Source organism: Alternaria dauci, chromosome 2, assembly GCF_042100115.1.
Source record: "Alternaria dauci strain A2016 chromosome 2, whole genome shotgun sequence".
NCBI classification, from domain to species: domain Eukaryota; kingdom Fungi; phylum Ascomycota; class Dothideomycetes; order Pleosporales; family Pleosporaceae; genus Alternaria; species Alternaria dauci.
In genome coordinates this window covers 3,336,341-4,392,636 of record NC_091273.1, presented here as the reverse complement: position 1 = coordinate 4,392,636, position 1,056,296 = coordinate 3,336,341, and the positions used below count along the sequence as shown (strand labels likewise).

Here is a 1,056,296-nt window from a genome sequence, read left to right as displayed (position 1 = left end):
CTTAGTCGCAGGTCTTCTGCGTCCACTGTCTCGCTGGAAGGAATGATGTTTTCGCACGCCTTGAAGTGCTCGAGATCCAGGCCGCACTACCCAATTTTCGGACACTAGAACTTGTGATGTAGCATGGAACCTGAGCCCAGCATATGCATTCAAAGCTTTCTCAAAGAGTTGAATGTGGCGCCCATGCCCCAAGTAGCTAACTCGAGTTGTAGCCCGGTCACAGAGGAGTCGGCCAAACCAATCATAGAGCTCAGCTGTGGCTGCTGACCCGGATCGACATGCCGTCGCTCAATCGTAAGGGGTAGTTCTCACAAGTGAGTGTGACGAGCCGTGGATCACCGAAGCAGTGTAGGTTGTATGGCCATTCTTTCTTCCTATGACTATCGTGTGCCCACAGACTGACGCACTGGAACCACTGTGTCGAGATTCACAGCACACATCTATGCAACCCATAAGCTTTGTTGGTAGTGGCGTGACGACGGACCGTCTACGCCGATCCTCCTACGATTGTTCAGGGGCTCAGAAGTCTCCAAGCGGACCTTGGAAGTCGCGAGAAGATGCAGGTGTACTCGACTGATTGATTTCTTGTCAATGATGCGAAGTGATACTGCGGCTCGCTTTGTAATTCTCTTCGCGGTGGAAGTCAAGACTACCAAGATAACCAGCTATTACCTAGTAGATAACGTGGGCGGGTATGTTCAATGGCGCAATCCTCAACAGGCAGAGAACAGAGCCGCAGCTGCCATGCGCAATGATGATGAATAAACAGAAATAGTCGAAGGACGAAATGCGTACAAGATATGAGTAAACAACTTGTGGCCCAGCGATAGTGCGGTGCATGAGTCCCAGTGTTATCCGGGCTACGGATCGCATGAGCCCCACTAGTGAGCACTAACACATAGCTTACGGTCGTAACTCACCTGCAACATTCCGCCCGGTTGAGCACGCCATAAGCACACCTGGGACCTGGGACCTGAAACTTGCGGCCGGCAGCCAAAACAAAACAAATCAGGCATTGCATTGCAACTTCCGGGAGGAAATTGGAGTATAATCTTTGTCGTCCCCTACAACCATGCCTGTTTACCACCTCTACCATGACAGACCCCCACACCCGCAAAAAGAATTGCTGCAGCTGCTCGTTGCATCGGCCGGGAATCTATGCTTTTGTTAGAACAATGAGTCGAACTGGAGATGATTTAGGTGAACTTACCGAACCCGGGGCTAGCCGAAACTGTCCTGTGAAGGATGGCAACGGCTAATTTTACCACTAAACCACCGATGCTGGAGAGTCGAGATGAAGTAATGCTTCACGTGATTCGATGGAGGGGAAATTTGTCTGTGATACTTTATCGGTAACATAATCTTGCAGATTAAGCAATTTTGGAGCTGAGTTTGCTAGCGGTGCGGTCATGATGAAAGCCAGTCAAATTTACTCGCTTAGAAGCAGGTCGCATCTCACTTTACTATGAAAAGATTAGTGGCGTCTTGACCACCTGCACTGTAGTGGGGGCCACCGCTCGCTCACATACCGCATCGTGATTTACATGCAGTTGTGCTCGTACAGCAGCAGTTGAACGAAGTGGGCGGGTGGGTTTGGCAAAGTCCCAATTTAGAGTACACGTCCAGGGCACCGGCTATGCTTTTGCATTTGAACTGCGGGGATACCCTTTGGGGTTCTGCATGGAGAAAAGAATGCAAAGGCTGCTCATAATGCAAGGTGTTGAGCTCTGCTTCTGATGTTCCGAAAAGCGACGGTAACCATGTTCTACGTCACACCAAAGCCTACCGATGACCGAACGAATTCTGGACGCAGGGCAATTACGGCATTTACCTTGTGTGTTATCCCAAAGCGTTCGGTATCTTTGGGTTTATCACCAACGATGAGAATATCGCCGTTGAAGAGTAATCAATGTCCCGAATGTGCTCCTATGATGAAGTGTAAGGCGGGATGGGACGGCAGATTCCCTAGCACTCAGCATCCGATCCGCCAGTCGAGTGATGACGTCCGCGCGCACACCCAAGAGACATGCAGTTGCTGACCAGTCTCTAGGGATTCTTATTGTCTATGTAACGAACCTTACAGCGATGCCTGGTGAGTCACAACATGTAATATTATGGCTGAAGTGAAACGTGCACTCCCGGTTCCGTGCGTCGGATTCGGCGCTAGAAAGCCTTGGCGCTCCACTCTCTAGCTTCTCGGAGGCCGCGGGTGCCAGGTCTGTGATCTGCGCACCCTTTACGCGACGGCATCCATCAACCACCAGAATAACTCCACACGTAAGCCTAGTCTTACTGTCGTCATCGGCTTTCGGTCTTTATCGCGCGAATGTGCGAATTATCTCGTGCTTCGACCTTCTAATGCATCGTTCGGGAAATGGCTGTAATCGGGCCTTACCCATCGGGCCTTCGTTTCGTCCGCGTGGTTGTACAAGCAAGGTACGGTGGGATGTACGAAAGTAAACATGTCGCGCTGAAACCGTTCTTATCTGTGATGAGGCATAGCGGCAGTCTATAATGTGTGGATACTGGTCTCGCACAACAAGTCGGCGGCCGAAAGAGCGAACAGCGAGCATTAAATAAAGAATGCGCCTGCAATTGGCTTAGGATCTCCACATTCGGATGGTTCCAAGTCCATCTTTATGGCCAGTCGAAACCACGTGGAGAGCCTCTCCGACACGCTGGGACTTGCTTGCATCGTTCTCGAGGTTTCGGGACACTGTTCGGTGCATTGCGCGCTCGGCCGAGCCTGAGTTGACCCCCAAGATTCTTCACTAAGACACGCTATCAGCAGCCAATTTCAGCTCCGTTCCGTGTAACGTACGCCCAGTAACGGGAGACAAGGGCACTGACTGTGGCTGGCCCTGCATCTAGCATCGGATCAGTCTAGACAAATCCGAATTTGCTCTTGCTGCTAGGATGCAAACATGGTCCAATCAAAACGCTCAAAACCTGGCCGTCTCCAGGTGTACCGCTATGCTCGGCCCCCGTGGCTTCCTTGTCTGAGATAAGTCCCTGCTTCATCCGGAATCTACGGTAGAAGCAGTGACTGTAGAAAAATCCGCCTGCAACGTCAGCAAAGTCGGAGCCGCTGCTGTTGACGCCCGAGTTCCCCGTAGACTCTTGTGGTCGATCGGTATCCACAACAATTCCCCATAGGCTCCTTTATATGACAACGCTCCCAATATCGATTCCAGTAGTGTTTGTTCAGGCTATTCACCCCCACACTCCAGAATACATACATTCTTTAATACTTAGTCCTCGATCCACATACGGAGTATAATTTTGGCCCAACCTTGGAACAGACACCAACATGGAGCGAAGGAGAAGCAGTGCCTACAACATAGGCTCTGGCGCTGGCGAAGAAATCATGCGAACACTATCCCGCACCTTCTCTGGCAAATCACGACATGATGATGACATGGAGCGGGAGCGAGAGCGAGAACTGGAAGAAGACATCACAGACAGCGATTCCGCCAAGACGAAGGTGGAAGAATGGAGACTTGCCAACGACGTCAAGAACATCCATCAAAACGACCCAACAGAAGGACGAAGACTAGGAGTCACATGGAGTGGACTAACCGTCAAGGTGGTTCCTGCCGACGCACGTTTGCAGGAGAACGTGCTGAGTCAGTTCAACATCCCGCAGCAGATCAGGGAGTCACGACAGAAACCTGAACTGAAGCCCATCCTCGAAAACAGTTTTGGCAGCGTTCAGCCTGGCGAGATGCTGCTGGTTCTAGGAAGGCCTGGTTCCGGATGTACCACTCTACTGAAGATGCTTGCCAATAGGCGAAAGGGCTATGCCCAAGTCGAAGGCGATGTACACTTCGGTTCTATGGACCACATCGAAGCTCAGAAATACCGTGGCAGCATTGTCATGAACACCGAAGAGGAGCTCTTCTTTCCTACCCTCACAGTAGGCAAGACTATGGATTTTGCTACGAGACTCACTATCCCAAACACTCTACCGAAGGATTCCGCAACCCCCGAGGAGTATCGTCAGAAGTTCAAGTCGTTCCTGATGGACTCCATGGGTATCTCCCACACCGAAGATACCAAAGTCGGCGATGCCTTTGTCCGTGGTGTTTCTGGCGGAGAGCGCAAACGAGTCTCTATCATTGAGACTTTGGCCAACCGCGCTAGCGTAGCCTGCTGGGACAACTCCACACGTGGTCTAGATGCCAGCACAGCCTTGGAGTATACTCGTGCTCTCAGGTGTCTAACAGACGCAATGGGAATCGCCACAATTGTTACCTTGTACCAGGCAGGTAACGGCATCTACGACCTTTTCGATAAAGTCCTCGTACTAGACGAAGGCAAGCAAGTGTTCTACGGCACCCGCGAACAAGCCCGTCCTTTCATGGAGGAGCAGGGCTTTATCTGCAGTGAGGGCGCCAACGTCGCCGACTACTTGACCGGTGTCACGGTACCTGCTGAGCGACAGATCCGCCCCGGATTTGAAGGCTTCCCACGCAACAACATCGAGCTGGAGTTGGCTTACCAACGGTCTCCCATCAAGGCTGCTATGGAGCAGGAACTGTCATACCCCACGAGTGAAGCGGCAAAGATCAACACCAAGTTGTTTATGGAAGCCATAGCGATGGACAAGTCTAATCGCCTTCCAGCATCGTCGCCCATGACTGTCTCATTCCACGACCAAGTAAAGGCTTGCGTCACTCGACAGTACCAGATCCTCTGGGGTGACAAGGCGACTTTTATCATCAAGCAAGGTTCAACACTCGTCCAAGCACTTGTAAGTGTCCACCTACATCTCCAAGCTCAACTTTTACTGACTTTTACTTTGATAGATTGCCGGTTCTCTTTTCTACAACGCTCCCGCCAATTCATCCGGTCTGTTCGTAAAGGGAGGAGCCCTATTCTTGGCTCTGCTGTTCAACGCGCTGCTGGCCATGTCCGAAGTCACAGACTCCTTCTTCGGTCGCCCCATCCTGGCAAAACACAAAAACTTTGCTTTCTACAACCCCGCGGCTTTCTGTATCGCACAGATCACAGCTGATGTGCCGATTTTGTTCTTCCAAGTAACCGTGTTCATGGTTGTTTTGTACTGGATGGTGGCTCTCAAGGCTACAGCTGCTGCTTTCTTCACCACTTGGTAAGTAACGAGCGAGCTTGCTGCATCGATGCTATATACTAACACGATTCCACAGGTTCATTGTGTATCTCGTCACCTTTGTCATGACTGCGTTCTTCCGCATGATTGGTGCCGCCTTCCCCAACTTCGACGCTGCCTCCAAGGTCTCGGGTTTCTCGGTAACAGCTCTTATCCTATACATCGGCTACCAGATTCCCAAGCCCAACATGCACCCATGGTTCGTCTGGATCTACTGGATTGACCCGCTCTCTTACGGATTTGAGTCCTTGATGGCGAACGAGTTCTCCGGAACAGACATTCCTTGCGTCAATGCCAACCTGATTCCGAACTTCCTCCCTCAGTACCAGGACGGTGCCCACCAAGCCTGCGCAGGTGTCGCCGGAGCTAGGCCTGGTGCTACCGTGGTCAGTGGTGATGATTACCTTGCGAGTCTCTCCTACTCCAAGGACAACATCTGGCGAAACGTTGGTATCTTGTTTGCCTGGTGGTTTCTCTTCATCGCCCTCACGATTTTCTTCACACTCCGATGGGATGACACAGCCAGTTCTGGAGGATCTCTCCTGATCCCCCGTGAGAACAAGACAAAGGTTCCCAACTCTATCACACCCAGTGACGTGGAAGCCCAAGCGAATGAGAAAGCACCCAGAACAGACGGCTCCAAGGAGGACGGTACTGGAAACAGAGACTTGGGTGCCAACCTTATGCGCAACACTTCCGTCTTCACCTGGCGCAATCTTTCGTACGTTGTCAAGACCCCATCTGGCGACCGCACCCTCTTGGACAATGTTCATGGTTACGTCAAACCTGGTATGTTGGGAGCTTTGATGGGCTCATCTGGTGCTGGCAAGACAACTCTTCTTGATGTCTTGGCTCAACGCAAGACTGACGGTACTATTCACGGCGAGATCTTAGTTGATGGCCGACCACTCCCTGTTTCGTTCCAACGTTCCGCCGGTTACTGCGAGCAACTCGATGTCCACGAGCCTTTTGCGACTGTCCGAGAGGCGCTTGAGTTTTCTGCCCTCCTTCGCCAAAGCCGGGACATTCCCCGTGAGGAGAAATTAGCCTATGTCGACACTATCATCGATTTGCTTGAACTACACGACTTGGAGCATACTTTGATTGGTCGTGTTGGAGCAGGCTTGTCAGTCGAGCAGCGCAAGCGTGTCACTATTGGTGTTGAGCTTGTTTCGAAGCCTTCGATCTTGATCTTCCTCGATGAACCAACTTGTAAGTACATATAGCCATACTCTTAGTGCGCCACTAACATTGTCTAGCTGGATTGGATGGTCAGGCCGCCTTCAACACTGTCCGTTTCCTTCGCAAGCTCGCGGACGTTGGCCAAGCCATCTTGGTCACCATTCATCAGCCTTCCGCCCTTCTTTTCGCTCAATTCGATACTCTTTTGCTCCTTGCGAAGGGTGGCAAGACTGTCTACTTTGGTGACATCGGTGACAACGCAGCGACTATTAAGGAGTACTTTGGTCGATACGGCGCTCCATGCCCTCCCAACGCCAACCCTGCGGAACATATGATCGACGTGGTAACTGGCACACACGGAAAAGACTGGCATCAAGTCTGGCTTGAGTCACCTGAAGCGACACGCATGCATCAAGACCTCGACCACATCATCACTGACGCTGCTGGTAAAGCGCCTGGAACCACGGACGACGGCCACGAGTTCGCCACGGATCTCTGGACTCAGACCAAGATTGTTACGCACAGGGCAAACGTCAGCATGTACCGCAACATTGACTACGTCAACAACAAGTTCGCCCTCCACATTGGTATCGCGCTCTTTATTGGTTTCAGTTTCTGGATGATTGGCGACACTGTAGCCGACCAGCAAATTGTCCTCTTCTCTCTGTTCAACTACATTTTCGTTGCCCCAGGTGTTATTGCGCAATTGCAACCGCTCTTCATCGACCGTCGCGACATCTACGAAACTCGTGAGAAGAAGTCGAAGATGTACTCGTGGATCGCTTTCGTTACCGGCCTTATCGTCTCGGAGATCCCGTACCTCATCATCTGCGCTGTTCTCTACTTTGTCTGCTTCTACTACACTGCCGGTCTTCCCGGCGATTCGGACAAGGCAGGCGCCATCTTCTTCGTCATGCTCATCTACCAGTTCATCTACACGGGTATCGGTCAGTTCATTGCAGCCTACGCACCCAATGCCGTCTTTGCCTCACTTGTCAATCCGCTCCTCCTCGGAACTCTCGTCTCGTTCTGTGGTGTCCTTGTGCCATATGCGCAAATCCAAGAATTCTGGCGTTACTGGATGTAAGTATATTCCCAAACCACCATGAAGCTAGCGAATAAGCCTACTAATACTGTTTCAGCTACTGGCTCAACCCATTCAACTACATCATGGGATCACTGCTCGTCTTTGCCGATTGGGACTGGGAGATCAACTGCTCCGAGGCGGAGTTTGCCAGATTCGATCCCCCGTCGAATCAAACTTGCAGTGACTACCTGCAAGCGTGGCTAGCAGGCCCAGGAAGCGGCACAAATCTCATCAACCCCGACGATACTTCTGGCTGCAAGGTTTGCCAATACTCGTATGGGCGCGACTACTTGCGCACAGTGAACCTCAATGAGTACTACTACGGATGGAGGGATGCGGCCATCTGTGTCATCTTCGCCATCTCGGGTTACGCGCTGGTGTATGGTCTTATGAAGTTGAGGACCAAGGCTACTAAGAAGGCAGAGTAAATGACGCGGTAGATTGGCATAGTTGGCAAATATCGTCATCTTATTTCGTATTCCACATTTTGTCTTTTCCTCGTCGTGGGTGCTTGTTGAATCTTCTGGTCATCTGTACGCATGTCGACCACCTCTCCTCGTACTGTTTTGCATCGAAAAGTTCTCTTCTCCGACCACTATAGACTTTCTCTAGACTTAGCAATTTGTCCCGGAGTCTGGGGTCAAGTTTGATCTGTAAATATATTGTAATCACTCGCGAACACATGTGTTGAAGTTGACTGTGACTCTGACAAGGTGAGTGAAATGACAAACTGGGATCAGCAAACTCAAGCAAGTAAGAGGAAATTTCGTGGACCTTGGTGTTGGGCATTGCCAACCACGTGCACGGCGACTGCGCTAGCAAGTGAGTGCCTACTACTTGCTCCATCACACGCGTTCTCCCCACACCCAACGCGTCGCGTTTTTCTGCAGCCTCACTTACCACGTTTTGATTACACGCTCCCATACTCAATTTCTCGTCGTGTATTACCCAAAGTAGCCATCCGACGCACGCAATGCCTCCAAAGGCAAGAAACGCGCCCGGTCGCAAGGCCGCGGCAGCTGAAGACGCGCCTCTCCCATCGCCTCTTAAGCGGGGTCGCGCGTCCAAAGTCGATACAGTAAAAGCCGCTGCTGCGCCACCGAAGAAGCGTGGACGCCCCGCCAAAGCGAAAGCCGAAGAAGCCGTGGCTGAAGACGCGCCCATGCCCAAGAAACGCGGCCGCCAGCCTATCATTGAGTCTGCGCCCGCACCTGAGCCTGAGCCTGAGCTTGTCGTCAAGAAGGGCAGAGGAAGGCCCAAGAAAGAAGCTGTGCCTGTACAAGAAGAAGCGCCTGTCAAGAATCGTGGAGGCCGCCCTCCCAAGGCAAACGTCACCGCAGACGCGCCGCCAGCTACACCCAAGCGCGGTCGGCCAGCGCGCACTGCAGCCCTCGATCTCAACCGAGTCGCTGGTCCCTCTCGAATCGGAAAGCGGTCGTCTCCTCGCACAAAGACCAATGCTGGGCCCAATGTCGCCCGCCGTCTTGATCCGCGCATGCCCTCCAAGCTGCGCACCCGCCAACCGCCAGCCAAGACGGTCAAGCCAGAGCCCGTTACAAAGTCAGCCCCGAAGCCGGCCGCCCGACGAGGACGGCCGCCCAAGGATGCTGCCCCTGCCCCGAAGCCAGCTGCAGTCGCGAAACCTTCAAAGCCCGCAAAGCCTCTCGCTCCTCGCAAGATGCGCGGCCACACAGTGCGCCAGGTCCCCGACCGGTACGTCGCGCAGGTAGATCAATACCTTCGAGATCTGATCGAAGCCGACGCGTCGCCTATCGAAGAAGAGCAGGTAGAAGAGGCAGAGGATGCACAAGAAGAGGATGGCCAGGACGCCTTGGTGTCTTCGGAACAAGACCGCGAACAGTACCAAGAGTACAGCGTTGATGGTGGTGGCGCCGACATGAATGGTCAGCAAGACGGTGCTCAAGACGACGACGATGCCGAGGAATTACCGGAAGGCTCAAACAGCGACGAGCTACCCGAACAGACCAACGGAGTCGACGTCTATCCCGAAGAAGATGCTGAGAGTGGCGACGACGGAAACGCCGAGGACGCCGAGCCGGTGCACCATATCGAGATGAGCGTACACGAAGACGTCGAGATAGAGCAGGATGAGGCTGGCAACGTACATGCCGAGGTTAACACAGAGATGGTGGTTCGTGAGGATAATTTGGAGAACGGTATGGATTTCTTCAATGGTGCTGAGACAGATGCCCTCACCAGTGGGACTCCTGGGCCTCCTGCGACTGCCATCGTCAGCTAAGCAGCCTACGTCTGTTGTGCTCTGAAAGTACGCATCTGCTTCCCTTCATGTTTCGCATAGAAAAGCGGTCGCATTATCGCGGTAGCAAGTAGCTTTCGCATGAACAGGCATTCTTCTGATGCCAGGAGATTCTTCGGTCGATGGGATGCCATGTGAATGCATCTGTCCCATCCATGAATACACTTATGAAAAGAAATTCGCGTCTGTTTTCAGTCAATTGAGTAGTTGCTGATAACCTCGGCAGGTCGCATATCACCTAACGAGCGATGTTCCCAGTCCAGGTTTTCTACAAATGATTGTGTGTTTCGTATAAGCACAATGGTTATGATATGCTCGAGAGTAGGCATCAACACTTGTTGCACGCGGAATCGAAAGGTAAGAGTTAGTTGTGAATTTAAATACTCTCGTATGGTCAGCTCGAACTATTCCAGCGTCCGCTAACGACCGACAATCACCTACTCTGGACCGTCTCCGCCGTACCCGGCCTACTCCTCTCAAAAACGCTCTTCCGCATCCTAACCTCCTCGCGCATCATCCGCCAGCCCGTCCAGCAACAAAAGCCCAGTCGCTCAATTTCACAGCAGTTAATGTGAGAAGATAGAATTCCCTTCAGCATGATCATGGCCATGGCTGTGCCCACCCGAGGCACCATGGTTGTGGATCGTAGTCCCACTCGACACTACCCTCGAGGTCATCGACTTTGCGCCACCACCGCTTCGAGCTCCACCGCTGCTCGCGTGGTACATGCTGCTGGCCGATTCTTCGAAACGCTCCATCTCGCGGCACTTTTCTTCGTACTTGGCAATGTACTCGTCGCGCTCGCGGTCGGCGGCGTGGCGAGCGGAGATGGCACGTTCCTTTTGTTCGCGAGCTTCGTTGAGCAGCGTGCGGAGAGACGTGATTTCAAACTCGAATTCAGCCGAGGAGTCGTCGTAGGTGGAGATGGTCTCGGTGATCTCTTCGTACTTGTGCTTCCACGCGTTGAGGTCAGAGTGGGCGCGGTCACGAGCGTACTTGAGGTTGGTAATCTCGGTTTGGAATATGACTAGTTTTTCCTGGAGACTGGTGATCTCGGCTGTGAGGTGGCCGTGTTTGCTGCGTGCGTCTTCGCCCTCGCGGTAAAGAACCTTGTTGCGTTCGGTAAGAGTGTGGATCTCGGATCTGATCTCGGTGATGGTCAACTCAGAGCGGCGGAGGGATTCTTCCAGGGTGTTGATACGGCGGTGGTTGTCCTCAACCTTGCGGTGTTGGTCATGGAGATCTTCCTTTAGCTGGTCTCGCTCGATAACGACGAGACGGTGGTCCTCACGAGAGCGGTCGATGGCATCTCGAAGCTCAGTGCGCTCCAGCTCAAGATCTCTCAGCTTCTCCTTGACTGATACGACCTCGCGCTTGACATGTTCGTACTTGAGCGAAAACTCGTTGGCGCGGGCATCGGACTCTTCCCAGCCAAGGATCTTGGCCTTGACATCGCGTCGGAGGCCGTCAATGGTAAGAGCATGGTCGTCCCGCTCCGTTTCAATAACACGGACGGTCTCCTTGAGCTTGTGGAGCTCGCGTTGTACACGGTCGTGTCGCTCGATCAGATCAGTGTACTCGCGAGTAGTCTCGTCAACCCTAGACTTTGCACGCTTAAGCTCCTCGTGAAGGCGATCCTTCTCGTGGAGATGCTCGTCCCTCTCGAGCTCGAACATCTTGATGCGATCGGTAAGGGTGAGGACCTCCTTGCGAGTAGATTCGAACTTGGAAGTAGTCTCGCTGTACTTGCTCTTGAGCTCAGTGTGCTCACGGAGAAGTGTCCTAAGCTCAGTGTGATGCTTTTCCGAGTCAGACCGAGCAGAGTCGCGCTCGCCTTCACAGATCTTCAACCTGGAGTACACAGTTTCTAGCTCAGCCCTGGTCCTTTCGTGTTCACCATGGGTGAGTGTGACCGAGCTTTGAAGCTCATGTAGCTCATGACGCGTGCTTTCCAATTCACGGTCACGGTCGGCGAGCTTCTTCTTGTGGTCGGTCACTTGAGTAAGTGCGGCAGTGAGCTCAAGTATGAGCTTCTCTACCTGCCTCTTCCTCTCGCCGTGCTCGTGGCCGTGGTGCGAGTGCTCAGCTTCCTTGCGCTGAATCTCCTCAGTCACTTCCTCAACCGTGATGAGAAGTTCATCCCTCTCGCGAACAAGACTATCTCGCTCAGCCATGATACGAGACCACGACTCCTTGAGTGAGGACGCCTCTCGGGAGGCAGTGGACATGAGGTCCATCAAAGCGAAGAACTTGCCCTCGGCTTGCGATGTAAGTTCTGTGGACATCTTGCTCCGATGAGATTGGAGGAAGCTACTTGCTCTGCGTTGAGATGAGCTAGTTTGGCGAGTTGAGCGGCGTGTCAATGATGAGCTATGACTAGCACCATTGGCATGGTGTCCGAATGAGAAGGATCGGTTGCCTGTAGGTGAGGAGGGCTCGGAGAATACATCTCGGATTCCACTAGCCTTGAGCTTCATGATGGTAAGCTTCTCTGGTGTGATGTCGGCATTGGTTGTAAATGTGTCGGCCATTTTATGATGGTGAAAGGTATTATTAGGAGTGAAGAGAGTATTGAGATGTTAATGTCTAAAAGTTATGCGTGAGATGAACGTGGTACTTATGCTCTCAATGCCGTCAACCTGTACCCCGCCCACATGCTATGGTAATGCATCCAAGCAGCATATCCATACTTCTATTGGTATCGCTCGTTGCGCCAGTAGACGAGATGTTTGTGGCTTGCAGCTTGAGGAGAGCTTCATGGATATGACGCATTGTTCTTAGAGCATCTGGCGAATTGGGGAAGCCATCCCAGCCGCTGCTCGCCACGCTTCACTGTTCCTGGAAAAGCACATACAGCAGTTTCAAACCACGCATGGGATGGGTGGGACCGGTTCTGTAAGGCGTCGGCGACTTCGGGTGGAGTTAACCATGATAGTCGGAGCAGGTCAGCTCCATCAATCACCGCCCATGACAGATCTGACCCGGCGTCGCCATACCTATGCAATGACGATCCTCGGTAGTGCAAGACGAGCGACCGTCGCCTAGCACTTCTCGCTTGGTGGGGTATTCTTGGCTGCAGGCTGGATGATACCAGGTGCGGGTAAATCACAAGGGCTGAGTATCTCGATGCTGCAGATTGAAGATCAAATGTGGGGGCGGGCCGCGCTATCGCGTCCTCGCCGATTCGACAGCTCCATTGCTAGACGTCGCTTGCTTCTTTCAGCCGCTGCAGGACGCCTAAGCTTTCAATAGTCCTAATCGGGAGTTTCTCCCTCAACGCAGCGGAGAAGCCGTGTGCCAATCAGGCTTCTTGGAGCGCTGGATCGGCCCGCAACAATGCAATCAATCACGTCGGGGATGGCTGGGCAATGAGATGACGACTTCCATTGGAAATTGACCCACACATAACAGGTATTTGTTGAGCGGTATTCACAATTAGCGATTACTGGAGATCCGGCGGTTGGGAAACTTCGAGTCGAGATGTTGGGTGATCACTTAGAAGAGGTAGTTTACTGGTACCGGCGGTTGACGCGACCTAGGAAGTCCTGACCCCCACTTTTGGCAGCGAAGAAGCAATTACACACAGGAGTTCGCATTGCTAAAATTCCGTTGCTTCTTGGGCAGAGAAAGCAACGAACCTTTGGGTTTAATTTCGTCCAGCTCTGCCGTGTGCGTGGCAGTCACTGCACCGTCTCATCCCTTATCCGCTCCTGGGTGATTACGCCCGCCCGCATCACGGTAGATGCATCGCAATCACGTCGTGCCTGCTCCTGACAGGTCGTACCTAGCGTAACCTGTCGAATATGTTCAATGTAGTGTTCTCCCCGGAACCTTCCGATAGGTTTCAAGCCTGACGTGTGATACGGGTATGCTCATGGAAGACCATATTCAGCCTGGTCCGGATTCACAGAAAGGCATATTGTCCAACATTTGTAAAAAAAAAAAAAAAAAAGCCATTTTGGGGTGAGAGAACGTAACCGCATAGAGGCAAACGAATGGCCAAGTTGCGCGACGACGAAAGAGACATGTTACACGCGCGCATCAAGGCAGTATACCCATTTTGCTTATAAGCCAAGTTTACCAACCGCAAAGTCTCGAACAAAGCCATGAAGTCATCGCTCCCATTTCCGGTCTTTCTAGGACTAACAGTCATCTCATCGATCCAGTTCACATCCGTATCAGCATGCGCCCACCTTGGAGACCGCTGCAAAGCAAGCGATTGGTACATGTGTGCATGCAATTCAGGCTGGCTGGTACGTGATCATGTTTTTTAGTAAATAGCCTGCTAAGCAATACCCTTGTAGCTGGCGTGTAAACATAGGGGTGGTGGAGACCGCGACGATATGCACCCCTCCGAGTCCTCATCGACGGACACACGAACGTGGGTATTGGTGGTAGATTGCCCAGTACCGAGTGACGGGGGATTACAGTGCGTGGAGGGTAAATGTAATGAAGGGAGGAAGGAATACGAGGTTGTCTTGAATGGATAACGCCTCAAAGAGGAATACACGGTCAGCCTGGGCTTTTGGAAGACCCGTCGTTTGCGATGAACGTCCGCAACGGCTTAGCCTTGACCGATGCGTCAAGTGTCCACCTCAATGAGATTTTTCGTCTCCAGTTCTAGATGGTCGACACAGTTCCCTTTCTTGTTGACAAGTAATGGGCCCATCGAGGGCGTCCGACGCGTCCCAATGCAATAATTCATCCTAACACTGAGTGTGTACCCGTAATTCGAGAGAAAAAACTCCATATGCTGATGCTTTGCAATTAGCTAGTAGCAATCGAGAGTGCTCGAGCGTGCCGAAAGCTGAAACCAAAATGCAAGACGGAAGTTATGCAAGCGCTAGTAAATTACAATGTTTATGTAGCTGAAACCGGCTCGTTACGGTCCTAGTCATAAGTCTATATAAAAGAAATGTCTTGTTTGATCAACATGAAACACATTACTTCTCAGTCCAAAGTCCACCTCTGCGAATCGCGGTCCGCCAACGGCACTACATTGTAGTTTAGACGCTGAACATAGTAGTCGTCTTCCAGCTCATGCGCCCGCGGTTTGCGTTGCACCTGGCCTAACAGAATCGGTCTTAGTCCTTTCTTGAAGTTGAAGAAGCAAACAGTTCCTACAATGAGCGCACTGGTTGAGAAGAACAGCGCAACGCAAAGGTAGAATACCATCTCATCTTTCATCAAAGTCTTAGCAAGCAGCGAATGTCCATAGAGGACAAGCAGTCTGCTGGTCAGGTATGCAATGTTTGCGGCATGGAGAACCTGCGAGATGGAGTGTTAGCGAGTAGCAGCGTATAGAGATTGAAAGACGCACCAACACCACCGCCATTCCGACCCGGCGTTCATGTCTAACGAAATAGACTGCGATAGCCACATGTATAAGAGTAGCCGGAAGGATCGAAAGAGTCAATGAGAATTCGGGCTCTTTGTAATGGACGTCGATGAAGTCGTAGATGAATATGAACGCGAAGACAAAGTAAGGTGTGATCTTGAGAAGAACAAGATAAATCTGCGATGTGTGAGTACAGGCAAGAAACGATAGTAGTAGGAATGCTTACCTGATAAATCATGTATTTTGTTTGTATCTTCTTGTCAGGACTGACGTGCTGGTACAAAGCCCAGGAAAACTCACGGTATAGTCCCCTGGCTAATCCGCACATAATGGCACTGCAAACGCATGTGACGACGGCACAAGTCATCAACCCGATCGAAACCTTGTTCCGAAAAGGCCAATCATGGTCTGCAAAAGGCGTGCCATACATGTCGTGATTCAGAAGGATTCTGGCAGCCGCACTTCGGATCTCGCCGTACTGCAGAACTGTCGAGATTGACAAGCATATGTTGGCAACGCATTGTGCGAAGATCTAAAGGCCGAGGAACAGAGTCAGTACATCTCTCACACGCAGTCCGCGAAGTGACGTCACTGACCTGGATGTGGTTCTTGATCCGATATGCATCAAGTGTTAATATGACTTGGAAGAGACATCCCAAAGAGTTGACAGCGAGTGTCAAGGGCGCGACATAGGCCAGCGGCACTTGGTATACGACCGAGTTAACCCAATTCAGGTATGTGACCAGTACAACCCTATAGACGTTTAAGCGATCATTCCACTGCTAAGCTTTGCGGGGTGATACGAACGTCTGTATGGTAATATTCGCGACTGCTTGCACCGCAGTAGTGCCAAAGAAGGCCCATTCCAATCTCGTCTCCGGCCGCCACGAAACCAACATTATCGATATTCCCCAATCGAGCGCTCTCCACGCTAAAAGAGGTAAACAGAAACAGGAAGTGGCGCAACCCAGCCACAAGAGAACCGTAGTGGAGATTGTGTGCGCGGCAGGAGTGTGTTTTTGGCAGTCTCAAAGGATCATAATAACGCGCGGACAAGAAGCAAAAACCTTCTAGTCTTACCCATAGTTTTGCCATTTCGCGCGCACGCGCGGGTCCACTAGGACAAGGGTGAAAGGCTCAGTACGGGAAAGGAGTCTCCGTGCTATGCCGCATTCAGCCGAATGTTGAGCCCGCTGCAGCTGAGATGCACGCTAAAATATCCCCACTTCGAACAGCGAGCGTCCCCAGCACCTCGATGGAGCTTCTGATTGACAAATGTCAAGTATGACAATGGGGTTGTTCATGTCTTGGAATCTCTGCGTGGGGCAGTGTCTGACTAGCAGCTTTTCTAGCATGACAGCTTACATACAGTTGTTCCTCTTCTCAACAACTCTGGCTCGCAACACATGAATTTCAAGCTAACACCACAGCGACGCTCCCCTTTCTGTGTTGTGAGAGGTCAGCTACCGCGATGCGTTCGAGAATTCTTTACGTACCCAGGCCCGTTTGTGGTTCCCTGGTCGCCACAGAATTGAATTATGTCCACATGGTAACGAAGTCCTCAAATCGGCCAAAAGTCTCTGACCGCACCTCTTTTTGACTCCATAGACTTCCAACTGCTCTGGAGCTCATGAGAAAAACCGTGTACTGCCAAAATAAAAGAAGAGGTATCTTAATATATTCAAGAAGTGTCATGAATACACACACATTGTATTCCATCTCAAAGTCGCGCGAAGATTGAACACACCTCTAACCATACAAATATTACCCCATCTAACCAGCTTCAGTATCGCGGCTTTGGTCGAGACATCTCAACACGCTACGCCGCAACATCACCGCTCTTCGCTCGCTTAGCCTCCCTCTCTTCCCCAGCATTCGCGTCAGCGCGTCTTTTACCCTCGTCTTTCCTCGCTGTGTCCTTTTCTTCTCGCGCAACGCGCCGCGCCTCTTTCTCTTGCTTCTCCTTCTCCTTCCGAAGGGCCTTGCTCTCAAACTCGTGCCAGTCGCCCTCTAGCTCCTTCAGCGCATCAGCGCGTTTCGGTGGCGGGGCTTCGCTTGTGAAGAAGGGGTGCTCGAGCACGTCTGCGGCAGTCGGTCGCGCATTAGGATCATAGAGGAACATGGCCTGGAGAAGCTCAAAGGCCATAGGGCTAACGCGATCCTTGTACTTCTCCTCGAAAGTCGACTGCTTCCGTTCCGTTGGGCGCAGTAGTTCAAACCACTGCATATCAACGATGCCAGGCCAGTCCTGCACGGTGGGCGTGCCCAGTACGTTGTAGATCTTATCCAATTGGTTGATCTCGCCACCATCTCCTGGGAAGATGGCGTGGCGTGTGAAGATCTCCACTAGTACGCAAGCGGCTGACCAAATGTCAACGGCCGGCCCATACTGAGTTTCTCCCAGCAGTAGCTCCGGTGATCGGTACCAGATGGTGATGACTCGGTTCGTGTAGTCGAGCTTGCTGCTCTTTGCGTAGAATCTTGCGAGACCGAAATCCGCCAGTTTCAGTTGCCCGGTATTTGACACCAGGATGTTCGCAGCCTTGATATCTCTGTGTAACACACCGCGACGGTGGAGGTAGTCTAGACCCTCGAAGAGCTGTTTCGCCAGATCCTTCTTGTGTGATTGTTCGAGCTTGAAGGTCGGGTGGTTCAAAAGACCAGTAAGATCGTGGGATAGGTACTCGAAGACCATGTAGCAGTCGTTCTTCTCAACCATGACCTCTCGGAGATTGACGATGTTGGCGTGGTTGAGAGATTGTAACAGCTTGACCTCGCGAATCGCGGTGACCGGAAACTGATAGTAGTTAGCATTGTTTTATCACCGCTAGATGGATATGCTTACGCCATCACGTTCACCCTCCATTCGAATCTTCTTGAGGGCAACCATGTCCTTTGTATAAACATGGACTCCCTTGAACACCTTTCCGTACGTGCCGGATCCAACTACTGATTCGTTACCTGGCTTCCGGTAATAGACTGACTCTGAAGCCGCATGCTCAGGAACCAGAGTAGGTCGGGGTTTCATGCGTTTCTTTGTAACAACCTTTGTCTTGGGTACATGAGGAGGTGGCGTCCTTCGCGCAGGTCGTAGATCGGAGCGTGGGTCAGGGCGCGGGTCAAATCGCCTATCGTCAGGTCGTCGTGGTGGGTACGGCTCTCTACGGTCCCTGATGTCTCTGATGTCTCTTGGATCTCGAGGACTGCGCAGGTCTCGGGGGTCGCGTTCACGAACGTCGCGTAGGTCTCTTATGTCCCTGGGATCGCGCAAGTCTCTGTCTCGTGAATCTCGGAAGTCTCGGTCTTTGCCACGATAATATGGAGGTTCGCGAGGATCCCGTACATCTCGACCGTCTCTATCGCGAGGATCTCGGTAAGCCGGTTTTCGATCGTAATAGTTATCATATCGCCGGTCTCGTTCCCTGTTGTCTCGCTCGCGACCGCTGTCGTAACCTCTATCTCTCAAGTCTCGGTCCCGATCGCTTCTTGGTTCCGGACGACGGGGAGAAGTTTCGCGCACCTCAGCTGCCACCTTCGCCTTTGGAGCAAGAGGAGATTCTTTGGGAACTGGTTCTGGTCTCTCAGACTCTTCCAATCCAGGTTTTGCTTTGCTCGCTGGTGGTACTGGGTTCTTTGTCTTCAAGGAAAACCCAAATCCTGACTTTGGCGCTGTTGGAGGCTTTGCCGGCCTCTTGTCCTCTTTGGCGCCTTCGTCCTCTACGCGCAAGTCTTTGGATGGGCGAAATGGATTATCGTCGGCATCGACAGATGCAGAATCGGCAGGGGCTGGGGATGCGATGGCCGGCTGCGGACGTGGTGCTTCAGTGGCGGGGCGACCGCCTCGAGTGCCGGATGCTGGCGTCCATGACAGATTTGAAAACTGTGTAGGTGCAGCGCCACGCCCTCGTCCACCAGGTCCGCCGAATGACGCATTTGCGCCAGGGCCTGACAAGCGTCGGTCGGGACCGTTGAAGTTGTTGCCGCGGTAACTGCCATGACCCCCGCGATGAGGGTTGTTCTGAAAGCCTGGTTGTGAATACGGCTGGTTTGGATAGTAACCGGGCGATTGGTTTTGATGGTAGGGAGACTGGTTTGGGGTATAACCTTGCATGGGAGATCTGATGATGTCAGCATAGGAACGGCCTAAGGTCAATGGAATGAAAACTGACCCTTGATTAGGATACGGCTGATTGTTCCAGCCTCGACCACTCTGGTAAGGGGACTGATTTGGAGGAGAATATTGGTTCTGGGCAGGGTACGGTGGAGATTGCTGGAACCCACCACGCCCCTGGTAATGATATGCTCCCCTCATCTTGCCTTGGTCCTCCCGGCTCTTGGATGCGTCAGAGTTGTACTCTGATCCAGGTGGTGGCGAGCCTCGGCGTGAGGTAATCCTGTCCGCGAGGGCAGGTCTGCCAGAATCTGCTCCTTGGTCCAAACGTTGGCGTGGTCTTGATGTAAAAGAGGGCGACCGAGATAGGCGACGTCGAAAGGATGAGCGAGGTGAGCGACTCCTGCGCGGAGGCGGCGAATCTCTGCGAACTGTACCTGGAGATCGTCTGCGAGGCGGACGGGAGGGAGATCGAGCACGTCTGGAAGCTCGACTGCGACTCCTTGCCCTGTCACGGTTGTTGTAAGACTTGTATGATCGTTCCCTGCGGTCGTCAAATGGCGAAACAGGTCTGCGATCAGTCCTTCTGGGTGACGTTCGCCGAGGTGATATTTCACGCCTAGATCTCCTGTCCGGTGAAACTGATCTCTTCCGTGAACGATGGGCCACTGGCCTATAATGAGTATCGACAGAGGGCGAGCGGCGACGGTTCGAGGCAGGTGGGAAGTAGGTATCGGGCGTGGGCCTTCGAGGCGGTCGGTCGCGATCGGAGCGGGCAGGTCGTGGCGAATATGCCCTGCTGGAAGGTCGACCCGGCGAATATGCACGTCGTGATCTGGATGCGGAACGTAGAGAGCTACGACTCCCTTGTCTTTTTACGCGTTTCGCAGAGCCTCTCGGAGATGGAGAACGCGGGTGGTGGCGTTTTGACGATGGAGTCGTGTCGCGATGGTGGTGGTGTCGATGTGAGTGGGAAACCCTGTCTGCGCTGGCTTCCCTCTTCGAAGCTCGATAGCGATCCTCCCCAGAGATGCTGCGACTGCGGCGACGCGCGCGGTCTCTGCCCAAACTTGTCTCGCGAGAACGTCCTCGCACGTGCCTGGCCGATGATCGGATGTGCGTGTCTGGTGCGCGATGTCTGGACGAGTCTCTGGCAGCTCGTGGCACTGGTGACGATGTTCGGGCTTCGATGTTCCTCTCCCCTGACCTTTCCCTGGATCGCTCTCTATCCCGAATAGACGAGTCCTCTGGTCTCCACTGGTCTATATCCTGAGCCCGTCGCAGGGCAGCCATAGAGGCAGGAAGGTCATCAGAAGGCGCAAGGTTGCAGCATCAAGAGGTCCGCGGATCAAAGTGCCACGGCCTAACCGAGCAACAAGAAACTCAAGCACCTTGCTTTCAGCCTTGCGACCAAGTAGTAATAGAACTGGAAGACAACAAAAAGATGCGGCTGCAACTGAAACACACCCCCAGATGTGCTGCCGGTGATGCGCTTTCCTCGATGTTGCTGTCGTGGCCGCAGACGCTGCAGCGCCTTCTCGCTCGTCGGTCTTTTGCCAGCCGCTATCGACAGCGCCAAGCCCCGTGATCAAGGTCGCCCTCATTCAGTGCATGGAAACCCCTCCGTGCCGTCCAAGACTTCCAGCCTGCTCCCAGATTTCATCTGTTTCAGCATATCCTTCCCACGTCTTCTATTTTGCATATCATGTCGCTGCCCACCAGAAGTGCCATACGGCTTCACAAAATCTACATAAAACATGCAAAGCAATACCATGGCCGCCTTGCCAACTATCACCCTGTCCCTTGGAAGCAACAGAGAAAGCACTTCTCAGCAGCAGACCATGGCAACTCCGAAAGGGCGATTGTTCAGACAGCAATAACGGTATGCACCAAGAGATGAATCTTGGCTGATCCGGACACTGATCTTGCTGTGATTCAACTGAAGCCGTCGTAACCATCGCTTGTTGTGGGCATTCGCGCGCTGCGACGGCCGGGCAAGCATGCACATGACGCGGGAACTCAAAACCTCGTCTTGCGCAAGGGAGAGAAAAGGGTGTAGGTCGAATGCTGGAAGCGCCGTAGACGTAACCTTGCAGCCTAAAGCCTTTGGATCTGGGGGGTAATCCACACAGGCAACCACACGCGAGGAGCTTCAATACGTGAACCAGGCTCACCTTGTCGTCCAAGCAGTCGTCAGAGATATGTGACGCGACAGACGTGTGTATACTCGAGCACAAGCCAGAGGCATACGCAGCTGAGCGACATGCGTCTCGTAATTGTCGCCCTGGCCCGGAGGGGGAACTGAGGGTTGGAAACGACAAGCAGGTGAGACAATGCCCATCCACAACGCGGGTTAGACGCAGCATATGTCAAGAGTGAGGCCCAGTGCGTGTTTAGTACACGACTGTGCAGGCGTGTTATCAAGATGTCCAAGCAAGAGGCCGAGGTTACTGTGTGACAATCCACCCTCCTCCACCGTCGCCAGTGGACGCCCAGTCCTCCCTCGATGCATATCGCACCATCGTGTGGTGGCGCGTCATAGCTTGCGCGGTGGCTCGAGAATACAGATGGGCGGTGCTGTAGAGAGTGCGCCGTTTTGCTGGTACGATAAGGTGAAGCTGCGGGGACCAAGCAAGGGCCCTCGAAAGAGCCTCTTCTTCATGGCGGTTTGCCCATCCTCCGCATCGTCGCTAAATGTCGTAAATATCAAACGGGGCGCCAGCAGTATTGGCGATGTTGTGCGTACCTAGCGAAGCGTGGGTGGGTGATGAAGCGTCGGGTATAGATGGGTGGTGGTTGTGTTGGCTGGCGGCGCCCCTGCCCGCCCTGCTACTTGCCCTCCTGCTTGTCACGTGCAGACCTGGCCGGAGCGTGAGGCACATGTGGCGTCATTCCAAGTACGGAACGCTAGTCCGCATTTTGACGCTTAGGACAAAGTTATTCCATAGTAGTCATACAGACCCGGGCCGCGATACTGTTCTTCTGCGTAGGCCATGCGCCAGTCCGAACATGCTTGCCTGGCCCTTGTGCCCTCTTTGACGCTGTAGTTCGCATTCTCCTCTACACAATACAAACTTTTTCTCCGCCAAAAAGTCAAAAGTCCAAGCCAAATCCCCCGCCATCATGGACTCTGACTCGCCCAAGCCCAAATCAGCGGTCCCCTCGCATATGATGAACGGCGGATCCCCCCTCAGACTTACCACCGAGGCGCGCGACAAGAAGGAGCGAGAACACCTTTTCCATGCCATAGAGACTTCCAACCGGGGCCGCCAGCCAGTAAACTTTGACGGGCCGACTAGCTACTTCCCGGCGAAGTCTGCGGTTGCGAACATGCACACTGACAACCGCCATGTCATGGCGAATGGCCAAGTAGACGCCGAGGACTCTTTCGAGGGTGCCGTTGCGCAGACACCACTCGCGACCAGCCGGGCCCACAGCCCCTACACGCAGCACCCCACCATCGACTTCGACGGGCTTAGCTGGCCCAGCAAGGGTACGCGGGAGAGGAAGGAGGCAACCGAGGAGGAGAAGGCGGCAAACCTCAAGAAGCTGTCTGGCGCTGTCAGGACTATGCTCGAGTGCCTGGGCGAAGACCCCGATCGCGAGGGGCTGCTCGACACTCCAGAGCGCTATGCGAAGGCGCTGCTCTTCTTCACCAAAGGTTACGAAGAGAATCTGCGCGACATTGTCAATGGTGCTGTCTTCCACGAGGACCATGACGAGCTTGTCATCGTGAGGGACATTGAGATCTTTTCCCTTTGCGAGCACCACTTGGTTCCCTTTATGGGCAAGGTTAGTCCTGACATGCTTCCGTCTCAGGTAGTACCAGCGAACTGCGACTGACCTCTCCTGCAGATGCATATCGGCTACATCCCGAACCGTCGCGTAATTGGTCTCTCCAAGCTCGCTCGTATCGCCGAAATGTTCGCTCGCCGTCTCCAAGTACAAGAGCGCCTCACCAAGCAGGTCGCCCTCGCCCTCTCCGAGATGCTCCAGCCACAAGGCGTTGCAGTTGTAGTTGAATCGAGCCATCTTTGCATGGTTATGCGCGGCGTCCAGAAGACAGGCGCGACAACAACCACAAGCTGCATGCTCGGATGCATGCGGTCGCGAGACAAGACTCGTCAGGAATTCCTGAACCTTATCAACAGGCGGTAGGGATGACATTGGACGAGCAAAATCGGAAGAGTCGGAGTGACAGTCGACTTCATTCCCCGCATCATGTGCTATCGTTGCACGGTTTCGCACATTGGCATTACATGGGACTGGCGTTTGCGTGAGGAGTTCATCACTCCCACTGGATATTGGGCGGGCGGGCATATTGCGTTGCATCGTTAGACTCATAAGCCTTTCAACAGGCGTTTCCTATATTTTCACGACACACGACACACGACACACGACCTTGTATCAGGTCACGCAGATGATTCAGGCGTCCTATTTCCTGCTGTAAAAAGTACTTGTACATCCGCAGCGGCCAGTCAATCGTTTGAAAAGAATAGTAATCATGATTTCAAGCATTCGTCGGCAAGAAAAGCCAATCTTAACACCGGGCTTCGCTCGGAGGACCCTTTCAATTCCGTCCACTTGACGGTCCGATTCTTATGCGCTTTCAGATTGGCATCTGACTCTGATACCATGGCTCGTGTTTGACAAGGGGAGAAGATTCCAGGCCAGAGAGAAGCTATGGTCAAGGCGATGGATAGGGCGGATACGTGACAAAGATGATAATCACAATCACATTATATTTTTCTATTCTAATCATGTTGACCATTCGACGATTAAACGCGGCGGCAAAAGCACTCGTCTTCAAACCTTCCGGAAGACGGGATACTCGTCCCCAACCTCCACAGGCACAATGCCAAAGGACACGTAAGAGTCGATGTTTTCAGGCTCTAACGTGATAAAAGCCAGTCCTGCATTTTTCTGCGCACTGCTCACAAAGAAGCTACCTGCGGGAAGGGTAACATCGTGGACAACGGTCTCCGTAGTCACGGTGTTCAGAACAGCGCCTTCGTAGAACGATGAAGCGAGGCTCGAAGAAGTGATGTTGTATGCCTCAACCTCTCCGTGGAACACCTCAGGAATAGTCTCAACCTCCAGTCCAGAAACCCTGAGGCGCTCAGCGAGGTCGGCCCAGGCACGAGGAATAATGTAACCTTCGGGCCGGGTGCGAGTCATGTTGGCAGTCGCAGGCGTGGTGCTGGCGAACTCAACGGGCAGTTGGACTACCTCACCCGTTCGACGATCGACCATGGTGTATGTGCGGTTTGAGAAGGTGGTGTAGTCGGTGATAACAATGTCCTCCTTGCTACTGACGATCTCTGCGATGGCACCCTCGATAGTCTCCTTGATACCAGGCTCATCACGAGCAGTCTCCAGCACACCAAGGATCATCTGCAATCCTCCAAGCGTGCGGCGCTTGTACTCTTGGCTAGCAATTCCGATACCGCGTGTCTCAAAGAGAAACGCTACGCATTGTGTCAGTCCCATCGCGTTGCGTCCAATCTTTGCATCGGTGCCTGCTTCTTCGAGGCGAACTGGGTTTGTTGATGCGGCCGTAACGTATGGTTCTCCGCGTAGGCCCTGGGAGAGTAGAGATGCGTTGATTGCGGGGGCAAAGACTGTCTCGGAGAGCGCACGAATGGATGGATGGATGTTGAGGTTCTTGGCTGCACTGTACATGCCATCTGCAGCATTGCTATAATTGCCAGCGTAGCGTGTCGCAGCACCATACTACAGAGGATAAGTCAGCGTATAGTCCACACGCGTTTCGTACAATCCGATCTTACCTCGTGCATGTCAATGGCGATGTGTGGAGAAAAGCTGCTGAACCATTCTTTGATGTCTCTTGTTTGTTGACGCGCAAGCTTCGTGTGGTCGCGGTTAGGGTCGAAGTTTGAAGCCAAGGTGCGCTGGAAGTAGGCGTTGCCATCGGGGTTGTAGCGTGGTAATACAACGATGTCCATCTTCTCAAGGAAGCTGGCAGCCCAATCTGGATCGCTGTCCATGGCACCTAGGAGGGCCAAAGTAGCCTCATCGCCTGCCGGCTCGTTACCATGGACTGAGCCCTGGATCCATACTCTCAATTTCCCAGGGGTGGCATAACCAGTAGATGCGTTTGATGCCGACGTCGAGAGGTAGACGTATGGGAATGTCTTGCCTTCCTCGCTCAGGAAATCGGCTACGTTGTATGTCATCCATGAAGGATTCTTCTTGGCAAGGCTACTTATGAATTCCTCTGCCCGCAGTCAGAATTCACGTCCGTGGCGGATCTGCACATCTGTCGTTGACATACCTAGCTTGTATTGGGAGGTCGCGCCCTCAGTTCCCTCAGTCCAGCCCGGATCAAACGAGGCATTCGGCAAGAACGCAGGACTCAGGAGGGTCACATTCGGCGCTGGAAAGGCTGTCTGCTCCACAAGTTGCGAGTCGAAGTTTACACGGACATGGTTCTCGCCATATTGAGTCTGCGCAAGCGCAGAGGCTGCGAAGAAGACAATCGAAGATGAGCGCATCTTCGTCTGGGATCGCCTCGAACTGTCGACCAGGTGCCAGGCACCAATTTGCGCATCTGGCATTTCTTATTCCTTTTCTCAACCCCCATCTTTGAATGGTAGTGATACGTCAGTCAAGACACGCTTTTGCTAGTTGGAGTATTTTGCCAAGTAGAGATGGCCCTTGGCTGCAGTTGCTCCTGCCTTTTCTGGTGTCGTTTCCTGGACGTTTCCCACGGAGATAGGCGTGTAATGAATCGCTATCGCAAAAGAGCGGCATTTCTGCGGCTCTTGAAGTGTACCACAGTGGTTATTGTAGGCATTGAGCTGGCAGTCAGCGCGTTATCCGAGGGAAGGGAGAAGGCGACGCGACGCGTGCGTGAGGTGCAGAGTCCGGGCTCGGAATGGTTCCGAAGCGAACAGTCGGTACGGATTGTGCCGCACGTCAGTGGCGTCTGCATACTTCGATGGTAGAAAACCTTCAATCGCCCAGATCATTGTGGTGACGCGACATCCAGGGCCTTTTAGACCACCGCATCGACAGCGTTTCTCAGTATTGTACACTGACGGTCGCCAGCACTCGGGCACCCACCCCCTCTATGCGAAGCATCAGTGCGCGACAATGCCTCCCGAGGCCTTACGGGTTTTAGGCTTGTGGCCTGGCACATTTTAGAAGATTCTCATTTTTCCGGTCCAGTGACGAGCACATCGCCCCAATCATGGCCCGGCAGAGAAACAGAATGGCACTACCCCAGCTTCCCCGCCTTCGTCGCTGCAATATCCCGATTTCCCGATGCACGTCAACATCGATGCATGCCGGATGCATTGCCTTCCACAGATGACCAAGCCTGGAGTACACAAATTAGCAGCAACCTTTGGGAAGAGCCGGGGTAGTCACGCGGCCCACAAACAAACACTAGGAGATGATTTCATCCGAAGCTCTATCGTACATTCGCGCCATGTAGTAGCCAACTTATATATTGAAACACGCGTCGTCCATCAGAGAATGCGGACTGTCCTGCAACCAGAACTATGAAAGTCGCCTCATCGTTGTTTTCGTGCTTCGCTGCGCTGTCTTCGGTTGCCTCAGCGCTCTCCCTTACAAAAACGCAGAACTGGAACATCACGAATGACGTGGAGGGCTCCGTCCGTCTCAATGGACTTGCTTTCCAACAACACGCCTTGACCACCTTCGGCGACTACCAATACGTAGCCTTTTACAAAACTGCTTCTGGATACGGCAAGCACCACGTAAACCTAGGACGGCGCAAGGTTTCGCCTGCACTTGGAGAGTGGCAGTACTTTGCATTTACCGATTATGTGCAAACCACTCTGGACGAGCACAACACCATTAGCATGGGAATTAGCGGTGATGGCAAGATTCATCTGAGCTTCGACCATCACGATGTGCCACTCAACTATCGTGCGAGTAACACAGGCATTGCCAAGACCATTCCGTCCGAATGGACTGCCAGTGCATTTGGAGCTGTTCAGCACAGTCTGCCGGGTTCGGTCGGGCCGTTTACACCACTCACATACCCTCGTTTCGAACGTCTCGACAATAGTGACCTACTTATGGAGTTCCGCATCGGACAATCTGGTGCTGGCGACTCGTACATTCATCGATACTCTACTGAGAGTGGACAATGGAGTGCCGTGGGCAAATACCTGCAAGGCGAAGACAACAATGCATACATCAACGGCATAAGCAACCAAGGTGGAAAGCTTTTCGTCTCATGGACCGTCCGCGAGACGCCTACGGCGAGCACGAACCACGACTTCTTCTTCGCAATGTCGGAAGACGGTGGCAAGACTTGGAAACAGACCAATGGTCAAACCGTCGCGAAGCCCATCACGCCGTCTACGCCTGGCATCAAAGTGTATTCGATCCCACAAAACAGCGAAATCATAAACCAGGAGGCCCAATGCGCTGACCAGAAAGGTCGCTTCCATGCTCTGATGCGTGACAATTCGACAGGTACAGCACAGTTTTACCATTACCTTCGGACACCGGAGGGCAAGTTTTCCAAGACCGCGATTAAGACGCCTGGTCTCTCAACCCCACCATACCTCGCTTACAGAGGCAAGATCGCTGCTTCAGGCGACAATGTGATTGCTATACTACCGGACCAGCCCAAGATGGCTGTTCAGATCTGGGCTGCGACAGCTGGAGGAGCCTACAATGATTGGAAGAAGCTGGCGGACATCCCAAATTCTGCCGGCGAGCCATTGATAGACGAGGAAAGACTGGATAAGTTCAATGTGCTGAGCTTGTTTATCAGGCAGGGTGGTCCTTTCGGAACAAGGAAAGTACAGGTTTGGGACTTCACACTCGCACCTTAAACCCGTCGCATACACGAGTAATTGAATAAAACAAGGATATTGATAAGACGCCAGCTTTCCAATACCCTCTTCAGTGCATTTCTGCCTTGGCGCTGTGCCACTTCTTGCTTACTATATATATACATGGCATGATCAGAGGATGGAATGTTTCTCGGGAAGATCACAATTTGCGCTAGCACGTCTAACGACATCATTGCACCTTCGGTCCCGTCTATACTAGCCTACCAACGAAAGTTCAACCTGGACAGGCGAGAACGCACGTTCACCTCAACTGTGCGTCTAGCTGAAGTCAGTATAGTCCTGTAGCTTTCTGTGGGGAAACACGTTCTCGGAAACTGCGGTATGCCTTGTTCCCTCCATCCCGGTTCCACTCCATCATGCAACCACTGACTACGCGCATAGAACATATCCCGCATTACGGAATAAGCGGAGTGACAATGGGGAAATTATGCGGGGCGAGCTCACGCCTGCCAGCCCGTGTCGTCACAGAGGGTGTAAAATTTTACACTCTAGTCCCTGACGCATGGGAATGTTGTAGGAGCATAAAACTGGCGATGTTTCCCTAGATGATCCATATCGGACCAGACCTCAATTCACCATGCCTTCCCATCTTTCCGTCCTCGCAGCCTTCGGCGGCCTGCTCACGTTTGGGCATGCACAAGTGTCGTCCAATACCTTGACGGCATCAGCTTCGAGCACATCAACATACTCGCAACCCAACGTGCCGACCGGAGTACCATTGTCGGGCGATTATGATGAGCCGCTTCGACCTCAAGTTCACTACAGCCCACCTGTAGGGTTCATGAGTAAGTTTCCAAAGACGCGAAAACTACAAGACTGCTGCTGACATTCGACTTCTCTTGCAGATGATCCTAACGGCATGTTTGTTGACGAAGATGGCGTGTACCATTTGTACTATCAATACAACCCCACAGCGAACGTCGCTGGCAACCAGCACTGGGGTCATGCTACTAGCAAAGACCTCTACACATGGACTAACGAGCCCATTGCTCTATTCCCTGGTGGCCCTACAGAAGGAGTCTTTTCAGGATCAGCTGTCATCGATTCGAACAACACCAGCGGTTTCTTCCCCAACCAGACCAACGGTGTAGTCGCCATCTACACTATCAATGTCCCAGAGAGCCAGACCCAGCACATTGCTTACTCGTACGACAACGGCTACTCCTTCATCAAATACGAGAACAACCCTGTCATCGCACCCGGCGGCACCAACCCCACCCAATTCCGCGACCCAAAGGTGATCTGGTATGAGCCCACCGAGAGCTGGGTCATGGTTGTAGCCTATCCTATCGACTTTGAGATCGGCATCTTTACCAGCCCCAATCTCATCGATTGGACACCCACGTCGAACTTCTCCCACTATGGTATCACTGGTCTGCAGTACGAGTGTCCAAACTTGGTCGAGATGCGCGTGGAGAACTCCACCGACAGTGATGAGTCTAGATACGTTATGCTTATTTCAATCAACCCGGGTGCCCCGCTCGGTGGCTCGATCACAGAGTACTTTGTCGGAAGCTTCAACGGCACGCACTTCGAAGCCGACGATGCGCGAACTAGGCTTACAGACTTCGCAAAGGATAACTATGCTGGCCAGTTCTTCTATGGTATTCCCACCGCCGACGACCAGGTTACGCTTAACTGGGCAAGCAACTGGCAGTACACCAACATCGTTCCAACTGCTGGCGAGGACGTAGGAGATGGTTTCCGCAGTGTCATGACGGTGCCAAGAGGTCATTACCTGAAGGATCTGCCTCGCCGGGGCCTGTCGCTGATTTCGTACCCGGCAAACATCATGTCCATTGTCGATTCGGAGTTGGCTTCCAACGACTCTCTTGGTAACGGTGCTGTCTTTGTAGACTACTCCACCGTTGAGTCACGCGCCCTCTACTTTGAAGCCAATGTGACTGGTATCACTGGTGGCCCCTCCCTTGCTGGATCCATTAGCTTTACCTTCCAGTCTTCTGTATCGGGCGAGTCGATTTCAGGTGGCACTTTCATCTCGTCCGGCGACGTGTGGCTAGACCGCGGGAAGACTGACGCTTTTCAAAGCCCTTACTTTACCGACAAGTTCACTGCTACAGGCCTCTACAATCCGGATGAGGGGTCGTGGAGGATTTCCGGCATCATCGACAGGAGTATCATCGAGATCTTCCTGAACGGTGGTGAACTCAGTGCGACTTCGGTCTTCTTCCCTACCCAGCCTCTTGACACGATGATTCTGAGGATCTCCGGCTTGAACGAGACGGTAACGGCCAGTGTGGGTGTATGGGGACTTCAGGCTGCTTGGCTGAACCAAGCAGATGCGAACGGTACTGTTGCTGGTAACACCACGGAAGGTGGTAACGCAATGTTGGGAGCTGCCAAGCTCTTCTAGGTGTATCGTAGTATATATGCGAACAGACACGCACAATGAATGTTGTATACCCGACAAGTCCTTGGCTTCTTCTTTGCTAGTGGTTGTTATGTTTGCGTAATACACCTGCTTCCCGACGTCAGTTCATTGTGACTACGTCTCTTGGCTTCTGCTCGCTGCACCGCGGAGGCCACTTAGTCCGTCAGCCGATGACTTCTCCACTCCACAACTCGCGATCGGTAGCAAGTATAGTGGGGACAAGCCCTTTAGCGTCCGCCTCCACACCCGAACCTTGTCCGCGGAAGGAACACTCAATATCGTTAAACACGTCGTATAATAGTCGCTTGGCTCCGGCAGGTGTGGCAAGTACCGTCATCGCAAGGTTTGAAAGTGTCTAAATGCGGAAGAACTTAAATGTCGAAATCTTCCGCCCCACAGCAAACCAAAACGTCGTTCCCGGAGTAACTCCGGGAGTAACCCGGTTTCTTAGATGCTCATCACGCGGCCACAGGAACTTGATTTTTCAAATCAATTATTGGTGGAAGACTTTGGAATCGCTTGTTTTGTCCATGTTCCCGAAATACTACGTCGTTCGTCTGTGACCGAACTTGGCTGTAGCTATCTCCAAGAGCCACCAGGCGCCGAGGTACTTCTATAGCACCGTGTATACACTACCCCGCTTGCCCATGCTCCAAGAGCCAAGTGTATTCTTAGTGACAAGATGGTGTGTGCGGACGCGATACCGGAATGAGAAGCTAACATTGAGATCGACCGCTGTATTTAAGGAGAGAGTGACGATGGAAAAGCCGAGTGGTCGATAGCAGTCCTGTTCAATTCTTCTTTCCAATGCGCACATCAATTTTCCTCAGAACGGCCTTAGTGCTGGCCAGCAGTTACTCTGCCAATGCCGATATCACGACCACAATCGACCCCAAGAGCAACTGGGGCACCTGGGAAGGTTGGGGAACTTCGTTGGCATGGTGGGCACAACAGTTCGGCGATAGAGATGACCTTGCGGATGTGTTCTTCACACTGAAGCAAACCCAGTTCAATGGCCAGACTCTACCAGGACTTGGCTTCAATATCGTACGCTACAATGCCGGTGCATGCAGCTGGAATACCGTCGATGGACAGAAGATGGTAGTATCGCCGAATGTGAAAAGATCAAGGCAGATGGAAGGCTACTGGATAGACTGGAAGAGCGATGATCCATCTTCTTCGAGCTGGGACTGGTATGACGCACGCCTCCTCCGCGTGCTTTGAGTCTTTTACTAACTATCAGCTGTTTCTCAGGTCCGTTGACGTTAAACAGCGAGCCATGCTCCAAAAGGCAATCGCGCGCGGAGCTGATAGAACGGAATTGTTCTCAAATGCGCCGATGTGGTGGTACGTATCTCTTACGTGTAAGCTACACACGACACATAACTGACAGCTTCCAGGATGACAAAGAACCACAACCCCTCAGGCGCAGCAGACGGTAGCGAAAACATCCAATCCTGGAACTTGGAGCAGCATGCAATTTACATGGCGAATGTAGCGAAACACTTCAAAGACAACTGGGGCGTCGAGTTCGAGACCGTGGATCCGTTCAACGAGCCAAGCGCCAACTGGTGGAAGGCAGACGGAACGCAAGAAGGATGTCACATCGATGTACCCACCCAAGCCAAGATTGTCGAGTTCCTCGATACACATCTCACGAGCCGTGGATTGTCAACGAAGATCGCGGCCTCCGATGAGTCGTACTACGACCAAGCTGCCACTACTCTAAGGACGATTGGTAGCAGTGCACTCGGCAAGATTGATCGGATAAACGTACACGGTTATCAGTACGGAAGCGGTGACCGCGCTGGTGTCCATACGTTGGCTTCACAGGCTGGCAAGCCCCTCTGGAACAGCGAATACGGTGATGGCGTAGCCTCCGGGGAGAACTTGGCCAGATATCTTCTCCAGGATCTCCGCAAGCTGAAGCCTACAGCGTGGGAGTACTGGCAGGTCCTGGATCAAGGGGGCTGGGGATTGGTAGACGCAGACAATGATGCGCAAACGCTGGGTTCATCCACCCAAAAGTACTACGTGCTTGCCCAATTCGCACGACACATGCGTCCCGGCATGCGGATCCTTGACGGTGGCATGGACAATGTCGTTGCTGCATACGATGCGAGCAAATCATTGTTGGTTATCGTAGCCGTGAACTGGGACGAGGCGCAGTACCTAAACTTTGAATTGTCGGGCTTCTCGGGACGTCCCTCATCCGGGGCGACCGTTTCGCGGTGGAGCACCCAGATCGGCAGCGGCGATCGGTATGTACAGCATCTCGACACTACGATCAGCGGAACAAGGTTCTGGTCGAAGTTCGAGAAGAACATGGTGCAGACTTTCGAGGTTACAGGTATCAAGTTGTAGGGTATAGCGCATGCGACATCGTATAAACCTGTATGGTGTGGCATCATCCAATTCTTTGCTTTCTTCTGACCCATATCTCGTCGCCTTCACTGCCTGCTCTTTGCTGAACTTCCCAAACTTGAAGTCTGTAGCTTCCGCGATCCGATCGGCCGGTATGCAGATCGAAAGACCAGTCGTGCTTGGGGCATTGGATGCCTGAACTCAGCACGACGCCAAAGTCTTCAATATCAAAGGGCGTGCCATTAGAGAGTGGATATGAAGAGTGTGGGCATTCCTGCAATTGTTGTGATTAATACGTGCGCGAGATGCACAGCACCGGATATCCCAACGTACGTGGTTGATAGCGCAAAACTTTCCCTTGTACTGGAACACCATTACTTGGTCTTTCGCATCACCACCGACTTCAGGGTCTTTCCAATCATCAATCGCTACCTCAGTTGCTTTGGAGCTGTCGTCGCGAGGCACGTGGAATACGCGGCATCCTGGAACATATTGCTTTTCGCCACAGGGGCGCTGTTCGCCGACGCGCGCAGAGTCGTCAAGATTTGGGTACAGCGTCACTGCACCAGCGCAGAACCACGCGTTTCCAGCTTGGGACGATCGCGAAAAAGGATTGACCAGAAACGACATGCTGCGTGGCGGGGATGGCAACTTTTGAGAGGCTAGAATATGTACGCAACGATGTGCGAAGTACGACGGTGACTCCGTTTCTGCAAGCACTAGTCCGAAAACGTGCTAGGCGCCGGTAGAAAGAGGCTAGACTGGTCCATGTCAACATGTCAACAGAGACTTCTACATGTACGCCCTGTGGTCAAATGTAGAAGTCTGCTTCCCAAAATGGCAATTTAGAGCGTCCAATGTAGCAGTATGTAAATGGATAAGTATCGAAGAAAGTTGAAAAATGTTCAGACGCCCATCTTCACGCACATTGCACGTCATCGTACCAGTCTTCATATCTTCATCATTGCCTTTTGCGCGCCGTACAGCTGATCTTCGCTTTTCATCTACAACCGCCTCGAACATGGGAAATACCCAGGATCCCTCGAATTATCTTGCCAACGCGCGCATTGCGCCAGAAATATTCCAGCTTCGACCAGACTACCGCGCTCTGCTCATGGTGGTCACCAACATCCCACCAGGTCCTTGCGACGCAACCAGCGAAGCCTTCCTATCTTCCGCCGAAGCTGAAGCCAAAGCGGCTCTTACAAAGACGCCAGTCAACGACGTTGCTCATGTCGCGCAATGGAAGGAAGCCTACAAAGCCTTTGGCGCAAAGCCTAAGAAGACTATGAACAGCCTCGAAGCCCTGTTGCGTCGTGTTGATGCAGGTCTACCGCGTGTCAATCGCTTGACGGATATATACAACGCCATCTCAATCAAACATCAGATTCCTTTGGGAGGCGAGGATCTGGACAAGTATCAAGGAAGTCCGTTTCTGATACGCGCAAAGGGCGATGAGAAATTTGACACCAAGTCTGGCGGAGAAATCGTGATTGAGCATCCAAGTCCTGGGGAAGTGGTATGGTGCGACGATGGTGGCGTGGTAAGTACCCCTGTGCGAACTGCATGTGAGACATGTACTGATCTTGTACGCCGACATTTAGACTTGCAGGCGCTGGAACTGGAGACAATGCTCAAGGACTGCATTGAGCGACGGAACATCAAACGTACTCTTCATTTTGGATGCATTAGAAGCCCTCGATGATACAAAGCTAAATATCGCAGCGGATGAGCTGAGTGAGGAGCTGCAGAAGCTATCCGCAGACGTGAAAGTCGAGCGCCGACTAGTAACATCGCCATAGATACTAGACAGTATAAAAGTTTTGTCACAATATGGAACACTATCTAAGTGTATTGCAGACTTCTCAATCACCGATGATGATAGCTTTATAGACTATGTATGATGATGTCCGCAGCCTGCTGAATATTAGTGATTTTCTCTTCAAATGTCCATATCTACTGGCCTTTTCTGCAATAGCATACGCTGTAGCGCTGGTGTGCGCACTTGGTAGGAAAGGTAAGATGCTGATGTCGACAATACGTAGGCCAGCCGCACCGTGCACTTTCAAATCCGGTCCTACAACCCCTCCCAGACTCTTGGGTAACATGGCAGCTGTGCAGCATGGATGCATGTGCGACAACACCATCGACTCCTTGACGTACGATTTGAGGTCTTCGTCCGATTGGATGGCTGGATCTGGGCTGACTGCCACAGCACCATATTTACGCATGGTGGGTGTATCGAGTATCTTACGAAGCCATCTGAGATGGGCGATGTGGATGGAAAAGTCAATTGGGCTGGAACCAGCGCGGTAGTCGAGTATCGGCTGAGCCAAGTGGTCCGTCATACTGAGACGAACAGTGCCGCGACTCAACGGGTGGAGAATGATAGGGCGCATGGCTGTCCCAGTTGCAAATGGTACTTCTACGCTAGGAGCCTCGGAATTCGCAAGAAGGTCCGCAAGGACGTGGAGTTGGCGTTTGTAGCCGTCAACGAGGGTTGAGTGAGACCCTTGGGGCAAGTGAGAGGCCGCTGAGCCGTCATCGGCAACTCTACGTATCTCCTTGATTATCTCCATGTACTCTTCAGTCACATTAGGAAGTGATATGTAGAGAGCAGTTGAACTCATAGCCAGTGTGTATGGGCCTCTTGCAGGCGTCATATTGAACTCTGCTGCTGCCCGAGCGGCATATGCAGGATTGAGCATATCCGAAGGCATGTTGGAGAAGTTACCGGGCTTCGTGTCTGTAGTGATGTCAGCAATTGGCTAATGTAATTCAATGAACAGCAGATCTACCTACAGTTCCATGATATCCCAGGTGAAGAATGATCTTGCAAGTTTGAGCCTACACCAGGAAGATCCAACACTGTATCGATGCCCATAGCTTGAAGCGAGGGTGAGGGTCCGATACCGCTCCTTTGCAGAATCGTAGGTGTATGCAATGCACCGGCAGAGATGACAACTTCGGCTTTGGCGGTCATATTGAACGTCTTATCTTTCTCCAGAGACCTTACCTCAACTAATGGCGGTCCTTGTGACACGCCGTCAGTATAAACGACCCTGATCACTTGGTGTTTGACTAGCAAGTCATAGTTCTGTCTGGAGCTCTTCACAGCCTCAAAGTGACCTAGGCCCGCATGTGATCGCCTTGCCGTAACGGCATGCTGGGATGTAGGCACCCAACATGATCCTTCCTTGTCGCCCCCGGCGCACTCTTCCAGGGCTCGAATGCCCATATCCTTCCAAGCCTCTCTAGCAACATGGAGGTCGCCCCATAAGAAGGGTGGAAAGCTCGAATAGATAGGTGTCGTACCTCCGTACGCGGACTCATCCCAGGTGTACCCATGCTCTTGTACCATGTTTGGGGTGGGCTCAGTGAAGGTCACACTCTGTACTGCAGTTAGCCAGATGCCAGACGCATGACCAGTACTTGCACGTACTTTCTTGAAGTAGGGAAACAAGCTATCCCAGTCCCACTTGATCGTACTCCGGCTGAACTCAGGGTCCCCAGCTCGGGCCCATGCGTTGTAGTCGTGTCTGGATCCGCGATCGAAGTACATACCATTGATAGCACTACTTCCACCCACAGTCTTTCCGGCAAGCACCAACGCCACTTTGTCATTCATATCAGGATTCGGAAGTGAGTCGAAAGTAAAGAATGACACTTTTGCACTGGAACCGCCCCATACAATTGTTGGAGGGTCGAAAACGCCGGGTGCGTCCTCGACCTCACCATACTCAATTACGAGCACTGTGCCTGTGGAGAATATCAGTTATGCATTCCTTATGCTTAGCTCAAAGACCTTGCGTTCTGGAAAGGCTTCAGCAAGTCGATCAGCTACTGTGAGACCTGCTGTGCCACCGCCAGCGATGATGTAGTCATAGCTGGGACGGAGCTCTGAGAAATGTCGCTTGGAAGCAGCATAGGGGAGCGCATATGCAGAAGTGACAGCTAAGCCAATAGTGACAATGTCTAGGATCATAGTTGCAGGATGATATCGATGCAGTCTTGAGCGATCGGCGGGTGTCTCTTCTTATCATGCCACTGCCGTTGCGTGACAGCACGACTCACAGCCTGCAATTATCCGACGAGCGTCTTACAGTGCATGTGTATGCATATGCAGATCGTAAACACTATTCGTAACCGGTCTTGGGATGTCCAGTGGTCCTGACAGCCGTCTTGGTAGCACAACTCCGCAAGGGTATCTGCAGTCGCGGCTTCGCCTGCTGCATCGCAACATGCTTCCGTATTGACATGCATGGAGGAGAAGGCGACCCCGCTCGTAGAAATACCATCACCTGCCTCCTTTGACGCTTCACTCCTTATTCTCCTGAGCTGACATTGTGCATTCGGCATGTCTTTGTTCGCTCAGCTTTACGCGGCAAGATGGATATTGGGGTTGGTAGCTCTGGCGGCATACGCGGCGAGGGCCTATCTGGGCTACCGGCGGCTTCGAGCCTTCGCTGGTCCACCTAGCACGGGATGGTGTGAATTGCTGCACATACGCGCGATACTGGGGCGACGTTCACACCTGTGGTATAGAGAGGTGAACGAACGCTATGGTGAGTAAAAAGCCTCGGGATGGCTGGGAGCTGCAGCGCGGAAAAGGCGCCGTGGCTCGCCTGTGCGGCCCGCCCGCCCCTGCCCAATTGCTGACAGCCCCCAACAGGCCCCATCGCCCGTGTCGGCCCCAACGACTTGATCACATCTTCGCCAGACCTGCTGGCGCATATGAACGCAGTGCGCTCGCCATATACTCGATCAACATGGTTCAACGCTGCGACACGCACAGAGGTTGGCAGAGACCATGTTTTCAGTGAGCTCGATGAGGCCCGACATACCAAGCGGCGTCAGCAGATGGCTTCAGGGTACTCTGGCAAAGAAAATCTCTCACTGGAATCAGACATCGACGAGCATGTACAGCAACTCCTCGATCTGATTAGATCAAGATATATTTCTACCGCCACGCATTACACGCCCATGGATCTCGGGAGCAAAATTCAGTACTTGACCCTTGATGTTATTAGCAAGATTGGCTTCGGTAAAGCGTTTGGAGATCTCAAGGCTGATGCTGATGTCGACAACTACATAAGCTCCGGGAGAGATGGACTGTCGATCATAGTACTGGTCGCTGCCTTTGGTTTGGCGCCTCTTCTCCATTGGCCGCCTATTGCACGTATTCTCGGGCCCTCAGAGAAGGATGCAACTGGTTTTGGGAAGATGATGGCTGTAGCTCGGGGTCTTATCGAGTCACGTCTTGAGAAGCCAACGAATGGTCGATCGGACATGCTTGCTTCCTTTATACGACACGGTTTGAAACGCGACGATCTGATTACCGAGTCGATGCTCCAAATCTTGGCAGGGTCGGATACCACTGCGACTGCTATACGCGCGACGATGCTCTATCTGATGACACATCATAGAGTCTACAGAAAGCTTCAGGCGGAGATTGACGCTACTGTCGCCTCAAGTCAGGCTAGCACTACGTCCGATATCGTTTCTGACGAGACATTGAAGGGTCTGCCATATTTGCAGGCTGTAGCCCGCGAAGGGCTCCGCATGCATCCACCAATCACAGATGTCGTCCCGAAGAAGGTACCCATCGGAGGTGACAAGTTCGTCCTCGACGGCAAAGAACACTTCTTCCCGGGTGGGACGAATATCTGCTACAACGCATGGGGCCTGCACCATGACAAGAAGATCTTTGGCGAAGATGCTGACTGCTTTAGACCAGAGCGCTGGTTACTCGATGATCAGGATGAAACCGACCGCAAAAATCTGAACGCTATGATTCGCACTTCTGATATGGTTTTCGGCTATGGCAAATACCAGTGTCTTGGTAAGCCCATAGCATGGCTGGAGATCAGGAAAGTCATCTTCGAGGTATGTCATACGGCCTTTCAAAATCGATCATCATAATAACTAGACGGTAGTTTCTGCGGCATTTCGATTGGTCTCTTGTGGACTCTGAGAAGCCGTGGAGGTCATTAAACTACGGTGGTATTTTTCTGCAGGATCAGTTGAATGTCCTTGTCACTGAGAGGGAACCCAGCTTGAGATGAGTGCAGCTATGTGACGGACGTCAATAATTTGATGGGCTGCAGGGTTTGGAAGTCTCCTGGGTAAGATTTTGGGCTTTGGCAATCATCTTTCACATGAAGAAGCGCACGTGGTATAACCCAAGATTCCGGATAAATGACGTGTGGACGGTACATTATGCAACGGCACACCGCGAGGCTTGCGGGGTAATGTGGAGCAAACGTCTACCCCGGACTAATTTGCACCAAACGAATTGCATCACGTCGCCGGCTAATCTGGCACTTTGCCGTTTACTTGACTCTGCTAACAAGCTTCCCAATTCACCGTGAAGCCGCCGCTAGGGCTAGCAGATCCAGGCGCAAAGTGCTAACAGTCCAGTTTTATGCTCCATGCCCAGGCGACCAAGCATCAATTCAGCGTTGCCAAGAACACAGGCATGCTTAGAGCCGCGTTAATCGGTAAACGAATGCCGGCTACGTAGAAGGCGATGTAGGCATGCTCCTTATTGGTGGATGTTCAGGAACGAAGCTTCCGTAAAGCCTCATAGGGAGGGCTCGAGATGGCACATGGTGTATATGAGTGAATGCACATGCTGCGCAAGCATGACACGATTCCCCAGATCCTGTCACCATGAAGCTTCGAAGATCCTGCTTGGCCACTGCGTGCTTTGCCACCGGTATCCCCGCTTCATCTCCCATCATTCATTCGCAAGCTGGGATCTACCAAGGACGCTACCTCCGTGAATTTGACCAGGATGTGTTCCTAGGCGTCAAGTTCGCTCCAAAGCCAGTACGCTTCGCGCCTGCTGAGCTAGTGCAGAATTCTCCTTCGACATATCACAATGCTACGCAGTACGGTGTTGACTGCAAGGGCTATGGTTCGGATACAAATACCTTGGTTGCTGCAAATTGGACGAAGCTGGGAGAGGACTGTCTACACTTGAACATTGTCAAGCCTAGGACGAATGAAACAGATCTGCCAGTATTGCTATGGATTTACGGAGGTGGATGGCAGCAGGGTGCTACTAGCGATCCGCGGTACGTGGTCTCCGAAAATGCCCTTATACTGAGCGTCAAATGCTGACCTAAACTAGATACAATATGAGCTATATCGTCCAACAATCCGTACTAAACAACAAACCAGTCATTGGAATCTCGATCAACTATCGCATGGCAGCATTCGGTTTTCTTTATAGCGAAGAGGTCGAGGAGGCCGGGGCACAGAATCTAGGACTTCGCGACCAACGCCTCGCCATGCAATGGGTCAACAAGCACATTTCGTCTTTCGGTGGCGACCCCACAAAAGTCACTATCTGGGGCGAGTCGGCGGGTGCGTACTCTGTCGGTGACCACATAGCTGCATATGATGGTGAGAATGAAGGTCTCTTCCGTGCGGCGATTCTGGAAAGCGGCGGTGCTGTCGGTGCGCCACTCAATGGTACAGACTGGTATCAGCGCATGTACAACAACCTCACCGCGTCAGTTGGATGCGCTGGCGCCAGCGATACGCTACAGTGTCTTCGCGACGTACCCTATGAGACAATTGCACCGTTCGGATATCAAGGCCTCGAATGGTTCCACGTAATAGATGGCAGCTTGATACCCCGATACGGTTCGGAATCATTGCGAGAAGGCAAGTTCGCAAAGATTCCTCTTATCCTCGGTACCAACACCGACGAAGGCTTTGGTGTGAATGGGGTGAATACCGACGCCGATGCCATCAATCAGATGGTGCACTTTAAGCGCTGGAACATCAATGAGATAGTTGCTAAGAGGCTGCTTGAGCTATATCCCAACGACCCTGCACTTGGCGAGCCGTATGGATGGGGCAATCGCACATGGCCGCAGTATGGTCTTCAGTACAAGCGCTACCAAAGTATCGCAACTGATTTGACCATGTATGCCCCACGAAGGAATCTTGCGCAAAGTATGAGTGAGTTTGTCGATGGTGTATACTCCTACCGATGGGATGCGCCAAAGTTCAACACTACGCCTGATACGATCGGCGTCAATCACTTCTCCGAGGTATGTATGTTCATCACTGGGAAAAATATCTCTTGGGCTAACAGCAATGACAGATTCCATTCGTCTTCGGAAATACTGAGCAGAAAATTACTCCTTTGGGCAACAGCTCAGAGAACATTGCTCTGTCAAAGCTGGTCATGCGAATGTGGACGTCGTTCGCATACGATCTCAATCCCAATGGCCATGGTGGTGAGTTGGCCTACCCCGCATCTATTAGTAGTTGTGCTGACGTTTTGAGAAGTATCTCAAATACCTGAATGGCCGAGCTATGCAAGCAATGCGACGAATTTTGTGTTCCGCAAAGACCAGAGTTATATCGAAGAGGACGACGATCGAGCCGAAGGTGTTGCGTACATTAATACGCTGACACGATGAAGCTATTCACCAAGACGATTTAATAGTGTAGACGTGATATTAATGAAAAGTCGTGCATTAGTTGCTTCGTATGATATCTCGAGCACGGTTTAATAAACATTAAAGGAGGGCTTCGGACGCCTCGTCGCCCTCAGGATGTGTCCCTATCTGGGTTGCAAGTCAATACTGTTTTCGAATTTCAGACCTTGATGATGTTAGTACTCGAGTGTCTTACCTGGACAAGGAGATGAACCACGCTGCTCGTTCATCATTCGCGCAAATGAAATTCCATGAGCTGAACGTGACCCAATCTAAGAGTTGCCAGAATCATGAAACCATTCGCTCAAATGCACAGTAACGACTCCTTCTCCCTTGATATAAGCCTTTTGTGCCAATGTCCGAGGACCTCTTTGCGTCTGTTCCAAAAACACAAAGAATTTTGGAGAGGCAGGGTATATCCATGGACGGCGTTTTTGCTCGGGAGTGCTGAGATCTGCCCACTGTGGCCAGCCAATCTTCCGCCAAAGGTCTTCGACCTGGCTCCGCCACCTGGTGAGTAGTTTGCCTGCATGGTGATGAAGAGCATCCAGGAACTGTCCTACACGGACACCATCTTTATTGGATACAGTAGCAAGTAACTGCAAATGTTGTGAGTATATCTGAGTCATGTAGATGCCTACTGCCTTGCAAGCAGGCTCTGTCAAGAACATATCAGCAATCAAATTCGCAAAGTTCCCACTAGGCAGCGATCCTCGAAGCAGGCAAGGCTGGCCAGTTCCGGCTTTCAACGAGATCTCGCAATGGCCTAGCTTGGGTTCCATGCGGCCACCAAACAGCTCTACAACGTGCGGGTTCATCCTGAATTGGCTGAGGTCTATCCATCGTCGGCTCTGGTCGATGGGATTGGGCTGTGCAGGCTTCCACTGGAGACGTTCGTACGTATCTTGGATTGCGAGATAAGCAGCACTGGACAGGGAGCTGGCTTGAGCTATTATTGCTGGGTAATAGACCTGACTTAGCTCCCTCAGAGGTCTTTGCGACGCGTTTACAGTCTCTTGCTCAACACGTGCAATGTCGTCGTCGGACGGTTGCATCCACGAGATGCCTTTTTGTATATCAATGCGTTCGCCATATCCAACTGGAGGACAGGGATAGCGCGATCGGTACTGGTAGGCCAGAATGTGTTCAAGCGTCTTGCGCCAAAAGCGGCTTACATTCCATGCGGTGTGCTGTGCTTGAGGCGTTGCTTGTCGTAGAATGAGTTCGAGCAACTCAGGTATAAGGAGAAGGCGATGCACAGGAGCAGAAGGATTGGATATTGTGGCAGCTCGAAGAGCCTGTGTAGCTACAGTCTGTTGCGGGACAGCATCCGACGAGAACATGGCTATGCGCGAGTCAATCGCCCGCAGCGCCTCGCTTCGCCATTGCTCCACAGCAGCTTCTAGGAACTCTGACGGTCTTGGGGGAGGCATTGGCCACGGGATGCGAGGAGGCTTTTCACCCATTCTCTCCAAGACGCGTGCGCTTTGGCAAATTGCTGAATATTCTACGGAGTCGTAGCCCATGGAAAGTATGTCTTCGTCAGGAAAGAACTTTGCGATCAGCAGGTCGTGAGGATGATATTTGGACATGTCGTCAGCGTTGGGCTCGGTTGAAGACATGGCGGAAACAGCTATAATGCTACAGTACGAACGCGCACAAGGAGGAAAGGTGGTTGATAGGGATGTGTCGGATGAGCTGATTGTAAGTGGGTCCGGCCTTATCGATTACGAGCAGTTGCCGGTGCTTACCAGCGATGCAGCCGCGTCGTGGTTGTCTACGTTGCATTCCGGCGAATGCGCTCCAAACGCGTGCACTGCAAAGTAGCTGACATACATTCACTCGGGATCCTGTTGTTTATCTGTTACACTATATAGAAGTCTTGTTAATACCACGTGCTCCCAGCCTACAACCACGGCAACCATGTCCACCCGCGGGCAGTTCAACACCAAGAACCCGACCATCAAGCGGATACGTATGCGAGTGTGCGTCGTGATTGGTGATGCGTAGCTAACGTGTAGCAGTAAAAGAAGCTTCAGAGCTCTCTACATCGCCCTCATCAGACTATCATGCAGAACCTCTAGAAACCAACCTCTTCGAATGGCACTTCACAATCCGCGGCCCGCCCGAGCCGTCGCCCTATGCCGGCGGCATCTACCACGGTCGCATCGTCCTCCCCTCCACGTATCCTCTTCGCCCGCCCTCTTTCCGCTTCCTCACACCCACCGGACGCTTCGAAGTCAATCGTGAAATCTGTCTAAGCATATCAGGCCATCACGAAGAGACATGGCAGCCCGCATGGGGCGTGCGCACGGCTCTTGTCGCGATAAGAAGCTTCATGGACACAGACGCAAAGGGGCAGCTCGGCGGCATCGAATGCAGCAGAGACGCACGTGAGCGTATGGCCAAAGACAGCGGAGCATGGAAATGCGCTGGCTGTGCCAAGACCAACGCCGAGATCATGCAAGAGAGGGAGGAGCTTGTCAAGGAGATTGAGGACAAGGACGGCAAAAGGAAGGAAGAGCAAGTCCCCGAAGAGCTGAGACTAGCCTATCGCGACGAACTGGCCAAGGAGGGGGAAGACAACAAGAAGGTGGACAAGGGCAAGCAGCGGGCAGTAGAGAGTGCTGCCGAAGCCGTGTCGTCTGCATCGCCAACAGAAGCTGCATCTGCAGCTCCAGTTACAGCCCCATCGCCATCAGCTCCTACAGTGCCCGTGGTGAGACCTACAAGGACTACAACCGTGCCTCCACCTCAACAAGTTGCCCAACGCAGTCCAGACTTGGCTTTGATCGACACTTGTATCTACGGAATAGTGGCTGCGCTATTGTTCATGGTGCTTAAGAGGTTCGTATAACCAAGGCGTGCCAGATATACGGTCCTGTCAGAACACTCATTGTAGGACGGACGCAGTAAGGTTTGCGCAAGTACATCGGGTCGTGATCGTCTTCCCAGTCTACGCATATCAGTCCTCGGCAAGCAAGGAGTTTGGGGGAGTTTTTTGTTTTCACCTTCCAAGTCATACTTATTCTTAAACCATCCATGTGTTTCACTCTCAAGTCAAATTCATGTCAGGTAGTAGATCTCATTTCTCCATTTGCATGATTGTCCTTACCTCTGCGCCCTTTGTTCTTTCTCACAAAGAGCTCGACCTGTGAAGGCGGTTCTCATCCCTGGATGGACATTGTCTACATGGCTGCGATGTTTATGCGTTGTATTGGACCTACACAGTGCATACAGCTCGACAAACACCTGGCGAATTGACGTGTTTAGTCCAAGCGAGGTCTTGGGCTGTCGACGATCATCGGGTTATACACGAATATCGTGAGCCTTGCTTGTGTGAAACGCGTAGCAATGTCAGGTAGCGTCTCGCGTACATCACAACTGCCATCTTTTAGTATTTGTGAGCAGAGGGGACTATACCGTTATCCCAGGCGGCTCGTCAATCTACCCCTGCATTGCTGCGTTTTGGTACTCACTCACGGCGCTCTATCAGGGCAGTCCTCGGGCCGTTCCACTATCACATTCACCTTCACTTTTCGCCACAACACACCGCGAGTTCCCGCCAGTCGAGGACCGAATCACAAATGCTTGGCATTGTTTTCGACTTCCAGTTTCCAGACTATGCTCGACACTATCGACCACACAGGCTACCACCGACTAACAGCGGCAACACATTATCTAGATCCGATATCTTGAACCCAGCGACATCAACAATCCGGCAAGACTCTCAGTACCGACCATGGCCAACATTAAAACCTTTCTGTCAGCTAAACCATCCCGCCGTAGCCACGATAATGATTCGGCCGAAAACGACCATAGCATTAGCATGGACAGCAATACCGGTATGAACAGAATCAACAGCGCTCCCAAGATGAGTCTCAGACGCGAAGATACCTCGCGTCTTATGGCTGGCTTCCAGAAGGTCTTTGGTTATCATCGTCGCAATAACAGTGTGCCGCCAAGCTCTGATCTTGATATCCCAAGCCCGTCTTCTACGCCCGCGGCAGCTACATCTGTCTCTACGCCCAAGAAACTCTACCATTTCCAGTCGCCCAAGCAGACGAAGGTCAGTACAGTGGACGATCCCTTATGCCGACAGGTACTAATGTGTCCAAAGCATGCTACCCCAACTCCTCCCCTACCTTTCACGGCGAATGACACGATATTTGAATCCAAGACCACTATGCTTTCAAGCATGGTTCCTTCGAGTACTCCACCCACGAACCCATCGGCACCACCTACAAGCGCGCACTCTGAAACATCAACACCCAGCGAAGAGCGTGTTGGCGTTACATCTACCACACCACTCACAAAGTCTGCAAATCTTCCTGCTAAGGCTGACGTCGAGATTCAAGCAGACCTCAGTCTTGCAACCGACGTCGACACGCGCGCCGAAAGTCACCCTATACTTCGAACAACCTCCCAGCTCATGGTCGTCGAGCCGACCCACAACAGTTCCGATGCTTACACCAATGAACTAGAGTCCGCTATGGCGGATAGGCGAGCAGCAGAAAAGCTGCTGGCGCAGCGCCACGCCGCAATCAAGCCACAGGCGAATACCAGTGAACGCTTAAAACCTTTGGGAATTGTTCTGGAGAAAAAGGAGCCTGGAGAGAGCCGTAATATAGCTCGTCTCCCAAGCAGTCTCTCTCCGGCTTCCCGCCTCCGAACCAGTTTGGGAACTTCGAATGAGGCAATCGAAGCCGTACGTCGACGCAAAGCCATCAAAGATCTCGCCTTTTTTGCAGCTGATGGCTGCCCTACCAACATCGAAATCATGGACCAGATCAATGCACACTTCCGTCTTAAAGACCGTCACGACGATAGCGAGATACCTGATGTCACCTTCAATGTCAACGGTGTTAGTATTTGTGCGAGCGAAATGCCTAAAGGCTCTGTTGAGCGTAACTGGATTATACGCCACAATGCCGTGGTCAATAACGCCGAGCTTGTCGAACGTCGACTTATGAATAGCGATGACCACGAGATGATCGTCGCACAGCTCTTCCCTGAGGACTGCAGACATATACTGAAGCCAGAGCACTTTGAGATCTTCATGAACGGCCTCGGTGAGGAAGGTATTCTTACAAAGGCTCAGGCCAAGTCCATCGCTACCGTCGCCGTCTCTCTAGAAGAGTTTGAACAAGGCGCATATTATGTTCAAGATTGGAGAAAACAACACGGTCATCGGCGCAATCCCACCACGGCCGTCATCTTCGACATCCCTCGGCAGGCTAGCCGAGGTGTCTTATCCTTTCCGTCTCATCAGACCAACAGTCTGAGTCAGCATGAGCTATACTACTACCTCCGTATCTTAGTCGAAGCCGCAGTCTACGACCAAAAGTTCTGGAAAGGCTACTTCTTCCCCAACGCCCGCGGCAGATTCAACGACTTCTACGAAGCCCACAAGATCACACAAGAGAATTGCCTCCTCCCTCCAAGCCTAACAGACTACAAGCGCGATTGGACACACCGAGAAGTCCGCCTGTTACACCGCGGCAGGCTCATCTGCGACCTCCTCAAACAATACGAAGCTGGCGAAGTAACCGACTTTGGCATTGTCCGCGCTATTCGCGCAACCTTTGTCGGCATTCCAGCGCAGCCCTCCTGGTGCCCTGAAGACCTCGAGTCCTTCCTTTACCACCGCATCAATGAATCTGGTCTTGCTGTTTCCAAGATCCCTGAGATCCTCGCCCTGCATCCAGAGCACGACACGACGTTTGCCAACTACCGGCTTCGTCAGCACGTTATCAACGGACTGAGAGATCGTGCTGAACAGTTTGAGAAAGAGGAGGCGACTCGGTTGAGGGAGATTGGTAGGAGTTATATGACTTTCAAGCAAGCTAATAGGAGGGGTACGACGATGTGGGAGAGGATGAAGGAGCGGTGGAGAAAGGCGTTTGGGAAGAAGCAGGTTGTGGTGCCTTTTGATCCCTTTGCGCCTGAGCATGCGGTGGAAGAGTAGTAGGGCTTCTGGTGAAGTAGGTTACGTTCTTCCGTTTCAGTGTTCTCTTCGGCTTTCTGGGGCCGGTCGGATTGCTTCGGCAGTATCTGGTGGCAAGAGAAGAGTTGCGAAGGTGCGTAATGGGTTTCACGTTCTATTATGAGCTGTATGAGTACATGTCTTCGAATACATCTGTAGCTAATCTGTATAAGCTTCCATGAAAATCATCCTTACATTCTGGCTAGCCATTCCACCCAGCATTTGATTTTCTGTGAGATTGCTATATAGTCTGGGCATAGCATGTTCTACACTCAATCTTCAGTATCGTGCTTTTCCTCGCTCCACTGCACAAATGCTTCTCGCCGGTCTGCCAATTTTCTGCTAAATAGTAAGCTACGATTCTGTTCGTCGTAGAATGTCGGTGACACAGAGCAAGCGCGGCTGAGGTCTCGGTGTGAATCAAGTTACTACATTGCTGCATCTCAGCGTCATGACCAACACCCTTACTCTCCTGTTGGATTCGATTAGCTTATTGGTACAGAGCTCTCGTGCATGCATTCACCAGCGTATCTTTCGCAATTCACGGCGTGCAGCCAGGTTGCCTGCAGGTGCGCGTTCAGTACTCGGCCCCACCAGGTTCATCTTTTGCACCAAAAAAGGGCCATGGCCCTTTCGCGCACCGCATCCAATCATCCACGCTCCACGCAGCTGAACATGCACCCAAAATGCAGTAGCAATTTAGTTCTGCCCTTTTTTGTGTCCTGCTTAAAGCGGCGTGAGGCTTAGTCGGCTGCAAGTATGTATCATCGAAGCGTCCTGTCTGTTGTCCTCACCAAAATCTTATCCTCTCCGTACCAACACCACTCCAGCTTTCCTCCGCTGCTTTACGACTGCCAACGCATCGACTCTTGTGGCTTGCTTCGCCTCGACGCTTTCGGTCAAGCACGCGCAGCCTTCTTTTGCCTTGCCAATCATGGACGGTTCCCAGTTCCCGAACTTCGGGTGAGCTTTTTTTTTTCCACTCTGCTAACAAAAAGGGTAGTGTCATCGAACTAGACGACTCAGGCTGGACTCGCCAAGAATACAATGTGCCTCAAAGCTGGATCACGACACCGAACAACTTAGACTGGGACACAGGGTTCCAGGACCCTATTGTTACAAACAACTACATTTATCCCGAGGTTCATGAAAGCTGGTTTAATCCGGTGATGCCGGCTCCCCTTGGAGGGTTCGAGTTCTCCCAGAACGATGCTGTACTCCGAGATACAACTAGCTACCCAAGGACCACGGTCCCAGAGTTTAGCTACGCGGAAAGGTTGGTTATTGAATATCGTTATATTATTCAAGTCTAACTGGTGTTATAGTAACGTTTTCGGTACTGGTTCGGATGATTCTTCTACAACAGGCCAGGTCGTCGGGGTTAGGCCTGCTAGCTTCGCAGCACAACAGTCACAACAGCATTACGGCACACGGAAGTGTGTCTTGCAGTCCTGTGAATTCCGATATGCCACGACGCAAGAGGGCAGAAATCATATGCAGACTGTGCATCAAGACATGCAGACATGCGATCAGTGTTTGGAAGTGTTCCAGTCTGCACGTGATCTAGACAACCATGCTTTCGTCTCTGACCACACCGCTTTCATCTGCAAGCATGAGAATTGCGACAGGAGATTCACCCGGATGGACACATATACAAGACATCAACGCGATCATCAGGAAAACACCAAGCGCTTCCCTTGCAAATACTGCAAGAAATACAAAGGGAAGAATGGCTTCAAACGCAGCGACCATCTTACTCAACACATTCGGAATTACCACCACATCGGTGACGATAACAGCTATGTCGAATATCATCGTAGGTGGTGTCCAAAGGCAGATTGCACGCAGTCAAGGCCAGCTGGAGTAGAAATGTACTCTCTTCAGAGAGCCTTCCAATCTCCGAAAGATTGGTTTCGCCACATGCGTACTGAGCACGATGAATCCGAATTCTCCTGCCCACAACCAGGCTGCGATCGCGTCAACGGCAAAGGTTATTACCGGAGTGCTGATCTACGAATCCATTTGCGCAAAGTTCATGGCACGGATGGGTCCTTCGATATGAGCATCCGGAACAATTTGTTTCCGATATGAGATGAAACGAGACAGCATTAAAGCTACGAACTCCGTGTTATTCAGCCACGAGGGATAGATTCCATTTCTTCTTTCCTTTTCTAGCAGACCCCGACGCACCAAAAACACTTGTAAAGAAAAGGCAGCAAGCATACCTAGGTACGAACGTTGTCCTGTTAAAACATCAAAAAACATGTAGTAACGATTATTTACTTTTCTCTATCTTCTTAGAAACACGAAAACACCAGCAACATCATCCATGTATCCTTACATCTCATCAAACAGAATGAATACAAACCGTCTTTTCTTTAGAATACATTCCGCTATGCATGAGATGTCTCAAGACCTAGATGACTTTGTGTCATGATAGACAAGTCCGGATCAGTATGAATGCGCACGAGGTTGTGCTACGATCTCCACGCCTCCCGCAGTCCCTAAGGCGTATCTCCGTCTCATGGAATGCAGACTGGGCTGATCTCATGCGTGTCTGCATGCTAGCCATGGATCTGAGCTAGTTCAAAGCAATTATCACTAGATCTGAGAGAATGACCGGCCCAAGGCAAAATGGATGAGGTTTTGGTTGATCGTTGTTTGCATTACTTGGCAATATAGCTTAGTCCATCTCGCAGTCGACAGAAACATCGACGGCTTGACTATTTCTGTCGTATCCGTGAATGCCCAGACGTTACCGCACAGAGCAGTAACTGAAACGGGAAAAAGAAATTCCAATGCGTTCAAGACGACTGCGGGGTTTAAGTTCAAGTCCCGCCGCACGATGTAGAAGTTTGGGACCGAAAGCACAGTGGCTGTGCGCAAGCTTCCAGCAATACGAACATCCCACAAACATCATAGGCCTTCTTTTTCAGCTTCAGCTCTAGCTGCTAACAAGTAATCAGCCACATGTCTTCAAAGCGGGGTTCGGCTCACAGCGGAGACTTTACTACAAGTACTCAAACTGCTACAAACGTGATCTGCATTGCATTAGCGCTACATAAAGCACTCCTCTCGCCGATCGACTTGGTGTTGAGATACTCCAACCTCCACGGCGAGGCCTACATGGCTAGCATAGAAGCCTCTTGGCCATCTCTTCCGACCCAAACTCGCTGTTGCTAATTACGTTTCCAACTGTACGTCGAATCTAGTGTGCTCGATAATTCTCCACTGATATCAGGGGCGTTGAATTGTCTACCAATCATACAGAGAAGGATTGGATTCAATGCACTGAGCGAAGAATGCCATGCCTGACGGATTCGAATGGATGACGATGTGGAACTGTACAGCAGTAGTTTCGGGGCTGAGGATGGCTGATTGACAAGACCTCCAAGACCATTCTGGATCTCGATGACTCTTCTGAAAGCGCATGGCGAGCGCATAAAAGAAGAGGGAATCTCGCATTCTGGATTGAGTACGCAGAAAAGCGCCAGCATACTACACCTCAATCCCCACCAACCCTCGATTCAAGATGCCTAAACTCGGCGTATTCGCTCTCCTCCTTCTCGGTCAGTGCTCCAGATGTAACAGAAACCTGATATAGCGATTCTTACTGACCATCTTCCCGTATAGCTTGCTCTGTTGTTGCATTCCCCGAAGAACAAGCAAAACGAACCACCATCTGTTCAAGCTGGTGTGGAGCTCATACTCCACTCTTCGGTGTGGACTGCATCTTGCAGTCCCTCAAGCAAAAGGGACCTTGCTACGAATGCGGCCCTGCGGCCAAAGCACCGGTTCTAAAGGAGCCATGCGGTGGCAAGTGCATAGAGGTAAATGTGTACCACAGAACAAATTGCTCCACATACTCACACTGCGACACTAGAAATGCAAGGGAGACAAAAAGTGCCAGAACAAGGAATGCCAATGCCCCCACGACAAGCCAAAAGAATGCAAGGGGAAATGCACAAAACTCGGCACAGAAACAGACTGCTCTGACTGCGGAGACAAGTGCGATATCGCCAAGGGAGAAAAATGCACAGGCGGAGGCTGCAAGTGCCCGAGTGGCAAGAAACCAGACTTCAACACGGACCCGCACAACTGCGGCAGTTGCGCAAACGAGTGCAGTAAAAACGGGATATGCGAGCACGGACAGTGCAAGTGCCCAGCCAAGAAACCCTACTTCTGCGACGGAGAATGCAAAGACCTGAATCTGAACAAGGATGAAAAGAACTGCGGGGGGTGCGGAATCAAGTGCCAGGACGTGCAAAAGTGCAAGAAAGGACATTGTGAGTGTCCTGCTGAAAAGCCAGTGTTTTGTGACAAGGGCAAGAAATGTACGAAGTTGGGGACGAATACGGATTGCTCTGCGTGCGACGACAAGTGCAAGGACGGGAAGGAGTGCAAGAACGGACATTGCGAATGCCCTAAGGGAAAACACTCCGACGGAAGCTGCAAGAAGTAATGGATAAAGGCCGATTGTACAAAACAACCATGTGGGCTAGAAGAGAAGATTATTTCTTTTGTAATTCCCTTCCTGGCACATCACAAAAGACTCGACGAGAAAAATAACATGTATGGGCTACCAGGGTATCTTCCTTCGTCTCTTTGGAAAAGCGCAAAGCCAGCGACAAGCAACATCATCCATGTACTTCTCATAGCTCTTTACAAAAACTGAAAACAAAGCATCTCTCTCTTTAACAACACGAGCTTCTATGCGTAAAGTGATTATCATGTGCAAGCACCTCGAGGCCGAGAGTAAAATAAAACCAAAGCATACATGTATCCTACGAATTGCTACAGGGGGGTATCGCACGCCTTACTACCATGCACTAACTGTTTGAGACAACCTCAAGTGAACCACCGAACAAAGTCAAAGTTGGAAACAAACTCCACCGCATGACGGGCTAATCCTGACCCGCCGGACATGACCAAACTCCGAGGAATGACGTATGACGCATGTCATGAAAAGAACAATAGAAATAGAAAGCATTCGTGACGTCTCGTTTCTGTCCGTTGGAGACGGCGCCGTGTCAGGTGCATACATTTGGCGCTCATCATAGAGCAAAGCTCCAAGCGTGTGACGGAAGGAAAAAGAGACTCCGTCGTCATGTCAAAAACATGTCGTTGTCTCACTGGAACTTGAGCAGCGTGACCACGGCTAGGCAGCCAACAGCGACAAGGGTACCCATGACCTCTGGCTTTTTGAAAAATGTCTTGAACGGGTCACTGGACTTGGTCACGTTTTCGACGCCTGTGACGTTGGTATCGACGAGGGTCGTTTTCTCGGTCGAAGCCTTGGGCTCGGGGTGAATTGCGGGTGTTGCGTCAAACTGCGCCATATCCGTGCCAATCGATTCATCCAGCTCATCGACCAGCGTAGCGCAAAGGCGGAAGATATTTTTCGCCTCCTCAATAATGTCGACGCGCTCGTCCGGCGTGAACAGAGTCTCGGCAGCGAGTAATTGCGACTTGAAGTCGGCCTTGATATCCTCTCCATCGTGGGGACCAAAGAAATGCCAAAACGACAGGCCGCGCTCTTCCAATGTCGTCGGCTTGCCATCTTGTTCGGGCCAGAAGCCCGGTGGCGCCTTGTAAAGCACGCTTCGTATCCAGCGGCCTCCAGAGAAGATGGCCATGTAGAAACACCAAGCATAGCTGACTAGCGTCCAGGGCTTCTCGTTGACGCTCTTGCGGATGTGTGTGCAGAAGTCGGCGACCTTGTCTCCAGGGTATTTGGCTAGCAGGACCTCGAGGTCTGTGGGGTGGACTCCTAGGAGATACTCTAGATCTTTCTTTAGCCGTGATGACCGTATCAAGCCCCGCGGTCGTAGCGCTTGCAGAAAAGCAGCAAGTTGCGGAGAAGGCGCAGTCGGTGCTCCCAATGTCGATGTGAAGAGAGAAGGAGAGTCGTATGGGTTTACAAGAAGATACGAGAGCAAGGGCGAGAAAGGTGGAGAGGCGGTTCCAGAGTCGACTGCGGGGTGCGGGGAGGCGGCATGCGAGGCTGGAGCATGGTCGCGCAGCAGATCAGCCCACAGTGACTCGAAAGTCAGGAAGATATGGGCAAAGTGTAGCAGGCCAGTTGCGTAGAATGTGGGGTCGGAAGTGTATGGCGGGAGGGCAAGTGGAAGGCGCGAGATTATGAGGCGGTTGAGATTTGTGTGGAGAGATCTGGGTATGGGGTGTTAGCATCATGCTCCTCTCACCCCAGGGCCATGGTTAGGAAGAGAAGCGTACCGTGTAGCGGCATTGATCTCGCCCGACAGGGAGACTGGCAACCTCGGCACAGCGTCTCTGCCCTCGTCCCGCAGCGCCTGTTGCTGCTTTTCCAGCATCGTGAGCGACAAATAGTGAAGTCTAGTAATATTGTGGTGTGGCAATGGAGTCGTCGGTCTGTGGTAGTATTCGTCGATCGTTTAACAGCCAGTCCATCAAACGCGGCGGGAACAGGACGAGGAAGGCGCAACCTTAAAACCCGGTAAACAGTCTATTTGCACGCGCAAGACCCACGAGGAAGGCGCAACCAGTGCCAGTGCCAGTGCCAGTGCGAGTACCAGTGGCTAGGGAGGATCAGAGAAGGGCTAGACTCGCCTCGTGCCTGCCGCTCGTGTTAAACCCACGCGGAGAAGGATCCGCGCCCCTCTGACGCTCTCACGCTATGGACGGGGGCAATATCTCCTGCTCGTAGGGCAGACAAAAAGCACGCTTTATTGGTGGGGGGCCCTGAGATGGCTGGCCCGTCGCCCGTTCGCGCGTCGCGGCTCTTCGCTGCTTAGAGGCGCGACCGAGGCCATGGTGGCGTTCGATGATGCAATACGTCCACTGGCGCATGGCCGTTAGGCAGGGATCGCCTACGCATGACCGAATCGTGGCTGCGAGCCTGTCCGTGTTTTCTTGCACATGGAATTCTGGGATGGGGCATGGGGACGAAAAAGTGAGATGAACAAGAGTGGGTAATTAAGGGTCTTGTTGATGGCCGTATGTAAGATGGGAATCATGGGGGGTTTTCCCATGTCGTGTAGGCCCGATTACTCCTTCGCGATCCGCGGATTTGCCCGGCCGCGTGTTCCGATCGCCACGAACCCCTTGCAGTGCATGAGGCTGAACTGATCCTCAACACCAAAAAACCTGGCTTGTGTAGCTGCCTGTCGACGCGTGTCCAGGAAAGTCTCTCTCTATTGTTTGCTTCTTCTTCTGCCATGTTTAGTGATTCCAACCCCCCAAAGCACTCCACTCCACTCGGCCCTATTTCATGGCTAGCGTATCCAGTTTACTTATCAGGGTTTATACGACGCTTGTGCATTGGTTTTGCAAAGGCTCTTATCTCGCCTTCTGATGTGTGCTGCCATCTCCTGAGGTCATGAGATGTGTCCTGCAGATAGCATCTCTAATACCCCTTTTACCTCCAGTCCCCACAGCACAACCCCTCTTCGTCCTCCATATCCCCTTCCGCAATTCCGTTCCTCTCCTCAAATTCCTCCCCACGCTCGTGACCACCCCGGAGTCTCGCCTTTTCTATATTCTCCTCCCACGTCTTCTTCAGCAGTTCGTCTAGTGCTTTCAGCGCCTGCTCCCTGCTTCTCTGCCCAGCTACCTCCGCTAGAACTATATTGGTGGCTTTTGTGCTCAGCGTTGCGGTCCAAACGTCATCTTCACTAGCTTCACGCTGAGAGTAGAGCTGAACACGCGAAGTATGAACTATGGTGCTTGTCAAGTTAGGGTAGAGGACGACGCCGCGTGCTTTGATCGACTCAACGAGCTGTCTGTAGTCTGGGCTAGCGGCACTGTTGTAGAGGACACTGGCGAGACCACCTAGAAACACCCCTGTGGTCATCATCGTGCTCCATGGAAGGTTTCGAGAACTCGAAGACATTGCGGCTTTTGGTTGAATTGCACAAGTTGAGAGTACAGAAACTTTTCATCTGTCTGAAATCGTTTCCTACTTGCTGCGTTGAACGGACTGATTGCTGTTTGTCCTTGTACAGTCCAGTAGAACTCTGGAGAGTCTTCTCGCCAGGTTTGACATGCTCCTCGTCATGGCTCACAGAACAACGCTCGGATACTGGGAGCAACAATCATGAAGAATTCATTCAATCCTAAAGCATGACATCTCCTCTAACCATGACCATGAAGCTACGCCGGATCCACTACCCGACGCATCCCAACACGCGGTAGCATAGTCGACCGCTCACAATGGTCATCAAAGTCTCGCCATCATCAGTGTTGCCAAAACCAGTGATATACTAAGTCATGCCAGACAAGCGGCTGCAGATCTCCAAGTAGACAAGCTATGTGTGAACAGAGATTCGTGAATAGGCTATAGCGCCAAACATCGTCATGAGAGAAAAGGTAGGCTGTGGCAAGCCCCGTTACGCAGGCGGTACGCCCAGTCTCGTGTGACAACCAAGCGTGCGCGTCTCAAACGCGAGCCCAGTTGAAGTTGACGTCTTCGCGCTTCGTAACCTCGGCAGCGTCGGGGTCGCTGCACACGGGCGCCCAAACCTGAGCCTCAAACTGCCCAGCCGCAATATTATTGCCAAAGAACGAGTAGTCTGTAGTTGTCAGCACTGGTATACATACGGTCCTGCGGTCTAAACTCACAGCAGTAGAAGCGACCCGGCCAGTTGACGTCGCTGGGGCAGTGGCCAAGGGCGCAACCAAGACGCGTGCTGTTACGCCAGACCATCTGACTGAAGTGGCCCCATGCAGGATCAAAATGCGGGTTGTCGTAGGGGTACTTGGTCTCCTCCTCGTGCCAGCCGTGGGTGGCAGTGCGGGCGAACTCGACCCAGGCTTCATGGCCTTCAGGTGGTGGGTTTACGGAAGAGAGGTTGCTGCCGGGGCGTTTCTACGAATATCAGCCATGCTCTGTCGTCGGAATGCCTGCTACTTACATGTTCAGGGTCCTTTGTGCACTCTGAGATATCAGCACGCGCGGCATCAGCAAGCTTGGTATCCCAAACAAGGTCCTGTGCACAATGCAGTCTGCGCCAGTACCAGTGAGCCCGCATGACAGCGCTAATGAAGTTGGGATCGTCCTGGTGAGGAGCATCGTCGGCAACGAGATCGCGGCGCTTGATGTCGTGGGTGGGAGCGGCGACAGCTGTGGCTGCTGCGAGAGCAAGGAGGGAGGCAAAGATCTTCATGTTTAGGTTCTGCAGATATGGTAGTTGTCGGTTTGTAGGGTGTAGGGCCAAGGGCGAGGTGCAGTCGATTCGTGGTGTTATGCGCAGGTTCGGAGCAAATTAATGAGAGGCAATCCAAGGAGCGAAAGTGGTTGAGCGAGTGACGAAGCGGGACAAGAACGAGGTCGGCCAGGCTTATATGGTCAAGGACCTGGCTTGAGGTAGTGATGGCGTGGTGTTGATGGTCCGCACCTCCCTTCACGTTCTAGCCCCCGCAAACAAACGGTTACGGAAGGCGGACCAATCACCCAGGTAACTGAATCGAGAAAGAGCAGCCCGGCACTGCATAACGTCAAATTGAATGATGAGCAGAGGCAGCAGACCTACCGCAGTGATCGTTCGCGTGCTGCCAGTCGGGGTAGGCGGCAGGTAATGCAGGTAGGACAGGTCCGTTGCGCTTCGTAGACGCCTAGTGGCGACACAGGTCTGCTACTCCAGATCAGTCTCTTCACTGTTCTTGCCACTACCCTTTAGCGAACTTACTCAAAGGTATCACCCAACGCTGGCCACGAACCTGATGCGTGCGCACTGTTCACACACCATTGCCCCTCTGCCGTCACCTCGTGGAGCCTGCTACGCTAGCTGTAATGCCATACATCGTTAGAGCAACGCACCAAATAGACATGTGAAGATTCAAGGAGGCACAAGCACGCAAAGTGGCGTTCGCGACGAGTGACTGCAGCGGGGCCAAGTGCCCATGCGCAGCGGAAGTCCGCATGCTCTCTTGATTGCACAATTCAATTCTTGGAGGAGAAAGGACCAGAGAGACAGATTTTTAGTAGTTTCCATGTCTAAGGAAATATCCATTGCTTGACCACTAGGACTCGAACGTGACCACAGCGTTATTTCAGGCATCCAGCTTGATCCAGGCGTTACCAAGGTTAATTTAGGGCCGAGAAACGTCACACTTGTATCTGGTGGCTGCCTTTGACAGACTGTCTTTCCCTCGTTGTGTATAGATTACAGCGGGTGAGGCTGTCTTGGAACTGTGGGATTCCATCGCTACCGTTGTAGCTCAATCCAAGCGTAGAGCCGCTGCCGCACACTTCTCTGTTCTTACTGTTCTGCTGGCAATACACTGAAAGAGGCAGAATCGTAAGGTAGACGAGGGTTGACACTTGCTTCACACTCCAGTCCCAGGGGCTGGCGCAATCTGGTCCTAGCTAGACTGATGCAAGAGGACGGCTCGCACCTCCCAGCCGAACACGTTGCCCCTGGGTTGTCCTCGGGAATGACCACCCCTCATTCGGTCGACTAAAGCCAGTACATTGTCAGATTGCCGTCGTGTCCGTGTCACGTCGGGACTAGGGTCGAGAAGGTCCAAAGACGTTTGTGTGAGATGAGGACTCGCACAAGGCCGTTTCCACTGCCAAGACCACTACTCATCGGTCCAGCCACGTAGCACCATGCCGATAACCAGGGATAGATTTGCCGCAACGACTGTGGCAGTACGTACAGACGGGAAGTTGCATGGCATCGCCTGCACAAATTACCGAGCAGCACAAAATCACTGCGTCGAGTCTCTTCATCCTTCCTTGAGGCGTTTCGCAGGACGTCCAATGATCGAGTCGTCTGGAAGTCCGCTCCTCTTAGTGCCTGGTAAGCTTCCTGTGCGCATATCGTTGTCCTCCTGGCTGACCCTTCTGACGGGGTACTTGATCTTGGAATCCTCGAAACAGCTGTCGGCTGGCTTGCCGTGAACGGTGAAGTATGGATGTAACAACGCTTTCTCTGCTGTGAGTCGTTTCTGAGGGTCGTACTCGAGGAGCTGTTTGAGCAAAGAGAGTCCTTCAGGTCCAGGTGTGTCCGGCCCGGAGCCGATTGGATACTGGTTATTGTTGAGCGTCTGGTGATACCATCGCTCCAAACCATCGCCACCCTGGGGACGGGAGAATCGTGCAGCGTTTCCTGAGGCAAGAGACGATAGCTGAGGGTATTCGGGCATAGCCGTCAGTAGCGGCCACCGGTCCTTGCTTGGCATACCCATGATCTCGACTATCTTCTGCATCTGATTGCGCTGGAATGGGACTGTTTTCTTGCTGTCCATCTTTGCCTCCTCTCCTTTAAAGATGGGTCGTAGTGACAGCAATTCGGCGAAGATGCATCCCACAGCCCAAAGATCCACTGCAGGAGTGTAGTGGCGACTACCAAGAAGAAGCTCAGGTGCGCGGTACCATATCGTCACGACGACCTTATCGCCCGAGAAGAGAGATTGCAGTGGCTTGTAGAACAGGCGAGCAAGGCCCAAGTCGCCTATCTTGACTTTGCCGGCGCTGGTGACCATGATGTTGGCAGGCTTGAGATCTCGGTGCATGACCCAGTTGCGGTGCAGATAGACCAGCCCCTGCAGGAGCTGGTAGAGAATAGACTTGATGGTTGGCGCCGGTATGGCCTGCCGCTGGGGCTGGTTATGGTGGTGGATGATCTGTAGCAAGTCGTGCTCGGCATACTCAAAGACTATGTAGATACACTTGTCCTCCAGGATGATCTCTACGGTGTGCACGACATTGGGGTGTGCGAGCTCCGTGCATAGTGCCATCTCTCGGATGGCGGATTGCGAGATGCCCGAGTATTGAAGTTCGCCTTCCTTGTCCGGCTTGAATCTGGGCATGTTAGCATGTGGTGCGGCAAGACTCGCTCCGACCTACTTTTTGATGGCAAACTCGCCAGTGCGGCCATTCTTGCCTTCGACTTTGTAGACTCGCCCATAGGTACCGCTGCTGATGAAGCCTACAATCTTGTAGCGCTCGGTGACTCGCTTCTTGTTGTTGTATCCAGTAAACATGGCATCAACGGAATCGGCCGAGTCTTCAGGAACAGGTTTAGTATTCGCTTCAAGATGTTAAAGTGATGGAACAGGCGGAGACGCAAGGGGTCCAGAGACGTCAACACAGGGGGGTGATGCAGACACGAGCGGCAATTGCTGACAGCAGGAACAACAATCACGCAGGCAATAACGTTCAGCCAGGGGGCGTCCGACGGGGGAAAGTGGAGCGAGGCTGGCTGGCGCGGAGGCTGGGAGAGGGGAAAAGAAAGGGCAGCATGTAGGAGACGATGGCTTGATGGACATGTAAAGAAAGCAGAGGCGTACCGTCGGAGGCTGTCGCCAGGCTGTTCCTGCGCGATGGGGCTCGGGCGGAGGCCGCAGCAGAGGCCGACGAGGCCGGCGGGGAGGAGTTGTCGCGCTGGCTCATGCTTTCGCCATGTCCTGCCCGCAGCCTCTCGCGTAGCTGATGGTCTCCACGCCGGACGCGGCAGATGGGCCACGACCACGACGCGCCAGCGGATCTTGTCCGGTGAACCCTTGCAGGTGTGGAACGCGATCCGCAAGCGCTGGCTCCGCTGCCGGAAGACGCGCAGAGCGATGTGTACGGAATCAGGCTTGGGGTTTAGTTGGAAATGCACGGGTGGAAGACGAAAGGTGCAGCCCTGTATCGCAGAGCGACGACGCAGTATGGCTCCCCGCAGAGCCTCACTCTTGGACCCAACCGCTTCATTCCGCCTGCCTGCCTGTCCCTCCTTGTCCAAGCTTGCACTAGCAATGTCGCGACTGTGAGAACGCCCCAAGCTCTGCGATAAGCCTCATGTGCAAGGCAGAGATCGGCCAGCTTATCGCTCTTGTTTGAGCTGTCCATATACATACATAGCAGGTAGGTGCGGTGTGGTGCGGTGCATCATCGTCATGTCATTCCGATGTCACGTTCTACGAGCCGGCTGACACGTCCTCCCAGCTCCAGCGACACGCCAAACCTCAACACACACACCTCTACCACCGCAGAATCCCCGCCATGGACCCGCGTTCGTGGTTCAGCAGCTTGACGGGCTACTTTGTCTACATCCTGTCCGTTGCGACTCTCGGCCCGCTTCTCTTCGGCTTCCACCTGGTGAGATCCAGCGGCATCTCCTACCGGCGCATAGCTAACACACACGCAGTCTGAGCTGAACGCGCCCGAAGATGTCATCCGCTGTAAACGAAAGTCGATCAAGTCTGCCGGCGCTGGCCCGAGCCTCCCGCAATGCATCGAAATGAGTCCCACCGAATGGGGCGTCGTGGGGTCGCTGTACACACTGGGAGGTCTGATGGGAGCGCTTTCGGCAGGGCCGCTGGCAGGCAAATACGGGCGCCTCAGGGCCATGCAGATATCCACCATCTTCTTCGCCGTGGGCCCCATCTTTGAGGCGCTGAGTCCAAACATTGGCGTCATGGCATTTGGACGGCTGCTGTCAGGAGTGGGCGCAGGCGCGTCTGTCGTCATTGTGCCCCTGTACATCTCTGAGATTGCGCCGCCGGGCGAGAAGGGCTTCTTTGGTGCCTTTACGCAGATTGGGTGCAACGTGGGCATCCTGATCACGCAGTTGCTGGGGTACTTCCTGAGCCACGACTCCTACTGGAGGCTCATCTTGGCCATAGGAGGTGTTATCGGGGCCGTGCAAGGCGTGGGGCTGCTGCTGTCGGTCGAGAGCCCAAAGTACATTGCAGAGCAGGGTAATGTCTCGCTCGCGAAGAAGACGCTGCGCAAGATCAGAGGAGAAGATGCCGACATTGAAGATGAAATGAGCGACTGGGATGTCTCGGGTTCAGGCAATGTCAACGGTAAGTTGATCAAGTAAATCGCTGGGTCGGCATCATATGCTAACAACCACACAGAGGAGGAGCAGACCCTGTTGAGCACCCAAGATGGGCCAGCCGACGCGAGGCCAAAAGAGTCTGGCAAAGAGCAGACGCTGAGCATTGCACAAGTCTTCCGCCATCCCGACTACCAAAAGGCTGCCATCGCTGTTGTCATGGTCATGCTGGCCCAGCAGTTCAGCGGTATCAACAGTATCGTCATGTACGGTGTTTCGCTTCTGGCAGGTCTGCTCGAGTCCAATTCCGCACTTCTCAATCTTGCCGTCTCGGCGCTCAACATCATCGTCACAGCCAGCTGTGCGCCCCTCGCAGACAAGCTGGGTCGCAAGGTGTGCCTGCTCAGCTCCCTGGCCATCATGGGCACGAGCTCGCTCCTGCTCGCCATTGGCATCATCAAGTCGATCCCTGTCCTCTCCGCCGTCGCTGTCCTTTTGTTTGTATCTGGCTTCGCTGTTGGTCTTGGTCCAGTGCCCTTCATCTTGGCGAGCGAGCTGGTAGGCCCGGATGCTGTTGACGCAACGCAGAGCATTGCGCTCGGAGCCAACTGGATTGCTACCTTTATTGTCGCACAGTTCTTTCCGTTGGCGAGCGCCAAGTTGCACGGACACGTCTACTTCATCTTTGCTGCACTGTCGGCCTTTTTCTTTGCCTTCATTACCTGGTATGTGCCCGAGACCAAGGGCAAGAGGAATGCGGACGAGGTCTGGGGCAGAGAGCGTCGGGTGGATTGATTGGCATGGCATGCTGGAGAATGGTGGTCGTACTGCACGTGCTCATAGTATGTACTTGGTGTTATGGGGGGATTAGATGACGCCATACTCGTGGTGGAGATTTGCGACGATAAAGGCCGGGATGACGCAGGGTCTTGTCGAAAATCCGACGGCAATTCTGTGCGGTTGTTGTGCGGGACTCCTGCATGGCGGCTGAACGGAGACCAGCCTAGCCCCAGTAGATGCAATTTCACAGGAGCCATGTCGGGGATTTTGGTCCGATTCCTAATTGCTGACCGAGGCGCTGCTCATGTGTGCTTAGTGATTCTGCGCAGCCGCGGCTACATGTCGGCGGGTCCGATTTAACAACATCCGAGCAGCGGCTTCGGATATGTCATGAATGACTCGACCCCACAGTAGACTCTAGAGTAATACCAGCTTGCCCCTGCACGCCTTCATTCTCACCTGGTATGCGACTGCCTTGCTAGAATTCCTGCCTTTCTCTTCCGCCTGCTGCCCCGTACAACCTGCCACTCCATCATGACAGCTTTCCCACCGCATTTCTCTCCACACCTTTCGAGCGCCGGACGGGATGGCTTCGACTTCGAGCCCTCACAATTGACGCCAGAGACGCCGGAACGCGTCGCCAACGACGATGCGCACCGCGACCCGCCGCCCTCGATAATATCGCCTGCCTTCACGCCTCCAGCGACACCGGGGGGCGCAACACCCTCGCAGTCCCGGCCACCCCGCTCTATACCAGTCGATACCTCTGTGCGCACCGACACGCCGCGGCCGGACCTGCTGCCGCAGCTACCGCAAGTCGAGTGTGAAGTGCGCGCGCGGATACCCACAACTACCGGCCATGAAATGTGGCTGCACGTGTACAGGAACAGCGTGGATACCAAAGAACATCTTGCCATTGTGTTTGGAAACCAGATACGCTCTAGATCTTTGGACGCAGAGCGGCCGGGTGAGACGGAACTCGACCGCATGACAAGAGGCGCATATGTAGGACGCTTGTACCCCGGCCGACTCAGCTCGCGGGTTGAGCAGCTCAAGCGGGCGGAAGGCGTCCCTACCAAGCGCAAGCCAGATGCTGACTCAGATTACGCGCATAAGAGCAACGGGCTGTTGTCGCCAGCCTCCGCATCGTCTTCAGAGAATGGAGACGTCCCAGCTTCTTCGCTAGAATTGCCTCTCGTTCGTATACACTCCGAATGCTATACCGGCGAGACTGTATGGTCTGCGCGCTGCGACTGCGGCGAGCAACTGGACGAAGCCGCGCGGCTAATGGCCGATCCCAACCTCTCACCCTCCGGCGGTGCTATCATCTATCTCCGCCAAGAGGGCCGCGGAATTGGCCTAGGCGAGAAACTAAAGGCATACAACCTGCAAGATCTAGGCAACGACACATACGAAGCGAACATCATGTTAAGGCATCCCGCCGACGCGCGCAGCTACGGTCTAGCTACGGCTATGCTGATGGACTTGGGCCTAGATGGAGACAGAGGCATAAGACTTTTGACCAACAACCCAGATAAAGTGCATGCGGTCGAGGGGCCGAATAGAGAAGTCGTAGTACGAGAGCGCGTGGCCATGGTTCCGCTCGCCTGGAAAACAGGTGGTATGAAGGGAATCAAGAGCGAAGAAGTAGAGAAGTATCTTAGTACCAAGGTGAGCTCACGTAATGTGGCGACACACGCAATTCCGAAAAACGCTGACATGAAGACAGATTGAAAAGTTCAAGCACATGTTGGATCACAAATAATGATATTTAGACGCTTTACATCGTATTCCTCATTTTCCGGAACGTCCGATTGTGTAATCTGCTAGAGTGAGATCAACAGCGCCGACGTGGGGCTCATAGCACCGCCGCTCGGCCGCTTTGAAACCACTAAAATAATTCCAACTTGCCTCATCTCACCGCACAGCCTTTGCGACCTGCGCCCCGTCCTCTAAGGCGTAACATCCTTCGCTTATCTTCGACTTACTCTAATTTGTTTTATAGCGGGTCTACCTGATGGTTTTGGAAGCGACCATCAATTCAACACCATGACGAGTTCACAACCAAGCCCGCGGAATGATCTCCCCGAGAACCCCTTTCTTAGACCCTCTCAAGATGAACGCAGCATGAGGAGCTTTACTGCTGAATCCAAGAGTAAGCCCAATACCCAACCGTACTCGGCTGGAATGCTTAATTTGGTTAGATAGTTCGAGGAGCATGCTCCCACTTTTATACACTCAGGGCCTACTCGAACCACGACGAAATGGATATTCAGTCAGTCTTTTGATGACGTCGTTGTATTCGACTCTATGCTCAGCTCTGTTTTTCATCGTCGCCTTGGTACAGCCTAAATACGGCCATGTCGTATCGGCGCGTGGGCGCTTTAGCCCGTCCTCAGCGGCGCTATTGACGGCTTTCATCGCCAAGACCGTCGAGTTGTCGTTTGTGATGGTGTTCTTGGCGTTCATTGGGCAGGTGCTATCGCGAAGAGCTATTCAGCAAAAGGGCCTTAATCTGGCCAGCGTGGAGATGCGATCCTGGATTCTGTAAGTTGACAATGTTTCGCGCACCAGCGCTCATGGTAGCTGACCGCATGTGAAGCCAGCCCGGGAGATTGTTCAGTGAATGGCATAGCGTCAGGGTTGCCGGCTTCAGCTTCCTGGGAGTACTCTCCCTGATCACTGCCGTGCTTTCCTTGTTGTATACCACGGCAGCTGGTGCACTTGGTATACCAGCCACCTAAAAGTCATCTGTACCAACCGCTAATATACACACAGTGCAACCACAGCTACGCCTTCCACCATGGGAAGACCAGGTGATGGTCGGCCAGGTAGATGGTGACTTTTCCAGCACCCTAAAGGCCGATAAGACTTGTCTGACCGCCTGGCCTGATGTTGGCGATGATCAATGGGGCGGCAGCACGTGTCTCGCCATGAAGTGGTCGTCGCTGTGTGGCCGGAACTTTGTCAAATACATGTCAGCCTGGGACGACGCAGCGGCCATCTCGAACCCTCCCTGGATGTCTGAGGACCTCCTGCAACGCAGGCGGATTAGTGCGTCGCTAGATAACAACGTTACTGTTACTACTGCCTGGCTGGACCACCATGATGTCGCGACCGAGTCCGAGAAGGCGGGGAGAATAAGTACGTGGCTATTCCTCTCCTACCTGGACGTCGCTAATCAGTTGCAGTCAACAACATCACTATAGCTGTGCCTCATCGAGGTATTCCAGCTGCAGCTCGCAACACTCAGAATAATTTGCTACAACCCGAGGTAGATAAATTCTGTGTCCTAGATCCTTACCCTGCTGACAGTTCTAGGATCTCCATGACGGTGGCTCATACTCTGTTCACGCATCAGTCGCAAGCTTTGCGATCAATGCGTTGTGTGTTAATGCGAAAGAGGAAGAGCTGGCTCCAATCATATACAAAACTTGGCCCAACGCAATCCCCATGGAAGAAGGCTCCAAGTCAGTCAACTGGTGGCCCATTTTGGGATTCCCGGAGGGGACCAACACAAACAACAAAACGGTACTTGACGACATCTTTGACTGGAAAGATGAGACGGAAGATCATTCTCGGGCTAGACCAATATTTCTCAAGTATCCCAAAGCAGGAAACACGATCGCAAACCACACTCAAGTTCCTTACGAAGAAGGCGATAGACCAGAAGTCTACCTCCTCGGCAAAGCCCCTGATAATACTACTTCGGACTACTTCCTGTGCTCCATGAAAGCTGGTATCACAACTTCCTGCACTACACGCTACAATGCCTCCTCCGGCGGTCAGAGCCTAGAAGCAGTCTGTGACGGCCCAGACGGAAAGCACAGCAACGATGCCTCTATCCAACCACTCCGTTCCAATGGCGACCGAGCCGCCCTAGTCAGCTGGCGCGAACTAGGCTTCAACCTCCTCAACTCTCTCAGTCTGAATAACGGCGTCTTCGACGGTGACGCATCAACAGCGCGCATATTTACGCAGCTACAGCTTACCGAGCCCAAGCTCAACAAAACGCTGCCGAGCCCCGCGGAAGCGCTATTGAGCATGACGACGTGTACGGTTCTGGATCTAACACAGGATTTCCCTTTTACTACGGATGGACAGTTTGATGAGCCGCAGATGCAGAACTTCAATGCTTCTGTAAGAGTAGCACAGTACATGTCCGGTGGCGAAAAGGACTATCAAAAGGTATTTTCCCCTTCTATCCATACATATCAAACATCGATACTGATATCACTACTCAGGCTCTCCTAGTAGTCCTCGCTCTAACCCTCCTCATCAACATCTTCATCTTCATCTACTTCGCCGTCCTCCTGCGCATCCGCCTCATCACCGATCTGTGCGAACCGCTCGTCTTGTTCATACTCGGCTACCATTCTCCGCCGCAGGACGGCTTGTTTAGGGGCCTGCCGCAGGAAGGGCCGCAGAAGAGGGATTTGCGGGTTGATTGGATTGTGAAGAGGAAAGGGGAGCAGTTGGTTGTTGTGGGGATGGAGGAGAGGGATGGGGAGTTGGGGGCAGAGAGGAGGGGGGAGGGAGGTGTTGGTGGATGGTTTCGGATGAGGAGGAGAGGGGGTAGAGGGAGGGATGATGGGAGTGAAAGTGATGGGGGTTCACCGGATGGGCATAGGGCTTGAGGTTGGGGCTGTGGTGTTTTGCGGTGTGCGTCTTTTGTTGGGGCTGTTGTTTTTGATAAACGAATAATGTTACTACCAGCCGCCAGCTTTGAACATTACGGTCATGATTATTGGTTTGGGCGTCACTTGCAGAACCCACGCCGAGAACCACTGTACAGCCGATGACTCAGACGAAGCAGACCTAGCGAACTAAAGCTATACACAATTAATCGTTCCCTAAAGCTTAACCCTAATAATTATTACAATACACTAGGCCTCTACTAAGACTAAAAAAAGCGACTTTGCACTCTCGTCACCTGCAGAACTTCGAGGTTTGCACAGCCTAGACGCCTGCAGGTGTGGCTTGTGCTCAGCCACCCAGGTCGATGTCATCGTCGGGCTGAAAGTTATCACACTGGCCTCGGGCATACCTTCTGCCATCTTCTTCAACCTTTTAACTCTAACAGTTTCACTTTTAGTAGCTTTGACTTCACTTTGCCTTGTGCATTTTTGTCCATCGAACATACTGCTTTTCCTTCCGTCCTTCTCGTCCGACAAAACGACAATTTATAGAGCGCCTCTAGGAGGCCACTTCCGACCAACCAACCGTCTCGAATACATCAATGGTCGACCCCGCCATTCAGAGATTGACATTGGCCGAAACACACTGGGCGAGGCCCTGTGCCACACAACACATACAGCGAAGCCACGTCAGACCGAGCATCAGCTGAATTACCACTAATCTCTATGCATCGCTCACCTCCCTACTGAAGACCTGCACGCCTCTCGGAATTAATTGCACCCCATTGCCATCCAAGCCAACCTTGGAATTCAGTCAACGTCGTGTTCTACACAGGCCCTTCGAGGGTTGATCTTTGTCTCTCGTCCTCGAACCAAACCTTGTTCCGCCACGCCATTTATCGTCAGCAGAATGGAGCAGACACCCCCCGATGTTCCGCAAGTCAGTGGTTTCTACGGCCCCGGTGCTTGGGCTGCATGGGTCATCATGATGGTAGCATCATGGATACCCATTATCCGAGGCCATTACACACACAAACTGCACTTTATCGGGTATGCGCTCTACACGAACTGGGCTGCGGTCGACTTTATACGCCAAATTCATCGCGGTCCAGGATACGACGACTTTTCCGCGGTAGAAGAACGGGCACGATTGGACAATACTGTTGCTTCCATTGCAGTACTCAACGTGGGAATATTTCAAGCCTTTGGGCAGATGCTGTTCTGTGTTTGCACGGGACTACATCCTGGAGTAATGCAGCTCAAACTTATGAGGGTGGGAACATTGTTCCCCCTTTACATAATACTCTTTGGCTCTCTCTTCATTGCTGGGAACGGTTGGTATGACTATGGGTATATGTTTAAGACTAACATTCTGTATGTATTGCTTGTTGTTCATGCACTTGGCTTTTCGTTTTTCATCGCGTGGCGACGTTTCCGTTTTCATCGCGACGTCGTGATAATTCTTGTTCATTTACTGGTGTTATTTGATGTTTTGGCGACATCCAACGTGTATCTGAACGACGCTATCTGGATAAGGTATGGCAGTGTTGCTGCTTCTGGAGGCGCGGTACCTGCTGCGCGATGTTACTTTGTTCCATGCGCATCACAAGGGATCGGAGAATGGGATCAGGCCTTTTCCTTGCTTGTCGCACTTTTTCTCTTTCTCTACGAATTTGGGTCTGGAATGGTCCGCATTGTGAGACGTGGAACTGAAGTTGTTCTCAACACTGGATGTACACCATTGTTGCAGACGATGGGCAGTATTTTGGAATCGCTAGTACATCGTGTTCAGACAGCGTTCCAATCTGTGGAAACTGGGTCGAGTTTGCGCGAAGATTTCCAGAACGAGATCTGGGGCTCGGGGTATGCAGATGAACAAGTGTAACTGACAAGGCTTCGCTTTGAGATGTACCAGCGTGATATGGATATATTAGACATGAGGTATATAGAGCGATAGTTCTCAAGGTCAGTCTTGGTTGAAAACAGCCGCCGTCGTCGTCTGTGGAAGTGAGGAAGAACTTCGAATTCCAGAACTGGAGCTACGATCCATTACTTGAAGGGTGAATGTTTCAAGTATGAGTATTGACGCTTGTCATGTTACATAGTTCAAAGTTACGCTTGGGATATTCGCACGCGACGTAATCCAAAAATACATCTACCTAGTATATACGTCTAAACCAGGCTTACGAGTAACCATATTTCACTATTCCCTCACGTACACTCCTTGGCAACCTGCCCCAACACCTTCTCATACTCCGCCACACTCTTCGCCCCAATGAGCGTGAAATCTCTTCTTCTTCCCTCAAAAACAACGTACGGCACACTGTCCACCCCGTTCCCGCCTTGTTCCCGAATCACCGCCTTTGTCTCCATCAATTCCTCATCGCCATCTTCTACCAACTTCTCCGCTTCATCTCGACTCATCCCAGCAGCTACACACGCCGTCTTCAGTGTCTCGTTGCTACTCGGATGAGCGCGCTGCCCAAAGTACTGTGTATAGAGTGATTTCAACCCTTCCAGCTGAACTCCTTGCTCTTTGTTGTTTTGCAGATACTGCAACACACGATGCGCATGCAACGTGTTTGCTATCATACCGCCCCGATAATCGATTTTGACGTCCTCGGCTTTGCCTAAATCTTCCATGGCGGCTATGTACATTCTCATCCGCTCATCACTGCCATTGTACTTTTTGTTCTTGTACCACTCATACTTGTCGACGCCTTCCTGGGTGGCGTCGGGGTCGAGTTGGTACGGAGCTAGTTTGAGGGTGAAAGTTGCTGGCGAGTCGGGGTTTGCTGTGCGGTATGCTTCGAGTGCTTTGGTGAGGCGGATGAAGCCAATATATGTCCCATACTATAGTTAGGATCAATCGATCACGGAGAGAAGTGGTTATACCAGGGACATATCGTGTCGAGTGTAAAGGTTATTGCCGATTCGTAGGGCATGGTGAACCTATCATTTACAAAATGACTAATGTTTCCGTCGATACACTGGAGGCACGATTAGAAAGATGATTGATGGTACTATTAATGATCTTTCAACACCCCTGAGCACGTTCGGATGATTGCAAGGGTTCTAGGCTCCTTGTTTCCGATCAACGTCATGCGGGGTGTGGCGGAACAAGCCCCGCACTGAGTACGCCAATCATCTTATGCATTGTGTGCCAGAGACACAAACACAAACGCAAAACGCAGATGTATATACCGAACGGACCAGGTGGCTTGAAGATGGTGATACCGAGAATAGGATTGAAGATTAGATTGAACAATGCAAGCAAATGTGCTGAACTGCCGATCGCTCAAATCAGCACAACACAAAACTCTAACATAAAACCCCAGAAGATGCCGTAAACGCAGTAATGGTATCACCATGCTTCAACATGTGTGACCTCGCAAGCGCAAGGTAGGAGACGGTGGACTGAGCCTCGACTATTGGTTCAGTTTGACGTAATTGCCTGTAAAATGGTTAGGATGAGCTCTCTTTCAGAAAGGCGGGAGTACGTACCAGGAAATTGTCCCTGCTTCCCCCGTACCTTTCCAATCCACCATTCATTATCGTTCTGTGTCCTTGAGACAATCTCTATAACATCGCCGGTCAAGAAACTAAGATCGCCTTCCGCTTGTGCCTCGTAGTCGTAGAGAGCTGTAACGGTTTCTGTTGCTGGTACACCGCTGAGGCGCGACGGCTTAGGCTTAGGTGGTGGGGGAGCGCCCTTGGCTTTGGCGGCGGAACCCCACGATCCTGCCGACAACGCTGGCGACTTCACATCTCCGGTGGCTGCCGCAGCAGGCCCAGCAGAGTAAGGTGGTGGGGGTGCTTCCGTCTCTTCCGATATCGAACTTCGGCCTGCCTTGGCTTCAAGTGCTTTCGCTGCGTACTTTGATTGCCCCGGCCGTGCGCCAGCGAGACGAGCGCCACCAGTGGTCTTGAACTTGACAATGGAAATCTTCTCCGCCTGTTCCTGTGTATCACCGCGCTTCTTCTGGTAGGCAGCCTCGATGTCTAGTGTAAGGTCGAAGTAGCCAATGTCAAGCCGTTGCATGCGCTCGTGTAATGTGTAGAAAACGTTCAGCTGCATGTAGTAAAAAGACTGGAACAGGGGCTTGATGAACTCCCTCTCCAGCGCGAAAAGCTTCGGTAGCTCGTCTTTCAGCAAATCGTTGAAGTAGTTGTAGTCCTGCGTCGCGAGTTCTACGTCGTTCTCAGCTTTGTACATGGCCTTCTCGTCCTTGAGCGTCTTGTCCTTCTTTTCCTCGAGCTTCTTGTACGTGGCGCGATGCCTGTCGTAATCGAGTTGCTTGTGGTCGCGCTTGGCGGCGATCTTCCGTACGGCCTTGATGATGACTAACAGCTCGTCGGCCGGACGAATAACCCGGGACTCTATCATCTCAAGCTCGGGCTTAAGGGTTTCTTGTAGTTCCTTGACGACCGACTCGTACTCTTCGCATGCTTCTATGCCTGCTGTGTTGCCTTCGTCGTGGAATGAATCGGGATCTGACATTCGGCCGGAGATGGGCTTGTAGATTTCGGCGATGGCTTTGGAGAACTCCATCTGATGTGAGAGCATGCCTGGGAGGGGGGTTAGGCGAATGGCGAAAGGGTTAGATCTAGTCTACACACCATTTATGGCTTCAAAATACCTGTCGCATGTTAGCCAAGGCGTCGAGTACAGCCGTGTCGCAAATGCGCATACTTTTTAGACTCTTCATGGAGCTTCTTTGTCTCCTTCTCCAGCTCTTGGAAGCGGCGTTCGGCATCGATGTAGATGGGGTCCTTTGTGATTTCGCCCTGTACACGCGCTTTAGCAACGTCCGATCTCGCTCGGAAGCAGGCGCGTAGACGGGGGAGCCTCTAGAAACGCTTGCGGGCCACGTACGAGGTTGAACTTTTGCTTGAAGGTTTGCGGCGCCTAAGCCGTGATGTCAGCGTGTGTTGGTGCCCAAAGGGCATGTGAGGTTGCCTATCATACCCGGGTGACGGTCTTTGTTAGGCCTTTCCAACTCATGGTGGGGGTATATTCTGTAAGTCTGCTGGAGATTGATACACAGTAGGGATTAGGAGAGGCCGTGGAGACTGTAGTTGTAAACCAGCAGGAAGCGACCGAACGATGCGGGCGCCGGCGTGGCTGCTAAACCTCGACGATGACGTCGCGTGTGGCTATGCAGCGCTCCCTAGAATCTGCCGGATGTCACGGAGCGCTGAGCAAGTACGAAAGCGAGTACGATTATCTCACGCCAAGAGTGAACAGTCCGCTGCAGGGAAAGGAAGAGCAGGGCAAAGCTGAGCGCTGCAACCAACGCGCCAACGCGTGAATGACTATGCCTATCTCTTTTTGAGATGCAAACAATGAACGATGACGGGTGGTCGTGGTGGGTTGTCACGAGCGCTGGTGGGTTTAGCTAATCAGCGGATCTGGGCGCTAAAACTTCATAGCTTCTAATACCTCGGGAGGCAATTTGCGCTCTCAATTTTTCCACTACCTCTCCATCATGTCTAATATTGCACCCACCGTCGCGAGGCAGGCCCTGCGCATTGCCTCTCGCCGATACCCATCATCTGCTTTTTCTTGTGTTTCTAGCATCCGCCGGCACTATGTCTCAGAGTCCAAGCCGGCGCAGGCGACCGTCTCTAATGCCTCTCCTCTCGACGCAGCCATCAAGAAGGAGCAGCAGAGTTTCCTCAAGGAGACTGGAGAAAGAGCAGAGGATGCAACTATGCCAACAACAGGCATGGGCGCTGATGCCATGATGAGTCCTTCTGCTGGTGAGCTCCAGTATCCACGCCACCCCGCTTTCCGCGAAGCTAACAGAACCCCAGGCATTCTCAAGCAGGCTACCGTCATGGATCAGGGCTCACGGCCCATCTACCTAGACATGCAAGCCACAACCCCCATGGACCCGCGGGTAGTAGACAAGATGATGCCCTACATGACCGGCATGTACGGTAACCCCCATTCGCGAACCCACGCGTATGGGTGGGAGACCGACAAGGCCGTAGAGGACGCCCGCGCCAACATTGCCAACCTTATTGGCGCAGACCCAAAGGAGATCATCTTCACCAGCGGGGCTACTGAGAGTAATAATATGAGTATCAAGGGTGTAGCGCGCTTCTTTGGGCGAAGCGGCAAGAAGAAGCACATCATCACAGCACAGACAGAGCACAAGTGTGTGCTTGACAGCTGTAGACATTTGCAAGACGAAGGCTTCTCCGTCACTTACCTGCCAGTAGGAAACAACGGTCTTATCGACATGGCCCAGCTCGAGGCTGCGATCCGTCCCGATACCGCCATCGTCAGCATCATGACTGTCAACAACGAGATTGGTGTTGTACAACCCGTCGAGGAGATTGGAAAGCTCTGCCGGTCGAAGAAGGTCTTCTTCCACACCGATGCGGCGCAGGCTGTCGGCAAGATCCCTCTCGACGTCAACAAGATGAATGTCGACTTGATGTCGATATCAGGCCACAAGATCTACGGACCCAAAGGCATTGGCGCGTGCTATGTACGAAGACGGCCTAGGGTCAGGCTCGACCCCATCATCAGTGGCGGTGGTCAAGAGCGAGGACTGCGAAGTGGAACAATAGCACCTCCTCTTGTCATCGGCATGGGCGAGGCCGCACGGATCTGCAAAGAAGAGATGGAGGTACGTACACTCTTCTTCAGCTTTCATCAACACTATGATTATTTGCTTCCGACATGCATGGCTTTCAGAGTGTTAGGCGGCTTCGGCCGTCGACGCGCCATGTTGACAAATGTGCAGGGGTTATGAGTTCTCTATCACGCATTGTTTTGGTCACATCATTTACCAGTCTGGGCATTGCTGACCACAAGCAGTATGACACCAAGCGCATTTCGGCGCTGTCGAACCGTCTCCTCGAAGGCCTGCTATCGCTCGAGCACACCACACTCAACGGTGACAGGGAGCGACACTACCCTGGGTGTGTGAACGTTTCTTTCGCCTATGTCGAGGGCGAATCATTGCTCATGGCACTGAAAGACATTGCTCTCTCCTCGGGCAGCGCTTGTACTTCGGCGTCGCTTGAGCCTAGCTACGTACTCCGAGCGCTTGGCAGCAGTGATGAGAGCGCGCACAGCAGTATCCGCTTCGGTATCGGACGCTTCACTACAGACTCGGAGATTGACTACGTGTTGAAGGCGGTCAAGGAGCGAGTCACATTCCTACGCGAGTTGAGCCCGTTATGGGAACTCGTGCAGGAGGGTGTTGACCTCAACACGATTGAGTGGAGTCAACATTGAGCGTGTGGTTGTTTGATACCCCCGGAGGCCCTTGTATAGTATAATGACGTACGTTCTTTGGCAGATGTTATGCCCACGCTCACTGAAGCGGTTATGAGAAACACGATTACAGTATTGTAACATACGCAATAGCTCTACATATAAATTGTATTGAGCATATATAATGATTTGCCAAACATCTCTTGACTTTGTTATGTACGTGGCATGGCCCGCAGGTGTTAGTGATGTACTGAGTGCAAACCCAAATATCGAACAAGCTTGGACTTGTGTAACAAATGGAGAGACAAGTCATTGAAGGATTGCCAAGGTGTTGAGGGGTTCATGCTACGAAAGATGTGGACCGTGCTCCATGGCTATCATCCAACCAGGATGCCATCATCGCTCAGTTACAACATGGCCAGCGAGAAAGTTCTCAACTGGCTGTACAGCGTTCTCGTTAATGTAAGTTGGTCGACGAAGCTATATTCGACATGCGCTCATGACAGTCAGGAATACTCAGATGTAAATCGCACATACCACGACGCGGCCGAGGCACTGTCCAACTGTATGTCACATGTGTTGCAGCTTCACGACATGCATACTGACTTGACGCCAACGTCTAGACCCGTCGCTTGCACCCAGGACAGAACCATACACATACGAGAATGGATCTTCAGCGCTCCTGCTGCTTCTCAGCGGCACGCTGCCCGTTACGTTTCGCGGCGCAACATACGGCTTTCCGGTAGCGATATGGGTGCCTCACTCGTACCCCCGAGAACCACCCATCGTATACGTCACGCCCGCGCAGGACATGGTGTTACGACCTGGACAGCACGTGAGCACCGACGGCAGAATATACCACCCGTATCTGGCACAATGGGCGAAATACTGGGACGTGAGTACTGCGTGAGCTGTGAGAGCTGATGGGCCAGATGCTCCATCTACGGGCACGACAGCTGACATTCGCCCAGAAATCTACGCTCTTCGACTTCCTTGCCGTTCTGAGAGGCGTCTTCGCGAAAGAACCGCCTGTGCGATCAAGGCAGCAGCAGCCACAGTATAATGCGCCCACGCAGCAAGCACCCCCTCCAGTGCCTCCTCCGCCAGCTGAATGGCGTCGCTCAGTACATGGCACGTCAGGCGCACCATCGCCTCCTGCTCCACCGAACCAAGCTCCCGCGCCCCCTCCAAAGCCACCGAAACCCCACGAACAGGGTCATTCGACACCTCAGACGCCACAAAGCCGGTACTCGCAACCCCCACCTCTACCACCCCATCCCCCACAACATCCGCAGTCGCAGCAGCCATACCAGCAGAGCCCAAGCAATAGATACGATGCGCCGCAGCAGTGGCAACAGCAGCCTCCAAGCCAGCAATATGCGCCAAATCGACAGGGTGGCTATAATCAAGGCCCAGGGCCTCAGCATCCTCAGACACAGGCACATGGCTTTCCACCGCAACCAGTACAAAACAGCAGCCCTGTGAGCCCCATGACGCCCAACGGCCAACGAACAGCTGCCCAATTCTCGAGATCAGGGCCTCCACCACCCCCCAACTTCCAGCAGGCACAACAGTACCAAGGACCACCGCCGCAACAGTATCAGCAGCCCCCACAAGGTTACTCACCACAACAGCATCCTCAGTTTCAACAATACCAACAAATGCAACCTCAGCAGGCGCCACCAGCCCCGAAACCTCCAATCGACCTTCTCGATGACTCGCTCGAAGTTACCCTGCCATCGCAGTCTGGCAACCAAATTCCCCTTCCTGTGCCGCCTGTCCCCCCGAACCCTGAGAAAGATTCACTCCTCCAGGCTCTGAGTCAAACACTAGTTTCACAGATTCGACAAACAGTCTCTTCCAACATGGCTGCGGTAGCACCACTTCGCGCGCAACAAGCTGCCCTCCAGACCGCATACTCTCGACTACAATCGGAACTGGGCGAACTCCAGCAGCTTGATGCGGCGCTTGCGAACAACGAACAAGTTTTGAAAGGCGCCATGGTGGAAGCGGACCGGGTCATGGAGGATGCACGAAGAAGAAAAGCGCCAGATGTTGATGACGTGCTAGTAGCGCCTACGATAGTTGGAGGTCAGCTTTACACGCTTGCTGCGGAGGAAAAGGGCATCGCAGATGCCCTATTCGTTCTAGGGCGCGCGTTGGATAAGGGGCGGGTTAGTACTGAAGTATTTGTCAAGGTAAGCGTATCTGCGCTAATATGTCTGTGGAGGACATGTAACTGACATGACTACAGCAAACGAGAAGTCTCGCTCGTGAACAGTTCTTGAAAAAAGCCCTCATCAAGAAGATTGCCAAGGGCATGGCTTTGGATGAGTATCCGATGCATTGAACTCGAATCTGGGAAAATAGCGGATGCATCTAATGAACTCACTGTGCCATGTCTTGCCATCCGTTTCAGGTTTTTTGCAAAGTGCTCTTGGAGTTTCATAGTTATTGCGGCCGTGACGTGAAGATTGGCCGGTTGGCTTGGCTTACTGCATGTCGACCATACGGTACCTTTACGCCCTCCAAGCCCCTAACGCGTACTAACGACTAGATAGCTTCGAGCCATTAGATTTTGTGGTAGCGCTTCTATATCTACAAGCTTCTGATCATAGGGTCAATGTTTTGAACGGCAAGTTGGTCGCGTCGAGAGTCGATCTTGATAATTTTGGTTGAATACGCGCTAATGAGCAGTCATGAGACACGTGGGTAAACATGGGTAAGTGGTGTTACTGAGGACATTGAAAGCCAACAAAACATCAGGCATCAGGAAGAGAAGACTTTGCTGAGATTAGGTTTTGATTGAGACTGAAACTAAATGCTACGCTTGACTATGCTACAAAAATCATTAGGTGGGTATATTGGAGGTCGTATCCCCCAGGGAGGTATCATCGCATCGCTACATCGTAAGCTTACTCGGGGTACATGTTAGGTGAGTTCCTGCCCATGTACTTCCTGTCCTCAACATCGACCTCGTATACGTCATAAGGATCAGCCGACACTTGCTTCTCAACCACAGCCGCTGCTTCGACTTTGTTGCCCATCTCGACAAGGCTGATATCGCTACCAGTACGATCCTTCTCCTGCGAGCGGTAATGGCCCAGCTGGCTGCGGGGTTTGCTGCCAACTGTGACGACAGTAGCCGCTGAGATCTTGCTGAACTGGCCGCTGCCGTTGCTGGCACTGTTGGAGTTCTGAGTACCCATGCTGGAGCCCATCCTCTGGAGGAGAGAGCCCATGGAGACCATGAGACTTCCCAGACCAGCCATGCTGAGCATGGGTCGTAGCTTGGGAAGGCAGCAGGCAATGAGTGCGACGTTGGTCTCGACGACAGTCCAGAAGAGACCGTGCGAGGTGATGCCCATGATATCGTAGGTGGGCATACCCATAATGTACTGCTGGTCGAGGGCAGCAGAGGGCGTGTTCTGCTTGATACAGATGACCATGCGAACAATGGCAGCAGCGACTGCAAATCCTCCGAGTAGGAAGACACCGCACAATTGGATCTTGCGGACGGTGGGCATTTGCAGACGCCAGATCCATGGAAGAGGCAGAATCAAGATGCACAGATCAAAGACGGCATCAAGAACCGTAAACGCAATGGTTGCCTCGAAACCAAAGGGGCAGTTCTCGGCAATGCTTGCCAGAGAGCCCCAGTTGGCGGAAAAGTTCAGATTGCAGTCGAAGATGAATCCGATGAAGAAGGCAATCGTGAAAGCGACAGTGAGGATGATGAAAACCAAAGAGGTCCGCTGGAAGCTAGGCCATGTGAAGATGCGACGGTAGAGGAACAGGAAAGCGAGTTTCGTGAGACCAATAGCGAGTGGCTGCATGATGAAGATCATGTATACGCACTACCCAAGTGTTAGTCGATCGAGTATGCCCAGATAGGAACAGGTGGACCTACTTTTTCGAGGATGACCAGGTCTGGTGTGGTGCTGAAGATCCAGCCCTCAATGTTGCTAGGGTCGTTGTGACCGCCAATGATTCCCTTGGCCGCGCCTATGACGATCATTAGCTAAGAAATAAGCTTGTTTCTAGTTCGGTTCTATCTTACCATAGATCATAACGGTCGAGACACCAATAGTGGGGAGAAGAGCTAGGAGACAGAAGAAATCGTCGAGATGCTTGCTGAAGCGATTGTCCCGAGACTTGATGGCCTTGTCTACTGCCACACCCAGTCGAAAAGCGACAGCAAGAACAGTCAGGGCTGTGAGGGCGATACCGGTCGCTAGGCACGAAGTAACGTTGATGTATTCGTAACCCATTTTGCCGGTGATGCAGCGAAGGGGACAAGGTACTTGCTGGGATGAAGTGACTGGAGTGACTGGAGTGACAATAACCGGTGGTATTCGTCCTAGATTATGTATCATATAACGCTCTCAGCTATAGGGAACGGAGTCAACTCCACGTCTCAAAGTGTATACAAATCTAGGTATACTGGTACACACCCTCGCAGCTCTGGTTAGGGGACCTAGTCGGTTCTAGGTTGTCGTTGTGCATGCGCAAGGCTGCGTGTCGGTAGCTGAAGTGACGTACAGAGGCCCAACGACGTGGAAAATGTCCATCAACGACGAGCGGAAGATCTCCCGCGCCTTCGGTCTAGAATCGGCCCCTGAGGCGAGCTCGGCAAGAGCGTTGATTTGCAGAGCCATCTAGATTGGGGGGACAATGATTTCCGATCGCAACGGACCGCAGCCGGACTCTGCTCTACGCGCAGTAGCGTCCTACACGCTACTGTTTGGGAGCACGGTCGTAAACCTTAACTACCTAGGTATGCGCCGCTTCTTTGGAACTTGCCTCGTGCATCCTCCGCGCTGCAGGGAATCGTGACTATTTGATATGCAGTTCGCTTCGATGTTTTCTGGTCGTTACCTCAAGCGCTCGCCAACACCATGTTCGCTCGATACAAGCTCGTAGCGTCAAGCGATCACTCATCGGAACATGGCCCGCATCCTCCCTCGACGCACAGACGACTCTACGTGACTATAGCACTAGCAGCGCTTACAGTTGCTAATATCTGTGTCCTTGGCTTCTCAATTGCCATATGGCGCGCTGCAGGTGTCACCGCCACGGCCATGCCAAAGGCTTCTCCCACACCCACCAGCCTCGCGCTGCCCAACGCCCTCGATCCACAACCCAGCGAACTTGCTAGGGTAGAGTCTCTTCCCATCGCATTCGTTCCATTCTATTGGAATACGCCATGGGGTGCGCCCAACGCTTCGGATGCTGACCCGCTGTGGAACAACATCAACACTGCGCATGGTCATATCGCAGTGGACCACGAGTTCGCAGCAGAGAATCACGTGAGTAACTTCGAACCGGGTCCTCGGAAAGGATGACAGCGTCGATCATGGAGTAGGGTTTAACAGTTGCAATAGTGGCCTGCTTCTATGGACATACCTGGAATGCCTGGTAAAGGAATGTACCTACTCCAAGCGTACCATCAGCTTCACTGCCTCGTAAGTCAAACTCTTGATCCAATACTGTTGTTTCGATCCATACAACCTTCTGACTATTACAACGTAGCGCATCGTCCGCGCCTCGTATGTGGCCTTGCACCGCCAAGAGCTGCCTCCCTTTCCCACGCATCATGTCTTGCATTGTTTTGACGCCCTGCGCCAGCACATTATGTGCCATGCGGACAATACTCCGCTCTACGGCCACGGTAATGGCATGGCTGGTGACGGACAGGTGCATCAGTGTAGAGACTGGACCGCGCTTAGAGATTATGCAACGAAGAACACGGCATGTTTTCGCGATGGCGTACCTGGCATGAGTTTGGAGGATCATTTTGGTGTTTGCGATGACGGAACCGATGGCTTGGAGGAGTTGGTCTCAGGGACGACGGAGTCGTAATATGTAATGTCTTCGAGTAACCTTTTTTTTCGAGCAACTTGTTTACCATGTAAGTCACTTACCATACCTTCAATCTTCACATCATAGTAAAATATGGTAGGAAGAGGATAACAATTCATCAGCGTTTACTTTGTGCAAGTTGTGAAGAACTCTGCAGCTGTATGACTCTCGCCCGCTCCGTTGAGAGAAGTCGATGCCGCTAGCACGTCACACAGCGTGATAAAGAGCCACTTGGTGAAATCGTTGCATTAGGGCCAGGAACCGATTCAGGGCCTCAGACACGTTGTCATGATTTGAATGTGTTCTTCGTAGCGCTTGGTTGCCATGAACCTGATTCGGACTAGATAAGTCCGCAACGGTGTATACTACAATACTAATCACCAGCTACATTATAGCGATTGGCTCGTCGGGTGTTGGCAGCCATGGCGGAGGCGCCCGCAGACCAACCAGCTGGGGTAGGTAACGGAAAAGGGTCCAAAGAGTCTAGAAAGCATGGTGGACCACGTGGTGGACAACGTGTGTTCTGGCCCAAAACGGAACCAGAGGCATGTTTTAGCGATCGGTTCTGGAATCAGCTCGATAGTTTCCTCGATTTGGTCGACACAAACTGTACCATCTTCTTATTGGACGGGGGACGAAGCCGCAACGTACGGAAAGCTCTCCGACCAGCTAGTGCGAAACCTTAAGCACGCCATGGTTGTGGTCTTCGATAGGTACCCTTTGTTCCTGTCGGCCTCCGCCGACGTAGTTGCTCGCTTGTCGGCAAAGTAGCAGCAATCTTAGTGCAACTGCCCAAGGACCGTGATTCTGTTACAGGGCCTGGAAGCCTCGTAGGACTGAAACGCAAGTCGTGGAGTACAAGGCGCACAGTTCTGGTAATCGAGGCGTTTCGGAGCACGAGCCGGACGGGATCGATTAGCACTGAGTCGAATTCCACAGCTGGGCAGGGGGCTTCAACAACAAAAGATTTGACAACATACCGCACTACTAGCCACCTTGAATGAGTACAAAGGGACCACGAATTCCTATCGTTTTAGAGTCATCAGCTTCAGTCATCTCCAGCTCTTCCATCAGCATCTCATCTCCGGCCATCTCTGCCATCACACTCTTCTGTGTCTTCGTGCTATCAATCGCTTAACAGCCTCCGAATCACACAATGCAGTTCACTACTCTCGCTCTTCTTGTTGCTTCTGCAACTGCCTCCCCTCTTCTTGGAATCAATCTCGGCGGCATCGGCGTCAATGTTGCCACTTCCAGCGCTCTTCTGGATGTGAAGCTGGCTGCAGCCAAGTCGTCTTCTGTTGCCGCTGCTACCAAGACATCCAGCGTCATTGCAGTGCCAACTGGTACTAGTGGCCAGCCGACTATGCCCTCGAGCTTTACTGCCCCAGTCCAGGGCTCCGGCGTCCTCTCTCTCACCAACTTGCCCGCTTTGCCACCCGTCATTGACAGGACTCTCTCTGGTGTTCTTGGCGCTGTTTACGGTCTTTGTAAGTCTATTGAATAGCACATTCCCTTACCATTATGCTGCAAGTTGCTAATATGTGTTGTCAGTGACCGGAGTTTGCAACACCGAATTCAAATGCACCATCACCGTTGCGGGATCTATTCAGTCTCTGCTTGTCGATGGCGACAAGTACGCGATGGACAGCACTATATCAGCATGGTGCCACGAAGGTCGCTGCTACGGCTCTACCGATATCCCTCTTCAGGCTACTGCCCCTTTCATAATCACTTGCGACCACCTTAGCGGCGGCTCATCAGCGTGCTCGGCCACCATTTCGGGAGCTGCCAGAGCCATCTTCTCCAACGGCCAGCAAGTTGGTAAGTTCAGCCGAGTGCGCCATTCTTCAAGAACTGTACTAACATGTCTTAGAACTCTGGGGATGGCTCACGCCCGCTGGCTACTGCAGGGACGGCGTTTGCTATGCTTCCATCACCGCCATCGGTGACCCAATGTACTAGACATGCACTTCAGAGTGTGATGGCTGAGATGACAGAGATCGGGCACCAGCGCTTTTCATCCCTTCTTTTTCTTCGTGCTAGGGCCCAAGGATGGAGCTTGATTGCTTAAACTTTGGATGGTACGGCTTTTGTAAAAGGTCTCTTATGATGTAATGTTTTTCAGGCGGACTTCAGCGATGCAAGCGATGGCGTCCGTATACGATTATTTCCTTTGCACAGTACTGTACTATCGAATCCAAACCATCTAATGATCCATTATTCGAAGCCGTTGGTTGGGTGATGTGAAATGACAAAGGATCAAGCCTCAACTAAGGTTGCAATCCTAGCGTGCCAAGCGGGGCGCATGGATGACTGAGATTTACCCGGTCGCATCATGGTTGTTCCGTCCCCGCTCATCTAAAATTAAGTGATGTCCAACACCGATACGACTAGCTTCAGGCACCCAGTGGCGCCACGATGTTTGCGGGCAGGCAGAGTTCTCTCCTGTTGCCTGGCCTTCTTGCTGTTCTTTGTGCTTTCGAAGTTTCCGTCTGACCATATACCACGCGCATGTCTCTGCGCATCCACTCGCTCTTTACTTAGTTAATAATTACCTAATAATGTCTTCTTCTTCTACTTCGCAGACCCAGGCCGCACGGCACGCACCCGACGCGACTTCAGCTGCGCCTCCTTCTCCTGTCCCGCTGCCCCCTCCAAAGTCTGTTGCTAGACTATCCGACGCAACGAATGCAAATGCCACTTCAACTGTGAACGCCAACTCGCCCAGAATCCAGGCCTCGAGCAGCCCTGCGTCGGGTGTTCCCACTACGGATCCTACGACGTCGATCCCGAACACAACAGCTCCACCACAGGCCGCGACCACCGAGACCGAGACCGAGACCGAAGAACCTCTGTCGTTCAACGATAAGCTCAATGCCGGCGACCGGTACTGGAAGTTCAAGTTTGGCCTTGGAGCTGTTGCCATCATAACAGGCTTGGTCGGCATAGGCTGCTTTGCCTATTTGATGACCACAGACATTTCCACCAACAACGACTACTACTACTACATGGGCTACAACAGCTTTGCAGTTTGGCCCGCTCTAATCACTTGGTCCATCTCAGTAACCTTTGTCGCGCTTTGCATGATCGTCTTTCTTGTCCGCAAGCGGCCTGTGCACCCCGGTGTTCGCGTATCCATGGATCTTCTGCTATGGCTTGCCTTCATTGTAACAGCGATGTTTGCTCTTTTCGCGCTTCGGGACGTGTTGGATTATGGCCTATATGGTGGACCTGATGGATACAGCTATGGTTCTGGAGGTGGAGACTACGTTCTGGCCTCCAATGGCACATGGGTATGGGAACAGGACACGAGCTATGTCAACTCTGCGCGAGACTGTGACTACTATGGGTTCCAAAATTGTGAAGAGCAGGACGCCTATGTCAACAAACTGTGGGCGGAGAAAGGGCAACGCTCCAACACTACGTTGACAGGTGTTGTATGCCAATTCTTCGGATTGGTTATTCACTTCGCGCTGTTCGTGTGGGCTTGCGTTGACTGCCATCGCTACAACCGCAGCAAGGTCAGCAAGGATGCGGAGAAGATTGCTGCCAACATCGTACAGACCATGATCACCAGTGGCGCTATTGTGCCCCCGCCAGGGCAGGCCCATACGAAGCCGCAACCAGGACAGGTCATGTACTATCAAATGCCACCGAACCAGCAGGGATATCCGATGCAGCCCCCGTATATGCAACAAGGACCGGGACAGACGCAGCAATTTGGGCAATACCCACAGATGATGCCGCAGCAACAGGGCATGGCGCCTGTACAGTACCCGATGGGCCAGCCTGGAATGCCTACTGTGGCACCGATCAACGAGAAGAGTGCGGGGCCACGTTATGCGTGAACGAAGAGCAGAACTTGTAGTACTGGTTGTGGAAAAATTGGAGGATATGACTTTCTTTGGCGAGATACCCCTGCAAAACGTGCGTAATAGTGCAAATTTTTGATCGAATTCAACTGTTGACATGTAACACGTTCTCCAAATCTTCTGCTAGTGCTACGATGCTTCTTGCGAGATGTTAAAAACGCGCAACGAGGTATCATCACTCGCTACTGTAATCTGCTGTTGCTCGCCATCGGCCCTTCCCGGCCGCCAGACGATCTGGTTGATAGTCTTCGCAGGCACCAGCTCCGCTTTCACCATGGACACTTCTACCTTGTCCAAAGCATCTGATGAAGTGTTTGCAATGCCAATCTCTCCATTCTCCGTACCATAGGCAAACAGGACTCTACCACCAGGTAGCACGTTGTTGCATGCCACAGCGGTAACTGCAGCATTAGCTGGTACGGTGGCCTTGAGTTGCACATCATTATCAACAATCTGCCATATTTTAACACTCTTGTCTCTTCCAGCTGTCGTAAATGTGGGTACCTCGAGAGGTGCCCAGGCAGCACCTAGTATCATACGCGAATGGCCCTTTGGGTTCGAGTATTTGAGTGCGTACAGCGATGGCTCGTCGCTGCGCTCCCAGATAACCCACTGTCGGTCTCGTCCAACGCTTAGAAGATATTTGTCGTCCGGCGAGAACTGTAGAGCGGTAACGGTGAGTGAGTGTGCCTTGAGTGCGGGTTTCACTTCTAGCCATTCTTTTGTATCGTATAGGCGTATGACGGCGTGGTCGATGGAGCTAGCTCTGCAAGCTGTTGCGACAAGACTTCCGTCTCGGCTTACGGCAACGGCGGAGATTTCGTACCCATGTCCGTAAAGCTTCTCTGTCTCCGGCCACAGCAGATGGCGTGCGAGATGGTCTTCGAATGGCGGGTGAGAGAAGTCTAGTGTAGATTTGCGGATTACGGAAGCAGGGTCAACAGCTTCGCGCTCGTCTTCCTCGCCGTTCTCGACTGGATCGTCATCACCAACGGCTTGGATAGCTTTGTTTGAGAGACCGAGTACAGGAATGTTGGCGGCGTCTGGTAGTTCGGCGGTGGTTGAAGCTGTAATACCGGAGAGCTTCTCAAGCATATCTGACACGCCTCTGGGTTCGTCGAAAATGCGTAGTAACTTTTCGTCTGCACCGGAAATGAATTGAGAGTTGGACACGGCATCGACACAGTTCAGATCGTAACCGTGGATTTGGGGTCGCGAGAATTCGTGCCAGGAAACTGACGCGCCTTCCCGTTTCCACTGCGAGTAAAGTCGACTCGTTTGATCGGAACCAGTAGAGAGCATGTACGATCCGTCTCTTGACCAACTAACGCCTTTGACCTCGCGTACATGACCTGTGATAGCGACTTGCTGTGTCCACATATCTTCTGTGGCGGAGTAAGTCCATTTCCTCCAGCTTCCTGTTCGTCCCAGAGACACCACTGTGTTGCCATCCGGTGACCACATACCGATCCAAAATCCACCCGCACTTCCTGTAGCACTCGTCGAACCCTTCTGGGCGCTGATCTCGCCTAGTCTGGTGATGCAAACCCATACACCAGAGTTTGGATCGGATTCCCAGATGGCAAGCGAATTATCTTCGGACGCAGTGAGAAGCTGCAGCTTTCCTTCGCGGTGTCTCCACGAGGCTTGGTATATCCAATCTTCGTGCCCGAGTAGCAATGCCTCAAATGTGATGGAATACTTCGAGGTAGCTGAACTGATCCAATGTGCCTTGTTCGATAATGCCTTGCCTAGCCCACCCAAAGCCGGATCGTTAAGTGCACTACTGGCAGCGGGAAGCTCGTTGCCACGATGGAGTCGCCAAAGACGAACGTACTTATCCTGGCTGGCCGATGCTAGCAGTAGGTCGCTGTTGGGATCGGATGTCTCTCTGGTAAAGTCAAGCGCGCGTATCCATCCCTCGTGTCCGGTAAGAGTTGCTGAAAGCTGGAATTGGCCTTCTTGCGATGCGAATATTTGAATAGTAGCGCGGGTACCCGCAACTGCTAGCACTACGGATGTATCATCCAGGGTCGCAAGCGCTAAGTTTAGAGGGAAATATTTGGGTGAGAGTGTGATAGTCTGCACGAGTTTGACGTCGATGGAATCGAAGTCTGTGTCATGAACAAGTCTCCAGATTTTGACTGTGCCATCTGAAGATCCTGTAGCAAAAGTGTTTGAACCAGGAAGCACGGCTATCCTGGTAACAGGTTGGACATGATCGGAGACTGTTTTGACACAATCGAACGATTCACCTCTTCGGCCTCGCCAGATGCGAATCGTACTGTCTGCTGATCCGCTGAGTAGGACCGAGATATCGGGCAGTTGTGTAGGAAAGAATTTGACAGCGTTGACAGTCTTGGTGTGTCCATTCAAAATTGCCTGAACGCCGCGAAGACTTTCATCCTATCTTGGTGAGTGAAGGGTACGTCATTAGCGAGTATCGACTTACCTGAGGATCCCATAGTGCGATACAGTTGTCTGCGCCGAACGCTAGCAGTTGCGACCCGGCTTCATCCCAATCAGCGGCAGCGGGGTTCCGGTTACCGCCTACAGAAATGAATTCAGAGGACACATTCATTGTTCGGCTTAGGCGTTGTGTATGCGCGGGCACCACATCTAGTCATCGCCGTAAGGATTTCTTTGGCGCTAGTCTCGCTTAGCTGGGTTAGGCGGAGGGGGCTGCAGAGCAGGCGCGTCCGGTCTCATTAGTAACCAAGCATCTTGCAACATTTATCATCTCAAAGGCGATCGAAGTCGGAGATGTCGAACGATGCTACTCTACCGATAACGATCGAGTTTAGGCAAGTGGGATAATCGATATCTGCCGCCACCCCCTCACTGACTCTCTACAGCGGAGGGCTCGAGATCCTGTTCGCCAACCAGAAAAAGTATGACCTCGACTTACCAGCCAAAGACGAGTCTGGAGAGCCGGCAAATGTTGCATTCCTCGTAAGGCATTTGTGCGACAAGGTCATGAAAGACCCGCGGAAAGAGCTCTTCGTCCTTGACGATACAGTGTATGTCTATGTTTTGAGACCATGACAGGATATTAATAGAGGCTCCAGACGACCTGGAATACTGGTTCTCATCAACGAGGCAGACTGGGAGTTGGAGGGTGAAGACAAGTACGAGGTTCAAAAAGGTGATCACATCATGTTCGTGTCCACGCTTCATGGAGGATAGCCATAATTTGTACAGAGAAGGACGATTCACAGGTCGTATTGGAAAAATACGATGCGACCAGCCCTGGCCACAATGACACTCCCACGCTGCCTTTCTCATTGTTGCGTGTCTGACGTGGGAACACGGAGGTGAAGGGTTGGCTTACGTACATGTGCACAGACTCGGAATCGGAAAGAGCCTTTCCGGATAGCTTCTTACTCGAACAAACTAACCCTGGGCGCAATGAGAGCTTATGCTGAACGGGTGGCCTGACCCCTCATAAAAAGTGCTGACCCTCGTATAGCTATGCTTTCATTCCCTCCAGATAGCAGGCAGCAATCATGGCCCGTAGCGACGTCCTACCTCCTCATGTCGACCCCTCGATCCGCGAAGTCAACGACGTGCTCCTGGGCATTGGCGGTATCACCTACACCATCTGCTATGTCCTGATGGCACGCCAATCCATCCGCGACCGTACATACTCCATGCCTCTCTTCTCGCTCGCTTTCAACTTCGCCTGGGAGATTGTATTCGCCCTATACGTTGCCGAGGAACCTCGAGAGAAGACGATGTTTACCATATGGATGATCATAGACCTTGGGCTAGTCTACGCGGCTGTCAAGTACGGTGGAAATGAATGGAAACATGCGCCCGCAGTGGGTAGTAATGTGGGCAAGATCTTTACAGGCATGCTGGCGTGGTGGTGCGTTGCACTGTACGCCGTGAGCAGTTGGTGGACCGATCCAGTCAACCCGGTCAATCCGAAGGCCGGAAAGGCATATCGTGGTATCGAAGGCATCGACACCGATGAGCTGGGTTTTCTGACCGCCCTGGTTGCGCAGGTTGTTCTGAGTGTCATGTCACTGGCGCAGATCATGGTCAGACAAAGCAGTCGCGGGTCGTCATACACGATTTGGGCGTTGAGGTTCATTGGCAGTCTGTCAGGGCTGACTCTGAATTATGGATACTGCTGGTGGGTATGGCCGGAGGCGCATGGGTACTTCGCCATCCCTATCAACATGGTTTTGATGGCTACTTGGATACTGGCTGATCTGGGATACTTCGTGGTGCTTTGCAAGGTGCCCCGAATGCACAAGACTGTCGAAGACAAGGTCAAATAAGGAGCAATGCATGCTACAGAAATCCTGATTTAGCATTATTTACGTTCAATATCACGTAACATATTCTTCATGCATGACTGCTGCTGTGATAGTGCGTACGACGCGTCGAAAACGCCAAGCTTTGATCACATGCTGTCGCGGAAGCGCGTTTCCAGGGTCACACATGCCCGTTCGCTTCCGCGGCTGCATTTGCGCATTGATCTCATTGTTTACTCAATCATCAACATCCTCCACGACAACCACTCTTTGGCCACAGGTCAGATGGAGTCCGATGATGAAGATCTCAAGCTGGCGATGGCAATTTCACTACAAGAGGTTTCGCCTCGGGCCACTTGCGACACCACTCCAATCAACAAGAACGAGTCTATCGACCTCACAACTGGCAGCGATGACGATGAAGATGAAGACCTCCGACGTGCGATTGCCCTTTCGATTCAGGAAAGCGAAAATAATGACGTTCAGCAGTCATCAACGGCAACCGTGTCAAAGGCAGCCGTTGTAGACAAGAAGTCAGGTTTCATGGGCATGGATCGAAAAGCCATGGAACAGGAGCGTCTGGCAAGGCTTGGTAAACGAAAGCGCGACGTATCACCCGAAAGACCTTCCAAGCAGGTTGCGAGACCACCAGCAGTCAAAAAGGCTTCTGCTGAAACACTGCTGCAATATCCTAGAGGGACAATCAAGCGCACATTTGCGTCAAAATATCCACGGACCGACGACATTACGATCGACGAATTACTAGAGGCGTCGAAGATCAACATCGCGGTCATCAGCTCGTTCGATTATGACTCAGGGTGGCTGTACGAGAAGCTTGACCCATTAAAAGTGAAACAAATCTGGTTGATGAACGGTAAATACAGAGGCGAAGACGTACAAGCAAAACGCATTCAGGAATGGAAGGAATCTCGTGTACCAAACATGAAGCTGCATTTCCCGCCAATGGGGGGCATGATTGCCAGCATGCATAGCAAGTTCATGCTATTATTCGGGGAACACAAGTTACGCATTGCTATACCAACTGCAAACATGACTCAGACCGACTGGGGCGAAGTTGGAAACGACTGGCAACCCGGTATCATGGAGAATTCAGTCTTTTTGATTGATCTGCCCCGGAGATCGGGCGATACCGTTGCGAAAAGAGGAGACTTGTCGGCTTTTGGTCGTGAATTGCTATACTTCTTAGAGAAACAGGAAGTTGGGCCACAAGTGATTGATGGAGTGCTGAAATTCGATTTTGCCGAGACTAGCCATCTAGCCTTCGTGCACTCCATGCAGGTCTCCAGTATGCCGTCTGGTTGTATGTGCTGACTGGAAATAGTGGTGGTTCACACAAGCTCGAAACAAGTCATCCCACTGGTCTGCCTGGCCTCGCACACGCCATACGAGAGCTACATTTAGACGACGTCGAACACATTGAGCTGGATTACGCAGCTTCCTCCCTCGGTGCCATCAATGATAACTTCCTGTCACGAATCCACCTTGCAGCACGTGGCGAATTGTTTACGAAAGACACTGCGCCCATGGCCGATGTGCGGAACAGCATTAGGATATATTTTCCTACCAACGATACGGTCGAGAAAAGCAGAGGAGGTCCAGGATGTGCAGGTATCATCACGTTGAGCCCTCAATGCTACAATGCACCAACATTCCCAAAGGAGTGCATGCGTAACTACGAATCTATGCGACGGGGTATGCTATCGCACAACAAGCTATTGTTCGCGCGTGGTCGCAAGAAGGACGGGAAGCCTTTCGCATGGGTTTACGTTGGCTCTGCCAATCTTTCTGAATCAGCGTGGGGAGGGCAGAAGGTACTGAAAAGTGGACGAATGGGGAGTCTGAACATCAGGAACTGGGAGTGTGGTGTCGTCATGCCTGTGCCCGACGCCAAGCTTCAAGGTCTCGAACAAGACGGACTACCATCTATGGATGTGTTTGCAGGCACGATCGAGGTTCCCTTCAGGCTTCCCGCGGACAAGTACGACGGTAAACAGCCCTGGTTCTTCAAGCCGTGATAGGCAGCAACTAGATCGCCATGACGCTGGTCGCAGGCGCAGACCCCGAAGACATCTGACTTTCCGGCGGAACCGCTGTAGACAAGGGCGCTGGACATGCGGTTTTAGTCCCGTATTTACGAACGAGCGGAAACAACTCCGCACACAGGATACTTTTGTGGCCTTTACACGACTACATAGGGGCCGCAGTGGAAAAGAAGTGAGCAGGACCCAAACTCAGCATCAACGTCTGCGGGGTTTTACGAGGTCTGGGAACCAGACCGTATTCGTCGTATAGAAATACATTTGACTTGACAAAATGCCTGCTGTCTGTCCATCATGCTGCCATTTGTTTACCGAGGGATCCCGGACGCAGCCGGACCAATGCGGCCGTTCGGTGGACGAAACGGAGGCACGGAGGCTCCACCAGCAAAAGTTCCGATGCGCTTCGCGAACACGACCCATGAGCGATGATGATAGCGGATGATACACCATGATGTTGCGAGTTTCGCCATGAGAACGCGAACCTGCCTCTCTTTGTATCACGCATGTGTTCCCTTCCTTTAGCCTCATGTCGGACCCAAAGCGCGCGCACCTCTCCGCCGACGCGCTGCTGCCCACAGATAGACCCATAACCGCTCCTCTTCATACATGGTTTACTTCGCCTGCGAGGTCACACAGCAACCTTGCGCAAGCGAAAGAGCTCCCGCTGCACTTGATTCAGCTGATCCTCACACATGTATGTTGCCCTGTACTTCCACATGCGACTACTTTACATGCAACCACTACGCCTGGGGAGCTATGCTGATAACCACGGAAGCTGGACGATGTAGGCGACCTTGCGCGCATCACGCGCACATCGCGTCTTTTCTATTACATGACCCTCCCGCGACTCTATGAGAACGTTACGCTACGCTCATACGCAGACATACGATACGTAGACGGTAGACCAGAGGGATACGGCAATGGCAGCCCTTTTGCCATGGGTCTCAACACGCTGGTGTCGCGGAACTTCAGCGAATACATCCAGTCGTTCTGTGTCGCAGGCGACTGGCGAGAGCATGATGTCGACGACTACAAACAGGGTCGCGTGCCAGACAACAGCATGATACTGCAAATCGTCATGCGTGCCGCGCTCGACAAGATGAAGAACCTCAAGGCTTTTGCGTACGTTACATGTCAGAGTCATACAGGGCAACTGCTGATGCGCACAGTTGGGAGCTGAGCACCCCGCCCTTGAGTACGGTATATCAAGGCATTACAACGAAAACATCGCTGGTTTCGCTCACCATCCGATGCCCGTCGCGACGAACACCACGACCGACTACCATTATACCTCCGCTTCCGAACTTGACCACGCTGGTGGTGTACGACATCGATCCACTCTGCTATCCCGACGACATATCGCTGCTTCTGGCCGGTTCTAAGAAGCTCGAGAACCTCAAGCTACACTGGAGTCCGCGTATGCGGGCCGAAGGGGAAGAGTCGGTCAACCTGCACTCGATATTCAGTCGGTGCGTCGCTGCGAGATATTCGATTCCCATCAAGCGCTTTGCCATGTACAACGTATATACTCGATTCTCTGGCGAAGACCTAAACTACGTTTTCAATCACGATACCCAAACAGAGGTCACAGTCATCAATTCCATGGGTAGTTCCGACCCTATGACGGTCTTTGCTGACGATTCTTGGAGGGTACACAACAACCATCTGACGCCTCCTAATCTGAAGATGATACGCACCGACAGCACCCAAAAAGAGAACATTATCATGCTAGGGAAGTTTGAGGGTCTAGAGCGACTGTACATCGTGAGCAATAAGCGAGGCAAGGAATCATCTCCCAAATCAAACAGCACAGCTGCAACACCTACCACACCGTCCACGATGACACCGGGGATGAACAACGGTACCAGCGCAAACAACACTCCTAACGGCATGACCCAACAACGCTGCCGCAGCATTGGAAGCGAGTTCCTTGCGGTCATTCAAACCAATCATAACCAGACCATTCGACACCTTCTTCTTGATGAGCGTTGGGTACTATCTGACGAAGCTCTGTTCAGACTTTGCCAGTTGTGTCCTAACTTGGAGCAGCTCGGCTTCGCTTGCGGTGTCCCGCCCCTCGAGTCATTACGCCAAGTATTTGCCCTAGTCCCCAAGCTATGGGCTGTCCGTTTCTTAGTCCGTCCCACATACGACACAACCGACTCATTAGTGGACGACACGGACCCCGCGATGCATGCGTTTGCGATTGCAACAGAGTTCTGGCGACCAGAGTACAAGAACGTCAAGTATATTGGCTACGGCGACCATATTGTATTCAAGTTAGGCGGCGTCTATTTCCCTCCAAAGGGCAAGGATGCGATGCCAAAAGACAGCGAGAGGAGCATGAATGCTAAAAGAGCGGGACCGAAAAGGAAAATCGATGTTCTAAGCAGAGAGGACGTAAAGGATATCGAAATTTGGGGGTTGGATACTACGGAATTCGACCCAAAGTTTCCTTGAGAGGGTCAGCTGCAGAAAAACACCAAGTGAACATCCTTCATGATGAAGCAAGCGCGTCAGCTGCTTCACCAGACATCAGTTGTCCGCTGGCTTACACAAAACACCCCACTAAATTCTGTTGCCAGAGACCCCAATAGCTTCTTTTAGAGAGTGTTGCGACTCTCCTCGATTAGTAATGCGGCGTAACATTCACGGCGGTATAACGATTCCTTCGCTTCGATACAACACTTATCAGAGCGGACAGTGCTTGCTGCGAGCAAGTCAAGAGTATGTATTAGTACGAAACGGTCGCTGGTGGTGCGATGTGTACAGTACAGCATAAGATGATGTATTATGAGGGCGCATAGGATGTTGCAGAGCGATAGAGTATTCATCTCTTCTAATACTGATTCCATTGTTTCTGCTAGACTCTCATCATAACACTGCTGGGTGTATGTCGGCGGTCCAGACCGCTATGGGGCACACCGGATACTATGGACATGATGCTGATGTGTTCAAACGCTCTGCAGACCTTCTGAACGGTGTCACTGTCCTGAATCAGGAGATTTTGTAATGCTGTTTGCTATGTTTCTCATTACATGACTGCTTTTCTTTCACTGTATTAGATTCGGAACTTGTACTAGCGCTCATGTTTCACTGGGTCTGTGATTGACAACCCCTGATGTGTTGGCTCCGAGTTCTACCTTCGAGCGGGTCCCCTACCGACGCAGACGACGAGCGATCAGATACCTCTACAGCGACATCCGGCGACGAAATGGATCTCGATCCGGTCTTCGAAAACACAAACAATCAATATATTTCACTGCAGGAAGCAGGAAAGGGTACATGCGGAAAAGTTATATTTTGTACACCAAGGCCCCCTCCAATCACAAACCCTGCCACAACGAATCCCACATTGCAAAGCCCAGGCCTCGTAGCCATCAAGATATCTACTCGAGAAATGTCCCGCGATGAGATAGCTACCGAGATCATGGCTCTACGACGCATACACAGCTTCTTTGCCGCGGAGGACGACAGAACTATTGCGAAGCACTTGCCTAACCTTGTCAACTTTGACCCAACCGTAGACGGCGGGTCGCGCTGGCTAGCAATTCATCCTATCCGTGGCTTCGACCTCGAGCGACTCCGGGTTGTAGTCACCGATATACTACATCCTTCTTCATCAACCTCCGCCACTTGCAACCTCCCCCTCCCTGCGATACCGGAAGTGCTTGTATTGCACATTGCGAAGCAGTTGATGGAAGTAGTTGGGTGGCTGCACGATGTCCCCAATATGGCTCATAACGATGTCTTTGGCGCCAACGTTATGCTCGATTTGTCTACCTGGAATAAGGCGCCTGTCTTCACGATGCCTACTATTGTCTTGATTGACTTTCATCGTGCAAAGTTGAATCCGAATGAGATGAAGAAAGGTGCAGACCGCGCATTTCTGTACGAGCTTATATATATGCTCGACAGGACTGGCAGAGCATTATCACAAGGGGCTCGTATAGTAGAAGACATCAGTACACCGACGCGTTCACCGACTTGGTGGGATACGTTCATGAACTTCCTCAACGTCAACAAAGGCCAGTATCTTGAAGAAGAGACCTCGACTTTTGCACGGTTGAGGGACCGTTTCGGTGCGGAAATCGATCGTCGATTGGAGGAAATGACTGGGGAGGAAGTGAGACAGGTGCAAGGATTGCTCCATATGGTTGCGGAGAAGGAAGTTCGGTTTCCTAGTGAAGATAGGATTAGTGAGGTACTAGAGCAGTGGGAGGATGGCTAGTCGTTTCTTCTAGTTCTATGAGAGAGAGGGAGAATCTATGGTGTAAGATACATGGCGGATACTCAGCTTCCCAAGATTTTGCTGCTTATAGTGTACAAGTTACGAGATATATGTCGCATGATAATTCATCTTATACCATTGAAAGAGTTCTTTGGAGGGTAAGCAACTACTTCCACCTTCGCTATCGCATTTAACCACTTTGGAAAGCTGGTTTCAACGGTGTACGGAAGTTGACAAGACGAGGATGTACACCACGCTCGCACTTGTTAGACCTTGTACCACCCAGACTGCATTTACCGTGATTATACCACTCTGAACAAACACCGAGACCATCTGCATCGTCCATATCGGAATCGTCGTCTGTAAAGTCTGGGGTAGGGGGTAGTGTGGCTCTTGATGTACTGAGTAGCGCTGGCGTTTGGATATCGTGAGAAAGAAGTAGTAACCCCATCTGTTCCTCATTTTCCTTAAGGGTTTTGTTCTCCAGTTTGAGCCGTTCGTTTTGTGTGTTGTTGACGCCCCTCTCAGTATCCTTGTTTGCTTTGAAATTGTTGAGTTCCTTCTCGCGCCTCATGAGTTGCACCTCCACGCTTAGCTTCGCATTCTCGAGCCCTAGAATCTTCTTCTTCAGCTCTTTATTATCGTTTCGAAGAGAAGCATTATCAGCTCGGAGCTTTTTGCAAATTTCATCCTCGTCAACCTGCTTACGGAGCTGCCAGTACTTCTTTTTGTACATTTTCTCTTCCGCGTTTGCATGTTCAAGATCCATTCTGTCATCAAGACCAAGAAAGCCATCCTCGTCAGTTACATAGTTATTTAGTGGCTGATCAGAGCGACCATCGAGCCAAGGGAAGATGGGCATGTCGGTTTACGGTCGTTACTAATTTGGTGTTATGTTTGACTAGTGCAGTATCCTTGTTCGATTTAGCAATGAGAGTGAGCCGAGAAGTCAATCAGTGTTAAAAGGGGAAAACAGATACTTATAACGTATAGTCCGGTTTCAAACAGCTTTAGGGTTGCGACATAGCGCTGTGACCGAACAATGTCTTTCCAATCGGGCGAGGACATGACAACACGATGCGATGTGAGCTATTCACTTCGATGGTAGAATGTGCTCGCTCTTATGCTTGAGAACTTGTCGAACGTTCTGTCTAGCTGAGTGTGCACAGGCACAAATATTAGCAAGTGTGTATCGTGGTACTGCAAAAGTGGTTGGAACCATGACTGGTTCCGGTCATGGCATATCTCATTCGTACAGGAACTGTTCAGCTAAGATCCCCAACATTCTCTTTCTGCATCTTTGCGTCCTTCTCCTTTTCCAGGAAAATCTCCTGCTCAACCCTACTCTTTCCAACATCTACGAAGAAGAAAAGCCACGCGCAGCTTACTAGACTTAGTGCGAATAAGAAATAGAACGGGCTGCTGTTGTTTCCAGTATCATCGATAATGGCAGAGCTCACCAGTGGCCCAATAAAGGCGCTTGTCTTGCCGACGATAGAGAACAAGCTGAAGAAAAGAAATTCCTTGCCCCTCGGTGTAACCTCGGAGATCATCGTCTGCGAATAGCTGTACCACGGGCAGACAAGCAAGCCATAGAAGACTTGATATAGCCATACTTCCCATTTGTTGTGAAAGCCAAACTTTTGCGTCCAAATGCCAATCATACCCCAGCCGTCGAGTAGAACAATGCATATAGCGACAACCATGAACATGGTCTTGGTGGAGAGACCATATTGTTTTTGAATGCGCCAAAATGCGCCGATACCAACGGCTTGCGCAGCGATACCAACAATGAGAAGGTAAGTAAGCTGAAGACTGTTGTACGCAACAATCTCATTTTGCAATGTGCCGATGACTGTTACGGTTGTGTTAAGGCTGTCGCCGAGGAGGAAGTAGCCTGCCAGATATGCCAAACTTTGTCTCAGTTGCCAGATTTGACGCATCGCGTAACCGAGTTGTTTGAGACCAGCCAGAATTATGTTTGCGCGTCCTGGATCTTGGCCGGGCCGCCTCTTCTCTAGGATAAACCAAGGAAGAGCGCACAAGATCCAAACACCTGTTGCAAAGGCGATGAGCACGGAAAGGCCCCAGTTGTTGTTCTCTGCGCTGTCGTTGACTTTCAGACCGAACATGATGCCAACAATGACAGCCAGAATGAGGATTTCGAAGACCGACTGAACATAGAACGCCGTGTTGGAGAGCTCGTTCCGCTTCATCATATCCGCAAAATCGTACTCCGAGCGAGTAATTGTGCCATCGGCAAACTGTTCGGCCTTGACTCGTAGATCCTTAGTGTTCCTCGCCAAGCCAGGGAATGCAGCGGTCCAGAAAGTGATTGTCGTTTGGTATGCGATGAGACCCACGATGTAGAGACCAACACCAGCATGCCATTGGTCCTCGGTGTGAACTCCGAGCCAGCCGAATCCGATTCCAAAGGCGATGATGGACAGTCCTATCAGGATGTTGGGGCGCCATGTACCAAAATCTGCGAAGGAGCCCAGAATGAGGAAGACGACGACCTGAATGGCGAAACTGATTCCGTTGCACAGAAGCACGATCGAATTGATGGTACGATCTCGGCCCATGAATCGTAGCACCTCGGAATCTCCTGCCGCTTCATACATGAGGTTCTGAAAAGCTGTAGGGCCAAAGTTGAAGAGCGTGAGGCCGTTGTCTCCGACGTAGTAGCTAGTGACGGGGTTCGATGTCAGCTATGGTACAGTTGACAGATTGCGCTCCAAATGACTTTGTGCGCTGGAAAATTGGCTTACCAGTAATACGACCATATCTCCCACTTCGATGTCTCGTAGCGTTCGTCAAACTGGTCGGGTGCGACAGGGGTGTCGGTATCGACAGGTACGCCGACAGCACCTTTGATAGGGTCTTCAGCCAGCGCGCTGAGAGGCGCCAGGCCAGGCTCGTTCGATGCCATATTTGAGTAGTCGGTTAGAGGCAACGACTAAAAAGGCACGAGAAACTCAGTATCGAGCATTGCGCGACTGAAAGCTTTTATCAGCTGGGTAAGTAGTCGCTTAGCGTGCCCCAGCGATTCGTCATGTTCGGAGATAACTTCCAAGCGATGAATAGGAAGAGAATGCGTCTCGAGCCTAGGCCTCCCATGGTGCGGAAGGTCGGAAGGATCATGGTCGCGATGAAAGTGCCGCGGGAACGAAAGTACCAATGATATGGGAGATATCTAGATAAGATACGCAAGCTATAGCCAAGTGGAGCTTGGTGAAGGAATAATGTGGAGTGAAGCTTGGAAAACCCTGAATGCGCGATAAACTAGGCCGCATGTGGCTTAGTTCTTTTGCGCCACTCGCGTTGCCCCCACCCATCTCCCGGCCCCGCCCAGGTGCGCGCAAACTCCACACGCATAGTGAAAGGATTTATATACGTGCTGTGATGCGAATGCGACAAGAGACATCGCTTCTGAATTTTTCCTACTCCGCAAAAGAACCAGGAAGACACCTCATCTCTCCAGGAGTGCTCCCAGTGGCCGGAGCCGCCATTTCCGCAGCGCCGCCGCTTGACTTAACCCTCGCATTCTGGAGAGTGGGGTTTCTCGTCGCGCCTTAGTTAACTACCGATGCATTGAAGATAGACCTGGAGTTACGTTGACAACTGCATTGCATCCGTCTATATGGTTATTGCCGTCGCTCTGCCAGCCATTACCAGCCTACCAAGGCCGACACCAAACGTAGCAACGCCATGCCAGTAAATCTACGGTTTCCGATACTGAGACGGGAAGCCCACGAGATTCTGTAGTCGAAGCTTTCGTAAGTCCTTATCAGAGGAGACGCTTATCGCTAGTATGTTGCTACGGACTAAGTCTTAGACTGGCTTATGGAAGTCCCCCATGCTACCTGGGAACGTGAACACTCCCAGTTCTCAGCTACTAAAACTCAGTTCTCTTTCTTGTTAGCCTTGGATTCATACTTGTAGCTCAGATGGCTTTCAGCCAACACTTGCGCAGGATTGTCGAACAATACTGGTTGCATTCTAAGAGTCATGTTTACTGAACGGTCGATCGCCGCGAGAGTAAGTAAGCGCAATGACTCGCAACTAAAACGATAAGAGAAACTGGATGGTTTGAGCTCTCCAAATCTCACCACACACAGTTATAAGCAAACACATTCATCCCAGACAATATCCAAATAGTCCTACAGCTTCCTAATCCTGCTGCCTCGTAGTCGGCGCCGGCGCCGCATCCACCTTTTTCCCAATTCGTTGAGGGCGCTTGCCCGCCTTGGCTTGGTCAACCAGGTGACTGTCATTTCGATATCTCCCATCGCCCTCGTGGACGTTGGGACACTTGTCACCCTTATCGCAAGTGCCAGCAGCGAAGTTGAAGCATTTCTGTCGCACACATTCAACGCCCTCTGCAACACAATTTGAGCATGGTTCACCACCATCACATTCGTGTTCCCACCAGTGACGATAGCAGTTCACACATGAGATGTTGGCTGCCCCTGCGGGACCAGGAGTCCGGCCTCGCGAGCGTCCAGTGGGTGCGGGTGTAGAGTGAGAAGAAGCCCGACTCGCTCGTCTCGAAACTGAAGGCTGGCGTGAGTTGTTCGTATACGTGTTAAACTCATTCTGGGTGCTGTTGGAGTTGGAAGGCATGTCCCCCGGATTACCCATCTGTAATAGAGAAGGGTCGACGTTGTGGTACTGGAAGCCGCGCTGCTGGGGTTGTTGGCTATAAGTCTCCTGCGCCTGTGACGACGCGTTCGAAGGGAGTGTCGGAGTGTACATCCTCTGGGTAGAGCTTCGTCCTGCAGGCTCGCCTCCAGTGGAAAACCAGTTGTCTACAGGGTATGTCTCCCCTATGAAAGGAATTTCGCCATCAATGACGGTCATAGCCTGTGAATTTATGAAGGTGGGGGCGTATTGTCTGCCCACGTCCTGGTTCACGCTTGGATGCTGTGCATCGAACGACATTGAGCGCTTCGAAGAGACTTGCATGGCGCGAGGCTGTGGCGGCGGCATTTCAAAGGCTGAACCATACGATTGCTTAGGCTGCGTCGGTTGCTGAACAAACCCTGAGGCTTGTGCTTGGGCCTGCGACTGGAGTTGTTGACGCATCTGTTGCGACGGGTGTGTCCCAGAGTCTGATTCGTTGAACAAGCGGAAGTTCCCGGGCTGGATCATTGTTTGCTGACTGCTTCCTATCTGTGGCTGGATACGAGATTCGGACGTCGGGTAAGTGCCATATGACCCGGATGTAGGCGGTTGGCTGCTTGCGTTGTTCGAAGCTATCTGCTGTTGGAAGAGTTGTTGCTGCTGTTGTTGCTGTTGCTGCTGAGGTGAAATCATGTTCAGTAGCTGCTGTGGAGACAATTCGCCGTTCTGCTGTCGCGAGAGGCTTCTCGTGGGTGTCATTAGAGTCGCTGAGCCATTCGAATTTTGTGAGGACTGCCGCCTGTGGATGTTGTTCGGTGTCCCCTGAGACTGCCCCTGCATATGTGCGCCGCCCATCATGGTATTACCGTTCGTGTTCGCCGCGAATCCTGCGCTCAAAACGTTGGTATCAGAGATAAGGGAAGCTGAGCGTGTATGTTGAAAATCTGGCGTAGTGATGCCAGCAGCACTGTCTATGTCAGTTATGGTTTCATTCATGCATGTAGTATCCGACTCACCCAAAAGAGTTGAGCCTCCTTCGCTTGCTAGGGTTGAACGTCTCTTGTGACAAGATCTCTTGATCATGTTTAGTAGGCCTCTGATGACCGTGTTGAACAGCGCCCGATGCTGTCGCCAGGCGCGGCCCATGCCATTCAATTTGCTTAGCGGCAGTGGACAGCTTCGATTCCAACGCTGCAATCTTTTCTCTGTAAGATTGATCCATCAGGCGCCATTGATCCATACGTGTCTTTATGTGATGCTGTGCCTGCGCATTAATCTGCATCCGAAGGTTCTTGATGGTTGTTTCGACTTGTTCTTTCTTACTCACTTCCATCGCGTCAAGCTTAACTTGTGCTTCAACGTTAGCTTGTTTGATCGCTTCGTCTCTGGCATTAGCGATGCGAGCCTCGATTTGCTCCATGGTAAGCGCATCAGGCGCGGCTATCAATTTTGACTTCTCTGTGTCAATCTCTTGTCGCAAGTTTGTAACAAGACTTTCAAAGTCGTCCAGCTTCTTGTCGGAAGCCTCCTTCTCGCTTTTGAGCCGACTGACGGTCTTATTGAGATCGCTGATAATCTTGTTCAGCACATTCTTGTCTTTTTCGCCTGCAAGGAAGCCCTCTTGTAATATGTCTATCTGCTCGTTGAGCTCTCTTGCCCAATCTCCGGCTGCCTTCTCTGCTTTCAGCCGTGAGATTTCGTCTTGCAAACTCTGAAAGACGCTCTTGGAGCCAATGAGGTAGTCTGCACGCTCTTTTTTCTCCTTTGCTAGCGCTAGCCTAAGGTGCCTGATCTCGTTGTTGGCATGTAACATCTTTGTATATCGCTTTTGGGCGCGCGCTATCGCTGCGTCGGTCTCAAATTTGGCAGTTATGGTAAGCTCTTCGGCGGTGGTGACTCGTTTCCTAAGGCGCTCGTTCTCTGACTCAAGTAGGGCAATGCGCTGCTTAAGGGCGATATTCTCGTCGGCCAGTGACACCTTGAGCGGTGCAGCCTCCTGAGGAGTTTCTGGTGCCGGAGTCAGCGGCTTTGCGGGTATGGCGCTCACGGCGCTCTCTTGTGAGGAGCGAGCTTCCAGGGACATGGCTGTAAGGGCGCTGTGTATATGCACAATTGTGTTTGAACAGTGGCGCGCGACCAAGGTGCGGTGAGATGATGTGCAATAGTTGCGATGATGTCGTAGGGTGGTGATTTAGCAAGTAGACAAAGTGTGAGATGCAACGGTGCTGGGAAATGCGAATAGAGGTAGAAATGACTGCGCGGTCGGCGCTAGCCTTAGTACGATGATAAATGTCGCAGTGAATGTCGAGTTGAGCGCGGCGGGTGAAGGTGAAGATGAATATGATTAAAATGCTCCAATAAGGCTGTGGGTTGCAATTCTTCTCCTGGAATTTAGATGACGTCCGCCGTAGATGTCCCTGGGTCGCGAAACAACTCGGGGTGCTGTGGTAGTTCGACGTAGCGTGCGGAAGCGACAAGTCGAAATTATGGCTGAGATGTGGTGGGCAATGGTGAGTAGCGGCGACGTATAAAATTCCGGAATTTTTATGCGAGGACAGCAGTAAACTCTGTCCTTCTGGTTTATGGTAAGTATTTTGGTAAATATTTTGTCTCAAGGCGTAAGCCAAAGAGGCCTTCGGCGGTGGTGCGTGCAAAGAATCTGGGTTAGTGAAGGCATCGTAAAACAGCCGACTGACAGCTTGCCACGTGATCGTAGACCCACAGAGACAGTCCAAATCGCTGAGCAATTCTGAGAAGAGAGTGCATGCAGGACTGCAAACGGTATTGAGAGGAAAGAAAAATGACGAATAGACAGACTTGATGAAGGCTTGACAAGATCGTATCTACCACAGCGCCGTGTAATGAAGAGACGCCAGCATTTATCAAATCATACTTACTGTGCCTGGAGATACTTGCGGCATTTCGACAAATGCTTGGAGCATAAAAAATGCAGGAAGACATCGTCTTTGCACGGCCACGGTGTCATAGCATGCCACTCTGTGCCATTGCAAATTTCGGGTCCACCATCATGAATATACGTGTCGTGTTCTCATGCTCAACCCAATCGAGGCATCCAACATCCACGGTCAGCCCGCGCATGACAGACGCAAGCAGAGAGCTCCAGACGTGTCATATCCTTGCGCAGACCTGTTCCACCGCGCGACGGTCTGGCGGCGTACGAAGCTCACATTCCAGTATGGTGAGTACTCAACGCAATGCAAACTAGTTTCGTTTCGTACTCTCATTCATTTCGGGCGCGCGAGAAGTCGTCGTTGATTTGCGTAATCGACTAGGGAGTTTTCGTAAATATAGACATGACAGAGCTTTGGAATCATCTGTAGGTATCGTATACAGCGACGTGCCATAATTCCGAGAAGTCAAGAGCCAAACGGCAAGGCAACATCCAAGAACAGAGATATGATGCCGGATGAACAGAGGAATATGAGATGAGAAGGCGCGAGGAGAAGCGTGCAGAGACGCGACGACATGACGACGCGACAAAACAAGGTTTGCCAATTTCTTTGCCTACCCCACATATGCGCGTCACCCCTGCGAACGACTCCGCGATTGGCAGATCTGCAGCCCCTCATCACTTTCGGCATGCCTCTCGTCCTTCCTTCCATGACCTGTCACCTCGCTTATGCTTTGTTGCCCTCAACCTCTGCGGGGAGCGTCATCGCGTCACCTGATTGAACCTTCGTGCATGGCAGCCTACCCATAACGCTGACTCGAATCGCATGTTAGAATGGGGAATATATACCGTTTGAGCGCACTGCATTCATGGGCGAGCCGCGGGGTGCGATGACGTCAGATATCGCCTTGTTGATCGACTGGAGGCCAGTCGAACATTATGCGCGAGTACAACTCAAATATTTGTCATTGATGCAAACTGGGGTGAGAACTACGACCAGTCGTCGCTGTCTATACTGGTGGACGACTACCAGTACGACATTACAGAGAACGTATGTTCAGCAAGGTGGTTTGATCTCAGCTGCCAATACAGACGGCGCTGCTAGGCCTCACGTCAACCGAGAACGTATGTTCAGCAAGGTGGTTTGATCTCAGCTGCCAATGCAAATAGCGCTGCTAGGCCTCTCATCAACCGAGAACCTGTGTCAGCCATTCGCCATGTCTCTACTTTGCTGACGGCTGCCTTGTTAGTATGCTTACGCCCGCAAGCAGAGACCGCATCGTCACGCTCTGGACTGCTCCAGATCAAACCATCCAGATCGTTACTCCACCCCCGCAGGTGACACTATTTGGTAACATAAGTACGCATGCTTACGTCTTCATATGGTTGTCATTTTATCTACTCGTAACCATACTCCGCAGCAGACCATTGCAATATGACAGTCAAACGCTCGATCAACGAAGCGGATGTCGCAGAGCTTCGAGGCTTGCTCAAAGATACCGACGCACAGTTAGTGACACCGGAAGAAACTGAAGCGTACTCGAAATCCGTTCGACGCTGGTCAAGGGCTGCCGAGAAACCTGCAGGAGCATGTCTGATCCCGAAATCTGCAGAAGCAATTTCGATTACTCTCAAATATGCATCGGAACAAGGTCTAGATATCGCTGTGAAAGGAGGCGGGCACTCTACTGCTGGCGCGTCATCAACAGACGGGGGACTACTCATCGATTTGAATACGCACATGCGAAGCACTGAGGTCGATGTCCAGGGAAAGACCATCAAAGTTGGTGGAGGTGCAGTTTGGGGTGATGTTGACGAGGCTCTCGCGCCTTATGGCCTTGCAACGGTCGGGGGCACTGTCTCGGATACCGGCGTCGGTGGTCTCACATTCGGTGGCGGCTTTGGCTGGCTCACAGTCAAACACGGCTTGGTTGTCGACAACCTCATCTCTTGCACCGTCGTCTTGGCGGACGGAAGCATCGTAAAAGCCTCTAACGATGAAAACCAAGACCTCTTCTGGGCTCTACGCGGTGCAGGACAAAACTTTGGCGTCGGCGTCGAGTTCGAGTTCCAAGCTCATGAGACAGGAGACGTGTGGGCTGGCTTCATGATGTTCGCGCCAACACCAGACATCATCAACAAGGCGGTGGAGGCCTGCAATGATCTCTTCACACCCGATGCAGATGGCAACTCAAAAGCGACTGGGAAAGCTGCGAGTGCTTTCGGCTTCGCCAGGCCTCCACCTGCTGGCGGCCAGGTCTTGTTCTTCGTTGCAGCACTGTACCATGGACCAGAAGAAGACGGGAAAGAACTGTTCAAGGACATTGTCGCACTCGAACCTTTGATGAGCACCATGGCAACGATGCCCTATGCCAAGGCCAACAAGTTGATGGATCTTCCTATCGGTGCACGTGTCTCCCTCAAGGGCGCTGGTTTTGAGCTTCCCGTTCGAGGCGAATTTGTTGTATCTGTCCTGGAATCGTACACCAAGTTTACTGAAGAGACGCCTGACGCGATGGGTTCCCAGATCATGTGGGAGCTGGTCGACCCGACCAAGATCGTTGCTGTGACAAACTCTGACACTGCCTTTGCAAACCGCGGACGACACTTCAATGTAGCTGTTGCGCCGTTGTGGTGGGACGAGAAGAATGACCCAAAGTGCAGGCAGTGGTCGAGGGACGTGGCGCTGTTGTTCAAGAAGGAACTTCAGCGTAGCGGCGCGGAGACGAGCGAAACCCAGGATGGGTGGATCGGAAAAAGAGGCAGTCATGGTGCGACCATGGTGTACGGAAACTATGATCGTAAGTACCCTTCGACAGCTTTACTCCTTGCACGCACGATGCGTCTACAGAAAGTACATCGATTTTCCAGAGGTATGCTGACATGAAACAGAATACGAGGAGAAGTCTAAAGATGTCTTTGGAAATAACTATGAGCGCCTGCAAGAGCTGAAAGCCTTGTATGACCCGCATAACATGTTCAACAAGCTCTTTGCCGTGGCGCCGAGAGCTTCGGCACCATAAAGTCACTGGCGATCAGTGTTGTTGATGTTTTACTTTACCATCAGACTGTTTTCTCTATGGAAAGGTTGGATACCTTTAGCTTACACATTATGTACGTAGCTCAATAACTTCCAAGTCTGTACCGCTGTCGACTTCTCCTAGATTTCTTTATCCATTGCTGGCCTACACTATAAGATCGTTAGTCTGGACGTTCCTACACATATTCACTTCCTTCCTTGGGTGTAGTTGTCATCCAAATAGGCTTCTAGAGCCGATCACCCAGACAATACCCTAGAGAGAAGGAACTTATAAGCACAGCTATGACCATCAACTCAGGTCTTTTCCCTAGTTTCGATATTGTCCTTTCTTCTGCTTTGCCCTCCATTCCGCTTCGTGTTCTGGAGGAACTACTTGGAGGCATAGCATCGGCGCTTGTAGGAGGTCTAGTGTCGGCGCTCGTGAGAGGCGGAGTATTGTTGTGACTGAGAGGCGTAGTATCATCGCTCGTGAGAGGCATAGTATCGGCGCTCATGAGAGGCGTAGTGTCGGCGCTTGTAGGAGGCCTAGTATCAGCGCTTGTGAGAAGCCTGGTATCGTCGTGACGGAGAGGCGTAGTATCAGTGCTCGTGAGAGGCGTCGCCTCGGTACTCGCGGGAGGCATAGTATTGGAGCTTGTCCCGCTCCTGCTTCCATCACGTTTTATTTTTGTTTCCATTTGCGAACGTAACCGACACGGTAGGTCTCTTTGCCCAAGCCGCCGCAAGATGTGTATCATGCTCTTATCGCCGTTATGTTTCTCAAGCTCCTTCGCAGCCAGGAGCAGTAAAGCTTTCAAGGTGAAATTTGCGTCATTACCAGCGCAGTGGAGGCTGCTATGTGGACAATCCAGTTTCCTCAATAGCGTACGCAAGGACCCTGCCCAGCAGTCAAACACCTCGTTAGCAACATTGAGAGTGTCTATGACCGCTACATAGTTGTCGGAGAACTGGAAGCCTAGTGCTTGCAAGACGCGAAGGTCGTTCATTACCCCATGGCCGACGAAGGCTATCTTTCGATTCGGAGGGATAAGAGATCGAATGCAGTTGACTAGCTTTGACGGCGAAGCGCTGCCAATCTTCCCAAAAAAGTATCTATCCGAAGCTTTTGTAACGTAGTCTTGCGTGCCTGTAACGAACATGTAGGTTCTCAACAGCTTGTCAATCGGCCGTTGCTTGATATTTCTTGTATCAAGAATGGCGATACCTGCTTGACAGTTTGATTCGACCTTGCGTGCGCCCTTCATAACTTGTGTGTTCTCAAAATCGATGGCAACGAGGACGACGTCAGACAGACTCGATTTCGCAGCATACGGGTTGTCAGGGTTGAAAATCGCGTGCAACTGTTGAATACTGTTCTTTGTAATCTTGGGAATTCCAGTATGAACTGCCCTTGCTGCGAAATGTTTCTTGAATGGACTAGCAATGATTGCTGTTAGCCTCAATACGCTTAAGATCAGGCATAAATGGTCTGGCCAATAATGATGGCAACTTACGAGCTAATGGGCACCTTTAGTGATGCTCTAGTTGAGGCAGCTGGACGATTCATTGTGGCGATACCTGATCCGATCCATTTCTTTGCGAGTAGAGAAACAGGGTGCATCTTGAGAGGCATTGCAAGGAGTTGACCTTGCATGTGCAATGTACCGGAGAATATCTATATATGAGTTCTATACCTCGCTAACGAACAAACTTCTTTGTCTGCCAGCAAACATAACGTGATACCAGACATGACCAGTTTGAAACAGGAAGACAATTCATGTTCTGGTCGCTTAACCATGTGTGACCATGGGATTCCATCAACCGGATACGTATTTATCTTGACGAATGCCAGCCAAGGTAGATGTGGTGTATGGACGGCACCATGAGCTGCATAGCTGGGGGAATTTGCGCGTCGTTCAAGGCTCGTTCGCATTGTAGTAGCGAACTGAACATATCCTGTACGGCACTTTCTTTAGATAAGTCGTATGCGTGGAAAGTGCTGGAGGGCAGATGTGCCAGGGTGAAGGTGATCATAATATCTGACAGCGTACCTGGTGAAGAATGTAGGGAAAGTCTTGCAAAGTTGCGTGAACAGTGGTGGATGCCGAGAGATGTAGCTGGGATGATGCACGCCCGCCCCTTCCAAATGCTCCTTCACTCTCGCGCCCAAGTCGCGCCTGCAGGCAAACAAACAAGCAACTGCGTCTGATAAGACAAACCAATAACTCATGTCTGGTCCACCACCTTCACAATCTGCACCGCTTCTCTTGCTGTTCTCCACCATCTCATTGTTGGCCTCGGCTACTAACGTCACCGTGACCGCTCTTGCCAGCAACAAGTCGGCTGCCACATCTCAGTCAACGCCCAAAGCTCTATGTATCTTTTCCATTCGCCACTCAACTTGAAAAGCATCGCTAACACCAAAACTAAGCTTCACGATTCACCATGTCTCTCCCCAACAACACGGACAATCCAGTCGCTCGCCTTGAAGCAGAACTCGCGCAGGAGAAAGCCGCGCACGCGCGCACAGCGAAGGCGCTCCAGTCTATCACCTGCCTTCACGAGACCCAAGCCATGACTATCAGCTCCCAGATTGGCATCATCAAGGCGCAAATTCAGAGGCACCCTGAGGATATCGATATCATCCAGAAAGAGGCCAGAGAGGCAGAGGACGATCGTCAGCGTAAGAAAAATGAGGCGATTTCGAAAACAGCCAAACAGTAGGGTGCAAAATGTGAACACAGTGGGGTTTCTGGACGGCTGAGCGGGTCATCTAGGAAAGCAGACGGGACGAGGTGATTGAGGAATCGAAGCGTCACGGAAGAAAGACACCAGCACGAAGACAGAAAAAGGAAATCACGATAGAGTTGCACTGAGACGTGCTGAAAGTTCAAGCGTCGGCATCGATCAGAGTGCGCACACGGCTATACCACTAGCCGATCATGGTCAGCAGATGACGTCACCACTTCATTGAGCTTGGGCCTGTGATCCGAGCGCTCTGAATTTATTTCGAACTCCGGTACATGTCTAGTTCCGTGTAGTATTGAAACAAGGAATTAAGAAGATAATGGCAGTCAGGAGGCAAGGTCATTTTCAACAATGTAATTACGATTAACAAGCTGTGCTAAACGTGTCACTACTCCGCATGCAACAACGCTCTCATCTCCGGGTATCATCCCCTATAAACACATCAAAACCACTTCAACGATCACCTAATACTGTCTATCTATAGAGGAGGAGCGTTGGGGTCCATCATGCACTGGTCAACACGCATAAGCTGCTTGCCGGTGGCCTTTGCAATCTGGATGAACTCCCTCAGGTAGCTGACAGTGCTGGGGTAGAGGTAGTGGAGAACCACGAGGTTACCACCCTTGTCAACGTCACGCTGGAAAGCGACCTTCTGCTGCTCAGGGGTGTCGGTCTCAGCCCACAACCAGTCCTCTACGTCGACGCTCCAGTTGACAATGCTGGCGGTGTTGCCGACAGCCTTTGTGAGACGCGAACGCATACGGGCACCCTCGTTACCAAAGGGAGGACGGAAGTAGGTGGAAGTGTAGCCGTTGAACTGAGACTTCATGGCCTTGACGTCCTCGTTGTACTCCCAGTCAATGGCTGCGTAGTCGGGAAGACCTTCCATCTTGGGGTGAGTGAAGGAGTGGAGAGCGAGCTGGTGGCCGGCGGCCATCATCTCCTTGTAGACGTTGGTCAAGTTGGTCGAGGCATCGAGAAGAGGAGCACCGACGGTGAAGAAGGTGACCTTGACGTTTTCCTCGCGGATGATCTTGAGAACCTCCTGGGCAAGGTCGGGCTGACCGTCGTCGATGGCGAAGGCAAAGGAGTTGGGGCGCTTGCAGGCAAATACAAGGTTACCAGTCTCATCCTTCGCGGGGATTTTGGTGCCGGCGGGGACTGAGGAGACAATCTCAATGACAGAAAGAGTGACAGACTCGGTGGTGTGGAAACCCTTGAGCGCGAAACCGACGACGCGAGTGAGATCGATCTTGAAGTGGTTGATCGGAATGTAGATGTGTCCGTTGCTGGCGTAGCGGCTGGCCTCGGCGGAATCCCAGGTCTCAGGGTAGGGAGCAATCTCAGTCTTGCATTGGCTGTTGTGTTGCTGGAAAGCGACAGTGAAAGCAGTGGTACCAGTGTAGGCGATGTGGAGGTAAGATCCCTTGTACTTGGTGAAGTCGGCACATCCACCAGACACCTGGGTGTAGAAGGAGTAGTCTGCATCAGGAGAGGTGATGGTGAGCTTGCCGCCGGCGTAGTTGAGAGTCATGCCCTCGTCACCACCGTGCCAGTTACCCATAGCGTTGGTGTTGGCGTTGGCGAACTTGTCAATAACAAGACCGGAGGCCGATGGGTTGCTGGGCGCAGGTACGGTGGCAGAAGCGCCGGGGCTAGTGGAAGTAGGAGGAACGACGTATTCTCCAGAGTTGCCACAGTAAAAGGCCATGGGGCCGAAGGAAGTGGTACCAGTGAAACCGGAGAAGAGGATAGTGGTAAGCTTCGCGTTGTTAAGGCCAGCGAACTTGCTGAAGGGAATGGTGTACAGCTTCTCGGTGCCATCGAAAGACCAGCCAAGGTCAGCGGAAGATGCGTAGGTAGACTTGGCGGCAGTAGGATCGCAATTGTCCGAGGAGTCGAGCTGAACGGCTAGAGAAGCGCCCGCAGGAGCCTTGATGCGAAGGGAGATACCGGTGTACTTGTTCTTCGTCGCGTCGACGCAAGGGAACTGGCTGTAAAAGTACGAGTTGTCGCCGGGGACAAACTCTACACGGTTTGAAGCAGGCTTTCCAACAGTGATGGACTTCATGGTAGCATCATCGGAGGTAGGAGAGCCCATGGCGTTGTAGAACAAGAAAGTCAAACGTGATTGGGAAATCCAGTCGTCAATCAACAAAGGAGAGCAAGTTCCGGGAGCAGCGGAAGCTGTGGGAGTCGCGACGGTTGAAATGGTGCTGCGGACCGAGGAGGTAGTGGATACCCTGGTGGCAGAGGCAGAGGCAGAGGACACCCGGGTGGCGGAGGTCGAGGTACTGCCACCTGAGCTGCTACCACAGCCAAAGGCAATGTTGCTCAGCTGCCATGTGTCGGTGGAGGAGAATCCAGCCCACACAAAACCAGTAATGGCATTGGCGTTGGCACCAGAGAACTGGGAGAAAGGAATGGTGATGGTCTGGGTCTTGCCAGTTATTCCGGCGATTGAAACGTACTTGGAAGTGTACGCGGGAGCCGAGCAGCTTTCCTTGGTCTGGATCTCGAGAGTCGCAGAGCCACCGGCAGTTCCATTGATCTGGAAGGTGATCGAGTTGTATCCGTTGGAGCTGGCCGCCTGGCAAGGGAAAGTCTCGTAGAAGTAGGATCCCGCCTTGGGCTTGATGGAAAGCACACCGCCGCTGGCGGAGATGGAGGACATGGTTCCATCATCTGCGTTGATCAGCCATATACTTGTAAGTGGCACACACAAGCCCTACCGCTGGTCCACGAGCCCAAGCTGTTCAAGCTGGAAGCCCGCTTGGAAAAGTCATCAATCTTGAGCGGTGCGCTGCAAGCTGCGTTGACAGTCTGGCTGGCGAGTCCGGCCACGAGGCCTATTAGAGTAGTAACACGCATGTTAACGTAGTAAAGCGAGTGTGGTGCAAAAGCGAATGTACAGAAGTCTACGACTTCCAAAACTGATGAGTCTCGACACCCACGGGTTGACGATTGGGCGATGAGTGATAAGTCGATAACTCGTGGGGATCTTCCGTGTGCAGAGGTCCTCCCTAGATATATCCTCCGCTCCGACGCGGCGGCGCCAGACATGACACGGGCGATTTTAGTTTAGCGGCCTCGGCGTGCACGCCTTCGCACGACAGCCCTGTCGCCTGGGAAGCCCCACGGTCTATTTCGGTCTGCCAGACTCTGGGCAATGGCAAATCACCGTAGCGCTTGAACTGTATAAGGAATAGGCCTGCTTACTGTTCGGCTCAAAGAGCGGCTAGGGCAAGGCGACCCCTGAGCGCGATGCATCGTTTTCTGGGCGTTTGCGGAGCACAGCATCCGCATGGTACGTTTCCCACAAGCTACTCAAGCTAAGTTGCATCAGTGGATATACTTTCGAGTTTATTACCGTCCGCCAACGTGCAACTTTCGTTTCTGCGATCAGTGATCTCTGACTTGATGACTGCCGTTATGATGTCGATAGATGATGGGGCATGTCGGCATGATTTCGTGATGTTCCAACCCACTGGACCTACTCGGAGCTCGGCTGAGACGCCCAAGTGCACTGTAATTCCAGTCAACGCCTTTGGTTCAGCTTGCAGATAGGCATCCTCAAGATACGAGCGTCAATACTTGGCCTCGCGAAGAGTGCGAAGGCGTACTTGGCCATTGGCTATGCCGAGCGTGCCGTGCAAACTTCAACAGCGGGGTCTGATGAGGAGAGTTTGCTGGTGGCTGCAGGAACCGAGAGTTGGCGAGCGCCCCAGAGGAAAAAGGAACAGGTCCCAACGCACGCCAGCTTTGCCACTGCCGTGGCCCGGAGTAGAAATGCGGGCTTGGGCCCCCCGGCGCATTCTATAGCAAAGAAGAAGAAACAAACTCTGCTGTAGATGAAGAAATACCTGCGCAGTTCTAGACCATGACGCAGCTGACGCATCTAACGCCGTCAATGCTGCCGTTCGTTGTAAAATATGGTTCGTTTTTTTGGGTGCCCGTTGGCGTTGAATGCAGCAGTTGGAATCGCATGACTTGAGAGCACATGGCCTGAGGCTGCTGCATATACGGTACGAAGTGGGACGGCGCACAGTTTTTTCCTGTTGTGATGGTGGTAGGATGGGATTCATGCGGCTCACTGCGAGTCGGATCCATTCATGCGCGGGCTTGGTGGGGCTTGACGGCCTACCTAGGTAGGCCAACCTTGGAAGCCGAGCCATCGTCATCGAGCCATCGTCATCGAGCAAATTCACGTTGTCGCAACACTGCATGCGCATTACATGTCAACATAAAAAGTCTGTTACAGGCCGCTGCCGATGGATTCCAGTGCTGATGCTGATGACCCCGTGGCGTTGTAGGATGCAATCTCCCCCTCGGTTCCCCTGCCAAGATGGCGCGCCTTCAGGCCGCCACGGATTGTTTCGTGTTTACCAGACACACCTCGAAGTAGTTAGCATTCCGTGACGACGAGCGAGATATCGGGATCGCGCTACGGGGCGTCTTGGCTCTACCTGACTAGTGCTTGCTTTTCTGGCGGAGAGTCTATTGCGCGCTTCTGAGATCGGTGCATCCTGCGAGCCCAAACCATCCCGAATCTTCGTCTCGATGTCTCTTCCACGGTACACCAGGTCACTGCTTTACTAGCAACACAGACTTGTGTATCGATGACGATGGCTTGTTCGGAAGCTATTCTCCCTCCTCAACTTACTGATCTGAATTTTCGAAGGCTCAATGGCCATCAGCGTCGCCAGTGCAGCTCATCGGAGAACTGCCACTGTTCATTCGGCCATTGTTTCTACACCTTACGCGCCTCAATAGTCTTACATGCTTCACTCAAATTTTCGAACGGTTGGCCGAGCAGGAAAAGAATTGATGATCTTTGATCTCCAGAGCTAGGCTAAGTCGGTAGCGGACCGAGCTAACAGTACACTGTATACAGCATCACGGCATATAGCTGCCCCGCACCGACAACGGTAAAGGGCGCTAAAGCGTGTAACCGCCTGGTCTAGAGATCTCATGCATGACACAAAGCTGTACACGACTTCATCAGTGTCTTACGATACTCAAGCCATAAGGTTCAAAGCTGGTTCAAGTCGAATTGTGCATCTACGTTCTATATCTTAAATGCCAGTGCAGAGCCACTACTACGACGTCTCCTTCACGCCATCAACATAAACATCCACCAGCTCGTTGTAAAAGCACAGGTGTCCGGCAATGGGGGCACTCTCAGAGGTCGGGTATCGATAGTACCATACCAGATCTATGTACAGCTTTTCACCAACGTTGACGTTGTAGTACTCCGCGCGTCCCTTGTACGGACAGAATGTTGCCGTATTGCTAGGTGTGAGGTACTCCCAATTTACGCTCGTAGGCGGCAGATAATGCCTCGTCCTTGACGTAGTCTCCAAAAGGAACAAAGGATTCGAACTTTCCGCAAGCGTCACACCATCGACGACTACTTTGACAGTACGAGAAGAAGGCAGGATGTCGATGCGCTTGTAGGGATCTTTGAGATGGCCATATATCTGCATGTCTTCTTCAAACCATTTGTCCATGGCTCCGAAGTCAACTTTCACAAGGTCCTTCAGTTTGCCGGTGTTGAAAATCAGAACCCGGTTGCTGTTGCGATTGCCGACTGTCAGAACCCCAAGGTCTGCGCCTTCGTTTGTTCCGGGGACGACAGAGCCACGCAATAGCTGAGCGTGGGGAGTGAAGCTTGATATCGGTACGTAGAATCTGGAACATGGTCAGGATCGTGAGGCAGTCCTTTGGGGAGTCTGTCAGCAAGTACTGTGGCAAGCGCAGTTCCAGCTCCCACACATGATGCGCATTGAGTGTATCGAACGCATATTTTCCGTTGAAGAGGCCTCGCACGCGACGTGCTGTGTGTTCTATCCTGCAGGGTCCGTCCCGAACAAGCTTCTGTGCTAGTCTCACGAGACTGCTTTCGTCAGTTGATGGTTTCTATATGAAATGGAGGGGCAGGTGAAGACGCAACTCGCTGGTACTCGCCATTTCCAATGCTTTTGGTTTGTTATGAATTCGGGACCAAGTTGAGACGATTCTATCTAGGAAAGTGGTAGGAAATGTATGATGATCACATGCGGAGGTCCGATGTGATGATGTAGACAACTGTACTGAAAGCGGGGCCCCGCGGATGGGCAGGAATAGCCGGATGCTTACCAACCTCACCAAAGACATCACTTTCCTCGTGTAATCGCACTTTTGGGGTCAGCCACGTGTATACAGCAGTATTCACTGTCTTTCAGACTTAAGAGTCCCAGTCGTATATACTGAGCTAAGCCCAGAGACTTCGCGCCCTTGTTCCACACAATGTTCTTTTTCAGTCTTGATGCTCTTGACACCATTATTCATGTGGACGCGTATACAGTTGTCGCGATGCATACCCCAGTACATTCGAAGCCACTAGATCACTCCCAGCAATTATCTCGAGCCATCTCGTGATGTCGACGCTACAGAACAGAGGCGGTAATACTCAACATACATACACTGCAGTGACTGTGCTTACATTGATTTAGAAAATTATGCGAAAATCATTCCACCCCATATTCTGACTCCAACCCTGAACCATGACCGTACCTCCCTGTCCATGACAAATATTCCCTTTCTGCACTTGCCACCACTGAATCTCAAAATGCTTCTGGCCCACCCCCCACCCCCAAAGACAACTTTCTCGCGTAATGGGCGCAAATCCATCGATTTCGAATGTCGGCTGGAGAGCAAATCCAGGCTTCTTCTTATCGGGGTTGGGCACCAAGTACGTGTATGAAGCGCGGAGAGGCGGCATCAGAGGAGGATTGTTGGGGTCGATGACGGGTTTGGGAAGCAGAGGCGGGTTTGGAGCATTGGCGCGGACATGTTTTGCACACCATGCGGCTGCGGCTGTGTTGTGGTCTACTAGAGTTGGGTGGGGTTTGTCAGAGCAAGGCTGCATCACGGATACGTCTAGGGCATTGGGTGGTGATGCGGTGGGTGCAGAGACGGCCAGACCCAGAAGAAGTGAGTTTGCGAGAAGTTGGTACTTCATATTGGTGTCTCGGCGCTGTGTCTTCGGCTGCCTATACGACGGTCGGGTCGTTTCTTGTCAGTCAAGTCAGGAGCGGTAGTATGAAAGCGTGGTCTTTGACGTGCGCGGATCAGTGCAGCAGTGCAGGAGTCGTTATATACTCTACGTATGTCACACTCCGACTGTACTATTGTTATCGCAGAGTGAGCCATGACTTCTGCCGATATACGTTCCTCTTCATACTTTAATAAAAGTACGCAGCGTTGTTTGGGTAGCACGGATGCCAGCTTCGATGGCTGAGTCTCCAGGGATCATCCGTTGCGAAGGTTGTTGGCAGAGTGTACCGTGATTGCGATTCAATGGAATAGTCCACACTCTGTAGTGAAACGTCGCTGGCGAGTATGCACCGTTGCGTCCATTGAGTGAATTCAGAATTTCGTCCTAAGACTTTCTCCTCCATACCACTATAATCTCTCGTAGAAATCGCGACATCCGGACTCTCGATCCACACCTCAACCGCACCGCAAACGTTAGCATGAGAAAAATCAAGAAGTTTATGCGCTCGTTGCGCGCTCGACTGATAAAGTCAATGTGTGGAACAAACGATGGATCCACGGAGTCGGCCAAGTCCAGTATAGGGAGCGAACCAAGATCCACATTGGAGACCCAAGCAATGGTCTGTAGCGAATCACAAGCAAGATCGATTTCCAACTTGGTACTCGATGAGTCTGTCTGCTCTACGAATGCGACACTGGACAGGACGCTGAGCAATTTTATTCCTATTAAAGACCATGTCAATGGGGACACGGTTCATCTCGATGCACAAGAAGCCCTCGAAGTCGATGTTGCCATGCTGCGTTTCGTCGAGAGGTTACCACTTGATGAGCTGCAATTCGTTGGTCGAGGGTCTGCGCTCTCCATTTTCCCAAAAGCAAACGACGCAAAGACTAGTGGCTCAAGCTTGTCTTCCGCATGCTGCTCGGCGAGGGGAGTCGAACACGGCCATGCAAACTGCCAACTTGAATACAATGGAAGAGTGACGCGCGAACAACTTGATCGCACGTCTTTAGAACTCACCGAAGCACCGCATACCAATTCAACGACGCTGGGTCTCTCTAGCATGGAGAATGACATGGACAACTCTTTGGCAATGCGCTCGCCGCGACAATCAAAGCAGGAGTATACACATCAGGAACATAACAATGACACGAATCCGTTCGGTGGGTTTGCTGATTCGACGGACCGTGATAAAGTCGCACATTGGCTCGTTCATCAAGAAGGCATGGGTATAAGAGCGGAGGCCGGTATTCCCGATCCGCAGTATCGCAACGTTGTTGTTGTTCCATCTAGGCCGCAAGCGCACATGGATCGCGCGCCTTCCTTTACAAAACGATCGTTCGACTCGTGCGACGTCTTTCTAGAGTCGATTGGTCTTCGAGTCGCCAAGGATGACCATGGAACGATGAGCGACGAAGATTTCGACAACCTGCCAGACTGGTCTGATGTCGAGGACGATCCAGAGTACAATGTGATTATCAAAGGGCCAGAGTATCAGGCGTCAGAGTATAGCGAAGTCGAAGAGCAGTCGTACACACGCAACCCCAGTAGTGTGGAAGGCGTACAGGATTTCATCTTCCCTGTAGTGTACCTGCCGTCTGGATTCCCGGGTGTCGCACACAGCAGCCAAGTCACGGCGAGGACAAGGGCAGAGCAGGAAGAAGGGTCATGATCCGAGGAGTGGTGGGAGACCAAGACGCACTAAGGGCCGGCGGCCATTCCGGATTGGCGACTAGCGGATTCGCGTGTCTGGTCAGGAGCCGGCTGGACTCGCGCAAGACGAACGATTCAGGGCCCATGCGCGCCATCAGCCATCGCTCGCTGTCGACACGTCTGCCCACCACGAAGGGGCTTCTTTAATGTGCCGGTGACGTCGCCCACCTGCCCACCGCAATTCGCCCTCCCTCGTCGTTGCCTTGCACTGACAGCGACGCTACCGACCCCCACGGCGACGGCAGCACCCCCCACGGCCGCATCGACGGCAACATGTTGAAACCGCTGGTTGGCCGTTTGGCACGGCGGCCATGGAGATTCGTCTTCCCGGGCCTCCTCATCTTCTTCTTCATATACTCGCTCTCGCACCGGAGAGCATCGCATCCGCAGGCGCCAGTGCACAAGGCGAAGACAAAGTCGTTTTTCCCGCCCCTCGAGACCAAGGCCGCCAATTCCATCGAGCTCGACTACTGCCAGAATTTCCCCACAAAGCTGCTCGAAGAGGTGCAGGTCGTCCTCAAGGTGGCGTCGGACGGGGCCCACGAGACCAAAGCACACCTCAGCACCGTGTCGAGCTGCATCACCAACCTGATCATCGTCGGCGACCGCGAAGAGCGATTGGGCGACCGCCGCGTCATCGACATCCTCGCCGAACTGCCCAAGAGCTACGAAAAGGACAACGTCGACTTCCAAATCTATGTCGAGCACAAAAAGGCACATGAGGGCGGCGAGACGGTCAAGGAGCAGCAGCGGTCCTTCAAGCTCGACCGCTTCAAGTACCTGCCCATGGTGGACAAGGCGTACATGGCAAACCCCTCGGCCAAGTGGTTCGTCTTCATCGAGTCGGACGTCTACTTCTTCTGGGACACGCTGTTTCGTCTGCTCAGCCAGCTCGACGCCTCGGAGCCACACTACCTGGGCGAACCGCACAAGGGATCCGAAGGCCGCCACTTCGCCTACGGCGGCGCAGGCTTTGTTCTCTCCCAGGGTCTCCTCAAGCGACTGATTCCAGCCAAGAGTCCAGGCTCAACCGAAATCCCGCGCGAGAACCGACTGGGCGTCCGGTACGAGCAGTGGGTCAAGGAGGAGCAGCGCGGCGACGCTGTCCTTGCCTACGCCATCCAAAACGCCACGGGACACAAGCTCGAGGCCATGTACCCGACCTTTGCAAGCGACAAGCTCAAGGACGTCACGACCACACGTGACAAGTGGTGCGTCCCGATGCTCTCGCTGCATCAGCTCAAGCCCCAGCAGATGGAAGACTTGTGGAGGTGGGAGAGGACCCGGCAATACAATACCGTAAGTACCCCGCGGGCTCCGACTTTTGGCATGCGACTCGGCTAACATTACTACGTAGAAACCATTCACCTACTCCTCGTTCCTCTCCTACACGCACAGCTTCCTGTCACAAGGTCCATCCAGGGAGTGGTGGGACAACCTCTCGCAAGCGCCCGTCCCCAACGACCGCCCCGCACATCGCAACGCCGGCTCGTGCGGTTCAGAATGTGCGAATGATGGCAACTGCCTGCAGTGGTCTTACTCGCAGACTGTATGTCGGCATGCCGACTACATAAAGCTTGGAGACGCTGTTGATAGAGAGAATGGCGGCCAAGGCGAGTTTGTCAGTGGCTGGGATACCGGGAAGCTACGCAACATGGGCTTTGGTGTGGAGAGCGAGAATGGCCAGAGACAGTTCTACGAGGGTTGTATCGAAGCCACATGGCTGACGCCACAGCCAGTGTAAACATGTAATCGATCGACAGTGTATAAAGGCGGGCTTGCATTCAAAGCCAGTGGCACATAGGGAGGCGTTGCGGTTGCGTTTGCTTGTCACCACGTTTCATGCATGGCGTTCTGGATTGGCACATCATTTTGGATACGTGGAGTGTCGAGAGCAGCATCCTGTTGAGGTACCGCCATATTGACAGGAGGATGGAAATCAGGCTGATGGACCTCCTGGGCGACCACAATATGAATAGAGTTTGAACATGGACGCAAGGCATAAATGCACCAGACGCAATGACACGGCGGGGGTTGGAACTGTACTGTACACAATAATAGCACGCACCTTGTCACCGAACCTGGCGTCGCTTGCATGTACGATCGAGAATCGTCGCGTCAGGAAGTTGATGACCAATCTGACCAAACCGTACAAAAGCTCAGACGGTGACCGGACAGTCCAGTTCCCGCAATACCGCAGGCGAGGAAATACACCCAGGTACGTCTTCCGCTTGGACCAGCTGATCGCCGTTGAACGGCCGTTTGCACGTCTCACACACCCCAACAAGATGCGATACACCCCACGTCCAGATCATGCCCGCTGTCGTGAACTGCTCTCAGGATGCATGTCACCCGGCCATGGAAAAAAATAGGGTCGGCCATGACCTAGCTATATTAGGTAATTTTAATCTTAAAAAAGGTCTGTGCATATGCTAGTATAGCCTAGTATAGATTATATAATAGGCTAAGTATATTTCTAACGTGTTCTAAAAATGTTCTTAATATTTTTTTAAGTTCTTTTTTTCTAAATATCTCTATCTAAAATAAAGATTTCTTATATTTTAAGATAGATAGTACTAGTATTATCTTTTATATCTTTATTCTTATAAAATATAATAGATATATATAAGAATAAAGATAAATATATCTAAACATGTTCTATACAGTTTTAGAATATGTTAGGCGCTAGTCCTAGTAAATTTAGCATGGCCGACCCTATTTTTTCCATGGCCGGGTGACATGCTGCCTCAACTGCTCTGGAACCATTGTCAGTTACGTCGCCGTTGATCAATGCTGGTTCAGATCATTCCGACTCGGTCGCATTCCCGGCATTGAGAAATCTTGGCTGCAATGGTGTGTTTGACGGCGGCATTCGGTCGCTTTCTTTGAAAATATCGGGTTGAGTTGGTCCGCCCATGAAATTGCGCTGCGAGCAATGGAGACTGTAAGCGACGGTTCGGGATGAATAGCGACACAGAAAAAAAAGTTGGATTCGAAGAACAACGACTACAGAAGATCGACACTGTCGTTTGTCGGCGAAATACTTTGCTTACTGCCTCTATTCACTCGGTAGACGTGAGGGTAGCGGGATGCCGGACCGTTTGGTACTCGATCAGCAGCCGTGCACTCTAACTTACCCCACATCTTAGTCGAGGAGCCTCAGGACAGAGAGTCCTAGCTATATTTCAGCTATATTGATGCGGCCTTAGGCTGACGTCGTCGGGCCTACTGTAGAATATTCTATCATTCTTCCCCATCCCCAACCATTGGCTGCCTGGTACATTTTCTGCGGTATGCCAAATGAAGGGCGCGAACATCCCTTATTTCGGGGCGTCTAACATGCCGAACGCGTTGGCACCGCAGTGTCCATGTAATACGCGAACGGGCTGAGATGGGGTTGCGGTAGATACATGTTCACTCATATTTTTTGGAGCCGTATAAAGAGCAGTCTCCACCTCCCTTCTGGTATCTCATCCCTTTCAAGCGCATCCACAGTCTCGACGACATTCTTTCACCTTTACAATGTTCACTCAGTCACTCTTTACCCTGGCCTCCGTTGCCTCCAGCGCACTGGCTGCGCCTCACCTTCACCCCCACGCCCACGCCAAAGCCAACGCCGCTCGCGCTGAGACAAAGTGCCCCATCGTCTTCGATGGCCGTGTCCCTCTCAACACGACGCCCACATTCTTCGACTCGGCCGACACCAACACCATCTTCAACGCCGACTTCGTCAAGGGTAACAACCTGACGTGGTCGCAAATCCTGAAGTTCCCCAACGAGTCGTCGCGCTTCGACGGCGACAAGTTCAAGGCTGTAGAAGTCACCATCTCCGATGACTCCATCTTCCAGAAGCAGCAGGGCTTCCGCCGCGCAGGCCTCCAGTTCCTCAACGATGCCCCTGACGGCGAGGGCGCCAAGGGCGTCAAGACCCTGCACTTCAGCGTCAAGCAGGACCCTGCCAGGCCCTTGAACCTCACCCACGAGTACCTCAACGTCTGGCACGAGGCTGCCGACTTTAGCAACAACCAGATCCAGTTCCAGACCGGATCTCTCATCGGCAAGAGCGACGCCGACAAGAACCAGTTCAAGATTCTTGACCGTGATGGCAAGTTCCTCTGGAACGTCCCGATTCACAAGACCAAGTGGCAAAACTTTGCCCTGAAGCTTGACTTCAATGCCAAGTACGTTTCTTCACTTACCCCAGATCCGATCGATGTAGTACTAACAAGTCCTCTAGCCAAACGACCATCTTCTACTCTGCCGGCCAAGCCCCACTCAAGCAGGTGACTGGCCCCCTTGCTGTCAACCTTCAGGGCGGCGGCCAGTACCAGATGGGCATTCTCAAGAAGCCCACTGGTACTTCTGATGTTGCCAATGCTGGTTTCCAGTCGCCCAACCTCGACGAGGGTCAGATCTATGGTGGTTTGTTCCTTGAGGACTCTAGCGATGGCTGTGTTTCGCTCTAAGTGCATCGTCAGATGCAAATGGGTGGACGAAGTTGGACGGCGATTGTATATGGTAGGGAGTGAAGCTTGTACATATTCGTGTGGTCTTAATTTGCGTGGTCTGTAGCCCGATTGAATCGCATGTAATTTACTTCTTATGAATTGTGGAGTTTTGCCCCGTCGTGCCGTCCTTCGTTCTGCATCGACTTTGTATGTCTCCCATGAAGCTTTCGATCGATTGTCCCGGCGTTGGGGCTGCGCATGCTGTTGTCGCAATGTCGGAGATGCCCGGGATCGTATGTTGTGGCACCGCGGACCACATTGCCTTGCAACGCTCAGCTGGCCTGACCCCACCGAAGCCACGAATGACGGATCGGGTAGTACGACGATGTTGAAAAACTTGAGGTTGAGAAGAAGTGCCGTCAAAGGTCCAGGATATTGCCTGCCTATTTGAGACTAGCGTGCACCCTGGCGGAATGATGGCATCACTCATGTCGACTTGCGAGTCTAGCCCACCGGGATGACTCCACCGCGACCAGCCTACAAAATGTAGTCACCTCCCACCAACAGTGTGACAGCCATTCACACGCAATCATACGTCACAATGTCAAACACAGCCAACAACAAGGAGATTGCGCCGTCAATCGACGTGAAAAACCTCAGCTATGCCTTCCCTGATGGCTCAAGTGGGCTGAAGGATGTTTTCCTGGATCTACCGCCTGGGAGCAGGACACTTCTAATCGGAGGTATGCAACAACAGAAATATACCCCCAAAGGGCTCAGCTGACAATCGCAGCCAATGGCGCGGGTAAAACCACGCTTCTCCGCCTCCTCTCTGGCAAGCGCATGGCCCCCTCCGGCACCGTCCACATCGCGGGCATCGACCCCTTCAAGATGGGTCTTGAGGGCGTGACCTACCTTGGTCTTGAATGGGTGCTCAACCCCATTGTCCGTACCGATATCGACGTGCCCACGCTTCTGTCCTCCATTGGTGGCGATCACTACACCGAGCGCCGCGACGAGCTCGTACGCATACTCGATATCGACCTCAGCTGGCGCATGCACGCCGTATCCGATGGCGAGAGGAGGCGTGTACAACTCGCCATGGGTCTGCTGCGACCGTGGACCATCTTGCTGTTGGATGAGATCACCGTCGATCTCGATCTGCTGTCGCGTAGCAACTTCCTCAACTTCCTGAAGAAGGAGACACAGGAGCGTCCATGCACCATCGTGTACGCGACGCACATCTTGGACAACCTCGCGACATGGCCCACACATCTCGTGCATATGAGCTTGGGCAAGGTCAAGAAGTGGGGTAGCACCGAGGAGATGGACGTTAAGGTCGAGCAGGGCGAGCGCATGTACACCGGAAACAGCCAGCTGGGCGAGCTGGTCTTGAAGTGGCTGCAGGAAGACTTGACAGAGAGAGGCCCAAGAAACGGAAAGGGTGAGGGAGCGACATACCAGAGTCTAGAGGGCAAAGGTGGCTATGGAGCTGAGAAGAGGGTGGAGGACAAGTGAGGATAGAAGCGGAAAAGAATACATTCTCGGCGCGCTTCAACAATGCGCGTCGATTGAGTTTCAACAGGCGTTCGGGCGGCACTCAACGATGATACCCCATCAAGTTCAACAGGACTCCATTCAAACCAACATTTCGAAGATATCGTAACAATTCACAAACCTGAGTTTCTGGCAACATTACACATTTTCTTGCTTTCACTTTCTGAACCCCTTTGTCGCGCCGTGCTTCGATCTTTCTGGATGGGATATTTCCATAGGATCGGCTTCCTGGATGATCGTGCTAATACCGAAGAGGAAAAGCGCATCCCCGCTCTACGCTAACCAGCATTTTCGGCCATTCAGTCACTCGAGATCATTTCAACCATTCTGTCCAATGCATGTTACGGTTCGCAAGAGCATTTAGTAGATACAAAATGGCTCAGACGCCGCGCAAACCCCTAATCACCATAGTGGGTGCGACAGGTACCGGCAAATCAGATGTACAGCTCACGTTGCTCATCTAGACTATGTCTTGCTGACCACAGTAGGTAGTTGGCTGTGGAGATTGCGCGAAAGTACAATGGCGAAATTATAAACGGAGATGCTATGCAGCTGTATCGGGGGTTGCCTATCATCACCAACAAGATAACGCAGGATGAGACGAAAGGCGTGCCTCACCATCTCCTCGGCTGCATTGGCCTTGAAGAAGAAACTTGGACTGTAGGGAAATTCGTAGGCGAGGCTTTGAGAACAGTATGACTAGAGAAGTTTTGTTTCTGGAGGAGCACTGACGTACCTAGATTGACGAGATCCGAAGTCGAGGCAAGCTACCGGTCTTGGTCGGTGGCACCCATTACTACACGCAGTCGCTCTTATTCCAAGATGCGCTAGCAGATGAGCCAGAGCTGAACTTGAATGAAAACAGCCAGCCTCTTCCGATACTGGAAGAGCCTACCGAAGTCCTTCATGCGAAGCTGAGAGAGATTGATCCCATCATGGCTGACAGATGGCACCCCAACGAGCGGCGCAAGATTCAGCGGTCACTTGAGATATACCTGAGAACAGGCAAACCAGCTTCGCAACTGTACAAGGAACAGAAGCTTCAGCGCGATGCTCTTGCTGCTCAAGCGGATGGCGTGGCATCTGACAGTCTTCGCTTCGAGACCTTGGTATTCTGGGTGCATGCCAACAAGGACGTGCTGCATCGACGTCTTGATGGCCGTGTTGACAAGATGATCGCTCGAGGCCTTTTGTCTGAGGTTGAGGAGCTGAGCAGTTTCCGTGAACGCCACGAATCCAGCACCGGTAACAGCATTGATCAGACCCGTGGCATCTGGGTATCTATAGGATACAAAGAGTTCTTGGAATACCAAAGCGCTCTTTCCGATGATACAAAGACGACTCCTGAGTTAGAGAAGCTAAAGGGCCTAGCCATCGAGAAGACACAGGCTGCCACCCGCCAATACGCCAACCGGCAGATCAAATGGATTCGGATCAAACTTCTAAATGCATTGTTTGGCGCAGGCCAGAAGGACAACACTTTCCTGGTTGACGGATCTGATATATCACAATGGGAGGATCAGGTCGTCAAACCTGCCACAGCCATCACCGAACAGTTTCTCTCTGGCCAGCCACTACCACCGCCCTCGTCATTATCACCGGCTGCAGCGGAAATGCTAACGCCGAAACGCGAGTACGATCTGGGACAGCGGCCAGATCTCTGGCAAAAGAAGATCTGCGAAACGTGCGGTACGACATCCATCACCGAGAATGACTGGAATTTGCATCGCCAGAGTCGCGCCCATCGACGAGCAGTAGGTGCAAGGAAGAAGCAAGAGAATGCACACAAGATGCGAAAAGATCATGCAGAAGATCCAAAAGCAGAGCTTGTTGGCGTTCTCGAACATTATCTGGAAACATTTCCTGCGGAAGAAGAGCTCAAATGAGGGTTGAGCTCATATGACAGCTTTGTGCTACCACTGTGGCGCGCGATTTTCTCCTGGTTTCTGCATCCACACCCATACGTGCCTGGAGGATAGACGTTACAGTCGGTACACAAGCCGTATCACTCCTACGCGTCAACCAATCGCAAAAATCCCAGTCTTAGCCAGCCAGAACGATTATCGGTCACTCTCACACAGCCTATTCCAACAGCAGCCGTTTTGACACCCGTAGTCACGCACGGCGCAGATTTGCGAGTTGACGTCCACGAGAGGGTGCGGCTGCTCGAGAGTCTGGATGGTAATGGCAGCACCGAGAGAGATGCCGTGATAGGCGTTAAATTTCAATCTGTATGTTGCATTCCGGGTGGCAGCTTTTGAAAACTGGTTCAACGAAAATTCATGCAAATCAAGATGACATGCAGTGGTGTGTGCAGTTATCAATCAGCTCTTTCGGGGTAACAGACATGATACCTATAAGATATCATGTTTTACATCTTTCAACACATTGCGAGAGGATGTGGACATTACAGTTACATGTCAGCTTAGATGAGATCAGCTTTCATGATCCATTTTGATAGATAATAGGGTCGAGGTTTCTTCAATTTTCTTGAAAAGAATTCCTGGAGAACTAACTCTTTATGCGTATCATTGAAGTCTTGTAAGGACAACGCTTTCCACATATTTTCCTATATCATCTACTCTACAATGTCTCTAGTTCGCAAGCGTCACCTGGTACTCGCCCGAGCCACAGAGCTCGAATATTTCCCTTGACTCTCACTCCCTTGGGGGAAGATAGTTATCGCTGCCACAGAAGGGACAATAAAAGAAGGTATTGATGGTGTACATGAAGTCAATCTCGACAATCTCTTTCAAACAGGTTTCGCACTCGGCGCGAGGTCTTGTTCCCAATATCTTGCAACGCTTGGAGTAAAGTATAACATCTGTGGCAAAGGCCGGATGAGCAATGAGTAATTGTTCGAATTTTTCGGTCTCGAGAAGGTCCTTGTACTGATTGAAGACAAGAGTGGTGATGAGACGTCCCATGAGTCCATCAGCTTGGACCTCGGTACTGTAGTGAGCCTCGATCGCAGCAGTGATCATGTCTTGGTTCCTAAAAGCCTTGGTGAGAACATCTTTGACGTCGTCTGCAGCAGGTCCGTAGAAATTTGAGACATCGTACTTATCGGCGACCGTGTAAATTCCGATCGGGATAAGAACACGCTTGATCTTGTCGCTACCTGCTAGCCCAGCAATCTCGTCTTTGTCGTAAGTGCCGCTGTAGATGAACTTGAGTAGGCATTCGAAGTGTTCCGGATTATCCTCGTGTAGCTCCATAGTGCCCTCGGATGCTTCCTGAAGATCATTAGTGGTTTGTCTCGAGTCACCACGAGGTCTTTACTTACCCTGAAACCACCAGTGAAGGCGTTGAAGAAGTATCCAGACTCGAGACATAGTATAGTCTTGTGCGCATAATACTCCCGCCTCTGACCTTTGTATACTTGCTTGATCGTGACGTCGGAGAGAGCGGGGTTGTTGAAGAGCCCATAGCTAAGTCAGTATTAGGCGCTCGAAAAGCTGGCAAGGTTTACTTACTTGTCAGATCGTCGCTTTGACTCAGACATGTTTGGACTAGAAGGAGCCGCAGTCAAGGGTTGCAGAAGTTAGGGAAGAAGTTGAACGCAAGAGAAGGAATCTGAACTAGGTGATTCACAACACTTGCACTAAATCGGTCAGCGGAGATGATTGTGGCGCGGGCAAAATAGAACACCGCATTCGATACGTGAGTGTATAATGAAAAGTGCAGTAAGAGTCACAAATTGTTCAGAGAGAGACTGATAGCTGAGAATCTCGAAGGTATGCACAAATTGGTACAAAGTATCTGATGAACTAAATTACTAGAATCTTACTTGGCAATTACTTACGTGGAAGTATACCAGGCACTGCGTCACCTGGACATCTACAGAACTTTTCAAGTCTCTTGCCACTTCTGCGCACGGCCTTCTCAACGTGCACTGTGAAAGTACGTTCACAAGTCGTCAATGAGCGGGCTGAGGCCTTGGGCAGTACCAATCTTGTCTTCGTAGAAGAACCTTCGCCTTTCGACATTGTCACGGTCTGCCATCCAGGTCGCGAATGCAGGAGCATCCGTACCAGGCTGCTGGAGGATTGGCTCGGCGCCTTGAGCCACTGCGATATCCTCGCGAACACTCCAGGTACCACCGGTTTGGTGTTCGTCGCTGAGCATGAAACTATGCAGCAGCTTTGCGCCTTCGGGATGCGGTGCGTTCTTCAGGATGGCGCCAGTCTGAGCCCAAGAGGTAAAGTTTGCATCGCTGGGTAGTGCATATCTGATCGGTGGCCGATCTGTAAATCTGGCGCCTCCAGTAAAAGTTGCTGCGCTGCTGGTGTTGGCAGCACGAACGAGTGCTCCGGGGGTCGCTGTGCCGCGTACCCAGCGAGGATTGTTGGCAAGCAAAGCATCGAACCATTTCTGGCCGAGCTGTTCCAAGCTAAAGCCATTATTAGTGTACTCCTATACCATTTATGAGAAGATGAACTCACATGAGCTCGAACTGGTACAGCACTGCATCATCGTCGTTTGGGTAGGTCAGAACAATCTTGTCTTTGAACTCGGGCTTGGTAAAGTCTTGGTACGATGTCGGCATTGTGCTTGTCTTATTCATGTTGGCGGAGATTCTATTGCTGTTTAGCTCATGGAACAGACAGCAGTGTGGAAAGTATCATACCCCCAGTTGAGAATGAACAATCCACTGTAGGCTGCGTCTGCATCCTTGAACACAGGGTATACCTTGTCGAAGTTCAATGGCGCATAGTTCATCAAAACACCTGCTTTCTTCCAGCGTGGATAGTCGTGCAGCGTTTGGAGGATAATGCTATCCACGTAAACATTGTCGGCTGCCAGCTGATCATCGAGATTGCCGTCGTGGTACTTGGATACATCGACAGTGACATTGAGCGTCATGTTGGGGAACCGGGCTTCGAAGGCGGTCTTCAAGCTATTCTGTTGGGTCTTCTCGTCACCGCCATGCCAAAGAGTAACGACGCCACCTTCGGCAAGAGCTGCTTGGTAGATCTCATCGATGCTGCGTGTCTCCTGCTCGAAAGTCGTAGCATTCGGGACATAGGCTGCTAAAGAGGCTGAGGCAAAGAGTGCCAGGCTAGAGAATGTAGAGCGCATGATGGTTTGTGTCGATCGATTGCTGGAGTGGTGGCGCAGTCATAATGGAGGCACAGCACACCTGCATTTTATATTGGGGAAAAACTCTACTCACAGACCCAATCCCTGATGATGCTATCACTACAGATTAATTGCGATCCTTGCGTCTTGTTCTGCTTGAGTAATCGCGGAATTGTTCAGCTGTGTTCCACCTTCGGCCCTTTAGAACTTGTTCGCGGCCCGAAATGAGGCTGAAGCTTGGTAAAGCGTTACGCGGACGCCTTGTAGTGTGAAAGACGTTGTGACGGCAGTCACTCAGGGATCAAGCTTTTGAGAACATGGTGAGGAGCTGCTGGCACATGGAGTAGCTTGCCGACACAAGTGCTGCCAGCTGTATAGCTCTGGTCGGCACCCATCCATGGATATGAACAGTTTTCCCAACGCGGGCCGTGCGGTATGGTGGACCTTGGTATGAAGAAGCCTGGAAATCTGCACGGGCCCTTCGGCATCAACAATCAAGCTTCTTCGGATAGCGCCAAGCATCGTCAGCCGGCTGTACGTCATGCTGGCGCGTGCGGTGAGCTTCACCTAGTAATCGAGCATCATGTATGAGGATACAGCACTTGGAATTAGACGCGTTTCTGCATCTGCTTGATGAAGTTTGGTATGACATTGGAGCGACATCAGATCAGGGTATGTGATAAGGAATGCATGACCTCGGAAGTAAGATTGCAGGATGGTCACGTGAACGCCTAGACTCTTTCGGTATCGTTTCCCATCCCTATCGCAGGCTGGTCCGGCAGTCGGCACTGCTATCTATGCAACAACCTGCACTGCCTCGAAGTGCGCCGGAACAATATCAAACAACTTACGAATCATAGCGTGATTCAAGCATGGAAGGAAAACCGATGAGTCCAAGCGATGGAGCATGAACGCGCCAGTCCCTCACAGGAGCCGCCAGCCAAAAAGCAACGGACCCTAGCTTGCCAGCGATGTCGTTTCCGGAAACAGAAGTGCGAAGACAACCGACCATGCCAGAACTGTATCAAAGGAGACGAAAATTGTCTACCCACCCAGCCTGCGCCGCGTCCGCATGTTGAAAGCGATTATGTGCGCATTCTAGAACGACGCGTTGCTGAGCTTGAGTCTCTAGACCCACAGCACAGTCTCGACCACCTCGAGAGGCCTTCTAACAGGCCTGATCAAGAGAATAACCCCGACACATCGCCGGCGAGCAGTGGGATGCGGAATGGCGGTGTTCATGGCGCAGCTACCAGTCCATCAATTCAGCGAAGCGTGCCGCCGCGACGACCATCCATGCTTTCCGGTTCATCGCCAGGTTATGCTGTAGCTACTGCTCTCGATGATGAGCCGGACCTGAATCATCTTGTCTTCGGACTGATTGCATCGCCATCAGCGCAATTCCCAACGCACGATGCTGCAACCACTCCAACCAACCCAGGACCGGCATTGGCCGTTGTCAATAGCGCACACACGCTGTTGGCTACCATGTCTCTAGAACTAGAGGAAGCATTACTTGACGCGTATCGCGAACGTGCTCAAGCTCAGTATCCCTTTTTCCATTGGGACACGTTCCTCACATGGCATTCGGAATGGAAGCACTGCCTCCCCTGCGACCTCCAAGAACGAGCATGGCAAGGCTTTTTCGTCAACTTAGTGTACGCAACATCTTTGGTACTTCTGAGGCAGCCGTATGTGGCGACTCTCAATGCGCGAGAATTCTACAATAGCGGGATTTCGCTGCTACCGGCTGTGCTACGTCAACCTGATAGAATCCTCCAGGTGCAAGCTTATCTCCTGTTATCCATTCATGCACTACATCAGAGCTCCACGGAACGTATCATCTCGCTTGCGTCTACGGCTATGCGACAATGTGTTCAGCAACAACTACATCTTGGTGAGATGGAGCCACCATCAGCAAATGTTCAAACAAGGCTTATGATCCAAGTCCGTCGGCGGTGCTTTTGGTGCGCATACTTGCTTGATCGATTGGTCATGTCCTCATTCGATCTACCCCCGTCGATACCAGACTACATGATAACTGTAAGGCCATTTGCTAACATCGAGGACCGAGACTTGTGGGAAGCCGCTGCGATCACACCGCCGAGTCATGACTTGGCTGATTCTCAGCACTATACGTGCAACTCTTCAGCGCTTCATATACTCCAATGCAGGCGCATACAATCCGAAATAAGCGCTGTGACACTTCGATGGGATTACGAAACTCAATTTGAGAACACTTCGGATTGGCGAATAAGAATCCTCACGGAGTTGAATAACTTCAAGTCCCGTGTAAAGAACTTCTCGGACCCACAATCGAAAGGCTACACGTCGCAACGCTGGCAAGCTATGATATATCACTATACGTTGCTTATGCTATATCGGCCAACAAAAGCTAATGTGGTCGGGTCTGCTGGCGACTGGGTAAGCCATGACTGCACGAAAGCATATGAGACACACTAACTCGTGTTCTCGCCTCTGCAGTCAGTTCAAGCAAGCAGTCAAGCTTGTTTGATGTTTCGTAAAACGCAGATTGATCGTCAGATCGCGCAACCATGGCTTGCAGTGAGTATGATTCAACATTCAGTAATGCTCCCACTGATATCGATAGCTTCTTGTTCAGTTCCAGTCCGGCATCACACTATTGTACTGCTTCTGGGCTACTCCACCAGAACAAAGAACTGAGAACTACTTCTCCCTTGACGTCCCTGACGCGCTACGTGCCTGCTCCAATATTCTCGCGATAATGGCAGATCGGTGGGCTAAGGCGGAATGTCTGCGAGACGTCTTTGAACTGCTGGCGCGCGAGATACCGCTAGTCGACCGACCAAACAAGCCACCGACTCGATTATCAGAGAAAACGGTTACGACGATTGAAGCGCAACTTCCGCAGGTTCGTGCACTGGTAGTGCATCGTCCCGTGTTGCGCATGATCGACGAGATGATACACGAAGACTTTCCTCGCTCAACGCAAATTTCTCAGCCTCCATCAGTTGCTGGCATGCTTGGTCCAATCCAGCAAGAACCTGGGAATCATTTTAACACTCAGCTGCAGCAGATCAACGCAAATTTCCAGATGCCATTCGCCATGCAGCAGCCGTTTGAGTATGGAATCGCGGAACCCGGGCTTCAAGATCTGGATATCGAGGGACTGCTCTCATTCCCCGGTGTGTTTGATTTCGATGGTTGGACATAAAACACTATTGGAGCAAGAGATGTTATGAAGCATAATTGGTTTTGAACATTACAGCTATCAGTGTCTCTGGAAGTTGGCGGCCTTCCCTTTCTCTACGATTGACTCTCCTGCGACCGTCTCAAAGAACGCATCCGCCAGGTACCCACCGCAATAGCTCAACTTCTCAAAGCCATCCGTCATAGGCTTTGAGCTAAGAGCTGGACCTTGAATCGACTTCAAGTAGCCAGCAATACCTTGCTCCTGCCACGTCTTCGCGAATTGTTCTGTCACCATATTCAGGCCTTGCAGACTCCAGATCGGCTGGACCTGCCACACTATTCCTAGTTTGGCAAGGTCAAGGTGCAGGTTCTTGACTTGTTCCTCACTAAACCCGGCTTTTGCAAAGTCGTAGTCACCGGTGTAACCAAAGGCGAAGAGTCTGTTCGGGCACACCTTCCGAACTTCGGTGTGAAACTCGACGATGTCTTCCCAGTTAGGTGAATCCATACGCGCCCATGTTACATCTCCAAGTGGTGCGGCCGCGATGGCACGCTCGACGATGCCTTTGACGCAGCTTTTCAGCATGTATTGACCCATGGCTGATCTCGATAGCTCCCAGTCAAAGAACACTTCCTGTTGAACGGTCTTGGTTGCGATATTGCGACGCTCGGACAGGGAAGTGAACATCTGTTTCGACAGCTCTGCCTTGTATGCAGCGAACTCTGCTTCCGTTGCAACGGTCTCGACAGCTTCGTCGAACGTCTTAATTCCCGCTCTGGCCTTCCACTCGTCTCGCGCAACTTTCAAATCTTTACCTTCGATCTGTGCAGCCTGGAGGCACTTCTGCAGTGGCTCAACCTTCTTTGTTGCGCCCTGCACATACTCATGGTCACGCTCATCCACGACACTGGTGATGAACTCTGCATGGTCCGTATCGCAGCGGCACAACAGTAGCGTCTCCGCGCCCATAACATCAAATTGCATCCGCACAGCTGTCAGGCGATCCAGGTATTCCTGAGTGGGTACGATAGTCCGCCCTTGGCCAACTGTGAACTTCTTCATGCCGATGGCCAAGTCGTCGATGTGGATCATGGCTACGCCAGCGTCCACAAACTCGCGTGCCATCTTCATGGTGCTAGTCAGGCTACCGAAGCCCATATCGCCATCTGCAACGATAGGCGCCATGTAATCCCAATTCTCTAATCCTTCCCGCTCCTCCACCGGATGTCGCAATCGGTACTGTCGTTGTCGCTGGTCATGCCAAAGTTGGCTCTTGAAGATCTTTGATACAACCTTCGGCACGGTGTCCCAAGGGTAGTCGGCGTGGTCCATTCCTGGGAGTGCGACTTCGGAGAATCCACATAGAGCACCAGACACGTAGACGGTTTGCTGATGCTTGGCCATCTGCGAAACTGCAACAGGATCGGTGGTACCAAATGTCAACTCGCATGTGCCAGCGTCGTTGTGGGCGTGTAATTGATTCCAGAGCTTAACGGCCTGAGTTGAAGAAGCGCCTGAGGGTGCAGGGATAGATGTTCGAAGCGCGGTTATAGTGCTCGCAGAGTATGGTCTATACATGAAATCAGCTTTAGTCTGTTACGATACACGACTAATGGTAATTTGCAAAGTCTACATACCGCTTCAAGTGCGATTGTCTCGCAGAGCTCCATTGCTTCTCGATTGCAGCCACATCCGCTTCGAAGGATTTTTGTTCATCTTCAACCGATATCTGGAGTTTCGGCATGGTGTCGGATGTGTTGCGATAGTATGTGATTATGTCTACGAAGTTCTGCAGCTCTGAAGATGATTTATGTACACCGAAGGGGTACTGAAGACCATTTATCCATCAGATATCGCCTTGCCTTCATGGTAGCTCTCCTAGTACACAATGCACGAAAAGGGTAGTTTCCCTCGTCACCCAATATGCAGGGTATACAAGTTCCCCACTACACTAAAGTGCATGAGCGGCGTGCTTTTGCAGCGTCGCACTTTGGAGTCCGACAAAGTCCGTTATCAAGACACAAGCCGAAAGCCACGAGGTGCTCCACTTTTGACGAGCGGGGCCGCACGCCTGATCGGTTGGCGACTTCCGAATAATGCGAATCCAGTTTCATCGGTTGGAAATGACCATTTTAGAAGCAGAGTATTGAGGATTGTTGCCGCAGCAAATTGTCGTATGCGTTGCGGGCGGCACCGATCTTGATCACGCTTTGGGGCTCTGCGGATTACAGCTAGAGTCTTACACAAATCGATGGCACCAGTATCTTGAGAATTTTGCAAACATGGCGCACTTGATCATGTTGTTGATCTAACAGAATCTCTATATATCCCGCTGCCTCATATTCGTTCGCACCTACCATACATATCGGAAATGCACATTCTGCTTATCAGTCAGGTCGCGGAAGTCGGTATCTGCATGCACCCTCCCTCCCTTGTCGGCATCGATGCGATCACGCCTCCGATTCTCGTACCAACAGTATGCCGCATACATGGCGATGGTGATCATCGAAAGCACGTAGCTTCCCAGAACGGCACCCATGCCAAGTGGGTACAGTGGGGCTTGGTCAGCTTTGAAGAACTGCGGGGCGATAATGTTGCTAACACAGTAGGCGATGAAGACCAGTGCGTTAACTGTGACCTTCTTAGTGTGACCAGCGGTGTTTGCCGTGTTGATACCTAGCGCAACAATGTAGGGACCAAGGTAGAAGTACGAGCAGTATAATGCTGCAAGACGTCCGTTGTAGTTGTCGAGAGGCAGAACGTAGAGGAAGACTGCAGATATCATGCCGACAATGATACCAAACATGACCCAAGCAGTTCGCAGCTGCCTCGCAGGGAAGTATTTTGCGGTCAGAAAAACACCGCCATTGCATACGTATGAAGCCACGGTCTGCAAGATACCGGTAGGCATTGTGAGGAGAGTTGAGCGCTGCGAAGTGTAACCGAGACCCTTGATGATAAGAGGTGTGAAGTTCGTTAGGCCTCCGTTCGGAACTTGGGGATGTTAGTTCATATTCCTAGTGCTGGTTTCTCGAGTCTACTTACTGCTAATCCAGATGTGAAAGAAGAACATCAGCCAGGTCTTCGGGTCGAGGAAGGCTTCGATCATCTGTTCTTTCTTGAACGTCTTGTTTTCCACTCCAGTCTGATCTTGCCGGATTTTGTCAATGACAATGGCCTTTTGCCTTTCCGTAACAAACTTTGCTTTGACCGGGTTGTCAGGCAGGAAGATCCCAATCGCACAAGCCCATACAATGGTCATTGCACCCGTGATCCAAAACATGGCGCGCCATTGGTGCTCTCCTGTGAGGAAACCAATTCCATAACCAATCGGGCCAGTGAAGCATACGGAGAGTCCAGTATACATCAGACCTGTCCGAAGTGGTTGTTCACGCCGGGGATACCACATGCCGATGATGAGGAAATTGCCCGGCACGATCGGCGCTTCAAGGGCTCCGAGCAGCACGCGTAGTGCAATGAGAGTTGGGAAATTGTTTGCGAAGCCAGTCGCGATAAGGATACAACCCCAAAGGAGTTGGGCTATGAACATGAGCTTGGCGATCGGGAAGCGTTGAAGGAGACTGCCGCTGGGAAGACACCATACGAGATAGCCAAACTATTTCATAATATTAGCATTGTGAATGCGATACAGGCTAGACTTTCTTACATAGAAGGCACTGCCGACCCAACTATATCGGTCTCCAGTCAACCCGGTATCAGCCCGGAAGCCGTACAGGGCAGCGGTAGCTGTCGTCACTTTGTCCATAGCACCCAGCGTGATATTGACTGCAACATCCGTTAGTAAAAGTTTCCTATGATTTTCTGTCTCAAGCACTCACACCATAATAATGGCACGAGGCGCAAATCTAGCTTCCATCGTAAACGTGTTGCTTCCTTTCTTGTATACGCATTCTCGCCCTCGAGGTGATGGGCGTAGGCAGCAGCGACGTCAAGATTCGCTGAAGCAACTTCGCCGATTTTGACAGAGTGCGTATCTTCAATGTCAGCAGACGACATAACCTTGCTATCGTCGGCCATGATGTCTGTAAATGAAGTAGAGATGAGAATTCAAAAAGAGTTTCCTATTAGGTGTTTCGAACACGTTCATTCGACTTGCGATTTATACGAGAGCTGAACCAAGATGGAGGACCATATCGCGAATGCGTATCTCGGTATCTCGTTGGGTGTCACTATCTCCAGCTAGACAGCGGTCGAACGGGATATGGGCCGTCAGAGGCCAGCTCGATAAGACCATCACTGCATCCTTGACTCGAGGGCGTTTTTGTTCTCCGCATATTGGCGACGGCAATGATCAGCCGGTTCGCATGCCCATGTACGTTGCTTGGCGTCGAGGGAACAAAGAGGTGATGCTTCGGACTCTCAAGTCCGCCGGTGGGTCACGGCCGAGCGTGAGCTATCAGGCCCTCACACCATACCTCGATGGTGCTAGCTCCAAGACTTTCAAATCCCGAGAGCTGAGATCTGTGTGGGTAGACAATGTGGACATGCCGTGAAGCATGCATGCGCAAAGGCGTTGGTCTGCAACGTGCTGGGCATACTGATACCGTGTATTACATCGGCGCGCATTGTCCGGTTGTTTCGCGTCCGCATCATGACACGACCGTCGCGTGTCCCGGCGACAGAGAATTGCTGGCGAACACAGTCGAGATAACGTCGTGTCTAATCAAGGTAGGCCAAGTGCGTAGACGTTGAGGATGGAGAGACGTGGCAAATCGCGAGATAGTCGCGACAAACGTCAACCGCTTATCGGCGGCTGTCACGTGCACGGCCGAATTTAGACCCATCTATCGAAAGTAACATAGAGCAAGATAGGTGTATCAGTATCGGAAGCTTTACTTGGTACCAAACATACAATTCAAAGCTCATATACTCGCTCAGTATAGTTATGGCACAAGTTCTACGTATTTGCATGCTGAATGCTGATGCGCCGGTTCCGGCGGTGGCTGGCAAACGTGCCCCCACCTACGGGCGCATCTTCCATGATCTCCTCTCTTCCGCCGCTACCAACACCAAACCATCGCGACATCCATCGAAAGATGCCATCCGCATCACGTCTACCGACTTCGATGTCACGATAAACGAATACCCCGCTTCAGTAACAGAATTCGATGCCATCATCATTTCCGGCTCGGCGAAATCTGCATACGACGATTTGCCCTGGATACGCAAACTTGAACGATGGGTAAAGGAGGTTTATGAACACGAACCGAACCTGAAAATCTTTGGGAGCTGTTTTGGTCATCAGCTAGTATGCCAGGCTTTGCTGAAAGATTATGGAGTGAAGGTAGAGAAGGATCCAAAAGGCTGGGAACTAGGGGTCAAGGAGATCATACTACATCAGCCGTTCCGGAGCCAGTTTTTCGAGGGTGAAGAAGATGCTGGAACGAGCAGCTCGGGAAAGATGAGATTGCAGTTTGTACACCATGACCACGTGGTTGTCCCAGATATGGAGGCCCTGCCGCATTCCTGGATGACCGTGGGAAATACCAAGCATTGCGCGGTACAAGGAGTATACGAACCAGGTCGTGTACTTACCTTGCAAGGCCATTTCGAGTTTGATCGTTTCGTTAACAGCGAAACGGTCAAATATTTCTTCCCAAGCTGGCAACCGAAGGTCCTGGAAGAGACGCTCGATGCTATCGACGCGGACGATGATTCTGTAAAGGCAGCTCGCATGGTCCTCAAATTCTTCCTGGAGGACAGTACTGAGAAACATGGTCACTCACATACTGTTAGTGGAGGCTTGCTTACACCACCAAGTAGAGAGTGAGTATGTAGCCATTGAATTTTCCGTTGTGTATCAACTATATATCTCACGGTTGACTATCTGCCTCTGTGTGCCATGCCCATGATAGACGAATGCCATTCCCGTAGCCCTTTGCAGCCCGAATAGCGGATTCAGGCTCACCTTGTACTTGCATCATATCACCATATGCAAATTTCAGATCGTACTGCGTGAGAGCTTTGGCAGCCAGATCCGCAACCCTGCCACCGAAGCCTTCTGGCAACAACAACCAGATGAAATACCCGCCCGCCTGAGTCACACACTTACTGTGATCTTTTCCGACGTTATTCGCTTGCCCCGAGACTTCGGTATAGGGTTTTCCGGTAGAGACGGTGATGCCGAGTGGGGTCAGATGAGTGTCAATTGCCTCCAGCATGGCGTAGTAACGAGCTCGAAAAGTTGGGATAACTTTAGTCTCGAGATGCTTCTGCAACATCCCAGACTCCAAGATTTCGTGTACGAACGAAGCGGCGAGGTGTGCAGGACAGCCACCAGATCTCGTCGCACCTACTTGCGACAACGCGAGTGTGAACGCAGGCGTTGCTTCGGTCCATCCGACTCTGACCCCTGGCGCTATGATCTTTGAGAACGATCCGTTGCTCACAGCGTTCCCCCATTCGTCTTTCGGGCCTCCTTCTAGGACACGATCAATATCAACAAGTCGCGGGGGTACGTGGCCGAGGTCTTCGAAGTTGCCTTGTTTGTCTGCTGGCCAGCGCAAGATGTCGTACACATCGTCAGTAACCACCAGAGCGTCATATTTCCGTGCTAGACGTATGAGGTCCTGTCTTCGCCGCAGTGACATGGTTTTCGCGCTCGGGTTCGAGAAGGTTGGGACGCAATATATGACATGTCGGTAAAGCTTCTTGTATCTGTCACCTGTCTTTCGTGTTGGTGAATTCGACGTCGGCGATGCACTTGCTTGCTCAAGACTTCGTCGTAGAAACTCCAAGTCCAACCCCTCATCATCTTCGGGTACGCCTTTCATCATGCCCTGGAATCCATTGTCCATGAATATTGGACAGGCCAGAAAGTAGCATGGCTCGACCATCCATATGTTTTCTGTGTATCCGGGCTCGGTGAAGCGCGCAAGAATGTTATCCAGGTTTCCCGACGCGCCATTAGTGACACAAATGCGATCCAACGCGATCACCGAGCCACGTCCATATGTGGAAGTCAACCATTTCGCAATACTATGGCGAAGTGGTTCGTAGCCAGCATCTGGCCCGTAGATCAGGGAAGCTGCTGTTTTCGCTTGAGATTTCAGTACGATGGTAGCGCCGTCAAGTAATTGAGCTGAAGGGAACAATGTCGGCGACGGCCACCCCAGCTGTAGGTTGATGCTTCTTGCCATGGTGGATAGTTTTGGGTGCGACGATAACCATGATGCTTACAGCCATACTATAACACAGCTCCTATGAATGTTACTCGATTCATTCCGCGCCTTCGGCATGCGTGTCGCGAGTCCATGCCCATGGTTACGGAAACCGTTAGCATGGTGTGGAGAACGTGCTCTCAACCCTTGTCGTTCTTTCGGACTCTGGAGTCCGACGAAAAGGAGTGTTGGGTGCCAGATTGAGGGGTTCATTCATGCCGCGCTAAGGCATGTCTAGCGCATCACTTCGGAAGGGATCGGCAATCGCGCGTCATTCGCGTCCTTTGTCGGCATCCCAAGCTACTCCACTCTCAAGACGACGCGATAGGCATTGCAAACCCGTCATGCGACGAGTTCGGAGCGATATGGCCTGCAGCTTTGGCATGATTGCCGCCGATAGCATACAACAAGTGGCGGCTAATCAGGCGGCCGCTGCTGATATCTCCAAGTCCTGTTCTCTCGACACTGGCACCATCGCAACGCATTCCAGTTCTTGAATCCATTAAGGGACGCAGAAGTCGTTCGATACTCAGAACCACGAACAAGTGTCTCCCGGCGGCTTTCGCCTCCAGATCTCATACCAAAGATGCCATTTGTTGAGCAGCCGCTACAAGGCGCAGGCATTCGCATTGCGATTGATCGTGGTGGTACCTTCACAGACTGCCTGGGTATCATTCCAGGAAAACCGGATATACTGGTCAAGCTTCTGAGCAATGATCCGACAAACTACTCTGACGCGCCTACCGAGGGCATCCGCAGAATACTCGAACAGGCCACAGGCGTATCGATACCACGCGGCGAGAAGATTGACACAAGTAACATTGAGTCGATCAAGATGGGAACAACAGTGGCTACAAATGCCTTGTTGGAACGCAACTCCACAAAGTGCGCGCTGGTCGTCACCAAGGGATTCAGAGATCTGCTTCGCATAGGCGATCAAACAAGACCAAAATTGTTTGATCTCAACATTAGGAGGCCGGAGACTCTTTTTGACGATGTCCTAGAGATCGACGAGCGTGTTACGCTTCACGATTCAACCGAAGACAAATCAACGTTGAGAGACCCAAAGCGCGACTCTTATGACCTGGAGAAGGGTGTTGGCGGTGAAGCCATCCGCGTTCTGCGACCAGTTGGTCAGTATCTCACCTAGATGCAATATCCGCGCTGACATCAACATAGATCGCAACCATGCCCGCGAGGGTCTACAGAGTCTGTTCAACAAGGACGTGCGGTCTTTGGCCATAACGCTTATCAACAGCTACACATTCCCGAACCACGAGCTTCAAGTTGCCGATATTGCCAAAGACATTGGCTTCACACAAATATCTGTATCGTCACAGATTTTCCCCATGATTCGTGCCATCTCAAGAGGCTATTCGGCAACAGCAGATGCATATCTTACACCTTTGACGCGCAATTACATCGATGGCTTTCGCGATGGCTTCATAGGTGGCTTGGAAGACTCCCAGGGCGCCCGTTGCGAGTTCATGCAGAGTGATGGCGGTCTGGTGGGATGGCAACACTTCAGCGGTCTCAAAGCCATTCTATCTGGCCCGGCTGGGGGCGTTGTCGGCTTTAGCAAGACGTGCTTCGACACCAAACGAAGAAAGCCGGTAATAGGCTTTGACAGTAAGTCTATCATGTGGCTCTAATGCTAGACACATGTTAACACCGATGCAGTGGGCGGTACTAGCACTGATGTTTCCCGATATGCGGGGACTTTGGAGCACACGTTTGAGTCGATCACGGCTGGTGTGACGATTCAATCCCCACAGCTAGAGATCGATACTGTAGCTGCTGGTATGTGATGGCACTGATACTGGACCGAGAGTTGAGATTAACATGTTCAGGTGGCGGAAGCATTCTTTCCTATCGCAACGGCCTCTTTCTGGCAGGCCCCGAATCAGCGAGCGCACATCCCGGACCAGCAGCATATCGTAAAGGCGGACCCTTGACAGTTACAGATGCCAATCTTGTGCTGGGACGTCTACAAGTCGAGTATTTCCCAAAGATCTTTGGCAAGCACGAGAACGAACCTTTAGACTATGAAGGCGCCAAGCGAGCTTTCGAAGAGCTACTCGTTACGGTCAACCGCGATCTATCTCAGACTACTAGAAAAACGAAAACCGTCGAAGAACTTGCTCTTGGCTTCTTGGAAGTTGCAAACGAGACGATGTGCCGGCCTATTCGTTCGCTCACTGAAGCCAAGGGCCACCGGACGTCCGATCACGATCTTGCAGTTTTTGGTGGTGCCGGTGGACAGGCTGCCTGTGCGATCGCGGCCAACCTAGGAATCGACCGCATCTTGGTTCATCGCTATTCATCCATCCTATCCGCGTACGGTATGGCGTTGGCCGATGTCGTTCGCGATATTCAAGAACCATGTTCAGCACTACTCAGATCCTCTCTGGATGAACTTGACGAACGGCTGGCGTCGCTCGAGAAGAACGCAGCTGATCAGTTGGCCAACGATGGATTCTCTGGCCAAACCATCGGCTTCGAGCACTTTCTGAACCTTCGCTATGAAGGTTCCGACACCACCTTCATGGTCTCACGCCCTGATCAGAGATCGTGGGACGAGGCTTTCGTAGCCGAGCACAAACGTCAATTTTCTTTCATCATGCCTGGACGTGACATTCTTGTTGAGAATGTACGAGTACGGGCAACGGCTCGAAGCCCATCGGTCGAGCCTGAGTTCATCTTGGAAGACCAACTAGCTGGATGTTCCCCATCCCCTGTGTCCACCAAGAAGATCTCGGATCACGTTCCAGTGTTCTTCGAGGACCGCTGGACTACCTCTCCATTGTACCACTTGACAAAGCTGGCCAAGGGAGATGTCATAGATGGACCTGCTATCATTCTAGATAACACACAAACCATCGTTGTCGCCCCGCGCTCAAAGGCTACTATTCTAGAGCGCCACGTTATGATCGAGCTCGACCGCACGACTTCGCTGACCGACACTGAAGTAGTTGCTCCGCGGACTGTTGATCCTGTCGAACTCTCTGTCATGGCTCACCGTTTCATGAGCATCGCTGAACAGATGGGCCTCGCGTTGCAGAAAACAAGCGTTTCCGTTAACATTAAGGAGCGCCTCGACTTTAGCTGTGCACTGTTCAGTCCCGAGGGCCGCCTCGTAGCCAATGCTCCACATGTGCCAGTTCATCTTGGCTCAATGGAGCAGGCGGTCATGTACCAGCACAAGAAGTATCTAGGCCAACTTCGACCAGGCGACGTCATCGTTGCTAACCACCCAATCTCTGGTGGCACCCACCTTCCTGATATAACCTGCGTAACACCTGTCTTCGACGATGCAGGTGAGACTATCATATTCTACACAGCTTCGAGAGGTCATCATCAAGAAATTGGTGGAATACTGCCAGGCTCCATGCCCGCTGGTAGCGTCGAGCTACACGAAGAGGGTGCTATGATAGTCTCAGAGTACCTTGTTCGCGATGGAGTCTTCAACGAAGAGCTGGTTACAAAGGTGTTGCTCCATGATCCAGCTCAATACGCAGGGTGTTCGGGAACACGTAAGCTGGCCGATAACATCAACGACCTCAAGGCACAGGTATCGGCAAACGCCAAGGGTGCCGCATTGGTAGCTGATCTCATCGCTGAACGAGGTCTCGCCATTGTACACCTCAATATGCATGCCATTACTGCGAACGCCGAGGCATGCGTACGGGAATTCATGAAGCGTATTTACCGCGAAACCGGCGGGAAGTCCCTCACGGCACTCGACTATATGGATGACGGCACGCCCATTAAACTCGCCATAACCATCAACCCAGACGACGGATCCGCCCACTTTGACTTCACCGGAACAGGCGAAGAAGGCTACCACAGTTTCAACGCCCCACAAGCAATCGCCAGATCTGCAACCCTCTACGTGCTCCGCTGCCTCATTAACCAAGACATCCCCCTCAACGAAGGCTGCCTCCGCCCCCTCACTTTTACGATTCCAGAAGGAAGTATCCTCAACCCCTCACCATATGCCGCAGTATGCGCTGGAAATCCTATCACGTCTCAACGCGTAACCGACGTCGTCATCCGCGCCTTCGAAGCATGTGCCGCGAGCCAAGGTGACTGCAACGTCTTCTCCTTTGGCATCAACGGTGACCACGACGACGCTGGCAACCCGATCCCAAACTCGGGATTCGGATTCGGAGAAACGATATGCGGAGGTAGCGGCGCGGGGCCTGGTTGGCATGGAACTTCTGGAGTACATATCCACATGACCAACACCCGTATCACGGATCCAGAACTACTTGAGAAGAGGTACCCCGTGCTTCTTCGTGAATTTAGTATACGGGATGGTTCGGGTGGCAAGGGGCGCTGGAGTGGTGGTAATGGCATTCGGAGGGTGTATGAATTTTACCGCGAGATGAATGCGAGTATCGTTAGTGAAAGACGGGTTACCAGACCTTATGGTATGCTAGGTGGAGAAGACGGGAGCAGCGGGGTAAACTACATTGTCAAAAAGGTTGGTGGGAGGTGGTGTAGGTTGGGTGGACGTAAGGATTTTGCTGTGCAAAAGGGTGATTGCTTTGTGATCGACACACCTGGCGGAGGTGGATGGGGAACGAAGGATGAAACGAGTACGGAGATGGATGGAGTAGTGAGCGAGAAGAGGTCGGCAGTAGAACGGAGGTTTGTCAGTCAGTTCCAGTTGGCGCAGGAAGCCAGCAACTAGACTTGACAATGCCGTTCTCTATATCTTGCTCTAGATTAATCCATCTCAAATCTTACACAAGATGTGCCCTTTCTTCACCACGCGCCGTCCCTCGCGAGAATGTCCCACCCTACGAGTCGCCAAACCTCCTCCTTGAACCAAGTCTGCACATCTTTGTCGTCGATCTTCGCCACATTCTGCAGGGAACCAAGTCGTATGGCTGGGACAGGCTTTGTAAGAACGTCCAGGAATTCGTCGTTGGTATTGTTCCCATACATGCACGCAACAAGCGTTCGCTGCAGGCGGTCTCTTGCCAGAGGACTCAAGCGCGCCCTGGTGCTCGTAACAGTAGTCTTGATGCTCATTGTACGGGCAGGGCGGTTGGACGCCGAGCTAGGGCGAGCAGTCTGGGGATTCATGTGGTTTGGAGCTAACCCCATCGCTCGTTCAAGGATCAATACAAGTGCCCTTACTTCAAGGCGGATCGCTAGGGCGTCAATATCCCGTCTCGTCGCCTCAGCTGCATCTCTCGGCTCGGGGGGTGGCAAGATGTTGCCTTCGATAGAAGTACTGCGATGCTGTCCAAACGTAAAGTAATATAATCTCTTCCCCACACGCTCGAACAGCACGAAAACGAATCCATCGAAGATCTTTTGATGCACAGAATCGGTTTTCTCGAGGAATCCGAGAAAGCTTATTAGCAAGTGGGCAACTGCTCTGGCTGGAGCGGACTCTTTCACGACAGGAGGCGCTTTCGTCTTCGTCTTGTTAGGTGGAGGGCGCGGCGACAAGAAAGTCTGCGCTGTACGTCGCGCTGATATCTCGATCGATTGCAACGCAGCTTTGAACATGCCTGCTACCTCACAGACAATCAGACTAGCAAGTCGCACATCGGCCTTGCGCTCCATAAGTTTGTTTACACCGACGAGTAACGACATAAAGGCTCTAGCGCAGACAGAGAGGGCGACGGCGAAGTCAGATTTGTCTTTATCGAATGACATGGCTTCGGCGCCTCTCCGCCCTTGGCGAGAGAGCTGCTCGTAGTTCTGCGCAATGTTAAGTATGACTTTGCCAATGCCCGAAGCGATTTGCACAAGATTGAAGCAGAGAGTCTCAGCGTCTGGCTCGTCAGACCGACACAATGAATGCGTGGTGTACAAAGCCTCCGTGAGTTTGGAACCATCCTTGCCGAGCACTTCCAAAAAATCCAGGTCATTCTCGATGGTTTCCTGGGCAGCAACCGCTGGTGATTGGTTCTGTGCTTGTCTCGATGGCTTAGACCTCGTAGGTGACGCTGATGGTGCTTTGCGCTTGGTAGTATAGGCAGCTGCATCGACGTCCAAGACGGGACCAGACAGGCTTGACAGTAAATGGTTCGATCTTTCGAGCTTGATGTTGATACCTCGAAGTTTCTCGCATTCGTCTTCCGCCTTTTGACATCGGTTCTTCCAGTAAGCGACTTCGTCAATATAGCGCGCAGAGTCGTCTCGCTCTCTAGGGTCTGGGCCGGGTTTGAGCTGGGCACGCAGCTGTAGAATGTAGTCTGGAACTATCAGCATGTGTGGATTCCTTCATGGGGTTAATTGTACCTGGTACTCGCACCCCAGCTGGTTTATTCCGGAGGATGGCAAGAGCAAGCGCTATCTGTTGCTCAGACGGAAGGAAGTGTAGGGTCATGACCGTCGCAATGCTCAAAGGCAGTCAAGCAGGTGGCAGTGACCTACGGTAGGAAATGGCGTTGAAATAATTGTAAACAGTAAAAGCTAGAGAAATGACATGAGAAAAGAAATTAGGAAGATGAGGCGGGTCGACGGAGAACAGAGGGGGCGAGCTTGATAGGTGAGACAACAAGAGAAGGAGGCACCCCTCGTAAGTGCGATTGGAAAGAACGACTGTCACTCGGGTTAGTCGCTTTCTATCACTGGCTTCGTATCCTGAGTAATGTGGAAGGAACCACGGTGGGAGCTCATGTCGTTCGTCTTGAGCTCAATGTAGTCACTTTGGTCGCTGCTGTGCACTGCTTCTTGCTTCGCTCGGGCGTGCGGCGCTCGCGTGGTCCAAGCACGACAGAACGAAGCTGCAGCTGCGTTCATCTTGTATTGTACACATGGCTTACATGACTAATACATCCACTATGCGCGTCTCTTTCTACCTTAGCGCATGCGCTCCGTTCGCCTCTTGTATGGCAGCGGCTCGACCCTCTTCCTCTTGAACTCTACAGCAATCTGGTCCTTCAGACCTGCGCGCTCCATAACTCCGGCCATACTCTCGTCCCATTTTGTCCTAAACAGCGTAGCTGTGATTGCGCTCAGCTTGTTCGAATCGGCAAAGCTGCGGAGGTTGAATCCCATGCGCTGAGTCTTGCTGAACTTGGTAATATCGAGTGCTTTGCCTTCGCTCTGCTCAAAGACAAAAATGCCAAGGCGATGGTAAGGCGCACCCTTGTGAGCCCAGGGAGCGGCCCAAGGAAGGGCGATTTTCTTGGCACTTGGATCTTCTGTCTTCTGGTCTTCTTGAGCGATGCGTTGAAACGGTATCGAAGTGTTGCTTGGCGAAATGGAAATGTTGGAAGCAATGAAGTGGCATCGGTAGGTGAAGCCGTCATTTTCTGTGACAGGCACATCTGCGTCTACCACCACTACAGTAACCAGCTTTTCACCAGGGGTGAAGGTCTGAACATTGAGACGAGGCATTTTCTCGCTGATGGCGGAATCTACGAACTCTCCGGGCGCCACTGGCTTTCTGCCGAAACCGAGGTCGATGTCTGCTACCAGATCCAGGGAGGGGAGAAAATCGGGAACGATGGCAAGTTGCGTGATACGTTGTTCCAGTACACGGCGCTTGAATTGACGCCACTTCCTCTCGGCAAGATAGCGGTAGATGGGCTTGTTCATGTTACCTTCACAAGTCAGTCAAATAAGTAGCATCTGAACTGGTACGACCCACCCTGTCCGTCCTCAAACTTGCGCTTCACGACCGGGTCGTTGATGTCGGCCAAGATAATCAGCTCTTCAAGATGCTTCCTCATACTCCGCAACCTATGCTCCTTGGCTGCCGGACCTCCACTGACGCTTGGATCTTGGGCCATCAGATTCTTTATCCGTAACTGCTGGACCTCGATTTCTTTGATCTTTTCCTGCCTGTCTTCCATCAAGACCTTTCTCGCCTCCTGGAAACATTGGTACGGCAGTTGTTCAAACGGAACCTCGTCAGCCTTCTGCAGAGCCGATCGACGAAGCACAGCACGGCGACGACGGGATCCAACGGGTTGGACGTGTTCTCTCCGCAACAGTCGGCGTTCCTGCTTCTTGTTCTCCACCATCTGGGGGTCTAGCGTGCCCCATTTCTGCATGTATTCCGGGACATCCTGAGAGCCAGCCTTCTGGGCAGCGCCTTCTGCGGGGTTCGAGGGCGGTGGTGGTCGAGTCGCATTCGTGGGTTGTGTCTGCACCTTTTCACGGGCTACGGCCGAGGTGGAGAGGAGGCGGCAGGTGCCATTGGCGGCGGGCAGTTGACGCACGCATCGTAGACATGCGCTGAATTGGCGCAGCGTGGGCGTGGAGGCCATTGTGTTGATGGCTTCGACGGTGTTCAAGAAGGAGGGTGCCCGCTGGAAAATGTGGTGATCCTCACACTAGCGCTTTTTGTAGACCTCCGCCTCCAACTCCGACGACTCGAACAAGTGAACCACCCCGACCGGCATGGCTTCCACGAGGATATCCGCGCCCATGCGTGGCGTCACACACCAATTGAGGAGCCTGTCGATACGGCCGAATGCGCCGTGTGCGCGCTGCGCCGTATGTTGTCTCGCCGTCATTGTATGCGACATACTAACGTCGTCAAGAAATCTCTATGCACGCCCACACGCCGCTCAATAACCACATCTGCACCCTCCAAGGCCACACTGTCGTCAATAAATACAAACACCCATGCTTCCGGATACGTGCCCGTCAAGCCTTTCGAAGAGCAGACAGTCCTCGCGACTATCCACCAATTCCCTTCCCTCGAGCCGCTGCGCTTCCAACAGTACCCTGCAAACCACCTCTACCTACCCACCCGGCGAGACATATTACACCGCGCTATCGTTTACGAAGGAGATAGCACCCGGCTAGGCACTGCTTCGACAAAGACAAGATATGAGATACGAGGTTCCGCAAGAAAGATCCGGCCACAAAAGGGATCTGGTCGAGCTCGTCTGGGAGACAAGAAGTCGCCCATGCTGAAGGGTGGAGGTGTCGCTCACGGTCCCAAGCCCCGCGACTTTGCGACTGAACTGCCCAAAAAGGTTTACGACCTTGCATGGCGGACGGCACTCTCGTACCGGTTCAGGAAGGGTGAGCTCATCATTGTGGATAACGCCATGGAGATTGAGAGCCCGTCAACGAAGCTACTGGGGGACATTCTCAAGTACCACGAGAAGCTGCACGGCAGGGGCAGGAGTTTGATGGTCACATTGGAAGAGCGACCGTTGTTGGAGCAGGCATTGGTCGAGATGGACCGCGGCGAGCAGACGCTCACATGGGAGGAAGTCGACGTCAAAAACCTTCTCGAATTGTCACGCGTCATCATCGAGCGTGACGCATTGCACAACATCCTCCTTTCTCACGAGGAGGACATCACACACAAGGCCATCACGCCATGGCACAAGAGCCTTGTCCGATCACTGCCACCCACGGAGCTCGAATCGACCATTGGCTGGGAAGAATTCCGCGAGCTCTCCCTCTCCGACCCCAAGGAGAAGGATGCCATCCGTGCTGGAATCTATGAAAATGTGGCTGGTACCCGCTACGGGTACGCCGAATCCCTGCCCCAAGGGCCCAAGCGCTCCGAACTCACAGTGTCTGCCTACAACCTCCTTGCCGAAGCCAAGGAACTGCAATTCGCTGAGAAGACCGGCCGTTCTTTCAACGACTACCTCATCTCCCAGGAAACTGGCGAGTGGCCTAGTATCCAGACTCTAACCTACCAGATCAACACGAAATACGAACTTGCTAGCAGAGCTTTGAACACCAACAGACTGGAATCTGAAGAGATCATGGTTGAGTTGGGAGAGCTTCAAGTGCGCAAGGCAGAAGTAGAGTACGAAGCCGCGCTACTCGCAGCGCAAATCCATGAGCACCGCTCCGAGGCTCTCCGTCTAAGCGGCGATGAAGTGAAGGCGGAAGAGCAGTTGGAATTGGCTAGCGGTGAGAGAAGCAATGTCGACAACGCAGAACTAGCGCTTTTGGAAGCGAGGTTCGAGCTTGCCAAGCAGAAGAATGTCGTCGCCACACTCAAGGGCCACTTTGCTGAGCAGCAAAAGGTGGCGGAAGAGGTTAGGCGTTGTGAGGAGCAGGTTGAGACGAAGAAGGCGGAGATGGCGGCTGAAACTGCGGAACTTGAGAGCATCGGGGGTGACGAGGTGCAAGAGGTGGATGTTGCGACTGGGGCTGAGACAAAGGCCGAACCGGCCAAGGAAGAGAAGCGGTTATGAGGTTTTTGACATGTGATATTATACAATGTATCTATAGATGTTCATCAATCGTTAACCACGAGTGGTGTCGTGCGTTGTACAGTATACTACATGTACGGAGACTGTTCACGTACCTTCTCCATGCTCCGTCTCCGACTCTCTCGTATTGAGTCGAGTTGTCCACGGCTCGACATTTTGCCCATGTACCTACGGTAAACTCTCTCAAGGTTCGTTCATCTGGCCCATGCTGAACCATGCTTATGCCGCCGCGTCTTTTGACTTGCTCTCTTTCTCTGCCTTCTTGCCCTCGTATGTAACCTTTAGGATACCTCCAACATCTCCCTCCCGCTTGGACTCCCGCGAACCCTTGCACTCCTCGACCGCTTCGCCAATTGCCTTCATGACCGCATTCGCCTCTTCCAGCGTCGCCTTCCTGCCCGCCTTCTTGGGCCCAAGCATAACCTCCACCTTGCGCCCCTCCTTCAGAAACTTCTTCATAGCCACTAGCCTATGCTTCAGATCCCCCGGCGCAATGGCCCAGTTCAATTCCAATGTTTTCGAAGGAGGTCCCGATCCCGCGCCCAACCCCTTGGCTTGCCGTCGCAGTGTCTCGAGTTTCTTTTCGTGTTGAGCGCGCAGATTGATTTTGGAAATGACACGGCATGTCGGCAAGCTCTCTGGATCCAGCTCGCCATTCTCGTCGTACTTCCCCGGTGCCATCTGTACGAGGTGTTGGGTGAATTTGTTTATACTCGACAGCGCTTCATCCAGAGGAACGTTCTTATGAAAGACACCATCTTCGTCGACGAAGTTGATAAAGTCAGCTTCGATGGCTCTGTCGATGACGTAGTAGTCTGAGATGGCATGTCGGCGGGTATCTTTTGTGTACTTTATCCCGCGGGTTGAACTTCGGTTGGTGAGACTAGCTGTGGACGAGGAGAGGGAGTTCGGGGACGATGTCGGCGCGAAAGCTGGGGCGTAGAGGAGTGGGATTGAGGTTGTGGTGCGCAGACTTGGAGCGATGAAGACACGGTAGAGGGCACGAGAGGTACCGGAGATGTGGTGGGCGGGAGGCATGTTGGACGATTGCGTGTGTGTCGTGAAAAATGAGCTGACGGCAAGTGAAGAAGTTTGAGTTGTAACGTGGGATAGCAGGACATGGAACTTTCCCGTCGGCGCTAGCAGGGGTGAAGTCGAATCGGAGCAGTGACGACCTCCGCACCCGCAATCGTCCTGGTGCCCACCTTCAGCCTACTCCCACGTAGCACACCACCATGATAGCGATAGAGACGGCGCGTATATCCCTTGACCTGTCGCGACCCTACCTGCCGCCATGAGTGATCCCCTGGCGGAATATCTGTCTGCACTGGATGCGCGTGACGCAAGAGAGAAGGCGCACGAGGAGTACATCAACGCCTGTAAGTTGCAGAGGGGTGGGCGCGATATCAGGGGACGATGCTGATGAGTCTAGACACCAAGCTCGCCGACAACACGGCGCAGTTTGTAAATCAGATACCCTCTGCGGAAGAGGCAGCCCCCGCCGCCAGCGCATCAAAGGGCCAGGGACCAGCAACGGCCGATGTCTCCTCGCCATCTGCTATCGCGCAACTCCGCTCCGAACTAGCAGTCACCCAGCGCACGCGCGGTGAACTGGAAAGTCAACTGAGTACCCTCACAGCCGAGCTTAGCACCCTCAAGGCCTCAGACACGCAGCAAAAACAGCGCATAGAACAGCTCGAAAAAGTCCGGATACAACTGGAGAGGCGCAGCAAGGACAGAACGGAAGAGCTCAAGGGCAAAGGGCGACTCGTGGAGGAGGTACACGACGAAATGGTTGCGCTGAACCTACAACTGAACATGGCGGAACAGGAGAAGGAGAGACTGCGCAAGGAGAATGAGGAGTTGACTACGAGGTGGGTCAAGAAGATGGAGGAAGAGGCGCGGAGGATGAATGAACGGTCGGGATGGGAAGATCAAACGCGGAGGAAGAAGTAGAGACAAGACGGATTCCTTAATCTCGCTCCGTTTCGGGGTTGTTGACAGTGAACGTGGCATGAATGTATCTGCAGCGTCTCAGTATATCAATCGTATTCGACTTCGCTTTCCTAGGGGCCGCGTGCTTGCTCGTTGATGCCTTGTATTTCTTGGCGCTAGAGCTCCCCGCAATACGCATACAGCTCCCGCCTTGCCTCCCCACCAAACAACACCAAACCTACCCAAACAATCTCGACGCAGTCTTCAACCATGGGGACCGCTCTGAAGACGTGGGGTGAGTCTGGCTTCTTCCCTTACCACAAACCATCTACTGCAATACCATGATACCCCGCTTATCGTTATATGCTAACAAACATCCCAGAGTTGGAGAACTCCGTGAAGCTGGTAGATCCCCAGAAAGACGCCCTCTACAATTACTCGTCCTCGGAGCAGAAAGCCATCAACAACGCGCATCCATGGCGGACCGACCCCAACTACTTCACATCCGTCCGCATCTCGGCCATCGCCCTCCTCAAGATGGTCATGCACGCGCGATCCGGCGGCTCAATCGAAGTCATGGGCCTGATGCTAGGCAAGATTGAAGCACACACATTCGTCGTGACCGACGCATTCCGGTTACCCGTCGAGGGTACAGAGACGCGAGTCAATGCGCAAGACGAGGCAAACGAGTACATGGTCGAGTTTCTACAGCGCGCACGCGAACAGGGACAGATGGAGAACGCCGTTGGCTGGTACCACTCGCATCCTGGTTACGGCTGCTGGCTCTCTGGCATCGACGTCAACACACAAAAGACTCAACAACAGTTCCAGGACCCCTTCTGCGCCATCGTCATCGATCCCGACCGAACCGTCTCCGCGGGCAAAGTCGAAATCGGCGCTTTCAGGACATATTCAACAGAGTACGTTGAGGCCCAGGCCAAGGCAGGTGGCGGCTCCAAAAACACAAGTGGCACGGACAGCGATGGCTTTGAAACCATTCCGCTTGGCAAGATTGAGGACTTTGGCGCACACGCCAACCACTACTACCCTCTCGAAGTCTCGCACTACAAGTCCTCACTCGACGCCAAGCTACTAGAAGCGCTATGGAACAAGTACTGGGTACAAACGCTGTCATCCTCTCCCCTCATCTCCAACCGCGACTACGGCACCAAGCAGATTGCCGATCTTGCCCACAAGATGCAGCAGGAGAACAACAGCAGCAAGCGTTTCAAAGGCGGACCAGGATACGCGACAAACAACGAAGGCAAGACGCAGTTGACCAAGCTGGGTGCGGCTGGAAGCAAGATTGCGCGTGAAGAGGACATGGGTCTGCTGGCAGCAAAGGTCAAGGACAAGGTGTTTAATCTTGCGAATGAGCACGAGGTCAAGAGCCAGGAGGTCGAGATGGAGACTTCTTAGATGTACGATGGTTTATCCTGGGTAGCATGGCAAGGCGTTAGGGCGTGCGTGTACATGAGATGGATCATGGGACGGAATGGGATGATATCACAGTCGAACAACAATGACCGGTATACTCGTGAATTCGTTTCCCTCTATGCTGTTGTTACATGCGTTTCTCTGCTTTACACATACACACCATCTATCATACATCCCGCTAATTATTCATCATCAACCCCAGCCGTTTGAGCGTCTCGGTCCTTCCAAGAATCGTAAAAATATCATACAAGCGCATACCCTGCTCCTGCCCAGTAATCGTCTTCCGCAAGTAGTGATACACATCCTTGCCTCCCTTCTTCCCCTCTGGCCTGCCATCAATAATCTCGCGCACCTTCTGCATCAAGTTGTCCTTGTTCCAATCCTCCTCTTTGACGTCTGCCAGCATCTGTGCGCGCATGGGTATGTCCGATGTAGTCGACATGGGCGGCTGCTTATCGAAGGGCCGGATGGGTATGAAGAAAAAGGAGTTGCGGTACAGAAACTCATTTGCGTTTGTGTAGTTTTCTGCATCGGCGAGGATAATGGATCGGATGTAGGATTCAGGGAAAGGGGTACCGAGGATGGATTGCCAGTCTTGGTAGGGACTGTCTTCTGAAGTGAGGAGTTTGGAGACGTTGCGGACCAGTTCTTCGAGTTTGGGTCCGCCGTCAGAGGCGCGTTGCAGGGCGTGTTTGCGTTGGAGGAACTGCATTTTACCAAATGTCACCGTGGTGTTGCCCTTTGTGAATTTCAGACTGAATTTCTCAATCAAGGTCTTCAGATCCATGACATCGCTCTTTTCCTTGTGGCTCCATCCTAGCAACGCAGCAAAGTTTGTCAGGGTCTCCGGGAAGATCTCCATCTCCTTAAAGGCGGTAATGTCGGTGTCGAAGTTTCGCTTGCTGAGCTTGTTGCCGTTCTCGTCGACGAGGAGGCCGACGTGGGCGAACTCGGGAGGTGTCCAGCCGAATGCTTGGTACATGGCGATGTGTTTGGGGGTGCTGGGCATCCATTCGCTTCCTCGAATGACGTGGGTGATCTTCATGAGGTGGTCGTCTACTACGTTGGCGAGGTGGTAGGTAGGGAGGCCGTCGGACTTTAGCAAGATGGGGTCTTCGTAGGCGGATTCGGTGACATGGCCGCGTCTCTTGAGGGGTCGGAAGGTGCCGTAGATGAGGTCCTTGTACGTCGGGTATTGGTCTGGGACTCTGAGGCGTATAGTGTGCGATTCTCCTCTGGATGCTCTGTCGTCGCTCTCCTCCTTGGATATCGCGGGCGGGGCGCATGTGCGGTCGTAGTCGGTCGCAATGCCCAGCTTGTGTCTGTGTTCGGCCAAGGTATTCAAGCGCTCCGAGGAACAGAAGCAGCGGTATGCATGTCCTGACTCTAGGAGTTTGTGCGCATATTCTCTGTATATCGCGCTCCTCTCCGACTGTTTGTACGGGCCATACGGGCCTCCGACCTCTGGCCCTTCATCCCATTGCAGTCCCGCCCATCGCAAGTCGTCGAAGAGTCGTTGTTCGGCGTCTGGAATTGTGCGCTTTTGGTCGGTGTCTTCTATGCGCAGCAGGAATTGGCCGCCCGTTCGTTTGGCGAGGAGGTGATTGAACAGCGCCGTCCGCAGCGATCCAAGATGGAGGTAGCCCGTCGGCGAAGGCGCAAAACGCGTCCGTGCGGGAAATGTTGGAACGGCAGTGTTGGCCTTGTCCTTGCCGTGACTAGCGAGTGTGGAATTCCCTCTCGAGGCGATTGGGCGTTGCGAAGATCGTGAGAGGCGGACTAGACATGACCGACACGTGTGGGATGACAGTTGTGGGCGCAGAAGGAGCGAGAACGACATTTGGGTGTTGAGGCGACTGACGCAAACGGTTCGAGTTCGCCGTCGGTGGAAAATGACGTGCAGGGATTCGCTCGAGCGTTAGTGGGGGCCGCTCCTCAGGAATTTGGCCCGCATTGCCAGTGATCGACGAATCTGGAGAAAGTTTGTTGCCTGCACTCCCACTGGACAGGACCCTTCTCACCTCGTTGCGCCTGCCTGCTTTATTGTATATACTCTAAACACTCTGTCCTGTTCCTGACCTCCCGACTCCCAACTTAACACATCACAAAAGTATTCATTTTTTAATCACCCGCGTCGCCACTCTCTGCTAACACAATGCCAGTGGATGAAGAAATCGATCTTTACGGTAAATACACAAGTCTAGAGATTACGAATCGCACTAATGGAAAACAGAGGTCCTCGAGATCGAAAAGGGCGCGAGCAAGATCGAGATCAAGAAGGCATACCACAAGGTCCGCAGGCAACAGCGATTGCACCCGCGCCTCGTACTGACAGACAACAGGCCGCATTAGCACATCACCCCGACAAAGTCGCTGAAGAAGACCGTGCAGAAGCCGAGATTCGCTTCAAGGCCGCGAAACAAGCCTACGAAATCCTCTCCGACGATGACAAGCGACACCTGTACGACACCCACGGCATGTCCGCCTTTGACCCCTCCAAGGGCGGCATGGGCGGCGAGGGCCCCGACATCGACGACATCTTCGCCCAGATGTTCGGCGGCGGCATGGGTGGATTTGGCGGAATGCCGGGAATGGGCGGCATGGGCGGTGGACGAAACGTGCCACGCAAAGGACGTTCAGTAGAGCAGGAGTACGAGGTTACCCTGGAAGAACTGTACAAGGGAAAGACGACAAAATTCTCAAACACAAAGAACATCATTTGCAACCTGTGCGAGGGCAGTGGTGGAAAGAAGGGCGCAAAGGCAAACTCTTGTGCTTCCTGTGGCGGGCGGGGTACGTCCATCTCTCACTTTTCAGTTCACGCCTTCGCTAACTTTCCCAGGCGCTAAGCAAGTCCTCCGCCAGGTCGGTCCCGGCCTCGTCACTCAAGAAACCGTTCCTTGCGGTAACTGTCAAGGCTCTGGCCAAGTCATCCCAGAGAAGCAGCGCTGTAAGAAGTGCAAGGGCAAGAAGGTCGTCGAGACCAAGAACGTGCTCGAACTCTACATTCCCCGCGGTGCCCGACAGGGCGAGCGCATCGTACTTGCAGGAGAGGCAGATCAATTACCCGACCAGGAGCCAGGTGACATCATTTTTACCCTCACTGAGACGCCACACGATGTTTTTGAGCGTGCAGGTGCTGATCTGAGGGCTGAGCTGAAGGTCAGCTTGGTCGAGGCACTGACAGGCTTCAACCGCGTCGTCATCACTCATCTCGATGGACGTGGTCTCAAGCTCAACGTACAACAACCAAACGGCAACGTCCTGCGACCAGGACAGGTCCTCAAGATCGAAGGCGAGGGCATGCCCATGAAGCGCAGCGACGCAAAGGGCGACCTCTACCTAGTAGTCGATGTCGAGTTCCCAGAGGACGGATGGTTGAAGAACGACGCCGCAGTACAGAAGCTCCGGGACGCACTACCCAAGGACGAGAAGAGCGAGGAAAAGCACGAAGAAGAGGAGGAAGTAGACGTTGAGTGGGATGCCGACATGGAAGAGTATGGCGCTGGTAGCGGAGACCCTCGTGCTGGAGGCGCTGAGTGGGAAGACGACGATGAGGAAGCAGAGGGCCCTCAGTGCGCCACGCAGTAAGAGTACGTGATATGATTGACGATTGCATGGTTTGGCGTTGGGGGAAGACGGTTACTCCGTATCTTACACACGTGGAGAAATCGCGGATATAGATCGGCTTGCATGGTCTCTGGGTACACGTAACCTGGAGGGCTCTTTTACACCGTACAGCGCCACGTGAACTGCTGTTCCTACATCCGCTGTGTTTGCTCTCTTGATCTAGCACCAAAACGAGCACTCGGGGGTAAAAGGGTCTATGCTCAGCTAACGCGCAGGTCGCATACTCCCATTGTCAGGAAAAAAATCACCAAAGCTTGTGCGCTCAGTACAACTCGCTCTCAGACGGTCGTAAGTGAGTTTCACAGTTGCGCTAAGATTCTCGATCAGTGATTCTCTACCGACAATAGTTGTTCGATGAATGAACAAGCCCAATTGTGTTGGGTGAGACTTGCTTGATTCATGATTGCCACACCTTCAAGACATGTCGCGAACAGCGACAAGCAGTCGGCTGATGCTTGGATCAGTAAAGCAAGCATAGCCTTCAAGAACATATGAGCAGGTGGACCAACGCTCTGGAAGATTCATCACCTTCGAGCACATCTTCCTAGATCACTCTCTTCTTACCAATATTTCACCTGTCATAGTATCTATGACCAGCGTGTCAGTCCCAGCTGTCTCGAAACAGCCAACATGCCACTCAAACCAGAACAGCGACAACTCATCGAGGATAATATGGGAGACAACCCATGTATTGTATGCGTGAACACTCATCCTGAAAAGGGCGGCAAGATGCACGCCTGGCTCTGTACGCAAGCAAACGGCCCAATATCCACCATGAGTTGGATTGGAAAGAACTTTCCCTTGGCACAGAGGAGGGAAGCTCGCGCATACGTCTTTCAGTTGAAAAGGCTCGGTAATATTCCTTCCCAAACTCCCACTCAGCCTGTCGCTTCCCCCGTCGCTCCTCCTGGCGACGAAGCACCGTCCGACCAAGTCCCAGAATCTACAGAATCGGGAGAAGGTCAAGATGCGCAGACCCCAGCTCCATCCGCAGCAACTGCGCCTGCCATTACGCAACAGCAGAAAGACCAAGAGCTTGCAGCAGTCAATCGGAAAATGGACTCTCTCAAACATGGCGAAACACCAATATTGTCACAATACCCCGTTCGTACTAAATCTTGTGCAACTATCCAGGATGCTGTTCACACCACGGTCAAGACCAACTTCTTCAAGATAGATATCGATCCGAAGACAGTATTCTATGAGTACCAGATTCTTGATCTTCCTATTGGCCAGAATAAGAAGAAGCTAGAAAAGCTTGTTCGTGCTCTGATTGATCGAATGAACATTTTGAAGAGCAACAAAGACCACTTCACAACTGACAACATCACTACCATCATATCTTGGAAGAAGCTGCATAAGAAAGAAGAAGTCGGAGACATTATTGACACATGCGATGTACCAGACGGACGCCGTGATGGTACCGACGTTGTGCGCAATCTCAGTCTCTAGCTTCTTCGTGTTCTAGACTTTTCTAAGCTCAGTGAGTATGTTGGGGGCAGCATGGTGAATCCACACCTTTGGGACTCCAGCATCGAGGTCAAGGCTCTGAACATGTTGATCTCGAAGAGCCTCAAAGACCAACAGGTCATACGAATGGGTGCAAACAAATTCTTCGTCAAAAACGAAGAACGATACCTCTCTGACTCCCTCACGATGATGCAGGGGTACTTCTACACTATCAAGCCTCTAGATGCCGGTATCCTTCTCAATGTCAGTTACGGTACCAGTGCTTTCTATCAGTCTCAGACTGTGGAAAAATTCCTCCAGGATGAAAAAACATTTCGCCCCGAGAAAAGTAGGTGGGCAGCACTCAATGCTTTACGAGCCCAGATTTCATACGGGCGTGGCAAAACCCCCAAAGGCCGCGAAGACGACCGGAATAATTCAGAGGGCAGACAAAAGACCATAGCAGGTACGAGCCTAAAGGACCTCACGTTCGAAAAGAAGGCGGCCAACGGTTCCAAATTCAACAAGAACGTACTGGAGTATCTACAAGAGTGTAAATCATATGTTCTCTGTACTACACATGCACTTGCTTACGCTCATAGCCTACCCCGACGAGTTCAAGGAAGAGAAGGGCAATCTTCCTGGCATCAATCTTGGCACTCCACGCGACAAAGAGTGGTTTGCTCCTGCAAAACTCAAGATACTACCGCACCAGATCTATCGTCGCCCCATTCCTGATATTCTCATCGATAAGATGCTCAAGAGAGCCGCCATGATACCTCATGATGGTGTTCACCTGATCGATAAAGTATTCAATTTCCTCGCCATCAAAAAGTTCCTTGGTACAGACAGCAGGCAATTCATATGTCACGGTTTCTTCTCTGTCGTATTTGCGATTGACTGTTGTAGGCCGGCTGCGAACCACTGACTGTTGTACCCAAGCTTCTGCAGATCGACAGCACCATCTTGCGTTATCCATCGATCATCTATGGTGGCCATAAGAAAATCGATCTTTACAACCAGTCCAAGAAGAATGGTGGATCTGGGGAGACACCTCGTTGGACGCTGAAGAACTGCAACTTCCTTGAGTCTGGCCCTACAGCCGGTGCCTGCGTGAACGTGTATCTGCTGGCGACCGAAAAGATCGCAGCTTTTGAAACCGCCTTGAAGGAAGCGCTTGGCACATACAACATTGCTGACTCCAAGAATAACAAGCGATATGGACTGACGCCACAAAAGGTGCTAGCAAGCCTCGGCGATGCCGAACTGCGAAGAGCTCTCCACGAGGTAAAACTAACATCCAGTGGACCACGCAAGAAAATTGTTCTTCTCTTGCTACGCAATTCCAACAGGACCATTTACCAGTCCTTCAAAGATCTAGCTGATCGCGAGTTCGGATTGCAAACAGTATGCATCACCCAAGAGAAGGTCTGCGATAAAGGGACAGGTGCTCTGGCAAGAGGTTACGAACAATACCTCGGCAACGTCATGATGAAAGTGAATCTCAAGTGCGGAGGCATTAACCATTCGGCTGGCGATAGCGCGAAGAATTCCAATGAGTCCCTACAGACCAAGCTTGGGGACGTTATGATCCTTGGAACCGATGTCACACATCCATCGGTGGCCTCTATTGAAGGATGCCCTTCTATTGCCTCTATTGTCGGCTCAGTCGATGGCTTTGGTGGCAAGTTCCTCGGATCAATGCGCCTCCAAAACCCCGATAGGACGGATCGCGAGGTAAGTCAAAACACATGATACCGAAGCTAGATTGTAAATACTGACCCCAACAGATCATCCAAGAAGTCGAATCGATGGTCGAGGAGCGTCTGCGAGCTTACTGGAACTACCCCGTCAAACCTACGAACTCAACCATCCCCAAGCCACGAGAGAGGCTACCGAAGAAAACCATGTACTATCGCGACGGCGTAAGCGAGGGACAATCTGGCAAATCCATACGAGAAGAAGTAAGCGCCATCAGGAGGGCGTTTGAAAAAGTCAAGAAAGAGAAGAAATGGAAGGAAGACATGAAACTCACTTCGATCGTCGTCACTAAGCGCCACCACACGCGTTTCTACCCTACACGCGATCAAGATGCAGAGGGCAAACCCAAGAACTGTAAGCCGGGTACTGTTGTTGATACATCCGTTACATCGCCCTACTTTAAGGAGTTCTTCCTCCAGTCCCACAGTGGCTTGCAGGGTACTACGAAACCTGCACACTACTTTGTCATTCAGGATGATGCCGAATGGGATGTAGCAGATCTGGCTATCTTTATAAGTTTAACACCGCATACTCTACCCTTTTCGATCCGGAAAGTCATCGTTACTAACATGCCTCCAGACCCACCAGCTCTCCTACACGTACGTTCGTGCCAGCTGTGGTGTATCTTACGCTCCGCCCACCTACTACGCAGACAGGTAAGTCTCAACTACAAGAAATACGAGTAAACCACGTACTAACATCGTATCCCTACAGACTATGCGAACGCGGCAGAATCTACCTCCGTTCCTTCCTCAACGGCAACAGCTCCGCCCTCGATACGATCAATAACAAGAAAACCGCTATGGAAGCAGAACAGCGCACACTGAGAGAGGCCATCTCCAAACCGGCCAAGGAACAAAAGAAGCAAGACACTAGAGTCTGGCCGGCGAAAACAAAGGAAGAAGAGGTCATGGAGCTGCTGCACAAGGATCAAGTGTCCAAGATGTGTAAGGGGTTGGCGTTGGAGGAAGCGAGTAAGGTCTGGGGTAAGTGGGCTGGAGTAGATGGGCAAGGGGAACGGCGAATGAATCCTTGGAACAAGGCATTAGATGATACTATGTTTTGGATGTAGTCTGTCGAAGTTTGGTGAGTGCTCGCGGAGGATATTCGGAATGGTCGGGCTGCGTTGTTTCTCTTTCTTTTGCTGGGTCTTCATTTTATGCACTGCTCCATATTAGACTAGATTGGGCTACATGAAGCTCGTATTTACTTTATTATCTTGTTGCATCAACTCATATATGACCTGTCCAGTCCATGGTCAGCTTCCTTATGTGAAGGCGACCTACAAGCGCCCCTGTGGCTACGTGACCTCTCGGTATTCTTTCCATCTTACCCCCCATCAGCGATGTTGCTCCTGCGTAAGTCAGTGACGATACCAGGCGTTTCAGAACAGAAGCCTGTTACTTCAAAGTACTGTCTCTCATCCGCGAAAGATACACGACGTCTTCTCCTCGCGTGCTCCGGAGGCTGCCTCTCTTCAGACATAAGGTACTCATCGCCACGCCAGGCCCCAGCATTGTTCATGCGATATCTGTCCTCGCTTTGGGCCTGCCCATACTCACGAAGTGGCTGCCTCGTATCCTCGGGCAAGGGGCTTGGCTCGAATCGTGATTGCCTGCGCTCGTGGAGCTCATGCCTATCATCGAACCGTGACTGCCTCGCACCATACAAATCCTCTCCATCCTCGGGTCGAAACTGCCTCCGGCCTTGCGATTCGTCCCTGCTCTCGAAGTGCAGTGGCTGCCGATGAGGTTCGTCAAGATCCGCAATCTTCCTGCGATTCGCAAGTTCAACCATTCTCTTCGCTTCGTTTGCTGGTATTGGAAGCATAGATCCCCATTCGCCCGCCGCGTCGCAGAAGTCGATAATGTCCATCCTCTCCGCTGATTCATTTCAGCTCTCGTGTCAGATTATTGCTTTGTTGTACTTACCATCAGTCATGTCTCTCGGTCGATCCATCTCACTTCTCTGCTGTATCTGGTGCATCGATTGATCAGGGTTCATCTGCATAAACCGCACGGGGTATTTTGGTTGCTTCTTCATCCGGGAAACTATACTCTGATACATTGCAAGGTAGTCATCTCTTCGACTGCCTGAGATCTTCGCCAGTTCGTAGTCGCTATGGTAGGGTGCGAGGAAGTTGACGAGCCAGATGATATCGGCATCGCGACCAGGGTAGTACTCGAGGCTTTCAATCAGCCGTTTGGTAAGGCGGAGGGCGAAGAGACCGATGATCAAGAATTCTGGAGTTTGTGGCGGCGGAGAAGAGCGACGTGGGAGTTGCGGTTGTGCAGACGGGGCGCGCCCGATATCTGGGAATGGCGAGGGAGCGGATCTTTGATGCTGCATATTGACGGGTTGAGGACGTAGTTGGTGATGTGGGTGAGGTATCATAGTCCAGGTTCAATATTTCGGTCGCGTGCTCTTGGCGGCAAACGGGGTCATCGCAACTGACCATGTAGATGACAGTTATGAAAACAGGCAGGACCTCCCCTGTGCACTATAGTCTGTTGGTAAGTTCCGAATGCCTCCTGCGTTTTCTTAGTCCTCGAAGCCTCGTTTGCTGCTTCAATGAAGCTGTGATCAACATAGTATGTCGATGACTCATGACCGACAAGGCATTCGCAACTTCCGAAATCCATATGCTCCAAACGTGAGAGAGAATTGAGTGAGAAACATCGTAAATAGAAAAGAGTGAAAGTGTGATACAATTGTTCGCTACGTGCACATCACAACTCTCCCGAGTTGTCCTCGCTCAGCAGTGTGCGCCCGTGATTCTATCGGTATTTAAAGCTTCTTGGATGAGCGAGCCGGGGTGTTTGGATGAGCCACCGCCCTGTTGTACATTAATGCGTTTTGCCTGGCTGAGTGCTGCGTCTTATGTCTGCAGGTGAGACTGAAACGCGACATGACGTCACGCGAGTTACTAGCGCGGATGAGTCGAAATGATCACGGGAAGCCCATAATGAGTCGCCTACAGTGAAGTCAAATATCAAGTAGGCCGTGTACATGTTGAACATACAATATTCTCTACCAGCATCAACTTCTTTTCCCATTTCACAGATTTCTGCCGGCAATTGAGCCAAATCATGGAGTACCCACAAATACCGGAAACATCAGCACTTCCCTACAAAGTTCTACCTGCCATATCAACAGATGGACCTCTACCAGAAGCACTGACTTCACCGGAGCCTCCGGCGCCAGGCTCTAAATCCATCTTCGCATTTTGGCACTCTGGTATCCGTACCCTACCTCCTAATCTCCTACGCAATGTCATTGCTTGGTACCGCCGCTTCTCACCCTTGGGATGGACCATCTACGTACTTGACAACGTGCCGAATTCCGTGCTCAATGTAGCCAACTACATCGATACCAAGTCACCTTTAGTGGTACCGGCAGCATTCACGGAAGGCACCTTGAACGGTCACTATGCCGCACAACACACATCTGATCTCATCCGGTATCCACTCCTGCTAAAGTACGGTGGCGTATATCTCGACGTCGGCATTCTGCAATTCGGGGATCTGGATCGGCTATGGACTAAACACATTGTCAACCCAGACTCGCCGTACGATTTCGCCGGCTTCACAATGGGCTCAGATCTGCAGATTGTAAACTTTGCGCTCATGTGTGGTCCAAACAACCCGCTCGTGCAACGCGCACATCACATCTTACTCCAGGTCTGGAAAGGCAAGACTAACACGACTGGTGCGCACGCTCATCCACTCGTATCGCACGTGCAGCTTATGCGTGTGCCACAAGAGGTTGTTGTAGAAGAAGCAGGCCAAGAAAAGATGGTCATCAACGACGAAGCGATGACCGACTACGCAGTCCAGATTCAGTGCATGAGATCGGCGCAAAGCTGGGTAGATGAGGGAGACGGCTGGGATGGACCAAAGTACGTCAGAGAAAAGTGCTGGCTGTTGAGCATGATGGACGGCGCGTTCGCACACGAGCAGATGACGAGCTGGAGCGGACAGCGACAATTTGATCTTCTGAACCTTCCATTACCCAAGCCAGGTGAGGCTGAGACAGATGATCAAGCATTCGCAAGGAGCATCGTAGAGAAATTAGTGGCTGATAGCTGGTGTCTCAAACTCGGACATGGGTTCTCGGCGAAGCTGTTTGGTGGTGATACGTTGGGTATGCTGTGGAGGAAGCACCCTGGCAGCGACTGTAAGGATGGGACATATGCTGGTTGGTTACGGTGGGCAGAAGTGAGTTGTTGCCGCGACGAGGAGGTCGTGCCCATGGAGGTTCCGGTGTATGAACCTACTATGCGGGCAAAGCTGTTGTAGTAGTCTACTAGGTAGCGATTCGAGAAGGATGAAGGAGCAGGAAGGAGTTCTAACTAATTGATTACTTGGCATAGCGCCTAAAGTTTTAGTGCACAACTCTGTCATAGCAAAGCGCAAGCGAATCTGCCCCGCCCCCAACATTCCCCTTTGACGCGCCTCCTAACGCCATCCTCTGCCTTCGGATTTTCGGAAACTTGGGTATCGAGTCGCGGGCATTTCGTGCACGGGTGCAGCTACATGCGCCATCATCTCCGACGGCTGTCGCACTACCTGTTGCACAGGTGAATGTGGCTGCCCGTCAATCTCGCTGACAGGAGGAGGATCCTTCTTAGCACGGCGATTCCGCCGGAACAATAGAAAGCCGATTGCACCAAGCAGAGCAAGCCCTGCAACACCTCCGACAACACCGCCTGCTATGGCACCTGTATTTGTCGACTTCTCGGGTGTTGGGGTAGGACTCGGGGGTGCTGTGTTGGTGGGTGTGCAGATTGCCGTAGGGTCCGGCGACACGTCTTCCGCATCGGCTGCGACAGCCGGGGCAAGTTGGAACTCGCTTTTCGCGTAGTCGACAAGAAGGTAATTAAAAGTTAAGAAGAGACCTCCAAGCGTACTGTCCACATCTCCTGGATCGCTCTTTCGGGTATCCGCTATCGACGCGTCGAGTGTGCTGTCGTTGATTATGGAGTAACGACCGTACTGATCAGATCCACGTAGCGGCGCGAACAACTCCCTGTTGGGTATCGTTGACTGGTACCCGCCTGCCAGTGTTATAACGAGGTCGCCCATGGGACGGCTAGACACATTATAGTGCATCTTGCCCGGATATGCAGTCTCATTTTGCCCGGTATGCACTCCAAAGGCCTGCGCAATCGCTGGAGGGAACACGAAGCGTTGTGTCGATGGCTCAATGCATGCGATCAGCTCATCGCTATCATCAGGTATGAGCGGATGGTCCTGATATGTCAGGTTCGTGACCGTGACTTGTAAAGGGCAAGCTCGTTCGAGATTCCATTCGCCGATTGGGAAAGTAGTGAAATTCGACGCTGGGTCAACCCGCGCGCGATCGTATCCGCCTACAACGAGCAGGCCGTCATGTGGATCGACACCTCTGCTACCGCTCCAAAGACCGAAAACTTGTGATGGCGCGACACCACCTGCGACGGCTGCGCGAAGGAAGGACGAGTTCGTGCCGAGTGGCAGACCGGACTGTATACCTGTATCCCGAGTCAGCGTCATTTCTTGCCTGCCATTCAGGTTGTACAAGGTGCATCCATGGGATCCTTACCTCCCCATACCTCACTGTCCATCACCAACGGAAACCCGTCGACATGACCGTTCTCTTGAAACGCGACATCATCATTGAAGTAGACGTATCCTCCTGTATCGTCTTCATCGTCGATCTGGCTTCCGTTCCATTGACTCTTGATCGACACAGCATATGACGATGACTTGGACGAGTCGAAAGTACCGCCGAGACCTCCAATACAGCTGTCGTTGCTCGCAGAGCCGCAATTAACAACGTTGTTAATGCGCGTGTTGTTGAGCGTAGTCGATGGCCGGAAAGCGAAGATCTGGTGTGGAGTTCCAATACCAAGTTCGATACCACGCGCGACACCGAGACCGTCTTGTGTGACGCTCAGATTGGACCAGGTAAGCGTAAGAGGAGGGATGTCGCATTGCGCAGCTATAAGAGAAGACTGTGCGACCAAGAGGGCAGCAAGGCTGAGCGTGAAGCTACTCAGTAAGCGCCACGATGGAGCCATGGAGGTGATGTGGGCAGAAACATGCGCGTGCCCAATCGAGTTGTCTCACAGGAGTATTGAGATGAGGTCGTTAGGTAGAGGGGAAGTAAGCAGACATAGAGACCAGGAGATGCGAGGTAAGCAGGGCGTAAGGTGTGTGTCGTGAGACGGCCCCCAAAACGGGTGTCTTGGCAACATGCTGCTGTTATGCATCGTGATAGCAGCGGTTTTCGTGATTGGAGTTGCATCCTGGTGGCGCAACCCATTGAGCCTGGGTGGCTGCATGGTCAGCTTGAAATCCCGGTTAATAAGGCTGGCTTACACGCTAATCTCTTACTTCATACATGGGGTTTGAAAGCAGACCGTGTTCGTCTAGCTTAATTTCCCTGCTGTTGTGCATCTGCGCCGCTTCTGCATGGACGAGAGGAATGTGAAACCACCCAGTTGCTTTCACCACATGCACAATCCGGCGATATCTAATACAGGCTGAAACAAGTAGATTCCTGAACAAAGGTTTCGATTCCGATAAGCAGGTCGACGTGCGATGCCAAATCGGCTCGAAAATGGGTGCTCAATCATGAGGACAAGAATGAAGCAGGAGCAGCACCACTGCGAAAAGCGATCGACAGGGTGGTATCTGGTACCGGGAAAACTGGTCCAGTATCTAATCCGAGTCGCCTCAATATGCTCGTAGAGAATGGTGTTGATGTGTATAGCGATACAGGGATTAGCGTCGTAGATCTTGTGGACTTGGATTACTGGTTGTGTGATGAGATAGGCAGACTGAAAGTGAAGTCACGTCGACCTATCCAGCATAAGACGATAGGGATGTCTGTCTTCGCCCCAAAAGCAGTATAGTACTGGAGTTCCTCTGGCCCAACATAGAAAGGCAATTCTACGCATTGGTGGATGAGGTAACTTCCAGGGTTGATCGCGGAAACGGGCAGCATCCACTGCACCGCCACCGCCACAGCCGATGAACCCCACCAAGACATGCCTACGCGTGTCCCACCTCCAGCTTCCAGCCCAACCACTACGTAGCTTCGACCTACACCAGACGCCGCGCAACAAACCACGACGCCATTCACCCAACAATCAGAGACTTTATACCAGCACTGAGGCGAACAACATGGCGCCCTCCATGTCATTAGTCGTACGTGCCTTCTACATCCACCAAGGAATCTGTTATCGCGCCTGGAACCTAACGCGGGGCAGAACAAGCTCAAGGTGCAGCTCAAGCTGTCGATATCGCGGCTACGCATGGTGCAGCAGAAAGACAGCGCAAAAGTGAAGCAGCAAAGGAGAGAGATGGCGCAATTGATTGAGGTATGTTGTCATTGTACCTTGGTCCGATGCGCATTGCGCCGCATGAGCGCAAGGCAACAGCGCGTGTCCAGACTTCGCTGTGTCCTGTTCCGTGTTACTCGTATTGACCTCTCTACAGGTTGGCAAAGTGCAATCGGCGCGCATACGCGTAGAGAACATAATCCGCACCGACATCACCACCGAACTACACGAGATCCTCGAACTCTACTGTGAACTCCTACTTGCGCGCTCGCAACTGCTCGAATCGCAAGTATCCTCGTCGAACACCACCTCATCCGCTTCCACATCGACACTCCTCGACCCAGCGCTAGAAGAAGCCGTCCGCAGCATAATATACGCCGCGCCGCGAACCGAGATCAAGGAACTGCACACCGTCAGAGCGCTGCTGGTAGACAAGTTCGGAAAGGATGTTGCTGTGGCCAGTATGGAAGGAGAAGGCGTAGCAGAACGGGTCATTAAGAAGCTCAAGGTTGAGACCCCAAAGGAGGAGCTGGTCGAGGCATACATGACGGAGATTGCAAGATTCTACGGAGTACCGTATGGCACAGCCAAGAGTGAAGATGAAGAGGACGATGACGATGATGAGCCGTCAGGTGGCATAGGTGAAAAGGCCGAGCTCGAAGAACCTTCACCAGCCGACGACGCGGACCCCAGTACAAGTAAGAAGTTGGAGGAAAGGCAAGCGCTAGCAAAGGCCTCCACACCCAAGAAGCTGGGTCCACAAAGTCCGCTGCGCGTCGTGCCGCCGAGTCCTAGTACCGATAACGTAGCACCGAGGTTGAAGTTACCAGGAAGTGCGGCGGCCAAGGTAGCAAAAAGCGAGTCAAATACGAAGAAGCCGGTAAAGAAGGAGGATGGACTAGGAAGAATTCCGGACGTGGATGAGCTTGCTAAGCGGTTTGCCGAGCTGAAGCGATGAGACGAACTGAAATGACGATCTTGTCCCTGTTTCATCGAGCCAGGTCAAGTTACGATCCAGTGCTCTTCGCAGCTTGCCCCAGGGTTGCCGCATCGGGATGCGCACCTTTGAGTGCAGGCAACCGGTAGTGGAGGCAAGGACTGTAATATGCCGCCATGGCAACATGCATGGAGATGAGGACGGCGCATAGCAGTAATCTACCAAGTTTCCATCTAGTACTCTACACGATAGTTATTTACTCAGGAACGTGCAACACCATAGACACCACATACTTGTGGGACCTCGATAATGTTTGTATGTATAGACTACTGGTATCATGCTGATGCGCTCACTAGTCAAGTACAGTTACCACAAACCTACCATCGGTTGGGTGCATAATTTTCTTATATGCCAAAACGCTGGTCAAGCCGCTCACAAGGCCTGAACACCCTTGAAGAACCCATTAGCCATGAGCTCCGGATTCCCCTTGACCAGCTCCCTCATTCTCTCTACTTGTTGCTTCTTCGTCAGCCCCTTGCTCTGTACCTCTTCCTTCCACTTCACCAGTACCTCTTTTAGCATGCGACTTCCGTCCTCCACCTCTTCCTTACTCGCTTGCACATAACCTTCCTCATGTTTACCTGCAAAATCCTCCAGTTCGTCTGCCTTCCGCTTCGCCATGTTGATGACCTTTTGCGGGAAACGGACGAGCTCTGCGACGTGGATACCGAAAGATTGGTCTGAGAAGCCAGGTTCGACCTTGTATAGAAGAGTGACTTCGCGTTTTTTGGGCACGGCGGCGCCGTCCATGTCGACATCTGCATCTGCGTCACCGTTGGCAGGAGCGGCGCCTTCTGAGATGTGGGCTACGACGTGTAGATTCTGCACCTGCGGATATGTGTCTACGAGCGCAGTCAACTCGTGGAAATGTGTTGCAAACAACGCGAAAGCACCAATTTCCTTTACAATGTATTCGGAAATCGCCCATGCAAGACCGAAACCATCGTATGTACTTGTTCCGCGACCAAGCTCGTCAATGATGATGAGGGACTCTTTTGTGGCGGACTTGAGAATGTTTGCCGTTTCCAACATCTCGGCCATGAAGGTTGACACACCCTTGATCTGGCTGTCACTTGCACCGACACGAGCAAGTATACAGTCAAAGATGGTCAACTCGGCTTCTGAACATGGAACGAAACAGCCGATCTGTGCCATGAGGGCGATGACGCCAATCTGACGGATGTAGGTAGACTTTCCGCCCATGTTGGGACCGGTGATGATTAGGAATTCGCTCGAGTCGCGTACGAGTGAAACATCGTTTGTGATGAAGGATATGTCGTCTTGCTGCTCCATGCAAGGATGTCGTGCCTCTTTGAGGATAGTATTGCCAGTGCCGCGCGCGTGCATTGTGGGTCGGACATACGAGGTTGGTGCATGAACAGATACGTGAGCAAAGGAGACGATGACATCCAGATGTGCGAGCACGGCGGCAAGCTTCTCCACGACGGGAACGTACGACGATGCTACTGAGACGACTTCGTTGACGAGCCCGGATTGAGTGCGGTTGTAGTTTTCCGAAAGCTGATCGAATTCTCGTCGCATTTCCTGCAGTTTGTTGGTGGTGAAGTAGACACCGTTCTTTTGTGTCGAGATTTCCTGGTATTGCTTCTTTTGTCTGATACAGCCGGCTTCGTTACGAGTGAGTCGGAAGCACCATCCGTTGACCTTGTGGTTCTCCAGGAAAAGCTTCTTATCAGTGTCTTGGTTGAGGTCGTCGCCTACACGCATGTGCTCTGACTCCATGTCGCGCTTGAGCTTGTCAAGACGCTTGCGGATGGTCTTCAACGATTCGTCAAACTCAGGCTTGATGATGAACTCGTGGTTGTCGAGCGCTTCGAGATCCACTGTCGTCTCCACCATGTCTTGTAGCCCTGCGAATGCTGTTGTGTATTGGCGGAGCTTGTCTGTGTACTCCGCATCGAGCGGCTCCTTGTACTGCTCGTCCATGACCGCCTCGAGGGAGCTGAGAAAGCCTGGTAACCGGATGACGACTTGATATGCTCGTACGACGTCCTCCAAGTTTGCGGCCTTGCGTTGGAACTTCTTCGCCAGTCGGTACAGATCCGGTATTGAACGCAAGTGTTCTTCTTGCATCGTCTGTCTCAGCTCGGTGTCGTTGACAAAGGCCTCAACCAGCTGCTGGCGCCGCTCGATGTCCTTGACGTTCATCAGAGGCTGCTTCAGCCATTGTGCTAGTAGTCGGCTACCAGTAGGTGTCTTGCAGTGGTTGAGCAGTCCGTACAAGCTCATGTTCTTTGCACCGTCTCGTGGTCCAGGCATGAGATTGAGTGCCTTCAGGGCAGCGGCATCGAGCTTCATGTATTGCGAGAGGTCGTGTTGGTAGAGCTGGTATTGTCCAAAGTTTGAAGGGTCTGACATGACTCCTAGGTATCGGATCAAGCATGCAGCCGAGCCCATGGCCAGCTTCAGATCGGTCAACGGCAACGAGCCGGCTGCCCGCTCGTCCTTCAGTAACCGCGGAAGATCCTGTTCGATATCTTTTGTACCAAAGTCCGTCGCTGACCGCTCAGCTACTGCGCAACCACAGTTGTCGGCGATGGTCCGAAGTTTGCCCAGCTCCACGTCCTTCTTGGAAGTATCAACCTGTATCAGACACTCCTTCACGCCCAGCTGGATTAGAAGTGATTCGAAGTTGGAGTAGAGGTCGTTGTCGAGGAACTCTGTGACGCCAAGCTCTCGCACACTTGCGTCTGCAAAGCATACGCCCACGTTGCGCGCTTCCGATGCTTTTGCTGACACCTTGACCGCTAATATTATGGGTGCATTCTCGATCTGACCGCCCAATTCGTCTTCCAGGTCCTGCAGATTACCGGGTGAAGCCTGCTTGACCACCTTCCAGTCCATCCGCTTGCCTGTCGATTGCCATATCTCGATACGTTTGCTGAGTCTGAAGAGTGCGTCGCGGAGGAAATTGCGGAAGACGGTGATGGTCATGGTAACAGACTCGAGACCTGGATCCCGTCCCAGCTTACGGATGACGGCTGTGGTTTTGTAGACCTGAATACATGTCAGTATCTTGAATCTTCCCCAATTGAGCCGAGCGCCCTTACTGTGTTTGCGATGAACTTGGCATCTTCGCCGTGGGCGCTGTAGTAGTCACCGCGGTCGAAGATGCGCACCGTCTCGTCATCTTTGTCAGGCAAGTTGCGGAAGAACTTGCAGAAGCCCGACTCGTCCTCTTCCTTGATCTCTGGTCGGGAAGCCATATCGATATGCTGTGGGAGGACTGACGTGAGGTTGAACGGCGGAGAGAAAGAGTGAAAGCTGAGATGATTGGGCGCGCCTTCCGTTAATTGATGGAGGCGCGTCGCCAGGACGCGTCAAGTTCACGCTAGTCCTTATCGATAACGACAGGCCTCTTTCCGACCCTACCCCTACCACTCCCTCTTCACACATCCTCATCACTTGTCGCAACGTATATGCGAGCGTCATAGTCCGTCTCGATGCTTTTTCCTTCCGTAATGACAGCATCCACTTCCTCTTTCAACACTGAAAGCAATCTTAGGCTATGCCCTCACACTAGTAGCAAATCTTCGGCGTCAGTTGATTCGAGACCCACGGGGAACAGTCATTACTTATGACTAGACGTAGTCTGGAGACGACGGAAGGTACCGCAAGAATTCAACGCACGGAACGCTGAAAGATGCCAGCTATGGCATGCCTCTACCTTGTGAGACCCATGGCTTGCACGGAGAACCGTATTTCGATCACACAGCCTTGAGCTTTCGGACTGTTACGATCAGAGTCTTGTCGCCATGGATGTACGCAACTAATAGGAAGACAGTCAAGTCCAACGAACATGCGATCCGCGAAACAATTACTACAACCGGAGACATCAATGGAATTGAGCTTCGTGCCATGTGTCAATTTCCTTCATACGACTGCTGCTTACGTTGTACCAAGTACCCTTGGTCTGCTAGAAAGAGCATAGCGTGATTATGCGGCGACCATGTGACGGGCATGTGAAAATACAATCGACAGGAGGTCAATGATTACTTGACCTCGTTGCACGTCACCAACAAACGTTATGTACCCGTACAGCCACACTAGTTTTGGACATTCAGAGCATGCGCTGTTCCTTGGCCATGCCCCAGAATCGAAATCAACACCATGGTCTCTTATCGCGACGATGAGAAAAAGTTCCAATTATGGGAATGCGGTGCCGCACGCTTGTGACTTGGCGCAAGACCTTGGCGATTCAACCAGCGTCAATGAGGCCGAAAAGTTCCTCGCCAAGCTGCCTGGGCGCAACGGAGCGCGAGAAAGAGCCGCAACAAATTGTTGCTTAGTCGGGGGTATGCCCGACAGTTCCCATCTTGGGCGCGACGAGATTGAATGATAGCATGTCCGAAGGTAATTCGGTTTTCGGAGATGTGCTGGGGATCGTGCGGATACATGTCGGAACCTTGAAACAGGACAGTCTTGTGGTGCTTACTGTATTTAATTCGACGGCTACTGCCATTTGATCGTCGGTGTTGAAGCTTTGATCTCTTTGCTTCGGTCCTGCTGCGCAGCTTCGTCGTGCGTCTCCTTACGAATCGCCTCAGCCACGACGACGAATATGGCCCACAGATCAACATCACCAAGACATGTACTGCCTCATACACTCTTGCCAATGCATCTACAGTCGACCCCTTCCTCTGGGATAGCAACCCCTATTAATGCTCTCCCAACGACTCTTTCATCGATACCAACTCAACACCAAGCTTACAGCATGCACCAATCACCGAACAATGCATACACTCCACAAGAGTCCTTCGAGATCGTCTCGCGCATGGGCGTCAAGAAGGCGTACATGCGCGTCGACAAGAGCTTCCTCAGTGCCTGCTCGGCTGGCATGATATTATCTTTCGCATGCGCAACGCTCATTTCAACCAACACGGCACCGTGGTATCAGGAGAATGCACCGGGTCTCCTAAAGACGATCGCGGCGCTCGTATTTCCATACGGTTTAGTCATCGTGCAGATGACGGGCAGCGACTTGTGTACAGGCAGCTTTATGTACACGACTGTTGCCGCACTGCACAGACGACTCAGCATCTGGCGGATGCTGCGGCACTGGGTTGTTACTTTCTTTGGAAACCTTGCGGGAAGTTTGTTCGTGTGTTGTGTCATCGTAGGGTGTAAGTCTCCGATAGTAGCCGTGACATGAAAGATGCGAAGCTGACCTGACACAGATGGCGGACTGTTCGATGGGAAGATGTATCGGGACGAGTCGTTACACTTTGCCTACAAGAAGCAAGTTGAACCAGAATGGTACCAGATCCTCCTGAAAGGCATCGGCGCGAATTGGTTGGTGTGTCTGGCATGCTTTCTCGGATGTTCGGGTCGGGACTACGTGTCCAAGGTCGTTGGCATATGGTGGCCGACATTTGCGTTCGTATCATTGGGCTTCGGTAAGCACCATACCATTGTACCTACGTTTACAGATAAGCTGACCATATGTACCAGATCACGTCGTCGCCAACATGTTCCTGATACCCAATGCCATCTTCCACGGCTCACCCGACATCACCATCGGCATGTACATCTGGAAAGGCATCGCTCCTGCACTGCTTGGTAACATTGTGGGTGGCGGCCTGTTCGTTGGAGTCCTCTACTGGTATCTACACCTCCAGGGTCAAGAAGACATCCTCATTGACGGTCATCGCTACGAATCGATGAGGAGGCCAGAGCAAGACTTGGGAAGATGGATGAGGCTCAAGGACAGAAAAGGGATATCCCAAAGTCAGGAGGAGGTTTGCCGGGAGCAAGTTTAGAGAAGAGTTTGACATGAGGGCTGCATTTGGGTTCCGCATAGCCAAGCAATTTGACGTCAACGCTGGTACGTGCGCGCATTCATTGGCTTTGACCGCGAGAACACCAACATCTCACTTCATCCTCATGCGCAAGTGTTTGTTTTGAAGATGTTTACCATTAGAACCATCAACCAAATCAAGTTCTTTCATTGCCCTGGTCGCTTCCGTGCCTGTGGACCCTGAACTGCGGCTTTTCTCCGATCCGCGTCATCGCGCTCAAGTATGTCACGGCGGACATTGCCATGTCTAGCTCACGTCTGGGATGGGGAGTGGAGGCTGGGCTCGCGATGCTTGTGCGCGTCTTCCCGCTCGCGATACGCAAGCCCGACACCCGTCTCTGCCCATGGGACGCCTATAGGAGAACGCATGTTTTCAGACGCGCGGAGGTATGTCTGGCGTTGTACGAGCGCGTCCCCAGCTTTTGCGTTTTCTTTCTGACTTCACATTAGACAGTATCCATTGTAGACCGCGATCTTGGCACCTCTGCTAAACAGTCAACAACTCCCATCACTGTCAACGCCGCATGGGTTCTGAGAACCCCGTCAGTCACCATGTAACTACCCGCCCAGTGATGACGAGGTCCTGGTGTAGATTGCCATCTGTGATTGGTGGCTGATGCTAGCTTTGGTCTTCATCTGAGCACGGACCAAGCATTCGCAACGATGCCTACGCGGCGCCACAACGCTAATCCAACAACATCAAGGCATCAATCTAGAAATGCGTTGCCATTGAGGAATCTGGAAAGGCCTCGTCTCTCTTGACTCGCTTTTTCGGTATCGAAACTCCTCGATGCACGGGAAACCTAGCCAAGCTGTCGTGGCACTCGTCAGCACGTTGATAAGCCTTTACCCGGAAAGCATGTCTGCGCCATGAAGCTTGTCCTGTGATTGCGTTGCAAATTTGAGGATCTTGCTTAAGATCGCAGAAGGCGCTTCGTTTTCTAGCCATTCTTGTCACGTTGTCAATCATTTGCTCATCTATCACTCGCTTGTGGCCATTCTCACTCGTTTCCAATCGGCCGTTCTCCAATCTTGGTTTTGAAAACACTGCATTGCTCAAGACTCAAGAATACATACTACTTTGATCATGAAGACCGATCTTTGGCTTCTTGCGGCCATCTTTTTTGGCGCTGCTGAGGCCGCTGTCTCATCAAACTACACTGAAGCTATACTTAGCTCTGGGACCAGTACGTGCCCCTCCGGAAATCCTCAATGTCTGCTGACGATGTGCTGTAGTCAAGCTCGGTAGCTGGCAAAGCGCATACGACAAGGCTTCCGCTTTTGTCGATGCCCTCAGCTCCTCCGAAAAGCTGTCCATAATCACTGGAGGTAGTGCTGGCAATTTCTCTGCTCTTGAGGTCCTCGATTCGTCTGCCAATCCCATCAACTACTACTATGTCACCGCTTGGCCAGCAGGCATTGCAATGGCCATGACCTGGGACAAGGCCATACTCGAGGGCCAAGGTCAAGCCTTGGGGGCAGAGTTCAAGGGCAAGGGAGTCAATGTTGGTTATGCTCCCACTGTACAGCCCCTTGGACGTTCGCCCTGGGGTGGACGAGGCGGCGAGAGCTATGGTCCTGACTCTTACTTCTCTGGCATTATGGGTGGTGCATTGGCCAAAGGAATGTCTGCTAGTGGCGTTATCCCTGGCGCCAAGCACTACGTACTGAATGAGCAGGAGACCAACCGTCAAGGCTCGGGCAGTATGGGTGGTGGAATGGGTGGAGGTGTTGGTGGCCCTGGAGGCAACTCTACAGATGGTGGTGCTGGCAGCGCACCCCCTAGCATGCGACGTCGCCAGGACCTCCCGGATAACTCCACGGCATCTTCTTCCGAAGCCTATAGTGTTGTGATCGACGACAAAGCTCTCCACGAGACCTACCTCGCACCGTTCTACGACACGGTCAAGAACGGCGTTGGTGCTGTCATGTGCTCGATGAACCGTATCAACGGCACTTACGGGTGCGAGAACCAGGACACACTTTCAAGGCTTCTCAAAACTGAGATGGGCTTCCCTGGTTTTGTTAGCCCAGATGCAGGTGCTCAGAAGACAGGCGTTGACTCTGCGAATGCCGGGCTTGACTATGGGTCTTCGTCCTCCTGGAGCAATGCCACGCTCATTGCTGGCATAGCCAATGGCACCTTCACTGAAGATCGCCTAAACGATATGGTCATCCGCAACGTCATCGGCTACTTTCTCCAAGAGCAAGACATCGACTATCCGACACATGCAGGCTACACAGACCATGTTGACGTACGTGGCAAACACGGCGAATTGGCGCGCAAGTATGCAGCAGAGTCATTGGTGCTTTTGAAGAACACTGATGGTGCTCTTCCACTCACCAAAGCTCAGCGTGTCGTATCCATCTTTGGCAGCCATGCCGCTCCGCGCAATGTCGGACCAAACACTGCTCTCACCGTTCAGTCTGGTGTGCCTGATACCATGGAGGGACACATGACTCAGAACGGCGGTAGTGCAATGTCCTCGAACGCATTTCTGGTCACTCCATTCCAGGCCTTCAACGAACGAGCCGAATCAGATGGGCTCATGCTCAAGTGGTGGTTGAATAACACAGTCGTTGAAAGCTCAGGCGGAGGCATGATAATCAGCGACGGTGCCGGTACAGAGATCCAAGAAACCACTCTTGGTATGGCAGACGGCTCTGATGCGTGCATTGTCTTCATCAATGCCTGGGCTGGCGAGGGAGGTGACAGGACTGAGCTTGCAAATGCAGAGCAAGACTACTTGGTCAACTACGTCGCGGACAACTGCAACAACACTATCGTTGTTGTCAACACTGTGGGTCCACGCCTCTTGTCCCAGTGGGACGATCATGAGAACGTCACCGCGATCCTCTATGGCGGCCCGCTCGGTCAGTCTTCTGGTCACGCCATCAACCAAGTCTTGTTTGGCGACGTCAACCCTTCCGGCAAGCTCGTGCACACGCTCGCCAAGAACGAGTCTGATTACGACTCCAACTTCCAGATCAGCGAAGCATCCGAGATTGACTTTACCGAAGGTAACTTCATCGACTACAAGTACTTTGATCAGCAAAACAAGACTGTCGGTTACGAATTCGGTTTTGGATTGAGCTACACTACTTTCGAGTACGCGTCTACCGTCACCGTCACTTCCGATGCCGAGAAATTATCCGAGACCTACGCATCTGGTGCACTCGCCGTTGGCGGCCGCGAGGATCTCTGGGATCTCGTTGCTACCGTAAGCACCACTGTAACCAACACCGGCAGTGTCGCCGGCGCGGAGGTCGCACAGCTGTATGTCGAGTTTCCTGCTGCTGCTGATGAGCCAGTCAGACAGCTGCGCGGCTTCCAGAAAGTTACCGTCAAGCCTGGTGCGACCGAGAAAGTGCAATTCCAGCTTCGCAGGAGGGATCTGAGTGTGTGGGATGTCGTTGCGCAAGAATGGGCGGTGGTGAAGGGCGATTACAAGATGCATGTTGGCGCTAGCAGCCGAGATTTGAAGGCTGTTGCAACGATGCAGGTGTGAGGAATCAGTTGGTTGCATACTTGACTGGTTCAGTCGACTTATTTCCTAGTATGTATAGCAAAATATACCCGATCGTACATTCAAGAGTTCTGAAGCCTTGATATCCGGGGCAAGACCCCCAATCGAGACGATGTCGTCGACACTCGCCTGCTCCTCCGACCTGGGTTTGAAGCTGCCTGTGTACATATTCTGTCGCCGTTGTAAATCGTGTTGCTGCCACCGCCACCAGATCCTGTCAATTTGCCCATGATGAAGGAAGAATATTGGATCTATCAATGCGTCAGCAAGGCTGTCTACCACTCCCAGGAACGTAAACAACACGGTCGTAAAAAACTGGAAGCACCTACCATTGGGCGACGTGAACAGCCGAAAATCTCCCATAATGAACTTCGGTATCGCAATATGCGCGCCGTCCTCAAATTTGACCAGGAATTTGTAGTAGTCGTCTTCTTCCATTAGAGCCTCAATAGCGCTCGGCCGAAGGTGTTGCGATAGGTTCGCAACGGGCTCATGCTTGAAGGAGCCAAAGTCGCGAGTCAGGCAATGGGGCGCATATGTAGAACCAGCAAGTGAAACATTAACGTTAGCAAATGGACCATCTTCAATGCAATGCGAACGTGGAAAGAAGGGGCTGGGTTCTGAGCTTTCGCGGCCGTTGCCGGAGAAGCCATGGTCGAGATCCAAGACTGGCGCAGCAGAGAGGTTCTGCCAGTCGAGCGTCCAGTCCCAGTATCTGAGCGAGGTTAGTAAAGATACGCAGTTTGATCATTCATACTCACGGAAGCTCTCCGTTGTAGGCACACTCTGTCACCAACGCTTGATGATAGGTATGGATGATGTAACGGTGCCAGGTGAGGAATGATGCCGCAAAGTGTACTGGTAATTCGTGTTAGTCATGGAGTGAGTCTGACTGAATATCTTATACTTACTGTCATCGTTAGACTGAAAGTGTACGTATGGAAAGTCGTCCCAGAGAGTATGATTCATTCCGATCCGCGATGGCTTTGTTTGTAGACAAAGTACAGCATCCGTGTACGCGTCTTTCTCGGATTCGCTCAGACTTCGCCATTCACGTCGTACGGCTGGTTTGGTGCATTCGCTGCCATTGATCGTCGTGGTGTCATCTTTCAATACTCTTCTCGAGAACAACCAGCTGCCGCTGAAGCCTAAAAGCAAGCTAACAATGCAGAGACATATGCATGTATAGAGATTCGGTGTTATCGCTTTTCTCCCTTGCTTTTGATTGAAATGCTTGCATGTTGAAGCTTCGTGTTCGTAGTCCACATCGTCGCAGTCTTGTTCAGGCAACCCTTTGTGAGGTGGCAGCAGTGTCTCTTGTTCCATGTTGCATGAAGGCCACGGGTAGATGGAGGTTGAGGGGAGCCTACAGTATAAAAGACTCCGCGGCACAGTAAAGGGCATTTGCGATGAACACAGTGGCAGTATTTAGGTGGAGAACTGCATGGCGCATGCATGAGGCTACCTAGGGTACTGGGTATGGTATTTTAGCGTAGCCCTCTTTCTTGCATGGAACGAAAGATGCTCAGGTGCTTATCGCCCCTTGGACATCAACTATGATGCCGAACACGCTCTTATTCCTGGCTGGGGCATTATACGCATGGTAAGTCGTTTTTGTTCGTTTTGTTCTAGGCGTCCTAGTGTGAGGGAACTGAGTCAGGAGCCAGGTGTGGCGTTTCGCAGAGTGCGACGAGCCAATCGGAGAGCCGAACCGCTGCTCTCCGCGCTCCCCACTTTCTGTTTTTCGTGTCGAAGCTCCACGTTCCTTCAATCCAACATCACGCAACATACATCCACACATTGCTGCGTCACGCTGTCGTCAGCTCGCACATACACACGCCGTCGCTCACCTCCAAACCATTTGAATTCAGTCATCACTCGATTCGGTTCATAACATTGTTAAGGTTCTCTTCACACGTGGTAACAAACACGGGATGCATGTCCGTTTGCTTCAAAGCGAGTCGTACTCTCACTCAAATCATGTCCTGCGTATAAAATAGTCGAAAATCGCCCCTCCATTTTCCTGCCTCCAGAGCTGTTATTTTGGCCTGGCTCTCTGTCTGCTTTCAAATGCTATTCCTTCCTGCGCCACTGGTACACCATGCCGTCATCGTCATCGCTAGTAGTGTGTTCCCATACGATAACAGGCTTAAAACCCGGGGCAGTCTCTGCTTCAGAGACAGCAGCAGCATCTGTTACCGGATCAGCATGGACAATCTTGGGAGTTGTCATTACAACTCACCGCGCTTGGGTTCGACGGGCAGAGCACTGACGTAGAAGCCGCAAGCTGCCAGGATGGCGAAAAGAGGAGTAGAGAAACGCATGATTTCGGCTTTTCGATATGGAGAAATTCGAAAGCTGTTCCAAGTCTGGATTGGAAAGTGCTGGCTAGGGTGCCATGTACTGAGCTTCTATACTGGTGCGTCTGGTGCATCTGATGCATGGCCTGGAATTCCGAATACGCATCTCGCTCCTTTTGCTCTGCATCGCATTGCATTATATTGTACACGTCAACGAGCTACTGCGACTGTTCCTTCGTCTTGACGCAATGGCTGAGTCGTTGTGCCGACGACCCGCTATACTGAAGATGAGGTTGCTGTGCCGCAATGGTGGCTTTCGGAGCTAGACGACCATAATCTGGAACGGTCCAATAAGCTAATAGCCGAACCTTGCTCCTTGCTCAGCGGCGCTCGCATGGGCCGTCAATCGATTCAGGAAGACCCCTTACAGAATCATAATCCTCCGAATCAGACAGCGTACCGGTCTTGTGCTTGCTGCTTTTATGTACGAGAAGGTGCTGAAGGTGATCCCGCGCATCGGGCGGCAGTGGGTGATAGCTATCGTTACAAGGCAATTCCTGGATTGATTCATATGTAACACATGTACCTTTCTGTGATTTTGACACTGCTAATCTAGCAAACATGGCGAAATTCGAAGGCTACCTGCCTATCTCCTGCTCCGAAAATGATACCGGTGCTCTTCCAGCCGAAGCAAAACCCAAATTCCAATTGCGAAAGATTGTTCAAGGCTCCGTGGTCGCCTTGAGCGTACTTGGGGCGCTGGGTCTTGGCTGTTCATTTGGATTGCAACGTTCTCATGCTGCCGCTGCCACTACGATACGTAAGCTTCACACGGCGTACGAATACACATTCAAGACTTACACTCATATAGTACCCGCTGGTGATGTGCATTACTACATGCAATTCAACAAAACATTTCCACAACGTCCAAATGAAGAGAGCGATGCAGCCTGGGCATCTTTGTTCCCAGAGAAGTTGGGCTTTGTACAGCACCCTGAGCTGGCGCCAGATGTAGCTGGTATTGCCGTCTTCCACGAGCTACACTGCTTGGTAAACACTCATTGTCTTCATTTTGAGTTGATGCGATGACTGACAGTCTGCCAGAACATGCTCCGAGAAGCATTCTGGGCTTCTGTAGATGGAAACTTGGTAGAGATGGGGGATGAATCGCGCGAGAAGAACCACCGCACCAGTCACCATCATGTGCGCCACTGCTTCGAATATCTGAGGCAATCACTCATCTGCCTTGCGGATTCCAACCTGGAGATGATGAACTACACTGCCCGCGGCATTTCTGGTTGGCAGACCGAGAGAACATGCAGAGACTTTCAAGAGTTGACCGATTGGTCAAATGAATGGGGAATCACAAGGGCAGAAGCGCTGCACAATCATGATCTTGCAGTTAACTTTGTCAATGAAGGCGATGGGGCATAGGATTTTGTAGTAGATACATTCCAAGACATGATGCTACTCATGCGGTTTTGCCCTCTCCGTAAAGTGTTCAGAGCCAACATCGTCCGGTTTGGCTAATACTCCCTCGGCGAAGATATCAATAGCGCGAGATTCGGTCCATGTCATCAATGCGTCGAAATCAACGCATTGATGTGAGGCCCAGCTCCGGGCTGTCACGTCGTTCCCATCACCAGAAAGGTACGTGTATGTACCCAACGACACATCACCTCTGCACATGATGCCTTGGCGTAAAGTCTCGATGCAATGGTCTTTGAGTACGATCAGTCGAATACAGTAAGAACTGAGAACTCAATGTAAACTTACTGACGTGCCGTTCCAACTCATTGCGAGCAAGACCCTGCACATCCAAGAAATACGTCTCCTTGTATATCCATTGACGAATCTTTTTCTATTTCCCGTAAGTTTTTTGTTCAATCAGTGTCTGGACTGGTCTACATACTAAGCAATGAAGTTCATGAGTCATGAAGATCTCTGATGCGTAACCGGAGCCATCAGCTAGAGGCAGAGATGTGACGTTATAGTATGCTAGGTCTTCTGCTGAAACCTTAATCACCGTCCCTTTGAAAGATTGTTAGACTCTCGTGGTGTATGTTCAGAGAGCGCAGAGACTGTACGTGCCCTCGAGTAGCTCATGCCACGCTTGATCAAGTTCCGGGCTTGGAAAGCCTGCGAAAGGCGTACCCGCTACCGTCAAAGGAAAGACACGGCTCTTCTGACGAAATGCTCCGGATTTCTTTACAGCTACCAGTCATTTTTAGTATCTAATCTGATGATGAATACCGGGAAGCATACCAGGAAAGAGCTCAGGTCTTATTGAACGAGTTTCAGCTTCCAACCGCGCATAGCGAACTCGTAGCTCAATGTAAGTGGCTCCTAGAATGCCGAAGGCAAGGATGCAAACGGTGGCTATCAATCGCATAGACACACCCTTCCGGCGGCCAGCTCTTCTGCGGAAAGGTGTACTTTCATCATCGGAGGGCGCATACACCGATCCGGTATCTTCGTTTTCTTTTTCGAATTGCGACATTGATATTTCGTTATTTCAGACGGTAGCTTCTAGATGGCTTTTTGACCACTGTTATATGATAGAATACTTCGCAAGAAATCTAAATAGCTGCGTATCGTCTTCTAGTGGCTTTCGAGGAAAGGTAGTGTTAAAGCGGCGTCTTGCGGAACACATTTCGGATGCTCCGCGGACCATCCAGACTGGAGATAGCTATCCCTTCGCCTTGGCTGTGAGAGGCGTAGCAGCCGAGGTGCGGCGTGGGCAAAGTTCTCATAGATACCTAGGTACCTGCTCCAGCTCCTTCACAATGTGGTAACTTGTTACACGACATCAATGCAGCCTTGCCGGAATATTCTATCCTTTGGTAGACCAAAGCCACTCTTTTTCGGTGCACCATAGTCTCATTGTTGGGAGACCGTGCCTCCTTACCACCTAAGCAAGGGCCAACCAGCTCTTGCATGAAGTTGCAGCTGCATGGCGTGGAACCCTGCTAAGTTTATCGCCTTGTCGCTGATGCTGATGTCTCTCGCTCTCATATCTGTCGCACTGAGATTCTGGGCGCATACGAAGTCAGGAAATCGTGTCGGAATCGATGATGCGCTAATAATTCCCGCTTTGGTAAGCAAGTCAGCTTCTTGACTCGAGAAACGTTGAGACATCTGATAGCTATACAGATCTGCATAGTAGGAATGGCGGTGACTGAGGTTATCGGTTAGTGTGCATACTATGAGAGGTCTGCCGTGTCTGACAAGCCCATAGGTACAGAATTTGGGGAGATGGCGCAGCATCAAACTAACATTATGGGGCCCGATGGTCCAGTATACACCAAGCAACTAGAGGTATATGAGAAGGTAGAAACGCCCAGCAATGGAGGACGCTCGCCGCTAACAACTGCAGGCAAACTATACCTTGCAACTTCTTGCCTTAGTCTCTCTGGGCTTCAGCAAGACGTCCGTCCTATGCTTCTACCGTCGAGTCTTCTACGTGTACCCGCGATTCTTATTTGTTAATAACATTCTCATCGTCGTCATTGCGGCCTGGGCGGTGTCGCTGTTCTTCGTGATCCTCCTCCAGTGCCGAGATCCCCGAACGCTCTGGACAACTTTCGAATATGCTCGAGTCGAATGTGTCTCGCCACTGCCATTTTACTACTCTGTCTCAATCAGCGGTTTTGTCACAGATATTGCTATCTTGGTCTCACCAATTCCGGTTATTTGTCAACTCCAGATGCATTGGAAGACCCGGACCGCGGCAGCATGTATTCTCCTACTTGGTGCAGTGTGAGATTTTTTTGCCACATGATTTTCAGAACACTGCTGATAAGTACCCAGGGTATGCGGCGCCGGAATTGCACGCTTCGTCACCTTTATCGAGATTGGCCGAAACATCGCGTACAACTACCATGACATAACCTGTAGGTGAGATCCAAAACGGATGCTTACGTGAAAAATGGGACTGACGCTCGTCTAGATTTTACAACTCCGGTCTTTGCATGGAGCATGGCCGAAAGCTCGTTAGCGGTAGTGGGCGCCAATCTTCCTCTTCTCCGACCATTGCTTCATAGAATTGAGAACACCTGTTCGAAGGTTAGCTCATCACTTTCCTCGCTCCGACCCAAAGGTTCTGCGAGTAGCATGGCGACGGAAGCTTCAAATGTTGAGGCGGAGGTGAAGACAGAAGAGACAGAAGTGGAGGATGAAGACTCCGTCCGAAGCTCTCATAGCCTTGAGTTGCCTCCTCGTCGTGAGGGCGCTTCATGTCTAGAGGATCTTCTACAGACCCCACCTCAGGCTTCGATCATGAAACAAATCGCTAGTCCAACCGCTTTGTATTCTTCGTGGACTTCTGATGAATGGGAGGATATCTAGTCCCACCTTTATTCCAAGGTCGTAGATTGATCCAGAACTAGGAAGGGAATATCCGGGAAGCGAATCTCTTGCGATTTGGATGGTTGCGCGTAGGGGGGTGTTCTTCACTTCGTGATGGCGACTTCCCTGACCAAACGTTGCTACCTGAACGCGTGATGATACGTCACGTTAGGTAGCGCCAAAGTGCGTTGGCAGGAAAGCTGTTTTCACCGTCAACATGCCGTAATTCTAGAAACTACTCGTTAGAAGCGCAATGTCGACGGAAGGTTAGGAGGGTTTGTGTGATGATGATACTGGAGCATGATCCGATAGTTGTGAGGGTGAAGTTTTTCTCCCAGCGTGTTGTGCCAGGTCGCTGTGCCAAGAAATGAGGGGGGGCCCGGAAGCGAGCGGCTGGGATCAAGCTTGAAGGAACAACGCGCGCCGCCTTTTCCCTATCCCGGACATCAACACCACGCCGTGATCATCGCGGTCTGTTTTCATCCTTCATTCACGACATACCATGCTGCACAAGAGAATTGACAAGCTGCTCGAGCTTCATCGCTAATGCTCAGAACAAGCTCGGCATTATTGTGGTGTCCAATCACGTCATTAGCCCTTGATACCTACCTACAGAGGCGACCCTCGGAACGCCAATCCCCAGCTACCTCTCCAAGTTCGCCGAGCACGCATCATCGTATCTCACGACAGATCAAAACCAGTATACCCATTCGCCGCCGCCTCATTGATCGTCTTGTAATAAGTCGGCACGCCGCCGAGGTAGATCAATGGCTCTCTGGTCTTTCCAGGAATGTTGGTACCCATATACCACTGTCGCGTTGTCAGTACATTTCATCTTCCTCTTCCAACAACTCATGCAACTCACAGAATTCACACTGGGCAGTAGCGACGCATTAGCAAGCTTCCAGATGAGCTCCTTCCACTGATCCTCGCTTTCCTTCTGCGCTACTACCTTACGAAGCGACTTCTCTTTCACATGGTTCATTGTCTGCAAGATCCAGTTGCCCTGGAGCTCAGCGCATGTAGGGCCATTGCACAGAGCAGTCGGAGCCTGCGGGCCGTATGTGAAGAACATGTTGGGAAAGCCCGCCACTGCCATACCAAGATACGTCTTTGCGCCGTCCTTCCAGTGCTCGCTCAAGCTCTCGCCTGATGGGCCGAGGATATCGATCTGTTTCAGACCACCGGTGATGGCGTCATATCCGGTCGCGCTGATGATGTAGTCGAACTCGTGTTCCTTATCTACAGTCTTGATGCCTTTCTCGGTAATCTCTTGGATTGGTGTGCCCTTCTCGCTGATGTCGACAAGTGAGACGTTGGGCTTGTTGTACATCTCGAAATACTCGTTCTCGAGCGAGATACGCTTGCAACCAAAGGCGTAAGGCTGCTCCATGGGCGCTAGGATATCCGCGACCTTGGGGTCGTTGATCTTCGCTCGCGTCTTATCGCGCCAGAATTTGTATGCCTCTTGGTTAGCTTCTTTGGTAAAGAGCATATCGTAGTACGTTGCGAGCCAGAACTTGAAGTCACCCTCGCTCCAGAGCTCTTCATACGTCTTCTGTCGCTGTTCTGGCGTGTCATCGAAGGTTGATCTACGGATGAAATTGAAAGAAAAACCTGAAAAGCTGTCTGGGCGCTCAGCAAAGAGTTTTGGGTAATCAGGCTTGGGGATAGCTTGTTTGGGAAGGTTGTAGTCGACTTGACCCATCGGTAGCGACATGTTCGGCGTCCGCTGGAAGACAGTAAGATGGCCGGCAACATTACTCAGCTCTTGGGCCAGCTGGATGCCAGTGGACCCCGTGCCAACAACGGCCACCTTTTTGCCACGAAGGTCAGGCTCCTCATGAGGCCAATACGATGGGTGTAGCAGTGTTCCTGATCGGAATTAGTAAAGCTCACAGCAATAGCAACATGCACAAACCCTTGAAAGAGTCAAGCCCCTTCCAGTCGGGGATGTATCGCTTCGCTGCGAAGCCGGTGTTCAACAACAGGAACTTCACTCTGTACGTATCTCCAACCTTCGTCTTGACGGTCCATCTCGCATCGTCGTCACTCCATGTCGCAGAAGAGACGAAGGTGTTGAACTGAGTGTCCTTTCTCAAGTCCCATACCTTGGCCACGTGATTGAAGTAAGCCCGCAGTTCCTCACTACCTGGGAAACGTTGCTTCCATGTCCAGTCTTTCCATAGTGCTGGATCGGAGAATTCGTAGTGAGGGATGGAGCTGTCGACACGTGCGCCGGGATACCGATTCCAGTACCACACGCCTCCGTAGTCCGATCCGTGCTCGACGAGCCTGACACTATAGCCTGCATCGCGGATAACCTTTAGTTGGTAGACACCACCGAAGCCTGCGCCTACGACCAATGCATCAAGCTCCGTTACCTGAGCACCGTTAGTTCCGTTGGCGCCGTTAGAAACGTCCTTCAATGACAATTTCTCGAAATCGTCGATAGAACCCATGTTGTGTTATGATTCTGCCTCCCGACGCACTGGTTGAGACGAAGTATGAGAAGATATGCAGACAGTGTCACTGCAAATGTAGCCGAAAGACAGCAGACAGGGAGGATGCCGAATGAGTGGGGAGGAGACCTCAGAATCCGGGGCCTCTCGCGTACCTTAACTCTTCAAGCTGCCCCTTGTTGAGTGTTGGTGCACAGCGCATTACGCGCGAACCAACCACCATTCACGCTTTGATTGTCGTTCATTAAGGGCACACCTTGACGGATCCCTGTTGTGTGTGTGTCTCGAATCAGAATGGTCAAAGAAAACAGTATAGCAAGCCCCACTTGCCTCCTCCTAGGGCCTTCCATGATTCCGCGCGGTACGGCTCGCCCGTTTGTTAGTCAATAGGAGTTTGCCTAGCGGAGTTGTAAACTGCCGGAGCACCGAGTTCATTGAAACTAGCCCTTGTAATGTTGTGGACATTGCTTAGACGCAAACACAGTGCGATCGTCGTTTCTACTGTTTGTCGCGTGATTTTGGGCTCGTAAAGTAGATGCCAAGCTAAACAAATGCATGTGAAGGATCCGAGGCCCTGCAGTGTCGCATGCATGGGCGGAAGGGTCGGGCCTTTTGTAATGGGTAACCAACACAAATGCATTATTATGAAAAACTACACAGATGCTATATAACTTGTAAAACTTCAATCAATGATCATGTTATGTTTTGGAGGAAAATATTTCATGATGTCACAAAGTTGGCAGACCTTACCAAATGTGTTTACTCCAGACCGTTCGAATTCAAGATGCACTTGTTGATGGCCCGCGAAAACGACTACAAGTCTAAGCTCAACTTCCTAGTCTATAACTGAAAAACAATGTGTATACTAGCATAATTATCTCTCCGAGGATGTTTAAAGAGCTCCGAAGTCTCAAGTGAGTGGAGATGTGGGTATATCAAGGATATCGGAAGCGCGGTGAGTTCGTAAAGAAGGCCCGAAGCCACTGACGCGGCCTCGCCAGTTCCTGCACAAGTAACAGTTCAAGGAATGGTTTCAGGCATTACGGCAGACAAAACGGCTTTCGTTTAGAGAACTTTCGTGGGGGCATAGTACTGAATGGGGCCATTTTGGGATATGATTTCTCTCGGGAAGGGGGCAGAAGACATGGATTGGGGCCATCGGACCAACGACTTGAACGTGGTCAGAGTGCTCAATGGCCGGTGTTGCAAGACCCCAGATGCAGGATGCGGATTGCTTGCCTCTGTGTTGGGACATTTGGTTGGCGCAGGCATGCACGTGTGCTTCAAACTGCGATGAGGTTCAAAAGCACTGTTCGGGAACATCCGTTAGACGGCATTCGCATGTAAACCTCGCCATCCAGTCTCTTGTATGCTACTGCAACTTGGTGCATTACTTCTTGATTGCTGGGCCCTGATTCACTTGCTTCGTCGTTGCCAAACCTTGGAAGCTTCACCGTGCTCTTACATGCCAGAATCATGGCGATAAGCCCACTAGAACAGGCCCTCATCGAGACATGGACTCTGTACGCGTTTGGAACCGTCGCGATTATCCTAAGAGTATTCTCGCGCACGAGAATGGTCGGTATTGCTGGGTGGCACCCGGACGACTATATGATTTTCTTTGCATGGGTAAGTCGACTCATCTGTCCAAAGAGAACATGCGAAGAAACACTAACGTTCACAGGCATGCTACACAGGCATGACGGTAGCTGCTCATATCGTAGGAGGAACCGGCGACACTTCGCATCTCACAATGCAAGAACGACTTTCGTTCACCCCTGAGCAAGCAGCTGCACGCCAAAAAGGCAGCCAATGGTTCATGGTCGGATGGTTCACCTACATTGGCTTGATCTGGACTCTAAAGTTGAACATGTTGTTTCTCTACAGACGAGTCGTCAGTATAGTATGGGTGAAGATGTTCATCGTCCCTACTATGGTGTTCGTCGGCGTAACCGGTATCTCGATCTGGATTTTGCTCGGCACGGCATGCCGCCCTTTTCACAAGATATGGCAAATCCTGCCAGACCCAGGCAGTAAGTAAAGTTACGCCAGTTTAGCGCGATGTTGGACTTGACTGACCTTGCCAGAATACTGCATGCCGCAGAGTCCGGCATTTCTGGTGACCATACTGGTGCTGAATCTGTTGACGGATGTATGCATCATGCTCATCCCGATCCCCATCATTATTCCGCTCAAAATCTCGTGGGGCCGCAAAATTGGATTGATAATCATGTTCTCCGGCGCTATATTTATAATGATAGCCGCAATCTTGCGGGTTTACTTTGTCATGGCGGTAAGTGTCCAACGAGCAAAAGGTCCATTTTCTTGCTAACAGTTGGTGTAGCTTCAGCAAGGTCAGACAGCGGCGATCTGGTCTTGCCGAGAAGATATTGTCGCCATCGTCATCGGTCAAGCCACCATCATTCGCCCTCTTTTTACCCGCCGGTTCTGGAGTGGCAAATACGACAGCTCCAACTCGTACCCATCAGGCAAGCCATCCAACGGCTACGATTCGCACGAACTGTCTGGCAGTGGAGGTGACGGGTCGAAGCCGTCGCGTCTGGGGTTCCGCAAACCGAAGGACCCGTACAACATCAGCGTGCTCCAAACGGCGCAAGGAAACGAGAGCCAGGAGAGGATTGTCGGAATACAGCAGGAAGCTGGGTATGCGACACGGGAACCGACTCAGAATAGTGATCACAGCGGCCGTGGTCTAGATATCACGGTCAAGAAGGACGTTGACGTATCAATATCGGCTGCAAAGCAAGGACCGCCGCAGTCTTGGAAGGCAGTGTGACGAGTTAACGGCTATTGAGCTGGCTCAAGACCTGAGAAATAGCTTTCGGAGCAGGAACATTCGATAAACCAAGTAGCAATAAGCATACACTATCCTAAAGCACAAGGCTGGTGGAGCGTGTAGTGAGGTGGCAAAAAAACTTGCCTCCAAGTCAACCACCACCACCACCACCACCACGACGGTATGGTAAATAGAAGCACAAAAAGAAGAAGCCCGACGTGGGGGTCGAACCCACAACCTTGAGATAACCAATCGAGTCTTGTTAGGACGTGAAAGCTAAGAGTCTCACGCTCTACCGATTGAGCTAGCCGGGCGATGCTGTTGATTGATGAAATATGGAGGAAATACAACAGTATTATGCACGGCAGCATTATCTAGAGAGTCGCATCCAGGCCAGAGTGCAACCAAAGTTGTTCCTGTATAATACGTTAAGGTTTGGATTCGTGGTTCGTAGTTGATGCAGATTTTTTTTTGCGGTCGTGTGGGGCCGGCGGCGGCGGCGAGACCGGCGAACATCGTGTTAAGACCTACGGGAGCCGTTAACCAAGGTTGTTCGCGCCAATAGTCTTCTACCCTTTGATATGCCATTGCGACGTTTCGGATGGTAGGTCGCTTGTCGGATAAACCTCAATCGCAGCATACGGGGTAGTCGCACGCGCATGAATGCAGTAGTGCCAACCATTATCAGCAGCTTGTTCAGCTTTCGGGACAGGATGTCTCTGTACCAATACTGTGGATATGCGAAACAAGATACTGTTGCTGATGCTAAGCTTCGAAGCTCCGAATCCGTTTGCTGTCCACAGGTCTTGCGAGATGGGGCTCGTAACAGGTAGGTAGTGGTATCGATACGTCCAGGTACCAGATGGTGATTCGCGAGGTCCAAACTCGGTTTGATCGCATATTGATCCCAGATCGAGCTTATGCAGTGGCAAGCATATGATCGGATGGGTCACATCTAATGGGTGGTTGATGGATAGTCCCATCGCGCGATGGAGATAAGGACGCCCCGGCTGAGCGCAGCGGCGCAAAAGGCTGGCTACAACGGTATAACGAGCATGGCTGCAAGAGCATAGCATGCATTCAACGACAATTGAGACAGGAAAGCCAATCTGGGGATGAGGTATACATGTAGTGTAACAGTGTGTACCTAGGTCGCTGTGAACACCTTACACATCAAGTTACAGTTCCTGATGACGTATCCATATGCCACCGCGCACAGACCACCATCCCTGCTCGGAACAGACGGCCTCATCCCAACAGAGAGCCTGGTTCTTGTGGCAATCGACGTTTAGACAAGCTTTCTGATCAACATCTAGTGTGAGGCTGAGATTCGAAGTTCTGGCCATGGTGGTCAGCAGGGTACTAGGCCAGGCACCATAACTACTTGATCTCAGTATCGGCGTGGGACTTTGCTGAACACACTTCCGTACGCCCACTTCTGCCAAACAATCTACCCAGAAGATAACGGTACTACGGCTCGGAGAATCATATACTGCTAGTTAAACAGATTGGTCTCATTATATCGTTTACTCATACGTCGTAGAAAAAAGAAGTCGTAGCATACGCCTATGCAACCCTGTAGTCCCAAAAAGGTATAATCGCAGTCCAAACGCCTTACTGAAACACAAGAAGCAACCCCTCAACGCGCTGACTCCGTCATAGCTGCCATTTTCTCATCGATAAATCACCTCTTCTCTGAGCACACTTCTTGGTGGACTCGGCGCTCGCGGTGCAGGAAGACTTAATCTCTTCGTCTCGACCTTGGCCTCTCGTAGATCGATTTCTCCCTCCAACTCGCCCACATCATGGTATGTTCCCACATGCTTCACTAAACTCTCTACTGTTCGGCAGATGGCGTCTACATCTCTGCCTTTGCTGCAGATTGTGCACGCGTACTCGCCATCTGGGGTATGGCATTTGATAACAAAGCGCTGAGCAAGACGGAATTCGCGCGTCTCCATGATATCGGTTTCGTATCCAGTCGTCTTGTCGTACATGGTGATGGGCGTTCGCTTCCCAATCATCCAGAAGTCTTCGCTGGTGACGTCGAGAACAATGCCGCATGCGGGACATGCGCAGCTGCCCCCAGGTGCAAAAGTGGATGCCAGGGGCTTGCCGGGCATATGTTGTAGGTCGAGAGCATAGCGGCAGAAGAGCTGCTCTCCGCTGTCCATAATCGCACTCGGTGCGCGTTGCGAAGGAACTAAAGAGCGCGCAGGCGATGCGGGACGAAGCTCGCCAGCGCCTGCTTGTGAGCCTCCTAGGCGCTGTTGTGCTTCCTGCAGGGCTACCATGGAACCTTCTCGAGCCTGATTCGAAGCGGCGATGAGTTTGGCCATGTCGGCGCGGGTCAACTGGCGGTCGTTGTAGAGGGCATCTTGTAAGACATTGATGACGGTTTGTTGGAGCTGTATGATCTGCGCTTGCAGTTGGTTCTCGACGATAGCTGTGAGGTGAGTCAGTATCGTAGTTGCTGTCGCACTCAGAAGACCTACCATCGCCTTGCGCAAACCGGCTGCCCATTCTGCCATAGCCTTGGTCGTACATCCTCTGAATCATCATGCCGTCCCTTTGAAAGTTGTTTCCCACATCGTCGCGCCCTCCCCACTGTCCACCTCCACCGTTCTTCAGCCGATCAATCTCCTGTTGCCTGCCATCGGCCTTTTTCTGTGCTTCTTCAAACTGTTGCTTCAGCTCCTTGATCTCGCCATCTTGCTTCGAGTCGCGCTGTTTCTGTCGGTGCTGTTCGCGCCTATCCGCAACGCGTTCCCATAGGCCCATAGACGCCGTGAATGTGCCGACGAGGGTAGACGCCAATGTGGCTACGATGAAGGTTTTCTGGGTCGCACATGTGAGCTCGACTATTGCAGGCGTTTTTTATGAGTGTACCTTTAGTTTCTTTTCTTCGATCCATGATGCATAGTTCATCTTCGCGTTGGTGGTGGTGAGCAAGTACGCTCACACGTCACTCTGGAATGCGAGTCGTAGGAAGTGCCGAGAAGATTGCTGGATCTGAAGCAAGTTCGAGGATGATAACTTCCTGCTCTTGTCTCGGAGCGAACAAAAGTGGCCACCTTTTCAAATACTGATATTACAGAAGAGTAGGGCAGGAAAACAAAAGCGCGGAGAATAAACACACCACCCCTCTGCACGCCCTCAATGACGCAGTCCGTCCACCCGCAACCTGTAGCATGCGCGAGTCGCGGCCCCAAACGTGTGCCCGAGCCCAAGATCGCCCGTTGAGATTTCGTGGCACCTGATTGCACCAAATGTCGCGCAATCATTGGAATGGGCATGGGCGCAGTTCACTGACCGCTGATTTCACCATGCGGGTGTGAGCCGCGCCAGCCAAAGTGGAGGTGGCATGTGCGGTGATGTCATGACGCTAGCTGTCTTGGATTTAGGCAAAGCGCGGGACGTGGAACGCCGTGTGGGCGACAGGAGTTGCGAACCGTAACTTTCCAACGTAAGCACTGCTAAAATAGACTGGATGCGCTTGTTGAGCACGTTGTACATTCTCGTAGTACAAACTCATGTTGTTGGGGAAGTTGAAGCGTTTCCACCCCATCCGTGCTTACAGCCGTTGCGCTCTACATAACCTCGGCTTCTTAGCAGACTTGCGAAATTGCATTAAGCTTTAGACAGGTGTCCATACGTGTTGCTTATAAGCGGTACATACCTAAGTTGTTATCATCAACGGCTGCTTCCTACGTAAGCTGGTTGCATTTTCCTACATGTAAGCAGAGTGCTAGCTATCTAGCAATCAAAATACACAGATATCGTCAGATCCTGTTTTGGTGTTGCACAAATGTGGGTACCCAGATAGATAAAGGGTTTCGAGCATTCTACGCGAAACAAATAGAAGCTCAGGCTCTTGGTATATTGAGGGCATGACGTGAGTACACAACTCTTGCGACGCAGAATTCTGCCCAACGACCATCACACCACCATAAGTTAGCGATAGGACCGATGCCAACGGCCACTAGCAACTTGATCATCTCGCCATGTCGGGACCTGCCAGAGTCTGCCACTAGCTTGATCCTCGCTCATTTACACATCCTGGTCGCATGTTGTAAATCTTTATTTTAACAATAATTGGTCTCCCTTGCACATACGACCATAGGACACTGAAAATTAGGCTTCCCGTCCGCTCAGCCATATACAAGCAGTGTACCGGCGGATTAGTAGTTAGGTGGGTGACCACTAGCGAATCCCCGCTGTTGTATGTTTTTTGTCTTTTTGCTGCCGAGAATGAGTGAGGCTCCGGGTAGAAGGTAACTCATCCGAGCTGCTAGAGAACTTCAACTTTGTCGCGACGCCGAGCGCAAAACGAGCCTGATGGTTCTTTTTGGACCCTTTGCAGCATGAAACCGATCGAACAGGCTTCGCACGCCCTTTGCCAGATCCAGTGCTTCGACCCCGCACGTGCTAGAACCAAGGAGTTTTGCGCCAGCCGCTGTGGGCGATGGAGAAAGTGTCTGTCGCCGATTCTGATGTTAAGGTTTGCTGAGCATAGGTAGCATCTGGCGCATCTGCTCTTACCTTTTCTCTTTCTAGCACGTACCGAAACCTAATAGTGCTTCTACAAAAAGTGACGCGGTCTGTCTGCTAGGTACCTAGGTACTCGGGAGGAACCTTAGGTACCTACGTACTGTCGATATGGAGCGTCTGCAGCACCGCATTCCATTTCTCCTCGTCATTTGGCAACACTCGCATCTATGCAGGTATGCATCCTTGAAAATCTCTCTTGTTATGCTCGATTTTGATACGAATATGAGCCCACTGCTATAAGGGGAAGAGCAAATCTGCAGAGGTGGTATGCCTTATAGCAAAGATGGATCCTGTGAAACTCCTGTACTGAACCTACACTACGCGAAGATCACATCACACGATGGCATCTCTTAACCAGGTGTATCCCCACTGATACCCGCCATCGATATACCCAGCCATCTGCAACGTATCGCCCTCGCAAATATATTGTACCTGTGTACTTTGTCCGTACTGCTGACTCAGTGGAAACTCTAGTTCAAGAGGTATGCCAAAAACGCTGGTCGTCGTTATGACTGCTCCTGTGGACTGAACGTTCTCCCAAGAGAACACATCGTCTCCCACCAGCTTTACCTTTCCATCCAATGCGCCGGTGATATCGATCAGACTGCTGAAGGCCACGTTTTCAGTAGTAGCATCGTAAGAGATGACGAGATGGTCAAAAACCCATGAGCTATCCAAGCTCGATGTTACGCTAAAGGTTGACGAGCCCGCCACGGCGAGATTTGTGATCGTTACTGGTGCTTGTGCGGCAACCGATCCGGGGATCTTTTGCGCTAGGAAAGTTTGCATGCTGGGTACGTCGAGTTGCCAATTTCCAACGAGACATTGGTTCTCGCAGCTGCTTCCCCCTTGATCGTCCTCATCTGGCTCGTTATCGTCTATGGAGATGGTCTCCCATCCTCCATTTGCGCCTTCTGCTGCGCCCGGTATATCTGGAATGACTGATGCGTCTGGGGTAGCTGGAGTAACAGGTGTGTCTGGAGTAACAGGTGTGTCTGGAGTAACTGGGATGATTGGGGTGGCTTGAGCGGCTGAGGTAACTGGTGTGGCTAGTGTGTCTTGGGTAACTGGGGGAACTGTGCCGGCTGTGGCGACTGGGACAACTGCAGTGACTGTGGTAACTATGGTGAGCGTGGTGAATATGGTAGCTGTGGTGAATGTGGTAGCTGTGGTGACAGTGGTAACAGTGGTCGCTGGGGGAAATGAGGTCACTGAGCTGTTTTGAGCGATTGCTCCGCTCTGGATTTCAACGATGGTAGCGTTCCCCACGTCTTGACGCTTAGGCTTAGGCTTCTTCACAGCTTTCTTCACTGTGAACGTAATCGGCAAATTGGAAGCATAGCCGAAATTGTCGTGTGACGTGGAAGTTGCAAGGAAGACGTACTCGCAAGTGCCTTGCTCGAGGACAGTTTCTACTCCCTTGCTCGCAGTGCTCCAATTTTGGTCACTCGCCTTGCGGTACTGTATCACGGTCTGACTGTCCTGCGTGTCGAAATTGAAGGAAATCTTGCGGTTTTTTGGCAACGTCAACTCCAACATCTCTATAATGGCAAAGGAGGCCAATTTCATAGTCCTTTTGTAAACACCAGGCTTGGCAGGGATATCGTCGAGATATCTCCGGACGGGATTGTCGGCAACGACCGGTTGCTTGTTCTTGTACGTGATCTTGCCGTCCGCAAACTGTGTTGCGAACTTTGGAAACGCACCGGTGATGAAATTGTCTTGAGATAGTCTGGCCTCTATCTCTTTCAATGAACTGAGATCTGGCTGCCTGATGCCCCAGGTGTGGATGTCCACGTCGGAAACGGTACCAGACAAATGTTGGAAGAACACACTGGCGCTATAGCCGTTCGTCCAAAGCTGCACTCTTGGATTATACAATGGCATTTTTCCGCCCTTGGTTCCTGGAAAGAAGACATTGCCAAAGTACTCGGCCACTCCTTCGCTCCACCATTCCGATTCCTTGTATGGTTTGTCTGGTTGAAATGTTCTTTGAACACAGTGGTACAATTCGTGGGCGAGTGTCTTTTGGACCGATCCACTGTCGAGAGGTTGCCTGTTCCCCACTCGGACGCTGCAGGTGTCCAGATCCGTTGATAAAAAATCCGTGACCCCAAGGGCGTTGGATTCTTCTGCAAGAAATCCTTCTGTAAGAAATACATTTATAGTCTTGATCTTAGATTTCATGAACGTGGCATACAAAGGCAAGACGTCCTCGGCCGCCTTGGCGAGTGGGGCAAGATATAAGCTGTCCCCAGCAGGAGTGTTTGGGGAGTTTAGAGCGGTCCAGGTATAGAGGTTAAAGCTGATACCGGCAATGTCTTTCTTTTCCACGTATGGTATACAAGTTCGCTCGGATGGCCATAGGCGGTTTGGAGGACACGTAATGACCGGACTACGAGGGGCGATGGTTGGTACAGCATGGCAGATCTTGCTGATGATAAAGAGAGAAAGAGAAATCTGGAGTGTCAAAAACATTGCGAAAAAGGTGGGACACAAAGGATAGGAGATGAGTTCGATATGGAATCAGGCAGTTGCTGAAAATGCATCGCGCTGCCCCTTCTCTTTCATATACGCTGCCTGAACACTCTCTGACCAAGACTTTGCGTTGTCCTGGTGGTGAGTACGGGCTATGCTTGCAGTTCTACCCGTCTCTATTCGCTTAAAAGTCTCTAACACTTCCGCTAAGTATAGCTAAGAGCAGCCTACAAAAACAAACGTCTAGTGACGCATCATGCGAAAACCTTAACCCAAAGATTGAGCTCAGCTCCCAGACATGGGCGTCGCGTGGCATACTCTCACCGGGCAGTGTGCTGCTGCGAGTGGTTTAGGCTAGATCACGCTAGCTGAGGCTGAGTGTTGCGCTACCATCGTGCACAGCTCAATACGCGAGGGCGGTTCCTGTGGCGGAGCAAAAGATTGACCTTTGGCTCTCTTGAGCAGAAGTTATCTTGACCGTGGCACTAAAATGTGGCATCAAAAGTAGAATTTTGAGCGACGACAACTGCGAAACACTTCTTAAAGATGTGCCACAACGCTTTGTTGATCGACTCGGATCTTAGGGTATGCGTATAGAGCACGCGGAATGCGATGCGATTGCAGTGTCAAGGTATCAACTTCAGCTCCCGATTACCCCTCTTCCTGCACGTCCACCGTCCATCTATTGGGTAGGCTGAACATCATCCTCAGCACTGCTTGGGGAATAGTTTGTTCTACCGCACAAGCGTGAGGCGCTGATGCCTAGAACCGGTGTGGTAATGGGCTCCACCAGTGAGATGCGCACACCTATGGTCGGCGAAAGTGAGGTTTCCACAAGAACCGCCACGTCTCAACACAGCGCCGATGAGTAAAAAATTCTGCTAGCAAGCTCGCCCTCGAAGCGAAGAACACAAGACTCAGGCGCAAATCATCCATGGATAGTCCCTGAGCCGCGTCCACGTACAGTGGGAGAATCTTGCCATAGCTTTCGCCGGTGAAGTCGGGGACTGGAGGATCTGGACGAGTTGCTAGGGATCTTGGGCCACGCCGAGAAGAAGGTTGTCTCAAGTTGAGCCGCCACATAGGATATCTTTGGGCATATCAATAGACAGTTCCCGGTTGTCATATTACGGCAAGCGATTGCGTGATGACAGCCTCGTAGGCCGAGAGAAACTTGTCATGAGAGACTTTCCCATACTCTTGGCTGGTGACGATACAGTTTGACGTAGACGCCGCGCCAGAACATGGTCTGCTTCAGGATAATTGACGACGAACCCGCCACCGTGGACTCGGATGACGAGAGGCAGAGCGTGTTTTCCCCGTGTGTGTTTTTAAAGTATTAAGACGCGAAAAGCATAGATATTTGGCACACAAGGGTAGTTTTTGATACGATTTGGTTGTGTTGCTGGGGAGAGCCAGGGTGAGGTGCTGGCGTAGAGCGAGGTGTTAGCGATCGCTCTGATACCGACCGACTAGAGGTGCGCCAACGTCCACATTGCTAACTTCTCAAAATGCTTCTCGATTCTGATCTCTCTTGTTTCTGATAGACGCTATCAAAGCCGGCTCCGGATAAAGCCGTTCGACTGAGCTGGGTGGGCGATGCGATCAAAGGCAAGTCAATCTTCCGGAAGGCAGACGCGCTACACGCGAATCCCTAAGCAACGCGCGATGGGTGTCGCTGTTTCGTCCCACTTCTGTATTTGTTCTAGCAAGTCGCGGCCACACGAGCCTTGCTCTCACGGCAGAGGAGGTTGATGATATTGTGACTGTGGTTTGACGGGAGCAGCCGTACAGGTGGGCGGGTGATGATGGCGATGATGATGGCCAAGCGCACTAAGCCTAAACCAGCAAAAGCCGCGGAGTTTGGGCGACGCACATGAGATGGATGACAAAAGCTCCCCCGATGTCGCGGGGCAGCAACAGGAAGATTACCCCACTTTCGATTATCGTGCGTGGTGCATGTAATCGCGTCGTGGCTTGCATCATGTCATGTCCATACAAACCTCACCACACCTGTTGCCGACTCTGAGGTTTCCTTTCGCGTCTGCCGATGCTCTTGTACTCGTGAAGCGCTGCCATAGCACCTTGAGCTTCACCATCCCGTGTCAACATGGCGACTCCAAAGATTAGCGAGCGGGGCATCCGTATCGCCATTGATGTATGCCACTACAACATACGCATGGCAATGGCTGACAGTGCAGCGTGGCGGTACCTTCACCGACTGCGTAGGCAACCCGGGCACCGGCAAGATGGAAGACGACATCCTCATCAAGCTGCTCTCCGTCGACCCCTCCAACTACGATGACGCGCCGCTCGAAGGCATCCGCCGCCTCCTCTCCAAGTTCACCGGCACCGAGATCCCCCGTGGGCAGCCGCTCGACACGTCCAAGATCGAGAGCATACGCATGGGCACCACCGTCGCGACGAACGCGCTCCTGGAGAGAAAAGGCGAAGACATTGCCATGGTCGTCACAAAGGGCTTCAAGGACTGCCTCGAGATTGGCAACCAGAGTCGGCCCAACATCTTCGCCCTCGACATCCGGAAGCCCGAGGTGCTGTACAAGAAGGTCGTCGAGATCGATGAGCGCGTCACGCTGGAGGACTACGCGGAAGATCCGGAGAGGCACCAAACACAGGCCATGAGCATAGAAGAGGCTGGAGACGACGCCGAGCTGGTCAAGGGCCTGTCCGGCGAGACGGTGCGCATCCTCCAACGGCCACAGGAAGAGGCGATAAGAAGGCAGCTGCAGGAAGTCTACGACGGTGGACTGAAGAGCATTGCCGTGTGCTTGATGCATGGATACACATACCCGAAGCACGAGGCGCTGGTGGGCAAAATTGCAAAGGAGATTGGCTTTGAGCATGTCAGCTTGAGTCACGAGCTCATGCCCATGATCAAACTGGTCCCGCGAGCCACTTCGGCCTGCGCAGACGCATATCTCACGCCCGCGATACGGAAGTACATCGATGGCTTCTCCAAAGGCTTCGAGGGCGGCCTCGGTACCAAGAGCGTAAAACGCGAGCAAGGGTCCAAAGGCGCACGCTGCGAGTTCATGCAGTCAGACGGAGGTCTGGTTGACGTCGACATCTTCTCAGGCCTCAAAGCTATCCTTTCTGGTCCTGCTGGAGGTGTCGTCGGCTATGCGCTCACATCGTACGACCCCGAAACCAAGATTCCCGTCATTGGCTTCGACATGGGTGGCACCAGTACCGACGTGAGCAGATACGGCGCTGGACGCTACGATCACGTCTTCGAAACTACGACAGCCGGTGTCACCATCCAGTCACCACAACTCGATATCAACACTGTTGCTGCTGGTGGTGGATCGCGCCTCTTCTGGAGGAACGGTCTTTTTGTTGTGGGTCCAGAGTCTGCGAGCGCTCATCCAGGTCCAGCTTGTTATCGCAAGGGCGGCCCGTTGACCATCACTGACGCGAATCTGTTCCTCGGCCGCTTATTACCAGACTTTTTCCCCAAAATCTTCGGTAAGAACGAAGACGAGGGCCTCGATGCGCAGGCGAGCGAGAAGCTGTTCAAGGAGCTGGCGGAGCAGATCAACAAAGAGGTTGCAGGCGGCAACAAGGAGAAAGAGATGTCGCTGGACGATATTGCCAATGGTTTCATCAAGATTGCGAATGAAACCATGACACGACCAATCCGAAGTCTGACTGAAGCCCGCGGACATGATACGAGTAAGCACCGACTCGCGACGTTTGGTGGTGCCGGTGGTCAGCATGCGGTGGCCATTGCCGAAGCTCTTGGCATCTCGCAGATTCTGATCCACCGCTACTCGTCGGTTCTGTCTGCATATGGTATGGCGCTTGCCGACGTTGTCGATGAGAGGCAGGAGCCAGAGTCTACCGTATGGTCGGACAAGAAGGAGACAAGGGAATATCTGCAGAACAAAATGGCGGACCTGAAAAGCAAGTCGTTGAGTACGCTCAGAGACCAGGGCTTTGACGAAGAGCACGTTCACTTCGAAGAGTACCTCAACTTAAGATACCGAGGAACAGAATCCGCACTTATGATTATCAAGCCGACTAAGGAGGAGGCAAAGCAAGAATACGATGGAGACGAATGGGCGTTTGGCAAAGCTTTCGTCAAGCAACACGAACAGGAATTTGGTTTCACTTTGCCTGATCGCGATATCATTGTGGATGACGTACGGGCCCGTGGTATTGGCAAGACATTTGAAGGTCTCGAAAAGAGCGTGGACCAACAACTCAAAGAAATCAAGCCTAGAGACATCTCAGGCGACACGAAGCGCTATGACACTCGCAAGGTCTTCTTCGAGGGTGGTCGGCAAGACACTTCAGTCTACAAGCTCGAAGATCTGGAAGTAGGTGATCGATTGAAGGGGCCGGCAATTATCGCGGACGGTACACAGACCATCGTTGTGACACCTGGCGCCACTGCGCTTGTCATCAATACTCACGTGGTGATAAACATTGGCGAGACGGAAGACCAAGAGAAGGAGGTCGATACGAAAGAGGTTGACCCAATCTTACTCAGCATCTTCGCCCATCGATTCATGGCCATTGCTGAGCAAATGGGTCGCGCACTCCAGAAGACTAGTGTGTCTACCAATGTCAAGGAGCGATTGGATTATTCCTGCGCACTTTTTGATGAGAACGGTGGACTCGTCGCTAACGGTATGTCGACTGCCAAGGTGGCTGAAATCGGCTAATGATAGTATAGCTCCCCATCTACCGGTACATCTCGGTAGTATGTCAACCTGCGTTCGCAAACAAGCCGCCATCTGGAAGGGCAAACTCAAAAAAGGTGACGTTCTCGTCTCGAACCACCCCATGTTCGGCGGCACGCATCTGCCAGATATCACTGTAATCACACCCGCCTTTAGTGGTGATAACATCATATTCTACGTCGCTTCACGTGCGCATCATGCCGACATTGGAGGCATACTCCCTGGATCCATGCCTCCTGCATCGAAAGAGCTCTACCAGGAAGGCGCGGCCATCAAATCCGAGAAACTTGTATCAGAAGGGCATTTCAACGAGAAGCGCATCACCGAGCTCCTTCTGGACGAACCGGGTCAGTATCCTGGCTGCTCTGGTACACGATGCCTCAGTGACAACATCAACGATCTGAAGGCACAAGTCGCTGCGAACCAGAAAGGTATCAACCTCATCAGCACACTAATGTCGGACTACGGCGAGCGAGTTGTCAAGTTCTATATGACTAATATCCAGGCCAACGCAGAGCAATCTGTTCGTGCTCTACTCAAAGATGTCTATAAGCGTTTTGAAGGCCAGGATCTCAGCGCAGAGGATTTCATGGATGATGGAAGCCCTATCCGGCTAAAGGTATCGATCGATCCTGAGAAGGGTGAGGCCGTATTCGACTTTTCCGGCACAGGCCCTGAGGTCTACGGAAACATCAATGCGCCAGAAGCCGTTACTTATTCTGCTATCATCTACTGTCTACGCTGTCTCATCAGCGAGGATATTCCATTAAACCAAGGATGTCTCAAGCCGATTCATGTCCTCATTCCCAAAAAGTCCTTCCTCTCGCCATCCGACAACGCGGCTGTTGTGGGCGGCAACGTTTTGACAAGTCAGCGTGTAACGGACGTAGTCCTCAAGGCGTTCAAGGCTTGCGCTGCGAGTCAGGGTGATTGCAATAACCTAACTTTCGGCTTTGGCGGTACAACATATGGAGAAGGCGACAAGAGCGGCGAGCGCAAAGAGACGAAAGGTTTCGGATACTATGAAACAATTGCAGGAGGATCTGGTGCTGGCTCAACATGGAACGGAACGAACGGTGTGCATACACATATGACCAACACCCGCATCACCGACTCCGAGGTCTTCGAGCGAAGGTATCCTGTTCTACTCCGCGAGTTCTCGCTACGACAAGACAGTGCCGGCAAGGGCATGCACGTCGGTGGTGAGGGTGTTATTCGCGACATCGAGTTCCGCATCCCCGTCCAAGTCAGCATTCTTAGCGAGCGAAGAGTTTACCATCCATACGGTATGGAAGGAGGAGGCGATGCAGCATGTGGGTTGAATATCTGGGTCAAGAAAGTGGACAAGAAGGCTATCGACCAGAACTCAGACTCCAAGCGTCCCACAGAACCTCTGGATACTGCGAATGCGCCTAAGACTTCTGATGCAGTGGAAGCGGCCCTGAAGAAAGATGCTGCAAGAGCGAAAGAAGACGTGGAGTACAGATATATCAATCTGGGTGCTAAGAACACGGCGGCTATGCGGCCGGGTGAGAGAATCATCATACATACACCTGGCGGCGGTGGCTGGGGTAAGGAAGGTGAGGAAAGTAGGGTGCAGAACAAGGTGGATCCAAGGGGAAGCTGGAAGGGTGGAAGTATAGCCGGAAGGCAGAGCACTGCAGAGGCTAGTGCATAGACGAAGTTTCGCGTACTGTGTGAATAACGTGAACAGCGGATCTCGTTCAAAGCTGCGATGCTTTTGTGTAGATATACATATCGTGTCGATGGTCATCTGGACCGTTCTGAAACGAAAACAATGCGAATGATACACCATTCTCGAAACACCCTTTCGTGACTGTGTATGTCAACGCAATCATATATATGGGGAGGTTCTCCTCTTATCTCACTTCGGAACAGCAATCTCGCCCAAATGGTCTGGAACACACGCAAAAGAAAATACTCCAAGGATGGCTACAAAACAGTCAAGAAGACTGCGACAGTTAAAAAAGCAAAGATCACATCCAGCAGCGGCGCAAGAAGCATCAAAGAGACAACTGAACCACATCCAAGACTCTCGCTCCTGGGGATGCCAGGCGAAATACGCAATCTGATATTGGAGTTCGCGTTGACGGCAACGCATAGGCAGCTATTACCTTACCAAGATGATGACGATGATGACAATGATGACTCATACAGACCACAAGTAGCAGCCAAAAGGCGGTACCGACATCTATGGGACGGTGCAAAGAGGATGGGAAAAGCAAACCTACAGCCCTTCAACCAGCTCAAGTATGTTTGCCGCCAGTTACACGCCGAAACATCAGACACGGAGCTACACTACAACGTCGTATGTGTAGATTGTCTACCTAGTCTCGAGGAACTGATATCCCGTTGCACAGCAAGACAGTACCAATGGCTGAAGCTCTCTCCGCCTGACCTGGCGAACCACCAACTCGCTGTGCACTTGGGCATACCAGAAGCAGCGGTCCAAAAGATATATTACATGCACTATAAGATGATAGAAGACATGGTGCCCATCCTCGGGAAACGCTGGATCAACCCCATAAACTGGGATTATCTAGTCTACATTGCAGAGTTCTGCCGTCGCCATCCCGATATTAGTGTAAGGATCACGTTTTCTGATTTTGCGTATCCAGTTGCGTCGCGCGACCATCCTGATCTTCTAGAGCACTTTCTTGCAACTGCAATGTTCATCTCCATGGTTTTCAGGCGTGTGGATCTCACAAATTTGCTGCCAAAAGCTATTGCAAAGAGAAGGATGAAAGGATTTGGGCGTATGACGGTGCAGGATGTTATACAAGATAACGGGACGAATTTTGGCAAGACGTGGCCGGTGCCACCGGAAGCGGTGAAGGAATTTGAGGCGGAGAATATGAGGTTTTATCCAATGTGGTGGCCCGAGATGGGAACTGTAGAGAATGCGATAAGCAAGGTTGCGGCGGATTGGGTGGAAGCACATAAGAGGGAGGGAGGGGATGTAGAGTATTGGCGAGATGTTTGCACAACGGAGCTGAGACGGTGGTTCGAGCATGGCATATAATGGAAACGTGGCATCTTGACTACGTAGAATTTCATTGTCAATACAACCAGACACACCAAGAACATGTGCACCTTACTCGCTTCCAGAAACCATACCATCTTCCTCTCTCGCCTTCGCAAATTCAGCGCTCTCATAGAACTCTTTCATCTCGTTCCAACCCTTCTCCCATTCCTCTTTCATCCATCCCTCCGTCGCAACCCAGATCTTCTCATGGACCACCTTCAATCTTCCATCGCCATCGTCCTCCGTAGGAAAGAATCCACCCCATTGTCTATCCAGCTTCGTCGCCGGATATGCACTCTCTGGACTGAACTGCCAGTTCAGAAACGCCTGCTCAGCCATCGCACAGTCGTACTTATCAGTCTTGACATAGTTCTGTACAAGCCGTGCGTGCATGCGCAAGGAAGGAGTGAAAACCATCGACCCGACATTGATGTTAGGATATGTCGCATTGAAACCATCTTGCGCAACACCAGCGAAGACGTAAGACTCGCAAACTGGCCCATCAGATAAAAAGTCATCGAGATGCAGTTTCTCCGGTATGCAATCCTGCCAAGGCGCGAGATCGAACATCTCATCGATATTTGCCAACGGAAACGCATCCGCATCCAAAAACAGGATGCGCTCAAAGTCAATCTCTTTCCACATGTTGAGCTTGGCGAAGAGATCTTTCCATCGACCTTGCACGCCAGAAACGTTGCATTCCCATGGAAGAGGCAAGAGCTCGCGGACTAGCGCACCAGCTCCTTTGAGCAATGCACGCTGCTCGTCTGTTACATATTCGGCTACAAAAACGATGAGGGGGTGTTTTTGACTACGTGTTTGCGAAGACCAGAGTAATCGATAGATAAGCGACTGGATGGCGAGAAAGTAGGGGTCTTTGAGAGAGGGATTACGAGTAGCAAGAAATGTTGCATACGCATAGCTGTCAGGGGCGTCCTGGTCGTAAATGTGAGGCTTATATGTCGAGTACCTTTGTAGCACTGGAGCAGGTAGGTGCAGCTGTAAATCGTTTTGGAAGGGATATCTCGTCTCGGGTACGCTTGCAGTGCTTGATGACGGTAAGGCCCCCTGGAAGGAAGGTCTCGGTCTAAGGTCTACACTAGGCTCTCCAACGGCGGAAGCGGCGACTTCTCTTAGTGGCAGCCCAACATCTCCTGGTATTGCTTGGCTTGGTACGTTGTGATTTAGGGCAAAGAAGGCGTCGTTGTGTTGGGAGGAGGCGAGCCTGTCGGACGGCAATATCTCAATTCCGCTGATGTGCGCACCGCTTGGTGCGGTTTCGAATTCGTGTCGGTGCTGTATAACGAGGTATATCGTTCCAAGACACGCAAGTGTTGCTAAAGTAATATTGTGTCGGCGTCGCATGATGAGTGCGGAGACGCAACGCACATTCGGCGTCAAACCTTTAATCCGTTTTAGATGCGACCTTCCTTGAAGGGGCGAATTTCACATGCATATGCAGTCGATATGCTCGGTGACCCGCCAACGTCATGATTCAGCCGACGACAGAATAGAAATGAGGCACCACCTAAAAGATGGCAGCAAAGCCTATGACCTGATCGTCGCTTCAACGTCAACGAGATCAAGGCTTGAGATAATCACGCGGCGTTGTTGCCAAATTCGGGTGCTGCCGCTAGCAATGATCGGCAGGGGAGCAAGGACCAGCGTTCGTTGCCCAGACATTACCCCGTGGGGCGTCGTATTGGAGCAAGCTCCAATTTGGACCAACCAATAGGTATCGCACTTCCATGATGATTCATCTTACCTGGCTAGGCACTTGCAGTAGTGCTGTGATGTGAACTTCCCTAAGCAGGTGAAAATCACATGAAGCCGAGTGCGTATTGAGCACGTAAGCGTGCATGTCGTCCGGCGCAAGGCGGCGACGCGGGAAAAGGAATTTCCAACGTAAGACTGATTGAATTTTCTAGCGTACAGAAGAATAACTGCGGTGGTGCTTCGGTGGGGTTATCTGTGGTTGGACCGTACACTTGTAAAGCCAATTGGCTAACTTGACGCTGGGCTCATCGACTAATTTCGTAACAACCTCAGCAGCGTAGAGTGTAAAGGGGAGGATGATCAGCTGTGGCAGCCAGAACGCAATTTCGAGGCCCATAGGTCCTTTATTAGAGAGTGGGAACTTGTCGATCCATCCTGGCATACCGTCCTTGTGAAATGGCCTTGGGAGCCCAACCGCGGCGTAAAGTCGGTCTCCCAGGGTCCAAATTACTAGCCCGTGGACTAGATATAGCGCAAATGAGATGCGTGCGAGGTACTGACAGAAACCCGTCTCGAAGAAGCGCTTGAGCCATGGCAAGCGTGGGATTGAAGCTACCGCGAAGAATGCAGCCCAGAAGAGGTAGAACCACTTTGCATCAAAGACAGCTTGGGGCTTGAGACGCGACAGCCAAACCCATCCGGGCGAATTGGAGATGAGAATGGTGCGATCAATTTCTGGCGCATCAAATGCCGGTACTCCGCCGAGGTAAAGTGCGGCGATGAACAAGTGGAAGAAGATGAGCTCCTTGAACCCGGCCAGCGCATTGAGGAAGCGCGGGAGTTCGTCCTTTTGGGCCAGTAGTTCAAGGTCACAAAGCAATACTCCGGACGTGAACAATGCTGCGTAGAAGCCGTCTACCACATAGAGAAAGTATGTGATTAGAGCCATCTCACACCACAAGCGAGCGTTTCGTGTGCACCGCGAGAGTGCGGAAAGTGTAGTGTAGACGACAATGGATCCTTTGAACTCGATGGGTATTGACCAGGTGTGAGGATGATATACTTCCGTGAACTCGTAGATGTTTGTAGAGAATACGAAACTGTAGTTCTTGAAGGTTTGGTACCATTCGATGACGTCCTCGCGGAAAGTGGGTTTGATATCGTGCATGTCAAGTGGGAGTCTACTCCAGTGTCGAAATGACATCCACGCAAACGTGACGACAATGACAGGAATGTATAGCCGAAGCCAGCGACGGAAAAGAGCGGAACCGACCGTTTCTGATGCGCTTGATGGCTTTCCTTCTTGTATGAGCCGTAGGCTTTTGAGCGAAAGGACATATCCTGAAATAACGAAGAAGATGGCGACGGCGAAGTGACCACCGGAGAAGAGGATCCGTACGAAGGGGAAAGCTGCAAAATAGTATCTTTTCTCGTAGCTGAATGCGTTCTCGAAAATCAGATTCCCTCTGCCACCATGAGACCAAAGTTGATTGTGATGCAAGTATACCAAGAACGCTGCAAATCCTCTCAGGCCGTCTAACCACGCGGTTGGTCTGATCGAGCTACTCTTCATGTTGGAGCGTAAATTCAAAAATTCCGGACGCACGATGTTAAGACTCCATCTTGCTGTTCGGACTGGTTTCCATATCGTTGGTGACAATCTGCCGTCTTCGAGGCGGCCATGATCCAGCAGTCCTCCTTGTGTGGTCGACATGGCTATGATTGAAGCTGTAGCAGTGGTCGTGATGAATGCGGCCTCGACTGGAGAGATTGGTGAGAGTCTGAGGACGCAAAATGATAGCGTGCAACGCGGGGTTGTGCTAGGCCGGACGGAACACAACTTTCTCAAAAGAATCGTACCCGTAGCTTATCTCAACCGAGGCAGCACATGTGTAGAACTTTTGAAGTGCAAAGAAACACTCATCCAGGTCCAACAGCCCATGCAGGCGGGGTAGGGTGTTGGTGATCCTGATCGCATACCGCAGGAGCATCCGACAATGGACTAGACTGACCTGCAATAGCGCATATCAGTTACGGTTTAGTAGATAGTCCTATTGGATGGTCCCTGACAGACGGTAACTGGTGCGGGGCTTTGAATGGGCATGGTGCCGATTACGTCGAAGCCCCGACTGGCCTGCAGGGATTGTCCACACTCCTCCCTAGTCTGGATGCGCAGCATCTTTTCTTCCATCCCTCTTCTTCTATTTGCTACTTACCTCTCCTAGCTTGTACACGTAATCTCTTGTGTCCTTGCTAGTACCCTCCATACGTTGTAAGAAAAGAAAATCAAAAAATAAGATCTTGTTTCGAGTGTGATTTTTCTTGTAGGGGTGGAAGGAGGGTTGTAGAGAAGCTTTAGCCTAGGCATCTTAGCCTAACACCCTCGCCACAACAATGCAGAAGAGTTCTTAGCCATGCGACGCACATGCGCTATTGGATTTGTGCCACGAGACAAGCCCTGTCTCAACCACTTGTACCGATGTACCGAGGATGATGGCTGAGCGGGGACGGTGGGCGCAATGGCCGCTTGTGAAGTTGACAGGAGGCTCTCGGGAGAGCCCCAACGAGCTAATCCCTCATAGACTTCGAGGGGTTGGGTCGCCATAGCGGCCTACGTTATCGTAATAACCCAGCATGCGCACACGACCCAGGCAACCTCCGCCGAAGCTTCACCTTGATACCACAATGGCTCCCCATTCCCCAATCGCATCGCATTTCTCGGGCAAGCTCACAAGTCAAGTACGCAGGATCTTGCCTGCGTATCTCGCCCTCCTGTTCATATTCGTGTTCTTCGCCAATACGCATTTCTTTACCACACCTATTCGGGCTGCTTCAAAGTATAGACGCGAGCTCAAGTACCAGCAACCGCTACAACCGAGTAGTGCAGTCATTCCTAGAAAAATCTGGCAGACGTGGAAGGTGGGTCCCTTAGGTTTCGAAAAGCGCGACTCCGACTCAGCGAAGACCTGGTAAGAATTTGTCTTTATGAACTGCATGTAAGGCGTACATTGACTCTGTGCGCGCATCTTTCAGGCCAGCAAAGAACCCCCAGTATCGATACGAGGTTTTGACCGACGACAACGCAAATGAGTACCTCGAATGGCACTATGGTGCTCATGGTATCAACAGACCGGACCTTGTTGACCTATACCGAGAGCTCAACATAACGATCATCAAGGCTGATTTGCTCCGTTATCTCGTCATGTACGCTGAGGGTGGCGTGTATGCCGACATAGACGTAGAATGCCTCCGTCCTGTCAACAGATTTATACCTGAGCGGTATAACGAGGAGGATGTCGACATGATAATTGGGGTGGAGATTGATGAACCAACATTCGCTGACCACGACATTTTGGGGTCAAAGTGTAAATCCTTCTGTCAGTGGACGTTCGCCGCCAAGCCAAGACTGCCGGTGACGATGAGACTCATCGAGAACATTCAAGTGTGGCTACATGAACTTTCGCATGAGAAAGAAGTTGAAATCTCGCAGTTACACCTGGACTTCGATGAGGTCATTAGTGGGACGGGCCCGTCAGCGTTTACGAAAGCTGTGCTAGAGCAAATGACAGCACAGAACCAGGGAAAGGCTGTTACCTGGGATCTTTTTCATAACTTGGCAGAGTCAAGGTTGGTTCACGGGATCCTGGTTTTGAACGTCGAAGCTTTCGCGGCTGGCCAAGGACACTCGGATTCTGGAAATCATGACTCGAGGGGTGCGTTGGTGAAGCACCACTATCATGCTTCGGGATGGCCAACGCTTCATCCACGACGCAATCACCCCATGTATGGCGAAGTAGAAAAGTGTAATTGGAAGCCGGATTGTGTAGCAGAATGGGTAAGTCCAACAGCAACCAGGTTGTGACACGAGGACCCATGCTGATATCGCGAAGGACAAGAATGTCGCTGAATGGGATACGTTGCCAAAGGAAGAGCAGGACAAGCGTATTGCCGGCAAACTGCCACCACCCGGAGGCGCAAAACCTCACTAGATCTAGGCATTGTGTATGTATGGCGGATGGTATTCTAGTAGATGGATGCGAGGAGTCACGGCGCTGCGAGCTCGGTTCGATACGCGTGGGATGGAGATGTTGGGTGTTGGCTATCGCGTCGCGGATTCATCATCGAAGGCGAGTTCTTGTCGAGCTTGAACGTTCGTCTCGTATAGCTGCACAATCTTGCAGATGACAACTGTTGCAGCAGCGGGCGTGGTCGATGGGATGGTTGTGCAGAGCTGTCGCAGTATGCTGGCAACTCACATCTGGAGTCAGATTCTAGCGCGTGACGTCATTGACCCGTCCGCGTGTTGACCCAACATCGACACATCACGACACGAGTAGTTCTCCATATAGTTCTTATAATTCGTTGCCGACTCAATCTTGGTCGCTGCTGATACAATCCCTGTTCTAGTACCATTCATCTGTTCTCGCGTCTGGGCATACTACCTACAGCCCATTCACGAGTTGTTATGGAATGTGATAACTTGCCTAAACACAAGGTCGGCTGTAACTGCAAGACGATGGCAAAGACCGCATCAATCAGAGATTCCATTGTAGTGGCACGCTTCAACTTGAACATCGACTAGAGAATGGAAAAGAGTACTGCCGACTAAGCCGGAATCATGACGTCCCCTCCAGATCTAAATTCGACATCGTGGCCTCGATAGGTGGTATTTCTTCATGACATCTCGGAGGCTGTAGTGCTCAGACCCTACCTAGGTAGTAATCGGCTATACCGCGTTGTGTAGACCGTATATAACCATACCTAGTTACAAAAGAGGCGGCAAGAGGCTCAAGACGAACGGCGAATTTGGTCCCTATGCTTACCTCGGCAGCTAGCATCTTTTGGGTTGTGCACGGGTCATTAAATGACGTTGCATGCAATTTCAAGGCCGGACCTTGGAAAGCCGGCGGACTTCCCACTTCCCACTCATTCTATCATCAAACTCTACTCGTTTACATCGGGCCGCGTCAGTAATTCGCCCATGTCTTGTATCCCACTCCTCCACGGCGGCAATGTGGCGGGGCAACTTAAATTTAGCTGAACCCCATCCGATGTGGTGGCTTAGCGCGACCATGGCACGCCGCATTTCCGTTCGCTCACTATCTTGACTGCTTGCGCCGCTAATGCACTTCAAACGTTACTTTTCGCAATTGCATCGCGTTTGATTGACTGCGTATCGAGTTCTACTGTTCCTTGGTAGCTTGCGACGCCATGGATCATGTCAGCGCATCTCTCGAGCTCATTCATCGTACGTATTCCGGTAGATAGCTGCGTGCAACATCCGACGAAACCTCCGCTATTCTTCGAATCTAACACACTTCATAACCTCGTGCAAATTCTTGCTGGGCTGGAAAGATCTTCTTCATCTGTCAGATCTCAAAGACTTGACAAAGAATACACAATCGCCGGTTTACATGCTAACGCTCCTATAGTTATTTGCGCAACTCTGATCTTCATTCGCGATGTCACGAAGGACGCAGGCAGCATATCACGCACAACAAACTTCTTGAACGAGACATTGGTCTTCTTGGACGTGTTTTCGAACGTCTGTTTTAGTGATCTGACCGGCATCTTACGCGACAGCCGAGTGCATCGTACTCTAACGGGCGATGTAGAGCATTCTCTATACTCACTCAACAAGTCGCTAGCCGCGCATCGGGAGGCATGGAGGTACATAAGCAAAAGCCCTATACCCGGAACGGGTCAGAGGAGCATCGAAGATCTGAAGCGCGGTCGCACAGCATCGCTAGATGCACAATACGAGCAAAGGAGCTGGAGAGAGGAGATGAAAGAGCGTTCGCAACTTTGGCGCGAGAAGGCGCGACCTGGGCTTTACAAGGCGTTATTCGGAGAGGAGGAGATGGTCGCACTCACCTTAAACTGCCTGCAATGGACGCATCGACTTCGACAAACTTTAGAAATTGTCTTCCTCGGTATCGGGCCGCCAGATCCAGGGTTTGGTCACACAAGACAAGCTGCCATCCTTGGCGTAGCAGAACAACTCGAACGTCAACACCGGGCGGGTGCAGAGCCTTCGGGCGATTACAATGCGCTTGTTGGCGCACTGAGGGATCCGACAAGCACTGAGCAACCATCGCACAGCCTCACCAAGACGATATACGACGATGGAGGTGAGGAGGTGGATGTGTTGGTTGAGTCCAGATCCGATAGTGAGACGCCTACTGAATACATGTGTCATCTGACATGGTTGTTACAGGCCCCTCATCAGACTGATGTATCGGTCAAAAGCGATGCCCAGGATGGCTACCAGCTACACACCCTCAGCTGCATGGGTTTCATCGATGATCCACTAAACACGAGGAGTTTGATCGTTTACCGAGCACCACAGAGTCATCCGTGGGCATCGAATCCACCGTCTTTGCATGATGTGATTTCGAAGGGTCCAACAGCAAGACCCTCGATAGGAAGCCGCTTCCTAATAGCGAGAGCACTTGCGAGCACACTGCTTGAGTCGCACGCTTCCGGTTGGGTACACGGAAATGTACAGTCGCGCAGTATAGCTATGATGCCACGGTCTTTGAATGACCTCGAGTTGTCTCCCTTCTTTGTTGGCTGGGGCGTGCTGCAACCCCTCGACGCGACGCACTTCGCCTTGGAGCCGAATCTATATCGACACCACGACCGCTTTGGCCGACCATCATCTGAATATTCGAACGAGCATGAGATCTACTCTCTTGGCGTAGTGCTTCTCGAGCTTGGGCTATGGCGAACGATGGCGAGAGTCTTCGCCCGCCGTATAGAAAAGTTTCCCATCTTTGATATAGCACAGCAGCAAGATCTCTTTTCCCGGGTACACAATGCGACACTAGATTGGGCGAATAGTATCGACATCGAGAGAGAGATGGGGAAGGCTTACGCGCAAGTCGTGCTCAAATGCCTCACTTGGCATTACAATGATCCGATTGAAGGCATGGTTGAGTTTCGAAAACAGGTTGTCGATGTGTTGACTACTGGGTGTGGACTGTAGCAATGCATTGCGCACATTCAAGAACGATCAGTCTATCTGTTTCTCGTGTTATTCTAAACGGGAAAACTTCCTACGTGCAGTACAAGCAAAGTTAGACGTGACAAAGAAATCATGTGTATTTGCCGGAACAAAGCATACTCGCGACACCACAAAGAAAATCGGACATAAATAAGGAAAATCTTATGGGTACGCAAATCTTCTGATAGGAAGGACGACGTCTCACGTCATATATGTCACCTATCTCTCCATACAGTTCGATATGTCGACGCATTCTTCGCGCCTTTACATATACGACAGTACTCTAGAACGGGTGCAGTATTTGGCCTACTCATCTCAAAAACAATATCGCGATGGTCATTCATGACACTGCGCGCCAATTGGACCTCTTTATTCCAACGCCTGAGAAGCGCTGTGACCAACATACACTAGTAGGCCTTATCGCAGCCTTCGGGGAAAGCCATGACGGTAAGTTGGTCAAGTACGAACTCCCCTTTCGGAGCTGCACGTGCGCATCGACGCTGCTGGTGTAAGTCTTCCGACAAATAGCCCAACTCCACGCACACCACAGGCACCACGGCCACTCCCTACCACTATCTCCACCAACACCCACCGCGCTCCCCGAATTTACCGGCTCCACCAATCGACCGACGCTATCCCGCATCGCCTCGCACTTCCTGTCAGTCGAGAGGAGTCAAGACAGGCCGCAAAACCCAAGCCTTCAATGGATGGATATGCCCAAGCTGAGCGAGAGCAAGAGGAGGCTCTTGACAAAGCAATCCTTGAAGGCGAGGTGACCCTAAGGCGGGAGTGGAAAAGAATGACCGGAGAGGTTACCCATTCTCCGGTTAATAACACTGTCAATACCTTGACGGAAGAGGAACAGATCCAGCTTGCCACGCTGCTAAGTCAGGAAGACGAGCCTCGGGACACTGGCCCTATTGTTCTGCCGGTCACACCCACGATCGACTACGTCAGACCTGGTGCGAGACCTTCGCATACAGCAACTGCAGGCACTTCATCATCGCCTGCAGCTAGGACCGGTCTCTCTGTTCGATCAGTGTCTTCAGTCCACCCACCATTGATCCGTACGGAAGGAGAGAACTTTGGACGGACAGTGGAGTCACTCGAATTGTCTCGCAGTACTCCAAGCGATCCTAAAATCAGCGACGACCATTCCATAGATCTTGGAGCATATCTCCCATCTTCGCAAGCAGATGACACTCCGACTCGACCGGCTACCGTGTCTACCGAAGACACGTCCTCCACAGCCCGGGAATCACGGTCGTCTCGGTTTCATGCATATCCACAGCGTACTCTGTCGGGTTCCTGCCGCACTGAGTATCGTCAAATTCAACAACGAGAAGTCCAGGGATCTCGACCGTCCACAGCCCTCTCGCTCTATCCACCGTCGAGTGGAGCGGCGTCTGTTGGTCAAACACCATCATCTCGAACATCACACAGGAGCATTGCACGTAGGTCTGTTGCAGATTCTGGACCTCTAATCCAGGTCACTGTCGAGAATCTGCCACTAGCAATCACTCCCGATGTGATAACTCCGGCTGCCTTGGCCTCTTCCCATCTGCAGCAGCCCTCGGTACCCTCGGTTCATTATCATTATAATTATAATGGTCCCGTGACCATCAATAATTATCATGTTCCAGAAAACGCCGCGTCCTCATTACCCCTAACTCAAAATATGCTAACCCGGGGTATCGGGAGTATTTCCAAGGGTATCAAAGAGGCAAGAATCAGCTTCAAAGGCGTGGCTGAAATGAAGGATGCGGCGAAGAATCTGGCAGAAGGTGCAGCTCACAGCGAGATATGGTCTCGAGGGGAGAACCGTGCAGCGATCTTGTCAAGGATAGGGAGGAGATTCAGAGAGGACTCTCTATCGAGGGTTACAGACGATGCGGCCAGCGAGAGTGGCGTGATTGATCGAGCCTCTGTTCCCGAAGTCCAGGATGACGTTGGCAGCATCGCCCCTTTGCCGCAGACGCAGCAGTGGTTCGTCACGAACCCTGACCCAAGTTCCTCGAATCTGAACACCCCTGTGGGTGGACGATTCCCAAGTTCGGAACTTCCGATACCGCAGACTGTCGACGTCTTCACACCTAGAATGCTAGTGTTACAGCGATTGGTAGTGCCATCACCGCCATCGACAGTAACCCAGCAGACGACAATCCGGTCGCCTGTATGGACCGAGTCGATGATCTCAGACGTCAACGGAAATGCTGTGACTCCGCCTGGCAACCGACAGTCGGACTTGACAAGTTTCCTAGACGACGGGAGTATCGCGCATGGTGCTGCTGCTTCGATTCGATCCGATCCTAGCCTCGTAACCCAGCCTCGGAATTTCCACCAACGGCCTCCTTCTGTACTACGCAACCCGCAAGATCTGGCTAGCATGTCCTCCGCAAGACCATCGCAGCTACAACCAAGGAGCCGTAATCCGATGTCTAGATACATGGATCAAGTACTAGAGGAATCGGACGAGTGGCTGCAGAGACCTGTACAGTTCTCCAACCGGAATCAGGGGTCAGGTCCTGGTTCTCCAGACAGTATGATGCCGGAGGCACCAACTCCTGGTCGGATCAATGCGAATCTAGGTCGCCGCAGCCAGTTCCCGCCAGTTGACACGAACCTGGCAAATGTGCCTCCGGGAGAGCGAGGCATTCGCCACTTCAATTCGCGGTCGATGGCGGACTACGGCAGGATGGCTCATGTAGGCATCCCAGGAATCATGGAGGTGCAGCGCGAGCAACATGAGCAGACCTATCATCGCGCACCGCCAGAGCGCCTGGAAAGGCAGGACTCGGAGGCGGTGGCGAGAGCAAAGGAAAAGGAGATGCAGAAGCTCCTGAGGAAGTCACTCTGATTGCTAAGAAGCCGTGGGTCAGAGGTTGGAGGAGAAGAAAACGCGGCGTTATACTCGAATTGCATAGCTTCGCAACATATCGTGTATCATATAATGGTAATTCTGTTCCTCAAGTCATCGTACTGTGGAGTACGTGGTGTGACAATTCGGCCTCCATGTGAATGTGTCATCGATGGTCTACTTGGAGTCTGATAAAGATGTGTTGCTCTCGGTGTATTGTTCGAGGAGCACAGCAACACTTGTGGACCTGAGATAAGGTTATCCGATGTTGCGCACTCGCACTTGTGGGGCGTCGACCCACTCGAGCAGGGGTGTCGGCCTGTCCAACAATTCCCGATCGATAAGCAACGGCAATGCATGCCGTGGCAATAAGATCAACCATGACACTGCGAACTGGAATGGAATAAGTATCCGAGATGTAGGCACGGGATTTCTAAACATACACGTTTTCGTAGCCTGTCGTCGTATTCTACAAAACTTCATACAAATCATGGGCTCGATAGATATCACAAGTGGAATGCCGACGGTATGTGACTGGTTTGGAGGTTTATATAGCGTCTACTGATTCGATTGCGTAGACTTGGAGCCGCTTGGTGCGTTTTGTGGCAATCGAAGATGGGGCTGAGCATATCGGCGAGCCGCTCGACGCAGGACTGGATGGTATGCCAACTCCTCCTCGCCGAAGGTCATCTCTGACAATTTCCAGTTGGCGCAGCCCTTGCATCCGGAGCGAATGTCGAAGTACGCGTTTTCACTGAGTCATCAGTACTCTCCGCAGATGTGCAGCCAACATCAGCCATCGCGACGATATCACGACTGCTGCCACCGCTGTCAAAAGCCGAAGTCGGTACTATTCGCTGTATAGGCCTGAACTATCGCAAGCATGCTAAAGAGATGAATCTGGATCTCCCAAACCACCCAACGCTCTTCTTTAAGCCCGCAACCTGTCTTGGTGCGCCCAATGCGCCATTGGTCATCCCGCATCAGGCGACTGATGGGCAGGCAGACTACGAAGCCGAGCTCGCCGTAATCATTGGAAAGTCGGCAAGGAACGTAAGCAGAGAAGATGCCATGGACTACGTGCTGGGCTACACATGTTCGAATGACGTGACAGCGCGGGTCCACCAATTCAACGGTGCGCAATGGAGTTTTGGAAAAGGCTTCGATGGTTTTGCACCACTAGGGCCTTGTCTGGTATCCGCGTCTTCGATATCGAACCCAGGCGACATTGAGCTCAAGACCGTACTGAATGGTGAGATGATGCAGTACTCGTTGGCGAATGATATGATCTTCAGCATACCGGAGATCGTTGCGTACCTAAGCCAAGGGACAACATTGGAGCCAGGTACCGTGATAATGACGGGTACGCCGCACGGTATTGGGGTCAGCAAAGTACCAAAGGTATGGCTCAAGCAAGGCGATGATTTGAGAATCGTGATGAGCCATGGTATGGGAAGTCTGGTTACGCCAGTGGTGTACGAGAAAGCCTAAAGAAGGTGCTAGCAGCGAAGGGTTATCGAGAACCGCAGTGATATCCAAGCAAGATCATATTATGGACAAGAGTTTGGTGATAGAGTTTTGACAAGCCACGACGCATGCCGACACCATTCTCCGACCTGTGGCGGACATGCCAATGTATCCGGGGCTGGGTATCTTACTGGAAACCGAATAGCATTTGTTCTTGCGTGATATTGTCCAGCACATGCTCCCAGTGTTGCAAATCAGTAGGCTCAAATAGTGTTAGGGACGGGTCCCCCCATGGAGGTGCATGCCATTGGAAGGGCCCGCCCGCACCTACCGCTGGTAAGCCGGGTACTGTTGCAGAACTATCTTCCGTATTTGGTGATGTCAAGTCGATGTTGTTGGCAACATGAGCTGTAGCCGAAGCATCACTCGCTGTGCTAGGCCGTGTTTCAGTACGGCTGGTACGAAACTGGTTTGCTTTCTTGATGCAGAGCTCGATGATCTTGACCTCAGCTAGTGCGAACTCGTTGAGCCAAATGTCACCTCTCTGCATGTCACAATATGCAGTAAGGTCTTCTAATATCGCACGGCATTTGGGTGAGTGAGGATCCTTGACGGCGATGATGCCGAGCACTAGGGCGCTGTTGAAGAGTTGGTGGGGACCCAAAGTCCACTTCAGGCGGTCGTTCAGCGGTTGTTGAAAGTAATCGATGCGCATTGCGAGGTCCGCGCATGCCGACGAGATGCATGCATCATGGCTATGCCTGAAGCGGTTGGTGATACTTTGACGTAGTAGATACGGTCGGTGAAGAGTAACACGGGCGAAATGGTACATGGAATGAAGATGTAAGCGGTTCCAGTACAGGAACGGATGTACATGATCCATGGAAGTATCTGGATTCTTCAAGTGGTAGTATTCTGGCAGTTTCGCCTCCCACATATTGATCTCATGATCCAGTGAAATGACGGTGTCGTACGAGACGGTGAAGAGGCCAAAACAACGGTCTTGGATGTCGCCAATGATCTTTGCCAAGTCGTGCGCGAGGAAGTTATAGACGCTTAAGGTAGGCGAAGAGATTGGAAGCTCTGGGATGGCAGAGGCGGCCTCATCTGGTTGATCATCCAGCCAGACATTAGTGGCTCTTTTTACTAAACACTGCTGGTCAACAATGGCGAAGGGGCGGCCGATGGCGAGCGCGATGGTCTTATCTAAGGTGTAAAGATGGCTCCACAGGCGCCTTCGTGTTTCAGTCTCTTTACGGGGGAGACGCCAACGCTCCCCATCAATATGCATACCCTGCGCCTGAGCCATGCGCATGGCGAAACTTGTTGTGAGCCAAGCCTCTGGCACTCTTCGCATATGAATCAGGTAGCGTGTGACTAATACACCGGCACGAACGAGATCTGTTGACTCTCCGTAGAACGTTGGTGCGATGACTATAGCGCGTCTTGCAGCCCAGTAGAACCGTAGCGATGTCTCTTGGAGATCACGTTGCACTTCGCCGTTCTTTGGATGGGGACAGTCAAGGAAGACACCGTATGCAAGGACGATAAACAGTAATGCCAGCCACCTGAGGTCGATAGATGCGTAATCATCGAAGCCGAACTTCCGCTCCCAAAATTCATCGTATTTCAGTTTGAAGGATTGAGGATGGATAGCGTCTATGGTCCAGTTCAACTCGGTAAGGAAAACATGTACGAGGCGGTCGACACTGGCTTTATTGCGAGGCAGTAAGCCCAGGAGATCCCATATCTGTGAGAAGGGGCCGCCTACGTCTCGGAACGACTGCGCCGACGCGGCTGCATGTCGAATTCCAGATGAAAGGTCCGGTGCCGGCTCCTCGATTATTTTTGCAGCCGCCTGTGGTCCGAAATACGATGAGCCAAAAAAGGACGGCGCGTCTCGGCTGCGGAACAGGTTGCCTACTTGTGCATCTCTGGGTTCGGGTGAGGTTCTACTATTCGTGACCGTAGTATGTGTATCTTCGGGGTGTGTTAGCCAGAGCGTGCGCAATAAAAGTGTCGTGGGGTAGCGACATACCTGTGAAACTACCTGAGGATGCTTCATCGCCTAAAGGAATAGCGGGAACTTGTGAGGTTTGCCGGCGGCGAGCCTCAGCCTCTTCGCTGTACATGCAGCTCGACGCGACGTCGCGTCTGCTGCAATTGAAGCACGGCAACTCTCCATCGCACTGCGAACATTGTCAGCCGCTGTCTACCCGACGCAGCCTGGCCGTGAAGACCATGCCACCTTGCATCATGGAAGTGCTGCGAAGGTCTGAAGGTTTGTGTGTTGTAGGGCACTTTGCGCGTTATCGCAGACGCGAACTCGCAGGCGGCTGATTATGTAATACGCACCTTCTGCTTCCGCCGATGACACGCGAGGCAGCTCTTAGCCTGTCGACCTCTCTTCCTCTTCTTGGTCAACGAACCTCCATTGCCCTTATTCACCTCGCTGTCGCATCGCGTTTCCATCATGTTGATGATTTCCGATGATACTCGCGATTTAGCCGATAGGTATCTCTATCAGTCGTCTGCCAATGCTTGCCTGGGGTACTAGTGCATCCTTCGCTGCATATCGCGCCCACTTTGGCAGGGCTCGCTATCTCCCCGCGTCGGACAATTGACACGGCGCAGATCGGTAATAGATATCATTACATATCAATATGCATGTTATAAGGTATTCGTCATGGCAGATGGCTTTGAGTGCGATTGTTAGTCTACAGCGTGAGCCTTTCATTCAATTTGCCAACAGGAAACACTACCCGCAACATGTCGCATCCAAACCAGGATGACAAGGCCTTCGATGGCTCAATACAGGAAAAGGATACACAGATTGGTACCAGCGAGAAGATTTACATTGATCCTGTTGCGGAGAAGAGGGTAAGCGCAATGAGCGTATGGCCGGGTATTACACGCTAACTCCGATTCACAGCTTATCCGCAAACTGGATCTGATATTATCTCCCATGATGGTTCTGGTGTTTCTGGTATGTCAACTACAACGTTTTACATATCGTGCTGTCTAACAAGCATGCTTCAGGTTGCCTACCTCGACCGTTCTAATATCGGAAATGCTGCTATAGCCGGGATGAACGAAGATCTTGGGCTCACCGGTAACCGTCTCAACGTTGCTGTAACACTCTTCTACGTCACCTACATTGCCTTCGAGGTCCCAGCCTCTGTTCTATTGAAGAAGCTGCGACCATCGCGCCTTATCCCTACCTTCATCATCGGCTGGAGCGCGGTCATCATTGGAGCAGCTTTCATTGAGAACTACGCCTCTCTCATAGCTACACGACTGCTCCTTGGGGCCTTTGAGTCCGGCCTATTCCCATGCTTGACATTGTATCTGAGCATGTACTACAAGCCGCTGGAGCAAGCTCGAAGGGTTTCCTACCTATTTGTTGCGTCTGCACTGAGTGGCGCATTCGGTGGGCTGCTTGCGTACGGCCTGACCAATCTCCATGGCGCAAAAGGACTTGCCGGATGGCGATGGCTGTTCCTCGTAGAGGGTCTCATCTCGATCGTCGTCGGTATCGCCACCATATTTCTTCTGCCTGACAACTTCGAAACTGCATGGTGGCTGAACGAAGACGAGAAAACCTTGCTCCGTGCTCGACATGAGAACGAACGACTTTACCAGGGCAAGTCAATGACGTCGGACGCTTTAGACAAGTCCGAAGTAAAGCTTGCTTTCCGCGATCCGAAGGTATGGCTCAGTGCTGCATGCCAGTTCTGCGCCAACACTTGTTCTTTCGGCTTCTCGACGTTTCTCCCCGTGATCATACGAGGCTTCGGATACTCCAGCATTCGTACCCAACTCCTCACTGTACCTGTGTACATCTGGGCTTCCGTTGTATACCTCTTTGTCGCTTTCTGCTCCGACTATGTCAATCGCCGAGCATTCTTTATGGTCCCTCTGGCATTGGTTACGTCGATCGGCTACGCCATGATGCTTGGCGTCTCCATGTCTTCAACTGGGGTACTATACTTCGCGACCTTTGTTACTGCTACTGGCATCTACTGTGTCGTGGGCCTGAACGTTACTTGGGTGATCAACAGCAATGCCGGATACTTCAAGCGCGCCACTGCCATCGGTCTACAGCAAACCATTGGCAATTCTGCCGGCATCATGGCTGGGCAGATTTACCGTATCACGACTGAAGATGGTCGCTATGTGATTGGTCACGCCATCTCGATCACAACTATCACGATCGCGGCATGTGGTTACGCTCTCATGTACTTTACTTTGCGCAGGATCAACAAGAAGAGGGAGGGCATGTCCATTGAGGAGAGGGTTCGAGAGATTGACTCTGGGAAGCTGGGCGATCGCCATCCCGACTTCCACTACACATTGTAGAGATGGACCTATGTTTGTACTCTGTAACCCTAATGAAGTTCGGGCTTACTGCATTGCACCGTGACACTCAAAGACTACGCGCGTCCCGTAACAACAGCACTTGATTTGTTTCTTTCGTGCTAACTACGCCGATGAACCAGGTTCCAGACCCTTGAATGTTTTCGTGATGTTCGTTATCGCGTCCTCGACTGGCAAGCGTTCCATTGAACTTGCACCATAAAAGCCATGCACGCCTTTCGTTCTGCTGATCACATACTCCGCATCCTCTGGCTTTGCGATTGGTCCACCATGGCACAGGATGATGACATCCTCTTTGATTCCCGTTGCGGTGTCACGGATCTCCTGAATCAGTTTGATGCATTCATCCAAGCTCTTACCACTGTTCGCACCAATGCTTCCACTCGTTGTGAGACCCATATGAGCCACCAAGATATCAGCCCCGGCGTTCGCCATCTTCTTTGCTTCTTCTACGTTGAACACGTACGGTGTAGTTAGGAGATCCATCTCGCGAGCCATCTTCATTACTTCCACTTCGGCATCATACGACATTCCTGTTTCTTCGAGATTTTGCCGAAAAGTTCCGTCGATCAAACCAACCGTGGGAAAGTTCTGGATGCCGGCGAACCCGAGGTCTTTAAGTTGCTTCAAAAAGCGAGACATGTCTCGGAAGGGATCGGTTGCGCACACACCAGCTAGTACTGGTGTGGATTTGACGATGGGAAGAACTTCGCCTGCCTGAGTCTGTTAGTTACTAGAAAACTTTTACGATCTTTCGACGTTGACACGTCAAGTGAGGCGCGCATACCATTTCCAGCACAACATCATTGGCGTTTCCGTACGGCATCAAACCAGCCAACGAGCCGCGGCCGGCCATTCGATATCTTCCACTGTTGTATATAATGATCAAGTCGCCACCACCAGCTTCGATGAACTTGGCGCTCAATCCGATACCTGCACCTGCGCCAACGATGATTTTGCCATTGTCGATTTGCGAGCGGAGGTTCTGCAGTATGCTCTTACGATCGGTTGGGGGTGACATGCTGTCAACTTGATATGTTGTCGGCTTTGGTTAAACGAAGTGCGTATTGGGCGTGGTATTACACCGTCCTAAAGTTGTAGCGACGATGCTGAGAAAGGTTGTTGGAGTATGCACGATGACGTAATGCAAGCGCGGGGGAGGCATTACACTGGCAACTCAGGCCTTCACACGATATTCATGTTATCAACAACGTACTATCTCCTGGAATAGCACATCGTCATGTCTTCAAATCCCCGTGTTGTGCTTCTCGGTACTTGCGACACAAAGTTGGAAGAGCTGCTTTTCCTTCGCAAAGAAATAGAGCGGAACAATGTCGACGTGATGCTGATGGATGTGGGTCGACACCACAAGGAGTATGATGCCATCACCATCAGTCAACACCAGCTGCTGGAAGATCATGGAGACGTGAGAGACGTGAGCAAGCTACCTCGAGGAGAAGTCATCAAGACCATGGCTGGCTGTGCGACCAAGGCTGTCAAGAAGCTATTCGACGAAGGAAAAATACACGCCGCAATCAACGCAGGGGGTTCAGGTGGTACGTCGCTCGCAGCGGAAGTAATGAGAACTGCGCTCCCTATTGGCTTTCCAAAGCTTATCGTGTCGACTGTGGCGAGCGGTGATACTGGGCCGATCGTAGGGGAGACCGACATTACCCTGATGTACAGCGTTGTAGACGTGGCTGGTCTTAACCAAGTTCTCCGCAATGTGCTCAGCAATGCTGGAGCAGCCATTGCTGGAATGGCTCGTGCATACGCATCTCGTCAACAAGGTACAGCCGAAGTGCTAAAGAAGCGTGTTGGTATCACCATGTTTGGTGTGACTACACCAGCTGTCGACGTGATCCGAAAACACCTCGAAGGCAATTACGATGTCGAGACGTACGTCTTCCATGCTACAGGCCACGGCGGAAAAGCAATGGAGCGGCTCATCCAAGAAGGCGGACTAGATGCAGTCCTCGACCTTACCACTACCGAGATATGCGATCACCTTACCGACGGTGTCATGAGTGCTGGGGAGCATCGGCTCGAAGCTGCCGCAAAAGCCGGAATACCAAATATCGTCTCCGTAGGCGCGACCGACATGACAAACTTTGGTCCAAGAAATACCGTGCCGGAACGATACAAAGATCGTAAGCTGTATGAGCACAATCCTGTCGTGACTTTGATGAGGACGTCCGTAGACGAAGCAACTCAAGTTGGCAAATTCATTGCGACGAAATTAAAGCATTGTGCCAAGGAGCCTGGAGCGATTCAGGTCTGGTTGCCGAAGGGCGGTATCAGTATGATCGCAGTACACGATGGACCGTTTGAAGACCAACAGGCGGATGCTGCGCTCTTCGACGCGCTACGAGAGGAACTCCAAGATAGTGATATTGAAGTCATTGAGGATAAGCGCGCGATAAACGATGAGGGATTCGCGCATGATATCGCAGAGGCGCTCGTCGCGAAGATGGGAATCGGTCGGTAAGCAAATTGTGGCGTTGTATGATTTCGGGAAGGGGCAGGAAAAGACTGCAGTACACCCAGTCCAGGAGCAGTTGCCAAAGTGAAATACCATCGTCCCAAGCTCTTGGCTCCAAGACGAGGCGCGCGTGCCTGAGGGCCATAGGACTGTGCCGCTTCCAACATATATGGCCAGGCATCTTCACACCCATATTAGGAGACTCCGCCGGTGCAGCGCCCCTGAATTACTGTATGAGAATGGCAACAAGCTTTTTGGGGGTTTAGGCGCGCTGTGCTAATCACCCATTGGACAGCGATTGGTGGCACCGCAAGGCAACCTAGATCCGCATTACTAGCGTGGTGCCATACCCACATACATCGTGAACTGCTTTCCTGGTCTCTTGTTCTCAAAATTGCTGCATTTTCAGTTCGCTTCACTCTTCCGTTGCGCAATCACACTCATTTTTTTCTTTAACCATGTTCGCACGCGTCAGCGTGCTGTCACTCGCTCTGTCATGTATTGTTAGCACTACCGCGGCGCTAGACTTGGATGTCCAGAACAAGGGTAATGCCGATCTTTTCCAGTTGCGCGACTGCAATGCTAATGTATACAGACTCTATCACAAAGGCCGCAAGCACTCTTGCAGATGGTCTCGTTACGTTCTATAACGATGGCCTCTCTGATCATCAAGTACCCGGTCTTTTGCCAGATCCCTACTTCTGGTGGGAAGGTGCAATTATGTTCAACGCATTGATCGAGTACTCTTCCTTGACTGGCGACAAGCAGTATGATTCCATTGTGTCTGAAGGTATCCAGGGACAGCTCGGTGAAGAACCTGGCTACGCCTTCCTGCCAACGAATCAGACCGCCAAGATTTTCAACGAAGATCAGAGCCTATGGGCTCTCGCAGCAATGGCTGCCGCAGAATCAGATTTTCCAAAGCCGGAGAACAAATCATGGGTGGAATATGCTGCAGAGGTATTCGACGCGCAAGTGCCACGCTGGGATGATGAGACCTGTAATGGCGGTCTGCGCTGGGCTATCTTTCCTTTCCAGGCAGGATACGATTACAAAAATGCAGCTTCCAACGGCGACTTTTTCCTCCTAGCTGCTCGCCTGGCCAGATTTACTGGAAATGAGACGTACTTCGAATGGGCTGATAAGTCATTCACTTGGGCGCAAGATATCGGTTTCATCAGCGATAGCTATAACGTGTATGACGGTGCTGAAACTACCGATGATTGTGGCGAGATTGCCGAACTCCAGTGGACAGCCCACCATGCTGCCTACACGGAGGGCTCTGCTATCATGCAGAACATCGTAAGCACTTCATACCGTCTTCTCAGACATCGTACTAACACGCACCAACAGACCGACGGCAAGCAGAAATGGACCGACGCACTCCAAGGATTCGTGAACTCTTCCTCCATCTTCTTCAAAGACGACATCCTCACCGAAATAGCGTGCGAAAACAGCGGAAAATGCGACATTGATATGCGCGCTTTCAAGGGTATGGCCATAGGCTCTTATGCTCGCGCAGTCGTCGCTGCCCCTGCCATTGGAGAATCCCTCACCAAGAAGCTCGAAGCCTCTGCCAAAGCCGCTGCCAGCGCATGCAGCGAAGACTCCCGCGACGTCAAGTGCTCGCTAGCTTGGGCTAATCCTGACGATGACAACTGGGAGGCTGCTAGTGCCAGCTCCGGGAATCTGAATGAAGTGTTTGACGCGCTGCAGGCGGTGCAGGGTTTGCTATTCTCTGAGGCCGCATCGAACGGGACAGAATCTGGGAATGGGGATAATGCGACGCAGAAGGGCGGTGCATCGGGAACATCAGAGGCTGGCGCGCCCACGGAGACGGGTGCGGCGGGGACCATTGCTGCAAGTGTTACAATGGTTCTAGCCATGGCTTTTGCGGCAGCGCTGAGCTGCTAGGCCTTCTCCGCGAAGACTTGCTAGAAGCACCATGGATAATTTGACTGCCATTTCTTGCGGTACTGAAACATGACAACCAGATGTCCTCCCTCGAGCACAGGTGGGTTCTCATATAGCTCATTTGATCGCAAGTTGGGGTTGAAAACTCAAAGCATAAGCGACAAAACGTAGGATCTGACGGATCAACGACAATTTCAACTCGCCTGATTCCGGTCGGCTTTCTAGACTGGTATTTTCGATTGAACTTCGATGCCTTGTATTCGGTGCACAGCCTTTGGTGTGCTGAGATTGTTTGAGATGTCAGAAAGGAAAGTCAGGAGGCTGGAGATCGCGTCTTGGTCGCGTCACACTGAGTTAAGTGGGGCGGGTTGCCTAACGACCAATCAGAGGATATTTTATGAAGGAGCTTGAGCCAGAAAACCGCCACCCCACCAAGGAGGAGACCTCCCATCTTACTGCAACAAACACGCACTATCACATCATCCGCTGCGCATGTCTTCGCAGCTTCATGTGACCTGTTAGTGTCGGCTTGTCAGTCCAGGATCAGACCGAATGCGATATCACGGAAAGTGCACTAGCAGCAACCATATCATAAAAAATCTGCTTCGCCTAAGCAACTTCAGGTAGGCTGTGGCATCTGGTCCCTGGTCAGATGCATTCTGCATGGTTTACTCGATCTCCAGCTATTGCTAATGGTATTTCTGCAGCCACGCCAAAGCTTGACGGCGCTCAAGAAAAAGATGTCTGCCCCACGTGGTGCAGCAAGTACGATAATCTTCTAGAATCTTCTTCACTCATAAGCGCAGCTCTGGATCTTGGGGTTCCACAAACGTTGCTATCAATATCGTTCAAGTACTATCGTCGCAAACATTACACGATACGCGACAAGAAGCCACATCTCACTGGCTTCGATGGTATCTTCTGGTAGTCACGCCATAGTCCGTACTACGGGGCAGAAACATTCTTGTCTCTCGCGTATCAATCACTCCTCTGTAACAAAACGATCACAAGCAGACCGAAATACCCTTCTGATTTGAGACCTGAACACGCGTTGCCACTTTCCTTTCCTTGCTACCACTTTGCAGCTGCCATATATATCAGCTGTTTTCTATAATTTCCATGTCATCGCCGCCGCTTCTCGAGAAGCCAAAAGCTACAGCTGAAGGGCTACCAACCGAGCTCTGGACGCTAATATGTCACTCAAGATCCTCATACTCAGACGGAGAGAACTTCATCATTGACCTCCCTAGTCTCTCTAGCCTCCGTCTTACTAGTCGAACGCTCAGTCGGAATACTCGGGACGCATTCCTCCAGCGTCATTTCTCATCTTCCAAGTTCAGCTTAATGCCACAGAGTCTGGAAGACCTAAAGAGGTTGTCGCAAAACGAGCAGTTGCATAAATACGTCCGAGAGCTCGAGTTCGGCCCAGAGGTATTGAACACGAATCTAGAAGTTGACCTTCAATACATCAGAGAGCAAGGAGAAGATCCTCCTACCGGTTGTCCGCATCCCGAGAGCTACATCTACGTGGACTCTGCCCGTCCGATTTGGCCTATAGTCAAGCTTCCAAGACCGCTATGGGAAGGCACTACCGGCAGAGACTCACAGTTAGCGATGGTCGTTCGATGGAAAAAGCGAGGTAGTTATGGTCGCTGGCTTCAAAAGTACGGAGATGCGCTGAGGATATCAGTTGACCGCCAGAATCGCTTCCAAGCAGGAACCGGATATATCCGAGAAGCCATAACAAAGTTACCGATGCTGAACAGCATTAAGATTAATCCTCGTCCAATAGGTGCATACTATGAGGGTCTTTTTGCTGAGATTACAAAACGGAGTAGGGGTACTATGGCGCTCTTCCGCGAACTTGGAGCACATGAGCTCGAACTAACAACCGATACCGCTCCGTACGGTTCAAAGTCCATCTTGGAGTTCAGCCTCGACGGTCTTCTCTTTATGGAGTATTACGCAGAGATCAATATGCTAGAAAACTTGTTCAGAGTTTTGAGCTCGGTCGACTTGGGCAAGTTAACGGTCGATCTGACGATCACTGCAGCGGACCTTTTGTCCAATGGCAAGGTCTTTGACACCAATCATCGAACTTGGACAGCCATGGCTCCTCGCATACGAAGTCTCACGTTCGACTTCGCAATGAGCAATATCAGCGTCTACCAGATTGTTCCGCTATTGACTTGGATAGCCGAGATGGTGCCACCCACACATGCGGTCGAACACTTCTTTGGCCGCAATCTTTTCTTTGGGTACTTTGTGCTGCGGAAAGTTTTCGCGCAATCTTCTTGGACAAGTCTGCGAACGCTGCATCTCTTCCAGTGTAAAATTCATAGCCGCGATTTGCTTGCGATGTTTCTACGCCATCGCTCAACTTTGGAAGACGTAAGCTTGTCGCAGGTCACGACTACTGGTATGAGCGTAGCATCATGGGAGAGCATAATTGAGCCAATGAAGATTGTGACTCAGCTTGAGCGTGTCACGCTAGATCGGCTCAAATTGCAGGGTGCTGGCGACATATCTAGCCTCTCGTCGTACCCTTGGGACTCGAAACCAGCCACGTGTTGTTGTTTGAAGGCCAAGGGGAATGAGAAAGTCCGTCGCATGCTGGTTCTAGCGATGGAGCGTATGATACTTGTTTCAGGTCGGAATTCTACGGTTTGCGAAGTCCACTTTCGGACATCGTGATTTGGCCAAAAGCTGGCGGGAGGTCGGGGGTCCTGGCGAAACCCGACCACACACGTGTCCTGGACGTTGGTTGAATCATAGAACATGGAGTGTAAATAATGGATAATTGTCTTGATATTTAGTAGTTCATCAAGCTCGGTAGCTTATTGTGCTTGCGCACATGGCACAGTATCTAGCGTGTCCCGCGTTTCTCCAGCATCCTGCCCTGTGAATTTATCAACATACTACTTACCCATCTTTACGTTAGCCGATTACCTCTTCCTCACAAGACGTAGGATGAGTCAAGCACGGAGCTATCGAAATGCTGGCACCGGCGTTAGGAACTCATTCTTTCGGCGATACAACCTATCGGCCGATAAAAATTTCCTTTTCTGACTAGCGTCCTTTCTCCAGAATATCTACAGGGTTTCAACAATAAGCAGTCTCGAGAGCCTGCGCAGGTATATAAACCGCATAGGACCATAGTTGAGTAAATACATCATCACAGTAATACCCCATCAGTACAACGACTCAGAAAGCATGGCCTCTCGAACTACTATCTTCATTACCGGAGCCAACACCGGCCTCGGTCTTTACACCGTAAAGGCCCTATACAGATCAAAAAACATATACGACATCTTGCTTGGCGCTCGAAACTTGAACAAAGCTACAGCTGCTATCGACGAAGTCAAAAAAGAATACCCCAACTCTATGAACAGCATCGAGGCAATCCAAATCGATCTTGAGGATGACGCTTCGATCGCCCAAGCGTTCGACACAATCTCCAAGAAACATGACAAGATAGATGTCCTTCTCAATAATGCGGGTATGAATGAGAAAACTCTGACAGGCCTGTACTCAGACTGACATAGCACAGGAGCGCAACTTGACCAGCAGGTAACCCAGGGCAACATGACCGTCAGAGACATGTGGAACAAATCTTGGGACATCAACGTAACCGGTACTTACATAGTGACCGAAACCTTCGTCCCACTGCTTCTCAAATCGTCTCAGCCAAAACTGGTCTTCATTACCAGTGGCACAAGCACCCTTACGGAGCACAACAATCCAGCGATGCCAATAAATCGCTCACCTCCCAAAGGCTGGCCCAAGACATCGTTTTCACTCCCGGCTTATCGGTCGTCCAAGACTGGTATGAACATGATGGTACTGGAATGGGCCCGGATACTCAAGGAAGATGGCGTCAAGGTGTTTGCAATCAGCCCTGGCATGCTAGCTACAGGATTGGGCGGTGATGCTGAGGTAATGAAGAAGATGGGAGCAATCGATCCGAATATTGGAGCGGAACTTGTTCGCGATGTCATCGAAGGTCGCCGGGACGAGGATGTTGGGAAAGTGGTGCGCAAGAACGATATCCAGCCATGGTAGCTCAGTAGTGTTGGCATTGTATTCGAATTGAGATGTACCACCGCTTTGCGCTGTCACTTATCATGAAATGTTGATGTCATGAGCGAATGTGGTCGTGTTACAGAATTGCTCGATATCTATCAACCCATTGCTTATGAAATTGAACGGATCGAGCTCACTGAAAGTGAATTGATTCTCCGAGAATGTATTCTGATCACCGGAATTAACAGGCCAGCCCACGAATCCGGGTACGGTGGTGTCTATTGTTGTTTGCGGCTGACATCCAGCTATCGGTCCTGCTGTTGGCTGTGGGAAAGCAGGTAGGTTGCTTTCTGCTGATTCTAGTGTAAACTTTATTGCTCTTTCTAACTTTTTCGCATTGGTGCTGGACACGGATTTATCCGCGCAGATAGAGTGGGCCGTTTTGAGGAGCAAGAAGATCTCTTCCAACGAAATCACCATCCGATCCCGGGAGACGCTTCTTCGACGATCCAAGTTGACGTAAAGACAAAGAGTGCTCGCGCCAAGTAAGAAATCAGTCATGACGAAATTGTTAAACATCCAGCTTACTGCTTGGAGATGGCCGCCAGGTCGGAACTCGCAGTGAACCTCGGCAACACATCGTACAATGCTACTGGCGGCCTGGATGCATTGCACGACGCTACGAGCACTGCCACGTACCATGTATTTCAGGTGCAGGACGCACAGGCTTTTGAGATACAAAAGCTCGAGGAAAAATCGACACACGACCAAGAAGGGCGGGTCAGCAATAGATTCAGACATTGGGCGCCATCGTAGCACGTTCGGGATTGTCGCATATGCTATTCTCGCCTCGGTTTCTAGTTCCATAATCTCTTTCTCACTCTTGACACGCAAAGACAGTGCTGCTTGGCACATTCTGGCGAATACTGGCATCAACCTGTCTTTGACAATGAACCATAAGATTGGGGTAGGCTCGCTTTCCGGTCGGGCCTGGGGAAGTATTTGGATGTCGGAGTCAAAGTCAGAGTCCAGTAAGTTTGAGGGGGACTTGGTATCGCAATTGTCGAGGATAATGTTATTTGGGAGCCCAAGTTGAAAAGATACCATGATGTCCACTTGCTTGCAGCAAGCCCAGAAGCGTCTCCTCATCTCACCTTCGAACACCGTGAACCTACCGAAGGTTTCAGGATCACGATGATACCCAAGTTCGTAAGCATGCCGTACCGCCATGGATATGATGGCACCACATTCGCGGTTGGGGTCCAGGCTTCTGAGGCTTTTGCAGTGGGCGTACAGTAGTAATGCTTCCGGAGCGTTTCGCTGCGTATTATGATGCCTTCCAAGCGCCAGAAATTTTCCCGCTGCAGTGCAGAACTTGTAGCTAGGTGTCTGTGCTGTTCTCTCTACTCCAACAACTTCATAAGCCAATGCAGCAATTGAGAAGATGGAGAAGAGGGTGCTCAGCCAGAACTCGGAGGCTGCTTGAAAATGGTCATTTTGAAACGTATGGTATTCTCGTTGGAACTGTTTCGTATGAATGAAGGGTTGCACAAACGTACCACTTCCGAAGTAGGTTTCCAGAAGGTGATCAGCTTGCTTCTTCAGTGGCATATATTGTGCCAAGATGGCGCCTTTGGAGGATGCATCTGGTAAGCCGAGAGTGCTCTTACTGAAAACGTCGTTCCCGTCTCTTATAGAGTCTTCAGCCTCGGGCTCACCAACTGTCGTAGGTAATTCCAAGCGCAGCTGGTGGATGTTCTGCATGATCTCTTCCACGACAGTAGGAAAATGGTTCTTTGGTAATCCCAGCTCACAACCACTGGATGCATGCGCATGCTTATCGGTGGAGCTGGAAGGCACTTTTGGGCTATGTCCTGACTCTAGCGCATCTGTTGCGTCCAGCAGTTGGATGACCTTAGCTTCAAGATGATGCAGCCTTTGCTCGATTGCCGGCTGGTCGCTTCCGCGTGACACTCCATTGTAAGAGCAGGATACACCGCCATCTCGCCTGATGCAGCTACTACAGGGTCGATTCCTGTCGCATCGGAGTTTGGAGGTCTTGCAGTGATCGCAAACTAACGTCGGTCTTTGCCGTTTGATGGGCTCTTTCTCTCCCGCTTGTTGGTGGCGTCTGCTATTAGCTCTAAACCTGCCGGTGGATTTCGGCTTAGCAGACATGAACGGAGTTTCTTTTTCACGCGTATGAGGGTTGTGGATGGCACACGAGACAGAGGTTATGAGGTGCTAGCATCTAGAGTTTTGATGTGAGAAGGTGGAGATGAGCCGATAGCTCCGATGACCCCCTGTGGCTGACCGCCTAACCCTAAACGACATAGTGACCTACTTGCCGTGTTCCAAAGGATCCAGGCATCTCTTCTATCGCAACTTCCTTGTCAAGTGCCCGACCTTGCTATATTCCTAATACACTTGCATTACTACAGCAATCAACAGCACCTCCCCTTGTTACCAGTCCCATTCCAATAAGTCGTCGTCGCATAAGCTCCTCGATCATCTCTCTTCCTCTCTTTCGGCCAGCAGCATGCCATGCACACGAGGATGAAGAAGAGAATTGCAACAGTGGCCGCGAGGCCGATCATGATGGTTTTGCCGTGTTCGCCAAAGTAGTCAAACTCCTTGGGACTAGTGGCGTGTTCGCTCTTTGCCACCAATACGGAGGTTGGGATAAGGGGCGTTGTGAACATGATGGCTGGCATGATGTTTTGGGTGTGAGACGATTGCTGGAATGATATGAGTCTTGTCTCGAAACAACTGGGGTTGGACCTGCGTACGTATGTTGATTTTGATATGACACTTTAAGCTGTAACCTTGCTTGACGCTATAGAGAATTCGAGTATGATAACTCCGGCTCCTAGTTGATGGGTAGCTATCGCATGCTTTTAACTGCGGAGCCAGGTCCTTCTGCGCATCATCGTATGCACTTTCCTTACTCGGCCTATTCCAAGGTCTCTCCAATATTCCGTTTGTACGCAACCCCCCTTGTTATCTCGCCGTTTCAAGCTTGCTGATTGCGCAATAGCATACCACAAAGAATGCCCCGTTGGCGTAACGTGACCTTGTCCTATCAAAATGGTAGTTTTCCATCTGGAAGCCTGTCCATGGCAACGACGAGACCTCTCTTGGCATTATCTGGCTTCCTAACGCACAGGGAATAGCCAAGAAAGGCCTGATAGCCGACCCGCCGGTACCTTCACCGGTGCGAACCTGCATGAAGGATAGGACAGGTTTTGATGGCTCTCCAAATCATTCGTATGACTGAGCTCTCTTGAGGGTTGTGTGGGCGTGGAGAGGATTGACGAAGCAACCGAATACCTGGTTTCTCATTAGCGCATGAGAGCTATCTGATAATCTTCCTAGCGTCAGTATCGTCCCTTCTTATCCTGTTCTTATCGAAGCTTTTATCAGCACTGCCTCATACTAGTTGTGTTTCACATTCCAATAGAACGGCTGTCACTTCGCACAGTGTCGTACGAGCATGGCTCATCGGCGACACATGTTCGTACACCCCGCTTGTGAAACTCTTCTTTTAGATACCCTGGTTTTGGTACTTGAGAGTAGAAGTTTACGAAAGAGTGCGTTCGAAGGAAGGGTATCAAGGGTAGAGTTCATGAAATTGATGTGAGTCAGTGACGGTAGATTAGTCGTGTTAATCCGCACTGTATCATGTCTACATATATTATGGTATGAACCAGACATTCGAATGAACAAAACTATTCCAGGAAATTAGATATCTGTGGATAACCCATGCGGGTGCCTTTTCTGCATATTCGAGCCCTCCATCTCAGCAATGACAGCCGTCATGTCTTCTCTATGACCTGGCCCAATATTCGACGGTGATACAGGATCAGTATGCAGTTCAGCCACCCCATTACCGTCGTTGGAAAACGTCTCGCTTCCAAGCTCACTTATCGGACTCGTAATATCGGCGCCATATAATTCCGCCGAGCGTGTTGAACGGAGTGGTGTATTCGTACCAAGTTCGCTGACTGGACTTCTCATTTCCTCGGTGCGGAGATCAGCACTACTCACTCGGCTGACTGGTACTCCAGATGGGCGGTTAGCATGCCAGCCTTGCATTGTTGAAGAAGCAGAACCGGGCGAGACCGGTGACGATATGTTTGGCGTCGCCTGAGATCCCATTTCGGGATATCGAGAATCCATATTACTAACATGACGATGCACATGTGGTTGCTGCGCTGGATGATAGTATCGCGAGTTCTCATTACCACTTCCACCACGCATCTCTGGTGGGTTTGGATAGCCACCGTGTGCAGTTTGGGGACGGGACGGTAGCTGTGCGCTTTCGCTGTGTAGTTCGGCTTTCGGGTGCTGATGCAGTGGTGCACCGGCTCCAATTTCTAGATGACGACCAAAGCTTGAATCATTCTCAAGAACTGGGAGTTTGGGTTTCGGACTAGTATTACGAGAGGGCTCCCAGATATCTGCGGAAGAGGCGAGAGAGGCTCGGCGCTTGCGGCGACGCAGGAAGAAGAATACAAGGCCGATGATCAGAGCGATAGCGACAGTGCCGCCCGCTGCTATGCCGGCGATAGTGGTCGTGCCGAGGGCCGGTTCTGCGGCATGAGTATTTGTGGGAGCTGGCAACTCAGAGACGGAGATTGTGGTGTAAACATGCGAGTGAAAAGTGGCGTCGTTTGTGGAGATTGTACTGCTTGGAGCAGGAGATCCAAGAACAGATGTAGATTCTTCTTCGTTTGGAGGACGGGGTGTTGTAACTAGCGTCGAAGTCGCGGGTGGCGGCGATTGTACGTCTGCTGACTTCTCCGTCTCCGAACTGGACGAAGCTGAAGTTTTGATTGACGACAATGGAGTTCTCGTCGTAAGTATCGTAATGGTGAGCTGATACGTTGACGTCGACACAACTCGAGTGGTCGTATCCTCAGTACTCGTCGCAACAGTATCCGATGGCGTTCCTGCGAGCAAGTCTTTATAGGTGAACTCATTGGTCCAAAACCGATGACCATCTTCGAAGTAGTCTTCGTACGTTCCATCGCACGCCGCTTTGAACATTTCTACGTAATCTATGGCCTAGTGTTAGTAAATCCTGATCTTGTGTTGTGTATAGATCAGAGTCTTACCTTGCCGGTCTGTCAAGCTTGGACATGCGTCGAGAAGACACGGACCATACTGATTGAAGTGTATATGAACAACGTCCGAAAGAGTACAAAATTCTTCGAGGTTATCAGCACAAGTGCCATCGAGGACCTTATACTGTCCGATGAGACATTGCTTCTAATATGAGGGTCAGCAAGAAAGTCTGTTGGAACAATTGTGCGACTATTGGGCGATACTCACGGTGCAATCCGGGAGCGACAATGTTGGATTTGCAGCTATACAGAACTTGTCACGCTCTTGAGCCGCGACGCTGCCAAATGACAGCAGCAAGATGTAGAAAAGCATATTGAAGATCGGTGTAGGTCGCTAGAAACCAGGACCGAGGAAACAGCCAAACAAGACGGTAAAAGACTCGGACTCACTAGCTCTTAAGTGCAAACGCCCCATGTTTGCTCACTTACCAACGACAGAGCGCTCCAGCCCAATGAATACTTGTTTTTTACTTCACCTTACACAAGCACCGGCAGGGCAATTTCAACACCACGCCACAAACGGCTAACGACATGAACGCGCACGTAATGCTATTTTTGTACTACCGGTTCGCATGCACTGCCTCGAGTGTACGACTTAGTTGACAAATAAACGTCTAAACCAGGTTCGTCACCCAACGGGTATCCGCAGGACCAATCTCACAAGTCACTGAACTGCTTGTTTGAGACAAGTGACCAGTAGGGGGGAAAGGGGGGAGTATTGAGGGATGGTAGGATATGTAGTCTTAATACCGCGCACTCCTCCGAATACAGTCTTCCTCATTCTCTCTTATCCACTCACGAGACTGCGCAGCCCCCCAGTCACTCCTTGCCTCTTGCCCTCGCTGCCTCTGTAAGTCCACCGTCTCTTCACCATAGCTGTGTCGACGAGCACTGTATCTGCTCATGGAGTCGTCGTCGGAGGTTTCCTGATTCGCCGCCGTCTGGAAATCTCGGCATTCGTTGTTAGGAAGCTCGTATCGACTGTGCTCACGACTGTACTGCCGCCCATGTCCAGTGCACTTGTCTTCGCCGTACTCGGACATGGTGTAGTCTTCGGTATTTGCGCCGTAGTCGCGAGGTGCGGCGCCGTAGCCATGGACGGGATGGATGTCCATACTCCGCGGCGAACCAATGAGTGTGGCGTCGTTGTAGGCCGATGGGCCGTACGTGGAAGCGTCCGCGCCCCGACCTGCGCTCGTCGTGTTACGATGCGACGCGAATTCAGGTATCGCCGAGTCGCTCATCAAGGTATTGATCCTCATCGAAATACCTTCAGGATTCGTGGCGTCTTGTAACATCGCGTTGTCCTTCTTGAGCGTGTTAGCCTTCTTCCTCGAATCCCACCAGAGCTTCATGAGGCCAAGAACGACGAGGAGAACAACGATGGCTGCGGCGACAATGCCTCCGATGGCTCCGCCGCTGAGTTTGAAGTGACCGTGGGCATTCTCAACACCGCCATTGGAGTCGACGGATGGGTCTGCGGCAGGCGTTGCGGAAGGGAAGTTGGCTGGAAGGTACGGTTCCCAGCGCTTTGGTATGTCAACCAGTTCCTTGTTAACCTTCTTGCAGTGGTAGAAGAGGCTATCTAGGAACTCTGGAAGGGAATTAGCATCAGGTGGCGTGCAGACTTATGCTCAGAGAGCGTGACTTACCTTCTCTTCCAATGTCGCCATAACAGTCGTCTAGGACGCATTGCTGGTCGAACTCGGTGTTCTTCTCGAGCGAGTTGCTGACCTTGCAGATGCAGTCAAGGTCACTGGTGTTACATGACGGTTCACCCTGCGGCTTGTTGGTCATGCACTTGTCGGATATCTGATAGATATTAGTAGGTGGACTCATGCTAAAAGCTTCATGGAACATACGCCGCAGATAGGAATCTGCCTATCAGCAGGGCCCGTCGGAGTTGGCATTGAAGAAGAACTGTCGTTGGGTATCGTCTTCGTGGACTGCGTTGCGGGTATATCTGACGATACTGAAGAGCTAGTCGCGCTTGTGACCTGAGTCGAGGTACTCGGTTGAGTAGTTGTAAGAGGTTGAGTAGACTCGAGAGGTTGCGAGCTAACAGTAACAGTAGATTGTGTGGGTGGTGGCTGATCATATGGAGCCCAGTCCGGAGGTACGTCCTTTAAGCTCGTACCACGCTGTAGGCAGGCAGCTCGATACATGGCGAGAAACTCTAAACGCTAACGGTCAGTACTCTCACTCACTCGCGATTTCCTTTACTTGGTGGCGAAGCACGGTACTCACGCTTCCTCGCATCCGCGCCATTGCACTCTTGCAGTACGCAAGAGGCAGAGAAAAAGTCATTTCGCGACAGACTGTTTGTGTGTTTGCACGCGCAAGAAAAATAGAGAGCAATATCGTAATTGTATTGTTTACAGTAGAGCCATCTGGACTTGTCGGACTGATTTTCTGACTGGCACTTTGAGGAGATCTGACCTGGTTAGCTATCAGGCGTCTATACGGAGTCTCATGAATGACTTACCTCGCAGAAGTAGCCTGTCGCCGTCTCCATGGGGGGAGACACAGAGCCCGACTGGGTTGGACTTGGAACATCCATAGTGGATGTGTCAGGAACAGCTGGAGGGGTGTAACCCGGTGGGTTGTTGTTGCTCGCCATGACCGAAGCCAGCGACCGTGAAGTACCCAAGATGTGACGAGGAATATCGGTTACTTTACAACAAAGATCGTCCTCGTTCGAGTATCGCTATGTCAAGGCGAGAGACCGTGTGTTAAGCGGCCCGAGGTCGGCATAGGCAAACGGTCTTCAAAAGTGGATTTATATACCCAGGTACGTGATGGTCAACGAGCCGCGGAACGGGTGAGATACCGCAAAGTTATCATGGACGAACTGAAGCTTGAAGGTACGTCCGAATCGCTGCTTGCGTGTGCATAGTCACATGCGTTCCGTTTGATGCCCAGGTTGCGCATTGCTGTGAATGGTTGCACTGCTGACCACGACGGTATAACAGGCAAACACCTAGCTTCGAGTCGCTGCACTTCGGGCTGTGGCAAACAATCTCCGGTCGTAGTTTACTAAATCGTCAGCCAACCATTTCCGAACAGACATCGATGCGAACGAGATTGTGAAAAGGAAACTGTCGAATTAGGTCAATTGGTAGCTGGCAGTGGTCTCTGATATGCGCTCGAATCTATAATCAGTCATATTCAAACAGATCCCCATCGAAATTGAACAAAAGAAAGTCCACCGGTCTATAATCCGTACGCAGAAGCCTCTTCCTTCCAATCCGTGTTCGCATGGTGTACGGATTTACCGTGGTCGGAACATCAGATAGATCCATGTAACATGCCACCTCTTGCGCGTTCCATCTCTATCATTCCCCTCAGAGCCGTCTAGAACAAGCAGTCCAAGCAACAACAGCACGCCAGACCAGCGCACAATCCAGCGAACAAGCCTCCACCGCCGCCATCGGACCTCCTGTTATCTTGGTAGTAGCCGCCTGGGGGTGGCGGTCCCTGCTGGTATTGCATCTGCTGGCCGTCATATCCGTACTGGCCTTGGGGAGGTCCATATTGGCCCTGTGGCGGTCCGTACTGGCCTTGCGGCGGGCCTTGTTGGTAGGGGTTCGGGCTGCCGCCGTAGTAGTCTGGTGCGCCGCCGCCCTGGTTGTAGTATGAGGGTTGCATGCCGCCGGGGGCTGGGCCGGCATCATGGTGGGCTTGTTGAGGGTAGGCGGGCGGTGCGCCTTGGTCCTACATGATTGTTAGTACGCTGATGGTTTCGCGACAGGAAGGAGATAGTTTGTCGGCGCGCATTGCGACAGGAGGTGCTGACGGATGTGAAGACGTACATATGGCTTAGACATGCTGGCGATGTGTGTAGGTGAGAGAGAGTGTGTGGTGTGAGAAAGACGAGCCCCTTGGAGAATAAGAAGGCTGCTACGTTGTATTACTGAGCGGCGAAGCTGGGCAATCTCTCCTCAGCTGTCGATCGGACTTTGTTGGGTGTTTGCTTCCGGGATGATGACGGATCGTCCGAGAAGAAAGGTGAAGAAGGAAAGAACGAACGGTGCGTGTACAGAAAGCAGAGTGTGAATAAGTAGAAGGAAGGAGTGACAGATGGTCAGAGAATGGGTAGAATGCGGAGTTGATCACACACCAGATGTCGCGGCGTACGAAAGAGGGTGGCTGAGTAGGCGTGGCAGATTGGCTAAGCCCCATTCGTCGTGGTTTTCTCCCGCGAGCGCCCATCGCCATACTTCCGAGGCCCGTTTTCCCGTCTTATCCGGCACCATGCATATACTCTGCATCGTGGCTGAACCTGTTCTTACTCTTGATTCGGCATGTGCTCCTACGCGCTCGTCACGTACTCTGTGGCGTACACAATGTTTTTCTCCATCATCACATGAACATACAATAGTGGGTAAGCTCCAGGGTACATGTTAGAGAGTCTCAGATGTCACGCATGAGGACGCAAATCTGTAAGGAGAAGAATGCAGCCCCAAAGGGCCGCCAGAAACAGTAATTCTCTCCTCAAGTCGGGGCAATGCCACCAACTCCAACGCCGGACTTAATGTACAATGCTCTACGTTCCCAGCCAATGGCACCTTCCATCTGCGTCTCAATGGTATCATATCCACCGCCCTTGATCACTTCAAACCATCCAGAGTCCTTCTATGACTGCACATCCACACTCTCGTTCGCCGGGGCCTGTTGCATCTCCTGGTCCTTGCCAGGGATGATGAGCTCCTCCTTTTGCTCCTCATCAACAAACTTCCTCTCGCTAACATGCTCACCCTCTTTGGGCGCAACCCACACATTGGTGGTGTTCTTCTTTTGGCCGGGCTCGTGCTTATACAAGCAGCGGGGGTTCAAACAGGGGTTGAACTTGCACATAATGGTACTGTGGCCAAATTTGCAACCCTCAACGGTGCAGTCAGCGCCGTTGTGACATGGCTTTGCAGTAGGGTGCTTGTAAGGGCAGGACGAGGGATCGCGGCAGTTGGGCCAGAAAGCACACTCCTGCTCTGACTGAAACTTCTGTCGCTGCGCGGGCGACGGGTGCTTGCCAACACACTTCTTATTCTTACACGCCGCTCCAAAATCGCACGTATCGTTCATGTCGACAGGAGTGCCAGGTGTCGCGGCGGGCGACTGGTGCACAAAGTGGCAGTCAGGGTTGCTGCATCGCAGGTTGAATTTACACATGGTGTTCGAGGGATCTGGGCGCCCGGAAGGCAGTTCGACGTCCATACCGCTGCCGTTCTCTCCAGTTGGGCCGTCGGCCATGGTCTCGTCCTCGCCCTCCTTCTTCTGGAAAGGTTTGGCGTTCGGGTTCATGCCTCTGCCGCCCTGGTGTGACCGATCTATGCGCTGATGTAATGGCTTCTTAGGGCCATTGCGGTTGTTGTGGAAATTGGGATTGACAAAGCCAGCGGGCTGGCCGCCGGAGAAGATCTGCTGCATCATCTGCGCCTGTTGCTCGTACATCTGCATGAGTGCCATTTGCTGTTGCGGGTTCAGGCCAATGCCTGGCATGTTGTTCTGGCCACCCATTCCCGGCATGGGCATTCCCGGCATACCGCCCATGCCCATACCGTTCATGCCAATGTTGTTTTGCCCCATGTTCATGTTGGCGTTGCCCATACCACGGCCGTTCGCCATGGCCTCGATTCCGCGACCAATGTTCTGGCCTCGTGGACCTTTTGGTGGATCACGGGCGTGTGCGTTTACCCTGCCAACGCCACCGCCGGCGCCACGTACACGGTGTAATACTGAGTCGCTGTTGCGGTCCATGTTCTTGTTAAGTTGGTTGAGCATCCGACCGCCGCGCGCTGGACGTGCTGCTTGGGCGCCGCTGCCGTTGCGCATAGCTTTGGGACCTGTAGGACTGTTCACGGTTAGCATCTGTTCATTGCGGCATGCGAAGAATTGGGAGCGCAGAAGAGCCACTGCATGCTTTGAGCCCGGCTTGAATCGGCGTTTGCGTGCTTGCGTGGTCTCCTTTGAGCAATTTCTCGCACGAGTGGCTGCGCCAAAGGGGCGGGGAGTCAGGGTGGTCTCATACATATTGCCTTGTCCTTCTGACGCGCCTTCCATGTCTGTATCCTGCGCTGCTGCCGAGTTGTCATTTGATGTGCCGTCCATCTGGTTCTCGATCGACTGCGAGACTTGTGCATTGCCGCCGTTGGCCTGCTTCAGGTGCTCGATCTGCTCGAATAACCACTGCGCAAACTGCTGTGTCTCTGTGTTCTCCGGACCCAGGTCGAGCAAGTCGTTTGAGAGTTCTGATGCGACCTGCGCTTCGTTCTTGTCGTTGGCCAGCATAAGAAGAATGTACTCGAACAGCGTCGTGTCTTCGCCGCCGGTTGTCCATCCAAACTCGGCGAGCTTGGGCTGGACCACCTGCTGCAGCTGCATCGCCAGAGGCGAGTCGCTCGAAAAGTCGACAGCCATGGTGGAGGCCGACGGTGATGGAAGAGCTGTCGCGTGGATTCGAGATTGAGCGGTGGGCGGGAAACAAAGGGAGCGACGAGGAACGCGACTTCCCGAACGTATGACGTAAGGCTGTCGCGCGTGCGTGTTCAGACGGTCGTAACGGGTGTTTCGTCAGTCGTAAAAGTGGTTGCGCGTTGGGTGCAGCGGGTTGCGGCGTGGGTGCGTGTGGAGAAGGAAGTGCGCAGTAATTGTCTGGGAGCGCCTGCTCAAGTTCTGCGCAATCAAGCTCGGCACTTGCCGCCATCCACTAGCGCCTGTCTCATCCACTGCCGCTGCCAGTACGCTTTCGCCACCCAGATTATGCATCACAAAGCAGCCTCTACATGGACGTCCTAGCACATCATTCTAGAAGGTGATGTAAGCGGGGTGCAGCTTCTGGCTGGTTTGTCACTGCAATGAGTTTTCATTGCGCGTTGTGCTGTCTCAAACCAATAACCGCCATCTCCGACTGTTCAATGTCTCATAGTTAGTCGCATTCAGCATACATTCTTGCTGCCATCCATTCAAATTTGTTCAGCGAGATTGCGAGACAAGACGTATTTCTACAACGACTTTTAGACATTCAAGGGGGTAACATTACACCTGCGACTGCTCAAGCTTAAGGCGTGCCTCTTCCATGCGCTGGTCTTCTTTCATCCGTAGCATATACTGCTCTCGTATCTCCTCTGTGATAAGAATACCGGCGCCTTCTGTGCGGCGTGGTGGGAGCTCTTCTTCGCTCTCGTGCCCAGTCCTTGATATGCTAATGTTGCCTGAAGTCTTCTCGCTGCCCTTCTCTCGACTCTTAGAGCTGAGCATGTTTCTCAAGCCGTGACTTCTAGGCGCGTCTTCGCCAGACCGATTAGGTGATTGTCGAACGTATCCTTGGGTGTCGTATGAGACCGAATTTGACGGCCGTGTACGGCGTTTAGGTACGACGGATGCAAGAACTGGACAGCAGCCGATGATGACAGCTGGCAAGGTGTCAGTCTGGTAGGCAAGAGTAGGTTTGGCGGCTTTACCTGTTGAACATTCGATAATAGTCCACATAGTTAGCCATTTCGGATCTGGTGACCGAGGCTTTCCATCCTGGCCAACCTGCACAATGCGTATAGTCGAAAAAAGTATGCATACAAGACCGGAGGCGAACAGTAAACCGCAACCAATCTTTTTGGGCCTGTCCATCTGCAGATTCCAGATGAGTCTTATTGGGAGAAACATGACTGTAAAATTTGTTATTACAGGAGACCACTGGTTAGGCGTGAACTGAACATACCCATCATGTTCGTCACAGTGTCTACTGCATACGCGTAGTAGAGATTTGCTGTTTGTCGGCGTGTTTCTCCAGGTGACAAGCACACAGCGCCTTCATCGAAGAACGCTTTGGTGTTGTCACATGCTAACCCAGGGCCCGTGATGATACATGTAGCCCACGTCTATATCAAGTCAGTCACGGTTTCTTTGGTGCGTGTTCGTGTCGAGACCCAATGAAAAAACCCTTACATACTACGATGCAGAAGACCAATGTACCCCACCAGATGTACAGATACTTCTTGGGCATTCCAGAAAGTAGTTTTTTGTACAGCGCCAACAGGGAGACCTTGACAAACCAGAGACATGTCCAATACTCCATTCCGCTCTGCCACATGACTCTTGACGCAAGAACAATATCTTCCTTCATGGTAGGCCATGGCGCAATGCGACCGAGTTGTAGTTCCTGGATCTTGAAGAAGATGGGCGTGATGACAATGTAGAGGATGGTGAAAGCCAGGTAGGCCGCAAATGCAATGTAGAGCAAGACGTCCTGCGCTTCGATGGGCTTGCGCCGCCATGCTTGCACACCAATCCGCGCAACAAAGACTGTCGATGTCATGGCCAGCATAGCGTAGTCTATGCGGAGCAGATCATGCTGCGAGATCCAGTCGGCGCCCGTCGACATCGCGAACAAAGACTGTAAAACTTCAGGGACTGTATTAGATTGGAACAGACAAGGACAAACCCCAACAGGGCATGTTTCTTGAGACGGATGTTGTGTCGCAACAGGACTGCGCCGTAGCGATCAAGATGGAGAACTTCTGGATATCTCGGGTTTCGAAGCCCAACACCCTGGATTAAACACTCTGCAACTGGGACTTGCCCGAGTTAAGGTGCGCGCAGGGGTGCGATGGCCTGTAAGACGCGAAGGTATATTGAATTACATGGGGTCCAACGCGTGTCTGAGTAGGGGGGGTACAGATAGCGATCTCGGTTTACCCAGTACACGGTTCCTGGTTCCTGGACTCTGGTATTCCAATCGTCTGCGTTTTCGCGACGTCGCACACGCCCGACAAAAAACTCTTGGGGGGGCTTTGATAGCCTGATCGAAGTGGTGATGAGTACTCTGTAGCGGACAAAGGCCAGTAAGCTCCAAGAACGCCTCCTAGCTCAATAAACCTTAGCAGCTTAGCTTGGGGGCGGACTTGTCCACTCGCGCTTTCGAGGTGGTGATGTGCGTATCGGCGCTACAGGGTCAGAAGCTGCACGGTGCCTGATATCTTAGCTGAGATGAACGTAGCGGCTGACATGCTTTTTTGCCAATGCAGCTGTCAATTCCCCTATCCAAGAGAAATTATAGAGGCAATGACCCCAGGCTATCTATCGCCTTGCAGCACGGGTGTGGAGCAGAGTCTGTCTAGGCCTCGGCGAGGCAAGCCACGGTGAGCCTAGCATATCGCTCATAGGTAGGCCTAGCGGACTCTACGGTGTTGCGAATTTAAACGGTGAAGACGTTGATAAGCGCGTCCAGGCAAGCAGGTATACTCTCGGAGAATTGCACGTAATGGTATACCGGATGAACACACCCGGCCATCGTTCGTATACACAAAGAGGCGGGCTGCGGGTGCGAAAAAGGTGTCTCGCGGTTGGCGGATAGAAAGCTGGCGTGGTGGCGTTGATGCGGGATTAGCAAAAGACGCAGGAGCGGCACGGCCACAGTTCGACTCGCGACAGGACACTAGCCCATACCCCACAAACATTAGCCTTTGCTATCCACTCGGAAAGCGACCAAGCTGCCTTTATCGCTCGCTAGGGTCTACACGTATAGTCCCCGTCGGACGAGTATGGACAGCGCGCCCCTAGGAGCACAACCTACATTAATTGCAATGGCTCCCTGCACCTCAGTCACCGGCCCACACCATCGGTACCAGCTTTCTACCATCATCCGGCATATTCCGCTGACGCGCACATGGGGTTCACGAAGCTTACCTTTGCTGCTTCGATAAGCGCCTTTGCAGCTGGTGTGCTTGGAAGCTCTTTTGAGACTGTCGACTTCAACGTAACGGAAGCGCTACTTGCCAATGGTCTCGATGTAACTGCTATTCCTGGCTTAGCAGGTTTGGCGGAACGATCCTCGTCTGGGGCCTGCTCGATAGCTGTAAGTTTACACGATCGTCGCGATTGACCTGGGGCCGCTGCTAACCCTGCATCTAGTGCGCAGCTCTTGGGTTTGCGTTCGGCAACGGGACGGTGCTGACAGAAGGAAGTGCAGCATACGACAACTTCACCAGCGATTATTGGGCGGCCCAGCAAGCCGCTGTAGACCCCTATTGCGTGTTCAAGCCCAGCAATGCGATACAACTCTCAACTGTTGTGCTCTTATCTCGCCTTACGCAGTGTCCCTTTGCTGTGAAAGGAGGCGGACATGCTGCATTCGCCGGAGGATCCAGCATTGAGGAAGGCATCACTATTGCCCTGGAAAAGCTCAACCAGAAGAGCCTCTCCTCAGACAAGAAGATCGCTTCCATCGGTCCAGGCAATCGCTGGGGCGATGTGTATCCGTGGATTGAGCAATATGGACTCCAAGTTATTGGCGGCCGAGTACGTCATTTTCTCTACTTGCTCCCATGCCTCAGTTTCCACGTCGGAGCAGCTTTTCTAACACCATGCAGATCTCTTCGGTTGGTGTTTCTGGATTAACTCTCGGAGGAGGTATCTCTCACTACGCAAATGCTTACGGATGGGCTTGCGACAACATCGACTCATTCGAGGTTGTGACCGCCTCGGGCATCGTCGTGAAAGCGAGTGCCACCAAATACTCCGATCTTTATTGGGCTCTCCGTGGAGGTGGAAACAACTTTGGCATCGTCACCAAGTTCAACATGAGGACTTTCGTCCAAGGTGAAATGTGGGGCGGGCAGCGCGCTCACACTGAGGATCAATGGGACAAGATTTATGCGGCCTATTACAACTATGCCATCAACGCAGAGAAAGATACCAAGCAAGCCCAGATTGTGTCGTTCGCACTTCAGGCCGGCATGAAAATTGCGGCCGAAGATCTCGAGTATTCCGACCCTACGCCATGGCCCCCTGTGTTCGACGAGTGGAAAGCTATTCCGGCGATCATCGACCAGACAGCCGTTGCAAACATGTCGACTTTGGCCAACCAGCTTGGCGCGGGAGCTCCGGATGGCGTTCAAGAGACGTATTGGGACCGCACCTTCAAGGTAGACAAAGACATATTCAAGGCCTTCATCGACATCTTCTTCGACATGCTACCCGCAATCCAGGACGCTGCTGGAATCCTACCTGTTCTGTCTTTCCAAGCTATCACTGTCCCGGCCATGCAAAAGATGCAACAGAATGGCGGGAATGCGCTCGGTCTTGACCCCAGCAATGGTCCGTTATTCATCTGTAACTTGGCCATTCTCTGGACGGACGTGGCGGATAACCCACGTATCATGTCGTTCAGCAATAGCCTGTATGAGCGACTTGTCGAGGAAGCGGCAAAGAAGGACCTAAACTCCGACTTCATATACATGAACTACGCATCGCCGTATCAAGACGTAGTCGCTAGCTATGGGGCCGCCAACAAGCAGAAGTTGAAGACCATCTCTGGCGAGTATGACCCTACTGGCGTGTTCCAAAAACTTCAGCCCGGGTACTTCAAACTCGAGGGAGCGCCGTACGGAGCGTTTCCGGCGTAAGTTACGTAGTAGGATGGTGCGTGGAGTATATAATTGATCATGGCAGGCGCCTAGCTACCTAGGTATTCTTTCACATGCCTCACTCGTGATCTCTTTCCCAATCGGTCGGACTGAAGTGCGCTCGCCATAGATTCTGGATTGGAATCTCCAAACAAACAAATCGTTTGGCAGCAGGCATACCATGAGGATCAGTGTTTTCTCGTCTAGCACTAACCGCAAGGATCTCTCAGGTGTCGGTGAACGTTGACGTGCGGGCGAGTGTGCCAAGGCGCGCTAGTCCAAGCGTTTGCTGAGCTGCCTCCAGCACTTTCTTGTCCGCTTGCGACCTTCTATCACCAACCACGCCCGTCATCACCACTCCCAACTTGTCCCAACTGCAAGTTTCGCATCACTTTATATATCCGATTCACGTATCTACAAGACAAACATGTCTCGCGGCGGCGGCACCACGCTCTACGTCACCGGCTTCGGCCACGGCACACGCGCTCGCGACCTTGCCTACGAGTTCGAACGGTATGTCTTTCAACGCCTCGCCCCAGCCCGATCGCACGCGCATCGTCGTCCTCCATTATAGGCCCCGATTCCGCATACTTCCTGCCCCTTCCTCGCCGTGGCAGTCCCTCCAGGCGTTGCGCGACGCTGCTTCCTCTGCTGCCTCACCCGTGCGCGTCGATTGCGATCTGCACCTTCCTTCGTTCCACGCACGCTCTTTCGAAACAACCATCTGACAATCCTCAAGCTACGGCCGCCTTGTCCGATGCGACATCCCCGCCCCCCGTTCCGCTTCTTCGAGACTGTGAGTTGGCCCTGCCCGGTAGCAAACGACCCAGGCTCTAACAGGCCAGCAGCTTCGCCTTCGTCGAATACGAGTCTCGTCGTGACGCCGACGACGCCTACCACGAGATGCACAACAAGCGCATCGGTCGCGATGACTTGTTGAAGATCGAGGTATGTCAAAACAGCAATCATGGCGTGGTTCTGTCTAACAAGCTATAGTGGGCCCGCACGCCTCCTTCGGCATCATGGCGGTTCGACTCTGGCCGTGACCGTCCCCGCGGTGAGCGCTCTGAGCGTGGCGGTGACCGTGGCGACCGCTCCGACCGTGGTGATCGTGCAGACCGAGGTGTTCGCTCTCCTCGCCGTCGTAGCACCTCCCCTCGTCGCGAGCGCGGAGCTTCTCCCCGCAAGGATGACCGTCGCGAGCGCGACTACGACCGTCGTGACCGCGATAGGTCAAGGAGCCCTATTGACGGCGACCGCGAGATGAAGGATGTCCGCGATCGTGAAGATGACCGTGGCGACCGTGAGCGTGTCGATCGTGATGACAGGCGCGAGCGTGACCGCGAGGCCGACCCGGCCGGTGAGGTCCGCAAGAGTAAGTCAACCGACCCCTCTCATAACGAATCGCTCTGATGAGCCATCTAGTCGAATCTCCTCCTCCTCCTGCTCAGGAAGACCTGGACGTGGCTGAGTAGAACTGAGCTGCGTTGCGTCTAGCAGGCAGCATCTGGACTACTGTCACTGTCTGCACAAGGCTAGTATCGAAACGAGTGCCCAAATTGATTCAAGCACGGTGTTTTGTTGATGGGAAAATGGTTTCTGGGATTTGTTACTTTCACACGTGGAGGCTAGATTTACATCTATGTCCTGCCACGACATTAATGCATTCAGCAGTCGAAAAGCTCGATTCGGATCTTCTTTGGCGAACGGTTACGGCGACCACCATTCGATTCGGACTTCTCGCCTTGTTTCGGTCGATCGGTCGATATCGATGCGGTTCGAGTTCCTTGCCTCGTGTACACTATTCGGTCGGTCCGTAGCACCTCGAACTCTTTCAACCTCACTTTCCCCCTTCGATCCCCGTTTCGATGTCACGTCCACGCTCCTCCCCCGACGCCCCCATCCCGATGCGAAACATTCGATATCCAAGGTTTGTATACTTTGCGCAGAGTAGATAGACTTGTTCTGTCGTGACCGTGACCTTCCATGTATACTGTAGCCTGTGAAATACATACCCTCAATGTTGTACGATCCAATCAGATGCGTGACTTTTTACTGCCCTTGCTATGCCCTACGCACTTGATGTATCCCTACCCGAGTTTGTCGCACATGTTTGTCTACTACTTACAGTCAACGCTTCGGGTATGACATCGCCGCAGCTGCATAAGGCGGAATCAATGACGGCAGCAGTCATGGATTGCGGAGAGCAAGCGGTCCAAGCTCGGACATTTTCCCGCGAGAACATCAATTGAACCCTCCGAATGTAACTTCTTGGTCGTCGTCGCAACGCCCTTCCAATAGACATTGCGACCAATTGAACCGGCAATGCGGCTCCAGAATGTCTCGCAGAAGACGTTGAAGACCGTTGCCGCGCGCCCCGCGCTTGCGTCCCACGCGACGTCCCCATTGCATCCGCATCGGCCACAACTCGCATCATCACAACGCCTGCTTCTCCGCTCAACAGCACAGTACGCCGTTCGCTACCAGTCCTCGTACCCGGAGCGCATAGCCATCCTAGGCGGGGGTATAGCCGGCTTGTCAAGCGCCTACTTTGTTGCTAGGGAATTCCCAAACAGTAAAGTAGTTGTGTTTGAGGCGGGGAAAGACAAAGGTGGATGGATCAAGAGTCGCAGAGTCGAGGTTGTAGATTCAGAGGGGAAAAAGGGAAATGTGCTGTTTGAGCTGGGACCCAGGACGCTGCGAAATGCTACCGTCACTGCGGGGCTGGTATGTTTTGGGCATGTCTACAGCGGTGGCTTTGCTAAATGTAGTCTGTACAGATTCAAGACCTTGGTCTCGTTGACGACGTCACGTTCACGAAGCGCACCGAACCTGGCGCAAAGAACCGCTTCATCTACTACCCCGACCAACTCAATCGCCTACCCTCCGAGCGCCCCTCCCTCGCAGACTTCTTCGCGCTATGGCGGACTGGCATAATGAGTGGCGCGTTTGGTATGATTACAGAACCAATGCAGCCAAAGCGGCCAGACTCCATGTCCGATGAGACAGTTGGCTCCTTCCTCGCACGGAGAGTCGACAAGAGAGTGGCAGACAACATTGTCTCGGCAGTGTTCCACGGCATCTACGCGGGCGACATCAACCAATTGAGTGCCAAGACATTGTTGAGTTTGGCATGGCAATTGGAAGGACGATACGGCAGTGCCCTTGGAGGCTTCTTCCGTATGCAAAGCGAAGACCCACGACCGGAGCAGGTCAGTCTCGTTCACCCATACGACCGGGAACTAGCAAAGGCTACGAACGAAGAGATTGATCTGGAATTGGGCTTCGCAAAGAACCTCAAGGATTCTGCCATGTTTTCTTTCAGGAACGGGCTGCAGCAGATGGTCAAGGCATTGCTGGATGCTGTTGAGAACAAGGGCAATGTTGAGATTCGGACGGAGGCGCCCATCCAGAGCTTCAAGCCCCTCAACGAGAATGGGAAGCTGGGCGTCGAGGTTGTCTCTGGGGTAAATCCTTCGTCTTGAGCGATAGCTACGCAAGTACTGACAGCATACAGAAAGAAGGCTCGACATCAACAGAATCGTTCGACCTCGCCATATCCACCCTCAAGAACGATGAAATAACTCCCTATGTCACAGTCATGACGGTGAACCTCTACTATCCCAACGCCAACCTTCTCCCCGTCGAAGGTTTCGGCTACCTCATCCCACAATCCATCCCCTTTGAGCAAAACCCCGAGCGCGCTCTGGGCGTAATCTTCGACTCCTCTGCCGTCAAGGGCCAGGACACAGCCAACGGCACAAAACTCACAGTCATGATGGGCGGTCACTGGTGGGACGGCTGGACAGAATTTCCCAGCGAGGAAGAGGGTCTAGAAATGGCAAAGAGCGTCCTGAAGAGACATGTTGGTATCACAGAAGAGCCTACTGCACACATTGCCAATCTCTCCCGCGACTGCATTCCTCAATACACACTCGGCTACGCTGACCGCATCAAAGAGTTTGCGGAAAATATATCCAGCGAGTTCAAGGGGCGGTTACGCGTTGTTGGCGCCCAGTTCAACGGTGTCGGTGTAAACGATATCATTACCGCGGCGTGGCAGGTGTCGAGGGGATTGAGGGGGGAGGGCTGGAAAGGAAGAAGTTGCGGATTGGATAGGGTTATGGATCAGAGGGACTGGATGGTTGTGCCTGCTAGCGAGATGGCGTATGTGAAAAAGGAGTATGTGAATGCTGGTGGCGTGGGCATGGATCGCAGGGGCGATGGTGGGGTGTAAATCTACGAACGGGTGATGGAGTGTATATATGGTGGTGCTGGATGTGCAGCGAAGAGGCAAAAGCATAGAAATGTATAACATTGATGTCTTGGCCGCATTGGTATGGTCCTTGCGCATCTCCGAAGCGATGAAACTCTTTCCGCGTATGGATATTGCCTGTAGTGATGGTAATCATACATCAGGTTTACCTTTGGCAACCGGCACATCCAAACCAGGAAGCCTCTTGTATCATCGACATAGACGACGAGCTACTCACAACTACCGTTATCACGAAAGACACCCGCAGAACCTCGAAATAGAATGGAGACCTAAAACAGCTCTTACATAAGACAGGGCCTCAGTGACTGAAGTCATTAGTTTCCTGAAGGCCGCTTCAGAGAGCTCTAACCCCAGCTTATTAAAATGAACTATAGGAAGACTCAGGAAAGAGAGGCAGTGCAGATTTTTCCTCTCGCCGTTCAGGACATGGAGACTTGGTTCTGATATGATGCTAGTACAACAGTGAGTATGTTGGATAGGAAAGCTCTGTACTCCTGCTACGTTTAGTGACGAAGCGTTTGATGAACCACGTCATGGTGTATGACATGCCGATGAGGATGCACAAGAGCAGCTTGTACTACGCTTACGGCGTCCTTGAGGAGCTATGGGCGTATTTCCCCCACAGCTCGAATTGACGTTGGAATGTACGCGCCAGTGGGTATTAGGGAAACATGTCAGTGTGTATCATGCGAATGATACACTATCATGCTCACGATGTAGACTCGAGTTTGGAAACAGTACTCAAAGCCTCCAAGTACCATTTGTAACAACTATTGTCATATATGCATCGATATGTAGCAATTGAGGTCAATGGCTGTGGAACCAAAAAATGACTCATGGTCCTTATCGACGTCGAGCAATAACACTGTCACCTTTCAACAAGCCCTGGTGACTGACAGTTAGCAAAAAAACACGTCGTTATAAAGGGTCTCTACTGCCACGAGCTCACGGTACAAGGAGTAATCGAGGGACGTGTGACGCGGTAGTTTCGCCTACACTTTCTATACCATGGCGAGAGAGAAAGCGTCACCTCAGACTCGAAGGCGATATGACTATACTCCTCCAAATCCGCGTCTACTACTCTTACTCACGCATGCTATGAATCACTCCGAGTATAAATTCTTCGTTTTCCTCCCTGTAAATTCTTCTCTACAGTACACATTGATCATCTCTCCAGTTATCTTTCTCAAGACTCCACCTGCATATTTCCGAATATTACAAGGTTCATCAGTACCCCTTCAAACCTCTTTAGTATGCATACCAGGATGTCGAACAACCAAAGAAACAACAACGGCCGTTCCTCTTCATGGGCACGAACCAACAATGAGCTAACAACCAATGTCAGTCTCCCCTGAATCTTATGTACCTACTATTAACCTCTTGCAGTTCCCTGCACAGTCAGGGTCCATACCTCCAAAATGGTATGGAAGTCTAGCGTCACACGATGTAGCCCCAGATAAGAAAGTCGACGACATGTTGAATGGCTTAAAGAGCCCATATCCCGAAATGTTCAGTCCCAACCACACGAAAGTCACGCTGACTAAAAACTGGGCCATTGGAGCCCGTGGCAAACAGCACTTCGATAGCACGGGTAGAGGTCACCATCTTGACGTCAATGACGTGCTTCGCGAAGCTCTTGCCCGTGGCTTACCTAAGGGGGTCTTGAATTGGTTGACCAGCCGCAACGAGAAGGTGACGTTATCGTCTGTTGGTTTCAATCCCACCTGGGAGACTGCCTTTAATCCCAACTGGGAGGGTGCCTGAAAGTTAAGTTGCCTCTGAAAGCGTATATTGGATGGTGAATTGTGACTGTCAATCACCAAGTAGTTTATCTAACCCATAAATTTTGCGTCTTGGCTGCTTTGAGACACTTGAGGGCGATATGGCTTGCTAGATCATTGGCTGTTCTTGATATCAATAGGATGACGAGAGTATTCATGCAAGTCAAGACTTGGAAGTCTCCGTAGTAACATCAATTGGACGACTAGAATACCACTATATCCGCACAGAAGCATGTGATGTGATGGAGAACACGTGGAGCTGATTTGTAATCTTACTATCAACCATGGAGATCTGAGGTGAGCACATAGTATTCTTCGACCATGCTTACCCCATGGTGAGTACTCTGTGCACTCCTTGCAGCAGTTTTAACTACACATTTACTAGCGCTTGGCCTGCACGCGACCAACGAGACAGGGATACATTCAAGTCTTCAAGGCGCTTATCGTCCAAAAAGAAATCTGTTCTTTCTGTCTTGCTGAACGCAGCATGTCTAGCGGGCTCCGGTCCGTATTACATTGATCTAGCAATAAAGTCAAGGCTAATGTAATCATAAAAAAGATGTCACTCGTACAGTTAACCACATGTCATACCCAATCAGAACGAGCAACAGCACATCAAGCTCAACGTGGTTTTATATAAACACAATACGTCGGACTGTTGAATAATCTCCTTGCCTCACCGGTCCCGGAAGTGATCACTTTCTTTTTCCCGAGTGATTCGTCTACGGATGTTACCGTCGAAATGAGGCCAAGACGTTACTGTAACTCTGACATCGGGCGGAGAGGGCAGATCATGCACGAGAAGAGTCCGCATGTCGCACACGTTGCTCCGCCAAGGGTGATCAGCCATCTTGGCGCGCCAATTCCGCGATGTTGTGGAACTCGAAGCGACCGCTATAGTGGATCAGGAGGTACCCAGGGTGTTTCCGTATGAGAGCTTGTCCAGTCGTGACGAAACCTTGATCATAACAAGCACAGAGTCTTGTTCGCGGAAGCTTCACTGCGTCTTAGCGTGGTGTCAACAGATTTGGTGCCTGGGAGACGGTCTGGAACATGTTCCTGGATTCAGTCTTGATCCGGATTGCATGCCTGCTCCGTAGAAACAGCAAAGCTTCTGCGGGTCGGGACGTCATTGTGTTTCGAGATGTGTAGAATGTCTGAAAGCGGTGTCCACAGCGTCCACCACTGATCTGGTTGGTCTTGTGTCTGTTGTACTGTGCTGCCTGCCAAGGGACAGATGCTTTGTCGGTCTTTTTTAATGATGCCTTATGACAGCAACGGGCAGGAAGCTGATGCCGACGCACATGTGGTCAATCTCGTGTAGATTGGCTGTTCGGACTGTGAGCGGCAGATGGACAACTGCCAAGCGCGGAACGCAGTTCCTCCAGGGTGCCAAGAAGTGTTCAATAAAAGCAAGTCGTCAAGGTTATTGCCAAGGCAGGGGATCCTCAGCGTGCAGGTGGGGGAACGAAGCCGCGTTTTCGGGAACAGCTGTTTATGAAATAGTATTCATGCACCATATAGTCCACGGCACATGTTGATAAGGTTGGACCGATGGCGTTTGGGTTGGTGTTGCATATTGCAAGCCGGTCGGGTGGAATGTTGAGAGCCGGTCGTGACTTCCTTCCGAATGCGTCTACCCCACAGAACGCACGAGCCGCACGCAGCTGGAGAAGTAGCGCAATGTCCGCTACAAAACGTGTTGAACGTTCTGCGGGTCGAAGAAGAAACCACGACTACTGCAGGTGCAAGTGGGCGATGGTGGAGAAAGCACGGGAGAGGAAACCAGTCGCTTGACTACAAGTCTAGCAGGACTCACCGCCATGGTTGCGCGACGACGTCAGAGAGAGAGAAAGAGAGTGTGTATTGGCCAGGCTGCATCTGCCAGCTGTGCGGTGGAATGAGGCGGAGGATGCCTGTTGCGTGGGCGCAGCAGGCAGATTTCTCCAATGGCCGTCGTTGACGCGAATCTCTTGCAAAGCAAAACCGAGTTAGCCTGGCCGACGTTTGAAGTGTCGTTGACCTATTCGTGGAACGCGATCAGGGTGCACACGGTCGCGATCGGGAGCCGTCCCTCAGCAGGCGTCCCTGTCAAGAGCACTGCAGATGCTGGCAGGTTACATGGTGTGACACGAACCCCGCAATCCCATCTGAGAGCATTGGGGGCAGATGCTCACCGGCCACGGGACAGCGCGTGCATGCAATCAATGAGCCTCGAGATGTCCGTGTCGTACTTTATAGCCTGTGCCGGCGAAGGGGGAGCTGGCCGCGTTGGTCATTGGAACATGGCGGGGAAATGGCGTTGCAAGTTGCAACAGCTGGTGACCCCCACGATGTTCGCCCGTCGCGTTCGGCGGCAAAGGGCCGCCTAAGCTTTGGATTGACGGTGCCCTGAGCTGGGATCTGAGGGTATCACGCCGAACTGTCGTCAGTTGACGTCTAGGACCGCACAAGCAGCACATCCGCAAGGAGAGCAAACGTCGGCTCGGCGGACAGACGGTGTATAGAGGACGACAGGCGGTCTTTGAAGCACATTGATGATGACTGCAGCAGCTCAGACCACATCCAGAGGCGAGTGCGGCATTTTTCGCCTACTGTCCAGGAGGCAAGGCCAGCATGATGCCCATGGCCCTCTCCAGGGCGCTCTCTCTAGGGCGCTCTCTCGCTCTCTCTCGTCTGCCACCGCCACTGGCAGTGGCAGGCAAAAGGGGCGATAGGAAGCGCTGCTGAATCCAGGGCGGCTGCCGTCACGCGATGGCGTATCGGAGTGGTTCAGCTAGCAAAGGCCTGGGTGGTGGCTAGTAGGTGCATTCTGTCGGAAGCGCGGGTTCGAGCTAGAGACGAGGCTCGTTTGGGCTTGTGTGGAGATGAAAGGGAAGGCCGCAACGAGACAAGCCGGGCGGTCAAGCTTTGCAGGCTACGATCACCGACGCACATCATCCATCACACGGCGTTGGTGTGTCGTCGCAAGGTCCGGGTCCTGGGGCAGAGGGCACGGTGTCTGAGCATTACTGGGCGGCCTTTGCGAGACGTGCATCCGGCCTGCAGGTGGCCTCTGGCGCTGTGGGGGCTGCGCAGGGGACTTGGGCCGGGGTGTTTTTGGCGTGAATTAAAGAGAGTTTAGTCCCTCTCTGCGACCTGCGGAGCCCACATATCACTACGCGAGGCCCCGGCCGCCGTCTGCTCATGCTTCCTGGGACCATTGCCGTCTCCGTCTGGACTGATCGCTGTTCCAAGGTTGAGTGAGCAAGGTGGAGAGAGACAGACAGAGAGAGGGACGTCATCTTCCCTGTCGCTTTGCCTGCCTGCCTGCCTGCCACCCTGCCAGCATCTGGACCCTTCGACATTCACCCCTCGGCCGCTGCAAAACCCCAACCGCGTGTCGTGGGTACCACACTCGGACGCAACATAATTCCTCCTCTTCTTCTTCTTCACTAGTCACCCATAACCCTTTGTGTATATGGCTCTGTCACAATTGCAACATTTCTACCACACCCCACTTCTGCTGCCCACCCTACACCTGCATTCGTGCAGTACGCTCGAAGGCTCGTACAACCGTCCGAGCCCCCTCCAGCGTGCGTAGCGACAAAACACCAGCGGCCCGTCGCATCCCCGTGTCCGCGACATTCACCCTCGACAACGCTCGGTCCTTGGCCGGCCAATCGGAGCACAGCAGCCACCACCTGTCACCATGCCCATGGTCGCCGAACAGCCGCGGCAGCTGTCAATCTCCTTCGATGAGCGAACACTCTCCGACCGACTTCGCTACCGCGATTCACGCCCGCTCGACCACCGCTTTGCCATTGAAGAGGAGGACGAGAGCACCGGTACCGCAAGCGAGCCCGCAGAGCCTCTCACGCCCACCAGCCATACCAGCGAGGGCTCACCCTTCTCACACCCCTTCCGTGACGATGATGAGTCTGTAGACGACGTGTTCGCTACCCCACGCCCTACCACGAGCGACATGGAGAACAAGTCACCTTCTCAAGAAGCGCCCCAAAATACCCAAGCCCAACCGAACATCCACGCGCCTCAACAGGTCGAGCGACAGTCACCACCAGAGAAGCGCGGCCTGGGAAAGATAGGGTCCCTCATCCGCGGCAAACTGCATAGAGGGCAGTCAAGTAGGGATGGTACTAACCAGTCCGACACTTCCAACATCTCGACGCCCAATAGATCCCCCAAAACTAAGGCGCAAACCAACACATATATTGTCAAGACTGGAGTGGATGGACCAGCTGAAGTAGCAACACCGGCCGTCGATATCCCCAAGCAAAGCAGGAGACTGAGTTCTTTCTCACTGACGCGACGCTCGGATAAATCTTCCCGTGCGAGTTCTCCGCCCTTGTCTGGCTCACCTATGAGCAGACCATCGACGGACAAACGACCGGGACTTGGCGACAAAGCTGCTTCCTCTACTGGACTGACGAGTATGAGCAGACCTCGACCTGGTGTCACCTGGGCAGGCAGCGGAAATGCGTATCCTACTCCCAAGAAGGCGGGTTTCTTACGGCGACGGTCAGCAAGTACGGAGCAAGTCCCACGCATCGATGAGAACGCAGAGAAGCCCACCGCTGGTATGCTAGCTACTTTCTCCAAGCCGGCTGTCCAAGGTGTGGGCATGAAGGCACGGCGGCTTAGTCTAAACCTGCCAGACGACTTCATAATAGACTGGTGCGAGCTGGACAAGGAGTTCAAGAGTTCGAGTTTGATGCCTGGAAAGAGGGGGAAGATTCTAGGCAAAGGCGCTACGTCTGAAGTCCGGATCATGGCACGGAGAGGCGGCATAACAAGAGAAGAAGACTTGGTAGCCGTAAAGGAGTTCAGGGAACGCGACAAGGACGAAACCGAAGAGGACTACGTGTTGAAGATCAAGTCCGAATACAGCATTGCAAAGAGTCTGCACCATCCGAATATTGTCGAAACAGTGCGGTTATGCACAAATCGCGGCCGCTGGAATCACGTAATGGAGTTTTGTACATATGGAGAGATATACTCGCTAGTAGAACGGAAGCTTTTCGCTGGGGGCGCCGAGGGGTTCTACAGTCGGGACGATCGGTTGTGCTTTTTCAAGCAGTTACTGCGGGGCGTTGACTATTTGCACAGCCATGGCATAGCTCACCGGGACATTAAGCTGGAGAATTTGCTTCTCAGCAAAGAGGGCCATCTTAAGATCTCGGATTTTGGCGTGGCAGAGGTTTTCAGCGGCGAGCATCCTGGGCTTCGCGCGTCTGGTGGTGAATGTGGAAAGAACATGGGCGAGATTCGGCTATCTGCGCCTGGTATCTGCGGCAGTCTACCCTATATCGCTCCGGAAGTACTCGCGAAAGACCACAGCTACGACCCACGCCCACTGGATATATGGTCAACAGCCATCGTCTACCTCACCATGACCTTTGGGGGCTGCCCATGGCAGGCTGCAAAGCCGGAATTCGAGTACTATGCAAGATTCAAAAAGGGCTGGGACTCATGGCTGGAGCGTCACCCAGACGGCGATATCTTTGATGGTGTTGACGGCCACCCAAAGTGCGGCAAGCTTTTCAGCCTCATCGAGCCCCCATCTATCAAACGACTCATGTTGAAGATGCTTCACCCGAATCCCGCTAAACGCATTACGATCAAGGAAGTGCTCAAGACTAGCTGCATCAACAACATTGCCTGCTGCTGTCCGGAAACATACGATGAGCCGAAGATCATGTTCGACGCTTCCAAGGCATCAAGCGCCAGGACCGCCGCCCCCAAAAAATATCTACACCACCACATTCCACCCAAGCCGGAGAACAAGGTTGGAAAGGCCTTCACTCATCGGTTTGACATGGGCGAACGATAATAATAACTGCATTTTTCATGATAATTGTTTCACGATCACTGCATTACGGCGCTTGGATATTGAGCATAGCGGGTCAAAAGGCGGATCTTTTCTCGTGTACAGTCTCAGTCCTGCATTGTACTTTTGTCTCACTAGCATGTCAGTTCTTTCCAGTGTTCATCGAATGCTCATTTCAGAAGATCGACAAATCGCATCATCTTCAACTCTCGTCCAACCTTCCGTTCCCGTTTCTCCCGAGCATCTTTCCCTATCAAACACACGTTGTGCGCACGACCAACATCATTGGCAGCCCTGCAGAGGCGCAAAACGGCAGTTGCCCTAAAAGCACGTACCGGCGCTCCACTGCCTCCACCGACTTTCGGAGCAATTATGATTGCGCAACTTGCAGCTAATGATAGCCTATGCTGATCTTCCGCTCTCTATCACCAAACCCTATCTTTTGACACATTTGTAGCTTTCGTCATAACGCATAGCGGCCGTACCGGCCCTATTCACGTTTCGCTGTTATGGGGCAATGGATCCCGACCTTGCATCGCTGCGATGGGGATCATGACAGCTGGTTTGCTAATGGCCCATTTGTCCGACGTGGCGCCGAGATACTTGGTTCTCTGCAAAGCTGGTCGATGGCCTTGGCGGGGAAGAAAAGTGAGTCGTGCACGGAATGAGACAGTATTGCGATCGTGAATCGGAGGTTAGGGTGGCAAGGAGCGGGTACACCACCCGCTTATGTTGCGCATGCCTGAAGTTTGTGTGTGCGGATACGGATACTGCATGTCGCCAAAACGTGGGGAAAGATCAGAGCATGGAGTAGAATCGACAAGACGCAAACCCCGACCCAGCGAAACGACCATCTTGACGAAAACACGTGGGGAGGATAATACGCCCACAGTGGGCGATTGAGTTTGGACGATACGAAGCATTGGCGCAGCACACTAGCCGACCGTTTCCACACATGCTTCTCGAATGCAGGGCACAAGACCAAGGCCGTTGTCGCTCACATCAGCAATGTCAAACTTCCGCCGAGCTTCAATCAAGCCTTTGGGCCGGGGTAATATATACAACGCGTCGTGTCACCATCGGCATGTTGGTCGGGCCAGAGAATCGGCGAAATGTCCGAAGCTGACTACGTCTCAACTATTCGGCCTTCCGACTTGGTGCGCGAATGGGCGGGGTAAACGCGTTGCTGCAGTGGTGGTGTGTCGCGTGCAGCTCAGCTTGCAAGTAGACGTGTCACACGACTGTGAAGAGGGAAGCGAGCGAGCAGGAAGCGGAGTGGTCTAGTTCTTTGTCCCGTGCGTTTTGAGGCTGAAGGGATGGTTGTGAGCGTATGCGACGATGACTTGGCTGCGTATTTGCTTTTGCACCCCCCCACGCAGACGACTTTCTTTTTCAACGAACTTCAATGACTATTTTGCACGGTAAGTACTTCGAATACAATTGTTAGTACAAAGTGCAAGAGGAGCAAAGACACCTGTATGCTCAACAAGGTCACATGAACACATGAATGGCAGCACACGAGGCCGAGGATCACTTTAGCAAAAAACCAACACATAACCCACGTATTCTATCCTACCCGACATCCCCATCCAACTCCACACACTCACCCGCAACCCTGCGTCAATAACTCTGATCAACCTTCTCGTTCACCGATGCAGATCTGCCTGAGGTCATGCAGTGCACAGCGCATCCCTGCCCCATCACCTTGCAGAATGCGGTGTGATGAACTTTTTCTCCCTCACATCGCACAGCACGTGTCCGTCTTGACGCCCGGCTTCATGAGACCATCAGGGCACCAAGATTTGCGCCCAGTGCGCCTTATCTCACATAAGGTGTCTCAAGGCGAATGCTTAGCATGAGGGTGATAGGTCGGGTTGGAACGCGTGATGTGTGGAGGTGCACGAGATGCGTGGGGCGTGACTAGCGGTGGGGAGGAGTAGTAGTAGTAGTAGTAGTAGTAGTAGTAGTAGTAGTAGTAGTAGTAGTAGTAGTAGTAGTAGTAGTAGTAGTAGTAGTAGCAGCAGTAGGTGTGATTGGATGTAGGGAGGGAAAGGCTTCCCGCTATGTGAGTGTATTGTAATTACATACCTGATACTCACGTGTAGCGATCTCTAGGAAGATGCAAGGTGCGGTAAGTCACTTTGGACATGTCTTCAGAATTACCAATGATTATATAATAGCTATCGTCGCTAGCATTTATCCCACATTGTATATCACAATCTTCTCCATCTTCTATCCAATCATCATGCATCTCTACTCACTACAACTACGCACCTCCCACTCACCACATCTCCCACACGCCCTCCGGCAACACCGTCCTCATGATCCTCCAGTGACTAACCGCACCGTCCTCATGGAACTTCTCCAACTCACCCACATCCGCGTTGCCCATAACCTTACCCCCATCCTCCTTGCTAACAAAATCGTAATTGACCTCCAAATCCTTCTGCGGCTGTAGGAAATTCGTGCGTGCGATGCTACCCAGGAAGTCCTTTTGAACCGCATTGCGAAACTTGACAGCGGCTTTACCTAGCCCATGATCATTCTTGACGCAGAAAATAACCATGTTGATGAAATCAGCTTCACCCTCCTTGTGTTGCTCTGGTGCAGGAGAATCGCGGAATAGGCGGCAGGCAGGGAAGATGGCGTGAATAGTGTTTAGCACTAGTTTGGTCGAGCCCAGCGTAAGATCACCAGCGTAGTTGATCGCTACAACACCTTCTGGTGTCAACAAGTCGTAGAGACCCTGCATGAACTCAGTAGTGAAGAGATAAACAGGTTCTGCGCCGCCGGTGAAGACGTCGTGGATGATGTAGTCGAAGCTGCCTGGCGCTGATACGGATTTCTGGGCTACGTAGGCAGTTGCGTCGTCGATGACGGCCGTGTGATCGGGGCTGAGATCGAAGTACTTTGTGGCATAGTGGTGGACTACAGGGTCGAGTTCGACAATGGTGGTGTTGATGCCGTGCTTGATCATGGCGTTGGGCGCTGTGCCGATTCCGAGGCCGATGACCAGAGCGGACTTGTTGCTTTCGTCAATTGTAGGTAGAGTGTCCACGGGCGGTTCGATGAGACGGACGGCTTCGAGAAGGACGAAGACTGCGAATATGGTTTCGCGTTGCCGTTGCCCTTTGGCATAGGATTGCGGTGTGACTTGCCACTCGCCGCCGAGGAGAGAGTGGTCGCATCGAAGGACACGGAAAGCATTGTCGGCGTGGTTCTGAAGGACGGATACATATCCCGTGACGGATTCCTGGCGGGCGAGAAGCGTGTAGTTTTGTGTAGCTTGCAATGTAGAGTTCGCTAATTGCAGACCATGAGCGGAAGGGTGGTGTGGATTTGTCCAGAGCGTATGTAGAATTGCTGGGAAGGCAAGGAGGATGACGCGCGACGGGCTGAAGAAGGCAGACGCTGACGCAAGTAGCATCTGCATACCCACGCGTGTGAAATAAACGGAGGTTCCGATGAAGCTTGGGATGAGAGCACTGCTGATCTTGGCCACGGTCGATACGGTAAAGTAGGATGCCGTAGGTACAAGGACCTCCTTGATAGGCGAGGGCTTGATACCAGTGATGTCGATACATTCCAGAAGATCGGCCGCAGCGAACACTGAGAGGAACAGCAGGGGAAAGTATGTCAGGGATTCGATAAGCAGAGGCCCATATTCGATACCAATCTTCCCGCTGTATGGGAATAATAGAAATTGAATGACCGGGGTCCAGTACGCAACTACAGCGATGTACTGCGCGACATTGGCAGGTACGTAGCTCTTCAATGCCCGTCGTGTGAGGAGAGCTCCGACAGCGGTGATGGTCATCGTCCGTTGGTGGTGTAAGGATGCCGGAATGGATCCATAGACTGGCGATAAATTGAGCTGCGAAACTGGTGATGCGAAACCTGCGACAAGGAGGAGTGCTGCCGCTCTACCAACGTTCAAGAGGATAGTTGATGCTGGAGCATTTTGTGCCTGTGGTTCCGCCTCTTTTGCTGCCTTTGGCTTCTTCTGCGTCCTTTTTGGTGACATTTTGTAAAACCCGTGCTCTATCTCTTTCTATAAGTCAAGTGCGATATCTTTTGATCGAGTTGGTGCAGTAGTATTGGCGATTAAAAACGACGGAATATATCCAAGGTCGAAAAGACCAGATATCGCGGAAATGCTCCAAGCGAATCAAGCTCTTCTCCCACTCTATACGGACCGTGTATCCGTAACGGCGATGTATTCGGCCTGCGAACGACGAGATGGATCAACGCAAAGCAAAAGAAGGACCCAAGGCAGGAAAAGGAAAAGAAGGGACGTTGAAATTAAAAAGCCAGAAGGCCAGCTGTTCCTGGCTGAGTTGTTTGATGCACGGGTGAAACGGGCGATCATTAAGGTGGAGTCGTTTCGACTGGGCGCGTTTCGCACGAGAGTGTGGCGCCCAGCACGGCGTGTGGCGTCATTACCAAGCATTGCGAGTTGGATGATGCGCGCCGCGAACAATCACCCTTCACACCTCAACTGCAGTGGGAGGATCTGTGAAGTCTTAATCTTAGTAGCATGCCATACATGACGGGATCACCCACTATGGCCTCTCTCGCCCTGCGACCAGCGAACGCGTCGGAAGAAGCCAAGAACCCCGCGGACGTTCACGACAGCACCAACGGCGAGGGATCAGCACCTGTTGATGGAGATGTAGCAATGGACGATGACATAGACGAATCGCTACTCCGCGACCAACTGCGGCAACAGCAAGACGAACGCGCGCAACGACTCCAAGCGAAGAACCGGCGCAAGCGCTACCTCGAAGTACACCCCGAATACTTCTCCGACTCGTCGCTCGAACTCGCGGACCCGCTTCTCTACGACCGTCTCATACGTCGCTTCCAGACCGCATCCGAGCGCGAAGCCGAAGGGCGCAAGAAAGGCTTCTCCGGCCAAATGGCCACGGACCTATGGCGCGCCGAAGCAAAGAAAGACGCGCTTTCACAGCCAGACCCAAATAGTCTCTTCACATATAACCGAGGACCCCAGGGCGAGATAATAGAGGAGGACAAGGACGATGTGCCGATGACAAAGGAAGAAGGGAGGGCGTGGTGGGTGGACGAGATGACACAGCGCTTCCTGCGAGGCGGAGACGACGATTTTGAATATGAGAAGTTGGTCGACAAGAACCCCAAGTACGACGATCCGGAGCAGGAGAGAGATTTGCAAGACGCATATTTCGAAAGCATGGAGAGCGACTTCGACTCGGACGGCGAGGGCAAGGAGAAAGTGCTGACGGGCGAAACGGGCATACAAGACTACTGAGCATAATCGGGTGATGGCCAGACAGCCAAGAACGGCTTGCGACAGGCAGATAACGCTTGAGTTGTATTGGATATCTGCGACAACCAGCAAACCGGTACGTCGTTACACATGCACGCCATACAAGGGGAAAATCGAACGACCCCCCGCAGTGGCCTGGGTAGGGTGTTCGGTTTGCCTTGTATGGCGCGCATGCTATTCGTTTGGAGTACGAGACTAACAACACCCAGCCTAGAGAAAATACCTGAACGTAATCGCCCGATCCCCAAGCGCGCCCAGCTCCTCTGGAGTATATCCGTTATGCGCACCTTCGGCTACCTGTCGTTCCCTCTTCGCATTGATGCGCTTGTAGTTGAACACCAAGAACAGCAATGCTAGAATACCCGCCACGATGAATCCGAGTTCAAGAGCATGGCCGAGAAGATACCTGGGCGCGTCTTCTGTGCGGTAGAAGTTGGAAGCCATGGCTGGGGAAGTCAGAGACATAGTTGGGGATGATATAGACTGAGGATAACTCACCGCCCGCCATGTTACCTACGGCGATCTGGATAGCTTGTCCTGTAGCTCTCTTGGTGCTCCCAGCCAGATTGTTGGAGAGCCATGTTATATTTCCTGGAAATGCCGGATAAAGAGCACAAGTAGCAATGAAAACACCTGCATATATTACCCCTGGTACGCTGCCACCAGCGATACACATGATGAAACCGACAGCCATGATGCACAGGCATACCAAAATGAATGGATACCGCTTGCCAGCTTTGTCGCTGTACCATGCGACAGTAACAGCAAGGACGGACGCGGTGATGTAGATGGGTACGGTCAAGAGTTGAGCTGTCGAGGAGCTGTATCCGAGTGCGCGAATGATCGAGGGTAGGAACAGCGATATACCATATTGCGGACATACGATCCCTGACTCTATTAGCTTGACGCATAGAAGAAAGAATGCAAGAACAGACATACCCCAGTATACCAGAATATTTACCCATATTTGCCAGTCTCTAAAGGCCGCTTTGACAAATTTCCACTGAAAACTGTCGTCCTGCGCCACCCTAACACCACCATCGGCCTCTTCCTTGAAGTTCTGGTATTTCAAGCGGTAAACGACAAAGGCGCGCTCTTCTTCTGTGAGGAAGGAGGCGGTCTCCGGAAAGTCGTATAGGGTGAAGAATGCAACTATTGCCACGAGGACTGTGAGAATTCCTTCTAGAATGACTAGATGTAAGTGTACAAGGTCAGTACATGTATCAGATGCAATCCCTACAAGGGCACTTACAGATCCAGCGCCACCCAGCAAGATTTCCTACGCCATCCATCTTTGCAATGCCGAATGCCAGCAGACCAGAGAAGGCGCCCGCGACGGAGGCGGCGGAGAAGAAGAGGGCTTGACGGAACTGCGCTTCGTGGCGGGCGTACCACATTGTGATGTAATATGCTACTCCAGGGAACAGACTGTTCGTGTAAACTGTTAGTTGCCGATTTAATTGCTCGCAGGACAGGATTCGTGGATGGGACTGGAACATGAGAACATACCCAGCTTCCGTCACGCCCAAGAAGATTCTTGCAATGAGCAATCCCTCGTAATTTTGAACTATCCCCATGAGCGTCATGACGATACCCCATGCTACCATTATGGTCGGAAGCCAGATCGATGGCCGAAGTTTCTTGAGCAAGAGGTTCGATGGTACTTCGAAGAAGGCATAAGTAAAGAAGAATGCTGTTAAACACCTGTGTATCCATCGTTAGCCTATCATGGTTCCAGACGACGACAATGGGGTCACGGAAAACATATCACAGGGAGCATACCAGTTGTATTCCGCACCAGTCATGTTGAGGTCTTCAGTCAATCCTTCAATCTTCGCATTACCGATATTTCCTCGATCCAAAAAGGATAGCAGATACAACAGTGCCAACATTGGTATGAGGCGCAAGTCCATCTTTCGCAGTATCTTCTTCTCGTCAAGGTGAGCGAAAGATGCCATTGTCACACCAGGACTCGTGGCCATTGCATCGATGCGTTCCTTCTCTTCGGCCTTGGAGTTTCCATAGCCAAAAGATGTGATCGAGGCTTTGCGTTCCCTGTGGATAGACGTGCTATCTGGGGAATCGCTGGCCTGGGAAAGCCGATCTATGGTAGGCTTCTCGTCCATGATGATGGCGATGGTATGCAAGTACCAGTGTTAGCAACAAGTGAAGTGGGCTGTGTGGGAAGGAAGGGATCGCAACGATAAGGGTATCCAACAAGTAAGGGACCTCTAGCTCTACACACAAAAGTCTGGGGATCGTCACAAACTACGGCATAAGAGCCACGAGCCGCTGATCAACGCCCTCGCGCGAGCGCGGACACTGCATGTTGATGATCCCATCGTCTCCACCCCCATGGGGCACACCACCATTACTCTCTGCCGCGGATATCCAACAAGCATCGATTTCACGCCGCGGGTACACATCCCGTCTGTAACGAGCACAAGCTCGGTCATAGAATAGATTCCGCCATTGACGCACGCCCAGACCCTTCCCACCCTCTTAACCTTTCTGACCTACTGTCCGGCCACTTACCATGCACGAGTGAAGCCTTCGACGTGCGTCAAGACTTTTTCCGTCCAGTCTTGTGTGACAGTGAGAATTTTGCCGTGGAGGCAGGTGGATCTGGGGAAAGCTGGGGTAGAAGCGGAGGTGATGACGGTACTTTTTGATTGTTGGGGGTGACGTGGGTGGGTGGTGCAGATGGCGGGTTACTGGTTTAGGAAAGAGATCGAGGCAGGGCGGAAAGTGCTCCGCTCCTCGAGACTGCCGTGCACGCTGTATTTCAGAAAAACTTTACACCCAGTAGTTGTCTAGGTAGAGTGTCGTCCCACAAGGAAAAGATTGCAGGCTCTCCTGTAGCTGCCTGGGCCCAGCTGGAATCTCTTGTTGTACCGAGTATTGAATCACGCAGTTGCTAAACACATGTGCAAGAGAAGCTTGTATGGGCTATGAGACGAACAAATCTGATAATGTTGTTATTGATACATGAATGTGAAACCCGCCCACTTCTAACACCTTAGTTTAAATCTAACGGTCGGGATACAGAAACGAATGTAGGAAAGACAACGTAGTGGCAACGGTAGCGACAGTAAGATCAAGCAAGAGCTAAAGAAATCGACTGGTAGTACAAGGTTTAAACAACAACAAGAAGAAAAAATACTAGGCAATACATGTAACAACAAGAAGACGATGAAAAATCAGAACATGTACACAACGCCATAACTCTGTCATCAACAAGAAACAAAACCATCTTCGTTGACATGAAAGAAAAATGAGATCGGAAATCCAAGGTGAGAAAGGAACGACAGGAGCGAGCTGAAGCAGCTGACGGCTACCGCCAAAAGCTCTATCTATTCTCACACAGAGGGCAAAAGGTGTGCCAGCTCGGATTGTCTGCACCGCATTTGCCGCATTTCCACATATCGTCAGAGTGGTCTGGAACAACAACAAACCCCCCATATGCTTGAGTACAGCCAGCATCCACCATCAAGGATGCGGAAGCACAGGAGTGGTAGCTGCCCGCCGGGCTAGGGTGATACTGAAGCTCCATTTGTGACTCGTCAAGTCGATAGTCGAGATGGCCCGACGCCTGTCTCACACTTGGTGAATTGGGTGCGATACAATGCTCGTTACTTCCGCAGTGGTGACCAGGAATTGTATCGTGCTTGAAACTGGCAAGATATGTGCTGTCGATGGGGGAGTTGGATGGCTTCATGTTTGCTAGAAGCTGTTGATCTGGTGTTGTTCGAGTTTGTGATGACAGGTTGGAATAATGTCTTCGATACCGAACCAGGGTGTGCAAAGTAGCGATTTTGTGTCGTGTGTGTTTGGTGATTGCGACAGATATTAATGAGTAATAGCTTTGAGTGTCGTTGATCGTTATGGATGTGATGAATGTTTAGACTGAGTGTGTTGTTTGGACTGATACAACAGTAGGTTACGGCGCTGTAAGTAGTATATATGTGTCTCTAGACATAATGTGAAGCTTCAAACGACTTGATAATAATCATTTGCCTCGTAAAGTACCGTGATACTAGCATTGATCCACTTCAGCAGGGGCGCGCAACAGATGAGATGTGCCCTTCGTACTTCATCCAGTCCCTTCTCTTAACCCTACCAGCCAGAAGAATAATGCCCAATGCCCACATCGTGAAGAAGTGCGCTTCACTGTAGTCGTCGTATTGCTGGCATCTAAGCCTACGAGAGGACGTTGACTACTACGGAGTCATTACAGTACTCCAGCGAGCATCGTGAAGTCCAGCTGACGCTTCTTCATTAGGTGAATGGTAAAGAACAAAAGAACGGCAAGCCCGATAGACAGTGGCACAGCACGGCGAGACGTAGTGCTGCACCCTAACTACCCCAGTACGTTGAGTCATTCCTGCAGACACTATACAAAGGAGGTATGTCGGGCGTCCTCGCCATGCAAGAATTGCATCATCGGCGAAAGGCGAGCACGAAATACATGGAAATCGTGGAAGTATCGCCTGTCCATGGACGAGACCGGGCGCTGGAACGCGAGTCCGTTGTCGAGATCTATGGCGTGCGTATGGAAAGCGTGCCCTTCGCGATGCTACTCACGTCAACAGCATTGCAGTTCGTCTCCACACTGACTGGCTAGACTTCATATTCGACCAGTGATTCGAAGACCGCGACGCCACGGTAACACCATAGCCACCGTCCTCTTAAGATGGCCCATGAAGCGCGCGTAGAGGGCGTTACTTTATCGCGTCGTACCCTTCGAATCATGAGCGTGCGTTGTAAGGCTGCGCGGTCAACTCCGGCGGCAGGCTGGAATGCAGTGCAGCAGGCAATGTTGGCCTCAGAAAGCGCTCAAAAGGGCATGAAGCAGGCAGTCGGCGCACCATTTGCCTTGTCGTATACTGCCATTTTGGGATAACGGACGCGAAAGAAGTTGTTGCGCGCATGTCGTGATGCTGCGCAGGTGACAAGGAAGGACTCGACTGACGTGGAAGGCAATTACGTACGCTATGTATACGCTTGTTAGCAGTACCACGACGAGTTGACTGTGAATTTAGCGTATCAGGACACGACGTCGTGTCAACGGCCGACGACGCTGCGACGGCAGGGCGTGGTGTTCATGTGCAAGCATCACAAAGGGTAGCCAGCACCTAAGCTCGAGCTTGCCGTACATCCGGTCGACCCCGCCCCTCGAGGAATCTTCCAGACGGTAAGGACGGCAACGATCCAAGACTCTGTGGTTTGCTTGAAAGTTTGGCCCTCTGATAAGGATCTTCCGCATACGTTGGCGCGTGAGCTTGGTGATGAGGTTAATGCGACGTGTTGTTGATGAGTTGCAGAGCTGCGTTGGGTGGGCAGGCGCGATCCAGGCAGCGGAGTGGGTATCGTGACTTGGCTTGGCGAACGTATCCGCCAGGTGGATAAGGTGGGGTTATGGGATGCGATACCACAATCCGTGAGTAAAGGCATTAGTTTGTACATGTTGTTCGGAGAAATTGGGCATTCGAGCACGCATTATCCTGTTGAAGGACAATAACATGTAAATCGCGAGCCAAAGCAGCACTGCACCCTATAAACGACAAGACGATTGGAAAGAGACATAGTGGCAAACATGTTGGAAAGACCAATATTGAAGATTGTGATAAGATCATATTCTTTTGTTACATCAGGTGAGGTCACCGCCAGCACCTTTGGTGATTCATGTATAACCATGGTATCCAGTGGATAAACGAATGGAGCCGCTGGCGACGCATCTAAATCAACCACGCGATGAAGGTTCGGTAGAACCAACTGCCGCCCTTGCCCTCGGTAGCCTTCTTCTCGGCAGCATGAGCGAGGAAAATCTCCTCCTCACGATCAATCTCGGCCTTGCCAGTGTAGAAGTCGGCTTCGTGAGGCTTAACCATCTTGGACTTCATGGTGAACTTGTAACCGAAGATGCAGATCAAATAAACGGGAATGCCCTAAGGTAATGCTTAGTATTGAAGATGAATAAGACTGGCTGCTTGACTTACGAGGTATCCAGTGATGAAGTTCTTGTAATCGAAACTGCCGTAGCTTCCCTTGGTGAAGACGCTGAAGTTCTTGGTCAAAGCAATGAGAATGCAGAAGAACAGCGCAATGTAGGAGCCAGTCAGACCGAATGGAGCATGGTAGGCCATCTGGTCATTGGTAATGCCCTGAGCGCGGCGCGCGCGAACGAACCAAATGTGAGACACCAGGAGCGAGATCCAAGACATAAGTCCAAAAATGGTCGTTAGGTTGACAAAGTAGCCGAAGACAACCTTGGCATCATCCGCGGCATTCATAAAAGCAGTGCAGCAGAACAGCGCAGAGATGGCCAAAGCAGGCACGGGTACACCACGCTTGTCGGTCCAGAGGAAGATCTTGGGGGCATGGCCCTCAACAGCAAGACCGTAAATGGTACGGGAGGCGATGTAGAGATCCGAGTTGGAGGCGCTGAAAGTGAAGAGCAAGATGCAAGCATTGACGATGCCGGGAAGATGTCGGATTTTCGCAATCTTGATAGCAACGACGAATGGCGAAGCGGACGAACCAGTAGTGGCCTTGTTTGCAAAGGCGAGCTCCTCAGAATCGTAAGGTACGATCATTCCTAGGAAGAAGACGGACAAACAGTAGAAGAACAAGATCCGGTAAAAGGTAAGCTTGATGGCGCGAGGAATCGTCTTGCGTGGGTTCTGGGCCTCGCCAACGGTAACACCGATGAGTTCGGTACCAAGGTAGGCAAAGACAGCGTTAACCAAAGAGCTCCAGAAACCGTAGAATTTGCCGACAGAGCCGGTCTCGATGTACGGCTTGAAAGCACCAGGGTCGTTGTAGTACTTGAAGCCAGTGGCGTCACCAGGTCCAGCACCGACGGCGAGCAGGAATGAGAGGATGATGACACCGACCTTTGCGCGAGTTAGTTTGAGGTTTGAATATCCAGGATATAGCACTTACAATCGTAATGACCTTGATCGAACTCAGCCAGAACTCGAGCTCACCGAAGAACTTGATACCGAAGTAGTTGATGCCAATGATGGCGACCAAGAAGATTGCGATCCAGACACCCGGATTGACTTCGTCTCTGGATTTCCATTCGGAGAGAATCAAAGCGGTGGCAGTGAGCTGGTTCGGCGTTGTGATGACATACTTGCACCAATAAGTCCAACCGAGAGCAAAACCGAGAGCAGGGTCGCAGAAACGAGTAGCATAGCCAGCGAAACCAGAGGCGTGAGGGATCCAAGCAGCCATTTCGCCAAGAGCAGTCATGACGACGTAGACAATGAGACCGACCGAAGTGTAAGCGATGAGGATTGAAGCAGGACTGTTGTCGTTAGTCTAAACCCAGATTCACCAGGTTTGCGCGACTTACCCAGATTGTGCAAGAGCCTTGCCAGTACCAATGATGAGACCAGTTCCAATGGCTCCTCCGATGGCAATCATAGTGATGTGGCGCGACTTGAGACCACGGTGCAGATGCGAGTGGTCGGTGTGGATAGCAACGCCATTGGAGTCAACATTGGGGACCTCTCCGCTCGCCGCCTGGTACTCGGATTTGGCACCATACTCAGGATCGGAGTTGTGAGGGCTTGCGCCGTCGGAGGAACCCGACTTGCGGTTCCAGACAGCCATGCTGAAGGCGATGTGGTGTATACAGTCTGGTTGACTATCACTTTATGGCGCACAGGAAAAGAGATGGCGGGGCGCGAGCGCAGACCCAAGAAGGTGAAGCAATTCAAGCCCTGGGGGGATTAGGGGAAAAGGAACTATATCAACGACAAGTCCTTGAAATGCAGGCGAGTGAGGCAACGAGAAAGCCTTGAGCGCGCCTGGGGCAGCAGGGTTGACCGGTTGTTATACGACCGAGGCTGCGGGGAGGGCGAGAGATAGTGGTCCCAAGAAACGGTGCTGATAACGAGCTACCCGGGAGGCTTGTCGCGGGCGGGCGAAGTAACCCAAGACGGCCAAGCAGAGACATTTGCAGTGAAGGGATGGTGTGGAACGCGCAAGAGCAGAATCAGCCAATATTGGGAAGAGGTTTCTTCTAGAGCTTCTTGACCGCAGCGCCAATCGCCCGGTTCAGCGAGCCATGGTGGTGCGTCTGTCTACTCTGCGTGTATCTCCTTCTTGATGCAGTTGGGCTGGTGGGACTGACCCTGTTCTGCATGGCTTGGCGCATGGCTTGGCATAACAAGCCAAGTTTGTTGCCTATCCTTAATTCGCTGGTAGTCTGATAAGGACGTATTTGACCTTTGTGGGAACCGACAAAAAGCGCGCCATGACCAGCGCCCGGCGACGAATAGCCTCGGGTGTGTGTGTCAATTTTTCCATGCCTTGGGGAGGCGGAGGCTTCTCCAGCCTTGTGCAGCATAGCGCTGCCTGAGGCCACGTTGCGAGTGTACCGTACAGACATGGCGGAGCTGCGTCGATTGTTGGCATGATGATGGCCAGGTCAGCCGCGGCGGTTTTGCCCCCCCGCATCGTCGTCAGGCGGCTCGTGCACGGGCCGGCAGCTCTTTGGGGTGGGTGGCAGGAGTTGACGCGCTTGACGGTGCCTCCGACACGGCTAGCCTCCACCCACCACCCACAAAGACCCAGTCTTGATTAATGCCCTCGCGACAGCATTAATTGATTCACATTACATATCGCGTGCTCGGCAGCTCCACACCAAGACAAACGTACTCGGTGCTCGTCCGCGTCCGACACACATCGGTCCGACCCACACCCGCAAGAGATAGCCCTATCAAAACCGGAGACTTCATCTCCTTGGTTGTGAGATGGAATCACTAACGAGACGGTTCTCTAGCGCTTTGACGGTAAGATTTTCACTTAGTGGCTGCCGTCGTGGTCGTGTCTGCAAACGTCGGCGCTAAGCATATGCTTCTGGAAGACACCAAGATTACGACCTCTGTCTGCATTGGCGATCTCCAAGGTCACTCGATGCTCGTTATCTACTTGGCCAACATCCGAAGGATTTACTGGACCGCTCTGGCCGACGATTGCGCCGCCCGCCAGGTTTGACGCTGATGTTGGGCCGTACCCAAGCACTTGGTATCGTTACCAATACCAACTTAGCTGTTCAAGTGCGCGAAGCAAATGGAAAGATGCTAGGGTCCCTCGTATGGGCCGACATGTGACTTCAAACAGTATGACAAACATCTCGCATGCGCCAATCGATCCAAGCTCGGAAGAGCAAGGGGGAAAACTGCCAACTCGTTCGGGACAATATAGATGTCACTCTGTTCCTACCACAGGGCGCAGGCTTTGGCGTCTAACGGTAGGTTCGGCCCCGGATCTTCTTCGTGCGGCTATTGATGATGACGGAGCGAGTTTCCCCTTTCGTAGTTCACGCCCAGAACTCAATCCTCATGCCCAAGCCTTCGCCTTCGCCTACACATCTTCCATCGCCTTCTTAGACACGCCATCAATGACGCAAACATTACTACAGCAAAGACACTCACCACTGTCACCACGATGTACGCCCCCGAAGCTGTCCCAGAGGAAGATGCCGGACAAGACGGTATCTCTGGCGGGCTAGAGTAGAATGTACTGGACTTCATTGTCGAGGTGCGCTGCTCTCGAATGATACAAGCTGGAAGCGGTGGTACCGGCGCTGTCACAGTGATGATGCGACGAAGTGATTGAGGGCTGACCGCGACAGCCATCTTTCCGTGTTGGTGGAAAAGAAGAGAGAGAAAAGATCAATGACACGGGATCGAAGCGGAAAAGAAAAGAAGGCATGGTGCATAAAGAGCAAGTATTGGTGTAAGAAGGCAACGACCATCTCGTATGCCATTCGTTAGGATCTCTGACTGCCATGCCCAGAGATACCGTTCACACATCTGTTTCGTAACGCCGTCAAACGAAGCCTATCAGCTCATCCTTTCCCAACAACAGTATCCCAGAAATATCGAACATGGTGCTATACAGAGCTAAACCGCCGATGGGTTCTCGAAGCTCTTGCTGTACGGATATGGCTGAACCGACTGGGTTGCGAAACCGACATGGTCCCCTCGTCCTCTTGCACCTATGGCAGGCTCGACGGGCTCGTTGGCATAGGGCTGTTCGCGGACCAACGATCGCGATCCGTTTGATTCGAATTGAGCTTCGACATTGGACTGGTCAGGTCGAGTTCCGACGGAGGCCGTATTGAATCAAGCTCGGACATCCGATTGCTTGCATGGCTATACATTGTGTACGGATCATCCCCTTGTAGTTCGTGGGTAGGTTCGTGGTTGCCGTGGGTACAATAGTCCGTCTTCCCGTTGGAGCCAACTGGCTGCGTTGATGATACCACAGGTGTTTCGCTAGTCTGAGCTGCTTTCCGCCTCTTGCGGATGACGAACCACGCTATCAGTGCAATGACTGCAAGACCGACAACCGTAATCCCCGAAGCGAGTCCCCCTGTCGCAGCCGCGCTGAGCCCTTCGCTTTTCGTACTCGCACTTTCAGCAGCTACCAGCGTGGGAGCTGGCTGTATAGACGAAGGTCGTGTTATCGTAAGCATCGAGGACGTCGTAGGAACGAATGCGGACGTGGACGCCTCTGTCGGACTCGTAGACAGTGGAGAAACGGACGTGGACGCTGGTTGCGCATCAAAATACGTTAGCAGTATGTTGTCCGTTGCGATCAGAGTATCGATATCGAGACCATGGTTACTGCACTCGAGCGAGACGGAGGCAGCAAAGGCTGTACACAGTCAGTCAGAATCTCTACGTATGATTGAGAGCTCACGACAATACCTATTTTTGCCGGCTCTGCGCAATTCTTTAAAATACACGCCAGTGGTGTAACTTCGCCATTAACTAGTCGTTCAACCCACGCCTTTTCTCTACACATGCAGTAAAAGTCGCTAGCGACCCTGCAACAATAAAGCGATTCGTCCGAGTCTGTGACCTCTTCTGTGGCTTGCAGAAACACGAGTCAAAATAGGTATCCGGAGGTATCATTTGGAACAAAACAAGTCTCATATGCTGCGCCGCAATATGCATCCTAGTTGTCGACGGATGGAAAGGAAGGTTGAGCGAGGGAGGGGAGCGTGGCGCAGCTGTATGCCCAGAGACATTCTATGCTATTGTAAGATAATCAACACATTCAACTATCTAGGCTCGACCGTTATTTTCGCTACACGGACGTCATGTGCTATGCACGACTAGCCACCCACAAAACTTTAACACCAACAAAAAATGAATCAGGTATCCTTCGCGCAAACAAGAACAAGAACAGTAGCAATAGCCTATGGATATGCAAGAATGAGCGCCAAGTTGCCCAAAGCTCATCGCAGCATGCCAGGGCGTTGGCCATAGCCAGTCTCCCAAGGTTCCGACTCCGTAACTCCACCTACTCACTGTGAATGCAGCCTCTTGTGTCGCCGTAGAAATGACGGTACTGCACAGCAAACCATCCAGATGTCCGCATCTAATATTCTCCTTACTCCTTTTGCCCTTCGTTAAGGACAAGCTCAACAACAACTTGACTCCTCTCGTGGTACGGATGCTGCAAACTCAACTTGACCGTCCTGTTGTGACTGGAGCCTCCGCTGAGTCCGTCGTCAAGACACTTGACGTCGCGCCCAGCAATGACCTGGCGTAAACGACCATTTTGTGCATTCCTGATCTCGACAAAGTCGGGGTCAAACAGGAGAACATAGGGCCCGTACATGGCGGCGGACTTTGCTTTACCGACAAACTCCATGATGACAGATCGCGAAATATCACCGTTCTTATTGATGTACACGGCACACTCTTCGTAGCAGAGAAGGAACTCCTGATCAGAGAGGCGGAACATACCCAGAGGATTCTGGTTTTGCAGTCGTGAGGCGATGGTGGCAACGTGTGACTGCTTCAGATCCGGCACAGACCACGGCTGCTTCTTGTCGAGAGTGAGCACTTCAAAGCCCTTGGCTGTGGAGATGGCGAGCGACGAGTGGAACAGGTTGATTGTGTAGCACTCGGCCGGGATGTAAAACTCGTCGTATTCGCGGAAGAACTCTGTGCGTCCGGACTTCCATATTCTGGACTTCTTCTCGGTCGACTTTTGGTAGACAGGTTCAAGAACCTTGAAGGTTGACGAAATACCGTCGCGCTTCTTGTAGAATACCAAAGTCCTGTCTTTCATTACGCCAGTGGCAAAGAAACCAATGTCGCGTGCGCCCGATAGCTTCTGGGGTGCTCGCCGTGTAGAATCGTTTGAGGGAGCCACGCCGCTTACTGGGCATACGGCATCGAGATGGTATGCTATCAGTGCTTTATCGGAGATGAGCAGCATCAAGCTGAATTGTTCGAGGACGGCTATCTGTGTCACGCGTGGTATTTGAATTGCCTATGGTTGTTAATATATCACCACAAAAGATTATCAAAGCATCGCCTACCTTGGACCACCCTCTGGGGTTATCAAACTCTGATACGTAAACTCCAATGTCTGTACCGACGGCTACCATGTGCTTGCCATAGGGCTGGCTGAATGCTGTAGCACAGTTCACTCGTGCGCGGCAGATGGGTACGGGCCGCCCAACGTTGACGAAAAGCTTCTCCACCTCGTCGACTGCGCGATCCAGCGGCGTTCCCTTGATGGTTATAGCTCGTTGCGATGGCATCGCGCTGTCGTATGCAAAGGCTGCATCAGCCATGACTCGCAACTTGAAAGGTTCAGCGTTCTGAGCGAAGAGAGCAGCTGCGTGTCGTGTCTTCGCAATGATGAGCTTGTCGCACCACTCAGCACGATTTGATGCTGATGGTGCATATAGCGTGTAGGTCTCCTTGCCCAAATGTTTTACTCGGAACGGATACAAGATCTTCTCGTCTTTTGCGGAGTCATTTGAGGCGACATTGACCATGGTCTTACCGGAACCGCTGGTGTTAGTGGACCCAAGTGAGTTGTTGGTGCTGGTGTGTTGCAGACCACCGGGTGCAGGGCTGTTGTTGATCCTTGTGGCGACGCCAGAACCGACTCGTCCCGAGACTGTAGTGACGGTGGATATACCCTTCATGGTAGAGCGCACCACGGGGTCGTCGTCTTCGCTCTCGAGCACTAGTAGATCCATAGGAATCGGTAACCTTGACACATCGTACTTCTCAGACTTGGTGACGCCGTCTGCCTCGAGTTTTGCGACTGTCTTTGCAAGCACCAAGTAGTGATCAAAGAGCAATGCATGAGTCTCGAGCCAATTAAAACGACTGCCTCCCATCCTTTGCAAATCACCTCGGAAAATGAGTTCTCGTCCCAGGTGATCGAGGTTGAGCTCTACTCGCTGCATTCCTGGGCGTAGGATGAGTTTAGCCTGCAGGTCGGTAAGACTGACTTTCCGGCCCATCTCCGCTACACGGCTATCGCACTCCAAGGTCACGGCTTTGATCTCGTCTTTGGCTATCTGGAGATTCCGCTTCTCCTCGTTGTCCACAGTCGAATATTTGAGTACCGTGTCTATGAGAAGACCATAGCGCTGCAGTCTGTCGATGGGGCCCTTCAGATAAGTATCCCATCCCAGTTTCTCGGAAAGTTTGTGTTTTTGGGCCTCATCCAAGAAGGTACGGAACAGTATGTTTCGGTCTGCTTCCTGTCGAACAAGGAAAGATGCATATGGGAATGCTGCCGCGTATTCGATGTAGGCTTGCTTTGCTTTTCGGATCCATTCTCGGAAGATGTCGCTGAATCCTACTATCCATGGTCCTTGCTCTTGTTGGCGGTATTTTATTTGCGGCAGGAGATGGTCCTCGTTCGCTTTCCGTACAGCGTCTACCTTGCTGAATACATCGTGGACGAACCTGTTCACCCGCTTGGGAGAGATGACTGGCGGCTGGGCGGACTGTAGTCGGTCGCGGTACAGGTGTCGTAACACATCAAGTCGACTCATGTACTTGTCCTCACCCTGTACAATTTCGTGCAGAATGTTCTGACGCTCAATTTCTTTCTTGTTTGCCCCTTCAATGTCTTCTTTCTTCAACTTGTAGAACGTGGCCCAGTCTTCCGAACGAGGTGCGGCGGATGGAGCGTGTAGATCGATCTTCTTAAGCGTCCGTTGGCAATGGTGGGAGTAGCATCGACCCGGGCTCGCATGCGTGTGTAGCATAGGCGCATAGCAGCCCGCGCCAGTGAGCTGGAATATCACACCAGTCATGCTTGCGCTCGAGAACCTCAGCCATTCTTCCTCGTGCACAAGTGTGCCTGCTTTGTACATCTCAGACACTACCCGACTACTGAGCGTCTCTGCATCCGCAATGTTCATGGTGGGAACTTTGTGAGTGAAGAGTGCGATGAGACCTTCCTGTATCGGGCCCTCCTTGAGGTCGTTCTCGCCTTCGGTCATGCTCTTGAGCCATGAAATGATCGAGCTGAGTGCCCAAGGCTCGGTGCATTTCTTGAAGTCGATAGTGGAAAGCTTAGCAGGATTGAATCGCTTGCCGGCTGGGATGGTAGGTAGATCGATGGCCACGGCTTCAGCACTGCCAGGAGTAAGGGTGTTGCCGTCGCTGTCCATGGCACCGCCATAGAAGGTATTCCGGTTGCCTGCAGCCCGAGGTCTGTGCCCCTGTTCTGCGTCTGTTTTTGATCGTGGCAAGGGGATGGCATCCCGAGCGTTGCTGTGCTGTAGAAGAGAAGTCGAGCGGGGCACGGGAGCTCCGGTAGGAGATATCATGTGCATAGCGTTTGCATCTACTGGATAAGAACGCTGCGTAGGCGGAGCGTTACGCCAGTATTCGTAGGACCCAGATCCAGTTGAGCTGTTGCTTTGGTGGTTCAATCTTGGAGTCCTACCGGTGTTTACAGGAGGTGGTGGCAGCGGCCGGTTCGATATGCCCGGGTGATAGAACATGTCCGGTGGCTCGCCTGGCATCACCGCCGATGGACCCATGAGTGTAGAGCCAGACAGGGTTGATGCGCTATCCATGAGTGTGACCTCGTCGCCTTCGTCGTAGCTCCGCCGGCGTGCGCTAGGCTCTTCCAGACCACCGGTACCGAATGTGTCGACGCGCGCGTTGCTCGAGAAGGATGGGAAGGGATGGATCGGGTCGTAGTCGTCGTTGGGAGGGTCGGATCGTCGTTGCGAGCCTGAGGTCGATGCTGTGTGGCTTCCCGCTGCCAGCTGGCTTGGATCTCCGCCATAGTTGAAAGACGGCGTAAACCCGCCGCCATATGTACCCACGTCCATACCCACGTAGTCGCTGTCGCTTGCGCTCTCCTGTCGCATTGGCTCGGCGGGCATCTGGGGAGAATGTAACGATGTGTAGTTGCTGAACAGGCCGGTGCCGCCGCTAGCCCTGCGAGCTTCGTCTGCTCTTTCTTGCTCCTCGGCCATCTGAAGTGCAGCCAGACCAGCAGCTGCTTCCACGTCGCTCTCATCACTGGCGTAGGTTTCGCGTCCAGGCTGCACGCCGTTTGTGCCGTTCCTGCCCGAGGACTCGCTATAGTACTGGCCGTTTGCTTGCTGAACCTGCGCGCCGCCAGCGGTCATATTCATAACGTCGTTGAACAATTCGTCTTGATAACCCCCATTCTGCGGCGAGAAGTATTCGTCGCTGTCAGACTCGTGGGGTGGTGGGGGCAGCGGCCGCGAGGAGACTGTGTTTGTCCGCTGGGGCGAGCCATGCAGGGGGACCTCGGGCGTGGATGGGAGGGCATTGCCGGACATGGAGGTATATCGGTCACCCCGCTGTGAGCCATAGCCGGTATCGTAGCTCGGCGGGGAGGGGAGAGGGGCGTGCGAGGCGGATGAAGAGTAATACCCCGAGGACGCGTTCGAGGGCCGTCGATTTGGGTATGTGCCCCAATCGTCGCCGACAGATTGCGCGCTGCCGGGAGGAGCTGGCAGGGGTGGTGGTGCTGGCGTTGTGTAAGCTGACACGCGACTCTGGACAGAGGGCGCTCGTCCAAACTGCGAGTTCTGGTATATTGACGGCGAATGAAACGAGGCGGTGGGCGAGGTGGGCGAGAAGCCATAGGGCGCGGAATTGGCAGGCGCGATGTTGCTGTCGGCGTAGGCAGCTGGGTTGTAGGGCTGGTGCGAGGCCGAGACAGAGACGGCAGGCGCAAAGGTGCGGTTGCTCACGCCGCCGTAGTGCTGGGGATTGGGCAGAGCGATGGGCTGCGTGTTGTAGTTCTGGGGGTTGTATGCCTGCTGCTGCTGCTGCCCCCGCTGGTAGCCATAACTGCCCCCGTATCCGCCCGCGGTCGGCGACATGGGGCCCTGAGAGAGCTGCGGGGAGCTGTTTGCGCCGATGAAGAGCTCGTCGTTCTGGCGGGCGGCGATGCTGTTGCGCCTGTCGAGCTGCTGGACGTGTCCGTAGCCAGCAGCGGGCGCTCCATTGGCGGCGTCACCATTGTCTTGGCTTGGCGTGCGGCGGTTGTAGGGGTCTTGGTACTGGCCTGGGGCGCCCACGTTGGAGTGAGGGATGCTGGGGTTGTAGTAGTTCTGGCCGTTGCCGTAGTAAGACATGACGGCGGGAAGACGCGATGGGTGTCGGTGCGGTGGGAAGCGTCATTCACGAGGCTACTATCTGACCGAGTTGCGCGGGCACCATGACCGGGGCCGCTGGGCTGAGCGTACGAGTCCAGCAACCTAGCCAGCGCGAGGGGGGAGGCAGACAGGCAGGCAGGCGGACGGCGGCTCTGCGACTCGTGCTGTCGAGTGCGCTCGCATGCGCTGGGCGAGACTGTCTCTGGCGATGTCTGGGAATGAGCGGACGGGTAGGCCTTGCCTGTGCGTAGATGGCAGCCGTCGAGCGAATCGTCAAGCGTGTTTTGGCTGCCTGTAGCGTCGTGGACGGGCCGCCGAGTGACGCTGCGACGGGTCCGTAATATCACAGTACAGAAACACGGAGCTCCGCAATGGCGATGCTGAGACTAGGCGTGGTGCGAGGACGGCTTGAGCTTGTTTGCGGGCGTTGCAGTCACCAGCAGTGCAGGTATTAACGGAGAGCCAAGAGCTACGGAGCGGAACTGTGCCTGACCTCGTTACCGTATCATCATCGCGCATCACGGCTGCCTCAACGGCCCCCAAATCTTAAATGTCCGCACCTCTGGCGAGCCTCTCATGCTGGGCACTCTTCAACCTGTGCAACTCATGACAGTGCAACATGTGCACGCGTTGCCACTGTTTCTCCTCTAGGTCGGCGGCTGGTGCACCCTTTCGCATAGCTCGCATGGCCTGGTCACAAGAGAGCGCCGCACCGTGAAAAGACACGCACCAGCAGACGGGTTTGTGTACTCAGAAGAGTGTCCCCGAGCATTGAGTGCGATGCACAGCTCGTGTCAGGTACTTGGTACTCAATCTTACCCCGCAGTGCTGCTGGCGATGCTGTCACCATCTCCGCCTCCACGCTGCTATTTCCGAGGTCTGACAATAGCACCTTTATGTGATATGGCGCTCTTGCTGTTGAAACCAAAACACTCTTGCACGCGTTGCTGACAAGCTTACTCTTTCCGATCCATAAATTCATCAACATTTCGACATGGGCATCCAGTCAGATCCACCAACATCACCGTATGCAGCCCCTGGCAGTGCTGCTGACGACAACATAAAAGTCCGCGACCAACTCCCTCCAGAAACAGACCAACATGGCTACCGAATCAACGAGCAACCCATGGGCACCAAGAGAAAAGTCAAAGTCATCCTCATGGGCGCAGGCGCATCCTCCCTGAACTTCTTCAAGAAAGCCGAAGAGGAGATGGAAAACCTGGAAATCGTGTGCTATGAGAAGAACCGTGATGTTGGTGGTACGTGGCTGGAGAACCGGTATCCTGGATGTGCTTGCGACGTTCCGTCTGTCAACTACCAGTTTTCGTGGAAGATCAAGCTTTGGTCGCATTATTATTCGTATTCGCCCGAGATATGGGAGTACCTGAAATCGATCGAGCGTGAAAACAACTTTATTGCCAAGTACATTAAGCTGCGGCACCGCTTAGAGCATGTCGAGTGGGATGATGCAGCTGGCCTGTGGCGGTGTCGGGTTCGTGATCTGGAAAAGGACGTCGTCTTTGAAGATAGCGCCGAGTTCTTCATCAACGCTGGAGGCGTCTTGAACAACTGGAAGTGGCCGGAAATACCAGGCTTGAAAGACTTCAAAGGCAAGCTCATGCACTCTGCCAACTATGAAGAAGGCTACGACCTCTCCAACAAGCGAGTAGCGGTTATTGGCGCTGGGAGCTCAGGCGTGCAGATTGTCGCGGCCATACAGCAAAAGGTTCAGCACCTCTACCACTGGGTGCGATCTCCAATATGGATTACCGCAGGCTTCGCACAGTCCTGGGCAGGAAAGAACGGAGCAAATTTCAGATGTACGTCCTTTCCATCCAAACCGTCAACGAAGAGCACTAACATCTCCCAGACAGCAGAGAACAACACCGATACCTGGAAGAAAACCCCAGTAAATACCTCGAATACCGCAAGCAGATTGAGAACGAGCTCAACCAACGCTTCAAATTCATCATCAAAGGGAGCGAAGAAGCCCGGCTAGCTCGCGAATACGCAGACACGGAAATGCGCAACAAACTCAACAATGACCCCCGTCTTGTCGAAAAAATGATACCCAAGAACTTCAATCCAGGATGTCGTCGCCCAACACCAGCACCAGGATACCTTGAAGCGCTCGTCGCACCCAACACAACCATCTTCACCGACCCCATCGGCTCCATAACCACTGATGGTTTCACAGACCACGAAGGTACTCACCACTCCGTCGACGTAATAATCTGTGCAACCGGCTTCGATACCTCCTGGCTCCCGCGCTTTCCGTTCATAGCACATGGCCATGATATCCGCGATCTCTGGAGTCCCGAGAAAGGCGTGACATCATACCTCAGCGTCGGGATTCCCACATTTCCCAACACCTTCTCCTTCTGTGGCCCATATGGCCCTCTCGGTCACGGTTCCTTCATGCCGTTGATCGAGCAGTGGACCCGCTACATCTTCTCTGTCATCACAAAATGCCAGGTCGAGAATATCAAGTCCCTCACTCCTAAACTCGCACCTTCGGTCCAGTTCCGTCAACACGCTGATCTCTTCCTACAACGCACAGCGTGGACTTCGCCCTGCCGCTCGTGGTTCAAGCAAGGGAAGACGGATGGGCAAGCAGCGATTTGGCCCGGTTCGCGGCTTCATTTTCTGAAGATGATGGAGAGCCCGAGGTATGAGGACTTTGAGATTGAGTATTGGAATGCGAATATGTGGGCTTTCATGGGGAATGGGTTTGAGGTGAGAGAATTTGATGGGAGAGACATTACGAATTATCTGGGGAATCTGGATGAGGAGGGGAGGGATGTGCAGCCAGAGTATGATGAGGGGTTGAAGAACATACTGGGTGGGTTTACGTTGGGCGAAGAGTATGTTGTGAAGGGTGGGTAGTTTGGACGAGTGTCTGCTCAGACAAGTATGCATCGTGAGTCCTTCAGACTGTTATTGGTTTGACGTCCTCGTGTTAGGGTCAACACGATTCTTGATGATCACTCCACTGAAAGCCTGTCTCGCGCGGCCCTCTTTCGATTCCAGCCACGACACAAGGTTTGAGGCGTGTGTGTTGAGTGCGGCAATTTTCACACCTCCAACATGTTGAGTTGATACATATTGAAATGGGCGCCCGATGGCAATTGGCGCTTTGCTTACTATACCCCAAACACTCTGCCTCCGCGCCATTCATAACCCCACAATGCACAACTCCGTGTGAAGGCATCCATCTGAGCACACCACTAGTCCTGAGAGCGGCAAAATACAGGCAATGGCCTGTATCAATCTCCGCTTTCGCTTTCAACAAGCGCCCGGCACTTCGCCTGCACGACTCGATGTCCTGGGTGGGCATCGACTGTGCCCCAACCATGCTCTATCAGCACCCCAGACGCATTGGCGATATCATGGTATTTGCCAAACGAGCAATGAACAGCACTGGTTAGTCGGTTACCTGCGGCGACATGTGCCTCGACCAGCATGTCTGGATGCACCGCTCCCGTCGCTAAGGCCATTTGCGGTTAGCAGAACGGCCAAAACCGACATCCTTCGTGATCCAGGCTTGGTGCCGAGACCTGTTCACGTGAGCAGACTCCGGCGCCTAGCCTCAACTCCCTCCGACAAACCTCCCGCGAGCGCTCCCATGACCAATTGAAGTACACATTCGGAGTGGCGCCGGTACTCGACACGTCATGCTTAAACCACGGCATCGCGTGCTGCTGGAGAATATGCGGAGAAGCACGCTAGAAGCAAGCTAGAAGCTCTCTGTTGAGGTGCTAACCCCAGCTTCATCCCTAGTGATGGAGGCACCCTTGTAGCTAAGAGAGCTCCCGTGGAGAGAAAGATAGTAAACCTGGTTCGCAGTCCGGCAGACTTGCTAGCAGGAGATGAGAATGCGGAGGGTAATGGTTGCACACCAGATTATCGCCATTCCTCGATCGCTGAAATCACGATGAGCAGACATGACGCACTTCAATAGGTGTCTCGTGCAGCAGATCTGACTTGCAAGTGCGAGATCAACGCCTTCAGACACCTCCATATCCAGTGATGGGGTGTTTTGCAAGCCACCGTGAATGCTCCATCGTGAAGATCTGCCAGCTGAATAGCGCCGAGAGAGTTGGCATCGTGATAGCCCGCCTAAACCACGCATGTTGGGCGCTTTCAGAATGCTTCAGTCGAGTATCGCGATATCGCAGCGCAGCCATAGGTTGTGTTTTGGGTACAATATGCGGCTTCGCACCAAACCGCTCACAGACCTCAGGCTTGAGGCCATGCGAGACCACCCTGGCCAGCCAGCGGGTAGGAGCCTCAACAAGGCCTCATGTCATTGTGCCTAACCGTGCCAAGTAGGCCCAGAGGCTACTGGCAGACCAAGAAGTGATGCGCACCAACGCTAGACAGGATCGTGGATTGCCCAAAGGAGGCTTGGTGGCGGCGCACAGCCCGTCCTGGATCGCTTGTCGTTCACTTGCTGGCCCTACAAGCCTCGCTTGCTATTGCTTGTGAACGCCTTCTAGAGGTCCTGCGCACAAGGACCCTGACGCCATCGCACCAGGCAGATCGTTTGAAAGATCAACAGCGGGGTACAGGTGATGAGCCCTCTAGAAGCGTTGGAGCGAATCGCTAAATCACCGTGTGGGCTGCACTCCACAGAGCTCATTCCATTTTTTTTCTCTTAGCGCTACGTCTCTCCACGGGGTTGGCAGTGCGGATATGTTATCGAGCCCCATCTGCGAGGCATTTGTGTCGTGAGGCTCAACAACTAAGTGGGACTGCTCGGAGGAGCACGTCCATTCTGTGCTTTAGTGCTGCGTCCTGCCAGTGGTGACTGGTCGAAGCCAAAGCACTTCCGATGTTTGCCGGAAGCACTTTCGGTGGAATGTTGCGGGCTACGGAAGCGCCGAGGAAGAGCCAGCCATTGAGAGCCGATCTCTGTTGAAAATTTGCGGATACTGGGGAGTAGCGTACGGGGCGATGCGTTAGCAGGCCATTCTACCCCAACACCCCGGCTTATACGCCGCTCAACCAACGCCAGCATGGGACTACCGATGAGCTACCAACTACTGTCGAGCCTGGACGGCACCAGCCCATGTCGCGACCTTTACCATGAGGATGGTATCTGGGAGATCTTCGAGGGCCGATATATATTGTGCCCTGTACCCCTCGACTGAAACAGCATCAGCCTCTCGCTCTTCGCCTGCATCACTCACTTGGATTTGCCTCTACAGACATATCGTCTGTTGATCCTTTGGCTGTCTACTTCAATCCAATCTTTACCTGCCCGCCTCATCATGGGTCTCTTTGGAAACAAGGGCTCGCTGGAGCCTACCATGGACCAAGTCCATGAGCAACAGGCTCGTCGTCCTTCAGTTGCTGAAGTCATCGATGAGCAGGTTCGCCGCAAGTCTGTCGACAACCGTGTCGTTACCGGAGCTTCTGCTCTTACCGTCCGCCAGTCCATCGTTCCCGTCACCTTGGTCACAATCCTCTTCTTCATGTGGGGATTCGCCTACGGTCTTCTCGATGTCCTCAACTCTCGCTTCCAAGTCGCCCTTAACATCAGTCGTGGAGAGTCGTCTGGCCTCCAGGCTGCGTACTTTGGCGCCTACTTTATCGGTCCTCTGACGTACTCTGGATGGTTCCTCCGCCGCTTCGGTTACCGATACACCTTCATTCTCGGTCTCTCCATCTACTGTGTCGGTGCTCTCATGTTCTGGCCTGCGGCTGTCAAGCGAAGCTTCGGTGGCTTCTGCGGTGCCATGTTCATTGCCGGCTCTGGTCTGTCTACACTCGAGACATCTGCCAACCCATACATTGCCGTCTGCGGTCCTCCCAAGTACTCCGAGTTCCGTCTTGAGCTGTCTCAGTCCGTTCAGGCTGTCGGCTCCGTCGTTGCTCCCGTCCTCGCTGCCCAGGTCATCTTTAAGAACGTTGGTACTGACGGAAAGTCTCTTGAGGCTGTCCAATGGGTCTACCTTGGAATTGCTGGCTTCGTCGGTATCTTGGCCGTTGTCTTCTACTTTGTAAGTATCTCCCTGTGCAAATTTCATGCGAGACATGTACTGACTTCTCTAGGCTCCTATTCCCGAGATTACCGACTCCGACATGGCCGACCAAGCTGAGATGACTACCGCTGCTACCGGCTACGTCGACAAGCCTATGCGCAAGCAGTACACTCTCTTCTGGGGTACCGCTGCTCAGTTCTCCTACGTTGCTGGTCAAGTTGGTGTTGCTGCCTACTTCATCAGTAAGTCACCCCCACACAACACACATGTGAGACATACACTAACTTTATACCCCCAGACTACTTTGCTGAGGCACGCCCTGACCTTTCGGTTACTGATGGTCATCACGAGGGTGCCAATTTCTATGCCATCGCCCAGGCCCTTTTCGCCGTCGGACGTTTCGCCGCAGCCGGAATCATGTACTACGGTGGCAAGCCCCGCTACGTACTACTCGCTTTCCTATCCCTAGTAGTTGTATTTATCGCGGCCGCGATGGGCGTAGACACTGGAAGCTCCACTCGGCCCAACTGGGGAGGTCTTAGCATGTTGATGATCGTGCTCTTCTTCGAGTCTTGCGTCTTCCCCATCATCTTCGCCCTGACTCTCCGTGGTCTCGGTCGCCACACCAAGCGCGGTGCTTCTTTCCTCGTCTCCTCCGTCTGCGGCGGTGCTGTCGGCCCTGTCATCCTCGGCAACGTTGCTGACCATATCGGTACCCGGAAGGCCATGTGCATCCCGCTCATCTTCTTCGTCATCTCCTGGTCTTACCCCCTTTACCTCAACTTGGCCAAGGGTGCTGAGCTCGATGCTTACAGCGAGAGCCATGTTGGTACCACTGAGGGTGCTATCGACAACGACTCTGTCCTTGCTGACAAGGACGTCGAGGCGCGCATGTTCGAGACAAAGGCTTGAGCGTGCAAGAAATGATACTATCAGGTGTTTGGTGGGATTACTTTGGATTGGATGATACCTATGAGGATTGAATGATGATAGCGCGGCGCTCATGATGGGATGATTCGGCTCTATTTGGTTGGGTGGAGTCTTGTATATACCACAACCTTTTGGTGCACATAGATTGTACATGTGTTTATATGAATTACTTAACTTTATTACTCTTCATCTCTATTGCCACATTTTCAGCTCTATCATACCTTGACATCTGTATAGTTCGTTCATCAGCGAAACTAATTCGACTTACGGCGAAAGTCGGAACTTTGATAACGGAAGTAGCAATTTATTTGCAGCATATGCATAGTATCAGTGTCTTGCCCAGAAACTGACGAAAATCTACATACAGGTTCCATGAGCATTGGGCCGGCAAGCTAATCTACACATCAGGCCCCTCCCTATCCCGCCCCACGACCACCTCGAAGTTCGCTTTATCCACCAACCTCCAGAACTCATCCCCACTTTTTCTAGCTTGAAGATGCTCCAAACTGTATTCCGAGACAGTAGGGCCCATCAAGATCTCAACGCGTTCTAACACTGGCCATTGGCTTTTGGTCTTTTGCTCGTGGAAGAGGTCTTGCAGCCACTTGCTTTCCAAGAACGCCAGTTCGACATCGAAGATCTTGAGATGCCGCAAACAAGCTGGTAAAGCTTGCATTGGCGAGAGCTCGAAATCGCCTTCGAAGACGGTGTCAAAGCGCATGTTGTCGAGCTTGATCGAGATGATCGCCGCTTGAGGAACGACTAGTTTCCTTAGTTGCGCAAATTTGTCGAATCGTGGCAGTGGCTTACGCACCGCGCCTGGCAGGGTCCAGAATCCGCCCGGGAGCTGTAAGGTCTCGAGCTTCGGACGCAGATGGAGCATGCCGTCGACTAGGTTCTGGTAGTCGGTCACTTCGGTCCTCGCATCATATATCGCTCGATCCCAGTGTTGTTCATCCAGGTATACATCATCCGCAAACGCAGGGGATCCGTCTGGGTAGTATTGGATGTTTGACTGGTATGCAGGAAAAGCGCGAACGCTTCTGTACGGGTTCTTGCAGTCGGAAGACTCCGCATAGTATTCTAGCGTTCGTAGGTTGGGAAAGCCGCGGATTGTGTTGGTCATGCATCTGCGAGAGGGTACGCTCCATACACCGACCGACCTGACTTCGAAATCCAGACGCAGGCGCTGGATGCTTGGGTGTTCGTGTGAACGGCTGAGATAAGATTCGGAGTAGTTGCGGACTGATGAAGGTATTTGACCTTGAAGCCTGATGCTCAAGTCAAGGGTATGTAAGTTCGGGATATTGTCCAAGCCTTTCAGAACAGGGGGCAAGGGGCTTTCGAACTTGACATAGGATAGCACATTTCCTACTGGTAGTCTTTGACTGATCCGACGCATCGACTTCTGGAGCTGGTCAGAATTCGCTTTGCTGAATGCCAGATTTGATTTGTGATCCGATATGCAGAGCGTTGCGACATTTGGTAACAGTGCTAGAAGCACAGACGCGAGGGTATACGCGAATAAAATTCCCAATTGTTCAGACCACGCTTCTTTCCACCCAACAGGAAAGTCGAGTGAGCTGATGATATCAAGCGCCTTCTCGTAAACGTGCATATCGACCTGAAAAATACCGAACTCGCTTCTAGGTATACACAGTCTCAGCTGCTTCACATGTCGTTTCCATTCAGGTCGTGCATGGAATATTAAAATCAAGCCGAGAATATCCGATTTTGAAAGATCATCCAAGGTTTCAGGAATGCTGAGCTCAAGGACAAGTGCAGAGAACAGTACTTCTGGAATCAGAGTCGCGAATCTCTTGCACGTTAACGCAATGCTGAGCAGCGAGCGACAACTAGCGCGAAAATCGGAGACGAGGTATTCATCTGGGGGACTTGGAGGGGGGTCGTCCGGGATATAGCCCAAGATACGCTTGCAACGATGAGAATCGACGTACGAGAAGACCTGGAGTAGTATCTCGTTTGGCAAGGTAGATAGAGAGCTGATGAGATCACCTTGGCAGATTAGATCACGACGCGTGCGACGCGAAGCTTTGCCAAACTCACATTTAGATGCATGCTGTGATGGATATTGTTCCATTGTCTGACGTTGCTGTACCTGCATGTTGTTCTGACCTGGTAGATGAGATGGTTCAGAGTGATGCTTGCCGTGCCGCAACAACCTCGAAATGACGTGGAAGCTAGTCCGAGTTCGGGAGCGCGTGTTCCCGTCCCAGCTCCCAAGGTCCAGCTACTTGCACCAACCTGGCCGCTGCAACAGAACTTCACCATTTTGGATAGACGTCGAAAAATACGTCAGTGGAAATGCGTACTGGGTGGTCGCTCTAGGGCGCTTCTGGCAGATGAATTGTGGAGTGCTCCTGCTCTTTCTTGGCTCGTGCCTCAGAGAGCGATTTGTCGCGATCGCGACGCGTTGCGGGGCTGAGCGGGGGTATATACACTCGCTCATTGCCCAACCGAACTGCGTCTGTGCAACTCACAATGACGGTCAGTTCACTGCGAAGCATCTACCAGCAATACAAGCACGATACTGATGTCGTGGCATCATGGCGTATGTTGTGGCTCCACCCACCACCGAGGCCTGAACTAATCTCGCACTTGTGCAGTCGCATCCACAGCGAAGTCACTTGGCTACAACGCACCCCTTGGGCCACCTGCTCCTACGGAACAGAAGTCCCAAAGACTGAAGGGCAAAGCCAGGAAAAACGCCAAGGAAGGGAAAACTCCGCAAAATGGGTCTGACAAGCAGGCTTCCAAGCCCAAGTACACCCTTGCCATCAAAGACTTCATACCTTTATCTGAGCATATCGCTGGCGTTACAGACAAGACTATCGAAATTCCTGACTACTTCAACCTCGCACTCGAGCGAGTAATCTCGGTTCGGAGCTCGTTCTCGGCAAAGCTAGAGGAAGCTGGCAAAGTTGTCGACAAGGCATGAGATACTCGTCACAACCTTTTTGTTACTGTACTTGAGAAGGTTCGCGATTCGATCAAGCCTTTGATACAGGCCAATGCCTTGAATTTCAGTAGCATTGAGAATGCTACGCCGAGGACCGACGGAGACCGAGCTAGGCCTCGTGCCCTTCAAAACCTATTCGAAGTCTTGGATGTTTATGAGCCCTCGGCAGAGTTCTTGGCTGCACCGGATGTGGTGCCTCCACCCAAACCTACGGAACTGGAACACACTGTTGAAGAGTCAACCGACTCAGTCGTTGAGGCCTTTATGGCCATGACCATGTTGATGGACGACCTCTCCCGCCTACGCGCTGAGATAGCTGACCTTTGGGCTCGGCACAAAGCCGGAGAACTCGATCCGGCGACTGTTTCGGTAGCGACGAACACAGCGATCCACCTTGCGCACAGTATGGAAGACGAAGTCTATCCAGTGATAAAGACTTTCGTCGAATCTGTGCCATTCCACGAGCTGTACTTTGCCGGAATCTGCCAAGAAGCTGGCTATGATGCGCTCAAGCCACGACGGAGTTTTCACACAGATGATTACAACTCCGACGTTTACGATATCGCAGATGCGCTCTTCATCAACACCCGTAATGCCATTTTGGTCTTTCTCGCCAACTTCCAGCCGCCACTTATGAGCTACAATGGCAAATGGGGTCGATTCGACGAGAACGCAAGCCAACCGCCTAAGACGAATAGAGAAAAATATGTCCGCGACAAGTCAACCATGCAAGAAGTACTCCAGGATCTTCCTCTGCTCTTTAATCGTCCGGGAGCTATTGAGGATCAATTCATTCACGCTTTCACCGCTGCTTGTACATCCTACGAAAAGGCGGACACAAGCAAGCAACCGCCCATCTGGGCTTGCTTCGCTTTCCAGATTTACCTTGACATACTGTATTCTACTGAGGTGGGTGCAGGATGGACGCAGATGCGCAACGAGGTTGAAACGATCCAAAGATATGTCGAGAAATACCCCGGGGCTTCTTCTGACATGAAGAAACTGATTAAATCTCTTGGCGGGATCACGGAAGCTGATCCCATTGCAGCCATAAGGTCAACACAGGGTGAAACCTACAAGGAATATACCGTTTGGCGTCGCAACCCTACACAATGTGGCTTATGGATCCATTTCGCGCGTACCATATTCCATAGGGAGGGCGCAAAGTACGCCGCAACACCGGGTGCAGTAATGTGTGCGACACAGCTTTACCATGCGTTGCGTGAACCGCAGCTTCTTCTTGAAGAGTGGAAGGATCTTCAGACGCTCTGGGACATGCAAGGGAATTCGACTTACTTTGTCGGCGAGCCTCCAAAAGACTTCGAGGGGCATTGGAAGAATTACCTCATTTGTATAGGTGCGTCAGCAACAAATTGGGCCAGTGGTAAGAGAAACACCAAGGTCAAAGAGACGAAAGCAAACGTGCGTCAAATGAAGTTCAAGGGTCCAGTGTCGAGCTGGATGGCTTCACGCACTGCAACAGATGGCGATCAACGACCTATCACGGCCGAGGCTATCGAAAATGCGATTGAAGAAGCCGCGCGTCACCACTCCTCACTTGCCTCCGTCGCATCTACTATCCGAAAGCAACCCCACGTGATCCAGAAGTTGGCGATTGCTCTTCAGGCCGAGGCTCCAGAGATTACCTCTGATTACTTCACTATGCACGACCTTTGCTGGGATTTGATGGAAAGGATGAAGGAACAGTTCAGGCCCATTATCGCTGAGAAATCAGGGAAGCAGTGGGAAGCACAAAAGAGCAACCTGCCGTTTGTTGTTGGCTTTGTGTTCTCTACAGCAGCGGGTAAAAAGGATATTGAGACGAAGGGCGTGCCGTCGGAGGAGTTGTTGAATATCGCCGTGGAAGTGACGAAAAATCTCTTGGACGAGGGTAAGGGTACTGTAATTACGGAGGGACACCTGGAGATCTAAATCTGGTGCCCGGTCAAGGCAGCACGGTTCGTTAGGTAAGAGTAAAAGTTATAAAAGCTCGTGTTGTTATTGTCCTTTCCCTGGCCAAGTATCTCACTAGCAATGCATATAAACTGCCACACTGGTTTCATTTTGCTCTACTCCAACCACTCACTCCTTGTATTTCTACTTCATACCTGGAGCGCTTTCTTACACATTGTTCTTCAGGTTCATCTACCAACCAGGAGGCATGGCGCTGTTCTCGCCTGCTAAGGCTCATGCATGCTTCATCTGCAAGCAGCCTGCCGGACAACGCTGTTCTACCTGCAGAAACGCGCGCTACTGCTCCATCGCGTGTCAAAAGAAAGACTGGAAGATGCACAAGACGGTGTGCAAGTCCTTCGCAGCCCTCGAGCCACGACCCGGTCCAGCCTTCTTCCGCGGCATTCTTTTCACCCCAGATGAGCCTCTGCCGCACTTTGTTTGGGTCGAGTACGGCAGCACGACTGATTACACGACTATGAACTACAAGGCCTTCACTGGCAACCATTTTCTCGGCCACATAGACAGCGAGGAAGCTGTGCCCGGATACAATGCAGGAGACGCGCCACTCCAGCAGCCGGACAGTCACAGACTGGGTATTTACTACCAAGATGCCTACTTGATCAACGACTCGCCTATCACACCATCCATCGCGAAGTGGATTGGCCAAGAAGCGGGCCACTACTTTCGGGGAACGTTTCTTGCGCATGGTTGGAGGCCTGAGGAGATAGAGAAGGACGACGTTTGTGAATTTGGGAAGCCTTGCGATCTGGACACTGCTGACTTGTGCTATCTTCTGAGGTACTTTCAGGTTCAGGGTGAGCGGCATCGCAAGACCCACGGCGACTTCAAAGAATTCAAGTAGCGCGTTATCTCCCACTTCGGCTATGCTGTTCAACAGAGCTTGGGTGAGAGACGATCGTCGCCACGAAAGACGGTCGTTTGGCGGTGGTGCTGAACTTGCTGCGGCAAATGTCCTCTCACTACGGGATGAGGCATATGGACACTACATTACTGTCACCTTGCTCATTGCATTCTCAATATTACACGGCATACGTTCGGAGTTTGAGGATGGGCGTCGTGGAGTGAACGTTAGGTGGGGCAATGCCGTCACAGCTTCAAGTTAGCACCTGCTGCATTGAGCAAAGCCCCGCCCTATCTCGTAGGGCGTGCGGGCGGCTATCAGAGGTATACAACATCGCAACAAAGAGTCTGAGATCTCTAATGTTATATTCTTGACTCCTTCTACCTCTTTCCAACTTTTAGGATTTGCATCATGACTTTTGACATCTCAAAATCCCGGGCGCGCTTCCCCGCACTCCAACAAGATCAGGTGTTTCTCGATAATGCCGGTGGCAGTCAAGCATTGGGCGATGTGATCGACTCGTCAGTGAGATGCGGTCTCCGCAACTAGGACTGAACTGATGGATATGCAGCATCACTCAATACCTTTCCAAAACCAATGTTCAGCTTGGCGCTTCTTACCACACTGGCTCTCAATCGAACACAAAGTACGAACAGGGCTACCAAGCAGCCGCCAAGTACATGAATGCTGGTCGCGATGAGATTGGTAACAACCCCTTCAACATTAGCAAGCAGCTGTTACTAATGATAACCAGTTCTCGGTGCTTCAACAACCCAGCTCTTCATGAACCTCAGCTCCTCGCTACAGTTTCCCTCTGGCTCTGAGATCATTCTCACAAAGATGGAGCATGAGACCAACGTGAAGCCCTGGCTCTTCATGGCTGAGCGCCTCGGTTTGACTGTGAAGTGGTGGGCATCGCCCAAAGAGGATAGTCTCAAACTCACAGCTGAGAACCTCAAGCCATTGTTGAGCGATAAAGTGAAGTTTGTAGCATGCACGCATGTGAGCAACATTCTGGGAACGATCCATGATGTGAAGTCTATCGCGAAAGCAGTACACGAGGTCGGTGCATTGTTTTGCGTTGACGGCGTGAGCTACGCACCGCATCGTGCGATTGACGTGAAGGATTTTGGAGTCGACTTCTACTCCTTCAGCTGGTACAAGGTCCGTACCGAAAGTTCTTTCCTTCCTTTCACGACGGTGTTGACGAGCTGCCATAGGTTTACGGCCCTCACATCGCAGCACTCTACGCCAGCAACTCAGCTCAACAACACATGAAGTCCATGAGCCACTACTTTAACCCCACAAAGACTCTAGAAGACAAGATTGGCTTCGCAGGATCAAACTATGAGTGTGTTCAGTCAATCCCTACCATCACCGCATACCTCAGCGACGCTTTCCCCGCCATCACTGAGCATGAAGGAAAAATGCAAGCCATCCTGCTCAATTACCTGAACTCCCGACCAGATGTCACGATTTTGGGATCTACGTCGACTGATAGCAAGGAAAGGGTGCCAACAGTCTCGTTCACCGTCAAAGGCATGAGCAGCAAGGCGATCGTGACCGAGGCGGAGAAGATCAGCAATTACGGGTTCAGATGGGGGCATTTCTATTCAAAGAGACTCTGCGATGAGCTATTGGAGCTGGAACCGGAAGGTGTGACAAGAGTCAGTATGGTACATTACAACACTGAAGACGAGATCAAGGGATTGGTTGAGGTATTGAAGAAGGTTCTTCCGCAGATTTAGGGGAGTGCTGTGGATTGTATTATGCTACTAGCCGCTATGAAGTGTTGTAGTCAAAGGAAGCAATCCGGAAAGAACACCTCTCTGTTCAGTAACAATCCTCTCCGATTACGTCTCATAGCAGTTGCCACTCGGTTCAGAGCGCTGGTGTCGTCTCGAAAGCTAAGGACATGTCAGATATAGCAACATAACAAGTATGATCTAGGACTTACCTGTTAATATGTACGACTACACTCGGATCGCTCTTCTTCCAAGCCACCATACCAGCTCACCGTCCGGTGAGATTATATCCAGAGATAGCTAGCATATGCAACCGCCTGGATATCGACCTCGCGAAGTAGACACTTCTCCGACGTTCGTGCTTACTCAAAGGAATCAGCGTCGCCTTCCGGCGCGTCCACTTTACAGGTGCCAGCGGGTATGGATCTACCCGAAGAGTCTGGCGCGGGTGAAGCACCGAGAATTTATAGGTAGCATAGTGTGCGCCATTCCGGATAGCAGCATTGTTATGATTCTGAGGAATCTAGCTTGTATGCTCGAACCGGAAAGCTAGAGGCAAGAGCCTGTATCCGGCGGCTGAAGAGCGAATCTCCGCTGCGTACTGCGCAAGAGCTCGTCCATTCGTCGCTCGCCTGCTCGCCTGGTGGTGTTGGCTCGGTTCTGGTATCTGTGTTGAGCTTCTCGCGCGTGTTATCGATGTTTCTAGAGATCTTTGGCTTGGTTGCGCGAGGTGCCGATGGCCTTGCCTGCCTCCACTGCGCTTTCACCGCGTCGTTGCCTCGTACACAGTAGTCTCAAGCGCGTGCAACATGCTGCATAAGCAAGTGCTCGCGAAGATTATACCTGTTCAGAACGAGACAGGTCATTGATAGGCTATGGTCATTCGTCGAACGTCTGTAGGGTCAGCAGGCGACTGCGTCGCGTCCGCCAGCATGGAGAGACTGGCGTTCAGGATCAAGGACATTGGACGAAACGTGGTTGGCGCTCGGACCCTGCTTTGTCACCGGCACGCGGCGCGGCGCGTCTTCTCCCCTTCCATATCACTCCGTCTTCATCTCATTTCACACGGCATCATAGCAAAGCTTCAAGCCCGGGAAAAGTCACGGCTTTGAGGATAGCCACCGGCAATGACGACGTCGATCTCCTGAGCACTACCCTGTCGGAAAAACTCTAGCCGAACTGCACCAATGAGGAAGACCAGCCGTAGAGCCGGTCCGACGACCCCATACCTGGACCGGCGACTACCCCGGGTTTCCAATGTAAACACGGGTTTTTGAGCGGTAGCGCGTCCATCACGAGTTTCATGTGGGGTAGTCGATGAGCATATTCCGGAAGACAAGGTTCTCTAGGAATAATACGTGCGGCCAACAACCACGCAGTCTTATAGCCTTCGGAGTATAAATACCTCGTATCATCATCCCGCGATTGACCGGAATCCCTACTGAGGACATCCGTCACCATGTATATTTCTACGGCTATTGCGATCGTTGGTCTTTTGACTGGCTCGTCCGTTGGAAGTCCGCTCAGCAGTAAAAGTGGGCTTACACGTCGGGCTGAAACGTTTGACAATCCAGTTTTGTGGCAGGACTATCCCGATCTTGACGTGTTCCGGATAGGCGATGTTTTCTATTACTCCTCATCGACTTTCGCCTTCTCGCCAGGCGCGCCGGTACTCAAATCCTACGACCTCGTCAATTGGACGCCAGTAACTCACAGCGTACCAAGACTGAACTTTGGCTCGCAATACGACCTCGATAACCCATCGGACCGCGCGTACGTCGAGGGTATCTGGGCCAGCACTCTCAGATATCGGGAATCGACCGACAAGTTCATCTGGATCGGCTGCATCCAGTCTACTGGCGAGTCGTACATATGGACTGCCGACGGAACCAATGCAGCCGCCAACAACGGCGAAGTTTCAAACTGGAATTGGACCGCTGCAGGTACATTTCCAAAGTGCTACTACGATAATGGGCTTTTCATTGATGACGACGACACTATGTACATGGTGTACGACAAATACCAGATCAAGGTTGCCCAGTTGAATGCAGACGGCACAGCAGAAGTCAGAAGTCAGCAAGTCTACGAGGATCCAAATGGACTTTACCTTGAGGGTTCGCGAATGTACAAGATCAATGGGACATACTACATCTTCGCTACTAAGCCGGCCGACGATGAATGGGTGTTGAAGTCGGACAGTCCATGGGGCCCATACGAGGCGCGAATTCTGGTCGACAGCATTGCAGGACCTTTGGCCAACGCGGGCAACAGTCACCAGGGTGGCGTGGTTGATGACAAGGATGGAAACTGGTACTATGTTGCGTTCCTGGACTCCTACCCTGGTGGTCGTATTCCCGTGGTTGCACCTTTGACTTGGACGGAAGATGGATGGCCAGAAGTCGTAAGAGTAAACGGCGAGTGGGGCAAGACATATCCTATACCAGTCACAACAGATAAGACCGTTCCTCCACCTACAGGCTTCGACGACTTTACCGGAACAGCTCTAAGCGATGAGTGGGAGTGGAACCACAACCCTGACAACAGCAAGTGGAGCCTAGCAGGTGATGCTGGCGGTCTCCAGCTCCAGACCGCTACCGTCACTACTGATCTCTACTCGGCGCGTAACACCTTAACACACCGCATACTCGGCCCGAAGTCGTCGGGAACCTTTAAAATTGACATTAGCAAGATGGCTACTGGTGATCGCGCCGGTGCCGTACTCTTCCGCGATACTGGGGCGTACATTGGTTTCCACAAAGAAAACTCAACGACGACCAAGCTTGTCATGGTCAACGACCTAAAAATGAATGCGGACTGGACCACAAACTCTACCGGTACTGTTGCTGCCACAGGGCCTGCTCTCGCGTCTAATACCACAGAGTTCTGGCTTCGCGTCGAGTCCGACATCACGCCTGCCTTTGGTACTAACATCATGCGACAAACGACTTTCTGGTATTCTATCGATGGAAGCGATTTCTTGCAACTTGGCCCGGCATTCGATATGTCTAACACCTGGCAATTCTTCACTGGATACCGGTTTGGTGTGTTCAACTTCGCGACAGCGGAGTTGGGTGGTGAGATCACGGTTGAGAATTTCGAGTTGAAGCTGGTGTAGACGTAGTGTATTACGACTACAATGTAACGATATCTATCAATTAGTTGGTTTGCCTCCACCGATTCTACGAACACAACCATGTACGTCTTCCTGTGTGAGTCTCCGAAACATCAATTGTACGGTGAAGAGCCGTATCGGAGATAAGATATTGCCGCGGTATCTGCGGATGTTATGGTGACGGTATCGGCGTCTATGTCTCCACGGTAGAGGGCACGCGCAAGCTCTGTTTGTACACCTGCAACCAAACAGCATCGAGGATGTCCGCATGTCTTGATATATTGATACTAACAGATTCATTCATCCCCACAATTACACAGATGTCATGCATGACTTCACATAATCACATGGGCATGCAATCGCACAATCGCAGGCGGTCGAGTATCTATATAAGGCCTTACTCCAGTCCCTGTTATTTGCCAAAGCCGAGTCAACTCGCTATTTATAACTTACATCAACGCTTTATAAGGACACCGTCAGTTTATACTTTATTATAGAACGCTGAGATCAAGATGAGTCACGGCTACCACCACCACAACCACGAGAAGAAGCCCCTGCAGTGGTTTGCATCACCACTTGCAGAGGATCACCACAAGAAGGAGGATCGAAGCCCTCCTGTCATCCTTGAGAACACAGAAGCAGTCCTCGAGGGCAAAACTCAGGGTGACGACGGTGGCAATGGCCCTCCACTCCAGGTCAAGGCAGACGACACCAGGTTGCACGATATGCCGGAGTTCCAGCGTCATGCTGAAGCGACTACTCAAGAGCTCTTCTTCGATCTTTGTGAGTCCTCCAGTACCCTCTCTTATTAGAGATTGCAACGCTAACATAATGCTCTTCCAGTCTTCGTCGCCAACTTGACCACGTTTACATCACTGAAGGAGATCAACGACAGCGGCTCTCTCAGCGCCTATATCGGCTTCTTCGCACTCTTGTGGTTGACTTGGTACTCCAACTCCCTGTTCGACGTTCGCTTCACCGCGGACTGTATCTTCGAGCGATGCGCCAAGGCTCTGCACTACGGCGTCATGGTCGGCTTCGCTGTCGTTGGTCCTGCTTGGGAGCCTGGAAAAGCTTCAAGCTCGCTCCAGAAGTACCAGGTTTTATCGTTCATTCTCATGGTCTCCCGCCTGGTGCTTGCTGCCCAATACGCCGTCACATTGTTCTTCTTGCGAAAACATCGGAAAACGATACTTCCGATGTCTCTGGTTATCGGATCAACACTCGTTGCCGCGATCATATACGGGTGCTTGACTGCAGCTCTTCCCAAAGAGACGTGCAACCTGGATTTGGGTGTCTGCAAGGAGTTTACGACGCACGTTCATATCGCGTGGTATATCATCAGCGCCGCTGAGATCGTCATAACAGTAGCGATATCGTGCGTGTGGCGTGTCATCTCCTTCAAGGGTACACACCTTGTGCAGCGCATGTCGCTACTCACTTTGATCATCCTCGGAGAAGGCATCATTGTCATTTGCAAGGCTATCTCCAAGATCGTCAAGAACGGCTCGCAATTCGACGACGCGCTCACTGGCCAGATCGTGGCCTCAGTACTGATAATCTGTATGTTCAAGACCTTCCCCTCAGCTATGCGTCCATTTACTGACGTTCATCAGATCTGCTGTACATGCTCTACTTTGACCGAATGCATGAAGAGCACTTCGGTACCATCAAGCAGCAAGTCTGGGCCTCATTGCACTTCTTCCTGCACATCACACTCGTCTTGGTTCTACAAGGTGTCTCATACCTTGTCATGTGGGTCGTCGCCTTGATCCGAATGGACAACATCGATGGAAAGTTCCGCGAGATTGAAGCGCTTAGTGTTAAGGGCGCTTATGCGAACGGTACGCTCTTTGCGGATGCTCTCCGTCTAAAGATTGACACCTACCTCTGGAACACGATCCCCAAGGGCGTCGATGCAAGCAAGGCACTTGAGACTTGGAACAGCAGTTTGATCTTGCTGGCCCAGAGCTTCGACAACTTGCAGAAGAACAAAGCAAACCTGACGGCAGTGGATATGATCACCACTAGCCTGAATAACGCAGAGAGCATGGCGATTCAGACCATGTTTGATAGCCTTGCCATCTCGGTACCCAAGGCGGCTAAGAACACCACCGAAATAGTCGAGAACAAAGTCTTCGACAAGGTCGGTCTTCTCAAGAAGTACGAGACGCGCTTCGAGCTTGTCTTCGACTACGTCTTCCTCTCAGTAAGCTACCCTTATCGCTTTCATGCTTTCTCGAATCTTACTAACACATAATGCAGGCCGGCCTCGCTATCACGTTCATGGCGATCATTGCCTTCATCTCGTTACCGGAAAAGAAGCGCCACCTGCGGCAATATATGCGCCTTCTGTTCAGTGTCATCTTCGGTTTCGCGATCTGCCTGATCTGCCTCGTCAATACGAACAAGCCGAACCAGAAGCACTACATGGAGAGCAACTGGATGTTACCAACCATCTGCATGATCTTCGCCCTCTGCGTACTGGTGAGCCATGCGAGACCTTGGCGGCGTTCACATCACAGGTGGCATGGTGCTTGAGGATGTGAGTAGAGTTGGAGTTCAGAGCGATCAATTTGGGTAGAATGGGCCGTAAGTACGGCTGTAATAGCTGCACTGGGACCACCCCCTTCCGCGTTTCATAGACCGTTGTACAAGAATCGAGTTAATATCTACACTTTATTATCGCATGCAAGATCAGATATTGCAAAGAGATAATTGATTCCAGGATTGGAGCTCTTCTACTTGACCCCTCCTTCTCACTCTGAAGTCATGCCTTGCCTCAAGGTATCCACCAGTGTATCTACCCTGCCGCCTAAAACACCCGTCCCTTGGTTTGTTGCATCTTGGCAACGTTGAAGTTCTTAATCAAGAAGACCCAAACAAGACACAATCCCATGATCGCCGTTCCCGCAATCAACATCCTCTTCTGCGCAATACCGTACGCCTCTTCAATCGCCAACCTCGTCGCACTTCCCCTCTCATAACTCAACTGCTCATCCAAACTTCCGTAGATAAGATCAAAGTTCTCCAAAGCCTCAGCTGGCAACAAATCCATGAGGGCTTGTGGGAAAGAATTTGTCCAGATAGCACCGGAGATGGTGGATCCAACTGCGCCACCTAGCCATCCGAAGATATTGAGGAGCGCGAGCACTGATGCAATATGCTGATGGTCTGCGGCAGCCATAACGGCAATCTGCTCGCATAGAATGATAATAGAGCCACCGATTGCGATGAAGACTTGGCACATGACCAGGTATCCCACGCTCGTGTTTGGATGGCGGAAATAGATCATAAGACCTTGACCGAGAATATAGATGGGTACAGCGATGAAGAGAAGCCAGCGGAAGTAGCCAGTCTTGCTGATGACAAGACCGACCGACAGCAGCAAGACACCAGAAAGGACATCGAAGGTCGAAGCAACATAGCCTGCTTCAGCGATAGTAAGGTTGGTGACTACCTGCAGGAATGAGGTGAAGTAGGAGTTCCAGGCGTAATATGAGATCTGGTATGTGAAGGACAGGAGACATGCGCCGAGGACCGAACGGCTAGTCAAGAGGTCGAAAGGCAGAAAGGGCTTTCCGGCTGTGAAGCGCTCATGGAGACCGAATAGTATGAGAAGGACGAAGCCAACGACCAACATCGCGATAATGTAGCCTGTTGACCAACCGTTAGGTGCTGAGTCGGCGAGAGTGAACGGAAGGAGGAAGATGACGAGACCGGCGGCTAGTAGGAAAGCGCCGGGAACTGTACAAATGTCAGTATATCTTGATGTGTACATGCGAGGGCATATAGAACGAACCGTCAAACTCTCGAATATGAAAGATGATACTCTGCATCGGGTTTCTCCCACTCGACTCGCGCTCCAGCACACCAGTCTTTTTCGCCTTCCGCAAGTTGAGCTTCAGCACAACAAACAGTGGGGCGGCCACAAAGGGCAGAACGATAGCGAAAGTACCGAAACCCCAGCGCCAGTTAATATTGTTATAGAACCCTTCAGCCGCCTTAGGACCTGCAAATGCTGTGATGATGTATGGCGAAGAGGTGAAAGCGAACGCCAAACCTCGATGTTTCAGACTACTAGAGTCTGCGGTGATAACATCGACACAGTAGATCATACCACCGAATCCGATCGTATAAAAGACCTGTGCTGCGCAGTACGTAGCGAGGTTTGTAGACGCGGCCATGATGATCAAACCGAGGGTAGCAAAACACACCATAGTAGCGAAACCTTCAGCACGGCCCCAGAGATCGAGCAGTTTGGCGGTCGGGATGTAGACCGCTGCAGCCATGGAGTTGGATACGATGGAGATGACGGTAAGCAGCGAGTGTTCTTCGAATCCGGAGGTTACGTAGGGCGTAAGGTTGCCGGTAATGGATGACTGGAAAGCGTTTGTGAGGTACAAGAACCACATGCTGCGAGCTGCGTCAGTCGTGAAATCAACGTATAGCCGGCGATTCGAGCGACGTACCATATGAACGCGCATGCCAGAGATGTCTTAGTCCATGCCAAAGTGACAGCCTCTACCTCTCGCACACCCTCTTGCGCAGACTGTGATGGCATATTAGCCTCCTCGACCTTGCGAATTGCGTCTTCCTCGTCAATAGACATGTTGCCGATGCTCTTTTCCCTGGTAGGCTCGGTGCCTGGCTGGACAGCAGAGATAGAGTCCATGATCGCCGGCGAGTCTCTCAACGACCTAGAAGTGTAGATAGAGCAATCGAATGCACAGAATTTCCATCGGCCAGGGATACAGAGCTCAAATACATTCCCACAGGTCTGGGTCCTGCGCGGCAGCGCAAGCTTAGCGTGAGGCTTGTGTAGGCCAACATGCCCAAGCAAAAGCTTCTCGCGCTGGACGCCTTGGAGCTAGAACTGGTCCCGGAGCTTGACCGCGACCTCTCGACCACACAACCAGACGGCATACACGAGCTGTTGGGTAAGGCCTTGGCCATATTAGGCACGAATGGACGACGATCTAGCCTGGTGCAGCATGGTGTTGATGAAGCAATCTTATCAGATGGATCCTAAGCCGGGTTTAGAGACGGCCTAAACACCATCTTCGGCACATTTCCGGTACTATGAGCTCTACGCCCGTAATTCTTTTGTGGTAGGCGGCCTTAGGACAACGAGGCGCAACGAGTGTGGTTTTGTGGCGTGCGAAAATTTGCGCATGGTTCGATGATGGGTGGAGCTCATGTCAGATGGGTTCTTGATCTTATCTTATCTTGATCTAGATCAGCTGCTAGACGCGAACATGACACGCCTCGTTTCCGACGAGCGGCGCTAGCATAGCGTCCGTAGTGATGGTGGAAGGAGTTGGGAAAAGAATACCTGAATTTCTGCCGAAGGGATTGCCTAGATTCATGGTTCCTGCTCTACTTGAAGTCCTTCTCGCTCAACGAATCTTCCGTCTTCTGTATCCTTTCCCAGGTTTCACTCCACTTCTCCCACTCGCCCTCAGGTAGCTTACCCTTGATCGGGAGCCTTCCGCCTTCCATGGTTCCGAAGCCGGTGACCCTCTTTACTGCCTCTTTGATACCCACAATACCGTATTTGCCGATGTATTCCTCGGCCGTGCTGACCGTGTACTGCAACTGCTTCATCTTCTTGAGATTCTCATCGCTTATCGGCCTTGTCTCGGCCAGCTTCATCAAAGAGCACACAGTCTTGGGGTATATAGCCGCGAGACCATCGATGACGCCTGCCGCATCGAAAATGACAATGGGTCCGAGTTGTTGGCCAAGACCAGAGTAGACGCGGAACTTGTTGTGGTCGATCTTGGGGTCAAGTGACACTTGGTTGTGCCATGAGACGACTGCGTGCGACATCTTGCAGCCGACGATGTTGGGGTGTTGGGCGAGGATGCGGTAGGTTTCGGGTGTGACCATCACGCCGTTGGTTACACCAGGGTAGTTGTAGCTATAGCTCTGTTAGTAAGATGCGAATGAATTCTCGCGCATGAACACATACATCAGTACTGGCAGAGGGCTCTTGTCTGCAACGACGGTATACCACTCCCTAATGCCTTCCTGGCTCGCCGCTGCGCCAAAGTACCCTGGCGCGAGCACGAGTCCCCATTGTGCGCCTGCCTTCTTGAAGTCCTCTAACCACTCCAACGTCTCGTCAACGCTGTTAATCAGGGTACCAGCCATGATGGGGTAGTCCTTGAAGCCCGCCTCATCTAGCCCTTTCCGCACACCAGAGACGAGGTCGATGCGCTCTTGTCGCGACATGTGAATAGCCTCGCCCGTGGAGCCGAGCAAGACAAGACCGCGCACTCCATTTTTGGCAAGGAAGACAGAGTGCTCAACTTGCGTTTGCACGTCGACTGCAGGTTGCAGCGAGTTTGATTCGGACTGGGGTTTGAAGAAGGTTGGGACAGGGACGAAGACGCCGGTGGGCGGTGATGATGTCATGTTGGTGGCTTGTGCGTAGAATTGCTTTCTGGCTGCTTGGTGACGAGTTTCCTTGTTGATCAGAGTCAAAAGTCAAACAACGAATATCATGCGATGGCGACTACTGTGAGTTTTATTGCGTGTCTTGGTCATCCGCTCCTCGGGTTTCTTTACTCCAGCTGCCGAAGCTACGTGCCCCGCGGTGGAGCTCTTCTGGCCCTTTTGACCCCGCGCTGCCGCTCGGCTTACCGCGAAAGGGACATGGCGGCGGCAATACGCTGATTGGACGAGATGATATTGAGGTGGACTGAGATGGCTATGTCATGTTCAATGTTTAGAAGTCCGTTCGACGCCCCTCACAGTACGACTTGATCACTTTGAGCACCAGAAAGAGCTAGGGAAGCAAAGCATTGAAAAACAGCAGCCATGGGTAAGATTGCGAAGATTGAATACTTCCGTGTCCCACCACGTTGGCTATTCGTCAAGATCACGGATGCGGATGGGAATTTTGGTTGGGGTGAAGCATCATTGGAGGGCCATACACAAGCCGTTGAAGGGTGCTTGGACGCTTGGGCTGAGCGATACGTCGGCTTTGAAGCAGAGTGAGACTCTCTCAATATCTCAAGCACTGTTGTACACGATGTTACGAAGGCTAACGACATCAAAGTGAAATCGAGCACATATGGCAGATGTGCTGGCGAACCAGTTTCTACCGTGGCGGGCCAGTTTTCATGAGCGCACTAGCTGGTATCGACATCGCACTGTGGGATCTAAAGGCGAGAAAACTCAATGTGCCAATCTATCAGTTATTGGGCGGGAAGGTACGCGACAAGCTCAAAGTGTACGCGTGGATCGGCGGAGATAGACCAAAAGATGTCAAGGAGCAAGCGTAAGTAAACTAAGTGACGACGGACCTGCTACAAAGGTCCAGCAAATCAGTACTGACACATCGATACAGTCTAGCACGCAGGGACCAAGGGTTCCGCGCTGTAAAGATGAACGCAACAGAAGACATAGGCTGGCTCGACTCGCCTTCCGTCCTTCAATCAGCTGTCGAACGTCTCAAAACTGTCAAGGAGCTAGGAATGGACGCCGGCATGGATTTCCACGGCCGCGTCCACAAACCCATGGCCAAGCAGCTCGCCCGCGCCCTAGAACCACACCACCCAATGTTCATCGAAGAACCTCTACTCTCCGAACACATCGGCGGCATCAAGTCTTTGCACGAGCAAACGTCCATCCCCATCGCATTAGGAGAACGTCTCCACTCGCGCTGGGATGTACGCCCCTTCTTGGAAGCCGGCTGCGTTGATGTCTTGCAACCCGACATCTCCCACATTGGCGGCATCTCAGAAATGCGTCGTATAGCTTCCGCAGCCGAGACGTACGACGTCGCCATTGCACCACACTGCCCACTAGGCCCTATTGCACTTGCCGCATGTGTCCAAGTAGATTGCACGCTACCTAATTTTGCGATTCAAGAAATGAGTTTGGGAATTCACTATAATGCTGGGAGTCAGGATCTGACGTCTTATACAAAGAACCCAGAGGTATGGGATGTGAAGGATGGGTACATTGAGCTGATGAAGGGGCCAGGGTTGGGGATTGAGGTTGATGAGGAGATGATCAGACGTGAGAGCAAGGATGCGAAGGCTTGGGTCAGTCCAGGGTTCATTGGGCCGGGAGGGGAGGTCAGGGAGTGGTAGAGCGTGAGTATCCTCACGTCATTCTTGGATGGTAAGCAGAAGTGACATAGCATGACCTGGAGGTATTCAAATCGTCTTCACGCAACTTAAAACACGGTCACATACGCTGTGTACCTCCTAGCTATCTCATCTGTCATTCAATCCATTGTGTGTTCCAAGATGAAGGAGTCCACAATAGGCCGACTTTCCACCTTCACCTTCACACTTTCTTTTCCTATTGTCGTCTTCAGCATTCAATACTGCTCACTATCTCAACCTACAATAGCCATGTAGCTATTGTCCCATCTACTGCTGCTCAGCAGGTCCCAAGTAGTAAGTACATAAACAGTGTTTCCCCATCTTTCCCTTCTTTCTCCAGCCCTCACACATCTCTCTCACACACACATACACCATCACAACATCTCGCCAAAATGGCATTTCTCTTCTTCGCCGCCGTCTTCACTCTTCTGGGCTGGCTCGCTTGCGAGCATGACCTCTTCTCGTTCATCTCTTCGGTCCCTGCGGCTGGTCCGCATACCGCGTCATCTTCGCCTTCGTCTTCGGCCTCTGCTCCGGCTGGTCCGGTAGTATCGCCATCACCATCGCCTTCTCTGCCGCGTCGAGAGCGTCGGGCTCTCGCTCGGTCACAGTCACGGTCTCCTCCTCCAGTCCCTGCGTGGGCACGTCCTGGCTCCCTCCTCTCGCCTCCTCGGCACCGCCCTGTCGAGGACAAGTACGACACTTTTCTGGACGTCAAGTCCACAGAGGCCGAAGGCCGAATGGAACGAGTTTGGGACCCGGTGAATGGGTGGAAGTGGGCTGCGATCCGTGGTGGGAGATTGGCCGCGAGGCTGACTCCTCTTCCGAACTCTCCTCTTCCGTCGCCTGTCATCGCTTCGCATTCTCCTCCAGCCGTGGTTCTTCCTGCTCCTGTTTCCGCTCCGCCAGCACCTGCGCCAACACCCATCGTCGTCTCTCCGCCTCTTCGCTCGGTCACGTCCATCCTCGCTGGCATTCCTTCTCAGCCCCAAGGGCTCACACACGTCTTTCCGCTGCCGGCTCCAGCACCATTGTCACAGCCACAGCCTCTGTTTGGTGGGTTGTCGCTGGCGGCACCTGCTAAGTATGCTTCGAGCTTCCTGACTTTGGCGCTGCCCGACCCCACACCCTCGGTCTCAATGCCGCTGGCTCCTCCTCCTTCTCCTCCTCTACCGACCTCTCTTCCAGCTGGGGCTGACCATAAGCCCCAGGCTGATGACATCTCTGGATTTGTGGCCCCTCCTCCTCCCTCCCCCTCTCCTTTCACCTTTGGTGGTGGCTTTGGTGTTTCCGCTGGGACTACTCACGCTCCTTCCTCTGGTGGCACCTTCGGGGCCATATTCAACTTCGCAGCACCATCGTCTTTCTCCTCTCTCTCCTCTCCAGCACCCTCCGCCTCCGCCTCCGGTCGCCCTCGCGATCGACGAATCATCAAAAGGGTCTACGAACCCCGCTTCGAAGACGACCGAGACGACGACGACTCTCTCGACAAGAAGTACTGGGACGCGGGCTTCACCACGCTCGACTCCCTCATGAACGCCGACATCCGGATGGTGACCGGCAGCGGGCTCGAAAACATAGCCGACTACATCTCCGGTTCCACCCTCGCCTCGTTCGAGCACAATCTCCGGCAGAAGGAGAACGGACTTCGTCGCTTGGCTAACCTCCTGTGTTGGCAGTGCGGATCCACTCGGCCGCAGCCCCCTGGTGGGACTGTGGCCCTTGGCCAACTCATCACCGTGCTGGCACGGGTCGATGACTTGGTGAGGGGATTCGTAGCTGACAATGGAGGTCAGCAGCAGTTGTTCGTGCAGGGCGACTTCTTCAAGTGGGCGCGGGCGTGGCGCTACTTGGAGAAGCATTGGTGGCAGGTCAGGAAGACCAAGATGAAGCAAGAGCTGGACCCGGCTGTGTATGGGCGGTGGGTGGAGTTGGTGAAGCGGCACCAAGCCCATTGGGTACGCTTTCTTCGTGAAGTTCCTGATGAGGGTAAAGGTCATGACTGGTGAGGTGTTGAGCAGTTGTTCTTGTTTGCGAGCATCTTTTTTTTCGGTTTGCTATTTCTTTTGTATGCTTGTTGTCGGCTGGTCCGCAATAGGTGCTGCTCTTCACGGTTAGTAGATAGTTGAGAGTGGTACCTTTTTCTGCCTTCTCATGTCATCTTCAAACCATGTCTACTCTTGTTGAAAACGTTCATTACAGCCTAATATGCCTATTTTCAATTACTCCGGGCTGTGCTATCAATCAGTCCCAACACCATCGAAGCACCGACAGTGGCTTGACACTTCTTCGAAACTCGTTGTAACCATTCGCGGATCCCCCCGGGCTGCTCTGCGCTACTCTTCATCTACATTATCTGAGCCTGAATTCCCACTGAAATGCTTAAACATGGGTGCCATCGGCGACTCGCCCAAGATTCCAGAGTGATGTGTCGGCGGTAGAGGAAGGTGAACGGGTCGGAGGCCACGCGGTAGCATGGGCGTAGGTGGGATAATAATATCAGGTCGAGCCGGCGAGCCAGCTGGAGTGGTAGATGCGACTGGGGACGAAGTCGGGAAGCTTGTAACGGTATGCATAGTGGAACTGTCGCTCAGCGTCTCGTCATTATATACCGTAAGGCTCCAGAGTATGCCCACCCATGGCCAGACAAAGCCCTCCTCATTCCAGAACCACGTGTGGTCGTCCGCGTACTCCATTAGAGCGTAGGTGGAAAAGAAGAGCGCAAACGCAAAGAGGCCCCCAATCTTGCAACTGTTAGTCCCTATCAGCCACATATGCAGCGGGAAAGGTTACATACCATACCCACGGTCAGTTCCTGGGGTCTCGGAAAGTACCCAGGCTGCTCATACTCGGCAGCTGCGAAGAGAATAGTGGTAGCAAGTGCGATGTACGCGTATTTGTACGTGAACAAATTCGCAATGATCCTTTGGTATTCTTGGCGGATACAGTCGGGGAGGAAGGAATCCACAAATCGTGTTTGAACGCGATATAGAAAACTTGGTGCAGTGGCGGTCGGGGTAGAAGTCGGGGCCGCCATAGTTGGTGACGCGGTTCTAGAGGTTGTCGAGTGTGTCGACGTCGCCACTGCCGTCTCAGCGAAGTGCGTAGCTATATTCGGATTGGGGACTGTACGTCAGGTGTGAGTGGTGAAAGTATCGACTGCGCCTTCCAGTGCAGAATTGCAAGCGCGAGAGTAAGAAAGAAAAGTGCTGTGCTTTCGATTTGGATAAAGAGGTAACAAACGACAGTTGTTGAGATGACATATGCAGCAAACGCGCGTGCGCTAATTGACCAAACACAAAGAACTGACCTGTCGGATCTCCACCAATCTACAGCGCAAAGGTGCGATAGCTCATACTGACACCCAAACTCCATTTTTGAAACGTATCTTGGGTCTATTCAGGGTATATCGCCAATCTATTGCCTACTCTTCGGGTACCAATCACTCCTTGGGTTTGAAAACACGATGCCTGGCCAAGAGTTGCGATATCATGAAATGCGACACGTCTTCGTCAGCCCAATACGTCATGTGACTCGCTATACTAGCCAGCAGCGAGATGTCAAAAGCCTGTGATAATGTTAGACTAACACGAAGATGCAGTGAGAGAAAAGTCGTCACTTACGCCTTCTTGAATACTGTAGTCCACCCGACCGTTACTATTCAGTGCGCGCACTTTCTGTTCCTCCTTCTTGAGTTTCCGGCTTCGTTCCTCTAGCTCCTGCCATTCAAGGTCCATTTCCACGTCTCGCTCGCCATCTTCACTCTGCTGGCTCTTTCTTCGCTTTTGGAAGCCAGCGAAGAGTGTCTCTATGTCGCCTTCGATGAGCGTAGGAGGGTGCTCACCATCTTCACCTTCGGCGATGGTTTCTTGTCCCAGGCGGCGACGACGTTCCTCGCTAATGAAGGCGCTGGTAGGCTCATTGAGGCCTGGGACGAGATTCGCGGCGTTGTTCGAAGGAGGTGCGGTGGCAGTGAGCGGGCGAGAACTGCGTTGTCCTTGTGTACTGTTGCCTGCGCCTGTCATGTCTGTTCCTGATATACCAAGACTGCGGTTCAGTAGTCCACTGGCAATACCTGCAGCCCATTGATGTCAGTATGTGGTTCTTGATCAGCAGCATGGGGCGATGTTGACTTACCGGAACCAAGAGAAGTCCAAAAGTCCGTCACGCCCTGACCGACTCGTTGACCGATGCCAGTGAAGCCTTGGGACGCTGGCGCACCGAAGATGCCTTTCTTGGTATATGGCAAAGGCTGGGCTTTGAGCGCCGACATGGCTGGTGATATCAAAGGCTCAATGCGGTAACTTATCGGATCAGTCGGATGGAAGATGTTGAAGACTTGCTTGCAAAGAGGCGAGGATGTCGTAATGTCGAACGCATGCTCATCCCCACCTTGCGAAAACGGGTCATCGATAGATGTCGCCGGTGTCTTCGGCGGCACAAACGCAGTGGCCGAAGTTTGTGGTCTTGCGACAATCGTACGTCCCTTCAACATCTGGAACAGCCCAATCGGTGACCCAAGAGCATAAAAGTCCTCCACCTCAAAGTCTAGCTTCAATCCCTCTTCGGAAGACCTTCGCTGCTTCATCGACTGCGAGCTTGGCTTGGCTTTCGGGTCTTTCTGTATGCAGAGAATATCGAACATGATAGCAGACCCGAGAGAATGCCCAACCAAGCTTACCTTTCCTTTGAATGACGGATTCCGCTCCTTGAACAGGCGGTATGTGCGGTTCAGCTCGTTCACAACGATTCGAGAGATGTGACCTTTGTATGCAGGACTCTGATATAGCAGGATGTCAAGAGCCAGATCAGTGAGGAAATTACGGACGGCGGGTACGCCTACAGTGGTTAGCGGGGTTCAAAGTGTAAGACTTTCTTGCGCAACGCACCTTCAACGGTTATATCCTCGAGATTGGGATACTCCTCATCTTCATGATCGAGGTCGCCCAAGTCGTGTTCCTTGCGGTTGTGTTTCAAGCTTTGCTTAGGAAAGTCCAGCAAGTGCCTCCAGATGATGGGAATGACCTGTATGCGATTGTTCTTGGTCTCCGATTCCGTCTCCGCATTCAAAGCCTGCAGGTCGGGCGAAGCTGCGTATACAGATTTGAGGGACTTGCGCATAGTGTTCACGTCGTGAATGAAGTTTATGGACTCCATCCGCATGCCAAGTCGCTGTCCGATACCATGTGTTACTAGAAGCAGGTGCTCAATCTCACGGTCTTGATCACTGCCATGCTGGGTCTTGTAGTCTTCACGCATCTCTTTCTCCTCACGCTTCCGTATCTCCTCTTCCTGTTGCTGCTCGTATTCTGGCTTTGAGGATGTCATGAGTGATGAGACCTGCCTTTCAAGGTTGCGTCTGCGCGTTTGGGAAGGTGACATGCTTCGCTCATTTTCCGAGTTTTCTGCATCGGTGTTCGCGTCAGAATCGGATTGCTTGCCGTGGTCTGAACCGTATGCCAGCGCAGGCGTTGAGGGTCGGTCCGTCTGCTTTGCGCCTTGAGGGCCCTTGGCAGGAGTAGGCTGCTTCTTCTTTTCTCTGGGATCGGTGTAACCACGGATGTACTTGTATCCAGCATAATGCGCTCCTCCGGCGAAGCGCTGATACAGCGTGCTGCCCATGCGAGACCACATGTCGTCGGTCAACATCCACGCTGTCGTTTCGTCTTGGTACGTGACAGTCGAGTTCAGGTGGGCGCCGAAGAGTCGATGCGTGCGCGGCAGGTCGGCAGGCGCGTTGGAGGTTGCAGCTGCATCGCCAGGTCTCGAATCGTTTGATTGTTTCGAGGCTTCTTTTCGCAGACTGTCGTACGATGACTTGGGCGTAACTGGATTTGACGTTGAGTCGCGATTTAGCCTACCCAGCTCTTTGCGGTGGTCATCACCAGCACTCGGACCCATGGAGAGTGGCCGGGCACGAGGCTGCGAAACTGCGCGCTTCTCCTCTGGCTTTCCAAACTTCCACGGCTTCACTTTCAGATAGCCCTCCTCTAGTTGCATGGCTAGACCTTCGTCGACGGCCTCGCCGTCCGGTGTGAACCATGTTCCTCGCTTGACGTCGTAAACAGGACCCAACCAGTATGATGGCGCCAGCTCGCGTGTCTCGATCTCGACATCGAACAGGTAGTCTTCGTTGACGGGCACCTTTGTGGTTTTAGGGGGTGTGTTGTTCGATTGGGTAGGCGTAGTGGGACTAGCAATGCCCCTTCTCAGCTCGTCGGCATCGGCTTCGTCGGCAGTCTTCTGGAAGGCCGCCTCAATGGCGCGAGAATCTCCAGCACTGAAGGGTATCCACTTCTTGGGTTTGGGCAGGGCGGTGTCTGGGGCCATGGCATGTTTCGAAAGCGGTTTGCGCTTGGGCGTCTGCCAAAGTCAGTGTTGCAATCACAAGGCAGTTCTAGTATGGTAAGAAGATAGAGGCAACTTGATGTGCGTACAGTGTGTATTGGCTACTTACATCTATAGCATGGAACCACCTCACAGCCAGCGGAGGACAGTCTGGGGGATATCGCTTGAGACTCAACCTATGCCTCCGATCGATGACATGGTCTCCTCCTTGCTGGGAAGCCAGTACTGCTGCAGCTATGTCTTTTTCCTTGTCCTGCTCCATCTTCTTTGCCTTGTCCGCGCTTCCCTCGGGCCTGGACGCTGCTGGGGGCTTGGGTGTACCTGCCCGCGATGGCCATGGCGACAGATTGGAGAGAAAGCCCTGTCGGTTGTCCGGTGCAGCCATCCTGTCAACTGGAGGGGCGTCGCCGCCGACACGAAGCTTGGCCAGCCAGGACTTTGCGCGATATCGTGAAGCTTGAAACGGTGGAGACAGCGGCCTCAAGCGGGGCGATCGGGCAGGCACGCGAAGAGGGACGCGTCGAGAAAACGTCTTGGCGTTGGTGGGAGGGCTAGAGGGGCATGGCAGGAGGATACATGTTATGCACTTGTCAGGCGGCGGCAGGTGTCAGGAACATTTGCATGTGCTCGTGTCGTGTCATGTCTTGCATGTGCCTGCTCCGGGGCTGCAGCCGCAACACGGGCTAGTTGGTTACATCACCACAGCCGCAACACGGGCTAGTTGGTTACATCACCACAGCCGCGTGGGGCAGCCGACAGCTCTTCCGCTCGTATCGCGTATCCATCCTCTCCGACCTACCGACACTGCAATCACGCCCCGAAACCCAGAACACCATGAATATCCACACCATACACGATCTGAATGCGCGCAGTTCAACGCCGCCGTCTAGTTCGCTCCAAACTTCGCGCGTGACCGACGCAGAGAGGCGGTTTTCGCGCTTCTCTGTCACGGATGCTGTGCATCTGAAGCTGAAGCTGCAAGCCCTCGACGACGCCGTCTCAAGAATATGCGAAGGAGAGCATGACCAATCTGATATCGAACGCATCAACAATGCATGTCAACCGCGGCCTTTTGAAGAGACCGTATACGTTGCTGGCTCGGAGGAGTTCTACCTTGTAGTAAAACGTCTCCCACGGCCGCATATCATCGCCGATGTCTATGCTGATGCATACAAACATGTCCTACAAGGCAAGCCTTATGTGAACAACTACAATCTGTCCAGATGTAGAGGCATAGACTGTGTCTTCTCCGACGTGAGGACTGTGCTTGGACATGTTGACCGCCTGTGTGACACCAATCTCGAAAGCGCCTTCGCCAAGCTCGAAAAACGAGGCATGTAATCCATCGGTGCATATACTACCATCTTCCTAACGTTGACTAGTCCAGCCATTTCCCTTCCTTCGGCTCCCGGCCGAGCTCCGCCTCCATGTATACTCATTCCTGCTTCCTCCCGAGCGTCGTATCATCCTCAGACCTCGATCCCAGCTTATTCAGCGCCCACGTCTCAATATTATGCGCGCCAACAGGCAGTTACATAACGAAGTCATCGAGTGTTTCTACAAGAACTGGAGACTTTACCTACGGGTGGACTCTTCACCCCTGGGCCAATTGCGTCGGGGCGAGATCTGTTATCAAGGAGTGAGACCTACCATCAACCCAGCCACCCTGGAGCTCCTTAAAGAACTTGAAATTCGCGTCTACGAACATCTAGTCTATCTGACTGGCCCACCCTCGAGCCGCATCAGCCACATTTTTGATACATTCAAACTTGAGCGCGTCCGCATAACGTTCGAGTTATCTGAGACTTTCAAAGGACGCAGTCAAGACCCGGAGATGGAGAGGTTTTGCAGACGGCTAATTGACCAAATCCCGGCATCAGTGAGTGTGTCGTGGCCTCGTAGCGAGGCCGCAGCCTTTTTCCGTAGCAACGCAGTAGAGCAGCGCTTATATCAAGCCTTACAGGAGAGGGATGGGAGGTGATCATATCGCTAGCGGTCTTCTTCTCATGAATGAGCTTGGATGTCCATGCTTAGCGATTGTATGCGACTACGAGAATAAAGAGCATATCTGGCGAGCACCCATGTGCTTGCACAAACTGTTCAACGAATTTGATCGGCATACAGTAGTATATCTAACGACGTCATCTAGTCTGCAAAAACTACAAATCTTCGAGTTCGACCATACCAAGTTCCTTTGGATCCTCGCCAAGTTGCTGAGTCTGGAGGAACTCTTGTGTAAGATGACAATACCCATGTTTCCGTCTTTGCATAGTCCAACCTGGCGATATTATCCATCGCGGAATCCGAGAGCATTGTTTCTTCCTACGGCAAAGGACCGAATTTCCCCACGTCATGTGCACGGCTCGATTTGGGGCATATAGAAATGCCGATTGCGGGGTTACTCCGCGAACGCGGAACTGAAGGCTTCAGCATTGATCTTCCGGTCTTCGGTACCCAGCAACGGCACGACACGCTCTGTTCTCCGAGCACTTTAATAGATGTATATAACTAAGCTGCGGCTATGATGTCTTTGGCGTCCACAGTCTCCCGCTAGTCTTTAGTAACTTATTCAGCCGTTCCCAGTATGCGTTTCTTCGATACTCTTACTGCACTTGCTGCTATCACTGTCTTCGCAATGGCACAGGATACACCAGCACCGCCTCAAATGACATTGATCTATCATATGGAAGCAGACCTTGGGGAACGATTCTCACTAGGCTCTATCCCAACGGGGGAAGAACGCATCGTCATTCCTATTATTGGGGGCACATTCAAAGGACCTAGAATTTCTGGTAAGTGCTTCCACTATAGATGTCCCATGTCAACAAAACCAAACATGTAGTATTGTCTCCTTTGTTACTAGCCGTTCTTTTTGTACCCGATGACGTCATACATACCGCGCGATACTCACGTTTCATAGGCAAAGTCCTCAACCTTGGTGCCGACTGGCGCCTAACAGACGCGCAAGGAAAGTTTCGGCCAGATGCTCGATACAACATCCAGACCGACGACGGTACATATATCTACGTACAGACTGAAGGCTTGCCCCCTGCTGTAGATGGCGCGCCATCAATGTTGCGAGGGAAATTTGAGACGAGCACGAACGGAACTGCTGCGTGGTTGAACGATGTGGCTGCTGTCGGCGTCATTAGGAGGAATGGCACATCAAGTGTGTTGATCGACATGTGGGAGGTAGGTGGACGGAATGAGTACCGCGAGGCTGGAGCGAAGCTGACAAAGACACAGGCATCTCCCCCTTCGGAGTGACGATGTTTTCAGTACGCAAATATAGAATAGCTTGATGACCGAGCCGGAATAATTGAGATCGTTTACCAGCTCGAAATATGCAGCGCAGTGTGTATATGCCTAATAATTGTGTTTTGTATGTTTCTTGCTGGGGCGGTGCTTGTGGCTTTACGCGTGGCTGGGGCGGCCGAAAATTGACGCCGACGTCGCTCTACTCAGGGAGGTTGCACCAAATCTCTACATCTCTCGCGACTCACATCCCACCATTTGCAAATACGTCAATCTCTATTCGCATACATCGCAGCACGATGATGGACGTGCAACAATGGCAAATTCTTCCGCCCGATCTGGTGGAGCTTCAAATTGGCCAGGTCGACCTTTTGCTGGCCATGTACCCTGAAGAGATCACCTTCGATGAGAATTCTCAAGGGATACTAGATATCTTGCGCGACACGGATGATGTCAGGTCTAGAACCGCTGTCAAGTTGACTCCAAGTATCTCGCTCATCCTTGATCTGCCGATCGCAATTGCCGAAGAAGACGCTTCACATTCAAAGTCATTGCGCTTAGACATCGGAGTACCCTTTGCGTATAGTGGGAGCCTTGCGCCTCCTGAGCCACCATCGGTCAAAGTCCGCGTTCAACAGCCGAACTGGATGAGCAAAGCCGCGACCGCACAGTTGACAGCGGATATTCCGGAAGATGAAGACCTACTGGGTACCATTGAGTTGATTCGAGAAGCGGCAGCCGAGTACCTCGCGAATATCGAGAAGAAGGATATGACCTCAGACACCGCAACCGAGGACCCTGGGCCGCTGGTAAGAGTTTGGTTCTACTTCCCGTCGATCAGCACGCGCTCCAAGCGCGACGACTTCATCAAGTACGCGCCATCCTATCATCTGACCGGCTTCCTCTACGCTGGCAAACCTGGTCTACTATGTGTCGAAGGTGGGTCGCAAAGTATAGACGACTACATGAAATTTATCAAGACGGAGAGCTGGGGCGATATCCCTGCACACCATAAGAAAGTTAGCGAGCGACATAGAGAGAAGTGCGAGAAGAGGGTGTTTCGGAGCATGACCGAGATTACAGATACGGTCGGTGAGAGACGCGGTCAAAGAGCTAACCGAGGGGATATGAAGGCGATTGAAGAGTGGCTTGTGGAAAGAGGTCTAGGCGACGCCTTTACGAAGGTTTTGATGTAGTCTAGAGGTTGACAAGATCAGGAGGTGATAGTATTCTCCTCTACTTCCCCAAACTATCGCTTTCGACTGCGCTCTTTGCGCTTTCTATGCCAGCATTTTCTACGACATCCTTGATGTGGAAGATCAACGTCGGTATTTCACTCAGTCCCATGCCATTCCCCCTCAGATACAACATCGTCACTTTGTCGACAGTCTTACAGCCCAGTCCCGCCTTGTGTTGAGCGAGCAGCCACAGCACACCGCTTCCATGTGGTGTCCCACACAATGCTTTAGCCTCTTCAGAGTCTGTTGAGAAGGAAATTCCTGGCCATCTTGGGAGCCAGCCATCACACGAAACCCCCGGCTTCGCTCTCTCTTGCCGCTGTTTGCGGAGGGAAGCAAGAACAGTGCTGCAGACAGCCCGAGTATCCGCATTCAGAATCTCGTACCTCACGACAACCTCCATTTTGGGTACGAGCGCTGGCTCAGTAGGGGGAGCCAACGACTTCCATTGCAGAAACGCAATGTCGGACCAATATCGTAGCTTTGGCAGACCGGTTACCAGCGTCGCTGGATCTACGTCTCGACATGGGTTCATCATCGCCAATGGTGTCGTGTTGCATTCTGCTACCAAAACACCGCTTTCAGCGTTCAACACGCTCTGGATATGGCCCATCGTAGCTGGATAGGTCTTGCCCTCGATTGTAACGACATCCTCATGTAATGTAAGTTTACCCACTGTAGAGGTATTGGAAGGAAGAGATCTAGGATTGCGGCCCAAAGCCCGGATTAGATTTGCGCAGGGACCAGATTTGGGGGAAGTAAGAGTGAATGTGCCCCAGCCCCATTCTTCAAGATCTCCGCAGTCTTGAAACTGGCTTTGGGGCGGGCCGTTGGCGATATCTGCGACAGTGAGATCGAGTAGGCGTTTTCCTTTTGCGAGGGCATCGTGGTATGCCAAGTTTGACTTGGTCTTGCGCGTATCGATGTTGTTACTCATGTTTGGCTTATGAGATGGCGTGATACCAACCGACAATTCGAGTTGGTTCGGCGGGTCGAGAAATGTTTGTATGCGAGGGAATTTCGCACAAACTTGCATGTGATTGATTCACAGCACTACCTGCTCTGGAACAAAGTTAGAATGATCGTTACTTTGTCAAAGACTGAGGTATCCAGGGAAAATTTACAAATGGATGTTTAAGCTGTGGGCTTAGTCGCTTCGATTCACTCAGGTATACAAAGTCCTTGTGAACATCGCCTATGCCCACACCTTGACATTCTGACACTGTCCCAACACACTGCTCAGGCTATGGCGTTTGATGCATGGTCAGTTATCTCCAACTTCGTATGTCGCTTACCTACTCTGAATATTCTCTCTTAAAAGATTGCTTTCACTCGAGTTAATATTCATTTAAAAATATCCCTCCAATTATTCACTAGCAGCTGCTGTACGTACTGTGGAGGTCGAGCCACAAAGAGCGAGTCCAGTATCGTGCTTGATAAGGATCATATTGTTAATTCAGGAATCACGATGCCGAACCATAGTTGCGATCTAATCTATCCACTTCATCCTATGGTACTGCAATGATAACGCAGGTTAGCTTAATCCAACCAAAAATTACACAGTTCTCAACGACCTGAACAAATAGAATCTCTCAGATAACAAAACCCGCAAGTATAAGAATGCTCCTGCCCTCTTACAAAGCGGTTTTGTGCAACACCCTCATAGGTCAGAATGAAGATCTGTTCAAAACGCCCCAAAACATGTAATACTTGTAAGCTGGCGTATTATGGTGTATGTCGGGTACAAATCAAGTAGCTGTCTTTGTCGCATCCAAAATTGGGGGCTTGTAGTACAACCCGTAGGTCTGCGGCACGTGAGTTTGTCTATACTTGGCTAGGCTTCTTCAGACGCGACGCGATCGCGCAGCGCCACCTATGTAATCTCTCCAGCCATCCCACATTCCACAATCCTCTTGCACAATGACAATGCTAACCACAGCGCAAACTACAAATGGCAGCCGTGTGCAACAGCAAGGCCTCCTTCCCGGGTCAAATTTCCACGCGACACTATGACTGCCGAGCGCAAAGAAATACCCGCAAAGCCTGCAAGATCGATGATGAGCCGGCAATGCACATGTCGGATTCGGGTTTGACGAGACATTACGATTAATTTAGAGCGCGCATTCCCGTACATGGTATGGTACATATTACTAATTGCTACAGGAAGCCGCGCGCTCAATCTTCTATTCTATGCTTGGCTCAGAGACTGGACCCAGCCTTTCGTGCTCCAGGGAAGTTCTCCTGGAGAGCATCCCATAGTGGCTCGCCACCCATGGTCATATCCTTCCACGCAGGACAAGCGAGATCCAGAAGTGGCGCGGCGAGGGTGTCGGTTACCAACTTGATCGGGACCTCAAGGGTGGCCAACAGAGGAGAGAGCGAGTTGGGCAAGAATGTCTTGAGCACCTCAAACACGAAACACAGGAGGTTGTTATTCTCAAGCAAGGTAGTTGCGTTTATCACGCCACCCGTGATGTTACCGACATTGACACCAGAGAATGAGTTTACAGTACCGGTGTTACCGCCAATGCTGCAAAGAAATGTCAGTACTGAACGCTAATTGCCAAGCAAAGGAATGATTGAAAGGTTTCACGTACCTGCCAAGGACTGGGTGCCTTAGGACCCAACTTACAATGTCCAGATTGAGAGGAACAAGGCCATACTCTATCGGTTTGCGGTACCAGTTTTCAGGGATGGTTTCGTGACCTCTGCGGTACTCAAACGATCCATTGCTCCCCTCGTAGACAGCAAAGAATTTACGGAAGACCTCTTGTGTGAGGATGCCATCGGGGTGTTCGGCTGTGTGGTTGGAAAGCAGCCGACCGAGGAAGAAATAACCGGCGTTACGGCTTACCATTCCGGTGATAGGTCCATAGTAGAAGTTGGGATTATGTGCGACGCTGTACTTCCAACGGCGGGCAGCCTGGTCGGCCAGCAAATCCATAGAGATGACACCATTCTCGTCGGCGCGATCATGAATATCGCGGAACAGCGTCATGTTCATTGTCCAGGCATCACCCGTAACGTAAAGGTCATCGCGCGTGAGAGACGAGTCGGACTCAATCCAGTTGTGCGAACCTTGAAGACCCCGTGGATCACCTACCAAGCAGTAAGCATGAGGGGGTTTGATGCAATGCGATGCAGGACGGTTCACATACCGAGAAGGCCAAGAAGGTTTCCCAGGATATTGTCTGTGCCAGTCGCTGGACCTCCAATAGAGAAGCCCGGATCCAACGATAACGGGTTCCCTGTCCAGACTGTACCCATAACACCGAGTACGAGTGCGAGCTCTGTACCCATGCCCATCACTTGATTGATGGCAGCAACAACCTCTACAAAACTTGTAACACCATCGCGGGAAATGTATCCATGGTTGGCCAAGGCATTAAGTCCGGGGCAAGGTCCGCGCTGGTCTTTACCCTTAGGAGCCCGGAAAGCGTGTTCACCAGTGATGTCAATGGGTTTGGTGACGTCTACAAGGAATCTCTTGGATTGCTTCAACTCGTTGACCGATCGGATAGCTGCATCTAGCTTTTCTGGTGTGAGGTTTTTGAGGTGACTCGGGTTAAGAGCAGGGAAGGCATTGACAAGGATGTTGCCTGAAAAGAGTGTGAGAAGAGGAAACGACAACTTCATGGTGAGTAGAATGGTAAGAAAAGAGCGACTGCGAGGCAAACAACAAGCAACCAAAGAGAGATGAGGAAATGGTAATTACATGTTGAGCCCTACGAGCACTGTGTGAACAGCATGGATGTCTGCTCGGGCGGTGAGACGCGGACGAAGTGCTGAAAACGGATGAACGATACAGGAAAGAGGCTGTTCCCCGATTGGGCTGGGGAGTTTCTGACACATGACAGGCTAACCTCTTTTTCTGGTCGAGGAGTGAAGCAACGTCTATCTTCATTTAACAGCCCTGGGAGAACTGTACGTGGGGAGAGCTATCAAAAGCCGTGGCACGGAAAATGCCAACGGTCCCGGCTCCGCTCATGCCAGGTACGAGACTCATGGGAGGCTAGACGAATAGATCCCACGCGGATACTTCGGATGTTCAGAAGGAGCCTGGCTGACGATTCCGGATACGTGCTCTGAAACAAGTCCAGCGGAGGAAGGGATCGAAGGAAGAGGAACAGGCAGATCGACACTGGTGGGATCGCACTGCCGCGCTGTAAAGGTCCGACTAAACGGTCCGTTCAGCAAGGTCCAACCGTGTCCGGAGACAGGAAACCGAAGCTGTCATCATCCTCGCACGGTCCGATCCGGTTTACTCAACGACTTCGATTCAGGGTTGATGCGATTATATGCTGCGCTTTTGCATAAATCACCAAGATTGCGACTCTCACGTTGAGGTTTGCTAGGAAATAGAGTACCACATACAGACCCTAGGCGCCATCGTAGAAACCTCAAACAAGTCTTTAACCACGAATCGTTGAAGACCCACCCGACATCTTCAAGAAGCACCGAAGCAATCAGATCGAGAAAACAAGGTGACAAAAATCTGGCTGTCGCTGTGGGGCGTACCCAGGTCAAGTGTGCCGTTGGGAAGGCTGATCCTTGCCGTGCCGTGGTTAAATTACGGGCCCCTTTCAAGGATGATCCTCCTTACCCCGCGTACAAGCTTCTCACGGTTTTACAAGTACCTGAATACGATAGCAAGCAACCCCCACCCATTGCGTACGTCTGCAGTCATGGCTTTGACCGACTTCGGCGCAAGATTGGAATACGAAGAGATATCAGGCCGTCCTGATTCATGTACGCATTCTCCGAGGAAGGGCATCATGTTCCATGTACCTGTCGCGTACCAAGTGATTCAGCGCTGATGACTTGGGTGTGTGTGTGTGTGTGTGTGGTGCGAACAAGTAGACATTGGGTATATTATTTACAATCGAATTTAACCTCCCTTCATAGCATATGCTTGATCCAGACGCCTGTACTCCATCTATACCATAGTCGAGCAAATAGCAAGACATCAAACGTGTTCTGTTCCCTTCGTGGCCGGCTTTCCCCAATCCTGTGGTCTTCCATCAGTGACGTCCTGGGTCACCACGGAAGCATTCCTGTGACTTACTTCCACTTCATGAGTCTGGATGATCCAGCCTCCAGAGTCTCTTTCGGGATCGTATTCCGCCTTTGTCAAACGGGCCCGGTCACTGTTGTCGTCCATATCGTCTAGCGGGATAAATTGGCCTTCGTCTCCAGCTTTAGGTTTGATGGAGAGACGTACAGTTTTCTCGTGACCGCCAGTCGTGGAGCTGTTGTTCGTGCTGTTCTTTGATCCTTTGCTATTCGAAGAGCCTTGTGCCGAGGTGTTCTTGCTTGAGGCGAATGTCGATGTAATCTTCGGCCAGAACTTGGCAATCAACATGCGATGAGCCGGCATGCATCCGCAGATGACGGAAACGTCAATCTCGATAACACTCCACATACCGGCGTTCATGTAATCCCAGGTGACGTTTTTCGTGTTCGAGAAATGAATGAGTGATTCCAGACGAATGACCGAGACCACAATGACGATGATACCAACACCGAACATGGCCATGACCATGAGTTTCTTCTTCAGACTCATGTTAAGTCCTGCCAGATGCTTCATTGGAAGCGCCATTACGGCAGTATCCAGGAGGATGTTGACAGCGGCCGCGACATAACCTTGGAGATGAATGTTGTTGCACGTGCCCTCGTGGAGTCCATCCCACTGGTTCCAGGCCATACTAATGGGTACACATTGTACGAGGGTTACGACGAAAAACGTGACGGTATACATGCCACAGACACCCATCACGCTGTAGGTGAGGACCCGAAAGCTCTTTGCCGGAAAGACGCGAAGGTAGAAGAAGAGGATGGAGATCTTCGAGATGCCGAGACCGGTCACGTAGAATATCTCTCCGAGGTAGAAGTAGTACAAAACGTTGGTGATTTCGTAATCTTTCAACGTCCACATATCGCGTCCAAGACCGTTCTCGACCACTAGGATATTGTAAGTGATTGTCATATAAGCACAACCGACCGGAGATCTTACAAAAGTGAGCAAAGATGGCCGGAGGTATAGCTGTACAGAGCGTGATTCCCATTGTGAGATCGTCCCACGATACCTGTCGGCCGTTCTTGCCTACACTCGCAAGCATTCGTAGGATGAAGGCCACGATAGTCACGATACCCATGCTATACGCAACAGCAAGGAACGTGTTGCCTTTGGAGCGGACAGGCACCCCACAGCCCTGGCTGCTCACATTCTTCGTTTCTGTTATCGATGTCAGTGTCTTGACATGCATATTATAAGTGGCAAGGTTGACTTACGCAGAAGCTCGTATACAGTACATGTCTGCGCCGCGCAGACGCCCACCGCAGCATTGAGAGCTTCATTTGTACACATGCACTCTGAAGAGAGGTTCGTCGCACAGGTAGACTTGGGCAGCTCTTCCATAAAGCACGCTAGCTACACAAAGAAGTCAGATACAGGATTAGATGTCTGGCTATCGTAGGAGCAACATACAGAGCACGCCGGCATGCGCGCTGCCAACGCCTCAAGCGGATTCTGAGCATGAACGGCAGCCCCAAAGGCCGTTAGAAATGCTAAAAGAAGATTTAACCGCATTTGGAAATGTTCATATAAGGGCTTCGCAAAATCGAAGACAATGATGGAGAAACTGGAGAAAGAAAGAATGGTACAATGTTTCAGTCCACGCTAGGTCTCAATGCCATGGAAGTAGTGGGTTATGTACACCTTAAGCATTCCAACCGCACAGCACTCTTGGTGGAGGTTGCGAGAACACAAAAAGTGCGCATTCGAGCCAACTCCACCCGGGCCAAGGGGGAATCATACCGCAATATGGACCCGTGGAGGAGAACTTGGTAAACTAGGTTGCGAAAGGCACCGAGTTGTGGTGCGCAAGGGTTCGCTCCAAAGTTGCATCGAATCGGGGAACGACCGCGGGCGTGTAAGCCCGGCTCACGAAGCCAGGGTCTGTACATATTGCGCGGTGCTGCGTCTGGTGAACCTCTTGAGGAGTTTGCTTCTCGGCACTTGGGGTTGCTGCTGAATGCCCCCCCTCCCCAACTGGTGATCCCCATGCAGTATCTCGAGAAATCAGGCCATGTTTATGCACAGTGGGTGCTTCCGGTACCCTTCGGAACTGGAGACGATCAGAGACATTGGTGATAGAGACCCCCAAGACCCTTTGGGGGGTCCACCTTGGCTGCCAAGTCGAGGGGTGCACGTGCATATTCGAGGGGTGCAGGGGTCACCGTGGGTAGATACGTACCTGTCTCAACGTCTCTGGTTGTGCTATAGCCCTGGATCGACTTAGTCGTTGAAATTTCGGGTGGGTACCTTCGCACCGGAGTTTTTGATGACGTTGCTGATTCGTAAATTGGGCAGTCGAAGCCAGGAACGAGGCTAGAAAGATACTGTCGGGAAGGGTGAAGCATAGTCAGCACTTGAGCCGGGCTGTGGCGATCGTCGTTGGAGTTTACTGTTTTGTCAACCACCTGGGCAAAGTACGCACCAACTTGGACATGGAGCGGTGACAGCGGAAACTCTTATTAAATATCCGTTCCGGATTCAACGCAACCTTAACTTCAAGACGGCTGTAAGCTAGAAGCCAGCCCGTGATTCTAACTTGGAGCATTTGCTCGCAAAGTTCATGCGACTCGCGGAAGTTGCCTGCACTCCAGCGTTGAGTTCGCACCAATTGCTGTCGGGCCGACTCGCAGCCCGTTCACGGCTGTAGGCACAAGTCTAACTTCAAACACTGCTCAGATTCCCTGCTCAATTTCTCTTGACTGCAGCTAGGAGAATTTTTGTACCATTCTGACTCGACCGCCTGGGATTCATGGGTGCGGGCAAGGATGCGGCCCGACGTGGAAAACAATCTTACCAAGCTCGCGGTTCAACTGGCGCACGGTGCGTCTTACCATCTGGATGTGGCAAGACGGGCCAGAGGTGTTGGGGTAGGATTAGCCGTAGGTCGCATTCGTACATTGGCAGTGACCAAAGGGGTCGATGGTTGATGATCGCAATCATCACCACGTGTACAGCGAACACCAGTGGCATTTCGTGATGACTACTCGAAGCTGACATATGCACATGGGAGTATAAGTCTTCACAGGAGAGCCCTCAGGCCTTGCTCTCCCCATCCGCTCACATCCAGTCGTTCTCTCGCTTTTGTGTATTCTTCTTCCGGCCCTATTTACTATCAACTCTAATACCGTCATCATGATTGTCTTGAAGGCTGTTGCCGTCCTCTCTTTACTCACAAACTTCGCCGCCGCAAACTTAATCGATGGCGCAGAACATACTCCTTACCGCGGGCAAAACGTCAAGCGTGCCGTGGGCGCTACCAATACCACCACTCTTGAGGATTACGAATATGTCATTGTCGGCTCTGGTGCTGGTGGTGCACCCCTGGCAGCTAGACTGGCTCTCAATGGCCACAAGGTCCTGCTCCTCGAAGCTGGCGATGACCAGACCAACACCACTCATTACAACGTACCCGTCTTGCACGCTGTTGCCAGTGAATACGAGCCGATACGGTGGGACTACTTTGTCAAGCACTTCGACGACGAAGAGGAGATGAAGAAGGACACCAAGCTTACATATGAGCTTGCTGATGGCACTCGCTACACGGGAGCCAACCCTCCTGCCGGCGCCAAACCCCTTGGTGTTCTATATCCGCGTGTAGGCTCGCTCGGCGGTTGCACCGTCCACCACGCTCTCATCACTGTGTACCCATATGAAAGTGACTGGAAGGGCATCCAGGCCATCACCGGCGATGATTCCTGGGCACCATCGAACATGCGCAAGTACTACACCCGCCTGGAGAGGGCGCGCTACCTGCCCAACAGCGTTGCTGGCCACGGATTCTCAGGCTGGCTCGAGACGTCTCTGACTGACCTGAACTTGATTGTTCAGGATCCCAAGGTCATTTCCCTCGTCCTGGCTGCTGCCACTGGTATGGGAAAGACCTTTCTCTCATCGCTCCTGACCACCGTCACGGGTCTTGGCCAGGCTCTCCTTCGCGACATCAACAACCCCGGCCCCGGCCGTGATTCCGCCGAGGGCATCTGGCAGGTCCCTCTGTCCATGAAGATCCCAGAGTACAAGCGTGCTGGCCCTATCGACTTTGTTCGCGAAGTCATGAATGCTAAGAACAGTGATGGAAGCCGCAAGTACCATCTCGACGTCCAGATCAACACTCTCGTCACCAACGTTGACTTTGACCAGTCTGGTGCAACACCCAAGGCCACTGGCGTCAGCTTCTTGACAGGAAGGTCTCTCTACGGCGCTGACCCAAGGCGCCAGTCTGGATCTGCCACTGGTACAGGAACAAAGGGCTCCGTCAAGGCCACTCGCGAGGTCATCCTCGCCGCCGGCGCTTTCAACACCCCGCAGATCATGAAGCTCTCCGGTGTTGGCCCCAAGGCCGAGCTCGAAAAGTTCGGCATCGAGGTCGTCAAGGACCTTCCAGGTGTCGGCACGAACCTCCAGGACCGCTACGAAGTCCCCGTCATTGGCCAGGCACCCAGCAAGATCTCTCTTTTGGGCGACTGCACGTTCCTCGAAGGCGACTACGACCCGTGTATCGAGAAGTGGGAGAAGGGTCTGCTCGGAATCGGAAAGGGAGTCTACGCTACCAACGGTATTGCGCTGGTCATTACAAAGAAGGCCAAGAACTCCATCAACGGAAACGCTGATCTGCTCGTCGCCGGTTGGCCCGCGTACTTCAACGGCTACTACCCCGACTACTTCGCCAACGCTACTGCTGGCCGCGACGCCTGGACTTGGCTTACTCTCAAGGCCGAGGCGCGCAACAACGCTGGTACTGTCACGCTCCGCAGCGCTGACCCCCAGGATGTTCCCGAGATTCGCAAGCGCAACTTTGCCGTTGGCGGTGACGAGGATCTCGATGCGCTTGTTGAGGGAATGAAGTACGGCCGCGAAATCTTCAATGACCTCATTCCTCTTGACGGAAAATTCACAGAGGTCTGGCCCGGAGAGAAGGTTCAGACGGACGAGCAGTGGAAAGAGTTTGCCAAGTACGAATCTTGGGGCCATCATGCTTCTTGCACGTGCCCCATTGGCTCGGACGACGACCCAAATGCTGTTCTTGACACTAACTTCAAGGTACGCGGAGTCGAGGGTCTCCGTATCGTTGACGCTTCCTCTTTCCCCAAGATCCCTGGTACTTACCTCACCCTTCCCCTGTACATGATGGCGGAAAAGGCGGCAGACGCCATCATGGCCGAGGCCAAGGCTTCCAAATAAATAGCGAGTGAGGGGACACTATAGCGTGCTGCTCAACGTCGATCTGGTGTACATAATACTTAATCAATATTACCTTTGATCTGCAACTACTCTCTGGGCCCACTGAAAACATTACCAGGGCTACTTCTTTTGAGTTTGTAACTGCCATAATCCATGCTCTTATCAGCGGCTCAGACAGCGGGTGACACGGGAGAGAGATCTACTAGGTCATAAGGGTCGAAGACGGCATCTACCCAGCAAAACTTAATCGCCGTGATAATAGCCCAGCATCTGGGATGGCCTGGAACGCCTATTGTGCTTTGAAAGCCTGACGGCAGTAAGTATGTATTACTCTGATTACTCATAAACCATCAACACATTCCCGTTAGCACGGCCATACCCGAAACATGATCCACGCTCGTGACGGCGGCTTCCTCGTCCTCCAGTAACTTGTCAATCTTGCTCTTGCTCTTGATCCTCCAGAATGCTTGTGCGCCGTCTACAAATCTCTTGCTAATGTCATCGACATCTTCTGCGGGACAAGCAGCGAAGCACAGCCTGAAGCAGTTGAAGCTGTCGCTGTCTCTGATTTCTTGGTTGGCCGCGAACATGGCACCTGGTGCTACGAGGCATAGATACGGCTTCGACGTCCAGAACACCCAAAGGGCCTTGGCAAGACGAGCGGCAGGTACTTGCTTGGCGAGTGGATGAGAGGAAAAGTCGAATCGCACCCAGACAAACATGCCGCCAAGAGGACGAACGAATGAGTACATGTTGGTCTTCTCGACCACAGCCCAGTCTTCTTCTTCGTCTACGACATCGGCGAGGCTCCTTCGGCGCCCAGCCTTGACGACTTCCTTGCCAGCGTTGAGTGCATCGCACATGGCCGACATGCGACGCTCGTAGTTTCCCCGAAGACCTTCCAGCCAGCGCACCCATCCATCGACTTTCCAGCCATTGCCATCGGCCGCACCGCCTTTTCCAGGGTCGTTTGATGACTGAGGGCCCATGAGCAACTCTGCAATCATGGACTGCACGAAACCAGAAGGCTGCTGAGTCGAAGTCTCGGTGATGCGGAGGATGCGCTCTACAAGTGCGGGCTGCGCGGTGATCCAACCAAGACGACACCCTGGAGCTACAGTCTTGGAAAATGTGTCAAGACGTACGACGCGGCCTTGGTAGTCTACGCTGAGATAGGAAGGAATCAGACTGTCGAGAAATTCGAACCCAGAAGATTTTGTGGGCTTGGGAGGGACGCTGCTGGGCGATGAAGATGGGTACTGTAGGTACCAGTATGGGTCGTCTTCGACGATGATGACGTCGTACTGGACACAAAGGGCGTAGATCTCGATCCTTCGTTGCACAGACAAAGTGCCTGATGTAGGATTTTGGCCGATAGTGACAGTGTACATGATGTGCGGTCGGCGGCCCTTGGAAAAGTCCCAGTTCTCCAAAACGTCCTGAAGACCTCCTTGTCCGTGCGCGACCATGCCCTCGTCGTCGATGGCTACGGGGGCGATGTTGAAGCCGCGGGGCTGAGCGGTCTGGATAGCGTTCATGTAGCAGTAGGTTTCGCACAACAGACCCGGCCTCTCATCGATAGGGTCATGGTCGGCTGACCACTCGTTGCTGAGTGCGGTCAATGTCTTGGAGAAGCCATCGGTAGAGCCGCAGGTCAAGATGACCTCGGGGCCGTTCTTGTACGGCACGAATGGATGTAGATTCTCCCTTGTGAACTGCCGGATGAACTGATACAGGGCGGGGTATCCCAGAGCCTGGCCATATTGTAGTGCTGACTTGAGGTCAATCATGCGAAGAGGATCTGGCACGTTGGAGTTTTTGGGTACCACCAGTCGCGACGCCGGTGGCTCCTTCTCTTTGCGCTTTGAGATGGACGTCTTCTTCAATTGGTCGGACGGAGGGTCTTCGGGAGGCGGGTCGACGGGCCTGTTTGGTGTTGGCTGCCATCGGTTCGGGTGTGCGACCTTGGCCTCGAGCGTGTCGTATGGGAAGTAGTGGTCGTTGGGCAGGCCTGTGATGCGTCAGCAATTAGTGGCGAGACAGTGGTGTACGGGCTGGCATACCTCCGGCCAATTGGGCAATGCCGGGAATGGAAAAGTACTTGTAGAATTGCTTGATCGAGGAGGCTTCGCGTGCTCTCGTGCTCCTGGACAGGAAGTGGGTGAGATCGACTGGCTCGGGGAAAGAGCTAGGATCTGAGGTGTAGGGCGCCATGGTGGGAATGTTGCCGAAATCCAATGTTCCGGAGCGTTTACCTGAGCGTGTATCTAGACGCGTCGAAAAGCAACAACACGTCGTTCCAACTCGAACAAACAATCAGGTCCACAGAGGTAAAAGGCAGTCAACAAAGATGGAGTCGCTCGGACACCCGTAGCAAATGGTCCGAGGGCCCGATAAGGGCGCTGATTAGAAATGCCAGCTGCCAGCTAACAGTGACCTCACCATCAAACGGGACGCCGCATGAGACGCCTAGACCCCGTTGAGCTACGTTGGGCCACACGTGGGAGCATCTGGGGAAGCCATCTGGACCTGCTCGAGACAACATCAGCCGCCATCTCCCCAGCCCCATAGAGACGCAGCAGGCTGCACACGATGTTCTGCCTGTGGCCCCGCGGACACTGAATACGCCGTACTCGAGCGCCGCCTAGCGTGTTAGCGCCGTGAAGCCGGAATGTGGGAACTCCACAGGCCTGCATCATGCAGGTCCCGGAGCTCCCCAGAGCTCTTTCCTGGCTGCTATACTTTCGCCTCAGCACTTTTAAACATCTCTTCACATAACCCCATGCATAGCTATCTTGATTTATTCTAGCCAAGCAGTCTTTCATCGTCTTCCGCCTTTGCGCCCCTCCCTATCGATAAGCATCTGTCAAGCCTCGGCGCATCGTCATCCCATTCGCTACCAAACTGTCGTCCCCAACGCGTTCGCGCCACGAACTGGCGTCCCTCTACCACATGGAGCCACGAGAAAGCCTCGACGACGAGGGCGCGCCTCCCCAAGCATACCGCGACGACGAGACTGCGAATGCCTCTTCTGCCGAGCCTGCCGACGTTCCCGCCACCTCCGAGACATCCGGCGACGACTACTACAGCCCGCAAGAGCCCTACTACGCCAGTAAATACATTCCACCCCGGTTGCAGCGCATATGGAACAATGCTGTCGTATGGGTCAAGGGTCCTCAGCCACCGCGACCGTGGAAGATACACCCCTTCTTTCCCAAGATCCAGACTGCGCCGATCCAGTTACTGAACAGCTACTTCCCGCAACGGAGACAGAAGATTGCCCTGTTGGTCTTTTTCTACTTCTGCTGGCTCCTTACCTTTGGACTGGTCCTGCATCGTAGCGCCTTCGCAGCAGACATACCAGGATACGGAAGCCCGGTGCGCATACGGTGTACGGATCGCTTCTGGAGCGATGGCAACGGCTGCGGGCTCAATGGGCATCTCTGCCGGCCCTTTGAGAACAGCACCATGCCGTTCCGTTGCCCGGCAAACTGCAAGCGCGTGCAGTTGCTGAATCCACATGCTGTTGGTGACCAGAACGTAAACTACCGTCCACTCGTCATTGGTGGACCCACCGACGAGGAAGAGACACTGGAGAACACATACTACCGTGCCGACTCTTTCATCTGCGGAGCGGCTATCCATGCTGGCTTTATAAACGACGCATCCGGTGGCTGCGGAGTTGTCGCGCAGGTGGGTGAGAAGACCGATTACCCCAGCGTGAACAGGAGGCATATCAAGAGTATTGGCTTTGACTCTTACTTCCCACGCTCCTTTTCCTTCCTGTCTGGCACTCAAGCCAAATGTCGCGACCTGCGATGGCCATTACTAGGCGTGTCGCTGACTTTTACCATTCTGTTGTCCTTGTTCACGACGTCGCCACCCGTCTTTTTCTCCTCCATCTTCATCGCTGTCTTCTTCCACGTCGCGCTTGCGTCAGACCCACCAAACCTTACCGACTACTATTCCATCATCAGTATAGCCTTGGCGCGCTTCCTTCCGGCATCATTTTGCATGTATGCCGTCTACCGATTTGCGGTGCGTCGCCAATTGCAGCGTCTCCACGCACAGGTCGAGAAAACTATCCTGTGGCTTGGAGGATGCTGGATCGGCGCTTTGAACAACTACACGTTTGACAAGATTCCCATCGAGCGCCTCACACCGCACGACATCAAGAATCAGCCAGGTGCCATCCCAGCGCTCATCATCATCGTCCTTGTTTTGTTCACCATCGCTCTGGGCCAAGCATGGTCGTTCCGTGTCGAGGGTCGCCTGCCGCGCTACCTCGCCATCTATGGTGCCCTGGTTGCGGGCATCCTTGCGCTTGTTGCCATTCCAAAGATGAATGTTCGCATCCACCACTATATCCTCGGCTTGCTCCTTGTTCCTGGTACATCCATGCAAACACGCCCCTCTCTGCTTTTCCAAGGCATCTTGATCGGCCTTTTCATCAATGGCACAGCACGGTGGGGCTTCGCCAGCATCCTTGAAACACCTAGTGCACTACGTGGCGACGCACCTATAGGCACCTTGCTTCCTATCATTACTGCGCCAATCATCCACAATAACCTGAACATTCATCATTTGAGACCGAACATTACCTTTGATTGGCACTTCCCTTTTCCTGAGCCCTATGACGGGATGAGCATCCTGGTCAACGATGTGGAAAGGTACCATGAATACGCTGACCGCATGGAGGAAAGCTGGACTTGGACGAGACACATGGAAGGTGTCAATGAGTATTTCCGCTTTGCATACTTGAAAGGCGGAGGAAGAGGCGACTACACGAAAGCGGGAGTTTGGAGAGCGGACGGTGGTTGGACGGAGATGGCTTCCGGACCATCTTGATGCTTGCAGAGTGTATGAATCTGGTTGGGTATCGCATTGCATCGCATTGTCTAGTTTGGATAAGATAAGACGACCACACTTTCTGAAAGATTCTGCAGTGTTCCACTGCTTTGAGCATCACGAAAGGCCAGCTTGCAGTCACGTTCACTAATCGTCCGCCGTTCTGGGCTTTTTCGACCGTCGCCCGGAAACGCGCTAGTCCAGAAAGGACTTAGTTTAATCTACGCGCCTACCATAGTAGGGCCTTTAACATCGCTGTCACGTATTCAAGAGGCTCGCTTTTTCGCATCCGCCTCGTATGGTCATGTCTCTTATTCGTCTCCGATGTGTGTGAAGTGAATGAACAATACGTAATCGGCGTTGATGGCATCGTCGTATGCGCATGAGCAAACGATCTTCCAAGATTGGCAATAGATGGCGCAATGTCTGCGGAGGAGGGGTTAAGCGGGTATAAGTGGGCCTGCCTTTGTCGTGGTTGCCCCTTGTATTGTGGGCATCAATGGACGATTAGTCTTGGGAAGCATTTGTAATGCGAAGGTTGGTCCGCTCCGAAGGGTGCGAGAGCGGGGCATTAATTAGGGCAATGCTTGTTCAAGCATGTATATAAGTAGAAGAAGGGTCGCCGTTGGGAAACCATCACCAGCAATCGGACCGCAACTTTTTCCACTACATTATCGAGCAGGAACAGCAACATCATAGCGTGTGCTGTCCCCGCTATCAGAACCATAACAAAACCAAAGCCTACGACGCCTTCAAATCTCCCATAAACCCTCACAATACGCTTTTCACATCGAAAACTGCCAAACTTCACCATGGTCAAGTCAATTTTCGGCGGAGCTTCGCTCGCAACCTTTGGCTACTTCAACACACCAGAAGAAAGCGCCAAACTCGCCGATGTGCTGCTCGCCAATGGCGTCAAGAACATTGACACTGCTCGTGCCTACTCCGGATCAGAGGCCGTCATTAGCCAGCTAGAGAAGCGCAAAGAATTCACCATCGACAACAAGCTTCCGGGCGGCTTTGGCCCACCTGGCGGAGTCTCAAAGGAAAATGTGATCAAGGACACCCAGGACTCTCTCGAGACCACCAAAATCGACCAATTCGACATCTTCTACATCCATGCACCGGACCCAACCGTCCCCTTTGAGGAGACCCTAGCCGGTATCAACGAAGCATACAAGAAGGGCATCTTCCGCCGTTTCGGTCTCAGCAACTTCTCAGCCGAGCAAGTACAGCAAGTCTACGACATTGCCAAGGCCAAGGGCTACCCTCTGCCCCAAGTCTACCAGGGTAACTACAACCCCGTTGCCCGCCACCTGGAGACCCAGCTCTTCCCCACCCTGCGCAAGCTCGGCATCCACTTCTACGCCTACTCCCCGCTCGCTGGCAGTTTCCTCGTAAAGACCGCCGCAGATCTGGACGCAGGCGCGGGACGCTTCAACGACCGGGTTCTGGGCAATATTTACGGAAAGCTTTACGACAACGAGACTATGCGCAAGGCGCTTCTCAAGTGGAACGAGATTGCGGAGAAGGAGAATGTTCCCAAGGCGGAGCTGGCATACCGTTGGGTCGCATATCACAGTGCGCTGCAGGGAGATGAGGATGGTATTATTTTCGGTGCGAGCAAGCTTAGCCAGGCGGAACAGACGGCTAAGAGCTTGAAGGCGGGTAAACTTAGCGATGAGGCGGTCAAGGCTATTGATGAGATTTGGGAGAGCGTCAAGGAGGTTGCTCCTATTGATAACTACCACGGTGTTGCTAAGAAGTAGTGGGTTTTGATATGAGCGGATGGAATGTTAGTATAATGAAATTACGAAATAAGAATATGTTACAATTTACTGCGAATGGTTTGACCTGATATTGTGAGCCTCGATCGTAAGGTCTTTCTTAAACGTCGCTTCTGTATCCCTCTTGATTTAGGCAACTATTTTTTCTACTTCGTAAGACCAATGCGGGTTCTCAGGGTCAGTGCTAGCTTGCGATTGCTTTCTCTCGGTTCTTTGCTGCTCACCACGGACCTTCATGCTGAGACGATATCAACTCGACTAAAGTCAGTAACCATATTTCTCCCCGCTGCATCTACTCAACCGCTCACTCAAGACTGACGCTGACAATGGCTATACCGGAAGACACCACACCAACCCCGAGCCAAGACATGGTCGCGGCCACACTCTACACTCGTCCCATCACCTCCACTCAGCCACCGTAACCCCAAACCAGTATCTAAGGTTCCCAAGAGATGTCTTCTCCATCTTCCACAGGGCGTGATGGTCACATGGCAAAGTTGGAGGGCAACTCCACCAAAGCTGCTATTGTCATTGATCTAGACAAACTCGCTTTCCTGGACCTTCCGGCAGAACTGCGTTTCATGATCTATGCATACTTCACACCCGAAGATCAGTATATCTTTCCCTCCAACAGTCCAGCATATGACTGCTTGCTACGCACCTGCAAGCAGATTCGGAAAGAAGCACAAAAGGAAATCCAAAAGGCGGCCGACAAGTACTATCGCGCTTATGAAGCGAGGTGGTTGCTTCAACAAGCTTCCGCATGAAGGTAGAACCCATCATCGACCCTGGAAAAATTGTCGTCGTCCTTTCAGGACATCCTTTCACAACCGACGCCCTGAATGAATGGGGAATTAACAGGAACGGTCCCAGCATACACACCCCGCTCGCTTTTCTCAATCTCAAACGTCTCACTTTCAAAATCTCCGTCGATGCAAGTGTGCCGACATCTGGCATCCATGGTCGCTTCACTGCATACTGGGCCGTATTTCGGCTACTGATGTCCATCTTCAGATCCAACCCCCAAGCACAGCGGGTCTATTTCCATCGGGGTACCAGTATGTCTCGTTACTCCAATAGGGACTTTTGGATTCTGTGTGAGGTAACATCGGAACAATGGAGGCTATACAGGGAGCAAGAGGAGGTGGATGCAAGATACCAGTGGTCGTTAACGACCAATGTAGACGACAGCTCGGACACTGTTCATGGGATTTGGATCGATCTTATTACGGGGTACGTTGATTGCTAGCATACCGGATTACCGCCTTCGAACACCAAGCACAGATGAATCATGCGGGAAGACCGAAACCGATACGGTGCAGGAAATGAAGGATTGACGCATGATTATGTATGGAGACAGAGTGTTATCTCGTATGTCTCGCCTGAAGCACAACGCAAATCAACCACTTTTGCATGTTTAACAGAAGGTACTCTTGAGTCTGAGCATTGTATCCCTGGTAGCGTACTGGTCGAGGAATATGTCAAATTGCCCAACGCCCATGGGAAGAATAGGCCTCAGCCCACCACCTTCTATCTTACACACGGCTAGCTCCAATCAAACCGATAGCAAGTCATATATCCCTAGATCAACTCACCGCAAGCAGAAAAGACTCAACTCATCGCTCACCACTCGCCACTCCCAACCCAGCTCTTTACCTTTTCAGGACCGTAATCCCCGGAGTGTTTGGCTTAGACCTCTTCTTCTTTTTGGCCTCCATCGGTGCAGTCTTCGCCTTCTTCCTCGACTGCATCTCATTAGGCTTCGCCGTCGTACCCCTCTTAGTCCCCTTGCCCTTTGCCTCTTCAGCCTTTGCCCCGCCCCTCGGCCCCCTCTTAACACCCTTATCCGCCCTGGCAGCCTTGACTTCCGGTTCCGGCCTGAACAATCCATGATCCTTGATGTAAAAGATCAAATCCAACGCCAAGTCACAGAATTCCTGCGTGCCCCTGATGAGCTGCAGTGCTTTCTTCTTGCTCTCCAATCCAGCTCTATACCGATCCACGACCGCAAAGAAGATCTCGTTGGTATCCGCATCGACCGCGTCACGCATACGCTCGTAGTCCGCGTCGCTGCGGTTATGCTCTGTGTGAAAATGTCCGCGTCCCGTGCCAAACTCGTCGCCGATCTCGTATTGCACGTATGCTTCTATTACCATGACGGCAATGGTGTGGAAGTTGAGGAGGGCAATGGCAGGTTCCGGGTCTGGGTTTGGAAGCGCGCGTTGGTTCGGGATGAAGACGTTCATTAGGAGATGGACTTCGTCGTCGGCGTGGTCTGGCGAGAGGAGGATTTCTTCGCGGACGAGGCCGGGTAGGGAGACTTTGGCGCTGGGAATGTCTTCGCCTTTTGCGAGGGGCTGGCGCTGGACTTCGTATTGGGGAAGGGTCCAGTCGATTTCTTCGGCGTTTTCCGAGGAAGGGGAGGCGTTGTTGGGAGGAGCGGAGGAGGATGGTATCGGTTGGGAAATGGGTTGGGACTTGCGTACTTGGTCCTTGCTGGCCTTGGGTGTAGCACCATTTGGCTTGGATACGCTTGCGATGAACTCAACACTAGAATCATCGTCTTGTTGTGAATGCTGAGCAGCGCCATTGGATGCTATAGGTAGATGTGATGCACCGATGACAGAATCACGACTGCTAGTGACTGATGGGTGACGCTTCACTCGGCTCCGAAGAGGCTCATCGTCATCGGAAGCATCGCCTTCGTCGCCACAGTTGTTATCATCCGACATCTTCGTCCTCATATTTTGGGGGCCCTGAGAGACATGCTGTCCTAGCATCCAGCTGTTAAAATCAGGAGGCGCTGAAGCTTTTGCTGTACTCTTGTATAATGATGCTGGATTGATGCTAAAAGACATGTTTGGTGGCACTTGACTGTAGGTGATTGTGGGTAGAGTCGAATACTGAAACCCTGTGCTATTGAGTCCGTTTTCAACCTGCTGGTTGCTGAACTGAGGTGCGCGGGGATAGGTCAGAGGCCCTGTGACAAACGATGGGGGTACGGTCGATTGCCTCCGGGGATAGCCGAAACCATAAGGTGACTGTTGCGACCGCTCTTCGTTCTGTTTCCTCAAGTCCTCTAGCTGCTGCTTTCGCTCCTCGATCTGTGCCTGAAGCTGTTGCCGGCGATCAAAGTCAGGACCGAAATTGGGCTGGTTGTATTGACCGGAAGGCTGTTGCGAGACATGACGCGGTTGCGGTGCTTGAGGCTGTGAGAAACCTTTCCAGGTGATGGCGTGAGTCGAGATGGGTGAGTTCTTGTAATGAGGTGAAGATGACTTGTTGGTGAAGTGAATCGGATCCGAAAAGTCAGGTTGAGGCTGACTCCATATATCCTGGGCGCCGAGCTCAGATCGACCAGTATTGGATATCTGCGGGAATTGCTCAACCTGGTCTTGTCGCTGTACGTTCATTTGATCAAATGTGAAGCCTGATGATGCAAGTAGATAGTCGACAGTCGGCTGGTTCTTGTGATCTTTGTTGACCACGCCTGATGACCACTCATTCAAATCGATCTCATCAGGCATGTTGTCGCCGTCATCCAATGCCGTGTTGTCATCACGAGCAGCCTCTGGTAATGCGCTCTCGCTCTGCTCATGGCCACCGCCCACGTCATCAACACAACGCTCGTCAATAGTCATAGACTCTTGCAGCTTTCCAGGTTGAAGGGCAGCGGCCCGGGCGCCAGCGATATCCAGAGGCTTGTTGACGATGTCGTCGTTGCCCGGAACGCGCATAGCTTGGTCACCAACACGAGCAGCAACACCCATCTGATCCCTAACGATACCTTGGGCAAGATGATCGACCTCTTGACGCACGGCGTGATCAGGCTCATGCTTGATGATACTGACCTGGCCCAACTCTTCTGTGGGCTCATTCAGAGGCTCTAGAGCCAAAGCTCCATCATCGCCACTCTTCTCGATCTCGATCTGCGGGCCGATCGCCTCCGAATTCGGGGATGCAATGTGTTGACGCTCTCGAGCATGTTGCTTGACGACAGGGCTTCCGCTGGAAGGGCTGGGAATGACTCTCGAAGTTGCGTCAAGCTTCAAGCCAGTAGAAGTGCCATCAGCGGACCTCGGGTGGACTGGCGAAGAGGATGTGGTAGTGTTCTTGGTGTTGGTCTTGTACTTGAGCTTGACCACGAGCTGCTCTTTCTGCCCTATACTAGACTCTTCTCCAGGAATTGAGGCTTTGTCTGCTTTAGCCGCGATAACAGAGTATTGATTTTTCAGTATTCCGTTTTCGTTGGCGTCGCACTCTTGGTCCGCGCTATCCTTGGGTCCTTGAATGAGCGGATCCTCCTGATGCGCTTCATTCTCAAGTTTCTGAATCTCATCATGTACTTGAACCGGATCTGGAGAGGGCTGTTGCAAAGCGCCGACGGCAAGTTGAGTGTCTGGTGGGGTATTATCGCCCGCGACGTCCATGGTGTCTGGTTTTGACGCAGTGTCGTGGAGGTGCAGTTCTCCGTTTATACTCAAAGTCGTAGCGGAAAAGCAACCTCAGCGTCGCAGTAGTTTCTTGCTCGCCGGATCTTGAATCTTTGCCAATTTGCAAATATCAAAAGTTGGTGTGTGTGTGGTAAGTAGGGGGGACTGTAAGACTCTTTTTCCCTGTGGGCACGCAGTAGGGGCTTTATATAGTGCCCAATGACCAGTACTTATATACACCCGCCTTTACCTGAAGACGCAAAAAAAGCGCTCTCTTACCTCTACACTGATACCCGCACGTTTGAATTGCAGGCCAAAATCCAGAGGCGCCAACAGGAGACGGGATCTTGAGCACAAGACTGATAACTGCGACTGCGAGTGGAGCCTGTATCATCATGAGGACAGACCGCCAATACCGGTGAGAGAGATACTGCGCTCTAAACTCGCTGTAGCGGAACCAGTGTGATTTTGTTGACCTTGCAATGCTGTAATCGCATCAGGCGGAATGACGACAACAGAATGCATAGCGAAAACTATGAGAAAGTGAGCATACCTGATACTGTCTAGTAGTATCGAAGACTGACCGACGTTGCATGATCAGCGGTATTCAGACGGGTATCTATTGCTCTCTACATCCTGAATGTTATCTCTTCCATCTCTTCATTCTCTCCATCCCTACAAACCAACTCTCCCCCTTCCTCACTGAATCCTCCCAATGTCCCCCTTCAACCTCTTCACGAACCCGTCAAAAAGCGGCGCCAACGAACAATCCCGATACTTGTCCACAAAAAGGCCATCCTTGCTCTTCAACGCCGCAACCTCTTCAGTATCCATCTCCTTGCCTTGCAACACCGTGCCCTTGGGATACACCGGCCTCGTCCCACTTTCGACCAATTCGACAAACGCTGGGTCAATGGGCACAGAACCCAAGAACGGGACCTCGAATTCAGCTGCCATGACCGCCCCGCCGCCCTTGCTGAAGACATTTGTGCATTCCGAACAGTTTGGACAGACGAATCCGGCCATGTTTTCTACTACGCCGAGAACTCTGATGCCAGTCTTCTTACAAAAGTTGAGTTCCTTCTTCACGTCGCTGACGCTAATCGCCTGAGGGGTCGTCACGACAACAGCGCCGGTCAGGAAAGGAACGTGCGGGTTAAGAGCAGGCGAGGGCGTGGTGTTTTTCAAAAGCGTTTCGAGGAGAGAGATGTGTTCGTCGGAGGTACCCGGCGGCGTATCGATGAGTAGGAAATCGAGCGGTGGCCAGAGGACGTCGGTGAGGAACTGGCGAACCATGGCTGTCTTCTTGGGACCGCGCCAGATTACAGCATCGGAGCGCGAGGGCAAGATGAAGCCAAGTGACATGCAGGATAACGGTCCAATTTTCTGGCCATGTGCAGCCGCCTCTCCTCCTTCTTTTTGCTCTGTGGTGCTTCCATTCTCTCCGTCCACTCTCTCATGTGTAGCCAATGTCTGCTCACCGTGCACATCAACCGGTATCCAGCCGCCAGGCGCCTGCCTTACTTTTGCATTTTCGATTCCAAAGAAGCGCGGTATGCTCGGGCCCGTCAAGTCGATATCCAGGACACCGACCGAGTGTCCTTGTAGCGATAGTGTGAGGGCGAGTTGGGTAGTGACGCTTGATTTGCCGACTCCGCCTTTGCCGGAGAGCACGAGAAGGATGTTCCGTATGTTTTCGAGAGGCATCGCGGAATTGGGGTTTGGCGTGCGTGGGTTGGCGCAAGCAGTGGGAGAATTGGTGGGGGTTGCGTCAGCGCAGGTCGATGGGATGCACTTTGTATGGCAGTGGTGAATAAAGGACTGTCCTTGCGGAGTTGTGCTGTTAATCTGGAGCGTATTCGGATGGGCGAGAGGAGGAGTGGGGTTGGTGATACGGCGGATGGCGCATAGTGTGAGGTGGTTGAGGGTTGTGGAGCGCGCTTTGAAATCCGACGACGAGAAAGTGGCGGTTTGCGGCGAGATCGGAGGTCCGGCCTTGACCCGAGCATGTACCAATACATCTACCCACAGCATTCTGTTGTTTGTAATCGAAGATGCAGCGATTGCTCTGTATAGCTAATATGACGCAAACCAGCGAAAAAATATCCCTATTGGTACCAACATAACCACCCTTTTAGATTCATGCTCCCCTCAGGGCATATATTGCCTAAATGCCGTTTCTAAGTGACGGCTTTCCTCAGCGGCACCTCCTCGCCAACCACCAACCTGTAACCCTCGGCGCCCTTCTCAGTCTCCAGATCCTTGGGCTTCGCCGCCTTGGCACCAACCTCGGGGAAGACAAACGCCTTGCTCCTGCCTCCCTCCAGACCCTGCCATGCGCCAATGGTGTTCCAGTTCGTCCAGGTCAACGCGCCAACCCATGGCTGCACGTTCCATCCTAGCTCCAACGTGACATCCGTCCTGTTGCCCAGCTTGCCAGTGATATCCGTGATTTTGTACTTGGGCTTGTTGTTCTCGAGGTGCAGTTCACCGATGGGGTAGGGCGACGTCGTCTTTGACTTGGACACAGCGCGCTTCTTGGCGGATTGCTTGGGCAGCTTCGACTTCTTCTCCGGGTGGGTAAAGTAGCCCGTGTGCCAGGGCGCCGACTTGGACGCGAGGATGGCGTCCCAGATGATGGCTTCGGACGGCGGTTCAGAGGCGCGGGTCGAGGGGTAGACGGCTTTGAGGTAGACGAAGACTTGCTTCGTGTTCCAGTTGAAGAGCGAGCTGAGATCTGTGCATCCGAGAGTTAGTCCTGCTATTCCAATGCATAGTCGTAGCACTGTTGCGATCCGTGTGAGAGACATACCAGCGTCGAGGTCGAACTTGATATGCGCATACTCCTCCCTCTTGGGCGAGTAGTAGTGCGGCCGCCCCATGACTAGCTGTACATTCTGCAGCGATATGCTGGCCTTCGGGTTCTGTGGGGAGACGAAGCTACTCAGTGCGATGACGCTCGCGACTGTGAAAGCGACCGTGGTAAAGAAGCCGAAGACATTCTGTAGACGCACAAGCGTCGAGTGCATTGTAGAGGTGGAAGATGAGCGCAGAGCCCTATCTTTGAACGTTTGTCGGCTAGAAGAGGAAGAGAAGCTCGTTGCAAGCGGGCGTGGGCGTTTAGCTTTCCCTGGTCCTAACACGTATCTGGACTGTCGCGCGGAGGTCGGAGCTCAGCCCTACGAAACCAGGGTCCACCCATTCCACCCTAGTACAGCATCTCCACGGTTAGCATCTGGCCTTGCACGATTGAAGACTGCCATATGTGATCGCTATACGTGGTGTTTTATTTTCAATCGCTACAGGCCGTCTGACATGGCCATCTACCTGCGCACTAGCTATCCTACACCATCTTCCCCTAAATCATCTTGCGCTCTATTCAACCGTGTATCTACGGGTATCATCTATGCATTTCCCAGGTCATGTTCGAGCTGAACGCCGCAACGCCACGCTAACATGCTTTGTGAAACGCTCAAACAATCCGAAATTCAAGTTGACATGTACTGCGAGGAAGCGTCTACTGGGCAGCAGGTGGTGCGCCGCCCCGCGGTCCTCCGCGTCCACGGAAGCCGCCACGACCACGGCCTCGTCCTCTGCCACCTCGTCCACCGTCTAGATTTGCCGGCGGTGGTACGTTCGAGTAGTTGCGCGGCTGGAAGTTCGGGTTGTTGGGCACAACTCCTTCCGTGGGATCAGTGTTGTCAATGACGGTGAAGCCTCCCCGGCCTTTGTGACCCCCTCCTCGTCCACGCGGAACAAAATCAGCAGAGCCGCCTCGCAGGTTGCCGCGAGCGTTGTTACCGTTGGGAGTTTGGCTCTGCTCTTGAGACGCGTGGCCATTTGCTTGTCCACCACGGGGAGCGATTCCGCCCCGGCCGCCACGACCACCACGAGGTGGTCCGCCATGAATCGGTAGCGTCTGCTGCTGTCCTTGCTGCGGTCCAGAGCTTTGACGTGGTGCCATGCCTCCGCCACGTCCATTCACACCTCCGAAAGCTCCTCGGTATGAACCACGCAGAGGTGGTGGCGTACCCGCTGGAACTAGCCCAGGGCCTCCAGGAGCACCGAAGCGAGGCATGCTGTACGAAGTGGGTGCTTGTTGTGGACGCCTGGCGGCAGCAGCACTGGAATAATGCACGACCTGCTGATCCGTCATGTTCAAAACGGCAGTGGCTGGCACAGTAGATCCTCTGAACGGAGAGCAACGGTCGCCAAGAGATGTACCGCTCATAAAGGTAGCATCGAATACAACATCGAGCAAGAGAACACGCGCAGTGCGGGTTTTGCCAACAACGGTACCTGACGATCCGATAGGGACCCTTCCAGAATCTTGAACATAGACAATGCGATCGCCAATACTGAAGTTCTGGTGTCCCAATCGTTGCTCTGCATCAGAAGGCTTCAGCAGAGCCACACGGGGCACCTTCGTGACGGTCTTGGGCTCAACATCTTGGGTGAGTGGAAAGTTGGCATCAGCGGCTGCCTCGATGAGCTTGACTGTGTCCGAGTCGAGCTGCTCAGCGTCCAAGGGTACCTTCTCAAAGTTCTTTGTCTGGACACTCTTGAGCCAGGCTCCAATCTCCTTGACCTTCTGCTTCGCAACTTCGGGAGGATAAAAGTCCGTGTCTTCCCAGCCATCACCTGTCGGATTGTTGATAATGGCGGCGACGAACTCTGGGAACTTGATCATGTACTGAGCCAAGAGTTCCATGGCCTTCTGGCTATACTCCCATCCGTTGGCTGACTTGCGAGAGTAGCCCAACACCTTGAGCTTCTTCGCTTCGAACTTGAGATTCAGACCGAGGTTGAGCTTGAGACCGCTGGAGTTGACATTGAATGAGGACGTGAGCTTTGACAATGCAAGCGGTGGCATGTTCAGCTGTCTTGCCACAACGTAGGATGGAATATAGGGCGTAGCCCTTTCTGCCATGCTGACAACTTCACGTCCAAAGGGTGGCTCTTGCTTCTTTAGCTTGGCGACCATGATTGTAGCCTTATTGTCGGCATGGCCCATCACTTGCAAGGGACGACCGTAGGCGTAGTCTCCGAGGTAGAACGCTCGAGCCCCCTCAGGGAACTCTTCTTCAATAGAAAGCGCCTCTTTCTCTATGAAGCGAGGATCTTCGCTGATAACGTCGTCTACGACTGTTTGCGTCGCATACTCCGCTTGTAGCCCGGCTACCTCACCGTACTCCTTGGTAGTAGCGCCTTCGTCGGTCTTCCTGAGTCCCTTGAGCATTTCTACGTGCACGAGTGACTCAATCTCTCCGATATTGATACCGAGACGCTTGCTGTATTGACTTTCGATGCGGTTCGCGGTCTTCTTCCAGTTGGAAATCTCTTGCGGTCCATGGGGAATAGCAACAGGCGCAGGAGAATCGCCGCTCTCCGGCAGAACGTAATCGAACAATTCGTCCGATACCTTTACTACCTTTGCTTCATGCAAGAATGGGTAGCCAACATGAACTGCCTTGCCGAGTTTTGCTTGTGCGTGCGAGACAGACTGGCGTGGCTCCGTGTCTAGCAGTGTAATGACCATGCTCTCGTTGCGGCTGTCTTGTTGGAACACATTAACGCCTGCAAACTCAAGCTTGCCATGAAACGGCAAAGTCTTCAAGCTGGGAAAGCCGGCCAATGCCTCAGCACCTAGTTTGACGCCGTCCATAAGGCCAATGTAGTATTCCAGTCCGTCCATAGTAGGCAGATCGAATATGTTCTCAATGCACTTGCAGTGGGGAAGGTCCGGGAATACACCTGGCAGAGATGACTGGTAGACGAAATCCAAATCTTTAGCGTAAGTGAACTTTAACGAAACACCAAATGAATTGCGCTGCTTCTCGTCTGGCGTCAGATCCTTTTCCTTGGTTGCCATGGCCTTGAGCAGACGATCTTCCTCGATGAATGGAATCTTGACGACAGCTTCCCAGTCCTGCTTCTTTCCGTTCATGTCGAGAGTAAAGTCTCGGGGATAGAAGTCGATGATCGGAGAGTCCTCACTCGTCATGAGGGGATGGTAGGCTTTTGGTACGATGCTCTTACTGCGGTCAGGCAGGACACCCATCAATTGCTGGAACGGCTTGAACGGCTGTCCAAGTTTGAAGTTGATGTCCGCCTTCAGACCTCGCTTGACATCGGAAATCATAGGCGAGTAGTGGTAGCCATAATACCATGGCCATGACGCTACTCCACGGTAGTAGTAAAAGAGAACCCACTGCAATCCTTGGACGTAGTTCTCTGTCAGTTTGCGGAGCTCCTCCTCATTGCTGCGGTCCCAGTCGAACTTGCTCTTGTAGTAGTCATTCTTCCATGCGTCAAACTTCTCGTCGTATTTCTTCTGCATCTCCGATTGGGCGTCCTCAGGCGAGATGTCAACAATCTTTGCCTGTTCGTACTTTTGTACAACGCGTACAATCGCTTTCGTGGATTCGTCATCCATCTCATCCTCTTCATCCGAGTCGCCTTCAACTAGCTTAGGTGGAGGTGTAACCTGAATGTGACGATCGCCGTCGTCATTTTGGACGGTCTTCCAGGGGAGATGCAGCTTGTCAGCCAGCTCCTGGACGAACTTTCGGTCCTCTGCGTTGAGAGATACTGGAAGGTCCAACGGGGCTTGGTCTTTCTTTTCCATGTAATTACCCAGCCAGCTCTTGACCTTGGAGAACAGTTCCTTCTGCTGCGTAGTCATGACAACCGTGCCTCGTTTCGCCGTTTTGGCCATTACATCCTCCTTTCCAAGCTTCTTGCCCTTGAACCAAGCAGCATCGGCATTCTCTGATTCAAAGTGACGGTATTCGATGTTTGAGAGTTCATCCAACAAGATAGCCAAGCGCTCCATGTTGATGACACCCTCCTCGTTGATGTATCCTTTACCCTTGGGTAGGACAGTCTTGTAGACGTTGAACATGAGGGCCAAGGCGCCCTCGTTGATATGCAAATGCGGAAGATTAGGAAGGAAATCGTTACCAACAAAGAAAGCCATAAGAATGAAATCGTCAATAACACGCTCCATGTCGAATGGGAAGCTGAGAGCACCGGGCTCTTCCAGCTCCTGGAACTCAAGCTCCAGGTATTCTCGAACAATGCTAAGATGCATAAGGTAGAAGTTTTGGTGTTCCAACTCCTTGGACTTGGTTTGGCTCTGACGGCCAAACGTCACCTCTTCTCGCAGCAAGCTGAAGTGGGGGTCGTGGCTGAGCAGACCCAACATGATGAGGTCGGCATCGAGACCGTACAGGCAGTGGCGGCGGTTCGGGTCGTACCCCGGCTGTGCCTTGGCCTGACGGATGTACTCCATGACCTTGTGTTCTCCCTCTCCGGGGACCTCGTGACCAGACAGCACGACTTCCACGCCCTGCCAGTCTATGTCCTCGGAGACCTTCTTGTTGATGAAGTACTTGAGCTGCTGCGTGAGCTTCGCCATGAAGGCAGTGCCTGGCGTAATGCAATTGCTGTCGAACGCTTCCTCGGTCGGCATCTCTACGCCTTCGCGGATAGCCTTCTCCCGAGCCTTTTCAGTATCAAGAGCGGTTCGGAAGCGTCGCGCACGCTGCTGGTTCATCTTGGCGCGCGGGGCGACACCGTCGATGGCCATGAAGAAGAGCTGCTTGGGCTTAATCTTGCCAAACAAATGCTCGATGTAGTTGAAGATGGAAATGAACATCTGGTCTTCGGACTTGCGCGCGGTGACGCTGTCGGAATCGTTGTGGGTGCAGTTGTGGATAATACCGTTCATGTCGAGCTGTGGCTGTCAGCTAACTATGCGCATCCAATGCGACACAAGAGGACTTACGTAGAGACAGTCGAATTCGGGAATGCGGTTCTCAGCGATGAGCTGCGATATGCCCGGATACCTTTCGGACATCCATCGAAAGAACTTTGGGACACCCATGGCTGCTACTGCGTAGGAATGGCTGAGGATAGGCTCTAAATTGTGTACGAGTGGGGGGGGTGAGAGTCGCAGTAAAGTGGGCGACAAAGGGGAAGATGGCAGCGAGAGAGGCGCGCAAAGGCGCTGAGGCGAGAGGGCGAGGGAGAGAGTATGGGGTGTTGGTTCTCGACGCTGGGGTCTTCAAAGAGTCGCAGTCCTGGTCGTAGACGCAATGGATATCGGGCGGCGACTGCCAAGCAAGTGGGGCGCTAAGGGATCGACATCGGGGTTGGTCCAAACGCGAACTTTGGGAGCGCGTCGTGCGCCGTAGCTTCTGCGCATCACACTTCAAGATTGCATACATCTCCCCACGCCCTTGAATCTCAGCACAATTCTGCCATCACCATGGACGAGAATATGAGCGGTAAGTCGTTTTATCTGTCGCGGGTTTGTTTTGCGACATTGTCGTATCAGCCAAAGGCGAGCTTTACTCTATACATCACACCGACACAGTCGGCACATGGCACGCCAGCCCGCTACCGGACATGCGCAATCGCTCACGCCGCGACACTCTTTGCATTCTCTGGAACCTTGTTCTAACGCTACCACGACAGACGCTCTCGATTCCCGCGAGATGGACGACCAAGAGCAGACGGAGCAGAAGCTCATCAACGAAGAGTACAAGATATGGAAGAAGAACAGCGTCTTTCTATACGACATGCTGTATGGCCGCGCGCTCGAATGGCCTACGCTCACTACACAGTGGCTTCCTGACAAGAAGCCCGTAGAAGGCACCAACATGAGCCAGCACCGCGTCATTCTTGGAACCCACACGTCGAACCAAGCGCAAAACTACCTCCAAATCGCCCACTGCGAGATACCCGACTTCCGTGTTCCAGACTTGTCAGAGCTCAACGAAGAGCGCGGAGAAATCGGCGGCCATGGCAACGCGAAGCGACCCTTTGACTTCAAGATTGTGCAGAAGATCAACCACCCCGGCGAGGTCAATAAGGCGCGCTACCAGCCTCAGAATCCTGACATCATAGCATCGCTCTGCGTGGACGGCAAGGTGCTCATCTTCGACCGCACCAAGCACCCGCTGCAGCCCAAGGATGATACAATCAAGTTCGAGGCCGAGCTTGTAGGCCATAGCAAGGAGGGATTCGGGTTGAGCTGGAGTCCCTTGAAAGAGGGACACTTGGTGACGGGTAATGAAGATACCACGGTCAAGACTTGGGATATCAAGAGTGGCTTCTCCAAGAGCAACAAGACCATTAGCCCGACGGCGACATACAACGTTCACAGCGCAACGGTCAACGACGTCCAATACCACCCGATCCACAACTTCCTCATCGGCACCGCGTCCGACGATCTTACCTGGCAAGTCATCGATACTCGTATGGAAACACACAAAAAGGCGCTGTACAGGAAGGAGGCCCATGAGGACGCGGTCAACTGCATCTCGTTCCATCCCGAGTTTGAAGGGACATTCGCGACAGGTTCGGCCGACAAGTCAGTCGGAATCTGGGACATGAGGAATTTCGACAAGAAGCTTCACAGCTTGCAAAACCACTCCTCGGACGTCATTGGTCTGCAATGGCACCCGCAAGATGCTGCCATCCTTGCCAGTTCCAGTTATGATCGCCGCATCTGCATGTGGGATCTCAGCAGGATCGGTTCCGAACAGACGGCTGAGGAGGCAGAAGACGGCCCCCCTGAGCTGTAAGTCACCGCGAACGTAATCTCAAGTCACGTACTAACATGTAATAGACTGTTCATGCACGGTGGTTTCACCAACCGAATCTGCGACTTTGACTGGAACAAGAACGACCCATGGCTTATGATGGGCGCCGCCGAGGATAACCAGCTGCAAATCTTTCGCCCCGCGCGCAAACTGGTCGAGCCAATCAAGAAGACTGTGAACCATGGAGACGTCTCAGACTGAGTTCCCTCCACTGTGTATCTTCCTTTTGAGATGGCTAACCTGAGGGCTCTTCTAGGCTAAGGTAGCGGTTGTTGTCCCGATCGTACCGGCCTTCGACGTTCAGAAGCCATCTTCTTCGCCTCTGAGTTCTGTACCTGAAAGCCCTATACCCGAAAAAGGGGCAGCAGAGCCAGTGGCAGAGGTCGCTGCTGGTTCTGATGATAGCGAGAGGACTCTATCTTTGCCCCCTACTCCGCCCTCTCCATAATAAGGAAGAAAACAAGAACGGTGTTGGGCGCAACGGCTTGGTGATATCCTTTTGAATATTTGCGATTCCAGTCGCGTGAACACATGAATCAAAACGTATCTAGTTCAACCCACCATCGTTTGAGTGAATATGAAAGCTTCGTAGTGCTGTCGGGTGGGCGATTACCAAGGGGTCCATGCTCACCTCCGAGGTACGAGCTCCCAGCTCCCCGCAATCGTCATCCCATCCCTCAAGCACCGGCCATGTGAAGTCCACATGACCAGCTCAGACGTCGAATCTGGGCTTGCATCTGTCAAATCTACTCTTCTCTGTCGAAACACCAGCTTCACACGAAGTGATCCGCCATGCTCCTCCTCGGCCTTACAGGCTCCATCGCAACGGGCAAATCGACCGTCTCGTCCATTCTCTCCAAGCCGCCCTACTCTCTCCCCATCGTAGACGCCGACTTGATCGCGCGGCAAGTCGTCGAGCCCGGGACTCCAGGTTATAAAGCCATCGTCGAGCACTTCCTGCCTACCACACCAGATCTGCTTCTCTCCGATGCGACGCCCAAAGGACGCCCGCTGAACCGACCAGCGCTGGGACGGAGAGTCTTTGGCAGCGGAGAAGAAAAGGAGCGCGACCGAAAGAAGCTAAATAGCATCGTTCATCCCGCCGTACGAAAGGAGATGTACAGACAAATGATATGGGCCTACCTGCGCGGCAACTGGGCCGTTGTGCTAGACGTCCCTCTCCTCTTTGAGAGCGGCTGGGAACGCTACTGCGGCACCATCCTCGTCGTCGGCGTGTCGGATCCCGCGATCCAAATACAACGCCTGCGCGCCCGAGATTCGCATCTTACCGAGGAGGATGCGCGGAACCGCGTTATGAGTCAGGGCGACGTGCGCGAGAAGGCGGAGCGCTGTTTGCGCAGAGGCCCGGGTCATGGCGTCGTGGTCTGGAATGATCACGACAGGAGCTATTTGGAGAAGGAGATTCAGAGGGTCATGCAGGATGTGAGGAGTAATAGTCCGAGGTGGTGGAGTTTCTTGCTTTGGGTGAACCCGTTATTTGGTGCGCTGGCTGCGATGTTGAGCTGGTACAAGATGCGGAATGTGCAGTTGCAGTGGGAAGAAGAGAAGAAGCGGGAGAAGGCGAAACTCTAGCACGTGGTCTGGTTTGTTGTCTTTGCGCCGAGGGCAGTGGGAGGGTCGGTGCTGGTGCATGTTGGTGTTTGTTGGATGTGCGCATAGATATCCTAGCAATTGGCAGCACGGGTGTTGTGTCACGGTAAATGTTTTCAACGCTTTCAGCATGTGTGAGTATATTGTGTCTTGCCATCATGTCTCGCCAGTCAGCATGTCGTTTTGTCGTTGTCATTTTGCAGTGCGGTCGAAAGGTCGCTCACCTTCACTTCTGCTCTGCTGTTGCGGAGATGCACTCAAAGTCCACCACACCGCACCGGCGCTTCTTTATCCGCCCCGCAGTCCGCAAGTCAGCGAAGCGGAACCGTTCTTCTGTCTGTAATACATATTTCCACGAGCCTCCTAAACGGGATTCGAGTGGGCTCCAATCACACGACCATAGTGCGAACATGAGCGCCATCACGCCCCAGTCCTTTGTCGATGACGGTGGATCCTTCACCAAGCGCGTACCTCGCGGTCTCGATCAGCGTCAAGTTGCGAATTGGATCGCTAGCAGCAAATCAGACGCCTCAGCCTACACGGGCAGTTTCATCGATGACGGCGCGGATATGCACCTCCCTCGTGGAGTAGCGCCAGGCTTTGGCCCAATCGACAAACGATTCTACAAGCAGAAGAAACGCAAGGAACCCAAAGACGGTGCGGGGGTCGTGTGGAGTGACGACGTGCAGAAGGCGATTAGCGGAGACATACAACGGAACTTGGACAAGATACGGGGACTGGGCGGACTCGAAGTTAAGCGGACGGATCGCGGTGGCGGTCAGGATGAGGAATCTGGGAAACAAGAGAAAGCGAAGGACACAGTGACTATCCCTATGCCGCCGCAATGGGGAACTTTCGTCATCAAAGCAGACGATGGTCGCGTTATCATTGTGGACAAGGATGGTGAGTTTGACTCTGGACCACAGAAGGCTGTCAGTGAGCAACCAAAACATTGGATCAAGGCAGCATCTGTCGTTGAACCAGATTCTCCGATCAAAGACTGGATTCCGCGTTCTACACCGACACATCGCACGTCTTCCCGCCAGCCAAAAGAACACTCGAAAGAGACCAAGAAACAAAAGAGCGACGTAGAGAAGAATGACAAATCCAGCAAGTCTCGTCGCTCTCACCTCTCACCACCCAAAACACTTACACCCATCCCCGAATCCGAGTACGAAGAAGGCTATCTGGACTTTGATGGCGAAGACTTGGGTTCACCGACGGACTTCATGATGACGGGTGGAGCGAGCGGATGGCCCTTCGGCAGAGCTAGGTCTGTAGCTTCTCCAGCTGCGTCCGTACGAGACACTTCCGAACATATTGTGCCGAATTCTCCAATCAAGGCCATCAGCGAGGGATTCAGATATGTCAGACCGCGCTCACGGGGTCATAAAGACATCGTTCCAGCGCCGAACTCCTGGATCGAGAAGAAGAGAGCGTCGCCTGTGCGTTCACCACCCGATAGATGGTCGTCTCCTGAGTTGTCGCCGGCCAAGGGAGACAGCAAGGCAGATGCATCTTGGGACGGTGGGCAGTTTGAAAGTGCATGGAAAGTCCCGAGTCCAAGTCACTCGTACGAGAGCCAAAGATCGTCCCATACTAGCGCGAGCAACAAGTCGCGAAAGTCGAAGAAAGGTTCGGACAATGCTTCAGTGAAAAGTCATGCGACGTACAAAGCACCTACAGTCGAAGATGCGAGCAACATACCGTCAGACGGGGAGGACTGTATCGCAGCTGGATGGGGCGGCAGCGTAAAGAGCAGGGGGACTCAAGATTGGGGTGGTGACAAGATCAACAAGGAGAAGAGTTTGAACAGCAAGAGAGAAGACAGGGAGTCGGCGTGGACCTCGCCTACAAACGTACCTCACCCACATACCTGGGCAGACGTGGGTAGCAAGTCTTCGAGCGAACGGAGCTGGAGCAAGAGACCTCAAGCCACTGACAATCCTAGTTGGACCGGTGTTGAGCCTTCTGCTTTTCATGGAACCGCCAACAGTCCTACGTCTGTACGTTTTGGTAGCCCCACACGTCCCCTGAGCGAAGTTACGTGGGATGGTTTTGAGAGGATCAAATCAACTAGTGAGGTCGGTGTGGTAGACACAGGGAGTGAGCGGGCGTCTGTTGGTCGTCAAAGCCGAGTATCAAGTATGCACTCTGCTCCTCGAAGTCATGGTAGACATGGTACTCGTGCAAGTCACAGGAGCAGCAGGCATACACACGCTACAGGCTGGGAAGACGGTCAAGCAGGTTGGGCGGGCCGTAGTCAGACTAGCCATTTGAGTCGCCACTCCGGTCGACCTGACGATGCAGCTATCTGGCCTGGCAGCCGTGCCGTCAGCGAACAGAGCTGGAATAGTCAGAAGGCTCGTGTTGATGATGGCAACGATGACCAATGGGGTGGTGTCGGTGAAAACATGAAGGAGTACGCGAACGGATTCGACGAGGACAACGCGACATATCTTAATGACAGTTGGGGCGGAGTTCCGGTGAGGGTTGGGAGTCGGGCGGGGAGTAAGAGCCGAGGGCAGAGTGGTACCGCGCCGAGCTTGGAGTAAGGATGGCGCGACATGGTCATCGCGAAGAAAAAGAAGCAGGTGGGGCAATGGAAAAACGAAATGGCGTGCGGAATTAGTTCCTAGAGTGCATAAAATTAATTTGAACTACCAGGCGCAAGCATGCAAAGTGTTCAACTTGAGATGATGATGATGTCTGCTAAGACAGGGCTGCATGGCAATTAACATGCACATCCGCAGCCAGCATGGCGAAGCAACAAAACCCAGCCCTCGGAGCGTGATGCAGCAAAGTCGCGCGCATCCCGCCTCATCGCGTTCTGCATCGGGAGCCCGCGTACATATATGCGCGTCGAAACATCAACGGTAAGCAGCATGGTACTCGAAGGACCAGCAGATGGCCCGAACTCGACAAGGTCGCCAACCACCTATAAGTCTATGACATATATGCGACAATTGGCAGCCACAGACCAGCAGACCAAATGCCTTGGGCAGGCGTCTCTACTGCGGGTATTACTACCTCAGCACACAGTCAGCTGCAGGGCCTGGGATGTACGCGCAGAAAACACAGCAGCGTTCACGTCTGTATCGCGAGCGCGCAGAGTCGCGTTTTGGTGGCGCAAGTGACACTGCAGGCGGATCCGGGGCCTCGCAGCCAATAGAGGGCATCGCATGAAGTGGCTAGGAGAGTCAAAACCAGTTTTCCGTCATAGTTTCGGGACGTGGCCCTGGTCTGAGTGGAGAAGACGGACGCGATTGTGGGAGGCGGCCCCTAAGTTGCGTGATGGACGCGCTAAAAGTACGAGGGAGACTGGGGACGCGTTCGAGTGCTGGTCTAATAGCCTCGCGGCCCAGCTGTACATGCACTCTCCCTTACTCTTCTTCTCCAGGCTTGACTCTGTGTGTTCAGGTTCTCCGTCGTTGGCTCAGACATTCTCTCTTCACTGCGATCGACAAACAGACGATTGTTGTTGTCCTCGTTGTTTTGGTCTGGCCGCCTTGAACCGACCTAGTCGCGAAAGAGCTACATATGATAACCTGCCACCCCACCTTTCGCACCTTCCGTCCCAACGACAGTCACCACCTTCAACACCACTACCCCGAGCCCTCAGTCGCATCAGTTGCGCTTTCGGCCCGATATATTTACTTGCACCTCATATACATTGCTATCGCAACATTTTCGACAGTCTTTACCATGGCCACCTCTACGCGCCAGCCCTTCGGCGAGATCGGCTCGTCACGTCTCCAGGTCCTCCAGAGCGCGAAGAACCGGCAAAATGGTAAACAGAGCTCAATTTCCTGTTGCGACTACATTGACTAATCGCGCATGCGACAGCTATCTCGCCAAACTTCACGTCGTCGCAGGGTCTGAAGGCAATGTCTACGCCATCGACGGGTAAGCGCCAACGCGCACCCGAGATCTACGAAGATGCCGATTCCGAGAACATGGACCTTTGCGCCTTCAGCAGCCCGACCAAGAAGTCGCGGACGGCCAACAACAGCATCGATGCGGGATACATCAAGCCAGCTGCTTTCTCAATTTTCGCGTCGCCCGTCAAGCCCAGCAGTGCCAGCCTCCATGCCACGCCTTCCGTCCCGTCTGTGCGCAAAACTCTCTCGTCACCCAGCACCGCCAAGTCGACGCCCATCACCAACAGCCGCGGCTCACCTAAGAACAAGCGCCTCCATGTCATTTCCAAGCGTCGCGCGTCCAGCTCGCCCTTCCGACGCGTCAACCCGCCCTCCTTCAACCTGAGCAGCCCCGGCCTGCCCTTCTCCATCGACGCTGCCCTCAGCGGCTCAATTTCCACATACACACCAAAGGCCCCCACCGTAGCCGCCACTCCCGTCTCAGCACCAGCCGCCGCGCCAGCCCCGGTCCTCGATGACAGCATGCCCAAGAGCTGGTTCTTCGACATCCACGAAGACACGCCCGAGCAAGAAGCCGCAAACCTCATGGAGCACTCGGCATCCGTCCTCGACATCTCGTCCGACGACGACGCGGCGACAAAGCTCTGCAACGAGGATCGCGGCAAGGAGAACGTCCCGCCTCCAGACTTCCGCGCTGCTGCGAACACCCGCAAGCGCAACCATGCTTCTTCCTTGGACGACGGCTATGAGACGGACATCTTGGTCCAAGCACCGGCCAAACATCGTCGCATGCGCAAGGTCGTCCAGGATGCCATGGATGAGGACAGGAAGCCGCTGGGTGATCTGGCGCCGAGCGAGTTTTACGCCGAGGGCTGTGACGCGACGAGTTACGTTACTGTTGATGCGGGGATTGAGAAGCCGTCGGGATTGTCCAAGGAGTTTGATGCTAGCAGCGTGACGCCAGAGAAGAAGAAGAAGCATGTCGTCATCGAGGAGGTACCTGCTGTTGCTGAGGAAGAGACAACAACAGCATCGGCACAAGAGGACGTCGTGGCTGCACCGGCTGCCCAGACCACATCACAGTCATCTGAGGTGCTTGTTGCAGCGTCATAAGCAACATCCGCTTTATTCTTCTTCTCGTTTCGTCCACCTTCTGGAGTACCCAATTGGCGTTTGAATTACCTCAAAGCGTTGCTGTTAGCTTGTCACGATCATGTCCACGCTTGGTTACGTGCATACGATGGAACGGAGGCGTTTTAGGTTTCTTGTCTATCCTTATGATACCTTTGCTGCAAGCACATGGCTGCGCGCTTGTTGTGCCTGAATAATACAAGAATTAATTCTCAACCGAGCCCCTGATGCTGTGAACATTGACTCTGGTAATCGTGATGGGTATACCAGGAGGTTCTTCTTGATCACCATATGAACTTCGTCTAACGCTGCGGTCTTGCCTCTGGATTGCCCTGGTTTCTACCTTTGCGAGTACGCGTCTGGAGTTCCTCTGCCCCCACGACCGCCTCGACCGCGCGGTACGTACGAAGCATTCGCGTCGTGCTGACCGCGACCGCGACCGCGACCGTGAGGAGAGTATCCGCGACCCCGCGAAGGCGTAGAGTCACCTCCTCGGCCTTGAGCTGGCGGCACAAACTGTCCGCGACCGCGCGAGGGAGCAAATCCACCCTGGTGCTGGACAGGCGCGAACTGGCCACGACCGTACGAAGGCGCGAAATCACCTCGAGCTTGAGCAGGTACGAATTGCCCTCCACGGCCGTGATAGCCTCCGTTGAAAGCACCCCTACCCTCTCCTCCCCCTCTTCCACGATTTCCATACGTGGGCAGCGGCCAAAATTTCTCCCGCATATCCCTATCCACACCCGTACTTCGCTCCTCCATCGTACGCAGCACAATCGGCCCGCTCTTCCCCTCCCTCACAAGCACTAGCGCGCGGTTCGGTCTACGCTCCCGCTTCAACACATCTCTGAGGCGAATCAGCAGAGTGACGAGTTTCCTCAACGGCTCCTGTTGTTTCGTCTCCCATGTCTTGATTCTCGCCGTTGCGTCTTCTTTCTTGATACGCTCCACAGTTCCAAGCCCTTTGTAATAAGGTCCAGTGAAGAGTAGACTAGTGCGCCCGAACCAGAGCTGATCTTGACATTGCACCAGGCTGCCTTCTGGGTTATAGGCTTGCGTCTTGAGCTCTAGCATCTGGGACGTGGGTACAATGTGGCCTTTTTGCAGGACGCGGATGGGAGCGTTGTATGTAAATTTTCCGCGTTCGGCTAGGCCTCCTTCGTTCGCTCCACGTACAGCTGCGGCTTCAGTCTGGGTGAGATCGTCTGGGGTGATGCCGTCGTCGTAGGCGTCTGCTTCGAAGCGGCAGACGACGTTGAGAGGACCCATTGCGTAGCGTATCGCGCGGTAGTGGCTCGTTGCATCTTCCATGCCTTTGGCTGACCGGGTGAAGTCTTTTTCAAAGTTGAAGCCGTAGCTCTTGCCATCTGCATGTTTCCACCATCGTGATTCTCGGCGTACCTGGAAGGTGCGTGGACCAAGTCAGTATTTGTCTCACATCCAGTTTGTACAAGGACTTGTCTTACGATGACGAGCGTGTTAAAGACAAGATAGATGTTGAGTCGGAAAGGTCCGTTCGATTTGCCTTGGGCGAACTCTAGCAGGATACGGAGGTTGTTGCGGTCTGCGAGGACGTCGACGTCGTGGAAACTCGTGTTTGGTGCCATGAGGCTCAGCGCATGGAACATTGGCGAGTACGGGTTTCTCGGCTGGCGAGCATAGTTGTAATCACTGTATGTGAAGCCACTGTCTGGTTTGAGAGTGTGTGGCAGGGGTGGTTGTTGCCATTTTGCTGGCTTACCCGGCACTGGACATACGTGAGTTCCAACGCACCAAAGACCTCGACTGATATCTGCCTAACAGCAAATCAAAATATACTTACCAAAGATGGTATTCGTGCCATCGTCAGAAGCTTGCCAGTTGTAGCAGCACAACAACTCCGGATCTCGGTCCCATACGACCTGTTCCGCCACCGGGACGAGTGCATCCTTTTCGATGGTCTCTAGGATCTCACCCGCATCTCTTGAGACACTTTGTTCAAAGCGTTCCTTTTTCTTTTGTTGTTTCTTGGCTTTGGCTGGGTCGACCACAACTTCTTCTGTAGGTTTGACATCGGCTTCTTCCTCATCATCCAAATCGGATTCTTCGTCCTCTTCGACTGTGGCGACCGGCTCCGTGTTGCTGTCGTCCTGCAGCTGCTGCCAATTTGACCCTCCCAAGGCGAGAGCAATCTTGGACTCGAAAGATAAGGCTGTTGAGCCCATGTCCGGTGCTGCAGGAGCGTCTACAGAATCTGGCCCGAGTGTGCGTTGTCTTTGAGAATTATGTGGAGATGCTGCACTTGTTGCGTCTGACTCGTGGTTTTCTCTCCTTCGCTTCCTTCCGTCACTGTGAACGGGACTAGAGCCTTTCTCACTAAAGGCTTCAAAGAATAGTGAGTGAAAGGTATGAGTTTAGGTTACTTGACCAACGAACCGTACGTGTCGGCCATTTGGTAGTGCTTCTAAGCGTCGTCTGTAGAGACAAATGTACGACCCGCAAGGTGACTTAAAATGAAAGGTTCGTACGCGCCTCTGGAACTGAGTGTAGTGATAAGATGGGTCTGTCCTACGGATATGTGGATGTTGCGGATCAGGTGATTATATTGAACGAGTGGCTAGAGTGCCGCCAGTATATATTGACAGAGTCTGTCAAATGTGACCGTATCCAACTAGGTTTATGTTGTTGGCAGATGTGAAAGATGTGGTGTACAAAACGAACGAGGTTTTGGGTTGCGCAAGGACAAGGGACACGACGCCAAAAGCAACTAGCGCTTCGCGTAACAGCATATCGCGCATGACCTGCCCGCCGTAGCGCCCGCTACCGTGCAGCCTGTCCAGTACACATAACGATGCCAAGAAGCTCATAGAATACCATAGACCAGACATGGCATCATTTCACTCCATCATCTCAAAGGCACATACTCACATACCATCGCGGTATAGATATATGATCACAACTTCCATCCGCGTTTCTTCGCAAGCGCCGTCTCCTGCCTGACCGCCAAATCCGCAATGATCTCTTCACTTCCACCACCAACAACCTGTCAGAAATTAGCATAATGTCCCCGATATATCAACATTTCCAAGGTTCAATCATACCATCATCCTCAAATCGCGACTGATTTGTTCAACGATGGCACCAGGCCCGCCCTTCTGATACCCAGCGCCGCCAAATATCTGCTGAGCCTCTCGATTCGCCATCTCGAGTATACGGCCACCATGTACCTTGCTCAAGGCGATTTGGCCCGCGATCTCGGGGTCCTGCCAGCCGAGAGGCGATTGTTGGATGTGATATGCAAGTTGCTCTAGCCATGCCCAGTGGCTCTCTACATATCGACCGATAGTTGCTAATTTATGCGCAATGATCTGGTTGGCGATGAGGGGCTTGCCAAAGGTGTGTCGCTTGTGTGCGTAGTGGAAAGATTCGCTCAAGCAGGTCCGCGCTTTTCTGTTGCATCCTATGCTCATTAGGAAGCGCTCTTTATTGAAATTCGTCATCACTATACGGAAGCCTTCGTTTTCTTTGCCGATGAGATTGGAGACGGGGACGCGGACATCATCCATTTCTACAAAGCTTGCGCCTCCGCCTTTTTGGCCGGAGTTGGGTATGCGACGGTGCGTAAGACCAGGTGAGTCGGTGGGGATAACTATGACGGAGATTCCACTGGCGCCTGGTCCGCCAGTCCGAACGGCCGTCGTCATATGTGTGGCCCAAGGCATGCCAGTGATCCATTTCTTGTATCCGTTCACGACGTAGAATTGTCCGTCCTCGGTCTTCGTTGCGGTTGTTTGGAGGTTGGCGACATCGGACTGCATAGTAATGTTAGTATTCTTCTCTCTAGGCCCTAGAAGAAGCACACATACTCCACCACTTGGTTCAGTGACGCCCAGGCAGAAACTTGTTTCCCACGTAAACAAACCTGGCAGCCACTTCTTCTTCTGCTCTTCGGTTCCATGGTGCACAATCGGCGGAACACCAATCACGCTTCCACCACCCAATGCGATGCCGACACCCCCCTCTATCCTACTATTCTCATCCATCATGATCATCAAGTGGAACAAGTCCAAATCGCCAACCGGTATACCCGCTGGCCCCGGTATGTTGCGTGGGCGATATGGTTCGGGCACATCCGCAAACTCGAAGCCAGTTTGTGCCCATTTGAGTCGTTCTTGCGCAGGCGCTTCACCAGCCTCCTCCCATTCCAACATGTACGGCTTTATGTTCGTATCGATGTATGCGCGGCATGCATCGCGGAGTTTCTTGTGCGAGTCGTTGTAGTAGGGTGACGCAAGGGAGGAGTACCATGCAGGTTCGCTCCATGGTGCCAAATTGCCAAAGGTCTCCTTCTTCTGGGGTTGCATTAGGGAGGGAAGAGGCGTCGTGGTCTGGGGCTTGGGATTCGCCATCGCACTTGTTTCGTGTCGCTGCGCAACATGTTCGTAGGTAGGAGGGGTTTATGTAAAGCTTACGAGGCCCTGTAGTAAGGGAGTCGAGGTGCCGCGGCTGAACGATGCTGATCATGCTGACTCGCATGCTAAATTGCGGGGGCGCATTGCTGATTTGGGCGCGCCTGGGACCTTAGCCCTGCCATTACTCTGATGACAGCGACGGAGGAAATAGTTAAAGAATTTAGTAGTGCTACTATTTTTAGACAGTTCTGTATGAGAGAATGCCTCAAGATAGTTGCATTACAATATTCTTTGTTTATTTCCTCCATCACTGCTTCGATGGAGAGAACCTACCACGCAGCTATACAAAAGTTTCATGTTCAGTGCGCCCTAGGGATTGTGAGCGAAAAGAAATCAGACAATGTCACATTAGGATAGGATGGATGAGTTGTGATGTGAAACCTGCGAAGCTTTATTGATGTCTCGATGCTATTTACATGGACACAAGACTTCCGGCAAGACGTCGTCCATTACTATGTTCCTCCACTCGTGTCTTCCTTCCGGAACGACACGTTTACCTGACACAGTAACCGCCGTCGATGAGGAGATCGGAACCAGTGCAGTAGGATGAGGCATCGGATGCGAAGTAAACGTAGGCACCCTTGAGCTCAGTAGCCTTGGCGTCACGGCCCATGGGGATCATGGAGTGCCACAGCTTCTGGATGTCTTGGGGAACGAAGTCGGAGAGACCAGTATCAATGTATCCAGGGGAGATGCAGTTGACACGGGCAAAGTCCCTCCACTCGTTGGCGAGCGACTTGGCGAGGTGAATGCAACCAGCCTTGGCAACGTTGTAGGAGGCCTGCTCCTGGGGGAAGTTGGCAATGTGGCCGGACATGGAGGCGGTGATGACGAGAGAGCCAGTCTTGCGCTCGCGGAAGTGGAGACCGACGGCACGGGCGCAATTGAAGGTACCGGTCAAGTCGGTCTGGATGACCTCGTTCCACTGCTCAACTGTAGCGTCGAGGATACCGTTGTCGGCAGTCTTTCCGGCGTTGGCAATGAAGACGTCGACCTTGCCGAAGTCCTTGATGACATCCTGGACGAGCTTCTCGCACTGAGCGTACTCGTTGACCTGGCACTTGTACGCCTTGACCTTGACGCCGTACTTCTCGCTCATCTCCTTTGCGTTCTTCTCGGCGCCCTCAGCGCGAGAGTTGTAGGTGATGGCGAGGTCGGCACCGTACTCAGCGCATCCTCGGGCAGCCTCTGTGCCAATACCGGTAGGGCCGGAGGCACCGGTGACAATGACGACCTTGCCCTTAAGGCTGAAGAGGTCCTTGAGCTCGGTAGCTTGGGGAACGGGAATGGGCATTGTGACGATTATGTGGGTTTGTGAAGAGAGTAAAGAAGTTTGGGGTATATAAAGGGGAATTGAGTTCAAGTGTGATGTGCTATGAAGATGAGGGCTGATCTGGAGGGGCACCGAGGGGTTCAAGTACTCTTTGGCAGCTGAAAAGACTTGATGGACAGCTTCACGCATTAGCGGTTAGTGAGGGGCGCTGGGTCGACAGTGACGTGTGGCTCGTCCTAAGAGCCATCGGACGTCATGTCTGTGAGTTTGATTCGCCAATGGGGTTAGAAGGTGGACAGTCTGGCTTTACCATTCCACTGAGATCCTAGCGACAGACGGGGGTTGAGGTGGGTTGCTGTGACGTTCCTGCCCCTCTGTTAGCTTGCCCTACGGGGAGCTTGGGCCCCTTTTTCGAATGCTCCGGCGCGCGAACGCATTGCATCGCATCTCTTTGCTTTTTCTGCCCACGCGTTATTATCATCTCCGTCAAATCCGTACCAGTGTTTCAATCACACAACATAATCGCCTTACGCACACTGATGTTGGGGGTGTGACTGCGTGTGCTCGAGCTGTCGCATGTTCTCAAAGTGGAACCCCACGATTGATACACGACATGCGCTGTCAGCGATTACGGCTTTGACAAAGATATTTGGCCGCGACAACCCTCGTATCTAGGCTGGTTATGCAGTCTGAAGCTGCCACGCTGCTAGCCCCGCCCCTTGTGCCATGTCGGAAGCGTATGTGCGTACAGTCGAACCAGGCTTAGTTACTCGAGCCGTACTGGCAGTCCGGCTTGGGAAAGAGTAATCGTTACTCAGCTCTTTCTTGTTTTGTCCTCAAGCTTGATTAGAATCAATGAATCAGCTGTCTATCTGACCACGATTGAAGTCTCTGATGGACCCTGCATGTACGGTAGGTAGCTGCAGGCGAACGAGGTAGCAGCTCCGAGAATCTCTGCGCATATCGAAGCATATCAAGCGGATCCGATCTGGCGCGCAAACCTTGGAACTGCCGGCCTAGAGCGCGTGCGATGCGGCAAAGCCGAAGGAAAACCGCGCATCCATGAAAAAAACTCCACGCGGGTGAAGGCTGCCTCGCAGCCATCGGTGATCTGTCCACGGAGATACAATGGGGCTCTATTGACAATACAGATGACGTTGCCGGTATCCGCCGTGAGCTGACCTAGGCTGCCATGTTCCCATCGGTCCCGGACGAGGACATGGGCGCTGGGACTTTTATTTCTCCGATGCCGCGTCGGCACGTGACACTAACCATCGGCCAAACCTCTCATTTCATCTCATAAGATATCTACAGTATCGTATCAGGCTCGGCGCGCAGAATGTGATCGAATGTCGATGTCGCAGCTGCGAACGTGAAGAATTGTAGTCACTTACTAGCCAGATTAGCCAAGCACCTGCCACCGGGTCTGATGCAGCCCTCTGATTCGCAGCGCTATGGAGCTCTACACCATACTTTTGCTCATGCCTCACCTGCCCCTTGGAGCCTGATAGCTAACACGTAACCTTTTCTTGAAAACTGTCCAGACACCCCTCACCACGCAACAGTTAGGAACCCGTACGTCTGCAACAATGGTGCAGAACGCGCTCCTCCCGAAGCCCCTCCCCGCAGACTCCCTTGTCGTTGGCCAGCTGGTCACAGAGCCACTACACCCGGAACGCGAATCTTTCTACCCCGACAAGGCACATGCCGAGATCGACGACCTGAATGACTTCCACATTCAGCTCCGCTACAAAGACCTCTACTCCGTCGATGCCGAAGGCCGATTCACAACCAACTATGGCGCGAGGTTCGATCTGGGCAAGATATACAGACAGCCGAATCTGCTCACTGTCAAGGCCGAGCAGATGATACAGCGGACCACGCAGTCGGCGTCCTTGGCTTTCCAAGCTGTGTGCAACGACCCCGAGGCGCGCGTCTGGATGACCGAACAGATCAAGGCGGGCAAGCCCCTCTACATCGTCCTTGGCCTGACGGAGCTCAAGAACGCAACCTTCAAGCGCGCCAAACTGCGTGACGCAGGCGCATCGAACCGCATCAACGAAATGCCGATCGAGAAGGATGCCAAGGTTCCCGGGTCCCTACGAGGCAGGTCCGAAGGCAGCTTGGGTGACATCGGCACCGAGCCATCTATATCAGGCGTCTTTGGCATGGATGTGCGACGGATTTCAGCGAGGATTACAACACCTGTAGAGCCACACAGGCTGGAAGACATCGGATACAGGTGGTACTACTATGACGTACCGGGCTCTCAAGACAAGGAACAGTTGATGGTCGGGCTGGGCGAGCAGTTGAAGGCAAACGAACTTCGTTTGATGCTCGATCTCACAGAGGACGATGTCCAGGGCAACCTTGACGCCATCAGCAAGCTCAGTCTCGATGCGTTGAGCGCCACAGCGAGCCCGATGCTCAAGCCTAGTACGCCGATGCTCAGAGGACGCTCGCCTTCTCCTCATCCTACCATGCTCCGCTCCTAGTATCTCATACTCTCTGGTGGTTCCATGTTCCGGGTTACGAATAACGGTCGGCATGTTTCGAGGCATCGATTTGAGTCACGGACACGTACGATAGACTAATGATGAGCGTTTTGAACATACGTATATGACGTCTACGGCCTGCCATCTCTCTACTCTTCTTTCTACATAGTTATGCATCTCCTGTCCTCTTTGTCCGTCCTCATCTCATCTGTGACTCTCGCGTTAACCTGACGACGATCAGGCACCACAAGTTTTGTTTCGTTGGAACAGAGACATTACATAAGAGCGTTCTGCTAACGCCTACACAGTAGCCACACACTTCACCGTCAAACTTGTTAGCTTGCTTCTCTCTTTCCTCGGTATATCCCAGCCTCAGCATGCTTCAATTATTGCGCATCCGTTGCTGATTGCGTGCACCACGCCATAAGTCCCTCACGCGCTCCATGCCGCGATCCCGGCGACTACGATGAATAGGAGCGAGAATTGCACTTTGGTAACCAGTTGGTCCATCCGACTGCGCCGCTGCATCTTGTGATACGCCATTCCTACGAGGGAGCCAAACAGCCCGGCAGAGAGGACACGTCTTCTCGCTATCACTCTGTCGGCTTAGAAGCTCTTCAAGACAATCTCGGCCGATCATGTGTTTACACCCCGTGATTCCCTTGATCTTTACGCAGGCATGCGCGGTGGCGTCTTCCATACAGATGGGACAGTTCGTGTTTGTCGAGCTGCTTCTGTTGGCGGTGGTGAGGGGCTTGGTGTGGTGTGCGATGAAGCGGTCGATACACTGCTTGTCGCTCTCTGTGGGCCCCCTGTCTTCTGCTGGGAAAATGGAATCGAAAGTCTCGGAGAAGTGACTGTATGGTACAGATCTTAAGCCTTGCCAATCTCCCAGTGGTAGAGTTAGGAAGTCGTCGAAAGGGAGGTAGTCGCCTGACTGAAAGCCTGGGTGGGGTGTGTGCTCGACGCGGTATGGAGAGGAAATACCGCTCCTGAAAGGATGTCGGACTGGGACGAAGCTGTCCAGCATGGACCCAGGATGACTAGCGGAATGACCCCCAGAAATTGTGAGGCGGCTTAAGGCGTCCTCAGTTCCGCTGATTTGAAGTCCGCTGATACCAGGGACATGGTTGTGCCCACCCTGGTTGAAGGGGAACCATGAACCAGAAGTGATCTGTTGCGCCCCATCAAGGCTAATGTTCAGGCTCGACATTGCTTCCCCAAGTACGCGCATAGAGTTCCCTGTGTTATTGCCATAGCATTGGAGATGGATATCCCCGTTGTTGAGTACATCAATGGAAATAGGCCCGGTAGAGACAGTAGTTTGAACAAGGGGATGACCTTGGTGATGATGGGCGTGTCTGGCTTGCGAGTTACTGCCTTGAGGGGCTCGATCGTCGGCGTGGCCACCACCAATACGATGTCCATGTCCGTAGGACCTAGGAGAAGCGTGGCTACGAGAGCCTGTATTGTTGCGTGTATGGCTGGACATATCAACTTTTGCTGCAGTATGTATGGGTCTCAAGGGTAGAGCCGATGTGCGATTGGCGAGCTGTAGTTGAGACAGTATTTTAATCGTAGTCGTGAATGGGAGGCACAAAGGGATGCAGTTTATATGGGCATGGGACCTTGCGTGAAAGACTGCCTAACAGGTGAGACTGGTGTGAATTCGGACAGGAATTTGGCTGCAATGATGCCATTACAGTCACTGTGGATTATCCATGTTTACGGGCTCTCGAGAACAATCTGCTATACGTTTGGCGTGTCATCACGTCAGGAACGCAAAGGTAAATGGCATCGAGGGTCACGGAGACGATGAAATAATCTGACAACATATATGCATTGCGTTTCTTCTACTTCTTCCCTTTCTTCTTCGTGTCACTCTCTTTACCCTCTTTCGTAAAGCCGCCCAGCACCAAGGCCTCTCTTGCCACGGTGTTGATGATGCGAAAGCGGTCGGGCCCTAACAGTATACCGCCATACCATCTTGTGACGATGACCATGACGTTCCAGACATCCATCAGTTGCATCAGGTGCAGCATGCGCGATCCAGCGGCAGTCTCGCCATCATCGTCGCAGTCTTGGTAGCTTGTATCGTTCGGGCCTTTGATACGCCAGGCAGTCATGTTGTGAGTCGCGCGAGCAGCCTTCTTGTCTGTTGCTAGGAGATGCGCAACATACTGTCTGGCTTGAGCAGGCGATGATACTGGTGCTACGCGGGCTAGGAAGACTGATTTCTTCTCGGTAAGTGCAGGTGCCACGATCCACGGTGGTTCCGGTCCCAGATCGACGGCCGAATCAGGTGGCACACGGGAATCATCCTCTTCTTCCACATAATGGTCGTCATGTTGATCGTGTAGTTGGATGGCTCCTTGCTGTTCAGCTTGCTCCAGAGCTTCTCTCGCTTCTTCGAGGAGGTCGTAGATACATGATTCGCCTGGTTGATAGACCTTTGCCAGAACGTCTCTTACAACTTCGACAGCCTGGTTACCCATGCCCTTGGGTACATCCTGGCCCACGCTCTGAGTGCCTAGCACTGATGGTGGCGCATCCGGATAATCTGAAGGAAATTCTATGCGGAGAGTGATCGATGGCAGCGAAGGTAGTCGCAGACTGTATAGTCTTGCATCTTCATCTAAAGCTGATAGAGTTCCTTCGTCAAAGATGGCGTTGAGTGAGGTGACTTCGTCTTGGATGGCATCGTTTGCGGGCATGGTTGTTCTTTCCTTGGCCAGATGGCGGGGTGGAACTAAGCGAAAGGCGCGCTAGCTTAGCGTCGTTGGCACTCGAAAACATCAACACCTCGCGACGCTCGCGTTTACCTCCTTCCCCACCACGAACCTCTTTGCCGCAACCTCACGTTGCAAAAAAAATGGCGTCTAATGACGATGTCAAGCGCGCGACAAGTGTGCTAACAATCGCACAGATCAAGTTCAAGCAAGCAATGAAAAAGACAGATACCGAAGACCGTCTCCCTCCCATTCCAGTCGAAGTTAGCGCGCAGCTCTTCAGCAACATTGATGCTGTTCTTCAGCAGAACACGCGTGTGAACATCCAGGTATCTAATTTTAAAGCCATTGATCGCATGTCCCTGGGAGCAGACTAATTTCCCGTTCGTAGAAATGTACAGAGTGGATCGTGAAGCACGTAGCTCCCTCCAAGGCTCGGATCGCCATCTTCGGTGACTATCTCATCGCTGTCTCCAAGTCCATTGTTGTAGACCAGAGTGCTCCAGGACCAGCAAAGAAAGCAGCCCGCAACCGGATGGATTTGTTGCTGATTGTCAACGATGTCCTGCATACTGACAAGTTCCATCGTCGCACCACGATGAAGCAGGGTATCTTCAGCGACGAATGTGAGAGCTTTGTTGTTGACTTGATCGAACAAGCAGCTACATGTATCACTGAGAGCGCATCACAGCTGGAGCTGAAGCTGAGAGCCATTATCAACTACTGGACTGTCAACGGGCTCCTCAGCACTGAGAGTTTGAAGCCTTGTCGGGAAAAGGCTGACGAAGCCCTGCTCATTGCCCAAGGTGGTATGCCTGTCCGCAAGCGCAACTACCTTCTGCCAGAGTTCCACGGCGACCGACATGCCCCATGGCACGATCTCCCCGCATCCTACATGCTCGAGCCGATGATCAATGACCCGAAACGCCCGATCAACCCCGCCAAGATCCAGATCCAGAGGCTGGACAAGAAGCCTGTCAGTCCCCACGTTCGCAACCTGCTCGACGACTACTTCGAGAAGATCGATCTGAAGTACATGCCAACGGGCGACAATCCGACGAGCGAGACGACCAAGTACAGGCTGTCATTGGATCCCATGGGACAGTTGGTCAAGCAGAACAAGGAGACTGGTGAGACCATAACAGTGGCAAATGGATACGGTTGGTCGCCGAAGTTTTGTCACGACATGCAGAAGTTTGGCGTTCCCGAAAACATCAAGATTGCGCGAGAAGACGCTGAGCGTATGGAGGACATGGACGACCTGCCAGTCACCTCCATGACGCGTCGTGATGACCGACAGAATAGGCCTACTATTTCCTCATCAGACTCAGATTATAAGCGCGAGCGGAAAGGATACAACCGCAGTCGAAGTCCTAGTTACTCTCATTCCTCCGGGTCGTCCGACGATGGTCATCCGCCTTCGCGCCGAAGATTCGGCGAAGAAACCCAGGGTCGCCGTAGGATCTCGCCTCGGGTGTCCAAGCTTACACGCCGAGTCCTTGAGGACCAGGGTTTAGTTGAGATGGGACGAGAGTCAAAGAAATATGAGAGCGATAGGTCTCGACGTGAACCGCCGTGGTATGATACGGACAGGAATAGCCAGGGCAGCCCGGGTAGTTATCAGCACCATGCTCCGCCCATGCCGCCGCAGAACTACGGTCAACCATACTCTCAGCCTCCGCAAGCGCCTCTCAACGCCCCGCCGTTTCCGCCGCAGCATATGCCAGGTCAGTCCCAAGGCCAGTACCCGATGTCGATGGCTCCATTCGATGTCCCACCGCCTCCTCCGCCTCAGTTCCAGGGACCTGGAGACTTTGTTCCTCCTCCCCCACCCCCCAACTTCAGCGGTGTATGGACCCCTCCTCCTCCGCCCCCCAGTTCCCAGGGCGCATGGCTTCATCCTCTTCCTCCGAACATGAACATGGCGTCACACGGTCCGCAGCAAGGCAATCAGTATGGAAGCCAGTACGGTAATCAGGGTGGTACTTACTACGGTAGTCAGGGTGGTAACCAGTACGGCGGTCATCAATACGACAACCAGAGTGGTAACCAGTACGGCACTCAGTACGGCACTCAGGGCGGTAACCAGTACGGCTACCAGGGTGTTAACCAGTACAGCAATAACGGTCAGTATGGTCAGAATCAAGGTGGCTACCAAGGTGGACAGCGTGGTGGGTACAACGGCGGCAACAGAGGCGGTCGGAGAGGAAACAGGCGTGGCGGGCGATACTGAGAGGAGCCGGAGATACTAAGAGGGGCCTGAGAGAGCCATGGGCATTGTGTGCATGCATATTTGGTTGGGCGTACTTTGCTGTGCGGCAAGCTGTAGGATACCCGGTCCATGCTGGCAACCATTTTGCGAAGGCATGTATAGTTTCACGAAGGACTCGAGAGTCGGTCTATTGGCGGCTTGCTTGTAGTTTGCTAAGACGATCTTTGTATATTAGACTTTACCTCTTGGTCTCGACGTGCCGTGGTGACACAGCAGCAATTTGGGCGATCAACGAGCATTGGGCCTAGCACTTTGAGCACAACGAGAAATCAGGAGCTATTTCCCATCTGAGTATCGATTGACAGATTATGCAATGCATCAAATTACGTCCTGGATCCTCAAGCTTGAATCCATGCTTTTTGGTCAAGAGGGGTTGCTCTCGAGTCTCTCTTACCGGTACTACCGGTAGTCTGGGACGCGTCGCGACGCGCTCACCGCTGGCAGGGGTGGTGATTCGGTTCGCGGACTGTCCCGCAGTCATCACCAGTCACCCTCACCTGCCAACAGCCCAGGCGCATTGGTATCCCCGCGTTCTCTTTCCCACAATGGAGTCAGCTCACTTGGAAAATATCTTTATTGGGCGTTGCGCGTAATGGCGCACTCCAAGAGGAAGCGCAACTCCATCAGGACGAAACCAAACAAACGGGCACGGTGCATTGATTCCAGCGCAAGCGAAGCCACCAAGGATAGTGACGCTCTGTGGGCAGCAGAGTGCATCCTAGACGAGAAGTTCATCCACGGAGTGCGCAGGTATCACATTCAATGGAAAGGCATTGACCCGGACACTGGCAAGGCGTGGGAACCAACCTGGGAGCCGGAAGAGAACGCCAACGACGACCTTGTCGCCGATTGGGAGCAGGAAAAAGCGCGAGACTTGGAAGAGGTCCGTGAAATATCACTAGGAAGGCGCATAGGACAGTCTGAGCGACAACAGCAAGACGGTCGAGGACCGAGGCGCATTCGCCATTCCCGAGTCGTCGACAGCAGTCCGGAGCCCACCACCTGCTCCTCCACAACTTTATCACCCCTCACCAATCTACGGGGCCCGGAGACCTCAGATCGTGCCACAGCATCAGCAGCAGCCCGCCTGTCGCCTCGCATTCGCATCGCTCCACGTGGTGACAGTCTCGAGAGAGACGAATACGCCTTCTTCTCCCAGATCCCTTCGCCTTCGACTCAAGCACCTACCCAAGACACCGACCTCGATAGCTCGCAGCTGTTTGCTGCACGCACACGCCCACGACCCATCTTTCCCGGCATCGTTCCAGATTCGCAAAGTTCCATCGGCGAAGGAAGCTTCATCCCTATCACTCAGCTTGCCGGAGATACAAGCCAGCAAAGCACAGAGACAAACGAGTCATATATTGAGGACGACGTTGTCCAAGACTCGGTACGTTCGCCCTCTGTTCCCCTGCAAGTTACCATGTCCACTGACTATCACGGCAGGGCCTCCTTGAACTGATAGAAGAAGCCGCACAATACGCTGCATCGCCCGCACGATCCATCCCTGAGACCATCCCCGATACCACTGCGGCAGATTCACAGAGCCAGATCCAAAGGCTTGAGGCAGAGTCACGAGCCGCTCCACAGACACCCGAGTTTATATACATCTCGTCACAGGTGGAGGCGTCGAGCCAAGAGCTTGAGGATAGCGTACCTATTCAACACAGTGGAGACACTCAGAGTGTTGCGCCAGCTGAGCATCCAAGGGAAGAGCCCAACGAGCTTCAAACTCAACTGTCTGATCACGTCGCTCAGGTCTGTCCAGCACAAACCGCCTGTGAGACAACCTCCGACAGGGGAGACAGCATACAAGGCGAACATTCGCCTTTGAACCCAACCTCTGCAGACGTTACAGGGAACGCTTCGACAGGTATCGCAGAGGTAGCTGGAATCCCATTCTTTCTGAACGAATCCTTTACGCTGGTCGACAACAGCCAGCCGCATCATTCCGAACGAAGCAACGTAGCTAGCGGCACGCAAATCGCAGCCGACAGCATTGACGAGGCGGCGCAACATCAGACATCCCAGCAAATCAGCGTTCGTGACAGTCAGCCTAGTCTAATCGAACACTCGCTGCTAGAAGACAACGATCAGTTTCCCTTCCAGTCTCAGCATCCGTTTATACCGTACGAGCCTTTGAAAGAACCTCCCACTGCTATCCTGGAGCAGCTTGAACATACTCGTGCGATACCACTCAGCCATCCAGAACAAGTGCTCACCGAGGTTAGTGCGCCAAGCCCCACTCTTCCGGCGCCGGCGTCTAGCCCGCCTCACCAATCAATACAAGCATCACCAGCCCATCACCAAGTTCACGACGACGCGCCAGTGGAATCTCTGCAGACCGAATCTGTTCTTACTTACGGCGCCTTGCCGTCAGATCAACCCGAAGGAGTCGAGACTCTCTATACTCAGTTGCTCCACGCTTCCTCTAGTCCTGGACGTGAGCAGAACGCGCAAGTGTTATCTCTCGAGGCAGATTTAAGCACCCAAGACGACACAGTTGGGAGCATACGGCCTACAATCGAGAAAGAGCCAGAACATCGGGCTAGCTCTGAATCTCGTCACGACTCATCACAGGAGACTCCAGAACGGCCGTCAAGGTCACTAAATCACGATACCTCGCCAGTCCCTTACCCCCCAAGCTATTCCCTAAGAACCCAAGAATCCAGACTTCCATCACGGCCTTGTACGCCTGTTCCAACTTCATCGCCATCAACCATGTCGGGTGAGACCACCGCGGAGAATGTCCGCCGACGGATGCAAGAGGACATTGCCAGGCGCTTCAAGGAAAGAACTCCTACAAAGCGCGCCAGCAGATCGCCTATGACGCCTTCAAAACCTGGGGATGGACCGGCAGCTACTCCCGCGCCCTTGGGTAGATTACAGACAAACGAGCCACCAGAAGGCACTCGTTCGCCTTCTGCTGTGCCCGACCGCTTGCCTGTTGCGCAAACCCCAACGTCGCTAAGAAATATTGCTTACAATGCCCCATCAGAAGCGTTGCCGTTGGAAAAGGAAGTGGCTTCACTACCAGACGCTCCCCCAGTACCTACTGTTGCTGAAGTACCAACCCGGTCTGAGCCTGTCGCACCAGTACCGACGTCCCCCGCTTCTGACGAAATGGATGTTAGTGATGCAGACGATGAGGATAGTGATAGTCTACTCAACGACGACTTACAGTTAGCTGACCAAGAGTTCATCGTGCCGTTGTTCGTACAGGGCCGACAAAGCGACACGTACGCCCAGTACATCTCGTCTAAGAAGGACTTGTTGGAGCGCTTTCTGAAAGATCCCCGCAGTGTGAGCCCGATAGAAGAGGTGGAGAATGTCTTGTGCCAACTCCGGGCTATTGAAACACACATGGACTTGGTCTTCGCTGAGGCCGAAATAGAAGACCTGAACGGCGAGGCTTCGCTGACGCAAGCTGAACATGCTGCTCGATTCGGCATGGAAAACTCGACCAAGTTCAGGTTCTTGGCCAGACTGTTCCAGGATTTGCGACATTCCGAGCCGCGGAAACACATTGTCTTGGTCACGGAGCGGGACAACGAGACACTGTTCCGGATCATCCAGACGTTCTGCAAGGCAAACCTGATCAGATACACCATGCCTGGCAAAGACTGGAAGGTGAACTGCAAAGAGATCGACGGTAGCTTACTAGTCACCGTCATATCGGGTGATACATCGCCTGTCATACATGCCCCCGATCTGATCATCTGCCTCGATGGCGTGCAGGACGCAACACAAATTCGGAAGAAGAATTGGGCAAATTCTCCTGACCGCGATGTGGTGCCGGTGATTCATTTAGTAATCCCAAGGACCGTCGGCCACCTTGAGCGGTATGTAGCATCAAGTCTGGATCCAATAGAACGTATGCATACTATCGTGGCGAGTCTGGCGCATGTCCGCCCAGATATCGGAAAAGCTATCGACGATCGAACACCGCGAGATGTTGAATGCGCCTCGGAAGTCGCCAACTGGATCGAGCACATATCGGAAGGTGCCGAATGGCCACTGCCGTCTATTGGTAGCGTCAAGGACGTGATTGAATATCAGACGCAGTTGTCGCAGCCCTCTACAGATACACCTATCGCTGAGCGTACCAAGCGCCCTTTGGATGAAGAAGACCTTGATCCGGCGAAGCGTATGCGCTTCACTCCGCAACCACAAAGAGTTTCCGCTGTAGAGAAGGAGCACGAAGTCACGCATGTAAGCGACTCCATGCCTGGCACTGCTGCCCGCGAGCTTCATTCGCAGAGAGGATCAGCTCCCGCCGACGAAGCGGTTCGGGAGGAGCAAGAAGCCCACCGGGCAGAACAGAGGCACTTTCGAGAGAGTGAGGCAATGTGGGACAAACAGCAAGGGAAGCATGAAGATCTTGCTCGCGATTACCGCGTTCAGAAGGGAAAGTTGCAGACTGCAGAGAACAGACTGGAGACGTTGACCAAGCTCAATGCTACTCTCACCCAACGCCTCACAACACGTACCGCGGAGGTGCGCGACCTAAGCCAGCAGCTAAAGGAACAGCGAGCTACAGACCTTCTCTCGCCTGATGCACATATTGCCGAAATTACGAAGCTTCGCAAAGAGCTTGCCGAAGCACGCGAGGAGAAAGACAAAGCTCTACAGAACGCGTCAAATGCGGAAAACCTGCTGGAATACATGAGAGAAACCTACCAAGATGCGCAAAACGCTGCTACCGCCAATGCTGCCCGCGTCAAGGAGCTTGAGGAAGAAGTGAAGAAACTCTCGTCTGCAGCTTCGGGAGAAGCAACAAAGCGCAAGGGCATGCACCTCGATCAAAACTACGACCGACAGCAAAAGCAAATCACGAGCTTGGAGGCCCAGTTGAGTATCTACAAGCGTACGTTGCAGAGCAAGGAAGAAGAGATTGCTCGTCTGAGGAGCGTCGGCAGGCCGGGTGTGGGCACTAGAGGCACGAGTGCAACACCTCAACCCAAGACCAGGAGTAGAGCTGCTAGTCCCAACTTCATAGGCGGCAGAGTCTCGAACTTGAGGAATAGCTAGGGGAATGTTTGATGCAGGTAGGCTCTGGAGCGTGAGGATATGCCCTCTCTTGCATTTGGTTTCGTCTGGTTATGAACAACATCGTGGTCGCATGGAGCGATGTAGATACCCTGATCAGTTTGATTACGACATGGGATGACCCAGTTTACTAGTATAATGTACTTCCTCTACGGATGCTTATCGCGATGAATACACACACCTTGCATAAACGCACCTTCCGATACATGCAGCTTGATAATCGCATGCCTATCCGAATACGTGTGAATAGCTCAGTGAAGATCGTGCCTTCACTGTGTATGCACAAGGCCGTCTTCACGGCTTCTGGGTCACATGGCCCATCAGGACATGGAGTCACGCGCATATGATATCATACTCTTCGCCATCTTGGAATGTCTGACCGTTGCATGAAGTCTCTAGGCATAGAGCATATCAGTGCTCATCATACCTAGCCATACTCATGCAAGTGCACGACGCGGAACATCTCAACCGTAGCCCTAGGTGACGACCTCTTGGAAACACTTACCACTCGTCGCGACTACTTTCACCAACCAGTCCTCCGGTGACTGCACTCTTCTAGCATACCGTGCTGTTCACCCTCAGAGCACAACGAGAGACTCGTCCGACTACATTAGCTCACCTGCTCTTTTCCTTGCCAACTCATCATTCAGCACGAAAAGCTTATCCTCAATCGCAACCAAAAGTCACGGGTTACTACCAGCCGAATCATACAACATGGGACCCTTCCAAGGTGGAATCTGGGACGCGAATCCTTTCGGCGGCCGCCGTGGTGGCTATCAACCAAGACAACCTCAACGCGGTGATTACGCAGAGCAAGATCCGTATGACGACTACGACTCACCACCCATGATGGGCGGCAACTCTTATTCTTACTCTTCCTACCAAGACTCCGACGGTAACATGCATCAAGAAGGCTATGGACCTAACGGCCCGTATCGCCATACCATGGGTGGGGCCCAGGGGCCGCCGGGTATGGGAATGAACGGAGGCATGCCACCCCGTGGGCCATCTCAAGGACGAGCACCACTCGGTAGTCTCCTAGGCGGCCGCTCGACAAGTCGTCCAGGAGCCTTCCGGTCCTCCTTCTGGACAGGCCCGAATCCATTCCGTGTCAACGACGCCAACGGTCGTGTCAACGGTCGTGCCGACGGTAGACACGGCCCTCGTCCGGATGCTGCTTTCGAGATCGAAGCCGACCCTGCTCCTATGCGACAAGACCGCGGTCTCTCGCAAGAAGCTGCCGAAGACATGGCGTGGTTCATGCAAGAACGAACGCAGCCCGTTGGCGATGGTGGGAGCGCGCCTCCGAACGCAGAGTGTCCGATTTGTTTGGAGCCACCGAGTGCGTCACATCTTTGCGTACAAATTAAAGGGATTGAGGGATGTAATCACATGATTGGGAGGAACTGTTTGAAGGAGATGCTGTTGAATCGACCGGATGATCAAAAAAGATGTCCTATTTGCAGGGCAGAATTTTTGGCAGAGGATGGCGTTTGGCAGGACTCGGAGCAGTTTCAACAGCTGGCGAATGGACAAAATGCTGGAGGACGCGCGCCGCATCAAGGACCTCCTCCCACAGGCGGCATGCCAGGTGAACCGCCGATGGTGTACGGCAGGGGGCCTTCTCCTCCGCAAGACAACTTTGGCGGCCCTGGCCAACGGATTGGTTACATGTACCCAGACCAACGTTGGTAAGGCGGTACTGTGATGGCCAACGGCATCATGTCTACCGTTGGACGCCTTGCGTTGTTTTTCTTTCCTTTGTTTTCCTATGCACGCAAATGGAGCACGGCATAATGCTTGATTCATCGTAATTGTCTCATAGACTCATGGTACCTGATTTGTTATCGTATGGATGTAGGCCCGATTTCTAGATGGTAGTTTCCGGTGAAAGGTCCAGAATAATCATGGATACGCCACACCCAAGTTCACAGCTTTCGTGCAAACATTGGTTCGTCCAGCTCGTGATATGCACGCCAGCCGCACTTGTCACTCACGGCGTTGCGCAGGTCCGCCGAATTAACCTTCGATATATCTGCAAAGTCGTAGTCGTTGAATATTCGCGCATCCAGCCTCCGAGCCTTGATTTGATCGTCCTTATCACAGTTTGGTTATGGGTGACACGTGAAACCAGACTAGAGATTAATCCAGACTCGATTTGCTACTATGAGATACACCCGCATCAGACCCTGATGTTGGCCTCATGCAGTATGCAGGGTAGGCCTTATGAGTTGACGACAGAGATAAACCTACATCATGGCGGTGAGTAGTAAACGCCGCTGTACCTGACGTTTTTCGCATGTCGCATTTCGCGATCATGCTGTGCTCTGCTTGTGATTGACGTTGCTTTAGAGTTGACTGGACCGGATCGACAGACTCCACAGCGGGAATAATGGGATGGTGTTGTTTGAGGAAATGCCGCACTGGGCACGAGGCTACATCGACTTTGAAACTGTCAAATGTGCGCGCTGACAGGATGAGCCTAGCGTTGGGTTGAGGCAATATCGTGCATAGCGAGAGTGGCTGTGTACTTTGACTACGAGGTGCATGTTCTTGCATGCCCATACCCGAGGGTGAGGGCAAAGGGTATTGGAACGTCGGAAAGTGGTTTCCGCGTGCTGACACAGTGCAGGGAGGGCTGCGATACCTGACAATCGAGGGAGGGCCTGCCAAGTCTCAATGCAGAGTAAACAGGAAGGTGATGGTGCCGCCGTCACTGTGTCGGCAGGTTGGGTGTGCCTGGCTCGAGACAGATGACGGCTTTGAGCCGAGCCATCCGATTCACAGGCATCGGCCCCGCACTGGTCCCGCTTATGGTGCTGCCCCTCATCGATCGTCGAGGCCTCATGATGCGGCGTCTGCATAGAACACGTTTGGAACAATGCGGCGCTTTCAACATCGTGACGTTTGGGCGGGCTGGACCGGTTTCTTGTACGTAAAGTCGGGCTTCTGGACCACCTTGGTGTAGCATGGTAGCATCATCACCAGTGCTGACTGTGCTTGAATGATGGTAAAGGACAGAGAGTAATCGCAAAAGTTGCTGGAATGTCCATGTTGATGAATATTGTGGGTCCGGTGTGACGTGGGTCAGAAACTGCACCGGAATGCATGGCAGAGAATTCCAAAGTGTTTCTGCTTCCACGGTGGGAATCCTTGGCTGCGGCTTCTTGCGGTTCAGCCGTCAGAAAGAGACGTTTAGCTGCAGATCCTCATAGTCTAGAAAAAGGTCTCCCCGTTTCCTTGCATGGCGCCATGGGCCTTTGCACGAGTCGCTAGAGAGCACCCAGGCGTCCGAGACGCCTTGCGCCAACAACGTGGTCCTTTGCAAACGTCTAACACTTCAGCAGCAATATGCAGGCGCAGAGCGAGGTGGCCAGGCCCGCCACGACAAAGGAGACAGCCCATGTGTGATGGGCAAGTGCCCAGTCGTGGCGTAGCTGCTGATATCTTACACGACGCACGGCCGTTCCGCTATAAACAAGGGTTACTTGCGCCGTCGTCATCTTCAGCGCGAATAGCGAATATTGGCTGTGTCATTTGCTCGTTTTCATCGGCAGTATTACTGGCTTTGACGGCATGTGGCGACTTGCTCCGCAGCTGGGTCTATGCAGCGATGTTGGCTAGGTTAGTCAGGTGGTGCCACTTGGATGCAGTTGTGTCGGACTATAATGCGTCACGCAACATGTATCGTGTGTGCCTGCGAGCATGAACAGCGCATCGTGAAGATAGTTTGAGCATCGCGATATGTGCCATGGCAAGGAACCGGCTGCACAGAGCTCAAAGCAGGTTGGCGCGCAACATTTACCACACCGCTCAAACAGGCAAGCACGAATGAAAAACCTGGGGAAGCGCTACGGGAGCGCAATGGTCCAGGGGTAATCAGCAAAGAAATGGCGCATTCATGGATGGCTAACCGGCTTGTATCACCTTGCTCCACTAGGAAACAATCTGCCCCCAATTGCGTTGCATTGGTTCGGGCTGATCGAGATGCAGGCATCGGTGCCTCTTGTGTGGAACTTATCGTGACGGCGCCATTCGTTCTGTTTCTAATTGTGCGGTGAAGCTTCCGCCAGGCTCACGATCGTGATTCAGTGGTCCCTCGATCCCAGCCGTCAGCCACGTATAAAGCGAACATGTGCTGCCCATCTTTCTCTCGAAGCAGCAAAGCATCCACCGCAACTCTTACAACCAATCTCGAGTTTCAGCCTAAACTCTTGCAAGACGGGATCGACGCCAGAGAACTATCCTCATACAAACCTCGAACTACCTCTACCACAACCAATCAGCGCCACCTACAGCACACAAGCCACCACTCATCTGTCACCTATCATCTATCATCTATTCGCATTCAGACATCATGCCTGCTCTTCCATTCAACTCGTCCGCTTCTTCGTCACCCTCCTCTTCACCTAACCTCTCGCCTACCATGACGCCTTCAATAGTTCTCCATCCCGCAACGGGTATATTTGATCAACCATACTAAAGCCTCCCATCTAATCTTTCCAGCAGGTGTTTCATCACAAAAAAAGGAACTTCTCAAGCCAAAGGAAGACCCTGCGCAGGCCTATCGTATTCGTTATGCGCAGTACCTCGCAGCCACCTTTGGCTTCTCGATGCAGGCCGCGCTCGCCGAGGCGGATAGCCAGCTTGCGCCGCGCCGCTCGTCGAGTTCGAGTATGTCGGAAGCCGAGTCGTTACGCGCGATCTGAGGCTGAGTGCGGCCACTCGAATTCACAAGGGGCGTTTGATGACTTTATGAACATGCATGGATTGGGTTAATAATGGGCATTGGGATGGGGTTCTTCGGCGTAGTAGGTACCTATATATTTGTACCGCACGATCAAAAGCGTCGTCTGTTCACCAACCGTACTATTTTCGTCGTGAGAAACTCTTTTTTGTGCAGGTTATCACAAAAGCGGTTACTTTCAGTCGCGCGGTCAGTCGTTACTAGCCTTTGTACAGTGGGCTTTTAGGGAGTGGAGTGTTGTGCTGTAGATCAAAGCTAAGGGTGGTGGGGTAACCAACTCGCTTGTGTGACCGACTCACTTACAATCTACGTTACACTAGATCTTTACATACACGCCCTTTTTCTTAGCAACTATTATCCCCCATCCTACCGTGACAATAGAGAGAAGCTCTATACAACTGGCAATTATCACTGCTAGCCAAACGTATCTCAGCGCGCCACACAGCGCGCCCATATTGCCGAGTACTTGTCGAAGGGCGGGGTAGCCATGGTGCCGACACACATACGACGTGATGTCCATGTTCATATCCCGGTTCCAGTCATCGCTCTTGTACCAGACGCCGGCACCAAGCCATAGGAAGACACCGATAGCTGAGACGACCGCCGTGAAGATGTTGCTGAAGTCGGTGACACGATAAATCTAAGACTGGTTAGCGAAGAACCGTATAATATCGTGCTGCTGACGTATTTACCACTTTCGAACAGGTAGCTAAAAGCACAAGTAGACTGGTAATCATCGCTGCGCAGGACACACCCAGCAACACGAATGTAGGTCTCATCTTCAGTCCAGTCAACCAGACCATCTGGACGCCATACTCCTGTCCCTCTACTTCTATGTCCTCGTCTTTCGTAGCGCGGTAGAGCGCGGCAGCGTACGATAGTATGACCACAATGGAGCTCGCCAGGAGGAACGATATGATGCGCAGTATGAGTCGAATACGGACAATCAAGCGATCGACTTTCGGAATGTCCTTTTTGCGGGACGGTGTGGGAGAGACGTGCATGTCGAATTCGGTGCGCAGCCGTGGTGTCTTGCGGGTGTTTTCATACGACTCGTAACTGTGACTGGGGCTCACAGATCTAGAAGTCTTTACCGTCGCGAAGTCTGATCTGGGCAATGACAAAACAAAAGTAGTATTTTTGATGGATATTGTCTTGAGGACTTGCATCGTGGCTACAAGAGTCGGGCTTCTGATCCTGACCTCACACTGACTGGCTTTTCAACTTATAAAGAGAAACTGTAGCGGTATAACATTTCGGTGAGCTGGTGAGCTCTCCTGCATTCAGCCTCGCTCGTGCAGCGACTTCGGGCTTAGTACCTGCACGAAGCAGTAAGCAGCCCCACACCGTTATTCCACAACAAAGTACGCTTTTTCTAGAATCGACAAAGCTTCGAATCAATTTGTTCTCAGCCGCACTATGGCTTGCATTAGACGCCGTGACAGTCAACACCGAAAAGCGTTGCCATGAGCTGGCTGAACAAAATACGAGGCTTGTAGCTGGGTAAGGATACGTTAGTCATCTCCGGGTGATAAAAAACTTCCTTATACAAAAAGAACAGCTGCATGGGCTCTGTGGGTCTTCCTGTAGGTGCATCAGTGTATGGGAATATTACGTGACTCCTGCTGGAAAATGTAACATCACCTCACCGACTATGCTGACAGGCCTGGCAGATCCTACACGAACATGCCTCCGAAAACTTTTTGGACTAGATCCTGGATAACAGAGAATACAAAAGAGTGTGTGCTATAAATAAGCCATTCTTACTTTACTTCCTGCTCTCATATTTGCATACTCTCGCACTGTCACATCAGCAGCGTCTGCTTTATTACACTCTTCTGTCCTTACTCTTTCTTTCCAATGATGTTTCGACGTACTCTCATAGCTCAGTTCTTACTCAGCGTGCGTTTGGTGGCCTCTTTCGCGATCAAGACTCCACCTCTGCTTGAAGCTCGAGATACACTTGAAACAAGAGCCACCGATCCAAGAGACGAAGGTACGCTCCCGGCACCCATATAACTTGGTCCAAGGGCTGACTAAGGTACACAGTCGTCTATCTAGCCGACTGTAAAAAATACAAGGACAAGGAGTCTGACCAACAAGACATTCTCGAGCACCTTAGTTTGGCTTTGTACCACGATACCTATGACTATACTGTCAAAAACGCATCCTTCTCATGGCAAGACGTAGCCACTGCTTCCTATCCTGAAGGGCAACGGATCGACTCCATGGGCGGAGCCTTTGTGGAGTGGACAGCCGGCAAACAAGACGACCGAATAGAGGCCAACTTTGCGAAGCTAGAGCGACGTTTCTGGGTGCACGGCCTGTCAGCCGACGGCGACTCGATGACCAAAGCCACGGGCGTAGCATCTCTGGGCGACCACGACATGCGCTGCTACAAGACCGCTGCGCTTGCCAACTTTCCGCGCAACAAATGGTACTATCGATGCAAAGCCGAGTATGCTTGCACGCGACAGCAGCGCCAGATCCGCCGCACGCTCGTATCCATCAATGAAGAGACGGTGGAGGTCCGTATCGTCGGCAGAAATCCCAAGAAGCTCAAGGGCGCGGAGAAGAACGAGCCTGATGCGCGTGTCAGCGGTGTAATAGACTACCCCTTCTACTGGATGGGCCTCCTGAACCCCGATGAGGGCTCGATTGCAGAGGAGACCGTCATCGACAAGGAAATCAAGCGTCACTCGACTAGCGAGTACCACAGCGCCCGCGTGAATTGGGTAGCCGGTCAGAAATCCACGGATCCAACCTATAATCCCAGGCTTATCAAGGACGTTTCGGAGCTTTTGCGGACCACGCTGGTTCCCGAGATCGAGAAGAAGGTCAAGGGGGCAGGTCCAGCGTTTTGGGACAACGAATTATACATTTTCAAGGCTCTGTTTCCGGCGAGTATCAAGATTCAGGTTCAAATTGCTTTTCAGGAGCAATTAGACTGGAAGAATACCGACGTCATCGATTTGACTATTGTTTCACACGAGGAAGGCTCGTGCGGTGAAGGGGCGGCTTGGGCGAAGCTATTATCGGGACTCTTTGCGGGTGCTGCTGCAGTTGCAACTGGAGGCGCTAGCGCGGTATTATCTGCTTTAGGAGGGATCTCGGGAGCAGTCCATACGGTTGCTTGTTTGGAAGTGTAGCTTGATGAAAACTACCAAGGCGAAGAACTAATTACCTATACAGGTGTAACACATTTTAGGCGTAAAACGTCCCTCTTAGGGCAAGGTTAGAGCTAGAGAAATCCTAGAATTAGAGCTACTCAACTTTGTAATATTGATCTCTACCCCGCGAACGGTTTTCGGCACTCTCGGATGTTGAGTTGTGGCAGCAGAATCTGCAACTGCCACCCCCACCATTCTGCCCGTCCCGCCTGGGCCAGGTATCCACGTGCAGAGCTTGTCTATCGATTGAGGCTCAATTTCAACGACATTCCATACCTCGCAGTATCTTCTACTTTGAAAACGAACTTGCTACGCCATGGTCTCCCGAACTCAACTACTCACACTGTGCAGGCAGGCGAAGCGACGCTCTCCACATTCCTCGGGACAATTCTCCACGAGCATGTTCACTGGGCTTCGCGACGAGTCTTCGATGCGCTGCAGGCCTAGTGCACCATAGCTGCGCATTCACATCAAGGCGTATTGGCTTGCGAGACATGTCATTGGTGGTGCCGCCACACCTGTAACCGGACAAGCCTTGAGTGGCATACGTGGCAAACATCAGCCTGTCATATGTGGCAGCGCTGCTTACTACCGTATCTCTACCCCGGAAACGCATATCCTGGGATGCTCTTGTTGCTGTCCAAAAACATCACGCGGCTCCACACAGAGCGCGCAAAACGCGGAGTCGTACGATGCCTCCACGGGGAAACTGCGAGAAACCGACATGCACCGTACCGTCCAGTACTCCGATAGTACTCAACGCCAACAGCCGAGAGATCTCGGCATCGCGGCACAGTGGCTCAAAGCCACACAGTCGATACTTGGAACCGGGATGCGACGACCGGACTTCTTGGATCCGTCAGCCAAGCTTCTTATCGTTCTGTTAATTGGCAGTTCAATGACCCGAGCGTTGCAGCGTCTGGCGATTATTGGTCTTGCCATAACAGCTGTGGGTACTCGTTCGTTCAACGGAATCAGCTGATTGAAGCGATTGCATATACCGATGCAGCACACGCTGTAATGTAGACGTTTGTAGCCGTTAATGAGGCGTGTTGGGCAAGGAGTTCCAAGCTTCTCCACGCTTGGGGGACCCACGTCGCCCATCTAGCGTGCTAACCCCGCCTAAACCTGGCAGGACAAACTGCCTATAAGGACTCCCCCGCAAAAGCGTATTCTGTCTCTTCACCACCGACACTACCAGTGTTAACACATATACTTGAATGGGTGAAACTGTGCTACTTGCCGTCGAGGAGACTTCTCCCAACGTCGATGAACCCCCTATATGTGGTAGTAAGGATCCGCATACTGCACCCCACCAAAGGCAACTACAGCCGAACCCCACCAATGGCGACACTTCGCCCACACTCCACGCTCCGCATACCCTCACCCCCGAGGAAGTTGCACAGAAACTACGAGTGGATATCCAGTAGGGCTCACTGCTTGTATTTAGATCCCTTGTGCTTGTGCTAACGATTGCAGCCATGGACTCACTCACTCTGAAGCGCAATCTCGCCTCCAGCTCTATGGCCCTAACAAGGTTAAGGGAGCTGAAGGGCTTTCCATGTGGAAAATTCTGTTAAGGCAGATCTCGAACAGTCTCACCTTCGTCCTCATCATTGTCATGGCCATAAGCTTTGGCATAGACGACTACATCGAAGGCGGCGTCATCACCGCAGTTATCCTCCTGAACATCGTTGTCGGTTTCTGGCAGGACTATCGAGCCGAGAAGACTATCGAATCTCTCAAAAAGCTTACCGCACCCGAGGCTACCGTCACCCGAGACGGAACTGCGGATATCAAAGTCAAGGCAGTGGACCTCGTCCCTGGCGACCTTGTACAGTTGTCCGTTGGTAGTATCGTACCTGCCGATATCCGCCTCATCGATGGTGTCAACGCTTATACCAACGAAGCCTTCCTAACAGGAGAATCTGCACCTGTGGAGAAGACACCATGGAAGACCTTCGACGAACTGGACCTCGCCACTGGTGACCAAACCAACCTTGCCTTTTCCGGTAGTGAGGTGACATCTGGACGCTGCCATGGTATCGTAGTCGCAACTGGCATGGACACTGAAGTCGGAAAAATTGCTACTATGCTTCGCCAGAAGAAAGATGCCGGCCCACAGTCTACCAATGTCTTTGTCCGAATCTTCAAGCGTTTCATAAACGGCGGCAAGACGATCCTAGGCCTTGTCGGGACTCCACTCCAGATCACGTTGAGCAAGTTCGCTCTCCTACTGTTTGGTCTCGCTATCCTCCTTGCCATCATCGTCTTCTCCGCAAGCAAATGGCAGGTTGGTGGAGAAGTCCTCATCTATGGTATTTGTGTTGCTGTAGCTGTCATTCCCGAATCGCTCATTGCAGTCCTCACGATTACGATCGCTGTTGGCGGCAAAGCCATGGCCAAAGCAAACGTCATCACTAGGGTCCAGTCAGCCATTGAGGCCGTGGGTGGTGTCACAAACATCTGCTCTGACAAGACTGGTACTCTTACTCAAGGTCGCATGGTCGCAAAGACGGCCCTAATCAATGGCGCTGGCACGTTCACCGTCGACGCTATTACAGACCCATACAACCCCACTAGCGGAAACGTCGCTCTAGCTGACCAGCTCCTCAACTTGGATGAGTACAAGCCGGATGCTGTTGTTACCCGCTTTCTACGTACCATCGCTCTTTGCAACAACTCCAAGGTCATACCACCATCTGATACCCACATCGACTCTCCAAGTGAGAAGAAAGCTGCGGCTCTAGATCAGTCAGTCAATGGTGATGATCGCGACACTGATGCCTCTACCATCGATACCATCTCACGACCGCCCACTGCCATCATGCAAGACATGTCTGATGGACCTTGGGTGGCGCATGGTGAGCCAACTGAAGTCGCGTTGCATGTCCTCGCTTCCCGCTTCAACATGGGCAAGGAGAGGCTTCTCTCCAATCTCAACATCCATCTGGCTACTGAGTTCTCTTTCGACTCCAAGGTCAAGAAGATGACTGTTGTCTACAAGGACAATCACCAGGGTTTCATGGATGTCTACACCAAAGGAGCAACAGAGTTCATGATGCCTGCGCTCAATGTCTCGGACCAGGAGCGCACTGAGATCCTGGAAGCGGCTGAAAGTATGGCCAATCAAGGTCTCCGCGTCCTGTGCATCGCTCACAAGACACTGCAGGCCGGCACTGACATCTCGGAACGTGATGTCGTCGAAGCCAACCTCAACTATCTCGGTCTTGTCGCCATCTATGATCCACCTCGCCTGGAGACCAAAGGTGCTGTCCGCGAGTGTAAAATTGCCGGCATCACTGTTCACATGCTCACTGGTGACCATCCTGGTATGCATTGTCCCTCTATGAATTGCAAGCGAAACTTATACTGACCAACTTCCAGGTACGGCGAAAGCCATTGCTAAGGATGTGGACATTATCGACGATCGTACCCCCGCTTCAGCCGTCATGGTCGCCAAAGACTTTGACAGGATGACTGAAGATGAGGTGGATGCTATGGAGACTCTGCCTCTTGTCATCGCTAGGTGTAGTCCGACTACCAAGGTCAAGATGGTACAGGCTCTCCACAGGCGGGGTCGCTTCTGTGTCATGACTGGAGATGGTGTTAACGACTCGCCTGCGCTCAAGCAGGCCAACGTCGGTATGGCTATGGGTACTGGTAGCGACGTCGCCAAAGACGCTGCTGAGATGGTTCTCACTGACGACAACTTCGCGTCTATCGTAAAGGCGGTCGAAGAAGGTCGACGTCTGTTCGATAACATTCAAAAGGTATGCCAGCTTCCTCCCCTTCTTCCTCCTATGATCAGTCAATAATGTTTGGTCTTATAGTTCTTGATGCACCTGCTCATCTCGAACATCGCGCAAGTCATCCTCCTTCTTATCGGTCTCGCCTTCAAGGACCAAGACAATCACTCCGTCTTCCCGTTGTCTCCCATCGAGATTCTTTGGGTCAACCTCATCACTTCTTCCTTCCTCGCTATCGGCCTTGGCCTCGAAGAGTCGCAGGAAGACAGCATGTACCGACCACCGCACGACAACAAGAAGGGTGTCTTCTCAGCTGAATTGATAACGGACAAATTCATCTACGGCTTCTTCATGGGATCTCTATGTCTCTTCTCCTTCGCCATTGTCGCATATGTCGGTCCTGGCGGAGGCAACCTCGGCTCTGGATGTAACGAGGGATACAACGATACCTGCGACGTGGTGTTCCGCGCCCGCGCCACCACCTACGCTACAATTACCCTACTTCTCCTTGTCACGGCCTGGGAAGTCAAGCACTTCGCTCGCTCCCTCTTCAACATGTATCCCAACACTCCCTCGTCGGCACCGCCTGGCCTTTCCGTCTTTTCCACTATTTGGCGCAACCGCTTCCTCTTCTTCGCTGTCATGGCCGGACTGGTTGTCGTGTTCCCCATTGTTTACATCCCTATCATCAACGAGAAGGTGTTCAAGCATGGCGCTATCACCTGGGAGTGGGGTGTCGCATTCGGTTGTGTTGTCATCTACATCAGCGCCATCGAGAGCTGGAAAGCTATCAAGCGCAGTTTTGGTATCTGGAGCGGTGCGCACCGCGTCATTAGCCGCGAGGATGCTGAGGCCCGTGCCGGACTGAATGGCGGTGTCGCCGTTCGCGAGAAGTAAGAACGGGTTGGATTTGATTAGCGGCGGATGGAACAAATTGTCACATTTTAGGAGGAAGATGGAGATAGGGTAGTTGGTCTCATGTCCCCTTGGATCGACCCATGGTCTCTCTTTACTCATGACTCACGATCACGACAACACACTCTTTACAGTAGCTTTACGATGAATACCAAATTAGTCAATCGTTGATCATCGCACTTGTTAATTGACTGGATGAGCTCGGACGGATATCGCCACCACACGATCATGCGAGTGGTCCGGGCGTTTATTCTTGGTTTCGTCATTGCCGATCTGACGAGGCTGTCAGCCCAAGCTGCGCTTCAGCTGTGGATGCTATGCAATCTCTCCCCACCATTCCTGTTTCACTCTATCCCCATGTTCATTTGCTCGTCGACCACTACGCTCGTTATCCAGTCTTTGGTGAACCAATGACCAGTGCACTACGAACTTCAGGCCCCGACAAGCCCAAGCGCGACATTTCTATGCTCGGTCCCTGTTGGTTTCCAGCTGCGCAGACCAGCCATTTCACGACTGGGGTTGACTCAGGGCAATGTGCTTCACGATGTTTATTCACACTCTATCTCTGACATCACAGCTTTGCGCTCTCTCACGGGTTACTGACTACCAGCAAAACCAAACTCCATTCTCGGCATCGTCCACCTTCGATCCACCGCGGCTGGTCCATTGCCCGGCACAGTGTTGTTTGCAAAAGGTCCCAGGCTAGGAGGCACATCTTCCGTCGCCGTTCCCCAATCACTTTCTTGGGGACCTAGTGTCAACTCAAGGACACCACCCTCTAAGAAGAAGCTGTGCTGGATCCAGTTCCGCGTATAAGATGCACCATTTAGCGTCGCAGATTGAATGTAAATGTTCTTGTGACCTGGGTCAAAGTTGATGTTCCGAATCGTTGCTGTATTGCCCGTTTGGCCATTCTTGATGGAGATGGACTCGAAGAAAGGTGGTATAATAAAGTAAACATCTTGTCCAGCATTGGGGAAGAATCCCATCATAACAAAAGCCGCAAAAGATCCCATGGCGCCACTATCGTCATTACCGGGTATCCCGACGACGGTGTCGTTGAACAGAGAGGGAATGTATTGATGGGCGCGTTCAGCCGAGAGAGCAGGACGACCGGCGTAGTGGTATAGGAAGACGTTGAGAAAAGACTGTTCGTTGCCGAGATACAGGACACCGGACTCGTGCAGCCAGTTCATACGCTCAACGAAGCGCTCGCGCCCGCCTAGGGTTTGGATAAGAGTCGCCATATCTCCAGGAGCAAAGAAGGTGTAGAGCCACACTGGACCTTCATAGGTCTCGCGTCCGCCGGGGTTTAGATAGCAGCCAGTGAAATTAAGTAGTGGTGAGCAAAAGATTGGATCTTGAAAACCCCAGGTGCCGTTCAGGTATCGAGGCTGCAAGAAACCTTCAAACCCCGTATCAGTACCATTAATAGTGCTACGTTGATCGGCTTTGAACATGTTGTGCCAATTGCCAGAGCGACTGAGGTACTTCTGATAGTCGGCTGTATTGCCGAGCTCGAGAGCCAGAAGAGCAATGACGAAATCGTTGTAGGCATATTCTACCGTCCGGGAGATAGAGCGGGTCTCTGTTCCCACGCCTTCGACGTCAATATTCTCGGTAGGGATGTAGCCTAATTCTTTCCAGGATACAAGACCACCGCGCCCTTAACGGTTAGTACACAGATTCTACCCACTCAGAAACTGTCCCCTTACCTTCAACATCCCAGTTTGGTGGTTCGACTTCGGCATCCTTCACAATAGCCTCGTATGCTAGTGCCCAGTCGATACCAGCAGTGATGTTCTTCAAATATGCATCCACAATAACGATGTCTGCATTGGAGCCTCCCTGCGTGAAGCCCTTGCAGTGGCTCATGCGACAGTCCGGCAGCCATCCTTCATGACGATAGATATCCAGTAAACTTCTTATCATGAGCGTTTGACTATGCGGGTCTAGAAGGGTGAGCAGAGGATGAATGGATCTGAAACTATCCCAGATGCAGTAATAGGAGTCGTAGTATGGCTCGTCAGATTTCCACAGTGGGTTTTCTCCAGTGTAATCCTGAGGACTAATCATTGACCTGTAAACGCCACTCCAGAAAGCTTTGAGGAAGACTTCATCAACACCGCCATCTTCGACGGTGATGACGTCAAGCTTGGAACGCCATGCAGTCTCGGCGGCGGCAACAATGTCGTCAAACTCCCATGAGGGTATCTCGCGTTCAGCGTTGGCACAAGCTTGCTCTTCGCTAATGAAGCTCATTCCAACCCGCGCCTGGATCTGGTTGTCTTGAATGGGTTTTCCAAATTGTACCCATCCACCTGCTGGTGTGTTACTGGGTGTTTGCCGGACATCGCCTGGGACTATCCGTAGACTCGTCGCTCGGTTTGTCGCACGCGTATTGGACCATACACCGGCTTCTTTTACTTTTGCACCGTTGAAGTCCAGGCAGAAGTACGACCGATATGTGCCTAGATATAGGCATATGAAGTCAGTAAGTGTTTCATATGCAGTGAATATATGAGTATGACTTGCCGATACCAAACGACGGCGAGAAGATTCCCCCACCCGTCATGCGTCCAGTTGCAGTATCGACAGTAATATTTGCTTCGCTCCTTGTATTCGGCAAATCTGTTAGGTCAACCAATATATGTGGCGATAGTGTTGTGTTAGGAGTCGATGGTGTCTCCGGAAATGTGATGCGATACAGAGCCGTGCGATTTGTGACAGTTGATTCAGTCCTGATGTTATTGGCTAGTGTGATATCAAAGTAACCAGGCTTCGCATGCACACTTCCAGGTATCCGGTAAGCGGCTCGATGAAACTTGAAATACTGGCACCCGTTGATATCATCGTTCACACATCCAGATTGGGCGAATATTGGGAAGTTACCAAGCGACGGTGAGCCACCTGTCCCCGAGTCGTGTTGGTGGGAATATCCATAAATCGGTTCCGTGTCGTTAGAAGAGAACCCTCCTTGGTTTTCGCCTATCACATCGGGCCCTGCTTTGGCCATTCCTAGCACTTGTTAACAAGTTTGGTTTGTACTGCAAATATCATTACTCACCAAATGGCAATGTAGCACCAGGAAACACATGGCCTATGCGAGATCAGTCGTCTGTTATCTTTTCATGAATACCTCGAATATACCTCCATTGATCGTGCCAATCAGAGGGTCGACATAGTCAAACCCGGATCTTGCTTGTGGTTGTGAGGAGTTATTCTGCGCGCCTGCCGATATTGTGAATACACATAAGAAAGAGGCCAAGGCGTGCTTCATGGTAGGAATGCCCATGGTTTGAGTTGAGCGCAGACTCTTCCAGTAAGAAAAGCCAGGTCAACAGAAGTTTCAAATAGACAACGTTCTCCATTGCGCTTCCCCGCGCAGACTATTTATCCTTCCTTACATGACGCTTGGCAGTAACGCTTCGGTCCGCGAGCATGCTACCTAACACATAAGCAATTCGGGTAGCATTTCTTAAGTCATCTTGTACTGTCTATCATCTCCCAGCAAGGCGATAGTCTGGCCCTAAAGCGGTGATGTTGCGGTGGTATGCAGACTACAGCCGGGTGCAGATGGCTGCGGGGTAACATTGATGGTGGATCCATGTCGTGCTGTTAATGAACCGCACCCACTGCTCGGTAGTGCTGCTATTGCAGGTATTATACGGGTTGCTTTTGAGCGAAGCTGTGAGCTGGGTTGCGGAGCGAGACTCAGTTTAGCCCTGCGAGTGATCTCGGCATATTGAACGCGTGGTGGATGTTGCGGCTGCAAGAATACTATGCACCACCAGCGCTCATCGTGCCTATCTTCAACTGCAGTGTAACATCGAAACCTGTCAGCGCGCAAGAGGGTGAATTGAGGTCCAGATGTGATTGTAGCAGCCGCCTTGGTGTTGCTCTTTCCAAGTGGAGTCGGCAGGATAGGGAGATCTGACCGAACTGCGCTAAACCTCTTTTCACCTCCCATGTGGAGACCGTTTACGTCATTATTGGCTCGGAGCGAGCACCATCCAGAGCAACCTCCAAAGTACATGCTTCACCACGCAAATTGCTCCATGACTGCTAACCCAGGAATGTCCACTAGAAAGTCCAATCCTCACAGGAACGAGCACAGATTTTGCAGCCTCCCAGTATGATTGGTTGCCATTTTTGGGGCGGTTCTGGAAACACGCGGTGTTGCTAGTGCGCAGACTTCTTTTTCCCATGAGATGATTGCAAACCTTCGATGATGAATGTGGATCTGTTGGTCAAAACTCTTCTGTAGCTAGAATAGCTACATCATGATAATTGACTCCCATGTTCGCTTCATCTCTTATCCCAATGTTATCCAAGGATAGTTCTGCTTGTTCTGGGTTGAATCGTGACTCCAAACTAGTTAAAACAGCGATGATCTGGTACATTACAGTCCTGTATACCGTGACTGATCACCAAGATATCGAAATTGGCATACTTTAGCACGCTGTACTCCCGATACAGATTTCTGTCAAATTCCGACGATTTAGTGTGCCCTGGTGAACTGGAACGCCAAAACGCATTCACGACAAATGGCGGATCATCTCAGCATTCTAGTTTTCAGCGTCCTGTGATCGTATTTGAAGGAAAGACATTCGTAATCATTGCATATACGTAGCATATTCTGCATTATTGGCTTTGTTGGTACTCAAGTGTCCCCAACGACAGCGCAATCATCTCGTCGGATATTCTACACTTTCTAATACAATCTCTCAATTGTCTCTTTCGAGTTATTCTACCAGTACTGGCCACCCCTTGACATATTCGATTGGATTCCATCCCAAGAACTTGTAGTTGTCCCGGTACAACGGATCGTATGTGGTGTTGACGTAATGGTAGTACAGCACGTCGCGTCCGTGGTAGTTGGAAATCACCGCCTGTCCACCGGGAGCGTAGGTGTTGTCGTGGCTGCCGTACACCATGCTTCCACCACCCTCGGCGAGGTCCTTTCCATTGCGATCAACGAAAGGACCGCGGGGAGATTTGGAACGGCCAACGAAGATAGTGTACTCAGTACCAGGTGGAGGCAGAGCAGCGGGATTGTAACCACAGCAGAATCCCGCCGAATACCAGAGGTAGTAGAAGCCTTGCTTCTTGTTGTAGCTGATGTACGGGGCCTCCTCAGCGGATGCGCCTCCCCAGTTAAGGGACATGTTGGCGTATGCCTGCTCTTTGGTCGGCAGCACGGGGTCATAGGTGTAGCTTAGCTGACGTGCAGTAGGGATCTTGACAGATTTGAGATCTTTGGTCAACTCGAACTGCCAGATATTGGCCCACCATGAGCCGTAGGTAAGGTAGTTTTTACCAGTCTTAGCATCTTGGATGAAAGCTGCGTCGATGGTGTTGGTCTTGCTCAGCGGAAAGGGCGCGTCAGTGCTGTTGGAGGAGACGACCATGCCGTGGTCGGTCCAGGACCCATTTTGCAGGGTCTTCGATGTGGCGAGCCCAATGAAGGACTTTGAGACACCGAAGTCAGAGACGGTGTAGTAGCAGTAGTAGGTATCGCCGATCTTGTGGACATCAGGAGCCCTGCATTATCGCGTTAGAACTTGACACCTTGGAGCATTTTCTAGGTTGCTGTTTCTCACCATAGACGATTTGCCTGAGCAGGGTCATCGATACTACCAGGCGGCTGCAAGACTTGGCTGACAACCTCCCAGTACCCATCTAGGCTATTCTTCTTCGAAGCACGAGATGTTGTGGCCAAGCCGTGAGAAGAGAAAGAGTAGTAGTGGCCATCTGGTCCAAGCACAACACTCGGGTCGTGAATGTGAACACCGCCAAGTGTACCGTCCAAGTCTTGACCTGTGATTCTGCGAGGCGCAGGCCAGTAGTCTCTAGAGTAGGGGTCCTTGACAGGTTTGGCCGGGTTGTAAGATTCCGAAGGAGCGCCGAAGGCCGGGGCAAGAAGTGACGAGAGGCCCAGGGCGAGAGCCGTGAGGCTGGTCTTGGTAGAGGACATACCGGGTAAAAGGTAACTCGTTGCGGAGACAAACCTCGCTGATCGTTGGAAAACTACCTAGATACCTGGTGTTATATAGCAGACCACAATGCGTCCATGCAGGGCCAAGAGTTCACGATGAGGATCTGGATCTCGCGCCTGGGCAAATGTTGTGTGCCGTGTGCAGGCGAACGCCATCATACTGCCTTTTCAGCAATGCCCTTGACACGAGTAACAATCCGGCCGGCCGGGTGGTCCAGGATAGGTAACATTCCCCTGGAATAGCAAGAGCAAAGAACAAATCTCCGCACTTGGCGTTCTAAAGGTGGAGATGGAGCCTTGGGGTAGAGGAATTTGCGGGACGTGGGGGAATTCGTTTGCACGAATCAACGACTAGCAAATCCGACTAGTGGGATGAGGAATAGGCGGCCTCACCTCAGCACTAGACCTTGCTATTGAAGAAACAGGGACGATTGAACAGCAACACCCTGAATGGTGGTAGGTTGATGGATAGCTAGGAGACGTGTCGCATAACTGCTAGGAGTGGTTGTATGGCGGCAGGTCTACCCTTTCCAGTTAGTGTCACATGAGTTTGCCAAGGATTGTTCATGCCGAGGTATATGTGGGTCCCATCCTATCATAGCTAGCTCGGTACATACACTATCCCCCGTACACATCCGACAGTTAGCATGATTGTAGATATTGTCAGCACAGCCACTCCGTTTAACCATGTTCATTCCTCGAGATTTACCTGACCGCACGGAAAGACTAATCCTTGGTGTCTTGTGATCGGATGTGAAGGAACGGAGTTGTTACCCATTCAAAAAACTTAGCCTGACCGCTTACAGTATACGGCCTACGTTGAACCAGGCTTTGTAACCTTCCCACCTTTTCACTCAAGTGCTGTCTTTCCTGCTTATCTGATGCACCACAGTTCTTCAATCGTACCCTGAAACTCTCGTCATATGGCATCAGCTCTTGACTCGAAGGCTTGCCCCCTCTATGAACATTCCCTTTCACATTCCTTGGCCGCCGTCGCTGCCACCCATCATTCTTTGCACCCCATTCTATCATCTCAAACACGACCTCAACATCTGCATAAGTTCAAGACCTCGAAATGTCGTCTGAGTACGCCAGTTTGTGGGGTACATGGATAATTGCGATTATGCGACTACGCGAAACACTTCTGACACACTGCGACCGCAACGGCAACAGGGTAGTATTTACGAACCACGAATCGTGGACCAATGGGAGAGACGAGTCTGAACAATTTTCCTGTGGGCTAGGGGCTCAATTGGTCTGGAATATGTGATTGGGGAGTTGTGTCATTATGCGGTGCCCGAGTAGAGTGTATTGTTGACCACGGCGGCTGAGTACGACTGGTATAGACTTGAGAGTCCCGGCCGTCGTGCTTGAGGGCAGTTTTAATCTTTCTTTTCTCTTCTTACCGCTTTTTGGCGCACATTGGCATGATACCAGCGCTCCATTTACATTCTGCGGTTGATAGTATGGAGCTACGTGTTAGACAGCTGATGCCCGATCCCAAGCGCAATGACACACAGGCACCCCTTCTCCTCGGCTTATGCGGTAGTCTGACACTACTTGCTGTTCTTTTACTTTCCGCAAGACTCTGGTCGAGAATGAGGCCGCTTTGGAATCTGCATCTGGACGATTGGACGGCCGTTGCAGCAACAGTAAGCCAGACTCCGTCCTTCACCAACGCATACCTGATCTTGAACGTGTGTAGGTCCTTGCGATAACGAAGTACATCATCGTTTGCCTAGCATGCGCCAATGGCTTCGGCCAACGCACGAAGTACGTTTCGGCAGCCTCGCGCCTCGCTGCCATGCGACTCATCTTCCTCTGTCAAGCCCTCTGGAACGTGTCGATTTGTCTCATCAAGATCTCAGTCGCCCTGCTCTTGCTTCGCATCAAACAAACACGCGCATGGCGCATTTTCCTCTACAGCACGATTGTGCTACTCATTCTGACAGCCATGACATCAACATTCTTCCAATTCCTGCAATGCCAACCATTCAGCATATACTGGGATCCTAGCGTCCTCCTCAGAGGAGGTGTAGAATGTGTACCTCGGGAGCTCATAACGGGAAACATCGCCGCTGCGAGTACCGTTCACGTTTCAACAGACCTCATATTTTCCTTCATACCGATAACGTTCATCCGAAAGTTGCATCGACCACGTGGCGAGAAGATTTTTCTATGCGTGCTGATGGGTCTTGGCCTGTTTGCCTCTTCGTTCGCTATCTTGCGTACCGCGGATGCGAACATGATCTACACATCTCAAGATATCTTTCGCACAACTGTTATGCCTACGCTGTGGTCGATGTTGGAGCTCGAGCTGGCGTTGATAGCTGCTACTATTCCGACGCTTAAGAGCTTCGTACAGAGAAGTCTCATGAAGCTTGGACGCTTCTTCTACGACGAGGAAACGGAAACACAAGTGCGAAATCGGCTTGTGGAGCTTGGTTTCCTTGATGAGAACAGCGATGAGTCTGTGGGACTGAGACGGAAGCTGTCGAAACCAGACATTGGCGGCGAAGTGGCACTGGCGAGTATGCGAGCGACAAGAAAAAGGATGGAAAAGTACACGATGGCTGCAAATGAGCTTGCGTCATTGGAAAGTGACCGTCATAGAGATATGCGAGAGTTGCGAGCGTTTGGGCCTTGAAGGCAGTCGAAAACTGTAATATTAAAACTAAGTAGCCACGATTTCGTGGAATGCAAGGGTATTTCTTACTCGGACACAGGACGGCGTTCCCCCCTCATTCCTTCTTCAATACATCAATGACCCACTGGGTAGCTTCTTTTGCCTCTGCTAATCCATATGGCATGGTAAGGACGAAGCAGTGCATCTGCTTCTCCCAGTGAACCCACTCACCGATGACACCTGCCTCGGCGCACTTGTTGCGGAAGATGACACCGTCGGGGCTTAATACATCGCACCCAGCAGTTATACCGTGGACTTTGATGCCCTTCTTCGCAAGTAGTGAGACGTCGGCGTTGATTGGTGAGATTCGGCGATCGGCGGGATCCCAGTCGCCTTGCCATGCTCTTGCTGTCAACCTGATGATCTTGGGTGTGAGCAGAGGGTCTCGAGGTGCAACTTTGTCGATATCGGGATTGGCGCGTGTAAGATCTGTCGACGGGCATATATTCATAATGGCGACAGGGTGTGGTCTTTGTTTGATCTCTACGCCTTCTTGCTCGCTATCCTCGCGGAGAGCTTCTAATACCAGGCACAGCGCAATATTACCACCCGACGAATCGCCTGCCAGTACAACCTTCTCTCCAGCCTCTTCTGCCTCGGTCATCAAAGCGCGATACATGTTTTGGCATACAGGGAAAGACTTTGGCGCTGGATCGTTCGGGGCAAGCGGTGTGGAGACGATTGATATAGAAGTGTCGGACATGTCTTTGGCTAGCTTGGCACATATCTTGTAGTGTTGAGGCGAAGGTGGTTCTTGCCAGCTACCACCAGCAAAATAGTATATGCGCTTCTTCGATCTCTTCTCTGCTTGGTTCGGTGGTATGAGGTCGTATATGTGTACACCGCTAACAGTTCGTTCGTGGAGAGTACATTGGGAGAGGTTCGATTTGTTCGGGTTCAATTTGATGGACCCGTCTTCGTGCTCCGCTTGACGATTGCTGATACGGGTGCGCATTAGTCGTACCAGCGACTGCACCACAGACATGAGTAAGGTACGATCATTGCGCTGTGTGAGCTGTATCGAAGAGCTGGTCTTGGCGGCGGTGCTGGACATTTTGTCGTCTGTCATGGTGCAGATGTCGAAAATTGTGGTAATGGACACAGGAGCCGAGGAAGCTCCGCTGCAGGCAAGAAACAAGGGACTCCAGATGCAAGGAAAGGAGAGCGCTTGTACGGATCCATATCAGGCCAAAATAAAGAGGAGTACGCATCGTCGATTACGGAGCCTTGCGCACGCCCACGCGCGCAGAACGGCTCATTGTCAGCTAGTAGGCGGGATCCATGACGTCGTGGCGCTGTTTCTACGCCTCATATAGGAGACCCTGACCAGAAGCGGAAAGTTATGAACCTTTCCGAGAGTGGGTCGATCTGGAGGAGGTTATTCAAAAGGTCATGAGCATCACACGAGAAATGCGGTACGCGTCGCGGGTCGGATGTCGGCTTGCAAAAAGCACTTGAGATGACGTAGCGTGCGTAGCCATGCTGATCCGCCCATGCCAAGCCTGGATTTCTTGGGCGACAGCAGCCAAACTTTCTCAACGTCCGATCCGAGTTCTGGCCATTTTCGACTATCCACCAACTACTAGCACATCGTCATCCGAGTGAACGGGTCAAGGGATAGTCTTGAGGACAACAGACCGTATTCCAGGTGCTGGAAATCCCATCTCATTGGCAGTGGCATGAGAGAACTGATTCTGCGCCTTGTTCCTGCCTGATGTGCAGCGCTGACCATTTCACCTGTGGCTGCATGCCATCTTCCGATATCCGGTATCCTTGTTCGCCGCGCATGCATGCAGAGTTAACACCTGGGCGGAGGTCTTGGTCCAAACGCTGAGTGGCTGTGCAGCAGGCGGAAATTGTGCCTAGGACCAGGTTCCGCTCCGCCAACTGTTACAAGTCGTGCCCCCCGGCGCCTACTCCGTCTTAGGTGCTCTTGTTTTCTTAGCACTCCATTGTTGAGACCTTGTCATTGGCGACGCTTTATCATGACGCCTTGGCCTACGTGGGTCGACCACCAGCAAACACCTGGGCTGATCAGGGAACTGGATCAGGAAGATCTTAAAGATGACCGTTGCCGTTGAGCCACATGTGGCAGCTGATCCATCACCTACTCCCGCAATCCGATCTAATACATTCCCGGAATTACCGGCACGTCGATGTCTTCACAACAGTTCCTTACCGACGAAGAAATCAAGAAGTTTATTGACGACCTCGATCACGACAAAGATGGCAATGTCGACTACTGGGAGTTGGAACGCAAGCTGGACCAAGTGCACAAGGAAATAGCTCCCAAACCGCAGCCACACAACTTACACCATGGATCTCGGGGCGATGAAGCTCGACACGAGTTTCTCAGAAATGTCATTGGAACGCGGGAGGACCACATCAACCGAGACACCTTTGCCAGAACCGTGAAGACGTGGGAGATACCATCCTTGGAGCAAGACCGGAAGGAGGCAAAAGACGAGGACGACTACCTGAAGCAGGTGTCTCTGTACCGACGAGCACGGGCATATTGGGCCGTCAAAGGGCCTGAAATCATGTTTCTTGCACTGGTCTTACTCTTGATGATCGGCTTTGGCGTCTGGCAGTTTGTCAAATATCTGACCTTTGACCAGTATACGCCTGCATTCGGATGGGGAGCAGTCCTATCCAAGACATGCGCTGGCGTGCTCTACCCAACCTTCTTCTTCCTCATTCTGTCCATGTCAAGATGGCTCTCGACATTTCTTCGGCGATTCTACTTCATCTCGAGGTTCATCAACTGGGATCTGTCCCAGAGTTTCCACATCAAGATGTCCATCGTCGCATTGGTCTTTGCGACACTCCATGCTATTGGTCACCTCGGCGGCTCTTTTGTCTTTGGCAGTATGGCTAGTCGACAGGGTGCAGTTGCCAATATCGTTGGACAGGACGCAGTGCCACGCTCGTACACTGACTACCTTCGGTCATTACCAGGATGGACCGGTCTCACGTCACTTGGGTTGTTCTATCTCCTCGCACTTATGAGCATGCCTCAAATACGCAAGTGGAGCTACGAAGTCTTCCAACTGGCTCATCTGCTCATGTTCCCAATCATTGGCTTCATGATGGCGCACGGAACTGCGCACCTGCTGCAATGGCCCATGTTCGGCTACTGGCTCGCCTTCCCCACACTCATGGTCCTACTTGAACGCGTTTGGCGCTTGGTTCTAAGCTTTCGTCCCATCCTTGCGGATCTTGAGCTGTTGGATGATGAGACTGTCGTAATCACTGCGCAGGTGCCCAAGACTCGTCCGTGGGACTACAAAGCCGGCCAGTACGTCTTTGTACAAATTCCGCAACTGTCTCGATTCCAGTGGCATCCGTTCACTGTTTCCACGTGCATCAACAATACCATGCAGGTCCACATCAAGGCTGATGGTGACTGGACAAACTCGCTTCGTGATCTGGTCAAGGAGGGAGGACGGTCGACGATCAAGATCGGCCTCGACGGGCCGTTTGGCGCACCTGCTCAGCGATTCTACGACTTTGAATACAGCATGGTCTTTGGGTACGTTAGATTGCTTACTTTATGATTAAGTGGTTCACTAACACATCGTAGGGCCGGTATCGGCATAACGCCTTTCTCTGGTGTGCTGACAGACCTTCAGCACCACGAACTCGAACGCGTCAAGTCTAGAGATGAGTCCCCAGAATCATCCGACGAAACCCTCAGGGAGCCTTCACCGTATACGAACCACCGCCGAGTCGACTTGCATTGGATGGTGCGCGACAAGAACAACCTCTTATGGTTCTCTGATCTCCTGAACGAGGTCTTTCGCCACAGGACGGACAGCCCGGATCTCGACATCCGCATCAACACCTACGTGACGCAGAAACGCAAGCAAATATCGCAACACGTTTTCCGCTGGTTACTCGAGAAGCATCGAACAGAGGATCATCCACACTCGCCTATCACTGGTCTTGTCAACCCGACACATTTCGGACGTCCGGATATTCGGCGCATCATGGAGGCGCATTACGACGATATGAGCAAAGTTCTGGCGGGTCGAATAAACGAGAAGGACGGCAATAAAGACGATGAGATCAAAATCGGTGTCTTCTTCTGCGGTCCGCCTGTCATAGGTCAGCAGATTGCCGACCAGTGTAGCGTGTTGACCGCAAGGGCAAGGAACGAGGACAGAAAGCTTGAGTACCGGTTTATGATTGAAGTGTTTGGTTAGCGATGCACGATGCTTAGAACAATTGTAATGAATACTTGATGTTCGATTCGAATATTCGGTTCGTGCTGAACCACAAGTCTGGAAGTTTGTAAAGGATCAATTCGTCGCAAGCACTTCATGGCAGAAGTGGAGCACGTGCCTTGGCGCTAAACCGCGCATTGCCGAAGCCGACGTGTCGGAACCGTCATCGTCCGCCCGGAACGCTTTCATCTAACCATCCACGACTCCATCCCTTCCGGTTCTGGTGTTTCAGTCACAGCGCAATACCTTGTTCACTCTCTACAGCACCGTTCCTTGCTTCACGACGTAAACGGCTAGCCTTCACCACCCAAACCCAACACGTCAAAAGCCCCACCCCCCGCGCCTATAGCACTGCTGTCACCTTCGGCACACGCACACTTCCGAGACACATCATGGCTTCGTCAGCTTCAAAGCGCCTTTTCAAAGAGTACCGCATGCTCTCCAACGACCCGCCAGAGGGCATCACTGCCGGCCCGGTCAGCGAAGACGACATGTTCATCTGGGAAGCGCTGATCCAAGGCCCGGAGGGCACACCCTTTGAAGGCGGCGTCTTCCCTGCAGAGTTGCGGTTCCCGAAAGACTACCCACTTGCGCCGCCAAAGATGAAGTTTGTCACCGAGATGTGGCATCCAAATGGTATGTTTGGTCACCTACAACATGCTGCCCATGTTCCCTTACTTGCGGGTCGCAAGGAGCATGCGCTAACGAGAATCTGTGCTAACATTGTGTACAGTATATCCCAACGGCGAAGTCTGTATCTCGATTCTCCACGCACCCGGCGAAGACCCCATGCACTACGAACAAGCCTCCGAGCGGTGGTCGCCCATACAAAGCGTCGAGAAGATCTTGATTAGCGTCATGAGCATGTTGGCAGAGCCGAACGATGAGAGTCCAGCGAATGTGGACGCGGCGCGGATGTGGAGAGAAAAGAGGGACGAGTACGAGAAGATTGTGCGGACGAATGTCAGGAAGAGTCTGGGGCTGTAGGGGTTTTGAGACAGGGTGTGTATGGAGGGAGACGGAGGAGATTAGAGAGAGGTCATGAATCATGAATGCATAGCGTAACAGGAGTTTCTTGGTGGCGTTTGATATGGAGCTTCTCAATATATGGAAATATGAAATGCGCACCTCCATGAACGCCCTGACGACATGACTAGTTAGTATGTCCCGCTGTTACAACGTTGAACTCGTTCATTCATAACATTCGTAAGGTCGTGCTATGCGACCAATATGTAGGCTAAAACACGAATCTGAATCAGTCTGCCACATCCGCTATTGAGAGAACCAGCCATCAACGTCAGACAACTTCCAGTCCAGAAGCCTCACCATACCCATTGTACGCCACACCCCGGAAGTTCCACTTTGGACATTTCTCTTGCACATTACCACTCCTGTCCGTTGCCCGACTGTAGATTGTGACATTCTTCCCCTTTTCGACCTTGACTTTCGCTTTCCATAGCGCCCACGCCCACTTGAGTTCAACGTCCTTTGCGTCTTCACCCTCATAGCTCTTGATCAACTCTGTCTCTGTCCACGACTTTCCACCGTCAACACTGACTTCGACCTTGGCGATAGGCCCATCTGCACCACTAGGCAGCGCGTATCCCTTGACTTCAATCATCCCATCTGCGTCGCGATGTACAGTGGTACCTGACTTTGGAACTCCAATGACACTGTTGACAGGCATGTCGTTTAGCGCGTCAACCTTGCCCCAGTACTCCTCTGCCTTTTCTTTGCAATCAGCTTCTGGGGGTAAGATCTTGTAGTCATGTTGCTGGTAGTAGCTTTGGCTCTCGCTTAGCTGGACTGAGATGGCATCAAGCCACTTGACGCTTCTCGCTCCAGCGATACCTGGTGTGACAACGCGGACTGGAGCTCCATGGTTAGGCGGAAGAGGCTTGTCATTCATCTTCAACGCGAGCATGATTGAGCTTTCACGATCCATGGCTCGTGACAGTGGAATGCTGGCACCGTAGAAGTCATCCTCTTGCGTAGTCGTCTGGTAGCATGAGAAGGCCACATGCGCTTCCTTTAGCTTATCATCCTCGACTTTGACGCCAGCTTTCTCCAGAACATCTTTCAGCAGAGGTCCAGTCCACTTGCAGTTCATGACAGCACCGTCGAACCAATCGATGCCGGACACCTCCTTCAGCTTTGTACGCATGGTATGACGCCGGTTGCCGGCACATTGCAGTGCGCATATCACGGTATGTTGTGGAAGTGCTTCGAGGTCTGAAATGGAAAGTGAGAGTTCATTGTTGACGAGGCCGGTAACGGAGACTCTGTGCGTGCTCGCATCGATGTGGGGAATGGGGCCGTGGTTGCGGTCGTAGCCGTCTTGGGTAATGAAACTGTACCCAGCATTAGCATCGTAATGGCTGTGTTACTACCGAGAGTATCCGGTATATCATTGTTCCCCAAAAGAAAGCAGACTGAGCTCTGTTGCAGCGCAGGTAGACACCGCGCAGGGAATGACTCGCGCCCAACTAACGCCTTTCATCGCCGTGTCTCCACACAATGTGCTTGTATCCCCAGACTGAGACGCTACAACATACCTCTGGACTAACTTCTCAAGCTCTGGCTCGCGGTTAAGCGGCTCTTCGACCGAATACTCGAGCTACGCCCAGGTTGTTAGTCCTGCCATACCGAAACCAGCTAATGGTGAAGACATAGTCTACCGCATTAGGCATTCCGAGCAGAAAATCTGGGGCGTACCTGAACCATAGTGGTCGAACGTAGTCTGGCGGCGCACGTGAAATGGCGTGATTGAAAGCTAGGACGGAGGAAAAGTGGCGGGGGACGCAGGTTTAAGCGACAAAAGCTGGGGCGGGGTAAGAGCGAGGTACGTCCGGCGACGTTATCTGCTGAGCCACACGTGGTGTACGGTTTGGGTAGGTGCGAGGGGAAGCCGGGTAGATGCGGCTTTTTCGCTATGCGTCTGCAAAGGAGGAGGGCAGCTGGAGCAATGAAGGTGGATGGTGTGAACACGCTGTTTGCCTTGCGGCATGACGTTTGTGAATCGCTATATCACGACATCTCTTCAATGGGCCTGGGTTGAGCTTCCCAGAGTTTCTACCGTCTTGAACCATCTCCAATACAGGTTTGCTGCTTGTGAAAGGGTTCCTACGCCTTCTAGAATTACATTGTTCCATAGGGCCGTCTCCACCAGTAGACCTACACGAGTATTTTGGCAGTGTCGAGCTTGCTTTCACGAGAAGAATCACAAAGTCCAGATCCATATTCGGCCTGCTCTTCTCCACCCCCAGCATCCGGCAAACTGAATCCATCTGGATACCAAGGATCCTCGAAGATTTCCCTGCTCTGTGGCGCATGTCCATCATTGCTGTCTGGAAGCGGCGCGCCTCTCCGCCCACAACTCGCTGCACCATGTTCTTCCCCATCAAGAGTTTGCGTCTTATTTGACGTCCGACAAGACAAGTCTGGCAGATGGATCGAAGAGTCCGATGGCAAGGCCATCCCGCCTTCTTCTTCGCTGCAACTACGCCTTGCAGTCGCCATCTCGTTTGCTTCTTGATTGGGAGCTGGGGAGCCGCGAATGGGCATGGTGACATCTGGCGACGGAAGCTTCTCAAGATCATGCCGTGACCTATGCGGTTGGAGCCTTGGTACCAACCAGCCAGGCCATATATGCTGACATCGTACTCTCCTTGTAGTCCATGGACATCTTCTAGTGCAGTGAGGAAAACTGTTGTTGAAGTCGTCAACACATGCTAGGCGTCTAGAACCGTTAAGACCATCTGGCAAGTGAAGTCCATCTGGAAAAGGCAGCGGAAATGTTGAACGCTGGTCGTGACGTCCATTCACACCACCAGGCCCTCTACCATCCAAATTCTCATGCCCATCATTACCTCTCCTGTGCTCATCGCCATTCATATCCCGGATCACTCTCTCAATCTCCTCACCCAACTCCCATATGATGTTTCTCCATTCCGTCACTTGGTCTCTCTCACCAGCACACAGCTCCTGTATATCCAATAACCTACGAATTGCTTGCGCGAGGCCATCAGCTTCTGCTTCCAGATCACAAATTCGGTTCTGCGCCTGGTACAAAGCAGCGATTTTGAGCTTTGAACGTAGGTATAGCAATCGCGCATTGTCGAGGCGATATTAGATGCAATTATGAAGCGTTTTGAGTCTATCAGAAAGATCATGCGCGCTTGCGAGGAGCTCGGTGGCACAAGATACATAGTCGTCGCTTTTGGTCGTTTCGTGGGACTCTTTGGCTTCGTCTGAACCTGATGCGACATACTTGTCCAGTTCTATGGGGTCATCGCGGAACTGAGTTGGGTCGACATGTGTTTCTCGATTGGGCTCTTCGATGCTGATAAAATACAATGAGATGATAAACGGTACGAGGGCGGGTAAAGCGAGCCACGACTGATCTTCAAAGTATCTAAAAAACATGGCAACGGGAAGAAAGCAAAGAAACTCATCAGAACTGGGACTCTGATGATCGGGTTATATTAATATGTGGTGGAGACCGTGGCCGTTCGATGTTTGCTAAACTACAATAACACACACCTGGTATAGTATATTCCACCTCATACGATTGGTGTTAGTACAAACAGGGTACACATGATCGTTTACACACTCACAAGCGCGTATAACCTATATTGTGCTCCGCCAGCACAATGTATTCTGATTGCATTCGCATTCCTTTGCTCCTAGGAATGGCAGTGCACCACGCAGCCAAGATCTTCAAGGCACGTTTACATTAGCGCGTGAACAAGGTCGGACGGCTCAAGGAATACGAAATAGTCCTCAATACACTAGCCCTACCGACGAGGTAATACAATCGTCGGCTCAACATAATCACCCACCCATCAGTCTGACTCCTCATCCACCGTCAGCCCGTCCATATCATCGCTCAATCCACTAACCCCCTCTACCTCGCTATCTTCCAGAAAGATGCGCTCAAAGTCCATATCGCCCACATCGTGGCTGGATGCAGTAGTGGGATCAGTCTTCCTGCGCTTGGCAGCCTCCTCGAACTCGCGAAAATTCTTCTGAATCTCGTTTTGAAAAAGCTTGCTTGAGCACGAGTCGTGAGCGCCCTTCACTTCTACAGCCGGATTCGTTGTATCAAGAATACTTGCATTGCTGGACGATTCGGAAGCGCTAGCAAAGCTAGTTCTAGCTTTCATAGGAGACTCTGGTGGCGTTGCCAGTTGACCGCCAGGACTAAGTGGGACCTCTTTTTTCTCCTTGACGGGCGTGCAGTAATTGTCCAACTTCAGGTCTGACAGGTCCGACAATTCCTTTTTAATTGCTGAGTAGACCAAGTGGAGTGCTGGGGCGACTGCCATCTGTAAACGAAGTACCACTTCACTGGGTCCACGTTCAACAGAAGAAGTTCGGCTCTCTACGTTCTGACGAAAGGTTTCGACCGCTTCGAGCACAGCTTCACACTCGTCCATCGCAGAATGTTGATCATGCCATTTAACAATTCCAGCAAGCATGTCGATATCGCTACGCAGTTCCAGCTTCTGACGTTTGAGGTCAGGGTCAGATCCTTCATACACCAGTTCCGCCGGTGGCATTCCATCGTCGCTTGTGGAGTGTAATACAGCCTTTCGTTTCTTAGGTGAATCAGGAAGATGCTTCTTCGATGATTCAAGGAAACTAGGTTCGAGGTCACAATGCCGTTGGAGCTTGTGTGAAGCGGGTTTCTTGGGGCAGGACTCGCTGACATACGGTGGCGTTAGGGGCGGCGATGTGACTTCGGTCTGTGGTCTGTATTCGTCTGGCATCCCATTGACTTGAAGCGTGTCTACAACTTGAACCTTGACGGCATACCGCGATACACATTCGAAGCGTACGTTGTCTGGAAAATGTGTGACCATGCTGGCTTGAACGAGCGTCTCAGATAGTGTTGGGGTATCTGGTGCCTGTGCGCGAAAAAGTTTGCTAAAACTATCCCATTGGACCGTCGATGTAGACCGCGTCACTGTGTAAACGACGGTGTCGGGAAAGCGGTTGTGACTGGAAAAGTCTGGCTCACGATAAGGGGCGATATGATATTGGCCTCTCCGTCCAAGTTGCGCAGGAATAGGTCTGAACTTGATATTGGGCGGTTGCCAACGTAGCCTGACGACGGCATGGACCACGGGCATGGTATAGTAGTCGAGCGTCATTTCTGCTGACACGAACAGCCCCTCTGAACTGCGCAGGAAGCAGTCGCGGGTTGTAATGTAGTTGTAAACGAAGCCTGGAAGATCACCGGACCCGAGCGACCATCGAAAGTTCCTGGCAGCATTTTGGCTGGAGTAATCATTGTAGAAAGCACCGATCATATCGTGGATGAGATTCGGCAAGTTGACCTCGATGAGACGACTTTGCTTGCCGGGAAGTGCTCGTAACAAGGAAAGCAAAGCCTTTTCGTCTTCGCCGCCACCACGAACGTTGTTTAGTTGAACAATAGTGCGGCGTCGCAAGTCGTTCTCCACTTGAGAGATCAGACATCTCCGGAATAAGCGCTCCCATAGCGTAAGCTCTAGAGCTTGGGCGTCAGAGATGCCTTTCCAGCACGAGACTACGTCGAGATGATTGATTGCTGCTGGAAATTAGCACTGCAAGAGGTTGAACTTGTAACATCGGTTTATGCAGTGATTTGATGAGATGTGCTCGGAGCTTCGTAGTCGTACCTTGCTGCTTGGACTCTGACCTTCTCAAAAGCGGACAGCGCATCTCACTCGGCGATGCAGTCGAACGGAGAGCGAGACCGTGCAACTCGACATCGAAGGCGACGTTTGCCAGAAGGCTCTCGAAATATTGGTAGCCTGCATCGTCCGATGATAGGGAACCGGCCGATGGGTGAGCATGACTGGCACTGCCGACACCAGTGTGAAGCGACTGCACAACTTGGGCAGCGAGATCCTGAGCTGTCAGTTTAATCCGGAGGCACGGCTGCACACACTCACAAGACGTTCTGTAGACATGTTGTAGTAAAAGATACTTGCGAACAATACGGTGCCTTGATGGATGGAGCGAGGCCTCAATATGGTGTTGGTGTAGTTGTCAGTCAGGTTGTGCTCCTCAGGCAGAGAGCTCCGTATGGGGTAGAAACTAGGCAAGAGAGACGCTCGTCGATGGCTACTGGCTCCTGAGGTGAGAATGAGCTACGAGCAGGACGCGCTTGCCTCCCGCCAACGCGAACACACCCGCAGCGCTTTCCCTTGGCGCAACATCTATATGGCATCCATGGAGGCCCGCGTAGTGAGTCGCTCGTTCTTATTGCCAAGCTTCGATATTTGGAGGAAGGCATCGACTCCGTAGCCTTCCAAGCTGTGGATTTCGAGGCTGCCAGCCCAGTATTCTGGGAAAGTGTTAGTTGCATGGCCGCACCACCATCACAGAACACTCACCTGCATATAGACGCGACATCGGGAGTCCTATGCCGAGGCGCAGGTCTGGTGCACGGCTAGTCAACGAGGATAGCGAGCCGTGATGCAAACCCGAATCGCCGTACTTTGACCTGCTATCGAGGCGTTGTTGCACCTGTGCGGCAGTCTCACCCCCAGGCACCTGCAGCTCCTGCAACGTCCCCAACAACTTTGGTACTCTTGCGAGATTTTCTAGCCTTTTCTCGCGGCGCGGACCCTTGCTGAAGCTCCACAGGTACGGCAAGACCTCGTTTGGAATACCACCGCCTTGATCGGATATCCTGATGATGACGTGCTGCGAGGTTTCGCAAATCAGCACCTCGATGGGTGGCAGCTTGGCTTCTTTCGACTTGCGCTGCTCGATGACAGCTTGAATGGAGTTTCGTAGAAGCTCGCCGATGATGTATTCAAGATGACTCAAAATGTATGGAAACGTCGCGTCGACGTGGCCGTAGACCTTGATCTCGGGAATGTCGACATGCGAGCCATAGGTGCGCTTGATGAGCTCCTGCATTGTCTTGCCGCAATCTTCGACTATGTCTTTCGCGCTGCACCGCAAGAATATCTCGCCGACTGCCTCTTGGTCCTGGGGATGGATCTGGGCCTGGGGGAAATGCCATGGCGAGTCGAAGGTCTCGGTCAGCGCTAGGTGCTGCTCTGCAATGACGCGTCGCGAGATACGCTACGATGATCAGCGTTGTCCACAGAACTGTACTGACCGGGCGCATACCGATCGTAGCATGGTGGTCATGAACTTGTCCGTCTCTTCGGCCTTCATGAGGCCTCGAACTTCGAGTACGCCAATAGCGAGACGGGGTATGACCGATGCATGCTCGGTCAGTGTCTCTTCCAGCACCTTGCAGTATTTCTCGTTATCTTCTAGCGATTTAATCTCGGGTACGCGGCGGAAACGTTCAAAAGCCCGCAAGTACGACTCGTAGACGTGGGCAAGGTGGGGGTTTGCAACAACGACATATGGGAGGGTCTGTATATCGCGCAAGCGATGCGCAAGTCTAAGCGTGTTTCAGCACTCGCTGTAGGCTTTCAAAGGACAGAGGCGCACCTTGTGGGAAGCTCTAGACGGCAATAGTTGGCCGAGTCGAGGAGACGAGACTCAGTCAGGGTCCTTCCAAAGAAAGTCAATTGGCGCAAGCTTATAGGTCTGGCTTCGCGCTGCACCCATCTAGTCGCATGTCAGCTGTAGTCGTCACCATGACTGTTGGCTGGGTTGGAGCTCACTCGTCGAGGGCCGAAGACGGTCTCCATGCTGGCGCGACGGCTGCAGCGTGAGAAGGTCGAATTTGTGGCTTGAAAATGGTATAAGTGGGAAGCACCCTACGCAGACTATGAGAATGCTGCGCGCATAACGCGAGACTACGTCTTCCTATATTCATAATTGTCGGTGCGAGTGCGAACATGTGCAGGCACCCGACGATGCAGCTACAGCAAAATACGGGGCATGTGATGACATGCTCCGCTAACCGGCCCAAGTTTTGGAGAAATCACCCACGGCCTGGTCCTGTTCGCGTCGTGACACAGTGAAGAGGGCACAGTCGTGGAAGCGCGAGTCAGGTCTAGCATTCCAACAGACACCATGGGCGCGCATTTGTAGACATGGCTGTGTGCGTGGCATGCTCGCGGCCAGCATGTGGTGTTGGACGAATGACGTCGTCGGCCGCGGCGTTGGGTTACTGCACTCCACTGTATCGAGCGCCAAGGCTGCAACCATCGAAGAGAGTTGCTGTTCTGAGCGTCGAGAGCTGCTGCCAGCTCCCGTCTTTGTGCGCCCTCAGTGTCCACCTCCCGCTCCCCCTTGCACATTGTCGTTGTTGGAGTTTTTTTCAGGACGGCCATAATTCGATCGTCACCTCTCCACTGCCGCCACCTTTTAGCGAGGAACTCATCCTTAGCCGTCTCCCGCGCCAGCGCTGTGTCTGTCTACCCGCACCTTCCTTTGACTAGGCGACAGGCGCGCAGCTTTCCTTTGCACCTTCCGACCGCGAGCGCACCCACTGCTCCCTCGCCCTGCGACGCCTCTGTCTAGCTCTTTCTCTGCAGCCTTTTCCCCGCTTTCACCCGCACCTGCCGGCCAGCTGAAGCAGCCATGGATCAGGTAAGCTTGCGCCTTCGCCTTCGCCCTCGCCCTCGTCGATGCACAACGCAAGCATGCTGACTGCACGCCCCAAACAGATCGAAAGCGACATGCTCGTCGACAACGAGTACGACGAAAAGGCCGACGTGGCCATCATCACGCCAGACACGGACGACCAGATGGACGAGGTCGACGCCGACCCCGAGCCCCGCGCCGACGAGTACGATGCCTTTATGAAGCGGCACATGCCCAAGAACCTCGAGTACGAGACCGAAGCCGAAGCATACCACACATGGGAGATCAAGGACTGGCGCCAACTCACACGCCGCGAACATGGTCCCATCTTCGAGTGCGGCGGACATCCCTGGCGGATACTGTTTTTTCCCTACGGTAACAACGTCGACTTTGCCTCCTTCTACCTCGAGCAAGCCTATGAGGAGAAGCAAATGCCAGAGGACTGGTATGCCTGTGTCGAGTTCATGCTCGTACTCTGGAACCCCAAGGACCCAACCATCTACACCACACACACCGCACACCACCGCTTCACTGCCGAGGAAGGCGACTGGGGCTTCACACGCTTTGCAGAGCTAAGAAAACTTTTCAGCAACTCGTGGGAGGACCGAGGGCGGCCAATGGTAGAGGACAACGCAGCCAATGTGACTGCGTACATACGAGTGCTCAAGGACCCTACTGGAGTGTTATGGCACAACTTTATCAAGTGAGATCTAACCCGCTGGCTTGGGCTTTGTATAGACATGCTGACAGTCCCAGTTACGACTCGAAGAAAGAGACCGGCATGGTCGGGCTGAAGAACCAGGGCGCAACATGCTACCTCAACTCGCTCCTGCAGTCGCTATTCTTTACTAATGCTTTCCGCCAGGTATGCGGCAAATCCTAAAGTACAAGGACGAGACTGACCTTTCCAGGCCGTTTACCAGATTCCAACTGCCGAAGAAGCCGACCGCTCCAACAGCGCATATGCTCTACAACGGCTTTTCTACCTCCTGCAGACATCCAACAGCGCCGTTGGCACAACCGAACTCACACATTCTTTCGGCTGGGATTCGAAGCAGATATTTGAACAGCAGGACGTGCAGGAGCTGTCCCGTGTGCTCATGGACAAGCTTGACGAGAGGATGAAGGGCACTGAAGCCGAGGGTGCCTTGACAAGGATGTTCGTTGGCAAGATGAAGACCTACATTTCATGTATCAACGTCGACTACGAATCATCGCGGGTGGAGGACTTCTGGGACATACAATTGAACGTGAGCGGGAACAAAAACCTGGATGACAGCTTCAAAGACTACGTGCAAGTGGAGACCATGGACGGCGAAAACAAATATTTCGCAGAGGGCTTCGGATTGCAAGACGCCAAAAAGGGCGTCATTTTCGAGAGCTTCCCACCCGTGCTACACCTCCAGCTGAAGCGCTTCGAATACGACTTTACGCGCGACGCTATGATGAAGGTTAACGACCGTTACGAATTCCCAGAAGTCTGGGACGCTGCGCCATATCTTTCCGACGGAGCCGATCGATCCGAATCCTGGATATACCACCTTCACGGTGTTTTGGTGCACAGCGGTGATCTTAATGCAGGCCACTACTACGCTTTCCTTAAACCTACCAAAGATGGACACTACTACAAGTTCGACGACGACCGTGTGACTCGCGCCACACTGCGCGAGGCTTTGGAAGAAAACTTTGGCGGTGACTACGCCCAGGCCAACGGGAACACTGGCCAGCGCAACCCGTACACCAGAGCCTGGTCCGCCAAGCGCTCAATGAGCGCCTACATGTTGGTATACATAAGAGAAACCAGACTTGACCAGGTTCTGATAGACAGCAAGGCCGTAGAGCCACCAAAGCATTTGGCAGAACGACTTGCCGAAGAACGCGCATTGTTGGAGCGCAGGAAGAAGGAGCGCGAAGAAGCCCATCTCTACATGGATGTGGCGGTCGCGTCAGACGAACAATTCAGAGCGCATCAGGGATTCGACATTGTGCCATGGAAGAGCGACCAAGAGACGCCTGCTAGCCCGAGAATCTACCGCGTGCTCCGAGCCACCACGATGGAAGACTTTGCAGCCACTGTTGCTCAAGACCTAGGAACTGAGGCGGACATGCTGCGGCCATGGTCGATGGTTAACAGGCAGAATGGTACCGTTCGCCCGGACACCGCTCTCGAGTTTCCCGAAATGACAATCGAAGAGGCTGCAAGCAAGCACGGCACGAAGCAGTCGCAATTCCGGATGTGGATTGAAAAGGCCCAAGAACGCGATGAGAGCGGGGCGCCAGTGTTTGGCGAGAAGCTAGTAGACCTCAAGGGTCAGACTAACAACCGCCCACTGATGATCTTCCTGAAGCATTTCGACGCGAATGAGCAGAGTCTATTTGGTGTAGGCACTTTCTACGCGGGATTCCAAGACAAGGTTTCTGACCTAACCCCGACTATCACGAAGATGTTGGGATGGCCGGCTGGCACGCAGATCAAGCTCTCAGAAGAGATTAAGCAAAACATGATCGAAGCGATGAAGCCCAAGATCACACTGGCCGCCTCGGAAATCCAAGATGGTGACATCATCACAGTTCAACGCGTACTAAGCGAAAAGGAAACGGCCCAAATAACAGCCGGAGGAGGTTATACGGAGGCAAAGGAATTCTACGACTATCTCTTGAACAGGATCAAGATCGAATTCGTGCCTAAGACTGGCGATACGGATTTACCCACCTTCTCCTTGACTCTCAGCAAGAAGATGGCATATGATCAATTTTCTAGCAAGGTTGCAGAGTTCCTTAAAACCGACCCTAGCTATCTACGCTTCACTACCGTCAGCACTGCTGGCAAGGCCAAGCTACCTGTCAAGTACAACGCCAACTCGACATTGAACAACATACTCTTCCCTGGTCCCTACAACTATTCCGCAAGCGCGAACCAGCGAAATGATGCCTTGTTTTACGAAGTCCTGGAGATGAGTCTCAAAGAGCTGGAGCAAAGAAAGCCTGTCAAGGTGACTTGGCTTCCAGAGGGTCTCAGCAAAGAGGTGAGTTCTAACCTCAAATCAATATTTTTGTCAGTGCTAACACGATATAGGAGGAGTACACCTTGATGGTCCCCAAGAATGCCCAAGTCGCGGATCTCTTGGAGGCGCTGCAAAAGAAGGCAAACATTAGCGACGAAGTAATGCCGAAGGTTCGTGCTTATGAGGTGCATGTCAACAAGTTCCACAAAATTCTGCCGCCAGACCACTCTGTAATGAGCCTCTACGACTACACATCAATCTTCGTCGCGCCTTTCCCCGAGGACGAGTCATCGAGGAAGATTTCCGTCTTCCACTTTGACAAGGAGCCATCGAAATCACACGGTGTGCCGTTCCAGTTCGTACTGAAGGAGGTATGTTTAATCACGTGTATTCTTTCTACTCACTTACTGACATGTTTCAGGGCGAGCCTTTTAGTGAAACGAAGCAGCGACTATCAGACTTCACCAAGATCAAGGGCAAACAACTAGACAAGATTAAGTTTGCCCTTGTCGGCAAAGCTCAATATTCCAAGCCCGAACCAATCGATGACGGTAAGCTAGCATTGGCGAATGCCAGGTCTGCAGCACTAACAGTACTACAGATGAAGTCCTATGGGATACGGTGGGCGCGCGAGACGATGTATTCCTTGGTCTCGATCACCCGGCCAAGACGAAGACGCTCTGGGGAAAGACCGACTCCATCTTCATCCGTTGAAGCAGCAGGACGGTTGTGTAGGATAACACGAAAAAGATGGCGGGCGACATTGCTGCGTACAGTCACATTGGTCTTGACATGACATTGTCAGCGAAGTTTTGTCAGCATTGCTTAGCGGACCAGGACAGTGGGTGTGTGTTGTGCATATCCCAACTTACATGGCGCAATGGAGCTTGGAAATATTGCATAAGCGGAGTCGCGTGTGTGGGTAGGTTGGCGCTGTGGTCTGACAGGTGTTTATAGAGTCCCACCTTGGACCAGTATCAGCGTGTAAGCAGTGTAGGATAGTATATCATGAATATCATTAGCTTGCTTTCATGCCATGCCTTTCTCTCAGGTGGAAGCGATCGCTTTCTGTTCAACACTACCAATACTATCGAAGATCTACATTTTGCAGTGCTTGTCCGCAGCCGCCTGCACTCCTATTGGCTAGTCGTTAGTTCCCCGCGCCTTCCCTCCCGACATCCCTGTGTCGGCGAAACCTAGCGCCGACGTTGTCGACAGCTGTAACTTGCAGCACACGAGAACACGCATCAACAAACGCAGTCGTCCACGCCAACGAACACGATGTGGTCACTCCTCACCATTTTCAGCGCATTGCTGGTGTACACCACTGCCGTGTATGCTACTGCCCTCACCTACAGATTGGAGGCCCACGAGCAAGCATGCTTCTACGCGCACGTTGAGAACAAGGGGACCAAGGTGGCTTTCTACTTCGCAGTACGTTCTCCACCCGGATTCCGGATACCCAATGGCTCCGGGACCATTCGCCGTTTCCCTGCTTTGCTGCGGGCTGTTGCGCGATAGCACGAGGAATTCTTGAACCAGACGGCTGACAGAAGGGGAACAGGTCCAATCCGGAGGCTCATTCGATGTTGACTACCTAGTCGTCGACCCCACAGACAGGACCATCCTCGATGGAACAAAGGAGCGACAGGGCGACTTTGTCTTCACGGCAAATGAGGTGGGCGAGTACCGCTTCTGCTTCAACAACGAGATGAGCACCTTTGCCGAGAAGATGGTCGATTTCGAAATCGCCGTATGTACAGCCTCGCAATACACCTTCAGACGTCTTGGGTCCATTATACTGATACTGCGTTCCTACAGGTTGAGAACGAAGCCGCCCGTGCCAAGATTCCCTCCAAGCAGGGCTCCTCGCCAGAACAGACCTCGGTCCTTGAAGAATCCATTCTCAAGCTATCCGCACAACTCTCCACCATCTCCCGTAACCAGAAGTACTTCCGCACGCGCGAGAACCGCAACTTCAGCACTGTCAAGAGTACTGAGAAGAGGATATTCAACTTCAGTTTGATGGAGTCAGGCTTGATCGTGACCATGGCAGCGCTGCAAGTCTTTATCGTTCGCTTCTTTTTCCAGGGCGCGAGGAAAGGTATAATATGAAACTGTTTCCAGGAATAGGAGTTCGGAAGTACCGCGGGCTGACACGTGTTGGCAGGCTACGTATAAGCGCGCTAGTTCCCTTTCCAAATTTGGAGTTGGACCATTATTCAATCTGGAGATCTGGTGGGTCGTTTGGATTACGGCATCACAGGACGAGACGAGCATGCACTTTTTTCATCACTTGGTTTGGGCGCTACTGGGAAAGCGACTTCTTCGAGGTTTTTGGGCGCATTAGTACGATTACAAGAATTCGAGGAAGACGTGCAAAAGCCATCCGTTCATCGAGACCCTTCAGTTGACTACATACCACGCTAACCAACGTGCATGTGACAACGAGTTGTCCCTGTCGCTTTGAAGTGGGTGTGCCCACACTTGTCCGCAGTACTGCTCTAGTGCCAGCGTCACTAGAAAAACTCACAGTGTCTTAGGAACGTTTGTGGTTATTGCCAGACTTACGAAATTCGAAAATTTGGCCCTGAGATGCTACAGTGCTGCGTCCAGCTCTTCTGCCATGGGGTACGCAACTACCCCAAGGTCAATAGGAAAGAAAACGTTGCTCTTGCCCTACATTCTCACCTGTCTTCTTGACTAACGATGGGTGATGGTAGTGACGATTCGACGAGATTGCCATCGCATTATTCATCGCTGCGCTCGCTTGTCTTGGTAAGTGGGTTTACGTATAGCACATGGGCATGACTAAGTCTCCCTAGCCCTCGCCTTTGTCGAACATAGACACCCTCACCTGCACTCTCCTCTTCATTTCACAAGGGTCCGGCTTGTAAACTTCGCGCTCTATAATTTTCCCTGCATCTCTTCCCATCCATTTTTTCCTGCCGCAATAGCCTGTTCCAAAAATAAACGGAGCTGAGAGGCGTCTGCAAAGTCGACGCAATGAACAATTACATTAGCCCTTACACGAGCGAGCATAACACACCCAGCAGCCATCATGCCCGGACATGGTTCATCGCAGGTCGCTGTATACCAACTCCGCAAATGACTGTGCAGTCAGTCGACAGTTCTAGGAGCGTCCAAGGCATGTCTATTCGCAGGTACACACAAACCCAGAGCAACGACGCCATCACTCTACAGCACCAACAGCAAATGAGCGCACAATTTGCCCATCTGAATGCTGCATGCGGACAACAATGTAGGGTATTTTGTCCACAACAGCAGATGCTGATGCCACAGGAGTACCATCTACTGCAACCACCGCTGTATCCAGCACCACAGCAGTACCACCACCAGTGGTACCAGCCTGGACAACCTCCACAGCTGGTACCTCAGCAACCGCCAACGCCTCCATACTTTTCACCTCTTCTCCATACATCGAGCATTGCTACACCAGACATCCCCAGACAGCAATTTTCTGTCGACGGCATGGTCGACGACAACGGCAGGTATTGGACGAAGGAACAGATGCACGCATTGATGGAGTTCCAAGTGCAGCAGCAACAAGAGGAACGCAATGCCGCACTGATGTCGATGAATCGGACGCAGATGCAACTCCCATCACCTGCGTCTAGCGCAGATCTCCCGATGCCGTCTCCGACTAATAGTGAGCGACATGGACCTGTTTCATCCACTCAAACGAACCAGTCGTCTCCTCAAGGTGCGGGAAGAAAGCGGTCTCTTCCTGACGGCGATAGTGTTCTTGAAGCCGCTCGCAAACCCAAGGCACGCAATGTCAGACGACAGGTACTCAAACCCAGCACCTCCATACGCACTACCCAAAGCCACAGCACTGGTGGTATCGGCACGGTCCCTGTGCCAAAGGTCGCTACAGTCCAGCAGCTTCAGAGCTTGGATGCCACGCCCCACAAGAAACCTCGAGGCCGAGCACGGAAGGTTGACAAGAACAACGAGGCGCCAGCTGTACCAGCTCCGACTGCAAACTTTACCAAGACCCACTCGTCTAAGGTTGTCGATCTCACGCAGCCAGAGAAGATACAGCCAGCCACAAACTCTCCGCATCCCCAAGCCTTCAGGGCCATCAAGAGTCGAGCGGAGTTGAGCCTCAACAAACCTCCGATAAACCAGGGTTGGCTACAATCTCCTCGTAATAATGGTGCATCGATGGCACACCTCGAACGCGGTTCCAGCACATCCTCCCTTTTGCCCTCTGCAGACAATACAATGAGCACGACGCACGCAACAGCCTTCGGTCTACCTGCCAGCTCCGACATGCTACCGATTCGTAACGAGGTCGGAGACCCCAACTTTGACGTTTTCGCGGCATACACCATCGACGAAAAAGACATCTCCACCGAAGCGTCATCTCCAGCCAACGATAGTGGCGATGCAGATGCTAAGATACCCGCGAATACTCTCAAAGGTCTTGCGGAGCCAAGCCAGGGTCTCCATTCGTATCTGCGCAAAGACTGTCCGTGGACACGTTCGTTGGAAGAGATTCACATGGACCATTTACCCGGTGACTCCGATAAGAGTGAAGAATTTGCACTCTTCGAATGGGGAATGCAACAGCATGTCAAGAATCGCGAAAGCGGCGACAAGTGGGGTGCGGATTCCTACGGTGAGAGCACTTGGAATTATGATATCATTCAGGGTAGTCCTGAGAGCCTATGGAATGATGACCTTGAGCTGGGTGGCTTTGAAGGATTCTTGCAGCTCTAAAGTCATCTGGTATTTGTGGGCCTTTTTCGCTCTGTTTTAGGCGTCGAGACGATTGGGTTCGCCTTGATCGGCGGTTTTCTTTGGGGAATGCATGGTGAGGTTGCCATTGCGTTTGACGGAGTTTCAATTATTATCATCATGGGCATTTTTATTGGCGGTAGCGTCGGCGTTCACATGAGCGAAGGGTTCCGCATCATCATCATCATCATCTTTTACAATCAGACTTGCCTGAGGGCCTTGTCTAAAACAGGAAAACAGGTGTTCGGTAGAGGCAGGATACATGCAGTATTAGAATATTTTCATAATCTTTCTCTTGACTCGTAACGATTCCTCCTCATCACTTCCATTGACTGATACCACACCACCACGTACTTCCAGTTGTGATCTTCTCTGACCGGAGGATGGCGCAAAGATCGTCAACCGCGAATGTGGAGACGGACGGGCGCTAACTACGGAGACTACCTAGGTAGCCGAAGGGACGGATGACATCAATGACTTCCAGCCTGGCGTATACCAACTCCGACCTCCACATCGGCGACCGGACTTCCGTGCACATCTGATTTCTCTCAACGGAGATCATGGCGCTTGCATACGGCCTTACCCCCGATGCGCAACCACGCCGCATACCTGGGTTCACGAAACTACGCCGATTTTAGTATAGGAGCAGCCGCAATCCCAAAAGTAAGTACGCCATTCCATGTTTGCAGCAACGGACTTAGGACTTATGACCGAAGACCGGCCGTATGCCTCGAAACATTGGTCTTTCGCCTCACGGTTATATACGAGGACTGCACTACCAAGAATTCGAGGTCTTGGTAGCCAACGTCGCTTCTGGGCTTATGTTAGTTCAGCCGCAATTGGAGCAAAGTACTGTTTACCTCTTACATTCAGCAGTATGGCCTTGCTTTCTACCTTGAAAAACGTCGCTGTAGTTGGCGCGAGCGGCAATGTTGGTACCCACATCACATCAGCCCTCCTTGCGAAACCCCACTTCAACGTCACAGCCATCACACGTACAGAGTCCAAAGCTACCTTCCCACCTGGCGTCACAGTCGCACGTATTGACTACAACAGCCCAGACACCATAGTCAAGGCTTTGACAGGACAGGATGCACTTGTTATCACGATGAGCGTGTTTGCCAGTGGCGCACAGGAGCAACTCATTCGCGGGGCAGCTCGAGCCGGCGTACCATGGATTCTGCCAAACGAGTTCGGCATGTACAACACAGAAGAAATTCAAAATGAAACTATCGGACCAGGAAAAACCATCGCTCGCAAACTCATCGAGTCGCTCGGCGTTTCCTCTTGGATTGGCCTCACCTCAGGCTTCTGGTACGAGTACTCGCTCAGCGGCGGTTACTACGGCATCAACATTCCGAAGCGAGAGGTCACTTACATCGACGACGGCACGCAGCGACTAAACACTGCCACGTGGCCTCAGACTGGACTTGCCGTCGCAAATCTGTTGTCTTTGCCAGTATCTACATCTGGTGGGGAGAGACCCACTTTGGAGCAATATCGCAACCGCATGCTCTTCGTCTCTTCTTTCGCTCTAAACCAGCGCGAAATGTTTGAAGCTGTCAAGAAAGCGACAGGAACTACGGAGAAAGACTGGAAAATCACGTCCGAGCCAGCAAAGCAGCGCTTGGCCACCGCTAGGCAAAGGATGATGATGGGCGACCGTGGCTCCTTTGCAACGGCCTTGTACACGCGCTACTTCATCAATGATGCGGGTTTGTATGAGAAGAACCATGGCATGAATAACGACGAGCTAGGCCTTCCGAAAGAGGACTTGGATGAAGCTACGAAGCGGGCCGTGGACCTGGCATACACGGATTATCACAAGAACATGTACTCCTAGGTTGTATATCCCCTTCACATACATTCATATTAAAGCCATATTGTGGGCACTCGAATTGACTGGATTTGTATTATAATGGCGTTACATCAGTCAAATACAATGGCAGCCTTGACAACCTCTTGCTTCCTCACCGCGTCCAGACATTCCTCCCACTGCTCGATTCTATATGTCTTATTTGCGATGCCACCCAGCTTCAGTCTCCCAGCATTAACATACTCCAGCACATGCGGTATGTGACTCATGCTACAGAAACTAGCCAAAATCGTGATTTCATTCTCCCAGATACGAAATGGAGACCAGGAAATCTTTACACTCTCATCATAAACGCCGTACACTACGAGCTTCCCGCCCTTGCGTACGTACTCGATAGCCTTTTCGAGAACAGTCGGTGCGCCAGTAGCTTCTACGACGATGTCGAAACCATAAGGATTGTTGGTTTGGAGGGCGGCCATATCCGCGCTGGGGTTCTCATCGGATATAGTGATGTAGGAGTCCGCGATGCCGAGGTCGCGCGCAAGATCGAGCTTAGGTCCAGCTTTTGAAGCAATGGTCAACTGAATCACGTTAGCACTGGCTTGCGAATTTTACAAGGCTTCGTGTACATGAGCGGCGCCATTCATCTTGATCAACTGGGCTAGCAGTATACCAGTTGGCCCACAGCCGAAAAGCAATACCCTGCTTCCAACCTCCATCTGCATCCGCTCGATACCATGTGCAGCGCATGCAGCGGGTTCAATCAGAACGGCTTCCAAGTCGGGAAGATCACCGATGGGAAACACCATTTTCGCGGGGTATTTACAGTACTCGGCCATGCCGCCGGGAGCGTTACCTCCATATCCGATGATGTTCTCGCAGAGCTGGGTTTTCCTGCGAATACAGTGGAAGCAGCTGAGGCATGGTTGTAAAGCGTCAGCTGCTACTCGGTCGCCGACGGCAACGTTCTTGACGTTTTTGCCGATAGCGGCGACGGTGCCTGCTGCCTCATGGCCTGTGACAGTGAGCAATGGAATCGAGAAGCTACATGTCATCCATCGTACCCGGTATTAACGGCCACTTCAGTTACATTAGCGTAGGCCGATATATGCTTGTACGGAGTATCTCACCTTAGCTAGGAACTCGCCTTTACTGCAGAAGAGGAGACAAAACGTCAGTGGATATGTTGCTTACGTCTTGAGTCGTAGTCTTACTGATAGTGCAAATCCTTCGAGTTTGTCAGCCCGATGTTCTTGTAGTCTTTCGCATGCTTTTCTCTCCACTTACCGTTCCGCATACGCCACAGGCCGAGATTTTGACCTTTCGCTGGTCAGTTTACTAGGCTTGGTTTGGTGGCAGTTGGCGTCTTGTACAAGGACATCGTCGTCACCAATGGTAGGAACGTCGATTGTTTCAACTGCAAACTTTTCGGGTCCTGAGTATCTGGATGTTCTTAGCAACTTCCTCATCATGTTTCATATTGAGCATTCCTTACTGTAGTGCTCTCATCTTTGCAGGCACATCATGGCGTTGTCGTTTTCTTGGTACTGCATGACCATTCATGATGAGAATGAGTATGAATATCAATCTTTTTGGTCACCTGAAAGAGCATTGTGGGCAGTCATTACTTATAAGCACAATGAACTGGTCACTACGTTAGTCTCGACACGAGCGCTGGCTCAGACGCGTGTGTGTAATGGGATGCGGGGTTCGGCAAACCTGCCTTGTTAGCCGCAGCATCCGGACTACTCTTTTGGGAAAAGGTTCCTATGCTATATGCTGTACTTGCCGGGCTCCAAGCGGTCGACCTCAACACAACGTAGGTACTTACACTAGCTGAATCTCGGCGTATTGATAGAAAGACGCCCACCCTTCGAACAAACGGTATGTGGAGAAAACAAAGATCAATTGGGTAGTACTGAGTGGGGCGCCAGCTAGATAGGTACCTGTGATTGGACTCATCATTGCTACTCCGCTTGAAAGTACCTATCATAATGCTTTGACATGAAATAACCACCGGATAATGTCCGCTCCGTTGGCCATTGGGTTCCTAACTTCCCGCCGACTTATCAAAAGTGCTCGCACCTGAACGTAGACGAGTTTATCTTGGTCACCAGATACAGTGCGCTGAGTAGTCTATCAAGATTAAAGCTCGTTGTGGCCGATATCGCATCCGTATCCATGAGCGGGCCTTTCATTAGGTAACCGTGACTGTAGTCAGTCGCGCAAGTATTGGCACAGCTGTGTTGAATTCAGTGTATAGCTGAATAGCGCGCAGACGTGCATGGGCATCTAACCTGTAGAACAGAAATAAGAGTTGGCCATATTAACTTTCTATGTATGAATGAGAGTCCTCTGCTTTGTGTAGGAGGACGAAAGTGAGGAAGTACATTAGTGAAGGAAACACATGATAGGATGCCTGGCCAACACTTTACACCGTTGTAGAATGATCTCACCATTGGGTACTGTGAAGTGACGCTAAATGCCATCGCCGCCCTTAAAAATCTTTGGCGGCCGAAGCAGCTTTCTCTAGTATTACCAACAACCCAGCAAGCTTCGTGAACCTCAGCGCCGGTCTATGTTCTGCCTTCCTCGAGCTATTGACTGATAACCTCCAGGTTGAGGAGGCATGCTTATTGGCATGAAGCTTGTCTTTGCCTTCGTTTTAGCTGTGTTACGCCCTCACACACGTACCAATGCTCAACAACCACCTGCAAATGATGAGTGGTGGCACTCGGTCTGTCGTGGCTCGCGACTCAACCAGGCCATGGTATGGCCTCCACCATACGCAAACGACTTCTTGAACCCCATCGACAGTCCATGGGACGGTGTAATGCACCAAGAGCTCGCGCAATGGGGCTATACAGAATCGGAAAGATCTCAGTTGTGCGACTATGGCACGTTCTGGGGTCTTGGTAGAGCATTTGAAAGCCTTGGTATCGATCCACGATCAAACTTCAATCATGGGCCTAACAGATGCTTCCGTGTCAGCCATGGGGATGCAACAAGGAAGCGACCTGACGGTCGGCTGCTGCCACTGGCCGAGCAAACCTACATATCCCCCGATGGAGGGTTGCGAAGGGTAAGTCTGCTCCCTTTTCCTTTTTCTCCGTATTACTGATGTTTTTGCATAGGTGACAGGCGCCTTCTCTGACATCGGCGTTAACCCTGATGCGGGCATAGTATTTTTCATGAGTAGAAGAAGTGTAGTCGAATCAGCGAAGACTCTTTGGCGACAAGATCCGCCGTCGTGGACGGATCTTCCTGCTTTACGGAGTAGTTCTGACTTTGCGTGGGCATTCTGGAACCGAGTACCGCACTTCACCCCGATAAAAGCATTCTGGAGCGTGAGCGTCAACAACCGCCAGACGCTGAACATCCTAAACCTCGTCTTTAAGACGTATAAGCCGCCACTAGGGCGGCAAAAAGTGAACCGTATTCAAGACTGGCCTGGAACCGATTTTGAGATAGCTTCTACTGAAGCACTCGCGATCTTGGGCAAGTTTGGTCCTTTCAATATAGCGACAGACCTTTATGCTTCCAGGGGTATTAACAAAACGAAGTCCGCTGACAACCACAGGTTCCCCTATTGGTATAGCCGCTGGCTTCTTCCTTGCACATCATAAACGACAATTGGGAGGCAACAAGATGATCTTCAAGATCAAAGTCTTCAAAGCAGTCCAGCCCGTCACGAATGACGACTTCCCGACCATAATCTTTTGGGTGCAAGACGCCCGCAACATTTATGGCGATGTCAACGGAGCGCAATCGGCGAATGTCTCGGGTGTGGCAGGGATCGGTCATATACGGGGATTTGGGGAGCCGAAGGTGCTGAAGAGGAGCGCGGATGGGAAAAGTGTGGTTCGAGAACATGTTGTTCGTGTGGAGCTGTAGACGTGAGTTAAGACGGAGCAAAAGTTTGAGATGATACAGGTGCGAGGAAAGGAGATAAGGGAGCGGGAGAAGACATCGAGGAAGACTCTGTTAGATTGTTACTCGCGCGAGTAGCCTTGTATACAAAGAAGTATGCAATGCGACCTGAAAAGTGTGGTACGTTCGAAGTCCGAGACGCGTTTTCGCCAGATGAGGTGCCGTTCGGAGGGTCGAGTTGGAGCTTCTGTCGCGCGACGTCGCGTCCGCAGCTCGGCTTACCTGCCCCAAAAAGACACCATCGGCTGACTAATTGGCCACTTCGCTCGACGCTAGGCCGGGCGACCCGTCCCGCGTCCGCCATTCCCGAGCCATCTCAATGCACCGGACACTTCGTCTACGCCAGCCGTTACATTGTACGGCCCACCCTATACTGTTGTCCTGTTTTCCTTTGCACTAATGGCGTCTTTGAGCTCTATGGCCCAGAGTCAGCGTCGCAAGCTTTGACAAGCATAGAACGCCACCAATGAATGCGATCTCGGAACAGCGCCACATGTTTAACCACCTTCCATTGTCGACTATACATCCATTACCTGATTGGAGGCAATGCTGCCCTCGTCAAGCGAGCCATTTGAATCTGCTTACAAACTGTCTACATTAGCATCTTACGATGAATCAGCACACGCAGGTCATGCTTACATGCAACCTCTACCGCATACACAACGCGCGAATGTACCATGTAACTGCTGGTCGTTGTTGGCGAGTTCCTTGAACGGTATCATGACGCGATTTAGGCGTTCAAAGAGAGACGAGCTTCGACATATAGATTAAAGTCGTTAACCAATTTTGTTCAGTCTGTTGTACGAGTCTTAGAGTGGGTATTTCGTACGGTGTGTCGTACATGCACAAACAACACGATGCTGTTCAACACACTTATTCCGGCGCTATCATTCACGGTATGTATCGGCACGGTGCCCCTGTCATTTTCGAAGTCGTACTCACGCATTGTCATACAGGCCATCGTGAAATTGCCAGCACGTCTAAGTCCACTGGGAGGACTCGAGGCGCCATAGTAACGCTGCGTAGATTGTTCTCGGACCCATAGCGACTGGTTCAACACAAATGTACGCAGATGTTGTTACCGGCACCTTAACGTCCGAACCCAGTGTCAGTGTCACGATTCCTCTTTCAACATAGGCATGGATCTAACTTGTAAGGAAGTTTGAGCCATCAGTCAAAGCCACAGTGATTCGCGGGGGCGACTGGATCTCTACAGATCCACCAAGTCTGAACTCCAATGATACTGTGCTGAGACTCCATGTCGATGCGCTTGTTAAGATTGATGGGAATGCGGAAGCCGATGAGTATATCCGGATGCGATGTACAGGCGCAGAGATTGCAACACCACAAGTCGCTGCTATTGTAGCTGGTGACCGCAATGCCTCGTCCGTCAAGTTTGGCGACTTCCAGGTACGTCGTATTAAATTGCCGATACTGTCTTGATCCAAGTCGCTCAAGCAGGACTAGGCAACATCATCTTGGACCTTTGAAACAGCGAGTGCGAAGTACTGGGAGTTACAGAACGCAGTATTCGTGGGCAGCACCAGTCTACGTGTTGGAGAAGAGGAAGGTACATTCGTTGTGGGCTTCAAAATTGCCAAAGTGCTGAGTGCGAAGACTAATGTCAGTATATGAGCCGATGGCCCCCCACAGAATGTACTCCGAATAATGGCCAGTGAATTGTAAAATGACCGGAGCATTTCGCAACAGCACGCCCCTTTTCTGTCAGGTGCACTCGAGCAGACTCAAGCACGACCAATGTTTCTTCAATTGGTTGCGCAGCTGTCGAACCAAGGTTGCAACGCTTTCACAATCTGACTTGACTGCTGTAGATTCCTTATTCTTCTACCGTAAAACACTCGTTTCCATAATCCTTCCTCAACCTCTTGTACACTATCATCAACCTCATTTCCGCAAACATGAAGGCATTTAAACTCTTTTCCATTGCCCCTATAATAGCACTTGTTACAGGTAGGCACTCTGTGTCATCTCCCAAGTCCCCTCCTGTGGACATCTCATCACTCAATACTGCCAATCAAACCCCCTATCTACCCAACAACAAAATCACAAGCGATGCAGAACCCGACCAAATCGTTCACACCTCTGCAATCGACGATGCCGCCTGGAACAAATGTGTATGTCGAGGTCAAAAACTCCTTCTTGCAATGACCCGGGACGCCAGCCAAGGCACACGCTACATCGACCCCCTGTTCTCACCCTGGGACGGCGACCTGAAAAAAGAGATGGTGCAATGGGGATGGGACGATTGGCTAGAAGAGGAAGGCTGGTGTCGCTTCATTGAGAATGGACTGTCGCCGGCATTAGAATCTCTGGGCATCAATGGTGAGCATGTCAGTGACGGGGGTGACAACCAATGTTGGGTCGCGAACCATTTCGACGGCCCAGGTGTGATTTTTGATCCGGAAAACCCCGATGACGTTGATGATGAGGGTCATATGGGCGTGGCTTATGACAAGCAGTATTATAATGGCCCGAGCGGGCAAACAAAGAGGGTAAGTTTAGTGATCATGCGCAGCTAATTAGCAAACTAAACTACATATCATGGTAACCCAAGAAGCCCATCAACTGACGCTACCTCTAGTGCACAGGCGGCAGTTACGCCTTCGGCGTCAACGCACCCGCCGGTGTCCTATACTTCATCTCACGCAATAGCCCCCTGGTAGTCGCAAAGGCATTATGGAAAAAAACGCCGCAACCGTCTGAACTTCCCGATCTCAGGGCGAGCTCCGACCTAGCGTGGGGTTTATGGAATAAGATAATGTGGCCTGACCACTCCCTTGGCAGTATCCGCAAGATATTCAGTCTCTTTATAACCAACGATGAGACGAATAATATTCTAGAAAGAGCACTTGGTATAGGATCGGACGATGATATGAAGAAGTGGCCTGGGGTAGACTTTGTCTCGACTTCGGAAGAGGGGTTGGCTATTCTTGGTAAGTTCCTACCTTTGTTGTGAGCTGCATCAGTCATACTGATGGAAACCTTTCGATAGGATCCGCCAACGGGCGGGCAGTGGGATACTTCCTTGCTCAGCACAAGCATCAGTTGGGCGGAGACAAATACGTCTCCAAGATAACTGTCTTCGAGTCAGACAACGGAGATAGTTCGCATGCGACCATTCTCTTTTGGGTCGGAGATGTGCCTTCGCCACCGCCAGAGCTGCCAGAGCCTGGCACACCGATTGAGCATGATCCCATGGATACGTCACCACCTGGAGTATTGCGGTCGAAAGTTGTGAGAAGGAGGGATCATGGAAGGAACATTGTAAGAGAACATGTGGTTCGGGTAGGACCATGATAGATATAGAGTGGCGGAGGTTGAGCTGACTTCGCTGCCATACCTACTGTTTCGCATGGAACAATATGGGGAAGCTTTTGAAGATTCCATCAAATAATTTGGTCTAGGATATCTAGTTTCATCTCTGAAATGCAATGCAGTACAGTGCATGAAGCGTCGTCTGATTAGATTATGGAGCTGGCAAGATCTTGTAGCCCTTCTACACTTAGATCTAAGGCTACAGGTTTACGAACGCGGTTCCGAGCGAGCCCATCGCCTTTGTACCTGTCTTGACTATTACTTCACTGCCCCGTTAAAGATTTGCCCAGACCTTATGACTCCTAGCAATGTTCTTCCCGTCTTCGGATCGCTCTACCACTAGCCCTCCACCCACAAGATCGCGTTTACCGAGCGCCAAACTGGTTCCCCCGCCCATGACCTCGTCTGGGGGTTCCGGTGCTGGAAAAGGTGCCGGTTTGATAACGAAACACAACCACGGCCAGACGCCGCCCGGCAACATTGGGTGCGCTGGTGCGCCCTGGAAGACGTGTATACTGGAAACAAATCTGTTGTGGCCGATCTGAGGTTTGTGTTGCCCTAAAAGGTAGCCCACTGCTATACCTAGAATGTGGGTATACGAAGTCAGTACATATCTCAAATGCAATTCGTACAAGGATACTTGCCATTTGGAGATCCTAGATCCAACTTGTCAGTACTGTGCAGTATCAATGTGGGTGCGTGATTTACCTAACAAAGCCCAATATTCAGAGGATTCTCCAGCTACGAACTCAGTCCCTGGCCAAGTTTTGAGTGATTCACCATCCAGAGCCCTCAAGACGATCTGCTGAGTTTCTCTGTTGACAACTTGGTGAGAGAATATGTAGTTGATATTACCCAAGTTGCCAGGGCTCATCGTCTCCCACAGGCCCCAGGCTATATCTGAACTCGACCTCAGCGCCGGTAGCTCGTTCTTTGCAACATTATCAACTTTCCACAGATTTTTGGCCGCAGATTCCGGTGACTTGCGGTTGATGAGATGGATGACACCATCCCGCGCGTTGATGCCTATGGTGTAATACGCGTTTGTAACCCTGTAGCTAACTCCGTCAACGGTATAACGTTGTTGTTCTCTGGGCGGCATCTGGCCATTTGGTAACAGATGGACTGCAGGGCCTTCCCGGTGGACGTAAGAGAAACACTTGTTTGGTCCGCCATACTGTGCACTTCCTGCACCGATTCCCAGGGCCTTGAGGGCAGCTTCGAACATCGGCTTCATAGTGAAGTCGCACAAGTCTTGTATATCATCGTTTGCGCTGTTATCCCTGTAACCCCAGGTCTTGAGTTCGTTTTCGAGGGTACCAGTCCATGGGCTGTTCAGTGGAGTGACGAATCTGGCGGCGTGGACAGGATCGAGCGTATCTAGTAGTTGGAGCTTCTGGCCGCGGCAGCCACAAGTCTGCCATAAGAAGTCGTCAGCTGGGCCAAGAGGTGGCGCTCTTTTGACTATGCTACGACTATCTTCAACATTGGAGCAAGAGACATCGGGTTGCGTTTCGCTTGGACAAAGCAATGAAATCTCGCCTACAACCAGGCCAAAGAGTGCGTTGAGACATGTAATTGAAATGGTTCGCATGTTAGGGGCCGGGATTTGGTCGTGGAAGTTGCGCCGTGAGATCGTGTATGGAGGAGGTGAGAGAGTGTGAGAAAGTTGCCAAATTTGGTCATGCAGCGACCCACAAATGCTGTTCAAGCGAGAAGAGCTCCATGCTCTCGCCGTTTGTACTCAGAGTGAAAGCGCATGGATAACGCTAGAAGCTTTGCTATAGCAAAGAAGACAGTCAAGGTCACGAGCTTTCACGGACCGAGAGCAATGTGAGGTCGGCTTGAGGTCCCAAAAACATGACAAAACGACTTTTAAACTAGCATTTCCCTCATGACTTAGCTACACGATAGAACAAAGACGTCCAAGGGTACATTATACGCGGAGAACCGCGCAACAGTCGCTCGATTACAATTTTATCCAAATTTTGTGATTCCTCACAAGATTCTTTCCATCATCGCTTCTCTTCGTCACTCCATTTCCATACATGTCGATGAAATCCTCCATACGAGAAGCAATAGGCGGTACCAAAACCTCTATCGGATCGTTCGGTACAGGTGGCGGTGGGGAAGGTGCCCAGCCAACAATGAAGATCATGTTAGATAGCCACGAAGTCTCTCGCGCACGGTAGATTCGGATGGCTTTGACGTAGAGATTGCCGCCAATCTGCGCCTTGTGCTGAGCAAGGAAGTATCCTACACCTCGACCATTGGGAGTTCCTGAACAGAAATGCATCGTTAGTACTATCCAGAGCTTGACGTATGAAAGACACCGATTTAGCGACATCAGAAGCGAGTAATAAGAACATACCCAACAAAGCTAAGTAATCTTCGGACGTAACGTCGACAAGCATACCCGGCCAAACTGGCACGACCGTCATCGTCCTGCGTTCCAGCACCCTATCGATGACCTTTTCTGTTTCGCTATTTGTAATGAGCAAAGACGCGAAGAAAGCAATCTTCCCCAGTGTATCAGTTGTTCGCTTCCAAAAAGCCCATGCTATGTCGGAGCTCGCACGAAGAGCCGGTAACTCATCAAGCGGAACAGGATCTTCCTCTTGTAGTCCCCATGTTTCGCGCGCTTCTTGCTCGGGAGAGCTGCGGGAAACGAAAAGTATGTAACCGGATTCATGATTCATAATCATGGTCGAATGTGCGCCCGTGACCTAGATGAGAAGAAATCGTCAGTAGGATGTGCAGGGACGTCAGTAGCATTGCTTGCTATGTCCTTACTCGGTATCTCCTACCATTGACAGTATAGTGCTGATCTGAAACGGGTGGCAGGTTTCCGTATGGATCTCTTTCAACAATGTCGCTATCGGCATGATACACCGAGTAACAGTAGTTAGGTCCTCCATAAAGCGATATCTGTGTGGATATTCCCATTGAATCTAGCAGTGGTTGAATCGCTCCGAATGTGAAATCATCGGGGCTTTTTGTTCCTTCTTTATAACCCCACATGGCAAGCTCGTGCCTCATTTCGCCATCCCAAGGAGATGCTAAGGGACTGATGAACCGCTCGGCTTCTGGTGGGTTTTGAGTAGTTGCCAACATCAACTTCGCCCCTCGACACTTAGAATTATACCAGAGCTCATCGTCAGCGGGACGGAGGGCGGGAGATGGTGAGTCGTCAGATGGTGAGTCGTCGCTGTCGCCTCTTGCGCTCAGGGTAAGGTTTCGGTACTCGAGATTTTCGAGGTCGACATTGGTGAGATTGTGCGAAGGCTCAGTCGCGCCGAGAGAGATGAGACCCGCAAATAGAATAATACGCGTGAGCCTCATACTGGTGGGTTGAAACGTTGTTGATGGAACTTGGCGTGAAGGTGCAAAGATGAAATCAGCTTTGGTCTTTGCTAGAGGACCGAGCTAGACTAGATTAGCGACTGGGGGTCAGCGTGGCAGAATGCGGTGATTACAAGAGTTCATAGGAAGGAGCCACTCCGTTCATTGCGGGATTTGCGATCTGCATTGGAGGTGAGAGAACATCATATCCAGTCGCCCGGGTGCCTGAGAAAGCGCGCTAGGACCACTCTGGTGTCTACCAGGCCTCAACAGACGTTGCTACGTCATTTCATACACGTATTCGCATCGAGACTTTGTCCAAATCTTGTGTAACCTAACCGGATTCCTCCTATTCACGATGCTCCTTGCTGCCTTGTCTGTTCCATCGGATAACCAGGAGTGTCATCGAACCTGACATTAGTAGCGCGTGCTTTTCGTCGCAGAGGAGAGGAGCAGGTCCATGAAAAGATAGCCGCCATCCTGTTGTGTTTGAATATTCAATACAGAACTGTCACCGTCGGGTTGCCGTTCCCGCTGCAGAAGGAAGTGGTCGGCCTCGAAGTCGTTGCACGGACTTGAAAGACACGGCGTAGGCAATGTCCTGAGACAGTGATTCAAATGGAGCTTTAGGCGAAAGAGTAGAGGAAGATGTCTCAACAAGCGCCAAAGTAGATTCAGTTTCGGCTCCGATTTCGTCCTCGGTAATGAAATCCGTTCCAAGCCACTTTTAGGGCTTAGTCTCTGCTATGCTTGTAAAGTCGTTAGTATGATGATCCCCTCAACCTCAGTACTAAAGATCTCTGAGGTCATGATCATTTCAGTCTCCTATCATCGAGACTGGCCTGCGACATGATACCGAATCAATAGGACCAGACATGTCTGACCTTGTGCATCTTCTCATCCACCTCGCAATGCTGCTTCGATACCTCAGGAATCTTCCCATCCTTGTCTGGAATGATCGTTGATCCATCGCTATGCTTCGACTCGAATCAATGGTTCGGCCCGTTCATTAGTGCGAAACACGGATCTGCATCTGATGTGGCCTTACAAAATTACAATATTTGTCGGTCTGTGCGTGCTGACCGTCACCGTCGAGACACGCCCGTGTTATCGGTCCGAGTTGAGTGTAATACTACTTGCCACAGCTAACGAGGCCGGCAAGACAGCAATGGAAAAGGAACTTCATAATGAACAACGAGTCCGAGTCGTGGGGTTGGAAGAAAACGAAGAAGCCGGATCGAATCCAGGCGTATTTGCTAAACCCCAACAGCCTGTAAGCGTGGGGACAGGGCGGGTGCCATCATGCGATACGATGAACAAGGCTGTCTTTCCCGCAACTAAGTGAATGCAAAGATCCATCCAGAATATCAACCTAGCACGACACTTATGGCCTTATACACCCCACTTCTTCCTCAAGGCCTCAACCTGTGTCGCATTGACGCCCAGAACGCTCCCGTGCCTCAAGTTCTGAGGCCAAGCACTCCGGTCACTCGCTGTCCATTTGCCACTCTTCACATCAGTACTTTCGTAAGGTCTGTATCCGTCTGCTCCGTAGTAGTCAAGCAATAGATGCGCCTTGCCAGCAACTTGATTGTCCCAGTAAGGCGCAGGACCTATAGTTGGGTATACGAGGTCAGTGTTTGTCTCATCACCAACTTCTATAGAGACATGACTAACCTTCAACACCGGAAGCGATGATAGCATTGGCACCTGCAGGCCTAGACCAGGTACCAAACAGTCCGTTGGTAGAGATTTCAGTAAAAACAGTCTTTGCACTTTCATCCTTCAGAAAGCGCGCGTATGCATTGTTTCCTAGGTCGAGGAACTCCTGATCGATGATATTGGTGGGTGATCGGTTGATATAGTCCTGGGGCGCACTGAAGGTCTTGAAGTCTTTGGTGTACGCGTAACGGATCCGGATGGACGAAGGTGCACCGGTATGTTGCGGGTCGGAAGTAGGGTAGAACTTGCTAGCCCAGTGAACAAAGTACTGGCCTTTGGCTTGGTCCCAGATGGCACTGGGTGCCCACACCATACCAGCTGTGGAATCTTCAACGGTCACAAGGCGCTCGTTGGTCCATGTTACAAGATCGGTAGACTCCCAAACGAAGATTCCGCGAGAGCCCGTACGTTGGGATGCATCCCACGTTGTCTTGCCAATGTCAAGGTCTGTGCCAATGATGTACCACTTTTTGCCAGCTTCCGCTGCTCCGCCAGATATGATAGCTGGATCACGAACGCCTTGAGTACCTTTTGTAGGAATTATAACAGGTTGACCCTTATTCATGGGAACCATGGAGTTCGCATTGTTGCCATTAGAAAGGTAAAAGTAGACAGAAGGTTTGTCACCGAGGAAGAAGACGCCAAGGTAGTTTGTGAGGGACGGATCGGCACGTGGCGCTATGCCGTATCTTGCGAAGTCGAGAGTCTGAGATGGAAGAGCAAGGATGCTAGGAAGCAGGGTGCACAAAGCGAGAAGACGCATCGTGAGCGAAGTTCAGTAATTCCGGAGGTGACGAGTGGAAGAAAGGCTGCAGTGACAATTTATAGAGCTCTCAGGACATGTGCTCATATAGCCCTGCTACGCGGTCCGTCCAAGGTACCATGTCCCGAGGATTCCGCAACGGCTTTCCCTCCCAAGGGGGCAAGGCATCCAGGTCTCGGTGGTATCAGAAGCATCAAGTCAGGGAACCGGACACATTTGCGGGGAAAATTCGTCATTACTTCAACAAATCCAAGTTTAGCAAGCGGGTGTGGGGTTAGAGTAGAGTTGTATACGAAGGTTGTGGCATTTCTCCGGCGCTACCGGTTTCCAAGGCGCTATTTGGACCAGCCTCGGCAGTTCGGACAAATGCAGTGCAATAATAACGTTGCGACTGACTATAACAATAAGCTCGTGAAACTTTCTTCGTTGGTTACTGAAACAACTAACCATGCTCTGGGGTACCTAAGATCCTAGCGGCCTTCCGCATGATCATCAGTATTACAAGGATTGCGCATGAATGTGATTGGAAAAAGCGTAGTGCAGCACGGTGTTGTGGTTTGTGTGCCTCGCTTTGTTGTTGCGGGAATATTTGAGACAGTCTTTCCCGAAGTGGCTCAATCATCATCGCTGTCGTAGCCAGCAACAAGCATGGTGGATAATTTTGAGGGTGGCGCAGCAGGTTTGGTCTGAGGCGCAGGAGCCGATGCAGGTGTCTTCTTTTTAATCCCTAGTGCAGCGCTGAAGTCTTTCTTCTCCTTTGGTTTCTTGGTAAAGGTTGTGGCCACAGGTACCTCGATAGGCGCGTCGAACATGTCTTCATCGATTGTTTCCTCGCCGATGTCAGGCATGCTCCGGTTTGCGAATGCTTGTCGTGCCGCCTCTGCATCCTCTTCCTCTTGCTTCTTCCGTCGCTCGTCGGCCGCATCGGGCGGGACATCGGTTTTTGTGCCTTCGCGTTCTGCCTTCTCCAGTCTTGCGTTTCTGGAGCGGATCTCGTCTAGAGCATCTGCAATGGCCATCTCTGTCTTCGCATCGTGGACTTTTGATTCGAGTTCCTTCATCGCATCGCGCTCCGCTTCCTCTCTCTCGATGCGATCCAAGCGCTCTTCTTCGGTCTCCTCGTTTAGCTTGGCCTCCCTCCATGGCTCAAAGTTCCTCTTTGCGCCACGCTCGCATTCGTAGTCCATGTTTTTGGGGTCGGTCTTGAAGGTGATCTCGCCAGAGCATCGCGTGCACCGAATGTAGAAGCGAAATATGGCAATGTTGTAGTACTTTTCATCCGTCGTCTCTTTGCGCGCGTTGAACTTGCGTCCTTTGTAGATGAACTCGCCGCAGTGAGTGCACTTCATGGAGAATGGGGCCATGAGGCGCACAGTCATCAGCTTGGGGCCGGCATTCTTAGGACCGCGTTGACGCGTGATCTTCGAGGGGTCGAAGTCTGGCGGGTAGTACTTGGTGAGCACTTTTCGTTCAGACATGGCGGCGGATTACGCGAAATCGACGTGGATCGGGGTTCGGGACGATAGTTTTACAACACAGAGGCGTTCTGCGTTGGACGGGCGAATGTGTCGCGTGATGCGGTCGTGGTGTAGTAGTGGGTGTTGGGTGTCGGAGATTCCGTATGGGGTGAAGGCAGCCTTGGAGGAGCGGAACTTTTGGCTGACTAAGGCGGCCCGCTGCGGCAGGAACCCCGCAAACATGTGCTCTCGCGTCAGACAGGCGCGACCCTGGCACCAACACCGCGCCGCCGCCAACTGCAGCCTCGACCAGAGACACGTTATTCTTTTGGGGAAATCTGCCGTCCTGCCCAGACATAGTCTGTCCGATGCAATAGCAAAACCATGGAGAAGTATCTTCGTGAGTGGCGCCAAGAAGCCCTCAATCGCTGCCAATACGACACGGCCATCTTCGTCGCAGACAAACTGCTGGCCCTGACAGGTATGAAGACCGCACGTATGCATCTGCGCACATGCTGACGGGATAGTGCAGACGACGACCAAGATGCATTCTGGCTAGCCCAGGTACACTTCACCACCGGCAACTACAACAGGACGCAGTCACTCCTGGCACGCGGAAACCTCATCGAACGCACTCCCCAGTGTCGATACCTCGCCGCGCACTGCTCCCTCAAGCTGGGCAAACTGGAAGACGCCCTGAACATACTGGGCGACAAGAACCCGACTCATCTCATCTCCGCGCCAGGCAACACGCGTACCAAACTGCGGCATGTCGATGTCAACACACGGGCAGGCGCACGACAGAACAAGAACGGCTCGCGCAACGAGCGCCTGCCGACGAGCGAGGAGCGCGATCGGGAAGATGTTAACAACATCAAGTCGGAAGCAGGCATGTGCTACCTGAGAGGCGTGTGCTATGCGAAGCAGAATTCCTTCGATCGGGCCAAGGAGTGCTACAAGACAGCCGTGCAGATTGATGTGCAATGCTTCGAAGCCTTTGATGCACTCATGTCCAACTCGCTCATGGCCCCCGAGGAGGAGTGGAAGTTCTTGGAATCGCTCAACTTCGACACCATCAACGTCACAAACAACCCTTCGCTCTCGCAAGAGGCGGCTTCGTTCACAAAGACGCTCTACACCACACGATTGTCCAAGTACACCAGACCGGAGGAGTTTGCCAACGCGACCGAGACACTCACGACTCACTACAGTCTTGGCGAGAATCCAGACATCGTCCTCTCCAAAGCCGACCTGATGTTCACCCTCTGCCGCTTCCGCGACACCCTCGCCCTCACATCGGCCGTCCTCGCCAACGACAAGTACAATTTCAACATCATGCCTATACACATAGCATCCTTACATGAGCTCGGGGAAAAGAACACTCTGTTCCTGCTTGCGCACGAGCTCGCGGACACGAATCCCTCAGAACCATGCGCATGGTTCGCTGTTGGTACCTACTATCTCGCCATCGGTCGCATAGCCGAAGCACGCCGCTACTTCTCCAAGTCCTCAATGATGGACCCACACTTTGGCCCTGCGTGGATAGGTTTCGCGCATACCTTTGCCGCAGAAGGAGAGCATGATCAAGCCATCTCCGCCTACTCTACCGCCGCACGCCTCTTCCAGGGCTCGCATCTCCCACAGCTTTTCCTCGGTATGCAGAACCTTCAGTTGAACAATCTCAGCCTGTCACGAGAATACTTGAAGACATCATATGATCTGTGCGAGAACGATCCCTGCCTTCTTAACGAGATGGGCGTTGTCTACTTCCACGAAGGGCAGCTTCTAGACGCTATACAATTCTTTCGCCGCGCACTAGCCTTCTCAGAACAAAATGAAGCAGATCCAGATGCCTGGATACCCACACGGATAAACCTTGCGCACGCACTTCGAAAATGCGACCAGTTCACCGAAGCACTTGCGACATTCGACGAGGTACTTCGCCATGGCATGAAGGATCCTAGTGTCTTCACAGCGAAATCACTAGTGCTTCTCAATCTCAATCGAACCTGGGATGCCATCGTTACCTTGCACGAAGCCCTCGCTGTCGCGCCCCAGGACCCCATGGCTACCGATCTCCTCAATCGCGCGCTGGAAATCAACGAGTCAGAGAGCAGGCTCCTTGAATCCGGGCACACAGATATGGCCGAGGGTGCGGAAGAAGACGAAGAGATTGAAGAGCTCGAACGAAAGATGAATGGCAAGCTGCGCGAGATTGAACAGAACCGCGTTGCGGGCAGGCGAGGTCGTAGGAGACGGCATGCACAAGGGGTAGCAGATGAAGATCTTAGTGCTTTTGGCGAGAGTATGGTGGTCGACTCGGATGAAGGCTAGTGTTTGCTGGCTTCTTTCTGGATATACAGGCAACAGCCATGGATTTGTACATGTTTCATAGGCACAAAGGTTACTACGCAGCTGGAGTATCATAATCGGGCGTCAGATAGGCTTTGGATCATGGCATAGCGTGGAGTGAGCGGAGTCTGTAAACGTCTTTTCTTGCATAGCCGATACCATATCATAGGCGTTTGGTCTTCAACTGCACTTTATACTTTTAATTCCAGAATGACTCATCAAATATGTATGCCCTCTCGTCCCGATACTGTTCTCGTGCTGAGACAAAGAAATCTCTCTCAAATGTGCTCATAAACAGATTGTCGTACTCATATTGACTACGAGCAGGTTGACGGTTCTCCCTCAACTTATTCTTAGATGATTAGACCTGTTTGCTCCATTCCCTTAGTCTTCAATGTCACTGCACGATTGTTTTGGTGGGTGTAGCTGTGTTTCTGCTTGTACCATTCCACCACCTCGGCAGTAATTCTCTCGTCTTGATCGCGTTGTGCCAGTGCCAAGCGACGGCTGGGAGAGGCTTTGATTTCAATTGGTCACCCTCTTGTGGTCACCATGCGCTGCTCATAGCGAATGTCAGACATGGTACCGGATCTGGCTGCGGTCAACAATTGAACACACGTAGACTACAGACATGTAGGGATTGACATGCATACTTGAACGATAAGAAGCGTAGATCAAGTCGATCCTCCAGAGGGTGCTTGCTTCCCACCCTTGACGTAACCCCAACTCTACATCTCTGCCTCAATTTCTTTTCTTGTAGATTTTCTTATAGTTTCTCTTATAGCTTTTCTTTCAATCTTCCTGATCTTTCCCTTCTTCTTCAATAGAGCATCATAGTCGGTGTGTATTCGACCTACATGCGCAATGACAGCAAGGAAGACTCTGCGCGGCAATGGCGGTAATCTCGTCCGGTGGCCTCTCCCAGATTGCTTCTTGAAGCCGTGTCTCAGTACCTTTTCCTTGGCCGCTGCAGGTATCTTCGGAAACTGAACATCCAATTCAGCACCTATTTTGGCCATTCGAGTAGCATCGCGTTGCGCCGTTTTAGCGCGGCGGGCAGCCAACGTTTGTTTTGCCTGTGCGTGAACCTCGTGTAGGATACTCAAAGGGACACGAATCCCAATCCTCCATTTCTTCTTATCTATAACAACGTACAATTTTCGGCCTTGTTCATGAGTAAGCTTGCGGCAGTGAAGCGTTTTGTACCGGTCGCCTTTCGGAAGATAGCCATAATTCTTTGGCATTCATTCTTCTGATTTGACCTCAATGTCATTACGCACGGTTGCGTCGTGAGCCAGATACGTGTGTGACTTGCTGGCGCCTGGGTCGTCATACAATGCAAACCTCTTTCTATTGCCCAGTCTGGGTCGGCAGGACCATGCAAAAGCAGTGCGAAGAAAGGGGTTGTTAAGGTTAAGCATTGTTGATATGGAAGCGCGTCGAGACGCGTCGACGCGTAGATCGACAAGGGGCCTGCGTCATCGACAGCAGGCGCTAGGCTGGAACGGGCGCACACATGTGACAGCGTGCCCAGCTGTTTAACCATACGTCTTACTACGCTCTGATATCCGAAACTTAATGTTTTCCTCTATCTCAATCCTATCGTGCAGATATACTCCTGTCTCAATTGCTGCACGCCAATACGTTGTTGGAGATGATGATTGTTCCTCTCCCAGGACTTCGGATCAATCGGCACGAATTGCTAAGTTTGGCATTCAGGAGCTTTGGTCGCCCCTGCGATCACCAATGCGCGACAAAGCTGAAGCTTACCCGACTCCACAGCAGCCACGACTGGGCATGCTGACGACGCTTCGACTGCACCTATAAAACGTCCAGCCACATTTATGGGCCCCTAATTCTCTCAGTCTCGACCTCCATCCTTGCTTTTTGGATCGTTCTAAGCCGTTCCGGTCATGCAAATCAGGCCCTTGCAGAGATCGGACACGACCCTCGGAGACGACACCGAGCTTGCTAACATCACATACAACGACAAGTATGTCGTCGTGTATGACTTTGGGAGCGTCGGTATGTTGAGTGACTACGCCCGTGAGGCGGCTAGCTGACGACCGTCAGATGCCGATGTCGCGATTGCGGAGTGCAAGGCGCTATTGCATGATCTAGAGGGTGCAGGCCTTAATACTGAAGTACGCCCCGGTTACGACCAAACATTGCTAGTATTCGTGCAAGCGCCTAGAGACCTGCTTGGCAACACTGTTTACAAGTCCCGGTATGTGGAGCTGTCCATGGAGAATCTGTCCCAGCACAAAACTTACCGGATTTTTTGGCAGAGTCAAAGACTGGCTGTATGGTATCACTAAACATCATCCTGGTGGCACTGCAAAAACAGTAGTCAGCGCAGCTTTCGAGGCTGAGGACCTGCTGGCAATGTATCACCTCGTCAACTGGCGCAAGGAGTTTGGAGGCGCAGGTATCACTCCAGGCTTTCGCCCATGGGAAAATGTGACTTCCATCTTCCCATTGCACAACCAAGGCGCGAACCGCGCATTGCTGGCGCATTTGAGCACACGTATGTTTTTGGAACCAGCCGACCTAGATCGAATCCGTGATCTGTGGGGCGCCAAAGTTGCCTTCTACTTCGCCTTCATTCAGACTTACTTCCGCTCTTTGGCATTTCCGTGTGCTGCTGGTATATTTGCCTGGGCATTCCTACCGAAATACTCTCTCCTCTTTGCAATGCTCATTGGTGTCTGGTGCACAGTGTTCTTGGAGTATTGGAAGATCAAGCAGACCGACCTCGCTATTCGATGGAACGTACGAGGAGTAGGCGATCTCAAGGTGAACCGCCCGCAGTTTCGCTATGAGCAAGAGATTATCGACTCCGCCGGGAGAAAACGACAGGTCTTCCCAAGGTGGAAGAGGATTGTGCGACAGCTCGTCGTCATACCATTCGTCCTCGTCAGTGCTCTGCTACTCGGGGTTCTCATCGCTTTCGTCTTCACTATTGAGACATATATCGGGGAAGCATACGGAGGGCCTTACAAGTTCTATCTGGTAAGTACTCTGTTTCACATCATTGCCGAGTAATCCTAATGGCGATCCAGGAGTACCTACCCACTGTTCTTCTTGCCATATTCTTACCATATGCGACAAACCTGCTGGAAGACATTGCTACCGCATTGACAGAATACGAGAACCATCGAACAGATGATCATTACGAAATGTCGCTGACACAGAAGATCTTTGTGCTCAACTCGATCACAAATTACCTTCCAATTCTCCTCACGGCATTCGTGTACGTACCTTTTGGCGACAAAATCGTGCCCCTGTTGCAGCACGTCATCGATGCGACACTAGGCGCCCAAAATAGGTCGAAGCTGATATTCAGGGCCGACCCTGACCGGCTGCGCAACGAAGTCATAGCACTCACCGTTACTGGACAGGTGTCCGGCGCAATAGAAGAGCTTGGGGTACCCTGGTTGAAGACGCAACTAAAGCAATGGTGGCGCGACCGGCAAGCTAAAAGAGCAAATAAGCGGAGGAGCGAGATATACGCAGGTCCTATGGACGAAGACCCTGCCGAATCTCGCTTTCTGCGCCGCACGAGGAGGCAAGCGTTGAGGCCACAATACAATGTCCAGGAAGACATTGCAGAAATGGTCATCCAATTTGGTTACCTCGCACTCTTTAGCCCAGTGTGGCCTCTGGTACCAATTGGCTTCTTCATCAACAACTGGTTCGAGTTACGGTCCGACTTCCTAAAGATCTGCGTTGAACATCAGCGTCCTCATGCGACACGTAGCGACGGCATCGGACCATGGGTGGCTAGTTTAGAGTCATTGACATGGCTAGGCAGTGTCAGCAGTGCCGCCATCGTTCACATGTTTGGTAGCCAGCGGCTCCTTGCCGATTATTTTGGCTTGAGTACATGGGCTAGTCTCCCACTCACCGTCCTTATCTCAGAGCATATATTCATGGGCTTTAGGGCTGCCGTGCGATTTGCTTTATCTAGGATTGGTTCTGAGCAAACGCGGAAGGAGAGGGCTGAACGGTATGCGAGGAGAAAGAAACACCTGGATGAGCTCGAGGCAAACGCACAGAAGAAGTCGCATCTTGATGTGGCCGAGCGGGAGAGGCGAAAGAGTATTCGCATCATTGCGGCCGACATGTTCTGGACGAAACAAGCTGACGTGGGTGCAAGCGCGAATGCCGGTGTTAGTATCATCAAGGCGTTGAAGACCGCGCAGAAGGATAGCGTCCTTACTGGACGAGAGAGCAAGATGGACTGAAATGAAGCATCAGGATGCATAGACAAGGAGCTCTCTTTATTCCCTCAGTATATGTACATACTCCCCAACAACGATCGAAAAGATATATAGAGAATTGCCCTCCCTCGATGGGATACGACGGGCTTACTGCAGAGCAGCAAGAACAGTATTGTAAGCAGTTTTGGGCTTGTAGCTGGAGTCGAACAGAAGCGGGTTGCCCTGAGGCCTCCAGGAGTCGGAGTCGCGGACGCCCCAGACGGTGATGCCAACACAGTTGCTCTGGTTCAAGCAAGCCTTGACGACGTTGGTCCAGTCGGATTGCTGGGCGTTCTGGATGTCGACTTCGGTGAGCGCACACTCGGGGGCTGCTCCGCAGAGCGCGGCCATGGCAGCTGGAGCGTTGGCGCCCTGGCCGGATTGCAAGTGACCCTGGGAGCCGATGCCGTCGATGGGGATGCCGGCGGCGATCCACTTCTTTACGTTTCTGACCATGGCCTGGGTCTTTGCGTAAGAAGCTTGGTCCAGGCTGGGCGGTCATTAGCACAAGAACATTCAGTGTTAGAGGCTGTGCTTACTTGTAGTCGTTGATATAACGCTTAGCATCCGGGTCTGCAGCCTTGGCTGTCTCAAATGCAATGCGGACAAAGTCCTCACCGAGGACGTTGTAAAAGACACTGGCACGGAAATTGCCATTCTCTTCGAACTGCAGGACAGTCAGTACGCGTTCTGGATGCATCCTGACTGTGAGGGTGTACGCACCATCTCGTTGATAACATCCCAGGCATAGACCTGGCCCTTGTAGCGGCCCATCAAAGAGTTGATGTGGTTCTGCATGACGGTGGTCAACGTGGCCTTGTCTCTGATCGACGAAACCCAGCTGGGCAGCTGCGAGTGCCAGACGGTGGTATGACCGCGAAGGAGCTTGCCGTTGTCCTTTGCGAACTTGGCGGTCTGGTCGGCAGTGCCAAAGTTGAACGAGCCACGCTGGGGTTCAGTCGCATCCCACTTCATGCTGTCCAACAGTCAGCTTTCCATATATCTTGCTTCGGAGTTCGATGAGACTCACGAGTTCTCAGGTGTGATTTGACCAAAATTTGCCTTGATAATGGCACCATTCTGTCCACTGTTGAAGCGGCCTGGGTCAGAGCAGGTACCGAAGTACTTCCTGCCCTTTGCCTTCATCGCAGCATCGATGCTCTGAGCAGCCTGGCGCTCATCGAGAAAAGGTTCGGGCTCAGCGAAGGGTGCAGCCGAAACCAGCGCGGTGGCAGACAAGATGGTGACGAGAGAAAGCTTCATGGTGAAATTGGTTTATTGACTGTTACTTGACCTGGGAGCTGTAAGGAACGTAAGTGACTGGATACCTTAATCTTCTTTCCAAGCCTCCGCCTTCTTATACCAAATTCCCATTTTCCTCGGCCCTATGCAGATATTGCAGGACAAAATTAGCGCTCTCCCCACACTCCCTCTCATTACGAACAATATCCGTATACCATACCGACCTCGGCTCCTTCTGCGCCTCGTCCCCCGTCATTATGGAGAATATTGCATTAGCTCCAGGAAATCTGCCAATACGCAGCAAGCTCCGGAAGATTCATCTAACGCACCACGGTGCATGCACGTCGTCGATCAGCCTCTATGCCAAGCGCACCCTTTGCTTACCCAATGCAGTATAAACGACGAAACAACGTTGCCTCCCATTAATCTAAATGAAGCTTCCGGCGCCGGTTCTTGTCCTCCTTAGCACCGTCTTAAAGTTGTCTACAGCCAGCTTGGCCCCTTTAATCGCGGTTAAATGCAATATGCCACAACAACCGATCCCTGCGTGTGCGCTACGGAGTTGCGTCACGGGAGCGCGTTTCCGATCCTCTGGGATCTGATATCGTACTTGTGCGTATTGCCGGTGTGAGAAGGATGTGTACTGAGTATGTGGTTGTGTCTATTCGTGGGAAATGCAGATTGATGGACGTGGGGCGGGAAGCGATCACACGGTATCAGGGGCATTTCAGCCGCTGTGGAGTGAGATATGGGGTGGGATATCCGGGGAAGGATTAGATTGAATTGTGCCTTCTATCCGGGGAAGAGAGGCTCTGAAGGACTTGGTGTTGCGCTGATCTGGTATGGTCGTCATTGTCCATCGCTGTCATCGAACAGAAGTGGATGTGTATCATTTGGAAGGTCTCTAAAACATCTCGAAATCGGTGGGTGGCTTAAAATGGTTGTGTACGTTGACTATGATGAGTCTGAAAAGAAGCTGAAACATATAAACTATGATTCCGAGTCTTTAGAGTGAAGATGGCTGTCCAGGGTATCGTGCAGATCTACTTTGACCTTGACTCGTCGTATGTCGTCGATGGTAGGTATTAGAGGATCCGGGACGATGTCGGGTCAGAAATCTGGTGTGAAGGGCTCCTATCGAGCAGTAGTCAGTTGTTAGCATTTAGAGTGTCGTAGCATGAGTAGGAGTACCTCGGTACAAAGAGGATGGCGGATATATGGTCACAGCAGCGCAATAGGGCTAAGCCTAATGTAGCACGTCCCAGCCAACTCCATAGTCTGTGAAAAATAGAGGTCATCATCCTGTGCGCGATGATTAGACTTGTTTTCCACTCATTGGCAGTGCCAGCATGACAGCAAGTCAAAGTCTCTGAAAGAACTCGGATTCATTATTCATTCATAGTACATCTCTGCTAAACAAAACTAGTATATAGCAGACTTGTCAACAATCAAGCCAAGCTGCAATCAAGCTGAATGTGGTCCCTGCTCATTAGCCTTGTCGATCACCCACGGGCCTATTAAAGAGACGTGCCATCCCTCTATTTAGGTATAGCTATACCTATGTATTCTAGGCCGCTAGTGAGCAGGGGCCACATCCAGCTTGATTGCAGCTTGGCTTGATTGTTGACAAGTCTGGTATATAGTGCGCCCCGATTATTAATTCGTCTGCTCGGCATTAGCTGGGTTCCCGTTGCGATGCGGTGTTGCGTACACATAATCGTCTGTGACTCCAAATCTCAATCCAGACGTTTAACCACGGCTGCAAGTGCAGCCTTTCCTCAGGGCGGGATCCAGGTTGGGCCACCCCACACAAATAGCACCACCTGAGCAAACCTTGCCATCGACACCACAGTTGTTTTTCTCGCAGGGTCCAGAGTAGCCCTGGGGGGGAGGATCGGGCATAGCGACAGCAATGCTAGCGAGGAAGGTGGCAATGATGATGGAGAAGCGCATGTTGGCGAAGTGATGTTGAAGTGGTGTTGAAGAGGCTTTGAAATGCTAAAGAGGTTGTGATGCGGTTGCGGTTGGTGTCGTCGCGAAGTTTGCAGACTTTATGGGAGAGAGGACAGCAGAATTCGGAAATATCGGAGTCGGTATTGTAGCAATAGCGCAGATGTCGTATATTGCTGCTGAGTAGATGGTGGTGGGGCGTTGAACTAAAAGTCCGGTTGATATTGCTGCTGAGTAGATGGTTGTGGGGCGTTGGATTAGAAGTGCGGTTGAGATTGTGGAATGAGAAGCTGAATGTGTTGTGAGATGAGTTTGGGACGGGGCGTTTGCTCTCGCTTCTTATACAGTCATCCCAGACCTCGTGTAACGTGCCTAGCCTTTTGACACAGCACTTCAAAACATATTCACCAGAACAGAAACAGGAAATGTGGGTATGGGATCGCTGGTCGATAAGACCCTAGTAGGAATGGCACAGGAGTGAAAAGAGTCACGGACGGGGATTGCCCTTCCCGATTCCGCTTGGGATGACGCACAGTGTGTCGCTGGAGCGTGGAGTGCTATCATGGGGCACCAGAAACAGGCGTTTTGTTTGGCTGCCCTGACAGGGCAGCCCTACCAATTGGCAGTGCGGCTCTAGGCCGGGGCGATCTAAGGCCTTGAAGTCGTTTGTCTTTGCGTGCCAGGGACTTGGCTGCTTGGCTGGCGGTGGGCGGTAAGCCGAAAACGTGCCGATCGTAGGCAGTGCTAGAGTGATATGGCTGTGAATATACCGACTACGGCGTTGCTTGGTCAGAGCCTTACGCGTTTGTCTCACGCAAAGAATGGCGATGCTCGTGGTGGGGTTCATGGTGCTGTTGGCGATGTCGTCGACATGGTGTTGAGGCCGGGCTCCTGCGTAGATTGCCGAGAGGATCCCGAAGTCACGCAGATCCCAAGAAAGCCAAGATTATGCCTTAATTGCGATGCAACACCCAAATGCAGTTTTACTACGTAGGTGGTCCTGGGGGGATGCATGTTGAGAGCTGACGGCTAGATGCGACTTGGTTGTGCATACGGATTGTACATGCGAGTGTACATGGCGAAAGGCCTGGCATATCTTGGAGCACCGTCATAGCCGGCTCAGCACATGTGGGGTAAATGGCAGTGCATTGCTTGGGGAGAGTAAGAATAGATGAAGAGAGGCCGACTGCATGGTGAGAAGCAAAGAGACTAGCTCGCGCGAGATGGGTGCATGCTCACGATGCTCGGTGTCGGACGTGTTTGAGTGCGGGCGAGATGGTTTAGCTGCCGGCCACGGTCATGGGCGGGTGCATGTGCTTTACGCGTTGGGTAACGCGTGCTGCGTGCCCTACCGGTACCGCTATCTCCGCTCCAGGCATCCCTCGATCCCCAACTTCCCCACCATCACCGACACGCACATGCCCACTTCACAGCAAGCACAGTATGGCGAGCAACAACGACGATAATCGACGCCATCACACGCGACCCGAAGACAACCCCTTCATCGCCTTCCGGCGCTTCGCCGATTCCCAGGTCTCGTCGCTTCTCAACACCGTCTTCACGCTGCCCGCCACTATCGCCAACTACAACAACGCGCATCTCGCGCGCGAGCAGTGTCTTTTTGGCAAGGCCGACGAAAAACAGTGCGCCAAGCTTCGCGACATTGAAGCTGACATTGCTGAGCTGCGAAATGAAGGCCGAGAGCTGTTCAGGGTTGGCGACGTTCAGGCTGTGTTGCGCAATAGCGAAACGCTGATGCAGCTCGACCGCAGAGCCGACGATGTACGAAGAGAAATACTTGGCGCTGCGACAAAGAGCGATGAGCTGCAGGTTGTACGACGCAACGATGCTGGTCTCATCGAAAAAGTGGCCAACGAGAAGGGCCAGGAGTGGGGATGGTCGTGGGACTGGGGCTTTCCGCGACCTTTTGATACCGATGACAAGGGCTCCCCGGCAGCCACTGACGAAGAGGGGGCCGGGGATTGGATGCAATTGGAAAAACTGCTGCGCTTGCAGGCAGAGGCCAGAAGACTGGCCGACGAGTTCAACGACAAGGCTTGGGACGACCCCGTGGCGGACGTTGCCAAGTTCACAAACCACAGCGAATCTCGACCACATGACAGCAAGCCTCGGGTGTGGACATGGTCAAAATCCTGGCAATGGCCGCCGCCCACAGATGCATCGCAGATCCATGACGCTGCTTATTCACCGCGCGCACTCGAGCAGAGCCGCGAGATGAACAAGGCCGGCGTGCCTTGGCAAGCGGCGTACGAAGATCTCCTACGAGCCGAACAGGCCGAATCTCCACACTGCATGAGGGGCCACGAGCCAAAGGCTTGGGACAGAAGGAAGATGCCGTTGCCCCAAGAGCCCAACGAGGCACTGCAGGATGCATCAGAGCCCACTTGTCCTGCAGGCACGGATGCCGATGCATCGGACAACTACTGGGTCCATGGCAAGATTCTGATCACCCAACACCAGCTGCAAGAAACCGTGGATCGCGGTGAGCAACCAAGCTGCCCTCACTTCGCCGCCTTCGACGAGCCGAGCTACGAGTACAGCCACGATCACGAAGACCAGCACGACGACCCTCCCACACCGAAGCAGGACCGGTTCCCCTTCGCCGACACGGTCAGACGTGACACGTACAATACTGTTTTGGACGCGGCACATGAGAGAGACGAAGAGGACGCAGAGACTGAGATGGATGCTTACGAGCGTATGGACGCTGTGTCGCGGGGCCCAGCCTCAGCACCCGGGCACATGTCGGTCTCATCTACGATCGCTGAGCAGATAACCGAGGCCAAGCCTTCAATCCTTTCCACCCTTACGACGACCGAGCGAACCGTGGCGTCTGACGGCTCTATTACAACCAAAGTGGTTCTAAAGAAGCGCTTCGCTGATGGGCGAGAAGAGAGCTCAGAGACTGTCCATACCCAGCGTGGCCAAGGACATGACGAACCGCAGCGCGATCCTTGGAGGGCATTCCATGATACGCAATCAGCGCAGGCTGAGCCAAAGAATGCGGAGAGGAAGAAGAGCAGCGGCTGGTTCTGGTCCAGCTAGCTTGGTCACGCTGATGAGTGATCTCGGCAAGTACAAATGCACTTCGGCGTGATGGCGAAATGATTTGTCGATTTGAGCATTTTTCCCATAAGCTTCGCTCGTTCTTATGTGAATCCTCAGTGCCTTGCTGTTATGTCTGGATTTTTTGAATATATAGCTGCGCATACCCCTCTCAATTAAACAGTTTTCTCTTCTCGTAACTATAGTACCTTATTCATGTGCACTGACTATAGCCTGGCAATATGAACTTGGACAACTCTCTTACTAGTCACAGCTCTCAGTTGAATCTCGATAGCTGGAGCATGTTTGTACGAACAAAGTAACGCAAAGTTTATTACGAGAATCAAGAGACATCACCCAGGCGAGAAAATCATTCTTACTAGATCCTACTATGTTGCGGTACCGCAGCAGACTTACTCTATCCGTTGCGCTCATCGTATCTGAAATGATGGTGTTCGTCTTAGACTGGGATAAGTGTGGCTAGAAAATCGGATACCAGTGTAGGACATTCGATGAGCCAGCCTAGACCAAGAAATTCCCCGCCTCCTTGGGCTCCCAATTGACCGATTGCGCTGATCAGTATCGGTGGCCTAGCAGCATCGTCAAGCATTGCGTTTCTTTACTTAGCAACGGCCAAGCAAGGTGACTGAGAGCGCAGCACCCGCGATGAAGTTGGAAGTCTCGATTCCGCCGTACCCGAAACTGACTTACAGCAACACATGCATAAGTCCGATCGGAGAAACGACCCCTGTCGCCATAGCGATAGTACGGAATCCAGAATTCGCTTCTAAAAAGCCTTCTTTTTACTGGAGGAGAGGTGTCGTCTGCTATGATTGTGGTCTGGCTTAGTTGCGTCGTGCTGCGAAGATCACTTGCCTGTTCCAGGATCTGTATGGCTTCCCTTGCATCTCCAGACGTATTTGCGATTGGCTCTGCATTTCGCCTTGACACATGTTTCGCATCTCACCGTCTGAGGTCTTGGGAATACACGTGGCGCGGACAGCCAAGTAACTGCGCCAGCTGCAGATCCCTTGTCTGGGTTGAGACGACAGAAGCTCACACAAGCGAGCGAGTCAGTGTTGTTTCGACTCACAGCCTCGACGATGCCTGCTCGCCACGAGTTGCCTTTCTTTTTCTGTTTGAGCATGAGTCTCTGAGGCTATGCCTGCCATAGGCGGCAACTTGGCGTTTCTGCTTGGCCAGATCCTGAAACCATGTCTCCGCCATGAGTCTAGACAGGAATTGTCGTGGACCAATCGAAAGTGTTGGGAAGTATGGGCTATGTTTGGTTGTGACAGACGCGTTCTAAGTCGGTCGTGAGGAAGGATGGCGATGTACGAAATTCAGGGATACTGATGTGTTTCCTGTCACTGTACCAAATCTCGGGTGCCCACCTGGGCTCAACGATCATTATTCGTCCGAAATTTGTACTCTATCTGGTAGGACGACCTGTTTGACAAAGTGAGAGTGCTGGGCATCCCAATCTTGCCGCTGATTATATGATACTTGAGGGCCGAGATCATGCTGTTTCCGTACGATCCACGTCCGAGGATTACCGGCACCGGGGTGACAAGAAAAAAGCGCCACGCTAGCGAGTCCGCATAGCCGAGGTATGCCTAGATTACTGATCTTATGTGAGGGGTAGTTGTAGGCAATAGTATTTGCTTCACACTACAAGAGAATAGTTAGGGATAGCTCTATATTCTAATAGTATACTAGGGAAAGTAATAATAATAATTCTTACTAGTCTTTCTACGCGCGAAGTGTAGGTTAAGAGTAAGTTCCCTATCTATAGTAATAATAAGAGAAGCAATTATGTTAGGACCTTAGTGCCCTTCTAGCTAAGCTGTGTCCTACACGTTACATCTTATATAGGAAATATATAGGAAATAAGTAATTTTAGTATTATAGAGGTATATAATTATTCTATCTTATTATTAAAGCTTTATATTTATACTATAGGAGCTATATAGACTTAAATCTTATAGTTATAGTTACTAAACGTTACTTTTTACCTAGATATATAGGAAATGCTATACTTATAATACCTAATTAGGTATCTTATTAATACGCTTTTATATTATCTTAATAAATACCTTATACTATTTATATTATAGCTGTTTCTTAAGCTAAGTAATACTATTTATATTATAAAGCTGACGCTAGGATTAGGCGTAGATATAACGATTATAGCCTGTGCCTTGAGTTAAGGCCTATACTTTGGCTAGCGTGGCGCTTTTTTCTTGTCACCCCGGTGCCGGTGAGACTCAAGGTGAAAAGAGATGGCTGAGGCACAAATGATGCTTGTTCAGAAAGGTGGCTTTGGCGTCGCATAATGTGAGGTAGGAGGCAGGCGGGGTATGTCGCGTGCTGACATCTGAACAACCAAGAGTCAGAGTTCTAGCATTGACCAATCTGAGAATGCAGATGATGAAATAATTCAGAAACAAGGATTATGGCACAGCATTAGATGAGCGACGCTGATGACGTTGAGCCCAAGTCAGCGAAGAGGGCTGAGAACATGTCCAAGACGCGACGCAACACGGCGCCAAAAGGCTAGCCCGCAATCGGCGGAACGCGACTTCCGATTACCCCAGACTCCCCACCCCGGACCTCTCGGGAATCTTCTGCACCAGCTAGGCGTGTACTGTACTCCTCTCAATCCGCGCCACCGCGGTCATCTATTATTACACCATGTCACCCGCCGCAGGCGCGAACAGAAGCGCCGACCGTCGGTCTTCGCGCTTTGCATTGCCGTGCTGCAATCTACTGCCAGACCCAGAGTAGAAGGCTCGACGTGTCAAAGTAGGCCTCTACGACTACACCAAGCTCCCAAGATACCTTTCGCGTTAGCTCAGTGCTCTCTGGAAATACTCTGATGTGTTTCGAAATCCTCTTCGCCTCCATCGTACAGGCAAGCATGCGCGCCTTCCTCCGATAGCTGCAACACACGAAGCCCGGCCCGGTCATCACAATCGCACCGAACCAAAACAGCGAACCGAGGCCGAGACGTGTACTGCCGGGAAGCTCACCTCTCGAATCTCGATCAGAAGCAGTGTATGCTATCCGGAAAGTGTCGGCTGATGTACGACGCGTACTATGGGAATGGGTTTTCGCTGAGCCGCAGCATTTGTTGCACTTCCTCCACAGCCAGCAACCCACTTGGAGGGGCGCCGAAAAAGCTGGGCCATTGGCGCTGCGGATGCTTTCATAGCAACAGCTTGACATGGCAATATGCATATTTCGGCTTATGGACTGACGGCCCATCGCTGTTTGTTCGTTATGCATTTTATACCAACACTAACCTCATTTCGCTACTCCTCACATGCCGTCTGACGCAAGTAGCAGCCTTTTAAACTGCGCAATCACTGCAGACCTGAATGAGTAGCTGCTCTGAAGCGTTGAATCTCTTGTACACACGCATTCTTTTCAATTTATGAGGAATCACAGGAATATTCAGCTCTTGTGCGGTTACCGCCCCAGATTGTTGGAACATGCTCCATTAGCTGCACATATCGACGACGTCAAAGACTCTGATGGAGCGTTACACTGCTCAGAAAGGCGCGATGCGTCAGGAGGATTATGACGATCGGAAGAATAGTCGTCGTGCACTCGCTAGCTTGCATGAGCTACGAGTCCTCCTGATTGAGATCATGATAAGGCACTAGCATGATCCCGGGAATTCTGTGACTGAAGCAACGGGGCAGGAGGCAGTAGGTTTCCTCTGTGCACTAGAGCTAGCAACGGCCCAAGACGTCTTCGCTGAGCCCAACCTGGAGCTATCCCATACGACGATACATGCACTCAGAGATGGACCGTCCATTGTATCAAGTCACACTAAACAGTATGATTTCAGAAACTTTCTTTCATGTCGCTGCCTTGTGGCACGATCAGAGTCCTCAATCACGATCACGCAATATATCCGTACCGCCATCTCACCACCTTCTGCAGCTGTGTTCGTCGTTTGAGTTTACAAACTGAATCGCATCGTTCTCTGTCACGATACCGCAACATTGTGACCTTTGCTGTCAATCTTAAGTAGTTCTGAGTCGCTCAGGAACTTGCAATCTATGAACACATTAACTGCCAGTCTCCGTTGGAGAATCGACTCACACCCCGCTTCCAACGAGAGCTTCCGTATCAGCATTGTTGTCTGGCGCAACTTTGCCCCAAGGTCGTCACCTTTACGAGCAAGATTTGTCGCGCTCTTCCAACGGTACGTTGTCCAATTGAAGAACAAGAGGTGTCCGCCGGACGAAGGCACGTCTCTGAGACCTTTGATCTTTTCGGTGTAATCTCGAAAAGCTTCTCGAGCGTCTATCATCTCATGCATAAGCACTTCTTCCAAGAAAAAAGAGAATGCATTCAGGATTATTGCGATGAGTCTGCAATTATAGTCATACCGAAACACAACGTACCGGTTTGGTTCAGGCCTGGGCCGAGGTCCCGCCATTTGACTTTGCCTTCTCGATGAAGCGTCTACTGATCTCTCGTTCACCACTTGACGTCGCCAGCGATCTTGTGCCCTTTTTGCTTCATCCAATCCTCAAACCACAAACGGCGCCTGGTCTGGGTGAGTTGCCAACCGGACTGCGTTACGCCACCCCTTGAGTTGATCTTTCTTCACTGCGTTCGCCGTAACTGCCAGGGCAACTTTATCAAGGGTGGTACCTCCTCTGCACTGTTGCTCTCGCAAATGAAACTCAACTACGTTTGCTATGCACAGTCAGCTTACCGTTTGTACAGTACCGAATGCCTCACGTACTTCACGTACTGGTATTCTCCCAAAGATCATCCTCCCCTCCCACGGGTACCCATCGGTCGCAGTGGCAAAGTGTGATCTGTAATCGGTTTGTTAGTGTTTACAGTAATCAAACAACAACGAGCTAGTGTTCTTACCACGCCCAGGGGATTAAAAGGGGTATCACCGGTCACCTCTTGTTTAACCTGCCTTGGGATATCTGTTATCAATTGGATCATCTTCTCCAGCAAGGTGAACTAGAGAAGCTAAGCAGGATCTGCTCCCTGCTTTGCAAATAAAACGTCAATTATACCTTTATCTTATCTAATCTTTTGAGGGGGATCTGAATAGCGTTTGGGAGGATCTGGAAAGGTTTTTCCATGTACTACCCGGCTGCTATTTCCACCATCCAGCTGCACCTCTACCTTTCGAAACGAAGGTACTGACCGTTGTTTCTTCTTCGATCGAAATTATCTGAATCAATACTAGGGTATCAAATACCCAAGGTTTTAAGATCCAGACGCAGAACGCGACCCGAAATCGGCATTTAAAGAGCAACCTGCCAGACTTAGCTGCAGCAAACTGTTCCTTTACCATCACACGTTACCAACACACAAAGAACTCCAAGTAAGTCACCCTGTACTCGCTTCGCACGACTATTCTCAGATAGCTTCCATCTTTAGTATGTGCACAACAACCATTACCACGACGATCTTCGAGTGCGGCCATCGGGTCAGCCAAGAAACCCGCAATGGCTGCGCCGATCCGGGTGGACCTAACTGCGTTCCGCAGACCATTCCTATGGGCTCCAGTACAATATTTCGGCTAACAAGTTTGTATGGGAACTTATTGAGGTACAGGATGGATGAAGGAAAAGAGGGTAATTGGGGAGGGGTTTTCAGACCCGTTTTGAATAAGCTGGCTGTCAGTTTCGAAGAACAAGACCAATCAATTAATATCACACTCTCACTCAGTTATTGTAAGCTGGTGGGGGCTAGTAGTATAGAGGTGATGTAGATTGTATTGTATATGTCTGTGTGTCTATAAAGCTGTCCCAGATGCGGGGGGTATATACATGGAGTAGTGGACTGATTACCTAGTCAGTGGATAGACCACATGACTTGTGAGGTGTCCTGGGCTTACAGTTATCCAAAGTTGGCTCAGTAAAACAAGGTCGCTAACATCCAATTGTCTGGTATGGAGTCGACGAGTAGTGTACACAAAGCCGTGTACGGTGAGTGCTACGGGGTTGCAACGTATGATGCAAGCTCGCTGCAAATGACCCAGCAAAAGTGCACAATAAAAAGCAAAGTACAGATGAGCCCAGTACCGATCCGCTTGATCAAGACCGAGACTAAGAACAGGATACTGGGAAACCACGGATACTAGTTTCGGATGGCTTCAATTGAATCCCAGATTGCGTATATGCAGACCTAACTAATCGCCGTTTGTTACGTCATGTATCAACGTAAACTCTAGCACTATGAAGGCAATATACGCGATCAACATTCCGAGGCCAATACCTCGACAGAATCGTCCGCCAAACCAGATCGTTGCAGTGAAAGCGAGTGTTGAACCCCACAATACCCCTAGTTCAGCAATCTTCACGCTGCCTTGCTGGGACGTCCCGGGGCTGTCTAGCATAACAATCCCAGAGCACAACGAAAGCAAGAAGATGTTGCTGCCAGTCGTGTTAGCGACGAGAATTCCCACATGGCCTCGGTGCCCGCTCGTTACAGCTATAAGCTTTTCGGGAAGTGTTGTCGCTAAAGCAAGGATTATAACGCCAAAAAGTACGTCTGATATGCCGAGTTCATCGATGATAATAATAGCGGCGTGAGATAGTACGTATCCGGCGAGGCAGATAGCGAGGAAGCCGAAGGAGAGATAAAAGAGATGATAACGTAGAGTGTGAAGTTTCGGGCGACTTTGTCTAGATGACGATGATGTTGCTAAGCTGTGTCCTTGGTTTGTCTGTCCACTCGTGGCAATAGGTGCCGATTCGTTCGATGCTTGATTGATTGTATCAGCACTAGCGTAGATTCTCTCCGCGGCAGCAACTGTGCTCCCATCATCACTGCTCTCATCAACACCAATCTCCTCGTCGCTGCTGTCATCATCGGTGTCCTCGGGAGCGGTCAGATTCCCCTTGGTTATTTGCCATCCTACAGAGCCAACGTAGATGGCAAAGAAAGCGATCAAGATGGAGCCACAGACTAACGATGTCGTCTTCTGAGAGAAGTACGTAATTGGTATTACGAAGGTCGTGAGGACAAGGAGAACGAGTGAGTATATGCGCGAACTTCGGTCGAACTCTATGGTCTTGTTCTTATCGTATAATAAGAGCCCCAAGGAGAAAGCCCCCAGAATGTTCGAGATAGCAGACCCAACAATATTGCCGATGGCCAGGGACGCGCGACTGTGTGCAAGCGATGCAATAACGACGGCAAGCTGAATCGCAATGTGATTAGCATGCTGCCCCCTGTAAAGAGCTGGTGGCCCACCTCTTCCCACTCTCCTCCGGCAGTGATAAGCCCAATGAGCGTATCAGGTATACGGGTGCGACGAGCGACGATAGCGCTGTGGTCAATACATTTATCTGCCCCAATTTCTAACAGAGGGAGGGTGGCAATGAAGACAGCGATATTATAGACCACAACGTCAGCTTTTGCCATAGTGATTCGTAAGGAGCACGATACTGCATCTACTTGAGCAGGTGGTTGGAAGAGAAATGGGAAGGTCTCCGTGATAGTGTCTGAGGGGTTCGTTGATGACGTCATCTCGAGCTAGATACGCGTCTGTGACGCGTTGGTGTGCTACAGGCACCCCAGTCTCCAAACCCAATTCTTTCACCCAGCCGCACTCAAGATGCCCGCGTCCTGCTTCCTATTGCGCACTCTTGGTCAACGCGCGTGGACGACGTGTTGATCACCATCCGTACCATTCACATTATTCCAAACAGCAGCGCGACCGAGAGCCCCATCTTCTCTGCGCTACTTCCGAGACGCACTCACGTGTCGTCGCCTGCATACACAGACATGAAGCTTTCGCGATACGCATCATGGCAGCAGTGAGATGACGTCGATTAGTGGTTTGGTAGCTACCCCTCAACGTACCGCAGGTGGACATGTTGATTGCGCGACCATGTCTACTCAACCTAGCTGTGCCCGACCGCTCCTGTGCATGTGCTTTATGCGCGGATCAGCGTAAGTGTGGCTGCGATACTGAATTTTGCTCTGCAATAATGCGAACTTCGCCCTTCACGTCGTAACACGAGACACGGCAGCCACCCAAGATCCTCGAGACGCGCCGCAGCACGATACATACGTCGTTCGCACATCAGCACGACATTTCTGCCTCGAAAACCTCCAAAGCGCTAGCGTATACACGCGAGCGGCTTTGGAATCAAGACCAGTACCGTCACAGAGCGATATGCCCGTACTCACTCGCGTCGATCAGCCCATAGTCCCGATCATCACACGGAGAGAGTTCTACAACAAGATCTTTGATCTACCTAGAGAATTGGGCGATCGAATTTACTACTATGCGTGGCAGGGGATACATCTGCTACCAGGACACTGCTTACACTTGCAGTGCTATAGTGGCACGACATGTAGACTGTAATAGAGTTTGCGAGAAAAGTAAAACAATCCTGCCATAGTTGACTATGACGTTTTGTACCGAGGTACATCCTGCTTCTCCTTCTTGGTAGCATCTGGTCCGTTGGGGGTCGGTCTGATGTCTTTCACACATGGTCCTGAACACACCATTTTGACATACAGTTCTTCCAAGAACATTGCATCTGCAGGTGCTGCCTGGCCCTCCATCGACACTGAGGGTTCGCGAGTTACCACCATCGGCTTAGCGCTCCGGGAAATATACCTTGAAGGCCATTTGGAAGCTATCAACATAGTACTTGCTTGCATTGTATGGCTGAGAAGTATATATGTTCTTTATTTAGAAAGCCCGCCGAGCACTATCCACTAAAAGAAGACGTGCAGCTTTCAGATTCTCAATAGCATTCTTTAACCATATCCTGCCATCGATTATCCTCCCGTAACGCGAACGAAGAACTTCATCCACAAGCGCACGGTCTGATGTCAGCACCCAGCCGTAATGCGTATCGATCTGCTGAAACCGCCTTTCCATATCTGCAACCATCTTCGACATCTGTGCTTCCGCATCGCGTTCTTCTCTTGTGCCGGGAGTAGCTTGCACGCAGTGACTATGAAGTAAGTTGAGTTCCTCAAGGCAGCTTAGGATCTTATCCTTCATCTCAATGATGGTGTCAACGAGGTCTTCGAATTCCGAACCAGACTCCCCACATGGCACAAGTGTTTGGGCTTTCTGAGGCATGGTTGTTTCCAGGTATCGTCGCTACGAATTTCATTCAGTGGGCTGGGATACACTAGACCTGGCACGAGGCAATGGAGACATGCTTAGTTTTATGCGTTTGGTATGTGATGTTGAAAACCTTTAAATGAAATGCTTCCATTTTTCCCTTTTGGTACACATCTATCTTGTTTCACGCACTGCAAAGGTGTTGGTGGGCGATATAGTAACTAACATGGCGTACAATCAACGTTGTATTCGCGTTGTTGAATCATCGAGATTGGATGAATCATTTTGCTTGTTAACTTACTGTCGATGCTCGTCAATTCATCCAGTGTTCTCGACGGTAATCTACCAGCTTTATCCATGTTTTCTCCAATTCTGTCTAGCTTCTTTGTCCTGTCCTTTCTCTCATCCTACAGCGTACTTGTGCTATTTATGAGCGTCTTGGTTGTTGCAAGGGCATTGTGTGAGTCGTTGATGTACATGAAATATTCCTGTCCTGCCATGTTTTCAAGGGCAGGCACAGACTTCTCAGAAGATTGTGAATCAGACACGAATTTCCAGCGCTGGTTTCATAGAGGAACATGACTGTGGCATATTACCCCATCCACTGAAAGTCACATATGAGTTGTGACACCCAGACTCTGGAGCGTGAAAGGGCTGGCTTTGAGTCAGATCATGTGGTTGCGTTGGTACGTGTGCTGCGACATATGATAAGAACAAAGACAAGTCCTCTTCACCGACGCCCTAGCTTCTCAACCCTTATCAAGCACGAGCGCGGTGTGAAGTTTCTTTTGTGTCGTCGAACCACACTTCTATAGAGCGATGCACATCTCTACAAAACAACGTGTGCGCCGACCTGAAGCAAGAAACAACAATCAATTCCGCCCTCATGTCAAGCCCACACGCAAAACCTCGAGTAACACTCTTTTCATCCACCTTTTGGGAGGTTCTCCCCTCACACTACGACAAGATAATAACACGCTGGTCTAAAATCGCACACCTACATCACGAAGCCAAATCCGATATACTAGCCACCGACAGTGCCGGTGCCGTGGCGTCCCTCAAAGCGGAGCTAGATATGCTGGATGGGGATGTGGAGGAGTACCGAAAGCTCGTGAACGACATCGATATTACTGATATTGCGGGCGTGTACGTGGTGAGTGGCAGGCCGCGACACCGCGCTTTGGAGATGGCGAAGGCGGACAAGAAGGATTTGGAGGAAAGCTTGAGCTTGGTTGAGGAACATGTAAAGGAGATCAGGGCCGACGTTGCATACGGATTTGAAGAGATGGAGCAGCCTTAAACTTCGTCCTAATCGGGGCATCGCCAACGCTTTTACTTCGCCTTTATTATTATTTTCCAGATGATTGTCAAAGCCAACTCTGTGTCTGCAGTCTCAAAATCTCCAAAGCAGTGTGAAGCCGACCGTACATGATCTGAGTTAAGCTGTCAACTCAATGCTGAAGGTGAACAACCTGGCTCACATTGATCGTCACGACTTAGTGTGACAGTCCTGCACTGTACAGCAAAGAATGTGGCCATATACTGGAGACATCGAGAGTATTCTCCATCTCCAAGCTTTGATGTATAAAAGCAGGGTCGCAAGAACAGGTTTTCGCAATATTGTCACAACTGCAGAAACCAGCACAATGAGCACGACCCATACCCTGTCGTATCACCAACTCAAAGATCTTACTCCCGTCTTGACGGACCTTGAAGATCGAGCCCACTGCCTTTCGACGAGGCTGTACCTGCTCTGGCAGCTAGACGACGAGTTTGCAAAAATTGAGAAATGCCTGAAGCAGCAAGATTACATCAATCTCATCCGCTCCACCACCCAAAATATGGAGGAAGACCTGAAAGTCATTCGAGAAAAGAATGAATTGCTGAACGATGACCGGTTATCTGAGTGGATCGACAACGGCACAGATGAGACAGAAGGCAAAAAAACAAAGGCGTGTTATGAAACTGATGAAAAAGATGGACGAGCTGCAGAAACAAATGGCGGAAGCGAAGAGAGGTTATCTTGGAGGAGAGGCATTGGCGGAATCGCAGGTGTTATGATGTCGTGTATGCCGAAAGAGAGATCGGCGCTTGTTGAGATCTCTAGCTGGAGACCCAGTTGGTTTTGAGTATTTGCTGACAATATCTAGCCGCGCTGCAGCGCGTACTAATCAAAAGAGCATGCCCACTCAACAGCCTCGGGCAGGTGCGCCGTGTTTGGAATGTTGCTGCTCTCTCTGAATTCAACAATTTTCCTCTCTCCGTGCTCTTCTTTGACCACGGCAAATGCTGCATTGGTGAAGTAGAGATCGCGCTGGACACGAGTCTGAAACCCCCCTGCCCAGCCAATCATGTAGACAAAGCCACCTTTATCGCCATTTATGTTGGGTATGCCAAGGGTGTTGATAAAACCATGCTTGAAGGGTGCGAATGCTACGCCGAGGGTCGCGTTGAAAGTCGTGTATAGTCTGAGGGAGCCATCAAAGTCGTAGTGCGTGTCGTTGAATGTGAATTTGATGTCTTTCGAAAACGATGTGGCGTGGCCTTTGGGCCAGTCTGTGTTGGCGGGATACGGATAGAAGCCTATATTTTGAGTCAGCATGTTCGAGAATAGGATCTGGCGCTGCGTGTATGTACCGTTGACGGCGCACTCTAGCCAACTACCGAGCTGGACGCTTGCATTTGCCGCTGGCGAATCGACCAACGAGCAAGGATCGACAGCTGCCTCGGTCAAGAGATTGGGTGTATTCGAATCGAGCACTTCCTGCGGTGATATATCGAACGACGTGCCGGGCGCAACAAGGCCGCACAAGGCGACTTTGGATATGTCAGTCGAGATGGAAACTATGGTTGCACACCGCTCTTACCCGCGAACGATAGATAGCGCATGGCGATTGCTTAAGACACAAGACACGTGAAGAAACGGATACTTTGTACAGGGCCAGCTCTCTCGCAATTCCGTCTTATAGTCAGACGGGCCATGTCGCTGCCTGCAGCTGAGGCTGACGAGGCTGACGCGCTGGAATCTCGATCAGTGCAACATTAGCACAAGACAGGCAGGTGACCAGGATGGTGGCCGGCTTGGGGCTGAACGGCTGTTTGCCTGCTTGCGGTACAGGTACCAATCATGGCATAATAGTCTAGCATCGTGGGCTTCAGGATCACAGGATGTACAGTAGGATGGAGTTGTCGAGTAGGTAGTGTCAGCTACGTAGCGTTAGCTGCCGGAAGCTGCTGTCCGGGCCAATGCGCACCGCGTCACTCCCGCGCGCCGCCATCGCCATCCAAACCCCATTCTACGCAGCGCGCCCAAAAAAAGAACTCTTCCCGAATAGCCCGCCCATCCCTCGTGGCTTCTTGCCCGTATCTGCCGTAGTCTTTCTGTTCACCACCGCGAAGCTGCTTGTCCGCATCACCTTCCCGTTCGCATCCGGAGTAAATGCGCCACTTGGGGGCGCACCGCCTATTGGCGTCGGTGGCATATTCGACATTTCAACAGCCTCTCTTTCTGCTCCAGACATCTCGGCTATCTGAGGCTGCTGCGGCATCTGCACAGGCATCCATTCCACCCTGATCGACTCATCACGACTAAGTTTCTGGTCGTTGAACCACAGCTCAAAACGGATATCTGCAGGTCCGATCAAGACGCGCACCGAGTACTCAATACGCAAGTAATGCTTCTGCAACGACCAGAAGTGCTTGTTCCTTTCTTGGAACTTCCTTTCGTCTGCGGCGGAGAGATCTGAACTGATCTCGCACAGAATACGCGTGTCTACAAGAGCTGTTAGCAAACTTGCACCAACCAAGTGGATACTCCTCTGCATGCATACATTGGTTCATCTGATCTGGTAGCATCGCCGCTTCCAGATCACTCTCGACGACCGTCGTTGGAAATGCCCTTCTGGGGTCGCCTGGGTCGACCTTCTTGATGAAGTTGTGCTCGATCGGTTTGTCCACACTTACCGGCGCGCCCTTCTTGACGAACCACGCTATCGACTGCGTAATGTACAGCTTGTTGTTCAATGGATCCAGAACGAGTGCCTTCCCTTGATGCTCGGGATTCTTCTTGTCATACGCGATCTTGCATACCGTGCCGTATGAAGCGCGACAGCAACGCCATCCAAGGACCGATCGTGATGTAAGGATCTTTCGCATACGATCGCTGACGAGACCTTTACACACAGCAAGCTGAGGGTCAGGTGCTATGCTCACCGAGATTGACTCGGCGTTCGGGAATGAGGTGCGCGCATAGTACTTTCGGAGTTGCGACTGCACGTATGCGCTATTGCCCAAACCGCCACTAAGAACAAGATGCGCTACATTCTCTCTTGGAAACTTCTGGAATAGCGATTGCAGCTGCGTGTCGATCAGCTTGAACAACTTTGCAATCTGCTTATCGAACAACCGCTGGAGGTCCGCCCGTTCAAATGTCATTTCTCCGCTGCGGATCCGAACTTCCGGATCAGAGTTGTTGTATGTGTGAGGAACGCGCGGAATACCTATGCTGAATAGTGGCGTATCGTCAGGAGCACCGTATTCGCACTTGACTGCTTGAAAGTCCCGACTCTTCATCATTTCCCATCCGGCATCTGCAGGGTCGACAGGCAGAGGGTTTGTGCTGTGTGCGAGTGTCAATCGATGCATTACCAGCCTCTCGAACTCATAATCGATAGCAGCAGAACCGATCGTCTCTCCGAAAACCACATCCATCTGCTGGAGATCGATAGCTTGATTGACTGTGCCAGTGACTTTGAGCACACTGAGATCCGTGGTCCCACCTCCAGCGTCACAGACTAGGAGGACGTCGTTCTCACGGAAGATGCCTGGTGCTTCCGTGGAAACATGCACAGCAGCGGCCTCAGCCTCTGTCAAGCCTATGCTCACATCGTGATTTGGATGCGTACCGTAGCCCGCCTCTTTCACAAGCCGTTTGAAATTCTCGACCGTCGGTATTAGAGCCCAAGTTGTGGGTACGCTGAAAATGAACTCGATTCTGGCCTCTTCCCAGCCAACCCCCGAAAGCTCTCCACCCAGTTTGAAAGAAAGATACTCGTACATCTTGCGCATGTAGTCGCTGTACCATTTCTCAACTTCCTGCAGGCTTTCTGGTGCGCCTTCTGGATCCTCAAGTTGCTTGCGGCGCAGCTTATCTGGATCTAGGCACGTCTTGAACCACTCCTTGTACTCCTTGTCGTCTGCAGCGGTCTCCGCAGCGGTCTCGGAAAGAAATCCCCATGATGACGGATCTTTGGAGCCAGTTGGGTAGACTACTACTGTGGGAATTTTGTTTTCGTTTGCTTGAAATCGACCAGGCCACTTCTGCACCCAACGAACAGTCTCGCTGCCGATGGAGAGATTTACATATGCCACGCCGGTACCTAGATACATGTCTGCGTCAGTCTTCAACCCGCGTAGCAAACACCACGTGATCCAACAGTACACGCTTAGCCAAATTGGGTGTTGGTCCCCACACACGCCCTTCGCTCTAGCTGAACCCAGCCTCGTCAGCACTTACATGTCATCCCCAAATCTACTCCTACGATCATATGCGGCCGCTCATTTCGCTCCATCTTGGTCTCGTTGTCGGTGACACTGTCTCCGTTGCTACCTTCTCGCCTTATCATGTATCTATAGGATGTAGGAGCCATGCAGGTGCCTTCGGGTGGCCCCTGTGTCTCAGCCTTGCGGCACAGCGTCTTTTGACCGATCACAGCTGGGCGCCATTTTAGCCCCCATGTGTCTCTATTTTACGAATACGCGCTTTGTGCATGATGAGTGCGCCTTGGGGGCCGCAATCAAGCACATTTTGTATTACCGAACGCCTGACGGGAACGAAGGCTTCTGATATGTCAGAACTAGCGGACAAAGGGCATGGGCTCCACTAGGATCGACGCAGGTGGGACGCGATGTTATATTGGGGTATGTGTTCTACCGGGAGCGTACTGGAATCCCTAAAACTGTCTATGAACTGAGCTTTCAGCTGGCCTCTAGTTACTCTTAATTGGTGTCTCGCCCTCGCGCTCTTCTTCGCGCAGAATCATCTCATCTCCCTCATATATCCACCGAAATACGTCATTGTCTGGCATCGATTCAACGATGATGAGCGTTGCGGGTGCAGATGCGATAGCCCAAGGTTCCGTGACATGGCAGACTACCATTCTCAATCTGGCGGATCCAGCAGCTACCACTGGATTCACTCTCGTTCCCCTCCAAATCAACGGCGTTAATTTCACAACCGTCACAGTTCAGTTTCCTATCAGTTCGGGCGTTATATATGGCAAGGAGCCGGAGTCGGTAGTAAAGCCTGGCGATGTTAAAGTAGTAGAGGAGACTTTGACTCTCTCATACGCAACTGCTCCTCCACAGATTTGGTTCCAGTCTGCCCTCCCTACACTCGGTCCAACTTCTAGCTCCACATTGCCTCCTGCTACAGGAGCAGCGGTGTCGACAACATCTTCTCTTTCTCAAGGACTCACTACCATACCACCTTCAGTGTCGGCCGCTTCAGGGTCGGCTGCTTTACCTTCCGCCTCCAAAGGTAGTTCGCAATCAACAAACAGCGATCCTGGAATCTCCACAGGCGCGATCGCTGGTATCGCAATCGGCTGCCTTGCTGCAGGTGCCTTGATCGCTGGACTCGCTCTGTGGGCTTGCTGGCGCAGAAGGAGTGCACCAAAAACTCAGTATTCACAGACGAACACGTACGCAACGTCTTCAAATGAGAAAGGGTTCTCTGCGAATGCTATACCATTGACTGGACAACCGTCTTCGAATTCGGCCCCCGGGGGTGTATTTCCTCAACCGTTAGAAGACAAGGCCATCTCTGGCGATGTATCGAAGATAAGCAACGCTATCAAGAATCACGTCCAAAGTTATTATCACACCAGTCGTATCAGCCCTGGCTTAATCGATCATGACGATCTTCAGGCATTGGGATCGAATCTACCAATCTCAATAGGAACCCTTACTACGTTAGTGGGAAACGCCGCTACCAGGGAGATTGCCTTGAGGTTCGTCATCGCTTGGGTGGTCGTCTCAAAAATTCAGCCTTCCAAAGACCCTTCAAAGAGCCTTTTGCCCTCTGAAGTCGCCCATTGTTACCAAGCTATTTCAGCCGGAGATCGCGGCTATCAGGGTGCGTAAAAACAGCATGTTTAATCTGCAATAACTAATGGTCTTTTAGGTCAAATCTCGTTGATGGCGCGCTGGCGGGTTATGACTGCGGAGTTGATGCAGTCTAGCTACGTTCGCAATCCCTTCAGTCCCTCTGACAGTCGACATGCAAGCATACAAGCAACTCTCGCGACGTTAGACAACGTACTGCAGCCATATGCTGACACTCGTATGAATAATGAAGAGCGCAAGCGAAACCTCGAGGAATTGCTAAAGCGGGCTGCACTGTTTGCTTTCACGCTTTTCTCTCAGCCTAGTGCATGGGAATTCGAGTGGCAGGAGGAGCAAGGTGTCACTTCAGGGGAGTTGTGCATATTCCCCGCTCTTGTGCAAGTGGCGGACGAGGCTGGCCACCCAGTCAACCCGCCGCGGCCGTTCAGCGAGGCTGTAGTCAGACGATTGGACGCTTAAGACGTCGGCCTACGCAAGGAGACCTTCGTGGAAGATATATCCCATAGGTGGAACCTGTCCAAGCCTCCTAGCGATGCGAGTTTCCGTCTGGTTGACGTTCCGGGATTCATGGGAACCTCAGCGCTATAGACTATCATATCCACAAAGTTGACCGACGCTGTGCTTACCAAGCAGCAAAGCTCGTTGCAAGATGGCTTTGTACTGGAGCGCAAACATCCTTCGCCGTAGTTCAAGGTTAAAATCCCATGTGCAATAGCTTATCGAAGGGATTGGCTCGCTCTACATTCCCACAATTGTGCTTCCAGAGTCTCTGCAGGGGGCCACTTTTGATTGTATTTTGGCCCCCAATGAGGCGGAGTCCAGACATTCAAAATAAGCAATGACACCCTTGCGGCGTAGCCCAATACCGAGCTTTGGACTGAAAATCAGTACTCTATAAGTAAATTACACCAATTCCGGCGAGACAAACTCCGCATAATGTAGCGCGGTGCAGGACAACAACGCTGCATGACTGTGTGACACCAACACCCGCGCCTGAGTTGTTGATCTCCGCCCCCAACCACCGCTTTGCCGCTGCATCGAACCGCAGTAGTCGACTGGTCGTTATCCCATGGTTGAGCGGGTATTCTGATCGGATAGGCCGACGCACGAAACTGGACCAAGAGCGCCCAGAACCAATTGTATACATCTCAAGCTCCGACGCACCAACGACTGCGTCACTGTCTGCGGGGTTCGTGCTTCTGTGCCTGGTACAAGCATCTCCTACCATTGCTTAGACTATGCGCGCTTCCAGCTACTCTCGAAATCTTTACAGCGATAGTGCGCTCAGCTCAAAGTAATACGAACGAGACTTATGCCAACATTGACTTCGATGTTGCCCACGGCTGGCTTGTTCCTTCCGGAAACACTGCATCGGGCTGATCTCCCCAGTTCAGCGCCTACGGAAACCGATGGAACGAGGCTGAGGTACTTCCAACGCAAGACCGGGCGGCCGAAACTGGAGTCCAGCAATTCTGAAGACCATCGGCCATCAACTGCCATTCCGAGAGAAACGCCAGATGATCTATCGCGCGACTTTCCAGCAATTCCGACTACCTACTACTTCGCCGATTATGTTCTTTCTTCCGAGAAGGCTTCAACAGACACCATTGCCTTTGTGAGTATCATCCAACAAGTACGACAAGATATCGAAGAAGCGACGCGTCTTTTTATCTCGTCGACGGTCTCGAACTTCTTGGATGCTTATCCAACCAAACGAAGATGGATCGAGAGCTCTTTGCTCGAGGTGCGGCGTGCTCTCAATGACATCGGTATGGACATGGACACAGCCTGGGGCCATGATGGAGACGGAGGCACAGTTGCATCGAAGCGCAAGCTTGAGTGGGGTCTGAAGAATCAGAAGAGGCTTCTGAAAAAGAAGCAACAACTAGATCAATGTCACACCCAGTTGACAGGTGCTATATACGTTATGCAGACCGCGGAGCTGTGCGGTAAACCTGGAGCCATCGCGCAAGATCCCATCTTCGAGGCTCCCGTGCGACCATGGGTACCTCATGATGAGAAGTATGCGCTACGTGGACCCTATTCAAGGCAAAAGAACCGAACGGCGAGTCACACGAACCTGTTTGGATCAAACGTCACTCTAGCATCTGAAGTCGAAAAGCACGACGTCGAGAGTGAGTATCACACATGTTGAAAGAAGCAATTCTCAACTAACTATATACAGCCAGCAGCGAAAATACAGCGCCAGTGGAGTTGGCGGGTAGCACACCGGCTGACTTGGACCTAGAGGAGAGTCAGAACTCACAGATCTTCTTGAGTCCCCGTGTATCCCGTGAGTCTCAAGCCGAAACGTCAGCTTTACATAGAAGGCCGCGAGCACGTACAGACTACACCAGGCAGTCCGCACCTCGAGAATCAGGATCCCATACCTCTATCGATGTCGCTACCTCTTCTCCCAAGGTTGCTAGTACGTCGATTGAGCGCAACGATTCTACTCTATCTACACAAGGAACAGTCAATGTGCCCATGGTAGCGAGGCGATACCGCGCAACTTCGATCGATATACAAAGGCAAACCGAGAAGCACAGGTCCTTGCCATCAGAACTACCATATCTGAAGAGCCAACCGTCACTTATTGATGATTTGGGGGATTACGTGCTTCCCAGCGCAGCAAGCGACAGGTTGCCCAGTAGAGAATGGGCGGCATCACCTACGTTACCAGTGCCATCCATTTCTTTAACTTCTAGCCCGACGACCGGTCATGTATTACCCGTAGTCCCCGAAAATACATCGACAGCAGAGGCAGTCACAAGTAGTCTACCGGATCTCGCAGTTGAGGCGGATCCAGCGCAACTCTCATCAGGGCAGCTACCTTCAAGCAACACAGGGCGCGTACAGTCTCCACAGCATGAGCTTCAAGACACAAACACGTTTCCAACGTCTTTAGACGTTTCTGGCTCGCGAAGAGCCAGCTCGGAGTCTTCGGAGCATGCGATGACACCTTTATCCTACTATGCAACATCGGTACACACGCTACGTTCGCCCAGCTCTCTTGTCAGTGTTAGAGTTTTCACCGATGACGAGCCCATTCGTCGACCGAGTAGTCAGCGACCGTCGCAACGCATGTCAAAGAGGATATCGCAAACATCGAGCAACCGATCATGCAATGTGGCGCCGTCGCCCACGGTTACCACTCTTGCCGAAACCCCTGCCACATCTTCCCACCTGGGAGGAGTAACCCACCAAGATGCCAAATCATCTGCTGATGCGACTGTGTCATCGCCGCGTATTATCACGGAAGATGCTCCTCAATATACACCAGTCAACCCAGCGGAGACACCAGAACAGCTAGACGATGACGATGTTGTGCTCTCAGTCCTACAACAACGTCTATGCAGCCACAAGCCTGTCAAAACAATGGCGGAGGATCTGGTGCGACAAGCCTCAGCTACTGAAGTAAGGCACCAAGTGATCGATACGGAGCAGCCAATACTCTCGCCTCCAGTGCGGCAAGAACAGCCAACTACGACCTCGAAGCCAGACTTGCAAGTAGAGATCGCACCTACCATATCATCTCCTCCTGTACAAGTAGCGGCCTCTCCGGTACCCTCAAATGCAAGTCAAAATGGTGTTGGAGAGAAGAAGTCCGTGCCAGTGCAAGCTAAGCGACGAGCTGCACACGTACGAAGGATGCAGCTCGCTTTTGGTGATGGATCCACGGCTTGAGAATATCTACGGAGATAATATGGTGTATTCATATTCATAATGCTAATATATTTTCCCCTACACGTGTACCGAAGAAGAGAGAGTAATTCGTGTTAGCTGGCCTTATCTCCTGACGTCACTCACAGTTTATAGGACACGCTGGCAACACCCAAGTCGAAAGGGCACGTCAATCTGTTAAAGAACACGAATCACCAACCAGACAATGAACACTCCTTGTGGTTACTATCCATTTCGCAATAAGACCCCCATCCCCTCGAACCGACCATTTGCTATTCTTGTGGGGTGCCGTATCGATTCTCTCAAACCAGCTAGACATGTTTATAAATAACTTGGTCCATAAACATAATCCAATCAGCAATCTTTCCCGACGTCAAAGCCCCACCACATAGATTCCAAAGTTTCCACATTGTAGAGCAGTTTGTCCGAACGTACTCTAGATACGACGGATGGACACGACATGGTCTGTCTATTCAGTCCTGGTGATCGTAACGTAAACAGTAGAGGGTTGGAGATATGTAGTCAAGGTCGGGGTAATGACTGAAGGTTTGGTGCTGGTCGTCTTCCAGAGAACGGCAGGAGGCGGCGTGGCTTTTGTAGCGCCAATAGTTGAGAAGGTAGTCGTATAAATCCTGGTGCTTTTGTCAACGGCGACGGCGGCGAAGCCAACGGCGGCGAAGGCGAAGCTGACGGCGACGAAGGCGGTGGGCTGCATCTTGAAGGGTGGTTTGTAGCTGGGAGTTGGGTCAGCTGGAATGCGGGCCAATGAGAGTGGAAGAATGTACGTGTCTTTGTAGAGTCTAAAGGACGTTAGCTATGTTGATCTTGTGAATACAAATAGGGATGTAGAGGCAAGAAGGAGAAGTTAGTAGACATAAGAGAAATACGCATTTGGAGCTTGAGAAGAAGACTGTTGGCGAAATATTTGTGGTGGATTCGACTGTGACTTTACTCTCAGCTTGCTACTTCCTCTACCATACTTGAAGACCATTTCATCATGATACCAGAGGATTCCGATGCGATATCGGAAGGACGAAGGGCCTGGAATTGTATGATAGGGTGAACGAGGATATCGAGGCAGGGTCTATACATCATGCAAAGCCCCAGAACTCGATATCATGGTACTACCAAACGGCTGAGAGGAGGCTGAGCAAGTTCATTGTTCGCAGATTACTCACAGATTTCTATTTTCGTCAATAGGCGATTCTTTTCAATACTTTTGCACCAAAATATCCTTGTAATTATATCTCTTGCCTTCGGTCCCTGCGCTACACGAACTCCACATTTATGGTCTACAGATTCCCGCAGCCCTGCATATGTTTTGACGTTCCATTTGCTGGTGCACCCGTTCTCTTTCATGATGTGTTTGCGACCCACTGCAGCCATTGGTGCTATGTTGACCCATAATCGGCGAATTATAAACTCAGCGATGCATGTGTCGTATATGTGATAAAAGACTTTCCAATAAGGGACAGTAGAATTATAGATGATCCAGCTGCATTGTGGGCAGAAGTTTACAGCGTATGGTACGTGTACTAATGCTTTGCTGTGGCCCGAGACATTCGAGCCACAAGACACTCCAATATCGTTTGAAAAAAAATAGTGTTAACGATGGATAGAGTATCGACTTACAGGTACATCATCACCAGCTCGAGAGATCGCGTCGTCAAATCGGCCAAGTCACTGGATTCGCCACCACTACGGAAGCACAAAGACTTGGTGTGTAAGCAACACAAACATTCGCGACAACAATGTGCGCCTGAAATGACGTATGACCCAGTAATGAAGTATTGATGACTTGATTCCACCCTCCACCTGGCAGGAGGTGGCGTTATGATTACCACTATAAGCGACAGGGGTGATGTTTTTGACCTGCCTTGGTGTTCGTACAACAGCGGTGCCGCATATGGTTACGGGAGACCAGACTCTCAAGTCAAAGATCCGCGATCCAGAGCAAGATTATGGTGCCATGAAATGAATCGTGGATTCGGATCATTATAGTATAGCAGGGAAAGTCGAAACTGGATCTAATCATCGAATTAGAGCACCGCTAAGAATCATCGAAAGCTATCGAGTTCGCAGGTTGTAGGTACGTCATGGGTATTTGTTACAATTTAGTTCTGGCCAGAATCGCAAAGTTAGCCAGGGAAAGACAAGCCTCATGGTGGAGGTGGGCTTACTGCTCGGCTAGAGAGCCCCTTCCTCCACTTCCAGTGCGCCGCTCGGAGCGGGTAGTATTCCCTGACTGAGCGTCTATTCGACCTCATGACCTTGAATGTATATGGCCGACATGCTTCCTGTTCGTTTTGCGCAATGCGTTTCTCCTCCGCTCGAAAGTCTATGAGAGCAGGTCCGCAACGTTCATGGGCATCTCATCGATCTGGGTAGAGTAGTACACTGCGGGAATTAGCGAGTGATTTGAGATGAATCCGGTGAAACTTACACTCAATGTCACGGAGAATACGAACGTCATCCTGAGTGACGAAGTTGATAGCCACACCCTTGCGTCCGAATCGCCCGCTTCGACCGATCCTGTGGATGTAGTTCTCACGGTTCGAGGGAAGATCGTAGTTGATGACCAGCGACACTTGTTGCACGTCAATACCACGCGCCCACACATCGGTTGAGATGAGCACGCGAGAGTTGGCCTGGCGGAAGTCGGCCATGATGCTGTCTCGCTCCTTCTGGGGCATCTCTCCATGCATGGAGGATACGGTGAAGTTGGCCTCACGCATCTTGTCGGTGAGCCAGTCAACCTTGCGGCGGGTGTTGCAGAAGATTACTGCTTGTGTAATGGTGAGTGTGTCATAGAGATCGCACAGCGTGTCAAACTTCCACTCTTCCTTCTCGATGGCGATAAAGTATTGCTTGAGGCCCTCTAGCGTCAATTCGTCACGCTTAACCAGAATGCGCACGGGGTCCGTCATGAATTTGGTTGTCATCTCGAGCACATCGTAGGGCAGGGTGGCTGAAACGACCACGACCTGTGTCGCGGGTGGCAAGTAGCGGTAGACGTCGTAGATTTGTTCACGGAAACCACGGTTGAGGAGCTCATCGGCTTCATCGAGAACGAGCATCTTGATGTTGCGTGTGCGAAGGTTGCGGCGGCGAATCATGTCAGCAACACGTCCCGGGGTTCCAGAGACAACGTGCTGGCCGTAGTCGAGCTTGCGGATGTCCTCGCCCACATTGGTTCCTCCGACGCATGGGTGGCATTGTACGTTCATGTAGTCACCGAGACCGACGATGACCTGCTGAATCTGGGTCGCAAGTTCGCGAGTGGGCGACAGTACGAGTGCTGTATCTCATTAGTATGGTCCTGTCTGCCAAACCACATATGACGTACCCTGCGTCTCGCGCACAGCCGTGTCGATGACCTGAAGGATAGAGATGGAGAAAGTCGCAGTCTTTCCCGTTCCGGACTGCGCCTGCGCGATAGTGTCGCGACCTTTGCAGATTTGCACAATAGCACGTGACTGCACGGCTGAAGGCGATTCGTAACCGTAGGCGTAGATACCGCGCAGCAAGTTCTCCTTGAGGTGCATGGCCTCGAAGGTTGGCGCGACCGTGACCTCCTTGGAAGTGGAGAACTCCATCTTGTCGTCGGCATTTCGATCGATTCCGTCCGCCATTTTGTCTATGATTTCGGGGGTTTGTATCGGGTGTACGGTAGTTTTCGATGGGCGTTCACGATGTGCAAGAAAGTTTGGGAGCAGTTGCGCCTGAGCTTTGCGGAGGGCCGGAGCCTCGGCGCGCTAGCTCCGTTTACTAGCGCGTTTTGCGATTTATGTCGCCGCGACAACCTCCACCAGGAGCTCATACTCGTCACCGCCGCAAAGGTCTGCAATTCACTACCGAACCACTGCTATACAAGAGACTCATAGTTCCTACAGGCGACCACAGATATGCTTTTGGAAGACCAGCGCCAGCTTCACGAGGACTTGGAGCGCCTCGAGGACGCCGCTGCAGAGCGCCTTCTCGAAGACCCCCCACACGTAGGCACATCTATCGCATCTGTTGCCAGTTGCATGCTAACATTACGTCAGATCCGCGATCGTCTCGCACGTGACCACGATATTGCGCGCTTCCTAGAGCAAATCGAAAGCCAGTCGAGTCGCCTCTTGAAGATCTACCAAGATGAGGACAACAAGAAGGAGGACGAGGTGCGCGCCATCACCATGGGAGACCCCATGGAGTCTTTCATGAAAGAAATCGCATCCATCAAAGACTTCCACAACCGATACCCAAACGAGCCCGTCGAGAATCTGGAGAAGGCCTACAAGAAGCGCTCACCCGAAGAACACGTGCAATCAATCGCAGCCATCGACTCCATGTTCACTGGTGAAGAGGGCTTTGGTCGCTTCTTTGACCTGACTACGCTGCACGAGCAGTACTTGAACCTTCCTGTTCAGCAAAACGCGCGCCGCCTGACCTATCTGCAGTACCTCGATCTGTTCGATGTCTTCACCCCTCCGCAATGCAACATTCGGCGCGAGCAGAAGAAGTCAGAGGCCTACTTTCATTACTTGAAAGCCCTACAAGACTACCTCGAGAGCTTCATGCGACGGACGAAGCCGCTGGAGAACTTGGACAAGCTCTTCGCTAACTTTGATAAGGAGTTTGAGGAGTTGTGGGAGAAGGACGAAGTTCCTGGCTGGGAGAAGAAGACATCGGCATCGGCACCAGTCAACGGTGAAGCACAGGGCGAGGGTATCTGGTGCTCAGCTTGCAAGAAGGGATTCTCGAAAGAGACTGTCTACGAAGCACATCTGTCCGGCAAGAAGCACAAGAAAGCAGTACAGGAGGGTCAGAATGGCGCGCAAGACGGTGAGAAGCAGACAGGTGGTGCAGCAGATTTGCAACGCTTCAAGGAGCGTGCGGTTGCCGAGCGAGAGTTCCGGATACGAAAGCTCGCTGCAGCCATGCAGACGGAGCGCAGCGATACCAAAGTCAACGTCGAGCGGAAGCAGGGTATGACTGAGCGTGAGCGACAACAAGAGCTGGAGCAACTGTACTCTGAGAGACCTGAGAATGGTGGAAAAGAGGAGGATAATGAATCTGATAGCGAAGACAAGATCTACAACCCGCTCAAGCTTCCACTTGCCTGGGATGGCAAACCGATTCCTTTTTGGCTTTACAAGCTCCACGGACTTGGCGTCGAATTCCCCTGCGAGATCTGCGGAAACTTCGTATACATGGGCCGGCGCGCATTTGACAAGCACTTCAACGAACCCCGCCATATCCACGGGCTCAAGTGTCTCGGAATTACCAATACTACCCTTTTCAGGGAGATTACCAGCATCAAGGAAGCGGAGGATCTGTGGCGAAAGATTCAAAAGGACCAGAAGAAACAGAAGCTGCTTGCTGAGAACGTGGTCGAGATGGAGGACAATGAAGGCAACGTCATGCCTGAGAAGGTCTACCGGGATTTGGCTGCAGCTGGCATGCTGTGAGCGGTTGGATTGCTTCGGCACCCACGTCACTCTCACTCCGTCCTTTCTCGATTGAGGAGAACCTTTAAATCCGCACATCGCTTCGTAGCTGCATGGATTCAAATACCCAACGCCATTCCATGGCGACGTCGTAGAGAATCAGGGAACCATACCTGTAAGTCAAATGGCGTTTCTTTGCTTCATCGGTACCACAACACCGGTTTGTTGCTTTTCATTCCGTCACTCTGTGATATCAATTTGCTGTCTTCCATGTTGGTGCCATGCATAAATTCTGGCTTTCGTTTGCCTTTTCAAAGGAGCTGACAAGGCAGACGAACATGTATGGCTGGCGTTGTGGAGTTGCGTCTATGAAAACGACTCTTCATATGAACGACGGTGTACATTAAAGTTGTGTAGAACAAGATATTATAAGGCATGATAGTTGCAAGGTCGCTTGTTCGACCAAAGATGAATACTGTTCACCAAAACTTTGTGTTCTTCCTCCTTCAACTGGGTTGAGTATGCTTCTGCCAACTTTCTGCACTAATGTCCATTTTCTGAGCGACTGCATGGTTCTCCTTTGGCTCGCTCAGGGGCTTGGTACTTGAATGTGATGTTGTCACCACCGTTCTTGGCGCTTTGAGGAAACTCACTTGTGTCCAGGGATCATCCGAAGTCTGTCAACCACAAACGAAATCGTGGTGTACTGGGAGGATACAACAGGCATTTTGGACATGATATTCAAGCTTCGCAAGGCTTCCGCATCTATACTCATATATACACCCTTCTACAGTTACAATTTACTGTTCCAAAAACTCCCACAACCCTTCTCCATTGACAAAATCACCCCAAATAACGTTGACAAGCCAGTAGTCCTTTCGCAGAGCCCCAAGCAACGTGCTGCTCGCACTCCTCGGTGGGTAGATCCTCTGCCACTCTTGGAAAATGCTAAAGGCCTCGTCAAGCCAACTCCTAAAGCTGACAGCTTCGATGATAGTCGGAGTAACAATCTCCTTGCCAGCAAACGTACCCCATGTAACCGGGTTCACACCATCTTCTTGACTAGCTTCAAACTCTCCGGCGGCGTTACCGGCGAAGTATGTGATTTGTTCGTGAGCGTCGAGCTTGGGTTTGAGTGCAGCAAATTCAGAGGCAGGAATGAAGAACTCGACAAATGGCTTTTGGAAGACGTAGCCGTTCTTGGGGCCCCAACCAAAGACAGGATCAGTCGATTTGACGCCGTTGACAGCAGGTTGCGAGGCGACTGTCCACCATCCCTTTGCGTTAAGGGCGAGCAGCTGCTTGCTGATGGTCAAGGTTTCAGGCGAGAGACTTTGTTCGCTCCACGGTATAGCTTCAAGGTCTCCTTCGATGTGGCGACGGAAGAGCTTCGAGATATCATCCTTCTCTACTGGGTGACCCCAAAGCTTGAGGGCTTGTGGCGTTGAGACGTGTAGCGTTGGACCGTAACCGTCGATCTCACCGAACGCAGGTGAACGCGCGTCACCCCAACGACCGTTGGGGAAGTCGTCCCAGGTGGCTTCACGACCTAACGAGCCCTCACCTTCCGAGATCGCCAGCGTATTTGCGCGGGTGTTGATTGGGCCCCGCGGCACACCAGCCTCTTCCTCTGTGGCTTCATACGAATGATTGCTTGACTTGGCAGCGGACGAATGCGATATGATCACCCTGTTCCGTGGGCCAGAGTTGACAGCTGATGATCGCCGCCTGTGAGGCACAAAGCCATTCGGTGGTGGCTCAAGGTTGATAGCGGGTGTTGTCTCTACAATGACATCGTCATCGTCGTCTATGATGGATGGTATGAGGTGCGTGTCTTCCACAATATGTGACACCGCCTTCTCTAGATTCAATGTGTAGAAGTGGAATCCTCTCCTACAATTGTCTGGTCGCGCCTTGATGTGTTCCACCATTTCGTCCATAATCTTGACACCCACTTGCTTCACCAGTTCGTCGTCGCTCTTCACCGCGTCCAGTCGGGCCAACATATCCGAAGGTAGCTTCGCATGCGATAGTGTGGTTGTCCGAAGCAAGATCTTGTACGACTGTATCGGCATCAACCCCGGTATGATCGGTATCGTCTTGAATACTCCACTCTCGTGCTCTCTCAGCATCTTCTCAAACTTGTCGTAGGCTTCGACATCGTAGAACAACTGGGTCATGATAAAATCTGCACCAGCTTTTGTCTTCTCAACCAAGAATGGCAGGTCGAACTGCGGATCTTGATGCTGAGGGTGGCTCTGATCCGAATGACCCTCCGGATACGCAGCGACACCGATGCAGAAGTAGTCTCCATACTCTTTTCGGATATATTTGACAAGATCAATTGCCCAAGTGAAGTCTTTATTCGAGTCCTGTTCTGGCGGTGTTCCTTCATCCCTATACTCTTCGCTGCGTGGTGCATCACCCCGTAGTGCCAGGATATTCCGTATGCCCAGTACTTTGGCCTGCTCGAGCGCGTCGTCGATGAGCTGGCGGTTCATGTTCGTGCATGTGAGATGTAAACATGTTGTGAGGCCTAACTGGCGCTGGCATATCTCTGCGAGTTCGAGCGACTTGGTGGCAGTTGATCCGCCGGCACCCCAGGTGACGGTGACGAAGAGTGGTCGAAGAGCCTGTGACATGCGCTCTAATCGAGTTTGGAGGTTCGCAAAACCCTATGAGACTATTAGCGACTACTTTCGGTTGCATGGCCTCCTATAACCTTCCATGCTCCGTCCCCTCCACGTCCGTCGCGTGCAAGCGGGGCAACTCACCATTGCCGTTTTCGGCGGGAAGAACTCGAGAGAGAAGTAGTTGGCGCCATCGGGCAGCGCATTGATCTTATCCGTAATCCTCTCCATCTTGGATTCGCGACTGAGGGTAGAGGAAAAGATGGCGTGGCGGGAGATGTTGTGTCATGGCTGCAAGAGGTGAATGACAAAAAAGTGAGGGCCGCTCATCTGGAAGCCGCGGGTGGGGCACGGATCTGCAGCCAGGATAGTTATCCTGTATCGGCGCGCTACGTCCAGCATTTAGTTCAAGCGCCGGCAGGACTATGCAACAGGCACCTCACTCTGCGGAGGTGGTTGGTTCACAAGGAGTTGAAAATTGTTGCAAATCCATGCGACGTCAACACACAGTGTATCCAGCTATTCAGACGGAAAGCGGTATCCAAGGTACTTGCCCACGACCCCGCAATGCTACCTTTAATCGAGCACTATGTGCGCGATGGAAATATGATACAAGATAAAGTCAAGTCTTTAGTTGTGGTGCGCAACGGGATCCATGGAATGTTGGGCAACCTCTACCGAAGCGGGGTCCCGAATGTCAACATGACACTTCCAAGCTTAACGCTGCAAGTGAAGTGCATTGCAGTGCATAAGTAGTACTCGTATTCTTTGCTTATGAAAAAAGCTATAATCTCAATAGGCCGTGACTCTACTCACCGCATATGGGTTTTAATGAGACATCCAGAAACGTCAGGCTACGATGTTCATTATCATATTCATCCTGACCCTCCTCTTAGCACACACACCCACATCTTCATCGCAGCAAACCACCACCAACATGACACACCCACTCCCCGAACGCATAGACGTCCATTCCCACTTCCTCCCACCTTTCTACCGCACCGCACTAGCAGCAAACGGCCACTCTCATCCCGACGGCATGCCCGCAATTCCCGAGTGGTCGCCAGACCGTCACTTGGAAATGATGAAGATCGCCAATGTCTCCAAATCTATCCTCTCCATCTCCAGCCCCGGAACACACATCAAATCCAGTAACGTCTCACTGGGCATAGACCTAACAAGGCAATGCAACGCTTACGCCTCATCTCTCAAGCAACAACACCCCGATAGCTTCGGCGTCTGGGCTGCACTCCCGTTGCCAAATATCGAAGCAAGTTTAGCCGAGATCGACAAATGTGTTGAAGAAGGCGTGGAGGGCTTCGGATTACTGACGAATTATCATGGGTACTATGTTGGGGACGAGGCGCTGGACGCTGTCTTCGACAAGTTGAATGACATTAGTGCGACTGTGTTTATTCATCCTACAAAGCCTTGTATGAAACACGGAGATGGCGGCAATACGTCCCAAAGTACAGATGCACTACCATTCGGCGAACAATACCCCGTCCCAATCTTCGAGTTTTTCTTTGATACTGCAAGGGCGGTAATCAATCTTTTCAGCTCGGGGACAGTGGACCGGTGTCCGAATATCAAGTTCATCATTCCGCACTCTGGAGGTGGATTACCGCCGCTCATGACGCGATTTATCCAGTTCTCAAATGTGGTACCGGGAGGACGAACGTTGAATGCCTCAACGGTGCGGAGGCAGCTTGACGAGCAGTTCTATTTTGACCTTGCGGGATTTGTTTTTGACGGAGATAGTGGAGGCAAGGGCCAGCTGAAGGCATTTATCGAGGGATTCGAGATCTCGCACGAGAAGTTGTTGTATGGAAGCGATTTTCCTTTTACGCAAACGCAGTTTGTGAAGGCGTTTGCGGACAGAATGAAGGATGGGTTGGAGAACTTATTTGGTGAAAAGGAAAGGGAGGAGATCTATCAGGGTAATGCCGTCAAGTTACTGGGCAAAGAGAAGGGTAAAATATAAGGTGGTAGATAAGAATGCACATGCGAATGATCTGCTGAGTGTGCAACAGTGTCTATCTATATGTACTTGTAGGGGTTCATGATGCCGTTCTATCTGTGTCAGCCTAGGGCGGAGGTGGAACGAGCGGGCAGGGTCACTTACAGGATCGTAAAGATCCTTGATCTGCTTCATGAGCTTGATCATGGTTTCACTCTTGCTGTATCCAATGTATGGCTTCTTCGTCACTCCTAAGCCGTGCTCGGCACTGATGCTGCCGTTTCGCTTTTGTACCCACTCGTACACGAAGGGCTCGAGCTGCTTCTCGACAGACTTGTCGAACTTCCTGACTGGAATGTTGAGGTGCAGGTTCGCGTCACCCATGTGACCGTATCCGACAACATCAACTACAGGATGCGAGGCGTCATTGCCAAGCAGACCAGCCTCGGTCAAGCGATCGCGTGTTTCGTTGACAAGATCGTAGAGCTCAGCAATGGGTATCGACAAGTCGTACTTGTAGACACCTCCGTCGTGACCGAGACACTCGGTAATGCCTTCACGCCATGACCAAAGCTCTTGAATTTGAGTTTGGTCTTGGGCAAGAACACCATCCGATACAACCTCTGTCTCCATGACGTGTTCAAGGAAGGCTTGCAATTTCTATTCAAGTTAGTCTTCAGGTTTCATGTACAACCACAGCTGGCTTACCTCGTTATCGTGGTCTGCGTTCGAGCCACTGGTTTCAATCAGACAGTAAAAGGGATACTCGCCTTCCAGCGGCATCTTCTTACCCTTTACCCTGTTGACCAGCTTTTGTGTCCGACCGTCCATCAATTCGAAGGCTGACAGGATCTCAGACAAATGTCCCTTAGCCTCAATGTAGGCTTTCTGGACCTTCTCATAGCTTTCGAGACCAAAGTACGCAACATTGACAGCAGGCGATCTTCTTGGGCAGATGATGGAAACTTTGGTGATTATACCAATCGTGCCTTCTCCACCGATGAAGAGTTGCTTCAGGTCATAGCCAGTATTGTTCTTCCGGAGCGTGGAGAGATCATCTACAACGGTACCGTCTGGCAGGACTGCCTCGATTCCTAGGACATTTCCGTGGAAGCTACCATATCGCAGGAGACGAAGTCCACCAGCGTTTGTCGCGACGTTGCCACCAATGTAGCAAGAACCCTTGGCACCGAGATCTAATGGGAAGATGTGGTTCTTCTCAGCGAGAAAGTTGTCGGCATTCTCCAAGATTACGCCAGCATCAGCGACAAGGATACCAGATACTTCGTCGAAAGACCTGATTTCGTTCATCCTCTGCATGTTGATCACAATCTCGTCGAACACAGGCACGGAGCCACCAACAAGCCCGGTGTTACCACCCTGAGGTACTACAGCGAGCATGTTGTCATTGCAGTATTTGAGGATCTTGCTGACTTCCTCGGTAGATTTGGGTTTCAAGACTACTTTGGTGTGGCCACGGAACTTGCGCATCCAGTCACTGTTGAAGGCCTCAATGTCTTCCGATGCATCCTTCGTCACACCATCTATGACTGCCGAATCGGAACCCAAGAGACTCTTGAAGTAGTTTACATGCTCCTCGCTGACCTTGGCAAATTTTGAGTCTCTTTGGAGATGCGGGTACCTGCTTCGCATCAGCAAAATGCGAAAAATGCTCAAACGTCGGCACATACGACTCGGAAGTAAATTTGATGGACTGTGCCGACGCGGTTGGGCCCTTGACTCCGCCATGCTCGTCTGGCTGGTGAGGCTCCGAACTCGCAGAAGTAGTACCCGTCCATCGGACTTGGCTTGCTGGTCGCAAATATTGATAACGCGATGCGACGCGAGAAGACAGGGCAGTTCGTCGCAGGGACGAGACAAGGCGCGCTGAAGATGCCATTATGGTTGACTGAGGAGGCAATGCGACAGCGGCGGAAATAATTAGTCGCCTCGATGAATATCTACCATGATGACATAAGTTGACAGGGAGCGCACAGGCCAGATGGCTTGGCGTAGTTTAGGCGGGAGCAGCGACGCGGACAGCTCTGGAGCTCCGAGACCAGCTTGACGACAGTCGTACTCTATTGCCCCACCACTTCCTCTCATATCTCGTTGCCGTATTCCACGGAAATCACAGACAACCCGCACATCACTTCACAAAATCTCTCACAATGGCATCCGGCTACGATCGAGCTCTCTCCGGTACAAACAACCAACACTTGAGGATGCGGGCCTAGCTAATTGTGCCAGTCTTCAGTCCTGACGGTCACGTCTTCCAGGTTGAATATGCGCTCGAGGCTGTAAAGCGAGGTGCGTAGTCTGCGAAAGAGATGGTAAAGACTAGATGCTGATTCGCCCCAGGAACATGCGCCGTTGGTGTCAAGGGCGCGGACATAGTAGTACTCGGCTGCGAGAAGCGATCAGCAATGAAGTTGCAAGATACACGCATCACACCCTCCAAGATCTGCCTCGTCGACACCCATGTTGCCCTCGCCTTCGCTGGACTGAACGCCGATGCCCGTATCCTTGTCGACAAGGCCCGCCTGGAAGCACAATCACATCGTTTGACAGTCGAAGACCCGGTATCGATAGAATACATCACCAAGTATGTTGCAGGTGTGCAGCAGAGATACACGCAGAGCGGTGGTGTCCGACCGTTCGGCATCAGCACGCTGATAGTCGGCTTTGACCCCAACGACAAGACCCCGCGCCTGTACCAGACCGAGCCTTCTGGTATCTACTCAGCATGGTAAGTTGCGCTCAAAGGAATGAAATGCGTATGCTAAGACAACGTAGGAAAGCAAATGCCATCGGCCGATCGAGCAAGACAGTCCGCGAGTTCCTGGAGCGCAACCACAAGGAAGGCATGGACCGGGAAGAGACGATCAAGCTGACAGTCAAGTCGCTGTTGGAGGTAGTGCAGACTGGCGCGAAGAACATTGAGATCGCAATCATGGCGCCTGGAAAGCCCATCGAAATGCTGCCAGTCGAGGACATTGAGAAGTACGTGGAAAACATCAACACAGAGAAGCAGGAAGAGGCGGCGAACAGGAGGCCTGGACGGCAGCCCGGTACAGGCCAGGCCGCTATCCTGACCCGTCCGACTCCAGCTGAGGGCTCAGGAGCTGGTGGCGCGTAGAAGCGTGGTTGACGAGTGAGGGCAAAAAGGCATGGACAGCAGTGGCGTCTGGTGATAGACTTTATGAACCCGTATAATGCAGATACGACCAGCTAGTGCTCATAAATGGCAATCTAGCACACCATTATGCTCCTTCCCACGTCCATCCCCCCGCTCGTCGCGTGATGTTCCTTGGTGTGGTATCCCTGCCCTGCTGCTCAGTAGCCTGTGTTACGCATAGTATCGCGAATCCCCATGCCCGCAGTCGTTCAACCCAGCTTGTTGGGCGCCTCCTTGACATCGAATATCGTGCGCATTTCTTCGCCCCGTACACGGTCGTCCTTGAGCATGCTGAAGAGTGGTTAGAAGTGCGCGATGAGCTGTACTCGAAGGCGACATACCGGGAGTCTATGCGGGCGTCCTCGCCTTCGACTTGTAGCGATGCCTTGGGTGTCTTTGCCTCTAAAACGAAGTGGTTATCGCAGTGCGGGCAGTACTCGTCGCTACCCTTGGTCAGCCAGGCGCCATGCCAAACCTGTGCCTACTACTCACGCATCCTCGAACTCGCGCGCATCCTTGCGGAAGGCTTTCTTGCACTTTTTGCAGATGAAGACCATGTCAAATGTCTGCATGAGCGGGTGGTCGCTCTGCTCCTGGTGACATTCTGCACAGTCGAACCATTTCTTGCCTAGCATTTCTCAGCATTCATGGCGCCCATGTCTGTCACGGGCGACATACAGCACGGCGAGCGGATGGAGACTTGGGCGTTGAGGATGTGTTTGCTGCATGGGCATCAGCCAAGCCGCGGAGGTGATTGCGGGGAGTCGCGGAGGCGAGGAGGAAGGCGTGCTTACCACATGGCGGGTGACGGTGAAGTGTGACTATACGGCTACTATGGACTGTACAACAGACTGACGGCTGCAGATTGCCCAGGTGCTAGTTTGGCGTGTTGATTGCTCGTCTATAATTCGCCGGTGCCTGATCGCCTTGCCGTCGGTGGTGTGCAGGGTTCTGTGCTGCTTAGCTGTGGGGAATGGCAACAGCAAGACACGACAACACCGCTTCAAGCCGCCCGCGCCCAACGCAGAGCAGCAATATCCATCGCCCGCACGCTGGAGACGTCGCCTGGGCGGATTGGAGAGGACCTCTCAGCCGCGTCTGCATTCCGACCGCTGCTGAAACACTTGCACCCCCGCGCTGTCGCCGGTATTCCCTGTCGCCGAACATTCTTAGCAGGACAGTGTACGCGTCTCCACTAGGGAGCCCTACAGTCGCTCTTGGGCCTCTACCACGACGCACCGCCACCGCATCCACCACCACCACTCCCTCTATTTCTGGACCGTGTCCGCAGTAGCGCTGGCTGCATGACCGCCCACGGGCGACAGCCTCCCTTTCCACCATCACCAGAAGCGCCAAATGGGAAGAAGACCTCACTGGTCGATGCGCAGCTATAGGATACCCTCCGGTGCCGGCTGACGACAACACAAACACACATCATGGAGAACCAGCAAGAGGAGACGCAGGATGGCTCCTCCATTGTGAGTACGGCTTGTTTGCAGGACCAGAGTAGTTGCTGACTCCCAGTACAGAAGCCAGTGTCTTCCCTCCGCGCCCAATTCGAGAACCTCCTCAGCACAAACAAGTCGCCCGCGTCTGCCACCTCGCGACAGCGCTCTCCTGGCGCCAGCGACCGCCTTCCCATGCCAGAGGACAATAGGAGAACAGACGGGCGCATTTCCCTAGACATGCCGAGGGATAGAGACTATACCGAAAGACCTTCGCCCAGTGTGGCCGACTACAGTGGGAGTGGGACAGTGACGCCGCGCTCAAACGCCCTCGGACGGTCCCTATGGGGGAATCCAAAACCCAGACCGACGTCGATGATGGCTTTCTCTCCGCCCAGGTCGCCTACAAGGTCGCCTCCAAAAGTCACCGTCCAATCACCAAGATCGCCGCCCAAGTCTTCCGCATCCCCCATACACTCCCCGCAACCTTCGAAACCGATCTCGCATGTCGCACTGGAATCGCCCGCTTCCGCGCCTGGTGGGAAGAGATTCTTCAAAATGCCCAGTCGCAATGGCACTCCTGGTGCGGATGCGAAACCCGTCTTCCCTTCACATACGGGCAACGGTCCTTCCAAGGATCCACGAAAGGGCGACCGACCGGTATCGTCTGCGCCGCCTGCACCTCCACCTGTAAATCGAGCCGGAAAGCCCAAGATTCCACCAAAACCGCTCTCTGTTGATGCTGCAGCTCGCGCAAATCTGGCACCTGAAGCCACGTCGGACGCTGTGGATGTGTCTCCATTCAGTACACCGCCCAGCAGTAGTGGAGACAGCGTCAAGGGAGAGGCTTCTCCGCCAGTTATTCCAGGCTTCTCTAAACCAAAATTTACTCCAAGCAACAATGGATACTTCCCAGCCCACCCCATACATCCTGCAGTGGCCGAAAAGCTACCATCCAACGAGTCTCGTATACCTGGGAAGCAACCCTTGAAGAAGACTATGCCTCCGCCATCACCGAACGACCAGCCAGAAGACCGCCCATCGTTGCCCATGCGACGAGAGAAGGACAATTTCGATTTGCGGAAGAGCGTTCAGCTGCAGAGAGCAGCAGCTCCTGATTTGCCAGTGCGACGATCTTTTGACCAGACCCGGCCTGGTCAGTTAGTACAGGAGACAAATAACAAATTTATGCCGCCTCCCCGGCGCACCAACACAACTGGGGCCATATCCGCTAGTCCCGGAAAAGCGTTAGAACCCCCGAAACCACCGCCTCCACGAAACTCTGGGGAAATGCGACGGCCTTCGCAGCCGTCCTTACAAGCCTCGCAGCTATCACAGCCGTACACCTATGATTCGGACGAGGAGGACACGGGCGCAGAGAAACAACCGGCGACTGCCCTAACAGACTACCCGGACTCGTCACAAGCGAATCGAAGGCCACCAGTGTTTCCGGATGGCGTCGCTGGCATTCCGACAGGCTACGAGACCAAGTTATTTGCGATTTGTGGCGATTACATATGTACGACTGGATACGTGACCAATGTTTGGAACATTTTGAATGGCCGACTGCTTATGAGTCTTGCCCATGGTGATACAGTCAAAGCCACAGCGATTGCGTTCCGGCCAGCCAAGGATGTCGAAGATGAAGGCAAGCGGTTGTGGCTAGGGACCAACACTGGCGAAATGCATGAAATTGACATACCCACACAAAGTGTAGTGCACACTAAGAGTAACGCGCACGCGAGGAGTGTCATCACAAAGATCTTCCGCTACGCCTCAGAAATGTGGTCTCTCGACGAGGACGGTGTCTTGCACATTTGGCCAGCAGACGAGTCAGGATGCCCTTCCCTGCAGCAGGCGCCGCTCACCTACCGCATCCCTCGGGGAAGCACCTTTTCCATAATCTCGGGTTCCCAGTTGTGGGTAGCTTCGACAAAGGACATACGAGTTTACGCTCGCACATCAGACAACAACTACTTCCAGCAATTGACACAGGGACCTCTATCTCAGCTTAATGTCGGAGACGTCACTTCTGGTGCCATCATCAGCAGTCAACCGGATAGAATGTACTTTGGGCACGCTGACGGGAAAGTTACAATCTACTCCAAGAAGAGCTTTGAGTGTCTTGGAATTGTGAATGTCAGTGTGTACAAGATCAGCTCCCTGGTTGGCGTTGGTGATTTCCTTTGGGCCGGGTACAGCACTGGAATGATCTACGTGTACGAGACCAAGTCGACACCCTGGAAGGTGTTGAAGGATTGGAAAGCACATGACAAGCCAATCGCGGGCATCCTGGCCGATCGCACCAGTATCTGGAAGCTCGATAGATTCCAGGTCGCGTCTTTGGGCACGGACACAATGTTGCGAGTCTGGGACGGGATGATGAAGGAAGATTGGCTCGGTAAGTGGGGTAGGATTATCCTCGCCGTACCATACTAATATGCTACAGAAAACTTGATGCAACAACGCGATTCTGAATACTGCGAGTTCAGAGAGCTCTCAGCACGAGTCATGACATGGAACGCCGGTGCGACCAAACCCGCAAATATACGGAATACAGAAGAGGATCGCAATTTCTTCCGAGAAATAATCGAACCTGGTAATTCTCCTGACATCCTCGTCTTTGGCTTCCAGGAGTTGGTAGATCTGGAAGACAAGAAGATCACAGCCAAGAGCATTTTCAAGCGAAAGAAACACAAGGAAACATCAGAAAACGAACACATGTCCCATCAATATCGGGCGTGGCGAGACCATCTTGTTCGTGTTCTGGAGGAGCATAGCCCAAACGAGAATTATGTTCTCTTGCACACCGCCAACCTTGTCGGTCTATTTACCTGCGTGTTCATAAAGGCTTCAGAACGGACAAACATCCGGGACGTATGTGCAGCTGAGATCAAGCTTGGCTTCAGCGGTCGAGTTGGCAACAAGGGCGCGCTGGTGGTGCGCTTCTTTATCGACGATTCGTCTCTCTGCTTCATCAACTGCCATCTCGCAGCCGGTCAAACACAGACCGTGCATCGCAACAATGACGCAGCCGCAATCATGGAGAATGCGCCATTACCGAAGAACCGCTCCCCAACTTCGTGCGCAAACTACTTTGTTGGAGGTGGTGATGGATCTATGATTTTGGACCATGAGATCTGTATCTTGAACGGTGACCTCAACTATCGCATTGATGCAATGCCTCGCAACAGTGTTATCGCTGCAGTGCAGCAAGGTAATCTGGCGAAACTTCTTGAGCGCGATCAGCTGCTTCTGTCTCGCAAACGCAATCCGGGTTTCCGCTTGCGCGCATTCACAGAGGCGCCCATCAACTTTGCTCCTACCTACAAGTATGACGTAGGGACAGACAATTACGATACCTCTGAAAAGCAACGTTCACCAGCATGGTGCGATCGGTTACTGTACCGCGGCTTGGGTAGGATCAAGCAGTTGGATTACCGGCGACACGACTCCATCAAGGTCTCAGATCATCGTCCTGTCAGTGGAACGTTCAAGCTCCGCGTCAAGACGATCAACTCGAAGAGACAGGATGCCACCAGAGACAAAGCCGAAGTTGAGTTTGAGGCAGTGCGGCGGCGGATAGCGGGAGACATCAAGTAAGTCAAATCAAACAATGAATCAATCGGAGGCTCGTCGTACTGACAAACTTTGCAGACTCGACTACCTGATCAATGTCTTCGGCCTATCCAGCAAAGAAGCTCAGAAGCTACTGAAAGGAGCTTGAGCCATTCCAGGGCTTCCACCAAACTATTGTGGAACCCTAGACGCGGAACCAGCCCGTCGTTAGCGCAAACTTCAGCCTCATCAGCTTTCGTGGATGTGGATGCGGAAGACAGCATGTATCGTAAAATACGATAGTCTGAGCAGACGCACCAATACCGACGATGTCAGGGTTATGGGCTACGGCTCATGGCAGACAGCGGCGCAGGATCGATCGAGATGAGGTGCGGAAAGTGGGACACTAGGGAAGAATTGACGAATGGGATAGTGTAGAAAAAGCATAGCATTGGCAGGCGAATCTGGGTTCCATGTCTGAGCGTTTTCGCTGACGGAAAGGCGCATTCTCGTTGACGATCGATACCCGCAACGGGGATGAGGAATCTAGAGCACGCGTTGTCGCGTAGCAGAGTTGTGGTCATGGTGACGTCAGATCAACGCGCCTCCCAAATAAAGCATCAGTGATGACGGTGAGCAAACAGCAAAACCGCCCACGCACCCTCACCATTCCTTCTTCAATCACCACTTATGTCCGCAACTTCAATTGCGTTCCGTCGCCTACCACTATTGACGTCCTCAAGAGCTCTACCCCGTGCACAACTTGTAGCTTCACACCTCACGCGACAGCACCCCACATTCTCCACAACTTCCTTCAGAATGGATAAAGAGCAGGTCAAGGATCAAAGCCGTGGCCAGGAGACGACTGGAAAGTCCGAGTGGAAACAGCGCCCACCCTACCGCATCCACGAGAAGAACGAGAACTTTGACGCCAAGTATGAAGCCAACTGCCATTGCGGAAAGGTCAAGTATCAGCTCAGCCGGCGAGAGCCTCTAGACAGCAAGCTGTGCCATTGTACCACCTGCCAGACCCAGCATGGTATGTTTCTTAATGAACTTCTCTTAGAGTACAACTAACATCCGTCAGCTGCACCTTTCCAGTGGGCAGCCATCTTCCACAAAGAAGACATCAACTTCACCAACGGCCACCACGATCTAGAGTGGTACGACCCAACTGACAAGTCCATCGAGCACAAGCTCCCTTGCAAAGTCCGCTGCTCTTACTGCCATTCGCCCATCATGGACGAGGGTCGCAACATGATTCTGCTCTTCCCCTCGCTCGTGCACCTCAAGACCGACGAAGACAAGGCCTACTTCAAGCCCCGCTGCCACATGTTCTACGGCCAGCGTGTCATGGACATCCCCGACGGTCTTCCCAAGTGGAGCGGTCTGAGCGGCGAGTCTGATCTCATCGAGGACAGCCCGCCGGACATGGTGCGCGAGCATGAGCGTAAGCGCGAGGAAGAGAGGAATAAGAAGATGCAGGAGGGTAAGCCCGACGAGGTCACCAAGGAAGGTACTATGGGCAGGAACGAAGGAAAGGGCTCCAACTCCACTTAAGCAGTGGACCGCTCCCAGGGTGGAAGAACTACTTCGAGGCATGCTTGCTTTACATCACATGGTCGAACCTGTGGGTTTCCAGGCATGATGTATGCCCATGACGAATAATGTATGATGACATGATATCGTCGGGTGGGTGGGAGGAGGCCGTGACAAGAGTCACGAGCCCGTAAAAAGTCATAGATAGCATATCCGAATCTACAGATGTGCATGGACAGCAAGACCAACAATCACTACGAAATTTATGCTCGCCACTATGAGAATGATGTAAGGTATTGCCTGAGTCAGTTGATGGTCTGGAACATATATAATGTTTCTGTATGAGGTCCTGCAAAGTATGGCTTTCCAATATATCTTCGTCTATGAACCATTATGCAACTTTTCCTCTATCCTCCTGGCTTCTAAGTTCTATTCCGAGCTGTACAACCTTGCTTCTCCAGCTGACCACAAAGCTCTAAACACGGGGCCACAACTCTACCCCAAGGCAATATACCCAAGGTGTACCCTTCCACTGTACATCATCCCTCACAAACATAAACGCATCATCGACAACTTTCTCGCAATCATACTTCAAGTCTTCGTACTGGCTTCTTGGTCCTCCAAATCTAACCTTCATCTTGTACCCACCAGAAAGGAAAACTTCTGCATAATCCAGCGTCATGCAGTCCCTAAACATCTGCCTCTTCCCTCCAATATACACTGTCAATGCGTGGACGCAATTCGCGGGGTCGTACGTGCCTCGCTCAAAGGCAGCGGCAACGGTGTTGCGCAGTACTTCGTACACGTCGGGGCGGCCGCCCCAGTACGAGTCTTGGACTGAGACGGTGATGGTCTTGCGGACGTGGCTGTTGGTGTAGATGCTTAGACCGCGGGAGGTGGTGTAGACGCTGAATGTGGCATGGGCGTTTGAGCAGTGTGTACTCTGAGGGGGGCAGATGTGCTCAATGGCAGCCTGGACGTCGTGGTAGAGAGTCTTGCTGTCGCCGACGTTGATGCCGGTGGTGCTGAGGGCGAGGGTGATGGTCTCTGACTTGTGGGCTGGGGGGTGGTCAGACATTGAGAGTATACCTAATTTAGTACTAGGATAAAGATATGAATGCGTTTTCTCCTGGGTAACTTGTCTTGGAGGGGACTTGCAAAACGTACAGTGCACAGGTTGAGTATTATTGTAGCGATTGCTGTGTGATACTCCAGAATCGCCGACTGCAGTGGTTAGCGAAAGCGTCTTGAGTCTAGGTTTCGGTACTCACTGCTCGCATTGCCAGTGGCTGGTGCCGCAGCAGCGAGCATGCCGCACGATGCGGTGATGGTGGCAAGAGCGAACAGCCTCATGGTTCCATCCTTGTTGTTCTTGTGTGGCTGTAATCGCGACGGGCCGGCGGTGGACGTGTAGACGAGGAGAGAAAGGCAAGGACCCCGTTATGAATCGGTACTAGTTACTGTGACTGGGGAAAGTGAGGACGAGTATCGTTGTTTAGGGAGGGAGCGACACGAAGCGACTTTGACAAGAAGACGACGAGACATCAGAGAATAACAAACCAAAATGCTTGAGCGAGACGATTTGGAACGGAATTATACGAATCAAGAGCATTTGTTCATTCAGGCTACAGCAGAGCATATTCTCTCTACTAAACCACTACTACATTACTCTGAAAAACCAGTCACAGCAGATCCACACACAAGCACAGTGTTACAACTTCTCAAAATCCCAAAGAACGTTTATTTGCTCTTACCGGTAGGGATCTGGAACGCGACAACCGGCTCTCCGTGTGCAAAAGCGCGATCGATACGGAAGAAGCCCTTGCGGTCAAACTGCACAATGTCGTCGACCTTGAGGTCCGCGACATTGCAGTCAGCCATGGCCTTAGTCCTGAACTCAGTCTGCGGGTTGAGGAAATCCTCAAGCGTGTCCTCAGGCTCTAGCTTGTCCTTTGTGATGAGGTAGTCAAAGTCAACAAGCTCGATAGGCACAAGCTCCTGATCGTTGCTCAGCCAAGTGACCTTCTTAGATGTCTTTTTGACGTCTCCTTGGAGATGTAGCTCAAGCTCAAGGCCGGTGACGGTCTTTAGGCCGTGCTTGGCCATCTCGAGGGGGTTGATAGAGTGGCTAATTTTGCGCACGATGGCGTTACCCCAGTTCATGAGGGTGATCTCCTCGTCTTGAGCGAACGATTGTGCGTCTGCTTGCTCCATGATGACAGACTTGCTGAAGACGATCTTCTTGTTGCCGAGGTCGTACTTGGCGTGTTTCGGCTTGTCCTCGGAGATGACGCCCTCACGCGCGCCGATGATGGTGACGGGAACGCGACCTGAGTCATCAATGGCGGTGTATCGAGCTGCAGTCGGCTCGATATGCTTCTTGTTTGTGGCCCAGAAGGCGAACCAGTCCTGGTTGACAATGTTCTTGGAAGGACCTTGCTTGAGGATGAACTCGCGCAGAGCAGGGATGACGGCACCGTGGCGACGGACACCGCGCACGGTAGGCATGCGCGGGTCGTCCCAGCCCGATACGATACCAGCATCGACAATCTTAGTGAGCTTGCGCTTGGACAACACAGTGCGGACAAAGTTCAGACGCGCGAAACCCCAGTTGTGGACCTTGCGAAGTTTGAGGTTCTTGATGAACCATTGGTACTGTGCGTCGCGATCGTTATACTCGGTTGTACGCAGCGCGTGGGTAACGCCTTCGAGCGAGTCGACGATAGGGCAGCAGAAGTCATAGGTAGGGTAGATCTTCCACTTGTCGCCAGTGCGGTGATGCGCCTGGGGGTTGCAGCGATAGATGACAGGGTCGCGCATGGCCTTGTTGGGGTCATCGACAGACATTTTGGCGCGAATGCACCACTTCAGGCCCTCCTCGCTGCCCGTCTTCATCTCCTCGAAGCGCCCAAGGTTGTCTTCAACGCTAGAGTCCCTGCGAGCACTGGCGATGCCGTTCATACGCTCGTCACGCATCTTCTCTTGCACTGTGTCGTCTGCGTACGCCAGTCCATCCTTGATGGCCTGCACACAGCTCTCGTAGAGCTGGTCGAACCAGTCACTGGTGTAGGAGACCTGATCTGGCTTGATGCCGAGAAGGGCGCAGTCCTCGACGATGGCATCCTGGAACTCTTGCTTCTCCTTGGTAGGGTTGGTGTCGTCGAATCGGAGCAGGAGCTTGCCCTTGTACTTTTCGTGCGCGAAGTAATCGTTGAGCAGCGCTGCTTTGGCGTGACCGATGTGAAGGTAACCTCTGCGATATGGTTAGCGGAGAGCAGCGAAAATCGCCGAAGAAGAGTAACAACTTACGAAGGCTCAGGTGGGAACCTAGTGACAATGCCGGTGCCATCACCGACATCCTGCAGGCCAATGTCGTAGTTCGCATCGTCGTTCTTACCTCCCTCTTTCTTGCCCTTGCCCTTGGCACCATCCTCCTTCTTGCCTTGTCCTCCGACAACAACCACGCTCTGGGGGTACGCCTCCTCAATGTACCTAAACCAGCGGCACAGGTTCTTCATCAAGTCCTGCTTGACGAATGCGTGCGCAACGCGGTTCTCGCGGATAGTCTTCCATACTGTGGTATCCGCGTCGGAGAGTGTGTAGCCGACAACATGGGAGCGGAGAGTGAGGTGTGCGTCAAGTTCGAGGAGGTGGGGTTCGATTTGCTTGAGGTTGAGGGGCTTGAGGGCCTCGGAGCGCTGTTGCCATTCGGCGATTTGCGCGTCCATGTTGGCGACAGTTGCTTTGCGTCTACCACGGGTTGTTGAATCTGGACTGTGTCTGGTCGTTGGGGCGATCGTTCGTAATGGCAAAAAGTCGTAGTGGGGTGAACTATGACGCGGGGCAACACGGAGCTTGGCAGGTACGAGTCATTGCATGGCTGCCTGCTCCACCACGACAATTTAGAGATCGTGTTATTACCAAGATACGCCGTAGTAGTATTCTCACACCCTATATCCTACAATAAAACGCCGGGAAATGCAAAGCGCTACAACGGCCGTGGCGGTCATACGAGTAACCAAACGCTATCATTACAAGTCATAAGAGAAGTCGAAAACACAAACGTCGCTACGCGATCAAGTACACTCCCATTGAGCAAAAACACACCACCTCGCGCTTCGATCGGCCAGCACCAGACCTCGCCATGTGCCCTTCTCTCCAATCTTGATGACCGTCTCCCAAGCCGTACCATCAGCATCGTTAGTACTGCTGATATGCTCCGTCTTCCTGGTTAGGCGTATGATTTTGCCAGAAGGTGTTTGTACGGCTAGCTTAGCGGGCTTGTTGCTACTACTACCTGCTGACCCAGAAGAACTTTGAGACGGGTTCGTGTAGTTGGATCCAGTTGCCGAAATACTCTGCATGCTCATAGCGGAAGCAGGGCGGGCAAATGGATTCGGCGACGCTCGGCCATGCATCGCAGGACTGGGTTCCGGGGATTTCGTGAGGGATGATGGATGTTGGCGGACACAGAAGACAAAAGTGTTGTTGAGAGCCAGATTAGCGCACTGCGGCTGGACGACGTATAGATCGTGTCTTTGGGCATGAGGCGTAGGATGAAGAGTCAAGAACGAGTACGGAGGATTGGTGCCGGTATGCGTCATTGGAAGGCCGATTGCCAGGTTGTGAGGGTTCAACTTGTTAGAGTGCTGCCAGGCGTTAGTTCATCTGTCTCAGAGAGCTGATGAGAAAAGGCTTACCATGAGTCCCCGGGGTCCTGCATAGATCTTCAGGACACCCTGACCACCATCACCTGGAAGAAGAGCCTTGACCGTGTATCTTTTCTGGCCACCGTACCATTCGGCTTGTGCCAATGCCGGCTTTTTGACAATCTCGCCGCTCTCAAAAAGATCACCGTCCATATCTTGATCATAGGCTCGTGCCTCAACCTCCGCAACACACTCTACGTCCTCCGGTACGTTGATGTAGACATGTGCCATCTCAAGATTGTCTAGATTCAGCAGACTGGTATCAAAGTCGACTACGTTGAGATGGTGTCGGAAGTAAGCAGGTGTTGCACATGGGAGTGCCATCAGCACCTCGTGTGGCTGAGGTGGGCAAATGTGCTGCTGTTCGGGGAGGAGTGGAACATGAGAGTAGCAAATCTCCATTGGGCGAGCAAGGAAGTACCATGTCTCCGCCACCGATGATCCCGCAGTCGAGTAGTGAACTCGCTTTGGATTTGTCGGTCCAGCAAGGGAGCAGTCCATTATGCGCCACTCACCCTCCACAATGACGGCGTTCCAGAAATGGTTCGGGCGTGCGACGCTCTCTAGGTCCAAGCGTTCGCCCGGTGTCTTGAGATATCCACGGACAACTTCAGCGTGCATTCCAACAGAGGCGCACATCTCTGCCACGACCATGGCGATTTCTTCGGAGCATCCGCGCTTGCTTTGAAGTACATGCTTCGGATCCATCTGACCCTCAAAGTCTTCTTCCCACGATATGCGCTCGCTGACCCATGTGAAGATAGCTCGTAATCGTTGGATATCGCTTCGGTATGGTCGACAAACATAGCCTTGTGCCAAAGTCGCTGGATTCGTTCCAAGAGGAATGCTGTTGATAAAGCGCGCGCTCTTGTCAACATGAGCAAGACTGCAAGCTGCGAAATCGGTAGGTTCAGTGATGGGGAGACCGTCGAGACCCTCGTCGCCTTCCGCTGACTCATATAAGATCTCGATGGGGTTCAAAACAGGAATTTCCATCACCTGGCATCGCTCGGCTCGCTCTGTCCGCTCGTTCCTGCTTAGTGAATTGGACCGATTCACGTCTCGCCGGACCTGCACCCAGTCTACCGTGCCAAGACCGGTATCCCTGGATTCCTTCGCTGCGTGGGTCGATTTGCCCCCTTCTATGCCAGTTGATTCAGAGTTATCCATGCGGCTTGCGGCCCGGCTCTGGGAACGACCAGCAGCCCGGCTGGCAGCTCGGGACCCCGGCCTACTTATCGTGTCAATGGTGCTGCGTGCGTTCGCTGCTTGGGTTTTCGCAGTGTCAATCATCTTGCGGAAGAAGCCGCTGCGCTTCGTCTTTAGTGGCTGCCTCAAGCCACCAAGAGGATCCGGGTCGTCCGTGGCTGGGGTGCTGACTTCAGCTTGTTGGTTGTCGCTGGAACCGGCTTGCGGCTGCGAAGCATGGCTGGAATGATAGGTAACACCAGTGAAGGGTGTCTCTGGTCGTCCGTCGTCGAACCCATACCCCTTCCCAGTCGTGTCTTTGGTGTTCATAAGGCTCTTTGGTCGATCTTTTCCAAACTTCTTGCGATAATAGCTCCCTGCGCTTGTAGCACTCATGTTCGTAGCAGAGTGTCCGGACATCAAACTGCGATCGGTGCTGCTGCTTGTATGTGTCGTAGTCGTAGAATTCGTTTTGCTCGTAAACGTTCGTCCAAGGGCATTTCGTCCAACATTATAGGCAGATTTGCGGTGGTTGAGTAGCTTGGAGCCCTTGCGCTGAACCTCTGGCTCAGCATCTGTCATCGAGGAACCGGGTCGCTGGTGCGCGCTTTTCAGAGGTACGGTTGGTCCTTCATCATCACCCATGAAAAGTTCGCCGTTCCTTGCTTGCTCCTGTTGCTTCATGCGCCGTAGACGACTTTCCATGCGCTTCATATAGTTGTTAACATCTGGCAGGCCTTCTTCTTCGTCGTCGTCACCACGGCTCATTGCAGACTGCGCTCTGACCTTCTTAGCCGACTCCTGGTACACTTGGTCAAATGCTTCCGGAGACCATGGGTTCGATGGGGTCGGAGGCTCTTCTGGCGACTCATCGTCCCTTGATGTTGTCATATCCTGCAGAGACGACATGACATCGTTCATTGCTGTGGTAAGAGGAGAGGGTGTGAAGTGTCCTCCGCGTGCTCTAGGGTCAGGGGAAGGCGGTTCGGGTGTGATGAAGCCATTATGCGAAGGAGGTGCGGGTGACGGAGCTCTGCTTGGGTCGTAAGCGACGCGATGCGGTGGTGGAGGCGGAGGAGGCGAGTCAACAGGGTCTTCTTGGTATTCTTCGTTGTAAGGCGCGGGTGATGGGCCGCGGCTCTGCTCGTCATCGTCCAATTGCATCTGGTACGGAGAAGGCGATGGACCTCGATCGTATGCGCGGTACTGGAATGAGGGAGCTGGCGAAGCCGCACGTGAACGTTCTTGGAACGATGGCGCTGGCGAAGGTCCACGGTCGTATGCTCGGTACTGAAAAGACGGCGCGGGTGACACAGCCCGTGAATGCTGCTGGTAGTGGACTGGGGGCGCTGGAGAGGCTGCCCGGTAGTAGTCCTGACTTTGTCTGTGAGGAGCTGGCGATGCTGCCCTGTAAATATCTTGACTTTGTCTTGGCGGAGCTGGCGATGCTGCCCTGTAAACATCTTGACTGTGTCTCGGCGGAGCTGGTGAAGCTGTTCGGTACAAGTCTTGTATCTGTTGTGGAGGAGCGGGAGATGCTGCTGGGGCGTAGTTGCGATGTTGTATGGGAGGTGCAGGCGACACACCACGGGGTTGGTACTGGTATTGGGCTGGAGGCGCATGCGATTGTGGTGGGATATACGAGCCGCGTCGGATGGGAGGAGCGGGCGATACGGCGCGAGGCTGGTAGCGATAGTCGGCAGGCGGTGCGGGAGACGAGGGTGCGCGTGTATGGGAACCATGGCGTGACGGTGGTGCTGGCGAGATGGCGCGAGCTACGGGTGTTCTCTTGGAAGAAGGTCGTGGTGATACTGCGCGCAGGTTTGACTGTTTTCTTGTGGAAGACGCAGGCGGCGGGCTCTCACGGCTCTCGGTAGACGACCGCTTCATCGACGAAAAGGGAGACTTGGTCTTGACAGTGCCGTTTGGCGAGTTGATGCCGCCTGCCTTGAGCCTCTCTCGCGCTGCAGCAGCAGGATTCGGGGCACCTGCAGCCGCGTAAGCCGTGAAGGGCTTCCTGAAGGTGCTCTTCTGCTTCTGCGGTGCCGGCTTGGGCTGCTCCTGGGCACTGTTTTGCCTCGACATGCTTCCTCCGCTGCCATTGCGCGCCCACGGTTGGTAATCTTCGCTGAGAAGTTCGACAAAGTTGGATGGAAACAGTCCGACCATGCGCCTGTCGCGCTTCAGCCGGCCCATCCACCAAGACCCATCACCGGCATTCAGGACCTCGATTAGATCGCCTTCTATGAATCCGAGGTCGCGTTTTGTCTAGAAGAGCGGTCAGGTCAGGTGCTGCAGCAAGCCGGCTTCGGATGCAACTTACCTCTCCTCCCCATGAATACACAGCTTTGCACCAGCACGGAAAACGCACCGGCAGCGCCTGGCCGACGGCCATGTCCGGTGTTATTCGGTGGTTGTAGTCGTAGTATTAATTCGTGGTTGACCTGCAACTTGTTCGGGACATGCACGGCGGGTGGGTGACATGCGTCGACTACCTAGAGTGAGAGACGGCGTAGATTAGGTGTGGAACGCGCAAGAAACCTCCAGCGAAAGACAGCAGTCGATGGTAGCAATAGCAGAGAGCACTTCTCTGTAGTCACGCCCCGATGGATAGCGGGGATGTGGTATGTGTAAAGCTAAGCAGGGCCTATCGCGGCCTGATGTCTCGTCTGGGTTGGGTAAACACGATTCAGTCGACCGCTCCCCCGGCAACCGCTGCGCACCGGCCAGAATGCGGTCCCACTTTTGCCCACCACGTCACCTCAATCTCCAGCTCTACACCGCGACATGTCCAAGTTTGCTCCATTTTGGGCATGCGCCTTGCACAATAGTACTTTGTTCGGCGCCCGATCATGCACGCCATGTCTACTCGCCTGTCTGTTATGCTTCGCGACAACTATAACACTACTGCACTCCCGAACAGATGTTCGCAACTACTCACTCTTCATGTACGCTAACATGGACAGGCCTCTAGCTCTCCTGCTAGGAGCGATCTAACAGCCATAGTCGCGCACAACTTGTCGCCTTGCCATAGCTCAGCACGCCACTCGAACATACAGGCGGGCTGATCACGATCCAGATGCTGTGCTAACATGTCTGCATTGGGCACCAAATCTCCATCACCCAGCCCATCACCAACACCAAAAATGCTCAAATGGAGGTAAACACATGGTCATTTCTCAAAGGCTACCGATAACCGCACAGCTAACGATGAGGCGATTGAAGATGTAGTGGGCATTGGTCGACATGTCAGCATGGTTCACAGCATCCTTCGGCGTCATTGGACAGTTATCTATTTTTGCTCCCTGAATTTCACCACCAACCTATCTACCCTCCCTCTTCATCCATTATTTGCCAAATTACCCCACCTTCAAGACGTCACACGCCACCATACGCCCATAGTACCCTCCCTTTGCGTTGACCCATGTCTACGCAACTAGCATATTGCGATACGGTTGTCGCTCCATCTCAAGGAACATAACCCATTCAAAACGTTTTTGAATATAAAGAATTTTTCCCTGGTCCTCCACACTTCTGGTTGGCGTTACCAGCACACTTCGTACTACACTCTTTTTCTTCGACCTTTTCCGTAGTTTGTTTGAATTCATTCCCACATAGGCAAGCATAGCCATTCTGCAGTCCATAATGTGTAAAATCCTGACAGATAGTTGCGCATTTTTCGACCGTCATTGCTGGATCTCTTACAAGGCTATCAGCTAGCACTCGTTTCGCACCGTCGGTGTAGCAACCCTGGTAACGGAAAGTTTTGCCCTGGCATTGACTCAATCGTGCGGACAGGTCTTGCTCGCGTTGAGCGTGCTCCTTTTCTTTCGCGTCGAGTTCATCCATTAGCTCTTGCTCGCGTTGAATGTGCTCCTCTTGTTTCGCTTTGAGTTCATCGACTAGCTTCTGCTCGCGCAAAAGACATTCGTTTTTGCCTGCATAGCAGTCGACGAGAGAAGAGTCGGTGCTTCCGCTAGGCTAAGAAGACAAAGAAAGCAGTTGCTCAAACATGATGACGTTTGTGCAAGTGCACGAGCATTTGTGGTTGCTCAACAATGGATCCGTACACGCGATAGAGGGCTTCACGTCTAGTGTTCCATGTTAGCTGTGCTACGTTCTGTCGCTATTCGATCTGCTTACCATTCTCGCACCTGTACGAGTTGCCGGAAAGGTTGAGCGAGCCGATAACTTCTGGAATGTCATAGGTGTAGACGGTAGTACAGAGGGTGGGAATGAGAAATATCCACGAAGACTTCATTGTAGACACGGTTGGATGAGTATGGTTTGAGGAGTGAGGATGAGATTGTGAGGCATAAAGTCTTCCGTGGCTGCGGCTTTATACTGTCAGTTTCTCATTCACTTCCTCAACCCCATTCCCACTAATGCATGCAGGCAGCAACCCATCAACTGAGATGTGCAGAAGTCTTTCCGATTGCAGGCAATGCATCTGGCGTGGTGGTAAAGTCGTGGAAACGCTCTACATGCTTTTCGGACGCTTTCTTTTCGACACTTTTTGTTCGAGGCCTTGCATCCGCTCAGTATCTATCCTCGCGTTTTGCACATACTTCCTCACTTGCACATCATCTTGTGTTCTGTAATAATTCTAATTTGAGCTTAGAAAAGAACCTCGTGGAGCAAGGAATATTTAGGATTGGGTGCTAAAAAGGGACTCTATCTTGAACATAGCCCTGGAGGTTGTGTGCGACGAGCAGACTTTCGCGAGAAACCCATTTAGATAACAAAGGTTACACTAGTAATAGCTCACCTAGGCATGCGTTGGAATTTTCGGTCTGGTTCTAGTCAACTGACCAAATTTCGACTTCCCGATGCATATCCCGCTGTACATCCCGCTGTTGTTGTTTCTTTTTAAGCTTTTCGGAACCTTCCTCGGTACGGGCCTTACCTAGCGCTGTTGAGGCAGCTGATTACGTACATAGGTAGTTAACAACAGGTTTAAGACAGACAGAAGATATCTAAGGAACTGTCAAAGTAACAAGTAGAAGCTCTACCAAGTTTAGTACCTGGTATGCGACTTCGTGCTTTCCTTAAGTTCTCTATCAGCTGTCTTTCTTATATAGCTTGTATTCTACGAGCATATAATCTCTCTTAGATATAATTCTAAACACACCCTTTTACATACTAGAGTAGGATGCTTTCTCCATCTGAGTAAATGTCACATGATGCCAAGCATGGCTCATGCCGGGTATACATGGGTCCTGTCCTATCTTAGCTAGCTCGGTAGACATACACATCATTCATCTCCACACCTGGGCACGTATCACAATAAATCAGCATATTATTCATAATGCACTCCACGAATGATAAACAGTCCAACGGTCAAAGAAGTCATGACCATCCGCCAATCGGACCTCGGCTGTTCTCCGTCAAGAACCCACCATCGTTGGACGACTTCAAGAAGCTCACAACGGAGTCTGTGTCTTGTTATTATCCGCTTGCAAAAGGTGTCGAGTTGAATGTACCTATTTACGATCTTCCCGACTACCACTCGCTCAGTCCAGAGGAGCGCTCTGCGCTTCAGGATGAGTACGTACCTTTTACTTGTGAGTTGAATTCGAGACATGGACTGATTGTATGCCCCGCACTACAGGTGGTATCACATCCTGCTTTCAGGGCCAGGAGTGTTCGTCACCAAGGGTCTTTACAAAAACACGTCTCTTCTTGAGCAAGTAAACAGCGTATACGCAAACATCATCGCGGAAGAAAAGAAAGTGGTTGGCAAACGCGGTGACCACTTTGCCGGAGCCGGAGCAAATGACCGTATCTGGAACTCACTCTCGAAGCATTGCTTGCAAGATCCGGAATCATTCGCAAAGTATTACTCGAACCCATGGTTGCCGCTCATTTCTGAAGCATGGCTGGGCCCACACCATCGCCTCACTTCACAAGTCAACATCGTGAAGCCGGGCGCAAAGGCTCAAATCTCTCACAGGGACTACCATATTGGGTTTCAAGACAACCAATCGTGCGAGAGGTTTCCCAAAGCAATGCAGGTTGCATCGCAGTTTCTTACGCTTCAGGGAGCAGTCGCACACTCTGCTATGCCTGTAGAGAGTGGGCCGACAAGGCTTTTGCCGTTCAGCCAGAAGTTCGAGGAGGGGTACATGGCGTATCGCCTTCCAGAGTTCGCAGAATACTTCTTGGAGAAGTACGTGTCTATGTCACTAGAAATGGGCGACGGGTTGTTCTTCAATCCAGCTTTATTTCATGCTGCGGGACAGAATGACTCGGCCGACGTTCAGCGATCTGCCAACTTGCTACAAATATCGTAAGAGATCTCCTTGTACGAATCACATATGATACATGCACTGATTTCATGCGTGTACATATAGGTCAGCCTTTGGCAAACCAATGGAGTCAGTTGATACACATGCACTCGTCGAAAAGACGTGGGACGCGATGTCCGCGATGCATGGGAAGAAAGGGCTAAGCGACGAGCTCAAAGCCCTCGTGAGCGTTGTTGCAGAAGGATGTGAGTAATCTCCCCATACGACTGCGTTCGAGACATATACTGACTTGGTGCACTTACATTCAGACCCTTTCCCGACCAATCTTGATAGAAGGGTGCCTGAAACTGCCGGCATGGCACCCGATAGCGAGCAGGATGTCTTGCTCAAACATCTAGAGATGAACAGCACAAGACAGATTGTGTTGGATGCACTGACGACGATGCGAAAAGAGTCTATGGCTTAGATGCCGTATTTGCGACGGTCCCCACGCGATTCACATGAAGACGCCACGGCCTTCGGATTGTGATATAAATCAATGTACACGAATTCCAGTTTGAGCAAACATACTATAATGACGAATTGTGACAGCGAATTGATGACCTCGGAAATCGATGTATTGACAGTCACCAACAGTCAAGGCAAACACAAACCGACTCCTCGGATTGTTCAAGCGTTCGAGATCATCAATCCTACAGCCAGCGTTATAAACCAGAACTCATGACCATCTCGTTCGCATACCTCGTTCACTCCATCATGTCACCCGCTTTAACCGAAGGCGAGCAACATGCAAAGGACGGCGTTCTGGAACCTTTGCCCAAGAAGCGAAACACGGCGCTTCGACAGGAAGAAAACCCGAATGGCCCACTCCCTGTTCTTAACATGCCTCAAGGATCACCGGAAGATGGTGTCTCTCCACCTCCGACACTCAATGTACCCAGCAGTCCCCCTCAAGTAGCTGCTATGCTAGCTCCACTGTCTCTTACCCTGGACGAGGAATTCCGCATCATAGAAACAGAATTGGCGAAATGCAAATCGACCCGCGAAGCGCTGGACCGACGTGAAGCTGCACTTCTAGAACGAAAAGCGGAAATTACACGAGAGACCAACATGAGACTCGATGAAGAAATGCGCGAGATGGCTGTCAGAGACCAGGATGAAGATATCAAAGAGGGATTGTACATGCGCGACGTACAGAGAAGAGTACAAGCAAACATAGAGATGGCTGGCAAAGACACGAATCAAGCAACAGAGAACTCGCAGCAATTGGAAGAAGCTAAAGAGGAGAATGTTATCCCAGTTAGTGCACCAGAGCGAAGGCGACTTGCGCGGCTTGCTTTATTCAAAAACGATCCTAGACTTGGTTGATAGTTATGTTATGAAGATACAGCACCATCCTATCCACTTGGAGTTTATCTTCATCATACATGTCAAGTCTTAGTATCCACAAAATGTGCTCTCAACTACCTTCCATACCTCAATCAAGTAGGAAGTAGCCTGCAATCTCAGGAAACATCCTGCTCATCCTTTCCGCTGTGATAGCGTCCACCTTGATGATTGGATCAAGTTTGTACGCAATCCACATCATCTTCATATTGAGACATGTCATCGCTCGGGCTTGTACCGAGATTGCGCCTAGTATGCGTCAGCAGTAGCAACAGACATGGCGGAATCGGCTGACTTTTGTGTTCCGCAGCTGTCTCATCAATAGGCTTGTTGAGTTCGACAATGTCGTTGAGCAAATCTGTGAGCTGCTTGCTATATCGGTAATTTGCATCGTGCTGTGCGGCGGTGGGTGCGAGTGGGTGTCTGGTCGAGGAAGACGACATTGTGTATGCGTGAGAATTGTTCAAGGGCAAGATCTGGAGAAGATAAGAGTCGGGATCTTCGATGTCTTACCAAAGATTTGGATTAAATCGAAAGCTCATATACTACCCGTAAAAATTGTACTGACAGTAACACGTACGTAGCGAAGACTGCATGTGAAGACTGGACAACGATCCATCTATTGAAACGCTGGAATACGACACTGGTAGATTTACCCGTCTATGAATTCCAGCATCGTTGTCTCGGCACTGTTCGCGCCAACATGGAATGCTCGGTCATTGACAGGCGCCGCAAACTAGTTGGGCAAACACACCCAGCACTCTATATCACCGCTGCTACATATATCCCCAGACCGACCCACTACATGTGGGTGTTCTTGATTTTCTAATTCTCGACTGTCGACCAGCCTTGACATATTCATCCTCGATCAGAGTCTATAATCAGCACGTTGATAGCTCAAACTCGAGTCGATTAGTAGTCATATTCACAACTTCACGAAGCTCTCACCTAGATTCCTAAGAATGTCTCAGAACACCCCCGACAACCTCCTCAAGCTCGCCGCCGACCTCAACAAACTAGGCGGAGAACTATGCACAATAGGCGGCAAGCTAGCACAGGCCGCGACGACTCTCGAGCAAGAAGCGGCCAATGTTGCACTTGCAAATGCACAGCGATGGGGTGTTGACATACAGGTACGCGACTCCCTTGCTTGAACGATGAGTGTGCCTGGAATGTGAAATAACATGGTACTGCAGGTTGCTGTACGGGCTGGGCCGAACGGCCAATGGGTTGGGCAAGGAAACGAGGTTGTTGTTAATGGAGCGAAGAAGTAGCGGCAGTGTTGAAGGAGAGAAAGAAGAAAGTAGATGCGTGATGACAGCATATGCACAGGAATACGGACAGTCCAATGCTGAATATCAGCAAGGCGAGACGATCGCCCAGCGCAGCGGAGTGTAGTACAGAAGGGAAGTTGAGAAGATCGTGAATCTTGAGAACGCTTATCAGAATTTGACAATGATGAAATGCTCACTTGTTCTTGACCCCTTGAGTTGCTGGCATGGTGCCACGTTATTCTCATTGTATTTCTCAGGGCGAACAAAAGCGCGGGTGAAAGCTCTCCCCGCACGCAGCCCGCTTTGCTTCTTCCAGGACTAGCGCAGCAAAATTTTATCAGATCATCAGATAAGATGCGGGCCGGCATCCAATGCCACCACTCACAGCCCGACGCCAGTCCCGAACCATCTCCAGCCTATATCGGCGGTGAAAACTTTATAGTGTACGTGTAGACAAAGTCGTTTTGAGTGGCTGGTGTCGAGTCAGATTGACGGTCTGAACTCGGAAGGTGCAAGTGCAAGTTCCTTAGTGGTACGATTGCCAGTGTCGTAACCTGATTAGCCAAGCCGCAAAACGGAGCACGGACGGTTGTTCGGCCTGTTGCTCAAGAATTGAGAGCAAGAGGCAATAGAGTGATAATCACAAGCAAGAACAAGTGTCGAGTGTAGAGTATCATGCGACCATCAACGCCGAGTGCGTTGGGCCTGTTGTCTTAATTCGTCATTAATCTAGTCGTTGGCTGCAGTAGCCATCTCAAAATTCTACAGAACTAGTAGAAAATATTTTTAAAAGGAAAAGGGTATCATCCCCGTCCTGGCATCGTGAAGAGCGTTAGGACCCGGGAGTTTGCTCATGTCTCCATGCACATGAGATATGATGCGAGACGGCATACGAGTTACAGTGCATGCCAACACCGCAAATGATGGACAGAAGTGCTAAAGGAAAGAAGTATGGCAAATCAAACACTGAAGCGAGCAGAGTGCTATCGGCCAATGTTGTAGTGCGAGACAGCATCAAGCATGGCATGGTCCTCAATCTTGGTCATGGGCGAAAAAGACGCTCGGCGTCGTTCCTCAGCTTCCTCGATTAGTGGTGCATGGGGACCGTCGGACGGGCGTGGCCGCAGGGGGCGCTGGGCGTGTTGAAGAGTAGTGAGGATGCTGCTCGCATCTAGCTCCATTGCACTGTACATGCCGGGTTCCATGGTGAACGTGTCTCTGCGAGCCTCTTGTCGTGCAAATGTCTGTGGGACGGGCTTCAGTTGACGCCAGTCCATATCGTTCGGGTCCGTTGAGACGCGGCCGTCGAGCAACTTGAAGGCTTCGCTGCAACCGACCGTTCTTCCAGTGCCCACAGGGGATGACAAGCCAGCCCTCATATCAATGCTGGTGGAGGCCTTGGGTTCCATGATGTCGAACGAGCTGCTCTTGCTTGAACTGCGGCGTGAGCTCGAAGGAGTTTCGTCAGCTCGGAGCTGAGCAACCCTCTGACACCATGCTCGCTGCTGGGGATTTGACTGGCAGTCAGCGCAGGAACCTGGCCCAGTCATGACCATCTTGGGCTTGACGTCTTTGGCCGAGGAGCCGCTCGCCTTGTGTGCCAATGAGCCGGACTCGTCGGCACTGTCTACACGAGTAGGAGGGTCGCATATACAAATGTCCTTCTGTCCCTCGCAGAAACCACAGTCTGTGATCTTGTGCTCTTCTGCCGCAGGCGCGAACGCAGCAGGGTGGGGCTTCGTCTTGAACTTCTCAGTAAAGTCGACCTCGTATTCCACGTGGGGGTGCTTCTCGTCGTCCAAGTCTACTTGACCATCGCGGAGAACTCCGGTCATGGCGTCGCCCGAGAATTGCAGGTCGTGGGTGAGGTCGGCGAGGCATGCGCAATGTTCGGGGGTGCACCGGTCACAGCCCGACTGCATGTTCTCGAGTGGTTGATCGTGACGTGGGATTTCCCGCAGCATGCCGAAGTCGTGCTTTTCCTCGTGAGACGCATGCTGAGGATTCATGGAAAGGCCCTGCGTCTCTGGGGTGCCGGCTTGTCTATACATCTTCAACTCTTCCTCTAGCGCCCTGTTACGGTTTTCGAGGTAGTGCACTTGTTCTTGCATTTGTTGTAGGGAGCGTTCATACGCGCTGTTGTTGTCCTTCATCTCTTGCGTTATTCTGTTGACAGTCTCTATCAGGCATTGCACATTCTTCTGCTTGCGTTCGCGGAAGTTGCGCTGCGATGCACGGTTCTGGGCCTTACGCCTGGATTCGGGCTCCTCAGTCGCAGGCTTGCGGCCGGGCTTGGGGCGGGGCGGGACGGTGTGGTGCTTGCTCGCAGGGCCCCCGCCCGACAGGCAGGGGCCATTTGTGTTGCTGGCGGTAGACAACGTGGCGGCGGTCGATGAGGTTGGCGGGGCCTTTGGGATGAGGTCTGGGTGGCTGTCAGTTGTTGCGAAGCGGGCGAGTGTCGGGCATGCGGTTGCGACATGTCTTGCAGCCGACTGCCGCGGCGAACCGCAGGCACATGGCAGCCGGGAAAAGCAAAAGCGCTCCTCTACTTACGTCGGCTGGTAGAAGAGCGGCGGTCGTCAGAGCCTGCAGCCCCAAATGCACTGCCTTCGGGCGACGCTGCAGGCGATGAGACAGCACTGTAATTGTGATCTGAAGCCGGAGTGCTGGCGTGTTCGGGTGCAGCAGCGTCGTTGGACATGTTGACTTGCTGCAGGCGTGCGGTACGAATGAGGTGGACGAGTGTTATCAGATGAAGATCCCTGGGTTATCAGATCGAGCCATCAGCCGACCTCTTGCCCCGAGCGACGCCGAGCTCGGAGCGGATCGGATCAACTCCGCTGTCCGACAATTCAAGCCGTCTACCCACTACTGTCGGCAAGATCACACCGCAGAATCAACAGTGACTTTATCGGACCTCACATGGCGCGTGAGAGAGAAAACGTTTGATGGCATTGTCAAGAGTAATACAGGCCTGCGTTGTCAACACCCTATGCACCCAGTTGTGAAGCACTTCCAGCGTGCATCCTGTCCTGAAAGCACCCACAGCACGTATGCAAACACCACAAACGCTAGACGCCATTTCGCCCGCTCAAATCATGGCCTTGGCCTATGCGCTTGCCCTGAACACCACACTACCGCCATGTCTCCATCTAATCGTCTCACGAGCATTCATGACATGCAGTGCGCGAGCGAGCGCTTGCTCCGAGTAACCCTTTCCATCCACCATCTCACGCTTGAGCGTAGACAAATTGACTTGCCATCCGATAGGCATACGTCTTCGAAGTTCTTCTTCGACTTTGTTGACTTCGTCCATTAGCTCCTTCGAGCTTTGCCCTTCGCCCTGATTTACTGCGTCCATTGTAGAAGCGAGGAAGAGGCGAATCGCCTCATCTACATGCGACTCGTCTGCGATGGGCGACAGCGAAAGTTTCGCCAGCGACTCGGTAATACGGATGATAGCTTCCAGTTGACGAACAGTAATGGGAATACTGGACCGTTGGTTTGCGTTAATCTCCGAAGCGTGCACTTGCCGCCTAATGCTAACAAAGTGACTGGAAAGCTTCTCGGCCGCCTCGGGCGACAGACGCGGTGCGCACTTTTGCCGACAGTATGTGATGTAGCGCTTCATCTTCTCGATCGGAATCTCGGCCTGTACTGTCTCTTCAACACCTCGGCCGCCCATCGCGATACCCATGACGTGCTTTGCTATTCGCTCGTCGCGACCGCGGTCGTGTTCGTCGCGCACGATGAAGATCATGTCGAAACGCGACAAGATTGTAGTCTGGAAGTCAATGTTCTCGCCAGGTGTCTTCATGTCGTCGTAGCGGCCAAAGATAGGGTTAGCGGCTGCTAGCACCGAGGTTCGCGAGTTGAGGATCGTGGTGATGCCTGCTTTGGCGATGGAAATGGTTTGTTGTTCCATGGCTTCGTGAATGGCGACTCGATCTTCATCGCGCATCTTGTCGAACTCGTCGATGCACACTACGCCACCATCAGCTAGCACCATGGCACCACCCTCGAGATAGAACTCTCGTGTGTTGTGGTCGCGCTGCACAGATGCTGTTAAACCGGCTGCTGAAGATCCCTTGCCAGAAGTGTAGATTGCGATTGGCGAGACCTTCTCAACAAACTTCAAGAGTTGGGATTTGGCAGTACCAGGGTCACCTAGGAGGAGTACGTTGATGTCTCCACGAAGCTTCATGCCGTCCGGCAGGATCTTCTTCGCACCACCCATCAGTAGACAAGCGATAGCCTTCTTGATATCCTGGTTTCCGTAGATGGAGGGTGCGATGCAACGTGCAAAGACTTCATAGATATCGGGTCTCCTGCTCATCTCCAAGAACTCTTGCTCCTCCTCCTCGGTGAAGACAGCGTTGCCTTTGCTGCCGTGATCGACTTCGGCATGAATGCCAACTGCCCGTATGTATGGGTTACGGATAGCTACTGCGGCGTTGCCAGCACGTTTAGACCCCTTTTGCTGATAAATGGAAAAGACACCCATGACCGAACACCGTGTACCTGGAACGACGCGATTCGCCAGATAGCGGTCTGCGGATATCATTATGTGTCGTGGTAGTTCGCCAACTGGAACCTGGTCGGGCGCTTCCTGCAGCTTGAGCACTTGCTGGTCGATGAACTGACAGCGCTCGTGCATGACGTAGTAAGGATCCAGCGGACATTGTTCTCCAATCTCACCCTCTCCTCGCTTCCGTCCACATGTCCTTGGAAGGGACACACCTGAGAAGCCACCTGATACGGGCAAGATCTCTTCGTGCTGGCAATTTCTGCATCGTATAGCGAGCGCGGTCGATTTGGACGAGAGCGTCGAGGCACCAATGATGATGCCGGGTATGCGAACAAGTTGGGAAACGTTGGTTGCGGTCAGGTCGCGAATTGAAAGTTCGGAAGCGTTCGAATGGAGGAGCAGTTGGTGCTCGGGAAGCTGGATGTTCTTTTGTGAGGGGTAAACAATGCGCTGTGTACACGCCTTCAATGCCGACTCGAACTAGTCTTTGTCAGCATGCGCATGCAATGCTGAGCTATGCGACGTACGAGGGGTATGATTTCCGCTGGATTCTGTCGGAGATCGTGTGCAAGCTCTGGACTGTAGCTGATGAGATGCGCGACATCAATATCGCAGTAGTACTGCTTCAGGAGCACGTTCTCGCGTATTTGATCTCTGCAACTGGTCAGAGGAGCGCATGCGGTGCATTCGACAATCTTCTCTACCTGTAGACAAATATGTTGTCAAGAGTAAAGTCCATGATAAAGTCGACGAGCGCCTGCTGTACGCGCGAAGGTGCAGCTGCATCTTGAGGGCCATCGCCGGCTTGGCTACCGAAGAGGCTGATGGAAAAAGGTGTTTGTCTGTCCGCCATTCTGTTAGTCGTCGGTCGTCAGTCGTAAGGGTGCGTGTTGCTTGAGGGGCAAGCACGTCGTCGCTAGGGGAGACAAGGACGCGCTTTCCTCGCGATTTCGCGCTAGGCCGCGCGCTTTCCATTTTCCACCCGTCTTGGGCCTAGCGCTCCCCGCCTACAACTCTTCTCAAACATCGTCTAACTGACTGTATTCCTTCTGCAATATACCTCGTACCAGCTGCGCGAACGATACTGTCTGGTCTCTGCCCCAATAGACTAACAAAACGTATGATCATGCATACACCTGCCCGGCATGCTTTCCGTGGGGTCTCGAAAGCGAGTTTCTTCGTCTTCGCCAATCCCCTGAATAAGACGACATAACACTTTTGCTCTTGCCAGGACCCTTTGCCACCTTGACCCAAACATGGTCGCATCTCCGTTTTCTGGCCAACCAAGATCACTGCGGAACAATACACGAGCGACCCTACGGCGCCGTTGCGTGCTCGCTAGTTCCAGCGTTGTATCTCACCACCCCGCTCTATAGTTCGGAGCATCCCAACGAAGGCCGGTAGATGTCCATCTACAACGGTATCCCTGCGAGGTTCTAAACCTTTTTCATGTCTGGAAACAGACTAAACAAGTATACTTCTCGTCCTCGAGGAGCTTGTGCAGCTGGTTGGACCGATTCTTTATACACTGGCATCTACATACTTTACAATGCCCGCGTTGATTCACATCAAGCAAGGAATATGGAGAACCATCCAATGAGTCGCGAACTGGCCGCCGTTCTTCCTTTCGTATATGACCGAATGAATCCCCGGCGATCGGGCATCGACGGCTATCGAACATTCCAAGACATATACGCCTTAACCAGCATGCGCCTCAGGGCCCACAAGTTCTCGAAAATAGAGCATCGGTCCACTAAATAAGCGCATATTGTATGTTGGCTGGGTATCATTCCTAGCAGGGCGTTCCTACCAAGCGCGCTTGTGCTGACAAGAGAGTCACATCGGCATCTCTTGTCGTCTGTGGCATGTTCGTATGAGTGGCCTGGCGTATACACGTGGGCTTTGTCATGCCTCTGATTGCTCATAGCCATCTTTTGCCGTCTTTGCCAATATTCATCTGAGCTCGCGTGCTCTGGTCGTACATCGCACCAATTCTCAGGCTTCAGGCGTCCATGGTCACATCGAAGACAAAGACAGACGATGAGAATCCCAATCTCAACCTCGTTTCGATCAGGGAATCGTTGAGAAGCTCTTTGGGTCGGACTAGGGAAAGCACTCAAGTCTTCAATTTGGGAGCGGAACATACAGCCTTCCTGATGTAGACATAGTTTCCGATCAACTCGTAAGGTTCCAGGGCCGACAATCGAGCACGCAAGTAGTGTGGCGGCATATGTGGAGCAGGAGACATCTCATGCATTTCTAGACACCTTCTGTTCATTCAGTTAATGGACCTCCCTTGGTATTCGCGGCCGCTGTCGTGGAGCCCAGTATTGAGGAGACGGAAGTTCGGCAAGTGTACGACGCTTGAGTGGCTCCTTAGTTTCGAAATCACCTTGGCTCCAAGATCCCCGCTCCGGCGTTCTTTCAACCTTCAACACCGTCCATGACCATCATGGCCAACCCGTGCTCCAGAGGGTGACTGTGATTGGCTCATCGTCGTCATTACCGCTAACCTAAAGTGGACACTAGTCTCCAGCGGAATCCTGGCGCCAAGCGAATGCTTCCATCCCACACAATTGCATATCGGCGGAGATGCCGAATGGGACAGCACCCGTCGTCGGAATCGCCAACCAGTCTCCAGATATCAGTGATAATCACATCTTCCAAGCTGCCTAGAAGCTGGTCCTATCCGACAAGGCCTTCTGGACACCGTGCCAATCCCAACATGGTGTTTTGGAGGCGCACATGAGACCACTACGAGCGCTGGTTGGATGCCTGTCCCGAGTGTTGCGTTACAAGATTCTCCGTCGCTGAATGGTGAGATCTCACATGTGTTGAGATAGTAGGTATATAGATTGTGTCGTGTCTCGTTGAGATGAAACTCAAGCAGTACTCGTTCAGCACGACCAGTCCAGTGTGACCACGGACTATCAAGATGTCGGCCCTTCCACAGTTCGATTACATTTTTGCCATTGGCACCATCTTCGCGTTCCTGGATGCGTGGAACATTGGAGGTTTGTTTAAAACATATCAAGCACACGAGTAAACTTCACTGACCATGAACTCTAGCCAATGATGTGGCCAACTCATTTGCTACATCTGTGGCCAGTCGTTCTTTGACTCTCAAGCAAGCTATGTGCATTGCTTCGGTGATGGAGTTCGCTGGAGCGATGCTGGTCGGTTCCCGCGTCACTGATACCATCCGCACCAAAGTCATCAGCATAGACCTGTTTGAAAGTGTAAGTAGTATCCCCCAACAGAATACATGTTGATCATGGGCTAATTCTTTAACCGATCATTTAGGACCCATCGGTGCTCATGTTGGCCATGATGTGCGCAATTGTCGGATCCGCAACCTATCTCACTATCGCAACTCGGTGCACGATGCCTGTATCCACAACCCACTCAATCATGGGCGGTGTCATCGGTGTTGGTATTGCCGCTTCTGGCCCCGAAGGCGTCAACTGGTCATTCAAGGGTGTGTCTCAGGTCTTCGCCGCCTGGGGTATCGCGCCTGGTATCTCCGGCTGTTTTGGTGCTATCATATTCTTGATCACCAAGTACGGTGTAATGCGCCGCAAAAACCCAGTGTACAAGGCCTTCATCATGGTTCCCATCTATTTCTTCGTCACCTCCTTCCTACTATCCCTCCTTATTTGCTGGAAGGGTGGCTCTGCGAAGATAGACCTTACCAACGTCCAAGCTGTGTGGGTTTCTATCGTTGTTGGTGTAGTTGTTGCCCTCGTGGTTGCTACATGTAAGTTTCCAAATCCCTGAAGTTGGATGGTTACTCTGCTAACCTTCAAATTGAAGTTTTCATCCCCTTCCTGTACCGTCGCATCATCAAGGACGACTGGGAACTCAAGAACTGGCAACTAATCCAAGGTCCTCTCCTCCTCCGCCGCCCCGAACCCGCCCCATGCCCAGAGGGCATGCCTGTTGGCAACATTCCGGACTTCTATGCCGGACATCTTACCGCTGAGGAGCTCGAGGCAAAGCGGGCTGGAGAAGGTCAACCAGTACACGATGACATCGAGAAGAGTGCGATTCAATCTACAAACCCAAAGGCCACTAGCTCCGACTCTGATATCGTTCCTGTCGAATCTCCTCATCCAGTTACTGCCACTCCCGCGAGGCAACTCTCCACACCCAAGAAGCAGCCTCCCCCAGGGCCGTGGTACACTCCTGCCGTCGCTTTCTGGTGGATCAGATTTGCCATATTCCACGGTGTTGAACAAGACGTTGTTTCTCAACAAAGCCACAAGGATTTTCTGTCTGGCGATATTGAAAAGATCCATGCTACTGGTGAGCATTACGACAACAGGGCTGAATACACCTACTCTTTCCTGCAAATCATGACTGCATCCACTGCCTCTTTTGCTCATGGGGCCAACGACGTTTCCAACGCCATTGGCCCATACACCGCCATCTATTTCATCTGGTCAACCGGCGAGATCTCCAGCAAGGTGCCTGTTCCTGTCTGGATTCTCGCCTTTGGAGGTGCCGGTATTGTTGCTGGTCTCTGGACCTACGGCTACAACATCATGCGAGCGCTCGGAAATAAGATTACTCTGCACTCGCCAGCACGTGGATTTTCGATGGAGTTGGGCGCGGCAATTACTGTGATCTTGGCTACCAAGCTTGCCCTCCCTGTCTCGACTACTCAGTGTATCACTGGCGCCACTGTCGGCGTCGGTCTTTGCAATGGTACCTGGAGGACGATCAACTGGCGCATGGTTGCTTGGATTTATATGGGCTGGATCATCACTCTCCCTTCCGCTGGTCTCATTTCTGGGTGTTTGATGGGCATAATCCTGAATGCGCCGAGGTGGGGTGGCGGTGTGTAGATCCTTGGGTCATCGGAAGAGTCGATGCCAATGGATGCCCATACTCTGGCTGGGCCAGGCGGACATGGTGGTGGGAAGCTTGCTGGATGTCGGTTTTCGTTGTATGTCTGCGTTCACCGCTGATAGGGTGTGTTTTTGATCGACATTTGCGTTATCTTGCTTTTCAGTCGACGTAACTAGACATTGAGAGACCAAAAGGGAGCCTTACTATGAGGAAAGAAATACCCAGTGTAATATAAGTCGTTGAAGGCATTGAAGATGCGTGCTGAAATCCCCTTGGCTAGTGAATACGCGTTCTACGAATCAGGAAAACTAGCTGCTCCTCCTTGATACTGGGTAGAATTCATATCAGGTTCAAGGGACCAGCTCCACCAGAGCAGAAACAGGTTGGGCGTGAACACGAACAAGCCGAGGAACGGGACAATGATCCACCACAGCGTATCTCATGGAGTTCGTATGAAATTTGCGGCAAGGTAAGAGGCTGACACGCGTTCTCTAAGCATGATCAGGCCTCTACTGAGACTAAGAAAGCGAATTCTATACTCTCGTGGACTTATGGTTTACAGTCGTGTTTCTTCGCCGGTGCCTCGTGCACACAAGAAGTCGATGTCCAGCGTGTCAGGTCAGGGCAAGGGCAACCAGAGAGCTTATCTTAATAACCTGTATTAGACAACTAACTCATCAAATTAGTTGTAGAACTCGTACGCGCGCCTGCGCAACGCCGTAAAGCTCTCGCGGTGAAGAAGGCGGCGCAATGCAACAAGAAACGCCGCGTGGGCAAGAAGCCCCAGGTGAGAGAATTGTGGTCCTGGACACATATATGAATCATATATGGTCTTTGGCTATGGTGGCTATGGTGGCAATAGTGGTTCAGTAATTGTGAGTCGCTCATCGTTTATGGGTCATTGCTGTACCATGGGTGGGATGGGTGTACTATGGTATTGCTTCGTGACGCTGTGGATCAAAGGTGAGGATAGTATATACGCTGTGCATCTCAGAAGCCCCAAGTGAAAACGGAGGTTGAGGACACATGTACGAGTACGAGAGTGTAAAGTCGCTTTTTTTGGTCTCCTGGGAGGCCTACTGTGTCACGATAGTCATTGGGTTTGAGCTTTGGGGAACGATTTGTAACGATGCAGCAAACAAATCGCAGTGAAGATCAAACGAGGGAAAAACAAAAAATAAAATGGAGACATTATAAAGACATGCTCAGTGATATGCTGAAGACACTGTTGTCGAGACAGGAGTTTGCTTGTGGGAAAGCGCGTCAGTAAGGGAATCAGCGCTAAGATACGTGACGTCATCATCCACACACGCGATCTCGGCCCAGTTGCACTGAACAACGCTGGATATGTAATGGAAAATTGTCCATGAATGTCATTTAATCAAGGCAAGTATCAATCCAGTACACGCGAAGCTCAGTCAGAATACTGCTAGCATCCGAGGTTACTCCGTAGCTGCCATCGAGCGTGATGCGGGGAAGACACGCTAAATACGCGGTGCCGTACGGCCACAGCTTCGCAATCCACGTTAGGACAAAGTTATGCTCCCACGCTATACAAGAGAAAAATTGAACACCCTACTTAGGCAGCTACAGGAAGAGTAATTAATCCTTCTTGTGTAGCGATGCCCTACCTAAACAACTACAGGAGTAGCATTTTTAATACCTCTTACATTATAACACTCTACTAAAGCAACTACAGGAAGAGCAATCAATCTCTCTTGTGTAGCAATACTCTACCTAGACAACTACAGAGGTGGCGGTCGGTTTTTTCCTTGTATGGCGTGCTCAGATGCGGCGTCCGCGATCTCCGCTCTCTGCAGTACGTACTGGACGCGGATGACTTTGACCCGAGCTTGCAGATGTACTTTCGACCGACAGGCTGAGTTCCACTCTGGGCTTAGCGACCCCAGATGATCGCTCCAGCTCCCCTAGCATGCAGTTCAAGGATGATCAGGACCATCCGCCGCGAGGCCAATAGTTGGCGAGTTTCTCATGGGGAAGCAGGAAAACCGTACGCGGTTGTGCGTCCTCTCCGCAGGGAGCATTTCCAGTCCGGGGTACTTCCCCGCCCATCTTTCATTACACCGAAGGTAATGTTATAATCTTCAGGTCAAGCGCCTTCGTAGCTCAGCTAGGTACCTACGCCCAGTTTTTGTTCTCCAGCAATGTGGATACTGAATCTTTTCGTGGCCATTTGTGCCTTTTCAAATTTCACAGTGTATGCGCTGCTTGAGGAAAAGTTTGTAGGCTTCGAGGCTGGAGATCAAACCTTGGATATTGCTGGTGCCACCCTCATAGCCGATGCGGATGACTTTTTAGGTATTCACATCGCGCTCAGAAGTCTAGCGGATGACTTCGAACAGATCACTGGGACCCGACCCGCGCTTAACAATGTCACCACCAACTCTACAGTCTCAACATCAGCAACCGGAGTCATCGCTGGCTCTGTGGGATCGAAACTTATTCGTCAAATATCCGCCGAGAAAGGTCTCGACATCTCAGATGTCGAGGGGAGGTGGGAAGTTTTTAAGACTGTTGTTATCGCCAATCCGATAGCTGGAGTAGAACGGGCGTTGGTCATTGTGGGTAGCGATAAACGCGGAACTATCTTCGGAATACACACACTCGCAGAACAGAGTGGGCAATCTCCGTAAGTGTGTACGTCTTGTGCATGTAGACGTCTGTTAATGATCTGAATCAGATACCATTGGTGGGCAGATGTACCCACGAAGAAACACACCGCCATTTTTGCTTTACCAAAAGCCACTGTCCATGGCCCACCGTCAGTCAAATACAGAGGGCTTTTCATTAATGATGAAGCTCCAGCGCTTGTCACTTGGTGGGCCGCGCAGCACAACTCCTCCTACCGTCCCCTAGACACCGAGTTTTACTCGCATGTTTTCGATCTACTTCTTCGACTGAAAGCCAATTATTTGTGGCCTGCCATGTGGGGATCATCAACGCCAGCCCCGGGCAACATCTTCTTCACCGATGACCCAGGAAACCAGCAGCTTGCAGATAACTACAGCATCGTAGTCTCCACGAGCCATCATGAGCCGATGCAAAGAGCAACAAATGAGTGGAACGCGACTCTAACTGGGCCATGGGATTGGAGATTGAACAAAGACAACGTCACACGCTTCATGGAAGAGGGCATTCGCAGAATGGGAAACAACGAGAGCTATGTGACTCTGGGCATGCGTGGTCCTAGTGATAGCGCCATTGTGGGAGACGATGCTCTAGAGATCCTCCGAGAAGTGTTTGAAGTCGAGCGCCAGATCTTCAAAGAAGTTCTGGGTGACCAGAAAGTGAACCGTAAGTAACACAGTTGACAAATCAGGTGGGAGGCATGCTAATGAGATGTAGAGGCATGGACAATTTACAAGGAAGTCGCGACCTACTATGCTGCTGGACTAAGTCCGCCTGATGACGTACGTAATCTCTCCATACAGACTGCACGTGAGATATATGCTGACTTCTATATACCCGTGTTCAGGTTACCATCATCATGCCCGACGACAACCATGGCCAGATTTTGCGGCTGCCCACTGGTAATGAGACTGCTAGAGAAGGTGGTGCTGGTGTTTACTTCCACTTCGAGTATTTTGGTAGGCCACGATCGTACAAGTGGTCAAACACCAACAGCTTGGTTAGTAACCACTTCTCACGAAGGGCGTCAATAGCTGACAAGCGTAGCCGAAAGTTTTGAAGGAACTTTTGCAAGCTTACTGGCGCGAGGCAAGCGAGGTCTGGGTCTTCAACGTAGGCGATATCAAGCCCCTGGAGCAACCCTTTGGCTTCGCCATGGACTTAGCTTGGGATATCTCGAAGTTTGACTTCGACATGATACCAGAATATCTGCGCCTCTACTCTGAGCGGGAGTTCGGAACCGAATATGCGGATGTCGCAGCTCTACTGATGGAATTTAACCACCTCATCGGGATGCGCCGCTTTGAGATGGTCCAGCCAGACACGTACTCGGTATTGAATTACCATGAAGCGGAAAGGATTCTAGCAAGATGGAACATGCTCGCTGATCAAACCAAAACATTATTTGACCGCATCCCGGAGACGTACAAAGCCACGTATTATGAGCTCGTTTTCTATCCTATAGTATCGGGCGCTACATACTACGCAGTAAACATCGGGTAAGTTGTGGCTCTAAGAGATGCCTGGAAGATACACACTGACCACATACCTCCTCCGCTTTTACAGTACGGGACTCAACTACCGACATGCCATGGAACGGAGGAACTCGGCGAACGCACTTGCCCACCAGGTTCTTACAGACTTCGAATATGACTACGATCTGGTTGAAGGTTTCGATGCCCTCCTCGACGGCAAATGGAAAAACATCATGTCTCAGGCCAAGCTTGAAACATTCGATATCGGAAAGCCAAAGAACTGGATGAATCCCTCTCGCGACATAATCTCAAACCTTTCCTTTGTTCAACTGCGCCAGAACATGCAGTTCTCCGTTGGCAACCTCGGCATCTATGCAGAGGGCTCTAACAGTCCACTCGACCAGGGTCGGTGGGCTGAGTCCATCGATCCATCGATGCCTTTCACCAAATCCCCAGCCCAGCTCCCAGAAATGAGTCCCTATGGACCATCCAGGCGAACTATAGATCTGTTCATGCGAGGCGACTACCGCGTCCCACTCGACTGGCAACTTGGTGATATCCCAGTGGATTGGCTGTCAATCACTCCTAGCTCGGGTCGACTTAACTATACAGCCGACGAGCAACGCCTCAACGTCGCCATTGACTGGACACGGGTACCGGAGGGATACAACGATACGGTAAAGGTTGGCTTGACATCAACACCGTCATTTTATCCGTATTACGATATCATACGTATTCCGGTACAAAATAAGAAAGTACCCACCAATTTCCGCGGTTTCCCGGAAACAGCCGGTTACATATCGATTGAAAGCCCGCACTTCCAGCGCTCTTCCTCCTCGCTAAACAACGAAACTACGAGGGATGCTGTAGCATTTGCCCACGTCCCATACCTTGGAACGCGTACTGAGTCCGGCTCCATCGCTCTGCGGCCTTTCCACGCTGCTCGGGCTTCTCTTATCGGCTCGAAATCTGCATATGTTGAATACGATATCTACCTCTTCAAAGACACCTCTGCCCTCAACGCCACCATCTACATCAACGCTGGTTTAGACACAGACCCCAACCTTCTCATGGAATTCTCGCTCTCTCTTGATGACGCTCCTCAAAACTTCACACGTGTGCTAGGCGATCCGAAAGATGCAGGCGATGTGCCACCGGAATGGACGAACAACGTAATGAACCAGGTATGGACAAAGAAAGTCAGTCTCGGCGCGACAACGGAAGGGACTCATACGCTCCGTTGGAGTGTTAATAGTCCTGAGGTTTACTTGGAGAAGCTTGTTTTGGATACCAGGGGCGGGGTCAAGGACAGCTATTTAGGACCGCCAGGGTACATGCCCATCGGCGGAGTCTACGATGGTTGAAACCGCTTCAAGATCGCTCGCATTTGGAGTCGTAGTGCAATTCGAATATCGATGGAAATCTACTGACAATGGTCTCTAGATAGATCAGCGTGAGAACAATATATCGCATGTTGGAAGGGAAAAGAGGAAATCACTGTGCTTTCGCACAGGATACCGTCTGCTCGTGCTCTTTTTGGCCTGACGTGCAAGCAGAGTTCAATTGGCCAATCTGCAGGTGCATAGGATATCTTGCGATATGACTGCCAGCAGGACAAACACCAAAACCATCAATGTCAACTTCCATATTGACAAATTCACTCTTGGCAAATACCTCATGTTTGAATTCTGTTATCGTATCATCAAAAACTGCTTCATTTATGACATCGCACTATGACTAATCTCTAGATAGAACTCTATAACCGTCTCTGAGTGCTGTTTCCACCAGAAATCTCGGTGTCCAACACTGCGACACTGAGTTCGGGCAGAGTGAAGCGGAATGCGCCATCACTTCCAGCAGTGAGAATTATGTTGGTAGTGTTGACGATGTTGACTCCAGTGAACGGGTCATTGTACATGTATGGGTCGCCGACAGAGTTGGTGAGGTAGGTGAGGTTGGCCAAAGCTCCTGGAGCAACACCTTGGAACTGGACGCTTACAGGCACGTCCACGTGGTTGGTGGTGTTGTACACTGCACCCTTCCACACCATGGCACCACCACGCTTCTCGTCGTATCCAGCACCCCAGTAGAGCGGTCCGTAGGAAGAGTTGGAGTGCGTGGGGAGTGTGTGCGAGATGGGGTGGTGGGCGAAGAGACTCCAGCAGTACCAGGTAACGGCTTTGGTGGTGCGCTTCGGGTCAGCATCAAACTGGATGAGTGTGATTGGCCACTGGTATCTGTTATTGTTTTTTAGAACCGGGGCATAAAAAGTACCAGGGATGCGGTCAGAGTTGCGCTCGTAACCGATCAGAGATACGGCCTCGCCGACGGCACCTTGCCACCATGGAAAGGGGTACAGGTCGCCTTCCCAGCGGATACCACCATTGACGTGGGTAGCTGCAACTTCGCCAACAATATGTCCAGCGTCATTGTCGAAGCGGGAGAACTCGTAAACAAGCTCGTCTGGCTCGCGGTATGGGTGGTAGTCACCAATTGCGTCAAGAGGCAACACCTGGCCATTGACGTTGTTGGGGCCGAAGATAGGCGCCTCGCCAGCGGGATCGCTAGAAGCGGCTGAAGAAATGACCTGGATGTCAGGGTAGGCTTTGCTGATGGCATTGTAGAAGAGCGGGAAGCGGTATGCTCGGTAAGATTCCCAGCCACCGGGATAACCAGCAAGCCAGTCCTCGTTACTGATTTCGACATAGTTCAGCTCAAAAGGCTCGGGATGTCCAAGTTCAGCACGGCGAGCACCCCAAGTGGAGTTGACTGGACCGCGAACAAACTCAATCTCGTTGAGAGCATCGTCGATGAAGGGTTGGAGATCCTGCTGGGGTGTAACACCACCATCTAGAGCAAGGCTGCAGAAGTGAAGAAACCAAGTCAGTACATGTCTCATATGCATTGCGTAGAACCAGAACTTACCCAGCCCAGACACCGAGCACGATCTCGAGACCCATGTCCTCCGCCCACTCAAGGTACTCCATGAGACCGAGACCGTGAGTCTGCTGGTATCCCCATACACCCTGGAAACCAGGGCGATACCTCAGAGGACCAAGAGAATCCTTCCAGTCCCAGTACGAGTCGTTTCGGAGACCCTCAAGCATGTTGCCGCCAGGGAAGCGGAGGAAGGTAGGGTTCATGTCCGCAAGAGCCTCAGCAATGTCGATACGGAGACCGTTCTTGCGGTTCTTGTAAGTGGGCGGGAAGAGGGAGATGAGGTTGAAGTCGAGTGCGCTGGCTGCGGCACTGTCAAAGGTGATGGAAAAGGTGTTGTTCGAGTTGGGCGCATCCTTCTCGGGGACGAGCTCGAAGGTATGCTCGGTCCAGTCATCCGCAACGGACTTGGAGGGAATCTCAACGGATCCAAATACATCGCTTGTCAAGTTTGATTCGAGCGATGCGGTGAAAACGCCATTGTATGCGCCCTTGACCCAGAAAGATCCGGTGTAGGTCTGCACACGAACGTCCATACCCCAGTAACCCTCGTTCTTGAAACCAATCTTGCTGGAGTTGGAAGTGCCATTGCCTGCAGATACACGCATAGATGCCGGCAGTTGCTCGGAAAGTGGCTCATCCAACATCTCAATGCTGAGCGCAGCACCATTGATAGAGAAATAGTGGTCGGTTGAAACACTAAAGTTTTGGCTGTACTGGAAAGCACGGTTTTGGATCAGCTCGGCGTAGATTCCGCCATCGCCGGAGTTGTTGATATCCTGAGCAATAGTGAGCATACGACATGTAGTCATCGACTAGGATGAAATACCTCGTGGAGGAAACCGTAGCCGTAAGAGTGTCCGAATTTACCAGTCAAGTTTCCACCTTATGCCGGGTTAGTATACGTCTCACATTCAGTTCATACAGAGACACACCTGACAATTGGACGATGATGTCGGCAGCAAGCGCAGAAGTAGCGCAGGCTGCAGCTGCAATTCCCCTGAAAAGCACCATCTTTGCGATCAAAAGACGATGGATTGCTGGTAACTCCAACAAACGACCTTCCTGCCAACCTTATACTTCCACTCGTCTCCCAGTTCACTAACCGTTCCCTAGAATCACGGGCTTACCAGCCACGCCGGGTCTTGGCCACAGGGAGAATCGTGTAATATCCACACCTGGTGCCGGTACATTCGTCATGACATTTCCCGGTTCAGTGGCGGGTAGGCAAGAGAGCTTGGGGTGCGCCACCCGTCATTGGAGGATTTTGGCGTCAACGAGCGGAAGAATTGGATGAAGTCGAGGGTTAGTTCCTGACGATCCATGCATCCATGTCGGGGGATGCAGCGACCCCTCTCGACCTGGCATGATGCGAGGTCCGACTTCTTGGCTCGTGGAAAGCAGGCGATATGCCGTGCTTCAATCCACGATGTGCGAAAATTGTTGCTAGGTAAATAGCATCTGGTTGCTATGCTAAAGACTCTCAAGTGGCATTGGCCCTACTATCTATGTTCAACTACCATCCGTCTTGTGGAGCTTGACCGGTGGCATAAGACGTCTCCACTTGCTTGCCGAGGCTGCGGAAATGATCTGGGGCATGCTGGGGTCTCCGCTTCATCGCGGCTCGGTGCTTTCGCCGTCAAATGTCGCATCGGCCTCAGACGCGGCTAAAATGCTACTCTGGTACTAGCGCCCGCCAGTGTCCGAGCGGTACGGATATGAGAGAATTTGGCGCCCAGAAACCCCGTCTTTGCGTTCGCCCTCGAAAGATGCTCACGATAGCAAGCAACTCGCGGAGCTTAATGCTGGTTCCCAAGGCAAGACGGTGAAGCAATCCGATGTGGGGCAAGTCAGCGCTTCCATAGCTCGGGTGATTAATTTCCGTTGCGGAAAGTCGCTTTGCGAGGAAAAGTTCAATTACTGCCAGACCAACGATGACGGCAGCTTCTTTGCCTGATCAGTGTAGTCGTCTTGAATGAGTCCCGCGAAAAAGCAAAAGAGTCGTTCGAATCAGTGAGAGTCCCGAGGGGAAGAAAAAGTGGATACCTGGTCCCAAATACCACGCTCTCGAAGAAAATCAACGTTTTCAAGTCGCAATCTATCGGTAGTGCTGCATTGTTCCATTACCTGCTCAAAATCCCTTTTAGCCATACTGCACACCAAAGCCTTCCGCCTTGTATACATTGTCATCGAAAGGGATCAGCCTCTTGCGCACTATCCCTTTTGATCGGACTCTCTTTCTCAACCCAAGCGGCTGTTCCGCTAACGCTTACCACAATGCATCCCAGTATTTCACTTTCTCTAACGTCCAATCCGACAATTGCATTGGCACCTTTGCTTATCGCCTCTTTCACGAGCCTATCAAGTGCTTGATCGCGTGCTTGATACACGATACTTGTTACGCTCTTTGCCTCTCCCCAATTACTGCTGAACGTGCTTGCGATGTTCTTGATGAAAGATTTTGTGTCCTTGCGCGTCGCGCTCGTGGTTCCGTGGACAGCACCAAGAACGCGGATAACGCGATGACCTGGCAGGTCATTTATCGTAGATATCAGAATGGCAGGCGTACGACTTAAGGGCGCTTCGGTATCGATCGCAAGAGGCGCAGATGCAGGCTGTTGCGGCATGGTGCCTTTCGAGTGGGGATGCCAGCTGGGCATGCGATTGGGAGGGACCATCATGGTCGAGCGACGGTTCGTCAACATCTTCTCGACTGGTTCGAGAATGCGGATGTATCTGGGATGCGACCGCTACACAAGATGAGAAGATCAGAGTGGTTATAGAACGAGTGCTGATGTCGATATAGCGTGCGAGATGTGCAAGTGGATCTGCGAACGACGGAAGGCGGCAATCGACCAATTTATCCAAGTACGACCCATGATGGCATCCATCGGATTTCGAAACACAGAGGATCATGCCTCACCACGTAAGGCTATTCAGATGCATGTCAAACCTCGATAAGAGCTGCTAAAACGGACAGGAATGACGTGCAACAACGTGACGGAAATTAAGCCGTCTTTTGCGAGTAAATCATCATGGCAGAGATGCGGAGAGGCATACCGCACTTGAGTTCGAGACGTTGTCTGGGTAGGTCGAGTCGAGGTGATGAAACATGCGAAGTTGCAGGGTTGCACCTGGTGTTTCAGGCCCACCGCTGATACGTGGATAGTATGTGACTGCCAGTATTGGAAAAAAAAATCTTTAGATATAGTGAAGTGCAAAGCCATTGCATGCGCATCGCTGCGGTCGTGATGGCCATAAGCGGCACATGGCGGTTGCTCCTGTGTAACTATCCTTGAAGTTTTCTCAGGCATTCCCAGGGCCCATGAGATCATTCCTACGTATGCGCATTGTGCTGTTACATGAATTCACTCACAGGGTTGTGTTCGGCAGTTATCACTATGTTGGTGTAATCATAGCAGCGACTAGACTCGACTAGTATTTGACATGTGCTTGGTCACCATGACGTCTGAAAGTCAATCCTGTGGCGGGCGCCCGGAATCGTGCCACAGCATCGTTTCTCGTGTTTGTACGGTAAACTTTCTACCCAAATGGTAGCGACGTCTACGCACTATACACCTGATTTCCTTCGAACCACGTTTCCAATACCTTGGCCTTGAGTAACTCTTCCCCTTTCCACTCCATGTCCACCACGCAGAAGTCCGCCATCTTTCCAACTTCCAGACTACCTACACGACCTTCGGCGAAAGAAGAATAAGCTGCGCCCTCTGTTACAGCAGCTACTGCCTGGGTCAACTCAAGCTTGAAGTTCTCATTGACAGGCTCGTCACCAGCCTGCGGTTGTCTCGCTGATCTACGGGTGGTTGCAACGTACAAATTTGGCAAAGGTGCGTAGGGTGCTGTAGGTGTATCTGAGCCAATAGCGAGTGGTGCGCCATGGTCTGCGAAGTCAGAGTATGCGAATGCCCGCTTCACTCGTTCGGGGCCAAGGAGTTTTGGCCAAGCACGAAGAATGGCAGGATCGGAGTGTACCGGCTGTATGCTCGCTGTAATGCCCAGCTGACCAAGTCGCTTTGCATCTTCCGGCGCGGTGAGTTCGAGATGTTCGATACGGTGCCTTTGACCACGATTGCCATACTTTTCGAGGACATTGACTGCATTGTGAACGGCTTGATCGCCGATTGCATGCAATGCGCATTGCAATCCGCCATCGATGGCTTTTTTGACCACGGGATCGAGCATTTCAGGCGTCCAGATAGGACCCTCGAAATGACCATTGGACGTATAAGGTTCCGCTAATGCAGCAGTGCAGGCATCGATAACTGATACAAAGTCAGCATGTGTCTATCATATGTATCTTGTCGTAATTTACCTCCATCACAGATGACCTTGATACCAACGATTCTCAAATCCGGGCTCGTGTTGTTATTGAACTCTTGACTCAGCTTGATAGCACGCTCAACCTGCCGCAATCGATGCTCCTCTCCATCGCCTGGCATGATGCACCAGTGAGCAGCGACTCGCAGTGGCAGTCCTTCGGCGGATCGTAAAGCAAGAATAGCGTCCCAGGCATTCTCATCCATCGCCATGTCAATGCAGCCGGTACAGCCAACCGCATGGTATGCTTTGATTGCAGTTCTCAAAGCTGCCATTTTCTCGTCTAATGGCGTGACCTTTGCCAGATATGGCCAGACGATTAAAAGCACGCAAGCTTCGCTCAAAAGACCCGAAGCATTGCCGTCTGCGTCCCTTTCGATTGTTCCGCCGGCCGGCGCCTCCATATCCTGAACACCCATCTCTCTTAAAGCTGCGCTGTTACACCAGCACGAATGAATGTCCTTGGAATCTATGTATATGGGTCTTCCGCCAACGTCAAGATCGTCCAGCATGCTCGCCTTGGCCTCCCCGTTAGTCATGGAATGCATCCAGCCTTTACACATTATGCGCGGTTTGTCCGGGTTTGCTTTTGCGTAGTTTAGAATACGCGATCGAATCTCGTCCAGATCCTTCGCGTGATCTAAATCAACTTTGTGTAGCGACTGACCAAGCATCAAAAAGTGCCTGATATTTGGTGTGCGAAGTCAGCGCTTTCCCAACAAACAGACAGTGGGAGATCACTTGCATGTGTGCATCGATGAATCCAGGAAGCACATGCTTTCCACCAAGATCGGTCATTTTCGCACCAGCATCTCGGTATGATTGGACGATTGGATCGTCAGAATCGCCAATAAAGCTGACCTTGCCATTTTGAATGGCCAACGTTGTGTGAAACCGTGCTTCCGATTGCACTGCACCGCTACTGAAGAACCGGCCGTTGGTAAACAGCATAGTGTTTTGAGTATCAGGCATGACTGGGACTGTAACGCGAGAAGATTGTGTGGCACGAGTGACGCGGGGTAGGTATCTGATGGACGTGCATGCGAAGTCTTAGATCCGGTTCATCACCGGCGCCTACCCCACTTTAGCTATCCTTATCAGGCTTGCGCCGCCCTACGCCTTAGCATCCCACCCTTTGCTCTCACCTTGAATTCGAGACGCAAACAGGCCCTCCAGATTGATCATGGCAAGTGTACCAGACAAAACAACATACGATGAAGCCCGGAATGGCGCCGCTGAGTATCTCCAATCGAGACTTTCAGCAAAGGATCGTGTCGCCGATGAGGACTTTCAGATACCCATAATTGATTTGACACCCTCATTTTCCGTGTCTCTCGAAAAACGTAAAGCAGTCGCAGCCCAAATCCGCCAATCGTGTGAAACCGTCGGGTTCTTCTATATCACCAACCACCAAATCCCCGAAGCAGCCTGTAACGAAGTCTTGCGCCAAGCTGAACGCTTTGTGCATGAGCTCCCTCAGAGCAAGAAGGAAGAGCTACATCTGAAGAATAACAAGTTCGGCCTAGGGTGGGAGCCAAGTGAATACACGTCTATTGCTGGTGACAAAGAAGAGAAAGAGGTGTTCAACTTCGCGTACGAAGCGGCGCTTGACCCTACTGGGGGCGATGGAAAATACAAAAACCTGGACGGGTCGACAGAGAATGCCAATATGTGGCCAAACGAGCAAGACTTGCCTGGATTTTATGCTGGCGTAAAAGATTACTACGGCGCTGTAAGTAATTTTGCTTACATTATCAGCGAGACACACGGGCATGCTAATCAGGGGCGTATAGGTCCTTAGTCTCGCCCGTCATTTGTTCCGGTTGTTTGCTCTCTCGCTTGATCTTCCTGAAGGCTACTTCGACTCTATGACCACGCACCCTGGTGGTATCGCACGACTCCTTTACTACCCACCTCCTAAAACCTGTCGAAAAGATAATCTCGTATCAACGCAGGAGGAGCAGGTTGGGCTCGGCGCTCACTCAGATTACGAGTGCTTCACGCTGCTCCTCACTTCCGAAACTCCAGGTCTCGAAATCCTGAAACCTTCCGGACAATGGCACATTGCTTCGCGAGTCCCTGGTGCCCTCATTGTAAACGTCGCTGACTTCCTGATGCGCTGGACCAATGGGCTCTACAAAAGTACGGTGCATCGGGTCGTGAATAGAAGCACAGAGGCGAGGTATTCTGTGCCTTTTTTCTTCAGTTGCAACTATGATACAGTGATCGAGACGTTGCCGACATGCCTAAAAGAGGGTGAGACTACTCGGTGGAGACCAATAAAGGCCGGAGAGTATATTCTGGAAAGGTTGAATGCTACAACGGAATATGGTGCTGGCTTCGGCAGAACGAAGGACAGTGATCGCATGACCGCAAAGACGAAACCCGGTCCCAATATCTGAGCCTAGGGCAACAGCAATTGAAAAAAGTGTATTAGACTTTTGCACGAGGTATTAAGGACAAGGATGACTGCAGGGGAAAACGCGGTGCGACTGATGATTTCATCAACATGATAAGCACACGGCTTCTAGGGGTCCTTCTGCAGCTCAACAACAAGATCGCTCTGAACAACACAACGACCCTAATATCATATATCAGGTGAATCTGAATGGTCTCGATTATCCAGAACGTTTGGAATACATGACCCCGAAGTCCAAGTCAACCTCGGAGACTTATCATGCTCGTGGGCGGCGCCCGAGCCGTAAATGCCGGATTGCGAAAGATATATATAAGGGTTTTAGATGATGATATCCAAGAAGTTTCAAGAGTACTGCTGAATGAGGTCTGTAGGAAATCTCGCTGGAGTACATACGAAGGGCATGGTTCACAATCATGGGTTAGAACGGCACTTACTTCAAATACTCTATCCAATCAAGGATTTACCTGGACTTCCGTACCGACACCGAGATGAACACGGGATACTGTAACCAGGTTGGTAGTTACCACGTTGGTATCTCTCGCGTTGCCGACGAATAACGTGCGTTGCTTTGGTGCTGATGCGACCTAGCCATCGAGGTGCTCAATTGGCCGAGCGCACAACAGCAACGAGACAGATACAAAAACCATTCAATCTGTTTTGAGAGGAGTTCAAAATCTATGAACACCTTGAAACGACCATAACCATTCTCTATGCCACCTGCGAAGCGTAGAAAGACTGGCGGTGCGGAGATGAAGATGAAGACGAAATCGAGTGAACGAAAGCCACTCCCAGTGACTGTTTTGTCTGGATTTCTGGTAAGTGACAGTCAGACCTGCAAACCCATGTGCTAAGAATTGTAGGGAAGTGGGAAGACGACCCTGCTGAAGCACATCCTGCAATCACCAGACCATGAATTGAGAATCGCCATTATCGTCAATGGTAATGAATGGCCCTGTACGAAGAGCATGTGAGACATACGCTGACCACGCATATCCGCATTAAGATATGGCTTCCGTGAATGTCGACGCGAATCTTATCAGCCGTAGAATTAGCAAGAGCAACAGCGGGGAAATCCGCGTCAAAGAAAAGATGATCCAGGTAAGTTGCAACCGTAATGAAGTCACTGAAGATACACGCTGACTTCGTATTTCCACCACTATAGATGGAGAATGGTTGCATCTGCTGCACATTGCGAAGCGACTTACTCGTTGAACTAGCACGCCTTGCTTGGAATGAGCAAGGGTTTGATCATGTGCTCATTGAGAGCTCCGGCATAAGTGAGCCGCAGCAGGTCGCCGAGACTTTCACAACAGAGCTCACTGAGGCCATGATTGATGCCGAAGGAATGGAGCCTGACGAGAAGGAAGTGTTTGCCAAAGTGTAAGTCACTAGCAGATGTTGCTCCGAGGCTATCGCTAACTTGCGTCACAGTGCGAAGCTCGGCGGGTTGAAAACCATTGCGACCGTCGATACCATGGTGACCGTGGTAGATGCCTTCCGCTTCTTTTCCGAGTTCGATACTGCCGAGTTCCTACAAGACCGGTTTGGAAGGGAGCAGGTACCAGACGAAGATCAGCGGACTATCTCCGATCTCTTCGCCGACCAGATTGAGTTTGCCAATGTTGTCATTGTCAACAAGATCGACAGGGCAGATGTAGAAACTCTAGGGCGTGTCAGAGCCTACATTAAGTCGCTCAACCCCAAAGCCAAGATCATCGAAGCCAGGTATTCCAAGGTAGACGTCCGCGAGATGCTGGTAAGTTGTGGTCATATGCAATGTAAGTGGGAAATATACTAACTTGGTATCTCCATGTCTGTAGAACACAGGGATTTTCAACTTCGGTGAGGCTGTCGCAAGCGTTGGGTGGCTTCAGTCTTTACACGAGATGACAGTCATGGACGTTCATGGCAAGAAGCGTATTGCGCCTAAGCCGGAAACACTAGAGTAAGCCACCCTCCATCCGACGTCGTGCTTTGGCTGATTCGCATTCAGGTACGGCATCGGATCTTTCGTGTATCGCGCCCGCAAGCCATTTAATCCCCTGAAACTATACCGGCTCATCGAGGGCAAATTCATCCTTCTACAAGAAGAGGTTGAAGACTTGGATGACGACGAAGATGGCAACGACGACGAAGAAGAAGAAGAGGGTGTTGAGAATATGGTTGACGGTTCATCTGAATCCGGAAGAGCCAGCGTCTCTGGAAATGATTCCGATAAGATGAGCGACGACGATGCAGCGCCTCCGATGGATGACGAGCAAATTCTGGCCAACAAGAAGGCATGTGCTTACTTCGGTGGCTTACACCGAAGTAAGGGCATATTCTGGCTCGCAACGCGTCCCAACCAGATGGGCTCATGGAGCAGTGCAGGCGCAATGCTAACACTCGGATCTGAGATGCCATGGTTCTGTTGTGTACCCGAAGAGGACTGGGGCGCCGACGACGATACACTGAAGGCCATTAGGAATGACTTTGAGGGCGAATGGGGTGACAGGCGACAGGAGATTGTGTTCATTGGAGAGAAGCTCAATATCGATGGGCTGACGAAGAGACTGGACGCATGTCTGCTTACTCGCAGTGAAATGAAGAGATGGGAGAAGATTATGCAAGACGAGAAACTAGACGATGAGGAGAAGGAAGAGACTCTGCAGGAGATATGGGACGATGCCTATTGGGCCGAATGGCCTTGCATGCAAGATGAACAGGAGCATGATCACGCTCACCACCATGGCCACAAGTACTAAGCAACGATGTGGGCTTGGACAGTATCAAGTTGCAGAATGTATGGCAGGATGCGGACGCTAGCCGTGATGTCATCCACGCTAGGGGAGCTTCTATCCGAAGATCCCGCTGGTGATCATCACTTGCCAGCATTCTAGTTCCTTTCTGCATAGGCTTTCTAGATGAGCATTGAGAGATGGACTATTTGATACAAAGAATAAAACACCTATACAGTTGTCCGAAAGAACCAGGCAGCTTATCCATGGTTCTATCTGACAGACTGACTCCATTGGTTGGATTGTTGAGGCTACGAAGGTAATGTCGTCGAACGACTGACTGGCTGTTGAAGCTTATCCAACGACTTCTCGAGTCTTCGGAGAAACTACATTGGAATTTCCGCTAGTCGTAGATCCTGCAATTATTCACGCCCGTCGCTATAGTGCTTGCCTAAAGCGGTTGCGGGGGCGAGCCCCGTTTCAAGAATGGCAATCCTTCCTCACAATCCTTGGAGCATGGCATGTGTTATATAGGTCGTTACATCAGTAATTTCAAACGGGAACAAACTGTCTTGTTATTACTATCAAATATGGTACTACCTTCAGTGTTCGTTGGGCTGGCACTCGTCGGCTCCAGCTACGCGCTAGTGTCGCGAGATGGGACAGGCCGTCTACCCGCTATGGGTTGGAGTAGCTGGAACGAGTATGAATGCGCAATTAACGAAACCGTCTTTCTGGATACTGGTGCGCTCCTTATCTCCCTGGGATTGAAAGATCTTGGTTACAATTATGTGAACATTGACGATTGGTAAGAAGTTTTGAAGAATTGCGTGCGAGATATACGCTGACCTTGTATCTTCACTTCTGCAGCTGGAGTGACAAAGCATACCAGCGCGATAATATCACAGGAAGAATTCGTCCAGATTACATCAAGTTCCCATACGGCATCAAACACACAGCAGACGAAATCCACAAGCTTGGACTGAAACTTGGGATCTATGGTGATGCGGGAGACAAAACATGTGGCGGGTATGCTGGCTCTCTTGGACACGAGCAAGTCGATGCGAAGACTTTTGCCGACTGGGGAATCGACTGTGGGTCGCCTCTCATGATAATCAGCGGTTATCCACTAATTTGATGCAGATCTCAAGTATGACAATTGTGCTGTCCCCGATGAATGGGACGACGAGTACAGATGGTGGCCAGAGAACTGGTTAGGTGGCCCGCCAGCTGAGAATCAAACCGCAGGTGGTGATGGGGAGGCTAGACCTGTTGCCGCGCCCACAGGCTACGACTGGACGACATCCAAGAGCTTCGTGCGTTACAAGGTTATGAGCGACGCTCTCATTGCGACGAACCGTACTATTGAATACTCGCAATGTGCCTGGGGCCATGCCCACATCGAGCAATGGGGTAACAGTACCGGCCACAGCTGGAGGATGTGGGGTGACATCTACCCGGAGTGGTATGACAAACACCAAGTGAGTCTTTGGCGTATGCGATTCATCCGTGGCATACGCTGACATTATACTGCTATCTTTTTAGTGGTCCTGGGGACTCATGCCTATCCTCAATCATGTCAGTGATTCTCCTAGCACGAACAGCGCGTGAGACAGGTACTAACCTCATGCACCGACCTTTAGGCATCCTTCTACAACAACGATACCGACTTCTGGGGACATGGCGACTGGGATATGCTCGAAGTGGGCAATGGAAACCTTACCGTCCAAGAAAGCCGCTCTCATTTCGCTCTTTGGGCTGCTCTCAAGTCGCCGCTTATCATCGGTACTCCCCTTCATGGTATAGAGCCGGAAATCCTGGAGATTTTGAGTAACCCGGAGCTCATCAGCTTTAATCAAGACCCAGTTGTTGGTGCAGCGGCCAAACCTTACAAATGGGGTGTCAACGCGGACTTCACCTGGAACCAGACTCATCCGGCTGAGTATTGGAGTGGGTTGTCTTCGAAGGGAGTACATGTTTTCGCGTTGAACACACTGAATACGACTCAGACCAAGGTCATTGATTTCGCGGAGGTACCGGAGCTGGAAGCTGACGGTGTGTATACCGTTTTTGACTCGTGGACGGGAAAAGAGCAGGGAGACTTCAAGGGGCGGTACGAGGCGGTGGTCGAGCGACATGATACTATGGCCATCAGACTGGTAGGAAAGAACGAGTCCAGCTCTGGGTTGTCGCACGGCCAACTGTGAGGCGTGCGAGACGAATGAATGATAGGGTTGAGACGGCAGGAAAACGCGGGGGTCTGTGCGCTGCGAATGCGATGTGAACATGTCGGCTGACCGTCGCTATCGGTATTTCCGGTTATGTACGTGCTATCACCGAACATGACCTGCTTTTGCATCTCATCTTCCAGCCACCTTTCTTTGTCTCGCATTCTTTCCACGCATTAGTGTTAATGCGCATACTCAATGATTACCGATGCGTGCGGCAGATCGATGGCGAGTTCACATCTTCGTTCATACTGAGGATGGTGACGACATCACCCACGATCCCTGACTTGAGCCTTCCTTGGAGCTTACCAACCTCTCCTGATTCATCGTCTCTGGTTGGTTTGAGAAGTCGGACTACGACTAACAGTCACAGTAATGTATGGCGCAAGGTCGATTGAGTTCTAAGGATTTGTGCCTCCGGTCATCTCAAGCTCTTTCGATTGCTTTAGCTTCTAATCACGAAGTAGGTAGTGGTCGAGTGCCTCTGGGCCATGTTTGGGCCATGGCGAACTGCACCGCCCTTCCAGAAGACAGGCCCTCCAAAGGTCCATGGGAGATCTTATACTCAACTCTAATGCAGCGGGTCAACAGCGGAGAAATGCGCATCGGTACCCTACTACATCAGGACAATCAATAGGTTGAAGATTTAGAGAACAGTTAATTATATAGCTTTAGTTTTATTTTGCTAGGTCTGCTTCATCTAAGTCACCGCTGTACCGTAGTCCACAGCGTAGTACAGTGGTTGTCGTCGTGGTACCGTGGTTGTATAAACCACGACTCTGCGAGCATGAGAGAAACTTCCCCCACTGCTCATGAAGTCTGCTGAGTCCGTATGCATGGCCTTGATGAGCTGTTGAACAATTCTCCCGAGCACGCTTCCGGCCCAGGTCTAGTTCCCAGACGGCTTCTTCCATTTCTCGTGCAACTGATTAGTGGTAGGGTCACGATACTCCGTGGTACCAGGAGCATTGATCAGGGACTGATACAAGCCATTGGCATCTTTTTGACTGCGGATGATTCGACAAGATATGCCCTTTGTGAAATCGTGGTTCCGAAATGCGCTGGTGAAGTGGAAGCTCGTGTTGATGATGCCAACCTGCGTGTTATCGGGTGGACCGTGGAGAGTCGCGCCATCTATCGCACTCGCCCATGTCTCCGGTGTCATCATGGCCAAGACGTTGTGTGGTGTTCCGGGTGGGAGGTGCGGCATATCGAGATGGTGTTCGGTACGATGAGTGGGTATCTAAGCACGTTAGTTACTTGCACTTCAGAGGACGAAGTGAACTACTGGATGGACTGTGACCAAGAGACGTTGGGGTGGGATATAATGGGATCAAGACACATAGGGAAGACACGTGAAGGTTGGACGTACATCGGTGAACCAGCGTAGGTCTATTGGAAAGCCTTCGATTGAAGGGTGATATGTCGTGAAAAAAGGTTGATATGATTAAGGAGATTCGCCGTGGGCCAAAGCTATCAGCCCTGGGGTTGAGATGCTTCCTGGCTACGCGTCTGGATGTCGTTGGGGGACAGGGTAGAGTTGAAGTGCGCTTGAGAAGACTGCTAAAGTTGGTAACAGTGTTGTGAAATATTGTGGAATGCGAACTACTAGGACAATTGCCAGGCTCCAGCAGAGGATCTTAGTCAGAAGTCGGGTTGCTATCGGAGCGGTTGATGGGCTTAGCGTGGGCAGAACGCGTGAGTCGCTGTTTGGTTAGGCAATCTCGCGCACCTGCGTCTTTCACTTGTTTAGACCCACAAATCACCGTATGAGAGATTGACGAGTAGATGATATTGGTAGCCGTGAAGTCCTCGTTTGTATTGGGCAGTCAGCAACGTCAAGTGGGTCCGCTGGCCCAATCTACGGAAGTGAAGGAGCGATTGCGGATGCACGCGCGTCCTTGAGATATCTATCTCCTTCTTCGCCGCCCAAAGAATCGTCCCCTACCCACACATATACGCGACCTTCAGCACGCTCAACACCAAGTGGTACCATACACCTTCACGTCTTACCTCCCTAGCTTGATTCGACATCTAAAGTCCTCCGATACCTTCTTGTCTCCACCTCCATCCTTGAATCCCTGCCGCCTCACTTAGCCACCACTTCCCATCCATAGCTACTCAACATACTGCAATAACTTTTCTTGCTATTTTGTAAGATTCTGAGCGGCTGGAGCGAGATTCAACAGTGCCCTAACCATGGTGCCTAGTACTGTTACCTGACCTAGGCCTCGAGAAGCAGCTCGGCCCGCTGCACTTCAAGTCGAAGAAATCCATCACGGTGTCGGCATCCGTCGGAATGTTGTGATCTACACTGCCAGCTTCATACGCTTCGAACTTGTCGCCATACCGAAACCTCGTCCAGCCTTTGAACGGAACGTCTTGCGTGATTTCAGTCGGTTTCTGGCTCACATCGAATACACTTGTCCATTGTTTGATCTGCTCGAGGAAGTTTTGTGGATCAAGGATCGTGTCCGCCGTGCCATGAAGAGTCTGGAACTTAGGACGGAAGCCGCGATATGAAGGGTATGCGTTGCGCACGAGAGCTGCCCATTGGGGCCCGTTCTTGATGATCCGGCCAGTGGCACATGCTTCACTCCAGACATCGAAGCCGTCGCCGGAAAAGCACCCGAAGGGCACACCCGCCCATGCGCTTCCTGCCGCAAAGACGTCTGGATAGCTCCCGATGAGCACGTTCGTCATCATTGCGCCTGAACTGCAGACGTGAAGATGCGAGGTTAGCGTATGTCACAGATGCATTTTGTACGGCCTAACTAACCTCGTGCCGGTGACAAAAACGCGGTCTTTGTCTGCATGATATTTTTCCAAAGTCCACCGTACCATGGATACAATGCCGAGCGCATCGCCTCCGCCGTTGTGGGTAAGCGATTGCTGGCTACTGACATCCCAGCATTGGTCCGTATTTAATGTTGAAGCGTTGGGATAGATCGTTATGAAGCCGTACTCGTCACCAAGAGAAGCCCAAGGTCTGTAGTCAAAGACCTTGAGGTTGAAGGATCAAGTCAGCATGTGTCGAAGACGTGTGCAGAACGGTCGTAACTCACCTGCTGTGCCGTGCCGTGACACCAATGTGGCGAAACGAGTATGGGAGCGTTTTGCGGTAGATTTGCCGGTACGTAAATGAACATGGAAACATTCCGCGGATTTGGGCCAAAGTCGACGATTTCGGTGAGTTGGGAGGTGAGCTGCGCCGATGCGACGGCTGCGCAAAGCACGTGAAAGATGGCAATTGAAGGAAACATCATGTCAACTGGGATGGATCTTGATCCTCCTGAACTTTACTTTACCGTACCATGGTTGCTTCTTATAGCCGTGCTGGAGCCTCGTTCCACTGGAGGACCTAGCACGGCGATCTACCTAGGTACCCTACCCCAGTTTTCAGATAGTAGCACGCCATGCAAGGGAAAAATCGAACGCCACCCCTGTAGTCGTCTAGATAGAGTATCGCTCTACAAAGAAAGATTAATTAGTCCCCTGTAGTTGCCTAGTAGGGTGTTTGATTTTTCCCTTGTATAGCGTGGTGGTACACTAGGTTGCATTGTGCGCTCATGCGTACATCTGAGCATGGTCGACGCATCTGTCGTCCGGCTATGTCTGATTCGACACGGAGGGGAGCACATTAATATCGTTTAATGTTTCTCCGCATGTATTCGCCGCTCACCCCGCTCGCTAAAGTCGACCACCGGGGAAGGCACCGAGACATGCATCGATATTGAGCGTCATCAATCCTTTGTGTGATCCGAGTGCATGATTTGAAAAGATTCAACGTTATTTGGGACGTCGAGTAATTCACGTGATAACAGTACGCAAGTTGACATGAGAGAGAAAGAGGATAACTCACCAATGTCAGTTCGATGATGGAGATAACCTTTTTGTCCGTACGGGCACTGAAAAATGAGAAGAGCATTCGATATCTTCCATCATACTACCACCCGGCCGTTCCCCCGTTGATCATGAGTATATCAAGAACTTCCCCTCCTAGCAACGCCTCAGCTCTAACTAGACCAGTTGGAATATCTTGTAAAACGGCGAGGCCATGGCAAAGCGTATAACCATCCAACACTGCTGCTGCCTCCCCAACAGTTGTACTACTCTCAACCATCTTTGGCGCCAGCGTGCCGTGTTGTGTAAACGGTACGGCGAGACGCACTGCTAGATCACCACAAGACTTCGAACCGGTTATGGCAATCGTGACCCTGGTCGATGAACCCTCCAACTCTGTCAAACTGGGTACAAAAAAGACTTCGCTATCGATGTGGAAAGTCGATTCCGATATACCCGATCCATATACCAAGAAAGACGTTGCATCACGAACGATGGGCCCAGATAACGAAAATGGAAAGTACGACGTGGTTCCGTACATACTGCCTCTACGACCGAACACGGAGCTTCCAGTCTCTGCTTCCGGCTCCAATTTCGTCTCGTGTTGGTTGATGCGGATGTTGAAAGACGCTGGCGGAGAAATACCCGCTGGTGTAAGGATTCTGATCTTTCCGCTAAGCGTCAAATTCCCGTCTTCATTGAAGTCGTATGTTACGTTGACTGGCTTAACAAGGATGGCTGTAACTGGCTTGCTCAGCTGAACACCAGTAGGCACGGTATCAATGGCACGACCCATGAGCCCGACACACGTTTTCAAAAAACCCACGCCTTGGGCGAACAGGGCATGCATAGTGGCGTTGTTGTCGCTTTCGTATAACCGTAGATCGGAGTTCATCGTGTCGTTGTATGAGGTGACTAACGGTCCCCCTCTATTCCCTGTTCCATTCAGGTATTCGCCGAGGACATTGGGGTCAAACACGTCATGTGTAGTGTCAAAATTGCTACCGCCATTCGTGTTATCGGGTGTCACGAAACTCTCGTCTACGACTTCAGGAAAACCGCCCTATAGGGTTTAGCAATCGACAGCTGATCTCAACGCTTTGTGTATACGTACGTGATGAACAGATCCTATCGTATGTCCACATGCCGTAAGGCCGATAGCATCTACCTTGTCGAACCCAGCGCGTTCGAAGAATAGCAAGGTCTCTTCGAGATTGGTTTCCGGCGCGGGCACCCCAGTAGTAATTCCAGCCTCTATGGCATCGATACGTCCAGCGCGGTAAGGCATCTGCTCACCTCCGCACAGGTTATTGGACATGACGGTAGCGAGTGCAATGAGATCTGCCACTACCAACTCATCAGCACTACCAGCCACCCTTTCTCGAGCCTAAACTTACTAGAAACCCCATCGCTGACGAATGGTCTCCAAAACCAAAAACTGTCGTTGAAAGCACTCCCTTTGTTCTCCTCTCTTGCCGTTTCGTAGCCAATACTGGCATCAATACCACCCGTGCCTGCACTCACATTCGCAGTGATGAAGTCGTGAAACATGACGCGCATCCATTGTGCCGCTGTCGTGCGGCCGCTTGTCAGCGCCATAGTGCCAGTCTGCGAGACATAGCGTGTGCAAGGAGTTATAGCAGAAGAGAAGTTTGATGCGTATGCTCCCCAGTTGTCGATGAGGATGTGTTCGATGAAGGAGAGAGCCGGCGTAGGATAGTAAAGGGCAGCGTGCGTGAGTGGAAGCGTGTAAAAAACGAAAAGAAGATTAGCTGGGAGCATTGTGGCTGTCACCGAGAAATACATGCTATAACTAAAAATGAGAACGACATTGGGTGCGCAGAGGAGAGGCTGTCTTATATCCGCTTGTATTCCTGGGTCGTGTTGGGAATAATTCCTGTTCCGTATGTTTTGTGTTACACTGCAGCTACCGAGTGCTCTAGTCTTCAGCATAACGCCTGATCTGCGGCCAGAACTGAGACCTGGTCGGTGCAAACAGCCCATTGGCTGGATCGTGCATAACCAACCCGTTGTGGAAGATTCGTCGTGATTAGATAAGCCAAATTGAGCTGGCATTCGCTCGCCACCTGCTCGAAGTTTACCACTGTCAGGCTGCTTACAGGTTGGCGGGGCTGACCACCACTCATACTTTTCCTGCTGCCCACGCGCTGCCCAATTTCAACCACCTTGTGGCAACAAGCGCCACGACACCCGCACCCATAACGGCTGCCGCACAGAACCATACACCTTTGAAGTTCTCTACCGCACTGTTGCCTTCTCCTTTGATAGCACCAGTAGCAGGATTACCGAACAGTCCGCCGAAAGCAGCGACGAGGTACGCAAGCCCAAGTCGAACGCCAATCTCAGCTTTGTTCGGCGAGAGGTCAGTGATGGTAGGTCCAGGAATGATGATGACACCGCCAGAGAGGAAACCGTATACGATGCTGATGGCGATAAGACCATTGAGTTCTCGGACGAGAGGAAGCATGCAGAGAGTGATGATACATGCGATGGTAAGAGGAAGCAGGGTATTGACACCACCGTACCGATCAGCAATGAAGTTCGGCACAAAACGCCCAAATATGTTGGCAGCGTTCATGATAGAAAGCAAATTGAATGCCATGTCTTTTGACACACCCAATTTGATGGCATACTCCTGGATGAAGAAGAATGGCACAAAGGATGATGCAACAAACAGTGTAAATGCGATGACGAACACCGTGTATGGCAGGTCCTTGAAGTGATGAAAGCCGAAGCTGGAGCCCTTGGATCCATATTGGAGCTGCAATCGCATCACGAAAAAGGCGATGGCGTTCGTGACGAGGATGATGAGCGCGAAGACGCGGACGGCCCATGCAAAGCCCACGCTGAGGAACAGCGAGCGCAAGGAAAGGGTAAAGGCGATGCCAGCCACACTAGCACCAGTCGACGCAAGACCAGTAGCCAGCATACGTTTCTTCTCGAAGAACATGGCTAGCACCGCGACAGGGACGATCGCCATCAGGCCGCTGCCAACACCCATACACACTCCTTGGGCGAAGAAGATGGACCAGTAGCTCTTGAAGAAGGAGGTCAGAATCAGTCCAAGTACTTCTAGCGCCGTGCCGACTACGATGATACATTTGAGGTATCCTCGATCAAGCAGTACACCGCCAGGCAAACACCCGATGGTAGTGAAGAATAGCTGGATCGATCCAATCCATGCGATGCGCGCCGCGTCTTGCTCCGGAAGCAGAGAGTCAACGTAATAGGTTTGGAAGACACCAAATGCGTTTGGCAAACCCCTTTGTCCTGTTAGCGACTTTGTCAAGGCGTGTTGGTAGACTCCGGGAACACTCACCAGCTATTCGCAAACAGGATAAATCCACCCAATACCTGCATCCACGCCACTTTCCCATGATCAATAGGGTAGTCTTCATTTGGCTGCGCACTTGCTGTGATCTCATGCGCGAGTAGTTGTTCCGTTCTTTCACGCTGCACCTCATGGTAAGAAAGCAACGGCTCTCTTTCGTCCGCCATTTTTTTTTGAGATTCCGCTTGGGGATTTCTGGGATCTGTGAGTAGCAGTACCCGTTTGTTGGGGACGCAACTTGTTTTTCTTAGGCTCTTCGATGGGCGCTAGTGTGTAGTTGCCGCGGTCGATCGTCATTTTTAGTCATAAATCTGCAGGTACGGGTCCGAGCGGTGAAAGCGTTGGTTGGAACACGAGAAACAAATCTTTGGGGCTAATCTTCATTACTAAATCTACCAAACAAAGTACCATCTCCACTGTACAGGATCATTCCCTTAGAGCAAGCTATGTGCAAGAATTGACTTCCTCGTAGAACTACCGTCGCCTAACGCCCGGCTACAAGGACGCCCTCGCATGCCCAACAGACGGCTTCGCCTCAGGTCTCTGATGATCAAGAAGTTTGAGGTCACTCAGAGTGTCGAGGATGTTGTCAACTGGGGGATCTACTAACCACCCGGCACTCTGCAAACCGTGCTCGAACCTTTTCATATCGGCTTGGGTAAGACTGAGCATGACCTCATACGGCTCTCCTTCTTGCCCTGCTTTGTCTTCTTCCCTGGGCAAGACCACGATACCACCTTCGCTAACCCAGGCCGCCCTTCGGATGGCAGTTGCGTTTGGCGTACTAGTTCCAGGAATGTACCACTCACGGTCGGCACCCATCCTCTGCCAACTAGTGATGTACAGGTCCGGACCTTTGGGGTATTTGAGACGAGCTTGCTGGGCTTCAGTAGGGTTAGTGAGAACGCTTTTGATTTGGGTGATTGCCCACGCCGCGTCAATAGCATGTAGAGCATCTGTGATCTTGACTGCAAGGTCCTCAAGGCAAAAGCTCTGCTGATCCGAAGGAACGGTCATTGCCGGGAAAAGGCTGTCTGGGGCATGAGGTGGTCCCTTTCGCAGGGGAATTACGCAGTCGGGTATTCCATTCTCAAGACTGAGGGTAGGCAGGGCAGACAGTACAAGGTTTCCGAGGTAATCGGGCGATGAGAAAGGCGGAGGAAGATATTTTCGGAGATCCACAACAACGGCGAGTGTCGACTGCCTGTTGCCTGAAGCAGCGAGCGATGCCGATCGAGCTCGTATAATATTCCCCCAGATGATTGCTGACAGTGCAGTGAAGATGGAGATTTTTTTGCCGGTCTTGGTGCATAGCTGGTTGCGGAATTCATTGAGAGCTGGGGATGAGAAGCGAAACATCTTCGTGATGACCTTTTGTAGTCCTTCATCCGGTCCATTCCGCAGTTCGTAGCGTTTTGTAAGCGGCGGGTACACTAAACCGTCTGCACAGCTGTCTGCTACATCAGCTTCTTGGACTAGGGTTGCAAGCGCGCCTCGTGCTGATGACGGGTCTGGAATGTCGTTCCACTCTTTGATAATCGCCTTCAGTGGTTGAAGCTGATCTTTGTAGCTAGGTGCTCGGTAGAATTTGGGAATCCTGAGCGATGGTCTGCTTGCTTGAGGATGCAAGGCTCGTACGGCGTCACTCCATATCTTCTGAATTCTTGCGTTTCCCGTCCCGTCAAGAACAGCGTGATAGAACCAGGCGCTCAGCACCAAGCCTCCAGGGATGAACGTAGCCTGGGTCGCGAAGACCGGAACTGGCCCTTTTTGCAATGAAGTCATCTTCTCGCCGTATGGGTCGTTGCCCAATCCAGTGTGATATTTCAGCTCATTCGGGCAAAATACGGTAGCTGGCAATTCTTCTGGTGTGAACGCGTCCTGGGCAAGGGCATCGTAGTCGTGTTGTACGTCATCGTAGCTAATCGTGAAGACGCGACGGGCTTCCGCTTCGAGATCGATGGGGTCGGGGTAGCGTACTCGAAGGTCTGTAGTAGGGTCGGGAATGTCCACCGTGCCGGCAAGGTAGGGAAATCGTCGCAAGACCTCCTTGAAGCCAGTGTGCAGCGCTTCTTTGGCTACGTATGCGTAAATGATGTCTGGAAATGGAAAGATGATGTAGTAGCGGCCGTATACGCGTATATGAGGTTGTTGGTCGAGGTGAGATAGCTCTAGCTCTTTCGTGGTGTCGGCTGGCATTTTGGTGAAAGAGGCCTAGAGAAGTTTACAAAAGTAGGTGGTTTCCGTTTTTGGTCCTTTTCTGACGCGAAAGCCTTCAAGGTCCGCTCTAGAGGGATGTCGATAGTTGAGTTGTGGTTGGTGGAATTGCGGGAATTTTCAAGAGGGTTCCAGGAAAATCGTCCGGCTAGTATAAATACTTCGCGGTTCTGTGAAGTTGGACTCTGACGGTGTAGCCCAGATGAATGCATCGCTTTGTGCTGTGCAGTCACACCTTGACGTGATAGTACAGGTGAAGGCATCTTGGTTGGTCCTACTTGCAAACGGGTGCTGCTGCGATTGATATGCGACAAAAGACAAGCAAAAAGCACATTGCTTTGATCTCCGAGCTATGACATGGTTCTCAACATGCGCTGGCGATCCTATCACACGGAGTGCTTGATGGGGCTGAAGCTATTGAGCACGGGCTGCAAACTGTCGTCGATTGTATGGTATGACAACCAGCGGTCCAAGCAGATTAGGTTCATGCCAGACGTCGTTCGAGTCCGATCATAATCTTTTGATCGACCTGCCCGCCCAACACGCCCGCCTTCTGCAGTGTACCAACGGTCTTGTCGACCACCTCCTTGTCTACACCCTTGACATCTTTGGCGAAGCCAACAGTCTTCAGCCACTCTCTCGCGTCCTCTTCCGAGTAATCGAGCTTGGTGCTGATGTACTGCACAGCTTCTTCCTGGTTCTCTTCAAAGTGTCGAATGCCTTTGTTGACTTTATCCATGACGTCTTCGAGTTCGCCAGTAAGCACTGGCTTGCTTGCGTTGGGTGACAAACTCCAGTTCTTTGGGTTCAATAGATGGTTTGCAGCGACGATCTTCCACGAGGACCATGGTGTGTAGATCTCACCAATGCGCTTGATCTCGCCGTTGTCGTAGTAGCGCTTCGACGTAAAGTGCTCCCACATAAAGAAGTCTACAGTGCCGTCATTGACGCCATCGCGGAGGTTTGCAAACGTGTTCAACGGCTCGACTGGAAACGGGGGGCTGTCTGACGTGGTGTCCAGCCACCCCTGTTGGTCAGCCAGCACGAAGCTCATGACGTAGCTTCCGCTTCCGATTCGTGACACGCCGACCTTCTTGCCCTTCAGGTCCTGGATGCCATTGAGCTCGTTTCTGCGGGCACCCGTGGATATGGCCCAGCAAAGTGGTGTCTCGACATACGTGCCGACGATACTGAAGCCAGCGTCCTCTTTGGCTGCCTGTGCTTTTCCCAGTGCCGCTATCCAGCCTTCGGTAAGGCCAACACCGATGTCGATCTCGTCGGATTGCAGAGCGGTGACCATGTGGCCTGTACCGCTGGGGTAAGGAATGAGCTTTGCATCGAGGCCATAGTGTTTCTTCGCGAACTCGAGCGGAGTGGAGAAGTGTTCTGTTGCCGTCAGCCGGACCTCTGGTGTGGACAAGGGCGCGCTTACCTGGTACGAATCCGATGCGCAGTCGCGCCATGGCTGCACTGTGGGTTGAGAAGCTTCGGACTGGTCGCGGTGCTGATGCAAGACGTGCGAGTCGCAGTGTGCGCAGCATTGCTGAGTGGGTTTCAGAGTATGGGCAGCGGGACACAGTGAGGGGAACCCAATTAATGGGGGAGGACGGACGCGTTGTAGGGCCGAATCGTCACTATACAGCCGGTGGTGTGAGTCTCGCAGGCGGATGATGTAGCTGCCCCCCAAGGTCGATGATGCCGAACAGCCTCGCGTAGTTCCGATCGGAAGACAATTCCGATAAGCCCCGAATCTCGCTGCTTCCATCTCAACATCTCGGCGTCATGTCGCATCATCGTTCCTTTCCTCTGATCTCTTTTGTTTTGGCTCGATACTCTCGATCTACAGTTCGCATTCGATCGGCGCGCGCTTCCCTACCTTCTCTTTTGGCTCGTTTCTTTGCCACTCTAGAATCTTGTAGAATGTCTTCCGACAGCGACAAAATATCAGTAAGAGCTCGGAGGATCGCAATAGTGGGCGCGGGGCCTTCAGGTGTGGTGGCAGCGAAATATCTCCGTGCAGAGAAAGCATTTGACAAGATTGTCTTGTTTGAACAACGAAGTAGACCAGGAGGGATATGGATATATACAGGCGAACAACGAGACGAGAATCTCTTCGACATACCCCAGACGAATCCGAACAAGGATGTCCAAAAGCCGGAATGGCAATCCAGAGAAGCAGCAGCGAACGGAAGCAGCAATACTAATGGGACAAACTGCGCATCAAAGATACCTTCGTTCTTATCACCAATGTACGAGAACCTGGAAACCAACATACCTCGCGGGCTGATGGGCTTCCAGGATCTGGACTGGCCATCTGATAGCCAATTGTTTCCTACACACGAGACGGTCCTCAAATACATCGACGACTACTCTGCTGACGTCCAAGATCTTGTGCGATATTGCACACAAGTGACCAGTGTTCACCCAGTCGATCCGAATAAAACCAGCAGCTCCTGGACCATCACAACACGGGATCTAATCACGAACGAAGACACTTCCGAGGTCTATGATGCAGTGATTGTAGCAAACGGCCATTTCATAGTACCCTACATTCCTCCAATGGCTGGTATCAAGGAATGGGCCACACAGCACCCTGGTCGCATTATTCATTCGAAATACTACCGCAAGCCCGAGGACTTTAGTGGGAAAAAAGTAATCGTTGTAGGCAACTCGGCATCAGGCGCAGACATCAGCGCCCAGATTGCCGAGTTCTGTCAAAAGCCGCTGCTGTGGTCTACACGCTCACAGTCCATGTTTAGCGCTACGCATGGAACAGCAGGAGAAGACCAAAGGCGACGAGAAGTTCCGCCAATCAAAAAGTTTCTCCCCAATAGTAGGGGCGTCATGTTCGAGGATGGAACTGAAGAGCATGACATCGATGCTATCGTCTTTGCTACAGGTTACTTTTACAGTCTGCCTTTCCTGCAAAATGTGAAGCCTGAACTCATCACTACTGGGGAGAGAGTAAACAATACCTACCAGCACCTTTTTTACGCGCCACGACCTACGTTAAGCTTCTTGGCCCTAAACCAGCGTGTAATCCCTTTCCCAGTAGCAGAAGCACAGTCCGCCGTCCTCGCACGCGTGTATTCCGGCCGGCTTCCTCTACCACCACTGTCCGACATGCGCGATTGGGAAAAGAGTGTAGAAGAAGAGATGGGCGCTGGGCGAAACTTTCATCTCTTGCCTTTTCCTAAAGATGCAAACTACATCAATGCAATGGGTAAATGGGCATTGAGCGCCGAGAAGAAAGAGGGTCTAGAAAATGAAGGTAAAGGAAAGATACCACCAGTCTGGGGCGAGTGGGAATACTGGTGTCGTGAGAATTTCCCAAAGATACGACAGGCTTTTGGCAAGATGGGGGAAAAGAGAAGAGAAATTAGGCATGTGAAAGAACTAGGCTTTGACTTTGAAGAATACCGGAAAGAGCAAGCAGAACAGAGAAATGGCCAAAAGGAATAAGGAAGATGGAGAGCTGATATGGGAAATACTTAGAAGGGGGAGAAAGCCACAGGGAGATAGAACTATGGTCAGAGATAACTTCTCTTCATGCAGTGCTAGCGTACAAAGTTTTGCGCTTCTAAGCACTGTTGTCGTAATGAATCCAGAGCAACGAATCGACTTTCAGGCATCGTCATTCCTCCGCCACACAACTTTGTCCTCCCCATGCGGATTCCAGTCACATTTCTCAAAGTGGCGCGCCCACGGCGCAGTCAATGCTAGTGAATAGCTCAAAAGGTCCCTCCATATCGCTGCTTCACTTGCACCCCCTTGCCAACAAACAATCACCCTCCTAACACCATAATTGCTGCCGGTAAATTTGTTCACAATCGAGTTCCTCAAGTGACGAACCAAGTTATCACTAGATACTTGGTATCCTTCCAGGGGTACCTTCTCCGGCATCCGCTGAGACGCTGGCATCCACTGCGGCTGCAGAACAATCTTGAGCGTGTCTGTAAGAGGCAACGCACGCATCCACAGCACTTCCGTCAAGAACGTGGCTACTGTGTCTCGATTACGGATATTTCGTGGACCAACAGGAAGTGTGAGTGTCATGGTACTAAGAACGGGCCGTCCAGCGCCTTTGGGCGGAACGTCAATGTCGAATTCTATTTCTGGGAAGCGGGTGTGAAGGTCGGATATCATGTGTCGCAGGTGCACCTGGTGATGGAATGTAACTTCCTCAATACATTCTGCAGCTAGCTGATGGTTGACTTTGAGTATGGCAGAGAGATCTTGTGACGCATCAATCAGGTGTGCGAACATCATGTTGCGAATTTCGCGGGGTTGGCCCAGTAGAGATTGCATGTTTGTATATCAGTAGAGTGATCGTGAGTAGGGCAAAACAATAGCAGGAGCTGAGCAAGCTCCTGTACCAAGTTATATGTAGACATTCCAACAAACCAAACAGTGCTAAAGGCACTGCTGTAAGAATGCTAGGAACAACAAACCCATAATCTGAAACCAGCTAGCATGGTGGTCAAACATGACGATGGAAACTTCTAGGTAGGGAGAAGGTCAAAGGGAAAGCAGGTAGGAGAAGTAACATACGATGTGTACCTCAACGCAGAGAACCCCCCAGATGTGATAACAAACCCAAACGCCGCGGCTATGCATCAAAAATCGCAAACTGATATCCTCATAGCTTTGACACTACCTCCTCCCCTTGCCTTGTCCCGCGCCAGCACCACCTCCGCCCATACCGGGCATACCGCCCATACCGCCCATCATCTTCATCATGGCACTCATGTCAGGCATGCCTCCCATTCCGCCCAGGGCTGACATGTCGGGCATACCCCCACCAGCGCCGCCTCCACCGAGCATCTTCATCATAGCACCGATATCCGGCATACCACCGCCGGCACCGCCTGCGCCTCCTCCCATACTTTGCATGCGCTTCTGCATGGCCGCGAGTTGTTGTTGCTTGTTTCCTCCTCCCATGGCACCCTGTGCTTTCTGCATGTTCGCCATTCCACCCTTCATCTTCTTGGCCATACCGGCCATCATGCGGTGTTGGGTAAGCAGTTCCTCGACTTCACGCACTGAGGTTCCGGAGCCACGAGCGATACGTGTCATACGTGTGGGCTGGTCAACGAACATCTTCCCATCTGACTCCAGCTCTTTCTCGGTCATACTGTCGCAGATGTAGATCATGCGCTTGAGCTTGGTGCCACCCTCCTCGTCATCCATGCCACCCATCATACTGCTGAGACCGGGAATCATGCCTGCCATCTTGGACAATGGTCCCATCTTCATGATGTTGGAAAGCTGATCCCGCAGATCCTTGATGGTGAAAATTCCCTGGGTGATGTGCTTCATGGTGTCCTTTTGGTCGAGTTTGAGCGATTGTACGTGTTCGACAAGTCCCTGAACGTCTCCCATGCCGAGCAGTTTCGAGACGAAAGCCTGTGGTGCGAAGCGCTCAAGGTCCAGCATGTGCTCTCCGTTTCCAAGGAATACAATAGGCGTGTGTGTCGCGGCGACAGCGGAGATGGCACCACCTCCTGCTGCTGCACCGTCGGTCTTGGTGATGACGATGGCTCCGAAGTCTGCAGCCTCCTTGAAAGCGCGCGCTTGCGACTCGGCAGCCTGACCGATTGTTCCATCCAGCACCATGATTGTCTGGTCGGGGGTCACGGCATTCTGAATCTGCACCATCTCGTCGAAGAGGTCCTTCTCCTGCCTGTGACGTCCAGAGGTGTCCACAATGATGATCTCGAAGCGCTCCTTCTTGAACTTGTCCACACCCTCGGCTGCCACGACAACGGGATCGGTCTGGGTATGGCTACCGTAGTACGGGATCTTCGCCTTGGTCGCGTTCTGCTTCAGTTGATCAAAGGCACCGGCACGGAAGGTATCGGCGCACACCAGACAGGCCTTGAAGCCTCGTGCCTGGTACCATCTCGCCAGCTTGGTACACGTTGTCGTCTTACCCGCACCCTGCAGACCAACAAACATGATGACGTTCGACTTGCCCTTGCGGGGCTTGAAGGGTTCGGCGTGGGGGTCGACCATCTTGACGAGTTCGTCGAAGACGGCTTTCTGGATGAGGCGCTTCTTGTTGACGCCCGGCGCGAGATGCTTGAAGTCGACGGCCTTTTTGATCGATTGTCGCAGGTTCATGACGAGTTTGACGTTGACATCGGCTTCGACGAGGGCGTTGGAGATCTCCTTGACCATGGCTTCAAAGGCCTGCGCATGTTAGCCACCTATCATTATGTCGCGCCCCCCGTGGCACACACCTTCTCATCGAGGTTGGGCGACCTCGTGAGGTCAGTGACGGCGGCATTGATGCGCCGCCCGAGATCCTGAAGCACCATAGCGGCGGTTGTTGGGGGGATATGAGGGGGTGGGTGAGGTTGTAGGGTGTTTGGTGGTGGTGGTGGTGGTGGTGGTGGTCTCTCGCGGTGTTCTGTGGGGAATGCAGTATGGCGGGGCGCGCGTGCCGTCGTCGGTGATTCGAGCTGCTAACGCCGATCGCCCGTGGAACTTTTTTCTGCGACCGCGATTGACTTGCAGCATTCACAAATCGCGACATTCACAACCACAATGGTCAACACATCGCTGAAACGGAGACGGACCGAGGAGCAGCTGCGCGGAAAGGTGCCCAAGAAGGAGAAGAGAAAGGTCAAGAAGCAGAAGAACTACCACAGCTCGAGCGACGAAGAAGAGGGCGCCGCGCGCGATGCTCCCCGGCGCGGCAGCAGCCTAGAGCCAGACGAGCCCTTCCAGCCTTCGGGGGCCAATGCGACGTTACCCGGAAAGCAAGAGCTGTCAAAGCAACAGCTGAGGAAGCAGGCAAAGTTTGAGGCCAAGAAAGCAGCGCAACAAGCGGCGGCAGCAGAGGAGTCTTCAGCCAGCGACGACGAGGACGAAGAACAGAAAGTTGAGGCGGCGCCACCCAAAAAGCCTGAGCCCAAGTTCAAAGCTAGCATACCAGCAAAGGCGCCAGCAAAGTCTGCCCTGAAGAAGACTGCGCCCGTCGACCACGAAGCCCCGTTACCCAGCGACGCCGAGGATGACCAAGACGACTCGGAGCCTGAAGCCGACGAGTTCTCCATCGCCGACTCCGAATCGGATGCTTCAAATGCCTCATCTGCATCCGAGACGTCCACCACCGCCGCGCGCAAAGTACGAAAGCGAAACGACCCCGGGGCCTTCGCCAACTCGATTTCTAAAATCTTGGGCTCCAAATTGACAAGCTCGAAACGTTCCGAGCCTATCCTGGCCCGCAGCAAGGACGCCGCAACCGCCAACCGCGAGCTCGCCGACTCGAAACTCTCGGAGAAGGCGCGCCGACAAATTGTTGCTGAGCGCAAGGCCGCACAAGAGAAAGGCCGGGTCAAGGATGTCTTGGGCCTCAACGACCCAAACGTCAGCACGGCTGCCACATCGGCAAAGGAGAAGGAGCTCAGGCGGACGGCGCAGAAGGGTGTCATCAAGCTGTTCAACGCTGTCAGGGCGGCTCAGGTCAAGGGTGAACAGGCCGAGAGGGAGAGCAAAGCGGGCATGGTAGTTGGCATGGACAAGAGGGAGGAGAAGGTCAAGGAAATGAGCAAGCAGGGTTTCCTAGACATGATCACCGGAGGGCAGAAAAAGGAGGGCAGCGTCGAGGCGTAAAGACACATCGGTATGCATAATTTCGGCGTTTGGGACAAAAGAGACGCAGTTTCAGTGTGTTCATGATACCATATACTATACATAAATTCAGAGTCGTACTCGACGCCAGGCCATCTGCAAGCGGAGTTTTCGTATAATACATGTCGTCTCAGATGCCGAGTATGCGAAGTTATCCCTAAGCGCTACCGATACGACCGTGTGCGATGAAATATTCTTATCGCTACTACGTCTCCTCTCGATACCACACTTCCGTCTTCTTCACTTGACTCACTTGCTGTCGAAATCGCTAGCCTGCAGGTTCCTCGTCATGCTCGGTAACCGCACGACCAGGCCATCAAGCTCCTTGCTCATCTTAACCTGGCATCCCAGGCGGCTGGTCTCGGTCAGACCAAACGCCAGATCCAGCATGTCGTTCTCGTCATCGTCCGGCTCCTCCATCTTGTCGTAGTAGGCTTCATCTTCTACTATGACGTGGCATGTTGAGCAGGCGCAGGATCCGCCACACGCGCCTTCCATCTCTATGTCGTTGGCTTGGGCGATGTCGAGGAGGTTGTCGCCGTCGGCTACTTCGAATGTTGTGGCGTGACCGTCTTTATCTATAAAGGTTACTTTGCGTCTGGAAGGCGTCAGTCATCTCATATTGCTCCAGTTGAGTGCATCTGACGCACTCTTCACCCGGTCGGGGTGGGTCCAGGTGACCGTGGCGGGACGTGGGAGACGAGGAGAAGTGGCGGCGGTTTCTGAGCCATGGCGGGCATGTGGCTTTGATGGCACTCGGTTGTGATAGAAGAGGCGATGTCATCGTACGTGTGTGCATGGACTTCTGCCACGTCGACGCGGTCCAATTGCTGGCGAACCTTTGCGGACTCGATGATGCACCTCTTGCGCCCGCTATCCTCCCCTCCAAAGCACTCAAACAGGCTCTCCTAACAGCCATGACAGGAATGAAAGCTCGCTAATCGACTGGACTTGAAGGGGAAAGGGAGAAGGACGTGCAGAGGTGAAAGACCTGCAGTGTTTGCAGTGTCACCAAGAATGAACGCGACGATAATTCCGAATGCTGTGAGACGTCAGAAATGTTGGCGCACAGACCAGGCATGACCCCGGTCGATCTTCACAGCGCATCCACCACCGCGGGTAAGAAAACGATCAACATCTCCAGCCTCACGTAATCTCTGCCCCAAAAACAAGAGATACAATGGCGACCTCTCGTGATGCCCCAAACCCTCTAAGACCCTACTACATCCCGCCATCTATTGGCCCACCTCCCGATGTCCCGCAGAACCAGACAAGCTCGTCACTCCCGCCCGCTTTCAAGCCCAGTGCCAGTAGTAAATCGAGTCTCGGCAGCCAGGCACGCGACATTCTCTCTGATCTCGACTACGACTCGTACTTTCCCGAGACGTCGCCATCAGTAGCCGGGCATGCAAAAAAGCTGCTCGACCATGCCTTGTGGAACTACACCAGCGTCCTGTTAGCCCAACCATTCGAGGTTGCGAAGACGATACTGCAGATACACGAGGCCAAGGGACAACTCGCCGGCTTGGACGGAGATGTCTTCGGCCACAAGAGCAGGCCCCAGAGCTTCGCGAGCGGAAAGTTTGAGGATGTATGTATCAGACGCTGGGCGGGGTCTGACATGTGAATGTGGGCTAATGGACGCAGTACCCGCCCTCGGATGAGGAGTCTGACGAGGACTCGCCCTCATACTTCACATCCACTGCACCGCGCATGACCCCTGTCTCGCCCTCGCCCTACTCCCCTTCTGTCGAGCAATCGAGATCCCCACGGCGGCGCCAGAGACGTCTCGATAGCCGGTCACGGTCACGAACACCCACACGACCCCCGCCATCCGCCATAAGCAGACTAGACCTCAAGCGACCAGACTCCCTGCTTGAAGTGATAGCACAGCTGTGGCAGAAGGAGTCGGCGTGGGGCGTGTGGAAGGCTACAAACTGCACCTTCATCTACAATTTCCTGCTCAAGACAACTGAGGGATGGTTCAGGAGTCTGATCTCCGCCCTGCTGAACATACCAGACCCAGGCCTAGTAGGATCAGCAGGAAGCGGCATAGGAGGCTTGGATATACTGGACAGCCCAAGCCCGCTGACCTCACTCGGCGTTGCTGTCGCCGCCACGGCCATCGCGGCCACTCTTCTTGCGCCCCTCGATATGGTGCGCACCCGCCTCATCATTACACCCATCTCCTCATCCCCACGATCTATATACCCTTGCCTCTCTCTTCTGCCCTCCTTTTCTGTCACGCCCAGCCTCCTTCCGGCTACCATAATGCACGCCTGTGTGCCCACACTCATCTCCTCCTCAACACCCCTCTTCCTCCGCTCAACACTAAGCATCGACCCGATCCTTACGCCTACCACCTACTCCTTCAGCACATTCCTCGCCTCCACAACTGAACTCTTCGTCCGCCTGCCTCTCGAAACCGTCCTGCGCCGCGGCCAGGTCGCTGCCCTACAGGACCACGAGACCCAACGTCTAGCTTCAGAGTACCAAGTACCTCCTAGCCGTGCTAAGAGTCCAGCCTACGGTCTGGATAAGCCGAGCTCCGACCAGAGCTTCAAGACAATCGTGGAGCCGGGTCAATATAGGGGCGTTCTGGGTACTATGTGGTTCATCGCTCGCGAGGAAGGCATCTCAGTTCAGACCGCAAATGCTGCCAAGGCCGCAAGTGCAAAGGCAATGGGCTTCTCAAGGCCGCCACGCACAAGGAAGGGTCAGGGTGTGCATGGTCTATGGAGAGGATGGAGAGTGGGTGTTTGGGGTTTGGTCGGCATCTGGGGCGCTGCTGCCCTTGGAGGCGGCGGCGGCGAATTCTAGATTGACACTTGAAGGAAGCACGACGTATGCCAGTATCGTCATTGCTCATTAGACTATGTTGCTTTATCATGAATTTCGTATGCGTATTCTAGGCGTTGCTATATACACCACCACTCTTAGCTGGCGTTGAGCAGTACATGTTTCTTGTTCGTTTGGTTTTCTGTTCTATTGAGTTGTTCCATCTTGGCACCTGCTCGACGAAGTACCTTTTTGCAGCATGCCTTCTGGCTACATGGCAGTCGACGTTACTTAGACAGCAACAACCTTTCCTAGAGCATATCTACGGTTCTTTGCGTCTGAGCAGAGCCCGTCAACCGATTTGATGTCTTTTTTTCCCATTCTACTTGGATCTTGGCTTCACGGGGAAGTGTGTATAGACCTGTCCTGCCTTCCAATGCTGTTGGTCGAAAATAGACTAGCCAAATACAGCCTAGTGGTATCATTATTGGGAGCCACGAACCACATCAACAGCAACTCTTTATCAACCATGAGGTTGCCTCCCCAAGAATTACTGCCAACACACCAGATATAGGTCCGTTGCTCATCATGATCTCGTGTAATTACGCGACTACATCATCACCTGCCCCTTTCCCAACGGGCCTAAGCTACAGTAAATCGACTCCACCTCACAGCCCGGTATGAGTGAGACGCCTGATGTGGCACAGCGTATCGCTCGTCGGTACAGACCTACTAGACTTCCACAGATCAAATATTCGAGCTAAATGGAACAGAGAGCTCCACTCGGTTCTGCACAACCTAAGCACCGAGGCAGCAAACCGAACAACAGGCAGTTCTCCTTTTCGCCAACATTAACTTCTCTACATGACGTCACTAGCATCATCTCTACCCTTTGTCTTCCTTCTATCTTGTCTCATCGCTAGATGAGGCTTGCTCGGCTGGACTTGTCCGATCTGCCCCTTCACTCAACATGCAGCGGATTCTTGGTTACCAGGGATCTCTTGCAGGGGCTGGATTTCAACCACTCGACACGTATCCTCAAGGAGCACTGAGAGATATTGTACAGCATGATCAAGCTGTCACATGTTTTCCAGTATGTACAGCGTTCACTTTCTGAACGACCGGCCGTGGCCAGGCTTACGCGCAGGCCACGATGCCCACAGCCAGCTCCACCGGCGGGTCCGACACACTGGCAACAACGGTGGTCGCGCAAACTTCCATAAGGCATGCTAGCCTCGGGCCCAGTGGAGCTACTGTTGTCAGACAGCGGCCCGTCCGTTATAACCACCGGTTCTGTATACACAGTCCGTGCGCCCCAAACGTCGAATCACAGCCATTGAATCCCACTTTCTAGCACTTATCGAGGCAAACAAGGCGTCAAAAGTTTCTAAACGAAACAACGCTACGTCTGTCAAGCGTAAAAACAAGCACACCAGCGTTTCGCCACTTCGTGAACTGGAACGGCATGTTAGCAGGCGACCTTGGCAGGACCCGAAGAAATCACCACCGCATTGACATTGGTTTACCAAACAAGTATTTCTGTTGCCTACTAAGATGATTCGGATGTTTTCACAAGTGGTGCTATGCTCAGAACGGTCTAATGGATAATGGCATGTCCACTTCCCAAGGGATCCAGAACGCCTACAATCACAGAAGGAAGGATGGTGTTGTCGACGGAACCTGCATTGCTATCTCCCGTATTGCCTTCTGTAGGAAACTCATTTCCGCTTGTACCAAGTCATCGGAAGCTAGGCGCTAGCAGCATGAAGCCGTTTTGGATTGCGCGCTCTCCGCTCTGATATAAGAACCAAGACAACGCCCAACATTTACAACTCACCAGCAAGCAATACATTCGTTTCAGTCGCTTTCTACATTCTCTTCTTTCAGCCTTTACATTCGTTTATCAACACTCTTTTTACCAAATACACAAGTTTCATTACTGCTAGCCAGAATGAAGTTCAACGCCCTCGTCCTCAGCGCCGTCGCCCAAGTGGCCTCCGCCCATTACTTTTTCGACACCAACATCGTTGCTGGTGTTGCGCAGCCTCAATTCAAATACGTCCGCGAGTCGACCCGTGCCACCAAGTACAACCCCATCAAGTTCTCCTCCAACCCAGCTGCCGATATCCGTGATGGATCTACCGCCGATAGCCCCGATATCGTGTGCAACCAGGGAGCGCAGAAAGCCGGCAAGACCCAGGTCATGACCGTCAACGCTGGCGAGGAGATCCGTCTCAGGTTGGGCGTCGGAGCCAAGTTCCAGCACCCTGGCCCTGCCCTGGTCTACATGTCCAAGGCTCCCAGCAGTGTGACTTCGTATGATGGATCTGGTGACTGGTTCAAGATCTTCCAGGAGGGTGTCTGCGGCAACGGTGACTTCACCAGCGACGCCTGGTGCACCTACAACCGTGACTGGGTCGCGGCCAAGATCCCCAAGGACACTCCCAACGGCGAGTACCTCGTCCGCGTTGAGCACATTGGTGTCCATCGCTCCCACGTCAACCAGCCTGAGCACTACGTCTCCTGCATGCAGGTCAAGGTCCAGGGTGGCGGTAGCGGTACCCCTGGCCCCATGGTCAAGTTCCCTGGCGCCTACAAGGCCACCGACCCGTATGCCAACTTCAGCATCTACAATGGCAAGAAGGACTTCCCCTTCCCTGGTCCTGCTGTCTGGACTGGTGGTGCTAGCAGCGCCGGTGGTGCCACCACTCCCGCCAAGGTGGTTTCCTCTGCAGCTCCTGCCGCCCCTGCTAAGACTACCATGGCCACTGTTGTCGCTCCTGCTCCTGCTGCACCTACCAAGGCTGCTGGTGGCGCTGGCTGTGCTGCTCTGTACGGACAATGCGGTGGAAAGGGCTTCTCTGGTGCCAAGTGCTGCTCTGCTGGTACTTGCAAGGCTGCCAACGAGTGGTACTCGCAGTGCATCAACTAAGCTTGTGTGCCTGGACTTGGTCGAGAACTTGTTTATATCTTTCATTCTTTGTGTCTAGAAGCGAAGCGTTGCATTAGCATAGCATTGTTTTCTCAGGTACTGTTCTCATAGTGGAACACTTTTGACCTTTCTGTTTGCCTGGTGGATGCGGTGCGAGACTGTATCAGAACAAATAAATCGTAACATATCATCTGTCTTTCTAGAAATCCAATACTCATATCGTTTTCAGCCCATCTTCATTTCAAGATTTAGTGCGTTCGTAGAGCGGCACAGTCCCATCGCATACTCTTCTACAGTTTCTGGAATGTCATGTGCGGCCTCAACCCAGTCCAATATACCTTCGTAGATGTCAGCTGGTAGTCGTTGGCCAAAAGCTAGGTAGAGGTCGCGTCGATATTCGCGTCTCAAATCTCGCACTACGAGCGATAAAATCTCGTCCAACACAGACTTGAGATGATGAAGGATCCTGTAACCTAAATGTCGATGTAGGTTTTCAATTGCGGTCTGATCGGGTAGCACAAAGAAGGCCCTCCTATTATCTTGTATGATGTAGGTCGTCAGGAAGAGGAAGGCGTGGGCACAGTCGAGCGGATGCTCAGGGTACCTATCGTTCTGCTCCTGACTTAGCAAAACGAGAAGCAATGCATCTGTTTTGTAGAGCCCCTCTCGCCACCAAACCGTGCCCATCTTTTCGAATCTTAAAAATTCCAAACGAAACATGAAAGCGAGTTGGAAGGCTCGGGCTTTGCCATATGGTACTTGGCTCATCCGCTCTAGCTCAATGCACATGCGTGAAGTGAAACGAGAGATTGGTATCGTGACGTCTGCTGCGAGGCTGTAGCCCAACAGTTCTGAGAAGCCTTCGGGATCCGAGTATCCATTGTCTGATTCGCCTGTGTCTGGAGCGAAGTCAATGACGGATACGCCGTGAGCTTGCATCAAGATATCCATCTCGGCCTTGTCTTGGCTTTGAAGTTTGGGAAACTGCCCAGTGCACACAGAAATCCTAATGTCGATACTGGCGAATAGTATCTGAGACTCTAGGTAAAGAGCCCAGCTTTCTACCTGGAGTGGAGTCCATTCCGGCACGGGTATCTCCTCTTCCAGCGTATTCTCTAGATGGTAGAATAAGTAGACGCGCGAAGCAATCTCTCAGTTGCAATGTTTTGAACTCACCCACGCTCGTTAGAGGCGATGCCTCCCAAAATCGTTCTCGCGCAATATCTCGACCTTTACCGGAAGCTCCTCCCTGAGTGTTGAGGTCCCTAGAGTGCTTTTCCAGCTTGGTCACAAGCTCTCGTATCCTATCCCGCCACCGAAGATCAATGACATCTCGCCATTCAGGATTGTTCAAGTATTTTTGCCATCAGGCAAGAATTCCTGACTTGTCGCTCTTGTCTCCAAGCACTTCACACATACTCACCAGACGCTCCATGGTCCGGTCCTTTCGCTTCCTGTTCGTTTTCCCTTTGGGCTTCTGTCTTCCCATTTTGTTTTGCTTCATGCTCGGCGTGCTGGAGACGTCGGGCTTACTGCTCGATATTGGTATCGGAATAGCGGCCACTGGAGGCTTACGTTGCAACGCGTGTCGACCAAGGATAGAGGCTCTCACATGAGATTGAACACACGTGGTTAAGATTCAAGCGTATTCTATTTCTTTACACAACAAATGTAAGGTATGGCAAATGAGTCCAGCTGTCAGTTGAAGAGACATGTTAAGTACGATTGCCGTGCCGCAGAGATTAGTGCACGCTAGCTACAAGTAGCAATCCCTTAGTGAATTTCATGGCGTTTCGGTGGAGCCAATTTTGTGTCGCGAGAGTGCTTACATTTGGCGGCACGTTTTTTCGTGCTTGTGTCTTCGTCAAGATTGTTACGGGTGGGCAATGGAAGTAATACTCCGCCATTTCCCGACGGTTTGCAGGGACTGTGCTTCAAGCGCGTGACGTCATCACGTCGCGTCCACGGGTTTGTCTCGAATGAGGCTCTAGAAAGCACTCTCCGGAACAGACACAAAAGTAACACCGCACTCACACTCAAGCGCATAGGTCGCTAGCCTACTCTGAGCGATTGGCACGTTCCAATCGAAGGCGGTACTGGCAAGGCAAGGCATACACACAGTTTCCCCTAGGGTAACTCGATGTTGATCGCCTCACGTTATGGGTCTATCTGGACGTTGCAGCTGCCCCGACCTGCAGGTTTTCTAGGTTTCCAGGATGTGATAATGGTAACGTACATTGTCTATTACCTGAACAAGCTTGTTGGTTCGCATGTAGAGGGATTGCCACAGAGACACATGAAACTGGCCTTTGATAAAATAAGGTACCGTCTCCCGGTAGCACATTGACGCATCCAGAACCTCACATAAATCTATGAACTACACTGTTCATGGTTCTAGTTAGTGCGCACACATCCACTAGTGAAAAGGCGGGATCTTTGGTTGGTGGCAAAGATAATCAACAAAACAAACTATGCCAAAGTTACGTGTACAAAATCAGGAATTGTCTCATATGCAATTCGTAAAGGAATGCTTATGATAGTATCGAACCATGTATGTGTTAATGTAGCAAATACAACAGCTCCTTTTGTATGTATGTGGCCCGACTAGTGGCTTGCGGCTTGCTAGTGCAGGCGTATCTCATGAGCGACCTCGTTCAAACATTGGGTACTAATTGCTTGGTGAGACCGTAGCCGTCTATTGTTGCTTCGCCCTCATTTCGGAAGTTACCCATCCGAATGTAGCGCCGAGGATCTGTGTCTGTTGGGGCGCTGACAACCATCAGATTGGTCGGTAATATATCTTGCCGTGAGGAGAACGAAGCTACCGCCATGCGAAAGATGAATAATGATAAGTAGCCGAGTATGGCAGGTCATTCATGCGGCCGACGAGTATGGAGATAGAGATCTGTACTCACGTAACATCTGCGGACGGGTGGGTCCGCGGCGGCGGGGCAACTCTACGCGATAGCGCTTACCCTTGTCTCAGCTCACCAATAGATATATGACGCCTGCTGTGTAACGTCAAATGTCATCAATCACAGCTCTGTTTCGTGATCCATCAGATCCACCATGACAGGCTCAAGCGAAGTGACAGAGCCGCATTCCTTCTTCACGATTCCGCACGTTGCCGCTGCAATCATCACCTACTGGGTCGTGGCGACTGCCTACAACTTTCTCACAGCGCCAACACCACCATCGAGTATACCATGGATGGGCTACGGCAAGGGCTGGATCGCCCACTTCCGCAATTTCACTGCGTTGACTAAGAGCAAGGAGTGGCTGTTGGCCGGTTATGACAAGTATAGCCGCGATGGCAAGATCTTTGTGTTACCTGCAACGCTTGGCATGGCGGCTGAGATTGTGATGCCGCGGAGCCAACTGGGCTGGATGTTTGACCAACCGGACACTGTACTGAGTACAAAAGACGCGCATTACGACTTCCTCCAGGGTGATTACTCGTTTGTCGACCCGATCATACTGAAAGATCCCTACCACGAACATGTAATTCACAAGAATCTTGTACGCAATCTCAATGCGATCATCCCAGATCTTGAAGAGGAGGTCCCACACGCCATTTCTCAAGTGTATGGAACAGATACAGGCAATTGGAAAAAGCTGGATGTCTTGGAGTCTTTCATGAAAATGGTGCCAGTCCTGACCAACCGCATGCTTCTTGGCGGTTCCCTCTGTCGCGAGCGCAAATTCCTGGATGCGGTACTGGGCTTTACCATGGACTGCATACGTAACCAGAGCTTTATGTTCCTTTTTCCGAAAGCGCTACACCCAGTAGTTGGGACATTGTTGAGTCTGGCCACGAAGTACCACTACTGGCTGTCATCAAGATTCACACTACCCATGATCAAGCAGCGCATCTCAGATATCGAGAAAAAAGATGCTGGCGATCCCGAGTACAAGAGCTGGAAAGAGCCAAATGACTTTATTAATTGGAGCTACCGGACTGCGCAGGCCGAGGGACGGCGCGACGAGATGCAACCAGATCGCATCGCTCAGCGCATCATGCCCATCAACTTCGCCAGTATACATACAACTTCTCTCACGGCCTATGAAATCATGATCAACATCATGAGCGCCGGACCAGAAGTAGTGGAACAGTTGCGCGAAGAAGCGCATCGCATTCTCCAAGAAGAGGGCGGTTGGACCAAGCAGGGTCTTAGCCGCATGCATCGTATCGACTCTGCTATCCGCGAGTCGCAACGCATCGCGCCCATCGCACTTACATTTGTTCATCGCAAAGTGGTAGCAAAAGAAGGGGTTACAACACCCGAGGGCGTACATGTGAAATATGGAACGCTTCTCTCGTGCCCATGGACGCCAATCGCTGGTGATACAGATCTACACGAAAATCCAGAAGAATTCGATGCATTCAGATACTCCAGACCCAGGGAACAGTATGAGGCAATGGGTGCAGAAGAGAGAAAGAAGGTTGATGCATTGAAATTGAAGCAAAATGGTCTTGTTACTACAGGCGTGCATCATCTTCCTTTCGGTCACGGACGTCATGCTTGGTAAGTCAATTTACTCTTTTGATCCGAGGCCTTTGCTGACAACATGACAGCCCGGGACGCTTCTTCGTTTCTCACGAACTTAAGATGATCTTCGCCGACTTGCTACTCAACTATGACATCAAGCCGCTTGCGGAGAAGCCCAAGAAGATGTGGGTAATTAGATTCCAGGTTCCACTGCCAGCAAAAATCGAGGTTCGACGCCGGAAGAGTGCATGGACACCAGAGACCGCCTCGTGAGTTGTTTAAGCACAATGTATACTATGGAATATATATGGGTACCATGCCTGCAACAGGCTGTTGTATTAGTGCGGACCTTTCTCTCGCCCTCGTCATATCACTAACACTGATCACATATCGGCCGACGATAGCCATATGCCCAGTTCAACACCCAACTGCCCAGGCTGATCGTACATGATAAGATGTCCGGCTCCTTCGACCTCAACTACTTCCTTTGCACCTAAAGCCTTACCAAGCCTATGCGCATCATTTACAGGAATCCAATTGTCTTGCTTGCCCCAGATGACTTTCACGGGCAGCTTCTCTCCCACCTCTGCATACCGTCCTTCAACCTCCTCAGTACTGCGGTAACCAGCCTGACATAGTTGGCGAACGAACCCTCTCTTTCCACCTTCAGCCAGCCATGATGACTTGAGCATACTCATTGTCTCCTCATCCAGTCTAGTGTACGCAGCGTTCCTGATGTACGATTCGAGGATGCCTTCAAATGCCATGTCAGGCAGGCTTTCGATAGCACCCGGGTTCTCTACGACGCTCTTGAACAGGGGTTGGCCAAAGGGGCCGATGGCGACAACGTCTATGAGGCAAAGACTCGTGTATTGACATGCATGCAGTAAATGGGCACGAAGACTCATTAGACCGCCGTGATCGTGTGCAATGACATGGGGTTTCGAGTTCCATTCCTCTGTCGCCTGCCAGTGATTGAAGAGAGCAGCAAACGCTGAAGTTTGGCGAGCGAGATCACTGTCTAGTCGCTCCACTTCGTTTTTTGGTTTGAAATCGACATCAGGTAGAAGCTGCTCGATGGGCGAGTCTCCGAAACCAGGGTTGTCGAAGAGGTATACACGGTATTTGTGGGATAGACCCAGCGCGAAAGGTACCCAAACGCGGGAAGACCAGGGAGTGCCATGGATGAAGATGAGTGGCGGCGAGGCCAGAGAGCCAAGCGATGTCCACCTGATATTAAAAAAGTGCGTCGGGGATTCGAAGTGGAACGTGTTGCTGAGGGTGGTTGGGTCGCTGGTTGATGGAGACATACTGGTAGTGGGTGTATGCGGTGTTGCAGAAGACTTGTAGGAATTGTGACCCCGTCTTGTGTACCCTGCTCTTTGTTCTGCTATCTTGTTTATGTGTGCGACTCAGCTTATATGCTTCTGTTGTACCTCACGAAGCTATCGTTGGCTGTTGTTGTTCTGCCACATCCATGATGCGCAACGGCCTGTGTATCTTTGCAGGATTCCAGCGCCTATCAAGCAAGCGCTTATCATACGTCGCTTTCACAGCAACAGCATTGCTATCAGTCAGCAAGAGACGCGGGTCGACGCATCGTCATGTAAGCATGTCTCCAAAGTGGCCAATCAAAGCATCCGCCTGTCGGGAATATGACGTCTCGAAGGCCTCATCGAGACGCGTTCGATCCGATGTGTGTCACTTCCATGCTCGAATTGGGCTATCGCATCAAGCCTTGCTTCCAGCGCCCTGCCGGAATTTGACGATAGATGAGTATCAGGCCACCACTAGGAAGTCCTCCATGATCTCGTATACGGGCACGGGCGGCATGTTGGTTCGCCTCGACAGCCAACTATCTGGGGGCAAGCTCCAGGCTGCTCAGCTTGATTGAATAGATGCAGAGGGTTCGTACGTATCTGAACATGGAAAACCCATGATTGCATTGTGAGGTTATTATAAACATTACTGCTTCCAGTACTCCGCACCCAGCTCGTCTCCGAGCTTCACATTATCGCCATCTACAATGATCTTCCTAACCACGACGCCCACTGCATCCCATTTACTGTTCGTCTCAATAGGCAGACCTGAGTCTCTGCGTTTACCCGCGGCGTCTTCGTTGCCAACTTCGCGCACGACTTCCCAGTTGTTGTTACCAACGTCGACAAGCCTAGCACGCTTGTAGCTTGCGTTGGAGACCTGGCGCTGTGCGACGACGAAGCCAGCCTCGTCTTGCTCCTTGATCCACTTCCTGGCTTCTTCATCTTTCCATACTTTCTGGAGTGCTGCGTCGGCGTCCTTGAGCAGCCTCACGCTCTGTTCCTCTGCCTCGATCGTGCCAGCCTCTGTGCCCTTGTCGAGTGGCTTCTGGAGTAGATGCGTACCGCCGAAGCTCTCGACAAAGTGTCCGTTTTCCGCGTTGAGGAAGATGACATCCTTGTACCTAGGCAGGTTAGTGTCTTGCACGCAAGTACCGTGTATGTGTTGTGGCGTACCATCGCGTGCCAATGTCGTCGTAGTCGCGGTCTTCGAGGACTTTGGGTGTGTACTTTGACGTCTTGGAGACGAGCTGTCCGCAGGGGACCTTGTCGGCAGGGAGGGGTCGAGGAAGGATTGCGAGCTCGGGAATGATGGAGGGCGACAGCGGGCCGTCGAGGTAGCTGGGTCGACGAGAGTACTTGGCCGCCATAGTGAGGAGCTGTAGCTAGAGCTGTAGTAGAGATGGGAGGGTAAGTAGAGCACAATTGCCTTTTGAATGTCTTCAAAGCAAGCTATGGAGCTATACTCAGATGCGGAGTTGCTCTCGTGAGGGGTCAGCAAGCTTTATGTGATATCATTGTACCACCGCTCTGGTAGCTGAACAACCCCGCTCGCCATGACTACAAGCTTCTCAGGTCACGCTCATGCTACGGTACCTGTTTTTGGTAACCCCAGTACCATACCAGGGATGATGCGACGCGTACCTGCGACGGAGTGAGTGGTGTGACGGATCAGGTGGCCATGATGAGGTCGGAGGCATGGCGTGTTGTTGTACCTGACTATACTCCCTGACAAGTGGATCCGGAAGGACGCGGCCGACTCTTCCCGGCTCATCTTCGTCGCATCGACACGTATCAAGCAGCCTCGACATCACCACCACTGGCACCCATGGAACAAACGATTGACGAGGAGAGTTTCTATTTACTGAGTAGAGTGCGCATGTACTCCTGCGCCGTTATTTACAGCTTCTGGCGACCCCTGCGGTAATCAGCCACGCATCGTTCCAACCAGACTGCAAGACTCACGGCTTCATCGCCATGGCCTTTGCGAACATCTCGTTCATCGGCATGCCCTTTGCGCTGAGGTTTTGCTCGAGGTCGATGTCCGGGTCAGATTTGCCCATTGCGCGCCTGTACGCCTCGCGCTCCCCAACGCGGCCCAGCCACGCCATGATTCCCGGGTAATCGCTCAAATCCACCGGCTCAAAGGTTCGCATCGTTGTGAAGCACCATACTGTCATGCACTCTGCGGCAGTGAATTCATCGCCAGCAAGCCACTTGTTATTTTGTAGTCGGTTGTCGATGTGGCTCAGCGCCTTGCGGACACGGGCATCGGTGCCCTTGTAACGCGGATCATCTTCGCCGACCATACCACGCGCCATACCCCTTCTGAACAAAATAGACTGTAACGTGCCATTCGGGAAATGGAGCCAGTAAAGGTAGTCTGCAAAGTTCTTGTGCTGTGGTGCCAGGGCCAATCGTCCATTGCCGTACTTGTGGATAATGTAATCGCAGATGGCCCCAGATTCGGCGATTTTGATGGGGTTGGACGGATCGGTCAGGTCCTCGAGGACGGGTGAAGCACCCATAGGGTAAACAGCTTGGAGCTCAGGTGGTGAGAGAAGAGGTGACCGCTTGTATAGCTTCAACTCGTAAGGAATATCAAGCTCCTCGAGAAGCCATGGGATGCGCTCGCCTTGGCCGACTTGTAAATGGTGGACGATAAGCTTTGGGGATGACATATTCGGGTTTGAGATTGAGATGGCAGACCGTATGGGACCTTGGAAGATTTCGACGTCTTGAATTATTCTTGTATTTCAAATGTATTGGGCTCCTCGGTGTTTCGGTTGCTCGGCGATCGACAGATCCGGAAAGTAGTGTACGTAGTGTAGATGAAAAGCTCCGCTCACTATGATTCGGCGACTTGCGGCTCAAGAAGTGGAGGTAGTGGGGTTGTGGACTCCATTCTGCTTCGGAAACTTCGATCCTTATGTTCGTTCAGATTCCAGGCACCCACCATCTGGGCCGTCGACATCTTCGCCCTGTACTCCCAGATTGGGTAGACTAATCTAATGCTGACAATTTACGTCACGTGTCATTCGGCCGACCCTAGTCAGTACCACACGCCGATTCGCCAAGTACGATCCGCCGAAGGATTTTAATGCGTCACAGTGGACTTTGCGGACGGATCGCATGGTATACGCCGGGCTTACAGGCATTTGAAGACTAGACCGCTGTTACCTCCGAGATACCACGCGTCCAGTGATTGCTGTCAGTAAACAGGCATCAGCTTTTTGCTACCACATTGATTCAGTCGCGTGACTACTACCTATGCAAAAGGCAAGGAGAAGTTGCAGACTAAGGGTGCAGCTACAAGATCACATCTTCTGGAATGCGCGCATCGTCTGAAAGTCTCTCCCACTCATCGTACGCCTCCCCAAGCCACCCTTTTAATTCCTTGTCAATCCTCTTCCGATATTGGCCAACAATATGCACAATCGCATGCTCCTTCTCATGGGCCACTTTGGCATGCTGCTGTTCGTAATTGAACATCTCAAAAACATTCTCGTCCCACTCGGTCCCGTCGCGGCCAATGCGTGAGTAACTACCTTTGTACCCCAGATTGTACTCCATTGCGTTGCATAACATGTCGATGGTTGCCTCGACAAGCTCAGAATCGGATAGCGCTTCGATCTTGCCGACTGAAGAGTCGTCGTGGTCCATCTCCTGAGATCGGTGAAGGTACTTGATGGAACACGATTTCCATGCCTCGTGGTCGACGCGATACAACGCTACGGTCTGGCGAACAGAATACATGTAGTCGCCAAACGGCCCCTTGCAATCCTGGCGATCAGACAAGCCGGTCAAACATCCCCAGAGTGGGAAGCCATCCAGCCAGTGCAGCTCGACCAGCCTCTTCACATGTGAGAACTTCTTCGCATGCCAGTAGCCGTCTCTCTCCTCCTCGTCTGTTTGCAATTCAATGTGTAGTCTCGATGGAGGGATCTCAAGCCGGAGTTGGCCTGTAGTAAGTGAACGATAGAAACGCAGGAACGGAAAGAAGTCCAGGTTCCTAACTCTCCACTTGACCCAAAGGCCCTCGCGAGTCATGGAGTAGTAAAGGAAGAAGGTCTCGCAGAATATTTGTCGATCTACGAGAGATAGTATGGGAAGGTCGTCGAGTAAGTTGCCTGTTGCATCTACCTCTAGCACGCCTTTTTTCTCGTTTTCCTTGCGCGGATCGAAGATGCCTTGATCATGGTTGATCTCACCGTCTGGCAGAATCTCCTGTGCTCGCGGGGTATACATGTCATGTTCTTGTCTGTACAACTCCAAAGCTTCGAGGGCGCCAGGGGTAAGTCCTCCTTTCCTGGACTGTGCATGCTTCAGACGTCTTTCCACGATTTTATTGAGCTTTTTCCTTCGAGCTTCGTCTCGCTCCATTTGCATTATAGTAGGTTTCGACGCGCGGATTTCTCTCACCCTCTGCGACTGCTTGGAGTAAACCACCCAAGATTTACTGCGGAAAAGTCCATAATACTCACGGTGTGATTCCATTTTGGGGTTTCTTTCAACCCGTTCGTTTTCCAAGCAAAGGCCGTAGATCTCGTTGCGGAGCTCAGGTGGTAACTCGAAGAATGGGAAGAATGGCTGTGTGCTCTTCCTAAAGTCGTACCTCTTGACAGTACTCTGATAACTGCCGCGAAGCTCATCCAGGATCGAAGTCCATAGCTCTTTAGCTCTAGCCACGTCTGATCGATGCTGTTTTTGGGTCTCGGTAAGTACAGTTGCGGACCATGGCTTCTTCAGCTCATCAAGCACGGAATCGCAAGTTGCTATTGCTAACGTGGACATTGTGTGTAGTGTCTTTGCTGCATGTTCCTCTTCGACGGCAGAGTAGGAAGTTATAAGTCATTGAGGACCTCTGTTTGCTATAGTGGAAGATTGCGGTCGTGATGCATCTTATGATGCGTCTCGTGACCCATAGTGGCTAGGCTGGTAGATCCAAGATGATGCTGGATTACGAACAATCGGGACGTATGATGTCCTTCAAAGTTACGAAAAGACGCTCCAGCTTGCGAGACTAGATAGACTGCATTTTGAGACACTACGAAGACATGAGCCACGAAATCACAGCGCAATACCGCTGCAATCTCTGTAGCATCGACTTGGCCTAGATCAACCTAGACCTGCCCTCAAGTGCGTCAACCTTGGGGAAACACCATATCCGCGCGCTTGTAACAAAATTCAGGAGAATTCCGCATGTATGAGTTGGAACTCGAAACCATGCCCCATTGTGGTCTTGTTCACCAGACTTTTGAGTCGCTCACAAGTATTGCAAGGTTTTCGACTGACGTAAATTCTTATTACCTCGGGCCTGCCGTGCGATTCGACTGGCCGTTCGCTCACGAACTGATCCAACGTGAGCTTGGCACTCTGTCGAATGGTCCTCCGTCGAAAACGCGACACACACAAGGCCATAAGTTGTGGTTCAGTATGCTGGAACCAAGTCGGGTCCAAAGGCGATCCCAACTTACAAAATAGCTCTTGTGCTTGTGCAACCCAGTGTAAAGAGTTGATGAAACCCTTATCATGAAGTTTTCCATTTTTTGCAAGATAACCGCCACCCACATCCATGTATGCGATAGTGGGTCTGCTGTGCTTTAGCACGACAGTTTTATAGGCATAACAGGGCTCGTAACGAAATATTCTTATCATCTCGATTTGCGTATCGAGTGTGCCGTCTTTGAGCTCAGTCACCCGAAACTGCAAACGCTCGTCGTTCCCTCGTTTGTCTGGAATTGTTTTCTGACGCTCTGCCGGACTCAATCCTTGTATGATTTTCGATGGTTCATTTGCTTGTTTTTCGCATTCTCGCTTGATAACTTCTGCCCCGGTTTGCTGATCACGAAGCCTAATATTTTGCTCTGAAATCGTATGAAGCAGGTCTTCAGTATCAATCCGGGCTTGGAGGAGTTCCATTTGTAGCTGAACGACGAGGCCTTCTTGACCATTGGTCTTTGCGTCCGGATGCGCGGAATCACATCTGAGTTGAGCGGTTGTAGAGGCCGTGTTCTCATCACCAATCTTGTCTAACAATTCCACAATGCATCTCCGACGTTCATGATCAAAAAGTAGTCCTTGATGCTCACCACGCCTATACCTTCTCCTTCTTTCAGCCCCGACAATCGCATTCGTACCGGCCAGATCTTTGGCGCTGAGATCAATGTTGTCTCTCAGATTCGTGTCCGCTGGACTGCCTTGTTCCGGGTTCAAGAGGACCTCCACCGCCGCGAGTCCTCCCAATAGTGACGCTTCCATCAATGCCGTTCGACCTTCCTGGTTCTTGGTGTCTATATCGGCGCCTGATGCAAGCAAAGTTGTGATAATAGCTTTGCAGCTCTTACGTCCATGAGCCACGGCGGAAGCCACAATCAATGCAGTGTTGCCGTCAGCGTCTCTAGCATTGACGAATCGCGAAACATCCTGAGGTCTCAACTCTTGCATTTCCGACTGGAAATTGAGCAGAGAACCGTCTTTGCATGCTCGCCAGATATTGCTTCTCCAGATTTCCGTCGGATGATTCTGCACTGTCTCGTGCAAGGACCGGGTTGTTGAAATGTCTTCCAGGTTCAGCCGCGAGACATTCGCGGCGAGAGCTTTCATGACGTCGGTGCTGGCCATGACTCTAGCATTCGGTAGTATTTCTTAGGAAGTGGTCTCGTTAACTTCCCTCGCACTATTTGAATCGAAGCAAACAAAGCATCGGCCATGTTCACTCTCGACAACAGACGGGTACGTCAACCAGTGGGATGCAACATATGCATGTCAGCTTGTATGTAACCATGCAGCCAGTCTGTTGGAACGCTGTAATTCGCAATTCCAGCAGGATGTCAGACATGGGAGCGGTTCACCGGTCGATGGCTGATTCGATTCGATCACACTGCCGACTCTGTACTTGCATTATGGGATTTGCATGCATAGCTGCAACGTGGACGAATTGCAAAAGGAATTTGTTTCGCTCTCGCATGCAAATGATGCGACACGGAAAGCCGACGCTTTCATGGAAGCCCATCGTAGGCAGGTGTTCATTGCTAGCGCCCGAGTGGCGACGAAACCCCACCAACGCGTCGCTTCAATCGCGCATCAACCGCTGCAGAGCAGCCACCTCTCACATTACGGTTCCAGCAACATGACGCGGGGCAAGCTCATAGTGTTCGAAGGCCTGGACCGAGCAGGCAAATCAACGCAATGCCAGATGCTGGTTGATGATTTGCAGAATGATGGGATCAGGGTGCGGCATATGCGGTTTCCGGGTATGTAGGCGCAGACTGAAGGCCATCAAAGGATCTGCGGTTGGGCGAACGGATTGAAAAGCCGAAGACTGATGACTTAAGCAGATAGAACGACACCAATCGGTCAAATGATCAACAGTTACTTGAGTGGTCAGAGCGAGCAGGATGACCATGTCATACATCTCTTGTTCTCCGCGAATCGATGGGAAGCAGTGTAAGTCGTTCTATGCTCATGTGCGCACAGACAAGACACTCTTAACGTATATCTCAGACCCTCTATCCAAGCCGATCTCGAAGCTGGTATAACAATCATCGTAGACCGTTACTACTACAGCGGCTGCGCGTACTCTGCTGCCAAACAGAACCCCAGCATGAGCCTAGAATGGTGTCGAAAACCCGAGGTCGGACTTCCGCGACCTGACCTGTGTCTCTTCCTTGATATATCCGCCGAGGACGCAGCAAAGCGAGGCGGTTATGGCACTGAGAAGTATGAGAAGAAGGAGATGCAGGACCGCGTACGTGAGCTGTTTGAGACGATGATGCAGAAGAAGGAAGGGGACGACTTTGTGCGCATCGATGCGGGTGGGAGTATGACGGATGTGGCGGCAAAGATTAGACAAGAGGTCGATAGGTGTATTGAGCGGGTCGCTAAAGGCCAAATACCATTGAGGACTGTGGAGGAGTGGTAGATGCTCTCAACCAGCGTTGAGGCCCTACAGCTTATCCTCATCGTCATTGACATTCTCGACCCATGTCTCATCAAGGTCCTCGTCAAGGTCAACATCAAGGTCGTCTATGTCTGGAAACTCTTCCGCGCCGTCCTCGACGGTCCCGTCCGACTTTCTCTTCTTTCGCTTTGTCTTGAACATGGCCTTCAGCTCTTCTTCGCCATACATGCGCAGACTGAGCTCTTTCACCAAGTCAGACCACCTCAGAGAACTGCGACAGCTTGGACATGTCCCTTTGATTGGAATGAGTGCATCCAAGTTGCTCTCTTCTGCCAGGAATTTCTGTGACATACAGGCCATGTGTGACACAGCGTGGCATGTCTCTACTGGGCAGACCAAGACAAGTGATGTGTCAGGACTCGTATCTTCCTTGCAAACACCACAAACTCGCTTTTGATCGTCTCCGAGCATCATTTTCGACTTTTCGACGTGTGTCTTGCAGTCCTCGTAAGCAACAGGAATTGCTCGTATTATCTCCGGTATGAAGTGAGTTCGCATCTCGCTTTGCACGTCCGGCGCAAGCTTCGGAAGCTCGGCTGGCGTGACTCGGACAGTGATGTCCTCGCGCAGGTTCGTCTTCATCTTGGAAATATGCTTCTCCCATTGCGTAAACACATCCTGGGCAAAGAATCGGATATGCAGCGGCCATCGGCTGAAGCTCCCGACACCCAACAGATGATGTAGATTCTTCAATCGCGCTTCGAGCGACATGGGTGGTCTCGGCCTCTTGACAGGCGAAGGATTCTTTCTCCCCTTTTGCAGCTCCTCTCGCCTTGCGTCGCGCACATCTCGCTCAATGTGTCGTGTCGCGTGCGTGTTTTGCCACGCCCACTCAAACTGCAACGCGGCGAACCTGGAAGGAAATCCGGTAACAATGCACGTCATCTCCCACGGCCGCTTCCCCTGCATCGCCGTACGCTTTGCGCCGCCCTTGCTGGAGCCATTGTGTTGACCGAGGCGACGGGCCGGATTGGGTGTACTGCCGATGTAGAAGGCCTTTCGGTTCTTGGAGCGGAGTAGATAACAACAGTAGAAGGCTGGTATGGGGCGCTTTTCTATCTTGAGAGAATCGGCCATGACGAGGCTCGATAAAGATGAAGTCGCTCTTGTTGTTGATCGCATCCCAAAGCGTGCAACGGCCAGTTAGGGCTGACGGGACGGTGCAGATGGAGGCCGGCGTGATTGGCGGGCTGGTGCGCTTCCCGTATAACAACCTTGCTGCCGACCTCACCTGCAGCAGTCCAGACTTGGGGATGGAATGAGCACAAAAGTAAGAATTCGACGAAAATGTAATGCGAATGCGCGGTGCTGCTGATGTTACGTTGGCTGTTTCGAGACGCGGTGTGGTGATGCAAGCATGTGGCGAGTTTAGCCCGACAGGTGTTCACGCTGGAAAGGAAGAAAAAGTAATCACAGAGGGAGATATCTGAGTCAGGCTGATATATGTGCTTGTTATGCGAGCCAATGTGGTTCGTTGGTCGCCGAGATGGTGGACGGCGGCGCAAAAGAAAGTTGGTAAAGTGAGGTCGGCACCTGGGCAACCTTGCGTGCAGCGGCCAGATCGGCATGATGTAGCTTCCATACCTCACCGTGACTGCAGTTGAAGACAGCGTATTGATATTGCGCCAACGCAAGATGGATATTGAACAAAAGCGTCTGGCAAGTCTCTCGAGTCATGCTTGGAAATGGCAAAGTCATCATGTACGATATTTCTTCCGCGTGCCCTGCTGAACAAGCGTGGACGTTCTAGGTTCGGTACCTTTGGCTTTGATATGCATCCGCCGCTAGCGGGAATCTCGCACCTTTCAGCGGGCCCCATCCATCCTCTCCATATCTCCTCACCTCCACAACCGAATTGCACAACCGCCACCTCTACCACGCCCTCCCCCCACACGGAGACGCACACGCACACGCATACTAATACTTCATTCTTGTAGAACTGCATCACGCAGTCCAAGCGGGTCGAGAGCGGTCGCCTGCCGCTATAGAGGCTCCATGCCTACGCCTATATCCCCTCGATAGTGCCCACAACCGACCGACTCACTCCCAGTCACGGTCGCCATACCTATCAAAATTATCTCGTATCTCGTTACGAGGCTGCAACTAGGGCGGAAGTCGCGACAGCGCTGCATGCACGGGCAAGAGGGTCATGGTCGACTTCATGCCCCCCAGTGGGCCCTCGACAGGCGCCACTATGACTACCTTCCGGGTCGCGACGGATAGTGGACCCTCTGACGGAACAGCCAGTGCGTCCAAATCAAGAATGAGCGGTGCTGCGGTGTCTGCGACGAGTGGCGCGCAGCTGAACGGGGCTGGCACGATTCCCTTGAGCGCGCGTAAGGCGGCGCCGCTGGATCTCGCTACCGTAGAGCGCAGAGGACATGGAGCGCCCAACAACCTGCCACCCAAGCAGAACCGTCTCTTTGGCTTGCGCGAGTCTCCAACATACAGACCGACGGCCGAGCAGTTCAAAGATCCCGTGCAATACATTCAGAGCATTCGAGAGGAGGCACAGAAGTATGGCATCGTCAAGATCGTGCCGCCGGATACCTGGAATCCCCCCTTTGCCATTGACACAGAGCGCTTCCACTTCCGTACACGGCGACAAGAACTCAACTCGGTCGAGGGTGGCACACGTGCTAATCTCAACTATCTCGATCAGCTCGCCAAATTCCACAAGCAACACGGCCACAGTCTCACTCGCTTCCCCAGTGTTGACAAGCGGCCTCTGGATCTCTATAAGCTCAAAAAGGCCGTTGAAAAGAGAGGTGGTTTTGAACGTGTCTGCAAGCAGAAGAAGTGGGCTGAGATAGGACGCGACCTCGGCTACAGTGGCAAGATCATGTCCTCGCTGTCTACATCGCTCAAAAACTCATATCAGAAATGGCTGCACCCGTATGAGGAGTATTTGCGGCTCGTTAAACCCGGCGTGCAGCAGATGCTCGAGTACGAGCACGGCGGGCCCTTCACGCCATCGCCAGCCCATTCGCCCATGAAGAAGTCGCTACAGGGCACGCCTGTGGCCAACGCAACGGATTCGCCTGCCATAAGAGCCTCAGCAGCACTGAACGCGACACTGCAGGCTGAGCCCGTGCCCACACCACCACCCGAACTGTCCCGACCCGCTGGCTTTACACCAGTCAACTCTAGCGGCTTTACTGCGGTCAATGCACTCTCATTACAGAAGCCATCTACGCAGCCCTCAACACCCAGTGCTCTTGTTGCGGCGAATGCCTCGAGCGCCGTGCACCGGGATGTGCTCGAGTCGCGCACTTCGACACCCCTGCGCAACGCCGGTAGCCCCATGCTCTCAGCTGACAACACACCCGATCTTCGGCCGCCTGGAAATGGACTCACACCACTAGCCAACGGACATCAGTTCAATCAGCTGAAGCGAACCTTCTCCCAGGACCCAGAGAGCAGCGCAAATGACGACGTGGATGAGGCAAGCGGGCGACGGAGCAAGCGACTTAAAAAAGACGCTCCTCCTACGGTTGCTGGCTCGCACATGACGCAGCCTCGCCAATCGACGCCCAGCCGGTCTTTTCCACGTGTTAGGTCGGCCGATGAACGCCCTGGTGATCGCTGCGAGACTTGTGGGACGGACAACGATCCACAAAATATCTTGCTGTGCGACAGCTGCGACTCTGGCTACCATGGTTATTGTTTGGACCCACCGATCAAGGCCGTTCCTGCATACGACTGGCATTGCCCCAGGTGTCTTGTTGGCACAGGCGAGTTTGGATTTGAGGAAGGAGGCATCTACTCGCTCAAGCAGTTCCAGGAACGAGCCCACCAATTCAAACAGAGTCATTTCGCCAGCAAGATGCCTTTCGATCCAATCACCAATGCGCCAAAGCCAGTCACCGAGGATGACGTAGAACGCGAGTTTTGGCATTCAGTCGCAAACGTGACAGAGACCGTCGAAGTTGAGTATGGAGCAGACATACATTCGACAACACACGGTAGTGGCTTTCCTACGATTGAGAAGAACCCGCGCGACCCCTACTCCACTGATCCATGGAATTTGACTGTACTGCCCTACGCGCCAGATTCTCTGTTTCGCCACATCAAGTCCGACATCTCAGGCATGACCGTACCTTGGCTATACGTCGGTATGGTGTTCTCGACATTTTGCTGGCATGCGGAAGATCACTACACCTACTCGGCAAACTACCAGCACTTTGGCGCTACCAAAACATGGTACGGTGTACCCGCCGAGGATACAGACAAATTTGAGCAAGCCATGCGTGAGGCAGTACCAGAACTGTTTGAGAGCCAACCAGACCTTTTGTTCCAGCTTGTGACACTTTTGACCCCTGAGCAACTCTTGAAGGCCGGTGTCCGAGTCTATGCGATTGACCAACGCGCTGGAGAGTTCGTGATAACATTCCCAGAAGCCTATCACGCTGGGTTCAACCATGGGTTTAATCTGAACGAGGCAGTGAATTTTGCGCCCAGCGATTGGGAGCCATTTGGTGAGCACGGAGTCCAACGCCTCCAGGATTACCGACGTCAGCCATGTTTCTCTCATGACGAATTACTATTGGCAGCGGCATCGCGTAAAGACACAACTATCAAAACCGCCAAGTGGCTCGGTCCTGCGATGGAGCGAATGCTCGAGCGAGAATCGCGTATACGTGCAGAGTTCCTCGAAAAGCACAAAGCTGCCAGACCGCATACTTGCAAGGTTGACGGTACCGGCGATAGTGAAACACCATGTGAGCTTGAATTTGTCGTCGATGATGCCGACATGCACGAGGATGAACTCATATGTGCCTTCTGTAAGGCCTATGGCTACCTCTCTCGGTTCTACTGTAGCAAGACCAAGAAGGTCTTGTGTCTACAGCATGCGGGATGGTTTGAGTGCTGTCCAGAGATTCCGGAATCTGAACGTCGCCTTGGAGCCAAAGGTCAACACAAGCTGGTATACCGCATGCCCGAGGATGCCCTTGCTGCGCTGGTGCAGAAGGTCGTTGACAAAGCAGGCATGCCGGAAGCTTGGGAATCAAAGATGGAGGCTCTGCTTGCCGAAGGGCCCCGGCCTCAACTGAAGTCTTTGCGCGCCCTCTTGAACGAGGGCGAGAAGATTGATTGGGACCTGAATGGCCTTCAGGATCTGAAAGATTTTGTCGACAAATGCCAGGAAGTCGCCGAGGAAGCGATCCTCTATACCACTCGGAAGCAGCAAGCTCGCCGCAAGGCAGAACGTCCCGGGAGAGGAAGACCAAGCAAGGCGAACATCGCTGAGGCAGATGAGAAGGACCGCGAGTACCGCAACGTGGAAAACATACAGAAACTACTCAATCAGGCGAAAGACCTAGGGTTCGACAGCCCAGAAATAGCCACGCTCCGAGAACGCGCCGAGAGCATTGTCGAGTTCCAGACTAGAGCGCGCACTGCTTTGCGTGAACGCCCGTCTGAGCAAAGCATCGCTCGGCTTGATGAGCTCCTAGAGGAAGGGAAAGGTTTCAATGTCGACCTCCCCGAGCTCGAATCCCTAGAAAAAGTGGTACAGCAATTGAAATGGCTCCAAGAGGCGCAGAACTTCAAGGTGAAGCTGGCACCGACGCTTCAAGAAGTCGCTGAGCTCATTAAAAGTGGTGTTGAAGTCGGCATGCCAGAGCACCATCCCGACCTTCGCTTCCTGCAGGATAAACGAGACCAAGGCGAGTTCTGGGAAAAGAAGGCCAAAGAACTTATGGAAGTGGAGAATGTTCATTACCAGCAGCTCGACGCCTTTTCCAAACAAGCGACCAACCTGCCCGTAACACCAGAGACCCGCGCAGCTATGGATGCTATTTTGAAAAAGCAACGAGATGCACAGGAGCTCATCATGTCATTGTACGAGCGGAGCAAGAATCCTGATTTCTCCCAACGACCAAAGTACATGGAGGTCCGCAATGCCATGGAATCGCTAAACGCACTGAACGGCAAGCCCAATGGCACGAACGACCTTGAAAAGGAGCAGAAGCGACACGAAGATTGGATGAGACGAGGAAAGAAGCTTTTCGGCAAAGCTAATGCGCCCCTTCATATCCTCCATGCGCACATGAAGCAAGTCGACGAGCGCAATCGTTCCTGCTTCGACTTGTCTGATCAGCCTCGAATGCCTGTGGAGCCCGCCTCTCGCGAACAGAGCCCAGCCGACGGAGAAGAGGTGGACGGTTCGGGATCTAGTCGAGATGTTTTCTGTATTTGCCGAAAGCCCGAAGCTGGCATGATGATCGAGTGTGAACTGTGTCACGAATGGTAAGCTACTTGGCTCCAAGGCATGCAGACATGTGCTAACAGCGATAGGTATCACGGCAAGTGCCTGAAGATTGCGCGCGGAAAAGTCAAAGAGGATGACAAGTACACGTGTCCTATCTGCGATTACCGTGTCAAAATTCCACGCGACGCGACTCGCCCGAAACTGGAGGACCTGCAGCTTTGGCAGGATGAAGTCCCCGGTTTGCCGTTCCAACCCGAAGAAGAGGAGACATTGGAGTCCCTTATCGAGCACGGTACCAAGTTCCGTGACTACGTTGCGCAGTACATCAATCCACTCATGTCAAGCCCTGATGAACTCACTACGCAGCGGTTCTACCTACGAAAACTGGAGGGCGCCGAGATCCTCCTCTCCAACGAGATCAACTTTTTCCGTCAAGAGCTGCACAAGTGGGCACCAGTTGCCCCAACACCGCCGCCTATTCTACAAGTGTCGCTCTCTACGCGTAAGCCTCGGCCCACGAAGCAACAGAAGCTCATGAACCAGCTGGGCATCACCAACCCAGATGATCTTCCGCAGCACCTCAAGACCAAAACTCACCAGTTTAAGCGCAAGGACGGAGACGGCCTTAAGACGATGAGCCAGCAACCTGGTGCTGCTGAGCAATCTCATACACCACCAGGCGAGCCTCGCCAAGGTGCCGGTGAAAGCAGCGAGTACTTTAACACAACCACGACATCTACATTCAGCAACTCTCCTACATTTGCCACGACAGCTCCACTCAGCTTCGGCGGCGGTTCTTCTATCGCGCCCATCGATCCGGGCCTCTTTGAGAGCTCAGGCCCGGCAGCTCCTACTAGTCCTATGCAGGACCCTTTCAAGAGCTCAGGTAGTGGGAACGAGATGTTTGGCGAAGCGATGGAGATGGGTGGTGGTCAAGCAGAAGAAGCACTTGCTGTCACCGAGGGCAACAACTACATGGATTAGGACTTCGACGTCTACATCACGATTGTCAGTTGATGGCGCATAATTTCTGATAAGCATCCTAGGGCGGCGTTCGGCAGACCGTTGTACAACACGGCTCATTCTCATGTTTCGGTCTGGAATTCCACGACTGTTGTTCTCAGCATTGTAATTGTTTCATCATTTCACGGATCATCGATTTCTGATAGCTGCTTCCACAGCTACTGCAAGGTTTTGTGTTCATGTTAGCATGGCGCTGCTAGTCGCATCATTGGGTGTTCGGGAGCACGAGGGCCACTAGCCAGCATACCCCGAAAACAGGCATGTGATTGACTCTGAATTTTAATACAATCATCGATATTGAAAGTACGCTGCAATGAGCAAAGAACCAAGGCATTTGGTCATGTTTGAGCTGAGGCCAGCTTGTACGCGTGATGCGGGGATCTCGGAGGTTTGCTCGAAATGCGCTATGCACGGGGCCCGTGCACACGACTTTTCCAAAGCCGACTCTGATGGTCAACGACGTCGGACGACACATCGCAATGCTTCCGAGTAGAGGGCTGCGGCCGGCCCAGTTTGCGCCTTTGGCCTCCCGGCAATCGACCGCGTTACGATCCAATGCTACAAGGAAGGTGCGCATACCTGCGAATTTAGTTGCCCACTTGGTCGAAATCACACATCCGCGTCCTCCTGCCCGAGTCGCACAGCTTCCTTTTCATAAAGACTCCTCCACAGCTGCCACTGATTTCGAACACGGGCTCAATTTCACGTACTAATTGCCCGACAGTTCTCCTCTCTTCCCCGAACTGCCAACCTCTCAGGCCCATCATGTCGGACCAGCCCGCTCCAGTCGGCGCTGTGGAAGTCGGGCGCAAACCGAACCCACAATGTCATGATGAGTGCGTCCTCTGTCCGATACGCTTCATGGTACGCTCCCTGGAGCTGGGGCAAGTCTAGCGGCTCTGTCGATGGCAACGCCCTTTCGCCCGCCGAACGAGTGCCCATCGCCGAATTCTCGAATCGTCCAGTCTCCGAATCTGCGCAAGCTGCAGAACCTGTCGTCACCACGTCTACTCCGGAACTCGCTCCTGCAGCCATCGATAAGCCTGCCGTCGTAGACGGAGCCTCTCTGTCCACCGATGCGGCAGCAGAAACCGCATCCACATACACCGAATCCAAGACACTCGATGACCTTTTTGATGCCGAGCCTGTCAAAGATGCTCTCCCTACAGCTGAAATCGACCCTACTCGCCTAATTGATCATGCTGGACAACTGAAGGAGCTTGGCCTTGACTATGGCTGGGGTATGACGACTCTTTTCGAGAAGACCATCGAAACCATCTACCTACAATCAGGCTGGGGCTGGGCGGGGTCGATCGTTGCTGCAGGTCTTGTCGTCCGCTGCGCAACCTTTGTCTTCCAGGCTATGAGCTCAGACAAGATGGCAGCCATGGCCTCTTTGGGACCCATCACCAAGCCTATCCAAGAGAAAATGGAGGCTGCTATTGCTCGAGGCGACAAGCAGCAAGCCGACATGTACAAGATGCAGCAGGCATACGTCATGAGGCCCTATATGGGAGGCATGCTCTCTACCGGAGGCTTCATGTTCATGCAAGCCTGGATTGGATTCTCGGCCTTTAGATTTCTGAGGGCGATGGGTGAATTGCCTGTCCCGGGCATGGCCCAAGATGGCTTTCTGTGGTTTTCTGATCTGACCTCTCGCGACCCTTATTTCGTTCTACCCTTTGCCACTTCAGCCATCATGTATACTGTCTTCAAGGTAAGCTTGTGTTCTCAGGCAAGCTCCCGTCCTAGCTGATGTGTCGAACAGACTGGTGGTGAAACTGGTGTCCAAGCCGATGTTGGTCAGGCCGCTGCACGCCAATACATGTTCACAGGTCTCTCGGTCTTCCTCGGTCTCGTTACAGCGTGGCAGCCGTCCGCTCTTCAACTCTACTTCCTTGTGTCTGGTATTATGGGTGGTTTTACCGGGTGGCTCCTCCGCCAGAACGGCTTCAGACGCATGATTGGCATCAAACCACTACCCAGCAAGGCGAGCACCGAGCTCTACACCAAGGTTACCAAGGGCGAATTGAAGCTGAAAGACATCAAGGGGCCAGACGGAAGAATTCGTTACCAGCCTCCCACCCGCACAGCTGCCCCGAGCAATCGTCGGCAATTGTCTGGTATCAACATCAAACCAGGAGTTGCCCTTCCTGCGCATCTCAAGGTAGCGGCACCCCAAATTGACACGGAAAACCCTGACCGTGATGTGGACTATGACGAAGGCGCCAAGGGCAAGCCAATGAGTGAGAAGTTGGACTACTACCGTAGGAACTACCGCATGAGCTACATTTGGAGGAGAATGACCAATGCCACTGAGAGTGGAATTCGAAAGATGGGCTTTGGAGACAAGAAGATGTCAAGCGAGGAGGCGAAGAGGAAGAAGAAGGCTGAGGACTACGAGATTGAGAGGAGGCGGAGGTTCCAAAACAGGGCTTAGACACGCTGAGGAGACGTACTAGAGGTTCCGAGGGACTTGTATGATATGCGAAGGTGTTCAGCCTTGTGTTAGTAGTAGCAGTACGTGCATCTCAAAACATGTTTGGGACGAGTTAGGAGTTGGGTAGTACGCATAGCCAGAGGTTTTGTACAAATATTGCATATGCATATGCTCCAGATCAGACTTGTTATGCTGGTGTTTGCACTCTTCAAAGTGTCGAGACGGAGCTCTTTATGCCTACGAAGCCCATGCCATGAATCGCACTTGTATGTACACATGTGTTCCAGGGCTCATGATGTTCCTTGGTGCTTCTACTCGAGAGACGTGTACATGTCCAGTTCCTGACCATTCCTCCGCCTTCGCTCCACAGGATCAGCACGCATCTCTACACCAGGGCCCACGCGTCGAGAGCCGGATCCGGATCGGTGCGACGGGAATATCTGCATGGCAAACTGTTAGCATTCATCTGGCCATGGATATTTGAATTCCTTGGGGGAGGGGGGCTCTTTGATATACCTTTGTGCCACTCCAGCCCAAGCGATACGCAGCTTCGTTTGCGACGAGCTCTCCAAAGCCCAGCATGAGTCCGTTGACAAAGGGCAGGAACAGGTTGATTGCTGCGCCACGGAGTAGCCCCCAGATTGTGGGAGGCTTGTAGAGGATCAAAGGGGTAGAACTCGAGGATGCTGGGGACGAGGAGGAAGAGAGCTCGTTGTTTGCGTCGTAGTTTTCGCTATCCGACGGTATGGTTATGCCGGATTCGGTGAGGTTGGCAGCGTCGGACGCCATTTCAGACAGCGCGTGGGGAGGGTGTATGCGGAAGGAGTGTAGTGGTCGGACGTTGTCCTGGGTAGGTGGTGCTGGATGGTAGGCGTTGAGCGAGCGCTGGAAGGAGCCCCACGCGGAGGTAATGCGGAGACGGCGCGAGTCTGGCTTTGAGCTAGAGGATGGTAACGCAAGAGACCAACTCTGCTCGATGGACTTGGACTGTCGTCTACGAGGCCAGATGCAGTCCGCTAGGGCGCGTGGGTGAACTTGCGCGACACTCTCCCCGGGGTGGACGCTCGTGGGTGTTGATGAGGCTCACATTAATCCCAGTCTTGCCAAGCATTGTCTAAGAACATGGATGCATATCGGAAGCTGATGCATTGTCTACGTAAATGGATCTGGCTGGTGAGTCTTGCGGGTGCAAAACATTCCGGATAGGAATTGGTTGATTGCTTTGCTCCATGATTCGACAGTCCATGGTCGGGAAAGTGACTGCGATGCGTGGTGAAGGTCCAAGGCAAGAGCAAGCGACGTCACCAGCCAGCTACCGCCTACTGTGTACCTAACAACGCTCGCCGCGCTGACCGTTTACAGGGACCCCACCCCCGACCAGTCAATCAACGCGTGCGAGCTACACCCACCAACGCCAACAACACTTCCATCTTCAACTGCAGCCTCATCAACTTGTTATGTCTGAAGCTGCACCCGACAACGACGCTCTAATCGCCCAGCTTGCTAGCCTGACCGGCCTCGATCCTGCAACAGTAAGTTGATAGAAGGTCATCGAAGCTGTTGGAGCTGCTCACTAACACGCACACAACAGGCTGAGCGCTACCTGAACGCTTCCAACGGAGATCTCACCCTCGCTGCATCTCTCTTCTTCGACGAGGCCCAAGAGCAACAGGAAGGAACTTCGGAACCAGACGTCGACATGGCCGGTGACGAGTCAAACACAGACCCTACCCAGAACCCTCCGCCCACTGGAGCCGGGGGAGGGCGCACACTCGGGGGCGCATATGTGCCCCCTCCCGCGGGAGCGGCATCGTCTTCATCTGCGCAGCCTGCTGCTGCTCGTGGACAGCCTGCGCAGAGGGGTGTGGCAGGTGCTCGCACGCTGAGGGACCTGCAGGCATCAGGTGGTGGCGGACATGGACACGCCCACGATGACGATGACGACGACGACGACGCCGACGACGAGAACCAGGACTTCTTCGCCGGCGGTGAGAAGTCTGGTCTGGCTGTCCAGAACCCCAACCAGTCGAATCCGCGCGACCAGATCAACAACATCTTGAAGCGCGCACGACAGTAAGTTGGCCAAGCATTGTTCTTCGCGCCACCCCAGCTAACAGAGGTTAGGAACGCTCCCCGACCAGGTGGTGACGACGAGCAGCCAGCCAGCTCATCTCATTTCCGTGGCACAGGTACGACCCTCGGAGGCGACGATGCTCCCTCCCGGACCATCCCAGACCCCACCGCCAACATCCCTGCGCCGCCCCCGCGCGCCCACCGCGAGCTTCACCTCTGGCGTGACGGCTTCTCAGTCGACGACGGCGACCTGTTCCGCTACGATGACCCAGCAAACGCACGCACACTGGAGATGATCAACACAGGTCACGCTCCACTACATATCCTAAATGTAGAGCATGGCCAGGAGGTGGATGTCGAGGTGCACGCGCACAAGGACGAAGACTACAAGAAGCCAAAGAAGAAGTACGTCCCCTTCTCGGGGAGCGGAAACCGTCTGGGAAGCCCCACTCCGGGTGCAAGCTCAGCGGCTGCTCCCATGCCGGCTGCTGCTTCTGGTAGCACGGCAGCCTCGACTCCAGGAGCCTCTGCGCAACCTACCGTCCAAGTCGACTCATCCGCTCCCACACTTACGCTCCAGATTCGCCTCAGTGACGGTACACGGCTGTCGTCGCGGTTCAATACTACACACACTATTGGCGACGTCTACGACTTTGTCACCAGGGCTAGCCCGGCCAGTCAGGACCGCGAATGGGCGCTCATGACCACCTTCCCCAGCAAGGAACTGACCGATAAGGCCCAAGTGCTGGGTGACATTTCCGAGTTCAAACGTGGCGGTGTAGTGGTGCAGAAGTGGAAGTGAAGACGTACTGTACGTCGGTGCGCCCTCGATTCGAGAATTACCGTCCATCGCAGATTGTGCTGGGTGCGGATGGTGAAAGTTACAGAGGGAGTGAGGTTACGCTGATCATGACAAAATGATTGCATGCAGAGAGAGAAGGCGTTATGGCAAAATGCATGATAGACTCGGGAACGGTAGCTAGATAGCATTCATGACAACATCGATCCTGCAGGATGCACAAGTTGCACAACCTGCCAAATGTGTCGCCCATGGTTATCTGGCATGGTGCATTGCATTGCATGAACTTGACAAGTGTGCGCGTCGTCGCACTGCAGCCCGTCTGTTTGGCGGCTGCCTCACGATTGGCGGGACGTTTGGTATTGTGTTTGCAAAATTGTAATTTGTCTGGTCAAAAGGGCCGAGGAGGAGTTTGCCAATGCTAATGTACGTTATCTGTTCATTGCCCAGCGCCCAGGGTGTCTGCCCGCCGATGCAGGGTTTACTGTGGGACTGGTGGTGCACATGTCCGTTGGATCGGCTGAGTAAGATGACAAGCTCAGAGTCGTTCTGTTTCGCTTGGGTAATAGACACCCTTCCTAATCTTTGATCCTTCCGCCATCGACAATGCAATAGCAACCGAAGCTAGCAAGATTGCGCCGAAATGTGTTATTCGCGAGAGTCGCGTTATTTTGCGTGCGCCCCCAAACATTTACCAAAGTGCAAGGCCCATATCAGTGGTTGGGACTAGTTCGCATCCTTCCTCCGGATAGATGAATCGCGGGCATGGTGCGACGGCTCTGCCGCTCGGAGCATTTTGCGAAACACGCAAGCACCGACGTGAAGGAAGACATGGCACCACTAGGACGCAACCACTACTCGTCACTAGACGATCAACGGGGTGTGCAACGCGTAAGCACTCCCCTGGAGTACCTTGCAGCACGGAGCGGGTGGCGGTGCGGGAGTTGGGGGTCAAGCAGTGCTGGTGACAAAACCGATGGGGATACCCAGATCGACGAGGCCTCTTTGGCCGCGTACTGCCGTTTGAGAGTGTTCGACGCTTCTTCTGCTCGTGCAATTTCGTACCCTGTCGAGTCGTCTTGTCCCGCCTTCTTGGGATCGTCATTTCCGTCTAATCATCGTCTGATTTCTTCTCTCGAGGCTTCCTCTTGTCAATCCAACCTGTACGCTCCTTTCAGTCTTGCGCTGTCCTCTCCCCGACCGATCCACGTGCGGCAGGAACGACCGTCGAAGATAGACAGATTGACCATCGCTCTTGCCTTCTTCACTCAAGCCGGCCCCGCCTTCCCTTCCTTTGCATCTGAGCTAGCTTTGCTCGGCGGCACCTTCACCCAGATTATCACCGCCAGCCATCCTTAAGCACCACGGTCCTTACCACCTTTACACCTTCATCACTCTTCTTCGCCATCCGTCGCTAGTCCTTCCTTTGCGCTACACTCTAGCAACCTTCAAGCGATGCAGCTTTTACACCATCGGTAAAAGATACGAACTACCCCAGTACACTAGGTACCATACCAGCATAAGGTTAGTGTGCACCGCTAAACGATACGAATACGAACAACATCGACATCATGTTTGTCCGATCCCCCCGCAGATTTGCGATACTTTCTTTTGTAGCATTGGTTTTCATCTTTGCCGTACTGCACCAGAGTCCATGGGCGCAAGACCAGGTTTACGAGCGCATGCCGCTCTTCAACTCGGACAGGAGACCACAGGAACAAGAGCTCTTGAACGAAGGCCTGGCCGAGTCGCAACCACAACCCGAGGATGCATGGGGGCATGCCGTGCCCGTACCCGGCGCAAAGCCCAGCACCACTCCTGCGCAATTGGCAACTAGCGCAGCACAAGTCCTTCCGCCGCCCATGGAGGCTACGCGCGAGCCTGAGGTCGACGCGACAAAGCCCACAAAGTCGTACCCACCATGGGTGACGGCACCATCGAGAACCGGCGCCTTCATCCCTCCCACCCCGAAACCGACCAACTGGAGGGAGTACATGAGCAAGATGCTGAACTGGCCGCGACCGAGCTGGAACGGACATTGGCCGCCGTTTGGCGACTACGTCGACAAGAAGTACGACCCCAATCGATGGGAGCAGTTCGACTTGTAAGTGCTTGTATCCTGCGCGCATGGCGTTGATGGTTCTAATCATGTGTAGGGACTACCGCATCTATGAGTCTAGCCATGACAAGCTCAACGACACAATTGCCTCTGATCCGATCGCGTACAAGCCTTTCCCCAAGTACAACACCCCGGAGTGGAAGAAGAAATGGCACGGCGAACATGTGGCTTGTCTGGGCCCGCGAGGCAAGATGCTCAACGAGAGCACCGACGATGAGGTCCAGGTCTATCGGGGCGTCCCCGAGGACTTTCCCCCGGTGTATGCTGGTGGATATGACGTCATTGGATTGGACGACGATGTTTGCTTCGACCGCTACTCACGATACGGCCCGTACGGATATGGCGACGATGAGTTCCCAGAGGAGGTCAAGGACTGGAAGGCGCCAGAGACAGTTCCAGAGTGGCCCCAGGTAAACTGGGGTGCACTCCAGGACGATTGCCTCGAGCGCAACAAGGAGCGTTATCGACCAATGGCTCGATCGCCAATCGTGAAGATTCCCAGCACCGTCCTCCCCGAGCCCGCGGCGGCATCATCGGCGTTTGCGATCCCTACAGACACGAGCCGAAGCAACCTTGAGAACCGCGATGAGGGTGAGAAGAAGTACCACCACCGCACCGCCATCTTGATCCGTGCTTGGACCGGCTACAACTACGAGGAAAACGACATTACTGCTATTCGCGCAATGGTCTCTGAGCTCTCTCTTCAGTCCGGCGGTGAATACCAAGTCTACCTTTACGTCCATGTAAAGGACAGAGATGCGCCCATTTTCGACAGCCAGTATGAGTACGACCGCATCCTAAAGGAGAATGTACCCGAGGAACTACGCGACATCGCTATCCTATGGTCGGAGTCCATCTTTCCGAAATGGTATCCCAAAGTTATGGACTGGCAGGTCTACTGGCAACAATTCATGTGTCTACAGTGGTTCAGTCTTACCCATCCCGAGTTTGATTATATCTGGAACTGGGAAACAGACGCAAGATACACTGGACACCACTATCATTTCTTCGAGAAGATTAGCGAATTCGCGGACAAGCAACCCAGGAAGCTGTTGTGGGAGCGCAACAAACGCTACTATCTTCCGAGCGTACATGGCGATTACCAGTCATTTGTCGAGCAAACCCACAAGGATGTTCTCAATGCATCTGCGAACTCGCTTATTCCACCTCCTGTCTGGGGACCACGCCCTTGGAAACTTGCCATACCACCACAGAAGCCACTGGGGCCTACCCCACCAACAACCATGGAGGAAGACAACTTTGAGTGGGGCGTTGCTGAGCCTGCAGATTTCATCACCCTGCTTCCAATGTGGGATCCCAGGAACACGACCTGGTCTTACAAGGACAAGATCTGGAACTACCTGCCACACGTCCGGCCGATCTTCACCCCTGAAGACGGTCAAGCTGATTGGTTCACACATCCCATATTCGAGCAGATTGATCGCCGGACTTTCATCAACACTGTTGTGCGGTTTAGTAAGAAGATGCTGCAAGCTATGCACGAAGAGAACTTGGTTGGACGCAGTATGCAAGCCGAGATGTGGCCTTCCACGGTCGCACTCCAACATGGTCTCAAGGCGGTGTATGCACCTCACCCAATCTTCAACGACCGCCACTGGCCCGCTGCTTACACTGAAGCCATCTTCGATGCCGCATCGACTGTGGACGAGGAGACAGGCGAGTCATTGGAATACCGCCAGGGCGCCTGGACGGAAGAAGCCGACTCGCCATACAACCATGACCGTGAGTTCAACTTCCAAGGCTGGAGTTGGTACTACGCATCGCGCTTCCCCCGTAACCTATACCGGAGATGGCTCAACTGGCCCATTGTACAGCAAAACTGGGGAGAGTCAGAAAGGATCGACGGTGGACCAGGCTCTGATGGCGAGCTGGAGCAAAAGAGAATGTGTATACCAGGTGTACTACTCCATCCCGTAAAGCGGATGGCCAAGTACAAGGAAAGGCCTTGAGCGAGACGACGAAACGAAACACAAGGTCTCACACGACCAACGATCATCAAAGCGCGTGTTGACACGATTGTATCTGAACACCAGTATTTCTGGGGTGTATAGACGAGGAGCGAGCGCTGCTCTATTGCGACATCTTCCTTTCCAAAAGCATGGGCGGAGCATCTACCTGCTTTGAAGTTTTACTTTCTCCACTGATACCTCTTCCTGTTCTTCTTTCTGTTTCCAGACTTTGGTAGTCTACTGGGCTTCATCATAGGGATCATTGGCATATCTGGGACATTTACTTGGCGCTTTGGCGACTATACACGGCATCCGCGTTTTTTGCACGCATCGTCACTTGGTTGACAGATTTTTGGCCTGATGGTTGATAGATATAGATGACTTTTTTGAATGTATACGGATTACTATTCAGCTTGTGTCCCATCGCGGTTCAGACATTTCACGATTGTTTGTGCATCTTGTGTGCACAGGTGCACTGCTGCTTCGATTGGCATCGGTGAATGCAGTTACGCAGCTGACCGCAGCAGCCTTGGAATGATGACAGAACGTGGAAAGATGATTAGGGAGTGGTGAAAATGCGCACACGGTGGAACACTGTGGCCTTCATGTAGCCGCAGAGAACATTGAGGATGCTTTGAGTACAGGGTACACCCAACTTGTCGTGATATTCCAACACCGATCACGCGTTAGTGGTCATGTATGTCTTCGGGAGCGCCCTCGATCTCGGGTGAGCATGCATAGCCCCACGCACGAACCATGCTCAGGCCGACCCGTCATCTCCCAACCTTGTGCATCCATCACCTTATCAATCTTGGCATGTAACTTGCACATGGTTGGAGTGGGCGGACGTTCCAAAGCTTGCGATCATTGCAAAAGGCGGCGCATCAAGTGCGGTAGGTCTGCCCCAGATGGCTCTACGCAGCTCTATCGCGTGTGTTGACGTCATCAGACCTTGCGAAGCCGCAATGCGGAAGGTGCATCAAAGCGCGATTACAGTGCGGTGGCCCTCGGGGCATTGCGATTATCCAGTATGGTCAGCGTAGATGTACCCGATCCGACGATCCTTCTCCTGTGCGTTCCTTTGCGCTCAAGGCTATCGCCGCTGTGCCGGCGGACGTTCAGCACCCTATTCCCGGAATTCATCGAGGGCTTTCGGTCTTTCATGATGACACTTTTACTGCATTCACTCTCTCAAATTTCCTACCGATTTCAGGTGTCTTGGACGTTGCTCCAGGGACCCTAACGACAAAATCTTTTCTTGCGCAAGTCATCTCCATGTAAAGAACTGCACATGAGGCATGTACTGACTCCATACACCCCTACATATAGGCTTGCTACCACGTATTTTGGTATCAAGCGCCAGGACAGCGCGGTCACCCAATTTGGGCTCAAGCGGTACAGTGATGCACTTGGCACTGTACATTCAGCTCTGGCACAATCTGTGTCTTCGCCTACCTTTGATCTGCTCGAAGCGATCATGGTCATGTCACTCATCGAGGTATGTCGCATGTTTTGCAGCACAAACTGTTTCTCACGGGTGTCAGTTTCTTGTCTCGGATGGTGAAAATGGTTGGATCAAACATGCTCGTGGACTGGAGAGGCTGTTCGAGATGCGGGGATCAGAAGCCATGGCATCACTTCCGTGCCTTATGATTTTGGAAAGAACGCGCCCGTCGCTTATATCTGCTGGGCTTGTCCTGCACAAGCCGACGATAATGTCGAGTATTGCGTGGAAACGCGAACCTTGGTGCTCACACCCAGAACGCGTTGACTCGCTCAAGCTCATGTTTGACATTCTCGCAGACTGCCCTTCACTTTTCGTTCTATTCGATGAGATATCGACTTGTCCTGATGAAGAGATAAGGATGGCTGCGATTCAAAACCTCTGTGGGGAATTCCATCGAGTGGTCGCCAGCCTGGATGATTGGGGGGATCGATTCGCATCTGATCCATCTCATACTCCTGATGAGATACCTGCGGCTCGAACAACGCCAATGATAGAAGATGAGTACGAAATGTTGCGTCCTGCCTGGTCTACCGTTTTCCAATACCAATCCCTCTACCACGCCAACGCTATGGCCATGTACAATGCTACTACCATATTGGCTCTTCGGTTCTCCGATAGCATTGATGTTGGCTCAAGGTCAGCTTTTGAACACCACGTTCGAGAAATGCGTTTGTCGGCAGCAGCGCTTTCCATATGCCGTAGCGTCGACTATCATCAGCAAGAGCTGTGGGGTGAGCAGGGCAGTTTCGCTTTGCTTTTCCCTCTGCGCATGGCGTACGACGGGCTTAGCGAGGAGAAACCTACAGTAAGGGTATGGTTACAGTCCATCATGCACGACATATCGGCTGGGAGACAGGGGTTATGGAGATTGGCACAGACTCTTCTTGAACTTGGTAGATGAAGTTGTGTCAAACAGAGGTGGTAACGCTACCTTTTGACGTTGCTGGCCACAGACACATATCGAGTAGGTCTCGTCTCAATTTACTACTTCAACGCATGCAAGGACTTCGCGACAACACACTCGTACCTTGAACGAAAGCAGTGCCATGTGACGCATAAGAGATTGCATTTACTGTACGTGCGAGTGGATAAGGTGTGCCACCTGAAGCATGCAACTGCAAGAATGATGTATTTTTTATTTTGAAAGTCGTTGTCTATCGACCTGACTTCGCACTGATTATCGCATCGGCGAGCTTTCCAGCAATGGCATAAACGCTGGCGCTCAGGTGTCCCGGAATTTGTGTCGGAAAGACGCTGGCATCGACAACACGAACGTTATGTGTTCCATAGACTTTGCCTTCCGAATCTACAACACCACCCAAGTTCCTACTCATCATTGCACAAGTACTCACGGGATGCGAATTACCACCCAGAGACTTCTTGATCCAAGTACCCCATGCTGGATCCCTCCAGCTCGCATGCTCAGGTACTGCTTCGAAACCGGGCGAAATCTCGCCTGTAGCGTGCTCCGCGAGTGGCAAGGTTGCAAAATGCTTGCGTATACTGATTGCCGCAGCAGCTTGCACATACATGTCGATGGGCAACTGTAAAAAGTTTGGATCGATACTTGGCGGCGAATTTGCATCTGTTGACTGTATGTGTATTGAGCCTCGAGAAAGTGGTATCAGGGTCCAGAGCTGTGCGATGATCTGGTGACCTGTCGGGGCCCATAGAATCTCTGCTAATGGGACAGTGCTTTCTGCATCGAAGACCAAGTCTACCTGGTGCTCCAAGAGCCGCCTTTGAGTCTCGACGGATTTAGTGTTTGGGGCGTAGTCTGCGACGATTATTTCTGCGTATGCGCTTAGATTGGCCCGGATCTCATCTACGAGAGCGGGTAGTTCATCTCCAAACAGGTCGGAAGCGGTTGGGTATGAAACGAAGGTGGGGTAGCCTGTCCAATTTGTGGACGAGTTATACACCATCCCATTTTGTGGTTGATCTGGCAGGCTTGATCCGACAGAGTGAAGTGGGATGACTGTCTTGATACCAAGGGGATCAAGTACGGCAGGGTTACCGACGCCAGAGTGCTCGAGGAATGCCGGTGATCTAATTGCACCAGCTGCGACAATGACTTCTTTCAAAGCGCTGATGGTGTAGGTGGCGTTTTTGGCGTCGATCACCTCAACACCCGAGGCAACCACTTCAGACGTCGCTGACTGTTCGTCATCCCAGATGATGCGTGCAGCTGTGGTGTTAAAGAAAACCTGAAGATTTGGCCGTGATGCGATGGGAAAGTAGAATGACCTTGCTCCGTCTGCTCTTGTTGGTCCCGTACTGTTTAACGTCATAGGCCAGGTGTTGAAGCCACGCATGTGACCGTCGTTCGCATCCGTGTTGTAAGGATAGCCGACTGCTTCGGAAGTTTCTCTTAGTATATCCACGAATCCTTGGCCGATGAGGTATGGGGTGAAGCCCACGGCAAGCCCACCATCTTTTCCGTGTGCATAATCTTCGTAGATCGCGCCTTTCTCCATCAATGCCTCGCTTGGCTCTTGGAATCCCTCTTGCTTCAAGAAATACTCCAACATACCATCCCAGTTCCAACCTTCGTTTCCCAAATCTTCCCAGGCATCAATCTGGTCTTTCTCGGCGCGCAGATACGTCATTCCATTGATGGTAGTGCTACCTCCAAGCGCCTTCCCTGCCCAGTAATTCAAACTGTTGTTTCCTGCATACTTTTGCGGTGCAGTTGTGTACTTCCAGTCGATTGACGTGCCTATGAAAAGGCCATACTCCATAATCGACTTTGGCACGTAGGAGACGTTTGGATTGTTGTATGCCGAATCTCCAGCTTCAATAACTGCAACGGTAATATCCGGGTCGGCGGATAGTTTGTTTGCGGCAAGCAGACCTGCTGGACCGCCTCCGACTATAACATAGTCGTATGTTTTGGATTTGCAGTCAGCGCGGACGGCCTGGGTCAAGGCAGCGAATAGAAATAACCAAAACATGATGCTTCACAGGAATCGGACGTTGGGTCTCTTCCTGGACGTTCCAGATGTGGCAACCTGACCTAAGTATCTGGGATTTGCGGAGACCCCAAGAATGAAAATAGGCCTCCCACAATCTCCACAGCGAGTTTTGTGTATGCAGTCGATCTCAGAGTATGTCATTGGCCTAGTACGTCATTGCCAAGCTTCGACTTGCCTAATTTTCTGGCTCAACAGTCTTACCATTGTCCTCTTCTCGAACTCACGACTCTGGAAAGAATTCGGATACTGATTATCATGTGTTCGGTAACAACATTGTCACTGAAGAAGTTCCGCATGAAGCATGTATCGGTGGCACCCAACGCCGCGACCCTCATGGCGGTGCTAAGCTCTCATTGGCTCGTTGGAGGATGTGCTGAGAGACTTCCCATAGTATGAACTAGGACATCTATGGCCTGGAAGCATACAAAGCGTCTGCGAACCGGTCCCTTTTCTCTACTGTTTTGATATCTGGTCACCATGCCAGTATATGGGAGGAATACAATCACTCGTACTGGGTTACCCTGCGGGTTGTTATGATAGCGGCGAATACGAGCGGAGAACATGTCAATAGACTCTTATTATTTTTCTGATATTTGATTTTGATGCGTAGATGGTGGTGTTGCGATGACTGTTTACTGCCAAGACGCATGTGAAGAGGGCTGGGGAACGGCAAGTCCCCTGGCGGTCCCAAGTTTTCCCCCCACCGTCGCCTTCACATATCAGCTCCACGTCCATCGGCCCTCTCTCAGACAGTCACGAGCGATTTGGCGAGGCCGAATCATTTGACAAAAGGGTCCGTGCAAGAACAATCAGCCGACCGACGCGCACCCGTGCTTAGTATCACAGCTCTGGAGTTGCCGAGGCACATGGCTTCCCCACAGCCATGGCATGCCCCAGCCGGGCGCGAACGGCCGTAATGTTGCGCGTCCAAGTGCCAGATATATTCTCATCTCGACTTTCATAGCGCAGCTTTTTCACTCGCACATTCACCTCTAGATACCCGTTTTCCATAGACCACAGCCAACATGCCTTTCAACACCGAGCTCACCAGGGCCCTCGGCATCAGAGGTACCTGCATCAGCGCAACATGGAAAGCAAGGAGCTGACACTGGGACAGTGCCCGTTGTCCAGGGCGGTATGCAATGGGTCGGATACGCTGAACTGGCTTCAGCTGTCAGCAACGCTGGAGGTCTGGGCCTGGTACGTCTGGCAGCCCATTACGCCTTGGAACACAGTCTCACGATAGTATAGCTGACCGCCCTCACCCAACCCACACCCGAAGACCTGCGCAAAGAGATCCGACGATGCAGGACCATGACCAATAAGCCTTTTGGCGTCAACCTGACTCTCCTCCCTGCCATTGTTCCCCCCGACTATGCCGCATACGCTCGCGTCATCATCGAGGAGAAGGTCAGGATTGTTGAGACGGCGGGAAACAGCCCTGGCCCAGTCATCAAGCAACTCAAGGCTGCTGGCATCATCGTCCTGCACAAGTGCACCACTATCAAGCACGCACAGTCTGCCGTGAAGCTAGGCGTCGACTTCCTGTCCATGGATGGCGTCGAATGCGCTGGCCACGTCGGCGAGTCGGACATTACCAACTTCATCCTGCTCAGCAGATCCAGGCAGGCGCTAGGCGTCCCCTTCATCGCCTCGGGAGGATTCGCTGACGGTCAGGGTTTGGCCGCTGCGCTGGCTCTCGGTGCCTGTGGTATCAACATGGGTACGCGCTTCATGTGCACTGTCGAAGCGCCCATCCACCACAACATCAAGCAAGCCATCGTCGACGCGCAGGAAACCGACACCACTCTCCTACTTCGGCGTTGGAAGAACACGTCGCGATCGTTCGCAAACAAGGTTGCGCTCCAGGCCGCCGAGATTGAGAAAACCAGCACAACTGGCAAGTTCGAGGAGGTCGCTGAGTATGTAAGCGGAAAGCGAGGACGCCAAGTATTCCTCAACGGAGACAAGGACTATGGTGTAAGTGCTGTAGCTCTCTTCCAAAACTCAGCTGCTGATAAACCTAGATATGGACCGCTGGCCAAGTCATTGGCCTTATCCACGATATCCCCACCAACGAAGAGCTCATCAACCGTATCGAACGGGAAGCCATCGAGACAATAAGGCAGAAACAATCGCTGTTCATCGAAGACGGCAAGAGCAAGCTATAGAACTGGTTAGACTGTATAGAATATTTAATTGAATGGTGCAACCCCTGCATGAGACACAATCACATTCCCACACTCTCGAAGCCACCAGTAGCGAAATCATCGAGCCACGGGATGGTGCGCACAAGAAAACTATTTCGCTAGAATGCTGGCCTCACATGTAGGTTTCGTGTTGATACTAGAGATCCTGTCGCCACTACAAGCACCGACATCCCATCTTGAGTCACAATGACGTCGAATCCACACCACTACCAACAGGTTCGCCATCCTACAAAACAGCTCCCTGCACAACTACCACAATCAATCGAATACCCGAACCTTCTACTAAGAGTTCGATCAACATCCCCTCTCATCGGAGAGCTACATTGCAGAATAAAGCTTTTTTACGAAACTCATCGGAAAGACTACCATCATGTCCTCTCTAACAGGACAAGAATCTTCCAACACTCAGCCCAAGAACCCTGTCAACCCTGGTGAGGACACTACCGATACTTTCAAGGGTGACTCAAGTGTTCCGTTCAAGACGGGTGGGTCAACAGACCCTGCTGGTTTGAGCGTTTCAGCGGACAAGGTAAGCTTCCCACCCAACATGCCACCTCTGGTCACATGTGTTTTCTGTGAAGAACCATATTTTGCCAGCATGATACTCACAACAGTAGTCTGCACCAGGCCAGCAGAACGCCTCGGGTACTTCAGAGCAACGCCGTGGAGAAGATGTGACGCAGAACACGAAGCAAGAGTACGAGGGAAGCAGCAATGTGGGCACGAAGACGGGAGGCGAGAGTTTGATCGATAGTGTAGAGAAGAGCGTACACGAGGGTGATGGGGCAGACCGAAGCGGAGTAGACGTTGGGCAAGTCAGTACTGGGCGATAGATGGAGGATTACAGGGATCTGATTGGCTTGCATACTTCCAAGGTACAAACTCCTTAGAGAGCAGGTATGCCTTGTGCGCCTACAACAGCCTCGAAGATCGGCCTGAAGAGGCTGCATCTATAATTAAGACTAGATTGCGGCAACACAGTAACACCACTTCCTCTTACATTTCCAACGTCGCCAAGGACACCCAAATTCCAATCTCCTTCTACCACGGTAGCATTCTGGTTTTGATACAGCCCACCCGTGACAAGATCATAGGCGCCGACCAGGACACTGCCCTCAGTTCCGGTACCGATCGCGTTCCATCCTGGTCCAGCGTAAGGGTTCTTCGCGAATCTGGCCCATGTGCTCTGTATGAACTGTGCAAGAGCGTACTCTTGCGTAGTTGTGTTTGCGCGTTCGTACGTACGGAACACAAGAGGTATCTCTGAGGCGTGGTATGCGCCGAGCTGTGGGTAGGCTTGCGTATTAACAAAAGAAGCGTTGAAGTAGTAGCGCCAGGTAGGAATGCCAATCGACGCGGTCGCATTAGCCCATAGTGCTTGTGGACATTGGAACGTGATCTCAGTAGAGATTTGTGAGATCACATCGTAGTCGTTGGTAAGGCCGTTGCTGCCGATTGGATATGCAGCTTCAATTGCAAGAATGAGTGCTGGGGCGAGGATTCCAAAGGTTGCCTGGAGGTAGGCAGTGAGATTTGTTTGTCCAACCTGGAAGACACGCCCTTCCTGTGCATTCGTGCCTCCCAACACTGGTATGCGTGCAATGTTTCCACTGAGGCGACGTGCTGCTGGGTTTGTTACCAACGTAGTGTTATCGGCAACTGGGCTGAACACAAGAGAGTTCTGGTTGATAATGTCGCGAACAGCCGTTGCATTCGCTGCCCGCACACAAGTCAGGTTACTTGCATGTGTACCCGGACACCCGAGGTTTGCTGTCAGATTATTCCAAGCAGATATGCTTGAAGTCTGAGGAGCCACGCGATAACTATACTGCCCACTTTGGAGAATAGCAGCTCGGAACGGCGGCGAACTATCTTTCGGAAAGCTCGTCAGTAAAGCATCGATCGAAAAAGCACCCGCGCTTTCCCCAAAGATGGTCACTTTAGAAGCATCGCCGCCGAAAGCGTGGATGTTCCGCTGAACCCAGTCGAGAGCAAAGCGTTGGTCCAGAAAGCCGAGGTTGCGTGCCGCTAGTGGTAGTTCTGGTGAAGCAGGGAAGCCGAACACTGTGCGTTGTTAGAGAGTAATGAAGGCATGTTCAAAGTTTTGATAGTATCCTACCATTGGTTCTGTAGTTGGTGGTAACTACGATGACATCTTCGTAAGCAGCAAAACTGCTTCCATCGTATGTGTCTTGACCAGCATTACCAAATTGAAGTGAGCCACCATAGATCCAAAACATCACCGCTCGCCCAGCACCACCCGGTGGAGTTGCTGGGGCATAGACATTGAGGTACAAGCAATCCTCCGACTCTTCAGGTGGTGGGTTGTTGAAGACGGCTTGTGTGAACTGTGAACTCGACAAAGGGTCTACTGACATTAGTATGTAGCAGTAAGTTCATCCAATATCGCGTACATCGGAACTGCTGGATACATGCTGGCTTGAATTCTGTGGCATTAACCGGCTCTCGGAAAGGTACGGCAGCTTGTGGTGGAGAGAACCTCTCCGGCGGTGCTGCAAATGGGACACCAAGATACTGATGCACAGGCCCAAGTGCGTAGGGCAGTGAAGTAGATTTTCCAATTATTGTCCCGGCATCAATAGTCGCCGTTGGCACCTCACTTTCGGAGGCATAGTCTGCCCGAGTTGCAGTTGGGCCCAGAGAAAGAAGCACGAGACCAACCAGGCTGGACGTAGAAGCCAGAAACATGCTGGTAGTATGAAGACCTTACTGTGACGACTAATCATTCTTCCATGCTCTTTATAACGATCTGATGGCTAGCAGGCGCGAAACCGAGGTCAAGATGGTAGTCACTTTTGTTGCACACCATGTCGAGCTTGGCGTGCATTACGCTGCGGCATCCGTGAGGTTTTCACCCAAACAAAGTTGCTTTTGAGTACGCGAAGCCGAGGCATACATTCCAACTCCGCAGCTAGGACATGTAAGGGCGTCATAGCCATCCCGTGTATGCATCTAGATTGAGGGTGGTACGCAGCTCGCGCCGTCGAAGTGTGGGCTCACCATACGCCGCTCGTTAGGAACATCGAGGATTCCATTTGGTTGGAGTAGTAGGTAAGAAGCAAGCATCTGGATGTAGAGGACGCATGAATAGGCAGGTTGCGAGGAGAGAAAAGGTGTGAACCTTTCCCACCAGGGGTGACGCGGGATTTTGCGGGGTGCGTCTCGCTTCACTCCCCTGCCATTAGCAAGCCTCGCCAGAGCCTATTGGACAGGACAGCACATCGCTCCGGCGTTCATCCTTCTTCATCAACACACACAGCGCATCCGCTCTCCCGTCGTTATTCCCGGTGATTTCGACATGTTGGGTGGACCATCATTTCACCCACTCGGTGTATATCTGCTATACTAGAGTACCCGGAACTGACTGTCAAATAGAAAAACAACAGTATTCCGCACTACATTTATGCGAATCCATTCTACGCAATCCAGAATAGCAAGCTCGGCCATCTAAATAGATCCCCCTTTCTTGCCGCATAGAAGATCGTTACCTTTGTGATCGTTCTCTCTCCCAATGCTTTGCTGTGTTGGATGAGCATCCATGCAACGCCACTGCCATGGGGAGTCCCCAAGATAGCCTTTCCCTCTTCACTCTGTATGTCAAACGCAATCCCGGGCCAAAGGTCATACGTACTATGACCATGCATGCTGATAATCTTGTTGAGCACTAAAAAGGTCCCTGAGTTTTGGATTTGAATGCGGAAAATGTAGTTAAGTGAGATGGGCTGGACAGGTGGAAATGGAAAAGAGGAGAGATATTGCAGGAAAGCTACGTCTGACCAGTGATGCAGTAATGGTAAGACGCTGCCCTCTTCTTCTTCACGATCTTCGAAAGCAGCTGCATGGGAAGGCGTGAGATTGCTGTCCGCAATCAGAACACCAGCGCGCGGATTGCTGACTTGGGAGAAGTATCCACGTATAGTCAGAGGCTTGTTAGTACATGTTCCATCTTGCAATGGCATGTGACTTACAGTGTACTCGTTTCCCTCTGCCGTACTAGCTCCATGTTGATGATGTATCCTAACGTTCTCTCCGCCATCATATATCATTTTGTGGTCGACATTCAGGTCGCGAAGCGCTTCAGCGATGCATCCAATTTCGAAGCCAGTCTTTTCGGTTTCCAGGTGATAGCCATGCTGTGCTAGTTTTTCTATGTGCTTGAATTCGCTTTCCATGGAGTTATTAGTTTTATTATTCAACATCTGCAACAGTCTAGTGCCCTTCTCAACAGCTGCCTCGTAGTCTTGGTCCTTTGCCATTGTAGGGCGGGAAGCGAGAGTGGAGCTTGGAGGGAAAGGAAGAGTGGAAAATTTAGAAAATGTTAAGAGAGGAGAGCGACTGGTGAAATTACTTCCTCGTTTGAGAGTGAGAGCTGCAAATATCAGCTTCACTGTGCTTCCTCTGTAGGCCGAGTATTAATACAATGCGAATTGCGCGCCTAAGCCTTGCTTCACCACTCGTAACCATTGTTACATAGATCTTCGCTACATCAAAACCCCAATCGTACGCTCCGTATACTCAAAACATTACAAACCATGACCGAGCCAACAAACCTTGCATTTCGATGCTACTCTCAGCACGACAGAAGCGGCATTCGTCTTGCAGAAGCCTGTGAAAATCTCGAGCAAAATAAGTATAGAAGAATGGAGAAAGAGGAGATTTCGTTGGAGACTCTTTTCGAAGAGGCTGGGTTCAGGAACAAGTGTGATGCGACCAGCGCTGAGACTGGGGAAGGAATGCATCAACATGGCGGATGGCAGGTTCTATATCGTAATGTAGTGGGAAACAGAGAGCGGAACTGGTTGACATGGGCGGCTGGTATTGGAATCAGTTTGATCGACTGGCCGTGGCGTTGCAAGATCGCGTACTGCTGCTCAATTCTCAGCGTGCTTTTAATGGCACTGATATTTTGGTGTCATGGTGATCCGGTATGGAACGCTTCGTATTTCAGCCGGAACGCCTTTGCTACATGATATCAAGCCAATCAGGCCAACCTTATCCATCTTCTTTCAAGCGAATTGATGAATCTCCCAATTTCTTCACGAAGTTCTAAGATCATGCCGAACGCCTAGCGGTCTCGTATCCAGTCCTTCAAACTGGCGATACTTGATCGTCTTCTTCTTCTGGATCCGCTGCCTTCCATAGCGATGTCCATACTCCTCCTCCCACCATCTATACTCCTGCGCCCCTTGCTCTCTGTATCCAACACAATCACGACGACGGTACAGTTGTCCGCACCCTTCATGTTGCTCTCTCTTGAAGTCAGCTCGCTGGCAATCTGCTTCGCCTCCTTTCCGGCCTGCCACCCGTCGACTGCTAGCCTTGTGCATTCCTCTGCCTCTTTCGCTGAACCAACGCCGTCTGAAGCGAGAAGTATAAGTGACTGTCCCCGCAAAGCCCGAACGGTGAAATGCGCTTTGTTTGATACCAAATCATGAATCGCAGTCCTTCCTGGAGCAAGACCTGTTTCTACACCAGCCAGATCTGACAGGTCGTGACCCGCTAGACGATTGACACGAGGCTTCTTGTAGTCCAAATCGCCCAGCGCGCGTGACATACTCACGCCACCAATGCGCGCAATACCGGATCGGTAATTTATCTCCCCACCTGAATCTTCTATTCTCCTCTTCTCCAATGGGCTGTCGGGTGCATGCTCCACGCTTAGAGCCTCCACGTTCCAGCCTATAGAACCCATGCTGGAGTCAGCCCGTGTGGGGGATTGCGGCGATAAGGATTGCGGAGATTGTGGCTCGTGATCTGCGAAGAAGACATGGCTGTCGCCTAGATTGGCCTCTATGAGCAAGTTTTGCTTGGTGTCGATGAGCACGAGAGAGACGGTTGAGCCTCCGTCGAGGTTGTCGCGGTCGAGATCGTGATCTACGGCTTTAAGGGCACATTGTATCGCATGCTTGTACTCGGCCGCATTTGATGCCTTGGGGTTGCTGAGATATTGTTCGAGATGTGTGTGGAGATGCTCCGCAACGTAGTTAACAGTCGCTGTACCCCCACTGTGATCCAAAAGTTAGCCTGAAGTCATGATTTGGTGGGATGCGACGCCACTTACTGGCCATCATAAACGGCAAAGAGAGCAAGGTCTTTCCGTGACTTGATTGAACCTGGTGGCAGGGTAATATAACGATCTTCTTGGTCTTCTCGCGCCCCCAGAACCTGTGGGGAAAATGTCAGCGGAGACTCTCGGTCGCTGCTCGGGACAAGCGGCATCTAGAAGGCGGGCGTATGCAAGGGGCACATTACGCACACTGCTAACACCAACGTCGATAATGTTAACGCTCATTGTTGATTTTTTTTCTGAATGAATGAGTTTCCGCGTGGGATGTGATAATGATAGTTCAGCGCCCAGTGTTTGTTTTTACATCAATTGTACCTCGTCATAGGCCAAGCAATGCCCAGCAACTCCCAAGGTGGCCATGAGCTGCGGCACACGCGACCATCACAGCTACTACGTCATCTGCCCTCCGAACGTGCATAAAGCGGAACCAATCAAGGGACTGCCCGCGCCGCATTCTATTGGTTTATGCACTCAGCCTCAATTGCCTGGATCATTGTGATGCGCAAATGTGCAGCTGTTGGGCAGTCTAGAGCGTGGGGAACGTGGGCAATAGTGGGACACGTGACGTCGTGACCTGCATGGAGAACGCGGTTCGGCCTGGAAATTATATATGAATAAGCAAACGTGTACCTGTTAATCTGGTCCGTCGCTGCATCTTCACAGAACCTCCGTTTTCAACGAACCTACGCTCGACAGTCCCGGATCTATGCGCGATATTCGAGCATGCGGATAACTCCGCCCTCGTGATGCGTTGTTTTTAACATTTGGTTTGTCGATCTATCAATGCTTGGCAATTGAGCGAGCTTCCTCGTGAAGCCGGATAGATGCTCTAAAGAGGCTGAGATGTGTTGATAGAAAATGCCTCATCAGCTTGCACTGCCTCAGGAGCTAAGAGCTAGAAACTACTGGCAGCTAGTTCTGCCCTATCAGGATACCTACGAGATCCTCATATTCTCGTCCGAGGCTATACTGAGGTCTTCCGCTGAAAATTTGGGTAAGCAGGAACGAAGAATGTTCGGCGACGTGCGGACGCACTACTATGGTTCTCCTCAGCCCTTCCGGACGATCCCGCTGTCCATCCACTCCGCTCTCAGCTTCGCCCAGATTCCGTCTCCTCTGAACCCCCAGGCCCACTTCTCCTTGCTCAGACTCGCGAGCTTATCCTCCAAGACACGCTTGTCCTTCTTTTCGTTCTCTGTCCATTTGACCTCGGATAACAGCTGTATGCAGGAGATCTCCTCGCTCATGCAAGCGCTGATGGCGCCGAGACACTCTTCCAGATCCATATCGTACCCGTACGTTAGTTCTCGTACTGTTTCCATGGCTCGTCGGTCGGTCTTCAAATAAGTCAACAGTCCCTCAGGCACCGGAGGTGATTTCACGCCTTCGATTTTGGTGCGACAGTGCGGACAGGTGCGAAATGGATATTTCGCTTCTTCTATCTTTGGTGTTCTCATCCACTGCTCGAGACAAGCCTTCCCAACAATGTGACCGCAGTACTTGATTCGTACAGGATAGTCGGCCAATAGCTCTTCGATGGGGCGATCCGCATGGGAAGTGTATGAGTTTTGGCAGATGGGACAGCAGCCGTCATTATCGTCGACAATGGAAGCGTTGTTAGCCGTTTGGACAAGCAGAGTAAGTGGAATGGCGCACGCAAAATCGTCAACCTCCATGAGCTCAGTCCTTTGAGCGATGCGCTCGCGCGTCTCAAGTAACTGGGCATCCATGCCAGATGAACGTTGAAGACGCTCGGTCAGTTTCGCGCCTGCTTCACTGACATCATTTCGACGTCCAGCATAGTTGAAATGGAACACGACCATGAACGTTGCTCGCAATCGCTCCTCCGATGTCGCAAGATCACGGTCTGTAAGTGCCATGTAGAGACGTTCTATATCAGTCCAGTCCTCTTGTCGATCATTCATCTCTTTCTCGACGGCACGTCTGAACATCCCCAGCTCGTGCTGCCGGCTCATGACTCTGTCCTGGCATTTGAGTATTCCCAGTAGCCACAGTCGTGCCGCCTCGGCTTCTTGATCGACCTCTCCATCGCTCATGCTTGCGAGACGAGAAGTGTGAACCGGACTCGGAAAGTGCTGCTGCTCAAGCTTACGAAGTTCTGCAGTCGCTCGGGGAAGTGCACGCTTAGTTTTCTTACGGTCCTGTCCGAACTTGCGCAAGCCTCGCAGGCTACGCATACGGGAACAAACGCGTTGGTATACTGCAATCGTTAGCAAAAATCTGAGTGATCGGAAAGCCTGGATGCACTGGGTGTGCGTGTTTCTGAGGCACAGGTACTATAAGCTGTATCCTTGTACCCGAAGAGTAGGTACCCTTAAGGTACACAACTGTAGTATTCTGCAAGTCTTGTGACAAAATGTACAGCGAATACCTCTAGCGCACCTTTGCCAACACAACCTCAGAGGAGCACGACGGAAAGAAACCAGTTCCTTCGTACAACATACCTTCTGCACTTGCCGGCGCATGGCTTATCGGCGGAACCCAATCATCGGCTTCGGAAGACATGATTGCGCACTCGTTGGGATCGCCTACGGCGTAACGCTACCAGCGATTTTAGGAGTGGAGTGGAAGTTGGGAAGGTCGATACTGTAGGTGGACCACATTACCGGCGTTTGCTACGATGCAAGTACCTAGGTATAGAAGCGATCACCCGGGTGAGTGGGGCAGCCCGTTTGCACTGCGCACGTGATTGGTGCCTGTTGCGCTTCATGTTCTTGAATTGTTGTCTGAATCGAGCATATGGATGACTAGCTAGTAAAGTGTCGTTGTCGACCCATCTCCGAAGAAACAATATGTTGACTTAGTTCGCAGCCAGTAATGAGCCTTCTGTCTCTGATCATGCAACCACTGCATCGCCAACTCGGCTTTGAACCAAAGCGCAGACTTCTCAATACAATTTGTCCATAACATAAGCGAATCAAGACGATCTGTCTCTACCCCACAGTTGCGCGCGCCGTCAAAGCGCTTGGAGCGAAACCTGGGCTTAGAAAACATCTCGGTTCGACAGTACGGACACGTATGGCTAGCCTCCTAAACAGCGTAATTCTAGTACCCGAGCCATGCATATCAGTAGTCCTGAAGGCAAGAAACATTCACTAGATGGTCCGAACTGAGCTCACTGCCGCAAATTATGCACTACATCTCCTTTGAGTCCTGTCTTTGTTGAAAGCTTGGTAATAGGTATTGTCAGGCAGACCCATTCCAGCTCCAAGACCCCCGAGAATGATGCTTGAATCTTATAATTTTCCTCGTGAATGCGTATCTTGGTGTCGTTCAGCCCCTGGTCAAGTTTGAAATTCACGATAATGCCGATTGCCTCACGGGCTATACCGAAGTCCTTCAAGTGATCCTCTAATGGTATGCTATTCAGGCGGGCATTGTAGAATGCTAGTCGTGGGATAAATGCATAAATGTTGCATAGGTTAAGGCGGTCCTCCATAAGGTTGATGGGATCGTGCGACCGTGCCCGTCGATCGGTAATGCGATCGAGCCCTACGTAATCTCTGGATGTCGCAGATCAGGAAGCATCGGTGTTTGCGTTGGCACGGGCTGGGATGTGAATGCAAGACTATTCAGGGGGACACTGGGTGTGGGTGTCAAAATGTCTTAGACCTTCTTTGGGCGCCGTGGCGAGACTTCTTGACTCACTTGGGTCGGACCATCTGCCCCGTACAGCGCAGCATCCAGATTCGAAGGAGCCCTAGACGTTTCGTTGACTGCGTGTGTAATGAGAGCGTGGCTGAGGTCGTTGACACTATATCTTCGCTCATCATGACCTTGCTCTGATGTGACGCTCTGAGTTGACGAAAGTTGGGTGATATATATACGAGAGGCTTCATCCCCTGGTAATTCTATATCGTATGAATCAGGCTGGCCTGGCCTGGTATGCTGCTCGCGGATCTGCCCCACAGGTCAAGCAGTGCTGGTATATCATTTGAAGGCGTAACATAGGGAGCTCGGGACGTGAAGGCGTTCACACAACGGGAGCAAAGAGTAAATGTACAGTGTCTGTATACGACTCGAAGCATTTTTTCGGTGTTAGCATTTATTGTGGCTTTGCGACCCGTTGACCATGGTCTGCTTACCATCTCCACCCCTTCATCACGAGTCCCGTCTTCCCCACACCGGCCCGCCTGGAGTCGCTGCTTCTAGTCCCAGCTGCCATGCGAATGAAAACTTTGACTCCAGAAGTTTTACAGCGGAATCATACAGCGCATTCTTCCAAAATAGGCTCTTCAGGGACGCATCTTCCAGGTATTAGCACATACATGGGATCACTGCGGGTCTGATCGTGTCTCCCCATGGGTCGGGCGATGCCTCCTTTGAGATGGAGGAGGTAAGAATCGATCCAGGTGAAGCACCATTATCACCGTCTACCTAACACCGGTTGTGCTGGCGGCGATGCCTGTTGCAATTCATTAGGCGTATGAGTACGGCAGGTGGTATGTGGAGAAATGAGCGTGGTGTTGGACAGCGGAAAGGGCTGTAGGGCGGAAAGGTCTTGGCGGGGCGGGAAGAGCCGCAATTACTCTGGCATCACCGAGACGCGACAAGGACATAGCACGTATACCCCTCGATCGCCCTTTTCTTGCGCACCATGACCCGGTAGCTGATTACGCCTCTTCTACTCTTCGCAACACTCATAATCCCTCACAATGGCGTCGGCGGTCTTCTTTCTCGACCTGAAGGGCAAGGTATGGCGGTCAAGTGGCTGCAACGGCTACCTACTGACTACTGCTTAGACCCTTCTGGCGCGCAACTACCGGGGAGACATTCCCATGTCCGCCGTCGAGAAGTTCCCCATTCTGCTGAGCGAGGCCGAAGACGAGAGCTCGGCAGTTCCACCATGCTTCTCCAGCGAAGGCATCAACTACCTCTACATCCGCCACAACAACCTCTACCTCCTCGCCCTGACCAAGCGAAACACCAATGCCGCCGAGATTCTCCTGTTCCTCCACAAGATTGTCGAGGTCTTTACCGAGTACTTCAAGGAGCTCGAGGAAGAGAGTATAAGAGACAACTTTGTCGTCATCTACGAGTTGCTCGATGAGATGATGGACTTTGGCTACCCACAGACAACAGAGACCAAGATTCTACAAGAGTATGCTCTACTCTGAAACTGTCATGTGGATACATGTTAACACCATGTCTGTGCAGATACATCACACAAGAGTCGCACAAGCTCGAGATCGCACGGCCACCCATCGCAGTCACAAACGCCGTCAGCTGGCGAAGTGAGGGTATCCGGTACCGCAAAAACGAAGTCTTCCTCGATGTCATCGAATCGCTCAACCTTCTCGTTTCCGCGACCGGCAGCGTGCTACGATCTGAGATTCTGGGTGCTGTCAAGATGAAGTGCTACCTATCTGGTATGCCTGAGTTGCGACTAGGTCTGAACGACAAAGCCATGTTTGAGACCACCGGTAGGGCTACACGAGGAAAGGCCGTTGAGATGGAGGATGTCAAGTTCCACCAGTGTGTGCGACTATCGAGATTCGAGAACGACCGGACAATCAGCTTCATTCCGCCAGATGGCGAATTCGAGCTTATGAGCTACCGACTGAACACACAAGTCAAGCCCCTCATCTGGGTAGAGTGTATTGTGGAGAGTCATTCAGGCAGCAGGATCGAATACATGTTGAAGGTAGGTGGACCGCTGAAGCCATGCATCTAGTAGGCTGACATCTTGTAGGCACGAGCACAGTTTAAGCGACGAAGCACCGCGAACAACGTGCAGATCTCGATACCCGTCCCCGAGGACGCAGACACACCTCGCTTCCGAACAAACATCGGTACCGTGCACTATGCACCTGAGACCTCATCCATAGTATGGAAGATTAAGCAATTTGGTGGCGGCAAGGAGTTTCTCATGCGCGCCGAGCTTGGTCTGCCATCTGTGCGTGGCGACGACGAGAAGGGCGGTGGTATGATGGGAGGCTTCGGAGGCAGCATGGGAGGTGTTGGCGGCGGAAAGGCGAAGAGGCCCATCAACGTCAAGTTTGAGATCCCGTACTTTACCACGTCAGGTATCCAAGTGCGGTATCTCAAGATCATCGAGCCCAAGGTAAGTGCAAGTCACTTCGCAGTTGAGGGTGCGATCACTAACATGCGTTCAGCTGCAATACCCATCGCTGCCGTGGGTGCGATACATTACACAGTCGGGCGACATCGCTGTGCGGTTACCCGACGTGAACTAGGCGGATGTGGAAAGCCGATGCGAAGAATATACCAATACGATCATGGAAGACATATCCCCGTGCCCTGACTTGTCAGCTGTGTGCTCTCGAGAGACGTGTGGACCATAACAACAGATCATGAATGCCGAGATGTGAAGTGGCAGTTCGCTGAACATCTCTGCAAGATCTAGTCTGCAGAAGCCTTGCGCTCACACAGCACATACGCAACACTCGTTACATGGGACATGGCCTATCATCCCCAAGTGGAAAGCAGCCATGCATATGCAGTCCAGCACATTATGGCACTTACAATCTTCGAATACAGACATGCTTCCAGGTGTCTGCTTTGTATCAGCGCAGTAGCCTCTCCCGAAATGAAGAAGTTGGGTGGATATCGTCATATGATGCCCAGCATGTGAAGATGCAAGCTTGCGCACTTGGCAGATCGTGACTCAGCGCGACGACAACGTACTCACTTCTAGAACCGACAGGACGCGTATGCTATCGCACAGGAATTGTGCCTATATGTAATCGAGCCGCGATGGTGTTGTCAGAGTAAGCATCTCATCGGTGCTCGCGTCTCCGTTTATGCCGATGATCGACGGTCGGGCTGCCAGCAGCGTTCGTTGGAGTATGATCCTCACTCAACCTCAATTTACCAGTTGTTCACTGCGTCGTCAGATGTGGAACCTACTCAAGAACCAGAACCACCGACAACCTGTAACACGCCTGCTTTTGGAAATTCTTCTGATGCTGCGAAGCAGGCATTGTCAATAACTGACATATGCATGCGCGGTGACACAACTGCACCTTTCTCCGCGTTTTCTCCCCACCTCATTCTCCGAAAAAGCACGTCGCACGCTTGTCTCACGCCGCCCTTTCTGTTTATAGTCACAAGATCATCTTTCGAAATCCCACTTACCCAATTGCATGTATTCCAAGCTAGCATCAACCAATCTGGTCGTTTCCTCAGGTTTTGTTCGCCTGTTTGCGTACTCCACAAGGCTGGGAGGTTTGACCCTGCATCACCACCATGCCAATGACGCTTGCGTGCCCGCAAGACTGCCGAGACCATACGCGCATACGGTTTTCAGACGCGTAAGCCCTGTAAGCGTTGTTGCTTGTCATCTCTGATCATACGCTTCTTTGCAGCTCGTCCTAGCCTGGCGATCCAGTGTAGGCGTGTGGAGTTGGCGGATTATCCTCAGCTGAGCCTCGCGGGCCCCCTCCGGGCGCTTTCTCTATGACGGAGGGGAGGGTGAGCTTCGATGGCGTCCAATAAGCGCGTAGGCCGCGTATATCGTGCCTTGGGGTATTTGAATGCTGGCGCGTTCGCGTGTGGAAACTTTTTTCCTGGAGATAGGAAGATACAAGTGCGACTTTGATGTGACAAGGCTTAGCATCGTTCCACAAAAGCGAGTCACTACACATTCTGGACTATCACCACGTTTTCACGACATAACGGCTACCATATTTTGAATACGAAAAGGCAAACTTGGGACACCAATTCCGACAACATGAAGTTCACCTTGGCCGCCATCACAGCGCTTGTTGCGCCCCTCGTTGCGCAGAGCACAACACCTGCGCCTACATCGACCGACCCTTGGTACGGCTCCGGACCACCATGGGCTTCTTCCGATCCAGCAAAGTGGTCCTCAATCTACGAATCGCTTCTCTCCGAGGGCAAAATCCCATCGACCCTAACTGCGGCGCCCTGGCCAACCGGTAGTTACGGACCCGGCCAAGGGCCTTGGGGACCAGGAGGACCGCACGGCCCAGGCGGACCTGGAGGACCAGGAGGACGCTGGGGAGGTAAATAACCCTCATCAATCGGAACCCTGAGATCAATTGCTAAAACCACTGTCTAGGTCCCGACGGCCCCGGCCCCTGGGGCACCTCAAACTACGGTCCGTACAGCGACTGGTCCACGCGTTCAGACTGGCGCAACGGCCCTTGGACAGCATGGTGGGGAGGCAGCGCATGTCCCCCGTCGGACTGGCCTGGCTGGACTGCAGGACCCTGGAGTAGTTCTGCACCGTGGACGAGCTGGAGTGCGTGTTCGGCTTCGACGACGGCAACGAGCGTTGTTACTGCGACGACTAATGGGACGGTGGCGACGTCGACTGTGTATGGTTTGCAGGTTGCTGCTGCGAGTGCGAGTACCACTGGTGATTCGAGTACGGGGGCTGGTGGACAGGTTACGGTGGGGATGGGTGCTGTTATTGGTGTTGTCCTTGTGGGCGTTGTCGTTGCTTTGTAAGGAGACAATGCACGATCTCAACGAGAAGGCTGTGTTGGCTGTCGTAGGTGGACTCATTACCTGTGGTTCAAGGATGCATGGGCATGGCGTTGGAACGCATGAGACGAAGTGACGCTCTTTTATGTTGTATACCCTCTTTACTCACATAATGATATTCTGTATGGTAAACCATGGCTCGCGTACCATTCAAAAAAATATGACAGGTCGATTTGGATTCCTTCTAAAGGGCAATGCTCATACTACTTGTATGCAACGAGGACTAGCCGCATCTAGCCCTTAGACCTTCACGAAACTTTACCATCTACAAAATTCTACTCATCTTAGCCTTCCACCCTGTCTTTTCGGCTCTGTTATCTTCTCCACTGCCTACACTTAGGCCCTCATCTACAACACCCGATTCATCATAAATCTCATCCGGATACACTGCCCTATCGATAAACGTCTCCGTTGGCGGCGCAACAAACATCTCCAAGACTGCATACACTAGCGCCGTCGCAGTAAAGCCTAACAGCCAACCGAAGCTGTATGGTCTCGCGCCCACACCAGCGTCGATGGCGGGGTTGATGGACTGAATGAAACCGGGCATGTTCGGTGCAACGCCAACGAGAAAAGCAACAATGGCGCGCCAATTGCAGCCGGCGGTGTACCTGTAGATTCCATGGTACTGATACAACGCCAGAGTGTCGTACTTGGCACGATGTACGACCCAAAAGTCCACCACCATAATTGCAGCAATCGGTCCCAGGAAAATCGCATAAGCTGACATAAAGTTCAGGAAGCTACCAGCGGACGCGAGGATCTTCCAAGGAACAAGTGCCCAGCAGAGCACCGCGCAAAGTAACTGGCCACGACGAATGTTGATGTAGCGAGGGAACAGAGCGGTCAGGTCGTTGGCTGCGGAGAGGGAGTTTGCAGAGATATTGACACCGAGAGCGGCGAGGGCGAAGGAAAAGGCGGCGAAGAAGCGGGCTGCACGGTTGTCCCAGTGCGAGATCAGGGCCATGGGGTCCCACTCCACAGTGCCATATTTGACAGCGCCGGCTGAGGTGGCGGCGACTCCGATGAAGGCGATGAAGGTGAAGACGATGGGCAGAAAGGGGACATAGATGCATTGCCATTTCACGGAAACGCGGGAGTAGCGGGAAAAGTCGGACTATAGGCATACGTCAGAACATCAAATTCATGTAGAATCTTCTTGACAGGAATCAAGAGACCATGACAGAACTTACCTGGTTGACAGACAACGTAGCGTAGTTTCCAATAACACTCGTGAGTGAGGACAAGAAGCCCCAGGAGTACGCACTCCCCGTCAATGTAGCCTTCTGATCCCACATGTCGCCGCCACCATCTGTGCTAACGAAAGCCCAGATCAGAATAGCGATCCACGCAATCGGCACAATAATGCTCTTAGCCATAAACAACCATCTCAACTCGTTAGGGTGCATGACCAGAAACGGCAGGCTTCCTAACCAGAAGATGAAGAAACTGATCATAGTCGCCGTATCGATGCCTTGGCTTTCGGGAATGCCATTGTGCAGAGTGAGAAAAGACGGCCAGATGGCGCCAATCATGACACGAACAGAGTTTGCGCCGTTCATGTTCTGGATCGCGAACCAAAAGACTGCGAGGATGGCGCGGGATATAATGGCAATGTAAGAGCCCCAGAAGCCCCAGGAGGCGCGTGCAATTACGGGAAAAGGGACGTGGTGGAGGACGCCGATTGCACCGTTAAGGGCAATAACGAAGGAGATGATGAAGAAGGCGAGGGCGACTATGCCGAGCGATTCGCGCCATGTAAGACCTTGGTGGTGTTAATGGACGTTCGAGATGTAGTTCAGGACGGTAGAGTGAGGGGGAAGTACCAATTGCAATGATACTCGATGCGAATTGCCATGTCGCAGCGCTGGGTTGGTATTAGCATCTGATGTGATGTCGGAAACGATTTTTCTTTTTCGACAAGACGTACTTGAAGGCATCCGAGACCCAGTACGAAATGAAGCTTGTAACACCCCACTTCCTAGCATGCCTCGGGACAGGATCAAGATCTTTGTTTGTCCTGTATAACATTGATTAATACAATTGTTCGCAATTGCGCATCTCCATGCCAAACTCGAACCTACCATCGCGAATTACCCTGCGCAAACGTGCTCTCAGGTTGCTCAACCCGAAGCGTCCAGTGCGGCTTCTCGATGAAGGGCATCTTGAAGCCTGCCGTGTGCCGACAGTCAAAGGTGGGGAGGGCGTAGAGATGAAGTCCTCTCGCGCGACGGACACGAGCGCCTCTTTATCCTCTAGCATCGGTGCATAGTCTTGGTGCAGATCTCCGAATGGCGGCCACCCTGGATTGACGTTACGTCGGTATCTCTAGCAAGCACACCTGCACGATAAGATAAGCGCCACAATCCTGGCCATCGTGTGCAACCCATGGTTCAGAGACAAGTCCGGGAGGGGTTGAGCTAAGCTACGCGAACACCTCGAGCACTTCTTCGCAGCATTTTGCTCAGTCTAGGACCACTAACAACAGGAGCTTTCACGATTAGCGGCTGAGTTCCACGGTCTCGGTCCTTGGGTAGATGTGACGGTCGCAAGACTTGCAGGTTGTCATTCGACGCTCGTGCAGGTGCAGATAAGCACCACAGCCGGCTGAGGTTTAGCCTCGGTGGCGCTTCGGCTCAGATTGCCCCAGAGGGACGATCCCCACGCGACAAGATAGGAACGACATATTCTCCACAGGATATAACGCAGATGGGAAGGAAGACGGGAGCTTTGCGGATTACCGCACCCGATTGAGATGCCGCTGGTTGGAACGATTGGTGCTAGACGGCGGGGAAGCAGGCCAGGTGTCGGCACTTGGGATGCATGACGAACTACTGCACAAATCAGTCTAGATGCATGGTCAGTCGCGTGTCTGCATGCAAAACAAAGAGTACAGTTGAGCCGTTTGCATATCGAGAGTATCCACAAGCTTCAAGATGAGTTTATATCACATTACACGTTTTTTGCGACAACATGTTTCTCGGGACTGTCGCATATAATCAATGTCGCTGCTCGCGCCCTAATCATACATAGGCCAAAGTATGATCGTCTCTAATGGTCGCGTTCACACCTAGGTGAGCCTCGCCACCTACAACCGATGAGCCAGTGACAACAAGCTCGCCAGCAATCTGTTCATCTGTCGTCTTATGTTGCGGTGTGTCTTTCAACTTGATCTCCACACAGCTGAGAGGTACGCCGAAGTGGCTGTGCTTGTTGGAAGGGGTTTCTCCTCTCCGGTAATCGTAGATGTTGGTTTGCGCAACAGCTCCAGCTACTTTGGCAGTGGTCAAGGCGTATACGACACGCGCTTTGGTGAAGATACGCAGATCCGAAAGATCATGTGAGCTAAGTGGTGGCGTGTTCAGGCCCTGTCTTTCAGACACGAAGACCAAACGCAGTTTGCCAGGTGCTGTACCGATAGCTGCCCTAGTGGGCGCATTGAGCTTGGTGAAAAGGCTGTCGGTAGGCAGACGGCCAGCAGTCAACATGCGCGTCTCGAGGTAGTGCGCCAACTTTTGTGGACCGCCAGTGATCGACGTCTTGGTGGTATTGTGGAGCTTCGCAGCTGTTTCGGCTGAGATGACTGTGACTGTGGGAGCGATGGAACGTGTGGCCAGTTCAAGGTCGACGCCCGGGCCCGCAACGGACTGAATGATGACTGTCGCGTGAGAGAACAGAGCAGCCAATGTCAGGCACAGACAGTAAGAGTGCGTGAAGGCGTCGGCAGGGAGGAATGTGTCCGAGGGGTTAAGTCGTTGGGAGGCAGGAAGCGATGTGATTAGTGCGCCAATGGCAGCAGTCAGGTTCTGTTTGTGTCAGTAGACGTATACACCAAGACTCTACGTCCTCATACCTGCTGCGTGAACTCGACGATCTCTGCTGGCTTTCCAACGGCTTCTTGCCAGAGGAAGACGACACCTGGTGCCTTCTCGGAAGCGGAGGGCAGTGCTGTGGGAGCGTTCTTGTGTTCCTGTACAAGCTCATGCCAGACGGCGACGTCGATCTTTCCGCCAACGCCTTCGGGCACCTCGCTCCAGTCCATGTGCCTGCTTGTCTTCTCTACAGTCCAGATGACGGAGCGCAGGCTAGACACACCCTGGCCAACTTCGGAAAGGGGAACGGAGCCGGCCTCGGCGATCAGAGCGTCGGCTCCTGTCTGGCGGAGAAGCTCAACCAGAGTCTGGTGTGGCTGGTTGTATGGTATGAGGATGGGCGTGAAGCCGTAGAAGGCGCCAGCGAAGAGGGCGGCCAGGAATTCGAGACTGTTCGGTAGGTAGATGGCAACTCTCTTCGCACTGCGCTCTTGCAGGTGCTTTCCGAGGATAGCAATCTCCTTGGTAACATCTTCAACCTTGTGCTCAGTCACGCCTTCCTTGCCGAAGACGGTCATGATGTTTGCCGTGCCGCTGGATTTGGCGCCTTTGTCGAGAGGGATTTCGCCTATGACTCGTCGCCAGATATCTCGAAGATCTCCATCCTTTCCGGCCGAGTACATGGGAGCGCCCGGCGGTCTCACGGCAAGTCCGGTACGAAGAGGGTCTGTCCGGAATTAGTGGTGAATACAGCAGCATAGGGTGAGGTGTACATACAACCATGGGGAGTCTCGGGAGACCTGAAGATGGCGGATTCTCCCGGTTGCCTCACATATGAAGCCACTGCTTGTCTCGCAAGCAGCAGCGGGTGCGTGTCGGCATCGGCGCTGTCGTAGATGATGAAGGCCAAGAAGCCGACAATGGAGAAGGCAATGAGAGTGGTGTAGATGTTCCAGGCCGCCAGTATGTCGGAGATGGACCCGTCAAGCTGCTCTATGAGTCCCGCCATGGCTGAAGGTACATGGAGAGAGAGAGAAAGAGTGAAGCTGGGAACAGAGCGCACGACGTTTGGCGGCCAGCCGCGGGATGACGGCGGGGGTGACGGACCCCTGTCCAAGACTACCGGGAGTATGTCCGTCCTCCGAGCGCCCTTGGCAAAACATGGTTGCTGCACAACCACTCTGACCTTCACCACCGCCGCAACCCAAGGCGCACATGATGTTCCTGTAGCCTCGCGGTCCTGCCCAAGACTGACTACTAACTCAACAGCAGCAGTGAAAGTGTACCCCGACACGTGACCCGAGCCACCTCTTGCGACTCCCTCCGGGCCAAACAAACAATCAACGCGCATAGCTGAAAGCTTCAACACCATGTCTGCAACCAGATACGCGCAGCCGCCAACTCCGCAAACGCCCGCGACACCATCTGCCCAGACAGAACAGCCATACACGCCCAATGGCTCCTGGCGACATCCCAAGCTTGATGAGATTGCGCGCCGCCAGTATGCTACCACTTTTGACGAGCGCAACGTGAGGGCCATTGTCCTCAACACGGGCTTCTTGTTCCTTTCAGTCTACGGCAGCCGCGTCACCCAGAAGATCAAGCTGTTGGAATATGCTGCGTGAGTGCCCGTGTGTCATCTCGTCCTTGCATGGCATGCTAACATCTCACTAGGACGCCGATCAACGCTGTTGTCAAGGCTGTTCCCTACAGCCACTGGGCTATACTCCTCGTCCGCGTCGTCTTCGCGGCAAACATCGTCATCGCCTTCCTGCCTCTGATCCGGCGCTACTACCCCGATGAGATTGTCGATATACCTCTCACCCCCTCACAACGCGCCTCGATGGGGCTGAAGACGGGTGTCCAGGCGCCTCCGACCCCAGGCTCCGCATACGCATCGCCCAACTACGTGACTCCTCCCAGATACCAACGATCCACACCGCGCAGCAACAGCTTTAGCGCTCAAGAACATGGCTCGCATTCTCCAAGCCCGCGCCCGAACTTCGGGAGGTCTGGTTCAGGTTCGCCCTTCTCACCGAACAATGGTGGAAGCTTCGATAGGTCGCTCAGTGGGTCAGCAATAAAGCGCATGAGCTATGGCAGTTCGATGAGCAGCAGCTTGTTCGGTGACAGCTCGAGCAGCATGACGCCAGGCACCCCGACTCCCTCCACCGGCAAGGCGAGTGTTGGGCTGAACAACAAGTGGCTGTACGAGAAGAGGAGAGACAGCCCAAAGAGTACTATGTTCATGTAAGGAGTCGTCGTGACGATTGATGCGGGAGAGACTGAACGGCAACACATCGCTTTATACCCTGATATATCGCGTAGGCGTTTTGGATCATGGTTGTTATTTAGCATAGCTTGGAGCGGGTATTGGAGCCGCCAGCCCGCTCATGTACGATAATACAAAGAGTGGAAATCTTCCATGCCATAACGCCGTCAAGTGAACGCGGAACCATGAACCCATGTTCCAATGGCCATGTCTCACATATATACAGCCTCTTCCCACCAACCAAGCGTCTCTTCGTAACAATCCTCTCAGTCTTTGGCTCATGAGAACCGGTCACCCTTCCGACTCCGGTACACTTCATTGGCCTCGTATTTGCTCTTCTCTCCCACCCGCTGCCCCTCACTCTCAGGCGCATGTCTCGTAGGCGCCGGATCTTGACTAGCCTGCATACTTGGATTACCCTCACCTCCCACCCCGCCGTTACCTCCCCCCTCGCTCCTCAACCGGCCCAGCTCGCTTGTCACGCTCTGCGGTGCCGACTGTGTAGATCCTGGTTTCGCCGTGGGGTTCAGTGGGGTTGTGGTAGGAGCCGAGTTCTTGATGCCGTGCTCGAGTTCATAGAGGCGGATTCGCTTCTGGCGGTCGGCTTCGGCTTTTGCGGCGCGGTCCGCGTTGATGCTGCGTTTGGCGAAGAAGTAGGCGCCGCCGCCTGCTACTATCAAGGTCGCCCAACCGTAGCTGTGTGGGTGTCAGACCGTATTCATTGTTTATTCCATGGCATATCGCTGAGGCGATTCGCATTGGGTGTTGGTGGCCCTGGTGGAGTGGCGGATATATGCATGTGGTCGGTAGAGCTTTGGAGCAGTGTGTGACGTACTATACCGATTTGACCTATTTGACTGTTAGCACGGGGTGCACATGATTGGGAGCAGGGCTTGAGCTTACTGTGTTCATTGTGTGCAGCGGATCGTCGGATTGCAATTGTAATTGATGTGTCGGGAAGCTCGTTGTGGCTTTGCGACAGCTCACAAGTTTTCTGAGCGATGGATGATGAAAGTGGTCTGATTGTTGTAAGGCTGACGGCGATTATTCGGCGATTAGACCAGGGCCCGCCGCCGCCGCGGGGATGAACGGACTACCAAGTCGACAATCCTTTCTTTGCATTCACTCAACGAAAGCCATGCATTGCCGCCAGCCACGCGCCAGTTGATTCAGAAGGCTAACCTTTGTGGCGCGATATTGACTCACACTCACATACACTACAATGGAACCTCTACTTGGACGACTCCCAAAACACCACGTCCTGTTTTGCGCCTGTCGCATATCACAGCAAACGCAGGAAATGTACCCGTCGAACCCGATTGACTGCATCCATGCTGTTCAGAATTTACAGTGTACATCGAATGCTTCACTGCTCGCTGCGTTGTGGTTCGCAGCAAGCCGCACGATGCGACAGAAATGCCTCAGGAGTGCGGGAATGACAGATGCATCATCTATGTCTGCGCTATCGTAAATCTGAACCCCTTTCGCTTAGGCATTGTTGAGAGCGACGAAAAGACGAATCTCCACGCGAGAGGCACCACGGCGTATCTGCCGAGGCGCGGTGTTCAGCCTCCAACGGGTAGCCCCCACAGGCATGTAACGGGAGATACCCACTTTTCCGGGCGCCTGATTTCGAAACACCAGCTTTCCGCGGCCCTCCCACCTCATGGATAGACGATTCGCTCTCTGCTGTCATCTGCACAAGCATAGCTTCCGGGATTGAGCCGGACGTACGACGTCGGCTGTACTGAGCCGTCATGTTTCGTGGTGGCGTGCTACGTTCTGATTCGAAACTTGACTTTACGGTCGTCGAAACCTCCCATGCCTCATCACTAGCGTGCTACGGTAAAACGGAGGCTGAATTGCAGGTACAATGAGCGCTAAGTGACGGAGAGCATGATCTCGTACAGGTTCTCGAAGTTTGATGCGGGTGGATCCGCTTCACCACAGCGCCGTTACGTCCATGGCAGGCTAGGTGTTCCCATCACAGAGACGCCACAAGCTCCTGCGAAGTCTACCCAGGGGTGCTTATTCCTATCTTGGCAACATGTTGTACTCCACTCCTTCATTGCCAAGTATCGACTGAGGCGCCTAGGCCAGCATCAGCATATACACAGCCCTTACCTATACCGAAGCACGTCTCATGGAAGTGGACACCCACCATGGATCTCGAGTAAGAAATTTCACGATACGGCGGCATGCCCTGTCATGATCCCCCAGTATATAGATTACCATGAGTTCCACTGCTTGTAATCTATCTCCATCAACGGTCTTCACTTCTTCACAGCTCGACGCTAGTCCTTCTTTACTCCACATTCTATTCTATTCTATTCTCAGCGCTGAGCGCCAACTTTATTCTAACTCCAATCATGATGTACTTCACTGCCACTTCTATTGCACTTGCTACCTTGGTCTCCACCGTGCACTCGCACGCAGCCATTTTAGCCGCCGTTGGAGACTCTGGAGAGAGTCAAGGTTTCTTGGTGGATCCCACCATTGCCCGCAACTGCACTACCATCTCTCCTTGCCAACAAGATGCCACCATCATTCGCGACTCGGAGATTACGCAGAACATTGTCAACGCCTGCGGAAGAACCGAAATTGCCGGAAACATTGACATTGGTGAGCAAACCGAGAACGAGCTTGCAGCTGGCCGTATGGCTCAAGTGTCTTCTGGCTCCATGTTGGCTGTCACTATCCATCAAGTCAACGCAGATGGCGCTGGTCCATTCGAATGCGACATGGACGAGACTAGCAACGCCGTGACCACCTTCACACCCTTGAAGGTATCCAACAACATCCCTGGTAGCTTCGGTCTCTCTCAGGCAAAGGAACAGGACTTTGTTATCAACGTCCAGATGCCCGACAACTTCAACTGTCTTGGCGCCTCAACGGGTAACATCTGCACTATTCGATGCCGCAACAACGCCATTGCCGGTCCCTTTGGCGGATGCTTCGCTGTCCAGCAGACTGACGGAACTGGTCGTACTGACGAGAGCGCTTCTGGTAAGTTCCACATTTTCCATTATCAACACAAAGCATTTGCCCTATCCTATATCCATACTCACTGCCGCTAGCTGTCGACACTGCTCAGACACTTGAGGGTATCTCTGCGCAAATCTTGCAAAATCAAAAGGATCTTCCTGCTGCTATCGCGGCGAACCAGGCTGCTGGTGCTGCGGGCGGTAATGAGGGTGCCAGTGCCATTTCCGGTGCGTTGATTTCTCATCCGTCGCATTTTGATCGTATTGGAATCAGTACTAACATCTGTCTCAGCTCTTATCCCAGATGCGACTCAGGCTCCCAATGCTGGAAATGGCAACAACAACAACGGTGGTAACCAGGGAGGCAACGGCAACAACAACGGCAACGGCAATCAGAACGGTAACCAAGGTCAGGGTCAAGGCCAGAACCAGAACCAGGGCCAGGGCCAGCAGAACCAAGGCGCAACTCAGAACGGTCAAGGTCAAGGCCGAGGCCAGGGTCGGAATCAGGGCCAGGGCTTCCAGGGCTTCGGCAACCGTGGCGGTAACAGGATCAAGCGTGCTCTCAAGTTTCTGAGCTAAGCGATTGGTTTTGTATGTGTGTTCTGAGAAAGAAAGAGCAAGTACAGTGAATATTACATAACCGATTGAGGTTGGACGTAAGGAGCGCGAGAAACCAAAGGCTGGTCCGTTTACATCATTTATCAACAATGTATATACCCTTTTAGTTACATATGGAGAGATGGAGATGGATAGAGAAGGACGAAGAATGAATGAAGACTGATTCTTCGCTTTATTGTGTCAAACCTTGCAGTGTTGCAAAGTCCCTATGACTTTGGTTTAATTGAAATTGGAGATTAGCTGGCATCTTAATGATTCCAGAAGTCCTCGAAACCAAATTTCGACTCAATCAATATTGCTAGTGTTCATTTCGGCAGAGACAGCATGCCTACATGCGTGCCTACATGCGTGCAGTCTCAGTAACAGTCGCTTCATCACCCTTCTCCAACACTCCAATATCCTTTCCGCCTTCAAGTGTGTCGTCGTCAAAGAAGCCGTACTCTCTCTGCATCTGCTCGATACCCATGGGGTCCAAGAACGGCAACTCCTTCGCAGCCTTCACATAACTCATGTTTTCCAAGAAACCCTTGGCAAAGATAAGGTCAATCTCCTCCAAGCTTCGCTGCTTGGTCTCAGGATAGAAGATGTGAATAAAGGGCAAGAAGCACGCATTCATCGCTGCAAAGAAGACATAGGTGCCCCACCCGATGTTATCAATCATGATAGGCGTGATCATGACGACAACGAAGTTTGACAGCCAATTGGTGCATGTCGAGATAGCGTTTGCTTTGCCACGCGTCTTTACGGGATTCACTTCTGCGGGGTATAGCCATGGAAGGGGAAGCTGTGGAGATTGATCAAGTTAGTGTATATCTCGTGTGTGATTTTGCAGAACAGAGACTTACCCATGTCGCAGCGAAGAACGCAATATACGTGAACAATCCAACGGCAGCGCCTTTTGCAGCAGTTTGCGTGCCTGGAATAAGGGCGCCGAACACCAGAACCATCGACAGCCCTTGGCCCCAGGTGCCGATCAGGAAGAGCTTTCGCCGACCAGTGCGTTCGATAATGAACCAAGATGTAGTCGCAAAGATCGAATAGACAATCATGTTGATGCCTCCGAGCAACAGCGACAGATCATGTGAAGCGCCGATTGAGTTCTCGAAAAGGAGAGGAAAGTAGTAAATGACCGCGTTGCAGCCGCCAATCTGCTGCATGAGCTGCGACGAAGCGCCGAGCATCATCCGTCGGAAATGCTGTGTTTTCCCGTTTGTAAAGAGGGCGCTGAATGGTGTAATTCCTCCTTTGTGACCAGACGCGCGGATACTGTCCATGATAATGTGAGCTTCGAAGCGCGTCTCGCTGTCATCGATGGCATGGCCACGGAGCGCCGCAATTACTTTCGCTGCGTCCTCGTGCCGATCCTTGGTCAAGAGCCAACGTGGCGACCTAGAATGGGTGAAGGAGGTTAGTATGTTTCTCACAATAGACATGAGAGTACACTAACTCTGGAAGCCAAGTCATGCCAGCCAAGACAATGATACAGAAAAAGATCTGGAAAGCGATAGGGAAGCGCCACGTGAAGTTGTCGCTTCCGTACGAGCACCCGTAGTCCACCCAATACGCGATGAGGGTACCAAAGGCAATGACTCCGCCCTCGATGCAGATCAGGAGACCATGGTTCTTCGTCCTCGAGCATTCGGCTTGGTACGTGGGAATTGTAGCAGTGTTCATGCCGTTGCCAACGCCAGTGACAACGCGACCGATGATGAACTGTGCGGTGGCATTGTAACCCTTGATAGCAGTTACTTGTATAATTGTACCAAGAATCATAGTTGCAGCGCCTATCATGATTCCCTTTCGTCGCCCGAGCGCGTCACCGAAAACGAGCATTGCTATGGCTCCAAACAAGCAGCCGATCTCGTAGATCTGTTGGGTTCAAAGATCGAACAACGTTAGTGCAGGTTTGATGTAGAATGAGAGCCACCAGAATCACTAACCGCGGTCACGAAACCTTGCCAAGTCGAGTTGTGCAGAGTTTCTGGGAAGTAGTTCATGAATGGGTCCGCTGAAATGATGCCCGACATAACGCCCTCTGTAGCACGAATATCAGCACACCAAATCATTTGGTGTTGGAGAATTGTACCCACGGTCATATCCAAACAGCAGGAAACCAGTCGTCGCAATGAATGAGACTGTTAGGTCCAGCGCCCTACCTCGCATTCCTATGAAGCGAGGATGCGCAACCGCAGTCGCAGAAGAGTCCGCCATTCTGACGCGCTGGTGACAGCCAATATCTGCCTCTGATTCTGTAGAAGCGTGTTCTGGTGTCTCGTGTAGCCCCCCTAGGGCAAACCACTGGCGATCGAAAAGTGTGGAGAGATGGCGGGGAAGATTGGGGCCCCATGGGTTTTATGTTCTCCACACATCTTGATCCAGTCGTTCCTCCACAGCGCTAGCTTGTGATCAGCATGAAGCACAAGCTGGTACAAGGCACAGGGTAGAGAAGAACTATGGAGCTACGTAACGGCTTCGAAGACGTCATTCGCTGAGATTTGCCGAGAGATCTCCTTGAGTTTATGTCGAACAAGTTCCTATATCGTGTTAGTATGTTAGATACCCTGACGCCGAGGCAAAATTCTGTTGCAGGTTGAGCCGCTGGGGCGGTATCACAGTGCATCCAAGCACAACGGCGGTTGGCACCGTCTATCACCGGTGGATTGAGGCAACAAAGAGCGAGGGTTTGTTGGTGGGATTGAGCAGCATGTGATTCCGTGACGGACAGCCAGCGTGATGCTGGTTAGCCTGCTTGTGGAGCGTAAGGATAATGTATGCATCCCCGGAAGGCTAGAACAAGCTCAGCTAGACCTGTTGCAACGCTGCAATGGAACATCAGATCGTTTGTAGGAATAGTAGAAAAACAGCCGAATTTCTTGAAGTTGTGAGAAGGTCATCGAGCGAAGAATATTTCACGATACGGCGGCATGACCGAGAACTGACAGGATGCGTCGCGCTGTTTACCTAGGTACGCAGATGTAGTGCCAAGAAGCGGTACGGCAGTTCGCAGGATCGAGAGTGATTTCTAGGCGTTGCAAAACTAGAGCCCCTGTCTTGAAAGCTTCCTGCACAGTCACTCAGCTCCTTCAAGTAAATGCAATGACGCGCTCGTATGAATTCTGACCATTACCATGTGATCGAGCACGTGTGGCATTACTCACCTGGGCAGCTGCATAAGTAAGCAACAGTGTTTCCACGTTAGCATTTCTTACAGAGGTAAATGCGCGCGTTCTCTCAAGACGTGAGTTGTCTATCGCAAGTGTTGTGTTCAGGTTTTCCTCCAGATTTTAGGGGTTGTGGGATCCTGCCTCGGCACTCCCGTGGTGGCCGTCCCCGCATTCGGTGATGTCACATGTCCACGCAGTGTTGACCAGGGCGTAAATTAACAACACGTCAATATAGACAAGGATTATCGGTGGTCGAAACACACGCGGAAACGGTAGTTTGAACGACGTGAGGGGTACATATGCCGCTGCAGTATAGACAAAGGTGAGGATGTACCTCGGTGGCATGAGCCCAGTCCGCGAGTTTTCCCACGCTAAAACAAGCCCGAAACTTAAGTCAACCGTATCCACATCTCACCAACCTCCCTCATACATGCAAAACTTTGGACTTCGAACTGCAATCATAAATACGAACGTGACAAGATATCAAGGCGCGCCTTCACTAGGCTAATTGATCAGATCCGCCGATGCAACCTATACACTGCACTATGCAAGTGTCTCTCAGCATCTGCATTCGCTCTGGGCGCAAGCACATTCACTAACCCGAACTGTATCTCCATCGACCACACGTGCGTTTGACCATGATTCACTCTAAAAAGTGTTAATATCACCTTTTGACCGTCCGCCTGTCAGCCTGTCTAGTGTTCTTGTGAAGTATCGCAGCAAGCTACCTTCACACTTGAATACCGCTGCTCTCATACTATATGAGCTATGCTTTGCCTACTCCTAGACTCTAATTTACCACACACAGCAGATCACCTCAACTTACGAACGACCCACAAGAGTCAAAGCAGGAAAACGACGAACACAACAACAGTAATCTTACATACTCAAGTCAACGCCAACGACATCTTTTTCAATCCAAAACTCTTCAACATCCGATAAGATGAATCCCTTCAGAGGCTCAGACGGTGAAGACTTCTTTGGCGACGGCGACTTCTTCGGTGGTATGGGCGGCAGTATGGGACGCAGTGGCCCGATGAGAGGTATGGGTAGCGGCATGGGACGTAGTGGCCTAATGGGTGGGCCGATGGGTGGTGGTGGTATGGAACGTAGAGGCCCCATGGGTCCGATGGGTGGAATGGGCGGTGGCAACCCTCGTCAAGGAGGCTATTCGTCCTTCTCCTCCTACGACTCCTCACGTCCAGAAGGCCAACAGTATCAGGAACATCATGAGCCCTTTGGCAACTATGCTCGTAGCGGGCCTGGCCCCCAGCCAGCTCCACGCAATGGCGGTGGCGGCGGCGGTAGCGGTGGTAGAGGCTTCATGTCCGCTGGCCTAACACGCGCAGACAATCCATTCCGCCGTCAGATTGGCAGTAATGCAGCTGGTGGATACAACCCATCTATGCGAGAGGAGCCTAGCTACCAACACATGGGTCGCGAGGGTCACCAGTACGCTTCGCGGAATGAAGAGTACCCACACGGTTATGGTCCATCTCGTCGCCAGCCACAACAGCAAGCTTACTACGACGATGAGTCGGACGAGGAAGATCAAGGCCCTCAGCAGCGTCAGTAGTATACTCCTCAGCAGTCGCATAGTGGTGGCGGTGCGCGTGGCGGCGGCGGCGGCGGTAGATCTGGTGGTGGACGGCTGTTCAACTATGACCGTTTCGGTCGTCGTAACTGAACGCAGGTCATAAACAGGGACGTATGAGCCGTGCTGTGATTACAGTTTTTCTCCTTTTCTCCCATTTCTCATAGCAGTGTAGCTCCACGGCGTTTAGATATGGGTTTTCTCTTTTCATGTAGCTTCTGAGGGCTTTGTTGAAGAGAATGCGAATCTGCGTGACGGACTGTATCGATATTGACGGTGGTGACGAAATCTCGAACGCAAGATACAATGACCTACTATGCTTTTTCCGGAAGATGTCGAAAATGGGATCATCACTGTCATATACCTAGACAAGTCCAATGCCTCTAATACAACGTGGTGAGTCAAGCTTTGTGTATGGAATGTATGATGTACCCAACGCGTCGAATCCATAACAACTGGTAAATTTTACTGCGCAAACGAATCGTAAATCTTCGCTGACCCAAATGGGATGTTGCAGGCGATTACAAAGGGAAGTCGTGGCGAGGCTACGCGGAACCTTTGCCGCACCCATCGACCAATCACCTCTGATTGGTTGTTGCTGACACGTTAAAACCACTCCTTTCTCCGCGAAAACTACCGATTCGTGACTTGGACTAGAGATGTCGTGACCAACTGCTCACCAATGCGCTGTTGGGCGTGCCAAAAAAACCTGCGCCGTGTTCCGGTAAAAGCCTCTACCGTAGCTGGGCGGTAGCTCGCGCGTACTCGCACGACTGTGGTGTGATCTGGGTTGCCCAGACCGGAAGGGATTCTCGAAGCACTAGGCGCAGCTGTGTTATGGAGCATACCGCACAAACATCAATAAGAATACATGATATTACTCGAAAAATATCTATAACCGCCCGATCCATCTTTTCAACATACCTCTTTACATTAGAAAGACGTTTGTAAGCCGGCACCGGAAGCACGCTTTCAAAGCAACATCTAATCACGCAAACAACTCCTAGCGTCGAGGCAGCCATAACCACGCTCCACAAAAGCCTACCCACACTTGACGTCGCTTGCATACAGCGCTCATCTCCACGTGAAGTTCAGCCGCGGCCGTAGTGTGAGTACCGTTTGTTTTCCCCCTTTGCTAAGGCCTTGTAAACGAGGGTCTACTAGGCAACCACGTTGAGCCATATTTATATTCGCAGCACCGCCGAGCGCATCTTCTCTCAAACTTTGCTAACGTTTTGATGACGAAGAAAGTGTATTAGACACAAAGTTCAAAGCACGCGATCAGGACCCCACAGAAGCCGAAACGACCAAACCACATCGCGGCCCCACATCCATCTTCATAAGGCTGATCAACCACCTACAAACCACGAAACACAACCACTGCCAGGCTACAACGCTCTACAAATTACTCTCGACTAGAAACGAATACTGTTTCTTCACATCTTTCTTCTTCACATCATACAAAATGGCAATCTCAACACACGCGCTCTCCCAAATCCGGCAATACTCGACACGCGTACCTCGCGACCCGCACTACCGCCTCAAGGCTACCCTCGCAACGAGCTACGTCGTATCTGCTCTTGCACTACCGTTTGTGCCGCCGCTTTTGGAGACCAGGAGAGCAAAGGCAGATGGGAGTTATTTGACAAGGTACGTTGGTGCATGAGCATGCGGCAGGGCTGGGGATGTTGCTAGGTGCTAGGGCAGGGCGGGATACCGAATTAGGAAAGAAGGAAATCAGACAATGAACTGGATGCTAATGGTCAAATAGGGAAAACGCGTATTGCTCGTCACAGTATCTCGGATGCGCACGATGAGGACTCTGTCTAGGTGAGTGTAGTATTTTCTTGATAGATCGCGATTAATAGCTAACGTATCGTGACAGGTTCTGAATCTTCCTTCGATCCTGACACCCTGGCAGCGCATAACTTTCCTACTATCTGTTCACACATACCCGGCGTTCATTCATCTACATGGGGCATTACATAGAATTCTAGCTGGAGCTGCTATTGCAGCACTGTCTTAATCTACATCATCGTTTGCAGACTGCTGTTGACTTTCCACCGCGTCATGCATCTCATCATCATCTTCTACTTCTTCAGTCTCGGTTTCACTGGCCGTCTCCCACACTGCAACGTAGAGCTCTCCGTCTTCCTCAAATATATGATTGCCATCTTCGTCCACAAAGTGTCCGTCGTCGTCTAGCTCAAGATCAAGCTCCATGTCGTCCTCCTCGTCAAGATCGTCAATCTCAAAGTCGTCGTCGCTATCAAAGAGCTCCATACTCTCATCATCAGAATCAAGCAAGTCGGCGAGTCGGCGGCCAGGCCTGACGAACTTGTGCTTGAGGACGTGCAGAGCGATTCGCATTTCGCCTCGTAATCTACTAATGTCCGCGTCACCAAGCTGGTCCGTCTCGGGTGCTTCGCCTGTAGACTCTAGAGCTGTCCGCGCGCCTTCTTCGGTCTCTTCGTGAATTATGTGGCGATGGAAGCCGACGACACTCGCATCGTACAGGCATCCAATGACTGGGATGGGCTCTTCATGAAGATATGGTGGTATCAGGTTGGGGCTTTTATGAATCTCTATTGACATCTTAAGATTGATGCCAGCTTTGAATAGCTTGTATGCCTTTGCGTGACGATTGCGGAGACGCTCGTCGTCACAGACGTAATCAGCGTTGACCAGGTCGAGCCTAACTAAAGTCAGCGTTTGGTCTGAAATAAACTTTGAGTGATTCCGCCAAACTTACCAGAGATGAGATGATTGCAGCAAATCTAGTGTTTTGAGAGAAGGTAACGCCGCATAGTGATCAAAGTCAGGCGGCTGATCCCAAAAGTTTACAGGAACGTCCCAATGCCGGCGGACGCGAAGTGTTTCCAGACCAGGGGGCGCCAGATCGCGGTTCATGACGATTGCCTGATGCAGAAAGGAGTCTGTATCACACTCCATGTATTTTAGAAGGTGAAAATCGCGCATGCCATGGCCAGGCGGCCGTGTGCTGCGCAGAACGTGAGGGCTTCTGGCAATGCGCCAGCCTGGGTCAAGGTGCGTGAGGCTTTCTAGCGAATGCGCAACTGCAGAGAGAGCCGCCAGCGATGCGCACGGGTCTTTGGTTAGTATGGGCTTGACCTGTCTAGATCGTTTGACGTTGAAGACATTTTCGCCAAGAGTCAACGTCTTCAGTCGTGCCGGCGTACGCAAGATGCTAAGCAAGCTTTTGGGGTGCAGTACGCACTCATCGAAGGCGAGAGAAGCCAAAGGGGTTTGGCGGGTATGCGACGCAAGTTGAGGGATATCAGAAGCTGGAAAGACAACGCAGGAGACGTGAAGATGCTTGAGCGCAGGATGTCGGAAGAGGCAATGGAAGCCGTCGAGGTTCCAGAAGTCCGTGTCAGCGCCGTGTGAATGGATTGTCAAGCTCTCAAGAAGGCCCAGGCCGACGGTCCGCTCGACATGCTTTCCCAGCCGCCGCTCCGCCATGATGTTATCCGCTTCGATTGGGCCATCAACGCAAGCTGCATCAAGCGCACGGCAGAAACGTTGCATATCGCCATGGACCCAAGCCTCGGCACCAGCTCCCTCCCATTGGAAGTTGTCGTACGGACTCTCAATGTGCCACTCCCTTAGGTTGACCATGCGAGCCACGCACTCATTGAAGGTTGTCCTTAACGTGTCGCTATCCTTCAAACTGTGGTCTCTGTATTGATATAGGATTTTGAGTGTTTGCACGGCGCGGACGCGTTCCTGACGCTGTGTGAAGGCTTCGATGATGGCGTGCAGGTTCTTTACAGAAAAAAGCTCGATTCGCTTGTAGAGTCGCTCTTCGGCGAGATGTTGCATACCGCGACACGTGCGAGCAAGAGCGCGTAGCGCTGACTTGTGGTTTTCGAGATGGTCGAGCACTAGGAGAGCGAGCTCATTGGGCAGCGTCGATTTCGCAGTGCCCAGGAGATTGGACGCCATGACGCGCGAGGTAGTACGAGATGGTAAAGGTTGTTGTATACAGGGGTGCAGATGGCTCTACAGCAATCGCTGCGATGGCAAATACTCGTGTCGATGCGATTGGCGGATTGCTATTGCCGTCTAGTCAATACATGCGCGCGCATCAAACCACGTGGCTGAAGGGGAGATCGGGACGTACTGTTGGCGAGGAGAATTATTTCTACCTGCTGTGTTACGTGAGAGACGCGATTTCACCGAGACCAACTAAATTATCAGAATATGCAGGGAGACCGACGAGGGGTCGAGGCGGGGGCTGAACAGAGCACGAGCCAACCAATGACGTCGATGCGTGGCCGCTTCATCCCGGTCAAGTCCATCAAGTCTTGTATTAGTTTCTACAGGATACATGCAAGATGATGACAACAGTCACTATATAAGAAACGAGCTTGACGCGCACATCTAGCAACAGTGCGACGGGGAATGCATCTAGGAATCTACTGCCAAGGTCTGAAATCTACACCTGTAGCTCATCCCTTCACTACAGCATGCACTCTTAAGGTAGGAGTATCATGCTACTCATTCGCTTGTACCCCAACGCCCTCACCAAGTTTCCTTATCGAATCTTTGCGTCAATAGTGCCCTCGCAGGTCATCACATATATCCAAGCTTTGAGGAAGCCAACGCGGTTTCCAGTCTTACCTTCACCCCCTGACAAGACGACGTTTTCTGATGGGTACCTGGGTTTACTATTGTGTCAAGTGTATAGTAACTTTGTTTTCTCCACTATCGCTACGCTAACAATCATCACGTTGCACACATCACTACACTCCTCACAGAGTCGGCCTGTCCATGGTGAGAGTAGAATGTCTTGGTTGTCTCTTACTCAACACTATCTGACTGCAGCTTTTCTCGCCTCCACAAACAGCAACACAGCTCCTCTACAGCTATGCAGCGTCCACCAAGCCCGATGTCCATGTATATCGGCTCACCGAGCTCGAAAGGCAAAAACAAGCGCGCAATAGACGAAAGTCCTCCAGCTACCGGCAGACCTCAACAGCCACTCACGACCGACAGTAACGCGCCCTACATCCTCCGAAGCTATCAACACCGCCGTCGCAACGTCGCTGCTGAGATATGGGGGCCTGAGATACTTTCTACAACTGCACCCCAAGCCTCTGCCGATACACCAGCCCCGAAACAGCCTTTCAGCGTTTACAAGGCGATCCTTCGACACCCGAACCTCTTCTTTCAGTTCGCGCTCCGCCTGCCTTACCCTTCCATCATCAACCTCTATGCCATCGACAAGGAATTCCATTATCGCTTGAACCTATACAGCGTCTCCTTGATACACGACTACGCCCGCTACCATGCGCCGCTCGCAGGTTACATCTTCAGCTGGGTGCTGTATCCTCGACTATGCATTTCAGACCCCATGCTCAGACCCATGGACGGACGGGAGTGGCTAGCGCGCGACGTACCAGGTTTCCGCTGGGTGGGCATGATACTCTGGCGCCAAAAGATTGTACACAGCATTCTGACAATACTAAGTCTGGAAGGCCATCGCGTCCCAACCAGCTGCGAGGGCGCACTGATGAAGTTCTGGGGCCTCATGGAGTTGAACACCACGAAACTACGTCTTTCCTTCCTCGAGGACACGGACATCTGGACGGATACTGATATCATCAGCATTCAGCTCTTCTTCGTCAAGCTAGATATGCGCTTCTCTGACCCGATTCTCGGCAACGGTGTTTGTCAGCTGGGATCGCTGCTGCTTAGTCAAAGGAGCTTGGAAACCTTGTGGAAGGTGCTGAGTGGGAAGTTGAAGCTGAACTACGATAATACGAGCGACATGGTCGTGAAGACATATCTCAACGAGGACCTTGACGTCGAAGCACATCCCTGGCTCGAAGACGAAGGCGATACTGGCGTTCCAGAAGAGCAGTGGGGTCTACTGCGTCTTGAGGGCTGGCATGAAGACGGCATGCCAATGATGCATGCTGTGGATATGGTCATCACCGAGGGTGTAAGAAGAGGGCTCAATGTGCAACAGCATTACCTGGACTTTGTCGCTTACGGATGGGTAGATGAGAAGACTGGAGAGAATGTACCGATTCCGAGGCAGTTGAGGAGGGATAAGAAAGTCATGTTGCCGAGTACAGGCTGGCCGTCAAAAGAACTGAGGCAGAGCACAATCAAGAAGCTAGACGTTCGCTTCGGGTTGAGCAAGGAGGAGGATAGTAATGTGATGGACCTGAGCACTTGAGAGCGTACGGAATCATGGCGTACCGCGCCTGTCTTCATTTCATGTACTTACTTCTTACTTCTGCAAGCTCATCACGTCACCCAGATCAACACGAATATATCATAGCCACTTGATTTTCTTCTCTAGGTACTTGAAGAGCCTGCGATGACTGCAGTGCTTCAACGTATCTCAGCAACTTCATCTTCGCGTCGAAGCCTTGCAACCTCCTTGAGCCTTCACTGCAGCACTGTCCCCCCACTTGGCTGCAAACATGATGGATACTGCGATATCTCAACCAGCTGCTGTCTTTGTGCGCTTGTCACTTCTTCGCCATCTTGACAGCTATATCCATCATGTCCTGAAGCTTAACCTTTCCTCCGTAGCCCTTGGATATCATCGCATTACACATGGCTTGCGCGCTATCCATCAATTTGCGGTCCTTCTCATTCACATGTGAAGGCTCAAGAGCATAAATTGCTTTGTCGGTATCGGTCTCGATGACTGCGACGTACTTGAGGGTTGGCAGCTTGTGCGGTATTCCCTCAGAGACGGAGTCTTCGATGAGTGTGTCTGGACACGCGGTCAGGTCTGGAGAGGCGGCACAGGTAACTAGCGGGGCGCATGTTGTAACGGTGGACGCAGAATCTAGCTGTAATTAGTGTCGAGGACCATGCGATGGCTTGGTGTACATACCGAAAACGCTCAAGCTCCCAAAGTGCTCCGGAAGACCTGCGCGGTCGGTATGCTTTACAAGCCTTCGAAACTCTCCCTTGAATCTTGGTGCAAACAGCCTCTCTAGAGGATCGCCCATTCGCCAGATCATCTCGGTCAGGAACTTGCGGTAGTAGAGCATAAAATTCTCCGTAGTACAGTGGGAGAAGTCCGTTAAGGAGATGAGTTCTGTGTATGAGGCCTGCCGGACGAGAACCATATCCCTGTTCTTGATAATACCATTGTCGTTGACCTCCACGCCAGTGGCTAAGAAATTTAACTGCCCTTCTAGATACTGCTTCAGCATCTTGGTCTTCCGGTCGTTCGCATCGAATAGCGGGGAGAGCTCCAGCCAAGATGATGCCAACCCAAGAATCCTATCAATCAACCGACCAACGGACGATTTTTCAAGCGTAATGAGTGGCCATATGTCTTGCTGATACAGCTCTGTGACTTCAACACAAATATCGCCAATCTCGCCAGTGCTCGTTTGATCAGTGAAAGGACTCCGAATGGCGCTGTCCACGGTGTCGAGAATGTGATTACATGCCACTAAGGTCTCAATCGGAGTGATGGTGAGCTGAGCGAACTCAGTGGAAGTGTCGTCCATGTTAGTAGGTGTGCTCGTTGTTCGGCCGGTGTCAGTCTCCAGTATAGGACCGGGTACAGGAACACAAAATGACAAGTCGCGGTGCGTTCGGGACTTAAGCGCCCGCCCCACTTGAGCAAACAACTGCTGTAGCTCGCATGACTCTAGAGCGTTTGGTAGTGAACGCTAGAGAGAAGATCGGTAGCCTGATCAGTTTTCTGACTGGACTTGGTAGGTGAGAAGTGAACGTGAAAGACGGTGATTCCCGGCCACTTATAACCGATCGCATTACAAGAAAAAGGACAGCCTGCGTGAGAAACTGAAAATTGTTTACGACACAGCAATGTGCGGCCACTAAAGAGCTGTCAAATAGAGTCATATTCAAATGTATATCGCTAGAGCATGATTGTACTAGAAACCTTTTACCGAAGAAGACATACTTGCACCTATGTAACAAGCGTGCCTATCTAGAATCCCGGTATGCATCATTCCCATCACATCTCGTTATAGGCTGAAATAACCAGCTCCTCTCTTCTCACTCTTGCGGACCCATCGCTAGCTCAAGCCCTTGTATCCTTAATATCCTTGTTTATTTCCTTCATGATCTTGTTCAAGACCTCCTCATAGGATTCAAACTCCCGATCTCCCTTTTTGAACTTCTTGATTGCTTCCGCAGCATCTGCGACCTCCCAGAACCGAGGATGTTGACGAACGTGTTTAGGAATATGAGCATAGCGCTTCGCAATGTCGTCATTGTGGTTGGAGCTGGTAACATTGCTATGCGATGCATCTTGATCGTGCTTGAATTTGTCCGTCGTCTCCTGGGGTAAATTAGCATCGTGGTCGGGGCCGGAAGCGGTGTTCCAGGGCGAGCCATGACCATGGCCCCAAGCAGCCATAGAGCTCTGGGCCGTGCTAGCGACCTGAGAGTAACCACTCTGATGGAGGCGTTCAACTGCGGAGTATTGAAAATGATAACCAAACCCGTAGAAATCCTGTTGGTAAACTCTAGACCAATATGCAGGGTAAGAGGGAGATAAGCCATGTTGTTCAGCTTGCCGACGCAGGACGCCTCTGGCTTCGAGGTCATAGGAGGGAGGTATCATGGGCTCTAGATCACGGTTGCTGGTCGTCTGTCTCTGGTTACGGCCATGAGACCGACTCGGTCGAACAAAATGCCAGCCAGGCGAGGAGTCTCCGGGAGGACGCCACATGAGACCCTCTGGTATAAGTTCTTCTCGAGGTCCATGGCCACGGCGATTAGGCATTGTGATTCGTTAAAGTCCGTGAGTGTATTTGATGGTAAAGGCCGAGGTTGTAAGGGGTTGACCCTGGGAATGCAAGTAGTTTTCGGGTTGAGATTGAGGATTTGGAAGAGAAAGGAGTATTGTGGGAGATTATTTCATACAGTGGTGGACCAAACGACCTGTACACTCGAGGGCTGAGGGCAGCGGTTGCCTGGCAGAGACAACGAGGAGAATGGTAATAACCTAACCAGGCTCGAGCGCTTGGAACCAAGTGAAGATGAAGTATGTGCCAAGTAACGCAGGGAATATAGGAAGATAAGGGGAAACACACAGTTCAATGTTTACAGAGACTGTGGGCAATGACCATGATGGGTAATTTAAGCATGTACAAAGGATGGATATCCTCATGCCACACTGTGACTCTTTCAACGACGCAAAATCTACTATGGATAACCAAGCACCTGAAACGCCGTCCGATATGCAGCCAACAGCAATGATAAGTCCATCTAATCATGATATAGCATCAACGCAGCATATAACTCAAGTCAGGCAATCCTGCTAGAATGTTCTGGATGACCTGCTCTTCCTCGTTCTTCCTTCGTTGCGCAGCGTTCGTAGCCCCAGTCAACGGTTGTATCGAAGGGGGACTTACATTCCGTGGGGGAGACGATCGTGTGAACGTTTTCGCTGAAGACGCGACACTGGAAGGTCTGGGCGGAGTTTCGAACACGGAGAATGGATCTGATGAATCGCGCGTGGTTTGCGCCGGCGCTCTTGACGCTGGTGCCGCTTCAAAGAAAGAGAAATCAGCATCCGCCCATGCATCTATAGTAGACTCATTTGGCATCACTGGAGCTGGAGGCGGTGTGCTCGGCCGGACGGGTTCTGGTTCTAAGGTACTGGATGCGAATGCAGAGAAATCGTCGTCTTGCATATCCTTGGACTCCGCAACCTTGACTCCATCAGAAGTAACTTCATCCGCACCGGGCGTATCATGCGCTGGTAATGTATCGACCTGAACTTCGTCTTGTTGGGCAATTGGTGGAACAGGCTTCGAAAAATCCTCAATCTTGGTCTTCTCGTGCGTGACATCGATGGGTCGCTTAGCAGGCTTCAAGAGCCCAGGTCCAATTGGCCCTTGTTCAGCATGGAATGGAACAAAACTCTTCGGGCCAAAGATCGCTGACGTAGGCGATATGGTGCTTCGTAGGCGCACGATGTGCATGGCGTCGGCTGAGCGATCCTGGGTCGGCGGAGTCGTTGGAGGTGGCGCGGAAGCTGACACGGTGCTGTCGAGCGTCGCCGGTATAGAGCTTGGGAAGGCTGAGGCTGGAGTTGGCACTGTAGGGCTTGATATCATCTCACCCCAATCATCGTCATCGTCTGTAGGCACATTCGCGCGTTGTTCTTGATTGAAAGTATTGGTGTCCGATGCGCTGGGCTCTTCCCAAGGACTTGCCAAGGTCGTGGTTAACCCTGGAGGTGGGATTGCTTTCGTTGCGACAGCCGGCGTTTCAGTCGACGTTTGCCCTTGTGTACCCCCAACGTCGCGTGCAAGATCGATCGAAACCGCGCGAAGCTCCTGAGTCTGGGCGTTGGCTACAGCAGTAGGCTTCGGCACGACAGGTGGAGATATGGAGCGCAGACCGGGACTATCCTGCTTCCAAGGATCTGTTGTGGTTGTCGCGGAGCTCCAGTTAAAAGCGATTGGCGTGTCGGCAGACACAGGAGGGAGGCTCTGTCTGGCTGGTGCAGCCTCGACTGCTCGTGGTGTGGGAACGGAGGTCTTGGTGCGCAAATGGCCTCTTGGATTTATAGGTTCGGGAGGTGCTGGCGTGTCCCAGTAGAACGAAGCTCTAGCTCCTGGACCCGTGCCAGAAAGACGGTCCTCACGAGCCCATCTTGCTACCGTCTTGTTGACCTGCGATCTGACCTCAGAACCTGCCCAAGTAACCCGAATGTAGTTGTCGTCCCCGTTTCCGCTATTGAATTCTCTCATGGTTTGTTTGCGCGTCAGCCTGTACCAAGCTTTGCGCCCAGACGTTGAGTATATCGGGTCGTCTGGAGCCTCTTCCGGCTGGTTTGCAGCGTCATTGGGAGGAAAGAGTTCGTCGAGGAGAGTTTTGTCGAGTTGATATGTATCGGCCTTGTGCGAGGCAGCAGGAGTGGTGCTCGAGGATATTGTAGGCGAGCCAGAGCGAGACCTAGGGCGCTCTGACGATGTCTCTTTGGTATCATCCGCAGCGTCTTGTGTGGTCTTTGACTGGCCAGAAAGAGCCTCTGTCCATAGGGTATCTTCTGTAGAGGTTCCAAACTCCTCGTCTGCACTATCGTTGCTCGAGCTTCCGGCCTCTACTTCACTCTCCTCATCGTTTATTATTGTCGACTGGACTTCTTTCTCGAGTTCTGTTGCTTCCACGGTCTGTTCCTTGTTGACAGTCTCCTCTTCGAACGAGGTTCGCGGCGATTCGGGAGGTGCTTCGTGACGGCTCGCTTCAGACGGGGATGTAGAGGGTCGCGCAGAAGAGTCGTCGTCGGGCTGCAATCGATTCGAAGGAGCGGCAGGGGCTTGGCCAGAAGCATTGTCCGGCTGTATCGTGGTCGACGTGTCTGAAGTCTCCGAAGCCACATTGTCCACATCAGAAGTGTCCTCCGCCTGTCCAGCCCACGTGTCTCCTGCGTGCGGCAGGTCATCATCACGTGTCTCCTGTACGTCCCAACGCGGGACATGTTCAATCGCATGCTCATTCTTCAGTGGACTCGGTTCAGCTTTGCGCGTCTCTGCGGGTGTAGCGGCAGTCGTATCTTGCTCAGATGACGTGGTCCAGTCTCCGAAACTCTCGTCTTCGTTCCCCCATCCAGCATCATCGAGGAGACCGTTTAACAGCACGGGTGCGGGTGCAAGTGCGGGTGGCTGTGGTGCGTTCACCTCGATCTTCGCCGGCGACTTTTGGTCGTCGGCATTGTTGTCTGCCCAAGGGTCGCCCCAATGATCCATGGTCGGGCTGCTTCGTCAAGCGTCATAGTGAGTCGCTTCTGCTAGAGAAGCATCACCAAAAGCGCAAGCGGAAATGATTTAGTGGAAAAGATAGGACGCTGCGAACCGTCTAGGGCCAGCTTACCTCAGAGAGATGCAGCTCTCTGCCAAGCCGGGGGTCGGACTTTGTTCGCCCGGCAAACTTCATTGCCGGAGTACCTAGGTAGCTTTCACTCACGACTTCGACAGCAACCTTACGACAACAGAAGCTCGCAGCACAGACGCCTGTTCCATTGGATGCAAGTGAATGCTCCCCTATGGAAAAGGTAACATATCTGCATATCGTCTCGGGACTTCACCTCTCTCCTCGTCATCTATGTTGGCAAACATCCTTAACAACGCACTACACAGATATCGAGCCCATGATACTTTCCCGACTTCATGTCTTCAACGGTGCTGTCTCCACAAGTGCCTTTCGCGATATGCCACATGGTTCAAGCGTGCCATGTCAACGCCAATCAATACCGCACGGTGCATCCTGCCACAAATACATGTTCATCTGTTCCGCCAACAACATAACCCAGTAATCGCAATACACCCGCGAAGCTTGGAATACAGGCAGGAATTTAATGGAAAAGCGCGTAAAAGGGTATCCCGCCAAAGCGCTTGAGTGCAGACAGCAGCAGCCTAGATACATTCGCACACATGACGGCTGGATATTTTAGCACCTCAGGACAGTTCAGAACACTGTCATACCGTCTATGAACTGTCTCTGTGTTTCTCATAGTTTTCGTTCCTATTCCGGGTTGCTTTTGGTGCGTCATCGTGGTGGATCTTGTGGTTGCTGCTTACTGTTTGCTTCATCATGTTGCTATTGCTGGTACAAACTTAAGGATGATGGACATCCAAGCGTCGCACGACACAATATAATCAGAGGCCTGATTGCGCCAGGTGCAACAACATCCAAGCTCTGCAATCTCAACATTCGTCATTCGAAACCTCCAAGCAGTCCCTCCAGATCCATTGGTTCGTTATAGGAAGCACATCTCTTCCTTCATTACGACTGCATTTATCCATCGTGATCGCTCTACCGGATGTCCACCATCCCGTGCGCTGCGCCAACGCAGTGGTAACCTTGGAGTGGGCCCACTGTGGGCCCGGATCAGCTTGCACTAGATAACTGTCTGTGCGTGAGTAAGACGGGTTGCACGGACTGTCCAAGTGGGTCATCATCACAGGAATAGACCTGCTATCAAGCTTCACCCATTACCATTTCAAAGTTGAGGTCCTTGCAAGACACGACATGAATGACATTGGATCTCTCAGGTCGCTATGCAAGAAATCTAACCGCTCAGATGCTCGCATCCGTAAAGAAGATAGAAAACGAGCGCTCGAGACGTAAGCACATCGAGCCAAACCATAAACACCGGATGAACATGCAACGTCGAATTCCAAGACGTTTAAAAAGAAACATTACTCGATGATCCACCGTTTTTAGCACCATGCTTTCGTTACCGTCTTGAACTCTATCATCGGACTGACTCAATGATAGAAATGTCGTCGACCGCGTCCTCGTCCATGTCATGATGCATAACCTTCTTAAGACCGTTATCAATTTGAACGGCACCGACATCCTCCTTCGGAACCCAGAACAATTGGATCATTCCAAAGATGGCAGCAGCAGCAAGGGCGAACCACGCTGCTGCGGATCCTCCGAGTGAGTAGATCAATCCGATGAGAGGAGAAGAAATTGTTCTCGCTAGACAGCAGGCCGACATCGCGATACCGTTGACGCGTCCAAGGACGAGGGGCGATGGAACAGCATTCTTCATCAAGATCAGGGCGCATGGGAACACAATGATACCAAAGAACGCCTGCAGGAAAAGCGAAAGGTAGATACCCGGGGTCTCGAGCTCGTGGGGGAAAGCGCTGATGAAGGGCACGATCAGGTAAGTGATCGGGTAGAGAATGATCATCCAAATGAACGAGTTCCACACACCAGCCCATTCGACGAAGATGGGAAAGATGAAGCCCTGGACAAACAGAGTGATGAAGCCGTTCACCGTGAGGAACTTTCCTACGTCTGGCAAATCCATTCCCAGTCCGCCCTTGAAATCCAGGCCAGTCGTTGTGGGCGTATCAAGGATGTAAACCGGAAGGATCGAGATGAAGGCCATTTGATGGAAAGCAAAGATGGACATTGCGAGGACGATCATAACTACAGTCCGGTTGAAAGTCTTGCGGGGCTTCGGAGTCGGCCCACCGCGCATGGGTAGCACGTCTTGCTGGATCTTGATCGAGTGCATAGTTCCAAAAGACGAACGCCGGATATCGAACCTTTGGTCAAAGGGCATGGGCATACCCTCTTCCAAGAAAGAAGCCCGTTTGCGGATGTGTCGAATGCTACCAGAAACGGACATGGAGGCCAACCTGTCGCGCGTATAGCTAGCGATAGAGCCACGGTGCCGGATAGAACCAGCGATTGAGCCTCGGGCCTCGCGGTTTGCATGCGGGTGGTTTGTGGGTGGTCCAAGAAGACGGCTTCGCTCGTTGGCAGGAGTTTCGTTGATAGTGTCCAGATGGTCGTGATAATCATGGTGGTCGGCGATACCGTTTGCTCCGTCCTCTTTCTCTTCGCGGACAAGTGTTTCCTCCAAGAAGATCATGCCCTGGAGGATGGCTAGCATGATTCCAATGGCCGCGATGAGGTTAGGAAGAAGATACGGGTAGCGTCCGAAGAGACCATGCTTGTCGAAAACATGAGGGTAGAGTCGTGCCGGTTGGGCAAGGAAGCCGCCCATGGCTGAACCGATGATACCGCCCACCGTCCAGACGAAGGGCTGTGTAGCATATGCACGCGCTAGCTCTGGTTAGATGGACCTGCCGAATAGGGTACTGCGCGATTTACTTACGTTCGTGGGCTGGGTTCTTGACGGACTCCGCGACCATGGTTTGCATGATTGCAACATTTCCGTTCAATGCACCGCCGATGAAGCGCGCAAGCAACGCGACCCAGTACGTCTGCGCAACACCGAACAGGAGACTCGACAGGGCAACGCCGAGCAAGCCAATGAGCGCAACAGGTTTCCGGCCGTAGACATCAGAAACCATTCCCCATAACGGGGCCGTCATGGCCTCGGCGATGGCGTAAGCAGACACCAAGAGCCCAGCGTAGAAAGAAGCATCGTGTCTGCTAATTCCCAAGTCTTGAACCATGAGGGCCGAATAGGCCAGAATAGAGTTGAAGGCGAGAGGCTCGGAGAATCGGCATATTCCTACGCGGTTGGTTAGAAACAGCCACTCACAATGACATCACTGCAGCGGCCATACGCACCGAGAATAATGAGCTGCTTGGTGGGGAAGGGCGCGTCCTTTGGATCGGGAGGCATGCTGGCGGGATTACGACTATTAGGAAATGGAGGTTGAGGAGTGTCGCATAATAGCAGAAGATGGGAATCAAGGTTTTACGGGCAACAGCTTATCATAACGCCACTACTAGGTGAGAGCAAGCGCGGGCCGACAGATTCCCCTCAATGGATTCGCGACATGCACCGTGCCCCCAACTAGCGTTTCCCGCATTCACGATAAACGTGCTGCAGCCTCGCCGTTCCCTGTTAGTCGCCCTCACAAGCCTCGCTTGTGCCGCCTCGATTCCGATTGCTCGAAAAACCCCGGCCGTTGAACTCATGTTTCGAAGCACCCTTCCGGCGAGGGCAAGCTGCCCACTCTGGGACCGATACACGCCAGCTCGCCCACGCCCTCAAGCTTGCGTGCTGGATTTGCTGTTTGCAGGTGTCAACCCGCCGATTGACTTTTACTAGGCCAGATCTTGGACTTGCCCGACGCGGGTTACCCTTGTCGTCCGACTCATACGTCATGGTGAGGATGACCGCCAAGGGGTGCTGCAGTTGAGGCAGGCAAAGCAACCCTGTATCAACTATTGGCTTGCTCACCGTACTTTCCACGGTCGTAGCTTGCACGGCTGCCGCGGGCCATGGAATATCATCATTTGCTTTGTTCGACAAAGACATCGAAGACCAAAGCATCGATCACCCTGCTAGCAATGCCCAAACTCCACAGTGCGAGCATCTCAAAGCCTTGCGTGCAGTTCCCACAAAGGCCGTGTCGTGGTTCCTTTTAGATTTGTTGAGTAACATGTCAAGTCAAGCCCACGCGGACCTTGGTGGCGCTACCCAGCGTCACGAGGCGTCCTTCTTTCGACACACCTGCCTGTGTGCCATGGACCATACCACTCTACTCTGCAGCCTCTGCGAGCCCTCATATCTCTGCGTAGCACTGCCCGCACCAATGGTAGGCCAAGGAAATGACATGCATCCGCTTGCGTTATCTGCTGAGGCTCACGAGACCCAATCGCCCTCAACACCATTGCCTACCCCGCGAGACCTGTTGCACATCTTCTTGCGAGCGGTGTGACAGGGCGCTACTGAGATGCGGACACCGATCATCGCCGGACTGCATTCCGGTGATGGCCTGATCATGTGATGTCGCGTCGAGTCTAAGCTCCGCGGAAGCATTTACGTCAACGATCTTTTCTTTTCTCCTTCCCACTCGTATTCCGCGCGCTACATTTCGTACCTGGCCTCTCCGCGACAACTACCGAGATGATACATATCAGCGCAGCCGCGGCTTCACCCACCGATCCGATCGCCTTTACATGTTCGCTTCCGTGCGCGAAATGAGCAGCGATCCGTCTCATCTCCCAGTTCCGTGCCTGGCGCTAGCAGTCCCATCAATACAGCGTAGAGGCTCTTCAATTGTTCTAGATGCCCTTGTTAGTTTGAGCATGAATCACCTTCGTTTCACGTCTTTCACGAGTCAGCGATTGTCCTCTGCGCCGCGTCGCAGGCGGTCCACGATTGGGGTATTGTGTTTCGATGGTTTGCGTATTTCAACCACTGTTCATTGAATGATCTCTATATTGCACTGCGTCAAGCCACTCCCGATCTCTTTCAACCAACGCGCCTGAAATCGAAGTCGTGACGAAGATGACTGCGACACCCATGCGGGCATCCTACCTAAAGCGGTCTAGTCGCCTCGCTTCGTCCCGACGGCGACTTCCCAGCCCCTAGGACGTACCTTGGAAGACCGTCTTGTAAATGACAGCGTTTTGCGGCGCCACGGCATAAGCATCTCCTGCTATTCGACAATGGCAGCCACAGACCCCCACGCTATGTGCTGTCATTTCGCGCTCTACTTACGGCCTTGTTCTGGACACCTGCCCTTGACTCTTCCTATCGTTCCTAATGCTTCCGGCGCATTGTACGACGCCGATGAAAGCATCACACGACATGTTATAACTGAGTTCTCCGTGCTTACATTGATGTTCTCATGCCAGCAATGCCCGCGAGCACGTCTGTTACCTTACGCCAAGTCGCCACCAGCAACCGATACGGAGTCGGCATGCGTGTAAGTGAGATGATTCCCTTGTCTACATCTGGGCTTGACTATAGACGTCCGCGAACACAAGAAGACAAGTACAGATGGAAGGTGACCATGATATGAGGTCGACGATGAGTATGACTACATGCATGGTCTAGCTAATTCACGCCCCGGACCATGAAATCGCCCAAGATGTCTACCTGGAGTCGGTCAAGAATACATGTGCTGGACGATTAACACCAGCTCATAGCGCCATTAGTGTTGCACTAAAACCACGACTATCCCTAATCTCTCGTAAACGACAACTTCCCCGCCAATATGGGCCTCTCATATTTTTGCCAGTGACTTCCAAGACTGCAATACCTACAACTGTTCGTACTTTCAACATTGCGTTGAACCACTTTGGCTGTCCGGCAAGCACCAGAATGCTTAAATTTAGCCGCCGCAGCCGTATGGAACCCCGTTCTACACCACTTCCTGCAGTCTGCCGAAAGCATCGTTTAAAATGACATCCGGGTTGTTATGAACGAAGAAAGGTCCCTAGCATCAGTCGTCTCTGCAGCAGTCTAGTCGCCACTTGGCATGCCGTCGATGTAACAAACTTGTTGATGCCTTCGAGCTTGTTTTTGACCAAATGGATATGGTCGTCACGAAGGTCAGAGGACTTAGGCAACCCAGGTTTGTCTACTGCGCTTAGAGAATACGCCTGTCAAGATCGACGTCAACTCCTATAGAAGAGTTCAGCAAAGGCACTAAGCAGCCACTTCATGCCATCAAGACTCACATGTTAGTCCACGGAAATCGGCCCTGGTTTTCTTACGCCAAACCATTACTACAAGGACTATCGAGTGAGAAACATTTAAGCAGTACAATAACATATATCATCTGGATGTATTCATAGTGTCCGTCGAGTATTCAGACATATCTAGAGGTATATCTTCCCGACTCATAGATCAAATGACATCTCCAAGTTTGCTATGGAAAACGATCAACACATTACAACATAAATTTACCTCTAATAATCCTGCTGCTACATCTCACCAGAATCGGTCGCATTGCAATGTCTGCTTTGAACCTCTGTCCGGCTGCCCAGATCGCGAAGCTCAACGACCGCAATCTTGCGGTCAAAACATTCATCCGAAACTACCGCAAGCTCGTGGAAAGAACAGTACTTTTAACAGCCGAGTCCGCCATCATCAAGGCAGAAAAAGCGCAATGTTCCATGAGAAAACGATTTTGCACAACTTCAAATCAACAAGACATTATGCGAGAAACCGCTGTTTTGGTGTATAGGAGCGATCAAGCCAAGGCTCTGCTTGCTGTATTCGAGGAGCAAACAAAAAACTTGGAGAGGACCGAGAACGAACAGCTGGGTAAAATTGATACCATTGATGCTGGTTTTGAATCTCTTAAGACGATTCCTATGGAAATGATTGGACTAGTGAATAAGGTTCGTGATTTCGGTAGGGCCCTGTATGGCTTCTTCAATGAAGTCAACGAAACAGAGGCGAACAGACTGAAAGAGCATAACGCGGTTTGGAAGAAGGTCATAGGCCTAGACGGTGAGTTTGGAGATGACGAGGAATTCATCAAGCTTGTAGCCATGTGGGGTAAGATGAATCCATGAAGACAACATGATGTGGTGGTGTATACCTAGGTAGGTAAATTGTTGCAGGTTCCATAGTAGGTGGGTATCGCAAGGCGATGGCCAAGACCAAGCCCGTATCATTCGTAGGAAGATGAGGCTTGACACATGATATGATTTCCAAGCATCCACCTATCATACAGTGTAGTTCCTCACAATGCGCGACGTCAGCTTTCTATATCCCTCGGCAGCCGTCAGTCTCGTCAACATGACACAAAAAAGGAACACAGTACCGCCTCATTTTCGAAGCTTCAGAGGTTATCTACCCATTCTATTTGTCATTCTACGTTGGTCTGCAACGCTTGGGACCGCGTCCACGTGGAACGGAGCATAAGAAAACGTGGCCCGGAGCAAATCCGGACACGCAGAAGCAGCCACGTACTCGAGATGAACGTCTTGTTATCCGTTTCACAATTAGTGCGGCTGAGATGGCGGCGTGCACGTCATTTTCACGTTTGCTTTTTCCCGCCAAGAACACATCGCACGGCGCGCTAGAGGGCCACGAGAGAACAGTACAGTGAAAAGTGTTGTTTCATCGACCGAATACTCGGGCTGAACGAGGCTGTATACGGGCTGGGTCACTATTCGTGAAGGTGTCTGATTGAGTAGTGTGAGGTCATTCGACTTTAAGTTTTGTGTTGGGTGCTTCAGAAATGACGTCCTGGGGGCAAGGAAACTTCAAAGATAGGTGTGGGCACTCGCCCATCTGCAATGGGTGCTGTCGGTGGCCAAAATAGCTTTTTGAACAAACCCGAAAGAATCCGGGCCTCTGCCTTTGTGGTAATCTTTCGTCGCCGACCACCCCACGGCGCACAAACCTCCTCTTTGCATATGTATAGCAATTCGTCGGTACGAAGACCAAAAGAAAGAAGAATCTCAAAAGAACCATCCAACTATCTCAAGTCTAAATACCACCTCTCCCGGCTGCACGATCCATAGAGACATCAATCACACAATTCGCCCTTGCAATCTTACTATCAACTCTTCTATCTCATACAAGCAAAATACCAGACCACCACCAACCAACTACTCGTACTCTAAGCAAAGATGCCAGCAGCAACTGCATATCGCTGCTCTGCATGCGACTTCCCCAACCCCGCCTCGCACAACGGCCCCTGCCTGAATAGCATCGCCTACTGCCCCAAATCAAAGGGCGACTGGTTCTGCGCTAAATGCCCCAACATAGTGCCAATCGCACTAGGCCCCGACAAGGACGGCGTGTACCGCTGCGACAAGTGCAGGGCGCCGTTCGACCCAAAGTACAAGTACACGCCGCCAGTTCGGAGCTGGAGCTCGGCGGAGAGGAGGAAGGGGACCGAGTATGAGAGGATGGGAGAGAGATGACGGATGCGATGCGTGATGGATCACTCGCCAGCGAACTACCAAGAAACATGTGTTGGGATTATGCCCATGGCAACGAGTATGCTCTCGGTGTAGATGGATGTAAAGGCGCACCTCGTTATAAGACGAGAACAAACTGGTCCTTGGAATGGCGCGCTCAAGTGCCTTCCGAAGGATTTGTATACGCCGAATACTCTGTACACTGCTTGCAGAAAGAACAAGCCGCGGAACGGTAACTTGGTTCGGGAATACGGAGTTTTTGGGATGGGCTTTGGGAAAGGGACCGGTGTGCAGAAGTGGTTGGGATCGACGGAGACGGGATGAAATCTGTTATACTAAATTGAAGAAACGAAATATCAATGCCATGGTTCTCATATGCGTATTCATCCGTGCATTGTTGAGCATGTCATGTGCTTGTGGCTTGAACTACTCTTGATGTGTACGGTCGCTTCGTGCACCGCTCACACCGACTGCAAAGTCTTCGCGTATCCGTGACAGCGCACTCTGCTCCTCATCGTCTTCAACTTCGTTGTCGACCTCGACTTCTGCATCGCTGCCATCTTCATCTGGAACCTCTTCTTGCTCGTCGTTGTCCGATTCGTCGTCCGAGTCGTCTTCTTCCGTCTTGTTTGCATCGCGAGGATCACGGCCAAGCTCAGGTTTTGTTTTGCGTTCAAAGTCTTCGGCGTGTGCATCGCGGAAGATATCTCCGACGTGCGTAAATGCGCGCTGCAGAGGAGATTGACGAAACTCGTCCTGGGGGCCGCGGCGCTTGCGGGCAGGCGACTGAGACTGTCCAACTTCTGCTCCTGTGGCTGTAGCAGGACGACGGATCTGATCCTCTGTCGGTGTCCGTGGACGGTACTCATCAGGCTGTTCCTCGTCGATATGTGTGGCCACTCGCGGAATCCCCGAGCTATGGTCTTCTTCCACTTCAGCATCCATGGGCACGTAGTATGGCAATGGTACATCCCTGCTTGCACGGAATCGACCAACGTTCGTACAGTGTTCGTTCTCGACACGGAAGATGGACCACATGCCTCTTCTGAAGATCTCACTGAGGGAGACACAGAAAGAGGTTACGGCCGAATGTTGTAGCTGGAGGGGAGTAATAGTATACATGACCCAATTGAATCGCAGGATTGGATCAATGCACATGGCAGTATAGTACCACCAGACCTTCTTGTATCCAAGCTCTTTTCGCAAGAATGGGTGCTTGGCATGCGGGTCACCGAGACTCCAGTCGTAGTAGATGTCCCAAAAGCTCGTGTAGATGCCGTTGATGGTTGCGAAAAGTATGAAGACTGCCTTGGTGGACGTCTTCTGGTCCATGCGGTAAACGCTGATGGAGGCATAGAACAAAATAGTCGCCATGTACTTTCCACCGTTGAGCAAGTGGGGAAACTTGTTTCCGGTGTCTTTATAACGGCGTAGACATTGCATCAATCGCCATATACCTGGCAACGTACTGAGGAACCCGGTGACGCGTAAGTGAGATGAGTTGCATTGCGGAGGGTTGTTCCAGTCGTGCGCATAGAGACAAAAGAACAACGCGATACCCTGGGGCTTTCAGTATTGGAATAAAGATGCGGTGGGCTGACTTACACTCATGCTGTAGGTCAGGGAACAGAACATATCGCCGAGGTAGAAGTCTCGCCATTCGACAGGATATATACCAGCAAGCAACAGGCGCCACTGTTATTGCGTTAGCAAAGATACTATGGATCATGATCAGAGTACTTGCCAGCGAGTATAGCAACCACATGCGGGTACGGAAGTAGAATATCTTTAAGGGGTTGAACAGAAGCAAGACCGATATGCCAATGAGAATGACCGGATAGTAAAGATAAAGATCGTCTCCCCCAACCTGATGGAAGTTGATTTGCATACATAGTCCAAGCATGAACAAAGTCCAGCAGGGAAGCTGCTGTGCGTTAGTGTTAGGAACAGCATAGACACGGTAGCTACTGACCTCCGCAAGTTGTCTCCAGTCCAAATAGTGGCGGGTATCATATTCGAAAATGAAAACGTAATTGATCTTGTGCTCATGCCAGACCCGGCACGCCAGGCAGAACAAAAGAAGAAGAAAGTTGATGAGGAAGTATCCAGCGTAGATCTGCAGTAGGTAGCTCGTGTTTACCGCAAGCACGGAGCTGTCAGGATTATGCAAGTCGGTTATTTGACTTGCTTTGATGAGCCCCTGTATGCCCAGTATGGTGCCTGCTGACAATAGCAGACCGTTGCGGAATGTGTTGTCTGTGTAATCGCCTGCTCGTGCGATTTTGATGCGTAATTTCCCGACGGCAACCTTGTGGTTGCCTTTCTCGAAGTATCTTGCGTACAGGTCCTCGGTCGCGCGGATGTGTCCCTCAATCACATCGCTGTTCACAAACCAGGCGTGATTCACCTTCTCGTTCATGTAACGCGACGATGGTCGCGCGTTGACGGTCTTATCGTACTTCTTGTTGATCTTTCGAAACGCAGTCCGGTTCAGTAACGCGTAAGATTTCAGAAGCTCTAGCCCTCGGTAGTACTCTTGTAGTGCGACCTTGAGCTTCCTTTTCGCTGTTTGGTACGGCACATCGGGCAGTTCGGGCCGTCTAGCAAAGTCGCGGCGACTATCGGGATGATCTTTGGGCTGGAGTGCGGTTGGCGTCGCAAGCTGTGTGATGTTCTTGGTGCTCTTGCCATATTTGCCCGCGTTGATGGCCTCCAATGCAGCATCGATGGGGTTGAGGAAAGCGTCCTTGAGAGTGACTCCGTTCGTTTTGTTGCCCTGCTGATTCTCTTCACCTGAGCTGCTGTTTTGGCCGTTGCTTAGGACATATTTTCCATCATGCTTCTTGCGGGCCTTGGCGTTGATCTTATCGGTTTGACGCTTGATGACATCATCAATACGTCGATCTCGCATGATGTGAAGTTGGTCGCGGAGCACGGCTAGACGCTTCGTCGCCTCTTCTTCCTTCTGCTTGTAGAACGTCTCGATCTTATCCAATTCGCCATCGAGGAAGCTGAAGAACTCGGCTTGCCGGAAGTCGAGATCACGGTAGGCTTCGAGTGGGACATCGCCGGGGCTGTCCGGAGGCGTCTTGTTGCTCAGCGAGAATAGTCGGCGTGCTGATGGACGCGACTTGTGCTGGGTAATGGGCCCTGGTAGAGAGTTCATGCGCTTGGGACTGAAGACGCTCTTGTATCTGCTCGGCAGCGAATTGTGCTGCTTTTTGGGCGAGACAGTCCTTCCAATCTCAAAGGCATTGTCATTGCCATTTTCATCTTCTGCAGGAGATGGAAGCCTGACGGTCTTCTGCCTCCCCATTGACGCGCCTGACGCACCTCCGATTTGTGGGGAGACATTGTCAGGATCGAGAGCCGCACCAGGGAGCTTGAGGGACGGCGGGGCATTGGGTCTGGCCATAGAGTTGTTCTGCGCGCGACCAGACAGGTCCCCACCAAAGCTGCCGTAGTTGTTGCCCCAGTCTCGGGCATGGCTCCCGCTCTGTGTCAATGGCTGTTCTTCGGGTGTGCGTCCAGTGCGGTTGCCATTCTCTGTCTGTTGCAGGTTGTGCTGGCTCCGGCTGTTCGTGATGGCGAGGGTTCTCAGGTCTTCGGCGTCTCTCGTGCTGCCCGTCTCGCCTTGTCGCGCATGGTCGCGATTGAGGTATGTGTATTTGGGAGCGGCATCAAAGGGCGAGGGGAGGACGTTGCCGCGTCGCCGGAGCCGCGGGGTGGATTCTACGTTGCGGAGGGCCCGACCGATGGCCTTGAGCTTCTTCTTGCCAACCTGGAGGCATCGTCAGTTCAACTGCGGTGCTAAACGTGGGCTAGCGGAAGTCGGCATCACCTTGTAGTCCAAGTACTTGAGCCGCCACTCCGGAACGAGATCGCGCTCTAATTCTCTACGGTATTGCAGTCAGTCCTGTTGGCTGGTAATGTTCAGACGCGCTGTCTCACTTGGCAAACTTCATCACCGTGTCGTCGGCGCGTCAACAGCGGAACACGACGAAACGAGAGTACACAAACGCGTTCCTTGCAGCTTCATCAGATCCCACAGGATGCCGATATATCTAGTTTTGACCGCGCGGATGTGTGGCGGTGACCGCAAAGGTAGTCGTGTGCTACTTTCGAGCACTTGGAGCGTAATGCGAGCGCCGTCACACTGAGGTGCGTCTCTCGTCTCTCGTCTACGAGATTTGCACGAATCATGTACACACTTGGCAAGATTGGCGACATTGGCGAAAACGTAATAGGCTGTGGACCCCCTCATTCACCCAAATAACAAGAACCCCATCCGATTGTACATGATCAACATGGCAGTGGCTGGCATCTTTCACGAAACACGTTGACAGTTCTGAGGGGCTGACGCAAAAGCAAGGGTGTGCAACTCGATGAGCTAGTCATCTATTGGTTTGTTCATTCCTTCTACACGGCTGCACCAATCATAGCCTTGTCTGCTCCGCTACCATCCGCGCTGCTCGAACCTCTCTGGGCGACCATATTGCTGGGGGTCGTACTGGTCGGCACCATGGTTCTGAATGTAGTGCTCGTCGTACATTCGACTGGCATGCTCTTCCGCGTCGCGCTTGGCCCTTTCGCGGTCGAACCAGTCCTCGCCCTTTGTCTCGGCAAGCTTGTCAACCTACACATCCCCATTAGCTTCCATCTCGTTTCTTCGCCCACAAAATGCTTACCTCAGCACCTGCGAAGCCAGCCAGTAGCTCTTTAGCGAATTGGTGCGATACAGGCTGGCCTGCGTTCAAGTGTCAGCGTGGAGTAGCAATCGTAAAAGAGGGAGCACTTACCCTCCTTGCGCTGGTGGTCCTCAAAAGCCTTGAATCCAGCGAAAGCGGCACCTCCAGCAATCACCTCATGTCCCAAGCTGGACTTGTTCTCATTGAAGTTGTCGTTTTCGTATACCTGCTGGTAGTTGTCTTCGTTCCTGTCTGCACGATGGAAGTTAATCCTGGGATCTCTTGAACAACCAGAATGGATGACATACCCCAGAAGCCCATTGTGATGGTTTGGAGGAGTAGTGTGAGTGTAACTAGGGGTTATTCTGCTGTTGAATTGTCGAGACGATAGTATTTGAGTGCTGTGTTCTCAAAAGCGTACCCGGTCTCACTTTTAAATATCTCTCAGCAGCCAGCTGCTGCCAGTCAGCGTCATACGCGGCCAGCATTCATACGTCTATCTGCAGCACCAAATCATCCACCAGGGCCGATCGTGCCCCTCTCTTTCTCATCGCTCAGCCATCCAGGGACCACTTGTGGCACAGCTGTGAAGCATAGTTGGGGTCCTTGAGCTCATGCTCGCGCCACATTATGCGCCAGCGCGCGAACAGCTCCATCTTAGTGGACAAGGTGTCGTATTAATACGTCTGGAGCATGATGCCTGGCCTGTTGTAGTATAGAGGCGTGCGTAATGCGCCAGGATGTGGACGGGATGCACGGCAAGCCAAATAAGCTTTCTTGGTAAAGCTTAGCCTCGCATGATAGAGGGGCTGGATCCCGACATTGAGGGGCTGGAGTTGCGAGAAGCACCAATTGCTAACAGCTGGGCGTACAGGAGCCCGAGAGAATCATTTTTGGCCTTTGAAAGAAAGTCCACGTTCCACTGTGGGTGAAGACGGGTGTCGTTGCTTGATCTTCCTGCTGAAAGCTTGTTGGGAAGCTCCGTGATCGTCGCTTCTGCGTCGAACTCCACTCTGTGCTCAGCCACAACTCCATCCTCACGACAACATGCCGAGCCGACTCCCTACCAAAGATGACTTTCCGTCCTCAGTGACCCTCAGCATCACGCCACGTATGTCACATTCGCCAATGTCACTCCTACCCTTACTGACCTTTGCAGCGCCGTCTTCACAGCCACCCACGAACATCCTAATCCTCCTACACGGCCTCGGCGATACGAACGCACCCTTTACGAAGCTCGGCGAGCAGCTAAACCTACCGGAAACAGCATGTCTCGCTTTACAGGCACCGAACCCCGTGCCGTTCGACCTCGGTGGAATGCATTGGGGTGAAGACATGATCTTCGACTCCAGTACCGGCGAGATGGACATGGACACGGGACTCCAGGGGTCAACACGTCTGGTACTAGATGAGGTCATCCACAAAGGTCTCATCGAAAAATGCGGCTACAAAGGACGAGAGATCATGATCTTTGGATTCGCGCAAGGCGGCATGGTCGGACTGCAGGTTGCGGCCGAGCTCGAGGAAGAACTAGGCGGGGTAATAAGTATCGGTGGACCACTGTCACAATCAGTGCCCCTGAAAGCTCTGCAGAACAAAAGCAAGACCCCGGTGCTGGTATGTAAGGCGAACAAGAAATCTGCCGTCACGGATAGTGCTATGATGAAGCTGAAAGATGCTTTCGACTATATCGAGTTCAAGGAGTGGAAGAAGAACGGTGACGGTATGCCGAGCAGTCGCGAAGAGATGCTGCCCATCATGCAGTTCTTTGCACGCAGATTACGAAGTACCAGAGGAGTTCCTGCAGGCAGCGTTGAGATCAGCTAGGCAAGCCACTGGTCGTGTTCTAAAATGTCCCAGTGTAGTGAAAGGTATCTTTCAAGAGACCATTATGGACGTGTGGCGCCTTTCCAAGTGCTGGGTAGGTAGCAAGCGAGATGCTAGAGTTCGGCGGTTAAAGCGGTTGCGATTACAGAATTCTCAATACGAAATGCTCACTGGTCCTCGCCCCATTATTTTCGCTCCTGCTCTCAGCCTTCCTGCCATCGCACCTTCCCACTCTCGTGATGCGCGGGGTGTGGTCCGAGCTTCTTCTACGTCACCTGTATTCTTCACGGCCATTCGCTCGTCTACTTTCAACCTCTCAAATCTTCCCACTTCTCTCACCGCCAAACACCATCATGGCAGTGCCGAGAAATTCTTTACGGGGCTTTCTTACACACGCGAGAGGCGCTCTTCGGAGCGCCATTGAAAGCAGTCAGAAGATTACATTCGTCATTGGCAATGAGTCTGCGGGTGAGCATGACTTCTGCTCCACCAGGGCGCTCTGAACTCATGAATTGCAGACCTTGATTCGATGTCATGTTCTATTCTATACGCGTACATCCGGTCTATGTCACCGCCCAGGAATGCCTTTAGCCCGCTTTACGTGCCAATCACGAATATTCCAGCTGCGGATATTCAGCTAAGGCCGGAATACCTTGCCGTGTTTAAACACGCCAACATTGAGTCGAAGCACTTGATCACGCTTGACGACTTACCCGCCCTATCCGACATACAGTCGAAGCTTGTACCCGAGAATACCAAATGGATTCTGGTAGACCACAATGCCCTGCAGGGTCAGTTGGGCAAGATTTATGCTGAGCGCGTCGCTGGCGTCATTGACCACCATGATGATGAAAAGAAAGTCCCGGGAGACACAGGTGAGGAGCCGAGGATCATCGAGAAGAGTGGTAGCTGCACTAGCTTGGTCGCAAACTACTGTCAGCCGTCCTGGGACATGGCTTCGGCGTCTGCCCTGTCTTCTGGGGCAGCCCATGCGCAGGGTGACAGCATGTCCAATGACGCTGCCTTTGTTCAGCGCTGGGACGCGGAGGTCGCCCAGTTAAGCTTGGCCAGTATTCTCATTGATACGGCTAATCTCCAAGACGCGAATAAGACGACCGAGCATGACCGTAAGGCTGTCGAGTACCTAGAGGCTAAGATTATGCTCTGTCCCCAGCTGGCTGCAAGCTTCGATCGAACCAGCTTGTACAGGGAGATCAATGCAGCGAAAAAGGACATTGGAAGCCTAAAGCTGCAAGACATACTTCGGAAAGATTACAAGCAGTGGGACCAGGGTGGTCAGAAGCTCGGCGTCAGCTCCGTTGTCAAGTCTATCGAGTTCCTCCAAAACAAGGCTGGCGATGAAGCCAGCGCTCCGGCAGCCGAAGCATTCCTCGCAGTGTTGAAGGAATTCGCAAAGGACCGAGAGTTGGACATGTATTCCCTGATGACCACATCCACGGGTTCGGGTGGCAATTTCCAGAGAGAACTGTTACTATGGGCCTTCAACGACGGCGCCGTGTCAGCTGCCAAAAGGTTTGCCACGAATTCAAAAGACGAGTTGGGATTGGAGGAGTGGCAGAATTCCGACGACATTGACAGCAAGAGGGAGTGGAGAAAAACCTGGTGGCAACGACAAGTGCAGCACAGTCGGAAACGTGTCGCACCTCTACTCAGGGAAGCCATGACTTGACTATGGGTGCAAGCGGGCAAGCTCTGATGGAGTTGTAGAGGCCATCGATCGAGTACAATGGTGCCGGTAGAGCGCTACGCTGGCGCGCTGGTGTCGGGTTAGCGGGATCACCACACTTTCCTATGTCTTGCATTGTAGATAGGCGCTTAGAAGCAATTGGGCACGTAAGCGTCGGCCCAAATGCCGTTGGGTACGTCGCTGGCCATGGGTACGTCGGTGGGCCGTAGGTACCTGAGGAAGGAGCGGTCTGTATGCGGCAACTCGTGGTGGCGGGGTATTTTTCGCACACGACTAGGACCGGCAGATGGGCACAACGATCTCCGACACCCAAACTTGGGGACATGTTCAATGTAACATTTCCACGCCCACGCACAAGGTTGTTATCTCGTAATGTTACGATGGCGATAGAGCTGCCACCCACTAGGCCGCTGGTGCAGACGCAATGTTGCTGCAAACATGCAAAAGAAACGAAGCTCCGCAGCGTCTGCAGCGATAGCTTCAAGCAGCAGATGCTGCAGACTGTTTAGTACGTGGTGCGACGGTGAGGCTCATTGGACAACGACGGCATGTACATGGCAGGATGATGGATGGTCTGGAGAGTGACTAGGCACTAGCCATGCACTGGGATATGAAGTGGGAAACCATGGGTTCACAGCGGTGCAGCGCGATGCTTTGGCGTGCAGCATGTTGCATGCCATGGTCTTTTTGGACAGGAATGCGCTGGCAGCGCAGGGGCAGCGCGACTCCACTCGACAGCCGGCACGTCAGGAGGGCGAGAAGACAGGCGCTTGTGTGATTTGCTGGGGGCTGCCCTTTGTTTGGCCTTGCAGACGCGCCCGAGCAGCGTGTTTGAGAAGTTACGAGCTGCTCTGCCCTGCTGCTGAGCGTCGTCTGCTGTCGTGGTGATGGAGAGAGCGAGAGGAGGGGTAGCGTCTCTGGGCGGTCGCAGAAGCGGCCGAGACGAGACGCTAGACTCTTCTATGTATGGCGACATGGCTCGCCAGCACCAGCGGCGGGAGAGCGTCGCCGAAGCTTCCAACAGAAAGACGACGGCGCCGATCAGAAGCGTGCGTTGTCGACGAGTCTCTGTGCGAGGCGGGGATGGCTGGCCATGCAAAACGTGTGGGCAAAAGAGGGTCCATGGGCCCTTCAGAGCTGAGGCATTTGGGCGGTCGGCCCTCATTCGTCCCACAGCGATGTGCTGTTCCTGCAAGTCATCGCCTGGACAGTTCCATGGCGATGTGAGGCCGTGGGCAAGTCTGGCGGTCTGCCGTGAGCCACCAATCTGAAGCAGCTCCCCCGCTGCAAGTGTATACGCGGTATCTGGCCGCTGGCTGTCCATGACCGCCTTTGTCGGTATAGCTAGTATTAGTAGGGGGGCCGTTGAGCTGCAGTCGTGACTTGCCCGCCCTTGTTACAGGGACTCGAGACAGGCGCCCAATCACACGTGCTTGGCCTCGCTACTCTGTATCATTACCACCTAAAGAGTCAAGACGCGCCAGCGCATACGTCCAAAGCTGTGGAGAGATCGCGCCCAAAGCAGTCTCCATTCTCCCAATACCGTCGCTCCATCTGGCAATGCCGTAGAGGATCACTGCCATCTTCTTGAGGTCCGCACCTTCCGTAGGGCTTCCATGGGGCTCCCTCATGGCGACATGATGCGACGAACCCAACTCACAGCCTCGCCGGCGCAGGCTGGCAATACTCCGCGTAGGTGCTTTTCCTTGCTTGGGCTTTTCCTGCTCCTTTGGTCTTGTCGAGCGGTCCAGCGTCCAATAGCTGGCGCGAGCACCGATGCGCTGCTCTGTCCATGTACGATGAGCTGGCAGGCGAGCCGATGCTGACCCTACTCGTAGCCGTCTCGCCCACCGTCACCCATGTGTCGTCGAGAAGCCACACGCCCTCGCACACTACCGTGACTACTTCTCAAGTCGACGACCCGCCCACTGAGGCTCCGCCCCGGTCGCCCTCACCTCGCGCGCCCAAGCATCCGACGACGACCACCATGGGCAGTCGACCTGGCGGAACGCCAGACGTCGACAACAACCACAACCACAACAACAACAACGACCGCCATGGCCACCAGACGACGCTCCAGCGACCCCAGATGCCCGCCTCCATGTCTGCGCCCGCAGGCCGCCTGCCTCGCCTGCTGCCCGCCGACCTCTCCTCCTACACCGACTCGTACCTGCCAACTGCAGCCATCCCGCCGTCCGCGACTTCCCTCGCCGAGCTCGCTCACCTAATACGCCTCCAGGGCTACCAAGAGCAGCGCAAGACGCACGCCCGCGTGCGCCTGCACAGGTGGCTTGTCTCGAGCGCCCTCTCCGCACGTCTGGTACACTGCGGAGAGCTTGCCTACCGCACCCTGGTGGACAACTTCCGGTCCGACGACAAGAAGTCGTTTGCCGCCCTGTACAATGCCCTGAACGACGTTCGCAACTCGTGCGATGCCACGAGGCAATACGCCCTCTTGGAGCCGGACCTGGAGTTTGGCAAGTCCAAGAACATGAAGAGCGAGAAACCCCTCTCTGCCTCGACTTTCCTCAACGAAGTTCCGTCCAAGATTTTGGACAATCTTCTAGATTTCATTTCAGAGATCCGCACCAATCCTGAGTTTCTTGCTGCTCGCATTTCCAGTCTTTCGCAGCAAGAGCTTACTTCTCTTACATCTTTCCGTCAGACCATGGATCCGATTGACTCGGTCATGTTTGCAAACGCCCGCAGCCGCAATGCATCCTCACAAAAGCCCCAGCAGCAAGGAACGAGCCCAGTAGAACGCCTCTTGTCTTTTCAGCGCCACGATCCCTTGTCTGCCCTGGTCTACACCATATTCGCCAACTCGTCCGGACCCGACTCGGCCGAGGACCTTCGCCGCACGGATGTATGGGCCACTGTTTGTGCCAAGTTGATCAAGAACAACAACCCAAACTTCATCAGGACTGTACTTGACGTCTGGGCAGGTATGCGAGAGTGGCCTGGTAAGACCAACCTGGAGCTTTATCTTATGCAGACCCTGCAGGATGGCCAGTTTCTGCTTGAGAAGCCAGAGGAGCAGGCAGCACGACCTGGAATGCCGGTCCAACGTTCGACTAAAGATACTATTGCAGCAGACGAGTTCTTCGACAAGGCCGTCAAGCGTTTGTTCGAGGTCGTTGATGATGAGCCTAGTGCCGGCGGTATCCCGGAAGGAGTCCTGGAAATTGGAAATGCCATTCTCCGAAAGCTCGAGGACGAGAAGAACGTCCGCAGGGCTTCTCAAAACTTTTTCGTTTCTCGTTGGCTGTTCTCTACGTTTCTCATGAACGCTATCATCCATCCTGAGGCATGTTCACCCTTGTCGATACGAGACCCATGACACTAACAACAGCTAGACTCATGGCATCATGATAGGCCACCACATCAGCGAGCATGCCCGCATCAAAATCCTGAAGGAGGTAGCCATCCGAGCGCAGAAATACGTTGTGGACATGACCTACAACTGGTACGATCCGGCTCCTGTATTACACTAACAGTGTCGGCTAACAACGAATCCAGGCAGAAGAAAGTACCGATACTCCCAGAGATCCGAACACATATCGAAAACATCTTAGCCCGGTTCAAGCACACCAAAACCCCCTCGAAGCCAATTTTGCTACCCGCAAAGGCCATCACGTCACCTAGGGAAACTGTAGAAGTCCAGCCCTTCATTGTCCTCTCTCCAGCAGACATTGTTACCTTGGTTAACGCCCTCTTCCCTGAGCGCCGTCCATCATCTAGCCATATGGACAACGACAGCCAGCGTCGTACTGGTCTCGCTTCATCTGCTTCATCCATGTCCGGGATGTCAGTACCATTCCGGAATGCGGCCGCTTCCGTGACTGATGCAAGCTCTATTTTGAGTGCCAGTGCCTCTTCCATGACCAGCGACCAGACGTCGCGAGAGCCTCTCCTGGACGGCAACCCGACAACAACCGACTCGGAAACCGAGATGAAGCCAGCACCAACGGAGCAATACGGAAAACAGCTGCGATCGGCATGTTCTGAAATGACTCGCATTCTAGGCTTCGAAGCGACATCGGGTTCATGCCATCCGTGTGCAGAGCGATGGGCTGTCCTTTACATCTCCGCCGATGGCAAGCAGCTGAAGCCGCGAATGCGCAAGGATTTCGACGATGAAGACGAACACGATGAAGACTCACCAGACAGTGACAGCAGCGACGACGAGGATGGCGGCAACAGGTTCGATCTTGGAAATGATTACCACCAGTTGAAAGAGGCCATCGCCAAGCTGGTGGAAGAATACGAGATTCCAAAACAACTGGCACCCGACAGCGAATCGAAGAACTTCAGCAACCGAATGACGACCCGCAAGAGCACACGTGGCCGTGGCCCAGTACGCAACGTTAGCGACAATCTTGGATCACGCAACCCGTACAACTCAACACAGAGCCAAAGCCAGCTTACGAACATGATTGCAAGTCAAAGGAACGTCTCATCTCGACGCTCGCCACAGTTCCCTAGGAGCCACAGCAACCCGCAAGTTGGCGAAAAACAAGAGAACAACTCCGTTCTTGTTACGATGCTCGAGACCGCCATGTACCAGTGCCAAGCACGATCCGATTTCGTGAATGCGCACATGTACTACAAGACCTTGCAAAGTCTGAAAAGACTCAGCTCTCCGACATTGGTTAAGAATGGGTACGCCGCTCTCCTCAACTACTTCTCTCGTGGTCCCCGTGATCTCCTTAGCAAAGCAGCCAACGCCATCGAAGAATTCGAGGCTTGGTTCGTGTGGCTCAAGCAGTCTCAGGAGCGATCAGATGGTATGGTCGAAGAGATGATGCTCACATTCAAGAACCTCCGTGATAAGATGTGGTACATCACGGACGTTCGTACCTCGAAGCCATACGAAGATGCCAGAAACGTTGCACTTGCCCTCAAGATCATGGAGCAACAGTCGAAGACGCTCAATGCCAGAGGTCCGTCTGGTTCTCAGCCACGGAGCACCAATAGCTTCCTACGTCAAAACGAAGCTCAGCTCGTCGACCTTATGTCCGCTACTCAAGATTTCGGTGGTCCAAACAAGCTATCAGATGAGCAGTCGCAGATCACCTTGAAATGGCTCATGCAATACGGCGTAGAGAATTTCTGCAAGGGCGAAGAGCGGATACACCGTTTCTGTCTCGAAGTCGACAAGTGCGTCACCAAGATCATTGGTGAGGGTGTTCTAGACGGACCCGTGCTTTGGTCCAGCGACTTGTACAAGCGTGATCAGCAGATCCTAGAAAGTGGACGACAGAAGGGCGATTTGTTCCTGACTGGCGTCGGCACGCTTTCTATCGCTGGCGACGAAGAGTACGAGACCCATGGCCGACCTGGTTCACGTAGCCACGACTTTTCGCAAAGACCAAGCCAGGGCAGTTTACGTGCCGCAGCTAACCGAAATGGGTCTTCCAGCTTTGAACAGAGCCCCTGGGGAAGGAATCCTGTGGACTCTCACGACTACTTCGGTGGCTCTTCGCCTGTTCTGTCGATTGACTCTGTGGCTACTTTCTGGTCGCCGTTCCAGACTCAAGCGCAGTCGCCCACCAATGCGACCAGTATTCGTCCACGTACCGCATCGTCTTCAAAGGGTACGGTGATGCTGAAGCAGTCTGCAATGGTCAACGAAGACAAGCGTCGTTTCATGCTTGATCTCAAGCAAACACTCACAGGCCTTCTCTTGAGTGATCTCGGAACCATGGTTTTCGCCAACGGCAGTGAGACCGATTCATGGTTCTGTGGTGATCTACTTGACGACGTCTTTGAGCGCAGGGATGAAGAAGAACGCAAGCGCAAGAAGCAGCTTGCCAAGAAGAGCATGAAGAACATTCGAAAGCAGACGCTATCCGATCAACGCAACGTGCCTTTGGAGACACTTGGCCGCAACGAGCGGGGCTCAGCTGCCCCACCTGTTGCGACTTTCCAACATGCCAGCGCATCTGATGCTCATCAATCAGCGGGCGAGCATTCTTCAACCTCAAGCGACGCAACCTCACGTTCAGTTGGCAATGCCACTGCGAAGAAGGCTGGGCTTCTTGAGTTCCCATACAACGTTGCTTTCCGACGGCTGCTGGGCAGATTCCAAACGCATCCCAATCCCTTCTCCAAGCTACATGCATTGTATGAGCTGGAGCTACTCATCATAGCCTCATTGTCTTCTCGGACAGGTCGCTCTTACAACAACCGTCGCGAGACGCTTCCTCCAGTTCCTCAATCGCCCACTCTTGGCACCATGCCAGAACTCAGCTCTCGCGAGCCAGCCACTCAGACTTCTCGTGCGCAGAACCTGGAAGAGGCAATCGCCAACTGCGAGGAACGTCGCTCCCACAGCATGAATGTAGAACGCATGAGCAACGCCTCTCCTTTGCCTCGTAACGGTGCACGCTCCCCTGTTGGACCACCAAGCACAGACATGATTGTTGAAGTCATCCAAGGCCTCTTCCGCGATGCCAACATTCGACCCAAGACACTGTTCCGAGACCTGCAATACATCGCATCATTTGTACCCGCGCAGATGCTGGACAAGACAGCGCGAGGTAAGGCATTCTGGGATGTTGGCCTTGCTGCTCTTGGCCTCAAGCAAGATGTCTGCCGGATCATGGTTGAGCTTGTTGACGAAGTCATCACCCAAAATTCCAAGCGCGATGCAGGCAAAGTCAGCAGTGGTGGTGCTGCCGAAAAGGCGGGCATGTCATCCACCACACTGGCTACAGCCGACGAACCAATTTCCAAGTACACCATGGAGGATGCCGGGCGCATGCTTCTTATCACCGCCAAGGAAGGTGATGCAGTTGCCGAGCGTGAACTTGCTATCTTTTACCTCACTTCACCCGAGCTCGTTCATCGCACCGTCTTGCCACTCACCAGGCCCAGCGAGGTCTTCAAGACTGAGCTTCTCAACCGTGAGAGGAGAGCGTCACAGGATCCCGCCCGCAGCGATCCCATGACAATGTGTGTTGCACAACACTGGATGGAGCAGTCCATGAAGGGTGGTGATCAACTTGCCGCCAAGTACTTGCGCCAGCGCAGCGAGCTGGAGAACATCAACCCGAGCAGGGCATAGTATGTCTTTTTCCGCATTTGGTGTTCGACTCTGCATTGATACCCCTGTCGACCATCCCTATTACTATCGACTGCGCGACTTTGTTCTAAGCTTTTCGTAATACGCGCAATATCGTTAACGGTCTATATAACATGACGGCCGGTCATGCATAGCGAGGAGTTTCCCATTCTGTTTTTCCATCAAGGTTTTCGACTTTAAGCAAGCATGATTCCCCCTGTCGCCTTGACTTTTCATTTACGTCTATTGTTCTCTTCTTATATCTTCCTCTTTAAACCGGCGCAACATGAGGCTTAACGATATATGATGCTTGTAGATCCATGGAAGGGTACACGGATGGTACCAATATACCAGGGCTAAAGGACATGGGCTGGTTTGGCGATACCCCGTTCCCGGATGTTCAACGATAGTTCATATACATGAAATAGGACCAAGGATACGGCAACGAATCTCCTTGGACATGACATATTTCTGGGCTGGTATCTGATGTTTACATATCAGATAGCGTAGATTTCGCAGCCAGATATTAACCAATGAATGAAACCTTGTATGAAACATCCAGGTATCTTGCTTCTCTCGGTTTCCAAGTTGTTGTCCTAGCAATCGTTCTCAAACTACATACCCGTATTCACTCTTTATCCTCGCTTCCTCGGCGGCGTTTCGCCCAGCCGCAGCAGCTTCTTCCAACTGTGCATCAGAGTTTCGGCTCAGTCTGTCTGCCTTGTTCTGTTTGCCCCCGTTTGGCTCATCGAACCTGTTGTCTTCATTCTCCCTCGGCATCTCTTCAGCAATTTCCTCCCCATCTCCACCAACGGCCTGCCAACCTCCCACATACCCTTCCTCGCTCTCCAAGTCCCCCCTCTCTTTCCTCTTCTCCAACTCCCTCACCACATTCCCCAACGTCTCTTGCCGTACACCCTTGAATCCCATAACAGCCCTACTCTTGCTTACAAACAACTCATTCGGCACAGTCTCCTCAATCCACACCCTCAGATCCACCAACACCCTCGTACTCAAATCCAGTACCTCAACACAAGTCACCGGATGAACGAGCCACCAACACCCGCTGCCAAACGCGCTCGTCTGGTTGACGGCGGAGGCAGGTATGCTGTCGATTTCCTCGTAGTGAGCGTGCGTTTGTGCCATGCCTAGGGTCGACAATGGGGAGATTGCTAGGTGGTTGCGGAGAGGGAGGAATAGCGTTTGCGAGGGTGGTGGTTTGGGTCCGATGGAGGGGTCGTGGTACGAGAGGAGGTGGGGTGGTGCATCTACGCGGTTTAGTTTTGTGGACTTGGGTAGGTGCACGGGAAGGAGGGTGGATATGACATCTAGAACGCGAGTAAACAGAGACATTTGGTGCGGTGAGGTTCGTGTGCTGTTAGTGTTTTGTGAGTAGATTATTGGGTGGTTTGGGTTAGGATTTCAGGTAGGCTGTTGGTTTTGTGGGCAAACGTTCACGTCAATTTGGTGAGACTCGAGAATCCACGGTGAAACACTGTTGGTGAGTCACTTTAGGTCATTTACGGCGATTTTCCGTCTTCACCGTCGATAAGACTTATACGAGAATAAGTCAAGACGAACGGAATGGGAAGCAAAAAGGCGACAATAACATAGACAATATGGTAATTGTGGAAAGCAGGAAGAGATGATTCAAAAGAACCAACATCCTATTTACTCCAAAATACAGTTCAAGTGACCATAACTACTCCGTACTCGTCTCGGTAAGATGCCCAACGCCGACTCCACCCCCTCATACATCCCGCCACGAGCCGAGTTTAGCTCTAGGTGAGTCCTCTGGGCTATCTTCAGCATATGCCTGATGCGACGGTTTATGGGACTCAGATTCCTTTGAGTTGCGCAGACCTGCGTGATGACTCGAAGGTCTTGCGGTTGCCCTTGGCCGGATGCATAGACGAGTTGGCTCTTGAAATGATACAGTCCGGGAAGCGTTAGAATCTCCGCCGGCAGTGCGTACATGGTTTGAGACTTGATCATAAAGCGTTTGGAGATCGTGTCTCAGTTTTACTATATTCTCCTGGGCGGTTGAGATCCTCTGCTCATAGTCTCGGAAATGGTCGGTCTGCTGCGTAGTATTCTGAAGATCTGAGTTGCTGTGAAATCGATTACGCTCCTTTTTCTTAGACTCGGAGAGCTTCTTCGCAGTTTTAACTCCCGTCGTCTGCTCCCTCTTGCTGCCAGAAGGGAGTACCGAGTTGTGCCTATGGAATGTCGCTGACTGATGATGCGCAAGTGGTTGCTGAGTGTAGTGCACAACCCGTGGTGCTGCGTGGTGTTTGAATGTACACTGCTCAGCCTCCTGATCGGATAGTGGCTGTGTGAATCGGACTCGGTGCTCTGAACCTTGGCCAGGATCCTGAACTTGCTCCGTGGGACTCCTTGGTAGGATGTAGTACTCCTCGGTATATTCTTCAGGATGACAATGGGCTATCGCCTCCTCAACAGTCATCTGAGGAGTACAACAACCAACCCCATTGGAGAATATGCAAGTAGACTCTTCTCCGCTCTGTCGCGAATGCTTGTGCCACACAGATCGCTCGGGAAAGCTGCTAGGGTCAGTCCACTTGATGTACCTTATTTCCTGCATAGCATCGCTGTCTGATAAACCCTGATCGCGCATAGCTTTGTATAACTTGAGCAAGTACAGATCGGCGTATGGCACCAAGGAGTTGGTTTCGGCAGTCAAGCCGTAAGATATCAGCCCTCGTTGATAGAAGTCTTCCCAGATATGCTGGATCTTTACAGAGTGCTTCTTCGCCGCAACCTTGGGTTGGATAGTATGTTGCTGGATTTTGGTAGGTTCAATAGTGTCCGCATTGGTTGTTGAAGCCTGCTCATCCCGCATAGGGTATATGGCCACATTCGGCTTACAAATCGTACCAATACCATGATTGCTATCGCCCTCGAACTGGAAGATTTCGTCTTGGACTGAGGCAGAATCAAGGTCTGAAAAACAATGACAGAATTCCGAGCCCTCATTGGTGTTCGCGAAGGTAGCCCCATACGTGCTGACAGGTCTAACAGAGTCAGGGTTCATATAGTCTTGCTCTGTACGTGTATGTAGGGAACGATTAACTGGAGTATTGGGTGGCGCGGAGGCGTACTCGGCGAGGGTGCAGTATATAGGATAGTGGAAGAAACTGGTACTTGCAAGATCTACCAGTTTGGAGTATCTAGAAGTAAGCCCTTCGAACGCGATAGTATCCCAATCCCAATAGAAGTCAACTGGGAACTGGAAGTCATCGAATACCGGGAATCCCAAACCGGCTGCCCAACCATTCTTTTCCAAATCGCCAAGGGACCTAGCGTTTTTGAGCCAGCGCGATATGATCAGTTGCGCTTGGCGAACGTTGTCAAGAGTATGATTGCCCAGGCTTTCTGCAACCTCATCTTGTATCTTATCCAAGAAGCCGTAAAGCGCTTCTAACTCCTGGGGCCGCATGGGATGCAGAGAGCTCAAGTCGAATGGTAATGTGAAGTAGAGGTCGTCACCAGTTGGAATATGTACTACGAACGCATTCGGATGTGACAAGAAGTCACGACAGTGCTGAGCATTGGGGACTAGGAATGAGGGCATGTTTCGAAGTATTCAATGAGGCTTGAGTTGGATAGCAAAGAGCCTGTATGACTTCGCTAATCTGTAGGTTGATGTTTCGAGGATCTGGTGGATATGTAAATCAAGAAAAGGTAGATTTATATACCTGCTATGTAGAACCGTTTCTTCGTTGGCGTCATCAGCCATTGAAGAGCTCTAGAGATCGTGTTCACATGAGGTGCTGGCTTAAGATACCAAAAAAATGGAATACGCACTGCGAGTGCTCGCGAAGCTCTGTAATAGCTTGGGAAACTCTGCAAGTGCCGTCGCCAATTGAAGCATGCCTATGACCAGCGGCGACAGTAAGTGGTCATGCAAACAGTGCTACTATCGTGAAGCGAGGATGATACAAAAGGTCCAACATACGACTTATGCAAGCGAACAGTACTTTTTACGTGAAGTGAGGTTGGTGAAGGAGCAGAGAGAGAGGGAGGGGGAGAGAGACCTCTGTGATGTCATGCCGCAGCGCTAACAATGAGCCGAGGTTACTATTGTGACGCGTCGACGCGACTTCACGATCCATCAATGCTGCGCAAGAGTGTAAAGTCGCTTTTTCGGTCTCAGTAGAGGCCTACTGTATCGCGATAATCACTGGGTTGTGCTTTGGGGAATGGTTGATAGGCGCGACATCAAATCGCCAGCGAAATTTAAGTAGAAAGAATATTGCAATACTATCCTTTCGTCGCAACATCAAGATATCTTGCCATAAAAGCTATTCAGTGCGACTTAATAACTTTATCTTCGTGGCGGGTTAGTTGACTTGGCTCGTGGGGTGCGCACAGACGGTAATAGGGGCTTATTTCTTAGTTTTCTTCCTTTGCATAGTATAAAAGCTGCTAGTAGGGGAGAAAGAGATTGCGGGTTCGCTCTAGTAGAGGTACGTAGCAAATAGCGAAGGAGAAATCTTAAGAAATGACGCTACGCATCTTAAATAGGGTTTGAACTGTAGGTCTAGAGGGTTTCAAATACCTAGGTATATCACTTGCTAATTCCAAAAACACAGTATTTCAGAATCACTTCATTCCAAGGCTGGCGTAGACCCATAACGAGTGAGAATGCTTAGTAAAATTTACACCACTACGACCACTATTACGGCTGTTCACGCCCAGGATCATCTTGAAACGAGCGTACAAACTATTCTGTTGTCATAGATAGTACCGTGATTGAACATCTAATGATGATACTGTGGGTGTAGTGCTCAACTGTACTGAGTAACACAGCATCTTTCTTACCTTCGTAAACTCCCGAGGTCTACTACTCTCTCTAGATTACACGAGATGACCACTCAAGATTGCTGCTAGCTTTTCCACACTCTTTCAGTGAAAGGATAGCGTACCCGGGTGGGCATGGTACCCAGGTAGTGAAAAGACAAAGGTCATTTCCTAACCTTTTTGACGTACACGCATAAGCCGCCGAGTAAGGGCTCTTCCATGTCGCTCTTCATGGGTACAATTGGTGCTGATATGCTACACGATTGGTATAAAGAGCAAGAGCAATTCCCTCTTCATATCTTATATCAAACACCTTCTACCATTTCTACTCCATCTATACATCTCTACGCCCAAGGTAAGACACACAGAACACTATCCAGCAATGCTGCTATAACTTGCTAACCACCTTCAGCCTCCAACTTGCAAGATGCTTGTCTCAACTCTTTTTCTCCTCTGGGCTACGTTTCTACACTGCGTAGTTGGAACTGAAATGAAGCGGCAACAGTGAACTGTAATGCGTGGCACTGGACAACTCGGAGGTACATTCTACCTCAACTTCCAAGGGCCACTCGGAGAAATCTGTCACGCCGAGGTGTCGTTTACCGTCCGAGCTGGAAACGGACGGGCCTTTTTTAACGTCGTTGGAGTCTGGTGCATCACACGACTTGGCAATACTCGGCTCCATAATGCTGAAGCCTACACCATAGTCCGAGACAGGGGACAAGGAACATATCCTTCTTTCCAGACAATCGAGTTAGGCCTCAATATCCCTAACCAAGCTCTTGTCATGGCACAGGGTCTCTATCGATTCAACGGTGCGACGCCTAGAATAAACGCCAGCGTGGATCGCGACACGTCGAGTGCCGTCATGGCTTTTCAACTGCTATTCTTCAATGCTCGTCAAGGAGCTCATTATATGGCTGATGCTAGTGGTGCCATGTGTGAAAGTAGCAAAAGGGACCCTCAGCGAGGTTTCACTACCCCTCGTGAACGGTTTTGCCGTGCGACATGCCCAAGGTAGGCAGAGCAGCCGTTGGTGAGAAGGTTCGACATTGACAATGAAAAATTCGGCTTGGGTAGTTGAGACGCAACTACGAGAGGCGCAACCGGAGAAGAATCTCCTGCGCTGTATTGCACGAATGTTTCGGAAATGATGTTTCTCTTTTCCTTTACCTGTTTGCTATCTGTTTTTACTACCTATAACTGCTTACTGCCTTTCCTTAATAAAGTCTGTTTACTATCTTTTCTTACTGCAATATTAACTGTCTGTTACTACCAAAATTATTTAGTTAGCAACCCCCCATCTACGACTTGGCTGTTGCTAATGGTTAAGTGTTAAGTTACCACTGTGATTAGAGTCAATGTTTACCTCTACCTAGGTAGCAACAGAACAACAGCAAAGTATTTTGCTAAAAAGAACTTCTGAAAACGATGTAGCTATAAATTCAAGGGCTGCACCCCGTTCCAACTCGTGGAAGTCCTCGTTGTCAATCTCGTCACAGATACTATTTGTCCATACCTCACTGCCCAGGTGGAGTACATTTTTCACTCGGCGTGGATCTCTTCAAGGTACCTAGGTACAGGTCGCCGACCGCAACCTTTTCAACTTGAAAAAGCTCTTCAGCGAGAAGCTCAGAAGCAGCGCGGACTTCCGTTTTGCGTTTCAATATTCTTTTATTGCACCTACGTTCATACTAAGTTTTTTTTTTGGGTTGCCATCGCAAATGCCGGCCTTGACCTACTATCTCCTCCGACACGTCCAATCCGATCTTCATACCGTGTTTAGACCCCAAAAGGTTGCCTTCCGCTAAAGATACGAGTTCCTGGCATATGAACACGGAATATGAACTCTAGAGCGTCGTCAACGCGAGCCAAGGTTTCTTGTACACGAGCATTGAACTCCGGAGTTCTGTCAAGATCCCATCGCTCTTCCTCCAACTTAGCGCCTAGATTATGCAAGCAGACAGGTCCCAAGTTCTGGAGCTGCTTACGAGGGATAGGATGCACGGCGTGCACAATTCGCTCGATGATATCGCCCTTCTCAGGAAATTGACTCTTCGCTCGAGGATCGACTACGATGACAGTCTTGGTATAGAAGGGGGAGGACTTGACAAGATCATCTGTGGTGTACTGGCTCCACAGCGTGATGACATCTTCGAAGTCCTTGGGGGTAAACTTCCACAGCTGCATAGGGCGAACAGGCGCAGTGCCTGAACTAGCTCCTCTGGATGCATCGTGTGGAGATGATCGAGTTGGAAGTTCGACCAGGGGACGCGCGGTAGATGGCTGCGCAAGAGTCTCGGCGCTAACAGCCTGCGTGGGTGGAATGCTAGAGTCGTTCATGGTGTGCAGTGGTGGGGAATGGACTTCGGATATATGATTGATATCAGTATGTTCCAAGCTGTTCTTTTCGGTATAGTAATCAGATTAATGAAATTGGTATGTTGAGAAGGTTGGGTGGGTATAGTAGAATGCCTTCCTGCCGCCTTTATAGATATCCCACTGCCGCTGTTCCGGTGGCTAGAGTTCACACTCATGTTGGTGTGTTTGCAAGATACGTTAGGTGCCAAAAACACGCTAGCTTTGCCGTGTTTTCATTCCGCTGTGTCAAGTCCACAATTGCTGGTTACTTGAATTGTTGGTTGAATCATCTGTTGGCTAACAGCGGAAGCTTGTGACAGGTGCTTCACCATAATGGATGGATACTAGCATCGTGTCATGGCAGTACGGCTGGCCAAAGTGGTGTTGCATTCGGCCACAGCTTCGAATCTACTCTGACGTCGCTTTTATGTGACCTTAGGCATCATGTCACGTCGGCGGCTACTCATTTCAATTCTTGCACATGATGTTATGCAAACGAAAAAAGCTAACTACGGAGCGGCACAACATAAGAGTTATTAGAATTAGATACAATTTCTCGAAGTCAAAGTACTCACAAAGATTCTGATCGTATCGGGGTGCATTAGAGCACAAAAGTTCTACAACAATCAGCAAACCGGCTCATCCGTTCCTTTATCCTTCCTCTGGATGCATGATTCGTCCAATGTGACTCATCGTCTCACGCACTCGTTTTGAGAGCTCACTTCCGGGCTGGAATCTTTTCTTGGTGAGATAGCCGTGTACGAACTCTAGTTGTTTTGGCGTGAGTTTCCGCAGATACCGTATTGGTACTGGATGAACGGAGTGCAGAGCTAGATGTTGATCTGTTGATGCGTGCTCAAGTCGCTGCTCAAAGTCCTCAGAGACAGCTGTACTATGTCTATGAACCAAGGTAGAACCCAAAGAGGGTGTAGATGCAGTCTTGCTATGTGTGACTATGGGTAAGTCGATACGGAAGTAGTATGGCGAGGCACGCATTTGGTTGACTGTCTGGTATTGACTCCACGCAGCAATCATTACCGTTCCGCGCTCTGCACGTTGCAGTGGCTCTACTTTTGAGGACGGGCAGGTGCAGAGAGATGAATCTGGCGATGGCTGGATTCTGCTGGGAATTGTTTCTGGTGATCCTGGAGAGGTATTTGTCGCAAGGCTGCCGTTTGTGATCAACGCTGCGGAAGGCAAAGAAGCGTTCTCGAGAACTGCACAAGCGCTTTCTGCAGGCGGGTTATTGGCGTCGATGTGGTACATTGTAATGAACAACAGAAGAGGAGAACAAGGAGAATATTGGCAAAAGCAAGCGGGAAGAAGTTTGCCAGGGGAACAAAAGGTGTCACTGACAGAAATCATTCCACTACTGCTATTGAACTAGCCGGTACGATCGAATTTATCATTAATTCTAACGTTTTCGCTTGTCACAGAACATGCATCCAGCCTCTGCGTAGATAATTAATGAAGTTGTGATTGGCTCAAATTGATATGCATCAACAGTACCATAGGATAAAGTGAATGATTCGATGGCAAACTTGGGAGGGTTGGATCAGATGACCACCACGTGAATAAATTGGAGGTGGATCGGGTAATATTACTAAATCAACAGGTGGTATAAACAACATATCACGACATTATTATTTAGAGCAAGGACACTGCATGATCCTTTAGCCTGGTATATACTTGCCACCACTGCCACCAATACCGATACCATCTATGTTAATGTCAGCCTCTGTATTGGCAATTCCCGACGCTCGACTTACTCTTCTTCTTCCAGCTCTGCTGTTCGTGGGGATATATGGAGCCGTCTTCGTCATAAGCTCTCTTATTCATCTCGTCCAAGAGGATATTTGCTGCCCACTTGATCTCGATCAAACGTTTTTCAGAGTGCCTTCTCGTAGCTTCGTCAGTAGCATCGTCAATAGCCGCCTGATGGATTCGATTCAGCACACGTTGAGTCGTTTCAATGTCTTTCATTGGCGTCCGCTCTCTGTCGGGTAGACCAATGAGCTTATATGGATCTTGCCTCTTTTCTTCGTCGCTATCGGAGTCGTCGTCATCGCTGTCAGGAGCAATGTGCTTCGGCAGAGTGGCAACAGATCCCATAGCTCTTGTGTCCTCAAGTAGTCTTTGCTGTCCGTAAATTCCGTCTCGCGAGTTGTCTCCATCGATACGCCGGTTATCCTCTTTGGTGTCTTTTTCCTCGAGTAACCTACGCTCCCCGTACCCTCTCTCTGATGTCCTCCTGGTGAAATCGTGGTGCATCTGACTGTTCTCATAGCTGGACCTTTCTGTTTCCCACTCACCTGTCCATTTTTTCGAGTCATTGAATGACGGCTGCCTGCCCTGTGCTCTTTTTGCAGCTGCTTCCCGACGCCTCTCTTCAATCCTTCGTTCCGAATCGCGTTTCTCCTGCTCTGCCTTCTCCGTCATCTCTTGCACTTGACGCTGCAGTTCCTCTGCCCTGCTCACTGCGTCTTCCGTGCGCATCATCGTGTCTTCCTTTCTCTCGTTCTCGATTTTAGTCTTCTCAAGCCTTTGTCGTGCCTCTTCAAGCTTGCGCGCGGTCTTTTTCTCCATCTCGATGGCCTTTTCTTTTTCAACTTCTAGCTCCGCCCTTGCCTTGAGTGTCAACTCGTCGGCATACCTGTTCTTCATCTTCTCGTTGTGCTCGTTTTCCGTATCCAACCTTTCCAGGAACTTTTCGTGCTTACCTAGATTTGAGCCGGCTTGCTGTTGATTAGCACTCGTGGCTCCCTGTTGGCGTTCTATGATGTCCTGACTTCGAGCCTGGCCCATGATTGGCTTCGCTGCTTTTTGGGAATATTCGATGACCTGTTGATGTTTCGGTATAGTCAAGAGATGCTTTTGCCGCATTTGCTGGAGGAATAATTGGTGACTCTGCCCTAGCTGGAGGAAAGTCCAGCCGCCATAATTATTCAAAGCCAACTCCACAATATTTTGGACTGTCACCATCATTGCTGAGGTTTCAAACGGATTCCTGTGGTTTTCACGGCGCTGTTGAATCCTGTCCAGAAGGGCATGAAAACCACTGATCAGGTCGTCCCCCATTGTTATTAGATCATACATCGGGACCGGATGAGGACCGTCCACGACATTTATGGTCGGAAAGGAACGACGACGTGTGAAGAACATATCGCTCTGATACAGGGTAAGCTAATTTCAAAACTGATTGGAGGGAACGTGATGATAGACAGTAGTGTGGGGAGTGATATGGCGGGGGAAAGCACATAGGAAGTCGTGCTTTTGTACTGCAAGTATACTGCAGATGTCTTGTTCGACAGGTGAATGCTATCGGCAGTATACATTGAAGATAAGGTATCAGTCAGCACGCAAATCAATCAAGGGGTTATCAGAACGTCACCACATTCAAACGTGTATGTCAAAGACGTTCTGACACGCCAGTGGCCACGAATTACACACACTGGTCAAGAGAACATGGTCAGACGTTGATGAGCTCGGCTTCACAGAGATTTTCACGAAAGGATGCAGTGATGTTTAAAGACACCTGTGTTTTATGTACTCCGCAGCTTCCTTACTGGCCGGGAGCACAGGTGTGTGGAGATCCGATGATGTCACGACTACTAAGCATCAATTCACGTGAACATCACCATTACAACCAAGTCAAGTGCGATCATGTTACGCGTATATCACAGTGAACTCGGGCATTGCCTATGGGACACACAACTTTTGGGGTGTATGGAAATACTGATCATCCGACAGTGCTGTCCCGCATAAATTTACGATGGCCTTTGATCACATCGGTCTTAACACTCAGTGTCCAATCCCATCGATTTTCTCAACTACCTAGCTATGAAGTGATAACATTAAGTTTCGCAAAATACTGCTACTCGCTTCGTACATATCTGCATCTTGTTCCGGCTTCATTATGCTCAATGTACCAAATCACCCACTCCCTCACCAGACCAGAGCAAAGCGATCCCTACTTGGCGCCAAACTTCTCCTTCCATTCCTCAAACTCCCTATCACTTTTCTCCTGCTCTGTCTCGTTACGCTCTTCGACGATATGACCCCACTGATCACGGATCCTGATCCGCTTGGGAAGCTCAGGTTGCTGTGGAAGAGCAGCAGGCTGAGGGGCTTGTATAGTCTTGTAGGTAATGTTTGGCGACGGAGCTTCGATGGTTTGGAAAGTGATGCTGGGCTGGGGGGCCGGAATGTTGATGACTCTCTGCTCTACAGTCGGTCTGATGATGATATCTGGGGACCCGCGACGTAGGAAGCCTACGCCGCGCACGCCGCGCACACTTCCTAAATCATAATCCCATGAATCCCACAGATTGATAATGGGTACATTCCTTGCTTCTAGAGCGCGCTTGATTCTGCGCTGCGTCACCCGCATGTCACTCATCGTAAGGATGGATACGTCTCCATGTTTGATTGCGTCGTTTATAAGCTCGTAGTAGTTCCTAAGCTCGTAGTCTGAGAAGGTATCCAAGATTGTCAGGCTCCAGGGGTGTTCCCACGTGGAAAGAAAAGGATGGTAGGATTCAGAACGAGCCATTTCAACTGGACGTATCCGGTGTTGTTCGAGTTTTTGTTGTGTTTCGGCTAGTACAGACTACCTTTGCCACAGTATGGTATTGGGTTTTGTTTTCTGAAGTATGGTAATGTATAGCAATGAGAAGGCATGGTGCGGACATGATTTATATCAGAAGTCTGGCCATGATTTTCTGCACATGCGTTGAAGTCTCGGATGTTGGCATTGCCACGCGCGTGTGATCCTTAGACAACGTCGTTACGGCGGATCACTACCTACTACAACCTCGCATGTGAATATGACGATCAGAACCCAGAACTTAATGCCCTTGAATACATACCGTAGGTAGTGGCAAGATTTTGATATCATGGTGTCCAAGTAGATAGGTAGCCCCCCCCCCCCCCCCCTTTGTCGCCGAACAAATCACCTCGTTTGGAGTTGTTGGCACGTACGTGTGGCTGTTAAATTCTAACCACACAAAATGGTCACGTGTACTTAGTCGACTACCATGATTGAAGATACCGTAAAATAGTACGAAGCATAAAATTCGAGTGTGATGATTACTGATGGAATGGATCAAATTGTTCCTGATGCTTCGCTGTTATGTTGACGTGTCCTTGGGGCCTTATTTCTTCGTTTGGTCGACAAGTACAATCAATAAATGGAAGCACATATCAAGCCATTCACGTTAGAGAGCTTTTATTAGTACAGGATCGTTGTCTTCGACTATATGCCACTGAAAAGGCAATCCATTATTGAACACCTTCGTTATTGCCGTTGCCCTTATACAACTTCCACCCTTGAATCGATCACGCACAATTACCAAACTCAATTAATATCGCTACTATAATAGGCCGGTCCTGACTACGCAGTCTCCTAAGGCGACCCAGGTACACGATTCTTGGTCTGCCAATCCGTTTAATCAAAACATTCTGCACTGGGACAGACGCCGAAGTAAACGTAGCTACCGGAGTGGAAATCTTGAAGGACTGAGGCTGTTACTGTGAGTATCAAAAGACACTCTGCTGCATAGGAGCCTGTTGCTGCTACATGAGACCCAGCTGTGGGGGCTGTAGCCCAAGCTATTGTTGAGCAAATGGTACCGGATTCAATCCTTGCTGAGCTGGCTGCTGAACTTGCATTTGTGGCTGTACTTGCTGTCGCTCGATACTATCTTGCCGTAGCTGCGCTGGCGCTGACAGCAGCTGCATGTTGTTGTTCCCACCATCTCCTGTTGCTCCAGTGAGCATCCTCGCGCTGTGCTGCTCAAATCGCTCCCGGAAGTTGTGAATCGCGACGTGCATATGCCAATAATACACACTGCGCCAACTAATCGTGGCGCTGTTGCGACTATAGTGATTGGCAACACAGGGTCTCTTCACAATACCCAGCTTGGATGTTGTACATATAACCACACATATCCTGCGTGTTTCCCTGTCACATCAGCAAGCCTCCACAGATCCACGACTTACGTTTCAACATTGATCCCTACTTCTCGCACACCCACGTTCAACCATACTTCCACCCGCAATTCATATCCTGACTCTGGATTCTCGCAGAATGTCAACACCACAATCATCTACAATGTCTTCCCCTCCAGCCCTCAACGCCTTTTCCCATACCCACCCCTGGAACCCATCTGCTATCCGCCTCTGCGACACCCTCTCACTCCTGTCTGCCCACACCTCAATTACACACCAACTCTGGATCCTGGATTGCCGCGGCCACGACGCGCGAGACATGCAACGGACATTGAACTATATCACAGCCGAGCTGCGGATGCGAAAAGCTGAGGATCCAGCTTTGGCAGAAGCCAATCGCAAAAACTCAAGTGAAGAGAGCAACGTGAACAACAAGGTGGATGAAGAGAAGAGCAAAGACATTGGGGAGTTCAAACCAGGAAGCTGGGTGAAGAAGATAGATGGAGGTCTGAGGATGAGGGAGATGGAAGACGAGGATAAGCGTTGGGAAAAGAAGCATGGTGGCAATCCTCGGTGGGGTGAAGGTAGGACAGCACATCTGTACGGCAAGTAGACGTTCACGCTGATTGCACTGAGTGTCTTTGAACCGAAGAGGTAGAAATGTATGGGAATCCTGTAACGCGCTATCAAGTAGTAGTATGAGATACATGTCGCGATCCAATATTGCTTTGGGTATCATACCTGTACGCCTGCAAATGCCTAAATCATTGAGACGCTGTGCCAAATCAATCTTCTGCGTCCCCTCCGCCGCGCTCCATACGTGCTCTAATGTCCCTCACCAGCGCTTTAGCATCTTCAACTTCCACGCCATCTTGGCAAAGTTCATTTGCCAATTCCATGGCTCGCTGGTACATTCCACGCATGTACTCCCATCGGGCGAGCCAGAGCCGGGCCTTACTGGTGGTTGCAGTGACTCCGACACCACCAGCGCCTTCGGAGCCCACTTCCTCGTAATCCGGGCCTTCTTCTTGTGCAAGCACCAGTTCCATGTATGCAGCGCATTCGCTCATGTTGTTTATCCTCTCGTATAGCAAGGCGATCTGGTAGAGAACTTCCGGATCGAGGATACCGCCTCCGAGGCCAGTGACCTCGCCGCTGCCGAAAGAGGCACCAACACCGGCGTCATAGTATGATCCTGCCACCAAGGCGCGCTTGTATGATCTAATGCCATTCATTATCTTGCCCACTCTGCCGAAACATTGGCCGACAGCCATCCATAACTTGGGGTCGTAAGGTCGTAGTGCAGCGGCGCGCTGGTGATAGAAGAGGGCATATGAGTGCATCTCCAGCACTTCATATGTTTGACCAAGTCCGTACCATGCTCGGTAGTCTTTGCGATTGACATCGACCGCACGACGGTATGACTCAATGGCAGCATGAGTGTTCTTCATCTCAACAAACTCATGACCCATGAGCGTCCACGCAGAAAGGAACGTTCGATCTAGAGTCAGAGCTCTCCGGAAGTACATGACGGCCTTCTCATGCTCCGACTTCAGGGAGTAGTAATTTCCGACTACACAGCACGTCTCTGGTCGAAACTTGTCGGTCGCTGTAGCAAGTTGAGCCAAGAATGCAAGCTTGGGTCGCATGCCCATGACGTACAAGATGTTGGAGTAGTTGTCCAGATGGTCGACGCGGTGGGGATCTGATATGAGCAAGTCAGAGAAGATCTGTTCGGCGTCGTCGAAGTCTTTATTGTGGTAGTGCAGCAAGGCCCGTTGGGTCTTTAGAAACGCCGATGAAGGGAAAATGGACAGTATTTGCGACAGGGAGGTATGAATCTGTTCGGTGACAACATAGAGCTCCTGGGACGACGTAACGTGGAAGATGAAAGTCATCAGATTCTGTGGTAACCGTGGGACGATGTTGTTGAGCTCTTCCATGGTGCTGAGTAGAGCTTGCAGCTCCTGCCACGCACCCCAGTTGTAGGTATACTGGTGGACACTCTTGACGAGGTAGTCGATGGCGAGTTGCTCGTTCTTTCCCTTGGCCAGCACCATGCCGTACAAGTACTCTAGCCAGCCCTGCGGTTGCCGCCCGCTATTGGGCAGATCTCTGAACCATTCTTCTAGAACAGCCGCGACCGTCGGTAGCTCCTTGTTCAAGGTGACGCCGCCATCTTGAGGACCGAGAATCATCTCGCTATCCTCGTTCATGCGCTTCTCTCCGGCAATGTACTTTGCATAGAGTGCAAGGAACAGCGACTTTTGACTGATGCCTTTCATTGTGTCGTTGGAAAGCTTCGACTTGGACGGGGTGACCATCTTGGCCTTCGCTTTGGCCCCCTGCTTCGACTTGGCCGGCGGCATGGAAGGTGCCTGAGACGCGCCCTTGGGCAGAGGGCCAGGCAGGAAGACGGCGGCGCACCGGTCATATTCACGGCAGTCGAAGTACGTCTTGGCGAGGAGGAACTTGTGCGCTTCACGTGCTTCCAAACGCGCTTCTGTGGGGTCTTTGCGTATGAGGTTGGGTGTTTGCGGACGTTGCGCGTCCGACATGGGAGAGTCAACGTCGGTGTCCGAGGCATCGTCGTCGTCGTCGGCCGAGGGAAGCGAATCGAGGAGTTCTGCGGCCCTTGTCAACATCAGCATGCAAACGTCGGCACATTAAATACTTGGCACGTACCATTTCGCAGAGTGATAGAGACATCGCTCGGTACACCCGATGACGGCGTCCTGGAGTTGGGCCTTCAATTGGGCCTCGTCGGCCTGTGACAAGGTGCCCATCGCGTCGATATCAGAGGGGGTATGCGTCGTATTTACTTCACGTCATTGTCCGGTGCACTCTCGCGCGATGTCGCTGCCACGGATGCGCGTGTTGATGGTGAGCTTCCTGTAGCGGCGGGGTGGGGCTCCAAACAATGGCCCGGCGGAACCTTTGACCGCGGCGGAAATTCCACGCCTTCACCGCCCGTACCCCTACATCTGCTACGGCCCCTTTATCTTGACGCTGCTCTGTCAAGATACCCAATTCACTGCGTGCAAGATGCCTACCACTCTCAAGGAATTCGAAAGCGTATGGCCACGCATCGTGGCCGACCTGCAGGAACACTGCAACCGATACAAATTGCCTCAGCAGCCCCTTGATTGGTTCACCAAGGTATGTCCACCCCGGACTGTGCATCCATCCAGGGTCCGGCTTGCTTACCACACCACATAGTCGCTCGACTACAACACGGTTGGCGGAAAATGTAACCGTGGCATGTCTGTCATTGACACGACTTCAATCCTCCAGGGCAAGCCTCTCGACCCGTCATCAGAGGAATACTTCCGTGCTGCTCTGCTAGGATGGATGATCGAACTCCTCCAGGCCTTCTTCCTGGTTTCCGACGACATCATGGACTCTTCAAAGACCCGCCGTGGTAGCCCGTGCTGGTACCTTGCACCCAAGGTTGGCATGATCGCCATCAACGACGCCTTTATGCTCGAGTCGTCCATCTACGTACTCCTCAAGAAGCACTTCCGCCAGGAGAAGAGCTACGTCGACATGATGGAGCTGTTCCACGAGGTTACATTCCAGACGGAATGCGGCCAGCTGTGCGACCTGCTGACTGCACCCGAAGACGATGTCAACCTCGACAACTTCAGTCTCGACAAGTTCAGTTTCATTGTCATCTACAAGACTGCCTACTACTCTTTCTATCTCCCAGTCGCACTGGCCCTCTACTATGCCGGTGCAGCCACACCCAAGAACCTGCAGACTGCAGAAGATATTCTCATCCCCATGGGCGAATACTTCCAGGCACAGGATGACTACCTTGACGCTTTCGCCGACCCTTCCGTTCTCGGCAAGATTGGCACAGATATCATGGACAACAAGTGCTCATGGCTGATCAACCAGGCTCTGAAGAAGGTCAATCCCGAGCAACGGAAATTGCTAGACGAGAACTACGGCCAAAAGGACTCACAGAAGGAGGCCAAGGTCAAGGAGCTGTACCATGAGCTGAAGCTGAAGGACTTTTACGAGCAGTGGGAAGAGGAGCGCGTTGCCGACTTGAGGGCCAAGATCGACAAGGTCGATGAGAGCGAGGGCTTGAAGAAGGAGGTCTTTGAGGTCTTCCTCCAGAAGATCTACAAGAGGAGCAAATGAGCTGATGACCATATATACCACGGGCTGTAAGGCCACTTAATTACTGACGATATACAACGAGTCCATCTGAAACTCTTTATACCACGCACGTTGACCTGCTAGTCTACTTCTGTTCTGTGGTGTGCTACTCGTCCACTTTTGAGCTTAGATTGCTCTTTCTCCAAAGCGGTGTATTTTTAATAGACGCAGCTATGAACATGAGCATATAGTAAGCACGAAAGAATACATGTAAACGTTCTAGAGTGCTGCATGTTAGGATAGCAAACCAGAGCAAGATGCCTGCCCGAGATCTTGTGCCTGGCCAATCGCGCTAAGTAGGCCCGGGCCGGCTGGAGTGGGGGCATCCCACCTGTCGCGAGATCACGCTTCGTCGCGACGTACACCACGCTTATAATCCATCTGCCTCATTTCCCCCACCAAACGACAATAGAAACGCGTCCGGGTTCTCGTTAGCCACGCTTCATAGATTTGGATCTCTCACGTCCGGTTTCGTGCCAGGGGTAACCCAAAGGATGGTGGTACCCGATATCATGGGGGCCGAGCTCTGCGACTCAGGCGCCCAGCAATCAAGTGGCGCGGTTCACGACGGCCCTTCCCTTGTCGTTGAGGGTATATTCCTGTATTCTGCTTCTTGATGCTCTACTAGGCCACCATGTTCTCGAACCTTGCAAGTGCGATATCTGGCAATGCTCCAGACAAGGTAAGCAAAGATGAAGGAGCATCGCTTACATCGGTCCTCGAAACACCCACACTACGCGTCGAATTGGCACTCCTCGTGCTCCTAAGCATCGATGCCATGCGAATCGATCTCACTGCTACCTTTGAGCCATACAACAACTCCGAATCGAAGCCCTCTGCTACGGCCCGACCGCCTGCACCCAATACCAGGACACCCGCTCCAGACCTTATAAGCTTCGACGAGCCGAGACAAACCGCGACAAGGCCTGCCCCTTTGAGGCAGAGATCGCAAGAGCATGACTCTACCCAGATGCAGGCTCTACATCGAAGCGCCTTGACGTTCTTTGACAAATGGCGCGCAAGTGTCATGCACCGCATATGCGATGTTCTCTCTGTTCGAGGTGAGACTGTGCGGCAAGCAAAGGCGAAGCGAAAGCAAACGTTGGCACAAAATGAGCGGCATAACCAGGGCATCTCCTCGCTTATCGATTTCGACGACGTCGACCCCTTCGCGAATGCGACATCTAGGCAATCTGGAAATACAAAGCATGGACAGTATGAGGTCCTAGAGACTAGACTGCTGCCTCTCGAGGAAAAGAAACGCGTGTTGATCTTGCACTGCCTTCTGCTTCTCTTACTCAGCTTGGAACAGTACTCGGCATATTCGCGCATCTTGCTGCTACGTCTTACAAGTAGTCTGAGACTAGAGGCGGATCTGCTGGGCGAGCACGAGAAGTCGGTCGCGCAAGGACTCCTGACCACGGCTGCCTCACAGATGGACGCTGAAGCGACAGCAAAGAATCAAGCGTCCAACGATGCCTCCTCGCGCCGCTGGAAGGTTGGCCTTGCGACTGTGGGCGGTGCAGTTCTGATCGGCGTCACGGGTGGTCTCGCTGCGCCCCTACTCGCCGCTGGTTTGGGTACCGTCATGGGCGGACTTGGTCTTGGGGTTGTTTCAACATACTTGGGTGCGTTGGCGGGCAGCTCAGTGCTTGTCGGATCACTGTTCGGAGCCTACGGTGCCAAGATGACAGGGCGTGTAATGGAGCAGTACGCCAAGGAGATTCAAGACTTTGAGTTTCTTCCAGTCCAAGGTATGTCAGTGTGAGAAAGGGGGCCTCATCTAGCAGCTAAGCGTGTCAGATCCTGATCGACCGGCAAACCAGCGCCAACTTGATTGGGCTGATGAACAAGACGCCCGTGACCCTCAGAAACGTGAACAGCATAGACTGCGTGTCTTTATTGGTGTAAGCGGGTGGCTGAACTCGCCAGCCGATGTCAGTAAGCCCTGGGAAGTGGTAGACTCTGGAACGACCGAGCCATTTGCATTGCGTTTTGAACTTGACGCGATGCTGCGTCTCGGCAACTCACTCAACGATGTGCTCTTCGGATACGCTTTTGATGGTGTCACGTATGCTGTAGTCAGTCGTACGCTTCTCGGGGCATTGTACGCCGGTCTATGGCCACTCGGCCTCGTCAAAGCTGCCAGCGTCTTGGATAACCCCTTTAGTGTTGCACTTGCACGAGCGGATAAAGCTGGTAAGGTTCTCGCGCATGCTCTTATCGACGGCGTTCAAGGAAAGCGGCCCGTCACGCTTACCGGATACTCGGTCGGCGCGCGTGTTGTGTACGCTTGTCTGATTGAGCTTGCGGAACAACATGCATTCGGTCTCGTTGAATCCGCCGTTCTTATGGGAACTCCTGCACCAGCCAACCCCAAACGCTGGAGGCAAATACGATCGGTCGTTGCAGGGCGTGTTGTCAATGTTTACAGCAAGGAAGACTACGTACTCGGCTTCCTCTACCGGTCAGCGAAACTGCAGGTAGGTGTCGCAGGTCTGCGCGAAGTCGAGGACGTTCATGGTATAGAGAACGTTGATGTGAGCAAGCTTGTCAGCGGGCACGACCGGTACCGGTACTTGGCGGGTACGATAATGGCTAAACTTGGTCTCGGTGATGTAGATTTCAACAAGGTGGCTGAACAAGAACGCGCCCTCGAGGAGGCAGAGAGGCGAAAGGCTCGGGCTCAAAAGGAGTCTAAACGCAAAGCAGCAAACGAGCAAACACAGAAGCCTATCCCTGAGCCTCGAACACGACCAGTCCCCACGCCTCAAGATTCTTCGAACTCTCTGATAGACTTCTCGGAGCCAGTGCCTGCAGCTGCTCCCACAAGCACTTCCGAACTGTCGGGTTTGTCTTTCGCACCCTCTAGTACACAACAGTATCCCTCTTCAAACGTTGATACACGAGCATCGGTTCTACCTACCCAGGCCCCTCTCGAAAGGACTACAAGCATCCCTATCGACACAACACTGGTCCCTGGTTTACGCGATCATCCCAATGCAGAGAATTCGGCTGTCCGACTGCAGAAAAAGGGTACCGACATTGCTGTCACTGAAGTGCTTGTCTTGGAAGGAAGCGATACTACCAAGGATGATAACATCGACAATGAGCACCAAGATGACTTTGACGATTATGACTACGACGCTGAAGAAGTCAGCAGTGAGTTCGGCGAACTAAGTATGGTCGAGCCGTTGCCGATGGACGATAATGATTACGGCTTGATGTAACGATAGCATTCGAAGATCGTTCAACCACGCCAAGCCATGTCATTGTTGCGTCAAGGCTGGCACCTCAATTGAGTCCAATATCTGAGAGTTTGCACATATATCCATCCTAAAATCCTTCCAAGTCATGGTAGACCAATCACATCTGCATACAAGTTCGCAAGGTCAGCCCAACCTCGTTAGCGGCTGTTGCAAGGTACGCCCGAGCAATACATGCTTACACTCAAGGCACCGATATGGCTTGCACAAAAACAAGGCGCAGTTTTGCAAGCCTCGGGAGGTCGTCATGGATTAGTGAACATGTACAAAGACATAGAAATCTTCAGTGAAATTATTGGAGCTTCGTTCACAGTCCATTCTTGTGTGTGGCGATAAGGATCGCGTTTAGTGTCTCGAAGGTACCAGAGCGTTGATTCGTCCCAACATGTCCACCGCCTCCATAGCAACATCTTCTACCCCCACTCCGCTACCGCCATCCTTCTCCAAACTCGGCCCAAGCATATCACTTTATGTTCCACCGTCATACAGCCTCGGCGAACTTGTCATTCTATGCACATGGCTTGGCGCCGCCCGAAAGCACATCGACAAGTACATCGGATCCTACCGAACCATTGCTCCCAACGCCAAGATCCTGCTTATCCAGAGCGATGTGGCATCGATCACAAGCCCCTATGCTACGCAACGCAAAGCCATCATGCCAGCTGTCGAAGTAGTGCGCGCCGTGCTCAGTGAAAGCGCTTATCCAGCAGGTGCCGCCGTGTCTGCGACGGAAGAGATTCCGAAGAAGCATCAAGGACCCAGAATTCTCCTTCATACCTTTTCCAATGGCGGTCCGATCTCCGCCACGGCACTCCTACTCGCCTTGCAAACTCAGACCTCTGCGCCTCTGCCTTTGGTTGGCACCATTATGGATTCCGGTCCCGCGGCAGGATATTACTGGAAATCTTACAACGCCATGGTTTTGTCACTGCCATCGGGTCTCCTGCGGTTGGCGGGCTATGTCTTCGTACACGCGATCCTTATCGGCCTGTTTACGAGTGTAGCATTGGGAAGATACGAGTATCCCGAGGTCTTGATTCGCCGGACGCTGTTGGATGAGGACTTTGTGTGTGGGATAGATGGTGGCGCGAAGAAGAGAATATGTTATTTGTACAGCAAAGCGGACCGCATGACGGATTGGAAGGATGTTGTTGAGCATGCGGATATGGCGAAGGAAAGGGGCTGGGATGTCAGTGAAGTTGTGTTTGAGGGAACGGCACACTGTAATCACTTTGTGAAAAATGAGGGGGTGTATGTGGGAGAGATGAGAAAGATGTGGGAGGTCTGAGCGTTCAAGGATGAAGTGTTGGAATGTTCCTCGAATCTAGGTCGAACAAACACAGGTACAGCCACTCGATTGGTTCGACTGCTACGACACGAATTTCTCATTCCAATTGCTTGGCCTGATCTTCTCGATGATTATGACTCTGGTACTTCATCGGCCCACGGTATACTGGACTGTGCACCTGCTTTCTGCACCGTCATAGACGCTGCCCGGTTGGCATGCGCAATGGCAGCATCAAGATCGAAATCTGCTCCTTGGGCCATAGCTTTCCAGCGTGCGACAGCAACTGTATACGCGCCAGCAAATGTATCACCAGCAGCTGTAGTGTCAACAACCTTGACTTTGCGTGCTGGCACAATGTGGCCTTGCTGAGATGCCTCTTGTTGTTTTGCGGTCTTGTAGAACACACCCTAGACTCACGTTAGTACAAGTCAGACTGTACGAAGGGGGAAAGGCTTACCTCGCCGCCAAGCGTGATAATAACATTCTTGACGCCCCTTGCAATAAACACAGCAGCAACCTCATCCCACGAACTTGGCTTCTCAATGCCCGACAAAATGGCAGCTTCAGTCTCGTTAACGATAAGGTGACCTAATCCATGGTACGCCTCATCCGGCAACGGTATCGCCGGCGCTGGGTTAATAATAGTCTCAACGCCCTTCTCTCTTGCCGTCTTCATATTATGCAACACAACCTCCAACGGCAATTCCAGCTGGAAAAGCGCAACCCCCGCATCCTCATCAACAAGATCCTGCACTTTGACATCCCCATTAGCCCCAGGACAGAACATGATCCTATTCTCCCCAGAACCAGTCTCAACAATGATGACAGCAACACCCGTCTTCTTCCCCTTCAAGATCTGTACTTTTTCCGTCGATAAGCCATCGTCCCGCAACGCTTTCAGGAAACCTTCGTGGAACTCGTCGTCGCCCACTGCACCCACCATTCGCACTTCGACATCGGAGGTCTGGGATGACGAGGCTTGGGCTTTGGTGCGCGAGAGACGGGCACAGGCGACGGCTTGATTGGCGCCTTTGCCGCCCCAGCCAATGTTGAAGGATTCACTGGTTAGGGTTTCGCCGCCGACGGGGACGCGCGCTGTGCGGGTAACGAGGTCGACGTTAAGGGAGCCGATTACGGATATGACGGCTGGTTTGGAAGACATTTTGATTGAGGGGGTTTTGGGTTGTGAGGATCTGAGGATGGTGTTGTATATGGTCATGCGATGAGGCTCTTGCCCGTTTGCCGAAGACGCTAAATTGTTGTAGGCTAGCCGAGCCGACGGTGTGGGCTCTTTCGAGTGGCATCATCGTGGGGTCAACTGTGCATCTTCTTTTCTCACATCATGTAGCGCCACGATCTTCCAGAGCAACACAACTGCTAGGACGGAGAAATGCATCGAATCAACAATCGGCCAAATCTTTCATATTACGTCGTTCTTAATCGCTGCGAACTCTGGTAGACTTGTTCAAGACTTTTTTATCCCAGGCTTCCGAGCCACAAACATATGCATCGGGCTGAAGATGCCCAATTTCCCTCCATCTCTGCATGAGTATACACATTCTCCAACTGTGTACGAAGCAGTCACACCGTATTGTGGTATAAGACCCAGGAAATACAGAAAATTGATAAACACCCTCGAAGCATAGTAAATCGGCCAAGTCATGCGCACACAGTAGCTCCAGTCGTACCACGTCGGATAATGCTTGTAATCGATCGCGTGCCTGTACCACATCACATCAGTACAAAAGACGCTCCATCAACTAAGAAGACAAAGAACTACTCACCACCAAGGTATCGGGTTAGCCTTCGCCGTAGCACGATCCTCATCGCATACCATCTCAAACCCCGCCTTCTCTAATGCCGCAACCCTAGTCTTGGGCGTAATCATGTGCGGCACAGCGCCATTCCTCTCGATTCTGCCCCGAATCATGCGATGCTCTGCATTCGCATCATCGTACTTGTCCGTTATGACCCAATCCAAGATACCAATCCTGCCCCCAGGTTTCAGCACCCTTAAGGCCTCTGTATACGCACGATGCTGATCCGGCGCACAACACAGCGCCTCGATAGCGAAAACCATATCGAACATCTCATCAGCAAAAGGTAGATCCGAGAACGAGCCCTTGACCATATGCACCTGGTCCTGCAGATTCGCTTGCTTATTCAGCTCATTGCTCCGCTCGACGTGTAGGTCGTTGATAGTAAGGCCTGTGACGTGGACGCCAGCGAAGATTGCCATTTCGCGTGCGGGTCCACCGACACCGCAGCCGAGATCGAGAACTTTCATGCCGGGCTTGAACTCCATGATGAGGGCTAGGTAGTGTTCGTGGCGGGCGGCGGCTGTGGCCCAGGATTCGCCGGGCTGGTAGCCGGCGAAGTGGAATTTGTTGCCCCAGCCGCTCTGGTAGACGTCGGTGATGAAGTCGAAGTAGCTGAGGTAGTATTAGCATATCTGAGCGCTTGGTAGTTCGAGTCGATTGGTATGAAATAGGCTCTCACGCTTCATTGATCTCGGCAGCATTCTTGTTGAGTTCTGCCCTCTTCTCATCTGTAAGCTTATTCTCTACGACATATTTATTATCGTAGAGGGTGTCGAACTTGATGCCCTGGCTGTGTTCTGTTTGCTCGCCTGGTGTTCGTCGTCTTGCTTTATCGTTCTTCATGATAGGCGGCTCGTTCCGAAATCCTGCTCCGGCTGTATAAGCTCAATGGAAGGAGTGCGCGAAGAGAAACTGAAGCCAGAAGTTTGGGAAAGCTGCACTTTAACGGCTCAACTCTCACATGTATAGTCTTGGTGTTGCCGGATCAGGCAGAACTGAGGGCTGTGCATTAATACTCACTTGGCTTGCTATTGTTGTTCTCGGTTGGCAGGCTTAACTTCATCCCTCTCTGCAGATGACTGAAAGCAAGGGCGCCCTACTTATAGGAAACGAGAGTATCTGATCATTTAGGCAGCGGACATGACCCAGGCTCGTAAATTCCACAATATGCAAGTCGGTGAGCAGAACATCGCTACGTTGATAGTCATACCAAAACTGCAGGATAGTCATTCTACAATCTCTTCATCAAGCGACCATACTCAAAAACTTAAGCTTCCCACAAAGGACGTGTAAACGTAAAACTTCCAACACACCTAGTTCCCACCTTCGACGGGTACATTGATTCCCAAACTCCTCAGCCTATCCACAGCAGCCTCTACGAGGAAATCATTCCGATGTATCAGCTCCTGTACCTGTTCGTGTTCCGCCTTCCTCGAATGGCTTGGTATCTTGACACTAGTGCCTCTTGCCTGCTCGCTTTCGCTCCTTTGTTTGGCATTCTGCATGGCTGCTTCAATCTGTTGGGCTTGCTCCTTGTGTACCTCCTTGATTCTTTCGAGACGTTGCCAGGCAGGTTGTTCGCTGCCATCAACGTTGCCAGTCAACGTCTCGCTTGAGGGGTCGATGGCGCTGTCCATGGTCTGTAACTCTTCAATCCAGTTGCTCTCTTTTTCACTGAGCTCACTGGAGCCGATGCTGACCATCTTCCGTCGGAGGGCTTCGTAGCGAGCATTGATGCGATCTTGTCGCGCTATGGCCTTCTCCATGCGGTCGTCGATGTTGGTGCTACCATATGTTGATCCGTTCTCCGAGCCGGCCTGGTCATTACCAGTGACGCTGTCGATGTTCGTTGCGATCTCGGACGTCCTATATATTTGATCCCTGAACTCTTCTTGTAGTCGTGTCGCGCGGTTAAACAGATCGGATACGGCGAGTTGGAGTTTAGACGTCTGTGCAGAGAGGACGCGATGGACATCCATGAGGAGTCCCAAGTTCGCAGGAGACAACCTAATTTCATCTTTGAGAGCGCCTCTGTGTCGCGCAGGAATGTTGATAGATCCGTAGAGATCAAACGGCTCGTAGAGTTCCTTGGGTGGCTGCCACGCCTGACGCACTTCCTTGGTAGGGCCAGTGATTGCCATATATTCAGCGAGCTCTTCCTGGGTGGGAAGCCCGTCTTCAGGTGCATCAAGCAGGGCAGCTTGAGGCTCGCCGTCTACAGTGGTAAGAAGAAGGTAGCCGACGTTTCCATCTTCGATGACAGCAGCTGCGGTGACCTCCTGTTCCGCCACGTCACCGGATACACGTCGCTGCAGGTATTGATCCACAGAGGTATTCGCCGATTCCAGTATGCGCTTGATACGGAAAGGCGAGCCCTGAGTCTGTGGCTGGGAAAGTTCCGTCTCGAGCTTCCTGATCCAAGGCTCCATGGAAACATAGAAAACTCCACTGGCATGGGAAACGAAGAATGAGAAGTCGGTATGCACATCCGGCGTGATGCTTTGGTTGAATGATGGCTCGTCGCCTTCCACCAGTGTGATAGTTTCGGCGATGATCAGCTCGTGATCGGTGGTTACTATAGCATCAATTTCATCTTCCGGAGATGGTAGCCATCGCCCGACGATGCCCTCAAGGTCTAGGCAGACATGTACCTTGCTCGTGTCTGTGAGCAAGCAGACGACAGCAGTAGGAAGACCTTCTGCAGCCTCGTCCTCTTCGCTTTCCGAAAGGGTCTTGAGGGAGAAGACGATCATGTCACTGAGCTCGAAGTCGTCTACTTCAGGCGAAATAGTGAAAGGCCCCTGTAGCAACGGCACCGCAGGCGCGCTTTGAGGGCGAGCGAAGACCTGAACTGTGTCACCCTGCGCGCGTTCCTCAACGAGAGGCTCTTCGTACAAGATGTCGGATAGCCATGAGACCTGCTTCTCCGATGTCTTGAGTTCATCCTTGGGTGACATGTCATCTTCGGAGAGCTCAGCGTAGGTGATGTTGATGGACGAGGCCAGGGTCTGGAGAAACGTGTGGCTGCCGGGCGACTCGATCAGCTGCCACTTGCTCGGTAGCAAAGGGCAAAGGGCATATACATCTCCGAGTACCGTCGCAATCCACAACGTCATGGGCGCCCAGCCATGGACACCTTCTTGGTCTGGAAAGTCACCAAAGCATGCAGATGCAACTTCCAGCTCGACCGAGTCGGGAGAGAAACCCTTGGAAGCTCCAAACTTGGAGGCGCTCAGGTCGTCCTGATCGCTTGTAGCATTTGCGAGTTTGGGCAGATCGATGGAGAGCGACGGCTCACTGAAGGTGGATCTGTCGGCGCGGTTGATCTCCCATAGCCGAACCACGCCCGCCTTTGTGATGGTGAGCAGGCAGCGCCCGTGGTAGCCCAGAGGATGCCAAAGTGTTGTTGCGACGGGCGACTCTTCCAGCACATGTACCGTGGGCCCCAGCTGGAACGTCTTTGGCTTCAAAGGGCCGTCGTCCTCGCCGGGTGCGAGCAACGACGAGTCGGGAAGGTGTATCACGTGTACGGTATGCGAGGTGGAGACTGCGAGGTAGTCTTCGTCGGGCGAAATGACAAGACGCGTGATTGGCAGAGGGATCGAGACTCGTAGCGTTCGGTAGGCGGGTTGTTGTTCTTCCTTGAGGTTGACCAAGTCGGCCCATCGTATTTCGTTCCCGACGGCGACGAATATTTCGGAGCGCCTGGTCGCAATCGTCTTCCGTGGTCCCGGTTCCTGTTTCCGTGCAGCGACTCCATTTCCATTGGTCTGCTTCGGCGCAAACAGATGGTAGCCTGGGTTGGGCCGACTGAGCCAGTCGGGCGTGTAGCCCAGTACTTTTGGCATCGTGGAGAGCAGCCCCGGGCAAGATTGAGAGAGTCAGAATGTGGGTAGGGAATGGCGGCGTGGTTTGTAGAGCTCAGAGTGTCTGGACAAACAAAAGTTCCAGCCGCGCGATGCTGTGCCAAGACCGACGCGTCTGGGGAGCTCCGAGCTCAACTTTCCACTTCCGAACCTTTACACTCACTCCACAACCACACTCGATATCTTCTAACCGCCCAAGGACACGGTCGCTACACACACATTCATCCGAAACTTGCATACATAACACGCCACCATGCCGGCGCTTCGGAGTACCATTGACCGCCTCGACAAGCCGAGTTCATATGCGACGGCAAAGGTACAGCAGACTACCACACACTAGACAAGCACCTGGATGCTGACTTTCTCCTAGAAGCGCAGACGCGATCGCAACACACGTGACGAAGACCGCGGCCGCTCACCGTCGCCCGAAGACAAGCTCAAGGACGCAACTACCCTCTACGTCGGCAACCTCTCCTTCTACACCACCGAAGAACAGATCCACGAGCTATTCAGCAAATGCGGCGAGATCAAGCGCTTGGTCATGGGCCTCGACCGCTTCCAGAAGACACCCTGCGGTTTCTGCTTCGTCGAGTACTACACACATCAGGATGCGCTGGATTGCATGAAGTACATTGGCGGCACCAAGCTTGACGAACGTGTCATCAGGACGGATTTGGACGAGGGTTTCGCCGAGGGCAGGCAGTACGGACGAGGAAAGAGCGGTGGTCAGGTGCGCGACGAGTACAGAGCCGAGTACGACCCCGGTCGGGGCGGCTATGGCAGGGCTGTGGACGAATATCACGAAGCGCAGTAGGCTCGCAGTCGAGATCCAACAGTCCGAGCGCTGCTGGCCCACTACTGAGCCGGAGAGATGATGGATGTCATTGTCCGGTAAATGGGGAAGCAGTCTTTATCAGCTCTCAAATACTGCACAGGAGGCGTCTGGCGTCTATTATTCGGCATTGCTCATTATTTCTTTAGTCATAAGCAAATGCTTACCGGGAGGAGAGATACCAGCTTAGATACCTTCCCAAGACTTACTTGCGTCTTCTAAACACCCCGTCCTATGTTTTACAAGAATTCGTGTCTGGACATGCGCCCTGGTTGGAGTGAAATCTAGCATCATCTCGTCCGATCCGCAAGTTCAAACTGCTGTCGCCTCTCCGCCGCTTTCATAACCTCGCCCAACCACCAGACATGTATCCGGGGGTCGTCGGTCAGCTCTGGGTGGAAACTGCAGCCAAACACGTTGCCCTGTCGTACCGCGATTATGTCCTCCGCACCTGCGTGGTTGTGTTCCTGGTTCGCCTGCAACGGCTCGACATTGGTCGACAGCGTGGCCATGACCTCAACCTCGCGACCCAGTTCCTTCCTCGCCAAGTCGTCCGCCGGTGTCTTACTCGGCGCAACAATTGTGTCGTCCCTCTCACTCTCCCCTTCTTGTATGCCTACCGCCTTCTTGCTGAGAAGTATCTTCTCTACGACTGGCGCGCGGATGAAGACGCATCGGTATGGGTCGTTCTTGCTTGTCTCCAAGAAAGGTAGTTGTAGGTTTGCCTGGAAGCTCTCCTGTTGTCGCCCGAAATGATTTCTGTTCACTCTTACATCCAGACCTCCAATCAAGTCCTGGCCTCCTTTCTTCGTTCTATTCGCACTCTCTGCGAGCAGGATGAGGCCGGCGCATGTACCCCACGTTGGCTTGCGTTGGACTTTGACAAAGTCGCGGAGGGGTTCGAGAAGGGCGCTACGTGCGGCGACAAGGGACATGGTTGTGCTTTCGCCACCAGGTATGATCAAGCCGTCGCATTGCGCGAGTTGAGCCGGTGTCCGGACCTCGATAAAGTGGAAGGTAGGTGACGAGGGGATCTTCGACGATGCCGCACGAAGGAGCTGGATGTGTTCGCTGAACGCGCCCTGGAGAGCGAGAACGCCGACCGTTATTTCCGTGTTACCCTCTTTGACCGTCATTATGAATCCCGAAAACACACCAAGAAACTCCGTTACAGTAAAGGAAATAAGGAATTGAAGTGTCAAGAAAATGTACAGTCATATCGCGGAAAGCGACGGCAAATGCTAAATCTTTATCGATAAGCTCCATCCCCCACTACAAGTGGTAACTTGCCACCTTTCGATCTGCTCTTCATCATCGACATCTCGGGTTCCCCACTGATGCCGTGAACGGCAATGACGTGTGGATATCCGCTTGTCACACATAACGCCAAGGGAAACCACAAACAAAGGGTTCCGCGGTGGATATAAGGCCACAGTCCGTGGGGTAGTCTAGTCTTACGCATCAGACTACTTTAGCCGACGGCGCAGCTCAGTTACAGTCTAAAGGGTTCAGGTGGAGGCGCCATGATCGACAAACAAGATGAAGGAACAGCAGGACACGGTCTCACGTGCTGGCTGCTGGATACACGATCGATATGGCCTGGAGAGAAGATTACAGATTCGGAATCCGTATGTCCATTCGACCACATTGTGTCAATCAACTGATGAACGTCAGGCCCGAGAAGCACTCTCGCTCGTTAGCCAGGAAGAACAAGACCTCATCAAACGCAAATACCACATAGCGGATGCGCGAATGAGCCTCGGATCTGCCCTCTTGAAACGTCTCTTCGTCCACAAAACTCTGAGTATCCCTTGGAAAGACATCCTCTTCGGTCGCAAACGCGATCCCAAACATGGAAAGCCAATTGCCCTACTAATACCGCCCCAACATGGTCCTGCGCCCGTAGAATTCAACATCAGTCACCAAGCCGGTCTCGTCGCCCTCGTAGGCTGCGCGACCCAGGAACTCGATGCCGAAGTCGGTGTAGACATTGTCTGCGTAAACGAGCGGAACGATTACCGCGTTGTCGACGAAGAAGGCTTCGACGGTTGGGTAGACATGTACGCTGAGATCTTCAGCACAGAAGAGTGTTTCGATATCAAGTACAACGTTGATCCGTTTCCTCTTCTCGATGGCACCATGGTCACACATGAGATCCTCGGACGACACGATCGCTGTTGTCGCCGAAACGAGCATCTGAGTGTTACGCTGCCGAACGGAGAGCAGAGGGAGCTTGATTCGGATCTACTCATCGATGCGAAACTAAGACGGTTCTACACGTTTTGGTGCTTCAAAGAGGCGTACATCAAGCTGGATGGCGAGGCTTTGCTCGCTCAGTGGATTCCACAGTTGGAGTTCAAACATGTCCGTGCGCCGAGGCCGGGAACTCCGGCGCGGTGTAGTACACATGGGACCTGGGGCGAGAGGTACAGCGACGCGGAGGTTTGGTTCTCGATGAAGGGAGAGGGAAAGGGACCTGCGGGTGTAAAGGGGCTGAAGAAAGGAGAGTCTAGGAGGTTGGAGGATACAAGGGTAGAGATTCAGGCTTTTGAGGAGGGTTTTATGATTGGCGTTGCGGCTAGGGAGAGGAGAGATGCTGTGGTTGATGGGAGCCGGAAGAAGTTGCCGGATGTGTTGACGCACTTTAGGGGGCTGCATTTGGAGGAGGATGTCATGAGTGTCGCGAGGAGCGCGTGATGACGACAATTCACCAGCTGCATTGCGCTGATATCCGCAAGCGATAGTCCATAACGAAGAGATGTCTCGGTTTTCAGTCCAAAAGTGAATGTGTGCTGACTGTTGTAAGAGGTTGGCTGTTCTGCTGGTGTACAAGGTGGCAGAAGCGCGCCGAGACAGGGTCGTGCGGCTGAGGAAGCTTATCGACCTCGAGAGGACCGAGCGAAAGGCGCGCCAATCCTCCTCCTTGCTCAATACTCACATACAACACGACCTGGAACAATCGCAACTCAGATGGATTCTACAGGTGCGTCGGACTACTTGAGACGTTTGAGCATTTTCTGTCAATGCTTAGCGTGAACATGCGCGTCATGGCTGCTTGACGATGGACGTATTTCATGGCTACGTCAACGTTTGATCCACAGCCATATACACCGCGCCTACGCCAATATCCGCTTTATTAACAACTACGTTTTCGCATTCACACAACCAATTCAACGATTTACTAAGGCAGCCACATCCAAGACGAAAAAATGTCTTCCAACTCGCTCAACTACCCGCTGCTCGCCATCCCGGCCTACTATGTCTTCTCTCTCGTCCCGCACATGTACGCTGGTAGCATCCTCTCCGCCAACGGCTACAAAGTCAACAATGCGAACCCCAAGGCTTCATTGTCACCAGATGCCGTAAAGGGCAAGGTCCCGGATGATGTGTAAGACTTCTCTGGGCTCGTCACCTCGAGGCCTCTTCCTAGGACGGCACTAACACACGTGCAGCTTCCAGAAGTACCAACGCGCCGAAAACGCCCAGTCCAACAACATGGAGCAACTGCCCATGTTCGCCGTCGCCGTCATCGCCAGCATCATCGCCGAGCGCACCACCGCAACAGGAATGGGACGAGAGGTCGTCTCAGGCGACGCAACAGGCTTGACAATGTTCGTGTCGGCTTGGTTTGTAGTCAGGGCGGCATACGCTGTTTCGTATGTACAAATTGCCGACCACTCGAAGGCCTTCATCAGGAGCAGCTTCTGGGCGACTGGTTTCGGGCTAGCTGCATACCAGATTTACAAGGCTGCTGCACTTCTCGGTTAAACGGAGAAGGATACGAGGTGCTGCGATGGCTGGAGGACACATCATGGTGACATTCAGAAGCTTAATAATGCGATACCAAATAACTAGACTATTCAAAGCATGCAATGAACACTTGCACAGTATGACAATATCATGTTTGGATTGGGAACCAGAAGGACAGGATTTGATGCATTTATGACTAACTTCAACGAAAAAGGCGCGGCACGGGAAGCCGTATAATTAATCTGTTATAGAAGCACCATGTACGTCACCGTACATGTGCGCACGCGAACAATTACTGGTTCAGGCAACGCGCAAAGTACTCAATTGACGATAGCGCAGCCATTGAACTCATGTTTTTCTTCAAGGTAGGCCCGACCTTGAATCGTAAGTGTGGGACCGTTATCTCGGGCGTTCACGTCGGCGGTATTCACGCGTCAGGGTTCACGCAGCTTTGCCCCGAACTATTTCTTGTGGGATCCCAGCATCCCCAAAGATTTGGTTCTGTATCCTCGCTCGTTCGCTTCTTGTCCTAGTCAATCCTATTCGAGTGCTCAAGAGCTAGTGATCGAAAGAAAATGTGGTCGACAGCCCCCTTCAAGACAGCCACATGGCTCGCATTCGCGACTTCGCTGAGCTCAGCTACACCGCAGTATGGCGCTCCTCGAAAGATCCAATTCAAGCACTGGCCTGAAGAAGCTGCGACAGCTCTGTCCAACATGATCACAAAGAACGCAAACCAGAGCAACTATGCCGTCTTCGACATGGACAACACCAGTTACCGCTACGATCTCGAGGAATCGCTCATTCCCTTCCTTGAGAACCGTGGGATCCTAACGCGCGACAACCTGGATCCCAGCCTCAAGTTGATCGACTTCAAGGATACGGCCAACTTCACCGAGTCGTTGTACAGCTATTACAACCGTCTATGTGAGATTGATGATTTCCTGTGCTATCCCTGGGCAGCGCAGGTCTGGTCCGGCTTCACGCTCCGCGAACTCAAGATCTATGTCGACGAGCTTATGGCGTACAACTCAACGATTCCGACAAAATACTGGGACGGCGATGAGGTGACATCCAGCAGCGTCAACCCGCCAAAGGTTTTCCGAGGCCAGGCCGAACTTTACAACGCTCTCATGGACAACGGCATCGCCGTCTATGTCATGAGCGCCGCCCACGAGGAGCTTGTACGCATGGTCGCCAGCGACCCCAAGTACGGATACAACGTCCCACCACAAAACGTCATCGGCGTCACCACCGTTCTGAAGAACGCTACCTCCGGTGCGCTCACAACCGCACGTAAGCAGATCACAGAAGGCACGTACAACGAGACCGCCAATCTCGACCTAGTCGTAACTCCGTACCTCTGGACCCCTGCGACATGGTTCGCCGGTAAATGGGCTGCTATCCTTACTTACATCGATCAATGGAAACGTCCTGTCTTGGTTGGCGGTGACACTCCTGGTAGCGATTCGTACATGCAATTCCACGGCGTAGATGTAGCGAAGGGAGGCGTGCACCTGTGGATCAACCGTCGCGACTCGTACCTGGAGCAATTACAAGAGGAGATTAGGAACAACACTCTGGCGCAGATTGCCAATGGTAGGGAGGTTACGGCAGACAAGAACTGGGTTGTTGTCCTTCCTGAGGAGATTCTGTAAACAGATAGGCTAGGTTTGTCAAGACGTAAAAGCGTATGATTTGATCCAAACGGCTGTGGAGATGTAAACATTCGGTGCGCAATGGCACGAAAACAATATATTAGCACAAGTGGGGCCTCAAGGGGACACAGTACGCTAGCTCACATAAGCACTCGGCTAAGCATTGTTCCATCTTTCGCCCGCCTTCAGTCTTCTGCCAGTAATACCAACGACGCGTCAAGCTCACCAAGCATCTTACCAATCATCTCATCAGGGATCTTACCATATGACACGCCTACAGTGATGTTCCCAGGCACGCGTAAAGCAAACCGTGCGCGGGACTAAGGTACGTAACGTCTACTTTGCCTTCCTATCCATCCCTACCAAATGATGATTCCAAACTATACTTGAACCGAGAATCCTCGCTACTCCTCTTTCTTGGTAAGCCGCGTGGTTTGCATTTGCTAGCCCGGGTGCGCTGGGTTGAGGCAGGTTGGAGATTCGATGCGCGAGTGAAAGAGAGCACTGATGGAACACGAAAATCGCGCGACCATAGCTGTCTCAAGGTATCATCAGTACTAACATCGCTCAGGTCGCTCTAGTTTGCAAATTTCCATTATGAACTCAATCTAGTGGTATCTAAAACGCCGACCCAATGCAATTCGAATGCCATCGATGGAACCTGTCTCATCATGCTTCTCTTTCTATCAAAACCACATCGGCATCTGGTTTACTCTCCTCATCTACCCGCACCTCTGTTGGTTGATCTTCCTGCACTGGCTCTTCGATGATCTTCTTTGGTTCTTTATACCATAATTCTTGCTGGTCTGCTAAAATGCTCCTCTGAAGCGCTTCGCTCAATATTTGCATCACACTGGCTGCACTTCCATCCTTGACTCGATTCTTCCCCGTGGTGTAGTGCCTAACGAAATTTCCGTTGCAATCAGAGATATCTTGATTGCGGTTACCGGGTTGATGTAGCATATCCTCGCGGAAGTTTGGCCATCCTACTGCATCGTCGCAGGGTATGCTAACGATTGTTTCAGGCGTATTGTTGAAATCGTAACGAATGTATTCTGAGAACGCGCGCTGTTCGTGACTCCATTCGTACTTCCATCTAGCGCAGCCTTTGTAGCGTGTCTCGGTCGTGCAGTCCCGCCACGCCTCGAGCAAATCCAGCGTCTCGGAAGAATTCTGCGCGATAACCAGGCCGGTATTGAGAACAAGCAACCCCTTGCTATCTTGGCTGATGGAGCCTTCGCTGCGAATTTCCTCGGTATCCCATGGAAGAGCCATCGACGTGTGCTTTTTGATACCCCAGCGGTTGAACATCCATTCGAACGGAACGTCGAAATGTGGAATTGTAGCGTCGGCATCCATTACAATGACGAATTGATAATCGGGTATCAGTTCGCGGAGAACATGAGGTAAGATCCAGGTGTTGTGGTGATCCTTCATGTCGCGCGCCTGGTAGAACTTGTAGTCATATCCATGGACCATGGCATACAGGTAGTGATTTATGATGGCGTTGGACACCAAACCACCCCCTGCCGTCTTGAGACTCTCCCAGTCTAGGCGCTCTGGATTGAGGATTTCATTCTCACCAGTCGGCACACGCGTGTCGATATCCACAATCAAGATTTTGTTGCCGAGAGGTTTTGTCCAGACTGTCTCATTTCCAGCTGCGTAGTATGTGCCTGACGGATCGATGTATGCGGATGCACTCGGATCGTGTTTCATCGGGGCAAATAATGTGTGGACCGTGTCTCGAAGGGTCGGTTTCGACGATGGTCTACACTGGGTGTTGGTGAACAGGTACCGTACAAGGATCCTAGGTTGACTTACTCATGTGGCGGCTTTGTGAGTCTTTGAACCACCAGTGTGCTTTCGTCGCGGAACACATAGAACGACAGTGTCACCACTACCAGGAATATGGCAATGGCCACGACGTAGGAACGTTGCGCGGCGAGCATCTTTTCGCGAGGGTTTGTTGCTGAAGCGACAGTGATAGCGACCAAGGCTATTGAAGAAGGAGAGGTTAGAGGGATGGAACGGCAGCAGAACAATAACGTTTGTATAGGGAGAGATGCAATTCTTCAATGAATCATGTCGATGCGCCGAGGATTAGAGCAGCGCGCGTCTCTGACCTCAAACCCTGTTGCCCAGCTGAAGGGTGCATGACCGATCCATGGGGTGTAGGGTAGACTAGTTAAGCCGTCGTTTGCAGAAGATCTGGCTGACAGCATAGGCCACAAGTCCGTTGCTTTTGATATCCTGTGTGGCTGGTCTAGGTGCGGCTACGCGTCACATACGACCTGCTCTTACGACAGCAAAACTTACTCATCTCGACAGACGATGCATACCGGTCACTCTCATGTTGCGAATTTTCGATCTATGTTAGACACCCACTCCATGTATAAAAGGCCGATTGCAAGGACATTGGCATGCACATCGGCCGATCTTTAGCCACGCGCAGGTACGCGTAACGACACTGTCATTGCTACGGTAGTTGCTAAAGTTTGGTCTAAAACGGAAGCTGCTAGTGCCGTCGATAACCTTCTATGGCACCCTCAACAAAGAACGTGGCTGACTGTAGTTAGATGGAAACTCGGTACACCTCGACGCCTTCTAGCAACCACGATGATGCTTTTTCGAACATGAAACGACACCTTGTCATCGCGACCTCGTCGCACGTCCGACATGTGAAAGAAACGACAAGCATGGTTGAGATGGCGTATCAGCCATCAACGTGGCGGTATGTTCGATGAAGAACGCTTGTTTCGGTGCGCAGCGGAGATGAAGCCGCACCACAGAAGCGAAGAGCCGCCGATCAGCCTATCCGCACGCTCCCGCCACGCAACCCTCTTTCCTATCAGATTGTGAGGCAATTATCGCATCTACAGATCGCACGCCGCCTCTGATAAAGGAGCCGTGTGCCAAAACCTTGTTCTTCCAGCATCAACCTTGCGGGAAATATTACGTCTAGAAGCAGAGGTGGCGCCTCCTTTCCTGAAGTGGCGCATGATGGCAGAATGGGGGTAGTTTGGCTCGGTGCTATAGCACTTTTCGACACGTACATACCAAACAAATCGCACTCAGGGACTCACAAGACGTAAGCACTAAATGTGCAACAGCCAAATCTCTTTGTAAGTACAGTCATCTTGCAAGGTGCCTCCACGATGATCGCAATCATGTAGATTGCCATACTTCCGCAACAATCACGTTTCTGAGCCCTCATTGCCCGCTCCCCGTTCTTCTAACTCTATCCTATCGCTGCAGAAATGGACCAAAGATTCAAGAGAGCATGTTGACAGTCTCGCCTTTCACTCAATGTTCCATCAGAAGTCGCTCTCTGTCTCGTTGTCCCTGATATCCTCATCTTGGCGAATGATTACTTCACGCTTGTGTGCCAAGCACAGATCTTGAAAAAGAACGTCTGCATGTGCTCCCTCGATCTTCCGCAATAGCTGCCCAGACTCTGGTCGTTCTTCTGGAGACATCGCTAGCCCTGCCATCATGCAGTCACTCAAGGCATCGGAGTATTTCGGACTGGGTCTACACTGACGAATCTCCAGCGCCCGATTGTCGCATCCAAATTGTTCGTCGGCCAAAATTGGGATTGGAGCGCTGGGATCGATGTTGATCGGTATCGGTCTGCGCGGCGTTTTGCTGGACCAGTAGTTCTTCTTGAGATTCTTCGGCCAGGAATCCAAATACGGTGCCTTTTCATTTTGCAGAAACCATTTCTTCTCAATGATTCCAGGATCGACGAGCGGTCCAAAGTTATGAGCGAATTCGTGGATAATGGTTGCGACACCCCACACGTCGCTTGCTGGGCTCAGTCGCTTGTTCTCCCAAGTTACCTCCGGCGGCCAGTATTGAGTTGTGCCGATATGCCTTCGGGGATTAGGATCTTTTGGGTCGTAGTAACCGGCCATCCCGAAGTCGCCTAGAACATCGATGTACCAAAGTCAGCGCATGTCTTCACTTGAAGATCGTATATGGAAGCTTTTACCTAGCTTCACTTCAATACTTGACCAGTCATCCTTGGAGCCCAAGGTCTTTACGAGTACATTCTCTAACTTGACGTCTCGATGCACGATTGGCCTCCACTTATCACGACCTCTCTGATGCTGATCATCAGTTCCTTCATGAAGAAACGCGATAGCGCTCGTCAACTGGCTGTACAATGACCACATGAACGCTTCCGAAAAAACCAGGCGACCATTTTCGGTGGCAAGCGATCGCACTGTGAAAAGATCGCCTTGTGGGCAGTACTCAAGTAATATCGATGCATCGTCCGCACGTGGCTGTCTCGTGCAGTATCCGAGGTAGCCCACGATGGATTTGTGAAATGGTAAGTGCTGACGGATTTGGACCTCGTTGGGATAAGAATTATTACATCGGATGACCTTTACCGCAATTATGGTCCTCGACGACGTGTGAGTCCACTGTTCAACATACCCTTCTGAGCCTTTTTGGAGGCGTCGGTCGAACTTGTGATTTTTTGGAAAGCCGACCGCGGGATCATTCTTGGGGGTCGAATTTACCTGTAGGCTTCTGAATGGGTTGAAGCGGAATGGTAATGTAGTCATCGCAGTTCTCCCTGAAAGCGGAACACTCGGTCCAGTCGAACGCTTAGTGGAACTTTGCGACCTGTGGCGTGAAAAGAGGCCCATGGTTTGTCTATCTCCTGCGACAGTGAGGGGGTTGAGGTTGAGGTCCAAGAAGCGGGCGGGCAACATGCATTGTTTCTTAAATGAGTGGGAGATCGGGTTTACCGAACTTGGGTATAACTTCATATGAGCAAAAGGCAGTGAATTGAGGCCAGAGTGTGACTGGGAACTTTCCGTATTACCTTTTGTGGAACAATCACGTTCACACACCAGGCTAGAGCACGACTGCTGATTTGTCTGCTCTTGAAAGTTTTGCTTATTGGGTATCCATGTGCCAATTCGCTCATTCAGTAGTGATGTCGTCAACTTCGTGAGCTCAACTCGAGGTTACCATCATTGCTAACCCAAGATGCGAAACATTGTGTTTATTCGCCCAGTAGCTAGGTCAGCTTTCATGGTATCGAAATCAATGACTGTAAGCGGACCCAGCCGACAATGAAACTTAAGTGTAGCTGTGCTAGTGCAGGGACCCACCTGAATAGGTATTCTTTGTGATCTGTATATAGCATGGGGGGTAAAATGAATTGATCGAGGATAATAACAAGCTTCCTCGCGGGTGCATCCTAAGCCTAAGACAGGAGTTAAGGCACAGAGACACGGCTCGCTGAGCTAACCACGCGTCTTTAGCCGTCTCGATTATGTAATCAACACTCAAACATCCCCACTCGCACTCGTTCCCGAGCCGCATGTTCCGATCCTCATTACGCGCAGCCAGCCAATCCGCATCCATTCATCCATCCACTCACAGATACGTCCACTTCAGCTCGCGTAAATGCCTAGACTCGGCTCGAAGAAGAGTCGCTCGGGATGCACACAGTGTAAGGCGAGACGCGTGAAGGTAGCTTCCCTTGACCTTTGCCACGTCATCGCAGACTGACACAGATATAGTGTGATGAGAATAAGCCATGCGGCGCGTGTACTAGATATCGAGTCGAGTGCAGTCTTCTAGCAAGTGCAAGCCAAAGTCCAAGTCGTTCAGACACCACTTCTCCACGTAACACTCAAGCGCATGTAGCCGATGATCCGCCTCGAACCAACGCGTCGACATCCCCAAATGGAAGTGCTACAAGTCCACCAGGCTCCGGTGCAGTGCAAGAAGAATGTGTATTCTCAGTGCCCGGGAGTATATCCACGGCAGAATGGATGCAAGATCTGGAGTTGACGCACCATTACACTGCGCATGCGTACCAAACTTTGCCTGGCACTGAACACGTCAAACAGATCTGGGGCTTCGCTGTACCACAAGAAGCATTCAAGTATCCTTTTCTTTTGCACAGCATACTGGCCTTTTCTGCGAATCATCTTGCGTACATCAATCCTTCTAGGGCGGCACACTTTCGCATTGCTGCCTCTGCACATCAAAGTGCAGCATTGACAGGCCTTAACCACGCTGTTGCAAACATCGGAAATCTAAACTGTCATGCCATTTTCGCCGCAGCTTCAATGACTGTCATCAATGCATTTGCCGACGCACGAGCGTACAACTTGGACGTTCTGGTTGAAACCTTCCAATTAGTACGCGGAATGGAATATGTACTAAACAATGTCACCGACATGTTGAAAAAGGGCCCCTTCGCAGCCATTGTCCTGCCTGTCGAAGATACGCCCAAGCCGCCGTCCCTGTTGTCTGCTTTTCTCGTGGAAATTCAAGCGATGAGTAGTCCCACTACCGCGGAACCATCACCAGAAGATCTTGCTGTTGCCAGAGCAGCTGAGATACTTCGGAATGGTCTTCAATATGCGATGAATTCCTCCACTCATCCAGCTTTGCGGGCGACAATGATATGGCCGATCAGCATCACACTAGAATTTATCGACGCGCTCAAGTCAAGAACACACCCAGGGGTCAGGGCCCTCTTGAAGCACTATTGCAAGCTTCTGGAGTATGCAAGTCTAGACTTCTGGTTCTACACCGGATGGAGGGGAATCTCGCAACACTTATGATGTCACATACATAACCGCCTTTCTCATGCATTCTAAACACACGAAGTGAGGTCGCTGGTAAGTTGGAAAACGCGCCTGGTTCGGTATCTACCGACTCTGACATCGATAGGAAATTTGGAGTCAACATTGTGGCGTAATACTGCTCACATCAGACAAGCAAATCCACAACAGCCCAGCATAGAGCACCTCACTTTCTACTGTAAGGCCTTGTTAATACAATGCCTTGAACTGTTCACCATGAAGATCAGTACGACTCAGTTACTAGCGCGGTTGCACTGTGCTCCAATATTGGCGCATATGTTATCAGTAGGCTTACATTGTGGTTGCTCCTCGACCCTGGAGCTCTGTAAGAATTTCACAATACCTCGCCCAAGTAGCAAGCCTGGTCAGACCTCCGGTGGAATAGAAGCACAAACGTATTATATACATACAGGTACTTGCCTGATGGAGACAAAACTTCTGACTTACTCGCCCCAAAGAGACAACCACAACTTCTTCGACACCCGGGAAGTTCTAGACCTCGGAATTCACCCGTAAATCTACCGAACCATAACCACCGATCTAAGCAGAGCCATAAACATGTCAAACCCGTGCTTTTTCGAAACTCTCGGCCTCGCACCGACAGCGAGCAACAGAGGCTGCAATTGAGAAAAGGTACAAGGTCCTTGCTCTGATCCATCATCCAGACAAGTTTGATCCAGAACACAAAAAAGATGCTACCCACCGTTTCTGCGAAATCCAGCATGCGTATGAATATTGCTTATCTCACCTTGACCCCAATAGGTACGATCTGGACGATGACTGGGACGGCGAGCTTCCCACTGGCATCTTCAACGCCAATAGCGCATGGTGGAATGAAATTAAAGGCAACGAACCTGTTCCAGTTCTGGAATGGGCTGCAGCCTGCGGGACAGCGTTCAGATTTGCTTCCGTACAACTCGACGAGCTGGAGCGACAGACACTTGACAGCAATTACCATGCGGCGTACGAACGATTCGAAAACTGGCGCCAAAGGCACATTGATCAACCAAAAGAAGAGGAGCGTAAACAGCAGGAGATCAACGAGATTCCTGCGCATCGTCAGCCTCACGCTCGACGAGCGCTCGCCGAAAAGCGTGCTGAACCAGACTATTGTTGGGACAAAAACTACCAGGAAGACCATGAGGAGGATTTGTACTTCGATACTTGGGACGCTATCAAGGATGAGGGAGCTCTGCCGCCGACTGGGACGTGGCGCGATCGTCACAACTCATCTGTCGTTGGCAAAAAGACTACTCCTCACCGCCAACTTGCTTTGTTCCGAAAACAGGCTGCAGCACTCGAGCGACGAAGTCCGATGCTCGTTTTCAAAGAGCGAAGTCCAAAGGACGAGATACTCCGTTCTAAAAGGGGCAACGGAACAGAGGCCAGACTTATCGCGGCCGTGAAGCGTGACGAGCAGATCAAGAACGACGCGGTGATGAAGAAAAAGGCTGCTGCATTTACGAAGGGGTTCAAAGGCATTGATCCCTCTGCTGAGCTAATTCCCGCTACGAACAAGAAGACCACAGAGACGGATAGCCAGGATCTCGATGACATAGCTAGACATGAGTTGAGGCCAAGTCCGTATACGTATGAGAATGGGGCAACATGGCCTTTTTCGCCGTCTTCGCCAAGTTGAACAGATCGGCGAATGAGGGTGGCTATTGCGACACTCTTATCATGGCTGTAATTTAACATACTTCGCCTTATCATAGCTTTCGTCAAAGACGTAGATGCACTCACAAAGTTTGCATCCACCAATCGAACTCTGAAATGTATATTTTGCTATCAATATCCAATATACCCCATTATTGTCTATTTCTATGAGCATGCCAGGTCTTTCTTCCCATAAACACGATTCCAATCACACGCAACCTGTCGTATGGTTTGCCCCGATACTGTCGATCATGTTGCTATTCCCCATGCTTCTGTCCTCAGGTCAAACTCAGAAATCTCCGAAACCGTCTCAGCAGCCTTTTGTCCATAACACTGTCCCACAATCCATAGAGAGGTATCAATACCCGAGGTGACTCCTCCTGCTGTTATGATGCGTACACCAGCATCTGTAGTCCCAGCATCCGACCATCGTTGCCTGACGACCGTGACTTTAGAATCCCCGCCTGCTGCCTCATCGGCAAGCTTCTCTTGCCAGTCGAGACATGTGTGGTGTGTCGTGATGGTGCGACCAGTAAGCACCCCGGAAGCTGCGAGGATGAGACCTCCAGTGCACACTGATTGCAGAAATCTCTTTCCTGTTTCTTCTCTTGGCTTCAGAGTCACAAACTTTCGGATCAGTTCATCCAGATCTTTCCCTTCTTGGCTATTGATGAAACTTTTGATGGTATCATCGTGAGCACCTGGAATGACAAGAATGTCATAGTCTTCGATACGAGTGGAGGTTTCCGCGAAAGTAGCGTTGGGCATGTAAACCATGGCGCTAGAAGCAGACGTGATGGGGCTTGTGTGGGCGAAAGAAGTCACCACGAAGGGAGCGGGCTTGCTTCTATCCATATCATGGTAATGGCAATAAATCTCAGCCGGTCCCGAGAAATCTAGGACGTCGGCATTGTTGTAAATGTAGATTGCGACTTTGAATTGCGACATGGTTGTTCTCGGGAGGAAATCCAAACGTGATTAGATGAGGAAAGCTGAAGTGAATTGATCGTGTTCCTGTGTGTTGAAGACAGGCGTAGTTATATTAAATTTCTCATGGTACAGTTGGAACGGAACGGATGTAAGTTGTTGTCCGGAGTCCGCGATTACGTAACGCGATGACCAGCAAACTCCTCGATCTATAGCACCGGAATGTTTGCTTTTATTACATCAACCCGAGGTCTTTTGGTTCAAAAGCACATTCGGAATTTCTCCATAAGGTTAGATAACGTTTGTCAGCCTATTGTACGCATGTCGATCACGGATGCAACCGACATGTCTGTCGCATGAGTACGGTAATGTGTATGACTGCATGACATGATTAACTCGCTGTAAGCAATCATCTCGGAGAAATTACACCGTATATTGTGACCACTTAATGAGAGACTGTGTCACTCACAAAAATGAATGCGCCAACAATGTACCAAGAATACTACATCGTATGTCCCAAGCCCAATACTGAAACATGCGCAGACTGTTCTAACATACCTTACTGCTCTCAGTTCTTTCGCAAGAAACGTGTAGAAAACCATACCGCTTTGCAGCGCTTTGTTAGACAATTACACAAGCTTTCGACAATCTCCGTCTCACTACTGCTGTATCTTTTTTCCGGCGGACGGAACAGAGCCGCGCTTTATCTTGTTGAGGTATCACATGCTGCCTGGCCAGCTAGAAATTGATCGCGAGCATTTAAGAATTAACTTGATTGGCGTGCCTTCTAGCGGCGACGCCGATTTTGAATGTTTTTGTGAGGGCACCCGACAACTGCTTAACCGAATCTTTGTGCACCATGACAGTAATTCTCTTGGTACCAAACAGCCCTTACACTCAATGTGTGATAGCGCTGTTAGATGAGAATGCCAGTGAGTACTGGAAAAGGCCACTGTTAGCTCATTCTTGGAAACATCGCGTCGATGATGACCTAGGAGTTTGGATTGCTGAGGATCTGCCCAGGCGGGATAGACCGTTGATTCCGATGAATCCGGATACTACGTCTTCGGCATTTGTACTATCGTTATTGAATTGTTGTCAAGTACTGTCTGGTGAAGGCGTGTGGAAATCATGTAAAGAAAACGGTTCCCAGTGTTTTATCCAGTGGGTGTCTTGTGCAAGACTAAGATATTTGTCCCTAGTACCTAGACGTCGAAGCCGGCGATAAAATCAACTCTGCGCACGTACACAGGGCTACGAGAGGGCGTTTCGTAGTGGTGAACATTGTGTATGTATCGCCACACTCTTGCATCAGCCGTGCCTCTGAATTATAATGTCTTGGCACCGAATAGATAGCGGATTCAGGAAGCGGATCACGATATTCCGGCATTTTTTATCGTTCCAGATGTTCGGGAACCAGTGAGATCGATCGTTAGGTCGTGAGAGCTATTCAATGAAGAGCTTCTGAACTTAAGTTGCCTGGTTGATCTGCATGGGTATGCAGTTACAGGCTGTCATGGTCCAGCATCCGAGCAGACGGAACACCTGCCATATAGCTCTTGTAAGGCAAAGAGCAACCCGTGTGAAGGTTTCTGATACATTCGTATGTATGGGATCGACCTGTCTCGCTCCTGGATGGTTCTTACTGCTTTAGTGGTGCACCGACTCAGTCGACTGTACTCCTCATTCATCCCGCATTTGAATGTTCTTGGGCCGATGATTGCCTCCTGTCCTTATCATCAATTTGATCTTAGCATACGCGATGGCAGCAAGCGCCCAGACGCTGAGTCTTGCCAGCCAAGCTTCGATGGATTCACGACGAAGCACCCAGGAATCATCGTCCTCCACACCAACGTGGGCTACATTACCCCACATCATTCCGTTACCTAAATCAGTCCAATAAAATGTGCACATCTCCATCAAGGTGATGATCCCAGGACTTGGCACGATGAGCCGGTCAACCGACCCATGTTCGGCCAAGGCCCGACGAGACGGAACTCGGATCGTGACTCTGCTTGTAACCTTCCAGATCGTGCAACAACTGCCAACGCCGCCAACTACTCCAAGGCTTGAGCTTTGATGTTTGAATTCTCTGGAGAGGTAAGCACGGGCTGTCTTCGGGCGTGCCATCCTGACCTAGACTCACATATGGCGAATCAGCGTTCATGGACAGGAGTGGCTTGTCCTCATGATAGGCTGCAAGAGGCGGTAGCGGGAACCGCGCAAGAGTACGGTCGCTTTCCGAAGCATTGGTAACAGAATCGTTATCTCTTGGTTGCCACACAGGATGATGCGCAAATACCAAGGGGCGGGGTTGAATGTATAAGATGCCCTTACTGCGCGCAATGGAGTAAGTCGACTGTTCGATAACTGCTCTACCGTCGATCTGGAATTCGAGGAAGCCTCCCATCCTTGTCGCTTTCTGAACACCTGCCAACCATGGGCGAAGTCGAAGGGATCAAACACGGTGAAGCTGTTCGCACCTCGAGCCCGAACAGCTCTCCTTCAGAAGATATCATGCCACGACCGACTGTTGCTGAAGACGAGAAGAAAACATTCATCCAGAGAGTTCTTACGCCGGGTTCGGTATGGCAAATCATCTTCGCCGCCATTTTGGCTATTGCCATCGGTCTAGCCGTTACTACCACCGTAGACGAGGTGCCAGACGCAGCCATCACCCTCCTTTCGATCCCGGGTAACCTCTGGTTACGTGCTCTAAGGGCAGTTGGTATGTTGTAATAGAGCTTTTCTAGATGCCTTGGCTAATGAGCTCAGTCCTTCCTATGATCGTCACTGCCATGATTCTGGCTATTCAGCGTCTGCGCAACATGACGCAAGGAGGTGGTGCAGCTGGTAAACTCGCTCGCTGGACGATTGGTTACTATGTCCTTACTACCATCATCGCTGTCGCCCACTCCGCCCTCTTGGTCGGTCTGGTTTGGAGCAAATTGATGACTCCAGTCTCAGGCAGTGCTTTGGATCTTGACGAGGAAAACCAGGAACTTGTAGACGAGAGAAAAGAAACTGTTATCCACGATGTCGTCGAGGACATGTTCTTCTCTTTGGTCCCACAAAACATCGTCAATGCGCTGGCTACCGATGCCCTTCTCTCGGTGTTAGTCATGGCAGTCGTCCTGGGCTATGTCATCAAACCAGGAGGCGCGATCCACCGAGCAGTCGAAGAAGTCGAAGCTATTGTTCTCAAGATCATCACGGTTTTGATCTACCTTGCGCCGATTGGAGTGTTTTTTCTGATCATGCCGAACCTCTTCCGCCTCGACATTGCTGAGATCGGCGCGAATCTGGGCATCCTCATCGGAGGAACACTAGTCGGCATGTTTATCCATCTGTTTATAATAATCCCTATCATCTTTTTCGCATTTACCAGGAGCAACCCGTATACGTTCTGGATGAAGATGAGTCCTGCTTGGATCACTGCTTGGGGTACCGCATCAAGCGCCGCTACCTTGCCAGTCACCCTACGCTGTGTGTTGAAACAGGGAATACCTATCACAGGTCAGTTCACAAGATTGGATCTATGTTGCCGAGTTTACTGACACTTGGTAGTAACGAAGTTCGCCGTGCCTCTCGGTTGCTTGATCAACATGGACGGCACTGCAATCTACTTCCCAATTGTCGTTGTGTTCCTGGCTGCCACTCAAGGGATAACACTGAACGCAGCTGATTACATCATTATCATCTTACTCTCGACTCTCGCGTCGATCGGAACGACGCCTATTCCAAGTTCGAGTCTGGTCCTGGTGGTAATGATTGCTTCCAGTGTTGACATCCCTATCACTGGAATGTATGCCGTTGTTATCGCCATCGATTGGTTCCTTGATCGCTTCCGGACAGCAGTGAACGTCAGTTGCGATACTTTCGCAGCCAAAGTCGTTACGCAGATAACGAAAATCAAGGACGAAGAAGGACAGTCGTATGATGAGGTTGAGAACGTCGATCCTAATTCGCTCGGACGGACAGACGAGTCCAAAGTCTAGATGTTCTCTCTCAGGCTCAGCGGTATAGCTTTGTGTTTCCTGAAGTGTACCACAGGGATCGACTTCACCAACGACTTTGTAATGCCACAATCTTTCGTTCATGATTCATCGTTTCCTCCTTTAGGTAATTCAGGAATGCTCTCGTTGTGCAAGGCAACCATGATCGCGTCGTTCGTTGCCGACTTGTATCTTGCGTGAGACAACCGTGTCGCCGAGCCAGTGTGTTGAGTAAGAATTATATCAGTGCGCTACACGATCGATAGGCAAGCCAAAGCCGAATTGTGCGATGCAGACGATCCGAAGATTATGGGAAGACAACGCAAGACCCAAAGGCGAAGAGAATGTAACGTACAGGCAAGGTGTGCTATCGCTGCTCATGTACGCGTGGGAGGAGGATGACAAGCGTGAACGACAATGCGTCGACGGCCAGACTGACGGAGATACTTTCCCCACCTTTTCCCGCGTCTCCGGTCTTGGCTGACCAGCCACCCCTCTACACTCCTTTTTGCACCACGAAACCAAGACACGGTCAGGCAACGAACGCGACGCAACGCAATCCTCATGCTCACTCAAAACGAGTTCGGAGCATGAGCGAAGCCATTCGCTAGGAACGTTAGCGCAGGCGGCGGCGTTTGATGATGATGTCATCTCGGTCCAGAAAGCCTCTATCGAGATGATTTGACCCTTTTCCTATTCACCCTTTCGTTGTCGTGTCTTGTTTCAAGCGGCTTACATGGAGCAGAGCGGTAACACAAAATCACACGACGTACCTTGCCACACAAGGAGTTCCATTACTAGGCACAACAGAATGCATTACTGAATCTCGCGATGCAGCATCCTGGCTGCAGATCGGCGTCGCATGCTGCTTGCCTACCAAGGTATAGTTTCGTTTCATGCTTCCGATTCTCCGTCTTGTGCAATATACTTCGAAGTTCAAGGAAACTCAGTTTGGTTTGCACATCAAAATCCCGCCGCTGCATGCATACATGTCGACTCATAAAGAGCGCTACTACATCGTCCATCAAAGCCTTGATCCTATAGGTAACTGGAGGCATCAAGATTAATGAAAAACGCCACAGAAGGCAAAGCTCGATACAATTCCTTACTCCAGAAATCACGAACACGACAAGGCTATTCCCGATCCAAGATACGAACGCACCGGCAAGAGAACCTCCGCCTTCAAAACTGACTAGGTCATGGTTAGCTTTCATTATACCTAGACCATGCTCTGGCACGTGGAGTGCGGGTCAAGATGTACACATTACATTGCGCAGTAGCTGCGGGCCCGTTGTTCCAGGTAGTAGGTTCCCCATAGCTTTTGTATGTCTTTCCCGGGTTTAAGTGTTCTGGAAGAGCTGGTTCACGTTACGGAAGCTTGACCTAGCTCGTTTGCACCAATCAACATGCGGATCGGACACTTGGCGACTCCGGTCACAATATACCGCGGGGAAGACTAACTGTAGATGCAAGATGATCTCGCGAGACGGCTCTCCGTGTCAGAAATAGTATAGCGCGAAAATGCTCAGGAACCGAAAACGTACATATGTTTGCAATGCGCGTGTACAATATAGTACTATACGCAAGCAACAGTTCACCCAAGATGCTCTACAGTCTTGCCTCGCTCCTACTACTGACTACTAGCACTTCGGCTGCAGTAGTCAGCAGAAAAGTACCTGCTGGCTTCGTTACAACGAAAGGCAATGTCTTCAAGCTAGACGGGAAAGACTTCTATTTCGCTGGCAGTAATGCCTATTACTTTCCCTTCAACGATGTCAGTGTACATCACCTCGAATCTGCTACGCCTACTGATACTCGACAGCTTCAATCGGATGTAGAAGCTGGCCTCGGTGCAGCCAAGAAGGCAGGCTTGAATGTGTTCAGGACATGGGGTTTCAACGACCGAAACAGGACAACTCTTGCAAATGGACTACCCCAATACGGTGGTGAGGGTGCCGGTCCCAGTCCAAACGTCTTGCAATGGTGGAACAATGGCACACAAGAGATCAACCTAGAGCCGTTCGACAAAGTCATCAAGGCCGCGGATAAGACGGGGATGAAGCTTATCGTTGCTTTGACCAACAACTGGGCCGACTATGGTGGCATGGATGTATACACGACCAATCTCGGTTACAAGTACCATGATGATGTAAGTCATAAAGGCTTGACCAGTTGATCATGCACTGACATACCCTCTGCTAGTTCTACCATGTTCCAGCCATAAAAAAGGCGTACAAGAAGTACGTCAAGGCAATCGTCAAACGTTACGCAAAGTCCTCGGCTATCATGGCATGGGAATTGGCGAACGAACCCAGATGCGGTGCCGATGGCGTGCGCAACCTACCCCGTAGCGAGAACTGCACTCCCGAGATAATCACGGAATGGATCGACGAGATGAGCGCATATATCAAGTCCCTCGACAAAGATCATCTCGTTACATGGGGTGGTGAGGGAGGTTTCAACAGACCTAGCGACGACGGGTTCTACAACGGATTTGATGGTGGAGACTATGACAAAGAATTGGCGCTCAAGAACGTCGATTTTGGCACCTTCCACACTTACCCCGACTGTACGTATATCCCTCTGCAAAGACGCGACACTTCTTCATGTTGAGCACCCACTGACTAATATCAAACACAGGGTGGTCAAGGAGCGTAGAGTGGGCTAACCAGTGGGTCATCGATCATGCTTCAGCCTCTCGTGCAATCGGAAAGCCAGTGGTACACGAAGAGTACGGTTGGTTGACCGACGATAAAAGACAAGAATACCTGGGCAAGACCTCGAACGTCACTAGGCTCGAAGCCATTGGACTATGGCAAGCTACCAGTCTGAAGGAGAAGATGCCAGACATGTACTGGCAATTCGGATATTCAGGCTACTCGTACGGAAAGAACCACGACGATGGATTCACGATTTATCTGGAAGATGCCGAGGCTCAACAACTCGTTTACGAGCATGCGAAGAAGGTCAATGCTCTGAATAAGAAGTGAGACATTCACTTGTCTGGTTTGTCTTGCAAAATTTTTGGACCAAACATTCACTGTCATATATACGCCTTCACTTCTTTCCTCTGAAAAAAAAGCATCGTATTGTTTGGCACTTATTCTGACGTGCAAGACCGCTTTGTCTATGCTGAATCGGTTTGCAACACAGTTTTGACCCAGTATATAACCGAGTTCTTTCACCTCAGCTCTACGTCACTTTCTCTTATGGTTGACATTGTAAAGAAATTTGGAGCGCAACACCAGACATTCACCTTTGACTGGATCAAGGTGCGCTCAACGCGCCTACTTTCACCTTTTCTTTTATTTCACCAATTCTGGCTAGACCTATTTGCTTTTTTCTTCTTCTAGAGACTAATCCAAATTTTACTCCAGGTCGGATCAATCGTTCACGGAAGCCCCGATAAAGCAACAGTTTCGTCGCCTAACCACTGAATTGCGCGATCATGTGCGGCTTCACTATAGTCCGTCACACGGAGTGCGGCCACGAGCATGTTTCCACTACCGCAGAGCATATACGACTGTGCGGCTGGGCAACAGACAGAAATCTCCAACAAGGCATTGATTGTGCTCCAGCACCATGCAGGATCTCGAACGATACTGACACGCGTATTGTGGCAACATGTAACCTTTTCAACTACTGCGAAGACTGCAGCGCCGAGCTCGAGATTGAACCACGAGGCGAAGACCAGGGTGTCCTCCAAAAGTACGCACACGTCAAGAAAGATGACATAGGTGTGTATGGTCAAGAGGAATATCAAGCGTTGAAAGATCTCCGCGACTATCTAAGAGAAAGAGAGAGGCGAGGGCTCAAGCTGCAGGAGGAATTCGATGCGTATGTTGATACCCAGCCGGGTGGTGTGCCGCATCCGCAACTACGAGACTTCTTTGCTCAACTACAGCCAGCCGGGTACCATGGGCTTTACTTGAACAAGCTCCGGGCGTGTGTCGACTGGTTATCTGCACTAGAGCAGTTGATGGTGCAAAGAGCGCCGAACAAGCTCTTCTCAGATACAGTGCTCTGGGTGTTTAGCCAAGCTGAAAATGTTTCACTGGTACTAGACCGCATGGGCGGTGTACTCTATTGTCTTCGTCACTTTGAGCCTTCCAGGCCAAAGCAAACTTCTGGTCAAGCCGATCAGTCATCTGGGAAGATTGACATCGCTATCAACGGCAGTGAGACGCAAATGGATTACTTGGTCTATCTGTTGATACTACAGCATCGTGGTTGTGGTCTAGGATTGACGAATCCAGACTTTCCACACTTCTTCAACCCCGATTTCCGTCCGTCCTTCAACACGCGCTTGACATTCCGCGTTCGCGAAGCTCCGAGGCAGATCCGGATTGACAAGCCTATCCTAAGAAGCGTGCAAAAGCACAAGCGGTACGAAGCCGGTACAATGAACTTGCGAAACTTGCGATATGAACTCTACAAGGGCTTACTAGAAGAAGAGCCGGCTTCCAATTGTGAGGTGGAACATATCAAGATCCCGGATAATACTGAGCGTATCGACGTTGAAGACGGGCATGGAAACAAGCTTGTTTGGAATGCAGACGGCACGCCGAAGCTTATATTTGCGGGGTCTACGCCAGAACCTTCTAAGCCGGTTGGACAGACCCAAGCTGAGGAGCAACCCAAGACGCAACAAAGTGGATATGGCTTTGAATACTCCGACTCTGACTCCGATACTGGACCTGAAGACCACAGAGCATTAGAAGAACCTGAACTGTCAATAGCAGGCGGAATCCTGGATGTGAGAGCGGACAAGACTGAGCAGCTAGAAGATGGATCCGCGGAGGACAGTGATGACTCTCCGGCACTGCAAGGAGAACGTAACATGCCTTCCCCGCCGCAACGTGCACGAGCACCTCTCGCGTTTGTCGATCCGAACCGGAAAATCAAGGCCCCACGTACGCGGCGACCAAAGGGAGATAGGACATCGCCTTCGGCCACTCTGCAAGATCCTTCTGTGGTAACAGAAGACCACGTCAAGCAAGACAAGCCATCCAACAGAAAGGACAGCGGTACCAAGCGAAAGCATGAAGGCGCACAGAACTCCAATGGTCGGACTGGTGGTTTCGATTTTATAGAAGCATCATCTAGGTCAGCTTCCGCGTCGTCTATTCGCAGTCTTTCGGGTTCAGCCTCGCCAGAGCTTCTGTCGTTGTCACCACCGCCTGAATCTACTAGATAGTGTTTCTGCCTTTTTTCCGTCTTGTTTTTGTAGAGTATTAGATAATTACATCTTCCTAATCATATCAAGATGCGAGGTGTTTCGAGAGAAGCACGAAACCAATTTTGCTAGAATCAGCCGAGTAATCATGTGAAGTGGTGTACTATGAATCAAAGACCGAAAGAGAACACGCAAGCTTTTATGGGGTATCAAAACGTCCTACTGCACTATCAAAGGCCCAACTGCATGTATTGACTGTGAGACTGCATGCTCCGCGTGGAGATATGTACGCAAGAGCAGCTCGTAAAAAAGGCCGAGACTGTTGCGAATGGAGCTTATTCGGAGTCGTCAGCTCCGCTGTCACTGCTTTTATCACCATCGTCGTCTTCTTCCGAGTCTTCTTGAACGTCGTCATCATCGTCGTTATCGTCGTCGTCGTTGTCATCGCCACCTTCCTCATCACTATCATCTTCGAGCACAACCTTCTGCTGTGGCACAGGTTTGGTTGCTGCCCGTCGGCTCGGTCGACCCGTAGCTGTGACCTCGCTTGCCTTGCCCCATGCAGCCTCGCCCTCCTTGATAGCCTCGAGGTCCTTTGCAAACTCTCTCTGCTCCTTGATCTTGGCAGCCTTCTCAACCGAGTATTTGCCATCCATGCCCACGTCTTTCAGCCAACCCTTTAGTACGCGGATCTTGTCTTTGGAGGTATCGCACTGGGAGAGTTCAGGGTCTCGCGACCAGACTTTGCGTATGCCACACTTGACGAGCCAGCCTTGAAGCCGCTCGACTTCAGCCGTGTCCGGATCGTCTTCAGCCTTCGTTTTGGGCGCAGCTTTGGGCTTCGCGGGAGCCTTTTCTTTCTTGCCCTTGGCTGCAGGGGCTCTCTTCTTCTTCTTGGGTTCCTCATCTATGACGCTAGACAGCTCACTGTCGGACACATCGCCCTTTGTGTCTGTCTTCTTCGCTGGCTCGGCTTCGGCGTCGCTCTCGTCCTCAGCTGTGGTGCTGGGTTTCGATGTTGGCTTTGGCGCATCCTCGTCGTCGGAGTCTTCTGCCACGACCTTGGTTCCCCGCCGTATTGGCTTCTTAGTTGGTGCGCTATCGGCGTCAGATATCTCGGCGGGCGGCTCTGAGAGTTCAGCTTCCGACTCTTCGGACTCTGTCTTCGCGCGCTTCTTGGGTTTTTTGGTAGGTGCCGCAGCCTTGCGCTTGACGCCTCGGGCGTTCTCGCTCGCAGCTTTCGTCTTCTTTTCCGCTGGCTTTGCTTTGGGTTTCGGGGCGGCCTTTTTGGGGGTGGGCTCTGGCGAAGGCTCGTCGGTGCAGAATTTGTCCTAGACAGTCTAAGATACTTGTTCCGAATATGGCTTGTTTGGTGTATGCAAAGCAATTTCATACCACTGCGTCCTTGATTGTCTTCTGTGACTTGTCTTTCCACGTCGAGTCCGTTTTGAAGAAGCCCTCGTCTAGGCCTAGCTCCTTCTCAGCGCGCGCTCGAACGCGCTTCACCGTCAGATCATCGCTGTTTCCCGATTTGTGTATCGCGATGACAATGTCGCGTAGTCTGTTGGTAATGGTCGCCTCTGAGGGCCTGTCTGCTTCCGAGTCAGACATATTGCGCGGCGCGTTGGTGGTTGTGGTGTTGATGATCGACGACCAGTACGCGATAGACGCGGCGACGGGCAATGGCGTCGGCGGTTAGGGCAGGCACGACTCCGGTAGCGCGCACGTGATTCCGCGGAGACCGCCCAATTGCGTCAAGTGGCATCAAGGGCAGCGGGGGGTTTGTGTCGGAGAGGTACGGGTGATATGTCAATTCTGCATCAAAGTGCCCATGGTATTCGCATCAAATGCATGATTACGGCAATGCGCGTGTCCATAGTAAATGCTGGGCTCCGCCCACTGCTACTGCGTTGGTCTGTGAGTGCCCCGCGATGGTTGGGCAGCTCCACGACCGACGTCACGTTTATCGCAAGTTTCACGCAGACACCGCCAGCTTCATTCAGCAGTTTCCAACATCGCCTACAGGTGTCAGCGAACAAGCTGCATGCCGCCAGTCCCGACACCCATTAGCCCTAGTCTTTCCCAACTTTAGCACCTGCCCGGGCTGCAGCTGTGCCCTGGCCTCTGCCAACTCTCTTCGCTCAAGCTCGGAACCTGCGAGAACCCACCTCCACCTTCGGGCGGGCCTTGATCTATTATCATTCTTTCGTCACCCAAGCACCACAATTAAAATCACTGATCCCTCCCCCCTCGCGCCAAAGGGACCTACCCACACCGCCTACTTGCCCTTTTCCAAACACGTTGCGGGCGTGAAAGCTGACCTCGCCAAATACCCTACGCCGCAGATAAATTTCCCGCTCCTCCAGGTGCACGACGCAACCACCCTTAGCACCCCACTACCCGACCAAGACCTTCACAATCACCGCCACAATGCCTGAAGAACCCACAAAACTCAAGCAGCCCGAATCATCCGAGGGGCGCCTGCTGCTCGTGTCAAATCGACTGCCCATCACCATCAAGCGCTCCGATGAGGGCAAGTACGACATGTCCATGTCCTCTGGAGGACTGGTCAGCGGTTTGAGCGGACTCTCCAAGACCACGACCTTCCAGTGGTATGGCTGGCCCGGACTCGAGGTTCCAGAGGACGAGGCGCAGTCCTTGAACGACCAGCTCAAGGAGAAGTACAACGCAGTACCTGTCATGCTCGACGACGAACTCGCGGATAGGCATTACAACGGCTTCTCGAGTAAGATCACCCCGACATAGCCATATCATTACCATTACTGACAGCAGTACAGACGAAATCATGTGGCCGCTCTTCCACTACCACCCCGGTGAGATCACCTTCGACGAGTCTGCTTGGGACGCATACACCGAGGCCAACCGCCTGTTCGCAAAGGCCGTCGCAAAGGACGTACAAGACAACGACATGGTATGGGTACACGACTACCACCTGATGCTCATGCCTGCTATGCTCCGTGAAGAGCTCGGTGACACCAAGAAGAATGTCAAGATTGGCTTTTTCTTGCACACACCCTTCCCCAGTTCCGAAATCTACCGAATCCTTCCTGTCCGTAACGAGATTCTTCTTGGCGTTCTACACTGCGACCTTATCGGTTTCCACACATACGACTATGCTCGTCACTTCCTGAGCAGTTGCTCGCGCATTCTGGGACTCGCGACAACTCCAAATGGGGTCGAGTTCCAGGGCAAGGTCGTTACTGTCGGCGCATTCCCCATCGGCATTGATCCCGAGAAGTTCGACGAGGGTCTTCAGAAGCCCAAGGTACAAGAGCGGATAGCGGCCCTCGAGAAGAAGTTCCAAGGAGTGAAGCTCATTGTTGGTGTTGACCGTCTCGACTACATCAAGGGCGTGCCGCAGAAGCTGCACGCACTCGAGGTCTTCCTCACCGAGCATCCCGAGTGGATCGGCAAGGTTGTGCTTGTCCAAGTCGCTGTTCCCTCTCGGCAAGATGTCGAGGAGTACCAGAACCTGCGCGCGGTTGTAAACGAACTTGTTGGACGTATCAACGGCAAGTTCGGCACCATCGAGTTCATGCCCATCCACTTCATGCACAAGTCAGTCTCTTTCGACGAGCTTATCGCGCTCTACGCTGTCTCAGATGTCTGCCTCGTGTCATCAACGCGTGACGGTATGAACCTGGTGTCCTACGAATATATTGCGACGCAAGAAAAGCGACATGGTGTCATGATCCTGTCAGAATTCACGGGTGCCGCACAGAGTCTGAACGGCAGTCTTATTGTTAACCCATGGAACACCGAGGAGTTGGCAGATGCAATTCACGACGCAGTCACCATGGGTGATGAGCAGCGCACCCTCAACTACCAGAAACTCTCAAAATACGTCCGGAAATACACTAGGTAAGTAGCCGTGTTTGCATTTCGAAAACCTTGGTCTAACATTTCACAGTGCCTGGTGGGGAGAGTCGTTCGTCACCGAGCTTAGGAGGATCTCGGAGACACCAGACCGCAAGGTGCACTTCGCCAACGTCACCGTTGCAGGAGCTGATGATGCGGCAAAGACCGCTAGCGAAACGACCTCAGAGCTACCGATCCGTCAGGAAACCAGCAACAAGGACAAAGAGTCAGACCCTGCCGCTGCTGTCGAAGCTCACAAGGAGACTAGCGGTGGCGCATAAACCTAATGGGTCTTGTACCCTTGGGTGGCACTTCTGATGTTTACGATGAACGATTTCATGTCATGGAAGTTCGGCGTGATGGATGTCTTTGGGTTAGATGATTGATGAAGGATTCTTTCCTGAAAGTACCCCCTCAATTACTAGATCTTCTTCCCTAGAAGCTGCAGTGAATGCATTACTGCAGCAACAAAATATACCCCTTATACAGACGTGCATTCTTTGGAAAGCTTTGCACCATTTCAACTATATCTAGCGTACATGTGATCTATAGCATGCGTGAGAAGTGACAAAGCAAGGACGCAAGTTGTTCCTGCTGTTCCTGGTTTGTGCCAAGCGATTGGCGCGTCATCATTCGCTCCTGCAAGCCTTCGGAGCTCACTTCCTGTGTTTCGCCTGTCCTCTCCCCTCCTTATCCTTAGCATGACGACGACAATAACCACATCGAAACCCGATCAGCGACGCGTTCATATGTGCGCCCTAGATTGTGCGCCAACGTTAGTCACTCTTTTTGGAAGAACGAAAAATGCGTGAAACACGGTCAAGAAGTGTCTCGACAAGATCATCGCAGTATTATCTGTTTACCATATGTCATTTTAGAGGTTTACACCACGATAAATACAGGCTCATGAACACCGATACGCGCTGCCTCTTCAGCCAGCAGCTCTCCGCGACATCCTTCACTTCTGCTTGAACATCGATGCCTCCCAGCCGTACGCACGATTTAATCGACGTCCGTAACGCCGGGCCAATGTCAACGGCACTTCCCCGCCTGGGTGCGGTTCATGGAAATGGATGCCGCGGGGCAAATTCAATTTCTTCGGAGAGAACTGCCATATGGATCCATGCAGCTTCTCGGCAGAGAACCCGAGCTTCGTGAGTGAAGTCACAATCTGGTCCCATCGTACTTTACCCGGAGGTTCAAGCTCGTTTGGTACGTAGAATAACGCCTTAATCACGACGTATGTGTCCCTTCCAACACAGTACGACGGCTTTGACACAACCGTGGGTTGCTGATGCGTTTCTTGGTTGACATCCTCAGCCACGGTTGTCATTCCACAGTGGGTCTTCCTTTTGGTCTTCTCTGCGATGGCGAGTCGGTCGAAATTACCAGTGATCTCTTTCTTCGAATTGTGGAAGATTTCGGATACGGGCTGATACGCGTACACGATGGGTGGTGTCCGCGTCGCCTTGAGCTCTTTGGGGTCGTGCCACGGAACTGTTCTGCGCATCGGGCCGCCTTCTTCGAAAAGTCGACGGACGGTTTCATGTTGCGAATCGCCCGTAAGTTTACGGAATGACTTGTCCACGCACTTCCAAAATCTGTCCAGGTTGCGTTCTGCCTTGCGGCGCGTTTCAACAGTACGCCTGGAGTGGATGTCCTCGCTAGGATAGTCGAATTTGCCATCCGTTGGATCTCCAAGACTTGGTGCAACGACTCCTTGACAACAACCCTTTAACGTTTCACCCCAGCTTCCTAGAGACTTCACGAAGTCTGATATCAGCCCCGGGTACACGGGATTCTTATCCAGAAAATCAAATCGGTATTGCGGCAAGGTACATCCGTACGAAATGCGTAGTTGGTGAAGGCACTCTATTCTAATTGACAAATCGTACAGCGTGCCTTCTATCAGGGGTGAAAGCATTTCTCTAGCTGGCGGCTGGCGTTGACACTGCGTTTCGAGGAGATCCAGGCAATAACGTAGCTCGTGAATAGATTCATCATTGCGCGAGAGAAATAGTAGTAGCCTTCGTACGCCTTCTTCAACAATTTCGTCGCCCTTTTTTTGATTGATGAAACAGTTCAGTTCTCCAGGTATAGGAACCCTAACTCGAAGGTGGCGCAGCTGAGGTGCACCAAGGGAGAAAACATTGAGACGGTCTCTCGTGTGATCTTTTCTGGCGCGCAGCCTGTAGTATACAACTTCCATGGTGTCGAAGTAGCGCTTGAAGATTACTTTATCCGACTTTCCATCGAAAATGCTCTGGAAGAGGACCCCTAGCTCGACGGTTTCTTGGTGTATGCGGTCGCAGAAGATGAGATCCGTATATGCGTCCACCAGGATACTCCACAGAACACGAGAATAGAACCTCCTGCTCCCCAACCAATGGAGCGACTGCCCGTTTGCATCCAGGACGTTCTCGAACAGATGATCTGCATAAGCACGAACACACTCTGCAAAGTACGCAGGATCTTCCCGTAAAGCCCAGATGTGGTCTTTGGACTTGTCTAGCACCGTCGAGACTAGATGCTGGATCCGTGCAAAGTCTGTGACATTTCTCTCACGATAGGGTGCCTTGCGAGAGGCATCCGAAAAGCTACTGACCATCTCTTCTTGGCCTAGCAAGCTCGGTGGCTCGGATAGGATCGGAAAGACATCGCTGCAGAGAGAATCCGGTGCGATATCATGGATAATGTTCTCGCAGCAGCCAACAAGAAACCTCAAGATACTTTCCTGGATGCGGAGGATATGCAGGCCTGGTGCCAATACCCATTTAACCTGCCTCCAATCGGGATCTTGTTTCTCGGGTTGCGTTTCGTGTTCGAAGCCAACGACGCGACCGTACTTCCGATCTTTCATACCCTCTACATTCGGATCTTGATGACCGATGCAAACATTGATGTGCGCATACTGGTCTTTGGTTTCACCAGGTACGGCGTGTGGAGAGAACTCAAGCTCGGATGAAGCAAATGTCGCAGGGTGATTGCGAGCTCGCGCGTTGATGAAGATGAGCAGTGACTTCGCGTCTGACAAGTCCTCCAGGTTGATATAAGGCCATAGGTTACTCGCAGGTCTCCGTTTATCCTTCAATTGGCATTCACATGTAGCACAACAATACTTGGAAGACCCCTCCGTGTCAGGTCGGTGCATGGCAGGTATGTCGGGCTGCACTAGGCAGAGGAGCTCCCGGCGCTTTGCTTGCGACTTCTTCTTCCACCGTGTCTGGATAGTGCCTTCGTGCCGACGCACAATTGCGTTGAGATGCTGCCAAGTTGTTTCTATGTTGTCGCTCATAGAGGCGACTGCGTTGGTTACCAACTCCGGTGGTAGATCAGGTTGTTCCGTGTTGTCATTCCCCACAATCTGGAGGATGGTATCGACGTCGTCCATTGGGTCATGTCTACGATCATGTCAGTACGCTGCGTGTATACGAAAAGAGGGACACAAACGCTGGTAGGTACGGGCTCGAAGTAGGCTGATACAATTAGAGCAGCTCTGTGAGTGATGTTTATGCGCGACTAACGGACAGTTTTCATCCGTTCTGGCGGTGAAGGACTGTTTTGGTTACACAACGAAGGACTGTTTACACATGCACGGCCTGTGTAACGCTGTGGCTGCCCATGTCTCATGCGGGTAGAGTACACGTCGCGCGCCGATCGGGATTGGCATCCTTGACCAACAGATGCTAGAGTCTCCGCTGCTATTCTTGTTTCCTGACTTCAGGGTGGCACCAAGGCTATGCTCTTTGGTGTCATGCTTCGTTCCTTATGCAGATCATTCTTCACCCTTTGCTCTCTCTGCCCAGTATCGTTGCAGTCTCCCTTGTGCAGTGTATTGTTAGAGTTGACCGTTTGTCTTAGCAACGCGTCTGCGTCAGTTTCTATCATGCCTCAAGAAATTGTCCGCTCATATAACAGCACGCAGACACATTTCCCATATGCATTGTATGAAGACGTCATGATTGCTTAGGTGCGTGAAGTTGAAAGACGCGTTTATGTTGATTTGGCTGATTCTTTTCGTGTTCAATATGACGCATTTCTGACGGGTGAGGCAGTCTGGTTACTCTTCACTGCCCTATCTAACCTTCGCACCTGTTAGGTGAAGGGAGCGCTCTTCCCCAATCAGCTCTGTTGACTTCTTTGTCTACTGAATCCATCATTCTCCTTGACTCTCAACTCAAAACATCGATCGAATCCAGCATTATCACGACGATGCTACTCAGTATTGCCATCATCCTCACCGGTTTCGCCGCAATGGCGCTCGGCTCCACCGAATCGAAGGACATGCTCCACGAGGTCCACGAGTGCGCCAGATACAACAAAGGCGTGACTACCTGCTCGTCGTACAACAATGAGATCTACCAGTGCAACGAAAACGGCTGGGACTACGTTGCAACCTGTTATGACCGCAAATCACCCTGCATGAACGGTGCCTGCGTCCTTTCACCCACTGCGATCACGAGCCGAAAGACCAAGTGCGACGAAGGCCAAAAGCGATGCCTGACTTTCTACGACCGCGGCCACGACGGCATCCAAATCTGCAAGAACGGAAAATGGGAGCTTCTCGACCCGTGCCGCTGCAACAGAGATCCTGAACCTCAATGCATGCCCATCGTCTCTCGCGACATGACCGAATCTCATCAGTGTACTGAGGGCGAACCAAAGTGCATGTTACGCGAAGAGAATGGAAACGGAGGCACGCTTTTCAGATGCACCAACGGATTCTGGAAGATGTCGATGCATTGTCGTTCGTCGGAACGCTGTTATGACAGTCTAGACTTCTCTACATGCTCGTGGGTGCACGCTGGTGCTATTTAAATTGGTTCTATCATGGAAGTTCTTACGGATGGGCTATCAGAGGCTACTCGTAGGGCCTAAGGAGGCTCTGCACTTGTTCGAACGGTCACTGGTGGACATACGGTGTGGGAGATGCGAGTGTCTTTAGTCAGGTGTAATGCATTCTTGTCATTTCCGATGAGAAGAAGTTTAATTGTGGTCGGTGCAGGGTTAGCTTTACGTAGCAGAACAATCGAGTACTTCAGTTTGTCTTCACATACAAATGACATTTGCTTGCTCGCAGCGGGTTCTGAAAACGATAGTACAACCCTGAGCACAGCCACTTCGCCTTCCAAATGATGTCCTACAATCGACTCATAGCTACTCCTTACACCTGTTCAAGCGCTGTGCAACCCATCTTCCTCCCGCTTCCTGCTCATCCCGAACTACAAATTGGCCAACAGATACCTCAATCCAGCCCACATCTCCTCACCACTGGGCACAATTTGCGCAGCAGGCAAGACAAATCCATAGTTCCCAGTATCCCTCAACTCAACCGTCATCGAGTAGTTCGCCTTGGCGACCTCAAAGGCATAGTCCACACTATCGCCACTGACCTGGTAAATAGTCTGGCAGATGGGGCCACCAGTAAACGTTGTTCCGTGCACTGCTTTGACAGCAGCGATGGCGCCGTTGGTAAGAGAGGCGTATTTTGCAGAGTTGGGAAGGGTGCCTGAGCAGGTGTAGCCGTATGGGTACATCCAGAGCTGGCTGTAGGCGTGAATGTCCATGTACAGCGCGACTCCCTTGCCGGCAGCTATGCTGTCGAGATGGGCTTTGAGCGCTTTGGTCTCAACGCCGTCGCCGGCGGAGGGGCCCTTGTAGTCCTGTGCGCAAGGGTCGGTTGATGCGCCGCCGCGCTGGTCCCAGTGAGATGGCCAGTTACCTGAGATGAGGTTACGAGGTTAGCCTGTGTCTGATCGCATGTATATCGTAGATGTAAAAGGCTTGCTCACGGTTGATGTCACGGCCGATGCAAGACGCTCCAGTGGTCTTCTGGCGGTTCTTGCGCCACAGGCGGTCAGATGACTGGGTATACGCGAAGCCATCTGGGTTCACGATGGGGAAGATGTAGAAGTCGTATGAGTTCTTGAATCCGGCCGTTGTGGGGTCGGTGGACGTGAGAAGCTGGTACGCAGCATATTCGACGACCTAGTAGGATTAGCATGGCGGTGAATGTTTCTCATTGAGTCGGTAGTACCATCGTGGTGATCCATTCTCGTGCGTGCACCGTGCCATGCCAGACTACGCCTCGTTTTGACCCTTTACCACCGCTACCCCAGATATGGATACCTTTGATGTCTCGGCCCTCAACCGACTTGCCAGCAGACACTACTTCAGCGTTGTTCGGGTATGCCGCTGCAAGATCCGTGATCCATTGCATGTGATCGGCAATGGAGTGGTACGAGTTGAACCAAGTCGCACTTGGCGCGGCACCAGCTGGTGTTCAACGTTAGCCATGTCCATACGATGCCACTTGTGGAGTAATGTATGAAGGAGCTCATTTTTTCCTAATTATACCTCGTCCATACTACACCCCATCATCACACAGAGTATTCTGCGTGAGAAATTCGTAAGGGAAGTAGTAGTAGGTACGTTGAGAATGAATTTTAGAATAAAAATGACCTTTCACGTACCAGCATATATGTTAAAGGTTTCCTCATCTGCGATGGAGAGACCAAGGTTATCATGCATGACCTTGGTTTCGATATCCTCAGTGGATGCTTCAAAGTCCTTGACGACTGAAGGCGGCACCATGACATCGACGACGTCACTGGATGCAGGGTTTCCTTTCCACAGCTCCAGTTGGAGCTTGCTCATTACATTGTCGATCTTGGCAGAGTTGGAGCCAACGTTGACACGATATACCTTCCAGTCGTCGTAGCTGACCTTCTTTGTAACCGAAGCCGCGGATGCGAGGCCTAGAGAGGCCAGAGTGACGTTGAGGAACTTCATCGCTGCAGAGTAATAGCGGTATTGACGAATGAGAAGCGTAAAAGATTGCTTCGAGACAGGGCAGCACCTATGTTATATAGTCGCAGCCTGTGACGAACACATTTTGCTCTGCCAACTACACTCTCGCAGCCCACCTGCCTGACTGGCTTTAATCTCCCACGGGGCAAATCCTCACCAAGGAAGCTGCTTCCACTACCGTGGCACAATCTGGCAGTCGGCTTGGCATTTAATATCCCAAGGCTACGATAAGCTCGAAGGCGACAGAAGCATTATGCGCCTAGCCGGCGATCTGCAGGGGGGCCAAACAGCCGTAGCCAACGAACTGCCTAAAACAGTAGGAACATGGAAGCCTAGATTTGCCATCAACGAATGGTTACACGTCCGTGTTTGCGGGCGTGTCTCTATCTCACATCTAGTGGAGGGCTAGCGGGGTCGGTGCGAATCCGGGGTTGTGTAGAGTACGACCTTCCGCATCTGCATTGGAGGAGCCGGGAGTAACCGTTAAGTGTCGAGCAAGCCTTGGGCGATCTTTGGTGTTGCAGGCGAAAATACGGATGTAGTCTTCGTGGCTGCTAGAACCCAGAGCTTGTAGCGCAACGACTATTGGTCCTGTGCTTAGTATACGGTACGATTGTAATAACTTCGGGTTTCTGCTGGAGGCTGTCTGGTGGTCACCGTGGTACTGTGATTGTCAGTGGAGTCTGATGACTTGGGGATGCTACTGGTCGAGCGATTAGTGTTGGAAGTGATCGGTTAACCGTCATTGATGGCTGTTTAGTTAACATGTCATCGTGTGACGAGACCAAGGGAAGGTGGCGGGAAGCTCGGCGCGCTGAAGCTTTCCAAGTCGGCTGCGGCGCAAGTACGTGTCCATCGTCTCTTGGCAGTGAACACCAAACCTAGTCTTCATATATCGCATCGACGATTCTCAAAAACATATGAGACATCTGCTTTTGTCGCTTTTTTTATTCGAGCTTACAGTAAAACGTTGCAAAGTTGTGTCGGCACTACGCGCGTCTTCTTCTTCTGCTCAGAAGAGCCTACCATGCAGGCCGACGGAGGATATGACAAACTGCACGAATGTCACCAAGCTTCGATATAAGCACTGGTTCAAGGGACGACTCATAGCTATAGACGAAAGAATTGTAATGTGGTAGAGCCACCGTAAGAGCCAGGGTCGACCTAAGCCCAATGTGACTCGGCACCACGATTCTGCTACATAAAACCTCATATACCTCCCACATACGCGTCCTCACGAAACGATTTGCACGCCTTACCATCGCTGGAGACCATGGACGTTGTCAAAGAGTGCCTAATTGGCATTTCTATACCCTTTTTAGTCACTTCCACCGTCGTCCTTGCTACATCCGAGCATACTGGATGCGGGTTCCACGTCTTTTACCTCCTAGTGGTAGTGCACATATGGACGCACTGGCACGGACGCTTTGTTCTTTGGCTTATGGGAGCAGAAGTAGATGATGAATACGGGATGGACTTCGGCTACGCTGTCCGATGGTACATGGCGTCCACGATTGTGTGGACTCTGGTGTGCTTCCCAGCATTGCTCGCAATATTTGTGCCGCAATGCTAGGCCAGAATCTCGACACGCATCGCTGAGTATCAGAGGATCGACGGTCTGACTATATGTCATGCTCGCGCAGCTGTGAGTATCAACCTACCTCGTTGTTCTTTGAACGGAAGTAACCAATACGCGCCGAAGGTCGAGCTGTCCTCTTCAGCCAAACCCTACCCGCCTTTCTCATACCAACAGCAAATCCCAGTGGCTGACTGAATCACAGACACGCAAAACCAAGGTTTCTTCCTCGACCTGACGGCACAGCACCAGTGAGACGCAGATAATTGCAACGCAAACTTCACTCCCTGGAGAGCCCGAAAAATAACGAGTTGGGACTGCGCAAAACCGCATGCTGGCGTGAAGATACTGAGGATGGTCATACTTGTCGGTTCAAGCGACCTGGCACCGACTACTGAGGCAGCAATAGGCGATGCTGCACCGGATATTAGACCATAAACAGAAGAAGGCCGTAGGTATAGAGAGCGTTCTAGTGGGACAAACGGGCGTCCGAGTGTAATGATGCCATCGGTAAAGCTGGCTACGAAGCCTAGAAAGGAGGGAGGTGAAGATCGTGGACACTCTTTCAGGGTCGGCGCTGTGGAAGACTCGGTGTCGGAAAAGTGTTGACCATACACTGAGGCTTCTTGCGATGGGCTTTAAGGTTTGGAGGTTACAGTCTTGGAGGCCGCTTGGGGTTCAAAGACATCGATCGCTGTTACAGTCTGCGTTGCCATATTCCGACTTTTCTTTCAGGAGCTGTTAGTCTACGTAGTGCATACGATGAAAAGCATTATCAACAGCATTCTAGTCCCTGGGGGCTCGACGTGTTGATAGACAAAGTTCCTCGATGACTAGCGCCCTATGACTGGGTAATTAACAAAATCAGGGTCCAGCATGTGTAGCAGAATATTGGTCCGCGACGACAAGCTGTGAAAGATACAATTGGTCCGGTTCTTGTGAACCTCTGCTGAAAAGTTTGCGTCAGGTGTGAGTATGAGTACAAAAGAAAGGCTACAATGTACGTGGTACATGAGGCTAGCCCGGGGATGCGGACTCGCCGCAGAGGGCGGATGCAGGGCGCTGCAAGTCCTTTATGGGGCCTGGCTACACCGCCGATTCCAAGTGTGCATCGATGGCGAAACAGCGGTAAAGAGGGATAGCTGTTGAGAAGGTGCGCTGTAACGTTTAGTTCTAGATGGAATTCCAATCAATCGAGGGATGCCGCGTGGCATTGGTGGTGGTTGGTGTTCCAGGCCGTGGCGTTGCTGCATCAACGCGTTGTTTGGGTGACGTCGGTCGCGTCCCCAACCTCGTCCTAACCTCCTGCATTTGCTCACCAGCCACCCACACCCAACACGCATCAAACCAAAAGTTAACGGGGGCTACGCTTCCACACTCCAAACCCCACACTGCACATTGTTACTATTCACCCTGAATACACTCTGACTATCATCTGACAGTTGCATTCGCTGTTCGCCGCTGTAATCGACGTGCACCTGCGAAAACACACACACCACTGTTCCGCCTACTATGGCGCCCCATCCCGAGATTGCGGCCGATGGGCAGGCACTCTCGCCCATGGCTGTGAATGCTCTGCAGCTGGCCAAGCCCATGGTCAAGCGTGAGCAAGCCGATCCATACAAGAACCTCGCCTCAGCAGGCGCCCGCCCGCCAAACGACCTCTCTGGACCGGGTTTCCAGGCCCTCTTTGCCCTCATCGGTGTTGGACTGGCACTTGGAGCCATCTGGTTCTTCTTCTGGGCTAGGAACGGTGGCTTCAAGTGGCGCGAAAACGATTGGGAGGACTACAAGTCGACAGTGCTGAGGCGCAAGGGACCCGACGGAAAGACTCTATCCAACGCAACCAAGAGCACCAGGCTCGGTGGCGGCAGTGTTGTTCACGGTGGCAGCTACTTTGGTGAGCAGAGTGAAATTGCCTACACCGACGAGACCGGCACAAGCGTCGACGCCAGCGAGTACCGCGACGCCGAGCGAGGCGAGGGCGGTCTTCGCGGCGGAGATGGACGAAGGCATAAGAAGCACCGCCGCGACCACACCAACGACTACAAAGACCCCGAGCTCCGCAAGTACCGCGAGGAGAAGGCTGCCCGTGTCGGCGGCCTCAACCGCGTCGGCGATGGCATGTACACTGACTATTCTGGCTCTCAACCCTCTGAAGTCGGCGGCTCTCACGTCTCTAGCAACGCACCGCTCGTCAAGAAGGAACCCAAGGACCCCAAGAAGGAGGCCAAGGCTAAGGAAGCACGTGCAAAGGAACGTATGCGCAAGGCCAAGGCTGCTGAAAAGGAAGCTGCGAAGAAGGCTGCCGCCGAAGAGAAGGCTCGCAAGGAAGAACAAAAGGCAGAGGCTAAGCGCGCAAAGGAAGAGCAGAAGAGGTCCAAGAAGAATGCCCCCTCCGAAGCTCCCGAAATGGCTGAAGTCAACCGCCCCATGATTGAATACCGATCCCCTCAGAGCGACTACAACCCTGGACCTGCATACACCGAGTACACTGCCCCATCCGAAGCTGGCACACCAACGCGCGCACCCACAAGGAGCAAGGCACCATCTGGTCCCCGTCGCGCCCCCCCCTCTGCTGCGTACTCCTTTACTACCGGCGATGACGACAACGCAACCGTATACACTGGCGTCTCCACTAGCGACTTTGCCAAACCTCCTCCAGCAAAGGCCCCCAAGACCGAGCGCACCGCACCTTCTGAAATCACCGAGTCAAGCTACTACTCCGACTACCGCCCCAACGCCGACAAGTCCCTCTACTCGGACCCCAACAAGCACGCTCCTCGCTCCCGCTCAGCCCGCCCATCTCAAGACCGCCCCCGTTCCAGCCGCCCAACCTCTGAGTCTCGTGCTCGCCCATCCGGCTCCCGCTCGCGCCCAACCTCTGAGTCGCCCCGCAAGCAACACCGCACTTCGCGCCCAGCACCTCCCCCATCCGACATCTTCACCACCACCAACGGTGACGCCCAGGGCCACATGAGCTACCCATGCCACATCCCCGGTCTCAGCCAGGCCGGCAGTGTACACCCCATGGAGAGCGTCTCTCAGGTCGGTGTCCCGACAAACGCAAGGAGGGAGCGTGGCGGCAGAGACGTCATGGATGGCTACCGTCGCGGTGGTGTCCGTGCCGTCGGCCGCAGGGACAGCTTGAGCGACAGTGACTAGGTTCCTTCTACTATTGCATGGTTTTGAAGTAATGAGCATGAGATTTGAGGCAGCATACCCCCCCTTTTTTGGCGTTCTTTGGGTTTTGTTAGAAGCGACTTGTTTCGATTTTTTCGACTTGGTACAGAGAGCAAGGATGAGATATGGAATTGGTGGAATTGTATAGGTTCTACGGACTTGCGAAGGTGTGTATACCAGCGGTTGATGGGAATGACGACCAAGGAAGTCATGGGACCAAGATTCACGGACTGTATGTAGTAACAAACAAAGCAATACACGAGACGATGTCACGACATACACACACACCACTTGTTCCCCCATGCATCATCTAGTGAAAATGTCTCAACGAAAAGGGTATATCACATTTGCTAGTCTTCCATCGCAGAGACTGACTAGTGCTAGACTACAACGCTGCATAAGAACCAACGGAATCCAGTGCTAACCCTCGAATGAAAGAGCTCGTAATAGAGAAACAAGAAACTGAGAGACTGTTCATAGCTACGTACATAGGCATTACCTCGTCCGTTTTCCTTTCCTTCCCTATCCTTTCCCTTCCTTTCCTTTCCCAGTTTCGTAGTCCAAGCCAGATCAACTGGCTTTGCTTGCAGGTCGTGTATTGTGTATGGAAACATGACAGTGCAGTAATGTAAGAGAATGATCGTTGGGCATGATGGGGGAGTGTTTGTGGTGATACATTCATGTCGTGTCGTAGTGAGTGTGCTGTGTGGTATAGTGTGTTGGGTTGTGATGGTGATAGGAGGTATGAGGGACAGCTATCGTCAAATGATAGCCTACAACTCATCCCGTACCGCTTGAGTGGCCTGAGTAGCGGCGCTGGAGAGGCTGCTGGCAGCCTCCTCGGCGCTACCAGAAGCGGCTGCATACAAAGAGGCAATTCGACTGTTGGCGGCGGCTACAGCATCGGCAATGCGGCTGTTTGCAGACTCCATGGCTCCTTGTTCCGGTCCATAGATTGCGGAGCTGGCTGCCGAGGATATGTAGGATGCGTTTTCACTAACGGCAGACGCGACATACTCGGCGTTGGCGCTAGCCGCAGAGGAGATCGAGCTGTACACACCGCCAGCACCGCTTGTAGCAGAGGCGACGTAGTCCGCTGCCGTGGGTGTGCCGAAGATAGCTGCGCTGATGGCGGCTTGGGCAGACACGGCGGCTGATGAAAAGCTATCTTGGGCTGATTGTGTACCGTAAAGCTTCTCGCTTACTTGAGATTGGATGGATGAGTAGGCGCTCGCAACCGACTCGCTGGCCTGCTCTGCGGCACCCTTGGGCGTTCCATAAAGAGCGATAGAGGCACTCTCGACGGCAAGATCCAATGAAGCACTAGCTTGGCTCAGAACGTCTTCGATCACGGCTGGTGGCGTGAAGACGGCACTGACGACTGATGAGGCAGAAGCATACGCATCAGCAGCAGCACCAGTGACGGCATCATAACCATCGCCAGCGTACGAGCTAGCAGCGTGGATTCCTTCGCTAGCATAGGATTGTGCGGAGGCCATGGCTGCGGGGAGACCAGTGGAGTATGCGGACGCGAAACGACTCATGACACTCTCGGTGAAGTCGGGCTCCTTGCCAATGACAAGCTCCGAGATAAGAGCCTGAACCTCAGCATATTGTGAAGCGGCAGCAGCGGTGGCCTGGGCACCGTACGCGCCAGCCTGAGAGTATACCGACTCTGCCCATGGGGTGGGCTGCCCGTAGACTTGACTACTCGCCTGAGCAATGAGTGCCTCCCAGTTTTGGCTGGCTTGGGAGGCTACCGACTCAGTCCAGGGAGTTTCAGAGCCGATGATGCCGGAGCTGATCTGGGAAGCGGCCGACTGTGCTGAATCAGAGACGTAGGAGGCCGCAGACTCAGCGGAGCCAGATACTGCAGACGCAGCAGATGCTGCAGATGCAGAGGCAACCGAAGCCAAAGACTCAAAGGTTCCTTGTTGGGGACCGTATGCAGCGCTCGAGGCAGCGCCAACAAACTCAGAGTACCGGGCATGGGCCAGACCAATAGCTTCATAGTACTGTCGGCGAGCGCTGTCAGCAACGCCAGTGGATTGAGGTGCAAACTGAGCGGAAGCCTGGCTGAGGCCTTCGGAGAGGCGGGAGGATGCGATGGAGGAGACTGATTCAAAGTAACCCTGAGTAGGGCCAGCAGCGTAGCTCTTGACTGATTCAGTGTACTGCATAGCATTGGACAATCGCTCGCTGGCGACTGCAAGGGAGTCGGAGTAGGCTTTCTCGAAATAAGAAAGCATGGTTTGGTGGGCAGGCTGGGGCTCTCCAGAGACCAAGAGGGATAACTGGGCCTTCGCGTTCTCCAACTGTTTGCTTGCAGCGCTGACGGCGTCGTTGTATCGCGAGCTTGCCTCAATCTGAACAGTCTTGATTATCGCTGTGGGTGTTGGGGTACCAAAGATTGCGTATGATGCCGCGGTCACAGCCTGAGCATACTTGTCGGCTACAACGCTGGTGGCACTCTCGACAGCCGGTTGCTCGGTACCGTATAGTGCACTTGAAGCTGCGGCGAGAGCCTTTGCGTACTGCTCACTTGCGACCGACGAAGCGGATTCAACAGTGCCTTGGGTCTTGGTAGCACCTAGTAGTGCTTCACTGACTGCTCGGCTAATTTCAGCTGCGCGTTCTCCAGCATCGGCGACCACGCTCTGCAACTTTTCGGAGTATGTGTCGTCCTCGTCATCATCCAGAGGTTGATCAAGGACGACTTCCCTTGCTTCGGCGATGACTTGGGCATTAGCTCCACCCCAAACCTTCTTAGGCGATTCGTAGGCTGCAGAAGCCTTGGAGGCGGTATCGTCAATCACTTCGGATGCCTTGGAGGAGGCTTGAGATAGCAGGCTTTCAGACGAGGGTGTACCTTGAACAGCTTCAGACGCTTGGGATGAAATTTTCGACGCAGCGTCCTGGACAGAAGATGCAATACTCTCGGTGAGCGGGGTCGAGCTGCCCGAAACAGCCTCAGAGACCTGCGATGAGGCTTTGGATGCTGCGTCCTTGACAGATGAGGCTATGCTTTCACCAAGAGGGGTTGAGCTACCCTGAATGGCTTCGGATGCCTGTGAAGAGGCTTCAGAGTATACGCTCTTGGCAGATGATGCAATGCTCTCGGAGAGCGGTGTCGAACTGCCTTGGATTGCTTCAGCAACCTGGGACGATGCTCCTTCGACGTTTTCCATGACTTGCTGAGCAGCCTTGCGGACACGAGGCGCGAAGATCTTGTCCGAGAAGTCGTCGCTAGCGTCACCGGCCCAGATCTTGGACTTGGAAACATCCTTCAAGCGTACCAGCTCGGCAACCATATCCGAAGCAATGGCCATGGCCTTGTCTTCAAGCTTCTTGGACTCTTCATGGGCAAGGCGAAGACCTTCATGTCTTGAGCCAACGGCTTCGACCTCAGCCTGCCACTCGTTGAGCGTGTTCCTGAGCTTGTGGTAGTTTTGCCAGTCCTTGTAGGTAACACCATCAGTCCATGCCTGCCATGATAGTTAGTGAGACTTCTAAAGAGGAACATTGAGCACAACATACCCATCGCATGCCTACTTCTTGAAGGCCAAGGCTGTGGATCTTCTCGAGCACTTCAACAGTGCTCCTGACAGCAGCTTGTACCAGGGAATCAGTCTCCTGGTCGTATGATGCCTTCCAAACACGAATGTCCTGGGCGCGCTCCTTGACCGTGAGGCCGAACTCGCGAGTCTTGCTGCTGCATTCCTCGTATGCAGCCTCTAGATCAGCATCTGTAGGGTCCTCGGGAAGAGACTGAACAGTCTTCTTGATGTAGTTCTTCAGCTTAGCAATGGTGGAGTCGGCAGTCTCCTCTAGCTTGACAACCAAAGCGTTTCCATGTCCGTTGACAGCGTTGTCAATTTGTCGCTTCGTGATCTCTGCTACGCGTACCTCGAGATCTTCAGAGCCCTTGTCTGCCGCAGTAGCAAACTTGGTCTGCCAGTCGCGGAGGTCCTGGTTGAGCTTTTCTTGCAGTTCAGCGCCAGTGAGCTTGGGCTCGGAAGGCTTCACGGAGGTTGCTTCGAGCTCACCGGAGGCGGTGTTGGCTGATTCGCTGCCGAAGAACTCGTCGAGGACACCCCAGCCAGACCCTTCGGTGGAGCTGGGAGGGACAATGGAGGCGGAGGAGCTGGCGATGGTGGGGGTGTCCTTGACAGACTCAGTAGGAAGAACTGTCTCGGCATCAACAGCAGAGACTACAGACTCAATCTTCTGCTGGTCCCTGTAGCGGCCTAGGCGTTCAGAGATGCGGACCAGCTGAGGCTCGACGTTGTCTCCGTATAGGATGCGCAGCTGGGGCCAGACGGTGCGAAGAACAAAGTCCCAGGTGGCATCCTTTGCGGTGTGTACGTGGGGGTAGACGATGTCGACGAGGACGTGGTGACCGTAAGCGTGACCCTGCTGGAGGTACGGCTTGGACTGCTCGTAGGCTGGCAGCAGGGTGTGGAGGTAGATTTCCTCGGAGCTGGTCTTGAGGTCGTTGTAGTATGGGGCAGCAGCATCCGTCGCCTTCTTGACGTGGGGAGCTAGGTATACGTCGTACTGTCCCTTGACTTGCTTCTGGGTGTTCTCGAGCTGGGGCCGGATGGACTTTTCATACTGCGTCTCTGCGTATTTCCTCGCATGCTCAACCCTGTGGGCACCGTATGTAGCGTAGTTTTCCTGGGCGAATGCTGTGATTGGTGTGGTGTAGGGCTTGACCTTTTCGATCTGCGGGGCGACATATGTCTCGTAGTATGGGTCGAGATAGGGTGCTACGTAGGCTCTGGTTTGCAAGTAGGGTCTGCACACGCGCGGAGACTCGTGGTTGAGCTGGTGGAGCGAATTGGGACACCGGAACAGGAAGGTGATGATGAGATACCACGTGGAGAGTCTCGCAACCATGCTCGTGAAAGCTCCCACGACGCCTCGACGGGGCTTTCGTGGGCGTGCCGACCGCGACGTGGGCTGCTTCTTGTCTGCGTGGCCGTTGGCCGTGCCATTGGCGGAGCCGTTCAGACTGCCATTCTGCTTGGACTTGTTCGCCCTTCCGTTGGCCGGGGCGGCCATGCTCGCGTGTGGTGGGCGATAAAGCGGTGACGCTGTGTGGCTGACCAGCTTCAGCGTGTCAGAGTCAGTGGAAGTGCGTCGACAGAGACGACGGGTGTTATTCGCTACGTACATGAATTGAGCAACGGGCAGTAGCGTCTGGGCTGTTGGTGTCCAGAGAATAATGGCGATGGCAGCTCAAAGTAACTTGTCTGTTAGCGTTGGGGGGAGGACAACCGAGCTACAGCGGTGATGTAATTGCACGTGCGGACGCGGGACGGGAACACAATGTCAAGATCAGGATTTAGATATGCGATTAGCTACTATCGGACGGTGCAATACAGTACTGAAAAGTGACGGCTGGAAAATGCAAGCTGGCTGTCGCGATTTCTACTCTTAAACATGTGCTGCCTCAGGCTGCCCCTGCAGTTCGCGTCTCAAAAAGCACCGCTGGCTGCCGGCGACGGTACCAAGAAGCTCGTGTTAGTGTGGCTGCAACGTATGCTAAACGTGTTTGCTGGTCCGTACCTAGTGTAGTAGTCTTGTTGGTCAATCCAAGGCAACAAAGCGTTCAGGGCAAGTCGCCCGTTGAGTGACACGTCTTAGCTAGGCGTCTTCGCACCAGGACCCTGTGACGTTGAGCACGCAGAGACAGGACAACCCATGCATGTGAAGATCCGATCGTCTGTTACTGGTTCCGACTAGAGAATCATTTACACACTCGCACTAAGAGCTAGGTCACCGTCTGTGCCAGGGGTGGAGGGGGCGGTCGACTGCCAAGACCGAGACTGTCTGCTGGCGGCGGCGGCGGCGGCGGCGGCGGCATCACCACTTTGGTTTGTTACACCCAACCACGGTTCTGACCACCACGCCTCTTTTGCGCTTTCCGCCTTTACTGCTTCACTCTTCTAATTCCTACACTGTACACACCTTCACGCACTCTTCACCTGTGCTCTTCGCCCGATCTAATCGCTCCGATTCCGATGCATACTTGAGGTCTCCGTCTGCGCGGCATCTGCCCGAACCCGAACCACGACTTCGACTTTCCTTCAACCAGCCTCTTGTACCACCCCTATACTTTTAATCATACCCCACCATGGCAACCGATGCCGACCCTCTCAGTGCGGGGCTGTTCGACACGGCCTCTGCGCACCACCACCAAGTATCCCAGACGTCCGACTCGCAAGCGGCCGACAAAGACGAAGCCGACACGTGCCGCATATGCCGAGGAGAGGGCACCGCTGAAGAGCCTCTGTTCTTTCCCTGCAAGTGCAGCGGCAGCATCAAGTACGTCCACCAAGAGTGCTTGATGGAATGGTTGTCGCATACCCAGAAGAAGCACTGCGAACTGTGCAAGACGCCCTTCCGCTTCACCAAACTATACCACCCCGGCATGCCCAACCGCATACCCACGGCCGTCTTCGTACGCCGCGCCGCTCTGCACGTCCTCAACATGTTGGCCACCTGGTGTCGCGGCGTCCTTGTAGGCGCTGTGTGGCTCTTCCTGCTCCCCTGGTGCATGCGCGTGGTATGGCGCAGCCTGTTCTGGGTCGGCGACGGTGGTTGGTCACAAGAGTTGCTTGCAGATGCATCTCATACGCCCATCGCGCCGGAGCGCAGCTTGTCCGCCCAAGACCTCGACTTGGTTCGTTCCGCAGTCGACAGCGCGACGAGCAACAACTCGACTGTTTCTCTGTCAGTGAAGACCTGGAACGTGACAATATCATATACTCCAAACAACGCCACCGCCAGCGAATCCATCATCTGGACCTATGCCAAAAGGTTCTTCTTCGGTGTGCCGTACCCCTTCTCTCAGCTTGCGCAGACCGACAAGCCCACCTATGTCACAACGTTTGACAAGAACGGTACAGCTCTCAACGCTACCTCGGACCCTCTCGGCATTCGCAGCCCTTCGCTATTGTCCGACGTCCCCTTCTTCAACTGGTTTCAGTCTCAAAGCGCCAATCGCTTCATCATCGACGTGATAGAGGGGCAAATCATCACCTTACTCGTCGTCGTAGCTTTTATCCTCGTCTTTCTCATCCGCGAGTGGGTGGTTCAGCAACAACCTGTAATCAACATGGTTGCTGCAGGTGATGACGCTGCTGCGCAAAGGGCTGCCCTTGTAGAAGAGGAGGCTCTTGTGGACAATGTGGTTGTTGACGAGCGTGAGTTGGACGACGCTTTAGATGAATTGGACGCAATAGTGGCGAGGAATAACGAAAAGGCTGAGGAGGATGAAGAGGTTCCTGAACTCGTGAATGTTGACGAGAACGAACCGCTGGCTCCTGAACAGCGCGCTCACGACATCGATGAGCCCGAGGCCTCCGAACCTACAATCCGCCGCGTCCGCCGATCTTCTTCGCTCCGCAGAGAACGCGACGAGCTTGTTCGTCACATAGCACGGGATGGTCTGCCCGACGATATCAGGACAATAATGCAGCTGGGACCATCTGATAACCTCGCGGATGGCTTCGCTGATCAAGACGTCCAAGAGACACTCCAGCGCGCGATGAACGCGATGGACACATCGAATCGAGCTGAAAGCGACGGTGAGGCTAGCAGTCCCATCTTTCCTGCGAGGAGCTCATCCCTCCATCAATCTCCAGACTCAACATTAGATGTCGCAGGTTCCGAGTCATCATCATCTTTGAGACCAAATATGCCAGCGCGCGACAAATCTTTCATCGCTACGGAAATTCGCCGCAGCCTTGAGGAAGGTAACACATGGTCATTCGAGAATGTGCCAGAAGCATCAGCATCGAACACAAACACGGCTGAGAATGTGCCCGACTCCTGGGAAGATGACGACAACGGGCGTCGACGAGGTGATCAAGAGCCCGAGACCGCATCAGAGCAGGAGCCGGGTAGTGAGCACAGTAGTGGAAGCTGGCAACAAGTCCCTGAGATTGTCGAAGATGACTCTGACCAAGCGCTGGAAAGAGAACATGTTCACGACAAGGGCAAAGCCAAAACTACTGACCCCGGTACAGAGCATGTTCCGCACGAGTCGACATCGTCTACAGGAAGCGGTGGTGCTAATACAGACAATGAAATCACTGCCGATACCACGATTGAAGTTGACAATAACAGCAACCAGCCTGAACAAGATTCGAGTGTCGGTCAAGAACAAAGAGCTCCTGAGGTCGTGGAGCAAAATCAAGACGAGCAGGCTGCGCCTATAGCCAACGCACAACCAGCAGAACCTCAACTTCCACAAAACCCAGTGAACCAGGTCTTAGACTGGATGTTTGGGGACATAGCACCAATAGTGCAAGCCGCCGAGGAAGGGGGCAACGACGAGCATATTGTGCGTAATCTGGCAGATGAGGCGCCATTTGTCCCATTCCTAGGGAACGAGCCACGGGATCATGGCAACGCTGCACCCCAAGATCCTGAAGTCGCTGCTGCTGCTGCACAAGCCGGCATAGATGTCAATGACCAGGAAGCAATTGAAGATGCAGAGGACTTGGAAGGCATACTCGAACTCATTGGTATGCAAGGACCCATCGTCGGCCTCTTCCAAAACGCCTTGTTCAGCGCCGTATTGATTTCCGCGACACTGGCTTGCGCTGTTTGGATTCCCTATCTATGGGGCAAAGTCGTTATCCTCTTCATGGGAAGTCCTATTTCGCTCTTCGTCAAGCTCCCTCTGCAAGTCGTCGCTGCGATCACAGACTTGATTGTCGATGTCACTCTCTTCCTCGTGGCTGGCACGACCTACTGGGGCTCTTATGCAATTTCTAGCCTGGTAAAACTATGTTCCTTGGGAAAGCTATCTCAGACCATAGAGGGCCCACTCCGCGCAGTGTCCACGCCAGCATATTCGCTCGCAGAGAGTGCCATGGTCCGCATCGGAAAGATGTTTGTAGAGTCGCCTCTGTCAACTCGTCCCGACTACTTCCGACTCTCGGTCAATGCGCATGCTTCACTGCGGAGTTTACAAAACACAACTTCGTTCGCGTTGAACGAGACCAGCAACTTTGCAAACGCCGTCATAGAGGAGATTTCAGCAGACTCGCCGCTCAAGCTCGTATTGAGAGTACTTGGCCACCTTCCTTCGTTAGTCCAAAGCATCTGTACAACTGCCTATGTCCACTGCAGCGCTCTGCTTACATGGCTTTGGACCTCCAAGTCGTATAAGATCACCTTTGATCTTGATCTGAGCCACAACACCACTGCAGCATACACTGCAATGGAGCGCTGGACAGCAAGCGACCGCTTGATCGCAATCCTTGCCGGCTATGGATTTTTTGCTTTCGCCGGCGCGGTATACCTCAAGCGCGGAACTCCTTTCAGCTCGTCGCAGCAAGGACAAAACATTGAGCGCGTCCTCTCCGATATACTACAACAAGCTGGTGGCGTGCTGAAAGTCATCCTCATTATTAGCATAGAGATGCTGGCATTCCCGTTGTACTGCGGTCTGCTTCTCGACCTGGCCATGCTCCCACTTTTCAAGAACGCAACGCTGTACACTCGGTGGCAATTCGCAAGGGAAAGCCCCTGGACATCTGGTTTCGTACATTGGTTCATCGGCACTTGCTACATGTTTCACTTTGCCCTCTTTGTGTCCATGTGCCGCAAAATCATGCGCAAAGGCGTATTGTACTTCATCCGCGACCCGGATGATCCAACATTCCATCCTGTCCGGGACGTCCTGGAGCGTAGTGTTACGACCCAGCTCCGCAAGATCGCCTTCAGCGCTCTGGTGTACGGGGCACTCGTTATTGTATGCCTTGGTGGTGTCGTATGGACCCTGAGCCGTGCTACTACAAACGTCCTGCCAATCCACTGGACGACCGAAGCGCCATCGCTAGAGTTTCCTCTCGACCTTCTCTTCTACAACTTCCTTACGCCCGTCATCATCAAGTTTTATAAGCCTAGCGAAGGTCTGCATACCATCTACAAATGGTGCTTCCAGAAGTGTGCGGGCTTCCTTCGCCTATCCAACTTTCTCTTTGGCGACAAAGTCCCCGCGCAAGAAGGTGATGACGGTCGATATGTTCGTGCTCCAGCCTCTGATCAAGCTCGAATCCCCAAAGGTCAGCCTGTCTTCGTCGAAGTTGACCGGGATAACGTGCGCAAAGATGGGCAGACTGAGGGCGGAGTGCACAACTCTGATCTCGTGTCGATGGTGTTCATTCCACCGTGGTTCCGCGTACGCATCTTCTGCTTCATCGTCACCATATGGCTCTTTATGGGTCTGTCTGGAGTCAGCGTTACGATCTTGCCTCTTCTCTTCGGTCGCTACCTCTTCTCCCTCTTCCTCCCACCAACCGTCGAGATGAACGACATCCATGCCTTCTCCCTCGGCGTCTACACCCTAGCCAGCATCAGCTATTCAGCCTACCATGCCGGAAAGTTCATCTACTCCCTAAACAGATCCATTCCAGATCCCATGGCCACCCTCCACACGGTCGCAGCAACAACATCGCGGGTAGGCAGCCGCGCCCTACGCTTCTCGTATGTGTGGGCCACGCTCATTTTTGCCATTCCCTTCCTCTTCGCCGTCCTCCTCGAGCTCTACTTCCTCATGCCCTTGCACGCCTACCTCGGCCCCAAGGAACCCCACGTCGTCCACGTCATTCAAGATTGGACCTTGGGATTTTTGTACTCTCGTCTTGCCGCACGTCTCGTGTTTGCGAACCGCAACTCCCGCCCTGCACGCGCGTTCAAAGCTGTCATTCGCGACGGCTGGCTCTACCCCAATGCCAAGATTGCGACGAGATGTTTCCTTGTCCCCGTGCTGGCGCTGTTCGTTGTCGCCATTGCTGTGCCGTCTAGCTTGGCGTTTGTTACTTCTAGAACGCTGTACCGGGGCGCGAGTGAGACGACCAAGAACTTACTCTGGCGCTTTAGTTTCCCCGCTGTGGGACTTGCTCTAGTGGCCATGTGGGCTTCTTCGGCGGTTGTCAGGCTGCTGGTACGATGGAGGTTGGTCGTAAGGGATGAGGTGTATTTGATTGGTGAGCGGTTGCATAATTTTGGGGAGAGGAAGGCGCCTGCGGCTGCGGTGGATGCTGGGACTCAGACTGCTTAGGATTTTTGATGGTAATACAGAGTATTAATTAGTGTTTGCTCTGTTCTGTGGTTCTTGTTGGGTGGTGCTCTTGTACCATATTGTGATACCATTATCTGGAGTGTGTTTAGATTGGTCGTGATAGACGGCTGGCTGGCTACGTAGCTATACCTCAATCTTACTCTAGTCGTTCAACATGTAATCTTCGCTGCCCTCATGATATCTTACTCATCTCGCTCAAACACCATCCAGACTTCATCATGAGCTCGATCGTGTCAATGAAGCGTATCGTGCGTCATGCAGTATATTCCTATGAGGAGCTCCTGTCACTGAACAGAAAGGCAAGCTAGGCTGCTTGATTAGGGTATAACTAAGCGCCAATCGCCAAATCCGTCCTTCTCCTCCCATAAGAGTGCAAAAGCACCCGTTGAATCCCATCTCACCTCATTTCATCTCATTCAACAATAGTATACAAGTGTCGTGTTCAAAGGTAGGGGAAGAAAAAAAAAGAAAAAAAATCGCCTCCATGGGCTTAACATGGATGTGCATGACACTGGAAAAGCTGTAGCTGTGTCCGCGCCTGTGCTGGCTGCTATCGGGTCAATGCCTTCACGTCCTTTACTTGCGCTTCCCAGGCTTGGATCGTGTGGTAGGCCGCGATGAAGCAGTTCTGGCTTGACTTGATGCTGTGGGCGCATCAAACGAACTTGTTGCTCTCTTCTTGGACACCTTTGTAGAGCCTTCGACACTCGGGTCGTCTTTTGCCTTGCGCTTAAGAGAGGACTTGTTGGTGTCGAGGTCGGGGGTGCTTGAGAGTGTATTCGAAGAAGCAGTATTGGTCTCGGAGGCGCGAATGCTGCGTGTGAGGTCCGATGAGGGCGGTGATGGCGGTTGGTGCGCGGTATCCTCCATCACACCCTCTGGTTCGTTGGGTGTTTCTTGATCTGTCCCACCCCGCTGTGAAGCTAACCATAGACGCATTTCCTCTTCGGTTGGCTGGTGGGCTTCGTCGTCTTCGTTGTCTTCTCCGCCTAGCATCGCCTCTACCAACTCACCCGCAATATCGTCACCAGCATCCTCGCCCGTGGCCATGCGCATAGCGAACTCGAGCAGCTGTTGGGGGTCCATACCGCTGAGTGGTCCGCCAGCAGTAGCGAGTTGTCGCTGCAATGCTGCCATGAGCGCCTCCTGGGATATACCCCCTTCTTCACCGTCCATGCCATCGTCCTCGACGCCGTCGTCGTCATCGTCCTCGTACGGGGGAGATGCAGGCTCCGTGACGAAAGCCATTTTTGCCTTGCCCTTTCTCGGCTGTGATGACCGTGTCCCTGGCGAACTCGGTGGTGATCCCTTGGCCCAATCTGGTATGTCTGCAAGTTTCTCCCTCCAGTTCTTGAACAGGGCATATGGCTGGGCGTTGTCGTCGAGTGTCTTTGGTTTTGTGCCACGATCCGCTTGTGAGCGCCAAACAATGGGCGAGTGAGCCATTGGCGCCGGCTCGGTCTGCGTGCTTACACTCTCCTTTGCCAGCCTCTTTTTGGCGGGAATACTCCTCACTAGTCGCTTCCGCTTCGAGCCTGCTTTTGCGCCCTTGACATCGAGCGCCTGGAATGGAGTGTCATCGTAGCCGTCGGACGCGTACTCGAGATCGTTGAAGTAGTCGAAGCGGTCCCAGTCGTCCTCCATATCCTCATCGCCGCATGTTGCCGGCGGTGGTGAGGCGACAGCGTGCTCTGCGAGGTCGTCGGCTGCCATGTACTCGTCTTCGACATAGAAGAAATCGGCATCGTAATCATTGTCGTAGTCTTCGTAGTCGCTCATGTTGGGCAGGGTGAATGGTCGTGTATGCGATGATGCGATGGGAAACGCGACGATATCGTTGCGCGTCGGTGTCGCTGGGCTGAGGGCCGAGTCGGGGTTGCGCGGTTGGGGTGAGTAAGGGTGTAAGGGTATGACGCGGGCGTGCAGAGCACTTCCCTGAGCGCACGGTGGTTCATCAGCGCAACCTCAAGCCACCAGTTTGAGAGCGTCGAGACGGGCGGAGAGGAGGCCGCTCGCCATGTGCGACTGCCCGTGCGACCACAGCATGCCGCCATATGCTCCTTCCCTATAGAGATGGCACGGGTGCAGCTTCTGCACTTGTTTGCTCCAGTAAACAGAGCGCGCCTTCCCCGCGAATTGACGTACCGCGGCTCCACGCGGCTTAAACACCACCGAGGCTCCTCCACACTCCAGTCCGCAGTTCCACAGACAAGATACTTTTGGAGCTGTGCAATCGATACCTTTTTGCTCCATAATCTCTCTCGGTGAACATGCGTGCTTTCAAAAAGTCTACTCACCTCTCCCGCCAGCTGCTCGCTGCCAATGGCGTCCGCTACAACTCCACCATTGCGCCAGCTTCCAAGCCGCTTACCTCTGTGCTGATAGCAAATCGAGGAGAGATTGCCTTGTGAGGCTCCTGATGAGACGTGAAACAAGCAGAACTAACACGCATTGTAGGCGAGTTGGGAGAACAGCCTCAGAATATGGCATCCGAACCACAACGCTCTTCACAGACCCAGACGCTCGATCACAACATGCGCTGAGCTCGCCATACGCCGTAAACCTTGGAGACCCTTCGGCATACCTCGATGGAGACCGAATAATACAAATCGCCAAGGAGCAAGGCTGCCAGGGCATTCATCCGGGCTACGGCTTTGTACGCATCTCAGTACTTGACAACGTAGACCAAAGGCTAATGCACATGGTAGTTGAGCGAGAACCCTACGTTTGCCAGGAAATGTACAGATGCAGGTCTGACGTTCATCGGTCCGCCATGGCAAGCAATCGAATCCATGGGAAGCAAGAGGCAGGTGACACGCACACACTCTAGACATGGCAACTAACATATGGAAGTGAGTCAAAGGACATCATGACCAAGGCCGGTGTCCCTTGCATCCCAGGCTACCACGGCTCCAACCAAGACCCAGAATACCTCAAAGAGCAGGCAGCGAGCATCGGCTACCCCGTGCTCCTCAAGGCCGTCAAAGGCGGTGGCGGCAAGGGTATGCGCATCGTCAACACCGAGGCTGAGTTCTTCGATCAGCTCGCGTCAGCAAAGTCAGAAGCACGCAATTCCTTCGGCGACGAAGTCATGCTCGTCGAAAAGTACATCACCACACCTCGTCACATTGAAGTCCAGGTCTTCGCCGACAAACATGGCAACTGTGTTGCGCTGGGCGAGAGAGACTGCAGTATCCAACGCCGGCATCAGAAGATCTTGGAAGAGTCTCCCGCACCACACTTGGACGAGGCCATCAGGCAAGATATCTGGGAGAAGGCGAGGCAGGCTGCGCTTGCAGTCGGTTATGAAGGAGCGGGCACAGTCGAGTTCATCTTCGACAATGAGACGGGCGAGTTCTTCTTCATGGAGATGAACACGAGACTGCAGGTCGAGCACCCGGTTACAGAGATGGTGACAGGTGAAGACCTCGTGCGGTGGCAGCTCATCGTTGCTGAAGGCGGAAAACTGCCCCTGACCCAACAAGAGATTGAACAGAGGATCAAGGAGAGGGGCCACGCCATCGAAGCTCGCATCTATGCGGAGAACCCAGACATGAACTTCATTCCCGACTCCGGACTGTTGCTGCATCTGAAGACTCCCGTACCCACATCTACTGTTCGCATTGACTCTGGCTTCATCGCTGGCGACGAAGTGTCATCGCACTACGACCCCATGATTTCCAAACTCATCGTCCAAGGCCCCACGCGAGAGGCTGCAATTCAAAAAATGCGAGCCGCCCTAGAAGAATATGAAGTCGCAGGTCCTGTAACAAACATCGAGTTCATCAAGCGCATGTGCGTATCACCAGACTTTGTCGCTGGCGACGTAGAAACGGGATACATCCAGAAGCATCACGCTGAGCTTTTTACGCCCGAGCCCCCAGCAGCAGAAGTTTACGCGCAAGCCGCCTTAGGTCTTGCGCTGCAAGAAATCTCCTCGGCTAGAGGAGACATATGGACTGGACCACCTGTAACGGCTGTAGGATTTGGTTTCAGCAGCTCATACCAACAACGGGAATTCAACCTCATCGAAATCCCCGCCGACGGCAAGGGAGAGGCCAAAGCAACAAAGGTCAGCATCCGGCAAACCAGCCGCCAACAATTCGACATAAGCGTTGGCGACAAAACATATGGAAACGTCACATCAACCTTCTCCCCATCGAATAACATACTAACGTCTTTCTACCCACACACCCGCCTAGCCACAACTTTCATCCGCGACGAAGACCGCCTCACCCTTTTCCACCTCGGCCGCCAATACCGTCTCAAACTCGCGATGCCCGAATGGACAAAGAAGGCGCTCGGCGTCAAGGACGTGGCGAACAGCGTTCTTGCACCCATGCCTTGCAAGGTTCTCAGGGTCGAGGTCGAGGAGGGCCAGGAGGTCAAGAAGGACCAGGCGCTTGTTGTCATCGAGAGCATGAAGATGGAGACTGTGATAAGAAGTCCGAGTCACGGTATTGTTAAACGGATTGTGCATGGCAAGGGCGATTTGTGTAAAGCGGGGACTGCGTTGGTCGAGTTTGAGGACCCGGATGCAGAGGCGGAGTCGAAGTAGGGATTTTTGTCTACGCATTTTATATATGTGCGCAATTGCGGAAAAGTTACGAGTCATGATATGTGTATTATTGATTTGATATTTACATGAAAATTACGTTTCCATTTTTCGTGGTGAGAATGTAGAGATATTATTTGAAGTAGGTACCGTATGTTTACCAAAAAAATAATATCTAAACTGTACCAACTTTTTCGACAGCGCTAATTCTATCTCCCTACGCACCGAGCTGTGTTAGGCCTGTCATCAAGTACGTGCAAAGCTTGCCATCTAAATACTGTTCGCAGAATATATGGTTGGAAGCTGGAGACTGTCTAATATTACACCGCACGACAATGCTAACCACTACTGGAGGACATTACTAAGATAGGGCATTATCGCGGGACTTATTGTCTATAGATATATACTATTGGTATAATGGACATGTTGATGACAAGAGGCAAGCACAACGCTATTGAGTCACCCTGTAATTGTATCGCGGCAAAGGTGTGTTGGAAGCACACCTTGACATATATGCATACATAAATCAAAGGGAACGAACCATTAAATTCAATCCTAAAGGCTTTCTTGCACATGATGCAACGTTGAAGTTCACGATAGGTATCCAAGGCGTACGTTCACGTCACTACCAGCTGAAAACCTAGGTATCGACGAGGAGAAACACGTAGCAGATCACTTGAGTCTCGTCACATCCCGAGTGGCATGCTGGCGCCATTCACATAGTCCTGCTCTATACGAGCGGCATTAGCCTTCTTCCCCGCCAGCATAGGTTGTATCACAGTAGCATACCGCGATACTGCTATGGCTACTGCAACCATCTGCCCCCCCACCCCTAAAGCCTCGCTGTTGCATCTATATCACCGAGGTGTTGATTTCGAAAGGGGAGGCTACGCTGAAGCCAAGATGAAGGTGCGGTGAGGATGGAAGAGGTATGCGGCGGGTGTTGGTCGTTCAACGGGACACTTTACGTGCAGGTTCAGTCGTTTGGCTGGGAGGGGGTTATCGTTTATGGGGTAGGTAAGTTGTCTGCAAAAGATATGTGAGGCCCGAAAGCCCAGCATCGAAATAGAGTGGTCGTCTTCATCGTTCTCAGATACACGACGAATCTACTACGCATGTTGGTCATTGGAACAGCGTTGTGTCAAGCCATGGCCCAGCCATGGAGAACAAGAATGATCGTAACAAGTACGTCATGGCAGCTACAGGGAAAGCAGATCTTCAACTGGGTCAGGCGCTCTTTCCAAGGCCACCTGGCAATTGCTTATCACCCATCTCACTATGACCATCGTTGTACGCAGCATCTCAAGACAGACCCAGTGCTGATCGCATGGGCAAGCACTGGACCTCCGTTCCACTGCCCTACGGACCGCGATCTGTCATCGATCTCGAAGGAAAGCATTGCATGGGGTAACAACCTTTATTGCAATCCACCAACCCCCCGCGACCCACAATTTAGTCAAGACCGAACAAGTCTGATCTTCACAAGGACGCTGACCGGAAAGAGACGCGGATCCGACTTTTGTGCTGCACATGTCAGCTGTTCACGACGATTAGTCTAGGACGGGACGATGAGTCCGACGGTAGGAACGACCAGGCGTCCCCTCCTCCAGAGTACCGCAATGCTGTCTGTGAGTTCGAAACGCCCAGACAGTGCCTCTGTCCCACCCCTATCTCGATGCTGCAGTAGTTTCTGGCAAGGCAAGTTTCTAATCAGATGTAGGAGCTCTCTTGTTCCGCATGTGCGGTTTACTGCCCTTGTTCAACCTGTGACTGGTGGGATGCGCAGGTTGGGCTTGCCTCAGAGTAGGTCGCTTTGGGCCACTGATAACCCCGGTTGTTGACTATCCCTTGTTCCCACACCCCAATCGACCAGGAACATGCTGCTAGGAGACAGCCAACAGGATCACTGCCAGGTCACCTGCGTTCCCCGCACACTTGCGTTTCGCTTGAAGCTTCACTTGTTTTTGGGCAGTCGTGACGAGCCTGGATCCCTTCCGGATCTGGGCGGACGGTTCGAGCAATAGCATGTCGATGCTGATCTTGGGTAGCAACCATGTATAGAGTCAGCCGCGTTGTGACGCGTCAGAAGTCAGAAGGTGAGCCGATAGGGTTAAGAGTGTTGAGGTCCTGTGGAGACCACAGTGTATTTTGAGCCTTGACTGCACCGACGGTGGGGAACGATGAGGAGATCGTATGAGCCAGTAAAGGTTGTCAAGCTACCAAGGTGCTTGGGGAACGGCAATGGTGTTCTCACCAAAGTGAGGCGGTCACTCATGACTGTTCTCTTGTCAGTGAGAATGCAGTAAGCGGACCGAGCACCTAGAAACGTTCATGCAACGCGACGCGAGTGCTCCAAGTCGGGCACTTCTCCGTTGCGCATGTCCAAGAGTCTGTCTTGGGTGTGCTTGTCATTGGAAATATTCCCAGCGGCACGCGTGTGCTGCGTAATATGAATGGAAAAATCCTGATCTGAAGCCTGATGCGCTCCCACCACAAACTTCCAAGAACACTCTTGCTGCCGGTATGAAATTGGCCGTGACATCTTTGACTGGCCAGATACTCCCAGCGCGACAGCCAGACCATAATTGCGAAGTCGTACGATTAGGTTAAAACAAGTCGAGGGAGCCCAGCCTCCCAGATCCTGGACGAGATACAAGGCCGTTAGCAAGATGCTAGTCCCGATCGTTTGAGTTTGAAGGCGTCCGGCTGTCAATGCGGGACGCGATTGTGAAACACAGTCTGAGCATCTTCTCGAACATGTCAACGTTTCATGAAACCTCGGTATATCCGAAGCAGAGACTGCGTCGCATATACCAACGACTATGCGCATTGCATCGGCACGCAAGTCTCTGCATATCCCGAGAGTACATGAGTATCATTGTTGCGTTGTGATGCCAAAGCTATTTTGAGTGTGAGATTCCTGTGTAAGTTTCGGAGCCGCTGTGCTAGGCTCGAGGTTGTGAAACCTGGCCTTCGGAGTCAATCTGCGATTACACGCTACACGTGGCGCATGGGGATATAGTTCCGGTTTTCGTCTGTGGTTGCATCCAGCGCTCTGGAAATGGAATGCGCGACAAGGAGATGAGTATACAATTGATGTGGAAGAAATGTAAAAGGAGGCTGGATCTGGCGCTTTGTTCACTTCACGTGTGCCGGACGAGCTTCCCGGGAACAATCGTAGATCGTGATCCGTTAGTATTCCCATGAGTACGCAGTCCCACGGAAATGAGTTGATAAAGGCCGTGCAATGCAGCCTATGATGACTATACAAGAGATGGTGCGCATGACCAGAGCAAACGTACACACGATTGCGAGGCTGGTGTGTCGAAGTTCCTGACTCGGGTCATGGAAAAAGCATGGAGCATTGGGCGAACACAATGATGATGCAGCCTTCTAGAAGGACGCTAGAAGGCTGCTAAGATCGTGAAACACGTACCATGGCCAATTGCAAGTCCCGCTTCGATTGGAGCACGTACTCAGCTCTGGTCAAGCAAGCCTAAAAGTTATTTTTTCTGCAGCGTAAGGCGGACTACTGCTTCTGACAGAAGGGCCGACTTTGCTTGGTCTCAATCTCCAGCGCAACGGCATTCATGCATCGCTCTTTTTAGGATTAGATACCGATGAAAGTACTGATGCTTCGTAAGAGCAATCTCTCGACCAGCGTGTCGACTAAAAACTTCTGTATGGTGAACTATATCGGTGCCCACGTGCAGTGTACCAGTGCGACCTAGGAGAAGTCGAACGTGTGGTCGAGCGCATTTGAGCCGAGATAGAGCCAGCAGTATGCATCCGCATCAGAACATCGGCAGCCCGGCTCTGGAGAATTGCACCGAGAAGGCGATCTTCTGACACATTGCCAAGTTTGTATTAGGGAGCGCGATCGTGGGCCGCAAGTGTAAATAGAACATATAGGTAAGGGTCACGCGTCGCGAGAAGTTTGTGTCATGTTATCGGAGATACGTTTGAATTACGACTCGAAAATTGCAGATGGGCAGTCGAACTACACGGTATGCCGGCTTGCAGTGCTTGGAGGGGTGCGCTGTTGTGGCGCGTCTCTGTGTATTGAAGGGGCTGGGCCTAGACGGCTGACAAGCCGAGACGGGCCAATTCGTCAAGTAGCGTAGTGCAGTCCATCGGGAGCTAGCGCTGACTGACATCATGGAAAAACAGCGGCTAACGTGCTGCTGCACCCATCAGCCCATGTCGAATCCTTTCCACAAGTGTCCGCTCGAATCAGCGCATCCGTCCAGCATGGTGAGAACAGGGAAAGTACGGGAGACCGGCCGGACCTTGTCGCAGCTCGATAATATCGACGGGGGTGACACGGGTCACTCCGTCTCATGATAAAAGCCGGCAGAATGGGGAGTGCTTCTCGAGCCAATCACGAGACAGCTGTCGCCTGTCAGAAATGCCGCTTATGCAGTGACGTTCGCAACTGAGTGCTCGGCTGGAGTAATGGCGATTTCAAAGCAGAAGACGAGAAGGTCTAGTCCTCCGGTCACAATTTGCGAAACATGTGGCACAGCGGCATCTTGAGCGCGTACTCGTGTTCGGTACAATGCTTCCCTCGTGCCCGCCCGAAGTATTACCCCGGAAAACAGATGTCGGAACCACACCCAAGAGGCACAGCGACCCTCGAGGGCGGGAAGCAAGTCGAGGGGGCCTGGGGATCTGCAAATCGGTTGGGCAACTGGAGCTTGCATCCCCAGTACCAAGATCTTATCGTATAAATCTGATGGATAGTCATCGGGTCGCACTTTTGGGCGCGACAGACATCTGCCGTTGAGTTGCAATAAGAAATAAAGGCCCAGGCCTTTGATTAATGTCTAACCTATTCCACACGACGGCTGCCACGAGCGGAGAAAACTTGTAATGGAAAACTGCTCGTTGTGATGGGGCTCACCCGCCGATCGCTGCCCGATCAGTCGATAAGCAGTGAACCTTCGGTAGATGGACTTGAAGCATGCGGCCTATCTTCGCATATCGTGGAAATGTATGCAGCCTTAATTTTAGGCGCAAGGTGACGAATCGGGGACATGCGGTAGTCTCAGTGGTGGCGGTGGTTGTGGTGGTGGTGTGCTGCAGCTTCTACTCTGCAGTGGGCGAAAGCCTTACGGGACGAGTCGGATCCATGTACGGTAGCGTCGCGCACCTTGTCCCTTGTGATCGTCGACCGTTGTCGCCCAGGCATGTATCCCTGCTTCCCGTGAGTGGACAACGGTGTGCGGAATGTGGTTGGCCATGACGATCCCCTACCAACCAAATAACCGCACGCGAAGGCGACAACCATGACAATGTCGCGATATCGAGCATGTTAAACCTCGAACGGTTATCATGAAAGCGACTGCATGGACGGAGATGGAAGTAGTTGTAGAACCTGCTGATAAGCGACGCGCGAAAAATTTAACGAGCCATCCCAGCTGACCTTGATGGATATGCACGTCGCCGTCAGCCGTATTTGCACAACGTCGTGGAGACACACAGCTAATCATTGAGTGTGGAGTTACAAGGCCAACCCGATGTAACACAACATGGGGGTGGGATTTCTTTTTTGCTGACAAGATCGACATATCTTGCCATATCTCGTGTAACTAGTACAAGCGTGGCCGACCGTCAATGCGCGAAGGGCGCTGTCTGGACATGTTCAGGAAGAGTTCGGCTTGCACAAAATTGGCAGTCAAGAATCTGGACTGCCAAATATGCAACATGTGCGCGTACTGACGAATACAAGTGAGAATGCGCGCGGGCTTGCAGGCCGCAGCGCGCGTCGCCAATGCCCACACCATGTGTCGTGTTGTATCGAGATATAGCGGGCGGCGTCAGAATAGAGTTGATGGTCGCTCGGTACCTGACCTATCTCCCTTGTCGTGAGCAAGGCCAGCAAGCGTGCTCCCAGGGTTTCTCCGCACTGCGAACGCCTCGCTCGGAACTTTTACAAGCCCAGGTCCCATGCCACGATCGTGACAGGGACTGGATGGCTCACAACATGGAACGGCGCGATGTTTCCGTCACGATCTTCTCGAAGCCTGTCAGCCAGATTTCGAGGACCACGGTATTTGTAAAGGTCGCGTCTTGTGTTTCAGTAGGCATGTGATACTCGAGCAGACGCGCACAGAAGCAGGCTTGAGACGTCCAAGAAGGGAACGGCATTGCAGCATTGTATTGACGCCGGACGCGATAGAGAAAATGCACCGAGACCAGCTCTCGCGGCCGGCTCGGGCGCATCTGCAGACTTGTATTGCTATCGCGATCGCCTAAGCGGTTATTCGCCCGGATGTTGTAGCGGAGTTTATCGACGCATGTTGCTCGCGCTCAGCATGATGGCAATTTAACTTGGAATAGCCACGCAGGCCACTCTTTCCCAGGGCTGACTGGCGCGGTCCACGGCGCATGAAAGCTGGCCCTGCCACGATGCGCCCCTGAGGGAACATCAGCAGTTTTGGTCGGTGGCATGGCTCCGCAGAGGTTGCGAACCCAACGTCCCAGGGCCGATCAGCGGCGATTTGAGCAGGCAGCCCATGGCCCGTCTCCCGAGAAGCATGGCCGTGAGCAGCATCAGGCATGGCGGTGCCGATCAGCGCTCGATGGCGATTGGAGCATGCGGGCGTGCATAGGCCAGTCACAGCGGGCGACGGTGGGACACAAAGAAGACAAGCTGGCAAGCCGTTTTGGGCGTCGACTGACCGGCGCCACGGGCCAATGGCGAGCGCGCCGGTGGGGCGCTGGGCTGCGTGGTGCAACTGCTAAAACGGTCGACTAGCGGCGGTGAATTGAACTCGAGGGACGCGTCAGAGCAGCAGCAGGCGGAGCCACATTGTGATCGGGGCGAAATGAAGAGAGAGCAGGAACAGCAGGTAGCATTCGTGTGCAAGCTATAGTAGGCTGAGCTCGGATGGCCTGGGTTGCATGGGAGGTACCGCGGGGTTCGCGACTGCCCATCTCGAGGGATTTAGCCGAGCGACGAGGCAGGGGCGATGGCACCGGAGAGGGAGCGAGAGGCAGTGAGCAGGCGCGATGGGGGACGCGACTGAGTAACTGATTACGTGACTGATGGCTGCTGCTTTCCTCCGAGCAAGAATAGTGAGAGAGCAGATAGCAGACACACTAGCCGGTTGCTCTTGCCCTACGATAGATTAAAACCGTCGTCGCTGGACTCACCGCCGCGCCTCCCACCCCACCGTCCCGACATCTGCGAAAGACTCGACGGGGCAGCCAGCGCACTTGGCCGTCACGTGCTCCACCGGACGCGACTGCCAGACCTCACGACGATACAGGGCCCCGACCAAACGACAGCTTCATCCTCGCAGCAGCACCCACCAGGACGACGACATCGACCAGGGCTATTCCGCCGGCGATCCTGGATCCCGGCCCCTTCACATCCGCGGCTTGGGCGCTCGAAACAGGTGCTCCGTCCGAGCGTGCAGCAGAGCAGGGAGGTGGCTGTTCCAGGTTGATTTAACGACCGACTCCACCCTCGGCCGTCCCACCGCCTTTGCAGTCTTTCCTCGCTGCCATTCCCTACAAGTCGCTAGCGCCACCAGCTCTGCGCGTGAAATTGCGCAGGCCACGCTACTGCATCGCTCCCCAACCCTCGTCGACTGCTGCGCCCGGACCCTCGCTGCCCGGATCCTTCGACGTCTACCACAGCGCAATAATAACAATGTCGCAGCCAAAAATCCCAGATAGGGCCCGCAAGTATAAGGAAGACCCGGCGCCTGTAGCGTCGCAGAAGATGGTAAGTCGACTCTGCTTCCTTGCACCCCCTACCTCACGCCCGACCGCGACGTGCATCATCCCACACACGCACACACGCTCGCTCGCTACCCTCTGCTCTGCCTTTCGCTCGGCCCTACCGCACCCTCGACCGTTGGAGTTTCGAGCTGCGCGTCGCAAACCCACCCCCATCCCCCCTAAAACCGTCACCGCCCCGAGTAGCTTTATCCTCGCGCTTTTTGCATGTTGCAGCAGCCACTGCACGTCGCGACCACACACAACAAGTTACCCCAGCTCCGGCACGTTACTGCCTACATGGTATGCCCTTCCCGCCAAGCAGCCCTGCTACCCAAAACCCCCTCCCCCTGTCGCACTTGCCAAAGCTTTCCTGGTCTCCTCTGGAGCCACTTCGCAAGCCTCTTGTCACGCAACCTACCAGCAGCGGAATCCCTGCCATCCCAGCAGCCTTCCGCTCCCACCGCTGGTCCGCTCTGTGTTGTCAACGTTGCCAAATGCCGCCCTGCTTTCTTTAGTCTGCCCTTCCCATCCTATAAACTATACCCTACCGTCCTGTCTTTTTCCAGACCCTGCCCCTCGCCTACGACGCGTTGCAGCACATCGTCGCTACACCCCAGCCGCCCAGCCAACCACAGCGACCCGCACCCCCACTACTACTATTACACCTTACCTGCACTCCCTGCCCCCGATCACCACCACAGCTGCACCATCACGAAGCTTGCTTTTGATCCCTTTTTTTCTTCTTCTTTGTCCAATCAGCCGTACTGACTGGCTGCTCTTCTTAGCATCATCCCCACTCGGCGCAGGGCTTGCCACCGCCAAATCACCTTCCAGTCCACCATCCTAGGCCTGGCGTAGTCCATCAACAACATCAACACCAGCACCATCCCGACTCTCCCCACCAGTCGGTGCCTTCGCAGAGTCCGGCACAGGGCCACTACCCTTCACCCCAACACCCAAACCCCCAAGGTCCTCCTCAGCACCAGTCTCCCTACATTCAGCAAATCCAAGGTCCCCCGCCGCCTCAACAGCAACAGGAGGTTCCTTATTACTCCCAGCACCACCAGAGTCCCTACAGCACTAACAGTGCGCCGAGTAACTACTCGTCCTCAGGTACGTTTTCTTTTTTCCATGATACACAAATCACGACGCGTCCGCCCATGCGCTGTGCGCATGAATGACGTCTCGACTTGGATGCCCCCGTCGTATATCCCGTCAAGCGGAAAATGGAAACCTAACTTTCCCACAGAAACCCCAGAGCTCATGGCAGCCGCAACGATGAATCGTGGTGGATATCCACCCATCTCGTACCACACCCCGCAGTCAAACTCACCAGCATCTGTTCAGTCTCCACAACACGACCAGCACGGCCGCCCAATCTATGGACAACCGCCTAGCCAGATGCCTCAGTCAATGTACTACACACCATATGCTTCGGCCCCAGTACCTCAACAGTCGCCTTATCAGCAGCACCCTTCGAGTGCGCCTCAGCAACCAATGGCGTCGCAAACGCTGCTCATGTCCCACCAGCAGAGCCAGCAGATGCACCACCAGCAACAACAGCAGCAACAGCAACATCAGCAGCAGCATCCTCAGACTCCTGGAATGACTGGAAGTCCCAAGTCGCGAATGTCGCAGACCCCATTGCAGCGGCCGCCGTCAGGACTTGGCCCGCCCCAAGCTCCACCCCAGGGACCTCCCGTTGGTGCTCCCAACATGCACGCTGGCCCTCCCGGAGGACCCAATGTTAATCCCAATGCTGCGCCTGGTCCCATTCCTGCCACCACTCCTCTTGTTGTTCGACAAGACCAGAACGGAGTACAGTGGATCGCGTTTGAGTATTCCCGCGACCGCGTCAAGATGGAGTACACCATTCGTTGCGACGTAGAGTCCATCAACGTTGACGAGCTGCCGCAAGACTTCAAGACTGAGAACTGTGTGTACCCGCGCGCTTGCTGCGCCAAAGATCAGTACAAGGGCAACCGCCTGCACTACGAGACTGAGTGCAACACCGTGGGTTGGGCACTAGCGCAACTGAACCCATGCTTGCGCGGTAAGCGTGGGCTTATCCAGCGAGCTGTCGACAGCTGGAGGAACAGCAACCAAGACCCTCGCTTGAGGAGCCGACGTGTACGAAGAATGGCCAAGATGACGACGAGGAAAGCCCAATCGGGCTCACATGGTAACCACATGGCTGGACCAGGTGGACCAGGTGCTCCCGGTGTCCCAAACTCTGCCGGATTAGCAGCACCACCCCGACAACCGAACATGGGCATGGGCGGTCCCCAGATGCATCATCACCATGACGGACCTGGAGGGCCCCACGGAGGACCGGATGATGTTAGCGGTATGTTTCACCAGATGTGATGTGATAAAGCGCGATTGTTGGCCTTGTTAAATGATACCTCTTGTCGTTCTTTCTACATGTACATTACACACTCCTTGATGTAATACCCCCTTCGATACCACTGCCCATGCATGTTTGCAGATATACCCACACTCTATAGTTACACATGTTTTTGGTTCAGCGCAGGATGGCAAGTGGAGTCATGTTCGGACGTGCAAGCTAACTTTCTTTGTGTACAGCCACTGACTACGGTGAATCACACACTCATCATCACCAAGCGCCAAACGGGCAGCAGTCGCCTACCGACGGGCGTCCTGCTCAGAACTTCTACCCAAACTTCCCGTCGAGCGACTCCGTCGCAGGATCCAGTGGCATGCCACCGATCCACGACGGATTGGGCCACCCTCCGCCTCCATCACACGCAGCAGGCGTAACCGTCTCAAAGCAGCAAGAGCAAGACGAAGAAGAGCGAAAGCTAGCCATGTTTGGCGACTTACCTGACTCGAAGCGCCGCAAGTTTATTCTTGTCGACGACGCGCAACGAGGAACTAGGGTTCGTGTGCGAGTTACTCTCGACACTGTGAAGATGGAGGAGATGCCCGACTCTTATCGCAAGTCAAACTCCGTCTTCCCTCGCAGCTACTTTGCCATGCAAATGACTTCTCCACCTGCCAGCCCTCGTGGCAGCAAGGTGTTTGCTGACGAACCGGACGTGGAGAATGATCCCACATTTCCTCTTGCAGGTTCTACTGTTGTTCCTGTTCCAACGCTCGATGGTGAGACTCGTGTACCGAAGCCACGTCTTACTAGGGCGAAGCGGTCGAAGGAGATTACGCTCAACGATCTTGGTTACCGAATGAGCTGGAGCCAGAGTCGTGTGTTTGCAGGCAGGACACTGTTTCTGCAAAAGTCTCGTAAGTGAATGCCTTGGGACAATCAAGAGCAACCGACTAACCTTGAACAGTTGATGCCTACCGCAACAAGATGCGAAGCAGCATGATGGGCCAAGGTCAAGATGTGACCCAAGTAGCGCCACATTTCGAGACCCGTGTCGGAAAGAGACGGTGGAACGAAAGAATCGAGAAGAGTAAGAAGGCGAGGCGCGAGGGCTCTCCTTAAGAAGTCTCAGGCCACATGCTCGCACCGGATGCCCTGGTTGCAGGCAGCCGCCCCGTTGACCCACTTTCTCGGCACTTGCAGGGAGCCCCTACGAACGACCGGGGTTAACAACCCTTTTTCGACACAGCACCAAATCCTTCGTAACAATCCCGGCTGTTGCTTACACCCATGTTTCATCATGGCTGTGTTTGGGTTTCAGGCTGTCGTCGTCCATGTGCCGACGACTGTTTCTCTCTTTTCGATACTTGTCGACCACGCACCACCGTCTAGAGCATTCGAGTAGTGCCTTTGATACCCGTCTGCAAGTTATGATCTCTTGCGACATGCTCGGTCGGTTTTCAGTCTGTCTTTTCCTCTCTGTTCGTAGCCTGTTGATCGGTCATCTTTTGTACGGACGGACTCAGGCGCTTGTGGGTAAAAAGGGACATGGAAGCATTGAAAAGCATGACTCAGGACGCTGTGTATGGCATGAGGAAGGAGTCTTGTTGGTTATGATTGTGTCTTCGGAACATGTTTATATTGCGCTTGTTTTTGTTAGTATTTGGTAGATGGGCTAGTTGTTGCGACCCTGGACGAAGAATAGACGCTTCAAAAGCAAACTTGTGCAGCCTGAAATGAAGTGACTCTGTGGGATTGTGTTCCATAGCCCGGTAAAACTTGAAATTTCATAACCTATCGTGCAACGGGCTTCGTGTATTAAGATGCTCGGAGCATGCATCCCAGATTCAGACGCCTGACCAGTTCGCCTACGATCCTTCCAAAGCACCGAACGCAAAAGAGGGCCCACCTGAACGGTCCGTCAGCCATTCACGATCAAGTTACAGCGGCACGGCACGCAAGCCCTTCCATGCAACGGTGAATGTGCTATTGCCCGAGATAAAAAAAATTATGAGCGCGTCGTTCCATCTAGTTCACTTGTCAAGGGGGTATCCCTCCCCCAGACTTTCGCAAAAGCGGCAGGCGGACGATGACAGGCCGGGAGAGCCCGGTCTCGCGTGGCTGAAGACCACTCACGTTGACGCGTTGTGTGCCTGGTGCCTGACTACTGCTGTTCTAAGAACATGGATTTATTGCTTTTCGAGCAGACAAGGGAGAGGGCAAGGAGCGCGCAGGCAGGGCCCGGGTGTCAAGACCAAGGACGCAATGCAATGTTGTGTAACGCGACGGTGTTGGGGTGTGTGGTAGAATAGGCTGATTACGCATTGGATTAGTCGTGGTAGTGGTAGCGGCAGATGTTGGCGTTGGCGCTGGCGTCAACTGCATTTGGGGTCCGCAAACTGGTGTGGCACGCGAGACGAGGTACGCGCGGAAAGCCAACCCGAACTCGTAATACCGGTGCTAGTCTGACAAGAAACCCACCCCCTTCCCTCTCGAGAGGAGAGCAATATTCCCCGAAGTTGCAGCGATGGAGCTTGGAGGTGACGTGACAGCATGCGGGATCAGCCTAGTTGCGTTGACAAAACTAATACTGTACAGAGCCTTGGAATATGGAGATGACATATCCTATCCCTTTGCGCTGACGACGTCCAAGGCTTTTTGGCTTGGTGTGAAACATGTTTCCTGTCCCGTCCAAGACATTCGGCTTCTCTTCGTATAAGTCTTTTTCCTTTCGGCAACTTCCACCATTGCTGCACAGCATTTCTCATCTGGCGTACATGATATCGAACGATTCCGCGGCAGGCCCGAGAAGCACACCATACCAAGAAAACTGAACTCCCCAAGACTTGTAGTCAACTAACCCAACCGAACCAAACTAACGACTCTTAGCCCGCTTCGGAAAATCAAAGCCAACCAGTCACAATAGTACAGCCACAAATGTCGCTAACGCACCTGTTCGTTAACGTTCGGCGAGAACACGACACGCCGTTAGCACTTGGTACCGCACCGTTGAAATCACTACTCTCATTTCTAGTCCTAGCTCGTCTTCGCACCCACAATGTGACTAACACTGCCCTTCTCTACACGCGGCAAGCCGTCAAGCCATCGACGAGGCTGGCATAGCTGGGTTCGTGAGCCTACCTACCTACCGAAGCTAGTCGACTCTCTGATTATGTTATTGCGGGGCGAGCAATCGTTAGTTTTACCAGAAACAGCAAAGCTGCTCTTGACTCGACTCAAGAAGACGAAAGATTGCCGCCCCAAAATCCGCCCCAAAATCCTTGCACTGTATACTAAACGTGTGGCAGCAGGCAATATTAGTAACAAAATACTAAACATCTGCGGGGGGGTTGCATGATGCGAACACGACGCCACCCGGGCACGCAAGCACGCGACACGACCACGATATGCTGTTTTCGAAGTTTCGGCAGCTCATCGTAGCCCTGGAGTGGTCAAAGTAGTGCCTAGAGGCCGAAAGTTAAGTGGAGAAGAAAGATGGTTCTACCGAAACTAGTATGTTTTCCCGACTCCCCGACGTTTATGCGCATTGCAAGCTTATGATCGGCTTCTTTTGTAGAGAGTAAGAGAGGGAGATGAGGATTGTCGATTCTTACACGAAGAGTGAGATTCTAAAAGTGGGTACAAATCATACGATGGCGACGTCGGAGTAAGCAGAGAATGCCATGGCCGTGTGTGTGTATCTCTCTCTCTCTCTCCTGTCCTTTGCATGAAGTACTAGCGAAGCTCGAATAGTTTCTACGCTGACCTGGAAACCTCCTACATGTTCTCCCCTTTGTGATTCTCACTTTGTTTTACAGAACTATGTCATTGTATCTCAATCGCGCCCACTACTTGTGCGCGATTGCCACCGTCCGTCTTTCTTGATCTCATAAGATTCCGCATTTCCTACCCTCGCGTCAGTCTTATTCGTTCTAGATCTGCCTCGTGCACAATCAAGCCATCAATGATACAGTACTTACTAATATCCGGATCGTCGTCATCGTCGTCATCGTCTTCTTCATCCCGTACCAACGGCCGATTAGGACGTGACTTGGCAGTATTCCTATCACCATTGATGCGAGACTGAGTCCACGCGTTCCATCCCGCGCCGTGTTTTGTCCTTTGTATCGCTACAGTGCTCTCAGCATCTGATTCGTCGGCTAGCATCTCCACGTTCTCTGCAGCGGTACCGCAGTCTCCTACGTTGCTGGGAGCAGGCGTGATGGACATGCTCCGCAGGCTGCCTCTGACTTGCTCAACTGCACCGGTTGCACACGCTTCGTAGTCATTTGCTTCGTCAATGGCAATGTTGTTGCGGGCTCGAAGCTCCATCTCGCTGAGTTGGGATATCTTTGCTGAGGCGTCCAGTTTGGCTTTGCGAGGGGAGCGTGAGACTGGTGCTGCTCGTGTAGTGGCTATGGGTATTGTTGGCTTCTTTGACGTACGCGTCGGTGTGGCCGGTGGAGATAACTGAGGCTTCATCATCGGTGCGTGCTGTGGTGAACGTGCTGCTTGATTGTCGACCTCGGGTTTCGGTTTCGACCTGGGCTGGAAGCCATATCCGTTCTTTCCTTTACCGAACACGCCTTTTGAGGCTATGGCCGGCGGTAGCGGTGGAGGCAACTTGGTTTTCTTGGTCACCGGCCCAGATTTCTTCGTACCACCCTTCATGCTCTTACGCACCTCCTCTGCAATAATGGGAGTTTCAGGCTCGCCGTCTTCAGATGGCGGAGAATATTCACTCTCCTCATCGCTACTCAAGTCGACTACCTTTCGTTTGCCTCTACCTGAGCACAGAGATGGGACTGAAGTCTGAGATGTGACTGACGAACCACATTGACTCTGTGCGATGCTGGATTCACCATGGACTGACGCTGATACTCGTGAGCCAGCACGTACATTTCTGGCAGTCAACATGCTGTCCTTCGTGACGCTAGCCGGAAGGTCAGGTCGTCTGAAGCTTGAATTCACAAAAGCCATGGAACTTTGAGGCTGTGCGTTTGTGACATGAGGAGACCGTCCGGGTGATGGAAGCATGTTGGGACCGTACTGTTGTGGCCTTGGTGGAGCCAAGCCGCCCGACGACTGTACGCCCTCTAAAGCAGAGATCGTAGAAGAAGCCCATGTAGAAACAGGAGAGGATGTATATGCAGAAGTGGTATCCAAGCCTCGAGGTACTGGAGCTCCGAACGCCCAAGCACTGCCTTGAGGAGCATTTTGCATCTGAGAAGCCGGCATGTGGAACGCATTCGCTGAAACCCAACTACTAAATCCATTCCCTTTAGGCATTAGACACGGCTGTGTCGGAGGAACAGCCGTCGAAGGATCATGTGACGCAATAGGCGAGGGGGTAACTATTGCTCGGAATTGAGGATTGGAGATGCTATTTTCGCGCTTGAACTGCAATGGCTCTGTCGTGCCCTTGGAAAATTAGTAACATTCTTGTTTGTCTTCGCTATTTGCTAGGTTACCTTGTTTGCGCTTTTGCCAAAGAACTCGAGACTCGCAGAGGGAATAACTGTATCATGTCTTATAGCCGGCTCAGCAATGTTGCTCCTTTTGGTTCCTACCATCTCTGCTTTCGCAACTGGTGGCGGGGCCAACTTCTTCTGCTCCTGTACTGGCTCGTCATCGTCGGAACAAAGGTCGATGATCGTGACCGCGGCGCTTTTGTTCTTGCTTTGATGTGCCTGAGTTGTTGTGTTATATGCTGGCGTAGGCGTAGAAGTCTGCGGCGCTTTTGAGGTGACTGCTTGCGTACGTCTGAGTTCAGAAGTAGGTTTTTGAGTTGATGGCGCAGTTACTCGACGAACGTCCGTCTGAGCCACTACAGACATTTTTGCACTCTCGCTCTTGTCTTTGCTTGCCAGCCTCGCCTTAGACCAGAATTCTTCCTCCTCCTTCTTATGTTTTGCAAGCAGATTGGCCGCCGCATTGTTTATATTCTGTTGGAATTTTGCTTGCGACCGCACGACACTTGCATTAAAACTTGTGATTTCGGCACTGTGTTTTTGTCGAAGGGCGTACCAGGGTTCATCCCATGGCCCGGCGTTGATCTGTTTTGGCGGCATGCTGAGAGCCCTAGCACGTCGTACTTGAAGCAGGAACCTTTAGTAGAGGTGAGAGAAGAGAGTGTATCACAACTGAAAGAAGATAGCTGACTGGAGTGGTGACATTTCGAGTGGGGTGGAGTCGTGGTGAAGGTGAGTAGGGGTGAAGGCGAGTAGAACATTTGCGCTTACTTAGACGAAAAGCAGAGAAAGGCAGAATTTATAGTGAACACGGATTGGAAAATGCGTAGATGGAAATGTTAAAAGCTCCCTGTTCATGTTTTAGACATGCATGTAAGTGATGTTGGACTATAGGAACATCCACAGGAGATGGTTTGTGATAGACCACGATGGCTTCCACGATACAAGCTTGATCGTGAACTGCTGAACCTACTACATGTGTATACTCCACCGCCTAGTTACGTAACATGAATCATCTAACTCTTCACCAAAACAATCGATAAGTGTTTTCATAACTCGGCAGATGTGCACTAGTTATGTGCTCGCATGCCGGTACGTAGACTTCTAGCTGGGCCAATCTATTGTCCCTTCCTTGTACGTAGTTGTCTCACATTTGCTTCGCAGCGAAGCAAATGCGAGACAATTTAGCGTTAGGCTCGAGAAGACGGTTCGCGTTGCCTGTACTGAAAATTATCCGGGTCGCGGCGGCTCGAGCTTGCGTTTGCGCCGTTCGCCTTGTCTCAAGGTAAAACCCGAGCGCTATGATCGTCTCCAAACTTGAATTGGTTATTCGGCGTTGCCCTTTGTCATCTCACAGATACTTTTTCGCCGCTGTCGCAACCCTCTGCCTGAACACTGGACTCTTGATGACCTCCCCGTTGCCCACTGCAAAGAATGGATTCATGATAGTCTTGACCCACGCCTCATACACGTCGACCATGAAGTTCTTGACTGCCTCTTCCGTGGCGGGACTACTAGGGTTGTACAGACCAGCGCCTCCTCCCAATGCAGCCCTTCCACCTGCGAGACTCCCTCTCGCGCCTCCAGCGCCCCCACTAGTCAGTCCTAGACTTTCGTCTCGTGGTCGTGTAAGCAGAAGGAAGCGCGTGTTGCCGCCGGTAATCCAGCATGAGACGAAGCAGTTCTGGTATTTATCGATGTGTTTGAGGTACATGGGCGCTGAGCCGCTGGAGGTAGAAGGGCCCCATTGCACTTCTTCGACAATATCTAGCGACGAGTGTAGGATGAATGGGACGAGGGCGCGTTCAGCAGCTGTGTAGTTGGCAACGCCAGTGCCGCCGCTGCGTGAGGTACCAAAGTCGTGCGTGAATAAAGGGACATCGAGGGGGGATAGGATAGAGAATGTGTACGACATGGCGTGGTGTTAGGGTAGATATCGGTGTGCGTAAGGAGCGCCGGGCATGCGTGGTGTGGCAGTAGCCGAAGATGGGTGACTCAATTGGCGATAGTTCCTTGGCTCCTATGAATGTCCAGAATGAAGTCACCGGGAGCCTTGGTCTGTATGGTCGCGAGTTTGTGTTTAGGGTTTAGCTATGCAACGTGTGGGGTGTCGATGAGCTTCCCCACGCTAATCGGCATGTCCGCCAAGAAAGTCCGCGGGAGTGTCTCTGGAGAATATCGCGACTTCAATTGCGGCCGCCCAGCATCGCCAACCACAACACATCACCATGTTTGGTCCCTTCCGCCTCACAAACCCGCTATCGGGCGGTCTGCTATGGTGAGACTCCCTGCATCTTCCTGGATACCCGTTCAAGCAGCTGCTCATCTTCGCCGTCACATTTTCAGCGTTGATGCACTCTCTACTACCGCCAGTCCGAGCTCTGGATATTGATGCTGACAAGACTACAGGAAGATACCATGGCGCCTCTCTAGACACCAGAAGTACAGACAACGCGAGCGTTTACGGCACGTCGACACCGTGGTCAGCACACTCGATACCGCACTACGACGCATGGGACAGAGCATGAAGAAGGTGGAGCGCTGGAAGGTGGAGATGCCGACTGAGCAGGAGATGCTGCCCAAGGACAAATATACGGTTTTCGACCGCAAAGTGAAGAGGTATCGCAAGGGAATCCACAGTAAGTCGCATATTGCCAGCGCTCGAGAATCTGCCTTTTTCTTTGCCAGCGGAAAGAGCATACGAAAATCTGGGATCAGAACGGTGGCTGACATTTCACAGAGGTGCCGAAATGGACAAGGGTCAGTCAGCGACTCAATCCTCCGGGTTTCTAGACGGCCTCTACGAAGGGCGACGGTCGCGTGCGTGTATATCATGTATTATCATACAATTTGCATCAGATACGGCGCTATGGAAAGAAGGCAATGAATGCTCTCAAAATGCTCCGGTGATTGGAGGCTCCTTGAGTGCAAACCTATGTTTACATCGAAATCTGCCAAAAGAAAGCTGCTCATTAATATCTCTACTGCGGCTCCCCTCAACTTGGTAGGAAGCTACGTGAGGCTTCGCTTTGGTGTTCACATCTGATAGCTAGCGGGCTGGCGACTGATATTCTATGCGATAGGATGTCAAAACTTCCGCAACGTTAGCAGGTCCTACATTACTGTGCACAAAGACTGCCAATGCACGCTATCGCGGAGGTTCGCAGAGACCAACATCCTCTCACTTTTTAAGCGTCATGCTGTATGATACATGTCTCCAGTACTATCGGCCTAAAACAACATCCCCAGTTCATTAGCATCAAAGCCCATGCCCTCAAACCCAAGACCCTGAGCATTCCATCCCATATCCAGAGGCAAGAAGCCATTCCACAAAGCCGCATCATCCGCAGGCGCATTACCCCCACCCCCGTGTACAGCAAACTCGTTAACCGCCCCCAGATCCGTCCATCCAAAATCCCCCATTTGCTCCGTAAGCGCCGGACTCTCACCCGTGCCATTGCTACTTGCCTGCGGGCTAGCGCCCACAATCGGATGCTGCGGGAAGCCGTTTTGATCAACAGGATTGCTAGCGATGTGCGTGCCAGGGTGGCGGAACGAAGAGCGACTAGCCTTGTCTTTCTTCGGCACTTTTGCCCACAGCAGTTTGAGCAGCTGAGAGTATCGCGAGCCTGGATGCTGGATACCGGCTCCGACTCCGACGGCGCTGCGTTCGAGGCGTGCGACTGTTTCGTTGATCATGGCGCGGATGGCGCGGTCTTCGTCGGCGCTGATGACGCCTGTGCAGCGGGCGCGGTAGAGGAAGACGCCGGCGTATACGAGGTAGAGATAGTACCTCAGTGGCATGAAACGCAGCGAACGCTCGGGATCGACAAAGTTGTTTACGGTAGTGAGAATGGCTTTTGCGGCGTCGAGACCTTCGTAGATGAAGCGTGCATCGCCTACTGCGCCAACGTTGTTGACAAAGACGCGCTGGGGAACTTGCATACGGCCCGTTGGATTGTTGGCTGGAGTGCCGGCTACGGGGTCGGTCGATGTAGATGAAGAGGGCAGTGCTCGGAGAACGGTGGCCTGGAAGGCAAAGGCATTGGTGTATAGACGCAGGTAGTCGTACGACATGAGAAGACATGCTTTGAGTGGTGGGGAGCACGTCAATGTACCCCATACGCTCTTCCAGCCGTAGATCGCAGACCGAAAGTCATCAATAAACTTGATGTAGCTGCCACTCATCTGCGACCGGAAGCTCGAACTGGGATTCGAGTACAAAGTATCATGGACATTGCTAAACAGTTGTGTGAGTTCGAGGTTCGCCTGGAAGATGGAAGCATGGTCTTCTTCGTTTGGACTCTTGGGGATTAGCGACGGATAGTCCTCTCTCCGTAATGTTGTCAGAGGCCCAGGTCCACGAGACCAGAACGCTTTCCCGATTCTGATGCTGATATGGCGATCCGAAACATACGCCGCTGTCCAAATGAGGCGCTTGCGGTGATGATCTGGATCCTTGTTCTGATCCACAAAGCGGAACGAGTACCGATCGAGAGCAAGAAAGTATGCGATCCTCAGAGCGAGACCGACATGCATCCAACTCTCTTTGTCTTCCTCTCCTTTGCCGACCTTGCCAGAACCACGCTGTGTATATGGCGCCCACTCAGCTAGCAGAAGTAGGGCCTCTACAGCTTCGATACCCGCATCGCCTCCTGCTGCCAACATTGAGACGAGGCCCTTCATGTGTTCTGAGCAAGCTTCGTAAATGTGTGGCTCGTCTACGAGGTCTTTGGAAGCGATGAGGAGGATGGCTGTGAGAAGGTGTTTCTCGGAGTTCACCATGTGCGACAGGTTGGCCGTTTCGAACGCGTGCGCCGGTGCAAGTGGGTAGTACGGATGGTATTGCTGTTGAAAGCGAACGAGCAGCTGGCACAGAGAGTGCACTGTGAGTATCCCCCGGTCCAGCAATGGGTAAGAGAAGGACAGCGGCGCGGGCATACTGAGAGAAGAGCCTCGCACATGTCTTATGTTGCTGGCGATTTCAGCCCCATGGTTTTCTTCATTCGAGCTCGACTCTCCAGCGACTCTGGCCAGTATGCCCAGCGCATCTGACGGGTTCTGCAGATTCGAAAACGGAAGCTCATCTGTATTCGAAGAGCCAGACCGCGATGCTTGTAGGTCTTCACCAAATGGTTGCACGCCTGGGTCTTGCGACCATGTTGTTCCGAGATTGCCTAGCGTATGGAAGCTTCCCTCGGGTGCCGTCGCAGTAAGTGAAGGCAGCGGCTGCTGCGTTTGCGGTTCTGACTGCGATTGTGGTTCATCGATGCGTTTCTTTTTCCGCTCGCGCCGTCCACCGCGGTTGCTGCCGCCGAGCACGCATTCGAGGTTGTCACGCTTGCATCGAAGGCACGGTATCGAGTTGTCGGAGTCTCTGCATAGCCACGTTAGATGTCATGTACAAGACACAATGACTGATACGTTTTCGTGTGTCGCATCGCAATCCGCTGCATGCCGCGTCCGAACATGCCCACGCGCAAACTTCAATCCCCAAGCGAGCTCCAAATCGCCGACGCGCGCAAACAACAAGAAGCCGTCAATCACTTACAGCAGACACCGACTCTTCCGCTTCCTGCAGTTCAAACACGCAATCTGAGTCCTTTTGATCCGTGAAGCTTCGTCCTCATCCGGGTTGGCGGCCTGCTTCGCGCCGGCAGGCTGTTGTGGGGCATTTGCTTCCATGCCTCATCTCGAAGCCATGGGTGGTGTCGGTGTTTGAAGCTGTCGGTCGGGAATTGTGGGCACTGGACAAAACGCGGGGACGGCAAACATGGGCATCGGGTAATGCTGACATCGGGCCGAAGACACGAATGCGCGTTCAAGGTTATCCCAAGCAAAATCACAGCATGAACGCATCATAGCCCGAATGATCTTCAAGGCGTGGGAGCATGGTGATCGCCATGGTATTTGATGCCGTTTTCGTGTTCTCGTCGGCCGGGTAGAGCCAGGGATGGAGTTGCGCGGTGCCAGCCCCTGACCCAACCACATCTGCTCAGTGACATGTATTTCCCCACCCCGACCGTAAAATTCTTAGCTTTTCGACCAAAACGTCAAGCTTGACCCCGCTATCTTCTCGTGAGCATTTGCGATTTTTCGAACCACGCCGTCGTATGAAATTTTGCAAACTGCGTATATATTGGACTTTTCTCGCCCTCAATTCATCAAACAGGGCTCGTTGGTGTAGTTGGTTATCACGTCAGTCTAACAACAGCTTTAACAAGCTCAGTTAGGACACTGAAGGTCCGGAGTTCAAACCTCCGATGAGTCATTCATCGGCGTTCGCAAGAGCGCATTCTCCTTTTTTGCCGTTGCCTGTGCTTGGACACGTACGTGAGTGAGAGAACACCCATCGGGTAAAATCTGGACGTTCGTGATGCTGGTTGCGGAGCGGTGTATCATTTTTTGCTTCAGGGGCATTACGGTTAAAGGAGCGCTCGTGGAGAGATTGGAAATGACAGCTTCTGGGTGTCAAGAACTACAAGATACGCTGACACAAGGCCGTAGAGGACAAGCTTTGCTACATGTCCAACCTCTTTGTGGCGCACGAGACTTTTGAGCAGAAAGGGTTACAATAGGTCGACGTTGCTGCTCAGGGCAGCATGCTACAGCTGAGACCTTTGTACTACCCTGATTGTCAGTACTTGCTTGCTCAGGCAAAACCCTCACCACTCGGTCCACATCGACTCGAATCGAATCGAGCCTTCTGGCTCACTGACGATGCTGTAAGCCGTGCAAAGCCCTACCACTGCGGTCCGCAAATGATTCATGGAACGTCTCCCCCCTCGGTATCTGTCAGTCAGTCACAGGCATCAGCAAGAAGTTGTATCAGACGCGGCTGTTTTCACATCCCATTTGGTCTCAACCCCTCCAAGGCGTAGACGGCTACCTCCAGATACTTAGGATAAAAAGTCGTGTATGCCTAGATATAACTGGACACTGCAAGAAACTGTCTGCAAAGGCGATGAGATTGGCTTTGTTGTCTTGTACTCAAATGCAGGAATCAATCATCAAATTCACTCATGTTGTTAAGCCATACTATGCCCCTGTCACCTAATACGAGGCAGAACAAAGATAATATGGAATATTGTGCTGGAGACAGAAGCATTATCACACTGTCCACATTATTCAAACATATTCAACCAACACCACGCAGCAGACCGAATTATAGGTGAGTAGTGGTATTTCAATATATACTCTTCGCAACGACAAGACCGTCGTCACGGTAACAAGGAGATTAGTAGCCTGTGTATGTAATGCGGCGACAAACGTCGCGCGCGCCTCTTCCTTCATGCAACCCCTCTAAATATGTGCAAACGAAGCAATCTTTACTCAAGTTGATCCAACGCAACGAGCTTTTCCCAGACCTGATACGCCTATGCTAACAAGCAAAAAACAAAAGAAACAACAAATGATGGACAAAATAACATGCAAGAACTAAAACGGTGCTTCGTCATGAAAAGAAACTTCATCGCTCATAACTTCATCAAGCTTACGCGACATAAGCAGGCGGCGCCTCAATCTCGTCGTCGTTCTGCCAGAAGCCTCCCGTGGGCGCGGTCTTGGTCCTGGTGTGCGAAGGCCGGCGAGACGACCGGTCCTTTTCCTCTTGGACCTTCCTCGCAATCTCCTGTGCCATCTTTGACATCCAGGCTTGTTCGAGAATGCCACCAGAGCTGGCCATGACGTCAGCGTTGGGTGGTGAAGAGGTGCGCGGCGGCGAGCATAGAGCTGAGAGCGAGGAGACCTTGTCAAAGGACAGGGAGCGTAGGAGCGGCGAGGTGGACTGCTGTGCTTGTCGTAACTTGTTACGCGAAATCGGGGGGCGTCTAGAAGATGTGTGAGATACAAATGGGTCTTCGAGGTGGGTGGCTGGTGGGGTTGCTTGTTTCGACTTGGACGGCTTGGGTGGCTTGGGTGCATCGGAGAGATCTGGTGCAGGGGCAAGAAGAGGGCCGAAAGTGGGCGGCTCTTCGGGTATCCGCTTGGGTGAGCCAACGTCCAGACTGCCACGTCGGCTCTCGAAGCGCATGCCAGGTTGTGCGGGGCTCCTTGGTGGGGTAGCCAATTCCTCCTCTGCTTCCCTCTCTTCGGGGATGACGCTTGACGTCTCAGATGCGTAGGCGCTTGGCAAGGGTGTGTTGGCTCCAGTTGAGACGCCAGAATCAACGCCCTCCTTTTTGCGCAGATCAACAACACGCTTCTTTCGCTTCCGCATGCCACCAGTGCGAGAGCGACTTGAGCCAAGACTAAGTCCTGCAGAATTCGAGTATGCCGATGCCATGGTAGGCCGTGAGCTGTGTGTATCGTTGCCTGTGCTGCCGGATGCAACCGACGACGCGCCGGACTTGAGGCTGCCAAAGGTCGATTGTATCCGCGACAGACTGCCTTGTGTGAGTGCGGGCGTAGCAGCACCAGACTCGGGTCTGTCTGGGTGTCCTGCCCATGCTCTGAAGACGGCATCGCGTATGCCGGGTGTGAAAAGGGATAGCGTTCGTTGCGATTCGGATAGGGCGGCTAGGCGGAGAATGTTCTTCTGGGAGAAGGAGGCGTGGATCTCGCCAGAGTCGAGCGACAAGGCAGAGATTTGGGCGTCGTCTAGCGGGTTGCCAAACGCATCGACAGCGTCTTGTGGGGGGGATGCGAGAGGGTCGATGGCGGGGGCCGTATCGTTGGCGCCTTCCAGCCGCTCTTCTGTTTCAATCTCTTGGTACTCGGGCGACAGCATGCGAAGTGATAACCTGTGAATAATAGCTGGCAAGTCCTCCATGAACAAGACGCGCAATTGCCCTTCAATCTCCTTCTGCAGGTAGTCGCGCACGAATGGGATGGAATCGAATGTCGACGAGACCTTGAGCGACTCAAGAGGGTCGTTCCGGAAGACCAGCGTCAAGCCCTTTTGCTTGGAGAAGACGAGGATGACAAAACCGGATAGGCGGATGTTGGACAGTGTAATCTGCAGTGGAATCGTCAGGCCCGACGATGCCGCCAGTGGCTGTGGTGACGCAAAGTCTGGCTTGTTGGAGAGGTATGTCTTGAGCGGATTTGCCTGGACTTTTGTTTTCAGCGTCAGAAACGCGTCGCCGGCATACGACATCTTGAAGATGCCCCGGAACCTGTCCTCGGCCAGGTCGCCAATCTCGAGTATCTCGAGCTCCGGCGGGGTGGTGCCGAGGTTGAGCTCGGTGACGATGATGTCGTCGACGATGATGGGCGGCTTGGGCGATTTGTTCAGGGCCGTGGTGAGCATGTCGCGCGCCCTCGACGTGTCGGCAATCAGCGGCGACCAGTTGAAGTTGAAGGCCATGGTGGCGGCGTGGTGCGCTCAGAGAGAGGGGCGTGGAGCGTCGACGTCGTTACCGCGCGGGTGGTGGTGGGGATTGGCAGATGATGCTGCTGTCGCGTGCATTCGCCATGCGATCACACGAGGCACGATTTCGGAGGCGTCGGGGGGCGTATGTGCGATGGGAATGGGCAGAGTGGGTGCAATGGGTGGGGAAACTGGTGGGCAATGAATATTTCGGGCGGTGTGGGTGCGGTATTGTATGGCGGCCACTCGTGGTGGAGTGAGGGTGGCAGAGCACATGCGGCACTCGAGGGGATTTTCCGGGCGAAAGGTACCGACGTCAAGGATGATGCCTCTCGCCTGCCGCCAACTTTTTACACACCCGCACCTCGGCCGTGCGCTTTTGCACCCCCGAGCCTGAGACCGGTTTAGTCTGCCTTCACACGACGACTGGCGGTGAAGAGCCTGGAGCCGTTGTATGCGCATATGCGTTACAGACTAGCATCCCGCCGCTGCTGATTCGCTGCCACGTCTACGTTCTTGATCGACGGTTTCAACAACTTCTACGCCTAGCCACATGTCAACATAATCTGCTTCTATCCGCTGTCGTTTAGCTGTCGTCGACTAATTTTCCCCATTATCGCTATAGCCCAGCTACCCCAGCATCTGCGCGACGTCGAACCAGCTGTAGCCAATAACAGCAGGCGCCCGTTGTTTCAATCATCATCAGCCGAGCTTTGGCAGGTACATCATCTGTGGTCGCGAAATTTGTTTTCATGCGCATCCGTTGTCGTTATCGTAGAGGGTGGTACACGTGGATGACATGGCAACTGAGACACCTCACTCCTCCTGTCACACGCATATCTTGATTCTCGGCCCATCACGACGCCGCACCTTGGTCCTCCTTTAGCAACTTCTCCACAGCCTCAACTTTATCCTTGAATCCCTGCTTTTTGTCCGTCCTGCTCCCCACCCTGATATCACTCTGGATCCTGACGATGCCATTCTGATGCAGCATAGCATGGCATTGTCCAATGACCCGCATAACGTCGTCCCAGGAGCCCTCTAGTCCCAATTAGTATATGCATTCAAGAATATTCCATATACCCCTCCAAGCCACCACGTCCGCATACCGGCCGAGAAGGAAGTTGGCTCGGACGCCAAAGCACACGGGATATGGAAGGGGTGTGAAGAGTCATACCAACTGTTGTCCCCGCAGAGTGCATAGAATAAATTAACCCGCTCTTCTTGAGGACTCGCTGCACTTCTGCAACTTCCTTGGATACAGATGCTGTGGGTGTGCCGAGCGGGATCAGACAAAAATCTGCAATACATGATGGCGGGGTTGCCAAATTCGCGAGATCGCTTGAGGCCGACATTGTGTAGATTTGTTGCGACTGCGGGGGGGTAGATGGAAGATTGTCTTGGAAGAAAACACCGATGAATGCGGACTTCGGATCTTGGTGGTCGTTGCCATGTCCGCGACGGCGAGTTCGGTAACTGTCGGTCTTCAGTCACCGAGCCTGCACTTTCCGGACCAACGGCAGGCGACTACACCACCTCTGAAACCCTTTGCAGCCCCGGGTTTAGTTGGCTAAAGAAACCCATATCAACTTGTCGCAAACTATCACAAAAGGTCTAGCTACGATCTATAGATGCCAAAGTTTATATCTTCGCAGCAACATCACATTCATGATCTCATAATTCGTCGCACCCAAGAATGCGACTGCTTGTTGGACTGCATCGCGGAGTATGGATGAGATCATATAAACCCCGACATGCATACAACAAACGGTTCACCACCACGCGGTCCTAACAAACTTATGCCAGCACGCTCGTCCGTCGCACTATCGTAACACGCGAATGACTTGCATTCCGTTTCCAGAGCAAGTACTACAATGCTCTGTTACCACTCTGTTTTCCTAGTCCTGCAAAATGCCATCACTGATTCACCATATTCCCCATCGCTCACACAGACACAAAATCTCGTTCTAGCGAGCTCTCCTCGGAGAGATGACGTCCACAAAGACTGGTGGTAATACGCCAATAGTTATATCGATGGACGCTGCGACAACTTTCATCACCACCGTACAAGTAGTAACCAGTACAGTTGAAGCGACGACTTCTTCAGATATCACCACCCAAACGGCCGAAGTGGTGGAGACGACAACAGAAAGCGCAGTTTTCACATCATTCGACGTTCCATTATCTAACCCGACGTTGTCTTTGACGGCAGTCGTACCGACAACAACCACCACTCCTGCTGACAGTGAAGAAGAGTCATCAGCGCTATCAAGTTTTCATATTTCCTCGGAATCGACTCTCCAAACACCTATCGCACCATCTACACCCGACCCAGCATCACATACACCCGCTCTACCTTCTACTCCATCCCAACCCAAACCCGGTCTTGGCGTAGCGGCGTCGGTCGGGCTGGGTGTATCGATGGGTATCGTTGCGTTTCTTGTCATCGCGGGAGTCCTGTATGCAGTATTCAGGCGGTATTTCACAGATATGAAGAGGAATTCGGAACGGCGGATGAGCACAACGAATAGGAATAGATGGTGGAAAGGAAGGAAACGGAATGGCTGGTGATACTGAGTGAACTAGGAGTGGCTATTCCAGATGCAACGAGATTGTAAGACGCTGGAGTTGTGTTGGGAAAATCGTTGGGAGAGGATGATAAGTTTGGAAGGCGTATGTCCTACATGTGCGCCAAAGAACACTACTGGTATCCACAACAGGAGCTTTATACACCGACTGAGGGGACTAATACAAATGGTGATGGGGAGGTGTTTTACATTTTGGCTGTTGCAGAGAAGGGCTTACGCAAATATAGCAAGTGAAGCCATTGCGAACGAAAGCACATCGATGAGTTCAAAAGCTTGACCAACGTCACATCAAAGACATCCTACGCATTGTACAGAGAACAACAGGTATCTACAGCACTAAGCACTCGCAGCAACCACCCCAGCCCGGGTGATATGAGGTCTCGTAATAGCAATCTTGTCCTCCAAGTCTGGCAGCGAGAACCTAGGCCTACGGTACGTGTAGCCAACAAAAGCACCCTTCTTCCTGATCTCCAAAACAGTACGACCGACCTCTGGATCTCGGAGGATCTTGTCACGGGGCCTCTTCTTCTCTCTCTTACGCCTCTTCAGCTCTTGCAACGGTTTGGCAAACAAGGCCTGGGCAGGCTTAGTGATGCCGTTCTGCTGGGCCGCCGACTGGATCAGGGGTGTGGTCTCATTCTCGCCAGGACGGTCTACTGTATCAGGAACTACCACTTCTCCGATAACCTCGTAGCTTGAAGAGTCGAGATGATCGGAAGCGCTCATGATCTCAGCCTCATCGTCAAAGTATTTGGTAATTGGCTGGCCGCCGTGAACACGGGGTACAAACGGAGGGCGACTCTGATGGAGTTGTGACCACTGGATGTTGCGAAAGAACGGATGTGACTTGATGTCTTCGGCATCATTTGGATAGACGATATGGCCAGTGGTGTTGACGTTCCGGTTGCGGCGCCCACCGACAGCTTTGTCACTGAGGACCCAGTCGTTCTCACGGTATCGCTTAGCTGAGAGTCGATCTTGCCTCTCCTCGAGCAATCGCATCATGAGATCGATTGCGTTGCGTGACACTGGCATCAATGGTACGCGATCGATGTTGGGACGAGCATATCGCTGATCAGATGAGAATCGCAGCCACCGCGTGTGGTCCTGTAAAAATCAGTACCAGAATGCAATGTGTCAAAGCCTAACTCACGAGGATGCGTGCCTTCGTGGCTTGGCGATTGTCGCAGAAGAAAGGCGTGCACCCGTAGAGACACTGGCTTGGTCAGTGAAGTTGCATCTAACTCCTAAGTGCCACATACCTCGTATAGTATGATACCGATGCTCCACCAGTCACAGCGACCGTCGTAGCTTTCACCTCGTATCACCTCTGGTGCCATGTATTGACTTGTTCCCACGACGCTCTTGGCGAATTCACGCCTCTGCTCCCGGTTCAACCAGTCGATTCTGGGTTCATGTACCGAGTCTCGTCTGGTCTGATAACGGCCGCGTGCCGCTGCACTTCCGTTGATCAATTCCAGAGTCTTACGAGCGTCCTGTCGGCTCCTTTCCTCTTCAATATCTTGTGCATCACCTTTGACTTGCACATCCAGATCGCGGAGAAGGCCATACCTTTGTTCGTTGTAGTACGTCTGATTATGGGCCCAGTGTCCATCAAAAGCGAGACCAAAGTCGGAGATCTTGAGGTGACCAGACGAAGTGATGAGGAAGTTGTCAGGCTTGACATCGCGATGGATCCAATTCATCTTGTGTGCTTCCTCAATGCACAATATCATCTCCGCAAGATACCACTTGGCAACATTCTCGTCCAAGATATCTTCGCGAAGAAGTAGGCCCAGGAAATCGCCACCCATCATGTACTCCATGACGAGATAGAGATTGTTGTTATCTTGAAAAGCAGAGATGAGAGGAACCACCCATCGTGAGTTTTCAGAAGCGACCAAAAAATCTCGTTCTGCCCGCAAATGTCCCTCTTGGCTGTTGCGAAGCATATCCGACTTCCTGATGACCTTCATGGCGTAGACTTGCTTTGGTCTGCGGATTGTTGGAGAGGGCTTATCGTTTCTTGGTGTCAACGAGCCATCGAGGTATCCTATGCTACAACTGCTCCCCCTCAGACTGCCGCAGTTATCGCTCTTCTCGCGAACGAGGCGAACGACACCAAAGCTGCCCTTTCCGAGTACTCGTATGATGTCATAATTGGAGATATGCACACCCTTCATTGTCAGACGCGCTAGTGTATTGGACTTCATGACGCGTGTTTGGCGGAGATGGTGTGTCTCTGCGAGGTACTATTCTCGTCTTTTGCAATGACGCTGCTCGTTGGGAATGGCCATGGCGAAAAGCTTGCGCTCCATCTGGCGGCGGCGCATGGATCGTGGCGCGACCTTGGTTCCGAGCAGTTGGTTGAAGTGAGACTCGAAAAAGATCTTTGCCGCTGCGGCATTCTCGATAGTAGCGATAGAAGGCGCACATAGCCGTGGTGCATCTTGACGTGGGAAGACAAGAAACCGGGGAGACATGTGTTCTGGAGTGGGCTCACAAAAGAGTGCAGGCGTGTTGTCGGTTATATAACGACCGTTCTGGGTTCGATATAGCGTTTCAGCAGACAGTGGCGCGCCCGATGAGACCAAGGATGTTGGTGCAGTCGACTGACTCAAGGGCCCGTTGCTGCTGCCAGGACTGAGCACACTTGATGGAAGGGAAGGCACCTCGGACATGAGGCTTTTGGGCGAGGTTGTAGTTCGCTGATCATCGCTCGGTTGCTTGAACTGGTCGGCTTCGACAGTTGGACGAGAGCTTAACTTGGGTCGATGTACTACTGTGTCGTTCTTCAAAAGCGCGTTGGAAAGCTTCGAAGTGAGGTGCCACGAGAGAGTAGGTGATGACCAACTTGTCGATATGGGCGTAGGAGGCGGCGTGCGAGCTCTTGGTATAGGTTCTGATTCGCCATCGAAGACGGCAGCATTAGTGAGTTGAAGTAGGGATGAAGAGTCCGGATCGAGGGAGAGAGCTGGTAAAGTCATAGGTACATCGGAAACGACAGGAGGTTGTGGAGGAGAATCAGAGTAGGATTTGACGGTATCGGCACATGGTACGTCTGTTGGTTTGTTCACTGTTGACCCGGTACTGCCAGATGCAGCCTCCCCGGAGCTTGGAGCGGAACCTATCGCTACCATCAGCAGAAGCCAAGATGTACAAGACAGGCATATGTGACATACTCTTGCCATTGCGGAAGATGGAGAAAATCTTGATGCTTCCCCGACGAAGAGTAGTAAAGGTACGGCTAGCAGGGGTACTGTTGCGCCCCTGTAGGTTCTTCGTGGAGCGGCTGGAATCTCCCTCTGCCGATCGTTCGATAACGCGCACTTTGCCTTTATCACGAGATAACTGTATTTGGTTATGGGCGTCCTTTCTCTTCCGCACTGGGACGAGCGACATCATGTCAGCAGCTCCGGTGTCGAGGTGTTGGTAGAAGTTAGAGCCGAGCCGAATAACAATACTGGATAGACGCTGCGGTTATCGAAGAATGTCGATGCAGTACTGTTGGTGAAGTCGGTAGCAAGAGGAAGCAGAAAAAGCCCAGGCGAATGCCGTATACCCCTGTGATGGTGGAAAGCATGACTTGAGTGATGTGGAAGGAAGTTCCACTACAGGAAGGCGGCCATAGTCTCCCAGTGCTCATGGAAGGCGCCCGCGACGATCACAGCTTCAACCTTGATCGTCGTACTTCAAGCGCAACCGTTGCAACCGCTATCCAGGATATCAGAATCAACGAACCTGAGTACCCTGCATCCAACATGATCTGCAATCTCATGGCGCTTGGCTAAAGCGATGCTTGTTCGCTGCCAACCCCAGCGCGCAAAGATGGCCCTTCTCGGCATCAAGCAAGGGGAGTACGGATACGGTGCCTCGCACCGTCCTGGCAGGCACTAGCAGCGAATCCGAGGATGTACCACGCTGCGTGAATGGTGCGCTGGTAGTTTGGGCACGATGCGGACCCAGAAGGAGCGTCTTTTCAAGCAACTAGTCGAATATGATGCCTTCGTTCGTCCCGGTGCACTGGACGCAACCAAGCGACCAGGGGCGAGGAAACAAGCGCCCAATCAGCACCGGCACTACACAACCCTTTTCCAGCCGTCGCACTGCAGCCATTATGCAGCGACATGAGGATAGAAACATGCGCATACATGACGGCTGGGGATTATATTGCGGCAAAGTCGTTGATCGCCGTTCGTTGGGGGCCAACGGCGGCAAGCTGACTGTGCCCACGACTGCTCGCGTTTCGCACTCTCCTTCTCTCCTTCTCTCCCGACCAGAGATATCTGGCTGTGGCGGCTCGACACCGTATATCACGCCGTGGTCACACTGTCACGGCCGAGTCGCGCGGGATGCCGGTTTTGCTTTGATCCGGAAGGCTTCCTCGCTGCTTGTGACGGGCATGTGGACTATGGAGTAGTTGGGCGCTTAGAGGTGCCTGGCCGGACTGCCGAGGGTCTGCAAAGCCATCACACGTTTCCGCAAATCAGAAAAGCCATGCGCATGGCCATCTCGGACGCTATTCGCTCCGCCTCTCTAGAGGCGTTCCCTCCCGCCCGACAAGACGTGCATACGCGAAGCTCAGTGGTCGCTGGCCCCTGTAGAGTCAATATCCTAGCTCCGTGCCTATTCGCTGCCTACTCAATGCTTCGAGGGCTGACATGCAAAGGCTGGCCATGCTGGCGGACCCGTTTTGCTCTGCTCATTCGCCTGAAGCGTCTCTTTCGCTAGCAAAGGCATGGTCGCACGAGGTAGTCGAGGCCAAGTCCTGTATTCCATAAGTGCTGATGCCCCCCGCCACCGCCTGCTGCCCGTTCTGCGTCGACTACCAACAAAGTGTGCACCCTCAAGCTGACGGGTCACTGCATTGAAAAAGAGAAGGATTCCCGCTTCCCAAGTGCCTTTGTCTTCCGGATCGTACCGCCACAATGTTTCGTTTTACCGAGCTCGTTTTCGTCGCCGCCACTTGGTCGCTCGCCGCTGCGCATACCGTTATCGTCTACCCACCGTGGAGAGGAAACAACATCCACACCAACGGAACCAAGTCCGACACCGACCCTTCTATTCCGGATGGGTCGCTCGGCATCAACTATCACAATGACACCGGCACATATGGATTCCCATATGGCATGCAATGGATGTACCCATGTACGTTGCTTGGTCCACTTATCTCGCGCATGAGACAATAGCTAACAATATTCACAGGCGGTGGTATGCCAATGTCGCAAAACCGGACAAAGTGGCCGTTGAAGGGTGGCGCCGTGTCAATCCAACCTGGATGGTTCCCAGGCCATTCTCTCGCCATGTTCTACATCAACATGGGCTACGGCAACGAGCCCCTCAACTACTCGCACACAATGTTGCCAGTGTTCCAAATTCAAGGACCTTCGAACCAGCAATACCCAGGCCAGTTCTGCCTACCACAAGTACCATTACCTGCAAACTACACGCCCCAGGTCGGCGACAATGCGACTATCCAGGTTATTGAGCTTGCGCAACACGGTGCCGCTCTCTACAACGTGAGTCAAAGCGTCCGAAAATGATGATGCTGCAGTCGCTAACATAGTTCAACAGTGCGCCGACATCACTTTCGCCGAACCAGAGGACGTTCCTGAGGTCAACGAGACAAACTGCGTCAACACAACAGCGCCAGACCAGCGCATTAATTTCCAAATCGTATACGCGACAACGTCATCGCCAGCGCCGCACAACATGGTCGTCAACAGCTACGCGTCGATAGTGGTACCGGCAATGCTTGCAGCTGCCTCGTGGATAACATGGGTCGTCTAAGTCATGATTCCATCATTTGTTTGTTAATATGATTTTATTACGGGCATGGCGTTAGGCGCGAAAGATATCCAGTCTCTTCTGAACCGACGATCTCCAGTTGGAGCGTACGTGGTGCTTTTGTTCTGCGCACATGGAGACGAGCTGCTTGGTAGCTATGACGGTCTTTCTTTGCGCACACGACACCTCACCATGCAGTATGGTGTACACAACTGCATACTCAATACTATTCGTAACCACGTCATTCTTTTTTCCACTTGTCGCTCACTCAGCGTCAGCAACATGCCGTCATGCTTGCTAATGTTCATACCAAATATGTCTGCTGTTGTAAGCCGCCACCGCCAGGCGGCCTGATCTACACGTGTAATCCAGATAACAGCGGGTGGCTTGGGATGCGGGCCAAATCGCAGACCCATCTGCACTACGCACGCTTTTTCAGATTGCTTTTGCAATGGCTTGCGGGCCCTGACTTACCAGGAAGGACCCTTTCCTGCCATTCCGCGTCGGAAATCCCGTTCCGAGCCACTCCCTTTCCCCACTAAAAACCAGACCCTTGTCCTCTCACGATGATTTTCTACGCGCCCAGGTGGTTCCTTCCCGTTCGTTGCCTTCAGCAACTTTGGCCACATCCCTTTTTACGCGCCCATGCAAGCCGCACCTTAAGTCGACGACGTGACGATCGGTGCATTCTGTACGTCACAGCGGATTTTGCTACTCTTCCGGTTCGAGAATATGCGCCTTGTTGTCCAGCCAAGACTGATTTTTGAGTGGAGCCCGAAGAACTGAAGAGAAGGAATGAGCAAGAAAGGCAGGGGGCGTGTAAAGAGGAAGGAGGTTCGGAGTGATGATGGCTGGACTGTGATTACCCATGGGTTGGCGAGCGTTTCGCTCAATGACAAGGGGAAGAAAGAGATGGATGCGGGATCTTTACCGACGCGGACTGTAGAGGGTTTAACCGCTGAGAAGCTTCTCGAAGACTTTCGCACTCTTCAAGATCGATGGGAAGACACTTTGCTTGCCAAGCAAGTGCAAGAAATTCTGGAGAAGAGGGGTGGAGGTAGTGGATGGGGAGTCGAAGAGGCAGTATGCATAGGCATCGGCAGTTTCAGTAGAGACTGGGCGCACCGGTGGAGAAGCCTGTGGCAGCTTGTACTGTTTGTTGATGTAGTCGAGAGGCGTATGTTATTGTCACTCTGCCCTTCTCTGTCTATGCGGAACAACTGATATCAAAGTAGTCAAAGCCGACAACAAGGACACCGAGTTGAGATGCTTCGCCCAAGATCCAGCCTTCACACCCCTCGACGTGGAGTTCCTCTCCCAACTCTCTATTACAGTCCTCGAATCCGACCTTCAGTCCTACATCACCTCTCAGTCCTTCGTCTATTCGCCTTTCGTAGATTGGTTTCTTCTCCTGCCAACCTTCCTCAAATCCAAAGATCCGGTCTTGTATGTCGGTAATGAGATACTAGACGATTACAGTGTTTACGCGCAAACGAAGGAGAAGAAAGAGCGGTTGGAGGAGTGCAACGAGGTAGGCAAGAAGTGGGTGGAAGGACGGGAGAAGGTGGCATTGAGAGAATTTGAGAAGCATGGAAACGCGTTGAACGGGATGATTGCTTCTTGGAAGAATGCTGATCAAGACGTACAAGATGAGAAGTCAGAGGGGGAGACCTGAAGGTACTGTGTCTCAGAGGCAGGCACGAGAAGTCTTCACGTTAGGTTCATGTTCATTGCATCTGGCTTATACAGGGGAAATACCTTATAGTCACACTCGTCAGGAATCGATCCGGACCAAACCTGCTCATAGTCATGGGGGGAGCAAGGCCCAAGACACCAAAACAACCATGACCCTACAATATGTCTTCTTCCTCCGCGCATGAGGTAGAATCAGACTTCTATGTTTGCATAATTAGCCCTTGTTCCGTTATATCAAAGCTGTGTTATGCATCTACAAATTTGTCATCGAGTTTGGTGATGTCTATGACCGTTTACGAAGGGCAACGATGGTAATTAGCATTATTTTTGAAAAACTCCATATGGTACTTCCATAGCATCACACATTGATTGAACCTACCTTATTGGAAGAAACGAAGCTTTTCCAGACGAGGGTATAGTATTTTACTACCTACGTGTCACACTCACCGAATGTGAAAAGAAGCATACGCTCAACACACTCCCATCCACATCTATTTGCCCATCCCCTTAAGGTAAGCCTCCCATCCGTCCTCCAACAGCGCGTTATCCTTACGCATAACCTCCTTTTCATTGCCCTCCATCCAGACCCTCAACCTCTCGCGAATCGTCTTATCCTCTGCGCCAAGAATGCGAACAGCCAGCAACGCAGCGTTGGTCGAGTTATTGATACCGACAGTTGCAACAGGCTCACCGCGCGGCATCTGAGTCATGCTAACAAGACTATCCCAGCCATCCATCACACTCGCCTTGACAGGGAGTCCAATAACGGGGAGTGTAGTCCAAGACGCACACATACCCGGTAAATGGGCTGCACCGCCCGCAGCGCCAATGATGACCTTCAGGGAGGTCTGGGAAGCAGTCTTGGAGAACTCGCGGAGCCAGTCAGGTGTCCGGTGGGCGCTGGTGATGCGTGTCGTGAAGGGGATTTGCAGCTTGGTAAGGATTTCCAGACCGGCGCGGAGGACAGGGAGATCAGAGTCTGAGCCCATGATGACAGCAACGAGCGGCTCTTCTTTGGAGCTTTCTGCGCTGTGTGGTTCAACTGTCTTGCCCTTTTGGTTGTCGACAAAGTCAACGAGCGGCTTGATCTCGCGTTCTGCGGCCGCGAGCGTGGGTGCTGTGATGGTGATGTGACCCATCTTGCGTCCGGGGCGCGCATCACCTTTGCCGTAGAGGTGGATTGATGCGTTTGGTGACTCGAGAGCCTTCTTGGCGACCTGAACGTGCGAGTCTGGAGTCTTGCCGCCCAGAATGTTAAGCATGATTGAGGGTTCGCGGAGACGGAGGCTGGACTGCGAGATGGGTAGATCAAGAATGGCTCGAAGATGCGCGTCGTATTGTGAGATGGGGCAGGCTTCGATGGTGTAATGTCCTGAGTTGTGCGGACGAGGGGCGATCTCGTTGATGAGTAGGCTGTCGTCTTTGAGCAGGAACATCTCGACGCCAAAAACACCCTTCCCTTCGAAAGCTCCGATAGCCTTCTTGGCAAGCTCCTGGGCTCGTTGTGCCGTCTCCTCTGCTACGTTTCGTGGCGGTGCATATGTGAGCTTGCAAATACTATCCTCGTGTACAGTCTCGACTGTGGGGAATGTGAGTACGCCGTCTTTTGTCTTGACAACCATGACTGCGAGCTCCATCCTGAAGTCTGCCCATCGTTCTGCGTATAGTGGTCTCTTTCCCAAAGCCTCGAATGCAGCGTCGATGTCCGCCTCGGTCTTCACCACAAAGTTGCCCTTGCCATCGTACGCCTCCGTCTTGCTCTTGAGCATGAAAGGATAGCCATACGATGTACCCACCTCTTTCAATCCCGCAACACCCTTTCCTTCCAGATCGATGCTGTCCGCAACGTCAACTCCACGCTCTTTCAGGTACTGCTTCTGTGCGTATTTGTCCTTGATGGTGCGCAACGTTTTCCAGCTAGGTTCAACGACAACTTGGCCAGATACCTCTTCTAGCATATGAGTATCCACATGCTCAATCTCGACAGTAACGACATCAGACGACTCGGCGAGTTTCTTGACGGCCGCTGCATCCTTGAAAGATCCCTCAATGTGGCCGTCGTGCGCTGATATCTGCTTTGCTGGTGATCCCGCAACGTCCAGAACATTGACTTGTATGTTTAACCGATTTGCGGCTTCGATTAGCATGCGGCCCAGCTGGCCACCGCCCAGTACGCCTACTTTTCGACTGTCGGTCATCTTGCTAGTGTTGGTGTTGAAGTCGAGTCGTTCAAGTGCTGCAATGACTAGTTGGGGTATTACGTGGGTGAGAGCGGTTAGCGTTATGGGTTGGTTGGATGTGGGGGAGCCGCAGAAAAATTAGCACGCGAAAAACTTCGCCGTTCAGCAGTCGCATACAGAATTTCCTGTTGCAGACAAATAGTCCTGCAGGTAAGATCTGCGCGCAATGTTGGGATTGTCGGACAGTAATGACGTGCACGTTCACCAGAGCAATGTATGGAGATGTGGTTCATGATTTAACCATGAGCTCGGAAGAGCCCATCTGTATGCTTTCATTTCATGTTGAGCATTGAGTATCTTTTTGCAGGCTTTCGAAGAGCCCTTGCCAGTCATGACGCGCGCCTCATAAGTGAATTCCCATGACCATGACCACGCCAACCCAGAGAAACCAGAGTGCTTCCAGCACACGCTTAAACCTTGAAACCACGCGACCGTCTGCGTCCACGGGCACGCTCGAACTTGCGGCCCTTGCTCTCGACGTAAGGCTTCTTGTGGGAGTGGGGACCGAAGCCGAAGTGCTTGAAGGCCTCACGGGAGTTCTTGGGTCCACGGAGAAGGAGGGTGTTGGATCCAGTGGGGAAGCGGGTAGCGACCTCGTCGATGGTGAGGCACTCACCACCGGCCTTCTCGATGCGGGCGCGGGCAGAGGCGGTGAAGCGGAGAGCCGCAACGGAGAGCTTGGGGACCTCGAGCATGCGGTTGTCGTCAGTGACGGTGCCGACCTGACCGTGTGTTAGCCATTGGTCTTCGTTGCAGGTTTCTTCGCTGGACGTACAACAACGACGGTCTTGCCCTCGTGCTCCTTGGCGGAGTGCTTGTTGGCAGCGTTGGCGACGATCTTGGAGACGGAGACCGGCTACGGAATGTTAGTGGTACTGTTCTATCGGCTATGCGCGATCCGTCGTCTTACGGGACGGTTGGTCTTCGACATCATGAGGCGTCGCAGGACGGTCTTGTTGAAGTTGGCATCGGTACGGCCTGTCCGCTGTTAGCACAAACAACGTGCGCACTTCCAGTTGGAGAACTTACGAGCCAGGAACTTGTACAGACGCACCAACAGCCTGACGTAGGGGTTGGTGGACTTGGGGACCTCTGTATTCTCGTCAATCTCTCTTCTCTCGAAGGCTTCATGTTGCGTCTAAAAGACAGCTGTCGCCAGCGCATTGCTGCGCCGACTCGACGGGGGATCACATACTGCGGTGCCCGTCTCGAACATGGTGGCGGTCGAGGTCGATTCCCATATTGACTGATGTTGAGCGTGTTGTGCTGTGGGTTAGTAACGACTGAGGGAGAGCGCGAAGTTCGTCAACGAATTTGGGAGGAAAGAGCTGCTTGGCGTGGCATGGCCCGTGCGTAGCGAGAACTGCAAAACTCCACCGGGCAGGAGCGAAGTGGCCCAACATGCATGCCTGCCGCTTAGTCTGCGATATTATAGAACAAGGCATGTGATATTTCTGGTGCACCTTGTTCATGTTTCGATTATTGCATGCTCGTGTCCCAACAGATGACGCCCGTTTCAGGCTGGAGACCCCCGTCAGTCTTCAAAGCCACACACATCAGACACAGCACCACGACATGACAAGACGCAGTTGAAGAGGCAGCTCGCAAGCATTACCATTATGTAGCTAGAAGTGTTTACTTTCGCTCGCAGTTTCTATGAAGCTCTGCAAGATCTATGTGTCAAATACATGTTGCTTAATCATTCCCTGTCATTGCTCCCTGAAATGCGGCAGACACCACTGTCGCGTACCAAACCACAAAAAGTCTCAAAGAAGGCTCCGTCAGCATGAGAAGTTCCTGCTCGTCTATGCGTATAAACACCAGTCACCGTACACTCCAAATCCGCTCCAAGCTAAAGATAAAACGACAAGGGGGAAAGGAAATCAGGGGCAGCCGAGCGTACTGCGAGTGCGCGTGCTCTAGGCTTGAAAATGGTGTCGACTCGTCGTGCAAGGCCAAGTTCCTTATACAGCCTTGTCGCCGATGAGCTTGCCGATGCCGTTATAGACCTGGTTGGTTGAGTCGGGAGCGTAACGGGGTCCGAGAGAACCAAGAACGAGGAACATGCCGATGACAACAGCGGCAAGGACCATGAGTTTGCGGAGAACGGGCCTGGTGTGGCCAAACTCCTGCCACTTCATGCTGCCCTGGCCGAGGTACTCCTTCAGTTTCTCTCCGCCGAGCTTGTAGTAGACAAGACCACCAAGCGCAATAGCGTAACCGAAGGCCTGGAGGGGGGTAACAGGGTCCTTGAAGAGGAACATGGAGGCAAAGACAAGGAGAATGTCCTTGAGTACACCGGAGAGGGTAAGGACGAGCGAGGAGGTCTTGCCAATCTGGAAACATGTAAGTAGATGCGTTGCGATTGGGCAAGGTGTAACATACCAAGAAAACGACCGAGACGTTGAGCAGGAAAGCGACAGATGCGTTGGCCACCAGAGTCATAAGACCGACACGGTCCACGTCAGCCATGGTCATCTTGGGAAGCTCAGTGAAGAGCAAGATGAATCCGTTGATGACAGCGCAAGCAGGGGCGTAGTAGTAGAGGGAGACGAGCGGGTCCATCTTGAAGTCCGCACCGCTGAGCAGGCGCTGAACCATGACCAGGCGAACAGCCTCGAAAACGATACCAGCGCACTGGAAGAGGAAACCGATCATGACGAACTGGATCTCTCCCATCGAGGCAATGACGACACCGATAACGATGAAGGACACATTTCCGAGCGTCTTGAGGTTGACTGGCGCGACTCCGAGACCCCAGGTGGTGAGAAGGACGGCGACGGGCATGGTAGCCTGCAAAGGTCAGTAGCTGCCACGTTTTCATCTCCAGCCTCGACGTACCTTGAGCATTTGGATAAAGGCTACACTGAGGTAGAGGTATGCCTGGTTACCGCAGATCAAACTCATGCTGAAGAAGATGCCGATGGGAACGATGGCTCGCAGATATACGCGTCCGGTCATGGGCACCTTTTTCCTCGAGTCGAGGACGGTGGTGAAGCGGGCGAGGATCTGGGTCATGACGGTCGCAAAGACCAAATGCCATGTTGTGAGGAAGATGGGAAAGTCTGGTACGTGGTGTTAGGGTGCGGCCTTGCTGCGGAGCAGTAGAGTACACGTACGGAACTTGGCTGTGTCTAGGATGTACTTGTTGAAGACAATTGTGCTGGAACTGAGAGTGATCCATGTTCTGCGGCATTGTTAGTGCGTCGAGTCGCAGGTACTGGGAATTGAGCTGACATACGCAATGTAGACCGCAGGGTGGAAAGATGGCGCCTCGGGCTGGGGCTTCTGCGCCTCTGGGTTGACAGTCGGGAGCACAGGCAGGGCCGTGTCGCGCGACGCCTCTACAGAGGATCTCATCTTCTCGTCGGACATGACTACGAGTGGTGGCTAACGAGGGACAGTAAAGGTGTTGGTGAAGGGTCAAAGGAGGTGCGGCGCTGGAGAAAGCGTGGTTGCAGTGGCAGTGGCAGTGGCCGTGGAGTAGGCTAGCGCTGCTGACTGATGATGTCTTGCGCGTCCAGGGACAAGCGTGGCACAAGCAACACAGACTCGGTCGATGTGACTTGGTGCACTCGAGGCAGGAGGCGATGAGAAGGTGAAAAAGAGCGGCAGAAGTGTTGAGAGCACTTGTAAAAGTGACGGTAATAATACCTCGAGGCGCTAGGGAAGGGGAGGGGCGGAGCGGAAATCAACCAGACGACCTTCTAGAGCTGGCGCAGGGGGGGTTGTGGTTTAGGAGCGCTATCACTGGGCAACGGCCAACTATGTACTAGGGCTGATATGAGGCAAGATGAAGATTTGCCAGGGCGCCGCGCGGGATTTTGCAATACTCGATCAAGTGAAACTGATCTGCTGTGGAGCGCTCAATGGACGCGCAATCCAAGACCGCTGCGAGCCTCTCCCCCAGCCATGGCGCCGAAATTTTGAGCCGCCTTTTAGCAATTGCTTGTGTAGGTGTGTACGCGTACAGTTCTGCTGCAGAGAGCGGCCGAAGAGACCGGTCCCACACTGTACCTGGAAAGGTGACAGCTTCATGCACATCACAGCACCCGTACTGCTGCCACGCGCAAATTGTTTACATTGCAGGAGCCATGCCGTGTCGCTGAAGTAGCAGGGTGAGGCGCACAATAGGGGTAATGCATGCTGCTGTCGCTGCCGTACAGAGTACCTCTGCACCCCAGCCTTGATTGCATCGTCGCACTAGCACGACACCAAGTCGATGCGTCGTTGATCTGAAGCCGTAGTCCCCCAGAGATAGAGTCGGTCAAGCTTCACCACGGTGTTGCAACAAGCCAGATTGAGGCTCCACCCGCGGGAACGTGCAGTGCAACATGGTGGCACAACGCGCAACGACAACGGCCCTCGAGAGCCATGAACATGTTGCACATATGGGGTGTGAATAGGGAGGCTGTCGTGATGGACAGATGACAGCCACCAATCAAGACGCCCACGAGCAGCCATGTTCTGCCAGATCGACGGTCCCCCGTGGCGGCCTGCCCCTTTTCTGGCCGTGGCCTGTACCCGCCCCCCAGCTGTCCCCCCCCCCCCCCCCCCCAGTCGAGCAGGCGAGTCCTTCGGCGGCTGGCCCCAGCTTGTACAGTAGTAAAGTACCCTGGACCCGCTTAAAGCAGTATCGTCCTTGGCGTGCTTAGTTTATCGCCAGCTATATTCCCTCCACCACGCCCCCAAGTGTTTGGCCTCTGCTCCACAATCCTCTACAACTACTGCTGTACTGCTCGCGCACCGAGTACATGCTGAACTACGCCCGCCAGACTTTGAAGCGAGTTCCGAGTTTTCAGGAAATACTGCAAGGCAAGATGGGATCCGCCAAGGAAGAAATGTATGTTCACCGCCCACCCACCCACCTTGCAGCCCCCCAGGAGCACGCGCTGACAATGCTGCAGTTCTGTCGATGTGCTCGTTATCGGTGCTGGCCCGACCGGTCTCGGAGCAGCAAAGCGCCTGCACCAGATTGTATGTCCACCGACATGTCGACCCCAGTGGCGGGGCCAGTGCTAACAATCGCAGAACGGCCCCTCATGGCTGATTGTCGACTCCAACGAGACACCTGGTGGTCTGGCTTCGACCGACACCACTCCCGAGGGCTTCGTGAGTATCCCCGCCGCCAATTGACTGCTACTGTCTAACACCGCTCCAGCTCTACGACGTCGGTGGCCATGTCATCTTCTCCCACTACAAGTATTTTGACGACTGCATCGACGAGGCCCTTCCCAACGACGACGACTGGTTCACCCACGAGCGTGTCTCGTACGTCCGCTGCAAGCGCCAATGGGTCCCCTACCCATTCCAGAACAACCTGTCCATGCTGGACAAGGACGACCAGGCCAAGTGCGTCGACGGCTTGATCGACGCCGCACTTGAGGCTCGCGTGGCAAACACCAAGCCCAAGGACTTTGACGAGTGGATCATGCGCCAGATGGGTGTCGGCATTGCTGACCTCTTCATGAGGCCATACAACTTCAAGGTCTGGGCCGTGCCCACCACCAAGATGCAGTGCCAATGGCTTGGAGAGCGTGTCGCTGCCCCCAACGTCAAGGGTGTCATCAACAACATCATTCACAACAAGACCGCAGGAAACTGGGGTCCCAACGCTACCTTCCGCTTCCCCGCGCGAGACGGTACCGGCGGTATCTGGAAGGCTGTCGCAAAGACACTGCCAGAGTCCAAGACAAGATACGGCGACCACGCCAAGGTTACCAAGGTCGACGCCGACGGCCACAAGGTACACCTGAACGACGGCACAGTCGTCAACTACAAGAAGCTCGTCAACACCATGGCTGTTGACGCGCTCGTCGAGGCCATGGGCGACAAGGAGCTCATCGACCTCAGCAAGGGTCTCTTCTACTCAAGCACCCACGTCATTGGTGTTGGTCTCCGTGGCGAGCGCCCAGAGCGCATTGGCGACAAGTGCTGGCTCTACTTCCCCGAGGATGACTGCCCATTCTACCGCGCCACCATCTTCTCCAACTACTCGCCGTACAACCAGCCGCAAAAGGACGTCAAGCTCGCCACTCAGCAGCTTGCTGATGGCTCCAAGCCCAGCTCCACCGAGCCCCAGGAGGGCCCGTACTGGTCCATCATGTTGGAGGTTTCCGAGTCCAGCATGAAGCCCGTTGACGAGAAGAACATGCTCAAGGACTGCATCCAGGGTCTCATCAACACCGAGATGATCAAGCCCGACGACGAGATCGTGTCCACCTACCACCGCCGCTTCGACCACGGATACCCCACACCCTCGCTCGAGCGTGAGGGTGTTCTCACCAAGCTACTCCCCGCGCTCCAGCAAAGGGACATTCTGTCGCGTGGCCGCTTCGGCTCATGGCGCTACGAGGTCGGTAACCAGGACCACTCGTTCATGTTGGGTGTAGAGGCTGTCGACCACATTGTCAACGGTGCTGTTGAGCTGACCCTCAACCACCCCGACTTTGTCAACGGCCGCAAGAACGAGGAGCGCCGCCTCAAGGACGGTGCCCAGATCTTCGCCGAGGCTTCCCTCGCTCTGAGGAACAAGGGTGTTGAGTAAGTGCATGCACGTTTGATGTTCAGCATGTGCAGTTTGGGAAATGTTTATGGGATACCACGTTATGTTATGAGGGACGGGAAGACATGGAGTTGGCGCATTAGTGCAGACTCCAGGTAGAGATGGTTGCATGGCTTCGCATCTTGAATAGATGTAGAACAAAATATACCATTAGATTTGCACATTTACACATGTTGTCCTCGTATGTGAAGTGTTTAGATTATTCCAGCCGCAATCCGTGACATGCATTCAGTAATCAACAAAACTTCCACCGCCCTGTCCGATCGATTGCGAGAATACATCTTCACTTGTACATGACTAGCGATAATAACCGCAGGCGCACTGATTGTCACATCCTCATCTTGCTAGACTTGTTTTCGAGTCGTAGCAATCACACCACAGTGGGTACCTCCCCACCCATGTATATAATCAGCGGGCCGATTCCGTATGCTGGCACACACCCGCTCTAATCTTCCTTTGTTACACAGTCACCGCTGCATGCATTCTTGGGGGACGCGTACAAAGCGCTCCATCAACGGGTGTACTACGGCGGCTACCGAGATGGAAGGGGACATGTTGAGGAGTAGCTAGGCAATGCAGAGTCTGCAGGATTCTTGCAGGTGACGGGCATTGTTGTACACCGTATTGCGGCATGGGGTAGGTAGGGCGAGATGGGGGTGGGAAAACGCGGTTATGTGGCGAAAATGAAAAAGGACGGGAAGAATGAGGTGGGAGGTTCATGGTAACGTGGCTTTTTTTGTTTTTTTGAATGTTTGACTTGGAGGGCATCGAGGCTGGACGCTGTTGTGCGCGTGGGCTAACTACCTAGTCTGTATGTGTAGGACGTGGAGTATGCCTTCTCCTTCTGCACACTCTCTTCAGATCAAGCCTTGCTGGCCCTAAATTTCCTCAAAACTTCTCTCTCCTCGTCATTTCTAGCTATGCTTTCTTCGTCGCCTACAGGTAGTCGCTGGTGCTTCCACTGCTTACCTCCAGCGCCATAGTCTGCGCTAACTTGTGCGTCACCAACAATGACCCATTTGTAAATGGTCAAGCCCTCTAGTCCTACAGGTCCCCTGGAATGGATCTTGTTGGTCGAGATGCCGACTTCAGTACCGAAGCCGTATCGCTGTCCGTCGGCCATGCGTGTGCTGGTGTTCCAGTACACAGAAGACGAGTCGACGGCAGCGAGGAAGGTCTTTGCTGTGGCTTCTGAGGTAGTCAGGATAGCGTCCGTGTGATGAGAGCCATGCGTGTTGATGTGGCTAATGGCTTCTTCAACGTTGGTTACTGTTTTGATCGCGAGGATGTAGTCTAGGAACTCGGTGTCGTAGTCCTCCGGTCCGGCTTCTTGGAGCAGTGTGGCAGAGTGCGGGTCTAGTTTGCCTTTGAGTGCGAGCAGGGAGGTGGGATCGCAGCGTAGCGACACTCCTTTTTGTAGCAGCGCCTCTGCGACCGTGGGGAGGGTGGAGCTGAGGGCTGCTTCTTCGACGATGAGCTGTTCAAGAGCGTTGCACCCGGCTGGGTAGCTTGTCTTTGCGTCCAAGACGATCTTGGTGGCTTTCTCGGCGGGGTAGTCAGCGCAGAGGTATGTTGAACATATTCCGTCTGCGTGGCCGAGAACAGGAATGGTGGTGGTGTCTTTGACGTAGCGAACCAGCTTGTTGCCACCACGAGGGATGCAAAGATCGATGTATGTGTCCTGCTTCAGCAGATCGGCAATGACATCGTGTGTTTGGACTAGTTGCAGACAGTCGGATGGAACTGCTGTTGAGAGAAGAGCTTTGGAGATGATGGATGCAATGGCCGCAAAGCTGTTGCTAGACTCACGACCACCCTTGAGGATAGCTGCGTTTCCAGACTTGATGGCAAGCGCAGAGATGTTCGCAATGACTTCAGGCCGGGCTTCAAAGATGATGAGAAGCACACCAATAGGACATGTTATCCTTGATAGCACCAAGTCATCGTCTAACAGGGTCTTCGCGGTGGTCTTGTTGATTGGGTCCTCCAGATCCTTCACGTCCAATATTCCCTGCAGCATATCCTCATACTTCCCCGGCTTCCCCAGATCCAGTCTCTTGACTAGACTTGCACTTAGCGTGCCTCCTGCCGCGGCCTTGTTCGCAGCTTCCAGATCTTCCGCATTGGCCGCTAGAACCTCCTCTTTTCCAGTTGCTAGTGCGGCATGGATAGCTGTCAATGCGGCATTCCGCTCCTCGGTAGACAAGACGGCGAGTTTCCGGGACCCGAGTCTTGCCGCCTGAGCGACTTGGAGCGGCGTGGCGTTGGTCAGAGACATTTTTAGGGTTCCTTGGTGAGGTGGTGAGACCTCGTAACAGTGATGAATTCTTTATGGACGTGTGACTCAGAACGGTCTAGAAAGGGACGAAGTCTTGGACGGTTCGGTCGGAAAGACAGGGTCTGATACTGCTGCAGGTGCTAAAGATAGGTGCGCGTCGGGAAAGGGACAAATCGAACGCTTTCTACCCTAGCTGCCTGCATAGAATGGTCGACTTTTCCCTTCTCCGACGTGGGGTGCAGGATTTGGTGTTGCGGGGGTCGCATGCGCCACATTTCGCAACGCCACACCTGTGCGGAGAGCCGGGATGTCCTCATGCTACAAGGCATGTTACATATTGCGCAAGTTTTGTCAAGTATCTACATGATGACGAAAGTTGTTGAGAAGAAGAAAATTGGTTGCGTCATCCCCAAGATCTCTTGTTTGCTTGGGCATGCGCGCGGGTTTTGGCAGCTACGCGGCAAAGGGTCCGTGCTTTGGGTGGCTGGGAAACCAGTCTCCTCCATTTTCCAGCCTTTCCAAATTTCGTCGAATACCGTATCGCAGCATACCCTGTTAGCTTGCTTGACACCTCATCATGTAGGTCATTGCTCACAGATGGCTGGTACACTACAAAAGTATGCTGGTCGGGCCGCTGTACATGCATCACACCCACCTCACCCATCTGCATCACCTCTCAAGTGCTGAGAAGGTACCAAAAACACTATCTCCACCACGAGACTCACACGTGCTCCTCTCTATTATTCGTTCGTTTGATATCACAGCACACTTGGGCAACAACATCACATCGCGTCACCGTATCACAGCCCCGGCGCATATCGTCGGCAACACTCGCTATCTGCCATCTTCGCTGTCACAACACACCCAAGATGCGCTCCACGATGCGAGCTCTCACTGCTCTGGCTTCCGTCGCCCTCTTCGCTCGCTCCAACGCCCAGACATGGTCCAACTGTAACCCAACTCTACGAAGCGATTGTCCTCCAGACTCCGCTCTCGGCAAAACCGTCAACATTGACTTCTCGTCCGAGTCGGAGAGTTTCACACCACAAGGCAACCCTACATACGGCGACGATGGCGTGTCCTTTACCATCAGACAGTCCGGAGATGCACCTCAGCTTACTTCGCTGTGGTACATCATGTTCGGAAAGGTCGACATTGAAATTCAAGCTGCACCGGGCGCGGGTATTGTCAGCAGTTTCGTGCTGCAATCCGACACTTTGGACGAAATCGACTGGGAATGGCTTGGTGCAGACCCCGACGAAGTGCAGAGCAACTACTTTGGAAAGGGACAAACCACAGACTACAACCGTGGTGCTTTCCACTCCGACCCGGGCAGTCAGTCGGGCTTCAAGAAGTACACCATCGAATGGACCCCAGAACAGATTGTCTGGCAGATTGACGGCACCACTGTGCGTACGCTAGAGCCTGCGAACGCCAACAACCAGTACCCTCAGACACCTATGCAGGTCAAGTTCGGCGCATGGAGCGGTGGTGATCCCGCCAACCCTGCAGGTACCATCTCCTGGGCTCGCGGTCCCACCGACTACTCTCAAGGCCCCTTCACCATGAAGGTCAAGTCTCTCAGGGTTCAGGACTACTCTACTGGTACTCAGTACGTCTATAGCGACCAAAGTGGCACTTCGGGATCTATCAGATCTGTCGGAGGTACCATCTTCTCTGGTGGTAATGCTCCTATCGCCGACGCACCAGCCATCACTGCGACTGCCACCGGACAGCCCCTGCCCTTTACTCCTCACCAGACCTCCGACTATGTCCGCCCCAGCGTTTACCCCTGGATTCCCGACCCGTCGGCTACTCCCACTCCGCAACCAACGTTTGCGAACTACCCCGGGCTACCGAGCGGGTGGACCGTTTCGGATACCGGAAAGGTTGTTCCACCCAGCTCAGCCACTGTCAGTAAGCCTTTTTTGATCCCCTGTCTATTTCGACAACAAAATGCTAACAATGTTCTGTAGATGTCCCCTCTCGGTTCCTATACCTCATCGCCGCAAGCTTTGCCTACGGGTTCCTCCGACAATGGGCCTAAGACAGTGACTGGATACGACGATCGCGGCTTTACCACTATCCGTACGATATACCCTAGCTCAACACCAGTACCGACCATCAGTGAATTGGAGAACAATGCTGCGACCGGGGTGCCTGCAGCGCCTGCACAAGGCGCGTCATGGAAGCTCATGGTCTCGTCCATATTACCATGGGCCATCGTCCTGGTTCACATCCCAGGATATCTCGGCCTCTAGGCGGGCTGGACCAACTTATGGGATATGATGGACTTCGGACCAGCGTTCTATATACTAGGCGTTGGCATCGTCGCGATGAGTACATGTGCTAGTAAATGTTTTACGAAAGGATATGTTGGTTTCAAAGTTTCAATCAAGCTCTGGGCTGCACCTTGGCCGGGCACGACTTGGAAATGGAGTTACCAGAACAAAGGAAGCAAAGACAGAAGACTAGAGTACCTTAATGTTTGGGCGTGGCTTCGGCTGCTTTTTGGATTTTAGTTGCATAGCGTTGGGTTGGGTTATTGTTATATATCAGGTGCATACCATGGTGTGGATGGGGTTCAGATGTGAGCTATGGCTCATTTCACGTTAGACTAATGACTACTACGTCGCAATGTAATGCATTACTACTCTACGAAACCTATTCTCACTGTCTGGTTATTAACTGCCAAAGTAGAAGTCGCTCTGCACTTTCTAGAAGATGCCCGCTCCCAACCCCAAACGTATGATGTTCTAGCTCTGTCTCCAAAAAAAGGGGCGTTGATTGTATCATTCCGCCTTGTGGTTTTCAAACTGTCAGACTTTTCGAGAATCAATCTCATTAATAAATCATGTTCGACTCACAAAAGGGTACTGTATGCGGTCGTCACACTCTGTAACCATCAAGAATATAATAAGGTTCCAAAGGTCCAAGACGCCAAAATGGACTTTTTTTTTCCTTCGAGAATATGCTACTATACAGAAAGAAGTAAAACCCCAAACTATTCATGAAATGAGTCGGAATACTGTGTCCTTCCTCTTCCATCTCAACCCGAAACAGAAAGAGAGAGAGAAAAAAACATCAATTGCCCAAACACGATCCTGGCCATGCAAACCACACTCCCTCTGATTATTCCGCCAATGTACAAAATTAACTCAGCCTAAGATGTGCAAAATGATTTCGACTTTTTTTCTGGGCGCCTTCTCTGGTGATACCTTGGATTCACGTTTAACCGCCACGACCACCGTAGGGCTGGTGCCTGAAACCACCGCCGCCACGATGACCTCCACCACGGTAGTTCGCGCCTCGGACACCAGCGTTCTTAGGGCCGGTGGGGGCGTTGATGGGAGCTTGACCACCGCCAGCAGGCGGCTGGCTGGAGCCTTGGCGGGAACGGTTGTTCCTGAAGCCGCCGCGACCGCCTCCGGGGCCAGAGGGGATATTTGGCTGAGGGGCGTCGTCGTACATGCCATCCCAGCTCTGGGGACCTCCCTGGGCGTTGCCGAAGCCGGCGGGGCCAGAGAGTTGCTGCTGGCGGCGTGCCTGCTGTTGTTCGTATTTTTGCTGTTCGAAAGCGAGTTGATCTTGAGCGGTGTAAGCTGGGCGTGGACCACCGGCACTCTGGCCACCTTGAGGATTCATCATACCCGGACCACCCTGACCTCCTGGGCCTCCACCACCTTGCATCTGTGCCATCTGCATCTGCTGCATTTGCTGCATTTGCATTGGGTTCATTCCACCTGGACCACCCATCATTTGGGGGTTCGGAGAGCCATTGCCGCGGTTCATACCTTGGTTCATCATCTGCTGTTGCATCTGCTGCATCTGCATTGGGTTCATACCACCCATGGCAGCCATGGGGTTGCCGGGCATACCACCGCCGGCTTGTTGCTGGGCGAGAGTTTGCTGCATGGACTGGAAGTACTGTTGCATTCGCTGCCAGTACTGAGCCATCATGGCAGGGGACATGGCGCTGTTGCCGCCTTGGCCTTGCATGTTTCCACCGTTATTGTCGTAGTTGTTGCCGCCGCCTTGGCCACCGTTGCCGTTGTCGTTGAACTTGTTGAACTTGTTGCCGCGGCCGAACTTCTTGTTGCCGTCGCCTCCATCGTCGTCGCGCATGTTGCCACGGGGTTGAGCGCGCTTTACTTCAATCTGCTTGCCGAGAATCTGGAGGGGACCGCGTAGAGTAGCGTCTACGGCTGCGTCACCATCAAAAGTGACGAAGCCGAAACCTCGGGGTCGGCCAGTCTCCTTGTCCATCATAAGTGTGGCATCGACGACGCGACCGAACTGCTTGAAGAAGTTTGTGAAGTCTTCCTCAGTGGCCTCTTGGCTGACACCACCGACAAAGATCTTGCTCGTTCGTTCCTGCTCTTCACGAGGGATCGCGCGCTTTGGGTCGATCTAAATAATGTTAGTTGATATTTCGCATTTAGCGGGTATAGACGCACAATCTTGCCATCAAGGTAATGCTCCTTGACCATGACAATGTTGACGCACTTGGGGTCCTTGAACGTAAGAAAGCCGAATCCTCGAGAACGTCCGGTGGCAGCATCGCGCATGACGGTGCATTCACTAACTTCACCAAACTGCGAGAAATAGCCCTTGAGGGAGTCTGTCAGAGAATTAGTAAGGTTGAGCGTTTCATGTGCAGTTGAATAGACCAAGACGAATTTACATACCTTCTGTAGTTTCCCAGTTCAAGCCACCAATGAACATCTTGCTGTAGCTCAAGTCAGTAAAGCAATCATGAGAAACGACATCGTTAGTGAAAGCAGACGAGAAAAACGAGGCGCATCATAAGATATTCGTGGCTGCATGATTATGGGGGCCTCCGCGCAATGGCTGGTAATGATGTGGTCGTTGAAAACAGCCTCGTCCAAGTGTGATAAGTCGGATTAATGGCCTTGACGCGCATGATCCCCCATCGCATCTTCCGCCATTATCCTTAGAAATGGATATTGCAGAACATGGTCCCAAGAGATTCCTTCGTGGCGAGGTCCATATCGGCGACTTCGTCAAATTGGCGGTACTGCACAATTGACAACTGTTGGATGGGTGGGGCGTCCAGAGTAATTTTTCCAGTCGCGGTATTGTAGAGGTAGCTCGTGTTCTATCGTGGATGATTGGAGACTGGGCTGAGATCATGCGCGTTGGTATCGTGAAGCTCCTTTCTTTGTAGCAAGGTGTCGCTCGCTCGAGGACCGTATGCGGTCGCAGACGAATGGCTAAGCGAAGCCAACTCCTGCCGCATGCTACCCAGGACGTGTCGACTTCGTGGCGTGCACCAATCATATCGACCAAGAATGCACTCCACGTACTCAAGTCCAAGTTTCGAGGTGCAAAAGTAGCCCTTGCAAAGGCACAGTTTGATTCGGATGAAACGTCTGTGTTCTGCTATGAATTCGAGCGTGGAAGTCTCAGACTATCTCACAGCTCGGTAGCTATCCTTTGCTTGCGTTGCTGGTACGCGCTATCAAGTACCTAGGTATATATCGACATGAGGCGCTGCCAAAGTTGGGCAAGCCGCGATAGTCCCTGCGTAAGGCGCGTTGATGGATGCTCAGAGTATCGCTGAGCGATTGACTTTTGTTTTCCAGCTTCTTCCCACAACCAAAACTGGCGGCCCACTCCGCTATGCTTTGAGCGCCTGACCAGTGGCCGACAGCGACCACAATTTTTCGCAAGGTGTCTAGCTCCTAGGCTTTTATCCCAGACTCTGTGCCAACCATGGCCCCAGGTGCTTTTGAATATGCGACAGACTGAAGTGTGCAGTCTGATTGTGCTCGCAATTTATTCCATGAATAGTCTGCATCTATCAGGTTGTCGAACGCTCTAGCCCGATATCTTATGCGGCCGTTGACGGTCATGGTCCTAGCAGCGACGTGCCTCTTGGTTCAAGCTACAACATGCGATGGACATGTTCTTATACCTTGTGATGCGCCTCTTGGAAATGATGATCAGATTGGACATTGCACGACTTACCCGTCTTCTTTCACGTTGATTGGGCCATAGTTGTCATCTTCCGCGGGCGCATTGTCGTACGACTGGTCACCCCCAGCGTTGTAGCCGGACTGGTCCATGTGCGAGTCCTGTTCGCCCCCAGTCTGAGCTTGCCAAGAAGGTGCGGCATCTTGACCGTTGTCCTGTGTAGAATCTTGAGGCGGCGCGCTCGCGGGCTCGGCTGGGGTGGGTTCGGGTTCCGTTTTGGGCGCTGGGTTGGGTGCTGCTGCCGCGGGCTTGGACGTGGGCTCATCATCATAGCTAGTGCACTGTTAGCAGAGTGTCGCAAAGTGCGATAGTCCCTCAATCGCGCTGAGAGCACGTACAGATCGTCAAAAATGTCGTCCTCGTAGTTTTCGTCGGCCATGTTGGAGTGTGAGGAAAGAGCTTGCTAAAGAAAAGGTTGAAAAAGAGAGCGAAATACAGACACGCAAGAGTGCGATGGTGGTTAGTGGAGCGCGATCGTCGGGTTGAATGGGAGCAAGGGAGGTGAAAGAAGGAAGAGCCTGACGCTTGGGTGAGGAGATGAGAGCAGAGCAATGGGCAGGCGCGCTAGTATTGGGCTTGGCGTGGCAGGCGCGACGGACGCATGCACGAGCCCTACGACATACCAGGCATATGCGTGCTGAATACAATCGCTGCATTGTTGGAGAATACATCATTTCGAAAGAGAAGAAACACTTCAAGGGCATAGGAAGGCGTCAGGCACAGTCCAGGGGATACGAGTTTCTTCGTGCCTGCCCCGTCAAGCCCTCTGAAGCTTGAGTTCACAGCGGGGCCGCCTCGAGACACAGGACAAGCAGTCACTTGTTCCAACATGGCCTCTAAGAAGCAGCAGCAGGTTTGTCTCCCCAGTCTTGTGCGCCATCTATGGTTTGCTAACAATTATCCAGGAAATGGTCCAGGTCGGTTCGTGTCCTTCCAAACCACAAAGAGCGTCATAGTATCCGGGGTAGCTAACACATCGCTTCCCTGCGTACAGACCGGTCCTCGTACGTTACTACAACCCTGTCGCATATGAATTCCCAACACTGATATCTCATGCGCAGCTCGGCCTCTCCATTCTGGCGCACAACATCCAACTCCGCTAGCTCACCGCAAAACAAAAAGGTCATTGGCGCATCCTATTCGCATGCCGACATACTCAACTTCAGCTCATTGTATGTTGCTCGGAGTGATACATTATTCGGAACAGAACTGATTGCTAAAAGGAGCGTCTCTGGGTCAAACTCGCGACCTCGAACCCCGCCATCGACCACCCACAGTCGCGAGTCAAGCACTGCACCGAGCCGGTCCAGCAAGACCATATCACCCCGTCCCGCACGAGCAACGTACAGCTATTTTCTCAACGATACCCACCAAGATTGGAACGATGGCGACGAAGACGATGCCGACAACATGTTTGAGGACGATGAAGACGAATTCGGGCTGCCGAGCATCGCAAACATGCGGAGGAAGGGACGGCGGAAACAGCCATCCAAGGCCAAAGAAACGACCGGACATGCTAGCAGAGAAAGTCTGGGCTCAACCGCATGGCGCGGTATAGACAGCGGCGACATTGCAGAGGAGCGAGGCATACCCAACTACCCAACCGCGAAGAAAATTGAAGGGAAAATCCTACGGCCACAGTATCAAGAGATCCTTCGAGACCCCGCAAATTCGCTACATCTTATCTCGCATCCTACTCCACCCCCAAACGCGTCCGCAAAACAGACCGAGGAGCACTCTGCACGAATAACAAGAATCAACAAGTTCAAGAGGATACTCCAAGCGAGCACCATATCATTGTCGGATCTGCGAGACTCGGCATGGTCAGGTGTTCCGTCTGAAGTGCGCGCCATGACATGGCAGGTTCTGTTGGGATACCTACCGACTAGCAGCGAGAGGAGGGTCGCGACACTTGAGCGCAAACGAAAGGAATACTTGGAGGGAGTGCGGCAGGCTTTCGAACGAGGTACTTCTGGCAGTGCTAGCGCCGTTGCCTCCGGAATGGCAGGCGGCGCAGCCTACCCCTCGACAAATCGTGGGCGAGGACGTGGCTTGGACGAAGCTATATGGCATCAGATCAGCATCGACGTGCCTCGGACGAATCCACACCTTGAGCTTTACAGCTACGAAGCGACCCAACGATCGCTCGAGCGAATACTATACGTGTGGGCGATACGACATCCTGCCTCGGGCTATGTACAAGGCATCAATGACCTGGTCACCCCATTCTGGCAGGTCTTCCTGGGCGCCTACATCTCAGATCCCGATATTGAATTTGGTATGGACCCTGGCCAATTACCAAAACAAGTCTTAGACGCAGTTGAGGCAGATTCCTTTTGGTGTCTGACCAAACTTCTTGACGGAATTCAAGACAACTACATCGCACATCAACCAGGTATCCAAAGACAAGTGGCAAGTCTGAGAGACCTAACTACGCGTATCGACGACCAGCTAGCGAAGCATCTGCAGAACGAAGGTGTTGAGTTCATACAGTTCAGCTTTCGATGGATGAACTGTCTTCTAATGCGCGAGATATCCGTCAAGAACACGATAAGGATGTGGGACACGTACTTGGTAAGTCACGTAGCCGTCCTCTTGATGCGCATTTCTGACTTCTTATAGGCCGAAGAAGATGGGTTTTCGTCCTTCCACCTCTACGTCTGCGCCGCGTTCCTCGTCAAATGGTCTGATCAACTGCGAAAGATGGACTTCCAAGAGACGATGATGTTCCTACAATCATTACCAACGCGGCAATGGACAGAGAAGGACATTGAGCTATTGTTGAGTGAGGCCTTCATTTGGCAAAGTCTGTTCAAAGGCAGCGGCGCGCACTTGAAGAACACAGGCTCAAGAGGAAGTGGTGTAGGGATGGGACCGGACTTTTGATCCCGCTGGTGTGGCATAGTAGGTATAACATGCCAAAGCGCGTCGCGAACACCTACCCGAACCCTATCTCTCATCATGATGAATGTGAAGAATGCATTTTTGGCCTAGAAGGGCGCGACATCCAGGAGTCTTCAGCATGTTAGTGAAGAAGCTGAATGTTTACTCGATCAACGGTCGTGATATCCGTACCACATCGATTACCGAGTTAGCGACTACGGAATTACCCCGCGCTTTACCCCACTACGCGCCACATAGCCCTCGCTGTACATTCAGCCGAAGTATCAGGTCACCAGTCCGACATGATGCACTCTGTCTCCTGCAAAGACGACTCAATATCAGCAGATCGGAGACCTGCAGGTTCACCACGTACCAACGACAAGTTCGCTACATAGGAATCCAACATGTCACCACGATCTCGCCCTCCATTTCAGGATCTTCCACTCGACAAGAATGGCCCTCCAGGAAACGCGTGGGGCCTCTACGGTGCAGACGACGAACTTGGTGCTCTGAACATGATCACACCGTCTGTCGTCAAAGCAGCAGCCCAAGAAATACAAACTGGCGATCGCGTCTCGCTAGACTGGTATCTCAACTTACCTTCTCATCCTTCCTTCGACCGACCACCATTCTCCTGGAGAATGAAGAACAAGCAATATCCAGACGGCACGAAGAGAACAGTCAACGATGATCATCTAGACTTCAATACCCAAGGAAGTAGCCAATGGGACGGATTCAGGCACTACGGATACCAGAGCGCAAAAAGATACTACGGCGGGCGTTCACAGCAGGACCTCGAGTCATCGGAAGTCATTGGCATCGATCGCGTGGCCAATTCTGGCGGTATCACCACCCGGGGTATCATCCTAGACTATCCGCGATATCTTGAAAAGAAAGGAAAGAAAGAAGTGTATGCACTAGATGCGAACAGTATCACGGCAGAAGAGTTGAAGGACATGCTGCAAGAAACAGGTATCAAGACGAGAGAAGGCGATATGTTGCTCTTACGAACAGGATTCACTCGCGATTACGCCAAGCTGGGCGAAGAAGAGAAGAAATCTCTCAAGGATAAGCCGCCGGCGTTCTTGGGTGTGCAGTCGGATAAACAGACTGTGCAGTGGATTTGGGAAAATGGGTTCGTCGCTGTCGGTAAGGATGCTCAGCTCACTTTCTCCACGTCTTATCTCATCTCCATTGCCACCTACGCCATCTCGACCCATCTCTCTTTTCAATACCAACCAACCAACCAACCATAACGTGACCTGGACTGATCATTTCGCAGCATCCGACGCCCCCTCTTTCGAGATGGCACCTCTAGCAGGTCCACACAACGCTCCAGGCGGACTCTGGGCGGGTGAAACCTGGGAAAATGAGATGCAGGGCGGTGGATTATTACACCAGTGGTTGTTAGGTGGCTGGGGTGTCATGATAGGTGAGATGTTTGATTTGGAGCGGTTGTGTGAAAAGAGCGAGGAGTTAGGCCGGAGCACTTGCTTTGTTAGTAGCGTGCCGTTGAAGGTAGGTCTTACCAATTGCTGAGACTAAGGTGAGAGCTAATCCCTGTGTAGGTACCTGGTGGTGTTGCGAGTCCGCCAAATGCTGTCGCAATCTTCTAACCGGACATCCCTTCTTGTAGAATGTGACCTCACGAAGAGTTAAGATGGGAAATCTTTGAGAATGGGAGAAGATGAATCTGGGCTGAGGTGGTGTTGTAGTAAAAGGTTTGGCGTGGTACAGTAGTAGCAAAGCCAAGCCGGTGCTTACGCTCATCTTCACTCCGCCCTCGGAGTCTCTTCCATTGGCAAGTGCATGGAAGTACAACAGAACTGAACTTTACTAATCTTTACGGGCCGATATCTGCTGTACATACAGGTGCCTTCTCAATGCTCTTCCGTATCCCGTACGATTCAATCTGGCAACATCGTCCTACGAACAGCATACACATCATCTATTTCTTCGTTCTGCAAATCTATCCTCCCAATCCGGAGTTCATCTATGAGTATTTCAGAATGTGGAAAACCCGTCTCCCCGAAACCGGGTAAGCAGGGCGGGCGGTATATTAGCCAAGACTGCCCGTACTCCATGACAAACGACACCAACACGTTCTCGAAGGCTTGGAAAGTATACCGCTATGACCATATTTAGCCGCCCCTTGAGGTCACCCGCTTCATTTGGGACTGTCTTATTTCAGCTGCATGGGTTCTCAGCAGCTGAAGAGATTGGTGTAACATTTTCTTTTCTTGCAACGTACGCGTTTACCATCTATCTATTCAATGGGTTGGAGCGTTTGCATGTCAATCATAGTATTAAAGCGTACATGTCACGTACTGCGTGCAACGGTTGAGAGAGTGCAATCCGCGGTTTCCCGGTGAATGTGTTCTAGGCAGTTGTTTGAGGGGAATATATATATATACCATCGCCTACACCCGCTCCTCACTTCCACATCCCACACAGACCACACTTCTATCAACTTCCTTTACCTCTCAATATCCATCACCAACAACATGAAGTCATTCATCGCCATCATCACTCTCTTTGCCGCTTTCGCAGCTGCCACACCAGCCGCGTTTCCTCAGACCAGGACTTGCACACGCGCTTGTTTTCCCGAAGCAACAGAGTGTGGTGAGGGCTGGGTAAGTGATTGGGTTTTCAATTTAAATGACTGGGCGCTAACATATATCAGGAATCTACGAACTCTGGTGTGAGTATTCTCGACTTCTTTACCGGACTAGTGTCTAAGCTGACGTTGGTAGAATTGTTGGTTCTGCTGTCGAGTCCAGGAGCCAATTGGATGAAGTCGCGGAGAACCTGGAGCACCTGCGCATGATGCGAGGTGACTGAGGAAATTCTCGGGAGCTAGGTGGAGCGAAAGAGGTTAATTACAGAGGATGCTTATGGATGATCTGTCTATACGGCACAACCGGGACTAATTCTGGATGAAAGCAGTGCTGTGGCATAACAAGTAAAGTCTTCTGTGAATACTGTAGTATGCTCTCTTACCTTCTCTACCTTCTCTACCAGTTCTTCTCTTCATAGTGTCAGCCAAGTGGAGCGTCATCGAACGCGTACATGCAAATCAGGCATCTCTCATCGGTTGGTCGCATTTACTGTGTTTGTTAAGAGCTTCCGAGGGTGATTGTACGTCAGCCATAAGCTGAGAAGTCGGTATACCACGTGGTTGCTCGCGAGTCCGGAGCACGCTCGTTCAGACTGTGTCAATCCCAGAACAGAGGTCCATCGAGTGGCGTTTGGCGAGGAGCGAATGTATATAGCCCTCCGTGTCTCCTCTTTACTTCGTCTTTCCAACATCACTTCTTCTTCCTCTCCATCTTCAAACGCAAAAGACATAATCAGCACAGTCAACATGAAGATCTTTATCGTCATCACCCTCCTCACTGCTCTCGCAGTTGCAGGGCCGACTCGAACTCGCCCTACACAAGTACCACCAACAGTGCTTGCGACTCCTGAGGCAAGGGCTTGCACACGTATCTGCGCTTCAGAAGCGCCTAGCGACTGTGGTGAAGGATGGGTATGTCGATCGAGGTTCCATACAAGATTGAATATCTGCTAACCGGTGGTAGGAACCTGCGCAACTCGGTGTAAGTACCGAGCGACTTTCAGGGTCATAGTGATGTTTTTGAGTACTAAGCTGACATGTGCAGGATTGCTGGGCTTGCTGCCGGATTTAGGAGCTTTGGCGATGAAGGATATAGACAGTGATCGAATAACGTTCTTAGACGACACTAGGGAGTGTATTGAGGGTATAGATAAGCTGTCATCGTTCGGGAAGTGCGCAGGGTCTCTTAGATGTGCGAAGTGAATGCCTTGGGCATGGTAGCTTAGTGTGAAAGTCTAATCCTCGAGGAAATTTTATCGTATCTAGCCTCAACACCTGCTAATTGTATGCGATCCTTGGGTCATTCTTGCTTACTTGTTAAGGGATTGGTGTCTCGCAAATTGTGTCCTAAACTTATCTGTTAAAAACTGATGTTGTGAATCTCAAGACAGGCGAGTAGGTAGTACACTTCTGTAGAATTCATAGTTTAGGGAGGACTAGCGTTTAGAAGCTAGTAAGAAAACGGCGGGTGCGTTTTAAGAGTAAAGTAAGAAGTATGTAGAATAGTAAGTTTACAGATATCTAACAGTGAATTCATAGATATCCTGCTAGATTGGCTTGTTGTTACCATCTGAACAGGGAGACTTTCCATCATAATAGTGGAATCGCACCCAAAGCTACATTACTACTTTCTCTCCTCCACGTCAGGTATCCACGTGCTGAACGCCATGCCCTGTGGTACATTCTTCCACTGCCCCTTCTCATCCAATATCATGTTCTCTACATCTGCCCACGTCTCCTGCACCAGACTAATCTTCTCCTCGCTCCTTGCAACGATTCTGACTTCAAACGGGGCGGGTTGCACCGTCAAATCACCTACCAGATCATCCACATGTGGCAGGCTTCCTGACTCAGGCATCTTGAAGTCGAACGCCCACAGCAGACGTGTGACAGCGAGGAATAGTGAGCGCTCGGCGATGTGCATGCCCTGGCACACGCGACGCCCAGCACCGAAGATGTAATTGCGCCGCTCCGATGGATCGCGTCCAGTTGCACATTCAAACTCCGAGCGGAGGTCGTTTTCAAATGGTGAGGGGTCGAATGTTCTCGGGTTGGGGTTTGTAGCTGGATTCATGTGTAGTCCCCTTCCACATCGATCCGCTCTAGGAAAGTGGAATAGAAACGTCAACTCACCAGACATTGATCAGCACGGTTGCTCCAGCTGGTATCTTGTATCCCATATACTCGTCGTCCTGTGTGACTGCGTGTGGCGCCGCCATGATAGTTGCTGGCATCTATCGGATGCACTCCTTGACGATAGCGCGTAGATATGGCAGCTTTTCAGCATCATGAATGTGAGGGAGGCGCGTGTGTCCAACGACTTGGTCAAGCTCCGCTTGTGCGCGGTGTTGAACATCAGGATGAACGAGCATCGCTTGCACGAATCCGACGAGGATAGCAGAGGTGGTATCGCTGCCAGCTTCGAGGAGCGAGCCAGCGAGGTATGCAGCTTGTTCGTCGGACATGTTTTCAGCATGCTACACACGCAGGACGTCGTTACAAAAACAAGGCTGTCGATCGTGATGTCAGTCGACGGTACAGATCCATTGTAAAGAGACGGTTCACACCTTTCCCGTTCCGTTCTTCACACCGTTCTTCGTGTCCATCCAATGGCCGAGATACAGCTCCATCTCTCTCTCTTGTGCAGACCTTGCGCATAGCGATAGTTGGGGCGCAAGGAAGGTGGAAGGAGTCGCAAAATAGGATACAGATCTGAAAGCTGCGAGCTTGCTCCGGCAGCCAAGGAGCCCCATTTCTCGAAGCTGTCGAAGAGCTGTTTCAGTTTTGGATCAGCATTACTGGTAGTTCGAAAGCCAAACACCATCTGCGTAGTAAGAGAATTGCTGTATCGGCGTATGTGGTTGACAAAATCCTCTGGACTGTCCAGCATATCTCGCAACATTTGCTTGTTCTCGAGGTCTTGGTAAGGAACGTATGTAATCGCTGCGCGCATGTTGAAGATGTTGTGAACCATTCTATGCATGGTACGCCATATGGCGCCGTATTTATGGTGGTTTTGTTAGAGGAGATAGAGACTTGACGCGAAGATGACTTACTGCTGTTACCAAACGGAGGCCTCCGCTGGCCACATCGTGAGCCATGTACATATCTGGACGTGACGAGTAGATATTGCTGCGCTTATCAAGAAGATCCTTTACAGCATCTGGCGATGATAACACGATGTATGTTTTTGTTCCAAGCATGAGTGAATACACTGAGCTACCTCGTGTCCGTGGAAGTTTACTTGTTGTTTTCCCATCATCAACCTACCCATACTCTTCTGCCCATGTAGTGAATTGCAGCCACGGCCTATCTTTTGGCATCTGTTGGTATATGAGTCGCTGTACCAAAGCTTCATGGATAGAAGAACTTGCGAGATGGAGATTTCCCAGTATTGGTACTGTAGGTGGGCCCGGAGGGAAGTTCTTCGGTCGCCGGCCGACTTGTAAACACTTCGCTGCGAGATGGATCACCACGATAGTGATCGCAGAAGCGAGCAATACGATACGGTCTTCAATCATACCGACGATAAATTGGTAAAAGGGTCTGTTGTTCATGGGGCTCAATGCTGTTGCATGGTGAAGATAGCTAGGTAGTTTTGCAGTCTCCTAAAATGTAGGAGCTGCACCGTGATCAGGACCGGCTGGCGCCATCTGTGGGCCTGGAACCCATGCTCTCTGCATTTTCCTAAGATTAGTTTGCGGTTCACGCGGTTGTGGCTGCTGGCGAGTGTATGCGTGGTGTTTTCGATGCGGGGAATGAGGCGGGCAGGATCGCCCCGGAAGCAAAACGCGCCGGACTCAGTTGGGGAGCACGCCGACCGCTTGCTGGTCTAGCATGCAGCTGACGCCCGTATAGTAGCGGAGCATGCATACAACGACCAGTATATCAGGGTTCAAGTCTTTTGTGTTCGAAGCAGATATCCCCCTCCGAACAAAATGATCAATTCCACCGCGAACACAGCGTGGCCTACAGTCCCGACACCGAACGATATAAAATCACTCATAGAAAGATTCTTTGCTGCAGTAGATGATCCAACCGACAAAGCGGGAAACACACTAGCCGATGAGATATTCACACCTGACGGTGTGATGATCGCTGCGGCTGGAACGGCTACGGGATCTGCAGGTATGTACAACACTTTCAGTGGCTACTAAGACTGCTACAACTTCCACATACAGAGATTCGCAAATCACGCAAGAACGCATGGGACATAGTGAAGAAACGCAAGCATTTTGTCAAGAGAGTGTACATACATAACACAGATTGCTCTGATCTTATGCTTCTTGGAAGTGTGGAGATGACTGTTGCAAATGGAGAGTGTGTTGACATGGAATTTACGGCTAGAATGGTAGTTCAGCTTGAGCCACGAGCGAGGCTACTATCTTACCAAGTTTGGGCTGTAAGACGTACCTCTGTCTGTATTCTGGAACGATGCTGATATGATATAGGATCCTGCGCCTCTAGAGAAGTTGTTGTCATGCGCGGGTGAAAAAGGCGCATGAAGGTGGAAAGAAGAACGAGAAGTAAGACCACAATAGTAGATGAGATGACGACAGTTACCTATCATGCTAAGCTCGTGAAATCTCTTAGTATTTATATTACTGCAGGAGGATGAAACGATTCTTGAGGGTTTACAATCGTGTGATGACATTTCATGACTCACTGATGTTGAAGTGGACGTTAGACTGTCATTGGAGTTCGTGAGCGGTGTGCTGATGTCGACATCAAGCTATAAACTGTGGCAGGCGAGCAAGAAATGTTGGCCAATCATCCAAATCCATTCCATCAATATCCATCACTGTCTACAAATCATCAGTCGGCGATTGAATGACCGGGTATAACAAACTTACATTAGGAATTGAGTTGACATGAAAGTTCTCCATTGGCGATAGCACGTCTCGTTCCACGGCGAAGTGCGTAGATTGCGGAGTAGGAACTTGATCGCGCGCTTGAGAAACTGCTTTCCTAGCCCACTGTGCCAAATTCTTTACTAGATCGAAAGAAAAAATGGCGTCTGTGGAGTAATCAAGATACGCAAAGTAGCCGGCGGCCATGTCGATAATCCCAATATTCTTCTCAGTCGCTGGTCCAGCTGGCGACTTGAGTATCGACACAAACATGTTGATCATGCCGAGCAATGGGTAGTAAAATACGAGCCTAGGAAGTGTCAAGGTCAGAATAAGGGACTGTGGGCTTCCTATTCACTTACCACACTGGAGCAGCAGCATCTAAAGAGATTGATCGAGCAATGAAGATAATATGCCGTGATGCCTCTGCTAATGCATCGCTGCTAGCCTCCATCTGAAACCTCACCACTGTGTCGTCTTGATCACTCAACTGCGCGTCGTTGAGGTTCCAAGGATAACCAAGGACAGAATGGAGAGCAGCCATATTACCGTAGTAAGAAAGATGGAGATACATGAGATGCTCTGCGCATAGACCTCGTGGTATCTTCTTGGTGTCGACTGGAAACAGAACCTTCAGATCTGGAGAGAGGTTTTCGTACCAAGATCGTAAAGTCGTGTTGATTTCTTTGATCAGACAAGCCTTTTCTCGAAGTGGTCGTTGCCGAGCCTTTACGGTGGCGAAGCTTTTTGCGATAGTCGAAGACATCTTTGCCTGATCTACAATATTCCTAAAACATTCTACAAAGCTGGAGCTTGCATTCGGCGCCCAAGTTGGCAGCGCGCAACTGATATCCTCGTCATCGATCACCTAGAGGCAACTATAAGTTTGACAACACTAGTGAAAGTGTGGAGCTTACAGATGGACGTCCTGCACGCATTGTGAGGTGCTTTTCAAAGCAGTATAGAGTCCAAAATAGCCAGCTTCGTCTTTCCGATTGTTCGAAAGACACAGATCTCGAGGTCGGTTGAAGATGAATACCTCTTGCATACGCCAAGCGCACGGCACAACCAATAAGTGTGTACTCCAGTTTTGCGGCCCCTAGACCGTCAGCGAAGAAAGCCTTTGACGTTATTATTAGCTCGTTATAGAAGGGACACTTATTCATACCATGGCCAATAGTGCTTGTATTGCGATGAGTCCTGGGGTTCCATGCAACAACTCCGCCTCTACGGAAAGTGCGTTGTCGAAGTATCCTTTTGCTTTCTTTTGAGCTTCCATCCAGGAACATGACTTGAACGTCGTGATCCTGCATCCGCTCGCAAACACGACATTTCGTAGCGCGTACCAGCCGGGTTCCTCGTCATACAATGAACCTGTGTAATGTCTTCCCAGTCGTGCTTCGAAATCCGATCGATCGATGGTCTGATAAGTAGCTTCAATGCTCTCATTGAAGTAAGCTGGGATTGGAAGTGTGAGTTTGGCTGATGGTTACCACCATATTGAGGGCGACTTACCCCTAGTATAACGCCATGCAATTTCTAGTGAAGGATCGGGCAGTCTTTGTTGACTTAGGCGTTTTTGAAGTTTGAGCTTGCGACTGATGGTGGACATGAACGACGTAGCACACGTAGCGTAATTGGAAGCACCAATACGAGACGCTATCCAGGCCACCCCAGAGTCTGCACAGATAGAAGCAAAAGAGTTAGGACCGTGTATTTCATCTCGGCTGGGCGGTGCTGAGGCGTCAGGTAGCGGATCTTCGTCTTCTGGTAGATAAACTATATCTTCCGACTCTGCTCCACGTACGGGGTCTACTGCGGCTGACGGAGGATCGACAAGCTGATTTATACCATTGGTTGATGTGCCGTCATGCCTGCTAAACGCAGCAGGAAAGGAGGTTTCGGCAGCGACATCATCGTTGATACTGGTAATTGGCTGTAATGCCGGTATGATTCTTCCCTCGTTATAATCCTCAATTGAAGGAAATGCCCCCAGTTGATCGGTCTGCATTGGACGCTTCGCATTACTAGACCATCGTTGCAGATTTTGTGTCTTGGCAATCGATGCTCCCCGGTATCGTCTTACAGTACGGGAGTACGTGCACTCGACACTGATGGTGTGACAGCTTTGGCATGGCGTACTGCCGTCGCCTGCAATCAGGTCAATCACCTACCGACTACAAGCGAAGAACCAAAGCGGAGAACGAAAAGACTTACATTTGATCTTCTTCACACGGCATCTGTCACATGCTACGTTGACCTTCTGCAATCCGACACGGCCTTTTGCGTGACGCTGACGCGTTCGGCTAGATGAATCGTCTCCGGATGGCGGCGGGCTAACAGGCATTTCCGATTATGGAGACTGGCCAGCGACCCGGAAGGTGAAGCTGTGAGTGAGAGGATCTGAGCATCCGGAAGTATTGGCTTCATGACGCTCGGAGACAAAAGCCACCACGGTAAATTTAGCTTTCTAACGCGCCCGGGAGCCCAAGAGGCGCTCGCGATGGAAGCGGGGAAGCGTGCGTGCTGGACAAGTCCGATCCGATCGTCTGTCTCTTCCGCGCATGCTCATTGGTCAGCCGGAAGCAATTGTTTCCGAAGGGCACCGGTCACGACCCAACCCTCCCGGCGATAATCTCACCTTCTCCGGGCATGGAGAATATGCGCTTTGGTCTGCTGGAAGCCTCGTTCATAGTTACGGCAGCAGTCATTGATTCGTTTTCGTCTCGTAATGCCTGCAAGGACATGCAATAGGTAATCACCCACTTACTCAGCTGAGGCCTTTGTGCTTCGCGCGAACACAAGCAGAATCTGCTGCTTATGCATAAAGCCACGGAACATACATCGCAACCATTTACTTTTGCTGCGCATCCATTGATTCAATTTCACCATCATGGCAATCAACTTTGACGAGCCCGTATCTGCTGTCAAATCGCCCAGCAAGCTTGCACATGTCGTTCTCCGCACCAATAACCTCCAAAACATGGTTCGCTATTACACCGACTTCCTAGGCGCACACGTACAGTACGAGAACGAGATCTTAGCGTTCCTCACCTACGACGACGAGCACCATCGCATTGCCCTCATTCAGGTTCCCGGTACACAGGACCAAGCCAAGGGTACCTGCGGCCTTGAGCACATTGCCTTTTCCTTCGACTCGTTATCCGACCTTCTACTGTCTTATCGACAACGTAAATCAAAGGGCATCTCACCGCTTTGGTCTGTCAACCACGGACCCACTACGTCGATTTATTACTGCGACCCTGACGGCAACAAGCTTGAGACGCAAGTCGACAACTTCAAAGACGCAAACGATGCCACTGAATTTATGAAATCGAAATCCTTCGTCGAGAACCCTATAGGCGTGGACTTTGATCCAGAAGAGTTCATTACGCGATTGCAAAATGGGGAGAAAGAAGAGGTTTTGATGAAGCGTCCGCAAAGCGGGCCGCGCGGTCTGCCAGATGACATGCTATAGCTCAATTACGAGCATCCCGTTTTTCCTTTTCTTGTCATGCTCTTCACTCATTACGCAACTATTTGAGATTGGGCAATAAGCTAGAACCAGTGCTTCGCTTGATGATAATCATACTACTTCTCCATGATCATCTTGTTTCTCAACCTCCCAATCTTTTCAATCTCCACCTCTACTACATCACCATCCTGTAGCCAAGCAGGAGGTTTCATAAAAGCAGCAACACCGCTCGGTGTACCAGTCATCACCACTGTCCCTCTACGCAAAGTCGTCCCTCTGCTGATATGTCTGATGATCGTTGGAATGTCATATATCAGGTCATTTGTACAAGATGACTGTCGCATCTCACCATTAACAAAAGACTTGATCTTCAACTTATGAGGGTTGGGAATAATGTCTTGCGAGGTGATGACCGGTCCAATGGGCGCAAACTTGTCAAACGATTTTGCACTACCGTGCTGGTTGCCTGATCTCTCTGGTGCCTGCCAGTACCTCGAAGACACATCGTTGCCGGCGGTGTAGCCAAGAATGTATTGCATGGCATCTTCACTTTCGGTGACATTTTTGCAGTCTTTTCCGATAACAAAACACAGCTCGGCCTGCAGAGCGGGATAAGCATTGGACAAATTCTACAGCGACTCGACGTACCTCGTAGTCCATCATCTTACATTCAGCGTTGATGTGTATGTCCTCAAAAGGGCCAGCAAGCGCATCCGGAGGCTTCATGAAGACGACGGGATAGGGTGTGATTGCCATTCCCGCTTCGTTCGCATGCTGCCGATAGTTCAAGCCGATACATACGAATATCGGCACTAGAGGAAGTGGAAACAGCACCTAAGGTAAAACTTCAATATCGTACTAAGATCGGAGAGAGGTGTGGTAATTGACTAACTTCAGCTATGTACTCCTCTTGATCCGAGAGGCGGAAGTTTCTATCCCAAGGACCATCCCCATCGAATACTCGCACTGTCTGGCCGATCAGTGTTGTATCATAATCAACTGTCTGCAACTCTCCATAGAACACTTCTGAAGACGCGTTCTGGAATCTAACGAGGTGCTTGAATGGCGCCATGTCTGAACGAATAAGATAGAAGTGTTAATGCGACACATCGCGTGATACTGGTACTGTGGCAGAATCAGTCAAATATGTTCAAGCTTCTTTTTGTGATCATGGCACTTGTGGTAGCATCTCCGCATTGCATAGCGCATATGATCCGGTAGCTCCCACGTCTCCGCATCGGAGTAAAGTAGCCCCCCGGAAGCTAATTACGGACTGCACTCCGTCAGAAGTACGCCACACATCCACTAGCTGCACCTCGGGCATGCCTAATCGGGCTATGCTTTTATATTCCATTGTCAAACTGAAAACGTCAATAGCGAAACAGCTGGAAACATACTCACCAATAGCCTATCCTAACCATCGTATACCTCTCCAATATGTCAATGACGAAAGAAGAGATACTCCCCGCCAACACCGTTCTAATAGCCGGCGGTGGCCCGATAGGACTCTTCCTCGCAACAGTCCTGTCCCACCATGGTGTGCACTCGGTCCTCCTCGAGCGCAATGAAACGACTACCAAATGGCCGAAGATGGATCTTACAAACGCGCGTTCTATGGAAATGTTGCGGCGCCTTGGTCTTGCCGAAGAAATGCGCGAGCTCGGTGTGCTAAGTCACATTTCGCACAATGTGCTGATATCATCTGGTCTTGCGGCGAAGGAGCCGGTGACGAAGTGGGAGTTGCCTAGCGTGGATGAGTTTCGGCGGAGAATCGCAGAGAACAACGATGGGTCAATGCCAAGAGAGCCGTGGCAGAGGCTTAGTCAGGTTAAGTTTGAGAAGTGGTTGAAAGGGAGGTGTGAAGAAAATGAAATGATTGATGCGAGGTATGGATGGAAGATTGAGCATGTTGAGGTAATCGAAAGCAAGGTGAGGACCAAAGCGACGAAACTCAAGACTGGAGAAACGAAAGTCTTCATTTCGGAGTATGCGGTGGGGTGCGACGGGGCTTCGAGTGCGGTAAGGAGATCCTTGGGGATGCCGCTTGACGGTGGACCGGTGTAAGTGTTCGACGCCTCCGAAATAGCGAAGCTGACCGAGTTAATTTTAGACCTACATGTGTTCTTCTCATACACTTCAAATCGCGCGACCTAACGCGTATCCAAAAGCAAGGTCAATTTTGGCACACCTTCTTCATGATCGAACCAGGAATCTTTGGCGGGGCAATCATTGCCCAAGACGAGATTGAAACGTGGACTGTTCACTATTTTCTCCCTCTTGGAACCGATACTTCAACTATCAGTTCCCAAGAGGCGGTATACACTGTTCTCGGTGGTCTGCATGGGAGATACGAGTTCAAGATCGACGAGATCCTCGTGCGCTCAACATGGCAGCCCAGCATTGCGGTGGCTAGAACGTGGGCTACACCAGATCATCGCGTCTTCATCGCTGGAGATGCAGCGCATCAGAACATCCCTACCGGAGGATACGGGATGAACATGGGTATCGGCGATGCGTATGACCTAGGCTGGAAGCTGGCAGCTGCAATCCAATACGGTGGGCGCGGACTACTCGAATCATACACCTTCGAGCGCCGTCCCGTAGCTTTGCGCAACGTAGAGCACTCGGGTGTGCACATGAAAGTTCATTCTGATGTCGCTCAGTTCTTCGAAGGCGGCGACCCTCATCGCGTCGACTGGCCCACGGAAGAGGGTGAAGCGCTGCGGAGACGGCTGCATGAGCACTACCAGGAACACGATGGCGAGAATAAGGATTTTGGTATCGAGATGGGATATATCTACCAGTCTGGTGTTCTGCAGCCGCCAGAGCCCGGGAAGGTCAAACCGCCTTTTCGAGCGTCGCAATACACACCTACGACGTGGCCGGGTAGTCGAGCTCCGCACGTTTTCTTATTGGATGGATCTTCCATCTTTGATCATTTCGGCACGGACTGGTCTCTTGTGACATTCACAGACCAAAGTGCGCATAGTGCTCAGCTATTGCTCGACGCTGCATCTTCGCTTTCGATCCCCATCAAGCATATCGATCTTCGAGCTGAGCAGCATGCGCATAGTATCTGGGAACGTGATATCGTTCTTGTTCGTCCCGACGAGCATGTGGCTTGGAGAGCCAACTCTGTTGGCAATGCGGATAAAGCGCAACATGTCATGCGGTTGGTGATAGGTCTGGGAGTGGAGAAAGAGGACGCTGGTCGGAGAGACAGTAAGGCGGATTTTCCGGACCAAATTTTCACTGCGACATCAGCGATGAAGACACAGGTACATGATTACGAACTAGAGCAGATGGGTGAGTTCCAGCGTTAAAATCTGCATTAGTCGTCAGGGTATATCTGCCACAAATGAACATAATCATCCCTTCGAGTTGTGCTGAGACATTGTCAATCCTTCTCATTGTGTTTCAGGCGTGACAGACGGAGTTCGCTGTCTTGATGCTGCGAATCTGCGCATACGCTTCCCACTTCCTACCGTCGCAAAAGTATACTGTAGATACGATCAAGGGTAGACCACTGTCTGATATTCGAAGTAACTGTGACCGGCTCGCTGGACGATTTGAAGGCATCTGCAACGCCGCAGTGCTATGTGGATCGCTCGTGCGGGTTCAGTACATGGCTTTTACGGCCATGTGTTATGAATGCAACAGCCGCATCAAGTTGTCCTGGGCTACTCTGTGTTGCGCCATCAGAGAAGCTCAGGAGGTAGGACTCCATAGGGAGCCTCCGAAGCGGGGCGACGATGGCATGGACGATCTAGAAAGAGAAATGCGGCGCAGGATGTTCTGCAACCTGTACATTTGGGAATAGTTAGTTTACGGGAATCCGAATTCTCCCTTCATATGCTAACGATGTTGTTAGTCGCCTTGCAAAAGCCCTTGACCGCGTTCCGTTTTTTGTAGATGCGTACTGCACCGTAAGTCTGCCGCAGATGCATCGCTAACCTCCAAGCACCGGACCTGTTCACCGAGAGAGTACTTCAAGCACAACTGGTACGGTTCTGGAAGAAGCTCGAAGCCGGCAATGGCCCCCCTTGGAGCTCGGCCGTACGATCCCGTTATTGCTGAAGAACGTTATCAGAGGTATTGTAATGAGTTCCTTCCAGAACTCCCTGCCCCGTTTGCCTTGGAACCGAACACCGATTGGGACCAGCACATACCCGAACTTCCTCGCCAAAGAGAATATGTTCCATGTTGCTCTCTTCAAGTCAGTCATGCACAACTTCAGGCAACTGCTCCGTTTAGACCAGCATCACCTACGCAGCCTGCCAAATTCCAGGATGGCCCTCGTCACCCAGCACCGGCACACACTGGCCACCGCTGCGATGGGCTTATTCCAAAGTGTCACATCACTGCATGTAATGATGAGCTTCAACCAGACCAAGCTATCGTTGGTTATCTTCAATCATTTTGAGATGGCGGTAGTCCTGAGCCTGTGCATACTACGGACCTGTGATTCCAATGGCATGCAAGATCTGGAACACATCAACTTCTTCAGCCCGCATAGCCCGCATAGCCCGCTGTCTCCAAACATGATCGATATCTCCCAAAGCCAGTGCCTGCGAACTATCAAGGAGGCCCGGCGCCAACTCGAGATGATGTCTCTAGGTAGCGTCATGGCGGAGACGGGAGCGCATCAATTGGGTATATTAGTAGATCATGTCCAGGCAACACTGGCTAGATCAGGCACATAGACACGATCCATGCCATCGATTGAAACTCTAACCTATAACTCAAGCTCTTCAACATCCTATGGGGATGGCCACGCTCACGGGGTCTCATCGGAGCTGTCGTTTACCTTCCAGCAGCAGGAAGAGCCCACGGCGAATGCGTTCCGAACTGACAGCAATGTGTTTGAAGGCTTGATGCTGTGGGATCTGTCCACTGATGCGTTACCTCTCGATCCAAGCTTTTTAGGCTTGGAACAGCTTCATGAGATCAGCGAATTACAACCGAATATGGGCTTGTGATACTTAGTTCAGGCGATGGAGTAGAAAGAATTCTGCATAGAACGGTGAACTACTAAGCGATTATGAACGTGAGCAGACACGGCCGTAGCGTCGCGATGCAGATGCACGGGAAGAAGCGTGACAGGGCGTGGCAAGCTCATGATTGGGTACCAAGTAGACGGTCCCGTCTTCGCCTTCACGCCTGTGTCCGTTAAGCCCGCAAAGCCCGGCTACCTAGGTAGGCAGCCGACACGGTTCGGCTGGCTTTGTTGTTCCCTTTAGAATTTCCCAGACCTTACGATGCCCCTCCACCTCGCGACCTGTTAACGCCAATTCTCTGATATGCAGTACTTCTCTTGATAAGAGCCTTTTGCGTATAGAAATATATAGGTTTTAGAAGTTATAAGTAGCTACTAGTAGTTCTAGTAGTTATACGTTATTACTAAACTATAGTTAAGCAGATAGCAACTACGGTACAGCTTCGTGATTGCGCATACAGCGAACGTGTAAGTCAAAAGAGAAGGATATAACCTATCAACGTCAGCTAGGCGGGCCAATTTATCCTTCACTTATCTTCTCGCAGCTTCCCACTCGTATCGCTTCCTAGATGCTCGGCCCTACTGTTGCTTGATTGTTCCTGTCCTCTTCCCAAATCTACCACAAACACCTAGGTGAACCACATCTGCCCATCTTCTGCATTATACCAATTCTATTGCCCCTCATCGCCAACATGGGTGGTATGCTTGGTTTCTTCGTTCGCCAGCTCACCTTCACGCCGAAGCCACTCCCCCAATATGTTCGCCTTGACGGCAAGACTGCCATCGTCACCGGCGCCAATGTCGGCCTCGGTCTAGAAGCTTCCAAGGAAATGGCCAGCCATGGTTTGGCCAGAGTCATTCTTGGGGTGCGTACGGTCTCAAAAGGCGAGGCTGCAAAGCAAGAGATCCTCAAACAGTCTCCGGATTGCGATGTGCAAGTGTGGCCTGTTGATCATGAGTCTTTCGAGAGCATAATGGCCTTTGGAGAGCGCGCCCAGTCCCTCGATCGCCTGGACATTGTCATCTTGTGCGCTGGTGTCAAGAACCTTGTCTTCTCCCTCTCCAAGACTGGCCACGAGCAGAACGTTCAGGTAGGTCCTCTGTATACGTCTGACCACGGCATACTGACTGATCCTCTGTAGGTTAATCACCTGGGGACCTCTCTTCTCTCTCTGTTGATGCTCAAGCCGCTCAAAGACACGGCTACGAAGACGGGCTCGCCTTCACGCCTCACTATTGTCGCATCAGAGGTCCACTTCTGGACCCCATTCGACGAGCGAGAGGCTCCCTCCATTCTCGCTCGCTTGGATGAGAAGGGCTCATTCAGGGGCATGGAACGCTACAACACGAGCAAGCTATTGAACATCCTCTGGATGCGCGAGCTTAGTAGCAGGGTTACCGGCAACGTTGTCATCAATGCGGTCAACCCAGGCCTTTGCGCCAGTGCCTTACACCGTTCTGATCCGACTCCAGGCTTGGCCTATCTCAACAAGATCTTTGCTTGGACACCCGCCCAGGGTGGGCACAATCTGACGTACGCCGCGACTCAGCATGTCGATGAGCCTGGTGCGTACCTGACCGAGCAGCATTTGGAGAAGTAAGCCCCCGACATTGTAGTAGTGGTGTGGAGAGGTCATACTAACACGATGCAGGCCATCTCCTTTCGTGCTTTCTACCGAGGGCAAGACGTCGCAACAGAGGATTTGGGACGAGACTATCGCCTTGTTCAAGGAGAAGGTTCCGAACGTGGACATTGAGAGCGGCTTGTAGCTCTTAGACAACGGATGGTATGCCTGCTCGTTGGTCGCTTCCGGTTTCCCTGCTCCCGTGCTTGAGTATCGTGTTAGACTGATAGGTAATCAAGCATAACAATCCCCTTTTTTCTAAACAGAATTCTGCTATCTAGAACAGGGTTTCATTGCTGTGCTGTCAGATGTGAAGGGTGCAATGCAGTACGGAGCGATTTCGCTAATGCTTATACAACAGAGCTGCATACTAACGGGTTCTTGGTTTCCTTCAATTCAGGCACATAATTGGAGGTCAGGAGTCATAATTGTTCCATTCCATGTTCATCGGAACTGTCAGATTTGCAGCCCTTTTCGCCGGCCTGAACACGTCACAGTGACGTCATCAAATCTTCAGATGAACCTCGACTAGACCCATGCTGCCATCAGCATGAACACGACGAATCTCATACCTCGCATCGGCTTCCTTTAACAACGCCTCGAACTCCTTTGCTGTTCGCTGCTTAGCACCCAGAACTACAAACATGAGCATGTCCATCTGCCTGAGCGCGCTCCTCATGCAAGGGCTTCGACCCCGGCACCGGGAGCACAGTGTCGTTGATAAGCAGCGGCGTCCCAGGTGCAGAATTCTCTAGCCTCGGCACGAAAGACTTGAGAATCTTGACCACGTCGCGGTCGCACCAGTTGTGCATGCACTGGCAGATGAAGAATGCGCCGGCGCCGCCAATAGGCTGTGGGTGGAAGAAGCTGTGCTCCATGAAGGAGATGCGGCCCTCGATATCGCTCAAGTTGCGCGCCCGACCCTGCGCGAGCATCTTTTCGGAGTCATCTTGGACGATGAAGTCAAGTTTAGGGAAATTCTGGGTGCGAAAATGAGATGTCAGTCAAGACATGAAGTAATTAAGGATCACAACAGATGCGAGAAAGGAAAAGCTTGCGGGAGCCAAAGCCATGGAGATGTGGCCACTGCCGCCTCCAACGTCAACTACGGTGCCGTTGATGTCGCCCCAAGGAAAACAGTCTCTCAGTTCGGCGATTTGACGATCCACTGTCAAAAGCTTAGGGATTGGCCTACTAGTGTGGGTTCACGGATTCTACATACCTCGAGTAACCCCGGCCATTGCCTTTGCGAAACGCGCCGCAAATTGGGGGTTTTGCTCATAGTACGAGAACATTGGCACACCGAAGTAGGTGTTGAAGGGAGAGTGTGTGCTATCGGAGTCGTTGGGCGATGCTTTGATGCAATCTGAACAAGCCGTGGCAGCCTTGAAGCATTCATCGAGCCTAGAATGTGGTTAGGATATCCAGTATCAATCCAGCGGTGCATGCATGTGACACAAACATACATGTAGTGTCCGGCACATCTGAGCCCCTCGTCATCATGGAACACTACCGAAGCCGCCGTATGGGCAAAGAATCCAGGTTTGGGCTCCACGAAGATACGATGCGCTGCCAACATACGCAGCACACGCACCGTTCGATCGGCGTCAATTCCTACTTTATGTGCAAGTGTTTCGACATCCATGGACCCTTCAGGCGGAACCAGCTGGAAAAAGCCAAAATCGAAGGCTACTTGCAGCGTCGCCAAGTTGTTACCAATCATGATGAATGGGCGCAGGCTGCGCCTTGGGCCACCAACGAGGCGTTGAAGATCCTCTAGAGAGGAGGTGAGGCTCGTGTGAAGGGTGAGGTACTCTTCAGTCTCAGGAGGGTCCGCGCATCCTGGGAGGAAGCTGGGCTGTGCATGGCCCTGGGACTCCAGATATGTGCTGAGGCTTGCCGCCTTCTCGGAGATATTGGCTGCCAAAGAGGCCAAGCTGGTCGCAGAGGCGGTGGGGCCAGCATGTGTACCGTTTGTGGATATTAGCGCCATTTGACGGAGAGAGGCGCGAGGACCTGAGCCGGGAAGACATTTTGCGAGTCGGCGCACTTATTAGAAGCATGCTGCGAATGGAGCCTTCCGCTAGGGCATCAGCAGAAGTTGTTGTCCAGGATGCTTGGTTCCAGAGAGAATAGAATATCTCAGGCCCCTGGCGAAAGTAAGTTTGGGGATATCTGGCTTGTCGAGATGGACACTGTCCCTCCACGTGATATATGAAAAGCTGAAGGTATGAAGATCATATTCTGTCTGTTCTTCCACATACGACCATAGGATCCTGAAAATTAGGCTTCCCGTCCGCTCAGCCATATACAAGCAGGATACCGGCGGATTAGTAGTTAGGTGGGTGACCACTAGCGAATCCCCGCTGTTGTATGTTTTTGTCTTTTTGCCGAATTTTTGTGGAGCTCGAGTCGGGACGTGCTTTAGTTTGTGGAGGGAAATGCTTACCTTTTGCTTTGACTATGTACACGCTTGTACAAGACCTAGACGCAATCTACTCTAGTAAATGCCTTGCTATAATACCGCTGGAACGGCAGATGTCTCGACTACTGTGACATCCTTATGGTCTTATCGCCGTGCTGAAAGACAAATTTCACTTTCATTTCCTTAAGGCGGACGGTTCGTTGGATGAAGGACATTCGTATATACATTCTATCGTTCAATCGTACGTCAAGCGTGATATCTAGTTGTCTCTTGTCAACAAGCTTCTACTTCTTCTTTGGAACCATGGACAAAAGAGTGTCTGCGTCTCTGATTCCAGCCAATTGACCCTGCTGCACGCGCTTAACAGTAAGCGCAGCAATCAGGGCGGCACCAACACCAGAGCCGTCCTCGGCGGGAAGCACCTCGATAGGGTCGCCCTTGCCCTTGCCGTACTTGTTGGGCCAGCCCATGATCTCCTTGAGCGCCTGAGCTTGGCGGACCTTGAAGTGTGGGTACTTTGTGAAGACGGAGCCGTCGGCACCGACGTGGACTTCGTCCCACTTCTTGTGCTTGCAGATGGCGGAGACACCGCATGCGGTAAGACGGGCAGCACGGGTACCAATGAGCTCGGCGAGGCGGCGGATGAGCTCGAGTTCGGGCTTGGTGCAATCGAGGCCGAGCTTCTCCTGGAAGAGATCGTGTGTGTCCTGCAAGTTCTCAAATCGGTCCTCCTCGATTTGAGAGAGGAAACCTGCGTCGAGCGAGTAGGGCTTGTCGAGCTTGCTGGCGTCCTGGCCTTCGAACATGTGGCACTCGTTGCCCTTGTGTAGATCCTGGAGAACTAGACGGAAGATCTCGCCGAGGTACAGACCAGCGACCATCTTCTCAAAGGACTGCTGGCCGGGTCGTGGTGACTCCTTGTCAATAATGACATCGTACTTTGTCCTTGGGAGGACCTGGTGCTCGTTGTCGAAGGCGCCCCACTCGCAGTTGATGGCCATTGGCAGCTTGGGGTCAAGGTTCATGTGCTTCAACTTAGGGATGGCGCCACACTCTTCCATGTAGGCGGCGTTGCAGCCGGTACCGAAGATGCAGCCGATCTTGATGCTTGTGTTGGTGTACGCGGAAGCGATCATAGTACCAGTTGTATCGTTGACCAGAGCAGCAAGCTTAATGGGTACACCACGCTCTTCGAGGGCGGCCTTGAAGCCTGGCACGACGTCGACACCCTCCATGCCGGCTACATCGAAGCCCTTTGTCCATCGCTGGAGGACTCCGTGATCAATGGCGTCTTGCGAGACGGGGTATGAGAAGGTAAAACCGAGGGGCAGATGGTCGAGCTCCTCGTTTTCGTGGTGGTATTCGATAAACTGCTGGAGACAGTCGGCGACGTAGCCCCAGAGCTCATCGGCCGTTCCGGTCTTCAGCTCTTCGGGCATGCGGTACTTGGATTGTATGATCTCGAACTCGCCCTTCTCTTCTGTCAAGGTAACCTCGCAGACACGCAGGTTGGTACCGCCCATGTCGAGCGCGAGGTAGCTGCCGGTTTCGTTGCCATCGGGAAAGGCCATGCACCAGGTGGGAATCATGGGCTATGCGAGTCAGCTCGTTCCGCAGAGAGCGCACAGCAAGCGGCAACTCACAATGCTTCCACCCTCTTCCGACAAGCCCTTTTCGAGTTCTCCGACGAAGTGGTCCGAGATCTGCTTGATCTTATCTGTGGACACGACAAACATGTCTTCGAGCTTGTCAATCTGCTCCTTCAGATCCTTGGGCATGTCCGCCATGGAGCCTAGCACAATGTTATCCCATCTGTCCGTGTATGCAATGCCAAGACTCGAGCATACCCCTGCGGGAGGGCGGTTTCCTTGCGCCTAATAGCACCATGATTGCGGTTGTGAGGGTGGTAGTTTAGGTGAGGTTGGTGTTATCGCGAAAGAGACGAGCGGTGCTTGATGGATGGAGAACGAGGGTTCAGGACTCGAGGTGGGGACCCTGACGTAGAGTGTTAGTCTTTGAATGACCAAGAGACCCTGTGGGCTGGCTAGACCGCAGCAAGACAGCTCAATGGTCATGCACGGCGGTCAATCCCACTTTTGCATACGATATTTGCTTCTCCACCAGCCCAGCTTGCTTTTGGAAGTGACATGGGGGGACAGCGGCTTACCAAGATAGTATAGTAACGCAAGCCCGGCTGTGTTGTCTGCCAATGGCTCGCAACGATGCTCAGTAAGCGGTGTACACGTCCGGAAAAAACACAGCGTTGAGTGCTACGGGAAAGAGCTTGGATGCCGACTGTGATAGCGCAAGGGAGCGGATGCGCAAACGAGGGGCATAAGCGCAAAATCCATAGCTGTTGAGCTGGGCCCCCGCCATCCCACGCCCCGTCGCAGGAGACGACTCCGACGGCGTGTGGTGCCCATGACGCACCCTTAACGTGGCTCTGGGCCGGCCTGCACGAGGCTGACGCTCCCGCTTCGAGGTCGCTCGCTTGCACTAGCCCAATTCAGTTCACCAACCACGAGACACGATTACTCATCACGACAGAGCTGAAATCGAAGCACGTCTCAAATTCAACCGTCTCTGCATTAAGCATTAAACACTACATATATACAAGAACTGGATCCATCTCAACAGCTTCATCTACGAAGCTGTACAAGCCCCCGCACCCTTCGATGTCTTCGTTGCCCAACTGACGATAGTGGCCGTGCTCTTCACAACTACCGTCTTCGTCTTGGGCGATCCACTAACAGTCTCCGTCTTCACTCCTCCACCCAAAGTTATCGTCTCAAACTTGGTGCTCGTAGAAACCGGAAGCGTGATTGTCGTCTTGGACGTCACGTCGCTCGACTTGGTAACATAGACTGTTTCCTGCGCCGCGATTATGGTCGACGTCTTCGAAGCCGTCTTGAGAGAGCTGATAGTGACTGCTGGCTCCGTAACGGTAGAAAGAACCGTCTTCGTGACGAGCGAAGTCGAGTAGAGTGTGCTAGTGGATGCCTTGAGCGTCGTGGTCTTGCCCTCCTTCTTCGTTGACAGGATAGTTGTGTAGTAAGTTGAGCCTGCTTGCGCAACCGTCGAAGTCTTCACTACCGAAGTAACCGTGATCGTGCTGGTGCTGGCCTTCAGAGAAGTTGTCTTGGTGGCAATGGAAGACACGGTCGCTAGGACAGTCGAGCCTGCTTGAGTGGCAGTAGCTGTAGCTACGTAGCTGCTGACCGTGGTGCTGATGGTGATCGTAGTGGTGCTAGCCACTGCACGGGGGATGACGGCGCCCCGGCGGACCAGGCTCTGGCTGCTGCCAGTAGGAATGCAAGACAAACTGGTAGTCGACTTCTTGGTGGTTGTCTTGATCGAGGTGCTCCTAACAGTAACTGAAGTCTTGGGCTCCACAGTAGTTGTCTTGGTTGTGCTTGGCTCGATAGAGATGGTAGTCTTGATGGTCGTGGAAGCCGCCTTCTGGGTTTTGGAGCTGGTGATGAACACCGTAGACCCTTGGCTGACAGTGACTGATTTCGGCTTCGGCGAGGATGTGTACAGCACAGTGACAGTCGTAGTACCCTTAACTGTTGAAGTTGTGGCTCCCTTGGTCGTTACTCCAGCTTCGGTCACGGTGCCCTTGACGACACTAGTCTTGATGACAGGCTCCGGTGTGAGCGTGAGACCAACATCCTCCGTGACCACCGAGGTAGAAGTAGAGGTAACGTCAGGAGACACGATGGAAGTGGTGGCAGTCACCTTCAACGTGCTAGTCTTCAGCACATCGACAGCACTGATCGAGATGGTTTGCGTGCTCTTTACGACAGTAGTCGATGTAGCCTCAGAGGCGGTAACAACCGTGCTTACAGTGAGTTGTGCAGTCACCGTAGTCGTAGTGTAAGCAGTGACGACCGGCAAGGTGTTTGAAGACGTAAGGCTGATAGTCGACAGCGAGGCACTGGAAGACACGGTAGAGGACGAGATTAGGGATGAAGATGCAGTGCTGCAGACTTGCGGCGAGCCCATTCCAACTGTAAAAGGCTGGGTATCGATGTATCGGAAATCGATGAACGCGATCGATGGGAAGAAAGCCGCAAGTTGGAATTGAGCGACGGTCGTGTCTGAAAGCTGCTGGCTGAAGCTGGCACGCTTACAGATTGCCGAACCGGGACCAGTGTTGTGGTATTCTCCGTAGGTGACGCTGTCCGTCTGGGGGTTGCTCTTTGACCACGGCGACCACCCAGCAGGGCTGATCATGGCGTCAAGGTAACATGCGACGTAAGCAACGCGCGAGAAGCTATTCCACGGGCGGCCAAGGCTGACGCTGCTAAAAGATCCCGAGCCGGCGGCTGGTACAATCCTCGACTGATCAAACACGAAACCAGCAGCAGTCGTGTTGGTGGTACGCTTGTGGGCCGTGATGCTGATTCCATCCTCGTTGGAGGCGATGGTCGAGTCCAAGAAGTACGCAGATCCAGAGCCGTAGATAAAGTCGACATTACCCTCAATGTACGTCTTGAAAGTGAAAAGGTTGCCTGAGACGCTGAGAGTGTCTTGGTTACCATAAATCTGGCAGCCATATAGCGCAGCAAACTTGCTGCTTTGCACAGCAAAACCAAGCGAGGCAATGTTCTGCTGCGTGCCATTGTTGTTACGGAAGTTGATGTTGAAACCATGGAAGTAGTTGCCCTTGGTGTAGACGGTGGCTGAGTCAGTGTTGCTACCAGTCTCACTTTGTGTGTCGGCACCGCGGCTGAACTGGATGGTAACCTGGTTCTTGGAGTAGTCATCGGTCGCATCGGAGTATCCGCGGAAGATGGTATGACCAGACTTTGTGATGATAAGCTGCTCCTCGTAAACACCGGGGTAAATGAAGATGGTAGCGTTCGTCTTGCTCGTGGTCGGCGCTGCGTTCAGAGCGCCCTGAACGGTGTCGTAGGTAACAACACCATCGATAGGCGTCTTGGAAACAATAAGGGCGCCAGCTGGCGGAGTGGTGCCATTGAAAACCGAGGTGCCGTTGGCAGTGATGGGCCCTGGAGGAATGACAACGGGCACTGAAGGCTGCGGGGTGACGATAGAGTTGAAGTATGTCATGTCGATCCACTCAGTCGAGTCCATCACCGATGACAAGGAGTAAATGTCTGAAGTGAGCAGTGTCGCGTAACCAAAAGACTCACGAGCGGCAGCATTCTTCTCCCAGTTTGAGGGACCAGAGTTGTTGAACTCGGCGAAGGTGATGTGATCAGTACGTGGGTCGGTTGCAGACCAGATCTTCCATCCGGCAGGAATGATGGTAGCGTCAATGTAAGAGTTCTTGACAACAACAAGCGCGTAAGCAGAGTAAGGTCGGCCAAGGTATACCTTGTTCGTAAGGTCCTCGGGTGCGTTAGGAGCTGCAGTGAACAAGCACTGGTCAAAGATGTAGCCACCTATGTCGGCGCTCGATTTCCTGCTGTGTGCCGTAATCGCTGATGATTTGCGCTTAGCACCAATTGTGCATCCCTTGAAGTATGCCTTGGAGTAGCCCCAAATGAAATCAATAGCACCGCCGATATAGCACGACTCGTAGTATTGGTAGCCAGCTGTCGCACCGTTCAGGAGAGTGTCTTGCCAGCCATCAAATGAACAAGCGTAGAAGGCGATGTCATTGCCGTAGATTGAGCCCGCGAGAGTGACGTACGAAGGCTCGGAGCCATCGAGGTTATCCGTGTTGATCATGTTGATGTTGTACATGCTGATCCGGCTTGAAGCTGTGGCAAATACAGCAGTCTCTGCGTTCGAGTGGCCAACAGGCAGCGGAGATACGGAAAGACCACGAGCAAAAGAGATCGTGACTTGGTTGTCTTTGTACGCTTGGCCAGGATTGCCAGAAGTATATCCAATGATTCGTACGGCACCGGGGCGGTTGACAGACGGAATTTGCTCGACGTAGGTACCAGGGTATATGAAAATGGTCTGGTTGGTCTTGTCTTGAGGGAGCGAAGCAAGAGCGGCAGTGATGTTCGTGTACGCGGCGTTGTTGCTACCGTCTTTGGAAACGACCACAGCACCCAGTGGTGGTATGCTGCCGCTATCAGGATGAGCGTTGATGGTGGCAGTAGTCGTTGGCCCGGTTACGGTGCCATTGGCCGAGGGTGACGGAGATGGCGATGGCGAGGTAGCCGTAGGGCCCGTAAGGCTGTACGAGGGGATCGCATTGTACGCATCCATATCCAGCCATGCCGTGCTACCGATCCACGCAGCAAGCTCGTACTTTGCTGCCTGAGCTGCTGTCAGCTTGGTTGCAAAGCTGGCGCGCTGAGTAGTGTCCGTCCAACTACCAGGACCAGTGTTGTTGTATTCGCCGAATGTGACACCAGATGTTTGAGGGTTGCTTGTCTGCCATACAGCCCATCCAGCGGCCGATATGTGCTTATCGATGTACGAGTTCAAGTAGACGGCGACGGAAAACTGGCTGTAGGGCCGGCCAAGATAGGACAGCCCGAACTTGTTGCCATAGGTAGAACTGTAGGTGATAACAGAGGATTCGAACACGTAGCCGCCAGGAGCATCTGCAGTAGCCCTCGAGTGTGCAGCAATGTAAGCACCAGGTGTGTTACTGACAATCATGCACTGATGGAAGTACGCAGTAGAGAAACCCCAGATAAAATCGACACTTCCTTCAACGTAGCAGTTGCTGAAAACTTGGGTGCCCTTGTTGGCAAGCAGCGTATCCTGGAAACCGACAAACGAGCAGCCATACGCGGCGATGTCAGCGCCGTAGAAGTCAGCGGCTAGCGCGGCGGTATTGGTGGTTTGCGGATATGTGTTGACGAAATCGATGTTGTACAGAGCCATGCCAGAATTGCCGCTGGGTTTGGAATATATGACGGGTGTTTGCTCGTTCTTTCCAGCATTGGTAAGTTCGCCGCGGGAAAACTCAATGCGGACCTTGTTCTGTGTATAATCGTTCGTGAAATCGGTGAAGCCTCGGAGAGTAACTTTTCCCTTACGGGTGATGGAAAACTGCTCGACGTATGTACCCGCACCAATCTCGATAGTGTATGGGTTGCCGTCGTTAGGCAAAGCACCGACAGCAGATGTAAGGTTTGCAAATTCGCAAGGTCCTGGCGTCTTGGAGACTACAAGAGTCGGAGACGCTGCCGTAATGGAGCAAGCCGATGCTGCTGGGGTTGCGCTAGACGTGATTGAAGCGGTAGCAGTAGCGTTTGAAAGGAGGCTGGAGCTGACAGAGATGGACAATGACGCCGCCGAAGAAGCTGATAGAGAAGCAGATGAAGAAGCAGTAGACGAAGCGATCGACACCGCCGACGAAGCAGAGGCAAGCAGAGCATCGTCTGATGCTTTCACAGATGCAACAACATCTTGGTCCAGCCATGTGAGCGAAGAGCTAGCGTAAGGGTAGAACGCTCTTCCAAAGACCTTATCGATGGTGAACTGCGAGACCTGTTCAACCGAGAGGGGAACATCGTAGCTTGCACGGGCAGCAGCATTCTTGCTGTACGAACCGGCACCGGTCGTAGCAAACTCGCCGAAGAAGGACGAGATAGTAGCTGCCGAGGAGTGAACACCAGCAGGAGCGACCAAGCTTCCTATCGCAGTATTTTTGTAGATCACCACAGCGCCGGCACCGTTAGGAGCCGCGAGCCATACATTGGTGTTGGTGTATCCCGACTTCTGTTGGATCGAGCTCGAATCGAAGACGACGGTAGAGTTGGCGAAGCTGCCACCAGTAGGCTGTCCACCCTTGCTGTATACAATGAGCGCACTCGAACTAAGTGGAACGATCGTAGACTTGTAGAGGTAGACGGTCGGGTAGTTGTAGAAAAGATAGTTCGAGCCCTCAATGTACGAATTGGCGAAGAAGGCGGTTCCATAAGAGGCGGAGACGGCAGTGCCACCGGGTGAGATGACTGAGCAACCGTAGAAAGCGACATTGCCTCCCCTGAGGTTGAGGACAACTGCATTGGTTCCTGCAGATACTGCAGCAGAGTTGACGATGTTGATGTTACGGACAGTGACACCTTTGATCTTGTCGGTGCCGATCTTGAAAGGAGTGTCAGGGGCAGCGATGGTGACCTTGTTCTCAGACCAATCATCAACACCTGTGGGGGCGGGCCCGGCGATCGTCACGGTAGCTTGTCCTTGAATAGTGACGGCCTCTGAGTAGGTTCCGGGCAGAACAGAGACAGTGGCGATGCCGCTATCCTGGGCTGACTTGACGGCTGCATTGATGGCGGTGCAATCTCCAGATCCATCTGTAGCGACAGTGATGACCGACTTGGGACCCGAAGAGGTAGCCGTCGTGGTCGTGAGGGGTGTTGAAGACGCAGAAGAAAGACGCGTGGTACTCAAAGTGGCATTCAAGGCACTACTCTGAGCGGCTGCAAGCCCAAATAGGGCAGCAACAGCGAATGAACGCATAGCGAATGACGATCAACCGGCGAAGATTAGAAGCGATCGATGAAGATTGGAAGTGCATGGTAGTTGACGATACTTAAGCTCAAGATCCTCACCATGGGTTTACGGGGATGAGTCCAAATCGGGTGTACCACGACAACGTGGTCTGGATCCCGTTTACATTCTGACACTTCGGTAAATCCGTTTTCTACGCTTGTCGCCCGAGTCGTACATCTGACAGGGTAGATAGCTGGTGGGTCTCCCCAAAGATACCAGGGAACGCAGCCACAATCGATAGATACTGCAGTATGAGATACTTGCGGTGGCAAGCTGTGTCCATCAAGAGATCATCGTTGCTAATCTTCCAAAGAAAGAAGCTCGATTGCTTTGTGAAAATTGATGATGTCGACTTTGGCCTTCAGCGGCTTCTGCCAACGGTCATACAGTGCACGGACGAAAGCGGGATGGCATTTCAATCTTGATAGACTAGGCGTGTTCCTGCATGGCGCTCAGGAATAATCTTAGAAGTGCCGCCTGTGGCTTAACGAATTTCCACGCGTGGTAGCGCGATGTGGCTTGCGATCGGTGAAAGTTCGGCCAATTTGACAGTGCTGACAGGGCTGCACATCTGACAATATTGAAGGCGAGACCCAAGAGCCGGGCCGAGGCGGTGCTCAAAAGCAGACAGGATTCGTGCCAATCTTGGAAGAGTGCTGTTGTCATCCTAGCGTTGATCGTGTAGGTGGTGTGTTGTACGACCCACACCAGCATAGACCCTTTGGAGCTCTAAGAACCAGGGTGCGTGATATGAAAATCTTTCTGGAGAAGTATCCAGACACTCAAGTATCCATTCCAGCCCAGGGGCCGTCGCAAAAGGCCCAGCATTTCCCGATAAGCGCGAAGAACCAACGTTTTGGGGTTTGGTCGGTCTATCCAGTGTTCTGGGCGTCGGATCAGCGACCAAGTGGGCTAAGCTCTGCGATTAGCGGCAAGCACGCGGCATGTCAAAAGCTTGGTGACCCAGTTCCTGGCTTTCGGTAGATGTGATAACAACCCCGGTGGCGGTTATTCAGCTCGCTCTCGCTCTCTCCCGGACAAGGGCAAAGAGTTGTTCCTCCAATGAGTCTCGATGTGACTTTGGAGACGGGAGTCAGGATAAAGACTTTGCACTGTCGCGAGTCGCGACAAGGTACACAGCCTTCATCTGGTATTTGCGGCTGAAAACCCAAGGCGTGAAATCGAAGACCGTCGGGTACACTTGGCGGGCGAACAGTGGCCATGACACCCTGATGGACGCGTGGGTGCCCGGGTGGGCAAGGCTTCCATGCGACTTATCTGTGGATCGCTCACACAAGACCCAGAGCATCAAGATTCGCCTCGGGGACAGTTCTCTTAGCTCAGGGGCGTCTTGCGATGGCGGTTGCTCCGCGGGGCAGACATGGTGCTGTCTCGACCTGGGGAAAAGAAAGATGAGGTCCTTTGCGGTGTTGCGAGCGGGTCGAGCGTGTCAACGCGTCATTCTCAGCGCGTCATTCCCTCGGAGCGCCCCGAGCTTTACCTAGACATCTAGCACATGACTGCCAAGATCTAAGGCCGCCAGAAGATATCAGAGGCCTTATCTAAGCAGCTACATTCATTAAGCTAGATTATCTAGGGGTTTGTTGCCCCTCTTCTAGACTTCTGTCCCATGTTCTCCCTCTTTCTCTTCTCCCTCAGCGTAGCTGCCTCTGAATGATAACATGGCTATCCCAGATCTATCATGCTAACCACGAGCAGGCAATGATAATAGAATAGATTTGTAAGATGCAGAGCAATGTCTGGTAGGAAGAGAACATTGGAAAGGTTTAGAGAAACGGTTATAGGACGTCTATCTTTCTTACCTCTGTATGATCCTTCATTTGAGTTCCTAACATACTTACTCTCCTGCTCCTGACTCGTCCAACCTCGCATTAGCTAACTCTATTATCCCATGTTCTGCATAACTATTCGGCCCTCACGAAATTGGCCCCTGGATTCGTGAGCAAGGGTCCTCACGGTGTTTCCAGCCATCACTATGAATCCCCACGAACTAGATGATCAATAATGCAGAGGTGAAATAAACACATAATAATTCATTACTCATTCCCATCATTAGCAGACACCCATCTACAAGGTATATCTGAACCCCTCCAGGCCCTCAATAATCTTGCCACCATTCGCAGCCCGCTTGTTCGCCATCCAGAACTTCAAGTTCAACAACAGCGAGATAACAATAATCATAGCCGTAGCAATCATGCACGCAATGATACCAGGCACATACGACGGTGCGTCTTGAGTCCTGAAGACAGTGCCACCAACAATACCACCGATACCTCCTGCGCCGACCAGAGTAGCGCTGCAGAGAGCACGCTTCCATTGTCCACGGATGTTGTTGGCTTGCCAAGTGAGGATGCAGGGCACGTTTGCGTTTGCAGCGGCGGTGGCGAGGAAGACACCTGAGCAGACATGTTAGTGGGATGTGATACAAGAGGGATTGCGGATAGGAGGTGTGAACTTACCAAAGTATCGGACGCCTACGTTGGTGCTGAAACCAATCATGGGTAGACCGATGAGAGCGAGGATACCGTTGGCAATGACCCATGGGCTGCGGATGTGGTACTTGTCGCCTGCCCAGGCAAATCCAAGCATGACGAAAGCAGCAAAGACGTAGGGTGGCGCGATGAGACAGTTGGCAGCGGCAGGACTGAAACCCATACCGTCTTTCAGGATAATGGGAAGGAAGTACGCGATGGCGTAGGTAATAGTCGTGGTGAACATGAAGATCAACGCGAAGCCCCAGACCTTGAGATCCATGGCTCCAGCAAGGTAGCTCTTGAGGTTAAATTCCTCGGCGACGACATCGTGGCGGTCCTCTTCGATGCGTGCAACGATAAAGTCAACTTCGTCTTGGTTAAGGAACTTCTTCTGCGTCTTGCTGGGCTTGGCAGCCAGTTCGGGGAAGTCGACGATAAAGTACCATCCTACGATGCCAATGACCACGGTGATGACGCCCTGCAGGATGAAAATCCATCGCCAGCCGGATAGACCTGGTCCGTAGCTGACAGGTGTAAGGGGTGCCTTCTTGGTGGGTCCGTAGTGTGGGCCGAGCCAGTATGCTGCTTGGAAGCCGTGGCCGCTGAGCAGAGAAAAGAGGTAGCCGAGAATACCTGAGAAGGCAGACGACAGCATGCCGATGAGGAAGAAGACGGTGTTGCGCTTCTGGAGCTCGAATCGCTTGTACCAGCACGAAAGGAGGTATGCGGAACCTGGGAAGAAGCCGGCCTCGAAGATACCGAGAAGGAGACGGAGAGGGATGAGCGTGTGCCATTCCTTGACGAAACCGAAGCCGATCATGACCGCGCCCCAGATGATGACAATGGCGGGAAGGAAGAGTCTCGGGCCCAGCTTCCTTAGCACAACGGTAGCGGGTGGCTGGAGTGCAACGTAGGTGATGAAGAAGAGCAAGACGACGATGCTGTATCGCTCTCCAGTAAGCTTCAGATCGACGCCCATACCGGCGACCATGGCGACACCAAGATTGGTTCGGTCCATGAGCGAGACACAGTACATGCATCCGAGTGTGGGAATCAGTCGCAGGTCGACCTTGCGGACAATCTTCTTCTGCTCCTCGGGTGTATAGCGAGTGATGGCGGCATCACTGGCGACTTTTTCAGACTCGATGCGTTCCAAGGTGGCCACGTTGCCCTTCTCTTCAGCGTAAGACGACATGGCTGATGTTGTAGTCCTCTGCGACCCGGGAAAGGGGACTAGATTTGGACCTCAACGAGGGATGACGGAATCGAAAAGGCTGAAGAAAGAAAAAGGGGTAGAGTGATGCCTTTTTGCTTGAGAAGTGTGGGAGATACTTTAATTTCAGCTGCCGGATGCTTGACCTCATATACGTGTCTTCATCCCCAGACTAATAGGATCGCCTTCCCCAGATTCTCGCGGCATAGACTCCACAGTACCCCAGACTCTTCAAACCTTAGCAGTCTGGATCCGATACTGACAAGCTCTCTAAGCCATCTCGCGTACTACCTATCGATTTTGACAATGGTATAGAGTCTTGAGCCCATAGCTCCGGAGACGACCTACCACAGCGGTTAGCAGTGCGAACACCAAGGAGCCCCAAACAGAAAAGCACCCGTGATGGTGCTGTCTGGGCCCGACAGTATGGCGGCGCTGACTCCGATCGAGGGCGATGGCGCATGTCAACACGTTGTCGACGATCACGCCGAGCCTATACCCCGCATACATAGCCATCACGATGATTGGAATTCCGAGGTGGCTGTGATGGATTGGATACGTATTAAGGTTTTGGGGCCTGGGCATATGCTTAGTGGAAGGTCCGCTGTACGCTACGAGCACGTGGCGTAGGCCCAGACTCTCAAACCGAGGTCTCCTGCTGAGTAAACTGCCGAAATCCAGTGCCATCTGGAATTGGCAGGGCATCTTCCGCTGGTCCAAGGTGCGAACATCGAGACATTGATGTATCGTGTGCGGAAATGTTCCACGATACATGCGGTTCGACGCAGCTCATCGACGACGCACTGCGATCGCATATATGTTATTCTCACCTTTGGCTCACGGAAGGCATCGCGAAGCAGCACCGTGGTACATCCCGTGGTACTACCATGGTACGGCAATGACCTATAGGCCATGAGCCACTCATGCCTACCGAATCACAATCGCCACCATCGTTGAAAGTTGACCATACATATGTCCACAACTACACCCTCTTTTAATCATTGCGTTAGTCTTTGCTGTACTCAACTGAACGTGAGCTATGCTCAATCTTGCGTATATATATTTCCCAAAGTCTGCATTTCCCAAAGCCTGCGTTCTGGAGGGCTTGGGCATCCGGATCCTGTTCTGTTGCCTCAATGGGTTTGTGTGCAAAGTGCGGAAGGTTCCATGATTGCACTTGGGAGAGTTGCCCGACCGGCCCTTCTTCCGCAACGTAACTGTCACGCTGTAAAGCATGAAGTTTCCGTGGCGAATACAGTCGATATGTGCCTGGAAGCATCCTCACTCAGCGGGCACTCCGACGGAAGACGCCATGTGTGTGCTTGGGGGATCTTGTGAATGTCTCAAACGCTAGTGACGTTATTGAGTCCTGCCACTCTTAGAATGGTGTGGAATTTAGCAAGTCTGGAAATTGCCATGCCGAGGTGTTATTCCAGCAATGTTATTGGGCGTCAAACTTGCCAATTCAAGTGGCGCATGATCGTTTACGAATGCCTTTGAGAAACGCAACCACGAGTGCGCCACGAAAGTGCAGCGTCGCTTTTCGGTCTTCCGGGAGGCCTACTGTATCGCAATGATCATTGGGTTAAGCTTTGGGGAACGGTTGATTGTATGGCTTTGGTTTTGATTCGCTGGGTCTGCTTCGTCTGAGTCACCACTGTACCGACTACGAGTACGCCGGCTGGTCAGGGTATGGCGGTCATCGTGATGCTCTAGTTTGTCGCTACCAGAGGCTCAACAAGTGCGCAACTTCTAGTTGAGTTGTGTCCGAGGCCGTGCCGAGGCAAAAGACGCGTTGTGTTGTCAGCTGGGGGAAGAAGGTGTAGCCCCGGAGGGTAACAGGAGGATGGCAAGAACCGATCAAGAAATAGATGCTACAACGAAGATCTATGTAGTCCAGATTACCGAGGGGGTGGTTAGTCAGATCCGAGGATGTGTTTCAATAATAGCATTGTTCGATCAGTGATCAACAACGCGTGCCGATCTAGTTTGCTAGTCGAAGAGAACCACGTGACCTACACGCTTGAGTCAGTCTATCATAAGACGGGACTTGCCCACTCTTCGCGTCTTTGAGAACACTGACCTTCGGAAACTAGAGTGGCAAGAAGGCTTACTTTCGAACCTCTTGTGGATCTCATCTCTCGGCTCCTATACCTATCTTAGTCTTTGCCAGAGGTCTCACGGACCCTTGGATGCTTCTTCTTCCGCATGAGATAACTTACCGTCCTCTATATCAGCCTTTCGCCTGGCTTGCTAGAGGTTCGGATTTGCTTCCAATCCGTCCAGGAGTTGTCATGTAGTGTCAACTCACCACAGTTGGATAGACTGCGACTTGGGACGAAAATGTTAGCGCGTCCAATAATCAGTGGTGGAGTCATCATAGGGCTATTCCCACATGCCGGGATGCCTGCGCCCATACCCGAGGGCGGTACAAAGGCCACCGTGCAAGCATCCACACGTATGGAAAACCTGGAGTACCTGGAGAATAGGCTGGGTGTCGGGTGACTTCTACCTGACAAGACCAGGATTGGGTGTTTGAATCCCCAACCAAAGAGCAGAGAGGTTCCACGTGTACAACAAGATTTTGACCCAACAGCTAGACGTCTGAGACATTTCCATATCAGCAGCAACCGATGCAAAGCTCCCATTCGCACAAGGTGCTAGACAAGCTCAAAGTCACGGTCATTGCTTTTCCGTGGTGTCGTCGCGTGGTGCCTGTAGTCGCTGGCGGAGGATAGGAATTTTTGCCCACAATAACCGCCGGGTGGGTCTATTGGGCATCCTGAGTCAACGTATCCATGGCGTCAAGGCTGGAAGTGGGTCCATAGGGCAGCGATGAGCCGCAAGACCATGTGTTCGGGACCCAATTGGGGACCTTTTGGGCAGCGAAGGATTCAACAATGCGACAAAGTGACATGCCAAATGTGAGTCACGCGCCATGATAGGAACGGAGCGCATTCTCTAGGCTCTAGAGTGGAATTGTTTGCGCGAACGAGCCGAAGCTGGATAGCGCGGTGAAATCAAACTGTTCACAATCCCATCTTTCAATTTCGCTCGGGTGCCGATGAGATGGTGGATTTGTGGTGGGCGGCTCCAGGGCTGCGCTTAGCGAGTGTCCCACGCGTTCCTCCACCCAGCCAACGCTAGCCCAACGGCGAAGACGACATCAGATGGGAAGGCGCAGCCGTAGTTTTGATATAGGGAGTGAAGCCTGGGATGCGTTTCAAGAAGTTGGAACAATGAATTTTGTGAGGGTTGGTGTGCAGTGGGTCATCGTGCAGATGGTTGTGCTACCTACAACCTCAATACCCTGTCCAATAACTCATCGATTGTGGAACCAAATACTCATCGTTGCTAGGCATCATGGCATCCCGCAGGTTTTCGCGATACGTCTGATACCAATTCTCTCCCGTATTTGCGATGGTGTTTTACAAGTTGCAGGCACATGACTGTGTACCGTGGTACAATGGCTGCCGATATCGCATCAATCTGACACAGGCTTCAAGCCAACGATTTTGATGTCTGCAGGGTGTCTGCAATGTGCCGAAATGATTCAGCCCCAATTCTTTGCCGGTCGCACCAAGAGTCTAATCGAACGTCAGTAGAAGACGTTTGTATGCGGAGGCTCTTTGGAGCATGTCGGCAACCCGTATCCGTTCGCCGTCCCCCGCAGGACTGAATAGAGATCACAACAAAGTTTGGCTGAGCATTTGACGTGTGCGACGAGCGCTGTTCATAACCTGGTGTTCGGCACTGGCTAGGTCGCGCAGAGTGCTGCAACTGAGCCGAAGCGGATGTGTTCTGAGTGGCAATCATCAAGCATCACGGCATCTCCATGGCGCAGACGTGGGTTGAGAGGGGGCCACAGTAGCACAAGAATCAACGTCATGTCTGGTGGTGTAGGCGCATTGGATGAGCGGTCACCCTTTCAGAGAGGGACGACTGCGCTATTTCGTCTTACAGCAACGGCAACGGCGAATGACAATGGTGGCCATGATGCACCAGACGGGAGTTTGTGGTGGTGGTGGCAGTGATGTGTTTGACTGCGACTGCCTGTAGCTTGATCTAGCAACGACGAAAATTCAAGACGCTGTACTTTGTGCGTAGACTCTGTGCCGCGACGACGGCCGATCACGACATGACGAGAGGAGCGCAGCAACGGGCACCTCGGATACGATAACGGTCAGTGTGGGTGCGACGTTGGCGGTGGAGGTGGCGTGGGAGGGGCAGGTTGCGGCACTGGTCGCATTCAGATGCGCATCCTTTGCTTTGGTTTTGGCCAGACTTGTTGGGAGCATTGCGCTGCTCGATGCGGTGCGTCTCCTCACCGGAAAGTTTGGTGGGGTAGTGTCGACGACTAGGCGAGTAAGCAACGCTTGACGGGCCGCGTGATTAGAGCTGCGTCCGGGGCGATTCGATGGGGGTGTTACACCGATACGCTGTCTTGCGTGTGGGTGCGTTAGTGGCAGGCAGGGCAAGTGCTAACCAGGTGCGATTTGCGTGGTTCTGGCAAGGCAGCGCCAGTCAGACTCGAGGCCAAACGACGAGAGCTCGCGGTGGCGAAAGGACACATGTTATGCGTCGCGTCGTGGAGATTAATGAAGGTAACAATGGTGAGAGTGCTCTGTTGTTCCTGCATGCTAAGCGCGATTGACGTGGCCGAGCCAGGAGCAAACGAGTTTAGCTGTTAATAAACGATGCAGTGCTGAGGCTCCATGACGTGAACCGCGAAGAAGGGCAAGGAAAAGTTTGACGGAGCTAGGAAAGTCTGCCCTACAACCGTTTGCCGTGTGATGGTGCAGAGAATGGCGGGCGTGGTTGTCGTACAGGACAGTGCAGTATAGTACAGTACAGTACAGTACACGATGGACCAGGCCAAGGCGAGGAGTGATCAGCGGCGACAAGCTTTTGGTGACGGCTGCTGCTGCATGGAGCGTCGAGGGCGTTGGAAGCCGTGGTTCTGTGGTTCAGACCAAGAGAGTCGTGGCCGTGGCTGTAGCTCTTTTGCGAGGGCGGTGAAGTGGTGCGTCGAGGTGCAGTCGTCGGTCCTCGATTCCAGCCCTCGCAGGCGAACGGCTCGCATCAACGAAGGCCGGGCAATCCCGGTTTCACGTCGTGTCGTTCCAACGGAGGGCGATGCACGCCCACTCAAACCGATGGATGTTGCGCATCTGAAGCAGCCAATGGCCACGCGACTGGCTATTCTTACCACCAAGGCGCCCGTCCATGATCAGCATCAGGGTGACCGGGTGAGATGCGAGACTGTTGCAGACTCGGCCTCGGACAACGGGCCTGCCCCTACCTAGTCAGTGTGTGTCGACGACATGGCAACTGGAGCTGTTGCGGCTGGCAACGAGGGCGTCTGTCTGCATGCACTCGACCAAAGAAATGGTGTGGAGGCTGGCTGCGTCACTCGTCGCGCAGACATGCCAGGACTGAAAGGGCCGCAGAGGGCGGCAGCAGCAGCCCCTCGGCCAACCACTAGGTGTTGGAGGTTGACTGGGCAGCGACGGATGCGGTGCGCGCCCAACGATTAGACGCATTGCATGAAAGAGCTAGCCCGCTATAAGGCAGTTTATAGTACCACGCCGTTTTGAATTTTACGGGCGGGGGAAAAGTTTCGTGTGTCGAAGCCCGAATAACGCCTGCCTGCCTGCCTGCCTGCTGCACACGAACTCGCCCGTCATACTCTGCATCTGCCTCGCATATCCTCCTGCTCCCCTCGTCCCCTCTGCTCAGATCTCCTCTCCCCTCCCCCTTCTATCCACACCCACACCGTCTTGATGAGACGGTAGCACCCCTCCCAGACGCCCGTGCTAATAATGCGCTCTCGACGTCTCGCCTGACTGTCAAGGATCGCCCCGCGACGCTTTTTATTATCGATAGAGCGCGAGCGCCCTTGAGCCGCTAGATATTTTGCCGACTCCCTGTCCTCTGTCTCCTTTCCCTCCCCAGAACAAACGCCGCTGCCAGCATGGCGAGCCCACAGGAGATGCAGCCCACGGTCGAGGACTGCTACTCGGATGACAGCGAAGGCGGCTCTATTCCTTTCCAGGGCCGGCGCTCGCCCAATGCCGCTAACGTCTCCACCAAGCGCTCGCACCCATCCGACTTGGATAAAGAAATGCCGCCCGCTCAGGAGAGGGCGCCCACCAACATTGACCTTCGCTCCGACTCAGGGTACAGCAGCTACACCACCGCCACCGTCAGCAGCACTAATTCCGCTCAAAGTGCTCCTCCTCCTCCTCCTCCCACTCCACCCCAGCGCAGCAGCCCGACCCACGTGCCTGCCGCCCCAGTCCCTCCTCAGCAAGAGGCCCCCAAGATCCGACGACGCCCTACCGTCTCAGAGTCGACCAAGCCGTCCTCCAAGGCTTCGTCCCGACCAAAATCAATCTCCCGCACCGCCTCGACCTCGTCCAAGCCCCCTGCCATCATCCAGCAACGTGAACGCCGGCCGACCGTGACGCAGGATCCTCGCCCGGACCGCAGAGATCGTCGTGATAGCAGAGTCGAACCGGAATGTGCCGACCCCAGGCGCCCCAAGCACGACCCCAACGCGCCTGCCCCAGCTCCCCGTCGTCATAACATCCGCCCTGAGATACACCCATCCCAATCCGCTCGTGACGTGAATCATCGCCCTTCCCAGGAAGACACCCGCTCAATGCGTTCTGATCCCACCCCCTCTCCGTACTATCCGGACCAACGCCAGTCGTACTACTCGCACGCTGGCGCCGTTATCCAGCCAGCCACGACACGTCCCCGTCGTCCCTCCGTGTCTCGACCCGTAAGCTACAGCGGCGAGCCTGGACAACAGTACCACTGGACTCAAGGAGCGCCTGGATACCCCACACAGGAACATGGCCCGCCCCTTTCCCAGTCTGCGCTTTACCGCCAAAGCTATTCAGGACAGATGGGCCCGCCACCCGGACCTTATGGAGCGGCACCTGTGTACCACCCTCAATACGGCTACCAGGTGCCCCAGTCTTACGACGGCATGCAAAGGCCAGGCATGACACACCGCAACTCGACCAATATTGCACGCAACGGGCCTGCACCTCCCCTCATCATTGACCAAGCTCCGCGTGATCAGTACTCAGCAAGGCGCGGCCAGCCGCAGAGCGCCACACAGTCCAGGTTTCCGCCCCAGAAGCAGCTCCAGGGCGAGGCCTACGAAAGCTACAGCGAATCTGAGACTGCATCGTCTGATGAAGACGACGACTATGAGGCAGAGCCCCATCCCGATGATCCTTATGCCCACCGTGCGCTTATGCCGCCTCCTCCCCCAAAGCTGGAGCGGACCAAGTCCAAGGCGAAGCCCAAGACTAAGACCAAGAAGCCGCAGCGTCCATCCATCTCCCACGCCTACACCACCTCGGAGGTAGACCAAGTTCGCGCTGACCGCCGCAAGTCGCAGCCTGTCGTTGTCAACCACGACCATCCTACCAGTCGTCACCGTACCACCAAGAGCACAAACGAATCGTCTCGCCGACAGTCAGTCAGCCGACCCGCTCCCCCACATCGTGAAATCAAAACCGAATATCCCGCCAGGGGTGGCCAGGTCTATGTGCACGACAGCACCAAGGCTGAGCGGCGTCGATCAGCTCATTACGGCAAGTCTTACGACAAGTACGCAGAATATGCCGAGGCCAGGGAACATGAGGAACGCCTCGCAGCTGAAGCCAACGCTAGAGCTGAGGCCAAGGCTAGACGCGAAGCCGAAAGACTCGAGGCACGATACCAGGCTGAGCAGCAGGAGCGCAAACGCGAAAAGCGCAGCTCAAAGGTCTACTACCAACCTCCCGCAGCGTTTGACAGTAGCGACGAGTATGAGTCTGAAGTCGAGGCTCCCATCCCCGAAGCACCAGCTCCTCCCCGCCGCCGTCGTCCTACTGATGTGGACAGTCGCAAGGTCAAAGAGCGTGCCCCGCAGAAGACCAGGCGAGATGAGATGAAAGCACTAGAGTACATGAACAATCTACGCGGTACTGATGCTCCGCTGATCGACCACATCCACAGTGCCGCAAAGCGAGCTTCGAGGGTACCGTCAGTCCCCTCGCATTCTGGCTCCTCTGGCAGCGACAGGCACACGGCCGTTACCAGCAACGGCAACAACGAGATCCGCCTCAGAGTAGACGCAAATGCCCCACTCAGCCTGCAGTTCAACGGCGACATGGAGGGTCGCACTATGCGACTCATCCCAGGTGAGGACGGCATGGCAGAACTCGTCATCAGCGGAAATCCTGACAACGAGGGGGCATACCACGGCAGCGAAAAAGGCAGCAATGCAGGTGACAGAAAGGCATTGGTCACGCGGAAGCAGTTGGAGGAGATGGATGAAGGCAGTATACGCAGCCACCGTAATAGGCGCGAAAGCCGAGTAGTACGAGATGCTCATGATGACCGGATTGAGGTTCAGCGACCACTGCGTCGCCGTGCCAATTCCCACTATGTCAACAACTGAGAATCTTGGAATCTCTAGCATTCGCGCACACCACAAAGATGCGTAGATCGACTTCGACCGTTTCCCCTACCCGCTACACGCCTGTTCCCAATCTCATCTCTGTCCGACCGGCAATTTTCTTTCGATCCTATTTCCTTCGTTGGGTGGATGATTTTCAGACCAAAAGCTTTTCACGAGCGTGGACAGCGCCCTCTGCGGCTGCCTTGCTCAACAAAAAAGTTCGGTTCAGTTTCTTCATCACGCTTTCGATTTTTGGTACGGTTACCCACTCGCGCTGCATGTTTGTATGTTTGCCGTGTTCCTTGCGACAGTGCACGTTACATTGTTATTGTTTGCTAGACTGGAACGCTCACGCACACCAACATTCAATGCGTAAGGGCGGTCGCGCCATCTGGACCTTTGGATCGATCACAGATTGTACGGTTATCTTCTTCCTGCCCGTCATTGCGCCTTTTTTTGAGCGTTGCCCCCCACCATTCCCCCCTTTTTTTTCTTTCCCTGCACTATACCAGCTCCTCGCGGAGGCTTTTCGGACCTTTTTGTTCGGCGGATGTAATACCCTTTTTTCTCTATCACTTGTTGTGGCTGGATCTACGTGGCAGCAGAAATGTGTGGGATTTCTTTGTTTTTTTCGCTTGTCGCAAAAAGTAAGCAAAGGTCGATGTGTTGGCAACGGCTACGACGCTTATGATGATGGTTGTATGGATCATGAACTACGCAGCGCTCTGAATGTTTTCTGTTTTCTTTCCTTACATAGCTGAGTGGGATTGGTGGATAGTACTGGTCTCGAGGATGTTGCAGCTAGCCTGTAAGCATCATTTGGGATTACAATGACATCTCTTCCACTCTCTCTAATAACCAGTGTACCCTGTGTTGGTTCACCGCAAATGTGATGCGTAATGATGCCACTGGCCTCAATTTTCATGTCTGCTTTTTTTTCTATAATGCATATGCAACCAGCCCACGCTCACCCCATCCCGATTCGGCCTACAATGCTCCGACGAGTCCCACGCCTCCATCTTTCTTTTTCCCCCGTATTCCAGACCATTGTTTCGGTACCGTAAAGAAAACGGGCAAGTGCCGGTGCTACCTAAGTAGACCTATCAGTGGTCTTGCCTGGTTGGGACGGAGATTTCCGGAATGACTTGTCGTATCTGCATAGGTAGGTATGATGATGGTGTACCCGCCTCACTTGCCTTGCTTGTGTTGGGCGAGGGAATGCATGCTTGATTGCGTACGTACGACGTGTCGAGGTTTGAGATGAGATGTGCATGGGCACCTTGACAGTAGAGTGATAAGTGAAGCAGCCATTGAGATTATTGGGTGAATTGTCAATGACATATACTTGACGAGATTCCATCTTCATCTCCCATGGTACTGTCACTGCGTTTAGTGGCTTTGCCGTCCCCGCGTCAATGCTGCTTATTGCTTTTGGGCGGGATTTTGCGGAGATAGTGGCTTTTGCTCGCCTTCCAGACGTGAGGTGAGCTGTTCGTATCAGCCACTTCTCTGCTTCTAACCAATGGCTCTTCGTTGGGATGAACTTCGGCATGTGATCTACAAACTCATAACAAGATTATTGATGATGACTATGAGCAAAATGAGGATGATAAGAGAGACTCAGGTAGCAGTCTGATTCACGACCAAAACCTCGATGCGTTCCATGAATGCCCCATTGACGCTATCTGGCCAGCTGCGGCCGCGGTCATAGACCGCTCCATCAGAAATACCTAGGTACCACTTGAATGATGACCACGATGTTACGACATGCAGAGTAAACACAGTGCTTGCAGAAGGTTCGTAATGTCTTCTCGAGATGCTGGAACATTGACGTCGTGTTTAGCACTACCCCTGAGTTCTGATCGGCAAGACACTAGTAAGCGCAGGACATGAAGTCGACACTGAGATCGCGCTCCCGGCCACGGATATTGAAGCATTTGGTCTCTATTTCTCCAATGCTCTTGTTGTGTGGAAGCCGAGAATGCGCTGTTGGAAAGAGTACTTGGTAAGGGCAAATCCCGGTCAAGTTTCGTTCGTCCGGTCTGGGTAAGCACCTGCCGTTCCGTCGAGCAAGCTGGAGTTTGGCATGATGATTGAATGGCTTCTCATCCGGTTTCGAAGCGCAGACGTGACGAAAGATGTAGGGTGTTTGCGGGTGAAATCAGAGCATTTGAACTTGTGTGTTTCTCAGCTTCAAAAGTCACTTTTGAAGACATCGTGCCCAGGTAACGTTTGTTAAATGATCAATGTTGAAGGGTGCGAAACCCCATTCATCTTCAGTTCATGTTGATTGTAGCGCGTTGAAAACGACTTCATCTGGCCAGGGTGTCGCTTTGTACACCTTGCTCTTATCACATGTTTACCATCAGAGTATGCGCTATCAGGCACACAAAGACTTGGCAATAAGTGTAACTACCAGGTGCTAATGCCGTATTCATAGACGTATGATGAGACCTAAGTTTCAATGTACCGTGGACAGACCTTAGAGTCGGTGTCAGGGCTAGAGCCTACCTAAGATGGAAGCCACTCCATACGGGGTATAAATCGATCAACGAACTGCGATATACGACCATGGCATGAAAAGCCATTGAAAGAGAGCAAAGAGAGGTCACACAGAAGCAGATGGTGATAGTACCTAACACGTACCTCAACCTCGCGAACAAGTATCACCGAACATTAGCAGGTCCCTCTTGTAGCATTACAACCAATATGTGCGCATTGTGAAGGCAAAAACACGGTCGTTGGCGCCCTCAGACTCAACACACTATGCGCAGACTATCTAGCTGCAGAAGATGGGCCAAATCACGAGAGAGACAACGTTTTGCTAGCATGGAATTGAACTACTACAGCTCAGTACGAGTACATGAGTATTAAGGCCTAAGTAACCTTCAGTATAATGCCAACTGCATACCTCTAGAACGCCAATGGTCTTGTCTTTCAATCACTATAACCTACATCTTTCGGAAAGACTACACTAGCCCTAAAAAAACACCCAAGACCTTACATCAACAATGTTATGCCAAGACAATTGTACATAGTGAATGTCCCAACACCGCCATCCACAAGAAGGCTCTAGGCGAGCTGGAACATGTCGCCCCTCCAGCCGTACGTCCTCGCGAGGCGCCGACCGAAGCGCCGAGCCCATGTAAAAGGTAGCTTGTGTGTCGGATGAGGCTCATGGAACTGGGTAGGCTGCTCAATGTTCAGGTTCCGTGGAGTGAACTGCCAGGCAGAGCCTTGGAGTTTCTGCGCAGCAAATCCAACAGCCACCATGGCGTGTAGGAAGTCTTGCCAGGGCGTATCACCGGGATGGTCGCGCGACAGGGGTGAATGGAACAGAGTTTTGAAGACTTTGTGTGCGCGTTTGTCGAGAAAGAAGGTCTGTTGCTCGTCTTCACCCAGAGTAGTACGTTGTTCGTCAACGTTGTCATCCTGATCACCGTTGTTGTGCCGGGCTGCGAGACCGCGGGATTTTGCTTTCTTGGTAGTACTCAAGTTGATCTTATCGAATATACCTGTGATCTGCTTGGCGGGATCGTGGAGGAACGTGGGAATAGGGACGTAGATGTATCCAACTAGGGTAGAGCATTCAGAAGCCCTGTCGTGCTCTACCCAAAGCGGTGTACTCTGTAGTGTACGCTCTGTGATGATACCAGAGACGATATCGTGGGGTGTAGCACCAGTGCAGTCCCTGAAGCGACCATCTGCAGCACACCAGAATGCATCCAAAGCAGCCTCTGCCTTTCTCAGAGTTTCGACATTCTTCTGGCTTCGACGCTTGTTGACTGGATAGCGAAACTTCGCACCCGGTTTCCCTAGATGAGCGAGGTTGGTGCCCTCGAAAGTCGTGCTGAGAGTTGAGTTCCATCGAGAAAGGTTGATGGCATAGTTTGTGATCAGCTCGGTCTGTCGCTGCTTGACTGCATGCTGAACTTGTTTTGCCCATGGCAGGAAGAAGCTGAGTTGGCGGAGACACTCCGAGACTATGCACAACTTCGAAATCAGTGCAGCTGCGAATGGCGAAGTCAAATTGCTTGCTCGTTCGTTGGTCTGTAGAAGGTTGTCGAGTGATTCCACCAGTGTGTGTACTCTTAACGTCCGTCTGACAGGTGGGTCCTAGAGGTATTTAAATAGAGTGAAGATATGCTCCAATTCTTTGTCTCGCTTGCGACCACGCCTACCATTGTACTTGATGCCTACTACGACATCTTTGACACTGTGATCGCACTCTTGAGAAAAGTAGGCACGGACTTCTAGGGACGACGACCAGGCTAGGTGTAGCTCGTGTATGATCTCCAACTGGAAGAATTCCAGGAAGGACCATGTCTCAACAAGCGACTCAAAGAAGTCTCCAGGGAGTTCTTTTTGGCTGCCAATTCTTACCGAATCCTAGATCGTCCTTGTACAGCAGAAAGAGTCGGTCTAGCTCGGAGATGCGTCGGCACAGTTCGTTCCACATGAACAAGTCGATATAACAGTCCGTGACTACTGCACGCAACACACGAGGCCAAAGTACTTCATCCTCTGCGCTCGCGTGTGTCATTCTGCACCGGATACCTGGTAGTAGCTCAGGCCGATGTTCCTTGTGCTCAAGCGCAAAGTCCCGAAAGTACCCAGGATCCTCGCGGAGTAGCCAGATGTGATCTTCGGCTGCGTTTTGGCGTGCAGACACGAGTGCCACCAGCCGCTGGAGATCGACTAGTGCGGGTACGCAGTAACATGCCTCTCGTGCAATAGCGCTGAGCGACGTGAATTCTTGATCGCTACAAGTTAGAGGAGGAAGTTCGGGAGTCACTGTTGTGTCCTCGATCTCGCGTCTACGCCCAGGGTCATCTGGGCTTGTTGATGGAGCGCCAGTTGCAGCTTGTGTGGTGCGTCGAGTCTGCCCCGAACTTGCTACATCGACGAGGTCGTGCATGACTTCGTCGTCATGATCCTGGTATCTTCGCGTCAATAGCTCCGTTCTAAGTGAACGGATTCTGGTATCCATATCAGCTAGAATACTGCGCACAACAGCCAGGAGGAATTCAAGGGTAGTCGATTGCATCAATAGGATATGCGAGCCAGGTAACGGATGTATTGACTCTCCCTTACTCATCGATTTAGCAGCGTCTTCTTCCGTGTCCCACTCCAATATCTGGCCATAGTCTTCATTGATGAGGCCCATGGTGTATTTCGTCTTCTCGATGACCGCTGGGCGCAGGTGTATCAAGGGCGCCAACTCGTAGTCAAGAACGGCGGATTTCCACAATGGATGTCGGCCGCGAGCGTTCAGAAGAATGAGTAGTGGGTTCGGCTTCGTAAGATCCTCGAGGTTGAGATGGGGAAAAGCGTATTGCGCCAGGCTATGACAGTGCCTCTGATGCGGACAAATTTTTAGAACTGACTGGTCGATGTCGGGGCGATGGCTGGTAGGAAGCGTTGGCCAAGCTTTGAGTAAAATGGCCTTCCGCTGAGCTGTTGACTTCGTGAGCCAGCGCTTGCGGACCTCAGCTTCGAAATTGTGCACCAAGAAGGCTAGTTTCCTCCAAAGAGTTAGATTCTTCAGCAAGGAGGCCCAATCTTGTTCATCGTCGACGATATCCTCTACCGATCTCAATAGACCCTTTTCCCAGCAAAGTGGCTCTTTCTGTTCATCCACATCGCATGGGTCGTCTTCTGGGCAGCCAAAGTAATGGTGTACGTGCTCGAAGTAGTGGAAGATGCCTGCTCGTGTGAATGTAAGACCTCCAGACCTTGTTCCTTTGAGCAATGCCTGGCGCAGTGACTTGGCCGCTTCAGGTTCGGGTAGTGATTTGAGTGAGTCCAGCCATTTTCGATATTGATCGGCCGACTCCATGTGTGGCGACTGGCGATAGTAATACTATGCCTGAAAAATGAAAGGTAGAGCTTTGGGCAGATTCGACAAAGACTGTGCGGTTGTATAGATGGGCAGGGGGAAGAATATGGAATTTCGTGATAGATCGCTGGTGAGAGGAAATTTTCGCAGCCCGCGACAGCAAACGGGCGTCAAGCGAGCGCACTCATACCGCTGCAGACAGCATCACGACGCCCATCACCCCAAGAACATGAGCATGTATCCGCAATGGGGAACATATCGCCAAGTTGATCGCGCAAAGCAACATGTGCCTGCCTGATGTCTTCCGCCATGACAAACATGACAGCCGTCTTCTTTCAGCGTTTTGCAACAAACATCTCAGTATGTCTGGGAAATCACATGTGATGGTGGTAGTAGGAGTTGTCGCCCCCTACAGCTGCCATAACTCATACAGAGCAGGCGCGCCTAGAGACGCGGATTTCCCCCTCTTTCTCCTCAAAGCCTCGATGCAACCTTCCCCGCTTACTCTTAGCCTTTCATCGCTGTATTGCCAAGTTGCGGTGAAAGCCTGTCAAGAGTCGGTCAGATAACGCGTAGATTGTCGTCGGAAGGTTGCATACGATCGAGACGCGACACAAGCACCTAGAAAACACTATCTTGCTAACGGCACAACCCGGATTCCGATGCGACACGAATTGACATGGGCGGACCACCGCGCCGCATCGTACAACTTACTCCCCGTGGTCGAGGTGAGGAACGTTGCACACCATGGTTGGGGGGGATGTTTGTGCCGACAGGAACCCTAACGCAAGAGCGGGGATCAACTTCCCCAGATCAGGCTATACGCCAGCCCGGGGGAAGCGGGCTGCGTGGATGAGGCTTGGGCGAAAGACGTCGGAGGTTACTAGGAAGAAGGTTACGTCGTCTTACCAAAGACGAAACGACGTTGAGGTTACGCTTAGCTCGCGTCTAACGTACGACCCCATAGCTTCCCATTCGACGTCTGGACTAGATGAGATGATGTGATGACAGGTGAGCTTGGCTCAGGCTATCGCTAGACAAAAGTAACCAGAGCAAGGTTTGCGCCACGAGTAGTCGACCGGTAACAGAATGCTTTCGCTGTTTTCATGGCCAGCATGGAGTTCTCGTTCGGATGGCGCGGAGGTGAAGAATCTGCTGCCTGCGCCTCGCATCGAGATCTGATCGCGACCGGCATAATGCTGCAACGAAAATGTTTGCGGCGCCGAACACTTCGATCTGCGCTTCTTCGACGATGGCGACAACAACTTAGATCAGCCATGCCAAAGCGGCCAGAACGCAAGACAGAAGGAGGTCTGAGATGTCACTCTTCTGCCGTAATTTGAACCGGTAAAATAGGGGCGGAACGATGGCGCTAACGTCAATAATGCATTGGCCGTGACACTCCTCGGCTCGAGTTTCCTTCCAGCAGCGTTCTCGAAGCCCTATCGCAGCAAGTCTCATTCCAGCCTGGGCAAACGTCGCAGAAATTATTCCCGTGTCGCAACCCAACACGGCTTGCCTATCTGGGTTTGTCCGCACTGCATGCAAGGTGTATGAGTCGATGACAGGCGGTACAAAAAGCCGTTGCGAGTGCTGTGCGGCGGTACCTGGATGGGCATCAAGGAAGGGAGCATGAATGCGATGATCAAGGTGGAGCCAAACTGCTTAGGCAGAGTTCCAGACGCCTCGTCTTCCTTTTTCGAGTGGGCAAATCCCAGCCTGCTGGTATCCGGGGAATGCAGCCCGGAGCTCCACTTACCCCATCTTGCTCTGCCGCAAGCCTCGCGTGGGATATGCATACCCTATGCATATCAGAGGAGCGGTCAGAGAATTGACTTGGTCGGTCCGGCTTCGATGATGCCTTGCTTGCGAGCGACAGCCACCCAGAGGACACAGTGATGACTTGCTCGCCCACGTCATCCGCTTGTCGGCTTCTACCCGCGGACCGCCGCGGTGTACTGTACTGTATTGGTTTGCTTGTTCGGGCCGTCTGCGATAGGTATCATCCTTCCTCACCAGCAGGGCTTCGGAGAGAGAGGGATGCGTGGGACACTGCGGAACGGGCTTGTGCGCCTTGTTTGTCGCAGGCATCCTCGCTTCGAGAGAAGCATCCCAGACACGTCAATGATGACAGGACGCCCCAGAGCAGCCTTGATTCTGCGACTCTGGAACAGGATCAGGGCGTGGGGTGGACTCTGCACCATCCAGGTGCAACGATGGTCGCGCAACAAGGAGTTGCAACCGTCCGCTTCCCCGTGGCCGCGTGCATTTGATTGCTGATTATACTTTTGCTTTTGGCTCAAAACGTATGGCCCTTCCGAGATTCCGTTACAACCCTGGCTAATGATGCGAGTCAGGGTTGTCTTTTGGGCGGTGAATAGCGATCTTTGTCGGTACTCTGCACTTGTACTGTGGTATAAGACAAGCGCCCCCTTCGACGCGGCGTCGCCAGTTACCACACATTGCAAAGTACGGCCCAGCTTTAGCTCAAGACTCATCCCTTGAACACGTCATCGTCTACTTGACATTTAAAAAAAACCACTTCTACCTTGAGCTTCTTTGCTTCCTTCAAACACCCTGTCTACACTGAAGCATACACAAGCCTCTCGCAACACCTCACTTGTGTTACACGCCTCGCTCGTTGGCACCCACGTCCCAAAAAGTAAGTCAGCCCCTTACGCAACCGTCTTCCCCATACCCGAGCACGTCAATTCCGGGGCTCCGTCATTTCTGGTGGCCCTGTATGCCAACGCACGACCACACACTTCAGCCCTGTCGCAACAACCCCAGCGCATTCTTCCTTGATATTAAAATCTGACTCACCCCTTCCTTAGGCCAACCCCTCAGACCTATTACCGAGTCAGCCCGAGTTTTGTTCGTTGTCACAGCCCGAGACAACACATTACTTATCTTCCGCGCCTTTCCCCGAAGAACGAGATCTTACCCTCCATCACACCAGCGCATCAATAACTCCGGCCCGCACATTCTGTCCCGCTCCCGTTGCAGCTACTTAATCGACCTGTCCCGGACACACTCTCCACCTTTTCCAGTCAATCACCTCATCATACCTACAAGACTCATCGTCAACTACGTACCAAGTACACACTCTGTCAAGTACAAATCAACCACACACAAACAAACAATCTATCAAAATGCCCGCCTCAGCAGCCTCCGCTTTCAACCCCCGCCAGCGTCTCTCCATCTTCACAAACTCGACGCTCGGCCACGATGTCAGCGCGGCGTTCAAAGCATCTTCGGGCTTGACCTCGCGCTCCTCGGATGCAAACGAAACCCCGGCTCCACCGCCATCACCAGTCGACTTCTGCTTCCCCATTACGCCAGCCGATAGCCGGAGGGGTAGCTCGGGCTCCAACTAGAGTCGCCTTCTTTCTCTTATCGTTACTTTGTTTGCGCTTGAGCGGGTTTGGTTACTTGATGTGGCGTTTGACATTTTTTGAGGGATTGTATATTGATATTGGGCCCCTTTTTTTGGTTTTGCGCGTTGACCGCTGCGTGCGCCTGAGTTTTCTTCATTTCTCGACATTTTATTGTCTTGAGCCTTTTCTCCTTGACTTCATATTCCCCTGTCGACTTGACTGTTTTACTCTTTGTTTCCTTGTTTCTTGGATTTAGATTTGGACTTTCTACCTGGTCAGACGGCTTTGTAGCCGCGAGGCTGGCAATATCCTGGTATTTGGTAACGAGATATGCATCAAACCACTCAACTTTCACACTCACGCATCTAATTCCACCCGCAAGTGATTGAAATGGGTCTATGACGATGATAGAACCAACTCCGTGTGGCCTTTACACCGCGACTTTGTTCCAGCGTAACTAGCTCCTGGGTACCTCCACGCTACCGTGTAGTTTCATCCCACTCCCACGTCATCAGCCAACATAGTCCCGTCAGCCAACATGACTCACGAGTTGGTCTAGTTTATTGCCATCCAGACATGAAGGTAATCCGATACGGCCGCACAATCATCCTCGGACCAAATGTTGCCTCGGATACCGAGCGGAATAATCCGCCGGGGGAAATGTTCCGAGAAAGGTGAGGCGACGTGTAGTGAGGTGAAATGCAGTCGGCGAATGTCGGGATACAGGGTGTTGAAAGATGTTCATGTTGTCATGCCTTGACTATTCTGCCTGACAAAGAGAAGTATGTAACGTGATGGGACGTGTGTGATGATGGATCAGTTTTATATCAATATGGAAATAGTTGCGATGGGGTGTCTTCGGCGTGATTCTCGGCGACATGTTGTCGTATCCATCAGTATATATGAAGTAGACAGCCATTTACCTCATCTTCAAGATTCAGTAAAACATCCTGACGATATATAAACATACATGTAATGTACAGTATCTACTATGCAGACCCTGAAAATCTGATCACTGTCTATGTACGCTTCTGACTTCGGGCAGACACATACACCTTGCAGGCGTCTAGATAAACAACCGATCATTGCGGTTGAGAAACAAATCGCTTCCGAAAGGACAAATTATGCCTCTTTCGCCAAAGTCAGACCATCCTCGGCAGCATCCACCTCCTTTGGTACCTCCTTAGCCTTTCCGTCTGACTTACCCCGACGTATCAAATTGGCAGGGGCGTCATGAGACGATTGCAATCCAACATACTTTCTGATCCTCATCTCTACCCTCTCTGACGCTACGAGCGTTTCTCCCGCATTCTTAGCAACGTGCTTACTAATTTTTGGCCCACTTGTCTTGTAAGTATCTTCGGAGGCAATCTTTCTGAATATACTTACGTCTTCGGGGCAACTCGCTCTGAGCTCTTTGATCTTCAAGCCCAGACCGGCACGAGATCGCGGTGTGGTGGCCTCTTTGCGCAAACGCAAAAGCTCTGGTCTGCCTTTTAGCGGGGTGCCAGCTTTGATGGCGGCGTCGACGGCACGCTGAAGATCAGATTCGTAGTCGGAAGCGGTGTCCATCATTTCATGGATGGTGACCCAGTTTTGGAATCGGAGTTCATCTAGGGGTATGCCGGTTGAGCTCACTGCGGGCTGAACTGGTGAGTCGGGTGTGGCTGGAGGTGGAGGCGGTTGGTGTGGGTCGGTAGTGAGCTCGTCGTATACCGATCGTAGATCCTCTTCACGGCCCAGAGAAGGGTGTTGAGGGTCCAAGTGCATGTACAATGGAGATGCACGGAGATTAAGTGGTTGTCCAGACATGACAACGGCTTCAATGTCTTTCATCTGAGTCTTGAGTGTTTCCAGCTCTGTGGTCAGGTCCTTGACGCTCATGTATTGGTATACGTCTTGCATTGCGGATGGGGTTTCTTGCATGTCGATTTGTTGAATAATGAAGCGCTCAGTATTTTCGTTGATGGCATGCGGCAGGCTCAAGATTTGATTTCGGAGGTAGTCACCATGTTGGGCTCGTCTGCACGCCTTGGTGAGAGTAATCCAATCTTCAAATGGTATATGTGCACTGTTCTTTTCTGCATCCGACACAACAAGCGACCAGTACTGCTCAATCAATTTCTTGTCCTGCAGTAACCCGGCCGCGGCGATGACTGTCCGTTTTCCAATTGGCCCGAACTTGAGACCTGCCGCTTCGATGTCTTGAAGGGTGGTACTCAGCAAACTTGGGACGCGTAGTCTGCCTGATATCGAGATGAGAGCCTCAAATGGTTGAAGTTCGGGCGACATGCCAGCTTGAATCAGTTCCGACATCATCTCGTGTGCTGTGACTACCAGGATATTGCGCATCTCTGCTGCTTCTCCAACATAATCTTCGCCGGCGATGAGTTCTGGCAGTAACATTTCAAAAGCACGGAAAAAGGACCCGACGTGAATGCTTTCGAGATTTCCCCCAGCCTCGAGGTGGCCATATATTGCGTTGGCAATGGCTCGGAGCAGCATGACGCGATCAGCCATGGATTGTGTCGCCCCTATGGCAGCTCGCAGCTTGGTAATGAGGGCAGTAACATGAGTTGGCCTCAGAGCAATACCAGCTCGGCAAGCTAGCATAAAAGCCGAGTATCCCTCAGATATGGGCCTCTCGGTCATGAAGAGCTCAAAGTAGCGCGGCGGGGTCTGTGTGGGATAGATGCGGAGTGCAGTGTCGAGTGCCAGATAAGCCCTTTTCCAATCACGAGCCAGTATGCGTGCGGTGAGTATGCCCTGCAGCAGGATGGTAGGAATACCGAAGATTGTAGTAAGCTGGGTCCGGTCGGGCACAATGGCGTCAGGCGAGAGATGGTACTCAGCGAAGGTACCAGGGAAGCGCTTTAGTCCGTCAGTGTACAAGTCCTCCAACTGCGGCAGAGTCATGAGCCTTCCGTAAGCCATGAGTTCTATTGCAGCGCCATAGGCAGCCTGCGAGACATAGCGCTCGTCTTGCTGGACCAGCCATTGCCAGAGTGCATACCCCTCATCGAAGCGCTTAGCGTCCTTGTAAATACCAAACAGGTGGACGAATGCGTAGGGGTGCGGGTCGAGCAGGCCTTGACGAAGATGGTCCGCTATCTGCTGGATGAAAGGGAGGAGTTCGCCGCGCTTGCTTGGACTGGATTCGTTCCGTATGCGCACGTGGAGGACTTGGGTGATGCGTCGCGTGTCGTAGCTGTTCAAGGCCTTTGCTGCGAGTAGCGTGGGGTAGAGCTCCATGACTACCTGGACATTCCGGACATCGCAGGCTTCTCGGAACTTCTTGACTATGCGGACTGTCTGGTGTTGTGAGCGCAGCCCGCAGAGGACATGGTTGGTCTTACTTCGAGTTCTTCCTGCGACGGACGAGAAAACGCCTTTGATCTTCCTTTCTTGTGATCGACCTTCCTGATGGAGAATTTTCCCTCTTTCGGGTCTATCTTTCTAGCAATGCCTCCCTCCCTGAGTGCCGTTGCGTACGTCGCTCTCTGAAGGCGGGCAGACGGCGGGCATTGTGCCGATGCCACGGCAGCCGGTGCTGCAGTGCGAAGAAGGCGAGGCGCAAGGAAGGGGGCCGACGGACAGACCAGAGACGCGAGTGAGGTGCGCGATACTTTGTGCATCGTCGGTCGCGATATGCTGACTTGAGTGTTTTCGGCGGTGCGCCCGCAGTTGGTCGTCGCATATGCGCAAAAGTTCAGACGGCGCGCGCTAAGGCCCAGGGTGCACGACCTCCGTGATTGGCCGCATCTCCGCAAGCAGACACCTATCAACCAAAACCACCCCACGGCGTCAACACCAGAGCTGACCCCATTGACGCCTGCATAGACAATTCGACACGTGCTCCACCATGTCGCGCCCTCTTTCCCTCTTCAGCGTGCAGGCCATCCTGGTCCTCGCCATCGACGACGGCTCCCGCATCCTCACAAAGTACTACTCGAACCCGCACCCGCCAGCCGGGCACCAGAACGACTACCCGGGCCAGATCGCATACAAGACGGTCAAGGACCAGAAGGCTTTTGAAAAGGGACTGCTGGGTGTGTAGACCATGTCTGCGTGAAGCTGCCCGCCCATTCGTCTGACACGTTGCACAGAGAAGACGGCCAAGCAGACGACGGACATTATATTGTATGACGGCAAGGTCATCGTCTTCAAGATGGAGTCGGACGTCATGCTCTACGTGGTTGGAAGCGCCGAGGAGAACGAGGTTCTGCTGTACAGGTACGGCCGCAGCGCAGCACGAGGTAGCCGACGTCGAGTTAACACATGTCTAGTGTCGTCCTGGCATTGAGGGACTCGCTCAACATCCTCCTAAAGTATGTTTGTCGTCCATAGCGCGCCGACTTGTCTAACGCCTAGCAGGAACTCGGTCGACAAGCGCACCGTCATCGAGAACTACGACCTCGTGGTATGTGCCAACCGTCGCAATTTGCCCAGCTTGCTTTGGCTAACACGCGCAGTCGCTCGCTGTCGACGAGCTCGTAGACGACGGTATTATCCTCGAAACCGACCCTGTCATTGTGGCCTCGCGCGTCAGCAAGCCCCCAGCTCAAGACATGACGTCGATGAAGAACATTGACCTCTCGGAACAAGGATTCTTGAACGCATGGGAATTTGGCAAGAGACAGCTTGCGGAGAGGATACGGCAGGGTCTCTAAGCGCATTCTGTTTGCTGGGCATGGCGTTGTTGGAGTTTGGGACAAGATGCATCTGGCATTGCGACTGGCATGGCCCGGGACGTGGCGCATGGTAGAGTTGGTAGCGCGCTGCACAAGATAAAGATCCGATGAATATATCCTGCTTCTACTGACGCCTCCAACAGACCCTTGTCATCTGTTCTACGTACGTGTGAAGGAGGCTGTTAGTAAGAAACGTTAGGCCAGGAACCACGTCCATTTTCCATGACCCTTGCAATCGCGCTACTTGCGCACCTTCGTCATCGCCCGCAGCCCACCAACAGTTGCCAACCCCACTAACCACAGACTCTGCACACGACATCACCATGAAGCAGAGGTTTTCCAGCTTGGACGTCAAGGCGAGTACCTTCAAGCCGTTCGCCCAGAACACGACTTGCTAACAATTGAACAGGTCATAGCCCATGAGCTGTCCGCAAAACTCACCTCGCTGCGAGTCACCAACGTCTATGACCTGAGCTCTGTATGCATCGACCTGCCTGCTGTCCACGCAGTCTAGTCCCCTTACTGACACGTGGACAGAGAATCTTCCTCATCAAGTTCCACAAGCCCGACCACCGCGAACAGCTCCTCATCGACTCCGGCTTCCGCTGCCACCTTACCGAATATGCGCGAACCACGGCCGCCGCGCCTTCCGGCTTTGTCGCAAAGCTGCGCAAATACCTGAAAACAAGGCGAATCACCTCGATTGCTCAGATTGGCACCGACCGCATCCTGGAATTCCAATTTTCCGATGGACTATACAGGCTGTACTTGGAGTTCTACGCTGGCGGCAACATTGTGCTGACAGATGCCGACTTGAACGTCTTGTCTCTGTTGCGCAATGTCGACGAAGGCGAGGAACACGAGAGACTGAGGGTTGGCCTGAAATACAACTTGACCCTGCGGCAGAACTACGGCGGCGCCCCGGAGCTTACAAAGGAGCGTGTGCGCCAGGGCCTGCAGAAGGCGGTTGACAAACAACAGGATCAGCCTGCAGCGACAGGCAAGAAGGCGAAAAAAGCAGCCAAGGACTCTTTGAGGAAGGCGCTGGCCGTTTCCATTACCGAATGTCCCCCTTTGCTAGTAGACCATGCGTTGCATATCGCAAACTTCGATTCGACCCTCAAGCCTGAGGAGGTGCTCGCCGATGAAAGTCTCCTCGACAATCTCGTAGAGATCCTCCGCAATGCAAGGGAAATCACCGAACAAGTCTCATCGCCAGACCAGATCAAGGGATACATTCTAGCCAAGCCAAACCCATCCGCATCTACGGCCGATGACGAGGCTTCTCAAAAGTCCAAACTTCTCTACGATGATTTTCACCCCTTCCGTCCGCACCAATTTGAAAACTCCGACTACACATTCTTGGAATTTGATGGTTTCAACAAGGCGGTAGACGAGTTCTTCTCCTCGATAGAAGGACAAAAGCTCGAGTCCAAGTTGACAGAACGCGAACAACAGGCGAAGAAGAAGCTAGAGAAGGCACGCAAGGAACATGAAGATAGAATCGGTGGATTGCAGCAAGTGCAGGATCTCAACTTCCGGAAGGCAGAAGCGATATTAGCAAACGTGCACCGTGTTACCGAAGCTACCGAAGCTGTCAATGGATTGATCAGACAAGGCATGGATTGGGTCGATATCGCACGCTTGATTGAGCGTGAGCAAAACTCTGGAAATGCCGTCGCGCAACTCATCAAATTACCGCTCAAGCTGCACGAGAACACCATCACACTACTGCTAGACGAGACCAACTGGGAAGAGGGTCAAGAGGAGGAAGACGAGGGTAACGAGACAAGCTCTGTTAGTGAAGATACAGAAGACGAGGACGAGAAACCTAAAAAGAAGGCTCCTACCACGGCCGTGTCTGCTCGGCCTCAACTTGCTATCGATATCGACCTAGCTTTGAGCGCATGGGCGAACTCGACCGAATACTTTGACCAGAAGAAGACAGCTGCCGACAAAGAAGATCGTACCCTGCAAGCATCGACCAGAGCGTTGAAGAGCCATGAGAAGAAAGTCGCAGAGGACCTGAAGAAGGGTTTGAAACAAGAGAAAGAAGTACTACGACCAGTGCGCAAGCAGCAGTGGTTCGAGAAATACATATACTTCATCTCTTCAGATGGCTACTTGGTCCTTGGAGGCAAGGATGCTCAGCAGAACGAGATCATCTACCGACGCTTTTTGCGAAAGGGAGATGTGTACGTCCATGCAGACGTCAAAGGAGCGATGCCAATGATCATCAAGAACAAGCCCGACACTCCAGATGCTCCCATCCCTCCTTCGACACTATCGCAAGCGGGCAACCTCTGCATCTGTACATCTGACGCATGGGACTCAAAGGCTGTCATGTCAGCTTGGTGGGTGCGTAGCGACCAAGTCAGCAAGACTGGACAGACGGGCGAGTTCCTCCCGGCCGGTATGTTCAACGTCAAGGGCAAGAAGGAATTTCTACCACCAGCTCAGCTGGTCGTAGGTCTTGCTGTCATGTTCGAGATCAGTGATTCAAGCAAGGCCAACCACCACAAACATCGCGTGCAAGAGACAGCAGTCTCTGCCGCGGAGATGGTTGACGAGCCCGCGAGTGACTCAAAGGCCGCAGATGCGTCCAAGACTGATAACAGTGACGACGAGGAAGACTTTCCAGACGCAAAGATCAACTCAGATTCGGAAGACGACTTTCCAGATGCAAAGATGGAACAAACTGAAGAGAGCGACGCTGAATCTGAAGCTGCAGCGCCCAGAAGCAATCCCCTCCAGTCCAGGACAGCAGATGCGAGAGACGACTCGGACGAGGAAGATGAGCCAGCCACCGCCAAGGATGGCGACGAGCATGCCATGTCTGGTGGCAGAAATGGCTCTGCTATAAATGAAGAACCCCAAGAAGACGCAGGATCTGTAGCAGATACCGAAAAGACCTCCAAGTCCACTGGAAAGCGACAACTATCTGCACGAGAACGTCGCCTAGCAAGGAAAGGCCAACTCCAAGATCTACCTCAGGTGCCGTCTGACGCTGGGCCTGCAGCTGACGGTGCTGGTCAAGAAGAGGGTTCCTCCGACGAAGAGGGCAGCGCAAAGAGTCCTCCAAAGGCACCTGGTACAGTAACAACGCAGAGCACGAAACCAAAGAATGCTCCTCTACCTCGAGGCAAGCGCGCGAAAGCAAAGAAGCAAGCCGCGAAATACGCTGCACAGGACGAGGAGGACCGTGAGTTGGCAATGCGCCTCTTGGGTTCCAAATCTGGACAGCAAGCTGCAGAAGCTGCCGCTCAGGAAAAGCGTCAGAAAGAAGAGCAAGCGCTAGCTGACAAGCAACGGCGTCGAGACCAGCATCTACGCGCGCAGGCTGCAGGCAAGGCTGCCGAAGAAGCTCGTCTACGCGCTCTGGAGAACGCAGAAGAAGATGACGAGGGCGATGAAGTTCTCAAAACAAACCTGCAGAACCTCGACGCGTTCACAGGCCGACCATTACCAAACGACGAATTGCTCACCGCCATCCCCGTGTGTGCTCCCTGGTCTGCTCTTTCCACCTACAAGTACAAAGCCAAGATCCAGCCTGGCTCCACCAAACGCGGTAAAGCCGTCAAGGAGGTCCTCTCCATTTGGGACCATGCCGGAAAGGATGCAAAGATAATCGACAAGAACAGCCAGGACGTAGAGCGTATCTGGCCCAAGGAGATTGAGCTGATCCGAGGGTGGAAAGAGACCGAGGTCGTTGGCGTCGTGCCTGTGAGCAAGGTACGAGTTATGATTGCCGGTGGCCGCCGGGGTGCCGATATCGCAAAGGGAAAGAAGAAGAGTGCAAGGGGCGGGAGAGGCTCGAAGAAGAAGTAGAGGTTGGACATGGAGCTTTTAGATGGACTGGAGATTGCCGTGTTATTATAAAATTTTGCTAGATATTGGAAGATGCTTTGAGGACATACAGGCCATACCATCTGCTCCACAGTCAATAAATACAAATACAGTCTGTTGAACTTGACTATATCCTTGTCTCTCTACTGATACTAGTATACTTGGTAGTAGTATCTAGTTCCGGACATACCACTCCGTCACTGCTCAGTAGAACTCACGATGATCATTCCGCGTTAGTCTAGCACCACTAGCCCTGCATATGACAACCAAGTGACGCAATGATATGGGGCTAACCATCTGGACCAAGCTATGTTAAATCTACTGAAAACGCCTTATGGATCAACGTGCGGGGTTACCTCTTGTACTAGTAACATAAAAACGAGTCCACATTCAATTCGCTACATTAGCCATCTCTTCTTACCACAACAAGCACAGCCACAATATATAACACACACACACACACACACACACAATGTCCTCTGAAACCAAACCTTTCGACCCGACTATTCCCCAAGAAGAAGTCGATCGCCTCTTCCGCAAGCTAGCCGACACAAGATTGCCTACTCAGCCCATTGTACCGGATGCTGGTGATGACTATGGACCATCGCTCGAGTGGGTACAGAAATTGTATGACCACTGGCTCAACAAGTATGACTGGGGAGCAGCGCAGAAACAGATTAATGCGTGGAAACATTTTACGACGGAGATTGAGGGGTTGAAGGTACATTTTGTACATCAGAAGGCGGAGAGAAGGGATGCGGTGCCGTTGTTGTTGGTTCATGGGTGGCCGGGGACGTGGTTTGAGTATGTGGTTATTCTATCTCTTTCGCTTCTGGCCGTACTGTTAGAGTTGTGTCATGGTATTGTCGTTGGGGATTCTTGAAAGATTTAGTCGGTGGACTGACAAGAAGAGTGTAGGTTCCAGAACGTAATGCAGCCCCTATTGAATCCCGAAGACGACAAGCAACCAGCCTTCGATCTAGTTGTTCCATCGCTGCCAGGGTATTGTTGGTCGCAAGGTCCACCGAGGGGTCATACCTTGCAGGATTCTGCGAGGATGTTTGATGAGTTGATGAAGAGACTTGGTGTACGTTTTCCTCATCGCCCATGCCACTCAACCACACGCGTACCATGAGTTCTCCAATTGACTAACATTCACTCCAACAGTACACATCCTACGCCGCCCAAGCTGGAGACTGGGGCCACTGGGTCGTCCGCGAACTAGGCTCTGGTCGGTATCCCAACTGCAAAGCAGTGCATACGAACATGTGTCCTGGCGCGCCCCCAGAAGGCACGAATCTAACAGAGAAAGAAAAAAAGGGGTTAGCGAGAGCGGAGTGGTTTTTGGGAAAGCCGCTGGATGAGACACACATGGGTTATGCGATTGAGATGAGGACACGGCCGCAGACTATCGGCGTGGCGTTCAACGGTACGCCACAGTTTTGCTCATGACAGAGACCATGGCGTTTGGATGGTTGCAAGCTAACATGAGAAAACACGACAGATAATCCAGTCGGCATCATGATGTTCTTTGGTGAAAAATACAATGAACTTGCTGATCCGGAACTCGGCACAGCGACACTCGTCAACGAGCAATGGCTGCATGATGTTTGCACGACGCTTTCATTGTATTTCTTTACGCCGCCAAGTGTCATGACTAGTATGTTGTCTCTTTTGCTACTTTCTTTCTTGCCACATGTGCCGTACTAACAAGTATATCGCAGGTATGCTATCCTACTACAACAATGTGCGCCATGAAATGTACACCAAGTTTGACGCCAAAGACGAGAACTTAATCCGCGTGCCTCTGGGCGTGAGCACGTTCCCCTACGATGCTTTTCCGGCGCCTAAGAGTGGTGTTGAGACTACGTGTACGGATCTGAAGTTCTTTAGAGGTATGTGAAGTGTGCAGTTATGATCCCTCACGTGTATTTGCGTGAAGTGGGATGGAATGGGATGAGACAAAGAATGATGGAATGCTGGGATGTGCTGACAGACTTTACAGATCACGACCACGGAGGGCACTTTGCTTGCATGGAGTGTCCGGAAGAGATGGTAAAGGACATGAGAGAATTCTTCGGAGAGTGGTACAAGGCCTGAAATTTGAATGTAACGGATAACACCATGTGATGAGCAATCTGATTATACCCTACCAACGCCTTCTGCTGGCCTGAACTCACCCATAACCTCATTGGTAACACGCGGGGGCAAACTCAACACCCAACTCTTTAATCGTATCCCAACAATGCCCCAACACGACCTTCCCATTCGTTCTCTTCTGCAGTCCCTTGATCATCTGATGACTCCTAATCCACGCATCATGATCTCTTGCCAACCACCCTTGTGGTAGGTTATCCCGGAAGTTTTCTCTAACGTGATACTGATCACTCGTGAAGATCCAGGTCCCGCTTTCCTTTAGATTCACCTGCATAATCGTCAATCCAGGTGTATGTCCAGGTGCATGGCGCAGATTGATGCCAGGCGCAATTTCATAGTATTCGCCATGAAAAGGAACCCAGTTGATATCGAAAGTCAGGTAATGAGGGAGGTAGACGCCGAGATCGGTCTTGGTAGCGACGCTGTAAAAAGCGTGTTTAAGTTCGAGCTCGTGAACGTAGACGGGTATGTTTTTGCCTCTGAAATGGTCAAGCCCGCCAGAGTGATCGAGGTGCAAGTGCCCTATGATGACCATCTTTACGTCTTCGATCTTGTGGCCGGTCAGTGCGATTTGTTCGTCTAGGTTCATGGATTTGTTGTAGTCGACGCGCGAGAATACGTCTTGGACGTGTGTTCCCACGAGGTTGGGGTAGTCTTCTCCGCCGCCAGTTTCGTACAGGATGAGGCCTTCGGTTGGATGTTCAATTAGGATGCCGAGCATGACAAGTCTGCGCCGCTTGTTCACGGGGTTGGGGTTAGATAGCGACGAGACGTTGGCTCCACGGATGAACCAGCCATCGTCACATTCGAGTATACCAAGATGGAGGACCTGATGGCAGTGGTGTTAGGGTGAGTGTAGTTGGTAAGCATAGCGCCAAGAGTCATACCCATAGTTTAGTTCCCTAGATATAGTCATTAATTGTGTTCTTTATCCTGAAAAGCTTTAGTCGCATACCACAGGAGCCTGATTGATCAAATCCAAGGACGCCATCACGGGTAGCCCACTGTTCAGCTACATCCATCCGGGGCATTCGCACGAGCTTTATGTATTCTCGCGCCAATACTCTTTATACCAAATCTGCCAGCAACTAATCATATAAAGCTTATCGCATGTTCCCCGCATTTCAATATTTATATAGCCACGTACTGACGGCACGCTGAAAAACGATGAGGGGTAGCCACTTGCATGCCCCACGATTCACGGTTTTAGAGTGGGGCTTCTTTTACAGAACCGACTTCTTGGACGAATTCAAAAGGAGGAATGGACTTGGTTGGTCGAAGTTGAGGACAATATAATTGTGTTGGAACCAGGCTGCGGCGACCAATGCAGACAAGTGATAACATGACGCGAGTACCAGCACCGCAGACTTCTCGCGTCATCCGGGACAAGATGTTATCGGTCCGAGCCAGTTATCCAGATGGCGATGGCGCGAATGCCTTTTGATGACTGCATACGCTAACCCACGCCTTGAAGCTGTTGTTGCCTGATGAAAGATTAGCCAAGTCGACCTAGCACCAGCATCAGTGGAGGCATGTGTGCTTTTGTCGAGCCTGACGGTCAACAGGAAAGAGCTTTACGGAGATATTGGGGTGGAATAAGATTCTCTTCGACTTCTGATGATGTTTCTGAACGTCTTGATCCTTGGAAATCAAACTCAGCAGAAGTTGTCTGCAACACACGGGCAAAACCGGGGTACAGTTAGACGTGGAACCCACGTACTGGCACGTTTCGGTAGGATTCATCATCAAGGCAAGATTCGCTTCCTTACACGGCAATTGCATGCCGAGTCTCTTTCGTCACATCGCAGAACCCCATAATAGTCTCACTGAGGGCGGATATCAGTTTGTTGCCCTGTGCGCCCTGCTAACACGAGAAGCGCTATGGGTCGGTCCCTGGCCACGAGGCTCTCTGAGCCTCCGCAAAAGACGGCCATAGTCCTCAGGGCTCAGTACGACTGCTTGGCCCAACATGATGTGCGTATGCCGAGCGACATGCGTTGTACTTGCTCTTGTTCGACCAGAATACGTACTGTTGGGGTACAATTATGCGCAGCATTCTGTGAGACTGATGCACTGGCCGAGCGTACTGGCGATGGTTTGAGTGTCAGCAAGCAAAGGAGGAGAGCTGGAGAGCACCTTCCTCTTAAGGCGACCATAACGAGACAGCGCTTGGCGTGTTGGGCCGGAGCACAGATTGCGTGGACGTCAGCGTGGTAAGCACGAGACTGCAGTGATTGCCTGTGCCACCCAACTAAAGGGCGCATTCTCCATCCAGCTCTTTCCATATTGATGGAGCCCTTGCTCTGTTTGAGTCTGCGTCGTATGACAGCTGGTACCATGGCAGCTCAGCTGAGATGTGACGTTGGGATTCGTCTGTCGGCATACGCTTTGAGGAGCGATGACCGGAAAGTTTATTGACGCGTGGAACAACGATCGTCGCCGGGGGGTTTTGGCTTTTGTGGGGTGTCGCGACGCTTCAGCGGGGCATCTTGAGCGTGATTTGCAGGCAACAGGTGCGAGCTGGGATGCGGTGAGGGACAAAGAAATATGGCATGTCGTGGTTGAGGCAGGTGCTGGCCGGTCAAGTGAGCAGGCGTCGCCCTTCTACCACTGGGCGCGTTGAGCACCAGGGCAATCTCCGGCCGGCAACAAGTCTGGAGAAGGCATGCGACCCACGACCCGGGTTGATAGCGACGCCCCTTTTCCCCAGTCAAGTCAAGTCAAGTCAAGTCATGCCGTGTCTTTTTTGATCTCGTAGTCGTCGCATAGGCCCTTGCTTTCCAATTGCACCATTTGCTCATAGCCTTGACGTTGTTACGCTGTGCAAACATAGCCCGTGATACATTTGTCGCTGCCCTTTGCGCGTCAGAGTCGCAGGTTGCCGTCTCGCCCACACCCTTTCATTTCCTTTCATTTCGCAGGCCGCTTTTCTCACCAGGGACCGACTCTATGACCAGGACCAGCCTGCGCCTCACATGATGAGAGATGAGGCTGGAGTTTCCTCTGGGCACGCTGCGGTGGAGACATGCGAGGCCTCGAATCAGTTGTCGCTGGTTCCCTCGACTGCGCACAGCACCTCGTCAACCAGGGGCCCCGCGTCACGATCGTGGCTCTCCAATGTCCGCCGCCCACGCACCTCACCCGGGCCTCGAGCTTTCTCCTTGAAGCGCACGCTACTGAACGAGGGCGACGACCGCAGAGATTCGGCCCTAGCACCCTCCAATGGCACGACCACCAACGAGCCGCCTTCGCCAGCCAGCCTGCGCAAGACGCCGAGTCTGCCTGCCATTGTAGTGCAGGATGAACGCCCCTCAGGCTCAAACAGCCATGCGTCACAGCGACATTGCTCACTAGACAATGGCGTATGCGAGCAAGAGGGCGACTTCTCCGGTCTAGACACGTACATTCCCACCGGCAGCTTCGACGACCTCTCCTCGGACGCGCAGATATCCTTCTCTAAGCGAGGCAGCATGATGCTGGGTGGCAAAAAGGTGAACAGGCGAAGTAAACAAATGGACCTGCTCGTGGAAGGCGCGCCTGCACCGAGCACACCACCGCGACAGAAGGAGCAGGCGCAACTCAATGAATCACCCAAGCAGCACCCTTCACCTGAACCCCCACACCCACCCTCACCCTCACCCACACCCGCGACGAAGCACCTCTCACCGCGATCCACCTCACGCTATTCGACCCGCGCACGATCAACGAGCCACCGAGTACTGTCCACTGATGAGATGACACTGTCGCGCAAAGTTCGTTGCATGTACATGCACGGCAACGAGAGCGCCGTCAACTGGGATACACCGGAGGGGGAGACAAACAGCGTCCAGAACAGCTACCTGGGTAGCAGCGCCGTGACCAACACCCCGGCTAATGGCTCGTCGGTACTTGGGGAAGGCAATGAAGACACAAGCTCACTGATCAGCTCACGACACGGGAGTGTGATAGTCAAAGAGCCCACAGAGGCAGCTGGTGGACTCGAAGACTGGGCGGATCTTGAGGGCGGCGAGGTCGACCGATACGGTTTCATCATACCCAAAAAGACAAAATCCAAATCCGATGCCGACGGCCCAGACGGACCTGACGTGCCCCGCATGCAGCGAGTCACTACAACACTACAACTGCTGTCTGAAGAGCCTAGACGACGGCGTCTGGGGCGCAGCGTATCGAGAGCGCGTTCTACTCGTTCTGTGGACCCACGCTCAGGCTCTCCTAAGCGGCGGCTTTCTGGCAGATCCTCAAGACCTACCAGATCCATCTTCTCGGGTCGCACTTCGGATACGCACAACAGCCACAAGCCCCTGCGGCATGCGACAAACAGGCTACCCTACAACCGGGACCGCAGGCTAAGGGATGAGGCGAGTGACATGCTCAAGCTACCGCCCGGCCTGGCCGAGGTCGCAGAACAGCGGGAAGGTGGAAGGGCCGCACAGGCAATGAAAGCAAAGGAAATTCAGCGCAACGAAAAATGGCGTAAAATGGCAAAGGTTGTCAAAGCGGGGGCAGACAAGGGAGGCATGCTATTCGAATTCGACACCAAAGACCCCAAGGTCATCTCTCGTACATGGAAGGGCATTCCCGATCGTTGGAGAGCGACTGCGTGGTACTCGTTTCTTGCTGCGAGTGCCAAAGCCGATGCAAACAGTCCGACAGAAGAGGAGCTCATTGAAAGCTTTTATGAACTCCAGCTGGAGAGCTCTGCCGAGGACGTGCAGATTGATGTGGATGTACCTCGCACTATCAACAGGCATATCATGTTCCGACGGCGATACCGTGGAGGCCAGCGACTCCTGTTCCGCGTGCTCCATGCCATGTCACTGTACTTGCCTGAAACTGGCTATGTCCAAGGCATGGCTGCACTAACCGCGACGCTTCTTTGCTATTACGAGGAAGATCGAGCTTTTGTCATGCTAGTGCGGTTGTGGCAGCTTCGAGGCATGGAAAGACTCTACGAAGCTGGTTTTGAAGGGCTCATGGAGGCTCTAGATGACTTTGAGCTGAACTGGCTGTGCGGAGGAGATGTCGCAAAGAAGCTAGTAAGTCGCTACTGAAGGGGCTGACGTCTTGGTGTACATGCTAATCAATTTCTTCTGTAGACTGATCTTGGCATCACCTCGACCGCGTACGGTACCCGCTGGTACCTGACGCTGTTCAACTATTCGTTACCTTTCCCAGCTCAGCTACGCGTCTGGGACGTGTTCATGCTACTGGGCGACAAGTCTCATTCCAACTCGCCAACGTCCAAGTTCAGTGGAGACATGGATGTGTTACATGCAACATCGGCTGCGCTTATTGATGCGACGCGAGAAATCTTGCTGGATTCGGACTTTGAGAACGCGATGAAGGTGCTAACCTCTTGGATCCCCATCAAAGACGAAGAGCTGTTGATGCGCGTGGCGAAGGCTGAATATAAGATGCGGAAGAAGCGAGCCAATGCCTAAGGCAGGCCGACGCTCCGGAATCCTGGAACACGACACCGACCTGGCTGACGCGCGCGATCCTGCAAGCGGGCGCGTTGCAAGTTGGAGCTTGGTAAACCATCAAACATGGAATCACATCCAACCGAACATATCTCCTTCCATACCACTTTCAGAAACCAATGGCCGATCTTCGCAGATGGATGGCTTGCGATGGTGTTCCATCGGCCGCATGGCTACAACGTGGCTGGCACGTTTTCCAAGATTTGCGACATCATGAATTTTGCTTTGTTTTTCCAGGCTATACCACCTACGCTTTCCAGGTTTTACCCGCGACACATCACTTCCTATTTACCACTTAGGCGACTTCTAGTGGTGCAACGTGGATGACACCACCATCATCATAGTATGAGGAATGCCTGACTTGCCCATGTTTGGGCCACGTTTCTACCAGGCATGTTTCGGGAGAGCATCCCTTGACCTGACAGTTGGGTTGTGTGCCGTGGTGGCACCTTTTCTTTTGTTACTTCTGAGGATAGCCTCAAACGTCGGCGCATGCATGGAATGCCTCTTCACCAAAGATACCTCTTGCTTTTTTTTCTGGCCTGCATTTTCACCGGTCGAACGACATAGGGAACATCATCATCGCATATATCCAGCATTATTCCGACTAGATGTAGTAATATAATAGTTAATCTCCTACCATCACGGAACTCATCATGCTAGCGACCGAACTGGAGAACATGTTCTCGAACATCCGAAGCTTCTGGAAGGGTAAGAGACTCGCAGATAATGATGACGTTTTGGTGCAAGATCAACATGGAAGCGCTCGTTTGTGACCAAGTATAAGTGATCATCGCCTCTTTGGCGGGTGACAGACGACGGACGGACGGACTGCGGCGACGGGTAACAGGGAGTGTTGCTGGGTCGGTCGGATTGTGGCTCCACGCACGGGAAGGGAGGAAAACCAGGAAGGTGGACAGACGATCTTCCAAAGATGCGGGAACCTCTACAACGACTGCTCAAGCAAGGGACATTCAAAACTCGCAGGTGTAGCGGAGCACGTGATGAGCATTTTCATATGCAAACCTAATGATTCTAGCAGCATCCGTCTTTTTAATTCGATTACGAAAGCCCGAAGCCACACGGCAGGAGGAAAAGTGAGGCAGAGGTGATGCATTCGGGAAATTGCTCCAACCGACGTACAGCCTAATGGATGGAAGAATGTCCGATCAATACTTGTTGCTTGGGTAAGAAGGAAGGCACTGCCCAAGATCGAGTGTGTGTATGATGTGTCGGTAAAAATAGCCATGTGCACCGGGTAGAGTTGCGATGGCTCCCGATGGGGAAGTCATCGATGCCGATTTGGGTGGCGAACCGTCGCTACTTCCTGCCGCGACCACTATGTTCGCCTCCCCACCACGCGTACACTTTGCCTCCCTCCAACTACCGTCTCGTCACAAGTGGGCGACGAGCCTCGACTATCTGCTTCCGGCCTGAGTGACAGTCGGCTGCTCCGAACGGGAGGACAGCGTGTCGTATCTTCGCGTTGCAGGACAGCCGGGCGAAGAGCCGGTTTGATCAACGACGCTGATCTGTGGTCTGATTTTCTCAATGTGAAGCGAGGATCAGCAACAAGTTGGCTCGATCTAGAAAATCGACCATGTGTAGGTTGCAACACCCTTTCCCGCGACTACGCCACTTGCGACAGTCAACTTTAGGAAAGGCAAGCGATGGGCCAGGTGCAACTTTTGTCGGAGGTTTACTCCATGGAAGACTAGCCGGTAGGTAGGCATTCTCATCTTGGTACACTAATCGGCTGACCTAGCAACGGGTCCAATACCCTACACTACGAAGACGACAAGATCGCCCACGGTATTGCAGCTTACGTGCGTCCCTGTGCAGTTTTCAGCGACTGTCCGCCTGGCTTTATCGTGTTGGCCGCAAGGCATCGCGATTAGAGCGACTACACCGGCTCCTCTTGTCCACTGACTACTGCTGCAGGAGTGCATTAGCAGCAGCTTGACGGCCAGCCCTCGCTCCGACTCTCCGATACTGGCATGAAGCCCACGATCCAGCAGAGCTAATGCCCGAACTTGAGTTGAACTGCAGGTGCTACTTCTGCTTTTATTCATCCCTACTGCAAGCCCCGTCATTTCCACGATTGGGGACGCTTGGTTCTGCTTGCATGGCAGGAACAACATGCTTTACCGGTGCATCGTTAGTTCAAGCCGCCATGGTTAGTCGCAACGTTTATCGGTCATCCACAACGAAAGTGCATGTTCTTTTGGATAGTCAAAACATGCCCCCAACGTTGACCACACCGACATGCTTTAGCTGGAAACCTGGTATGTTGAAAGGGAGCTATACGGAATGGGGGTTATCAAAAGCCATCCTTCCACCCAGACCCTTGCCGGATTCTTTCCGCGCGTGCTTTGAGGCATGCATCTTCATGAAATTCGCATACGCACTGTTGCAACATGCTGTCCAGAAGGAGCAGAATCATTGTGACAACATGATTACTGAACTCATTCCTGCTCCTCCATTACCAGTCCGGCAGTTTCAAGTCGAGAAATTGTCGAATCTGTCAGGGCAGCAGAGCTTCTTCTCCACAACTGTATCTCATGCCCCAGAAGGACGACGTGTTGTCGACAGCAATTTCGCCATGGTGTCCCCATTTTGACTGCTGTTATGATGCTAAGCACATGGAAATGATTTTGATTGGGCCAAGGACTAGCCAGCCGGGGCCGGAAATCATACTCAAAGATCCTTCGTACAGATCCGGTGCGCCGCGAGTTTCACGTAGATCCGCTGCATGAGCAGGATAGGTATAGCTTACGCGCCGACGCGGAAATTTACGTTTCTAGTCGATCGTTCGAGCCAGCGCCAGGCGCTCGGGCATTGCGCAACGCCGCGTTTGTTAACCCGTCCGTTCCCAAGGATGGCTTGCGAGCTGTCATCTGCGTCGACATTACGGGCTCTGGTGGGAACGCACCGTCAGTGCTGGCTTGTCGCTAATTGCATAAGCATGCACACGGAGAGCAGCGCGCATGCGAGGACCAAACACATTGGCTGCCTCTTCGCGCATCTCCAGTACCTCGGTATGACACTGTCCCGGGTCTCTTCAAGGTTGCGTCGGCTCGATGATCGTTGCTCTTATCGATTGAGCATGCCGACTGTCACGCTATGTAGATCCGGAGGGGTCCCTCAAGGCTGACAGGTTGAAGATGGTCCCTTGCTCCGTGCCACCACTGTGCTCTTCACCCAAGCACTCTCAGCCGTTGACGCTATGACGGCATGTGTATACTTGTTCGGGCTGGTATTACACTAAACTCGGAACAGGTTCTGCACCATGGCCACAGGCTACATTTCCACCAATTCCAAGGTTGCGTCATGAAGCACGGCGGCTGCTAGAACACGAAAACCTCATTTCACGTTTCCACTCCGGGATATTACATGGCTGAGGTCTGACGATGGTGACGACCCTTCATTTCCTATCATGCGACCCGGACGAGCTAGGTTGAGCCAGTTCACAATCCGGGCAGCGGTAATCTTGCGCTCGCTTCCTCCCGGACGTTTGACCCTGCTGGCTGGTGTTAGCGCACGGCTCAGAATCCCAGGCCACGCCATCAAGTCCACATGCCTTGAGCCTCGCGTTCAGCCACAGGCACAGATACCCATGAACCTAGCAGCGGTGGTGGTCCAGAGCAGAGCTGCACAACTAATTACCGAATGCGTGCCTGATGCCATTTTGCCTAGTCGAGGCATTATCATCCAATTTGCGGTCATCAGCTGCGGCCTTACGACAGCAGCATGCGAGCGGTCCAGTACGACCAGAATGATGCTGAAGTCTTCTGGCTCGTTCGTTTTCATTGTACAGCACAAATCGGTAGCACCTGGTGTGCCTGAGCTTCACCTCGTCTGCTCTGCAGCATTCTGGGGCCATGAGTTGATCGAGGCCAATGTGGAAGTATCCGTGGCGCCATCTCTTCTGCGTCTAGCTTCAGGCCAATGTATCATCAAACTACCGTCGCTGCTTTCAAGCTGAACCTGCTTGGCTGGCAAACGGGACGTAAGTAGTTTTGCGGCAAAAAAAAACCAGCGCCACAAGTGGGAACCGCTACCAGAGTTTGCATCAGCCGGAGTCCTTCTCCAGGCGCGTCACATGGTGGGACTACAAGAACGCGCACTACCATTTCTAACAACATCGCACTTGCTGACAACCCATCCCGTTTCATGCATATCCCTGCAAGTGTCCCCTCCCACCTTCGCCTGTCGAACGCCACATATCGCCCGTCATTGACGTACGGCCTGCCGTTTGCTCGTGCTACTCTCAAGCCTTTGCGGCCGTCACCCCAGTTGGTTGGTCCAATTCCAGTCGGCCCTCTTCCCTTCTCGTACACCATTCCCCACCGTTGCCCATTTTCACTTGCCTCTCTCCAATCTGGACTTGATCGACCACGCCGGCCCACGCGAGCTTTTACCGGGGCCTGATCTTCGTTGCATGCAGCTTCGCCTGTTGCTCTTCCTGTGCCCTTTGTCGCCCTGCTTTGGCCGCGAATCAAATCGGAGCTACTTTGCCAGGGACATATTAAGCCTAGGCCCTAAGGCAACGGCTACGATCCTAACCCGGGCCATTTGCGGAATGGTGGTCCCGGTAAACGTACTCTGGTGAATAAGTATGTACACTGTTCCTTCTCCTTCCGGACCCTCGAGTTTTGGCGCCACCCAACGACTCATCTCAATGTTGAATTGCTCCCACGACACCTACCACACCGGCTCCACATTCCTCCATGTTGCTCACACTCTCTAACCCGGTTAAGCCCGATTTCGAATTCAAACCCCATGCCTACTCACCAGCCTTCTCTTCTTCCTCTACAGCTGCTCGAAACTCAAGTAGGCATCATCGTGGGCTATCCCCACCTGCACAGGAGGTCAACTCCTCTCACATCATGAGTACACCTCACCGAGGACTTCCTCCTCCTTCGGCGATGACGCTACCAGATCCGGCTCGAGGGCCTCCATCGATGTCGTCGTCATTAGGCCAGTTACCACCAGCACCTTCGCAATGGCAAGGTGCAGAAGACGGAATGAAGAACTGGCTAGCGGCGAAAGCCGAAGAAGAAAGACGCAAGCAAGAGGAGGAGAAGACGCGACAGGAAACGTTACGACTGGAGCAACGCAAAGTCGAGCAGTCTATGCTTCGAGAATCTATGCAGGGAGGAGTACCGCCTCACCTAGTACCAATCATCTTTGCTGGCATCGGGGGAGGCAACCTCGCAAACATCAGTGCCGAGTGGATTCAACAGTATACGACTCAAGTTCAAGCTGCCCACCAACAAGCTCAGGCACAGGCACAGCTTTCTCCAGATCTTCGAAGGGACCCACGATTGATCGGGCAACAACAACCAGCAGTGTATGCTGGCCAGGCGCAACCTCCACCGACGATATTGCCTCCCACGTCTGTCCTACCCGGTCAGCCTCTACAGACACAAGTCCCGCATGCTCCGCTCTCTACCAATCCCTACACTGGGGGACAAACATCACCGCGTTCAAGAGCCGCACAGGCTGCTCTTGGTGGTTCTGCCGCATCAGCTCAACGCTCATTACCTCAGTCACAATTGCCTAGGTTGACTACCAACGAGATGACAGTTCAGCAACCTCCTGCGGCCCCAGCAGGTGTGCAGCAACTGCAGCAAACACAAACACAGCAGCAAGAGCAGTCCTCCCCTTCGATATACTTTCATCATTGGGTACCGCCATCATCGTCTTCAGAACAGAAGAGTGCAAGTGGAAACCCGCCAGCCACGCCATCAGGTAAATACAAAACTTCGCCTGTTCACCAGTCACGGCAACGTGCTGCGTCGCATGCGTCTGACCTAGAATACACCAGCTCCCCCAAAAAGCGCAAGGCCCAAGGCCCTCACCCCCCTCCACCGCCGCCTACATCGGCGCCTGGATCTTACACATCGCCGTCCTTCTCGCACATATCGTCGTCGTCAACGTCGACTCCTGGACGAAGAGGACATGCACGAAATCGATCAGATGCGTCCACACGAGCGGCGGAGGGCTCCAGCGGTTCAATGAGCCGGCGAGGCACTGTCTCTGGCCTTGCGCACGAGACAATTTTGCGACAAAGCGACATTGCAGAAGAAGCAAGGGATGCAGAGGACAAGGCAAAATCCAAATCTGATCAGACATACGGAACGTCACCTCAGCGAGACGGTTCTCGCGGCCATGGTCAACCGAACTACGCGCCGGCGTCAACGTCTGCTCAACCTGAAACACCAAAGTACGCAACACATCAGCAATGGGATCGAGGATACACGTCATCTCCTAAAAGAGAATCTGGTGACCATTAGGTTGGGACGTGGTTTCAGCATCGCGACTGTACGAATTTGGATTGGTCGCTATTGTGATTGCTATCGGTCCTTCGATAAGCTCGATTTCAATTCTAATTCATCCGAGCGAACGCGAACGCGAGCATGTTGGCATGGCAATCGGGCATCAAGAACCTGCTTTGCTGATGAGAGGACAAAAAAGGTGCGATTATTTACAAGAGATCCGCAAGCGAAATGAGACAAAGACCATCGAGACTTCCAGACCTCCAAATTCCGGCCTTTCCACTTCATCTCAAAATCTTAGTGCACGGACCTGCAACCCCACCCAAGGAACGTCTTCCCTCATCTCATAAAATTACGTCGCAATGTCGCGTTCCCACGGCTGCACATACACACACGCATTCCGACCCAGTGTTTATTTGCTGGTAGCATGATCTAGATTGCTTCCAAGACAAAGACACTTGCTGTTGGTATCGCGAGCAACGGAGTTTTTTCTCCGGATCCTGCCGTCTCCCCCTTTGAGAAAGGCTCCGATCTGCTTTGCGGGCTGCATATCTGGGCCCTTTTCTTTTTTTTTCCAAATCCAACATGCTGGCTATACCTGGCGTTATATCGCGGCGCATCGGCACCCAGTTGAGTCTTAGTATGACTTCAACATTTTTCTTGTTGGCATAACTGCGGCTAGGTTGTGCTATCAGACGGCGGTTGTTCTGCATGCTTCGCTTCCCCACCTCCCCGCCTCCCGGTTGCATCATCTTCCATGGTGCTTGGTACCTTTGTCAGCATCAGCATTGCCGCGTTTCTTGGTCTCTGTTCTGCGCTTGCAAACCCCACACGTTGCGACAATGCCATTTTTGTATACATCGGATGCATCTCACAACTGCTGCAGTGTCGGCATTATTCCTATTGTCGCCGGTTGGTCGCCTTGTTGTGCGGCTCACCTTGCGGATATGGTTGTTGTTGTTGTTGCTATACTTGACGAGTTGCGTCAAGGTCGTTTCTTGGCTACGGCCCATAACGATGCTCGTTAAGCGCCGGCTCGACATGCATAACCCCGATTGAACGGCTGGGTCCGAACACTTCATCCTTTTCTGTACTATACCCGGTTGCTTTCGATATAGGCTTCGGTGTAAGCTACCTGTTGCAACCAACTTTAGACTCGTTCTTCCTTGTCGGGCACTGGGGGCTCGTGTTACATCCGGCATTTTGGCCGGATCTTTATTGTCAAATACACACTATCGAATTGGTTACCGTTCGTGGTATCTGGCATATCAGGTACCTTCCGACACCGCATCAAGACCGGATTGCAAGACATGGATACATCCTTGAGACGCTTTCAACGGTAGCATATCTGTTCGCAGACATCAAACCTCGTTTTCCTTTTTTTCTTCAGTACTATCACCACAAAGTGTAGTTACTTTCCGCCTGTCTGTTGGCTATCAGATTGTGCACATATACCCCTGTTACCCGTTTTTAGATGGGGATTCTTTCGGCATCTCACTCGGCTTTACATTCGGCATGCTCTGGCTCGCCTAACGGTCGCCAGTTCAGTTTTTCTCTTCTTAGACATGTACATAGTTTTGGAAATGGCGACTTTACGTTTTGGAGAATCTTCGGTTCGGGGATGGTTGAAGCAGGTTAGACGGCAAGGATTACATGCGAGCAAGCCGGTAGCGTTCGCGGCAACGCCACTGCATGGGCGTTGTGTATACCAGAGATCGGCATGAGATATTTTTGTCGGATGGTCATGGCCCCGTGTTTAGTGCCCTTGGCAGTTGATCACTTACATCTTTCCCTATCCAGTAATAACGTCTATTCTAGCAGCCATTACCCGTTTGAATGACAAGTCACTTATATCGCTCTTGTTTTCTTTTGTTGTATCTTGCATCTCTGAACTAGGTGTGCATTATGCAGGGGCGGTGAGATGAGGCCTTGCGGCGGTGGGTGTTTCACCTTGGACTTTCAGTAGTGGTGCCATTACGCCGATTGGGAAGCCAGAGCATCTTGGTCCTTCGGATGATCTGCTCGGGGTGTGGGAGTCTTTAGCCAGTCAGGGTTATGCACCGGGATGTCGTATAGGGCTGTGCTGCTTTCTTCTTCTGTCTTTCGGAGCCGAAGGAGCATGCTTCAATTGAGAAAGGGGGATCCATGTAGACTTGGACGACTTGGGCAAGAGCGGTGTGAAGGCTTCACCACTGCCGCAAGTCAGAGAGGTGCGAAGGGAAGAACTTGACGTAGAAGCTCCTGTCCAATGCGTTGAGTCAGCAGCTCAACGCTGTTCTTATTATCCTCTTAGAAGACCAAAAGCCAGCATGCTTCATTGAAAGGTACGCATCGCCTAGTAATCCATAGATGTCAAGATGCTTTTTCCTTCTTCTCCAGCTCAGATATCGTCAGTGTAGACATATCTCACGTGGATTCGAGCTGCTTCCATAAAGAGCTAGTGCACACCAGCCACAGCTAGCTGGCTGCCCCGCCTCGTGGCGCCTGCGTCGACCCCACTATGATGGTCCGTGGTTCGCCGTCACTGCAGCCTGACAATGTCGCCCAAGTGAACTCACAACCACTTTGCTGCCTACAAACGTTTGCGCCGTCACTTCGTCGTAGAAATAACCACGTCTATTTGCTCCGCTCACGAGCTCTTCCTCACGCTCTCCGTATCCTCAGCTTCCCTTTGCGGAGCTCGCCACGGCTACCCTCGCGACACCTTTGAGGCACTCGACGGCGCACAAAGAATAAAAGAGCAAGCAAGATGCAGATCAAGTACGTGGGGCTCTTTATGAGACTCATTTGGAGCAAGAGAAGAAATGAAGAGTGGCTGACAGGCAACAGAGTGCGAACCCTCACTGGCAAGGAGATCGAGCTGGATATCGAGGCCGACTACAAGGTACACCTGCCCAACTTTTGTCACCGTATACGCATATGATGCCGCTCGCCAACCAATCGGAAACGTGGAGAGCTTTACGCGGTAAACTCAAGGAGCACAACGCTGACGGTACACAGGTCTCGAGGATAAAGGAGCGCGTCGAGGAGAAGGAAGGCATCCCGCCCGCGCAACAACGTCTCATTTACGGAGGAAAGCAAATGTATGTCTCAAAGTCCCTGGACGTTACCCGCCCCTAACCGCATGCAAATTCTTGCATTCGTACGCGACAAGACTAACGCAATCATGTTCAGGAACGACGACAAGACCGCCGCAGACTACCAACTCGAGGGCGGTGCCACACTGCATTTGGTCCTTGCTCTTCGTGGAGGAAACTAGCTTCTCTCATTCTTGAATCTACCCCAAATCCTGCTCGCACCTACCGATACATATCCTCGTACATTCTCTGAACACGCGTGGGCCGAGTTCCAATCGCGTGTCTCCAATGATTAGCTCACGAAAACGCGTTTGTCATCTGGAGGATTCCTACAAATCCGGGTGATGAGTAGGGTGAACGGACATGCGGTGCAATGATGCTGCAATCTGTAGGGTGCTTGTTGGACAATGGAGGTAGGAAGTGGGCATCGAGATGAGCTAGGACAATTGAAGATTTGCACTTGCTAGTAACGCGGGTCCTTTTCTTTCAGATCCATGTGCTGCGAGATGTTGTCCGTGAACGTTTTGGTCATACTAACTTGCGGAAAGCAACAGATCAGCGTACCGCATAGATTTCTACAATGTCATGGCTGTAGCCATGCGCTAAGAGGTTTATGTCGAGCAGCGCATATGCTTCAAAGCCGAAATCAACGAACACGACGCCTACTGCTAATCGCGCAAGCATGTTAAAGCCGTCTGTGAATACATCGATATCACCTGTTACTTTCATGGAGAACATCCAGACGTTTGCCACGGAATTCGAGCAGTTGGCAGTGCTTATTCAGGAGTGAGCAATCACATATACTTATGTCAAAGTTTGACATAGTAATAGATGGCTGATGCGGTAATTATTCAAAAAAGCCGACCTATTGCAGAAGGTTCCTAGTATTCAATTAGCCTAAGTCTATCTAGTTCGCGATGGCCATGCGATAACTACTCCATTGCCATGAACTATTGACAACCACCCCTCTAGTCATGCTTCCTCACTCCCAAAATCCACCAAAGGGAGAGCTCGCGTCTTACTTACCCCGCTACACAGCGCGTACCTAGGCGCACTGCAGCAAGTACTAGTGACAACCGGGAAAGTCGTTTACTCAATGGTGAGATTACGCCCGGGCTCTAGAAAGCTTATAGGTCCAGCTTGTGCTCTGTTCAAAGTCTTACAATTCCAACATTTCTTCTAACATTCTGAGATCATCTCAGAGAAAAGAAGAAAAGGAATAAGAACAACATGGCACCACTTGACGATACGACGGGGGTGAATCGATTCGATAGTTTCGACGTATTTCGAACTTCGTTTAAGAAGATTGGCGAGCATGAAATCGAAGTCGGTATCATGGTGCCGAAGGATCTCAGGCCCAGAAAGTCTCCTGTTTTGGTCAAGTTTCACGGCGGTGGACTGGTATGTTGATTCTGAAACCGCTGCACTATCATCACAACGGCGCATGAGCTAGGCACTGACGACGAACTGCAGATTACAGGGGATTGTCTCTTTCCCGACTGGTTCAGCGCCTTCTTCGTCCCCTTTGTTCACCGCAACAACGCAATCGTGGTAGCTCCCAATTACCGCTTTGTTCCCGAACACAGTGGCGCAGACATCCTCGAAGATCTAAGTGACTTCTGGACCTGGTTCAACAAAGGATCAGTGAGCGAGTTTCTTGCCTCTCACAAGAAAGGAAGCGGTATCGAGCTAGACTATGGGAAGATCCTGGTCTCAGGCGAATCGGCGGGTGGTTACATGGCCTTGATGTCAGGTCTCACCCAGCCTCGCGGCAGCATCAAAGCTATCCTGGGAGAATTTCCCATGACAAATTATCTGCGTATCGAGCGAAGCGATACGTATTATGACGGACCTGCTCCGCTAGAATCCGAGCTGGCTGAGCATCTCTCGACCGTCAAACCAGGTACTGTCGTCTCTTCGGCAGTGCCACCAGCGAGAGTGTCATTGAACTACGTTTTAGCTGCATATGGACACTACCTCACCTATTTCGGGAAGGACGAGAAGATGTGGCCGATTGGGCTTATTGAGGAGAAGAAATGGTTGCCGCCGACGTACATTTTCCATGGTGGTGTGGACTCAACCGTTAGTGTAGAGGATAGTAAGAAGTTTGTAGAGAAGTGCAAAGCGCTAGGAAATGGTATCGAGGTCAAGCTGGAGATTAGGCCTGGACAAGAACACGGCTTTACTATCCCAGTCGAGGAGGACGAGGAGCCGTGGCTCAAGGAGGGGTTGGCATGGGTAGAAGGGAAATGGCTGCGCTCGTGAGGCATGAAGTAGACGTAGGCTTGGGTCCACGAGAGTGTGAAGTTCGCTTTTTCGGTCTCCTGGAAGGCCTACTGTATCGCGATAATCATTGGTTTTGAGCTTTGGGGAACGGTTGACGTAGGCTTGGGTAGTGGAGGTTAAATCTACCACACACTCTCAAAGAACCGCAAATCAATTCAAAGCTATTTAGCGTATCATAATCCTGCTTGCTGAGATCTCGTGCGCGATGCATCGTTTTAGGCTTAGCGTACGGCTTTTCCGGCCGTTAATCAGTTCTTATCCGAGCTCTAGACTTCTGACTCCACTTTGTGAACATGAACATTGTCAAGGGACGAACGCCTGCACAGTCCCGATCATGAACGGAAGAACTCTCTCTCAAGGAGCGTCTGCGGACGCCGAGCCGAAGCATGTCTCAACTGCTCGATGGACTCCTGCCAATGGTATTGAAGCCGTTACAACCGCCACGCCAGCAAGCGCAAGCCTGGATGAGCCGAAATCACCACCTGCCAAGAGAAGGAGAGAGGAGCGGGAGAGGAGCAGAGTCAGTAGGGCTTGCGATCGATGTAAGAAGTGAGCTTGTTGAAATTCGGCACGCGCGTGCTGCGCTGCAGGGATACATGGAGTCGTTAACACCAGAAACAGGAAAAAAGTGAGGTGTACTGGAAGATGTCCCTGTGCGCTCTGTTTGAGATCAGAGTTGCCATGTGAATTTACTGCATCATATACGCGAGGCCGACTTCCCTCCGTCATTGTGGACGAATCAGTAGTTACGGATCCCTTACTACAGGGAAGGAAAGGCTTGATATCAGAACCACCTGCCAAAGATACACATGCAGCATCGGCAATTCAATACCCACGTATATACCCAAGTCCATCAACCTCAGTGGATCCAGCAGCTTACCCGAATCCCGAAAACTCAAATCCTGATACTCTCAACATGGCTACCGACACCAGCAGTCGCCCTTCCTCTCGGGACTCCCCTGTGCCACAAGGGGCTCAAAGAGACCAAGAAGGTCACTACGTTGGATCTTCAAGCGCAGCTTCCTTTCTCATTCGTATTCAGAAGCGTTTGCATCAGAATTCCTCCCTGTCACATGACTCTACCATCTTCACCTTCGGAGACGCTCCGCTTCCAGAGTTTGATCTTTCCATCTTTGTTCCGCCACCGAAGCCTGATGCGCAGAGGCTTGTAGAGCGATATTTCGAGTACGCGGCACCAACTCATCGCTTCCTACATCGACCGACGATCGAACAGCTTGTAGATGAGTTTTATGAGACCCAAGGTGAGATGAGGGGTAAAGAAGACGGTAAAGCGAAGGCGGCGTTGTTGATGGTGGTATTCGCCCAAGCACAAGCGTATATGCCGCCAGACAGTTCAGTGCAAACGAATAGGTTTGTTGATCCTCGCGCTTTCACAATACCGGCTAACATCTGTCAGTGCTCGATTTTTCCGTGCAGCTGAGAACCTGCTCTCTGGAGAGCGCGGCGCTGTAAGACTAGCGAGTGTCCAGGCACGACTGCTACAGTGCTTCTACCTTCTAACACAGTCCCGCATCAACCACTGTTGGAGCCTCTTTGGCACGTTGTCGCATCTCGCCCTTGCCATAGGGTTGAATCGCGGTAGGAAATGCGATCCCTCGACGAAGGTGGACTATGTGGAGCTTGAGAGTCGAAGACGCTTGTTTTGGGTTGCATACTCACTTGACAAGTACCTTGCTGCTGCTCTTGGCCGGCCACGAACCTTCAAGGACGAGGATATCGATCAGGCACGTTGATACTGGTAATTTGAGAACAAATTCCGTTGGCTAATATAGATACTCTAGGAGCTTCCAACGGTTGTCAATGACAACGACCTCCACCCGGATTATATCACTCTCCCATCGCGATCTACATATTCCTTGATGACAGCCCCAATTGAGCACATCAAACTTACACGCATCGTCTCTCTCGTGCTGCGAGATCTGTACTCAATCCGACCGCCCAGCTTGGCCCGGCGCGTTGAGCTATCGGCCAAGTACACTGCAGACCTGCACGCGTGGCACAACTCGCTGGTCGGATTCCTCTCTGGCTCCGCCTCCGACGCACGCATCGACAACCAGCTGCTCATACCAGTCTACCAACGCCAGCGTTCCGTTCTCAACCTGGCATACCACCACGCGCTTTTACTTATTCATCGGCCTTTCTTACTGAGAGATTTCGCAAGTTTGACGCACATGCCAACCCATCCGAACTGGAGTGCCACAAATTACGACGCATCGGCCAACATCACTGCCTGTCTCAGAGCTGCCATGTCCCTTGTACGTTTCGTAGATGACGTGTTTGTCTCGTCCAATCTCTTCCGCTCTTTCTGGTTTACGCAATACTATGCATTCTGTGCAGTGGTAGTGCTGTACATTCATCGCATTCAACAAGGCTTGGGTGTGAAGACAAAGGTAGAGTGCGAGGGTTTTTTTGAGGCAGGCATGAAGTGTCAAAGACAATTGGAGACCGTTAGCGATACTGACTGTCTTGCGCACCGATATTGCGTTGTCCTGGAGGAGCTTAGGACTGAGGCGGTACGGCAGTCGGGGAGATTATCGACGCCCGCAGCATCGGTTGATGTGAGTTCAGAGTTTCTGTCGGCGAATACAGGCTCTCTGTACGCATACACTGACCTCATATCGTAGACACCTTCAGGCGAGAACACCAGCTTCCACGAAACTCCGATTCTTCCACAGCCCTTATCGACACCAAATCCCGAAACTGTACCACTATCATCAGATCTAACAAATATACTCTACAACGCCACTGGCAATAGCAACATCCCACCCACACCAAACAGTGCAGGAGTATTTACTACGACCAACCCAACTTTCACATTTGACCTACACGATTGGACAGATTTTGCTAGTTGGGGACAATTCGAGGGCCTTGTGACGGCCGGTAATGGTTCCTTTGACCCTGCAGGTGTATCACAGAATGAGAACGATTTCTGGTTTGGTTCGTGAGAAGATGTTACGCGAGGGCAGGACTGAGAGGTTGGGTTTTACAAGCTGTACGTAGAAGTAGGGTCAGCTCTGAATAATACATCCTTGTTAAGATTAGGTGTCTCAGGCAGAACATGGTGAGTACCCTTAGGGCAAGTTGAGATGCATAGAAGCATAAGTAAAAAAGATCAAGTCTAAGTGTATTGAGTTCATCGCAAACTAAACGTCCGAACGCGTGTAGGGTATCTCGAAAAGAAAACAGTCTCAAATCGTTCCATCATTCTTCAGTTGTCATAATCATCTCTTGTCATTGAGCGCTTACATTCTCAACAACCTCCGCCACCTCGGCCTAGAGGGCTGCTCTGGCTGCTGCACTGTCGCCTCCACTGCGACTGCAGCATCGGCCTCACGCTCCTCTCCTGTTTGCGGAGTACGGTTCTGTAGTTCCACTGCAGGTTGAGCCTGTGCCTGTGCTTGCGCTTGCGTTTCTTGGTATCTCCTTATGCCACTTCCATGCAGAAAGTAGCGCCAGTTGCTCACTGGCACTGCCTGTACCGGATTGGCGGTTCCGGCTTCCAGCGCTGTGGGCGTCACATCGCCACCCATGGCTATCCTTTCTTCCTCATCATGCTGCTCCATGGCTTCCTTGCTCATATATATCGATCGGCATATTGGACAGCTTGTTTTGCGCAAGACGAACCAAGAGACTAAGCAATCAGCATGGAATTCGTGGCCGCAGACGGAAAGCTTGAGGATAGTTTCGTTCTCGGGTGTAGCCGTGGTTGTGGCTGATAGATCGGTGGAGTCGGATTGTGGAAGGGATGCGGGCAGCGCGGCATCATCGGTTATTGGGGTTTCTGGAGAAAGTTTGGCGGGCTCGGGTGGGGCGGGCGCGTGAAGAGCGGAGAGACATATCGCGCTGCGCAGGATAGTTAGAATGTAATCTTCAACAAGTATTGTTGTATGTCGAAACTCACCATTCACGTTCCAAGACCGAGTGCGTATCCACCGCGTCTAGTCTCCCATCGTCGTTCTCCGCACCATCACGACTTTGTCGAGATGAGGTTTCGGTAAGGCTCACTACTTCAGTGACCTCATTCAGTTTCTCTCTTGCTTCTGCACGTCGAAGTGCCGGCTTCTTCGTCTTGGGTGGTGGACGCGCTGGGGCAGGGACAGCTTGCCGTCTCTTCCGTATGCAGAATATACACAGACTACATCATCGATAATCATCAGCCCAATGTCATTTGCCAGCTACCCAGATAGGAGCAGCCCTTACATAGCCCTTTCCTTTCGGCTCAACACACTGCGGAATAGACGGAACAGGACTTACAACGGCGCCACGATAGCGACAACAAAGACGGGAATCAGAAAACTAAAAGCCGTCGGTGTCATGCCCGACTGACCAACGGTGTCCCTCCATTCTCGCGCTTCAAGCGTGCGCACAAATCCGTGACCAGATACCGCAGGCATCGCGCTTTTTTCGATATCTTCGTCACTCGAAGACTCGGACGTTGTTCGGTTGATGTGTGGGGGAATGGGGAATGCGATTTGGCTCGACCTCGACTTGTTGCGGGGAACAACGTTGCAATCAGCAATGACGGCGGAAGACGCGGATATACCGGCACCAATCGATTGCGCGTCCCGGAGATCCTATGCTCTGCGATCGCTAATCCTTCCGTTGTATCTCGAATACTCGCAAAATGTGGATAGTGTTTGTTGAAAAGGAAGTATTTCTAGCGACTCAAGAGTCGTTGTCTAAGGTGTGCAGTGTTCGCTCTTAACACTCAACTACCGACAACTTGTGCTTACCCCGGGGCTCACTCATCCGGGCGTTCTATGACACCGACATGTCCGCAGGCTCAGCCTCCACAGCCACGTCTTTCCGCCGTTTCTTGCCGCTTCTTGCTGGCGCTCGAGAGATCATGGCATTGACATCGATTCTGCTGCCAACGCGCAACGTGGATGGCTGAGATACACCGGGGATGCATTTATCGTCGTTGTTGCGAACCGATATTTCTACAAACTGGAACTCCATAGCTAGCTGGCCGTTCACAGAGTCGCCGCGGAAAGTCGGTTCGTCCGCAGCACTTGCACGAAGGCGCAACACGGCGATTGGGTAGCGGTAAAAAGCAAATGCAGGCAAACAGACGCCATGGATTCTTACTGAACCCAAATCTCTGCCCACACAATCGCTCGGTCACTAATCCGCACCAAGCCCGATTTTCGTCCAATACTTTTGACAGAACACCTCACGATCCCGAGTTGTTATCAGCTCACTTTTCAGCCTTCTCAGGCCAAACCCAAGGCCACAGTATGCCTCGGCTGACGTATTCCATATGCAAACTAACCTTTTAGCGCATGCTAGGCGCCGAGACTAAACGCACATTTTCGGGCTTGGTGTGATGGAGCGGAAACGTTTGGCATGGCATGGCATGGCGGAGTGGGGATAGTGTAATGCTGTGGGCCATGGCAGGACTTGCATGCGCCAGTCTCCGAAAAAGGCAAGTCCGAAGACTGTGCGTTCGACCGAGGCTGACTATGGCCGCTTTTGCTACGCTTTGTACGATCATAGTTGATTGGAGGTACTGGAAACGTCTCAGAAAAAATCCTGAAATGAACATCTTGATCATTGCGAAGGCAGATGGTGATAGTTCAATTTATTCATGGTGGTATCTTAACTACAACATACACGTACTCTGACTAGGAAAAGCCTTGATCGCAGCCGTAAGGGCATGAGGTATCGCAATCGCAGGCTATGCAAACAAATCAAAACGCCTTTTGCAGGACAAAGCCTGACCCACAAACATTAAAGCCTCTCCAATCGAGGCTCGTCTGACAGATATCATACTTCATTGCGTAACTTGTTATCTCATGCAGACGACTTCTTCTCGCCATCCTCGCCATCAGTGCTGATGGCGGTACTGAGGTATCGCTCGAAGACGCGCTGCTCAAGATCCACAGAGCCTCGCCTGGCGACGCCGTTCTTAGCGTCACGTCTCCTGAAGAAGACGCGCTTGGCCCACTTCCAGGACTCGATGCCGAGGAAGAAGAGGAATGTAGCGACAAAGACAATTCCCCATTCCCAGCTAATGCCCTTGTGCCTGAAGACCTTGTCGTTGATCACAGGGATGTACAGGACGGGGAAGATGGTGACAAAGGCGAAGACGATGGAGAAGAAGAGGAACTTGTTGCGCCAGACGTCGATAGCCCATTGCGTAAGGTACTTCTTCGAGCCTGGCTGCATCGCAAAGAACGATCGGCGCATGTCCAACATTTGCCATGCAAGGAAGACGGAGAACCAGGTGAGGCATGCGAAAGTCGTCGCACGAGCGCGGAAGACTGTGTCGCAAGAGTCGTTGTAACCTTCGTTGCAGCCGTGTCCAAGATTACCGTCGCCCCAACCAAACATGACCAGGGAGAAAGCACCGAGACAGAGGGCGGCAATCCAGAGACCGTATACGAACATGTCCATGATGACCTCCAAAGTAAAGACACCACGCTTGAGCTATTTTTGTTGTTAGTACATGTTCTGTTGTCTAGTTGGAGAAGAAGATAACTTACATTCTGAGGGGGTCGAGTGAGAATGTCGGGAGCTGCGACCTCGAAACCAAGACCCATGTCAGGAAGAGATGAGGTAATCATGATAATCCACATGACTTCGACTGGGGACACTGGGAAGACTGAGAGCCCACTGTCATCCTTGAATGCGAGACCAATAAGCAAAACACAGGCTTGCGCAATGTTCTGGGCGAGCAGATGTAGAATGAATTTTTGGATGTTGTCGAACATGCGGCGGCCCTCCTCGATAGCGTTAAGGATCGAGGCGAAGTTGTCGTCGGTCAAAACAATGTCGGAAGCATCCTTGGCTACATCAGATCCAGTACCCATACCAATACCGACATCTGAGCGCTTGAGGGATGGAGAGTCGTTCACACCGTCACCAGTCATACCAGTGAAAGCCTTACGTCGGTGTAGGGCGTCGATCATACGGACCTTGGTGTTCGGAGCGCATCGAGCAATAACAAGAGGAAGTAGCGGCAGGGCGTCGATTTCATCATCGGTGAGTTTATCGAACTGAGAGGCGGTCATGACCATGGCATCAGTGGTTTCCTTGGGGAGAGTGCTCATGTTAGAAGGCACAATACCAACTTCAATAGCGATTGCGCGCGCAGTTCCGGGATGGTCACCAGTAAGCATGTGAACCTCGATACCGGCCTTCTGGCACTGACGAACAGAGCCGGCAGTCTCGGGTCGGGGCGGGTCGTACAGTCCAACAAGACCGCGGAAGATCAATCCGTTCTCGATGCTCTCGCGATCGAGATCCTCGCCCTTGCTTGGTGATGGACCGTCGTACTCCTTGCTTGCAAGTGCCAAGACACGAAGACCCATGGCAGCCAAGGATTCCATGTTTGCCAAAATCTCCTCGCGGTAATCGTCATCGAGGTCAACGCCGGTTTCGCTCTCGTCGTTGAAAACGCGGGTGCAGGAGTAGATGACACGTTCGACAGCGCCCTTGGTGAAAACATACTTCTTAGAGGTAGCAGTCTCCTCGAAGATGACGGACATCTTCTTGACATCGGAGTCGAAGGGAAATTCAGCGAGTTGCTTCCAGGCAGGCGAATCTCCACCAGTGTGTTCGAGACGGTTCCACTTGAAGCGAGAGGCAAAGACTTGGATAGCAATCTCAGTTGGATCACCACGTGCATTCCATTGACCTTCGTCAGTCTGATGAACATGGGCCAAGTTGGCAAGCGAAGCAACTTTGAGGTAGTCGACCAGGTGCTCGTTGTCTTGCAGAAGCTCCTCGTAGGTCTCTGTCTTCTCGTCTATGTCGGGATCAATGTGTCGCGGCTGCTTGGGGTTGAAGGTCAGAGCGCCAACAGTGGGGTTGTGAGGCTCGTCGGACTGGCCAACGGAGTAGGTGCCCTTTGCGGGGATCCAGGCCTTTTTAGCAACCATCTTTCCTTGTGTAAGGGTACCAGTCTTGTCAGAACAAATATCAGTGACACCTCCCAAGGCCTCAAGCGACTTCAGATTGCGAACAATAACGTGGCGCTGAACCATGCGCTTTGTACCAGCGGCCATTGTGATGGTCAAGACAACAGTGAGAGAAGCCGGAATCATACTGAGACCAGTGGCAACAGCGTAGATGATAACTTCGCTGTTGTTGGAGAAGCTGTTGGCAGCCAGAACAATGATTGCGCAGACGACAGCGACACCAAAAAGGAGGATAGCGAGGCGGGCGAGCTTCTTTTGGAGTGGAGTACCAACGTTGACACCGAGGAAGTGGCCGACGGCATCAGCGGCCGTCAAAGACCATGCCTGAGCGTAACGATGCGGTTTGGCCTTGCCGTCAGGCTTGCGCTTGACTTCGCGGACGCGCGAGCCCTTTTGTCGGAGAGACATGGCAATAGAGCCAATTTCAGTGTACATTCCTGTAGCAAAGACGACGCCACGAGCGCGTCCCTTGGTGACGGTTGAGGAGCTGTAGGCAACATTGAGGCGGTCACCAGGGCCAGTGTCTTCGTCGAAAACGACATCGCCGTCTTTGTTGACAGGGAGAGATTCTCCGGTGAGAAGAGCTTCGTCGGTTTCGAAGTTCAGTGCTTCGATAATACTGCATACGAGTTAGTGGCGTACTAACTAATTTAGCGCTATTCAACGTACCGGATGTCGGCCGGGACAGTGTCACCTGTCTTCAGCTCAATCAGGTCGCCCGGAACCACCTCAATTGTTGGGATGGTAACAGTCTTTCCGTCTCGCGCAGCGGTGGCAGTTGGCGAGGAGAGCGATCGAAGAGAGTCCATTGTCTTTTCAGCATTGAACTCTTGCACGAAACCAATCACGACGTTGAGCAGAATGATGGCGGTTACTACACCACCTTCGATCCACGACTGGATAGCGAAAGACACAGCCATTGCAGCGATCAAGATCTAGGTTTTGTTAGAGTTGTTGCGGTTGGGTGTTAGGTTGGGTTACACACCAATGTCATTGCGTTGGCGACCTGTCTTAGGAGAATCTTGCCTGGTGAAACTCCTCCATCATCACCCAGATCATTGTTGCCATACTTCTCATGTCTTAACTTTGCTTCCGCAGTAGTCAGACCATCTTCGGCGTTACACTTGATCTCGTTGACGACGTCCTTCCATGGTAGGGCATGCGCGGGCTTGGAGAGAGGCTCGTTGGCCTGACCGGACCTGTGGCCCTCGAGAGACGGTTCCTTCTTGCCCATAATGAATGAATAGCGGTGCTAAGAAGAAGGTGGGTGCAGGCAAGAGATCTAGATCCGGGGACACGAGTGCCTTTAAACAAGCAACTTGGAACGCATGCGCACACACCATAGGGACGGCCAAGAACCGTGCGATATCGAGAGCTTGGCGTGGTGGTAGACATCTTGGGTCCAGTACAGGGAACGTCATCGTCGGTCACCTTCGGCACTCATCAACAAAGACATGCATGTATGCCTCAAATGGGTGGCTGTAGGGCCTCTGGGTATCTGGGACAGCATATCTGATCCTACGTGCCTTCTCTTGCCCTGTATGGCACCATCATCGCATAAAACGCAAGCGATGAAGCAGCAGAAGTGATCCTCTGGCGCCGGGAATGACGACAGCGGGGCTGGGTAACAACCGTTCGCAAGCGGGGTGAAAGAGAAGAAGTGGCGAGCTGTTCGGTATTGCCAAGCTTCCCGCTCGCCTACCATCCGCCTAGCCGTACTAATTGTCTGGGCGCAGGCGTAATGGTGCCGAGTTCCGTACCGAAGCCTCAACGCCAACGTCATTTTGCACCCGTTTCCAAGCACCTGGCTGTAACCACGATGCCAAAGCCCGCCACTAACCTTCACGAGGACCCTTCCGCCAAGCCTGGGTTTCTTCGTATCGCTCGAGGCGCTCAACGTCTATCCGTGCTGCTTGCTGATTTCGCGTCACGCTGCATGCTAACGGCTGAAGCTTGTCACCAACATGTCAAGGCGTATTTTCCCTGCCATCCCCACCGAAATGGGTCGATTGTCAGCCTCTTCTCGCTCTTATCTGCCACCGGTGGCTTGACTGCAGCGCCGAGCCTCAGATGCGGGTCACGAGACTCAACAATCACCTCTGACCCTGCACCAATATCTGCTTTACTCCACACCTTCCATCCTCATACGGAACATTCTAGTCGCACACTGAACTGCGCCTATCGTCATACTTGTGTGTTGCTCATCACTTCATGACTACGTCGGCACGAAGAAAGTTGGTGCGTTGTGAGCACAATAACTCACATTAGAGAGATGAAATACTACGTGATTACGCTGAGATTGAATTGAGCTCACCATCAAAATGCCTTCTCATCGGCTACATGTGGAAACCCGGCGGACTAACCCCACTTGTACCACGATTCAGACAAGCACGCAAGAGATGGGCCCATTATCCCACGCCTTGGCACTGTCCCAGCCATTACCCTGGCGCAGTTTAGTTCAGTTTAAGCATCACAGTCCTCGGAGCAACCATCGGAGAACCAAACTTTGTCGGCCGGGAAATCGTCATTAGTTGGCTATTCAACGACTGGACGCTCATGCACTGCTCGTCTCAGCTTCTTCGCAACAGCTCCTCTTTCAGCAGCGATCGAGCAATCCCCACCCAGAAGCCCAGCCACGTTATCGGAGACGTATTCAGGAGACTGTCGTTATTGTTCTTGTTGAAAGTGAGCGAACCGAACGCTTGTCAAAGAAGGAAACGATATAAACTGCTCGAAGATCGAAAACCAACTGTCAACTGTCGGAGCGATGATTATTGGGCTCAGCTGCTCTTTGTCAACATCGGAATCGGAATCTTCTCTCGCGTCAAATTCGGAAGAACGATACGCTACATTATCCGGGATCAATAAGTTTAACCTTGTTCTGCAGATGTTGAGGCTCGGAAAGATTTTCGCATGTTAACTGGAAGCACCTTGAACAAGGGAGGTGGAACATACCCATACCCAATGATTTTAGGAAACACCAAGGTCATCGCTGACTTTCTTGGCCCCGACAGCCACTCCGTGAACGTAGCCCCTCAGCGCTTGGTCGCTGAGAATGCTCAATCGTCACTGGAGACTGGAGAATAACAAGATATGTTCCCCAGCTGCAAATCAACATTTCGCCTGGTTTCGATCGTGATCTCCTGTGTTCGCCACTTTGTAAAGTCGAGGTTGCACGCGTCTTCCGGGAAGAGACCAGGCTGGCCCTTCGCATCGCGGTACTATGCATCATCGGATCATGGACTTGACGGGTAGAGCGTCTAGATTTATGTTGTGTGCTGGCATCGCTTATGATGTCGTTGTAGCTGTAGCGGTAAGGGTGGTATGGCTGATCGATCTATTCAGTGTGAAGAATGGAGAGACTTGATAGCAATGAATGGCAGATTCTTTTATACAATGGGGAGGTAAGTGACGTGAGATAGCAGAGTCAAGATGTTGTGCTGGGCTGTTCACTATGTACAGAGTACACTACGTAGACAAAGGGGGCAGGCCATGTATGATCAGCGTTGAAGTATCTCCCATAAGCTCGTTGGTTGGAGCAACCCATGTCAAGCTTCAATAATATCCATTGGATTGGAACAATCCCCCCGTTAAGGGAATAGGCGTTCAGGTATACAGGTGAAGAAAGAAAGTTTAGGGGAGAAGCTCTTCAAGTTCGCATGGGATTTTGACTTCAAGATAAGTTTATTTTTGAATATATGTAAGGGGCAAGAAGTGAGTATATACGGGCAAATGAAGTCAGAAACGACAAGAATCAGGCGCTCAGCAATGCGCACTTATTGACCAGCAAGTTTCGTGATCGGCGGTGTGTTCGGGTAGAAGCTCGCCGGCATGGTCGGAATGGGAATAGGGCTAGCTGTGCCGAAGGCTGTCTTGAGATTCTCCTTCATGGTAGGTGCAGAGTATCCGGTGGGGGCAACAGTTTGAGTGCTGGTAGTCGCCGCATACGAGGGACCGGTTCCTTGCTTCAAGCAGAAACCACTACCGTAGCCGCTCTGGCATTGGTAGATATTGTGGTTGCCTTTTTCGGTCCACATGGCGAGGTCTTGGATTTTGATATCCGTGCAAGGTGTCTGTAGATGTGGAGGTGCGAAGTCAGTAATGTCTCACGTACACTTCGTATAGTCAGCACTTACTTTGTCTGCGCAGATGACCCTGACAGGCCCGCGGTTCAATCCATATTCGACCGTGCCTTTCCAGTTCTTGAACGTCATGTTGCTGAGATGCACGCCATCACCGGCAATGGTGCTCATCGAAGCCCACTTCTGGTTGATATCGAGAGACCATGCGTTGCCGTGACCGATAAAGTTCTCGAAGACGACGTCTTCGACGTAACCGCTACCACCGTTTGACTTAACCATCATCATCTGGTTCGACTTCCATGTGTAGATGTTCTTGTAGACGATAGAAGAGATAGCAGTGTCGGCGCCGAGCGAGCCTATAGCGCAGCCGCCACTCCAGTTACAGTAGATGTTCTCGATCAGAATGTTCTTGGATGGTGACTTTACAGTGACACACTCGTCCTTGTTAGTTACCATGATCTGCAGCTCTCGTTAGTGATACGAAATTTGCGAGATATGTTGCAATGCTCACGTCGTGGATCCTAAATTTTGAGGTTCATAGTTAGTGATTGTTTCACAGACAGTTGGTACAGGGATACTTACCAGATATTTGTGCCAAAAACATCCACACCATCAAGACCGCCCCAGTCGCCTCCGCGGATCGCCATGTTGTATGCTTCACCGTTCGTGCAAGTGTTCATAACAAAGTGGAACATGGGCGCATCGACAAGAATGATGTCCTAATATGTTGTATGCAAAGTCAGTATGTGCCTCAGATGCAGTTCGTATAGGGGCGTCTCTTACGTGGACGGAGAAATTGTTTGTCTTCTCAATGCGCAGAAGACGAGCACCGTTCCGCTTGCCGTTCCTGTGATCCTCGTAGCCGTTACCTGTAATCGCATTAGTACTGTAGAAAGGCAGTTTACATATGAAGTGACATACCTTGAATAGCGCCCTTGCCGGTGCTGCTGAACATCTCGAAATCGTTTGCGTTTCTCACGAACAACATGTTGCCGGCCTCAGTACCCGTGCGATAGATGATACCATCAAGCTGGAGTGCCCATGCCTTGCCACCTTCAAACGTCACCCACGTCTTCAAGGCATAGTCTCCGGAAGGAACGACGACAGTACCACCTGTCTTGCAAGCCTTAAATGCCTCGAGAAGTGCTGGACCAAGATCGGTGGACTTGTCCGCCTTCGCACCATAGTTCATGACATTGCAAGTCTTCTTAGCGGTTTTGGCAGCGTGTGTAGTCAGAGGTCCGACCTTGCCCGATAACTGACCGAACGCCGGTGCAATGGCCGCAGCTGCGAGAAGAAATTGCGAAAAATGCATTGTAAAGGGAGTAAAAACCTGCTCAGCAGGAACGAATGACTGGAATGGTAAAGAGCGACAGCGAAAGAATGACTTTCGAGAAAGGAGGAATCTAGAAGAGCTCGAAGCCTGAGGGCAGGGCCTGACATATACGCGTACGGCGAGCCTAGACACAAGGGAATATCTGCAAATCCTAGGTGGAGATCCAAACTAATCTCAAGTTCCTAGTGGGCCCACAGGCATGATAGCCCCCTACAGTCCCCCCTAGTTAGAATGCGTAACGTGCTTTTAAGTAAGTAAAGAGGCGCGGAAAAAGCCTCTGCAAGGAAGAGAATCTCTATAAATAAGGGCTGATCTCTTAGTTTTCTTCCTTTGCAAGGTACCTATAAAAACTGCTAGTAAAGAGAAGTGAGGTCACGTACACATTCTGCAGGAGTATCTAGCGAATAAGAGAAGAGAACCTAGAGAACAGACGCTACCTGCGCATCTAAACCAGGGAGGGGACTGTATACCGGGAAGTCCAACGATTGCGACGTGGATCATTGCGTCGTGATACTTTCCCTTTGATCTGCAAGACCCTCGAGGTGGTCACACGAGAATTTGTTTTCTCCTATGCAGAGCGCCGATGAATTCTCCGACGTTCCCGGGGTCACAAACGAATGTTAGAGGCGCGCGTCACTTCATCTATCGCGTACAAGCCTGAAGCAGCGAGCCGGTTACCTGTACGTCGGTAATGCTTGTCGTAATGTTCGACTCAGTCACGTTTCAACGTATATGCCTCGAACTTCTGTGGCGCAAAGCTCGAGGCCACCTTTCCTAATCCATACATAAACCGCTGTCATTTGAGTGTTCGTGGAGATGAACAGGTGCGGGACGATGCCGATGCCGTGAGCGACGAAAGGATTCGTGGAAACGTGTTTCATAAGGCGGTATGAAGGAGCGATGTGCGCTAGGGCCCTCTAATGGGTCCTCAACGTGGCAGATTACTCCGAGAACACGTCGAAAACAGCGGAATTAAGCGTGCTGACAGTATGTGTTCCGCATAAGCCGGGTGCAGATGGATGGTTAGGGGATGAAGCTACGCCGAAACGCGCGACGCGGGTTGTTCTCGGAAGCTCCGAGGCCGATCGGGAACAAAAAGATCGCACCTCGTTGCCCGACCAAATCACGGATGATCCATTTTCCTTATCGTTAGAGATGATCGTCCAGAAATCATATCGCATCAGGGGCCTCGTTGTCTTAAAATTCTTTACTTCCTGATAAACACTTTTGCACTCATTCATCTTTCTCATCCATAGAACGTCACATTTTCGCTAGATTCTCATGAGACTGCTTTAAGTCTCAAGACCTAACTTGCACTGCATCTTAAGAATGCAGAAGTAGTCCAAGGCTGCCATTCAGTACATCTGATGAATAGTCCTGGCAGAATATTACCTAAATAGACTTACTGAAGCATAAGGTTAGCTCCGAGCGCAGCTCACCAGTAGCGGCAACGGACTTCTCCATTCTGCATCGCTTCTTCGCCATCCCCATTCTCGATCCAAACGGGCCATAGAAGATCCAAATGAGCGCATATGGAACTTGGCCGAGCAGCATCCATCCAACGGACATTCACAAGCGTTCAGTCGTGAAGATGGCCCAATTCCCGTCTCCAGCGTTAGGATCGGGATTCAGCCTCGCCCTGCTTCCGGGTACTACGCCGTGCAGTACATGCATACATGGACCTAGACTAGGTGGTAGGAGCGAAACTCTACTGCAGGACCACTCGACAAGCCTACAAACTCACTACCGTGATAAGATTTCAACAGTGTTTAATATAAAATATTCATTAGCGTAACACGACAACCGTTCGGTGACGCACTACGAAACATACATGGAAGAACCAAAAGTCGGTCCTGATATATAACAACTATTCTTCCTTCGTACCAACGCCTTGCCAAAGATACAGATCTGGTAGAGATTTATCAACTCCCCACTGCGCCAATGCCCTTTTTACCACCACGCCTTCCACTAACCAGTAGAGCATATCCTTTTCCCCCCAAACGCCATACACCTATATAAACCCCGTCACCTCAAACACCTTACAAGTATGCCATCCAAAGTGGATCACACTGACTCAACTTAGCCGGATGCACCGCAACAGCCACAAGGTCCACAACAGTCTGGTTAGCCGGCAGGTTAGCACCCGTAGGCAGACTTCCAATTGCACTCGCCCTCTTGACCACAAGATCGCTATTAGTTTGCACGCTCTCCCTGAGCACCTCGGGCGTAAGCTGGCTAGCTTTGTGCTGCGATGTGAACCAGTGATTCATCTCATCGCGCATGAAGATACTGAGTTGCATCTCCAGTTCGCCTTCTGGTTCGATCAAACAGCGTGCCACCGTCATCACGCTGGGCGCGAAGATGCCCTCGAGGTTCAACGGGCCCATGAGAGTTTGTAGATTGGGCGTCAGGCGGAACGGAACGGGCTCAGAGTTGTGTAGTATGGGCTTGCCGACTGCCATGCTAGGGATGAGTTCGGAACCCCAGATGCGGCCGCTGGATCGTGAGACGCTGATCTTCTGTGGGAAGCGTGTATTCATGTGCATAACGTAGGTCATGAATGTCAGTGCAGCGAGTTGGTAGCTGAAGGTACGGCGGAAGAGCCAGAAGTCGTCGAACGCAGGGAAGGTAGCGCGGAAGTAATCTTGGATGACGGTCGGTGGCACGTACTTCTCCTGTACAGCAGCGAAAGTCTCGAGACGAATGCTGTTGGCATGATCCAGGTTCTTCTGTTGAGTTCGAGTTAGAGACGGGAGGTCGATCGGTGTATATAGAGAACAACTTACTGGCTGAAGTGCTCTCAGCTTCTCAATGCTGAAGAGCACTGGCTCATCCTTGTTGATACCGTTCTTGCGGCAATAGTCCTCGTAGATACCTTGCATGTTGATGTAAGACGCATCATCTTGTACCATGCGCACGCTGGGCGTGATCGGCACCATGAGCGGGAGATGGAACTGGAGGTTTCTCCTCCGACTCTCCTTGCGCTTGGCCAAAATGCCATTGAGGATGCGGAACAACTGTAAGATACGCTCTTCCCGCCTCGAACTCCTCGCAGCGGGGAACTGAATGGCAAACGGATGAACGCTTCCATCGTGGCCACGAATCCGAAGGCGGCGATGGCAAATGCCAACACCGCGAACCAACTCCACATCGGGGAGAAAGCGCTCAATGCGCACAAAGTCGGAGTTCTTGTCGCGATGTTGCAGGTACTGTCCAGGCACTTCCACATCGTCAAATTTGAGGAAACGGAACTCGCTAAGTTGATGCGTGTACTGTTCGAGCGGGACGGTGAGCTTCCTTCGATCAAGCCTCTCCTCGAAGCGATTTCGCCAAGTGCGTAGCTTCTGAATATACTCGTACATTGTCGGCTTGTTGGTGACAAAGTCTTTCTCGAATGCCTTGCGGATGTGAGGTGGGAGAACCGACTCGGCAAAACGTGTTATGTTGGCCTCAGTTGACGCTGGCAGCTTGATTTCTCTAGCGTAAAGGTTGGGTTGGCGGCCGACGTAAGACAGGCCATCATTGAGCAGAGCAACGATGAGTCGATAGGCATCCTCATCTGGAGGGCACTTGAAGTTCTTCTGAATCTGGTCCAGCATCGTCTCCATACTAAGGGCGAGGAGAGGGAACGCTGTCTTGAGGATAGCACTAATCTCTTCGACGTGATCCCAGGGCTTCTTTGGTGCTGGCGGAGGCTCACTAGGGGCGGGTGCACCATCTTGCGTGGCAGTTTCTGTCTTCACTGCACCGTTCGTTGTACCGTTGGCAGCAGGTTTGACGTCAGCACCTGCGGTTGTTGGCCGGCTGCCGGTGCTGGAACCGGGCCTGGCATCTGGTGAAGCCTGCTTCGGTGCTGGCGATGCTTGGCCCTGTTGTTTGGCTTTCGCCGCCTTCTCTTTCGCCTCCTTTTGCTCGTGCGTCTTCTTGAGGACAGCCATGTCCTCCCGCGTTGTCCGGAGATGACAGTAAAGCGCCTGTGGATAAGTCTTCGCCAGTTTGCCGAGAATCGATCTAGCGATGGGGGCTTCTTGTCGTGAGAGACTGTTCAATAACTGCGGAATGTAAGTTATCCAATACCACGCCGGCGTGTCGCCCTTGAACTCTTCAAACTTCTCCGCCAACCTCCTCTCCGGGTTGTCTAAGCTGAGTAACCACAACACACGCCCCAGCAGTTTTCTTGACTTTGCGTTCTTGAATTGGCTCGCTGCCTCGAGGTAGCAGCTGAGTGCCGCCTCAGCCTTCTCCAGGTTCTGTGGCTCTTCCTTGAATAACATGTCGTTGTACCTGCCCCATTCCGCCCAAGCCTTGGGCAACTTGATGTCGAAGAACAAAGCAGTGCCAAATGCTTCACCAGCTTCGTTCTTCTGACCCAACTTGGCCAAGAACATACCTTTGAGCGTGTAAAACTCGGCCTTTTGGTTGGGTCCGAAGTAGTTCAGATTGGTGTTGTTGATCACGTCCAGCCCGCTGTTGAGATCGGCTTTGATCTGGTAGTGACACTTGGCCTGTTCGCGCAACTTCAAGAACGCTTCCTGAATTTCTATGTTAGGAAGAGTGTAGATGCGTCCAAGCTGATTGATGCAAACTTCTGGCAAATTGTGCTTGCGAGCCACATGCGCGAACCGGTTGATGATCCATGCCGTCTCGTGGTAACCTCGGTAAGCATAGGAATTGCCGCTGGCATTGTTCGAGTTTGGCGGAAGAAGGTTGAGGTAGACACCGTTGATTAGCTGGAAAATGTGCTGTCGCCAGGTGACCAGGTCTTGCCAGGCATTGATGTCGTCCCAGAAATTTGGCAGGCGATCGCGCCATGTGCTAAGGAGCAACTTAAGCTCTTGAGACTTGACGTCGAGGTTGGTTGCGGTAGTTTGTGCAAGACTCTGGCAGATGACGCTCGCATCGTGCAGCTCGACCAGCTGCTGGAAGTGTTGCAGTAGCGGGATGTGAGCCTGGGTGATGCGCCTGGGCAGCTGGTGCCATTTCCTAATTGAAAGCTGAATTGACTCATCGCACAATCGATGGAACTCTGGTTGTGACTCCTGCTTGTTGTGAAGCTTGAGAAGAGACATGAAGGTCTGGAAGAAGACTCTTCGTGGTGTTGGCGCGTCACTGACAGCCTTGATGGTTGCATCGAGCTGCTCGCGTGTCTCATTGTTTTGCCAAGCATCGAATACCCGCCAGGTTGACTCCAGATAGAGGTCGTTGAAGTTCTCATGCTTAGCGAAATCACTCAAGATCTCCCATTGCTGCAGCTTCTGTGCACAAATCACCCAGTGATCCTCCCAAAGCATGTACTCTCCAGTGCTAAAGGGCAGGACGGAGGTGCGCGCCTTGATTTGTGCAGCCTCGTACATTTGCTGTGCTTTATCCCAGATACCACATTGCTCGTAAGAGAGAGCAGCGTTGGACTCTATGAACTGGCAACGTCGCCGCCATGTTCCATAGAATAAGTCATCTTCTTGTAGCCCGCTGTAGATTTCCAGTAAAGCGTCCAGGTTGCTCTCGCGTAGTTTCTCGACATCGACGACAGGCGAGATGGCAGAGTCCTCCATATACACAGCAGCAGTGTACCAAGCGTTGTATGTTTGAGCGAGGTACTTCATGATGTGGGGCGGAAACTTCACTCGCGGCCGAGCGTGAACGATACCATCAAGCATGGTGGCAACACAATTGGGTCGTTTATCAAGCTGACGAGAGTGGTAGTCCTTGGTAAGCAGTGCAGCCATACCTTTCTCAAGATCGCTCTGGTCGTCCTTCGTAAGCGCTGTCCAGGCAAGCGGAAAGAAGGCAACCCAGATGTCGTGTGCAAGGTTGCTATCAGTGTGTTGCAGATGCCCTAGTGGTTCGAAGATGTCCTTGGTCTTGACGTCGGCCAATTGATTGCAGAAACGGCGATGACCATTAACAAGGTTCTCCAGTTCGTCGTCAACAATGACGTCTGCAATTCTAGGATCCTTACTGTATGATCCGAATAGTGCCGTGGGTTGCATAAGACGGAAATCTTCGGAATGAAGCTGTGCCGGCGTGTTCATCTCAACGGAACCAAACATCAAGTGAATGACTTGGCTGAGCCAGTAGCTGTCAGAAAGTGTGTCCCAGTTTTGGGACGCGAGCACGTAGCTTAGGCGACTAGCTGCTGTGCGACTGAGGCTCTTGTCGAAGATGGTCATGTATCGGTTGCGCATCTCAACATCCTGCGCTCGGGTACCGATCAAAAAAGCATGCTCCATACGTACTGTAAGTTCACTCCTAGTAATCTTGGGATCCTCGTAGATGCGGATCACGAGGTCCAAGAAGCGAGTCAGCAGCGACGTATCCGCCCGGTGTTCGAAGAGCAACATCTTGCTTAGGACTGCCGTCTTCTCCTTGAGTGTCGGCACAGGCTCGGTGGAGTGGAAGATCCATTCTTCGACAAGGTCCAGGACTTTCATACAGACAGAGTTGGTCTGGGATCGCTCTACGAGTGAAGCAAGTACACTGAGGTACGGTCTTCGGTTTTCGCCAAGCTCGTTCATGCGCGCAGCAAGAATGTCAACCGTCTTGAGGACGAGATCGGTCTGAATCTCCACCTCACGTGGGTCAGTTGGCGGGTTGGCTCCTTCCGGGCGCATAGCGGGTGGTACTGGCTGTCCTGGAATGCCGCTGCTGCCGGCAAGGTGATCCTTAGCCATCTTGCCTTGGAAAGCTTTCATAACCGATGGAATATGTTGATCGATTTCCTCTGGTCGCTTCTGGCATAGAGTCCATAGGATGTTGATGGCACTAACATAGGAGCTGTTGGAGAGAGCCTCTGTAGCAATGGTGCCGAGGAAGCTGACGAATTCAGTCGACGGCGACTCTTCGGTGTTGCCTTCGTCGTCGGTCACAGGTTCGGGCATGACCTCTAGAAGCCGCTTGAGGATAGGCTTCAGCTTCATCGTGCCGTCATCCGACTCATCAGTCGCGTGCAGACTGGCCTGTACGTCTGGATTCTCGGAACGGATTGGCTTCTCCAAGATCTTTTGGAATTGCGGGATACGTTGCAGTACCCAGTCATCCGGCTTGACGTTGACAATAACCTTGACTATCTGGAGTGTGTTGATCATGCGGGTGCTAAAGACCTCGGGCTTATCCTCCTGTTTCATTTCAGTAAGAAGAATCTCCTCAATCTTCTTGCTGAGCATAAGGTCCAGATCCAGGTCGTTCCATAGTCGTGGCGAAAGCAAGTCATGCAACAATTGCACAGCCTTCTTGCAGATCTCTGCCGACTGAGGTGATGTGGTAACCATCGCGGTGGTATCCTTGGGCTTCGGTGAAGCGACCGGGAAGCGTTCTGGCAAGTATGCGATGAACTGGATCAGGTATTTGATGAGCATCATCCGGATGCCAGACCCAGCAACAAAGCCTCTCTGCGATGAGTTGGCAATGACAGCAGATCCATCCGCTCGCCTCTTCAATGCTTGTGGCGACTGAGATAGCCGATCAACTGTACCTGCACTCTCGTTTGCAGTACGTTCCTCCCACGTCCTGATCAAGCTGATCAAGTTCAATGCAAGCTTCTTGGCATCGGCTGAGGGGTTAGGAGGCTGCGCAATCTTCGACAGTGCTGTGATGATGATTGGAGACAGGTGTTCACGGCCCTCGTAGAACAAATCGGGATGACGGACCACGAAGTTGAAAATGCTCATCAGCTGCTGCAAGTTGGAGCTCTCCTCGGATAGAATTTTGCGTGGGTACTGGATCCAGCGAGGCATCTTAGAGTCACCACCGGGCACTGACGGCATGCGCTTCTTCAGGACGGGTGCCATAAGTTCAAGCGCTTGCATCACCAACGATCGACCTTCGTTCTGGTGGGCCTTTAGAAGGGCTTGATAGACTTGCACGGCAATCTTGACAGGTGTGTCAAACGCAGCGATGAAGAAGGCAATAAGTACGTAAGCCGCATACTTGTTGATGATGTCTTCAAGCTTGATGTAATTCCAGGCGAACTTGATGACGTCCTTACGAGCATCTTGTATCATACCGGGATAGTGCTTGAGAAGAAGCGTGGTGAGCTGGAGGAGTTCCATTCGCGAGTGGTCGACACCGAGCTGCGCCGTATCCTCGGAAAGCTCCAATGTTGACTGTGGTTTCCAGAGTCGGCTGTGAATAGCTTCCGTCATGGCCTTGTCCATGAATTTTGTACCCTTGGCCTTCGGACCGAACAGGCTGTCCCAGTTGCGTTTCACATCCATGGCAAAGATGGGATTGACGATGTAACGAAAGATGAAGGTTTTCGTCTTCTGTGAGGAATTGCGAGAGGTGTACAGGTCGATACACTTGTTCACGATAGTTTTCCAGTAATCCACAGACTCGCTCGAGATGATCTGCTCATAGATGAAGTCAAACAACCGTGGCGAAGCTTTCAACTCCTCCGATGTGACAGCATCGACAAGCTCGAAGAAGAAGTCCAGGTTGTTCGGCTCTTGCTTCAGGTATGTCGTGAAGATGATCATGATTTGATCGCCAGCCTGCTCCGTTGCCAGACGCAGCTCCGAGTCAAGGGTGTTCACCCTGAGCTTCTTCTCCAAGCCCCGGCCTGCCTCAAAGAGACCTTTTCGCAAGTCCTCGTTCGAAACAAGCCATTTGCTCGTCTCTTCAGATTGGCTGAGCGCATATGCGATGTGGATGCCGTTGAGTTGCGCTTGACACTTCTCCTTTTCGGTACCTTCGGGGTTCATGGCACTCAAGAAGCCCGAGACATCTTCCATGACTTGCTTCCGAAGTACTTCGCTTGCTGGATTCTCGAGCAATTGAGCAAAAAAGCGCCCCTGCGTCTGATCTTTCAAATTCGGTGCGAAGTAGTCCCAGGCTTCTTTGGGGTACATGCAGAGATACTTGATCAGTGGCTCTCTGAATGGGCTGTAGTGCGTCCTACGAAGTGCAGCTTCCAACTCGATGACCTTCTCAATAATCTGCTTGAGGAATGTGGAAGCGGCCGATGGAAGCAAGTGGAAGATGTTAAAGATACCCGTTACGATCTTCATCTTAGGATTCTGCTCGATCATCGTGAACGAGATCTTCTGTAGACTGTTCTGGTCTGCGATACTCTTCAGGTGATCAAGCAATCGAGTTCCGATTTCCACCTTGAAGTAATTGGTGAGAAGCTTCAGCAATCGTGCTAAACCGTCGAGATTTTCGACCGAAAGCTTCCTTGGATCTTGTAGGTTGACAAGGATAGGGCGGAGACCACTCTGGAGAACGTCTTTGGGCAGCTTGTTAGTCGCTGAGATCACTCCCGAAAGACCAATGTTGGCTGCCTCGATAACCTCTGGCGACTTGGAGTAGAGACATTTGAAGAAGACAGCGATGATGCGGAGGAATGTCTGGTTCGGCGGAGTAGTGCTGAATTCGGGGAAGGTTTGAGCAGTCGAGAGGAGGCGGATACACGCGACTCGCAGGTTGACAATATGGTCGGCGTTCCGCTGCTCGAAAGGTTTACTAGCCAGGTGCTCGTCTTCTGCGTCAGCTAGTGCCAGGGACTCCATCAACAACCTCGTAAGTTGTTCGTTGAACTCAAGAATGTTGTTCTTGAGTTTCAAGCAGAAGGTGATCGCGTCAATGTAAGCGATTTGTATGCTGAAGGGCAGTGCGCGCAGCGGTTTCGTCCAGATCGGAAGGATGAGTCTATCCTTTACCGGTGTGATTAGATCGCTAACACTCAACTCTGTCACGTCCGCCAACACCTGGAATGCCTTCTGTGTCGCATCTCGGACACTCTTGTTCATGTGCGAAAGGTCGCCTACAAGCTGTTGGCAGAGCTTCAGAGTGATGTTGTTACCCTTGTCGAATTCTTCCTTGGTCGTCTTCTTATGACAGCGCCTGATGAGGTCTTGGATGAGTCCTTCTGCTTGTATGCGCGTCTTTGAGTCAAGGTCGATGGGCATATCCTTCATGACAAAATTAAGAGCCCGGACGAGTTCGAAATGGCGGGGCACAAGCCAAGATTGAGGAAGACCCAACTGCTTGATCATGATTTCGATACCCCGGGTGCCGCCAGACTTCATGAACCAATCATCGGCATGACAGTTGTGACAAAAGGTACTGGAGAGCTCATTGAAGAACACAAACTTGTCGAGCGAGCTATCGTTTCCAAAGATTGCTTTCGTAGCGTCGCGCATTGTTAGGATAGCCTGTTCGGCAGCGTCGCGTACGGCGCCATGTTCCGAAGCCAGAGATTCGCCGATGGCTTCAGACACAACATCGCTCTCGATGACGACGGGCCCTTCTCCAGAATGCACATCGAACGGCTTGTTCTTGTGTTTGAGTGTAGCGAACTGCGTCCCAAGCTCAAGAAGCGTGAAATGTTTTGCCAAGTTACTTACCAAAGCCTCAGCTTCCGACTTCAGCTCAGGTATAGAAACGGCAAAGATGCTTGCTTTCAGCAGCTTCTTGAGTGTTTCCTGCTCTACGCTCTTCTTCGTGATGGACTTCTCACGCTCAGAAGCAGTGAGGATGTCGTAGCCAACATCGAACTTCTTCGCGCATAAGTCGTTCGCTTGCAGGCGTACTAGCTGAGCAAAGTCTTCTGGCAAGCTGTCGAAGCCGACCAGCAGCTTCGTATGCGCGGTGATGAGACGAAGAGCTTGTTGCTTGTGGAAGGTGTCCGACTTCTTTGCTGCGGGAGTCTTTGGGATCTCGTGGAGCTTCGCGATAGCAGTATCGATACCTACAGCGGCAGGAAAAGCGCGATCCTTGGTAGAGCCAATGAGCCGGATATCAATAGACGATTGGTCATCAGAGTACGGTTTGAAATTCAACTCTGGTGGGCCAGTAATGAACTTGCGGTTGCGACCTCCTAACTTTCCGAGAATGCGCATCGTGGTATGAGCATGGAAGTGGCTGTATGGGTTCGGTTTCAGATGCTCCCATAATGCAGCCATAAGCTCGTCAATGACTGGTGCCATGATTGGATCCAGATAGTCTGCGGTGAGGTTGTCCACACAGAGCTCCAGAGTACGCAGTCCTTGACCAACAAGATCTGACCCAGCACGCAAGGCTACGACTAGCGGTCTCATCAAGTAGCTGAGATGAGGCAAAAGATTACTTAGCCTTGCAGGTACTGTAAGAGATAGCTCGACAAACAGGTCTCTTTCAGCAGGCTTGCGCGCCGTCAAGAGAAGGTTGTTGAGCACATCGAGTAGCATTTCCAGCAGAGGAAGGATTTCCTTGTATAGATGCTCAAATCTGCCACCACCGATACTCCTGAAGAGTGATCTTAGCAGCAGGAAGTAGTTCATGGGCTCTTCAGCTGTGGTTGACAACTGAATCGACTTTGTTATGATCTTGCTGACATGTGGCAGAAGCACTTGTTCGTTCTGGGCAGAGAAGAGCGTGACGGCCATAAAGGAAAGTTTGAAGAGCCGAAGTAGGATGGAGGACTTCTTGACGTCGGCAGTACCAACTTCTTCGATTCGGTCCATGAGGAACTGTAACAACATACCCGAGAAGCTGGGTGACGTAGCCTCGGAGGCGAGAAGAAACTGTGGAACGTGGAGCAACGCCGGGTGATCGAACATCATATCATACAAATGGGGTATCTCGGATGAAAACACTTCGTGGAACGTAGCCGGATCAATATGGTGAAAAACAGTCGCGAACGTCTCCAAGAGGTCCTTCTCTTCCTTGCCACTCGACATCATGTGCTGGTTGCCCATGAAATCTCCTGGTGACAAGCCTTGGGCTTCAGGAGCTTTGTCAGTGCTATAGTAACGGAACACTTTGGCTCCTTCACGGAACAGCTTGATGAGGACTTCCACCTCTTCTGCGTTGTATCCAAACGATACTTCATGCCAGTTCGCGGATGCGTTTGTCGGGTCAATCTCCTCCTTGATCTTGGCTGGATTGCAGGCTCGCAACTGGTAAAAGAGATTCTTGAGCCCATGGAGCAGGTTCTTGAACAAGAACTTGTTGTCAGCAATTGGATCAGAGCTCCTGTCTCGGGGGTTTGATGTCTTGATGGGTGTCGCGTTGGAGATGTCAATCTCATCCCAATCCGGAGGATTTTCCTGTACAGCCATGTGGTTCTCGTCTACGGCGTCAATAGACGGTTGGCTGTACTGCGCGGAGAGCTTGACCGCATTGTGATATTGACGGTTCATCGCTGCAAACTTATCGCCGATGGCGTTCAGTATCATGATCAAGAAGTACCGAGCATCCTCCTTGGGTTCCAGTTTTGCAATGCACTCTGCCATGTTGAGAAGAAGCTTTGCGCTCATAGTCTGGAAGCTGGTTCCAGGGAATGTGTCGTGTAGATTCTTCGTGTACACCTCCACTGTGCGTCGAATCTGCTCCTTCGACAGGGATTCTCGAAGATGGTGTATCAGATCGGCCAGCATGCTGTAGGCGAGCGGTCGCATCGTCTCGTACACTGTGAGACCGTCGCCAATCAGCGTCCTCTCGTCCAGGAGCTCATCGATCTTCTTCAGAAATATCTTGCGGAAGTTGAAGTTGATGATGTGTCTGATAGCGACTAAGAGCTCTTTCCGTGCACCAGATTTCTCCCGTGGACAGTCCTTGAGCAACCGAACAACAATTTCCGGAAGTGTCGGAAGGAAGTCATTTAGCTGGTTTGCATAAACTCTGAGTAAGTAAGCCAGGAAGCTCATGGTCTTGACTTGGGCGGTAATGAAGTCGCCAAAGGCTGCACGGTTACGGATCTCTTTGCTGACACCAGTGAAGATCTTGCCCTGAGCCTTGGCCTCTTCATGCGCCTTCTCTTGCGGTTTTGCCTGGAGCAAAAGTACATTCTTGATGAGTGGTACAAAAAGTTTCACATTCTTGTTCACACAATTCCTGTATGCCTGAAATAGAGATACGACTATTATCGGACATTCGGCGAGGACTTTGAACGACTGCATTCCCTTGAGCAGCATGCGCGTCTGCTGGTGTTCCGACCCGATATCGCCTGCGGAGGATGTAAGAGCGGTCGCTGGTGAACTCGGGCGTGGAGACTGAGAGAACTGGTGGTTATTGGGTGTGGAAGGGACGCCCTGCGAGGCTGAGGCTGTTGTGTTGGTGTCGAACGTGTCGTGTACCGCCTGCTCCATTGTCTCGAACATTTCCTGGATGAGATCCAAGAAAGGCTGGACCCGATCCGCGAGCGCCTTGGTCTGGTGGCGCTGGAAGTCCATGATGGTCTTCATGCATAGCACCGCATTGTCCTCGTTTTCCAGCTTCACAAGACTCATGAGCTTGTCCACAATCTTAGCCGCATGCGGTTCGATCGCTTCCGTCGGGTTCATCGGCAGTCGGTGCAAAATCTCGAGGACGCAGTTGCGTATGCGCTATTTCAGAGTCAGAAGGCTGTAGAGTTGTCGCGACCTGTGCACTCACCTGCTCGGGCGATGTGGAGATGAAGACTGGGTTCCCATCTAGTATCTTAAGGAATACAGGGACCAGATGGTTCAAGAATGCGCTGTACTGCTGCCCTTGACAGTAGTTCTCAATGTTGTCCCGTATCTCAATCGCCTGGGTGCCTTTTGCTCTGAGATCTGCGCCGGTCAGCCTCTGTCCTCTGTTGTTGATATGCGCGCCTGTCTGCATTCGTTCAGCGCAGGCACAACGTGTTTCGTACCAGAGTTTGGATCATCCAACTTGGAGGCCATAGCCTCAAAGTTGTGAGTCGCCATGGCGATGTTGTATGCAGCCTACAGCCGCTCCTCCACCTCTGCAAGTCCCGCGTGGGGTGCGCCGAATAGAGTTGTGGCTATCCAGTGTATCGCGCGGTCGCTGTTGCAGAAGGCAGGCGCATTGGTTTCGGCGATGGCGCAGTGCTGTCTTCGGTCGTGCAGGTCACTGCAGTGTCAAATATTAAATTTGGAAAAGGAAAGTGGAGGCGTGATGGCCTATATGGTCATTACAATCGTTATTGTGAAAATGAGGCCTGGTGGTGGGGCAAGGGCGCGTCCCTTGTGCGGGTTTGGAGTCGCGACTTAGAGGATGGATGAGCTTCTGCAAGCACTGAGCTGACGAGCGAGGAAGGCACGCAGACCCCCAAAACTTAGTGCGTTCCCTCATTGGCCAGCGCGACCCCTGCGCGGACGGCTATCCCTCATGCAGGTTAGCGACATCGGCGTCCAAAGAACCATGTCCGGTACCTGTCGAACCACAACCATCCACGCCAGATTCCATCTATTTTCCTGAAATACTGCAGCGGACATGGCTCCTCCAAATCGTACCAGGAACAGAGTCTGTTGTTAGGTGTAGAGCTTCTGCATTCTTGTCCTTTACTCGTATTGTGACAACGTTGTCAGGGTTGACACGGTGTCACAGTGACACAAACATCGTCTAGCACGCTCATCCAGGTCGCACGACAGAGCGGCGATAAAGGGATGTTTGTCAGTTCACTGCACCCGAGACGACACATCACATCACATTCGACTTGGGCTTCAAAACAATAGGTATACTCTTATCCATCTACTTGCCATCGCCTCGCTTACCACCAAAGCCTCCCAGTCATACGCGGTTTGACGTAATCATGTATGCAAAGGAGAAACATCACATATGTGTACAAGACCGCAACGTCCGCATCCGGCCTTTCCGTCTAAGATAAGAAAATTCAAGTGTTGACATTTACATTGTTGGAGAGCCGCACCATGGTATTCGATGTCAAGATGTGGAGTAGGAACATGGGGAAAGCGGATATGCGCAGCCTCAACCTGTTTCTCTACTTCTCATCGGGGTACAGGGCCTCCTTGAGAGGAATGCCGAGCTCCTCACGTATGGGCTCGAGCTCCTGGAGGTACTCTGCATATTGACCCTTGTTCTCGACCTTGAACTTGATACCTGTGACGTATGTTAGTAATCAACATCTCGGGGTTGGTCCAATGCCAAAATAGCGTCATATTCTGAATCTGCTTGGCGCGCTTTCGCAGTGGAAATTCCAGGGCTGAATTTATGGGGTATGGCATGTAACGTACCCTCGAAAACACGGACAGCGGAGGGGAAGTCGTTGACACGCCTGGCAGCGCGAAGAGCGGCGGTGATGACGGTGGTTGAGGGGACGAGATCGTAGGCGAAGCAGTTGTTCAGGTTTCGCTAGCGATTGTCAGCTCGCTGGTCTTCTTTGTGCCAGTCTACAACTGCCCAAAGCACATCGGGTGATGCCGGTGCGGGACACATCGTGGAGACAACAAACATACCTGGAGCTCGAAAACATCATTCACCTTCTCGAATTCCTTCTCGTACCTGTAGTGAAGAACAACAAGTCAGCACTGCAGCTTCGGGCAACACCAATGGCGCTCAATGGCTCTCCACTATTCCTGCATGACTCCATGTCCGTCCTAGTCTATAGCCCCTCCTTGGATGTGTCGTACCTGGCCGTGAATTCTTCAAACGTCTCCTCGGCATGCGCATCGCTCTTGCGGACAGCCGACTGCGAGAAAGCACGCTGGGTGTTGAGTGCAACGGGGGTCGCTCGGTAGGCCGGGACTCGCACGCCCACTCGGCTGACCTTCGACGCGGCGCGGGCGAAGGACATGTTGTGATGTAAAGAGCTGATGGTAAGCTACGAGGTGTGATTTCGGAGCTACTGGGCGTGCGTAGCCGGTAATGTGTCGATGGGTGGTGGTGTCAGTGGTGCGATTTCGCGTGAGGTTATGGAAAACGAAAGCTCAGGCGATCCGAGTTGCGCCAAAGCCAAGCATATTAGTGGGTCCCAGAGACCGACGGCATAGTTGGGCTTGATCTCACCGTCTACACCAGCAATATTTGACTTGCTCATGGACAAGATTGATTTACGGGTTTTTGCATGGTCCAACATGGAGGTGTGCTGGTTTCCTTGTGACGCGCAATGTTTCCAACGTTGTTTAGTGGTTTCGACAGTAAGTCTTCACCTCGGGCTATGGGTTTGAAGCACGATTGTAGCTAGATAAGAGCACTGTCATGAACGCGAAAGTTGCGACTGTTGAACACCACCCTCTTCAGTACCATAGGATCTCTGATCGCTTTATACCTTGTAATAGCCACCAAATGGAACTGGTCCTTCTGATGTCGCTCGAACAGACGTTACTGCGCCATCGCTGTCTTCCTCCTCATCCTCATCCTCCTCCTCCGAACTACCATATAGATTCTCTTCCCTGTTATCGACCTGCATATCATCATCTTCGTCTGCGTCGCCATCTTGGTCTTCGTCTTCTTCATCTTCTGCCTCTCCGATATCTGCGTTCAGAATGGTATCAGGCTGGACAGGATCTTCTGTCATGTCTTCAGGAACATCGACGTTCTCTGGCTCTTGCTCTTCCCCGGTCTCTTTTTCCTGCTCGTCACGCGCTTCCATCTTTTCGAAAGCGTAACGAGGGTTTCTTGCAGCCCAGCGCACGTTGTGCATTACCTGGTGCTCCCTCCTTTTCTCGTGGTGCATTTGACGGTCGTCAATCTCACTCTTGTATTGGGCAGCCATGTCCCTGTCATCCCACAACTCAGGCCAGGTGAGGATGCGCTGGTAGATGCTGTCGTCAGGCTTGTCACCGCCGATGATGGTGTTCATCTTGTCCTTCAAAATTACGGTGGCTTTGGCCCATGTCCCCACGTGGTACCATCCTTGGAATGTCGGTGCACAGGTCGTTCGAATATCCTTTGTAGCTAGTATCTTGGCGATGAGGGGATCGGTAATGTCACAGAACTGGAAGAGATTGCCGGTCTGGGAGACATTGAAGCCGTCAAAAGTGTGCTCAGACTCTAGCTCCTCCGGGGCCATCTTTGCCAGCTTCATGACATGCTGGTCGAAGACAGCGCGGTGCTTGGACGTGCCTGACTTGATGTAAGACAGGAACGATACAGTCTGGTATTTGCGACATTCCGGATCTTTGCGAGGGTCAACGCCCCATCGTATTAGAGCCTCTCGCCAGGGCCCGCTCTCGAAGAAGTATCCGCAATATATGGCTGCTTGCCGAAGCTTTGTTCGCTTGTCCCAACCAAGCCTGTTGTATAGCAATTGGCGGGTAACGATGGGTCTTTGCAGAAGTAAGGCTCGAATGTTAGCGATCAGCGACTGCATGTAAGGCGTAAGATCTCTCTCGGCTGGAAGACCTGGTCGTGGTCCTGTCGGTACGTGTTCGTCGGTGGGCTTGACGATCGTGTATGCGTTGTAGGCCAGGCTTCTCTGTATATTGACCACACCTTGATCCGTATACTTGACATTGGAGTTTTGCTGGAACCGATAGTTGAAAGCGATGGGCATCTGTATGAATTCTGGAGACGGCCCAACGCTCTGCGTAACGTCTGCACCGGCCGCCGTGTTGATATTGTACTTTTTCAGCTGTTCGTCTAGGATAACGTTAATAGTATTTGGAGAACAGCTGGGTTGTACTTGCATCGTTTTGGCAGGACATGGTCCCGGAGGCCAACCATGATCTTGTTATGAGAAGCAGCACATTGCAAGTCTGGCATATCTGAAGATCAGTCAGTCGTTGTCGTGTCTGCGGTGAACGGTGTTGACACACTTCGAAACCGATGGGTCTCATCCACGACGCCTGCCAGAGCGACCTTGTATGATAAGGCATTGTCTTGCAAACTCCTGTAGATGGTTGATGCATCCACGTACGTCCTGTTGGTTGTTGCACTGCCATTTGAGCCTCCATTGCCATGGCTGCCTATCTCGTCTTCAGTAAGAAAAGGGCCCGAGGTTCCGCGCTTTCGTTTGCGCCCCGTTCGCTTTGGCACAGTGACTTTGAGCAGGAGGTTATTCGTCCTCACAGGGGTGGACAGCAAACGCTTGGCGAAGGGATCGTCCGGGCGCAACGAGACGGATATGAGTTTTTTGAGCTCATCGTCACCCTCGGCGTTGGTCGTGGTTTCCAGTCGAGATCGCAAGCCCTGCGGCGATTGTTAGTCTCTCCCAAAGCGGTAGGTACTGTTCCCGCCGCTGACCTTGCTCAGTTTCACGGGCCCGCCTAATGAGGTAATGCCTTTGTCAACGTTTTTGACAATGGCCGGGTGTTCGACGACTGAGACGGCACGTGATGGGATCGGTAGCCATGGCGCATGCTGGCTTTCGGTGGTTGACGCAGTATCGTCCATTTTGTTCTACACAGCGCAGAGTCTGAAGCTCGAGATTCTCTGGTGGTGATGATCACGGGGCTTTCAGTATCTTGCTCGTTCAATGGTGTATGTGCGAGTGAGGAAGTGTTTATATGTCTGTGGCGTATTCAATACGGTTCTTGAAGACCCTGACGCAGTGAAAGGCCCGTCGTAGCTTCCCCAGGCCTAAATCGAGACAGGTACCGATCTGGTGATGCTGGAGTAGCAGATCAGATGATACGCCTCCTGCTTGCACACTCAATGCTTCACACTCAGCATCTGTCACTCCACAATCGCAGGCGTCATGTCGTGACGGCTGCGGAGGGGCTTTTGGCCGCCAGAACGCACGGCCTCGCTAGCTACAAGACGGCTAAGTTAGCGCGAATCACCCGATGCTGTGTGTCTGGCAGCAGCACTGAGTTGTCGGTCGACGACCTGCTCCAACTTGTCCCTCCAGCTCTAGAAGAAACGCCTTTCCCTCCGACAAAGCGCCCACACGTCACCCGCACGTTGCTAGGGCCCCAGCTGCCATCTGACGCCCCCTCTCGCAAAGCTCCTCCCTCCACCGACTCCCCGTGCACCATCCTAGACGGCTACACTAGCCACCATCTATTACCTCACGCGTCTCTCCTCCATGTCGGCCTGAGCCCTACGTTCTCCTGTGTCCGATTCCCCGTGCGTGCGCCAGCAATCTCGTCCCTCCATTGGCGCTCTTGAATTGCGACCTGTCCCCCCAGACGCCCCAAGGCCAGCCTCCATCTCGGACGCCCGTCTCTGCAAGACCGCCGCCGCGCTTAACCTGGCCGTGGGCGCATTTCACCAGCCATGAAGGGCTTCAGGCAAAGGGTCGTAAGTTGCCCGTCCTCGCCGTGGACCCTGGCAGCACACCGCACCGCCTTACCCCTCTCTATGCGCGGAGGCTAACATGTCTAGTCCGAACAGCTCTCTCGAAGCAAGGATAGCAAGTCATCTAAGAAGAAGGACTCGTCCTCTGGAACTGCATCGCCGTCGCTGGCTGCCTCCAACTCGCCCTCGGGCTCTGCCCAGGCTACGCCTTCCTCGTCGCAGACACAGCTCACGGATGCGCGCAGCAAGAGCCAGCCCGCCGCCGACGGTGCCTCCTCCAACATTGCGTCGCTACAACAGAACCCCCAGCCTGCTTCCGGTTCGCTTGCCGGCGGGCCTCAATCTTTTGGCGGACAGGGCATGATGAATCCCGGTGCTGCTGGTAATGCCAGCGCTGCTGGTCCAGGCACGCCCTCCAGGCTGGGGCAGCCCCTTGCACCCAGCGTCGTCATCAGCCCAAGCGCGCCTGTGAGTACTTGCGCATCAGTAGACACATATTCGGTGGGCTAATCATCACTGCAGCATCCACCCCCTCCTGGCGCGGCCGAGACGATGCCCGGCGATCTTGCGCCTCCCAAGGCGGGCCAAAAGTCGGGAATATTCGACCGTCTTCAAGCGACGCCCAAGGACAACATCGAGGGCATGAGGACCCCGAAGAGGCAACACTCATCGCGCTTCGACATCTCGGACCAGCGCCAGCGTGAGCTGGAAAAGCTTCCTGGCTTCCACGAGGTGCCTCCAAACAAGAGGGAGGAACTCTTCATGCAAAAGATCGACCAATGCAACATCATCTTCGACTTCAACGATGCTAGTGGCGATATGAAGTCAAAGGAGATCAAGCGTCTGGCCCTGCATGAGCTGCTCGACTATGTTGCCAACAATCGCCAGGTCATCACCGAGAAGATGTACCCTCGCGTCGTCGAGATGTTTGCCAAGAACCTGTTCCGACCTATTCCACCCCCTATGAACCCTCAAGGCGAGGCGTTTGACCCAGAAGAAGACGAGCCGGTGTTGGAAGTGGCATGGCCGCACATCCAGGTCGTTTACGAGTTCTTCCTTCGATTCATTGAAAGTCAGGATTTCAACACAAATATTGCCAAGGCGTACATGGACCACAGTTTCGTGCTCAACGTACGTATGTTGTCGTCTTCTTGACATCACCAGGCTAACGTGAGCAGCTGCTGGAGCTTTTCGATTCCGAAGACCCCCGAGAACGCGACTTCTTGAAGACCACACTTCATCGCATTTACGGCAAATTTCTCAACCTCCGGTCCTACATCCGCCGTTCCATCAACAATGTCTTCTTCCAATTTATTTACGAGACGGAACGCTTCAACGGTATCGCCGAGCTTCTCGAGATTCTCGGATCCATAATCAACGGTTTTGCTCTACCACTGAAGGAGGAGCACAAGCTGTTTCTCACCAGGGTGCTCATCCCACTTCACAAAGTCAAGAGTCTGAGCATGTACCATCCACAATTGGCGTATTGCATTGTCCAGTTCTTGGAAAAGGACGCGGCATTGACAGAAGAGGTAGGGACTTACGCCAGATCCAATAGGCTAGGCTTACATGTTCAGGTTGTTTTGGGTCTTCTCCGATATTGGCCAAAGGTGAACAGTACCAAAGAGGTCATGTTTCTGAACGAGGTCGAGGACATCTTCGAGGTTATGGACCCCGCCGAGTTCGCAAAGGTACAAGAGCCGCTGTTCAACCAATTAGCCAAATCTGTCGCCAGCCCCCACTTCCAGGTCGCCGAGAGAGCATTGTACTTCTGGAACAACGAGTACTTCTGCAACCTTGTTAGTGACAACGTCGAAGTCATCCTTCCCATCATGTTCGCGCCACTATATGAAAACTCAAAGGGTCACTGGAACCGGTACGTGTATGCACTCGGGTGAGGCTGCTTGCTTGCTGACTATGCATTCAGAACAATCCATGGTATGGTATACAATGCCATGAAGCTATTCATGGAGGTAAACCCGCAACTCTTCGATGACTGCTCACATGATTACGCCGAGTCACAAACCAACGCCACTCAAAGACAGCAAAGTCGACAAGACCGCTGGGACAAGCTTGCCAAACTCGCCGAATCACGTTCAAACGGCACGGCAGAGAAATCAGCCGTCGACCCGATGCGCATGGACGACTCGGAGTCACGATTGGAGAACCTCCGCCTACAGGACGACGGAACAGCATCGAGAGAGAGGCGGCCGAAGGAGTATGAGCGTCAAGGCAGCCAAACCTCGGTACGTTGATTCTTAAGTCCCTAGAACTCTGGATGAGCATTCTCTGCGGCCGAATCGATGTACTCTTAATTCTATTCCTAGACTCCTAGGTTTTCTTCCTTGTTGTCCAAGACTTGCATTCCGGTTCAGGTGGATCTGACGTGTTTGTGCTTTGCGCCTTTGTAGCGACGGCATCATACTTCGCAAGGGGAGCACCACGTTTCGTCAAGTGCTCGCCGCTCGGCTGGTCGACCGCGTAGCAACAGTCGCCCCAACTCTTCTTCTGGCCACGCTGTCTCGTCACGCGCACCCAGTGGGCGTGCAAGGTCGAATTCTGGAGGCACAATCACTCGGGTCATTAGCTCTTGATTCTGGGGAGCATATCTTCTCTTCTCCTTTTGTCGTCTTGATTCATTGCTAGCCTGTTGCAGGCTGGGCTGTAGTTGCGATATCAATGTGGTTTTATCTGGCATCAAAGCGTCGCGGTTTCTTTGGTTCTTCCCAAAACAACATGGACGTTTCACGTGGGTGTTCCGGATGACGTTTCCTGTGGAAGACGGCTGAATAGGGATTTCTTCATAGTGATAGACGCGGAATACAAAGATTTCTTCGAAGATGCCCATTTTGTGCATGTGAAGTCAGATTGGCGAAGGAGGACAAAAGGCAGGAGACATGGCGGATTCTAAGATCATGAGTAATTGTGAGTCTGTTGTTGTAGGCTTATATCCACTGACAGCATCGGCGATCATTCTGCTCGCCTCGATCCATGCGCAATGGAAAGTTTGCAAGGGGCCTTGATATCCCCAAGCCATACTATCTTCATACAAGGAGCCGCATGGGTTCCCATACGAGTCGCTTTGGAAGATCAGGCTAACTTCGAAAGGGGTGCTCGGCTTTCGGAACGCCAAGTCTTCCGTCAGACAGGCGCTGACTTTTGACGAAGCATTCTGCACTGCATCGTAGCAACGGCTAGTGAGGTCGAATTCGATCAAATCACATGCCGGACGTCTTTGAAGCAGGCAGAAGTGAATATCTGTAGGTTAGCTGTGCGTGAATACCCACTCTCTGAATCCAGCGCGGTGGTTGCAAAATCTGGCCAAGGTAATACAGCGTCTGCCAGCAGCGAACAGCAATGTAAAAGGAGAGCAATACAGTAGCGTAGCCAATAGCAAACAAGTGAATCGCCTCGGTCTGCAATGTGTGGTAATCTGGACGTGCAACGGCGCGTTGGGCCCATCTGCGGGAGACGCGGAAACCCCAGCAGTCATTTCCGACCTCCTTTCCGGCGCAGCCAGAAAACTAGTCGCTGGCCCTTCATAACCTTTTGCGCATCACCTCCATTCAGCTCAGTGTGAGATTTACTTCTTCACATTTTTCTCGTCGTTCCTTTGTGCTTCGCCCTTGCTTGGTCGCCGTTGCCTGCCTTTCGTCCTCCGCGTTTCCCTTGTTTACCTAGTCCCTCGACTAGGCCCAACCCTTTAAATTCCACGCAGCGAGGGCTTCTGAACACCACAACACCGACCTCATCGCGCCCCATAATCGTATACGCACACAATGGGTAACCCGGACTGGCTTGAATTCGGCGCGCCGACGCTCGACCGCCCCTTTGGCCTGGCATTATGGCCCATCTTCGAGAAATGCTTCGAGCCCATCGTGGGCTACAAGCCCCAGGACTTTCGATTCGTACAAGGAGAGACGCCGCTTTCGACATTCAAAGTCTGCGTCGTGACGCTCATCACATACTACATTATAATCTTTGGTGGACGGGAGCTTATGCGCAACCGTGAGCCCTTCAAGCTTAACTTCCTCTTCAAGGTGCACAACTTTTACCTCACGGCAATCAGCGGCACTCTACTGCTCCTTTTCGCCGAGCAACTGATCCCCACGGTTGCCAGGAAAGGTCTCTTCTTCGCCATCTGTGACCACGAGGGCGGATGGACTGACAAGCTGGTCATTCTCTACTACGTAAGTGCTTACGTTGCATGTTGGCTGAGAATTGGACTGACAACCACAGCTCAACTACCTCACCAAGTTTCTGGAGCTGATCGACACTTGCTTTCTGTTCTTGAAGAAGAAGCCATTGAGTATGTACACACGAATTGGGCTTTGATGTTGCATTGCTAACAAGCCCAGCCTTCCTCCACACCTACCACCACGGCGCGACCGCTCTCCTCTGCTACACCCAGCTTATTGGTCACACTCCTGTCTCATGGCCTGTCATTACGCTCAACCTGGCTGTCCACGTTGTCATGTACTGGTACTACTTCCAGAGCGCGCGAGGCATCCGCATCTGGTGGAAGAAGTACATTACCATTGGCCAGATTACCCAATTCGTTCTCGATATCGGTAAGTTTCCCATTTGCTCACACAGGTCATAAGACAGCAACTAACAACCTCCAGGCTTCATCTACTTCGCCTCGTGGACCTACTTCACAAGCACCTATTGGCCGCACCTGCCCAACATGGGCAAGTGTGCTGGTGAGGAGTTCGCTGCCATTTCGGGCATTTGCATCATCACGTCGTACCTGTTCCTCTTCCTCGCCTTCTACTTCGCCACGTACAAGAAGCCGGTGCCCAAGGGCCGCCGCAGGGCTACAAGCGCATTGATTGAGATGAAGGATGAGAAGTTGCCGACTGTTGGTGAAGCGCGCAGGCGTCTCTCAATCACGCGTGCTGGCGCCACTAACGGTGTCGCTACAGGAGCTTCTCCCAGCGGCACCCCCAACGGACGTGCGACGCGTAGCCGCAAGGCGTAGGCTCGACAGCACAGAGGATATGCGGAGCGCCGTGCGGCAGATGGAGCTTTTTGAAGCATTGGACGATGCCCAACGGCCCCTAGCTGTCGAAGCAGTCAAACTGCTCTGCAGTCACACTTGATGCAGCGCGGTGTGCCCTTCAGGCCTGGCATAATTCGTCAACAGGAGCCACCTTTTTGGCCAGGCTTCTTAGCAATTTCCTTCTTGGCACGACATCACCCTGGAGGGTTACAATTTTCTATCTTCTTGTAATTGCTATGTGTGGGGACGGGCACTTTGGTGTCGCCCCGTGTTACGATAAAAGCATGGAAGAGCATGGTTGGTCGGTTCGCGTTACGACAACTCCGGTGTTGGTCTTTGGCTTTGGTATGGGCGGTATAGCACGTTGTAGCAACTACTCGAACGAAAGATGATGCATAATAACCAATGATTTGGTCTCGTGTCATGTGCTGTAAATGTGTCGTCGTGCGGGCATCGGAAGCAGACAGGGCTGATGTGGGGAAGCTTGGGCAGTTTACACGTGCAATAGGGAGAGGAGAGGAGAGGGTGCCGGAAGCTCAGTGATTGGCTGCAGCCCCATGAACCGAGTTCTGTCGTTAGCCTTGACTTGGTATCGTCGTGCTGGCCCCAAATCGTCGCAATGCGTCGGCGTCTTTTGTGAGAAAGTTCAATTTGTGTCAATCCATCTCGTGCTCGCTGTAACGGCAGCTTCAGCTGCCCAGACGGTGGGTGGTGTTGCTCGAAATTGAGTGCCAAGAAGCATGTGTGGCGTGGACGGGAGTGGATCATTGGTAACATGTGATAGGATTGACATGTGAGAATCACGGCTTTGTGGTGATCCCCAATTTGCTGCCGGGCGTCTCGCGCTGTCATCCCTCAAACCTTGCCTCTGGATCAGCCATGCGATAAGCGACCGTTTCCCTTCTTTGCGACTGTCACCCAGAGCTGCTCCGCCGTGTAGCGTGTCCTTGTCAACTCGCATCCCCTTGCACGACATCATCGCGCCCTCGAGTCGGCACTTGGGCGTCGGATTACGCTTCCGCGGAGGATAAATACCCTTTCGAGACGCTCCCTCCGCACCCTCATTGGGCATTGCGACGGCTCTCACGGACATAGCGTAACTCGAAATATCTGCTACGACGAGTCGCAGCGACACAGCTGCGTGTATCGTTTGCGCCCAGATAGATAGACGAGGGGTAGGGTTGGTCGGATTATAAACGTCACGGTCCTGCGAGCCTCCCTACAATGGAGCAGGAACGGCCACTCCAACGTGCCCCGCCGCCTGCATACACACAACACGAGCCCGAAACGCTGCATCTCCCCTCGGTACCGACGCATATTCCAACCCATGTCTCTGACCATGCCAGGCTGCCGGGCATCAGGTCGCTGGACCTGCCCGACACCAAGGCGCGTCATACTCCACACAACTCGATAGAATTCAGCCCGCGATCGCAATACGATGCGTCGCAATGGGGCAGGCTGCCAATGCCAAACAATGCCGCTTTCCCACGAGCGCCAGAGAGCCTGCCGCGCGAGGACGTGGGAAGTCCCATGGATACAGCGAGTGTGCGCAGCGAGAACACGAGCAGACGAGAGACGAGTGTCAGTATGGACGATCCCGATGTAAGGCTGGCTGCCGAGGCGCTGAGTGGACTGGGGAATCCAGGTACGTCGTCATGGCGTTGCGGTTGCTGTCTACAATACTAGATACATACTAACCGACCGTCGCAGACTTTGTTCGCTCGCCAACAGCACGATCCCATACGCTTTCTGCTCGCGAATCTACAGCTGAACCCCCAGAGCCGCTCCTCTCCCTCATCACGTCGAATCACCCATGGCTTGGGAGCGGTATCAACGGCTCCATCTCAGCATACAACACGACCAAAGGATACACTCCGCGACTAGTTCAATACGGCGCTGAGCTCATTGAGCGCAACATTGGATCGCCAATGGTCAATACAGTGTCGTCTGTGGGTAGAAGGACAGGCATGGAGAAGAGTCTGCGACGATACCTAGGAGACAGACGGCCCAGCGACCTCGAGCAAGGAGATGGCGAGAGTTCCAGAAGCAAGAGGCAAAGGATTGCTAGTCCGGCAGACGATGCCATGGACGTCGACGATGCGCTTGCCGCAGCCTCACGAACTAGAGGCGGCTCGCAATCATCATGCACCGAGTCGCTTCCTGCGTACGATGACCAGCGCTCTCCAAACTATGAAGAGGCCGTCTTTTCTGGACAGAACACGTCGCAAAAATCGCCAGAACAACGCTCAAACACGCCACAAGACCGGCGCGTGAACTGGTCCACGCAGCTTATCATGACCACATCCGGCCTCGGTGTGGCGCTATCGGAGACATCTCTTCGCTCCTTGAAACTTTGCCTTGGCCTCCTTCGCGGTGCGACGACCCACATTGACTCCGTCATGCGCGCGCTCAAGCTGGTCCTCGAAGAATACGAAACCGCCCTTGACAACCAAAGGCAGTCGGGCAGCCAGGATGAGAAGACGCAACTCAATGGCAACATGGCCCAAATGGGTCTCGCCGACACCGCGGACAAGGACGACCAAGTCCGCAAAATTGCCGACCGCATCAAGGCTCTCTCGTCGGATATCTGGCAAACGCTGCAATCCGTCGTTCAATCGGTTTCGCGCTATACGGGCGGTGCTCTTCCGCAAAACGCACAAACCGTGGTTCGCACACAATTGCTTTCTGTACCTCAGAGATGGCAGCTCGCGGGTCGCAATGCGAACAATGAGCACGCCGGGGGTGATGAAGTTAGAGGCGCGAACCGCATGCTGGCATTTGCTAAAGAGGGACTGGATATGATGGGTCAGATTACTACGGTTGTTGATGGTACGGTACAGAGTGCAGAGAGCTGGCTTGCGCGTATTGGACGGAGGCCGCAGGGTGTGTCGAGCGGTGTTGGTGGTCAGGGTCAAGAGCCGAGGGAGAAGACACCAGCTGCACTTGAAGCGGGTATGCAGGTGGATGAGAAGAGGTAGGTGTGTTGTTGTTGTTTTTTTTATTTATTTTGGGAGATTTTTTGGGGTGGGTGTCTGGTATTGAGGATTGAGATGTAGCTGGCGTATACGATGACGAGGATAAGAAAGGAAAGATGAAGATGTATGACTTGGCGAAGACGTGTGGGTTGAAGCAAGGATGTACTTTTGGAACCTGGACTATAACATACCCAAACAATAATTTCCTAGTGTTGCTTTCGATATTGGTTTGTATGGCATGGCGTCGCAACGAGAGAATGCGTTGTCTTGGGGTGGAGATTATCGTTTTTGTCGTTCGTTTTTGCGATGGTCATGGTATTTGGCAGAAAACAAAAAGCTGCAAGTTTAGTTTACTTTGTTACTCTTCAATATTACATTTCAGGCTAATTGTCTGATTGTCGAACTCCGTAATCTAGATGTTGTTGTTGTTGTTGTTGTCCCCGTTTATGCTGACGCCTGTGAACAAGTTGAACAAGGACGAAAACATGGAGATCTCAAGGCTACCATCCCCACCTCCACGAGCATATGTATGCCATCCTGCAGCGCAGATCCTTACATGGAATATAGTCATTTCTTTCTTACATCCGATCACCCAGGTTGATTGCGGGCTGCAATTCATGTCCCCCCCCCGAACCAACTGGGAACCCCGAGCTCCGTACGTATTTTATACTCGAGAGCTAAGCCATGTAGATACGTAATAACCATGCGAGTCGGTCGTAATATTACTCGCCGTTTTCAGTGTGGCTGGGCTAGTAGGCATCTCGTATTTGTAATCGCGAAGTCCGCCCGCTCGGGAAGACATGACATGGGTCCATGGATGCTCGTGCGTTGTAATGAGGGGAGGGGCAGTAGGGTGCTGAGGGCCTTGACGATGTACATTGTTCAGGGGTGGGACATTTGAAGTTGTGCGGTGTTTTTTAAGTTGAGATGTGCGGATGCGAGTCGCGGTGCAGAAGGAATAGGCTTCGTGATGCGGCATGATTAGAAGAGTTCAAGAGGGGAACGGCAGATGCATGGGCAATACTGGAGATGATACTGGATGGTTGTGTAGTTGTATTGAAGCCATAATCTTGAATACCAAGAAAAGCAATCTGGTCCCAACCGCTGCTAACCACAAGTGCTGGTTGCGTTACTCGGGTGCTGTACTGCTTTGGTACTTCCTGAGCGAGTGAAGAAATGTGATATGTGAAGCGGAATAATAGACCCTTAGTGCCTTCGCAATAAGCTTGGTAGGTCACTTGGTATCTTGCGAGCATGTCGTATTTGAATTGGCTGTATTTGACGTAGAGCTTCCTGACGTGTTGGAATTCGCACATGTAGTGGAACACATTGCTGACGCGTGTGGTTGCTGGGAAGGTTGCTGTGTGGTTGCTCGAGTGGACGACGGTGCGCTCGAGATCTGGAAAGGAGCGAATCGAATGGGTGGAAAAGGCATGTTGAAGGGAGATTCACAAGGGTTTACAAGTTCGTTGATGATGCGCGATATGGCCTGGATAATAGCTGGGTAAACAATGAGTAAGTGGATAGTCTCTGGTAGAATCATACACAGCCGCCACACATTCTGGCTTATATGTAGAGTCATGCATCCTTACCTATCGTACCTCAACACAGCCCATGGTCGCGAGGAAGACGAATAAAGACAAAGGCACACGAGAGACGTGTGAGGTTGATCTACGATGGCTTTGATGATGCTTCATCGGTGAGCTATTAGAGTGCACTCCTAATGTGTCTGCCTTGTCTGTGGCTGAACCTCGTCGACAGCACAGCCAATGACAGCGAAATTGTCTGAATACAGGAGGCGCTTTCACATGACTTCCCGTTGCGTGGGTGGTGGTTGTCGTCCGTGACATACCGCAGCTTGGCTTCTCGTGTTGATTACTCCAGCCACATGCTACTGGCTGGAAGCAGCCTAGTAGACATGAAGCTGAGGTCCGCAGATATGAAATGGGTGTCTGCTCGTGTCTGCTCGTGTCGGACGCCGATATCAAGGGTTGCCATACTCGGAGACAATTATAGTCCCTAATGTGCCTGTGTTGGTGCAGTTCTAGTAGTGTAAGCTACACTTGTTTGCAAAGGCGTAGTTTTGGAGATGCAAGTAGGACCCGTATACGGTTGATGGCGGGAAAACTGTTTCTCCGTGTGGGGAGGTAGCAAGGGCAACTATGGCGATAAGAGAAGACGACTGGCATGTCTATGTTATGCTTGTTAAGCAATGTCGTTATGCGATCAGCGCTCGTGTAGTAGCGGAAGGGATGCCATTGATGCGATAGTGCTGACCCGCGCTGGGACGTGCAACTACATATGCACAAGATAGGCGAGGACAGTGATTAAACGTTGCGATGGTGTGTTGGTACTCGAGAGTTTATTGGCACACCTTGGCAACCGGTGTCGATCTGGAAAGCAACAAGCGGTCTATGATTAGTCGTGCGGCTGAAGCGACGTGGTTCAAATGGGAAAAAGCGCGGGAGAGACAGATTAATTCTGGGCCAAGATAGGGTTGAGATGCATCGAAGATTCGTGAATGAGTCTAGAATGAGCGAGCATGAGTCGACAAAAGGGCGCCGTCGGGTTGCCGAAACAGAAGCCGCAGCGGGACACCGACGCCAAGACAGGGCTGAGCAAGGACGCAGAATGGCTCACGTGGGAATGATGGAATATGACTGTGTAGAACATGGTAGCACGGCTACAGCGATGACTCCTGTTGCGAACGGAGTGAACCACGACGCTGGAAAGGGCGCGGACGCAGGTGGTATCGGCCCGTTGGAGTGGAAGGTGCAACGGCGGAGTCGAGGAGTAGGGGCCAAGGCGCTGAATGCAGAACGCTTACAAACACGGTGTGGAGACATAGTGGAGCAAGAAAAGCAGGCAGAGCAATCGCGCCTAGCGGAATCCGGCTAACGCGACGACATTGTTCATGTTTGATCCTTCTCAACAACTGCGCGCGCCAGACATGGAGAGAGGTGGAGAGAGATGGAGCGAGGGACGCTCTGCGAGCCATGTTTGCAGTCTCTGCGCTCAAGGCTTCATTCAACGAGGTTACACCATGACGCCGGTAAGCGTGTAGGCGCTAGCGATCATTCCTGGCGCTGAGCCGCATGGCGTTGGTCCCGCGGTACCTTCTCATGTTTGCCCAGACATGTGAGCGTCATGCACGGCGGAATCGGATCGGACTGCATGCAAACAACTGACAGTGGCGTCGATCGTGGTGTCGCGGAGTGAGTAGATTGCGCAGTTTGATACACGACCATCTCCGTGCGAACAAGTCCGCTGAAGAATGATGGCACATGAAGCTTGCCTGTTGCAGACGAGCGCCCTGATAGCTGTGAAAATAAGAGATCTACCCTAGTCGCCGCCCGCACCATCGCTGCAGGATTGCGCCCTTGACTGCTTTCGGAACTAGCCTCTCTTATCTCCGAGTCGGCTACTATTTACTTATTTTAATTAGCCGTTGCGACATTCCTCGCCGTTGTTTTGCTGTTCGTTTGCTTTTTGTCGTCGGCATCTCTCGACTTTCTGTATAATTCGCTTCTTTTCCAGGCCTGCACAAGTGCGAGACACCGTCTCTGTCCGCCCCGGTTCGCAACCGTTCACTTCAAACGCAGGGTGCGCCCTGTACCGCAGCCATGGAGAACGCCAACCCCCAGCACACCCACACCCAAGAGTACACCCAAGGCACAACCTTTGAGGCAATTCACTCAAACCGCAATCACACTCAGCGCGACGACGCCAGCATCAGGACTGCATCCATCACCGACAGCACTGCGCGCAACTCGGCAAACAACGAAAAGGGCTACAGCAATGTCACGGGTGGCGTCGACATTCAACGTGCCGAGGCTGATTTTGCCCAACTGTCAAAAGAGCTCTCACGTGCTAGCAACCTTTCGCGCCGATTGAGTCGCGTACAGAGCAAGCAGAGTCGCAAAGACAATGCCCTCACAGACGTAGAAAAGGCCGCAGACGCGGGGTCTGAGTCTTCGGATGAGCCTTTCGACCTCGAAGCCACCCTGCGCGGTGGTAAGGATGAGGAAGAGGCAGCGGGCATCAAGTCGAAGCGCATTGGTGTTATATGGGACGGCCTCACCGTCAGCGGTATCGGTATGTCTACCCCACATCATGTGCTTTTGGATCGCGCGCGCTAACAGTCGCACAGGTGGTGTGAAAAACTACGTCAAGACCTTCCCAGACGCCTTTGTATCCTTCTTCAATGTCTTCGAAACCGCCGCCAACATCTTCGGCCTTGGCAAGAAGGGCAAGGAGTTTGACATTCTCAAGGACTTCAAGGGTGTCGTCAAGCCTGGCGAGATGGTGCTGGTCCTAGGAAAACCCGGAAGCGGATGCACGACGTTCCTCAAGGTCATCAGCAACCAGCGATACGGATACACAAAAGTAGACGGAAACGTCTTGTACGGTCCATTCGATGCAGACTTTTTCGAGAAGAGGTACCGAGGAGAGGCCGTATACTGCGAGGAAGACGAGAACCACCACCCTACCCTCACCGTCGGACAGACACTTGATTTCGCGCTAGAAACAAAGGTACCAGGAAAGCGCCCGGCCGGACTCTCCAGACAAGACTTCAAGGAGAAGGTCATTGACCTCATGCTCAAGATGTTCAACATCGAGCACACCCGCAACACCATTGTCGGCAACCCCTTCGTCCGTGGTGTCAGTGGAGGAGAGCGAAAGCGTGTTTCGATTGCCGAGACTATGATCACCGGTGCTTCCCTGATGAGCTGGGACAACTCGACAAGAGGATTGGACGCCTCGACTGCTGTCGACTATGCGCGTTCGCTTAGGGTGCTGACAAACATCTACAAGACCACAACTTTCGTGTCACTGTACCAGGCTTCCGAGAACATCTATAAGTGCTTCGACAAGGTCATGGTCATCGACAGTGGCCGACAAGTGTACTTTGGACCCGCTCAGGAAGCTCGTGCTTACTTCGAGGGCCTCGGCTTCATGGAGAAGCCCCGTCAAACCACCCCGGACTACCTCACTGGTTGCACAGATCCTTTTGAGCGCGAGTTCAAGCCCGGCATGAGCGAGAAGGATGTTCCGTCCACTCCTGAAGCCCTTGCTGAAGCTTTCAAGCAATCCGAGACCGCGGCTAGGCTCGATGCCGAGATGGTAGCCTACAAGTCACAGATGGAACAGGAGAAGCACGTCTACGATGATTTCCAGCTCGCCGTCAAGGAGTCAAAACGCCACGCGCCCCAGAAGTCTGTCTACTCGATTCCCTTCTATCTCCAGGTCTGGGCTCTGGCCAAGCGCCAATTCTTGCTCAAGTGGCAGGACAAGTTCGCCCTCGTTGTCTCTTGGATTACCTCCATCTCGATTGCTATCATCACCGGTACCGTCTGGCTCGACCTCCCTGATACCTCCGCAGGTGCTTTCACCCGTGGTGGTGTGCTCTTCATTGCTCTCCTCTTCAACGCGTTCCAGGCTTTCTCCGAATTGGCGTCAACCATGTTAGGCAGACCCATCATCAACAAACATCGCGCCTTCACGTTTCATCGACCGTCAGCTCTGTGGATAGCACAGATTGGTGTCGATCTACTATTTGCATCCGCGCAGATTCTAGTCTTCTCCATTATTGTGTACTTCATGACCAACTTGGTGCGAGACGCTGGAGCTTTCTTCACATTCGTCTTGGTCATCACCACTGCTTATCTGGCCATGACACTTTTCTTCCGAACGGTTGGGTGTCTTTGTCCAGATTTCGATGTTGCAATCCGTCTAGCTGCTACGATCATCACACTGTTCGTGCTCACTTCCGGTTATCTTATCCAGTGGCAGTCCGAGCAAGTCTGGCTTCGATGGATCTTCTACATCAACGCATTGGGATTGGGCTTCTCTGCTCTCATGATGAACGAGTTTAAGCGTCTGGATTTGACTTGTGCTGGCGCTTCTCTGGTTCCTTCTGGACCCGGCTACGACGACCTCAACGCCCAGGTCTGTACTCTGCCTGGTAGTGAAGCTGGTAACACCATCGTATCCGGTACCAACTACATCAAGACATCCTTCCAATGGGACCCTTCAGATCTTTGGATGCACTATGGTATCATGGTCGCCCTCATCGTCGGATTCCTTCTCGCCAACGCCTTCCTCGGAGAATTCGTCAAGTGGGGTGCGGGAGGACGTACCGTCACCTTCTTCGTCAAGGAGAACAAGGAACTCAAGGAATTGAATGCCAAGCTGCAAGAGAAGCGCGAAAAGCGTAACCGCAAGGAAGACAGCAGCGACAAGAACTCTGATCTCAACATTGCTTCCAAGGCTGTTCTCACTTGGGAGGATCTTTGCTACGACGTTCCTGTCCCTAGCGGAGAGCTCCGCCTGCTCAACAACATCTACGGATACGTCAAGCCTGGCCAACTGACAGCTCTCATGGGTGCTTCTGGTGCTGGAAAGACTACGCTTCTCGATGTGTTGGCCAACCGCAAGAACATTGGTGTCATCACTGGTGACAAGCTTGTCGATGGAAAGGTTCCCGGTATTGCTTTCCAGCGTGGAACTGCCTACGCCGAACAGCTTGACGTCCACGAGCCTGCTACAACGGTTCGCGAGGCGCTTCGCTTCTCTGCTGACTTGCGACAACCGTACGAAACTCCTCAGGCTGAGAAGTACGCCTACGTTGAGGAGGTCATCGCCTTGTTGGAAATGGAGGATATCGCAGACGCTATCATTGGTGATCCTGAAAGTGGGCTTGCTGTCGAACAACGCAAACGTGTTACTATTGGTGTCGAACTCGCGGCCAAGCCTGAGCTCTTGCTTTTCTTGGACGAGCCTACCTCTGGTCTCGACTCACAGAGCGCCTTCAACATCGTTCGCTTCCTTCGCAAACTTGCTGCCGCCGGTCAAGCCATCTTGTGCACAATCCATCAGCCCAACTCTGCTCTCTTTGAGAACTTTGATCGTCTGCTGCTCCTCCAGAGGGGTGGTCAATGTGTCTACTTTGGTGACATTGGCAAGGACGCCCATGTTCTCCTGGACTACTTCCATCGTCACGGTGCCGACTGCCCACCTGATGCCAACCCCGCTGAGTGGATGCTCGATGCTGTTGGTGCTGGTTCTGCCCCTCGTATCGGCGACAAGGACTGGGCTGATGTCTGGCGGGATTCTGAGGAATTTGCCGAGGTCAAGCGCCATATTATTCAGGTCAAGGAAGAACGCATGGCTGCCGTCGGGTCTGCCGAGCCGGTTGATCAACAGGAGTACGCTACACCACTGTCTTTCCAGATCAAACAGGTCATCAAACGCCAGAATCTTTCTTTCTGGCGTACTCCCAACTACGGCTTCACTCGTCTCTTCAACCACGTCATCATCGCTTTACTCACAGGTCTCATGTACCTCCAACTTGACGACTCTCGATCATCTCTGCAATACCGCGTCTTCATCATCTTCCAGGTCACCGTTTTGCCTGCCCTGATTCTCGCTCAAGTCGAACCCAAGTACGCCGTCCAACGTATGATCTCTTTCCGCGAGCAAATGTCCAAGGCCTACAAGACGTTCCCCTTTGCCCTGTCTATGGTTGTTGCCGAGATGCCATACAGCGTCCTCTGCGCTGTCTGCTTCTTCCTTCCGTTGTACTACATCCCTGGATTGCGCTCCGAAAGCTCCCGCGCCGGATACCAATTCTTCATTGTGCTCATCACAGAGGTCTTCTCCGTCACTTTGGCCCAGGCGATTGCTGCATTGACACCAACACCATTCATCGCTTCCTACGTTAACCCTTTTATCATCATCATCTTCGCCCTCTTCTGTGGTGTCACAATCCCCAAGCCCCAGATCCCCAAGTTCTGGCGCGTGTGGCTCTACGAGCTTAACCCGTTCACCCGCCTCATTGGTGGCATGGTTGTCACGGAACTCCACGACCTTTCTGTCCAATGTACATCCGGTGAGTTCAACCAGTTCAACGCCCCAGAGGGTCAGGACTGCGGATCGTACATGAGCGACTTTTTCTCCAGCGGTGCGCCTGGCTACCTCCTCGACAACGCCACCTCTGCCTGCAACTACTGCGCCTACAAGGTCGGCGACGAGTTTTACCAGCCGCTTGGATACGAGTTCGGCAACAGGTGGAGGGACCTGGGCATCTTTGCTGCGTTCATCGCTAGCAACTTGGTTATCCTCTTCGTTGCTGCCAAGTACCTCAACTTCAACCGCAGATAAGCCCCCTGCTTGGAGCTCGACATCTACATTATGCCATGGTCTTATGACAATCCCTTTCCTTGTGGGTACTTTATGACCCGCACTTTCAGCATGAGAGTGTACCACTCTGCTTGAGAGATGCAGTTCACGATCCCGCCGCGGCCTCGGCTGCATCGGCATTATCTACGCTTCTCATGGCACTACGTCTTTCTCGCGATAGCGCATCGTCTTGTTCAAAAGCATTCCCCATCATCATGTATTATAGATTTACATTTTGTATATCCTATTAGGCGGCGTTTGCTTTCTGCCAGCACCCGTCCTGCGAGGCATCTTCACATAGTACATACGTAATCCTAGTCTTTATTTCTACATCACCGCACATCCGTCGTTCAACATTTCGTGACTTGTGAACTATTGCTGTTGTTCTGCCACGCCATGGATCAATGTCCTTTGTTGTTGAAGTGTCGATGTCTGACGTTTCTGCTTCACGGCTGCTTATTCTAGAAACTCCCTTTGAGACATTGTTCTGCATTGTTTCCATGGCGGTTGCCTGTCTTCTAAACTCTTTCGTGTCTTGAACTGCCTGCTCTTTGCATCGTTGCAACTGACCATACCACTTCATCGACATTCTTTCTTACTAGTGCATCTGTCTGCAATCAACGTCTATCGTATTATGGCACCGGCGGCGCAATACCGCGAAAAGGTGCGTAATGTCACTATTACCATGCGCACGCAACTCCAGAGCGAGACTACGGCCCTGGAAGTCACCTTGCAAACCACTGACGACGCAGTGAAGGAGCCATTACCGTTCAAATCAACAGACTCGTACCGCAGTACCTCAACTTTCAAATGGCCGTCTGCCACACCCGACTTGCACGCCACTCGCTGCTTTCCGATTCCTCAAATTCAGGGTATCATACCTGGTGTACGGAATTCACTTCCTGTTGACGCCGCTTCACCGTCACTCCCACCTTCACTTTCGTCTTCGCATGACGTAGCCTCAACTACACCAATAATATTAGGAACGCCTACACCTCCATCACCCCGCCAGTCGAAATACCCCCGCATCTCGCCTCCGGGGTTTCTCTATCCAGAAGAGATTGTACCGCACACGGCGATGTCAGCGCGAAACTCGAATCCTTTACACTACCCAGATTCTGTTCCGCAAAATAAGAGCCCGTATCATTCGAGCGTCATGGGCCGGGTGGACTATGAACTTTCGTACCTACCCGTAGGTTACAAGATACTCTTGGTTGGTACGCTGGCTGTCATGGTACTAGGAGTCGCATGGACGTTGATGGTCTGGGCGGTGAATGCAAGAATGGAAATGAGAAGCGCAATGAACGAGGGCAAAGGAACGAGAAAGCGGAGAGTAAGGAGCAGGAGCATGGGAAAAGAGAGGAGGCCGATTGATAAAGTGAGCAAGTATGCGCATCGACATGGCGGCAGGAGTGAGATGCGCGCCGAGGCGGCAACAGACATGGACATGGACAACGACAGCGCCATCACATCAGCCGCCCAGATCCCATTCTCGTATCTAGGAAACAACGGGCATGTCGGTGAGAACATCGAAATGAAGTACAGACCCCGGCACAAGATACTTCAGCCCAACCGTCCACGAAGCCGGCAAATTCACACCGAAACTCGAGATCCTACACACACGTCCCACGGCCGCATATCCTCGTCACCATCACCAAGCTCACTATTTAATCGTCCATCTACACCAACAATCCGCGCTCCGCACTCACCAACTCCATCCGTCGCTCCATCACCAGAAAACCCTTTCCTGGACCCACCGCCCAACGGCCTCCTCCAGCCAGGTACCAGCAGCGAACTAGTAAAGCGCACGTCTCTAGAATGGAAGGCCGGACGAGCAGCCTTCTTCGCTCCCGAGACTGCATCTGTCACTCCAACCACAGGGTCGAGATCAGTATCTCCAGCGCCAAGTAGTACCAATGACCATGGCAGTGAGGCATTCGAGCTTGATGTGTCTGATATAGAAGCTTTGGAAGCGGGCACAGCGCCTCTTACCGGTCGGAGACACGTACAGTCTGAATCTAGCCCGTCGTCTACTGGAAGTGGTCTGATTAAGAAGAGCAAGAGTTGGATTGATGAAGGTGTAGAGCTTGTGGATGGCGCTGTTAGTGCCGTTGCTGCGCAGATAGGGAGGTGGACGGACGATGATGGGGGTGATGAGTCGTCGTTGCTGCCTTATGCAAGTCGGGGGAGAGGGAGGGGCGTGAGTGTCGCATAAGGAATGTGTCATGCAGTTAACAGATATATGATGAATGGCACAGTAAAGATGCTTGAACAGCTGAGAGAACGGTGTTCTGATGAAGATGGCGGGTTGAATTCAAGCCCTCGTGAACGCTGTGTCTCGGTGCAAATGGTATCATCCAAGCGAGCACCCTATCCTAAACGCCAGTAGCAATGCTCCGTATTGTTGTGTCCTAAATAATAGCTCAAATATCAAAGTCCTTGCGCAGAATCTCTTGGGCCTCCAGGTCCATTCCCTTTTGGATCATGTGCGCAGCGACGAGGTTGCCAACCTTGTTGACCAGTTGTTCTCGGAGGTCATCGAGATCGGGTGCATTGTATGTTCCCTGCTGCTGCTCTTGTTGTTTCTTCTCTCTCATGCTCTTGGGTACCAGTGCTGGGAAGGAGCCTACGAGCACTGCAAGGAGGATTTCGGCATCGTGTCTTGTGCTTTCGTCGGCGAGCTTTTTAGAGAGAAAGTCATCATTGTACATCTTAATGTTCGGTAAGATGAGCCCCCTTAGTGCGTCGCCGGCACCTAGGACCAAGAGCAGTGCTTGCAGTGCACCAAAGTGCGTCCCGACCGACTTGTCGGGGTCCATGAATTGCTTCAGGCAGGTGCGTGCAATCCGTGACTTGAGTCCCTGGTTCGACGACGCATGCTTCTTGCAGATGTCTTTGAGCAGATGCGCTGCAAGGGTTCGGAGGTAAAATGCGTCTTGAGTAGCGCGGTTGTGGTCGGGCATGGCCCCGTTGAGTGTTTCTGAGGAAGCGTTGGATGGCGCTGAGTTTGCGGGCCCTACTTTGCCGCCAATGCAGCAGGTTAGGATGGGTGGTACCATGTATGCGACGTATGGATCGAGGTAGATGGCCTGGTTTTTCAGCAAGGCCTCTGCAGCACGCATCATCTGAGTCAATATGAATAGGTTCTTCATGTTGTGTGTGACCTTTTCGGCTATGAAGCTGAGCAGGTATGTTGTCAACTGGTGGATGCCGGGCTCTGTCGAGATGGCGGCGAGCGCTGCATTCTGCCACTCAATGTTGGTCTCGTCGATGAGGGCGCCCGAGAGCTTGTTGAAGAGCTCCTGGGATTCTTTGGACAAGACGTGTTTGACGAGCGGCTTGACGTTGACGTTGTCGAGGCCATTGGCAGCGGCCAAGTGTGGATTTGCGTTGGGGCCCTTGGGCAGGAGGTCGCCAGTATTCGTGTTTGGGTTCTGGGGTATGGAGGGCTGGACACCTTCGACGGCGAGCCAGTGTGCGGTGAAGGTGATTTCTCGTGGCACCTTTGGCAGCGGGGCGTTGATGAGCTTCTCGAAATCGACCTCCTCGTCCTCGACATAGTACAAAGGCTGGCCAGGCCCCAGCGAAGCCTCGCCGAAGCGCAGCGGGCGGGTAGATTCGTAGCCGTAGAGGGGCTCCACATTGAGCACCTTGAGGGCATTGGATATGTCCTGTGTGCTCAGTGTTGTCCGCTTCCCGTGTCGCATAAACTTGAGCGCCTCCTCCAGCACCTGGGCCAACCGGAAGTCGACGTCGCGTGCCAGCTCCTCTACCACATTGTCGGCGAGTGAGGCGATGCCCACAGATTCGGCCACGTCGCGCACATTGTCGGGGTTCCAGACCGAAGACATGTTGGCGGGGCGCGGTGCAATGTGCAATGTGCGAGGTGTGAGGTGTGAGGTTGAGCCGGTGGGGCTGTCGGAATGCAGGCGCGCTGGGTCTAATGAAGCGGAAGGGGTCAGGGAGGCGGATGGGAGGGCGGCGACGAGGGTATCACCAGGCGGGTGACGCAGAGACGGACGTTGTGATTGCTAGCCCTACGACCCAGTAAAGCACATTCCGGACGCGCGCATGCGAAGTAAGGGCTGGGCGGTGCCGCGGAGTTTCAGCAACGGTCGCCTTGGAAGCGGGCGTATTGCGACAGGCGTATGTGTTCAAGGGAAGGGGAGGATTGGCGCAGAGTGAGCTCAAGTCTACCACAAAGGAAGTCGCGATGCTCCACGGCTCGCGTTGGCCTTGGCGCGCGCCATCGTGTCCGAGCGCGCCTGCCCCGTCGTCACCCTCACCACCTGGACCTGGACCTGGACCACTTCACACGCTTCCGAGCCTGGCCGTCTTTCGCACCGATAGACGACTCCCCCGCCCAAGCTGCATCTATCCACGTTGATACGCCTTTACCAGCACTGAACAGTGAGGCCATGTTGACTGGCCAGCCGTTTGCTTCACTCGAGAAAATAGACAAACATGGCCATCTCGTCACCTGCTGATCGCTTCCAAGTTCAAGCACGGGAAAGCACGCAGCTCTACTAATCAAACTCAACTTTGTGGCAGCTGAAATGCGAGGCGTCTAGTCAGGCCTTCGATCGAATGGAAGCACTCGCGTATCGATGTTGCCATCATGGCCCGTAGACCGCCATTTCAAAATGTCACTTCTGGAGGGAAAGCAATCTCCCCAGGCACCTTGCACAACAACTCGTGCGGCTGCGGATCCTCTTCCCCGACGCCTGATGGACCGCAAGCAGTACTCAACCCTGTCTTCCCTTGTCACACAATCAGTCGACTGTCGCTCGCCGTGCTCTCACCCGTCGACACGTTGTTTACCGCTGTTCAAAATGTAATCTTCCACACTCCGTTCCGGCCTTCTCCTGCTCGGGAAAGGCACTCATTTCGCCGCTTGTACTCCCAGTCTACCAAACCAGCATCTCAGTCCACCATGGTAGTTTAGACTTAATCCTTCCTGACGCCACCCGTCTATCCGCGCGGACGGGCCGCTGCGATTCTGATTGTCTTTTGCCTGGCTCTTTGGGTCTGCCAGCTAGACACCCGCCCCTGTAAGCCACTAGACGAGTCCTTGTGGTGTTCAATTGGGAGCGTAGCAAAACCTTGCCCTAGACTATTTAATGTCGACACTGCGTTAGTGTTTTGTCCTTCACAAAAATCTTCACTCTCTCAGCAAGATAGTTTCTGGACTACCATATCTCAAGCCTCACTCTGACTTCTACCATACTCGTACTTTTCAACCATCTTCCAAATCACCAAACGGCCACCATGGGCATCACGATGGGTTCCTCAATGGACAACGTCTTTGAGCTCGTCAATGCACACTCTGTCCATGTCCTACCAAGCTCATCCATGTCCGTACCGCCGCAAGACCGCTCGAGAGATGACCCGCCTTCTCCTCCCCCTCAGCCACCGCCTAGTCCAGCGCACTGGAATCGTCTCGTCTCGGTAAGCTAGACTGTAGAAACATACTAGATGTAGCTAATCACCTGCCAAGCTCGAGTTCCTTGCTCCACTAGATATCTGAACTCTGGGGTAGTGGGGTACTCCTGGTGAGCACAAAACTCTCAGCCGACTCCAGCAGCGTCTGACCTTACTTGAACAGAAGCAAGACTTGCTTTTACCTGTACAGCACCCACCATGCCACGTTGGATCGGCACGATTTCGGCTTCTCTTCTTTTAGTATTCTGGTCTTGCATACCCGTGTGTTCAGTCGAGCACTTGTCTTCACACGCAATGGGCTCCGAAGCAAACAAGGTGTCGTGACTTCTTTTGAGTGTATGTTAGTCAGTCTACGCAGGCTCATGGAGGCGGTCGGATACTCCTTGCAGGCTGCTGCATATCTTGACACAGTGTGCGTTTATAGGCGCAAACTTTGTTACTTGTATTGCCATTGCAGGAGCAGGCACAGTCCTCACGAATATGTTTTCTTCGACGCAAAAGTCACACCATTTTCAAAACGGATTTGTTTTTCTGCACACAGCTGTGATGTACCACTTGCCTTTGTGTTGGAACGAAACTGCAGAGACTTTGACGCAGCGCGTTGCAGCTGAGATTTAACGGACGACTACACGAGTATATTCAGGCTCCACCTAATCTACCGTCGAAATCTAGGTTTCAATAGCAATATCCGCGGGCCATTGACGCTCGTGCTACCTTTCCAGCTCGCTTACCCCATTAGCGCGCACTAGTCGCGTCAGGCTTTTCGGCTTTTCCAGATCCGCAGAAGCCAGGCCTCTGTCCCCACTCCCTTCCAATCGACACTACGTACATTTACAATCAACGTACGTGTTTACATGCAACAAGTTACCAGTTTTACGTCTATTCCACCTGGCTGTGTTAGACTCTTACCGAGGCACAAGAAGACCTAGTCATTCGGGCTAAACTGCGAAGCTGTTCCGGGACTTGGCACAGGATCGACAGTCCCACTATCCGCCACCAGCGGCTATCCACTTGCACGCACCTGCCACTATCTAGACGATTGAGGGGACAAACATTCTTTCACCACTCTTCTGACCACCGCTCACCCTTCACCCTCTTGCAGACCACCCAGCATGGCTGCCAACAACCAGGGTACCGAGGCGCAGGTCCTCCAATGGTACTCAAATCTCTACAGCCGCCGGGTCGACCTGGTTGGCGACTTTGCAGGTAGTGAGCGGTTTCTCGTACACGGCGAATCACTGCTGCTTCAGTGTTTTAGCGACCCACATATCGACTTCGATCCTGGATATCAATTATTGCACGCCTCATATGTGGTTGAGAGGTTCCTACAGGGCCTCGTATCTCGAGCCTGCAACTTTCATATTGCTTTCTTCGACGAACATCAGGATCTTTGCGTACCCCAGGATGCCTCACCGGAGATTAGCGAAAAATACCTGCTCGCACGAGCAGCCATCATTCGCCATCTCAAGGTCAACCTACCAGACGTTGTCCCAGAGATTGAGATCAATACCTTTCCATCAATATCCTCAGATGCGTTTGCCGAGTACCTACGGGCTACAGACATTTATTTCGTCTTGTGTCATGATGGAGCCTCGTTCGTCGATATCCGTAAGAGGTTGATCCAACACAAGGATCTCGACTCCTTCCAAGGCGAGGATAGCAGTAAGCAGGAGCGGCAACAAGAGTACAAGACGTCTTTCCGCACATTCATATATAGCATGATGCAGCGGGGATACAGCGCCGCACTGGTAAATGGACTGGAGTGGGCCGACACAAAGGTCATCACAACTGTTCTCGAGCATGCTCGTTCGATGACGCTTGATGTCTCATCAGCTGTATGTAGCTTGCAGCACTATCAGCATTCTCCGGGTAGTGCCGCCTCTGCCTTGCTTCTTTGCTAATCATTTCATCTAGGAACCTCATACAAACAAGCGATTGACTGACGTCGTCGATCTATCGCATATGCGCGGCTTTTTGCAGACTATCAGGACGTCTTGCGATCGACTTCTGACTGAGCGCGAATACCTGACGGTATTAGTAGCTTCGAAGCTGGCAGCTTCCAACGCCAACCTCTCCTCTGTGTTGCTGCAACATACCGCATTACTCTCAGAGCTTCCTCTGTCTGATCGCGTCATCAAGCATGGTGACATCCCGGATGAAGTCAGATCTTTCATCTTGAATTTCTGTTATGAGGCACGCAAGTTCATTGGTAGTCCGGCATGGGCAGAGGCATTCAAAGGTCACCCTGATTGCGATCTTGCAGATCTCATTGATGGACGGCTTCTCGCATCATGTGCCCGCAACCCAAAAACGGAGCACAGCGAACACCTGCAGATTCTAATCAAGGCTACAGCAGCTTTGGATGCTCCTGATATTCCGTCTCAGCCACAAGCTTCTTCAGCAGCGAGTGAAGACTCTACTGCAGCCAACGATGCTGATGAGGAGACTTCTGCGTACAAGGTTCTACCTTTCTCGAACAGTGTTTTCGACCCACATCTGTCCCCTATCAAACTAGAGGTATCAAAGTCGGGGGGCAAGCCAGATACCACTACTGCCAACATTTTCCACGAAGCCACACATTGGCACAACCAAAGGTCACTGAACCAAAAAGCAAAGGTTGTCGTCGAAAAAGACCCCAAGATAGCGAAGAAGGCTCTGCGGCGAAACCAGTTCTTTATGGCTGAGATGACGTCGTACGCCGCCAGTCTAACGAATGCCGTTGGTAAAGTACTGGACCCAGAGACCATCACGCTCGGCGACAAGTCGAAAGCAGGCCAGGCAAAATCCATGACACCAACCCAGACCACCGAGAACAAGCGGCCGAAGCAAGTGTCAAGACAGAGCACCAAGAACATCAACGCATCGAAAGAGGCCATGCTTGCCAACATTGCCGCCAGCTCCAAGCGCAAAGACGAGGAGAATGCGAAGCAATGGTATCAAGCCTGGACAGTGTCGTGCGCAGGCCTGGAGAAGCAAGTCGACCTCGCTTCAAGATACAACAAAGCCAGGCAGTATCTGGCCGACCGCAATGAGGCTCAACGCCAAGTCATTGGACCTGATGTTCGCATGTACATGCTGAACGTACTCCTGGAAATGTGGGTACGTTTCTGTCGCGACGATGCCAAAGAGAAGGGCCTTTACGTCGCTGCACTTTTGTTCGACACTGCGCGGACTCTTTGCAACTATGCGACTGTCACCAAGACGATTGCAAAGTGTCTCACCATAACAGTGGAGCGTCTGAAGCTACCAAAACTGCAAATTCCAGCAGAGCAAGGCGACCGGAAATTGCCTTTCAAGTTTGCGCTGGACGAGACTGTCGTGTCGAACCTAGCCTTGACCCTTTCACCAGAGGAGTTCCAACTTCTTCATTGCGGACCGTACTTCGACCGTACTATCGATTCGGCACCAGACTCCCGTGTACCCTTCGAGCCAGATGCGTGGCAGCGACGTGTGCTAGACGAGATTGATGCACGCCGCAGTCTGCTCGTTATCGCGCCGACGTCAGCGGGTAAGACATTCATCTCGTTCTACGCCATGAAACAAGTCTTGGAAGCGAACAACGACGACGTTCTTGTATATGTTGCTCCCACTAAAGCTCTGGTCAACCAAATCGCCGCTGAGATTCAGGCACGGTTCTCAAAGAACTACAAGTACAGTCAATCTGTATGGGGCATTCACACCCGAGACTACAGGATCAACAACCCCACTGGATGTCAAATTCTCGTGACAGTTCCCCACATCTTGCAGATCATGTTGCTGGCTCCTAGTAACGCGAAGAGTTGGTCCGAGAGAGTCAAGTGGATTATCTTCGACGAAGTCCACTGTATTGGTCAAGCCGAAGACGGTTTGATCTGGGAGCAACTGCTTCTCATGGCTCCTTGCCCTATCATCGCCCTCTCTGCTACTATCGGCAATGCAGAGTCTTTCAACGACTGGCTGTCAGCTACCCAAAAAGCTGCTGGCAACGAGTTGGTGATGGTGCAACATCCGCATAGGTATTCTGATCTTCGGAAGTTCGTGTACACCCCGCCCCCCAAACGCAGTGCAGCCAGTTACCTGCCACTTCCGAGCAACCGTTCATTTGCACAGCTTGGGTTGGACGAGCACAAGGACTTCGCCTTCCTTCATCCTGTAGCCAGTTTGATCAACCGCACTCGCGGACTGCCCAGCGATCTGTCCCTCGAAGCACGAGACTGCCTTACGCTATGGCAGAGTATGACTAAATTCCAGACAGCCGAATACCCGGTCGACAAGTCTCTGGATCCCTCCTCAATCCTGCCAACAGTTATTAAGAAGGCAGACATAATCAACTGGCAGTCTGGCCTCAAAAAGCTTCTGACTGCTTGGATGGCGGACGACAAGTCGCCTTTCGCTGAAGTCCGCAAGGATCTCAGCAAGTCATTGGCTGGCTTTCAAGAGCAACAAATGAGCGAGGATGCCACAGAAGATGGCGTGGATAACGAGGGGCAACTGGATGAACTGGGCATGGAGATTAATCACGACATCTCCAGCATACTTCCTCTATTAGCTGATCTACAACAGCAAGATGCACTTCCAGGTATCATCTTCAACTATGATCGCGCAATCTGCGAGAAGATGTGCCAAACGCTCATGAAGCAACTCGTGGATGCTGAAGTCGCCTGGAAGGAGACAAGCCCGAAATGGAAGATCAAGTTGCAACAGTGGGAGGACTGGAAGAAGGAGGTCGCGAGACGAGAGAAGCAAGGTCTTCGTGGAGACGCCTCCAAGGGCATGACCAAGCAGGATCAGATGAAAGAGGCCGCCAACGTCGAAGTCAGCGCCTTTGCTTCATTCGATCCAAACAAACCTCTCGATGGATTTCACTTTGCAGACCACAAGAAGTTGTCGCAAGAAGAGTTTGCTGTACACGCGAAAGAGCTACGCTATCGCGGGGTTGAAGAGTGGCTTATCGACGGTCTCATGCGCGGTATCGGTGTCCATCATGCTGGTATGAACCGAAAGTACAGGTACTGCGTTGAGATGCTCTTCCGAAAGGGATATTTGCGTGTCGTGATTGCGACTGGTACACTTGCTCTCGGTATCAACATGCCATGTAAGACTGTGGTCTTTTCGGGAGACTCGGTCTTCTTAACCGCACTAAACTTCCGTCAGGCCGCTGGTCGTGCCGGTCGTCGAGGCTTCGACATGCTGGGAAATGTCGTCTTCCATGGAGTGTCTTTGAGCAAGATACATAAACTCATCAGCTCCCGACTTCCTGACCTCAACGGACACTTCCCCATCACGACAACTCTGGTGCTACGTCTGTTTACACTGCTGAACTCGTCCGAGAATGCGCCGTTTGCCGTCCGATGCGTCAATTCCTTGCTCTCACAGCCAAGACTCTACCTTGGCGGAGAAGACGCGAAGATGACAGTCCTACACCATCTGCGCTTCTCGATTGAATATCTTCGGAGACAACACCTTCTGGACGCCCAGGGTGTGCCTCTAAACTTTGCAGGTGCTGTGTCGCATCTCTACTTCACAGAAAACTCATCGTTTGCCTTCCACGCGCTGCTCAAGGACGGATACTTCCACGAGCTCTGCGCCAAGATCGATACAAACAAGGAGACAGTCTTGCGTGAACTCATGCTCACAATGTCGCACCTTTTCGGTCGGCGTCATTGTCGACAGGCTGATGAAGAGTACGTACGCGAGGTAGTCAAGAAGAGCCCCTCGCTTGTGTTTCTACCTTCGATGCCAGAGCACGCCGCGAACGTATTGCGCCGTCACAACAAGACTACACTCGACATCTTCACAGCTTACGTGCGCACTTTCGTCGACCAGCATGTTCAGGAGCCGGACAACACTCTGCCATTGACAGATGTCACAGTTGGTGGTGATGTCTCGGAGAAGGCTCGGAACCAGAACGTGAAGGCTCGTTCTACGTTCGTTGCCCTTTCAGGGTACGACGACAAGTTTGAGTCCATCCACGACCTGTGCAGTACTAGCCGTGCTGGTGTGTTCCTTGAAGAAGCCGTCGTACCTCACGTCGGTCTCTACCCTGAAGACTCCGATCTACCGCTGAATGCTTATCTGTATGATTTCTTCCAGCACGGTGACGTCAACGCTCTTATCACAGCCAACAAGATTCGTCGTGGAGATGTATGGTTCGTCTTGAACGATCTGAGTATGACGCTCGCTACTATTACTACGAGCTTGTCGAGCTTCTTGGGTCTTGCAACAGAGTCTGATCTCGACTTCATCGACGTCCGAGGTGGTGGAGACGACGAGGAAGAGAACCGTGAAGACAAGATGCTACCAAGCGACACTGCGACAGAGGCCAGCGCAGCCACGACCGCTTCGTCAGGCAAGGGTGCCGTTAAGCAGGAGTTGACGATCCAGCCTAAGAAGAAGCTCAAGAAGAAGGTCGAAGAGTCATGGGAGGACGAGATGGGCAGCTCCTCCAGCGAATCTGAAGTCGAGGAGAGCTGGGATGCTGAGGACGATGACGAGAAGAATGAGCCGCCGGCTTGGGAGGAAGGCGAGGGCTTGTTGAACGTACTGAAGGCGTTCAAAGCTCTCAAGGAAGAATTTGATACCAAGTTCAGGGCTATGTGGGCCTAAGCTGACTAGATCATTGTATCCGTTCCGTTCTAGCCAACACTCTAGCCAATACCGTTCTTACCAAAATAGACGTTGGAGTAGAATATCCACCAAAAGTACCATCTTGCCAGTTCGTCGCGAAGCTCTGTCTCATTGTACCATCTCGTTGCATTCCATTGTGATAACCAACAACCTCTCATGGTGGCCGAGGTGGCACAAACTTGACAACATTCTTCAGCAAATCCATACCCGTGTTCTTGCAAGCCAAAATAAATGCATCTATCCCTGGAATACGTTTCAAATCGTCTTGCGTCTGCGGTCTTGCTTTAACAATCAAGTCTAGTGTGCGCTCCGATACAATAGGCGGGGCGGTAGCAGGTCTTGCAGGCAGCCTTCGCGTTACCAGTTTACTTAAAGCCAGGAGCTTTGAACGAGCGATACGTGAGCCAGGAGACAGTGGTGCACTTTGCTTCGGAGACGATTGCGCTGAGCTCGCAAGAGACAGGGCATGATCTAACGACGGTTGCTGTGTTAGAACTGCTCTCGACTTCAACGGATTTCGCAACGGCTGAGGAGTTTGTTCCATATCGTTTTTCACTGGACTCTCGGCGCGTTTGCGTTTGGTGCCGGAGCTTATGCGCTGCCGGCTTGGACTGCCAAAGTCAAGAGAGGGAAGTGAATCGTCCGAATCATAGGGGGATGCTCTTCCGTTGAGATTTTCCTTGTTCTTATCCACATCCACCTCGAGTTTTGTTTCCGCCATGCCAAAAGATAGGCCCGTGTGTAATTGGGGAGTTTTGGAAGATGCAATGTCGAAAGCTGGAGAAGAGTCTGAAGAGCTATCGACCGTGCCCTGTTGTCGTGTATTTGAATGATGAGGTGTGTGTTGTAGCTTGGTATCAGATTTGGTCGGTTCCGCGGCTTTTGCTGGTTGTTCGGTACCGTTTGTAGCTTGAAAAAGTGTAATGACCTCAAGCCATTCGTCGCCGAACTTGGCCTGCTGGATTTTCCCAATCCCCTTCACTGCAAGCAAGGCCTTGGTATCGCAAGGCTGCGCACGCGCAATTGATTCAAGCAAGGTATCCGATATGACGCTTGATGGCTGTATCTTTCTGGTTTCGGCCAGAGACGCTCGACGAGTAGCTAGTGCTTCGTATAGTGCTTGACAGAGGTCATCGAGTGGCTGCGAACTGTTCTTTACGTTCTGTACCTTGGTCGGCGCTTTGGGCTTCGCCTCTGACGTTCCGCTCTTCGTCACCCCAAAATTCGTTCTTGCTACGCCACTCTTCGCAGGCTTGACCCCGAAGAAGGCTTCTGACGTAATAGTAGTACCGTCTCCGACATCCAATATTATCGGATCGTCTCTTGACGCCTTGCCGCCGCGTGTATATTTCTCCGCATGGATTGGTAATGGTGGCGTAGGTCTCATGGCAAGCCTCTTCGCATTCATACACTTATAGAGCATGAAACCCGCATATGCATCGCTAGCCGCGTAGTCGATCTGATCTCTCGACAATGGTTTGCTCCAATTGCTCGTACGCACATCGCCCTTGTACAGGGGCAGACCGAGCTGCTCTTCAACTTGGTGCGCCAAGCTCACGAGCTTGAGAGAGACCAACTCCGGCTTCCAAGGACCAAACTTCACAAGACGGTATAGGTGGCTAGCTTCGACAGCGCCTTTAGGTTTGAGTCCAAAGAAGCGGCTCAATCTTGAAAAGTCCGCATTCAGTACACTAACCCCTACTTTTCCAATCTTAGGGTCCTCGAGAATGCGTTTCAGCGTGGGCGCAATAATCTCTTCACTCGTCTTCCCTGGGTGCAACCCGATATGGAATAGCGCGATTTTGTCCTCGGAAGCAATTTGAATCAATCCAATCTTATTCTGTAAGCCGTCTCTTGCCCAATCGTCCCACGGCCACTCCATATCGAATCCAATGACTGGCTCATCGAGGAATTGCTTGGCATAGATTTCGGATTGCGCTTTGGTCTTGCTGTATAGGATCTCGACTTCTTTGTCTCCAGGACCTCGGTAGAGGCGGTGACTCCACCATGGTTTGGGTGCAGCTTGAGCAGATGAGAAGCCATATGCCTGGAGTGACGAGGCTTTGGGCTTCTGTAGTTGCATGCGATACGAGAGTGGCCAATGCGCCTTCTGTGTTTGGACAGTGGCATTGTCAGTCGCAACAGCATTGGTGGAGGTTGCCATTGAAGACAGGTACTTCCAATAGAGATGCCGTCCAGACCCGAAGCGTCGATGAGCGGTGGTTGGAGGCATGAGATGGTTGACCGCGGGCATCCATGCAATGTGGCAATCGGCGCTGGTGAGCTGAAGCACAGACCGTCGCTCACGCGTGTTCACGTGTGGCGTTTCTAGCGTGTTTTGCCAGCCCCCTCGCCTTGTGCGACGTGAGGCTGCTCTTTCTCCACCCCCCAGTGCTACGTCACATGCTGTCTGGGATTGCCGTTGTGATCCACTGAATTTGAGAGGCGACACCTTGGCGAGACGCTGACAGCTCTGCGGAAGAATCTTACCGTGGCACCACCACCGATATTCTATCCGTGATTCGACGCGCGATCCAAGGCTCAGATTCCTCTCACGACCTGCAGTCTTGGTCGCGATTCGCTACGATTTTGGACAGTACTCCCACAAGGGGCCATTCGGACGCGCTTCGGAGACCCGACGACAATCAGAGAAGAGAAGCCATGAGCACATGGTTTATCTATGTTGAACAGCCTAGAAGCGTTCCTGCTGCTACCCTGGTTGCCTGTAGGTGCAATATCCACACAGGTATCTGAGTGCTCAACCAAAACGCACGATCCTGGTGCGGCTTTAGGCATTGTGGACATGGTTGTTGCCAAGCTGTGACAGCTGAGCTCTCACGCAGTACCCGTTTCATGCGCATGTGGAACACCCTACGTAAGCACGATATCTACTACCAGTGCTAAGTGGACTGCGACAGACTATGCCACGGCTTCAGTAACTACGCCTTGAAGCCGCGTACTTCAATCAATATAGTATATGTAGGCTCATAGTCTCACTTCGGCCCGCTTCAACTATCCACTGTTATCCCATTCTGTATTCATACCTCTTCAAGTATTCATTTGCAAACAACAGTCACCGTCATGTATTTCTCCACATCAGTACTCGTAGCCGGATTGGTCAGTCTTGCGCAGGCGCAGGTCCCATCCGGCTTTACGCCTGAGGCCGCCACCAGACTTGAAGTCATCTTCAACTCAACCATGGTCAACACGGCAGGACAGCAATTGGCGAAAGCTGGTAAGTTTTAAGCTGCGCTCATGAGTCCAGTCATCACTGCTGATCTGTTTAGCTGTCGCGACACAACCACAACTTGCATTATCTAGCGCTATGGCCGACGCAAGCCAAACCTACATGTTTGTAATGCTCGATCTTGACGTGCCACCAGCGAACGGGAGCACAGAGCGCCGCGTGTTATTACACTGCATGAATACCGGGTTCAAGGCGACGAAGCAACAACTCATGGGCGCTGCCACTCTGCTCGCATCATCCGAAACAGGCCCAGCAGCGTATATCCCTCCAGGTCCTCCGGCGACTGATACAGTCGCGCATCGATATGTAGAGCTGCTCTTCGAGCAACCCGCCGGTCTCAATATTCAGGCGTCGGCATTCGCTGGAGTACAAGATCGGATAGGTTTCGACATCGAGTCGTTCATGTCGCAGAACGACATGAGCGCGCCGCTTGCAGCAAACTTCTTTCGTGTAGATGGAAGGATAGCTGCAACTGTTAGTGGAACTGCAGCAGCAGCAGGTACGTCGGGCACTGGTGCTATACCAACGGGCACACCAGAGCCTTTCACTGGTGCAGCTGGCGAAATTAGTGTATCGTACAGGACAGCTGGTCTGCTTAGTGGCATAGCTCTCTTCGCGCTGCTAGTGCTGTAGATGGCCATGCTTTAAATTTAACGACTATTACGATTGATGAACCAAATCCAAACCAGAGGATCAGGTGTATTCATGAAGTGATGGTATCGAGCCTATGGCTACACTTCAGCACCTTCGTTGTCACCATCATGCGCGAAACCCAAAATGCACCGGGGTTCAATGTGGGCGACTGCAACGTATATGATCATATTATTAAGCTTCTTACATGATAAGTGAAGCGCATAGGCAGATATTTGACTCTAGCTCACTGCCCTGTCGGCGTTCACAATATTGTAGTACTTATTACTGCTTTTGATGCGCAGACGCTTACCGTACTTGATCATGACAAGAAATACTGCGGATGCAGCCATGCCGACGAAAGCTGCAGAGATGAAGCAGTTCTGATAGCCCAGGTTTGTCAGCCACGGAGTAATACTGTCTGTCATTAGCTTCAGGTCTTCAAACGCGTTGGACAACTTACCCGTAGCTTATGGCGAAGGACATGGTGTTGCGAATCAAGAGAACTGTCACGATCGCATCGCCACTGATATCGTGATAGCTATCGATCATGTAGTTTACACTGATTGTGACGCCAACAGAGGAAGTGAATGCTACACATCCCATGGCAAAGATGAGTCCGAACCAGTGTACGCCATGCGCAGCACCAACGCCCCAGAGTATCAAGAATGCCGGAACCATCACTAGGCACACTGCGAAAGGCCATAGACGGTGCTCCGCTTCCATGACACCATTGTTTCGACGCGCGAGTTTGATCGTCAGCCAGTCGCTGAAGCGTCCGGAGAACAGCGCTCCGAAAATGACTCCGATGCAACAAGACACATAGCTGAGACCGACCATGGAGGGCCTAAAGTTGTAGCCTGGACCACTAAGAATGATGGATGCAGTTGCGTTCAAGACGTTGAACCAAATGAGGTAGGAACCATAGCTGAAACCTGAGTAGAAGATGACAGGCCAGCTAAGGTATATCAGACTACGCTTTGCGCGCTCGAAGACGTTCGCTCCTGGAGATGTCTGCCACAGAGATAGCTTTTGAGCAAAAGTCTTGGTTGACACTCGCATGTCATCGCTGACAGTGGATGGCGAAGTCGTTACATCGGCTTTCTCCTGGTCCGCTACCTTGGATGGTTCCGTCTGTGGAGAGTCGCTCGTGATAGCTATCCCCTCGATCTTGCGCGTATAGTTTGTCTCTTCCATGCAGAGAAACAAGATGACTAACGTTACAGCAAGGAAGATTGCCGGCCAGTAAAAGACCCATTGCCAGCCTTGACCTTCCGCGATGAAGCCGGAGATGATAGGGGCGAAGTAGTTGCTCCCTGCCAGGGAGAAGGCGTAGAAGCCCATGTATTTTCCCCGCTGGTGAGTAAAGTACACGTCGGTCACTGAGATCTCGGGAAGAGCCTCTACTGGTGCGACAAAGAATCCCATGACGATGCATCTGGCTATCCATTCGCCATTGCTTTTGACATACGCACTATGGAGGTCAGCTTATGGATACGTTTTTGCACGTACATAAAACATACCTCCAGATACTGCATCCAATGGCTCCAATGACTGATACCAGGAACGTAAGACGTTTTCCATATCGTAGCGCGAAAGGTTGCCAAAAGAGTAATCCCCAACCAAGAAAAAGGAACATGTATCCAGTCCCTTCGTTTAGAGTTGAGACGGATACGCCTGATGCTTCGGACAATGGGACCAAGACCGAATAGACGGTTGACACCGCAATACCTGTCATCCACGTATACCTTCTCACCGGATCAGCCCTATCTTTAATAAGTAACAGTGAACACTCACAAATTGGTACATAACGACGATGTGAGTTTGCGGCGTGGAGACCAGTTGAGCGGATCATCAGGGTCGCTAGAGGGCGCCGGATCGAGGATGATGTCTCCATTGCCAGCATGACGTGCTTGCATACTATGGTCCAGGTCGACCAAATGCACGGTACCTGGCACAGAAGCCAGTCCGGTCGAACTTGCCATGACTGTCATCGCGGTGACTACGTGCTGAATTCTGATGACCGATAGGAATATGTTACGAATAGCGAACTCCCAGAAACGGATGGCTCAAAAGCAGAGTACAAGAGTGGGGTGCCGTGCATATAGACCCAGTAGCGGTAAGCTTGCCTACCCTGCGTCACACCAACTCGAAGTTCGTCGTAGAACCCACATATTTCTTATCATCATATGTGCCGTCCCCAGCTCATTCAACTCTAGGTTTTTGATAGCAAGCCATAGAGATGGCCACTCAAGAGTCCTACTCCAGAGCTGCCTATCTCCGTGCCGATCCATCGGCTTCCGCAACACAGCAAGTCCATGCGAAGGGCCCAGGAGCCGAGACAGGGGCAGGTCCAACGTGGGAAACGTTGTCTTGATAGGCAGTGGAGACGGTGCGCTTATTAAGAGATAACCGGATAATTCGAGTCGTTGGAGCTGGATGTAGTGAGGAGTAGTTCGCTAGCTCCAGTGGGACCATGTATGATGACGCGCTAAGGGCCGCTGGTCGGATCGGTTCCGCCCCCTCAACACCAACTACCCCGTTATCAGCTTTATCACATTACTATCGCAGCCTTTGATTGTCGGTACGGAATCATTCCGAGGATGGAGATCACAGGGTGTTACCCGGCGCCACAAGAGACAACATTCGCTTTTGTCTTAGGCCTGACCCCAATGATGACGCATGTGCAGATAAGACCGCCGTGATAGTCCCCAAGGTGACGACGCTGGAGCACGTCTGCGTTTGACATCTCTCTATCATTCTCCCAACACCAAAATGGCAATCCACCCCTCCGAGTTAGCTATAGTCCAGCCAAAGGCTATTCCCCAAGGTACACCAGATTACGAAAAGAAGCGCGCAGCGATACTCGAAGCCTTCGCAGCAAAAGTGCCCCATGAACTACGCCTATCTCCAAAAATTACTGCCAATCCACCAAAGGATGTTTCTCAGATACCAACCACCTGCGGCATACTTACACCCGCCGAGATTAGCATCACCGAAAAGTACGACGCAGTAGACCTTGCTGAAGCCATCGCCGCGCGCAAGTTGTCGGCAGTCGAAGTTGCCACTGCATTCTCAAAACGTGCTATTATCGCACACCAACTGACATGTTGCTTAACTCAATGGTTCATGGATGACGCAATCAAGAGGGCACAGGAGCTTGACGAATACTTGGAAAAGAACGGAAAGACAGTGGGCCCACTCCATGGTATTCCTATCAGCATAAAGGAACATATGCCCATTGCCGGAACATACTCATCCCAAGGCTCGCTCGCGAGTGTCGTCTTCAACGAGAAAGATTGCATGCTGGTGTCGATGCTGAGGAGTATGGGCGCAGTGTTCTACTGCAAAACCAATCAGCCTCAGACGATTATGCATCTGGAAACGACATCGCATTACGGTCGATCGTTGTGCCCTTTCAACATCGATCTCAGCGCAGGCGGCTCATCCGGCGGCGAGGCTGCACTTGTTGCAATGAAGGGATCAGTTTTGGGCGTAGGCACGGACATTGGCGGCAGTATTAGAGGCCCTGCCGCCTTTTGCGGCATATATGGCTACAAGTCGACATCTTACATGCTCCCGATGAAAGATTTCCTCGCACATGCTTCTTCTGCAGAGCTCAACATTCTGTGCAGGCAAGTATTCCTGTATGAATTAGACATGAGACATATGCTGACTTGATTTGCCTGCGTGTAGTACTGGTCCGTTTTGCCGGAGCTTGCGAGACATGGACCTTTTCATGACGAGCATGTTGAGCCAGAAACCGTACTTGATGGATCCCAAGATAGTGCCGCTTCCTTGGACGGGACTAGCGACCGAGACGAGGAAGCCATTGAGGATCGGTATAATCGAGCACGACGGCTTCATTGATCCTCAGCCACCAGTAAAGCGCGCCATAGCATGGGCTCGTGAACGTCTCTCCGACCCCCAACATTCGAATATTATCCAAGTGAAGCCATTCATGCCATACAAGGCACAAGAAGCATGGCGACAAATCCGGCGTATGTACTGGCCAGGTGGCGGCAAACTAGCCAAAGACGATATCATGTCAACAGGCGAGCCAGTCCTACCCCTAAGCGACTGGATATGGAAAGATGCCGAACCGCACGGCATGCTGGATGCCGAAGAGGTTAACGAGCTACGTGCCGCTCGCGACAAGTTCCGTTACGAGTTTGCGGACAGCTGGAACGAACAGGAAGTCGACGTTGTCATCGGTCCTGCATTTGTTGGACCAGCCTGTGCGCATGATACAGCGTTCTACTGGACATACACAAGTTTGTATAACTTTGTCGATTACCCCGGGGTAGTTGTACCTACGCCAATCAAGGCTAAGAGCAAGGAGGATTACGCCGCGGACTACAAGCCATTGAGCGATGAGTGTAGGCATACCAGGGAGTTGTGGGAGAGTTCGAATTTCGAGGGGGCGCCGGCTGCCCTCCAGGTCAACGCCAGGAGATACCACGACAATGACTTGTTTGGGGCATTGGCGGTTCTGAAGGATGTCTTGGATCTCCCTTAGTATGTGAAGCGGGCCCTTGCTCTTTCGTTGTGTCGCACTTCTGTATAATATACGCATATACATGCTTCGTACCGAAATTAATGCTGCTGCTGTGAGAATCTGCCATGCTGGAGAGTGCAAAGCCTTGAATCACAGTTGACGCTGGTTCGTTGTAATACAAATCTCTGGAGTCATCCGACAAGCACGTCTGTTCGACGTTCGCAAAGATGCAAGATGCGGTGCAGGAACAGCCGAGGTGGCCGAAAGCGGACAACTGGGTGCAGGGATGTCGCGTTGGAAGAAGCATGACGGAATGAGCCGTTGCTCCCACGTCCGTCACCAACACTTACAAGCGCATTGCGCACACCCCAACATCAACAGACCGCTCCTCTACGCGATGTCGCACCCATAATACGAATCTGCGCTCTCACCGCGCACCATGGATCAAGCACGTATCTCGGAGCTCAGCCCAGAGCTGTCCGCGATCGAATCGAAGCACTTCCGAGCGACCGTAACGTTAATATGGCCGTATTCGTCATCAGCGCGCCAGTTCGCCTTGTTGCTCGCCGAGCCCGATGTCCGACTACGGCGCAAGAACGGACAGGTCAGAGCGCGCTTCTCTGGGCCCAGTGCGAAGGCGGTTGCGACGACGGGCGTGGGGATTGGCGACGAGGTGGTGCTGAGCCTACGGGGCGCTGAGTTTGTCAAGGAAGGCGCCGTCAGCACCCCAGGCAGGAGCATTGAGTGGGAGCTGTCATACGCACACACTGTCATGATTCGCATCTACCGCAATGGAGTCGAAACCACAAACCTCGAACTCATCGATGTTGCGCCTACGCCTGCCTCCGCATCGCCTGCTCGCCGGCAGTCTGCAGCAAGTCCGGCGCCCGCGCTCGAATTCTCGTCCCCTGCCTTTCTCAAGCGTGCGCGATTGTCCGACGGTCCGTCTTTCCAAGCGCCCTATGATCCCCTGGCGGATGAGACGGAAGAGGGGCATGACAGGAAGCGACGCAGGAAGTCGTACCGGGATTGGAAGGCGTGGACATATAGCGCAAGGACACCGTCGCCAGAGAAGGAACGTGTGACTACGGAAGATGAGCTCGAGTCCGCCGAAGCGTCACCCAGTCGGGCAGCACAGCTTCCTCGCACTCCGGTCTCGCCTCAACAGCCAGAACTGCTCTCAGTTGCAGCCGGGCCCTTGGAGATACGTGAAGATGAGACGACAGAGCCAGACACCCCAACGGACGATGAGGCGAGAACCACGCCTGAAACGTCTGCGATGTCCAAAATGGACACCGCCAACCACGACCTCTACGCCGCGCCCGGCGAGCATACAGCGTCGGAAGCACAATACGCTTTCGGGGGCGACACCGAGATTGACACCGAAGTCAGTACAGAGGAAGAAGGTGCTACGCATGGCGAGTCCAACCGACATGGCACGAGCACCACAGAGGTAGATGTTGAAGCGCAAAAAGAAGGACAACTGGAGCGCGTCGAAGAAGACGTCGTCGAGCCCGGAGCCATCGCAAGCTCTTCAGAAGTCGTAGAAGCGCCACCCAAAATAGAGGCTGTCTCGACTATTGGTACACACGGTCATGTCAAGAACGAGCTCGCAATAGCGATGCCTCCTCCCACGTCATCCACCTTTCCAGCTGTCACTGCAGGCTTGTTGACTCCTATCGGCCGAGAGCCTGCAAGTCCGAAGTTGGTGCCACAAGACGCCACCAACCTCCCCATACCATCACCGTTTCCAGGAGAGCAGGATACGAATGCTACTTCCTACTTTGGCCATGCTGCTACTGGCGAGCAGTCGCTGGGAGTCGATGCTGCGGAGGAGGAGGGGCAAGAGTTACCGAGCGAAGCAAGCTATATTGGCGAGACATCATTTTTCAGCTCAATAGGCTCATCGAGGGCTTCGGTGTTCCATCCGAACCATGAATCAGCCTTCACACCCGTGCGCTTCACATTCGGCATAGACGGTGCTGGCTTTTCGCGTCCCCTGGATCTATCGTCGCCTCCACCAGAAGGGCGGCCAACTGAAGAGCAAGCTCCGAAGATTGAGGCAGAAGAAATGCTTAGGTCGCGCCAGAGTACACCCCGGAGCGAGCAATCAGATAAAGCTGGTGAAGATTTGGCTACTGCAAATTCTCAAGCCGCTGTGGACGAACCCGGCGAGCCAGAAGTGATGGAACTTTCGTCGGAAGACGAAGAAGATGGTGCGAGTGAGACAGAAATGGATTCGGTAACAGCTGAGCAACAGATGCAATCAATTTCGGCTGAACAGTCTGAAGAAGACTCCGGTCCAGCGGACGATCTGCAATCTAGGAGCGGAACCCTTGAGGAAACTGACCATCAAGCATCAGCCATCGTTGATTTGGACTCTCCCTCGGACAACAACAACGAAGCCGGCTCCAGCCACGAACAGCAGCAGCTTCAGCCTAGCCAGCGCAGCTCCCCTTCTCAGGACCAGTCCCCTACCATGGAGGTTGATAGCCATAGTGAGTTTGTAAACCTGGATGTTTCGACCGAAGATGCACATGCTCTTGACACGATAGCGGAGCAAACAGTCACTCACACTCAGTCCCAGGAACCAGAATCTGATGCCGTATCACGCCAAATGGAGGAAGATTTGTCTGCTATTGGTCATCCACCTGAACCAATCTTCGAAGCTACGGATGATTACTTGCAAGATGCTTTCCCGGCAGAGCATTCGTCATTCGTCCAGGAACATGAGCAGGTAGCTGGTCTTGAGCATGATCACCAGTCAGACATCAAGGTGGAATCAATAGAAGAGGTCTCCATATCACAGTCAAACGAATTCAATACTCACTTGGGCCTTGAGAACAGCGCGAATGCAACTACTGAGTCTGCGAATCAACAGAATTCTACGGCGCCCGAGGACGACCAGAGAGCAGGACGCATGGATATTGTACCGGAACCGCCCGTAAGGAGTACCAGGTCGAAAGCAAAGACTGCAGTCTCGCCAAAGAAGGAGGACGCATCCGTCTCTATGCCCAATACACGATCCAAAGGATCTTTGACCTCTGTCGCACGATCAACTGTTTCACCATCTAGGACACGCACTCGTTCTGCCTTGTCCCCATCGCAAGAATCCAAACAGACGTCCCCCTACAGTCTTCGTTCACAGTCGAGGCAGTTTTCCCCGGCGGACAGCTTCTCGGCCGGCGCCACTGCTACTCCTCGAAAAGGGTTGCCCAAACATGCTTCGCACAGCAATGTGAGTCCGGTAATTGATTTTGGAGCCTCACAAAACCAGAATTATGACCGGTCTTTCTCCAGCTTCCAGCCGTCACAGGAATTGGGTGCCTCACAGGGCAGATACTCGGACGTGGCTTTAATGAAAGATTCTGAAGAGGAAAGCATTCGTTCCGAGCACTCTATATCTACTGTGCACCCCTCCGATGACATGGAACACATGTACCACAGCGATCCTGTCGATCTTGCTGTTAATGTTCAGGGTGAGGACGAACAGGACACGAAGCCACCCCCTGCAACTGCGCCCGAGCTAAGAAGGTCAAACCGGAAGGTGAAGGGGAAGCAACCGGACCCGCAGGTGATGTCAGAGATGCATAGTAATGGTCCTGCTCAACCTGGCTCATCACACGCTACTCGGCCGTTACACAGCAGCCCAGGCAAGCAACGACATGTAGCACAATCCCAGGAAGACATGACTTCTAGCGTGCGCAACGTTCGGAGAACGAGGAGAAAGGTGCATGAGTCTGACGAGTCTGCAACACCAAAAGCCAGTCAGGAAGTGGACGAGCAGACCTTATTCGGTGAAGGTGAAGGCCACCAAGGCACGGTTCATATCGATGAGCTTGTGCGCAGTTCACCACCTGGGTCTCCTACCATCAATCAACGAACGAAAAAGCGTAGCAAGAAGCCTATCACCCCAAGTGCAACACAACAAACAGCCATGGATTCGCAGTCCAGTTCCAATACTCACCAGGGACAGGATACATTGTTGACACCTCAGCTTACACAAAACACGTCTGCAGGTCTGCGCTCGTTCCAAGCTGACAATGTGGCCAACACGGACGCCATTGCCGTGCCACTCAACCCCCAAACTACCGCCGTATCCCTAACACTTGTTGATCCATCTTCAGACGCCGACTCCGACGCGCTCGAAGAACCCTCCAAAGGCGTGTCTACGCCACTAGCCTATTACACCCCCCTCAAGGATCTCCCTTACTTCATTAACCGCTCCTCTCAATTCCACTCGGACGCCAATCCTGATACCCTCGCGCTCGTCACGTCTCCTACCACACCAAGCCAAAAAGCCAAAAAGGGACCGAAACATTGGTTCACCACCCTGCACATCACCGATGCTAGCACTTGGCCCCAAACAACGACAGTACAAATCTTCCGCCCTCATCAGATTGCGCTTCCAGAAGCACAGGTCGGCGATGTCATTCTACTTCGCGCGTTCGCTGTCAAGTCATTGAACAGGCATCCCACCCTCGTCAGTGCAGATGAAAGCGCGTGGTGTGTGTGGCGCTGGGGCAAACCTGTCTGGGGCGCAAAGAGGGGTGCGTTTGGCGAGCTGAGAGCGAGGGAAGAGACGAAAGGTCCAGCTGTCGAGAGGGGAGAGGGAGAATGGCGAGAGGTGGAAAAGTTGAGGAGATGGTTCAGTGCAAAGGTACAGAACCAGCTGGCGGAGAAGGAAGAGGGCAGGGTCAAGACAAGGAGCAAGGACAAGGGGAAGGGGGCGGCAGATGTAGAGTTGTGAGTACTATTATTCGCTGCACGGCGTTGACGGAGGATATCTTCGGACAGGGATTGTCATGGGTATTGGAGCATGCATATGGGTGTTATATCGGAGCATTATGTGAGGTGCCAGTAATGTGGCTAGACGATAGCTGCATGTGGCATCAGAGCGACATCACTCGCGCACCCGGGAAGGCATATAGAGATCATTCATGTGTCTCATTGGTTTCTACCGTGTTCCTTTTCATGTGATCGTATCTTCATAGCCCACACCTGAACCTTGAAGCCAGAGACAGCCTTTCGCCAGATGCATTCGCAACTACTAGCCTAGTCGGTAGACCAGCTTTTCGTCACAAAAGACCCCGAGCTACTAAGCACACTCCACACTCTCATGGTCCAATTGTATGAGACGTCTATTTCTCGTAAACCCAGTCGTGCTGAGCAGACTTCCAGCTCTGGACCTCGCCCTCCTTGAACCAGAGAGCAATCTCCTTCTTGCCGTTCTCAACAGAGTCGGAGCCGTGGCAGACGTTGCGGCCAACGTCGAGGGCGTAGTCGCCACGGATGGTTCCGGGGGCGGAAGCCAGGGGGTTGGTGGCACCGAGGATGGAGCGGCCGGTCTTGACGGCGTCACGGCCCTCCCAGACCATGGCGCAGACGGGGCCGGAGCCCATATCTAGACAGTGTCAGTGACTTGTTTCGGTATGTGTGGTTTTGCGGAGGGGCGACGTACAGGCAATTAGACCGGGGAAGAAGGGCTTGTCGCTCAAGTCGGCGTAGTGCTTCTCGAGGTGCTCCTTGGAGGGAGTGACGAGCTTGATGGCCGCGAGCTTGAAGCCACGGTTCTCGAAGCGGGTGATGATGGGACCGATGAGGCCACGCTGTTGAGCATTTGTTAGCATATGTGCTTTTTATGTTTTGTTGAGAAGCCTGCTGCTTCAATTGTGGCAGCTGGATCACTGTAGAGATCCATTGCAGCGATTGATGCAATTGACAACTTGGACAGTAGGGTGCTTCTAAAAGGGAAAGTGGTACATACCTGGACACCATCAGGCTTGACAGCGATGAAGCTGTTCATCTGTCAGTATACCGTTCACCGCCCTTCAGTTGCCCTCTCGTCTTGGGTTCGGAGGGCTCGGAGCATTGGACATACGTCTGCTCGGTAGTCATTTTGGCGATGAAGTGACTTTTGAGTTTTTGTTGGTAAAATTGATTTGTCTTTACGACTTGGAGAGAGAGAGGAATCAGGAAGAAGGGGCGGACGTGTAGCTGGAATTTTATGAAGGGGTGGGGTATGGGCTGCCCTCGTTGTTGTCTAGTGGGGTAGCTTGCATAAAGTTATGCCTGATTTGTGCAGATGAGCTGGACCCTGACCTTGGCGCTGCTTCAAAGTCCACATGGCATCTCGAGCGTCGAGGGCTGGCTGATTGATTGATGAATTGATGATATTCCGGGCTGGCTTCTGTCGACTAGAGAGCTGCCTGTCATGACTACTTTACGGGATCGGCCTCCCCGGTGGACGGCCGTCTTTTTCTTGTTGGCGTTGTTGGCGTGTCTGTTCGTGCCAGCTGGTATGTAGCTAAGCTCACTGCTCCATGTCCCCAATCCACGATTACGTTGCTTCTTATCCATATGCGAAGCTGCAAGGACGCTGCTAAAAGACAACAGTATCCGTCAAGCACGAGAACTTCAAAACATGCAGTCAATCGGGCTTCTGCAAGCGCAACCGCCAGTTCGCCGATGACGTCTCCGCTACGAGCTCCTGGACCTCACCCTATGCCCTCGACCCTGCCTCCATCACCTTCAACAACGGCCAATTGGATGCTGTCGTGCTCAAGACACTGAAGGAAGGTGAGGAGAAAGCTCGTCTGCCGCTTACCGTCACTTTCCTCGAATCTGGCGTGGCACGCGTTACTCTCGACGAAGAGAAGAGGGCAAAGGGCGACATCACACTCCGCCACGACAGCAAAGCGCGGAAGGAGCGATATAACGAGGCAGCACAATGGACTCTTGTTGGAGGCCTGAACCCCTCCACGGGCGCTGCTTTCAACTCAGACACGGAAGACGGCTACACCAAGGTCGTCTACGGTAAGGGCGGCAAGCACCAGGCTGTCATCCGACATGCACCGTTTGGTATCGAGTTCCAACGCGACGGCGAGACGCAAGTCAAATTCAACGAGCGTGGCTACATGAACGTCGAGCACTGGCGGCCCAAGGTTGAGAAGCCCCAAGAAGAAAAGAAGGAGGGCGAGGAGGAAACCAAGGAAGAAGAGAAGAAGGTCGAAGAGCCTGTCGAAGACGAAAGCACGTGGTGGGACGAGAGTTTCGGTGGCAACACGGACAGCAAGCCGAGAGGCCCTGAGGCTGTTGCGCTAGACATCTCGTTCCCGGGATACGCACACGTCTTTGGTATCCCGGAGCATGCTACGAGGTTATCCCTCAAAACAACTAGGTGCGCAGTGTCCGTCAACATCTTGATGCTTAGCTAACAAACTCCAGGGGCGGCGATAATGCTTACACTGAGCCATACCGACTATACAACGCCGACGTCTTCGAGTACGAGATGGACAGCCCCATGACCCTCTACGGCGCTATCCCGTTCATGCAAGCCCATCGCAAGGGCTCCACCGTCGGTGTCTTTTGGCTCAACGGTGCGGAGACTTGGATCGACGTCACAAAGAAGAGGAACACCGCCAACCCGCTCGCTCTTGGCGTCGAGGGTCATACCGATACTCAGACACACTGGATGTCCGAGAGTGGTCTGCTGGACGTCTTCATCTTCCTCGGACCAACTCCTCAGGACCTCACTCGCCAGTATGGTGAACTGACTGGTTACACGGCCATGCCTCAGTCTTTCGCTATCGCCTACCACCAGTGTCGATGGAACTACGTTACCGACGAGGACGTCAAGGACGTTGACAGGAGGTTTGATAAGTTCAACATTCCTTACGATGTCATCTGGCTCGATATCGAGTACACACAGGAGAAGAAGTACTTCACCTGGGATCCTCTGACCTTTACCAACCCCGACACAATGCAGCAGCAGCTTGACAAGCGCGACAGGAAGCTTGTTGCTATTATCGATCCTCACATCAAGAACACTCACGATTACCCCATCATCGATGAGCTGAAGAAGAAAGACCTGGCTGTCAAGAACAAAGATGGCAACCAGTACGAGGGTTGGTGCTGGCCTGGTTCTTCCATGTGGGTCGACTGCTTTAACCCAGCTGCCGTCGACTGGTGGAAGGGCTTGTTCAACTACGACAAGTTCAAGGGTACCGCCCACAACACCTTCATCTGGAATGATATGAACGAGCCCTCGGTGTTCAACGGCCCTGAGACGACTATGCCCAAGGACAACCTGCACCATGGTAACTGGGAGCATCGCGACGTTCACAACATCAACGGTATGACCTTCCATAACGCGACCTACCAAGCCATCACCGAGCGCAAGAAGGGAGAGATTCGTCGCCCCTTCGTTCTTACCCGAGCCTTCTACTCAGGCAGTCAACGCACTGCTGCCATGTGGACTGGCGACAACCAGGCTGAGTGGACTCACCTCGAGGCCTCCATCCCTATGGTACTCAATCAGGGTATCTCCGGTTTCCCCTTTGGCGGTGCAGACGTCGGTGGCTTCTTTGGTAACCCGAGCAAGGAACTTTTGACTCGCTGGTACCAGGCTGGTATCTACTATCCCTTCTTCCGTGGCCATGCCCACATCGATACTCGTCGCCGTGAGCCATACATTGCTGGCTCTCCCTACACCGAGATCATCACCCAGGCCCTGCGTCTTCGATACCAGCTCCTCCCTGCCTGGTACACTGCCTTCCACGAGGCTCACACTACTGGCGCGCCCATCATCCGGCCCAACTTCTGGGTTCACCCTGATGATGAGCGTGGTTTCGAAGTCGACGACCAGCTCTACATTGGCTCCACGGGTCTCCTTGCTAAGCCAGTTACCAAGGAGGGTGCCGACAGTGTCTCTGTGTACATTGCGGACGACCAGCCCTACTTTGACTACTTTGACTTCACCACCTACAGCGGCGCCGGACACCACACTATCCCGGCTCCGCTCGAGAAGATTCCACTGCTCATGCAGGGAGGCCACATCATCCCACGTCGCGACCGCCCTCGTCGATCCTCTGGCCTCATGAAGTATGATCCCTTCACACTCGTTGTCGCGCTGGACAAGGACGGTAGCGCTGCGGGAACTCTGTATGTGGACGACGGTGAGACCTTCGACTACGAAATGGGCGCCTTCATCTACCGCCGCTTCTCCTTCGACGGCGCCCGACAGGTCCTCACCTCCTCCAACCTCGACACCAGCAAGCGCACTGTCAAATGCGAGAAGTACCTCAAGACTATGGAGAAGGTGCGCGTGGAGAAGATTATCATTGTTGGTGCGCCCAAGGCCTGGAAGAACAAGGCTGAGGTTATTGTCATGCAGGAAGGTGAGAAGGAGACAAAGAGAAGGAAGCCTGTACCGCTTGAATTCCATGCTGCCGAGGGTAAGAAGGCTGCGTATGCCGTAGTGAGGGATCCGCGTGTGTTCATTACTCGGGGATGGAAGATTGACTTTGCGGAGAAAGGTGCGGGACATGAGCATCACGGTCATGAACATTGAGCTTGAGGTCAAGAAGCATGAGTAGCACTGCGATGTAACGGAAGAAGATTTCTGGTATCTGTGACGAAGGAAACTAGGTCTGTATAGAATCAAGACTAAGAATTCCTACTGCACTCCCGCATGTTGGATAGATACGTTAGCTCCCATACTTTTGATGCCATAGGTATTCCGTCTCGAGACCTTCGTTTGAAGTAAGTAACAAGCTCTCTGGCTCATGCAGACAAAACGCTCGACTGACAGCATGTAAGTGATCATGTAGGCCCAGGTGTCAACGGCGGCACTCTCCAGCATGTAGTGTCAGCGGTCAACACCTCGTTGTGTCCCTTCCCATGCTTTTTCTCCCAAACGCCGTTTAGTTCATCGTCATGTTTCCCCATTCACTGGACGGCTCAATCAGAGGCGGAGCCTTCCAAGAACGAAAAACAATGAGCAAGACTTTGCACTTCTTCTGTTGCGGAGTATGAGCAGTACCTGTTGGCTTGTGGTCCAATTGCCACTGTCCTCTTGAGCCGAACGACGAACGGAAATTCAAACACCGTAAGCCCATCAAGGGGCACGTTTGGAAGAGATAAAGGGTTTGAGCAGTCGTACTTGATCGAGAGGGTCGCGATACGAAGAGAGAACATCTCCAGGAGAGGGCGGAATTCTGGGCGGCGGCAAATATCGGCGGAAGACCTAGGAATGGCCATGCGAATGTGTTGCATCTCGGGAAAAGACTGTGGCATGTCGATACGAATGTCCGGGAACTGATCTTCGATGGCTTTGAGGTAATGTTGGGAGACTCTGGCGCACTCGGCATCCATCTCGGATTTGATCTGGTGACAGGATAGGTAAAGCCCGACGTAAGAGGACAGAGGCGCTGTGTGGGGTATCGCGATGTATCCGTACACTTGGCAGCGTAGTTCGGCGGGCAGATCGAGGAACGACGACATTGTGCTGTGAGGTCCAGTCTTTGGTTTGTTTCGGAGAAAGTAATACGACTGCGCTCTTTGGTTGTGTGGTTGTCGAAGTAACAAGAGCGATGTAGAATACCGTGGATATCTACAATTTGTAGTAGGGGTACTGCTTGCGTTTTGCGGAAAGCGCGTTTGTATCGCACTCACCTGTGACGACATCATCACTGTATGCCGCTATTGGCGCTCCATGAACACAGCGTCTGGTAAAGACCAAAACTGAACGCGCTACCTGTATCACTATTGAGTGAAGGAATACGGAGGAGCGCACGCACCTTAAATCCTTGGGAGCATTGGCTCATATGGCGCTGCGACTACACAAGACTGTTTTGGCTTTCTTGGATTGTTGAGATAGGCGGATTGTCTCATGTAGGTATGCATTCAAAACGTGGACGTCGACTTGCCCTCCGTGACAAGAGAGTCTTAGCCGATAGTGGTACTTTGGCATCAGGTAGTGATGCCCCCGCAAGCGAATCTCGATGAACTTTTCCGTTCATGCAAATCTCTTCGTAAGCTATTTCACATCTCACATATATATATATATCTTGGTATTATGGTGTTGTGCTTCTTTGTGGCTCCGCGCAATCTGAAGATCTGACGATGCGTGACGTCAAAGTGAACGAAACCATTGGTCACCTACGACGACCCTGTGTCACAACGCGAACGTCAAATGACAATAAAAAAACAGCAACAACACAGCAACCTCCAGATTTCCACTTCTCTCACATACCAAGTCAATTTTTCTCTCCACCAACATCAACGAAAACATAGCCACCATGCCTCAGTACCACAATGCGAGAGGAACGGTCTCGTTTCCAGATGCCAAATCGAGCTTCCCCAAATTTCCGCAGGTCGGATTCGGTCGCGCCGTTGCTATCGGTATTGGTGCTGGCTTTGTAGGGGCCTTGGTGTATGTCAATAGCAGTATGATATTCACTTTGCAATGAACTGACTTTTACTAGCATGTCCGGGTCGAACAAGATCGAGCAGTTCTTCACCGGTCGCCCAGATTCCTATGTACCCGCACGAACAATGGGCAACCACCTAGGCGTCTCGCCAGAATTCTACAAGCGCCACACTCTCCTGTTGAACCATGCACATCATTTCGGCATGGGAATGCTTGCTGGTCCATTCCGAGCAGTCATGTCTTATTACGGCGTCATCGGACCGGTTGCTGTCTTCATGCATACTGGTCTCCGCATCATGTTGGATCAACTGATGGAGACTACCGCGAATGTGTCAGCGGTTCCTTGGACGTGGCCGATCAATGAGCAGGTCATCGACATTCTGCACAAGGGAACGTATGCACTTGTCACTGGCTATATATGCGACAAGATGGTAAGAGGCGTGGATTGGTTCAACAGCTGAGCAACTCCATCAGTTCAACAGAGTTCAGTAAAGATTATGCAAGATAGCATCAGCCATGTTGGTGGATGGAAATGAAGATTGTTCGAACACACAGCTTGTACGAACTCATGGTTCATGATCTCCATACTACCGCACATGTAACGAATGATTCTACGTCGATCATTCTCAAGTACGAGCTGCATTATGACCATTGGTGTAGCAAGTTAACTAGGATAGAGTACTAGGGACGATTTGATGATCTAGTCTATACTGCGGTACGACGCTCAGAATCGGTGGGCTCAGCTGTTAAATGTTACATTTCAAGGTTTTGACTGTCCACCCGGCAATAGTCTGGGCATCACTTGCATTAGACTGCAGATCTGGAAAGCTAATGCCGTGAATGGACGGAAGAGTTTAGCGAGTGAGCGGGCAAGGCGGCATAGACAAACCTAGCGTTTCCTAAAGGCACTATGATGGGTGCTAGCAACATAATGCGAAAGCTGATGTGAAATGACTTTGCGGGTGATAAAGCCGACAATCATGGACTGAAACGAGGTAAGTTGAACAAATCATGATCTATTAAGTGCTAAGTTTTGAATTTTGCTCTCTCTCCCAAGGCGCGATACTCACACACTTATGGCATGTTTGGATTCGGGGCTCCCTTTGTCAACTTGAAATGACCCGGATGCAGGTTCTGGAAAACCTGAGCGGGATCGTACTTCTTGCTTACGGTGACCAATCTTTGGACGTTCGCCGCTCCGTAACTAGCAATCGGGTCCATGAACTGTGAGGCATAGTTTATGTAGATGTAGTCGTTGTCAAGACCTTTGCTTTTCGCCTCGGCGTTGACCTTTTTGATAATTGTAGAGAAGAACTTCAGGATCGCTGCTTCATCAGCTGCGTTGGCGAACGACGCGCTCATGTTCATGATGAAGATGGGGCCTTTGGAAGGATTGAGACCGAGGGCGTTGCCGCCGTTCTTCTGCATACCCTTCAATTGACCTTCAGTGATAGCTTGGATCGAGATTGTTGGAAATGCGCCTTTGAGATCTTGTACGTCTGCAATGAGGCTGTAGAACGTATTAACCAGGAAGGTGAACAATTCGCGGTCGACCTTAAAGGTGGCGTCCCATTGTGTTTGGAGAGAGCCAAGCGTGTCGTTCGGTGAGCCACCGTTCATTTTGACTGTAAGCTCGCTTAGATAACTAATTGCCGTATCGTCCATGATAGGCGTGAGAGCATTGATGTCGGCAAAGACGGAGGCGTTGGCGATAGGTTGGGCGTAGTGGGTTTGCACGATTGCAATCTTGCCCATCCCTGGGTAGTTACCGAAAGACACAATTTCAGCCGCGTCAGTGTCCTTCGAAGACCCGACGGTAGCGAAGTTGTAGACAGCGTCAAGTATAGCTGCAAAGTTATTCTCGGTGAAAATGCGCTGCCCACCCCACATCTTCCCAAGAGGAAAGGCGTTGAGCTTGAAGTTTGTAACAATGCCAAAATTGTTACCACCACCGCGAAGAGCCCAGTAGAGATCAGGGAACTGAGTTGAGCTAGCGGTCACAACAAGGCCAGATGCGGTCACAACCTCATAGCTGGCAACGTTGTCGCACGCCCATCCCATCTTGTTGGAGAAGAACGAAATACCGCCGCCGAGTACAAGACCTGGAACGCCGACTGGAGCCATCTACAGCGATATCAGTGAATAAGTTTGTAGAAATGTGTACACTTGACGTACTCTGCCTCCAACGACACTGACACCAGATTTCTCAACGGTCTTGTAAACGTTGACCCATCGGTTTCCGGCTCCAACATTGGCGTACTTCTTGTCATTTGAGACCGCAACCTGATCGAAACGCTCCATCGAGATGGTAATACCGCCATCAATACTTGACGCCCCAGCAAAAGCGGCATGACCACCACCCTTCACAGCGAACGGGCACTGTGTCAAACGAGATAACAGCACCAGGGACGAGACTTCGATTGTGTTGGATGGCTTGAAAACACATCTTGGGTTGACACTACCCTGCTGAACGCTCCAATAAGCACCGGTAAAGGCATCGTAGGCGGGCGTCTCCTCGGACAAGAGCTTTTCACTTCCGTAGATCAGATTCAGCGAGGAACACTGGAAACCTGTCAGTGTTCCGAATTATGAACCAATATTTGGATCGGAAACCTACAGCGATAGAACAACCACTTGATGCAGTACGTTCTACAAGACCAGAGAGCTCCGGGATAGCAGAGACATTGATACCGTTGGAAATCAAGGCTTCCGTGACATTGAAGTCCACCGGTTCGAAGACGCCAGTTTTGGCTGAAACAGATGCCGCGATAGCGCCAAGGGAAAGAAAAGACCTCATCTTGGAATATCTTCGTCAGGAAGGAAGGAGGTTGGGCGTGTTCCAAGATACCAGGAAGTATGCCGTGCAGTGTTGGCTCAATTTATGATTCTGTGCCTGGAAGGTCTTCCACAGATCACCATTGGTACATGCATGCAGAATTCATCTCGCTTGAATCTCCATGTTCGCATTGTTGGCTATGGAAGGGTCGGTAACTAGGATCGTTGTAGGCGAAGCTCGATATACGGACGACGGGTGGCAAAGCTCAAGCTCTAGTCGCAGCAAAGTTAGTCTCTCCTGCAAGAAGGAATCCTTTACGGCTCGCTTGCACAGAATATATTGCGGCGGCATAATTGACTGCCTCAATGGATACCTGCCTGCGTCGTGGCTCAATGTCCATCCTTACAAACAACGTGGATATACGAAACGATGGAATCTAGCCTGTAGATACACGTCTCTGATGATGCTGGGTAGTTGTGCTGTTAGAGTTGCTGTGGGCAGACTCAAGCGGGCCGTCATGACTGGACCCTGAACGCCAAGCGGCGCTAACGTTACCGGTACCGGTACACCGGCTGGAACCTGCCGCTCGAGCGGGAGGCCTACACCATCGCGACCACTCGTGTCTTCTCCATGCCCGTGCCGTTCGAACACCCGGTCGACGATAACTGCGTACCAATTAGGTTTCCTCCGAGATAGCCACCAATGAATCTCAACATATGGCCCCTTGCATTCCCTGCCGCATTCAAGCGCGGCATTCCTTCCTTGATGAGCCCAAGGAAGTGTGCCCGCGCTCTGCATCTGCACTCTAGAATACCGACGACTATGTAGTTATTGGCATATACAGTGCAGACCTGGCGACGTGGTTGTTGAATGTCCAATACCACATCTCTGTCGGACCTTTGGAATCATGGTCCTATCTGACAGGACATATTACCCATCTGAGAAGGTCTTTTTGGCTCCACTCATCTGTACACATAGAGCACGAACGGAAAGAGAGCGCTATGAGATGCATTGACACGCACCACAATCCTCATCGTGTGTATTCGGTATATTTCGACCCCTACCTGATCCACGTAGTTGCATGAAACAAGCCGCAGTAATCTCATGTACCAGCCTAAGCCTGGCCCATGCCCTCGATGTTGGCTTTAAACCACATTCGCTAATGAGCCAGAGATGATGTGTTCTAGATGGCATTCAGCTGCGGGATGTCTACACTCAGATCGCTCAAGACAGCAAGCTCAATCGGGCATAGTGATTGCCTGCGATAATCGAATTTCTTACGGCCATTCCTCACTTATCCCTTTGGGTTTACGTGCATTGTCAGGTATTATTGCCTCCATACCCGCGCCGTCCCAAGTATCCGGAAGCCACTCCGCAAAGCATCCCAAGTTTTTCAGACCCGAATTTCCTCATGCCGATCTGAGTTATGCTTTTTGCATCATTTTGGCCTCCAAAATACTGCTATCATATTGTCTTTGATGTCTGCGCCTCCAAAGACACCCATCACAAGGGACGAGCTTGTGCGTACAAACACCGCTATGCTCGTCCTGACATCAGTGTTTGTTCTTTCGCGCGTCACGCTTCAAATCTCGAAACGCCGATCATTTGAGCTCTCGGACTTCTTCATCTACTTCGCTTTTACGTTGTTCGTCTCGATGTGGACATGCTATCTCATGGTGGTGCCGCCTATGTTTCGGGTGTATGCGGTCCTTGGAGGCTTGACCAAGCCATATCTTACCATGATGGAAGATGCTGCTGCCATGCTAAGGTTCATTACTGCAGGCCAGATGTGCTTCTATACACTTCTTTTCTCGGTTAAGATGTCATTGTTGACGTTCTACCGCAAACTGCTGACCGGTCTACCGGGAGTATACAGGAAAGTGTGGTGGGCTATAGCCTCATTCTGCGTGGTGGTAAGTCTTTCCATTTGGGTTTGCTCTTGCGGTCGGGCACAAAGGCTGACTACTGACAGGCATGGATTGGCAGCGTTCTCAGCAGTATATTTACGTGCAATGATTTGAAGACAAAGCTTTCGCAAGGGAAATGCGTTGGCACTCCGAACGAAAACGTGAGGATTATCTTCAGTCTCTATTTCGCATACTCGGTGGATGTTGCTACTGATCTTGCGAGTATGTTGTTCTGTTGGTCCCTCGCAAGACATTGATTGAGACTAATCGGCGATAGTTATGTTTTTACCCATTCGACTTACTTGGAACCTTCAGATGCCACGCAAGCAGAAGATTGGCGTCTTCATCTTATTTGGAAGCGGTTTCGTGTGTATCACCTTCGCGACACTTCGAGTCGTGCAGCTCGGTGTTGATGGTCGTGGTAGAGCAACTACACCTGAGCCCAAGTGGTTGTTGCTATGGACTGTGATGGAATGTGCTATAGGTATGCTTGTTACAATGACTAAGTGAAGGGGATCTATACTCATGATGTCCCAGCTGTCATCATCGGATGCTCGCCCGCGTTTGCGACATTAATCCGCACGCGCCTGAACGCATCGAGACCATCCTATAACGCACAAGGTTACCTCAAACACGGGACCGACGATATAAAGATGATCAACATAGTCAACTCATCGGTACGATCACACCGCGATAACACAAACCCATATTGGGATGAGGCGCATAGCAGTCAAGAAGAACTTGCGAAAAATGCTGGGCGCATTGTTGTCAAAACTACCGTACGTCAAGACGACGTAGCGTCAAGTCAATGTTCGAGTAATAACAACACCAATGGATTATGGACCATCGCATCACATACGGGGAGTAAGGAGACAAGCAGTAGCACAACGCATAAATGAATTGAAGTAGAAGCTACCTGCATGCCCTTAGGCGTTGGCATATCACAATCATTTGCGGTTGTGATGCTCTATCGTAGCTTTTTTTCTTCATGTCAACACCTGACTCCCATAAACAGCCCCTCATACCAGAAACATATGTACTTAGACAGCCAAGATCGACTCTCCACCATCCTGCGTAAGCCTGTCACGCACAACTATTCTCAACAATTGTGCTGTCGCTTTCACCAAACTGTCATCAACATTTTTGCCCAGCACAGCACCAGGCGCATACACAAGTGCCTCTCCAGTGTTCAGCCCTTCGATCTGCTCCATGATATTCGAGTTGTCTTCCATGACGCTGATGTGCTTCTTGAGAGCTGAAAACCAAGCGGGGCTGGTGAATCGATGCATGATAGTAATCGAACACAGCGCAATAAGCTCGTTGGCCACGGTGGGCTCTTGAGTTGAAATGACAACACGACAACCGTAGTGGCGCATTTGGGTAACAACTCGTTTCAGGCCCTGAGTGAAAAGGTGGGCGCCAGGTGTGTCTTGCATGTACTTCACTTGTGATTAGCGCGTTGTTCTGTCGACGATTACTAGGATCAACAAACAACGTACCTTGTGAGCTTCGTCTAGAACTATCATCTTTCCTTTCGCAGAAGATCCCAGGTAGTCGTTCATACCTAACTTGAAAAGAGCACAGGCGGTACTAGAGCTCATTGTGTCATCGGACAGATCCATGATTGTGACTTCTCCCGGCTCATAGGTCGGTTCTTCTGCTGTGCCGTTGAGGTCCAGGAATGAATCCAGTATATTGAGTCGAATCTGGAGCGGTTGCATCTGATCACGCGTGAATCCTGCTTCTTTGATCTTCTTTTTGAAAGCAGCATAATCTAAGACCGTGTCCCCGCCATTCGACTTTTGCATCATGCGGAGGATTTTTTCGACTTCGGCCAAGTATCTGCAATAGGTAGAATAGTCAGCGCATTACAAAACCAGTCGCTACAGTGGGGGTTTCATACAGGGGGGTTTTCGAGCTTTCGTCGACAGCCATAAGCGTCAGCATTGCACTGATTGTGAGCTTCCTAAAGTTCAGGTAAAAGGGTATTGCCCTCACGTTTGGCAAGCGCTCATGGTGCCTTCTCATAATAGGATTTGAGGGTGAGTACAGGACAGTAACCCTTTTAGCGTGATGACGAGGGAACTGTGGTAACGACGCTCCGAGGTACGCGGCTTCGCTGATGCTGAAGCTTGAACTGCCAGAGTTATACGACCAGCTGTATACGAGACACGACACAGACCCATGAAGTTGGCCGATAAGATCCGTGGAAATTACAGAATTTTCCAGAAGACATGCCGTAGTATGACTCTTTCCGCTTCCCTGAACGCCACAGATAAACACTGAAGCGGGTGTGTTGGGGTTCGAGAAAATTTGAGACGCTGATAGCCTCGGGTCTTGTTCGGCAAGATGCCCCAAAAGGCCATATTGGGGGACGAGTCCTCCCGAGTGTATGTCGATGATCTCGCCGGATAGTAGAGGTCCTTGTTTGATGGCCCTTTCGTTTGTGCTAGCTTTCCCTCCAGCAACTTCTCGACCACTCTTCAAGAATTCTGCATAAGCAGCGAAATCAGGTTTGCGATGACTTGAAATCTGTACTTTGTCTAAACCGTTTGTCAAAAATTCTGGTTGAGGTACATTTCTGACCACAAGCGGCAATGGTACTGATCTCATTGCCGAGACGCTTGATCCCGACGCTTGCGTTACAAGAGGCGACGCCGCCAATGCCCCCGACGTAGCAGACGATATGACCGGGGGCTGCGATGGTGGTAGTACCTGCGACGTTGGCCATTGCTGTGCAGAATCCTTTGGTTGTGTGGCCACCGTTGGGGCCGTTCCAGGTGTTGGGGTTGAGCCATGGGCGTTCAGTTGTTGCTCGCGACGAGCCTTAGCCTTCTGTTTTTGTAGTGCTGACACAGCAGGAAAACTGTATTTATGTCCTGGGCCACTAAGTCTTGAACTAATTAGCATGATCCATTAAAAATGATGAGTATTCGCGTACAATGCATGTGCTTGTCTGATGCGCGATTGCATAACGTTCGGCCTCAGCGCGTATAGCCTCTTTTTGAACTCTTTATGGCCGATGAAGTTGACTCCATTATCTTGGAATCCAATCTCGTGATACATCTCGTAAATCCATTTATGTAACTCTTCATCTGGGTCAGGCGTCGCTGGAGATGGAGTGTGAGCTTTCGCTGGTATGGAAGTGCTTGTGGACGCAAGGCGTTGCGACTGAGTGTCGATAGAGCCGGCGTTGCTCAGCGCGCTATCCAGGTTCGTGTCTCTAGACGACATCACCTGAGTAAGGCTTTCGTTTAGGGTCCCCTTTGTTTTTGATACTGGTGGCACAACCGTCGCGCTCGAACTTGTTGTAACCTGCGTTGGTGCGGGTTGGGATAAACTCGACTGCTTGTTTGCGGCGAATTTATAAACAGACAGAAGTGGTAAGGGGGGTGTTCCAACGGTCGGCCATGGCTGCGGCATTGTTGGCCATATTGTTGATTGCTGCAGCAATGATGGGTTTGGCGCTACAGTTTGCGCAATTCCAGACTTTGCCTGTAGTTTCGTTCCATCCGTTGTCTTTGATCCCGCCGAGAACATGAAAGGCTGATTTACGATGGATGTTGACGGTTTGGATTTCTCCACAGATGGAGTTTGAAACACCGGAACCTCACGCGGGGCAGATCCCAAAGCAGAACGTTGCGATGAAGACACCTCCGATTTCCTTTCTGGCTTCACCACAAACTCTGGTGCCATGCTTTTAGACGTTGTTACAAGACTTGTTGTTGCCGTCTGAGCAACGCTCTCTTCGACGGATCGAGTAGCACTGCCTTGCTCTGCAGGGTAGTCCCGCGTTGCTTTCGCGGATGCAGCCTATAGATGGTCAATATAAAGAGATTTGTGCTACCGGCGTCAGAACGATCATACATTTTCCTGTGGAGATGATTTCCGTGGTGTTTCTTTGTCGGCGCCTCCTTCGTCGCTAACCGCCGCTCCATCATCTTTGTGAGCTCTTTCTACAGATATTGGGAGGTCAACTGTTTCTTTCTGACTGAATCTATGGCGAATGAGCAAATAGTGCGGCAATGATACCGTATGTTCTCTTACACTTGGTTCGTAGTAAGAATCTTCTCTTCGTGAGCAGAGATGGGACTGGATCGGCTGCATCCAGAGGCATTCGACGAGGGCAAAATTGGTTTAGTCAAGCTACTCTCTGCCGGTGGAGTGTCTAGCCCTGAGGGCTGCGTGAGATCATGAGCGACAGGCAGTGGCGCCTTTGAATGATTCGCGACGTTCTCGTTCTCGATGCTGCCTCGCACGTTAACTTTACTCCGTCTCGCTATGACTAACTCGTGAGTCGCTTTCAGAATCATACTTTTCCATGGCCATTTTCGCAGACCAATTTGCAATGCCCGGTTTGGCTTGCTTCAGTTTATCGAGAACGGCCTCAAAATTGAGAAAGCGGCCTTCAGGATCACATGGCGCATCTAAGCAAAGTTGCTGTTGTCGTTAACATGTGGCTAACAGTACAGCTCTGGAAGACTAACGTTGCAGAATTCCACACTCAGCCTAGGGTTTTGTTAATTATGTCGATTTCAACAGCATCAGGCAAACCGCAACTTACACTTCTTTCTCAAAATTGTTCTTGAACACTGTCGGAGGGAAGTTCTCTCTTGTCTTTCCCGTGCAACCATCGATAGTTGCTTTACCGAAAAGCGTGCCTTTGTCATCGCTCTGCACGTGATTCACGACTTTACCCGGGGTGGCGGTTTTGGGGTCGGGTACGAGGTCATCTTTTTGAGTCGTAGTCATTGTGTCAATGGTGTTTCGTACGCAGTTGACAGTGAGCCTGTTGCAAGAGGGAAACCGCCTCCGTGAGTTGTGAATTGATCTGGATACGGTGAGAGATTGCAAGCAAAGTCCGCTGTTTCCCGTTATCGATTAACCCCTGGCGCTACTGGAAAACCCCTACATAAATATTCTCCATTATTCCCCCTGCAATTCCCCTATTTCTTCGATCTCTATGTACGATACTTTGGATGCAAAGGTTTCGGCTTCTCGGCGGAGCAATCACCATCGATGACGTTGCCCAACGCGCGGATCCGACGCGTCAAAGAAGAAAAGAGCATACAACCACCCAGCCAGCACATATACGAGTCTGCTGCAGTACACATTCACTATTTGAAGGATATGTGGTCACCCAAGTAGCACGTGCTATCGTGATGCCAGCGAGATGTGGAACCTTCTAGCGGAACGGCAAATCACGCTCGGTCTTTCTCGCCACACTACGTATCCAGGTACGGCTGATAACCACGCTAGCACGGCTACCATCCAGACAACCTCCAACGAAACACGACCAAACCCATTACGATCATACCGTATCCCAAAGCACAAGCCCAATGGCTGTCGCGTATAAACCTCAGGCCTCAGCAGTCTCGAAGACAGCATTTCTTTTCTCGTGTCCATGTACGGGCTTACACCCTTACTCAAGCTCCATTGCACGTATGTAGCAGATGACCCAGCCTTGTCAACTATATATGACCTGAAGAAATGTCCTGTTTTAAGACTTGGTGTATTCCACATGTTTTCATCAAGCCGCGGAGGTGGGGGTTTCCGAGATCTACTTCCGTCGCTGGGCCGTAACGCAAAGACTTTTGCAGCACCTTCCCCGCAAAAGTCACTGGGCCATCCGGCAAATGCTACACTCACGCTAGTCTTCTCTCGTAGACTGTTTGAAGTTATCGCTCTTTTCTCAGCTATGAAGCCCAACACCGGAACCTGTATACCTTCGTCAACTCATGATTCCAACAATGCAACTCGTGCTCATAGTTTCGACCATTCTCCGGTTCTCTATTCCGATATGTAGGCTTTGGGGAAAGCTCTCCACGACAAACACAGCACAAATGGCTAGTTTCCTGTGCGCTGTAAATCTATTCCTCCAGACAAGTGCGACAATAGGTATGTTGACATGGTGTGATTACGCCTGGCGGTGTTAGCACGTCTTGACACACGATGCAGTCCACGCCAGTAGGTTCTTCAATGAGAGTTGCTATACGTACACAGTTTTATAGGTGCCTTATGCAGATTGCGATACTGAGCGTTGCTACTAGACGTTATTGTCGTACAGCGGTGCGACATCTCAAGGCTTCTAGAGCTTGTCCAAACGTTCAATCACTCTTCCATGACTCAACTTTGACTTATCGCCAGTTCACGACATGTCCTGGAAGGCCCACGGGTATTACAACAGGGCAGATAGACGATCATGCATCTTGGAAGTGTTCAGACCTACAATTGCTACACCACAACATCACAAAAATGATCATAAATGAGTTGATAAAGCTACACAGCATCTTTATTGTCGTCTCATGTAGCCGACACTACTATAGGACCAGGCTACCACAGCCCCTCCTACCACTACTAAGTCTGTTTCAATTCATACTGATCTTTATAACATGAACATCCTTACTTTGCCTTCAATCGACGAGCCTAGTACTAGCCGTTTACGCGCCCTGGATGCGGCGGCAGAGAGGACGACCCCTTTCCAGAGTGTTTGGGTCGCAGCTCAGTCGGTTGTCTTCGATGCAGGTCAATTGTGTGCCGCCTGTGTTGAAGTGATTAGCTTAAGGGCCTAGTAGTAGATATAGGGTGTACGGGAAATTTACAGTTGTTGATGTTATCGGGAACACAGCGACCACTAACTCCATTGACAGTGCAGACATCCTGCTTCAAGCTGGTGTTTGCGACGCAGCAAGCGCCCTCAGGCACAGGACGGTTGTCGTTGGCGCCCTGAGGCCTGGCAGCTGCGAGGGTAGAGAGAGCGAACACAACAGCGGAGATGGTGAACTTCATTTTGGCGGTTGGCTGGATTGTTTGGAATTGAGGTTTTGAGAGTTTTGGTAAAGATGTTTAAGTGAAGTGATTATTGATACGAAAAACCGACCAGCGGAAGAAAAGAACTGAATTAGAGCGAAGTAGAGGATGATAGAGAAGACTGTAGTTGACGATGCTGATGAGGCTATCACTTAAGGCGATACCAGACACCTCTTATACACAGAGACTCAGGAAGCTGGCAGCTTGCTGCCTCGGCAAGAGAACCCTCACGATGCAGGCGCATTACCTGCCTGGCCGCAACATCCGTACTGCATCTCGCATCCTCTCATCCTGCGCAAAACTTCCACCGGTAAAAAACACGCGAGACAAACACAAAACAACACAGTCGGTTGCATCGGCCTTGAAAACACGGCCACACGCCTCCATCGAGCCTAGCAGAGACGGGCGCATGAAGAAGATGGATACCTTGGCGCTCAGGCGCCCTTGTGGCGAGGCATATGACGATACGCAGATCATACAGGAAGAACGCTTCTAGGCGCTTTGCGAGACGTTGGAGTGATGGCGAGAGGGGATGAAACGGTTACGCTGTGCCTGTTCGGGTGGCTGGGGTGAAACGTTAGCTTCCGTGGTGGGCGGGCGACAACCGAGGATTTTGTTGAGGGGCTTGGTCTGACGATGTACCTATGCTTAGCATGGCACGGCACTTTATTGCGCTTCACGCATTCAATGAATAGAGATTCAGTGTTGAAATCTTTTGCGATTTTGCCATCTACAGTACCCTGTTACAACGACATGTTGCCTCGACCCATCTAGACCATGGTGACCAATTCAGTACCGCTAGTGGATATCACGCCATCATTAACACTGCTTCTCGCCCGCCTTCCAACCCTTCTATCGTTCTCCATACGTCCCGTCTGCACCTCTAAACTCCAACAACCGACCATGGCTCTTCAAAGAAGGTAGTATTCTCTCTCTGTGCCCTCTTCTACCTCAAACGTATCGATAACGCGGTATCGATCCAACTTCCTATTAGGCTGAGACGGCATCTTCCACAATCTCTCCAACATCCCTCTATTCCGCAGCGGTTGCGAAACAAAACTTTCATGAACTCTCCACTTGATAGGCCTGAGATTCTTGCTAAACCATTTTTTGTAGCACTTTACTACATGGGCGATAGCAGCCGTGGCGGATTTTGGCTCGAGACTGTCAATCCTCCTGTTCATCTTATACGCGACTCGAAAGTCGAGAGCCTCTTTGCGCGACATGTGTGTGACGAAGAACTGGGTCATGTTGATGAGATCCATTCCGTGAGCAAGAGCATCCGCAGTCGGAGATTGTTGACCGGTGATTCGGCATGAAAAGATGATATGCAAGCCGCTAAGCAAGAGCAAATAAGCTTTGAATTCGGGTTTGGGGCCATCGAGGTTGAGCAGCCATTCTGTGCTTTGGGTGACATGCACGAGTTGCGCCTCGGTGGCGGTCTTGAAGCGCCAGCAACCATCATGGATGATGTTGTGTACCATCCAATTTGTGGTACATGCGCTCATTATGAGAAGCTCAAAGCGAGACTCGTTGAGCCTGGCTTCGGTGATATAGCCAGCCCATGGCGTTCGATCCAGCAGTCGATTGTTGCGTATAATTTCGCGGGCTTGGTCGTAAAGCGAGGAAGCGGATTGAGTGTCACGATCCTTGGACCTCCGCTCAGCATGATGGAACAGCTGAACCACATGCATCAAAGCCTCCGAGAACGTCGACTCGCGAACGGCATCACGTCGAGCAGTGATAGACGTCTCGATAAGGCGGGCTTGCTGCTCGTCTGGAGCACCAACGATAGAGACCACGTTCAAAGGTCCATGTAGTATCCGAAACTTTTCGAGAGTGGCACCGATGAGGTTTGCGGGGTAGTTTGGACTGACGTGAATGCAGATGCTCAAGCCGTGCACGCCAATAACCGCTCTCTTCTTTTGACGACAAGAGAGACCCTGGAAAGTCTTGCCTGGCATGACTCGAACAGCATGAGAGAGCTCGGTTCCCCGAAGCTCGTTGAGGAAGCTGTCGATGTTACTCGCCGGTACCAACAGGATCTGACGCTTGGGCAAGGCCGCGGGCCATCGAGAGCTAAGCGCCTTTGCGTATACCGATGCATGCGTGTAAAGTTTTACTCGGACATGCATCATGCCAGTTGGCAGTGCCTGTGCAGATTCCGGGTCGACAATAATCATGCCCGTGCTGGCTGTTACCCGAGCGATCAGAAGATCCGCACAGTCCATGTTGAAAATAATCCATCTGTTGGAGCGATCGAGGATTTCGCTTGCAAAGGCATGGATGCTCTTGTTCAAACGAAGGACTTGTGGTTGAATGCGTGGAAGGAAACCATATCCTCGCGGCAGTTTCGATGCTGGAGCGTGTTCCTTCATGCAGCCCTCATTCTTGGTGAGTGTCAACGACTCTTCTAGAATCATGGTGAGTATCTCTGGTGGGATAGATTCGAGAGGGCTGGACTTTGCTGTGGACATGTCGATAGGGGGTAGAGCGAGAGCCATGTTGTGCGTTTGGATTTGGGATGATTTTGCTTCTGTATGCTGTTGTGGTGACGGAAAGCAGTGGTTTGTGAAAAGAAGAGTTCAGGGACGGTATATATATCCCGCCTTTGACACATAGCGATTGGGTGGGCGACGCTATACTCTGAATCTACCCACTCTACGCTATGGTACTGCGGCAATCCATAAGCGAGCCACCTAGAATCACCGTATTAATAACGAAAACACAATATCATGGCCTCTCCGCCTATGAGGGAGATAAAAGCCTTAGATAGGTAGGCAGAAATTGACGCAGCAGAAGTTGAGACCCTATCAGAGCGCAAATCTAGAGTTAAAACGAAATCAGATCCGATATAGGCCTTCTCTGGAATCAATAGAGAGCCTGATACGTGACCTCAAATTTGCCGCTGCTTGCCTGTGCCGAGCATGTTCGCTTGCGAGATGCAAAAAAGTCTATCATCTCATACCAGTTATTAGTATGGCTTGTACCTTGCCTTCTCTTTCCTGTCCTTGCGCTTCTTTTTCGCCGATCCAGCCCCTTCATCGGCATTCGTTCCGCTTTCTTCCGAAGGTTTCCAGGCGCGGATTTGACCGTCTTCACCGCATGTGTATGTTGTATTTGTCTGTGAAAGTCGTCAACTATGAGGAATCGGAATTCAGCGAAGAAAATATGCATACGTGAACATCAGTGAACGCATCGCGGACGATTTCTTCGCCGTGAGCGCCCGCAAAGGATATGCTCTTGTCGAGGTCGAAACTGTAGTCCAGAGGTCCATCGCTGCCCTTGCTGATAGGGATGAGGTTGAGAAGACTCTCGCTGTAACCAGTCAGCTCTACCTGCGTGTTTTAGCAATCGAATAACGGCATACCTATGCTTTCCTGCGGCAACAAAAGCTTGTTGCCCAGCCCATCCCATATCCACCACATACTCGCACCCCAAACCCTCCCTAACATCGCCCCACACTTTCGGTGCCGGCTCCTCTTCCTCCTCTTTCTGGCTCTGCAATGAGAAAAAACTGATCGTCTCGTCTGTGCCGATTGCATAAATATCGGTGCCAGGATACATGAACCCTGCATGTGCGACAGCCGACCCATGATTGATAACTTGGTACAAAGCGTCGTCTTCGTCAGCTTGTGCAGAGTCAAAGATGTTGATGAGGCCATCCGTGCTAGATGACAATAGCAGAGCAGGGTGAGAAGGATGCAAGGAGAGGTTTGTTACGGTGTCGGTGTGAGACTCGACGTATGAACGGAGAGGCGCTGATAGGTTGCGCTGGTCCCTAGTATAAAGTTAGTCAATGTGGTACTGACTAGAGAGTTAGATATCGAAGTACCATATGTATACTGGAGAGCTGTTAGGGCCATCTTCGGGGTTTTCGATACCAGCGGCGACGAAGTTTCTTTCTGCATCGCAAACCAGCGCTGAGACGAGTTTGTGCGCTACGCTGATGGTCAGCCTTCCGTTCCTTATGCTTTGCCAGACCAGCGTTATCCCCGTCACTCACGACTTTCTATCTGTAGAGCTTTTTGCTTGCTTCTCTTGTCCCAGAATCTTATCAATCCGTCTCTTCCTGCCGTCGTAACAACGTTGCTAGGCGCATCATTCGCTCTCTCCAAACATGTTATATTTTCATTTGCATTTGCAATCGCGCCGTCAGGTCTTAGGTCTGCGGTATGAAAGCGTAGAGAGTCGTCCGAAGATATAGAAGCCAGTTGGTTGGTCAAAGAATATGTGAGAGGGTCTTGTCGTGGCGCTGTCGAAATGATCTTGTAGATGTACGAGCCGGCTGGAAGCCCGGCGTCGGTGCTGAGGAACTGTTTGAGAGGCGCCATTTACGGTTTCAGTCTATGTGGGTGTCTGCGTTACCGCTGCATGTGTGGTGAAGAAACAAAAGGGTGCACGTTATTCTAGCTGCAGGGTTGCAAAAAGCGCTGTAGGGACGAGGTTGAAGGGGAAGAAAATTTGCAATCACCGAGCGTGGTAACGTTGCTTCGACCCAACCGTCATCGCAGGTCTCATGGCTTCGACGCATGGCATACCAGAAGTCATGGTATGCAAAAGGTGAAGGCGAACACGGCGCTTCTTAGTCAGAAACTTCGCATGGCAGGCTCATGCAGCAGGAAGATGGGGTTGGCTAGCGAAAGCGCAACGCAGCAGTGGTAGGACGGCGTTGGGCCATCATCTTCAAGCTTCGCATCAAACCGCGTCCTCAGGAGAGCATCATGCAGTAAGACAGGCACAGGCACGGCGCAAAAAACACAATATGTAGCCTTGATATGAAACTCGTGCAGACATGGTCTTGGTCGACACAAGCGATTAATACAGGCAGTCCCTCTCCGATCCCTCCTGAGCCCCATCCACTGACATAACGCCAGCAGACAAAATGAGCCGTCATTCCCGCAGTTCAGCACGCAAGCGCTCATTGCCGGCGATATCGAGGTTCGTGAAGGAAAGGAAGTTGGCCGCGCGCACGCGAGAAAATATCGGGTGTCCGCAAGTTGGATGACTAAGTCGCGTAATGCTAAGCTGCTCATTGGGCGGTAGGGGGACCTCGGGAATCGGGAAGATTTGGGCTGGCGGCGTTGCGCATCATAGACGGTCGACCATCACCACACGACACCTGACAGCTCTGTCGATTGGCATCGGAGAAACTGCACAATGGCTTCTCAGCGGGTATTTCAGCTTGGTCTGCGACGGGCCGCCGCGCCTGGTCTGAGGGTACAGCCCGTGGGACGCATGGTTCAGCGGAGGTATGTCATAACAGCATCAAGCTCTCCCCGGCCACTACAATGATGAATACCATCCATGCGCACAACGATGCTGACAATTTGTGATATAGACTCGCAGCAACCGAACACGCCTCGCAGTCTGAAGCCGCCGAGATCCTCGCGAAACAGCGTATCAACCGCCCTGTCTCCCCCCACCTGGCCATCTACAAGCCCCAAATCACCTGGTACGCCTCGTCGCTCAACCGAATCACCGGCATTACCCTCTCGGGCTCCCTCTACCTCTTCGGCATCGCCTATCTGATTGCCCCCTACACTGGATGGCACCTGGAGACGCAGTCGATGGTGGCCACCGTCGCTGCTTGGCCAGCGGCTGCGAAGGCGGGACTAAAGGCTTTCTACGCTTTCCCCTTCTTCTTCCACAGCTTCAACGGCTTGAGGCATCTGTCCTGGGACGTCGGCATCGGTTTCAAGAACCAGCAGGTTATCCGCACTGGGTGGACCGCTGTCGGTTTGACCGTCGCATTCAGCTTGTACTACACCTTCCTCGGATAGGAGTGTAGCTGTCAATGTGGAGTGAAGCGATTGAGGAACTGAGGAGGAACAGGGGAGATGAGCTCGAGGTGCAGGAGAGATGGAAGATGAAGTCATTGAGAAGGAGAAGAAGAGGAGCACTAGAACACGAGGGAGGTGTGAGTTTTGGAGTGGAGCACATCTTGACAGGATGGCAAGGAGGCTGATTAACACGCGTACAAATTCCATGTCAATTGAATGACACGAGTCCTTTCTTTGCGTATTCTCGCCCGTGAGACAAACGAAGTGGGGTTGAACTATGCTGCCAGAGGAAACTACAAAGACATCTTGTATTGTTCTGCGCGACAGCACTGAGTGGTTTACCAGAACCTGTATGAAGAGCTGTAGTCACTCCGCCTCTTGCATGCACGAGGAGTCTTGTGCAGGCCATCTGCCGGACCTTGGTGAATAGCGCAAGGTATGTTGGTGTCTTTCAAAGGACACTGTACCTATACAGCAAACGTCGGCCGGCAATGCGAGTACATCAGCCCATAGTGCATGGATGCGGTAGGAGTATGACGTCCCGCGCTCAAAGCGGCGGAGAAGAAGCGCTGCGCATGGCCACCGACTGGCACATGACTACGCGTTAATTGGCGCGTAACCGTCTCGGCTGATTGCAGGCAAAGTAAGACATGTGAACAGTGGGGAACTGCACTCTGCTCTCGAGTGCATTTGGTGATGAGCTTTCGCAATGGAAGACTCGCAGGCGCCTACAGTGCTTGGGGATCTCTTCTACGATGTAAGTACCCGTCTTCTCCGTCGCGTCCGGGATGGCGCGTCGCACCCCGGTCGCCGATCGCTGGAGTTGGTCGACTGACGCCACTCCAAAGGACCCATCTCAACTCTCCCAGGCCCTCAGGCAACGGGCCTGCAGCGACAAGCCATTCCACTTCACCACATCGACCGAGAGCCCTCACTCGGGCACTCGCGCTCCTTCTGTCTCGGCCCTGGGCCTCCACCCGGATTACGCCTCCCTGCACCTGCCGCCCGTTGCGCTTTCCCCGTTCAATCGCGCTCTTCCCCCACGACGCGCTGCGGCCACAAAACATGTCAAACCCGCCCTGCCCAACCATCACAGCGCGCCAACTTCTACTGGCAATATAAAAGAAGGGAGCGGGGCTTTCAAGATGTACCACAGCTTCAACATGATGGACGCGCCGGGAGACACTCAGCCGGACAGTCAGATGCTGAAGACATGGACGAGTGGTATATACACAAGCGAGGGCAGAGAGTACAGCGCTCCCAAGTCGCTCTTCGTTGACCACTCGGATGACGATCATGCCGAAGATCTGCCTACAGACGAGATGGATACGGCCGCATCCAGCCAGGACGAGCGCATGCCCACACCCACCAGCCCTACCGTAATCGATGCTGACGACGCTGCGGATGCGCAGAACACCATGGCACCTACGAGCCCTCTCAAGTTCCAAACACCGGCATTGGCAAACAGGAACAGGAACACGGGCAGCTCCAGCTCAGCTATGCGCATCAATACCACGCCCGCTACTGCTGCGTCCCCCTCACGTTTCTTCCCGGCGTTTGGCAATGGAGCTGATGGCGGCTTGCAGCACATCTCCCTCACACAAGCCTTCAACAACACCCAGGCGCCTACCTCGCCTGCAGTGGGCGGCGTCACTGAGGATGTCGTATTCACACGCCCTTCGCCCAATTTCAGCCACTTGCGACACTCCAGTCCGATTCCCGCCTACTCCAGCCCGATCAAAGCCATACAGCCCAACACTCCGAAATCAGATCCTATCATGCGGTCATCCAGCGAGCCACGAACTGACTACGTTACAGTGAAGCAGTCCCAAGAGAGGAGGAAGAATTCTGTCGGAGAAGACCATAGCATGACTATAGAGCAGGATAGCTGGCAAGAGCTTAGCAGGAAAGTCAAGGCACAAAAGGCAAGGGAAAATGCCCACCGTCGGGCTGCTAGCTCGTTATCACACATTTCAGTACCTACACCACTGGTGCCACGATCCGGGAGGAAGCGCGTGGCAGACGTCGGTTATCCGTCGCCTCTCAAGTCGAAGAACGGGCGAGCTGGCGTACACAGCGAGTTCCATGACGATGATGACGGTGACGAGACCATGGATGAGGCGTCGCAATCCATTGTGGTAAATGGAGTGAATGAGCACAATACCGAACAGTACCCCGACGAGCCGTCGCAGGACGCAATCCATACCACACGGACTACAGTAAGGCGCAATAGCAATGACAATAGCGTGCAGGTTCCTAAGACTTCTTCGCATCCTTATCATACCCCTTCAGGTCAGCCTTCACGGAATTCCACCCAGCAAGGAACCTCCTCCTCGCAACTGCAACGCGGAATACAACAACGCAACTCAGAACTGCAACAGCATCTGCAGGAGACAAATCGACCTCATAGCAGCAGGGAATCGATCGCTGTCATGGACTCGCAACCAGATGCGACTGCAAACTTTGACAGTGTACCACGACCAAAATCGCTACGGTTCCCGTCGTCACCATCGACGAACCAATACAGCATCAATCAGACCACCATGGCTACCAAGACAGGTTACACAAGTCAGATCATCTCTTCGTCAATGCCTCCATTGCCACCCAGATCTAGTACAGACGAGGACAAGACTCCTGACGGCGAAGAGCGCGTACCAAGCAGCCCTCCCCTTGTGGGACCCGACGATGAGCGAGTCGAAGAAGACGATGTGGAGTACGATGAGCACACATATGACGAGTATGCGGAGGGAGTGGCTGGGCGGGATACTGCTACACCGACCCTGGACGAAGATATAGTCATGGATGATGACGACGACCTACCGCTCGCGGACGAGGATCTCGAACATAAGGCTGCCATAAAGTACCATGGTGACGACTCAGAAAAGGAACTGGATCTCATCCAACCCAGTAAGGTGCACGAGGAAACTGAACGCGAAGTTCTAGAGAAGTTGGAAAATCCTCAGCTTGCGGAAGATATCCGTGACCGCGACTCGTCACGGCGTAACGAGATGAAAAAGCCGCCCAAACCACCGAGCATGCGACGTCAGAGCACTGTTCCAGAGACTGATGCACTCGACGAGACACAGCCCTCCTTCTTTTCAGACAAGGGTCCTACCGGCATCGCAGAGGAGGGAACTACTGTATATCATGACACCATCAGTACGGAGGCTTTCCACTCTGCTCACGAAGAGCGCCCTAGATCTGAGTCAAACAAGCCGGCACCTGTCAGCTCAAGAGGCAATGAAAGTGATGTGATCCGCGGAGAGAATCGCATTCATTCTATTGATGATATCTACAATCTTCCCGAAACACAGCAGTCAGCAGCAGAGGACGAAGTTGAAATGCCGCGACTGAGTGGTCTCGAAGATGACGACGATGCTTTCGTGGCTCCAACTTTACCGGCTCTCCTATCAACGAAGAGGCGCAAGGTTACATACACTGCGAAGCGCAATGTCCTTCACAGTCCATCAAAAGCGACCACAGATACAGAGTCACTTTCAGACGCGCCTCCGTCACCCCGTCTCGAACAAATACAGCAAGAACTTGAGGAAACTCCGCCAACTGCATCAGTCCGCGCACGAGAAAACCAAGGTGCTATTGCCGCCACGCGTGAAAGAGAAGCGGTACAGGCCCCGTACAAACGGACGACGTCGTTGAAATCCAAGGCCCTACCAAAATCTAGCAGAGCTAAGAAAGAGAGGCAGGGTGCTCTCAAGTCGGTGTCTCGAGAACTCCTGCAGAGCTTGTCTTCACCAGCAAATTCCCCATCGAAACCGAAAGCGTCTTTGGGTGTTCGGACAAGTACTCCACTCACGCCTACGAAGCCTCGGGAAATCGTCTCCAACAAGTCAGCCGATGTTGAGATGCACGATGCGGATAGGGAGCCAGACGAGCCCATTAGCTCCGGACCTCATTCAAGCAACGTCGAAAGATCGCTTGAGGGCATGCCGCAACGAGTGGTAACTCCACCAGGGGAAGTCATTGTACCAAACCGAGTGTTTGCTTCCTGGCCAGGGAGCCATTATTACCCTGCCACATGCATCGGTCGCGCAACTGCTCGCCAGCTGCAGATACGCTACGACGACGGTAACACCACGTCCATGGATGCAGTTCATGTTCGGGCATTAGATCTCCGCCGGGGTGATCATGTCAAGGTGGACGAGACTGGCATGAAGAAGAACACTTATGTTGTTGTCGGTTTCAAGGACAAGATCGACGATCTCGGTGGTGAGGAGTTCCCCACTACTGATCAGCGTGGATACACCACTATAATTTTAGAGGAGCGACCCAGGGAGAGCTTGCCGAGAGGCAGGACGATGCCTCCAGCTGAGCACATCTCGGTACCTATGGCTAGCATCTACCTGACATCTGGTCTTTGGAAACGACTTCGCGATCGGTCCTTCAACTTTTTTCCGCTCATTTCGCCCGCTAAATCGGCTTCTCACATTGGCACTCCGATTAATGATCCCTTTACAACGCCTTCTTTTACCCGGCGAGGAACGGCAGTACCGTCGCTACTGAAGGATGTCACTACACGCGCAGCGTCTGTGGCATCTACCACTCGATCCAGTAGCGGTGTATTCACGAACATGGCTTTTGTCCTAACCTCCACCGCAGCGGACGTGGACAAGGAGATTGTTGCTAGGCAAATCAAGACCAATGGCGGACAGGTCCTGGAACAAGGTTTTCACGAGCTATTTGAGAGTGAGCCAGCGGAAGCACCGACATCGTCCCAGAGTCGCCGTAGGTCAGCCTCTACCATCGAAGGGTCAGCTGGACTCGTGCTTAAGCAGGCATATAAAGATCTGGGCTTCGTCGCTCTCATCTCGGACTCGCATTCTCGCAGCACAAAATACGTCCAAGCACTTGCGCTCAACGTCCCATGTCTGCATTTGCGCTGGATCCACGACTCACTCAACGCGTCACGCGCTGTACACTTTATGCGATATCTTCTACCCGCTGGCGTATCTAAATTCCTCGACCCGAATGGTGTCGTCCGGTCGCGCACAATGACTGCTTACGATCCTGCTGATGAAGATATCACTTTCGCTCAAACCATCCAGGGTCGTGACCTTCTTTTCCAAGACCAGAATGTCCTCCTCGTCACCGGCAAATCCAAGAAAGAAATCGAAAAGCGACAACCGTTTGTCTTCCTCTCTCACGCTCTTGGCTCTGCCACAGTCGGTCGCTGCGCCGACCTCGCCGCCGCATCTGATATGCTCACCAATGGCAAGTGGGACTGGGTATATGTGGATAATGGAGAAGGTAGCATCGCCGAGGCTGCCGCTATCCTCCTTGGTACCGAGAAGCCTGCTGCGAGCGGGAAAGCGAAGAAGAGCAAGAAGAGAAAGAGGGATGACGCAGAGGTTCACGAAGAGCTCCTTATCAAAGGAGAAGTCGGTGGAAATAAGATCAAGATTACATGCGCGGAGTTTGTCATACAGAGTCTGATCTTGGGTGCGCTCATTGAGGAATAAGCGTCGTTTCTTAGATTTTCTTTTGGGTTCTTGTCTGCGGGTACGGTATCTATGATACATGCATGTAGCACGAAGACATGTGCAAAGGGCGTTTTCTGGTTCATGTATCACCACCATCTTTTGCTTTTTTTACTATACCACATAGCGTGGTGTCTGACCAGCTTCTGTTTCTTTTTCTTTTGTCAACTTCACAAAGTGTCGTTCAGCTGGCGTAGCATAGCATGAACGCTCTCGTCACTTTTTTTTGACGCTTGAGATATCTCGTAAATGATCAACGTACCCTTGATCGGCAGACTTTACTTCCACCTGCATGCACCAGTACTTTGTGATTCCCTCTGTGTTGCACCTGTGTGTATGACATGTCGGGCTAACTTTGGATAGCATGCATGAGTACGCGCGGCAGGAGCAGGTACAATATACAGTTTGAGTTGAGTCATGTAATTCTAGACCGCATTGGAGGTGCCGTCAAAGGGCCGAGTTGCGTCCACGGCGCTTTTGAATCGTCAGATTTTGTCTCCATGTATGCAAGACATGTCCGCGAGTAGTGCTATGGAAATTATTTCTACCACCAGCACATACATCGCAACGCAGTCTTTTTTCTGTACAGGAGTCACTGAAGAAGCTCGAGGACTTGGAACCCTAGGCAGAGATGCCTGCTGATGAGGAAACGAGTGTATCAGCCAGTGCAAGAGACGTGACAAGAATGGGTCTGGGGACTGAGCAGGTCAGTACGCCCCATCCCAGGCCATCAAAACATCACATCGGGTATCATGATGCGCGTCTTCGGGTAGTTTTGTTCCATTGCGTGGTCGGGGGATATTCGTTTCCATCGCCTCGACTCAATGAGTCGGTTGTGAAGCTCTCTCTCTACACGAAGCCTTCCCAGACAGCAAAGTGAACAACCGTAACGGCAGAGACTGCCATAAGAAAATCACCGCAATGAAGGGCATCAGCTTACCCCCCGAATATCTCACCCAGCATCACGGGAAAAAAGAAATCCAGATCGGAAAACCATCGACAGATGACCTTGTCTCTGTCCACTAAGGTACCACCATCACATCTCCTCCACATGTATAGCTACCTGGCTAGTCCATGCGGGTGCATGTCACCAGCCTCATTTGCGAGCTTACATGTCAAGAGTAGATGGGCTGCATGCGCGAATTCCGTAATTGAACGCCGCGCTCATTTTTTGACTTTGTCTCTCGCGCAACCGAGAGAGGGGGTGATTGCGCTTACGGCCTACCACCACTCACCCATCTGCCGCTACTAAATCTATTCAAAAGCTTCTATGGTGGGGCGTTCCAGATGCGCGGTCGCAGAGTGTTGGTCTAGATCGGAACAGAGGTACATGTGCTGTGGAGCAGCTATCATGACTCCTTTCGAGACGTTTAATTATAGCGCATGACGAGTCGGGAACTGATAAAACATGGCGATGAGTGATATCACGACGGATCGAGTCAGGCAAATAAAGGGGGGGGGCCTGATCGATATCTTCGATGGTAGGAGTTGCTCCCGTCTGGCGCCTGGCAGTGACGGCAATGATCGTCGCGACGGCAGTGACAGAAGGGGTTCGCTTTCGGATAGCCACCCGTAGATAGCTGATTGGTTAGCGTCAAAGACTGCTAGCGTGACCCTGTTCCAAGAACTCCATCTTGAAGGATTTGAGTGTAAACGCCCAGACGTAATCATCGAAGCCATGACCTCCGCGAGCACATTCTTTGATTGCCACGAGTGGCATTCTCAAAGAGGCGTACATTATCCTTCCCACGAGTTGGAGCAGCTAGCAACATCCAAAGCTAGGCCATCACACCGATCGACAAAAATGTAGACGTTATGGGCTCACCGAGCCTCAGTGGAGAAAGAACATGCTTTGCCGATGTGTGACACGATGTCTTGCATAAGACTTTATGCGCTGCTGACCCGAAAATTGCCACTCAAGAATAGGCTTTGCCGGTTCAGAATTGAGACGGAATCCCGTTGCTTCACGGATCCTCTTGACAAACGACCTGGCGACAAGTGTTGGTGTTGATGCAGCCACACGGCGCAGCAGGGTAATGTGAGCCGAGAGCTAATGTTGCGGTACCCACACCTCCGAAAGATAATACGCGGCTTCCGTCAGTCGAGCATCGGTACATTGCCAGCGCCAAACCACTTGTAGTAATCACTATCGAGGCAGTGGCTTTCAAATGCCGCCTCTCCCCCTTGCACAAGCCTTAGCGCAGGCGTCGCTACGGCTTTCATGTCCACGGGGTAGCTAGTGCGCGGCGCAGGAGGCTAAAAAGTAAAGTAGCTTGAAGGGTGTGTGAAACGCCAATGGCAGTGACATTACACTTAAAGCGGCATGCGAAGCGACACGGATGGATTGAGCGTGCCTTTGTTGACATTTTCAGTCGGCTGCTTGCCGAGTACGGTACTCTGGAATGTACTCCATTATTGTGGCCTGGCCTGAAAGTTGACAATTTGGCGGCGACGACTACAGCTCATGTGTGGCCGGACAAGGGCCTCCGTATGAGGCAATGAAAGCGAACGGGGCTCCATGTTTGGAGATCTCTTCTCTTCCTGCTTGTTAAAGCGTGTAGCCCGCGGAGCGATGTCCTTTGATAACATGTCGCCATTCGGGGGTCACGGCTATATCGTGCACTAATGTAAGCAGTCGGACACTGTCTACTTTCGGTAAGCGATATGCCTGATGATTGCCAACAGACCGGAGCGGACAAGAGCGCTTCGAGAGACAGGTGCGGAGTGCGAGTGCGGAGTGTACCTGAAGTTAAACTTCTATCACCATTCAGCCCAACCAAAATGGCCATGATAATCTTACATGGCTGGGTTCGGCTGTGATCCGAACGGACGACATGCCAGTTTCATGTAAGTAGATACCAAGGTCCGCGTCGATCCCAGCGGGAAGCCTGTCTTTCACATGTCCGACCGTTGATCATAGGAGGGCCAAAGTGGTGTAATTCTTTCAGGCCAGACTGGCATATGATGATTTCTGATCAAATATCTGGAATCGGCCCGATGCCTCCGAGAGATGATTGGTGGGAATCCTTTCCTGAGCTCTGAAACGGCCTCGGCAAGACGCGTGGTGCTGGGTCCGAGGTACTTGCTTGCCTAAGCCCGTTGTGATCTTGGATCTTCGCGGGTAGACCAGGTTCATGGATCAAGGTCCTTGCGCAATCTATCCTCTGGCAGGGGTTAGCGGAAGGATGAAGGGTTGAGTGGGAACACCATCAAGCAGTCGACCCATCTGAGTTGGCTGGACCGAGTGTCAAACGGCAGGTAAAGGCGAGCGCTATGTGTGCGTGACGTAATTGAGTAATTAGATGGACGCTTCCTCCCGTAAACGAATGCGACACCTTGCGACAGGAAGTGTAGTACAAACATCGATTGCGTGTTCTAGGTCCACCTCTGCTGTTCTTGCTTCTCAACAAAGCAGAATACCCAGAGTAGGCTCATATGGGCCCAGTTTGCCACTTCGACACAGGACGGTAACCGGGTAATTCCAAGTTGGCGGACAGGCTTCCTTCCCGATGTAACACAGCCACACGTCCGAACCGTCGAATGCATTCATAGGAAAATACAAACTTGTGAACTAAGATGCAGTAGAGGACTGGCATGTAGATGCGCCCCTGGTAGGATGTCTCATGTCTTCCGATTCACATCCTACATTTACATGCACGTGAAATTCTGTTGAAAGGCTTCACGGACACCATCATGGAGGTCGAAACGACGGCGGTCGAACAAGGTTCCAAGGACACAATTCGGGAAGTTTGAGCTCCTCGTGGTGCTCTGGTGACGTGTTAGGCAGTCGAGGCTGATATGGGCAAGAAACCGTCGGACGCACACGAGCAAGGGATGTATTTGCATCTGGAACTCGGATGATGCCGATGGTCGTTGGAGAAACTAGAGCATGAGCTGCACGTCATACTTCGTGCATGCGTGTTGGCCTTCTAGCGCTTCCATAGATTGATTGCTATACTTGCTCATTAACAATGCAGGATCTGCGGTAAGGGTGCTGTATCGAATTGATCTTATGCCAGCGAGAGGAAGATAAGGAGGTAAAAACCCTTGATTGAGTATAGTGCACGGCGAGGAAGCGTGCGCACTTGTATTATGTAAAGTGATGAGTTGACAGGTGCAGCATCGGCGATGGAAACCTCGCTTCAGAGCTACGACTGAAAGGGCTAGTGCCTTGAACCCCGCCCCCGCTTTCCCTATTGGGCAGACTTGTCAGAAAATATTTACTTTGAATCACTGAGACACCCGAAGCGCAAGCCGACAAGCAAACATGGCAGGGCTAGACGAAGATGCCGTAGACGAGATTCTGTACTTGGCGCGAGCGAACGAAGCAGCCGAGCTCGATTTGTATGTCTCCGAACTGTCCACACAGACGAAGCGATCAAAGGCCGAACTGTACACGGCGGCTGTCGACCCATATTCGAAGAATAGCGCACTGCATTATGCTGCTGCCAATGGACACAATGGTAACATCCGTAGATACTCATGATGCGAACCATGTCTAATCTCCGGCATAGACGTCATCAAGCTGCTGTTCTCGACCGGCGCGGAGAAGCCTGAACCAACATTCCTGAACGCCGTCAATGAAGCAGGCAACACGCCCCTCCACTGGGCTGCGCTGAACGGCCACCTCGAAAGCGTAAAACTCCTCATAAACGCCGGTGCCGATGTCACGATCATCAACCGAGCGGGCCACGATGCGGTCTACGAAGCAGAGATCAACGACAAGAATGAAGTTGTAGATTGGCTCCTTGGGGCCGTGGAGGAACTGGAGAAGGGAATTGGACAGACCGGCGAAGCGGAAGCGGAAGCGGAAGATGGAGAGAACGCGGACGAGAACATGGACGATGCAGACGCAACGGCGGAGCATGCTCAAGGCAGCAGTGCATCGGCGCAAGGCACCACAACTGGACCGACGGTGGAAGACGTCCGGAAGCAGATGGCGGACCTGGATGCCCAGGATCTTGCCTCCAAGGGTGGCTGAAGCACCTCGACTGTTGGCCGTAATATGCATATATTGCTGACGGCCTGCAGCTGCAAGGAACCGAAACTGCCCCTGATGACGTTGGGTTTACAACAAACACAAAACCATGTGGCGGGGGGTTTACACGCGATTACGCACCTTGCAAAGGCAACGTGCCGGAAGATTGACATGGCGCACATGGGCAGCGGTATCTTGGTGGTGAACAAGGCAACAGAAATGCCATTGTATCTATGGGCTACGCACCGACGAGTATAAAGTGTTTCCTAGCTTCCAGCCGTGGCTACGAGTAAGAGGGGCTTGCTCCTGCTGGCAATGCCGCATACATCCAGACTAGTCAAGACGTGGACCAGGTATCATAATTGATCATGCGCTCGAGTACATGATGAGCGATAATCGTGGCCGGGCAAAACATGTTTAGTTCATACCACGGCGCTGAACGAGGAGCTGAGACGTCTAGTCCCTTGATGCTATAGTGTCGCATCCAAAAGCACCAAGACAAGCGTGAGATCCTACCTTCACTTGACAGACGTGCAGTCGTCAGTTCAAGGATATGGCCCAAATCTAGCTTGCATTAGTTGTCGCTTTGAACCTTTACTGTCTTTTCTTCTTCTTACCGCCCGCACAATCAGTCGCGTAACCAGGCTCTGCGCTTCGCTTCCTTGGCAGCCTTGCGCTTCTCGTTGAACTCCTTGAGCTGCTTCTTGCTGAGGGGCTGTGCGCGACGCTCCGCCTTGAGACTACGTCCGTCATGGCTGTTGGCGGCAGCGTCAACGTCGAAGAAAGCATTCATCTGGCGACGGCTCTTGTTCTCGTCGTTGTGCATCTCCGGGCCTTGGCCGGCTTGTTGCTGTTTGCCGTTGAAGCGGTTGAACTGGGCAGTTGTTGTGTAGTCATGACTAGAAGCGTGGGCGTTACGAGCGGCGAAAGCTGCAGCAGCGATGGCCTGTTGAGCATCCTCTTCCTCCTTTTCCGCCTCCTTTGCATAGTCGGCGTTGGGGTCAAAACTGCCGTGGATCTTTGGGTTGTAGCCACCCCACTTGCGCTTTGGGGGGGAGCTGGTGCCCGGAGCGCCAGAGCTTGATGTCATGGCAGCAGCAGCAGCACCGTAATAGGGGTGTCTGTCGAGTGCACGTATTAGGCTGGGAAAGACACAAAATGAAGATGATAGTTAGCAAACCTGTCGTAGCCATAGCTCTGGGCAGAAGCGGTCGGGATGCGCGGGTTCTCCCACTGCGAGACGCCAGTCTTGTGGTTGAAGTAGTACCATGCGCCGGCGTTGATGTCCCACCTAGGCTCCCAGCCGTCGTCCTCTGCGTCTGGGACGGGCTCGTCGGGTAGGGGAGGCGCGCCACCGTCGTAGGGCAGCGGAGCAGACGAACTCGAGCCGTAGCTGGCTTCCCGGTTGGGAAGTTTAGCCTCTGCGGCTTCCGGTGTGCTGGCGCGGCGTTGGCCTTGCTGCGATGTGGCAGCGGGTGACGGGCTGCGCGCGACGTCTTTGTCGCCTAGCTCAGTCGCCATGTCGCGGGACTTTCTGTACACGTATCGATGTTAGAGCAGATGCGCCTAGATCAGAGTTTCGCAGCATGCACGTGGTCTGCCAACGAGGTTCTGGCAAGGTTGACGGTGGTAGTGTTGTTGTGGTGACAGTCGACTCGGTCGCACCTGCACAAAGAAGTTCAGACCTGGCTTGGCGCGGCGCTAGCTGCGTAAGCAGAAGTTAGCGTGTGGGTGCCCTTGGCAGTCAGTCAGTCAGTCCCGGTACCATCGATACCCCATCATTTTCACTGACTCGCAAGCCGCTTCGCTTCGGTCCAGCTCAACGGCGATCCGCTTGTACTTGCGCCTTGGTCCTGGTCAGTTCCCGGCCGCTCGCCTGATCCCTCGGTCCTTTGTCTCATAATCAAATACGGGAGGTACGAATGTATTTGTGCGCGTCATCCCCGACAGCGGGAAGCTACAGCCAGGCCGATCTTGCACCGTTGTCCTAGCACTCCCGACTGCACAGCACCTATTCTGCACACGCATGCTCGATTACTGAACCGAAAGACGCGACGGGGCCATGTCATGTCAAGCCACCACGGCATCCGGAGAAAGCCCTTATTATATGGAGTCTTGGGACGCCCAAAGATGCGCATGGACTCGGGAGTGCAATCAAAGAAACTGACCGCTAGGCTTAGAGCCGTTCGGCACGGGCCAAGCTGGCTTCATGCAAGCAAGGCCAGAGGCGTTAGGGGATCCGGGACGTAAGAGGATCGAGATGGGCTCAATCGCCCGCTCAACGGCTGCTGTGAGCTCGTTCCGATCGGATTCTGGTGCCGCTTTAAGTCAGGATCATTTTTTTGTTCGGCGTCTTTTTTAGCTGACGACAACGGCATCGCCCGTGTCAGCATTTGGCATCAACCTTTCCAAGGTTGAGCGGAGACGAAACCCTTCTCGTTGGCGATGTAGGGCCGGCCGCCGGGACACCTGTCTTCTTGTTCGCATTGTTGACGGCGGCTTATTTGCCCTCTCTTCTCCTGCAGCGAGAGGCGTCGTTTATGGTGGCTGCACGTTTTAGCTGTTTCCAGTCCTTGGCCTCAATCTAACTGAAGCTTATTGGACGGAACCGCTCCAGAACCTAACGCCAGGTCCCAGAGTTTCGCGGCAAAATAGCAAGGACATGTTCGCTGCATTCCGAGCTCACGCTGCATGATCTGCACAGGTCATTAGCGGATCAGCTACGGTTGGCCAGCAGCCAGTTGGTACGATCTGGGGGGCTCACACTGCCCACGCGCCATCACCGACTGCAGTAACGTGCATCAGTCTGCATCTGACGCAGCACGCTATCTAGCCCGCTCAAGACGGTTGACTCGATATCTGCAGCCAATATTCCGGCTGGCTTGCTCCATACCCTGGCTCGTTCCAGCATCTTCGGGTCTCAAACAGCAAAGGCTCCACGACCATGTCCCTGGCGGTCCGTCACTGCACGCCACTGGAATAATCGCTGACCTACTTGGACGCCGCGGTCGCTCCTCCTTGAAGCCTGTTCTTGCAAGGGCCTCCTGGTAAGCTGTTAACTGGCTGAGCACGGGGTCCCGCTGTTGTCCGCCCACCCTCCACTCCTGCTACCCGGGCATTATTATACTTGTTGCTATTATCCTTTGCCTCACGTTTAAGCAATCGAAGCTGTGCTCGCTGCGTGCTCAGTGTCAATTGCGCCCAAAAGGTACGTCCGCGGCGCATATCATAATCCCTGCATCTGTAAGTTCTTCCCGCGTCGCCCCTACATACGCTCCCACATGCACTGTTGCTTTGTGTCTCGGTTGCGGTTCATAATGAGCCGGAACAGTGGTGCTCAGTCGCCCAATGTCAGCCCTGCACGGACTGTCGATTCTTTGGTCCATTTTCTAGACTGCAATAGCTTGCAGCGGACATCCCGGTCCAGGCCAGAAGCTTCTGTTCGTCGGCCACCTTCCTGACTTTCTCACGTACCTTCATGTACCAGTTAAGTTGACCACTAGCTGATGCCGTGGCTGCACCAGTGTCAAGTCTTGAGCAGTGCCAGGATCCCTTGAGCGTCCTGGGCAGTCTGTAGCTCCTGCTATTCTATATCTCCTCATGTGGTCGGTCAACGGGCTGTATCGTGGAAACCATCCCACTTCAAGCGCCGAACATCAAAACGCATCTTACCTGCTATGCTTCTCAACATGAGTGGTCCACCCAGCATACCTTCACATTCAGGACCTCCGCCATCCTACAGTCCCTATCCGCCACATCATGCTTCGTCGTCTCGACCAGAAATCATCGCGCCTAGCCAGCACATCCGTCCCCGAGATTTCAGTGCAAGCCATAACAATGCGCAACAGTTACCGAGTCTTCGCACGCTCTTGGAGCCAGAACTACTCGACAAGAAGTCATCGGATCCTTCGTTGAGGGCGGGAGGCGCTGTGGCACTCTACAGCCATTGTGGGCGTTATGGGTCTTCTAGTCCGACATTAAAGAGACGGCATGAATATGATGGTTACATGCATGGCCACTCCGAGCACAATGCTATCGCTTCTCAAACGCCCTACCACCATCGTCAACCTCTGTCAGGCGCAAGCGCTACCCCGTCTACCTCCTCGTCGACGCCAGGTTCGGCGTTCGGCGTCAGTCGAGTAGATCTTCAACGGCGTGAAAGTTTCACCCACCCTTCACAGCATGATCTAGCAGGCAATGGGCACCGGCAAGTGTCGCTCATGTCTGATGCGACGGGAACGATGACGAACCACTCCGGTCAGCAAGAATTGGGGTTTGATCCGAATAGACCTGTCAGAATGAGACGATTGGAAGGCTCTTCGCGGGCTCCAGTACGGTCTTCGCGTTGTGTCGGACAACGCGATATACCAGGCGAAGGCCCATGCTATGTCTATGAGGACGGCACCTATTGCCGGGCTATAATAGACGGCGAAGCGGTCAATCCTTCGTGGGGTATCACAAAGGCTGGGAAACCTCGAAAGCGACTTGCGCAAGCTTGCCTGACCTGCCGAGAGAAGAAGATCAAGTGCGAGCCCGGATATCCAAAGTGCCACCAATGCTCCAAGTCACAAAGAGTATGCAGAGGGTAAGTGGTCCTCATTATTTGGGGCTTTTCTTCTTTTTTCATTCGAGGACTTGGAGTGCATTGACTTAATGGGCCTGTTATGCTCTGAACCAGACAAGGCTATACTCATATGATACAATGACAAATACTAACGAATGGCAGTGGACTCAACCAAAGCAATGCATCCGGCGAGACCTCACCATCGCATTCCGCTCCGCTATTTAAGCATCCGTCGTCCGAAATCCTAAGTCCTGCGGCAACCTCAGACAGAAACAAAGCTCCTGGAGAGCTGCGCGACTCATCAAGGAAGGTCGACACGTGGAACGCCGGAACGCCTTTCAGATCTCGAAAGTTCCGCCCCAACACTGCTGCAGACCCGAGAGACATGTCGGTGCAGCCATACGAATCAGATTGGAGCGGCTCCGCAAACGACCAGGGCTTAGACGACCATGGACGCGGCTCTTACTCTGACCACCTTGGCCTCCAATGGGAACAGGATCCTTTTGAAACAGACCCCGGACTTACTAGGCATCTATTGGACCTTTACTTTGCTCACGCGGGTAGCGCAGCCTATGTCATGTTTCCTCGTCGACCTTTCCTTGCATGGGTAGAGAATAACCGCGACAAGAATCAGGACCATCTGATGCTCCTATATTCCGTTCTTGCCATGGGCGCTCTCTTCTCGGCTGGTGAGGATAGGGAAGCTTTGGGGAAGAAGTTTGCTACTGTCGCCTCCTACGCAGCAGAAAAACGGTTCGGTAAATTCAGTCTGCAGTTGTGCCAGACGCGACTGATGCTTGCGCTGTATCACTTTGCTCGAGGCAAATCACAGGAAGCGTGGGACTACTGCGGTGCTGGTCTGCGAGTGCTCGCTGCACTGAAACTGAATTCTGAAGAAGGTATCAAAGAGCTGGCCGATAGCAACGCCGACCTGGGCTATGGATTTGATCGTCGAACCTACACAGAATGCTGCCGCCGCACCTTCTGGTCCGGATTTCTGATGGATGTAAGTCACGATTTCGTGAACACGCCAGCATCCGTTGACATGTTGCAACAACAGCGATACAATGGCTTCTTTGGAGGGACGCCTTCTGTGATCAACCTCGAGGATGTCTTTGTTAGACTCCCATGCCTGGATAGCATGTACGACGCATCAACACCATGCGATGCGCCATTCTTCCACGAGGAGCTTCTGAGTGCAAGCGCTGTACCCCATTCTGTTCTGGGAAATATGGCGTACCTATGCCTAATATCGGCACTATGGGGTGACGTGCTTACCTTCACGAGTCGTGCTGCGCGCCGCCCCGACAGTACCTACGAGCAACACTATGACATGTTCTATACACAGATGAACGAGAAGCTGAACGCATGGCATACCATGTTGCCAGTGAGCCTTCATTACACCCCACAGAACCTGGACAAAAGCCTTGCTGACGGATGTGCGGGCACCTTTTTGTCGATGCACGCTTTATACTACGCTACAATAATCCGACTCAATCGTCAGACGAGAGTCAGCGTACTGCCAACGGACAAGATACGCCGAAATTTGGAGCGCGCACTACGTATGGCGTCCAACTTCCTATCAATCATGCTTTCACTGGCTCCTGTCAACCGCCAACGACGTCCTTCACCTACCGCGGCACTGGAATTTTCTTTCTCGACACCTTCCCCTGTGTATGTGCTCATGCTTGCGGTTGATGTGTTGACCTCTGCGGGGCTCGTTTCGTCACTACCGACCTTGATCGAGACGCTCAACACGACACTGATGCGCATCGACGAATTGGCGGGCTATTGGGCGTCTGCGAAGGCGCAGCAGAAGATGGTCTCGAATCGCATCAAGCAGCTGACGGAAATTGCCGCACAAGAAAGCCAAGACATAAGAAACGGAAATTACGGAAACTTTTGGAGGATCAACAACAGTCTTGAGACGGCGTTCGGAAACGATGATGCGCTGTACAAGACTGAAGATCAATTGCTTTTCGGAGTTGTTGGTCAGCTTACGGGTTAGCAACTGCGTGCCCCGCATAAGATCGCTCTGCGACGAATAGAATTGTGGGTAATACCTCTTTGTTCAACAACCTCAAGTGTGCATGCACTGGTCATGTATGTCTTGGGTCCGAGGCTCTGACATGGCGTTACGCGTTGCATAAACCTCGGCCCGATCTCCAAAATCGCATCATCTGGCGGACATGCTAAGCACAAGCATGAGTTGACAGAAGCACTGGTCCCTGTAGATAGGAGAGCTATCCAGCGGATTATCGCGTATCTGGCACACGTTGGGCCATGGACGATAGCCACATGCCATCCTACAACCTCGCCATTGCTAGAAGTTGTAGAACCACTACCACTTTGTACTAGTACCGTTCTCAAAAGTTCTAACCGAAGCTTGGGCATTGGCAGTGACTTCGGTCCATAATTGGGCTATGCGACATCTGTTATTATTTTTTTCGTTCTAGCACTTCAATTCTCGGGCACTATATCATGGAGCGGCGTTGTACTATTACCACATACCAAAAGATATACGGATAATGAATAGCGAGTTTCACCAGCATACGACAAAAACACGCAGACGTACGGCCTCCTTGAGAACCACGTCTCGCAATGTCACGAATTGGTAGACTTCCCATCCCTACAGGCCCGAGAAACCATGTCCCGCTTATCGTGAGACAGCATGATCGAGCTTTGCTGCAGTACACCCTCACACGGCACGTTCACGTTCTTCCACTAAGAAGTACCCGTACCTTGCACCTCGGGTGCTACACTTACACCGTGACCGCAAGAAGCAAGTAGCGAAGACTAGGTTGTGTCATGCGGGGACGCGGGAGTTTCCAAGCCACGTTGCCTGGAAAGATGCCCAAGGATCATGTGTGTAACCCGTACGTCGACGCTTATCGTCCTCTCCTCTGATGAATCTATGGTTCACACCACTACGGGGACGCCTTCGGTACACACCGACGACCAAAACGAGCAGGCGAAATCGCTCGGGTGCAAAACCTCCGCAGATCGACGGTCGAAAATGGACTGGTCGAGTAATATACAGCAAGGGAAGGAATGGTGACGACATCAAACGCGCTCAGCTCACGATCAGCATTGGTACCGATGTGCACTGCCCAGGTTTGTGGCACTGAAGACGCGATGCATGCCATGTGATCAAAATACTACCTACACGATATTTACTGTGAGCCGCCGGCGATATGGATGCGAAGGAGTAAGAAGCAGTGGTGCGCCCCTGCGAAAGCTATCGATGGCACGGACAAGTACCGGCGCCCTGTTCACAGGCGCAGACGCGACCTTCCGGCTGATAGCCCGTAGCTAAAAGATTAGGCGTACCAGCTCCCGCTTTAGACTGTCGGCACCTGCCAGCGCACGCGCGCGAACAAGCAAGTAAGCTCAATCTTCTCACTGTCCGGAGAAGCAAAACACAAGAGTCGAAATAGAGCCAAAGTCTATTTTGTTCGGAGCGAGCTGAATTGTTGCGGTATGACATAATCTAGCTTGGACAGCCACCATGAGTCTTGACCGATGACCAGGTAACCTGATTTGACGTCCCAAACTTTCATACTAGCTTGACACCATCCTTGTTCCATGACTAACGAGCACAAACGCAAAAAGCTCACCTAACAACTTGTCCAAGACCCAGCTTCTAGAATTTGTCAGCCCAAGCTCACACAGCCCGGTAGATTTTCGAAATTGTCCGGTCCGACTTGTCTTGATTCCATGCTGTTCCGGCTTATGGTTTTTTCCAATTATTGTCAACTTCTGGGCCCCTGAAGATACATCATCCTACAAGCACCAAGGTTCACTAGGACAGCGTTGACTATTTCGCTCGTGCGCACCTTCCGCTCTTGGGTGAAAGTTCACAGCTAGAGTAAGTCCTGGAGGACAGACCAAGGACAAGAAACGCCCCACCATGACGGCACTTGGTAGAGGCACCACCCTAATTCCTTGGTGTCCTCCCCAGATACCCAGAGATGTAGTAGCACTAAAGTTTGGTCTGCAACTTGCTTACAGGGTTGGTAATCAGTGGTACGGCGCGACAGTGGCTGGAAATGATGCTTGAACGCTCACCGCTGAAGATCAGTGCTATGAAGAGCTTCTCCGAAATTAGGAGAATCAGAATGAATGACATACCTCTGGTGGTCGAGAGGCGCCAAGACTGTCCACATGGAAACTGCGACTGCTGTCTGTCCATGTGGAGCAAGTGGAGACGGCGCGCAACGCTGGAAGAGCCAAGAGCGATTGGATGACGGCCGGCATTCCCAGTTTACTATTTCCGAAGCAATGGGCTTGTACTGTAAGCTCTCTGAAGTCGTCGAGGTAAGCGACTAGTGCAAGGATTCATACGATGGCCAGGGATGAGGCTGTGTTGCGTGTGTGCGCCGCAGAGAAGTTCATCTTCTTGGGGAATGACGAATGCACAGCCTCGACAATAGTCTTGAGCGTAATCGCGAGAAATAATGTTTTCTTAAAGGAGTAGAAAGCGATTGGATGGTATTGCTACGTCTTTTAGGGTGAGGTTACCGAAATCGATGCTTAAGCAGATACCACCTCGGCATACTGTAGTAGAAGAGTAACGCCTTTTTACACAACAAAAGCGGCCATATCCAAGCTCAAGCCTCCGTATTTGATGTGGAAATTTTTATTGTTCTGATGTGGAGTGAGCATGGCAGGCATGTTTGAAGGAGATTAGTAGCTAGGATTCTAATAGCCAAGCCCCAGTTAGTGGAACCCCGTTCTTGGTCATGTGAACAGGAGTGTATTTTGTGGGCTACAGCAAACACAACAAAAGTCATGTCTATTATTAGCGTGCAGTAAACGGTCATGTTGCAATGGCAAAGTCCACGGACAGGCTTCTCCGCGGCTCTTTGGGGTTTAGGAAATAAAACGTCAACTTTGCTTGGCTGCAGATCTCCCGGGACTCCACGTGAGTGTTCCTACATCTACCCGAAAGTAAGAGATCTGTTGAAGAGGGGACACGAGGTCGCGTGCCTAGCATCCCATGTCACAACAAGGCATGCTACACCCGTTGTTAGCTTTTTGTTGCCGCCAAGGACCCAAGAACATTACAGAAGACCGTTCTAGCTTACCTGAGACAGCGACTTTAAAGTTTAGTGCTAGGTTCAGTGTAGTATTCAGTGGAGTATTCCGGGGAAAACCACTAAGAAGGTTCAACCACAACGGTGTAGTAATCACTTGGAAACGCAATCATCTACAAAGGGCGGTCTACCCATGTCCTGATGGCGTCTCAACATTTGTGTGGAAGTGGTCAGCTGGATACAGCATCTCCGCTAATGCATGACATGACTGACGGACGACAGGTATGCCACGACCTGCAAGGAGAGTGCAAAGGGTTTCCCATGCAAGAAAGTACAGAGGGTTTTCCATGCAAAGAACATGTAAAGGAGTTTACCATGCAAAAGAACGTGCAAAAGGTTGTCCATGCATAACGAACTCAAAAAAAAGAGAAACGAACAGAAAGAGGGGAAACGCAGACCTCGGCATGAATACTCGGCATGTGTGTTCGGCATAAGTACTCGGCATGAGTACAGCAAGTTAGGTCTCATTGCTGTCGTGGTCACGGGTAGCAAGTAGTGTCTGTAAGCAAGTTCGAGATGGAAAGTTATGATTGTTGACCGTGGAGAGCAGTCGAACTACAGATTGTTGTCTGTCTTGAACTTGTCCCACGCCTCGTTCAGTGTTGCAAAGACAGCTGCACTGATCATCTTCTGCTCGGTAGATGCCGTTTGGGATATCTGTAAAGGAACATAGTCAGCACTCCACTAAACTCGCCAAGTGTCATGACAGAAAAGTGAGGAATTAGAAGCTAGAGGGCATACCTTGTCAGGATGAACTTTGGCAATTGCCTTCATGTAGATAATCTTGACCTTGTTTGGCATGACTAGATCACCCATGTTGACCTTCTTCCATCCAGCATCCTCCCAGAGCACTTTGTCCAAACTACCCAGTAAAGCACGTAGATTATCTGACTTTGTGCCCTTCCAAGCGATGAGCTTGGCGTCGACTTGATCGGTGAGGGCGAATTTCTCGTCGTCTGCACGTTCAGCAGCAGCGTTGGCGGCTTTCATGCGCTTGACAGCCTCAGAGTCGACGGTCGGACCACCACCACCTAGGTCTGACATGGCGGAAGACCTAGGAACAGCGGGCTTCCGGACTGGAGGTGGGCGTTTGGTGGCTACTGGGGCACTGTTGCTGCCACCATTTGCGGCTTTCTCACAGCGGTTACGACCAGAGATGGCGATGGCACCGCCTACACCATTTTGAACAGCCTCTTTCCATACACTATGTGCGTCTGCCCACTTCTCCATGTTCTCGAGTGCTTCTGCTTTTCGCATGAGGGCTTTACCATAAAACTCCTTCATGTCTTTTTCGCCCTCTATTCCACCTGTAGCAATTTTCTCGCCTTCTCCTCTTGATGTGCCAATTATAGCCAAGGCTGCATCGGCATCAGCAATTGCTGCTTTCGGATCACCAACTTTGATGTTGGTGACAGCGCGATTGCAGAGCACAATTATTGTGACAGGGTGTGTCTTCGGAAGAGGGCTCAGTGCAGAAGAATAGGCGGCATGTGCAGCGGAGTAGTCTCCACGTTTGAATGCTTCTGAACCTCTTTGTCGGTCAGCTGACGACGAACTGAGAGCCGAAGACGAGACAGGAGGTATCTGTCGCGGTGGTGCCTTCTGTCTGTACGCAATTGGCGTAGGGGCTGGACTTCGAGCCTTGGGCGCTGAAGTTGCTTGAAGGAACGGGTTGTTGGATTTTACTGGTGTCGGTTGGCGTGAAGACTGCTTTGGGGGTGTGATTTCTGAGGAGAAGAGATCTACTTCCGGCTGCGGTTGTGGAGTGGTCTTCTTCCGGCGAGCAGGGCTAATGTACGCCTGGGAGCTCTGTTCTTCAACCTCCTGGCGGGTCAGACGCATGGCTGGTCGTTTGTCCAAACTTGATGGTGGCTGCCGCTGTGATGGGGATTGAGACGACATGCGATCCAGGCGGTCATTTCGTCCAGTTTCCAGCTCTCTTCTTTGGCGTACAGGTAGCGGTTCAGCTTGCTGACGCATCTCGCTCGTCCGAGTAGGCTTGGTGGGTCGTCCACCAGCTTCCAACATCATAGCCTCGTCTGTAGCCGACTGATCAACCTTTTGTTGTCGGCCTGAGCGGGAAGCAGCTTCCGCAGCCTGAGCGTCTCTCATCCACTTTGGCATATTGGGGTCTCCCTCTTGCTGGAAGTCGGCCATGGCCTTCTGTACTTGTTTGCGGCCCGTCTTCCATAGCGAATTCGCGGATTTGAAGAGATTGTTGCCGATCTCTGAAGCCATTTGAGTTACGTCTTTCTCTTGACCTTCTTGTCTACGTTGACCGGATCGACTCCGTGCCTCATCGTCTTGCATCCACGCGGGCCTAGAGCTGCTCGCCCGTGGTTCTCTTGAGGATTCGCGTCCACTGGGCCTACTGTTTCCTCGCCTTGGGCGCTCGTCGAAGTCATCAGGCTCTCGGCGAGACCTATCCTGGCTCTGTGAATGTGTTTTCTGTTTCGCCTCTGCATGTGCCTGGTTTAGCAGCCATCCTACAGCAGCTTGTACGTCAAGTCCAGACTCAGTAGTCGCTAGTGCAGTCGCCGATCTGTCGGCTGGGAACCCCATGTCTACAAGTTCAGCAACAGCTTTGTCATGCGCATTTTCGGGCGCTGGAGAAGCTCTTCGGCGTGCTTGTGAGGGTTCCCCTGTGGCTGCTGTCTGTGGCGCTTCCTGGTGCTGGAATTCCGAAACAGGCTTTCCTAATAAGCCTAGTATATCGTCATCGGTATCGTTGGTTGGAGGCGGCGGCGGCGCAGGCGAAGTCGACTTTTGCGCCATTTGCTTGAGACCGAACATGTCATCGTCGTCGTCCAGAAGTGCATTGTTGCCGGACGTAGGCTGTGGTAGGGGTGTATTGCCCCGAGAGACATTCGCGCTGTAAGCAGGAGTACTTCTGCCACTGCCTTGGTTTGGTTTGGGAAAGTGACTGGAGCTGTCTACGGGAGCTGCTGAATCGAATGCTGCGAGGAGGTCAGCCTCGTTGTGAGAGGACACCTCAGGCCGCCTCGAAGTGGTGTCGAGGCCTGCAAAAGGCTTATTGATGGTCTTGGACAGGCCGTGGTTGGTGAAGGGGTTGTTTGAAGGACGCGGGGCGCCAAATGCGGCAGGTTCTGGTGTGCTCTTCCCACTTCCCAACGTGTCCCAATGGCTTGAATCGGCACCTCCAAAGGTGGAATCCCATTGCTTCCTCTTCTCCGCCTCTTGTCGTGCCTTTTCCTCCTGTATCTGCTTCTGCCGTTCTTGTAGCGAGAGGTTGCTTGTCGTGGCTTTGGACTTGTTGGAGGACACGAGACCGGCGAAGCTGTCGTTTGCAGGAGTCGCTGCTTTCGAGGGGACCTTGAACTGCTGAGGACCGCCGGAGCCAGCTACCGAGCCAGAGGGTTGCGTAGAGAGCGCGGAGAGGGGCGTGGATCGACCGGAAAGCTGAGGCGTGGGGCTCTGGCGGAAGGGTGGAAAGGCCGCGGGGGCGGTGGTTGTTGTCTTTTTGGCGGGCTGCGACCAGTCGAGGCCGGCTAGATCGTCCATTGTATTTGCTTTTGTCGTGTGCGTCGTTTCAGAGCGTGCGCGGGAGAAGTCATTTCATGATTGCAGGTTGGGTTGTCAAACATCAGTATTGGGTGTATTGCGCTTGCTGAGTTCACGCCACAGGTACCCGACAGCACAGCCACAGCACGTGACGTATGCAGGGTCCAAGCCACTATCTGATGAGTGTTTTTGACATACTACCCATCAGATGGCCATATCTTGGTTCGATTGGTTTACAGCATTTCTACATGGTGTCTGCAGTCTACCCCACCGAGATTCCAGAACTCACGAGTACGGCATAATAACATTATTCAAATCTCGAAAGCCTTACATGTGCTGCACAACATGGAAAGAAGGCTCTTCATTGTCGCAGGGGCAAGTAGAGCCGACGCATGTCGCATGTAGAGTAAGAGCGACAGAGCCCCCCGTCTTTGCATGTGCGTTCCTGGACCACATGCTTGCACCAGTACCTTGCAACGTATCGGAGCGAGCAGCGTCCGAGCCGGCCAACGCTCCCGAGGTCCGTATCGATTGCCGGGTAAACAACAGGTAAACAGTGGGCAACGAAGCGTGATTGCGCAGTTGGGCAACAGGTACGAATAGAATGGGTCGTAGGCGGATCCACAGCTGTCAGGTTAAGATGCGGTCAGTGGGCTCTGTCGAACCGCGACCGCGGAGATGGTGGCAGTAGCACGTCCTGGCGCGAGCGGACGGACTGTCCCGACTGCGCGACCCCCCTGAGGGTCAGCGCAAAGCTTTGCAAGGCCTCTCCATCCGCATCGAATCAAGACGAGTTGGATCCGTGGTGTCACATCTGACTCGGGCCGAAGGGAGGCCTCCATTCATTACTCGTAGGCGGCACGGCAACCGGAGCCGCGAGCGTCTAGTGTCGCTGGCTGCAAAGCAAAAGACGTGTTTTGGGCAGTTGTGCACAAGGTGGTAGACGAAGAAGAAGCGTCTGTTGTGATACCGTGGGTGCAAGGTGTCTTATTAGGCTGATGACAACAGCCAGCTCGTGCCTGGGCGCGAGGACAAGTCGATACTCTCGGCGCTCAGGCAACATGGCGGATTTGCCGAGCCGCGAACCCGCGGCCACGGTATCAGACTTGACCACCCGCCTATCCCCGATGTAAGCGACAGGTGGATGACTCAGGCCGTGGGCCTTGGGCATGTGACTGGTGAAGGGCTCATGTCAGGAGATGACATGCGCAATAAATCCAGGAAATTTAGGTTTGGACAAGCGTGGATAGCGACGCTGATGTTGCAGACAGCAGCGACGGAGCAGGGCGTTGTGGGAGAATTGGCATAACTGGGAATGAGATTGCATTTGGTGTATGCACGCCGTCTGCTAGCCTGAAGACGGTCAGGACCGATGCCTGGTAGCAATAGTTTGCGGCTAACCACAATGGGGGCGTGGTGCGTGCCGCAGAAGGTCGCAGCTGGGAGCGAACGGTTCACAGGGCCAGGTACAGAGACAGCAACTATACCGCGAACGGAAGCAACAGCGACGTCGCAGCGATGGACGCGACGAGCAGTGTGGACGCGGCAGGGCAGACGTGTGTCTGGAGCGCATGTACCAGGGCGCGCGGGTGTGGGAAAGTTTTGTACATCAGTCGGGGGGGAGGCACAGGCGGACCTGCTCAGGAACGGAACAGACAGAGGACGCACCAGGGTTTATTGCTGCCCTACTAGCGTCGTCTATGGTGCCGCCCATTGACGCGGATGAGCAAGGGGCAGAGGGTCGGTGAGACTCTACGCTTGCCAGGGTGGATACTACGGTAGTATACAACTCGAGGCGGCGCGCGTCTGGCCTTGATGCTGCGTCTCTCGCAGCTTTTGGTCCCCGATTTCCTGGTGCAGGTGATTTGCAATTGAGGCGGGCGCGGAGAGGGCGACTACGCATCATAGTGTCTACACAAGGTTTCCCGACTCGGGCACGTGTCGACTCCCTGCAGTCGCTTCCGGATTCCTCGACCAGGGATCTCCCGGTAACGGTTCCGCACAGCCAGCAAGCGCGGGCCTCTGGACAGAACGATCGCCGCATTCTCGAGCAACCTCGCCCGCCTTTGAACGTGCCTTCCTACTTTCCCAGCAAACCTCCGCACACCGAAAGGCTCCTTCTGCCCGCACCTCTCGCCCTCAGTCGCCGCTGCCTCCAATGCGTCTCTTCAACCGCAAGGGCTCCAAGCCCCAGGTTTCGCCCAACGGCAGCCAGCCAAACAGCTCCAATGGCTCGCTGCGCTCCCCTGGACCCACTCCAAACGGCTCCCGCCCGACCAGCTTCCCAGACGTCCCTCTGCCAAAGGCGCCCGACCCAACCCTCGACCCGGCCGGCTACCTGCGCAGCATCTACGCCGTCCGCGAGCGCTCCAGGCTGGTGCTCGAAAAGGCCAAAAAGAACCAGCTCAAGCACTTTGCCGTCGACATGAGCAAGTTTGGAGATGTTGCTAGCTTTGTCGTATCCATAATTAAGGTAAGCCTCATTTTGCGCGCGCAAGGATACCATGCTGGCCGACAGCACCCTTCTAACACTGCCTGCAGCGCGACTATGCGCCCGACTACGCCTCGATTCCGCCTCACGGCCGCTGGCAGCACTTTGATGTCGGTGGCCGCCCACGCATCGACCAGCTCATGGCAACATGGCCCTCGACCGTCGACAACCAGGAGCGCACCCGCCGCCTCATAGATCTCTTCCTCGTCTCCGTCCTCCTCGATGCAGGTGCAGGCACCAAGTGGCAGTATAAGAGCAAGGAGTCGGGCAAGATTTACCGCCGCAGCGAGGGGCTCGCCGTCGCCAGTCTGGAAATGTTCAAGGCCGGCGCCTTCAGCAGCGACCCCAGAGCGCCCTACCAGGTCGACAGTGCGGGGCTCAAGAAGCTCGACGTCGCAACCGTGGCGCGCGGCCTGCAGGTTAACGCCACAAATCCAATCGACGGCCTCGAGGGCCGCACTGGCCTGCTGCTCCGTCTCGCAGAAGCGCTGCAAAACCAACAGGTTTTTGGCCTAGAAGCACGGCCAGGAAACATGCTCGGTATGCACATGGACAAAGTCGCCGTGTGAATTTCGGCTAACCAGAGTCAGATTACCTCCTCTCGCACCCAACTACACAAGCGTCATCAGTCCCCATCATACCTCTCCCCACTCTCTGGAATACCCTCATGGACAGTTTGACTCCCATCTGGCCAGCCTCGAGGACTCAGATCGACGGTGTACCCATGGGCGACGCATGGCCGTGCTCCGTCATGCCATCACACCCGACCCATCCATGGGAAAACATTGTGCCTTTCCACAAACTAACCCAATGGCTGACGTACTCACTAATGGTTCCCATGACCAAGCTCCTCCACGTTCATTTCCCCGGCTCAGAGCTCCTTACCGGACTGCCAGAATACAGAAACGGCGGACTGTTCATCGACGTTGGCGTCTTGACACTGAAGCCCGAGGAACAGAAACGCGGCCTCGCGCAGTACCAACGCAACGCACAGGCAACAGGCCAACCAAGCATGGAAGTCGTGCCAATGTTTACCGCCGACGACGATGTAGTCGTCGAATGGCGCGCAGTCACCGTCGGACTGCTCGACGATCTGTTAGTCGACGTAAACCATCTGCTGGGTCTGAGCGGCTCAGATAAGCTGAACCTGGCGCAGATGCTCGAAGCTGGTAGTTGGAAGGTAAGTTTGGCGCTACTCAAACGTTCTAACTGAATCTGACCCGCCACACTAGGGAGGTCGAGAAATTGCTGAAGTGTCGCGGCCCAACACTAAAGAACCGCCAATCATGATCCTCTCGGACGGCACTGTTTTCTAAGATACCCCTTTCTTCGTTATTGCGCACTTGCTTCGCTTCCTTCACATACAGACATGGTGCCGCAAAAGCACATATCCGATACCCACGAGGGTGCCCTTGCCCATGCCGCACCAGTACCTTCTAATTTTGGCCAAGTGGATGCATGGGATTCATGATACACGATCTTGACGGTCGCATTTGGTGGCACGGCTTCTTGTTTATACCTTCTGCTTCGTCGCACCAGCCACATTTATATCTCGTTTGTCTTCAAAGCGCTGGCAGTCTGGGCTATCTACCTCCTATGTTGTAATAATTCCTCGCTTACCATGCCTTTTGGAATCTTCAAACATGTAGCTATGTACCAAAGCCTTTTGAATGAGAGTGTGTGTGCCTTCAAACCACCATGATTTCTGAGCAGAGGGTGATGACGAGTGAAAAACTACAGTGCGCATACCCGTTACGAGTGCTGAAAAGCAAGCATGGCCATCGCAATGGCACATGTTGGAGTGGAAATGCGGAGGGCGGAAGTGCCCCACTGCCAAGCAAAGATTGGTGCAGGGCCCCCAACTGTCGCGCGCCAAAGCCAAAGCTCCGAAGCAGTTGTTTACGGTACGTCATTCCATCGCCAAATTCCACTCGACGGCTCGGTATTACTATCAGCTTACCAGTCCACTTTCGCTACCGACTCGAGGTTTACCGCTAGGCTACTTTTATTCAACACCCCTCGTCGAAGCTCTTGCGCAGCACCTCTCCACTGCAGGTAAAGGCTAGGTATCGCGATGAACTCGATCAAGCGGCAGAAACAGCGCAAGGTGCTGCTGATGGGCAAGAGCGGAGCTGGAAAGTCGTCGATGAGAAGCATCGTCTTCAGCAACTACGTTGCCAAAGATGTCCGTAGGCTGGGCGCGACGATCGACGTCGAGCACAGCAATATCAAGTTCATGGGAAACCTGATGCTCAACCTCTGGGATTGCGGAGGGTAAGCCCACAAGACGTGAGACGACAGGACGGCTCCGACTAACTCTCCGCAGTCAAGATGGCTTCGTCGAGAACTATCTCAACCAATCTAGGAACCACGTCTTCGGCTCCGTTGCAGTCCTCATCTTCGTCTTCGATATCGAGTCGCGCGAATTCGCCGCCGACGTTGTCTCCTACTCCAACATCATACGTGCCCTCCACGAGTGCAGTCCCAGCGCCAAGGTCTTTTGTCTCATACACAAGATGGATCTTGTGCAAGCCCGCCTCCGCCAGGCCATGTTCGACGAGCGCGCCGAATATATCCGGGAGGCTAGTGAAGGCTTCAAGGACACTGTAGAGTTCTTTGCAACCAGCATCTGGGACCAGAGCTTATACAAGGCTTGGACGAAAATCATCTACTATCTGATCCCCAACGCGGGTACCATCGAGGCACTGCTGGAACAGCTGGCAGAGGTCATCGATGCGAGAGAACTCATCCTGTATGAGCGGACGACATGTCTTACTGTTGCCCATGTCACAAGACAGACCGAAGAATCAAATCCCTTTACAGATCGCTTCGAGCGCATATCAAGCATCCTCAAGACACACAAACAGAGCATGGCGTAAGTGCAAATTCCCTACACTTACTCCACCTACGAGAATCCCTGACTAACCATTTGTCTCCCATAGAAAACACACAAATATCCCCGCGGGTAGCGCAAACTTTGCAGAGATGCAAATCAAAACGGGTCGCTTCATGTTCTTCATCACACGCCTCACCGAAAACACAAATCTCGCAGTCGCCATTCCGCCTTCCGAACAAGTCTTCAACGCCGCCCGCGTGAACATCTTCCAGGTGCGACCCAAGTTTGCCGAACTCGATATCGCGGCGAAACCAAGACCTCCGATCCAGCAAGCCTTTGCCGGAAGTGCCGATACGAGCGATAGCACAGATAAAGGAAAGCAGAAGGAGGTAGGGTATGCCTCTGGAGTTTAGACGACGCATGGGCACAAGAAGGATGATGACAGGATTGCAAAGTTGAAAGACAGCTTTCTACCAAGCTTGGAAGATGCAGACCGGAGACACGATGAGGAAACGCTGGATCAGATTATCAAAGCGAAGACATTCTTGCGGACTTACCACGCCCCTGGTTCATTGCGGAACACGGAAATAGCATCCGCACTTGGGGGAGAAGGGACCAGGCCTGGTACTGCACAGTCGGAAGAGCAGCCTGCCAGCTCGACTTTCAACCCCGCTTCCTAGCAAGCGCACGATAGACATTAAGGAGTGATTCCTACGGAGACATAAAAGTTAATGCTGGGATGGGTGCACAGGTTGAGGCTGATCCAGCTAGTACAAACTCTGACTAGAGATATTGTGCTAGTAGATGTAGCCCGCATCGCGACCGGCTACGAAGACGCGCTGAAATACCAATTCACAAGATATTCATCCATCCGTATCAATCTTTGCTATTAAAAAGAGGGTGCCTCCTGTCCCTGTCATTTCTACATAATCGTAGGAGGCACACCAGATACGAGACTTTGCAGCGGAAGCACTTGAACAGGCAGCCCAAACCAAGTAGACAGCTCGATCTACACTAGTCCACTAGACCGATCACACGCAAGTCTCGATCTGTGCTGCCTTGCTGACAAGACATGCCGCATATCCAAGAAACACACAAGAAACGCACTCCAAGGCAGAATTGGTGGGCACACATGCAAGGATTGGGGTCAAGCCAAGCGAGAATGCGGGGAAACAACCTCTCCCTCCGTCTCGTTCGTGATCGCGCAAAGCCTTCGAGTCAAGTCGAACATGTTACCACAGCTTTTTTGGCTTTGTTTGATTTAAACTTTGAAATATGATCGGCGCTAGAAGAGAGGCCGATCGACCGTACGATGTGCTAGTACAACAATTCCACCTTGCGATATAATACCGCCGCAGTACATACCGGTCAAACATCATTTGCGGGGGTGGGCTGATCTGATCGCTCAGCTCCCAGACTTTCGGGATTTTTTTTTTGGCATGCATGCATACGCGATGAGTGTTGTGTGTTGCATTGCACCCATGCCTGTCATGTCAGATCTCCCCCTTCAGCTGGAGCGTGATGCGCAGCTTGGCCCGGTGTACCAAGAACGAGCTGCTGAGAAAAGCCAAGGCAGACACGTAACATATGGCTTGCTTGTGAAAAGAGGGTGGTGTGTAGTTGTGTATGAGGCGTCATGCGACTATGCCTATGGGTGCTTCGCCTTTTCTTCGGCTTGAGAGGTATCGAGATCTGCAGGGGCTGTCATTATTATTGTTGTTGTTGTTGTTGCTACTACGACTTTAGTTAGTTTGGAGGCTACGATTTGGCTCGAACAAGCGCCGAAGATGCGCCTGATGGTTTTTATTTTATCCGGATCCCTTTCGCGCATCGCAACACCGGCACCGATCAGCCTTGCCTTGCCTTGTCTTGCCTTGCTCGCTGCACCACCTCAAGAAACACCAAGGCGTGAAAGAACGGGCCAAAGCTAGTGCCAAGCCACCACTCAACAAGGACGTCTTACCATGCTGCAGCCACCGACGTTACCCAACATTGAGCTTTGATGCGGTGATTGTGGACCCTGGTCTACTGCTTCAAAGCGCTATTGGTTGGCAGCCATGTGCCGCGTGATCATGCTGAGCGGTTTTGTGTATGAACGGTATGAGTTGCATGGATGAGCAACGGTATTGGCATCAACCCAAGACGGCAAAACTACAGCTTTTGGCAGCGACAGAGGGATGCCCTGGTAGCATGGGGGATATAAGCATGCAATGTCGCTTGGGCCTTTTGCTGGAGTTGTTTTCAAACGTCCTCGTCCATATTCTTGTCTCTTGCTAGAGGCTTGTGTAAAATAATCTTCGCCTAGCCTTGGAGGAACTCAGGCTCGAACATTGAACATACCCAAGCTCTAGTGTACACGTCTGGTTGTCCTGTCTTGGCCATGTCGGAACCAGACAAGGAGATCAAGGTCGAGTAAGTAATTACATCTTGCGGTGAAATGAGATATGATATAGTCTACGACTTAGATTGTACTAACAGTATTTGTTCCAGACCAGCGGTGGTGAATGAGCACCACGAGCGCAAAGCTTCCATCTTCGACAATGAGCAGAAGCGCAAAGAGAGCCTCGCTCGTCTGACTGCCAATCTGGAAGGAGAGTAAGTAGCACCAACCTGAATCGCCCGACTGGCCACTATTCTTCCAAACTCCCCCATACTAACAAGTCCCAGAATCAAAAACCCACTTGTCGACATTCCGCGTGAACAACTCCTAGCAAACGTCCACGACTTTGCCACAGAACACCAATTGACCGATGTCGAACCACTCCTGGCCAAAGGCGCCCTCCTCGCCCAATCCCCTGCCCTCTTCGAAGAACTCGAAGAGCTAGACGAAGCAGACCGTACGGCTATCCGCGAGGAGATTACCCATCGGTTCAAGCTACCGCGAACGCTCTACTTTACCATCATTCTCAACTCCATTGCGGCTGCTATTCAGGGATGGGACCAGACGGGCTCTAACGGGGCCAACTTGACGTTTGGTCGGGCCTTGGGTATCCCGGACTCTGGTCCTGAGTGTGAGGCGGCGGGAACGTGTGAGAAGAATGGATGGATCATTGGCTTTGTCAATGCCTGTCCTTATATCGCTATCGCTGGTACGTATAGCACGTGCAGCTAGTTTGTTTAGCGTACGCTGACTTTGTTTCTCACTCCTGCAGTCTTCTGTGCCTGGATCTCTGGTAAGTTTCCATGGAGTTCCTACCATCTCAACTTCCCCTCTTGTTGACGAAAGCAGATCCGGTGAACGAACTCTGTGGCCGCCGTGGCACCATCTTCATCGCTGCCATCTTCTCCCTTTTGGCGCCTTTTGGCATGGGTCTGAGCCAGACTTGGGGTCAGCTTGCCGTGTGCCGCGTTCTCCTCGGAGTCGGTATGGGACTTAAGGAAGTCACTGTACCTGTCTTCTCAGCGGAAAACGTACCAGCTAGTGTGCGAGGCGGGCTGGTGATGTCATGGCAAATATGGACAGCTTTCGTGTTAGACTAGAAGCTATCACGTGTTTCACTCACTAGCGTTCACTAGCGCCTCCCCTCAGACTATATAAACCCGCTACCTTACTTGTAGATAGAAAATACATTAACTTCTCTCTTCTTATTCTATAGGTTATGAGCCCAGACGTGACTGCGCGTGAATTAACTACTACTACCTATAGTCTACGCTAAAGTCGCGTAACACAGACTATAATAACGCTATAGTTATAATAATACCTAGTTACCTAACTATATTATATAAAAGCGTACAGCCTGCTATAAATCTACCCCTCTCTTACTTATTTCCTATATCTACTTAAATACTACTACTATAAGTAATATTACTAGTGTTTACGCTACTCTAGGTAAAGACTTTAAGAAACTTAATAGTCCTAATAACTATAATAAGTAGATTAAAAAGTTTACTAATATCTACTCTATCTAAGGCTATACTAACTACTACAACGGCGATAATGACATCCCCACCAAACCCACACTACCAGCTCACTCTGTCAGCGACGCCCGCCCCAAGCGACGCAGCGCTGACACCAAGATCGCCGCCCAAGTCCCACAGACCTCCACACTGGACGCCACTGCCGAACTTAATCTCTACTACGTATAACTCTAGGCCTAGAAAGATTAGAATAAATAGTTATATACTACTCTTACTCTACTTAAGGCTACTATATAACTATAGGTCTAGAGTAAAGTCCTTAATAAGTATTAAGTTAACCCTTAACTAGCCTAGGATACTATTATCCTCGCGAACAAAGCCCCTAACGATGTCACTGTCAACCGCTCTCTCGCCAAGCTCAACAAACTCACCCTGTCTGATCTAGCTAATATTCGCCCTTATATTATTTACTTCTAAGAGTTATATAGTAATATTATTAAGGCTAAAGGTACTCTTACTCTAGCGCAACTCATCTCCAAGATCAACAGTAGTCTCCCATCACAGTACTCGCACTTCATCAGCCACTGGAAGCTCACCCATTACAACGTCTCCATCAACGAGAACGTATTCAAAGAATACAAGACCATGCTCTACAACTTCCGAGACGACAACAAGGACAGGTGGATGACACACAAAGCGGCCAAAGCGACGGCTACCACCACTCCCCGCTCCACCAACACATCCTCTAAGGATCACGACCCAACCGCCCGAAATACAACAAACCGCAACACCACCAAGTGCGAACACTGCGGCAATATCGGACATTCCATCGACACCTGTCGCTATGTCGGCAAGCCTGACACACCTACCTGCGCTTTCTGCAAGAAGCTTAGCCATGTCGAGGACACCTATCGCAAGAAGGCCCGATAAAACGATACCTCTGCTACAGTCAAACCTAACCCCGTCAACTCCCCGACAGCAGGTCTTGCACTTATCGATGACGAGAAGGACGTCTTCTTCTTAGATCGAGTCATTGCATCCGCGAATAACCTCCCCAATAATCACGACACATCCAACTTTAACGGCTACAGTGTCAACTATCTAAACATCAACTGTACGTATGCCCACCCCATACCCGTAACTAGTACTAATACGTCTTAGGACTAGGGGTTCCTTCCTAGTATAAGGGGGGTAGACTAAATAGTCTATAGGTATAGTACGGGTTTAGATATAGTTAATAGTATCAATACATCCGCATTCACGGCTACCACGTCTCCCCCCGCCCCCACATCTAATCTCTGGATCTGCGATAGCGGAGCGTCACGCCACATCACTAATAATCCTTCTATCTTCTTATATCTTAAATATTATAATAAGACTATTAGTACCTATAAATTAGGCTCTTAACTTAAAATTATAGGTAAAGGAAATATAGAATTTATTATTACTATATAAGATAGTTCTTAACTTATCTTAGAACTTACTAACGTCCGCTACGCGCCGAATGCAAGGTGTAACCTGCTGTCCATCTCCACATTTGTGAACTCAGGCCCGGGTTACTACACTATCACCAATTGACGGGATGGTATGACCCTACATCGAGAAACGGATAACAAAGAAATCGCCTACACACCACTATATACTAGCGCTAACGTCTACGTCCTAAGTACTACTTACTCCCTATAACTAGCTGCGGCTGCTGTCGACTTCGATGACCTAGTATGGTCTGAACATCGTCGTCTTGGGCATATCTCTCTTGACTACATGCGCCGACTCACAAAGATCAGTGACGGAATGAATGTCACTAATAAACAGATCCAAGCAAAGCTTAAGGATGTCTGTCCAGTTTGTGCCACCACACAAGCTCTCTACAAAATTCCCCGAGATCCCGTAAGCCGACACTACGAACACTTTGGTGAACTTGTCACTGCTGATACCTAGGGACCCTACCCTGTTCCCAGTATCAAAGGTGAACGATATGCACTATTCCTTATCGACGACGCTACTCGCTTTACATAGGTCTACTTCCTTAATTAGAAGTATAAAATAGGATAAGCCCTTATTAACCTTCTTACTTAGCTTTCTATAGAACATGGCCGACCTATTGTACGACTGCGCTGTGACAACGAGTTTGTTCAACAAACTATAACAAATTACTGTACTACACATAGTATTACCGTCGAAGCTAGCGCGCCCTACGCACATCATCAGCCCAGTGCTGTTGAGCGCTCACACCGTACGGTACGAGAACGCACAGCTGCGATAATTTAAGATTTTACCCCTAGGTTAATTATAGTCTAAGGTATTATTAACTAATATAAAGAAACCCTAAGGAATACTACGCTACTAGAAGGACTTTAGATATTTATAATAAAGGAAGTAGTTAATAAGAAGAACTAAGCCTTATCTAAAGCCTTATAATTCCTTAAGACCCTATATAAGGCCCTATATAGAAGAAAACCTAACCTAAGTAAGGATAATACTTAGGGCGCATGAGTATACGTTATAACGCCACCTGAGCTCCTGACAGCGGCCTAAATCACTAAACTCCACTATCCTCGCGGATACCTAGCCCATTTCCTATGCGCCTTGAGTGACGAGCTGTGCCTTGTATGGCGTTCTGACACTCGAGAAGTTAAACGCGTCACTATTACCCGAGTTGATAACTCCACCGGTTTTGACGATACCTAACCACATGGACTACACATCAATACCCACGCACCTCTTGCTCAACCACCCATACCTGACAACGCAGAAGACTATGATGACTCCGACCACTCTGAACTGCACGACGACGTCGCTCTATCATCCTTTAATGGCACCACGGATGTCTTCGGAGACGAGATTAACTAGTCTACTCCCCCTAAAAAGTTCTAAGGTTATAGCCTTGTCGATATCAACACCGCCTGTGGCCCTTGTGTTCGTTCAAACTTAAAGTGTCTACAACCAGTCAATAAGGATGACCCCTGCGAACCATGCCTCTAGAGAAAGCTGGACTGCAACTATCAAACCCAGTCCGACCGTGACCAACAACTGTACCAACAACAAAAGAATGCGCGACGAAAAGAAAAGAGAAAGCGCCAACGAGCTCTTGAGAAAACTCAACCAAATGTGTCGCCCTATTTCAGCACCAACTCCAAGACCACTCCATCATCAACATCCACAGGAAACGCACGAACGGTACCTCGCACCGCTTCTAATGACTACACAATCGTCTCTGCTACCCCAGAACAAGCAAGCGACGACGATGATCTCTCCGTCCCTAGTAGCCCAGAACAAGTAAGCGACGACGATGATATCCTCGTCCCCGCTACCTAAGAACATACAGGAGGCGACAACGATATCTCCGCCCCTACCGCCCCAAAGCACACGAATGACAACGATAGCGACACCCTCTCTCCCTCACCATGCGTCACCTGTCTGAGTAAAGGATCCGTATGTAAACTTGGAAGCAAACCTGGAAGATGCGGACCCTACTCTAATAGGAGAGGTATATATATCCTAGGTATAGAGGACTAAAAGCGTATAGCCGCTGATGCCTGTCGCCTATGCGCCGTAAGGTCCTGCCGCGTGAAATACATACGCAAAACCCCGGATGATCCGTGCGATCTATGCATATCCAACAACAATTAGCTTAATTGTGCACGTCCTGTTTCGCGCGTCGTACTAATGCTCTTAAAAGAAGAACGCTACTTTACGTATTAAGATATTATAGTAAAATACCTTAAGAAAAGTAGTCTCTCTGCAGTACAATGTGACGGCAAACACCCATGCAACGTATATGTCAACAAAAGACGAGCTTGCATCCAGACTGCCGACAAGGACAATAATCTATGTCTACGATGTCTATCACTCAACCGACGCTGCGATCTTGGTGTACCCTATACCAACTGTATCGAACGCATGAAGCTTCCAACACGACGTACACATCATCGCCCGTGCGCACAGTATAGTGACAATGACACCACCTGGACAGCAGAGTACATGGACGGATATTTGGACTCCTTGCCAATCAATACCTGCACAGCATGTCACCGATCAAAGCGAACATGCTCTGGACAACATCTATGCAAACAATGTCTTCTCATAACAGTTCAACCATACAACACCGCTGTATGCACGATGCGGACCGCCGTCAACACATACGTCTTAAAACAGCTAGCCGCGTACTTAATAGATAAAGATGACGACGACCTTCCCATAACGTACAACCCAGAGTACAAAGGTTGTCGCACGAACGGACACATTGAAGGAACACGAGAAGCCTCAGTTGATTTCGACGAGGGACTACAGGATGAAGACCTACAACAACTTGACGAGTATGCTATGTCTGCCTTCAACTGTCCCCAACAACATTCAGATATTACCATCGACGAAGAACTGGACAGTGACCTCACCTCCCACGACGCATGGTACGAGGATCTTCCATTAGATGACGATGTAGCGTCTTCATACGCTCTTACAGCCACGACTATCCTCCGCGAACCACGAACGTACAAAGAAGCTATAACTACACCTTAAGCTAAGGATTAGTATAACGTAATATATAAAGAGTTAGCCTCTCTAAGAGATAAAAAGGTCTATAAAGTTATTCTACTACCTCCTAGAACTAAAGCTATCTCCTCTAAGTTCGTGTACAAAGCCAAGCTCACACCAACGGGTACCATAGCCAAACTCAAAGCTCGTGTAGTTGCTCGAGGCTTCCAACAGCGACCCGGCATCGACTATGGCGAGAAGTTTTCCCCAACAGCCAAAACCACTTCAATTCGGACACTGCTAGCTCTGTGCACGCTTCTACAATGGACAACATCCCAAGTAGATGTATACGTTGCTTTTCTCAATGCCGACCTCAAAGAACAGGTCTACTGTATCCCGCCACCTCCTGTTATACTTCCACAAGGCCATGCTTGGCTCCTGCACAAATCTCTCTACGGGCTGGTACAGTCACCGCGAACGTGGTACAACATGCTTACGAGCAAACTGAAGGACATGGGTTTCCGCACCTCACCCTATGATCCTTGTGTCTACATACATACGTCCGACACAACAATTATCTCCGTACACGTTGATGACATCCGGATTTATGCACCAAGCAACAGCGCCGTCGACAAATTCAAGGTTCAGCTCTCCGAAGTCTTTGTCATAACCTCGGAAGATCCAGACGCACTGTACCTCGGTATGCATATCGAACACAACCAAGGCACCATAAAAATCCACCAGGCAGAATACGCCCGTCGTGTCTTAGATAGGTATAACCTTTAAAACCTACCTATCTCTAATAATCCCTATAATTACTATAATAAACTTATTTATAACACAGACACAGAGGCTATAAGAGAGTTTAAGAAATAATACCTCTAAATATTTAGCTCTCTTAACTATATACTAGTAATAACGCGTATAGACCTTATATATACTATATTACTCTACGGCCGCTTTAATACTAACCCTTCCTAAGCGTATCTTAATAGTATTACTAGAGTATACGCTTATATCTATAGAATATAAGATCTAGGAATTACCTACTCTATATAATAATAACTATAGCTTATTAGATATATAGACGCTAATTAGGCTAGCTATATAGACTCCTAACGTTCTATAACTAGTTACGTTTTTACCCTTACTAACAGCCCTATCTCCTAGTCGTCTACTATATAGAAGGTAGTTATATAATCTACGTATAAAGTAGAATATATAGCCCTTAGAGAGGCTGTTAAAGAAGCTATTTAGCTAAAAGCGTTTATTAACGACCTTAATCTTAGAATACACTTTATAACTATTCTTATATATATATTAATAACTAGTCTACTATAAAGCTCTCTAAGAACCTAGAGTTCTACTAGCGTAGTAAATATATTAATATCTTTTACTACTTTCTCTAAGACTATGTATAAGACAGTATAATTACAATTAAATAGGTTAGTAGTAAAGATAACCCTACTAATATACTTACTAAACCACTTAACCTAACTAAGTTTAAAGCTGTATACTAGAACCTAAATCTTACTAGATAAGGCTCTTAGTAACTTATAATAAGTATAGTAACGTTAACTATATAGTACAATAATATAAATAATAACAAAAAAGACACTACTCTATATATAATCCTCCTCTAGGAAGTATATAAAGATGCTAATTGTGTAGCTACACTTAAATTAATATAGCTGTCTATAGCCTATAGTATTACTCTAGAATATAAAGAAGCCTAGTATAACTATATTAGATCTAAATACGCACATCGCATATATAAGGAAGAAACTAAGGATCTAAACAAAGAAAAATACATTATACTATAGGGTACTTACCTCCTACATTCTACTCCCTAAGATAGAGAAGATTACTAACTCTAGGAACCCTGCTTTAGCGAATAACTTAGGGACTTATACAACTTAGATAGTAACTACTCCTACTATAGCACACTACTCTAAAAAAAAGTGTTATACACTATATATCTCCCTTCTTTCCTTATACTTTTATTACTCCTTTATAAGCTTATTTTATCCTATAATAGGCTTTAGGGGGGCTGTTAGACTAGAAGCTATCACGTGTTTCACTCACTAGCGTTCACTAGCGCCTCCCCTTAGACTATATAAACCCGCTACCTCACTTATAGATAGAAAATACATTAACTTCTCTCTTCTTATTCTACATTTCGGGATTTTCCTCGGCACGGTGGCTAATCTAGCTGTTATGGTGAGTTGTTGTGAGTATGGGGGTTGCGATTGCTGACGAGGAATAGAACACCGGAGCAATTGCTTGGCGTCTGCAGTTCGGATCCGCTTTTATCCCTGCCGTACCTCTCTGCCTTGGGATCTGGTTTGTACCCGAAAGTCCTCGGTGGCTCATGAAGAAGCGCAAATATGCCAAAGCGTATCGGTCCTTCCTCCGTCTGAGAAACACACCTCTCCAGGCGGCGCGCGACCTCTACTATACCCATTGCTTGTTGGAACAGGAAGAGGTTTTGATCCGTGAAGCTGGCATCAATCCCAAGTCGAACTTCTTTACGCGCTTCGTTGAGCTGTTCACTATTCCACGCGTTCGTCGAGCGACGCAAGCGTCTGGTATCGTTATGATAGGGCAGCAGGTAAGCGAATGAAGAACGGCTGGTACCAGAGATAATAGCTGACGAAGACAGATGTGCGGTATCAACATCATCGCATTCTACAGCTCAACAATCTTCGCAGAAGGAGGAGCGTCGAACAAGGAAGCTCTCATCGCGTCGTTTGGCTTCGGTCTTGTCAACTTTACGTTCGCATGGCCTGCTGTCTGGACAATTGATACTTTCGGTCGGCGCGGACTGCTCCTGTTCACGTTTCCGAATATGTTCTGGACACTCCTCGTAGCTGGGATGTGCTACTACATCCCCAAGGACAGTTCTGCGCATCTGGGTTTGATCGCGTTCTTCGTGTATCTTTTTGGTGCCTTTTATTCTCCTGGAATGGGACCAGTGCCGTTCACATACTCGGCCGAGGTATTCCCGCTCTCGCATCGTGAAGTGGGCATGTCGTGGGCTGTGGCGACGAACAATTTCTGGGTACGTATCGAGGATTTGCGAAGCGCATGGTAGGACCCATACTGACTTGGGGCGCCAAATTCTAGGCAGCGGTCCTATCGCTTACACTCCCTCGTATGCTCAAAGTTATGAAGGCCCAGGGAGTGTTCGGCTTTTACGCTGGTATGAACGTTGTCGCTCTAATCATGATGTTAGTTGATACCCCTCGCGTGTTACAAAACAGAACACATCTGACAGACAAGCAGCTTCCTGTGGCTACCTGAGACCAAGCAACGAACACTCGAAGAGCTCGACTATATCTTTGGTGTTCCCACGCGCACTCACATGAAATACCAGGCCGGTCAGAATCTACCCTGGTGGTTCAAGACGTACATCCTCAGGCGAAAGGGTCTCTCCAAGCCGCAGCTGTACAAGTTCGGCGACCAGCGCCCTCCTGTGAGCGTGACGGCGCAGATGAGCTACGCTTGGAATACATATGTGCTTCGCAAAAAGGGTCTGGCCAAGCCGGATGCCTATGTCAGGGCGCCGCCTCGCGGCGAGAAGCAGGTGTAGTTGGCGATTGCTTGGGAAGTAGTGAGGCTTCCATAGGTAGGCGGTCCACGAGAGTGTAGAGTCGCTGTTCAGTCTCCTGGAGGCCTACTATATCGCGATAGTCATTGGGTTTTACAGGTAGGCGGCCGTGGTGGGGTGGGATCTTGTCGTTCCTTGGTTTGATACCCTCGTGCTGGCTGTGGTCAGCGGTACAGTCTGTCTCTAATAATCATAATACACAAAGGAGTGGGAAGGTGAGTGTGGTCAATTTACCAACTACTGAAAACACGCCAGTCGTCATGCCGCCCCACAAAAACGCGCTTCCCAGGCGCGCGTGGAGACTAGTGCCATTTGCTGTTGACTTTCACATGCACTGGAGAAGCACGCGGGCGGCTATTCGGGATGCGACGGCCAGTGTCAAGGGCGACCCTGACAGAAACTGCCTCGGCAGCTTGTCTGGGCTTGGAGCTACCCACCAGCCAATGCACCCTCAGCGGCCATGGCAGCAGTCGCCGTAAGGTGGATTGTTGATTAGCAATCATATAGCTCCAGGATCGCGACACTCTGTGGATATATCGTCTTCCTCTTCTGTCCTTTGATTGAGGCTAACGATCCCTCGTCCCTTGGCCCTGTCCCCGGATCCGCTTCCCTCCGCAATCTTCCCCGCATCTCAGGCACGCCCTTATACCACCTCTGCGCCGCCGCCAGTGTCGCAGCATAGCACCGAAATTACCCCAAGACCGTCCAAGATGCCAGTCTTTGATCTGAAGAAGAACCTCGTCTTCGTAACGGCTCCCGCACAGCCCTCAAGAGACGCGCTGCGGCTAACGCAAAAGAGCAGTATGGCGCATACCACCGCGAGCCAACAAACGTCGCCATCCACATAGCATGCGTGCCCGTTCTGCTTGCGACGGGCATTCTCTTCGTACGTTGTCCTAGTCTTTCCTCGCTGAGCCCTACCACTCACACCACCCACAGGGCACAAACACACCCACCCTCCCCATCCGCCAACACCCCCTCCTAACCCGCCTCAATCTCCCCTTGAATGCGGGCACCATCGCCGCAGCGACCTATTCAACTCTCTACCTCCTGCTCTCTCCCAACCTCGCCGGCGTGACCGTCACCCCCATAATCCTCGCCTTTGCGTCCCTTTCCAACCGCCTCACGCAGCGCTACAACAAGACCAAAGTCAACAGCATCGCCGTCGCCGTCCACGTCGTAAGCTGGATACTACAATTCGTCGGACATGGCAAGTTTGAAGGGCGCAAACCAGCGCTGCTAGACAATTTGGTCCAGGCCCTGTTCCTCGCGCCCTTGTTTGTGTGGTATGAGGTGCTGTTCAAGATGGGTTTCTACAAAGGGTTGAAGAGGGACGTACAGCTTGGCATTGAGGCCGAGATTGCAAAGCTGAAGGCGAAGAAGGCGGACAAGGGGAAGGGAATTGCATTGGACGATACTGTCGACACTGTGGATGATGTTGTGGATGCTGTCCTGGATGAGGAGAAGGAGGGTAGTGATCAAGTCTAGAGAGGTGGTGCCAACATATGATTCCCGGATATCCAGATGATATTATGACAGTGCCGAATTATCGCATAATATTTCATTTCCGTCCATCAGTCAGTTCATCATTCAAGACATGCCACAAATGCTGCAAACTATTTGACACAAACACACACACCATGCCACAAACTCAGTCTACACAGTCTTTCATACGCCCGCTCGCCTAGCTTCCTCTACTCAAACGCCATCTTGAGAATGCTCTCACGCTTCAGGACAGCAATGAGATTCTGTAGTGAAAATCATCAGCACATGTCGATTATTCTGTACCCAACTGAAAGAGAAACTTACCTTGAAAGGATCCTCATCTAACTCGGCTACGGGCAGCATCTTGACTTCATGGACTACCTCTTGTACATTGCCTATGCAACAAGAGCGCTTATCCTCCTTCTCTTCCTTCTCTTCCTTCTCTTCCTTCTCTTCCTTCTCTTCCTTCTCTTCCTTCTCTTCCTTCTCTTCCTTCTCTTCCTTCTCTTCCTTCTCTTCCTTCTCTTCCTTCTCTTCCTTCTCTTCCTTCTCTTCTATATCGATCCTGAACTTTCCCAACACCAAGGCACGCTTTGCCGTATTAAAGTTGACAAACAGGCGGAAGCGGTGATTCTCAATCTCGGGCCAGTATGTGAATGAGAAATCGATGGACTTTCCGAAGCTAAAGACGTAATCCCGAGCCGCGTTCAGAGAGGAGAATCTCGTTGGCCAGGGAGACATAAGCGGAAGAAGACGCTGCATATCGAATTCTATAGCTTCTGCGTTGGTGCGTTAGTGTGGTTTAGAGCATTGTATGGTAGATTGACCTACTCTTCATTGTAGTGAACCTCTTAACCGGTGTCTTTGGCGCAGTAGCAGCATTTTGGAGTCTGGGATGCGGTCTTCGCCATCCTTTACCAGGTACGTCCATGTCGAACCTGCCTGCTTCAAAAGCATGTCTGGCGGTGTTGAAATTGACATAGGACCGGAACTTGTACTGCTCCACCCCTTCGAACTGCTTGTACACGAACCATGACCATCGCGCCACTCCATCGACGTGAACAGTGGCATCCTGCGCATTGAGGAAGCTCGATGGCCAATAAGGTATCAAGGGGAGCAGGCGTTTAATGTCGGCTTCGACGGCGACTAGACCACGTGCGTATTAGTTCCAGAATACAAGCAGAGAATCCGGCATACATACCCCTTAGAGCTCTTGGATCAGCCAATTCGACCTTTAGGTAGAACTCTCTCTGCTTGAAAGCTTTGGCGGCTACTACGAAGCAGACCTTGTCTTTCACGTACTCCACCTCTTCGTTGGTCATGCACTTGCTAGTGATGTAGTTGAGATTGGCTTTCTTGCAGGTAGCATCAACAAATGCTTTTGCATCTTCGATATCGTGAAAGTGAGTGGGATAGATGTCGATGATAGCTTCTACTTTGGCGGCGGCCAAGGTGACGACCCCTGGAAGTATCAGTGGGAAGCTTTGTGGACGTATGGGAGTGGCCAGACCTTGAAGATGCTCGTTTTTCGGCATGATAGGAATCTTGCACTGGCTGGATCAGTATTGTTTTGTGAACAGCAAGTTGAAGTGTGTATAGCAATAGAATGAGGTCTTGGTGAGAAAGTAGAGAAAGACGGCAAGATTCCCGAACTATAACGCATTCTGATTCGAATGACTCCGATGTTACAAACACGCGTAGTCCAGCCCAAGGCACAAAGGCGGATACATTGCGCGGCCATTTGCCCAGGTGAGCGAATAGATTCTGATACAAACGGACAAGTCAAAAATTGACCAACATCCCGCAACCCCGGCGCCAACGAAACGGGTTGTAAACGAAATATTTGGGTCCCAACCGAGACTGCTCTACATATCTACACTTTCGGAACCATTCACCCTTATCTGCGTGATCCAATAGGCCACTGTAACACAAACTTTTGTAGTAATACAATTTTGACATCTCAAATCTGCCCCTTACTCTTCCTCGTCGCTCTCGTCGTCATCCACCTTATACAAAAAGTACTGCACAAACACACCAGCATCCAACAACAACGTGCCGAAGCTGCCCAACAACCAGCTCATGTTGACCGCAATGTACTTGCCGTACTCAGCCAGTCCCTCGCCATCGTGGCAGACACGGCCCCCACATTTGGGCTTGTAGACCAGGATGCTCAACACATACGTCAGGTTACCCAAGCAAGCAAACAGGAAGAATAGCATGCTGATGCCCTCGGTCGACTTGCGGCGGTAGTTGAGCAGGAGCTGTGGGACGCGAGAGCCGAGGTAGAGTGCGGCGCAAACGTAGCCGGAGATCTGGCCCCAAAGGTTGAAATGCAGGGTTGATTCGGGCGAGTCCTGGTCATCGGGCTGGCTGGGAGCGGTGGAGTTCCGGGCACTAAGATACCAACCAAAGACGCCAGCCGAGCATACAAGAACGATGGTACCGAGATTGAAGAGAATGGTTTGCAGGTTGGACTGGGCCGGTTGAGGTTTGGGTGCGATTGCGCCATTCTGGTGCGCAGCAGCGGAGTCGTCGTGGAGCGGTGTGACTGGCGAAAGGTGCGTGCCGTCGATGGAGAGGTACCGTTCGCGGAATGAGCCTTGTGAGTGGGCTGAGCCGCGTCTATCAATGTCTGAAATGCGCGGTCTCTGTACCTCGATCCCATTGCCGTTGCCATTTGTGTAGGGCGAGCCACTTGAGTGCGGCCTACGGTGGGGAAGAAGCGGTGACTGCTCGCTAGCTTCGCTATCCTCATCCGATTCATCCGCTGGTTTCTTATACTCATCGCGCAACGTAAAGCCCTTGTAATAGAAGCACTGCAGCAACAGCACGATGTCGGCCAGCGTATAGTATACCGCCAGTATGGTCATCGTTGGCAGCACACCCTGCAGTACTGCACCTATAATGTTGAAAAAGTCACCGAGGAGCCATATCACAATGAAGACTACCGAAAGGCCTTCTGCTGAGCTCCTCTTCCAGTTCTCAATTATCTGGGGTGAAAAAACCACTGCATGCGGGTCAGCTCCGGCTTGCCGAGGTAACAATCATGCAGAAACAATACGGCGCAAGCGCATCGCACAACTACATGTTGCGCAAGAGGATGGAAAGTACGTACCTATCCAGCATGCGATGCTTATAGAGCCAAATATTTGGCTGATGGCATCAATGTCCAACCGCAAGCCCTGCGCTGGAGGAAACATCGTCGCTATGACGTAACACAGCTATTCCCAAGCTCTTTCTCAGTCGCACAGCTCCCAGGTACCTCTTCAAACCTGTAGATGCTATTTCGGAACACTTGCGACAGTATTATGAATTAGAGCTAGCTGCAAGCTCGCAGTTCCCTTCTCTGGCGGTGGATTGCGATGGGAACGTTACGGGGGCTTAACAAAGAAAGGCCGGCTCTAGCTACTCAGGTATGCAAGCCGCTCCAAGCCCAGCCACGGACGTGTATAAAGAATGCTATCGGAGAAGGTTGGGGAAGATGATTGCTGAGTGGTCTCAGATGAAAGCAACGAATATGAGATGAAGTCCAGAACACAATTGCTTGGATGACTGACATGTGGAAAATCTCGGGCGAATACGTAATCTGGGGTTACAGGGATCAGCTTCTGCAGGAACCAGAACGCGAGCAAGAGCCGCACGGTTTAAGCGAGCTGCGAACGTGCGCCGCACGCGATGATCTAAGCAGTGCCATGTGTTGATGATCTGTTTGATAATTATACTCGTTAAGTCTCTCTCTATGTACTCTGATATTCAGGCAGCTGTAAATGGCCAAAACGCGTTCCATCCAACTAGCCAGTTCCCTCCCAGAACGCAGCCGCGCCCGCAAGATCATCAACGTTCAACAGATCAACACCCTCGTCCCATAGAATGCGCCATACCGCATTCCTCGTGCCAATAGGATAGGCTGGCTGGTTCCAGTACCTAGCCATGATTCCCTTGTCATGGGCCATGTCAAGTTGGCTCCTCAAAGTCTCTAGCTGCGTGTCGTTGAACTCACGCTTACGCACGTCACCAAAGGATGATGCAAAATTGGTAGATGCAATCGGCGACTCGTTAGCTGTGAGGTCTTTGTACTTGGAGTCGTTGAGCTCCGCAAGTGGCGCATCGAAGAACACGTCACGTGGAGACGATGCGAGGACGTCAGAAAGTTGCGTGTTTCCCGTTCCGATGACGGTGACGGGGTTCTTGCGCAGAGTCGTACCGTCGTAGGTAGTCAACCAGTCGCCGCTTCGCAGAGGTTCCAAGGCTTCGAGGACAGCAGGCCAGGTCTCATCAGCAGCAGTCTTCAAGTCGATGAAGAAGTACAGAGTCTGTCCGCTGGAGGTGTCGAATACACCATTCTGCTCGCCGGGCTGTACAAATCGAGTGCTTGGGTTTTGGCGATGTAAAGTGTCAAGAATAGGGTCCAGATATAGAGACTGAAGAGTGCGCTTGTCGCTCAAGGCAGCAGGCTCATGACCGACCTTTGACGAATGAGCCGAGATTGCAACCAAATGGTGTCGCAACGAATGCAAGGATCAGGCATTACTTACATATAGTGTGCCGTTGAGTAGCCACACATCGGCTTCTGTTGATATGGCACCTTGGCTCAATCCCGAATAGAAGGGAACATCACGCCAGTAGTCGTTGTGGCTGTGGAACGGCTTCGGAACGATCTCCCTGGTGAAATCGGTTGGGTATGTATACCTTTCACTCTTGTCTGTGTTGTCGAGGATGTTCTTCAGTGGCGTCTGCTGTCCGTATGGTGCTGCGCTGCAGAGCGCGGCGAGACTAGCGGTAAGAGCGAAGGAACGCATAGTGGCAGCGACGCGACACAAACAGAGCGGGATGCGCAAACAATGCAAGTGAAGAATGCGGAAACTCTAGCGGATGAAGCGCAAATTCACGAAAGCGACTGATGGGGACCACCTGGTAACTGATGAATGTTTGGGTTGAAGCTTGCCAACGATGTCACAGGTGGAGATGCCCGTGAGCATCCGGCCAATCCGGGCAAGTCACTCGGCCCGTGCCTGGATGGCTTGCTTCTGAAGGTTCATTCGTTTGGCAACACGTGCAGAGAGAAGAATGGTGCCTGCCTTTTTTTCTTCTCGTGAGCCTCCACCAGGAGTAGGATTCTAGAAAATTTGCGATATCGGCTTGGTTGCAAGGTGGTTGAAGCTCTTGTTGAGCAATGCGCGCTAGCCCGTTTCCTGGAGCTGCAGCTTGTCGCATCGCTGGGATGCCATCTGCATTTCGCAGTCAGTGTCAAAGCTACTTGGGCTGGTTATGCGTTTGCTGCAGCTCGTTAGGCGTCCAAGATATTAGTCAGAAAACACGTTGGAAAACGTTGCGCAGTCATCCATGGGTACCTAGGTACCTAGGTAGGCCTCGGGGTTCACGGGTCGCGCTGGAGAGGGAACGCGTTCGCGCATGCAGGGAAGAATCATGTAGATGACAGGCGCAAGCGTTCTCTCTTGATGTCCTAGTCGAAAGTTTCAATGGAACTGTGTTAGCGTCTTTGGGTACTTGATCGCATGAGTGAAATTCAATATTTTCGGCTGACAATACCTAGGTACAATCAGGGAATGGGAAGGCGTTGTAGCATGTTACTCCGGGCTCTTTTCTGGTAAGCAAAGCTAGTACACTGCTGTTTACAAACAAATCCTCGTGACGTGAATCTTACTCGTGTGTCCCTGAATCCAGACTCCATTGCCGCGGTCTCGAATTCCTTTCGGTCCTTTGACCCTACTCGCATCTTCCTCCCAAGATCCAGGCTTCACACCGTCCGTTCCCCTGGACATGATCGGAGTTACAGCGGCTTTTCTTTCCACGTCACGGGTCCCTGGATGAGATCCTGCACGATCTTAGTGCATTTTGCAGAACGAGGGTCTTTGGTGGCGTCCCTGGATGTGATTGGCGGGTGCCCAGGCCGTCCCCAAGATGCAATTAGCCTCTGCAACCACGCTGAACTGTATCCAAGCGGAGGTTGGAGACCCTATCGGCATTTTCCCCTACAAAGCGCGTTGCATGAGCAGAGAGTGAGTGTTGTGGCTGGCATGGCAAAGCCTATGATCAGTGTATTCGTGTTGTGGGGGCTAAGGATGCGCCGAGCAACAAAGTCCCGCGTCGAATTGCTGCGACCTCGGCACGGACCAAAACAAGTTTCCAAGACTGTTTCGCTGTAGCTATCTACGTCCAAGCACTTGTCGCAGAATTTGTTGAGCACAAGGCAGACAGATTTGGCATGTTCACATGGATATAGCAGCGGAGTAGCAATAGTGATAATCTCCAGCAGGAGACTTTAAATTGGTTGAGATAAGCAGGATATCGCTAGATTGATCCAACACCGAGTCGTGCATGCCATTGACGAAAGCAATGTGTGAATTCCCAAACGCCGGCCGTTCTCATAAAAAGGAAAGGGGTAGATCGTAACATGATCTTTGACAATGCATCGCTAATACAGATAGCGTCTCGGACACTTGAAGAAGATAAGGTTGTGTGTGACAATCAGAATGATTGTTATGAGCTGGTCGAGCTGACGGAGTCGGACGACGAGCCGCCGCTTCGTCGACGTGCCGAGTCGGTAGCGGTGCTGAGCTGGCGCTTGGTGTGCTCGTGCATAATCCTGGAAGTAGTTAGTATGCGGAGCGAGTCATGGTCAAGTGTAGCAACATACCTCTGGTACTCCGACATGGCGCGTTCAGGATCGTTGAGGTCAAAGTTGTTGGCGAAGTTGTGCTGAGCGCTCATGGGCTCTGAGAAGCCGTCTGCGGCGACGTAGACTTGTTGGCGAGACTCGGTCATGGCAGACATTATTGATGAAGCTTGGTAGTGAGGTAGAAACGGTATGAAGCTTAAGCAAGATAAGGTGTGTACGGAGGCTGTACTGGAGATCGAGGATTTGTATGTGAATCGATGGCCGGACTGATTGTGATGGGATCTAGGAAATCAGCAAGCGGGGTGCGAACTATATACTGTCCTGCCGTCTCACAATGGACGCACGTACGCACAACACAGGCGGGCGGAACGATATGTCCCCCATCATGGCCACGCATGGCAAGAGATCGGCCCTTGAGTGTCGGGTCAAAGAAGTGATCCACCTCCTGGCCAGCCCGCTAGTGGGCCGCCATCTTTGGGGCTTGCAATCACAGATCTACAGGGTCCTTCTCCATTCGGCCCTAGTCACCCTAGCGACCAATGAGAAGCCACCGATACAGACATCCCCGTTTTGGGAGGGTCAGGTCGCCCGGGATCACGATGTTGCTTATGATGTCGGCAATGATGGGCTCCCTGGGAAGCTGTTTAGGGGTCCTGCCCAGCAGCAAGGCTGGCCGGCCATTCACAGCACATGACGAGCGTACCGCGTCTGTTGAGTGGTGCAGCCCATCAAGGGTCAGGCGGTACACGGCTGCACGCTGCACCTGCGCAGTGTCTTCCCTGAGAACCGCCGAGCGGCAATCTCAAATTTCCCATGTTACATACTTGCTATTTCCCTCATGGCCGAGTCATCATATTCCAGGTGCCCGTATGAAGCTGTGTTGTCTCTCGCTCACACTCCATGACGCAACAGCCATGTCAAAAAGGTTCAACGGCACGGCTGTCTGCGCGCTTCGTGGAGCTCAGACTCCTCCAGCGACGTCAGACGGCCCCCATGGCTCAAGTTTGAAACCCGCATGCCACAAGAGATATGCGGCCCAGCAGCGTGAAAGATCCCTCCCAGCTCCAACGCGCCAGAGTTTCCGTGCGCCAAAGAACGTCATCTTGTCCCATTCCGGCAAAGATAGGCCCGGGACTCCTGCATGACCATGTATAAGCGGGCCTAGCCCCTCTTTTTGCAAAAGCAGGGTCTTTCGTTACCACACGCCCGTTGCGTTCATAGCCTCCACTGTAACCGCTCCTGGGGCAACACACTCTGGCTGAACATCGTCACTTCTGACGTTTGTCCGTGTTGGCTCTCTTTCAGCCTCGGACGTTGTCATGCAGGGTCTTCACCCCCTCCACCCTGAGCACCAAAGACGCAGGTACCGTCGTGGTGACGATGATGATGTCGTCTTACCACGCTCTCTACGTTGCAGCCTAGACCGTGTTCAGCCCGACAACCACGGCCTGCGTCACGAGACTGAACACCTCGGATCTGGCCGTATACTCTGCAACGCACTCGCTCAAAGAAAGATCCACGCCCTACGCGTAATCTGCACTGGCTAGATTTTGAGGCCTGTGATCATCACCCTACCCTCCAATGAAAGCCGTGCAATTAATCTAAAAGAATTTGGACAGAGTCTGGACAGAGTTTGGACAGAATTTGTGTCCCACAACAAAAGATCGTCATGCTGCATAATCTGCCTATCAGATCAAAAATTACTGCCTCTTTGACAGCGTCGAGTCGAATGTCCAAACTTCCATGAGAAACACCTTTTCGATCAATTCTCCAATTTCTCGATGCCGCTACCTTTCGTCTAGACCACTCATGCCAAACGCACATCTCCAAATCCTCAATCCCACCACTGAGATTCTACTCAACTTCGCCGCATATCGCAAGTTCGTGTCAGGATCGAAATAGGACCACTTCGACCGTTCTAGTCCCTTTCCAACCGTGCTTGCGGAACGTCATGGCAACCCACAGATCTTCATCCCCGTTGACGCATTTGGTCCCCCCACACCACGTCCTTCCCACAAAGGCAGCTTCCCGTCCAAAGAGCCCCGTTAGCCTGCTCGCTACTTGCTCGCAATGATGCACGGCGGGTGCGGCTGTTTGCGCTTTTGTGGGTTATGATGCTACCCGTACAGTACAGGTCCGCATCAGCGATGAATGTCTGAACCACCAGTGTAACTGTCCCGCGGAGCCATGTCAATCCGGAACGCGTGCCGAGTTCATCGGCATCGGCACTGACTGACGTTTCGAGTGCGGTTTGACGTTGTTTGGGTCCGCTTGCACGCGACTGACGCAAGGAAGCCTATGCACGTCATTCACAGAGCAGCTACCATATTGCGAACGTGCTTCAAACTCGTCCAATATTGCTTACGACTGTTCGAGACCCTTACCGGTCAACACAGCGCTGACCATCTTCTCCCTGTTCCCGTATGATGTCATGTCGCTTATTTCTTTGAAAACGGTGGCAGGAAAATTGTTCTCGAAATAGATCGTCATCGAAAACGATCGACAAACACACCACTACATTTGACTGCCCCAGCAGACGTTCGTCATCAGGCGAGCTATCCGCCTCGCCAGAGCATCCTCAAAGATGCGGGCCCAAGTATGACATAGCTGCTCGGCTTCGGGTACAGGAAAGCCACTCAAACATGACATAATCGCGCTTCTGCTGGGTTAAGGGTTGTGAGCCAAGCGCAGCTCGCCTACGCACCTAGGATCCTTCCGCAGGGGAGAATGCAAGCCACCAATTTGCTTTGCGCATCGCAGAGGTGGGTTTACGCAAGTGTACAGGAGTGCTGATGACGCCGAGCGAGGAAACCCGAAGAGCAGAATGAGACAGGGCTGTGGCCTCAGTCGATGCTTCCACAGCTCCGTTCGACGACGGCCAACCCACCAGATTTTGGTCATGACGATTGTACTTCTCTTACTACTCCTGGGCGCCGGAGAGCAGGTACTGGCTATGTACCATGGTGACAACTTGTGTAGAGACATTGTCATACGCACATCCTTACATTATCACAGCACGACTTGAGACGGCTAACCCGCAAGAACAGTACGTTTACGTCGACATGCCTTCAGGACGTGATACCGTCTAGCGAATACGCCTTTCGCCCGCGATCTCTTCGGTCTCAGCAGTTACCCTTCTTGATTGACCGCCTCGTCTCAATACCTCGTCGACAAAACCAGCCATCGACGTACCGCCGCCTGTCTCGCCGAACTATAATACACAACGCATCGTTTCTCGTGCTGCTTACACACGACTATCTGATATACACAGGGTGACAAGTCAGCATCTCGCTGATATTGTAATGCATAGGCTACAGTACCATGCGCACGTAGTATTGCTCGAGACACCTGTGCCGCCTTTTTGTTGAGAAGGGGGCACCCTTGGTGATGTTGATAAACGCACATAGACCCGGTATTGCCGTGGAACACGGTAAGAGCCTCATATGGAACATCGAGCTCTCACAGGAGTGGAATTACTATCACTTCTACCCTCAGAGCCAGTTCCCAGCTTTGCCAAAGACTCATATCAGTGATTCCGCATCACCATCGCCACCATAGCCCAAGAACCATATATGATAATATATGGCTCAAGAAACATGAACTTCATATCAGTGATTCGATGTAACACGTCTCGAAATAACGACTAGTATTATTCTTTCTCATCAGCGGATGGCATTGGTGAGGAACTAATGGCCATGTACACTGTATCTGTCTTCTGCCTCCCGTCCTACATCAAGCAACTATGACCTAGCTCGCCTGCTTCTTCTTCTTCTTCTTCACCTCAATCATCTCATCCTTCCACTTGCCTACTTCCTCTATCGCCTTCTCTGGATGCCTCTTGTGCGTCAGCAAATAACCCTGGATCTCCGCAGGCGAGAAGATCTTCTCGGGCAACGCATCAGCAAATCGCTGTGCCATCTCCTCGAGCTTGGCAGGCTCGACAGTAGCGGCAACCGACTTTACGGGAAGGTAGATATCCAGGAGCTCGTGTTTCATAACTGTGTCTGCGGGTACTGCGCTGGTCGTGGCGGCTTTGGTCGCAGGGGCGGTCTTAGGTAGAGTGGCGGCATCGCTGAACATGCGCACATACATGTGGCGGATCTGGTCGCGTGTGGCAAGCGTGAAGCCGATCTGGAGATCAACGCGACCCGGTCGGGTCAAGGCGTCATCCAATTTCTCTGGTGTATTGGTCGTCATGATGAGCACATGGCCCTCGTGGGAAGCAGCACCGTCGATGACATTGAGCAGTCCGCTTAGACTTATGGACCCGTTACCTCCTCCTGAGGGTCCTGAAGGTGACTTTGCGGCTGCGTTCGTCACTACCTTTGGAGCTGTAGGCTCTTTTACTGGCTCTTTCTGCTTCGAAAGTCCGCTGAAAAGACTGGAGGGCATCCCGACCAGTATCAGGAGCCACGCAAGAATACCTAGAACTTTTGATAACATACCACCTGACTTGTCCTGTGCCTCGACTTTGGTTGCCTCGACTTTGGTTGCCTCGAGGTCGGTCGTAGTGTCATCGGTGTCCAAGTCAGGGGACTCGAGGCCCTCGCGGCGAATGCCCGCAGCGTCAATATCTTCAAGGAGAAGAAGACATCGACCAGGAAGTCGCTTGAACAAGTAACCCAGCTCGGACTCGGTGATACCATCGTTGAGAGAGAGACAGTATACATCCAGGCCAAATATACCGGCTAGAGCAAAAGATAGCGACGTCTTTCCTGTTCCTGGTGGGCCATGGAAGAGATAGCCACGGCGATGAGGGATACCGCGTGCGCCATACCAACGCGCCGTGGCAGGGTCGAGGTACTCGTTGATATCCGCGACAATCTTGCTTTTCTGTTGCTGATCTAGACATACCGTGCTTAGTGGTCGTGATAAGCGTGTACAGTCGCATTGCCACTGCCGGCCACTGTCGCCGCCGTGACCCGAGGCCTGGTAAATCGACGTAGTCGTACTTGCCTCGTGAAGACTCCACGTCTTGATGTGGACAAGCAGCTGCTTGATCGGCTCAGTTGTCCTCCCCCTACAACACAATACAATTTGCTCATTGTACCTGCTCGCCATTCCGTTCGGGTCCTTCTTTTCACGCTTGAACCTGAACCACCGTCCTTCGTGGTAAAAGGTGTAGTCACCAAAATTAGGCTGATATAACGGCGATATGTTACTCGCCCACTTCATTTCGTTAAAAATCCCGTATTCATCAAACGCGTCGCTGCAGTCAGCTAGGTCTTCGACATTGAGTTCGTCAAGGTAGCGGGTAGATGCAGTTAGGTATCTACTAGATGACCTCATATGCTGTGCCGCTACCCAGCTCATGACATGGTCGTAGAGGTAGTCATATGAATCAATGGTGATTTCTGACATGTAGTATACGGTGAAGTAGTGGTAGGCTCGGTTGTAAGTGAGGATGGCCCCGTGGTATAGACCGAAGAGGACGAGCCATCCCGTGACGAAGACGCCGATGTCGAAACCAAGGTGGCGATATGTTAGCTGAGCGATTGTGCTGTAGCCTGGAATAAACATCTCTAGGACTGTCGAGGGTACGCTCGTGGCGGTTGCATTGTTGCTTGTAGAGTTGAATTCGGATATGATAGCCTCGAGGCGGGAGAAATCCATGGTGTAGTTCGGAAAAGGGAGTTCGGCACCGGGGCTTGTTGAGCGTGTTAGAAAGGAGGAGAGAGCAACTGTGTGAGTCTCGGAGTTTTATAGTAGATGCTGTTCGGAGCCTGAATATAGTCAGGGAAACAGTAACGCATGGTTGTCAGTGGGTCTCACGCATCGTCGACAGTGAGTGTGATACAAGTGGAACCAATCCTCGAATGGCAGGCGTCCATTCACTAGAGATTTGTGAATGAAGGGGAAAACAAGTCGTTTGTAGAAGGTAATTATCGCAGTTCATAACGAGGCTGCCACGAATGCGTGTTTACAGTAGACTCGCGACATCCCACCGCACTGCCCATGTGGGATAGCGTATGTATTTTCAATGGCTCAAGTACTTAGAATATACGGAAACGGAGTTCAGGTACTATCTGTAGCAACATTTACTTGCAACGATATGACGTGCCTCACCTGGACAGTGATGAACAGGGGAGCAAATCGGCAAATTGTTAGGCGATATCGGAGCCTTTGAAACGAAGCTGGCGAAGTGTAGCGTTGTTGTGGCCAGGTCACGCAGATAAATAGACCCTTGCGTCCAGCTTGACGACTCGTGAGTAAGAACAAAGTGCATGAGTACGGGCCACCAGAGCTGTTATTTGGTATATACTTCAAATGACGACCAAGAGAATGCCAACATAGCAGGTCACAACGAAACGATAGGAACCTCACTCGTCTGTTTAACAAGTCGACTAAATGTCCTTTTTCATCACCAATACATTACAAAATCTTAGCAATCCATACTTGATAAACTTCGGATCATCCACGGGTCGTAAGGTGGAAAAGGCAGAAAGGCATAACATTTACAGCAAAGCAAAAAACAGTTTCAATGGTATCGTGCGCAAATCTACATCACTCCTTTGTTTCTAAGAACCACTTTCTTTCTTGTCCCTAGGGGATAACGCAGAACTGTCATCTGGCGCAGCCTTCCTACAGCCTTCTCCCCAACAAACACCAACCAACACTTTGAGAAAAATAACGAGATAGTACAGAAAGGTAAGAATCGGACAAAGATGAAGAATTGTTTCTGCCTTGGCCACAGCTACATATCTTGAGAAGTGAGGTCGATACACCCGCCCAACCTCCAGCTAAGGAAGTGCGGGGACGGGAATGAAGACCCGGGAGCTAGGCAGCAAGGATGAAGAATCTTTTCAGTTGTCGTCGTTGGTAGTCGTAGGAGAACGCCAATACGCATGCAAGAACCATGTACTGAAGAATGCTTTGGGTGCCATCATCAAAGTCTTTATATGTTTCTTTGGGAAGCTAAAAGACTTAGTTGCGACCGAAATGACCACGACGGTGCTTGTGTGCGTGTCGGCGGTAGTTGGGAGCAACAGTGGTGGTAACGACGACCTCAACAATGGCAACCTCGTACACGACACCGTCCTTGGTGTAGGTAGTGGTAGAGACGACCTCGTCATCACCAAGAGCATCAGCGATGTCGGCAAGAGGAGTAACGAGAGGATCAGCGGGGTAGTTTCCGTAGTCAGCGCTGGAGCTGGGCTTGACCGACGAGGACTTGGCCGACGAAGGGCTCTCAACGTTGTAGACGGAGATACCACCAGCGCCCATGGAGTGAGCAGGGGCGTAGGACTGAGTGGGTACGGGAGCGACAGAAGACAGAGTAGGCTTGACGGGCTTCTCGTCTTCCTTGTCTCCTCCCTCAAGGGGATCGGCGTACTCGGGTCCGTACTGAACGGGGACGTTACCGCAGAGACCATCGGAAGGACCGGCGCAGTCGTCGACAGAGAGGATCTTGGGCATGGCCTCGATCTTGCAGGTGGCCTGCTCAGACTCGGTCTGGAGACCGCCGGAGAAGACAGGGCAGTCCTCAACGCGACCAGAGGGGTTGGTGCAGGTGGAGACGGCGGACTGGAGAGTATCGATGTTCCATCCGTTGATGAAATCAGCGTGGTATCCGTAACCTAGTTTGTATTAGTGGTTAGTCGATACAGAAATGCATGGATTGACGTACCAGTTGGGTCACCGTTGGACCACACGAACTGACCAGCGGAGTCCTTGAACTTGTAGGTGTTCCAGATGGTCTCGTAGAAGAGAGAAGGAAGACGGGTCTCGTAGCCCTCGGGGCACGAACCGCCGTCAATCATGCTGGGGTAGGCCACGTGGCTCCTGTGGTCATCGGCGGCCACGTCCTTGCCGTTCCAGCACGAGGGGAACATGATCTCGGCACGGATACCGTTGGCGCAGTTCTCGTCCATGTACTCCTTGGTGGGCATGAAGTGGCGGTAGCGCGAGCCCTCGGGTGCCTTGTTGTAGTTCAGGCAGTTGAAGCCAATGGACTTCTGGCCGAGGGACAACTGGGTCATGTCCTCGGCGGTCCATTCAGCGGTTGGCGGGTCAGGAACCAGGCCGGTGAAGTTGCGAAGACGCGAGTCACCTGCGAGCATCTGGAAGCCCTCGGGGAAAGCCTTCAGATCCTCACCGAGGAGGAGGTAGTATGCGAGCATACCACCAACCTGGGGGACGATCTCAGTCTTGCCACCCTCGTGGACGAAGTGCAGAGAGGGGGTCCAGTAGGCGGACTTGTCGTCGTCGAACTGGCACGAGGTGCACTCCGACTTACGAAGCATGTCGTAGGTGGTCGTCTCAGCGAAGTCTGTCGGCTGTTAGTAAGCTGTATCATCTGCGAACCCGCCCCTGACTCGGACATCCATATGCAGGTCATCGCATGAACGACTCGCACACAACTAGACAGCTCAGGGGCTCCCTGTTTGGAGAAGCCCTGGATTGTCCAGAGTACATGCTCATCCATCATGCGCCTGGCGTAATGTGTCGAACAAGAAGCGGGCGGTCTCTACTTACTGCTTCCACCGTGGATGGTGTGGCTGTGGGAAGAAGCAGTTCCCTCGTCGACAATGGGATCCAGACGTGCGAGAGCAGTGCGGTCGTGGCAAGGCATGCGCCAGAAAGCGTTGGCAGAGCCGGACAGCATAGCTGCCGCGGCGATGGATGCGACAGACTTCATGGTTGAGAGTACAGTCGACTAGGGTTGAGTGTAGAAGTGGTGGAGGGCTCTTGTGACAAGGGTGGGTGTTGAGACAAAAGGCGAATGCTTTTTTTCCACTATGTCTTTCGGGATAGTATCGGCGGCGTTTCCGTGTATGTTGACGAAGTGAATAACCTCAGCCTCCAGGACTCTCTCGAGCTTCAAGTTGGATAGACACGAAAATGAGTGGAGCGTTGTCGCGAGGACAACAAGATTGATGGGTAGCGAATGTTGCTGGGAGTGCCAAAGGAGTGACGGAGCGAGAGAATGAACGCGGTAAAGGAAGGGAAAAGAAGGAGATGAGATACGGGTGAAATGGGGAAACGAGCGGTTATCACGCTTGATCAGTGCTAGAGGGTCTTTTTAGGGGAGATGAAGGAATGCTTTGGTTTAGCGAGGTGAAACCCTAGATTAGCCCATGGAGCATGGGACGTCCGGGAGGCTGCTGCGATGCTCTCGTTGGCCCGTGAGGCGCTGCGCATCGGCCGCTAGTCCGTGAATGGTAAGCTGAAACATGGCCGTAAGGGGAGCCAGCGTATGCATCTTGGAGTGCCGGCGGACAGCCTTGCGCGAGCCAAATCAATCGACGGCTTGGAAGCCGCATTCTGTGGAGGCGACACTCACGATGCTGGTCATGGTGAAGCATCCACGCCTCTGCTTCACCATCCCCGTGGCCTAGCTGACCCGCTCCACTCTTGCGCGCATTGCTCATCTGCGTATTCGGTAGGTGGTTGCACGTAACACCGGCCGGCATGACACAATCAGACCGGATCATCGCTTCCTATCGTCTTTCTTTGGTATAGGTAGTCTGGGTACCTGAATTGGCAGCAAACCGTGCGCCTCGTCGCAGCATCGCAATCTCCAAGCCAGGAGAGCTGCCACTCGCAGACGCCCCCAAAATCCTGCACTGACGGCGGCGACATCATGGCGACCCACTGAAATGGCGCATCCCAATTGCAATGCGGATGTCGGCAGAGGCGTCCATGTCATCGTGATGATTCAATGCCTCCGACTACTCCCTTTCTTTTCCGCGAGGCGTGGTTGATCTTTGGCACCTGAGCTGCTTGCACCACTCCAAAACAACGCTTCCTCTGCTTGCTAGTCGGTGAGCGGCTGTCTGCCTCTATTCGCGCGGGAATTCGGAGCATGAGAGATTACGCCAAAGGCCTCCAAGCCGGCGCGGCAATAACGCGGCGAACCGTAACATCTTCTCGCCATCTCGCTACTCTGCTTGGTCGCTTGGTGGTGACTTGTCACGACACGGCGTCCTGCGCGCAAGTCCAAAAGAATCCTCAATGCCCTCCTTGTGCGGCACAGCGGTCGCACGACCTTCTCTAGGACCCCTCTTCTGCTAGGAGCGCAAGTCGTGGTTGGGCGCAAGGCGTAAGCGCCACGCCCCTCGCCTCGTGTGCTGTAATTCCCATGCCGGCACCATAGAGCCTATCGATAGCGGTTTTTTTTCTGGTTCCTGCAGTAGCGCTCACAAGGGCGTCGTGCGCTGTCGCTGGACAATAGGCCGGCGCTATTCTTGCGCGCTCACTCGAAGCTGACTTCTTCTCAGCCCTCACGATGGCACGATGGGACAGGAATAGTGCAAGAACCATATCTGTGCCTGCTATAGCCTAGACTCAAGGCAGCAGGAGCTGAGCGCAGTGCGCCCCCCCTCCCTCGTCACGACGACATATTCGCGGCTGGGTAAATGAGTCCTCTAAGAAAAACCTGTCACTCGTCTCACACCCCTCCTATACTCGCATACATAGTAATACTCGACGCACAGATCCTGGTTGTTATTCTCAGGCACAAGTGTAAAACACGCTTTCGCTCAGGTACCCCGCAGCTGCCATTGGCTCAATCCACAGAGCCCGCCTGAAATGTTTCAAGGCATGAATTTCTGGAACAACGTCAAACTCATGCTACCCTCGACTTGCGCATGTAAGACAAGGATCAGCATGCGTAATTCAGCCTGTTCGCGTCTGTCTAGAGCTTTGTCGAGCCAAGTTACATGCATAGATCTGAGCAAGGAAAGAGCTGTGTATCGATAGCGCACCCAGATGCGCGCCACAAGCTTGCGCCCAACTGTTCCACAGATAGTACGGCTGGCCACGTTACTCCCTGCTTTTTCTTTCTTTTGCGCCGCCGCCACATCGCATCCTTGAGCCGTGCGTCGGCGACACCCGGGGACGGCTGTTATATATCGATAGCGCGGGGACACGATGGAGGAAGGCATGAATGTCTAGGCCCAACAACACAATAAGCACGATGTCAGCTTAATACGATCGATCGATCTGATGTCATGTGTACCACGGGAAAAGAGTTGAGATCGGTTCAGGGGAGCATAGTATCTGATTTTACGTACCGTTCTTCTCTGTTTCCATCGTCCGCATGATCTCCCATTATGCTTTGACATGTGGGAGAACTTGGCAAACAAAAGCATTGTATACCAAACATGAGTTGATCACCGCTTTTACTGCTACGGCAAACCAGTCCCAAGAGATTGGGAACTATCGACGACATTAACACATGTCTCGGATATTGCCTATACCAGTCCGTCCATAGTCCGGTCTTTCTCTTGCAACACCAAGCGCGCAAGGTAAAAAGCAGATATTTCCCCATGTGATCCAATGTCGCTAGGAAACCATGTGCGGTCCATGGGGTTGGTGGGTTGTACCGTACCACTACCAATCCCATGACCCCATGATCCCATGACCTCTTGACGCCCTCACAGTCTCGCCCCGTCCCGCAACGGAATCTGCTCCCATGCCTCCTTGAACCCACAGCTTATCGCCCAAAGTGGCTCTCCCGCCTCTACGGAATCTACTGCCATGTGTCCAATCTTTCTCCACATATCCCCCTTGACCAGCATTTCCTCTTTACTTTCCCACTTGTTACAAACCGCCTCTGCATTGGCAATCGCCCTCACAAGCTTACAAGCATGCCCATCGTCTTGCACCTTGTTCACCCGCTTGATGACTTCACCCATGTCACCATCTTTCCTAGGCACGTAGCTGTGAATCTCATCGATGAGGAGGGGTGGACAGCCGCAACACACATATATTATAATGTCGCTCCAGATTTTCCATTCTAGAAGGCGACGTTGGATGGAGGGGGACAGAGAGGAGGCGGGAGAGAGAAAGGCGGAGAAGAAGATGCTGGAGTTTACGCAATGCATGTAGAAAAAGTCGAACTTGACTTGGTGTGGTGGACGCTGGGCGGCGGCTGTGAAGTACACTGTTGTTGCGTTTGCGTTAGTATGATCATGGACAGAGACTTGGAACATGGTTAGACTGGAGACGAGTCCATGACATACCAGCGGCGTTGATCATCTCCGCAGTCTTCTCTTCCAGTTCCTCCTCTTTGACTGTATACTGTTTCGCATACTTGATCATCTCTTCTGGTGCTCTTTTCATAATTCCGTCTCGGATCTTATTTCCATCTTCAAAGCGCGGTGCTTTGCTCAACTTGTCGTCTTTCTTGCACTCTTCCAATATCTGAACGATGGTCTTCCTCGGCCCGTCTTTTCCTCTTGTCTCTTTGGCAGCCTTTTCGCATCCAAAGAATAGCGATCCCATCCAATTGTCGTGTACAGCGGCTTGCGCCAGCGCCTCTGCGATGATGGCTGGCTGTTGGAACTCGATGCCGAATCCGAGATGTATAATGGGATGATAAATGCTGGCATACATGCGTACTAACATGTCCTCTGCGTGTTCGGTTTCTGCAAACACATGTTCTTGCAGTGTGCGTTGCCAGCCCTTATCGTCAATCTCTTGCTGGAAGTACATGAGGAAATCATGGTAGTATTTCTCTTGTCCAAGATACGACTTGAAGCGCTCAAGGTTGTGCATGTCATTCACGATGGACTCTTTGAGGACCTCGGACGGGCGTTGGTAGTTTACATTCGTATCGTAGGCTTCTTGGAGTTCTTCTGTTGAGGCGTTGAGCGCAAATAGAGTGAGGAGATGGTGGGCGATGTGGTTCTAGATGGGAGTTGTGAGTATTTGCCATGTTTACGACGAACATTACCATCTTACATGAAACCCGATTCGATTGAAGAAAATGTGATGCTCCTCATGATTTGTTTGCAACAATTGGCTTGCCTTCTCCGCACTTTCGGGTCTCAGCCCGCTGACATAGTACTGAGGCTTTTGCGATGCTTCCAGATGAACTTTGGATCCGGTAGCCATGGTTCTCAATACGCTCGAACGTGTAGGGTCCAACTGCCTTGAGCGCGCAACGTGATTGGGTGTGATGGGTGGACCAAAGTTTGGTTTAGGAATGGTCGACGATGCACGCACAACTCTGCCGAACATATACAAGAAATGTATTCAACCTGCCTCTAGTTTTGCGTATGCAGGACAAATGCTTAGGAAAGCAAGATATGGCATAGTTTGTAAGCTTATACAATGTGAGAAGCACCACGGGAAGTTAGGATGCAATCGCTATGACGCTTGTGGGGAAACCCTGCAACTCGCGTCGCTCCTCCATTACGAGCGATGCTAACGTCCGCTCGGCTTCGGTGCATGCACGACGCGAGGTCACGAGTTTCTTTAGGTAATAAGCAAGGGTCCAAAAGTTCCAGAATCAGGTACGAGAAGTTTTCCAGATGTCAATAAATCATCCCATGTTGTACCCTACGTGCGCTACGTAGGTATAAATCCCATTGCCTGCCCCAAACACCTTGCTATGCGTCATATCATGAGGACTCACAAAGAAAATGCCCGTACTCTGGCAGCGAGGCGGATACTATTCCGAATATTTCTTCGCCTCCATGCCCTCTGGTGGTTCGGGTACCACAGTCTTGTTGCCAACGTTGCTCCAGTCGGTGCTCAGCACTGTACCGCCGCTCTCCTGGTAGCTCTTCATCATGGCGCGCTGCTGCTCAGGCGTAGCGCCGCTGTACAGCTGCTTGAAGAAGTGTGACGTCTCGTCGCCTTCGATTTCGTCTTTTTCGTCGAGATCGTTGACCACAACCTTGTCCCAGTTCTTCGCGCCTGACTTGGAGGACGTTGGATATGCGGGGGCTGTTTCTTTGGTCGTGCGGACGGCGAGGGTGGCATCTGGCGCTTGGGCAGTGGCAACGTGGCCGTCGGGGTGCTCGAGGTCATGCCATTTTAGACCGGTAGTTGCTTTGCGCATTGTAATCTCCAACTTTGTAGGCGTGACTCGGAATTTGGATTGCGCGGGGTCGATCTTTTCGTATAGAGGGTCGGCGCTGTAGCTGTATTCTGACAATGAGCCGGCGATGGGGAACGAGACTGACACGGATCGTTCTTGGAACTCGACGTCCAGTTTGTCGTTTGGTATGCCTTTGGCCATGATAGTCAGCGTGACGACTTCAGGCGACTGGTACCAGTCGGTCTTGATCTTGTCTTTCGGGGTCGGCGCAACAGGCTTCGGGGCCTGCACTGGGGCAGGGGCGGACTCGGGAGTCTTGGAAGGTGCTGGGGTGCTGGGCATGTCGACGTCTGGTGTCTCCTGGATGGTGACGTTCCGCCTCTCGTCGTCGTGCGGGACATCCTTCAGCTTGGTTGCGACCTTGGACTCCCAGATGGGCAGCATCTTGTCCTTGTCGTCGAGCCCCTTGACAATCTTCAGCAGGTACTCGGCATCTGCGTATCTTCCGAGGTGGAACAGGGCGACGGCGCGTCGAAACTGGGCGTCCTTGATGAGCTCGCGCGAGCCGCGCTTCTTCGCGAAGACGACGGCGAGCTCGGCATCGCTGAGGGACTCGGCGTATTTGGACGTCCGCTGGTAGGCCGTGGCGCGGCCAATGTAGTACTTGACGGCCGAGGGGTTGGCTGAAAGGGCCTTGGTGTAGTGCGCAATCGCTTCTTCGGGCTTGCTTGCGCTGAGCGCGGCGTCGCCTTTGCGGGCGTCGTCCATGGCGGGGTAGTGGCAGTGCGACTGTTCAGCGGGAGAAGGGTTGTGGGCAAGCAGCGGGGGGGTTTTCTGGGCTCTGCGACCTTTTCTATAAAGCCGTCTTCATCGTGGTGGGTGAAAGGAAGCTGGGCAGTTGGGGCAATCACGACCGTGGAAGCTTCCATTGCATGCCTTGAAGAACCAGGGTCCATGACGCCGCTAGCCCATGCCCTCACCCTCGCCTCCACCACATTCACCATCGCAGTCTCAATCAGAGTCACCGCATTCACATCCACAGCAAGCAGACATTGTTTGAGAAAAAAGCTTTTGGCGTATATTACTACACAAAAGGCCCTGCGCCCGCAATGACGATTCAGGTATATAGGTAACGCCGACGACGGCAGTCAACACAAAAAAAAACTCCAGAAACAAGAAAACAGTTGCTCTACGTCCGTTCAATGTGCATGCTTACACGTTCCGCTTAGAAGACGAGGACAGCACCGAAGAGAGCGCTGGCTGCGATCATGCCGATGAAGCGAAGAGGCACCTCTACACCGGCAGCAGCTCCCTCGCTGCCGCCAGCGCCGCCAGTGGAACCGGGAGCAGGCGAGCGCGTGGGTTGGCCAGATCCGGGGGTAGCAGTAGACTCGCTGGGTTCGCCAGCAAAGTGCGAGCCATCACCCTCGAGACCGGGTCCCTCACCAGCACCCTCGTCCATGAACTTGACAGCGTTGGCGGGGATCGCAGGAAGGCTGGTGCCCTCGACGTGCCATTCATCAGACTCAGCAGGGCACTCGGAAGCCTCGCCGTTCTCACGGAAGCCGCCGGAACCGGTGGGGTTGGCAGTCGCCTGGTAGGCCTCGGCGAGACGCTCAAAGTCGGCGTTGGGCTCAATGTCACCGTTTCCGTTGATCTCGACAAGACCGTAACCGTTGGGCTCCACAGTGTACTCGTAGACAAGACCACCAGAGTAGACACCAGTCATGTTGGTCGAGTACAAAGCCTCAATCTCACCCCAGTTGCGCTGGTTGGTGATGCAGCCAAACTCGGACAGGAAGATGGGCTTGCTGTAGTCGCTGTACGTCCTGACCTTGGCGTCCCATCCGGACTCGGTGAAAGACGAGGGGTCGCACCACGAATAGTCGTTGAAGGCAAAGAAGTCGGAGCGCTCGTCATCAGTACCGCAGTTGAAGTAGAGCGCCTGGGACTCGATGTTCTCGGCAACATCAGCAGCAGAGTATCCGACGGGAATGACACGGCTGTGCCTGTTGGAGATGTACTGCTTCATGTCACGCGTAACGGCCTTGATGTAAGGAGCAGCGTTGGTGTTGTTCCTCGCGTTGATGACCTCGTTTCCGGAAAAGAAGAGAAGCAAGTTGTTGTAGTCGGCAAATGCGTCGATGGTAGCAAAGACGGATTGCAGGTAAACGTCGTTGTACGAACGGTGGAGTGTGTCCTCGTTCTCGCGGTTGAGAGAGTACTTGGGTGTGTTGGCATCGAGCGCCAAGTAGATGCCGGCGTCGTCGAGCATCTTCATGCCCTCATCGTGGTTCTGAGAGTTGTCGATAGTGTAGATACGGATGGTGTTGATGCCGAGCGTCTTGAAGTTCTCAATGTCGCGTGCAAGACCCTCAAGGTCGAGCAGCGGGTCGGCAGCGTCGGCAGCACCACCTGAGATGTATTAGTATCGTGCCTTGTTCTTGTTGTTGTTTGGTGACAACAAACCTGGCTGGTACGCGAGACCGCGAATGTACAATCGCTCATCACCGGCGAAGAAGGCGTTGCCGCGAACGGTGACTGGAGGTAGGTTTCCCTTTGATTGACGGGCGACGACGCTGGCAAATGCTGGGGCAACAGCGGCACCCAGTACGGAGAAGACGACACAGGCCTTCATGGCTGGAGGAGTGGGAGAAGAAGCGGAATTAAAAGGCAAATAGAAGAGCGAGTGGTGCAAGTCTTAACGAGTGACTGGTAAAGTAAGTAGGAAAGGTAAAGCTCACACTGAGAACATACGACTGTCGAGGCGAAAGCCGGGATGGTCAAAGTATTTGAAGCGGCAACAGAGCAATTTCTTGGTTCCCCCGAGTGCTACAAGTGGAACTTGCCAACCCTCATGGTTTGTCTGGCGCTGCTGCGCGCCAAGTCTGCCGGTATTGGCGTGCGCGCAGTAATCGCGGAGACCAAGCAGCCAAGTCCATAGTGGTGAATTAGCAGAAGCCCGCCGAGCCTTGGTCAGGGGCAACAAAGCCAATGACTGGCAGGAGCATGCCTGGAAGACGTCTTGATCGCGAGTGAATTGCGCGTCCGTTGATTTCCCGCCGATTGACACAGCCTCGTTGAGACAGTCAAGACTTTGTTCGTTTGTTGCAGCTCAATCCACCGTTGCTCGACGGCGGGCGCGAGCTCGTGAAACCGCAGAGCGCTTGGCTCTCCAGACGGAAATGACGGCCAGCATCGCATTCCAGAGGAGCCCTGCGGAGCGATCAGTACCGTGGAAGGGCCTTTCCTGACAATATAGTTGCGACCATGCACAGGCTCAGCGCTACAGGACAATCGTGATGCCACCATGACAGTAGTTCCCCGTTCTCTTGGGCGGCATTTTTACCGGGTCGCTGACAGTACTCGTTGCGGCCCGTGGAGATCCGATGCGAAGCTTTATGCAGAAACAAAAAGCAGTCTGTCCGTTGACTCGCACACAGAAATGGTTGACATTGGTAGGCGAATTGTGACGTTTGCGATGGCTGGGTCCGAGGTTGGAGAGTTGACAGCTGTCGCGGCTGGGGCCCGACGCGTCGTCGCTCTTGTTTACCAGCGTCTCTCAACGCGACACATCGCCGTGGATATACCGACGCTTCACAAATAAAACGTCTCGTGAGCCGGCTGATGCCGCATTTGCCATGTTCTGCATCGATCGTACTTTCCATGGCACCTATTCCACACAACTCATCTGCGGCAACAAGCAACAAGCAACGACACTAACGACTTCTGCGGCGAGAAGCAAAGGTTTCACTGTTAGCCGTCAATGCCGTGGGCGACCAACCTCTCGAGCTGCGCTGCTTCTTCCTAATTCCTTGTGACAACAATGACGTCTTTTCTCCTCCAGGCCGCTCCTGCTCGGAGAAGGGCTAATCGTTACAAAGAGATAGACGCGTCTTCATGAAAGAATCCAAGTGCAACAACTACCATCCGAGCATGGGAGAAGACTGGTTCGCGCGAACATACAAGGGCCACTTCCCGAAGAGATGTCACGCCCTGGCTTACATGATGCGCTGCTATTCTGGTCAGCACAACAGACGCATCTAGTCCTCAAATCCGTTTGGACCCCAAAGCTATATGCCATTAGGACGGCATGAAAAGAGATTTCCATGCGTTCGTTGTCGTCGCGCCCAACCATGGTTTCAGGTGCAGCGCGCCCCACGTAAACCCCAGTCGCATTCATCGCAGCGGACGAACCACAAGGGAACTGCAGGCGCTACAAGGGCACTTCACCCAACCGCGAGGTTCGCGACCCCAATATTATACTAATGCAAACGCGCAATACGTCTAGGTGATGAGAAAATTGGAACGAGGCACAATATATTGCGGCGTGGCCAAAGGGAACCCTTGCGTGCGTCTGAAATGATAAGAATCCTTCTTGACCGCTCACGCCTACTGTGATAAAAGGCATTAGTTTTGTATGCGAACGGGTGGCTAGTACACGAAAACCAAGCACCAGTCCACCTCCAAAATGCTTCGAAATATACTCTTCGCGTCTTTGCGGCTTCTCGTGGAGGCTGCGTACCTCGACCCGTCGCTACAACAGCAAAAGCCTTTGTTGGACTCCAAGCCAGCGCCTGGTCGTGCAATTACCATCACAGTATGCTCAATCCGACCCTACATTGCTTCAAACAAATCTAACGAACCGACAGCTGGACCATGATCTCCACTACAGCTTCACCAACTCCCCTCATGTCTTCGGCGTAAAGCCTCTCGAGCACCTCCAAAACACAATGGCCACCTACAGCGCCGGAGGACCCATTGAGCAGACTTTACTCGTCAACATCCCCCTCAACAGTTCACAGTCCGGCACCGCTACTTTCTACCCCATCTCTGAATCAGATTCATGGTCACAAAATGCCAATCAATTTACTTGGATGCAACAGGAACGACTCCGTCTCCGACCCATCCTCGGCGCTCAGTTCCCCTTGCTCGGTGTCGGCATGAGAAAGAGCGGTATGATTTTCATGCCTGCTGAATCTGCCACTCTCGACTTAAGCACACCATATATCCACGTTCCAAAAGGTATATGGGACGTCTTGCTTCTGGCTACCAATACTGAGCAGCAGGCCAGAGACGGCAATGAGCAGTTGTATGTGGATTGTTGGGCTATGAATATCTTCCCTGAGTTGGTATTTGGGGTCGAGCGAGAGGATTCTGAAGGAGGATCTAAAGAGTATGACCAGGAAAACGAACACGACGATGATGACGACATTGAGGAATTGGTTGTCAAGCCCGAACAGTATATACTACAGACCACAGAGGGAAGATGTATGCTCTTGGCCAAAAACGCAGATTCTTGTCATGACGACAGGGGCATAATCAAGCTTGGCTGGGCGGCGGTCAGGGGCCGTGATGTAGTGTTGGACTGGCATGCGGCAAGAGTTGGTTTCGGAAAGCAGGCCTGGGGATCTGGAGAGCAGAGGAAGTGAAGAGTGCTTGACATCTGTGGTCATGAAGGGATTATTTGTACTGTTTAGCGGATGGGGTGAAGCAGATCAATGTACTATATGCCAGTTTGACGTTTCAGCGAAACCAAATCTTAGAGAAAGTACGAATGCATGTAGACATAAACAATCCATTTGCATATCGTCAAGGACATGGTGTATTTCTAAAATCGATCACTACTCGATCTACAACAAACAGAAACTCAGCGCGACAGCACCGATAGAGACAAGCAGATGCACCCAGCCCACTCTCAGCCCACTGGCCGCATCCTCCTCATCACCACTCCCTTGTGCATTTCCATCTCCCGTACTTTCCGGATTCGACTCTCCCCTCCCTTGCTGCTGATCCGAACTCGTCACACTTCCCGCCACACAAGCGCCCTCATCCAAGCCCCCATTATTTCCAAACGCCACATTCGCCGTCTTCTCCCACAACCTCGTCACATTGAAGTAATCCCCGGGCTCATACCAGATGCGACAACTCGCCGTATCATTCAGAAACTGTGTTGGCACGCCCGCCGACTCGAAGCCGGCACGGATGTTGTCCTGGAAGTTTACGCTAGCATCTATTACGGCGATGGGCGGGGTTGAAGGAAGGAATTCGGCCCAGTCGTTTGCTTCGGAGCGGGAGGATGCAAATTCAGAGGTGACGTATTCGGACATGGCTTCCATGTAGAGCGAGGGGAGTACCAGGGTGCCTTTTGTGCCACCGACAGCTACCATGGGGCCGAGGCTGGGGCGACCGCCAATGGCGATGCTTCGTACGCCAGACTGTTGGACCATGAGCTCGGTGAAGACGGAGCAGGTTGAGGCGCAGACGCCGTCTGTTAGCAGGATAATGTCCTCGGCGCGGAAAGGGTCCGTGGTGAAGTTGCTGCGCGAGTTGTAGCCTGTCATGGTGATACCTACGGCGGTACGCTCGTTGCTTGTTGTCAGGGGATTGCTCAAGTTGTATTTGAGTAGAGCTGTAAATTGGTCGTTGTTGAATCGCTCGGGTGGGTACATGGATTTCCAGTCTGGGAAATCTTCGCCAGTGGATGAGAGGTAGGCGTCGTTGCTAAAGGGGCTTGTGAAGAGTTCGGCGTTCATGAGGCCTATTTCCTCAAAGCTGGATATACTCTCGCCGTAGACTTCGCTGGCTCGGTGTCCGCGGTATCGGCTCTGTGTTTGAGGCTCTTGAGACGGGAAGAATTGCAGGTACATATCATAGCCTGACAGTACTTTGCCACCATTATTGGCACGTAGATCGATAATGTGTTTCTCCACACCCCGGGACTGGGCTTGCGAGATGTACTCCTGAATTACGGCTTGGAATTCCTGTGCACCTGCAACGTCCTCGGTATTGAACGTCGTCGCTGCAAGAACGCCGATTTCGCCAGCACCAGTATTAATGAAGAATCCGGCCAACGGCACCAAATCCGCCGAGTGAGCAACGACTGGATCTGGGTAGAGCAACGGCACAGAGCCGTGTTGTTGTGTAAAGGTACCCCTGAACTCATAGTCGCGCGGGTTCTCCAAATGCAGGGGTGGTTGAGTAGGATCCCTCTTCTTGACCCTCGTTAAGCTTGTCGTAGCCCTAACATATGTGTCGTAAAATGAATCAGGATCGCTGATATAGCTCCAGGTCTCAGGCTGCAGGACGATGGCACCATTGCTATACGTATCGGTTGTCCCGTTCTCGTAAGTAACGTTCGTCGTAGCACCGGGGTAAAACCTTGGACTGGTAAAGTACCCGTAGTTTTCTGCCGCCTGCGAAAAGAACATGGCATTGAACCGGGTATCCGGATCGTGGTAAGAGTTCAAGTTCGCCTCATCCATCAAGAACTGTACAACGTCCCTTCCGTCGATTTGCGTGACCGGCGAAGGCTCGTAACCAACAGTACCATTGAAATCCTCCAAAGCCCAGATTTGAGGTATCTCGCTTCCGTCTCTTGATGCGGAGACCAGAGTAAAAGCACTGCTTCGCCGCCACCTGAAGGCTCCTGCATATGCCATACCGTTCCAGCCAAGATGTCCATCGTGCGCCTTCACCATCAAAGATGCAATATCAGTTTCAAAGTCGAATTCATTGCTGTATTGTCCGGATTCGACGTTGCTTTTGATGTCGTCTAAGCCAGCAACGATATCGACGGCTTCGTTCGGCCATCCTCTTGGTGGATCTTTGAGGTAGGTGAGCGTCGACTGAAACTCCACCATCTTCTTGATCTCATCCACTGTTGAAGACGCGTCGGTTGAGTCGAAAGGCAGGGACTTGAGGCATGCGTACGCTAGTGCAGCATCTACGACTGGAAACTCTGAGAAGTCATTTGCCACTAACTCAGCTATGTCTCCACAAGCCTGGTTAGTCTCTATCGGTCCGGAAACGCTCTCTGTAGTCGTTGGGTCAAGTTCAATATCGTCTATCGACGATGGCCTGGGTGTCGATGTTGGCACGATATCGAACGACTGCGAGGCGTCTGTGGCTGTGATTGATTGTGCTGTTGCAGCTGCTAGGAGCGCTGAGAGCGCTATAAAGGACCTCATGGTCCAGAAAGCGCAAGCTATACCTGGGATCGTTCCAAACTGCGGATTTAGATACAGAACGGTGCGATATGAATGGTACCACCTGTGTGAGGTGTGTGGGCGTGGCTGTTCGAGTATAAAGAAGGTGTCTGGTTTTGTATTCAATCCTTCTCTTTCTGAATACGATAATGCCTTCCAATGTCGATTCTAGTCGTAATCTCCGTAGCTCCCACTTTTACCAAAGTTTGACGATCCTTCTTTTGTAACGGGTGCCTCCCCAGGACGACGACTAGTCAAAAGGCGCCTCTCTGGTCTCGTGATACACGTTTCTCAGCCCAAGTGTCTCAATCCGATATGAGATGAAACTAGAAAGTAGCCTCCACACGTAGGCACCATCGCCATCTTAACCCAAACGCACATAGCAGGGCCTCTTTACCCGTTAAGGCCATGACCCATAGGTACCGCTGCCTGAAAACGCCACTCGCTTCGTACACGCCTGCCGGGCTTTGTTTAGAGGCTTGGCTACGAGAGCCCTGCGTATAGCATGACCAGTACATGTCGCTCAAAGCAGGCTGGCGTTGCGGCTGCTGTGGCCTGGTAGGCAAATCGGATGGAAGAGCATGTAGAATAAGTGGAGATGCACGGGTACGCGGGACAAGCGTGTTCCTTCGAAGCGGCTAAATCCCGTGGTGTCGCTTTTGTGCAGCGCCGCACTTCAAAATTAGAACCCCGATTTTGACGTTTCTTACTTTTCTGACTTGTGTTTCCCTTAGGAACGGCCCGTGGGGCTGAAGGTTCATGTGACAGAGCTTGTACTCCACAACCGTTCTGGGCAGCGGACTACTTTCTCCGCTGGGCGGGCGCTTTCAGTGCCAAGCGTTAAGAACACCTACTGAAAACGCTTGATTCGGTAACGAAAAGAGATTGGCTGGACGCCTCAGTTGCACCATCTACACAGCCTCAGCACACCGGTGAGGTATTATCCCCCGGTGGTACGCCGAAAGAAGGTTTTGTGGAACGAAAACGCGCCGAATTGTCCGGTCGGCTTGGATGCCTTGTATATGACGTGTAGAATCTATGGACGCCTTGTATGCCCAAGGCGCATCGCTCGTTGGCGTCTCGTACGAGAAGCAGGCAGGAACTTTTATGCATCGGAGTTTCGGCCAGGACAAAGGATCTACACAATCGCAGGATACATTTCAATGGATGAGGTTAGCAATGAATTCATAAATGACTCAGTACGATCAGGTTGTTCGAACCTTTCCTAGACCATGTGATCCCGTTGACAAAAGCTGGGAATACCGCTCTACTTCTTGATGCCCACAACGACAAGGTTGCGTGGACTATACTTGTACTCGAATACCGGCTCAACCCACGCATGCTCCACTTCCTCCTGCTCCTTGAGCCACAAGTATCGGTCTGTGACCACGACAGCTTCCACTACACCGGCGCTGAAGGCCATCAGACTCCACATGACGCTTAGTTCCTTTTTCCTCTCGGCATAGCTCACTTCGTAGTCTCTGATATCGTCATCTGTCAACCCATCCATCTTTTCCTTGATAAAGTTTGGATCAACCTCACAGAAAGAGTTCTCAGCCGTGAGTTTTGCCAGTGCGGCGCGAACGTACGAGACGAAGTCGCTATAGGCAAATTTGCGCAGGGTACCGATGGTAAGCGGCGTAGTTGTGCCGTCCGACGAGAGGCCAGGACCGCGGCCATTTGGCGGTGTCCAGTTCACTTGAGAGGTATGGCCGTTAGCTGATACTGCCCCGCCAACAAGGCCTTGTTCGTCCAAGGGTGCGGAGACCACGCCACGATCTAGGAAGATACGCTGGAGCAGGGCTCGATAGAAATGACGAGTGAAGAAGAGTTCTGAGTCAGTTACACCCCAGTTGAAAGGTGCTTGCACGGCCATCATGCGGGCTGTGATGTTGAGCCGTACGCCTGTTGGTTGTTTGACTTGCTCATCGTCTACTTTCAAGTCATTATCAGAAGATTCCAGAGGTGTATATGGCAAGGGGTAGGTTGCAAGTCTCTCCGACATGGGAAATCCTTGCAGATCGAAGGCTTTGGAAGTAGAATCCAGGCGTGGGTGATTAGGACGGAGCATAGGTAGCTTATAGGTAGGAGGACCAAGGCGTTCTGTGAGCAGATTATAGCAACATCCTACCATTGCTACTGCGGAGATGTGTGGATTGAGGAGCAGAGAGCGTAGCCCGTAGTGAACGAGGTTGCCACATGAGTGCAGTGAGATGACCATGGCGTTAACGTCCTTTGGTTTGGGTACAGCGTTCAAATTGGTAGCTTCAGCAACTACACATGTCTCCGAGCTCACAATCTCCTCGGGTACACGTGAGCTGTCCAGGACTTGGTCAATAACAGGTGTTAGATCGCCGTCCTTGATGATGTGCTCCACGTACTGTACACTACCATGGCCTTCATTGTATATCTGTAGTGTAGAAGTCTTTGTAGCCGGAATCGGGTCTGCAAGCCCGCTGGTCTCGGGAGAAGATTCAGCAGGTGCAGCAGGATTTGGAACATCTTGAGAGAATTGAGGTGGTGCACAGCCATGCTCATCGCAGCTCACACCGGCTTGAAGTGGCGACGCTAGATTAGTATTCTGGGTGGCTGAAGCGGATGCATCTTCCTCAACCCTCTTGCCCTTCTTCACTTTGCCCATCTTGGCGCGATACTCCTTCTTGTTCCTCATGACCGTAGGTTTTGCTACCAACTTGGCCAAGATGTCCATGTTCTTTGCTCCCTCGATGTTATGCTGCTTACTTTCTACGGCGACGATGTGCTTGGAGTAAGGGGGTGCAGCGAGTGCGCGACCAAGATAGTTTTGACCTGAGCCAAAATCCACGAGGTGGGTAATGGGTTTCTTATCAGACTGCGCTATCTCGGAGGTGAGTCTGTCAATGTAGCGCGCAAAGTTGTCGACTTCGTGCACTTTTTTGACCTTCATGCCAGTTGCGATGTGACGGGATATAGCAGCCTTTTGAGGCTGGAGGCCGGAATTGGGTGGAGGAAAGTCACGAGCCAACAAGTGATTCCGTACAGTCCGGATGTAGTGTAGCAGTTCTTCAGGCGGTGCAGGACCATTGCGCCAGGTTTTATCGTTGGCCTGTCCTTCCGGACCGAACTGGCTGAGGTCTTCCCTCATCAAGAGGTCCAAGATGTCCATGATGTCTCGCGTCCTGAACCATTCTCTCCATGACTGCGGCAAGATATGCGAGTAGAGATCAGGTGACCTGGTGTAGAAATCCAGTATGTGAACACCTCCGCATAGTGTCTGGAGCAGCCGTGAGGAGGTTGTCAAGTTCAGCAACGAGTCGATGTACTCTTCAGCATTGGTGAAATGGGGAGGAAGGGGAAGAGGCGTGTCCGGACCCATTGTGTTATCCAATATCTCCTATACACAGGGCGTTGTAGTTGTTGTTGCGTATCCGCGACCTTGGTGAGAGCGCCATCGCGAAGGTGTAGTGGAGTTGTGGACTCACTGTGGGCGATTTTTTTTTTTGGGAAGGTGGGTCCGTGCCGAGGTGTTGTTGGGGCGCGTCATCGCTCGTACCGGACAGCGTATCGACACGCTCCAACACTCTCGCCCACGCTCCATCGACGCCCATCCTGCTTCACGGCTATACTCTGGAGGGACAATCGGTGTCGCGCAGCCCAAGATGATGTCATCACAGAACGACGAGGATCCTTTCCTCCAGGTGCAGGCGTAAGACGGCTCCCTTCGCGATTTGGACATCCACCTCCATTGACACGTGCTATAGAGACGTATTGTCTGCCCTCAATACGGCGCGCCCGCTGTTCAAGTCGTATCTGCGTATCCGTTCCTCAGCCTCGTCGGCAAACAGTCCCGAGCTTCGCGAAGCGCGCAGCGAACTCGAGCAGACGCTCCAAGACCTCAGTCAGGACCTCGAGGACCTGGTCGAGAGCGTCAAGGCCGTCGAGCATGACCCCTATCGCTTCGGCCTGGAAATTGACGAAGTCGAGCGGCGGAGAACGCTGGTCAAGGATGTCGGCTATGAGATTGAGAATATGCGCGAGGAACTGCAGCAGACGGTCCAACACGCAAAAGACAATCTGCCCGACCCGGATTCCTTCGAGGACGAGGACAACTACGCGGCATTCGAGCAGGAGAGACAGTTGGAGATGATGCACGAGCAGGACGAGGCCCTTGACGGCGTCTTCCGCACTGTCGGCAACCTGCGACAGCAAGCCGACGACATGGGCCGTGAGCTTGAGGAGCAGGGCGAACTACTCGCCGATGTCGACAACGTGGCAGACAGAGTCGGTGGCAAGCTTCAAACAGGCCTCAAAAAGGTCGGCTGGGTCATCAAACAAAACGAAGGTAAGATTCGTGCTATCCATGCAACGGGCATCGCTGACTGGCTTCCCTAGATTCATGGTCCAGTTGCTGCATCGGCGTCCTCATCTTCGTGCTGATCCTCCTCCTTGTTCTACTCCTGTTCCTTTGAATCCGGAATTCCACCTCGTCCTTGGGCATACTCGGAACACACCCTCCCGAGACCAGAGACGCCGAAACACCAGCGCCGAGCACCACACGTTGGCACATTTGCATTAACCCTATCATCGTATCATCGCCGATCACAGCCGGCGGCACCGCATCCATCCTGCGAATACCGCTGCCGATGCACGCACAATAAGAAACTGGAGACTTTGTCGCAGAGCTGCGGGATTCCATCTCTTGGCTGGCATTGCCGGTGCTATTATACGGACAATCTATCTGGGGGACCCATCCATCACTAGCGCTTTGCATGAATGCATTGCGTATGCAGCGAAGGTGCTCTGCGACAATGAACAGACTCCCACCGCGTGATCACACAGACGAAAATTTCTCCCATGGCAGACATAGTGCTATCGAGCGGAGCTGAAATGTCGTACATTTCCTCGATTGTTGCCTTTGCATGGATGAGCATGAAACCCCTCACGCCGACAACAGCACCCATATAACATCTGTCTGGTACACCGAGCATCCACATCATGTAGCAAAGACAATCAAACCAGGAAAGAGCCGTGTGTGAGAACGGACCAACCGCTCAAGGCGGGTAGCGTTGCCTCTGAGACGTCACCTGTATGAGACGTTCAGGCTCTATCCAAGAACCTCTTGAAAGCCACTATCGTCATTGCTTCTTATTAGACCGTTCTATACCCAGCTATACCCTAGCCACACTTTCCTCAATGTACCGTTATTGTGCTTGCGATAAGAATACTGTCCTTCTTCCGCCTGCGAGTCATCATTCACTGCATGGCTGCATCCTACTTCGGCCACAGCGATGCTGAAGAAGCGCTCACCAAGTCGGAAACCAAAACGATTAAACCCCGTCCCGGGATTCCGCGTCGAAAAGTCACTCTTATATGCATCACCCTCCTCCTTAATGTGCTGATCTGGAGTGCCATCGTATGTCTCGTCACTTCACTCTACCAGATAGTATCTGATCCGCGGGATATAACAAATGTCGCGCCGGTGGTCTTGACTCTGACTTCAGTATGTGCTTGGAGCCTTGCAGCAAAGAACAATACTCATTAAATCCCATAGGCTCTTGCAACAATCGTATACGTTTTCTTACACACGTTTTTCTCCCGCAAACAAAAGGCATGGGAGCAGCAGCAGCGAAACAGTTCGGCAGTCAAAAAGACCCCCTACGTTGCCGTTCGCCTAGTGATTTTGCTATGCGTCTTGTGGCTGCTGACGACGGGATGGAACATGATAATCGTCGCCAGAAGACCTATTTGCTTACGTGAGGCGCCTGGACTTCAAGGTTGGGAATCTGGTTCTATTTGCTTAGGGAGCTGTGTTGGCATGGCGTTTGCCGCCATATCGCTGTAGGTCGAAACCGTTCCCCCATTTTGGGCAGAGTCTAATTGTGTCACTAGAATCACGTCATGCGTTCTTTTTGCAGTACTTGCCGTTGCCAATCGTCCCTTCGAAGCTCATCTGTTCAGGCACGGCTATCAAAAGCCTGCAAACATACTGCATTCACCGTATCCTTCATTTGCGCCATCCTTAACGGACAGCCGAGTAGGGATATCGGAGAAGAGCATTCATGACCAACACGGACCTGCGTCGACACGTAGGAGCAGATCATTCGACACGGTCAGCCGAAGCAAACGTCTGACACCACCGATTATTTCCGCTCCTTCTGGAATCAATTCATCAGATTCCAGGATTTTTACTTCGCCTTATGCACCGCCGCCTATACCTCCTGCTTACATAGCGGCACAGCGCAACTTGTCAGTCGGCACTGCAGACTACTTATCCTATTTGCCTATACATCGTGGATCCTTGACGCGTCCGCCTCGTTTATCTGGTCCTACGCGAAAACTGGAGGCCACACCCTTGTTTGTACCAGCCCGGTATTCGTTGTCTACATGGCGTGCCATTCATCCCGACGGTCTCACGTCGGTTCCGCCGTTGACACACTCATATGCCTATTTGCCCAGCACCGAATCATATTACCGAAGCCAATACTCGCGCTCCTCGATAACTCTCACTCGTCCAACTCGCCTAAGCTCAAGATCTAGTTCGCGACGTGCATCTGATGAGCTTCAAAGCCGAAGTAACCGTTTTTCGGACAGTGTCATTGAGGGCAAGAGCGCTAGTAGTAGGGAGGCTGCTTATGCCATGGAGAATGGTGCACCTCTAGCTGATATGGAGCATGTTAAAAGTCAGATTAGGCACCATACGCGCACGGCCAGTACCCCACACGTTGCCTCAAACAGGCAATTCCAGAGAGAGCATGACGTAAAGATCATTATACGTAAACCGGTGCCAGTTCGGAAATTAAAATCCGCTAGTCGTGTGGGAATCTCAAGCACGTTCATCTATGCTGAGACCGCAGAAGACAGCATCAACAGGACGCGAAGCGACTCTCGGAATGGGTTAGGAAGCTCTGGGTATGTGGGGGCTAGAAGGATGACGTTTGAGCAAGTAAAGAACAAGCCATTGCCGAAGATTGCTGTCTTCTAGCGTCGAGCTTGGTAGATATATGACGCTAATTGAATGTACGAACGTAATGATTAAAAAAACACCACCGACCCCCTCATCGTTTGGGAAACGTCGACCTGGAAACAAACAGTGGGACGGGCCGCTCGTACGTCAACTTGTTGTCGTTCTAGGCGCATCACTGGTCGCTGTTGATGAGCTACTATTGGCCGGCCGTGGGGTCAGCAGCGCCATCCGTAAGCTGACGACGGATGGCGGGTGACTTGCCAGGGTGCAGCTTGATGCTTCAGGCCTCTTACTCGCTAGATTCAGTGAAGCGAGCGAGCCTTCTCTGGGACTTTTCTCCGCCACGAATCGTCACTACCCCAAAGCACTACCCAGTCATCACTGCCAAACCAGGTCTCCTCAAGGTCCAAGGCAATTCTACACGTGGACTCGTCACCGCCAACGCTGACCGTCTGCAACTGCTTCGTACTGGTAGACCTTGCCAGCGAGCTCCGCTTCGCTTTACACAGCTCATCTTCCTATGTGCCTTACGCTAGTCAGTCGGGAGACACTGGCTAGTCATCACGCCTTCTGGTGTACCAGATGAACTCACATGTAGTACTCAAGTGCTAACTTTAAGCATTAAGACGGGAAGCAGATATTGCGTTGGCTATCCATAGCCGATATTTGCCGCTTTCCAAGCATTGACATTGGTCGTCATCAGCATAACAGGAAAGGAAAGAGCTCCTAAGCGAGTAGGAGTTCTACTAGCACGAGCCCATATACGAGATATAATGTCATCATCTATACACCCACGTGGGCGCAAAAACAGTTGCATGCTCGATCGAGTGAGCAGTCAACTACATTCCTGTCTCGAATCGACAAAGTCTTGTTGTTTGGCGGCTTATCTTACGTCCGCAGAGACATTAGCAAGGTGTTCTACCATTAACTGACGTATGCCCTACCACCGAAAGAGATGCGCCACCAACTGAAACGGTTGGAAACATTCCAAGCATAGAGCTCCTGTGGCATTTCATAGGAAAAGAGGACCTTTCCTACACGTCACGGAATCTAGGGTAGCGGCGAAGTGCGGACCTCAGCGGAGGCATAGCCTTTTGCTATAAAGCGGAGTTGACTTACAACGAAGGGATGCCAATCCTGCTAAGCCAATCCATAAACTCGATCAACAATACTATCACGTTTCAGTACCCCAATCTCGAAGATGCAATTCACAGCCCTTGCCGTCTGCCTTGCCTCCATGGCCGTGACCGCTACCGCCGCGCCTGCCAACAGCAATGAGGCTCGCCAGGAAATCCCACATGTTCGCGCCACTTGTACGTAATGTCTCTACAGATACAAAAGCTGCCAAGGAAGATGACTAACCTTGGCATTAACCTCCAGTCTACCGCGACACCGGATGTGGCCGCGACGGAAGCCCATGGGGCGACGACTACGTCCCACTTCAGAACACCACCGCCATCGGCCTCAGCACGTGCATGAACCTACCCCCAAGCTTCAACTTCCCCAGCACCTACTTCAACGAGACTGGCAGTCTTACCAGGACAAGTATGTGCTTACAGCATGCTAATGAGAATAGAGTAAAAGAAGCTGACCAGTGACATTCAGTTCGTTTCTACGATCTCCCTTGCTCTCAACTTACCACTGTCGACAGTGGACATCACATTGATATCACGCCCGGTTCAGTTGGCTGCCAGACGCTGACGCTCAAATCTTATGTCACTTTGTAGACGAATTAGGGTGATGAGGAGCCAGTCAGCAAAGGAAATGAGGATAGTCTTGTTGTGTGGTAGTATGATGTGATCTGAATCGGGTCCAACACTCCGATTCCCATCACAGTGGGGTTGAAGCAGGAAGTAACTCACACATCTTAGATGCTTCTAGTCACTCGTTTATAGTAGAATATAACAACGCGGGGCAACCCAGCATGCAAAATAACAGCGACACGAATGATGTACTGGCTGAAATACTAGAGAAAAATTTCACTTCTCGTGCATCGTGGAAGTTGGCCAATTCCTTAGGATTCGGTTCGTAACTTTCGCTAGGCAGGTGCAAGATCTGTCAGCTTGTAGTGGGTGAACCATAACCTATCGATGCAGCCTCAATGCACGTGGAAAGGTATGCATGCAAGGTCGATCAGCTTACCTGCAAGATCGAGATGCTTAGAAGGCCATTCCTAAAATGTGACACGAAGTTTCAGTTCACACCAGAGGATCTTTGCGTTGCTGCCTCGTATAAACCCACCAACTACCAGCCACCAACGTGCTGTCCCCCCGCGTTATGTTACATCTTGGCTGATAAAACGATCCTAGAAGGTTCTAGTCGCTCGATAAGAGCTTCTCACAAGCATCATACTTGCCGTATCCTACTGAGTCCACATGAAGCGATGCAAGCCACCAACTGCGCGATCAAAATCGAGCTCCACACTGGAGTTGGGAGAGGAAGGCAATACGTAACAGCAACAGCGCTTGGTTATATGAATCAGTTGCTATATGACACTATAGACACCACATCGAGACATATAAAGCAAGCATCATAAGCCAACATATCTTTACTTCCTCTCCCAACTCACCAACTCACCATATCAACTCATCACTCTCTTACCCATCTACCTATATCATAGCTCCTCTGCTTCCAATTCCAGTCATGCAGCTCACCGTTCTCACCACTCTTCTCGCCGCTGCGCTCACAGTGAGCGCCATTCCTCTCGAACTAGAGGAGAAGCGCCAGCTCGAAGGCGCTGCTCGCGTCTACGCCCGCTTCTTCCGCGACGGCGGCTGCGGTCCCTCTCCCTGGGCCGAGGATACTGTCTTCCTACAGTCGGGCACTGTGGGGCTTGCCGGATGCCAGGACCTGACTGTTGGGCCGTTCGCTAGCACCTTGTTCGACATCAACAACTTCAACAGAACCGGTATGCGATGCACCGTGTTATCGAGGAGTAATTTGCTAATAGAAATAAAGTGAGGTTCTTCAACTTGCCTTGCTCTCAGCTCACGTCGACTACGAGCGGAAACTTTATCGATATCAGGCCCGGTCAGGCTCCAGGGTGCCAAAACTTGGCTATCCGCTCTTGGATTACCATCTAGGTGGCCTTGCATCGCTGGAAATTGAATCCCTATTTGACTCGAAAGCAAAACGACAGAAGCGGTCCAGAGTCATGGGTTCGATGATATATATGGATGCACTGAGAGTCGCAGAGGAAGTGTGAGATCAGTCGGGTCCAACACTCCGGTCTTGTCTCGCGGGTGTTGTTTTCTAGCTTTTTAGTCGCTCATTTGATAATAATTTAAGATCTTGGGGACGCCCCCGCGTATCAATGAACAATTACGTTTGATGCAATGTGAAAATGGACTGGACTTATATACGTGGAAACATCTCAACAGGTAAAGAATAACGGACCGGCTACGCCCTAAGCGAAACTCGCGAACGACAAGTCCCAGTGGGCACATGGTGGCAGAATCTATTGGTGTCTCTAAGAAAGACTACAGCTGCTGCAATCTCGGCAGGAATTAGATTCAGTTAGCATCTGAGGGACAGGCCGTGGTTGTCGGCGAAGACAGGATCGCACGGGATGGTGGATTCTTCCAGGTCGCACGACAACGAGCCGATGAATGCATGTCATAATCACACAAGCGTAGTTCTTCATTCCCTCTTCCAGTGTCAGCTGGAGAAGTCGTGTCGCTAATTGAATTAATATGACAAGGAATCAAAACCAATGAATAGTCGCCAGTGATGCGGATATATAGATCACAGGTGTCAGCCAACACCTAGCATCTTGATATTTCCTCTTCTTAATCCCTTCATGAACGTACAAACATTTCTCCCCTCTGCCTCCTCAATTCCCAATGTATCCCCAGCGCCGACCCATCAGCAACACAAACATCACAACAACCTGGAAAAACATACCGTTACACATCAAACTTGGCATTTCAAAATCAGAAATGAATGCCCATCTAGCTTTGCACGCGCGCGTGTACGATTATGAAGAAGGCGAGAGAGACAGTGAATCAAATCTGAAATACGACGTGGGTAAACAAGCAAGTCTGAACACCGTGACAGAGCCTGCGAAGATGGTGTCGAAAGAAGATGTTATGGCTGTCTTTTGTAGCGGTGATAAAGCCACGGTGGTTACAACAGGCCAGAGCACAAAGAATATGGCCACCGCAACAACTGCACAGGACGTCAAAGCACACAAAGACACTGAACGAAAGGAAGGCAGACATGCATCAGGCGAGGCATGGACAGAGAGTCCACATTTCCTTTGGGGACCTTGAGAATATCGTGATTCTTGAAAATGGTATAAGAACATTATCTCGTACTTCCTTCCCGCCTCGTAGGTCGTTATTCAACGGCGCTTTACCCCCATGACATCCTCTCAGTGGTTCTATTACTCCAAAACGCCTTGCTGGGTGACGATGAAATGTTGGTGACATGCGTGTAGGAATGCGCCAAGTCGGCATGAACCTCTTCACGTGTGGATGCGTAGGTAGTCGAAGATCGGCGTAGGAAGTCCATGGAAGAACAAAACACCTTTCACGGATACACCGAATGATCGGCAGGTGTAGATGTTATGGACGTATGTATCGATACGTAGCCGTTTCAATAAAAACGGGTCTAGAATGCTGTGTTATCTCAAGTCGCCTCCGTACTTGACTTTTCCGTTTCTGCTTCAGAGCTTTGCGTCTTTTCCTCGCTCTTCTCGGCTTCAGGTTCTTGTTTCGGTTCCGCCTTGGGTTCGGCTTTGGGCTGGGTCACTATCTTGCTGACCACAAGGCCGATGAGATGAGAGCCAACGTTGCCGGCGCCATCGATAGGCCCAAGTTTTGCATCAAACAGCTTTGCCTCGCGTAGCAATCTAGAATTCCATTAGCCATCACATATACAACGGATCCATCCTAATAACATACCGTGCTTTACCACCAGGCGTCTTGACTGCCGCCTCTTTGATGACGTTGCCAACCTCCTCTCTGTAACTCTCAAATACAGGCCCCATGATCATACGGACTTGAATCTCGCTCAAGTACTTGTTGATGACCTTGTGCATGGTCACGGTGTCCTTGGTCAAGCTCTCCATACTAGGACTGACATCCTTGTTGACCTCGGCATCGGTGTCCCACTCCACCTTCTTGAGACTTCGCATGTGGACTTTTGCTCTTCCAGATAGGATACCCGTCAATTTCTCATGAATCTGGTTTTGCTGGTCATACAGTAGACGCTTGACATTGTCAAATTCGCCAATAGAAGACTTGTTGGAAGCGGATGCGGTGCGCCGTCGGAAGCATTCGCGGATGTAGGGCAGAATAGCGACAACGAATGACAGTGTCTGAGAGGCAATGGCAAGGTGTTTGGTGTTGATGTTCTTCAAGCCCGCAGACTGCATGGCGCCAGCGCCTAGGATCAATTGGCATAATCGTGAGTTGAAGAGTTTGATGTAGTCGCAGAGTGAAGTGGAGATTTCCGAAGTCATACTTGGCATGGCTGAAAGAAGAATTTCGAAGCGCTCGATGCCACGCAGAACGACGGTCGATGATTCCGAGATGGTGTACTTTTCCTCGTCAACAACGGCGGGAATGGTAGTCTTGTTCTTTTCTTTGGGCTTGTCTTCTGATGTGCCATTGGTTTGCGCCGACGTGCCATTTGTAGTCGGCTTTTCGATGTCTCGAAGGAGGTCACCAGTCTCTGCCCAGCTTGCTGGGTCGCTCTCCATACCCTTCAGTAGACGTGCTAAGACCTCGGTATCCTGCGCATCAAAGTCTTTGGGTTCCCAGCGATCCGAATCCATTGCCTTCACAAGCTCCTGCTTCTCAAAGTCGCCGAACTTGGACACAAAGTCATTGATATGAGTATTGACGACACCTTTGAGAGCGGCACCAGAGCGTCCTGAGACAGCTTCGCATTCGTCGGCAAACAGCCTACACATGTGAAAGTAACGTAAGAACCGTTCCAGGGGAAGGTTGGCTGTGGCCTCAGATCGGACCTTGAGGAGCTTGGTAATCTGTGTCTGCGCTGCATCAACAGCCTGACCCAGGAGACTCGACATATCTAAAGCTTGCATCAGCTCCATCTGCAAGTCATTTGAACTCGGAGCTGATACGCCGTTGCTCATGTAATCATCGATGCTGTGCATATATGGACTTCGTGGGGGAGATCGGAGCCCACCAGCAGAGGCGGGAGGGGTGGTAACGCCGCTGGTAACATCAAGAAGCACCTTGATCAGCGTACTGAGACGGCGTAGCGCTTCTCCAATATTGGTGAAAATGTTGGCAAAAAAGACCTCAGCATCTTCGGGGTCCATGGCGCGTAGATTCCTTGCAAGAATGGAGTTCTTGTCTTGCTGGCTGGTCCCTCGGCCACCTCTTGTGGATACAGAGGCCATGGACCCAGTATCGTCTTCCGTTGAGCTCGGAAGGTGTTTCCTAATAATGACCTTCATCTCCTTGATCATCGCTTCTCTGAAAGTAGCACTAGCTTGATTCGTAAATTGCGCACCGCTCAGGCCATACAAGCTGGCTCGTAGCTCTGCACGTAACTTTTCGTCTGTCGTCATATAGGCCGGCAACGTCGTCTTCGGTTTCTGGTTGGATCCTCGTGCCTTTTGCGACGCCGCAGTCCATCGTTCCAGCGTGTCGCGAGTCGGGACTCGTTTTACATGCTCTCGCAGGTCCGTGAGTAAGGTGTCGACAAAGCGTACCTCGAAACCCCTGCCTACGCGGAACTTGAGCTCGGTGATGTTTTCAAATACGCCGTCTAGCGCTCTGAGGTGTCGTAGATCGATCAACTGCGGAGGCAATCGAGAGTCCAGCCAAGTTGTGCTCTGAGCATCAGTCGTGTCCAGTGCGCCTGTAATCAATCGTTCGATGATCTCTATCCGGGTCATGGCAGTCTCAAGTTGGCCATCAACGACGGCTTCGTCACAGTGTGACAACCCAATGATGACAGCTTGCAGCTGGTCAACCGAGTCGGTCAGCCTTCTCAAGTTCTCTCTGCGCCTCTTCATCTCAACGACCTTCAAGCCTCCTATTGCCATCTGCTCGTCCAGCTTCTTCAGGTCCTCCCTAAGCTCTTTTATTCTAGCGACGGAATCTGAAGCTTCCGTCTGGAGCTCGCGTAGAGAACCGAGTGCGGCGAAGAAAGAAGTCGACGCTGTCGATATGGCAGAGATCAGGTGCACCTCGACCGTGTCCATGTACCACGACAACTTCTCCTGCAAGATGGCATTCGTAGCCAAAGCCTTTCTCCCCGGAGGCTGTGGCACGTCCAAAGAACCGTTTGCGCCATGGTCGTCGCTGCCTGCTGTTCTGACTGGTCGAACCACCTCGGACCGCTCGCTCACCACGTCAAAGGTGCGCGGATTTTCCAGGTGAAAGTTATCGTCGAAGTAGATGCTGGGTATGGTGGAGAGGGGGGTAATAGCTGGTAGGACGCGCTTGGATCCGCTCGTTCGACGCTTCGGTTTCGGCGGGCCGTTGGGAGTAAAGGGCGTTCCTGCCAAGTTGGGCGTCCCCGCCGGCGACTCAGAATCATCCTTCTTTGACCCTCTCCTTGCTGGCGGGGCGGACTCTGCCTCGGCCTCTGCCTTTGCGCGCTGGAAAGCCTCGTACAGACTGCCGACTTGCGATAGATAGGGATTGAATGCGGAGGGTTCGACGTGGGGTATGTTTGTAAGCGTGACGGGTGGTATGTCTTTGGTAGATGGCGGGCGGTGGCCTGAAGTCGCCGTAGCAGTCGTGTGTGGGACCATGCCAGTCCGCATAATGGGCGGCGTGAGCAGCGTGGAGATGGCATTGTTGCTCTGCTCTCTCACCGCGCCCATGGTGCCCTTGAAGCCGCTGTCGAGCGAACCACCGACCGAGTGTATCGAGGATGCCGTTGAGCCACGTCGCGGCTTGTAGCGCCCGCCCGTGGAGCTCGGCCGGTTGGTCCAGTCATGATTCGAGGCGGGGAACGGGAAGGAGCCCTGGGGTGGGTTCGGCGATAGGAACTCGAAGCTCTCGGTCGATCTCCGTGGGCTATTGGGCGAGGACATGATGGCGGCGCAGGTCGGGGGTGGTGAATTGGCGGCGGCATGGGTGGGACAGGGGGAGGGGCAGATTTATCGCATGCTGGAGCAGATATAAACTGGTATCAGGCTGGCTTTCATCAATCAAACAAGGACAAGCAAAAGGTGCATTATGGTGAGTGTCGTGTCTCTCGTCATTGAATCTTGTCTCTAGCCAAAGTTCCACGCGCGCGGTGGTGACGGTGCATGGGCCCTGTCTAACAGGGATCATGCAGCCGAAACACAACCGCCGCCGTCTCCACCTGCCTCGGACGTCAGACCCTTATCTAAGCCAGCGTCTCATCTGCCCACCATCTTCTCTCACGACAGAGCCAGGCCCAGATTGAGAACATGTAGGACCACGTTCGTTTTATGCTTCTTCTACCTCTACTCCTGCACGACGCGAAGGGCCAGCCGAGTAGACTTCAAGTGTATGGAGAAGAGATCTGAAGCAAGGGTAGGAATCAACCACGAGCGATCGATTCCGTGAATACGTGGTGCAATCGCCCTTTTACACTCTTTGGTAGGCACAAGAGGAACGTGCGAGGAGCGAGAGTAAAGGAAAAGGAATGCCTTACTCTGCTCGAACCTGTGTCATGATTGCCAACTCTCCATTGTGGTATGAGTACGTTATCGTCCAATATGTAGCATTGAGGCGAACACGATAGAACACTACGATAAGAGATAGCGGCAGTAACGTAATGACAGATAATCAATGGCTGAACCATCTCTCCTTAGCTCTAATGCATCATACCCCGCGATACGGTGTGTGCCTGCACTTTTGCACCTTTCCTTATATAGAGATGAATGCTTCCCTCCTGTGAGTTGTAATCAAACCCACTTAGACGGCATTTACTTTCAGAAGACTGTAGCGGAGCCGATGCCTTCCTGCGCTTCGGATTGGGTGGACTAATCACCCCCACGAAGCTGCGCCGCTTGCTTGTGTTCGACAAGGTCGATATCGCACTAGACTTGAGTTGTGAAGGGCTGAAGGATCTGGGCGCTGTTGACGTTGGTGCTGGGAGAGTCGCGATAGCTAGACGTCCTGGTGTGTCTTCTCGCACAAGAATGCGCAGTTCACGGGAGGCTCGTGTACCTTTACCTTGGGTACTATCATTAATAGAACCATAGGACGTGGAAACTGTGGTGCAAGACGGTTCTGGCGTTTCCTGGACTACGGCTCCATTGGGCGTCAATTGGCTAATGGTGCGCATGATTGTCAAACGAGGCGCTGCTGGTGAGGAGCGAGGGGTCGTCTGCTGGGTCGTCTGTTGCGTGATTTCGTCGGTCGTCATCGTTGATTGAGATCCGCCCATCTCTTTGACGGACTTCTTGACCAACAGAGCCACATCACGAGCATGACCGTCGAGCTTGTCGGCATTGGGAACCTCGTACTTCTCCTCAGCCATATGCCCCAGGTCCTTGAAAGAGACAGCATCGATCCAAGTCCTGTCATGATGGATTTTCCTGACTCTAGGGTGTCTTAACATCTCAAAAGATTCGTTTTGAAGCTTCTCATACCCACCGCCGAGAATCTCAACTACAAATGGATCCTTGAACACGGCGGTCATAGGTCTTTCAAAACCTTTGGGATATTGAATATCGAACTCGGCTGTCGATTGGTTGTCCTGTAGAACAGACTGACGAACATACCCTTGGGTGTTCATGTACTTGACGTCAGGCTTTGGTATGCACTTGTCGAGACTGAGGCTCGCTACGACCATGAACATTGGCTTTTCACCCCTACACTCCACTGCAGCTTTATTCAGACAGCACCCAAGATAAAAATGCGTCCAGTGCAAGGGTTTCATATCGATTTTTGGTGCCGTTTGCGCGTCAAACCTAGCTCCGAGCACAGCAAAGTCGCCCAGATCCCGCTCACCACCCATGTCAGCCAAGTAGTCCTGCTTCAACTTGATGAAGAAACCTGCTTCGCGATGCCCCTGCTCTGAAAACAATGGGAAATACGGTGCATGCAACGGTTTGAGGACGAGTCCTTCTTGGCGTTCGGCCAGGTTCCGGGCGAATGTCTGTTTAAGGTCTGTTATGCCATCCCCTGTCTTATCCTGGCAAAAGTTCAATAGCGTCCACTCCGACCGCATTGACCGACCGGGCACTACGCGGACAAGGTCTCGGAGAATCTTGCGGCGGTCCTGCAGGCCGTGACGTAGAGTCATTTCGTCATCCAACACTAGGACGTCGAAAAATACGATCATGAGGTGTTCCCACTCGTGCGGCAGTGAGTCTTGGAGCGTGCCAATGCAGGATCCGGAGCGTGATATGTGTTTCCGAATCTTTGAAAATGGCAGAATGCTTCTTTCTCGGTCACTGTAGAGCACCATCTCGCCAAGAACGATACACTTTGTCTTCAGCTTGCAATCTGGTCGTCCGATGTGTAGAGCTTCATGAATGGTACCGTGTAGAGGCATTCGGTCCGCCGTTGCATCTTTCCCATTTTTAGAATAAATCCGGATATGATTGGGCGCATGATCCAGGTCTATATGTATCTCGCAATACTCGCCGTCGTACTTGACTTCGGCAGCACAAGCTCGTTGACCCACCAACTGAATGCAGTGCTTCAAAGACCAAGTTTTATGGAACGTTGGCCGCCCCACCTTGATCCCAACAATAGCTCTCAGCTTCCGTGCCGCCGCGATACGCATAGACTTCTGCTTTGACGGCTCTAGTACTGCGGGGTAGCGGCTCAGTTCGCCCCTGAGCATTTTGAAAACGGCGTCGAAGTCGTTTTGGAACATCAATAACTCCGGTAACAAGAAGTGGTAGCGCTCCAGAACGAACTTTTCTTCAAGCCTAACAGTGCAGTGATCTCGTAGAATCAGACGAACCAACCATTTCGCTTCCCAAGACTCAAGCCTCACAAGTATGTCCTTTAGTTCCATGTCTATTTTGACGTCCCAATCACGCTTTCGTCGGATGGCCGCGTCGGAGAACCGGCACCTTGCTGCTAGTTGTACAAGGAGCTCGTCGATTTGTTCGATTGGAAACGTACGTTTACTGGTGAAAGTACCATCCCATGGTCTCATTGCTCGTTCAACGTATGCACCGAGGTCTCCATGAACTCCTGCCTTCCAGCCTTCGAAAAGTGCCAGTTGACCGTGACTAAAGGCAAGTAACTTTGCAAGTTTCTTCGCCAATAAGGACGGCTGTAGGCCGTAAACTCGATCTTTTCTTCGATGCGGAAAGAGGGCTGATAGCACAGCACCACCATTCGTATCGGGATCATCGAGAGCATCTCTTTGGTTGAGGAACCAGTTCGAGACTGTTTTGCATATACGACTTTTCTCTTGATCTGCGGGTGAACGTGGTTGCCGTGTCGTGACAATCTCGACACTTTGCAGGAGGCTACAGATTGCGCCGAAAGTAACAGTCATGGCTGGGTACTGATGTGCAGATGCGTAAAATGGCGTGATAGGCCGCGTATACTTATGTCTGCCAACGTTGGTCCGGTAAGCAGAATACGTAAACCAATAAAGGTAATAGCGGATAAACAGCTTGGTTCGGGGTGCACTTGACCAAAATCGCGCACAGGTGCTCAATGCTGCTCCCAAGTACCGACGCGCTCGAGATTCGCGCGCATGAGCATGGTAATCCGGGTCTATGATCTTCGTACCCAACTACTCGATATTAGCTGCTCACGCATCTCCAAGGCCTCAGCACCCTGTTCATAGCCGCACAAAAGTTACCGGTGACACCGGTGACCTTGGGCGGACAATCGAACGCGGAAAGGAAAGTCAAACTGTGTCGTCGAGACTCTGGTTCTGTCGTGACATTGATAAGAATAGCAATAGGATCATTGTCGTTGAACGAAAGAAAAAGCCTCGGAAGCGTCCCAACAGAGTCAAGGTAAGACGGAAGGAGGGGCAGGCACCTGGGAACGCGCTTCGACTGACGCGCTAATGCAAGCCATCACGGGAACACGCGTGCACCAAGCGTGAACCAGACAGTAATGGGGTCCGTCTCACGTGTCTTTGGCTATCAGCAATCATTGTCTTCCATTGTCATATCATGTAGGCCTTGAGTAGCTCAAAGTTCAGAACAAGGGTCAATGATGTTCTGATGGTGTAAGCAATGGGATTTCAAGCTTGATGAACCCGAGCGAACGGCTAGCGTATACGTCATGGTCTGTCGCGTGTGATCCTCCACCGAAGCTGTTAATCGGCCTCGCGCCCTCAAGTGCCCGAGCGGTCTCGAATTGGCTAAAGGGAAACTTTACATAAAGCTGGCGCTCTAGTGAACTGTGTCGATACTACTTACTGGGTACTAGAAACCCCGAGTCGGATAGTCCAGAAGCGAGGTAACCCCTCTCTCTACCCGAGTTCTCTCGTCGGTTGTACTAATGGCAAAGTCCCAAGCAATTGATACACAATGTCGCCGGGTCAAGGCCAGAAAGGCAATCCGAACGATCCGCGGTCGGAGGCGTCAAAGAAGAAAGACCTCATCGCGCGCGGTGACTACACACCTACGCCGGCGGGCAAAGCGGCCTTCTTCATCCTGCGCGGCATCGAGCCTGTCCTCCAATATTCAATCCTCGCACACGGCCTCGGCACATCGGTCCTACATCGTGTAGGGTTGCGAACGTTGCCTCCTGGGCTCCCGACGCATACAGGTGTACCTCTTATCGATGGCCTGGGCTTATCACCATACCGATTGGTGTTGCTTGGAATGGCGGTTGGCGCGGCTGTGAAGCAGAACATCTGGGTGACGGCACTCTCGGGAGAGCCCATGCCAGTTACAGGTGCTATCGCCGTGGGTGTCTTTAATGCTGTTTTCAATAGTCTGAGTACCTACGCTTTCCTTTCAACTGCCACCTCGGCCTCAATTAAAGGCGACTTCCCGCAGCCAGCACTCCTCATTGGCAGCTCGCTATACGTCGTGGGTATTATGACTGAGTTAATCGCCGAAGTGCAGCGCAAGCGCTTCAAGATGAACCCAGACAACAAGGGCAAAGCGTACACTGGGGGTCTCTGGAGCTTCGCACGCCACATCAACTACGGCGGCTACACACTCTGGAGGGCAGGTTACGCTATGGCTGGCGGTAGCTACACGCTGGGTGCGCTGGTGGGAGCCTTCTTCGCCTGGGATTTTTCCCAGCGAGCGATTCCAATTCTTAATGAATATTGCGAAAAGCGCTACGGAGCGCAGTGGGAGGAGTTTAAGCAGAAGACGCCGTATCAGCTGATCCCTTACATCTATTAGGTTGTAAGCGACACTGTACTCGATACGGCAATGTGTTTTCGGAAATTCGATTCCCATATATCGAATTCCATGTTATCTCCGCGTGTGCAGTGCTTGCCCCTCTCATCCGATGCTTGGTTTACTGAAAGAACGCAACTTGTGCATGCACAATCCAACTATGCTCGTACGATGTTAAAGCTGCCCGAAACGTCGGAGAACCCCTCATGCAGTCGGCACGTCTTCATCACACACTTATCCAGAACCACAATTTATCACCCCGATGACAGCGGCACAACGACCGACACTAAGACCCAAATGCCGGATCAGCTGCCTACCGAAGCGCAAACCCTTTCCGAAAGTAGCAGTTCACGATAACGACGACCCCGTCTGGAGATACGACACCCAGTCATCGTAGCACGATGCAGGTGCGGTTCTCGTCAGCACGGCAGAGACCGAGCCTTGTGTTGTGCTCACTACTCGCGCTGTCGTGGCCAAGGGGCCTTACTCGCACACAAGCCGCTAAAGAAAATGAGCATGCAAATTGTGGTGTGCGATCTTGCATGCAGGTGAGAGATCTGCGGACGTTGTGTAACCCTCCTCCAAACCAAGGGCTTGGGCCTCACTGACACTGTGAATTTTGGTGGTGTGGGTGGAGAGGTGGATGAGCACGAATCATGTGCCGTTGTTGTATCGAATATTTGCGCCTCCAGAGCGATGATGCTTGATAGCGCGTCGTCGGCCTATTAGGCGTGCAACATCATGATGGCATCACGGGAGCAAGATCTTGTAGACGCTGGGAGAATGCTGACAGCGCGCGATTTGACCTTAGGATTGAGGCTGGTGATAATCATATACGACCGAAGGCGGGGTCGTAAAGACCCGAAACGCGGCACGTTCAAGCAATGATCTACGCATTCAGCTGCTCAGGGTCTTTTTCGGTGGCGGTGTTTGCAGGACGATGTTGCTCCAGGATGTTGCTACGCGATGCTACGCCACAATGCAGAGTCTGGTACGCTTGCACTCTGTACGGGTTCTTCTCCAATTATCCCTCTATGAATACCCATTGAAACCCGTATCTCCACTGAAAGAGTTTATCGATAGGTATTATCAGAAACGCAGCGCACTATTCACAGAGATTGTACAGGAGGTGGCAATGCCGGTTGCTAGAAGATTCTCGGCAAAGGCCGAAGCGGATCTACGGGGCAAAATTGACCGAAGACAGCGACAGTGGATATGGGGTGATGCAGAAAAAAAGAGGCTCAACATTTTCTCGGATGTTCGCAGAGATCACGATCTGGAGGAGCAGGTGGGCTGGCGTTGGTTGCAGCAGCATGTTCCATGGTTGAGTGCGCAGTGCTAGAGAGCGGGGAACGGCTGATGGTGCATCGGCGTGCATAGAACCCCACCCTGCCATATAGACGAAAGCAACGGAACAAGCAAGGACTGTGGGCGGGCTGTTCAACACATCACGTTAGATGAAACGGTATCAGGGCCTTGGTTGAATCCCGGTCGATGTGCGCTGGGGTGAGGTCTCGCGGTGATGGCGCCGGCTGTATTGGCGATGGGTGCGGGATGGACTTTGACAGTGTTTGATGGAGTTGCAATCAAGATGCCGGCGCGCTTGGGGGAGAGTGAAACAGCAATAGCCGGAGTTGCAAGCGATGGGTCAAACGTAGCACTGGCAGAGGGTGCAAAAGTGAGGTTCAAAAGCAAAGGCAGGCAGCATGCAACCAAAAGGCGATCATGCACCGCTGACTGGGTCCTGCAGGCCGCAATGCTCGAGCCACGTTTGCCGATGATTCGACGCGGAGAGGACATGCTCGGCAGCGAGTGGGATTCGTGAAGTTGGCGACATGCAACCGCAAGGCCGGCCAGGATGCTCGGCGCACAAGGCTCAAGGGAGTAGTGGTGAGCCGTATGCGGACTGGGCTCCGCTGCGCTGGGGCGGCTGTTTAGACTTCAAGTGCCTTTCTTGTACACGACAGATTCAGGTTTTGTGGCGTTAGCGGCGAGGTGCTATGGCCGTGCTCCGGCGCGCCTGGGTAATGGTATAATAATAATACGCCATGGCGACAGTGCAGAGCAGCGTTTCGTCATTGACACCTGCGTGGTGGAGACGTGGTTCCCAAGTGTCGGCTCACCCATTTCTAGCGCGATCGCCCTCAACGGCAAGCACGGAGAGAGTACCCAAGATACAGTACAAGACACGGCCTCTTCCTCTTGCGGCCACACTCGTCCCGATTCTGCTGCTGCCACCACATCCTGCTGTACCATTGCACACTATCTTCCCTTTGTTCCCCACCCGCTTACCCACTGCGCTCGACGTTTCTTTTTCGTACTTCCCTATTCAAAAGCTGCCTGTGTGCCGCTGCTGGGTGCAGGACCGGCTTGGACTAGCACCCACGACGAAAACACCGCATCCATATGTAAGTCAGCATTTCGCCCACTGCACCGCCGTGCATTGCACTACGGCTCAATTGTCGCACGCCAGCTGCCGTCTGCCTTTCTTCTCGCAAACCCTCGAATGGCGCGTGTTGACCTCTTCATTCTCCAGAGTAAGCTTTTCTAGCGCCTCTAGCTGGACTGGACCATTTGCTATTAAGGACCCTTCCCGCCCGCGCGACTCGACACGCCAGCTCAAGCATCCCAAGTCGTCGCAAATCACGCATTCCTCGACCTGCAATTTCGATTCCTCCTGCGGGGCCTCGACTGTTTTCCTCCCCCCGCGCCGCTGCTGCCGCTGTCCCTTGCCCCGGATATCATAAGCATCACCAAACTTTGTGCATCACCTTACATCAGCCCATTGCCGGAAGCCGTAGGAAGTCAGTGCATCAGCATCACAGGGCTGCAGAACATCTCTCTCAGCGGGGCGCCAA

At 52.1% G+C, this 1,056,296-nt stretch overlaps 355 protein-coding genes across 355 annotated transcripts; 185 read left to right on the top strand and 170 right to left on the bottom strand.

Moving 5' to 3' along the window:
• Positions 1–3,140: 3,140 nt before the first annotated feature.
• Positions 3,141–8,080, top strand: ACET3X_003482 (uncharacterized protein). The gene is made up of 5 exons (XM_069448762.1): positions 3,141–4,753; positions 4,809–5,113; positions 5,169–6,343; positions 6,391–7,396; positions 7,456–8,080. The coding sequence occupies exons 1-5, from the start codon at positions 3,311–3,313 to the stop codon at positions 7,826–7,828; spliced, it is 4,302 nt and encodes a 1,433-aa protein (XP_069310029.1). The 5' UTR covers positions 3,141–3,310; the 3' UTR covers positions 7,829–8,080.
• Positions 8,081–8,373: 293 nt separating this feature from the next.
• Positions 8,374–9,660, top strand: ACET3X_003481 (uncharacterized protein; the record flags this gene model as incomplete). The annotated part of the gene is made up of 1 exon (XM_069448761.1): positions 8,374–9,660. The coding sequence occupies one exon, from the start codon at positions 8,374–8,376 to the stop codon at positions 9,658–9,660; it is 1,287 nt and encodes a 428-aa protein (XP_069310028.1).
• Positions 9,661–10,065: 405 nt separating this feature from the next.
• ACET3X_003480 (uncharacterized protein) lies at positions 10,066–12,269 on the bottom strand. Its single transcript, XM_069448760.1, has one exon. The coding sequence runs from the start codon at positions 12,207–12,209 to the stop codon at positions 10,245–10,247; it is 1,965 nt and encodes a 654-aa protein (XP_069310027.1). The 5' UTR covers positions 12,210–12,269; the 3' UTR covers positions 10,066–10,244.
• A 2,359-nt stretch (positions 12,270–14,628) lies between these two features.
• On the bottom strand, positions 14,629–15,915 carry ACET3X_003479 (uncharacterized protein; the record flags this gene model as incomplete). Its single annotated transcript, XM_069448759.1, has 5 exons — positions 14,629–14,946; positions 14,999–15,193; positions 15,243–15,548; positions 15,613–15,769; positions 15,824–15,915. The coding sequence occupies 5 exons, from the start codon at positions 15,913–15,915 to the stop codon at positions 14,629–14,631; spliced, it is 1,068 nt and encodes a 355-aa protein (XP_069310026.1).
• A 920-nt stretch (positions 15,916–16,835) lies between these two features.
• ACET3X_003478 (uncharacterized protein) lies at positions 16,836–19,328 on the bottom strand (the record flags this gene model as incomplete). The annotated part of the gene is made up of 3 exons (XM_069448757.1): positions 16,836–17,813; positions 17,862–19,134; positions 19,186–19,328. The coding sequence occupies 3 exons, from the start codon at positions 19,326–19,328 to the stop codon at positions 16,836–16,838; spliced, it is 2,394 nt and encodes a 797-aa protein (XP_069310025.1).
• A 2,751-nt stretch (positions 19,329–22,079) lies between these two features.
• On the top strand, positions 22,080–23,842 carry ACET3X_003477 (uncharacterized protein). Its single transcript, XM_069448756.1, has 2 exons — positions 22,080–22,919; positions 22,983–23,842. The coding sequence occupies exons 1-2, from the start codon at positions 22,251–22,253 to the stop codon at positions 23,283–23,285; spliced, it is 972 nt and encodes a 323-aa protein (XP_069310024.1). The 5' UTR covers positions 22,080–22,250; the 3' UTR covers positions 23,286–23,842.
• Positions 23,843–23,933: 91 nt separating this feature from the next.
• On the bottom strand, positions 23,934–25,642 carry ACET3X_003476 (uncharacterized protein; the record flags this gene model as incomplete). Its single annotated transcript, XM_069448755.1, has 3 exons — positions 23,934–24,860; positions 24,917–25,365; positions 25,423–25,642. 3 exons carry the CDS (start codon positions 25,640–25,642, stop codon positions 23,934–23,936), a joined length of 1,596 nt encoding a protein of 531 aa, XP_069310023.1.
• A 1,011-nt stretch (positions 25,643–26,653) lies between these two features.
• ACET3X_003475 (uncharacterized protein) lies at positions 26,654–27,964 on the top strand (the record flags this gene model as incomplete). The annotated part of the gene is made up of 1 exon (XM_069448754.1): positions 26,654–27,964. The coding sequence occupies one exon, from the start codon at positions 26,654–26,656 to the stop codon at positions 27,962–27,964; it is 1,311 nt and encodes a 436-aa protein (XP_069310022.1).
• Positions 27,965–28,562: 598 nt separating this feature from the next.
• On the top strand, positions 28,563–30,359 carry ACET3X_003474 (uncharacterized protein; the record flags this gene model as incomplete). The annotated part of the gene is made up of 2 exons (XM_069448753.1): positions 28,563–28,770; positions 28,831–30,359. 2 exons carry the CDS (start codon positions 28,563–28,565, stop codon positions 30,357–30,359), a joined length of 1,737 nt encoding a protein of 578 aa, XP_069310021.1.
• An 825-nt stretch (positions 30,360–31,184) lies between these two features.
• On the top strand, positions 31,185–32,741 carry ACET3X_003473 (uncharacterized protein; the record flags this gene model as incomplete). Its single annotated transcript, XM_069448752.1, has 3 exons — positions 31,185–31,570; positions 31,632–31,724; positions 31,778–32,741. 3 exons carry the CDS (start codon positions 31,185–31,187, stop codon positions 32,739–32,741), a joined length of 1,443 nt encoding a protein of 480 aa, XP_069310020.1.
• Positions 32,742–32,784: 43 nt separating this feature from the next.
• ACET3X_003472 (uncharacterized protein) lies at positions 32,785–33,410 on the bottom strand (the record flags this gene model as incomplete). Its single annotated transcript, XM_069448751.1, has 2 exons — positions 33,075–33,410; positions 32,785–33,015 (listed from the first exon to the last, which is right to left on the bottom strand). Exons 1-2 carry the CDS (start codon positions 33,369–33,371, stop codon positions 32,785–32,787), a joined length of 528 nt encoding a protein of 175 aa, XP_069310019.1. The 5' UTR covers positions 33,372–33,410.
• A 352-nt stretch (positions 33,411–33,762) lies between these two features.
• Positions 33,763–34,543, top strand: ACET3X_003471 (uncharacterized protein; the record flags this gene model as incomplete). The annotated part of the gene is made up of 2 exons (XM_069448750.1): positions 33,763–34,284; positions 34,346–34,543. The coding sequence occupies 2 exons, from the start codon at positions 33,763–33,765 to the stop codon at positions 34,541–34,543; spliced, it is 720 nt and encodes a 239-aa protein (XP_069310018.1).
• Positions 34,544–34,606: 63 nt separating this feature from the next.
• On the bottom strand, positions 34,607–36,726 carry ACET3X_003470 (uncharacterized protein; the record flags this gene model as incomplete). Its single annotated transcript, XM_069448749.1, has 5 exons — positions 34,607–34,658; positions 34,725–35,487; positions 35,544–36,132; positions 36,184–36,500; positions 36,594–36,726. 5 exons carry the CDS (start codon positions 36,724–36,726, stop codon positions 34,607–34,609), a joined length of 1,854 nt encoding a protein of 617 aa, XP_069310017.1.
• A 749-nt stretch (positions 36,727–37,475) lies between these two features.
• ACET3X_003469 (uncharacterized protein) lies at positions 37,476–41,182 on the top strand (the record flags this gene model as incomplete). Its single annotated transcript, XM_069448748.1, has 5 exons — positions 37,476–38,583; positions 39,403–39,820; positions 39,877–40,807; positions 40,861–40,996; positions 41,049–41,182. 5 exons carry the CDS (start codon positions 37,476–37,478, stop codon positions 41,180–41,182), a joined length of 2,727 nt encoding a protein of 908 aa, XP_069310016.1.
• A 290-nt stretch (positions 41,183–41,472) lies between these two features.
• Positions 41,473–42,822, bottom strand: ACET3X_003468 (uncharacterized protein; the record flags this gene model as incomplete). The annotated part of the gene is made up of 1 exon (XM_069448746.1): positions 41,473–42,822. One exon carries the CDS (start codon positions 42,820–42,822, stop codon positions 41,473–41,475), a length of 1,350 nt encoding a protein of 449 aa, XP_069310015.1.
• A 301-nt stretch (positions 42,823–43,123) lies between these two features.
• ACET3X_003467 (uncharacterized protein) lies at positions 43,124–44,057 on the top strand (the record flags this gene model as incomplete). The annotated part of the gene is made up of 2 exons (XM_069448745.1): positions 43,124–43,175; positions 43,225–44,057. The coding sequence occupies 2 exons, from the start codon at positions 43,124–43,126 to the stop codon at positions 44,055–44,057; spliced, it is 885 nt and encodes a 294-aa protein (XP_069310014.1).
• Positions 44,058–44,942: 885 nt separating this feature from the next.
• On the top strand, positions 44,943–47,168 carry ACET3X_003466 (uncharacterized protein; the record flags this gene model as incomplete). Its single annotated transcript, XM_069448744.1, has 2 exons — positions 44,943–45,269; positions 45,321–47,168. The coding sequence occupies 2 exons, from the start codon at positions 44,943–44,945 to the stop codon at positions 47,166–47,168; spliced, it is 2,175 nt and encodes a 724-aa protein (XP_069310013.1).
• A 952-nt stretch (positions 47,169–48,120) lies between these two features.
• ACET3X_003465 (uncharacterized protein) lies at positions 48,121–48,753 on the top strand (the record flags this gene model as incomplete). Its single annotated transcript, XM_069448743.1, has 4 exons — positions 48,121–48,149; positions 48,190–48,462; positions 48,512–48,622; positions 48,738–48,753. 4 exons carry the CDS (start codon positions 48,121–48,123, stop codon positions 48,751–48,753), a joined length of 429 nt encoding a protein of 142 aa, XP_069310012.1.
• Positions 48,754–51,936: 3,183 nt separating this feature from the next.
• ACET3X_003464 (uncharacterized protein) lies at positions 51,937–54,152 on the bottom strand. The gene is made up of 2 exons (XM_069448742.1): positions 53,424–54,152; positions 51,937–53,357 (listed from the first exon to the last, which is right to left on the bottom strand). The coding sequence occupies exons 1-2, from the start codon at positions 53,519–53,521 to the stop codon at positions 52,316–52,318; spliced, it is 1,140 nt and encodes a 379-aa protein (XP_069310011.1). The 5' UTR covers positions 53,522–54,152; the 3' UTR covers positions 51,937–52,315.
• A 1,452-nt stretch (positions 54,153–55,604) lies between these two features.
• On the bottom strand, positions 55,605–56,332 carry ACET3X_003463 (uncharacterized protein; the record flags this gene model as incomplete). The annotated part of the gene is made up of 3 exons (XM_069448741.1): positions 55,605–55,738; positions 55,788–56,034; positions 56,081–56,332. The coding sequence occupies 3 exons, from the start codon at positions 56,330–56,332 to the stop codon at positions 55,605–55,607; spliced, it is 633 nt and encodes a 210-aa protein (XP_069310010.1).
• A 1,564-nt stretch (positions 56,333–57,896) lies between these two features.
• Positions 57,897–59,565, bottom strand: ACET3X_003462 (uncharacterized protein; the record flags this gene model as incomplete). The annotated part of the gene is made up of 3 exons (XM_069448740.1): positions 57,897–58,974; positions 59,020–59,179; positions 59,463–59,565. The coding sequence occupies 3 exons, from the start codon at positions 59,563–59,565 to the stop codon at positions 57,897–57,899; spliced, it is 1,341 nt and encodes a 446-aa protein (XP_069310009.1).
• Positions 59,566–60,159: 594 nt separating this feature from the next.
• ACET3X_003461 (uncharacterized protein) lies at positions 60,160–61,732 on the top strand (the record flags this gene model as incomplete). Its single annotated transcript, XM_069448739.1, has 3 exons — positions 60,160–60,255; positions 60,305–60,965; positions 61,020–61,732. 3 exons carry the CDS (start codon positions 60,160–60,162, stop codon positions 61,730–61,732), a joined length of 1,470 nt encoding a protein of 489 aa, XP_069310008.1.
• A 519-nt stretch (positions 61,733–62,251) lies between these two features.
• Positions 62,252–63,482, top strand: ACET3X_003460 (uncharacterized protein; the record flags this gene model as incomplete). The annotated part of the gene is made up of 2 exons (XM_069448738.1): positions 62,252–63,388; positions 63,447–63,482. The coding sequence occupies 2 exons, from the start codon at positions 62,252–62,254 to the stop codon at positions 63,480–63,482; spliced, it is 1,173 nt and encodes a 390-aa protein (XP_069310007.1).
• Positions 63,483–63,766: 284 nt separating this feature from the next.
• Positions 63,767–66,354, top strand: ACET3X_003459 (uncharacterized protein; the record flags this gene model as incomplete). The annotated part of the gene is made up of 7 exons (XM_069448737.1): positions 63,767–63,872; positions 63,922–64,264; positions 64,320–64,444; positions 64,496–64,861; positions 64,909–64,991; positions 65,039–65,905; positions 65,962–66,354. The coding sequence occupies 7 exons, from the start codon at positions 63,767–63,769 to the stop codon at positions 66,352–66,354; spliced, it is 2,283 nt and encodes a 760-aa protein (XP_069310006.1).
• A 3,428-nt stretch (positions 66,355–69,782) lies between these two features.
• Positions 69,783–71,359, bottom strand: ACET3X_003458 (uncharacterized protein; the record flags this gene model as incomplete). The annotated part of the gene is made up of 5 exons (XM_069448735.1): positions 69,783–69,808; positions 69,859–70,923; positions 70,975–70,994; positions 71,048–71,142; positions 71,324–71,359. 5 exons carry the CDS (start codon positions 71,357–71,359, stop codon positions 69,783–69,785), a joined length of 1,242 nt encoding a protein of 413 aa, XP_069310005.1.
• Positions 71,360–71,839: 480 nt separating this feature from the next.
• ACET3X_003457 (uncharacterized protein) lies at positions 71,840–73,795 on the top strand. The gene is made up of 3 exons (XM_069448734.1): positions 71,840–72,117; positions 72,172–72,995; positions 73,187–73,795. The coding sequence occupies exons 1-3, from the start codon at positions 71,844–71,846 to the stop codon at positions 73,607–73,609; spliced, it is 1,521 nt and encodes a 506-aa protein (XP_069310004.1). The 5' UTR covers positions 71,840–71,843; the 3' UTR covers positions 73,610–73,795.
• Positions 73,796–74,002: 207 nt separating this feature from the next.
• ACET3X_003456 (uncharacterized protein) lies at positions 74,003–75,938 on the top strand (the record flags this gene model as incomplete). Its single annotated transcript, XM_069448733.1, has 5 exons — positions 74,003–74,050; positions 74,099–74,153; positions 74,212–74,483; positions 74,560–75,786; positions 75,843–75,938. The coding sequence occupies 5 exons, from the start codon at positions 74,003–74,005 to the stop codon at positions 75,936–75,938; spliced, it is 1,698 nt and encodes a 565-aa protein (XP_069310003.1).
• Positions 75,939–76,503: 565 nt separating this feature from the next.
• Positions 76,504–77,859, bottom strand: ACET3X_003455 (uncharacterized protein; the record flags this gene model as incomplete). The annotated part of the gene is made up of 3 exons (XM_069448732.1): positions 76,504–77,445; positions 77,499–77,593; positions 77,649–77,859. The coding sequence occupies 3 exons, from the start codon at positions 77,857–77,859 to the stop codon at positions 76,504–76,506; spliced, it is 1,248 nt and encodes a 415-aa protein (XP_069310002.1).
• Positions 77,860–78,486: 627 nt separating this feature from the next.
• On the top strand, positions 78,487–79,450 carry ACET3X_003454 (uncharacterized protein; the record flags this gene model as incomplete). Its single annotated transcript, XM_069448731.1, has 3 exons — positions 78,487–78,897; positions 78,973–79,053; positions 79,121–79,450. The coding sequence occupies 3 exons, from the start codon at positions 78,487–78,489 to the stop codon at positions 79,448–79,450; spliced, it is 822 nt and encodes a 273-aa protein (XP_069310001.1).
• Positions 79,451–80,606: 1,156 nt separating this feature from the next.
• On the top strand, positions 80,607–81,415 carry ACET3X_003453 (uncharacterized protein; the record flags this gene model as incomplete). The annotated part of the gene is made up of 3 exons (XM_069448730.1): positions 80,607–80,940; positions 81,005–81,274; positions 81,327–81,415. The coding sequence occupies 3 exons, from the start codon at positions 80,607–80,609 to the stop codon at positions 81,413–81,415; spliced, it is 693 nt and encodes a 230-aa protein (XP_069310000.1).
• Positions 81,416–82,014: 599 nt separating this feature from the next.
• On the top strand, positions 82,015–83,301 carry ACET3X_003452 (uncharacterized protein; the record flags this gene model as incomplete). Its single annotated transcript, XM_069448729.1, has 1 exon — positions 82,015–83,301. One exon carries the CDS (start codon positions 82,015–82,017, stop codon positions 83,299–83,301), a length of 1,287 nt encoding a protein of 428 aa, XP_069309999.1.
• A 153-nt stretch (positions 83,302–83,454) lies between these two features.
• On the bottom strand, positions 83,455–85,906 carry ACET3X_003451 (uncharacterized protein; the record flags this gene model as incomplete). Its single annotated transcript, XM_069448728.1, has 2 exons — positions 83,455–85,731; positions 85,778–85,906. 2 exons carry the CDS (start codon positions 85,904–85,906, stop codon positions 83,455–83,457), a joined length of 2,406 nt encoding a protein of 801 aa, XP_069309998.1.
• Positions 85,907–86,088: 182 nt separating this feature from the next.
• ACET3X_003450 (uncharacterized protein) lies at positions 86,089–86,511 on the top strand (the record flags this gene model as incomplete). The annotated part of the gene is made up of 3 exons (XM_069448727.1): positions 86,089–86,129; positions 86,181–86,345; positions 86,394–86,511. The coding sequence occupies 3 exons, from the start codon at positions 86,089–86,091 to the stop codon at positions 86,509–86,511; spliced, it is 324 nt and encodes a 107-aa protein (XP_069309997.1).
• Positions 86,512–86,831: 320 nt separating this feature from the next.
• On the top strand, positions 86,832–87,611 carry ACET3X_003449 (uncharacterized protein; the record flags this gene model as incomplete). Its single annotated transcript, XM_069448726.1, has 1 exon — positions 86,832–87,611. One exon carries the CDS (start codon positions 86,832–86,834, stop codon positions 87,609–87,611), a length of 780 nt encoding a protein of 259 aa, XP_069309996.1.
• Positions 87,612–87,872: 261 nt separating this feature from the next.
• On the top strand, positions 87,873–89,623 carry ACET3X_003448 (uncharacterized protein; the record flags this gene model as incomplete). Its single annotated transcript, XM_069448724.1, has 2 exons — positions 87,873–88,882; positions 88,930–89,623. The coding sequence occupies 2 exons, from the start codon at positions 87,873–87,875 to the stop codon at positions 89,621–89,623; spliced, it is 1,704 nt and encodes a 567-aa protein (XP_069309995.1).
• A 430-nt stretch (positions 89,624–90,053) lies between these two features.
• On the top strand, positions 90,054–93,960 carry ACET3X_003447 (uncharacterized protein). Its single transcript, XM_069448723.1, has 3 exons — positions 90,054–90,341; positions 90,423–90,769; positions 90,817–93,960. The coding sequence occupies exons 1-3, from the start codon at positions 90,174–90,176 to the stop codon at positions 92,105–92,107; spliced, it is 1,806 nt and encodes a 601-aa protein (XP_069309994.1). The 5' UTR covers positions 90,054–90,173; the 3' UTR covers positions 92,108–93,960.
• A 108-nt stretch (positions 93,961–94,068) lies between these two features.
• On the bottom strand, positions 94,069–94,740 carry ACET3X_003446 (uncharacterized protein; the record flags this gene model as incomplete). Its single annotated transcript, XM_069448722.1, has 1 exon — positions 94,069–94,740. One exon carries the CDS (start codon positions 94,738–94,740, stop codon positions 94,069–94,071), a length of 672 nt encoding a protein of 223 aa, XP_069309993.1.
• A 403-nt stretch (positions 94,741–95,143) lies between these two features.
• ACET3X_003445 (uncharacterized protein) lies at positions 95,144–96,810 on the bottom strand (the record flags this gene model as incomplete). The annotated part of the gene is made up of 2 exons (XM_069448721.1): positions 95,144–96,566; positions 96,650–96,810. 2 exons carry the CDS (start codon positions 96,808–96,810, stop codon positions 95,144–95,146), a joined length of 1,584 nt encoding a protein of 527 aa, XP_069309992.1.
• Positions 96,811–102,830: 6,020 nt separating this feature from the next.
• On the top strand, positions 102,831–105,648 carry ACET3X_003444 (uncharacterized protein). Its single transcript, XM_069448720.1, has 2 exons — positions 102,831–104,216; positions 104,308–105,648. The coding sequence occupies exons 1-2, from the start codon at positions 102,851–102,853 to the stop codon at positions 104,436–104,438; spliced, it is 1,497 nt and encodes a 498-aa protein (XP_069309991.1). The 5' UTR covers positions 102,831–102,850; the 3' UTR covers positions 104,439–105,648.
• Positions 105,649–107,660: 2,012 nt separating this feature from the next.
• Positions 107,661–110,053, bottom strand: ACET3X_003443 (uncharacterized protein; the record flags this gene model as incomplete). Its single annotated transcript, XM_069448719.1, has 2 exons — positions 107,661–109,867; positions 109,915–110,053. The coding sequence occupies 2 exons, from the start codon at positions 110,051–110,053 to the stop codon at positions 107,661–107,663; spliced, it is 2,346 nt and encodes a 781-aa protein (XP_069309990.1).
• Positions 110,054–112,281: 2,228 nt separating this feature from the next.
• On the bottom strand, positions 112,282–113,152 carry ACET3X_003442 (uncharacterized protein; the record flags this gene model as incomplete). Its single annotated transcript, XM_069448718.1, has 3 exons — positions 112,282–112,873; positions 112,929–113,078; positions 113,136–113,152. 3 exons carry the CDS (start codon positions 113,150–113,152, stop codon positions 112,282–112,284), a joined length of 759 nt encoding a protein of 252 aa, XP_069309989.1.
• A 1,685-nt stretch (positions 113,153–114,837) lies between these two features.
• On the top strand, positions 114,838–115,893 carry ACET3X_003441 (uncharacterized protein; the record flags this gene model as incomplete). The annotated part of the gene is made up of 1 exon (XM_069448717.1): positions 114,838–115,893. One exon carries the CDS (start codon positions 114,838–114,840, stop codon positions 115,891–115,893), a length of 1,056 nt encoding a protein of 351 aa, XP_069309988.1.
• Positions 115,894–116,207: 314 nt separating this feature from the next.
• Positions 116,208–117,678, top strand: ACET3X_003440 (uncharacterized protein; the record flags this gene model as incomplete). Its single annotated transcript, XM_069448716.1, has 2 exons — positions 116,208–117,233; positions 117,292–117,678. The coding sequence occupies 2 exons, from the start codon at positions 116,208–116,210 to the stop codon at positions 117,676–117,678; spliced, it is 1,413 nt and encodes a 470-aa protein (XP_069309987.1).
• Positions 117,679–119,456: 1,778 nt separating this feature from the next.
• Positions 119,457–120,400, top strand: ACET3X_003439 (uncharacterized protein; the record flags this gene model as incomplete). Its single annotated transcript, XM_069448714.1, has 2 exons — positions 119,457–120,115; positions 120,172–120,400. 2 exons carry the CDS (start codon positions 119,457–119,459, stop codon positions 120,398–120,400), a joined length of 888 nt encoding a protein of 295 aa, XP_069309986.1.
• Positions 120,401–120,983: 583 nt separating this feature from the next.
• On the top strand, positions 120,984–121,900 carry ACET3X_003438 (uncharacterized protein; the record flags this gene model as incomplete). Its single annotated transcript, XM_069448713.1, has 2 exons — positions 120,984–121,125; positions 121,176–121,900. 2 exons carry the CDS (start codon positions 120,984–120,986, stop codon positions 121,898–121,900), a joined length of 867 nt encoding a protein of 288 aa, XP_069309985.1.
• Positions 121,901–122,313: 413 nt separating this feature from the next.
• ACET3X_003437 (uncharacterized protein) lies at positions 122,314–123,825 on the top strand (the record flags this gene model as incomplete). Its single annotated transcript, XM_069448712.1, has 3 exons — positions 122,314–122,379; positions 122,432–122,632; positions 122,680–123,825. 3 exons carry the CDS (start codon positions 122,314–122,316, stop codon positions 123,823–123,825), a joined length of 1,413 nt encoding a protein of 470 aa, XP_069309984.1.
• Positions 123,826–124,596: 771 nt separating this feature from the next.
• On the bottom strand, positions 124,597–125,444 carry ACET3X_003436 (uncharacterized protein; the record flags this gene model as incomplete). Its single annotated transcript, XM_069448711.1, has 3 exons — positions 124,597–125,175; positions 125,226–125,370; positions 125,416–125,444. 3 exons carry the CDS (start codon positions 125,442–125,444, stop codon positions 124,597–124,599), a joined length of 753 nt encoding a protein of 250 aa, XP_069309983.1.
• An 85-nt stretch (positions 125,445–125,529) lies between these two features.
• ACET3X_003435 (uncharacterized protein) lies at positions 125,530–127,021 on the bottom strand (the record flags this gene model as incomplete). Its single annotated transcript, XM_069448710.1, has 5 exons — positions 125,530–125,543; positions 125,745–125,834; positions 125,890–126,332; positions 126,385–126,519; positions 126,570–127,021. 5 exons carry the CDS (start codon positions 127,019–127,021, stop codon positions 125,530–125,532), a joined length of 1,134 nt encoding a protein of 377 aa, XP_069309982.1.
• Positions 127,022–129,394: 2,373 nt separating this feature from the next.
• Positions 129,395–130,217, top strand: ACET3X_003434 (uncharacterized protein; the record flags this gene model as incomplete). The annotated part of the gene is made up of 3 exons (XM_069448709.1): positions 129,395–129,445; positions 129,506–129,586; positions 129,633–130,217. The coding sequence occupies 3 exons, from the start codon at positions 129,395–129,397 to the stop codon at positions 130,215–130,217; spliced, it is 717 nt and encodes a 238-aa protein (XP_069309981.1).
• A 57-nt stretch (positions 130,218–130,274) lies between these two features.
• On the bottom strand, positions 130,275–131,940 carry ACET3X_003433 (uncharacterized protein; the record flags this gene model as incomplete). The annotated part of the gene is made up of 2 exons (XM_069448708.1): positions 130,275–131,766; positions 131,834–131,940. 2 exons carry the CDS (start codon positions 131,938–131,940, stop codon positions 130,275–130,277), a joined length of 1,599 nt encoding a protein of 532 aa, XP_069309980.1.
• Positions 131,941–132,549: 609 nt separating this feature from the next.
• ACET3X_003432 (uncharacterized protein) lies at positions 132,550–134,234 on the bottom strand (the record flags this gene model as incomplete). Its single annotated transcript, XM_069448707.1, has 4 exons — positions 132,550–133,190; positions 133,242–133,812; positions 133,864–133,982; positions 134,036–134,234. The coding sequence occupies 4 exons, from the start codon at positions 134,232–134,234 to the stop codon at positions 132,550–132,552; spliced, it is 1,530 nt and encodes a 509-aa protein (XP_069309979.1).
• A 3,729-nt stretch (positions 134,235–137,963) lies between these two features.
• On the top strand, positions 137,964–142,073 carry ACET3X_003431 (uncharacterized protein; the record flags this gene model as incomplete). The annotated part of the gene is made up of 4 exons (XM_069448706.1): positions 137,964–138,510; positions 138,557–139,006; positions 139,058–139,177; positions 139,228–142,073. The coding sequence occupies 4 exons, from the start codon at positions 137,964–137,966 to the stop codon at positions 142,071–142,073; spliced, it is 3,963 nt and encodes a 1,320-aa protein (XP_069309978.1).
• A 74-nt stretch (positions 142,074–142,147) lies between these two features.
• Positions 142,148–143,729, bottom strand: ACET3X_003430 (uncharacterized protein; the record flags this gene model as incomplete). The annotated part of the gene is made up of 2 exons (XM_069448705.1): positions 142,148–143,595; positions 143,642–143,729. The coding sequence occupies 2 exons, from the start codon at positions 143,727–143,729 to the stop codon at positions 142,148–142,150; spliced, it is 1,536 nt and encodes a 511-aa protein (XP_069309977.1).
• Positions 143,730–144,205: 476 nt separating this feature from the next.
• ACET3X_003429 (uncharacterized protein) lies at positions 144,206–145,620 on the bottom strand (the record flags this gene model as incomplete). Its single annotated transcript, XM_069448703.1, has 2 exons — positions 144,206–144,951; positions 144,999–145,620. 2 exons carry the CDS (start codon positions 145,618–145,620, stop codon positions 144,206–144,208), a joined length of 1,368 nt encoding a protein of 455 aa, XP_069309976.1.
• Positions 145,621–145,753: 133 nt separating this feature from the next.
• ACET3X_003428 (mitochondrial 54S ribosomal uL4m domain-containing protein) lies at positions 145,754–147,525 on the top strand (the record flags this gene model as incomplete). The annotated part of the gene is made up of 2 exons (XM_069448702.1): positions 145,754–145,849; positions 145,897–147,525. 2 exons carry the CDS (start codon positions 145,754–145,756, stop codon positions 147,523–147,525), a joined length of 1,725 nt encoding a protein of 574 aa, XP_069309975.1.
• Positions 147,526–147,762: 237 nt separating this feature from the next.
• ACET3X_003427 (uncharacterized protein) lies at positions 147,763–148,581 on the bottom strand (the record flags this gene model as incomplete). Its single annotated transcript, XM_069448701.1, has 1 exon — positions 147,763–148,581. One exon carries the CDS (start codon positions 148,579–148,581, stop codon positions 147,763–147,765), a length of 819 nt encoding a protein of 272 aa, XP_069309974.1.
• A 256-nt stretch (positions 148,582–148,837) lies between these two features.
• ACET3X_003426 (uncharacterized protein) lies at positions 148,838–149,499 on the top strand (the record flags this gene model as incomplete). Its single annotated transcript, XM_069448700.1, has 2 exons — positions 148,838–148,922; positions 148,976–149,499. 2 exons carry the CDS (start codon positions 148,838–148,840, stop codon positions 149,497–149,499), a joined length of 609 nt encoding a protein of 202 aa, XP_069309973.1.
• A 249-nt stretch (positions 149,500–149,748) lies between these two features.
• On the top strand, positions 149,749–150,897 carry ACET3X_003425 (uncharacterized protein; the record flags this gene model as incomplete). Its single annotated transcript, XM_069448699.1, has 2 exons — positions 149,749–149,773; positions 149,861–150,897. The coding sequence occupies 2 exons, from the start codon at positions 149,749–149,751 to the stop codon at positions 150,895–150,897; spliced, it is 1,062 nt and encodes a 353-aa protein (XP_069309972.1).
• A 196-nt stretch (positions 150,898–151,093) lies between these two features.
• On the bottom strand, positions 151,094–152,755 carry ACET3X_003424 (uncharacterized protein; the record flags this gene model as incomplete). The annotated part of the gene is made up of 1 exon (XM_069448698.1): positions 151,094–152,755. One exon carries the CDS (start codon positions 152,753–152,755, stop codon positions 151,094–151,096), a length of 1,662 nt encoding a protein of 553 aa, XP_069309971.1.
• A 315-nt stretch (positions 152,756–153,070) lies between these two features.
• ACET3X_003423 (uncharacterized protein) lies at positions 153,071–154,506 on the top strand (the record flags this gene model as incomplete). The annotated part of the gene is made up of 4 exons (XM_069448697.1): positions 153,071–153,101; positions 153,149–153,207; positions 153,258–153,708; positions 153,758–154,506. 4 exons carry the CDS (start codon positions 153,071–153,073, stop codon positions 154,504–154,506), a joined length of 1,290 nt encoding a protein of 429 aa, XP_069309970.1.
• A 669-nt stretch (positions 154,507–155,175) lies between these two features.
• ACET3X_003422 (uncharacterized protein) lies at positions 155,176–158,827 on the top strand (the record flags this gene model as incomplete). The annotated part of the gene is made up of 8 exons (XM_069448696.1): positions 155,176–155,943; positions 155,998–156,547; positions 156,597–156,802; positions 156,904–157,731; positions 157,785–158,258; positions 158,335–158,411; positions 158,470–158,741; positions 158,805–158,827. 8 exons carry the CDS (start codon positions 155,176–155,178, stop codon positions 158,825–158,827), a joined length of 3,198 nt encoding a protein of 1,065 aa, XP_069309969.1.
• A 174-nt stretch (positions 158,828–159,001) lies between these two features.
• Positions 159,002–160,600, bottom strand: ACET3X_003421 (uncharacterized protein). The gene is made up of 3 exons (XM_069448695.1): positions 159,687–160,600; positions 159,160–159,638; positions 159,002–159,109 (listed from the first exon to the last, which is right to left on the bottom strand). Exons 1-3 carry the CDS (start codon positions 160,147–160,149, stop codon positions 159,095–159,097), a joined length of 957 nt encoding a protein of 318 aa, XP_069309968.1. The 5' UTR covers positions 160,150–160,600; the 3' UTR covers positions 159,002–159,094.
• Positions 160,601–160,844: 244 nt separating this feature from the next.
• Positions 160,845–162,053, top strand: ACET3X_003420 (uncharacterized protein; the record flags this gene model as incomplete). Its single annotated transcript, XM_069448694.1, has 1 exon — positions 160,845–162,053. One exon carries the CDS (start codon positions 160,845–160,847, stop codon positions 162,051–162,053), a length of 1,209 nt encoding a protein of 402 aa, XP_069309967.1.
• A 159-nt stretch (positions 162,054–162,212) lies between these two features.
• ACET3X_003419 (uncharacterized protein) lies at positions 162,213–163,816 on the bottom strand (the record flags this gene model as incomplete). Its single annotated transcript, XM_069448692.1, has 2 exons — positions 162,213–163,267; positions 163,339–163,816. 2 exons carry the CDS (start codon positions 163,814–163,816, stop codon positions 162,213–162,215), a joined length of 1,533 nt encoding a protein of 510 aa, XP_069309966.1.
• A 1,108-nt stretch (positions 163,817–164,924) lies between these two features.
• On the top strand, positions 164,925–166,040 carry ACET3X_003418 (uncharacterized protein; the record flags this gene model as incomplete). Its single annotated transcript, XM_069448691.1, has 3 exons — positions 164,925–164,948; positions 165,011–165,121; positions 165,240–166,040. The coding sequence occupies 3 exons, from the start codon at positions 164,925–164,927 to the stop codon at positions 166,038–166,040; spliced, it is 936 nt and encodes a 311-aa protein (XP_069309965.1).
• Positions 166,041–166,451: 411 nt separating this feature from the next.
• ACET3X_003417 (uncharacterized protein) lies at positions 166,452–169,306 on the bottom strand (the record flags this gene model as incomplete). Its single annotated transcript, XM_069448690.1, has 2 exons — positions 166,452–169,097; positions 169,151–169,306. The coding sequence occupies 2 exons, from the start codon at positions 169,304–169,306 to the stop codon at positions 166,452–166,454; spliced, it is 2,802 nt and encodes a 933-aa protein (XP_069309964.1).
• Positions 169,307–172,984: 3,678 nt separating this feature from the next.
• On the top strand, positions 172,985–175,406 carry ACET3X_003416 (uncharacterized protein; the record flags this gene model as incomplete). Its single annotated transcript, XM_069448689.1, has 2 exons — positions 172,985–173,084; positions 173,134–175,406. 2 exons carry the CDS (start codon positions 172,985–172,987, stop codon positions 175,404–175,406), a joined length of 2,373 nt encoding a protein of 790 aa, XP_069309963.1.
• Positions 175,407–175,451: 45 nt separating this feature from the next.
• Positions 175,452–176,393, bottom strand: ACET3X_003415 (uncharacterized protein; the record flags this gene model as incomplete). The annotated part of the gene is made up of 4 exons (XM_069448688.1): positions 175,452–175,675; positions 175,754–176,139; positions 176,186–176,282; positions 176,336–176,393. The coding sequence occupies 4 exons, from the start codon at positions 176,391–176,393 to the stop codon at positions 175,452–175,454; spliced, it is 765 nt and encodes a 254-aa protein (XP_069309962.1).
• A 1,104-nt stretch (positions 176,394–177,497) lies between these two features.
• On the bottom strand, positions 177,498–177,748 carry ACET3X_003414 (uncharacterized protein; the record flags this gene model as incomplete). Its single annotated transcript, XM_069448687.1, has 2 exons — positions 177,498–177,616; positions 177,667–177,748. The coding sequence occupies 2 exons, from the start codon at positions 177,746–177,748 to the stop codon at positions 177,498–177,500; spliced, it is 201 nt and encodes a 66-aa protein (XP_069309961.1).
• A 1,443-nt stretch (positions 177,749–179,191) lies between these two features.
• ACET3X_003413 (uncharacterized protein) lies at positions 179,192–180,224 on the bottom strand (the record flags this gene model as incomplete). Its single annotated transcript, XM_069448686.1, has 5 exons — positions 179,192–179,445; positions 179,501–179,585; positions 179,637–179,755; positions 179,816–179,938; positions 179,990–180,224. The coding sequence occupies 5 exons, from the start codon at positions 180,222–180,224 to the stop codon at positions 179,192–179,194; spliced, it is 816 nt and encodes a 271-aa protein (XP_069309960.1).
• A 2,299-nt stretch (positions 180,225–182,523) lies between these two features.
• ACET3X_003412 (uncharacterized protein) lies at positions 182,524–184,636 on the bottom strand. The gene is made up of 3 exons (XM_069448685.1): positions 183,993–184,636; positions 182,937–183,946; positions 182,524–182,881 (listed from the first exon to the last, which is right to left on the bottom strand). Exons 1-3 carry the CDS (start codon positions 184,531–184,533, stop codon positions 182,753–182,755), a joined length of 1,680 nt encoding a protein of 559 aa, XP_069309959.1. The 5' UTR covers positions 184,534–184,636; the 3' UTR covers positions 182,524–182,752.
• Positions 184,637–186,009: 1,373 nt separating this feature from the next.
• Positions 186,010–188,463, top strand: ACET3X_003411 (uncharacterized protein; the record flags this gene model as incomplete). The annotated part of the gene is made up of 4 exons (XM_069448684.1): positions 186,010–186,162; positions 186,218–186,566; positions 186,621–186,826; positions 186,878–188,463. The coding sequence occupies 4 exons, from the start codon at positions 186,010–186,012 to the stop codon at positions 187,328–187,330; spliced, it is 1,161 nt and encodes a 386-aa protein (XP_069309958.1). The 3' UTR covers positions 187,331–188,463.
• A 540-nt stretch (positions 188,464–189,003) lies between these two features.
• Positions 189,004–190,633, bottom strand: ACET3X_003410 (uncharacterized protein; the record flags this gene model as incomplete). The annotated part of the gene is made up of 3 exons (XM_069448683.1): positions 190,220–190,633; positions 189,826–190,168; positions 189,004–189,776 (listed from the first exon to the last, which is right to left on the bottom strand). Exons 1-3 carry the CDS (start codon positions 190,256–190,258, stop codon positions 189,004–189,006), a joined length of 1,155 nt encoding a protein of 384 aa, XP_069309957.1. The 5' UTR covers positions 190,259–190,633.
• Positions 190,634–192,214: 1,581 nt separating this feature from the next.
• On the bottom strand, positions 192,215–193,768 carry ACET3X_003409 (uncharacterized protein; the record flags this gene model as incomplete). Its single annotated transcript, XM_069448680.1, has 1 exon — positions 192,215–193,768. One exon carries the CDS (start codon positions 193,766–193,768, stop codon positions 192,215–192,217), a length of 1,554 nt encoding a protein of 517 aa, XP_069309956.1.
• Positions 193,769–196,307: 2,539 nt separating this feature from the next.
• On the top strand, positions 196,308–200,933 carry ACET3X_003408 (uncharacterized protein). The gene is made up of 3 exons (XM_069448679.1): positions 196,308–196,517; positions 196,561–199,012; positions 199,059–200,933. Exons 1-3 carry the CDS (start codon positions 196,470–196,472, stop codon positions 200,741–200,743), a joined length of 4,185 nt encoding a protein of 1,394 aa, XP_069309955.1. The 5' UTR covers positions 196,308–196,469; the 3' UTR covers positions 200,744–200,933.
• Positions 200,934–202,180: 1,247 nt separating this feature from the next.
• Positions 202,181–203,476, bottom strand: ACET3X_003407 (uncharacterized protein; the record flags this gene model as incomplete). Its single annotated transcript, XM_069448678.1, has 1 exon — positions 202,181–203,476. The coding sequence occupies one exon, from the start codon at positions 203,474–203,476 to the stop codon at positions 202,181–202,183; it is 1,296 nt and encodes a 431-aa protein (XP_069309954.1).
• Positions 203,477–204,035: 559 nt separating this feature from the next.
• Positions 204,036–204,995, bottom strand: ACET3X_003406 (uncharacterized protein; the record flags this gene model as incomplete). The annotated part of the gene is made up of 1 exon (XM_069448677.1): positions 204,036–204,995. The coding sequence occupies one exon, from the start codon at positions 204,993–204,995 to the stop codon at positions 204,036–204,038; it is 960 nt and encodes a 319-aa protein (XP_069309953.1).
• Positions 204,996–206,512: 1,517 nt separating this feature from the next.
• Positions 206,513–207,816, top strand: ACET3X_003405 (uncharacterized protein; the record flags this gene model as incomplete). Its single annotated transcript, XM_069448676.1, has 3 exons — positions 206,513–206,796; positions 206,861–207,662; positions 207,718–207,816. 3 exons carry the CDS (start codon positions 206,513–206,515, stop codon positions 207,814–207,816), a joined length of 1,185 nt encoding a protein of 394 aa, XP_069309952.1.
• Positions 207,817–209,038: 1,222 nt separating this feature from the next.
• On the top strand, positions 209,039–210,061 carry ACET3X_003404 (uncharacterized protein; the record flags this gene model as incomplete). The annotated part of the gene is made up of 3 exons (XM_069448675.1): positions 209,039–209,075; positions 209,260–209,958; positions 210,045–210,061. 3 exons carry the CDS (start codon positions 209,039–209,041, stop codon positions 210,059–210,061), a joined length of 753 nt encoding a protein of 250 aa, XP_069309951.1.
• A 2,450-nt stretch (positions 210,062–212,511) lies between these two features.
• On the top strand, positions 212,512–213,690 carry ACET3X_003403 (uncharacterized protein; the record flags this gene model as incomplete). Its single annotated transcript, XM_069448674.1, has 1 exon — positions 212,512–213,690. One exon carries the CDS (start codon positions 212,512–212,514, stop codon positions 213,688–213,690), a length of 1,179 nt encoding a protein of 392 aa, XP_069309950.1.
• Positions 213,691–214,180: 490 nt separating this feature from the next.
• ACET3X_003402 (uncharacterized protein) lies at positions 214,181–215,181 on the top strand (the record flags this gene model as incomplete). Its single annotated transcript, XM_069448673.1, has 3 exons — positions 214,181–214,216; positions 214,269–214,350; positions 214,397–215,181. 3 exons carry the CDS (start codon positions 214,181–214,183, stop codon positions 215,179–215,181), a joined length of 903 nt encoding a protein of 300 aa, XP_069309949.1.
• A 163-nt stretch (positions 215,182–215,344) lies between these two features.
• ACET3X_003401 (uncharacterized protein) lies at positions 215,345–217,632 on the bottom strand (the record flags this gene model as incomplete). The annotated part of the gene is made up of 3 exons (XM_069448672.1): positions 215,345–217,137; positions 217,196–217,346; positions 217,513–217,632. 3 exons carry the CDS (start codon positions 217,630–217,632, stop codon positions 215,345–215,347), a joined length of 2,064 nt encoding a protein of 687 aa, XP_069309948.1.
• Positions 217,633–217,926: 294 nt separating this feature from the next.
• Positions 217,927–219,516, top strand: ACET3X_003400 (uncharacterized protein; the record flags this gene model as incomplete). Its single annotated transcript, XM_069448671.1, has 3 exons — positions 217,927–218,037; positions 218,090–218,143; positions 218,197–219,516. The coding sequence occupies 3 exons, from the start codon at positions 217,927–217,929 to the stop codon at positions 219,514–219,516; spliced, it is 1,485 nt and encodes a 494-aa protein (XP_069309947.1).
• A 123-nt stretch (positions 219,517–219,639) lies between these two features.
• ACET3X_003399 (uncharacterized protein) lies at positions 219,640–220,555 on the bottom strand (the record flags this gene model as incomplete). The annotated part of the gene is made up of 2 exons (XM_069448669.1): positions 219,640–220,251; positions 220,322–220,555. 2 exons carry the CDS (start codon positions 220,553–220,555, stop codon positions 219,640–219,642), a joined length of 846 nt encoding a protein of 281 aa, XP_069309946.1.
• A 219-nt stretch (positions 220,556–220,774) lies between these two features.
• Positions 220,775–222,022, top strand: ACET3X_003398 (uncharacterized protein; the record flags this gene model as incomplete). Its single annotated transcript, XM_069448668.1, has 1 exon — positions 220,775–222,022. The coding sequence occupies one exon, from the start codon at positions 220,775–220,777 to the stop codon at positions 222,020–222,022; it is 1,248 nt and encodes a 415-aa protein (XP_069309945.1).
• Positions 222,023–222,474: 452 nt separating this feature from the next.
• Positions 222,475–223,930, top strand: ACET3X_003397 (uncharacterized protein; the record flags this gene model as incomplete). Its single annotated transcript, XM_069448667.1, has 3 exons — positions 222,475–222,562; positions 222,612–223,318; positions 223,370–223,930. The coding sequence occupies 3 exons, from the start codon at positions 222,475–222,477 to the stop codon at positions 223,928–223,930; spliced, it is 1,356 nt and encodes a 451-aa protein (XP_069309944.1).
• A 3,146-nt stretch (positions 223,931–227,076) lies between these two features.
• On the top strand, positions 227,077–230,198 carry ACET3X_003396 (uncharacterized protein). The gene is made up of 2 exons (XM_069448666.1): positions 227,077–227,429; positions 227,481–230,198. The coding sequence occupies exons 1-2, from the start codon at positions 227,144–227,146 to the stop codon at positions 227,990–227,992; spliced, it is 798 nt and encodes a 265-aa protein (XP_069309943.1). The 5' UTR covers positions 227,077–227,143; the 3' UTR covers positions 227,993–230,198.
• A 3,624-nt stretch (positions 230,199–233,822) lies between these two features.
• On the bottom strand, positions 233,823–235,639 carry ACET3X_003395 (uncharacterized protein; the record flags this gene model as incomplete). The annotated part of the gene is made up of 5 exons (XM_069448665.1): positions 233,823–234,673; positions 234,732–234,891; positions 234,942–235,255; positions 235,327–235,513; positions 235,565–235,639. The coding sequence occupies 5 exons, from the start codon at positions 235,637–235,639 to the stop codon at positions 233,823–233,825; spliced, it is 1,587 nt and encodes a 528-aa protein (XP_069309942.1).
• A 794-nt stretch (positions 235,640–236,433) lies between these two features.
• On the bottom strand, positions 236,434–236,906 carry ACET3X_003394 (uncharacterized protein; the record flags this gene model as incomplete). Its single annotated transcript, XM_069448664.1, has 2 exons — positions 236,434–236,793; positions 236,892–236,906. 2 exons carry the CDS (start codon positions 236,904–236,906, stop codon positions 236,434–236,436), a joined length of 375 nt encoding a protein of 124 aa, XP_069309941.1.
• Positions 236,907–237,714: 808 nt separating this feature from the next.
• ACET3X_003393 (uncharacterized protein) lies at positions 237,715–239,496 on the bottom strand (the record flags this gene model as incomplete). The annotated part of the gene is made up of 2 exons (XM_069448663.1): positions 237,715–238,930; positions 239,108–239,496. 2 exons carry the CDS (start codon positions 239,494–239,496, stop codon positions 237,715–237,717), a joined length of 1,605 nt encoding a protein of 534 aa, XP_069309940.1.
• A 618-nt stretch (positions 239,497–240,114) lies between these two features.
• ACET3X_003392 (uncharacterized protein) lies at positions 240,115–241,456 on the bottom strand (the record flags this gene model as incomplete). The annotated part of the gene is made up of 4 exons (XM_069448662.1): positions 240,115–240,491; positions 240,540–240,740; positions 240,794–240,953; positions 241,025–241,456. The coding sequence occupies 4 exons, from the start codon at positions 241,454–241,456 to the stop codon at positions 240,115–240,117; spliced, it is 1,170 nt and encodes a 389-aa protein (XP_069309939.1).
• A 1,140-nt stretch (positions 241,457–242,596) lies between these two features.
• Positions 242,597–244,522, top strand: ACET3X_003391 (uncharacterized protein). The gene is made up of 3 exons (XM_069448661.1): positions 242,597–242,929; positions 242,986–243,372; positions 243,444–244,522. The coding sequence occupies exons 1-3, from the start codon at positions 242,741–242,743 to the stop codon at positions 244,476–244,478; spliced, it is 1,611 nt and encodes a 536-aa protein (XP_069309938.1). The 5' UTR covers positions 242,597–242,740; the 3' UTR covers positions 244,479–244,522.
• Positions 244,523–244,808: 286 nt separating this feature from the next.
• Positions 244,809–246,508, top strand: ACET3X_003390 (uncharacterized protein). Its single transcript, XM_069448660.1, has 5 exons — positions 244,809–244,991; positions 245,218–245,274; positions 245,327–245,426; positions 245,475–245,853; positions 245,904–246,508. Exons 1-5 carry the CDS (start codon positions 244,906–244,908, stop codon positions 245,951–245,953), a joined length of 672 nt encoding a protein of 223 aa, XP_069309937.1. The 5' UTR covers positions 244,809–244,905; the 3' UTR covers positions 245,954–246,508.
• A 190-nt stretch (positions 246,509–246,698) lies between these two features.
• Positions 246,699–248,837, top strand: ACET3X_003389 (uncharacterized protein). The gene is made up of 3 exons (XM_069448658.1): positions 246,699–247,205; positions 247,259–247,945; positions 247,996–248,837. The coding sequence occupies exons 1-3, from the start codon at positions 246,804–246,806 to the stop codon at positions 248,713–248,715; spliced, it is 1,809 nt and encodes a 602-aa protein (XP_069309936.1). The 5' UTR covers positions 246,699–246,803; the 3' UTR covers positions 248,716–248,837.
• Positions 248,838–254,226: 5,389 nt separating this feature from the next.
• ACET3X_003388 (uncharacterized protein) lies at positions 254,227–256,365 on the top strand (the record flags this gene model as incomplete). Its single annotated transcript, XM_069448657.1, has 1 exon — positions 254,227–256,365. The coding sequence occupies one exon, from the start codon at positions 254,227–254,229 to the stop codon at positions 256,363–256,365; it is 2,139 nt and encodes a 712-aa protein (XP_069309935.1).
• A 2,278-nt stretch (positions 256,366–258,643) lies between these two features.
• ACET3X_003387 (uncharacterized protein) lies at positions 258,644–260,179 on the bottom strand (the record flags this gene model as incomplete). The annotated part of the gene is made up of 1 exon (XM_069448656.1): positions 258,644–260,179. One exon carries the CDS (start codon positions 260,177–260,179, stop codon positions 258,644–258,646), a length of 1,536 nt encoding a protein of 511 aa, XP_069309934.1.
• Positions 260,180–260,899: 720 nt separating this feature from the next.
• Positions 260,900–261,649, top strand: ACET3X_003386 (uncharacterized protein; the record flags this gene model as incomplete). Its single annotated transcript, XM_069448655.1, has 1 exon — positions 260,900–261,649. The coding sequence occupies one exon, from the start codon at positions 260,900–260,902 to the stop codon at positions 261,647–261,649; it is 750 nt and encodes a 249-aa protein (XP_069309933.1).
• Positions 261,650–261,877: 228 nt separating this feature from the next.
• Positions 261,878–263,793, bottom strand: ACET3X_003385 (uncharacterized protein; the record flags this gene model as incomplete). Its single annotated transcript, XM_069448654.1, has 6 exons — positions 261,878–262,113; positions 262,166–262,555; positions 262,607–262,858; positions 262,920–263,095; positions 263,177–263,371; positions 263,450–263,793. The coding sequence occupies 6 exons, from the start codon at positions 263,791–263,793 to the stop codon at positions 261,878–261,880; spliced, it is 1,593 nt and encodes a 530-aa protein (XP_069309932.1).
• A 3,612-nt stretch (positions 263,794–267,405) lies between these two features.
• Positions 267,406–269,287, bottom strand: ACET3X_003384 (uncharacterized protein; the record flags this gene model as incomplete). The annotated part of the gene is made up of 4 exons (XM_069448653.1): positions 267,406–267,615; positions 267,667–268,563; positions 268,613–268,979; positions 269,028–269,287. 4 exons carry the CDS (start codon positions 269,285–269,287, stop codon positions 267,406–267,408), a joined length of 1,734 nt encoding a protein of 577 aa, XP_069309931.1.
• A 3,798-nt stretch (positions 269,288–273,085) lies between these two features.
• Positions 273,086–278,087, bottom strand: ACET3X_003383 (uncharacterized protein; the record flags this gene model as incomplete). The annotated part of the gene is made up of 2 exons (XM_069448652.1): positions 273,086–273,976; positions 274,026–278,087. 2 exons carry the CDS (start codon positions 278,085–278,087, stop codon positions 273,086–273,088), a joined length of 4,953 nt encoding a protein of 1,650 aa, XP_069309930.1.
• A 1,015-nt stretch (positions 278,088–279,102) lies between these two features.
• ACET3X_003382 (uncharacterized protein) lies at positions 279,103–280,994 on the top strand (the record flags this gene model as incomplete). Its single annotated transcript, XM_069448651.1, has 2 exons — positions 279,103–279,928; positions 279,979–280,994. The coding sequence occupies 2 exons, from the start codon at positions 279,103–279,105 to the stop codon at positions 280,992–280,994; spliced, it is 1,842 nt and encodes a 613-aa protein (XP_069309929.1).
• Positions 280,995–283,105: 2,111 nt separating this feature from the next.
• ACET3X_003381 (uncharacterized protein) lies at positions 283,106–285,156 on the top strand. Its single transcript, XM_069448650.1, has 3 exons — positions 283,106–284,113; positions 284,166–284,337; positions 284,394–285,156. The coding sequence occupies exons 1-3, from the start codon at positions 283,382–283,384 to the stop codon at positions 285,005–285,007; spliced, it is 1,518 nt and encodes a 505-aa protein (XP_069309928.1). The 5' UTR covers positions 283,106–283,381; the 3' UTR covers positions 285,008–285,156.
• Positions 285,157–287,527: 2,371 nt separating this feature from the next.
• On the top strand, positions 287,528–289,937 carry ACET3X_003380 (uncharacterized protein; the record flags this gene model as incomplete). The annotated part of the gene is made up of 3 exons (XM_069448649.1): positions 287,528–287,597; positions 287,653–287,915; positions 288,054–289,937. 3 exons carry the CDS (start codon positions 287,528–287,530, stop codon positions 289,935–289,937), a joined length of 2,217 nt encoding a protein of 738 aa, XP_069309927.1.
• A 1,234-nt stretch (positions 289,938–291,171) lies between these two features.
• Positions 291,172–292,571, top strand: ACET3X_003379 (uncharacterized protein; the record flags this gene model as incomplete). The annotated part of the gene is made up of 4 exons (XM_069448647.1): positions 291,172–291,344; positions 291,395–291,528; positions 291,578–291,987; positions 292,044–292,571. The coding sequence occupies exons 1-4, from the start codon at positions 291,235–291,237 to the stop codon at positions 292,569–292,571; spliced, it is 1,182 nt and encodes a 393-aa protein (XP_069309926.1). The 5' UTR covers positions 291,172–291,234.
• Positions 292,572–294,027: 1,456 nt separating this feature from the next.
• Positions 294,028–295,683, top strand: ACET3X_003378 (uncharacterized protein; the record flags this gene model as incomplete). The annotated part of the gene is made up of 1 exon (XM_069448646.1): positions 294,028–295,683. One exon carries the CDS (start codon positions 294,028–294,030, stop codon positions 295,681–295,683), a length of 1,656 nt encoding a protein of 551 aa, XP_069309925.1.
• Positions 295,684–296,192: 509 nt separating this feature from the next.
• ACET3X_003377 (uncharacterized protein) lies at positions 296,193–298,221 on the top strand (the record flags this gene model as incomplete). The annotated part of the gene is made up of 4 exons (XM_069448645.1): positions 296,193–296,463; positions 296,524–297,243; positions 297,297–297,889; positions 297,946–298,221. The coding sequence occupies 4 exons, from the start codon at positions 296,193–296,195 to the stop codon at positions 298,219–298,221; spliced, it is 1,860 nt and encodes a 619-aa protein (XP_069309924.1).
• Positions 298,222–298,495: 274 nt separating this feature from the next.
• ACET3X_003376 (uncharacterized protein) lies at positions 298,496–300,355 on the bottom strand (the record flags this gene model as incomplete). Its single annotated transcript, XM_069448644.1, has 3 exons — positions 298,496–299,427; positions 299,483–300,096; positions 300,153–300,355. 3 exons carry the CDS (start codon positions 300,353–300,355, stop codon positions 298,496–298,498), a joined length of 1,749 nt encoding a protein of 582 aa, XP_069309923.1.
• A 704-nt stretch (positions 300,356–301,059) lies between these two features.
• ACET3X_003375 (uncharacterized protein) lies at positions 301,060–302,100 on the bottom strand (the record flags this gene model as incomplete). Its single annotated transcript, XM_069448643.1, has 2 exons — positions 301,060–301,603; positions 301,655–302,100. The coding sequence occupies 2 exons, from the start codon at positions 302,098–302,100 to the stop codon at positions 301,060–301,062; spliced, it is 990 nt and encodes a 329-aa protein (XP_069309922.1).
• Positions 302,101–302,505: 405 nt separating this feature from the next.
• On the top strand, positions 302,506–303,785 carry ACET3X_003374 (uncharacterized protein; the record flags this gene model as incomplete). Its single annotated transcript, XM_069448642.1, has 3 exons — positions 302,506–302,681; positions 302,747–302,968; positions 303,038–303,785. The coding sequence occupies 3 exons, from the start codon at positions 302,506–302,508 to the stop codon at positions 303,783–303,785; spliced, it is 1,146 nt and encodes a 381-aa protein (XP_069309921.1).
• A 410-nt stretch (positions 303,786–304,195) lies between these two features.
• ACET3X_003373 (uncharacterized protein) lies at positions 304,196–305,812 on the top strand (the record flags this gene model as incomplete). The annotated part of the gene is made up of 1 exon (XM_069448641.1): positions 304,196–305,812. One exon carries the CDS (start codon positions 304,196–304,198, stop codon positions 305,810–305,812), a length of 1,617 nt encoding a protein of 538 aa, XP_069309920.1.
• A 327-nt stretch (positions 305,813–306,139) lies between these two features.
• On the bottom strand, positions 306,140–306,840 carry ACET3X_003372 (uncharacterized protein; the record flags this gene model as incomplete). The annotated part of the gene is made up of 2 exons (XM_069448640.1): positions 306,140–306,547; positions 306,601–306,840. 2 exons carry the CDS (start codon positions 306,838–306,840, stop codon positions 306,140–306,142), a joined length of 648 nt encoding a protein of 215 aa, XP_069309919.1.
• Positions 306,841–307,245: 405 nt separating this feature from the next.
• ACET3X_003371 (uncharacterized protein) lies at positions 307,246–310,536 on the bottom strand (the record flags this gene model as incomplete). Its single annotated transcript, XM_069448639.1, has 5 exons — positions 307,246–307,371; positions 307,427–307,878; positions 307,941–308,642; positions 308,693–310,166; positions 310,261–310,536. 5 exons carry the CDS (start codon positions 310,534–310,536, stop codon positions 307,246–307,248), a joined length of 3,030 nt encoding a protein of 1,009 aa, XP_069309918.1.
• A 2,250-nt stretch (positions 310,537–312,786) lies between these two features.
• On the top strand, positions 312,787–313,418 carry ACET3X_003370 (uncharacterized protein; the record flags this gene model as incomplete). Its single annotated transcript, XM_069448638.1, has 3 exons — positions 312,787–312,943; positions 313,072–313,343; positions 313,398–313,418. The coding sequence occupies 3 exons, from the start codon at positions 312,787–312,789 to the stop codon at positions 313,416–313,418; spliced, it is 450 nt and encodes a 149-aa protein (XP_069309917.1).
• A 287-nt stretch (positions 313,419–313,705) lies between these two features.
• ACET3X_003369 (uncharacterized protein) lies at positions 313,706–314,602 on the top strand (the record flags this gene model as incomplete). Its single annotated transcript, XM_069448636.1, has 1 exon — positions 313,706–314,602. One exon carries the CDS (start codon positions 313,706–313,708, stop codon positions 314,600–314,602), a length of 897 nt encoding a protein of 298 aa, XP_069309916.1.
• A 2,180-nt stretch (positions 314,603–316,782) lies between these two features.
• ACET3X_003368 (uncharacterized protein) lies at positions 316,783–319,295 on the bottom strand. Its single transcript, XM_069448635.1, has 3 exons — positions 317,803–319,295; positions 317,242–317,743; positions 316,783–317,174 (listed from the first exon to the last, which is right to left on the bottom strand). Exons 1-3 carry the CDS (start codon positions 318,278–318,280, stop codon positions 316,844–316,846), a joined length of 1,311 nt encoding a protein of 436 aa, XP_069309915.1. The 5' UTR covers positions 318,281–319,295; the 3' UTR covers positions 316,783–316,843.
• A 315-nt stretch (positions 319,296–319,610) lies between these two features.
• On the bottom strand, positions 319,611–321,146 carry ACET3X_003367 (uncharacterized protein; the record flags this gene model as incomplete). The annotated part of the gene is made up of 4 exons (XM_069448634.1): positions 319,611–320,605; positions 320,658–320,879; positions 320,936–321,074; positions 321,132–321,146. The coding sequence occupies 4 exons, from the start codon at positions 321,144–321,146 to the stop codon at positions 319,611–319,613; spliced, it is 1,371 nt and encodes a 456-aa protein (XP_069309914.1).
• A 1,707-nt stretch (positions 321,147–322,853) lies between these two features.
• ACET3X_003366 (uncharacterized protein) lies at positions 322,854–324,902 on the top strand (the record flags this gene model as incomplete). The annotated part of the gene is made up of 1 exon (XM_069448633.1): positions 322,854–324,902. One exon carries the CDS (start codon positions 322,854–322,856, stop codon positions 324,900–324,902), a length of 2,049 nt encoding a protein of 682 aa, XP_069309913.1.
• Positions 324,903–325,252: 350 nt separating this feature from the next.
• On the bottom strand, positions 325,253–327,116 carry ACET3X_003365 (uncharacterized protein; the record flags this gene model as incomplete). Its single annotated transcript, XM_069448632.1, has 2 exons — positions 325,253–326,913; positions 326,966–327,116. 2 exons carry the CDS (start codon positions 327,114–327,116, stop codon positions 325,253–325,255), a joined length of 1,812 nt encoding a protein of 603 aa, XP_069309912.1.
• A 738-nt stretch (positions 327,117–327,854) lies between these two features.
• On the top strand, positions 327,855–329,750 carry ACET3X_003364 (uncharacterized protein; the record flags this gene model as incomplete). Its single annotated transcript, XM_069448631.1, has 1 exon — positions 327,855–329,750. One exon carries the CDS (start codon positions 327,855–327,857, stop codon positions 329,748–329,750), a length of 1,896 nt encoding a protein of 631 aa, XP_069309911.1.
• Positions 329,751–330,394: 644 nt separating this feature from the next.
• ACET3X_003363 (uncharacterized protein) lies at positions 330,395–331,592 on the top strand. Its single transcript, XM_069448630.1, has one exon. The coding sequence runs from the start codon at positions 330,563–330,565 to the stop codon at positions 331,517–331,519; it is 957 nt and encodes a 318-aa protein (XP_069309910.1). The 5' UTR covers positions 330,395–330,562; the 3' UTR covers positions 331,520–331,592.
• A 5,077-nt stretch (positions 331,593–336,669) lies between these two features.
• Positions 336,670–337,677, bottom strand: ACET3X_003362 (uncharacterized protein; the record flags this gene model as incomplete). Its single annotated transcript, XM_069448629.1, has 1 exon — positions 336,670–337,677. One exon carries the CDS (start codon positions 337,675–337,677, stop codon positions 336,670–336,672), a length of 1,008 nt encoding a protein of 335 aa, XP_069309909.1.
• A 473-nt stretch (positions 337,678–338,150) lies between these two features.
• ACET3X_003361 (uncharacterized protein) lies at positions 338,151–338,999 on the bottom strand (the record flags this gene model as incomplete). The annotated part of the gene is made up of 2 exons (XM_069448628.1): positions 338,151–338,707; positions 338,783–338,999. The coding sequence occupies 2 exons, from the start codon at positions 338,997–338,999 to the stop codon at positions 338,151–338,153; spliced, it is 774 nt and encodes a 257-aa protein (XP_069309908.1).
• Positions 339,000–339,487: 488 nt separating this feature from the next.
• On the bottom strand, positions 339,488–343,858 carry ACET3X_003360 (uncharacterized protein; the record flags this gene model as incomplete). Its single annotated transcript, XM_069448626.1, has 2 exons — positions 339,488–343,708; positions 343,760–343,858. The coding sequence occupies 2 exons, from the start codon at positions 343,856–343,858 to the stop codon at positions 339,488–339,490; spliced, it is 4,320 nt and encodes a 1,439-aa protein (XP_069309907.1).
• A 321-nt stretch (positions 343,859–344,179) lies between these two features.
• On the top strand, positions 344,180–346,113 carry ACET3X_003359 (uncharacterized protein). The gene is made up of 3 exons (XM_069448625.1): positions 344,180–344,261; positions 344,452–345,559; positions 345,608–346,113. The coding sequence occupies exons 1-3, from the start codon at positions 344,243–344,245 to the stop codon at positions 345,780–345,782; spliced, it is 1,302 nt and encodes a 433-aa protein (XP_069309906.1). The 5' UTR covers positions 344,180–344,242; the 3' UTR covers positions 345,783–346,113.
• Positions 346,114–346,373: 260 nt separating this feature from the next.
• ACET3X_003358 (uncharacterized protein) lies at positions 346,374–347,174 on the top strand (the record flags this gene model as incomplete). Its single annotated transcript, XM_069448624.1, has 1 exon — positions 346,374–347,174. One exon carries the CDS (start codon positions 346,374–346,376, stop codon positions 347,172–347,174), a length of 801 nt encoding a protein of 266 aa, XP_069309905.1.
• A 428-nt stretch (positions 347,175–347,602) lies between these two features.
• ACET3X_003357 (uncharacterized protein) lies at positions 347,603–349,747 on the top strand (the record flags this gene model as incomplete). The annotated part of the gene is made up of 2 exons (XM_069448623.1): positions 347,603–349,298; positions 349,419–349,747. The coding sequence occupies 2 exons, from the start codon at positions 347,603–347,605 to the stop codon at positions 349,745–349,747; spliced, it is 2,025 nt and encodes a 674-aa protein (XP_069309904.1).
• An 834-nt stretch (positions 349,748–350,581) lies between these two features.
• On the top strand, positions 350,582–352,308 carry ACET3X_003356 (uncharacterized protein). Its single transcript, XM_069448622.1, has 2 exons — positions 350,582–350,982; positions 351,039–352,308. The coding sequence occupies exons 1-2, from the start codon at positions 350,733–350,735 to the stop codon at positions 352,184–352,186; spliced, it is 1,398 nt and encodes a 465-aa protein (XP_069309903.1). The 5' UTR covers positions 350,582–350,732; the 3' UTR covers positions 352,187–352,308.
• Positions 352,309–352,543: 235 nt separating this feature from the next.
• ACET3X_003355 (uncharacterized protein) lies at positions 352,544–354,408 on the bottom strand (the record flags this gene model as incomplete). Its single annotated transcript, XM_069448621.1, has 3 exons — positions 352,544–353,605; positions 353,671–353,951; positions 354,027–354,408. 3 exons carry the CDS (start codon positions 354,406–354,408, stop codon positions 352,544–352,546), a joined length of 1,725 nt encoding a protein of 574 aa, XP_069309902.1.
• Positions 354,409–355,136: 728 nt separating this feature from the next.
• On the bottom strand, positions 355,137–356,592 carry ACET3X_003354 (uncharacterized protein; the record flags this gene model as incomplete). Its single annotated transcript, XM_069448620.1, has 3 exons — positions 355,137–355,226; positions 355,285–355,995; positions 356,050–356,592. The coding sequence occupies 3 exons, from the start codon at positions 356,590–356,592 to the stop codon at positions 355,137–355,139; spliced, it is 1,344 nt and encodes a 447-aa protein (XP_069309901.1).
• A 556-nt stretch (positions 356,593–357,148) lies between these two features.
• On the bottom strand, positions 357,149–357,949 carry ACET3X_003353 (uncharacterized protein; the record flags this gene model as incomplete). Its single annotated transcript, XM_069448619.1, has 1 exon — positions 357,149–357,949. One exon carries the CDS (start codon positions 357,947–357,949, stop codon positions 357,149–357,151), a length of 801 nt encoding a protein of 266 aa, XP_069309900.1.
• A 1,300-nt stretch (positions 357,950–359,249) lies between these two features.
• Positions 359,250–360,617, top strand: ACET3X_003352 (uncharacterized protein). Its single transcript, XM_069448618.1, has one exon. It carries the CDS (start codon positions 359,518–359,520, stop codon positions 360,421–360,423), a length of 906 nt encoding a protein of 301 aa, XP_069309899.1. The 5' UTR covers positions 359,250–359,517; the 3' UTR covers positions 360,424–360,617.
• A 1,659-nt stretch (positions 360,618–362,276) lies between these two features.
• On the bottom strand, positions 362,277–363,137 carry ACET3X_003351 (uncharacterized protein; the record flags this gene model as incomplete). Its single annotated transcript, XM_069448617.1, has 1 exon — positions 362,277–363,137. The coding sequence occupies one exon, from the start codon at positions 363,135–363,137 to the stop codon at positions 362,277–362,279; it is 861 nt and encodes a 286-aa protein (XP_069309898.1).
• A 158-nt stretch (positions 363,138–363,295) lies between these two features.
• On the top strand, positions 363,296–365,385 carry ACET3X_003350 (uncharacterized protein; the record flags this gene model as incomplete). Its single annotated transcript, XM_069448615.1, has 2 exons — positions 363,296–363,481; positions 363,544–365,385. 2 exons carry the CDS (start codon positions 363,296–363,298, stop codon positions 365,383–365,385), a joined length of 2,028 nt encoding a protein of 675 aa, XP_069309897.1.
• Positions 365,386–366,016: 631 nt separating this feature from the next.
• On the top strand, positions 366,017–370,455 carry ACET3X_003349 (uncharacterized protein; the record flags this gene model as incomplete). Its single annotated transcript, XM_069448614.1, has 2 exons — positions 366,017–366,814; positions 366,871–370,455. The coding sequence occupies 2 exons, from the start codon at positions 366,017–366,019 to the stop codon at positions 370,453–370,455; spliced, it is 4,383 nt and encodes a 1,460-aa protein (XP_069309896.1).
• A 732-nt stretch (positions 370,456–371,187) lies between these two features.
• On the top strand, positions 371,188–372,168 carry ACET3X_003348 (uncharacterized protein; the record flags this gene model as incomplete). Its single annotated transcript, XM_069448613.1, has 2 exons — positions 371,188–371,815; positions 371,957–372,168. The coding sequence occupies 2 exons, from the start codon at positions 371,188–371,190 to the stop codon at positions 372,166–372,168; spliced, it is 840 nt and encodes a 279-aa protein (XP_069309895.1).
• Positions 372,169–374,600: 2,432 nt separating this feature from the next.
• ACET3X_003347 (uncharacterized protein) lies at positions 374,601–375,332 on the top strand. The gene is made up of 2 exons (XM_069448612.1): positions 374,601–374,933; positions 374,983–375,332. The coding sequence occupies exons 1-2, from the start codon at positions 374,831–374,833 to the stop codon at positions 375,180–375,182; spliced, it is 303 nt and encodes a 100-aa protein (XP_069309894.1). The 5' UTR covers positions 374,601–374,830; the 3' UTR covers positions 375,183–375,332.
• Positions 375,333–375,531: 199 nt separating this feature from the next.
• On the bottom strand, positions 375,532–376,437 carry ACET3X_003346 (uncharacterized protein). The gene is made up of 2 exons (XM_069448611.1): positions 375,913–376,437; positions 375,532–375,860 (listed from the first exon to the last, which is right to left on the bottom strand). The coding sequence occupies exons 1-2, from the start codon at positions 376,387–376,389 to the stop codon at positions 375,537–375,539; spliced, it is 801 nt and encodes a 266-aa protein (XP_069309893.1). The 5' UTR covers positions 376,390–376,437; the 3' UTR covers positions 375,532–375,536.
• A 606-nt stretch (positions 376,438–377,043) lies between these two features.
• ACET3X_003345 (uncharacterized protein) lies at positions 377,044–378,482 on the top strand. Its single transcript, XM_069448610.1, has 2 exons — positions 377,044–377,216; positions 377,270–378,482. Exons 1-2 carry the CDS (start codon positions 377,081–377,083, stop codon positions 378,367–378,369), a joined length of 1,236 nt encoding a protein of 411 aa, XP_069309892.1. The 5' UTR covers positions 377,044–377,080; the 3' UTR covers positions 378,370–378,482.
• A 1,068-nt stretch (positions 378,483–379,550) lies between these two features.
• Positions 379,551–383,209, top strand: ACET3X_003344 (uncharacterized protein). Its single transcript, XM_069448609.1, has 4 exons — positions 379,551–379,816; positions 379,870–381,722; positions 381,778–382,163; positions 382,224–383,209. The coding sequence occupies exons 1-4, from the start codon at positions 379,611–379,613 to the stop codon at positions 383,034–383,036; spliced, it is 3,258 nt and encodes a 1,085-aa protein (XP_069309891.1). The 5' UTR covers positions 379,551–379,610; the 3' UTR covers positions 383,037–383,209.
• A 441-nt stretch (positions 383,210–383,650) lies between these two features.
• Positions 383,651–385,316, bottom strand: ACET3X_003343 (uncharacterized protein; the record flags this gene model as incomplete). Its single annotated transcript, XM_069448608.1, has 2 exons — positions 383,651–384,720; positions 384,770–385,316. The coding sequence occupies 2 exons, from the start codon at positions 385,314–385,316 to the stop codon at positions 383,651–383,653; spliced, it is 1,617 nt and encodes a 538-aa protein (XP_069309890.1).
• A 2,483-nt stretch (positions 385,317–387,799) lies between these two features.
• On the bottom strand, positions 387,800–389,031 carry ACET3X_003342 (uncharacterized protein; the record flags this gene model as incomplete). Its single annotated transcript, XM_069448607.1, has 2 exons — positions 387,800–388,598; positions 388,658–389,031. The coding sequence occupies 2 exons, from the start codon at positions 389,029–389,031 to the stop codon at positions 387,800–387,802; spliced, it is 1,173 nt and encodes a 390-aa protein (XP_069309889.1).
• Positions 389,032–391,793: 2,762 nt separating this feature from the next.
• On the bottom strand, positions 391,794–392,807 carry ACET3X_003341 (uncharacterized protein; the record flags this gene model as incomplete). Its single annotated transcript, XM_069448606.1, has 1 exon — positions 391,794–392,807. One exon carries the CDS (start codon positions 392,805–392,807, stop codon positions 391,794–391,796), a length of 1,014 nt encoding a protein of 337 aa, XP_069309888.1.
• A 1,087-nt stretch (positions 392,808–393,894) lies between these two features.
• ACET3X_003340 (uncharacterized protein) lies at positions 393,895–395,943 on the top strand (the record flags this gene model as incomplete). The annotated part of the gene is made up of 2 exons (XM_069448604.1): positions 393,895–395,270; positions 395,322–395,943. The coding sequence occupies 2 exons, from the start codon at positions 393,895–393,897 to the stop codon at positions 395,941–395,943; spliced, it is 1,998 nt and encodes a 665-aa protein (XP_069309887.1).
• Positions 395,944–396,157: 214 nt separating this feature from the next.
• ACET3X_003339 (uncharacterized protein) lies at positions 396,158–397,243 on the top strand. The gene is made up of 3 exons (XM_069448603.1): positions 396,158–396,600; positions 396,698–397,124; positions 397,176–397,243. The coding sequence occupies exons 1-2, from the start codon at positions 396,357–396,359 to the stop codon at positions 396,949–396,951; spliced, it is 498 nt and encodes a 165-aa protein (XP_069309886.1). The 5' UTR covers positions 396,158–396,356; the 3' UTR covers positions 396,952–397,124; positions 397,176–397,243.
• An 18-nt stretch (positions 397,244–397,261) lies between these two features.
• Positions 397,262–398,780, bottom strand: ACET3X_003338 (uncharacterized protein; the record flags this gene model as incomplete). The annotated part of the gene is made up of 3 exons (XM_069448602.1): positions 398,680–398,780; positions 398,520–398,581; positions 397,262–398,315 (listed from the first exon to the last, which is right to left on the bottom strand). Exons 1-3 carry the CDS (start codon positions 398,686–398,688, stop codon positions 397,262–397,264), a joined length of 1,125 nt encoding a protein of 374 aa, XP_069309885.1. The 5' UTR covers positions 398,689–398,780.
• A 2,028-nt stretch (positions 398,781–400,808) lies between these two features.
• Positions 400,809–402,923, bottom strand: ACET3X_003337 (uncharacterized protein; the record flags this gene model as incomplete). Its single annotated transcript, XM_069448601.1, has 3 exons — positions 400,809–402,538; positions 402,630–402,861; positions 402,906–402,923. The coding sequence occupies 3 exons, from the start codon at positions 402,921–402,923 to the stop codon at positions 400,809–400,811; spliced, it is 1,980 nt and encodes a 659-aa protein (XP_069309884.1).
• A 249-nt stretch (positions 402,924–403,172) lies between these two features.
• ACET3X_003336 (uncharacterized protein) lies at positions 403,173–404,761 on the bottom strand (the record flags this gene model as incomplete). Its single annotated transcript, XM_069448600.1, has 5 exons — positions 403,173–403,300; positions 403,350–404,049; positions 404,098–404,380; positions 404,431–404,550; positions 404,607–404,761. The coding sequence occupies 5 exons, from the start codon at positions 404,759–404,761 to the stop codon at positions 403,173–403,175; spliced, it is 1,386 nt and encodes a 461-aa protein (XP_069309883.1).
• A 393-nt stretch (positions 404,762–405,154) lies between these two features.
• On the top strand, positions 405,155–409,500 carry ACET3X_003335 (uncharacterized protein). Its single transcript, XM_069448599.1, has 7 exons — positions 405,155–405,480; positions 405,558–406,177; positions 406,231–406,339; positions 406,386–408,500; positions 408,551–408,850; positions 408,901–409,030; positions 409,081–409,500. The coding sequence occupies exons 1-7, from the start codon at positions 405,472–405,474 to the stop codon at positions 409,191–409,193; spliced, it is 3,396 nt and encodes a 1,131-aa protein (XP_069309882.1). The 5' UTR covers positions 405,155–405,471; the 3' UTR covers positions 409,194–409,500.
• Positions 409,501–409,713: 213 nt separating this feature from the next.
• ACET3X_003334 (uncharacterized protein) lies at positions 409,714–410,866 on the top strand. Its single transcript, XM_069448598.1, has 4 exons — positions 409,714–409,913; positions 410,044–410,232; positions 410,301–410,583; positions 410,650–410,866. Exons 1-4 carry the CDS (start codon positions 409,761–409,763, stop codon positions 410,658–410,660), a joined length of 636 nt encoding a protein of 211 aa, XP_069309881.1. The 5' UTR covers positions 409,714–409,760; the 3' UTR covers positions 410,661–410,866.
• Positions 410,867–411,587: 721 nt separating this feature from the next.
• Positions 411,588–413,225, top strand: ACET3X_003333 (uncharacterized protein; the record flags this gene model as incomplete). The annotated part of the gene is made up of 1 exon (XM_069448597.1): positions 411,588–413,225. The coding sequence occupies one exon, from the start codon at positions 411,588–411,590 to the stop codon at positions 413,223–413,225; it is 1,638 nt and encodes a 545-aa protein (XP_069309880.1).
• An 895-nt stretch (positions 413,226–414,120) lies between these two features.
• Positions 414,121–415,086, top strand: ACET3X_003332 (uncharacterized protein; the record flags this gene model as incomplete). The annotated part of the gene is made up of 1 exon (XM_069448596.1): positions 414,121–415,086. One exon carries the CDS (start codon positions 414,121–414,123, stop codon positions 415,084–415,086), a length of 966 nt encoding a protein of 321 aa, XP_069309879.1.
• Positions 415,087–415,172: 86 nt separating this feature from the next.
• ACET3X_003331 (uncharacterized protein) lies at positions 415,173–416,707 on the bottom strand (the record flags this gene model as incomplete). Its single annotated transcript, XM_069448595.1, has 8 exons — positions 416,555–416,707; positions 416,433–416,502; positions 416,347–416,379; positions 416,274–416,287; positions 416,190–416,211; positions 416,124–416,139; positions 415,689–416,074; positions 415,173–415,640 (listed from the first exon to the last, which is right to left on the bottom strand). Exons 1-8 carry the CDS (start codon positions 416,620–416,622, stop codon positions 415,173–415,175), a joined length of 1,077 nt encoding a protein of 358 aa, XP_069309878.1. The 5' UTR covers positions 416,623–416,707.
• A 2,607-nt stretch (positions 416,708–419,314) lies between these two features.
• Positions 419,315–420,924, top strand: ACET3X_003330 (uncharacterized protein). Its single transcript, XM_069448593.1, has 5 exons — positions 419,315–419,885; positions 419,946–419,963; positions 420,016–420,096; positions 420,151–420,399; positions 420,457–420,924. Exons 1-5 carry the CDS (start codon positions 419,847–419,849, stop codon positions 420,622–420,624), a joined length of 555 nt encoding a protein of 184 aa, XP_069309877.1. The 5' UTR covers positions 419,315–419,846; the 3' UTR covers positions 420,625–420,924.
• A 1,675-nt stretch (positions 420,925–422,599) lies between these two features.
• Positions 422,600–423,919, bottom strand: ACET3X_003329 (uncharacterized protein; the record flags this gene model as incomplete). The annotated part of the gene is made up of 2 exons (XM_069448592.1): positions 422,600–422,907; positions 423,034–423,919. 2 exons carry the CDS (start codon positions 423,917–423,919, stop codon positions 422,600–422,602), a joined length of 1,194 nt encoding a protein of 397 aa, XP_069309876.1.
• A 3,140-nt stretch (positions 423,920–427,059) lies between these two features.
• On the bottom strand, positions 427,060–428,152 carry ACET3X_003328 (uncharacterized protein; the record flags this gene model as incomplete). The annotated part of the gene is made up of 2 exons (XM_069448591.1): positions 427,060–427,280; positions 427,345–428,152. The coding sequence occupies 2 exons, from the start codon at positions 428,150–428,152 to the stop codon at positions 427,060–427,062; spliced, it is 1,029 nt and encodes a 342-aa protein (XP_069309875.1).
• Positions 428,153–428,766: 614 nt separating this feature from the next.
• Positions 428,767–429,630, bottom strand: ACET3X_003327 (uncharacterized protein; the record flags this gene model as incomplete). The annotated part of the gene is made up of 1 exon (XM_069448590.1): positions 428,767–429,630. The coding sequence occupies one exon, from the start codon at positions 429,628–429,630 to the stop codon at positions 428,767–428,769; it is 864 nt and encodes a 287-aa protein (XP_069309874.1).
• Positions 429,631–429,993: 363 nt separating this feature from the next.
• Positions 429,994–431,943, top strand: ACET3X_003326 (uncharacterized protein; the record flags this gene model as incomplete). The annotated part of the gene is made up of 2 exons (XM_069448589.1): positions 429,994–430,090; positions 430,142–431,943. 2 exons carry the CDS (start codon positions 429,994–429,996, stop codon positions 431,941–431,943), a joined length of 1,899 nt encoding a protein of 632 aa, XP_069309873.1.
• Positions 431,944–433,874: 1,931 nt separating this feature from the next.
• Positions 433,875–436,208, top strand: ACET3X_003325 (uncharacterized protein; the record flags this gene model as incomplete). The annotated part of the gene is made up of 4 exons (XM_069448588.1): positions 433,875–433,986; positions 434,035–434,188; positions 434,250–434,973; positions 435,024–436,208. The coding sequence occupies 4 exons, from the start codon at positions 433,875–433,877 to the stop codon at positions 436,206–436,208; spliced, it is 2,175 nt and encodes a 724-aa protein (XP_069309872.1).
• A 123-nt stretch (positions 436,209–436,331) lies between these two features.
• Positions 436,332–437,486, bottom strand: ACET3X_003324 (uncharacterized protein; the record flags this gene model as incomplete). The annotated part of the gene is made up of 4 exons (XM_069448587.1): positions 436,332–436,713; positions 436,763–436,890; positions 436,947–437,199; positions 437,254–437,486. The coding sequence occupies 4 exons, from the start codon at positions 437,484–437,486 to the stop codon at positions 436,332–436,334; spliced, it is 996 nt and encodes a 331-aa protein (XP_069309871.1).
• Positions 437,487–440,858: 3,372 nt separating this feature from the next.
• ACET3X_003323 (uncharacterized protein) lies at positions 440,859–442,481 on the top strand (the record flags this gene model as incomplete). Its single annotated transcript, XM_069448586.1, has 1 exon — positions 440,859–442,481. The coding sequence occupies one exon, from the start codon at positions 440,859–440,861 to the stop codon at positions 442,479–442,481; it is 1,623 nt and encodes a 540-aa protein (XP_069309870.1).
• An 11,249-nt stretch (positions 442,482–453,730) lies between these two features.
• ACET3X_003322 (uncharacterized protein) lies at positions 453,731–457,133 on the bottom strand (the record flags this gene model as incomplete). The annotated part of the gene is made up of 6 exons (XM_069448585.1): positions 453,731–454,146; positions 454,201–454,380; positions 454,431–454,460; positions 455,024–455,335; positions 455,394–456,941; positions 457,079–457,133. 6 exons carry the CDS (start codon positions 457,131–457,133, stop codon positions 453,731–453,733), a joined length of 2,541 nt encoding a protein of 846 aa, XP_069309869.1.
• A 526-nt stretch (positions 457,134–457,659) lies between these two features.
• Positions 457,660–459,147, top strand: ACET3X_003321 (uncharacterized protein; the record flags this gene model as incomplete). The annotated part of the gene is made up of 3 exons (XM_069448584.1): positions 457,660–458,101; positions 458,540–458,698; positions 458,747–459,147. The coding sequence occupies 3 exons, from the start codon at positions 457,660–457,662 to the stop codon at positions 459,145–459,147; spliced, it is 1,002 nt and encodes a 333-aa protein (XP_069309868.1).
• Positions 459,148–460,000: 853 nt separating this feature from the next.
• Positions 460,001–461,425, top strand: ACET3X_003320 (uncharacterized protein; the record flags this gene model as incomplete). The annotated part of the gene is made up of 3 exons (XM_069448582.1): positions 460,001–460,823; positions 460,874–460,981; positions 461,397–461,425. The coding sequence occupies 3 exons, from the start codon at positions 460,001–460,003 to the stop codon at positions 461,423–461,425; spliced, it is 960 nt and encodes a 319-aa protein (XP_069309867.1).
• Positions 461,426–464,710: 3,285 nt separating this feature from the next.
• On the bottom strand, positions 464,711–466,004 carry ACET3X_003319 (uncharacterized protein; the record flags this gene model as incomplete). The annotated part of the gene is made up of 3 exons (XM_069448581.1): positions 464,711–464,769; positions 464,816–465,670; positions 465,719–466,004. The coding sequence occupies 3 exons, from the start codon at positions 466,002–466,004 to the stop codon at positions 464,711–464,713; spliced, it is 1,200 nt and encodes a 399-aa protein (XP_069309866.1).
• A 273-nt stretch (positions 466,005–466,277) lies between these two features.
• On the top strand, positions 466,278–467,825 carry ACET3X_003318 (uncharacterized protein; the record flags this gene model as incomplete). The annotated part of the gene is made up of 2 exons (XM_069448580.1): positions 466,278–466,367; positions 466,419–467,825. 2 exons carry the CDS (start codon positions 466,278–466,280, stop codon positions 467,823–467,825), a joined length of 1,497 nt encoding a protein of 498 aa, XP_069309865.1.
• Positions 467,826–468,604: 779 nt separating this feature from the next.
• On the bottom strand, positions 468,605–470,665 carry ACET3X_003317 (uncharacterized protein; the record flags this gene model as incomplete). The annotated part of the gene is made up of 2 exons (XM_069448579.1): positions 468,605–470,479; positions 470,579–470,665. 2 exons carry the CDS (start codon positions 470,663–470,665, stop codon positions 468,605–468,607), a joined length of 1,962 nt encoding a protein of 653 aa, XP_069309864.1.
• Positions 470,666–471,371: 706 nt separating this feature from the next.
• On the top strand, positions 471,372–472,418 carry ACET3X_003316 (uncharacterized protein; the record flags this gene model as incomplete). The annotated part of the gene is made up of 1 exon (XM_069448578.1): positions 471,372–472,418. The coding sequence occupies one exon, from the start codon at positions 471,372–471,374 to the stop codon at positions 472,416–472,418; it is 1,047 nt and encodes a 348-aa protein (XP_069309863.1).
• A 56-nt stretch (positions 472,419–472,474) lies between these two features.
• Positions 472,475–474,294, bottom strand: ACET3X_003315 (uncharacterized protein; the record flags this gene model as incomplete). The annotated part of the gene is made up of 4 exons (XM_069448577.1): positions 472,475–472,507; positions 472,560–473,054; positions 473,103–474,036; positions 474,086–474,294. 4 exons carry the CDS (start codon positions 474,292–474,294, stop codon positions 472,475–472,477), a joined length of 1,671 nt encoding a protein of 556 aa, XP_069309862.1.
• Positions 474,295–474,457: 163 nt separating this feature from the next.
• On the top strand, positions 474,458–475,533 carry ACET3X_003314 (uncharacterized protein; the record flags this gene model as incomplete). Its single annotated transcript, XM_069448576.1, has 4 exons — positions 474,458–474,596; positions 474,645–474,704; positions 474,756–475,143; positions 475,191–475,533. Exons 1-4 carry the CDS (start codon positions 474,566–474,568, stop codon positions 475,531–475,533), a joined length of 822 nt encoding a protein of 273 aa, XP_069309861.1. The 5' UTR covers positions 474,458–474,565.
• A 248-nt stretch (positions 475,534–475,781) lies between these two features.
• Positions 475,782–476,371, bottom strand: ACET3X_003313 (uncharacterized protein; the record flags this gene model as incomplete). The annotated part of the gene is made up of 5 exons (XM_069448575.1): positions 475,782–475,863; positions 475,914–476,015; positions 476,065–476,200; positions 476,251–476,294; positions 476,367–476,371. 5 exons carry the CDS (start codon positions 476,369–476,371, stop codon positions 475,782–475,784), a joined length of 369 nt encoding a protein of 122 aa, XP_069309860.1.
• Positions 476,372–477,008: 637 nt separating this feature from the next.
• Positions 477,009–480,744, top strand: ACET3X_003312 (uncharacterized protein; the record flags this gene model as incomplete). Its single annotated transcript, XM_069448574.1, has 4 exons — positions 477,009–477,050; positions 477,102–479,418; positions 479,467–480,616; positions 480,675–480,744. The coding sequence occupies 4 exons, from the start codon at positions 477,009–477,011 to the stop codon at positions 480,742–480,744; spliced, it is 3,579 nt and encodes a 1,192-aa protein (XP_069309859.1).
• Positions 480,745–481,394: 650 nt separating this feature from the next.
• Positions 481,395–482,135, top strand: ACET3X_003311 (uncharacterized protein; the record flags this gene model as incomplete). The annotated part of the gene is made up of 2 exons (XM_069448573.1): positions 481,395–481,614; positions 481,663–482,135. 2 exons carry the CDS (start codon positions 481,395–481,397, stop codon positions 482,133–482,135), a joined length of 693 nt encoding a protein of 230 aa, XP_069309858.1.
• A 454-nt stretch (positions 482,136–482,589) lies between these two features.
• Positions 482,590–483,467, bottom strand: ACET3X_003310 (uncharacterized protein; the record flags this gene model as incomplete). Its single annotated transcript, XM_069448570.1, has 3 exons — positions 482,590–483,173; positions 483,282–483,338; positions 483,386–483,467. 3 exons carry the CDS (start codon positions 483,465–483,467, stop codon positions 482,590–482,592), a joined length of 723 nt encoding a protein of 240 aa, XP_069309857.1.
• Positions 483,468–493,319: 9,852 nt separating this feature from the next.
• Positions 493,320–494,725, top strand: ACET3X_003309 (uncharacterized protein; the record flags this gene model as incomplete). The annotated part of the gene is made up of 4 exons (XM_069448569.1): positions 493,320–493,558; positions 493,623–494,300; positions 494,365–494,504; positions 494,568–494,725. 4 exons carry the CDS (start codon positions 493,320–493,322, stop codon positions 494,723–494,725), a joined length of 1,215 nt encoding a protein of 404 aa, XP_069309856.1.
• Positions 494,726–495,015: 290 nt separating this feature from the next.
• On the top strand, positions 495,016–495,627 carry ACET3X_003308 (uncharacterized protein; the record flags this gene model as incomplete). The annotated part of the gene is made up of 1 exon (XM_069448568.1): positions 495,016–495,627. One exon carries the CDS (start codon positions 495,016–495,018, stop codon positions 495,625–495,627), a length of 612 nt encoding a protein of 203 aa, XP_069309855.1.
• Positions 495,628–496,607: 980 nt separating this feature from the next.
• Positions 496,608–496,919, top strand: ACET3X_003307 (uncharacterized protein; the record flags this gene model as incomplete). Its single annotated transcript, XM_069448567.1, has 2 exons — positions 496,608–496,778; positions 496,842–496,919. The coding sequence occupies 2 exons, from the start codon at positions 496,608–496,610 to the stop codon at positions 496,917–496,919; spliced, it is 249 nt and encodes an 82-aa protein (XP_069309854.1).
• Positions 496,920–497,594: 675 nt separating this feature from the next.
• ACET3X_003306 (uncharacterized protein) lies at positions 497,595–499,667 on the bottom strand. The gene is made up of 2 exons (XM_069448566.1): positions 499,473–499,667; positions 497,595–499,341 (listed from the first exon to the last, which is right to left on the bottom strand). Exons 1-2 carry the CDS (start codon positions 499,618–499,620, stop codon positions 497,903–497,905), a joined length of 1,587 nt encoding a protein of 528 aa, XP_069309853.1. The 5' UTR covers positions 499,621–499,667; the 3' UTR covers positions 497,595–497,902.
• Positions 499,668–499,842: 175 nt separating this feature from the next.
• On the bottom strand, positions 499,843–502,333 carry ACET3X_003305 (uncharacterized protein). Its single transcript, XM_069448565.1, has 3 exons — positions 502,152–502,333; positions 501,975–502,101; positions 499,843–501,927 (listed from the first exon to the last, which is right to left on the bottom strand). Exons 1-3 carry the CDS (start codon positions 502,298–502,300, stop codon positions 500,029–500,031), a joined length of 2,175 nt encoding a protein of 724 aa, XP_069309852.1. The 5' UTR covers positions 502,301–502,333; the 3' UTR covers positions 499,843–500,028.
• A 2,049-nt stretch (positions 502,334–504,382) lies between these two features.
• Positions 504,383–506,294, top strand: ACET3X_003304 (uncharacterized protein; the record flags this gene model as incomplete). Its single annotated transcript, XM_069448564.1, has 4 exons — positions 504,383–504,461; positions 504,517–504,686; positions 504,751–505,204; positions 505,261–506,294. The coding sequence occupies 4 exons, from the start codon at positions 504,383–504,385 to the stop codon at positions 506,292–506,294; spliced, it is 1,737 nt and encodes a 578-aa protein (XP_069309851.1).
• Positions 506,295–509,243: 2,949 nt separating this feature from the next.
• On the top strand, positions 509,244–511,786 carry ACET3X_003303 (uncharacterized protein; the record flags this gene model as incomplete). Its single annotated transcript, XM_069448563.1, has 5 exons — positions 509,244–509,613; positions 509,665–509,729; positions 509,795–509,947; positions 509,995–510,446; positions 510,514–511,786. 5 exons carry the CDS (start codon positions 509,244–509,246, stop codon positions 511,784–511,786), a joined length of 2,313 nt encoding a protein of 770 aa, XP_069309850.1.
• A 392-nt stretch (positions 511,787–512,178) lies between these two features.
• Positions 512,179–514,373, bottom strand: ACET3X_003302 (uncharacterized protein; the record flags this gene model as incomplete). Its single annotated transcript, XM_069448562.1, has 4 exons — positions 512,179–513,283; positions 513,348–514,138; positions 514,189–514,244; positions 514,295–514,373. The coding sequence occupies 4 exons, from the start codon at positions 514,371–514,373 to the stop codon at positions 512,179–512,181; spliced, it is 2,031 nt and encodes a 676-aa protein (XP_069309849.1).
• Positions 514,374–516,766: 2,393 nt separating this feature from the next.
• ACET3X_003301 (uncharacterized protein) lies at positions 516,767–518,671 on the bottom strand. Its single transcript, XM_069448561.1, has 3 exons — positions 518,443–518,671; positions 517,693–518,381; positions 516,767–517,642 (listed from the first exon to the last, which is right to left on the bottom strand). The coding sequence occupies exons 1-3, from the start codon at positions 518,667–518,669 to the stop codon at positions 516,924–516,926; spliced, it is 1,635 nt and encodes a 544-aa protein (XP_069309848.1). The 5' UTR covers positions 518,670–518,671; the 3' UTR covers positions 516,767–516,923.
• A 209-nt stretch (positions 518,672–518,880) lies between these two features.
• Positions 518,881–519,923, top strand: ACET3X_003300 (uncharacterized protein; the record flags this gene model as incomplete). Its single annotated transcript, XM_069448559.1, has 3 exons — positions 518,881–519,429; positions 519,491–519,839; positions 519,904–519,923. The coding sequence occupies 3 exons, from the start codon at positions 518,881–518,883 to the stop codon at positions 519,921–519,923; spliced, it is 918 nt and encodes a 305-aa protein (XP_069309847.1).
• A 903-nt stretch (positions 519,924–520,826) lies between these two features.
• On the top strand, positions 520,827–522,860 carry ACET3X_003299 (uncharacterized protein; the record flags this gene model as incomplete). Its single annotated transcript, XM_069448558.1, has 7 exons — positions 520,827–520,931; positions 520,977–521,055; positions 521,120–521,214; positions 521,285–521,496; positions 521,548–521,872; positions 521,937–522,061; positions 522,110–522,860. The coding sequence occupies 7 exons, from the start codon at positions 520,827–520,829 to the stop codon at positions 522,858–522,860; spliced, it is 1,692 nt and encodes a 563-aa protein (XP_069309846.1).
• Positions 522,861–523,423: 563 nt separating this feature from the next.
• Positions 523,424–525,040, top strand: ACET3X_003298 (uncharacterized protein; the record flags this gene model as incomplete). Its single annotated transcript, XM_069448557.1, has 5 exons — positions 523,424–523,641; positions 523,704–523,927; positions 523,977–524,314; positions 524,379–524,411; positions 524,477–525,040. The coding sequence occupies 5 exons, from the start codon at positions 523,424–523,426 to the stop codon at positions 525,038–525,040; spliced, it is 1,377 nt and encodes a 458-aa protein (XP_069309845.1).
• A 4,221-nt stretch (positions 525,041–529,261) lies between these two features.
• Positions 529,262–530,686, bottom strand: ACET3X_003297 (uncharacterized protein; the record flags this gene model as incomplete). Its single annotated transcript, XM_069448556.1, has 4 exons — positions 529,262–529,278; positions 529,448–529,967; positions 530,019–530,251; positions 530,302–530,686. The coding sequence occupies 4 exons, from the start codon at positions 530,684–530,686 to the stop codon at positions 529,262–529,264; spliced, it is 1,155 nt and encodes a 384-aa protein (XP_069309844.1).
• Positions 530,687–531,047: 361 nt separating this feature from the next.
• On the bottom strand, positions 531,048–534,455 carry ACET3X_003296 (uncharacterized protein; the record flags this gene model as incomplete). Its single annotated transcript, XM_069448555.1, has 2 exons — positions 531,048–532,188; positions 532,867–534,455. The coding sequence occupies 2 exons, from the start codon at positions 534,453–534,455 to the stop codon at positions 531,048–531,050; spliced, it is 2,730 nt and encodes a 909-aa protein (XP_069309843.1).
• A 502-nt stretch (positions 534,456–534,957) lies between these two features.
• ACET3X_003295 (uncharacterized protein) lies at positions 534,958–535,936 on the bottom strand (the record flags this gene model as incomplete). The annotated part of the gene is made up of 2 exons (XM_069448554.1): positions 534,958–535,859; positions 535,906–535,936. The coding sequence occupies 2 exons, from the start codon at positions 535,934–535,936 to the stop codon at positions 534,958–534,960; spliced, it is 933 nt and encodes a 310-aa protein (XP_069309842.1).
• Positions 535,937–536,720: 784 nt separating this feature from the next.
• On the top strand, positions 536,721–537,935 carry ACET3X_003294 (uncharacterized protein; the record flags this gene model as incomplete). Its single annotated transcript, XM_069448553.1, has 1 exon — positions 536,721–537,935. The coding sequence occupies one exon, from the start codon at positions 536,721–536,723 to the stop codon at positions 537,933–537,935; it is 1,215 nt and encodes a 404-aa protein (XP_069309841.1).
• Positions 537,936–539,126: 1,191 nt separating this feature from the next.
• On the bottom strand, positions 539,127–540,793 carry ACET3X_003293 (uncharacterized protein; the record flags this gene model as incomplete). Its single annotated transcript, XM_069448552.1, has 2 exons — positions 539,127–540,665; positions 540,716–540,793. 2 exons carry the CDS (start codon positions 540,791–540,793, stop codon positions 539,127–539,129), a joined length of 1,617 nt encoding a protein of 538 aa, XP_069309840.1.
• A 229-nt stretch (positions 540,794–541,022) lies between these two features.
• On the top strand, positions 541,023–542,093 carry ACET3X_003292 (uncharacterized protein; the record flags this gene model as incomplete). Its single annotated transcript, XM_069448551.1, has 1 exon — positions 541,023–542,093. The coding sequence occupies one exon, from the start codon at positions 541,023–541,025 to the stop codon at positions 542,091–542,093; it is 1,071 nt and encodes a 356-aa protein (XP_069309839.1).
• Positions 542,094–542,360: 267 nt separating this feature from the next.
• ACET3X_003291 (uncharacterized protein) lies at positions 542,361–542,895 on the bottom strand (the record flags this gene model as incomplete). The annotated part of the gene is made up of 2 exons (XM_069448550.1): positions 542,361–542,709; positions 542,762–542,895. The coding sequence occupies 2 exons, from the start codon at positions 542,893–542,895 to the stop codon at positions 542,361–542,363; spliced, it is 483 nt and encodes a 160-aa protein (XP_069309838.1).
• Positions 542,896–543,291: 396 nt separating this feature from the next.
• On the top strand, positions 543,292–544,931 carry ACET3X_003290 (uncharacterized protein; the record flags this gene model as incomplete). Its single annotated transcript, XM_069448548.1, has 2 exons — positions 543,292–543,702; positions 543,759–544,931. 2 exons carry the CDS (start codon positions 543,292–543,294, stop codon positions 544,929–544,931), a joined length of 1,584 nt encoding a protein of 527 aa, XP_069309837.1.
• A 1,909-nt stretch (positions 544,932–546,840) lies between these two features.
• Positions 546,841–547,821, top strand: ACET3X_003289 (uncharacterized protein; the record flags this gene model as incomplete). Its single annotated transcript, XM_069448547.1, has 1 exon — positions 546,841–547,821. One exon carries the CDS (start codon positions 546,841–546,843, stop codon positions 547,819–547,821), a length of 981 nt encoding a protein of 326 aa, XP_069309836.1.
• Positions 547,822–550,890: 3,069 nt separating this feature from the next.
• On the top strand, positions 550,891–552,584 carry ACET3X_003288 (uncharacterized protein; the record flags this gene model as incomplete). The annotated part of the gene is made up of 2 exons (XM_069448546.1): positions 550,891–552,347; positions 552,398–552,584. 2 exons carry the CDS (start codon positions 550,891–550,893, stop codon positions 552,582–552,584), a joined length of 1,644 nt encoding a protein of 547 aa, XP_069309835.1.
• A 110-nt stretch (positions 552,585–552,694) lies between these two features.
• Positions 552,695–553,621, bottom strand: ACET3X_003287 (uncharacterized protein; the record flags this gene model as incomplete). Its single annotated transcript, XM_069448545.1, has 1 exon — positions 552,695–553,621. One exon carries the CDS (start codon positions 553,619–553,621, stop codon positions 552,695–552,697), a length of 927 nt encoding a protein of 308 aa, XP_069309834.1.
• Positions 553,622–554,276: 655 nt separating this feature from the next.
• On the bottom strand, positions 554,277–555,000 carry ACET3X_003286 (uncharacterized protein; the record flags this gene model as incomplete). The annotated part of the gene is made up of 2 exons (XM_069448544.1): positions 554,277–554,754; positions 554,807–555,000. The coding sequence occupies 2 exons, from the start codon at positions 554,998–555,000 to the stop codon at positions 554,277–554,279; spliced, it is 672 nt and encodes a 223-aa protein (XP_069309833.1).
• Positions 555,001–555,529: 529 nt separating this feature from the next.
• Positions 555,530–556,311, bottom strand: ACET3X_003285 (uncharacterized protein; the record flags this gene model as incomplete). Its single annotated transcript, XM_069448543.1, has 2 exons — positions 555,530–555,548; positions 555,596–556,311. The coding sequence occupies 2 exons, from the start codon at positions 556,309–556,311 to the stop codon at positions 555,530–555,532; spliced, it is 735 nt and encodes a 244-aa protein (XP_069309832.1).
• Positions 556,312–556,939: 628 nt separating this feature from the next.
• On the bottom strand, positions 556,940–558,424 carry ACET3X_003284 (uncharacterized protein; the record flags this gene model as incomplete). The annotated part of the gene is made up of 1 exon (XM_069448542.1): positions 556,940–558,424. The coding sequence occupies one exon, from the start codon at positions 558,422–558,424 to the stop codon at positions 556,940–556,942; it is 1,485 nt and encodes a 494-aa protein (XP_069309831.1).
• A 2,338-nt stretch (positions 558,425–560,762) lies between these two features.
• ACET3X_003283 (uncharacterized protein) lies at positions 560,763–561,554 on the top strand (the record flags this gene model as incomplete). Its single annotated transcript, XM_069448541.1, has 3 exons — positions 560,763–560,886; positions 560,971–561,079; positions 561,137–561,554. The coding sequence occupies 3 exons, from the start codon at positions 560,763–560,765 to the stop codon at positions 561,552–561,554; spliced, it is 651 nt and encodes a 216-aa protein (XP_069309830.1).
• Positions 561,555–561,578: 24 nt separating this feature from the next.
• On the bottom strand, positions 561,579–562,670 carry ACET3X_003282 (uncharacterized protein; the record flags this gene model as incomplete). Its single annotated transcript, XM_069448540.1, has 1 exon — positions 561,579–562,670. The coding sequence occupies one exon, from the start codon at positions 562,668–562,670 to the stop codon at positions 561,579–561,581; it is 1,092 nt and encodes a 363-aa protein (XP_069309829.1).
• Positions 562,671–563,787: 1,117 nt separating this feature from the next.
• On the top strand, positions 563,788–568,791 carry ACET3X_003281 (uncharacterized protein; the record flags this gene model as incomplete). Its single annotated transcript, XM_069448539.1, has 3 exons — positions 563,788–564,889; positions 565,328–567,845; positions 567,894–568,791. The coding sequence occupies 3 exons, from the start codon at positions 563,788–563,790 to the stop codon at positions 568,789–568,791; spliced, it is 4,518 nt and encodes a 1,505-aa protein (XP_069309828.1).
• A 518-nt stretch (positions 568,792–569,309) lies between these two features.
• On the top strand, positions 569,310–571,270 carry ACET3X_003280 (uncharacterized protein; the record flags this gene model as incomplete). Its single annotated transcript, XM_069448537.1, has 3 exons — positions 569,310–569,399; positions 569,555–570,547; positions 570,599–571,270. 3 exons carry the CDS (start codon positions 569,310–569,312, stop codon positions 571,268–571,270), a joined length of 1,755 nt encoding a protein of 584 aa, XP_069309827.1.
• A 311-nt stretch (positions 571,271–571,581) lies between these two features.
• On the bottom strand, positions 571,582–572,059 carry ACET3X_003279 (uncharacterized protein; the record flags this gene model as incomplete). Its single annotated transcript, XM_069448536.1, has 2 exons — positions 571,582–571,710; positions 571,787–572,059. The coding sequence occupies 2 exons, from the start codon at positions 572,057–572,059 to the stop codon at positions 571,582–571,584; spliced, it is 402 nt and encodes a 133-aa protein (XP_069309826.1).
• Positions 572,060–572,653: 594 nt separating this feature from the next.
• On the top strand, positions 572,654–574,372 carry ACET3X_003278 (uncharacterized protein). The gene is made up of 3 exons (XM_069448535.1): positions 572,654–572,802; positions 572,862–573,343; positions 573,395–574,372. The coding sequence occupies exons 1-3, from the start codon at positions 572,728–572,730 to the stop codon at positions 574,143–574,145; spliced, it is 1,308 nt and encodes a 435-aa protein (XP_069309825.1). The 5' UTR covers positions 572,654–572,727; the 3' UTR covers positions 574,146–574,372.
• A 361-nt stretch (positions 574,373–574,733) lies between these two features.
• ACET3X_003277 (uncharacterized protein) lies at positions 574,734–578,609 on the top strand. The gene is made up of 2 exons (XM_069448534.1): positions 574,734–576,246; positions 576,299–578,609. Exons 1-2 carry the CDS (start codon positions 575,714–575,716, stop codon positions 578,229–578,231), a joined length of 2,466 nt encoding a protein of 821 aa, XP_069309824.1. The 5' UTR covers positions 574,734–575,713; the 3' UTR covers positions 578,232–578,609.
• Positions 578,610–579,009: 400 nt separating this feature from the next.
• Positions 579,010–580,703, top strand: ACET3X_003276 (uncharacterized protein). The gene is made up of 4 exons (XM_069448533.1): positions 579,010–579,124; positions 579,181–579,493; positions 579,561–579,729; positions 579,776–580,703. The coding sequence occupies exons 1-4, from the start codon at positions 579,061–579,063 to the stop codon at positions 580,637–580,639; spliced, it is 1,410 nt and encodes a 469-aa protein (XP_069309823.1). The 5' UTR covers positions 579,010–579,060; the 3' UTR covers positions 580,640–580,703.
• Positions 580,704–580,892: 189 nt separating this feature from the next.
• Positions 580,893–582,692, bottom strand: ACET3X_003275 (uncharacterized protein; the record flags this gene model as incomplete). The annotated part of the gene is made up of 1 exon (XM_069448532.1): positions 580,893–582,692. One exon carries the CDS (start codon positions 582,690–582,692, stop codon positions 580,893–580,895), a length of 1,800 nt encoding a protein of 599 aa, XP_069309822.1.
• A 726-nt stretch (positions 582,693–583,418) lies between these two features.
• On the top strand, positions 583,419–584,929 carry ACET3X_003274 (uncharacterized protein). The gene is made up of 4 exons (XM_069448531.1): positions 583,419–583,781; positions 583,831–583,913; positions 583,965–584,693; positions 584,741–584,929. Exons 1-4 carry the CDS (start codon positions 583,739–583,741, stop codon positions 584,882–584,884), a joined length of 999 nt encoding a protein of 332 aa, XP_069309821.1. The 5' UTR covers positions 583,419–583,738; the 3' UTR covers positions 584,885–584,929.
• A 364-nt stretch (positions 584,930–585,293) lies between these two features.
• Positions 585,294–585,756, top strand: ACET3X_003273 (uncharacterized protein; the record flags this gene model as incomplete). Its single annotated transcript, XM_069448530.1, has 2 exons — positions 585,294–585,452; positions 585,541–585,756. The coding sequence occupies 2 exons, from the start codon at positions 585,294–585,296 to the stop codon at positions 585,754–585,756; spliced, it is 375 nt and encodes a 124-aa protein (XP_069309820.1).
• Positions 585,757–585,809: 53 nt separating this feature from the next.
• ACET3X_003272 (uncharacterized protein) lies at positions 585,810–587,632 on the bottom strand (the record flags this gene model as incomplete). Its single annotated transcript, XM_069448529.1, has 3 exons — positions 585,810–586,987; positions 587,043–587,291; positions 587,338–587,632. 3 exons carry the CDS (start codon positions 587,630–587,632, stop codon positions 585,810–585,812), a joined length of 1,722 nt encoding a protein of 573 aa, XP_069309819.1.
• A 2,377-nt stretch (positions 587,633–590,009) lies between these two features.
• On the bottom strand, positions 590,010–591,236 carry ACET3X_003271 (uncharacterized protein; the record flags this gene model as incomplete). The annotated part of the gene is made up of 3 exons (XM_069448528.1): positions 590,010–590,949; positions 591,006–591,109; positions 591,201–591,236. The coding sequence occupies 3 exons, from the start codon at positions 591,234–591,236 to the stop codon at positions 590,010–590,012; spliced, it is 1,080 nt and encodes a 359-aa protein (XP_069309818.1).
• An 824-nt stretch (positions 591,237–592,060) lies between these two features.
• Positions 592,061–593,068, bottom strand: ACET3X_003270 (uncharacterized protein; the record flags this gene model as incomplete). The annotated part of the gene is made up of 1 exon (XM_069448526.1): positions 592,061–593,068. The coding sequence occupies one exon, from the start codon at positions 593,066–593,068 to the stop codon at positions 592,061–592,063; it is 1,008 nt and encodes a 335-aa protein (XP_069309817.1).
• Positions 593,069–595,687: 2,619 nt separating this feature from the next.
• On the top strand, positions 595,688–597,229 carry ACET3X_003269 (uncharacterized protein; the record flags this gene model as incomplete). Its single annotated transcript, XM_069448525.1, has 5 exons — positions 595,688–595,726; positions 595,775–596,133; positions 596,190–596,676; positions 596,725–597,096; positions 597,149–597,229. The coding sequence occupies 5 exons, from the start codon at positions 595,688–595,690 to the stop codon at positions 597,227–597,229; spliced, it is 1,338 nt and encodes a 445-aa protein (XP_069309816.1).
• A 1,496-nt stretch (positions 597,230–598,725) lies between these two features.
• Positions 598,726–599,468, top strand: ACET3X_003268 (uncharacterized protein; the record flags this gene model as incomplete). The annotated part of the gene is made up of 2 exons (XM_069448524.1): positions 598,726–599,020; positions 599,077–599,468. 2 exons carry the CDS (start codon positions 598,726–598,728, stop codon positions 599,466–599,468), a joined length of 687 nt encoding a protein of 228 aa, XP_069309815.1.
• Positions 599,469–599,769: 301 nt separating this feature from the next.
• On the bottom strand, positions 599,770–604,325 carry ACET3X_003267 (uncharacterized protein; the record flags this gene model as incomplete). The annotated part of the gene is made up of 8 exons (XM_069448523.1): positions 599,770–600,621; positions 600,698–601,269; positions 601,331–601,371; positions 601,435–601,524; positions 601,589–601,668; positions 602,540–603,310; positions 603,358–604,043; positions 604,094–604,325. 8 exons carry the CDS (start codon positions 604,323–604,325, stop codon positions 599,770–599,772), a joined length of 3,324 nt encoding a protein of 1,107 aa, XP_069309814.1.
• Positions 604,326–604,686: 361 nt separating this feature from the next.
• ACET3X_003266 (uncharacterized protein) lies at positions 604,687–605,570 on the top strand (the record flags this gene model as incomplete). Its single annotated transcript, XM_069448522.1, has 2 exons — positions 604,687–604,937; positions 604,991–605,570. The coding sequence occupies 2 exons, from the start codon at positions 604,687–604,689 to the stop codon at positions 605,568–605,570; spliced, it is 831 nt and encodes a 276-aa protein (XP_069309813.1).
• Positions 605,571–605,866: 296 nt separating this feature from the next.
• On the bottom strand, positions 605,867–606,500 carry ACET3X_003265 (uncharacterized protein; the record flags this gene model as incomplete). The annotated part of the gene is made up of 3 exons (XM_069448521.1): positions 605,867–606,284; positions 606,424–606,437; positions 606,492–606,500. The coding sequence occupies 3 exons, from the start codon at positions 606,498–606,500 to the stop codon at positions 605,867–605,869; spliced, it is 441 nt and encodes a 146-aa protein (XP_069309812.1).
• Positions 606,501–607,957: 1,457 nt separating this feature from the next.
• On the top strand, positions 607,958–609,154 carry ACET3X_003264 (uncharacterized protein; the record flags this gene model as incomplete). The annotated part of the gene is made up of 3 exons (XM_069448520.1): positions 607,958–608,594; positions 608,666–608,800; positions 608,865–609,154. The coding sequence occupies 3 exons, from the start codon at positions 607,958–607,960 to the stop codon at positions 609,152–609,154; spliced, it is 1,062 nt and encodes a 353-aa protein (XP_069309811.1).
• A 379-nt stretch (positions 609,155–609,533) lies between these two features.
• ACET3X_003263 (uncharacterized protein) lies at positions 609,534–611,404 on the bottom strand (the record flags this gene model as incomplete). Its single annotated transcript, XM_069448519.1, has 5 exons — positions 609,534–609,977; positions 610,039–610,582; positions 610,641–611,062; positions 611,134–611,228; positions 611,284–611,404. The coding sequence occupies 5 exons, from the start codon at positions 611,402–611,404 to the stop codon at positions 609,534–609,536; spliced, it is 1,626 nt and encodes a 541-aa protein (XP_069309810.1).
• A 1,896-nt stretch (positions 611,405–613,300) lies between these two features.
• Positions 613,301–613,933, top strand: ACET3X_003262 (uncharacterized protein; the record flags this gene model as incomplete). Its single annotated transcript, XM_069448518.1, has 1 exon — positions 613,301–613,933. One exon carries the CDS (start codon positions 613,301–613,303, stop codon positions 613,931–613,933), a length of 633 nt encoding a protein of 210 aa, XP_069309809.1.
• Positions 613,934–615,416: 1,483 nt separating this feature from the next.
• ACET3X_003261 (uncharacterized protein) lies at positions 615,417–615,843 on the top strand (the record flags this gene model as incomplete). Its single annotated transcript, XM_069448517.1, has 4 exons — positions 615,417–615,521; positions 615,569–615,601; positions 615,723–615,781; positions 615,837–615,843. 4 exons carry the CDS (start codon positions 615,417–615,419, stop codon positions 615,841–615,843), a joined length of 204 nt encoding a protein of 67 aa, XP_069309808.1.
• Positions 615,844–615,973: 130 nt separating this feature from the next.
• Positions 615,974–618,180, bottom strand: ACET3X_003260 (uncharacterized protein; the record flags this gene model as incomplete). The annotated part of the gene is made up of 3 exons (XM_069448515.1): positions 618,096–618,180; positions 616,704–618,027; positions 615,974–616,646 (listed from the first exon to the last, which is right to left on the bottom strand). Exons 2-3 carry the CDS (start codon positions 617,915–617,917, stop codon positions 615,974–615,976), a joined length of 1,887 nt encoding a protein of 628 aa, XP_069309807.1. The 5' UTR covers positions 617,918–618,027; positions 618,096–618,180.
• A 662-nt stretch (positions 618,181–618,842) lies between these two features.
• ACET3X_003259 (uncharacterized protein) lies at positions 618,843–620,159 on the top strand (the record flags this gene model as incomplete). Its single annotated transcript, XM_069448514.1, has 1 exon — positions 618,843–620,159. The coding sequence occupies one exon, from the start codon at positions 618,843–618,845 to the stop codon at positions 620,157–620,159; it is 1,317 nt and encodes a 438-aa protein (XP_069309806.1).
• A 298-nt stretch (positions 620,160–620,457) lies between these two features.
• Positions 620,458–621,459, bottom strand: ACET3X_003258 (uncharacterized protein; the record flags this gene model as incomplete). Its single annotated transcript, XM_069448513.1, has 2 exons — positions 620,458–620,783; positions 620,832–621,459. The coding sequence occupies 2 exons, from the start codon at positions 621,457–621,459 to the stop codon at positions 620,458–620,460; spliced, it is 954 nt and encodes a 317-aa protein (XP_069309805.1).
• A 1,749-nt stretch (positions 621,460–623,208) lies between these two features.
• On the bottom strand, positions 623,209–625,683 carry ACET3X_003257 (uncharacterized protein; the record flags this gene model as incomplete). The annotated part of the gene is made up of 1 exon (XM_069448512.1): positions 623,209–625,683. The coding sequence occupies one exon, from the start codon at positions 625,681–625,683 to the stop codon at positions 623,209–623,211; it is 2,475 nt and encodes an 824-aa protein (XP_069309804.1).
• Positions 625,684–627,191: 1,508 nt separating this feature from the next.
• ACET3X_003256 (uncharacterized protein) lies at positions 627,192–629,051 on the bottom strand (the record flags this gene model as incomplete). The annotated part of the gene is made up of 3 exons (XM_069448511.1): positions 627,192–628,522; positions 628,575–628,937; positions 628,997–629,051. The coding sequence occupies 3 exons, from the start codon at positions 629,049–629,051 to the stop codon at positions 627,192–627,194; spliced, it is 1,749 nt and encodes a 582-aa protein (XP_069309803.1).
• A 5,423-nt stretch (positions 629,052–634,474) lies between these two features.
• Positions 634,475–638,013, bottom strand: ACET3X_003255 (uncharacterized protein; the record flags this gene model as incomplete). The annotated part of the gene is made up of 6 exons (XM_069448510.1): positions 634,475–635,608; positions 635,654–635,743; positions 635,793–635,972; positions 636,021–637,829; positions 637,890–637,944; positions 638,000–638,013. The coding sequence occupies 6 exons, from the start codon at positions 638,011–638,013 to the stop codon at positions 634,475–634,477; spliced, it is 3,282 nt and encodes a 1,093-aa protein (XP_069309802.1).
• Positions 638,014–638,422: 409 nt separating this feature from the next.
• ACET3X_003254 (uncharacterized protein) lies at positions 638,423–639,135 on the bottom strand. Its single transcript, XM_069448509.1, has 4 exons — positions 639,045–639,135; positions 638,848–638,988; positions 638,737–638,795; positions 638,423–638,684 (listed from the first exon to the last, which is right to left on the bottom strand). Exons 1-4 carry the CDS (start codon positions 639,055–639,057, stop codon positions 638,505–638,507), a joined length of 393 nt encoding a protein of 130 aa, XP_069309801.1. The 5' UTR covers positions 639,058–639,135; the 3' UTR covers positions 638,423–638,504.
• Positions 639,136–639,783: 648 nt separating this feature from the next.
• On the top strand, positions 639,784–640,563 carry ACET3X_003253 (uncharacterized protein; the record flags this gene model as incomplete). The annotated part of the gene is made up of 2 exons (XM_069448508.1): positions 639,784–639,847; positions 639,896–640,563. 2 exons carry the CDS (start codon positions 639,784–639,786, stop codon positions 640,561–640,563), a joined length of 732 nt encoding a protein of 243 aa, XP_069309800.1.
• A 353-nt stretch (positions 640,564–640,916) lies between these two features.
• ACET3X_003252 (uncharacterized protein) lies at positions 640,917–642,603 on the top strand (the record flags this gene model as incomplete). The annotated part of the gene is made up of 2 exons (XM_069448507.1): positions 640,917–641,031; positions 641,082–642,603. The coding sequence occupies 2 exons, from the start codon at positions 640,917–640,919 to the stop codon at positions 642,251–642,253; spliced, it is 1,287 nt and encodes a 428-aa protein (XP_069309799.1). The 3' UTR covers positions 642,254–642,603.
• A 1,281-nt stretch (positions 642,604–643,884) lies between these two features.
• On the top strand, positions 643,885–649,893 carry ACET3X_003251 (uncharacterized protein). Its single transcript, XM_069448506.1, has 3 exons — positions 643,885–643,963; positions 644,110–645,737; positions 645,791–649,893. The coding sequence occupies exons 2-3, from the start codon at positions 645,640–645,642 to the stop codon at positions 649,338–649,340; spliced, it is 3,648 nt and encodes a 1,215-aa protein (XP_069309798.1). The 5' UTR covers positions 643,885–643,963; positions 644,110–645,639; the 3' UTR covers positions 649,341–649,893.
• A 6,050-nt stretch (positions 649,894–655,943) lies between these two features.
• On the bottom strand, positions 655,944–656,504 carry ACET3X_003250 (uncharacterized protein; the record flags this gene model as incomplete). Its single annotated transcript, XM_069448504.1, has 1 exon — positions 655,944–656,504. One exon carries the CDS (start codon positions 656,502–656,504, stop codon positions 655,944–655,946), a length of 561 nt encoding a protein of 186 aa, XP_069309797.1.
• Positions 656,505–658,195: 1,691 nt separating this feature from the next.
• ACET3X_003249 (uncharacterized protein) lies at positions 658,196–659,327 on the bottom strand (the record flags this gene model as incomplete). The annotated part of the gene is made up of 2 exons (XM_069448503.1): positions 658,196–658,242; positions 658,292–659,327. The coding sequence occupies 2 exons, from the start codon at positions 659,325–659,327 to the stop codon at positions 658,196–658,198; spliced, it is 1,083 nt and encodes a 360-aa protein (XP_069309796.1).
• Positions 659,328–660,492: 1,165 nt separating this feature from the next.
• On the bottom strand, positions 660,493–661,074 carry ACET3X_003248 (uncharacterized protein; the record flags this gene model as incomplete). Its single annotated transcript, XM_069448502.1, has 1 exon — positions 660,493–661,074. One exon carries the CDS (start codon positions 661,072–661,074, stop codon positions 660,493–660,495), a length of 582 nt encoding a protein of 193 aa, XP_069309795.1.
• A 665-nt stretch (positions 661,075–661,739) lies between these two features.
• Positions 661,740–665,331, bottom strand: ACET3X_003247 (uncharacterized protein). Its single transcript, XM_069448501.1, has 3 exons — positions 665,157–665,331; positions 663,213–665,105; positions 661,740–663,154 (listed from the first exon to the last, which is right to left on the bottom strand). The coding sequence occupies exons 1-2, from the start codon at positions 665,255–665,257 to the stop codon at positions 663,257–663,259; spliced, it is 1,950 nt and encodes a 649-aa protein (XP_069309794.1). The 5' UTR covers positions 665,258–665,331; the 3' UTR covers positions 661,740–663,154; positions 663,213–663,256.
• A 150-nt stretch (positions 665,332–665,481) lies between these two features.
• ACET3X_003246 (uncharacterized protein) lies at positions 665,482–666,700 on the top strand. Its single transcript, XM_069448500.1, has 2 exons — positions 665,482–665,630; positions 665,691–666,700. The coding sequence occupies exons 1-2, from the start codon at positions 665,517–665,519 to the stop codon at positions 666,618–666,620; spliced, it is 1,044 nt and encodes a 347-aa protein (XP_069309793.1). The 5' UTR covers positions 665,482–665,516; the 3' UTR covers positions 666,621–666,700.
• Positions 666,701–667,272: 572 nt separating this feature from the next.
• ACET3X_003245 (uncharacterized protein) lies at positions 667,273–669,868 on the top strand (the record flags this gene model as incomplete). The annotated part of the gene is made up of 2 exons (XM_069448499.1): positions 667,273–668,392; positions 668,442–669,868. 2 exons carry the CDS (start codon positions 667,273–667,275, stop codon positions 669,866–669,868), a joined length of 2,547 nt encoding a protein of 848 aa, XP_069309792.1.
• A 1,455-nt stretch (positions 669,869–671,323) lies between these two features.
• On the bottom strand, positions 671,324–672,354 carry ACET3X_003244 (uncharacterized protein; the record flags this gene model as incomplete). The annotated part of the gene is made up of 2 exons (XM_069448498.1): positions 671,324–671,599; positions 671,650–672,354. 2 exons carry the CDS (start codon positions 672,352–672,354, stop codon positions 671,324–671,326), a joined length of 981 nt encoding a protein of 326 aa, XP_069309791.1.
• Positions 672,355–672,972: 618 nt separating this feature from the next.
• ACET3X_003243 (uncharacterized protein) lies at positions 672,973–673,855 on the bottom strand (the record flags this gene model as incomplete). Its single annotated transcript, XM_069448497.1, has 2 exons — positions 672,973–673,624; positions 673,692–673,855. 2 exons carry the CDS (start codon positions 673,853–673,855, stop codon positions 672,973–672,975), a joined length of 816 nt encoding a protein of 271 aa, XP_069309790.1.
• Positions 673,856–674,237: 382 nt separating this feature from the next.
• Positions 674,238–676,903, bottom strand: ACET3X_003242 (uncharacterized protein). Its single transcript, XM_069448496.1, has one exon. The coding sequence runs from the start codon at positions 676,858–676,860 to the stop codon at positions 674,326–674,328; it is 2,535 nt and encodes an 844-aa protein (XP_069309789.1). The 5' UTR covers positions 676,861–676,903; the 3' UTR covers positions 674,238–674,325.
• A 228-nt stretch (positions 676,904–677,131) lies between these two features.
• ACET3X_003241 (uncharacterized protein) lies at positions 677,132–677,692 on the top strand (the record flags this gene model as incomplete). The annotated part of the gene is made up of 2 exons (XM_069448495.1): positions 677,132–677,194; positions 677,249–677,692. The coding sequence occupies 2 exons, from the start codon at positions 677,132–677,134 to the stop codon at positions 677,690–677,692; spliced, it is 507 nt and encodes a 168-aa protein (XP_069309788.1).
• A 308-nt stretch (positions 677,693–678,000) lies between these two features.
• ACET3X_003240 (uncharacterized protein) lies at positions 678,001–678,846 on the bottom strand (the record flags this gene model as incomplete). The annotated part of the gene is made up of 1 exon (XM_069448493.1): positions 678,001–678,846. The coding sequence occupies one exon, from the start codon at positions 678,844–678,846 to the stop codon at positions 678,001–678,003; it is 846 nt and encodes a 281-aa protein (XP_069309787.1).
• A 185-nt stretch (positions 678,847–679,031) lies between these two features.
• Positions 679,032–680,482, top strand: ACET3X_003239 (uncharacterized protein). Its single transcript, XM_069448492.1, has 2 exons — positions 679,032–679,338; positions 679,385–680,482. Exons 1-2 carry the CDS (start codon positions 679,234–679,236, stop codon positions 680,405–680,407), a joined length of 1,128 nt encoding a protein of 375 aa, XP_069309786.1. The 5' UTR covers positions 679,032–679,233; the 3' UTR covers positions 680,408–680,482.
• Positions 680,483–680,635: 153 nt separating this feature from the next.
• On the top strand, positions 680,636–681,596 carry ACET3X_003238 (uncharacterized protein). Its single transcript, XM_069448491.1, has 2 exons — positions 680,636–681,098; positions 681,163–681,596. The coding sequence occupies exons 1-2, from the start codon at positions 680,920–680,922 to the stop codon at positions 681,476–681,478; spliced, it is 495 nt and encodes a 164-aa protein (XP_069309785.1). The 5' UTR covers positions 680,636–680,919; the 3' UTR covers positions 681,479–681,596.
• A 329-nt stretch (positions 681,597–681,925) lies between these two features.
• ACET3X_003237 (uncharacterized protein) lies at positions 681,926–683,272 on the top strand. The gene has a single exon (XM_069448490.1). The coding sequence runs from the start codon at positions 682,036–682,038 to the stop codon at positions 683,116–683,118; it is 1,083 nt and encodes a 360-aa protein (XP_069309784.1). The 5' UTR covers positions 681,926–682,035; the 3' UTR covers positions 683,119–683,272.
• A 515-nt stretch (positions 683,273–683,787) lies between these two features.
• On the bottom strand, positions 683,788–685,070 carry ACET3X_003236 (uncharacterized protein; the record flags this gene model as incomplete). Its single annotated transcript, XM_069448489.1, has 2 exons — positions 683,788–684,889; positions 684,943–685,070. 2 exons carry the CDS (start codon positions 685,068–685,070, stop codon positions 683,788–683,790), a joined length of 1,230 nt encoding a protein of 409 aa, XP_069309783.1.
• Positions 685,071–690,161: 5,091 nt separating this feature from the next.
• ACET3X_003235 (uncharacterized protein) lies at positions 690,162–691,377 on the top strand (the record flags this gene model as incomplete). Its single annotated transcript, XM_069448488.1, has 2 exons — positions 690,162–690,250; positions 690,501–691,377. 2 exons carry the CDS (start codon positions 690,162–690,164, stop codon positions 691,375–691,377), a joined length of 966 nt encoding a protein of 321 aa, XP_069309782.1.
• A 3,383-nt stretch (positions 691,378–694,760) lies between these two features.
• ACET3X_003234 (uncharacterized protein) lies at positions 694,761–696,319 on the top strand (the record flags this gene model as incomplete). Its single annotated transcript, XM_069448487.1, has 3 exons — positions 694,761–695,049; positions 695,097–695,837; positions 695,889–696,319. The coding sequence occupies 3 exons, from the start codon at positions 694,761–694,763 to the stop codon at positions 696,317–696,319; spliced, it is 1,461 nt and encodes a 486-aa protein (XP_069309781.1).
• A 1,600-nt stretch (positions 696,320–697,919) lies between these two features.
• Positions 697,920–699,306, top strand: ACET3X_003233 (uncharacterized protein; the record flags this gene model as incomplete). The annotated part of the gene is made up of 4 exons (XM_069448486.1): positions 697,920–698,090; positions 698,139–698,465; positions 698,519–698,885; positions 698,957–699,306. 4 exons carry the CDS (start codon positions 697,920–697,922, stop codon positions 699,304–699,306), a joined length of 1,215 nt encoding a protein of 404 aa, XP_069309780.1.
• A 458-nt stretch (positions 699,307–699,764) lies between these two features.
• ACET3X_003232 (uncharacterized protein) lies at positions 699,765–701,513 on the top strand (the record flags this gene model as incomplete). Its single annotated transcript, XM_069448485.1, has 1 exon — positions 699,765–701,513. One exon carries the CDS (start codon positions 699,765–699,767, stop codon positions 701,511–701,513), a length of 1,749 nt encoding a protein of 582 aa, XP_069309779.1.
• Positions 701,514–701,695: 182 nt separating this feature from the next.
• ACET3X_003231 (uncharacterized protein) lies at positions 701,696–703,141 on the bottom strand. Its single transcript, XM_069448484.1, has 2 exons — positions 702,888–703,141; positions 701,696–702,823 (listed from the first exon to the last, which is right to left on the bottom strand). The coding sequence occupies exons 1-2, from the start codon at positions 703,101–703,103 to the stop codon at positions 701,828–701,830; spliced, it is 1,212 nt and encodes a 403-aa protein (XP_069309778.1). The 5' UTR covers positions 703,104–703,141; the 3' UTR covers positions 701,696–701,827.
• A 70-nt stretch (positions 703,142–703,211) lies between these two features.
• ACET3X_003230 (uncharacterized protein) lies at positions 703,212–705,863 on the top strand. The gene is made up of 4 exons (XM_069448482.1): positions 703,212–703,460; positions 703,518–704,238; positions 704,291–705,374; positions 705,424–705,863. Exons 2-4 carry the CDS (start codon positions 703,923–703,925, stop codon positions 705,650–705,652), a joined length of 1,629 nt encoding a protein of 542 aa, XP_069309777.1. The 5' UTR covers positions 703,212–703,460; positions 703,518–703,922; the 3' UTR covers positions 705,653–705,863.
• Positions 705,864–710,454: 4,591 nt separating this feature from the next.
• ACET3X_003229 (uncharacterized protein) lies at positions 710,455–712,932 on the bottom strand. Its single transcript, XM_069448481.1, has 4 exons — positions 711,845–712,932; positions 711,409–711,647; positions 711,164–711,359; positions 710,455–711,093 (listed from the first exon to the last, which is right to left on the bottom strand). Exons 1-4 carry the CDS (start codon positions 712,161–712,163, stop codon positions 710,594–710,596), a joined length of 1,254 nt encoding a protein of 417 aa, XP_069309776.1. The 5' UTR covers positions 712,164–712,932; the 3' UTR covers positions 710,455–710,593.
• Positions 712,933–715,066: 2,134 nt separating this feature from the next.
• On the top strand, positions 715,067–717,168 carry ACET3X_003228 (uncharacterized protein). Its single transcript, XM_069448480.1, has one exon. The coding sequence runs from the start codon at positions 715,270–715,272 to the stop codon at positions 716,920–716,922; it is 1,653 nt and encodes a 550-aa protein (XP_069309775.1). The 5' UTR covers positions 715,067–715,269; the 3' UTR covers positions 716,923–717,168.
• A 173-nt stretch (positions 717,169–717,341) lies between these two features.
• Positions 717,342–722,670, bottom strand: ACET3X_003227 (uncharacterized protein). Its single transcript, XM_069448479.1, has 4 exons — positions 722,512–722,670; positions 722,117–722,378; positions 720,478–722,052; positions 717,342–720,425 (listed from the first exon to the last, which is right to left on the bottom strand). Exons 3-4 carry the CDS (start codon positions 722,002–722,004, stop codon positions 717,714–717,716), a joined length of 4,239 nt encoding a protein of 1,412 aa, XP_069309774.1. The 5' UTR covers positions 722,005–722,052; positions 722,117–722,378; positions 722,512–722,670; the 3' UTR covers positions 717,342–717,713.
• A 409-nt stretch (positions 722,671–723,079) lies between these two features.
• Positions 723,080–728,023, top strand: ACET3X_003226 (uncharacterized protein; the record flags this gene model as incomplete). Its single annotated transcript, XM_069448478.1, has 1 exon — positions 723,080–728,023. One exon carries the CDS (start codon positions 723,080–723,082, stop codon positions 728,021–728,023), a length of 4,944 nt encoding a protein of 1,647 aa, XP_069309773.1.
• Positions 728,024–728,620: 597 nt separating this feature from the next.
• ACET3X_003225 (uncharacterized protein) lies at positions 728,621–729,823 on the bottom strand (the record flags this gene model as incomplete). Its single annotated transcript, XM_069448477.1, has 1 exon — positions 728,621–729,823. One exon carries the CDS (start codon positions 729,821–729,823, stop codon positions 728,621–728,623), a length of 1,203 nt encoding a protein of 400 aa, XP_069309772.1.
• A 491-nt stretch (positions 729,824–730,314) lies between these two features.
• ACET3X_003224 (uncharacterized protein) lies at positions 730,315–732,602 on the top strand (the record flags this gene model as incomplete). Its single annotated transcript, XM_069448476.1, has 4 exons — positions 730,315–730,451; positions 730,502–730,700; positions 730,753–730,850; positions 730,898–732,602. The coding sequence occupies 4 exons, from the start codon at positions 730,315–730,317 to the stop codon at positions 732,600–732,602; spliced, it is 2,139 nt and encodes a 712-aa protein (XP_069309771.1).
• Positions 732,603–739,731: 7,129 nt separating this feature from the next.
• ACET3X_003223 (uncharacterized protein) lies at positions 739,732–744,392 on the top strand. Its single transcript, XM_069448475.1, has 5 exons — positions 739,732–740,630; positions 741,116–741,443; positions 741,580–742,677; positions 742,917–743,591; positions 743,642–744,392. The coding sequence occupies exons 1-5, from the start codon at positions 740,556–740,558 to the stop codon at positions 743,794–743,796; spliced, it is 2,331 nt and encodes a 776-aa protein (XP_069309770.1). The 5' UTR covers positions 739,732–740,555; the 3' UTR covers positions 743,797–744,392.
• A 2,117-nt stretch (positions 744,393–746,509) lies between these two features.
• ACET3X_003222 (uncharacterized protein) lies at positions 746,510–747,156 on the bottom strand (the record flags this gene model as incomplete). The annotated part of the gene is made up of 2 exons (XM_069448474.1): positions 746,510–746,580; positions 746,655–747,156. The coding sequence occupies 2 exons, from the start codon at positions 747,154–747,156 to the stop codon at positions 746,510–746,512; spliced, it is 573 nt and encodes a 190-aa protein (XP_069309769.1).
• A 2,340-nt stretch (positions 747,157–749,496) lies between these two features.
• Positions 749,497–750,060, bottom strand: ACET3X_003221 (uncharacterized protein; the record flags this gene model as incomplete). The annotated part of the gene is made up of 1 exon (XM_069448473.1): positions 749,497–750,060. One exon carries the CDS (start codon positions 750,058–750,060, stop codon positions 749,497–749,499), a length of 564 nt encoding a protein of 187 aa, XP_069309768.1.
• A 293-nt stretch (positions 750,061–750,353) lies between these two features.
• ACET3X_003220 (mitochondrial 54S ribosomal protein mL60) lies at positions 750,354–751,089 on the top strand. The gene is made up of 3 exons (XM_069448471.1): positions 750,354–750,423; positions 750,555–750,784; positions 750,886–751,089. Exons 1-3 carry the CDS (start codon positions 750,374–750,376, stop codon positions 750,936–750,938), a joined length of 333 nt encoding a protein of 110 aa, XP_069309767.1. The 5' UTR covers positions 750,354–750,373; the 3' UTR covers positions 750,939–751,089.
• A 287-nt stretch (positions 751,090–751,376) lies between these two features.
• Positions 751,377–753,830, bottom strand: ACET3X_003219 (uncharacterized protein; the record flags this gene model as incomplete). Its single annotated transcript, XM_069448470.1, has 2 exons — positions 751,377–753,522; positions 753,697–753,830. The coding sequence occupies 2 exons, from the start codon at positions 753,828–753,830 to the stop codon at positions 751,377–751,379; spliced, it is 2,280 nt and encodes a 759-aa protein (XP_069309766.1).
• A 1,485-nt stretch (positions 753,831–755,315) lies between these two features.
• ACET3X_003218 (uncharacterized protein) lies at positions 755,316–757,753 on the bottom strand. The gene has a single exon (XM_069448469.1). It carries the CDS (start codon positions 757,450–757,452, stop codon positions 755,638–755,640), a length of 1,815 nt encoding a protein of 604 aa, XP_069309765.1. The 5' UTR covers positions 757,453–757,753; the 3' UTR covers positions 755,316–755,637.
• A 558-nt stretch (positions 757,754–758,311) lies between these two features.
• Positions 758,312–758,810, bottom strand: ACET3X_003217 (uncharacterized protein; the record flags this gene model as incomplete). The annotated part of the gene is made up of 2 exons (XM_069448468.1): positions 758,312–758,496; positions 758,633–758,810. The coding sequence occupies 2 exons, from the start codon at positions 758,808–758,810 to the stop codon at positions 758,312–758,314; spliced, it is 363 nt and encodes a 120-aa protein (XP_069309764.1).
• A 1,569-nt stretch (positions 758,811–760,379) lies between these two features.
• On the bottom strand, positions 760,380–762,256 carry ACET3X_003216 (uncharacterized protein; the record flags this gene model as incomplete). The annotated part of the gene is made up of 3 exons (XM_069448467.1): positions 760,380–761,150; positions 761,197–761,259; positions 761,306–762,256. 3 exons carry the CDS (start codon positions 762,254–762,256, stop codon positions 760,380–760,382), a joined length of 1,785 nt encoding a protein of 594 aa, XP_069309763.1.
• Positions 762,257–762,295: 39 nt separating this feature from the next.
• On the bottom strand, positions 762,296–763,448 carry ACET3X_003215 (uncharacterized protein; the record flags this gene model as incomplete). The annotated part of the gene is made up of 2 exons (XM_069448466.1): positions 762,296–763,170; positions 763,226–763,448. 2 exons carry the CDS (start codon positions 763,446–763,448, stop codon positions 762,296–762,298), a joined length of 1,098 nt encoding a protein of 365 aa, XP_069309762.1.
• A 1,397-nt stretch (positions 763,449–764,845) lies between these two features.
• ACET3X_003214 (uncharacterized protein) lies at positions 764,846–766,067 on the top strand. Its single transcript, XM_069448465.1, has 3 exons — positions 764,846–765,191; positions 765,249–765,562; positions 765,618–766,067. Exons 1-3 carry the CDS (start codon positions 764,972–764,974, stop codon positions 765,831–765,833), a joined length of 750 nt encoding a protein of 249 aa, XP_069309761.1. The 5' UTR covers positions 764,846–764,971; the 3' UTR covers positions 765,834–766,067.
• Positions 766,068–766,742: 675 nt separating this feature from the next.
• ACET3X_003213 (uncharacterized protein) lies at positions 766,743–767,505 on the top strand (the record flags this gene model as incomplete). Its single annotated transcript, XM_069448464.1, has 2 exons — positions 766,743–767,007; positions 767,066–767,505. 2 exons carry the CDS (start codon positions 766,743–766,745, stop codon positions 767,503–767,505), a joined length of 705 nt encoding a protein of 234 aa, XP_069309760.1.
• Positions 767,506–768,016: 511 nt separating this feature from the next.
• Positions 768,017–769,723, bottom strand: ACET3X_003212 (uncharacterized protein; the record flags this gene model as incomplete). Its single annotated transcript, XM_069448463.1, has 1 exon — positions 768,017–769,723. The coding sequence occupies one exon, from the start codon at positions 769,721–769,723 to the stop codon at positions 768,017–768,019; it is 1,707 nt and encodes a 568-aa protein (XP_069309759.1).
• Positions 769,724–770,175: 452 nt separating this feature from the next.
• Positions 770,176–770,981, bottom strand: ACET3X_003211 (60S ribosomal protein eL18; the record flags this gene model as incomplete). Its single annotated transcript, XM_069448462.1, has 5 exons — positions 770,176–770,487; positions 770,541–770,621; positions 770,676–770,743; positions 770,795–770,903; positions 770,961–770,981. 5 exons carry the CDS (start codon positions 770,979–770,981, stop codon positions 770,176–770,178), a joined length of 591 nt encoding a protein of 196 aa, XP_069309758.1.
• Positions 770,982–771,729: 748 nt separating this feature from the next.
• ACET3X_003210 (uncharacterized protein) lies at positions 771,730–773,140 on the bottom strand (the record flags this gene model as incomplete). Its single annotated transcript, XM_069448459.1, has 5 exons — positions 771,730–772,101; positions 772,151–772,558; positions 772,607–772,830; positions 772,885–772,952; positions 773,007–773,140. 5 exons carry the CDS (start codon positions 773,138–773,140, stop codon positions 771,730–771,732), a joined length of 1,206 nt encoding a protein of 401 aa, XP_069309757.1.
• Positions 773,141–774,419: 1,279 nt separating this feature from the next.
• On the top strand, positions 774,420–776,491 carry ACET3X_003209 (uncharacterized protein). The gene is made up of 4 exons (XM_069448458.1): positions 774,420–774,608; positions 774,673–774,742; positions 774,797–774,877; positions 774,927–776,491. The coding sequence occupies exons 1-4, from the start codon at positions 774,520–774,522 to the stop codon at positions 776,310–776,312; spliced, it is 1,626 nt and encodes a 541-aa protein (XP_069309756.1). The 5' UTR covers positions 774,420–774,519; the 3' UTR covers positions 776,313–776,491.
• A 288-nt stretch (positions 776,492–776,779) lies between these two features.
• ACET3X_003208 (uncharacterized protein) lies at positions 776,780–778,670 on the bottom strand. The gene has a single exon (XM_069448457.1). The coding sequence runs from the start codon at positions 778,606–778,608 to the stop codon at positions 777,193–777,195; it is 1,416 nt and encodes a 471-aa protein (XP_069309755.1). The 5' UTR covers positions 778,609–778,670; the 3' UTR covers positions 776,780–777,192.
• Positions 778,671–778,986: 316 nt separating this feature from the next.
• ACET3X_003207 (uncharacterized protein) lies at positions 778,987–781,247 on the top strand. Its single transcript, XM_069448456.1, has 2 exons — positions 778,987–780,521; positions 780,585–781,247. Exons 1-2 carry the CDS (start codon positions 779,478–779,480, stop codon positions 780,867–780,869), a joined length of 1,329 nt encoding a protein of 442 aa, XP_069309754.1. The 5' UTR covers positions 778,987–779,477; the 3' UTR covers positions 780,870–781,247.
• A 292-nt stretch (positions 781,248–781,539) lies between these two features.
• Positions 781,540–785,106, bottom strand: ACET3X_003206 (uncharacterized protein). Its single transcript, XM_069448455.1, has 6 exons — positions 784,944–785,106; positions 784,600–784,878; positions 783,297–783,337; positions 783,066–783,229; positions 782,259–783,018; positions 781,540–782,195 (listed from the first exon to the last, which is right to left on the bottom strand). The coding sequence occupies exons 1-6, from the start codon at positions 784,982–784,984 to the stop codon at positions 781,840–781,842; spliced, it is 1,641 nt and encodes a 546-aa protein (XP_069309753.1). The 5' UTR covers positions 784,985–785,106; the 3' UTR covers positions 781,540–781,839.
• Positions 785,107–785,434: 328 nt separating this feature from the next.
• ACET3X_003205 (uncharacterized protein) lies at positions 785,435–787,491 on the top strand (the record flags this gene model as incomplete). The annotated part of the gene is made up of 6 exons (XM_069448454.1): positions 785,435–785,458; positions 785,511–785,526; positions 785,600–785,609; positions 785,667–785,777; positions 785,829–787,179; positions 787,228–787,491. The coding sequence occupies 6 exons, from the start codon at positions 785,435–785,437 to the stop codon at positions 787,489–787,491; spliced, it is 1,776 nt and encodes a 591-aa protein (XP_069309752.1).
• A 401-nt stretch (positions 787,492–787,892) lies between these two features.
• On the top strand, positions 787,893–789,104 carry ACET3X_003204 (uncharacterized protein; the record flags this gene model as incomplete). Its single annotated transcript, XM_069448453.1, has 3 exons — positions 787,893–788,637; positions 788,771–789,006; positions 789,057–789,104. 3 exons carry the CDS (start codon positions 787,893–787,895, stop codon positions 789,102–789,104), a joined length of 1,029 nt encoding a protein of 342 aa, XP_069309751.1.
• Positions 789,105–790,804: 1,700 nt separating this feature from the next.
• ACET3X_003203 (uncharacterized protein) lies at positions 790,805–791,346 on the top strand. The gene is made up of 3 exons (XM_069448452.1): positions 790,805–791,017; positions 791,070–791,087; positions 791,151–791,346. The coding sequence occupies exons 1-3, from the start codon at positions 790,853–790,855 to the stop codon at positions 791,175–791,177; spliced, it is 210 nt and encodes a 69-aa protein (XP_069309750.1). The 5' UTR covers positions 790,805–790,852; the 3' UTR covers positions 791,178–791,346.
• A 383-nt stretch (positions 791,347–791,729) lies between these two features.
• On the bottom strand, positions 791,730–792,324 carry ACET3X_003202 (uncharacterized protein; the record flags this gene model as incomplete). The annotated part of the gene is made up of 2 exons (XM_069448451.1): positions 791,730–792,189; positions 792,239–792,324. The coding sequence occupies 2 exons, from the start codon at positions 792,322–792,324 to the stop codon at positions 791,730–791,732; spliced, it is 546 nt and encodes a 181-aa protein (XP_069309749.1).
• Positions 792,325–794,315: 1,991 nt separating this feature from the next.
• On the bottom strand, positions 794,316–797,422 carry ACET3X_003201 (uncharacterized protein). The gene is made up of 8 exons (XM_069448450.1): positions 797,173–797,422; positions 796,471–797,106; positions 796,124–796,413; positions 795,873–796,076; positions 795,318–795,823; positions 794,959–795,265; positions 794,519–794,910; positions 794,316–794,448 (listed from the first exon to the last, which is right to left on the bottom strand). Exons 1-7 carry the CDS (start codon positions 797,300–797,302, stop codon positions 794,833–794,835), a joined length of 2,151 nt encoding a protein of 716 aa, XP_069309748.1. The 5' UTR covers positions 797,303–797,422; the 3' UTR covers positions 794,316–794,448; positions 794,519–794,832.
• A 426-nt stretch (positions 797,423–797,848) lies between these two features.
• Positions 797,849–798,433, top strand: ACET3X_003200 (uncharacterized protein; the record flags this gene model as incomplete). The annotated part of the gene is made up of 1 exon (XM_069448448.1): positions 797,849–798,433. The coding sequence occupies one exon, from the start codon at positions 797,849–797,851 to the stop codon at positions 798,431–798,433; it is 585 nt and encodes a 194-aa protein (XP_069309747.1).
• A 2,192-nt stretch (positions 798,434–800,625) lies between these two features.
• Positions 800,626–801,753, top strand: ACET3X_003199 (uncharacterized protein; the record flags this gene model as incomplete). Its single annotated transcript, XM_069448447.1, has 1 exon — positions 800,626–801,753. The coding sequence occupies one exon, from the start codon at positions 800,626–800,628 to the stop codon at positions 801,751–801,753; it is 1,128 nt and encodes a 375-aa protein (XP_069309746.1).
• A 2,365-nt stretch (positions 801,754–804,118) lies between these two features.
• ACET3X_003198 (uncharacterized protein) lies at positions 804,119–805,196 on the top strand (the record flags this gene model as incomplete). Its single annotated transcript, XM_069448446.1, has 3 exons — positions 804,119–804,517; positions 804,569–805,023; positions 805,079–805,196. The coding sequence occupies 3 exons, from the start codon at positions 804,119–804,121 to the stop codon at positions 805,194–805,196; spliced, it is 972 nt and encodes a 323-aa protein (XP_069309745.1).
• A 478-nt stretch (positions 805,197–805,674) lies between these two features.
• Positions 805,675–807,044, bottom strand: ACET3X_003197 (uncharacterized protein; the record flags this gene model as incomplete). Its single annotated transcript, XM_069448445.1, has 3 exons — positions 805,675–806,031; positions 806,284–806,455; positions 806,518–807,044. 3 exons carry the CDS (start codon positions 807,042–807,044, stop codon positions 805,675–805,677), a joined length of 1,056 nt encoding a protein of 351 aa, XP_069309744.1.
• A 716-nt stretch (positions 807,045–807,760) lies between these two features.
• On the bottom strand, positions 807,761–809,363 carry ACET3X_003196 (uncharacterized protein; the record flags this gene model as incomplete). The annotated part of the gene is made up of 3 exons (XM_069448444.1): positions 807,761–809,068; positions 809,120–809,268; positions 809,324–809,363. The coding sequence occupies 3 exons, from the start codon at positions 809,361–809,363 to the stop codon at positions 807,761–807,763; spliced, it is 1,497 nt and encodes a 498-aa protein (XP_069309743.1).
• An 87-nt stretch (positions 809,364–809,450) lies between these two features.
• ACET3X_003195 (uncharacterized protein) lies at positions 809,451–815,882 on the bottom strand (the record flags this gene model as incomplete). Its single annotated transcript, XM_069448443.1, has 3 exons — positions 809,451–809,471; positions 809,644–809,670; positions 810,174–815,882. 3 exons carry the CDS (start codon positions 815,880–815,882, stop codon positions 809,451–809,453), a joined length of 5,757 nt encoding a protein of 1,918 aa, XP_069309742.1.
• A 2,121-nt stretch (positions 815,883–818,003) lies between these two features.
• Positions 818,004–819,605, bottom strand: ACET3X_003194 (uncharacterized protein; the record flags this gene model as incomplete). Its single annotated transcript, XM_069448442.1, has 2 exons — positions 818,004–818,332; positions 818,396–819,605. The coding sequence occupies 2 exons, from the start codon at positions 819,603–819,605 to the stop codon at positions 818,004–818,006; spliced, it is 1,539 nt and encodes a 512-aa protein (XP_069309741.1).
• A 5,635-nt stretch (positions 819,606–825,240) lies between these two features.
• ACET3X_003193 (uncharacterized protein) lies at positions 825,241–828,949 on the top strand. Its single transcript, XM_069448441.1, has 2 exons — positions 825,241–825,803; positions 825,855–828,949. Exons 1-2 carry the CDS (start codon positions 825,598–825,600, stop codon positions 828,085–828,087), a joined length of 2,439 nt encoding a protein of 812 aa, XP_069309740.1. The 5' UTR covers positions 825,241–825,597; the 3' UTR covers positions 828,088–828,949.
• Positions 828,950–831,159: 2,210 nt separating this feature from the next.
• ACET3X_003192 (uncharacterized protein) lies at positions 831,160–832,546 on the bottom strand (the record flags this gene model as incomplete). The annotated part of the gene is made up of 2 exons (XM_069448440.1): positions 831,160–832,070; positions 832,471–832,546. The coding sequence occupies 2 exons, from the start codon at positions 832,544–832,546 to the stop codon at positions 831,160–831,162; spliced, it is 987 nt and encodes a 328-aa protein (XP_069309739.1).
• Positions 832,547–838,215: 5,669 nt separating this feature from the next.
• Positions 838,216–840,964, bottom strand: ACET3X_003191 (uncharacterized protein). Its single transcript, XM_069448439.1, has 3 exons — positions 840,660–840,964; positions 838,693–840,615; positions 838,216–838,645 (listed from the first exon to the last, which is right to left on the bottom strand). The coding sequence occupies exons 1-3, from the start codon at positions 840,936–840,938 to the stop codon at positions 838,631–838,633; spliced, it is 2,217 nt and encodes a 738-aa protein (XP_069309738.1). The 5' UTR covers positions 840,939–840,964; the 3' UTR covers positions 838,216–838,630.
• Positions 840,965–841,165: 201 nt separating this feature from the next.
• Positions 841,166–841,973, top strand: ACET3X_003190 (uncharacterized protein; the record flags this gene model as incomplete). The annotated part of the gene is made up of 5 exons (XM_069448437.1): positions 841,166–841,352; positions 841,410–841,536; positions 841,590–841,631; positions 841,678–841,723; positions 841,776–841,973. The coding sequence occupies 5 exons, from the start codon at positions 841,166–841,168 to the stop codon at positions 841,971–841,973; spliced, it is 600 nt and encodes a 199-aa protein (XP_069309737.1).
• Positions 841,974–842,317: 344 nt separating this feature from the next.
• On the top strand, positions 842,318–845,822 carry ACET3X_003189 (uncharacterized protein; the record flags this gene model as incomplete). Its single annotated transcript, XM_069448436.1, has 3 exons — positions 842,318–842,350; positions 842,404–842,472; positions 842,532–845,822. The coding sequence occupies 3 exons, from the start codon at positions 842,318–842,320 to the stop codon at positions 845,820–845,822; spliced, it is 3,393 nt and encodes a 1,130-aa protein (XP_069309736.1).
• A 490-nt stretch (positions 845,823–846,312) lies between these two features.
• ACET3X_003188 (uncharacterized protein) lies at positions 846,313–847,940 on the top strand (the record flags this gene model as incomplete). The annotated part of the gene is made up of 5 exons (XM_069448435.1): positions 846,313–846,561; positions 847,008–847,269; positions 847,345–847,500; positions 847,565–847,735; positions 847,846–847,940. The coding sequence occupies 5 exons, from the start codon at positions 846,313–846,315 to the stop codon at positions 847,938–847,940; spliced, it is 933 nt and encodes a 310-aa protein (XP_069309735.1).
• Positions 847,941–848,028: 88 nt separating this feature from the next.
• On the bottom strand, positions 848,029–848,988 carry ACET3X_003187 (uncharacterized protein; the record flags this gene model as incomplete). Its single annotated transcript, XM_069448434.1, has 3 exons — positions 848,029–848,826; positions 848,885–848,899; positions 848,953–848,988. 3 exons carry the CDS (start codon positions 848,986–848,988, stop codon positions 848,029–848,031), a joined length of 849 nt encoding a protein of 282 aa, XP_069309734.1.
• Positions 848,989–850,975: 1,987 nt separating this feature from the next.
• ACET3X_003186 (uncharacterized protein) lies at positions 850,976–853,438 on the top strand (the record flags this gene model as incomplete). Its single annotated transcript, XM_069448433.1, has 2 exons — positions 850,976–853,033; positions 853,094–853,438. 2 exons carry the CDS (start codon positions 850,976–850,978, stop codon positions 853,436–853,438), a joined length of 2,403 nt encoding a protein of 800 aa, XP_069309733.1.
• Positions 853,439–862,296: 8,858 nt separating this feature from the next.
• ACET3X_003185 (uncharacterized protein) lies at positions 862,297–863,309 on the top strand. The gene is made up of 4 exons (XM_069448432.1): positions 862,297–862,518; positions 862,588–862,642; positions 862,759–862,841; positions 862,933–863,309. The coding sequence occupies exons 1-4, from the start codon at positions 862,508–862,510 to the stop codon at positions 863,015–863,017; spliced, it is 234 nt and encodes a 77-aa protein (XP_069309732.1). The 5' UTR covers positions 862,297–862,507; the 3' UTR covers positions 863,018–863,309.
• An 861-nt stretch (positions 863,310–864,170) lies between these two features.
• On the top strand, positions 864,171–865,100 carry ACET3X_003184 (uncharacterized protein; the record flags this gene model as incomplete). Its single annotated transcript, XM_069448431.1, has 2 exons — positions 864,171–864,236; positions 864,309–865,100. The coding sequence occupies 2 exons, from the start codon at positions 864,171–864,173 to the stop codon at positions 865,098–865,100; spliced, it is 858 nt and encodes a 285-aa protein (XP_069309731.1).
• Positions 865,101–865,414: 314 nt separating this feature from the next.
• ACET3X_003183 (uncharacterized protein) lies at positions 865,415–868,110 on the top strand. The gene is made up of 5 exons (XM_069448430.1): positions 865,415–865,670; positions 865,743–866,492; positions 866,539–866,866; positions 866,924–867,700; positions 867,767–868,110. The coding sequence occupies exons 1-5, from the start codon at positions 865,456–865,458 to the stop codon at positions 868,085–868,087; spliced, it is 2,391 nt and encodes a 796-aa protein (XP_069309730.1). The 5' UTR covers positions 865,415–865,455; the 3' UTR covers positions 868,088–868,110.
• Positions 868,111–868,384: 274 nt separating this feature from the next.
• On the bottom strand, positions 868,385–869,458 carry ACET3X_003182 (uncharacterized protein; the record flags this gene model as incomplete). Its single annotated transcript, XM_069448429.1, has 3 exons — positions 868,385–868,985; positions 869,044–869,277; positions 869,397–869,458. The coding sequence occupies 3 exons, from the start codon at positions 869,456–869,458 to the stop codon at positions 868,385–868,387; spliced, it is 897 nt and encodes a 298-aa protein (XP_069309729.1).
• A 1,477-nt stretch (positions 869,459–870,935) lies between these two features.
• On the bottom strand, positions 870,936–874,298 carry ACET3X_003181 (uncharacterized protein; the record flags this gene model as incomplete). Its single annotated transcript, XM_069448428.1, has 4 exons — positions 870,936–871,571; positions 871,628–873,683; positions 873,734–873,999; positions 874,050–874,298. The coding sequence occupies 4 exons, from the start codon at positions 874,296–874,298 to the stop codon at positions 870,936–870,938; spliced, it is 3,207 nt and encodes a 1,068-aa protein (XP_069309728.1).
• A 2,542-nt stretch (positions 874,299–876,840) lies between these two features.
• On the bottom strand, positions 876,841–878,461 carry ACET3X_003180 (uncharacterized protein; the record flags this gene model as incomplete). Its single annotated transcript, XM_069448426.1, has 5 exons — positions 876,841–877,137; positions 877,201–877,611; positions 877,749–877,865; positions 877,930–878,015; positions 878,068–878,461. 5 exons carry the CDS (start codon positions 878,459–878,461, stop codon positions 876,841–876,843), a joined length of 1,305 nt encoding a protein of 434 aa, XP_069309727.1.
• A 1,829-nt stretch (positions 878,462–880,290) lies between these two features.
• Positions 880,291–892,440, bottom strand: ACET3X_003179 (uncharacterized protein). The gene is made up of 4 exons (XM_069448425.1): positions 892,077–892,440; positions 891,836–891,993; positions 881,269–891,786; positions 880,291–881,211 (listed from the first exon to the last, which is right to left on the bottom strand). The coding sequence occupies exons 1-4, from the start codon at positions 892,129–892,131 to the stop codon at positions 880,522–880,524; spliced, it is 11,421 nt and encodes a 3,806-aa protein (XP_069309726.1). The 5' UTR covers positions 892,132–892,440; the 3' UTR covers positions 880,291–880,521.
• Positions 892,441–893,168: 728 nt separating this feature from the next.
• ACET3X_003178 (uncharacterized protein) lies at positions 893,169–893,981 on the bottom strand (the record flags this gene model as incomplete). The annotated part of the gene is made up of 4 exons (XM_069448424.1): positions 893,169–893,287; positions 893,422–893,539; positions 893,644–893,689; positions 893,818–893,981. The coding sequence occupies 4 exons, from the start codon at positions 893,979–893,981 to the stop codon at positions 893,169–893,171; spliced, it is 447 nt and encodes a 148-aa protein (XP_069309725.1).
• A 468-nt stretch (positions 893,982–894,449) lies between these two features.
• Positions 894,450–896,521, bottom strand: ACET3X_003177 (uncharacterized protein; the record flags this gene model as incomplete). Its single annotated transcript, XM_069448423.1, has 4 exons — positions 894,450–895,768; positions 895,816–895,893; positions 895,945–896,317; positions 896,372–896,521. 4 exons carry the CDS (start codon positions 896,519–896,521, stop codon positions 894,450–894,452), a joined length of 1,920 nt encoding a protein of 639 aa, XP_069309724.1.
• An 825-nt stretch (positions 896,522–897,346) lies between these two features.
• ACET3X_003176 (uncharacterized protein) lies at positions 897,347–899,961 on the top strand (the record flags this gene model as incomplete). Its single annotated transcript, XM_069448422.1, has 7 exons — positions 897,347–897,370; positions 897,455–897,835; positions 897,890–898,498; positions 898,546–898,899; positions 898,945–899,243; positions 899,295–899,613; positions 899,779–899,961. 7 exons carry the CDS (start codon positions 897,347–897,349, stop codon positions 899,959–899,961), a joined length of 2,169 nt encoding a protein of 722 aa, XP_069309723.1.
• Positions 899,962–900,911: 950 nt separating this feature from the next.
• Positions 900,912–902,774, top strand: ACET3X_003175 (uncharacterized protein). The gene is made up of 4 exons (XM_069448421.1): positions 900,912–901,557; positions 901,607–901,676; positions 901,726–901,938; positions 901,993–902,774. The coding sequence occupies exons 1-4, from the start codon at positions 901,147–901,149 to the stop codon at positions 902,346–902,348; spliced, it is 1,050 nt and encodes a 349-aa protein (XP_069309722.1). The 5' UTR covers positions 900,912–901,146; the 3' UTR covers positions 902,349–902,774.
• A 421-nt stretch (positions 902,775–903,195) lies between these two features.
• On the top strand, positions 903,196–905,682 carry ACET3X_003174 (uncharacterized protein). Its single transcript, XM_069448420.1, has 2 exons — positions 903,196–904,014; positions 904,080–905,682. Exons 1-2 carry the CDS (start codon positions 903,594–903,596, stop codon positions 905,345–905,347), a joined length of 1,689 nt encoding a protein of 562 aa, XP_069309721.1. The 5' UTR covers positions 903,196–903,593; the 3' UTR covers positions 905,348–905,682.
• Positions 905,683–908,723: 3,041 nt separating this feature from the next.
• ACET3X_003173 (uncharacterized protein) lies at positions 908,724–913,862 on the top strand. The gene is made up of 2 exons (XM_069448419.1): positions 908,724–909,439; positions 909,495–913,862. Exons 1-2 carry the CDS (start codon positions 908,968–908,970, stop codon positions 913,505–913,507), a joined length of 4,485 nt encoding a protein of 1,494 aa, XP_069309720.1. The 5' UTR covers positions 908,724–908,967; the 3' UTR covers positions 913,508–913,862.
• A 2,086-nt stretch (positions 913,863–915,948) lies between these two features.
• ACET3X_003172 (uncharacterized protein) lies at positions 915,949–917,376 on the bottom strand (the record flags this gene model as incomplete). Its single annotated transcript, XM_069448418.1, has 1 exon — positions 915,949–917,376. One exon carries the CDS (start codon positions 917,374–917,376, stop codon positions 915,949–915,951), a length of 1,428 nt encoding a protein of 475 aa, XP_069309719.1.
• Positions 917,377–918,793: 1,417 nt separating this feature from the next.
• ACET3X_003171 (uncharacterized protein) lies at positions 918,794–919,052 on the top strand (the record flags this gene model as incomplete). The annotated part of the gene is made up of 2 exons (XM_069448417.1): positions 918,794–918,973; positions 919,023–919,052. 2 exons carry the CDS (start codon positions 918,794–918,796, stop codon positions 919,050–919,052), a joined length of 210 nt encoding a protein of 69 aa, XP_069309718.1.
• Positions 919,053–920,079: 1,027 nt separating this feature from the next.
• ACET3X_003170 (uncharacterized protein) lies at positions 920,080–925,552 on the top strand (the record flags this gene model as incomplete). The annotated part of the gene is made up of 2 exons (XM_069448415.1): positions 920,080–920,802; positions 920,882–925,552. The coding sequence occupies 2 exons, from the start codon at positions 920,080–920,082 to the stop codon at positions 925,550–925,552; spliced, it is 5,394 nt and encodes a 1,797-aa protein (XP_069309717.1).
• Positions 925,553–925,727: 175 nt separating this feature from the next.
• On the bottom strand, positions 925,728–927,656 carry ACET3X_003169 (uncharacterized protein; the record flags this gene model as incomplete). The annotated part of the gene is made up of 1 exon (XM_069448414.1): positions 925,728–927,656. One exon carries the CDS (start codon positions 927,654–927,656, stop codon positions 925,728–925,730), a length of 1,929 nt encoding a protein of 642 aa, XP_069309716.1.
• Positions 927,657–928,654: 998 nt separating this feature from the next.
• On the top strand, positions 928,655–929,453 carry ACET3X_003168 (uncharacterized protein; the record flags this gene model as incomplete). The annotated part of the gene is made up of 2 exons (XM_069448413.1): positions 928,655–928,808; positions 928,861–929,453. 2 exons carry the CDS (start codon positions 928,655–928,657, stop codon positions 929,451–929,453), a joined length of 747 nt encoding a protein of 248 aa, XP_069309715.1.
• A 239-nt stretch (positions 929,454–929,692) lies between these two features.
• Positions 929,693–931,444, bottom strand: ACET3X_003167 (uncharacterized protein; the record flags this gene model as incomplete). Its single annotated transcript, XM_069448412.1, has 4 exons — positions 929,693–929,867; positions 929,914–930,924; positions 930,974–931,198; positions 931,248–931,444. 4 exons carry the CDS (start codon positions 931,442–931,444, stop codon positions 929,693–929,695), a joined length of 1,608 nt encoding a protein of 535 aa, XP_069309714.1.
• A 540-nt stretch (positions 931,445–931,984) lies between these two features.
• Positions 931,985–934,210, top strand: ACET3X_003166 (uncharacterized protein). Its single transcript, XM_069448411.1, has 2 exons — positions 931,985–933,085; positions 933,147–934,210. The coding sequence occupies exons 1-2, from the start codon at positions 932,226–932,228 to the stop codon at positions 933,967–933,969; spliced, it is 1,683 nt and encodes a 560-aa protein (XP_069309713.1). The 5' UTR covers positions 931,985–932,225; the 3' UTR covers positions 933,970–934,210.
• Positions 934,211–934,387: 177 nt separating this feature from the next.
• On the top strand, positions 934,388–938,698 carry ACET3X_003165 (uncharacterized protein; the record flags this gene model as incomplete). The annotated part of the gene is made up of 1 exon (XM_069448410.1): positions 934,388–938,698. The coding sequence occupies one exon, from the start codon at positions 934,388–934,390 to the stop codon at positions 938,696–938,698; it is 4,311 nt and encodes a 1,436-aa protein (XP_069309712.1).
• Positions 938,699–938,898: 200 nt separating this feature from the next.
• ACET3X_003164 (uncharacterized protein) lies at positions 938,899–939,968 on the bottom strand. Its single transcript, XM_069448409.1, has 4 exons — positions 939,830–939,968; positions 939,716–939,746; positions 939,410–939,557; positions 938,899–939,352 (listed from the first exon to the last, which is right to left on the bottom strand). The coding sequence occupies exons 1-4, from the start codon at positions 939,844–939,846 to the stop codon at positions 939,090–939,092; spliced, it is 459 nt and encodes a 152-aa protein (XP_069309711.1). The 5' UTR covers positions 939,847–939,968; the 3' UTR covers positions 938,899–939,089.
• A 194-nt stretch (positions 939,969–940,162) lies between these two features.
• ACET3X_003163 (uncharacterized protein) lies at positions 940,163–943,341 on the top strand (the record flags this gene model as incomplete). The annotated part of the gene is made up of 3 exons (XM_069448408.1): positions 940,163–940,247; positions 940,345–941,128; positions 941,176–943,341. 3 exons carry the CDS (start codon positions 940,163–940,165, stop codon positions 943,298–943,300), a joined length of 2,994 nt encoding a protein of 997 aa, XP_069309710.1. The 3' UTR covers positions 943,301–943,341.
• A 1,616-nt stretch (positions 943,342–944,957) lies between these two features.
• On the top strand, positions 944,958–945,882 carry ACET3X_003162 (uncharacterized protein). Its single transcript, XM_069448407.1, has 2 exons — positions 944,958–945,163; positions 945,216–945,882. The coding sequence occupies exons 1-2, from the start codon at positions 945,030–945,032 to the stop codon at positions 945,619–945,621; spliced, it is 540 nt and encodes a 179-aa protein (XP_069309709.1). The 5' UTR covers positions 944,958–945,029; the 3' UTR covers positions 945,622–945,882.
• Positions 945,883–946,185: 303 nt separating this feature from the next.
• On the bottom strand, positions 946,186–948,416 carry ACET3X_003161 (uncharacterized protein). The gene is made up of 3 exons (XM_069448406.1): positions 947,778–948,416; positions 947,336–947,722; positions 946,186–947,284 (listed from the first exon to the last, which is right to left on the bottom strand). Exons 1-3 carry the CDS (start codon positions 947,955–947,957, stop codon positions 946,235–946,237), a joined length of 1,617 nt encoding a protein of 538 aa, XP_069309708.1. The 5' UTR covers positions 947,958–948,416; the 3' UTR covers positions 946,186–946,234.
• A 2,467-nt stretch (positions 948,417–950,883) lies between these two features.
• ACET3X_003160 (uncharacterized protein) lies at positions 950,884–951,871 on the bottom strand (the record flags this gene model as incomplete). The annotated part of the gene is made up of 3 exons (XM_069448404.1): positions 950,884–951,282; positions 951,343–951,685; positions 951,747–951,871. 3 exons carry the CDS (start codon positions 951,869–951,871, stop codon positions 950,884–950,886), a joined length of 867 nt encoding a protein of 288 aa, XP_069309707.1.
• A 455-nt stretch (positions 951,872–952,326) lies between these two features.
• Positions 952,327–954,595, bottom strand: ACET3X_003159 (uncharacterized protein; the record flags this gene model as incomplete). The annotated part of the gene is made up of 9 exons (XM_069448403.1): positions 952,327–952,386; positions 952,559–952,736; positions 952,785–953,080; positions 953,558–953,656; positions 953,711–953,840; positions 953,891–954,091; positions 954,159–954,283; positions 954,331–954,352; positions 954,408–954,595. The coding sequence occupies 9 exons, from the start codon at positions 954,593–954,595 to the stop codon at positions 952,327–952,329; spliced, it is 1,299 nt and encodes a 432-aa protein (XP_069309706.1).
• Positions 954,596–956,283: 1,688 nt separating this feature from the next.
• Positions 956,284–956,632, bottom strand: ACET3X_003158 (uncharacterized protein; the record flags this gene model as incomplete). The annotated part of the gene is made up of 2 exons (XM_069448402.1): positions 956,284–956,384; positions 956,446–956,632. 2 exons carry the CDS (start codon positions 956,630–956,632, stop codon positions 956,284–956,286), a joined length of 288 nt encoding a protein of 95 aa, XP_069309705.1.
• Positions 956,633–957,564: 932 nt separating this feature from the next.
• On the bottom strand, positions 957,565–959,157 carry ACET3X_003157 (uncharacterized protein; the record flags this gene model as incomplete). Its single annotated transcript, XM_069448401.1, has 1 exon — positions 957,565–959,157. The coding sequence occupies one exon, from the start codon at positions 959,155–959,157 to the stop codon at positions 957,565–957,567; it is 1,593 nt and encodes a 530-aa protein (XP_069309704.1).
• Positions 959,158–959,627: 470 nt separating this feature from the next.
• On the bottom strand, positions 959,628–960,987 carry ACET3X_003156 (uncharacterized protein; the record flags this gene model as incomplete). The annotated part of the gene is made up of 5 exons (XM_069448400.1): positions 959,628–959,777; positions 959,833–959,971; positions 960,024–960,434; positions 960,489–960,594; positions 960,660–960,987. 5 exons carry the CDS (start codon positions 960,985–960,987, stop codon positions 959,628–959,630), a joined length of 1,134 nt encoding a protein of 377 aa, XP_069309703.1.
• Positions 960,988–961,813: 826 nt separating this feature from the next.
• ACET3X_003155 (uncharacterized protein) lies at positions 961,814–962,436 on the top strand (the record flags this gene model as incomplete). The annotated part of the gene is made up of 2 exons (XM_069448399.1): positions 961,814–961,905; positions 961,995–962,436. 2 exons carry the CDS (start codon positions 961,814–961,816, stop codon positions 962,434–962,436), a joined length of 534 nt encoding a protein of 177 aa, XP_069309702.1.
• A 661-nt stretch (positions 962,437–963,097) lies between these two features.
• Positions 963,098–968,205, top strand: ACET3X_003154 (uncharacterized protein). The gene is made up of 2 exons (XM_069448398.1): positions 963,098–963,193; positions 963,285–968,205. Exons 1-2 carry the CDS (start codon positions 963,146–963,148, stop codon positions 967,911–967,913), a joined length of 4,677 nt encoding a protein of 1,558 aa, XP_069309701.1. The 5' UTR covers positions 963,098–963,145; the 3' UTR covers positions 967,914–968,205.
• A 3,993-nt stretch (positions 968,206–972,198) lies between these two features.
• Positions 972,199–972,912, top strand: ACET3X_003153 (uncharacterized protein; the record flags this gene model as incomplete). Its single annotated transcript, XM_069448397.1, has 2 exons — positions 972,199–972,394; positions 972,446–972,912. The coding sequence occupies 2 exons, from the start codon at positions 972,199–972,201 to the stop codon at positions 972,910–972,912; spliced, it is 663 nt and encodes a 220-aa protein (XP_069309700.1).
• A 537-nt stretch (positions 972,913–973,449) lies between these two features.
• ACET3X_003152 (uncharacterized protein) lies at positions 973,450–974,430 on the bottom strand (the record flags this gene model as incomplete). The annotated part of the gene is made up of 4 exons (XM_069448396.1): positions 973,450–973,473; positions 973,527–973,606; positions 973,654–974,030; positions 974,090–974,430. The coding sequence occupies 4 exons, from the start codon at positions 974,428–974,430 to the stop codon at positions 973,450–973,452; spliced, it is 822 nt and encodes a 273-aa protein (XP_069309699.1).
• A 1,532-nt stretch (positions 974,431–975,962) lies between these two features.
• On the top strand, positions 975,963–980,000 carry ACET3X_003151 (uncharacterized protein). The gene is made up of 4 exons (XM_069448395.1): positions 975,963–976,152; positions 976,434–977,494; positions 977,636–978,479; positions 978,534–980,000. The coding sequence occupies exons 2-4, from the start codon at positions 976,587–976,589 to the stop codon at positions 979,479–979,481; spliced, it is 2,700 nt and encodes an 899-aa protein (XP_069309698.1). The 5' UTR covers positions 975,963–976,152; positions 976,434–976,586; the 3' UTR covers positions 979,482–980,000.
• Positions 980,001–983,124: 3,124 nt separating this feature from the next.
• ACET3X_003150 (uncharacterized protein) lies at positions 983,125–986,172 on the bottom strand (the record flags this gene model as incomplete). Its single annotated transcript, XM_069448393.1, has 2 exons — positions 983,311–986,172; positions 983,125–983,226 (listed from the first exon to the last, which is right to left on the bottom strand). Exons 1-2 carry the CDS (start codon positions 986,089–986,091, stop codon positions 983,125–983,127), a joined length of 2,883 nt encoding a protein of 960 aa, XP_069309697.1. The 5' UTR covers positions 986,092–986,172.
• Positions 986,173–987,919: 1,747 nt separating this feature from the next.
• ACET3X_003149 (uncharacterized protein) lies at positions 987,920–990,260 on the top strand. Its single transcript, XM_069448392.1, has 4 exons — positions 987,920–988,564; positions 988,633–989,122; positions 989,173–989,762; positions 989,815–990,260. The coding sequence occupies exons 1-4, from the start codon at positions 988,250–988,252 to the stop codon at positions 989,896–989,898; spliced, it is 1,479 nt and encodes a 492-aa protein (XP_069309696.1). The 5' UTR covers positions 987,920–988,249; the 3' UTR covers positions 989,899–990,260.
• A 396-nt stretch (positions 990,261–990,656) lies between these two features.
• ACET3X_003148 (uncharacterized protein) lies at positions 990,657–991,831 on the top strand (the record flags this gene model as incomplete). The annotated part of the gene is made up of 3 exons (XM_069448391.1): positions 990,657–990,856; positions 990,909–991,457; positions 991,525–991,831. The coding sequence occupies 3 exons, from the start codon at positions 990,657–990,659 to the stop codon at positions 991,829–991,831; spliced, it is 1,056 nt and encodes a 351-aa protein (XP_069309695.1).
• Positions 991,832–993,798: 1,967 nt separating this feature from the next.
• ACET3X_003147 (uncharacterized protein) lies at positions 993,799–994,530 on the top strand (the record flags this gene model as incomplete). Its single annotated transcript, XM_069448390.1, has 3 exons — positions 993,799–993,830; positions 993,909–994,013; positions 994,086–994,530. 3 exons carry the CDS (start codon positions 993,799–993,801, stop codon positions 994,528–994,530), a joined length of 582 nt encoding a protein of 193 aa, XP_069309694.1.
• Positions 994,531–1,001,969: 7,439 nt separating this feature from the next.
• ACET3X_003146 (uncharacterized protein) lies at positions 1,001,970–1,003,344 on the top strand (the record flags this gene model as incomplete). The annotated part of the gene is made up of 7 exons (XM_069448389.1): positions 1,001,970–1,001,972; positions 1,002,019–1,002,099; positions 1,002,130–1,002,363; positions 1,002,415–1,002,590; positions 1,002,654–1,002,813; positions 1,002,879–1,002,982; positions 1,003,038–1,003,344. The coding sequence occupies 7 exons, from the start codon at positions 1,001,970–1,001,972 to the stop codon at positions 1,003,342–1,003,344; spliced, it is 1,065 nt and encodes a 354-aa protein (XP_069309693.1).
• Positions 1,003,345–1,004,072: 728 nt separating this feature from the next.
• Positions 1,004,073–1,004,850, top strand: ACET3X_003145 (uncharacterized protein; the record flags this gene model as incomplete). Its single annotated transcript, XM_069448388.1, has 3 exons — positions 1,004,073–1,004,108; positions 1,004,165–1,004,248; positions 1,004,302–1,004,850. The coding sequence occupies 3 exons, from the start codon at positions 1,004,073–1,004,075 to the stop codon at positions 1,004,848–1,004,850; spliced, it is 669 nt and encodes a 222-aa protein (XP_069309692.1).
• Positions 1,004,851–1,005,056: 206 nt separating this feature from the next.
• Positions 1,005,057–1,006,382, bottom strand: ACET3X_003144 (uncharacterized protein; the record flags this gene model as incomplete). Its single annotated transcript, XM_069448387.1, has 4 exons — positions 1,005,057–1,005,110; positions 1,005,172–1,005,626; positions 1,005,679–1,005,993; positions 1,006,049–1,006,382. The coding sequence occupies 4 exons, from the start codon at positions 1,006,380–1,006,382 to the stop codon at positions 1,005,057–1,005,059; spliced, it is 1,158 nt and encodes a 385-aa protein (XP_069309691.1).
• Positions 1,006,383–1,006,820: 438 nt separating this feature from the next.
• Positions 1,006,821–1,007,717, bottom strand: ACET3X_003143 (uncharacterized protein; the record flags this gene model as incomplete). The annotated part of the gene is made up of 1 exon (XM_069448386.1): positions 1,006,821–1,007,717. The coding sequence occupies one exon, from the start codon at positions 1,007,715–1,007,717 to the stop codon at positions 1,006,821–1,006,823; it is 897 nt and encodes a 298-aa protein (XP_069309690.1).
• Positions 1,007,718–1,008,638: 921 nt separating this feature from the next.
• ACET3X_003142 (uncharacterized protein) lies at positions 1,008,639–1,009,646 on the bottom strand (the record flags this gene model as incomplete). Its single annotated transcript, XM_069448385.1, has 2 exons — positions 1,008,639–1,009,313; positions 1,009,383–1,009,646. The coding sequence occupies 2 exons, from the start codon at positions 1,009,644–1,009,646 to the stop codon at positions 1,008,639–1,008,641; spliced, it is 939 nt and encodes a 312-aa protein (XP_069309689.1).
• Positions 1,009,647–1,011,123: 1,477 nt separating this feature from the next.
• On the bottom strand, positions 1,011,124–1,011,869 carry ACET3X_003141 (uncharacterized protein). Its single transcript, XM_069448384.1, has 2 exons — positions 1,011,506–1,011,869; positions 1,011,124–1,011,454 (listed from the first exon to the last, which is right to left on the bottom strand). The coding sequence occupies exons 1-2, from the start codon at positions 1,011,640–1,011,642 to the stop codon at positions 1,011,349–1,011,351; spliced, it is 243 nt and encodes an 80-aa protein (XP_069309688.1). The 5' UTR covers positions 1,011,643–1,011,869; the 3' UTR covers positions 1,011,124–1,011,348.
• Positions 1,011,870–1,015,234: 3,365 nt separating this feature from the next.
• Positions 1,015,235–1,017,100, bottom strand: ACET3X_003140 (uncharacterized protein; the record flags this gene model as incomplete). Its single annotated transcript, XM_069448382.1, has 1 exon — positions 1,015,235–1,017,100. One exon carries the CDS (start codon positions 1,017,098–1,017,100, stop codon positions 1,015,235–1,015,237), a length of 1,866 nt encoding a protein of 621 aa, XP_069309687.1.
• A 1,311-nt stretch (positions 1,017,101–1,018,411) lies between these two features.
• On the bottom strand, positions 1,018,412–1,020,125 carry ACET3X_003139 (uncharacterized protein; the record flags this gene model as incomplete). Its single annotated transcript, XM_069448381.1, has 3 exons — positions 1,018,412–1,019,064; positions 1,019,115–1,019,756; positions 1,019,963–1,020,125. 3 exons carry the CDS (start codon positions 1,020,123–1,020,125, stop codon positions 1,018,412–1,018,414), a joined length of 1,458 nt encoding a protein of 485 aa, XP_069309686.1.
• Positions 1,020,126–1,022,960: 2,835 nt separating this feature from the next.
• Positions 1,022,961–1,024,327, bottom strand: ACET3X_003138 (uncharacterized protein; the record flags this gene model as incomplete). Its single annotated transcript, XM_069448380.1, has 4 exons — positions 1,022,961–1,023,019; positions 1,023,075–1,023,374; positions 1,023,454–1,024,120; positions 1,024,175–1,024,327. The coding sequence occupies 4 exons, from the start codon at positions 1,024,325–1,024,327 to the stop codon at positions 1,022,961–1,022,963; spliced, it is 1,179 nt and encodes a 392-aa protein (XP_069309685.1).
• A 559-nt stretch (positions 1,024,328–1,024,886) lies between these two features.
• ACET3X_003137 (uncharacterized protein) lies at positions 1,024,887–1,026,026 on the bottom strand (the record flags this gene model as incomplete). Its single annotated transcript, XM_069448379.1, has 1 exon — positions 1,024,887–1,026,026. One exon carries the CDS (start codon positions 1,026,024–1,026,026, stop codon positions 1,024,887–1,024,889), a length of 1,140 nt encoding a protein of 379 aa, XP_069309684.1.
• Positions 1,026,027–1,026,483: 457 nt separating this feature from the next.
• On the bottom strand, positions 1,026,484–1,027,896 carry ACET3X_003136 (uncharacterized protein; the record flags this gene model as incomplete). The annotated part of the gene is made up of 2 exons (XM_069448378.1): positions 1,026,484–1,027,673; positions 1,027,728–1,027,896. 2 exons carry the CDS (start codon positions 1,027,894–1,027,896, stop codon positions 1,026,484–1,026,486), a joined length of 1,359 nt encoding a protein of 452 aa, XP_069309683.1.
• A 1,833-nt stretch (positions 1,027,897–1,029,729) lies between these two features.
• On the top strand, positions 1,029,730–1,030,690 carry ACET3X_003135 (uncharacterized protein; the record flags this gene model as incomplete). Its single annotated transcript, XM_069448377.1, has 2 exons — positions 1,029,730–1,029,858; positions 1,029,911–1,030,690. The coding sequence occupies 2 exons, from the start codon at positions 1,029,730–1,029,732 to the stop codon at positions 1,030,688–1,030,690; spliced, it is 909 nt and encodes a 302-aa protein (XP_069309682.1).
• Positions 1,030,691–1,030,891: 201 nt separating this feature from the next.
• ACET3X_003134 (uncharacterized protein) lies at positions 1,030,892–1,033,566 on the bottom strand (the record flags this gene model as incomplete). The annotated part of the gene is made up of 1 exon (XM_069448376.1): positions 1,030,892–1,033,566. Exon 1 carries the CDS (start codon positions 1,033,226–1,033,228, stop codon positions 1,030,892–1,030,894), a length of 2,337 nt encoding a protein of 778 aa, XP_069309681.1. The 5' UTR covers positions 1,033,229–1,033,566.
• Positions 1,033,567–1,034,513: 947 nt separating this feature from the next.
• On the bottom strand, positions 1,034,514–1,036,601 carry ACET3X_003133 (uncharacterized protein; the record flags this gene model as incomplete). The annotated part of the gene is made up of 1 exon (XM_069448375.1): positions 1,034,514–1,036,601. One exon carries the CDS (start codon positions 1,036,599–1,036,601, stop codon positions 1,034,514–1,034,516), a length of 2,088 nt encoding a protein of 695 aa, XP_069309680.1.
• Positions 1,036,602–1,036,884: 283 nt separating this feature from the next.
• Positions 1,036,885–1,037,694, top strand: ACET3X_003132 (uncharacterized protein; the record flags this gene model as incomplete). The annotated part of the gene is made up of 3 exons (XM_069448374.1): positions 1,036,885–1,036,931; positions 1,036,987–1,037,567; positions 1,037,618–1,037,694. The coding sequence occupies 3 exons, from the start codon at positions 1,036,885–1,036,887 to the stop codon at positions 1,037,692–1,037,694; spliced, it is 705 nt and encodes a 234-aa protein (XP_069309679.1).
• A 3,696-nt stretch (positions 1,037,695–1,041,390) lies between these two features.
• ACET3X_003131 (uncharacterized protein) lies at positions 1,041,391–1,041,916 on the top strand (the record flags this gene model as incomplete). Its single annotated transcript, XM_069448373.1, has 3 exons — positions 1,041,391–1,041,502; positions 1,041,570–1,041,734; positions 1,041,795–1,041,916. 3 exons carry the CDS (start codon positions 1,041,391–1,041,393, stop codon positions 1,041,914–1,041,916), a joined length of 399 nt encoding a protein of 132 aa, XP_069309678.1.
• Positions 1,041,917–1,042,832: 916 nt separating this feature from the next.
• Positions 1,042,833–1,043,272, top strand: ACET3X_003130 (uncharacterized protein; the record flags this gene model as incomplete). The annotated part of the gene is made up of 2 exons (XM_069448371.1): positions 1,042,833–1,043,097; positions 1,043,148–1,043,272. 2 exons carry the CDS (start codon positions 1,042,833–1,042,835, stop codon positions 1,043,270–1,043,272), a joined length of 390 nt encoding a protein of 129 aa, XP_069309677.1.
• A 1,546-nt stretch (positions 1,043,273–1,044,818) lies between these two features.
• On the bottom strand, positions 1,044,819–1,048,212 carry ACET3X_003129 (uncharacterized protein; the record flags this gene model as incomplete). Its single annotated transcript, XM_069448370.1, has 2 exons — positions 1,044,819–1,045,041; positions 1,045,094–1,048,212. 2 exons carry the CDS (start codon positions 1,048,210–1,048,212, stop codon positions 1,044,819–1,044,821), a joined length of 3,342 nt encoding a protein of 1,113 aa, XP_069309676.1.
• Positions 1,048,213–1,052,412: 4,200 nt separating this feature from the next.
• ACET3X_003128 (uncharacterized protein) lies at positions 1,052,413–1,053,524 on the top strand. The gene is made up of 2 exons (XM_069448369.1): positions 1,052,413–1,052,539; positions 1,052,598–1,053,524. Exon 2 carries the CDS (start codon positions 1,052,611–1,052,613, stop codon positions 1,053,439–1,053,441), a length of 831 nt encoding a protein of 276 aa, XP_069309675.1. The 5' UTR covers positions 1,052,413–1,052,539; positions 1,052,598–1,052,610; the 3' UTR covers positions 1,053,442–1,053,524.
• The last annotated feature ends 2,772 nt before the right edge of the window (positions 1,053,525–1,056,296 follow it).

Excerpts from the sequence above, each read along its gene's own strand:
- ACET3X_003482 (XM_069448762.1), top strand. The coding sequence starts at position 3,311 with ATGGAGCGAAGGAGAAGCAGTGCCTACAACATAGGCTCTGGCGCTGGC. Across the intron at positions 5,114-5,168 it reads GCTGCTTTCTTCACCACTTG|GTTCATTGTGTATCTCGTCA; the intron begins GTAAGTAACGAG and ends ACGATTCCACAG. Across the intron at positions 6,344-6,390 it reads CTTCCTCGATGAACCAACTT|CTGGATTGGATGGTCAGGCC; the intron begins GTAAGTACATAT and ends AACATTGTCTAG.
- ACET3X_003480 (XM_069448760.1), bottom strand. The coding sequence starts at position 12,209 with ATGGCCGACACATTTACAACCAATGCCGACATCACACCAGAGAAGCTT.
- ACET3X_003477 (XM_069448756.1), top strand. The coding sequence starts at position 22,251 with ATGGACTCTGACTCGCCCAAGCCCAAATCAGCGGTCCCCTCGCATATG. Across the intron at positions 22,920-22,982 it reads TGGTTCCCTTTATGGGCAAG|ATGCATATCGGCTACATCCC; the intron begins GTTAGTCCTGAC and ends CCTCTCCTGCAG.
- ACET3X_003464 (XM_069448742.1), bottom strand. The coding sequence starts at position 53,521 with ATGCTGGAAAAGCAGCAACAGGCGCTGCGGGACGAGGGCAGAGACGCT. Across the intron at positions 53,358-53,423 it reads GAGATCAATGCCGCTACACG|ATCTCTCCACACAAATCTCA; the intron begins GTACGCTTCTCT and ends CCCCATACCCAG.
- ACET3X_003457 (XM_069448734.1), top strand. The coding sequence starts at position 71,844 with ATGTCTAATATTGCACCCACCGTCGCGAGGCAGGCCCTGCGCATTGCC. Across the intron at positions 72,118-72,171 it reads CATGATGAGTCCTTCTGCTG|GCATTCTCAAGCAGGCTACC; the intron begins GTGAGCTCCAGT and ends ACAGAACCCCAG. Across the intron at positions 72,996-73,186 it reads TCTGCAAAGAAGAGATGGAG|TATGACACCAAGCGCATTTC; the intron begins GTACGTACACTC and ends GACCACAAGCAG.
- ACET3X_003447 (XM_069448723.1), top strand. The coding sequence starts at position 90,174 with ATGTCGGACCCAAAGCGCGCGCACCTCTCCGCCGACGCGCTGCTGCCC. Across the intron at positions 90,342-90,422 it reads TTCAGCTGATCCTCACACAT|CTGGACGATGTAGGCGACCT; the intron begins GTATGTTGCCCT and ends TAACCACGGAAG. Across the intron at positions 90,770-90,816 it reads AAGAACCTCAAGGCTTTTGC|TTGGGAGCTGAGCACCCCGC; the intron begins GTACGTTACATG and ends TGATGCGCACAG.
- ACET3X_003444 (XM_069448720.1), top strand. The coding sequence starts at position 102,851 with ATGACAGTCAAACGCTCGATCAACGAAGCGGATGTCGCAGAGCTTCGA. Across the intron at positions 104,217-104,307 it reads GGTGTACGGAAACTATGATC|AATACGAGGAGAAGTCTAAA; the intron begins GTAAGTACCCTT and ends GACATGAAACAG.
- ACET3X_003421 (XM_069448695.1), bottom strand. The coding sequence starts at position 160,149 with ATGATACCTCACCCACATCACCAACTACGTCCTCAACCCGTCAATATG. Across the intron at positions 159,639-159,686 it reads ACCGAGAGACATGACTGATG|CGGAGAGGATGGACATTATC; the intron begins GTAAGTACAACA and ends GAAATGAATCAG.
- ACET3X_003412 (XM_069448685.1), bottom strand. The coding sequence starts at position 184,533 with ATGGGTTCTATCGACGATTTCGAGAAATTGTCATTGAAGGACGTTTCT. Across the intron at positions 183,947-183,992 it reads GGGGCTTGACTCTTTCAAGG|GAACACTGCTACACCCATCG; the intron begins GTTTGTGCATGT and ends AATTCCGATCAG. Across the intron at positions 182,882-182,936 it reads TACTGCCCAGTGTGAATTCT|TGGTATATGGGTACCAACAT; the intron begins GTGAGTTGCATG and ends ACAACGCGACAG.
- ACET3X_003408 (XM_069448679.1), top strand. The coding sequence starts at position 196,470 with ATGGCGACTCCAAAGATTAGCGAGCGGGGCATCCGTATCGCCATTGAT. Across the intron at positions 196,518-196,560 it reads GCATCCGTATCGCCATTGAT|CGTGGCGGTACCTTCACCGA; the intron begins GTATGCCACTAC and ends CTGACAGTGCAG. Across the intron at positions 199,013-199,058 it reads CGGTGGACTCGTCGCTAACG|CTCCCCATCTACCGGTACAT; the intron begins GTATGTCGACTG and ends ATGATAGTATAG.
- ACET3X_003396 (XM_069448666.1), top strand. The coding sequence starts at position 227,144 with ATGGCCTCTCGAACTACTATCTTCATTACCGGAGCCAACACCGGCCTC. Across the intron at positions 227,430-227,480 it reads TGTCCTTCTCAATAATGCGG|GAGCGCAACTTGACCAGCAG; the intron begins GTATGAATGAGA and ends GACATAGCACAG.
- ACET3X_003391 (XM_069448661.1), top strand. The coding sequence starts at position 242,741 with ATGGGGTTCACGAAGCTTACCTTTGCTGCTTCGATAAGCGCCTTTGCA. Across the intron at positions 242,930-242,985 it reads CTGGGGCCTGCTCGATAGCT|TGCGCAGCTCTTGGGTTTGC; the intron begins GTAAGTTTACAC and ends CCCTGCATCTAG. Across the intron at positions 243,373-243,443 it reads TCCAAGTTATTGGCGGCCGA|ATCTCTTCGGTTGGTGTTTC; the intron begins GTACGTCATTTT and ends AACACCATGCAG.
- ACET3X_003390 (XM_069448660.1), top strand. The coding sequence starts at position 244,906 with ATGTCTCGCGGCGGCGGCACCACGCTCTACGTCACCGGCTTCGGCCAC. Across the intron at positions 245,275-245,326 it reads CGTTCCGCTTCTTCGAGACT|CTTCGCCTTCGTCGAATACG; the intron begins GTGAGTTGGCCC and ends ACAGGCCAGCAG. Across the intron at positions 245,854-245,903 it reads GGCCGGTGAGGTCCGCAAGA|TCGAATCTCCTCCTCCTCCT; the intron begins GTAAGTCAACCG and ends TGAGCCATCTAG.
- ACET3X_003389 (XM_069448658.1), top strand. The coding sequence starts at position 246,804 with ATGCGGCTCCAGAATGTCTCGCAGAAGACGTTGAAGACCGTTGCCGCG. Across the intron at positions 247,206-247,258 it reads CTACCGTCACTGCGGGGCTG|ATTCAAGACCTTGGTCTCGT; the intron begins GTATGTTTTGGG and ends TAGTCTGTACAG. Across the intron at positions 247,946-247,995 it reads GCGTCGAGGTTGTCTCTGGG|AAAGAAGGCTCGACATCAAC; the intron begins GTAAATCCTTCG and ends GACAGCATACAG.
- ACET3X_003381 (XM_069448650.1), top strand. The coding sequence starts at position 283,382 with ATGGGTCTCTTTGGAAACAAGGGCTCGCTGGAGCCTACCATGGACCAA. Across the intron at positions 284,114-284,165 it reads TGGCCGTTGTCTTCTACTTT|GCTCCTATTCCCGAGATTAC; the intron begins GTAAGTATCTCC and ends TGACTTCTCTAG. Across the intron at positions 284,338-284,393 it reads TGTTGCTGCCTACTTCATCA|ACTACTTTGCTGAGGCACGC; the intron begins GTAAGTCACCCC and ends TTATACCCCCAG.
- ACET3X_003368 (XM_069448635.1), bottom strand. The coding sequence starts at position 318,280 with ATGAAGTTGTCGTTTCCTCTTCTCACACTCTTTTCAGGCAACATCCTT. Across the intron at positions 317,744-317,802 it reads AAACCTTCTTGGCCTTCTCG|GTGATCCACGGGGTCTTCAA; the intron begins GTATGTGAACCG and ends ACTGCTTGGTAG. Across the intron at positions 317,175-317,241 it reads AGGCACCCAGTCCTTGGCAG|CATTGGCGGTAACACCGGTA; the intron begins GTACGTGAAACC and ends ATTTCTTTGCAG.
- ACET3X_003363 (XM_069448630.1), top strand. The coding sequence starts at position 330,563 with ATGGTCAAGTCAATTTTCGGCGGAGCTTCGCTCGCAACCTTTGGCTAC.
- ACET3X_003359 (XM_069448625.1), top strand. Across the intron at positions 345,560-345,607 it reads GAAGACGGCCCCCCTGAGCT|ACTGTTCATGCACGGTGGTT; the intron begins GTAAGTCACCGC and ends AACATGTAATAG.
- ACET3X_003356 (XM_069448622.1), top strand. The coding sequence starts at position 350,733 with ATGATAACCTGCCACCCCACCTTTCGCACCTTCCGTCCCAACGACAGT. Across the intron at positions 350,983-351,038 it reads CGCGAAGAACCGGCAAAATG|CTATCTCGCCAAACTTCACG; the intron begins GTAAACAGAGCT and ends CGCATGCGACAG.
- ACET3X_003352 (XM_069448618.1), top strand. The coding sequence starts at position 359,518 with ATGGTGCAGAACGCGCTCCTCCCGAAGCCCCTCCCCGCAGACTCCCTT.
- ACET3X_003347 (XM_069448612.1), top strand. The coding sequence starts at position 374,831 with ATGCCTGCTCTTCCATTCAACTCGTCCGCTTCTTCGTCACCCTCCTCT. Across the intron at positions 374,934-374,982 it reads AGTTCTCCATCCCGCAACGG|GTGTTTCATCACAAAAAAAG; the intron begins GTATATTTGATC and ends TCTTTCCAGCAG.
- ACET3X_003346 (XM_069448611.1), bottom strand. The coding sequence starts at position 376,389 with ATGCAAGTCCTCAAGACAATATCCATCAAAAATACTACTTTTGTTTTG. Across the intron at positions 375,861-375,912 it reads TAGCTACCTGTTCGAAAGTG|ATTTATCGTGTCACCGACTT; the intron begins GTAAATACGTCA and ends AACCAGTCTTAG.
- ACET3X_003345 (XM_069448610.1), top strand. The coding sequence starts at position 377,081 with ATGATGTTTCGACGTACTCTCATAGCTCAGTTCTTACTCAGCGTGCGT. Across the intron at positions 377,217-377,269 it reads CACCGATCCAAGAGACGAAG|TCGTCTATCTAGCCGACTGT; the intron begins GTACGCTCCCGG and ends TAAGGTACACAG.
- ACET3X_003344 (XM_069448609.1), top strand. The coding sequence starts at position 379,611 with ATGGGTGAAACTGTGCTACTTGCCGTCGAGGAGACTTCTCCCAACGTC. Across the intron at positions 379,817-379,869 it reads AAACTACGAGTGGATATCCA|CCATGGACTCACTCACTCTG; the intron begins GTAGGGCTCACT and ends TAACGATTGCAG. Across the intron at positions 381,723-381,777 it reads GCTCACTGGTGACCATCCTG|GTACGGCGAAAGCCATTGCT; the intron begins GTATGCATTGTC and ends ACCAACTTCCAG.
- ACET3X_003339 (XM_069448603.1), top strand. The coding sequence starts at position 396,357 with ATGGCTTCGTCAGCTTCAAAGCGCCTTTTCAAAGAGTACCGCATGCTC. Across the intron at positions 396,601-396,697 it reads CGAGATGTGGCATCCAAATG|TATATCCCAACGGCGAAGTC; the intron begins GTATGTTTGGTC and ends CATTGTGTACAG.
- ACET3X_003335 (XM_069448599.1), top strand. Across the intron at positions 406,340-406,385 it reads TTACTAATGCTTTCCGCCAG|GCCGTTTACCAGATTCCAAC; the intron begins GTATGCGGCAAA and ends TGACCTTTCCAG. Across the intron at positions 409,031-409,080 it reads GCCCGAACCAATCGATGACG|ATGAAGTCCTATGGGATACG; the intron begins GTAAGCTAGCAT and ends ACAGTACTACAG.
- ACET3X_003334 (XM_069448598.1), top strand. The coding sequence starts at position 409,761 with ATGTGGTCACTCCTCACCATTTTCAGCGCATTGCTGGTGTACACCACT. Across the intron at positions 409,914-410,043 it reads AGGTGGCTTTCTACTTCGCA|GTCCAATCCGGAGGCTCATT; the intron begins GTACGTTCTCCA and ends GAAGGGGAACAG. Across the intron at positions 410,233-410,300 it reads TGGTCGATTTCGAAATCGCC|GTTGAGAACGAAGCCGCCCG; the intron begins GTATGTACAGCC and ends GCGTTCCTACAG.
- ACET3X_003330 (XM_069448593.1), top strand. The coding sequence starts at position 419,847 with ATGCTGTTCAACACACTTATTCCGGCGCTATCATTCACG. Across the intron at positions 420,097-420,150 it reads CCTTAACGTCCGAACCCAGT|TTTGAGCCATCAGTCAAAGC; the intron begins GTCAGTGTCACG and ends CTTGTAAGGAAG. Across the intron at positions 420,400-420,456 it reads TCAAGTTTGGCGACTTCCAG|GCAACATCATCTTGGACCTT; the intron begins GTACGTCGTATT and ends AAGCAGGACTAG.
- ACET3X_003306 (XM_069448566.1), bottom strand. The coding sequence starts at position 499,620 with ATGTCCAACGACGCTGCTGCACCCGAACACGCCAGCACTCCGGCTTCA. Across the intron at positions 499,342-499,472 it reads CCGCTCTTCTACCAGCCGAC|ACCTCATCCCAAAGGCCCCG; the intron begins GTAAGTAGAGGA and ends ACAGCCACCCAG.
- ACET3X_003305 (XM_069448565.1), bottom strand. The coding sequence starts at position 502,300 with ATGGCGGACAGACAAACACCTTTTTCCATCAGCCTCTTCGGTAGCCAA. Across the intron at positions 502,102-502,151 it reads GACAACATATTTGTCTACAG|AGATCAAATACGCGAGAACG; the intron begins GTAGAGAAGATT and ends GACCAGTTGCAG. Across the intron at positions 501,928-501,974 it reads CAGCGGAAATCATACCCCTC|TTCGAGTCGGCATTGAAGGC; the intron begins GTACGTCGCATA and ends GACAAAGACTAG.
- ACET3X_003301 (XM_069448561.1), bottom strand. The coding sequence starts at position 518,669 with ATGCCTGATACTCAAAACACTATGCTGTTTACCAACGGCCGGTTCTTC. Across the intron at positions 518,382-518,442 it reads GGATTCATCGATGCACACAT|GCACTTTTTGATGCTTGGTC; the intron begins GCAAGTGATCTC and ends ACCAAATATCAG. Across the intron at positions 517,643-517,692 it reads CAAGGTCATCTGTGATGGAG|TTATCGATGCCTGCACTGCT; the intron begins GTAAATTACGAC and ends ACTTTGTATCAG.
- ACET3X_003278 (XM_069448535.1), top strand. The coding sequence starts at position 572,728 with ATGTCTGAAGCTGCACCCGACAACGACGCTCTAATCGCCCAGCTTGCT. Across the intron at positions 572,803-572,861 it reads CCGGCCTCGATCCTGCAACA|GCTGAGCGCTACCTGAACGC; the intron begins GTAAGTTGATAG and ends CGCACACAACAG. Across the intron at positions 573,344-573,394 it reads ATCTTGAAGCGCGCACGACA|GAACGCTCCCCGACCAGGTG; the intron begins GTAAGTTGGCCA and ends AACAGAGGTTAG.
- ACET3X_003277 (XM_069448534.1), top strand. The coding sequence starts at position 575,714 with ATGTTTGTCCGATCCCCCCGCAGATTTGCGATACTTTCTTTTGTAGCA. Across the intron at positions 576,247-576,298 it reads CGATGGGAGCAGTTCGACTT|GGACTACCGCATCTATGAGT; the intron begins GTAAGTGCTTGT and ends AATCATGTGTAG.
- ACET3X_003276 (XM_069448533.1), top strand. The coding sequence starts at position 579,061 with ATGGTTGGAGTGGGCGGACGTTCCAAAGCTTGCGATCATTGCAAAAGG. Across the intron at positions 579,125-579,180 it reads AAGGCGGCGCATCAAGTGCG|ACCTTGCGAAGCCGCAATGC; the intron begins GTAGGTCTGCCC and ends TGACGTCATCAG. Across the intron at positions 579,494-579,560 it reads ACGACAAAATCTTTTCTTGC|GCTTGCTACCACGTATTTTG; the intron begins GCAAGTCATCTC and ends CCCTACATATAG.
- ACET3X_003274 (XM_069448531.1), top strand. The coding sequence starts at position 583,739 with ATGCCTTTCAACACCGAGCTCACCAGGGCCCTCGGCATCAGAG. Across the intron at positions 583,782-583,830 it reads CAGGGCCCTCGGCATCAGAG|TGCCCGTTGTCCAGGGCGGT; the intron begins GTACCTGCATCA and ends ACACTGGGACAG. Across the intron at positions 584,694-584,740 it reads ACGGAGACAAGGACTATGGT|ATATGGACCGCTGGCCAAGT; the intron begins GTAAGTGCTGTA and ends TGATAAACCTAG.
- ACET3X_003254 (XM_069448509.1), bottom strand. Across the intron at positions 638,796-638,847 it reads GGACCACCAGCGCAAGGAGG|GCCAGCCTGTATCGCACCAA; the intron begins GTAAGTGCTCCC and ends ACTTGAACGCAG. Across the intron at positions 638,685-638,736 it reads CTGGCTTCGCAGGTGCTGAG|GTTGACAAGCTTGCCGAGAC; the intron begins GTAAGCATTTTG and ends GGGGATGTGTAG.
- ACET3X_003251 (XM_069448506.1), top strand. The coding sequence starts at position 645,640 with ATGATAGGCCACCACATCAGCGAGCATGCCCGCATCAAAATCCTGAAG. Across the intron at positions 645,738-645,790 it reads GTGGACATGACCTACAACTG|GCAGAAGAAAGTACCGATAC; the intron begins GTACGATCCGGC and ends CAACGAATCCAG.
- ACET3X_003247 (XM_069448501.1), bottom strand. The coding sequence starts at position 665,257 with ATGGGCACCTTGTCACAGGCCGACGAGGCCCAATTGAAGGCCCAACTC. Across the intron at positions 665,106-665,156 it reads CTCTATCACTCTGCGAAATG|GGCCGCAGAACTCCTCGATT; the intron begins GTACGTGCCAAG and ends GATGTTGACAAG.
- ACET3X_003246 (XM_069448500.1), top strand. The coding sequence starts at position 665,517 with ATGCCTACCACTCTCAAGGAATTCGAAAGCGTATGGCCACGCATCGTG. Across the intron at positions 665,631-665,690 it reads CCCTTGATTGGTTCACCAAG|TCGCTCGACTACAACACGGT; the intron begins GTATGTCCACCC and ends CACACCACATAG.
- ACET3X_003242 (XM_069448496.1), bottom strand. The coding sequence starts at position 676,860 with ATGCCAAAAGTACTGGGCTACACGCCCGACTGGCTCAGTCGGCCCAAC.
- ACET3X_003239 (XM_069448492.1), top strand. The coding sequence starts at position 679,234 with ATGATCGACAAACAAGATGAAGGAACAGCAGGACACGGTCTCACGTGC. Across the intron at positions 679,339-679,384 it reads AGATTACAGATTCGGAATCC|GCCCGAGAAGCACTCTCGCT; the intron begins GTATGTCCATTC and ends GATGAACGTCAG.
- ACET3X_003238 (XM_069448491.1), top strand. The coding sequence starts at position 680,920 with ATGTCTTCCAACTCGCTCAACTACCCGCTGCTCGCCATCCCGGCCTAC. Across the intron at positions 681,099-681,162 it reads GGCAAGGTCCCGGATGATGT|CTTCCAGAAGTACCAACGCG; the intron begins GTAAGACTTCTC and ends ACACACGTGCAG.
- ACET3X_003237 (XM_069448490.1), top strand. The coding sequence starts at position 682,036 with ATGTGGTCGACAGCCCCCTTCAAGACAGCCACATGGCTCGCATTCGCG.
- ACET3X_003231 (XM_069448484.1), bottom strand. The coding sequence starts at position 703,103 with ATGTCTGACTCGGAAGCAGACAGGCCCTCAGAGGCGACCATTACCAAC. Across the intron at positions 702,824-702,887 it reads AGACAATCAAGGACGCAGTG|GACAAATTCTGCACCGACGA; the intron begins GTATGAAATTGC and ends TAGACTGTCTAG.
- ACET3X_003230 (XM_069448482.1), top strand. The coding sequence starts at position 703,923 with ATGCCTGAAGAACCCACAAAACTCAAGCAGCCCGAATCATCCGAGGGG. Across the intron at positions 704,239-704,290 it reads GCATTACAACGGCTTCTCGA|ACGAAATCATGTGGCCGCTC; the intron begins GTAAGATCACCC and ends ACAGCAGTACAG. Across the intron at positions 705,375-705,423 it reads TACGTCCGGAAATACACTAG|TGCCTGGTGGGGAGAGTCGT; the intron begins GTAAGTAGCCGT and ends AACATTTCACAG.
- ACET3X_003229 (XM_069448481.1), bottom strand. The coding sequence starts at position 712,163 with ATGAAGTTCCTCAACGTCACTCTGGCCTCTCTAGGCCTCGCATCCGCG. Across the intron at positions 711,360-711,408 it reads GAGAATGGATCACCACGATG|GTCGTCGAATATGCTGCGTA; the intron begins GTACTACCGACT and ends TAATCCTACTAG. Across the intron at positions 711,094-711,163 it reads CATCGGCCGTGACATCAACC|GTAACTGGCCATCTCACTGG; the intron begins GTGAGCAAGCCT and ends ACCTCATCTCAG.
- ACET3X_003228 (XM_069448480.1), top strand. The coding sequence starts at position 715,270 with ATGGCGCCCCATCCCGAGATTGCGGCCGATGGGCAGGCACTCTCGCCC.
- ACET3X_003227 (XM_069448479.1), bottom strand. The coding sequence starts at position 722,004 with ATGGCCGCCCCGGCCAACGGAAGGGCGAACAAGTCCAAGCAGAATGGC. Across the intron at positions 720,426-720,477 it reads AAGAAGTAGGCATGCGATGG|GCATGGACTGATGGTGTTAC; the intron begins GTATGTTGTGCT and ends CTATCATGGCAG.
- ACET3X_003223 (XM_069448475.1), top strand. The coding sequence starts at position 740,556 with ATGTTGCAGCAGCCACTGCACGTCGCGACCACACACAACAAGTTACCC. Across the intron at positions 742,678-742,916 it reads AGGACCGGATGATGTTAGCG|CCACTGACTACGGTGAATCA; the intron begins GTATGTTTCACC and ends CTTTGTGTACAG. Across the intron at positions 743,592-743,641 it reads ACTGTTTCTGCAAAAGTCTC|TTGATGCCTACCGCAACAAG; the intron begins GTAAGTGAATGC and ends AACCTTGAACAG.
- ACET3X_003220 (XM_069448471.1), top strand. The coding sequence starts at position 750,374 with ATGTTTGGTCCCTTCCGCCTCACAAACCCGCTATCGGGCGGTCTGCTA. Across the intron at positions 750,424-750,554 it reads CTATCGGGCGGTCTGCTATG|GAAGATACCATGGCGCCTCT; the intron begins GTGAGACTCCCT and ends ACAAGACTACAG. Across the intron at positions 750,785-750,885 it reads GTATCGCAAGGGAATCCACA|AGGTGCCGAAATGGACAAGG; the intron begins GTAAGTCGCATA and ends GACATTTCACAG.
- ACET3X_003218 (XM_069448469.1), bottom strand. The coding sequence starts at position 757,452 with ATGGCCTTCAACTTCAACTGGTCGCCGCTGATTGCCGACACGTCGAGG.
- ACET3X_003214 (XM_069448465.1), top strand. The coding sequence starts at position 764,972 with ATGTTTCGTTTTACCGAGCTCGTTTTCGTCGCCGCCACTTGGTCGCTC. Across the intron at positions 765,192-765,248 it reads CATGCAATGGATGTACCCAT|GCGGTGGTATGCCAATGTCG; the intron begins GTACGTTGCTTG and ends CAATATTCACAG. Across the intron at positions 765,563-765,617 it reads ACGGTGCCGCTCTCTACAAC|TGCGCCGACATCACTTTCGC; the intron begins GTGAGTCAAAGC and ends ATAGTTCAACAG.
- ACET3X_003209 (XM_069448458.1), top strand. The coding sequence starts at position 774,520 with ATGCTGAACTACGCCCGCCAGACTTTGAAGCGAGTTCCGAGTTTTCAG. Across the intron at positions 774,743-774,796 it reads CAAAGCGCCTGCACCAGATT|AACGGCCCCTCATGGCTGAT; the intron begins GTATGTCCACCG and ends TAACAATCGCAG. Across the intron at positions 774,878-774,926 it reads ACACCACTCCCGAGGGCTTC|CTCTACGACGTCGGTGGCCA; the intron begins GTGAGTATCCCC and ends ACACCGCTCCAG.
- ACET3X_003208 (XM_069448457.1), bottom strand. The coding sequence starts at position 778,608 with ATGTCTCTGACCAACGCCACGCCGCTCCAAGTCGCTCAGGCGGCAAGA.
- ACET3X_003207 (XM_069448456.1), top strand. The coding sequence starts at position 779,478 with ATGCGCTCCACGATGCGAGCTCTCACTGCTCTGGCTTCCGTCGCCCTC. Across the intron at positions 780,522-780,584 it reads TTCCACCCAGCTCAGCCACT|ATGTCCCCTCTCGGTTCCTA; the intron begins GTCAGTAAGCCT and ends AATGTTCTGTAG.
- ACET3X_003206 (XM_069448455.1), bottom strand. The coding sequence starts at position 784,984 with ATGGCCGACGAAAACTACGAGGACGACATTTTTGACGATCT. Across the intron at positions 783,230-783,296 it reads GAACTGGGAAACTACAGAAG|ACTCCCTCAAGGGCTATTTC; the intron begins GTATGTAAATTC and ends ATTCTCTGACAG. Across the intron at positions 783,019-783,065 it reads ATTACCTTGATGGCAAGATT|ATCGACCCAAAGCGCGCGAT; the intron begins GTGCGTCTATAC and ends AACATTATTTAG.
- ACET3X_003203 (XM_069448452.1), top strand. The coding sequence starts at position 790,853 with ATGAAGATCTTTATCGTCATCACCCTCCTCACTGCTCTCGCAGTTGCA.
- ACET3X_003201 (XM_069448450.1), bottom strand. The coding sequence starts at position 797,302 with ATGCCTGTTAGCCCGCCGCCATCCGGAGACGATTCATCTAGCCGAACG. Across the intron at positions 796,077-796,123 it reads TACAAGCACTATTGGCCATG|GCTTTCTTCGCTGACGGTCT; the intron begins GTATGAATAAGT and ends ATAACGTCAAAG. Across the intron at positions 795,824-795,872 it reads TGCGTGCAGGACGTCCATCT|GTGATCGATGACGAGGATAT; the intron begins GTAAGCTCCACA and ends AGTTGCCTCTAG.
- ACET3X_003193 (XM_069448441.1), top strand. The coding sequence starts at position 825,598 with ATGGCGAGCCCACAGGAGATGCAGCCCACGGTCGAGGACTGCTACTCG. Across the intron at positions 825,804-825,854 it reads GACCTTCGCTCCGACTCAGG|TGCTCCTCCTCCTCCTCCTC; the intron begins GTACAGCAGCTA and ends TTCCGCTCAAAG.
- ACET3X_003191 (XM_069448439.1), bottom strand. The coding sequence starts at position 840,938 with ATGCACAAAGTATCGCGCACCTCACTCGCGTCTCTGGTCTGTCCGTCG. Across the intron at positions 840,616-840,659 it reads CGTCGCAGGAAGAACTCGAA|ACAGTCCGCATAGTCAAGAA; the intron begins GTAAGACCAACC and ends TCACAACACCAG.
- ACET3X_003185 (XM_069448432.1), top strand. Across the intron at positions 862,643-862,758 it reads ATATCGAGGCCGACTACAAG|GTCTCGAGGATAAAGGAGCG; the intron begins GTACACCTGCCC and ends GACGGTACACAG. Across the intron at positions 862,842-862,932 it reads ATTTACGGAGGAAAGCAAAT|GAACGACGACAAGACCGCCG; the intron begins GTATGTCTCAAA and ends AATCATGTTCAG.
- ACET3X_003183 (XM_069448430.1), top strand. The coding sequence starts at position 865,456 with ATGAACGGAAGAACTCTCTCTCAAGGAGCGTCTGCGGACGCCGAGCCG. Across the intron at positions 866,493-866,538 it reads AGTTCAGTGCAAACGAATAG|TGCTCGATTTTTCCGTGCAG; the intron begins GTTTGTTGATCC and ends AACATCTGTCAG. Across the intron at positions 866,867-866,923 it reads AGGACGAGGATATCGATCAG|GAGCTTCCAACGGTTGTCAA; the intron begins GCACGTTGATAC and ends TAGATACTCTAG.
- ACET3X_003179 (XM_069448425.1), bottom strand. The coding sequence starts at position 892,131 with ATGGCGACTCACAACTTTGAGGCTATGGCCTCCAAGTTGGATGATCCA. Across the intron at positions 891,787-891,835 it reads TCTCCACATCGCCCGAGCAG|CGCATACGCAACTGCGTCCT; the intron begins GTGAGTGCACAG and ends ACTCTGAAATAG. Across the intron at positions 881,212-881,268 it reads AGCTGAGAGCACTTCAGCCA|AAGAACCTGGATCATGCCAA; the intron begins GTAAGTTGTTCT and ends CGAACTCAACAG.
- ACET3X_003175 (XM_069448421.1), top strand. The coding sequence starts at position 901,147 with ATGGGTAACCCGGACTGGCTTGAATTCGGCGCGCCGACGCTCGACCGC. Across the intron at positions 901,558-901,606 it reads AGCTGGTCATTCTCTACTAC|CTCAACTACCTCACCAAGTT; the intron begins GTAAGTGCTTAC and ends TGACAACCACAG. Across the intron at positions 901,939-901,992 it reads CCAATTCGTTCTCGATATCG|GCTTCATCTACTTCGCCTCG; the intron begins GTAAGTTTCCCA and ends AACAACCTCCAG.
- ACET3X_003174 (XM_069448420.1), top strand. The coding sequence starts at position 903,594 with ATGGAGCAGGAACGGCCACTCCAACGTGCCCCGCCGCCTGCATACACA. Across the intron at positions 904,015-904,079 it reads GAGTGGACTGGGGAATCCAG|ACTTTGTTCGCTCGCCAACA; the intron begins GTACGTCGTCAT and ends CGACCGTCGCAG.
- ACET3X_003173 (XM_069448419.1), top strand. The coding sequence starts at position 908,968 with ATGGAGAACGCCAACCCCCAGCACACCCACACCCAAGAGTACACCCAA. Across the intron at positions 909,440-909,494 it reads CCTCACCGTCAGCGGTATCG|GTGGTGTGAAAAACTACGTC; the intron begins GTATGTCTACCC and ends ACAGTCGCACAG.
- ACET3X_003166 (XM_069448411.1), top strand. The coding sequence starts at position 932,226 with ATGGCAATCCACCCCTCCGAGTTAGCTATAGTCCAGCCAAAGGCTATT. Across the intron at positions 933,086-933,146 it reads GAGCTCAACATTCTGTGCAG|TACTGGTCCGTTTTGCCGGA; the intron begins GCAAGTATTCCT and ends GCCTGCGTGTAG.
- ACET3X_003164 (XM_069448409.1), bottom strand. Across the intron at positions 939,558-939,715 it reads TCAAGCCTGATGGTGTCCAG|CGTGGCCTCATCGGTCCCAT; the intron begins GTATGTACCACT and ends AATGCTCAACAG. Across the intron at positions 939,353-939,409 it reads CTTCCCCGGTCTAATTGCCT|ATATGGGCTCCGGCCCCGTC; the intron begins GTACGTCGCCCC and ends GACACTGTCTAG.
- ACET3X_003162 (XM_069448407.1), top strand. The coding sequence starts at position 945,030 with ATGCCTCAGTACCACAATGCGAGAGGAACGGTCTCGTTTCCAGATGCC. Across the intron at positions 945,164-945,215 it reads GGCTTTGTAGGGGCCTTGGT|CATGTCCGGGTCGAACAAGA; the intron begins GTATGTCAATAG and ends GACTTTTACTAG.
- ACET3X_003161 (XM_069448406.1), bottom strand. The coding sequence starts at position 947,957 with ATGAGGTCTTTTCTTTCCCTTGGCGCTATCGCGGCATCTGTTTCAGCC. Across the intron at positions 947,723-947,777 it reads CAAGTGGTTGTTCTATCGCT|TGTTCCTCGCTGAATCTGAT; the intron begins GTAGGTTTCCGA and ends ACAGGTTTCCAG. Across the intron at positions 947,285-947,335 it reads TCAGTGTCGTTGGAGGCAGA|ATGGCTCCAGTCGGCGTTCC; the intron begins GTACGTCAAGTG and ends ATATCGCTGTAG.
- ACET3X_003154 (XM_069448398.1), top strand. The coding sequence starts at position 963,146 with ATGGAAGACTCGCAGGCGCCTACAGTGCTTGGGGATCTCTTCTACGAT. Across the intron at positions 963,194-963,284 it reads TTGGGGATCTCTTCTACGAT|GACCCATCTCAACTCTCCCA; the intron begins GTAAGTACCCGT and ends GCCACTCCAAAG.
- ACET3X_003151 (XM_069448395.1), top strand. The coding sequence starts at position 976,587 with ATGCTTCTCAACATGAGTGGTCCACCCAGCATACCTTCACATTCAGGA. Across the intron at positions 977,495-977,635 it reads TCACAAAGAGTATGCAGAGG|TGGACTCAACCAAAGCAATG; the intron begins GTAAGTGGTCCT and ends AACGAATGGCAG. Across the intron at positions 978,480-978,533 it reads GGTCCGGATTTCTGATGGAT|CGATACAATGGCTTCTTTGG; the intron begins GTAAGTCACGAT and ends TTGCAACAACAG.
- ACET3X_003149 (XM_069448392.1), top strand. The coding sequence starts at position 988,250 with ATGCGTCTCTTCAACCGCAAGGGCTCCAAGCCCCAGGTTTCGCCCAAC. Across the intron at positions 988,565-988,632 it reads TTGTCGTATCCATAATTAAG|CGCGACTATGCGCCCGACTA; the intron begins GTAAGCCTCATT and ends CACTGCCTGCAG. Across the intron at positions 989,763-989,814 it reads TCGAAGCTGGTAGTTGGAAG|GGAGGTCGAGAAATTGCTGA; the intron begins GTAAGTTTGGCG and ends CCGCCACACTAG.
- ACET3X_003141 (XM_069448384.1), bottom strand. The coding sequence starts at position 1,011,642 with ATGTCTGCCATGACCGAGTCTCGCCAACAAGTCTACGTCGCCGCAGAC. Across the intron at positions 1,011,455-1,011,505 it reads GCCATGTCGGAGTACCAGAG|GATTATGCACGAGCACACCA; the intron begins GTATGTTGCTAC and ends AACTACTTCCAG.
- ACET3X_003128 (XM_069448369.1), top strand. The coding sequence starts at position 1,052,611 with ATGTCGCCGGGTCAAGGCCAGAAAGGCAATCCGAACGATCCGCGGTCG.